Genomic DNA, 1,153,433 nt, shown 5'->3' with positions numbered 1-1,153,433 from the left:
GGATGGAGTCCCTCGGGCCTAAATCAGCCTAGGGAGAGGGGCCGCGCTGCCCCCTCCCCTTTTGAATATATATAAACTAAGGCTGGGCCCCAGGGGATGGGGTCCCTGAGACTGAAATCGGCATGAGCAGATGAGGGCAGAAAAATAGGCAGAAAATGGAAAATGGAGGACAGAAGGGGCAAAACAGAGAGTGGACAAAAGATCAGAAACAGCAAAACTGAGGGTACAAAAACAAGCAGAAAAGGGCAAAACAGAGGGCAGAAAAGTTAGCATAAAAGTGAAAACAGAGGACAGAAGAACAAGCAGGTAAGGAAAAACAGAGCAGAATAAGGCAAAACAGAGGGCAGAAAAATAAGCAGGAAAGGCAAAACATCGCAGAAGAGGACAAAACAGAGGGCATTCAGGCACTCACGCACCCACTCACAAACCCACTCAGAGAATCACACACCCATTCACAGACCCACAGAGACACTCATACACCCACTCACAGACCCACTCAGAGGCTCATGCACCCACTCACAGACCCACTGAGACACTCACGCACCTAGTCACAGGCCCACTCAGACAGTGATGCACCCACTCACAGACCCACTCAGAGAATCATGCATCCACTCACCGATCCACTGAGACACTCATACACCCACTCACAGAGTCACTCAGACACTCACGCACACATTCACAGACCCTCTCCGAGACTCATGCACCCACTCTCCGACCCACTCAGAGACTCACGCACCCATTCACTGACCCACTGAGACACTCATACACCCACTCACAAACCCACTCAGAAACTCACACACTCACTCACAGACCCACTTAGACACTCATGCACCCACTCATAGACCCACTCAGAGACTTAAGCACTCACTCACAGACCCACTCAGACTTACGCACCCACTTACAGGCTCACTCAGAGACTCACGCACCACTGACAGACCCACTCAGAACCTCATGCACCCACTCAGAAACTCATGCACCCACTGACAGACCCTCTCAGACACTCATGCACCCAATCACAGACCCACTCAATCACATACCTACTTATAGACCCACTCAGACAACTGTGCATCCACTCACAGACCTACTCAAAGACTCATGCGCCCACTCACTGACACACTCAGAGACCAATGTACCAACACACAGACCCACTGAGGTACTCATGCACACACTCACAGTCCCACTCAGAGACTTAAGCATACAGGGTTTTGTTGTTATAGGCCCAAGGCCATGCATGGCGCACAAGCCAGGATCTGCAGCCAACCCCTGCAGCACATGGCCGAAGGCTGTGCATGGCACGGGGTTGGGTAGTTATAGCGAAAGGTTGTGCTTGGCGGAGGTTGGATTAACATATAGTAATTGAAATTACTTTCTTTAAAAAAATAACACAGAAATTCACCAAAGGTTACAGGGATGTTATAATTAGGAAGTAGAATTAAAAAACCCAATGAAATCCACTTAAAAAAACCAAAAGGTCACAGGGATGTTATAGTTAGGATCTGAATTTACTCTCACAAAACCATAGAAATTCAGCAGTTATAGTTATGGTTAGCTCAAGTAACTATAACCTGTGCCCTAAGGTAGCTATAACCCACGCACTCACCATGGACTGCTAGTTACCCCACATATTATATCACTCATGACATCTTTCATAACATCATTGATAATATCAATGTAATACTTGCAGTAAAAATTATTTAGGAGAAAACTAAGCATGGTGGAGGTGCAAGTTATAGTTACTTTAAGGCATGAGTGAAATATATATATGTATATAGTTATATTTAAGACCTGGTTTCTATAGCAAAGGTGTTTTTTGACTTGTCTTTATCTTTGGCACCGGCTGGTGAATATTCACAAAATGTTCCCAAAAATGTTGATGCTCACTTCAGCTGCAGTCATTTGAGATGTCATCAATGATGTCATCACTGATGTCACTGACCATGTAATGAGTGATGTCATATGTGAGGTTATAAACAGTGTATTACGGGGGGCCCAAGTTAGCTCAGGTAACTATAGCAGATGAATTTCTATGGTTTTGTACATATGAAATGTGAGCCTAACTATAACGTTCCTGCAACCTTTGTTTTTTTCAGTGAATATATATATCTATCTATATCTATATCACTTAAAAAAATAAAGGTTACAAGGGCGTTATAGTTAGACTCCCATTTTAAATGTACCAAACCATAGAAATTCATCTGTTGTAGTTAGAATTTTCTCAAGTAATGATAACTTGTGCCCTATGGTATCTATAGCTCGTGCCCCCACCATGCACAGATTTTTCATAAAAAACGTAACTTTATCTGCAAATATTACATTGATATTACCAGTGATGTTATCAAAGATGTCTTGAGTGCTGTAATTTGTAGGGTAATTAGCAGTACATGGCAAGGGTGCTCATCCAATTTTAATAGCCCTGCGGAGGTGTGCTCCCCTATGTGTTTTAAAATGTGTGCCCTGGGGAGGTGGCAACCTCCTGCACAGTTTGTGTTTAGTGCCCCGGAGAGGTGGTGGTCCCCAGAACAACAGGGGCGGGATAGAGTGCACGCCTACAGCTTTAAATTAGATTTTTGCCTCGGGAAGATGGCAGTCCCTGGGATAGTGGGGATAGGGGTGGGGCTTGCGCCCCCAGCATTATATTTGTTTCAAGCCCTGGGTAGGTGGTGGTCCCTGTGGCAGCAGGGGGGCCGTGCGGCCCACCTCCATTCAATTTGATTTAAGCCCCTGGAAGGTGGTGGTACCCAGGCATACATATTTTTTTCTTCGCATCCCTATATGTACAAATTTGAATTTTCTTTAATTTCTCTAAAACTACGGAATGTATTTACACCAAATCACAAAAAGTTCACTTTCTGGATCAGGCTTTCTGACAAATTTAGTGTAATTCCGTCCAGCGTTTTTTGCCCTATTGCTGTTCAAAATCCCTATGGAAAAATTGATGGGGGGGGAAAGTGTTTTGTGACCCACCCTTTTGCTCGGCCCCTGCCTGACGGATCATCCCAAAACTTTCCAGACAGCAGCTTACATGAGCATCAAATTTGTTTGTAAAATTTTGTGAGGGGCATCGACTGGTTCTAAAGATATAGGATTTATGAATAAATTGTGCCGCCTTTGCATCATTTTTTGACACAAAAGCGGCGCAAATTGACAAAATACAATTACAATTTTTAAGTTTGCACTGCTTTTACGTCAAATAATGACGTTAATGCAGCGCAAACTTTTCATAAATCAGGCCCTCGGTCCTAACTGTAACAACCTAGCGGCAAACACCAGTAGGTAATAAATATATATAAAGAGAGACTGATTGCCATTGCTTGCTACGAGATACATTTCTTTAGTTCACAGACACGTGGTACATTTTTTTGTCTTTACTGCTTCCTAGTGGAATTTATTTTGATCGCTTCAAGAATACATTTTAAAACCTACAGACCTAAGAAGACTTATACTGTTAACAAAATCTTATTTACCAGAACTAGTCCTCATTAGCGCTAAAGTATTTTAGAGCTTCTTTAATCTCTAGACGTGCACTGTAGCAGATATATTGTCTGTGACTATGACGTGCTGACAAGACATTATTCATCTCTCATCCGAACATTCCCAAAACAAAATACACCCTGCGGTGACTTCTCTACTATCATTGTTGTTTCTCTTTGAGTGGATTTCTAGTGCACATTGATTATTGGAAAGGGAAGGCCACCTCTCCCAAGAATCCAGTCTCGGAACTAGCGCTCTACTTAAAGAAACTTCTTTCTAGCCTACTTGGACCCACTGAGGTTAGTAAAATTGCAATGGGGAGACTGTGACATTCCTCTGGAGCTAGTAAGAGTAGGCACATATCAAGTGTGTATGGAGCAGGCTTTCATCTTCCGAAAGCCAGTAAATCTGAACCTTTGACAGGAAATTATGATACAGGGCGGTTCTTTGACCTCTGCAAGACAAGACCAGACTCCACTACATGGAATCATGCGCCCTGCAAGAATTCATCCTTCTGAATGCTTGTAAATCTGTATTATTGATGTGCGCCATCATACAGTGAGCAGAATTTATAATAATTCCAGTTGTAGTCTTGAATTCCCAGGCGCAAAAAGCGTCTTGGGCAGGAGCGACTCCTCCACTATGGGGGGTGGTGGGTTACCCTCCACCAGCTGTAGCAGCAGCTGCAAACCTTTTAAATAAATCGATAATAAACAATGTTTATTATTGTTTTATTTTTAAAGGGGTGGGGCCATGGGGGTAACGAGCACCGAGGGGAATGCACAGAGCATTCCCCTCAGTGAGCATGTATGCTTGGTTAGCAGTCTCGGAGCGCCCAGCCAGTCATAACACTACTCGGAGCAGCATCATGATTGGCTACAAGGCAGACTGAGAGAATGTACCGGCACTGGGGCGAAGAGCGCCGGCACAGATGTGCACTTAAGGTACTTTTTTATTTCTTTTATTTGTTTATTTTTCTTTTATTCTCCCTGCCCATCACTTTACCCAGTCACCAGCCATGATTGGCAAGGCCAAGGTGTGGAAGGTACACACCTTGCTGCATGTCTTTTTCAAAAAGGCAGACAATGCTGTAAACACCTACCACACATCTCATTCCCTTGACTGGCCCCTGTTCCACAGTGTTGGTGCAAAAGTGTGTGCAAATCTCTGAGCGGACAGAAATATCCTTTAACTTGACTACTTGTTAGAAATTTGGTTATTGGTTTGGGGGGCATGAGCAACAGCCACAATCCTTGTCAGAGTAAACCACAAAAATCAGTAAATTAACTTGTGCTTAACCTGGTAGATAAGCACATACGCAGTCTGCTTTAACTTAAAGGCAATATGTCTCGAAAACAACAAAAATCAGTGGAACCAGAGATATGCAATTTCAAATATGTATGGTAAGTATAGAGCCTAAAAGCACAAAGCATTAATTGTGTCTATCTGGTCGTGCAACACTGAGAGAAAGTCAGAAGTTCAGGCCAACCACAATGCAGCGTGGGCCAGATGCAGGGTCCAGGATAGCCTAGCTGTAAATGCTACCTTTCTAAAGTACAGTATGAAGGGTCCAGTTCACGGGTGGAGGAGGAAGCAAGAAGCTGGGAGAGCATCACAGATGGTCATCAGTGTAGCACTAACAGCAGGCTGGGCATTGTGGACAGTTGCCACTGTGGCGCAAAATTCCTGTCAGGTGTGGCGGACCGTCATTGCTTGATGTTCATTTTGGCATTCGCCGTGGGCTTTTGATGCTGCAGTGAGAAGTGATTTTAAATTGCTGGTTGTTGATTGCGGGTCACTATAGCATGAAGAATTTCATCAACTAGAGCTTTGTGTTGAAGGTCGTTGTGGGCAGCAACATCTCGGCGCGCACAGGCCAGTTCATGGTCACAAAGAACCCAAAACATCAGGATTTCTCCTTGTAGGAAGCTGGTTCTCTATACAGTGTGTAAAAGAATCCACACAACCCCATTTTGGTATCCAGAGGTAAAACAAAAGCAGACCACCTAATGCTCTGTTTTTGTGGTAGTGTGGGTGAGCAGTTAGGCTAATCCAGGAGATGCGCAAAGCATTTGTTGAACTCACAGTATCAATAAAATAAATGTGGATACACACTCGGAAGAATAAATCAAGACCAATTTACAAAAATACTTCAGATTTTTATAGAATATTTAAGATCAAGATCATCAATATACGGTAAGTACTTTTTCAGTTATGATTTTTTATGAATATGAAAAACCTTAAAAATGCATATAAAATTAGTCAATGCTCTCACAAATGTCACCTTTTATTTTTAGGTTGCGGTCATTGAAGTGTGCGATGGGCCAACCAGAGAACGTCAGGTGGTTCCAGGTTCAAGCCAGAGCAGTGGCTGATGGTCTTGGAGATAGGGCCCAAAGGAGAAGGGGACCACTTGGTAACACACTGCAAAGTTGGACTTAAAGGTAAGTCAGCTGGGTCCCCTTGGAGGGTTGTTATTGCAAGGGGTTAGGGACCCCTAGAGCACAGCTGGTTGGTCAATGCAAAGGCCAGGGAGGCCGAGTGCAGAGCAGATAGGTCAGGTAGGAATCATGCATCTTGGAGTGCTTGGAGTCAGGAGCAGGTCACTTGGATTGCAGGTCAGCAGGGCCACTCTGGGGGTGGTTCTTGGGTGTACTGAAGTCCCATGATTGGCGCTTGTATCTGGGCTTTTGGGAATCTGGAGTAGACTTTGCTTCTGGGTGTCTGACATTGGGGGTCTGATACCACGGGTAGTAGTGCGCCACAGCCCTGGAGAGTCGCAGTGCCACGAAACGTGGCACAATGGCCGGCCTTGTCCTTAAGGGCTATTGTACAGAATTGGCTGGGGTGCTGGCTTGGGGTCTCTGTTCAGCAGCTGGTCACTTTACCTTCAGGTTTCCTGGTGACACCTCAGCAATGATGGTTGAGTCCTTGGAGCAGCAGGCAAGGTTTGGTGCCTTTTTATTTCTGCAGCAGGGCTTCAGTTCTCGTGCCTGGGGCCTTCTTTGTCCTGGTCTTTTTTATGTCCATTAAATCTAATCTCTCGGTCTAGTAATGCCCTCTAAATACTGCATGCAGGGTGTAGTAGGGGGAGTACCTGGTAGTGGCCAATGGGCCACTACCTTGGGGTGGCTACACCTACTAAGTGACCACTTCCTGGGGAAGGTGTCACATCCCTAACCCTGATTGGCTATTTTCCTACCATCTAAGATGGAGGAAAATGAGATGGAGTGGCCACCACACCTGCCATACCTGAGGGGTGATGCAGACTGGGGATGGCCACTCCTCCTGTGCTTGCTAGGTTTCCTGCTGGTTTTCCTGCCTAAAGTGGGAACAAAACCATTGGGCAGCCATCTACTGCTATCAGCCAAGGTGGCGGTCAGATTTCAAAGGCAGTAAAGCCTTTGAAGTTGACTTGTGGTGCAGGGTGCCTGCCTGGGGGAGGAGGTGTAACACCCCCCCCCCCCCAGGAATGGCTTTGTGTTCTGGTTCCTGAGAGCAAAATACTCTCACCCCAGGAGTCCAGATTCATGTCTGGTGGTGGCAGGCTGGTTAGGACCAGTCAGCAGCCATGCCAGGGCTGTTAGGTTTTGCAGGGGGAACCTCTAAGGCACCCTCTGGGTACATTTTATCATAAATCCAACACTGGAATGAGTGTGGGTTTATTATTCTGAGTCGTTGGATACCAAACAACCCAAGATTCAGAGAGGCCATCATGTAGCTGGGAACTCATAATGACCAGCGCATGCAGTTGCTATGGCTTCCTTGTACACTTACTATGTCGAAGAATTTGCAAGGACACAGTAGGGGCATATTTGCTCCTCCACACATATGCCATTACATCCTTTATAGTGCACCCTAACATAGGGCTATAAGGCTTGCCAGAGGGGTGGCTTACCTATATTGCATGCAGTGTTAGTGGACATTGCACTCAAGGTGAGTGCCATGTTGAGTTTGCAACTTTGGATACACCTTGTCATGCACTTGCCATGGCTGTCTGCATGAGGCAGGCTGGTGTGAGGCCTTACAGAGTACCTCAATTGGTGCTGCAGCTCTGGGGAGCCCTCTTCAGTACCCATGCCCTGGACACCAAGGGTACATTTACTAGGAACTTGCAAAGGTGGCTGGAGTGCCAATCATAATGCAGTTCTGGAGAAAGAGGTTTGGCCTTGAGAACCTGTTGAGCAGGGGCCCAGGGCACTTAGAATTTGAAACCACGTCATTTTCCAGGACAAAAGTGGGGGCTACCATGTCGAAAGAGGCCCTCTCTCAATCTCCTTCTTCAGAGAAGTGCACTCTGATGCCAACTAAGAGCCCAAGACCTGGGAAGACTCCTCTTGGGGATCAGGTACTCACTCTTGCAGAGACCGGAAGGTCTTAGCCAGGTTCAGCTGGAGATCCAGGCAGGTCCAGTAGCAGCAGGTCAGCTAGGCAGTCACAGGAAGGGCGCTGGAGTTTGTTATATCCCTGTAGCTCTGAACAGGAGGTCAGTCAGCTGCCCTTGGAGTTACATAAGGAAGCCTGGGATGAAGTAAGCATGGCCAATCTTCCTTCTGAGACAGCAGGGCAGGTCTCAGGCAGCAAGACAATGCTCTGGCAGCAGGGTAGTCCTTCTTCTGTAGTATCCACAGGTCCAAGAGTACACTCAAAAGTTGGTCTGAGGGTTCAATATTATATCTGGTGCTAGCTTTGAAGTGGGAGAAACGGCCACACTTCCCCTCACACCCAGCTCTCAAATTTCTTTCCTCCCTTCACTGGTCCCAGGATGTCTGAAGCCACAAAAGACTAGTGTGAAGTTCTTTGTGTGTTCTGAGGCAGCTCGTTTGAAGTGCAAGTGTGGTAGGTGGCAACCCTGTCACTCCCATCAGGTCCAGATTGCCCATCCTACCAACACTCAGTCTTCCTTTGTGTTACTGCCTGAGAGAAATACACAAAGTCCAATTGCCAAGTACACAAAATCATGTGACTCATGATACAGGCCCCAAATGGTTAGTAAAGGAAAATGCAAACTTCCTAAAAGTGGCATTCTCAAAACTGTGACTTAAAATCTGACTTTACCATTAAAGGGGGTTTTATATTATAATTCCTTAGACATCAAACATGGCATTTCTGCCCGCTCCCAAACAAAAGTTATCACTTGATAAATGTAATAAGGTAATCCAAAGTTATCCTATTTGGGAGATATGCCTTGCAGTAGGGAAAAACACATTTAAGAGTTAATCACTACCAGGTCATTTAAAATCAAAATTACATATCCAATGTTTCAAATACAATTCACTATGACCTAATGGCTGTTTAGGGCCTACTTTAGGAGTGACTTACATGTATTAAAAAGGAAGGTTTAAGCCTGGCAAAAAGGTTTATTTTGCCAGGATGAAATGGCAGTTTAAAACTGCACACAGGCTGCAAAGACAGACCTGAGACATGTTTGAAAAGACTACTTAGGTGGGTGGCACAATACGATCTGCAGACACACTAGTAGCATTTAATTGACAGGTCCTTGGTACATGTAGTACTACTTTACTAAGGACTTAAGTAAATTAAATTACATGAGGAAAGAACTGAATAACTTCCAGAACCATAAAACATGACTGTGAGATATTGTGGTTGTGATTCAACCAGTGTGTCACCAAGCAGGAGTTCCTGTTCTTGTTCCTAATCATACTCTTGTGTTTTGTGATTAGTATTTTTATCTTTCTCCCCATCATCTCCATGTACATGGGACTTCTTGGGCACTTGATGGCATATATTACACACTGGGGGGCATATTTATACTTTGTTTACGCCATTTTAGCACCATATTTTTTTACGCCAAAAAAATCGCAAACTTAACTCCATATTTATATTTTGATGCTAGACTCGTCTAGCATCCAAATATTGGAGTTATCGTCATTTTTTGGGATGCGTGAACCAACCTTGGGTCAATGAGAAGCAAGGTAGACCTTCCCGTCCAAAAAATTATGCTAAGCCCTTAGAGCCAAATTGTTATCCTCCATGCAAAAATGATGAACTGCTGGGAGGCGGACCCAAATAATGACGCTAAGCTTGCTTAATGTCATTATTTAATGCCTGGGTCTGCCAGGGGTTAAGGTATCTTGGGACCGATCACTATGGCCAAACACCGAGGAGAATGCAGATGCACTGTCCAATTTCACAATACAGTATCATTTTTCTTTTAACAATCACATTCTTTAGAAGTGGGTGGGTTAATTTCACTCTGCCATTTCAAACCTAGATGACAGAATATTTTATATCTAATACCTTACATCTCTGGGGCAGAAGTACTGTTTGCAATGCATTTAATTGAACTGTGTCATACACATTCATTCATTCATTTCCTTCCAGAACTGATTGGAGATGATGATGTGCTGCTCATCACCCTGATGAACACTGTTGTTGTGTTTGTCACACCTTTCCTTAAATCCCCTTTCCCATCCATTCATCAAACCACTAACGCTCTTCCCCCAGGCTGTCTGATTTATTGTGGTGTGACTTAAGTTAATCACACCAATCAAATCCCACACTTGGTGGGGTGGATGTGGTTAAATGCTACACCAACTCACAGTGGGATCTTCTATAACCTGAGCAACAGCCTATATCAGTCCTACTTACCCAAGCACACATAAGTAAGAATGAAAGTCATTCCTCAAAATCAACACATCATCATTCAGGCATTTGTTATGCATCAATAAACCGCTTAACCGTGTCGACTACAGAGTACAGACTTTGAGTATATTTTTCATGACATGAGAAATTCATAAGTTTGGTTTTCAAATTCCATGTCACCATTGCTCAGAATAATTTACTATTGCTAGTTTTTGATATGAGCTATTCTTTGAGGTGTCATGGTGTAGTAGTCTGTCCTCAGTCTTTCTAAAGCTATAATATAGATGTATACGTATAACCTACTAACACGTTTTTCTTTCAATTTAGTTGCTTGTGATCCCTTTGAATAATCCTACAGTTGGAGATCAGATCACCTAGGTAGGAGTAGGACCTCAATGTTATGCCTTCCCTGTTAGCTCGCTACCATAAAGAAGGCACCTTGGGAAACCTTTCAGTAAAATGTTGGAGCTTGGAACATTGATGGAGGGAGCAGCCATCAGCCATCACTTCATCTTTTCAGGTAAAAGAATTGTAGGATGAAGTGAACTACTTTACAAAGTGAGTAACTAACTTATACTGCAGTTGAGATTAGTGCTTGCTTGTTATCTGTGCTTCTGTAGGCAATATAGGGGATGGCAGCATACCCTTCTAACTGGTATACACTTAGAGAAATATACATTAAAAAGACAGACTGCACAAAAAGGCATCAGTGCAAAGTTAAAAGCAAAACACAAAAAAAAATTCAGACATAAAACAGATTGCAAAAACTTAACATATAAAAATATAAATAAACTGTAAAATCAACCATCTCCACCCACAACAGGCCCAACCCTCACCCACATCATACCCATCCCCAACCAAAGTCCAAAATAAAAGTCCAATGTCAAAACGCCATTCCCAAACTCCCACCCTCTCCACCCACAACTCTCTCCTTTAAAAAAGTAGAAAAAGTGCTAAAAGAGGGCATTTTCAAGGAGGGTCTCCACATGTCCGTTGCAGCCTTCGAGGCATGCTAACTTGTGGCTCACTTGTGCCAGCTCAGACAGTTGTTCTGAAAGGGGGGTGGTACAGGGACGGGCACCTCCAGGCTAGCGATGGAGCTGGAGTGGCCTGGAGGCGGAGGAGCACTTGGTTGACTGGTGGAACTGGGCCCAGATATAGAAGCAGGAGCATGTGCTGGGCCCTCCTCATCCATTAGCCGCTGGCATTGTTGCCAGGTGCCTCCAGCCTCTGCCACTGGAGCTGAGCTGCAATCTACTGCCGGGCTGTTGATTGAAGTGGACCAGCAGGAGCTGTATCAAGAAAGAGAAAAAAAGAAGAAAAAAAATAATTGTAAAGAACATTCTGAGAAAACACTTTTTTTTTAAATTACATAGTGGCACAGTATAAGTACATTGCTGTTGTTCCCCTAGGTCTATTGGAATTTTTATGTGATGATTACAAAAGTCAGTCGTAGGGAGGGACATGATTGATTGTGCCTTAGAAAATCACTGACTGGCTGAAAGAAGGCAATAAAAAGTTGTTGTTTTTCTGGTAAAGGATTTCATAAAAAACTAAACCATACAGACACTTGTGTGGAAAAAATAAAAAATAAACATGTTTAATAATTAAGCATCACCCACTATGGAGTACCAGTATTCTGTTCTTGCTGTGCTAAAAGATGACTGGAAGCGTGCTAGCTAGCGCATTGGGTACACTACAAATTTGCTACTCTCTGTAGTCTACAGCTGGAGCAGCTGCAATGGACAATTACCTTTCTACAGATTACAGAAACAGGAGGAAGCCAGGCACAGAAACAAGAAACATAGAAAAAGCATAATGCAGGGTGAAATAACATAAATACAAATTGAATAGAATGAAGAGCATTCGAAAAAAGAGTCACAGCATAAGAGAAGGGAGGAAACATTTATGTAATTGGGGAGAGTTAAAAGTTAGAAAAATAAATATTAAAAAGAACTTACTGAGGCCAGCAGACCCGTCATCTGTGGCCACGGCGTTGGTGAAGGAACTTTTACGCACTGCAGTGCTGGTGGTGGTAAGTTTTTCGGCCCGACCCTCCAATGTCTTCTTCCTGCCCTTGGGTGCTTATGTAAGAAATAAAGAAGATAACAAAAACTAGATTAGTGGTACAATTAATCTCTAATAATTTGACAGGCAAACAAAGTAATTTATTGACATTGTACTTTACTACTTTTCCAAATCAGATTGCGTAATACCTATATGATCAAGATGACCTATTTCCGACACCTTACCTAAGTCCTGTTTCAAATTCTGTAAACTGCATTTGGAAATATTAATGCATTGCAACAAATGATCTTTGCTTCGCAGATCACATTCCAGAACCCCCTTTCATAGGCCAATTCAGTCAGTTTCCTTTTTTTCAATGCATAGCTGCATTCATACATCACTGGAAGAATGCTTGGGACTGTGCATGCTACATAAAAAGAAAGAAACAGAACACTAACTCACTGACATATATCGCTTACTTCTACTACTACTACTACTACCACTACAGTACCACTATCTTAGTGATAGGAGGACAGAGTCAGCATAACCTGCATATTCAGCATAATGAGCCCTAGCAAGTGCCTACAGCAACAAGCTGAACTAGGTAGCGCCGAACACCTGGCCTACTCAAATCGCTTCAGATACTATTCATAATGTTACATTACATGTACTTAATTTACTTCTGAGTGTGAGCAGCATGCTATTTGAAACAAAATTGCATTATAGGACAGGGCAAAACAAAATATGTAAAAAATGTATTATTAGTACTCACAAGCCCCGCAACTTCCATGCCCAGCAGGTCCCTCCCCTGGTCAATGTCATCAGCCAATAGTGCATCAGCTGCTGCTGGGTGCACCAAACCCAGTGCATCGGTGGACGAAACAGTGCACCCTTCCACAGAGCAGCCAATACTCCCACAGGCTGTACCCACTGCTGGGCCTGCCACCTGCTGCCAGGATGAGGGGAGGTGGCACTGAGCAAAAAAAACTAGCACAGCCACCACTTCCTCACTAAAGATGGCACGAGGCTGCATCGCTTGGTGGCGCTAGTCCCAGCAGGGTGTGCGGTTTGCCACACCGCCATGACCCCCACGTTCTGCCATGTCACTAAGGGTGATATAAAACAAAAACAGGAGGAAAAGTAAAAATAGAGGGGGAAAAATTAACTTAAATAAAGAAGTTAGGGGAAAACTAATTAAAGGACAAAGAAGTCAGAAGAAGAAGAAAATACAAAAAAGAGACAAAAACGCAAAATACACACACACAAATACACACACTAATTTAATAAATGTAAAACGGGGTAGGTTAAGTGGGCTAAAGTAAGGATTGCAAGGATAGAATGTATTTAAAAGTAGGCCCTGCACATATTAGAAAAATCAAGATGGACACACACGCGGGTGACCATGTGGTGCTGTTCGCGCTTGTAACATGGAGTGTGTAGATTCCACCAATCATTGCAAATGGGTGGCAAGCACAACTCCATCTGCTTGCACGGAGTTAGGCAGAGTTCATGGAGTGTTTTCCTTACTCCAAAGAGCTCTGGGTAGGGAACTCCGCGTACTCAGACCAGGCCTAATCAATACCAGTCAGCAAAAAGTAAAGATGACCACGTAAAAAAAGGCAGGTTCTCATAGCTTATAGCATTTTTCTAGCTATCAGTAATATATAATCTGCTGTTCTTCATGGTGATTTGGTTATGATGATAGTAACTCTCCAGCTTCGTTTCTCTTGATATTCCATGGAGAGCTTTGAATGGAGGCACATTGAGGCCGAGCATATGTCATGAGGAGGGGCATCTAGCCCACTGTGTAGCTACAGTACTGCAAACTGCTGCATACCTGGCAGGCCATTATGAACTAAAGATTGGCCCTATTGTGAAGGCTTAACCAGTTGAGACAAGCCACTGGAGAGCATAGGAGGCATCCCTCCGCAGGTCTGGTGGCCCTGGTGCAAGATGCAAAGCATTGGGGCATCTTGGCTGCTTCCAGAGACCACTGTGGTTGGAACACAGGTGTGAGGCAGTGAGTCTGCCAAATATATGTCACAAGGAAGGGCACTCAGACCATTGGATAACCTGCATAATCTTCAACCACTGGCTGCGGCCCAGGTCCCAAGTGACAAAGTTGCGGCCTGATTCTGGCCCTCTTGACCAATTACTTCAGTCCCCAGCCTGACCTTGGGGGTGCAACTCATCATCCCCCCTACACCACTCAAAAGGCCTACACCTGAATGCCATGGTCCGCTCATGCACCTGAGCACTCAGGGTGTGGTGGGACTGGCACCTTCTTGAACCGGCAGTGGATTGGAAACATTTGGCTCTGGTGGGGCAGATCTCCCTGATGCATACCACTCTGCACTTGCTACATTCTTCCTAACATGGAAGCTATACTACCCTGTCCCATTATCCAGAGACTCTTCAAGCCCAGCACCTCTTACCTGTACTGCAACACTGAGCCTAGGATTTTTTAGACTGGAGCATGTTGATTACTTGACAGCAGGGGTGAGATAAGGGGATGGGGAAGCATGATCAAAACCAGTCTAAGATCAACGTAGAGAAAAAGAAGACCTCCGGTCAGGTGGACATGGAGGAAAGGGCACTTCTCCAAATGGCAATCTCCCTGGGGCTGATTTAGACACTGACATGAAACCTGTAATTGCAGTGGTGCAGCAGACCCTGCACACAATAGACTCCAAAGCAGACAACCTGACAGTCCGGCTGACTTGAAGAAAGGACAAACTGGAAAAGCGTGGCAATCACCTGGACCAGCTGGAACAGTGAGCCTACGAAGAGGAAGATGCTGGCACAGATTGTAATGAGCAACGGCTGCAAATTGAAAAGGTTCTGGAGTCATCAAGGCAAATAACTGAAGATCTAGAGACATGCTCCAGAAGGAACAGCTTAAGGAACTTGGACCTCCCTGAGTTTTTCACCATGAGGAAAATTGAAATTTATGTTGAAGATATGCTCAAGGCATTATTTGGTGGGCAACTAACAGGTCACTTCTCGGTGCAGTGTGCCTACCACTCGCTAGGCCCTCACCATCACTGGGGACGTCAGCATGCCCGATCACAACCCACCACTTGATCTACTGGGATATGGACACAGCCCTATGCTTCTTGAGGACATCCACAGAGCTACACTACCGAGGTGTTAGAAATGGGGTTTCTGGTTGACAGAGGTATGCACCCTGTACAAGCAGGTAACACAATCCTAATCAGGGTCATTCAGATACATACCATAAAGACCATGTGGCAAACCCCTTATAACCACTGAACTCCACACCAAAGACCAAAGGCCGTGCATGACGGGAACTTCCGCAGGGCCTGGCTTGTGGCCATGAACTGCAACTTATCCCTCATAACCTCCCAATGCCATGAAACACAGAGCGTTTGGCCGTGCACAGTGGGGTTGGCTTTCTATGCACAACAAGACCCAACTTGACACTTGTTTATGAAGCTTTATGAAGATTCGTCAAACAGTGCCATAGATATAGGTAAGTCAAAAAAACACTTTCACAATGGAAACTAGTCCAAACTATAACTTCCTACTAACGACTGCCAGAACGTAATATATATATAATTGTCTATTAAATTATAAAAACTAATACAACAGAAAGCTAGCTTTTGGTCCAAAAGTGTGCTTTTAGTGATTTGCTGTAAATCTGTTCAGCAGTTTTAGAGATATTAAAGGAAAAAGAAATATAGCTATCAAGGGACACAAATATTCAGATTTTCCAACATTCCCCGTTCTGATATCTGATTGGCTGCCAACACTTCAACAAGGAAGTGTTGGCAGCCATTTTGGGACTCAGATTCAGCCAAGTCCCAAAAGAAACATACAAAAAAAGGGGGGCAGGGTAACAGTACCCTGACCCCTCATCCTTAGTGCAGGCATCCCGACAAGGGGAAAAAAGCATTGTTTACATTTTTTTGCCATGGAATCGCGTGCATTCCAGAATGTGCTGCAAATGTTTTTAAAAAAAATAATCTTGGACTCCTGCACTTGGTTTCAACAAAGTCCCTGGGTGGACCAGGTCCCATGGGCATGAATGTATTTGTAAAAATAAAGGCGTGCCTCCCTCCTGAGGCTCTTATTGGCCCCGGGGACGACCACCTCCTTGTGGCTTGATTCTTATTAAGAAGGGGGCAGCGCGGACCGCCCTCATGTGGCTCTTTGAGCCTCAGGGACCACCACCTCCCTGGGGCTAAATAAATAGTTAAGTGGGGGAGCCAGGAACTCACACACCCATTAACAGACCCGGAAATGCTGACGGACACACATAGACTCTCTCACATCCACACATAGACCTACACAGGCACTTACACACCCACACAAACACTCTCATACCAACTCACAGACCCACATAGACCCTCCCACTCATATACCCCCCACAGAATCTCACACACCCACTCACAGACCCCCACAGAACACTCACACAGAAACTCTCAAGCCCACTCACAGAAAAACATATACAATCTCACACCCACTTACAGACCCACACAAACACTCACACCCACTCACAGACCCACACAGACACTCAGACACCCCCTCACAGACCCCACACACACACTCACACCTACTCAGAGACCCCCACAGACACTCTCACAACCACTCGCAGACTCACACAGACAATCTCACAACCACTCACAGATCCACACAGACATACTCTCATAACTCCCAGATCCACACAGAAACTCTCACACCCACTCACAGACCCCCACAGAACACTCACACACCCACTCAAAGACCTCCAAAGATACTTTCACACCCACTCACAGACCCACACAGACACTCAAACATCCAGCACAGACCCACATAGACAGTCTCACACCAACTCACAAACACAGACTCCCTCAAACCCACTGACAGACTCACACAGGCACTCACACACCAACTCACAGACCCACAGAGACACTCTCACACAATCTCACAGCCCCACAGACACACTCTTACACCCACTGGGAGACCCAAACAGACACTCCCACACCCACTCACAGACGCACACAGACACACGCAACCACTCACACACCCACGCAGACACTCACACACCCACTCACAGACCACCAAAGACACTATCATACCCACTCACAAACACACACAGACACTCCTTCGCACACTCACAGACCCACAGAGACACTCTCATACCCTCTCACAGACACACACAGACACTCACACGCCCACTCACAGACCCACACAACCACTCTCACACCTGCTCACAGACAAACAAGCTCTCAATCCCACTCACACGCCCACACAGACTTTCACTCCCACTCACAGACCTGTGCAGAGACTCTCACACCCACTAACAGACTGACAGACACTCACACCTCTATTCACAGACCGACACAGACATTCTCACACCCAATTACAGACCCACACAGACACTCACACACCCACTCACAGACCCATACACACTCATACACACTCACAGACCCACAGAGAATCTCACAATCCTACTCACAGACCCACACAGACACTCATGCACCCACCCACAGAGTCACACAAACACACCCACTCACAGGCCGACACAGACATTCTCACACCCACTCACAGACCCACACATAGACTCACTCACAGACCCACAAAGACACCCTCACACCCACGTTGAGAACCACCCAGACATTCTGACACCCACTAACAGACCCCTACTCACTCACAGACCCACAGAGACAATCACACTTCCACTCACAGACACTCTCACGCCCATTCACAGACACACACAGACACTCAGACACCCAGTCACAGACCCACATACACTCACACCCACTCACAGACCTGCAAGACACTCATGCACTCACTCACATACCCACACAGACACTCATACACCCATTCACCGACCTGTACAGACTCTCACTCACACACTCACAGACCTACACAGACACTCACACACACACTCACAGACCCGCACAGACACTGATGTACCCACTCACAGACCCTCACAGACACTCACACACTCTCTCACAGACCCAGAGTGATATTCTCACACCCACTCATAGACCCACACAGACACTCTCCAAACACTCACAGACCTACACTGACACCCACTCACAGACACCCTCACACCCTCTTACAAACCTACACAGACACTCTCACACTCACTCACAGACCTACAGAGACACTCACACCCACTCAGAGACCCACAGAGACACTCTCACACACACTCACAGACCCACAGAGATGCTCTAATAACCCCTCACAGACCCACACAGACAATTTGACACCCACTCACAGACCCACACAGACACTCTCACACCTACTCATAGACCCACACAGACACTCACACACCCACTCTCAGGCCCATCCAGACACCCTCACACCCACTCACAGACCTAAATATACACCCTCACACTCACTCACAGCCCCACACAGACTTTAATTCCCACTCACTGACCCTCATAGACACTCACACATCCACTCACAGACCCACACAGATACTCTCATACCCACCCACACAGACACTCACACATCTACTCACAGACCTACACAGACACTCACACACCCACTCAGAGACCCACACAGACACTCACACACTTCCTCAAAGACCCAGGGAGCCATTCTCACACTCACACATAGACCCACACAGACACTGTCCCACCCACGTTGAGAACCACCCAGACACTCTCACACCCACTCATAGACCCCCACTCACAGACCCACAGAGACAATCCCACTCACAGACCCACACAGATACTCTCACACCCATTCACAGACACACACAGACACTCAGATACCCAGTCACAGACCCGCACACACTCACACCTACTCACAGACCTGCAAGACACTAACTCACATACCCACACAGACACTCATGCACCCACTCACTGACCAATACAGACCCTCACTCACACACTCACAGACCTACACTGAAACTGATGCACCCACTCACAGACCATCACAGACACTCACACACTCTCTCACAGACCCAGGGTGACATTCTCACACCCACTTATAGACCCACACAGACACTCTCCAACCACTCACAGACCTACACAGACAATCACCCACTCACTCGTAGACACCCTCACACACTCTTACAGACCTACACAGACACACTCACACTCACTCACAGACTCACAGAGACACCTGCACCCACTCAGAGACCCACAGAGACACTCTCGTACATACTTACAGACCCACAGAGATGCTCTCATAACCACTCATAAACCCCCACACAGACAATCTGACACCCACTCACAGACCCACACAGACACTTGCACACCTACTCATATACCCACACAGACACACACACCCACTCACAAACCCATCCAGACACCCTCACTCCCACTCTCAGACCTACATATACACCCTCACACTCACTCACAGACACACAGACTTTAATCCCCACTTACAGACCTTCACAGATACTCACACATCCACTTATAGACCCACACAGACACTCTCATACCCACCCACACAGACACTCACACATCCACTCACAGACCTACACACACTCACTCACAGATCCACGCAGACACTCTTGCACACACTCACAGACCCACACAAGCACTGACACACCCGCTCATTGACTCACAAAGAGACTATCACAGCCACTCAGAGACACACAGACACCATGATAAACACTCACAGACCAATACAGACACTCACACATAGACTTATAGACCTACACAGACACTAACACACCAACTCACACAGCCACAGAGACAATCACACACTACCTCACGGACCCAGAGAGGCATTCTCACACTCACTCATAGACCCACACAGACACTGTCCCACCCATGTTGAGAACCACCCAGACACTCCCACACCGACTCACAGACCCACACCCACTCACAGCCCCACACAGAAACTCTCACACCCATTCACAGACACACACAGACACTCAGACACCCAGTCACAGACCCACACCCACTCACACCCACTCACAGACCTGCAAGACACTCACGCACTCACTTACATACCCACACAGACACTCATACACCCACTCACTGATCAATACAGATTCTCACTCACACACTCACACACCCACACAGACACTCACACACTCCCTCACAGACCCAGAGAGCCATGCTCACACTCACTCAAGGACCGGCACAGACATTGTCCCACCAATGTTGAGAACCACCCAGACACTCTCATACCCACTCACAGACCTACAGAGACAATCACACTTCCACTCACAGATCCACACAGACACTCTCACACCCATTCACAGACACACACAGACACTCAGACACCCAGTCACAGACCCACACACACTCACACCCATGCACAGACCTGCAAGACACTCACGCACTCACTCACATACCCACAAGGACACTCATGCACCCACTCACTGACCAATACAGACCATCACTCACACACTCACAGACCTACACAGACACTCACACACATACTCACAGACCCACACAGACACTCTCACACCCATTCACAGACACACACAGACACTCAGACACCCAGTCACAGACCCACACACACTCACACCCATGCACAGACCTGCAAGACACTCACGCACTCACTCACATACCCACAAGGACACTCATGCACCCACTCACTGATCAATACAGACCCTCACTCACAGACCTACACCGACACTCACACACATACTCACAGACCCACACAGACACTGATGCACCCACTCATAGACTCTCACAGACACATACACACTCTCACAGACCCAGAGTGACATTCTCACACCCACGCATAGACCCACACATTCTCCAACTTCTCACAGACCTACACAGACACTCACCCACCCACTCACAGACACCCTCACACCCTCTTAGAGACCTACACAGACACTCTCACACTCACTCACAGACCCACAGAGACACTCACACCCACTCAGAGAACCACAGAGACACTCTCACACACACTCACACACCCACAGAGATGCTCTCATAACCATTCACAGACCCACACAGACAATCTGACACCCACTCACAGACCCACACAGACACTCTCACACCTACTCATAGACCCACACAGACACTCACACACCCACTCACAAACCCATCCACACACCCTCACACCCACTCACAGACCTACATATACACTCTCACTCACAGACCCACACAGACTTTAATCCTCACTCACAGACCCTCACAGACATTCACACATCCATTCACAGACCCATGCAGACACTCTCATACCGACCCACACAGACACTCACACATCCACTCACAGACCTACACAGACACACCCACTCACAGATCCACACAGATACTCACACACACACTCACAGACCCACGTAGGCACTCACACACCCACTCATTGAGTCACAAAGAGACTATCACACCCACTCAGAGACACACAAACACCATGACAAACACTCACAGACCAGTACAGACACTCACACACACACTCATAGACCTATACAGACTCTCACACACCCACTCACACACCCACACAGACACTCACACACCCACTCACAAACCCACACAGACACTCACATACTACCTCACAGACCCAGAGAGGCATTCTCACACTCACTCACAGACCCAAACAGACACCCTTGCACCCACTCACAGACCCTCACAGGCATTCATGCACCAACTCACAGACTAATACAGACACTCACAGACCTACACAGATACTCACACACCCACTCACAGACCCTCACACACTCACTCACAGACCAGCAGGGACAATCTCACACCCTCTCACAGATCCACACAGACACTTAAACACCGACTTATAGACCCTCACAGACACTGTCCCACCCACTCCCAGACCAACATAGGCACTCACACACCCACTCACAGACACCCTCACACCTACTTACAGACCTACACAGTAACTCTCATTCACAGACCCACAGAGACACTCACACCCACTCAGAAACTCACAGACACACTGTCAAACACACTCACAGACCAACAGAGATGCTCTCACACCCACTCACAGACCCACAGAGACAATCTCACACCCACTCACATACCCACACAGACACTCTCAAACCCACTCATAGACCCAGACAGACACTCACACACCCAGTCACAGACCCACCCAGACACCCTCACACCCACTCACAGACCTACATATACACCCTCACACCCACTCACAAACCCACAAGGATTTTAACCCCTACTCACAGACCCGAACAGACAGTCACATATCCAATCACAGACCACACTGACACTCTCATACCTACCCACACAGACACTCACATATCCACTTACAGACATACACAGACACAGACCCACTCACAGACCCACACAGACACTCTCACATCCACTCGCAGACCCCACCACAGACACTCACATACCCACTCAGAAACTCACAAAGAGACTCTCACACCCACTCACAGACACACAGACACCCTCACACACACTCACAGACCAACAGAGACATTCTCACACCCACTCACAGACCCACCCCAACAATCTCACACCCTCTCACTGACCCACACAGACACTTAGGCCCATATTTATACGTTTTAATGCAAACCAGCACTGGCGTGCACCAAAACATTTACCACCGGCTAACGTCATTCCTACGCGCCAGGCGGGCGCCTTATTTAAGGATTGACGTTAGCCGGCACTGCAGGCTGGTCAAAGTAAAAAAGAAATATTCAAAGCAGGCAGTGCCGGCATAGGGAAAAATGGGGGTTGTTCGTCAAAAAATGGTGCAAGTCAGGTTAGAGTCAAAAATCATAGCTCAACCCGGACCTTCGCAATTTTTTGAGGCACAACCCCCATTGAAATGACTCCTGTCTTAGCAAAGACAGGAGTCATGCCCTCTTGACCAATGGCCATGCCCAGGGGACACACTTCCTCACAGACCCAGAGAGACATTCTCACACCCACTCATAGTCCTACACAGTCACTGTCCCACCCACTCTCAGACCTACACAAACACTCACACACCCACTCACAGACCCACAAAGACACTTACACATCCACTCATAGACCCCCACAGACACTCTCATACCCACTCTGAGACCCACACAGGCACTCACACACCCACTTACCGACCAACACAGACACTCTCACACCCACTCACAGACCCACAGAGACACCCACAGAGACACTGTCATACACACTCACAGAGCCACAGAGACACTCACTGACTCACACAGACACTCACACACCCACTCACAGACCCACCCAGACACCCTCACACCCACTCAGAGATCTACATATACACCCTCACACTCACTCACAGAACCACACAGACTTGAATCCTCACTCTCAGACCCACATGACTTTAATCCCCACTCACGGACTCACACAGACATGCACAGATCTACTCACAGACCCACACAGGCAGACTCATACCCCCACACAGACACTCACACATCCACTCACAGACCTACACAGACACACACCCACTCACAGACCCACACAGCCACTCTCACACTCACTCACAGGCCCATACAGACACTCACACATCCACTCACAGACCCACACAGGCACTCATACCCCCCTTAGAACCACAACAAGACTCTCACACCCATTCATAGACCACACAGGCACTCATAAATCCACTCACAGACCCACATAGACACTCTCACACCCACTCAGAGTCCCACAAAGACACTCACACACCCACTCAAAAAAACATTTGGACATTCACACACCCAGTCACAGTGCCATGCTGACACTTAAACACTAACTGACACACCTACTGAGACACTCACACACTTAAACAGAAACCCACTCTGACACACACACACACACATACACTCTCAAATTCACACAGACACTCACACACTTTCTCACATACCTACGGAGACAGTTACATACCCAGTTAAAAAACACACTCAGACACTCAGAGACCCATAGTACCATTGACACAGATATTCATACGCTTACAAATGTAGTTACACACCTACTGACACATCCTTAAGTGTTGCTTGTGTGTATTAAATTTCTGCTATTGGTTTGTGAATTCATGATGGATCTGCAAAAAAAGGAATTTAGACATAAAGAAACTCATCTTTAGTAAAAGGATTGGCTCTCAGAAGAGCTGTTGAGTTTATGACGTTTCAAGTTCTGGAGAAACACCCTGTCTCCTTCCTCTGTCAAATTAACTCCATCATTTCTATTCATACCGTCCATATCAAAGCGTAACTTACTGTAAATTATTGTGGTATATAGATCCCATGTTATGGTGTCTGAGGAATGCAGAAACAGTTTTATTGACATGTTTCCTGGATTTGTCCATTTGTGGACAGACTTCATTTGACCTCTTCCACTTCTGCATTTGGCAAATGTTGGAGAGTACCATGGTATTGTGTAAGAAAAGTGGCATTTGTTTACTAAAGGTATCCTTCATTCGGATTTCCAGCCCTACCCAATAGTTGTGCCTAGGTCATTACCATCACAGTCTACAATCATGAGGTCTGGATGTTGGCAGACCATAATGCTTTAAACCAAAGGCAGTAATTGGTGCCACTTTAACTCCCTCTGGCCAACCCAATTAATGTCCACATTAGGAAACCCCAGGTCCCTGTCAATGCTACTCTTTCTAGCACTCTCTCTGGCCCAAAACACAAACCTATGACCCACAATCAACTTTCTGAACACTTTGGACCTAGAGTAGCAGGCCGGAGAAGGCTGCAGTGGAATGAGACAGATTTAAAATAAAAGGCAGTTAAAATGAGGGATAGTACCCGACATTTTAAATATTTTTGATTGTGTGGTGTACAGATGCTGATGGCTAAAACTAGGTAGAGATAGTGAGATAAAAGTAAGTAAATGTGTGATTGGCTTTGGATAAATATAAAAAAATAATTGTGTTTGGGATGTGCTTATAATTCTAATTTAATTCCATTTTATTGTGTTATGGACCTCAACTGAGATCCACATGAAATAATACATCAATTCATCCATACCTCCAACAATTAAAATTAAATACACAGTATCAGTGCTAAATACAGCACTCTATTGAAAGCGCAAAATAACTGGGTGGTGCAAACTCATAAATTATACTCAATGAACAGCTACATACAAAATTTGAACACGCTATAGGAAAAATACACTTACTAGTAAATTGCACATAATTGAAAAGTGCAAGTGGGCAAGTAAAATGGCAACCATACAGATAAAGACTACCATAAGGCAAGCTGTTCTGCCCCTCAAGTGCAATAGTGCCATAAAACTTGTTGAGTAATGTCATTAACACATTACATAAGAATAGTCACGAGAATTACTTTTGCATACCAGTCATTGGTATCACCTGTGAGGCAAATAAGATACCAAAAAAATCACTAAATAACTACTCAAATATACAGCATTGAAAAGTGCAAATGACCAAGTAAAGTGCCATCTGTGTGAACAGCTGCAAACATAAAATAAGCAGATCTGTCCACACTAAATAAAGTGCAATTATGCCATTGTATATGTTGAGCAGCCTACCATAACACATACATAAAACAGATTATAAGGTTCCATTTGCATACCAATATTTAATACCATCTACAGTTAATATAAAATGCCAGAAAGGCATCACTAAATAAATACTCATATACATACAAAATTAGGACAAATTAAAAAATAAAGTAAAATCTTTTAAATCTTTGCACATACCATTTCAGTTAGTGGAGCAAACGTGCCTCAACTGCTGAAGTTATATTGCAATCCAAAAAGATCGATCTTAAAAAGTGCTGTCCGTGCAAAACAAAGGACTGGACATACAAAAAGCACATGATTTAAATCTTGTACATGGGACAGGCAAAGATCACATAACCTCTCTTCCTTTGGTATACCTTTTCACATACCTGTAATAACCTGATAATTCTCCATACTCCATATGACAAATTCCATAAAAGGTATGGGTAGGGTCTTTACAGATACTACTTTCTATTACCTGCTCATACCTCACATACTTCAAACAGTACGAACTATCTCTCTTCATGCTTAAAGTGTGCAAATATTTTTTCATCCAATTTTTTAAGAGACGTTTTGGAAGAGAGGAATCTGCACAGTAAGGAATATCACACATTTCCAATGCTTTTGGGAAATTACAATGAAATGCAAGTTTTCGCTCCAAACAATAAAAAAATTCACATTTTAGTACAGATCTGACAGAACCGGCTTCACTACCCAATATATTGTTCCCATTCCTCAGGACAGCTGCCATAGCGAGCACAGTTGTAGAAGGAAGCCCAAATTCAAGCCAAAGGGACAGTAAATAAGTCATAAAATTCATATTACAAATTTAGGGGCATATTTATACTCTGTTTGCGCCGAATGTGCGTCAAAATGTTTGACGCACATTCGGCGCAAACCGTGCACCATTTTTAAACTTTGACGCCCAAGCCTGCGGACGTCAAAATTCCTCTGTGTGTGTCATTTTGTGGATGTGGGAAACTGTCTTGCGTTAATAACATGCAAGGTAGGCGTTCCCACCCGAAAAATGACTTTAAGGCCTGTGTGCCTTATTTATACTCCTGCGTCATTTTGGCGCACAGGAGGGGGCGGGCCTTAAAAAAACGGCGCACAGCCTGATTTGCGCCGTTTTTTAACGCCTGGTTGAGGGCAGGCGTTAAGGGACCTGTGGGCTCACTTCCATGGTCTCAGACCATGGAAACAGTCCAGAGGTGCCCTTCCCTGCCCCCAGCGACACCCCTGTCACCCTCACCCACCCCTGGAGGACACCCATGGATGGGGGGACCCATCCCAGGTAAGTACAGGTAAGTTGAGGTAAGTATTATTATATTTTTTTTTTTAAGTGGCATGGGGGGCCTAATTTGGGCCCCCCTACATGCCTCTGTGCCCAATGACCATGCCCAGGGTACAGAAGTCCCCTGGGCTTGGCCATTGGGCAAGGGGGCATGACTCCTGTCTTTGCTAAGACAGGAGTCATTTCAATGGGGGTTGTGTGTCAAAAAATGGCGCAAGTCCGGTTTGAGGCATGATTTTTGCCTCAAACCTGACTTGCACCATTTTTTGACGCACAACCCCCATTTTCCCCTACACCGGAGCTGCCTGGTTTGAGTCTTTTTTTTTTACTCTGACCATCCGCAGCACCAGCTAACATCATTCCTTAAATAAGGCGCCCGCATGGTGCGTAGGAATGGCGTTAGCAGGCGGTAACATTTTTGGTGCAAAGCAGCGCCGGCGCTGGTTTGCGTCAAAAAGTATAAATACGGGCCTTAGTGTCATATACGCCCTTCAGCTTTCTCAATGAATGACCAATGCCGCTCAATTATCACCTCACATGAATAGCTCAATGAAATAGGAATTTGTACCTTATGAACTGAAAGTACATGAGCAAAATGCCTTTGCCTGCAGCTCTTTTACAACCTGTGTAAAGCCGAGGCCTGAGATAGCACCTTAGTTTTACAATGATGTATGTGCTCATGATTTAGGTAGTTACTTGAAAAGATTCTACCAAGGTAGGAGTAAAACTGCACCACTTCCAACCTGACTTTCCCTAGAAACCAAGGAAATTTCTGCATAATCCCACAACCCGACATTCTAAATGGCATAACCTTACTATTTGATATATTTATTTTTTAAAAGTGTATTTCTCCAATACAGAAAGTCGCCTTTGAAGGCCTATTGTAGTTAAATCCCTCATCATCAAGTCATCTGGAGTTATTCCCTGACCAGAAAGTGTGCCCATTAGACTTATTATAAACTACATTATCTTTCGCTGAATTCCAGGATTCAAGAACCTTCATCTCTAAGTCTAAAAGGACTGATAATATACTGTGGTCACTGAGATCAGTCCTTACAATCTCCAATTGACAACAAACTCCAAACATTTGATGGGATACCACCATATAATTAATTAACAAATGACCACGAGAAGAATGATAGGTATAAGAAGCAGGAATGTCTTCAGGGAATCTAGCATTTAAAAAGATAAATCCATACGATCTCAAACCTTCCAAGAAACCAAGGCCTTGCTTATCTAATCTAGTTTTTACAGGTAAAACTGGCTCTGGAATACACCACATTTCATCCAGTTCAACATTTCCAAGTGTCCAACAAGCAGAGTTTGAAATCCTTGCATTAAAGTCCCCTACAAAAAAGACCAGAGGACAATCCTCCATGTCACCAATGCTAAGTATGAATTATAGCATAGAGTCAACAAGAGTATCGTATGTATTACCAGGGAGGCTATATACATTTGCATGCAAAAAAGATGATAGTCCACCCTGCGCTTCACACAAAGCTAGCTTCAGACAGATTTTTGAAAGGTGAACAATACCTTTGGGTTCCAATTAATGTCACTACTGAGTAGAATAGCTATGTAGGCTAGCATGGCCTTTTATGACAGGTTTTGCAAGACAGGAGGAAAAAAAAAAATCATCACATGTAAAATGAGAACAGACCAAGGTTTTTGAATTGCAAATGATAAAAGGCTACACATGGCCTGCCATGTTCCAAGATATCAATTTACCCAAGCGATTACCTTGGCTACTCAGGAAGCTTTGAGGTAACCCCATTCAAGGTACCAGCTAACCAACTCCAACTAGATAAGTCTTCTTTCGTTACTAAATACCAGGCACCTAAATCCTCCTTTTACACAACACTTACCACACTCCTCCCCTCCTCATCCCTCTGTCCACTAAGATAGACATGTCTTCAAATTAAGGGAGCCCCTCCTCTGTGTCGTATTTACTGAGACACCATGAAGGTCCAAGCTCCAGCTATCACAGTTAAATGCATTAGTTGTTATAACAAGAATGAAGTTAATTCCCCTTCTCTGAAAATGATCCACATTCTCTAAAATGAAAATTACAATAATCTTAGAACTCAAAGTTACCCTTGCACTAGGGCAAGAGGCAGATGTAATAATGTAGACATTTTCAATGTCTTTATGTGTTAACAGTCTAAGGCCCTCCATTTCCAATAATAGATTTAAAATAAATTGTCTATTAAAGGGACCAAATTCACGATCAAACAAAGAAAGAAAATCCAACACTGTTTGAAAATGCCCTATTTCAAGACCGCCTGAATGAATACCAGACCTTGTCCCAGACCCATGAATGGGGGCCACTAATGATGATGGAAAAATGGTTGAGCCTCCCCATTAAGAGTCCCAACTGACTTAAGTGCATGCTGAGATGACCTTTCCCTGAAGGCGAAGCCAGTGCAGTTGACTCAGAATTTCACCCCTCTGCTCAGGTGCCCCTGGACCATGTACCTGCCCCTCAAAGACCACAATTCACCATTCCAGTCCCCCTCACCATTATGAAAAACCTCAGTCTCACCATCCTGTGATCTAAGTATAATCAATCCACTATTGAGGGAAAGCCCTTTTCCATGAGCACAAATATTCAAGACCAGCACCTCTAGCACATTGGGAGATGCTACTGCATCAGTAGCCAGCCTAAATGTAAAGATGTATTATTCAGTAGTTCAGGGTTTAGCGACTGATCAGAGGGAACCTTATTCAATATCTTGGTATTTGTTAACTGATCAGGGGATACCAACTCTTCTGGAACAGCAGCAAACCTCAGTGTTTTTGGTCTGTGTTTCAAAAGCCGGCATTTCTTCTTCTTTCTCCCCTTAGAGGATCTTTCCTGCAGTCCTTACCAGTCTTTCCCACCCCCAGGTGATCCCCAGTAGATGGTACTTTGGAAGGAACAACAGACGGTCGAGCATGAGAGGAATGTACACCCCTGGGGCAAAATATACTTTTTTTTAAATTGGAAAAACAGGAAGAAGTTTTTTAATTTTTGGGACCTACTGTTCATCCTGGTTGTGTCCCTGAAATAAATATTCTAAGGAAAACACATTGTCCTCCTCTTTTGTTACCTCAATTTATCTATCTGTTTCCCCAAAAAGAGGAAGGAGAACCCTCTGCAAACTAGGCCTGGTTACCTGGATGCCAAAGTTTTTTTGCCCACCATTAACCACTGAATTAACGTGAATGGTCTGTGATTTCACCTCTCTTGACTTTGAGCCCTGGACTGGGCATAAATCAGGGGAGGTAGGGTGCTTAATTCCAAAAAGAATTGGAGAAAATATCTCCAGTACATGATCTGAGTTAAAGACTAATCTTTCCAAAAGTGCTAGTGTGGAGGCTAACACTTTTTCTAAGCTAACATAATTTCGTATGGAGTATTTTCCCTACCTATACCTTCAGGCTTAAATGGCTGTACAAACCCTTGGGTCCCAGAGAATAAAAGCGAATCAGCATTCATTGAATTCACTAAGATAGATGATGAGGCCCTCTGAGAAGGCATACTACTATACAGACCAGGCAAAGATGGACAAATTGGCATGCATGTCAAAATCTGACTCCCACCAAAGACAGCTGAGGATATCCCTCAAGCCTTCCTCTGCAAATTCTTATATTTAAAACAATCTATGTCTTGCAAAGTAAATTCCTCTGGTACTCATAGGGCACCTCTAAACCTATTGTGCAGAGAACCTTTAGAGTTTTCCATATTTGGGGCAAGTGTTAATGCTGGTGAATCATCTTGCCCATGATGGGATGCCAAATAGTCTACCTGAACCGAACTGAGAACTGGCTCCTGAGTACCATACAAACTGCTTCCAAAGTGCAGGTCAGTAAGGCTCTTAGAGGTGGAGCCTGAATTTTCATCAACTACAGGGCCTGTCCCGATTTCCCCCACAGGGACCACTTTACCTGTTATTGGAACCTGTAGTGCCTATTTCACCTACTTCAAATACAAATGGAGAATCACAGGACAAAGTTAGCTTAGCTGAAGGGGAAGTTGTAAATGTCGCCCAAAATAAGCTTCCTGTCAGGAAGAGGCCTTATTTACCAATGAAGAGTCTTAAATTGCATCAACTGATTTGATCATACGAGTAGGCAGCTTTTACTTTCCTTCCTTATTACCAGACATTGCAAAGAAACTCAAGGTTGATGGATAGAACTTCAAAAGGAACAATGGTGACTTCCTTCAACAGATGCACTTTTTTGACTTCAAGGTGGGGAAGAAGCGGTGAAAGATCTAGAAGTAGCAATCAGTCCACCAGCGCTTATCTCCTAAGTGTCATTCTAGCAGACAATCAGAGCTTTCTTAAAGGGTGCTTTGACTATAAATTCAGCTCTCGGAGTCAAGCAGATTTATTATTTGAAACTTATTATGCATGTAGATGTAGATTTAAAAAACCCAGGTAGCAGCAAGGATCCATCCAGCTTCAGTCTACTGTCTTCAAATAGTCTCCAAGCTCTATTGCATCCTCACAAGCAACACCTGGGATGCCAGCAAACCCCCCCAAGTGAATGCCACCACAACCACTCCACTATCTCCTCCCCTGGATGTACCATGCCATACCTTTACCTGTGAGTGCACACTCTACCTGACCCCCTTACAGCAGTACCTCAACCCAGCTCACCCTGTCTCCGTCAACGTGAGGAAAAAAGGCACCACTAGCAAGGGACCAGAGCTGAAGAGCATACAAAACACTAGCAACCCAGGTGCCCTGCACACAACGGGGAGAACAGGGGGCTGGAAAGTGAGACAGAGACTAGAAAGAGGGGGGAAAACACAAAAGGAGATTGTGGCACATGCACCCTGACCACCTTCCTTGGACCTTCCTGCCCTCTGTGCCTGTAGATCAACACAGCTCCCACTGTTACCTTCACTGTCACTTCAGCGTCTGAGAGCTCCTGGCTTTTCCTAGTCTTTAGATGACCTCAGGCTGATTTCCAGTGTGTACAATGTGCCGATTGGTAAAATAAAATAGCCCTTGTACAAGGGGCAAGAGTCAAATGTCAAGGAGCAAAAGAAGTAAAAAAGAGAGGGATGGTAGGTAAGAGAACGGTGAAGGGTCACAGTGTGCAAGTCGCACCTGCACCTAAGCAGACTACCTCTGCCCACCTCAACCATCAATCCTGCGTTGCGACACCTAATGTGCCACAACCTCACCTTCTTCACTCTAATTTAACCCCTTATGCAGATTCTTACACAGGATCTTACAGGTTCTCACAGTCACTTAACATCTCCACCCTCAGAAAGCCTCCAGGACACCTCCAAGTACTCCATATGCTCCAAAAATGCCTCCAATGCGAGTCCTCATAAATGCGATCAAAAGTAGACAAAAATTCCACCAACTGTCATGGTGCTGTCACATCACAGTGACCACCACAGTAAATGGGGGTGCTACAAGATACCACAACTGCCAGCTAAATCCAAACGTGGGGCAGCTAAATTGAACTACAATGGAGTGAGGTGGAGTTGGAGTGAGCCATGATGGATGGGAGAGAGTGGGATCACCACAGACTCCCTCAACTCTTCCAACAGGGGCCCTCCCACAAACGGTGCACACATGTCCACATCCATGTGCAAGAGGGCAAAAGCAAGGGTGGAGGCAAAGGCCACAGGCTATTAGGCTCCACTAGACATACTGGGCTGCTGGTCCACAGGGCCCCACACCCCTCCACTTACCACTCTACACCACCCGCTGCATCAGGAGTTCAGTGTCCGAGCCACAGGGTGCCTGATGCACAGCATTTCCACTCAGCTCCCCTGTTGCTCGTTGCTGCACTCCCCACACCACTCCTTCTCCTCACATGACTACGTGCATCTCATGCATCTCATACATTTTGTGATACCACAGCGTGAACCTTAACACTTATAATTCCAAACACTCAACCATACCTGCTACAGTTGGTTTAGATATTAGCGTGCTGCTCTCAGAAAGAGTTGTGAACTTGTGACCTAGTGTTAGTAGAGAATGTTTCAAAATTGGTCACTTAAGTAATAGAGCTGTAGGTGCATGGGGTAAGGGAACAAAGAAGACTAGACTTTCAACGTGAAAGAAGAGTGGTATTGGAAGAAATGCTGAATAAAGAGTTTTTGGGTTCAAATTTAGGCCCTCATTCCAACCGCGGCGGGTGGCGGTCGCCGCCCGCCTGGCTGGAACCGTCATATGGCCGCTCCGCGGTCGAAAGACCGCTGGGGCCATTCTGACTTTCCCGCTGGGCCGGCGGGCGCTAGCCAAAATAGCGCCCGCCGGCCCAGCGGGAAAGAGGCCTGCAACACTGAAGCCGGCTCCGAATGGAGCCGGCGGTGTTGCAGGTGTGCGAAGGGTGCAGTTGCACCTGTCGCGCTTTTCACTGTCTGATAGGCAGACAGTGAAAAGCATACTGGGGCCCTGTTAGGGGGCCCCTGCACTACCCATGCCAGTGGCATGGGCAGTGCAGGGGCCCCCAGGGGCCACAGGACAGCCGTTCCCGCCAGCCTGTTCCTGGCGGTAAAAACCGCCAGAAACAGGCTGGCGGGAAGGGGGTCAGAATCCCCATGGCGGCGCTGCTTGCAGCGCCACCATGGAGGATTCGCCCAGCCGGGGGAAATCCGGCGGGAAACCGCCGGACCCGGTTTTCCGACCGCGGCTTTACAGCCGTGGTCGGAATGGGCAATGAAGCACCGCCAGCCTGTTGGCGGCGCTTCAGTCGTCCTTGGCCCTGGCGGTCTTGGACCACCAGGGTCAGAATGACCCCCTTAGTCATTTATACCAAGTAGAGTATAAATGACATTGTTTATCAGCAGATTATGAAAAGGATTTATGTGGATTTGCTGATCCACTGTGATTTTACACAGGGGGCCACGCTGAGCACTGTGCCGGATCCACGGATTCACCCAAAGCCCCTACCAAATTGGGCTTCTTGAGAGGAGTCTGAGAAAGAGTTTAAAAAGATTGACCATTCCGAAGTGGTATAACAACTTTCAAATATAAAAGGAAAGTTGTCATTTGTTTTCTACATGTGTAATCCTAAAAGCAAATTTGAAAAGGTTGCTAATAAAGGTTCCCTTGTATTAGTGTGATATACCATTTTTATGCTTGTTATTTCACAATTTCAATGAGAAGAAAATCTTACTGATACTGGCAAAAAAAAATACAGACCAACAAACATGTTTAACAGGTATATGAGTTACGCTGTACTTTATAAGAAATGTGTTTGAAAGCATGTGTATGTGTAGTAGGTGGATGAAAGTATCTAGGATGTACACAAAAGTAAACAGTAATATGAAAGGGAGGGTAGATGATGATGGTAAGAAAATGTACAGTGACCAGCAAAGAAGGAAGAAAGTATCAAAAGTTATTTAATCACCATGCAAATAATTATGTAAGTAGATGTAGATGATTACTTACACTAAAAAAGAGATTAGTACATATTTTGTACCGAGTGAGAAATGCAAGTAGGTATTTATACACCAAAGGGCCAGATGTAGCAAACATTTTGCATGGTGCAAACTGCGAAAATCGCAGTTTGCGCCATGCAAAATGCCGTTTGCGATGCTCAATCACAATTTGCAAGTCGGTACTGACTCGCAAATTGTGAATGTGACTCGCAAATAGGAAGGGGTGTTCCCTTCCTATTTGCGACTCGCATCGCTATGCTAAATTGCTTTGTGACCGCGAATGCGGTCGCAAAGCAATTTGCAGTTACCACCAGTGTCACACTGGTGGTAACCATTTCGCAAAAGGGAAGGAGTCCCCATGGGACCCCTTCCCCTTTGTGAATGTTGCCAAAAAGGGTTTTTCAGAGCAGGCAGTGGTCCAATGGACCACTGCCTATTCTGAAAAACCGAAACCAAATGGTTTCGTTATTTTTTTTATTTTGCAACTTGTTTTCCTTTAAGGAAAACGGGCTTCAAAATAAATTTAAAAACTGCTTTCTTTAAAAAGCAGTCACAGACATGGAGGTCTGCTGACTTCAGCAGGCCACCATCCCTGTGAATGCAGGGACTCGCTATGGGGTCGCAAAATGTGACCCATCTCATTAATATTAATGAGGTGGGTCTTTGCGACCCCATAGCGACTCGCAGTCGGTGTCTGAGACACCGTACTGCATCCGATTTTACGAATCGGAAATTGTGAGTCGCACCGACTCGCAATTTATGATTCGCAAAATTGGTCTTTGCTACATCTGGCCCCTAGTTTCAGTTTTACAGAATGGAGTTTGATCAGCATACAACTACAGCCAGAGAGTACCAGACATACTCTTTGACACCACCGTACAGATATTGTGTTATTCACGTATACAGATATGCAGCCATTTCTGAATCCTGAAAGAAGTCTGTTATAGACAGATGTAGAGAACCATAAATTCAGGTATAAAACTACTCACTGACTAATTTACCTATTGATATATCTATTTTTAAAACCATAGGGCCCCTTACACTTGCAGTCAAATGATGCCAGAGACGTTTACACATTCAATCTGATATCTAGAGAGCAGTTATGTACCCACACATAATAGAGACACTTTCATGCACAAATACAATCCCCAACTCTCAGTAACACAGTCAGTAAGCAGTCCATAGAGGCATATTGTTAAGAAGGGCCTCTTTTGACATGGTTAGCCCCCAACTTTCACCTGGAAAATGATGTGGTTTCAAAGAGTAAGTGTCCCAAGGCCAGATTTCTTTCGCCAACACTGTACTATGTTTGGCACTTCAGCCATCTTTGTACATCCTTAGTAAATGGTATCCCTGGTACTTAGGGCATGCATACTGAAGAGGGCCCCTCAAAGCTGCAGCACCAATTGTGCCACTCTGAGAGGCCCCACATCAGTCTTATGCAGACCGCCATTGCAAGTACATGACAAGTGCATGACAAGGTGTATCCACAGTTGCAAACTCGACATGGCACTCACCTAGAGTCCAATGTCAACTTAGACTGCATGCAATATAGGTAAGCCACCCCTCTGGCAAGCCTTACATCCCTAAGGCAGGTGCACTATCAAGCATGTAATGGCATATGTGTGCATGAGCAAATATGTCCCTACTGTGTCCTTGCAAATTCTTAGAGATAGGAAAGCCATAGCAAATGCATGTGCTGGACACTGGTCATTACAAGTTCTCCAGCTACATGATGGTCCCTCTGAACCCTGGGTTGTTTGGTATCAAACAACTCAGAATAATAAACCCACACTGATGCCAGTGTTGGTTTTATTATGAAATGTACCCAGAGGGCACCTTTGAGGTGCCTCCTGCAGAACCTAATAGCCCTGGCATGGTTGCTGACTGGTCCTAATCAGCCTCCCACCCCAGACATGATTCTGGACTCCTGGCGTGAGAGCCTGTGCTCTCAGGAACCAGAACACAAAGCCTTTCCTGGGCAGAGGTGTCCCCCCTCCTCCCCAGGCAGGTACACTGCACTAGCAGTCAGCTTCAAAGGCTTTGCTGCCTTTGAAATCTGACCTCTGTCCCTGCTGCAAGCAACAGATGGCCTCCCAATAGTTTAGGTGGAAAAACCATAAGAAAACCTGGCAAGGATAGGAGGAGTGGTCATCCGCAGCCTGCACCACCTTTCAGGTATGGCGGGCGAGGTGACCACTCCATTTCATTAACCTCCATCTTGGATGGTTGTAAAATAGCCATTCAGGGTTAGGGATGTGGCCTAAATACAGTATTCAGTGGGCATCCCTAGACCAAGACCTCAGATTCAACAGACACAAAGAAGACCCAAGGCACAAGAACGGAAGCCCTGCTCCAGAAATAATAAGGGGCCCTGCCTGTTGATCCAAAGACTCGACCATCGCCACTGAGGCGTTGCCTGGAAACCTGAAGGACCATCTGCTGACCAATGACCCGGATCCAGCAGCGCAACCAAATTCAACACAAGGACAACACTTGCTACAGTGCCAAGTTTGGTGGCACTGCAACTCTCCAGGGCTGGAGAGTACTATTTCTGGGTTACCGGATGCCCAATGTCGGACACCCTGAAGCAAAGCCCACTCCGGTCTCTCAAAAGCCCAGAAGCAAGCACCAGTCAAGGGACTTCTGTACACCCAAGAAAAACCTCCCCAGAGTGGCCCTGCTGACCTGCAATCCACCCTCAAAGTTGCCTGCTCCTGACTCAAAGGACTCTGAGATGCACGGCTCCTGGCTGACCTATCAGTGCTGCACCTGGCCTCTTTAGCCCCTGCTTCGACCAACCAGCTGTGCTCTAGGGTTCCCTAGTCACTTGCAACCTCCACCCTCCAAGGGGACACAGCAGACTTACCTTTAAGTCCCTTTGGGTACAAGCTCCAAGACATTCAGCCTCTGCTTGAACCGGGAACTGCCCAATGTTCTCCGGCTGGCCCATGGGACATTCTGTGGACCTCAACCAAAAAAATGGAAGGTGACATTTGTGTGAGCAATGCCTGATTTTCTATGCATATGTAAAGGTTTTCCTATTGATTCCTATGGTGTGTAATTACGCACAAAAATAGAACATTTTGTAAACTGAAAAATCATAAGAAAATAAGTACTTACTGTATATTGATGATCTTGGTCTCAAAAATGTTATAACAATCTGAAATAGTTTTGTAAACTGGTCTCGAGTTATTTTTCTGAGTGTATGTCCACATTTATTGATCCTGTGAGAACAACAAATGTTTAGCACATCTCCTGGATTAGCCTGGCTGTTCGCCCACACTACCACAAAAACAGAGCATTAGGTGGTCTACTTTTTACCTCTGGGTGCTAAAGTGGGGTTGCGTGGACTCTCTGCACAGTGCACGTCATTTTCGTACACTATATGGCGAGCCAGCATCTTACACATATATAAACCAAATTAGAGACCAATGGAGTACTAAGAAAGAGAGCCATAAAGTGACATGGGGCCAGATGTAGGAAGCCGTTTGCATGGTACAAACTGCGAAAACCGCAGTTTGTGCCATGCAAACAGCCTTATGCGATGCTCATTCACAATTTGCGAGTCGGTACCGACTCGCAAATTGTGAATGCGACTCGCAAATAGGAAGGGGTGTTCCCTTCCTATTTGCGACTCGCATCGCAATGCAGAATTGCTTTGTGACCGCGAATGCGGTCGCATCGCAATGCAGAATTGCTTTGTGACCGTGAATGCGGTCGCAAAGCAATTCGCAGTTACCACCAGTGTCACACTGGTGGTAACTCATTCGCAAAAGGGAAGGGGCCCATGGGACCCCTTCCCCTTTGTGAATGTTGCCCAAAAGGTTTTTTCAGAGCAGGCTGTGGTCCAATGGACCACTGCCAACTCTGAAAAAACGAAACCAAAAGGTTTTGTTATTTTTTTTATTTTGCAACTCGTTTTCCTTTAAGGAAAACGGGCTGCAAAATAAAAAATAAACTGCTTTATTTAAAAAGCAGTCACAGACATGGAGGTCTGCTGACTTCAGCAGGCCACCATCCCTGTGAGTGCAGGGACTCGCTATGGGGTTGCAAAATGCAACCCACCTCATTAATATTTATGAGGTGGGTCTTTGCGACCCCATAGTGAGTCGCAGACGGTGTCTGAGACACCGTTCTGCATCCAATATTGAGACTCGGAAATTGCGAGTCGCACCAACTCGCAATTTCCGAGTCGCAATATCGGAAATTCGTACATCTGGCCCATAGTTACTTACTAATTCTGAGAGAGCGGCATAGAAGATCACATACATATGTACTAAGGTACTCATACACATTGTCACCCATACAGTAAGTCATAAATGTACCTATAAAATAAAATTACAGACTTACAGTGTATGTTCCACACTGCATAACTGGTGCTCTTTTACACCCAGTTATAGACTCAGAAAAACACTTATGAACTCAAAAGCAGTATAACTAAACAGTAACTGACACACTGAGAAAGACAATAAGAAAACTATTCACACACCCATTTAATCACTTATACATCCACTGACATACTCATTGACACTAATGCAGCCACCAACCCACACATGCACACACCAATGCAGGCACAGAGATACCCAAGCACATACCAATGTAGATACTGACACACCCAGACACACACTGATACAGTCACTGACACACCCAGTCAAACACCAGTGCAGCCAGTGAGACACCCAGTCATACACTGATGGAGGCACTGGCACACCCAGACACACACTGACGCATTCACTGTTTCTCCAAAGCACACCCCGATGTATACACTGACACACCCAGGCACACAATCATGTACACACCAACACACCCAAGTACACACTGTTGCATTCACTTGCACACCCTGGCACACACTCATGTGCACACAGAGACACCCAGCACAATCATCCACACACTGAGACACCCAGGCACACACTGATGCATATAATAATACACCCAGGAACATACTGATGCACATACTGACACACACAGGCACACACCGATACATGCACTGACACACCCAGACACAGACTGAAACAGACCATGACACACCCAGTCACATGCTGAAGCATACACTGATGCAGTCAGGAAGATACTGTGAGATAACTGGGCTGATTGCAGAACCCCCCTCACTTTTTGCCTCCATTGTGTTTTTTTACTCTGATTGTGCCCTTGGCACTGCTCACCAGTCCCAAGGACAGTGCTCTGATTAGAATGGTATATGCAAATCAGGCATAAATATAATTGGCTCCAATAACCTACCTATAAGTCCCTAGTATATGGTAGGGCCTGTAGGTTGAGGGACCCCAGTGTAGTTAGGGCACCCATGGGTGTACTGCTGTGGTTTCTGGTGTCATTGTAAATGCAGGCCTCCTTCCTGGCTGATTTTAAAATACAATTAACCCCAAATTCAACATTGGAATTAAACACACGTCCAAAGTCTCAAACTACCTTATTTTTATATATGTCACCCCTAAGGTTTGCCCTAGGCGCCCCAAGGGTTGGGTGCAGTGTAAATAGAAGGAGGGACTTTATAAAAGATGTTTTGTAAGCCCTGGAGGGGGAAGAAGAGCCAAATCTGTTTTCCCCCATTCTAGTACATTAGCGCCATAGGCTAACATTGGGAGGCTTTATTTGAAAATAATAAAGTTTCATTTCACCCAGAAAAGAGTTAAATATTTCATGTTTGATATCAAATTAAAAGTTAGAATAAATGCAACAACTTGCCAATGTTGGATTTAATATGACTAATACTGAGAAAGAGTTTTAGAACTATTTCTGAGAGTTACCAAAATCAGCCCTGTAGTGCCCTTTCCTGATTGGTCAGTCTCTGCAAGCCTGAGCCATCTGCATGTAAGTGTCTTGTTGACTCTAGGCCAGTCTCTGCAAGCCTGAGCCATCTACATGCAAGTGCCTTGTTGACTCTTTTCACTACTGCTTTTTACTTCTGCTTATTTTTCTCAAATTTTTGTTTCATTTTTTCTTTCTTGTCTCTTTCTCCCTTCTTTCACTCTCCCAGTGATTTTCAGCACTGCTGCTGCTCATGCGGCTCGCCCCCCTCCCTCCCTGCGAATTGTTTTCCCACCCTCCCGCCTCCTAGCTGACTGGACCCCCTCTCTTAATGGTGCAGTGGGGGCGGGCAGCGGGCACACCAAAGGCAAGCCCGTCTGCGCCTGTCTGAGCCTGGACCACGCCCAGCGCCATGATCCTTGGCCCTCTGACCTTCCATCACTACAATGCAAAGACCCTCCACATTCCGCTGCCTGCCATCTCGCATCAGCCAGAGACACCCACGGACAGTTCTTCTGCCTCCACTGCCACCTCACCCTCACCCTACACCAAACACTGGACCCTCCCACCATGGAACCATTGAACACCAACCCAGAGCACCCAGCTGCATCCTCCTCAGCATTCGTTCCCTCCACAAACACGCTGTAGAACTTTGAGAGCTACTGGACTCCACCCGCCTGGACATCGCCTTTCTCACTAAAACTTGGACAAACCCAACATCTGCACTGGGCATCACCATCCCCAGCGAGTACAAACTGCTCTGCAAAAAACGTCTTTCTTGCCCAGACGGCGGCCTCCATCATACACAAATCCTCCCTTTGCATGACAACCAATGCAGAAGAACACTTCACCTCATGGAGCACCTCCACTTCCAGATACACACCACACCCAAGTCAACCTTCCATAACACCCTCATCTAGAGGCCAGCCGGCCCCCATCCAGCTTTTAGCAACTCCATCGTTGACATCACTTCTCCGCAAACTCTTGTCTCCTCGACCTAGTTCCTCTTTGGTGACCTCAACTACCACATTCACAGCAACGACGATACCGACACCACTTCCCTGCTTGAGAACCTCACCACAATAGGACTAGAGCAACTGGTCACCTCGCCAATACACATCTCAGGATACATGCTCGACACCATTTTTCCCACCAGCAACAACATCACCATTGACAACACCTCCACACTTCACTGGACAGACCATCACTGCATCCAATTCACCATCACCTCACCGACCATCCACCTCCACACACTGAAAATGGAACAAGATCACTGAGGAACAGCTCTCTAACACCCTCACCAAGCCTCACCCACCCCTCACCGCAGACACTAACATCTCGGCACAGAACTTCCACCAATGGATCTCCAAATACACCAACACCCTAGCACCTCTCCGTAAGATCTCAGCCACACACCACTGCAAGAAGGTCAGCTGGTTCTCCCCTGCACTCCAGGACTCCAGGCACACTGGCATATGGCCAGAGAAAAGATGGCAGAACAGCAAGTCCCCGAAACACTTTGAAGCATTTAAAGTGGCCACCAAATCCCACCACCACCTCATCAGAGTCACGAGGAAAGCCACTTTGCAGGACCTCATCAATGCCACCCCTTACAACACCAAAGAGCGCTTCACCATGGTCAAAAATGTTGCCAACCCCTAACCAGAAAGAACAAGCATCTCTCCATCTCAAGACCTTTGTGACATGCTAGCCAACTTCTTCCACCGGAAATAAAAGATATATACGACAGCTTCGGATCCCATGACCCTCACAAGCCCTCCAACACCCACCCCCGAACCCCCATACCATCAATCCACTGCAGAATCTACACGCTGACCACCCTCACCACTGACAATACCCGCACCATCATGAGTAACATCCACTCTGGAGCCCCTATGGATGCCTGTCCTCACCACATATTCAACAATGCCAACACATCCATTGCACCCAAATTCCAACACACCCTCAACTGTTCCATAGAGACTGGAAGCATGCTGAGATCTGCCCACTTTTGAAGAAACCCACGGCCGACCCCCTGGGCCTCAAGAATTACCGCCCAATCTCTCTACTGCCTTTCCCAGCCAAGGTCATCGAAAAGGCCAACGCTCAGCTCCCTAAGCACATCGAGGACAACAACATCCCGGACACCTCCCAATCAGGCTTCAGGGGCAATCACAGCACAGAGACTGCCCTCCTCACCGCCGCAGATGACATCCGCTTGCTCCTTGACAGCGGCTATACAGCAGCCCTTATCATACTGGACCTATTGGCTGCCTTCGACACAGTCTCACAACTCATCCTCTGCTTCAGGCTTCACACAGCAGGCATCCACGGAAAGACCCTACAATGGATATGTTCCTTCCTGTCTGGCTGAACACAGAGAGTGAGATTCCCACCTTACCTGTCAGAACCTACAGAGATCAGCTGCGGAGATCCACAGGGCTCCTCCCAGAGCCCCACACTCTTCAACGTCCATATGGCCCCTCTCACCTCCATTGTCAGGGACCACGGACTGGACATCGTCTCCTATGCCAACGATACCCAGCTAATCATCTCAGTGACCGAAAACCTCATTACTGACAAGAGGAGTTTCCACAATGGGATGAAAGCCATCACTGACTGGATGAAGGATAGATGTCTCAAGCTCAAAACCGACAAGAACGAGATCCTCAATCTGGGACCATTCACATCATCCTGGGGAAACTCCTCGTGGCCATCGACCCTCAGCAACCCCTCTCCCCCAACAAATGACACACACAACCTCAGTGTCTTCCTAGACTCATCGCTCACCATGACCCGCTAAGTCAACTCAGTCACATTCTCCAGAAGTTGGATCCCAAAGGACTGCCGCATAATCATAGCCCATGCCCTGGTTACCAGCAGACTCAATATAGCAACACCCTGTACGCTGGTACCACCCAGAAGAACACCAAGAAATTACAGCACATCCAAAAAGCCTCAACCAGAATCATCCTGGACATTCCCCGACACAAACATATCTCCAGTCACTGAAGAGACCTGCACTGGCTCCCCATCAAGAAGAAAATTAACTTCAAGCTCCTCATCCACACGTACAACTCCCTCCATGACCTAGGACCCGCCTACCTCAACCAACTTATTACCTTCTACTCTTCCACTAGACCTCTCCGCTCTGCCCAACAAGCACTAGCCACCGTACCCCACATACAGAAGACCTCAGCTAGTGGGAGATCCTTCGCCTACCTCCCAACAAAGATCTGGAACACCCTGCCTCAACAACTCAGACAGTCACCATCGCCACCCCAAATCCTGGCAGGACCTTAAAACCTGGCTCTTCGACTGAAGCGCAGAGGACAAATCCCCTTAGCATTGTGAGACCTTTATGGGGGGGGGGGGTAGTTGTGCTTTATAAACCCTGATTTTATTTGATTTTATTTGATAAGTGGCCTGGGCTGAAACAAAGAAAGCATCTGGTAGGAGAAAAACTGCTGCAGCAGGTGGCAGAGCAGGAAGGTGGGTAGAGTGGCCAGACTAGGACAGAAAGCAGACCTCCCCCATTTCCTAATCCCCCAGTCAGATGGGAGCCCCAGAAATTAGATTAGGAGAGAGGCTAGAAGGGGTGTATTGGGGGATCTTAGCCACGTCAGTGGGTGGGCTCAACCAGATGTAATTTCAGAGGAGAAATTTTCTCCATGTTGGATTTTTGAAGAATGTTGCTTTCTGGGACTGCTGTTTGCCACACTTTGCAGGAAGTGTTCACCCCAGAGGGTAGCCCCCTGCACCCAATTGGTCACGGGTGCCCCCTCCTTCCCAACCCAGGAGCAAGGATGAATATGGCCTAGCAATTCAGATCCCTGCTGGAAGAAAATACTGGAGATAAAGGACTGCCCTGCTGAACGTCTGGTCTGCACCTCAAGGCCTGCACCCACAAGGACTGTGCAAGCTGCACTCTCTGGGCTTCCCCACAAGGGCTTTGCCTTGCTTCTACAACTCCAGTAGAGGACTATCTGCAAACTACAGGTACAAAGGAGCTAACCAGAATCCCCTGTAACAAGACCTGAAGGAAGAGCACAGCTGGCCGGCGTCCAGTGGCCATTTGAGGATTCTGACCAGGTGCATTCTGGGAACTGTAGTCCTAACTTCCAAGGAGCAACTTAGAGCCGGCCCTGGCACCACAGAAGCATCACTTTTTGTGATGCTCCTGTGGTGCTAAGCACAGCGCCGTATTTACAAGATGGGGTTAAGCCACTTTTTGTGGCTTAACGCCACCCTGTCAATACGGCCCCTTCCCACACAGCACTGTGCATGGAAGGGGCTTGCAATGGGTGTTGCTGTGGGTGTGCCACAGCAACACCCATTGTATTTTGACGCTGCCTCAGATTCATGAAATCACGTAAATCTGAGGCAGTGCCAAAATCTAACGCCACCCCTAAGTGTGGCGTTAGCAGGGCGCAACGAGGAGGAATACTTCTATTCCTCCTCGTTTTTTGCTTCTTCTATGCGTGCTGCATTCTGCCACACACATAGAAAAAGGAAAATGCCATAAATGATTGTTTATATGCAGGAAGAGACACCTTCCTGCACATAAACAATCACACCCCTCAACACAGACAACCTTACAATGGTACAAGGATGCCTGCGTTGTCGCTGGCAGCTAAATTTAGCACCAGCACAGGGGGAAACACAGGGATGTGCCATATTAAGTTAAATATGTCCCATCCCTGCGTTTCTGAAGTGACACAGCACGGCGCTGTCAATTTTGGCACAGCAACGCGTTGCGTCACTTTTCAATAAATCTGCCCCTTAGAGCTTCTGGAACCTTGAATCAAGTTTTTGGACACTACAGCGACCCAACAAGGACTTCTGGTTGAAGAGCCAGAAGATTGGAGTAACTTTGTGAAAAAGCTCTATAAGGTGACCAAGCCATCAAAGAGAGTCAAGCTGCATTGTCCAAGTTGCGACCCGACCTGAATTTTAGGTTCACCCTGCTGAAGCTCTGGAGCTTTTCCCCATCTATGAAACTTCCAGGAGTTGAAGGGGACCTCACACTGAGCCAAGTCGACAACGTCACATCACAAGCCTTCCTGAAGAGGAGCCTCAATCAGCGACGAGAAAAAAAGCTCCAAAACAGAGACTAAGGCCCTCATTACAACCCTGGCGGTCAGTGATAGAGTGGTGGTAATACCGCCAACAGGCCGGCGGTAATAACTTTGAAAGTATGACCACGGCGGAAACCGCTCAGACAGACAGCCACTTTAACACACCGACCGCCAGGGCGAAATCAACAGGCACCACGGCAGTAACCGCCTACAGCCAGGCGAAGACTATGTTCCACCTAATGTATTATTAGACAACAATCCACCACCTTTTCCGGAGTAGTACCAACTACATCAAAAGCCTGGCAGAAACACTGCACATATTCACCACGCACCCCTAAGGAATAATGCAGGGACAACTACAATAGAGTAAAAAGAGTGTAATAAGATAAATATAGTAGTAATACATGAATCCAAATAAAAAAGTATATACATATTCCCAAATCAAGGGACACTGCCCAGTCCTCAATGTCCGTAGGCCACAGGGCCACATCACAAAGTCCAAAGCCCCACCTCACTCCTGCAACAACACGGAGAGAACACTGCTGGGCCATCAGGCCAAAACTAGCCAGGCACCTCAGGGGGATGGGGAATGGGGGGGGCACCTCAGCCGGAAGATGGTACAACGCCACTGGTCCTGGATGGGGCAACATGCCCTGTGCTCGGTCCTGGGGAGTGCAAGGCCACAGTCTCTCAAGTGGGTGACTTGCCCACTGTCTTGTCTTGGGGAGTGCAAAGCCACAGTCTCTCAAGTGTGTGACATGCCCACTGGTTCTAGTGGGGGCATTGTGCTCACTGAGCTTCATCATGGGGAGGATGGGGTGAGTGGATGTCTTCTCCGCTGGTTCTGGAGGGGGCATTGTGCCCAGTGAGCTTCATCCTGGGGAGGATGGGGTGAGTGGCTGGCTTCTCTGCTGGTTCTGGAGGGGGCATCGTGCCCAGTGAGCTTCATCCTGGAGAGGATGGGGTGAGTGGATGTCTTCTCCGCTGGTTCTGGAGAGGGCATTGTGCCCAGTGAGCTTCATCCTTGAGAGGATGGGGTGAGTCAATGGCTTTTCCGCTGGTTCTGGAGGGGGCATCGTGCCCAGTGAGCTTCATCCTGGAGAGGATGGGTTGAGTGGATGGCTTCTCCACTGGTCCTGGAGGGTGCATTGTGCCCTGTGATGCAGATCTTGGGGAGTACAAGGTCACAGTCTCTCAGTTGGGTGTCAGACCCACAGGATTTGCAGGGGCCAGGCCGCATAACAGCCCATGGATGCAGGATTACACACTGTCTGCCGGGGGTGGTGGCTGCTCAGTGGTGGTGGTTCTGCTGGTGGAGCTGGCAGTGGTGGGTGGAGGATCCAGCCGATCCCCTGCAGCCTCGGATGGATGCCCACTGGGGCTGCTGGTGGTGGTGGTGGTGGCGATGCTGGTGGCAGTGCTGGCAGTGGTGGGGGAGGGTCCAGCCCATCTCCTGCAGCCACAGATGACTGCCCGCTGGGGCTGCTGCTGCTGGTGGTGGTGCTGGCAGTGATGGGGGGAGGCTCCAGCCCATCCCCTTCAGCCTCGGACGGCTGCCCACTGGGGCTGCTGCTGCTGGTGGTGGTGATGGTGGCGGTGTTGGCAGTGGTGTGGTGAGGCTCCAGCCTATCCCCTGCAGCCTCGGACGGCTGCACCACCATGGTTGATGGTGGGGTCTCCGACTGAGTCCAAGCACAAGGCCCCTTGTCTCTACTGCCTGCTCTTGCAGGCCCCTTGCCCTTCCTTCCAGCAGCTGGGGCTGGCTCCTTGCCCTTCCTTCCTGCAGCTGGGGCTGGCTCCTTGCCCTTCCTTCCTGCAGCTGGGGCTGCCTCCTTGCTCTTTGTTCCTGCAGCTGAGGCTGCCTCCTTGCACTGCCTTCCTGCAGCTGGGGCTGGCTCCCTGCGCTTCCTTGAAGCACTTGGGGCAGGCACCCTTTCCATCTGACTACCTGGTGGCTGGGATCCTTTCCCACCTGGAGTTGCAGGGGACACTACTGTGCCCGTGGACTGGGTGGCTGAGGTGCTTGCCTGGGTTTTGAAAACCTTGGCCTGACGTGAAGGATGGGGGGGATGGCTAGGGAAGAGGTCAATGTTGGTGAGGAAAAGCTTCTTATGGACATTGGAGCGGGAAGAGGGAGATGGTGTGGGAGTGGAGGAAGAGGGAGAGGTGGTAGGAGGTGTCAGTCTGCTGTGTTTGGGTGCAGGTGCATGGACTGGATGCTGTTGTGAGGTGGATGGCTGTTGGATGTTTGAGTGCTTGCATTTGTGTACTTTGGGAGAAGGGGGCACAGACACAGTGGAGACGACACAGGGGACGTGTGCATGGATGTAGGGGTGGTGACTGACAGTGAGGGGTGTGTACTGATAGGTGTGCTGGTGATGGTGGTAAAGGATGAGGATGTAGTGCATGCAGGTGTGAGTGGAGACGCAACTGGGAGGGAGGTGGACGACGATGAGGAGGGGGCCACAGTGGAGGCAGTGGATGTTGGTATGCCTGCTTCTGGATGGTGTTTGTGTGAGTGTCTGTGGGTTGAAGTGTGGTGCTTGTGTTTGCCATGTCCGCTGTTGTGTATTGTCCTGGGTGCATGCTTGTCTGCCTGTGTGCTTGGGATAGGTTGGGGTTGAGGGGAATGGGACTGAGAAGAGGAAGTTGGGGGGGTGGAAACAGAGACAATGGCTGCCATCAGAGAGGAGGCCAGGGTCTGGATTGATCTCTGTTGGGCCGCCAAGCCAGTGTGAATGCCCTCCAGAAATGCATTGGACTGTTGCATTTGGGATGCCAGCCCCTGGGTGGCATTCACAATGGTTGACTGCCCAACAGAGACGGACCACCGGAGGTCAAAAGCCTCCTCACTCAGGGAAGCAGGGCTAACTGGGGCAGGGCCTGAGGTGCCTGGGGCGAAGGAGATGCCCACCCTCCTGGGTGAGTGGGCACAGGAAACTCACTGGGGGGCTGCTGGGAGGGTGGTGGTGGTACGGGGGTGGCGGCTGTACCTGTAGCTTGGGGGGGCACAGAGGTGTCCTCCACCAGCAGGGAACTTCCATCGGAGGAGATATCCGTGTCCGAACTGTCCCCTCCAGTCCCGCCATGGTGCTCCCCTGGCCCTCCATCCCACTGGAGCCCTCACCGTCGGTGGATTCGGCCTCCTGGTTCCTGTGGGATACAGCTCCCTCCGTCGCCAGTGCCTCTGCTCCTCCGCCAGATGATGCTAATGCACATAAGGACAGGGTGACAAAACAAAAAGGGGGGAGAGACAAAAGATACACTTGGTCAATGGCGGCAACAACAACACTGTTGGCGTACACAACACAGTCACACACAGGGAACAGACCTACACATTAGGCAATGCACTACCAGTCACAATGCTAGTCACCAGCCCATGGATAGGTACACCAGATGCAAATTGCAGCATACCTGAGACCCACAGACCCCTGCCCAGTAGTAGATGCCGTCTAGCTTGGTTGGAGGACTTTCACATCAGAATCCTGCCCAACATGGGACCTACTCTGCAATGCCAGGCCTGGCCTAGGGGGCACCCACCAAGCGTCAGTTGTAAATTAGGGCTCTGTTCTCACCCCCTTGTGGCTGCTGTGATGCCCCCAAGTGCCCATCTAGCTCCGGATACTCCACCGCCAGTATGTGGGCCATCGGGGGTCAGGGTTCGATGGGCACCCCTTCCTCGTTGGGAGGCCATCCCCAAATGGGCCTCCGCAGTCTTCCGTGCCCAGCATCTCAGATCCTCCCACCTATTCCGACAGTGGGTACTCCACCTGCCGTAGACCCCCAGGGTCCGCACGTCCCTGGCGATGGCATGCCATATACCCTTCTTTTGATGGGCGCTGACCTGCAGGGAAATAGACACAGGGAGAGGTATTAGTCTGACCGTCCTGCCTGTTACACTTATGGCCCACCATGCCCCTTCCTATCCCCATTAGCACAGACATGGCCCGCCATACATGGTGCATGGTGCCCAGGGCCCATCCACCAGCTCCCCCTACATGAGGCCTTCACACACAGCACTCCATGCATTCACGCCCCATGCATCGTACTCACGGTGTACTCACCTGTTGATCTGGAGGCCCATACAGCAGTCGGAACTGGGGTAGGACCCCATCCACCAGTCGCTCCAAATCCACCGAGGTGAATGCAGGGGCCCTTTCCCCAGTAACGAGCCGTGGTCGGTTCCAGACAGGGGACACAGCAGCACTTGCAGTGTAGGTCCTCTCCTGTTGAAAGTCAGGTAGCAAGTGAGTGAACAGATAGAAAATGGCGGTCATGTCCATGGCGGTGCGCACCGTCACCACCAGCGTAAATCACCATTGGCCACTGTACCACATAGGGCCAAATGATAACCAATAAGGAGTTGCATGGCGGTTCTCGGCCGCCTCCTGCAACGGCGCACAACCTCAGTGGAATTACCTCATTTCCATCTGTCCCTCCATACAGAACAGGCAGATGCCATTTCAAAGGGGGGTGCAGGCCATGGATCCTAACTGCATCACAATACACAAATGCACTATTTGCACATCTCTAACAAAATAGTTTTACAATCACAATATGCATTGAACTGTAGTGGTTGGAATGTAGAGATAATGACCAGCTACTCACTCTTTTGCCCCATAGATTGCAACCGCTGTGGATATATAGGAGTTTGAGACATCACCCCATGTACAGATCCCTGGTGGACTTGGCAACAATGGAGGAAAGGCACATTATCCTCATCTATAAACTTGACAGGGCCACAATCACAAAGCTGTGTGCCCAATTGGAGCCTGACCTAATATCTACTATCCGTCACCCCACCGGGATCCCCTCTCTTGTGCAAGTTCTACCAGTGCTCCATTTCCTGGAAACTGGTTCTTTCCAAGTGACAGTGGGCTTGGCAGCAGGGATCTCACAGCCAATGACATCCCTGCTGCTCAAAAGTGCTGACAAGAGTGTTGTCTGCCCTGATTAAACCCATGTGCAGCCACATCGTTTTCACCCAGCTGGAGGATTTGGCCACAGTGAAGGCTGAATTCTATGCAATGGAACATATCCCCAACATCCTTGGGGAAATTGATGGAACACATATTACATATTCCCCCCCCCCCACCCCTGCGAAATGAACAGGTTTTCAGAAATCAAAAGAGTATTCACTCCATGAACGTCCAGATGGTGTGCCTGGCGAACCAGTACATCTCCTATGTCAATACAATTGCCCATATTTAGCGCCGCATTTGCATAATTTTTTTGACACAAAATCGGCGCAAACTTACAAAATACAATTGTATTTTGTAAGTTTGTGCTGCTTTTGCGTACAAAATGACGCAAATGCAACGCTAAAAAAATATAAATATGGGCCAAAGTATCCTGGGTCTGTGCATGATGCCTTTATCCTGAGGAATAGCAGCGTCCCAAATGTGATGGCCCAACTCCAGAGGCACAAGGTGTGGCTAATAGGGAAGCCCTGGTTCCCACTCAGTGGATGTTGGTGTATGGGTATGGTGTGGGCCTTAATGGTGAGTGTGTGGCTAACTGTTCTCCCTCGATATTTGCAGGTGACTATGGTTACCCCACCCTTCATGGCTACTGACCCCCGTGAGGAATGCCAGGACAAGGGCAGAGGAACTTTGCAATGAGGCATATGGGTGAACAAGAAGGATTATAGAAAGGACCTTCAGCCTCCTGAAGGCCAGGTTTCGTTGCCTCCATCTAACAGGTGGATCCCTGTGCTACTCACCCAAGAAGATCTGCCAGATCATCATGGCATGCTGTATGTTGCACAACCTTGCCTTGCAACGCCATGTGCCTTTTCTGCAGGAGGAGGAGCCTGAAGGTGGCCGTATGGCAGCAGAGGACCCTGTGGACAGTGAAGATGAGGAGGCAGAGGATGAGGATGAGAACAACAGAAGTGCAATTATTCATCAATACTTCTAATGCGACACAGGTAAGACAGTGCTAATGCACATATAATTGACAGTTTGATATGTGACATTGTCACTGGCAGGCTGTGTATTCTTACTACTATGCCCACTCACTGTACCCTTTGGCATCACTTTTTGCAGATGTTGGTGCCCCACTATTGCTCCTAGTGTGTTCAGTGTAGCCAACTACAGGTCTTTCCTATGTAAACATTATTGTACAGTTGAATTGCAATGTTTGAACCTGGTTAAATGAATACATTTTGAAAACAATTGACATATACCATAATTTCATTTGCTCAAAGTGTGTTAATTGCAGTGCTCTGAAGAGGAGGGGGTAGTGCAATGGGCTGGGGTGATGATGGAGGAAAGTCCAGGTTAGAGTCCAGTCTATTTGTATCACAGGTGCATTGTCCAAGGGGGCATAGGAAGGGGAGCAATGCCAGTTCAAGGTGGATATGGTGACAGAGCGGCACACAAGGGTGACAATCAAGGGAGTCTTATTTCCTGGCGGGGGTCTTGGCAATAGTCTCTGGCTTCTGCCTGGACTGCAGGGAACATTTGCGGGTGGTTCTTCTTCTGCAGGGGGAGGGGTGCTGGTGGCCTTTTGGTCCTGTGGCGGGGCCTCCTGTCAACTAGCGACAGCGGAGGTGGAGGGCTGTTCAGTGGTTTGGCTAGTGTCAGGGGCCCGCTGTTGTGCCACTGCCTCCCTCATACTGTTTGCCATGTCTGCCAGCACCCCTGTAATGAAGACCAGGGTAGTGTTGATTGCCTTGAAGTCCTCCCTGATCCCTAGGTACTGTACCCTCCTGCAGGCGAATGTTTTCCTGCAACTTGTCTAGGATCTGGCCCAGCGTATCCTGGGAATGTTGGTATGCTCCCAGGATCACTGTGAGTGCCTCCTGGAGAATCGGTTCACTGGGCCTATCCTCCCCTTGTCGCACAGCAGTCCTCCCAACTTCCCTGTTGTCCTGTGCCTCTGTCCCCTGAACTGTGTGCCCACTGACCCCAGGTCCTGATTGTCCGGTGTTTCTGGGGTGGCCTGGGGTCTCTGTAATGGTGGACACACTGTTGATTGATGTGTCCGGGGGACAGAGGTATGGGCCCGCTTTGTGGGTGCTGTGGTGGTGCTTCCTGAGGGGGGAGGCTCTGTGGTGGTGTGAGAGTGTGCCTGGGTAATCGACTGTCCGGAGGTCCCTGATGGGCCCGGTTGGTCATCCAGATCCAGGCGACCAGAGCTGCTGTCCTCACTGTGGGCCTCTTCTGTGGGGGGACTGGATGTTGCTGGCACCTCTTCGCTGGTGACATGGGCGGGGTTACCTCTGGGGATGTAAATGCAGTTTTATTGTTTCTGTGTGTGACATATTGTGCATGTGTGTGTTGCCCTCTATGATTGTTATTGCCCTGGCAGCTTTTCCTTGTGTGAGTTGGTATTTGGTGGACTAGGTGATTCTCTCTAGTGTGCATCCTGTGGTGATAGGTGTCCATGCAGGTCTGTGAGGGATGTCCATGCATTGGTGTTGCATGCAGGGCTTGGCATTGGGATGAGTGGGTTGTGATGGTGGGGTGTGTGGGAGGTGTTGGAGTGATGGGAGTGAGGGTGAGGGTGTGGTATGTGATGGCATGCAGGTAGGGGGGTAATAGTATTCGGGAATTGACTTACAAGTGTCCAGTTCTCCTGCTATTCCTGACAGGCCCTCAGTATGCAGTATTGCCAAGACTTGCTCCTCCCATGTTGTTAGTTGTGGGGGAGGAGGTGGGGGTCCACCGCCAGTCCTCTTTACAGCGAGTTGGTGTCTTGCTTCCACGGAACACACCTTCCCTCATAGGTCGTTCCACCTCTTCCTGATATCATCCCTTGTTCTGGGGTGCTGTCCCACAGCATTGACCCTGTCCACGATTCTCCGCCATAGCTCTATCTTCCTTGCAATGGATATCTGCTGCACCTGTGATTCGAATAGCTGAGACTCTACCCGGATGATTTCCTCCTCCATGACCCTTAGCTCCTCCTCAGAGAACCTGGGGTGTCTTTGTGGTGCCATGAGTGTGGTGTGAGTGGTGTGTCTGAGGGTGTATAGGGGGATGTGTTGGGGTGTGTGATGTAAGGTGCGTGGGTGGTGTATAGGTGATGGTGGTATGTGGCTCTGGTTGCGTGAGTGCTCTTGCTGTCTCTCTCTGCTGGCAATTATTTCTAGTCGTAAAGGGTTGTGGGTACTGTGGGTGGGTGTTTTATAGTGGTGTGGGTGTGGTGTTTGTATGTGTGTCAGGTGTGTGTAGTTTGCTTTGACCAATGTAGTGTTGTTTTGTTAGGTTGTGTGTATTATGAGCGTGGCGGTATGTACCGGCAATGGTTTACCACCATTGAATGTCCGCCACAGTGATTCGTGGCTCAAAATGTTGTTGGTGTTGTCTGTTGGTGTAACGGTGTGGGTTTTGATACCACCAGTTTATCACTGACCTTTGGGCTGGCGTTTTGTGTGTGTGGCTGTATAGTGACGGATTAGTATGTGTGTGTCATAATATGGTTGGAGGATATCCACTGCCGCGGCGTTATGTTGGCGGCAGTCGGCATGGCGGTAAGTGGGATTTACCGTCAATGTCATAATGAGGACCTAAGTCAGAAAGTAAAATTTTGACCTAGGCCTACTACTCAGTGTATCTGTCTTGGGCTCCATCACGGTTGGCCTCAAACTTTCACTCTGCCCCAGTCAAGCGTCACCAGATGTCCCCAGTTTGGTGCTTTTTGTTTTTGGGCACTAGAAATCACATTTTTTATTTAATCTTTAAAAATGTATATCTACAGTTCCTTACATTGGATGTTTGTTGTTTTGGTGTCATTCTAAAGACAAAAATATTTTCTATTTTTATAAATTGGTGGTGGATTTTAAATGTGTGTTGTATTTTACTTTTTCTGTTTTGTTGATATTAAATGCTTTATACACCTGTCTCCTAAATTAAGCATAACTTTGCATGCACTAAATTACCAAGGGTTGAGCAAGGATTAATTTATTGAGAGCTTGACTGGACCTAGTGTGCGATTGTGGCCTGTTACTAAGTGTATGTACCTACCTGCCCTTACTGATAATCAACTTTCTAACAGATACCAATGTAGACACTCATACATCCAACCAAACAGCAATACAGCTACTAACTCACTCGTACACACACTGTTGTAGACACTGACACACAACCAAACACTAACACAGCTACTAACTGACCCAGGGTACACACCCATACAGACACTGACACACCCAGGCACATACCGATGCAGACATGCCCAACTAATCACTAATGCACCTACTAACACACCCAGGCCCACACTGATGCATACACTGACACACAAACGCACATTCCAATAGAGACACTGACACATCCAACCAAACAGTAATGCTGCTGCTAACGCACGCAGATACACACTGATGCAGACACTGACACAGCCAACAAAACACAGCTACTAGCTGACCCAGGGACACACCATTCCATATTCAGTCAGACTCTCAGAGAATTACTGATACACTCAATCAATATATACTCAAGTACTGGAACACCTAATCACCTTTCCACCCACTAATGTATGTATTTATAATTCTATACTGAGAGACTTATACAATGTTTTAGACACTGAAATGACTATTTATGTAGTTATTTAATTGCTTATAGTATCTAATGTAATACTGTGTTCTGTAGAGGTAAATGTTGTCTTTATTTGCTTCACATATATCTACTTGTGTTTAAAGTAGAAGAACCACAATGCTGGACAAGAGACAAAGAAGAAAGAGACAGAAGCAACAGTATGATATGCTTGAAACTGAGAGTGAAAAGGACCATAAGGTAGAGAATTTGCAGATGAAAAATGAGTAGCTGGTAATAGTACTAAGGAGTTTCTTGAAAAAAATGTTGAAAAATTCGTAATGATGAAAAAGTAAAAAGCAAAATTTGAAATCAACTCAGAAACAACAGGGAGTAAGTGACTTTGAAAGTAAAAGATATTACAAGAAAACAGGTAGTTTGACATGGAGACTGAAACAATTTAAAGATAAATGACTTAAAATGTTTTGAAATAGAGTAATGCATAATTTATTAAGAAACATGGAACAGTATAAGAGGAGAAGTACAGCACTGAAGCAAAAGCAACATATTAAGACTGTAGTTGACAAAGTATTTGCTGTGGAGAGGAAACTATTTATCTTGATATTGAACTGAATGAGGACTCCAAATAAAACAGTATTGTCTATAAAGGAAAAACCCAAAAGAGAAGGCTTAGTAGTAAAACTACATTTTGTAAGATTGTTAAAGGATATGGAAGCACACGTCTAGTACAGGGCCTTTCTTTAACAGAGAAAGCTACTTGCAAGAGAACACATCGGTGCATCCATTTGATACAAATAGTTGGTGTTATGAGGTAAACAAAACCATTCCCATTACAAAAGAGGAGATAGTTCCTAAGAATGTAGAGGAAGTCATAACTAAATGGGGACCAAGGAAGAAGTAGACAGGCTCCTGTATACAACTGGAACTGTTGCAGCAATTGTAGTGTTCATGAATTTCCATGCAAAAGTGTGCAATGGAAAATTTTAATTTTGCAAGGATTAGATCCATGCAAAGTGAGGAAATATACCAATTTACAAGGACATACACTGCTGTATCTGTCCAAGAAAGTGTGCACAAGCACCTTTAATCACTTCAGAATGTTTGCTGTTCATCATTCTAAAATGTGAAATCTAGTTAGGAGACCTTACTTTGTGAAAGCTCCTGGCTTATGTTTAGGAGAAATCAATCTAGCTCTATTGGATGTTAAAGTACAAGAGGTAGAAAAAAATGTGAAGATGTTCAGTTTCATTTATTTGGTCCTGAAGAGGAGTCTAGTAAAAATCAGGTGTTGGTATGTGCAGGTGCAGAGGAATAGGACACAGATATTAGTATTGGTAACTTTACACAAGAGATTACAAAATCTAACAGTTTAATCAGACAAAACAAACTGTGTTTGTATTTGTTGTTGATGCACTCACTTTAAAAGTCAAACTTATAATGTTGTTTTGTTCTCAAAAACTGAACAAGGGAACAGAAATAAGTAGCAAGAATTTGTTGTATATATATTTATAGAGGAACGCTTCAATTTGTCAACATGGCAAATTATATGTAAGTATTGCTTTGATAGTTAGAGGATAACAAAATGCCAGCCAGAGCAACACATAACAAGTTAGAGTTGGTTTCAATTCCAGAAAAACATAGAGATTTAAATAGTTATGAATCAATACTGATACACTCTAAACACCTTTTTCAAGCAACTGTATGTATGGATCTAAAGACTGGTAAACTACCACCAACAGAGCTACAGAAAGGCCTTAAAGGTACAGTTGTTTATTTTAAAATGAATATTGAAACTGGGTGTAGAGAAAGATATAGAAGAACCACTTATGATTCGAGTAAATGGAGTGCCTATCAAAAACAAAACAAAATATTTGCAAGAGCTAGTGGATGTTAATAAAGCAAAAACGCTAAATTACACCTAAAACAAAATAATGGTACCATCAAGTGAACAGATTGATAAAGTGGCTAGAACTAATTCAGAAAAAAGCTAAAAGAACCCTACGGTGTCCATCCGCTTCATTCAAAAGAAGTTTTTAGTGATGCTATTGATCTCTTTCAAATGAAACAAGCAAAAGGAGCTCCAATGAGTGTGTTGGAGACAGGTTTAGAGACCTACTGTTTTCCACAACTATTTTCAACTGGAGTAGGTGGCCAGAATGATAACCGCCCCAGGCACAAACCAGCAGCTGAATACAGCTCAACCATATTGTATTCAGAGGACCCTAGATTTTGTTAATGTATTCCATATATATTCAGTCTATTATTTGAGAGTGATTTGTCTGGACTATCATATGCTGTAAACCGCATACTAAAGATATGAGTTAATCTACAAAATCTCTCTGCAAAAGAATCTGTTGACCAAGTTTATGGAAAGGATAAAAAGCTGGAATACAATTTGATTAATTTGAAGGCATGCCAGTATGGGACCAATGAGTACTGGTATCATCATCATGGTGAACTGAAATATATGTTGCGAAATTTAGGAGCACCTACTTGGTTTGTTTTAGTCAGTTGTGCGGGTATTCTTGGGTTGATTTATTTGAGTTTTTGAGAGAAGCTACAACACGCATTAAGGACATCAATTTGAAGACCATAGGAGAACTTGTATGTAGGTATTTCAATCTCAGGTTTCAAGCCATGCTGTCCTTCATTTGCAACAAAACAAATCTACCTCTTGGAGAAGTTACTGATTTATTTTGGTGTAAAGGGTTCCAAGTGAGAGGTGCTCTTTATATTCACATGCTGTTATGGATAAAAGATGGACAGAATTTGGAATAGACAAGGATGGCTCTGCACTCTCTTTCATAGAACAGTATGTGACATGTGCAATCCTGAAACACAATGATGAAAAAGGCGTGGAACAGTAAGGTATGCACTTTCAAACACATAGATGTTGAAAGTACTGTCAGTGGAAATACAGGACTAAAGGAAAATTGTACACAAAGTGCTGTTTTGGATTTCCAAGACCTGTAATTTACAAAGAACATATAACATAAATAAATCAGAGAAGACAGAGATGAAGGAGATTTCTGCTGAAAAGTATCTAACCAAGAATTTGTACAACGTCAGATTGATAAGCCTTTTACATAGTGAAATTGGTTCCCATGAGGACTATGACCACTTGGGCTCCCCTCGTTTGTACTCTACGTCAAGAGAAATTGTTTGGGCAAGTCTAGGCCTGGCGAGTATGCAAAATAAAATGTTGAAATCTTTTCCAGAAATTCAGTATCTAGCAGAGTTTGAACTGGAAAGTACGGACATTGTCAAAACAAATATGTTGGACACTTCGGGGCAGATTATGAGTTTGGTGGATGGAAACATCTGTCCGTCAAACTCCCGATGGGGAGGTCGCCATGGTGCATGGACCTCCCCATCGACCGCACTACAACTTTCCCACTGGACTGACTGGCAGAAACCAAGGTTTCCACAGGTCAGCCCAGTCGAAAAAGTGCAACAGCATTGCTGTGGGCTCATAAAAGAGCCAGCGGCAATGCTGCCGCACCCAGGGGGACCAGCACCCTTGATATGCGCACTGTCTGCACAACAGACAGTGGGGACCCCTGCACTGCCATGCAATAGGCATGCAATAGGTATGGGCAGTGCAGGACCCCCCTGCACTTGTTCTCTACCAACCTTTTCATGGGGGTGGAACTGCCAAGAAAAGCCTGCCGGAGAACGAGGTTGTAATCAGCAGGGCGGCACTGACTTTAGTGTTGCCCTGGCTGATTACAACCAGCCCTGCCATCAGCCTGTCGGGATCTAGGATCCTGGCTGATTACAACCTTGTAATGGGGAGGTTGGACTACCACAAATGCCAACCATGAATGTGGGGGTCCTAGGACTGCCAGACTCGTAGTAAGGACTTTAGTATCCAAGAAGGAGACCACATCTTGAAAACTTATGTATTTATGAAATACTTCAATACTACAGATATAGAATCAATGTAACAGAAAAAATAGATGAAGGGAAATATGCAATAATTGGTAGCGACAGATATCTGGTACGACACACAAAAGGTTGTTTAATTAACCATAGAAAACTTAGTTGCCAAACTCCTGATAAAAGAGAGTTTTTCTATTTGGCACTTCAATGACGGTTCAAGCCTTGGCATTCTGAATCGAAATTACTTGGAGAGTTTGACTGTCACAAATATTCTTTAATTGCTGCAAAGGCACCATTCGGTGTTCAATATTTCCAAACTATTTGAATATGTTACATGATGAGATTGAACAGGAAGAAACAATTGCTGCTGAGATGGCTAAGGAGAGTTCACAAAGCAGCCACAGTTCAGGACTTCTAAGTCAAGATCCTCAGTTATTGAAAATGAAGCTGCTATTCCCATGAATGAGGTGGAGACTGCAGTTCAACAGCAAAACTGGAAAGTGTTAATTTGGAACAGTTAGTTGGACAACTAAATAACGAGCCAAAATAAATATCTATAAAGGTAAAAGACAGAGCTGAACATGGATTACTTCATGAGAAAAAACAGTGTACATGCACATTGTTTAAGCCAATACTCTTGTACGTCAGCAGTCAAGCTGGCACCGGAAAAAACTTTTCAATAGAAGTTCAGGACGATACAGTCTAATTTGTTGTATGTAGTAACAGCACCCACTGGATTAGCTGAACACAATAATAAAATAATTATTTTACATTGACTTCTCATGCTGCCCGTGGAACATGACAACCAACAACTGGAGTACCAAAAGTAATTCAATAAAGATTATAATAAACTCTCAAGAACACTGAAAAAATGTAAACTTTTAATTGTTGATGAGGTGAGCATGGTCTCAACTTTAATTCTGGCCAAGGTACACTTGAAAATTCAACAAATATAAAAGGACAGGCTATGGTGTGCTATTTGCAGGAAAGCACTTGATTGTGTTTGGTAATCTACTACAACTTACTCCGGTCAAATGGCATGCTGTGTTCAAGATATTTCCCGATGATGAAACTCTTTGGCAAGACTTGGAAATGTAAACATTTGGATAAACTTCCAATACAATACAAGAAACTACTTACGAACATGCATCAAGCATCTGACGTTGAATATATACATATTCTCAATGACATAAGAGAAGGTGTTCTCATAAAAGAGGGGAAATATTGCTTAGAAAGTTGACTTGACAAGAAACAGTTTCCTACAAACAAGACAGCAGCAGAGGCAATGTTCAGTTTTATTCAAAAAGGAAAATCCATTGTCTGCCTAATGCCCACACTTCAGGAGTGCTCCTGTATAAGGAAGAATTACTAAAATTGGAGAATAAGGATATTTTTCAACTTATAGGAATGTACAAAATGGAACATCATAGTATGACAGTACTCCTTAATGAAAAACTACAAACGAAATTGGATTTATTGGAGAAATATGTTCCTAGAACTGCAGGATTAGTGAAATATTTAAGTGTTTGCAGGAACTGTAGAGTAATTGTGTGCCAAACTTTAAATGTTGAGCAAGGATAAGCTAATGGTGCTATGGGTAAAGTGAATGATTTCATTTCCTTTCTTAATAGGAATGACGTGGAATACCTTGTGATTAAATTTGATCAGCTTGACAGCATAAAAACGTTTGGTAGGTCCATTGCACGTTTTTTGCTTGTAAAAGACTTTTGTGTAGGGAGAAAGCAGTTCTCAGTTTCTCTAGCATATGCTGTGATTATTTATAAATGTCAAAGTTTAAGTGTACATGAAGCATTTATTAATATCAGTACTACTGTGTTTAAGTAAGGTATGTCATATGTAGCCTTATCGTGAGTTAGAACTTTGTCTGGTTTGTATCTTGAGTTTGATGATAGTGTAGTAAATGCTGATCCAAGTTGTGTGAAAGAGTACAACAGATAATACCTAACATCTGCCCAAAGTGAAAACTTTCAAAGGATTGTAGTGATGTTTTTGAAAACTAGGGATAGAAAGACAACAAGGAACTTGTGAAGAAACAAATTAGAATGTCAGAGATATTGCTGGTTACCAGTTGTCAAATCCCTCTGGTCTCAAATGCTATGCCAATGTGGTTCTCAACACACTTTTTACATTACCTCATATTGTTCATGCAATTGAACAGAGAAAACAGAATACATTGTGCTCCGCACTGTTTGCTTTGTTAAGAGAAACAGCCATTACAACACGGTTATGCGTGGTAAAGGTTTTAAAGGTAGGTATTATATTTTTTGTTTTGTAAAGGCATGAATGGTAAAGGTATATGTTTGGTAACGGTTTAACAGACAGGTACATGTAAGTATATGTAAATGTTTTAGCAAAAGGCCACTAACCCCCACTAGGTTCAGTTAGGTCTTAATAAATTAACCCAAGCTCAACCCTTGGTAGCTTGGCAACAAGGCTTAACTTAGAAGACAAAGGCGGTCATTCTGACCGCGGCGGTCGGCGGTCATTCTGACCGCGGCGGTCGGCGGTTGCCGCCCGCCAAGCGGTTCCCTCCGAAAGACCAGAAACAGGCTGGTGGGAAGGGGGTCGGAAACCCCATGGCGGTGCTGCAAGCAGCGCCGCCATGGCGGATTCCCTGGGCCAGCGGAAAACTGGCGGGAAACCGCCGGCTCCCCTTTTCTGACCGCGGCTTTACCGCCGCGGTCAGAATCGCCCAGGAAGCACCGCCAGCCTGTTGGCGGTGCTTCCGCTACCCTCCGCCCTGGCGGTCATGGACCGCCAGGGTCGGAATGACCCCCAAAGTGTAAAGCATTCAAGTATCATAAAACAGTAATTTAAAAAAAAAAAAAAGGTAACAGTTTAAAAATCCAATCCCAATCTATAAACACAGGAAATATTTTTAGTTTTAAAATGACACCAAAATGAATAAAATCGGATAAGGGTTATCGGAGATATGAAATTTAAAAGAATTATTGTTTTTTAGCACATAGAAACAAATAGTGCCAATCTGGTCATCTGGTCGCACCTCGACCGGGGCACACTCAAAATTTAGGGCCGACCGTGATGGAGCCCTGCTCAGCTACAGCAAGCGGGAGGCCTCCGTCAGAGGTTTACCTTTGGACTTAGTCATTTTCTTGAAGATTTTCTTGAGCGAGAAGAAGTCGCCGGTGCGATCCGACCTCCCTTGAGCCCTTTCTCAGATAGGTGTTGCAGGAGACCTTGGTGAAGATTTCTACGTTCGGACGTAGACGATTTTTCGAGATGAAAATCCTTCAACCAGGTTGAACCTAAATCTTGATCTGATGTCCCTGGAGCCCTCTTTGGATACACTGCGTGGGAGGTCCTGGTCAACTTTCTAAGTTCAGACTTAGGGGGTCATTACGACTACGGCGTTCTTTTTGCAAGACCGCCGAGGGACCGCCGTGCGGAAGACCGCCTATGCAGGCGGTTTGCCGCTCGACATATTATGACTGTTGGCTGCTCTCCGTCGTTATTCCGATGGAGAGCCGCCAACAGCCATACTTGCAGGCGGCGGGGAAGTGGAGGTTGCTCCACCTCCACCGCAACGCCAACAGAACACCGCCCTGCGAATCACGTCCTGTGATTCGCCGTGGCGGTGTTCTGTTGGCGGTGTGGTGTCGGCGGAGCTGCCCCCATGGCTCTCGTCCCCTCCCGGAGGATCGACGGACCAGGTAAGTCGATCGTCCATTAGGGGAGGGGGTTGGGGGGGTGTTGTGTGTTGTGTGCGTGCATGGGGGTGTGCGTGTGTGTATGTAGAGGGGGTGTGTGAGTGCGTGTATGCTTGCGGGGGTGTTGTGTGTATGGGAATGAGTGCGTGTATGGCTGTGGGTATGTCTGTATGGATGTGTGCGTGTATGTTTGTATGTGGGTGTGCGTGTCTGACTGTGTGTGTGGATGTAGGCATGTATGTCGGGGTGTGTGCGTGTGTGTGTTGGTGGTGCCTGCATGCGTGTCGGGTGTGTGTGAGTAATGTTATGTTGGGGGTCGGGGTGGGGAGGGGGGGCCTGCCATTTTGGGGGATGGCAGGGGTGGTGGGGGGTGTAGGGGAGGGAGTCGGGGTGGGGTGTGGGGGAGACCCCTATCAGTGCCAGGGAAGGAATTCCCTGGCACTGATAGTGCTTACCGCCAGGGATTTCATGGCGGTTGAAACCGCTGGAAATCCACGGCGGTAAGCCGGGTCCAAATACCGCCGGTGGTATACTGACGGCCGCTGGGCTGGAGATCCAGGTCTCCAGCCCGGCGGTCGTCTCCACCCTTGCGGGCGGGACGGAGAGCCGGCGGTTGACCATGGCGGTAACCGCCATGGTCATAATACACAAAGGTAAGACCGCCAGCCTGTTGGCGGTCTTACCGCCGGTTCTCCGCCATCCGCCAGGGTTGTAATTACCCCCATGTCACTTTTTCGAAGATTTTGTTCAGTGGGATGAACCTGCAAGTCAGGCCGGGTCGCGTTTGAGGCAAGCCGGCTAGAATCACCACGGCTGGTCAGTTCCTCTATGGAGCTTATTCCAAAAAGTTTTCCAATCTTCTCCAAATGTCTGGATCTTTTTCCAGAAGGTCTTTTAAGGTATTTTAGGAGTCCACAGCTCATCCCAAGGTTCCAGAAGCTCTGAGTTGTTTCTTGAGGGTGCAGACTACAACTTCCAAAATGCACCTGGCTCAAACTCCAAATTGGCCACTGGACAGTGGACAGCTGGCCAGTTTCTTCAGGATCTGAGACAGAGACTCTGGTTAGCAATTGTTCACCTGTAGCAAACAGGGAGTCCCGCCTTGAACGAGTTGAAGCCTGGCAAAGACCTTCTTGTGGTGAAGCCCAAGTGTGCAGCTGGTGCAGTCTTTCAGAGTGCAGTGTCCAGGTGCAGTGCAGTCCTTCTTCTTCTGATGTTCTTCCTTGTAGGGACCAGAGGTGTGGGTGCAGCTCTGCCATATCCATCCTTGCAATTGGGTGAAAAACAGGGGGGTCTGGGATTTCCAATCAGAGGCAGGGTCCTTCCCCCTGTGATGACCACTTCCTGGGAAGTGTGGCAAAAATTAATCCCAGGGAGCAACATTCTTCAAACATCCATCCTGGCTGAAAATTATTTTTGGAGTTAAGTTCTGGCTGAACCCACCCACTGGTGCGGCTAAAAATCATAAACACACCCCTCTCCTGCCCTCTCCTGATCTAATCAAGAGGGTACCTAGTAGTCTAGGGTTGCAGGATGTGAGGGAGGTGCTAGGTTGCTCCAAATGTCCTCCCCTGCCTTTGAAGACCAGTTTGGCAGCCCTCCACCCTTCCTGCTTCCCCAACTGCTGAGGCAGATCTTCTCCCCTAGGCATATCCTTTGTGTTCAGCGTAGGCCACTTCACACCTCATCAAGGCAGCCTGGCCAGGCTGCCAGAGGCTGACCAATCAGAGAAGGGCACCACAGAGCTGAAGTTGGCAATTTTTCAGGTAGAATTTAAAGCACTTTACCTAAACTAGCTATACTAAATCCAACAATTGTATGTTTTGGGATTTATTATAACAATTACTTTGATACCAAACTCGAGGTATCTGACACTTCAGGGGACTTTAATTAAAATAAAGTCCCCCCATTTTAGCCTATGGAGGCCAATTTACTACAGAGAGGGAAAATGAATTTTGCTATTTTACGTGACCAGGGCTTATAAAACAATTTTTATAAGGTCCATGCTTATAGTTACATTGCACCCGACCCTAGGGGCACATAGGGCACACCTATGGGGTGACTTATATGTAAAAATAAGGTAGTTAAAGACTTCAGAAGACTTTTAATTCCAAAGTCGAATTTGCATGTAACGTTAGTTTAAAAGCAGCCAGCAAGGCAGGCCTGCCTTTAAAATGACACTGGGCAACTCAGCAGTACACCTATGGGTGCACTACCTATGCTGGGTACCCTAAACCTACATGCCCTACCATATACTAGGGACTTAGAGGTAGGTTGATACTACCAACTATATTTAGCCTCGTTTGTATATCCACTTTAACCAGAATACTGCTCCTGGGAGTGGGAAGCAGTACCCAGGACACAGGCAAGAGTAAGTAACCACCAGTATTTCTACAAAACGTTTGGGGGGGACCAGGGCAAAAAGGAGGACTTGCCTACACACATATATACAAATATATGTTCACTAAAAAAAACAAAGGTTACACGGATGTTATATTTAGCCCCTGAATTTACTTGTGATGTCATTTGAGATATCATCAGTGATGTCATCAGTGATGTCACTGACTATGTCATGGGTGATTTATTATTAGATGTAATAAGCAGTACATTAAAGGGGCGCAAGTTATAGTTAGCTCAGGTAACTACAACTGATGAATTTCTCCGATTTTGTGGAAGTAAATTCGACTCCTAACTATAAGGTCCCTGTAACCTTTGTTTTTTTCTGTGAATTTCTATGTTTTAAAAAAATTCTATTTCCTAACTATAACGTTTCTGTAACCTTTGGTTTATTTCTGTGAACTTCTATGTTTTTTTAACGAATAGTAATTTTCATTACTATGGGGGTCATTACGACCCTGGCGGCCAGCGGTAAACTGGCGGTAACACTGCCAACAGGCTGGCGGTGTTCCGCCAGCTATTATGACCGTGGCGCAATAGCCACGGCCATACCGCCGGCCCCTCCACTATACCGCCAGGCTTCCGCCTGGCGGTCATAATCCCCAGGGCAGCGGTGCAAGCACCGCTGCCCTGGGGATTATGAGTCCCCGACCGCCAGCCTGTCCGTGGCGGTAAACACCGCCATGGAAAGGCTGGCGGTATGGGGACTTGGGGGGCCCCTGCACTGCCCATGCTCTTGGCATGGGCAGTGCAGGGGCCCCCAGGCATAGCCCCGTCGCGCATTTCACTGCCCGAATTTCGTTTGAGGGTCTCAATGGGTCTGTGAGTGAGTGCATGAGGGACTGTGTGAGTCTGTGAGTAGGTGTGCCAGTGTCTAAGTGGGTTTGTGATTGGATGTGTCACTGTTAGACCTGGCCCTTTTGGCTGGTTCATCCCCTGACTTTTTGCCTCCTTTCTCCTATTTTTTCTGACCTCTTGCTGTTGGCTCTAGAACTCTGAGCACTTTACCACTGCTGATCAATGCTAAAGTGGAGGTGCTCTCCATTCTAAAGTTGGTATACTTGGCTTATACCTAATTGGAATATTCAATTTACCTGTAAGTCCCTTGTACAGTGGTATCTTTATACCCAGGGTCTGTAAATTCAATGCTACTAGTGGGCCTGCAGTGCTTCTTGTGCCACCCAGGGAAGTAGCCTCTCAAAAATGCCTCAAGCCTGCTAGCTCGGGGCCTGTATTCACGGTTCACTGCCACAGGGACCTGGCATCTAAATGTACTTGCCAGGCCCAGAACTCCCCTTTTACTACATGTAAGTCACCCCTAAGGTAGGCCCTAGCTAACCCTATTGGCAGGGTGGTATGTATGTAGGAGACACAGCATGTGCCTAGTAGCGTGGCCTATCCTGGTAGTGACAAACAGCCTATTTGGTTTCTCACTACTGTGAGTGCTGCCTTCTCATAGGATTGCATTGGAAATGCCCTGCCTTATGTCTAGGGGGTATTGTCTTATTTATGAAGGGTAGCATAGGCATGTTTGGTATGGTTGGTATAGTAGTGAGAAATGCTGCTTACTGGTGTAAGTGGATTTTCCATAACTATTACAGAAATGCCACTTCTAGAAAGTGAGCAGTTTTCTGTGCTTATGACTCTGGTGTTTTGCAGACTGACTCCAATCCACATCTGGGCAGAGTGATAGTTGGGCTTTGTACATACTTTTCAGGCAGCCTGTACACAGGGAGGGTTTAGGATCACAGAGGTGCATCTGCATTTTGAATAGTCTTCCTGGGCTGAGAGAAGGGGGGGACGGGAGACTTGCATCTGTAAAGGTTGTGCCCTGGCCTCACACAAAAGGGTCTTTTACCCCCCACTGATGTTTGGAGCCTGTGCTGGAGGAGAGAGGGGGCACTCCCAGAACAAGTTGTAACTGGTTGGAACCCCCTCTCCCTTTCTTTGTGAAACCATTGCAAAACTAGTACCCCCAATTTGAAGACACTCTGAAATTAACTTACCTGTAACTGGACACAGAATGCTGCTGGAGGGACTCACCAGGAACCTCCTTGGGCTGCTGCTGCTGTGCTGACCTGTGACCTGCTTCATCACCTGGAGGAACTGCCAACTGCCTGCAAACCCTTTGTACTGGCCTGCTGCTGGGCTCTGCTGTCCTGTGCTCCATCTGCTGTGTCTCCCAGGGGTGGGGTGCTGTGGCCCCTGACCCCTTAAGTGCATGAGGAGCGCTTCTCTTTTCCTGATATAGCGCCTTGAGAGTGCTGTTCATCTGCACAGCTTACTGCCTTGTGAGCGCCCTACTTTATTGGTTAAAAACCTGGGTAGCGCTGTGCCCTTAAATCGTTTTGCGCTTGAAAGCGCTTTGCTGATCTCCAAAATCACTGCCACAGACCGGGCTGGCTGTTTCCTGCAAGCACGAGTCAAACACGTTGTTCGGTGTCCCCGGGGCACAAGGATTGGACATCTGGAGCGAGTGCGCTTCTGGCGGTGCAACCGGGGTGAAGCGCACTCTGAGGAGCGACCCCAGGGCACCAGAGGACCCTCACTTCAGCCCGATCACCGCTACAGCCCGGGAGGGCTGGTCGATTCTCGTGCACTATGTCGGGTGCAGGAGCCCTTAGAAGAGCAGGGTGGAGGCTTCATCGGAGGCCCCCCCCCTCCACCGGGCCCCATTTCTGCTGTTCATGCTGCAGGCAGGGAGGAAGTCACATCTGAGGCTTCCAGCACTACTTGGCCTCAAATTTGGTTACTCTGCTCCCCCTGGGAAGGCCGATCATGGCCCCGGGGGCCATCAGAGATTGTAGGTGCCCGTTTAGGCATGGGCCCCAGGAGGGTCCCCTATATAAAAACAGAGAGGGTGCATGCCGTTCCCCTACCCCCAAAATCACCAAACGGCTCCCGTTGTGCGCATGGAGTGCTGGGGGCCCCCTTTTTGTGTCTCGTGGCACTGGAGGTGCCCTCATTAACAAAAACAGGTACCCTTTTCTGGAAACACGCTTCCTGATGTTCCTCTTATGGGTTTGCTGGGATTGTTATGCTAACCTGTTTTTTGTATGTTGTGACATATATGTGCTGATGTTACTTTTATGTGCATGACATGCTAATATGTTTTTATGACTTGACATATGTTTTCTAATGTTCCTGGTATGGGCATTTATGATATTTTTATGACAAGTGTATTTCTTTAGTAATGTGATTCCTGAATACTGTTTATGTTTCAGAATAATAGATAACCTGTTTGTTATGTCTGACAACTGCTTGGATAGCAGGGTATTACTGGCATGTTATGTTTGGTCTAATAATGATCTGTGTACAATACAGATTATTTTCATATATAACTTGGTCGTGTGTTTCCTTTGTGGTTGGCATAGTGCATCACGTGTGTTGTGCAAACGCTTTACACATTGCCTCTGGGATAGGCCTGACTGCTCCTGCCGAGCTACCAAAGGGGTGAGAAGGGGTTATCTTGGATGTGTAACTCCCTTGCCGTGACTAGAGTGGGCGGGTTCTGCCTGGCCTTGGTGCATACTCTAGCCAACCAGAAACCCCATTTCTAACAGTCACTGTCTGACAGGGTCAGTGAGTGGGTGCATCAGTGTCTGAGCGGGTCTGTGAGTAGGAGTGCCTGAGTGGGTCTGTGACTGGGTGTGTAAGAGTCAAAGTGGGTGTGTGAGTGAGTGTCTGAGCGTCTGAATGGGTTGGTAAGTGGGTGCATCAGTGTCTGAGTGGGTCTGTGAGCGGGTTCATGAGGCTCTGAGTGGTCTGTGAGTGGGTGTATGAGTGTCTCAGTGGGTCTGTGTGTGGGTGCATGAGTGTATCACTGGGTCTGTGAGTGGGTACATCAGTGTGTGAGTGGGTCTGTGAGTAGGCGCTTCAGTGTGTGAGTGAGTCTGTGAGTGGGTGCACAAGGGTCTCAATAGATCTGTGAGTGGGTGCACGAAGGATGTTGTTTTGCCTAAATAAACTGATCCTTGGATGAAGACATCGTGTGAAAGAGGCATTTTTTCTGCTGGAGAAAACACAAGAAGTTTTATATATATATAGATATATATGTAGATATTACTAGATAGATAGATATAGATAGATAATATATATATAGATAGATAAATATATATACATACATCGGAAATGCTCCTTCTTGAGTCGTAACACATGGGGGTGGATCGCCCAAGCCAGTGGTGCATGCTGGCTGAAATCTTCAAATCCACATAAAGATAACTAAGCTTCTCAGTCAAGATTGCAGCGCAAGAACAGATTTACTGCATTCAAAACATGACGCATTTCTTCACACAGGCTTGATCACATCATTTTCACCATATTGCAATCCCTCTTTAACCTTATAAAACATGAAACATAAACAAAAGAATCTCCCCAGTAACTTCCTAATGGTGGCCATCTATAAATGTACAATTTAATTGTTTTCCTGTGCCCACAAAGAGAAATCATTATATTAGTATGCAAAAAATTCATAAATTCCCCACTCCATATAAATACTGTTAATGCACACAGTCTACTAGAGTAGTGTATATCACTTGTACAAAGCCACAGCAAATCTACTCCTAGATATAATTTAATGGGATGCAGCCTAACGAAAAGTTGAATGTGTGAACCCATCTTGGACTAAAGTGTAGCGCATCACAGGCAAGTGATGTAAGCTACATATAGAATTGTCTGAGGCAGAAATTCCTCTGACAGCTATATATAAAAAACACAAACAAATTAGGCATTGTGTCATAAGCCTGTATGTTCCCAGGCCTGCCCCACCAGATGTGAAACATGAGATTACCTGCATAATGCAATAAGACTCCGGAGGACGGGGGAGTGGAACGAAATCACAAGGAACAGAAAAGTAAACAAACTTATCTGACATCTCAAAATAGACTGCTAATAGAAGTGAAGTATGGGAGAAATAGGGTCCATCTTGCATTTCAATTCCATGCATTCTCACTTGCCCTTCCACCTACCTGAAATATACAACATTGAAATGAAGAACATATATCAGTGAATCCCTAATACCAATGTAATTAAAAAGCATTTTTCTGTACTGCTATACACATAAAAACAAATACTATTCTTCTGTCTCACATCACCTAAAGAATGTTCTTGAACATTTGAAAACAAGCTCCCTACTATCGCTCATACAGATGTATTCCCAGTTCCTCGGCAGAAGTGAGGCCATAGGGGTCTGAGTTTCAAATTTCAAGATATACCTGGATTCCTGTTGTCTTAATCGTAAAGTTCTATTGCCTCTGCTTGGACTCTGTGCTATGTGCTGAATAGCATAGAAAGACAAAAGGGCACAACTTCCACCATGTTCTCATTGAAATGTCTAGTTACTGGATAATGTGAATTTACATTGGTGATGGACCTCATGTGTTCCATTATCCTTTTTTTTTGGCCATCAATATTGTGCTTCCTTTGTATCTCAGTTGACACGGGCACTCAAGTACATATATGACATATGCACTACTACAGGTGAGGAATTGTTTAATGACCCATTCCCCTATCCCATTGAGTTTTTTTATTTTTTATACCATCTTATTGTTCCAACATGCACTGCAATGCATGGAAAGAAACCCTGTAGGGTATGACCTTTCATGCATTTGGTTACAGTAATATCACTGTGCATGACCATATACTTAAAAGTACACTGTCTTCTGTATTTTATTTTGGGACAGTCATCTACTTTCTTGCCAATGTGGGTATCATTTTTCACTATATTCCTGTGTTTACAAAAAATCCCCTGAATCTCATTAGCCTAGTTACTGAACATTGTTATGGCATGTGTGCTATCTTGTTTTCATCTATGGTGGTGTTGTTTCTTTATCCACTGTCTCATTTCTTTTCCTTTCCTTCTTGCGGGCTTCATCTAAAACTCGAATGGGGTATCCCCTTTCTTTGAATCTATTGATCATGATCCCCATGATCTCAGGTGGGAGTCTTCACAGCCAAAGGGAATACTCTACTTCAGATTTGTAGGCTAACACCTGAGAGCATGCTTCCAAGCAGGCCAGAACAACAGGGAATCCAACATGAGAGGACGGGGCCAGACATCAAACAGCAGGTCCCAGGAAGAGGCAGAGGAGAGGTTTTGAGGTTTTAAGGTATACACACACACACACACATATATACATTATTAAATATATACATACAAACATATATATATATATATGTGTGTGTGTGTTATACTTGCCACTTTACTTTTTACTACACATATACCTTTACCAACCATGCCTTTACAATGAAATTTTCATGGCAAAGGCATATGTGGTAAAGGCATATACATGGTAACAACTTTAGTTGTAAATGCATGCATAGTAATGACGCATGTGTTGTAGTGACTGCGTTGTAAAGGCATGTTTGGAAGTTGAATGTGTGATTCTGTCCTACAAACCTTTGTTACAATGTCTCTGCAGTGATAGAAGTAAAACATATGGGGCCTGATTCACAAAGGTAAACTTACACTTTCGTGTAAGTTTACATTTGTTTAGAATTCACAAAACTGCATTTTTATCATAAGTTTAAGAGTGTGGGGACTCTGCAGTCAGGGCAGAAAACTCCACACATAAAAAGATAGGCATGTGGCTTTGTGAATTCCAAGCAAATATAAACTTACACAAAAAAGTAAGTTTACCTTTGTGAACCAGGACCATTGTGCCTCACTCATTAGAGGCGTTGTAGATGTATGCACTCGATCTGTACAGTTTACCCAAAACACTCATGAAGATGCACATAAATTTCTAATTGTGGTGTTTGGAATTTTAGAAGAAGAGGAAATATTTATTGGCAACTTATTTAAACTTAGATACTCATGGAACCATGAGTGTAAAAATTGTTCTTTGACATCAAGTACAGAAATAGATTCAGAGCGATTTATTTACTTATTGCTGCCGGATTGCAAACCATCAATTTTGAGAGATTGTTTAAAGACACTACACAGAACAATACCAGCAGAAATAGTTGCTCATATCTTATGTCAACTTATGTATGTGAAGAAGTGGGAAGTATCTTATTCTAACGGTCCAGTGATGAACAGATGGGACTAAATTGGAAACAGAGATTACAATTTTGAAAGTAGGACAAATATCTATTACAGGAAAAACATACACCACTATGGCTATTATTTTTCATGAAGGTCTGTAAAATCTGGACTCTATACTACCTATTTAAAGAGTAAAACTGGATGGACAGAAGTAATGACGGCAACCTCACATTCAAGAACAGACTGCCTTCTAAGTTACCAAATTCTTATCTTTTGTTCCTTGAACCTAGGTTCTAAGGGGGATTACAAGTGAAAAAGTGAAATAGTATAATTAGGGCAGTTGTAGGATGACTATTTATGATATCATACGGCCTACCAGGGGTAATGCCTTAATGAGGTTTTTGAGACGCTGATGTTCAGTTAATGCTTCAACAATGTAGAGCAGATCGGCAGTAAGTTGGAAACAGATATTACAAACTATAAAGCAGGCCACAAAACTATTTCTGGAATAACTAATACTGCTGATGCTGTAATTTTTCATGAAGGAGTTAGTGTTCCATCTGGACATCAAAATCTGCTTTTAAAGACTTATGGCCTGTTTTAGAACTCAGCAGGAGGGTTACTCCGTCACAGCAGCGACCAATAGCCCATCCACTGAAATCTAAATTGTTATAGTCTATGGTATTTAGATTTTGGTGGATAGGTTATCTGTCACCGTTGTGATGAAGTAACCTGTCCGCCGAATTATAAATCAGGCCCTAATGGGGCTGATTACGATCTTGGTGGATAGGGTTACTCCGTCACAAATGTGATGGATATCCTGTCTGCCATATTATGATTCCATTGTATTCTTTGAAATTTGTAATACGGCGGATGGAATTTCTGTTACTTTTGTGATAGAGTATTCCATCCCGAAGATCATAATCAGGCTCTATTACTGGATGGATACAATGTAATGAGAGCAACATCAGAATCAAACAAACGTTTCATTACAGTCTATCAAGTTCCAAGGAGGATTACAATTGAAAAATTGAAATAGTGCAGTTGTAGATCATGCATTATCAATTTTTATGACACCATACGGCCTACCGAGGATGATGGCTTTATAAGGCTTTCCATATGCTAGTGTCCTTTATCTATATTAGTGGTATTGTTGTACTCTTACTAAAAAACTTCTTAGTAAATGTATAGGTAGAAGTATTGCTTAAATAATTGTAGTGAGTGTGATGCATGGTGCCACTTATTTACAGTGACATACTGTGCAATTCTGTTTTTTTTTCTAACAATCTATATAATTGTTTTTCCCCACTGTTCAAGGATAATTCTTTATATGGTACATCTTTTTATGGTGTTTAAGTATTGAACCTGAGCATAGTGAAAAAGGAAAATGAAATGCTTAAATTATATTAACTTTTATAGCTCAATGGAACCATCTATTGGAGAAATGTAGGTTAGTAATTAGTTCCTTCAGGGCTGTGGAACAAATTTGCCTAATGTACACAATAAGGCAGACAATGATACACCACTGACACACTCAAGCGCACCATGATGCATTCACTGACCCTCCCATGGACACACTGATGCACACACTGACACACCCAGGCAAACACTAATGCATCCAATAACAGACAAAGGAGCACACTGCTCCATACAGTTACACACCCAGGCACACACCGATTCAGACACTGAAACACACATACAGCCACTTACATACCCACTCATACATCCACTCATATACCCACTCACTCTTCCTTATAGCTACTCAGATAGCCACTCACTCTCACATACAGCTACTCACACAGCCACTCATTCACCAAATAGCCACTCCCACACCCACAGACCCCTACAACCAATCACACACCCAATAGAACCACTGACACACCCATTTACTGACCCATACAAACACACTCACTTACACATCTACACAATCACTCACACACCCAGTCACATGCCCATACAAGCACTCACACACCTACTCATACAGCCATTCAGATACACAAGCAGGTACACATACAGAGTCACACCAATACAACCCCTCATACATCTGCTTATAGACCCATACAGCCATTCACACATCCACTCACAGACCCTTACTCACAACCACTCATAGACCCGTACAGTCACACACCCACTCACACCCATACATCCACTCACACACCCACAAAACCACTCACACACCCACTCACAGACTCATACAGCTACTCACACACCCATTCACATACCAATACATCCACTCATCCAGCTACTCAAACACTGATACAGCGACTCACACACACACACATAGACTGATACAACCGCTCACACCCATACAGCCATTCAGACAGCTACTTACACACCCAGAATACCACTCACACACCCATTCACAGACCCATACAGCCACTTACATACGCAGAGATGAAAGCAACACATCCACTCATACATCCACTGATAGATCCATACAACCACTCACACACCCACTTACACATCCATACAGCTACTAACACACCCACTCACAAGCTCATACAATCACACAGTCACTCATTAGTACTGCAGAAAGAATACTAACTTAACTTATGTAGTAGTACGTATTTATATTTAAATTGAACAAACTTTTATGAAACACTCACTCATGTGATGATGTCATCAGTGATGAAATTTAAGATGTCATCAGCAAAGTCATCAGTGATGTCACTGACTATGTCATGAGTGTTGCAATATATGAAGTTATAATGCAATACATTCTGGGGGCTTAAGTTATAGTTACCTCAGGTAACTATAACTGCTGAATTTCTGTGGTTTTGTACATGTGAAATCTCAGCCTAATTATAATGTCCCTGTAACCTATGGTTTATGTCTTATTTCGTCGTTGAGTTGATCGCTCATCAGCTGGTGAGGTGGGCAAGGTAGATTAATCTCCCATACCAATCCTTTCCCAAAACAAACAAACCGGTCCACACCGAGAATGTATTTATTATCACTCAGAAGCCTTTGCACCTTTGACCATGCATGGCAATGGGTTGCCGGGCCCTGTGCACAACCCTCTCCCCAAGGCAGTCAACCCCAGATTGCATACGACTGTGTGTGGCGAGGTGTTGCCAACAAAGCCTGGCCTGCAAGAGCCAACCACAAATGGGGCCCCCTCCCCAAGCCTTAATAGGCCTCAGGGACTGCATTCCCTGGAGCTGAATGCCATAAATAAGAGTAGGGATAAGCCCAAGGGACCCCATCCTCCAGGTCGTAATTTATAAATAAAAAAGAGTAGTTGAAGTATCTGTGTCTCTGCTTGCAGGAGCTCGGGAAGGGCCACAGAAGTCTGCTCCAACCGGTGGAAGCATTTTTCAAACTCCCTTTGGGCGAGAGTAGATTTGCCTTCCCTGCTTATGCTCCTGCAGGTGTGTTTTCTTCCACCCCAGCAGGAGATTTAAAAATTCTCACACCACGTGGGGGAAACATATGTTTCCTGCCCTCGCTGATGCAGGCAGGGAAACTACTGTGTCCCAGGGGTGGTCTCCCAGGGACTCTGCCTGTGAGGCAGCTGGGAGATGGAGTCCCTGGGGCCATGGATGGCTCTGGGAGGGGGACTCCCTCCCTTTTAACTTAAGTTCGGCTGCAGGGGATGGGGACTCTGGGGCCTTTTAAGGCTCAGGAAGGAGAGCCATACACACATCTTCCCTTTATAAACATGTCAGCCCTTGGGGTGTAATTACCAGAGCCTTTTTAGGGTTGAGAGGGGGCCAGCATGGTCCCCCTCCCCTTCATTAAAATATGGGTCCTGGGTGATGGGGTCCCTGGGGTTTCTTAGAGGCTCCCAAAAGGGGTCCTGCACCCCCTCTCTCTAAATACATATGCACTGCCCTCCTCGGGCCATGGTCCACCCTGGGCTTTGTTTTTTTTGCTGCACGGGAGCCCATGATTTTTTTTAATGTTACCCTGTTTCATGGACCCCCCTCAAATTCACAGCAATTCATTTTTAAAAATAATGTTTTTGGCCCATAGGCCTATGGGGTCAGGTTACCCATACAAAGTTCCCTTATGTCTTCTTGCATTTTTTTTAGGACTTGGGACTAAGGGCCATATGTACGAACACATTTTCCCATAGACACAGAATGGGTAAAACCCTTTGATACATCTGGCCCTAAGTCCCAAGTCCTAAGATGCCTGCAACCTCATTGTTGTTGATGTTTTGACAGCCAATTATATTTCTCCAAGAGATTGGTCAGCCCTAAAGAGTCTCCTCGGTGTGATAAACACAAATGTTTTGTTGCATTAATTGCTCAAAAAGAACTAAATAGATTTACATCAAACCACATAAAGCACTCTTTCTGGACCAAGATCTAGCTTTCTTCCAAATTTGGTGTAAATCAACCCAGTGGTTTGGGCTGTAGCAGTGACTAAAGCTCCTATGGAACAATGAAAATGGAAAATGTGTTTTGGAACCCCCCCCCTTTATCTCGGCCCTTGCTTGATGGATTCCATCAAAACTTTCCATGTACAAATTAGTCAAAAGTAGCACTTTTTAGAAAAAGGTTTCATGGAGATTCGTCAAACGCAACCAAAGTTATTAGCAAAACAATGAAGGAATTTCCTATGGAAACACAATCCTAACTGTTTTACATGTATGTATTACCTACTGGTGGTCGCCAGTAGGTAGTTATAGTTAGGACCATATGTCCATAGGGAAAAGCATTTTTTGACTTGCCTACATCATTGACGCCATTGGCCGAATCTTCACAAAATTTCCCAAAAAGTGTGCCATGATTCTTATTGCACTTTGAAAGTTTTTGGGTGATCTGTCAAGCGGGGACCAAGAAAAAGGGTGTGGGGTCAAAAAAAGTATATTTCCCATGTTAATTCCCAAAGGAGTGAACATGATTACAACCCAAACCGCTGGACAGAATTACACCAAATTTGGCAGAAAGCTACATTTTGTTCTGCAGATTGTGCTTTTCGTTATTTCATGTAAATCTGTTTAGTAGTTCTTTGGAATATTAAAGGAAAACCACGTCTGTATATCTGGGTGAAGCCTAAGCACAGATCTCATGGTGAGATCTGAGTGGCTGTCAGCACTTCAACCAGAAAGTGATGGCCGCCATCTTGGGACCAATATACATGATAGCATCCACTTGAAATGTATTGTAGTGAATGGCAGGTTTTGAGGGTCACAAAAAGGAGAATGTATAAAGTGGGATACCAAATTTTAATTACAATATAGATCATGTGTTTATGGTACCATTAAGGCAATTTTACCCTGCTGGGATTTTATGAATCAAGTTTAAGAGAAAAAAAATTCTCCTGATTTTCCCGTAGGGGTTCTCCAGGAGCTAGAATGAGAGTATATTTTCTGTAAATTCACACTTTATTTCTCAGCCATATGACAGTGAAGTCAGACATTCTCAGTCAAACGTGTACTTCCAACAGGAACAGCCAGTTGCTTCCCCTGTGTTCTAATGCAGCCTCCCAGTGTGTTCTAAAGAACAGCTAGATTGCTAACAGTTTTCCTTATGACAAAAGTGTGGCAGACCTGAAGCCATCTTGATTTAATCAAACTTGTAAAACCTGTAAAACATAAAACATTTACTTTAGAAAGAACAAAACAAAGGGGTTCATTTTGTCACAGAAATAATGGCAAGTGCTGTAGAAAGAAAAATTAGCACATCCGTTAAGTGAGTTCTCAAATATCTTTCTCTTCTATTTCATAAAAAAATTCTGACATGCAGCCTGAAGGCTGCACTTTCAATACCAGGAGTAGATTGCCCGTTAACTCCCTGGTGATCAACAGCTTACAGTGTTCTAATGAGCAACTGGAGTGCTAACATTCTGAATGTATGCCAAAAGTGTGGCACATGTAAATGACATCTTGATGGAATCAAAGTGGAAAACTGAAAGCATTTTCCACTGAGGATACTGCAAATAAGAAAAGTAGAGATGCAGGCCCTGTATTCAACTCTCCCATCGTGCATTGTGATGGGCATCTTACTTAATGTTAAAAAAAATCTAGAAATTCACTGAAAAAGTTAAGATAACAGGAACATTATGGTTAGGGAATAGAATTGAAAAAACTTTAGAAAATCACTAAACACCAAAGGCTACAGGGATGTTATAGTTAGGTTCAGATTTTACACGCACAAAACCATAGAAATTCAGCTGTTATTGTTAGAGTTATTTCAAGTAACTATAACTCGTACCCTGGCGTATCTATAACTCATGCCCTAGTCCTGGACTGCTAATTACCAGAGATATTACATTACTCAGGACATTTTCTTTGACATCATTGATAATATCACTGTAACATTTGCAGCAAAAATTATCAATGATAAAACTGTGCATGGCGAGGGTGCAAGCAAACAGCTATATCCGGGGGTGGGCACCCCAAGAGATAGCAGGAGCTTGGGGCCCCCCTCCAATGTTGTATTTTGCCCTGGTGATGTGGCGGTCTCTGGGGCCAGGATTCCCCTTCGCAACGGGCCCGTCGTTCCTTTATTTTAGCCCAGGGAAGGTGGTGGTCCCCGAGGCTGCAGGGGAGCCATGCAACACCTTGCAGTCCCCAGGGCTGTGGGGGTGGGGTGCGTGGTTCCCCCACATGCAATTACAAGTTTTACCCAGGGAGGTGGCAGTCCCTGCGGCTGCAGGGGATCCACACGGCCCCTGAATGTAATTCAGTGTTTGCCCCTGGGAGGTGGCATTCCTCAGGGTCTGCGGGGGGCTACAGGACCCACTATTATAATGAAACCATCTTGCCCTGGGGAGGAGGTGGTCCCCGAGGCTGCAGGGGGGCCACACAGCACCCCAACATGTAATTCAATATTTTTACCAGGGAGGTGGTGGTTCCCAGGGCTGCGGGGGGAAGGGGGCACATTGTCCCCTGCATGTAATTAAATGCTTAACCTGGGGAGGTGGCAGTCCCTGAGGCTGCAGGGGGGGATGCACGCACCGCAAATTAATTGTAAAAATGTTTTCTTAAAACTTAAAAGTGCTTTTTTGCCCTGCGGGGTCCCTCTGGTACCCCAGCAAAAGAGCTAAGGGGTCAGAGTGTCCCTACCATGGCCCCTTTTCCAATTTTTTAATCTTTGTTTCTGGGACCCAGCTGAAGCCAAGTCCCAAGTTGGCAACTAATCAGATCTCAGCACAAGATTGATAGGGTTCGCAGAACCTTTACATCCCAAATTTACAACAAATAACAAAAAGGGATCTTTCTGGACAAAGAGCTAGCTTTCTTGCAAATTTGGTGTAATTCAGTCCAGTGGTTCAGCCTCCATCCCTTTTCAAAATCCTGATGGAAATTAGCTTGGAAAAAACACGTTTTGGGACTCCTCTTTTTTCTTGGCCCCTGCTTGACAGATTACCCTGAAACTTTCCATGTAGCAGTTGATATGTACTTCGTATTTTGTTGGAACATTTTGTGAAGATTAATCAATTGGCACAAAAATTATAGGTGAGTGAAAAAATGCATTTACTATGAAAACTAGATCCTAACTATAACTACCAAGTGGAGACCGCCACTAGGAAATATATATGTATACATACATTTCACTTTAAAAAACAACACTTACAGGGGCCTTAGAGTTAGGTTTTTAATTTACCTGCACAAAACCAGAGAAATTCAGCAGTTACAGTTAGAGTTATTTCCAGCAACCGAAGGTAAATATAACTTGTGTCCCTGCCATGCACAGTTTTTCCTTCAATATTATGACTTCTAATGTTTTATTGATATTTTTATTGACATTCTAAAAGTTCTCATGAGTGCTGTAATATGTAGGGTAATTAGCAGTGCATGGAGAGGGCACAAGTTATAGTTACCTTAGGGCACAAGGTATAGTTACTTAAAGTAACTCTAACTATCACTGCTGAATTTCTCTGGTTTCGTGTGGGTAAATTCAGGACCTAACTATAATGTCCCTGTAACCTCCGTTTTTTTAAGTGAGGTTCTAAGGTTTTTTTAATTCTATTTCCTAACTATAACATCCCTGTAACCTTTGGTTCTTTCAGTGAATTTCTATTTTTTTTTAACGTAAAGTAATTTTCATTACTATACGTTAATCCAACCACCGCTGTGCATGGCATATGACCGTGCATGTCGGGGTCTTGGCTGCAGGCCCTGCCCTGTGGCCAGCCCTGTCGCCAACCCCCTAGCCACCCAACCCCAGTTAGGAAATAGAATTTAGAAAACCTTAGAAATTCACAAAAAAACGAAGACCTGCATTGTTTGCAGTGTTTGCTCTGACTTGGCGGGGGCTGTCAAATCTTTATTTTTCATGTGCCCCCGGGACCTGGCACACCTGTTTTTTTTTTTTAAAACAAGCACTGGAGACCATGGGGCATATTTATACTCTGTCTGCGCCGAAAGTTTTGACGCACAATCGGCGCAAACCTTGCCCCATATTTAAACTTTGAGGCCAGAGCCCGCGGACGACAAAATCCCGCTGTGTGCGTCATTTTCTGGATGCGGGAAACCGCCTTGCGTTAATCATATACAAGGTAGGCGTTCCCATCCCAAAAAAGATGTAAACGCCCGTGCGTTGTATTTATGCTTCCGGGCAAAAATCCTGGACGGCCGGGAGGTGGAGTCGGAAAATGGTGCATAGCCCGATTTGCATCAAAAATTAACGTCTGGGTTAGGGCAGGCGTTAAAATGGGGCAAACACACCTGTATTTAATCAGAACACACAGAAGCAACAACAGAGCAGCAAAAGGGAGACATGGAGGTGCTTCTCATCCAGCGTGCACGTAGACGCAGAGCCCAGCAACAACAACAGCAGCTACCACAACACCAGCAGCGACCCCAAAGGCAGCGCAGAAGGCAGGAGAGGATATTCCGCACCAGAACAACCCTTCATGGCCTCAGGGAACATGATATAATCCAGAGGTACAGGCTGAACTGGCAGGCCATTCAGCAACTGCTGCGCAACATAGAGCCACAGTTGGCACCCACGTTGCTGACACCCTCACCATACCAACATAAACCAAGCTACTAGCTGTACTTCACATGTTGGCAAGTGGCTCCTTTCAAAGCACTGGCACCCTGGTTGCCGGAATATCACAGCCATCATTCTCTGCCTTCTTGCCCAGAGTACTGGATGCCATTATTGGACTCACACCCGCCACATCTGCTTCCCAAAACACACAGCAGAAGCAGCAGGAGACAAAACAGGGGTTTTACCACATTAATGGATTCCCACACGTCCTTGGTGTCATTGACTGCACACATGTACGCTTTGTGCCACCTGCTGCAACTGAACACCTCTACCGCAACAGGAAGCACACACACTCCATTAATGTGCAGGCCATTGTCGATCACCAAGGATTGAACACCAACATTATGGCAAAGTATCCTGAGAGTGTCCATGACTCATTCATCTTTCGTCACTCTACCATCAATCAACACTTCCAGGATGGATGATATTGCAATGGACTACTTGTTGGTAAGTACAGAAACCTACTTACATACACACTGCACAGCAACCCTCTAGGACACACTACACATACACCACAACAGCAACATGTGGATAGGAACACACTGATGTCGTGACACCGCTAGCCATGTTTGATAGGTCTGCAGTGAACCTGTCACACATCTGAAATTAGTGTAAAGTCTAATGTCAATACGTCAATGATCACAACGTAGGGAGAGGTTTGGCTAATTGTCACCTTGCAAAATGTAAGCGTCTCACTGATGTTAAAATTAATCCATTGCATATGTCTAAAGGTATGGGATGTCCAGGGTACATAGATGCTAACGTGTTGCCACCACTGTCAATTTGAATCTGTGTATGGAACTATCATCTCACACCCAGTGAAGACACAGGGAGACCTGTATCACAAGTCACAATGCTAGGGAGTGCACACTGTACTGCAAATCCCAAAACATACTGCTGACAACCGGTCAGCAGGCAAACACTCGTTCAGCCAAGGAAACAACCCAATTCAGATGGTACATCCTAGAAGGCTATGAAGCAACACAATGACACAAAAGAGTCACAGAAAACACAAGACAACTACTGCCATGCAAGGTGATATTATTGGGGCAAGCTACATCAACATGAGCCCAATCATTTTCTTTTTCAGCTGATCAGGGGTATGGGATCCAGCCATTGATTATGACACCATTTGGCAACCCAAGCACTGCAGCAGAGCGTGCCTACAATGACCCACATAGGAGAACACACAGCATGGTCGAGAGGACCTTCGGCATCCTCAAGTCGAGATTCAGGTGCCTCAACATCACTGGTGGCAGCCTCCTATATTCACCAGATTTGGTCTGGAAGATCATTTTAACATGTGCCATCCTGCACAGCATTTGCATATGAAGGAACATTCCCCTATTAGAACCAGAGCCACAAATGCCTGAAGAGGAGGAAGAGGAGGGTGTTGGACTGCAACATGAGGGGGAACAACAAAAAACAGCTGCTGGATTGCGTAGGTGCCAACATATTGTGAACAATTTCTTTTAAAACAACTCACCATCACCACTGTAGCAACATATGTAAATAAACACCGATAATAATCACCATATCATGGTCTGGGTAATCATTTTTGCTCACCTTTATCTCTAACTATCAGAATAACAGTGTAGCCTCATGGAGCATTGCTGATATACTGATCAGGACACAGAACATTCCAAGCAATTGTGATGCGTATTACACAACAGTCACATACACACACACTGTAAATGACATACATCCTGTACATTTCACCTTTGAAGGGCAATAGCAGAGGACCACACCTATTTCACACATACATGTTGGCAACATGGTTCATCGCAGCATATGGCACACAACTAAGACACCATCAGTCTCTATGGGAAAAAATGCCTCATACATGAGGCAGTGGATGTGCTATTGCATTGGTAACAGGAATGTATGACCAGACCCTTGACAGCAGTAAGTCGTACAGCACCTATCTTTGCAAGGACTGTCTGTGACTAGAGTTCCATATAAGCAGAACATAGACAGCACTAGTGCCACACCTATGACAATCATTGCGCACATGACATTGCATGTACATGTCAGCCCATTTCCTAACTCCTGACACACCCATGCTCCTGGTCCCACCCCACATGTCTGAAGAGGTCCTGGAATGGTAATATGTGTACCCAGATATTCCCTCCTCTCCACACACAGACTAACAATAGTAATCCAGTGTGCTTCACCCTTCCCTATGGTATGCCATTGTCATAGTACATCTGACTGCATGGACGTCAGGTCAAGTAATACACTGGCTTGTAGTTTCTAAGCCCTGTTATCATCTGTAGATAGCTTCCCATGTGAAAAGTACTGATGGCCATTTGAACTCAAATCTCACCTACAGGACTTGTGATAAACTGATGCAGCACACACCTCTGAGCACCTCCATGCAGACCACCCATTTGTACATGCACTGCCCTTGCAGATGCTTGGAACAGCATAGAAGTTGCCATTTTGTCAAATACACTGTTATGCCTTGCTAGAAAATAAGCCATGTAGCACAGTCCTTGGGTTTATGTGTCACCTTCCAAAACATAGGACAAACACCGTTTCCCATGTCAACTGTCTTGATCTTCCTCCGACCAATGTAAGTCAGACCACTGAGTATGTACCTTGTGAAATTTCTGGATCCTGATTGACCCTGCATCCTGTCAGCCTGACTGGCACCTGTCTGTGCGTTACCCTAAAGGTTCCTTGTGGCTACATATGTACCACCCTTTCCCAAACCTCACATTAATCTGGGGGTATTCTGTCAGGTGCTTCCTCAATGCATACTCAAATACATTGTATAGAATCATCTGCTTTTTAATTGTACCATAATTGTAAAATTGTCTTGGAATACCAAAATCATGGCCTATCCCTTGTCTGGGTCTCATGTATGCATGAACGACAAAGTGGGGCAGTGTACCACGGCCGTATGCAGGGATTGGGTATGGTGCTTCCAGCAGAACCAGCAACCTCTGATAATGTTCATGAAATTTCCACACATGTTAGGACCCTGACAGTTCACACGCTGAATCAGATTGCTCACAACATATTGATGGCCTGTGCGTGCTGAATAGCTGCAAGATTAATCAACACAGAGGCGATGATGTTCCCAGATGCAATGGGAACTTTACAGGCCAACCTGTGTACAAATGTTGTAATGACACCTGCTGGAACATGACTCCTGAGATATGATCTCACTCAGCACACCAAGGTTGCCCTGTTGACAGTTTCATAAAACGTCTGCAGTGACAGGGTGGGACCATCCCCATGTAGGTTCTCATGTCCTCATTGGCTTTACTTCCATTGATCTCCGAAGGATACTCAGTAGATTCAGGAATAGCCTCCACTGACTCATGATGAGACCTGGACGTAACTGTGACAACATAGACCCCTAAAAATATACAGGATCAACATTGTACCACACACATGAACCAGACACCTCTGTGCAATTGATCACTGGAAATATGTGGCCACGCGCTGCCTCGTCTGCTGGTCCACCACTGCTACAGGAGAGTTGTGGCTCAGACATATGACCAAAACTGTGGGGGGAAATTACAGTTGTGGGTCACCTTTGGCTTTCCGTGTCAATAACATGGTACCCACTTAGTCTGTACATGTGCCAGACTCATGGTGGGTTCACCAACGTGTGCCTAGGAAGCAGTTTCCAAATTTCCAGGACATGTGATGGGCAACTTTGGACCATTGACATGAACAAGCGACTGCCATCTATCCGGTGCATGCTTTGTCATTTGTGGTGTCTACGTTACCCAAAATCTAGGAAGTGCACACAACAGATGTTGCTACATGTATGACTAACACATGATCACTCTCATTTCCACACTGACTTGCATCTATGGTTAGGACACATTGACTTCACATTCATACAAGCATATTTTCAATAATGCGTCTTGTGATGCACACACACTGGGTCAACAACTACATTACTAGCCAATGCACACAGATTGTCCCATAGGCATTGAGGTATTGTACTTATGTGCATCACTTTGCTATCCTCTCCTGACGCCAAACATGCCTAATTTGTGCAATACATATATTGAGGCCACACATATGGCCATCTAGGGCGTCAGCCAAGAGTTAAAATCATGTTAAGGAAGTAGCAGATCATGGTCCGCAGCAGTATGATGTCTCACATGTGCCCATACACCGTCAAGACTAAAGTGGGTGCAATCAGCCTATCTCAGTTGTGTCACAAATGTAACATTACATTAAAATGGTAAAATGACCCAAACCCAGTTAATGCCCTGAAATTTTGACGGACACGCGTCAAAAAATGACGCTTATGCCTGAAAATCGCCGCATCATGCCCTGAAAATTGGTTAAGTGTTAGACTATTTCAAAATATATGCATGCGGCCTCATTTTTACTCCTGTGCGTCGAAAGAAATGACGCCCAGACTGTATGAGTCAAAATATTTGTACGCATAACTATAAAAACTGCGGCCATTTTATGCAGGAAGTGATGTAATAGGATATCCTGTTTACAGATTATGTACAGTGGGTGTACTTTCACTTTCACATTGCAGTCTGTGATTCTTCTAGACTGTGTGGCTGTGTTCAGAGTTTTGTCCAGTCAAATTGTGCTTTTGTCTCCTGTGTGGTCCATTACTTGTCAGTTTGTGAATAAAATATTGTTGTTGTATCCTGTCTGAGTGTTTATTGTGTACTACTGTCTAGTATGGTGTTGTCTTTGTTGTTTTTGGGAGTCTGTTGTGGGTAGTGATAGTTTGGGGATAGTTGGGCTCTTTTAGTTGTTTTCTAATTCTACTTTCCCCCTATTCTCCTTTGTTCTCCTTTATCCCCTATTATCCTTTTTTGTGCTAAGATGTTGGGTAGGCCACGTCTTGGCAAGATGGCTGAGGAGGAGCTTGGGGGGGTTCATTTGGCTGGTGTGCCATTTCCTCCCCCTAATGATTGAGGCAGGTGGGCGGGTGATATAGGGGTATCACACCGAGGCACGGAGGCTCCGGTGGGGAAAAGTTCTGCATCACTTGCAACGCGTATATCGCAGCCAGAGGAATGACCACCAGCTGAAGCACCGCTGGGCTGACCTCATCTCCAGGGAGCAAGATCTGCTGGACCACCTGGGAATTGTGATTGGTGGCCCTGTTGGTGGGTACAAATCATGTAAATGTGCACGATTAAATGCTCTGTAGTGACATCAGATGATTTGTACAATATCTGCAGGCAATGTTGTTGAGTGTGTAGAATGCTTTGGAAACATAAAGGGTCATTGATGGACTATGTTAAGGACCACAATTGCTAGCTGTCAGGAAGCAAGTGATCTGCAAACTTACTGAATACTTTTGCTTAATGTAAGTTGGTGCCGCCTTCGTGTCAAACAGCAACACAAATCAGGAGCCAATTATGTATATATAGGTCACATTTGCCTGTGAGGTATAGATTTTCTAAATCATTACCAACATTTGTTGACGCACCAGCTAGAGTGACTTTCGAAACACTACATGATGCTGAAAATGAGTGCAGGCTTCACGTCAATAGATGATAGCAATGTGGCCCAAACATATGTCTCATGTGTGTCTGGTGAGTGTGTAAGGCAAGCGATCACGGAAGTTCTATATATGTTACGGATTATTGTGGTCCTTCGTCATTTAGGATACATGTCAGATATGGATTTGGAGACATAGGGAAAAAGAGCAAGGTGCCCTCAGCTAACATCTTAGACTGGTATTTGATGTTTGTTGTTCCACCTTTCATTTAGGGATGGCTGGCCAAAGGTATGCACATATCTCTATGGTTGGTGCAACTCATCATATCTGGGCCACATCAAAGAAACTGTAACAACATGAGGGCTTGCAACTGTCCCTGCCCCTGTGTACATTGTACCTGTGTGTCAGAAATTTGTAATGGCCACAATGGCTGGTTGAATGGTAATGCACTCCTCAAGGAAAGTGGCTTTGGATGTCTCTCTTGGATACACATGATGAGATGAATACATTCCATTATAATGTCTGCTCACTAATGAAGGAGCATGTTTGCCACCACATGATAGTTAGGGCCACTGCATGTGTGCAGATATGTGTGTAAATTTCACAGGAGACCCATGGTATGTACATGTTAGCCGTGTTATATCGGATGCAGTATCATCATGTCTGAGTGGCTTTACTTACTTATGTAATCTTACACATAGTATTTGTCTTTGGAATTGTTGGACAGTGCACAGAATTTGAGCACGTTTCTCCCTTCCATGCCTTACAGGTGGACCCACATCCTCCACTGTGGGCGAGGTGGCTTCATTCGAGGACCCCGACAACTCCAGTAAGTGTTGATATGTCTGTTATGTGTTGTGTTTGCTGGTGATGTGTGATGGACTCCTGTGTGTTGAACAAATAGCAAGGTGTGATGCGCTGGCCCATCATTTGTCTTGTTCCATTAGTGGGATTTCATTTTCTCACCATTTTAGAGTTGGCAATGCTTATCCTATTGTCTTATTTAGGGATTCTAGGTCAGTCGTGTAGGCCCCGCAATGTGAATGGGGCTGAGTCATGTGGATAACACTTGTATCAGCAAGAGTTGCACTGGACCTAATCTGTGATTCAGTCAGCCTGTCAGACCCACATTCTCCCAGAATGGGGCTGCAAAATCCTTACCAACAGACTTCTGCTTCCCTATTCACTAATGTACTGATTAAACTGTAGGTTGAACTTCCTAGCAGCATGTAGCTCCACATGTAGTGCTACGAGTATGTGGCACTTGAGTGCAATGGCCTAGGTGTGCATGCAAATCTTGGCCAGGGGTGTTCTTGCATCTCTGTGTTAGTTGTATGTCCTGGCTTACTGGAAGTATATGATGTGGACAAAGGTCTGCATTACCAGACATGTGTGACAATGGGATTGGTCAAGGGTTTGCTGTCTCCTAATTGTAGATACACCTTACCTGTGGTGTGTGTGTTGAGCCAAACACATGTCCTGCTTTCATAAGCTTCCTGGGTGTCCATGTTGTTTGAAATTGTTAGTTGTTTCTCCACCCCCCCCACCCTCAAACACAGGCATGGGTTTGTGAATAGTGTACCTATGACTGATGATACAAGTTTGGTACACAGGCATGCAAATCAGTTAATCTTTTGTCTGAACCTAGTATACACACTCATGTTCAACACATGAGTACTATACTAGCAAGTTCATTTACAACTTGCAGATCATGTGGCCCTATATTTCCATCCTGTACAATGACATTTGTAGCCCTGGCATTGGCGGAGGATGTGCTGCATGATTGTTAGCTGACAACTGGCAGAACTCTGATGCCAAAATCATGCCAGTTGTTACCCATCTTGTAGGGTTTGGATGTGCTATGTGTGATACGACCTTTGTAGGCTGGCCTGCCATGTACTTCCTCAGGGACATTCAATGATCTGTATGATGATATGAGCTGTTACAAGTACAGTAGATGTATTGTCTGATTGACTTCTTGTGCCATTTCACACAATGCAGTTCCTAATGTAACTTTTTTCATTTGTCTTCACAGCTGCTAATATGACACCCATCCAGGTGCGGGAATTCCAAAGGCGGGCAATGCGGTACCAGCATATACTGCAGGTAGAGTCGGGGTACAGAAGAATGGCCCGCAGATACCGAAATGAACGGGCCTTCGGAGCCTGGAGGGCATTCCCACAGGGTGGCCCTTCTTTGCCCACCAGCACCACCACCACCACTACCACCCAGGTGGCACCACCAACAGCTGTGCCTGTTGTGGCAACAACGTCTGCAGGTGCTCCAGGCCCTAGCACAGGACCACCTGCCGGGCAGCCCACATACATTGTCCCTACATGGCCCCACACTTCCGCAGCTGGCACACAGACCACCCCAGCTGCAGCTATTGACCCTGCTGCTTTTGTGGACATGCAGCGTAAAATGGACCGTGTCCTCAGAAAAATGAGTTGCCTGCGTCAGGATGTTCGTCATATAAACAGGTGGGTGCGGTACATTAAGCGGACCCTCCGGAGGGCCAACCTCTAGACATTTTGATGGACATGATTCCCTCCCCTCCCTCCTCTTTCCTTAGTTTAGTTAGTGTTAGTGTGTGGGGGGTTCTGATTATTTCTACTGTTTCTTTTTGAGTGTGTTTAGCAATGTTGGGATTCTTGTGTGTTTTGAAAAACAAATTACAAAAAAAAATTAAAATGATAAAATACAAAATTAAAAACATATATATATATTTGTTTAGTATAGGATAGTATGTGTTTAGGTTAGTATCTGTTGTCCTCCGTGTGTCCCATCTCATAAGGGATTGGTGGGTTGATGTTTAGAACGTTTCGTTACATGTGATAAGTAAGTTTAGCTTAGGTTAGTTAGGAACAGTTGTGGGTAATGAGTAGTTAGGGTAGATTAGGGTAGGTAAGGCTTTTCCCCGAGTTTTCTCTTCTGTTTTTACAGTTTAATAAATATGTAGTAAACCCTTTACAGTATATGTGAAATGCTTGTAGATCAGGGCCTTGGCATGAGTGTACATGATTTCTTTTGTATTACATTTGTGTCCTATGCTACAAACAAATCCCAAATTAGCTGTAACATTGGCAGCTACCACAAAGCTACCTTGCAAAGATTTGACCATTCATTGCAACCACCAATCACAGTTGCTATGTATCCCAAGGTGTTTTTTTCAATAAGTATGTTTTCAATGTCACATACTGTGTTTCCAGATTTGGTATTGGGGACACTGTGTTATGTCTGACTGCAGTGTGATGTTCAAGGAAACCCTTATAAGCTGAGTGGTAGTAAGCACTCTTGTAGTATCGTGATCATGACTCACATAGATCATTTGTGACACTGTTCAGCATGATTACTTATTTGGATGTAAACTCAGACACCTTCATTTATGCAGTTTGTTGACTGTTTGCTTAGATTTGTGGGCAATGTTATATGTGTTAGTATTGCATGGAGGCAACATTTTGCTGCCACTATTTAATGGCTTAGATATCCCTTGAGGAAACATTATTCTGTCCAACACAGCATTATGGTGTATGGTTTATCTTTTCATCAGATATTACCCTCAGGAAGGGCAGAGTGTGGTGCCATCCAGGCCACTGTGTATAGTTAGCAGACTACATTGTTTCAGGACAGTTGTATTGACAAGCTATGTAATTTGACAGGAGGCAAAATTCAGTGATCTACTGCACAGTTGATGTGTCACATTACACAGAGACAAAGGGCCTCATTCTGACCCTGGCGGTACAAGACCGCCAGGGCCGGGGGCAACGGAAGCACCGCCAACAGGCTGGCGGTGCCTCATTACCCATTCTGACCGCGGCTTTAATCCGGCGGTTTCCCGCCGGATTTCCCTTGCTTGGGCAGAACCTCTATGGCGGCGCTGCAAGCAGCGCCGCCATGGAGATTCCGACCCTCTTCCCGCCATCCTGTTCCTGGCGGTAACAGGATGGCGGGAATGGGTGTCGTGGGGCCCCTGGGGGGCCCTGCACTGCCCATGCCACTGGCATGGGCAGTGCAGGGGCCCCCTAACAGGGCCCCAGAGAGATTTTCACTGTCTGCATTGCAGACAGTGAAAATGGCGACGGATGCAACTGCACCCGTCGCATCCCTGCAACACCGCCGGCTCCATTCGGAGCCGGCTTCAATGTTGCAGGGCCTTTCCCGCTGGGCCGGCGAGCACCCGCCAAAGGAGCGCCCGCCGGCCCAGCGGCAAAGCCAGAATGGCCTCTGCGGTCTTTTGACCACGGAGCGGCCAAGTGGCGGTTCCCGTTTGGCTGGCGGCAACCGCCGCCAGCCAAACTCAGAATGACCCCCAAAGTGGTTGAGGAAGTGCTATTTATTGAAAAGTGCTGTGGTGCTATATGTACATTGTCCATGATTGTGAGTCCATTATAGTGACATCTTCCATTGTGATCCTACACAAGTGCTACAGGAAAATGCATTTGACATGCTGGGGTGATGTGTCAGACAGTGCAGAGGGACAGGATTTGCCAATGAGTAAGTGAGAGCCAATCACTGGGCAGGCTGACAATATATACAGTGGTTTGCAGAACAGTCAGTGAGTACAGTTGTTGCAAGACAGTCATGTTACAAAGCACAGGACCTTGGTAATAGGTGGCCATGTGGCAGGGACTAGTGCTTCCGGGTACTTTTACTTGTGAAGGTGATCTGTTCCATGTCTTCTTCGTCTGATGTGTGTGTTGTCTCCTCTGTCCTTGGTGGTGGTGGTTGTGAAGGGGCAACACACACCTCAGTGTTTGAAGACATGGAGTCAGACATCCCGGTAGCTGCTACCTGTGAGGGTCTTAAGGGCAGTACTGCTGCAAGGAGGATCTGCTGGTTCTTAAGAATAGCAGCCACATCACGATGGTAGGCAGCCAGGTCGGCCCTGAGGGGGTCATGATTGCATTGGTGCAGGCAGTGGAAGGTTTGGGGTGCAAGGTGTTGTGGCAACTCCCTTACTGCAGTGGTGAATGCCTTTACAGTTTCTAGTAGTCCTTGCAGGATGGATGTTAGCGCTTGCATGGCTGCTGCCTGATCTGCAGATGACATCATGCACAAACGCACCCCCTCTAGGCTGGCTGCCATAGTTTGCATCCCCACCCGCACCTCATTGGCCAGCTCCCGCTGTACTCCGACTACAGATCTCTAAAAGATGGTGGCTGTGTCATCTGAGTCCTCAGCTGTATTGGAGCTGGCAGGTCTTACAATTGGGGTTGTGGGTGGGTCCTCTGTGATGGCTGCTTGTTCTGTGCTCCTCCTTGTGACTGAAGGTGGGGTCTGGAGGGTTCCAAGGACATCTTGGAGGGTCTGGTGGCTGATGTTTGTCAGCTCATCATCCATGTAATCAGGGTAGCCCTGGACAGGCATATCTGCAGGAGATATATCGTCCTCTGCAATGAAATAGGGTACAATTAGTGTATCTGTGTTGTGGCATTTGTGATATGACATGCCTGCCTTGTGATGATTTTCACATTGTGATCTTGGTTCCTGTTCATTGATCCAGTCTTTCAGATGGGCATTCTCCCAGGCCTATGCCCCACCTGCATGTCACATGTATTGTGGTAAGTTTTTTGACTTGTCGGCATCATCTCCTCTAAGTGTTGGTTTAGGCCAAATAGTGAATTGCCACCTTCTTGTCTTACTCAACCCTCCGTCTACATCCATTCTCATGGTGAGACCTTTCACTGGCTGTGGGTGCTCTGATGGCACTAGCAGCACACTTAACAATCTGGACCTGCCCCAGTCTCTGATCTTTCACATCCACTTATATGTAGTTGAAATGTAGCGTATCCTATGCATAGCATTGTTATGGCATGATATGGATGTTAGCATTGGTAATGTGTACAGCTGATGTTGGGGAATGTGTGGACATTGGATTGCCCTGATAGTCATAGCCGTGTCCTATTTCCTCCTCTGACTGTGCAGGTGTATTTCAGTGACCAGTTACATGTGTCCTCCCCCTCAATGCTGTTGTCTGAGCAGTATGACATTTTGGATGTTGCATTGTGACCCAGGCACAGGATGGACCCTGGCATATGCTGCATGGGTGTGACCTTAGTGCTGTGTAGCTCCTAATGTTGATGACATTGGCTGATGTTTGCGGCAACTATGGGCATTCACAATTGACAGGACTAGAACATTTGTCTTTATTCAGGGGATTGTTAAAGTTGTCATCCTCAACCCACTAATTTAGGTGTGTATGATCCATGGGGACGTTACTGCCATTGGCTACTTGAGCTGCACACACAGCGGATGTGGTAGTGGCAACTGTTGTCACTGTTCCATTCCAGTTGTCGGTATGGCTAGAGGTTGTTAATTGGGCCCTAGTTAATGTAGGGGGTATAGTGGCTGACATGTGACAGGATGTCAGTTTGACGATTGTGCCCTTCTCTCCTGGTGTGGCTTTACCTTTGCTACATAGTTGGCATGGCAGCATACCCACATGGAACTGTTGTTGGTGTTGTGTTATGGTGTGCCCCAGCTTCTCTCTGTACAGGCTATGCCCCCATGCCGTACCCCTTTACATATGCCACTCCATGTATATGATGACTTCCATGCATTTTGTAGTCGGTATCCCCCCCGGTTGTAGTTGACATTAGTGCATTTTAATTCCCCATGCGACTTACCCTGCATGTGTGTTGTCTCCTGGTAGTCTGCGTTGTCCTGTCCTTGAAACCCTGTGACGATCTCCTCAGGGATGACGGCTGCAACCATCTCCTCCATGTGGTCCAGGGGCTCCTGGTGTGCTCCACTCCCACCTCGAGTCTGCAGCGCTGCCTTCCTGTTCCTGGCCATCTTTTCCTTGGTCCTGCGCTTGCAGTAATGCCAGCGTTTCTTGCACTCGATGACTGTTCTGCGTACTTCTGCCACACTGTTAATCTTGTCAACAATTTGTTGCCATATTGCCTCTCTCCTACTGATTGGCAACTTTGAGGTGACAAACAGTTGGTGTTGGTGTTGGTGTCCTGTCACCTCTTTCACCAGGATTTCTTGCTCCTCTGCACTTCTTCTCCCTGTCCTGGTTCTTGTGTGGGTCCTCCTGGCTGGTTCCTGGTCTGTTGTCATCTTCCTGGGGTCTGCACAGGCATCTGGAATCCATTTTGGCTCTCCTTTGCTGAAATGGCTGCGTTTGCGGGGAATTTTGACGCGCTGCATATCCGGTTTGCGGTGTCGTAAATCGACCCACAGTCATTTCCGCCGCCTTAACGTTGTTTTCCTTTACGACGTGACACTGCGGTGTGCGTAAAAAAAATGACTTACACCTGTGGTTTGCGCCGCCGTGCGTCAAAGTATAAATTTGACACCCGCACGGCGCACCGAAATGGCGTTAGCCGGCAGTAGTATTTTTTGCGCAAAACTGCGCCGGCGCAGTTTTTACTCAAAAAGTATAAATATAGGCCCATGCTTGTTATTTTTAAAAAAAATTGCCACAGATTTGCATCCTCGTCCCAGATTTGCAGCAAAAAAAATTTTTTAAGTGCTTTTTTGCCCTGGGGGTCCCTTGGGGACCCCAACACCAGATCTAAGGGGTCAAGATGTCCCTACCAGGCCGCTTTTCTTTTTTTTATCTTATTTTCTTGTACTCAGCTGAAGCCGAGTCCCAAGATGGCTGGCTACCGTCCCAAGATGGCTAGCAACTCTTTCTGGTTGAAGTGTTGGCAGCTAATCAGATCTCAGATCGTGATCAGGAGGATATGGAAAGCCTTCATGCCTCTAGATAGCCATTTTTCTTTTCTTTTAATATCTCAAACACTACTGAACGTATTTACACCAAATAACAAAAAGCATAATCTGCATACCAAAAGCTACCTTTCTCGAAATTTTGGGTAATTCCGCCCATTGGTTTGGGCTGAAGACATGTTCAAAGCTCCTATAGGAATCAACACAGGAAATTAACTTTTTTGACCGCCTTTTTCCCTGCCCCCACTTGATGGATCACATCGACACAATCCATGAACAACAAGATTTTCGGCAATGCTTTTTTGGAAAATTTCATGAAGATTTGTCAAACAGCACCAAAGATATAGGCAAGCCCAAAAATGCTTTTTATTAGGAAACATAGTCCTAACCATAGCTACCAACTGGTGACCACCAGTAGGTAATATAGATAGATAGATAGATAGATAGATAGATAGATAGATAGATAGATAGATAGATAGATAGATAGATAGATAGATAGATAGATAGATGCTCACATCTCCTCCCCGAGCCTTTATACCCAGTTGACCTCATCCCCCCAGGTTCACACTTCGTTTAAAGGGGAGGCGCATATGGTCCCCCTTCCCAAGCCTATTGTGGCCCAGGCACTTCTTCCTGTGTTCAAAATATATATATTAAAGGGATGGGGTCATGAAGCCCCATCCCGCAGGGCTGCATGTCAATAATAAGGGGAGAGTGGCCATATGGCCTTATAGGCCTTAATTGGCCCCAGGGACCCCTGCCCCCGGGGCACAAAAGTTAAAGTGGAAGGGGGAGACCGGCCCCCTTCCCTGGACCTATTGTGTCTCCAGAAACCCCATCACTGGGAAAGGTGTATTCGTAGGTTGTTGCACCAGTGTCATGCTTTCCACCCAGGCCCCCCACTAAGCAGCAAGTTGGGGCTGCTGGTGAGCCCCAAGGCCACCGCAGCCCCAACTGGCTCCCTGCATCCTGCAGGAGTCAGCATTGCTCTCGCCCAGTAGTAGCAGATATTTCTGCATGCTCCCACCAGACGGGGGCAATCTGTGTGTGCCAGCAGGGAAACAGAAGTATGCTCCCACTGTCAGGGGTCCCCTCATTGATATCTCCCTGCTTCCTTTTATCCCAATGGCAGGGCTTCTGGTTTACTGTTTTCTTTAAGTATCTGAGCCCCCAACACCCTGTACCTATGAGTAAGTTCGTTTTCTCAAATACTACTTGATATCTTACCCCCCTAGCACTCTTGTCCTATGAGTAGGTTCCCCCGCTCAAAAACTACTTGATATCTTTCTCCCCTGGTGCTGTACTAAAGCTTAGCATTGGCGCTAGCGTGTTTTAGTTACTTGTGACACTGTTAAGTTAATTGTAACATTATTACATTTTCTGCTCCCTCTACTGCATTGTTATCCTCATTGAGGGATGGGCTCAATGAAGCATTGTGTTCCATTGTTATGCCATGATATTGCCCTTTTGCAGAGTACTTGTGAGAATTTGGCAAATCTTGGTGGCCATCTTGGGTGCGGCCTATTTACACCACATCCAAGCACCAAATCATGCCTTGCCTCAAGTCAACCATTGAGGAAGGATCTACACAAAGGAATTTGCACTTATCTGAATCCTGGTATTCTGGAGCTAGCCGCTGAATCCACGGAACCTGCAGAAAGACATGTCAAGATTTCAACAAAAACTGGCACCAGGAGTAAAAAGAGGACCCCAAGACTCATTCATCAGAACACTCCTTAACCTGTGGAAGATTCAGATGGAGAACTGCCCTGCAGCTAGAAGGACTACCTACCTGTCTGAACTAAGATTATTCGACTTGCTTGCCTTTATCCCAGGCTGCAGAGAGTGACTATAAGGGTCAGTTGGCTGACCTTCTGTGTGAGCTTCAGGGGCACAACCAACTTCAGGATGCCTTCCTGCAACTGCCCAGTTGACGAGCACCAATTGGACCTCCGAGGACCTGCTTGAGCCCTGCTGCTTGCCTCTGCTGGTGTGAGTTCTGATCCCCAAGAGGTGTCCCTCATGTCCTGCACCCTTGGCCAGAAGCTTAGAGCTCCTCACAACCATGACGTGACCTCTTTTCACCAAGAATGAATCACCTGCGACAAGTGCCAAGGTAAAGCTCCAGCTTGACCTGCTCTTCGCACTGACAGCCAATGTTTGCAATGACTGCCAATGCAAAAACTGCACTACATGTCAACAGCGACCACCCGTGACGACCGTCAACAGGAGGCTCCATCAATGACCCACAGTTCACACAACAACTTTGAAAGCCCGCAGCAGCCAAGCTTCTCCTTGCACCAACAATGACTCCTTGCCACCTCGCATACGAATACAGCAGCTCTTTGTGCAGACCTAAGAAGATAATCTTCAGTGGGAAGAACCTGGTACCTGTATCCAACCCACATTCCATTGCGGTCGACCTCAACTTGTGACTCGCCCCCAGTCCAGCATGACCTGATAACCGCAAGTGCTGTTATTTGCTTTTAGGCGCTATTTTCACCTAAAATTTTAAAAATTCATATGTCTGGTTCTACTGATTGGATTTGTGTCATTTTGGAGTCAGTTATTAACATTAACTCTATTTTTCTAAATAGTTTTGGGATTTTTATTGTGTTGTGTTTTTTACTTTATTTATTTTTGATTGATGCATAAAAACTTCACACATTGCCTCTAAGTTAAGCCTGACTGTTTCTGCCAAACTACCAGGGGTTTCAGCACAGGTTGATTTAGTGACACCTGTGGCTCACCCTGACAAGGATTATCTTTATTATTTGATTGGGGCTTCCACCCCTCTCAAATAATAACCTGATTTCTTATATTATAACATTCCTAAAAGAGGAATGCAGTGATGGAAGAATCTATCTTAAAGGTCTATCAAAAGAAGCAAGGGCTTGTGCACATGTTCCTTAATGTTGAAAGATCTCTATGCGGTTGAGTGTTGAGGGCTAGCAGGAAACAAACATCTAAGTGTGTAGTGAAACTGTGCCAAAAATTGAAATCTTAATTGTAATAACTCTCAAGTACAGAAAGTTAGTATCCATCGATACAGCTATTGCTTTTACACAATCTTTAAAGAAAGTTGCGTGTTCAGTTAACTGTTCAACTAACTGGATGACATTGGTGTATGAGTTCAAAATACATAATGAGGAAACAATAACACCGAAAATACCTACTGAGGGCCCCAGCGATGCTACACACATGTTGAATAGAAAGGAATTTGTTGCTCACCCCAGCAGAATGCCATAGGTGATAAATGTGTTACTTGACAGGTTGGGAGGAGACTATCTGTGAATGTACTGTCAGAAAAGAGTTGGTCCACTCTAGAAAATGGTCTTGCACATCCACCCATGACAGATGGTTCAGGAAAGTGGTGACCAAGACCAGAATCAAGGGCAGAGATGCCAAGGATGGCTCCAGAGTGCAAGGGTGTCAGAGCCACCCTTGTTATACAGAAACCTGATGTGATCAGGGACTGGCCCCAGCACAACCTCAATCGCATGGACAGGTCAAAGCCTCCCTGTGTCTGATCTAGAAGCTTTTGTTCATCAACAAAGTAAAGTATTCACACTTTCAGTAACCTTGACCAGAATGTGGACAAGGTAGATGACTCTAACATTTACCATCAATGAGAGATCAACCTTAGGTATTTTCATTGAGGGGATCTTGAGTGCCTGTTTCTATGAGGACAGGTGCTACACCTTTTAGAAGAAAAAGGCTGCAGTGCTTTGTACGTTGGTGGAGGAGGCACAATCTGACCCACGTGTTTGATTATCTTCATAGGACATGGATGAAGTGGGGATTATGAATGAAATGGTAACATCTTAGAGTATTGTGTCAGTAATGGCACAAATTCAGTAAGCTATTTCGCTGCAGGTTAGGTTTCCCTAAATGAATGGGAATAATAGTGACTGAAAAGTGGTCAATACATTCATATCTTTTTCTAGATATGAAAATTCAGATTTGAAGCAAACATCTAAGGATGCAGCAATCGCTGTGGAATCGATGCAAAGGGGCCCATGATCCAGAAGATCTCTTCCATTTGACGAGGTACTGAAAACGTTTGTGACTGGAAATATTAATGTTCTTAGATCTCAACCAGATTCCTATAAGATTTTATCGGAATCCTGCAGTTGGCTTTATTGCTACAATTGTAGGTATGGCACCAACAACATTCAAGGTGATTGCACGCCTTTTTACATTGACTCAACTATGGTTACACAAGGGCCAGTCGATTTAGGTCTAAGCAAATGCAGTTGTTTAACCAGAATTATCTTATCCAAGCCTCTGATTAGCAAGGGATGGAAAACTGGCAGTGGTCTGATCTGAATCTGTGCTAGCAGAAAGAAAACCTCACTGGCCATGACATTCAAAAACTATGCGGACAAGAACATTTGAGAATGATATAACTAGAAGTGCATTACTCATTACGTTTTTACACGCAGGTTGTTATACTGGATCGCAACTTACATGTTTATTAGATGTTACTTGTCAGGGGATAAAACATATTGCCACATATTAACAGCAATTCTAATTACATGTTACATTTTATTTTCTGAAAGACGCATTTAGATGTACTATTTACTGAAAGATTCTCTAGCACATTCAATTTGATAGTTTATTACCTGAAACACACATTTTAATTGGATGTTATCTTGCTCAGGGTACCTTGGTTTATAAGTACTTTGACAATCCTCATATTGAAAGAACCCTGGAATATCTGAGCAGCACTCAGATACACATTGTTCTTACTCTTTCAAAAGATGCAAGCACGTTGCACATAATAGCAGGAGTTCTGATGCCATTATTTTTACTGTCACATGTATCCCGGTGGCCTATCTACTTGCAGAGAAACAGGGGCGGGTATTATTTATACTTTTTTTAGCGCCGCATTTGCGCCGCTTTTTGACGCAAAACGGCGCAAACCTACAAAATACAATGGCATTTTGCAAGTTTGCGCCGTTTTTGCGTCAAAAAACGACGCAAATGCAGCGCAAAAAAAGTATAAATACGGGCCTATATTTTATGGGAGTTTTCAAAACTGACATTTTTTCCTGGTATATGATTTATGGAAGGGCGGCCCACGCTGTGTCATACGCTGCTTCATTTATGGAGCACAAGTAGCCCACGCGGTGTTCAATGTTATTGAATGTTCAATTGTTCTGTAGTTCACATGAACGATCCCCTGCAGAACATAAATAATGCCCCTGGGCACTCTGACTGACCCTAGAACTCTACAATGATTGGAAGGTTCTCTTTAAAAAAACTAAAATCGATACCATTTTGGTAATGCATTTAGAAATTGAGCTAATCGATGGACCATTTTGTCCGATTTTGCAAAGTGAATAAATAGAGTGTGAGGTATTGCCCAGGGCAGCCTCTCTCACATTATTTATAAAATATGACAGTCCTTCTCACATATATTTGATGACAATAAATCTCTCTATGTGTGATGTCTGTGAGATGAAAAAAAAAAATCTGTCATACTGAATGTTCTTTCTTTGTTTAAACTACTACGTCATTCTTCTTAACGGGGACACCTCTGTCTCTTAGTGAAGAAGACACCTCACAAGAGCTACCAAGTGGTACACAGATTGCAAGTTGCTCTTTGCACAGATCTTGCCCAGAAGAGAGTCAGATATCAGAGTATATTCCAACAGACTGGATCTATTTAGTGGAAGGTCCATAAGTGCTGTCCCTATGTCCAAGGAGCTTTCTAGCGTTTGGTGGGTAGCTTGTTTTCTTGTGTACATAGTCCTCAAATGGACACAAATTAAGCATGTTCTGCTGTTAAAAATGTTTCTACTGAACACTCAATTGTTTTACTGCTAGCACATATTAACATCGTAGTACACGAGTAGACCTTTGAAATGCGGCCGACATGCTTCACTTTCTGTGACCTTATGGTGGATTCATCAAGACCACAGTATAATTGTAGTCATAATGTGCGTTTGCAAGGGCATTGGAGCTACCCAAGAAGCAAATCCAGGTTGACATGAGTGTTTATTCCCCTGTGAGGCACATGACTGAAAAAGCACTGCATGTTCTAGGGTTGTGATGATGTTCAGTGTGTGTTGCATAGGGAGTTATGCGAGAGGAATCTCATTGGAAGCTAAAATGAGAATACTTTTCCTGTATATGTTCAAATATATTTTTTCCATCTATGTAAACAAAAGCTGGGGCCAGATTTATCAAACTTTCAAGCAACGCAGCAAGACACCTTGCTGCGCAGCGTGAAAGGGAGATGGCAGGAATTCACTATATATACCATTGTATGATGTATTCCTGTCCTTTCCTTGCTTTGGTAAACAATGTGCTGTCTTGCACCAACACAGACACCCTTGCACAATAATGTAAGGGTGTCTGCGATGCAGGTAGAATTATTTTTGTGCAGCGACAGACAACTTCCTGCACAAATCCAATCCTCTGAGGGGCATTTCTCTTTCTATCTGTGCTGCAGAATGAAGAGGTACAAACAAGGAGAATTAAAGATATATATCCTTATTACAATCCCCATTGGAAGAAGTAGCACTTTGACGCATTCCCAGGTCTTCCACTAATGGTAAATCTGGGAATGCAACAAAACCCATGAGTGGGTGTGTGGGAACAACATGCTCCACCCACGGAAAACCGCGATGGGCAGAATAATGTAAGACAGCAACTTGCACTTCCTTGCATTATTCCAGATTTATCAAGCACTGTAATGCCAGGCAAGGTGGCCTTGCATTGCTTGGTAAATCTGACTTTAGTGTTGTGTTGCCATTGAATTACCTTGGGTGATGCAAGGGCAATACAAGGGAAATGATAAATCTGGCCCCTGGTGTGCTGAGCAAAACATGTACTATGCAAAGCAGTAGCATTCTGTCAGTTTCTAAAATTCTATATTTATGCCCCAGGTGAGGCACTTTAGAACACTATCAGGCACCTATGGTGTCTGCTGAAACGGGATGCCAATGAGTGAAGGCTCACAATTCCCCTGGGCCCTTCCGTCCCTCCTTTGGTGAGAACCTGTGGAGGACACAGTGAAATCTAGGGGGAAATCAATAGGAGAAAGGAGGTTTCTCTCAGTCATCTGTTCTCCTGCTAAGATGGAATTCTTCTGTAGCACTCTCTTCTTGCTTATCTTTATATCCTCTCCTTGCTGAACAATAGACAGAAAGGAAATCTGAATGCCTGCATGGAAATTCAAATGCTAGCAAAAATATCAGCAGCAACTTAAGTTGACACATAACATAAGGGTATTATAATAATTTATCACAGGCCAACTCATACGCTAATTTTAAAAAAATTGTGCCGCCACCATGCACAGGTATGTGATCAGTAATTTTACTGGAGATGTTACAGTGACTTTATCAATGATGTTATCAAAGATGTCATGAGTGCTGTAATTTGTGGGGTAATTAGCAGTGCATGGCGAGGGACTGTTAAAGTTACTTTAGGGCACAAGTTATAGTTGCTTTAGATAACTCAATAACAGGTGAATTTATATGGTTTTGTACAAGTAAATTCAGAACCTAACTATAACCCTCCTGTAACCTTTGTTTTTTCCAGTGAATTCCTACATTTTTAAAATTCTATTTCCTAACTATAATGTCCGTGTAACCTTTGTTTTTTTCAGTGAATTTCTATTTTTTTAACATATAGTAATTTAATTTCTATGTGTTACTTCAACCACCGCTGCACATGGCCTTCAGCTGTGTGTGGTGGTGGTTGGCCACAGGGCCTAACCTCTGGCCAGGCTGTGAGCCCAACCCCCTATAAGCAGCCAAACTTGCACTGTGCATGGCCTTCGCCCGTGCAAAGCAGGTGTTGCCCGCAAAGCCCACACCCCTAACCACCCAACCCTACTCTGCACACGGCCCTTTGGCTGTGCGCAGCAGGAGTTGGCTGCATCCTATCTCTCTGGGTGTGAAAATAGGTGCATGAGGGTGTATCTAGGGGTGAGAGTGGGTGTCAGAGTCTCTGTCTTAGTGGGTGATTCAGTGTCCACGCAGGTCTGTGAGATGGTGAATGAGGGTGTCAATGGGTCTGTCAGTGGGTGCATGAGGGTCTCAGTGGGGCTGTTAGTCGGTGCAAGAGCGTCTGTGAGTTGGTGTGTGAGTGTCTGAGTGGGTCTGTGAATGGCTTTGTAAGGGTCTGAGTGGGTGTGTGAGTGGGAGAAAGAGATTGAAAGAGAGAGCGAGAGAGATAGGGAGTGAGAGGGAGAGAGATAGAGATAGAGAGTTTTTTAGTGTTTGATGTATGATATACTTAGAATTATATATTTTGGACATATTGAAAAATAAAACATATGTGTAATTTAAAAAGAGTAAGATCACCTTTCAGTATGAGCTTAAACATTTGAATAATAAAAAAATAGAGGAGGGAAACAACCAGGGGGTGGGCAACCCAGGACATAGAAGAAACCGGCCCTGGGTGGTGGTGGTCCCCGGGACCATCAGTGGCTCCATGAGGCCCATCTCCATCGATGAGAAGCCCCAGGGAGGTGGTGGTCCCTCGGTCTTAGGGTTCCGAAACAGACCCCTTTACATTATTGAGTATTAGCTATAGGGAGGTGGTGATCCCCAAGGCTACGGGGGAACACAAGCAGATCGCCCTCACCCAATTTCTTAAATGCCCCAGGGTGCGGTGGTCCTCATGGGCTGCAGAGGGGCCCCAGCGGCCCCCCTGCACCCAATTTCCTAAGTGCCCCAGGAGTGGTGGTCCCAGGGTGTGGGGGAGGCCTAATGGCCTCACCCAAGTTAAAAAAACATTTTTACCCCAGGGGTGGTGGTCCCTATGCTCAGGGGAGCCACGCACCCCGCACATATTTCATTATTTGCCCCGAGTAGGTGGTGGACCCCAGGGCTGTGGTGGAGCTAGGAGGCCCCCCTATTAAAAAGAAAAGAGTTCCCCCGGGACCTGGCTCCCCCATAAGCTTATTTAAAAACAAGCATGGGAGCGCACGCTTGTTTTTCTTTTTAAGTTTTACCACAGATTTGCGAGCCCATTGTGAATTTGCAGTAACATTTTTTTTTAATGCTTTTTAACCGTGGTGGAATCCCTTTAGGACCCCAGCACCACTGCTAAGGGGTCAGGGTGTTCATACCCTGGCCTTTTTGTATTTTTATTATTTTATCTGGGTCTCGGCTTCAGGTGAGTCCCAAGATGAGTGTCAACACTTTCTTCTCAAAGTGTTGGCAGCCAATCAGATCTCAGCATGATATCAGGAGGAGTTGCGAATGCTTCGCATCCCTAGATATACAAATTTGATTTCCTTAAATTTCTCAAAAACTACTGAATGGATTTACACTAAATAACAAAAAGGGCTCATTCTGGACCAAGAGCTTCCTTTCTCCCAAATTTGGATTAATTCTGGGCAGTGTTTTTGTGCTATCACTGTTCAATTTGTCCCATGGGAATTACCATAGAAAATGCTCTAAATTTCACCCCCCTTCATCTCTGGCCCTGCTTGATAGATCACCCAAAACTTTACAGCCACCAGTTCATCTGACTGTTGAATTTTTTGGCGACATTTTGTGGAGATTTGCCGAGCGGCGCCAAACATACAGGCAAGCAAAAAACAGCCTTTTATATAGAAACTAGGTTCTAAATATACCTGTATATATATATATATATATATATATATATATATATATATATATGTATATATATATATATGGAAGATTTTAATTACAATGCAATAATTACGTTTGTTATTGAGAACTTGAAGGTGCTTTGCTCACATGACAAGGAAGGCAAGAAAATAAAGACATTTCATAGGAAAAGCTGCATAACCCTGTGGTTTTCTAAATATTTTTTCATGCAAATTAACCTTTTCTCTATTTACTAAAAAAACACCTTTCTTTACATGAAGTATTTAATGTAGTCTTTTTGTTTTTAGTGAGCTGAAATGTGTTGCTGGGGCTGGATATGAGCAATAGAATATTTGAATAAAACTATGTTGAATCGTTCCAGAGTGTGCATTTTAATTGAAGGAGAGCAGTTTGGAATTTGTAATGTCGATGGCCGCGCTAGTCATTATGCGCTACTACGATTATTAGCAGTTCGGCAAAACAGCAGAGGAAAAAGGAGGATATATATATATATCCAAGAAAGAAGTGACTCAAACATATGATCTCACTAAAGAACAAAAATATATTTCTACTACAACGTTTCAGCTTCCGCCTTCCTCAGGTAGGACAAGATGGTTTGCTCAGTGGCTGCACACCTGACACTAGTGGGTTTTCAAAAAGCATCATGAGTGAAGATTCCAATTGGAATGTGGAATCAATGCAGTCCTGAGAACTCTTCAGATATGCAGAAATCAAGTGGTGTTGTCAGTGATGTTCAGTCCATCTGGATGCAGTGATTGTAAACGGTACATCCAGAAATTTTCTTTGATGTCCAGTAGTTCTTCCTTTAAAACATGTTCCACAGGGAAAATCTTCAAATCTGATAGTAAATGGTCCACAAGGTTAAAATGGTTGGCTACAGGCTGGTCAAGTTTCTTGTTAATTATTGCTGATTTGTGGTTCCTGAATCGTGTACGGAGGTCATTCACAGTTTGACCTACATATTGTTTTTTACAGCTTTGACGTTGGCACTGAATCACATAAATAATGCATGTTGAGCGACATGTAAGATGCTGTCTTATTCCATAGGTCCTTAATGTAACAGAGCTAGTTACTGATGATGTTTGTAAAAGGTATTCACATGTGAAGCACCTTTTGGAATCACAGCAATTAACTCCTGCATTTGTTACAGCTTGCTTAAGTTCAGCTCTCACAATAAGTGATCGTAAATTGGGAGCTCTGCGGTAAGCAATGACTGGCGGTTTTGGAAAAAGCTTTTGCAATTTTTCACAAGTAGATAGTAAGGGAAAATTTGTTTGTATTATATTTCTGTAGTTGGGAGCTGATGGATGATAGTCAACCACAAATGGGATTCTGCCACTTTTGTTTCTTCTGTTGTTATTCCAAATAAGTGCTTCCCTGGGTAACTGCAAAGACTTGTCAATTTGTTGCAGAATGATATGCAGAGGATAGCCTTGCTTTTTAAATAATCTAACAAGCTCCTGTAGATGGCCTTTACAAGTCTCTTCATTGCTGCAGATGCGTCTTATTCTGAGTGCTTGGCTGTAGATGATGCTGGGTTTAGTGTGGCGTGGGTGACATGAAGTCTAGTTTAGATAAAAATAAGCATCTGTAGGCTTGTGGTACAGATCAGTTATAATTTTTTGCTCATGAATGGTGAGTAACACATCCAGAAAAGGGAGATGACTCTTCTGTTTAGTATTGCTGCCAGTGAATTTGATGGTAGGATGGATACTGTTGATAAAAGCTGTAAATTGCTCAAGTGTTCTGCTTCCTGCATTCCATATTATAAATATGTCATCAATGTATCGTAGCCATACCAGTGGTTTGATTTTAGAACTCGCAAGTATATAGTCCTCCAGTTTTCCCATAAAGATATTGGCATAGGAAGGAGTCATCCAAGTGCCCATTGATGTCCCTTGTATCTGCAAATAGTGTTTACCATTGAAGGTAAAATTGTTGGATTTAAGGATAACTCTTGCAAAGTTGGTAAGCACATTTGTTGATGGTTTTTTCACAGTTCTTTTATTAAGAGCTTCAGATAATGCCATAAGCCCATCATCATGTGGTATATTGGTGCATAATGATGTAACACCAAATGTAGCCAAAAGAGTGTCATCATCAAATGTGTAGGTTTGGTTGAATTTTTCAATAATCTGAAGAAAGTGACTGGTGTCCTTAACAAATAATGGAAGTTGTTGGACAATGGGCTGGAGGTGCAGGTCAACAAATAAAGATAGTCTCTCAGTGGCCGTATCATTGCCAGAGATGATGGGGTGGCCAGGATTGTTCATTTTGTGAATTTTAGGAAGCATATAAAATCTTCCAGGTCTTGGTTTGGGGTGGACAAATATATCTGCTGTTTCATCAATGAGGTTTAAGCTCCTGTACTTTGCAACCATGTTCTTGATTTCTTTGTTCAAGTCTTCTGTGGGATCAGTTTCTAAAGGTTTGTAAGTGTTGGAATCCATCAGTCATCTCATTCCCTCCTCAATATAATCACATACTTTCATGGCAACCACTGCACCACCTTTGTCTGCTGGTTTTATAATGACATCTGTTCTCTGTTGAAGGTGGTAGAGGGCTTGTCTTTCCTCTCAGGTAATGTTATCAAAAATCCTTTTAGGTGTTGATTCTTTGATGAGTTTGTTAATGGATAAAATGTATGTATCAAGAACGGGATTTCTACCACATTGAGGGGTCCATGACTTGGGATGGCGGAACTTCTTAAATGGATCTGGAAGGTAGCTTGGCAGATCAAAATTAGAATTATTGTTAAAGTATTCTGCAAGTCTGCATCTTCTCTCGAAGGATTTTAGGTCTCTCTTCATGTTGGCTGTATTATGTTGGTAGTTATAGTTAGGACCATGTTTCCATAGAAAAATCATTTTTTGACTTGCCTACATCTTTGCTAAATAGATAAGAGGACAGAGGAAGGACCCGGGTTTGGTGGAGATTTACGTCCTTGTAGTCTTGTTTGCCTCTACATAGCAGGATTTATGTTATCACAGAATTCTGGTGAAAGACGCACGAGAAAAATCACATTGCTAAATGCACAAAGACACCTGGAGACATTTCCTCATAATCCATTATGCAGCTGTAGTGTAGAATACACACTGGACTCTTACCCAACGAGGTAGCACTTACTAACTAACCATCAGAAATTACTTTATTTGGATAGACATTTTGTGTAAAATGTGTTGAATAAATGGGCAGATGCAGTTCCTTTGTGACTGAGTCACTCACGCAGATACTGACACACCTACACAGACACTCACATACCCACTCAGGCTCATGCACCCACTGACAGACCCACTCAAAGACTCATGCACTCACTCACAGACCCACTCAGAAACTCATGCACCCACCCACACACGCACTCAGAGACTCATGAACTCACTCTCAGACCCACTCAGAAACTCTTGCACTCACTCACAGATGCACTCAGAGACTCATATAACCACTCACAGACTTACTCTGACATTCACACACCCACTCAGACTCACACACCCAGTCACAGACCCACACAGACAATCTCACACCCAGAGACTTCCTCTCACACCTACTCTCACAACCAGTCACCCTCACACCCACTCTCACACTCACATAGAGCCTCTCACACCCAGGCAGACACTGTTACACCCACTCTCACACCCAGGGACACCCTTTCACACCTATTCTGAAACACAGAGAGACATGCCCTGAGGCTAACCCCCTCCATATGGGCTTTTGGGTGACAAGTGAATTTATGGGGTTTAGGGTAGGTATGGGATTTTGGGTGGCAAGAGTAATTTTAGGGTTTTATACTGGATATGGGTTTTTGGATGGCAAGGGTAATTTTAGGATTTAGGGTGGGCATGGGTTTTTGGGTGGCAAGGGTAATTTTAGGGTTGAGGGTGTGTATGGGTTTTGAGTGTCAAGTTTCATTTTTACGATTTAGATGGGTGTGGGTTTTTGGGTGGCAAGGGAGTTTTTAGGGTTTAGGGCAGGTATGGGTTTTTGGGTGTCAAGGGATTTTTTTTTAGAGTTTAGGCTGGTTGTAGGTTTTTAGGAGGCAATGGTAATTTTAGGGTTCAGGGTGCGTATGAGTTTTTGGGTGGCAATGGTAATTTTATGGCTTAGGATGGGTATGGGTGTTGAGTGGCAAGGGTAATTTTAGGGTTTAGGTGGGTGTGGGTTTGTTGAGTGTCAATTTTAAAATACAGGTTTAGGGTGGGTATGGAATTTTGGATTAGTGTTCTTTAATTTATGCCCTCTGGTAACTATTAGATATGCCCTTGCCATGCCATGCTAATTACCCTTGATATTACAGCACTTTGACATCTTTAATAACACCCTTGATAATGTTACTATAACAGTTGCAGTAAAATTATTGATGAGATAACTGTACACGGCTGGGGCACGAGTAATAGCTGCCTTAGGGCATGAGTTAAAGTTACTTGAAATAATTATAACAGCTGCATTTCTGTGGTTTTCTATGTTTAAAATGTGAGCCTAACTATAACGTTCCTGTAACCTTTGTTTTTTTTAAGTGAATTTCTAAGTTTTTTAAAATTCTATTTCCTAACTATAACGTCTCTGAAAGCTTTGTTTTTTTCAGTGAATTTCATACTATATATAGATATATATATATTACCTAGTGGAATTAGTTTCTATGCAAAAAGCTTTTATTTATTGGCCTATTACTTTGGCATCGCTTGAGGAATCTTCACAAAACTTTCAAAAAACATTTGCCCGTCACGTCGGCTGCTGTCTTGATTGAAAGTTTTGGGGTGATCCCTTCGGGGGGGGAGAAAAAGGTGAGAGGCCCAAAATACTTTTTCCCCATTCATTTTTCCATAGGGATTTTGAACAGCGATAGCACCAAACTTACTGGACAGAATTACACCAAATTTGGAAGAAAGGTAGATCCTGGTCAAGAAAATGATGTTTTTGGTTTTGATGTATTTGTCACAAGATGCTGGGTCAGGTGGCTTAGTGGACTAATGGATCCTTTCCACAAATCAGTATTTGAACTCATGGTCATGAGTTTAAATCCAGGTGTGTCCACTTAGCCTTTCATCCTTCTAAGGTTGCTAACATGAGTAGCATGGAGTTGGGTAACACCAAACATTATTTTAGCACCTGAAGACCATAGAGTGAATGTGGGCTTTATAAATACACCTGCCATTTTATTTGCACTTGGCTGCTAATTCCAGGAAGAGTTTAGGATATGGTGTCTTCTATTATGGTTTTGCAAGGACAGAAGAAGCAACAACTCCCTCACTGAATGCTCAAAAAGTATCCTGATGGTGTCTTACAGGGTTGTCTATTCCTAAGACTGCCAATGCTGAACTGGACAGTGAGTGCCAATGCTGAACTGGAAGTGTGCTGACACTCACCCTGTAGCACAGGAAAATTGTTGGGGGCAGCATGCTGTATTTTAATAGTTAACATGGGCACAAGAAAGGGAGCCTGGTTGTGGCCTCTTGTGTTCCTGTTAGCTTCAGAAGTCTAGAAGCAGCATCAACATTATCTAACCAGGTATGGATACAGATAACATTCTGTTACCACCTACAAACTCAGTGCCTAATTTGGAGTTCAGTGGGTGGATTACTCCATCATAAACGTGACAGATACCCCGGCCACTGTATTGTAAATGTTCGGGTGCCACCTTTCAATTCTCACAACTTGTGGACTGGCTACCACTTCCTTAGACCTAATCCGTATGGATCGGACTGGATATACACCAGACAGGTTGCCCCAAATATAGAGCATAAATGTACTCATGCATCGATGAAAGTGACAGACAAACTGGATATATGAGCAGTGACCCTTGCCTAGAAAACCATTCCCAAACATCTGAAAGTAGTTACAACAATAACGCCCATTACATCCTTGAAAACGTAAGTTGCGTGCATAAACCACCAAGAGTAAAAACTCAACAGTGTGGTAGCTATACTTACCAGGAAAGTTTACACACCTGCACAAACTGCACTATCCAGAATCAGGGATTGTGATATGTGCGTTTACGCATTAGTGTTGTCATACAAGCTTACAACCCAGGACAAAATGAGGTTGTCTTCACAACCAGCAAAATACGAATTGCAATTTTGGGGGCAGAAATGTGCAAATCAGTGCAGTAATGGTCTTAACGAGTCTTATTGCCTATAATTTACTGTAAAATGAAAAATAATTTTTCACAAGAGAGTTTTAGCTGGTTTACTGCGACCGACTAAATATGGCTATGAATTACAGGTTAGTAAGTGACTAACACTCTTTTCCTCGCCTAATTCCCCTAATGTTGATGTAAATCATATTTTTTCAGTATTTACATTATTTAATTAATTATGTTCACCACACACAAGAAAGTACACTTGCAAACCTTTGCTTGATGGGCACCGTTGAGTAAACACAGAAGCAAACGTGTTACTGTAGCCTGAGAAGCTCAGCTGAGTAAACTTCTGTGCATGGCCTCAGTGAGAGAATTAGAAAAATGACACCAAAGCAAACAATGTTGTTCAAGTTTATAAAACGTAGTGACAAAAGTGATATCATATGAGAATTTATTTAGTGCTTTGCCTGGTAGCACACTACTGCGTGTGAGGCTGGTGTTAGTGAATAGTCAAGTATATGGATTGTATGTAGTCATGCTGAAGATAAAAAAAAGATTACAGGAAGGAGAGATTTCTTCCTTTTATTCCAAAGCGATTTTGCCTGACAGTGCAAATTAAAGCAATGGTACACACATATTTCAAAAACTTCGGTTTGAGGCCACTTTGGCTTTCTGTGTTTGAATACCATTTGAATAATTATAGATTATTTTTTGCTGGTACTGGGAATTTTACAAGCACAAGAAAAGATATGTTACTTGCCTTTCCACCGGTGAATAAAATGTATACATGCACTACGCGTTGCTTGGAGAAAGCTAGATTGTTGGTGCCTTCAGCTACATGGAAGTAGATCATGAAACCAGATACTTTATAACTATTTGTAAATTAGTAGGCCAAATATATCTTTGTTGGCATGTTATAATAAACTCGAACGTGTATACATTTCAAAAGTTCCTGTTTAGTTTAGACATGCCACAATAAATATCGGCTTATGTTCTAGGGGAAAAAACGAATTAGTAAACGAGTTTACACAGAAACCTGCCAAGCACAACACTCTTTAGAATTTGCGGGATTCAGAATGGTCTGTTTCCTGAAGTTACTGGGCCGGTGTGGTCAACCACAGTAACACCAGGGCACCCTGACCCATAACTTAGCTCTTTGTCACATCTGTTTACCTGGCTGGGGCTGCTTTAGAAAGCCGTATCTCTGCAGTAGCAGGACGCGCCAGGGAAAGAATGCCAAAGTAGCATATGTATAGGCAGAGTCAAACACTCCATCCACCAACACTCCACGCAGTTGCCTCAGAAATTCAGGAAAGAACACTTTTAGAAGCAGTTGCCACATCTTGAGCCCGCACATGAGCTATATGTGGTAGTTAAGCAGAAAAGCCAAACACGGGCATGGCGTTAGCACAGTGTGAACTTCTTGCAATGCACTATGTTGAGAATGAGATTGCACAGAAATATCACACTTTTGTTGCTTTAGGCTGACTGAATTTGTGCTAATAAAAGAGGAATTGCCCGACATTGAGATGACAAGTTGTGACTCAGGTGCTCATTTCGAATTTGGCGTTCTTGACCAGACTCGGGGTGGCCATCGGAACGCCGTGGTAGTGGCGGTCTAATCGGCCACATTCTGACTGCGGCTGAAACGTCATAGTAATACTGCCAACACCGTCAGGTTGTAATCTGCCACGGCAACGCTGCAAGCAGCGCTGGCCGCCGGATTACAAGTTCCATTCTAGGAGCCTGTCCATGGCGTTTTAAAACCGCCATAGAAAAGCTGGCGGAATGGGGGTGCTAGGGGCCCCTGCACTCCCCATGCACTTGGCCCCTGCACTGCCCATGCAGTGCAGGGGCCCACACGCACAGCCCCGTTGCACATTTCACTGCCCGAATTACAGGCAGTGAAATGCATGACGGGGGCTGCTGCACCAGCTGCACCGCCACATTGGCGCCGGCTCGATTCTGAGCCGGCGTCAATGTTCAGGCCATCTTCACTGCAGGGCCGGCGGGTGGAAACACTGTTTCCGCTGGCCGGCCCTGCGGTGAAGTCGCAATAGGGCTGGCGGTGTCCTGACGTCACCAGCGGTCAGGTGGCGGGTTGAGTTTGGCACGCACCTTTTACAAACTTTCACTATTTTGGCACAAGACACTGACGGTGCGATTTCACAAATGGCGGGTGGTAAAATGAGTCAAAACTTTCAACAACTTTCTTTAATTTTGTTGGTGCTTCGGGTTCAACTTTTATTATTAACCAAAACCAACGTCCACTCCCAGCAGATATGGGTTGAGATGTTAACCAGAACGCACTTCTGTCCCAGGTGTTGGGTGCAATTTTTTACCAAAAATGACTTATAATCAAGTAAGTGCTAGGCCTGATTTTGGTGCTGGAAAAGGAAAGCGAGAGACAGAGAGAGAGAGGCAGACACAGAGAAAGACTGCAAGAGATAACCAAAGAGAACAGAGAAACTAGACACATCAATAGCTAGATGACAGTAAGTAACATAACGAGCGAGAGTGTTGGAAAATGGGTTATTGGTAGGGCAGGTAGGTACCTACACCTAGCAACAAGCCACTAACCTCCACATAGGTACAGTTAGGTCTCAGTAAATTAATCCCAGCTCAACCCTTGGTAGCTTGGCAACGAGCGTCAAGGCTTAACTTAGGAGACAAAGGGGGTCATTCTGACCCCGGCGGTCTAAGACCACCGGGGCCAGGGTCGGCGGGAGCACCGCCGACAGGCCGGCGGTGCCCCGCAGGGCATTCTGACCGCGGCGCTTCGGCCGCGGTCAGAAGAGGCAAACCGGCGGTCTCCCGCCAGTTTACCGCTGCCCTTAGAATCCCCCATGGCGGCGCAGCTTGCTGCGCCGCCATGGGGGATTCTGACACCCCCTAACGCCATCCTGTTCCTGGCGGTTCGCCCGCCAGGAACAGGATGGCGGTAGGGGGTGCCGCGGGGCCCCTGGGGGACCCTGCCGTGCCCATGCCAATGGCATGGGCACAGCAGGGGCCCCCGTAAGAGGGCCCCGCAAAGTATTTCAGTGTCTGCTAAGCAGACACTGAAATACGCGACGGGTGCAAACTGCACCCGTCGCACCCCTGCAACTACGCCGGCTCAATTCTGAGCCGGCGTCCTCGTTGCAGGGGCATTTCCTCTGGGCCGGCGGGCGCTCTTTTGGAGAGCGCCCGCCGGCCCAGAGGAAATGTCTAAATGGCCGCCGCAGTCATTTGACCGCGGTGCGGTCATTCAGCGGCGGTAGCTTGGCGGGCGGCTCCCGCCGCCCGCCAACATTAGAATCAGGCCCAAAGAGTAAAGCATTCAAATATCACAAAACAGTCATTAAATAAAACACAGGAAACAGTTTAAAAATCCAAAACCAATTTATAAAAATATCGTATATTTTTATCTTTAAAATGACACAAAAACGATTAAAATCGGTTCAGGGGAACCGGAGATATGAATTTTTAAAGTATTATTATTTTCTAGCGCTTAGAAACAAAAAGCGCCAATCGGGTCATCTGGTTGCACCAGGACCGGGGCAAAGTCAAAATTTCAGGCCGACAGCGATGGAGCCCTGCTCGGCTACAAGTCGCGGGAGGCCTCGGTTAAAAAGTTACCTTCTGACTTAGTCTCTTTTTTGAAGTTTTTCTTCCCCGGGACGAACCTGCCAGTTGAATCCGACCTCCTGGAGCCCTTGTCCGGATACGCGAAGTCGGTTTCCTCGGTGGTGATTTTTACCTTCGGACTTAGTCGTTTTTTCGAGATGAAAATCCTTCGACCGGGGTAAACCTGGATCTTGATCCGACGTCCGTGGAGCCCTTCTCGGATTCGGTGGCTGGGATGTCCCGGTCAACTTTTTACCTTCGGACTTAGTCTCTTTTTTGGATGTTTTTCTTTACCGGGACGAACCAAGAAGTCAGGCCGGGTCGCGGTTGAGGCAAGCCGGCTAGAATTTCCGCGTCGGGTCGGTCACTTTATGGAGCTTTTTTTCAAAAATTCTCCAATCTTTTCCAAACTTCTGGGGCTTCACCCAGATGTTCTTTTAAGGTTCTTTTGGGGTCCACAGCTCACCCCAAGGGTCCAGAAGTTCTGTGATGGTCCTTGGGAAGTGCGGACTTCAACTCCCAGAATGCACCTGGCGCAAACTCCTTTTTGGCCACTGGACAGTGGTCAGCTGGTCACTTTTTCAGGAGTTGGTGCAGGGGACTCTGGATAGCAATTTTTCACCTGTAGCAAACAGGGAGTCCCTCCTTGAACCAGTTGAAGCCAGGCAAAGTCCTTCTTGTGGTGAAGCCCAAGTGTGCAGCTGGTGCAGTCTTTCTGAGTGCAGGGTCCAGGCCAGGGGTCCAGCAGGGCAGTCCTTCTTCTCCTTGTAGTTCCTTCTTCTTGAAATTTGGTGGGGATCTGGTGTGTGGGGGCAGGTCTGCCAGTTTTATCCTTGCTCCTGGGTGAAAAGCAGGGGGGCCCTGGTTCTCCAATCAGGGACAGGGTCGTCCCCCTGTGATGACCACTTCCTGGGAAGTGTGGCAAAAATCCATCCCAGAAGGCAACAGTCTCTAAAAATCCAAAATGGATGAATCTGATTTTTGGAGGATAGATCTGGCTGAGCCCACCCACTGGTGTGGCTAAAAATCATAAACACACCCCTCTCCTGCCCTCTCCTAATCTAATTAAGGGGCACCTAATTGTCTGGGGTTGCAGGATGTGGGGGTGTTGCTGGGTGCTCCAAATGTCCTTCTCTGCCTTTGAAGACCAGTTTGGCCGCCCTCCCCCTTCCTGCCTCACCATCTGCTGAGGGGAGATTTCTCTCCCCCAAGCACATTCCTTTGTGTGAAGTCAGGCCACTTCACACCTCATCAAGGTAGCCTGGCAGAAGCTGCTGCAGGCTGGCCAATCAGAGCACAGCAGCAAAAACAATGCAGAGCTGAAATTGGCAACTTTTTAGGTAAAGTCTAAACTTTTTACCTGAACTAGTTATATTAAATCCAACAACTGGAAGTTGTGGGATTTATTACAACAATCAATTTGATACCAAATTCTTGGTATGTAACATTTAAGGAGACTTTAAAATTTAAACTAAAGTCTGCCCATTCTAGCCTATGAAGGCCATTTACTTCAATGAGGGAAAAACGAATTTGGCTGTTTTTACCTCACCAGGGCTTATAAATCTATTTTTATAAAGTCCCTGCTTATAGTTACATGGCACCCAGCCCTAGGGGCACATAGGGCACACCTTAGGGGTGACTTATGTGTAAAAATAAGGTAGTTTAAGACTTTGGAAGTACCTTTAATTCCAAAGTCGAATTTGCATATAACTTTAATTTAAAAGCAGCCAGCAAGGCAGGCTTGCTTTTAAAATGACACTGGGCACCTCAGCAGTGCACCTAGGTGTGCACCATCTATGCTGTGGTCCCTAAACCTACATGCCCTACCATATACTAGGGACTTATAGGTAGGTTAACTTAGCCAATTATAATTAGCCTAATTTGCATATCCATTTTACACAGAGCACTGGCCCTGGGACTGGTAAGCAGTACCCAGGGCACAGCCAAGAGTCAGTAACCACCAGTACCTATCCAAAAAGAGTGGGGGTGATCAGGCAAAAAAAAAGGACTTTCCTACACTGCCCCCCCCCCAGATGAAAGGTGATGGGTACTAACCTACACCCTGGTAGTCCTCATCAGCTAAGTGGAAAAACCTGGAAAGGCCATCTGCATTGGCATGAGCAGTCCCAGGTCTGTGCTCCACTGTGAAGTCCATCCCCTGTAGGGAAATGGACCACCTTAACAGTTTTGGGTTCTCCCCCCTCATCTGCATCAACCATCTGAGAGGTCTGTGGTCAGTTTGTACACGGAAGTGAGTGCCAAACAAGTAAGGCCTCAACTTCTTCAGGGACCAAACCACAGCAAAGGCCTCCCTCTCAATGGCACTCCATTTTTTCTCTCTGGGGAGTAGTCGCCTGCTGATGAAGGCAACTGGGTGATCATGGCCCTCTTCATTAACTTGTGCTAACACTGCCCCAATCCCTTCCTCTGAAGCATCTGTTTGTACTACAAACTCCTTGCTATAGTCAGGGGCCAGTAACACTGGTGCTGAACACATAGCCTGCTTTAGGGTGTCAAAAGCTTTCTGACACTCTGGGGTCCAAATGACCTTCTTGGGCTGTTTCTTGGAGGTAAGCTCAGTCAAAGGGGCCACTATGGTCACAAAATTCTTAACAAACCTCCTGTAGTACCCAGTCAGGCCAAGAAAGGCCCTGACCTGAGTCTGTGTTTTTGGAGCCTCCCAATCCAGGATAGTCTGGATCTTGGGCTGGAGAGGTTGTACATGGCCTCCACCAACAAGGTGGCCCAGGTACACAACAGAGCTTTGCCCTATCTGGCACTTGCTTGCCTTGATAGTCAGGCCTGCTTGAAGCAGGGCCTGAAGCACTTCCTTCAGGTGGACCAGGTGGTCCTTCCAGGTGGAACTAAATACAGCTATATCATCCAGATAAGCTGCACTGAAAGATTCCAACCCAGATAGGACTCTGTTCACCAACCGTTGGAAGGTGGCAGGAGCATTTTTCATGCCAAAGGGCATCACCTTGAACTGAAAGTGGCCCTCTGGTGTGGAAAATGCTGACCTCTCCTTAGCTCTTGGACTTAAGGCAATCTGCCAATATCCTGAGGTCAGATCAAATGTGCTCAGGAATTTGGCAGCCCCCAGCCTGTCAATGAGCTCATCAGCTCTAGGTATGGGGTGAGCATCAGTCCTAGTGACTGCGTTTAGACCTCTGTAGTCCACACAGAATCTCAATTCTTTCTTCCCACCTTGGGGATTAGCTTTGGGCACCAGTACCACTGGACTGGACCAAGGACTATCAGAGGGCTCAATTACCTTGAGGTCCAACATCTTAGCCACTTCAGCTTTGATGTTGGCCTTGACCTGGTCAGACAGCCTGTACAGCTTGTTCTTGACAGGCAAGCTGTCGCCAGTGTCAACATCATGGACACACCAATTGGTGAGTCCTGGGGTCAGGGAGAACAGACTAGCAAACTGTCCCAAAACTTGCTTACAGTCTTGTTGTTGCTGATCTGTCAATTTGGGAGAGAGTACCACTCCCTCCACTGACCCATCTTTTGCCTTTGAGGACAGGAGGTCTGGCAGAGGTTCACCCTCCTCCTCCTTCCCTTCATCAGTGACCATCAGCATGGTCATGTCTGCCCTGTCCTGGTGGGGTTTCATCCTGTTTACATGTAGGATCCTGTGAGGATTCCTGGGGGTGCCAAGGTCCACCAAGTAGGTGATCTCACCTTTTTTCTCTAGGATTGGATAGGGCCCAGTCCATTTGGCCTGTAGTGCCCTAGGAGCCATGGGCTCCAAAACCCACACCAGCTGTCCTGGGTGATACTCAGGCATGGTAGCCTTTTGATCATGCCAGAGCTTCATGAGCTCCTGACTGGCCTCCAGGTTTCTGCTTGCCTTCTTCATATACTCAGCCATGCGAGACCGCAGGCCTAGTACATAATCCAGCACATTCTCCTTGGATTCCTTGAGAGGCTTTTCCCAAGACTCTCTCACCAAGCACAATGGGCCTCTTACAGGGTGCCCAAACAGTAACTCAAAGGGGCTGAATCCAACCCCCTTTTGTGGCACCTCCCTGTAGGCAAACAGCAGGCATGGGAGGAGGACATCCCATCTCCTCCTGAGTTTGTCAGACAAACCCATGATCATGCCCTTCAGGGTCTTATTGAATCTTTCCACCAGACCATTGGTCTGTGGATGGTAGGGTGTGCTGAACTTATAAGTAACACCACACTCCTCCCACATGGCTTTCAGATAGGCTGACATAAAGTTTGTGCCCCTATCTGAGACCACCTCCTTTGGGAATCCCACTCTGGTGAACACACCAAGTAGGGCCCTAGCCACTGTGGGAGCAGTGACTGTCCGGAGGGGTATTGCCTCAGGGTACCTGGTGGCATGGTCCACTACCACCACAATGTACCTGTTACCTGAAGCAGTTGGTGGGTCTAGGGGACCAACAATGTCAATCCCCACCCTCTCAAAGGGAGTCCCAACCACTGGCAGTGGAATCAAGGGAGCCTTTGGCTTGCCCCCTGTCTTGCCACTGGCTTGACAGGTGACACAGGAGCTGCAAAACTCCCTGACTTTTTCTGACATTTCGGGCCAATAAAAATGGTTGACCAGCCTGCTCCAGGTCTTGGTCTGTCCCAAATGACCAGCTAAGGGGATATCATGGCTTAAGGTAAGGAGGAATTCTCTATACTTTTGGGGGACCACTACTCTCCTAGTAGCCCCTTCTTTAAGGGCCCTTGCCTCAGTGTAGAGAACTCCATCCTCCCAGTAAACCTTGTGGGTACCACTGGTATCCCCTTGTTCTTGCCTGGCAGCAGTCTGCCTCAGGCCCTCAAGAGTGGGACACTCTCTTTGTCCCTGGCACAAATCTTCTCTGGTGGGCCCACCTGCCCCTTGCAGTTCTGCCAAGTCAGGCAGAGTTTGCAGGGAAGGTGTCCCTCCCTCAGAGTTCAGATCCTCCCCCTCAGGGTTGGATTCTTCCTGACCCTCTGTACTTGTTGGGGCTGGCAAGCCAGACCCAGTGCCTTTTCTCTTTTTCTTGGAGGCTTGGCCCATTGTTCCAGGGTCCAAGTGTCCAGCATTCCCCTGTTGTGCCGCCTGTGACCTGGTCACAGCACACACCCATTCAGGGAGGTCCTGCATCTGTGCATGGACCCTTCTTTCCACTTCTGACCACTCAGATGCTTCAAGATCATTCCCCAGTAGACACTCTACTGGGAGGGCAGGAGCTACAGCTACTTTTTTAGGGCCAGTCACACCTCCCCATTCCAGACTCACCATAGCCATGGGATGGAGTTTGGTTCTGGTATCTTCATAAGTCACCTGGTGGAAGACACCAGGTAAGACCTGCTCTGGAGAAACCAGCTTTTCTGCGACCATTGTCACACTGGCTCCTGTATCTCTCAGAGCTTCCACTTCAGTCCCATTGACTTTAGGCCTCTGCCTATACCTCTCCATGATGGGAGGTAAGGTGGCCATAGTTGCAATGTCCACCCCACCCACGGATACTAAGGTGACCTCAGTGTACCCTGATTCCACCCCTGGGCCAACTTCCACCCCCAACCCTACACTAGCAACACCCTGGGATTGCCCACCAGTGGGGGGCTTCTTGGAGCAGATAGCATCTCCTCTTTTATGTCCTGGCTGATGACAGTCAAAACACTTGCCGGCCTTAGCAAGCTCCTGAAACTTTCCTGCTTTAGCAGGATCATAATTCTTTCCCTGATACCCTTTCCCTTTAAAAGTGAATAGGCTCGGGGCTCCCCCTTCCTGAGAAGTTTTTGGGGACTCTTGTGAGGACTCTTTGGGTTTTTTGTCATCTTTCCCCTGGTTCTTCCCCTGAGAAGAACCATGTCCTCCCTTTTTCTGATCACCCCCTGGGGGTTTCTGGTTAACCCTAGTTCTTAACCAGTCATCTGCTGCCTCCCCCAGCTCTCTGGGGTTGGTCAACCTAGAGTCTACTAGATACTGGCGGAGCCTCTCTTGGACACAATTAGTTAGAAGGTGCTCCCTCATAATCAAATTGTACAGCCCCTCAAAGGTACTTACCCTGTTGCCCTGTATCCAGCCCTCCAGTGCTTTTACTGAAATGTCCTCAAAGTCCACCCAGGACTGGGTGCTTGTCTTTTGGGTGTCCCTAAACTTAAGCCTATACTGCTCTGGGGTTAGACCAAACTTTTTAGTCAAGCAACTCTTCATACTGGGGTATGAGTCTGCATCCTCCCCACTCATGGTTAGGAGCCTATCCCTCCCAGAGTTGGGAACTAACTCCCAAAGGAGTGAACCCCAGTACTGAGGCTTGACTTTCCTCATCTGGAGGGCCCTCTCAACGGCCCCCAGCCACTTATCTATGTCATCCCCCTCTACATAGGCAGGAACCACCCCTTTGGGTAATCTGGGGGCAAAACCCCCACCCAGGGACACCTCAGTTTCTTTCTCGCTGCCTCCATCTTTTTTTTCTTTGCTTGCCCACTTTTTCTTTTCTAGGGCAAGCTTATCTGCTTCCAAAGCTATGTAGGCTAGCTGGGCTTCCAGCTCTCTTTCTCTGATGGATGGGTTCTCTCCTCCTGAAAGGACCCCCTTCCTACCACTAGCTTTGGGTCTGCCCCTAGTGACTGTATCCACTGAGGACCGTTCCTCCTCTTCCTCACTTGGGGTCTGATGCCTTCCCTCCCCTGAAAGGATAGAGCTAGCATCTTCCCCTTTTTCTTCCTCCTCTGGAGCTTCCTCTGTCTCTACCTCTTGGGCCTCAGCCCATGCTGTCAGGGATTTAATCAGGATTTCCTTCCTGAGATTAGTGGTTGCAGGCAACCCTCTTTCAATACACAACCCCCTAAGCTGGACTACTGTCAGTGTGGGTAGGCTAGCCAGATCAAGCTCCATGGTTCCCTAGTTTTGTGTCAACAAAAACTTTTTGCAAAAATTGGAAACAAGAATTTAGAAAAATTACAAAAATTCAATAATTGAAATTAATCCAAATTAAAAATTAAAAACAATTTTTGCACTAGGACAATTTAAAGGATTTTTAATTTGTTTTACCTAAAACTGTAACGTGATATTGAACACAAGTACAGGATCCCGTCGCTGCTTCCAATTATGTTGGAAAATGGGTTATTGGTAGGGCAGGTAGGTACCTACACCTAGCAACAAGCCACTAACCTCCACATAGGTACAGTTAGGTCTCAGTAAATTAATCCCAGCTCAACCCTTGGTAGCTTGGCAACGAGCGTCAAGGCTTAACTTAGGAGACAAAGTGTAAAGCATTCAAATATCACAAAACAGTAATTAAATAAAACACAGGAAACAGTTTAAAAATCCAAAACCAATTTATAAAAATAGCTTATATTTTTATCTTTAAAATGACACAAAAACGATTAAAATCGGTTCAGGGGAACCGGAGATATGAATTTTTAAAGTAATATTATTTTCTAGCGCTTAGAAACAAAAAGCGCCAATCGGGTCATCTGGTTGCACCAGGACCGGGGCAAAGTCAAACATTCAGGCCGACCGCGATGGAGCCCTGCTCGGCTACAAGTCGCGGGAGGCCTTGGTTAAAAAGTTACCTTCTGACTTAGTCTCTTTTTTGATGTTTTTCTTCCCCGGGACGAACCTGCCAGTTGAATCCGACCTCCTGGAGCCCTTGTCCGGATACGCGAAGTCGGTTTCCTCGGTGGTGATTTTTACCTTCGGACTTAGTCGTTTTTTCGAGATGAAAATCCTTCGACCGGGGTAAACCTGGATCTTGATCCGACGTCCGTGGAGCCCTTCTCGGATTCGATGGCTGGGAGGTCCCGGTCAACTTTTTACCTTCGGACTTAGTCTCTTTTTTGGATGTTTTTCTTTACCGGGACGAACCACGAAGTCAGGCCGGGTCGCGGTTGAGGCAAGCCGGCTAGAATTTCCGCGTCGGGTCGGTCACTTTATGGAGCTTTTTTTCAAAAATTCTCCAATCTTTTCCAAACTTCTGGGGCTTCACCCAGATGTTCTTTTAAGGTTCTTTTGGGGTCCACAGCTCACCCAAGGGTCCAGAAGTTCTGTGATGGTCCTTGGGAAGTGCGGACTTCAACTCCCAGAATGCACCTGGCGCAAACTCCTTTTTGGCCACTGGACAGTGGTCAGCTGGTCACTTTTTCAGGAGTTGGTGCAGGGGACTCTGGATAGCAATTTTTCACCTGTAGCAAACAGGGAGTCCCTCCTTGAACCAGTTGAAGCCAGGCAAAGTCCTTCTTGTGGTGAAGCCCAAGTGTGCAGCTGGTGCAGTCTTTCTGAGTGCAGGGTCCAGGTGCAGGCCAGGGGTCCAGCAGGGCAGTCCTTCTTCTCCTTGTAGTTCCTTCTTCTTGAAATTTGGTGGGGATCTGGTGTGTGGGGGCAGGTCTGCCAGTTTTATCCTTGCTCCTGGGTGAAAAGCAGGGGGGCCCTGGTTCTCCAATCAGGGACAGGGTCGTCCCCCTGTGATGACCACTTCCTGGGAAGTGTGGCAAAAATCCATCCCAGAAGGCAACAGTCTCTAAAAATCCAAAATGGATGAATCTGATTTTTGGAGGATAGATCTGGCTGAGCCCACCCACTGGTGTGGCTAAAAATCATAAACACACCCCTCTCCTGCCCTCTCCTAATCTAATTAAGGGGGCACCTAATTGTCTGGGGTTGCAGGATGTGGGGGTGTTGCTGGGTGCTCCAAATGTCCTTCTCTGCCTTTGAAGACCAGTTTGGCCGCCCTCCCCCTTCCTGCCTCACCATCTGCTGAGGGGAGATTTCTCTCCCCCAAGCACATTCCTTTGTGTGAAGTCAGGCCACTTCACACCTCATCAAGGTAGCCTGGCAGAAGCTGCTGCAGGCTGGCCAATCAGAGCACAGCAGCAAAAACAATGCAGAGCTGAAATTGGCAACTTTTTAGGTAAAGTCTAAACTTTTTACCTGAACTAGTTATATTAAATCCAACAACTGGAAGTTGTGGGATTTATTACAACAATCAATTTGATACCAAATTCTTGGTATGTAACATTTAAGGAGACTTTAAAATTTAAAATAAAGTCTCCCCATTCTAGCCTATGAAGGCCATTTACTTCAATGAGGGAAAAACGAATTTGGCTGTTTTTACCTCACCAGGGCTTATAAATCTATTTTTATAAAGTCCCTGCTTATAGTTACATGTCACCCAGCCCTAGGGGCACATAGGGCACACCTTAGGGGTGACTTATATGTAAAAATAAGGTAGTTTAAGACTTTGGAAGTACCTTTAATTCCAAAGTCGAATTTGCATATAACTTTAATTTAAAAGCAGCCAGCAAGGCAGGCTTGCTTTTAAAATGACACTGGGCACCTCAGCAGTGCACCTAGGTGTGCACCATCTATGCTGTGGTCCCTAAACCTACATGCCCTACCATATACTAGGGACTTATAGGTAGGTTAACTTAGCCAATTATAATTAGCCTAATTTGCATATCCATTTTACACAGAGCACTGGCCCTGGGACTGGTAAGCAGTACCCAGGGCACAGCCAAGAGTCAGTAACCACCAGTACCTATCCAAAAAGAGTGGGGGTGATCAGGCAAAAAAAAAGGACTTTCCTACAGAGAGAGAGATATATAGTCATAGACCTAGATAAATAGACAGAGATGGACAGAGACAGATGGAGAGACAGAGATGGCTATAGAAATACGCGGACAGAGAATATAGAGAGCTATGTATAGAGAATAATGGATACAGATACAGAGTGGCATAGATAGTGAGAGGGATTCATAAATAGGTATCTATATGGAGATAGATAGATAGATAGATAGATAGATAGATAGATAGATAGATAGATAGATAGATAGATAGATAGATAGATATGGTGTTTTCTTAATGTTCTTTCTGATGGATACAAGACCTACCACAGAGTCCTTAGAATAATTGATCTATGACCCTAGGTTCAAGTCTAGACACATAGCGAAATTCTGGTCTGGGTCTTTCACTGTCTGGAATATGGGTGACTATTTCTGGAAGCTGCAATGTTACCCCATATTGGAATATATATATATATATATATATATATATATATATATATATATATATATATATATATATATATATATATATATATATATACTAGAAAAGTGCTCTTGAGAAGCTGCCACATCCTTAGGTTGAAAAAGCCAGCAAATGGCATAAAAACTTCCTTACTGTGCAAAGAATTCAAAAGATTGAAAAAAGTCAGAAATCCAGAGTCGAAGAGTAGAAATCTTCAAGAGTGCATAGTGGAGGGGGAGAGGAAATAAATGAAGCAACACAACTTTGTTGCAACACACCCTCCAACAAGGAAGAAGCCTTTATATAGTAAATAAACTGGAAAAGGATACCACATCAATACGTTATATTAAGCACATGACAGGAAATATAATGGATTGAGAAAGTCAGGAAGAAACCAAAGAAGAAGCAGCTATTATAGCAAAAAGAAAAGAGAATGAAAACCTGAAGTGGACTAGCTGCAGTGCAGCTAAAAAAAACAGCTGCAAACTCTCAGACAGGTGATTGCCATTTTGAAGTTAGAGGAGCAAGATGCTGCAGCCAGGAGCTAAAAAAAAAAGCAAACCCAGGCGATAGTGACTCACAGCCCTCAACTATGGGCTTCTTGAGGTATCCTCTGAGCTCCTGGAAAATCACACTCATACAAAGTACCCCAATTCTTCGGCACCCAGGCAGCCGAGACAAAGCAGATGCAGCACTCCTTCAAAACTAGACTGGGACAAAGTCAAAAGGTAAGGCCGACTGCAATCAATCGTCATTGGATAGATACAGTGACTAGGTTTGCTCCAGTAAAATAATTACCTTCTTTTCTTAGAAACAGGTCTCAGCATTGACAGATTGACGGCAGGTGTAACAGTGGAGCAGGCTGGCTCTGAAGCAAACCTTGTTGCCAATGGGCTGCAGGAGGATTGGGTCCCAGTGTGGTCATCGATAAAGGTGGGACGATTCAGAAAGGGAGAAGTTCACATTTTGCGCTCAACACAGCCTTGATGTCGATCAAGCATCAGTCGGTTTTGGGCCCAATTATGTCTTTAGCAGTGTGACGCTGACGCTGCTCTGGAGCTCAGGATTCCCCTCAGCTGAGTCATGCACAGACAAAGTTGGAGGAAGATTCAATGTCACGGAATGCACACTCAACAGTGATTTCAGTCCCACATTGGTTCTGTGGGTAGAAAGTTTCCAGAAAGTGTCTCACAACTTTTTTAGGGTTAGGCTAGAGTAGTACATTCTGACACTTATCTAAGTCCCCCAGAATTTAAGGGACACCACTTAGAAGACAGGACTCACTTCAGTAGATGTCATCAGTAAGGTTAAGGACTGATCCAGTTGGGACTGAGCAACTCTCCAGTAAAGTGTGCTTCTTGCAGTTCATGCCCCTCTAGCTTAACAGGAGGTCAGCAACTGACATTTGGAGTCCACTTGTTTGTACTAGGTACAAGTGGGAGTAGATTCAGCTCTACGTGTTCTCCACACTAGTTAAAACAGCAGGTGCAGTCCTTCTGTCTTCCAGGGTCCAGTAGTGTTCTGAAGAAGATACCACATTTATGCCTGGCACTAGCTTGTGGGTGGGGTTGACTCCTAGACCCTCCCAAAGCAATATGGGGAACATTCCCAGGGGCAACCCTACTCACCTTTGCAGCAGTTTCTGGTTGTCTGATAGCAAATAATTCCACTCTGCACTTCTGTACCTAAAACCAACATGGCATAACCTTCCCTCTTCTGTGCAAAGATTCCTCTGCCCACCTAGAGGTCTGGCTATAGAAATGGGCAAACCATCTCTCGGGTCGCTCTTAACCAGTTCTGGAGCAGCTTTTCCTTCGACTGGGTCTGGCACCATCCTGACTAGGAAAACAAAAAGGAGGCAGGCCAGAAGTGAGCTACATCAGCCAGTAAGAAGGTAGCCATCCTTTGGAGCTACGGAGGGGGCTGGGCATATCCCCCAAGCCATTCCTATGCCCAAAGCCCCTTGTCCTCTCTCCGCAAGAAATCCACATCTCACTCTAGGGGAGCCATAGGATGTCCGGTGACAACTGGGCACTGGCAGGACATCTTTTTAGTTTAGACAGACAACTCGCTAAAAGTTCCAGTTCCTTAATAGTAATATAAAAGCTGACTTTTCCATTAAATTGGATTTTAATTTACTACTAAAATGAGTCCTTGAACCATTTTTCTAGGGACTCCCAAACTGAATTTATCACTTAAGTGTAACCAGTGTTAGTATATGAGACAGCAAACCTTACCACAGTGAAAAGACCATTTTGAGATGTTCACTGCCTAGACATGTAAAACAATAAATCTACATGTCATAATGTTAAATATTATGCACCTTGTCCTAAGGGCATTTAAGGCCTACCTTAGGGGTGGCTTATAAGTATTAAAAGAAAGGTTTTAGTGTGTCAATTTTGACAGGTTGAAAAGTTGGTTTTAGAAGTGCTCAGCCAGGCTGCAGTTGTAGGACAGGAGCTATGTTTTTCCGTGTCACTTTTAGTGGAGATACAAGAAGTGCTGCAGCCCGTTAGTGACATTTAAGTTACATGCCCTGGGTGCTTAGGGTAACAAATACCAGGGACCTACAGGTAGATTAAAGGCCCCAATCAGGAATTTTGCCAGCTTTTTAGGAGTCAGAACACCTGTACTGGGGCCTCGTTAGCAGAGTTCGAGTGCACAGAGTAGAAAAACCAGCAGCTGAATTAAGAAAAAAATGGTGGTGATCTGGCAAAAAGAGGTATTTTCTCACAATAGCCACTCACACTGGGTTGTTCTTGTGAGTTCACTGTAAATTACGCCATTCCAGATGAATTTGTACAGCGAATGGCATATAATTATATAGAATGGCGAGATGAAGTATATTCAGGAATTTCCTGTGAGAAACTCTCACTCGTGCCCTTTAGCCGTCTTGCACAGAGCAGTATCTGACTGCTGCAACAGGAACTTTCACCAATCACCAGGGCATCACACCACTCCAGATCTTTTTCCCCCTTCTTTCGATATCTGTGTAGCTCCAATTTTTATTAAGTAGGTTAGCTATACCTTCAGCAAATGATATTCAAAATGTTATTTGGCAACTAAACAGTGAGTCTGTTGTACACAAATGTCCCAGAACACCACGTTATCAATGTTGTCTATTGTAGCTTCCAGATTAAAATAGTTTGTGTAAAACAAATGTTGAATTGCAAAAAGCTAACAACACATATACACACACGTGTAGTAAGAGGATTGCTTGTTTTATTTTGCACACACAATTTATGTTTTAAATTGTGTTTTCAATATTTGGTATACACTGCTTTCGCATTACTGTGCCACTAGAAGGACTTCATTCCATCAGGAAACAGTCTTGAAAAACCTTACATTACATTGATTAGTTACGTTTCATAACCGTGTCTCACAAGGGAGCATTTTGGCACTGACGATGCCTGACCTTAAAAGATGGAGTTTCCATGTTTAGCACTAGTCTGAAAACTCCGAGCTCTTTTAAAAAACAGACCTACACTTACTATGGTGACTGCTTTGAGACTAGTGTGTGTAAGATGAATGTCCACCGATTTAAAATAAAAAATGTCATGGCAAAGAAAATCACGCTCTTAGTGCCTTGTTTGAGGTGTATCATGTTTTTGTTGGCTCATGTGCATGATAAAGGCCCATCCCTGCAGTCGTCAGGTAGGGCTAATAGTATCTGCCTTGAGAGGAAAGTTATAGCAGGACTTTAGCAGGGCAGGCAAGAGATGGAATTACATCTTTATGCATAACAAAAGGTCAATTAGCATGGCAATTGACCCAGGCGGCAGAAGACCTCCCTCCCCCACCCAAGTCTCTTAAACCTTACCACAGTGGGAGACTCTGTCTTGCTTCTAAAAAAACACACCTTCCTACAGGGAAGCAGGATCCCCCTGATCTGAGACCCTGATAGCAGCAAGCATAGGGCTGAGGGGTGAAACAAAGACGGTCTCTCACCAAAGGCTCCACCTCCTAACAGATTTACATCAGCAATAATTAAGAAACATGTTTGTTTTTACGTAACTAAATGTAAAGTGGCCTTTCATTTATTTGTATTCATATAACTGCAGTTCTATCCTAAATGTTTGGAGAGGTAACGGGTTCAATGTCACAAGGTCAGGGGTTGGATTGTGTTGCCTTTCCTTAATCTGTCGTAATAGAAATGAAAAGATATGGAGTAGGAAAAGTGACGGGACTTGGAAATGAAACATATTAGGGGAGACCACGAAGAGATATGCAGAATCATGATTCTGGGTCTGTTTGCATGCAGACTTTCCTTCTGCTTTTAGTCGGAAGGAAAAATGCACGGTAACCAATATGGCTTTACTAGAAGTAATTCCACACCAGATAAAACTCGGAATCGAACAGGATGGTATCCTCCCCGCGATAACACTACAGTATGCCTTACTTATCATTAACCCAATGGAGGAGTTTTAAAAGAGAGAGAGAGACAGATGGAGCGAGAGAGGGAATGTCTATAAAGATATCAAATATCACTATAAATGAATGAATATTATATTTACAAACAACAAGCTGACAGTGCGGCAGATCACAGGAAGGGTAACAGAGCTCAAGCTGTAATTGAAGATCCACGTTTTTAGCTTTTGCAGAATAAGGATTCAAAAGTGATATGATGCAATGCTCTACAGAGTGCATTCCAGTGTTTGGTATATTGGTAGGCAATTGAGCTCCCCCATATCTGACCCACTTTACGAACAAGAAATTGGCATCCAATGATTTAGGAGAATGGCTGGGGTGTAATGGTAGAACAGCTTTTGGAGATAAGTAGATCCTTTGTTGCCAACTGCTCTAAATGTAATGGGCAGGGCATGGAATTTGTTTTTTTATTGATTGGGAGCATATGAAGTTCTTTCAGACATGTGGTGATGTCTCAGGATGTTAAGAATCATTGGGCCACCACATTCTGATTGACTTGTTGGCCATGAATTAGATATTAGGGCAGTCCGAAGCAAAGAGATTATCTGTAGTCTAAGCAGACCCTGATAAGGGGATGAGCAACAATGCTATCAGGAAAGATATCTAAAATTTCTTTAAGACATATTAGAAGTATTAAGCAGGTTGTGGAAAGTGCGTTGATTTGTGGTTCAATGGAAAGAGCATTGACAGTTTTTATTCTGAGATTTCTGTCTGTTGCAGGTGGTATATCAGGTAAGCCAAGATCAAAGGGTGATGAGTCTGGAGTCCAACTTGTGTTGGCACTGGATGTAGGAGGCTGGCTCTCTATATAGTGTACGAAAATGAAGTGCACCGTGCAGAGAGTCCAGGCAACCCCACTTTGGTATCCAGAAGTCAAAATAGACCACCTACTGCTCTATTTTTGTGGTAGTGTGGTCATGCAGTTAGGCTAATCCAGGAGATGTGCTAAGCATTTGTTATACCTTAAGCATCAACAAAACGCATCAATAAATCACATACTCTTGCTGGGGACTTGAAGACAAGTTTAATCACACACCATCTCCGCGGGGACTTGGACATCACCATAATCACACACTATCTATATGGGGACTTGAACATTACTCTTATCACACACTATTTCTGTGGGGACATGGACATTACTATACTCACACACCATCTGTACAGCAGCGTGAGAATGACTCACTTGATAAACTATTTCAACAGAGTCTAAACTATGACTATCATTTACACATTTTCTCTACAGGAACTTGAGCAAAACCTTAATAACACATCTCTGTTGTGACATGGGCATTTCTGTAATAATGCACTATCCTTATGTGTACCTGAGCATCACTTTACTCACCCACTAACTCTGTGAAGATTTGAGAGTGTCTAATCTAACAGACTATCTCAAGAGATCTCTCTATTGGATTGTCATTACACACTATCTCTCCATGGACTTTAACAAAAGTTAATCACACACTATCTCTGTGGTGACCTGGGCTTCACTATAATCACACACCATCTGTGTGGTTACATAGGCATCACTATAATCACACACTATCTCTGTGGTTACCTGGGTATCAGTTTAGTTACACACTATCTCTATGAGGACCTGTACCTGACTATAATGACACTCTTTCTAGCCTAACACACTATTTCAAAAGGGACTTCAATATGGCTATAATGGGAACTTAAAGACAAGTTTAATCACACATCACTGCGGGGACTTGGACATCACTATAATCATACACTATCTCTGTGGGGACTTGACCATGACTATCATCACACGCTATCTCTGAGGGGACTTGATTATGACTATAATCACACACTATCTCTGTGGGGGCTTAGTACATGACTATCATCACACATTATCTCTGTGGGGACCTGGACATCATTATAATCACACACTGTCTTATCACACACCATTCCAATGTAATCATTAATATTACTGCTATCACGAACCATTCCTAATGAGAAGATGTGCTCAAGAGACAAAGGTTAATTGCCACAAAACCTCATTTGAAGGCACTTTTAAGTTCTGGGCCTGCGACTTCATTTGTAAATGCTTCAGGCCCCTTATTTCCTGTCATTTGTGGGCACTCAGGAATAGATAAATGCACCTTTTAATCTGCTTGCTATAGGACACGTTTGAAAAGCAATACTATTAAAATCCATCTGGTGACAGAAAAGACAGATGGAGTTTCTCTTGTTTGAAAAGACCATTCCGATTTTTGACAGCACCTTAAGGTAATAACAAAGCAATAAGCATACATTTTAGAAAACTCTCACTATTTTTAACACAGTGTCTCAAAAACGATTTTCTCATTACTATCATCACATATCATCTCAATTTAGACACTAACATAGCAGACCAACTCCAGAGAGTAAATGTAGTCTAGTGGCTACCTCAAGAAAAAAATAACCTAACTAATCGAAGTCTGCCATTGGAATTGACAGCATTGTATGAACCCTGGCACATCCATTATTTCTCAAACTGACAGTTTACTTATCACCTAACAATCTGAGCACGTATTAGTGTGATGAACACTGGTGTCAGCTACCTATGTGTGAACATGATGTAGCACTCGTTTCTTGTGAGAAATGCATTTTTAGCAAAATCTTCTATGTTTGTACACTGGACTTGTACAGAAATACATATGTGAATAGGCTACTTTCTACTTTTGTAAAGCATTCAAAAATGCAAATGTAGCCATGTACCTACAAGTACATTGAATCACATGTGATAACTATGGAGCAATTTCCTCCAAGCATGGTAACATGTTCAAGTCCCCATAAGTATGGCTCTGTGCACGCGATTGAATAAAAATATATTTGCAAATGTGAAGCAGGATCCTGTAATATGATTTTTTTCTTAACGTTTTTCTTCTATTAATGTGTTTCAAAAACACTAGGAAAGGTTAATCCCCACAAGGCAGGTTACCACACATAGGCCCTCATTACAACAATGGCGGTATATACCACCTACTGCTGTGCCGATGGCCGCCAAAAGACCGCCGCCACGGCTACCAGCCATCTGCCAAAATATGACCGTAGCTGGAATTCCACCAGAAGGATGGGAGAAATCCTGCTGGGGCCACGGCAGCAGATGGCAGTAAGGTGGCGCTGCTGCCAGCAGCAGAGCCACGCCAGTAGACCGCTGCAGACCGTATCATGACACATGATACGGCCTGGTGGTGTTCTGCTGGTGGATGCTGCTTCTGGCAGCAGTGCCCCGTCCCGTCTCCTGCCGGAGGACCCCTGCAATCAGGTAAGTTGTGTGCTCTGACAGGGGAGGGGGTGTTGTGTGTGTGTGGGGGGTGTGTGTGTATGTCTGTGTGTATGTGGGTGTGAGATGGGTGTTGTCCGTGTGTGCGTGTATGGATGTGTGACTGCGTGAATGTTGTGTTGTGTGCACACGTGTGTGCATGTATGTATGTCAGTGTGTGTGGATGTGTGTGTGAATGGATGTATGCATGCATATTTGAATGTGGGTATGAGTGTGTAATGCATGTGTTCGATGCTGCATGAAGGTGCATGTATGTCGTGGGGGGTCTGGAGTAGGAGGGGGATGGGGGTATGGGGGAAAAGAGGGGAGGGAGGGGGGGTGGGGAAGATCCCAAACAGTGACAGGGAAGGACTGACACTGATAGTGCCTACCGCCATGGTTTTCGTGGTGGTAAGATTGCCACGAAAACCATGGCGGTAGGCGGGGTCATAATCCCTAGTGACAGCCGCTTGGCTGGAGACTGCAGTCTCCAGCCCGGCGGTCATTACCGCCGTGGCTTGGGCCAAACCGCCAATGTCATAATATGGGGAAAAGAACCGCCAGCCTGTTGGCAGTACTTTTCTGCTTTTTACCACCATCCGCCAGGGTTGTAATGAGAGCCATAGTTCCCACAAGGAGGGTAATACGTTTATGTGTGTGTGTATATGTATGTGTATGTGTATGTGTATATGTATATATATATATATATATATATATATATATATATACATACACATACATACATATGTGTATAAACATATATATAATAATAATGTGTGTATATATATATATATATATATATATATATATATATATATATATGTGTGTGTGTGTAGTTTATTGTAATGTATCAAGTGTTAAATTGCCATTTCTGTTTTCCAAGTTGTTGGAAAGTGGATTATTGGTTAGAGCAGGTACGATTTACACTTAGCAATAGGCTACGAACCCCCACTAGGTCCAGTCAGGTCTCAATACTTTAATCCCAGCTCAACCCTTCGTAGCTTGGCAATGAGCAGGTAGGCATAGTTTAGGAGACAGGAGTGTAAAGCATTAAAAAATCAAAAACAATAAATAAGTACAACACAATCAAAATCAGACTCCAGTTTATAAAAATAGGTTATATGTTTATCTTTAAAATGACACTAAAACAACAAAAATCCAATAAAGGGAACCAGAGCTATGAATGTTTAAAGATTAAGGGCCAAATGTATGAATTTCTACAATAGCGATGACCTAATTGTGATTTTTAGCGAATCGCAATTAAGTAATCGCTATTGTATTGTATGCAACTCCAGGAGTTTCATACTGCGGTTCGCAAGGGCTCGCAAATCGGCCTACCTCATCAATATTCATGAGGTAGGTTGCAATTTGCGAGCCATTGCGAATGGCTACAATCACAGGGATGGTGTGCTGGGCTCAGCAGACCACCATGTCCGTGATTGCTTTACGATAAAGCAATCTTTTTTTTTAAATGTAGCCCATTTTCCTTTAAGGAAAACGGGATGCGTTTAAAAATGAAAAATGAAAAGTTTTCTTTTAATTTTTTAAGAGTAGGCAGTGGTCTCTGGGACCAGTGCCTGCTCTTCAAAAACATTTTTGCATGCATTCACAAAGGGAAAGGGGTCCCTTGGGGATCCCTTCCCCTTTGCGAATGGGTTACCACCTACTTGAAGTAGGTGGTAACTGCAATTGTTTTGCAACCGCATTCACGGTCACAAAACAATCATACATACCTCTGCGATTCTGTATTAGGAAGGGACGCCCTTAACACACCCCTTCCTAATACCGAATCGGTATGTAGTCGCAAATCCAATTTGCGATTCGGTAACAAGTTATCGAAACGCAAATTAGACTTGTTACATACCAAAATGCATTTTTGCAATCACGAATGGCCCGTTGGGCCGTTTGCGATCGCAAAAATGTTTGATACATCTGGCCCATAATGTTTTTTAGTGCATAGAAACTAAAAGCGTCAATCTGGACATCTGGTCGCACTCGACTGGGGCTAAAGTCAAAATTTGAGGTCTACCGCAATGGATCCCTGTTTGGCTACAGTGAGCGGGAGGCTTGGGTCAAAGTTTAACCTTCTGACTTAGGCCCTGATTTAAACTTTATTGCGCCGGATTAGCGTCATTTATTGACACAAAAGTGGCACAAATTTACAAAATACAATTGTATTTTGTATGTTTGCTGCGCTTTTGCATCAAAAAATGACAGCAATGCGGCGCAAAAAAAGTATAAATCGGGGCCTTAGTCTTTTTTTCAGGATGAGTTTCTCACTGCAATGAAGTCGCAAGTTGGATCCGACCTCTCTGGAGCCTTCTTCGGACATGCGTTGCAGGAGACCTCAGTGAAGAATTCTATCTTTGGACTTAGATGATTTTTTGTGATGGAAATCTTCATCTAGGCCGAAGTTGAAGTTGTAGCCAACCTCCCAAACATATCTTTTAGATTTCTTTGTACCATTTTTTCGGCCACCCTAACGGTGTAATGCCCCCTGGCGAAGGCGTAATATGGCCCAAGGGTTTACAAAGTAGCGCAAATCAAAACAATTGTGCTAATGTGTTATTAAATGACACTAGGCCGTCTTAAATCTGGGCCATAGTCTTCCTGCTGTGTTCATTTAGGAAATGTGCTTGGCATAAAATCTGAGTAATGTTGTGGTCTCATTTATTGGTACCCCGTTTCTGTTTTGTATGTGCTGAGTACAAAATGGTGAATGTTCAAACAGTCTTTCGCAGCAACCAAGCATGGTGCTAATCTGGATGGCATTGATGAGCCTAAACTTGAGGCTGATCTTTGTGTCATCTTCATAGCTGAAGCAAGTTAGGCAGAGGGGTTGAATGAATTTAGGCAGAGGGCTGAGGTAGATAATGGAAAGAAATGGAGACGTGGTTGAACCTTGAGGTGTGCCAATATTCAAACAGTTTTGAGGAGTATGGCATATTATTTGGAATATTTATACTACTGACCATATCTGGTCAGTAGTATAAACGGTTCAAACTTCAGCTGGGAAGTCCAATTGTTTAGTTTAGCTGTTCCATTTGAATCTACCTTTGTTCTTAGCTCATCCACAGTAGGATAAATTCTGTCCCTCTGCAGTTGTGAAAGGTAGCCTATTCAATGAATTACAGTATCAGAATAGGGCACATTTTCTATTAGTTTGTTGAGGAAGAATTATCTGGAATTGGTCTGAGCTTGGCGGGTTTATCTGCATGCAGACAGCATTTCCTTAGAAGATGATTAACAAATGAGCATTTTAGTTTATTTGCCATGACACTAGTAATATGGGAGGCATTGCTAATCAATCCTACAGCTTCAATGGTCAGTATAATTAATAGCGCATCCTTGGCTATTGCTAGAGGGCATGTTTCACATGGCAAGCCCAACTTTTTGAGGTGCCCTACTGTTTTGTTTTTAAAAATGGTTCATCTGGGAAGGTGGAGAAGCCCTCCATGGTGGTTTATAAGTTTATTGAAGTAGCTTATTTGTTGGCATGTTTGAAATTAGGAGAGTGAGTAGTTATTTGCTTTTTCCCATGAACAAAGTTTTTAGGGGTAAATGATTTGAGGAGAAGGCTAGCTTCTTCAATTCTGAGAAAATTCTGAAAACCTCTTTCGTGCAGCATCATGTAAAGGAGGCAAGTACAATTTCTTGTTATCTTTTCTGACATTTTCCGTGTAGAAGTGTGTTAGACTTTTGATCCTTTGTGTGGTCTCCCTTAACATTTTGCCTCTGTTCCCCATGTTGTTGATGTGTGATGGACTCTGATTTTTCTGTTTTTGTTACTCTGGGCACTTTACCACTGCTAACCAGTGCTAAAGTGCAAGTGCTCCTTTACAAAATGTGTATGTAATTGGCTTATCCATGATTGGCATATTTGGTTTACTAGTAGAGTGCACTTGCGGTGCCAGGGCCTGTAAACCAAATGCTGCTAGTGGGCCTGCAGCACTGGTTGTGACACCCACATAAGTTGCTCTGTAATCATGTATCAGACCTGCCACTGCAGTGTCTGTCTGTTCAGTTTTTACTGTAATTTCGGCTTGCCAGGCCTAAACCTTCCCTTTTCTTACAAGTAAGACACCCCTAAGGTAGGCCCTAGGTAGCCCCAAGGGCAGGATGCAGTGTGTTGTTAAGGTAGGACATATAGTACTGTGTTTTATATGTCCTAACAGTGAAATATTGCCAAATTCGTTTTTCACTGTTGCAAGGCCTGTCCCTCTCATAGGTTAACATGGGGGCTACCTTTAAATCTGATTAAAGGGGGGCGTGGCCGAGATGGCGGCGCGCTAGGATGTTCTGCCCGCGCTCCGCCGCCCTGGCCCCGAAAACTGACGACTGGCCTGAAAGGTGGGCGTCCTGAGCCCCCCCACCCGAGACGACAGGCGCTGCTCCTGGCTGGGGCAGGCCGACGGAGGCTGAGCGGCACGTGACGCTTCTCCTGGGGAAAGAGGAGCGGCCGACCCCGAAACGTGTTCGGGGCCGCAGCGCGGCTTGGGCGGTGCCCTGGGCCGCGAGGTGGTGCCTTTCTCCGGCGGCTGCCTGGGCCCCCTTTTGGAGGTGCCGGAGCCTCGGAGGGATCTCGCTGGGCCCCGCGAGCTGCGGGGGCATGGAGGGAGCCTAGACCCCAGGAGTAGTTGCCGCCCTTGGAGCGGAAGGCGCCCCCTTTGAAGGACCTGGTCGGGGGCTGGAGGGGGGTCCCCCCTCCCCATTGGATCTCGCCAGGACCGTGGAGGGACCTGGAGGCGCGGGGAAATAGAGGAGAGGCCTTTGTTCGGTCCCGAAGTTATTATACTCATCAGAATGGACCTCAAGTAAGTGCAGGCCCTTGTGCGAGGTGGCAGAGGCTACAAAAGGCGAAGATCCATAGGAGGAGGCTACACGGCGCGAAGGCCAGGCGCAATCATTGACAAGGAGACACCTGGGGTTTTATTTCTGGACGGAGATTTTGGAGAGACTTGGGGGGGTGACCCGGTGAGCTGAGTCCGTGCCCGCGAGCTATAGCGGCGTCCAAATCCAAGCGGGAACGCTCAGTGAGAGAAATGTTGACAGGGGCCCATATGGCATCGGGAGGCATGGCTGAAGATCCACTGGCGACGAGACCACTGGAGGGTCGGACGGAGATGGAGTTGGACGAGGGCTCTCCAGTTACGAAGGGCTTCCTGACCTCCCTGTTTGATTCACTCCACAGTGACATCCAGGAACTTCGGAGGGATATATCCCAGGAGGTGAAGGACCTGCAAGGAGAGGTCTCCTCCCTGGGAGATCAGTTAGCGCAGCTGGAAGATGGCGAAATTCCCTGTGGTGAAGAGGTGGCGGGCCTCCAGCAGGAGGTCGTTCGTCTCCAAGAGCAGCAGGATCTCCTCCAGATAGCGGTCGAGGATTTGGAAAATCGTTCAAGGAGACAAAATATCTGCATCAGAGGGGCCCCGGTGGGCCGGAAAAGGAGGACATTGGCGAGTACGTGGTGGGCCTGTTTCGCTCTCTGCTGGGCCCGGAGGACACTCAAGAGATAGTTCTGGACAGAGTTCACCGGGTGGGCCGCGCTGCTGGCCCTGGAGACCGCTCCCCGGATATCCTGGCCTGTCTCCACAATTTTGTGCTTAAAGAACTGATCCTACAGCGGGCTCGCAATCTTTAGCAGGTACTTTTTAGAGGACATGAGCTCCAATTATTCCACGACCTCTCTGTGCGGACCCTGCAGAGGCGGAGAGAATTTAGACCTATTACGGAGCACTTGCGGGCGCATGATGTGTCTTACTCCTGGGGTCACCCGTTCCGCTTGGTCTTCCGTTGGCAGGAACAGCTCCAGCAGGTGAGATCCATTTCGGATCTTGGGATTGGAGGAGAACTGCCGGGATGCGAGCGATGGGGCGGCCTTGCCTGGGGGGGGGCCCCCTCGTTGGCGACGGAAGGAGAAAAGAAGGAAATTGCAGCGGCCTACGGCCTTAGGAGCTGAGGTCGGAGCGGGAATCCGTTCTGAACAGCGTGGCCGCCGGAACTTCAGCCTAGAGGAGGGGGGGTGGTACGGACCCGAACTGCGGATGACCTTGATGTTGACGGCTTGTCGGCCGCTGAGGAGGGTCGGGGCGGCGGGGGCGTTGGACCTGGTTTACCAAACATGGATGGTTCTACAGCCCTGTGGACACATTTCCTCGTGAAGTTGGATATGCGAGGACTTTTCGGTTCTGAGCACCTGTTGTGCGCATTGTTTGAATGTTGCTGTGTTTCCCTGCGATGCTGGCTTTTGTGTGGAGATAGCCTCAGGCCTTGGTGTCTCAGATGGTTCATCTTATGGCCCGGGTGGTCTTCTTCCTGTGGGGCCCCTTCCCTTTTGAATGCTTCTCTCATTATAGGGTATGATTATTAAATGTACTAGCTTGAATGTCCGAGGGCTTAATAACCCTATGAAGAGGCTAGCCATCCTGTCTGCCTTAGAGAGGTCGGGGAGTCATATATGTCTGCTGCAGGAGACACATCTCGTCCTAAAAGATATTTACCGCATGCGTTCTAAGTGGTTCCCTAGGCAGTTCTGGTCCTCTGCATCAACGAAGCATGCAGGGGTTGCAATACTATTGGCGCGCTCATTCCCTGGGGAAGTGGTGACAAAACTGCATTAGGTGCAAGGTAGGCTTTTAGCCATGAGATTGAGACTGGGGGGTTGTTCCTTCACTATTGCTTCTATATATGTGCCTAATTCTCAGTAGGAAGTCTTCCTAAAACAAGCTTTGTCCCCGCTGTTGCAATCTCCGGACTGTGCTATTCTGGTGGGGGGCGATTTTAACCTGGTGATGGATGGGGATTTGGATCGCTCAGCTCACCGATATGGGCAGGCGGGGTCAATAATAGCGGCGGGTCGTCAATGGCTGAGTGAGTGTGGCCTGGAGGATGTGTGGAGGAGGGTGCACCCCACGTTAAGGGACTATTCCTTTTACTCGGCAGCGACCAAGACATATGCTAGGCTTGATATTTTTTTGGCCTCGCAGGAGTTTCTTCCCCGGATTAGGGAGTCAGTGATCGAGCCTCGAGCCTTATCTGATCACGCTCCGGTTACTGTTGAGGTTCTCATGCGTGTGGAGCGCGTGGGCGTATCTGAGTGGCGATTCAGGGACTCAATGCTTCAGAATGGGGCAACAGTAGAGGCGATTCGTAGTGCAATAATAGATTACCTTAGCCATAACGATGATGGGACCACTTGTTTGGTGACGCTGTGGGAGGCACTGAAGGCGGTATTGAGGGGGCAGGTGATGTCGCTGTCCGCTAGGGATAATAAAGCAAGGAGAGTGCTTAGAGAGGATTTAGAACAGAGAGTGAGAGTATTGGAGCGTTCACATAAGCATACCGGTGCTCCGAGAGTTTGGCGAGAGCTTGAGAAATTGAGGAAGCAGTTGAGGCGGCTGGATTGGGCCAGGGCAGAGTATGCGGTAGTGCGCCTTAAGCATAAGTATTATGTAGGCAGCAACAGATGTGGTAGGCTACTGGCACATCGGTTGAGAGCGCAGCACGCAGCGTCAATGATAAAAATGGTTTGCTCCCCCTCGGGAGCGGAAGCGCGCACGAGCGACCAAATTGCGGAGGCCTTTTCGGAATTCTATCGGGGACTATAAGAGGCTTGAGGACCCCGTTAATGCATCTCCGGAGGCCTTCCTAGAGGGTATAGTAATTACTTTTTTGACCGAGAGAGAGGCAACCTCATTAGATCAACCCATAAGGGCGGAAGAGGTCATATCAGCAATTTCACGTTTGCAGGTCGGGAAGTCACCTGGCCCTGATGGTTTTTCCGCACTTTTTTATAAGACCTTTTGTGTGGAACTTGTACCGATATTAATGCGACTCTTCAATTCCTTTCAGCAGACGGGGGCTCTCACAGCCAGCATGCTGGATGAGACGATTGTGGTTATCCCGAAACCGGGGAAGGATCCCGAGGAGTGCGCCTCCTACAGGCCTATTTCCCTCTTGAATATCAATGCCAAACTGTTCACTGGCATACTCGCACACCGTCTTAATTATTACATGCCGGGCCTTGTGGATCCCGACCAAGCAGGATTTATACCACATAGACAGTGTAGTGATAACACTAAGAGACTGCTCCATCTATTGGATAAAACTGATCGCTCACGCAGGGAGGCGCTCTTTCTCTATATCGATGCCGAAAAGGCGTTCAATAGGGTTCATTGGCCATATCTGTTTAGGGTTCTTGAACGATTTGGACTGGGCTCGGGTTTCATGGCATGGATCCGTTGCATCTATCAGGCGCCTCGGGCGGCGGTCCGGGTCAACGGGACGCTTTCACTGCCGTTCCCAATTCAAAGAGGGACCCGGCAGGGGTGCCCGCTTTCGCCTCTCTTGTTTGCGCTTTATATGGAACCCACGGCGCAGCGGGTTCGCGATAACCCTCAGATCAAGGGAGTGAAGTTCGGGGGAGACAAGCACATCATTTCATTGTACGCAGATGATGTGATTCTTACCCTCTCGGAGCCGGCGACTTCATTGCCTGCACTAATGGAGTTATTGGATGACTTTGGACGGGTCTCGGGATTCCGGATGAACATGTTAAAGTCCCAGGCCATGAGTAGGTTTATTAGTGTTGAACATGAAAGAGACCTGAAGGCCCGATTTCACTTTATATGGTCTTCCTCAAAACTCCCGTACTTGGGGATTGACTTAGGGTTCACTGTTGCCCGTACGGCGACGTTGAATTACACGAAACTGACCCGGGAGGTGCAGCGTGACCTAGAGACCTGGGGGAGACTTAAACTGTCTTGGCTAGGCAAGGTGGCAGCGGTGAAGATGACTATCCTACCACGCGTTCTCTACATTTTCCAGGCACTTCCGCTGGCGCCCCCGCCACGGACAATAGCAGCCCTCCAAACAGCAATTAAAAAATTTATTTGGGAAGGTAGGGCGCCGCGGTTACCGCGTCGGGTGCTGTATCGCCCTAAGCAGGAGGGAGGACTGGCGGTTCCTTGCCTTCTACGATACTTTCAGGCTGCACAATTGCGTTTTTTTATGAGAATGGAGTCTCCCGTTTTCCGAGAAACATTGGTGTTTCATGGACCAAGCGGTCGCGGGCTCCCATATATGGAAAGAGCCCTGGCTCCGTCGCCGCCACAGAGCCCGGGGGTTGTATGCGTCCCCGGTCACGGAGGTGTCGATGAGGGTATGGGATGCGGTAGCTAGCAGACTGGGCTTGACGACATTCCCATCCCCAATGACTCCCTTAGGTGCGAACCCTGATTTTGGCCCGGCCTGCAACGGGAGGCACTACACCGTTGGTATGAAGGGGGCTGTAAAAGGGTAGGTTACCTTTTCGATGAGCAGGGGTGATCTCCTTTGACCAGATGAGGGAGGCATATGGCTTAACGGAGGCAGACAGGATGATGTATTACCAAATACGGCACTGGGCCATGTTGCCAGCCAATAGAGCACTAATAGATAGGTCGCTAACATGGTTTGAAAAATGGATCTTAGTAAAAAAGGACGATAAGCGGGTGATTTCGTAGCTCTATGGCCTCCTAAGGGGGGAAGCCCGTTCGGCTAAGACTGAGTGTCAGCTGAGGTGGCAGAGGGAGCTGGAGAGAGAGCTTTCTGAGGAGGAATGGGAAAGTATTTTCTACAGGACTCACCACACGGCCTACAGTGCGGCAGGTACAGAGACAGCCTATAAGGTGGCCTCCAATTGGTACTACACCCCAGCAAGGATTCATGCCTGGGATCCCACTAAGTCTAGCCTTTGTTGGAGGGGCTGCGGGGGTGGAGGGTCGCTTGTGCACTTACTATGGCATTGCCCCAAGCTTCACCGGTACTGGGAGAATATTTTAGATGCTATCAATTTAGCTTTAGACACACAGATCCCCAGATTTCCTGTGTATACTTTGCTGGGCCTGCCTAACCCACTTACCTTCCCCCTGAGATCACTGAAGGGGCGGCAAATGGCCTTGGCCTTGAACGTGGCATTGCAGCTGTTGTTGGCCGTGTGGGGGACTCACAAGATCCCGACAGTAACCTCATGGCTCCGCAAGTTGTGGTTCATCCTCGCTATGGAAAAGCTCACCTTAGCTTCACAGCAACGTAGTGGCGAATTTAAGGAACTCTGGCAACCATTCTTACAACTTCTATCTACGGAGTTCACAGAATTGACATGTCCGGCCTATCTGAGGGTGCTGGAGTTGACTTGAGTGAAAGGGAGTGAGTGAGAAACACAAAGGAACAAGATCACTTTGGATCAAGGCTTAGGTCTGAGTGATGGCTATGTGATGTGCCAGTAGCAGGGAAACAATGTTAAAGTTTTGTTCCTGTTGATTTTCACTATACATGGTGCATGCCTTATTCTACGGCAACTGTACCAGGTTGATATAATGCATATGTGATGTTTATAATTGAAAATAATAATCAACAGATTTGATCCATAAATCTGATTAAAGCGTCGATTCCCTTTCGGAGCGGATGGACATGTGGAGTTTGGGGTCTCTGAGCTCACAATTTAAAAATACATCTTTTAGTTAAGTTGATTTTAAGATTGTGTGTTTGAAAATGCCACTTTTAGAAAGTGAGCCTTTTCTTGCTTATACCATTTCTGTGACTCTGTGGATTCCCTGTCTGGGTCAGTTTGACAGTTGGGCTGGTTGCACCTCACACTAGACAGCGACACATAGGGAGCTGGGGTGTAGTCTGCATTTTCTGATGAGCCATCTGTGCTAGGAGGGGGGGGAGGAGTGGTCACTTACACCTGAAAGGGCTGTGCCTGTCCCCACACAAAGCAGTCTCCAACCCCCTGGTGAGTGCCTGGGGCCTGGCCTGAGTAAGGCAGGATTTCACATTCAAGAGAGACTTTGCTTTGAAGTAGGCCTACTTCAAAGGAAAAAATGGTTATAAGAAGGGCACCCAAAACCACAGACTTTAGAACACTTCTGGAAACAAGCAGAACCTCTGCCTGGAGAAGAGCTGAAGAGCTGAGGAAAAAGCTGCCATGCCTGTGACTGTGCTTTGTGGAGCTATCCTGCAGTCGCTGCTTCTGCCAGAGTAAGAGGGCAAAGACTGGACTTTGTGTGCCTTCCTCTTGAGAAGAACTCTCCAAGGGCTTGATTTAGTGCTTGCCTCCTGTTGTTTGAAGTCTCAGGGACAGCAAAGACTTCTCTCTGCCAGCACCTGGAGTGTCTGGAGAGACTCCTACTCTGGCCTGTTGTTCACATCCAGTTCCTGGGACCCTGAAAGGAGAAACTGGCAGCCTAAGAGGAGGAAATCCACGCACAGAGTGCTGTGCGGGGAAAAGATCGATGCAACTCAGATCTGCGGCTGAAGAAACGACGCGCTGCTGGCTCCACGGCTGAAAATCGATGCTCGCCGGAAACGAAGAATCGACGAACGGAGCAGGAGAAATGACGCGCAGCATCGCTGATGGAGGATGGGAGATCGCAACCCGCGCTGTGTGGTTTTTGGACCATTGCGCAGCTGGATTTCCGATGCTAACACCACTGGGCAAGGTCTGCCCGGACCCGAGAGTGCAGACCGGATCGACACATCGCTCTCCTGTGGAGAAAAGAAACGACACACCCGACCCGACGAAAGTAGAAACAACGCAAGGTCTCACTCATGAGTGAAATCGATGCATCTCAAGCCCACTTACCTGTGATGGGTTATTTTTGACGCACCTAAGGTACATTTTCACACTAAGAGTGTTATTGTGTGTTTTAAACTACATAAAGACTCTTTTTGTCTCTTGTACTGACACAGCCCACTGGCCTGGAGTCTGCTGCTTTCAGCCACACCTGCACACTTCCCTTCACCAACTGCACTCCTTCACAAACTTCCTACAGAGGGCCAACCACACCCCCTTTCTGGCATCAGCCTAGCAATCACTTCCTCTGCACTTACACACAGCCTCAGACCACCCTTTCTTTAAGGCCCAGCAGTTGCAGCAGCAACCCAGCTTACCACCAGTAGTCTAGTATTTTCACAAAGTGCTTAGCCTTGCTTGCAACTGAGCGCCAAGGCACTCTCCCAGGCCACACACATCTCTATTTGGCAAGGGCTCCTGGACTACCACTTAGCTGCTGATGGTCCGTCGGTCTCCAGCTCTCCCTGCCAGCGTCATAACTGTATCCCATAACACCACTACAATTCCCAGGGACTCTGGGAAGACAGGTTCTTTTCAAGTGGAGCTCTGACTGCATTTCCTTTTTTCCAAGCACAGACCCCTCTCATGTGCAAATACTTTCAATGCCCAGTACAGGACCCCATGCACACATAGAAGAGAAAGCAAAACAAGGGTCTTACCTTACCTGCTGGGTCTAGGGTTCCCATTGCCAGCTGCCTGGCTCTCTGCCCTCCGCTCCTGGACTGCTGAGGTCTGTGAAAGGAGGGAGGCCGGGATCTGGAGCTGGCACAGGTGCAGCCCCTCAGCAGCAGCTTGCAGCAGCTCTACACCACCGACAGGCCAAAAGCAAAGCCTTAGCTAAGGGTCTCCTTGCCTATCGTACGGCAAATGTCTTCATTTTGCACTTGTACTGTTTGGCCCATAAATGGGCTGCAGTGCACAGACACGCCAGTGAGCTCTGCTCTACTGCCAGGGCTAGCGGAGTTTTAGGCCAAACTCCACACTCCAAGCAGAGCACAAAGTGCCAAAAGCTTGGTTAACTCCGCCAGTTGAGCAGAGGTCACTGCCCACCCTTACCTACAAGGCTGCACTCAGAGGCAAATAAAAGACACCAAGAAAAAAGAATAGTGGACAGCATCGAAGGAAGCTCTACCAGCTGCAAGAAGATCTTTTGGCTCCTCAAAGATTTCACCTCAGCCACTGTCAACAACATCACTGCTTCCCAACAATTGCACAGCAACCTGTCCAACTTCTTCCACAGCAATATTGCAAACATCTACAGCAACTTTGCAGACCAACCCAACTCCAGAGAACTCATTGCTATCCTGCCCCATTTCAACCTAGACAGTCACCTCACTGAATGGACAACACCCACCAGAAACAACATAGTGGCAATCATGCAGACCATCCACTCAGGGGCCTCAGTGGATCCATGTCTCCACCACATCTACAACCTGTGAATATTGCAAATTAGCACCACTCTTATCCATATCATCAGCTCCTTCTCGTCCACCACTTTGCCAGATTAATAGAAACGTACAGAAATCAAGAAGCCCATAGCCGACCGGAATCAACTGAGCAACGTCTGACTCATCTCAATGCTCTCCTATCCATCCAAAGTGATTGAGCAGTCCATCAACAAGCAACTCACAACTCACCCTGAGCTTCACCATCTTCTAGACAACAATCAATCAGGATTCATAAAAGAACCACAGCACAGAAACAGCACTCATCACAACCACCAATGACATTACAACTACGCTGGACTAAGGAGAAACTTCAGCCTTCATCATGCTCTACCTTTCTGCATCCTTCAACACTGCCTCCCACAACACCCTCATTAGAATACTCCACAAGATTAGCATATAAGGTTCACTCTCAAATGGATCTGTTCCTTCCTCAGGGGAACAACCCAAAGGGTTAGGCTGTCACCCTTTACATCAGAAACAAAGAAACTGATATGCAGAGTTCCACAGGGATCATTCCTAAGCTCCACCCTTTTCACAATATACATGACATTGATCACCAGCATCATCGGATTATATGACGTGACCCTCATCTCCTATGGCGATGACACACACCTCATCCTCTCCTTGAAGGGCAAGACAACCACCACCAGAACCAACTTCATCCATTTCATGACCCTGTTTGCAGACTGGATGCAAACCAACTCCTGAAGCTCTGCTCCAACAGGACAAATGTACTAGCCTTCAGCAACAAGACCTTCCCATGAGACTCCACCTGATGGCTGTCGGAGTTGGGCTCAACACCCACAGACCACAAAAGAGATCTAGGGAACATGACGGCTCAAGTCAATGTGAATAGCACCACCTGCTTCCACTTCCTATGTTTGCTACTAAAGATCATTAAAATAGTCGTCTCAGAACACCAGGCAGACCATAACACAAGAACTCATCACCATCAGGCTGGGCTATGGCAACACTCTCTACATCAGAATCTCTAAACAACTGCACAGACTACAGACTATCCAGAATGTCACTGCAAGACTCATACCTGACCACATCCATATCACACCGCACCTCAAGAAGCTTCACTGGCTCCTCATTCATGAGTGCAGCTAAATCAAACTTCTCAAGCATACATACAATGCCCCACACAACACAGGATCAGAATATCTGAACAGCCACATACACTTTCACCAGCCCACCATAAACCTACATTCTGCTTCACTCTCACTCACCCGCACTCCCACATTAAACAAAAGCAAAACAGGAGTTAGCTCATATTCCTATATTGCACCTTAGACATGGACCAACCTCCCTCAACACATCAGAGCCACCTACTCGCTTCACGAGTTCTGCAAGAAGCTGAAGACCTGGCTCTTCATATAAGCACCTTGGGGACCAAACACATAGTTGCCAAGTGCCTTGATACCCTCTGTGGTGATTAGTGAGCTAATCAGATCGACATAATAGAACAATAGAACACTCCTTGAAGAGGATGCAAGGAAAGGGACAAACTGGAACAAGGTTAATGTAAAGTCTATGCAGGAAAGCAGGAGTGATCTAGTCAAAATGAGCAGTCTTAGTGGGTTGCCTCTCATACTGAGCAAATTGGTAAGACACACCCTTTCTGTGCATGTGATTTTTTTAATTTGCTTGTCCTTGGTTGGTAATTGGTGTCAGGGGTGCTGCATGGGTGTGTGTCTGAGAGGGTGGGGTCCTAACAGAAGGAGCTGCACTGTAAAAGCAGAGCTTGCCTGCCAGCCATGCCAGCTCCCTGCATGTTGTTGGCGTAGCCGAGAGTACCTTTGTGTGTGGATTGCCACCCCCTTAAAGGTCACTGTCTCGATTATAAATTTCTTTACTGCTACAGACTCCTGATGCTTTCTCTGCCCCTGTAATTAGGCCTTAAGAATGAGTGCAATGGATGGCGGACAGTGGTAGAATGAGCACAACAGTACTCAGTACTACCACCAGGAGTGTGTGATGAAATTTCAAATGAAATGCTGAAAATCCTGACAACAGTTCTCTCTTACATCACTAAAACATTGATGTTTGGGTGTTGCAGACTGAGGGCCTCATTACGAATCTGGTGGTCCTGGAACAGCCAGACTCGTGGTGGAGGCTGGACTGCCACCAAAGCAGTGGTCTGGCCTCCACATTACAACCGTGATGGAGCAGCCACAGTCTGACCGTCGGCACCACCCGGTTGCCGCCAGTCGACAGCTGCAAGCAGCACTGACCTGGAGATTACAAGTCCCCTCTCTGCCAGCTTTTGCATGGTGGTCGCACCACCATGCAAAGGCTGGTGGAGATGGGGTGCCTGGCCCCATGAGGGCCCCTGCACAGCCCATGCACTCGGCTGGGGCAGTGCAGGAGCCCCCAGGGACAGCCCTGTCAAGCTTTTCACTGCCCAAATTATGGGCAGTGAAAAGCGCAACGGGTGCTGTTGCACCTGACGCACCACAACATTGCTGCTGGCTCAATTTCAAGTCGGCGTCAATGTTGTGGAGAGTGTTCCGCTGGGCTAGTGGAAAACTTATAATAGGCCAGAAGGGCAGAAAATAGGAGTGGTGGTGAAGCCCTGAGTGTGGTGATAGTAACACAGAAACCTGATGCAAATCAAAGTACTTTGGAAGGGCAGGAAATAAATTATCAGGATGGAAATCCTTAAAAATTGGTTAATGGATGATGTTTCAGTAGAAGATATTTGCATGCTAATGCTGAGAAATGTTATTATTGCCAGGTGTTCAGCAACTACCTATGCATACTTGTGATTCCTCACACCCTTTCATTTGTTTTTTTCTTATAATGATTGTATATCCTGATGTTATTTTTTCATTCAAGATAGTACATTTGAAATGATCTAGACAGCTTTCAGTAGTGAATAGCCAATTTAGCAGCATGTCACTGACTTGGTTGTTTATGTAATGCATGCTTTTGACTTAATTTTGCTCAGATGAGCATGCACTTTTTCTCTTTTGTGCATTAGCAATGCCTTTTCAATTGGTTGCCTGTAATGTAGAGGCAATTAGTGCATTTCCAGTCATGATATCTTTCTGAACACTGAGGGGCTTATTTACAAGCCACTGTAGCACAGTGCGGCGCAGCAAGTGTCTTGCTGCACCACCCTGTACCACAGGGTAAGGGCAGAAATGCATATATCTACAAGATACAACATTTTTCTGTCCCCTCTGTCTGAGCTGGCACTAGAAATGCACCATAGGGCAAGGGTGCCTGCGTTGCAGGGAATGATTGTTTATGTGCAAGAAGTTGTCCCTTCCTGCACATAAACAATCAATAATGGTGATTTGTTACTTCAATGTGTTGTGCGGAATGCAGCACGCATAGAAGTAGCAAATCATCATTAATTAATTATTGTTTATGTGCAGGAATCCGTCCCTTCCTGCAATAAACAATCATTAATGATGTTTTGCTTATTCAACTTGTGCTGTAGAATACAGCACACATAGAAAAAACAAAAACATGGAGAAATAAAAGTATTTCCCCTTGGTGCACCACTCTACCGCCATCTCTGGGTTGGCGTTAGCTTTTGGCGCTGTATCAGATTTACGATTTCTCATAAATCTAGGGCAGTGTCAAAAGCAATGGGTGTTGCATGAAAACACCCACAGCAACTTCCATTGCATGCCCCTCTGCCACTGAAAACTGCGTCGCAGGTCATTTTCACAAGGCGGCGTTAAGCCATGCAAAGTGGCTTAGTGATGCCTTGTAAATGTGGAAATGGCCGCAAAGCCACTGCAGCATCGCTGAAAGTGACGCTCCGGCCCTGCTAGGGGGACTAAATAAGCCCCTAAATTTTTCACATTCTTTTCATTCAAGCTATTAGAAAACAGGATGGCAGCTGGATTTCTTCCATTACTGTTAAGGAAGTTAGGACAGTCAGAGGGGAGACATGATTTTCTATGTAGATGCCATTGATGAATGTCATGTTTTCTAGTAGTGAGTTGTTGTGTCACTATACCAAGACTGGATGTCATCTTGTATGTTTCTGTTGCCGGTCCTGATTTATTCATTTCAGGAATATGATAGTGTTTTTCTATATCACAACAGGATGGAGGCTAGCACCATGGTGATAGAGGAAAGGGAGGAAGGTGGCAGACCAATTCTTGGCTATGTCAAAACAGAAAATTATTGTGATTGTTTCACTTGAGTGAATACTTGGTACATTTGTATCTTAGAAAGATTGTCAACTGGCATGCTTTTCATAATGTTAGAGAAGGCTCAGGCTGACTGGCAGTCAATATCATAACAGCTTTGTTGTTGTGCTGAAATGTGATATCACCTGACATGCATATGATGAAGTCAGTGAGGGCCTGAGCATATCTGGTTACTGATAATTGGTTGCATGGTGGTTATATTGCATATTTATCTTGAGGTTCTGACATTACACAATGGGATGTTACCTGGCATCCATGCTTATGTGTATTGCCGATTTAAAGCTTGGTGGTGAAGAAGCATAGGAGGTTCAGGTTCTGTATGGCTTGGGGAGGTAAAGGTGAGTTTGAAATTTGCTGATGTCTCTTAAAGGAGATGCGAAGAGAAAGTGAGCCATAATGGTTTGAGGTACTAGCTAAAGTAATTCACATCATTAAGGCAGACGGTAGATATTAGTGAGAGAATATATGGCCTATTGTGTCAGATGAGCAACTACAGTACTGTGGTCTTTAGGTAAAGGATGGATTGATAGAGGAGAGTAATGTGTGAGAGGGAAGGGATTACTTACAAAGGTGAGGGGTAAGAGCAAGATTGGGAATAAAGAGGGAATAGAGTGAATGGAACAGTTTGGAGAGGATAAGAACAAACTCACTGAGTGTCGGGTAAACACTGGAGTGTTGAGGAAAGTCAAGAAATGGTAAAAGTGACTTGACAGGGATAGTTGTAAAGGGTTTAGTGATGTAATGGAGGACGTGTGTCTAAATGATGACGTCTGGTTGATAGTAAACCCAGGTCCAGGTGTGCTACAAAAGCACAGCATTTTTGCAACATCCTGGCAGAGGAAAGTGAGGCATGGAGGAAGTGATGGTTCTGTGAAGACCGCTAAGCCACAAAAGGGTCAATGCTTGTGAGTTGTAGGCTGTGAACCTAGTTGACAGGGTGTTATGTGGGGGTTTCTGGACCAGTTCCAAGAGTAGTAGTAGTCTCACAATGCAGTTTGGCCAGGTGCACTGAAGGCAGCAAATTTGTCTTTGTGTTTTTCTTCTACAATCATGAAATGACTGTTAGAAATGGGGTCTTTGGTTGGCAGTCAGTTACCCCCTGTCCAAGCAAGGACCATCACTCTAGTCAGGGTAAGTCACACACAATCCAAATGATCCTGTGCCCACCCTCTGGTAGCTTGGCATTGAGTAGTCAGGGTTAACTTAGAAGGCAATGTGTAAAGTATTTGTGTAATAAATCATACAATGACACCATGTAGCACCACAAAAATACACCACACAGTGTTTAGAAAAAATATATAATATTTATCTGGATAAATGCAGGCCAAACGATTAAAATGTAATAAGTATATGTTGAGATATCACTGAAAAGTGATATAAAGTGACTTAAGTCTTTTAAAAGCAAACAAAGGCCCTCATTACAACCCTTGTGGTAAACCCGCTTTCTGCTGTGCTGAAGACCGCGAACATACCGTAGCGGCAGCGGAATTCCACTACAGGTATTAAGACCCACATCTCGGAATCTGCCACAATACAGACACCCACACAAGGCCGCCGCACCAAAGGTCAGTGATAAACTGGCGATACCAAAACCTACACCATCACGCCAATAAGAATACGCCCACACTATCACGACCCACGAATCAACGCGGCCGTCTTTCGTAATCCATTGGCGGTACACACCGCCACGCTCAAAATACACACACATTTACAAAACACAACCACATTGGAAATTTCAAAATACACACACCTGATACACATACACACACCACACCCCCAACACTATAAAACGCACACCCACATTACCCACAAACCCTTACAACGAACAAATTTGGAAGAAGCCCAGAGAGAGAGATTATCAAACACAACACCAGCATCCACAGACACACAACACCATCACTTATACAACATCCACACACCACAAACAACACATACGAACACATCCCCCCACACATCACAACAGACAGCACCTCACATATCACCCACACCACATCATGGCACCTCAAAGACACCCCAGGATTTCTGAGGAGGAGCTCAGGGTCATGGTGGAGGAAATCATCCGGGTAGAGCCACAGCTTTTCGGATCACAGGTGCAGCACACCTCCATTGCAAGGAAGATGCAGCAATGGCGGAGAATCGTCGACAGGGTCAACACAGTGGGACAGCATCCAAGAACACAGGATGACATCACGAAGAGGTGGAGCGACCTACGGGGGAATGTGCATTCCTTGGTATCAAGACACCAGATTGCTGTACAGAGGACTGGCGGTGGACCCCACCTCCTCCCCCACAACTAACAACCAAGGAGGAGCAAGTCTTGGCAATACTGCATCCTGAGGGCCTCGCAGGAGTAGCAGGAGGACTGGACTCTGGTAAGTCATATCTTTACTACGATATCCCCTGCCCCACCTGCATGCCATCACATACCCCCAACCTTACCCTCACTCCCATCACTCCATCATCTCACATATGTCCCACTATCACAAACCACACATCCCAATACCAAGGCCCTGCGTGCAACATCTATGCTTGGACCATCGTCACCAAAGCATGTCCAGTACAGATACCCACACAAGGGCAAACACAATAATGCAAGCTCAGGAGTAGAGGGTAACTCACCCAATGCACAAGATGGCACACACAGATACTAAAACTGCGCATTTACACCCCAACAGGACCCACACCCAACGTCACCAGACAAGAGGTGCCAGACTTATCCAGTCCTCCCACAGAAGAGGCCCACAGTGATGACAGCAGCTCTGCACGCCTGGATCAAGATGACCAGCCCGGCCCATCAGGGACCTCTGGACAGTCGGTTCGCCTGCCACATTCACAAGCCACCACAGACCCTCCCCCCTCAGGAAACACCACCACAGCACCCACCCAGCGGGCCCATGCCACTGTCCCCAGGACACGTCAATCAGCAGTGTGTCCACCACTACAGGGACCCCAGGCAAACACACCAACCCAAGACAATCAGGGACCTGGGGTCAGTGGCAGTGGGCACACGGTTCAGGGGACAGAGGCATAGGACAACAGGGAAGCAGGGAGGACTGCTGTGCGACAGGGGGAGGACAGGCCCAGGGAACCAACCCTTCACGAGGCACTCTCCAACATCATGGGAGCATACCACCATTCCCAGGAGACCATGGGCACGGTACTGGACAAGTTTCAGGAGACCCAGCGGCTGCAGTAGGAACACTACCTTGGCATCAGGGAGGACTTGAAGTCCATTAACACCACCCTGGTCACCATTGCAGGGGTGCTGGCAGACCTTGTCAGCACCATGAGGGACACAGTGGGACACAAACGGGCCCCTGACACTAGCCTGGACGATGAACAGCCCTCCACCTCCGCCGGTGCTAGTGGATAGGAGGCACCGCCACAGGACCAACAGGCCACTAGCACCCCACCCCCTGCAGAAGGAGAACCACCCCACAAACGGTCCCTGAGATCCAGGAACAAGACAGAGAACATTGCCAAGACCCCACCAGGAAATAAGACCCTCCTGAATGTCACCCTTCTGTCCCACTTTGTCACCCTGTCCACCTTAAACTGACATTGCTCCCCTTCCTATGCCCATTGAACAATGCACCTGTGAGACCAAGAGACTGTACTCTGCCATGGACATTCCTCCACCATCACCCCAGCCCATTGCACACCCCCCTCCACTTATTAGCACAGAAATAAACACCATTGAATCATAAAACAATCTGGAGTCAGTCTGTACTTTCACAAATGTGTAATTGCAACATCTCTGAAATATAGCAATGTCAATGTACTTGTTCACATACCAATGCTACACAGCTATAGGCCAGCAGTAAACATAGCAGAGGGCACAAATTGGGACCCAGATCTGTGAAATGGAAAGCCAAAGTGAACTGTCAGGGTCCATACACAGAGGTAAAAAGGCAGATGTATTCTAGGTCCTACAATAGTATGAGATGTGGGAAGCAGTTCCATCCTCTCACCTGTGTCTCACTAAAAGTATTGCATGATGAATTTGTTTCGGTTGTCTACATCTTCTTCTTCTGCCTCCTCTTCCTCACTGTCCACAGGCTCCACAGCTGCCACAAGACCACCATCAGGCCCATCCTCCTGCAGAAAAGGCACCTGGCGTCGCAAAGCCAGGTGGTGCAGCATACAGCAGGCCACGATGATCTGGCACACCTTCTTCGGTGAGTAGTATAGGGAGCCACCTGTCAGATGGAGGCACTGGAATCTGGCCTTCAGGAGTCCGAAGGTGCACTCTATTATCCTCCTAGTTCACCCATGTGCCTCATTGTAGCGTTCCTCTGCCCTTGTCCTGGGATTCCTCACTGGGGTCAGTAGCCATGACAGGTTGGGGTAACCAGAGTCACCTGCAAATATCGAGGGACAACTGTTAGACATACTCCAAACATTAGGGAATCTCCCATACCCAGACACCAAATGAAACTGTGTGGGGACTTTAGGCTCACCTATTAGCCACACACTGTGCCTCTGGAGTTGCCCTATCACATAAGGGATGCTGCTATTCATCAAAATGTAAGTGTCATGGACTGAGCCAGGATACTTGGCATTCACATGGGAGATGTACTGGTCTGCCAAACACACCATCTGCACATTCATAGAATGGTAGCTTTTGCGGTTTCTGTGCACCTGTTCCTTCCTGCGGGGGGGACAAATGCCACATGTGTACCATCAATGGCACCAATGATGTTGGGGATATGTCCCAGGGCATAAAAGTCACCGTTCACTGTGGGCAAATCCTCCACCTGAGGAAAAACGATGTAGCTGCGTATGTGTTTCAGCAGGGCAGATAACACTCTGGACAACACGTTAGAGAACCTTGGCTGGGACATCCCTGATACCATGGCTACTGTTGTTTGAAAAGACCCACTGGCCAGGAAATGGAGTACTGACAGGACCTGCACGAGAGAGGATATTCCTGTGTGATCGCAGATAGCTGACATCAAGTCAGGCTCCAACTGGGCACACAGTTCCTGGACTGTTGCACAATCAAGTCTGTAAGTGATAATTATGTGTCTCTCTTCCATTGTCGAGAGGTCCACCAGGGGTCTGTACACTGGAGGATGCCGCCATATCATCACCTGCCCCAGCGGACGTGCCCTATGGAGGAGAACGATGAGCAGAGGGTCATACAACACATAGGTTTCACAAGGCTGTTTAGCACAAATGTTAATATTTCTATATGTGCCTTTGTCTGTCCGTATTCCTGGCCTAAATAGGTGTGATGCAGGTATTTGGCCTGCCATGTGGCCCCCTGAAATGGTGGCTGCCTGACCTGTAAGGTGGGACAAGGGAAAATGAGGTAACTGCGCTGGCGTTGTACACCATTGTGGTAGGCGGTCGAAAACCGCAGTGCAATTCAGCATTAGTTATCATTTGGCCCTAAGGATTCCAGGAGCCAATGACAATGTACGCCGGCGGTGACGGTATGCACCGCCGCGGACGTGACCGCCATTTTCTATAATTTCCTTCACTTGATACCTGACCTTCAACAGGAGAGGACCTACACTGCAAGTGCTGCTGTGACCTGTGTCTGGAAGCGACAATGGCTACAGTGTCTGGGGAAGGGGCTCCTGCCTTCACTGCAGAGGAGTTGGAGAAACTGGTGGATGGGGTCCTCCCCCAGTACACGCAACTGTACAGTCCTCCAGACAAACAGGTGAGTAAACTGTGTGCATGGTGGATGGCACATGATTGTATGGACTGTCGTGGATGGAAGAAACGGGGACAGGCCAGCATGTGAGGATGGTGTGTGTATGTATTTCTGGCCAATGTGTGAGAAGAACTGTACGGGTGAGTAACATCCATTTTAACTATAATTTTCCTCTAGGTCAGCGCCCACCAGAAGAAGGGGATTTGGCGTGCCATTGCCAAGGATGTGCGGACCCTGGGGGTCTACCATAGATGGAGCACCCACAGCCGGAAAAGATGGGAGGACCTGCGCCGCTGGACCAAGAAGACAGTGGAGGCCCAGCTGGGGATGGCCTCCCAACGCGGAAGGGGTGCCCGTTCCATCATGACCTCCCTGATGTACTGGATCCTGGCGATAGCATATTTGGAGTTGGATGGGAGCTTGAGGGCATCACAGCAGCCACAAGGGGGTGAGTACACTCTCATTCTGCTGACTCTGCACGAATTACGAGGTGTCTGGGTGGGGGAGGTGGGCTGTGGGTTCCCCTAGGCCTGGGCAGACTTGCAAAGGTAGATCCATTGATTTGCAGCCTCATTCCCTGTCCAACCCCAAAGGTGGTATTTGCCCTCTACACCTAGTCAGGATCCTATGTCTTCCAGCTGTGCATAATATGTTTCTCGACAGAGTCCCCTATGGGCATGTGCTTTTTCCCTGCCCTGTCAGTGCATGGCTTAGTGCATAGGGCTGCTCCCTGTGTGTTGTGTGCGCCAACGGTAGTGGTGTTTCAGGCATTGACCATGTATCTCTTCTGTCTTCTCCCCCCTTTTTGTTTTGTCACCCTGTCCTTGTGTGCATTAGCATCATCTGGCGGAGGAGCAGTGGCACTGGAGCAGGAGGGAGCTGCATCCCACATGGCCGTGGAGGGTGAAGTAACGGAGTCCGAAGGCACCAGTGGGACGGAGGACGAGGGGAGCTCCACGACGGGGACAGGAGCAGACACCAGCGACAGCGACTCCTCCTCTGAAGGGAGCTCCCTTGCGTTGGCGGGCACCTCTGTGCCCACCGCATCAACAGGTAAAGCCACCACCCCCCCTACCAGCACTACCCTCCCAGCAGCCCCTCATCGAGTTTCCCGTGCCCGCTGACCCAAGAGGGTGGGCATCTCCATTGCCCCAGGCACCTAAGGCCCTGCCCCAGTCAGCCCTGCTGGCCTCAGTGAGGAGGCTATTTACCTCCTGAGATCCCTCACTGTAGGGCAATCAACCATTTTGAATGCCATCCAGGGTGTTGAGAGGCATTTGCAGCAAACAAATGCATACCTGGAGGGCATTCATTCTGGCGTGGCGGCCCAACAGAGAGCATTTCAGGCTCTGACCTCAGCACTGATGGCAGCCATTGTCCCTGTGTCCAGCCTCCCCCCTCCAACTTCCTATACCCAGACCCAATCCCCTGTACCTCAGCTTATCCCAAGCACACCATCAGACCAGCATGCACACTCATCAACACACAAGAGTGGACATGGCAAACATAAGCACCACACATCCCACAGGCACTCAAACAAGCACCATCCCCATGCAGACACACCAACATCCACTGCCTCCACTGTGTCACCCTCCTTCACGTTCTCCTCCTCCCTCCCTTTCTCGTCTCTACTCACACCTGCATGCACTACATCTTCATCCACTACCTCCATCACCAGCACGCCCATCACCACACACCGCTCACGGACACTCATCACCCCCACTACCATTCTCATATCCCCTGTGTCCTCTCCCAGTGTGTCTGTGAGCCCTCCTCCCAAAGTACACAAACGCAGGCACACACCCACCCAACAGCCATCCACCTCACAACAGCCTCCGGCCCATGCACCTTCACCCAAATTCAGCAGATGTACACCTCCTACAACCACTACCTCTTCCTCCACTCCCAAACCCCCTCCATCTTCCCGTCCCAGTGTGTCTAAGAAACTCTTCTCGCAAACTTTGACCTCTTCCCTACACCTCCCCCTAGGGCCAGGCTGTCCAGATCCCAGCCCAGCACCTCATCCACCAAATCCTCTAGCACACTGGTCTCAGCAAGTCCGGTCACATCGCTGGCGCCACCCATTAGGGCTGCCAGTGTGCCAACTAGGGAGGCCAAGAAGCAGGCCATTCCGCCACCTCCTAAAGTGAAGAAGGTGCCCACATGCCAGAGGGAGGAGCCGCACCTACCAGCAAGCAAGGGCTCCTCCAAGCCAAAAGGGGACAGTGGCAAGGCACCAGCAGCGACATCAAAGGTGGGGAAGGGACACAAGCCAAAGAGCAGGTCAGGACAGGGAACGGAGGCTCCGGCTGAGGGACCAGGGTCACCCCTTCTGTCAACCACAACATCAACCAGTACGGCGATGGACACCGCCATCTGCACCGCCACCTGCACCGCCACCTGCACCGCCACCAGCATGTCTGCTGCCTCACCGACAGTCCCCAGCATCATCCCCAGTGGGCAGCCATCCGAGGCTGCAGGAGACGTCCTGCTGTGTCCCTCAACAGGTGGAGACACATGCACCACCACCAGCACCTCTGCCACAGACACTGCCACAACCACCGCCACCAGCCCCGCAACATGCTCAGACTGTGCCACCACAGCTGACATGGCAATCATCCCAAGTGGCCAGCCGTCCGAGGCTGCAGGAGATGTCCTGGGCCCTGCCCAGCGTACATGAGGCATGACTCCCTGCACTGTTTGTACCAGCAGGTGGCAGGCGAAGTCACAGCAGGGTGGAGTGTGTCTCTGCCTCCATGGAGTATCATGCTACCTGTGGCCAGGCAATCTCGTGGCACACACACCCAGGTGAGGGAATGGGACCTGTCACACTGCATGTGAAGCACTCTGGGCACAAAGCCCCCTCCAGAACCAGTGGAGATTCACATCCACTACCTCAGTCCTTGGCAGGATGAAGCACTCTGGGCACAAGGGCCCCTCCAGAACCAGTGGAAATTCACATCCACTACCTCAGTCCTTGGCAGGATGAAGCATTCTGGGCACCAGGCCCCCTCCAGAACCAGGGGACATTCACATCCACTACCTCAGTCCTTGGCAGGATGAAGCACTCTGAGCACAAAGCCCCCTCCAGAACCAGTGGAGATTCACATCCACTACCTCTGTCCTTGGCAGGATGAAGCACTCTGGTCACAAAGCCCCCTTCAGACCCAGTGGAGACTGTTATCCACTTGTGAGACTGTGGCTTAGCACTCCCCAGGATAAAGCAGTGGCAACCCACCCACTGGAGAGACTTGAGAGACTGTGGCTTTGCACTCCCCAGGATAAAGCATTGGGCAAACCACTCACTGGAAAGACTTGAGAGACTGTGGCTTTGCACTCCCCAGGATAAAGCAGTGGGCAACCCACCCACTGGAAAGACTTGAGAGACTGTGGCTTTGCACACCCCAGGATAAAGCAGTTGGCAACCACTCCAGAGGATAAAGCAGTGGGCAAACCACCCACTGGAGAGACTTGAGAGACTGTGGCTTTGCACTCCCCAGGACCAATCAGTGGGCATGGAGCCCCCCGTGGAGCAGTGGTGGCGTCCGTTCATCCGGCTGAGGTGCCCCCCTCCCCCTCCTCCTGAGGTGCCTGTTTATTTTCCATGTGATGCCCCTGCAGTGTTCTCTCCGTTTTGAGTCAGGTATCTTGTGTGGGCTTCGCCCATGCATTTTGGGACACTGATCCACCGACAATCATTTCGTTAATATGCAGACTTGTGTAGTTCGTGTACATATTTGTATATACTGATTTTTGAATTTGGCCTATCCGATATTTAATTGGTTACACTTGTTACAATTATTTCCTTTTGTGCTTGCGTTCTTCCAGGGGGTGACAGGGTGTATATGTAATGTTGCTGCATGTATTTGTATGTATGGTGTTGTAGGTGAGGGTGGGGGGTGGGGGTGTTGTGTGTGTGTGTCACTCTCTTTTCTCTCCCCCCCCTGTGTACAAGGTGCAGTACTCACTGTGGTCGTCGCTGGCGTCTTTGCTGCTCCTGATACAAGAGGAGGTAGACCAGCATGGGCAGGACCTGTAGTTCGGGCTCCATGGCATCCTGGTTGTTCATAAAGTGTTGAAAGGTGAGTGGTTTCCGTTCCAAGTCCTGTTTCTGCCGTGCTTTTGATGGCGTTGGTACCGCCCCGGAGAAGGTGGCGGATAGGAGTCTTGTAATACAGTGGGCGGAACCTTGTGTTCCGCCTGTCTGTTGGCGGTTACCGCTGCAGTGTTTGTTTCTACCGCCGTGGCGGTCGGAGTGTTAAAGTGGCTGTCTGTGTTGGCGGTTTCCACCATGGTCGTGATTCCATTTTTTTCCGCCGGCCTGTTGACGGTATTACCGCTGCTTTAACACCGACCGCCAGGGTTGTAATGAAGGCCAAAGTCTCTTTCAAGGACAAAGTACCTGGTTTGCGTGAAAAATCTCTGCAAAGAACCGCAGAGGAGAAGTGTGGAAACAAAGAGGTGTGCGTCGATTTCTCAGGCCGCACACAGCGATGCATCATTTAGTTTTCACGCAGGGACGGCTGTGAGTCCATTTCTGGCACTCGGTCGTGGATCATCTTTGGGTTGCGGGGTTGTCAGACGCCCCAGAGATGATGCGTGGGTTTCCTGTGCTGGCAAGATGAAGTCACAGGAGCTGCATCGATCCACTGCGCGTTGCGTCAAATTTTCTACCACATGGCAGGCACTGCGTCAATTCCTCTCTGGAAGTCGGACTGCGTTGTTCCGGCTTGACTGTGCGTCGATTCGGTGAGTTCTTTGGGAAGCCAGGCAGTTCTTCTTGGCAGGGTGCAGGTTCTGGTTCAAGTTTCTTCTCCAGGAAGTGTCTGAGTTGGTAGGGGCAGAGGCCCTGTTTATATACCCAAATGTGCCTTTGAAGTGGGGGAGACTTCAATGAGTGGTTTAGAAGTGCACAAGGTCCCCTTTCAGTTCAATCCTATCTGCCAGGGTCTCAGTAGGGGGTGTGTCAGTCCTTTGTGTGAGGGCAGGCTACTGTCCTTTGACATGCAAGTGTCAGGCCCTCCACCCTCCCAGCCCAGGAAGACCCATTCAAAATGCAGATGTATGCAAGTGAGGCTCAGTATCCTGTGTTTGGGGTGTACCTGAGTGAATGCACAAGGAGCTGTCAACTAAACCCAGCCAGATGTGGACTGTAAAGCACAGAAATACTTAAGTGCAGAGAAATGCTCACTTTCTAAAAGTGTCATTTCTAAAATAGTAATATTAAAACTAACTTCACCAGTCAGCAGTATTTTATATCATAATTCTGGCCATACTGAATATGACTTTCCTACTCCTTTCAGATCAGCAGCTACCACTCAAACAATGGGGCAGAACCAATGTTAGCCTATGAAGGGAGCAGGCCTCACAGCAGTGTAAAAATGAATGTAGGAGTTTTACACAACCAGGACATGTAAACTACACAGGTACATGCCCTGCCTTTTGCCTACACAGCACCCTGCCCTATGGGTTACCTAGGGCATACCTTAGGGGCGTCTTATATGTAGAAAAAGGGGAATTATAGGCTTGGCAAGTACTTTTAAATGCCAAGTCGAATTGGTAGTGAAAGTGCACACACAGGCCTCGCAATGGCAGTCCTGAGACAAGGTTAAGGGGCTAGTTAAGTGGGTGGCACAATCAGTGCTGCAGGCCCACTAGTAGCATTCAATCTACAGGCCCTGGGAAGATATAGTTCACTCTACTAAGGACTCATACCTAAATGTAATAGTCTGATTGGGTATGATCCAATGTTACCATGTTTAAAGGGAGAGAGCATATGCACTTTAGCACTGGTTAGCAGTGGTTAAGTGCACATAGTCTTAAAACCAGCAAAAGCAGTATCTAAAAAGTGGAGGGAGGCAGACAAAAAGTTAGGGGTGATCACCCTAAGGCTGTCAGGTCTAAAAATGACATAATATTTCAAAGGGGTGTGTTCTGATGGAATAAGGAAAAAAGAGAATAATTAGAGGCCAATTGAGCCTATTGTTAGCATACACCAATGAAGAGTAATCTATGTCACAGTGGAGTTTCAAATGGGTGTAATCAGAAACAGTAACAGCGAGAAAAAGCTTTACTCAGAGAATTAGTAGATTGTACCCAGACTTTGGGGCATATTTATACTCTGTTTGCGCCAAATGTTCGTCAAAAAATTTTAAGCACATTCGGCGCAAACCATGCACCAGATTTAAACTTTGACGCCCGAGCCCGCAGACGTCAAAATTCCTCCGTGTACGTCATTTTTTGGATAAGGGAAAGTGCCGTTAATGACATGCAAGGTAGGCGTTCTTGCCAAAAAAATGACTTTAAGGCCTGTGCGCCTTATTTATACTCCTGCGTCATTTTGACACACAGGAGGGGGCGGGCCTTAAAAAACGGCGCACAGCCTGATGTGCGCCGTTTTTTAACGCCTGGGTGAGGGCAGGTGTTAAGGGACCTGTGGGGCTGTGTCCAGAGGTGCCCTTCCCTGCCCTCAGAGACATCTCCTGCCACCCTCGCCCACCCCTCGAGGACACCCATGGATGGGGCAACCCATCCCAGGTAAGTACAGGTAAGTTACTGTAAGTATTTTTTTTTTATTTTTTAAAGTGGCATAGGGGGACCTAATTTGGGCCCCCCTAGATGCAACTGTGCCCAATGACCATGCCCAGGGAACAGAAGTCCCCATGGGCATGGCCATTGGGCAAGGGGGCATGACTCCTGTATTTGCTAAGACAGGAGTAATTTCAATGGGGGTTGTGCGTCAAAAGGTATAAATATGGGCCTTAGTGTCATATACGCCCTTCAGCTTTCTCAATGAAGGACCAATGCCGCTCAATTATCACCTCACATGAATAGCTCAATACAATAGGAATTTGTACCTTAAGAACTGTAAGTACATGAGCAAAATGCCTTTGCCTGCAGCTCTTTTACAACCTGTGTAAAGCGGAGGCCTGAGATAGCACCTTAGTTTTACGGCTAATGTCATTCCTTAAATAAGGCGCCCGCATGGTGCGTAGGAACGTCGTTAGCCGGCGGTAGAATTTTTGATGCAAACCAGCGCCGGCGCTGGTTTGCATCAAAAAGTATAAATATGGGCCTTTGTGTGAAAGTTGAGTAACTTGAGAGTTGAGAAAGGTAAGTAATAGATGACACAGTAAAGGAGTAATGGGTCTATAAGTATACCCAGAATAGGCGAAGAACTGTACCAGGAAATAGATACCACTGTAAAGTGACTCCAAAAATGCTTTTGGAGAAAAACCTATCAGAAGAGTAGACCTATAGAGTAGGGGTAAGAAAGTGGATCACTATTTGAGGTAGACAGTCACCTGCAGAAAGAAACAATAACAGTAATATGTCAAGGTGAACTCTGATGTAACCTCTTTGTAGCTATGCCAGAGAAAAGACAGGCTTGATTTACAGTAATATGTAAAGTATTAATACAGACCCAAAGCAGCAATAAAGTCTAAGCATCAAAGAATAAAACACACAAAACAAAATAGAGTAAAATTACATAAACAATATTACACCAAAATCATATAATTTCAATAAGAAGAACAAGAGATTTGAAGTTTTTATAGTTGTAAGTGAAAATAGTGCCAAAAAAACCTAAGTGCCGATGATATTTCACTGAAGTGGTAGACTGGGACCTATGTGCAATAGAAACCAACCATGATGGAGCACAAGTTGTATACACCAAGTGGGTTCATCTTGGTTAAAGATTGACTGAGTGTTTTTTATAGAGCTCAAAATACTCCAGCAGGGCAAGCCTGAAACTGGAACCAACAAAGTTGCATTGAAATGAGACACCTTTTGCCACACAATCCTGCTGATAGCTCCATTTGTCATGTAAGTCAAAAGCTTTATAAGCCGCAACTTTTCAGGGTTTCTGGATTAGCATCCTTGGATTGCTTCTAAGTCTTCCAAGACCTCAGGCTCTGCACTTAGGGGCCAGGAATTATTCTAAGAGATGTGACCAGCAAGTTCCAGTCCAGGTGCAGATGGTACTCATCAATTTGTCACTTTAGGAAAAACGCCTCTTTTAGCTTGTTGCTTCCCTGTATGTAACCACACGGGAGGTACGTTAAGTGGCCCTTGGAGTACTCTTCTTTGTCCTGGGAACAAGAGTGAAACAGATCGAGTTCATTAGGACTCCTCTCAGGTCACAGACAGCAGGTCCAATCCTCTTCTAATCTTTTTAAGGGCCAGAGGTGGAAGCTGCCAGAGTGTTCTGAGGAGGGTGTCTTTGGGTGCTATATTTATGGTTGGTACTAGCTATTAGTTGGGGGGAGTGAATTCTATCTCATTCCTAACTACTGGGGTAAAGGTTCCCAGTGTAAAAGTGTTATGATGAAGGAGCTTTCCACATGGCAATTATTATCGATTGGTTTATTAACGCGTCAACTCTCCATGTCAAGGTATACCCGTCGAGCAGCTAGCAGCAACTGCCACTTCAGCTGTAGCGCAAGGGTATCAGACATATCGAAGCATAGAGACTACAGGTTACAACATACCTCCTTTTCTTCACAATGGAAAACCAAAAGAACGTACTAAACTTTAAGATACTAAAGATCTGTTTTTCAAAGGTAACATGGAAATACAGATAAAGAAAACAAAAGTTAAGTACAAAATAATGTTCAAAGCCATGGGTTCTCTACAGAAACAAATAATTTTTTTCCTAAAGATAAATAACGCAGATAAATAACAAAACAAAGAAGAGAGCATCCAACAAAATGGTATCACTTCATGGCATAGTCATTTAAGTAACTCAGTAGCTTCCTCACCCTCAACGGTCTTTGCCCCTTGTAGGTTGTTATGTCATCTCTTGTAATACCACTTCCTATACTGTCTCCCTCCAATCATCTATTTCTATCTCATTCCTAACTACTGGGGTAAAGGTTCCCAGTGTAAAAGTGTTATGATGAAGGAGCTTTCCACATGGCAATTATTATCGATTGGTTTATTAACGCGTCAACTCTCCATGTCAAGGTATACCCGTCGAGCAGCTAGCAGCAACTGCCACTTCAGCTGTAGCGCAAGGGTATCAGACATATCGAAGCATAGAGACTACAGGTTACAACATACCTCCTTTTCTTCACAATTGAAAACCAAAAGAACGTACTAAACTTTAAGATACTAAAGATCTGTTTTTCAAAGGTAACATGGAAATACAGATAAAGAAAACAAAAGTTAAGTACAAAATAATGTTCAAAGCCATGGGTTCTCTACAGAAACAAATAATTTTTTTCCTAAAGATAAATAACGCAGATAAATAACAAATCAAAGAAGAGAGCATCCAACAAAATGGTATCACTTCATGGCATAGTCATTTAAGTAACTCAGTAGCTTCCTCACCCTCAACGGTCTTTGCCCCTTGTAGGTTGTTATGTCATCTCTTGTAATACCACTTCCTATACTGTCTCCCTCCAATCAATTATTTCTCTATTCATTACTAACAACAGGTCTGTCCAACAATTCTTGATCATGAATTAACATATAACCACTACATGTATCTTTATAAGCATCTCTATAATCTCTCCACCCTTGTTCAGTGTTGACCGAACCAAATTTTGCCACCATTGCGCAAATTCCACCCCTGACCATTGGTTAAGACTACATGCCAATTATGTACCTCTTTAACATGGAACCGTTCACAAAATTGCTCAAACGACTCCTAAAGCACACAGACTTTATTTTAACCCAATCCCCAGGATTGAATTTCCCTTTCTTCTTGTTTACAGTTGTAGATTCAATATCATGGTCTCTACAGTCAATCAAATCTCTTACCAACGACATTGTCAACTTGGAAATTGGTTTCCTTCCTCTCTATAACATAAAATGGCACTTTCTTTGTGGTGGTATTTTCTGTGGTGTGATAATCACATCTTCAACATGCATATTATTAGCCATGTCCAATTGTAAAGCCCCCCTTTACCATACGATTGGCCCTCTCTACAATGCCATTGGCTTGTGGATTTTAAAGTGCCATACAAAAGTGTTGAATGCCACATTCATTGAAAAAGCTTCTAATTTCCTGAAAAGTTAATTGAGTGCCATTGTCAGTTACTAGCAGAGCAGGATAACCGTCTTCTCTAAAAACATTACGTATGACCCGTATGGTCATTTTTGTAGTAATTTCTGGAATTAATTGCACAGTCAACCACCTAGAATGAACATCAACTAACACCAAACCAAACCTTTTGTCATACTTGATCCCTGCCATGGGACCAATGACTTTGAGGCAAACCGTATGCCATTCTTGACCAGGATCACAAATCTTGCTTGCAACATTCTGTGATCCCACCCTCAATCTCTTCTCACACTCTTTGCATACTACACACCGTTCAGTCCACAGTGCATCCTCTCCATCCATACTTGGCTACCTAAACTCCATCCACATTCTTTTCTTAGTTAGAGTCTGACCAAGGTGCCCTTCATGAGCAAACAATCTCTTTTGTAGAGCAATGGGTGGAACTATCTTTTCACCACACATTATGTTCTGCCCAGCTGCTATGGACTTTTCGTCTATCACTTTGTTGAATGACCAGAGGGCACCCGACAAAGTACTTTCTCTCCTTGGTCCCTTTTCTATCAAGACTTGTACTTTCTTTAAAACATCATCCACTTCCATGGCATGAGACCATTCTGATTTATTAATAGCTCATTGACTCCAAAAAATCACATCCTGAACACTGGCAACCGCTCCTTCTCTTTCACCGTTGTTTACACCTTTCTGGTCTACCTTTTTCCAATCTAAAGGCAGTCATGACAAACAATTTGCTTGTGTGTTTTTCCACCCTGGAATGTATCTCAATTATGAAATTGTACTCTTGCAATTTTGAAGCTAACCTCATAAGCCTTGCTGAAACTTTCCCTGCACCCCAGGAGACAAAGGCCCTCATTACAACCCTGGCGGTAAATGCTGTCTACCGCTGTGCTGACGGCCGCCAACATACTGTGAGCGCGGCGGTAATCCGCCACAGTTATTATGACCCACACATAGAATTCCATCACTATACAGACACCCACACAAGTCCGCCACACCAAAGGTCAGTGATAAACTGGCGATAGCAAAACCCACACCGTTACGCCAACAGGAATACACCCACAGTATCACGACCCACGAATCACTGCGTCAGTCTTCCAAACGCAGTAAACCATTGGCGATCCACACCGCCACGCTCAAAATACACACACTCAAACAAAACAACACCACATTGGACAATTCAAAATACACACATCTGACACACATACACACAGCACACCCACACACCCAAACCGCTATAAAACACACACCCACAATTCCCAAAACCCCTCACGTTAAAAAAAAGAGACCAAGCACAGAGAGACAAGCAAGGAGCACCCACTCAATCAGAGGCACAGACCACCATCACCCATACACCATTCCCCCACATCACAGCATACACCACAACACATCACCACACAAATCCTCACACATATCACTCACACCACATCCATTGCACCACAAGTTTTCTGAGGATGAGCGAAGGGTAATGGTGGAAGAAATCATCCGGGAAGAGCCACAGCTTTTCGGATCACAGGTGCAGCAGACGTCCATTGCAAGGAAGATGGAGCTATGGCAGAGGATAGTGGACAGGGTCAACGCCGTGGGACAGCACCCAAGAACCAGGGATGACATCTGGAAGAGGTGGAATGACCTACGGGGGAAGGTGCATTCCGTGGTATCAAGACACCAGATTGCTGTTGTGAGAAAACAGGGCTGATTGCAGAGGCCCCATAACTTTTTGCCCCCATTTTCCTCTTTTTGCTGGTATTTTCCTGACTTTGATGGTGCCCTGGGTACTGCTAACCAGTCCCAGGGCCTGTGCTCTGTGTAAAATCAATATGCAAATTAGGCTAATTATAATTGGCTAAGTTAACCTACCTATAAGTCCCTAGTATATGGTAGGGCATGTAGGTTTAGGGACCACAGCATAGGTGGTGCACACCTAGGTGCACTGCTGAGGTGCCCAGTGTCATTTTAAAGGCAGGCCTGCTTTGCTGGCTGCTTTTAAATTAACGTTATATGCAAATTCGACTTTGGAATTAAAGGTACTTCCAAAGTCTTAAACTACCTTATTTTTACATATAAGTCACCCCTAAGGTGTGCCCTATGTGCCCCTAGGGCTGGGTGCCATGTACCTATAAGCAGGGACTTTATAAAAATAGATTTATAAGCCCTGGTGAGGTAAAAACAGCCAAATTCGTTTTTCCCTCATTGAGGTAAATGGCCTTCATAGGCTAGAATGGGCAGACTTTATTTTAAATTTTAAAGTCTCCTTAAATGTTACATACCAAGAATTTGGTATCAAATTGATTGTTGTAATAAATCCCACAACTTCCAGTTGTTGGATTTAATATAACTTGTCCAGGTAAAAAGTTTAGACTTTACCTAAAAAGTTGCCAATTTCAGCTCTGCATTGTTTTTGCTGCTGTGCTCTGATTGGCCAGCCTGCAGCAGCTTCTGCCAGGCTGCCTTGATTAGGTGTGAAGTGGCCTGGCTTCACACAAAGGAATGTGCTTGGGGGAGAGAATCTCCCCTCAGCAAATGGTGAGGCAGGAAGGGGGAGGGCTGCCAAACTGGTCTTCAAAGGCAGAGAAGGACATTTGCAGCACCCAGCAACACCCCCACATCCTGCAACCCCAGACAGCTAGGTGCCCCCTTGATTAGATTAGGAGAGGGCAGGAGAGGGGTGTGTTTATGATTTTTAGCCACACCAGTGGGTGGGCTCAGCCAGATGTAACCTCCAAAAATCAGATTCATCCATGTTGGATTTTTAGAGACTGTTGCCTTCTGGGATGGATTTTTGCCACACTTCCCAGGAAGTGGTCATCACAGGGGGACGACCCTGTCCCTGATTGGAGAACTAGGACCCCCCTGCTTTTCACCCAGGAGCAAGGATAAAACTGGCAGACCTGCACCCACACCTCAGATCCCCTCCAGAATTCAACAAGAAAGGAACTAAAGAAGAAGAAGGACTGCCCTGCTGGACCCCTGGCCTGCACCTGGACCCTGCACTCAGAAGGACTGCACCAGCTGCACACTTGGGCTTCACCACAAGAAGGACTTTGCCTGGCTTCAACTGGTTCAAGGAGGGACTCCCTGTTTGCTACAGGTGAAAAATTGCTAACCAGAGTCCCCTGCACCAACTCCTGAAGAAAGCGACCAGCTGACCACTGTCCAGTGGCCAAAAAGGAGTTTGCGCCAGGTGCATTCTGGGAGTTGAAGTCCGCACCCCCCAAGGACCATCACAGAACTTCTGGACCCTTGGGGTGAGCTGTGGACCCCAAAAGAACCTTCAAAGAACATCTGGGTGAAGCCCCAGAAGTTTGGAAAAGATTTGAGAATTTTTGGAAAAAAGCTCCAGAGAGGGACCGACCCGCCGCGGAAATTCTAGCCGGCTTGCCTCAACCGCGAACCGGCCTGACTTCGTGGTTCGTCCCGGTAAAGAAAAACATCCAAAAAAGAGACTAAGTCCGAACGTAAAAAGTTGACCGGGACCTCCCAGCCATCGTATCCGAGAAGGGCTCCATGGACGTCGGATCAAGATCCAGGTTTACCCCGGTCGAAGGATTTTCATCTCGAAAAAACGACTAAGTCCGAAGGTAAAAGTCTCCACCGAGGAAACCCACATCGCGTATCCGGACAAGGGCTCCAGGAGGTCGGATTCAACTGGCAGGTTCGTCCCGGTGAAGAAAAACTTCAAAATAAAGACTAAGTCAGAAGGTAACTTTTTAACCGAGGCCTCCCGCGACCTGTAGCCGAGCAGGGCTCCATCGCGGTCGGCCTGAAAGTTTGACTTTGCCCCGGTCGAGGTGCAACCAGATGACCCGATTGGCGCTTTTTGTTTCTAAGCGCTAGAAAAGTAATAATTCTTTAAAAATTCATATCTCCGGTTCCCCTGAACCGAATTTAATCGTTTTTGTGTCATTTTAAAGATAAAAATATAAACTATTTTTATAAATTGGTTTTGGATTTTTAAACAGTTTCCTGTGTTTTATTTAATTACTGTTTTGTGATATTTGAATGCTTTACACTTTGTCTCCTAAGTTAAGCCTTGACGCTCGTTGCCAAGCTACCAAGGGTTGAGCTGGGATTAATTTACTGAGACCTAACTATACCTATGTGGAGGTTAGTGGTTTGTTGCTAGGTGTAGGTACCTACCTGCCCTACCAATAACCCATTTTCCAACAGCTGTACAGAGGACTGGCAGTGGACCCCCACCTCCTCCCCCACAACTAACAACATGGGAGGAGCAAGTCTTGGCGATCATACATCCTGAGGGCCTAGCAGGAGTAGCAGGAGGACTGAACTCTGGTAAGTCAAATCTATACTACTATATCCCCCACCTTACCTGCATGCCATCACAAACCCCTACCCTCACCCCCATCACTCCATCAACTCACATATACCCCACTATAACAACCCTCCATCCCAATACCAAGCCCTGCATGCAACACCTATGCATGGACACCCATCACAGACCTGCATGGACACCCATCACCACAGCATGCCCAGTGGAGAGACTCACCAGCCCACAAAATCACCACCCACACAAGGCAAAGCTGACAGGGAAATCACAATCAGAGATGGAAACACACCCATTCACACCATGACCCACGCAGATACATTAACAATGCATTTGCATCCCAACCGGACCCCTACTTAATGTCACTGGAGAGAAGGTGCAAGCTACATCCAGTCCCCCCCGAAGAGGCCCACAGTGATGACAGCAGCTCTGCACGGATGGATCATGATGACCAACCTGGCCCATCAGGGGCCTCTGGACAGTCGGTTCCCCTGCCACAGTCCCAAACCACCACAGAGCATCCCCCCTCAGGAAACACCAGCACAGCACCCACCCAGCAGGCCCATGCCACTGTCCTCAGAACACGTCAATCAGCAGTGTGTCCACTGCTACAGGTACCCCAGGCAACCCCACAAACCCAGGATGATCAGGGACCTGGGGCCAGTGGCAGTGGGCACATGGTTCAGGGGACAGAGGCACAGGACAACAGGGAAGCTGGGAGGACTGCTGTGCGACAGGGGGAGGACAGGCCCAGGGAACCCACTCTCCACGAGGCACTCTCCAATATCCTGGGAGCATACCACCATTCCCAGGAGACCGTGGGCCAGATACTGGCCAAGTTGCAGGAGACCCAGCGGACAGTACTTGGGGATCAGGGATGACCTAATAAAAATCTACACCGTCCTGGTCACCATTGCAGGGGTGCTGGCTGACATGGGCAACACCATGAGGGAGGCAGTGGCACAACAAAGGGTGCCTGACACTAGCCAAACCAGGAACAGCCTTCCACCTCCGCCGGCTCTAGTAGACAGGAGGCCCCACCACAGGACCAACATGGCACAAGCACCCCACCCCCTGCAGAAGGAGAACCACCCCGCAAACGGTCCCTGCGATGCAGGCAGAAGGCAGAGAAAATTGCCAAGACCCCGCCAGGAAATAGGACTCTCCTGATTGTCACCCTTCTGTCACACTCTGTTACCCTGTCCACCTGTAACTGCCATTGCTCCCCTTCCCATGCCCCCTTGGACAATGCACCTGTGATACCAAGAGACTGGACTCTACCATGGACTTACCTCCACCATCACCCCAGCCCCTTGCACATTCCCCTATACTTATTAGCACCTAAATAAACACCTTTGAAACAAATAACAATCTGGAGTCAGTCTAGTGATTCACAAATGTATTAGTACAACATTATCAAAGCATTGCAACATATATGTACAGTGAAATATACTACAGGATGACATTTGGTGGGTAGCAGTACATTTATCAGGAGCCAGAATGGGGCTCAGTAATCTGAAAATAGAGATTCCAAAGGGAACAGTCAGTGGCCATAGACATAGGGAAACAGGCTGCAATGTACAATGTACAACAGAAAACTGAAATGTAAAGTGAACTTACAGTGTCTTACCTGTGTGTCACTGGAAGTACTGCTGTATTATGTTTGTTATGTTGTCCACATCTTCTTCCGTTGGCTCCTCTTCGTCACTGTCCACAGGCTCCACCGCTGCCACAAGACCATCTCCAGGCACATCCTCCTGCAGAAAAGGCACCTGGCGTCTCAAGGCCAGGTTGTGCAACATACAGCATGCCACGATGATCTGGCACACCTTCTTGGGTGAGTAGTGCAGGGATCCACCTGTCAGATGGAGGCACCGGAACCTGGCCTTCAGGAGGCCGAAGGTACTTTCTATAATCCTCCTTGTTCGCCCATGTGTCTCATTGTAACGTTCCTCTGCCCTTGTCCTGGCATTCCTCACTGGGTCAGTAGCCATGAGAGGTTGGGGTAACCAGAGTCACCTGCAGATTTCGAGGGACAACTGTTAGACGCACACTAACCCTTAGGGGCAATCCTATACCCAGACATCAACGTATACTCGGATGGGGACCTATGGCTCACCAATTAGCCACACCCGGTGCCTCTGGAGTTGGCCCATCACATATAGGATGCTGCTATTCCTCAATATATAGGTATCATGCACAGAGCCAGGATATTTGGCATTCACATGGGAGATGTACTGGTCCTCCAAACACGCCATCTGCACATTCATCAAGTGATAGCTTTTTCTATTCCTGTAAACCTGTTCATTTCTCTGGGGGGGACAAATGCTACATGTGTACCATCAATGTCACCAATGATGTTGGGGATATGTTCCAGCGCATAAAAGTCAGCTTTCACTGTGGCCAGATCCTCCACCTGGGGGAATACAATGTAGCTGCGCATGTGTTTCAGCAGGGCTGACAACACTCTGGTCAACACGTTGGAGAACAATGGCTGAGACATCCCTGATGCCATGGCCACTATTGTTTTGAAGGAACCACTTGCCAGGAAATGGAGCACTACAGGACCTGCACTAGAGGAGGGATTCCTGTGGGTTGGCGGATAGCTGACATCAGGTCTGGCTCCAATTGGGCACACAGTTCTAGGATTGTGGCACGATCAAGTCTGTATGTGATGATAATGTGACTGTACTCCATTGTCGCAAGGTCCACCAGGGGTATGTACACCGGAGGATGCCGCCATCTCATATGCACGCCTCAGCAGTTGAAGCCTATGGAAGAAAATGTTAAGCAGAGGGTCATAATTCCACATGTTTTGCACTAATGTTGATTTTTTTACTTTACAGAAGCAGTATGTGAACTGGAGAGTCAGTTGATGTGCCAATGTATGTGGTGACGCAGTTAGGTGCCATGGCCTGTGCCCCCCTGAAATGGCGGCTGTCTGACCTGTGAGGAGGAACAGGTGGAAATGAGGTAATTGCCCTGGCGTTGTACGCCGTCGCGGTAGGCGGTTAATGAACGCCACGCAACTTCGCATTGGTTATTATTGGGCCCTATGGGTTCCAGGAGAAAATGGCGATGTACGCAGGTGGTGATGGTACGCACCGCCGCCGACGTGACCGCCATTTTCTAACTATTCACTTACTCGCTACCTGACCTTCAACAGGAGAGGACCTACACTGAAAGTGCTGCTGTGACCTGTGTCTGGAAGGGACAATGGCACATGTGTCTGGGGAAAGGGCCCCTGCCTTCTCTGCGGAGGAGTTGGAGAAACTGGTGAATTGGCTCTTACCCCAGTACACATTACTCTACGGTCCTCCAGACAAACAGGTGAGTACACTGTGAGCATGATGCGTGGGCCATGAATGTATGGAGTGCTATGGATGTAAGCCACATGTTTGGGGGTGCTGATGCATCCTGGCCAGAGTGCAGCATGTAAGGTGGTCGGTGTATGTGCGTCAGGGCATCGGAGGGAACTGGTGGGCAATGAGTATTACGGTCCGGAAGGGTGAGTGATTTCCATATCTGCTGTCTTTTCCCTCCAGGTCAGCGCCCACCAGAAAAATGGTATTTGGCATGCCATCGCCAAGGAGGTGCGGACTCTGGGGGTCTTTCACAGGAGGAGTACCCACTGCTGCAAGAGATGGGAGGACCTGTGCCGCTGGTCAAAGAAGACAGCTAAAGCCCAGCTGGGGCTGGCTTCCCAACGTGGAAGGGGTGACTGTCGCACCATGACCCCCCTAATGTTCCGCATCCTGCCGGTGGCCTATCCGAAGTTAGATGGGCGCTTGAGGGCATCGCAACAGCCACAAGTGGGTGAGTACAGATTCAGAGTCATGACTTTGCACGCGTTAAGGTGTTAGCTGGGTGGGGGATGTGGGCTGTGGGTGCCCCTAGGCCAGGGCGAACATGGTAGTGTAGGTCTCTTGTTGGGCAGTCTCTGGAGCACTCCTACCCCAATAGTGTAAGTGGTCATCTACTACTGGGCAGGGTCCTGTGGGTGTCTGGTGTGCAGATGCTGGTGTTAGACATTGTACCCCATGGGCTGGTGACTAGCTGTGTAACTGGTAGTGCATGGCCTAGTGTATAGGGCTGATTCCTGTGTGTAGTGTACGCCAATGGTGGTGTTGTTGCTGGCATTGACCAAGGGTATCCTCTGTCTCTTCCCTCCCCTTTTTGTTTTGTCACCCTGTCCTTGTGTGCATTAACATCGTCTGGTGGAGGAGCAGAGGCACCGGCGAAGGAGGAAGCTGCATCCCACATGGGCCTGGAGGCCGAATCCATCGAGGGTGAAGGCACCAGTGGGACGGAGGGCGAGGGGAGCACCACGACGGGGACAGGAGGGGAGACAACAGACAGCGACTCCTTTCCCGATTAAAGCTCCCTGGCGGTGGCGGACTCCTCTGTGCCTCAAGCATCCGTACACACATTCATACTGACACGCAGACACATTTCCATTCATACACACATTCTCACACATGCACACACTCAGGCAAACAACACTACACACACATTCGCATTCAGGCACACATTCATGCACACACGCCCACACAGACACACAACACCCCCACCCCCTCCCCTGTTGGAAACCTGACTTACCTGCATCCAGGGGTTCTTCCAGCAGGGGACAGAATGGGGCGCTGCTATCGCAAGCAGCGCCCGCCAGCAGAACACCGCCAGGCTGTATTATTTGACATTATACAGCTGGTGGCGGTCTGCTGGCGTGGCGCTGCTTGTGGTAGCACCTCCACCTTAACACCGTCCGCCAGTATGGCCACAGCTGGATTTCTGCCCTTCTTGTGGTGGAAATCCGGCTGTGGTCATATTTTGGCTGACAGATGTTAGCCGCGGCAACGGTCTTTTGGCGGCAGTCGCCACGGCGGTATGCAGCACTTACCGCCAATGTTATAATGTGCCCCAATGTGTCCTAGAGTGTTTTTCTACCGCCTGTCCTCTTTTCCCAACACATAGTTCCTGAAGGGGAGCCTGCTAAGAGAATTGTCATGGCCAGTATCTTCCACTGACTTTTAGCCTCGGAAGGCCTTGGAAAACCAAGTAGGCATACACTAACCAACTGTTTATACCCTTTCCTCAAAATGCCCTGCCAATTTTGAATAGGCACGCAGTGAATATCCTTTCTCTTGCTCACCAATCACTAACAACTATTACATTAGCCATGACACCAGGTACTCTCCAGTAGCTGTATAGGACATCCTCAATGTTTCAATGCGTAGTATTTTGTAAACACGCTGGAAAAGTCCATTCAGAGAACCAGTTCACACAAGCCAAAAAAGGCCAGTTTCAAGCACAGCCTAATTATCTTAAGTCTTTCCTATACGTGCACTTGAGCACTACATTTATGCCTGGTGATTATTACACAAGCAGTATGCCTTTCAATCACACCCTTCATCCTCACTCTATCTACCCAGCATCAACTATGCATAGCAATGTTCAACTATGTGGAGGTAAAGAGTGTGATCTTTAATCATTTTATATTCCCTTTTTTTTCCAGCATCAGACGTTAACGGAGCTGAAATAACATTGTCATCAATGATTCTATTGGAGATTTTGCATATTGTATCATTCTGATGTCATCAGTGTTGTGATATGAGATGTCACGAGTGAAGTCAATAATTCATTTGAGACGTAATCAATGATGTTATCTGTGATTTGTTTCCCAATACCCCACAGAGGATCGTCACTTTAAAGTTGTCCAGGGGCTTGTTGTTTCAGTGACCTGGAGAGCTATGCTGTTGGATATTTAGGCCCATATTTATACCTTTTTAGTTCTGCATTTGCGTAATTTTTGACGCAAAAGCGGTGCAAACTTACAAAATACAATTGTATTTTGTAAGTTTGCACCGCTTTTGCGTCAAAAAGTGGCGCAAATGCAGCTCTAAAAAAGTATAAATATGGGCCTTAGTCTCTTGGTACAGTTGTCCAAGCCTGAGGGGTCAAACGCGAGAGACCAGATGAATGGTGATCCACTGGTCCTCCAGATTGGAGTTTTGGAGCAACCTTGTCCCATAATAAAAGTATTTGTTACAGAACCACTAAATCTTCTGGATAGAAATGAAGGTCCTTATTGCTGCCCTACATGCTAGCCAGCATAGCGGATCTTATACTTCACAGCCTTAGGCTGGTCTTCATCCAAACGTTTTGCTTTCTTCCCAAACATATTTCAGAATTTTGTTTTTGTTGGCTTTAGGACTATATGAACTTTACCAGATAACCAGTGGTAAAGTGCTTGTGTTCGCTCCTTAAAACATGTTAAAATGTACTTATACCCAATTGACATACTTAATCTACTTTTAAGTCTCTAGTAAAGTGGTATTACATGTACCTAGGGCCTGTAAATTAAATGTGGCTAGTGGACCTGCAGCACTTATTTGGCAACCCACTCAAGTAGCCCTTTTAAAACATGTCTCAGGACTGCAATTGCAGACTGTGAGTAGTTTCCACTTGCCATTTAGACCTGGCAAAATAAACCTTTTGTCAGGCCTAAACTTTCCTGTTAGAAATTCAGTCTCTAGTTGGCAGTGGTTTGCAGCTTGTCCAAATAGGGACCCTCACTCTAGGCAGGATAAGGGAGCCACACAGCTAAGATAACCCCTGCTCACCCCCTGGTAGTTTGGCTCATGCGGTCAGACTTATCGCAGAGGCAATGTGTAAAGTACTTGCACACACACACACACAGTAACACAGTGGAAACACTACAAAAGTACTTCACACCCGTTTACAAAAATAGCCAATATTTATCTTAGTAAAACAAGACCAAAATGACAAAATGCCTATATACACAAGTAAAGATGTCACGATTTAAAGGTTTAAATGAGTCCTAGTCCATAGGAATCAATGGTTGTATCTTTTTAGCACAACGTACCTGGGATGCGTCAAAAACAAAGATGATGCGAGCTGTAGGGAAGGTGAGGCGCCGAAAAGCAAAGCAATGTATGGGTTCCTTACTGTGCAGGGGAGGTGATGTATTGATTCTTAGCTTGCAGGAAAGGCAATGTGTTGATTACTGGACATGTGGCCTTGGTTCCATACTGCAGTACGGGGTCGATGAGAAATTGACGCCCAGGGACGATGCATGTAAAATCCAGGTATCCTGTGATGATGGAATCATGGTGAAACAGGCGATGCATCGATTCTGCAGGTGCTGCATCAATTTTTCAACCGCGAGACAGGCATTGTGTTGATTTGTCAGCTGCCATGCATCGATGCATGTATTTTTTCCTTCAGGTCACCAGCTTACACTTCCAAGGGCTTAGGGACTGGAGTTGGCACCACTTGGCAACCCAGGACTCTCATTAGGAGAGCCTAGACACTGGCAGATGAAGTCTTTGATGCCCCTGAAACTTCTCTACAGAAGGCAAGCTCAGTGCATGCCCTTTGAGAACCTTGGAAAGCAGGCAGTAGAAAGCAAAACCCAGTCCTCTCACTCCCAAGACAAAAACAGCAAGCAGCAGGCCAGCACAACAAAGCAATAGGCAGAGTGCAGCCTTTAGTATCCAGCTCTTCTTCCCGGAATACTGTCCTCAGTCCAGAAGTGTACTAACTTTGTGATGACAGTGGTCCAGTACTTATACCCATTTCTGTCTTTGATGTAGGCAACCTCCAAACAGAAGTCTTTGTAATAAACAACAAGAGGCACTCATCATATCCACACAATTAAACAAATAACACAAAGATATTTGCCAAAGTCGCTGTAAATGTCCAAAATCGTAAAACAACCTCTCATATATCTCTGGAATGGTAAAATGTGCACACACAAAATTGAAATGCAAGGTAAACTTCAAGTGTGGTTCCAAATTTCTTGTACTTTAATGATGTTGTCCAAATTCAGTACAGTTAATACTGGCGACAGTTGTCATACGTAAAATTCCAGTCTGTTCAGTGGTCAAATATCAATGTCCCAAACCATACAGTCCGTTATTCAACGGCACTTGCCATACGCGATGTTCCAATTTAACCCCACAGCCAACACGTGTTTCGTCCTGGGATTACCCCGTTGACTTCGTCAGGGCTGCATGCTAGGTCTACCGTGTTTCACAGAAAATGGAGTACTGTGAGTCTCAACCATCTGCTAATAAGTCCCAATGTATTCTACTTCAAGAACGCCCTTATTTACAAGGTTAATAACCATCTGATGATGAAACGAAGTATAGTACACATTTGAAAATCCGGCGTTCTGAATGCGAGTACGCGTCAGAATATCTTCCTGCCTCGATCGTATCGTATTCAAACAGAAGTCTTTGTAATCCACAAGACCCTGCCTTTCCCTGTCCTGGTGCCAGACACACTCCACAGGGTTGGAGACTGCATTGTGTGAGGACAGGCACAGAATGGTTAAGCAAGAAAATGCCCACTTTCTAAAATGAGCATATTGGAGCATACAATTCAAAAACAACTTCACCAAAAGATTATTTTTAAATTGTGAGTTCAGAGACCCCAAACTCCAAATTTCTATCTGCTCCCAATGGGGAATTACACTTAAAAGATATTTTAAGGCAATCCCCTATGGGAGAGATAGGCCTTGCAATAGTGAAAATGATTTCAGCAGTATTTCACTATCAGGACAATTAAAAGACACCAGTACATGTCCTACCTTTTAAATACACTGCACCCCGCCCATGGGGCTGCCTTGGGCCTACTTTAGGGGTGAGTTACATGTAGTAAAAGGGAAGATTTGGGCATGGCAAGTGGGTACACGTGCCAGGTCAAAATGGCAGTTTAAAACTGCACACACTGACACTGCAGTGGCAGATCTGAGACACGTTTACAGGGCCAATCACGTGGGCGGCATAATAAGCTCTGCAGGCCCACTAGTAGTATTTGATTTACAGACAATGGCACACATGGTGCACTATACTAGGGACTTACTAGTAAATCAATGTTGGAAAATGGTTTATTGGTAGGGCAGGTAGGTACCTACACCTAGCAACAAGCCACTAACCTCCACATAGGTACAGTTAGGTCTCAGTAAATTAATCCCAGCTCAACCCTTGGTAGCTTGGCAACGAGCGTCAAGGCTTAACTTAGGAGACAAAGTGTAAAGCATTCAAATATCACAAAACAGTAATTAAATAAAACACAGGAAACAGTTTAAAAATCCAAAACCAATTTATAAAAATAGTTTATATTTTTATCTTTAAAATGACCCAAAAACGATTAAAAGCGGTTCAGGGGAACCGGAGATATGAATTTTTAAAGAATTATTACTTTTCTAGCGCTTAGAAACAAAAAGCGCCAATCGGGTCATCTGGTTGCACCTCGACCGGGGCAAAGTCAAACTTTCAGGCTGACCGCGATGGAGCCCTGCTCGGCTACAGGTCGCGGGAGGCCTCGGTTAAAAAGTTACCTTCTGACTTAGTCTTTATTTTGAAGTTTTTCTTCACGGGGACGAATCTGCCAGTTGAATCCGACCTCCTGGAGCCCTTGTCCGGATACGCGATGTGGGTTTCCTCGGTGGAGACTTTTACCTTCGGACTTAGTCGTTTTTTCGAGATGAAAATCCTTCGACCGGGGTAAACCTGGATCTTGATCCGACGTCCATGGAGCCCTTCTCGGATACGATGGCTGGGAGGTCCCGGTCAACTTTTTACGTTCGGACTTAGAGGGTCATTCTGACCCTGGCGGCCGGTGGCCGCCAGGGCCACCGACCACGGGAGCACCGCCAACAGGCTGGCGGTGCTCCAACGAGCATTCTGACCGCGGCAGTTCAGCCGCGGTCAGAAGCGGAAAGTCAGCGGTCTCCCGCTGACTTTCCGCTGCTCGTGTGAATCCTCCATGGCTGCGGAGCGCGCTCCGCAGCCATGAGGATTCTGACCCCCCTACCGCCATCCTGTTCATGGCGGGAAAGCCGCCATGAACAGGATGGCGGTAGGGGGGGGTCGCGTAAGAGGGCCCCGCAAAGTATTTCAGTGTCTGCCTTGCAGACACTGAAATACGCGACGGGTGCCACTGCACCCGTCGCACCTTCCCACTCCGCCGGCTCGATTACGAGCCGGCATCCTCGAGGGAAGGTCGTTTTCCCCTGGGCTGGCGGGCGGTTTCTCAGCAACCGCCCGCCAGCCCAGGGGAAAACTTGTAATACCCGCCGCGGTCTTTTGACCGCGGCGCGGTATTTTGGAGGGCGGCATCCTGGCGGGCGGCCTCTGCCGCCCGCCAGGGTGATAATGAGGCCCTTAGTCTCTTTTTTGGATGTTTTTCTTTACCGGGACGAACCACGAAGTCAGGCCGGGTCGCGGTTGAGGCAAGCCGGCTAGAATTTCCGCGGCGGGTCGGTCCCTCTCTGGAGCTTTTTTCCAAAAATTCTCAAATCTTTTCCAAACTTCTGGGGCTTCACCCAGATGTTCTTTTAAGGTTCTTTTGGGGTCCACAGCTCACCACAAGGGTCCAGAAGTTCTGTGATGGTCCTTGGGGGATGCGGACTTCAACTCCCAGAATGCACCTGGCGCAAACTCCTTTTTGGCCAGTGGACAGTGGTCAGCTGGTCGCTTTCTTCAGGAGTTGGTGCAGGGGACTCTGGTTAGCAATTTTTCACCTGTAGCAAACAGGGAGTCCCTCCTTGAACCAGTTGAAGCCAGGCAAAGTCCTTCTTGTGGTGAAGCCCAAGTGTGCAGCTGGTGCAGTCCTTCTGAGTGCAGGGTCCAGGTGCACGCCAGGGGTCCAGCAGGGCAGTCCTTCTTCTTCCTTAGTTCCTTTCTTGTTAAATTCTGGAGGGGATCTGAGGTGTGGGTGCAGGTCTGCCAGTTTTATCCTTGCTCCTGGGTGAAAAGCAGGGGGGCCCTGGTTCTCCAATCAGGGACAGGGTCGTCCCCCTGTGATGACCACTTCCTGGGAAGTGTGGCAAAAATCCATCCCAGAAGGCAACAGTCTCCAAAAATCCAACATGGATGAATCTGATTTTTGGAGGTTACATCTGGCTGAGCCCACCCACTGGTGTGGCTAAAAATCATAAACACACCCCTCTCCTGCCCTCTCCTAATCTAATCAAGGGGGCACCTAGCTGTCTGGGGTTGCAGGATGTGGGGGTGTTGCTGGGTGCTGCAAATGTCGTTCTCTGCCTTTGAAGACCAGTTTGGCAGCCCTCCCCCTTCCTGCCTCACCATCTGCTGAGGGGAGATTCTCTCCCCCAAGCACATTCCTTTGTGTGAAGTCTGGCCACTTCACACCTCATCAAGGCAGCCTGGCAGAAGCTGCTGCAGGCTGGCCAATCAGAGCACAGCAGCAAAAACAATGCAGAGCTGAAATTGGCAACTTTTTAGGTAAAGTCTAAACTTTTTACCTGGACAAGTTATATTAAATCCAACAACTGGAAGTTGTGGGATTTATTACAACAATCAATTTGATACCAAATTCTTGGTATGTAACATTTAAGGAGACTTTAACATTTAAAATAAAGTCTGCCCATTCTAGCCTATGAAGGCCATTTACTTCAATGAGGGAAAAACGAATTTGGCTGTTTTTACCTCACCAGGGCTTATAAATCTATTTTTATAAAGTCCCTGCTTATAGTTACATGGCACCCAGCCCTAGGGGCACATAGGGCACACCTTAGGGGTGACTTATATGTAAAAATAAGGTAGTTTAAGACTTTGGAAGTACCTTTAATTCCAAAGTCGAATTTGCATATAACTTTAATTTAAAAGCAGCCAGCAAGGCAGGCTTGCTTTTAAAATGACACTGGGCACCTCAGCAATGCACCTAGGTGTGCACCACCTATGCTGTGGTCCCTAAACCTACATGCCCTACCATATACTAGGGACTTATAGGTAGGTTAACTTAGCCAATTATAATTAGCCTAATTTGCATATCCATTTTACACAGAGCACAGGCCCTGGGACTGGTTAGCAGTACCCAGGGCACCATCAAAGTCAGGAAAACACCAGCAAAAAGAGGAAAATGGGGGCAAAAAGTTATGGGGCCTCTGCAACCAGCCCTGTTTTCTCACACAACCCCCCCCAGCCCACACGACCAGGAGACTCAGCCCAACCCTGGGAGAGTCTTCCTGGCTTGTTAGGCGAGGAAGACAGTGAAGAAAACTGGCTGTCCCTTGGCAGGGCCTACTCTGCCTTATATCCTCCTGTCAGGGTCACTCCCTATGGGTAGTGAAGCCATCCCAACAGTAAAAGGACCCAACTCAAACTGAAACTTTCCTCTAGGGGGGTCTTCCTCCTTTCTCTCTGCCAACTTGGGTAGTGAGGTGCCCACCTCCCCTACTCCAAACTTTGCTAGGGCAACACCTAGCTTACCTAAAGAGGTCACCCAACACTTGAGCAACCCCACCATGACCAATAGGGTCAGGGGGCCTACTTTGCTATTGGCCCTGGGGTCTGCCTCCCAGGCCAAGTACAGTGCTGCCAGGAAGGCTAGCACCCAGCAGAGGCTACTGACAGCTGTCAGTACCCAGAACCACACCCTAAGCTCTCCACTGACAGGTGGCTGAGCTGCTTTAGGGGCAACTTTGGGGTCCTGGCACCCCTCTTGCTGTCTAGAGTGGGGGGCTACCACCTCCTGTGGCAGACACCCTCCTTCCACTCTCCCTTCTGTCAGTGCAGGGGCAACACCTTGCATCTGGACAGCTGCCTGACTACTCAGGACTTCCTTAGGGTCAGGGGAGGCCTCACCAGTGCCAACTCTGGGCTCCCCCCTTACTGGGGCAGAAGGCCCTTGGCTCCCTGGAACTCTCTTTAAGAGTGGCCTACCCTTCCTTTTCTTCTTTCCTTTTCTTGGGGACCCCTGTCTCCTAACTGTAGGGACTGACTCCCCAGGACTTTGGGTTGGGGGGGCGCCCTGGGCGACCACCCCATCTGTGACCAGACTCACCTCTGGGAGGTCATTGCCCAGGATACAATCTAGGGGAAGGTCAGCACTGACTATCACCCTAATCCAGTCAAGGATACCCTCCCTCTCTAGGGGCACTATGGCTACAAGTTTGGAGGTGACCTCCCCTGTGGCTATCCTGACTTTCTTTGTCTTTCCTGGGACATACATGTCTGGGGTCACTAACCGGTCACTCACTATAGTATGACTGGCACAGGTGTCTCTCAGGCCAGTGGTAGGGATCCCATTCACTTGAATGTGGTGGAAGTGCCTACTCCCACCCTCAGGGATCACCAGCTTACCATCTGGTCCTGTCTCCCAGCTCAATGCTAGGAGGACTTCATCATCTGAGGAATCCTCCTCTATGGCTACACTGGACAGCCCAGTGCTAACCACCTTCTTTGGACAGGCTGCATCTCCTCTGAAGTGACCTGTCTGCTGACAGTCAAAGCAAGCCCTACTGTCCAAGAGTTTTTTTAACCCTGGGTCTAATTGTCTCTGCTGGTCAGAGTGGGATTTACTCTCCTCCTTCTTAGGGTTCTGGGGTACAGAGGGAGTCTCTGTGGTGGGCTTACCACCTCCCTCCTTAGGTTTTTGGGGACCTGTCCCCCCTTCTTGGAGTCTCCCCCCTGGGACTTGACAACCACCCTGGTTCTCAACCACTCATCAGCTGCCTCCCCTAGCTCTCTAGGGTTGGTCTGCTTAGAGTCCACTAGATGCTGGCGTAACCTTTCTTGGGTACAATTGGTCAAGATGTGCTCTCTCATGATCAGATTGTATAACCCCTCATAAGTATCTACTTTGTTACCAATAATCCAGCCCTCTAGTGCCTTTAGTGAAATGTCCACAAAGTCAACCCAAGACTGGGTACTGACCTTCTGGGTGTCCCTGAACTTCATTCTATATTGGTCTGGGGTCAGACCAAACTTTTTGGCTAAGCACCTCTTCATACTAGGGTATGAATCTGCCTCCTCCCCCCTTAAGGTCAGAAGCCTATCCCTCCCTGAGTTGGGGACCAACTCCCACAAAAGGGAACCCCAGTATTGAGGCCTAACCCTTCTCATTTGGAGTGCCCTCTCAAAGGCCCCCAGCCACTTATCTATGTCATCCCCCTCTACATAGGCAGGAACCACCCCTTTGGGTAATCTGGGGCAAACTCCCCCACCCATGGACACCTCAGCTTCTTTATCGCTGCCTCCATCTCTTTTCTCTTTGTATGCCCACTTTTTCTTTTCTAGGGTCAGCTTGTCTGCTTCCAAAGCTATGTATGCTAGCTGGGCCTCCAGCTCTCTTTCTCTGATGGATGGGTTCTCTCCTCCTGAAAGGACACCCTTCCCACCACTAGCTTTGGGTCTGCCCCTAGTGACTGTATCTACTGAGGACCGTTCTTCCTCATCCTCACTTGGTCTCAGATGCCTTCCCTCCCCTGAGTGGTTAGAGCTTGCATCCTCCCTTCTTTCTCCCTCCTCTGGAGCTTCTTCTGACTCTACCTCTTGGGCCTCAGCCCATGCTGTCAGGGATGTGATCAGGATTTGCTTCCTGAGATCAGTGGTTGCAGGCAACCCTCTTTCAATACACAACCCCCTAAGCTGGACTACTGTCAGTGTGGGTAGGCTAGCCAGATCAAGCTCCATGGTTCCCTAGTTTTGTGTTAACAAAAACTTTTTGCAAAAATTGGAAACAAGAATTTAGAAAAATTACAAAAATTCAATAATTGAAATTAATCCAAATTAAAAATTAAAAACAATTTTTGCACTAGGACAATTTAAAGGATTTTTTAATTTGTTTTACCTAAAACTGTAACGTTATATTGAACACAAGTACAGGATCCCGTCGCTGCTTCCAATTATGTTGGAAAATGGGTTATTGGTAGGGCAGGTAGGTACCTACACCTAGCAACAAGCCACTAACCTCCATATAGGTACAGTTAGGTCTCAGTAAATTAATCCCAGCTCAACCCTTGGTAGCTTGGCAACGAGCGTCAAGGCTTAACTTAGGAGACAAAGTGTAAAGCATTCAAATATCACAAAACAGTAATTAAATAAAACACAGGAAACAGTTTAAAAATCCAAAACCAATTTATAAAAATTGTTTATATTTTTATCTTTAAAATGACACAAAAACAATTAAAAGCGGTTCAGGGGAACCGGAGATATGAATTTTTAAAGAATTATTACTTTTCTAGCGCTTAGAAACAAAAAGCGCCAATCGGGTCATCTGGTTGCACCTCGACCGGGGCAAAGTCAAACTTTCAGGCCGACCGCGATGGAGCCCTGCTCGGCTACAGGTCACGGGAGGCCTCGGTTAAAAAGTTACCTTCTGACTTAGTCTTTATTTTGAAGTTTTTCTTCACCGGGACGAACCTGCCAGTTGAATCCGACCTCCTGGAGCCCTTGTCCGGATACGCGATGTGGGTTTCCTCGGTGGAGACTTTTACCTTCGGACTTAGTCGTTTTTTCGAGATGAAAATCCTTCGACCGGGGTAAACCTGGATCTTGATCCGACGTCCATGGAGCCCTTCTCGGATACGATGGCTGGGAGGTCCCGGTCAACTTTTTACGTTCGGACTTAGTCTCTTTTTTGGATGTTTTTCTTTACCGGGACGAACCACGAAGTCAGGCCGGGTCGCGGTTGAGGCAAGCCGGCTAGAATTTCCGCAGCGGGTCGGTCCCTCTCTGGAGCTTTTTTCCAAAATTTCTCAAATCTTTTCCAAACTTCTGGGGCTTCACCCAGATGTTCTTTTAAGGTTCTTTTGGGGTCCACAGCTCACCCCAAGGGTCCAGAAGTTCTGTGATGGTCCTTGGGGGATGCGGACTTCAACTCCCAGAATGCACCTGGCGCAAACTCCTTTTTGGCCACTGGACAGTGGTCAGCTGGTCGCTTTCTTCAGGAGTTGGTGCAGGGGACTCTGGTTAGCAATTTTTCACCTGTAGCAAACAGGGAGTCCCTCCTTGAACCAGTTGAAGCCAGGCAAAGTCCTTCTTGTGGTGAAGCCCAAGTGTGCAGCTGGTGCAGTCCTTCTGAGTGCAGGGTCCAGGTGCAGGCCAGGGGTCCAGCAGGGCAGTCCTTCTTCTTCCTTAGTTCCTTTCTTGTTGAATTCTGGAGGGGATCTGAGGTGTGGGTGCAGGTCTGCCAGTTTTATCCTTGCTCCTGGGTGAAAAGCAGGGGGGCCCTGGTTCTCCAATCAGGGACAGGGTCGTCCCCCTGTGATGACCACTTCCTGGGAAGTGTGGCAAAAATCCATCCCAGAAGGCAACAGTCTCCAAAAATCCAACATGGATGAATCTGATTTTTGGAGGTTACATCTGGCTGAGCCCACCCACTGGTGTGGCTAAAAATCATAAACACACCCCTCTCCTGCCCTCTCCTAATCTAATCAAGGGGGCACCTAGCTGTCTGGGGTTGCAGGATGTGGGGGTGTTGCTGGGTGCTGCAAATGTCGTTCTCTGCCTTTGAAGACCAGTTTGGCAGCCCTCCCCCTTCCTGCCTCACCATCTGCTGAGGGGAGATTCTCTCCCCCAAGCACATTCCTTTGTGTGAAGTCTGGCCACTTCACACCTCATCAAGGCAGCCTGGCAGAAGCTGCTGCAGGCTGGCCAATCAGAGCACAGCAGCAAAAACAATGCGGAGCTGAAATTGGCAACTTTTTAGGTAAAGTCTAAACTTTTTACCTGGACAAGTTATATTAAATCCAACAAGTGGAAGTTGTGGGATTTATTACAACAATCAATTTGATACCAAATTCTTGGTATGTAACATTTAAGGAGACTTTAAAATTTTAAATAAAGTTTGCCCATTCTAGCCTATGAAGGCCATTTACTTCAATGAGGGAAAAACGAATTTGGCTGTTTTTACCTCACCAGGGCTTATAAATCTATTTTTATAAAGTCCCTGCTTATAGTTACATGGCACCCAGCCCTAGGGGCACATAGGGCACACCTTAGGGGTGACTTATATGTAAAAATAAGGTAGTTTAAGACTTTGGAAGTACCTTTAATTCCAAAGTCGAATTTGCATATAACTTTAATTTAAAAGCAGCCAGCAAGGCAGGCTTGCTTTTAAAATGACACTGGGCACCTCAGCAATGCACCTAGGTGTGCACCACCTATGCTGTGGTCCCTAAACCTACATGCCCTACCATATACTAGGGACTTATAGGTAGGTTAACTTAGCCAATTATAATTAGCCTAATTTGCATATCCATTTTACACAGAGCACAGGCCCTGGGACTGGTTAGCAGTACCCAGGGCACCATCAAAGTCAGGAAAACACCAGCAAAAAGAGGAAAATGGGGGCAAAAAGTTATGGGGCCTCTGCAATCAGCCCTGTTTTCTCACAATCAAATATGCTAATCATGGAGAAACCAATCACCAGTATAATTTGGACAGAGAGCACTTTAGCACTGGTTAGCAGTGGTAAAGTGTCCAGAGTCGTAAAGCCACCACAAACAGGTCAGAAAAAATAAGAGGAAGGAGGCAAAAAGTTTGGGGACAACCCAGCAAATAGGGGCAGGTCCAACACTTATACCTATGAGTCACCCCCAGGGTAATCCTTAAACAAAACATAGGGCAGGATGCACTATATTGAATATGTTGGACATGTACTTTTAGGTTTTACATGTCCTGTTAGTAAAAATAATCCTACATTCTTTTTTCAATACTACAAGGCCTACCCTTGCCCAGGATATTGTTGACTTAACTTGTTACTTTTAATAAGTGATAATGATTGTTTGGGAACAGGTATATATGTCATGTTTACACTCAACTGAATTGTTATGTAAAACTCTCTTCAATAGTAAACTCTGATTTTAAGTTACAATATAAAAATGCGATTTTTAGAAAATTGGCATTTTCTTGTCCTAACCATTTGGTGCCTCCAGGCCTATGTCCTGGGTCACATGACTAGGTGTAGTTGGCAGTTCACCTTTGTGTATTCCTCCCAGACAGTGACAACAAGGGGGACTAAGGGCCTTATTTATACTTTTTGGTGCAAAACTGCATGTGAAGATGGCTTGGTAATCTATGTAATGTATAAGGGTCAATACTAGAATGTGATGAGGTAGATGGTATTCTGGAATAGAATGTGTGGGGGCCCAGAAGAGGAAGACAGAGGAAGAAGGACAGACCTGTGCTGGAGGTGCTGTACATTAATTATGAAATAAAAAGATGGAACTAAACTACACTGGAAGACTCATCTTTACATTGGCGATGAGGAGGCCGTGCAGGAAACGGATTGAGTAGAACATCTCCACTCCTGGAAGCGAATACAGCTCAATAAGTCAACAATTTAAGAGTAAAGAAAAGAAACGAAAGAAGAGAAGAAAACTTTCAAAAGAACCTTTAAACCTTGATTTCTTTTGGAACTGGTGAGCAAAATTATTATTACAACTGTATTATAATTTCAAATTGGATAGTTTGTTCTTTGGAACCTTAAATACGTATATGAGGGTAGTATATGTAACAAACTCCATGTGGAAAACTGTCGTATCATTACAAGCAAAGCGGTTCGATTAGGAAAAAAAAAAAAAAGGAAAAGGGAAAAGGAAAATAATTATAATTATCATTTCGCAACCAACGCAAGGCCGCGCGTCCGTAACAGACTGTGTGTATTTTTAAGCTAGCGGGCGAGACGCATGCGGCACGAGATGCCTGCGAGGTGAGCGCGTGGTGCATTCAGCGCTCTGAAGAGACCCTACCGCGAGCACCGAGCAACTTCCATTACGGCGGCACGAGCAACTTCCATTACGGCAGATTCCTCCCCAGATTCCTGCCGCTAGCAACGCTAACGCGGCTTCTTGCCGCAAGTGAAAAAAAATATATAATAAATAATATCCGGATTATTTAAATAATTAATTAAAGGAAAGGACCTTACCTGTGCACTTCACGTAATTGAAAGAGAGGCCTTGGCTTGTTGCTGGGGGATCAATCATTTCAGGTTTTACTTATGGGGAGTGCCTTTTAAACTAAAAACAGACCATAAGCCCTTGATTTATATTTTCAAGGGGGGGCGTGGTTTAGAAGGGAATGTAACACCGCGAATTTCAAGATGGTTATTATCTGTAATGGAGTATAATTTTGATGTGGAGTTCGTAAAAGGTAATAGAAATATGGTGGCTGATTGTCAAGAATGCCTGTGGTCGTGGATGAAATTGTGGGTGAAGGAGTTGAGAATTTTGTGGGAACTATTTTGGGTGAACTGCCCTTGAGCGAGAGCGAAAGGGCTGATGCTAAAGCGAACGATTCCGTTATGAATAAGGTGGAAAGTAAAATAATTAATGGGTGGGCATATGAGGACAAACGAAGTAGTGATGTGTCTTGTTACTTTAGGATTAAGGATCAACTGAGTATACTGGAGGGTAGGCTGTATAGGAAGAATCAAATTGTTCCCCCTGAGGGTGTTAGGAAGCACATTATTGACATAACGCACCAGGGACATTTAGGACGAGGAGTAATGAAAAGGGAAATAAGACAATTGTTCTGGTGGCCAGGAATAGATAAACAGGTGGAAGAGACAGTGAAGAATTGTGTACCTTGTGGTAATAGTGACAAAACTAAGGTCCTAAGGCAAACTCCTTTAGCTCCCATAAGATTTCCAAAAAGACCTTGGGAAAAACTAGCTGTGGATTTCATTGGTCCCGTCTCCAAGTTGGGTGCTAGGAGCAAGTTCATTATTGTGCTAGTAGACTATCACTCGAAGTGGTTTGTGGTCAAAATTGTTGATCGGGTGGATACTGCAAGAGTCATAGAATTCTTTGAAGAAGTTTTCTTAGAAGAGGGGATTCCAAAAACTATTGTGTCTGACAATGGTGTACAATGTGTGTCACGTGAAATGGTGGAATATTTACGGAAGATGGGTATTAGTCATGAAAGAGTTGCCCTCTTTCGGCCACAGGCCAACGGCTTGGTTGAGAGGGTGAATCGCGTGATAATGGATAATATTCCGTTGTCTTTAGCAAATCATCTCTCTTGGAAAAGGGAATTATGTAAAATGATGTGGACGTATCGCACAACTCCACATTCAGTCACTGGGGTGGCACCGTTTGTATCTCTTAAGGGGAGAATGCCTGGTGTGAAAGTGGTTAAAAACTGAAAGGAATGTGAGAGTGGACAGGGAGGAAATGAAAGAGAAAGTAGAGGAGATGCAGAAGAAAAATATCCAACAGTATAACAAAAGAATGAGTGTGAAGTATTGTCACATAGATAAAGGGGATTGGGTACTGACAAGGAGAGGTGGAGTAGTTGTGAAGGGAGACAGCGAGTATTCTGCTCCTCAATTGGTGAAGGAAGTCAAACAAAACGTAGTCATTTTAGAGGATGGTTCTTCCTGGAGTATGGGAAGTGTGTGCAAAGTTCATCGTTAAAACACAAAGGGGGTGATTCTCACCCTGGCAGGCGGCGGAGGCCGCCCGCCAGAGTTCCCCCCTCCAAAATACCGCTCCGCGGTCGAAAGACCGCTGAGGGTATTTTGGGTTTTGCACTGGGCTGGCGGGCGACCGCCAAAAGGCCGCCCGCCAGCCCAGTGCAAAACACCTTCCCACGAGGACCCCGGCTCAGAATTGAGCCGGCGGAGTGGGAAGGAGCGACGGGTGCTGTTGCACCCGTCGCGTATTTCAGTGTCTGCAAAGCAGACACTGAAATACAAAGTGGGGCCCTCTTACGGGGGCCCCTGCAGTGCCCATGCCATTGGCATGGGCACTGCAGGGGCCCCCAGTAGCCCCACGACACCCCATACTGTCATCCTGTTCCTGGATGGCGGTATGGGGTGTCAGAATCCCCATGGCGGCGCAGCGAGCGGCGCCGCCATGGAGGATTCTTATGGGCAGCGGTCAGAATGCCCTGCGGGGCACCGCCAGCCTGTTGGCGGTGCTCCCGCCAACCCTGGCCTCAGAATGACCCCCAAAGTTTCTTAATTATTTTGTAGAACTTGTATTGTGAACTGATGTTAATAGCTTTGTCTTATCTTTTATATCTAATCTTGCTTACTCTTGTTCCTTGTTTTTGTTATTTGTTGTATATCATATAGGGGGGAGAAGTGTGAAGATGGCTTGGTAATCTATGTAATGTATAAGGGTCAATACTAGAATGTGATGAGGTAGATGGTATTCTGGAATAGATATGTGTGGGGGCCCAGAGGAGGAAGACAGAGGAAGAAGGACGGAGCTGTGCTGGAGGTGTAGTACATTAATTATGAAATAAAATGATGGAACTAAACTACACTGGAAGACTCATCTATACACTGCACTAATGCAGTTTTGCACCAAAATGTTAAGGCCATATAGTCAATTTTTGCACAGGAATGCCTACCTTGCATCTCATTAAGGCAAGGTAGATTTCCACTTCCAAAAAATGACTTTAACTCCATAAATTTGGCGCTAGACGGGTCTAGCACTAAAGTATAAATAGAGAGATAGTTTTGCACTGAATTAGAGTAAAAACAAATTACGCTAATTCAGTGCAAACAGAGTATAAATATGCCCCTTAGCGTAAAAAAAATGACGCTAATGTGGTAGAGTCATTTATTTTGACTCTAACCTGCCAAACGTCATTATTTTTTACGATAGCCTACACTTTGCACCGGCTTGCACCGTTCCATAAATATGGTGCCCGGCTGGTGCACAGAAATGGTGCAATCCGGTGCTAAACTTTTGGTGCAAAACTGAGTTAGTGCAGTTTTGCAGCAAAAAATATAAATAAGGGCCAATATTTTGAAAGCTTGCGCCACTTTTGCATCAAAAAAAGACGTTAATGAGGTGCAAAAAAAATATAAATCAGGGCCTTGGTGCTAGATGGGTCTAGCACCAAAGTATAAATATGGAGTTAGTTTTGCACCAAATTAGAGTAAAAAAAATTATGCTAATTCGGTGCAGAGTATAAATATGCCACAGAGTATAAATATGCCCCTAAATATGGCGTTAAGGTCATAGAGTAGTTTTTTCCACAGGAACGCCTACCTTGTATCTCATTAAGGCAAGGTAGGTCTCCACTTCCAAAAAATGACTTTAACTCCATAAATGTGGCGCTGGATGGGTCTAGCACCAAAGTATACATATGGAGTTAGTTTTGCACCGAATTAGAGTAAAAAAAATGACGCTAATTCAGTGCAAACAGAGTATAAATATGCCCCCAAGTGTTGACAGGATTGGCTATCCTCCATGTTTGGATGGTGTAAACTGTGCATAGCCCCACTTACATTTCAAAGGAGCTGCCTCAGCACACTCACAAAGTACTTCACACTAGCCTTTTCTCATCCCATCACAGACCTCCTTGGACCAAAGCAGGAAGGAAGGAAATGCCAGAACCCTTTGTGTGGGGAATCAGTAGAAGTTTCTTCCACTTCAAAGCTGGCACCAAGTATAAAAATAGGGCCATCAGACCCACTGTTCAGTACACTCCTTGTCCTGTGGATACTACAGAAGAAGAATTGCCCTGCTGCCAGACTACTGCCCTGCTGTTTGAGGCCTGCCTTGGTCTCTATGTTGGATGACTGAACCTGCTCCCTTCATCCCAGGCAGAGTGACTCCAAGGATCAGCTGGTTGCATTCCTGTTCTGAGCCTTAGGGACACAACAAGCTCCGGAGGCCTCCCTGAAAGTTCCTAGCTGACCTGCTGCCCTGGACCTATTTGGACCTGCAACTTGACCTGCTTGAGCCCTGCTGGCCTCTGCTGGAGGGAATTCCTGAACCTCAAAAGATGCCCCCCAGGTCCTGAACCCTTGGCTGGCATCAGTGGAGCTCCTCCTGTTAAGGAAAAGAGAAATCCTGACATTTTGGGCTCTTAGGGTCTATGAATGGCCCGTCTGCATTGAGATCTTACTGCCCGTAATGACAACCAATGCAAAGTGCTGGTGGACCTAACTCTTTGTGCTGTGGCGGCCCCCAGTGACAACCTACAACATGAGATTTGCACTTTCTACTACAGCATCAACAGCCCACAGTGACCGCCAATACGAAGCTCCAGCAACTACTGTTCCCAGCACCCAAAAGAATCTTTGCACTATGGCAATGACCATCCACAACTCCCAGCCTGCTTTCCGTCCTACAGTGACAACCCTCTGCAACACTCTCCCTGCTCCTTGGGGCCCCCTGCACTGCAAACTGGACTCCTTGTGTTGGACTTGGAAAAATAACTTTCTCAGCTACACTACGAAGGCCCATATTTATACTTTTTTAGCACCGCATTTGCACCGCTTTTTAAAGCAAAAGTGGCGCAAACTTACAAAATGCAATTGTATTTTGCAATTTTGAGCCGCTTTTGCGTCAAAAAATTACGCAAGTGTGGCACTAAAAAAGTATAAATATGGGCCCTAGTCCCTATGTCCGGTTGGCAAACGATAATTGTCAGCCTGAAATTGTGACTTCCCCTGGTCTAGCACAACCAGGTAACCACAAGTGGCGCTATGTGCTTTTGGATGCTATACTTACCTAAAACTTAGAAATTGCATATCTCCTGTTCTACTGATTAGATGTTTGTTGCAGTGGTCTCATTTTATTTTATTCTTTTTTCTAAATTTGTGTGGGATTTTTCTTGTGTGCTGCATAAATACTTTACACATTGCCTCCATGTTAAGCATGCCGCTTTTGTGCCACGCTGCCTGAGGGTTAAGCATAGGTTAATTTAGTGACGTTTGTGGTTCAGCCTGACAGAGATTGTGGTTGTTGCTTGAGACGGGTCCACACGCCCCTCAACCAAAAACAAATTTCTCACAATGGGCAATAGTTATAGTTCCATTTCAATATAGGCACTGAAAAGGTAACACCCTTTAATACATTTGGCCCTTAATAAGCAGAGCGGGGCAGAGTTATGAGTTAGGTTTTTGTCAACTTACCCTAACTGAGGAACATCAATGTGCTTTACGTTTAACATTGCAATCACATTTTAAGTCACTTAACTGTGGATTTTTAAGGGAATTTCCGAGGTTTTTAAAAGCAAATGTTATTGTGTATTGATAACCATAACTACTGTTAACAAAGGTTTGAGTGACTTTTGACTATTGTTATGGTATACTTTAGAAGTTCTGTGGCAGGGCCTCACCACAGGTCTACTGTGTGCACAGATTACACTTCACTGTGCACATCCATCGGCTGCATGCAGCTTCCCTCCTCTTGCTTTTCACTCGACCTCAAAAATGTACATTCACACTCCACGGATCACACCCTTAAAGTGTGCATAGTTGCCAGACCGCCTTAGCAGACACGTATAAACCCAAACCAGGCTGTTCATGGCCTTTGATTGTGCACAGCTGGTTTAGGAGGTAATAATCCCTTGGTTGTGCACAGCGGCCCAAGTTTCTCCCCAGAATTTACAGTGAACTTTTGTTGGCCTTGTACTGTGGAAAATGGACAGCCCACGTGCCTCCAATACCTGCGACACATAGACTTTTGCTGTGCACAGATGATCGGCGAGGTAATAACTTACCCTTCAAATGTGATCATTTTCACTTTTTCTTTTTCAATAACTGCCAATATTGCAGTGGCTACTGTGCACCGTGAGGATAGGGTGCAAGTTGTGGCATTTGTCCATAATCTGCACCAGGGTCAGACTGGCCTCCAGGGCAATCAGGCAGTACCCGGTGGCTGGTCAGATCAGTGTTTTGGCCTAATTTGTAACAGTCCGTGGGCCTGCTTTATAGTCTGGTGAGCTGTTTTTTTTTACTATTGATGTTTCTAATATCACCACAGACATTGTCTGCAGCAAGCTCAAATTCATGCACTCACATACTTTGCAAAACACATACAGTATGTCTTTACTAGTTAGAAACTGGCCTAGTTTGCAAATTTGTGCCGCTTTTTCCGTTCGCTGATGGTGGCCATCTTTATTTTGGTGCCCGGTCCTATTTTCACCCAGCCCCCATTCCTCCCAGCTTGGTGCGGCAGCTATGGCTGTGTCCAGTTGCTTTGGGAGGTAAAAATACTGGGGCAGCTGTGCACAGCCTTTCACCATGCACAGTTGCCATAGATCCCTAAAACCCTAAAAGCATGCGTTCGCAATTCCCACCGTGCATAGTATTCAGCCCTGCATATTTTAGATTGCTTGCAGAAATGGTAAACATTGATGCCCAAATCCTGTACCTTACAAACCAGCTGCACTCGACATTGAGCCATGCACAGGTTGATTGGGATGTAAACTTTATGTGCACCTGTTCACAGCCTTCAATATGCACATCTTCCCTTGTTTTTTCCACTAATCCCAACATCTAAACGACGAGTCCTCAGAATCATTATACACACACTTCACTAAGCCCCAGTACCTCACAAACCAAGGGGCATATTTACAAGCCCCTAATGCCGCCTTAGCATCATTATTTTACGCTAAGGTGGCGCTAACCAGTCCCCCACCCTGTGCTATTTACCAAGTGGCACAATGCAAGCATTGCGCCACTTTGTAACCCCTTGTGCCACATTATACTTGCAGCAGGTATAATGTGTGCAAGGGGGGAGCGTTCTCCCATAAGGAGGCTAAAAAAAAAATCACACAATGAAATTTACAAGATTTCACAGCGCCTTTCTAGCTTCCGTTTTTAATGCCTGCTCAGGGCAGGTGTTAAAGTAACACTAGTGCATTAACCTATGGGCCTCATTATACTTTTTTGGTGCTAGTCCAGCAAAGCTCTACAATAGCATAAAAAATGTTGACACTATTGTCCTAACATGCGCCATTGTGTGATGTAATGCAAATACAGCGCTACCATGGTGTCGTTGGGGGGACAGGGTGACGCCAATGTGCCCGGTTCCTTGTAAATATGCCCCCAAATGCGCACAGCCTTTTGTGGTATAACGCAAGCGCTTGATGGGTCCTGCGGTACAAAACCATATTACAGTCCTTAATGCGTGCACACATAAACAATTGTGTTCCATATAGATAAAGACTGCTTATTTCAGAAATCCCACCCCATAAACCCCAGCAATGAATGACACTACATCAATGTCGATTTTACCAGTAGATTAAACTAAAAGTCTTTACACACCCTCCTATGAAGTTTTACCCCATAAGTTAAAACATTATAGATAGTCGAACGAAACACCTAGCCCGAATGTTCAACCTTGAAAAGGCACCTTATGATCATTTAAATCCTCACCCATACCTGCCAGTCCTGCAACATACAAGTCACCCTCGAACGACCCGGTGTGTCGTCGTACCTCAAGCCTTCATTTGGAAGATGCCTTATGGCATGGCAACTCACAATCAGAAAAACTCTACAACGGGTCCTCCTCACTCCCTAGTAACAGTGGACACTACTTCACTAGTGTTTAAAGTGCACTAAAGTTTAAAATACTGACTAACCAAAACGTTTGATTACTGTTGCGGTTTTTACTAAAGCATACAAATCGGATGCAACTGAGAAAGAATGAAATGGCAATAAAGTCATGGAGTACATCAGACAATAACAAGAACGCCTAAGTTTGTAATTACATAAAGATGGGACTCCGGTGTTTTCGGTCCCTTGTTAACACAGGAAACCATTTGAAAAGTGTCTAACCATCTAGACGCCAATTATTAAAATGTCTTTCGTTGCTAGAGATGTCACGCCTTCTGATGCCTGGAGGGAACTAACCAAGTTGCAAGAGTTTGCTAAAGTTAAAAATAAATACTTTGAAATATTATTTCCCTAAAACCTACAGCATAATGTTGTGCATCAGGCCTTGCTTCATAGTATGCACCAAGGCGCTCATGTCACGAATCCTGGAAGCCTGGACTTGTAGAGTTTATAAAAGCTGGTCCGAGAAGCATTGCCCTCAATACAGTGGGTGAGTTCCATTCCAGCATTCCAGTTCTCACATCTCCCTGGGAGATGGAATTTGAATTGTAACCAAAGGCATTTTTCTCTGATTCTTGGATAAGCGGGCAAGCCGCAGATTATGAGCAAGCGACCGCCTGTGTTTTTCCCATCCCTGTATGACAGAAGTGTCTCCACGTCTCCGGTAGATGATTTCAATATCTGGAAGAACCTCTTCCTGCCTCTGAATGGCCACCAACAGTCCTACGGTCTACTTTTAGAGAGCGCTCCGTGGCCACCAGGCTTGGCTGAAATTCACTACGAGCCCTTGCAGTTCTTCTCTACATCACTTGGTAGAGACTACACGCCTAAGGCCAGTCAGCTGGATGAAATCTGTGAGCTGGAGATCATGTTAAAGGAGCTTGAGCTTCTCACTATCACCGGGGATGGCTTTGATTCAAAGAAATGTGAGTCATTTTTTTATTAATCCTCTTCTTAAATTTAAATCATCTGGCAGACCATTTTACTTCTGTACATGACTATTTTTTAATGGTAGATTTTATAAGTCTTATCGAACTACAGAAAAAGATATTTACATCGCCAAGCTTGATAACACACCTAGAGACAGGTTTTGATGGGGTCGCCTTGAAACTTATTAATATATTTTTATTGCTGTGGTGCTCTGACGCTTTCTTAAACATGTGATAACGCATCCCTTTATGATAATTTATTTCACATCAGGACTCGTTTTAGGCCAATGAATCTTTTGACCCAGCTGAGAGAAACCTTAGGACGAGATAGCTAATTAATATGTCAATCAATATGTCAATAATGTCATCAATATTTATTACCACAATGCATTTTACTTTAGTCAAAGACATTAATCAATTCAGGACACCACCATGACCTTACAGTCATAAATAACCACACCAGTTTAGTAGAATTTTATGAGGTTTATTCCCTATTGATTACAATTCTAAAAGCAGGTGTGTCAATCTCAAAAGCAAAACACTCAGTAACATTGTCATAATTTGGCAACTCGAATAAGACTTAATCAAAGCAAGGAACACAATTATTAGAACATAACACAGCGTCAACATAGATCAACTTTAGCGGAGTATCATGAACGCGTCAGTTCAACAAAGCATAGATCCGGTCATTTTTCTATTTGCGTCAGTTTAGTGAACCCCTTTCCTAACCACTGATTAGCATTGGCATGTTGGGCTTCATGCAAAACAATTTAGAACACCAATTTGGAAAACATCTAGCTATGGTCTCTGTCAAAAGTAAGCAGTTGGTACCTAGAAAGGAAAAGCAAACAGACAATCACAATTTCATTGTCATAGTTACCCTCCAAGGATTTGGTCAGCACTCAGGTTCAGCCTTCGTCTTCAGGACATCAGTTGAATCGCCATCAGTCAGGAACTCAGCACGCGGGCAAAGGGGCACTTCCCTCATAAGGAGGTAAAGTGTAAATGGGTAGACTAAGGACAAGGATGGTTCTAAGTAAAATTAGCAAAGTCACCAGGCAAAGTGACAAAGTCTCTGGATCGTATCAAATCGCTTCAGCATCTCCCTAGCTAACTAACTCATTTCTGTGTGTCAAGAGGTTTTATCCCTTTTTCTTTGTACATTCCCCTAAAATCTGATTGAATAAGGGGTTGCACCCCACTATCTTTAGCCAATTAAAAATGGATTATGTCATTAATTCTTTCACCCCACATTCGTTCTCAGACAGTTTATTGGTCCATATGATTGACGTCTTCAGAGGTAGCATGTCCGGTATGATTTCATCCTTCTGCAATTCTTTGCACATCTTCGGTCAGTAGCTCCATTGTCTGTACCGGTTTGGGCGACCTTGTACATTATACTAATCTACACTGTTGCATTTTTCTAATACATTTCTACAAGCAATATGAATTTCATGAGAACGGATCTACTATAGTTACATTCAGCTTCGAGTTTGAAGAAAAACAAGAGTTCATGTCCTTTTGTGAGTCAGCACACTTCACGTTAGAAAAATACATTTAATATGAGAGCCAGGCAGCTGGGCCTCGACTCATGCTAACTAAGGCCTACGAGGTTTATTAGCAAAACTTTTAATAACATAATCATTAATAATTAGTACAAAACCATTCGTTAACAGAACATTAGTCATTTTTATTAGTCCCGTATATATTGGCAGCCACTCCCCGTGGTCACATTTCAAGTGCACGTTTTGGCAAAACAGGTTAATACAGTTTCTATGCGGCATTATCACACATTAGTTCATAAACATTTCATGGTAATATAGATTATATAAGCTACGCTCTCTCACATGCATTTATCCTGTTTCTGGCAGAGACATGTCACCACCAATGCTAGTCTCATAGAGGAACGGGATGAGACATGTAAGCACCACCTCATGGTGTTTTAAGGAACCATTGTGAGATTTCTCTGTTCAGATGCTGGTGATGGAAACTGTATTTTAATCCACACGACAAATAATGAAAATAACATGCAAACCTTTTTCATTAAATAGCAATGACTGTCAGGCTAGGTAACATAATAACTGGTATCAGTACACCATTTTGACATACATTTATGTATTTATAGATGGAAAATACAATACATCTTCATGCACTGTGTACCAATATATACCCGAACGGTGGCTTCCCATTAAAATTTGATATTGATGGTGCAATAGCCATGGGCATATGTAAGTCCCAAAACAATTGGCGTACCATCCTTTGGCATACCAGGACCCCTTTCATTTTATGAACCTCTTCACATACCTTTGAAAATACTCCCATTCTTGACGTCATAAACTTTCAGGTCATCCCATACAACACATACTCCCCTTCCTACTCCAAACATTCGAACATATTGGCTACAGAGACCAGCAGAGATAAGGAACCATTTAAATACTAAGGACTGTATAACAGTAGAAGTGGTGAGTGATTGAACAGCTGACAAAAGACCTGCAGCGCACAGGTACAAGGCATGATTTCCCAGGCAGGGAATGCATTATCAGCACCACACAAATGGAGAGGGAGGGCAGGGATGCAGAAATCTTTAGGGATGGCACAGGCCCTTCTTTAAGAGGGTTGGGGGCATGGTCTTTGCTAATCTAGCAGGCCAGCAGGCCACCTGCCAAAGTTAAATCAGGTCCAAAGTTGTAGATAGTTGGCGGACACCCATGCCTTGATGTCTATTAAGAGAGCCTGGAATGTTGCAGTGTAAGAAAATAGGCATGGTACTTGCATTCCTTATCTGCATCAATAGCTTGTATCTAGATAAGCAAATCACCATTGGCGACTCCTGATCTTACATAAATGTATTTACCACTGAAGCATGTAGAAGTGATTAAGAGTCATTTAGTATTTGACAGAGTGAGAGAACTGCCAAACGTCAGTGCTTCTCCCGTCCTCTCAAACCCAAGCTTCTCCTCTTCGAGTCACCTCCAGTGCAAACTTTAAACCTGGCAGCCAATCTGTCACTAGTTCACAATGCCATAGTAATGGTCAACCCACCCCATTTAAAGCAGGGCAATTGTCACAAAATTTCCCTATCCAGGATCACCATGCAAGGCATAGCAGTCCAGTTCATGGAAATCAATTAATGGTCCTGATACTCATGGGGAAGACACACGCCATCGGGCGCGAAGATTGGTTGGTAAGATTGGGTGGGGGGGGTGTAGAATGAAACATTGTACAATAAAGGTTTACTTCTGTGTATGTGAGAACAAGCGTTACTCTGTTGTTTCCTCACATCTCAACAGCTTTTCGGCCGCATTCTAGGATCCCCCCGTATCGTTGCTACGACACAAGTAGCCTCAATACCACATTTTCGTTATTCAATAACTAATACACATATATATAACATGAACACCTATACATACATTCAAGTATATTTAATTCAATATAAAATCCTTATATCTCATAGGGACTGAACACCTATACATACATTCAAGTACATTTAATTCAATATAAACTCCTTATATCTCATAGGGACTCTTACATTTCTACCGATACATGTATTGACACATTTCCTTGCCAAACCAGATGACCCATTGTTGTTCAAACTTTCTTTACATGTGAATCATCTCTGGTTACATTTGACTCACCTCTGGTATCAGGACTCACCTCTATTGCATCATTCCATAGCCAATCATTCGTGCAATCTCTAGCCAAGTCCTTCCTCATTACATCTCCCCAATCCATAACCTTGTTGCATCTGGACAACCTACTAAAATGCCACACATTATTATCACTTAGCTGTGCAGAGCTCGCATAAACCTCCCTAACTTGCAATGGCTTGGAAAATGTACTGCACCCCTTCTTGGTTTTGTATCCCACTTTAACTCTTACCCAATCCCCAGGATCCAACTCAACTTTCTTCACTACATGTTTCTTGTCATGATACTCCTTGTACAACATTTGCATATTTTGTAAATTCCTTCTCACTACTGATGGAGACCATTTACCACATAATTTCATATCCATCCAAGCCTTATTATCCTTTGTGAACGGTTCTCTTCCCCTTAAGATTTTAAAAGGGCTGTACCCTGTTAATGTTGGGGTAATTCTATATGCCCAAAGAGTCTTGGCTAATTCTTTCTCCCAGTCCAGTCCTGTATTTATGGCCACCTGAACACTTCTCATTACAACTCTATTAAACCTTTCCACTGTACCATTCCCTACAGGGTGATAAACCGGAGCACATCTACTCTTAATTCCATTGCTTTCCAAGAATTTGTTATACTTTCCAGCTGTAAATTATGGCCCATTGTCACTAGTCAATACCTTGGGGATTCCTTCCCTTAATAATGTCCTTTCTAAAAATGAAACTACTGTGTTGGGATCCATTACTTAATTTATCTCAATCTCATGCCATTTTGAATAATTATCCACCAAGACAATAATATACTTAGCAACTCCCTAGCCATCCAAAATGGGCCCAAAAATATCCCCACTCAACTCTTCCCAAGGATTTCTCAGATATATGTGTTCTCCCATTGGTGGTCTAAATGTAGTCTGCGTCTTATCCGCAGTTGCACACACTGTACAAGTTCTGACAAATTTCTCAGTCTCAACATCTGTGCCTGGCCACCAGTAAACTGATGTTACTCTTTTTTAAAAATTTAACAATACCAAGGTGACCCTCATAATTAATCTCCAATATCTTGACTCTTAAACCCTTGGGTGGACCCAATCTGTCACCTCTTAAGATGTGACCTTTTTCACTAAGAGATAGTTCATCCTTAATTTCCCACATACATTTGCACTCCCCCTGCAACTTGCTTTTCTCCTTCCATCCTCCTACAATAATTTCTTTCACTTGAGATAATGTCTCAACTTTGTCATATTCATTTTTCCATTCATCCTCCAAAATTACAGAGCTGTCCTCATTTATCATAGCTACACTATATTCACTCCATCTATTCTCAATGTGCGTTGTGTGTTCATCTAGAGGCAAAGGTGACCTACTCAAATAATCTGCAATCTTGTTTTTTATACCAGGTACTCCACATCATAAACATAGTCTAAAAGCCTTAGTGTCATTCCTGCAATACGTGGTGTTGCTTTAACCACGTTACTTAATGTCAAAACGTTCACCAAAGGTTTATGATCCGTTCGTAATCTAAATCGAGTGCCCCAAATGTATTGCCTACATTTTTCCATGCCCCAAACTGCAACCAACATTTCTTTTTCAATCACTGACATTTTCTCTTCACTTGAGGTTAATGAACGAGAAGCATAAGCAATAGTGTACTCTTCTCCTAACTCATTAGTTTGGCTCAAAACAGCACCTAAATCTTTGCCACTAGCATCAGTGGTCACAATGCTGTGTGCATTAATATCAAAACCATGTATTGGTGAGGGGAGCATGGCGGCCGCCTAACGCCGCGGTCGCTCTCTCTCTCTCGGCCGGCGCTCGCACTCGTTACAGCATGACGCTTTGAACGCTGTCAGCCGGATGAGCCTCATGCTACGCCCCCGCCCTCTGGGTGATTCAGGGCAAAACGAGGGGCAGTTTCTTGCTACGGAGACGCCAAGGATCGGTGCTCCATTCATAGGGTTTTTCCTGGAGGCAGCAACATCTTGGAGCCAAAGGAGACGTTTACTATTTAACAGCTGCTTCCGGGGGCCATGCTTGGGAGCAGCTTTTTGCACTCGCAGGAGGGACCTGGAGGGAGACACCAAAACCTTTCAGGGTCGCAGCAAGTATTCTTCTATTGTTTGGGGGGGCTCTGCTTATATGACGCCGGCTAAATTGAGAATACGGGCATCTTCTAGGGGCCCCCGTTGTTGCAAAGCCAGAAAGTTCTGCTTAGCCTTGGGAGAGGTGAGGAGGCCCTCCAGAAAAGTACTCTTAGTTGTCTGCAAAGCTCTAGCAAGGGAAAAGAGGGGGAGTCTGGAAGCAAGAGGGCGCAAGCGAAAGGGTTTGGGAAATCCAAAAAGGGGAGTTTGTCTGTACCCTCTTTGTCTGGTTTGGAGCCCAGGAAAAGGCATAATAACAGATCTGGTAAAACCAGCAAGGCACTGGGCGCTCAAGGCTTACTTTCTGAGGAAGAAAATTTGGTTTCCCCCTTGCTCCTTTTTTGAGGAATATCTCACACCGTCGAGCGATGCAGCCCCCACAGTCTTTAGAAGGCTCCCTCCTCTCTCGGTCCCCTTCATCTTCCTTCCTGGAGCATGGAAGACAGGCAGACGAGAATGAGTATGCCCAAACCCAATCAGTGGCGTGTGGTGGGGCACAGGGCCCCTTGGTTATGAAGGCTCTAGAGTCGGGTTCACCTGCACATGACTCTGCGGTACAGAACCTCCTGATCTCCTTATTTGAGGAGATCAGGGGTAAATTTGAGGTATCTGAGTTTAACCAAGGGAAAATTAGAGAGTCCTGCGCTGCTCTGGAGACTAAACTTAATGCTTTGACGGAGAGGATAAGTCATTTGGAAATGGTGGTGTCAGAGCAGGAAGCCCATGTACTGTCCAACACTCATGGTATTTCACGGTTATCACGCAATGGCAAGATGGTCCAGGAAAAGCTAGAGTCCCTGGAAAACAACATACGAAGGAACAATATTAGAATCCTGAATGTACCTGAGGGGCTGGAAGGAGAGGATATCAAGGGGTTTGTATTAACTTTGCTTGATATTTTTTTTCCCCCAATGGATCAGACAAAGCTGAGAGAAGACATACAAAGGGTCCACCGGGATCCTTTCAGGAGGAAGCCTGATAGGAAGACCCCTGGGAAGATTTTGGTTAATTTTGGCACTTACTCTGTAAAAGAAAGAATTTTGTCTGAAGCTCTTAAGGCTGGTAGTTTCTCAATGGGTTATTGGACATTTCGGATTCGTTCGGACTTATCTAAAACAACTTTAGATAGGCAATGGGAATTGGGGAAGTGTATGCAAGTTCTTAGGTCTTTCGGCGCAACAGTTGAGGTTCCAGCTTTTTTGAAGATTATGTGGAATAATACGATGCATAATATCAGGGAACCCGCAGAAGTTCAGGCATTAATTGAGAAAATGAAAAATTAAGGCTGATAGTTTCCGGGTAAAAATCCGGCTGGTTAGATCTCATATGGCCGGTCATAGTCGCCCTTGAAGTCGAGGGAGGGTTCCCATGGGAGGAGGAGGTATTGGGTGTGTTTGGGGTATAAATCAGGAGATTTTTTGTTTTGTTTTTTCTTCACATGGGGTGGGTGGTGGGTGTAGGTAGGGTTAGCAGGGCGGGGGGGGGAACATGCAGTGACTGAAAATGTCCTCAGTAGTGTGCTATGGGTCTGTACGAGGGGCCTTGACCTTTTTTTTTGTTGGTAATAACTCTTTTATGATTATCAATGGTTAACCAGACAGGGGTTATTTTGAAGTTTTTATCATGGAATGTAAATGGTTTACGGGTTCCGGGGAGGAGGAGGAGAATTTTTGAGTTTTTAAAAAGGGCAGATAAGCAGGTAATTATCTTACAAGAAACCTATTTGTTAGAAACCGAATGGAAGGTATATCTTAAAAACTTGAATTGGGTGGGTTATCTTGCGTACACTAATCAATCGTGTGCGATTAAGGGGGTGGCAAATCTGATAAAAAAGTCAGTGGGAGTGAAGGTGGACAATATTAAGAAAGATCCTAGGATGAGATGGCTGATTTTGGAAGCCGTCTTACACGGTATCGGGTTTACCATCGTTGGATATTACGGTCCCAAAATTGATGATCCTTCACCCTTCCAAGACCTTTTTTCACATCTGTTAGTTGTCAAATATCTGATCATAATCGGTGGAGATTTCAACATTTTATTGAATCCTTCTTTAGATAAGTCTACTCCAAGACCAACGGTCAACCTACCTAGAACCCGGTCTAGGATAAAACAAGGAATGTTAGATCTTGGTTTAATGGATATTTGGCATCAGAAGGGTGGGAGAGGGCTTAGGTATACATTTAATAATGAGAAATATGGTCATCGTTCAAGGATAGATTTCTTTTTAATCCAACAACCGTTAAGAGATATGGTAATATCGGTTAGTCATGCCCCGGCACATCTCTCAGATCATTCAGCAGTATTAATGCAAGTTTCTCTTAATAATCAAGCTCCTATTCCCAGGTGGACAGTAAATCGCTCTTTGTTTTTGGATGAGTTATTGGTGGATGGGTTGAGGAAAGATACTAATGAATTCTATAAGTTGAATTACAGATCCGCCACATTGCAGACACTGTGGGACGCATATAAAGCGTTTATTAGAGGTAGGCTTGTAGGGCTGGCCACTTGCAGATATAGAGCCGAGAGAGACCAGTTGAAACAACTTGAGCTTAAGGTGGCCTTCTTGCAGGGAGCCTCCTCAAGGGCAGAGGAAAAACAGAGGGGGTTTCTTTAATGCTCAGTTAGAATTAGCTAGGTCGAAGCTGGGTTTATTCTTAGAGGGAAAAGCGAGAAGGGCATGGGGATGTAGTAGGGGAATGTAGTAGGTTTGCCCATTATGAATATGGGGAAGGCTATGGAAAGCTTTTGGCATGGAAAACTAGATCAGACCGTTCTAGGAATGTAATATCATTTGTTAAGTCAGAGATTACGGGAGTCGACTGTATAATTAACCCCGAAATAGAGGAGGCCTTTGTGTTTTTTTTAAAGAATCTGTATACGGAAAATCAGCACTCTGATGCAACGTTTGAAACATCTGTAAAGGGGTACTTGGAAGTGCTTCATCTCCCCCAGTTAACAGTAGCAAAACAGAACCAGCTTGTGAGAGAAATAGATCACGGGGAGGTGAGGATGGGGATTTTAAATTTATAGAAGGGGAAAGCTCCGGGTCCAGATGGTCTGCCAAACAAATTATATGGTAATCTTTGTGAGGAGTTGGTTTCTATTTTGACAGAGTTGTTTAACTTCCTTTTACAGGAGAGGGTGGATATGCATAGGTCTTGGAGTGAGGCAGTTATAAGCCTTCTATTGTAACCAGGGAAGGACCCGGCCCTTTGTAGCTCATATAGACCAATTTCCCTGTTGAATTCAGATTATAAGCTTTACACACATATATTGGCTAACAGGCGTCAGAGTGTTATTTGTGAATTGATCCATGAAGACCAGAAAGGGTTTGTCAGAGGTAGATACTTGCATGAATTGACTCACGACTTACTGGGGACAGTGGATCTGGCTATCACCGAAAAAGTCCCCTTATCAGTTCTCACGTTTGATGCCGCCAAAGCTTTTGACCGGGTAAATTGGCGCTTCTTACAAAGTGTAATGGAGGCCTTTGAGGTGGGCCCGAAATTCATGAAGGCAATTCAGGTTATTTACAAAGATCCATCAGCTCGTATCTTGATTAACAGAAAGTTATCTTCCAGATTTAGTATTCAGAAAGGGACGCGGCAGGGGTGTCCATTGTCTCCTCTTCTTTTCAATTTATATATTGAGCCCCTGGCGGTCAAAATCAGGGCGGATAGAGCGATCTCTACTTTTCAATGTATGTGTTGGGAGAAGAAGGTTGCTCTGTATGCTGACGACCTTATGATATATACGGGCGATTTGACGCGGGTTTTTGCCCGAATTTTAACATCTTTGAAGGAATATGGAGATATTTCGGGTTATGCTGTTAATCCAGAGAAAACTGAGATCATGTGTTGGAATACTAGCTTTGATAGTCTGCTGATCAAGCAACAGATTAGATATCTGGGTATTCAAGTTATTTCCAATCTTAATGAATTGGCCCGGGTTAATTTTGACAAAATCTGCAAAGAAACTCGCAACTTACTGAAGACCTGGGCCGGGCACCCTCTGTCCTTCATAGGCAGAGTAAATATTCTTTAAATGATGATTCTCCCTAAATTTACATTCCTCTTTAATACGATCCCCTTGGAGTTTAAGAAGAGATGGTTTCAGAAGATGCAAGCTGACTTGACTTCGTTTGTTTGGTCCTCAAAAGGTGTTAGGATTGCTTGGCAGAAACTATGCAGGCCCAAGGGGAAGGGTGGGATTGCAGCTCCTGATTTCTATAAATATTATTTAGCTTTTCATTTGAAAAATGTTAGGATCCTATTACGGGACAGGTCTGAATATACGTCATTCTGGTGTGCAGCGACTCAGGAGCTTTCGGCTGTCCGGCAGCCATTTTTTGTATACGTTTGGTCACCCAAACTTTTTCAAAAAGATTCGATTGAAGCTTCTTAAAGATGCTGCTAGAGTATGGTGGTTGGTTCGCCAAGCTTTTCATATTAATTACTATAGTCCTAGGGCTCCGGTTTGGTATTCCCCTGGCACTCCTGAGTTTCTTCTAGATAGACTGGTTCTGGCATTAAAAGGAGTGACAAAGTGGGGACAACTTTTGAAGGATGCGAAGCCGGTCCCCTGGTTAGAATTGGAGGAATTAACAGATTATAAGCTTTCAAGGTTTAAGTATGTACAACTAGCGAGCTGGGCAGCATCTCTTCAGGAGAAAGGGGGAGTGTATAATCCTTGGGAGGGAAAACTATCCTCGACCTTGGTACATAAGGAAGTTTCTGTTTGGTATCAGGCATTGCTTGATGCACCAGACTCAGTGGCTTTGTTTCTCGAGAAGAAATGGGGAGAAGTTTTTCCAAATTTGGATTTTGTGCATATTTGGGAAAGGTCAAGCTCCATGCTATGGTCGGTAACTAGGTCAGTTGCTCTGAAAAAAATCAACTGTTTACCATGCATAGGGTTTATTGGTCTCCCCAGAGGCTGTCTGCGGTGGGGAACTTAGAAAAGAAGTGCCCGCGGTGTGGAGAGCCAAACGCAGATGACGTCCACATTTTTTGGAGCTGTCCATACTTACCTCTTTTTTGGTAAGGGATTAACGGTTTTCTTGAGCAATTCATAAGTATTGATATAGAAGTTACCCCCCTATGGTATTCTTTGGTGTTCTTTCCAATTCAACATGGGAACTGAAGTTATCTAGGCTGTGTAAGGGTATACTGTTTTTGTTGATATTATTGGCCAGGAGACAAATATGTTTAAAGTGGGTTAGTCCTTTACCTCCGAGTGTTTTGGACTGGGTGTCTTCAGTGGATCACTTTTCCTGTTTGGAACGTAGCGGTTCAATGGGTATTAACGATGAATGTTGGGCCATTTGGGAAAATGCTCGACAAAATAGAATCACTTTTGATGTGTAGTCTTATAAATATTTTTGTCTTTTCTGTATCATGTAGTCCAATGATTATTTCCGCCTCCTTTTCCCCCCTCCCTCTCCTCTCTTTTGCTCTCTTTCCCTCGTTCATCGATCTGTGGTTGGAGAGGAGCATTGGGAGGGTTCGGGAGAGGTGAAGTGTGGCATCTAATTGGTTCTAAACCTATTTAAGGAGGTTACCATGCTAGATGTTGGTTGATGACCCTCGTACAGTATGGTGGGATTTACTTATGAGGACAAAAAAAAAAAACATGTATTGGTGCAGCAGTAGATATGTCTGATTTAATGTTCTCAAAATCCTTCTGAAGATCCTGGTTCCAAACAAAGTTTTCTCTTATTTTTAGCAATTGTCTTAAACCATATATTTTTATCGCAAAGCTTTCCACATATTTAGAATAAAATTCTGCTGGCCCCAAAAATGATCTAACTTCATCTCTAGATGTTGGAGCAGAAGCCTCTCTCACAGCATCAATTATGTGTTTCTTTGGAGAAATACCATTCATCCCCACTTCATGTCCTAAATACGTTACTGATTTTAGTACAAATTTACATTTCTTTATTTCTGCTGTTAACCCATTTAAGTTCAGTATTCTTAATACCTCTTCCAATCTATTGTCATGTTCCAGTTTGTCTCTTCCCATAATTAGAATGTCATCTTGGAAATATGTTACACCATCCATACTTTTGAACAATTAATGCATCAACCATTGAAATACTGCTGCAGCAGATGCAAGACCAAAGGGCATGCAAACACACCGGTAACAACCAAAGGGTGTGATAAATAAAGTCAAACTTCTGCTATCAGGATGTAATTCTACCTGGTGGTAAGCTGATGTTAAATCTATGGTAGAGAACCATTTTTCCCCAGTCGTGTGTGCCAAAAGTTCATTTATTTTTGTAAGAGGTTGTTTGCCCACCACAATGCTCTTATTAAAGTCTCTAAGGTCAATGCATAACCTCAATTGCCCATTAGGTTTTTTGGCCACTACTAAAGGTGCCAACCATTCTACACTCTCAACAGGTTCAATTATTCCTTTCTTCTCTAGTTTATTCAATTCTTCTATCACATTCTTTTGTAGTCCCAAAGGTATATTCCTTGCTTTGTGACTTATTGGTACTGCTTCTTCCTTTAACACAATCTTGTGTATATAGCCTTGTAATTGTCCTACTTTTCCTGTAAACACTTCAGGAAACCTCCTTACCACCTCTGCATGAATGGAGATCATAGATTCATCCAACAACAGAACTTGTTCATTGCTGTTAGGATCCAAGGTTATACCTAAATTCCCCTGGTCCATCCACCCTAACACCGAGGGTCCTTTCTCTGCTACATATAACTTTCCTTGAGATTTCCTTCCTTAAAACTCAAATGTGACCCATTTAAAACCTACCATAGGAATGTTTTCACCAGTAAAGGTAACGGGGTGCACATCTGTATCATTTAACTCAATCCCTAAAACCTTTGCAAATTTATCATTCTAAGCAGATCGTTGTATTATCGTATAAGGAGAACCTGAATCGGCTATTATTTCAATGTCCACTCCAGCAATAGTCATATTGCACATTGGTCTTTTTTTAGATTTGTCAACAACATCTAAAATTGCATTATCCTCAATACTCAAAATGTTATCCGATTCATTCCCTTCTCCCAATGTGTTTTTTTCTTCCTCTAAAATGCAATGCACACTTTCTCTTCTTTTCCTCCTTCTGCAAACGTTGGCAAAATGGCCAATTATCCCACAATACGAGCATTTACTTCTCCAAGCAGGTCAGTTCTTATCTCCTGCGTAATGTCCTTTATTTCCACATCTGAAACATTCCTAGTCTTACCCAAGTAGTCTCTCATCATCCTTAGTTTTTCCCTTGAATATCCTTTCAACCGATTTATCGTTTTGCTTATTCTTAAAAGCACTACTGCTCTTAGTCACTTTACAGACAGGATCCACTTCAGTCTCAGTCTTCTTTGCCGCCTTTGCACATCTTCTAGACATCTCTGCCTTCTTTACTATGGCAATTATGTCATTAAATGGTGCCTCTCCACATACCCACAATTTTTCTTGTATGTTGTCATTGTTCGAATGCATGACAATCTGACCTCTGATTAGGTCTTCTTGTAGTGTCCCAAATTTACAGTTTATAGCTAATTTCTTCAAAGCAGATACATAGGGGGTCATTACGACCCTGGTGGACGGCAGAGAAGCGGCGGTAAGACCGCCAACAGTCTGGCGGTCAAATGTTTGCAATTATGACCATGGTGGTTACCGCCATGGTCATCCGCCGCTTCTCCGGCGGGCGGAGACGACCGCTGGGCTGGAGATCTGGGTCTCCAGCCTGGCGGTTGTCACTATACCGCCGGCGGTATTTGGACCCGGCTGACCACCATGGATTTCATGCGGTTTGGAACCGCCATGAAATCCATGGCGGTAAGCACTATCAGTGCCAGGGAATTCCTTCCCTGGCACTGATAGGGGTCTCCCCCACCCCCCACCCACACCCCGACTCCCTCCCCTACACCCCCCACCACCCCGACCCCCAACATCACATCACTCATTCACACACGACACGCACGCAAGCACCACCAACACACATACACGCACACACCGACATACATGCCAACATCCACACACACAGTCAGACACGCACACCCACATTCAAACATACACGCACACAACCATACAGACATACCTACACACATACACGCACTCATTCCCAAACACACAACACCCCGCAGGCATACACGGACTCACACACGCCCTCTACATACACACACGCACACCCCCATGCATGCACACAACACACAACACACCCCACCCCCTCCCCTAACGGACGATCGACTTAGCTGGTCCATCGATCCTCTGGGAGGGGACGGGATCCATGGGGGCTGCTCCGCCGACACCACACCGGCAACAGAACACCGCCACGCCGAATCACAGGACGTGATTCTGTGGGCGGTGTTCTGTTGACGTGGAGGTGGAGCAACCTCCACTTCCCCGCCGACCGCCAGTATGGCTGTTGGCAGCTCTCCGTCTGAAAAAGGACAGAGAGCTGCCAACAGTCATAATACGCTGAGCGGAAAACCGCCACCACTGGCGGTCTTCAGCACGGCGGTCCCTCGGCGGTCTTGACAAAAGACCGCCGAGGTCAAAATGACCCCCATAGTCCTCTATAGATTCCATCTTATTCTGCTTCCTCTGAAAGAAATTATATCCATCAATAGCTACACACAAAGTAGGTTGATAGTAAGTATCTAAATCTTCCAAAGCATCTTTGAAAACCTCCCTAGATCCTTCCTCCCTAAGTTTTTTCTCCATTTCAGTATATAACCGTAAGCCTTCAGGCCCTAAACTGTGTAATAAGATCTTCTTTTTCCTTTGTGATGTAAATTCTTCACCATGTTCATCTTTAATTGCAGATAATTAGTTCTTAAAATACTCTTTCCAGTCTGCCCATTTCATTTGCGGCTCACCAGGACGTGGTAAAAAAGGTACTGGTGGTGTTAATCCTAAATTCTGCATTTTTTTCTTATTTATTCCTCAGTATTATTTTCAATTTGTCTTCATACACTTCCACATCCGTGATAGACAATTAAAAGTTAAAGTCAGTTTATTTATTCAAAATAACTTCACACTTCACACTCTTTACTACTTCCTTAATAAACAATGCTTCCTTAATAAACGATTCTCACACTTCTCAAATGTTATTTTACTTCCAACAGTATTTGTACTGTTCCCTTAACTGCCAAGGGTTAATACGTGTGCAGTTGAGATCGGCACGTATCCAGTTTGCCTGGTAACGCGTCTCCTCAACTCTCCTTCCACTGCACATTGAACGCGTATCCTAGCAATGGCTCAAGTCTGTTATATTTGTTTTTCCAAACAGGTGGTTCCCCACACTTACGATCCTTTGTCAGCTTGCTGTCTTAGTAATTAACTTCCTGCGATGACTCCTCCTCCTTGTCTGTCCTCATATACACAAGGATTTTCCTTCCTTCTATCAGCGCTGTGCCTCAACAAGCAGTGCTGTCTTAACAGCACTTCCGCTCACCGCCTGCTCTCCGCGGTAAGTGCCTCATAGTATCTTATCCTCCAGTTGCCAAATTGTAGAATGAAAAGATGTACAATAAAGGTTTACTGCTGTTTATTTGAGAGCAAGCGTTACTCCGTCGTTTCCTCACATCTCAACAACTGTTCTGCCACATTCTAGAATCCCCCCGTATCGTTACTACGACACAAGTAGCCTCTATACCACAGAGGGCGTGTTAGTGTCAGATTTTCCAACAATCACGTTGGCATATAATGCTAGAGTACATTACACGACAATCAGGGCACATGAGGGGAGCTTAAGGGGCAGTGGAAAGGGAGAGGACCTCGGATTAGTATGGGGACTCAGTGAGAGAAAACACAATATTTTGTAAAATAACCAATATTGTTGAAGACTTTCAAAACAGAGAGCGAGAGAGTGTGTGCATGTTTTTTACTGTGTATATGTAAAAATGCTCAGTGAATTGTGATGGAGACCTCACCATTCCCGACTGAAAGTAGCTGTACCCAACTATTTACCAGAAAATACAATTATTAGGGGTGTGTGGCACCCGAAACAGCCCCCCTCCCCAAAGCTATGTTCCTAGGTGTCATTATTCTTTTGTTTTCCAGACTCCTGGTTTTGGGCTTTTTTCTAAAAAAAAAAACATTTTGCAGAGCAGATGCAACAAACATGGTGCCTGCTTTGCAAAGTTCACACCCTTCAAAACAACTTCTGTAAGTGCAGTTACAAAGAATGTTTTAGGGATCCTACCTGGCAGGCGGGCTCTCTATGGCAGGCAGTCCTCCACCAAGAAAGTGGAGGCCATAACATCTGCTGACATGGCAGGTTGGCCAGCCAACAGTGTCTAACCCCACCTTCAAGCATATATTCTGGCACAGGCATGGCTTAAGCCGGCAACAATTTATTGAAGGAAAGCCTATACCATTAAAGGAGTGACTGAGATAACAAACTAACACCATTACGTGGCTCTCACGTCCCAACTTTCCACCCACGTGCACCAGATGTAAATTGCATAAAGATTACGTCCCTCATTTACAGTACACATTCATTACACACACCCTTACTCAGTCACACATAGATTGAAGTATATATGAAACTACAATGAAAGTAGCATGTATTCTATCACAAAGTAATTAAATGTACAAATACAGGCCTTCACAGCTGTTCTACTTGCCTTATAAAGCTCTATAATAGTCTTAGTTGGTACAATCCTCTCCCTTATGCAATAGCCTCAGCTTCTCCATTGACTTCTCTGGTGCCTCCAATTGTTTGTTTTAGTTTATTTATTATGTTAATCGGAACAGGCAGCAACATACTACACAAATTTTAAAAAATGCAAACGAAACAAAACCTTCAACACCAATATTTTAGCTTGTTGCATACGTTAGGATGCTATCTTTGTATGATAGCACATTACGTATCTCACCTTTCAAGACCTGTTGGTATCACCAGGCTGGCTGTATGACCCCTCATGGAAGTTGTGCTTCCCCTAGATTAGCCAGGCACGCTCTGATTGGTGCCCGTATGTCCATTGGTATTGCACCAGCTGTTATCAGTTCAGAAAGTGTCCCTCCAGTCAGTTTATAGCACATCACTCTATGGCCCATATTTATACTTTTTTAGTGCCGCATTTGCGTAATTTTTTTACGCAAAAGCATCGCAAACTTACAAAATACAGTTGCATTTTGTAAGTTTGCACCGATTTTGCATCAAAAAACTATGCAAATGCGGCGCTAAAAAAGTATAAATAGGGGCCTATATTTCCACGTATTCACTGTTGGGTTGGGACTTTGCACCCAATGTACTGCGACAATTTAAACTTCCAGCTGTTATCCCATTTATTACCACATATCAAGCAATAAATCCGACTCTGCCAAATCCTTTAACACATAGCCCTTTCCACTTGCTCTCTAGTCCTTAACAGTAAAGCATAAAGTATTCCTGCAAACTGGTACCTGTCCTCAGCTACATTCTTGTCCATTCTCTACTTAACTATATTACAACAAGCGCCTCCCAATATAACCATTTCAAACCAACTGACCAGCCTTTTGTCGCACTGAGTATCATGAACAAAAGTGGCCTAATCTACTATCTACTTATTTTGTTTTCAGTCTCATACTGTCCATATCTTCATCTTTATCTTACCCAGATACTTCCTATCTCCAACACTCACATTATCATACATTACCCCTTGTTCCTCGTTCTGTTTCTTTTTTAGCAATGCAAAACCGGGGAGGTGGCCTCTCCAACAAGATGGATTGGACGTGTTTACGAGGTGCTCCCATACATGTTTATTTATCCAATAGTATCCTGTAGACCTGAACCGTGCTCGTCACCCCCTAAGAGTTGGCTCTCAGTGCCCAATGCTGAGGCACATGTGGAGAGGACTCTGAAAGGTGAAGAAGGAAAGTTTGAGCTGGCGTTGGCTCGGAGTGGCCAGTGCCGCCCTGCAAGGTCTGGTGGGTTGAATTGTTATGGAAGCGAGCCCTGAGTGCTGATGCCACCAAGTAGTAAAGCATGGGCGATGAAGAGCTTCCAGGCATCCCCACTAATGAAGCAAATGCCATAAGAGATGGTGAGCCTTGCAACACTCGAAGCGCAGGCCAGAAGCTGAGGAGCAGAGGACTGGAGGAAGAACTTCCCATGGGCCCCAGGTGATGCGACGCAGGAGCGCAACCAGAGAGATTTGGTCATTGACACATCAGAGGCAAGGGATTACCAGTTTACCATGGGTGTGCTAAGCCCTGGGGATCCTTTTTATTCCCGCAACAGGTGCCCTCACTATAGCCTTGTTGCTCGCTCAATAGGGTGGTAATGTTTGTTAATGCCTCTTGGGGGCCAATGAACATGTATTTTAAGCCTTCATTCGCATCAGGGATACCTTGACCGCACTCATAGGCCCTGTGCTGAGTGCACAAAACTTTGATAACAAATGTCATAGTCATAATGACACTTCCTCCTGCACAAGGACACAGAACAAATGTGCGCAGTGTACAGTGAGTGGGCAGGAGATAGACATGTCAAATAGGTTGATGAACCTTGAAGAAATAACTTCAGACAAAACTGGAACACATGGGACTGTGGCACATCAGCCCCTGTGACGGGCCACATCTTGAGGGGCAAGTGGATTCAGTTTGTTTCTGGAGAGCTGTGGGTTCTCTTTGATGATATTAGGATCACTACTACTCAAAGCCTGGGTGCAAAACATGGTATACTTTCACACTGACCCGACTGGATAGAGGCCTCCTGGGAAGCATTAGAAAATAAAATTGGTTCAGTGGCTCTAGATTTAGGCCTTCTCAGGGTGGCCCAGTGTAAGGTGTCTGAAAGGGTAACAAAGGTGAAGTCTGTGCTTGTGAGAACTCACCCAACAGTACTTGAGATGCAGAGGCAGTTCACAGAACTGCAGACTAAGGTATAGGTGATGCAGGGAAGGGCAGAAGACTCCGAAGGCCATTCCAAGAGAAATAATGTTAGGGTAGTGGGGATGCTAGCGAATGTAGAAAGCCTCAGCACTGAGTTAAATGTGGAAAAATGACTTCAGCAAGTGTGGCCTTTCACAGTTCTTCTCAATCAATTGTAAACACAGGTGCCTACAACTCCCTCAGATCAGGAGCTATACCTTGACTGATGGTGGCACATCTGCTGAATTACAGTGAGCAAGATAATTTGCTTCAGTTTGCTCTATGTAGACAAGGTGGAAGGCAATAAAGTGTTTTGTGGTTTCTATTCTGGTAATAAAACTATGTATTTAGGATGGCAGCGCCACTGAGCATGGGAGACTGAGGTCCTTATTAGGAGTTTGGCAGTCCAGGGTCACAGTGATAGTCAGACTGCTTCAACTCAGCTTTCTGCCAGCCTTTCCATGGTGGGGACCTCACCATGGAAAGGCTTGTGGAAAGCCAGTGCCAGGGGCAACATGGGGGCCCCTGCCCAGCATCACCAGAATGCCGGTGTGTGCTTTGCATACATTGCGCATTATGAGGGTGCTGGAGTCCTTAAGGGAGCCAAGACCAATATCATAGCAGTAACCGTGTATTACAATGTTCCCGCCAGTCAGCCAAGCGGGAACATTGTAATACATTCAGGGGGGAGAACGTCATCGCCATGGTGGTGGCATCTTCCCCGCAAGTTTGGCGGCCCCGGTGTGGGACGGCCAGACTCATAATGAGGCCCTAAGTGCTACCCACATCACTTGGAAGCTGTCAGCCTAACTCCTGGCTAGTTCACAGTGCCTCACCAAAACCTCTGAACCTATTGGGGTGAAAGGTGATTTGTGGCAACCTAAACCTGACATTCTGACTCCTCAGGGAAGTCGTGGAAACAGATCATACCCTTTTCTCTTGGTTACTCATCTACCCAGGCATGCCAAGGCAAGACACAAGCTGCAAACTGGATTTCAATGCATTTATTGAAGCAATTGTATCCTAGTGTAGAAAGCACTAGTTTAGCAGATGAAACAGAGCATATTAATCAATATAACAGCCAAAGTGTAGAAGATGATCACCCCACCATTTTGTGGGATTCTAGAGAGACTAGAGATTCCTACCAAAACCCTACGTCTAGATCTGAGAGCAGTGTGGTTGTAATCCTTCTGTATGACCCGATCTAAGGGAGTAGCCCCAGCCCCATACCTGAATAGAACAGCAGATGTCTGCCTGTTGTCTGGATGGCAATCCTCTTTGGAAGTTGAAGAGTCAGCGCCAGGATCAGAAAAGCTATCTGTCTTGTGGTATGCATCCTAGGACGGAATGCCATCTACTCTCCTCTAGCTTATGTGTTGTTTATATAATAACCCATATCATGTTCAGAGAACAGTTCTGATGTAATGTTGTGTCTCGAGGATGGAGACTGGCTCCTGGGCTGGCAATACAAGTTAACATATCATGCACCATACATTGCAGCCTTGGGCAAAGTATAGACTACATGTTGTACAACAGCTGATAAAAATGTGCAGCATGAACTATGTCTTCCTAGAAGACAGCTGATAAAATATATAAAGCAATTGCTAAAAACAGGCTTGATAAAATATAAATAAAATGTATGTAAAAGGCACAAACAGTGAAACTAAGGCTAAGATAGGATTGTCCAACCTAGGTGCTAAAGGGTCTTCACAACTAAGTGTCTCTCTTTCCAAACTGTACCCTAGCAGTGCAACAACATAGAATTGCTTTCACAACAGTCAAACATAATCTCAGGACACTGGGCATGAAATATATGTTACTTTATCCGTCAAAACTGTGAAAGGTGGTGCAGGACAGGATACATTTCTTTTAACCAGGAGAGGCACTAACGTGGTCTGAACAAAAGGCAGCAGAGATGCAGGTGATTCTCAGAGAACCCAAAGACCACAAAAGACAAGAAAAGAAAGTGAAACCATAAGACTAGAGAGACCCCTCATAGATTGACTAGAAGTCAGGACAAAGTTCATACAGATTAAAGCACTGAAAGAATTGTCACAGTGGAGGGAGCTACAATGGCCTCCCCGAGATAGGGGCTCCACATTAGATTGTATTGTATTGCATCATTTATATAGCATTTGCTTGCCCGATGTTGGAGACAGAAGCACCTGACTACATGGAATGCATGCTTCACCATGTAGGATGTGTGCATGGAAGGATGTTGTCTTTGTTTTGATCCTGTGTGGGAAGTGTGTCCATCTTGTGCGGCGTGAGGACCACCGAGGTGTAGTTATCATGTTTTCGGGTGCAATGCTTAGCAGTCTGATGGATGAAGAAGTATGAAAAAGGTGTGCAGTTTATGTTTTTTAGTAAGCTGGCAGCTTTGAGTAGTACTGTAGGCCCCTTTTTGGTATTTCTTATGTTCATAGTTCACTTAGCTGGTTATTTCAATGAGTTTTCCATTCTGAGATATTTTGTTTATGGTTCATGGTCCTGAGCAGGCATAGGTTAGAGGGAGGAGTGGTGGGATGGACTTTTTTAATACCATCCCAAATCTTATTGTCACTGTGAGATGCCAAGAAGTGACCATAGTATGTAGCTTGTCGATTCCATGCCTGTTCAGATGATAATGGGTGGTTTGTTGCTTTGGACTAGTACACTACTGGATGAAGGATATGGCCCTTAGAAGTTTAGTCTTATGTGAGTTCCACAGTGTCAAGCAGTAAAGGGAATTATTAGGCAGCCTGTACGAACTGTAATCAACTGACTGCCAAGCGTCATGATTAGTTTTAGTGTGGGTTATGTTTTGTATTACGATTGCATTATATAGCACTAACTACCACTGATGAGGCATTGCTGTGCTTTACTCTAGAGTTAGTGTTTCTGTAGTTATTGTTAGGTATTGGGATTAGTCTTGTGCTCTACTTGAGCCATTCCAGGCCTTTACTCCCATTTCTTTGTGGTAGATTATATTAGTAGAAAATTAAGGGCCACAAAGCAACTCAGCATGGCGATGCGGTCGCAAATAGGAAGGGAACTCCCCTTCCTATTTGCGAGTCGCAGCCTCAAATTGCGAGTCGGTACCGACTCGCAATTTGCGGTTGTGCATCGCGTTTGGCCTTTTGCACGTCGCAAACTGCGTTTTCGCAGTTTGCGGCGTGCAAAAGGCTACCTACATCTGGCCCTTAGTGTGATATTTAGTGGGGGGAATGAGAATTTCATGTATTGGTCAGCGATATTAATAGATGAGCTACAGGAGATTAGGTGTAGTTTGGGGGCAGGGAGAGGTTGTGATCATTGAAATAAGGCATTGGCAAATTGCAAATGCACAATAATAGTGATCAAGGCAAACATGCTTGTGTTTTAGAGTAAGCTCTGCTCTGAGAGAGAAGACATGCAGAGGATGGAAATAAAGGAGAGGGTCATTTGGAGAAAAAAAGAAAGTGGACTATCTGAAGTCTGAAACCAAGGCTGTTTTTTCATGAAAGGTTTATAGGAATGCTGTTGAGGCTTTCTGAGATAACACACATAACTGTAAAAGGAGACAACATAACTTGTATGTGATGTGTTACAATACCACTATATGCCAGGATAACCCCACCGTTCACACACATCACTATCACCCACCGGTCAAATACAGTTGGCAGTTTATGGTACTCCTATCTGAATTTTATCTCATTTTTTAGCTATCTTTTTCAATTGTTTCTAGCTTGACTCATGTATGTAGATACAATTGGAATATTGTTTCTAGCATTACATTCCAAAAACATCTTATGTTTAACATTCTCATTTGTCAATTGTTTTAATAACACATACAAATTAAGATTAGGCTGTTCATTGAACTTTAAGACTTTTTCAAAAAGAGTGGCTATACAAATAAATAAGATGACTAAATTGATTTGGTTAAGGAATAGGGATTGCTGGTACCACTACCAGTATTTCCACCAGTAACTTAGACCCCGTGTCCTCAATTGATGTGTGTTCCATCTGAGAATATAGGAGGGGAGGCACTGGTGGAAGATGCCACTTGGCACCTAATGATGGAGATGCCACCCTTGATCCTCCATCGGACATCTGCGCCATTCCTCTATAATGGCACTTAGAGACCCTGCTAGATGGATGGCCACCAGAAAGATGTTCTACTGATCCAAGCACTTCTACAGGTGTAAGGTGTCCTGTCACAGGAACAGGACCCCATTTTTCCATGCTTGTGGCAGTACTAAATTGTGTTAGTGTTGTCAATTAGGCCCTACACCAGCCTTCCCTTAATGGATGACATCAAGGCTTTGAAGGGCAGATGGATCACTCAAAGCTTCAAAAGATTGATGTGAAGCTGGCTCACTACTGGAGAACAGAGGCCTCTGCTCTCCATCTCTCTCAGGTGTCCCCTTCTTCCACTGCTGCAATGACACATCTGTCACAACCATCAAGACTGGGTGGGGCAGGGAGAGTAGCCTGCCGGTGGTCAGCTTGCATTTGGCTGCTAGCACAAAAAATTCTGAGTCGTCTCCTGCATGATCTGTATGTAATCAGAGAGGGATCCTTGATGCTGGGCCCACTGAACCCTAAGGTTCCACATGCAAGATTTGCATATTTCAACTGGCGTTCAGGATGAAGGGCATGCATGAAGCTAGGATTCTAAGAAGCCTCAGAGTTGTTCTCACTTATGCTCAGGGTTGAGCCTAAACCATTACAATCATATCCTGAATAACACATACTTGTTCTTGCTGTATCCATAGTAAAGTGTTCAACACAACAGATGATGCAACTGGAGCTGTGGATTTAAATCAGAATCAGGGAATCCAAGCTTTGGAGGTTTTGAGGGTTACACTGATGAAGGCAGATGAGTACCTGTGGCTGTGTGAGAGAAAGTAGAAGGGAGTGGAGTGGAATCATCATAGTAGTCGTAACTGTCTCTGCTTTTGTGTGATTGTTTACAGTATTAACAAAGCTGAGCGAGCCCAAGGACTAGAAATGTAGGGGCTCATTCTGCAGTGTGATATGATTGTGGGGGTGGGTGGAGGAAATGTGTCAGTTCCTTACAGGTAGGTGCTAGTACAGACTACAGCCAAGCATCAGATATTGGGCGAGGGGCACATCTTTATTTGCTGAGGAGCTAGCTTCCGTTACCCATATACTCATGGACCTGTGTGAGATCACTGGTCATCTCAGAAATCCTAGGTTTAGTTTATTGGACAAAGTTAATTTCCTACATTTTCTAGATAGGTTGATAAATACAGATATGGCAAACAATATTGTCATTGTCTGAAGGAGACACATGGGAAGTGTAATACTGAATTTTTTAGAACATAATCAACAGGCCTACATGGTTAAAATGCTAGGGAACGGGGTGGTTGGAATCACAGACCGTCAGTCACCAGAAGTCATGTCTATGGCTGTTTTGGGACTTGAGCATAAATACAGAATCAAGGGCCAGATGTATCAAGATTTTTTGCATTCACAAACGGTGCGAATGCCTGTGCTTATTACATGGCCAGTCAAAAGTGAGATTGTGCACTAGTGTATTTTCTAAAGTCTGGCCAATTCTGGTACCCTACAGGGTATTCCCCTTTTACCCTTACTATTTGCTTGGCTGTAGAGCCTTTGGCTGTAACACACTTATGAGATGATTGAGGCATAAAGGTGAGCCCAGTGACAGATGGCATCTCACCGTCTGATGATGATATTTTGGTATACCTACAAGATGTACCCCAAGTGGTCCCACTGGTTCAAGAAAGCTGGACCTCATTTGTGAAATATCAATCTTGAGGGTTAACTACTCAAAGTCCTGTATGTATACCTTGATTAAGTCATCCATGTCCCTGTCAGGACTTTGAGGCCTTCACTAAAGCAACTTTGGGAACTTGTGACATTTGGTGGTCCAAGTGTATCACTTTGAAGTTCACATGATAGACGAGAATATAGGAAAAGCACAGTGGTGTTGTGGGAGTCAGTAGCCTTCTGGAGGAAACTGCCATTGTCAGCCAAAGGAAGAACAGCACTGTCAAAAATGGTAGTTATCCCACATTTACTATACTTGCTCACAGCCCTTTTGTTGTACGTACCTAGGAACTATTTTACTGTGCTAAATGGAATACTGGTGGATCTGGTGAGGACTGGGGACAGGCACAGACACCCCATCAGTAAACTGCAGTGGCCGGCAATGGAAGGGGTGCTGCGAGCTCATGAATATGAATTATATTATACATTGTGGCACAGCTTCAGTGTTACATGGGCGGAGGACTTGGGATATCAGGAGTTCCAATCTGTGGGAGACAGCTACACATGGAATAATGTACTGATGAGATTATATGAACTAGGCAGCAAAGATAATATGCTTCCCTGACTATTAGAGGCACTAGATACTGATCCGGGGTTACAACTTGAGCCACCCATGTTGCCACTGTCTGCTTTTAGGAAATTAGCAGATTGAATAAATACCCAAGTGTGGCATAGAGTAAAACTGGCCCATCTATCTGGGACATCTGATCTAAGAAGTGAGAGTATAAATGTTAGAAATGGGGTCTTTGGTTGGTAGTCAGGTTACCCCCTGTTCAAGCAAGGACCCTCACTCTAGTCAGGGCAAAGGAGAAACACACCTGGTTAGCCCCCAATCACCCCCTTGGTAGCTTGGCATGAGCAGGTAGACCTAACTCAAAAGCAATGTGTAAAGTATTTGTAGCAACACACACAGTAATACAGTGAAACACTACAAAATGGGCACCACACCAGTTTAGAACAATAGGCAATATTTATCTAAATCAAACAAGACCTAAACAACAAAAATTCAATATTCACAAGTCAAGATATGCATTTTCAAAAGAATGAGAGTCTTGCTCAATAGAAAACAATGGAAACAATGATTTTGCACAAAGTACCTTGTTAGTGTTAAAAATAAAGCTGTACGGGCAAGCGTCGGTCAGAAAAGTAAGCAATGCATCAAGTCCTTCCTCACAAGGGAGGCTGTGTGTCGTTTCTTCTCCGGTCGGGTCGGTGATACGTTGTTTTTCTCCCTCACAAGAGAGCGATGCGTTGATTTCTAGATAGGCCACCTCGGATTCACATCAGGTTAACATTGACGCCCAGGGGCGATGGTTGAAAAATCTAGTCGCATTGTGTTAGAAAAACCGTGCTACGTAGGGTTTGCGTCGTTATCAGCAGCCACAAGTGGGTTTTGCGTGTCGTTTCTCCAGCTGTGATGCATCGATCTCCCAGCCGCGATACAGGTGGCATGTCAATTTCAGCCCCAAATCTGGCAGAGCGTCATTTATCAGCTGTGTTGCAGATGATGCTTCGAAAATTTGCCCGCACGGTGTTCTGTGCGTGGATTTTCAGCTCTTGTTCTGCCAACTTCACCTTTCAAGGGCCCAGGGACTGAATAGGACACCACTTGGCAGGGCAGGAGTCTCAGCAGAGATAGTCCAACAAAGTACAGTCACAGGCAGGGGCAGCACTCCTCCTCAGCCCTTCTGCTCTTCTCCTTGGCAGAGGTTCCTTTTGGTTCCAGAAGTGATCTTGAAAAAAAAGTCATTTTCAGGGGTTTTTGGTCCAATACTAATACACCTTTCTGCCTTTGAAGTAGGCATACTTTAAAGTAAAGTCTCTGTTGTTCACAACATCCTGCCCAGGCCAGACCCCAGACACACACCGGGGGGTTGGAGACTGCATTGTTAGAGGGCAGGCACAGCCCATTCAGGTGTAAGTGACCACTCCTCCCTCCACTCTAGCACTGATGGCTCATCAGGATATGCAAGCTACACCCCAGCTCCCTTTGTCTCATTGTCTAGAGGGGATTCACAAATGCCCAACTGTCAAACTGATTCAGACAGGGAATCCACAAATAGGCAGAGTCACAGAATGGTTTAATCAAGAAAATGCCTACTTTCTAAAATATGTATTTTTAAATTGTGAGTTCAGAGACCCCAAACCCCATATTTCTATCTGCTCCCAAAGGGAATCTGCACATTAATAATTTAAAGGCAGCTCCCATGTTAACCTTTGAGAGAGATAGGCCTTGCAACAGTGAAGGCTGACTTTTGCAGTATTTCACTGTTAGGCCATGTAACACACAGCAGTACATGTCCCACCTTAAACATGCACTGCACCCTGCCTATGGGGCTACCTAGGGCCTACCTTAGGGTGTCTTACATGTACGAAAAGGGAAGGTTTAGGCCTGGCAAGTGGGTACACTTGCCAAGTCGAATTGCAGTTTAAAACTGCACACACAGACACTGCAGTGGCAGGTCTGAGCGATGTTTACAGGGCTACTAATGTGGGTGGCACAACCAGTGCTGCAGGCCCACTACTAGCATTTGATTTACAGGCACAGGGCACCTCTAGTGGACTTTACTAGGGACTTACTAGTAAATCAAATATGCCAATCATGGGTAAGCCAATTACACATACGTTTTACATAGGAGCACTTGCACTTTCTCACTGGTTAACAGTGGTAAAGTACCCAGATTATCAAAACTAGCAAAAACAGAGTCCAGCACACATCAACAACCTAGGAAACAGAGGCAAAAAGTTCGGGGAGACCACGCCAAGGATGCCAAGTCTAACATGTGTCCCCCCAGCTGAAAGTGGAGAGAAACTACCCAACCTCATGGGAGTTCTCACCACTAAGGCAGAAGAATCTGGACAGACCATCGGCATGTTCTGTACCGGGGCAGTGTTCCATCATAAAGTCCATCCCCTGTAGGAAATTGGACCACCTCAACAGTATTGAATTCTAACCCCTCATATGCATTAACCATCTGAGGGGCCTCTGGTCGTTCTGAACCCGGAAGTGAGTCCCAAACAAGTAGGGTATTAGCTTCTTAATTGCTCAGACCACAGCAAAAGCTTCACGCTCTATTGCACTCCACCTACGTTCCCTAGGAAGTAACCTCTTGCTAATGAAGGCTACAGGTTGATCTAGGCCCTCTTCATTTAGCTGTGATAACACTACTCCTATACCATGCTCTGAAGCCTCAGTTTGCACAACAAACTGCTTGGAGAAATCAGGTGCCTTCAGCACAGGTCCTGTGCACATGGCTGCCTTCAGGGCATCAAAGATGTCTGGTAATTCTCTGTACAGATCACCTCCTTGGTTGCTTCCTGGAAGTGAACTCATTCAAGGGAGCAATAATGGTGTCATATCCCTTGACAAAACTCCTATAATAGCAGTAAGGCCTAAATAGGCCCTCACCTCTGTCTGGGTCTCGGGTGGCTCCCAAGCCAGAATAGTGTCCATTTTGACTGTAGGGGTGCCACTTGGCCACTCCTCACCTGGTACACCACAGAGCCCTGCCCTATTTGGCACTTACTAGCCTTAAAATGAGACCTGCCTTTTGCAGGGCCTCTTATACTTTGCAGAGATGCTGCAAGTATCCTCCCAAGTAGAAATGAACACAGCAATGCCATCCAGGCAGGCTCTGAAATCATCTGGGTATCAGGTGGCATGGTCCACCAAGACCAGGATAAACCTGTTGCCCATGGCTGTCTTGGGACCAAGAGGCCCCACAATGTCAACATCAACCCTCTCGAAGGGAGGTACTGACCACAGTAAAAGGTTAGAGGGGAGCCTTGCATTTCCCCTCACTCTTGCCACTTGCCTGACAAGTTTGGCAAGACCTACAATGTGCATCTGAGTGCCTGCGCATTAGGGGCCAGTAAAAGTGGATGACAAAGGTATAGTCTTACCCCAAATGTCCAGCTAAAGACACATCATAATCCAGACCCAGTAGGAAGGCTCTGAAGCACTGGAGTACCACCAGTACACAGGCTGACCCATGCTCAGAAACCTTAGGCTCACTATTCTGGAGGCCGTCCTCCCAATAGATCAGGTGTAATCCTGGCTCCTTCCCAGCTGCCTGGTCAGCAGCCTGCTGCCGCAAACCCTCCAGAGTAGGGCATACTTTCTGTGCCTTACAGAATGCCTCCCTGGTGGGCCCCCCTTCCTGCTGCCATAGTGACAGCTCAGGGACCTCCCCCAGCTCAGCCACCTGTTTCCCTGTAGGCTCTGGGGCATCACCCTCAGGTTCAGCCTCCTCCCAGATCTTCGGGACTTCTGGGACTGGTCTCCCTTGCCCTTCCTCCTTCTGGCGGGCCCCTGGACCACTATTTCAGGCTCAAAAGGCTTCTGACCACCCTGGGGGGCTGCCATTGACTGGGTAGATACACACACACACCTAGGCAGACCCAACATCTCTAAGTGTGACTGGTGTTCCACCTCCTTCCAAGGGGAATCCTCCAGGTCATTGCCAAGCAAACAATCTAATGGCATGGTTGAAATCATAGCTTTAAGGATCCTGAGACCCCCACCCCCATTCAAAGGGAACCCGCGCCACTCTGCACAGGCACTTTGAGTTGTCCACTGCAACTATTTGGTGAAGTACACAGGGATCAATCTGCTCTTCAGACACCAGGTGACTCCTTCCTGTAGTCACACTTACTCCTGTGTCTCTCAGAGCCTCCACCCATGTCCATTGATGGTCACCCACTGCCTGTACTTCTTAGTGTTTTCAGGTACCAGGGTTCTCTGGACCATCTCACTGTCCCCTAGTGGCTCCCACCCACCTGGAACCAACTCCTCCCCAAGAGCTACACTGGCCAAGCCCTGTGACTGAGCACCAGTGGGTACCTGTGTCCCCTTGGGACATTTGGGATCCCCTCTCACATGACCCACCTGGTCACATGCATAACACTTGAGGGGACCTCCCTCCACAGGTTTCCCTTTGGAGAACATGGCATCTTCTAACTGGGGGCTGGGAATTGTTACCCTGCAAACTAAGTTGGAGCCTTTTAGAGAACTCCCCCTGTTTACCCCTACCCCTTTTCTTCTGAGAGGGACCCTGCCCAACCTTGGTGTGGTCTCCTCATACCTCTTGTGGGCCCTGGTGGTCTCCCAATGGTTTGCCTCCTGTGCAAGCTTCCTGGGATCAGTCAGCTTGCTGTCAATCAGGTGCTGGCGTAGCTCTGTGGAACAAAGACATAGAAAACAAAGAAAACAATGATTTTGCACAAAATACCGGGTTAGCGTGCCAGTCGGGGAAGCGTGCATCGGAAAAGTCTGCGATGCATCGATTCCTTCCTCACAAGGGAGGCCGAACGTCGGTTCTTCTCCGGTCGGGTCAGCGATGCACCATTTTTCTCCCTCGCAAGAGATCAATGCGTTGATTTGTGGATGGGCCACCTCAGATCCACGCAGAGTCAGGTTTACTTTGAGACCCTGGGGCGATGCGTGGGGTTTGCATCATTATCAGCAGCTGCAAGCACGTGTTGCGCATCATTTCTCCAGCCACAATATGTCGATCTCCCATCCGCAGTGCAGGTGGTGCTTCAATTTCAGCTGCAAAGCCGGAGGGGCGTCGTGTATCAGCCGCTTTGCAGATGGTGCGTCGAAAATGTCCCCACATGGCATTCTGTGCGTGGATTTTCTGCTATTTTTCTGCCAACTTCAACTTTCAAGGGCCCAGGGACAGGATAGGACACAACTTGGCAGGGCAGGAGTCTCAGCAGAGAGCCCTGGTTTTAGCAGAGGAAGTCTTTGATGGCCCTGACACTTCAAAACAGGAGGCAAGCTCAGTTCAAGCCCTTGGAGACTCTTCACAAGCAGGAATATAACACAAAGTCCAGTCTTTGTCCCCTTTCACAGGCAGAAGCAGCAACAGCAGGATAGCCCAACAAAGCCCAGCCACAGGCAGGGGAAGAACTCCTCCTCAGCTCTTCAGCTCTTCTCCTAGGCAGAGGTTCCTCTTGGTTCCAGAAGTGATCTTGAAGAAAAAACAAATTTTCTGAGATTTTTTTTTTGTCCAATACTTATACCCCTTTCTGCCTTTGAAGTAGGTATACTTCAAAGGAAAGCACCAGACACGCACCAGGGGGTTGGAGCCTGCATTGTGAGAGGGCAGACACAGCCCATTCAGGTGTAAGTGACCACTGCCCTCTCCACTCTAGCACAGATGGCTCATCAGGATATGCAGGCTACACACCAGCTCCCTTTGTCTCACTGTCTAGAGGGGATTCACGAATAGCCCAACTGTCAAACTGACCCAGACAGGGAATCCACAAACAGGCATTATCAAAGAATGATTTAAGCAAGAGAATGCCTTCTTTCTTAAAGTGGCATTTCAAATTAACAATCTAAAAAACAACTTCACTAAAAGATGTATTTATAAATTGTGAGTTCAGAGACCCCAAACTCCATATTTCTATCAGCTCTCAAAGGGAATCTTAACTTTAATAATATTTAAAGGCAGCCCCCATGTTAACCTATGAGAGACAGGTCTTGCAACAGTGAAGACTGAATTTAGCAGTATTTCACTGTTAGGACATGTACCAAACAGCAGTATATGTCCCACCATTAACATACACTGCATCCTGTCCATGGGGCTACCTAGGGCCTACCTTAGGGGTGCCTTACATGTATGAAAAGGGAAGGTTTAGGTAGGTTGAATTAGCAGTTTAAAACTGCACACACAGACACTGGAGTGGCAGGTCTGAGCCAATGTTTACAGGGCTACTAATGTGGGTGGCACAACCAGTGCTGCAGGCCCACTAATAGCATTTGATTTACGAGCTCTGGGCACCTCTAGTGCACTTTACTAGGGACTTACTAGTGAATCAAATATGCCAATCATGAATAACCCAATTACACACACATTTTACATTGGAGCACTTGCACTTTAGCACTGGTTAGCAGTGGTAAAGTGCCCAGTGTATTAAAAACAGCAAAGACAGAGTCCAGCACACATCAATAACCTGGGAAGCAGAGGCAAAAAGTTAAGGGAGACCATGCAAGGATGCCAAGTCTAACAATTAACATTCCAGGAAATTGGGGAAAAATTCATACTACCAGCTGGTCAATTTCTGGAATATAATGCATTTAAAAGTCGGATATAGGGTGTATTGGGGAAGCAAACAGTGACATTACACACGTGATATATTGCAGTGCGGCCTATTTGCTGGTAATTGTAGAAGATTAGTAACTATTCTATATACATTTTCACATACCAGACCATGAAGCCTCTGGCCTCCTCAGAGAAGTAAGGAAAGAGGGTTTAAAGAACGTTATGGATAATGAACGGCAGAGCATTATAGGTTAGCCCCGACTAGTATCAAGGAATGCACAATTTAATTTAATACAGTATCAAATTCTGCACTGCTCATACCCAACTCCTACATAAGAATTTTCGGCTAGCAGCAGATAGATACCCTCGATGTACTGCATATAATACAGGGTTCATGCATATATTTTGGGTGTGTCCAGCAGTGGGTTCCTATTGCAATCAATCAATCAATCAATCAATCATAGTATTTATAAAGCGCGCTATGTACCCGTCAGGGTTTCGAGGCGCTGAGGGGGGGGGGAGCGCTGCTGATTTAGCGGTCGAAGAGCCAGGTCTTGAGGAGCCTTCTGAATGCGAGGAGGTCCTGGGTCTGGCGAAGAGATGTGGGGAGAGAGTTCCAGGTCTTGGCGGCGAGGAAGGAGAAGGATCTGCCGCCGGATGTCTTGCGCTGGATTCGGGGTACGATGGCGAGGGCGAGGTTGGCGGATCGGAGTTGACGTGTTGGAGTGGAGAAGTTAAGTCTGGTGTTGAGGTAGGAGGGTCCGGTGTTGTGAAGTGCCTTGTGAGCGTGGGTCAGGAGTTTAAAGGTGATCCTCTTGTCTACCGGGAGCCAGTGGAGTTCCTTTAGGTGAGGGGAGATGTGACTTCGGCGGGGTATGTCGAGGATCAGTCGGGCGGAGGCATTTTGGATACGTTGGAGTCGTTTGATGTCTTTGGTTGGGATGCCTGTGTAGAGTGCGTTGCCGTAGTCAAGTCTGCTGCTGACGAGGGCCTGGGTCACCGTCTTTCTGGTTTCTGTTGGAATCCACTTGAAGATTCTGCGGAGCATTCGAAGGGTGTTGAAACAGGAGGAGGAGACGGCGCTGACCTGTTTGGACATGGTGAGGGCGGAGTCCAGGATGAAGCCGAGGTTTCTTGTGTGGCTGGCAGTGTTGGGCGGGGGTCCGAGGACGGAGGGCCACCATGAGTCGTTCCAGGCCGAGGGAGTGCGCCCGAGGATGAGGACTTCCGTCTTGTCGGAGTTGAGTTTCAGGCGACTGTTGTTCATCCAATCGGCGATGGATTTTAGTCCCTCGTGGAGGTTTGTTTTGGCGGTGAGCGGGTCTTTGGTCAGGGAGAGGACGAGCTGGGTGTCGTCGGCGTAGGAGATGATGCTGAGATGATGTTGGCGGGCCAGTTGAGCGAGGGGGGCCATGTAGACGTTGAACAACGTAGGGCTGAGGGAGGATCCTTGGGGGACGCCGCAGATGAGGTTGGTGGCTTTGGAGCGGAAAGGGGAGAGACGGACTCTCTGCGTTCTGTCGGAGAGGAAGGATGAGATCCAGTGGAGGGCTTTATCTTGGATGCCGGCTTCCTGGAGGCGGGTCAGTAGGGTGCGGTGGCAGACGGTGTCAAAGGCGGCTGATAGGTCGAGGAGGATGAGGGCTGAGGTTTCGCCGTTGTCCCTTTGATGTCTGATGTCATCTGTGGCGGCGAGGAGAGCAGTCTCAGTGCTGTGGTTTCGTCTGAATCCGGATTGTGAGGGGTCCAGGATGGAATTGTCTTCGAGGAATTGGGTGAGCTGAGTGTTGACGATCTTCTCGATGACTTTCGCTGGAAAAGCGAGGAGAGAGATCGGACGGAAGTTTTTGAGATCGTTGGGGTCGGCCTTGGGTTTTTTGAGGAGGGGTTGCACAGACATATTGAGCCAAACTAATGAAACAACAGGACTAGCCCTATTAAACAACCCAAAAGGATGTTTGTTGGGTATTTTGTGACGGAATAAGACATTTAGGGGCAACGAGGTTTGCAGCCTTGTGCTTGCAAAAAAAATGGTAATTTCATGGAAACATACTAATCTGTTTTCCTCCAGCTAGGGCGAATTGAGCTCCAAAAATGGGCAGAAGCAGAGGCTACTGGACAAATAGATTTACAAAGCAGTGGTCACTCTGCAAAGGTAAGAGTGGGATTGCTGATAAAAATGGCCACTGTGAGGAGAGTAAGCCTCTGGAGAACACTACACCTGCAATGGAGAAGATTAGAGCACCAAGAACCGGAGAATATATGTCGCTGTAAACAACATGGGGTGACTACTCCACCTGTCTAAAGCAAGATGATATATAAATTCCTTTCCCTATGTAAGGGTGTAAACACATGGGAGCTAATTTATGAAAAGTGGTGCATCATGTCATAATGTGCCACTTTTCTTGCACCCCATTGCACCTCAATAAAGCCACCATGTGTGCCCCGTATTTATGATACGGCACATCATGGTGCACATTAGGGAACTAGTGCTTTGATGCTAGTTTGGGGCTTTGCAGGATTAGCACCAAAAATATTGGCGCTAATCCTGCAAAGTGACAGGAAGGCCATTCAAAACAATGAGAGCCTCATTTTAACACCTGCCTTAGGCAATCGTCAGAAATGATGCTAGAAATGGTGCAGTGGAATCTCATAGACTCCACTGCACCATTTTCCCATGCTTCCTAACGCCAGAATGCCCTGCTTGCATACATTATGTCTGGCGCAGGCATAAAGTGGCACAAGGGTTTACAAAGTGATGCAATGCGTGCACTGCACCTCTTTGTAAATATTGTGTGGCGTTTTTGCCTACCTAATGCCAAATTAGAATTAAAAAATGACGCTAATGTGGCACAAGGTGGCACTAGAACCTTCTTAAATCTGGCCCATGATGTATAAAGTTGCCTGTTTTGTCAGAAAAAAGCAGCCAATCTAGCAATATTGATCGTAAACATGATGTACAACTATTGCTACATGTGTACTTTAGGTCAAATTGATAAAAACAAATCAAGGAACACTGCAGAACCGAAGTATCGCCAGGTTGGTCTCATCTCAATTATTTGAATTGAGAGTTTACCATAAACAGATTCAGTGTAGTCCTGTATGTATGCAACATTATCTTCAATGCTTTCCTGTAGTATATCCTTTCTATCGCTCCCCATAACTCTCTTGACCATTTGACTCAGGATACTACACAGCACTCATTTTATATTTGATCCCACAATCTTTCAGATGCTCATTCTTTTTCTAACTGGTAAATTGAGGTTGACTATCTGAACCAAAATGTGAGACAATCCTTCCTTAGAACCATATCCTCTAACAACTCCCTGTTTCACTTTTCATCTTGTTCACCACTCGCACTGATACTTCGAAAGATAGGCAATTAACAATATAGCAAAAATTTCCCTCCTAGGTGTAACAATGAAGGGGGCTAAAACCCCAATCCAAACTTATTTCAGTGGTGCTATAGGACATTATACCAGCTGAAACTGAAGGTTTGTCCCAGCACACACAACACTGATGGAGCTTGAGGCCCTATCTTTTCATCTGAGGTCCGATGAACCTTTTCTTCTCTGTTCCGAGGGGTGAAAAGATAATTTTACAATTCATTAAAATCAATTTTAGTGCACCTCAATAGTCACACATTAAACCTCAGAGTCCAAATTAAAGTTTCAAAGGGCTTTATTACAGACTTGAAGCCAAAGATACACAGGTTAGTCTCAAAACCATAGTATAGATACACAAAATCACCAGTGGAGAATTGTTAGGCAGTCAGTTTGCACTATGTCCAAGCAGTGACCCTTACTCTAGTCAGGGTAGAGGAGTAACATTCCTAAGACAATCCAACACACACAGTAACACAGAGAAAACACTACAAAGTAAACACAACACCAGTTTAGAAAAATGACCAATATTTATCTGAATCAAAGAAGACCAAAATGTCAAAAATCCAACATCACAAGCAAAGTTATGAATTTTTAAATTAAAGAGCCTTAAACTATAGAAATCAATGGATGTGTTGTTTTTACACAAAGTACCTCATTTGCATCAAAAATAAAGCCACACGGGCAAGCGTACGTCAGAAAAGTCAGCAATGCATTGATTCTTTACTCGCAAGTGAGGCCATGAGTCATCACTTCTCAGGTCGGGTAGGCAATGCATCATTTTGATTTCCCACAGAAGAACAATGCATTGATTTCTGGATGGGCAACCTTGGGTTTGCAGAGGTTCACAATGATTTTGACGCCCAGGGACAATGCGTGCACAATTCGGGGACACAGTGGTAAAGAGCTGCGCTGCATGGCTGATGTGGTCATTTTGGCAGCCGCACACGATTTCCCAGCTGCTATGCAGGTGATGCATCGATTTCTCAATCGCGAAGTAGGCGCTGGGTCGATTTTTCACCCTTACGGCTCCTGTGATTGAATTGCATTCTTGGTTCCACCAGCTTCTCCTTTCAAAGGCCCAGGGACTGCATTGGGTACCACTTGGCAGGATAGGAGTCTCAGCAAGAGAGTCCAGGTGCTGGCAGAGGAAGTCTTTGATGGCCCTGGGACTTCAGAACAGGGGGCAAGGTCAGTCCAAACTCTTGGAAACACTTCACAAGCAGGAAAACACAGCAAAGTCCAGTCTTCGTCCTCTTAAAGGCAGAAGCAGCAACTTCAGGCCAACCCAGCAAAGCACACTCGCAGGGAAAGGGGCAGTACCCGCCTCCAGATATTCAGTTCCTCTCCTTGGCAGAGGTTCCCCTTGATCCAGAAGTAATCTAAAAGTCTGGGGTTTTGGGTCCCCTACTTACACCCCTTTCTGCCTTTGAAGTAGGCAAACTTCAAAGGAAAGTCTCTGTTGTTCACAAGATCCTGCCTTGCCCAGGCCTGGCCCCAAACATACACCAGGGGGTTGGAGACTGCATTGTGTGAGGACAGGCACAGCCCTTTCAGATGTAAGTGTCAGTTCCTCCCTCCCCACTCTAGCCTAGGAGACTCATCAGGATATGCAGGCTACACCTCAGCTCCCTTTGAGTCACTGTCTAGAGGGAATTCACAAACAGCCCAACTGTTAGTCTGACCCAGGTGTGAATTCCACAGGCAGGCAGAGGCACAGAATGGTTAATCAAGAAAATGCCTACTTTCTAAAAGTGGCATTTTCAAACTGACAATCTAAAAACAAACTTTACCAAAATATGTATTGTGAGATCAGAGTCATCAGAGACACCAAACTCCAGATGTCTATCTGTTCACAATGGGAAACTGCACTTAAAAGATATTAAAAGGCTGCCCCCATGTCAACCTATGAGAGAGATAGGCCTTGCAACAGTGAAAAAAATAATTTTGAAGTATTTCACTGTCAGGGCATGTAAAACACATCTGTACATGCTCTACCTTTAACATACACTGCACACTGCTCATGAGGCTACCTAGTGCCACCTCAGGGATGCATTACATGTACAAAAAGTGAAGGTTTGGGCCTGGCAAGTGAGTACACTTGCCAGGTCTAATTGGCAGTTTAAAACTGCACACACAGACACTGCAGTAGCAGGTCTGAGCAATGTTCACAGAGTTACTTATGTGGGTGGCACAATCAGTGCTGCAGGCGCATTAATAGCATTTGATTTACAGGCCCTGGGGCATATGATTTACTGACCTTGGACACCTCTAGTGCACTTTGCTAGGGACTTACTAGTAAATCAAATATGCCAATCATGGAAAAGCCAATTGCACATACCTTTTACACAGAGAGCACTTGCACTTAAGCACTGGTTGGCAGTGGTAAAGCACCCAGAGTTCCAAAACCAGAAAAAACAGAGTCCAGCACATAGTCAAAAACACAGGAAGCAGAGGCAAATAGACAGGGGAAACCACGCCAAGGATGCCAGGTCTAAGAAGAATTAAGGTACTGCACAATATTAAATCAAAGCAATATATTAAAGACCAAGGGCCAGATGTAACAAAAAAGGCATTTGCGATTCGGAAATATCGATTTTTAAGAAATCGCTATTTCTGATTCGCAAAATGCAATGTATGATATTTGCGATTCGGTAATAGCGATTTCTTAAAAATCGCAAATGCTAGTACCGAATCACAAATTGCGATACAGACCCCATTCGCATCTATGGACCTGTAGGCCCATATTTGCTAATTTTTTGCATTTCCCAAATTGCGAATTCCTAACTTAAATTCGCAATTTAGGAAATGCAAAACCCCAGGGTGCTGGGGGCCTAAGGCCCCCTCTGCTGCACCCCAAAAAAATATTCCAGGGCATGTAAGGCGCACACATGCCAAAGGGGCATGTGTGTGTTACATGTCAATTTTAAAAATGCTTTCTTAATGCATTTTTAAAATTTGCACATGGTTACCACCAAGTTCAACTTGGTGCTAATAGCGATTCCTTAATGCCCAATTCGCATTAAGGAATTGCTTGTTACATGTGGTTGATAAATCGCATATAAGGATTCCTTATTTGCGATGTCTTATTTAGAGAATTGCAATTTGCGATTCTCTAAATAGGCTCGCAAATTTAAGGAATCGTTATTTTTGTGATTCCTTAAATTTGCATTGCGAATGCCTTTCATAAATACTGAAAGGCATTTTTGCATTCGCAAACGTGCTTTCGCACCATTTCGAATGCAACAAGGCTTGATACATCTGGCCCCAAGAATTTAATGGCAAAAATGCAGAAAATCAAGAAAAGTAGGTGCTGTCTGGATTCTAAAATTCAGTTCTCTTAACTAACCATTGAATCTAGCTCCTAAACTATTCTAATACTAATGGAATATCTGAAAAAGGTTAGCAACAGAACTTTAGTAGAAGATTATGTCTAAGTGAGGTGTGGTAGAATAAAGCCACAAGAGAATATGAGGTCTGTACCTTAAAAGGTCAGCTTTGAGCAAGGTGCAGAGGGAGTCTGACTCTCGCCAGCTAAACCACACTTAAATCTTAGTTTTGCCAGGTATGATAACATCATGACAATAACACTTATTTGAAAAACAAAACTGTAAGTCAATTATAATTAACAATTCAGTCTTTCGAAGCCTTCGACACCCGACCTTGATACACCCTCGCATTCAAGAATCTCAAAAGCTATAACTGCCTGTGCCAGGATACTCCTTTCATCCGGTAGTGTTTCTCTTGGAAGCTCTTATCTTTCGTGCACAATAAGCCCATTGTTAACGTCAGCTAGTGCAGCTTTGTAAAAACAAACTTTCATGTTGAAGATTAGAAGATAAAAAAGAATGCAGCCTTCACTCTGACCAACTGGAATGAACACGAATATACTTTTAGTTCAAATATGTTTTAAATGTCCATTTTGTTGAATGTAAAATGATTATAAGGAACTACATTTCTAAAATACCATAACATAAACATTCATGCAAACGAGTATTAATTGTGGCTTACATAAGTGTTAACTTTCATTGTACACTTTTACTAATATATTGCAGTGCGCCACAGTTAACAATTCGTTTTACACGTTACAGAAAGAAAAATAACCCCTCCTTTCTTCTCACGTTCTAGGAAGCATAATGGCACAGCCAGGTTATGTTCCTTCAATACTCATTAACTCTTCTCTTAGTGGTAGCATGTATTCCTGATCACCAGAAATATTGCTGTGCCCTCCTTTTTGTCTTGAACATCCCCAAAGGTTGTTTATTTCAATGACCTTAGACCTCAGTCTAAAAGGGGGAACTATTTTACTCCCATTATCAAAGTACCACTTTCTACACCTAATTCTTCAAGAACTTTGGGAGTTATGGTTTACCACTCCATTTACTCTCATAATCTTTACTATTACTTATCATTACAATGTGCACCACTTCACATTCACTCTCCTACTCCTGTTCTAACACGGACTAAGAGCATGCAGGACATGTTATTGGTATGCACATTGCACTTGCCTGGCATATATTCCATCCTGTGCTGGATCACTTGCAATTTGGGTTTCAGCCTGGCTACTCATGTACCCTTTGACGAGTTAGGATGTTAATCAATGGCACACACAAGCAGCTCTCACATTATAAGTGAGTAGTTACTTTCAGTTTCCCTTAGCCCCCTCAATCAATACAAATACTACTACTTCTTATGCCTGTACTTTTGAAAGAACAGACACCAAAATTGCTTACGTTCACTGCCACCATGCCTTTTTCCCCAAACTCAAAGAATTTCAGTCATGGAGCAAGTGCATGCAATTTCTGAGTATTTAAAAAAACATTATTGTTCTCTATTCTAATTTAGCATTTTTCTTCAATAACGTTTTTATGGTTGATTCTTATTAGCATAATCGTTTACACATTTAGTGTAAAATTCAACCACTTCTAAAAAAAAAAAACTAAGCGTTTTTTCATCAGGGTTGCAGGTGATTCTAACAATAATTTTCACATGATTCTCCATAGTGTTTATGCCTTCTTTGGATAAATTGTGCTTTATGTATTCTGAATAAGTGATTTTGCTTGTGCTCATTTTCAATGTCAAACCTTTATCTTATACCAACCAAAACACTCTCTTCAAACTCCTATGATATTCTTGTTGAATTTCCCCAAACACAGAAATGTCATTTTGGAATGCCAAGGCCAAGACACTTCTTCAACCACTACCTTTGAAAATAGAAGAAACTTGCTAACCTGAAGGGTATCCTTCTACACTAAGACCTGCCCTCTGGTGTCTAATTATTGTCAAATGTATTGAGAATTCACCTAGTTCTATCTGGTTGTGGATATTTACAAAATGAAGCTATGAAATGTGGTTGCACCTTCCAAAAACAAAATCTTATGAATGTTTTGTAGTGTGTGGCTGTATATCCATGTATGAATTCCTAAAGCTCTGCAAATCAATGCACAGACTCTGTTCTCCTGAGGACTTTAACAAATCACTACAGGAGTCAAGCATGAAAATATTTTGATTTGCTCTTTTAAGCTCTTATTACAATGTCAAGTAATTTCCCTTCAACTTGCTTCTGTATTTCAAAGGAATACACCTCTCTTTGAACTAGATGTCCAATGCATTTTTGTGGTGTTCAAATGTGTCGATTCGTATTTTGCAGGCACAAAAATGTTTTTTACAGTGCAGTAAAGCCATTTCTGGAGTCAGTAACTTTTCTCCAACTCCTAAAATGAGTTTAGAAATGGATAAGGAATCTCTATTTGGAGGGGTGTTTTGTTACAAATAGGATTCCTATACATATACATTAATGGTTTAGAATCAATGCAAAGAATCATTGAAAAGTTACCCACCCCTGTGAGGAATTGTGTTACTGATTGACTGGGGTGTGAGACCTGGTCAAGCAGCAACCACAATCCTTGTCAGAATAGGGCACATGCAAACACCCAATTACCCTGTGCTCAATCCCCTGGTAGTTTGGCACAGAGCTGTACTTAGAGTCCTCGGTTCAAGATGAAGTTGCAAGTCTCCCCAGACAAGAGGAAAGCTGGCAGTAGGTCAGCACAGCTGGGAAGCAGTTCCTTTAGAGCAGTAGTCACCAGAGTGGCAATCCTTGTAGTAACACAGCAGGCCTTCTTTATGGCAGAGTATCCACAAGTCCAGAAGTGTATTGAAGAGTTGGTGCATGAGACCCAGTGCTTATGACCAGTTGTGCCTTTGAAGTGGGGGAGAAGCTTCTACAGGTTTCCCTTTGAAGTCCCCAGGCATCCTGCCTTCCTTGTCCCGACTCCAGACTAACTATACGGGTACACAGCCCTTTGTTTGGAGACAGGACACATCCTATTCAAGTGTAAGAGAGTCTGTGTCCAGCTTCTCCCTCCCATCCTGCCAGTGATGGCTCATCCAGGTACACATAAGCTCCCTTTTGTGTGTGGCTGTCTAGAAGGAATACACAACGCTCAACTGTCAGCTACACTCAGTCATGTGAACCAGGTAGAGGATACAGGCACTAAATAGATAAGGCAGGAAAAAGCCAACTTTCTAAAAGTGTCATTTTCATAATTACAATTTAAAATCTGAATTCACCTGAAGTAAGGCTTTTAAATTGTGATTCCAGAGCCACCAAACATGAACTAAATACCTATTCCAATTTGGAAATTATAATAAGGTAACTCAAATGTTATCCTATGAGAGAAGTAGGTCTGGCAGTAGAGAAAAACAAATTTAAGCATTTTCAATACTAGGACATATAAAACTTAAAAGTATATGCCCAACTTTATAAATCCGCTGCACCCTGCCCTCTGAGCTGAACAGGGCTTACCCAAATGGTGCCTCATATGTACAAAAAAGGAAGGTTTGGGCCTGGCAAAGAGCTTTACTTTGCCAAGTCAATATGGTAGTTTAAAACTACACACAACAGGCTGCAATGGCAGGCCTGACATGTTCAGCAGGCTACCTATGTAGGTCGTACAATCAGTGCTGCAGGCCCACTAGTAGCTTTTAATTTACAGACCCTGGGTACATGGTATACCACTCTACAATGGACTTACAAGAAAATTAAATATGCCTATCGGGTATAAGCCATGTTTAGAGGAGAAAGCACACGCATTTTAGCACTGGTTAGCAGTGGTAAAGTGCATAAAGCCCTAAAGCCAGCAAAAATGAGGTCAGTAGAAATGGAGGGGGAAGGTAAAACATTTGGGGGAAGACCACACTAAGGCTAAAAGGTCTGACAACCCCTACATTCGGGTGGTAACCCACTGGCAAAAGGGAAGCAGTCCCCTCAGGACACCTTTCTCTATGTGATTGTTTAAGAAAGTTTGTTGGGAAGTAGGAAGTGATCCACTGGGCCACTGCCTACTCTCAGACTAACTTTATTTGAAGAAAAGTAAGCTTTTCTTTTTTAAATGCTGCCCCTTTTTCTTTCATGAAAAGGGGCTGCATTTAAAAACAAAAGTTGACTTTATTGGAAGGAAATCACAGTCATGGTGGTCCACTGTCCTCAGCAAGCCACAATCCCTCTGATGGCCACCAATTATAGTGACTCACCATTAGAAACCTACTCCATTGTCATGACCCACTCCGGTTTCTGCATTTTCTAAACTGACTCATTTGTACATAGGTCCAATGTATTTACTCGTTGTAAAAATATTGGTTGCAAAGTGTGAACTGCAACTTGCGAACAGGTAATAGTACATCTGGTCCTCTGTGCCTCATCAAGATGGCATCTTCCCTTTATATAAAGTGGTATTTATAAAAAAGTACAAAGGAACCTAGTTACAAACTGCATTTTGTTACGTGAAGTAGTACTACATAGTATTGGTCACGTATTCCAAATGTTTGTTTTACTAAATTACACACAGAGTACTTTGCCTCCACCACTCGTATTGTTTCTATGCAGAGGTCTTTGCTACTTGAGAGGAAATCTTCACACACACAGAGGTCTACATTTTAGTAGTAAATGTGGGAGGAACAGGGACTGTCTTGAAGATTGGGAATACTTTACTACAAAGTGGAAGGAATTTTGATGAAGATCATGGTAAAACAAACTCCCACTCACAAAAGAGTAAGCCCATTTCTATCATTTGGAAATTATACATTATAATTCCCATTTACCCGCAGTATGATCACCAATGACATTCTATGCACACAAATATAAAATTATCTGTTTTAGTTATACACCATGGTAAACCCCTGCATTTGGTTTGCCATGACCTAGCATTCCAAACTACACTCACTGGGAGTGAGTCTGAATGTAACAGTATAATCACCTTCACCTTCTACCATGCTGACTTTCCTGCCACTATCATTCCTGTATATACTACTGAAACTCGCTTTTGCTGCTCACTTACATATTTTCTCAAAACTCGAGCATGATCTGGAGTTCTTGAAATGGCTGGGGCTTTCAAGTCTATAGCAATTGTTTTACCACCACTTACCCACTAAGCTCAACATCTCTACTTTTTTTAATTTACCACATGCAGTTTTATTTTGAGTTGCCAACAAATCTCTTGAACATAACTTTCTGACTGTTCAATGTGCCTGGCTATGATGATACTGGCATTTAATGGTACATGTGTGCCATCCCACAATCTCTTGTGCACTTTTTTCTCTTTGTTCATGTTAATATTTGATCTCTTAAAATGTGTTCCTTACAAATGTTTTTGAAATCACATATAGAGGCTAGCGACCTAAGTGTTGCAACATACTCATCAACAGCTGGCCTTCCTTGTTTACCCTGAATAGAATTTGTACCTTTTGATTACGGTATTTACTTTTTCCCATAACTTTACTCTATTTTGTGTCGCTTCTCAATCAAGGCAAGAGTAAGAACATCCTTTGAGCTGAACAGTTTGCACCCTCAGAGCTTATACATATGTTATGAAGAGCATCAACCCCATTCTCTCTCCATTGATGGTTCTTCTAGGGCTTGAAGAAATGGTGAAAGTGGTTGTACACTTGCTACTGTGTAGTTACGTGTGTATCCATTAGTTTAAATAGAGAAGATCCTGTAAATTTGACAGAATATTATTTTAACATAAAGTGTAGTCACTATGTTCTTACAAGATCAAGTCAATGGACCCAATTCACAAAGGTAAGCTTAGACTTTTGGTGTAATTTTATACCAAAAGTCAAAGTTTACGACTGTTTGGCATTCAAAAAGGTAAGTTACAAGTAGTATCTATACGTCCGCATTCGGAGTGAATCATCTGCGCTCAGGATGATCATCTGCACTCGGGTTGGATCATCCGCACTTGAGGTGGATAATCCACACTCAGGGCAGATTATCTGCACTAAGGACAGATCATCCACACTCGGACCGGAGGAGGTAAACCTTCACACTGACACACCTGTGTAAGTGACTACCATCCCCCCACTCAGCTTGAGCTGAAACTCCTCAGCCCACACCCAATCCAAGCCTTGCAGTACACACAGAAGCAGAGGTGCAACAAACAAACCTATCTGGTAGAGACTTCTAGCTGCAGATTCCTTACCATTGAATTCCCCGGGGTCAACTTTGAATCCAGAATTTCTTGCTGAGCAGTACCCTGTGCAGGCCTTCGAGTGGTGTCATTGGGATCCGCATGCATCATTTGACTCCACGTGGCATTGTCTGCATCGTTGGAGCCATCTGGGATGTCACGGTCCTCTATAAAGGCATCACCTCGGCTTGCGTACGTCAGTTCTTTTCCTTCCGTGCCGGTTAAGCAAAGGTCCGGGATCCAGCTACCCTCTGCATTTTTTTCAGGTCTTTTTCAACCATTTTGTTGAAGTTTTTTTTAAGTCTGTGTGAGATGTCATCAAAGAAGACGAGGTTCAAGCCGTGTAGTGCATGCCATCACGACATGTCGGTGACGGACCCCCAACAGGTATGTCTCTGGTGCCTCTACAGAGCCCACGACTCTAAGTCATTTCATGACTGCTGTGCCATGGCCCGAATGCTTTGAGAGAGCAGTCTCTGAAGCTCATGGCAGCCCGGCAGTCGACGTCGGTTGGTGCGACACCTAGGAGGTCAAGGTCCCACTTGAGGAGGAGGTCGCAGTACCGCTCCAGGAGCCTTGAATTCTCTTCTTCGCACTCGAGGTCCTCGGGGCACTCGGGGAAGAGGCACAAAAAGAAGAAGAAGTCCAAGAGGACTTTGACTTCGTCATGCCTGTCGGTCAACGAGGCAACTCAGAACCAATGCCAGGGCCGCCTTTGCGTCTCCCCCCTATCCAGGAGCCAGAGCGACCCCTGCTCAGTTTAATGTATTTTACAATGCCATGTGCCTCGTATTTGAGTGGGCTGCCCCTGGTGGTGAGCCTTTGGGTCCATGGAGTCTTGAGGGGACCCATCGAATTCCACCTCGGTGGCTTTGGCCCAGCATCGTTGGGGAACCCAGGATCTGATATAAGATCTGGATCAATGTCTGTTCCACACAGTTTACCTCCTCTGGCGTCGGTCCCGAAGTGGACGCTCCCCCCACCGCCAGCACCCACTAGATGATCCGGAGCTGGAACGATGTCGTACAACGCCGATTCTGACTTTGACCGCATTGACAGGGCCCAGATCAGCGGCTGGGGTTTATTTCGAACAACCAGGGACAGATGAGGAATGGAAGGGGTCTGACGACCATTTAGAATATGTATTGGAGGAGGACTGGTATGAGGATCCAGGGGAAGCCAGTGGACTGGATACTTCTCCAGATACTGCCATGCTCTAACCTCCTATGGAGGAGGGAGCTTTATATGCCATGGTGGTGCGTAGAGCAGCCGAGGTATTGGACCTAGAGTTGCCTACGTGCCAGTCAGGACTAACATCCTGACAGGTGCTTCCACCGGGGGTTTCCACATACCCTTTAACGAAGCCCTCACTGATGTCCTGCTGGGGACGTGGTCCAAACCTAGCACAGGGGCTCCTGTAAATAGGACAATCAGCCGCCACCATCAACCTGCTCCTACTGAACCTAGCTTCCTCACCCAACACCGCACCCCAGAGAGCTTGGTGGTCCAGGCCTCCACTTCCCATGGTGCCTTCCCTTCTGCTCCCCCGGATAGGGAATCCAAGAGGCTGGATCAGCTTGGTAACAAGATGTTTTCTTCCTCAAGCCTGACATTGAGGTTTGTAAACACCTCATGCCAATTTGGCTGTTATTCCTATACTTTATGGGATACAGTGGCACAGGTGCTGCACCAGGTCCCGGACGGCGGGCGGGACACTCTCACTCAAGCTGTCAAAGATGAGGGAGATGCATCCAAGTTTATGATTCAGTGCGGTTTGGACACAACCAACTCACTGGGCAGGGCAATTTCTTCGACAGTGGCCTTTGATGCCATGCCTGGCTTCGTACTTCTGGCTTTTTGGAGAATGTCCATACAAACCTTATGGACATGCCCTTCGATGGCTCACGCACTTGAGTGGTTCAAGAACTCTCGGGCTACGGCCAGGTTCTTGGGCCCTCGGTGCCAGCTTATCAGCAGTCTGCCTTTCGCCCCTTTTGAGGCTTCGGAACGCGTGGGGTACCACACCACCCTCAAATCAGCCACCGTCCTCCATCATCTCAGCATCCACTGTGAGGACGAGGTCATGGTACCTTTAGACCCAGAGGGTCTAACCAGCTGTCGGCCACCATCCAGCCCCCTCCTCCACAGTGCCCAAGTCCTCCTAGTGTGGTTCTGTGAGACCACATGGGTCTAGTTAGAGGGAGGATTCAATTTCATCTCCCTCACTGGCGGTCCATAACATCAGACAAATGGGTCTTGCAGATCATACAGAAGGGCTAATCCCTCCACTTCCAGTCTTTCCCTCCCTCTATTCCTCCATTAAAAGAATGGCTGATGGAGGATCACTTGATTTTGGTCTGAGAGGAAGTTATGCCTCTCTTGGCCGAGGGAGCCATTGAAAGGGTCCCAATGTCAGAAGTAGGCAGTGGTTGTTATTCCCACTACTTTCTGATTCCCAAAAAGAACAAGGATCATCACCCCATTCAGGATTCGTCTCTTCCTCAAAAAGAAAAAAATCAAGATGCTCACCCTTGCTCAGGTCTTGTTTGCCCTAGACCAAGGAGGCTGGATGGTATCATTGGACTTGCAGAATGCGTATTTTCACATCCCCATCCTGCACGGCCACAGGTGTTTCAAGGTAGGGCACAAGCACTTTCAGTTTACCGTGCTCCCTTTCGGTCTCACCAATGCCCCTCGGGTGTTCACCAAGGTGATGTCGATGGTAGCAGCTCATCTGCGCAGGTTGGGGGTTTCAGTATTCCCCTACCTCGACGACTGGCTGTTGAAGGCTCTGACGCCCCAGGCTCTTGTCACCCAACTTCAGACTATGGCGGACCTCCTGTATTCATTGGGGTTCACTATAAACATGCTGAAGTCACACCTGACTCTCTTACAGAAGCTCCCTTTCATCGGAGCCGTTCTGGATACAGTGCTGTTTCGGGCTTATCCTCCCGAGCAGCGAGCCCAGGATACTAAGGTTATGTCAACACCAGAGCAATACGCGCTCTATTGGTGACAAAAATGCAAAAAACCCAGCACTCTAAAAACAAAGTAATTTATGCATTGTGCTGATATGTTGTGGTTTAACCTTTTGCATTGCAGAGTTCAATCCTGAAAACGTATTTTTAATATGCTTACAAATACTGTTCCTTTGCAATGTATTGCTGCAGGTTTTCAGAGTGTTTTAGGGTGTGGCCCCTTTCCACGGCCTTCCAGAGACTTTCCCTGCAACATGCCTGGGCGTGGTTCTGGGCTGGGCCAAGACTCTATAAAAGAGAGCCAGCCCAACTCCAAGTGCTCACTATTCAGAGGTCCTGGTGCAGAGCAGCAGCTTCTTCCTGAGCTCCTGTCCCGGCGGCCTATTTGGATCTTCCAGTCTTCTGCCCTAATCCTTCATTGGTGATCATTGTTCCAGGCGGTAAGATGGTGGTTGGACTGTCCCGACACTGTTATTTAGAATTTTCATATTCTTAGTTTAAATTCTTAAATGAGTAACAGATTACTTGCGCGCTACCATTTCTTGACATTTATATGGTAGTTTACAAATAGGCAAGACGCGTGATTTATTTCATAAAGGTTTGACTTTGTTATTCATTGCGCGCTACCATGTCTTGACATTTACATGGTGGCTTAAGAATCGGCAAGACGTACAATTCGTTTTATGGTGTTTAAACATTGTTGTCCATTGCGCGCTACCATTTCTTGACATTTTGCATGGTGGCTTAAGAATCGGCAAAAGAAGCGCGATTCGTTTCATTGTACTTTGATCTTGTTATTTATTGTGAGCTGTTATTCCTTGACATTTACATCGTATTTTACGAATCGGCAAGACGCGCGATTCGATTAATGATGATTTGACTTTGATATTCATTGCGTGCTACCATTTCTTGGTATTTTACATGGTAAAACTTGATTTGGCAAGACGCACGATTCTCTCCTCGAGTTTAATTCATGTTGTTTATTGTATGCTACTATTCTAAGATATTTATTATGTAATATTCGAGTTGACAAGTTATGTGATTTGTTTCCTGAATCCATATTGTGTTATTCATGGTGCACAATTCTTTTATGGTGTTTACTATATATATATATACATATCTGCAATATGCGCAATTTGTGTTGAAACATTTTAAGAGTACACAGAAGGCAAGAGTTTCTAGATGCAATATTGTATGGTCCTAGTATACATTCTCAAAACAGGATTTATATGACTGGTTTAAAATTTAGTCAGAATGTTTTTTTCTGATTCTCATGTAAAGGAAAGTACTTGAATAAGAAAGTTTTCATTTAATTCATCTTGATTCCCCTACAGGTATCCGGCCATCTTGAAACTCAGTCATTTTAAACTTAACTCTTAGATTGTTCATGTTTTCAGAGTGACTAGGCTTAGAATCATAGTCTAGTATTGATTTCAGGAGATATAATTTTCATATTGTGTGTTCTAACCTTTTTCTTTCTACAGGTCTCCTTCCTAGCTGTTCCCTTCCTAGTCCCCTCTTCCCCGCTTGGACTCTCTCAGTCTCTGCGATTTATCTATCAGAGTCTTGGAGCTGTTTAGTGGTGGACATGTTGGGAACGTGCACAGACCCCGAGGATCTGGTGACTCTGACAGAATAGTGAGCCCACAAATTATTATCCTCCTGGCTTGTGTATGTTCTCAGCATGGCCACGCTAGACGAGATAGTCAAGGTTACCACCCAGCTCCAAGCAGAGGTGGTATCATCCAAAGAATTGACAACTAGCTTAGCAGAGAGAGTGAGTCAGTTGCAAGAAAAGGTAGAGAAGAAGGAACAAAGTCCCACAGGTGTGTCTTGGCCAGGTACTTCTTCTCAGGCTTCTGAAAGTAATCCGATTTCCCTAAATGTTCCTTCTGCCATTCCTTTAGCTCCCCCAGAACGTTTCTAGGGTGACCCTTTGAAAGCGCAATCTTTCCTGGTTCAAGTGGAACTACACTTCACCTGCAGACCAAATACTTTTCCCGATGCCCAGTCCAAAGTAGATTTCTTGTTATCATATCTGTCTGGGGATGCAGCTACTTGGGCAATTCCTCTTGTGGTAAAAATAGTCCCTTGTTGGATAACTGGAGAAATTTTGTTTGTGAATTTGAGAGAGTTTTTGATCGTAGAACTGTAACACAGTCAGCAGATCGTGAATTATTAGATTTACGCCAAGGAAATCAAGACCTAGTGTCATATTTAGCCAACTTTAACTGGCTGGTTGCCGAGACATCCTGGCCTGAAGAAAAACAAGCGGTCTTGTTTTACAAGGGACTCAAAGAGGAATTAAAAGATATCTTAGCACAAATCGATCCACAACCTACAGACTGTCAAGAATTAATAAATCTTGTCTTGAGATTTGATCATCGTTTAGCAGAACGTAAAGGAACACGCAAAAAGATTGAAAAATATTCATGGCGTGTTCATGATAACAGAGACTCAAGAACTCCGAAAGAAAGAACGCCGGAACCGATGGAAATTGGAACCATCAGAAGACATTTGACCCAAGATGAAAAGGACCTCTGCAGAAAAAATGGACAATGTCTTTATTGTGGGCGAAAAGGTCATTTTGCCAAAGATTGTCCAATCAAACCAAAGAACAAGCAAGGTCCAGTTCAGAACGTCGCAGCCAATGCACCAGTCGAGTTGGAAAACTAAAACCCCCAAGATGCAGAGAAGGGTTGCTCTTGGGTGTCACCGTAGACCCTTCACAATCTAGATATCTTAAACTGGAAATAAGAGTTCAGGTCAAGAAAAAGATCTATTTAAAAAAAGCTGTAGTCGATTCTGGGGCTACTGGGAATTTTGTTGATGTCCAATTGGTTCATGCATGGGGGATCCCATGTATTGAAAAGAAGACCCCAGAAATCATCCAGGCAGTCGATGGAAAACTCTTGACTGGAGGTCCGGTAACTCTTCAGACTATCCCCTTGTCAATGATTTGTGAAGATAAGATTCAAAGAAAGAAACATAAAGAGAAAATCATCTTTGACGTGATCCATGCTCCCCACTATGGGATTATCCTTGGTTTGCCATGGTTAACTCATCACAATCCGGAGATCAATTGGGCAGAACGAAAAATCGTGTTCTCATCTGCGCTATGTAACGAACAATGTCTCCAAAAGATTCAAGTACCAAAAGTTTGCAACTCTTACATAGCTACTGCCCCGGAGAAAGAAATTCAGCTGCCCAAACAGTATTCATCTTACAAAGATGTATTTGATGAGAAACGAGCAGAGACTCTACCTCCTCATAGATCTTATGACTGTCAAATTGATCTAGCCCCAGGTGCGATACTTCCCAACTGTTGTGTATATGCCCTGTCAGAACATGAAAATCAACATTTACGAAAATACCTAGATCAATTTTTGGAGAATGGCTTCATTCGCCCCTCTAAGTCTCCTGCAGCTTCGCCTTTGTTTTTTGTTCCAAAAGCTAATGGAGAACTTCTAACTTGCATCGACTATAGGGGTTTGAACAAAGTCACCATCAAGAATAAATATCCTTTGCCCCTAATTCCGGTCTTATTGGAACAAGTAAAGAAAGCAAAAATCTACACGAAGCTTGACCTTCGAGGTGCTTATCATTTGGTCAGAATGAGAGAGGGTGACGAATGGAAAACAGCGTTCAAGACAAGATATGGCCTTTTTGAATACACCGTCATGCCTATTGGTCTGTGTAATGCTCCAGCAGCATTTCAATTTATCTTGAATGACGTTCTTAGAGAGTACCTCGACATATTTGCCATAGTCTACATCGATGACATTTTGATCTACTCAGACAATGAAAACGAACATGTCCAACATGTCAAGAAAATTCTTGAAGCCCTTCGAAAACACCATTTATATTGCAAACTAACCAAGTGTGAGTTTCATGTTACCACAGTTGAGTTTTTAGGGGTTATTCTTACCCCTCAAGGTATGGTGATGGCAGAAAAGAAAGTAAAAGACGTACCTGATAGGCCCACCCCAAAGACTGTTCGTGATGTACAATGTTTCCTGGGGTTTGCAAATTTTTACCGGAGGTTCATAAATCATTTCTCCCAGACAGTGGCTCCAATCACTAAGCTACTAAGAAAGAAAGAAAAGTTTCTGTGGTCCCCAGAAGCTGATCAAGCCTTCTCGACTTTGAAGGAAGCTTTCTCCACTGCCCCAGTCTTAACTCATCCTGATGCGAATCAACCTTTCATAGTGGAAGCTGATGCTTCAGATGTAGCAATAGGAGCCGTCTTATTACAACGAAATAAAGATACTGGTCAACTTCATCCTGTAGCTTATATGTCTCGGAAGTTGAACGAAGCCGAACAGAACTATGTCATTGCTGAAAAAGAGCTTCTGGCGATTCGTGACCCCTTTAAAGAATGGAGACATCATTTGTTGGGTGCCAAATACACTGTTACAGTATATACTGATCATCGTAATCTTCAATTCATGAGTTCCGCCAGACTTTTGACCCCTCGGCAATTACGCTGGATGCTTTTTTTTGCCGAATTTGATTTTGTAGTAACCTTCCGGCCTGGTAAAGATAATCGCAAGGCTGACGCCTTGTCCCGTCAAGAGTCTACCACGTTGCCTGCATTTCAAGCCTCCAGAGCTATCATTGCTCCTGACAAGGTTCTATGTATCATAAAAACTGAAGATTTCTTTGAAGAAATTCGCAACTCTTTCACTGTTGAAAAATGGCAAACATGGGCCCAAGCAGATCCCAAAAGGTCAATTAAGAAAGGTTTAACCTTTCATGAGGCTCGTTTGTTCGTACCCACTACCAAACTTCGCAAGATAGTGTTTCATTGGTTGCATGTTATACCTACGGCAGGTCACCCAGGTACTCCTAAAACTCTTGAACTGATCCAACCCTATTTTTGGTGGCCTACCCTAACAAAAGATGTAAAAGCAATGGTAAACAACTGTGAAGTTTGTGCTCGCATTAAAACAAGTCATTCAAAACCAAAAGGGTTGTTACATCCACTTCCAACCCCAAGTCGTCCATGGGAGCACATTTCTTTAGACTTTATTACCGGTCTGCCAGTGGTTCAATAGCATTCAGTAATTCTGGTGGTAGTAGATAGTCTCACGAAATATGGATATTTCATCGCCTGTAAAAAATTGCCCACTTCTAGTGAATTGCCAACTCTTTTACTGAACAGAGTGGTTCATTATCATGGACTGCCAAAGGTTATCCTCTCCGATCGGGGGTCACAATTTTCCTCCAATTTCTGGAAGACATGGTGTAAAACACTCTAAGTGACATCTACGCTATCTACTAGTCACCATCCTCAAACAGATGGTCAAACGGAGAGACTAAATCAGACTTTGAAACAATACCTACGTGCCTACGCTGAAAAGGCACTTAATTCTTGGACATCTATGCTCTGGTTAGCTGAGTTAGCTTACAACAACTCATTCCACACTTCTATTGGCGTTACACCCTTTTTTGGTTTATTTGGCTATCATCCTGACACCTTGCCCATCACAATTCCTCAAGAAAGTTCTCTTACTCCAGCTGTGTCAGAAACCATTCAGCATTTACATCAAACCCAGAAACTGATTCAACAATATTTAGAAAAAGCCAAACAAAAATATAAAAGGCATTATGACAAGAAACATTGTGAGGGACCGCAATATCAACCATGTGACAAAGTGTGGCTTTCCACAAAACATATAGACTTTAAGAAGAAGCACATGTTTAACCCTAAATTCTTAGGTCCTTATATTGTCCTTCAGCAAATCAATCCGGTGACCTATAAACTACAATTGCCCAGATCCTTACGGATTCATCCAGTGTTCCACACTTCTCTCTTGAAAAAGGCAGTCCAAAAAGTCCACCCTCATCCAGCGCCTGTTCTAGTACAAGGGGAAGAAGAATACGAAGTCAAGAAAGTGTTGGATTCTAAACTGAGAGGGCGTAATCTATGGTACTTAATCTCATGGAAAGGTTATGGTCCTGAAAGTAACTCATGGGTTTCCGCATCTGATGTTCATGCTCCAGGATTTGTGAGACGCTTTCATCGTCTTAATCTTAGCAAACCAGGCCCTAGAGCGCGTCTGGGAGAGGGGAGTACTGTCAACACCAGAGCAATACGCGCTCTATTGGCGACAAAAATGCAAAAACCCAGAACTCTCAAAACAAAGTAATTTATGCATTGTGCTGATATGTTGTGGTTTAACCTTTTGCATTGCAGAGTTCAATCCTGAAAACTTATTTTTAATATGCTTACAAATACTGTTCCTTTGCAATGTATTGCTGCAGGTTTTCAGAGTGTGTTAGGGTGTGGCCCCTTTCCAGGGCCTTCCAGAGACTTTCCCTGCATTATGCCTGGGCGTGGTTCTGGGCTGGGCCAAGACTCTATAAAAGAGAGCCAGCCCAACTCCCAGTGCTCACTATTCAGAGGTCCTGGTGCAGAGCAGCAGCTTCTTCCTGAGCTCCGGTCACGGCGGCCTATTTGGATTTTCCAGTCTTCTGCCCTAATCCTTCATTGGTGATCATTGTTCCAGGCGGTAAGATGGTGGTTGGACTGTCCCGACACCGTTATTTAGAATTTTCATATTCTTGGTTTAAATTCTTAAATGAGTAACAGATTACTTGCGCGCTACCATTTCTTGACATTTACATGGTGGCTTAAGAATCGGCAAGACGCGCAATTCGTTTTATGGTGTTTAAACATTGTTGTCCATTGCGCGCTACCATTTCTTGACATTTTACATGGTGGCTTAAGAATCGGCAAAAGAAGCGTGATTCGTTTCATTGTACTTTGATCTTGTTATTTATTGTGAGCTGTTATTCCTTGACATTTACATCGTATTTTACGAATCGGCAAAACGCGCGATTCGATTAATGATGATTTGACTTTGATATTCATTGCGTGCTACCATTTCTTGGTATTTTACATGTTAACACTCGAATTGGCAAGACGCACGATTCTCTCCTCGAGTTTAATTCATGTTGTTTATTGTATGCTACTATTCTAAGATATTTATCATGTAATATTCGAGTTGACAAGTTATGTGATTTGTTTCCTGAATCCATATTGTGTTATTCATGGTGCACAATCCTTTTATGGTGTTTACTATATATATATATATATATATATATCTGCAATATGCGCAATTTGTGTTGAAACATTTTAAGAGTACACAGAAGGCCAGAGTTTCTAGATGCAATATTGTATGGTCCTAGTATACATTCTCAAAACAGGATTTATATGACTGGTTTAAAATTTAGTCAGAATGTTTTTTCTGATTCTTATATAAAGGAAAGTACTTGAATAAGAAAGTTTTCATTTAATTCATCTTGATTCCCCTACATGTATCCGGCCATCTTGAAACTTAGTCATTTTAAACTTAACTCTTAGATTGTTCATGTTTTCAGAGTGACTAGGCTTAGAATCATAGTCTAGTATTGATTTCAGGAGATATAATTTTCAAATTGTGTGTTCTAACCTTTTTCTTTCTACAGGTCTCCTTCCCAGCTGTTCCCTTCCTAATCCCCTCTTCCCCTCTTGGACTCTCTCAGTCTCTGTGATTTATCTATCAGAGTCTTGGAGCTGTTCAGTGGTGGACGTGTTGGGAACGTGCACAGACCCCGTGGATCTGGTGACTCTGACAGGTTATGATACCGATATTTCGGCCTCTAGCCTGGATTTTGGTAAGATTGACTTTAAGGCTGGTGGGACTCATGGCCTCCTGCATCCTGTTAGTCAAGCATGCCAGATGGTAGATGAGGGCTCTGCAGTGGGACATGAAGTTCCAGTGAGCACACCATCATGGGAATCTTACCAACACGGTTCAGGTCTTGGTGGGAGCTGCAAAAGACCTCCAGTGGTGGTTCGTGATATGCGATTGGGTCAGAGGCAGACACCTCTCCCTTCCTCAGCCAGATCCCACAGTAGTGATAAATGTAGCACTTCTGGAATGGGGTGGCCATCTGGGAGAGGTGGAGATCAGAGGTCTCTGGTCTCCAGCTGAATCTGGACTCTATATCAACTTACTGGAACTCTGGGTGATCCGACTGGCATTCCAAGCATTTTTTCCTGTTGTCAAAGGGAAGATAGTGCAGATGTTCAGGGACAACAGCACCACAATGTGGTACTGCAGCAAGCAGGGTGGTGTGGGGTCATGGACCTTTGTCAAGAGGCTTTGCATCTCTGGGCATGGCTGGAACAGCAGGGCATAACCCTGGTTGTTCAACACCTGGTGGGTTCTCTGAGCGCCAGGGCTGATGAACCCTGAGAGGTGGAGAGAGGTGGAGATCAGAGATCTCTGGTCTCCGGCTGAATCCAGACTCCATGTCAACTTACTGGATCTTCGGGCAATCTGACTGGCATTCCAAGCATTTCTTCCTGTTGTCAAAAGGAAGATAGTGCAGATGTTCACGGATAACAGCACCGCAATATGGCACTGCAACAAGCAGGGCGGTGTGGGGTCGTGGACCTCTGCGTCTCTGGACATGGCTGGAACAGCAGGGCATAACCCTGGTGGTTCAACGCCTATCAGGTTTTCTGAGCACCAGGACGGATGAACTCAGTCATCAGTGCCTAGCGGATCATGAATCGTATCCCCACCCGGAGGTGGTGCAAAGACTCTTTCAACAGTGGGAAGAGCCTTGGTTAGATCTGTTCGCCTCCGCAGAGAATGCGCAATGTCAGCAGTATTGCGCATTCAAATTTCCAAGGCGGCAGTTGCTCCCCAGCACTTTTCGTTGCAAATGGAGTTCAGGCCTCCTATATGCCATGTCTGCCAATACCAATTCTGCCCAGAGTTCTCCAGAAGATCGAGAACAACCGGGCCCAAGTAATCCCGGTGGCTCCGGTTTGGGCATGGAGAGTCTGGTATCCTGAGCGTCTGAAAATGAGCATCGATCCTCCAATCAGGCTGCCCCTTTGGGAGGATCTCCTGTTGCATCAGCAGGGGAGAGTTCTCCACCCGAACCTGTCAACTGTGTGCCTTCATGCGTGGAGCAGTGGCAGTTGATTGCTTTTGACCTTCCTCCTGAAGTCTGTAAAGTTATTTTGGAAGACAGGCGTCCCTCCACTAAAACTGTATACACCTGTCATTAGAAACGCTTTGTATATTATTGTACAGAAAGGTCTATTGATTATCTTTCTGCTTCTGTCTCTGATATCCTTCTCTTTATGCTACCGTTGCCCAGCAGGGTTCTGCCTTGGGTACTCAAGGGCTATCTTTGTGCCTTATCGGCATTCCTATGGCTGCCTGATCAGCCTTCACTTTTCAAATCTCCCATTGTACATAGATTCCTCAAAGGGCTTGTACATATGTTTTTCCCTATGCCCTTTGTTATGCCCCAGTGTTACTTAAATCTGGTCCTCACATTTCTTATGTGTGCTCCCTTCGAGCTCTTACACAACTGTCCCCTCCAGCTGCTCACCATCAAGACAGTCTTCTTAGTGGCAAAAACATCTGCCAGGAGGGTGAGTGAGATGCAGGCTCTTTTGTCCAAGCCACCGTATCCCACCATGTTTTCAGACAAGGTTCGTGCCTCTTTCCTCCCTAAGGTGGTGACCCCATTTCATCTGGGTTAGAACATCATCCTGCCAACTTTCTTAGCTCCACCGCATCCCTCTAAAGAAGAGGAGTGACTCCACCGGCTGGACCCAAAAAGAGCGCTGTTGTTCTACCTTGACCAAACAAAAGAGTTCCAGGGGGATGAGCAACTCTTTGTGGGGTACGTCGGAGCAAATAAGGGTTGGGCAGTGCATAAACGAACCATTTCATGCTGGATTGTTCTTTGCATCAAGATTTGCTACAAATTGGCCAGGAAGCAGCCTCTTGAGGGCTCATTCTACCAGGGGAAAAGCTGCTACCACTGCGCTAGCTGGAGGCGTACCAGTCCTGGATATCTGTCAGGCAGCAACTTGGGCATCCTTGCACATGTTTGCAAAACATTACTGCATGGACAATCAGGTACGGAGAGACGGACACTTTGCCCGTTTGGTCCCACAGGACTTTTTAGTGTAAGTGGAGAAATCCACGGCCCACCACCAGGAGGTTATGTCTTGGGTTCCTATTCAAAGGTAAGGAATCTGCAGCTAGAACTCTCTATCAGATGAACAAGTTATTTACCTTTGGTACCGCATTATCTGGTAGAGACTCGATCTAGCTGCATATTCCTTACACCCACCCATGCCTGCCAGCTCTGCGGATATGTCTAGTAGGTTTAAGGTGTATCCCTTTTAGGGCCCTAGTTTTTCACAGATGAACTGTTGGTTCTATGCATGACTGTGCTTCTGGTGTGGAAGTTTGTGGGTAAAGGAACTGATGTACGTGCACCGGGGTGGTGCCTTTATAGGCAACTGTGACATCACAGACGGCTCCAATGACACTGACAATGCCACAGGAGCCGAACAACGCAGACGGATCCGAACTACGCCACCCGATGGCGCATGCAGGGTACTGCCAAGCAAAAAATTCCAGATTCAAAGCTGACGCCAGGGAATTCAAATGTAAGGTATCTGCAGCTAGATGGAGTCTCTACCAGATAATGCGTTACCAAAGGTAAGTAACTTGTTCTTTCAGACCTTTCAACATGTCACTGAATGTGTTTGTTGGTTTGTCCATTGCCCCATATATGAATGCCCCATACACTGGCCATAAAGCAAAGGGTGGCTAAGGATATCTTCCTCATGCACCGCTTCCCATGTGTGCTTGGTGGAACTGATTGTACTCATGTGGCTCTTCAGCCACCTCACCACAATGCACACATCTTCTGCAACAAACACCGCTGGCACTCCATCAATGTCCAGGGTGTCTGTTATGCCAGTGGTAGCTTCATTGATGTGCATGCAGTATTCCAGGCAGTTCCCATATTAGTTATGTATTCTGCAGAGCACCTCTTGCCCAATGGATGACAGTCGGAGAATTTGGCAACATGTGGCTACTGGGTCAGTACCAAGCACTACGCAAGTATGACATGTATTATTATTTATATTAGATAACACTAATTTTAATGCCACATATATGTCCACAACAGACACAGCATGTACCATTTCATACATCATGTTCTGTAGTGATGCAAGAGGGATATTTACAAATATCACTCCATTTCCCTCCTCAGTTGATGCTGCATGTACACTCTCCCCTCATCTCCTCACATCATATAGATGTGCAACCACTGTACTTCAGCAGAGGTACAATAGGGCACACAGACGTACACTTGGCATCATTGAGCGCACTTTTAGTTTCCTGAAGTTAAGATTCAGACGTCTCGAACATACGTGGGGCGCGCTGCTGAATGTGTTTGTTGGTTTGGCCCTTGCCATGCAACAGCAGGATTTGAGGAGAAGGAAGAGGAGGAGAAGGAAAATAGAGAGGATCTTCAGACAAAGGATCAACCACTTTGGGTTGTCCAGCCAAGATGTAATTGCCAGATATTGTTTTCCCCCGATATCATCTTGAAGATGGTTTGTGAGTGGGCGCAGGATCTTGACTCTGTGACCTGCCGCTCCCATGCCATCCTAGCCTATGTGAAGATCCTAGCAGCTCTATATTTTTGTGCTAGTGGGTCATTCTAGAGGGTCTCTGGTGACCTTGTGGGCATCTCCCAGGCAGCCCAGTCCTGATGACTGCATCAGGTACTGAGCTGCATCAATGCCCCATATATGAATGCCCCATACACTGGCCAGAAAGCAAAGGGTGGCTAAGGATTTCTACCTCATGCCCCACTTCCCACATGTGCTGGGTGCAACTGATTGTACTCATGTGACTCTTCAGCCACCTCACCACAATGCACACATCTTCTGCAACAAACACTGTTGGCACTCCATCAATGTCCAGGGTGTCTGTTATGCCAGTAGTAGCTTCATTGATGTGCATGCAGTGTTCCCAGGCAGTACCCATATTAGCTATGTATTCTGCAGAGCACCTCTTGCCCAACGGATGGAAGTCGGAGAATTTGGCAACATGTGGCTACTTGGTCAGTACCAAGCACCACGCAAGTATGACATGTATTATTATTTATATTTGATAACACTAATTTTCATGCCACATATATGTCCACAACAGACACAGCATGTACCATTTCATACATCATGTTCTGTAGTGATGCAAGAGGGATATTTACAAATATCACTCCATTTCCCTCCTCAGTTGATGCTGCATGTACACTCTCCCCTCATCTCCTCACATCATATAGATGTGCAACCACTGTACTTCAGCAGAGGTACAATAGGGCACACAGACGTACACTTGGCATCATTAAGCGCACTTTTAGTTTCCTGAAGTTAAGATTCAGATGTCTCGACCATACGTGGCGAGAATGCAGAATGTGTTTGTTGGTTTGGCCCTTGCCATGCAACAGCAGGATTGAGGAGAAGGAAGAGGAGGAGAAGGAAAATAGAGAGGATCTTCAGACAAAGGATCAACCACTTTGGGTTGTCCAGCCAAGATGTAATTGCCAGATACTGTTTTCCCCTGATATCATCTTGAAGATGGTTTGTGAGTGGGCGCAGGATCTTGACTCTGTGACCTGCCGCTCCCATGGCATCCTAGCCTATGTGAAGATCCTAGCAGCTCTCCATTTTTGTGCTAGTGGGTCATTCTAGAGGGACTCTGGTGACCTTGTGGGCATCTCCCAGGCAGCCCAGTCCTGATGCCTGCATCAGGTACTGAGCTGCATCAATGCCCCATATATGAATGCCCCATACACTGGCCAGAAAGCAAAGGGTGGCTAAGGATTTCTACCTCATGCCCCACTTCCCACGTGTGCTGGGTGCAACTGATTGTACTCATGTGGCTCTTCAGCCACCTCACCACAATGCACACATCTTCTGCAACAAACACCGTTGGCACTCCATCAATGTCCAGAGTGTCTGTTATGCCAGTAGTAGCTTCATTAATGTGCATGCAGTGTTCCCAGGCAGTACCTATATTAGCTATGTATTCTGCAGAGCACCTCTTGCCCAACGGATGGAAGTCAGAGAATTTGGCAACATGTGGCTACTGGGTCAGTACCAAGCAGCACACAAGTATGACATGTAATATTGTTTATATTAGATAACACTAATTTTCATGCCACATATATGTCCACAACAGACACAGCATGTACCATTTCATACATCATGTTCTGGAGTGATGCAAGAGGGATATCTACAAATATCACTCCATTTCCCTCCTCAGCTGATGCTGCATATGCACTCTCCCCTCATCTCCTCACATCATATAGATGTGCAACCATTGTACATCAGCAGAGGTACAACAGGGCACACATACGTGCACGAGGCATCATTGAGCGCACTTTTAGTTTTCAGAAGTTAAGATTCAGATGTCTCGACCGTACAAGAGTCAAAAGACTGGGCATGCAATACGTTATGTGCACGTCAGGGATTAGCATGGACAATGTCTCTGGGGACTTCATTGCCCCTGGGGAGTAAATGTTTGCATGTGTCAGACCTCACTGGACAGAGTAACAGAAGAGGTCTGCTTCACATAGAGCCTCTCCCCTCAGTAGGAAGGTGGCACATCAGAGGGTGTGTTGTTGTACAATTGCAGAAATTTCTGTTCAGTGTAGTGATCCTGCCCCAAGTGCGGTGACTCACTCTCAACGGTGTAACCTCAGCCACAAGGGCAGAGGCCTTTTGTGTCCCAGGCCCCTTGTATGTGTGTGTGTGTGGCAAATCATGTGCAGCATGGCCATATGTCTGACATCTGTACACCATGGAACAAGTTGACCAGTGAAGAGACATGGATAGTCCATGCTCATAGCGGACGTGTGTGGCAGCTGCTCATGGGATGAGCCACTCCAGGCCTGTGGTTAATGAAAGTAGAGAGTGGGACTTTTGTTCCTGTTTCGCAATGAAATGACAGAGGCCTAGAACACATCATGATCATCTGGCCTTGATCAGCATATCAAGATTGGACCTGGGAAATTTGATAGGGCTCCATGATGACAAATGGTCTTCCTCATGAATCATACTAACACCTACTGGTCACATTCATAATGTGTAGCCATTTAGTATTGTGTGTAATGGAGAATGCATCACACATGCAGGTCTTTTGTACCTCTATCTGGGCAGTTAATGATATAATAAAACACACACCCTTCTCCAAAGGTACAACTAGGCTTATTGCAGTTACAAAGACACACTTCTCTGCAGCATGCAGTGAATTAAGTCCATTGGCTGTATTCTACAGAGAGCCCCAGGTATGCACCGTGAATGTACACCTGCTGTGTGCACCCTCAAGGCACTTCAGTAGTACAAAAATGGCAGTAGACACTCATGCTGTTCTGCCTGCAATATGGATATTGCTGGTATACATATAGGTGGTCATTACAACCCTGGCGGTCAGTGTTAAAGCGGTGGTAAAACCGCAAACAGGCCGGTGGGAAAAATATGGAACCACGACCGTGGCGGAAACCACCAACAAAGACAGCCACTTTAACACTCTGACCGCCATGGCGGTACAAACAAACAGCTTGGCGGTCACCGCCAACAGACAGGCGGAGGACAATGTACCGCCCACAGTATCACAACCTTCAAATCCGCCACCTTTTCCGGGGCGGATTCACCGCAGACAAAAACACTGTGGAAAGCGGACTTCGAAGGGAAAACTCTCACCTCTACACACCCCATGAGGAATCCGGACGCCATGGAACCCGAGCTCCAGATCCTGCCAGCCCTTATCTTCTTGTTCCTCTACCTGGAGCACGAACGCCGGCGGCGAAGACAACGGTGAGTACTGCACCTACGACACAGGGGAGCGGGGAGGGAAAAAACAGGGACACACACACGCAATACGCAACACCCCCACCACCATCATCACCCACGACAACACACACACTAATACAGCATGATACATTACAGTTACAACCTGCAACCCCCCCGGAAGAATGCAAAGACCAAAGAAAATGAGTGTAACCATTGTAATATATTAAAATCCAGTACGCAAAAATATATATGTACACTATAAACAAAATGTACACCAAGAATAGTAGTCCAGGTAGTGCTCCATTGAAGTCCGTAGAACAGTGGGCCCACACGGTATGGTATGATATATTAGTTATGTATTCTGCAGAGCACCTCTTGCCCAATGGATGACAGTCGGAGAATTTGGCAACATGTGGCTACTGGGTCAGTACCAAGCACTACGCAAGTATGACATGTATTATTATTTATATTAGATAACACTAATTTTAATGCCACATATATGTCCACAACAGACACAGCATGTACCATTTCATACATCATGTTCTGTAGTGATGCAAGAGGGATATTTACAAATATCACTCCATTTCCCTCCTCAATTGATGCTGCATGTACACTCTCCCCTCATCTCCTCACATCATATAGATGTGCAACCACTGTACTTCAGCAGAGGTACAATAGGGCACACTGACGTACACTTGGCATCATTGAGCGCACTTTTAGTTTCCTGAAGTTAAGATTCAGACGTCTCGAACATACGTGGGGCGCGCTGCTGAATGTGTTTGTTGGTTTGGCCCTTGCCATGCAACAGCAGGATTTGAGGAGAAGGAAGAGGAGGAGAAGGAAAATAGAGAGGATCTTCAGACAAAGGATCAACCACTTTGGGTTGTCCAGCCAAGATGTAATTGCCAGATATTGTTTTCCCCCGATATCATCTTGAAGATGGTTTGTGAGTGGGCGCAGGATCTTGACTCTGTGACCTGCCGCTCCCATGCCATCCTAGCCTATGTGAAGATCCTAGCAGCTCTACATTTTTGTGCTAGTGGTCATTCTAGAGGGTCTCTGGTGACCTTGTGGGCATCTCCCAGGCAGCCCAGTCCTGATGACTGCATCAGGTACTGAGCTGCATCAATGCCCCATATATGAATGCCCCATACACTGGCCAGAAAGCAAAGGGTGGCTAAGGATTTCTACCTCATGCCCCACTTCCCACATGTGCTGGGTGCAACTGATTGTACTCATGTGACTCTTCAGCCACCTCACCACAATGCACACATCTTCTGCAACAAACACTGTTGGCACTCCATCAATGTCCAGGGTGTCTGTTATGCCAGTAGTAGCTTCATTGATGTGCATGCAGTGTTCCCAGGCAGTACCCATATTAGCTATGTATTCTGCAGAGCACCTCTTGCCCAATGGATGACAGTCGGAGAATTTGGCAACATGTGGCTACTTGGTCAGTACCAAGCACCACGCAAGTATGACATGTATTATTATTTATATTAGATAACACTAATTTTCATGCCACATATATGTCCACAACAGACACAGCATGTACCATTTCATACATCATGTTCTGTAGTGATGCAAGATAGATATTTACAAATATCACTCCATTTCCCTCCTCAGTTGATGCTGCATGTACACTCTCCCCTCATCTCCTCACATCATATAGATGTGCAACCACTGTACTTCAGCAGAGGTACAATAGGGCACACTGACGTACACTTGGCATCATTGAGCGCACTTTTAGTTTCCTGAAGTTAAGATTCAGACGTCTCGAACATACGTGGGGCGCGCTGCTGAATGTGTTTGTTGGTTTGGCCCTTGCCATGCAACAGCAGGATTGAGGAGAAGGAAGAGGAGGAGAAGGAAAATAGAGAGGATCTTCAGACAAAGGATCAACCACTTTGGGTTGTCCAGCCAAGATGTAATTGCCAGATATTGTTTTCCCCCGATATCATCTTGAAGATGGTTTGTGAGTGGGCGCAGGATCTTGACTCTGTGACCTGCCGCTCCCATGCCATCCTAGCCTATGTGAAGATCCTAGCAGCTCTACATTTTTGTGCTAGTGGGTCATTCTAGAGGGTCTCTGGTGACCTTGTGGGCATCTCCCAGGCAGCCCAGTCCTGATGACTGCATCAGGTACTGAGCTGCATCAATGCCCCATATATGAATGCCCCATACACTAGCCAGAAAGCAAAGGGTGGCTAAGGATTTCTACCTCATGCCCCACTTCCCACATGTGCTGGGTGCAACTGATTGTACTCATGTGACTCTTCAGCCACCTCACCGCAATGCACACATCTTCTGCAACAAACACTGTTGGCACTCCATCAATGTCCAGGGTGTCTGTTATGCCAGTAGTAGCTTCATTGATGTGCATGCAGTGTTCCCAGGCAGTACCCATATTAGCTATGTATTCTGCAGAGCACCTCTTGCCCAACGGATGGAAGTCGGAGAATTTGGCAACATGTGGCTACTTGGTCAGTACCAAGCACCACGCAAGTATGACATGTATTATTATTTATATTTGATAACACTAATTTTCATGCCACATATATGTCCACAACAGACACAGCATGTACCATTTCATACATCATGTTCTGGAGTGATGCAAGATAGATATTTACAAATATCACTCCATTTCCCTCCTCAGTTGATGCTGCATGTACACTCTCCCCTCATCTCCTCACATCATATAGATGTGCAACCACTGTACTTCAGCAGAGGTACAATAGGGCACACAGACGTACACTTGGCATCATTGAGCGCACTTTTAGTTTCCTGAAGTTAAGATTCAGATGTCTCGACCATACGTGGCGTGCGCTGCTGAATGTGTTTGTTGGTTTGGCCCTTGCCATGCAACAGCAGGATTGAGGAGAAGGAAGAGGAGGAGAAGGAAAATAGAGAGGATCTTCAGACAAAGGATCAACCACTTTGGGTTGTCCAGCCAAGATGTAATTGCCAGATACTGTTTTCCCCTGATATCATCTTGAAGATGGTTTGTGAGTGGGCGCAGGATCTTGACTCTGTGACCTGCCGCTCCCATGCCATCCTAGCCTATGTGAAGATCCTAGCACCTCTCCATTTTTGTGCTAGTGGGTCATTCTAGAGGGACTCTGGTGACCTTGTGGGCATCTCCCAGGCAGCCCAGTCCTGATGCCTGCATCAGGTACTGAGCTGCATCAATGCCCCATATTGAATGCCCCATACACTGGCCAGAAAGCAAAGGGTGGCTAAGGATTTCTACCTCATGCCCCACTTCCCACGTGTGCTGGGTGCAACTGATTGCACTCATGTGGCTCTTCAGCCACCTCACCACAATGCACACATCTTCTGCAACAAACACCGTTGGCACTCCATCAATGTCCAGAGTGTCTGTTATGCCAGTAGTAGCTTCATTAATGTGCATGCAGTGTTCCCAGGCAGTACCTATATTAGCTATGTATTCTGCAGAGCACCTCTTGCCCAACGGATGGAAGTCAGAGAATTTGGCAACATGTGGCTACTGGGTCAGTACCAAGCAGCACACAAGTATGACATGTATTATTGTTTATATTAGATAACACTCATTTTCATGCCACATATATGTCCACAACAGACACAGCATGTACCATTTCATACATCATGTTCTGGAGTGATGCAAGAGGGATATCTACAAATATCACTCCATTTCCCTCCTCAGCTGATGCTGCATATGCACTCTCCCCTCATCTCCTCACATCATATAGATGTGCAACCATTGTACCTCAGCAGAGGTACAACAGGGCACACATACGTGCACGAGGCATCATTGAGCGCACTTTTAGTTTTCAGAAGTTAAGATTCAGATGTCTCGACCGTACAAGAGTCAAAAGACTGGGCATGCAATACGTTATGTGCACGTCAGGGATTAGCATGGACAATGTCTCTGGGGACTTCATTGCCCCTGGGGAGTAAATGTTTGCATGTGTCAGACCTCACTGGACAGAGTAACAGAAGAGGTCTGCTTCACATAGAGCCTCTCCCCTCAGTAGGAAGGTGGCACATCAGAGGGTGTGTTGTTGTACAATTGCAGAAATTTCTGTTCAGTGTAGTGATCCTGCCCCAAGTGCGGTGACTCACTCTCAACGGTGTAACCTCAGCCACAAGGGCAGAGGCCTTTTGTGTCCCAGGCCCCTTGTATGTGTGTGTGTGTGGCAAATCATGTGCAGCATGGCCATATGTCCGACATTTGTACACCATGGAACAAGTTGACCAGTGAAGAGACATGGATAGTCCATGCTCATAGCGGACGTGTGTGGCAGCTGCTCATGGGATGAGCCACTCCAGGCCTGTGGTTAATGAAAGTAGAGAGTGGGACTTTTGTTCCTGTTTCGCAATGAAATGACAGAGGCCTAGAACACATCATGATCATCTGGCCTTGATCAGCATATCAAGATTGGACCTGGGAAATTTGATAGGGCTCCATGATGACAAATGGTCTTCCTCATGAATCATACTAACACCTACTGGTCACATTCATAATGTGTAGCCATTTAGTATTGTGTGTAATGGAGAATGCATCACACATGCAGGTCTTTTGTACCTCTATCTGGGCAGTTAATGATATAATAACACACACACCTTTCTCCAAAGGTACAACTAGGCTTATTGCAGTTACAAAGACACACTTCTCTGCAGCATGCAGTGAATTAAGTCCATTGGCTGTATTCTACAGAGAGCCCCAGGTATGCACCGTGAATGTACACCTGCTGTGTGCACCCTCAAGGCACTTCAGTAGTACAAAAATGGCAGTAGACACTCATGCTGTTCTGCCTGCAATATGGATATTGCTGGTATACATATAGGTGGTCATTACAACCCTGGCGGTCAGTGTTAAAGCGGTGGTAAAACCGCAAACAGGCCGGTGGGAAAAATATGGAACCACGACCGTGGCGGAAACCACCAACAAAGACAGCCACTTTAACACTCTGACCGCCATGGCGGTACAAACAAACAGCTTGGCGGTCACCGCCAACAGACAGGCGGAGGACAATGTACCGCCCACAGTATCACAACCTTCAAATCCGCCACCTTTTCCGGGGCGGATTCACCGCAGACAAAAAAACTGTGGAAAGCGGACTTCGAAGGGAAAACTCTCACCTCTACACACCCCATGAGGAATCCGGACGCCATGGAACCCGAGCTCCAGATCCTGCCAGCCCTTATCTTCTTGTTCCTCTACCTGGAGCACGAACGCCGGCGGCGAAGACAACGGTGGGTACTGCACCTACGACACAGGGGAGCGGGGAGGGAAAAAACAGGGACACACACACGTAATACGCAACACCCCCACCACCATCATCACCCACGACAACACACACACTAATACAGCATGATACATTACAGTTACAACCTGCAACCCCCCCGGAAGAATGCAAAGACCAAAGAAAATGAGTGTAACCATTGTAATATATTAAAATCCAGTACGCAAAAATATATATGTACACTATAAACAAAATGTACACCAAGAATAGTAGTCCAGGTAGTGCTCCATTGAAGTCCGTAGAACAGTGGGCCCACACGGTATGGGTGAGGCCCACACTCAATCCCCGAACATGACAGAGAGAACACTGCAGGGCATCAGATAGCAATAAAACAGGTACCTCAGGGGAAAGGGAAAGGGGGGGGCACCTCAGCCGGTTGAGTGCACAACGCCAAATCCACGAGGGGGTCACATGCCCACTGTTGCATCCTGGGGAGTGCAAAGCCACAGTCTGTCAAGTCTCTACAGTGGGTGGGTTGCCCACTGTTCAATCATGGGGAGTGCAAAGCCACAGTCTCTCAAGTCTCTACAGTGGGTGGTTTGCCCACTGTTCCATTCTGGGGAGTGCAAAGCCACAGTCTCTCAAGTCTCTACAGTGGGTGGTTTGCCCACTGTTCAATCCTGGGGAGTGCAAAGTCACAGTCTCTCAAGTCTCTACAGTGGGTGGTTTGCCCACTGTTCAATCCTGGGGAGTGCAAAGCCACAGTCTCTCAAGCCTCTACAGTGGATGGTTTGCCCACTGTTCAATCCTGGGGAGTGCAAAGCCACAGTCTCTCAAGCCTCTACAGTGGGTGGTTTGCCCACTGTTCCATCCTGTGGAGTGCAAAGCCACAGTCTCTCAAGTCTCTACAGTGGGTGGTTTGCCCACTGTTCAATCCTGGGGAGTGCAAAGCCACAGTCTCTCAAGCCTCTACAGTGGGTGGTTTGCCCACTGTTCAATCCTGGAGAGTGCAAAGCCACAGTCTCTCAAGTGGATGCCTTTCTCCACTGGTTCTGGAGGGGGCTTGATCTTGCCAAGGACAGAGGTAGTGGATGTGATACTCCACTGGTTCTGGAGGGGGCTTGGTGCCCAGAGTGCTTCATCCTGCCAGGGACAGAGGTAATGGATGTGATACTCCACTGGTTCTGGAGGGGACTTGGTGCCCAGAGTGCTTCATCCTGCTTGTGACGGACTCAGTAGAGTCAGTGCCCATGGTGCTCATGGGCTAGCGGTGCTTGTTACGGCGGTGCCCTGTTCAGCGGTGCTTGTGGCGGCGGTGCCCTGTTCAGCTGTGCTTATGGCGGTGGTGCCCTGTTCAGCGGTGCTTGTGGCGGCGGTGCCCTATTCAGTGTTGCTTGTGGCGGCGGTGACCTGTTCAGCGGTGCTTGTGGCGGCGGTGCCCTGTTCAGCGATGCTTGTGGCGGCGGTGACCTGTTCAGCGGTGCTTGTGGCGGCGGTGCCCTGTTCAGCGGTGCTTGTTGCGGCGGTGCCCTGGTCAGCGGTGCTTGTGGCGGCGGTGCCCTGTTCAGCGGTGCTTGTGGTGGCGGTGCCCTGTTCAGCGGCGGGGTCCTTTGCAGTGACTCAGGTGCTGGCGGTCCTGTCTGGCCCAGCGGGGCTGGCGGTCCTTCATGGCCCAGCGGGGCTGGTGCAGGCGGTCCTGTCTGGACCAGCGGGCCTGGTGCTGCCGGTCCTGTCTGGCCCAGCGGGCCTCGTGCTGGCGGTCCTGTCTGGCCCAGCGGGGCTGGTGCTGGCGTTGGCCTCCTGGGCAGCGGGGATGATGGCGGTTGCCTCCTGGGCAGCTGGGCTGGTGCTGGCGGTGGCCTCCTGGGCAGCAGGGCTGGTGGCGGTGGCCTCCTGGGCAGCAGGGCTGGTGGCGGTGGCCTCCTGGGCAGCAGGGCTGGTGGCGGTGGCCGCCTGGGCAGCGGGGATGGTGGCGGTGGCCCCCTGGGCAGCGGGGATGATGGCGGTCTTCTCCGCCGTGCTGCTCTTCCCAGACTTGCTGACTTTCTTGTGGCCCTTCCCCACCTTGGAAGGTGTCGCAGCTGACTCCACACTCCCATCTGTACCCCTGGGAGCGGCTTTGGTGGCTGGAGTCTTCCTCCTCTCCCGCCGGGCACTGGCCAACTTTTGATGCTTCACAGGTGGGGGACTGTCCATGCTGTGGCTCTGTGCCATACTGGCTGCCCTGGTGGCCAGTGCACTCAAGCTTCCGGTGACTACAGGCACCACTGGTCCCAGGAGATATTGTGGCTGAGGTGCTAGGTTGTGACCTGGAGAGTCGGGCCCTAGGAGATGGACGGGGTGGGGGAGGTGAGGGAAAGAGGTCAAGGTTGGACAGGAAATGTTTCTTGGGAACACTGGGACGGGTAGCTGGAGGGGGTTTGGGAGTGGAGGAAGAGGTTGTGGTTGTAGGAGGTGTTCATTTGGTGACTTTGGGTGAAGGTGCATGCGCTGGAGGCTGTCGTGAGGTGGATGGCTGTTGGGTGGGTGTGTGCCTGCGTTTGTGTATCTTGGGAGGTGGCGTCACAGACACACTGGGAGTAGACACAGGGGATGTGTGAATGGCAGTGGGGGTGGTGACTGCACATGATTGGGGTGTGGTGGTGGTGGGTGTGCTGGTGATGGAAGTAGTGGCTGTAGATGTAGTGCATGCAGGTGTGAGTGTAGACGAGACTGGGAGGGAGACGAGGAGGAGGGGGACACAGTGGAGGCAGTGGATGTTGGTGTGTCTGCATGTGTGAGATGCTTGCGTGAGTGCCTGTGGGATGTGTGGTGCTTATGTTTGCCAGAGCTTCCCTTGTGTGTTGATGTGTGTACATGCTGGTCTGAAGGTGTGCTTGGGATAGTCTGTGGTACAGGGGATTGGGTCTGGGTGGAGGAAGTTGGAGGGGGGAGGCTAGAGACAGGGACAATGGCTGCCATCAGTGCTGAGGCCAGAGTCTGAAAAGCTCGCTGAAGGGCCGCCTGACCAGAATGAATGCCCTCCAGGAATGCATTTGTTTGTTGCAACTGCCTTTCTACACCCTGGATGGCATTCAAAATGGTAGACTGCCCAACAGTGAGGGGCCTGAGGAGGTCAATGGCCTCCTCACTGAGGGCAGCAGTTCTGACTGGGGCAGGGCCTGAGGTGCCTGGGGCGAAGGTGATGCCCACCCTCCTGGGTGAGCGGGCACGGGGCAAAGGCTGAGGGGCTGCTGGGAGGGCGGTGCTGGAAGGGGGGGTGGTGGCTGTACCTGTCGATGCGGGGGCTCAGATGTTGCCACCACCACAAGGGAGCTCCCATCAGAGGACGAGTCCGTGCCACTGGTGTCAGCTCCTGTCCCCGCCGTGGAGCTCCCCTCGCCCTCCGTCCCACTGGTGAACTCCGAGTTCGTAGTGTCACCCTTCAGGGCCATGTGGGATGCAGCTCCCTTCTGCTCCGGTGCCACTGCTCCTCCGCCTGATGATGCTACACTAGAACAGGGAGACCACAAAAAGGGGGGGACGACAGAAGAAAGACTTGTTGAGTGCATGCATTACTGCTACCGTTGGCGGACACAACAGACACAGAAGTCCCCTGCACTATGCTGCGCACTTGGTCTCCACTGTTCAATCTCTGGGACATGGCCTACAAGGCTATGGCCGATATCTGCACACATGGATGACACAGGAGCCTGACTAGGTGTACTTGGCACTGTACACAGGTGGGGTGGGGTGCCACAGGGTCTGCCAGAACAAGGGGACCTAACTAGCACACTCGCGCTGGCCTAGGGAAACCCACAGCCCACCTCCCCCACCCAGACACCTCCACTACGCACAAATTCAGCAGAATGAGAGTGTACTCACCCCCTTGTGGCTGCTGTGATGCCCTCAAGCGCCCATCCAACTCCGAGTACACCACCGCCAGGATCCTGAACATCAGGGGGGTCATGGTGCGATGGGCACCCCTCCCACGTTGGGAGGCCATCCCCAGCTGGGCATCCGCCCTCTTCTTGCTCCAGCGGCGAATGTCCTCCCATCTCTTACGGCAGTGGGTGCTCTGTCTGTGGTAGACCCCCAGAGTCCGGACGTCCTTGGCAATGGCACGCCAAATATATTTTTTCTGCTGGGCGCTGACCTACATGAATTGTACAGGGGGAAAAGAAAAGTTATTATCAAATGGACCGTCACAGTAATTGGCCTCCATCCATACCCTTGCCATGATGCACATGCACTCACCGTCGTTTCATGCACGCCTCAATCATCCCCCCCATCTTTCATCGACCCCACTCCACACAGGCATAGCCCATATAGCATGCTCCCAGTGTATTTACCTGTTTGTCTGGAGGACCGTAGAGTAGCGTGTACTGGGGGAGGATCCCATCCACGAGTTTCTCCAACTCCTCCGATGAGAGGGCAGGGGCCCTTTCCCCAGACCACGAGCCATTGTCTCTTCCAGACCGAGGTCACAGCAGCACTTGCAGTGTAGGTCCTCTCCTGTCGAAGATCAAGTATTGAGTGATTGCACAGAAAGAAAATGGCGGTCACGTCCGCAGTGGTGCGTACCGTCACCACCGGTGTACATCGTCATTGGCTCTTGTGACCCATAGGGTCCAATGTTCACCAATGCAGAATTGCGCTGCGGTGTTCGACCGCCTACCGCGACGGTGTACAACGCCAGCACAGTTACCTCACATCCCATTGTCCCACTTTACAGGTCAGGCAGCCGCCATTTCAGGGGCCCACATGGCTTAATGTCTAACTGCGTCATACATACCTAGGCCTTGCCTCAACACTCATACAGGCCAAATTTCAGATTATGATTCGTGGTCTGTGTAAGTTGTGGGTACGTACCTCTGAGTTGGTTGACTCTGTGCTCGCTGTTGTCCTTCATAGGCACCCGTCCGCTGGGACATGTGAGGAGATGGCGGCATCCTACGGTGTACAGACCGCTGGTAGACCACTCAACAATGGAAGAAAGACATGTGTTTATCACCTACAGGCTTGATTGTGCCACAATCCTGGAACTGTGTGCCCAGCTGGAGCCAGACCTGATGTCACCTATCCACCATCCCGCAGGAATCCCCCATCAAGTGCAGGTGATGTCAGTACTCCATTTCCTTGCAAGTGGGTCATTTCAAACAACAGTGGCCATAGCATCAGGGATGTCCCAGCCTATGTTTTCCAACATGTTGTCCAGAGTGTTGTCTGCCCTGCTGAAACACATGCGGAGCTACATCATTTTCCCTCAGGTGGAGGAATTGCCTACCGTGAAAGGTGACTTCTATGCCCTGGGACATATCCCCAACATCATAGGTGCCATTGATGGGACACATGTGCCTTTGGTACCCCCCGCAGGAGTGAACAGGTGTACAGAAACCGGAAGAGTTATCATTCTATGAATGTGCAGATGGTGTGTTTGGCAGGCCAGTACATCTCCCATGTTAGTGCCAAATTCCCTGGCTCAGTGCATGACGCTTACATTCTACGGAATTGCAGCATGCCTTATGTGATTGGTCAACTCCAGAGGCACCGTGTGTGGCTATTAGGTGAGCACCTGGAAGCAAGTCAGTGGGAATGGTTGTCCGGGTCTGGGGATATCCCTACAGGTTAGTGTGTGTCTAACAGTTGTCCCTCACCATTTGCAGGTGACTCTGGTTACCCCAACCTGTCATGGCTACTGACCCCAGTGAGGAATCCCAGGACAAGGGCAGAGGAACGCTACAATGAGGCCCATGGGCGAACTCGGCAGATAATAGAGCGGACCTTCGGCCTCCTGAAGGCCAGATTCAGGTGCCTCCATATGACAGATGGATCCCTATTCTACTCACCAAAGAAGGTGTGCCAGATCATCGTGGCCTGCTGTATGCTTCACAACTTAGCTTTGCGACGACAGGTGCATTTTCTGCAGGAGGATGGTCCAGATGGCGGTGTTGTTGCAGCTGTGGAGCCTGTGGACAGTGAAGACGAGGAAGCAGAAGAACAGGACATCGACAACAGGAACTCGGTGATCCTGCAATATTTCCAGTGAGACACAGGTAAGAATACAAACCTGCCTACTACATGTACTTTAACACGACTACCTCTCTACTGTCTGTTGTTTTCACCCAGTGTATGGTCACTGAGTTGTCACTTTCCCTTACGATTTCACAGATGTGGGTCCCACAGTGTGACATCTGCTTTGTTTCCTCATGGACTAGAGCTGTGTGACATAGGTATGTTGACATTACATTTGAAAGAGCATTTTGTCACTGTAATTTCTAATACACCATTTCGAAATCACAGTCTGACTCCAGATTGTTTTCTGCTTCAAAAGTGTTTATTTCAGTGCTCAATATTGGAGGGGGTTGTAAAATGGTGAGGGGTGATGGTGGAGGAATGTCCATGGCAGAGTCCAGTCTATTAGTCTCACAGGTGCATTGCCCAAATGGGCATAGGAAGTGGAGCTGGGGCAGTTTGAGGATGGACAGGGTGACAAAGTGGGACATAAAGATGACATTCAGGGTGGTCTCTTTTCTTGGCGGGGGTCTTGGCATCGTTCTCTGTCTTTGTCCTGGATCTCAGGGACTGTTTGCAGGGTGGTTCTCCCTCTACAGGGGGTGGGGGTGCTGGTGTGGTGGTCCTGTGGTGGTGCCTCCTGTCCCCTTGCGCCGGCAGAGGTGGTGGGCAGTACATCGTACAGGCTAGTGTCAGGGGCCCCTTGTTGTGCCACAGTGTCCCTCCTGGTGTTGAGTACTTACTTCAGCACCCCTACGATGGTGCCCAGGGTAGAACTGATGGATCTGAGTTCCTCCCTGAAGCCCAAATACTGTTCCTCCTGCAGGCGCTGGGTCTCCTGAAACTTGGCCAGTACCATTGCCATCGTCTCCTGGGAGTGGTGGTAGGCTCCCATGATGTTGGAGAGGGCCTCGTGGAGAGTGGGTTCCCTTGGCCTGTCCTCCCCCTGTCGCACAGCAGCCCTCCCAGTTCCCCTGTGTTCCTGGGCCTCTGTCCCCTGGACCGTGAGCCCACTACCACTGCCCCCAGGTCCCTGTTGTTGTTGGGGTGGTGGGTTATCCTGGGTTCCCTGTAGTGGTGGACACACTGCTGATTGGCGTGTCCTGGGGACAGAGGTATGGGCCCACTGGGTGGGTACTGTGCTGGTGTTTCCAGAGGGGGAAGCTCTGTAGTGGCCTGTGACTGTGTCAGGGGAACCGACTGTCCCGAGGTCCCCGATGGGCCGGGCTGGTCATCTAGATCCAGTTCGACAGAGCTGCTGTCATCACTGTGGGCCACTTCTGTTGGTGGTGTGGACATGTGTGGACCCTCCTGTCCGGTGATGTTGTGTAGGGGTCCTGCAGGGGTATGAAAGGATGTTTATTACATCTGTGTGTGCCATGGTGTACAATAGGTGGGTGACCGTGTACCACAGTGCTTGCATTCCTGTGTGGGACCTTGTGTGATGGTGGTTTAGGGGGGTATATGGGTATGTGCAGTGGCCATGCTTTGGTGATGGGTGTCCATGCTTTGTTGATGCATGCAGGGCTTGGTGTTAGGATGTGTGGTTTGTGGTGTTGGGACATTTGTGAGGAGTTGGAGTGATGGGGATGAGGGTGAGGGTGGGGGTATGTGATGGCATGCAGGTAGGGTGGGAGATGTAATAGTTAGGATTTGACTTACCAGAGTCCATTCCTCCATCTACTCCTGCGAGGCCCTCAGGATGCAGAATCGCCAAGACCTGCTCCTCCCATGTTGTTAGTTGTGGGGGAGGAGCTGGGGGTCCACCGCCAGTCTACTGAACCGCAAGGTGGTGTCTTGAGACCACAGAACGCACCTTCCCCCGTAGGTCGTTCCACCTCTTCCTGATGTAATCCCTATTTCTTGGGTGCTGTCCCACTGCGTTAACCCTGTCCACCATTCTGCGCCATAGCTGCGTCTTCCTAGCTATGGAGGTGTGCTGCACCTGTGATCCGAATAGCTGTGGCTTTACCCGGACGATTTCCTCCACCATGACCCTGAGCTTCTCCTCAAAGAACCTGGGGTGTCTTTGCCGTACCATGGGGTGGTGTGTGTAGTGATAAGTGGGGTGGTATTTAGTGGTGTGTTGTGTGAGGTGCGTGGAAGTTATGTGGGTGAAGGTATTGTGTGCCTGTGGATGCTTTGTAGTTGTTTGTAGTGTCTCTCTCTGGCCTTCTCTCTGTAATTGTGGTCATAGGGGTTTGTGGGTGATGTGGATGTGTGTTTTATATTGTAATGGGTGTGTGGGAGTGGTGTGTGTATGTGTATCAGGTGTGTGTATTTTGAATTGTCCAATGTGGCTGTGTTTTGTAAAAGTGTGTGTATTTTTAGCACGGCGGTGTGTACCGCCAATGGAATACCGCGGTTGAAAGACCGCTGCGTGGATTCGTGTGTCGTGATAGTGTAGGCGCATTTCTGTTGGCGTGACGGTGGAGGTTTTGTTTTCGCCAGTTTATCACTGACCTTTGGTGTGGCGGACTTGTGTGGGTGTCTGAATTTTGGCGGATTCCGAGCTGTGGGTCATAATAGCTGTGGCGGATATCCGCGGCGGTGTGTTGGCGGTCTTCTGCACGGCGGTAAGAGGCATTTACCGCCAATGTTGTAATGACCACCACAATGCCTGCACTAGCACCAGTGGGTGTCCACTCATTAGTATGGGGGCATAGCCCCATGTAAACGTTGGAATCCTTTTGCCACTGCAGACACGCCACAGATTAGATGTGGGTGCAGAGGCAAAGAAGATGTCAGGAGGTGCCACATAAAGTATAGAGTACTGTCAGTGCATACCCTAATGGGAGCCTCCTGTAGGGGGGACAGGATGTCCTACAGATCCCACAAACATACCTTTGCAGGTGGGTGTAGTCACTTACTGCACTTACCTGCAAGGGTATCATTAATCCCCTTCAAATGTGCATGCGGGTTGAGGTTTGCACAGTGCTACATGGAGCGGCTGCTTTAATACAGCTTCTTTTTCCACTTGATTGCGTCACCCCCAGAGCAGCACAAGTGTGTGTCTGCCATGGGGGCACTGCATTCAATCTACTAGGGCACACTAGGGAACACTTTCCTGCTCTGCATCTTCTTTACATTCCATCGTGGTGCAAACAAAGAAGTGTTTCTCATGTGTAATGTGATCCCAGTTACCAATGTGGACAGCAGCATACATCTGTTTTTTCTGGGCTCTCATCATGCTGGGACTACCTATTAATCACCCCCTTAGTGAGTGTGTCCATATCAGTATCGCTGACTGTGAGGGTGCCCTGTCCACTGATCATTCAGATATGTTGGATGAGGTGGGTTCAATAGTACAGTAGGATCAGATAATCCTGTTTGGAGGTGGAGCTGACTTTAAATGACCATAAAATGGATGTCAGCCCCTCCAAATGTTGAAGGGGGTTTGGAGTGCTGCTCTTTGCTGTTGTTCTACGAAATTCCATACCACATAGATGAGCCGGAGTCACAAGTGGCCCCTGCACTTGGAAGTCTCATTGTGGACATTCCGCCCCAAGTGCAATGACTGAGGTGCCTCTGCCACTAAGGCCATATTTATACTTTTTGACGCAAAACTGCGCCAATGCAGTTTTGCGTCAAAAAGTTTAACGCCGGGTAACGCCATTTCTTTGCACCACCGGGGCGTCAAATGTATACTTTGACACTCTGTGGTGCAAACCACGGGTTAGAGTAATTTTTTTTTTACTCAAACCATTACGCCACGTCGCAAAGAAAAACGATGTTAACGCGGCGAAAATGACTTTTATCCGGTTTACGACATCGCAAACCGGATATGTGCCTTTTTTCGCCACAATAGCATCAAAAAGTGGTGCAAACACAGCAAAATGTGCAAAGGAGCCCCAAAATGGATCCCAGAAGCCATGAGAGACCCCAGGAAGCCTACAACTGACCAGGAACCAGCCAGGAGGACCCAGACAAGACCCAGGAGAGGGAGAAGAAGAAAAGGAAGTTCCGGTTCAGTGCAGAGGAGCAGGAAATACTGGTGAAAGAGGTGACGGAACACCAACATCAACTTTTTGTCACCTTAAAATTGCCAATTGGGAGGAGAGAGGCAATTTGGCAAAAAAGTTTCGACAAGATAAACAGTGTGGCAGAAGTACGGAGAACAGTCACTAAGTGCCAGAAACGCTGGCATGACTGCAAGCGCAGGACCAAGGAAAAGATGGCATGGAACAGGAAGGCAGCACTGCAGACTGGAGGTGGGAGTCCAGCACCGCAGGAGGCCCTGGACCACATGGAGGAGATGGTGGTAGCCGTCATCTCTGAGGAGATCGTCACAGGGATTCAAGGACAGGACAGCGCAGACTACCAGGAAGCAACACAGATGCAGGGTAATTGTATGGGGGACAAAAATGCCTAAATGCCTAAATGTTAATTGTAAGCGGGGGGACATACCTACTACACAATGCATGTCAGCCATGATAATCAGGTAGTGAAAAGGGCAAAATGGCACAGGTGCATGGGCTGTGCAGGGGAAACCTGGGGCACAGCCCAACACTACACCAACAACCTTTGCATGGGGGTACTCTGCCATGCCAAGGCTGTTGCAAAGGCATAGCCAGTCCAGGAGGGTAGGGTAAAACTGGCCTGCTGTCACACAACAGCTGGTATTGTCGCTACATGAGCTAGGGCTCAATTTCCAGTCACAGGCCATATCCGCAAGTGGGATTTACCATTGACAACAGTTGCCACTACCAACTGTGCTGTGTGTGCAGGTTAAGTAGCCAATGGCAGTTACGTACCCAAAATAGAGGGTTCAGGATGACGACGTGATCAATCCCCTGTAATTCCTAACGAAGTGCAAATCGTGCCAAATGCTCATGTCTATAGGCGCAATAAACATCAGGTATTGTTATTAACATTATGAAGTACGCAGCAGTAATGTCATACCCATGCTGCACATTTCAGGGTCTACTCCGTGCCAGTGTTACAATAGCTGCAATGCCACCTTGCAACACTGTCATACTGCTAAGACAACAGCATTGAGGGTGAGGGCATATGTGTCTAGCTAGTTAAACACACCCGCACAGTCATAAGAGGAAATGGAACACTGCCAGGACCATCAGTGCAATCCAATGTAGCACACATTCCCCAACAGCAGCATTACACACTACCAATGCTGACACCTGTATTGTGCCGTGCCAATGCGATACATAGTATATGCTAGGTCTCAGCAACATATTGGTGGGTGTGAAATATCAGAGACTGGGTCAGTTTCAGATTGTCAAGTGTGGTGCAAGTGCCATCAGAACACCCATAGCCAGTGCGAGGCCTCACCATGAAAATGGAAGTAGATGGAGGGTTGAGTAGGACAAGAAGGTGGAAACATACAATTTGGACATAACCTACACCTAGAGGATGTGACGCAGACAATTCTCCAAAGTGCCCACACTACAGGGCATATTTATACTCTGTCTGCACTGAATGTGCGTCAAAATTATTGATGCACATTCAGCGCAAAACTTGTCCCATATTTACACAATGACCCCGACCCCGCGAACATCAACATCTGGATGCGGGAAACCGCCTTGCGTTAATGACATGCAAGGTAGGAGTTCCCATCCCAAAAATGACTATAAGGCATGTGCACCTTATTTATACTCCCACGTCATTTTGACGCACAGGAGGGGGAGGGCCTTAAAAAAACAGCACTCAGCCTGATGTGCACCATTTTTTAACGCCTGAGTGAGGGCAGGCGTTAAGGGACATGTGGGCCCGCTTCCATGGTCTCTGACCATGGAAGCATTCCAGAGGTGCCCTTCTCCGCCCCCAGGGACACACCCTCGCCCACCCCTAGAGGACACCCATGGATGGGGGGCCCATCCCAGATAAGTACAGGTAAGTTGGGGTAAGTATAATTTTTTTATTTGTTTAAAGTGGCATAGGGGGGCCTAACTTAGGCCCCCCTACATGCCACTGTGACCAATGGCCATGCCCCGGGGACAGAAGTCCCCTGGGCATTGGGGAATGGGTCATGACTCCTGTCTTTGCTAAGACAGGAGTCATTTCAATGGGGTTGAGAGTCAAAAAATCGCCTGGCGCGTAGGAATGGCGTTAGCCAGGTGGTAAATGTTTTGACGCAAGCCAGCGCTGGCGCTGGTTTGCATCAAAAAGTATAAATATGGGCCTACATGTGACATACAGGTGGGGCATAGGCCTGTGAGAATGCTAATCTTAATGACAGGAACAATGAACAGGAACCAAGATTACAATGTTCACTACTAGGAAGTCAGTAATGTCACATTACAAATGCCACAACATAAACACACTAATTGTACAATATCTCATAGCAGAGGATGATGGCTCTGCTGGGGATATGCCTGTTCTGGACTTCCCTGAAGACATGGATGACGAGCTGACAAACATTAGCCAGCAGACCCTCCAAGATGTCCTTGGAACCCTACAGACGCCACCTTCAGTTGCAAGGGGTAGCACAGAAGTAGCAGCAATCACAGAGGAGCCACCCACCACCCCAATAGTACGACGTGCCAGCTCCAACCCAGCTGAGGACTCTGAAGACACTGGTACCACCTTTGAGAGGACTATAGTTGGAGTACAGCGGGAGCTGGCCAAGGAGGTGCGGGTGGGGATGCAAAACAAGGCAGGCAGCCTTAAGGGGATGCGTATGTGCAGAACAGGCAGCAGCCATGCAAGCGCTAACATCCATCCTGCAAGGACTATAACAAAGTGTAAGGGAATTCACCACAGCAGTAAGGGAGTTGCCACAACACCTGGCATCTCAAACCTTTCACTTCGTGCACAAATGCAATCATGACAACCTCAGGGCCGACCTGGCTGCCTACCACAGTGATGTAGCTGCTATACTCAAGAACCAGCAGCTCCTCCTTGCTGCAGTTATTCCCTTAGTAGCCCCACAGTTGGCAGCTACCGGGAATTCTGACTCCACGTCTTCAAACACTGAAGTGTGTGTTGCCCCTTCAAATCCACCATCACCAAGGGCAGAGGAGACAACACACACATCAGAAGATGAAGACGTGGAATGAATCACCTTCACCCGTAGGAGTGCCCGGTAGCACCAGTCCATGCCACATAGGCACTGATATCCTAGGTCCTGTGCTTATTAACATGCCAATCTTGCTACAGTTGGTCACATGCACTGTTCTCCAGCACACTGTTTGCTTTGACACTATACATTGTAATTGTCTCGCACTACCTCATTGGCAATTCATGTTCCTCTGCACTGTATGACACTTCACCCCAGCATGTCCAATGCCATGTCCCATTGCACTTGTGTTGCATCACAATAGAAGGCGTCACACTAATGGACTCACAGTCCTGGACTATGTAATTATTGCACTGCAGCACTTTAAATGAAATAGCACTTATACAACAACTTTGTCTCTGTGTAATGTGACACATAAACTGTGTAGGAGATTAGTGATGTATGTCACATGTCAATGGCCACAGAATGTCAATGCAACTGCGTTGAAAGATTGTGGGCTGATAACAATGCACTGGGGTCTGGATTAAATCATCATCTGCGCTTCCTGAGGCTTATTTCTAAAGTAAATTGAAAACAAACAGTATATAGCTGTGTTGGACTGAAAAAGTTCGCTTCAAGGTATGTATAAGCTGAAAATCAATGTGGCCAACATTCCCTTCAAGACAATCTTTATGTATGTGACATCTGACTATAAACTTTCATCACACACACACAACATACAGAAGGAATGGATGTGTACGAGTGTATGTACAAATATGTAACCTTGGAATACAATGTAAGAAATTAGGTGTGATTTATGTATACAATACCACATAAGATTATAACATCACTCAGCTCATCAGGATTCACATGAACATCAGGCTGAAGGCAGACGTACCACAGTGCCCAAGATTCCAAATCAGGACTCAAACAATGACAGATTTAAAAACACATCCAAACTTCACAACACATTGGGAACCATAGTAACCTTGAGTGGTGGGTCAATGGATAGCAGATGCATAGAGAAAAAGCTTTTGTGTAGCTGCCAATGTGACTGCACATTAGGGATTGTGAATAACCATGTCAATAATGGGATTTGGATGCAGGATGGAACACAAATGCAAATACAAAATTGACACTGTTTACCCATTCCAAGGCCCTGATCCCCAAGCATATGCCACATACTATAAAGGAGTACCTAAAACTTTATTTAACAGTAATAAAGGATACTAAAACTAGGGGAAACACCTTAACTAACCTAACCTATCCTAACTACACATTACCCACAACTGGCCCTAACTACTCTAATCTAAAGTTACCTATCACATTTAACTAAACACTCTAAATATCAGCCTCCAACCCCCCTTATATGATGGGCCAATGTAGGATAACATATCCTAACCTAAACACATACTATCTTATCCTGAACAAAGATATCTTTTTTGTGAACTTTTGTTTTTTATATTTTTCTATTTTTATTTTTTAGTTTTTTATACATATAAACCCCAACATCATAAACAAAAAACACATGTAATAATTTAACTCCCTCCACTCCAACCCACTTATACTAACAAAACTAACAGCCAACTCTAACCTAACACTAAGCCCCCTAAACCCACTAAAGATAAGAACCAGGAAAGAGGAGGGAGGGGAGGGAATCATGGCTGAGGATCCAAAAGTCACAAATTGGCCCTCCTCAGGATCTTCTTTATACCCCACAGTCTCCTGCTATTGCGTAACACCTCCTGCTGTAGCCTGTCCATCCTGAGCAACATCCGTTGCATGTCATGTCTCATGGACTGAAATTCTGCATTGTCTATCACAGCAGCTGGGATTGTCTGTGTTCCACTAGTTGATGGCACTGCTGGTGCCAGGCTGCGCTTGGAGGGGGAGGTGCAGGAGCTGCTGTCTGTGGGCCTGGAGCAGATGAGGTTGACGGACCTGCAACAGTGGCTGTCATCCTTTGGGCGACTGTGGTCTGAGCTGCAGTGCTGGTGGTGGGGGCTGTTGTGGGCAAGGCTGGCCTCCCTTGGGCAAATGCCCTCCAGACCCCTGTGGCTCTCTCATGGTGATAACGCCATGCCATATTGCGGAACCCAGGCTCCACATCTAGTATGTGGCAGTAATGCAGTGCCCGCCTCTGGAATTCCCTGATTTCATGGGCATTCATGTTGGCAGCTGTAAACATAGAGAAAGCCAAACATTAGTGACATCATTGTGTGATACATCTACAGATGATATTCTAACACTTCCTCAAAAATAGCACATACAGTCCAAATCACAGTACTGATCATAGAATGTCCTTGAGGAATGTCATGCCAACGCAGCCTACACATCTACTATCTAACAGCACAGCAATGCACAACAAGGTGTGTACCTACTTAAATGATCTGTGCATCTTTGTACTGCTATTAGTCACATAACAAATGCTGCAAGTACTCCACAAGTGACAGGCCAACTAATGACTATCTTCTGGATGACAATCAAGGCCCACACCTAGGTACACATATTTCATTACCCTAACCCTGTGCCTCAGGGGGTGATGGACATGCAACACATACTTTCAAACATCAAGGAGAGCCAGGAAGCTTTGGCCAGCTGTCCATGGGTGTAGTCAGTCCACCACAGGTATGGAGGCCTGCAAAGTAGGATTGACACAAACATTGGACAATCACATCCACATTTATGTTCCTAATTGCGGACAATTGTCAACATCATTTGATCTCATTGATACCTTTCCAAAAACAAGCACATAGATGCAAGCACCCATCTGGGCTTGAGCTGCATGCATACCTATGACATTCTACTCAAGTACCACATAAACGGAGCATAACATGTCGAGCTAGATGCTGCTAGGAAGTCAAACATACAGTCCTACATGTCCATTAGTTAACAGGGATGCTAAAGTCTGAGGGTAATACTTCGGCATCACTGGTCTGTGTGAATCAGGGTATGACTTGCTGACTAAATCATGAAAATAGCCACCTCCAAATTAATCATTGGCATACATGTAGCAACAAATATCACCCTGTTCACCTGCCAATGCCTATAGCGCAGCACTCGACTCTCAATATTTGACTCTCCGCCACAGATTGCCCAACTCAAACATGGAACAAAATGTCAAACTCCAGTCAAGTCACATATCAGATCATGTGCCAGCACATCATACCTTGCAATGAGTCCAACACACAAGAGTCAATCACACAACAGCTGCAAACACAACACAGGACAAACATATCAACACTTACTGGATATGTCTGGGTCTGCAAATCAAGCCACTTCACCAATTGTGTAGGGGGCTGGTCCACCTATAAAACATGGAAGGGTGGAAAGTGCTCAATGTCTGCTCCATGTAATGAACTTGGATCAACACATTATTGTGTGTGACACTTTATATGATAGAGCAGCACATCAGGCATGTAGACACCCCAACAGACATACTACTGCAAACATGCATTGACCCTGTCACTCCAGTGAGTGATAGACACACATATACACATATGCACTGGTCCTAACAATCATGTGGTGTCAAACATGATTACTCAATTTTGTGCAGAATTATTTCTAGAGGGTACTCCATTTCATCATTTGTTGTTATGAGAGACATGCAAAGCCACATTCCTGGTGCACTGCTGTAGGAAAGTCCTCCTTTTTGCCCTGGTCACCCCCACACTTATTGGACAGGTACTGGTGGTTACTGACTCTTGGCTGTGCCCTGGGTACTGCTTACCAGTCCCAGGGCCAGTGCTTTGTGTAAAATGGATATGCAAATTAGGCTAATTATAATTGGCTAAGTTAAGCTACCTATAAGTCCCTAGTATATGGTAGGGCATGTAGGTTTAGGGACCACAGCATAGGTAGTGCACCCCAAGGTGCACTGCTGAGGTGCCCAGTGTCATTTTAAAGGTAGGCCTGCCTTGCTGGCTGCTTTTAAATTAAAGTTATATGCAAATTCGACTTCGGAATTAAAAGTAGTTCCAAAGTCTTAAACTACCTTATTTTTACATATAAGTCACCCCTAAGGAGTGCCCTATGTGCCCCTAGGGCTGGGTGCCATGTAACTATAAGCAGGGACTTTATAAAAATAGTTTTATAAGCCCTGGTGAGGTAAAAACAGGCAAATTCGTTTTTCCCTCATTGTAGTAAATGGCCTTCATAGGCTAGAATGGGGAGACTTTATTTTAATTTTTAAAGTCTCCTTAAATGATGCATACCAAGAATTTGGTATCAAATTAATTGTTGTAATAAATCCCCCAACTTCCAGTTGTGGGATTTAATATAACTTGTTCAGGTAAAGAGTTTTAAACTTTACCTGAAAAAGTTGCCAATTTAAGCCCTGCATTGTTTTTGCTGCTGTGCTCTCATTGGCCAGCCTCTAGCAGCTTGGCCAAGCTACCTTGATGAGGTGTGAAGGGGCCTGGCTTCACACAAAGGAGTGTGCCTGTGGGAAGGAATCTCCCCTCAGCAGATGGTGAGGCAGGAAAGGGAGGGCTGCCAAACTGGTCTTCAAAGGCAGAGAGGGACATTTGGAGAAACCAGCAACACCCCCACATCCTGCAACCCCAGACAACTAGGTGCCCCCTTGATTAGATTAGGAGAGGGCAGGAGAGGGGTGTGTTTATGATTTTTAGCCACACCAGTGGGTGGGCTCAGCCAGATGTAACCTCCAAAAATCAGATTCAGCCATGATGGATTTTTGGAGAATGTTGCCTCATGGGATTGATTTTTGCCACACTTCGCAGGAAGTGGTCATCACAGGGGAAAGGACCCTGCACCTGATTGGAGAACCAGACCCCCCTGCTTTTCACCCAGGAGCAAGGATAAAGCGGGCAAACCTGCACCCACACCTCAGATCCCCATCAGATTCTAACAAGGAAGAACCAAAGGAGAAGAAGGACTGCCATGCTGGACCCTTGGCCTGCGCCTGGAACCTGCACTCAGAAGGACTGCACCAGCTGCACACTTGGGCTTCACCACAAGAAGGACTTTGCCTGGCTTCAACTGGTTCAAGGAGGGACTCCCTGTTTGCTACAGGTGAAAAATTGCTATCCAGAGTCCCCTGCACCAACTCCTGAAGAAAGCGACCAGCTGACCACTGTCCAGTGGCCAAAAAGGAGTTTGAACCAGGTGCATTCTGGGAGTTGTAGTCCGCATCCCCCAATGATCATCTCAGAACTTCTGGACCCTTGGGGTGAGCTGTGGACCCCAAAAGAACCTTAAAAGGACATCTGGGAGAAGCCCCAGAAGTTTGGAGAAGTTTGGACAACTTTTGTAAAAAAGCTCTATAGAGGGACCGACCCGCCGCGGCAACTCTAGCCGGCTTGCCTCAACCGCGACTCTGCCTGATTTGCTGGTTCGTCCCGGTAAAGAAAATCTCCGAAAAAGAGACTAAGGTGGTCATTATGACCCTGGCGGTCAAAGACCGCCAGGGCCAAAACGACGGGAGCACCGCCAACAGGCTGGCGGTGCCTCCCGGTGTATTTTGACCGCGACGGTAGCGCCGCGGCGGTAGCGCTGCGGTCGGTTCTGCCGGGGCCAGCGGTTTCCCGCCGTTTTAGCCCCAGCGGTGATAATCCGCCAGGGCAGCGCTGCAAGCAGCGCAGCCCTGGGGATTATGACTTCCCTACCTCCAGGCTGTTTCTGGCGGTTTGAACCGCCAGGAAGAGGCTGGTGGTAAGGGGAGTCCTGGGGCCCCTTACCGCCCAGTTCAGAGGTGCTTGAGACGGCGGTGCCCTGTTCAGCGGTGTTTGAGACGGCGGTGCCCAGCGGAGCAGTGCTTGAGACGGCGGTGCCCTGTTCAGCGGTGCTTGAGACAGCGGTGCCCAGCGGAGCAGTGCTTGAGATGAAGGGCCCAGTTCAGCGGTGCTTGAGACGGCGGTGCCCTGTTCAGCGGTGCTTGAGACGGCGGTGCCCAGCGGAGCAGTGCTTAAGATGAAGGGCCCAGTTCAGCGGTGCTTGAGATGAAGGGCCCAGTTCAGCAGTGCTTGAGACGGCGGTGCCCTGTTCAGCGGTGCTTGAGACGGTGGTGCCCAGCGGAGCAGTGCTTGAGATGAGTGTCCTGGTCAGCGGATCCGGCCCAGGCATGGATGTCACTCGCCACCTGACATGTGGCTGGCAGGGCCTTCCTGCCCATCTGTCTGGTGGCTTGCGGGGCCCTCCTGGGCTGCAGTTCTCGGCCTGTGGGTGTCCTCCTGCCCACCTGGGACGTGGCTTGCGGGGCCCTCCTGGGCTGCAGTACCGGGCCTGTGGGTGTCCTCCTGCACACCTGGGATGGGGCTGGTGGGGCCCTCCTGGCCAGCTGGCCTGCTGCCGGACTTGTCGGGCGGGCTGACCTTCCCACCCTTCCCTGTACGCTTGTGGCCCTTTCCCACCTTTGGCGGTGTGCCAGGTGGCACCCGACTTCCTGCCGGAGCCAATGTAGGGATTTTTGTCCCTGGGGTCTTTGGTCGCTCGCGCCAGGCACTGGCAATCTTAGGATGCTTTTCCGGGGGTGGGCTGGCCGTGCCTTGGCTCCTAGCTGAACTGGATGCCCTTGAGGGTGGGGGACTCCACAGTCCATGGACAACAGTCTTTACAGGTCCCGGTTTTGTGGTGGCTGAGGTACTGATTGGAGTCTTATGAGATGGACGGGGTGGGGGAGTTGTAGGAAAGAGGTCAAGTTTGGAAAAGAAAAGCAATTTGGAAAGAGAGGGACGGGTAGGTGTAGTGGGTATGGGAGTGGAGGAAGAGGATGTGGTTGTAGGAGTGTGAAGTCTGGTGTCTTTGGGTGCAGGTGCTTGGGCTGGAGGCTGTCATGAGGTGGATGGCTGTTGGGTCGGTGGCTGCCTGCGTTTGTGTAGTTTGGAAGAGGGGGTGACAGACACAATTGGAGAGGACACAGGGGATGTGTAAATGGTAGTGGGGGTGGTGACTGCACGTGTGCGGAGTGTTCTGGTGGGTGTGCTGGTGATGGACGTAGTGGCTGAAGATGTTGTGCATGCAAGTGTGAGTGGAGACGTCACAGGGAGGGAGGAGGGAGACGAGGAGGAGGGGGACACAGTGGAGGCAGTGGCTGTTGGTATGTCTGCATGTGGATGTTGCTTGTGTGAATGCTTGTGTGATGTGTGGTGCTTATGTCTGGATGAGTTTCCCTTGGGTGTTGAGGTGTGTGCAGGCTGGTCTGTAGGTGTGTCTGGGATAGGCAGAGGTACAGGGGATTGGGTCTGGGTGGAGGAAGTTGGAGGGGGGAGGCTAGAGACAAGGACAATTGCTGCCGTCAGTGCTGAGGCCAGAGCGTTGAAACATCGCTGATGGGCAGCCTGACCTGAATGAATGCCCTCCATGTATGGATTACTCTGGTGCACCTCTCTTTGTACACCCTGGATGGCATTCAAAAGGGTAGACCAACAATGATGTTCCTTAGGAGGTCAATGACCTCCTCACTGAGAGCAGCAGGGGTGACAGGGGCAGGGCCTGAGGTGCCTGGGGCGAAGGAGATGCCCACCTTCCTGGGTGAGCGGGCACGGGCAAACGCTGAGGGGCTGCTGGGAGGGCGGTGCTGGTGCGCTGGGTGGCCGCTGTACCTGTTGTTGCGGGGGGCACGGATGTTGCCGCCACCACAAGGGAGCTCCCTTCAGAGGACAAGTCGCTGTCACTGACATCAGCACGAGTCCCCGCTGTGGAGCTCCCCTCGCCCTCCGTCACACTGGTGAATTCCGAGTCAGTTACATGGCCCGCCATGGCCATGTGAGATGCAGCTCCCTCGTGCTCCGATGCCACTTCTCCTCCGCCTGATGATGCTAATGCACAAATGAACAGGAAGACAACAAAAAATGGTGGGAGGAGAAATAAAGACATGTTGAGTGCATGGATTACCGCTACCGTTGGCGGACAAGACAGACACAGAAGCCCCCTGCACTACGCCGCGCACTTGGGGTCCACTACGCAATCCGTGGGACATGGCCTACAAACCTATGGACGACAACTGCACACATAGATGACACAGGGCCATGGATACCTGTACTTGCCACCCTACAGAGGTGGGGGGCGGGGGCACAGGGCCATGCCTTATGGAGGGGCCTAGCCTACAGAAATCGCCCTGGCCTAGGGATACCCACAGCCCTCCTCCCCCACCCAGACACCTCCACTGCGCACAAAGTCAGCAGAATGTATTTGTACTTACCCCCTTGTGTCTGCTGTGATGTCCTCACGCGCCCATCCAAATCGGGGTAGGCCACCGCCAGGATCCGGGACATCAGGGGGGTCAAACGACGACTGGCACCCCTCCCACGTTGGGAGGCCATCCCCAACTGAGCCTCCGCCGTCTTCCTGCTCCAGCGTCGGATGTCCTCCCACCTCTTCCGGCAGTGGGTGCCCCGTCTGTTGTGGACCCCCAGGGTCCGGACGTCCTTGGCGATGGCACGCAAAATCGCAACTTTCTGGTGGGCGCTGACCTATGTGACATGTACAGGGAGAGAAAAAGTGTCATCACCTTCTGCATGCTCGATGTGAGTGGCCCCCCATCCCCACCCTTGCCATGTGGCACATGCTCTCATCTGTCGCTTGATACATGCCTCAATCGCTCCCCTCCCCACCATCTTTCATCCACCCCACTCAACCCAGGCATTGTCCACTAAGCATGGTCCCAGTGTACTTACCTGTTGGTCTGGAGGACCGTAGAGTAGCGCATTCTGGGGGAGGACCCCATCCACAAGTTTCTCCAACTCCTCCGCAGTGAGGGCAGGTGCCCTTTCCTCAGTCGCATGAGCCATTGTCTCTTCCAGACCGAGGTCACAGCAGCACTTGCAGTGTAGGTCCTCTCCTGTCGAAGATCAGGTATCGAGTGATTAAGCTGATAGAAAATGGCGGTCACGCCCGCGGCGGTGCGTACCGCGGCGGTGCGTACCGCGACCGCCGGTGCACATCGTCATTGGCTCCTTAAACCCATAGGGTTCAATGTTAACCAATGCGGCTTTGCGCCGCGGTCTTCGACTGCCTACCGCCGCGGTGTGCCACACCAGCGCATTGACCTCACATCCCACTGTCGCACTTCACAGGTCAGGCAGCCGCCATTTCAAGGGCCCACATGGCCTAATTACCAACTGCGTCACACATACCTAGGCCATGCACCAACACTCATACAAGCCATTCAATGCATTGGGAATCGTGTTATGTGCAAGCTGTGGTTACGTACCTGTGAGTTGCTTGACTCTGTGCTCGCTGTTGTCCTTCATAGGCACCGTCCACTGGGACATGCGAGGAGATGGAGGTATCTTCCCGTGTACAGACCGCTGGTGGACCTGTCGACAATGGAGGAACGACATGTCATACTGACATACAGGCTTGATCGAGCCACTATACAGGAACTGTGTGCCCAGCTGGAGCCAGACCTGATGTCACCCATCCGCCAACCCACAGGGATCCACCCTCTAGTGCAGGTGCTGTCAGTACTCCATTTCTTAGCAAGTGGGTAATTTCAAACAACAGTGGCCATATCATCAGGGATGTCCCAGCCTATGTTTTCCAAGGTGTTGTCCAGAGTGTTGTCTGCCCTACTGAAACACATGCGGAGGTACATCGTTTTCCCTGACGTGGGGGATTTGCCTACAGTGAAGGGTGATTTCTATGACCTTGGACATATCCCCAACATCATAGGTGCCATTGATGGGACACATGTTGCTTTGGTCCCCCCCAGCAGGAGTGAACAGGTGTACAGGAACCGGAAGAGTTATCATTCCATGAATGTACAGATGGTGTGTTTGGCTGACCAGTACATCTCCCATGTTAATGCCAAGTTCCCTGGGTCAGTGCATGACGCCTACATCCTGCGGAATAGCAGCATCCCGTATGTGATGGGTCAACTCCAGAGGCACCGGGTGTGGCTATTAGGGGACTCTGGTTACCCCAACCTGTCATGGCTACTGACCCCAGTGAGGAATCCCAGGACAAGGGCAGAGGAACGGCACAATGAGGCCCATGGGCGGACTAGGAGGGTGATCGAGCGAACCTTTGGCCTCCTGAAGGCCAGGTTCAGGTGCCTCCATATGACTGGTGGATCCCTAATGTACTCACCAAAGAAGGTGTGCCAGATCATCGTGGCCTGCTGTATGCTTCACAACCTGGCTTTGTGCCGCCAGGTGCCTTTTCTGCAGGAGGATGGTTTAGATGGTGCTGTTGTAGCAGCTGTGGAGCCTGTGGAGAGTGAAGAGGAGGAAGCCGAAGAGGACGACATAGAGAACAGGAACACAGTAATACAGCAGTATTTTCAGTGACACACAGGTAAGAATACACACCGGCATATTACATTTAATTAAAGACTCCTACCTCTCTACTGTCTGACTTTTTCCCCCAGTGTATGGTAGCTGTGTTGTGACTTTCCCTTCCGTTTTCAGAGATGTGGGCCCCACTGCGTGACATCTGCTTTGTTTCCCCATGGACTACAGCTGTGTGACAGTGGTTTGTTAGCATCACAATGTGAATGAACATTTTGGCACGGTTATGTCTAATACATTTGTTCTAAATCACAGCCAGACTCCAGATTGTTTTGTGCAATAAGTGTTTTATTCAAGTGCTCTAAATTGGATGGGTGGTTGCAAATCGGTGAGGGGTGATGGTGGAGGATTGTCCATGGCAGAGTCCAGACTATCAGTTTCACAGGTGCATTGTCCAAATGCCTGTGGGAAGTGGAGCAGGGGCAGTTTAAGGTTGGACAGGGTGACAATGTGGGACAGTGGGATGACAATCAGGGCGGTATCCTTTGCTGGCGGGGGTCTTGACATCTTACTCTGTCTTCTTCCTGGATCTCAGGGCCCGCTTGCGGGGTGGTTCTCCTTCTGCAGGGGGTGGGGTTCTGGTGGCCTGTTGGTCTCGTGTCGGGGCCTCCTGTCCACTAGCGCCGGCGGAGGTGGTAGGCAGTTCTTGGTGCATGCTAGTGTCAGGGGCCCTTTGAGGTGCCACAGTGTCCCGCAATGTCGTGACTACCTCATTCAGGGCCACTACGATGGTACCCATGGCGGAACTTATGTTTCTTAGTTCCTCCCTGAACCCCATATACTGTTGCTCCTGCAGAAGCTGGATCTCCTGAAACCTGGCCAGGACCGTCGCCATCGTCTCCTGGGAGCGGTGGTATGCTCCCATGATGGAGGAGAGGGCCTCGTGGAGAGTGGGTTCCCTGGGCCTGTCCCCCCCCTGTCGCACAGCAGCCCTCCCAGTTTCCCTGTTTCCCTGGGCCTCTGTCCCCTGGACCGTGTGCCCACTACCACTGCCCCCAGGTCCCTGTTGTTGTTGGGGTGTTGGGTTAGCCTGTGTTCCCTGTAGTGTTGGACACACCGCTGATTGACGTGTCCTGGGGATAGAGGTATGGGCCCGCTGGGTGGGTGCTGTGCTGGTGTTCCCAGAGGGGGGAAGGTCTACTGTGCCCTGTGGCTGTGTGAGGGGAACCGACTGTCCCGAGGTCCTCGATGGACCGGGCTGGTCATCTAGATCCAGGGAGACAGAGCTGCTGTACTCACTGTGGGCCTCTTCTGGGGGTGGAGTGGACATTTGTGGACCCTCCTGCGCAGTGACGTAGCGTTCGGGTCCTGCAGGGATATAAAAGTATGGTAATTGCTTCTGTGTGTGTCATAGCGTGCAATGGGTGGGTGCCCGTGTACCCAAGTGCTGGCATTCCTTTGTGGGGGCTGTTGTGACGGTGGTTGGGGGGGGGTTGTATGTGTATGTGCAGCGGGCATGCTTAGGTGATGGGTGTCCATGCTTTGTGGACGTATGCAGGGCTAGGTGTTGGGATGGGTGGGTTGTGATGGTGAGACAGTTGCAAGGAGTAGGATGTGATGGGGGTGAGGGTGAGGGTGGGGGTATGAGTTGGCATGCAGGTGGGGTGGGGGGAAGAACTAGTTAAGATTTGACTTACCAGAGTACATTCCTCCGCCTACTCCAGCGAGGCCCTCAGGATGCAGGATGTTCAAGACTTGCTCCTCCCATGTTGTAAATTCTGAGGGAGGAGGTGGGGGTCCGCCGCCAGTCCGCTGCACCGCGATGTTGTGCCTGGATACCATGGAACGCACCTTCCCCCGTAGGTCGTTCCACCTCTTCCTGATGTCATCCCGATTTCCTGGGTGCTGTCCCACAACGTTGACCCTGTCCACTATTCTGCTCCATAGCTCCATCTTCCTGGCAATGGTGGTGTGCTGCACCTGTGCCCCGAACAGCTGTGGCTCTACTCGTACAATTTCCTCCACCATGACCCTGAGTTCATCATCAGAGAACCTGGGGTGTCTTTGCGGTGCCATGGGGTGGTGTGGGTGATGTGTAGCGTGGATTGTGTGGTGCTAAGTGTGGTGATGTGTATTGTTGTGTTGTGTGAAGTGCGTGCAAATATTGATGGGTGACAGTGAATTGGGCGTCTGGGTGCTCGGATGTCTTTTCTCGGTGCGTGTTCACGAATCTCTAGGAGTGGAGGTTTGTGGGTAATGTGGGTGTGTATTTTATATTGTAATGGGTGTCTGGGAGTGGTGTGTGTCTGTGTCTCAGGTGTGTGTATTTTGAATTGTCCAATGTGGTTGTATTTTGTAAGTGTGTGTGTATTTTGAACGCGGCGGTGTGTACCGCCAATGGAATACCGCGGTTGAAAGACCGCCACGTGGATTCGTGTGTCGTGATAGTGTGGGCGTATTTCTGTTGGCGTGACGGTGGAGGTTTGGTCATCGCCAGTTTCTCGCTGCCCTTTGGTGTGGCGGACTTTTGTGGATGTCTGTATTTTGGCGGTTTGACTGTTGTGGGTCAGAATGACCGTGGCGGTTTACCGCGGCCGCGGTGGTGTTATGGCGGTCTTCTGAACGGCGGTAAGCACCTTTTACCGCCGAGGTTGGAATGACCACCTAAGCAGGGCTCCATCGCGGTCGGCCTTAAACTTTGACTTTGCCCCGGTCGAGGTGCAACCAGATGACCCGATTGGCGCTTTTTGTTTCTAGGCGCTAAAAAAAAGAAATTCTTTAAAAATTCATATCTCCGGTTCCACCTATCTGATTCTATTAGTTTTGGTGTCATTTTAAAGATAAAAATATAATCTATTTTTATAAATTGGTTTTGGATTTTTAAACTGTTTCCTGTGTTTTATTTAATTACTGTTTTGTGATATTTGAATGCTTTACACTCTGTCTCCGAAGTTAAGCCTTGACGCTCGTTGCCAAGCTACCAAGGGTTGAGCTGGGGTTAATTTACTGAGACCTAAGTGGACCTTAGTGGAGGTTAGTGGCCTATTGCTAAGTGTAGGTACCTACCTGCCCTTACCAATAACCCATTTTCCAACAACTGCAATACCAGTCACTCAGGTATTGTGGCTTATGCATCAAGGGACAATGAGTTACTGTGTGATGCTCATGTAGGTTGAGTTTAGTTCAGGAATTGTTGTGCTCTCTATGGTCCATTATATGTGTGCCTGTGTTGTATGTAGGTTACATATGCCACATTAGCAGTGTACCCAGAGCCGTATATGCCCCTTATGACACCATGATGGCAGGGATCCTGTGTGTTACTTGAGGACAATGTTACGCTAAACATGGATTGGCCATTTATCTAAATCAAAACAACTAACAAATAATGCTGACAGTGTCTATTTTGATCATCCGTGACAGAATGCATGGGCACAGGTGTAGTCATTGCACCTGAAATGTGTTACTCAGGGCCCTGTGTACTTATACCAGGTATTGTAGATCACAGTTAGCCACATTCATTATCTTACATGTGCCAAGTTGGGTGATCTGTGGTTATACAGCCGAACTGACACTGTCCCCTAATTGAAACATGGTTTAGCAAATGTCCTACTTCGGCAATCTTGATGACGTAGGTCTGTATTTGTATGCACCTTGGGAATGGCGGCACTCATCTGATCTTAGCATACACCCATGTCTGTGATAGCCTTCATACTGGGAAGTTAACAATTGTACATATGCTGCACTAGATCAGCAGGAGTGTACCAAACGTAAACTACCAAACTATTTTGTCAGTCTAAATGTATGATGGAAGCAGTCAGGGGTCCCTTGCACAACATCATGCAAATATATAATTTGTAACCATTCATTCACAAAGTTCAGGGATCCCATGATGACCCATTAACTTTAGAAAATTGTTTGGCTATAAAGTGACGCAGATAGCAATTGTGCCCAAGGCAAAAAAACACACACAGAAACAATGAACTTAGTGCCAGATGTTCTTTTTTGTTATGTGTAGCATTTGCTTCATTTTTTTACCCTACAGCAATGGAAAGTAGCACAAAATATGTAGATATTTACAAGTGTGCATTACTTTGGCATCCATAATTAATTTAAATGCTGCACAAACCAAGTCAAAATATCAGCCTAAGATATTACCAGAGGTTAGGAAGATCTTTGTACCAATGGCTATGAATGCTGTTCAGACATGTATTAAAAAATTTGGGGACTACATTGGTTCCTTGCAATAGCATGTGAAATACATCTCAGTCCTGGTACACTCACAGGCCCTGAATAATACTTTTGTTTGTGCCGCATTACCATCATCTATTGACGTCAAAGCAGCACTAAGATAAAGTTGTCTTTTGTAAGTTTGTGCAGCTTTTGCGCCAACCAATGACGGTAATGCGTAGTAAAAATTGTATAAATCAGGGCCACTGTTTGTTCAACTTGCATTCCACATGTCCACAAACATTACATGCAGCATGTCACAAAATCTGCTACTGTCACTACAGAGCATTTTACTGTACACATTAGTCTAATTTGTACTCACCAACAGGGCCACCAATCACCACACCCCGGTGGTCCAGCAGGTCTTGCTCTCTGGCCACCAGGTCAGCCCAGCGATGTTTAAGTTGGTGGTCATTGCGCTGGCTGTTGAACACTCTCTTTAGGTGGAACAGCACCTTTGACCACCTGAGCCTCCTAACCTCGGTGTGAAACCCCAGTATCACCCTGCCACCAGCCTCTAACTTCAGGGGGAGGAATTGTCACACCAGCCAAATAAAAGCCCCCAGCTCCTCCTCACCCATTCTCTCTAGATGTGGCCTTCCCAAAATCTCAAAAATAATAGGGATAGGAAAGGGAAAAGAGGGAAATACAGGGAAAGGAGGTATGGAATTGAAACTTAAAGAACCCACAAACAGCCCAACAATACCCCAACTAACAATACCCACTACACACTCCCAACAGTACAAAGACACATTTAAACACAAAAAATGACAAAAACACACTTACACTGATTTACACAGACACTTTAAAAAACAACAGATGACAATGGAAATGGCACACAGGAGAAAAGCACAATATTGACAGACACAACTCTCTACACAGCCACATAGACTAGAAGAATCACAGACTGTAAAGTGAAAGTGAAAGTACACCCACTGTACCATTTCTGTAAACAGGATATACTATTACATCACTTCCTATCTCAAATGCAGTGCGTTTTTATTATGATGCATGGAATTTTATGATGGTTACAGGCTTTGCTCCAATTGTTTTTATCGCATATGCTTACAACTTCCCCCACATTCAAGGATCAATATTTTTTTCATGGCTAACCGATTTCATGGGGTGCAGTAATGGAATTAACGTTAGGGACCAATCGATGTATAAAAGGTGTGAGCGTCATGTTTTAACACATATGCGTCATATTTTGACGCATATGTGTCTTTTTTTGCGAGGGAAACCAAATGCACATGTCTCCACAACATTGGCTCATTTGTCACATATAACGTCTAGCTAGCTGTACCAATTATTCACACATGCCAACTGGTTTACAACATTAACAGGCAGTCTCGGCAATTCAAATGTGGCACCTGCCATGTAGATTGGCTGATGTTGTCAGGGATCCTCCAATACATAGACCCTCAGCTTAGCAAATCACCAAGGCCAAATTTGTATACGTACCACTATTCAAGATTTCATGTGGAATCAGACCATGCCACACATCAGTTGACATGCAATAGTCAGTGCAAGACTATCCAGTCTGCACAGGATGATCATAGATACATGCTTAGGTGTTGACACATCCATCCAGACTGTGTCCCATCTTCACTTATAGACTGACTTTGGAAGATGACAAGGTACCAAGACAGGAGACACTGGGCCCAATTTACAAAGGTAAACTCAAACATTTGATCTAAGTTTACAACAAACGTCTATGTGTGAGCAATGTCAAGACATTACAGTGATAGTAAACATATATTTGGCATCCAAGTCACCTATAATGAGTTAGTGAGATCAAAGGAGAACAAAGTCAGCACTTGCTTCATGTACTTATGCGCTGTGCCCTGATTTGTGCACTAGCTACATAATGTTCTCACTTCTATTTCATTGGACCTGGCTGGCCAGGAAGACCAGGGAGAGGACCACAGACAGGGAAGGGTATCCTTGGGACGTCCACCAGGTGGAGGCTGCAGACACTGTATTTCTGTGGGGAGGCAATGATCTGGATACCTCTGGCTGAGGGGGGAGGATTTATACCCTTCCCCTGAAACAGAACAGCTCAACATGCTTGATGTGTCTCCAGGGCAAGCTGAGTCTACACCTAGGCCTGCCCAGTACCCCTCCCAACCTTATGAGACCCCCAGTCCATTAGGGGCCACAGCTGCACCCTCTGCCACTAGTCCCCTTCAAATGCCTGCCCCGTGCCCCGAGGAGTATCCTTGTCCCCGACACCTCAAATCCCTCGTCCCTGTTATGTCACCCCTGTGGCTGCATCCCAGGAAGGGATGGTGTCAGATGAGGGGGAGTATGGCACTCCTTCTCGGCTCCTACAGCAGATCCTTGATGAACTGCGTAGGACCCCACAAGAAAATCCCTCAATGCCACCCTCACTTCCTTGGGTGCAGCCATGATGTCTGCCCTGTCCCAGCGTCCCTCCCAAACCACCCTCCATGTGTCTCCCTGTTCATCAACCCACTCTGTTTCCCCCGCATCCCTTGTGTGCCCCATACCAATGGGGTTTTAGGTCCTCCAGCGGCCAGCCAGGAAGAGGACACAGAGGCAGAGGAACTTGTTGTGATTGAAAAGGAGGATGAGCAGGATGACATGTGACTGGACAACAATGATTGGACATTTGTTTTTACCCTTGTACATAGATTGATTCCCCTGACTTTCCTAACGTGTTTGAATTATTATGTCCAACTCCCTCCAAGTCTCCTGCCCAATCTGGATGAAGAGCATTATTTGATTTTGTTTCTCCCTTCCCAGTGGATGGTGTTATTTTATTTTCATTCTATTCATATTCATATAAAAAAGCACAGTGTCATGTAGTTCATTGTAGTTACTGGAATCAAAGCATGAAAGTATACATCTGGAGTGGTTTAGCTATGCTTGCAACGTGATAACTTTGTACACAGATGGTTCAGCTAATGGACATGTTTTTGCCACGTTTGTCAAAACATATGGTTACATACCTCATTAAGCAATTGACCATCATCAACTATTACTCAATTCAATTTAAATGTTGAATATGTCTTTTCTTTGCATTGTTCTATGCAAACATATTTACAGTGCTCAAGGGGGATCTCGTTTGCGCCTTCTCAATTTTGGTGGTGAGGAACATTGTGAGGTTGGCCATTCCCTGGGGTTTGGAGGTGCAGGTGGGTGTGGTTACTGTGCAGGGGGTGCATCCTGGACAGGAGTGGTGTTTCCTGTACGGGAGGATGCATCCTGGACAGGGTGTGGTGGTTCCTGTGCCGGGGGGTGCATCCTGGACAGGGGGTGATGGTTCATGTGCAGGGGGGGCTGCATCCTGGGCAGGGGGGGTGGTGGGTCCTGGAACGGGGGTGCATCCTGGACAGGGGGTGATGTGTCCTGGACAGAGGGAAGGTTGTCCTTTACAGGGGGCAGTGGTTCCTGTGCAGGGAGGCTGCATGCCGGACAGGGGGTGGTGGGTCCTAGACAGGGGTGGTGCACATACCGGGGGAAAATGTGACTATGCAGTCAAATCAAATCAAATCATAAACATTTATGAAGCGCGCTACTCACCCGTGCGGGTCTCAAGGCGCTAGGGGGTAGGGGTTACTGCTGCTCGAAAAGCCAGGTCTTGAGTAGTCTCTGGAATGCGGAGTGGTCCTGGGTGGTCCTGAGGATGGTGGGGAGGGTGTTCCAAGTCTTGGCCGCCAGGTAGGAGAAGGACCTCCCACCCGCCGTGGAGCGGCGGATTCGAGGGACGGCGGCGAGAGCGAGGCTGGTGGAGCAGAGAAGACGGGTGGGAGCGTAGAAGCTGAGGCGGCGGTTGAGGTATTCTGGTCCCTTGTTGTGTAGGGCTTTGTGTGCGTGGGTGAGGAGTCGTAAGGTGATCCTTTTGCTGACGGGAAGCCAGTGCAGGTGTCTCAGGTGTGCGGAGATGTGGCTGTTGCAGGGTATGATGAGGATGAGGCGGGCGGACTGTTTTGAATTCGTTGCAGACGTTTCTGGAGTTTAGCGGTGGTTCCTGCGTATAGGGTGTTGCCGTAGTCCAGGCGGCTCGTGATGAGGGCGTGGGTCACGGTCTTTCTGGTGTCGGCAGGGATCCAACGGAAGATCTTCCGGAGCATGCGGAGGGTGAGGAAGCAGGAGGATGATACGGCGTTGAATTGTTTGGTCATGGTGAGAAGTGGGTCCAGGATGAAACCGAGGTTGCGTGCGTGGTCTGAGGGGGTCGGTGCGCTGCCAAGGGCCGTGGGCCACCAGGAGTCGTCCCAGGAGGTCGGGGTGTTTCCGAGGATGAGGACTTCCGTTTTGTCTGAGTTCAGTTTCAGACGGCTTAGTTTCATCCAGTCTGCGACATCTTTCATTCCGTCTTGCAGGTTGGTCTTGGCGCTGGGGGGTCCTTGGTGAGGGAAAGTATCAGCTGGGTGTCGTCGGCGTAGGAGGTGATGATGATGCTGTGTTTGCGTACGATGTCGGCGAGGGGGCTCATGTAGACATTGAAGAGAGTCGGGCTGAGCGAGGAGCCTTGTGGGACGCCGCAGATGATCTCGGTGGGGTTTGAGCGGAAAGGTGGGAGGTAGACTCTTTGGGAGCGGTTGGAAAGGAAGGAGGTGATCCAGTCTAGGGCCTGTCCTTGGATCCCGGTGGAGCGGAGGCGTGTTATTAGGTTGCGGTGGCAGACGGTGTTGAAGGCAGCCGAGAGGTCGAGGAGGATGAGGGCGACTGTTTCTCCGTTGTCCATCAAGGTTCTGATGTCGTCTGTGACTGAGATGAGGGCGGTTTCTGTGCTGTGGTTGGCTCGGAATCCGGACTGAGAGGGGTCGAGAAGGTTGTTGTCTTCAAGGAAGTTGGTAAGCTGCTTGTTGACGGTCTTCTCTATGACTTTGGCAGGAAAGGGGAGGAGCGAGATGGGGCGGAAGTTCTTCAGGTCGTTTGGGTCAGCCGTAGGTTTCTTTAGTAGGGCGTTGACTTCAGCGTGTTTCCAGCTCTCGGGGAAGGTAGCAGATGAAAAGGAGCTGTTGATGATGGTCTGGAGGTGCAGGGCGATGATGTCGTCGGCTTTGTTGAAGATAAAATGTGGGCAGGGGTCCGAGGGGGCACTGGAGTGGATGGAGTTCATGGTGGCTTTGCTCTCTTCTGTGTTGATGTGGGTCCAGGCGTTGAGGGTGATGGCTGGGGTTGTGGGTTCTGTGGTGGTCTGCTGGGTCTGGTGTCCGAAGCTGTCGTGTAGGTCGGTGATCTTACGATGGAAGAAGGTGGCGAGGGAGTTGCAAAGGTCTTGTGAGGGTGTGATGGCGTTGGCGTTGTGGTTGGAGAGTTCTTTTACGATGTTGAAGAGTTCTCTGCTGTTGTGGCTGTTTTTGTCCAGTCTGTCTGTGAAGAAATTCCTTTTGGCGGCGCGGATCAGGTGGTGGTGTTCGCGGGTAGCGTTCTTGAGGGCAGTCATGTTATCTGCGGTGTGGTCCTTACGCCAGGCTTTCTCGAGAGTGCGGCAGGTTTTCTTTGATTCCTTAAGGGTGTCAGTGAACCAGAGAGGTTTTTTGGTGTTGGTCTGTCTTGGGAGGCGTCTGAGGGGAGCGAGGTTGTCTCGCAGTTGGTGATCCAGTTCGTGAGGCTGAGGGCTGCGTCGTTGGGGTCGGAGGAGAAGGTGGGTTGGTTGTCGATGAGAGTGGAGAGAAGCTGTTCTTCAGGATTTTGTTCCACTTTCGACGTGGGATGGGTTGTGTGCGGAGGTGGCGAATCTCGCGTCGGAAGGTGAAGTGGACACATCTGTGGTCGGTCCAGTGTAGAGCGGAGGAGTGGCTGAAGGATACGTGGTTGCTGGCGGAGAAGATGGGGTCGAGCGTGTGTCCGGCGATGTGGGTGGGGTTGTTCACCAGTTGCTTGAGACCGAGGTTGGCGAGGTTGTCGAGCAGGGCGGTGGTGTTGGGGTCGTTGTTCTGTTCCAGATGGAAGTTGAGGTCGCCGAGGAGGATGTAGTCCGGCGAGGCAAGGGCGTGCGGGGAGATGAAGTCAGTGATTGAGTCGCTGAAGAGGGCGCACGGTCCGGGGGGACGGTAGATGAGAGATCCTCTGAGGGTGGTCCTGGGGTCTGTGCGGATCTGGAAGTGCAGGTGTTCGGCGGCGAGGGGGGTGTCTTCGGTGGAGGTGGTGACGTTGATGGAGTCCTTGAAGATGATGGCGATTCCTCGTCCTACTTGGTTGGTGCGGTCTTTCCTGGAAATCTTGTAGCCTTCGGGGATGGCTATGGCGATGTCGGGGGCCGAGGAGGCGTTCATCCAGGTCTCAGTGATGAAGGCGACGTCTGGTGCGGTGGAGTCCAGGAGGTCCCAGAGTTCAACGGCGTGCTTGTGGACGGAGCGTGCGTTGATCAGGATGCATTTGAGGTGGTTGATGGGCTGGAGAACGTGGTGCTTTCGGGGGATACACGGGGAGTGTTTCCATCGTGGACTGATGGGGGCCCTGTACAGGTGTCCTAGGGCTGTGGGTGAGGTAGTGCAGACAGATGTGTCTGCTCCCCTCCATGCATTGACTATGAAGGCTGATTTGGTATCATTTTGAATATGCCCTCCATCATCTTCATAGCCTATACACTGTGTCTTGCACTCTATTCCCTCTATTTGGCTGTGATGTCATTCATCTTCTTCCCCAAGTCTTTCCAGGATTTGTCCATCCTCCTATACCAGTGTACCAAATGTGGGAGTTGGCACATGTCCTCTTATGAGGCAGACATGTCAGGCAGTGTAGCCTCTATGTCACAAATGTCCTGCCTCATATCTGACTGCTGTTGGAAGAAATTCTACTCCCACCCTCCACCATGAATATGTGCCAGCCCTCTCTACCTGGGACAGCCTCTTGTGCGACCAGCAGGTCCACCAGCAGGGAGGTTGGCAAGTGGGAGGTTGTATGGAGGAGAATTGTGACTAGGGGCTACTTGCTCCTCACCAGGGCTGGCATGTACCTGAGATGTTGGAGTGAAGTCCTGGGAGACACTGTCAGAGTAGGAGTCTGTAGGAAAACCAACACGTCTGATCTGGATGTGAGCGATGTGAGGAGGTGATGGTTGTTTTGTGGTGTGTGAAGAATGGGCAATCCTTGGGGGTGTATGAGGATGCTGACCAGAGTAGGCTTTGATAGTATGCTGTAAGGTCTAACAATAGTGCTCAGAGCATCGTCCCTTACATCTTTTGGAATCAGGCTGTGACCTTCATCCTTCTCTACTTCCTCCTTCTCCTCCTCCTGTGCAGTTCTGGCACCTGACAAGGCAGCTTGGAAGAGGAGTGGGTTCTCCCCTCAGATTTGCAAGTGCCCGTCATTGCTAGATGGTCCTTCCTCCAGACTTAATTTATCGTCCTCCCCACCTGTCAGACAGAGGTTTCAACAGGCTAAGTATTTGTCTTACAAGATCATGTGGTGCAACACAGAGATTGAGTCAAAATATCTTCACATCAACGGATGTTCCACATGTGACCTGGTTTGTGTACACCTGCACATGATAGCTCACACTGTGGCATTGAGGTGTTCAATGCAGATGTGAAATGAAAAAGCAAACTCACCAGTTCCAACCACAGCTCTGTGTGGCATTGAGGTCCCCCTTGATGTCAGCTGCTGGACCAGGCTCATTGAGTGTGTTGCAGTAGATATGGTCCTTGATCCAGCAGCTTGTGAAAGAAGTGACACCATAGTTAATGTCCTGCATGATTTATACGTGAAAATGCACACTTGACGTACACATCACTGATGATTTTGGGTACATTTTATACACCAACTTCAGATGTAATGCTGAAGCGGCAATATCTGCTCATCCAGTTCCACAAGGACTTGGCTATTGTACATGGGTGGGGTATCAATAGTCTACAACACTATATGGCACACTTGCTGGATGGATGGATGGCTGTGGTTTTCACTGCTGCAGCCAGGATGTCTCCTAAACCCATGGATGGTGCCATCCGTATCCCTGAAGTTGTCCTGACAGCAGCTGTAATGTAACATACATATCTATAACTAAGTGTTAAGGATGACGGTGGTGATTCTACATGCACATGTTAGAGGTATGGACCAGTGATCTACAAATTACAGGCAGGTGTCCTATCAACCTGGTATCACACTTACAGGCAAACATTTATTTGAATGTTACTGAGGGCTACCAGACAGAAACAACTAGAGTGTCTGGCACTGCCTACCTGTGGACACACCTTTCTTTTTAGGGGCATCATGCATCCTACATATGATGTGGTATCTGCTAATCTGTAAAGGAGTCTTCCGCACCATGCAGTGCTGGTTGATCTTCGCACATCAAATTATGTCAGTGCATTGCAGAATACATGTTTGATATACACAATTATGAACCAAGGCATAGGTAACATTCAATCTACTCCCCCTCCCACACAGGACAACATTGCCCATTGTGGACTGTGTGGTCAGCCATTTCTGCTGTGCCCTCTTCTTCTGGCCTGTGCCCCCAGTGTACGTGAACAACATCATGGTCTTTTACCTGACACTGGATACTGTTATCTACATCACACATCCTGAAGTCCTGTATTCCAAGGTTTACTCATTTGTGATTATGGGGAATGTATGGCAAAGTAAACTAAACATTGGTCTGGGATCACACAATTTGGTCAAGTGGATAAGCTGGGCTGATCCCCACCTTCACTAGTTTCATGTTGTGTAGTTCACCCACTAGATGTATAGGCTTCGGCTCCTCCACACCCACCTTACCAGCCACAACCCCACTGCCACACCCCAAACGCAAGCCTGCTGCTATCAGCACACCCTGCATCCACATCAGTACTTTAGCTGTTGTTTCCTGTTATTTTGTTAGCAATTATCCATGTCATGGACTTACAAAGATGTTGTGACTACTCCTCTCTATGAGAGACTTTGGAATGTATTTATGACCCCTTCAAGGAACCGGAGCATCACTCTTTGTACTACTCCAGCTGCACACACTAGTACATCATGTTTATGAGGCCATGGCAAGCCACTTTGCATGATTTGGAATGGCCTTCTAGCCATGGGGTGCGTCAAGGCTGTACAAATCACTGTGTTGCCTTACTCTGCACCTGAGTGGCATTCCATGATGGGGGTGAGGGATATTCCCACACAACACCTGTGGATTGGGGTACTTCACCAAAGTGACAGATCCATGTACACCTGGAAAGCACTAACACCTTACACCTCCTGAGATGAGTAATAATGTTGTGTAACATGTGGACTTGCTGCACTGACCTACGCAAAATCCACCTACATGAGGGCCAATATGAACCCTTAGGTAAGTACTGTACACATACATTTTGAGTCGAACGTACATTGGCCAACATGTTATGATTTGGAATACTCTTATGAGCCATGTGTGAGCATATGGAGATGAGTGACAACATTGATATTAGACACACAACACATGCTTCTGACATTTAATCCACAGTTTAGCAGCATGAGCATTTGGTATACTCATCTTTTGTGTATCCTTACCAGTGTCTGACATCTGCCCACTGTGTGAAGCCTGGCCATATGTCACACCAATACATGTTGCAGGGGTCACTGCAGGCTGGGACTTTCTAGACAACATCATAGGGCCTACAATGATATGTGTGTTTTCAGTTTACATTCTAGTTGACACATGTGATACACAACATTACCTAGTTCATTTCACAAATTTGGCACAGTTTGTAGATTCCATGTGATGTATGTATGAGTTGAATAGTCACAAAGTAGGAGTTATTGATCTTTCCTGGACATATTTACAAACCAGTTAGTGACAATGGTATGGGTTGTTGTGCTCCATGGTGTTGCCTCCCTCAGGTACAGAGACCTCTGCTCCAGTGTGTGACTGTACTCTGGTTGTATGTGGAAACAAAAGGGAACAGTCATCAGACACAACCAAGATATTCGAATATGTGCAACCTGTCACATTTGTAAACAATGGCAACTACTTGCCAACAACAGTGGTAAGTGAATTAGGGACATTATCTATTGCCATTTACCAGTGATATGTAGATGAGACAGAAGTGATGGACTACTGTTTGGGACTAGGGAATTGGAAGTTGCAATTGCCATCACAAAGGGTTCTTGTAGTGCAATTTACCAGCTGAAACATGTTACGGTCTGACTCACCATGTAGATCGCACATACTTGGGACAACATTCATGGTCACATTGGTGGAGTTTCACTGACATTGCTTAAATGGTGTCTGTGAGAAAACAGGGCTGATTGCTTGGGCTCCCTAACTTTTTGCCCCCATTTTTCACTTTTGCTGGTGTTTCCTGACTCTGATGGTGCCCTGGGTACTGCCAACCAGTCCCAGGGCCCGTGCTCTGTGTAAAATCAGTGTGCAAATTAGGCTAATTATAATTGGCTAAATCAATCTAACTATAAGTCCCTAGTATATGGGGAGACTTCATTTGAATTTTAAAAATCCCCTTAAGTAATAGATACTACAAGTTTGGTATCAAATTAATTGCTATGATAAATCCCACAACTTCTAGTTGTTGGATTTAGTATAACTTCTTCAGGTAAAGAGTTTTAAACTTTACCTGAAAAGTTGCCAACTTCAGCCCTGCAGTGTTTTTGCTGCTTTGCTCTGATTGGCCAGCCTCTGGCAGCCTGGCCAGGCTGCCTTGATGAGGTGTGAAGTGGCCTGGCTCAACACAAAGAGATGTTCCTGGGGAAGGAGATCTTCCCTCAGCAGATGGGGAAGCAAGAAGGAGGAGGGCTGCCAAACTGGTCTTCAAAAGCAGGGAAGGACATTTGGAGCAACCCAGTAACACCCTCACATCCTTCAAACCCAGACAATTAGGTGCCCCCTTGATTAGATTAGGAGAGGGCAGGAGAGGGGTGTGTTTAGGATTTTTAGCCACACCAGTGGGTGGGCTCAGCCGGATGTAACCTCCAAAAATCACTTTCAGCCATGATGGATTTTTGAGGAATGTTGCTCCCTGTGATTGCTTTTTGCCACACTTCCCAGGAAGTGGTCATCACAGGGGGAAGGACCCTGCCTCTGATTAGAGAACCAGGACCCCCTTGCTTTTCACCCAGGAGCAAGGATAAAACTGGCAGACATGTGCCCACACCTCAGTTCCCTACCAGATCCCTACCAGGAAGAACTACAGAAGAAGAAGGACTGCCCTGCTGGACCCCTGACCTGCACCTGGACACTGCACTCTAAAGGACTGCACCAGCTGCACACTTGGGCTTCACCACAAGAAGGACTTTACCTGTCTTCAACTAGTTCAAGGAGGGACTCCCTGTTTGTTACAGGTGGAAAATTGCTAACCAGAGTCCCCTGCATCAACTCCTGAAGAAATTAACCAGCTGACTACTGTCCAGTGGCCAAAAAGGAGTTTGCGCCTAGTGCATTCTGGGAGTTGTAGTCCGCACCCTCAAGGCGCATCTCAGACCTTCTGGAACCTTGGGGTGGACTGTGGACCTCAAAAGAACCTTAAAAGAACATCTGGAAGAAGATCCAGAAGTTTGGAGAAGTTTGGAGAAAGCTCCATAGAGGGACCGACCCGCCGCAGCAACTCTATCTGGCTTGCCTCAAACGCAACCCGGCCTTACTTGCAGGTTCGTCCCGGTGAAGAAAATCTCCAAAAAAGAGACTAAGGGCCAGATGTAGGTAGATTCTGAATTGCGAACCGCAAATTGCAAGTCAGAGCGACTCGCAATTTGCGAGTCACAATTCAGAATGTAGGATGGTGTCCCTGACACCATCTGCAACTCACAAGGGGGTCGCAAAGGCCCAGCTCAATAATATTAATGAGGTGGGTCGTAATATGCAACACCCTTGCGAGTGGCGGCATTCACAGGGATGGTGGCCTGCTGTGGACAGCAGACCACCATGTCTGTGACTGCTTTTTTAATAAAGCAGTTTTTTTTTTGTTTTAATGCAGCCCATTTTCCTTAAAGGAAAACGAGATGCATTACAAAAATGAAAAATGCTAAATGTTTTTGTTTCATTTTTTCAGAGCAGGCAGTGGTCTATAGGACCACTGCCTGCTCTGGAAAAATGTTTTTAATGCCGTTCACAAAAGGGGAGGGGTCCGATGGGGACCCCTTCCCTTTTGTGAATGGGTTAGCACCCATTTGAAATGGGTGCTAACTGCGATTGTTTTGCGACCACGTTCACGGTGACAAAACAATACAACATTGCGCTGCGACTTGCAGTTACGAAGGGAACACCCCTTCCTAATTGCGACTCGCAGTCCCGTTTTGTGATTCGGTAACCAGGTTACCGAATCGCTAAATAGAGATTGGGCACCGCGATGTGCTTTTTGCACGTCGCAAACAGAAAAAATTACTGTTTGCGACGTGCAAAAGGTTTTGTACATCTGGCCCTTAGTCTGAATGTAGGAAGTTGACCGGGACCTCCCAGACAGCGTATCTGAAGAGGGCTCCAATGACGTTGAATCAAGATTCAGGTTTGCCCCGGTCGAAGGATTTTCACCTTGAAAAAACGACTAAGTCCGAAGGTAAAAATCTCCACTGAGGGATCCTGCAACACGTATCTGGGGAAGAGTTCCAGGAGGTCGGATTGGACTGGCAGGTTCGTCCCGCTGAAGAAAATCTCCAGAAAAATGACTAAGTCCTAAGGTAAACTTTTGACCGAGGCCCCCTTCGGGCTGTAGCCGAGCCGGGCTCCATCGCGTTCGGCCTTAAACTTTGACTTTGCCCTGGTCGAGGTGCGACCAGATGACCAGATTGGCGCTTTTTGTTTCTATGCGCTAGAAAGCAATAATTCTTCAAAAAAATAATATCTCCAGTTCCCTTTATCTGATTGTATTAGTTTTTGTGTCATTTTAAAGCTAAACATATTTACTGTTTTTATACATTGATTTTGGATTTTTAACCGGTTTTCTGTGTTTTATTTAATTACTGTTTTGTGATATTTGAATGCTTTACGCTTTGTCTCCTAAGATAAGCCTTGTTGCTCGTTGCCAAGCTACCAAGGGTTGGGCTAGGTTTAATTTACTGAGACCTAACTGGACCTAAGTGGAGGTTGGTGGGCTATTGCTAAGTGTAGGTACTTACCTGCCCTTACCAATAACCCATTTTCCAACAGTGTCATTGTTAGTATCATCACATATTACCTGCCAGCACATTGAGGTCATCACACACAGGCAGCCCATGGAGCAGGTAGGGTCCCTCAAGTGGGGTGAGTTGGAGGCGGGCTTCAGTTGATACATCTGGAAGAGCTCTGGCCACCTCTATCCTGGTGAACTTCTCTTTCACCATTCTCTTCTCATCCTGCCACTTCTTTTTGATGTCAGTCACTGTCCGTATGTCCTCCCTCAATGCAGTGACTGCCGTGGCCAACTGCTGACATAGGACTGCCTTCTGTGGTGAACTGCTGCTGTAGGGTGGGAGACCATGCAGTCTCTTGTAGTTGCTGATGATGTACTGGGGGTTCATGGTGGTCTCCTCCTCTGTGTAGTTCTTATTCCTTCTTGTAGGTAGCATGGCTTTTGTAGATGCAGAGTAGGGAAGTGCAGTGTTGTTGTGGAGAAACCTGAATCTTGCTTGTGGACTGCCTTTATCTGGTTTTTCGTGCAGAGATGCAGGTGGCTCTAATTATGTGTAGGTGCATGTAATTACAATGATTCCAGCCCAAGTGCAGATGATCCGCCCTGAGGCAGACATATAGATACTACTGGTAACTTACCTTTGTGAATACCAAAAAGTCGTAAACTTTGACTGTGGATCAGGCCTAATAATTATAGCAAAAAATCATCATTTAACTTAAGTTACCATCATTGTTTTGATATGATTAATATACCAGCATAAGTAGTGTACTCACAGTAAACATATGTTTTCATGCAAATTTAGAAGACAAGCAATTGGTCATATTAACTTCAGCGCTATGGTTTCTGTTCAGTTCAACAACTATGCACTTTGTTGCACCAGCTCAGGGCACAGTGGCCCAGTCTCAAAGTTATTCAATTCTGTTTCCACACCAGCCAGTACCTTTCATTGCTCCACTAGTAGTGGTTGCTATTATTGTGATACTCATGAGTGAAAGTGCAACCAAAATCGATGCCATGCCGTATTCACACAAGTTGAACAGCACTGCTATTCACAACCTGCAATTCTAAAGTTAGTGCAGACCTAAGGGTAAAAAACACAGCAGTACTTCTAGCAAGCCTTTGAGTAAGTCAAGCATCATTGTGGCCAGTCACAGGTACTGCAATTCACTCCCGTAGAATATGCTGGAGAAAGAGACTCAAAATACTCAGGCACTGACACACAGACTCACAGACCCACTCAGATGTCACTCATCCACTTACAGAACCACTCAGACCCTCATGTACCCCCTCTCACACCCAGAGAAACAGACCATTTGGCTGTGCATGGTGCGGAGTTGGGTGGTTATGGGGGTTGGCTGCAGGGTCTGGCTGCAGGCCAGGCCCTGCAGCCAATCCCACCACGCAAGGCCAAAGGCCGTGTGTGGCATGGGGTTGGGTGGTTATTAGGGGTTGTCCGCTGGGCCTGGCCGCAGGCGCGGCAGTGGTTGGATTAATGTATAGTATGGCGCAGGCATAATGTAATGCAAAGGGTTACATAATGGCGCAATGCATGCATTACACCACCCTGTAAATAAGGCGTGGGGATTTCGGCCTCATTGGGCTACATTGACGACAAAAATAATGACATTAATATGGTACAAGGTGGTGCTAGGGTATTATAAATATGCCCCTTAGATTATTATTTGTTTCTTATTGCCCAATTAGCATGTCCTCCATATAGTAGTTTGTGTAGCTCACTGCTAAGTCACTTTTCCGTTTTGTTGCACAGGAGTACATAAGGAAGATGGTGTTTGTTTGGCTTGTTGGGCAGAGTTTTATTTTGTGAGCCAGACAGCATGCAAAAAAAGCATGTAGATTAAGATGTATTCTATTCTTTTTATATTTGTTTATAGGTTTCCATTAGCATGTGACGATAAATAGGTCTTTCAGTTGTTCATGTTGTAAATCTGAAACTTTACATATGCAGTCTAGGTTATTTTTTGGGCTTCCATGCTACTTTTAGCAGTATTATGCTACAACATCAAGAAATCACTAGGTTGTTGGCCTTCTACCTTCATACCTGCTTCATAACATGGCTTCCAATTGCAAAAAGAATCATCTACACAGTCTAATGTACATTGCTGTTAAATTTCATAACAATCCGCTCAGCCATTTTGCTGCTACTCTAAGTACAAATGCCTATGTAAATTGCATTGGTTTTCAAGCATGTTTTGGGACTCCCCTTTTTTCTGTGCACTCCCCTTGACCAAACACTACAAAACATTTAATACTCAGACAATGTAACAGGGGCAACAGGTCTGCAAAGTTTCGCAGAGATTCGGCAAACTGGTGCAAAAGTAAGGGGCAAAAATCCAAGAAATCCCTATTTCTGGTAACCCTATATACAGAGTGGCTACCATCACCCTGCTATATTTATGTATCTATGTCTATCTCTATATATCTATCTATCCATATCTATCTATCCATCTTTCCATCCATCTATCTATCCATCGTCTATCTATTTGCCTAGAAATCCGTCTATCGATCCATCTTTTCACCTATCTATCTATCTATCTATCTATCTATCTATCTATCTATCTATCTATCTATCTATCTATCTATCAATCGTCTATCTACCCACTTATCTATCCATATCTATTGATCTATCCATCCATCTATCCATCCATATCTATCTAGCCATTCATCTATCTATATATGTCCATTCATCTATCCATCAATCTATGCACATCTCACTATCCATCTTCTGGTTTCCATAGACAGAAAGTTTTTTGCTTTGCCTATAACTTCGGCCCCGCTTGATGAATATTCATGAACTTTTCAAAACGTATACTTTTGTCGGTTCATGTTCTTTTTTAAAGTTTTGGGGCGATTCGTCAAGCGGTGGTTTCCCGTCCCTTTTATTAAGCCCCTGGATGGGCCAAGACCAGGAGGCATTTATATTTTCTATGTGGGGGAAGCCCCGGGGACCACCACTTGCATGGGGCTTTAAACAATTGAAACAGAGGGGCTGCCTACCTACCCTGCAGCCCCGAGGACCACCACCTACCTGGGACTTAAAAACAAATTAATGGTGGGGGGGCCACCCAGCCCCCTTTGCAGCCACAGTTACCGCCACCTCCTTGGGGCTTTGAACAAATGCAGTTCAGGGGGGCGGGCAGTCCCCCTGCAACCCCAGTGACCGCCAACTCCCCAGGGCTTCCAGAAAATGCAATGCAGGGGCCATGTGCCCCCCCCACAGCCCTCGGGACCACCACTTTCCCGGGCCATTTGAATCCTTGGAGGTGGGCCTGTGCAGCCCCCCAGGGCCGGCTCCTGCTATGTTTTAGGCTGACCGCTCCCACCAAGTTACAGCAAACACTCTGCTTGCAGGGAGGGAGAGCTGTGAAACAGTTCTCCATCACTGCTAGAAGAGGTTTCCTCTTTCTCCCTGCCTGCAAAGATGCAGGTAGGGAGACAGAGGAAACTGCTCCCACAGAGAGGGAGCTGCTTTAGAGCTCACTCTCTGTGACAGTAATGCTGGCTTCCACAGGAGGTGGGGAGCCAGCTGGTAACATTTGGCCTTCAGGCTCCCCCGATGGGACCCAACATTGTGACTGGGTGCCCTGTGGGGCACCCAGGTCACATGGCCGGCCCCTGGGCATGAGGTCCCCAGTCCCGAGACAGGCCCTGGGGAAGAGGGGCCACATGGCACCCCTCCCCAAAATTAACTTAAATGATTAGGCTGGTCCCCAGGTCAGTGATGTCACTGATCATGTCATGAGTGATGTAATATGTGAGATCATAAGCAGTGCAATGGGGGGGGCGCAAGTTATATTTAGCTGAGGTAACTATAACTGCTGAATTTCACTGGTTTTGTACATGTGAAATGTGAGTCCAAATATAACATCCCTGTAACCTTCTGTTTTTTTCAGTGAATGTCTATGATTTTTTTAAATCCATTTCCTAACTATAACGTCCCTGTAACCTTTGTTTTTGTCAGTGAAAAAAAAAACATATATATATATATATATGAATATATATATATATATATATATATGTAGATATATAGATATGTATATATATATGTATAGATATATAATAATAGAGGAATATAGGTAGCTATAGTTAGGACCTAGTTTCCATAGAAAAAGTGTTTTTTGACTTGCCTATATCTTTGGCACCATTTGACGAAACTTCATGAAATTTTCTACAAAAGGTGCTCTCTAGAATCTTGTGCTTTGAAAATTTCCGGGTCCGCCAAGTGGGGACTGAGAAAAAAGGAGATCAAAAAAATGTATTTCCCATGTTAGCTCCCATTGACTTTTTAGACATGCCTGTAGCCCGAACCATTGGATAGAATGACACCACATTTGGCAGAAAGGTAGCTTTTGGTTCGCATATGAGTCTTTTTTTATTTGGTGTAAATCCGTTCAGTAGTTTAGGAGGAATTAAAGGAAATCCAAATTTGTATATTTAGGATTGCATCAAATTCGCAAATAGTGCCGATCTCCTGCAGGAATCTGATTGCCTGCTAACACCTCAACCAGGAATTGTTGGCAGCCATTTTGAGACTTCAGCCATGGTGCAGGGGTCCCTCAGCGCCCCCCCCCCCGGGCTAAAAAGCATTACAGTGATTATTTGCAAATTTCACTGTGATTTTTAAAAGAAAAAGCAAGCGCAGACTCCTCTGCTCGCTTTTATGTTTGTCCCAGGCCCAGGGGCATATTACTTTAAGGAGTGGGGTGAACAGAGCCCTCCTCCTATGGCTTATTGAAGCCCCGGGAACTGCCACCTCCCTGGGAATATCTTTATAAAGTATGCAGAGATGCACTGCCCGCACCCTGGGGACCACCATCTCCCTAGAGCAAACTTGTAAATAAATGTAAGGGAGGTCCTGTGGACCCCTCTGGGCCCCAGGAAGCAACACCTTCCCAGGGTCATGAACATAATGTATGTGGGGGGCATGCACCCCCCCATGCCCTGAGGACCTATGCCTCCTTGAGGCAAGCACTAGATAATCAATGGGGGGCCCCGCAGACCTCCCCAAGTCCCAGGGATCACCACCTCCACAGGGCAACAATTATTTTGTGAGGGGGGCCACGCAGTCCCCCTTTGGGCCCCGGGTACCACCACCTTCCCAGGGCCAATTTTCCTGAGTTAGATGGGAGGGCCACTCAAGCCCCCTTGAGCCCCGGGGACAAACACCTCCCTGTGGCCAAATTGAAGTGAATGGGGGGCTGCAAGGCCCCCCTCTTGGAGGAATAGTTGGTCCTGGGGACCAATACCCCACCAATCCCCACACCCAGGCCATCTCCTGCTACCTCCCAAGGTGTGTACCCTTGGGAGGTATCTGTTTGCTTTTACTTGGCAGGATCTGACAGCTAGCACCCAGCAAAAGCAAACATAACTCCACTTTCAGCAAGCGGGAGCTGTCAAACAGCTCCCTCTTTCCTAGCACGCAAACATGTGAGATGAAAACATTGCTCCTGCAAAAAGGGAGCTGCTATTTAAATGAGCTCCCTGCTTACAGGAGCAATGCCAGCTCCTGCAGGATGTGGGAGCCAGCTATGACAGCGGGGTCATTCAGGACCACCCAACGGTCCTGTGCTGTGAGCATACATCTTGCTTGTGTGATACTTACAAGTCATTCTATGGAGAGTCGATTCCAATAACAATGGCAATGGTCTCTCCATCGAATGACATCAAAGCAATACACAAGCAAGTTGTTTGGTACGAATGTTATAGTAACATTTTGATGCACAGCAGAACAAATTCACATCTAGCCTATGTATAAAGCTCTTGGACTGTCACTAAATAGGTTTACGGTTCAAAACCTCGTATCTCATGGTAGTGTGTATGTTTATTAACTTGTGTTTAGAATGTTAAACATTCCAAGTGATGGGACACTTACCTCTTTTTCACCATCACTATATTTTGGTTGAATGTCATTAAGATGTCTGGACACTGGACACTAAGGAATCATCTGTGGCCTAGTGGTTAAGGTCTCAGATTCTCCCACAGAAGGGTGAGGGTTCTGGTCTAGGTGAGTCAGTTGTCTTTTCTCAGCTTCAAATTCTTTCAACTTCAAAAATGTAAGGTACATACACAAAGGTGATCTCACTCTCTTTACTTGTCAAATACATTTTTGGGGGTTGCATGGTTATAGATGGTTGGCCCCAGGGCCTGGTCACAGGCCAGGACTTGCAGCCAACCCCCGATGCGCATGGCAAAAGGCTGTCATGTCATGGTTTTGGGTGGTTATAGGGGGTTGGCCACAGGCCCTAAGGTAACTAGAATTCTGATGGATGCAACTACCTGTGGATTTCTCACCTTATGAATTCTCACAAAGCGCCAGCATTCAACAGAAATTTTTCTTCCCAGCTCTCCACGTCGACGAGGACTTCACAATTGCCCGACTCCCACAAGACTCCGTCTGACGTCATCGTGGCAATAAGAGGTCCTCGCCGGCGTGCTGATGTCACTTCCCTTTTTTCCGTGCCTTCGAAGCATAATGTTTTTTTCCCAGCTCTTGGGAGTTACTGTTGTCTAAGGTGTTTAATTGTAGATTACAATGTCTCCTCCTCAGGAATCCCAATTCAAACCTTGTCAGGAGAGAGGGGGGTGCATGTCGGTGACGGACCCGCTCAATGACTGCCTGTGGTGCTTGAGTTCTGAGCACGATGTGGAGGAGTGTGGTTCATGCCAAAGAATTAACCCGAAGGCGCTCAAGGAGCGGAAGGCCAAACTCTTTTGGCCAAGGCAAAGAAGAAGGAGAAGCATAGTAGTCATCGGAGGTCTTCTTCCAGAAAATACTTGAGTCGCCAAAGAAAAGGCATCGGCATGATTCCCGGTGTCATTCGGATAGAGGTCGGTCCCGATCGAGGTCTCCATCCAGTCGGCGTCATGCGACGTGGGAGGTTAGTCCGACGGCGACTCCATCACCTCAGAGTGCTTAAGCTTCTCCGGCGCCTTCAGTCTTCGAGGTGGTTGGGCCTCAGGAGAGTCCTCGCTTCTCGCCTGGAGCGCAATCGGACGTTCCGGACCAGACGCCGGCTCCACAGGAGGAACAGGGGTATCCTGCCTTCCGGGCTCAGTGTGCGGATCCAGAGGCATTTTTAAATGCCATGTTCAACATCTTTAACTCTATGGCGCCTGGTGGTGCACCGGCTGGTCCCACCGGTCCTCTGGCCTTTTCAATAGGCTCTCCGGCTCCACATAGACCGGCGCCATTTATGCCCTTTTGCCCAGCGGAGGGTGTTGGTCCAGCGCCGGCGCCGATACCGTTGGTGTTGCCCGGAAGACCTTTAACACCAGTGACTTCACCTGCTAGACCAATGGTGCAGATGACATCGCCCCATATTCATTCGACGCCGATGAAGCAGGACCGCGTGTCCTCGGCGCCGATGGATTCAGTTCCGGCGTCGGATGGATCCGTGGAGCAGGGTGTGTCTCCTGGTCTGCGTCAGCCGAGATCTTTGACGTTGGTGAATTCCATGTCGACGCCGAGAATTGAGGCCAGATTAAGGTAAAGGAGAAAGGCTCTGAGGCTGTTAGAGGAACAAGAGTATCAGAGGCAACTCCTGGAGGAAGGAGAAATTGCTGAGCCCCTGGGGGGACTATCAAGGTCTGGACTCGGCAAGTGGACTAAACACTTCCCCTGAGTGGGATCTAGCCTCTCCTGGAGAGTTTACAGAGGAGGTAGCCTCTTTTCATACTGTGGTAAGGAAGGCAGCAGATTTTCTGGACCTCCCACTACCATCTGCAGAGGTCAAGACTAACATCCTAACTGAGGTCCTCCATCCTGCTTCAGTTGCCACGGAGCCACTACTGCCTTTTAACAATGCTCTTACAGAGCCTATTCTGGAAGTCTGGAGGAAGCCCCTGACTTCGTCTGCTGTTAGAAGATCGGTTGCAAGGAGGTATAGAGTGGCTCGGGGGACCCAGGTTTCCTGTCAAAACATCCGACTCCGGAGAGCTTGGTGGTCCAGGCTTCATGCTCGTCTCATTCGGCTCCTGGTTCCTTCCCTGGTACGCCTTCAGACAGGGAATCCAAGAGGATGGGGCAGTCTGCCAAAAATACCTTTTCTTCCTGTAGCATGGCCCTCAAACCAGCCAGTGCAACTTGTGTTTTGAGCAGAAACATTCATGCTCTGATGGACGCGGTCAAGGCTGTGCTACCGGATCTGCCTTTGGAGATGCAGGGACTCCTGTCAGATTCTCAGGCTGCTGCTACGCAAGTTATACAGTAAGGTCTGGACACTACAGACTCTGTGGCCAGAGCGATGGGCACTTCCATTGTCACCAGAAGACATGCGTGGTTGAGGTCTTCTGGGTTCTCGACGGATGTCCATATGACCCTCTTTGACCTGCCCTTTGATGAGGACAAATTGTTTGAGGCTAAAGCTGACTCTGCATTAGAGTGCTTTAAGGAGAGTAGGGCTACTTCCAAGTCCTTGGGCCTACAGGCTTCCACTGCCACCCCTTTCAGATCCTTTAGGAGGTTTAGGGGGTTCGGACGAGGAGCTTCCTTTTGTGGGAGACCCCAACCAGCAGGCCAACAACCCTCAAGTCCGCCCTATAGATCTCATAGAGGGCGGGTAGAGTTAGAACAAGAGGGGCCACCCAGCAGCACCCTGCCTCTTCCTCTTCCTCCGGGGGGATGCAGCAAGGAAAGCAGCCTTAGTTCTCCGCCCATTACGTCTCATGTTTCTCCTGTAGGGGGAAGGTTATTTCATTTTCTCCGCAGGTGGGAGTTAATCAAATTGGACTCCTGGGTCCGCAATATTGTGGGGAAAGGTTATGCCCTTCATTTTTGGGAGTTTCCCCCTCCCATCCCTCCCCATCCATCCTTTTGCACAGAAGACCATCTCCTGTTGTTACAGCAGGAAGTTCCAGTCCTTTTGTCAAAAGGTGCAGTGGACTTGGTTCCAGAGCAGGAAAGGAGTCAGGGTTGTTATTCAAGATATTTCCTGATCCCCAAAAAGGATGGTCATTTGAGGCCTACCCTGGACCTGAGGGTTTTGAATTAGTTCCTCAAACAGGAAAAATTCAATATGCTGACTCTAGCACAGGTGCTCCTAGCATTGAACAAAGAGGATTGGATGGTGTCTGTCGACTTGCAGGATGCTTACTTTCATATCTATTAGAAATGGGGTCTTTGGTTGGCAGTCAGGTTACCCCCTGTCCAAGCAAGGACCCTCACTCTAGTCATGGTAAGTCACACACAATCCAAATGATCCTGTGCCCTCCCTCTGGTAGCTTGGCACTGAGCAGTCAGGCTTAACTTATAAGGCAATGTGTAAAGTATTTGTGAAATAAATCATACAATAACACTATATAACCCCACAAACATACACCACACAGTGTTTAGAAAAATATACAATATTTATCTGGACATTTGCAGGTCAAAACAATCAAAGATGCAATAAGTAAATGTAGAGATATCACTGAAAAGTGAAATAAAGTGTCTTAGGTCTTTTTAAAGCAAACAAAGGCCCTCATTTGGACCTCAGCGGTCTTTTCCAAAGACCGCCGAGGTACCACCGGGCTGAAGACCGCCAGTGCAGGCGGTTCTGCGCCCAGCATATTGTGGCTGCTGGCAGCCCTCTGCCCTTTTTCGGACGGAGAGCCGCCAGCAGCCATACTGGCGGTCGCTGGTGAAGTGGAGGCTGCTCCACCTCCATCTCATCAGAACACCGCCCACCGAATCACAACCCAGGATTCGGCGTGGCGGTTTTCTGGTGGCGGGGAGCTGGCGGCGGACCAGCCCCCATGGATCCCGTTCCCTCCCGGAGGATCACCGGACAAGGTAAGGTGATCGTCCGTTAGGGGAGGAGGGTGGGGGTGTTGTGTGTTGTGTGTGTGCATGGGGGTGTGCGTGTGAGTGTGTAGAGCGGTGTGTGAGTGCGTGTATGCATGCGGGTGGTGTGTTGTGTGTATGGGAAATATGTGCGTATATCTCTGTGTGCATGTGTGCGTGGGATCTGCATGAGCTATCTGAGGGGCCGGTGGTCTGTCTGAACCCGGAAGTGAGTCCCAAACAGGTAGGGTCTTAACTTCTTGAGTTCCCAGATCACAGCAAATGCTTCTCTCTCAATAGCACTCCACCTCTGTTACCGTGGTAATAGCCTTCTGCTAATAAAGGCTACTGGTTGGTCTGAGCCCTCCTCATTTAGCTGTGCTAGAACAGCCCCTATGCCATGCTCTGATGCATCTGTCTGCACAATAAATTCCTGGGAGTAGTCAGGGGCCTTGAGCACGGGGGCCGTGCACATGGCTTCCTTCAGAGAATCAAAGGCTTTCTGACAAGCCTCTGTCCAATTCACCAACCTAGGTTGTTTCTTGGAAGTGAGTTCTGTCAAGGGTGACACAATGGTACCATAGCCCTTGACGAATCTGCTGTAGTATCCAGTGAGGCCTAAAAAGGCTCACACTTCAGTCTGTGCTCTAGGTGGTTGCCAGGCATTGATAGTATCAATCTTGGCCTAGAGTGGGTGCACCTTGCCACCAACTACCAGGTGTCCCAAGTACACCACGAAACCCTGCCCAATCTGGCACTTACTAGCCTTGATGGTCAGGCCTCCCTGTTGCAGAGTCTGAAGCAGCTCCTTAAGGTGGAGCAGGTGTTCCTCCCACCTGGAACTGTAGACAGCTATGTCATCCAGGTAGGCTGCGCAGTAGGCATCCTTGCCTGCTAGGTCCCCATTAACTAACCGTTGGAAGGTAGCTGGGGCATTTTTCAACCCAAATGGCATTACCCGGAACTGGTAATGGCCATCAGGTGTAGAAAATGCTGATCGCTCTTTGGCCCCCCCAGTCAGGGCGATCTGCCAGTACCCTGAAGTAAGATCAAATGTACTCAGGAACTTTGCAGCGCCTAGTCTGTCAATGAGCTCATCAGCACGGGGGATGGGGTGAACATCAGTCTGTGTGACTGATTTGAGATCCCGGTAGTCCACACAGAACCTGAGTTCTGGCGTCGCACCGGGTGCAGCAGCCTTAGGAACCAGCACCACAGGGCTGGCCCAGGGACTACTGGATTTCTCAATAACCCCTAAAGTCAACATCATGGAGACCTCCTCCTTGATGCTGGCCTTCACCTTATAAGATAACCTGTCAATTTTGTTCTTCACAGGGGGACTGTCACCCGTGTCAATGTCATCAACACATAGGTGGGTCAGTCCAGGAGTAAGGGAGAACAGGAAGGAGAACTGCTCTAACAGCTCATAGCAGTCTCCTCTCTGGTTTAGAGTAAGGGAGTCAGAGAGAATGACACCCTCCACTGACCCATCACCTTCTTTGGCAGAGAGGAGATCGGGGAGGTTCACTCTCCTCTTCCATGCCCTCATCTGTGACCAGGAGCATACTGATCTCAGACCTCTCAAAGTGAGGTTTGAGCCTGTTGTGATGGAGGACCCTTAGAGGGTGCCTAGGGGTCTTGAGATCCACTAGGTAACTGGCCTCCCCTTTACGCTCCTTGATCTCAAAGGGGCCAGTCCAGCGGTCCTGGAGATCCCTGGGTTCTACTGGCTGTAGGAGGCTGGCCTGGCTTGTAGTGGGTACCGGATGGTACTTACACCTTGTGCCAGGTCCAGTTATTACTAGATTAGTAGTGTTCTGGCAGCTTAGTCTGAAAGAGGTAGCTATAGCAGAGCAGCTTAGGCTGAACTAGGAGACATGTAAAGCTCCTACTATACTACTTATATCATATAGCACTATATCATAAGAATCACAATATTCAGAGTTACTAAAAATAAAGTTACTTTATTTTAGTGACAATGTGTCAGAAATATCTCAGAGGATATACTCCCTTGGGAGGTAAGTAAAATACACAAAATATACACACAAACCAAAATCAGGTAAGTAAACAGTTAGAAAAGTAGTGCAAACACTGTAGAATACAATAGGATGCAATAGGCCTAGGGGCAACACAAACCATATACTAAGAAAGTGGAATGTGAACCACTTAGGGACCCCAGGCCTAGTGTAGTGTGCAGAGGGTCACTGGGAGTGTAAGAAAACACTAAGGGCGTCCAAGATACCCCACCCCAAGACCCTGAAAAGTAGGAGTAAAGTTACCCTACTTCCCCAGAAACACACTAAAGTCGTGATAGGAGATTCTGCAAAGACCACAACTGACTGCAAAGCACTGAAGATGGATAACTGGACCTGAGGACCTGCAAAGGAAGGCGACCAAGTCCAAGAGTCACGAAAGTGTCCAGGGGGGGCATGAGCCCACTAAACCCCGGATGAAGGTGCAAAATGGCTGCCTCTGGGTAGAAGAAGCTGAAGATTCTGCAACAACAGAAGATGTCAGGAACTTCTCCTTTGCACAGAAAGTGTCCCACGGCATGCTGAAGAATGCAGAGTTGTTTTCACACAGAAAGACCGCAAATAAGCCTTGCTAGCTGCAAAGGTTGTGGTTAAAGAAAATGGGTGCTGCCCGGGCCCAGGAAGGACCAGGAGGTTACCCCTTGGAGGAGGAGACAGAGGGGGCGCTCAGCAACACAGAGAGCCCATGCAGAAGCAGGCAGCACCCGCAAAAGTACTTGAAAAGGGGTTCAAGAGAACTGAGCACAGCAGTCATCTCAACACTACAAAGGAAGGTCCCACGAAGCCGGTGGTCAACTAAGTGAGTTGAGCAATGCAGGACGGAGTGCTGGGGATCTGGGCTGTGCTGTGCAGGAAGGATTCCTTGCAAAAGTGCACAGGAGCCCTAGCAGCTGCAGTTCACGCAGTGCACAGGATTACTGTCTGGCGTGGGGATGCAAGGACTTACATCCACCAAATTTGGACAGATGGACCACTGGACTGTCGAGGTCACTTGGATCCAGCTCCTGTGTTCCAGGGACCACGATTGTCAAGATGAGAGGGGACCCAGAGGACCGGTGAAGCAGAGGTTTGGTGCCTGCGTTAGCAGGGGGACGATTCCCTCGACCTACGGGAGATTTCTTCTTGGCTTCCAGTGCAAGATGAAGGCAGACAGCCCTCAGAGCATGCACCACCAGGAAACAGTCGAGAAACCCGGCAGGATTAGGCGCTACAATGTTGCTGGTAGTCTTCTTGCTACTTTGTTGCGGTTTTACAGGTGTCCTGGAGCAGTCAGCGGTCGATCCTTAGCAGAAGTCGAAGAGGGAGATGCAGAGGAACTCTGGTGAGCTCTTGCATTCGTTATCTCACGAGAAGCCCACTGGAGAGACCCTAAATAGCCCTCAGAGGAGGATTGGCCACCTAGTCAGGTAAGCACCTATCAGGAGGGGTCTCTGACATCACCTGCTGCCACTGGCCACTCAGAGGCCTCCATTGTGCCCTCACACCTCTGCATTCAAGATGGCAGAGGTCTGGGACACACTGGAGGAGCTCTGGGCACCACCCCTGGGGTAGTGATCGACAGGGGAGTAGTCACTCCACTTTCCTCGTCCAGTTTCGCTCTAGAGCAGGGGCTGGGGGATCGCTGAACCGGTGTAGACTGGCTTATGCAAGGAGGGCACCATCTGTGCCCTTCAAAGCATTTCCAGAGGCTAGGGGAGGCTACTCCTCCCCAGCCCTTAACACCTATTTCCAAAGAGAGAGGGTGTAACACCCTTTCTCAGAGGAAATTCTTTGTTCTGCCTTCCTGGGACTGGGCTGCCCAGACCCCAGGAGGGCAGAAGCCTGTCTGTGGGTTGGCAGCAGCGGTAGCTGCAGTGAAAACCCCAGAGAGCTAGTTTGGCAGTACCCGGGGTCCATGCTGGAGCCCCGGGATGCATGGGATTGGCACCCCAATACCAGATTTGGCATGGGGGAACAATTCCATGATCTTAGACATGTTACATGGCCATATTCGGAGTTACCATTGTGAAGCTACATATAGGTATTGACCTATATGTAGTCCACATGTGTAATGGTGTCCCAGCACTCACAAAGTCTGGGGAAATTGCCCTGAACTATGTGGGGGCTCCTTGGCTAGTGTCAGGGTGCCCTCACACTTAGAAACTTTGCACCTAACCTTCACTAAGTGAGGGTTAGACAAATAGGTGACTTATAAGTTACTTAAGTGCAGTGTAAAATGGCTGTAAAATAACGTGGACGTTATTTCACTCAGGCTGCATTGGCAGTCCTGTGTAAAAATTGTTTGAGCTCCCTATGGGTGGCAAAAGAAAGGCTGCAGCCCATAGGGATCTCCTGGAACCCCAATACCCTGGATACCTAGGTACCATATACTACAGAATTATAAGGGTGTTCCAGTGTGCCAATCAGAATTGGTAAAAATTGTCACTAGCCTGCAGTGACAATTGTAAAAGCAGAGAGAGCATAAGCACTGAGGTGCTGGTGAGCAGAGCCTCAGTGACACAGTTAGGCACCACACAGGGAACACATTCAGGCCATAAACTATGAGCACTGGGGTCCTGGCTAGCAGGATCCCAGTGAGACAGTCAAAAACAAACTGACACACAAGTAAAAATGGGGGTAACATGCCAGGCAAGATGGTAATTTCCTACACAACCCCCCCAAACGAGGGACAATAAGGCTAACCTTGCCCAGATGAGTCTTCATTGTCTAAGTGGAAATATCTGGAGAGTCCATCTGCATTAGAGTGGGTACTCCCAGGTATATGTTCCACTGTATAGTCCATTCCTTGTAGTGAGATGGACCACCTCAACAATTTAGGGTTTTCACCTTTCATTTGTTTAAGCCACAATAGAGGTTTGTGATCTGTCTGAACAATAAAGTGAGTACCAAACAGGTATGGTCTCAACTTTTTCAGTGCCCAGGCCGCAGCAAAGGCCTCCCTCTCTATGGCAGACCAATGCTATTCTCTAGGGGTCAACCTCCTACTGATAAAAGCAACAGGTTGATCCTGGCCCTCAGTGTTAAGCTGTGATAGCACTGCCCCCACCCCTAATTCAGAAGCATCAGTCTGGACTAAGAACTTCTTGGAGTAGCAAGGGCTTTTTAGGACAGGTGCAGAGCACATGGCCTGTTTGAGCTCATCAAAAGCCTTTTGACAGCTAGCTGTCCACAATATCTTTTTAGGCATCTTCTTACTAGTGAGGTCATTGAGAAGAGCTGCAATGGAGCCATAGTTCTTAATGAACCTCCTATAGTACCCAGTGAGGCCTACGAAGGCTCTCACCTGGGTTTGAGTTGTAGGGGGAGCCCATTCCATAATGGTCTGGATCTTCCCCTGCAATGGTGCAATCTGTTCCCCACCTACCAGGTGGGCTAGATAAACCACTTTCCCCTGTCCTATCTGGCACTTTGAAGCCTTCATAGTGAGGCCTGCCTTTTGTAGGGCCTCCAAAACTTTGCATAGGTGGACCAGGTGCTCATCCCAGGTGGAGTTAAAGACAGCTATATCATCTAGATATGCTGCACTAAAAGCTTCCAAACCTTGCAAGACTGTGTTGACCAACCTCTGAAAAGTGACAGGTGCATTCTTCAAACCAAAGGGCATCACAGTGAACTGATAGTGCCCTCCAATGGTGGAAAATGCAGTTTTAGGTTTAGCATCTTCTGATAATTTAATCTGCCAATACCCTGCAGTTAAATCAGAAGTGCTTAGATACTTGGCAGAAGCCAGTGTATCTATGAGCTCATCTGCCCTGGGTATAGGGTGAGCATCAGTTTTGGTTACTTGATTGAGACCTCTGTAGTCAACACAAAACCTTATTTCTCTTTTACCATCTTTAATGTGAGGTTTTAGGACAAGCACCACTGGGCCAGCCCATGGGCTTTCTGAAGGCTCAATCACTCCTACGTCCAGCATTTTCTCTACCTCTTGTTTTATGCAGTCCCTGACATGGTCAGGCTGCCTATAAATCTTACTTTTGACAGGTACACTGTCTCCAGTATTGATTGTGTGCTCACACCAGGTAGTGGTACCTGGTATCAGTGAGAAGAGTTCAGAAAATTGGCTTAGGAGATTTCTACAGTTGTCCTTCTGCTCAGCAGTAAGGCAATCTGCAAGCACCACTCCCTCCACTAAGCCATCAGCTTCAGTGGTGGAGAAGAGTTCACGTAGAGGATCACTCTCTTCTTCCTGTCCCTCATCAGTTGCCATGAGCAGGGTTAAGTCAGCCCTGTCATAGTAGGGTTTTAGGTGATTGACATGGAGCAGCCTAAGGGGACTCCTGGCAGTGCCCAGGTCTACCAAGTAGGTAACCTTACCCTTCTTTTCAATAATGAGATGGGGTCCACTCCATTTGTCCTGGAGTGCTCTTGGGGCCACAGGCTCCAATACCCACACCTTCTGTCCTGGGTGGTACTGGATCAGGACAGCCTTCTGGTCATGACATTGCTTTTGGAGCTCTTGGCTGGCCTGAAGGTTTTTACTGGACTTTTTCATGTACTCAGCCATTCTGGATCTTAGGCCAAGTACATAGTCCACAATGTCTTGCTTTGGAGCTTTTAAAGGTTGTTCCCAACCCTTCTTCACAAGTGCAAGCGGACCTCCACAGGGTGCCCAAAGAGGAGTTCAAAGGGGCTAAAGCCCACTCTTTTTTGGGGTACTTCCCTGTAAGCAAAAAGGAGGCATGGCAACAGGACATCCCATCTCCTTCTGAGTTTTTCAGGGAGTCCCATAATCATACCTTTGAGAGTTTTATTAAACCTCTTAACCAGACCATTTGTTTGTGAATGATAAGGAGTAGTGAACTTATGAGTTACACCACACTCCTTCCACATAGCTTTGAGGTATGCAGACATGAAGTAACTACCTCTGTCTGACACCACTTCCTTAGGGAAGCCTACTCTGGAAAAGATTCCCAGGAGGGCCTTTGCCACTGCAGGAGCTGTAGTGGTCCTTAAGGTGATTGCTTCAGGATACCTAGTGGCATGGTCCACTGCCACAAGGCTGAATCTATTGCCTGAAGCTGTTGGAGGGTCAAGAGGGCCAACTGTGTCAACCCCTGCCCTTTCAAAGGGCACCCCAACCACAGGCAGTGGAATTAAGGGGGGCTTATGTGTGCCGCCAGTCTTGCCACTGGCTTGGCAGGTCACACAAGAGCGACAAAACTCTTTAGTGCCCTCTGACATGTGAGGCCAGTGAAACAATGAAACAAGTCTGTCCCAAGTTGTACTCTGGCCCAAATGCCCAGCCAAAGGAAAGTCATGTGCCAAGGTCAGAAGAAACTTCCTATACTGCAAAGGGAGAACCAATCTCCAGGCAGCTCCAGGTTTAGGGTCCCTTGACTCAGTATACAGGAGGATGTCTTCCCAATAGACCTTATAGCTATCAGTGACATCCCCATTCTGCTGTTTGACAGCTTGCTGTCTCAAACCCTCTAGTGTGGGACAGGTCTGCTGTGCCACACCCAGCTCTTCCCTAGCAGGCCCCCCTGCACCCAAAAGCTCAGCAGTGTCTGCTGCCAGCTCTTCTGGTGTAGGTTCTACACAGGGAGAGGATTTCTCTTCCTCAAATGGGAATCTTCTGGAGAGGGAGGGATAGTGGGCAAGGATTTACCCTTTCTACCCCTAGCTTTTGGGAGTACTTGGTGCATTGTTCCAGGATCCAAGTTTCCCTGTCCTCTTTGCTTTTTGGCCTGAGCCCTTGTCAAAGCAAAGATATGCCCAGGAATGCCCAGTATTGCTGCATGAGCCTCCAACTCCACTTCAGCCCAAGCTGATGTCTCCAAATGATTGCCTAGTAAGCAATCTACAGGTAAATCAGCGGCTACCACAACTTTCTTTGGACCAGTAAACCCCCCCAGTTGAGATTCACAACAGCCATGGGGTGGCTAAGAGTGTTGTTATGAGCATCAGTCACTTGGTACTGCTGACCAAGTAGGTGTTGATCAGGGTGAATCAGTTTCTCAATCTCCATAGTGACACTGGCTCCTGTATCCCTGTAGGCCTCAACCTCAACACCATTTATAAGGGGAAGTTGCTTGTACTTACCCATATTAAGGGGACAAGCAACCAAGGTGGCAAAATCAATACCACCATCAGAGACTAAAGTAGCCTCTGTGGTCTCCCTAACAAGACCAATCCCAACTACATTACCAATGGTGAGCCCAGCTACACCCTTTGATTGGCTATTTGTAGTAGACTTCCCACCACCACTGCTATTACTAGGGGCACTAGAGGATGCAGTTGGGGTTGTGGTAGTGGGAGCCTTGGTGTTTTTCTTTTGGCAAGTGGAATCACTTGCCCAATGGCCTTCACTCTTACATAAATAACACCATGGCTTCTTTTGATAGTGGGAAGCGGATTTGGACCCACCACCCCCAGAGGATTTTTGTGGGCCTGATGAAGACTCAGAATATTTTTTATCTTTGTCCCCACCCTTGTCAGAAGACTTACCATACTTCTTCTTGCCATCCTTGTCACCCCCTGTATGAACTTTTCTGTTCACTCTTGTTCTTACCCATTTGTCTGCCTTCTTTCCCAATTCTTGGGGAGAGGTCAGACCTGAGTTTACCAAGTACTGGTGCAACAAATCAGACACACAATTGTTCAAAATATGCACTCTCAGGATTAGATTATACAGGCTTTCATAGTCAGTCCCTTTACTGCCATGAAACCAACCCTCCAAGGCCTTCACTGAACAGTCTACAAAGTCTGTCCAGTCTTGAGAGGACTCTTTTCTGGTATCTCTGAACTTTATCCTGTATTGTTCAGTGGTAAAGCCAAATCCATCTAAGAGTGCATCCTTCAAAACTTTGTAATTATTAGCATCACTTTCTCTGACAGTAAGCAGCCTATCCCTACCCTTACCAGTGAAAGCTAGCCACAAGATAGCATCCCACTGCCTTTGAGGGACCAACTGTACCATACAAGCCCTCTCAAGTGCAGCAAACCACTTGGTAATGTCTTCCCCCTCCTTGTAAGGGGGACTATCTTATGCAGGTTTCTGGAACCTTGTTTTCTTACAGGATTACTATCAAAAACACTGCTGCTGCCACCATGGGGAACTAACCCCAACCTCCGCCTTTCCGTCTCTACATCTAGAGATTCCCTGTCTAAGGCCAACTGTTGCTGTCTTAGCTTCAGTCTGGCATCTTCCAAACTCAGGGCCATATTTATACTTTTTGACGCACAACTGCGCCAACGCAGTTGTGCGTCAAAAATGTTAACGCCGGCTAACGCCATTCCAAAGCGCCATGCGGGCGCCTTATTTATGGAATGAAGTTAGCCGGCGGAGCTGACTGTTGTGCGTCAAAAAAAATTACCCACACCAGGCAGCGCCGGCGTAGGGGAAAATGGAGCTTGGGCGTCAAAAAATGGGGCAAGTCGGTCTGAGGCAAAAAATCTGCCTCAACCCGATTAGCGCCATTTTTTTTTACTCCCACCCTCCATTGACATGACTCCTGTCTTAGCAAAGACAGGAGTCATGCCCCCTTGCCCAATGGCTATGCCCAGGGGACTTATGTCCCCTGGGCATGGTCATTGGGCATAGTGGCATGTAGGGGGGCACAAATCAGGCCCCCCTATGCCACAAAAAAAATTAAATAAATTACTTACCTGAACTTACCTTAAGTTCCCTGGGATGGGTCCCTCCATCCTTAGGTGTCCTCCTGGGGTGGGCAAGGGTGGCAGGGGGTGTCCCTGGGGGCATGGGAGGGCACCTCAGGGCTCCTTCCGAGCCCACAGGTCCCTTAACGCCTGCCGTGACCAGGCGCTAAAGAATTATGCAAAAGCGGCTGGACGTCATTTTTTTTGACCCGCCCACTCCCGTGCGCCATTTTTGCACGGGAGTTTAAATAAGGCGCACATGCCTTGGAGTCATTTTTTAGACGGGAACACCCACCTTGCATATCATTAACGCAAGGTAGGTGTCCACGCTAAAAAATGATGCAAACTCCAAGATCTTTGGCGCTAGACGGGTCTAACGCCAAAGTATAAATATGGAGTTAGCTTTGCGTCGGATTTGCGTAAAAAACATAACGACGCAATTCCGGCGCAAACAGAGTATAAATATGCCCCTCAGCTTTCTGAGTTCCCTTTCCAAAGTGTTCTCCTCAGGGTGGGAGGCTTGGTAATTCTGAGACACAGAGGAGATGTGGGAATTGGCAGAAGTGGACATGTCTCTAACTGGCTGGACTCTAGTAACCTGGCCTTTTGAAGTGAAAGGTGCCCTACTAGTGTGTGACCCCCTCCCACTACTAGTGTCACTAAGAGGCCTGTTAGCTGGCAGGTCTTTGGATGAACCCTCCCCAGCATCCTCAGGGTACTCATCTGAGTGTTGCTGGGTACCCCCCTCCTCTACCTCCTGATCCTGGGATTGGCCAGACTGGTTCTGGTCACTTTCTAGGAGAAGGCTAACGAGAAGATCTTTGGTAGGGTGCTAATCAATGCTTAAACCTCTTTCTATGCAGAGACCCCTCAAACCTTTATAGTTTAAACTTCCATAGGTTGCCTGGACAACTGTGGGAGTAAGTTCTACTGCATACATGATTGTTAGAAAGGGGTTAGGATAGAGAGAAAAAAGTTTAGAAACCTTTAGAGAAAAAGAGAAAAACTTTTTCAAACTTTTGAAAACTTTTCAGAAACTTTTTCGAAAGTTTGTAGAAACAAAGTTAAACTGTTTAGGTTAACTGTGTATATTTTTAAGTATTTTGTATATGTTTTTCTTATGAAAAGCACCAATGACAAAGGGGTAAAGCAGTAACAAGTACTTATCCCACCACTACACCACCAATGTAGGAGGCTGGCCTGGCTTATAGTGGGTACCGGATGGTACTTACACCTTGTGCCAGGTCCATTTTTCCGTTTTTAGTAGATTAGTAGTGTTCTAGCAGCTTAGGCTGATAGATGTAGCTATAGCAGAGCAGCTTAGGCTTAACTAGGAGACATGCAAAGCTCCTACTATACCACTTATGTCATATAGCACTATATCATAAGAATCACAATACTCAGAGTTACTAAAATAAAGGTACTTTATTTTAGTGACAATGTGTCAGAAATATCTCAGAGGATATAGGCCCTCATTCTGACCCTGGCGGTCAAAGACCGCCAGGGCGGAGGACCGCGGGAGCACCGCCGACAGGCCGGCGGTGCTCCAATGGGGATTCCGACCGCGGCGGTAAAGCCGCGGTCGGACCGGCACCACTGGCGGGCTCCCGCCAGTGTACCGCCGCCCCATTGAATCCTCCACGGCGGCGCAGCTTGCTGCACCGCCGCGGGGATTCCGACCCCCCCTACCGCCATCCAGATCCCAGCGGTCCGACCGCCGGGATCCGGATGGCGGTAGGGGGGGTCGCGGGGCCCCTGGGGGCCCCTGCAGTGCCCATGCCACTGGCATGGGCATTGCAGGGGCCCCCGTAAGAGGGCCCCTACATGTATTTCACTGTCTGCTGCGCAGACAGTGAAATACGCGACGGGTGCAACTGCACCCGTCGCACAGCTTCCACTCCGCCGGCTCGATTCCGAGCCGGCTTCATCGTGGAAGCCTCTTTCCCGCTGGGCTGGCGGGCGGTCTGAAGGCGACCGCCCGCCAGCCCAGCGGGAAAGTCAGAATTACCGCCGCGGTCTTTCGACCGCGGAACGGTAACCTGACGGCGGGACTTTGGCGGGCGGCCTCCGCCGCCCGCCAAGGTCAGAATGAGGGCCATACTCCCTTAGGAGATAAGTACAATACACAAAATAAACACACAAACCAAAATCAGGTAAGTAAACAGTTAGAAAAGTAGTGCAAACACTGTAGAATACAATAGGATGCAATAGGCCTAGGGGCAACACAAACCATATACTAAGAAAGTGGAATGCGAACCACTTAGGGACCCCAGGCCTAGTGTAGTGTGTAGAGGGTCACTAGGAGTGTAAGAAAACACTAAGGGTGTCCAAGATACCCCACACCAAGACCCAGAAAAGTAAGAGTAAAGTTACCCTACTTCCCCAGAAACACACTAAAGTCGTGATAGGAGATTCTGCAAAGACCACAACTGACTGCAAAGCACTGAAGTTGGATTCCTGGACCTGAGGATGTGCAAAGGAAGGGGATCAAGTCCAAGAGTCACGAAAGTGTCCAGGGGGGCAGGAGACCACTAAATCCCGGATGAAGATGCAAAATGGCTGCCTCCGGGTGGAAGAAGATGCCAGGAACTTCTCCTTTGCACAGAATATGTCCCACGGCATGCTGAAGGATGCAGAGTTGTTTTCACGCAGAAAGACCGCAAATAAGCCTTGCTAGCTGCAAAGGTCGTGGTTAAAGAAAATGGGTGCTGCCTGGGCCCAGGAAGGACCAGGAGGTCACCCCTTGGAGGAGGAGACAGAGGGGGCGCTCAGCAACACAGAGAGCCCATGCAGAAGCAGGCAGCACCCACAGAAGTACTTGAACAGGGGTTCAAGAGAACTGAGCACAGCGGTCATCTCAACACTACACAGGAAGGTCCCACGAAGCCGGTGGTCAACTAAGTGAGTTGAGCAATGCAGGACGGAGTGCTGGGGACCTGGGCTGTGCTGTGCACGAAGGATTCCTAGCAAAAATTCACAGAAGCCCTAGCAGCTGCAGTTCACGCAGTACACAGGATTACTGTCTGGCGTGGGGAGGCAAGGACTTACCTCCACCAAATTTAGACAGATGGACCACTGGACTGTCAGGGTCGCTTGGATCCAGCTCCTGTGTTCCAGGGACCACGCTCATCAAGATGAGAGGGGACCCAGAGGACTGGTGAAGCAGAAGTTTGGTGCCTGCGTTAGCGGGGGCAAGATTCCGTCAACCCACGGGAGATTTCTTCTTGGCTTCCAGTGCAGGATGAAGGCAGACAGCCCTGAGGGCATGCACCACCAGGAACAGTCGAGAAAGCCGTCAGGATTAGGCGCTACAATGTTGCTGGTAGTCTTCTTGCTACTTTGTTGCAGTTTTGCAGGGGTCCTGGAGCAGTCAGCGGTCGATCCTTGGCAGAAGTCGAAGAGGGAGATGCAGAGGAACTCTAGTGAGCTCTTGCATTCGTTATCTCACGAGAAGCCCACCGGAGAGACCCTAAATAGCCCTCAGAGGAGGATTGGCCCCCTGGTCAGGTAAGCACCTCTCAGATGGGGTCTCTGACGTCACCTGCCGGCACTGGCCACTCAAAGGCCTCCATTGTGCACTCACACCTCTGCATTCAAGATGGCAGAGGTCTGGGACACAGTGGAGAAGCTCTGGGCACCACCCCTGGGGTGGTGATCGACAGGGGAGTAGTCACTCCCCTTTCCTCGTCCAGTTTCGGGCTAGAGCAGGGGCTGGGGGATCGCTGAACTGGTGTAGACTGGCTTATGGAAGGAGGGCACCATCTGTGCACTTCAAAACATTTCCAGAGGCTGGGGGAGGCTACTCCTCCCCAACCCTTAACACCTATTTCCAAAGGGAGAGGGTGTAACACCCTCTCTCAGATGAAATTCTTTGTTCTACTTTCCTGGGACTGGGCTGCCCAGACCCAAGGAGGGCAGAAGCCTGTCTGTTGGTTGGCAGCAGCGTTAGCTGCAGTGAAAACCCCAGAGAGCTAATTTGGCAGTACCCGAGGTCCATGCTGGAGCCCCGGGGATGCATGTGATTGGCACCCCAATACCAGATTTGGCATGGGGGGACAATTACATGATCTTAGACATGTTACATGGCCATATTCGGAGTTACCATTGTGAAGCTACATATAGGTATTGACCTATATGTAGTGCACGCGTGTAATGGTGTCCCCGCACTCACAAAGTCTGGGGAAATTGTCCTGAACTATGTGGTGGCACCTTGGCTAGTGCCAGGGTGCCCTCACACTTAGTAACTTTGCACCTAACCTTCACTAGGTGAGGGTTAGACATATAGGTGACTTATAAGTTACTTAAGTGCAGTGTAAAATGGCTGTGAAATAACGTGGACGTTATTTCACTCAGGCTGCATTGACAGTCCTGTGTAAAAATTGTCTGAGCTCCCTATGGGTGGCAAACGAAAGGCTGCAGCCCATAGGGATCTCCTGGAACCCCAATACCCTGGGTACCTAGGTACCATATACTAGGAAATCATAAGGGTGTTCCAGTGTGCCAATCAGAATTGATAAAAATGGTCACTAGCCTGCAGTGACAATTTTAAAAGCAGAGAGAGCATAAGCACAGAGTTTCTGGTTAGCAGAGCCTCAGTGACACAGTTAGGCACCACACGGGGAACACATTCAGGTCACAAACTATGAGCACTGGGGTCCTGGCTAGCAGCATCCCAGTGAGACAGGCAAAAACAATCTGACACACAAGTAAAAATGGGGTTAACATGCCAGGCAAGATGGTACTTTCCTACATTTGCTCCATCACCCAAACCTTGTCTCCAGGTGAGAATTCAACCAGAGTGGTCTTCCGGTCATACCACTCCTTCATCACCTCTTGACTGACCTCGAGGTTACTCTTGGCCTGCTTCCAGAAGCGTTGGGTTTGGTTGCGGAGGGCCAGCATGTAGCTGACCACATCCTGGGAGGTGTCTTAGGAGCTTTCTCTCAGCCTTCTTTAACAATGCTTAGAGGTCCTTTGACAGGGTGACCATAGAGAAGCTCAAAGGGCTGAACCCCACTCCTTTCTGGGGCACCTCTCTGTAAGCAAACAACAGGCACGGTAAGAGGACGTCCCACTTACGCCTCATGGCTTCAGTCAGGCCATTAATCATGCACTTCGGGGTCTTGTTGAATCTCACAAGAAGCCCATTGAGAGATTGGATTGAGGATTATAAGGGCTGGTAAACCGGTAGGTTACCCTACACTCATCCCACAAGGACTTCATGTACGCAGACATGAAGTTTGTGCCCCTGTCAGACACAACCTCCTTAGGGAATCCCACACGGGTAAATATTCCCTACAGGGCTCTGGTCACCACCGGTGCAGTCACTGTTCTCAGAGGGATTGCCTCTGAATAGCGGGTGGCATGGTCCACCAAAACCAGGATAAACTCGTTGCCCAAGGCAGTTTTGGGGTCCAAGGGCCCAACAATGTCGAAGCCCACCCTTTCAAAGGGGGTGCCAACGACAGGGAGTGGGAGCAAAGGGAGCCTTAGACTTTTTCCCTGTCTTCCCACTAGCCTGGCAGGTGGGGCAAGCTATGCAGAAATTATCTGAGGCTAACCTCATTCTGGGCCAATAGAAGTGGGTGACAAGCCTGTTAAAGGTCTTGTCTTGGCCCAGATGTCCTCCCAGGGGAATGTTGTGAGCCAGACCCAGTTGGAAGGCCCGGTAACACTGTGGGACCACCAGCACACGTGCTTCCCCAGGACCTAGAACCTTAGGCTCACTGTAAAGGAGATCATTCTCCCAGTAAATATGGTGAGTGCCAGAGGCCAGAGGCGTCACCTGCTGCTTGGGCTGTGGTCTGTCACCTCAGACACTCAAGGGTGGGGCATTCCTTCTGCGCCTGGCAGAATTCTGCTCTGGTTGGCCCACCCTCTACTTGCCAGCCAGCAAGTTCAGGTAGGTTACCCAGGTCAGCTATGTCCTCCCAGTTGGCTCAGGAGCCTCCTCCTCAGGGTCCCCGTCCACCATTGTGGGAACATCTGAGGCAGGTTTCCTGCGCCTCTTGCCCTTCCTCATTGCAGATGTCTGGGCCATTGTTCCAGGCTCCAGAAGCTCTTGACTCCACTCCCGGGCAGCCATGGACCGTGTGGTCATGCAGACCCACTCAGGCAAACCTAACATCTCCAGGTGGGATCTGAGCTCTACCTCTTTCCAGGCAGTATGCTCAAGATCATTGCCTAACAGACAATCTACAGGCATGGCAGGACTCACAGCTACTTTCAGGGTACCAGAGACCCCCCCACTCAAAGGGAACCAGAGCCACCGGTAGGTGACTCTCGCGATTGTCAGCGACTATGACCTGGTGGAATGTATGTGGGACTATCTGTTCTGATGACACCAGCTGACTCTTGACAGTAGTCATACTGGCTCCTGTGTCACGCAGAGCCTCCACACTTTGCCCATCAATGGTGACCCACTGCCTATACTTTGAAGTATTTTGTGGCATGTAGGCTTTAGGCACCATCTCTCTTTCTCCCAGGGACACTAGGGAAACCTCTACCTGCTCCCCAAAGCCAACTGGGACTGTCTTCCCCCGAGCACTACACTAGCCAACCCAGGGGTCTGTCCAGTGGTGGACTGTGCCCTCTTGAGGCACTGGGAGTCACCCTTAGAGTGTCCATGGAGAAGTGTGGCTCAATGGTTAGAGTGGCAGACCCTAAAGCAGAGATCTGGCTCAAGACCAGGGTTCAAGTCCCGCTTCAGCAGGTCTTGGGCTCAATTCCCCTTGACCAGATAATTCTCGCCTCGGTGCCTAATCTAATTCATGGGTCCCACTCTGCAACTCTCGGCAATAGCTTGCTTAATCTCCACAACGGCCCCAACAGCGCTTGGATGCCTGGCTTCACCCTGGGGGTGCTCAGGAGTGGGCGTCTCACAGGGAAAAGCCAGGAGGGGTTCCATAGCGGTATGAGTACAGCGCCTTGAGACCCTAACAGGTGAGTAGTGTGCTATACAAGTGCTAATTTAAAAATTTTACATGCTGGTAGCACTCTAAGCATTTGGGGATAAATTTCCCTATTGTTTCATCAAAATACCCTGGCTTCTTTGCAAACCTAGAAGAGGAATGGTATCCACCCCCCCTCGGAATTCTTTTGGGGGCCTTTTGAGAACTCATTTTCTTTGAGTTTTTCTCCCCACTCTTTCTCCTGTTGAGAACCCTGACCACCTTTGTGGGAGTCCCCCCAGATGCCTTTTTGGACACTCTGGTGCTAACCCAAAGATCCGCCTCCTCAGCAAGCTTCTCGGGGTCAGTCAGCTTACTATCTCCCAAGTGCTGGCGCAACTCTGTAAAAGAAATATTGAGTATATGCTCTCTCAGAATCAAGTCATATAACCCTTTATAATCATCTACTTTGCTGCCCCGCACCCATCCATTCAGTGCCTTACTGGAAAAGTCAAAGACATCTACCCATGTTTGTGTGGACTGCTTGGTGCTTTCCCTGAACCTCTGACGGTATTTCTCAGGGGTCAGCCCAAACTTGGCAAGTAAAATGGCTTTCTGAAGTGGGTATGTGTTTTGATCCCTTGGGCTCAGTGTGAGAATTGTGTCCCTCCCCAATGCTGGCACATAACTCCACATTGCCCTTCAGGAACCTCATGAGCCCTTAGTGCAACTTCATAAGCAGCTAGCCATTTATCTATATCATCTCCCACCACAAAACTGGGCACCACATTTTGGGGTATATGAACCTTCTTTTCTCCAGCAGGTCCTGCCTGTATGCAGCCACCATTACTGCTGGACTCAGACTGTCTCGCCTTGATCTCTAGCTCCTTGCGACTCAGTTCATGAGCCAACAATAGTTTTTTCTCATCCAAAGCTCTCTCAGCTGCAGCTTCAGCACTTTCAGCTTCAATCTGTTTGGCTGCTCTTTCAGCCTCAGCTTGCTTGGCTTCTCTCTCTGTCCTCCTTTCCTCTTGTTGAGCCTCAATTTTTAGCCTTGCCATTTGCAAATGAAACTCTCTCTCCTTTCCTCTGCGGTCAGGCTTTGATCAGAGACACTGCTCCCTGGATTGGCAGGGGGCACATTTGCAGTGGTAAAATCTACTGATGACAAAAAATCTTTTGGGGAGCCATCTTCTGGCTCCTCCTCCTCAGCATCCTCCTCTGAATGGGCTTCTGCCCAGGCCCTCAGCGCCTTTTGAAATTCGTCCTTTCTGGAGGCACCTTGGGTGGGTACTCCCATATCCCTGCAGAAACCTTTCAGCTGTTTGACAGTGTATGTCTCCAACAAGGCCAGGTCAAAATCTCCTGCTTGAGACCCAGCCTGAGACATGTTGAGTGAGGATTTTGGTCAAAAAAGTGACAGGAAAAACAAAATTGCAGAAAAAAGATAAAAATCAAGTTGACCTTCAACTGTGGGTTGGTAGTGAAATACGTAGCTACTGTATGTCACTGCACAAATACAAGTCCTATGCTCACTGCTGATCACCAATGTTAGAAATGAGGTCTTTGGTTGGCAGTCAAATTACCCCCGTCCAAGCAAGGACCCTCACTCTAGTCAGGGTAAGTCACACACAATCCAAATTATCCTGTGCCCTCCCTCTGGTAGCTTGGCACTGAGCAGTCAGGCTTAACTTAGAAGGCAATGTGTAAAGTATTTGTGCAATAAATCATATAATAACATAATATAGCACCACAAAAATACACCATACAATGTTCAGAAAAATATATAATATTTATCTGGATATATGCAGGTCAAAACACTCAAATATGCAATAAGTAAATGTAGAGATATAACTGAAAAGTGATATAAAGGGGGTCATTCCGACCCTGGCGGTCATGCAGCGGAAGCACCGCCAACAGGCTGGCGGTGCTTCCTGGGCTATTCTGACCGCGGCGGAAAAGCCGCGGTCAGAAAAGGGGAACCGGCGGTTTCCCGCCATTTTTCCCCTGGCCCAGGGAATCCTCCATGGCAGCGCTGCTTGCAGCACCGCCACGGGGATTCCGACCCCCTTCCCGCCAGCCTGTTTCTGGCGGTTGTCACCGCCAGAACCAGGATGGCGGGGATGGGTGTCGTGGGGCCCCCTCACTGCCCATGCCACTGGCATGGGCAGTGCAGGGGCCCCCTCACAGGGCCCCATACAGATTTTCACTGTCTGCTTAGCAGACAGTGAAAATCGCGACGGGTGCCACTGCACCCGTCGCACCCCTGCAACTCCGCCGGCTCCATTCGGAGCCGGCTTCCTCGTTGCAGGGGCTTTCCCACTGGGCCGGCGGGCGGCCTTTTGGCGGTCGCCCGCCGGCCCAGCGGGAAAGTTGGAATGGCCGCCGCGGTCTTTTGACCGCGGGGCGGTCATTCGGCGGTAACCGCATGGCGGGCGGCGACCGCCGCCCGCCGCGGTCAGAATGACCGCCAAAGTGTCTTAAGTCTTTTTAAAGCAAACAAAGTCTCTTTTAGCACAAAGTAACTGGTTCACATGAAAAATCTCAGAGGAGGAGAAGCGTGGAAACAAAGGAGGTGTGCGTCGATTTCTCTTGCCGCACACGGTGATGCGTTGTTTAGTTTCCACGCAGGGACGGCTCTGCATCGATTTCCGACGCTCAGTCCCGGGGTCTGTGTGTGGAATCCTGGGCTCGTGGAGCAAAGTCACAAGCGCTGCATCATTCCGGTTTCGGCGTGCAGTGAATTTCTCTCCGCGGGGCAGAATGTGCGTCGGTTTTAGCAAGCTGTGAGTCGAATTTTCGCCGCACAAGGAATCCAGTTGCAAGAGAGAAGTCTTTTTGGTCTCAGACTTCAGGGAACAGGAGGCAAGCTCTATCCAAGCCCTTTGAGAGCACTTCTTTGCCACAGCCAGGCAGCAGCGAGGCAGCAGGGCAACAGCAAGGCAGCAGTCCTTCACAGAAAGCAGTCAGGTGAGTCCTTTGGGCAGCCAGGCAGTTCTTCTTGGAAGGATGCTGGTTCTGGTTATAAGTTTCTTCTCCTGGAAGTATCTGAATTGGAAGGGGCAGAGGCCCTGTTTATATACCCAAATGTGCCTTTTAAGTGGGGGAGACTTCAAAGAGTGGCTTAGAACCGCACCAGGTCCCCTTTCAGTTCAATCCTGTCTGCCAGGGTCCCAGTAGGGGGTGTGGCAGTCCTTTGTGTGAGAGCAGGCCCTCCACCCTCCAAGCCCAGGAAGACCCATTCAAAATGCAGAAGTATGCAAGTGAGGTTGAGAATCCTGTTTTTGGGGTGTCTGAGTGAATGCACAAGGAGCTGTCAACTAAACCCAGCCAGACGTGGATTGTAAGGCACAGAAAGATTTGAGTGCAGAGAAATGCTCACTTTCTAAAAGTGACATTTCTAAAATAGTAATATTAAATCTAACTTCACTAGTCAGCAGGATTTTATATCACCATTCTGGCCATACTAAATATGACCTTCCTACTCTTTTCAGATTAGCAGCTACCACTCAAACAATATATGAGGACAGCCCCAATGTTAGCCAATTAAGGGAGCAGGCCTCACAGCAGTGTAAAAATGAATTTGGGAGTTTTACACTACCAGGACATGTAAGCTACATAGGTACATGCCCTGCCTTTTGCCTACACAGCACCCTTCTCTTTGGGTTAGCTAGGGCATACCTTAGGGGTGTCTTATATGTAGAAAAAAGGGAGTTTTAGGCTTGGCAAGTACTTTTAAATGCCAAGTCGAATTGGCAGTGAAATTGCACACACAGGCCTTGCAGTGGCAGGCCTGAGACAAGGTTAAGGGGCTACTTAAGTGGGTGGCACAACCAGTGCTGCAGGCCTACTAGCAGCATTTAATCTACAGGCCCTGGGCACATATAGTGCACAGTACTAGGGACTTATAAGTAAATTAAATAGTCCAATTGGGTATGATCCAATGTTACCATGTTTAAGGGGAGAGACCATATGCACTTTGTGAGAAAACAGGGCTGATTGCAGAGGCCCCCTAACTTTTTGCCCCATTTTTTCACTTTTTGCTGGTGTTTTCCTGACTCTGATGGTGCCCTGGGTACAGCTAACCAGTCCCAGGGCCTGTGCTATGTGTAAAATCAATATGCAAATTAGGCTAATTATAATTGGCTAAGTTAAACTACCTATAAGTCCCTAGTATATGGTAGGGCATGTAGGTTTAGGGACCACAGTATAGGTAGTGCACCCATAGGTGCACTGCTGAGGTGCCCAGTGTCATTTTAAAGGCAGGCCTGCTTTGCCCGCTGCTTTTAAATTAAAGTTATATGCAAATTCGACTTTGGAATTAAAAGTAGTTCCAAAGTGTTAAACTACCTCATTTTTACATATAAGTCACCCCTAAGATGTGCCCTATGTGTTCCTAGGGCTGGGCGCCATGTAACTATAAGCAGGGACTTTATAAAAATAGCTTTATAAGCCCTGGTGAGGTAAAAATAGCCAAATTTGTTTTTCCCTCATTGTAGTAAATGGCCTTCATAGGCTAGAATGGGGAGACTTTATTTTAATTTTTAAAGTCTCCTTAAATGATGGATACCAAGAGTTTGGTATCAAATTAATTGTTGTAATAAATCCCACAACTTCCAGTTGTGGGATTTAATATAACTTGTTCAGGTAAAGAGTTTTAAACTTTACCTGAAAAGTTGCCAATTTCAGCCCTGCATTGTTTTTGCTGCTGTGCTCTGATTGGCCAGCCTCTAGCAGCTTGGCCAGGCTGCCTTGATGAGGTGTGAAGTGGCCTGGCTTCACACAAAGGAATGTGCCTGTGGGAGGGAAGGACATTTGGAGCAACCAGCAACACCCCCACATCCTGCAACCCCAGACAACTAGGTGCCCCCTTGATTAGATTAGGAGAGGGGTGTGTTTATGACTTTTAGCCACATCAGTGGGTGGGCTCAGCCAGATGTAACCTCCAAAAATCAGATTCAGCCATGATGGATTTTTGGAGAATGTTGCCTCCTGGGATTGATTTTTGCCTCACTTCCCAGGAAGTGGTCATCACAGGGGGAAGAACCCTGCACCTGATTGGAGAACCAGGACCCCCCTGCTTTTCACCCAGGAGCAAGGATAAAACTGGCAAACCTGCACCCACACCTCAGATCCCCATCAGATTCCAACAAGGAAGAACCAAAGGAGAAGAAGGACTGCCCTGCTGGACCCCTGGCCTGCACCTGGAACCTGCACTCAGAAGGACTGCACCAGCTGCAAACTTGGGCTTCACCACAAGAAGGACTTTCCCTGGCTTCAACTGGTTCAAGGAGGGACTCCCTGTTTGCTACAGGTGAAAAATTGCTATCCAGAGTCCCCTGCACCAACTCCTGAAGAAATCAACCAGCTGGCCACTGCCCAGTGGCCAAAAAGGAGTTTGCACCAGGTGCATTCTGGGAGTTGTAGTCCACACCCCCCAAGGACCATCTCAGAACTTCTGGACCCTTGGGGTGAGCTGTGGACCTCAAAAGAACCTTAAAAGGACATCTGGGAGAAGCCCCAGAAGTTTGGAGAACTTTTGTAAAAAAGCTCCATAGAGGGACCTACCTGCCGCGGAAACTCTAGCCGGCTTGCCTCAACCGCGACTCGGCCTGATTTGCTGGTTCGTTCCGGTAAAGAAAATCTCCGAAAAAGAGACTAAGTCCGAAGGTAAAAAGTTGACCAGGACCTTCCAGCCAGCGTATCCGAGGAGGGCTCCAGGGACATCGGATCAAGATCCAGGTTTACCCCAGTCGAAGGATTTTCACCTCGAAAAAGAGACTAAGTCCGAAGGTAAAAATCTCCACTGAGGATTCCCGCATCGCGTATCCGGAGAAGGGCTCCAGGAGGTCGGATTGGACTGGCAGGTTCGTCCCGCTGAAGAAAATCTTCGAAAAAGAGACTAAGGCCCATATTTATACTTTTTTAGCACCGCATTTGCGCCGCTTTTAGACGACAAAGCGGCACAAACTTATAAAATACAATTGTATTTTGTACGTTTGCGCCGATTTTGCGTCAAATAATGACGCAAATGCGGAGCTAAAAAAGTATAAATATGGGCCTAAGTGTGAAGGTAAACTTTTAACCGAGGCCTGCCGCGGCCTGTAGCCAAGCAGGGCTCCATCGTGGTCGGCCTTAAATTTTGACTTTGCCCCGGTCGAGGTGCAACCAGATGACCCGATTGGCGCTTTTTGTTTCTAGGCGCTAAAAAAAAATCATTCTTTAAAAATTCATACCCCGGATTCCCCTTATCCGATTTTATTCGTTTTGGTGTCATTTTAAAGATAGAAATATAATCTATTTTTATAAATTGGTTTTGGATTTTTAAACTGTTTCCTGTGTTTTATTTAAATACTGTTTTGTGATATTTGAATGCTTTACACTCTGTCTCCTAGGTTAAGCCTTGACGCTTGTTGCCAAGCTACCAAGGGTTGAGCTGGGTTTAATTTACTGAGACCTAACTGGACCTTAGTGGAGGTTAGTGGCCTATTGCTAAGTGTAGGTACCTACCTGCCCTTACCAATAACTCATTTCCCAAAACACTTTAGCACTGGTTAGCAGTGGTAAAGTGCGCAGAGTCTAAAAACCAGCAAAAACAGTGTCCAAAAAGTGACCACCCTAAGACTGTCAGGTCTAACAATATCCCTATTCTGAAGTCGCACAGGAAGTATCTCCGGTTTGTGGTGGGGTCACAACACTACCAGTTTGCGGTCCTTCCGTTTGGTCTTACTTCTGCACCTCGAGTCTTCACGAAGGTGATGGCGGTGGTTGCAGCAAGTCTCAGGAGGAAGGGAATAGCGGTATTCCCTTACCTGGATGATTGGTTGATCAAAGCCAAGTCTCCAGAGCACGTGCTGCACCACCTGCGGATGACAACCCAGTTGTTGTTCGATCTGGGATTTTCGGTAAACGTGCCCAAATCTCACCTGAAGCCCTCTCAACGCCTCCTGTTTATAGGGGCAGTACTGGATAAAACATTGAATCGGGCCTTTATTCTGCCTCAGCGGATTCAGGACTTTCAGGCCTTGATTCCAATGTTTCAAAGTGGAGCAGTCGTTCCAGTCCTCAAAGTCCTTCATCTGCTCGCTCTGTTCACTTCATGAATTCTGTTGGTCACTCATGCACGCTGGCACATGAGGGCTCATCAGTGGTGCCTCTGCAGGCAGTGGTTTGAGCACAAAGGGGATCTCGAGGAGTTGATAACGATCTCCAGAGACACTGCAGCAGATCTACAATGGTGGGCTGTGGACGGCAACCTTTCCCAAGGAAGGCCGTTTTCACTGCCGCCTCCAGTGGCCACAGTTATAACGGATGCCTCCACTCTAGGGTTGGGAGCTCATCTGGGGGACCTGGAGGTCAAGGGTCAATGGTCTCCAGTGGAACAGATGTTTCACATCAATCTGTTAGAATTGCGGGTGATACACCTGGCTCTCAAGGCCTTACTCTCCTCCCTTTGCGGTCAGTCGGTCCAAGTCCTGACGGACAACACTACCGCAATGTGGTACATCAACAAGCAGGGAGGAGTAAGGTCGTACCTTCTCTGCAGAGAGGCTCTGCGGCTCTGGTCCTGGGCACAGGATCATCAGATTTGCTTAGTAGCAAATCATTTGGCTGGGGTTCTCAACGTTCGTGCGGACAGTCTCAGTCGGCACTTGTCGGCCGATAACTAGTGGCGTCTTAATCCAGACCTGATCCTTTACATCTTCCGGATGTGGGGGTTTCCTCAGGTAGAGCTGTTAGCCACTCGGGAGAACGCGCACTGCCAGTCGTTCTGCAGCCTCCAGTATTCAGTGCAGGGAGCATTGGGGGACACGTTTCAGATGTCCTGGAGCGGCCAGTTGCTTTATGCGTTTCCCCCCATACCCTTGATTCTTCGGGTGCTGAGGAAGATTCGCCAAGACCAGGCCCAAGTCATCTTAATAGCTCCAGATTGGCCGAGAAGGGTGTGGTACACAGACCTTCTCCAACTCTCACTGTGCCCTCCTCTCCGTCTCCCTTACAGGACAGACCTCCTCTCGCAGTTGCAGGGGCAGGTTCTAAACCCCCACTTCCAGAGCATGCACCTTCATGCCTGGAGATTGAACGGGGCAATCTGAGTTCCTTTTCTCTCCCGCCAGAAGTGGTGGACGTTATTTTATCGGCCAGGCGAGACTCCACCAAGACTATCTTTGCTGGCAAATGGGCAAAATTTGTTAATTGGTGTGGAGAGAAGCAAATTGATCCCTTACGAGCCCATTTGTTGGACGTTTTATTGTATGCGTTGTCCTTAGCACAGAAGGGTTGTGCAGTTGCGACTGTCAAGGTCTATTTATCAACACTGTCAGCCTTTCTGTGCCTTCCTGATCAACCTTCCTTGTTTAAGTCCCCTTTAGTTGTAAGGTTCTTGAAAGGACTAACGAAAAGGTTTCCTCCCACTCCGTTTGTTATACCTCAGTTGGATTTGAATTTGGTTCTCACTTTTCTGATGGGTTCACCGTTTGAACCTTTGCATTCTTGCCCGTTAAGGCTTTTGGTTTTGAAGACAGTTTTCCTCACAGCCATCACGTCTGCTAGGCATGTGAGTGAGCTTCAGGCTCTTAGTGTTAAACCCCCTTTCACATCTTTTAATGCAGACAAGGTGGTGCTGAGAACCAGGGAGGCTTTCCTACCAAAGGTAGTTACACCCTTTCATATGGGGCAATCCATCACACTCTCGTCCTTTTACTGTCCTCCCCATCCATCGAAAGAGGAGGAGAGACTGCATCGGCTTGACCCAAGGAGGGCTTTAAGCTTTTATATTGAAAGGACCAGAGAGTTTCGAGTGGACGATCAACTCTTCATTGGCTATGTGGGAAAGAGGAAAGGCAAGGCTGTCCAAAAGAGAATACTGTCCAGATGGGTCATTCTTTGTATTAAAATCTGTTATTCTTTGGCAAAGAAGGCTCCTCCTGTTGGAATTAGGGCCCATTCTACCAGGGCTAAGTCTGCCACTTCAGCCTTGGCTAGAGCTGTTCCAGTGGTTGACATTTGTAAGGCTGCAATTTGGGCTTCCCGCCACACTTTCGCTAAGCATTATCACTTGGATTCGGAGGTTAGGAGGGATGGCCATTTTGCACGGTTGGTGCTGCAAGATTTCATGGTGTGACCACTCAGGCACCCACCTCCGAATGCAGTACTTCTTTTGGATTCTATTCATAAGGTGAGGAATCCAAAGATAGTTGTATCCATCAGAAGAACAAGTTACTTACCTTTGGTAATGCTTTTTCTGGTGGATGCACTAGCTACCTGTGGATTCCTCACGGTCCCACCCGCCTCCCCGTTGCCTGTCTGATCATACCAAGTTTTCTTTGGGTGAATATGTATATATATATTATGTATTATATTTGATTGATGTATTTATGTTGAGTATGTGATGTCGGTGATCACCTGTTTGCCTCAAAGGCATGTAAAAAATTGTGAAAACTGACGTCAGCACGCAGACAAGGACCTCTTATTGCCACAATGACGTCAGATGGAGTCGGGTGGCAGTCGGGCAATTGTGACGTCCTCATTGACGTGGAAAGCTGGGAAGAAAACTTTCCATTGAATTCTGACGCATTGGGAGAATTCACAAGGTGAGGAATCCACAGGTAGCTAGTGTATCCACCAGAAAAAGTGTCACCGGAGGTAAGTAACTTGTTCTTTGCACCCATGCAATGCACTACTAATTACTTCAGGTATTACAGCACTCATGACATCTATGCTAACATCATTGATAATGTCACTGTAACATTTGCAGTAAAATTATTGATGAGATAACTATGCATGGTGGGGACACGAGTTATAGTTACCTTAGGGCACAAGTTATAGTTTCTTGAAATAAGTCTAACTGTATCTGGTGAATTTCTATGGTTTTGTACGTTTAAATTGTGAGCTCATATCCTCTTCTCCAGAGAACAACGAATTGCATTGTATAAGATAGAACATCAATAGGAGTTGGGCCACATTGATAAATGAAAGTGTAACGTGTTCAGGTTTAGCCATTTCTTCACTATAGCTTGTGAATTTCCTAATTCCATTTCTGAAATTTTTAAAATAGTCTGCTTTATTTTTTTCAGATATGTTTTTAAAGTCTCTGAAAGATGAAAAGATGCAAGAAATAAAATCAACTGAACAAATGAGGAAGCACAGTGTTTACCACGAGGAATCATTCTGATCGATATTTGCCATAATATTCAATGTTTATTTACATCTCTTCTTAAGTGTAATTTGTTGTTTTATTAATATTTTGCTGAAAATTAAAATAGATGGAAGTAGTGCTTTCATGTTGTTGTTGTTTCTTTCTTTCTGTTGTATTCAAACATGATTGTGACCGATGCATAGAAATGGAAAGACTATTGTGTGTGTTTGTGTATGTGTTTGTGTGACAGAGAGATAGAGAAAGAGAAAGAGAAAGAGATTGGGAAGTAGATAGAGATAATCCCACCGTACTTTAAACAAAGAATAAATGAAAACTTGGATCTAGGTAGTATCCATACCAACACACTCAAATATAAAAAGTAAAAGTTTATTAATTTAATCATTTTACAAAATGCATATTGTCAAGCCACACATCGTGGTGAACGGATATTGCTTGGATGCAGAAACCTTTGAGATCTTTATGGGGCTGGAATGTTAAATTGAAAATCCGTGTAAAAAGACATGTGGCTCCCAAAGATTCATGTTTTCCTAGTTTCATTCAGTACAAATTCTACATCGTCCTGTGGAACAGCCATTCCTAGACAATTGTCAACTAATATTTTATACACCCATAGCACCACCGTTTTCCCTACATATTTTCACCAGAGACTGACCACGTTGCCAAAACTTAGGGCCAGATGTATCATGCATTTTTGCATTAGAAAACGGTGCAAATGACAAAATTCGCACGTTTGCGAATGCAAAAATGCCTTTCAAGATGTATGAAAGGCATTTGCTGTGCAATTTTAAGGAATAGCAAAAATAGCGATTAGGCCCCCAGCACCCTGGGGTTTGCATTACCTAATTTGCAAATTCCTCACTGGAATTTGCAAATTGGGAAATGCAAAACCATTCGCACCTATGGGCCTACAGGCCCGTACGGATGAATGGAGTCCCATTCCCTAATTGCGATTCAGTAATAGCGAATGCAAATTTTTAAAAAACGCTATTACCGACTCGCAAATTTCAAAAATCCTATTTTGCATTTCTTAACCTGTTGTGTGCCCAGGACGAGGTGATCTCGTCCAAGGTGACGGTTCCCCGGTGCCTTGGACAAGATCACATCATCCTGCTATGGTCCCCCCGGGTGGAGCGCTAGCGCTGCCCCCGATGGCCAGGCCCACCCCTCCCCTAGGCAGGGATGGAAGGGGAATCGCTTCCCCTTCCACCCCACCTCCACATGACCCCCCTGTGGCGTCTGATCAGAGGCCTTCCCATTTCTGCTGCCCTATCGCGATGCGATCGGGCAGCAGAAATGCCACTAGACACCAGGGACATTTTTTGTGTGTGTTTATTTCATAAGGAGAGCGGCCCCTTGGGCAAGGGCCGCTCTCTAGGGGGGGAATTTGTTTTTTGGCTGTTTCTGCCCCCCATGGGGGGGCAGAAACCCACTAGACACCAGGGATTGATTTTGTTTTTTGTTTTTGTGTTTTTTTATTTGTGTGGAGCGACCCCTTAGGCAAGGGTCGCTCCCCTGGGGGCAAAATGTTTTTTAGGCCATTTCTGCCTGGCTGATCGGCCTATTTTTTTAGGCCAATCTGCCCCCAATGGGGGCAGAAACCACTAGACACCAGGTTTTTTTTTTATACGTAAACATAAGGGGAGCGGCCCCTTGGCAAGGGCCGCTCCCCAGGGGGGCAAATAATTTTACGGCTGTTTCTTCCCCCCCTGGGCAAGGGTCGCTCCCCATGGGGGTACATTACTGTTGGCCTTATCTACCCCCTTGGGGGCCGATCAGCTTATTTTTGGAAGGCCCATCTGCCCCCAAAGGGGAGCAGAAAGCCCACCAGAGACCAGGGAAGATTTTATTTCAAAATAAGAGGGTGGGGGTATGGCCATACCCCCACCGCAAATAAATGGGGCCAAAGTTGTTCTGCCCACCAGTGGGCAGATGGGGCAATTACCCCCGACCCACACCCCAGGGGGCAGGAATTCTACTAAATGCCAGGGAATAAAAAAAATAGTGTTGTGGTGGCTACCAACCAGTATGGGCATGGTTATGCCCCCACCTCAACTGAAAGGGATAACAGTCTTTCAGCTCTCCCCCATACACTAAAACATCTTATCTCACGGCAAGCAAGTGGACATTTGATTATTTGGGGTTTTGGTTTTACATTTGGGCCATGAGAGCTTGGCTAACTCTCATAATCGTCTCACTTGGAATAGTGAGGGCTGCACTTTTTGGAAATTGGGACGCTGCCATGTAGAAAAATACACAAGACCTAAACAAATCTGAAAACTAAGCATCTGGGTGAGTCCAGGGTGGTGTGCTTCACATGCACCCCACATCATTTTCTTACCAACAATGCCCTGAAAACCTCCAACTTTGCTGGAAATCACACATTTTCCCCACATTTTTGTGATGGAATCTACTGGATTCTGGGTAAGAAAACACTGGGGTATCCACGCAAGTCACACATCCCTGGACTCCCTCGGGTGTCTAGTTTTCCGAAAAGTCTGGGTTTGGTAGGTTTCCCTGTATGGCTGCTGAGCCCAGGACCAAAAACGCAGGTGCCCCCCGCAAAAACAGGTAGTTTTGTATTTAATATTTTTTATGTGTCCAGATAGTGTTTTGGGGCACTTCCTTTGGCGTGCACTGGGCCTACCCACACAAGTGAGGTACCATTCTTGTCGGAAGACTTGGGGGAACACTGGGTGGAAGGAAATGTGTGGCTCCTCTCAGATTCCAGAACTCTCTGTCACCGAAATGTGAGGAAAAAGTGTTATTTTAGCCACATTTTGAGGTTTGCAAAGGATTCTGGGTAACAGAACCTGGTGAGAGCACCACAAGACACCTCGTCTTCGATTCCCCTAGGTCTCTAGTTTTCAAAAATGCACAGGTTTGGTAGGTTTTCCTTGGTGCCGGCTGAGCTATAGGCCAAAATCCACAGGTAGGCACTTTGCAAAAAACACATCTGTGTTCTGTAGAAAAATGTGATGTGTCCACGTTGTGTTTTGGAGCATTTCCTGTCACGGACACTATGCCTACCCACACAAGTGAGGTACCATTGTTATTGGGAGACTTGGGGGAATGCTGGGTTGAAGGAAATATGTGGCTCCTCTCAGATTCCAGAACTCTCTGTCACCAAAATGTGAGGAAAATGTGTTTTTTTAGCCAAATTTTGAGGTTTGCAAAGGATTCTGGGTAACCATTTTTATCGAGAGACTTGGGGGAACATAAAATAGCAAAACAAGTGTTATTGCCCCTTGTCTTTCTCTGCATTTTTTCCTTCCAAATATAAGACAGTGTGTAAAAAAGACGTCTACCTGAGAAATGCCCTGTAATTCACATGCTAGTATGGGCACCCCAGAATTCAGAGATGTGCAAATAACCACTGCTCCTCAACACCTTATCTTGTGCCCATTTTGGAAATACAAAGGTTTTCTTGATACCTATTTTTGACTCTTTATATTTCAGCAAATGAATTGCTGTATACCCGGTATAGAATGAAAACCCACTGCAAGGTGCAGCTCATTTATTGGCTCTGGGTACCTAGGGTTTTTGATGAACCTACAAGCCCTATATATCCCCGCAACCAGAAGAGTCCAGCGGACGTAACAGTATATTGCTTTCAAACATCTGACATTGCAGGAAAAAGTTACAGAGTAAAACGTAGAGAAAAATGGCTGTTTTTTTCACCTCAATTTCAATATTTTTTTATTTCAGTTGTTATTTTCTGCAAGAAACCCTTGTAGGATCAACACAAATTACACATTGCTGAATTCAGAATTCTGTCTATTTTTCAGAAATGTTTAGGTTTCTGGGATCCAGCATTGGTTTCACACCCATTTCTGTCACTGACTGGAAGGAGGCTGAAAGCACAAAAAATCGTAAAAATGGGGTATGTCCCAGTAAAATGCCAAAATTGTGTTGAAAAATTGATTCAAGTCTGCCTGTTCCTGAAAGCTGGGAAGCCGGTGATTTTTGCACCACAAACCCTTTGTTGATGCCATTTTCAGGGAAAAAACCACAAGCCTTCTTCTGCAGCCTTTTTTCCCATTTTTAAGAAATGTTCACTCTATTTTGGCAAATTTCTAGGCCTCCTTCAGAGGAACCCACAAAGTCTGAGTACTTCTTGAATCCCTAGGATGTTGGAAAAAAAGGACGCAAATTTGGCATGGGTAGCTTATGTGGACAAAAAGTTATGAGGGCCTAAGCAAGAACTATTCCAAAAAGGCGAAAAAAGGCCTGGCACAGGAGGGGGAAAAGGCCTGGCAGCGAAGGGGTTACATAGCGATTTCTTAAAGTTCGCTATTTAAGAAATGCAAACCGGGAGCTTGATACATCTGGCCATAAGATACACAAAGATTGCATGCCATGATTGGCCTTGCAGTCTGCCACCATGAGGGTATCTGAGCAGGTCCTAGATACTGGAAGGCAACCTGCCATTTCAAGAATAGCACGGAAGGCACAATGGGATTGTGGGATTAGGAGCAGGCATCAAAAGCATAAATGAGCAGAACAATGAAGATCTGTAACCACAACTGGTGACACCAGTGAAGGAGAAGGTGGACTAAACCATGTTCACGTTCAGGCATTTACAGGACACCCCAATAGTTAATGATAAGCATGACCTGCAAAGGCTTGTATTTTTTTTATTTGTTATGTTATATGTTTGTTTATATGTTCCTTAAGCCTATAGGATTTCCTTGAGAGTAGGGGCATCTCTCCCTACTGTAAAGATAACCATGTGGTCAGTTCACTCCGTTCTTTGTTTTCAGTGTACATGTTTATCAATGCATACAAAACTAATATTTATGTTGCCAACCCCACAGCACATAGCTAATTATGTTCTCCAACTAATACATAGCGATGACTGAGCTAGATATTAAGATATAAGCAGAGGTGTAGTTGGGTTCATAGCCAACACGTCTCTGATATCATTATTGTACTTTGTGAGCGTCTTCCATCTGGGAACGCTCTAGGCACTATCAAAAACTGGTTGTGAACGTGTGTATAGTATGAGAGGTGATATATGTAAAAAACTCCCCCATGAATTGGTACTTCAGATTGTATCTTAATGAATCAATGTTTACTAACACGCCAAATACGTTTCTCAATCGATTATCATTATTTTACCTTTTTTGTGTCAGCAATCAATTATCAAGAAACACAAGAAATGTTCCAATCTTTCTAAATAAATCAAATTTTTTACATATTTCCATGAGAATAATATTTTCAAAATATGCAACCACATATGTCATTTTTAGGTAAAAGAAAACTGTTAAACACATGCAATCACATATGTGGCTATTTAGGGAAATGCAATATAAGTTGGAAGAAAGTGGTCCTGAAGGGAGGGTAGAATTAGAGCACAGCTGATCTGACCCTGCATTTGGAAAAGTATCCATCCTGGAATTGATCAAAATGCTCTGGAAGAGCAGTTCAGCCTACTGACTGATCCCAAAGGACATAAAAATGTTCCCTGTGAGTGCAAAATGTCACAAGATGGATGATGTGCCAGAGTGTGCCCATTCCTGGCTTGTTTCCCCCACTTTCATTACACCCTTTCCATAATTGTTAGTGCCGGTCCCCGAGTTTTATTGCAAAATGGGAGGCTCCTAGTATGCTTTTCTAATCTTGCATTTATTATGCAGCAGCAGTCAAGAGCCATGAGCAAACTACAGTTCCCACCAGGCTTAGAAGCAGCAAGCCAATGGAAGACAAATAGTAGTACCATGAACAGCCAATCAGGGACCATCATCCCCTATAATGCCTATCTTGACCGTGAACAGTCCTCTTTCCTTGCTGCTTACAGTCAAGATAAGTATTTTCATTTTATTCATATCCTTGCATTGTTTATTACCAAGGTTTGTTATTAAGTGAGTATTGTGTTTTTCAAGTCACTTCATGCTCTTTGCAGCGTATTTTGTGCTCAGCTGTTCAACTGCTGTCACAAGCACTCTTGAGCCTTTCATTCTACTCCATGTGTCCCTGGTCACTGTCACCATTCCTGCTTGGCACAGCACAAAGGATGCTCCACTTCTCTTTCCTTCACAAGCCTATTTGTTCACGGGCATCCTCACCGCATTTAGACTCCTTTGGGACTGGTGTTGAAGCTCCGGTTGGCTGAGTATTGTGCTTTTCAAGTCAATGCATGCTCTTTGCAGCGTATTTTTTGCTCAGTCGTTCAAGTGCCGTCACAAGCACTCGTGCGCCTTTCAATCTGATAGAGATTTCTAGCTACAGATTCCTTACCTTAGAATTCCCTGGCCTCAGCTTCAAATTGGGAATTTTTCTGCTGAGCAGAACCCTGCGCGTGCTGTCAGGTGGTGTCGGTCGGATCCGCGTGCATCGTCCGGCCCTGCGTGGCGTCGCCAGTGTCATTGGAGCCGTCTATGATGTCACGGTCTTCTATAAAGGCACCACCCCGGTGCGCTTGCGTGAGATCTTTTCCTTTTACACCAGTTAAGCACAGGTACGGATAGAGCTACCCTTTTTTCTACATTTCGTTGAAGATTTTTTCGATTGTCTATGCAAATGACTTTGAGGGGACTGGATTCAAGCCATGTGGTGCTTGTCATCGCGCCATGTAGGTCACTGATCCACACCAAGTTTGTCTCTGGTGCCTTGAAAAGGATCACAACGTGAAGTCGTGGTCCGACTGTTGGGTCATGGCTCCGAAGGCCTTGAGCGAGAGATCTCTCAAACTTCTAGCGGCCCGCACCCGTCTTCGGTCAGCGCAACACCGAGAAGGTCATGGTCCCACTCCAGGAGAATGTTACGGTCCCACTCCAGGAGCCCCAAGTCATCTTCCTTGCATTCAAGGTCCTCGGGGCATTAAGGTAAGAGGCACAAAAAAGAAGAAGTCCAAGCGGACTTTGACTTCGCCACGCCCATCAGCCGATGGGGCGTCTAGGGAAGGTCGACATTCTGAGCATGGTTCCTCAGAGCTGTTCCAAGGGCCGACGCTGCGTCTCCCCCCTTTCAGGGAGCCGGAGCAACCCCCGCTCAACTAAAGGAATTTTATGAGGCTATGCACCTTGTTTTTGAGTGGGCTGGCCCCTCGGGTGGGTCAGCAGAGTCCCCATCCGATGCGACGGCAGCGGCCTCGGCACCGTGGGGGACCCCAGGATCCCGATCGTGGATCTAAACTGGTGCCGGGTTCTCACAGTCGACCTCCTCCTGCGCCGGGCCCGACTTCGACGATCCTTCCACCACTGGCGTCCTCTGGTGGTGGTTGCCCCATCCTCATTCCGGATGATCCGGAGCCGGAACGACGTTGTACGATGCCGATTCCTACTTCAACAGCCACAATTAGGCCCAAATCAGTACCTGAGGCTTATTTAGAACAGCCAGACACAGGTGAGGAGTGGGAGGGGTTTGAGTTAGAATATGGATTGGAGCATGAAGAGGATTGGTATAAGGATCTCGGGGAAGCCAGTGGGCTGGATACTTCTCCAGATACTGGCATGCTCTCTCCTCCCGCTGTGGCTATGGGGGCATCTCATGCCATGGTGGTGCATAGTGCAGCTGAGGTCTTGGAGCTAGACTTGCCTACGGTGCCAGTCAGGACTAATCTCCTGACGGAGGTGCTTCAACCAGGGTTTGCTGCATCAGAGCCAATGTTACCCTTCAATGAAGCCCTCACAGATGTCCTTCTGGGAACTTGGTCCAAACCCAGCACAGGGGCTCCAGGTGAATCTGGCAATCGGCTGCCACCATAGACCAGCTCAAACTGACCCTAGTTTCCTCACCCAACATCCCACTCGGAGAGCTTGGTGGTCCAAGCCTCCACTTCCCGTGCTGCCTTTCCTCCTGCTCCCCGTATAGGGAATCCAAGAGGCTGGACCAACTTGGAAAGATGTTTTCTTCCTCTAGTCTGGCATTGAGGTCAGCAAACACCTCTTGCTTATTGGGCTGTTTTTCCTATATTTTATGGGTTACGGTGTTACGAGTGCTGCCCCAAGTCCCGGAGGGCATATGGGACACTCTCACCCAAGCTGTCAAGGATGGGAGAGATGCAGCCAAGTTTACCATCAGGTGTGGCTTGGACATGACTGACTCGCTGGGCAGGGCGATTTCTTCGACAGTGGCCCTCCGACGCCACGCCTGGTTATGTACCACTGCTTTTTTGGGGGATGTCCAATCGAATTTGATGGACATGCCTTTCGATGGTCCACGCCTTTTCAGTGAGAAGGCAGACTCTGCGCTTCAGAGGTTCAAGGATTTTTGAGCTACAGCCAGATCCTTGGGCCTCTCAGCGCCTGTTCACCAGCAGTCTGCCTATCAGCCCTTTCCAGACTTCGCGGTGCGGTACCATGCCAACCACAGGTTAGCCACAGTCCTCTGGCTTCACAGCATACCGTGCGACAACGAGGTTGTGGTACCTTCAGACCCAGAGGGTCCAGCCAGAGGTCAGCCACTACCCAGCCCCCCTCTTCCACAATGCCCAAGCCCTCCTAGTATGGTTCTGCAAGACCATGTCCACCCAGTTGGAGGTAGAATTAAATTTCATCTACCTCACTGGCGGTCCATAACATCGGACAAATGGGTCTTGCAGATCATACGGAAGGGATATTCCCTTCCCTTCCAGTCTTTTCCTCCCTCTATTCCTACGGTAAAAGAACGGCTGATGGAGGATCATTTGATCTTACTCCACAAGGAAGTTATGGATCTCTTGACCAAGAGAGCCATAGAAAGGGTCCCAATGTCAGAAGTAGGCATTTGTTGTTATTCCCGCTGCTTTCTGATACCAAAAATAAAAAACAAGGGTCTTCGCCCTATCTTGGATTTAAGGGATGTCGATCTCTCCCTCAAAAAGGAGAAATTCAAGATGCTCAGTCTTGCTCAGGACTTCTCTGCCCTAGACCAAGGAGATTGGATGGTATCGCTGGACTTGCAGGATGCGTATTTTCACATCCCAATCCTCCCCACCCACAGGTGTTATTTGCAGTTCAAGGTGGGTCACGAGAACTTTCAGTTTACCGTGCTCCCCTTCGGTCTCGCCAGTGCCCCTCGGGTGTTCACCAAGTTGATGGCGGTGGTAGCAGCTCATCTGCACAGGCTAGGGATTTCAGTCTTCCCCTACCTCAACGACTGGCTGTTGAAGGCTCCGACATCCCAGGCTCTTGTCACCCACCTTCAGACTACGGTGGACCTCCTGCATTTGTTGGGGATTCATTATAAACGTGCCAAAGTCACACCTGACTCCCTCTCAGAAGCTCCCTTTCATCGGAGCTGTTCTGGACACAGTGCAGTTTTGGGACTATCCTCCCAAGAAGCGACTCTAGGATATTCAGGTTATGATACTGATGTTTTGGCCTCTATCCTGAATTTCCGTGAGACAGACTCTGAGGCTGTTGGGACTCATGGCTTCCTGCATCCTATTAGTCAAACATGCCAGATGGCATATGAGGGCTCTGCAGTGGGACCTGAAATTCCAATGGCACAGCATCAAGGAAATCTTACTGACATGGTTGAGATCTTGGAGGGAACTGCAAAGGATCTGCAGTGGTGGTTGATGAACTCCGTTTGGGTCAAAGGCAGACTCCTCTCCCTCCCCCAACCAGATCTCACAGTAGTGACAGATGCATCACTTCTGGGATGGAGAGGCCACCTGGGAGAGGTGGAGATCAGGGGCCTCTGGTCTCCGGCAGAATCCGGGCTCCATATCAACTTATTGGAGCTTCGGGTGATCTGGCTAGCATTGAAAGCATTTCAAATAAAGAGAAGGGATCGGAGGATTTTATGGTCCAGTGTACACCCTCCAGTCAAACTGATAATATAATATAATACACTGTTCCAAAACTGGCGAAAGGGAAAGGGAAGAAGTCCTGATAATCAGGAGCACAAGTCCTCACACACCACATTTGGTGTCATGCTTCATCATCGGACAGCTCCTCGTCAGGCCGGCACTGCAATGCCTGACGGGCACCCCCCGAAGGGGGGCTCTTTGCCGGAGATCTTTTAGTTAATGATGAATAACTAAATGGATAATTACCGTCTTCCTTTATCCTGATTTTTGTACGAGTGTCTGAGCATTACCTCTTGTTTCACTCCCTTGCTACTTTTTTAATCTTGACCAATTCCCAACAGCGAACAATAAATTATTTAGTGAGGGTTTTGAGCCAATTTTATTCTTCTCTTGTCTTTTTTCTTTCCTCTTTCTCGGACCCACACTCGGTTCCGCGGCTTCATCATTAACTAAAAGATCTCCGGCAAAGAGCCCCCCTTCGGGGGGTGCCCGTCAGGCATTGCAGTGCCGGCCTGACGAGGAGCTGTCCGATGATGAAGCATGACACCAAATGTGGTGTGTGAGGACTTGTGCTCCTGATTATCAGGACTTCTTCCCTTTCCCTTTCGCCAGTTTTGGAACAGTGTATTATATTATATTATTAGCATTGAAAGCATTTCTTCCTGTTGCGAAAGGGAAGATAGTGCAGGTGTTCACGGACAACACTACCGCAATGTGGTACAGCAACAAGCAGGGCGGTGTGGGGTCGTGCACCCTTTGTCAAGAGGCTCTGCGTCTCTGGACATGACTAGCGGATCACAAATGGTATCTCCATCCAGAGGTGGCTCAAGGACTCTTTCAGCAGTGGGAAGAGCCTTGGTTAGCTCTGCTTGCCTCCGCAGAGAACGTGCAATGTTGGCAGGTTACTCGCAGGTGTTTCTAAAGCGGCAATCGCTCGGCGACACTTTTCATTGCGAGTGGATTCAGGCCTCCTGTACGGTTTTCCGCCCATGCCACTTCTGCCCAGAGTTCTCAAGAAAATCAGGAATGACCGGGCCCAAGTAATCCTAGTGGCTCCAGATTGGGCATGGAGATTCTGGTGTCCAGAGCTTCTAAAAATTAGCATCAATCCTCCAATCAGGTTCCCTCTTTGGGAGGATCTTCTGTAGCAGCAGCAGGGGACGGTTCTCCACCCGAACCTGTCAACTCTGCGACGTCATGCTTGTAGATTGAGTGGCCGCAGTTGATGGTTTATGACCTCCCTCCCGAAGTCTGTAATGTCATTCTGGCAGCCAGGCGACCCTCTACCAAGACGGTTTACGACTGCTGTTGGAAGCGTTTTGTATTATATTGTACAGAGAGGTCTATTGTTCCTCTTTCTTCTTCTCTTTCTAATATCCTTCTTTAAGTTCTGACACTCGCCTCACAGGGTTCCAGCTTAAGGACTCTTTAGGGCGATCCTTCTGCCTTATTGACTTTCTTTGGTTGCCCGATCAGCAATCTTTGTTTAAATCTCCTATTGTACAAAGATTCCTAAAAGGGCTTGTACTTATGTTTCCACCTACACCCTTTGTAATGCCTCAGTGGGACCTTAATCTGGTGCTCACATTTTTCATGTGTGCTCCTTTTGAGCCTTTACATAATTGTCCTCTCCGCCTGCTATCCTTCATGACAGCCTTCTTAGTGGCAATCACATCTGCCAAGAGGGTAAATGAGATGCAGACTTTATCTTCAAAACCATCGTATCTCATGGTATATCCTGATAAGGTAGTTCTCTGAACTCGTGCCTCTTTCCTTCCCAAGGTGGTGACCCCTTTCCATCTGGGTCAGAACATCACCCTCGCCACCTTCTTTGCTCCACCGCATCCCTCTAAGAAAGAGGAGCGTCTCCACCGTTTGGACCCAAAAAGAGCATTGTTGTTCTACCTTGACCAAACAAAAGAGTTCCGGGTGGATGACCAAATATTTGTGGGATACGTTGGTGCAAAGAAGGGTCGGTGTTGGACCTGGCTTTTTGACAGGGTCATCCCCAAACTTTTTTGCCTCCTTCCTCCTATTTTTTCTGACCTGTTGTTGTTGGCTTTTGAACTCTGGGCACTTTACCACTGCTAACCAGTGCTAAAGTGCATATGCTCTCTGTGTAAATTGTACTGTTGATTGGTTTAGCCATGATTGGCTATTTAATTTACTTGTAAGACCCTAGTAGAGTGCACTATATGTGCCTAGGGCCTGTAGATTAAATGCTACTAGTGGGCCTGCAGCACTAGTGGTGCCACCCACTTCAGTAGCCCCTTAACCTTGTCTCAGGCCTGTCATAGCAAGGCCTGTGTGTGCAGTTTTACTGCCACTTCGACTTGACATTTAAAAGTACTTGCCAAGCCTAAAACTCCCCTTTTTCTACATATAAGTCACCCCTAATGTGTGCCAAAGGTAACCCCTAGAGCAGGGTGCTGTGTGGGTAAAAGGCAGGACATGTACCTGTGTAGTTTATATGTCCTGGTAGTGTAAAACTCCTAAATTCGTTTTTGCACTACTGTGAGGCCTGCTCCCTTCATAGGCTAACATTGGGGCTGCCCTCATACATTGTTGAAGTGGCATCTGCGGATCTGAAAGGAGCAGGAAGGTCATATTTAGTATGGCCAGAATGGTAACACAAAATCCTGCTGACAGATGAAGTTGGATTTAATATCACTATTCTAGAAATGCCACTTTTAGAAAGTGAGCATTTCTTTGCACTTAAATCTTTCTGTGCCTTACAATCCACGTCTGGCTAGGTTTAGTTGACAGCTCCTTGTGCATTCACTCAGACACACCCCAAACACAGGGTACTCAGCCTCACTTGCATACATCTGCATTTTGAATGAGTCTTCCTGGGCTGGGAGGGTGGAGGGCCTGCCCTCACACAAAGGACTGCCACACCCCCTACTGGGACCCTGGCAGACAGGATTGAACTGAAAGGGGACTTGGTGCATTTCTTAGCCACTCTTTGAAGTCACCCCCACTTCAAAGGCACAATTTAGTAGAAAACAGGGCCTCTGCCCTACCTCATCAGACACTTGCTGGAGAAGAAACCTGAACCAGAAACTACACCCTGCCAAGAAGAACTGCCTGGCTGCTCAAAGGACTCACCTGTCTGCTTTCTACAAAGGACTGCTGCCTTTCTGTTGGCCTGCTGCCTTGCTGAACTCTTGTCTGGCTGTAAAAGTGCTCTCTAAGGGCTTGAATAGAGCTTGCCTCCTGTTCCCTGAAGTCTCAGGACCAAAAAGACTTCTCTTTTTCATTTGGACTCTTTGTGCTCCAAAATTTCGATGCACAGCCTGCTCCGCGACGAGAAAATCAACGCACGCCGACGCTGCTCAACGCGATGCCTACGGGGCGACCGGAACTTCGAAGCACGGCCTCGCATGGACAACGCCGCCCGACTTCCAGAGGGGAAATCGACGCGACGCCTGCCGTGAGAAAGAAAATTCCACGCACAGCCTCCCGGAACGACGTGCAGCCGGAAAACAAGCCGAAGAATCCACGCACAGACCCTGGGCCATCTGGTAATCCCGCGATCCATAGAAGGAGACGGTCCGCGTGCCGGAAAACGACACACGTCTTCCCCGAGTGAAAAATAACGACGCAAGTCCGTGTGTGAAGGGGCGCAACCGACGCACACACCATTTTTCCTCCCGTAGAACGACGCACGTCTCCCCGCGTGAAAAATAATGCTAGTCCGTGTGTTAAGGGGCGTAACCGACGCACACACCATTTTTCCACGCATCTCCTCTGCTGCGGCCCTCTGCGGAGATTTTCCACTCCAAACCAGGTACTTTGTGCTTGAAAGAGACTTTGGGGGTCATTACAACCCTGGCGGACGGTGTTAAAGCGGCGGTAAGACCGCAAACAGGCCGGCGGAAAAAAATGGGAATTATGACCGTGGAGGAAACTGCCAACAAAGACAGCCACTTTAACACTCCGACCGCCACGGTGGTACAGACAAGCACTGCGGCGATCACCGCCAACAGACAGGCGGGGGACAAAGTACCGCCCACAGTATCACAACCTACCAATCCGCCACCTTTTCCGGGGCGGATTCACCGTGGATAAAAACACAGCGGAAACAGCCATTTCAATGGGAAATCGCTCACCTCAAACACTCCACGAGGAAGGAGGGCACCATGGAGCCGGAACTCCAAATACTCCCTGCGATAGTCTTCCTGCTCCTGTACGATCATCAGCCACGCCGGCGCCGAAGACAACAGTGAGTACTGCACCTACGACATAGGGGAGGGGGGAGGCAAAAGTCACGGACACACACACGCAACACCCCCACCCCCACCCCGACCCTCACCCACTACAACACACACACCAATGCATATCCAAACATCACAGTAACAACCCCCAACCCCCCCAAAGAATGCAAAGACAAAAGGAAATGAGTGCAACCATTGTAATGTGTAAAAAGACAGTAAGCTAATATATACAGATATATATACACATTCAACAAAATATACATCACGATTAGTAGTGCAGGTATGCACCATTCAATGTCCGTGGACCACTGGCCCCAAAATGCATGGGCGAGGCCCACACACGATACCTGAGCAAAACGGAGAGAACACTGCAGGGGCATCAGATCGAAATACAACAGGCACCTCAGGGGGAAAGGAAGGCGGGCACCTCAGCCGGATGACAGCACCACGCCAGATCCACGAGGGGGCTCCATGCCCATTGATGTATCCTGGGGAGTGCAAAGCCACAGTCTCTCAAGTCTCTACAGTGGGTGGCTTGCCCACTGTTCAATCCTGGGGAGTGCAAAGCCACAGTCTCTCAAGTCTCTACAGTGGGTGGGTTGCCCACTGCTTTATCCTGGGGAGTGCAAAGCCAGTCTCTCAAGTCTCTATAGTGGGTGGTTTTCCCACTGCTTTATCCTGGGGAGTGCAAAGCCACAATCTCACACGTCTCTATAGTGGGTGGTCTTCCCACTGCTTTATCCTGGGGAGTGCAAAGCCACAGTCTCACAAGTCTCTATAGTGGGTGGTTTTCCCACTGCTGTATCCTGGGGAGTGCAAAGCCACACTCTCACAAGTCTCTATAGTGGGTGGTTTTCCCACTGCTGTATCCTGGGGAGTGCAAAGCCACAGTCTCACAAGTCTCTATAGTGGGTGGTTTTCCCTCTGCTGTATCCTGGGGAGTGCAAAGCCACAGTCTCACAAGTCTCTATAGTGGGTGGTTTTCCCACTGCTTTATCCTGGGGAGTGCAAAGCCACAGTCTCACAAGTCTCTATAGTGGGTGGTTTTCCCACTGCTTTATCCTGGGGAGTGCAAAGCCACAGTCTCTCAAGTGGATGACAGTCTCCACTGGTTCTGGAGGGGGACAGGTGCCCAGAGTGCTTCATCCTGCTAAGGACAGAGGTAGTGGATGGATCTTTCCACTGGTTCTGGAGGGGGACAGGTGCCCAGAGTGCTTCATCCTGTTAAGGACTGAGGTAGTGGATGCTGTTCTCCACTGGTTCTGGCGGGGGACAGGTGCCCAGAGTGCTTCAACCTGTTAAGGACAGAGGTAGTGGATGGATCTCTCCACTGGTTCTGGAGGGGGACAGGTGCCCAGAGTGCTTCAACCTGTTAAGGACAGAGGTAGTGGATGGATCTCTGCACTGGTTCTGGAGGGGGACAGGTGCCCAGAGTGCTTCATCCTGTTAAGGACTGAGGTAGTGGATGCTGTTCTCCACTGGTTCTGGCGGGGGACAGGTGCCCAGATGCTTCATCCTGTTAAGGACTGAGGTAGTGGATGCTGTTCTCTACTGGTTCTGGAGGGGGACTGGTGCCCAGAGTGCATCACTCTCCCCGTGACGGTCCCAGTTCCGTCACTGCCCCTGCCGCACATGGGCTACCGGTGCTTGAGTTGGCGGTGCTTGCCCTGTTCAGCGGTGCTTGTCATGGCGGTCTTTGCCCTGTTCAGCGATGCTTGACTTTGCAGTTTCTGACCTGTTCAGCGGTGCTTGCCATGGCGGTCTTTGCCCTGTTCAGCGGAGCTTGACTTTGCTGTCTCTGACCTGTTCAGCGGTGCTTGCCATGGCGGTCTTTGCCCTGTTCAGTGGTGCTTGCCATGGCGGTCTTTGCCCTGTTCAGCGGTGCTTGCCATGGCGGTCTTTGCCCTGTTCAGCGGAGCTTGACTTTGCTGTCTCTGACCTGTTCAGCGGTGCTTGCCATGGCGGTCTTTGCCCTGTTCAGCGGAGCTTCACTTTGCTGTCTCTGACCTGTTCAGTGGTGCTTGCCATGGCGGTCTTTGCCCTGTTCAGTGGTGCTTGCACTGTTCAGCGGTGCTTCCCATGGCGGTCTTTGCCCTGTTCAGCAGAGCTTGACTTTGCTGTCTCTGACCTGTTCAGCGGTGCTTGCCATGGCGGTCTTTGCCCTGTTCAGCGGTGCTTGACTTTGCTGTCTCTGACCTGTGCAGCGGTATTTGCCATGGCGGTCCCTCATTGCCCAGCGGGGCTGTGGCTGCCGGGGCCCTCCTGGGCACTGACTCTGGCGGTGGTCTCCTGACCAGTGACAATGGGATTGCCCTCCTGGGCACTGACTCTGGCGGTGGTTTCCAGACCAGTGATGATGGGACTGCCCTCCTGGGCACTGACTCTGGCGGTGGTCTCCTGACCAGTGACAATGGGACTGCCCTCCTGGGCACTGACTCTGGCGGTGGTCTCCTGACCAGTAACGATGGGACTGCCCTCCGGACTGCCCTCCTGGGCACTGACTCTGGCAGTGGTCTCCTGACCAGTGACGATGGGACTGCCCTCCTGGGCACTGACTCTGGCGGTGGTCTCCTGACCAGTGAAGATGGGACTGCCCTCCTGGGCACTGACTCTGGCGGTGGTCTCCTGACCAGTGACGATCGGGCTGGCGGAGGCCTCCTGGGCAGCGGGGATGATGGCGGCCTTCTCCGCCGTGCTGCTCTTCCCAGACTTTGGTGCTTTCTTCTGCCCCTTCCCCACCTTGGGAGGAGTCACAGCTGAGTCAACACTCCCCCTGGGACCCTTGTGAGCGGCTTTGCCAGCTGGAGTCTTCCCCCTATCCCGTCAGGCACTGTCCAACTTCTGGTGCTTTACAGGGGGGGACTGGCTGTACTTTGGGTCCGTGTCACACTGGCTGCCCTGGTGCCCGGTGCACTCCACATACCTCTAACAGGCACTACTGGTCTTGGAGATTTTTTGGCTGAGGTGCTAGTACAGGACCTATGAATTGGAGGGGGGGTGGTGGTGGGAAAGAGGTCAACGTTGCTCAGGAAAAGTTTCTGACGAACACTGGGACGGGTAGCTGGAGGGGGTCTGGGAGTGGAGGAAGAGGAGGTGGTTGTAGGAGGTGTAACTTTTGATGATTTGGGTGCAGGTGCATGTTCTAGAGACTGTCGTGAGGTGGATGGATGTTGGGCGTGTGTGTGCCCGCGTTTGTGTACTTTGGGAGGGGGCGTCACAGACACACTGGGAGAAGACACAGGGGACGTGTAAATGGTAGTGGGGTGGTGAGTGCAGGTGAGCGGGGTGTGCTTGTGGGTGTGCTGGTGCGAGTCCTAGTGGCTGTAGTGGTGGTGCATGCAGGTGAGAGTGTAGACGACACTGGGAGGGAGGAGGAAAACGACGAGGAGGGGGACACAGTGGAGGCAGTGGATGTTGCTGTGTCTGTATGTGGGTGATGCTTGTGTGAGTGCCTGTGGGATGTGTGGTGCCTATGTTTGCCTGAGCTTCCCTTGTGTGTTGACGTGTGTGCAGGCTGGTCTGATGGTGTGCTTGGGATAGGCAAAGGTACAGGGGATTGGGTCTGGGTGGAGGAAGTTGGAGGGGGGAGGCTAGAGACAGGGACAATGGCTGCCATCAGTGCTGAGGCCAGAGATTGCAGGGTTCGATGATGGGCAGCCTGACCAGAATGACTGCCCTCCAGGAATGCATTAGTGTGGTGCAACTCCCTTTCTACACCCTGGATGGCATTCACAATGGTAGACGGCCCAACAGTGAGTGACCTGAGGAGGTCAATGGCCTCCTCACTGAGGGCAGCAGAGGTGACAGGGGCAGGGGCTGAGGTGCCTGGGGCGAAGGTGATGCCCACCCTCCTGGTTGAGGGGGCACGGGTGGAAGGCTGAGGGGCTGCTGGGAGGGTGGTGCTGGTAGGGGGGTGGCGGCTGTACCTGTAGAAGTGGGGGGCACAGATGTTGCCGCCACCACAAGGGAGCTCCCATCGGAGGACGAGTCCGTGTCGCTGGTTGCTGATCCGGTGACCGCCGTGAAGTTCCCCTCACCCTCCGTCCCACTGGTGCATTCTGAGTCCGTGGTGTGGCCCTCCATGGCCATGTGGGATGCAGCCCCCTTGTGCTCCGGTGCCACTGTACCTCCGCCTGATGATGCTGATGCACAAAAGAACAGGGAGAGCACAAAAAGGGGGGGGGCGACAGAAGAAAGACATATTGAGTGCATGGCTTACTGCTACCGTTGGCGGACAATACAGACACAGCAGCCCCCTGCACTACGCCGCGTTGTTGGGCTCTAGAGATGCAGTTCTTGGGATATGGCCTCCATGGCTATGGTGGACATCTGCACACATAGATGACACAGGGGCATATACACCTGTACTTGGCACTCTACAGAGGTGGGGTGGAGTGCCACATGGCCTGCATTACGGAAGGGCCTATCCTACGGAACTCGCCCTGGCCTAGGGAAACCCACAGCCCTCCTCCCCCACCCAGACCCCTCCATTGAGCGCAAAGTCAGCTGAATGAGAGTGTACTCACCCCATTGTGTCTGCTGTGATGCCTTCAAGCGCCCATCCAACTCAGGGTAGGCCACCGCTAGGATCCGGAACATCAGGGGGGTCATGGTGCGACGGGCACCCCTCCCACGTTGGGAGGCCATCCCCAGCTGAGCCTCCGCCGTCTTCTTGCTCCAGCGGCGAATGTCCTCCCATCTTTTACGGCAGTGGGTGCTCCGTCTCGGGTGGACCCCAAGGGTCCAGACGTCCTTGGCGATGGCACGCCAAATATCCTTCTTCTGGTGGGCGCTGACCTACATGACATGTACAGGGGAAGAAGAGTAGTCATTACCAACTGCACCGTCGAAGTGAGTGACCCACATCCCTGCCCTTGCCATGTGGCACATGCATTCACAGTCCTTCATGCTCGCAGAACTCTGCCCCTTTCCTTCTTACAACCAGCTCTCTCCACCCAGGCATAGCCCATACAACTTGCACCCTATGTACTCACCTGTTGGTCTGGAGGACCGTAGAGTAGTGTGTACTGGGGGAGGACCCCGTCCACGAGCTTCTCCAACTCCTGTGCAGTGAAGGCAGGGGCCCTTTCCCCAGACGCACGTGCCATTGTCTCTTCCAGACCGAGGTCACAGCAGCACTTGCAGTATAGGTCCTCTCCTGTCGAAGATCAGGTATCGAGTGATTCAACAGATAGAAAATGGCGGTGACGTCCGCGGCGGTGACGTCCGCGGTGGTGCGTATCATCACCACCGGCGCACTTCGTGATTGGCTCCTGGGACCAATAGGGTCCAATGTTAACCAATGCAGCATTGCGCAGCGGTCTTCGACCGCCTACCGCGACGGTGTACAACACCAGCGCAGTTACCACACATCCAATTGTCCCAGTTTAGAGGTCAGGCAGCCGCCATTTCAGGGGCCCACATGGCTTCATTTTCAACTGCGTCACACATACCTAGGCCTGGACTCAACACTCTTACAGACAACTTTTTGGATTATGTTTCGTATTCTGTGTAGCTGTGGGTACATACCTCTGAGTTGCTTGACTGTGTGGTCGCTTTTGTTCTTCCTAGGCACCGTCAGCTGGGACATGTGTGGAGATGGCGGAATCCTCCAGTGTACCGACCGCTGGTGGACCTGTTGACAATGGAGGAACGACATTTAATCATCACCTACAGGTTTGACCGTGCCACAATCCAGGAACTGTGTACCCAGTTGGAGCCAGACCTGATGTCAGCAATCCACCATCCCAACGGAATCCCCCCTCAAGTGCAGGTGCTATCAGTGCTCCATTTCCTTGCAAGTGGGTCATTTCAAACAACAGTGGACATGGCATCAGGGATGTCCCAGCCTATGTTTTCCAACGTGTTGTCCAGAGTGTTGTCTGCCCCTTGCTTTGCGACGCCAGGTGCCTTTTCTGCAGGAGGATGGTCCAGATGACGGTGTTGTGGCAGCTGTGGAGCCAGGGACAGTGATGAGGAGGAAGCAGAGGAAGAAGACATTAACAGGGACTCAGTCATACAGCAATATTTCCAGTGACACACAGGTGAGAACACTTTCTTGACTACTACAAGTACTTTCACCCTTCTACCTCTAGCCTGTCTGTCAATTTCAAACAGTATTTGGTAACTGAGTTGTACATTTCCATTACGGTTTCACAGGTGTGGTTACCAACGTGTGTCATCTGCTTGCATCCTTCATGGACTTGTGATGTGTGACATAGGTATGGTGACATTACTATTGTGAACGGATTTTGTCACTGTCATTGCTAATACACATTTTCTAAATCACAGACTGACTCCAGATTGTTTTGTGGTTCAAGGGTGTTTATTGAAGTGCTAATTATTGGAGGGGGTGGTAAACTGGTGAGGGGTGATGGTGGAGGAATGTCCATGGCAGAGTCCAGTCTATTAGACTCACAGGTGCACTGCCCATATGGGCATAGGAAGTGGAGCTGGGGCAGTTTCAATATGGACAGGGTTACAAAGTGGGACAGTGGGATGACAATCAGGGTGGTCTTATTTCTTGGCGGGGGTCTTGCCATCGTGCTCTGTCCTGTTCCTGGATCTCAGGGACCGCTTGTGGGGTGGTTCTCCGTCTGCAGGGGGTGGGGTGCTGGTGTGGTGGTCCTGTGGCGGGGCGTCCTGTCCACTAGCGCCGGCAGAGGTGGTGGGCAGTTCATCGTCTATGCTAGTGTCAGGGGCCCCTTGGAGTGCCACGGTGTCCCTCAAGGTGTTCTCCATGTCCTTCAGCACCCCTACGATGGTGCCCAGGGCGGAGCTGATGATTCTGAGTTCCTCCCTGAAGCCCAAATACTGTTCCTCCTGCAGGCGCTGGGTCTCCTGAAACTTGGCCAGGACCGTAGCCATCGTCTCCTGGGAGTGGTGGTATGCTCCCATGATGGAGGAGAGGGCCTCGTGGAGAGTGGGTTCCCTTGGCCTGTCCACCCCCTGTCGCACGGCAGCCCTCCCAGTTCCCCTGTGTTCCTGTGCCTCCGTCCCCTGGACCGTGTGCCCACTACCACTGTCCCCAGGTCCCTGTTGTTGTTGGGGTGGTGGGTTATCCTGGGTTCCCTGTAGTGGTGGACACACAGCTGATTGACATGTCCTGGGTACGGAGGTATGGGCTCGCTGGGTGGGTGCTGTGCTGGTGTTTCCAGAGGGTGGAAGGTCTGTGTTGGGCTGTGCCTGTGCGAGGGTAACCGACTGTCCCGAGGCCCACGATGGTCCGGGCTGGTCATCTGGATCCAGTTGGCCAGAGCTGCTGTCTTCACTGTGGGCCTCTTCTGTGGGTGGGGTAGAGATGTCTGGATCCTCCTGTCTGGTGACGTTAGGTAGTGGTCCTGCAGGGGTATAAAAGTATGATTATTGCATGTGTGTGTGTCATGGTGTGCAATGGGTGGGTGAGCGTGTACTCCAGTGCTAGCATTCCTGTGTGGGGGCTTGTGTGATGATGGTTCGGGGGGTGTTATGGGTATGTGCCGTGGGCATGCTTTAGTGAGGGGTGTCCATGCTTTGTTGTGTCATGCAGGGCTTGGTGTTGGGATGGGTGGTTTGTGTTATTAGTACATTAGTGAGGAGTTGGAGTGATAGGGGAGGGGTTGAGGGTGGGGGTGTGTTATAGCATGCAAGTAGGGTGGGGGATATGATAGTTAAGATTTGACTTACCAGTGTCCATTCCTCCACCGACTCCTCCGAGGCCCTCAGGATGCATAATGGTCAAGACCTGCTCCTCCCATGTTGTTAGTTGTGGGGGAGGAGGTGGGGGTCCGCCGCCAGTCCGCTGTACTGCAGTGTTATGCCTGGAGACCACGGAACGCACCTTCCCCCGTAGGTCGTTCCACCTCTTCCTGATGTCCTCCCGATTTCTTGGATGCTGTCCCACTGCATTGACCCTGTCGACTATTCTTCGCCATAGCTCCATCTTCCTAGCTATGGAGGTGTGCTGCACCTGTGATCCAAATAGCTGTGGCTCTACCCATACGATTTCCTCCACCATGACCCTGAGCTCCTCCTCAGAGAACCTGGGGTGTCTTTGGCGTGCCATGGGGTGGTGTAGGTGATGTGTGGGGTGGTGTATGTGGTGATGAGTGTTGTGATGTGTAGTGGCGTGTGGTGTTTTGTGCATGGATGTTGTGTGGGTGATGGTGTTGTGTGCCTCTGTGTGGTGGGGTTGTCTATTATGTGCTCTCTCTCTGGCCTTCTTTCAGATTTTTTGGTCGTAGGGGTTTGTGGGTGATGTGTGTTTTATATTGTGTTGGGTGTGTGGGAGTGGTGTTTGTATGTGTATCAGGTGTGTGTAATTCGAATTGTCCAATGTGGGGGTGTTTTGGAGATGTGTGTGTATTTTGAGCGCGGCGGTGTGTACCGCCAATGGAATACCGCGGTTGAAAGACCGCCGCGTGGATTCGTGGGTCGTGATAGCATGGGCGTGTTTCTGTTGGCATGACGGTGGAGGTTTTGTTTTCGCCAGTTTATCACTGACCGTTGGTGTGGCGGACTTGTGTGGGTGTCTGAATTTCGGCGGATTCCGAGATGTGGGTCATAATAGCTGTGGCGGATTTCCGCGGCCGCGGCGGTGTATTGGCGGTCTTCTGCACGGCGGTAAGCGGCTTTTACCGCCAATGTTGTAATGACCCCCTTTGTTTACTTTCTAAAGACTTAAGACACTTTGGGGGTCATTACGACCCTGGCAGCCAGCGGTATGTTGGCAGTAACACCACCAACAGGCTGGTGGTGTTCCGCCAGCAATTATGACGTGGCGGAATTGCCACGGCCATACCGCCGGCCCCTCCATTATACCGCCAGGATTCCACCTGGCGGTCATAATCCCTAGGGCAGCGGTGCAAGCACCGCTGCCCTGGGGATTATGAGTCCCCGACCGCCGGCCTGTCTGTGGCGGTACACACCGCCATTGAAAGGCCGGCGGTAAGGGGACTTGGGGTGCACTTGGCAAGGGCAGTGCAGGGGCCCCCAGGCATAGCCCCGTCGTGCATTTCACTGCCCGAATTATGGGCAGTGAAATGCGCGATGGGTGCTACTGCACCCGCTGCACATCAGCATTACGAGCCGGCTGCAATGTTGATGTGACATTTCCGCTGGGCCAGCGGACGGTAACATTGTTACCGTCCGCTGGCCCAGTGGAAATGTCATAATAGGGAGACATGAATACCGCCGGCAATGGCGGTATTCTGTCTCCCGAGGCCTCGGCGGTCTTTTGAAAAGACCGCTGAGGTCGTAATGACCCCCTTTATATCACTTTTCAGTGATATCTTTACAAATTCATATTGCATCTTTGATCGTTTTGACCTGCAAATACCCAGATAAATATTATATATTTTTCTAAACACTGTGTGGTGTATTGTTGTGGTGCTATATTGTGTTAATGTATGATTTATTGCACAAATGCTTTACACATTGCCTTCTAAGTTAAGCCTGACTGCTCGTGCCAAGCTACCAGAGGGTGGGCACAGGATAATTTGGATTGTGTGTGACTTACCCTGACTAGAGTGAGGGTTCTTGCTTGGACAGAAGGATAACCTGACTGCCAACCAAAAACCCCATTTATAACAGTCGGGCAGTTCAGAAACTAACCAGTTCACACTGGGTTGTTCTCTATATTAAAATTTGCTACACTCTGGCTAAGAAGCAGCCTTCTGAGGGCTTAAGAGCTCACTCTACAAGAGAAAAAGCTGCTACCACAGCGTTAGCTTGAGGTGTATCGGTCGTAGACATCTGTCAGGTGGCAACGTGGGCCTCCTTGCACACATTTGCAAAACACTACTGCCTGGATAGCTGTAGGAGGCTGGACTGGCTTGTAGTGAGTGCCAAGGGGTACTTACACCTTGCACCAGGCCCAGGTATCCCTTATTAGTGTATAGGGTGTCTAGCAGCTTAGGCTGATAGATAATGGTAGCTTAGCAGAGCATCTTAGGCTGAACTAGGAGACGAGTGAAGCTCCCACAGTACCACTAGTGCCATATGCACAATATCATAAGAAAACACAATACACAGATATACTAAAAATAAAGGTACTTTATTTTTATGACAATATGCCAAAAGTATCTCAGTGAGTACCCTCAGTATGAGGATAGCAAATATACACAAGATATATGTACACAATACCAAAAATATGCAGTATAAGAAAACAGTGCAAACAATGTATAGTTACAATAGGATGCAATGGGGACACATAGGGATAGGGGCAACACAAACCATATACTCCAAAAGTGGAATGCGAACCACGAATGGACCCCAAACCTATGTGACCTCGTAGAGGGTCGCTGGGACTGTAAGAAAACAGTTAGGGTTAGAAAAATAGCCCACCCCAAGACCCTGAAAAGTGGGTGCAAAGTGCACTAAAGTTCCCCAAAGAGCACAGAAGTTGTGATAGGGGAATTCTGCAGGAAAGACACAAATCAGTAATGCAACAACGATGGATTTCCAAACGAGGGTACCTGTGGAACAAGGGGACCAAGTCCAAAAGTCACAAGCAAGTCGGAGATGGGCTGATGCCCAGGATATGCCAGCTGTGGGTGCAAAGAAGCTGCTACTGGACAGTAGAAGCTGAAGATTCTGTGGGAACGACAAGGGCTAGAGACCTTTCCTTTGGAGGATGGATGCCCCACGCCGTGGAGAGTCGTGCAGAAGTATTTTCCTGAAGAAAGACCGCAAACAAGCCTTGCTAGCTGCAAGTCGTGCAGTCAGGGTTTTTGGATGCTGCTGTGGCCCAGGAGGGACCAGGATGTTGCCAATTGCGTCAGGGGACAGAGGGGGCACCCAGCAAGACAAGGAGTCCTCTCAGAAGCAAGCAGCACCCACAGAAGTGCCAGAACAGGCACTATGAAGAGGAGTGAAACGGTGCTCACCCGAAGTCGCACAAAGGAGTCCCACGTCGCGGGAGGACAACTTAGAAGGTCGTGCAATGCAGGTTAGAGTGCCGTGGACCCAGGCTTGGCTGTGCACAAAGGATTTCCGCCGGAAGTGCACAGAGGCCGGAGTATCTGCAAAAGTTGCAGTTCCCAGCAATGCAGTCTGGCGTGGGGAGGCAAGGACTTACCTCCACCAAACTTGGACTGAAGAGTCACTGGACTGTGCAAGTCACTTGGACAGAGTTTCTGGATTCAAGGGACCTCGCTCGTCGTGCTGAGAGGAGACCCAGTGTACCACTGATGCAGTTCTTTGGTGCCTGCGGTTGCAGGGGGACGATACCGTTGACCCACGGGAGATTTCTTCAGAGCTTCTAGTGCAGAGAGGAGGCAGACTACCCCCACAGCATGCACCACCAGGAAAGCAGTCGAGAAGGCAGCAGGATCAGCGTTACAGAGTTGCAGTAGTCATCTTCGTTACTTTGTTGCAGTTTTGCAGGCTTCCAGCGCGGTCAGCAGTCGATTCCTTGGCAGAAGGTGAAGAGAGAGATGCAGAGGAACTCGGATGAGCTCTTGCATTCGTTATCTAAGGAAATCCCCAAAGCAGAGACCCTAAATAGCCAGAAAAGAGGGTTTGGCTACTTAGGAGAGAAGATAGGCTAGCAACACCTGAAGGAGCCTATCAGAAGGAGTCTCTGACGTCACCTGCTGGCACTGGCCACTCAGAGCAGTCCAGTGTGCCAGCAGCACCTCTGTTTCCAAGATGGCAGAGGTCTGGAGCACACTGGAGGAGCTCTGGGCCCCTCCCAGAGGAGGTGCAGGTCAGGTGAGTGGTCACTCCCCTTTCCTTTGTCCAGTTTCGCGCCAGAGCAGGGCTGAGGGGTCCCTGAACCGGTGTAGACTGGCTTATGCAGAAATGGGCACCATCTGTGCCCATGAAAGCATTTCCAGAGGCTGGGGGAGGCTACTCCTCCCCAGCCCTAGCACCATTTTCCAAAGGGAGAGGGTGTAACACCCTCTCTCTGAGGAAGTCCTTTGTTCTGCCTTCCTGGGCCAAGCCTGGCTGGACCCCAGGAGGGCAGAAACCTGTCTGAGGGGTTGGCAGCAGCAGCAGCTGCAGTGAAACCCCAGGAAAGGCAGTTTGGCAGTGCCAGGGTCTGTGCTACAGACCCGTGGGATCATGGGATTGTACCAACAATGCCAGGATGGCATAGAGGGGGCAATTCCATGATCTTAGACATGTTACATGGCCATATTCGGAGTTACCATTGTGAAGCTACACATAGGTAGTGACCTATATGTAGTGCACGCGTGTAATGGTGTCCCCGCACTCACAAAGTCCGGGGAATTGGCCCTGAACAATGTGGGGGCACCTTGGCTAGTGCCAGGGTGCCCACACACTAAGTAACTTAGCACCCAACCTTTACCAGGTAAAGGTTAGACATATAGGTGACTTATAAGTTACTTAAGTGCAGTGTAAAATGGCTGTGAAATAACGTGGACGTTATTTCACTCAGGCTGCAGTGGCAGGCCTGTGTAAGAATTGTCAGAGCCCCCTTTGGGTGGCAAAAGAAATGCTGCAGCCCATAGGGATCTCCTGGAACCCCAATACCCTGGGTACCTCAGTACCATATACTAGGGAATTATAAGGGTGTTCCAGTATGCCAATGTAAATTGGTAAAATTGGTCACTAGCCTGTTAGTGACAATTTGTACAGAGAGAGCATAACCACTGAGGTTCTGGTTAGCAGAGCCTCAGTGAGACAGTTAGGCATCACACAGGGAACACATACCTATAGGTCACAAACTTATGAGCACTGGGGTCCTGTCTAGCAGGGTCCCAGTTACACATAACAAACATACTGAAAACATAGGGTTTTCACTATGAGCACTGGGCCCTGGCTAGCAGGATCCCAGTGAGACAGTGAAAACACCCTGACATACACTCACAAACAGGCCAAAAGTGGGGGTAACAAGGCCAGAAAGAGGCTACTTTCTCACAATAGCCAAGTGAGGAGAGATGTGCATTTTGCTTGCTCGATCCTACAGCACTTTCTTGTATTAAGTATATGTCCGCAGCCCACCACCAGGAGGTTATGGCTTGGGTATCTATTCCAAGGTAAGGAATGTGCAGCTAGAAGTCTGTATCAGATGAACAAGTTACTTACCTTCGGTAATGAATTATCTATCTAGCTGCATTTTCCTTACACCCACCCATGCCTCCCCGCTCTGCGAATATATTATGTATTTTCAGATTTTTACCCTTTTTCAGGGTATATCATTTCACACAGACAAACAGAGAAAGTTGGTTCTTCCATGACTCTGCGCTTCTCGTGTGGGAAGTTGTGGAAAAGAACTGACGTACGCGAGCCGGGGTGGTGCCTAAATAGAAGACCGTGACATCACAGACGGCTCTAACGATGCTGGTGATGCCATGCGGAGCTGGACGATCTATGGGGATCTGGATGACTCCACCCGACGGCCTGGGCAGGGTACTGCTCAGCATAAAAAATCCGGATTGAAAGCTGATGCCAGGGAATTCTAATGTAAGGAATCTTCAGCTAGATAGAGTCTCTACCAGGTAATTAGACGCCAAAGGTAAGTAACTTGTTCTTCTACTCTATGTGTCCCTGGTCGCTGTCACCCTTCGTGTATGGCACATGAACAAAGGATGCTCCGCTTCTCTTTACTTCACAAGCTTGTTTATTCACGGGCCTCCTCACCACATTCAGACTACTTTGGGACTGGTGTTGGAGCTCCGGTCGACTGTCCTGAGTCCTGAAGTCCGAGTTAGCACATGCCTGGAGGTGGGGCCTTTCCTCCCGCTCCTTTGTGGTTCCTTAGTCTTCTTTACACAGAATGTCTCCTCCCAGTAGGAGGAGGTTGTTCATTCTTTATCCAGTGACTTTTTCCCTTAACCCTTTATTTCCAAAAATACTTTTTTCTGAAGAAATATTAGCATTTAAAGGTCTTTTCTACTTATTCTTAGCGTGTTACTCAGAAACTATGGAGCTGGATAGTTTTCCAAATTTCAATGACGATGATGGTGAAGATTTTAAAGAGAATTTTAATGGGTTTATACAATTCCCTATTGAGCAAGCTGTTGCTGCTTCCATGGATAAAGTTACAAAGAATATTAAAGATTCTGTCAACAATCTGATGTCTAAAGCCCTTTTGGCCCAATCTGCAGGGGAAAGCAGAAAGCACAAAGCCATGGCGAACCCTCCATCTGCAAAATCTGTTAAAACAGCTTCCAAATCTAATGTGCTTATGAGTAGTGAGGTTTCCTCACTCATGACCAAGAACTTTGTTCCTCCTAGGCCTCCTTGTAAGGAGGGGAATAATGATGTATTTTCCAAAAGCAAAGTTAAATGAAAAAATAATAAAAACCAAACTTAAAAAATTGTAATTTCTCAAATCCTTGACACAGATGATGACAGGTGATCAAGATACAGATGATGATAAGGATATGACAGGATATTTGGACTCCTAATCGAGCCCTCTTAAAAAGAGAAGAGAAGAAAAGTATTCTCCTCTCCTTTGACACCTATAATACTAAAACAGTTTTGGACACAGAGCGTCTCCCCAAGTTTCACTCTAAACATATCCACCAACTGAACTCTGTAGAATGGTAGCCTTCTCATCATGTGGGTGACTATATTGCTTCCAGACTTTGTTTGCTTCTAGATAAGCACACAAAGGGCAAATTAAAATTGGAATGTCCAAGAACTTCTTTATCCTTTCAAATAGCCTCTACACCCACTATTGACCCTAACATACTTACCCTTCCTCTAAATTTCGTAAAGATCCTTGTAAAGTGGTGGACCAGCTCTGGTCTACACACCTGGATAAGATGTTGGATGTCATAGGTTCTTGCCCATACGGCCTTGACTTCGCTGAATCTGCCAGGCTGGGCAATGCCTCCATTGATGCAGAAGAACTGTCCATGTGGACCATGAGTGCCTTCGGTTTATTAGGAAACACTAAGGCCCTCATTCTGAACACGGCGGGAAAGACCGCACATCTGGCGGTGGGGACAACTACCGCCAACAGGCCGGTGGTCTGGACCGCCAAATAATGAAGCACATGAAAAACAGGCAGGCTGAAAACCACTCACTGCCAGCAGAGGAGTGCTGCCCACATGCTCACGGAAAGGCCCTACCCGCTCAACAAATAATGAGGCACCAGACTGCCATCAGTTCCGGGGCGGGAACCACCGCCACTCAAAGCCTGGTGGAAACAAACCAAATAAAAGGAAACACTCACCGGAGGCACACACAGCATGCCGAAGCAGACACGGAGAGAAAATTGGAAATCATGCCAGTGCTGCTCCTTGCCATATACCTCCATGACCGTAACCTCTGGCGAAGACGACGATGGTAAGTACCACAACCTACCAAACAAGGGAAGAAAGGGCACAGTTACATACCCACCCCGCAACGCACCCCCATCCCTTCACAACATCACACGCCATACACACCTGAGCAAGAGGTACTTACCCGACGCAAGTCCAAGACAACCTGCCCAAAGTACACACATGTGCACAACCCCCCCCCACAATGTAACAATGAACCACGTCTCCAGATGTGCCAACAGCAACACTGGGCACACAAACTTTAATAGAAAATGAAAAATGCAATGTCCAAATAAGGCCATTGGCCAGTCCAACATGAAAAGGCTGAAGGGCTGAAATAGCCCGGACTTGACTCCCACATGTGCACATGGTACTCCCCCATAAAGGGACTTCAATGGGGCAGCCAGGCACCTCAGGGAACAGGGGCAGGGGGTGGCGGGGGTTAGGACTTACTTCGGGGGGTGCTTGGGCTTACGTTTGGGAGGTGGAGGGGGTTTTGGTTTAGCCTTGGAAGGTGGGGGAGCGGGCTTGGACCGGGGAGTGGCAGATGGACCAGGGCCAGCACGGGGCTTCTTGTTCACTGGGGAAGGGGCACAGGAATGGGAAGGGCTGACAGGGGCAGACTTGGAGGAGGAAGGAGTGGACAGGGCAAGGAGGTGGGCATGTTTAGGGACGAGATGGGGTGGGCCAGTAGGTTCAAACAGGTCAACACAGGACAGGAAAAGTTTGTAGGGGTAGTCGGGTGGACATGGAGGAAGGTGTGGGAGTGGAGGTAGATAGAGTGGTTGTAGCAGGTGTAGGTGTGCTTGACGTGGATGCAGATGCCTGTACAGTATGCTGAGGTGTGGTGGATGTGTGTTGGGTTGGTGTCTGGGAATGTTTGAGTGTCTTGGGATGAGGGGGTTTGGACACAGCGGGACAAGACAGGCCGCCAGTGTAAATGGATGTTGTCTGGGTGTCTGCAAGTTTGGTGAGTGTGCTGCAAGTGTCACTCAAAGTCGTTGTGGTGAGTGCAGGTGTGGTGTCTGGGGTGCATGACTGGATGTCTGATGTTGTGGTGACTGCAAGAAGGGGGTCAGCAACAGTGACTGAAGATGCAGTGCATGTGAGCGTGCATGTAGAAGTGACAGACAGGGAGGAGGGGGAGGCTGACACAGTGGGGGAAGTGGATGTTGTTGTGTGTGCCTTTGTATGTTGGCTGTCTGTATGCCTGTGGTGGGAAGTGTGGTGCTTGACTGAACGTGTGCTTGGGATGGGTGAAGGAAGTGCGGTGCTGGAAGGGGTAGAGGTGGTTAGAGGGGGGACGGAAAGACCAGGGACACTGGCTGCCGTCAAAGAGGGGGCCAGAGCCTGAAAAGATATGTGTAGGTCAGACTTGCCACTGTGAATGCCTTCCAGGTATGCATTGCACTGCTGCATCTGGGATGCTAGTCCCTGGATGGCATTCACAATGGTTGTCTACCCTACAGTGATGGTCCTCAGGAGGTCAATAGCCTCCTTAGCGAGGGCAGCAGGGCTGACTGGGGCAGGGGATGAGGTGCCTGGGGCAAAGGAGACGCCCATCCTTCTGGGTGAGCAGGCATGGGCAACTGGGTGGGGCGCAACTCAGAGGGTGGTGATGGTATGGGGTGGTGGAAGATATCAAAGATTGGGTGGGCCCACTAGGGTCTATCACCACCAGGGAGCTCCCATCGGAGGAGGTATCAGAGTCACTACCTCCAGTGGTAGTAGCCTCCCCTGTGGTACTCCCCTCACCCTCCAACCCACTGGTACCCCTGGCGTCCACCGTCTCTGCCTCCTTGGAACCGTGGGCCTATGACTCCCCACTCGCTGGTGCCACTGCTCCCTTGCCAGATGATGCTGATATACACAGACAACACAAGAGTACAGGGGTGGGGAGACAAAACAGGCGAAAATATGTTAACACCTGAGTGCATGTATATATTTGGTTAACTCATACTCCCACCCATCTAATACACCAACACGCAGCACCTACAACTATAGTCATGCCTATGCCCCTGACTAGTGGCCACAAACCTAGCATACAACCATCTCCCACATTACAGAGGGCCTGAGGAGATGCAGACCTGCCCCTAATCCTCTAATTGCCCATTGGGGCCTTATTGCTGTGAGACAACAGTCCCTGCCACTAGACAGCATACATACTACAGCACCCTCAGACATCCATCAAGGAGGCACAACATGGTTTTGGTACTCACCCCCTTGTGTCTGCTGTATCCTTCAAGCACCCATCCAAGTCTGGATATGCCACCGCCAGCATGTGGCGCATTAGGGGGGTCAGGGCCCGACGGGTACCCCTTATTTATTGGGAGTACTTCCCTATCTGGGCCTCCCATGTCTTCCTGGCCCAGCACTGCAGATCCTCCCACCGCTTCCTGCAGTGGGTGCTCCGCCGGTTGTGGACCCCCAGGGTTCACACCTCCCTGGCGATAGCCTGCCAGAGTCCCCTCTTCTGATGGGTGCTGACCTGTAGGGGGCACACAGAAAAGTAACACAGAGGTCAGACAATGCCCATTTGATACCGCTGGCTCTACGTCCCCTGTAGGACGGACACCCAACTACATCATTCCACAACCTCACTTACACTGATTGCAAACATTCAATGCCTGTGCAGTTACAAATCATGCACACATGCATACAGTCATCCACCACCATCATACACATCCATGCACGTCATCCGCCTACTCACCTGCACCTCTGGTCGCCCATATAACTTAGCATACAGGGGTAGGACCCAGTCCACCAACTTCTCCAGCTCCTCCGTGGTGAAGGCCGGGGCCCTTTCCCCTGTGACTCTTGCCATTGAAGTAACCAGAGTCAGGACACAACAGCACACTCAGTGGAGTACTTTCATGCACGGAATCCGGGAGTCAAGTGAACCTGGGATGGGGAAATGACGTACGTTCTACGGCGGTGTGCACCATCACCGTTGACGGCGATCAAGATAGGCTCATATTCCCCATTGAAAACCATGTTAACCAATGATTGGGTGCACAGCAGTGAACACTGCCTCACACCATTACAACAACAGCCAGCGGTATGAGGTCACTTGCACTGCTACATATCTGGATGGCAGGGGGATACCATTTTGCAAGTACTATGCAGATATTTCCTAGTCATGGGCCCCATGTAGGCCCTATGGACCCCAGCCCTAATTTGCATGCTCAAATGACTATTTACTGCCCACAACAGTCCAGACGTATCAGTTCAAACATGTCACTCCATTTGTACCTCCTACAATGCTTAAGTGTAACCTTCATGTTGTACAGCAGTGTTTATACTTAACAGGTTGTGCAAGTGAATGTGTGTCCCTCACATGTGTTCTCCACTCCTCTAGGTACAGACCCATGTGGCAAGGGAGGGCCCCATCGGTGTACAGACCTCTTGTTGATTTGGAGACCATGGTGGAACATCACATCATTATCAACTACAGACTCACTCGTTTTACTATCCATGAACTTTGTGCATTATTGGATCCTGTACTGAGACCCGCAAATCGGAATCAGCATGCCATCCCTACTGAAGTACAAGTGCTCTCTGTACTCCCTTTCCTGGCCACGGGTTCATTTCAGGTGACAGTTGGCATGGGTTCAGGGTTCTCACAGCCAATGTTTAGCCTTATCCTGTCCAAATTCCTGGATGCATTTGTACTACACCTGCAAACTTATGTGAAGTTTCCCCTAAGGGCTGAACTTCCTGCCATCAAGTCAGACTTTTATGCCTTTGCCAACATTCCCCATGTGATAGGTGCCATTGATGGCACCCACATAGCTCTCATCCCCCCAAGAGTAAGTGAACAGGCGTACAAAAACAGGAAGAACTTCCACTAAGGGAGCATACAATTGGTGTGTACTGCAGACCAGTACATTTCACATGTGAATGCCATGTTCCCTGGATCACTCAATGATTGATTTGTCCTGAGGAACAGCAGTGTGCCACACATTATGGAACAACTACAAGGGGACAGGAGATGGCTGATAGGTGAGGGTCTTTGACACTTTTTCTGTACATACCTAACAGCCAGGCTGCCTGCAACTGATGGTAGTTTGTTACAGTCCTGTGTCACCCAATTTTGCAAATGATTCTGGCTACCCCAACATGCATTGGCTCCTGACACCAGTGAGGAATCCTAGGACAGATGCAGAGAGGAATTACAATGAGGCCCATGGACGTACTAGGATGATAGAGCACACTATAGGTCTCCTGAGGGCTAGATTCTGTTGCCTCCATCTCTCTGGTAGATCCCTGTGGTATGGCCCTGAGAAGGTGTGTAGAATAGTGGTGGCCTGCTGCATGCTGCACAACGTGGCTGTGAGGAAAAACGTCCCCCTACTGGAGGAGGAGGGTGCTGTATATCCAGACCAGCTTCCTCTGAGAGGGGATGAGAGTGATGGTGATGATGAAGAGGGGGAAGATGTTCACTCCAGGAACCAAATAATCCAACTATACTTCCAGTGACTACTGTATGAGGTACTGTTCACTGATGATGTTGTCTGCACTGCATAATGTCAGTCTGACTTATTCACTATGGGGACGTGGGGTCTGTAGTCATTGACACTGTTACATGAATTTAAGGTGCCATGGGCCAGATGTAGGAAAAATAAAAATTGCGAGTCGCATTTTGCGAGTCAATGCGACTCGCAAAATGCGACTCGCAATTTGGTATGCCAGGAAAATAACCGGTCCGATTTAGCGACTCGCAGCCGGACTCGCAACGCTGTGTGCAAGTCCGCAGATTGCGAGGTCGCTGTTTGCGAGTGTGCAAAAAACGAACTCGCAATTAGCGAGTGGGTGTCGCAAATTGCGAGTACCCTCAAAATTGCTTGCAGGTGCAGCAGAACACTCCAGAAAGCACACCAGAACACTCTAGAAACACTTCCTGGCACATGATGATGACATCACAGCCAGGAAGTTAACAAATACACCTGGGAGGAGGCAGGGCCACACCCTTTTATAACTGCCAGTCTTCACACTGAACAAGCAGCAGCAGCCATGGAGGGAACCCCCCGAAAAAGGAAAATGAAATTCTCTGAGAGGGAGCTTGAGGTGCTGACCGAAGAATGTTGTCAGCACCATGATGAGCTCTTTGGGAGAGCAGCCCACACTGTTCCTGAGGCCACCAAAAAGAAAATCTGGCAGGAAATGCAAGAGAAAATTAATTCCCTGGGTGTGAGCCACAGGACAATTGAGGACATAAGGAAGAGGTGGTATGACCTCCGCTCCCGGACCAAGGAGAGGGTGGCAGAAAGGCTCCGGGAGATGAGAGGCACTGGAGGGGGACCATCATCTGTGCCACCACCCACACCCCTTGAAGACATGATTGAGGAAACCTTTGAGCCGGAGGCAGTGTGTGGATTTGGGGACCTGGACACCTCAGAGCCCAGCACATCAACCGGTGAGTACCATGTGACATGCCTGTACCCCTATCAATGTCATACCCCACCCACCATGTACACAGGTGCATGCACAACCAAAATAGCTCCATTTCAGGGTAGAAAAAGCCAGAATGATGCATTATGGGAAATGTAGTCCAATAGGCAGTTCATAGGCAAATGTTTATTAGGAATTGTGCAATAGATACTAGACACTGACAGTGTGTTCCCCATGTCCCACAGGTCTCCAGCAAGACACCCCCTACACCCCAAGCACCCAGGCCCAGGAGGACACCCCAGGACCCGCCAGCACCCCCACATGCACAGTCAGCAGCATTCCTGCAGTGGTAACGCCTGCTGCAACAACAACGCCAGGAGCTGCCCCAGCAACAGCCAGGGAGGATACAGGTGGGAGCACAGGGCAGCCACCACAGCGCAGGCGTCGCAGGGCAAGAGCGTCTGGATCCCGGATACTTCCTCCAACCAGCAGTGAGGCACATCTGCTGCGGGGTCAGCGCCTGCAGAACACAATATTGGGCAGGATTAGTGGGGTGCTGCACCGCTTTGTAAGACACAACCATGCAAGCATGCAGCACCTCAACAGACGCATGGACCTGATGTGCCAGAACACTGGGGACATTGCCTCTGCCATCAGGGAACTGGCGGCCGGACTGCTGGGCCAGGCAGAGGCTGGGCGGCGCAGAGATCGCCAGATTATGCTAAGACTGGACAGGATGGCCACATCGATCGGCAGGCTAGCCATCAACACAACAGGCCTGTCGAGGAGGACAGTTGGCCTGCAAATAGAGATGGGCCATTTTGCTGGGGATGTTGCCAGGGGCCTGGGACGTCTCACACATATAATAGAACTAATGGAGACACGGGAGATGTCGAGGGCCACCGGGGAAACACCCCAAGATAGTGAGGAGGGCTCCACAGTGAGCAGTGTATCTGCTACTGACAGTAGGGTGCTAAGGAGTGGGAGGCAGAGCACCATGGACGCAGCAGGGACCAGCCAGGCTGGCAGGAGGGGCAGGAGAAGCTAGAGAACAGCCCGGAGAAATAAATGTGGCACATGGCGTTAATGTGCCACATGACTGGTTGGCATTTCCCTGCCCATGGACAAATTCATCTTGTATATAGTTCATTCATTACATTATTAAAACAGTTATTTTTCTTCCACTTAATTAAAAGAAGTGTTTGGTTAATGGGTGAGTATGGTGGGAGTTTACACGTACCGTCCAAAATATTGCGTTGCAATGTGTTCCCGTCTCAGTCTGCCTTGATTAGCTAGACTCCTATCCCCATGATGGCGATGTGGTTGTTCTTGCTCTTCCTCATCAGGATCTGGCTCTGCAGGGGTGAGAGGTAGCCCACGTCGGGTGGCTATGTTGTGGAGGATGGCGCATGCGACCACAATTTTGAATGCGGTCATGGGGGTGTATTGGAGGGCGCCTCCACTGCGGTGGAGGCATCTGAATCTTGCCTTCAGGAGTCCGAAGGTCCGCTCTATCAGGTTCCTGGTCCTCTTATGCGCACTGTTGTATTGCCTCTCAGATTCATTACTTGGTGTTAAAAACGGAGTCATGATCCAAGGCCTGAGAGCATATGCACTGTCACCTGTTGGGCACAAAAGTACACTGTTAGTAAGTCCAGATAGTCGTGCACAGTGACCTGTGTGTATGTCTGCAAGTGTCTGTGGCTCTACCTAGGAGGTATCCGTCTCCAAATTCCCCACGTTCCAGGCGTTGATGTATCCCACTATGCCTTAAAATGTATGAGTCATGGGTACTGCCTGGAAACTTAGCAACGATGTCCGTGATGACGTAATGGGCATCACAAACAACCTGTATGTTGAGTGAGTGGGTACACTTTCTGTTGCGGAAAATATGTTCCAGATTAGCAGGGGGGCATATTTGAATGTGTGTCCCATCTACACATCCATTGACATGGGGGAAGTGGGCAATGCGGTAAAAGTCCAGCTTGGTGCTGTTAATTTCTGCTTCATTCCTTGGTAAGTATATGAAGTGAGACCTGTGCGTGACTAAGGCATCTAGGAAGGCCCTGAGGAACCTTGACACTGCACTTTGGGATACCCCACCTGCCACGGCAATGACCCCCTGATAGCTCCCTGAGGCCAAGAGGTGCAGTGCGCATAGTACTTGCACATGCGTAGGGATGGCGCAGCCACGCAGAGTCTTGTGTTCTAGCTGTGGTTTTAGTAAATCTATTAATTCTAGAATGGCTGCGCTGCTAAGGCGGTATTTATCATAGATCTCCTCTTCAGTTTGCTGGAAAAGGGTCTGCCTGGTTCTATATATCTTCTCCTGTCTGTGGCCCCTCCTCCTCCTCTGCTGGGCTGCGTAGACTCTCCTCCTCACTGCTATCAGGTATATGTCCGCCATCTTGAGTAACCCAGATGCCTTCTGGGTCTCCTTTTATACTTTGGTAATGGTTACCACCTGCTCTGAGTTAGTGGTAAATGCGACATGCAAACTGGGCTTTTTGCGACTAGTCGCAATTTGCGACTTTCAATTGCATATTGGTTGTGAGTCGCAAAATGCGAGTCGTAATTTGCGGGTCGCAAAATGGGGTCGCAACGGATGCGACTCGCAAACAGGTCCCATCGCTTTTTGCGAGTCGGAAATGGGCTTTTTGCATCCCATTTCCGAATTTGCACTGTCGCAAATTGCGAATCGCCCCGTTTGCGAGTCGCAAACGTTTGCTACATCTGGCCCCATGTGCCTTGATGACCAACATGGTGTACATTTCTGTTTACTCCACACAATGTTGTGTGTGGGGTGCCATTCCTGCAATAAAGGCCTGATTATTGAATTTACTTGGCAAATGCATTCACACTTACAATTGATTCAACATAATGAAAGGGGACATAGAAATTGGTGGATATGTGTTTTATTTGTGTCAGGATTGCATTGGTGCGCATTACAGTGATAGGGAGTGGGCTGATGGTGGATCTCCATACTGGTTGCATGTGCTGGGCGATTGGTGGCAGTGGGTATAGGTCCATCTGTACCTTGCAAGTTGTTGAGTTGCTATTGGCCGGTGAGGATGGTAGCATAGTGGCACACTTGGGAGACAGTTCATGTCAAAGTCACTTCTTTGAGGGTGCCTTGGTCTTGGCAGGTGTTCCAGTGCCATATCTGGGTCTGAGGGACCGTTTGAGTGTCTGGTGCTGGGCTGTAAGGGTAGGGGTGCTGGTCTCCTGTGTGTCCTTAGACAGTGACACCGGCGCAGTTGCTGCTGCTGAGGTTGATGGCTGGTCTGTGTCATGGTCAGGGGTAATGTCATCCTGGTTTCTGGGGGTCTCAGGCTGGGTTTGGTGGTGGTGCTACAGCACCCCTTCAATAGTGGCCATGGTGGCATTGAGTTGTTTCCACTGCTCCATGGTCTCTTGATGTTGGGCTATCTGCAGCCTTTGACTCTGCTCCAGCGTGGCCAGGATCTGGCCCATCCTGTCTTGGGTATGGTGGTGTGCTCTCAGGACCTCAGGTGTCACCACCTGGGCTGCAGCATCTATCCTTTGGCCTCCCCCCTGGGCCACTGATTCCCTCGCACTGGGCCTAGACCCCTGTGCCTGTGTCCCCTGCACAGGTCTGGTGGTACCACTTGTACTGGGGCCATCGTCATCCTGCCTGTTGGTAGGTGGAGACAGTGGCCTCTGTAGTGTTGTTCCACCAGCCTGTGGCCTGGATACACTGGTGTGGGGTCGTTTGGCATGTGTAGATGTTGGTGGCTGAGTGGTAGGGGTGTCAGTAGTGTCCTGGGTGGGGCTGCTGGACGGTGACAGTCCAGGACTGTGTGAGGGGCCAGGGTATTCCTCAGTGTCCACAGTTCTCTCTCCAGTGTCCTGAGTGGTGCCTCTGACTCCATGTGGGGTGCTGGCACTCCTTGGCCTTTCCGTCAGGGTGGCATGGGTGGTGGTGCCTGTGGGGGGGAATGGACATGTATGTTACATTTACTATTTCGGATGAGGATGCACAGCTCTGCCCTCTATTGTGCATTTTATTCCCCTGTTGGGCCATGCAGGGACCTTTTGTGGGATTACCAGTGCAGTTTGCATGGGATGTGGTGGTGCATTGTGGGTGGTTTAGTGCCATTGTGATACCTTGCAGGAGTGGGTGGCAGTGCACAGGGGAGGGATGTGGGCCTGTTGGTGGGTTTGTGGGCATGCAAGGTGCCTGGATATGGTGACTAAGGCGAGGGTGGGGTGTGAACCTGGTGGTAGTTAGAGGGGTGAGCTGGTGCATGCAGTACAGGTGTGGTGGATATGGGGTAATTGTAGATGACTTACCCAAGTCCATTCCTCCAGTGAGTCCAATGAGGCCCTCAGGGTGCAGGATGGTCAGTACCTTTTCCTACCAGTCGGTGTATTCAGGCGTGTAGGTGGGGGGTCCACCCCCAGTCTTCTGAACTGCAATGTTGTGCCTGGGTGCCATGGACCTCACCTTCCCGCGCAGGTCATTCCATCTCTTGTGGATGTCGTCCCTCATGCGTGGATGGTTTCTTACTGCGTTTACCTTGTTCACTATAGTCGGTCATAACTCCATCTTCCTGGCGATGGGTGTGTGCTGGACCTGTGCCCCGAAGATTTGTGGCTCGACCTTGAGTATCTCATCCACCATTGTTCTTAGCTCCCTTTTCTCGGAAGCGTGGGTGCTTAAGGGGTGACATGGTGTGTGTTGTGGGTGGTGTGTTGTGTGGATATTGGTGAGGTTGATGTTGTGTGTTTGGGTGTATGTCTTGTGTGATGTTGCGTTCAGTGCCTTCGTGTAGTGTTGTCAGTCTGGCTTCTCCTATTGGCGATGCAAAGGATTGTGGGGTGTGTCTGTGCGTGTTTTATTGTGTTGTGGATGTCTGTCAGGTGTGTGGGTTTCAAACTTGCCAATGTGTGCTTTTTTTGCTGTTGGGTCCCAATGCTGGCCGTGGCGGTCTGTCCCGCCAATGGTTGTTCGGCATCCATTAACCGCCTCTGTGATTTGTGCATCATTATTTGGATGGTGGGGATTTGTGTGCTTGGCGGTGGTGGGGTGGGATGTGCAGCCTTTCCGCCGACAAGGCCCTGGCAGTGGCTGGTGGTATCAGAACTTTTGGAGGATTCTGTTTTTGGCATCTTTATATGGCGGGTTTCTGTTCACTGCCACAGGCGGTCTTCACTGGTCGTGTTTACCACCATGTTCGTAATGACCCCCTAAATCTGTGATTGCACATGAGCAGAGAAAGGGTCTCCTTTTTAAATTAGATCCCAAACTATCAAACCATGGATCCTGGCATTAAAGTGGAAGATCTGTTATTTGGAGATTCATTTAACAAGGAACTGAGTAAATATGTCACTACTTTTGCCACCCTGGATAAGGCCCAGCAATCACTCAAAAAAGTGTTCACGCAGCATGATTTTGCCAGGACCGGTAGAGGCAGAAGCAGCTTTACTGACCAAAACTTCAAAAGCCAAGGATTTAGAAGCTCCTATAACACAAACTACCAAGAGTTCAAACCAATTCTACCTACAAAGAGGAAGAGGTTTCCATGTTCGAGGCCAAAAAGCTACAGGAACAGAATCCAAGCAGGTAAGTCTTCCTTCTGGCCAGAATGTTCCAGGAGACCTAAATACCTTTGAGGTTTATTCTATAGAACCTTATGCAGTTCTTTTTCTAACTGTATTTCCACCCCCTCAAAACTTATCAGCCGAAATGTCCACCCTAATATCACAGGAAATCAAATCCCTTTTACACAAACAAGCAATCCAACTATCGTTCAGGTTTCTTAGGTTCACTTTTCTTAGTGAAAAATAAAAATAAAAAGATGAGACTCATTCTAAATCTCAGAAAATTCAAACAATGTATTATTTATTGTCATTTCAAGATGGAGACTATCATCCACCTCAGAGACGCTTTACTTCAAAACAATGGTGGGTTTGGATCTACAGGTTGCTTATCTCACCATTCTCGTTCATCACAGAAAATTTCTTTAATTACGATGGCAGGGAAAATGTTATAATTTTTCTTCTATTCCTTTCGACCTTTCTTCGCGCCATGGTGTTTCTCAAAAATGATGAAGCCAGTTGTGGCCCATCTCAGGTCTCCAGGTATCAGAGTAATAATTTATCTAAATGATATTCTCTTAATGTGCCAAAAAATTCAAACCTTTCAGTCTCAAGTTTGCTTTACTTGTTCTCTCCTTTTAGATCTTGGATTTCTCATCATCAATGAGAAATCAATCCTAGTCCCTTCTACTCAGATGGAATTCTTGGGGTTTCTAGTAAATTGTACCAATGCTACCCTTCATTTACTCTAGGCCAAAGGGAAAGCCATCAAACCAGAGATTGTCCTACAATCTACAAACTACAGAATTTCTCCATATCTCTCAGATTTCATGCAAGGATTGTTGGTCTTCTTTCCTCATCTATTCAGGCCTTCTTTCGGGACCTCTTCATTATTGAGCTCTCCAAAGACTAAAGATTCACCATTTGAACAAGGGGCTTGCGTACTCTGACATCATCAGTGTAGATCAAGGCCCATGTTTTTACTTTTTAATGCAAATCAGCGCTAGGGCAGATTTGCATCAAAAAGTTTACCGCCGGCTAACGCCATTCCAACATGCCATTTTTTGATGCACAACCCCCATGGAAATGACTCCTGTCTTAGCAAAGACAGAAGTAATCCCCCCATGCCCAGGGGACTTCTGTCCCCTGGGCATGGCCATTGGGCACAGTGGCATGTAGGGGGGCCCAAGTTAGGCCCCCCCATGCCACTTAAAAAGAAATATATATATATACTTACCTGCACTTACCTGCACTCACCATGGATGTGTTCCGCCATCCATGGGTGCCCTCCAGGGGTGGGCGAGGGTGGCAGGGGGTGTCCCTGGGTGAAGGGAAGGGCACCTGTGGACTGCTTCCATGGTCTCCCACCATGGAAATGAGCCCACAGGTGCCTTAACACCTACCCTGACCCAAACATTAAAAAACGGCACAAATCCAGCTGGGCGCCATGTTTTAAGACCCGCCTCCTCCTGTGCATCATTTTGACGCCGGAGGATAAATAAGGCACGCATGCCTTAGAGTAATTTTTTGCACGGGAACGCCTACCCTGCATGTCATTAGCGCAAGGTAGGTTTTCACGTACAAAAAATGACTCAAACTCCATAACTTTGGCACTGGACGGGTCTAGCGCCAAAGTATAAATATGGAGTTACGTTTGCACCGAATTTGCGTTGAAATAATTCTGGCGCAAACAGAGTATAAATATGGGCCCAATAGTCTCAGCAGAACTCCAGTGGTGGACAGATCATTTAGATGCCTGGAATAGTAGAACCATCTTCGCATCAGCCCCTGATCTTATATTAGAAACAGATGCAAGTTAAGGCAACCGGTGTGGTCAGATCTCAACTGGTGGTACATGGTCTCGCAAGGAGTTGTAATTGTGCTTAAATTGTTTAGCGGAGCTTGCAGGTTCCTTTGCAATCAGAAGTCTAGTGGAAAACAAGGTTCATTGCTCCATTTTTCTTCGGGTGGACAATATTTCAGCCGTCAGACACATCAGTCACCTCAGCGACACCGGATCCAAACCCCTAGCAGAACTGCAAAAAGCTTTTGGGAATTATGCCTTCTTTACAACTTATCTGTTCACACAGAATATCTGCCAACTGGCACTTCCTATATCTTCATGATTCCAGCCACTTGAGACTTCATCCTTCTGTTTTCACACACATTTTTTGCAAATGGGGACATTTTCAAATAGATCTATTTGTGTCCCACTTCAATTCCCAACTTTCTAACTTTTTCAGTTGGGGTGCGGATCCATTAGCATTATCTTCATATGCCTTTCTTCAAGGTTGGTTCCAAGCAATCAACTATGCAGTTCCTCCTTTCCATTTGATCAACAGAGAGTTAGTCCAAGTCAGATGACAGAGAGTGACCTTGGTCAAAGTGGTTGCATTCTGGCAACCCCCAGTATGGTTTCACCTTCTTATAGAACTAGCAATTGACTATCCCATTCATCTACCTTCTACAACACTCTTAGGGCCAGAATTGTGCTGGCCTTGCGCCATTCCAGTGCCACATTAGTGTCATTTTTTTACGTTAATGTGGCATTGGAAGGGGAAAACCCCACGCCATATTTACAAAGTGTCTCAATGCTTGCATTGCAGACTTTGTAACCCATTGTGCCACATTATGCCTGCATCAGGCATAATATGTCACAGTGTCTTTTCCTCAGGATCTGCACGCTGCCGAACAAGAAGGCCTACCTCCCGGCGTCCCCAACTCAGAAAGCTTTAATAGCACAGAGTTATGATGAAGCCAGGCAGGGGGAAGAGAATTAGGGTAGGGAACAGCTGGGAGAGAGATCTGAAAGGAAAAAGTTAGAACAAATATGCATATACTCATTCATGACAATCTAACTCACCATTAGAGCCTTTGCGTACATGCATCTCCATAATATCAGATTGAAACTCTTTATGAATTGGGCAATAGCCCCTTCTTTAAACCAAGAAACCAGAATGAACTGAGACCTCAGAGTCCTGAGAAGACTAGAGTTTTAGACTATAAACACTCTCTTAAATATCAATAATGGAACCACTTATGCATAAAACTCTAAACATTAGATCTCAGTTTAGAAACTCGTAAACACTTAAATGAGTATTTCACATAATATAAATCACCTTAATATGTATCTCACATATCATGCATCCTAAAACAATGAAACTGTGATTTATTTATCTTTAAATCTTTTCCATTAATGTCCTCCTGTAAATTAAAAGCGCTTTAAGTACTGAACCAAGGGCGATTTACTTTCTGTGAACTGAAGCGCTTTCGAACATTGAGGCCAATGCGCTTTTTCTCCTCTGAAACTGAAGCGCTATGCCAATGCGCGTTATTCCTCTTAATTGGAGCGTTGTGCCCATGCGCTTTATTACTGTGAACTGAAGCGCTATATCAAAAGTGTGTTACTGCCATGAACTGAAACGCTTGTCCAAACCGCGTTGCTGCCGTGAACTGAAGTGCTTTTTCAAAGCGCATTGCTACTGTGAACTGAAGCGATTTTCCAAAGCGCGTTGCTGACGTGAACTGAAGTGCGTTGCTGCCGTGAACTGACGCGATTTTCCAAAGCGCGTTGCTGCCGTTAACTGAAGTGCTTTTCCTAAGCGCGTTGCTGCCGTGAACTGAAGCGCTGAACTCAAGTGGCCTAAAACGCCATGCTCGTTAGGTGAGGGGAGTGCTGAAAGTTAGGAAGAAACAACTCCCTTCTGACTTTGGCTGTACACGACCTAACCGCCCACAAGTAGTACGACCTACTCGTGTCTGAATTCCCAATGGAAAACTTGGTACCTTCGAGCTACTGCCAAGCTGCTTTGAAGAAATTCTGCTTTGCTCCAGAGGAAGGTCCCTCGAGTTCTGACTGCATCAAAGTCTTTAAAATAGTGAGCCACGAGCTTGGGTGTGGCTGAGCTTTATAGGGCAGCCACACCCCAAGATGGCAGCTGCCTCTAAAAACATGGGAAATCACTGATAAGTGCATCTTGACCACCAATGGCCTGACTTTGCAGCTATGTGAGCTTTACCACAGGGCAAACGACGCTGCAGGCCATTCTTAGAACAAGTGGGGATGACCGGTGGTGTGCATAAAGCACCGCAAATCCACGCAGCGAACCTTCGGGTGGGACCTGGACCGCGCACAGCCTTGTTCCTGACATAATATATGCAAAGGGGGCATTCCGGTGCAAGGGGGCCATAAAAATGGCACAGTGGAATCTAGGGCCCATATTAATACTCCCTTTGTGCCAGATTAGCGTCATTTTTCTTTTACGCTAATCCAGCACAAATTTAACACCATAATTATATTTTGACACTAGACCTGTCTAATGTCAAAATATCCTAGTGTGCGCCATTTTCTGGATGCGTAAAGCCACCTTGCGTCAATGAGATGCAAGGTAGGCATTCCCGTCCAAAAAATGACTTAAACACCCGTGCACCATATTTATCCAACCACGCAAAAATGTTGCATGTCTGGTAGGCGGAGCCGAAAAATCCCGATTTGCGCTCAATTTGAACACTTGGGTCAGGGCAGGTGTTAAAATGGGGCAAACACACCACTACTTAAGGAAAACTCACACAAGCAAAATCATTGCTCAAAAAGGAAGACATGGAGGTGATACCCATGCAACATGCACAAAGACGCAGAGCACAGGAGCAACAGCAGCAGCTACCACCACACCAACATGGACCCCAAATGCATCGCAGAAGGCAGGAGAGGATATTCTGGACCAGGACAACCCTTCAGGGCCTCAGGGAACATGACATCATCCAGAGGTACAGACTAAATTGGCAAGCCATAAAGCAGCTGCTGCGCCACATTGAGCCACAGTTAGCACCCAGCTTGCAGACACCCCACATCATTCCACTGGAGACCAAGCTGCTAGCTGTCCTGCACATGTTGGCAAGTGGCTCTTTTCAAACCACAGGTGCCCTGGTTGCCGGGATCTCACAGCCCTCATTCTCTGCCTTCCTTCCCAAGGTACTTGATGCCATCATCTCCCTCACACCCCGCCACATCAGCTTCCCCAACACACAGCAGAAGCAGCAGGAGACAAAACAGGGGTTTTATCAAATTCATGGCTTCCCGCACGTGCTTGGTGCTATTGACTGCACACATGTCCGGACTGTGCCACTTACAGCAACTGAGCACTTATACCGCAACAGGAAGCACACACACTCCATCAATGTGCAGGCCATTGTGGATCACCGTGGATTATTCGCCAACATCATGGCAAAGTATCCTGGGAGTGTACATGATTCATTCATCTTCCGCCACAGCACCATCAATCGGCATTTCCAGGATGGATGATATGGCAATGGCCTACTTGTTGGTAAGTACAGAAACCTAGTAATTTACACACAGCAACCCTGTAGGACACCCAACACATACACCACTACATTGACACGTGGCCAGGAAGACACTGAGGTGTGACACTGGTTGTCATGTTGGATATCCTGACCCAATGGGATACACACCTACGGACAAATGACAGATGCAAATAACAAGAGATGCCACTCCAGAACCACATGGGACCTATTTAAAACCACACAGTGACAATGACATGGCCTTAACTGGCAGTGCAACTTGGAAGATGAACCTTTCTAAATCACATCAATAACACTCATTCCCACACCCTCCCAAGCAATGCATCCTGTGTAAGGGGTGTGTAATGTGTGTTGCTGCAGGTCAAACACCATGAGACACAGAGCATGATGACGCTGACTCTAATGAAGGTGACATTGAATCATTGAGGCAGTACCAACATCTCACATCACTCCTGGGGTGACATTGCCAGCTAGCAATAAGGAAGTGGACTGTGCTATGAAAACATGTGGATGTGACACTAATGCAAAGTGCTCACTGGTGCACATACGGATTGAGACAATTCCCCATATTCATAACAGATGTATGGGCAGATGGACCTTCCTATACTAAAACCTTCACCCCCACAACCAAGGTAGCCAGCTTACCTGGAGCAAGTTCAGTACTGTAGGTACACGTTTGCACATGAGCCAACTCGGTGAGGGCCCAAAAATAGTTTTGCATAGAACTTGTCACACATGGGATAATTGTGCGTTGCCAATTGTGAACACTTCAGTGCTGCCAAGTTATAGAGATATGTTGTGCATTGTCACCTAGCCAAATCAAAGAGTCTTACTGTTGCATTTCACCTGCAATTATATATGTCAAATTGGATGGGATGTTCAGGCCATATAGTGCAACCATGTTACCACCACAGTGGAATCGATTGTGTGTGTGGAAGTATCATGTCACCTCCAATGAAGGCACACGGACACTTCTTTCACATTACATAACGCATGGGAGATACACACTGAACAGCAAGTTTCTAAATATACCAATGATATCATGTCAACCAGCTAAACACCTGTATTGATAGTCAAACAACCCAATGCAGAAAGAACATCACAGAAGCCTAGGATCCCACACAATACCACAAACACAGATGAGTCACAGATGACACAAGATAACAACTGCGATGCAAAGTGACAATCACAGTGCAACCAACAACAAAATACTTACCCTCATTTTCTCTTTCAGCTGATCCAGCCATGGATCATGACCCCCAATTGCCAACCCAAGCACAGCAGCAGAGCGTGCCTATAAAGCAGCACATCATAGGACACGCACCATAGTTGAGCGGACTTTTGGCATCCTGAAGTCCAGATTCAGGTGCCAGGACATCACCAGAGGCAGCCTCCTATATTCACCTGAAATGGTCTGCAAGATAATTTTGACCTGTGCCATCCTGCACAACATCTGTGTGAAGAGGAACATTTCCCTAAATGAACAGGATCAACAAATGCCTGAAGAGGAGGAAGAGGAGGATGCTGTCCCTGAAAATGAGGGGGAACATCCAAACACAGAGGCAGGTTTGCGTCGGAGACAACACATCGTACAAAACTTCTTCTAACTATAGTCATCATCACCACTTTGTTATCATATGTCATTAAACACCTCACTCCATCACTCAATCATGCTCTGGGTAATTATTTATGCATCACATGATCCCTAGGAATCATAATCTGAGTTTAGTCTCATGGAGCATTGCAGTAATACAAATTTGCATACTGAAAAAGCCACATCACGTGTGATGGCTATGAATGTACTGCAAACATCACACACAGTGTTAATGACATATATCCTGTCTATTTCACATTTGAAGGGCAATATCAGAGTAACACAGCTATGAGACATATCCATGTTGCCAACATGGTCCATTGCAGCATATGACACACAATTAAGACACCATCAATCATAAGGTAAAAAAGTGCTTCATACATGAGGCAGTGGATGTGCAATTGCATTGGTAACAGGAATGTATGACCAGACCCTTGACAGCAGTAAGTATGACATCAGCTATCTCTGCAAGGAGCATGTGTGACAAGAAGTGCATCAAACCTGAAAATGGATAGCACAAGCACCCGAGGTATGACAAGCATTGCTCACAAGACATGCCCTCCCCAGTCCATCCCAGGTAATAAGTCTTGCCACTGCCATGTTTTAAGTCACTCCCCACCACTAGGGGGCACTGTAAATGGACTATCTGTAGCCTGAGAATCTTCATCTACACACACCCAGACTCCCATTCTGACTCCTGTGTGCTTCCCTCTTCTGTATGGCATGCCATAGTCATAGTTCATCAGTCTGCATGGACTTCAGGTCTGATAATGCACTGCCTGGTAGTTGGTAAGACCTGTAATCAGCTGTCCATTGCTTCCCATGTGAAAGGTCCAGTTGGCCCTTTGAACTTGATTCTCAACTCCAGGACTTGTGAGAGACTGAAGGTGCACACACCTGTGAGCACTTCCATGCAGACCAGCCATTTGAACCTGCCCTGCCCTTGCTGCTGCCTGGAACTGCTTAGAAGCTGCCATTTTCTGAATCTCCTTGTTGTGCATTGGTGCACAAATCACTTGTGTACCAGAGTCCTTAGGGGATTGTGTAACAGTGCAGACCACATCAGAAACTGTATTTTTGTTCCCACAGTGTTGTTCCTGCTTGTCCCAGTCAGAGTCTGCTCACTGTGTATTTGCCTTGCTTATGTTTGTTTCTGACAGAGCCTGCATTCTGTTAGCCAGGTAGCTTCCAGTCTTTGCATTAACCATAGAGGTTCCCTGTGGCTACATTTTTCTCATAGTTTCTTTCCATGCCCTCTCTTTCCTCTTGGGGTATTGTGTCTGGTAGGTCGACGATGAATCCTCAAATGTACAGTATAGTTTAATCAGTTTACTTATCGTATTCTGTTCTGGGACATGTATTCAAATGGCCTAATCCAGCGCCCATCCCTTGTCTGATTTTGCATGTATTCATTATTGCCAAACAGTGACAGTGTGCTATGGCTGTATGCATGGATTAGGTAAGGTGCCTCCAGCACAACAAACAAGGGTTGCTAATGTGTATGTAAGGACAAAACATGTTTGTGCCCTGACGGTTCAGACACAGATTCACTTCTGCTGCCACCTTTTGATGGGGCTTGCGTGGTGACTAGCTGTGAGATTAATCAGCACAGAGGCACTCATGTTCCCTGTTGCAGTGGGAATTTTAGAGCCCACCCTGTGTACAAATGTTGTGATGAAAACTGCCTGTTTCCTATCACTGATTGTTGGACCTGGCTTTTTGACAGGGACATTCCCAAACTTTTTGCCTCCTTCCTCCTACTTTTTCTGACCTGTTGTTGTTGGCTTTTGACCTCTGGGCACTTTACCACTGCTAACCAGTGCTAAAGTGCATATGCTCTCTGTGTAAATTGTACTACTGATTGGTTTATCCATGATTGACTATTTAATTTACTTGTAAGTCCCTGGTAGAGTGTACTACATGTGCCTAGGGCAGGTAGATTAAATGCTTCTAGTGGGCCTGCAGCACTGGTTGTGCCACCCACCTCAGTAGCCCCTTAACCTTGTCTCAGGCCTGCCATTGCAAGGCCTGTGTGTGCAGTTTCACTGCCACTTCGACTTGGCATTTAAAGGTACTTGCCAAGCCTAGAACTCCCCTTTTTCTATACATAAGTCACCCCTAATTTGTGCCCTAGGTAACCCCTAGAGCAGGGTGCTGTGTAGGTAAAAGGCAGGACATGTACCTGTGTAGTTATATGTCCTGGTAGTGTAAAACTTCTAAATTCGTTTTTACACTACTGTGAGGTCTGCTCCTTTCATAGGCTAACATTGGGGCTGCCCTCATACACTGTTGAAGTGGCAGCTGCTGATCTGAAACGAGCAGGAAGGTCATATTTAGTATGGCCAGAATGGTAATACAAAATCCTGCTGACTGGTGAAGTCGGATTTAATATTACTATTCTAGAAATGCCACTTTTGGAAAGTGAGCATTTCTTTGCACTAAAATCTTGTTGTGCCCTTCAATCCACGTCTGGCTAGGTTTAGTTGACAGCTCCTTGTGCATTCACTCAGACACACCCCAAACACAGGGTACTCAGCCTCACTTGCATACATCTGCATTTTGAATGGGTCTTCCTGGGCTGGGAGGGTGGAGGGCCTGCCCTCACACAAAGGACTGCCACACCCCCTACTGGGACTCTGGCAGACAGGATTGAACTGAAAGGGGGCTTGGTGCATTTCTTAGACACTCTTTGAAGTCACCCCCACTTCAAAGGCACAACTTAGTATAAAACAGGGCCTCTGCCCTACCTCATCAGACACTTGCTGGAGAAGAAACCTGAACCAGAAACTACATCCTGCCAAGAAGAACTGCCTGGCTGCTCAAAGGACTCACCTGTCTGCTTTTCTACAAAGGACTGCTGCCTTGCTGTTGGCCTGCTGCCTTGCTGAACTCTTGTCTGGCTGTAAAAGTGCTCTCCAAGGGCTTGGATAGAGCTTGCCTCCTGTTCCCTGAAGTCTCATCCTCTTGGACGCTCCGTGCGCCGAACTTTTCGACGCACAGCTTGTTCCGCAGCAAGAAAAACGCCGCACACCGACGCTGATCGACGCAACGTCTTCGGGACGACCGAAACTTTGACGCACGGCCTCGCAAGGACAACGCCGCCCGACTTCCCGGGAGAAATCGACGCGACGCCTGCTGTGAGATCAAAACTTTGACGCACGGCCTCGCAAGGACAATGCCGCCCAACTCCGCAGGAGAAATCGGCGCGACGCCTGCCATGAGATCGAAACTTTGACGCACAGCCTCGCAAGGACAACGCCGCCCGACTCCGCAGGAGAAATCGACGCAACGCCTGCCGTGAGATCGAAACTTCGACGCGCAGCCCCGCAGAACGACGCGCAGCCGGAAAACAAGCAGGAAAATCCACGCACAGACCCGGGACATCTGGTACTCCCCGCAAACCACAGTAAGAGACTGTCCGCGCGCCGGAAAACGACGCCCGACTCCCCGCGTGGAAAATAACGACGCAAGTCCGTGTGTGCTGAGGAGAAATCGACGCACGCACCAGTTTTCCACGCACCTCTTCTCCTGTGGCCCTCTGAGGAGATTTTCCACCAGAAACCAGGTACTTTGTGTTTGAAAGAGACTTTGTTTACTTTCTAAAGACTTAAGACACCTTCTATCACTTTTCAGTGATATTTTTACAAATTTGTATTGCAACCTTGATTGTTTTGACCTGAAGATACCCAGATTAATATTATATATTTTTCTAAACACTGTGTGATGTATTTTTGTGGTGTTATGCTATGGTGTTGTATGATTTATTGCACAAATGCTTTACACATTGCCTTCTAAGTTAAGCCTGACTGCTCGTGCCAAGCTACCGGAGGGTGAGCACAGGCTGATTTTGGATTGTGTGTGACTTACCCTGACTAGAGTGAGGGTTCTTGCTTGGACAGAGGGCAACCTGACTGCCAACCAAAAACCCCATTTCTAACACTGATCCATAACGTATTGGAGCACACCAAGGTTGCTCTGTCGTCAGCATTATAAAAGTTCTGCAGTGCCATAGCTGGACTATCCCAATGTGTGTCGTTAGTTGATCTTTAGCTTTTGGTCAATTCTGCTTTGAATGATACTCTGTTAATTCAAGGGTTGGGTCCACAGACTCATGACTAGTCCGGCACATAACTGTGACAACATGGAGGCCAATACTGACACAGGGCACACATGGCCACACACTAGAACTGGACACCTTTGTGCAGTGAACCACTGGAAATATGTGAACACATGCAGCATGGTCTGCTGGTCCTCCACAGCCACAGGAGAAACATAGGTCATTTACATGACTCAAACTGTGGTGTACATAACAATTTTAGGATTGGATTTGAGACTCTGTGTCACAAACACTGTACCTATCTAGCATGTTCAAAGGATGGACTAATGGGTAGTATACACACAAGTGACCATGAAGTGGTATCCAACATTTCCTTAAATGTGAGGGGTAACATATCTGACATAGCCATTATCAACAGTCCTCGATCTATCCTGTGTATAGGTCATCATGGGAAATGTTTTGTCCCCAAAGTCAAAGAAGTACACACAGCATAAGATGCAACAGATAGAACAAACACAGATCATGACAGCTGTGCCTCAATGAATGGCATCTGATGGTTATACACATTTATAACACATTCATACATGCACACTATGCCAAAATCTTCTCTTGACTTTCCCACAGAGGAACAACAATAAATTGAACAACAGCCAATTCACAGACATAAACACACAGGCCATGAGTCTATTTGTTTAGTTGCATAGCCTTGCTGTCCTCTATTGATGCAACACCTACTCAAACTAGAAAATACCAATTTCATTTCCATTGTTTATGTTGCTGTTGTTTCAGTTAAGAGAGCTAATCCTGCACAACACCATGAGTATTGTGTGCCGCAGTAGTATGGTCTGCCACATGTGCCCAAACACTAGAACACACACTCCGGGTCCTACCATCCTATCTTTGTATAGTTATAGGCTGCATGCATGTAAAAAATTGAAAAATCACACAAACACAGTGTAAGATAGAATTTTTGATGCAAACACGTTAAAAAAGACGCATATGCGTCATAATATAACACATATGCGTTAAAAAATGACGCTCACACACATTATCCATCAATTGGTCCCTAGCGTTACTTCCAACACCGCATCCCAGGAAATCGGTTATCCATTTAAAATGCATTGATCCTTGAATGCGGGGGAATTTTCATGCATATGCGTCAAAAAATATTGACGCAATCCCCGTAAGCGTCATAAAATTACACGCAATACAAAAAAAAGGCCCGCAATTGAGACAGGAAGTGATGTAAAAGGATATCCTGTTTACAGAAATGGTACAGTGGGTATACTTTCACTTTCACTTTGCAGTCTGTGATTATTCTAGACTGTGTGGCTGTGTCTTGAGTTGTCTCTGTGAATATTGTGAATTTGTCTACTCTGTGCTATTGCTATTGTATTTTGGTGTTTTGTAAGTGTCTGTTGTAATCTGTGTAAGTGTTTTTTTGTCATTTATTGTGATTAGATTTGTCTTTGTACTGTTGGGAGTGTGTTTGTGGGTATTGTTAGTTGGGGTATTCTTTGGCTGTCTGTGGGTTAGTTAAGTTTCCTTTACCTACCTCCTTTCCCTCTTTTTCCCTCTTTACCCTTTCCTCCCCTATTTGTCTTGATATGTTGGGAAGGCCACTTCTGGGGCGAATGGGTGAGGAGGAGCAAGGGGCATTTGTGTGGCTGGTGTGACACTTCCTCCCCCTGATGTTGAAGGCTGGGGGCGGGTGATACACAAGTATCACATGGAGGCAAGGAGGCTCAGGTGGGCAAAGGTGCTGTTCCACCTAAGAAGAATCTTCAACAGCCAGCGCAATGACCACCAGTTGAAGCATCGCTGGGCTGACCTGGTGCCCCAAGAGCAAGACCTGCTGGACCACCTGGGTGTGGTGATTTGTGGCCCTGTTGGTGAGTACAAATTTGACTAACGTGTACAGTATAATGCTCTGGAGTTACAGTAGCAGATTTTGTGACATGCTGCATGTAATGTTTGTGGACATGTGGAATGCAAGTTGAACAAACTGTGGCCCTGATTTATATAAATTTTGCAACGCATTACCTTCATTTGTTGACGCAAAAGCTGCGCAAACTTACAAAAGACAAATTTATATTGTAAATTAGTGCCGCTTTGGCATCAATAGATGATGGTAATGCAGCACAAACAAAATTATGAATCAGGGCCTGTGAGTGTACCAGGAATGGGATGTATTTCACATGCTAATACAAGGAACCAATGTAGTCACCAGTGTTTTTAAACCATGTCTGAACAGTATTCATGACCATACGTACAAAGGTCTTCCTAACCTCTGCTAATATCTTAGGCCGATATTTATATTTTGTTTGTGCTGCATTTGCATTATTTCTGTATACAAAATTATAGTACACTTGCGACAATCACATTTATTTTGCTAATTTCCATAGGTGTAGCGTAAACAAATGACGCAAATACAACACAAAAAAATACACATCTGGCCCTAAGTTCATTGTTTCTGTGTGTTTAAGCCTGGACAGAAAATCTTTCACATGGCCAACCCCAATTCTGCCAGGATGCTACCAGATTTCAGTAGCACAAAACAGGTTCATCTTGTGGCTTTTCAGAGTAGGCGTTGAAATCCTATCATTGAGTAGCAGCGCCCAACAACATTTTTGGCTTGGGCGCAATTGCTGATGCTGAGCCAGTGCGGTTACCATTTGTGTCACTTTATAGCCAAACAATTTTGTAAAATGAATGGCTCATCATGGGATGCCTGCTCTTTGTGAATGCATGGTCACAAACTATTTATTAGCATGATGTTGTGCAAGGGACCACTGACTGCTTCCAATTTACCATTTAAGTGATGAAATATGTTATTATTTTACTTTTGGTACACCCCTGCTGACATAGTGCAGCATATGTACAATTATGAACTTCTCAGTATGAAGGCTATCACAGACATGGTGGCATGCTAAGATCAGCAGGCCAGCATTCCTGTGAGTGCCGCCATTCCCAAGGTGCATTCAAATAGAGACCTACCTCATCATGATTGCAGAAGTAGGACATTTGCTAACTCATGTTTTAATTAGCTGACAGTGTCAGTTCGGTTGTACTACCACTGATCACCCAACTTGGCAAATTTAAGGTAATGAATCTGGCAAAGTGTGATTTACAATACCTGATATAGGTACACAGGGCCCAGAGTAACACATTTTGGCCCATATTTATACCTTTTTAGACCCGCATTTGCACCGCTTTTTTGAGGTTAAAAGCGGCGCAAACTTACAAAATACAATTGTATTTTCTAAGTTTGCGCCACCTTTGTGTCAAAAAATGATGCAAATGTGGCACTAAAAAAGTATAAATATGGACCTTCATGTGCAATAACTATACCTGTGCCCATGCATTCTGTCACAGATGATCAAATTAGACACTGTCAGCATACATCTTTTTATTGTTGAGAATCAGATAAGTGGCCAATCCATGTTTAGCGTAACATAGTCATCAAGTAACACACAGGATCCCTGTCATCATGTTGTCATAGAAGGCAGATATGGCTCTGGGTACACTGCCAATGTGGCATATGTAACCTACATACAACACTGGCACACATATAATGGACCATTGAAAGCACAATAATTCCTGAACGCAAATCAACCCACATGAGCATCACACAGTTACTCATTGTCCCTTGATGCACAAGCCACAATACCTGAGTCACTGGTATTGCAGTGCACCAGGAATGTGGCATTGCATGTGTCTCACAATTACAAATGATGAAATGGAGTACCCTCCGGGATTAATTAAGCACAAAATTGAGTATTCATGTTTGGCACCACATGATTGTTAGGGCCAATGCATGTGTGCATATGTGTGTCTATCACTCACTGGAGTGACAGTGTCAATGCATGTTTGCATTAGTATGTCTGTTGGGGTGTCTACATGCCTGATGCGCAGGTCTATCATATAAAATGTCACACACAGTGATTTGTTGTTCCAAGTTTTGTACAGTGAGCAGACATTGAGCACATATCACCCTTCCATGTTTTACAGGTGGACCAGCCCCCTACACAATTGGTGAAGTGGCTCGATTTGCAGACCCAGACGTATCCAGTAAGTGTTAATATGTTTGTCCTGTGTTTGCAGCTGTTGTGTGATTGACTCCTGTGTGTTGGACTCATTGCAAGGTATGATGTCCTGGCACGTGATCTGATATGTGACTTGACTGGAGGTTGACATTTTGTTCCATGGTAGAGTTAGTCATTCGGTGGCAGAGAGTCATATATTGGGAGTCAAGTGCTGCGCAATAGGCATGGGCAGGTGAACAAGGTGATTTGTTGCTACATGTATGCCAATCATTAATTTGGAGGTGGCCAGGGTCATAATTTGGTCAGCAAGTCATACCCTAATTCACACAGACCAGTGATGCATAATTTTTACACACAGACTTGCACATCCCTGTTAAGTAATGAACATGTAGGACTGTATGGGTGACTTTCCCGCAGCATCTAGCTCCACATGTTGAACTCCATTTACGTGGCACTTGAGTGAAATGTCATAGGCGTGCATTCGGGTCAAGGCCAGATGGGTGCTTCCATCACTGTGCTTGATTTTGGAAAGGTGTCAGTGAGATCCAATGATGTTGACAATTGTCCGCAATTGGAAAAATAAATGTAGATGTGATTGCCCAATGGTTGACTCAGTCCTAGTTGGCAGACCTCCTTACCTGTGGTGGACTGACTAAACCCATGTACAGCTGTCCAAAGCTTCGTGGTTGTCCTTGATGTTTGAAAGTATGTGTTGCATGTCCATCCCCCCCGAGGCACAGGGTTAGGGCTAGAAAATATGTGTACCTAGGTGTGATGATCACAGTGTAGATGACAGACATGGAATTCAAGCATTCATGTGTTCCAAACTACACTGCCCCCTCATGATTACCAACTGCATACTGTCCTGGTAGTTCCATATACAAATCACAGGTCTTGTGTGCCTTGATTTTGATCCTGAAGATAGTTATTGGTCGGCCTGGCACATGTTGAGTACTTGCAGCATTTGTTATGTGATTAATAGCAGTACAAATATGCACAGATCATTTAATTAAGTACACACCTTATTGTGCATTGCTGTGGGTTACATAGTTGATGGGTAGGCTGCATTGGCATGTCATTCCTCAGGGCTATTCTATCATCCATCTGTACTGTGATTTGTACTGTACTGTATGTGCTATTTTTGATGAAGTGTTAGAATATAATCTGTAGAGGTATCACACAATGATGTCACTGATGTGTGGCTGTCTCTATTTTTACAGCTGCCAACATGAATGCCCAGGAGATGCAGGAATTTCAGAGGTGGGCGGTGCGGTATCGCCACATACTCAATGTGGAGTCTGGGTTCCGCAATATGGCACAGAGATATCACCATGAGAGAGCCACAGGGGTATGGAGGGCATTTGCCCAAGGGGGGCCAGTATTGTCCACAACTGCCACCACCACCGGAGCTCAGACCACAGTGGCCCCAGGGATGACAGCCACTCCAGCAGGTCCCTCGACCTCATCAGCCCAGTGCCCACAAGCAGCACCTCCTGTATCTCCCCCTCCAACCACGGCACCAGCACCAGCTTCTACAAGTGGTACCCAGACAACCCCAGGTGCTGTAGTGGACATTACTGAATTCCAGACACTAAAACGTAACATGCAACGTATGTTGCGCCGGATCGATAGGCTGCAGCAGGAGGTGGCCTGCAATAGCAGGAGACTGCGGTGTATTAAGAAGATCCTGCGGAGGGCCAATTTGTAACTTTTGAATCCTCACCCATGATTCCCTCCCCTCCCTCCTCTATCCTCTTTCTTTTCTTTAGTGGGTTTAAGGGGCTTAAGGGGTCATTCTAACTCTGGCGGGCGGCAGAGGCCGCCCGCCAGAGTTCCCCCGACAGAACACCGCTCCGCGTTCTAAAGACCGCTGCGGTGATTCTGTGTTTCCCGCTGGGCTGGCTGGCGGGCGACCGCCAGAAGGCCGCCCGCCAGCCCAGCGGGAAACCCCTTCCCACGAGGAAGCCGGCTCCGAATGGAGCCGGCGGAGTGGGAAGGTGCGACGGGTGCAGTTGCACCCGTCGTGAATTTCAGTGTCTGCTAGGCAGACACTGAAATTCTTTGTGGGGCCCTCTTACGGGGGCCCCTGCAGTGCCCATGCCATTGGCATGGGCACTGCAGGGGCCCCCAGGGGCCCCACAACACCCCATACCGCCATCCTGTTCCTGGCGGGCGAACCGCCAGGAACAGGATGGCGGTATGGGGTGTCAGAATCCCCATGGCGGCGCAGCAAGCTGCGCCGCCATGGAGGATTCCATAGGGCAGCGGAAAACCGGCGGGAGACCGCCGGTTTTCCTGTTCTGAACGCGGCCAAACCGCCGCGGTCAGAATGCCCTGCGGGGCACCGCCAGCCTGTTGGCGGTGCTCCCGCCGACCCTGGTGTTAGGTTAGAGTAGGCTGTTAGTTTAGTTAGTATAAGTGGGTTCGGGGTGTTATATTATTACATGTTTTTTTGTGGGTGGGTGGGTGAGGAATGATATTTGGGTTTATGTGTATAAAAAAATACAAAAAAAATGTCTAAAATAAAAATACAAACAAATGTATATTTGTTTAGGATAAGTTAGTATGTGTTGAGGTTAGTATACGTTGTCCTACACGTGTTCTGTCATAAAAGGGGGTGGGGGGTTGATGTTTAGAGTGTTTAGTTAAATGTGGTAAGTAAGTTTAGCTTAGGGTAGTTAGGGCCAGTTGTGGGTAATGTATAGTTAGGATAGGTTAGATTAGTTAAGGTGTTTCCCCTAGTTTAAGTTTCCTTTACTACTGGTGCAATAAAGTTTTAGGTACTCCTTTACAGTATGTGTCATATGCTTGGGGATCAGGGCCTTTGCATGGGTGTACAGTGCCAATTTAGTATTTGCATTTGTGTTCCATCCTGCATCCAAATCCCATTCTTGACATGGTTATTCCCACTTCCAAATGGGCAGTCACATTGGCAGCTACAACAAAGCTACTTCTCTATGCATCTGCCATCCATTGCACCCACCACTCAAGGTAACTATGGTTCCAAATATGTTGTAAAGATTGGTGTGTTTTTAAATCTGTCGTTTGAGTCTGGTGTTTGAATCTTGGGCACTGTGGGACGTCTGTCTGCAACCTTATGTTCATGTAAATCCTGATAAGCTGAGTGATGCTATAATCTTATTTAGTTCGGTATACAAAACTCGCACTTATCATTTATTACATTGTGCTCTCAGGTTACATCATTGTCCATACACTCTTACACATCCATTCCTGCTGTATGGTGTGTGTTTGTGATTAAAGTTTATAGTCAGATGTCACATACATAATGATTGTCTTGAAGGGAATGTCGGCCACATTGAGTTTCATCTTGTACATACTTTGGAGCTGACATACACAGCATTATACTGTTTGTGATCTTTTAACTTCAGAAATAAGCCTAAGGAAGCACAGATGATGATAAAATCCAGACATAGCTATCAGCCCACATTCTTTCTACACAGTTGTATTGACATTCTGTGGCCATTGACATGTTACATACATCACAAATCTCCTACACAGTTGATGTGTCACATTACACAGAGACAAAGTGGTTGTGTGAGTGCTATTTATTTTGAAGTGCTGTAGTGCAATTTTACATAGTCCAGGGTTGTAAGTCCATTAGTGTGATGCCTTCTATTGTGATGCAACACAAGTGCAATGATGACGGACATGTCATTGGACATGCTGTGGTGGAGTGTCATTCAGTGCAGAGGAACATGAATTGCCAATGAGGTAGTGTGAGACAATTGCAGTGCATAGTGGTAAGGTAAATAAATGTGCTGGTGAACAGTGCATGTTACCAACTGCAGCAAAACTGGCATGTTAACAAGCACAGGACATAGGAAATCAGTGTCCATGTGGCATGGACTTGTGCTACCGGGTACTCCTACGGGTGAATGTGATCTGTTCCATGTCTTCATCTTCTGATGTGTGTGTCGTCTCCTCTGACCTTGGTGGTGGTGGGTTTGAATGGGGAACACACACTTCAGTGTTTGAAGACGTGGAGTCAGAATTCCCAGTAGCTGCCAACTGTGAGGCTACTAAGGGAATAACGGCAGCAAGGAGAAGCTGCTGGTTCTTGAGTATAGCAGCTACATCACTGTGATAGGCAGCCAGGTCAGCCCTGAGGGGGTCATGATTGCATTTGTGCATGTAGTGAAAGGTTTGGGATGCCAGGTGTTGTGGCAACTCCCTAACTGCTGTGGTGAAATCCCTCAAACATTGTTGTAGTCCATGCAGTAGGGATTGTAGTGCTTGCATGGCTGCTGACTGTTCTGCAGATGACATCATGCACATGCGCATCCCCTTAAGGATGGCTGTCATATTTTGCATCCCCACCTGCACCTCCTTGGCCAGCTCCTGCTGTACTCCCACTACTGTCCTCTCAAAGGTGGTACCAGTGTCATCAGAGTCCTCAGCTGGGTTGGAGCTGGCAGGTCATACTATTGGGGTGGTGGGTGGGTCCTCTGTGATGGCTGCTGCATCTGTGCTCCTCCTTGTGACTGAAGGTGGGGTCTGGAGGGTTTCAAGGACATCTTGGAGGGTTTGCTGGCTAATGGTTGTCAGCTTGTCATCCATGTCATCAGAGAAGTCCAGGATAGGCCTATCCACAAGAGAGCCATCGTCCTCTGCAATGAGATATTGTAAAATTAGTGTGTCTGTGTTGTGGCAGTTGTAATGTGACGTCACTGACTTCCTATTAGTGAGACATTGTAATCTTGGTACCTGTTCATTGTTCCTGTCATTAATATTAGCATTCTCACAGGCCTATGCCCCACCTGCATGTCACATGTAGAGTGTGCAGTTTGGGGAATTGTCTGCGTCACATCCTCTAGGTGTATGTTCTGTCCAAATTGTGTGTTGCCACCTTCTTGTCCTACTCAACCCTCCCTCTACTTCCATTAGCACGGAGAGGCCTTGGAATGGCTGTGGGTGTTCTGATGCCACTTGCACCACACTTAACAGTATGGGACTGACCCAGTCTCTGATATTTCACATACACCTATAAGTTGCTGAGACCAAGCACATACTATGTATAGCATTGGCATGGCACGATACAGGTGTCAGCATTGGTAGTGTGTCATGTTGATGTTTGCAAATGTGTGCTACATTGGATTGCACTGATGGGCCTGGCAGTGTTCCATTTCCTCTTATGACTGTGCGGGTGTGTTTAACTAGCTAGACACATATGTCTTTGTCTCAATGCTGTTGTCTTAGCAGTATGACAGTTGGGACGTTGCAAGGTGGCATTGCAGATATTGTAACACAGGCACAGGGTGCACCCTGGAATGGGCAGCATGGGTATGACATTACTGCTGTGTACTTCATAATGTAAGTAACAATACCTGATGTTTATTGCGCCTATAGACATGAGCATTTGACAGGATTTACACTTTGTCAGGAATTAAAGGGGATTGATAAAGATGTCATCCTGAACCCTCTATTTTGGGTGTGTTTGATTCATGGGCACCTAACTGCCATTTGCTACTTGACCAGCACACACAGCACAGGTGGTAGTGGAAAGTGTTGTCACTGGTACATGCCGCTTGCGGATATGGCCTGAGACAGGAAATTGAGCCCTAGTTCATGTTGTGATAATACCAGCTGTCCGATGACAGCAGGCAAGTTTTACGTTCTACCCTACCCTCCTGGATTGGCTTGGCCTTTCCAACAGCCTTCGCATGGCAGAGTACCCCCATGCAAAGGTTGTTGGTATAGTGTTGTGCTGTGCCCCTGGTTTCCCCTGCACAGCCCATGCACCCGTGCCGTGCCCTGCCCCTTTCCTCTTTCCCCTGCCTGATTTCCATGGCTGACATGCATTGTGTAGTAGGAATGTACCTCCCCCTGCTTGCAGTTAACATTTGGGCATTTTGGTCCCCCATGCAATTTACCATGCATCTGTGTTGTTTCCTGGTAGTCTGCGCTGTCCTGTCCTTGAATTCCTGTGACAATCTCTTCTGGGATGATGGCTACCACCATCTCTTCCATCTGGTCCAGGGCCTCCTGCGGTGCTGGACTCCCACCTCCAGCCTGCAGTGCTGCCTTCCTGTTCCTTGCCATTTTTTCCTTGGTCCTGCGCTTGCAGTCATGCCAGCGTTTCTTGCACTCAGTGACTGTTATCCAAACCTATGCCACACTGTTTATCTTGTCCACAATTTGTTGCCAAATTGTCTCTCTCCTCCCAATTGGCAATTTTGAGGTGACAAAAAGTTGATGCTGGTGTTCCGTCACCTCTTTCACCAGTATTTGCTGCTCCTCTGCACCAAAACAACACTTCCTTTTCTTCTTCTCCCTCTCCTGGGTTTGTCTGGGTCCTCCTGGCTGATTCCTGGTCGACTGGGGCCTCCCTGGGGTCTCTACTGGCTTCTGGAATCCATTTTGGGGCTCCTTTGTACTGTTTGCTGCGTTTGTGCCGCTTTTTGACGCTATTGCGGGGAAAAATGGTGCGTATCTGGTTTGCAATGTCGTAAACCAGATTAGAGTCATTTCCTCCATGTGAACGTGGTTTTGCTTTACGATGTGGCGCAATGGTTAGAGTAAAAAGAATGACTCTAACCCGTGGTTTGCGCCACGGAGCGTCAAAGTATAAATTTGACGCCCGGGTGGTGCAAAGAAATGGCGTTAGCCAGCGTTAAACATTTTGACGCAAAACTGCGTTGGCGCAGTTTTGCATCAAAAAGTAGAATTATGGCCCTAAGAGATTCCTTTACACCATTTTTATCAGCATTTTGTAATGCCTTCTAAGTGCAGGTGTTAAAAAGAGACTCTCATTGAGTACAATGCGCCTCTGGGTGCTTTGCATGTTTAGCGTCATCATTTTTTATGCTAATCCTACAAAGTGCTGTAAAATAAAATGAAGATGCTAGTCACCCTAACTGCTGCCATGGTGCGCCGTATTTTAAATACAGCGCTACCATAGCGGCATTAGGGGGACACTAAGGGGGGGCTAGAAAAGTGGTGCTGCACTAAGTGCAGCATCACTCTTCATAAATCTGCCCCTAACTCCAGACATCGCTACCGCCATCCCCGAAGGCTACAAGATCTCCAGAAAAGACCGCACCAACCAAGTAGGAGGAGGTGTCGCCATCATCTTCAAAGACTCCATCAGCGTCACCACCTCCACCGAAGACCCCCCCCTCGCCGCTGAACACCTGCATTTTCAGATTCGCACCGACCCAAGGACCACCCTCAGAGGATCCCTCGTCTACCGTCCTCCCGGACCTCGCGCCTCTTTCAGCGACGCCATCGCCGACTTCATCTCCCCGCACGCCCTCGCCTCACCGGACTACATCCTCCTAGGCGACCTCAACTTCCATCTGGAACAAAACAACGACCCCAACACCACCACCCTGCTCGACAACCTCGCCAACCTCGGCCTCAAACAACTGGTGAACACCGCCACCCACATCGCCGGACACACGCTCGACCCTATCTTCTCCGCCAGCAAACACGTCTTCTTCAGCCACACCTCTGCCCTACACTGGACCGACCACAGCTGCGTCCACTTCACATTCCGACGCAAGACCTCCCACCTCCGCACTCAACCCATCCCTCGTCGACAGTGGAACAAGATCCCTGAAGAGCAACTCTTCTCCGCTCTCGCCGCCAACCAACCCACCCTCACCACCGACCCCAACGACGCAGCTCTCAACCTCACAAACTGGATCTCCAACTGCGCTGACAACCTTGCTCCCCTCAAACGCACGCATCGACAGACCAACACCAAAAAACCTCTCTGGTTCTCTGACACCCTCAAAGAATCAAAGAAAACTTGTCGTGCCCTTGAGAAGGCCTGGCGCAAGGACCACACCGCTGACAACATGACCGCCCTCAAGAACGCTACACGCGAACACCACCACCTGATCCGCACTGCCAAAAGGAACTTTTTCACCGACAGACTAGACAAAAACAGCCACAACAGCAGAGAACTCTTCAGCATCGTCAAAGAGTTCTCCAACCCCAGCGCCAGCGCCAACGCCGTCACGCCCTCACAGGATTTGTGCGAATCCCTCGCCACTTTCTTCCATCGCAAGATCAGTGACCTCCACGACAGCTTCGGACACCAGACCCAACCATACACCACTGAACCCGCTTCCCCGGACATCACCCTCAACAACTGGACCCACATCAACACGGAAGAAACCAAATCCATCATGAACTCTATCCACTCCGGCGCCCCTTCGGACCCCTGCCCGCACTTCATCTTTAACAAAGCCGACGACATCATCGCCCCGCACCTCCAGACCGTCATCAACTCTTCTTTTTCTTCTGCTACCTTCCCCGAATGCTGGAAGCACGCTGAAGTCAACGCCCTACTAAAGAAACCTACGGCTGACCCAAGCGACCTGAAAAACTTCCGCCCCATCTCTCTTCTACCTTTCCCAGCCAAGGTAATAGAAAAGACCGTCAACAAACAGCTGACCACCTTCCTGGAAGACAACAACCTGCTCGACCCTTCACAAACCGGATTCCGAACCAACCACAGCACGGAAACCGCCCTCATCTCAGTCACAGACGACATCAGAACCCTGATGGACAACGGTGAAACAGTCGCCCTCATTCTCCTCGACCTCTCGGCTGCCTTTGACACCGTCTGTCACCGCACCCTAATCACCCGCCTACGCTCCACCGGGATCCAAGGCCAGGCCCTGGACTGGATCGCCTCCTTCCTCGCTAACCGCTCCCAAAGAGTTTACCTCCCTCCGTTTCGCTCAGAACCCACCAAGATCATCTGCGGCGTACCTCAAGGCTCATCGCTCAGCCCGACACTCTTCAATGTCTACATGAGCCCCCTCGCCGACATCGTACGCAAGCACGACATCATCATCACCTCCTACGCCGACGACACCCAACTTGTACTCTCCCTCACCAAGGACCCCGCCAGCGCCAAGACCAACCTACAAGAGGGTATGAAGGACGTCGCAGATTGGATGAGGCTCAGCCGCCTAAAGCTGAACTCTGAAAAAACGGAAGTCCTCATCCTCGGCAACACCCCGTCCGCCTGGGACGACTCCTGGTGGCCCACGGCCCTCGGCTCCGCACCGACCCCCGCAGACCACGCCCGCAACCTCGGCTTCATCTTGGACCCTCTTCTCACCATGACCAAGCAAGTCAACGCCGTGTCCTCCGCCTGCTTCCTCACTCTCCGCATGCTCCGCAAGATCTTCCGCTGGATCCCCGCCGACACCAGAAAAACCGTGACCCACGCCCTTGTCACGAGTCGCCTGGACTACGGCAACACCCTCTACGCCGGGACCACCGCCAAACTCCAAAACCGCCTGCAACGCATCCAAAACGCCTCGGCCCGCCTCATCCTCGACGTACCCCGCAACAGCCACATCTCCGCACACCTGAGACACCTGCATTGGCTCCCAGTCAGCAAAAGGATCACCTTCCGTCTTCTCACCCACGCACACAAAGCCCTCCACAACAAGGGACCGGAATACCTCAACAGACGCCTCAGCTTCTACGTCCCCACCCGCCCCCTCCGCTCCGCTGGCCTCGCACTTGCTGCCGTCCCTCGCACCCGCCGCTCCACGGCGGGTGGGAGATCTTTCTCCTTCCTGGCGGCCAAGACCTGGAACTCCCTCCCCACCAGCCTCAGGACCACCCAGGACCACTCCGCTTTCCGGAGACTCCTAAAGACTTGGCTGTTCGAGCAGCGATAACCCCTCCTTTCCCCCCTAGCGCCTTGAGACCCGCACGGGTGAGTAGCGCGCTTTATAAATGTTAATGATTTGATTTGATTTGAACTCTCTCCGCTTGGAAAAGTAGCAGGTGTTCCCAACCTTGTCCTATCATTTCGGCAGAAGCTTCAGACTACATCAATAAATCCAGGGTTCTAGGCACTACCAAGGCTTACAAATCAGCCTGTTCTTTCTGGACAAGGTGGTGTGTGGGAAAATCTTATCAATCCCCTTTCAGTAGATACAACTTACATGGTAAGGCCCATATTTCCTGAATATGGACACACAGGACCTCTTATACCCAGAGTGGTATCCCACTATGGGTATACCACCCAGTCTACTCATAGTGAGGACATCTTCATCTTTAACAATGCCATCAAAAGACTCGGAAAGTGTATGAAGTAAAAAATAGTGCAACTTTGGATATTACTTTGTCAGCCAAAGATACACATTTGCCAAAAATGCACACATCACAGATGCCTTTGCCCTTTTTGGGTGCATCAGTAGGCTACAAACAGGGGTGTAGCTTGGTCAATAAGACTTGGAGGGGGGGGCGGTTCAAATTTTCCAACAACATTTCCAGATCATGCGAAAATACATCACACAACAAGTAGGGCACTTGAGATAGCCTTAGGGGGCAATGGAAAGGGAGAGGAAGACGGATTGATGAGGGCACTAAGTGAGAGAAAACACAATGGCCCTCATAATAACACTGGTGGTAAAAAACGCCTACCGCCACTGCAATGGCCGTCAAAAGACCATCGCCGTGGCTACCAGCCGACCACCAAACTATGACCGTAGCCGGAATTCCGCCAGAAGGATGGCGGAATTCTGGCTCCGGCCATGCCGGCAGATGGGGGCAAGGTTGCGGTGACACATGATACGGCCAGGCGGTGTTCTGCAGGCAGACACTGCTGCTGGCAGCAGCGCCCCGTCCTGTCACCTGCTGGAGGCCCCCTCAAAAAAGGTACGTCTGGTGCTCTTACAGGAGAGAGGAGTGGGGGGTGATGTGTGTGTGTGGGGGTGTGTGTGTATGTCTGTGCATGCGTGAATGTGGATTTGTGTTACATTTTGTGTGTGTGCATGTATGGATGTGTGAGTGCATGTATGTTGTGTTGTGTGTATGCGTGTGCCTGTATGTATGTAAGTGTGTGTGGATGTGTGTGTGAATGGATGTCTACACGCGTGCTTGGATGTGTGAATGAGTGTGTGAATGGGTGAGTGTGTGAATGAAGGTGCATGAATGAAGGGGGTCTGGAGAGAGGGAGTTGGGGGGGTCAAGTGAGGGTTGGGGAGGGGGCGGGGAAGACCCCTATCAGTGACAGGGAAGGGATTCCCTGTCACTGATAGTGCCTACCGCCATGCTTTTCGTGGCTGTAAGGGAGCCACGAAAACCATTGTGGTAGAAGGGGTCATAGTCCCGCAGGTGGGCTAGTGACGGCCGCCGGGCTGGAGATTGAAGTCTCCAGCCCAGCGGTCGTTACCGCCGTGCCGGACGGTGTGGTACATTGGGGGTCATTATGATCCCTGCGGATGGCTGTAAAATGGAGAAAAGTACTGCCAACAGGTTGGCGGTACTTTTCCCCACATTATGACATTGGCGCTTTGCCTCAAGCCAAACCACCAACCGTCCGCCATGGCTGTAACAGCCACCTGGCTGGAGACTGCAGTCTGCAGCCCTGCGGCCGTCACTGGCCCACCTGCGGGATTATGACCCCGCCTACCGCCATGGTTTTCATGGCTCCCTTACCACCACAAAAACCATGGCGGTAGGCACAATCAGTGACAGGGAATCCCTTACCTGTCACTGATAGGGGTCTTCTCCACCCCCCTCCACCAACCCTGCTTTGTCCCCACCCCCCTCCCTCTCCAGATCCCCCTTCATTCATGCCCTTTCATTCACACACACACACACATGCATTCACACACTCATTCACACATCTAAGCACGCATGCAGACATCCATTCACACACACTTACATAGATACAGGCACACACATACACACAACACAACATACATGCACTCACACATCCATACATGCACACACACAAAACACAACACAAACCCGCCTTCACGCATGCACGGAACTATACACACACACCCCCGCACACAAACAATACCCCCCTCCCTGTTGGAGCACCTGACTTACCTTTCGTAAGCAGGTCCTCCCGAAGGAGACAAGGCACTGCTGCCAGCAGCCGCATCTGCCAGCAGAACACTGCCAGGTCATTTCATGTGTCATGATACGGTCGGCGGTGGTCTACTGGCGTGGCGCTGCTGCTGGCAGCAGCGCCACCTTACCGCCATCCGCTGGCATGGCCGCAGCTAAAAATTCCGCCATCCTTCTGGTGGAATTCCGGCTAAGGTCATAATTTGGCAGTTGGCCAGTAGCAGTGGCAACGGTCTTCTGGCGGCCGTTGCCATGGTGGTAGACGGATTTTACCACCAGTGTTATAATGAGGGCCATTGGCGGTTTAGCTTCAGCCAAACCGTCAATGTCATAATATAGGGAAAAGTACCGCCAATCTGTTGGCAGTACTTTTCTCCATTTTACCGCCGTCCGCCAGGGTCATAATGACCCCCAATATTTTGTAAAATAACTAACATCTTTGAAGACTTTCAAAACAGAGAGAGGGAGAGTGTGTATGTATGTTTTGTCTGTGTGCATGCAAAGCTTCCTGACGAATTCTGACAGAGACTCCATCATACCTAACTGAAAGCAGCTGTACCCAACTATTTACCAAAACATATTCATTGGGGTGTGTAACACCCAAATCGACCCCCGAAGCTATGTCGCTGGCTATAGATAATACCAGTGCTAGACCACAGTTCCCCCTAGCATTCGCTGAGTAGTAAAATAGAATAATTAGGGGGTGTAGAGCAGTGGTGGCTGCCAATGAAAGGGGGTGGTGGGGCGTGGGTTTTAAAAAATAAAATAAAATAAATAAAAAAAACACTTACCTGCTCCTTGAAGACGTGTTTGTCTCTCCTCCATCCTCGTCCTCTTCCCAGCAGCACACAGGTTCCCAACCAATCATGACGCGGCTGTCACCACCACCACCATGACAGCAGCGTCATGATTGGTGTGAGCTGCCTGGTTCGATGCTCCCCCAGGGAGTGAAGGCCTGTGCACTCTCTTCTCCCAGCTGTGCAATACAGCCGTGTGGAGAAATGCAAAGTGCGCATGTCTGTTTGGTCGGCCCAATACGGCCGGCCAAAGAGACATGCACACTTATGGTGCACATACCTCTCCTCTCCCCTCCAGCTCAGCCCCGCCCCACCCTAACCTGCCTCACAGGAAAAATTAAATGATAGTAACATAGCGTTATTATCATTTTTTTTCCTTGTATTGAATGCAGTGTGGCAACGCTCCTCCGAGTAGGAGCCGCCCCTGACGTATAGCCCCTGAGGAAGTTGGACCCCGGTGATAATGCAGCCATATTACTTAGCGAGAGACAGATCAAAGAGTAAGTAAAGTGGTACCCCACAGGACCACTAGATGGCAATGGGAAGCAAGCAATAGTTTCACAGATGTACTATGTGTTAGTTACGTTTTCCGTGTATTAATGAGTAATAGTTGAGTTTTACTTTCAAACATAAAATAGTCTCCCTTTTTTATTTCAAAGCTGCGTGGCATTATGACATTCCATTATCCATGCATGATTCTGCCACAAGAACCATTTTATCTATTGAGCAGTCTGAACTGAAAATACAAGCAAATCGCAGGTAGTCGTAATCAATCAAAAGTATTCATCATAGATCGTGCGGATAAGCACGTTTTTTTATTGTACCACTTTTTCTGTTTTAAGAGGATCATGTTTTCGATCTTCTTCTAGAGACAGATAGTAAAAGCATGTGGGGCCTTATAGGATCGATCGAAGGATTTTCATTTTTAAATAGTTTTTCTGCTCCGCCCGTTCAAAGATATAGCTTCAGGTTTTCTTGAGACAGGTCATTTATGTGGCCCACTATCATAGCATCCACGCTCAGTTTGCTCATGCGTGGCATTTCCATATTTGCAGTAACACTATGTAGTAATATTTAATTGCTGTATATGGGACAGGAAACTCTTTCCTGCTGTTCGAACTCTTTCAAAAGTCAGATATGGTTAATGAACACAGGGCTAAGTCTGAGCACCAGTGTTTGCCAACCAGGACTACGGCAGCTCGGACAAATGACGGGTAGCTGGGAGCCTTGTTCAGCAGCCTGGCCCTCAGCACCACAGAGGACGATGAGGAGCACAGGGGGTAGCCGAGAGCATCCTTGTTCAGCAGTCTGGCCCTCAGCACCACAGAGGACGGTGAAGAGCACAGGGGGTAGCCGAGAGCATCCTTGTTCAGCAGTCTGGCCCTCAGCACCACAGAGGACGGTGAAGAGCACAGGGGGTAGCCGAGAGCATCCTTGTTCAGCAGCCTGGCCCTTAGCACCACAGAGGACGGTGAGGAGTATAGGGCTTAGCCGACAGCAGCAGTGTCCGGCAGTCTGGCCCTCGGCACCACGGGCAGTGGATTGTAAAAAGCACAGGTGGGGCCGAGAGCAGCAGTGTTCAGCACCATGGACAGTGAGACGATAACCTGGCAATGGCACTCCGTCATTGGGATTTTTTTTGTCATTTGCATATTATCCCTATTTGAAATAAAATCCACCAGTATACTTTCCTATGGACTTAACGCTTCCTCTAGAAATCAGTGGTTTCTTCTTTGGCACCCACAACTGTTTTTTTTTTTTTTTTTTTGCAATTGTAGAGAATGACTGCTGTCCCCATGAGGGCGTGCTTGTGCTGAGTTCCAACAAGGATGTCACAGATATTAGCAGTTTTGGAAGAGGCAAGTTTTTATAAATGAATTAAAAGCAGAGAGGTCCTTATTTGGTGCAGGTTTTTTGGAAGTTGATTCCAGCCTTTGGCAGCTGAGAAAGAGAAGGATCTCCATCAGAAGAATTGGCAGTATATGCGGAAGACTGAGGCTTGCAGGGGATCAGCAGAGTCTAGCTGGCAGATTGGCTGATAGAAGTTCAGTTTGCAACTGAGGTGGGCAGGCCCAATTTTGTGGAGTTCCTTATAGGCAAAATATAGAATATTGAAATGAATGCGTATGTTCATAGGAATACAATTCAGGTTCTTTAAGTGATGGGAAATGACAGGGAAGGCAAATTAAGGATATTTGAGGCGGGATTTTGAGTGACCTGAAGACAGTGCAGTAGTGAATCGGAGATGCCAGAGTAGATGGCGTTTCCATAATCTCACCAGGAAATGATAACTGCTCTTATAATGGTTTTTCAGGACGACTGAGGAAAAGGCAAACATTTTGTGCAGTATTCTTAAAATCACAAAGCAACTTGAAGTGACCTGGTTTGCCTCTTTTGTCGTACTCAGGTTATGCTCAAGCAAGCCACATCAGTCCCTTACTGATTTAGTGGAAGAAAGTTTTGGCCTAAAGGTGTCGGGCAATCACCGCAAGGACCAAAGGCTGTCTACTTTGCCGACTAAGAAGATTTCTATATTGTCTACAGCGAGCTGTGGACAATTTGCTTATATACAAGCTGCACTGGATGTCATGCTAAAGCAAAATCTAGTCTGTGTGTGGGGAATATTATTACAGATGAGTTTCACCTGCGTATAATACTATGTCACAACCAAAAGATCTGACCAGATTAGCTAATGAAAAATGTAAACAATGACTGCTGACCCTTGTGGGTCCCCCCATGCGATAGTGGTAGAATAGCTGAAAGGGTGAGGCCTGATTGGCAGCTCTGCGCTTTACAAATCTGATTGATTGACTGATGAGAGTACTTTGGTTCTATAAAAAAAAAAAACAGGGAAGCAACTTAAAGGTTTGAAGGCAGAAACCCAAGTTGAGAAGCTGTTTGAGTAGTAGAGACTGAGACACGGTGTCAAACACCACACACAAGTCATGTAGTATCAGAAAGGCAGATTGCCACCAAGATTCAAAATTCGACGAAGATTGTCATTAGCAGCGATCAGACTTGGGCATCTGCTGTGTGCAGCTCGGAAACCAGACTGGGAGGAGTGTAAGAGAGTAATGATTTAGATATAAGTGAGCGGCTTATCACCTTATAATTGAGCTTAGTAGGTAGAAGGAGGAATGAAATAAGCCTACAGGGTTCGCCAAAGTCGTGTGCATGTTTATACTTTTTTGGAAGGGTTTCACTAATGATAGACCAGCTGCAGAGATCAGTTAAGTCTGGAACCACATAGTTCTCGCCACCGGCAAGAATATTAAGCGTGCTGGTGATCCAGATTTGATAGGGAGAAGGATTATCAAGATGTCGTCTGAAGTTGTGGTTTTGACATTATCTAGATAGACCCCATTGTTCACAGCTGAATAATAGTTTAATAAGGCATGAGATGCTGTATCTTGTTGGGGGGGCGAACTTGGCTTGTAGGAGGATGGCCCTCTATGTAGTGTGCAAAAACAGGCACACTGTGTAGAGGGTCTGGGCAATCGCATGCTGGTTTACAGAGGTAAACACTAGACCACCTAATGCTCTAATTTTCATGGTACCTTGTTCAAGCAGTTAGGCTAATCTAGGAGAAGTGCAAAGCATTTGTTGCACTCACAGTATCAATAAAGCAAGGCACACACTCAAAAGAATAACTCAAGACCAATTTACAAAAATAGGTCAACATTTTTATGAAATTTTTAAGACAAGATCAAAATCAGGTAAGTACTTTTTAAGTTATGAATTTTATGAGTTTAGAAAATGTCTCAGTTCTGTGTGTAATTACACACCATGGGAATCAATAGAGAAATACTTTAAAAATGCATATAAAATCAGGCAATGCATTTACCAATGTCTCCTTTTCAAGATAGGTCTAGGTCATCAGTGGGCCCTGTGGATCAGCTTGAGAAGTTCGGACGGCTCCTGGTTTTGGAGGGAGTAGCTGCAGAAAGTCATTGGAGCTGGTGCAAGGCCACTGTGGGTGACCACTTGGAAAAGCACTGCACAGGTGGACTTCAAGGTGAGTCCGGTGGGTCCTCTTGGAGTGTCAAGGTCACAAGGGGTGGGGGACCCTTAGAACACAGCTGGATCTTCGGCTCAGGGCACAGGGCGTCTGTGTGCAGAGCAAATCAGTGAGCCAGGAGCAATGCACAAAAGTGCCCTTGGAAATAGATGGTAGGTCGCTTTGAGGGTCGCTTGCAGGTCAGCAGGGGCACTCTGGTAAGGGGTCCTGGTATTTTCTGAAGTCCCTCAGCTGGGGCTTCCTCCTGGTCCTTTTTCAGTCCAAAGTGGACACTCCTTCTGGGTTTCTGACATTAGGTGATCAGTACCTGGGGCTATTGCATGGTTCAGCCACTAGAGGCAGCAGTGCCAACAAACATAGCACACTTGCAGGTTTTGTTTTTGCGGTCCATCAAGTGAAATTTGGTCCGGCTGTGGTGTCTGGTTCCTGGGTCAGCAGCCAGTCAGTGAACTGGACTTCACTGTTTTTTTAGGGGCATATTTCTACTCTGTCTGCGCCGAATATGCATCAAAAACAGTGCACCATATTTATACTATGATGCCGACCCCGTGAATGTCAAAATTCCTCCGTGTGCGTCATTTTCTGGATGCGGTAAACCGCATTGCGTTAATGACATGCAAGGTAGGCGTTCCCGTCCAAAAAATGACTTTAAGGCCTTATTTATGCTCCCACGTCATCTTGATGCTCAGGAGGGGGCGGGCCTTAAAAAACGGCGCATAGCCTGATGTGCGCAGTTTTTTAATGCCTGGGTGAGGGCAGGCGTTAAGGGGCCTGTGGGCTCACTTCCATGGTCTCTGACCATGGAAGCAGTCCAGAGGTGCCCTTCCCTGCCCCTAGGGACAACCCCTGCCACCCTCTCCCACCCCTGGAGGACACATATGGATGGGGGGGACCCATCCCAGGTAAGTAGAGGTAAGTAAAAATCTTTTTTTTTTTAAAGTGGCATAGGGGGGCCTAACCTGGGCCCCCCTACATGCCACTGTGCCCAATGGCCATGTCCAGGGGACCGAAGTCCCCTGGGCATGGCCATTGGGGAAGGGGACATGACTCCTGTCTTTGCAAAGACAGGAGTCATTTAAATGGGGGTTGTGCATTAAAAAATGGCCCAAGTCCAGTTAGAGCCAAGATTTTTTACTCTAACCTGGCTTGCACCATTTTTTGACGCACAACCCCCATTTTTCCCTATGCAGGCGCTGCCTGGTTAGAGTCATTTTTTTTTACTCTGACCAGCCTGCAGCGCCGGCTAACGTCAATCCTTAAATAAGGTGCCCGCCTGGAGCGTAGGAATGGCGTTAGCCGGTGCTGGTTTGTGTCAAAAAGTATAAATTTGGCCCTTGGTCTTTGCTGCAGAAGAGTGATGCCTTCACTTTGGAGGGAGATCTTCGGCAATTTTCTGAAGTGTGGAGGTTCTATGGGGGTTTTTATAGTCTGTACGATGTCTGAACAATCCCTCAGCAGAGATTGTTGAGTCCTGGGTACAGCAGGCAGGGTTTGACACCTTTTTCTGGTGCAACAGGATTTCAGTTCTCGAGCCGTGGGTCTTCTTTGTTGTGAGACTTCTTGGGTCCTTGGAATCTGAATCTCTCTCTGGGGGTGCCCACTAAATATTGTATTTAGGGGAGTTACTAGTAGTGACCAATGGGTCAGCTTCTTTAGGGTGGCTAAACCCACTCAGTGACCACTTCCTGTAGACAAAGGTCACTTCCCTGTCCCTAATAGCCTATTTTCCTACCAGGCAAGATGGAGGAAAATTAAATGGAAGGGTAACCTCGCATGCAACACCTTAGTAGTGGTGCACGCTGGGGCTGACCACTCCTCCTGTCCTTTGTGTGTTTTCCCATGGTTGCTCCCACCAAAAGTGGGGTTTGCAATGGGTTGGCAATCTGCTGCAAGCAGCAGCCTTGGAGGTCAAGTTTCAAAGGAGGTTGGCCCTTTAAAGCTCTCTAGCAGGGCATTCCTGAGGAGGTAGGTGTGACATCTCCACCCAGGAAGGGCTTTGTTCTGGGACCCAGGGAGCAGTAGCTCTTACCCCAGGGTTCCAGAATTTTGTCTAGTGGTGGCAGGCTGGTCGTGAACAGTAGCAACCATGCCAGGGTAGTTAGCTTTTGCAGGAGGCACCTCTATGGTGACCCCGAGTACATTCTAAAATAAATCCAATGCTGGTACCAGTTTGGATTTATCATTTTGAGTTGTTTGATACCAAACAACCCAGGATTCAGAGTAGTCATTCTGTAGCTGTCAAACCCGTACTGACCAGTGTCTAGCACATGCATTTAAAATGGCTGCTTTGTTCATGTACTATGTCCCAGGTACAACAAGGACACAGCAGGGGCATTTTGCAAATGCATCTTTGCCCGCACATACAGTATAGTATACCCTACCTTAGAGCTGGAAGGCCTGTCAGAGGGGTTGCTTACCTATATTGCATTAGTGTATAGTGGACAGGGCACACAGGCTGTATGCCATGTCAAGTTTGCATTTTAGGATTGCACCAGGACACTCAGCCTGAGATGGCAGTGCTGGGTGCGTCAGGATGCTTTGCCCTAGGGGTTGGCACAATCTGTGTTGCTGCCCTCAGGGGCCTACCCTTAGTACCCCATGCCCTGGGTACAGAAGTACCATTTGCTAGGGATTTATGGTGGCAGTTAAAGGTGTTGCCAACTGTGCCAATGTATCACTACAGTTTTGGGAAAAAGATCTGGCCCATTGAACCTGGTTAGCAGGGGTCCTGAGCACTAACACTTTGAGGCCACATCAAATACCAGTCAAAAAGTTTGGGCTAACCATGACAAAAGAGGCTTTTTTTCACACTTGTGTTTTAAGATTTTGTGAACAAATTGTGAGGCAACTGCTGCACACCACTTTTGTGTCAGACATGTGGCAGCAATAGGGAGGATAAACTGTTTGACCGTCGCAAAGATAACGCAGGAAGATTTGGGGTTATGGGTGACAATTGTAGTGAAGTGGGTGAATTATACTTCTGTATTGAGGTGATCATAGCCTTTAATATCTTCCTTGTATATGAGTTTTGTGCTTTAGCAACACTTTTTGGAAGCACAGAGTTCTTCTGTTCACCATGTGGCTGATGGTGTCATACAATGTGAAGCTCCGGTTTTTAGAGGTGCAGTATTGTCCAGTGCTCCCATAATCAGGGTATGATAGTTTGATAGTTGTCATAAGATTAGTGACCACTATGCCATCATTAAGTGGTGTGTCCAATAAAATCCTAAGGAATTTTTCAGATGAGATATATTTCCATGTGTGAGTGGGCCACTATCCAGAGAAAGTGCAAATGCAGCCTTCCCTCGCTCATTTACTCACTCCTTCCCCTTTGTTTTTTCTTCTTCTTTTTCCTTGCCTTTCATTCCCTCCCCCTTGTTCACCTGTATATTTGCTTATCTAGCTCTCCTTTTCTCCCCTTTTGCTGTCTTTCCTCTTCTCTTTCAAATATTCTCTCTCTCCCTCTCACCCCCTTAGTTGCCCTACCCTTTGAAACCTTTTTCTTCCCCCTTTGTCTCTTTCTTCTCTCTCATCCAAGGGACTTAGCAAGGCTGTGTTAGGTACTGGTGCAATCAAGCGAAGTGCTCCCAGTATCCACTAGATGGGGTATTAAAATACAGACATAATATGAGTTGACTGAAACCTTATAGCCCTTATCCCACACTGCCACTGCACTTGATGAAATATCAGTAGCAAAGCCCAAGCTCTTCCTACTATCCTCTTACTCATCAAACCCCCCCTTTTCTCACCCTCTTCTCTGGTGTTGTTTACCCATGCTCTTTTTCCTCTCTCCCATCCCTCCCCTTCTCCTTTGATCTCTCTCCATACCACTCCCTTACCTCTCTCCTCCCCCTCTATTTCTCTCTTACCTTTGTTCTTCATGTCTCTTCTCCTGTCACCTCTTCTTTTCTCCTCTCCAAAGTTTAGGGAATTCTGACTTTCAATTAAGTACCTCAAGCACCACTCGTGCATTTTTTATGGTCAGCAGAAAATTTTGTGAGCATCACTAGAGGGGCTTTGGCTCAACCTAGATGTTGGGAGCCAGGAGAACAAGTCTTCTTTAGACAAACGTTGTGTGTTTCCAAAAGAAAAGTGCTAGCCCTCCAGCAATTGTGACCGTTATGATGGAAATTATGAGTTTGGCGGCCCTGCTCCACCACGCCGGCGGTGGCAGTAACACCACCTACAGCGTGGCGGAGCAGGACCGATAAATTATGATCACTGCGGTGAATGGGCTGCAAAGCAGCTAGTTCACCGCCTGTACCGCCAGGGCGGTGGGAACACCAGCCCGAAGGTGTACCACCTTCAGGCCGGTGGTCCACCTTACACTGCCAACGGTATTATGAGTCTCCTTTCTGCCAGGGATTTCCTGGCTACAATTTCGGCAGGAAATCCCTGGCGAAAAGGATACTGGTGACAGGAATTAACATTCCTGTTGTCAGTATGCGACTCCCCTACCCCCCGAAACAGCCACGGCCTCCCTTTCCCCCCCAAACCCCATACATACCACCAACCCTCCACCCCCTCATTCACGCATGAATACACACACACATACACACACACTCACACATCCACGCACACACATTCACACACATACACGCGTCCACGACACCCCCTCCACACCCCTGCATACACGGACACATGCACCCCCACCCCCATCCATACACGCACACACCTTTCACTCATACACGCACCCACCATATTCACGACACCCCCACCCCCTGCTGACACGCATTCACACAGATACATGAACACACACACACAAACACCCTTCCCTCAATTCACACATACTCACAGCCCCATTCACGCACACAACACTCAACACCATCCCCAATTCCTCCCCCCTCCCCTGTCAGACGATCACCTTACCTGCTCACGGTGGTCATCCGGGAGGGAACTGGTTCCATGGGGCCTGCTCCGCCAGCACCGCCCCATCACCACAACACTGCCATGCTGATTACAAAGTTGTAATACGGTGGGCGGTGTTGTGATGACGTGGCGGTGCCAGCTGAGAAACCTCCACTACACCGCTGACCGCCAGTATCGTTGCTAGCGGCTCTCTGCCCAATTTATGGAGGAGAGCTGCCAGGAGTCATAATATGGTGGTCTCAAGACCGCCATCACTGGCAGTCTCCTGGCCAGCATGACTTCGGCAGTCAACTATTTTGACTGCCGAAGTCATAATGAGGGCCATAGTTTCTTTATCCAGCTGCTGAAGCTTGAACCTTAAGGCACACACACATGACAATTGAATGCCATTAAAGCATCTTAGATAACTGGGTACAATTATATTGTTTTTCTCTAGCAGCAGCACAGATTGGAAGAGGGCAGATCTTGACCTATATGGATTGTTAGGTCTGGTGTAACAGTGCAACTATCATCTGACTTGTAAGCCAACGCCAAAATTGTTCTAAAGATGTTTGCTTTCACACAAATACATATCTATTCCCATGCTAATTTCTTGCAATGCTTCACATTACCACACAATATTCCTTTAAAACCATGGATATTTGTATTGCCAATGCTTGTTAGATTGTGAATATTGGGCAACAGTAGAGCCTGCAACAGGACACGGCAATAAAAGGGTGATATCAACAGAGAATGGCCCTAAAAACTGCAGCAAACGTTGTCCTGAAAACACACCCTTTTTTCTCTAATGCGTCCCAAGCTACTTACAAGTGCATCGTATCCAGAAATCATTTAAATATATTTGTTTCAACATGCTAAGCATGTTTTCTTCTAAATATTTAACATTAATATAAGGGCGGATGCGCTTTCTATATGACTTAGCGTGTTTAGCTGAAATATTCACGAAAGAGAGGAGCCTTATACCCTGCCTCTACTCCTTACGTCAGACTGCAAGTAACTACTGTAACTAAATTTATAATTAGAAACCGGTCTTCTCAGAGGAAGTACTGTCCTGTAAATGACCACTAGATGGCGATATGTATATAAAAATATCAACATTTAGGGAGCTACCTAAGCACAACCATGGCAGCCAACGTTTTACAACACATTCATTAAATTGCGTTTGATATCTTCGTGGCTCTACACCCGATTGAGAGCTCAAGCTCTTGACTTTCGTCTCCTTATGGTACTTTCCTCGTAATTTATTCCTTCTATATTTTAGGTATAGCTTGACAGCCTGACCAATGATCATGCTGTAGGCCTGTCGTCTCTATTATGAAATCGTTCAATAAAGGCAATGTACCTACTTATTGTGGAAAGCATATGTTAATATAGTTCCCTTTAATGGTGGATTGTTTTGGCTCTGAATGAAAGCCTGCAGGGGATTTTCTTACATGGAATCTCATCTCACAGATTACTGTAGTAGGCAAGGGTTTTGGTACTGCTTATCCACTATATCAAATCATGGAAATAGAAGAATATCTCTGAAAGACTCCTTGTTAGGACTTCTTAAAAGAGGTATTCCTTACACCTTTGTAATTTTATAACTGTGTCTCTGATGGGTGTTTGTGGGAAATCTTACACTAAAAACAGAAGCCTAAATTGGTTATGATGACAAATTATAGGCCTGATTGGTGCACTGGAAAAGTTATGTTCTGTGCAATAGGTCTGTATTTGCTTATTATGAAACATTAAGACAAATAACCAGGTCTAACTGATCGTGAAAAGCATTTGCTATAGTCCATAGGCCTTTAACAGTGAGTTATCCATTGTGTTACAGGCTATTGATATATGTTTTGTTACATAGAATCTCACAGATTACTGTAGAAGGCAATGACTTTGGCCTTGGTTACGCCCTCTTACATTCCTTCGATGTAGATCTGCAGTGGCTGAATCCTTATTAGGACCTCAGAGATAGTATTTTGCTTTGCTCACTGCAATTTTGTATGTCTTTATAATTTTGTGACTGTATTTCTGATGGTTGCCAAATAGGAAAGCTTAGGCATAGCTTGTAATTTGTACAATGATAATTTTTCAGGTAAGGATAATCCTAATTTTCTTTGCTTTTTAACCTCATGGTAGACCTTCATAATAAGTAAAATAGCATGGGAATGAGATTTAGGGCCGCATTTATAAGCCCCTAGCGCCACAGAAGCGTCACTTTTTGTGACGCTCCTGTGGCTCTAAGCACTGCCCCTTATTCACAAGGTGGCGCTAAGCCACTACTTGTGGCTTACAGCCACCTTGTAAATATGGCCCCTTCCCACGCAACACTGGGCGTGGAAGGGGCGTGCAATGGGTGTTGTTGTGGGCGTGCCACAGCAACACCCATTGCATTTTGACGCTGCCTCAGATTTATGAAATTTCGTAAACCTGAGGCAGCGCCAAAATCTAATACCACCCCTGGGGTGGCGTTAGCAGGGCACAACAATGAGGAATACTTTTATTCCTCCTCGTTTTTTTTTATTTTTAATGCATGCTGCATTCCGCAGCTCGCACAGAAAGAGCAAAATGCCAGAAATGATTGTTTATCTGCAGGAAGGTGTCCCTTCCTGGACATGAACCATCATTTGAAAATGACGCTCTGGTACTTCTGTGTATGCAGCACACACAGAAGTGCCAAAGCGCCATTAGTGATTATTTATGTGCAAGAAGGGTCACCTTCCTGCACATAAACAATCACAGCCCTCAAAGCAGATATCCTTGCACGATGGTGCAAGGATACCTGCGTTGGCGTCTGGCAGCTAAATTTAGCGCCAGCACAGGGGTAAACACAGGGGTGTGCCGTATTCCCTTAAACACAGCACATCCTTACACACAGCTGCAACTCTTTTATTGATTATATTTTTATTGCAAAGCATCCACTAAAACAGATCATGAAGGGGATAATTTGCCACATCATTTTTTGTGATCATAATACGCTTATTATTACTTTAGAATCACCATCAGGAAAAGTAATGGGGCTTAGTACTAATACTACAACTAAAAAGAATGGTCGCAGGTTGTTACAGAGGGCAGCTAACATGGGAACAGTGGCGTAACAAAAGCCCCCAATCCCCAGCAGTGTGGGGGGGAGGGGCGAGCTCCAGAGGGTGCAGAGCATGGGGGGGCTCCCTCCATGTATATTTCGGGGGGCATCAAGTTTTGTTATGCCATTGCATGGGAGCGATACAAAGTAAGGTATATTCAGACCACCTAGGTTTGGCTCAGTGCTGCCTTTCAACTCAGTCCAGTTTCTATAATGTTACTGAGGCCTTTACCCAATTGCGGACCACTATAGTGGCCCTTTAACGTAAGTCACGCAGAACTATTACCAGTAATTAACCATCTTGGTTTGAAAGTGCTTGTAGACTTGTGACTAACCAACTTTGGACAGCCCTCCGTGTAACACCTGAGAAGAGATGACATTGCTGTTTGTAAAAGATAATACAAAAGATAATACAAGCAGGCCTGGACAAAAGGGAAGTTAGATCTCCAGATAGACATGTGGGAAAAACTAGTGGGTGCCAGTAAGTTAAAAGATACTACGGTGTTTAGGGACACAGTCAATTCCAACAAACTATTAAGCAGTTGAGCAACCCTTTGAGTATAAACATAGGCCTGACCAATAAGTAGCCCCCTTTAGTTTATTTTACTGTGCCCCTGCAACTATTAGTGATGTACCTAACCAGGTCTCATCCCATTTTCCACTTGATTTAAAATTCTTACTAGAAGAGGTGTTTGAAGCAATCAGCAACAGTCCCTCTAATAAAGCTCCAAGTCCAGATGGGGTTGCAATGGATCTGTACAAATTAAATCATGTGTTGTCGGCACCATTCCTTACCAACTGTATTAACGTTGTCTGCAAATCAGACCTTCATCAGAACTGGCATCCTGCTATCAAAGTGCCATTCTTTAAAAAAGGAAGTCATTTTAGCCCTAGCGGTTACAAACAATGGCTCTTTTGGACTAAATGGTGCAAATAATAGGCAGGGTAATTCTTGATAGGCTAACGCTCTGGACTACAGAAACATGTTCTCTACCAAGTACAGTAATGGATCAGGACTGGATTGGGGACGATGGAACAGTGTCTTATTTGACACCTTTTGGTGTATGTGTATGTATATATATATATATATATATATATATATATACAAAATAATTATTTTTGCCACTATAATAAAGGGCAAAAAAGAAAGAAAGTTGCACCCAATATGTTCTCTCCTCAACCATAAAGCTTCATTTAAGCAAAATGTCAAAGCATTTAAAAAAACAAAACAGTGGCAACGCGTTTCAACACCAAAGTGTCTTCATCATGGCCAAATTGAAAAAAGACACCTTTTGGTGTGTGTGTATGTATGTATATATATATATATATATATTTATATATATATATATATAGCCTCCTCTCCTGAGAATTTTTGCCCTTATCGATAATCTATTCACACTGGCAATCGAGGCGACCTCACAAGCCGGTACGAATTGTTTGCTTTTCTAAAAGAGGATTTTTATTTCATGATATTAAAGTGCAAACAGACTTACTGGCCTAAGTGTTTCAGCAAAAGCTTTTGACTGGGCCATCCATCTAGCCTTTATGGACCTCTCTTGCACCTTTGATAGTGTCATCAGATTGAAGCTTTGGGCAATATTGAAACCTATGAGGCTAGAAAGGGACTGGTGGACTTCCTGCGAATACTTCACTTTAGATTGTCAGCCTCTGTCAGATATGGTGAAACTGAGCAGTACTTTCAATCATTTGGCCTGGGCTCGGGGTCCCTCCGGGCTGAGTTCTAGCCGTAATGCTTTTTCTCTTATAAATTAATGGGTTAGATGCTGCATTGGTCATCACGGTTGTGACATGCTAGTAATTAAGAAGAAGCCCATCCCCGTATTACTCTATACCAACGATGCCATACTCCTGTCACAAACATAAAATGGCCTAAAACATTTGTAGGACTCCCTAGTAAACTTTATGAGCCAGCTGAAAAAGGAGACAAATTTATCAAAAACTTATAATATTGCTCGTTATCTTAAAATACATAAATCGCATTGCCAGACCACCAATGTTAAATCAATAGCAAGGACTCAAAACCTTCCTTATCTTGGGGTTACCTTTTACTCGTCAAGCACTTGGGTCCCATGTAGTTCCACAGGGGGACAATGTTTTCACAATCTGTTGGGTTTTTATTTTATCCAGCATCCACTATATGCAGGAAGCCAATTGCCCCACTTTTGGAAGTTGACAAAACAAAGGGGCATATTTATACTCCGTTTGCGCTGAATTTGCGTCGTTTTTTTCAACGCAAATTCGCCGCAAAACTAACTCCGTATTTATACTTTGGCGTTAGACGCGTCTAGCGCCAAAGTTCATGGAGTTAGCGTCATTTTTTGGCGTGAACACCTTCCTTGCGTTAATGAGATGCAAGTTAGGCGTTCCCGTCTTAAAAAATGACTCCCAGGCATGTGCGTGGTATTTATACTCCCAGGCAAAAATGACGCCCGGGAGTGGGCGGGTCAAAAAACCCCGCATTTGCGCCTCTTTTTAACGCCTGGGTCAGGGCAGGCGTTAAGGGACCTGTGGGCTCAGAATGAGCCCAGAGGTGCCCTCCCCTGCCCCCAGGGACACCCCCTGCCACCCTTGCCCACCCCAGGAGGACACCCAAGGATGGAGGGACCCATCCCAGGGAAGAAAAGGTAAGTTGTGGTAAGTATTTTTTTTAATTTTTTTTTGTGGCATAGGGGGGCCTGATTTGTGCCCCCCTACATGCCACTATGCCCAATGACCATGCCCAGGGGACAGAAGTCCCCTGGGCATGGCCATTGGGCAAGGGGGCATGACTCCTGTCTTTGCTAAGACAGGAGTCATGTTAATGGGGGATGGGCGTCGTAAAAAAATGGCGCAATTCGGGTTGAGGTGATTTTTTTGACTCAACCTGACTTGCCCCATTTTGAGACGCCCATACGCCATTTTCCCCTACGCCGGCGTTGCCTGGTGTACGTGTTTTTTTTTCACGCACACCAGGCAGCGCCGGTCGGCTAACGCCGGCTAACGCCATTCTATAAATACGGCGCCTGCATGGCGCTTCAGAATGGCGTTAGCCGGCGCAAATTTTTTTGACGCTAAACTGCTATATATACGGGCCAAAATGTCTCCTGACCTTATCTGTGGTTCTAGAGATTGGGAGTATAAAAATGCCAGGTTCATACAGGCCGAGGAAAACAGGTCTTCACCATGTGGAGGACCAGATCAATTTAGCTCCTCTCTTGTTATGGTGTTCAATTTAGTGTAACGCTCACACTTCATTCAACATAGACGCAATTGAAAACTATCTATCATGTGATTTAGGATACCAGGTCCCGTTGCTTTGTTACATTAATTCAATCTGTAAGAGCCTTGGAAGGATTCCCATTTTCCTCAGTCTATTTGACTGGAATAAAAAGGATAGATGCTGGCTTAAAAAGCTTCATGGATGATAGACAATGCACAAGGGATAGTGTTGAGCTATTAAAACCTTACAAATGAAAATATATTTTGATTCAAGTCATCTCTGGTATTGAGCTGAATCTGGAATGGGTGGCAAATACGTGGGACTGGATGCTGATGCTTTTGACAAGATTTAGATTGGGGTCCATTAGATTTCAACTTGGCTTCCCCTTGGACCAGTATGATTTAGTTGCCATTTTAAGTTGCCCCTGTGACAAATGTTCCCCACAGAGCCAGTGGGTGGCGAGATTATTCTTTTTTACACCTGTGCTTTCGTATTAGTGACATTTAAATGTGGCACTGTTTTGTTTTTGTATGTACGATTGAACAAGGGGAGTAACAATATATTCAACAGAAATTGCTACACAGCAGAGTTGATGATATGATGTTACCATGATTACATTTATGATCAACGGGTCCAAGGAAATTAATATATATATAAATATATATATATATATATATATATAGACACACATTTATATACCATTTTGATCCTTCTTAGATTGCAACACAAATGATAATTCTCTTCTTACAGAAAATGAGAGTCATTAGATTCTATAGATCATAATTCACAATTCTTCCAATTCAAGGTCTTATTTCCAATTAATGCAGCTTACTCTTCAAAAAAAGTTTGTTTATAAAATCCATTATCCACAATCAGACAGCCAATACGTGTTTCACGGTTACATCACCATTTCTTCATGGCTGTACAGACAACAATTTAGAGTTTATGTTAAACATCTTATTCCATGATCAATTATACATTATAATAATTATATATCACTTCTACAGCAAGAACACAATGCAGGTTTGTGCTAGTACATGTATTCCATTGATATTACAACTAAGGATTCCAAGGCAATCCCCAGGTTAAAAAAAAAAAAAAAGTTTTTTTTGAAAAATGTTCAAAAAAACATTTTTGACAAAGATTCTATAGACTACGAAGTAGCATTTTTTCAGTATAACATGATAAGAAAAAACACATTTTGAAAAAAAATAATTAGAAAAGGATGGTGAAATTATACATTGTAGCAAAGGCATTCTAAATTATCAACGGCATCTGAAATTATAATGGCATTCAGAGGTATATTTGTATACCATTAAATTGTTGCACAATTAATTAAATCTATTGTATTCGGCAGTTCAGTGATTCACTTTACCCACCACATGATTCTGAAAAATAAGAATAAGAAGAGTAATGAAAAAAAGAATAGCAGAAGAATAAAAATAGTTCCCTCTCGAATAATAATGATAATAATTTGCTCTTATGAATTATGGGTCCCTGATGGGAAAAGTAATTATTAACTATCTGTGCTTAAAATAAATGAGTCACTGCAGAGGATCACAATACTATTGGCAACTAATCAACAACCTACAGAACGGAAATGAAAAAATGTACATACACTAATTATTGTCTATTGTGTCAACATTGTTAAGTCCTTTAAATCCAAAGAAGCACATTACACCTTTTCTTTCCTATTACTTCAAGCTTCACCTAACACTTAACACATCATACTGCAACCATAAAGTGGCATAATACTTAATCCGTATCAAACCTCCAAGGAGCAGATAGGGCTATACATTAAGCCCTGGTTCCCATAACTCTTCACATCTGGAATATTTTGAAATGTACAGTTTAAATCCTAGTTATCTCAGTACGTAATCTCTTAACAAATATTGTGATCTCTGTCACTCACCACCTAGGTGCTTTAATATCATCATGAAGACAATAGTGTTGCCCCTTGTTCAACTTGGTGTCACAAAACATTCTCCCATTCTTGGGTACAATTAGACAATTGTGACATCCCTTCTAAGTTTTGACTAATTACAGTCTATTCCAAAAGAAACCCTCACATTCCATGCCTCACTCATCCCTAATATGTGTCGCTTCAATCCCAAACATACAACACACAATCTCCAAAATAAAAAATAAAAACTTTAAAGTTTAAAGAGAAAGGGGTGCTTAATTCAGTCCCCTGCCTGCCAATCTACAAAAATTAGGAAAACACAAGAATATATCCACTTCATTTAGACAATTCATATTTCTACTGGAACGGAACAGGCACCGCAAATTTCCTGCCAAGGGACAAATGATGTAAACCTGACCAAGAGAAACTCACCTCTTGTATAAAGTTCACAGCAAACCGCGACTGACATCATTTGTGGGTGCTCTCCATAACTGACTTTTTAAAAAGGGCCAGTTAGCAGTTGCAACTTTACAACAAGATCACTTGGTTTCTTTCCCAACCAGGTGGAGGATTTCTTCTATGTATACCTAATAGGATCATTCAAATTCAATATGTTTTTTCATCTATCAGCCTTTTTATAAGTTACTAAAGGACTTTTGGCAACAAAACTGACCAAATCATTTTCCATTGTGAATATGGCCAAGTGTTTTCTTAAACTATTGTATCTTCTTTGGTTCTCCACACAAAACTTCATTAAAAATCTGATCTTGCTATCTTTAAATATTTTCACTCATATTTAGCTTTGCTTTATCTTGTAGTAATGCTGGATGATGAACAGTCCGAACCTTGGCTATCATCATATTCAAGATCTTTTTCAGATATCCACGTTGAAACGTGAAACAGCCTCTGATTCTTGTCTATTATATTTATCACCTTCCCTGAAATTACGTTTATGTCTTACTAGCTCTCCATAAGGAATATTTGTCTTGGAAATAAGACCATGGATTGGAAACATTGTGAATTATGAATTATAGATTCTAATGACTCTTTCTGTAACAAGAGAATTATCATTGGTGTTGGAATCTGATTATCAAATCATATATATATATATATATAAATTAGACAAATAAATACACTTTCAAATATCACTTTGATCCTTCTCAGATTCTGACACCAATGATATAAGAAATTGTCCTTTGAACTGTTGATCAATGAATGTAATCATGGCATTGTCAACTGTGTATCAATTTCTGTTAAATATATTGTTGCTCCCCACACCAAATCATTGTACATTACTATCTTATAAGCCAGAGGGGAAACTGGTGTAGGTGGTGGATTGTGCAGGGCCTTGTGTTCTGATATCCCCAAAATAGGAAAATTGGCTTTATTCATGTTTTAATAGAGCTTTTATATTAAGGCCTTTTTTGCATTGTATGTGCTTTCATGATTATTGTTTAATGATTGAATAAAGCTAAAATACAATGCATCTGTATATGTGATGGTTTCCTTGTGGGAAAGCCTCAGCTCAATACAGTACACTTGATTAAGGTGATAAAACAGTGAAAACAGCTACATGCTAGATTGGTAAACTAGTAAAAGTTATTTGAAATGGCCTAGGCCTGATATGTTTATCAAAAAATGTTACGACAAAGGCAGTAGGCCTAATTTATTTACTATGTTACACATAAATTAAAGCCATTAGGCAGATTATTTCTACACTGTGTTAAAGCCTTCAGTTAGATATTGTGTTACATGAAATCTCACAGATTACCTTTGGTTCGAAGATTTTTGGTGCTACTTCTGCCCTTCAATAAATGCTAGAGGGTAGAAAATTTTTACTAAATAATTCTTGCTAGAACCTCTTCGGAAGGCCCAACAGGCTTAGTTGTCTGCCAGGATCTAGCAATACAAAAATCACTAAATAATACATAGAACATATTATAATATATGTCCATGTAGATACAACGGAGGGTTTTAGGGTCAGCCCTCTTCTCCCATTGATCGGTCTGCGTGTCATTTACACTCTGTCTCCATCAATGACAGTGTACTGAATAGGTAAATGGTTGAGTAGCATCAGGCACTGCCTCCTTTGCCCTCTGAATGACAGCATTTTCTGATCACATGTGCACATCCTCCTGAACATTAGTGTGTTTCAGTGTGAGGGCTGATTGGACAGTCCCTTAGATTTCATTTTTCTCCTTTTATGGTTACCCATTTCATTTATTTGCTTTTCCTCACTCCCCTTAAGTGGTTACTACAGCTCATTGGCAGTGCTTACAGACTGCTTGCTTGCCACTCATTTCCTCTACAATATGCCCATTCTACATGGCTGCCTTCTCTAAACCAGGTGTATATTATGAAATGCTGTGTCCATGGCGTATTATTGTTTTACAATTCTAAGATGGCCAACACTTTGGTTCTAAATGTGGTGACCATTCCGGAACTTTAAAATAATAGACTTTCTACAATACCACTGCAAGACAGACTGCTGTGTTTGTTTTCAGTATTCCAAGCATGTGACCACCATGTGTAGTTGGCAACATGTTTTTCTTTCTTATACACTTGGTATTAATTTACCTGAAATAATATTGTCTTACATTTACCCTTTTTAGCCCATTGTGTTAGTTAATATTTTTATTTATTTTATATTTGTTTAGTTTATAGCATTACATGAATTTTAATATATTGACACAACTGCTGAGCTTCAGGCCTGGGGCTCTGACATTGCATATTAATGCAGTTTTGAAATGAACATTCCTATAAATGGTGTCAAAATGCAACACAGTGAATGGAGGAGAACTAATTGACTTGGTTAACCCCTTAAAACACTGCATTTAAGACAAGGATTCCCCTTGAGAGGGTGCCCTCTTCTCTAGGCTGCCTCCATGAATCAGCATGTCAAGATGCTCATGAAATTGAAATCGATTGTTATTGTGGACATGGGATCTAAGGTGGGTAGCCACAGTGGCCCCAGAAAAAAGGAGGCAAAACCACAAAAGTGAGTGTGAAAAGAGCACTAGGAAGGTATCAGCAGGGCCACAGCTGCAAAGGCCTAACCCAGCTGAAAAAAGAATGCAAGCAGTTTCTTTTCTGGAATAGGTCAAAGAGGAAATTCTATTGATGAGAGCTGGGTGTGTTCCCAATGATGACCAAATATCTGTGAGGTTTCTCATTCTTTGCCTCCATAATATCCAGCATTATAAGGGTGGGATAGGCAAGGCAATAAAAGGAAATGCACTCTTCATAGACTTGTCTACTAAATTGCAACAATGTATGTAAACCCCACTTAAGTGAATTTTGAACTAAAAGAAAAAGGGCCCAAGACTAAGCAAATCAGGGGGTTGTGCCACTCCCTTGGGTATTAAGTAGTAGCTGCACCCATAAGGGGCTAGTTGCAAGAGGATTGGAGAATGTCAGCACTGTTTCCTTTGAACTGATTCCCCGAAGATTGCATCACTACAGCGAAAAAAGGTCATAGCAAGGGTGACTTGCCATCTTGGGCATCTTTAATTTCCCCAGGTAAAAAAAAATATTTGTACAACTAGTGCAGCACTTCTTCAAAATAATGCACACACATACACTCAGTATCGCACCAGCTGGTGAGTACTTTACCGAGTCATGCTTGTTCCCTTGTGCAGTCTGATGCCTGCACAACATCTGTCAGCAAACACCGTTTGCTGGGCTAAGGCTCTCATAGCCCTGTGGTCTGTGAGGTCATGAGCTCGGCAAAGCCATTACCTCATGGACTAATCTCCAGCATCTCATGGCACAGAGACAACTTCCGGCCCACGTACTGTAGCACCAGGGCTTCTCATCAATCAGGGACTGGAGATGATTGTCACCCAACCAACCCTTTTCCCACTCATCAACATGTGGGGTAGCTTTAGGGTGCATCTCTGGCTCCCTCTCTCCCAATGATGAGTTTGGAAATGGTGGGGTAGAGGCTGCAGGGGGAACCAAGGAAATCAAGTTTACACAGTAGATCATCATGAGTTTTTAAGACACACTATGCAAACTCGAGGTATCTGCTTCCCATGCTGCATTTAGTGAGAGATGCCATTGCAGCACCAGCAGACTTGAGAGATACAGAGGGAGGTAAGTGGCCACTGCAGCATGGAGCCCAGAAAAGGAGCCTAACTTCCCACGCATACAGTTCTAAGCACCCCTGTGTAACTCTTATTGGGTCCATGAGTACTGCAAGTATTTTTAAAAAACATCTCAGGGAGCGAGTGACTCACTCAAACAGGATTTTGTTATGATAATGGCTGCATCTGTAATATCCATTAAAGTTGCCAGCAAATACTATGATCAGTGATTAATTTGAGCCAGAGATTTGTGGTGCTCGGCACTCACACTTAATAATCAACACCGGTACTAATGACAGTCTGCCACATGGTGGCACTCTTTATCTAATTTATAGAACAACACAACAGTTTTGCATTAATTCAATATACTTTCAAAATTAATAATACCTGCCTGGAATGGCCTTAAATGTGAGAGTTTGGGGAGTATGATAGTTAGTCGTTCCGTGTAACTGTCATTGGCAGCACATGTAGGTGCAAAGGCTACTCTGCCGTCACTTCCAGAGAAGAACCCTGGCACTTATTTATTTACAAATTAAGCACTGAGTATGATTAAATGTGTGACTGAGAACAGAACATATTTTAAAATGTTGATTGAAAAGTCATCAGGGAGTAAAATGTCACATACTTTCAGATGGGAGACACTTTTCATCTGGACTAGGAAAATAGTTGTGTGGAAGTGTGGTATATTCTGCCAGATCTTTGCCCTACCTTGTTTAAAAAAATCTGCCTGCACAATTATTTTCCCGGCCCTAACTTGAGGTCGCTCTGATTGAAATGGAAAGTGAGGTTGTCCCATGTATTTAGAAGTCAAAAGAGAGGCACTCACGATGGATGCTGCTATTATTTTTGAGAAATGTAAATGTGTGCATTTGGTTAACCAACATATTTGAAGGCTACTTGGGAGCAAGTAAATGCTTTCATTGATCATTTGAGTTTTCATGGTGAGAAAAATAAAGGTTTCACTTTTTGAGGGGAAATAAAAGCACGTTACCAGCTGAGTTGTGAAATCGACCCTTCTAATGGAACTTGTAAAAAGGTTGGCACTAGGTACAATCTAATTATTATTACAAATATATTGAAATCACATATTTTATCTTAAACACCAAATTGTTTTACAGCAGGCTATCATATGCTATGTGTAAAACATTTTGAAATAATGAGTTGCATCTTCACAGGGCTTTCGGTCGCAGGCTGGGACCTCATGGCACGATAAGCACATGTCACCATTTCTTGTGCGGCAACCAGTTCTATGATTATCTTGTTACACACAGTCATCTCCAATTATTGCATTAACCAGTTGAGCTGCCATAGGGTTAAAGTGTGTTTTTTTCCAATTACTTTAACTTTAATTGATTTTTCATTCAAGGGGTGTGTGAGTTATAGTTTATATATATTTAACTGGTGGTGAAAGTCCAACAAAATTGTGCAAATATTTTTTGTTCCTGTTGGCCATGTCTCTGACCCCTCCCCCACTGCACTCTAGATCACAGTTCCTCATTTCTTTTTAGGTCTGGTCTGAAGGTAACATTAGCTGTCTTGTCAGCCTTATGTTTTCCAAAACAATTCATACAAAAATTCATGCATATACAAGGGATTTCAATCCACACTCTCTTACCCTGGGTCTCTTCAAATGTCACTGAAATTATTCTACCTCCCACCACAGCACAAAGGCCCTGATTTATACTTTTTGGTGTAAAATTGCACTAACGCAGTTTTGCACCAAAAAGGTTTAGCACTGGCCTGCACCATTTCTGAGCACCAGCCAGGCCCCATATTTATGAAATGGTGCAAGCCGATGCAAAGGATAGGCTAGCGTAAAAATAAATGACGTTAACCGGGTGGGGCTGGCGGTTTGGAAAAAGGGGGTTTTGCACCAAAAAATTATGTTAGGCAGGTTAGAGTAAAAAAAATTACTCTAATCAGCCTATCGTCATTTTCTGACTCAAAACAATCCATACCACATGGCTCCTGTCTTAGAAAAGACAGGAGTCATGCCCACCACCCCAATGGGCAGCACAGGGGACCAGGGTCCCTTAAGCATAGCCATTGCACCCAGTGCCATGTAGGGTGGCCCATTTCAGGGCCCCCAATGGCACTTAAAAAAAAAATACTTACCTGTACTTACCTATACTTACCTGGGATGGGGTCCCCCATCCTCTGCTGTCCCTCTGGTGTGGGTGGGCGTGTCCCTGGGGCCTAGGGAGGGCACCTGTGGGCTTATTCCATGGTGGTCCACTATGGAAATAGGCCCACAGGTCCCCTAACACCTGCCCTGATCCAAGCATTAAATAATGGTGCAAAGCAAGCTTAGCACCATTATTTGACCCCTCCTCCCCCTTGCGTGATTTTAGCACGGGGGATAAATATAGCGCTAAGGCCATAGAGTCATTTTTTGCATTGGGAACGCCTACTTTGCTTCTCATTGACGCAAATTAGGTTTCCACGTCCAAAAACTCCATAACTTTGGTGCTAGACGGGTCTAGCACCAAAGTATAAATATGGAGTTCGTTTTACACCAAATTTGTGTTAAGAAAATGATGCAAATTCAGCACAAAACAAGTATAAATATACCCCAAAGTATCACAAAGTATAGATCAACGGACCAGCCCACTCAAGCCTTTGGGTGCTTTTACTTTGAGTGACTGCATTGAGCCCTTGCACATGAACAGATATGAATAAAAATAGTTCCCCAAGAACAGAACCTTTAAGACACTTGTGTATCATCAACTGTTGGAAAATGGGTTATTGTTAAGGGCAGGTAAGTACCTACACTTAGCAATAGGCCACTAACCTCCAGTTAGGTCCAGTCAGGTCTCAGTAAATTAAACCTAGCTCAACCCTTGTTAGCTTGGCAACGAGCGACAAGGCTTAACTTAGGAGACTAAGCGTAAAGCATTCAAATATCACAAAACAGTAATTAAACAAACACAGGAAACAGTTTAAAAATCCAAAATCAATTTATAAAAATAGGAAATATTTTTAGCTTTAAAATTACACAAAAACAAATAAAATCGGATAAGGGGAACCAGAGATATGAATTGTTCAAGAATTATTCTTTTCTAGCACAAAGAAACACAAAGCGCCAATCGGGTCAGCTGGTCGCACCTCGACCGGGGCAAAGTCAAAGTTTAAGGCTGACCGCAATGGAGCCCGGCTTGGCTACAGCCCGCGGGAGGCCTTGTTCAAAAGTTTACCTTAGGACTTAGTCGTTTTTCAGAAGATTTTCTTCAGCAGGACGAACCTGCCAGTCCAATCTGATCTCCTAGAACTCTTCCTCGAATACGCGTCGCGGGAGCCCTCGGTGGAGATTTTTACCTTCGGACTTAGTCGCTTTTTCAAGGTGAAAACCCTTTGACTGGGGCAAACTTGGATCTTGATCCGACGTCGTTGGAGCCCTCCTCGGATACACTGGCTGGGAGGTCCCGGTCAACATCCTACGTTTGGACTTAGTCTCTTTTTTGGAGATTTTCTTCACCGGGATGAACCTGCAAGTCAGGCCGGGTCGTGGTTGAGGCAAGCTGGCTAGAGCTGGCGCGGCGGGTTGGTCCCTCTATGGAGCTTTTTCCAAAAAGTTCTCCAAAGTTCTCCAAACTTCAGGATTTTCTTCCAGATGTTCTTTTAAGGTTCTTTTGAGGTCCACATTTCACCCCAAGGTTCCAGAAGCTCCGAGATGCTCCTTGGGGATGTGGACTACAACTCCCAGAATGCACCTGGTGCAAACTCCTTTTTGGCCACTGGACAGTGGTCAGCTGGTTGGTTTCTTTAGGAGTTGGTGCAGGGGACTCTGGTTAGCAAGTTTTCACCTGTAGCAACCAGGGAGTCCCTCCTTGAACAAGTGGAAGCCAGGCAAAGTCCTTCTTGTGGTGAAGCCCAAATGTGCAGCTGGTGCAGGCCTTCAGGGTGCAGGGTCCAGGTGCAGGTCAGGGGTCCAGCAGGGCAGTCCTTCTTCTCCTGTAGTTCTTCCTTGTTGGAATCTGATGGGGATCTGAGGTGTGGGTGCAGGTCTGCCAGTTTTATCCTTACTCCTGGGTGAAAAACAAGGGGGCCCTGGTTCTCCAATCAGGGGCAGGGTCCTTCCCCCTGTGATGACCACTTCCTGGGAAGTGTGGCAAAAATCAATCCCAGGGAGCAACATTTCTCAAAAATCCATCATGGCTGAAACTGATTTTTGGAGGTTACATCTGGCTGAGCCCACCCACTGGTGTGGCTAAAAATCCTAAACACACCCCTCTCCTGCCCTCTCCTAATCTAATCAAGGGGGCACCTAATTGTCTGGATTTTCAGGATGTGAGGGTGTTGCTGGGTTGCTCCAAATGTCCTTCTCTGCCTTTGAAGACCAGTTTGGCAGCCCTTTCCCTTCCTGCTTCACCATCTGCTGTGGGGAGATCTCCTCCCCCGGGCACATCTCTTTGTGCTGAGCCAGGCCACTTCACACTTCACACCTCATCAAGGCAGCCTGGCCACGCTGCCAGAGGCTGGCCAATCAGAGCACAGCAGCAAAAACACTCTCAGGGCTGAAGCTGGCAACATTTCAGGTAAAGTTTAAAACTCTTTACCTGAACAAGTTATATCAAATCCAACAACTGGAAGTTGTGGGATTTATTATAACAATTAATTTGATACCAAACTTCTGGTATCTGTTACTTAAGGGGATTTTAAAAATCAAAATAGAGGGCCATATTTATACTTTTTGACGCAAAATTGCGCCGACGCAGTTTTGCGCTAAAAATATTACCGCCGGCTAACGCCATTTCTTTGCACCGTGCGGGCGTCAGATTTATTCTTCGATTTTGTTTATGCACACCGCAGCGCCACGTCATAAAGGAAAACGTCGTTAACACGGCGGAAATGACAGTGAGCCGATTTACGACACTGCAAACCGGATATGTGGCATTTTTTGACGCAATAGCGTCCATATTCCCCGCAAACACAGCCATTTCAGCAGAGGAGAACCAAAATGGATTCCAGATGCCTGTACAGACCCCAGGAAGATGACAACAGACCAGAAACCAGCCAGGAGGACCCACACAAGACCCAGGACAGGGAGAAGAAGAAAAGAAAGTGTCGCTTCAGTGCAGAGGAGCAGGAAATTCTGGTTAAAGAGGTGACGGAACACCAGCACCAACTGTTTGTCACCTCAAAGTTGCCAATCAGTAGGAGAGAAGCAATATGGCAACAAATTGTTGACAAGATTAACAGTGTGGCAGAAGTACGCAGAACAGTCATCGAGTGCAAGAAACGCTGGCATGACGGCAAGCGCAGGACCAAGGAAAAGATGGCCAGGAACAGGAAGGCAGCACTGCAGACTGGAAGTGGGAGTCCAGCACACCAGGAGCCCCTGGTCCACATAGAGGAGATGGTCGCAGCCGTCATCCCTGAGGAGATCCTCACAGGGATTCAAGGACAGGACAGCGCAGACTACCAGGAGACAACGCACATGCAGGGTAAGTCACATGGGGAATTAAAATGCACTAATGTTAACTGCAACCGGGGGGGGGGATACCGACTACAAAATGCATGGAAGTCATCATATACATGGAGTGGCATGGGTAAAGGGGTACAGCACGGGAGCATGGCCTGTACAGAGAAAAGCTGGGGCACACCATAACACAACACCAACAACAGTTCCATGGGGGTATGCTGCCATGCCAATGATGTAGCAAAGGTAAAGCCACCCCAGGAGGGAAGAGCACAACGTCAAACTGACATCCTGTCACATGTCTGCCACTATACCCCCTACATTAACGAGGGGCCAATTAACAACCTCTAGCCATACCGACAACTGGAATGCAACAGTGACAACAGTTGCCACTACCACCTCCGCTGTGTGTGCAGCTCAAGCAGCCAATGGCAGTAAAGTCCCCATGGATCATACACACCTAAATTTGAGGGTTGAGGATGACAACATTAACAATCCCCTGAAACAAGACAAATGTTCCAGTCCTGTCAAATGTGAATGCCCATAGTTGCCGCAAACATCAGCCAATGACATCAACATTAGGAGCTACACAGCACTAAGGTCACACCCATGCTGCATATGTCAGGGTCCATCCTTTGCCTGGGTCACAATGCAACATCCCAAATGTCATACTGCTCAGACAACAGCATTGAGGGGGAGGACACATGTAACTGGTCACTGAAATACACCTGCACAGTCAGAGGAGGAAATAGGACACTGCTACGACTATCAGGGCAATCCAATGTACCACACATTCCCCTACATCAGCTGCACACATTACCAATGCTGACATCCATATTGTGCCATCACAATGCTATGCATAGTATACGCTACATTTCAACAACATATAAGTGGATGTGAAAGATCAGAGACTGGGGCAGGTCCAGATTGTTAAGTGTGCTGCTAGTGCCATTAGAGCACCCACAGCCAGTGAAAGGTCTCACCTTGAGAATGGATGTAGACGGAGGGTTGAGTAGGACAAGAAGGTGGCACTTCACAAACTGGCCTGAACCAACACCTAGAGGAGATGATGCTGACAAGTCCACAAACTGACCACAATACATGTGACGTGCAGGTAGGGCATAGGCCTGGAGAATGCCCATCTGAAAGACTGGAGCAATGAACAGGAAACAAGATCACAATGTGAAAATCATCACAAGGCAGGCGTGTCACATCACCAATGCCACAACACTGACACACTAATTGTACCCTATTTCATTGCAGAGGACGATGGATCTCCTGCGGATATGCCTGTCCAGGACTACCCTCATGACATGGATGACGAGCTGACAAACATCAGCCACCAGACCCTCCAAGATGTCCTTGGAACCCTCCAGACCCCACCTTCAGTCACAAGGAGGAGCACAGAACAAGCAGCCATCACATAGGACCCACCCACCACCCCAATTGTAAGACCTGCCAGCTCCAATACAGCTGACGACTCAGATGACACAGGCACCAGCTTTGAGAGAACTGTAGTCGCAGTACAGCGGGAGCTGGCCAAGAAGGTGCGGGTGGGGATGAAAGATATGGCAGCCAGCCTTGAGGGGATGCATTCGTGCATGATGTCATCTGCAGATCATGCAGCAGCCATGCAAGCGCTAACATCCATCCTGCAAGGACTACAACATTCACCACTGCAGTAAGGGAGTTGCCACAACACCTCGCACCCCAAACCTTACACTACATGCACGAATGCAATCATGACCCCCACCAGGGTCGACCTGGCTGCCTACCATCGTCATGTGGCTGCTATTCTTAAGAACCAGCAGATCCTCCTTGCAGCAGTACTGCCCTTAAGACCCTCACAGGTCGCAGCTACCGGGATGTCTGACCACGTCTTCAAACATTGAGGTGTGTGTTCCCACTTCACAACCACCACCACCTAGGACAGAGGAGGCAACACACACATCAGAAGAGGAAGACATGGAACAGATCACCTTCACATGTAAAAGTACCAGGAAGCACTAGTCCCTGCCACATGGCCACCTATTACCAAGGTCCTGCTCTTTGTAACATGCCAGTCTTGCAACAACTGTACTCAACGACTATTCTGCAAACCACTGTATATCTTATCAGCCTGCCTTGTGATTGTCTCTCACTTACTCGTTGGCAAATCCTGTCCCTCTGCACTGTCTGACACTTCACCCCAGCATGTCAAATGCATTTTCATTAGCACTTCTGTAGGATCACAATGGAAGATGTCACTATAATGGACTCACAATCATGAACAATGTACATATAGCACTACAGCACTTTTCAATAATTAGCACTTACACAACCACTTTGTCTCTGTGTAATGTGACTCATCAACTGTGCAGTACACCACTGAATTTTGCCTCCAGACAAATTACATAGCTTGTCAATACAACTGTCCTGAAATAATGTAGTCTGCTAACTATGCACAGTGGCCTGGATTCTACCATACTCTGCCCTTCCTGAGGGTAATATCTGATGAAAAGCGAAACTATACACCATAATGCTGTGTTGGACAGAATAATGCTTAATCGAGAGATATCTAAGCCATTAATAGTGCCTGCAAAGTGGTGCCTCCATGCAAAACTAACATATATAACATTGCCCACAAATCTAAGCGAACAGTCACCAAACTGCATGAATGGAGGTGTCTTAGTTTATATCCAAATAAGTAATCATGCTGAACAGTGTAACAAATGATCTATGTGAGTAATGAACACGATACTACAAGAGTGCTTACTACCACTCACCTTATAAGGGTTTCCTTGAACATCAGACTGCAGTCTGACATAACACAGTGTCCCCAATAACAAATCTGGAAGCACTGTATGTGATTTTGAAAACATACTTATTGAAAAAACACGTTGGGATCCATAGTAACTGTGATTGATTGTTGCAATGAATGGTCTAATCTTTGCAAGGTTGCTTTGGGGGAGCTGCCAATGTTATAGCTAATTTGGGATTTGTTTGTAGCATAGGACACAAATTGTAATACCAAAGAAATCATGCACACTCATGCCAAGGCCCTGATCTACAAGCATGTCACACATACTGTAAAGGGTTTACTACATATTTATTAAACTGTAAAAACAGAAGAGAAAATTCGGGGAAAAGCCTTACCTACCCTAATCTACCCTAACTACTCATTACCAACAACTGTCCCTAACTAACCTAAGCTAAACTTACTTATCACATGTAACAAAACGTTCTAAACATCAACCCGCCACCCCCCTTATGAGACGGGACACATGGAGGACTAATACTAACCTAAACACATACTATCCTATACTAAACAAATATATATTTTTTTGTAATTTATTTTTTATATATAAATATTTTTTTTTTATTAAACATACAAGAACCCCAACATTGCCCACACACTTAAAAAGAAACAGTAGAAATAATCAGGACCCCCCACCCACTAACACTAACTAAACTAACAGCCTATACTAACCGAACACTAAGCCCCTAAACCCACAAAGTATAAGAATAAGGAAAGAGGAGGGAGGGGAGGAAATCATGTCCATCAAAATGTCTATAGGTTGGCCCTCCTGAGGGTCCGCTTAATGGACCGTAACCGCCGGTTTATATGTCGCACATCCTGCTGCAGGCGACTCATTTTGGCCACATATTTCCAGTGGTCAAATGCACAGAGGTGTCTGGTTCATGTGTGTGTTCCAATGTTGATCCTGTATATTTTTAGGGGTCTATGTTGTCACAGTTACGTCCAGGTCTCATCATGAGTCAGTGGCGGCTATTCCTGTATCTACTGAGTATCCTTCAGAGATCAATGGAAGTAAAGTCGATGAGGACATGAGAACCTACATGGGGATGGTCCCACCCTGTCACTGCAGACGTGTTATGAGACTGTCAACAGGGCAACCTTGGTGTGCTGAGTGAGATCATATCTCAGGAGTCATGTTCCGGCAGGTGTCATTACAACATTTGTACACAGGTTGGCCTGTAAAGTTCCCACTGCATCTGGGAACATCATAGCCTCTGTGTTGAATAATCTTGCAGCTAATCAGCATGCACAGGCCATCAATATGTTGTGAGCGATCTGATTCAGTGTGTGAACTGTCAGGGTCCTATGTGTGGACTTTTCATGCACATTATCTGACGTTGCTGGTTCTGCTGGAGGCACCATATCCAATCCCTGCATACGGACCTGGTATACTGTCACACTTTGTCGTTCATGCATACATGAGACCAAGACAAGGGATAGGCCATGATTTTGGTATTTGGAGACAAATTTACAATTATGGTACAATAAAAAAGCAGATGATGCTTTACAATGTATTTGAGTATGCATTGAGGAAGCACCTGACAAAATACCCCCTGAGGAATGTGAGGTTTGGGAAAGCAAGTGTGGTACATATGTAGACACAAGGAACCTTTAGGGTAACGCACAGACAGGTGCCAGTCAGGCTGACAGGATGCAGGGTCAATCAGGATCCAGCAATTTCACAAGGTACATACTCAGTGGTCTGACTTACACTGGTCGGAGGAAGAACAAGACAGTTGACATGGAAGACTGTGTTTGTCCTGTGTTTTTGAAGGTGACACATAAACCCAAGGGCTGTGTTACACGGCTTATTTTTCTAGCAATGCATAACAGTGTAATAGACTAAATGGCAGCTTCTAGCTGTTCAAAGCATCTGCAAGGGCAGTGCATGTTCAAATGGGTGGTCTGCATTGAGGTGCTCACAGGTGTGTGCTGCATCAGTTTCTCACAAGTCCTATAGGTGAAATTCTAGTTCAAATGGCCAACAGTACATTTCACATGGGAAGCAATTTACAGTTGATAACAGGGCTTAGAGACTACACGCCAGTGTATTTATTAACCTGACGTCCATGCAGTCAGATGTACTATGACTATGGCATACCATACGAAAGGGTGAAGCACACTGGATTACTATTATTAGTCTGTGTGTGTAGAGGAGGGAATATCTGGGTACACATATTACCATTCCAGGGACCTCTTCAGACAGGTGGGGTGAGACCAGGAGCATGGGTGTGTCAGGAGTTAGGACATGGGCTGACATGTACATGGAATGTCATGTGCGCAATGCTTGTCATAGGTGTGGCACTTGTGCTGTCTATGTTCTGCTTATATGGAACTCTAGTCACAGATAGTCCTTGCAAAGATAGGTGCTGTCTGACTTACTGCTGTCAAGGGTCTGGCCATACATTCCTGTTACCAATGCAATAGCACATCCACTGCCTCATGTATGAGGCATATTTTTCCCTTATTGACTGATGGTGTCTTACTTGTGTGCCACATGCTGCGATGAACCATGTTGCCAACATGTATGTGTGAAATAGGTGTGGTCCTCTGCTATTATCCTTCAAAGGTGAAATGTACAGGATATATGTCATTTACAGTGTGTGAATGTGACTGTTGAATAATACGCATCACAATTGCTTTGGAAATTTCTGTGCCCTGGTCGGTATATCAGCAACGCTCCATGAGGCTACACTCTTATTGTGATAGTTAGAGAGAAAGGTGAGTAAAAATTATTACCCAGACCATGATATGGTGATTATTACAAGTGTTTATTTACATATGTTGATATAGTGGTGATAGTGAGTTGTTTTAAAAGAAATTGTTCACAATATGTTGGCGCCTACGCAATCCAGCAGCTGTCTTTTGCTGTTCCCCCTCATGTTGCAGGCCAGCATGCTCCTATTCCTCCTCTTCAGGCATTTGTGGCTCTGGTTCTAATAGGGGAATGTTCCTTCGTATACAAATGTTGTGCAGGGTGGCACCTGTTAAAATGATCTTACAGACCATTTCTGGTGAATATAGTAGGCTGCCACCAGTGATGTCGACGCACCTGAATCTCGACTTGAGGATGCCGAAGGTCCTCTCGACTATGGTGCGTGTCCTCCTATGTGCCTCATTGTACGCACGCTCTGCTGCAGTGCTTGGGTTGCCAAATGGTGTCATAATCCATGGCTGGATCCCATACCCCTGATCAGCTGAAAGAGAAAATTATTGGGATCATGTTGACGTATCTTGCCCCATTCATATCACCTTGCATGGCAGTAGTTGTCTATGTTGTCTGTGGCTCTTTTGTGTTATTGTGTTGATTCCTAGGCTTCTAGGATGTACCATCTGCATTGGGTTGTTTCCTTGGCTGAATGAGTGTTTGCCTGCTGACCGTTTGTCAGCAGTATGTTTTGGGATTTGCAGTACAGTGTGCACTCTCTCGCATTGTGACTTGTGACACAGGTGTCCCTGTGTCTTCACTGGGGGTGAGATGATAGTTCCAGACACAGATTCAATTTGACAGTGGTGGTAACACGTTAGCATCTACGAACCCTGGACAGCCCATACCTTTAGACATATGCAATGGATTAATTTAAACATCAGTGAGATGCTTACATTTTGCAAGGTGACAATTAGCCAGACCTCTCCATACGTTGTGATTATTGACATATTGACATTAGACTGTACACTAATTTCAGATGTGTGACACGTTCACTGCAGACCTCTCAAACATGGTTAGTGGTGTCACAACCTCAGTGTGTTCCTGTCCACATGTTGCTGTCGTGGTGTATGTTTTTTGTGTCCTAGAGGGTTGCTGTGCAGTGTGTATATAAGTAGGTTTCTGTACTTACCAACAAGTAGTCCATTGCCATATCGTCCATCCAAGTGTTTATTGATGGTACAGTGACGGAAGATGAATGAGTCATGGACACTCCCAGGATACTTCGCCACAATATTGGTAATCAATCCTTGGTGATCCACAATGGCCTGCACATTGATGGAATGTGTGTGCTTCCTGTTGCGGTATAGGTGTTCAGTTGCAGCAGGTAGCACAAGGCGTACATGTGTGCAGTCAATAGCACCAAGGACGTGTGGGAATACATTAATGAGGTAAAACCCCTGTTTTGTCTCCTGCTGCTTCTGCTGTGTGTTTTGGAAGCAGATGTGGCGGGGTGTGAGTCCAATGATGACATCCAGTACTTTGGGCAAGAAGGCAGAGAATGATGGCTGTGATATCCCGGCTACCAGGGCGCCAGTAGTTTGAAAGGAGCCACTTGCCAGCATGTGAAGTACAGCTAGCAGCTTGATTTCTGTTGGGATGGTGCAGGGTGTCAGCAAGCTGGGTGCCAACTGTGGCTCAATGTTGCGCAGCAGCTGCTGTATGGCTTGCCAGTTTAGTCTGTACCTCTGGATGATGTCATGTTCCCTGAGGCCATGAAGGGTTGTCCTGGTGCGGAATGTCCTCTCCTGCCTTCTGCGTTGCCTTTGGGGTCCCTGCTGGTGTTGTGGTAGCTGCTGTTGTTGTTGCTGGGCTCTGCGCCTGCATGCACGCTGGATGAGAAGCACCTCCATGTCTCCCTTTTGCTGCTCTGCTGTTACTTCTGTGTGTTCTGATTATATATATGATTAACGAAAGGCTGTTTCCCGCATCCAGAAAATGATGCACATGGCGGGATTTTGACGTCCGCGGGCGTCAATGTTTAAATATGGGGCAAGGTTTGCGCCGAATGTGCTTCAAAAGTTTTGACGGTGCAGACGGAGTATAAATATGCCCCAAAGTCTCCCCATTCTAGCCTATGGAGGCCATTCACTACAATGAGGGAAAAACGAATTTGGCTGTTTTACCTCACCAGGGCTTATAAAACTATTTTTATAAGGTCCCTGCATATAGTTCCATGGCACCCAGCCCTAGGGGCACATAGGGCACACCTTAGGGGTGACTTATATGTAAAAATAAGGTAGTTTAAGACTTTGGAATGACTTTTAATTCCAAAGTCGAATTTGTATGTAACTTTAATTTAAAATGACACTGGGCACCTCAGGAGTGCACCTATGGGGGCACTACCTATGCTGGGGTCCCTAAACCTCCATGCCCTACCATATACCAGGGACTTATAGGTAGGTTAATTTTGCCAATTATAATTAGCCTAATTTGCATATCCACTTTACACAGAGCACTGGCCCTGGGACTGGTAATCAGTACCCAGTGCACAGCCAAGAGTCAGTAACCACCAGTACCTGTCCGAAAAGTTTGGGGGTGACCAGGACAAAAAGGAGGACTTTCCTACACTGACCCGCCTCAGATGAAAAGTGGTGGGTACTAACCTACACCCTGGTAGTCCTCATCAGCTAAGTGGAAAAACCTGGAAAGGCCATCTGCATTCCCAGGTCTGTGCTCCATTGTGAAGTCTATTCCCTGTAGGGAAATGGACCACCTTAACAGTTTTGGGTTCTCCCCCCTCATGTGCATCAACCATCTGAGAGGTCTGTGGTCAGTTTGCACATGGAAGTGAGTGCCAAACAGGTATGGCCTCAACTTCTTCAGGGACCAGACCACAGCAAAGGCCTCCCTCTCAATGGCACTCCATCTTTTGTCTCTGGGGAGTAGTCGCCTGCTGATGAAGGCAACTGTTGATCTTGGCCCTCTTCATTACCTTGTGCTAACACTGCCCCAGTCCCTTCCTCTGAAGCATCTGTTTGCACTAGAAACTCCTTGCTATAGTCAGGGGCCAGTAACACTAGTGCTGAACACATAGCCTGCATTAGGGTGTCAAAAGCTTTCTGACACTCTGGGGTCCAAATGACCTTCTTGGGATGTTTCTTGGAGGTATGGTCAGTCAGAGGGACCACTATGGTCCCATAGTTCTGAATAAACCTCCTGTTGTACCCAGTCAGGCCAAGAAAGGCCCTGACCTGAGTCTGGGTTTTAGGAGCCTCCCAATCCAGGATAGCCTGGATCTTGGGCTGGAGAGGTTGCACATGGCCTCCACCAAAAAGGTGGCCCAGGTACACAACGGAGCTCTGCTCTATCTGGCACTTGCTGGACTTGATAGTCAGGCCTGCCTGAAGCAGGCTAAAAAACAAAGAGGAGGGACCAGGGAGATTAGTTGTCCAGTGTACAGTCTCCCATATGTAATAATAAGAAAAAAAGGGGTACACTGTTCCAAACAAAGTGAAAATAGGACCTATTTCTACAGGAGCGAGAACCCTCAAGCATCACATTGGATGACTGGTTTCATCATTGGGAAGGCTCCTTGTGCTGCAATGCCTAACGGGCTCCCTTGAGGGGGCTCTTAACCGTATTTGCTCTACTGATGGTTAGAGGGAACTAATCAGTCTGATAAGGTACCTGACTGTAAAGTACCTGAGCAAAAATGGAGAGAAAACAAAGCTAAATAAAATTGGTTATCCATCAACAATAAATAATCATAATTTTAATCAGTAATGATGTGATGGAGACCAAAGTTAAAAACAAAATAGGAGTAAAAAGTGAGTGGTGATGCTCATATACTCCCAAAAATTATATACTAGAGGATTAACCCAATTGTGGCTCCTCTGAGTGAAGGGTCTACATGTTTCGCGACTGGTGGTCCATCCTGAAGCAGGGCCTGAAGCACTTCCTTCACGTGGACCAGGTGGTCCTCCCAGGTGGAACTAATTACAGCTATATCATCCAGATGAGCCACACTGAAAGATTCCAACCCAGACAGGACTCTATTCACCAACCGTTGGAAGGTGGCAAGAGCATTTTTCAGGCCAAAGGGCATCACCTTGAACTGAAAGTGGCTCTCTGGTGTGGAAAATGCTGACCTCTCCTTAGCTCCTGGACTTAAGGCAATCTGCCAGTATCCTGAGGTCAGATTAAATGAGCTCAGGAATTTGGCAGCCCCAACCTATCAATATGCTCATCAGCTCTAGGTATGGGGTGAGCATCAGTCCTAGTGACTGCATTTAGACCTCTGTAGTCCACACAGAATCTCAATTAATTCGTCCCACCTTGGGAATTAGGGTTGGGTACCAGGACCACTGGACTGGACTAAGGACTGTCAGAGGGTTCAATTACCTTGAGCTCCAACATCCTAGCCACTTCAGCTTTGATGTTGGCCTTTACCTGGTCAGACAGCCTTTACAGCTTGTTTTTGACAGGTAAGCTGTCACCAGTGTCAACATCATGGACACACCAATTGATGAGTCCAGGGGTCAGGGACAACGGACTAGCAAACTGCTCCAAAACTTTACTGCAGTCTTTTTGTTGCTGGTCTGTCAACTTGGGAGAGAGTGCCTGTAAGGAAATGCCTCCGTGGCATGGTTACCCCCTGACTTTTTGCCTTTGCTGATGCTATGTTTTGAATTGAAAGTGTGCTGAGGCCTGCTAACCAGGCCCCAGCACCAGTGTTCTTTTCCTAACCTGAATTTTTGTTTCACAATTGGCACACCCTGGCATCCAGGTAAGTCCCTTGTAACTGGTACCCCTGGTACCAAGGGCCCTGATGCCAGGGAAGGTCTATAAGGGCTGCAGCATATCTTGTGCCACCCTGGGGACCCCTCACTCAGCACAGACACACTGCTTGCCAGCTTGTGTGTGCTGGTGAGGACAAAACGAGTAAGTCGACATGGCACTCCCCTCTGGGTGCCATGCCAACCTCACCCATGCAGTATAGATAAGTCACCCCTCTAGAAGACCTTACAGCCCTAAGGCAGGGTGCACTATACCATAGGTAAGGGCACCAGTGCATGAGCACTGTGCCCCTACAGTGTCTAAGCAAAACCTTAGACATTGTAAGTGCAGGGTAGCCATAAGAGTATATGGTCTGGGAGTCTGTCAAACACGAACTCCACAGCACCATAATGGCTACACTGAAAACTGGGAAGTTTGGTATCAAACTTCTCAGCACAATAAATGCACACTGATGCCAGTGTACATTTTATTGTAACATACACCCCAGAGGGCACCTTAGAGGTGCCCCCTGAAACCTTAACCAACTACCTGTGTAGGCTGACTGGTTTTAGCAGCCTGCCACACTCGAGACATGTTGCTGGCCACATGGGGAGAGTGCCTTTGTCACTCTGTGGCTAGTAACAGAGCCTGCACTGGGTGGAGATGCTTATCACCTCCCCCTTGCAGGAGCTGTAACACCTGGCGGTGAGCCTCAAAGGCTCACCCCCTTTGTTCCAGCACCACAGGGCATTCCAGCTAGTGGAGTTGCCCGCCCCCTCCGGCCACGGCCCCACTTTTGGCAGCAAGGCCGGAGGAGATAATGAGAAAAACAAGGAGGAGTCACTGGCCAGTCAGGACAGCCCCTAAGGTGTCCTGAGCTGAGGTGACTCTAACTTTTAGAAATCCTCCATCTTGCAGATGGAGGATTCCCCCAATAGGGATAGGACTGTGACCCCCTCCCCTTGGGAGGAGGCACAAAGAGGGTGTACCCACCCTCAGGGCTAGTAGCCATTGGCTACTAACCCCCCAGACCTAAACACGCCCTTAAATTTAGTATTTAAGGGCTCCCCAGAACCTAGGAACTCAGATTCCTGCAACCTAAGAAGAAGTGGACTGCTGAGCTGAAAAACCCTGCAGAGAAGACGGAGACACCAACTGCTTTGGCCCCAGCTCTACCGGCCTGTCTCCCCCCTTCGGAAGAAAACTGCTCCAGCGACGCTTTCCCCAGGACCAGCGACCTCTGAATCTTCAGAGGACTGCCCTGCTCTCGAAGGACCAAGAAACTCCCGAGAACAGTGGCCCTGTTCACCCTAGACTGCAACTTTGTTTCCAAAGAAGCAACTTAAAGACAACTGCATTTCCCGCCAGAAGCGTGAGACTTGCAACTCTGCACCCGACGCCCCGGCTCGACTTGTGGAGAAACAACACTTCAGGGAGGACTCCCCGGCGACTTCAAGACTGTGAGTAACCAAAGTTGTCCCCCCTGAGCCCCCACAGCGGCGCCTGCAGAGGGAATCCCGAGGCTCCCCCTGACTGCGACTGCCTGACTCCCAGATCCCGACGCCTGGAAAAGACCCTGCACCCGCAGCCCCCAGGACCTGAAGGATCGGAACTCCAGTGCAGGAGTGACCCCCAGGAGGCCCTCTCCCTTGCCCAGGTGGTGGCTACCCCGAGGAGCACCCCCCTTGCCTGCCTGCATCGCTGAAGAGACCTCTTGGTCTCCCATTGATTCCAATTGAAAACCCGACGTGTGTTTTCACACTGCACCCGGCCGCCCCCGTGCTGCTGAGGGTGTACTTTCTGTGCTAACTTGTGTCCCCCCCGGTGCCCTACAAAACCCCCCTGGTCTGCCCTCCGAAGACGCGGGTACTTACCTGCTGGCAGACTGGAACCGGGGCACCCCCTTCTCCATTGAAGCCTATGTGTTTTGGGCACCACTTTGAACTCTGCACCTGACCAGCCCTGAGCTGCTGGTGTGGTAACTTTGGGGTTGCTCTGAACCCCCAACGGTGGGCTACCTTGGACCCAAACTTGAACCCCGTAGGTGGTTTACTTACCTGCAAGAACTAACAATTACTTACCTCCCCTAGGAACTGTGAAAATTGCACTGTCTAGTTTTAAAATAGCTATATGTGTTTTATTTGAAAAGTATATATGCTATTGTGATTATTCAAAGTTCATAAAGTACTTACCTGCAATACCTTTCATGCTAAATATTACATGTAGAATTTGAACTTGTGGTTCTTAAAATAAACTAAGAAAATATATTTTTCTATACAAAAACCTATTGGCCTGGAATTGTCTCTGAGTGTGTGTTCCTCATTTATTGCCTGTGTGTATGTACAACAAATGCTTAACACTACTCCTTTGATAAGCCTACTGCTCGACCACACTACCACAAAACAGAGCATTAGTATTATCTCTTTTTGCCACTATCTTACCTCTAAGGGGAACCCTTGGACTCTGTGCATACTATTCCTTACTTTGAAATAGTGCATACAGAGCCAACTTCCTACAGTACCACTCCCTCCACTGACCCATCTTGTGCATTTGAGGACAGGAGGTCTGGCAGAGGTTCACCCTCCTCCTCCTTCCCTTCGCTGAGTGACCATCAGCATGGTCATGTCTGCCCTGTCCTGGTGGGGTTTAAATCTGTTGACATGCAGGATCCTATGAGGATTCCTGGGGGTGCCAAGATCCACCAAGTAGGTGACCTCACCCTTTTTCTCCACAATTGGATAGGGCCCAGTCCATTTGGCCTGAAGTGCCCTAGGAGCCATAGGCTCCAAAACCCACACCAGCTGTCCTGGGTGATACTCAGGCAAGGTAGCCTTCTGGTCATGCCAGAGCTTCATTAGCTCTTGGCTGGCCTCCAGGTTTCTGCTTGCCTTCTTCATGTACTCAGCCATGCGTGACCGCAGGCCCAGCACATAATCCAGCACATTCTCCTTGGACTCTTTGAGAGGCTTCTCCCAAGAGTCTCTCACCAAGCACAGTGGGCCTCTTACAGGGTGCCCAAACAGTAATTCAAAGGGGCGGATTCCAACCCCCTTCTGTGGCACTTTTCTGTAGGCAAACCGCAGCCATGGAAGGAGAACAGCCCATCTCCTCCTGAGTTTGTCAGACAAACCCATGATCATGCCCTTCAGGGTCCTATTAGATCTTTCCACCAGACCATTGGTCTGTGGATGATAGGGGGTGGTGAACTTATAAGTAACACCACATTCATCCCACATGGCTTTCAGATAGGCAGACATAACATTTGTGCCCCTATCTGAGACCACCTCCTTTGGGAATCCCACTCTGGTGAACACACTAAGTGGGGCCCTAGCCACTGTGGGAGCAGAGCTGTCCAGAGGGGTATTGCCTCAGGGTACCTGGTGGCATGGTCCACAACCACCAAAATGTGCCTGTTGCCTGAGGCCGTTGGTGGGTGTAGAGGACCAACAATGTCAATCCCCACCCTCTCAAAGGGAGTACCAACCACTGGCAGTGGTATCAAGGGAGCCTTTGGCTTGCCCCCTGCTTTGCCACTGGCTTGGCAGGTAACACAGGAGCTGTAAAACTCCCTGACTTTCTCTGACATTTGGGGCCAACAACAATGGTTGACCAGCCTGTTCCAGGTCTTGATCTGTCCCAAATGTCCATCTAAGGGAATATCATGGCTTAAAGTGAGGAGGAATTCTCTATACTTTTGGGGGACCACCACTCTCCTAGGTGCCCCTGGTTTGGGGTCCCTTTCTTCGGTGTAGAGAACTCCATTCTCCCAGTAAACCTTGTGGGTTCCACTGGTATCCCCTTGTCCTTGCCTGGCAGCAGTCTGCCTTAGGCCCTCAAGAGTGGGACACTCTCTTTGTCCCTGGCACAACTCTTCTCTGGTGGGCCCACCTGCCCTGTGCAGTTCTGCCAAGTCAGGCAGAGCTTGCAGGGGAAGTGGCCCTCCCTCAGAGGTCAGGTCCTACCCCTCAGGTTTGGATTCTACCTGACCCTCTGTACTTGTGGGGGCTGGCAAGCCAGACCCAGTGCCCTTTGTCTTCTTCTTGGAGGCTTGGCCCATTGTTCCAGGGTCCAAGTGTCCAGCACTTCCCTGTTGTGCTGCCTGTGACCTGGTCACAGCACACACCCATTCAGGAAGGTCCAGCATCTGTGCATGGACCCTTCTCTCCACCTCTGACAATTCAGATGCTTCAAGATCATTTCCCAGCAGACACTCTACTGGGAGGGCAGGAGCTACAGCTACCTTCTTAGGGCCAGTCACACCTCCCCATTCCAGGCTCACCATAGCCATGGGCTAAAGTTTGGTTCTGCTATCTGCATAAGTCACTTGGTGGAAGACACCAGGTAAGACCTGTTCTGGAGAAACCAGCTTCTCTGTGATCATTGTCACACTGGCTCCTGTATCTCTCAGAGCTTCCACCTCAGTCCCATAGACTTTAGGCCTCTGCCTATACCTCTCCATGCTGGGAGGTAAGGTGGCCATAGTTGCAATGGCCACCCTACCCACGGATTCTAAGGTGACCTCTGTGTACCCTGATCCCAGCCCTGTGCCAACTTCCACCCCCATCCCTACACTAGCAATCCCCTGGCATTGCCCACCAGTGGGGGGCTTCTTGGAGCAGATAGCATCTCCTCTTTTGTGTCCAGGTTGATGAGACTCAAAGCACTTGCCGGCCTTAGCAAGCTCCTGAAACTTTCCTGCCTTAACAGGATCATAATGCTTCCCCTGATACCCTTTCCCCTTAGAAGTGGAATGGCTTGGGGCTCCCCCACCCTGAGAAGTTTTTGGGGACTCTTGTGAGGACTCCTTGGGCTTTTTATCATCTTTCCCTTGGTTCTTCCCCTGAGAAGTACCATGTCCTCCCTTTTTCTGATCACCCCCTAGGGGCTTCTGGTTAACCCTAGTTCTTAACCAGTCATCTGCTGCCTCCCCCAGCTCTCTGGGGTTGGTCAATTTAGAATCAACTAGATACTGCCAGAGCTTCTCTTGGACACAATTGATTAGAAGGTGCTCCCTCATAATCAAATTGTACAGCCCCTCAAAGGTACTTACCTTGTTGCCCTGTATTCAGCCCTCTAGTGCTTTAACTGAGATGTCTACAAAGTCTACCCAGGACTGGGTACTTGTCTTTTGGGTGTCCCTAAACTTGAACCTATACTGCTCTGGGGTCAGACCAAACTTTTTAGTTAAGCATCTCTTCATACTGGGGTATGAATCTGCCTTCTCCCCTCTCCAGGTTAGGAGCCTAACCCTCCCAGAGTTGGGGACCAACTCCCAAAGAAGTGAACCCCAGTACTGAGGCTTACCTCTCTCATCTGGAGGGCCCTCTCAAAGGCCCCCAGCCACTTATCTATGTCATCCCCCTCTACATAGGCAGGAACCACCCCCTTGGGTAACCTGGGGCAAAAAAAACCACCCATGGACACCTCAGCTTCTCTGTTGCTGCAACCATCTCTTTTCTCTTCCATTGCCCACTTTTTCTCTTCTAGGGCTAGCTTCTGTGCCTCCAAAGCTATAAATGCTAGCTGGGCCTCCAGCTCTCTTTCCCTGAGGGACAGGTTCTCTCCTCCTGAAGGGACCCCCTTCCCCAACTAGCTTTGGGTATGCCCCTAGTGACTGTGTGCAGTGAGGACCGGTCTTCCTCCTCCTCACTTAGGCTCAGATGCCCACCCTCCCTTGAGTGGTTGGAGCTAGCATCCTCCCCTGCTTCTTCCTCCTCTGGAGCTTCCTCTGAGCCTACTTCTTGGGCCTCAGCCCATGCTGTCAAGGATTTAATCGGGACATGCTTCCTGAGGTCAGTGGTTGCAGGCAACCCCCTTGCAGTACACAACCCCCTAAGCTGGACTACTTTCAGTGTGGGTAGGCTAGCCAGATCAAGCTCCATGGTTCCCTACTTTTGTGTCAACAAAAACGTTTTGCAAAAGTTGGAAATAAGAATTTAGAAAAATCACAAAAATTCACTAATTGAAATTAATCCAAATTAAAAATTAAAAACAATTTTTGCACTAGGACAATTTAAGGGATTTTTAATTTGCTTTACTTAAAACTGTAATGTGATACTGAACACAAGTACAGGATCCCACCACTGCGTACCAAAAATGTGGAAAATGGGTTACTGGTAAGGGCAGGTAAGTACCTACACTTAGCAATAGGCCACTAACCTCCACTTAAGTCTAGTCAGGTCTCAGTAAATTAAACCTAGCTCAACCCTTGGTAGCTTGGCAACGAGCAACAAGGCTTAACTTAGGAGACTAAGCGCAAAGCATTCAAATATCACAAAACAGTAATTAAATAAAACACAGGAAACAGTTTAAAAATCTAAAATCAATTTATAAAAATAAGAAATATCTTTAGCTTTAAAATGACACAAAAATGAATAAAATCGGATAAGGGGAACTGGAGATATGAATTTTTAAAGAATTATTGTTTTCTAGGGCTTAGAAACACAAAGCGCCAATCTGGTCATCTGGTCGCACCTCGACCGGGGCAAAGTCAAAGTTTAAGGCCGACCGCGATAGAGCCCGGCTCGGCTACAACCCGCAGGAGGCCTCGGTCAAAAGTTTACCTTAGGACTTAATTGTTTTTCTCTGACATTTTCTTCAGCAGGACGAACCTGCCAGTCCAATCCAACCTCCTGGAACTCTTCCTCGGATACGCATTGCGGGAGCCCTCGGTGGATATTTTTACTTTCGAACTTAGTTGTTTTTCTGAGATACAAATCCTTCTACCAGGGCAAACCTGGATCTTGATCCGATGTCCTTGGAGTCCTCCTCGGATACGCTGGCTGGGAGGTCCCGGTCAACTTCCTACTTTCGGACTTAGGGGGTCATTCCGACCCCGGCGGGCAGCGGGCGCCGCCCACCGGGCGGAAACCGCCCAAACACCGCCCCGCGGTCAAATAACCGCAGGGACCATTCTAACTTTCCCGCTGGGCCGGCGGGAAAGCCCCAGCAAAGATGAAGCCGGCTCCGAATGGAGCCGGCGGATTTGCTGTGGTGCGACGGGTGCAGTTGCACCCGTCGCGATTTTCAGTGTCTGCCAAGCAGACACTGAAAATCTTAATGGGGCCCTGTTAGGGGGCCCCTGCACTGCCCATGCCAGGGGCTCCACGACACCCGTTCCCGCCAGCCTCTTCCTGGCGGTGTAAACCGCCAGGAACAGGCTGGCGGGAAGGGGGTCGGAATCCCCATGGCGGCGCTGCATGCAGCGCCGCCATGGAGGATTCCCCCAGCCGGGGGAAATCAGGCGGGAAACCGCCGGACGCGGCTGGGCGACCGCGGCTTCACAGCCGCGGTCGGAATACCTGATGTAGCACCGCCAGCCTGTTGGCGGTGCTACCTCCGGCCTCCACCCTGGCGGTCATACGTAATGAGGCCCTTAGTCTCTTTTTTGGAGATTTTCTTCACCAGGATGCACCTGCAAGTCAGGCCGGGTTGCGGTTGAGGCAAGCCGGCTAGAGTTGCCGTGGCGGGTCGGTCCCTCTATGGAGCTGTTTCCAAAATGTTCTCCAAAGTTCCCCAAACTTCAGGATCTTCTTCCAGATGTTCTTTTAAGGTTATTTTGAGGTCCACAGTTCATCCCAAGGTTCCAGAAGCTCTGAGATGCTCCTTGGGGGGTGTGGACTACAACTCCCAGAATGCACCTATCGCAAACTCCTTTTTGGCCAATGGACAGTGGTCGGCTGGTTGGTTTCTTCAGGAGCTGGTGCAGGGGACTCTGGTTAGCAAGTTTTCACCTGTAGCAAACAGGAAGTCCCTCCTTTAACCAGTTGAAGCCAGGCAAAGTCCTTCTTGTGGTGAAGCCCAAGTGTGCGGCTGGTGCAGTCCTTCAGGGTGCAGGGTCCAGGTGCAGGTCAGGGGTCCAGCAGGGCAGTCCTTTTTCTCCTGTAGTTCTTCCTTGTTGGAATCTGATGGGGATCTGAGGTGTGGGTGCAGGTCTGCCAGTTTTATCATTGCTCCTGGGTGAAAAACAGGGGGGTCCTGGTTCTCCAATCAGGGACAGGGTTCTTCCCCCTGTGATGACCACTTCCTGTGAAGTGTGGCAAAAATCAATCCCAGGGAGCAACATTCCTCAAAAATCCATCATGGCTGAAACTGATTTTTAGAGGTTACATCCGGCTGAGCCCAGCCACTAGCGTGGCTAAAAATCCTAAACACACCCCTCTCCTGCCCTCTCCTAATCTAATCAAGGGGGCACCTAATTGCCTGAGTTTGCAGGATGTGAGGGTGTTGCTGGGTTGCTCCAAATGTCCTTCTCTGTCTTTGAAGACCAGTTTGGCAGCCCTCCTCCTTCCTGCTTCACCATCTGCTGTGGGGAGATCTCCTCCCCCAGGCACATCTCTTTGTGCTAAGCCAGGCCACTTCACACCTCATCAAGGCAGCCTGGCCAGTCTGCCAGTGGCTGGCCAATCAGAGCACAGCAGCAAAAACACTGCAGGGCTGAAGTTGGCAACTTTTCAGGTAAAGTTTAAAACTCTTTACCTGAACAAGTTATATTAAATACAACAACTGGAAGTTGTGGGATTTATTATAACAATTAATTTGATACCAAACCTCTGGTATCTGTTACTTAAGGGTATTTTTAAAATTAAAATATAGTCTCCCCATTCTAGCCTATGGAGGCCATTCACTACAATGAGGGAAAAACAAATGTGGCTGTTTTACCTCACCAGGGCTTATACAACTATTTTTATAAGGTCCCCGCTTATAGTTACATGGCACCCAGCCCTAGGGGCACATAGGGCACACCTTAGGGGTGATTTATATGTAAAAATAAGGTAGTTTAAGACTTTGGAACAACTCTTAATTCCAAAGTTGTATTTGAATGTAACTTTAATTTAAAAGCAGCCAGCAAGGCAGGCCTGCCTTGAAAATGTCACTGGGCAGCTCAGCAGTGCACCTATGGGGGCACTACCTGTGCTGAGGTCCCTAAACCTCCACGCCCTACCATATACCAGGGACTTATAGGTAGGTTAATTTTGCCAATTATAATTCGCATAATTTGCATATCCACTTTACACAGAGCACTGGCCCTGGGACTGGTAAGCAGTACCCAGTGCACAGCCAAGAGTCAGTAACCACCAGTACCGCTCCAAAATGTTTGGGGGTGACCAGGGCAAAAAGGAAGACTTTCCTACTTCAACTATTTCCATAACACCCAAGATATTTTGCAATGTTGACTCACCACTATACACTAGCTTTGATATTTGTATTTATCCCTTAAACATAAGTCATTAGAGTAGCTATTGCGTGTAAATAATTTTCTAGCTTCAAGCAACACCCCCTCAGGTTTGTAACTGACATTTCAAGTACTTGTATTTCACTTGAGAGGGATCTCTAGTAATGACTTGTGGAACTGAAGTCCCTCAGAATGCATAGCATGGAGTTGAATGCAGGGCGGGGTAGTAACCATCATTTATCGGGGGTCGCCATATCAACATATATAAAGCAGACTGATTGTCTTTGTCAAAAAGTCCCCATTAACTATAATCAAATTTCTGTTTCATCAATTCACTCATTGCAATGTTTAAAAAGTGTTTGTCCTAAAGACTGTATTAAAGTTTTAGTTTTATTGAAAAACATGTTTTTTTGTCTTTTTATAACATGTTTCAGGCTTCAGAGAGGAGCCACAAGGCCCCCAGCCAGCACCCTTTTTGGGTGCAAACAGGAGCTGGCAATTTTTAAAAAATGGCTGTCCAGGTGCCCACCCGGGGCATGCACAACAGGCAGAATCATTGGGCCAAGGAGGGAGGCCCATTGCCCCCATTGCCCCATCCAGCTACTCAGTCATCACCCACTGTTGCTAGCAGGAGATGACTCCATTACTTTGCTCCCACTAAGGCTAAAGCAGCTTCTTTCTCTGCTCCCACCCTGGCAGGAGCAAAGTTGTGTTCCCTGCCCAAGAAGGTATGGGCAGGAAATAAAGATTATATTCCCTGCACACATTCTCCCAGGCAGGGAAAGCCAGTGTCCCGGGGAATTGGATCACCAGCATACTGTACCAGTATTGGTCCTCGGTGATAGGGTGGCCAGGGCCAAACAATGGCTAGATAAGGGGACCAATGCCCTACCAAAGTAAAAAAATGTGGCCTCAGGGGATGGGGTCTCAGGGGCTTAAAAAAGGTAAGGGCTTCATGTGCCTCATCCCCTATAAAAATGAAGGCTCTATCCCCGGGACCTGGGCCTCCCCATGTGGGAGGGAGGGGGTAAGATTCCGAAAAGGCAGGAGCCTTGTTTTTTTCATTTGCACCACAGATCCTTGGTGAATCTGCAGCACCAATTAAAAAAATAATAATTTTTGGTCCTGAGGGACGATTCCTCCAAGACCACATACCAGGTGCAGTGGGGCAGGATTCTCCTACCCTGCCTCATATATATTTTTGACAACTTTTTGTAGGACAAGGGACTGAATCCCCAAGTCCCAAAATGACTGCCACCACATCTTTGTTGATGTGGTGCAGCAGCCAATCAGATCAAATCTTTAGATCTACTGGCTCTGCGGACTCTCTGTGGCATGATATATACCTACATTTTGAACCTTAATTTCTCAAAAACTACTGAACAGATTTACACCAAATCACAAAAAGAATGTGAGGCAGCTTAAATTTTGCATCCACCCTCACACGTCACAAATCCGCATTATAAATATGCGCTTAGCACTACATACTTTGGGGCTCATTCTGACCCTGGCGGCCGGTGGCCGCCAGGGCCACCGACCACGGGAGCACCACCAACAGGCTGGCGGTGCTCCCACGAGCATTCTGACCGCGGCGGTTCAGCCGCGGTCAGAAGCGGCAAGTCGGCGGGCTCCCGCCGATTTACCGCTGCTCGGGGGAATCCTTCATGGCGGCGGAGCGCGCTCCGCCGCCATGAGGATTCTGACCCCCCCTACCGCCATCCTGTTCATGGCGGGAAAGCCGCCATGAACAGGATGGCGGTAGGGGGGGTCGCGGGGCCCCTGGGGGCCCCTGCCGTGCCCATGCCAATGGCATGGGCACGGCAGGGGCCCCCGTAAGATGGCCCCGCAAAGTATTTCAGTGTCTGCCTTGCAGACACTGAAATACGCGACGGGTGCCACTGCACCCGTCGCACCTTCCCACTCGATTACGAGCCGGCATCTTCGTGGGAAAGGGAGTTTTTCCCTGGGCTGGCGGGCGGTCTTTTGGAGACCGCCCGCCAGCCCAGGGAAAAACTCATAATACCCTCCGCGGTCTTCTGACCGCGGAGCGGTATAATGGGGGCGGAATTCTGGCGGGCGGCCTCCGCCGCCCGCCAGAATCAGAATCACCCCCTTTGTGTGTTTTACCGTTATTAATGTAAAGTGTTGCACTTGAACCCAGTACTAAAATGTATTCACTATAGAACTAGAAATTCATATGCTCTGTGTGCCTTAGCTTTATTAAATGAAATGCAAACTTTAAGGATCAGATGAGATCATCCTCACATGACTGAAATGTTTTTAGTTTAGAAATGAGAAAGATTTATGTAAACATGTGCACTATTGTTTCACATTTGAATTTATAATGTAGTTCTTAGTCACATTTATACTTGTGTACTAAAAGTTACATTGCTTTTACCTCAAGCTAAAACACAAAGTTAATTTGATTTTGTGTACTGATAGTCTCATAGATTTGTAATTACGTTCACAAATAACATGTATTAAATGTGCACTTTTGCATTATATATTCAATTTGACATGACTAGGCCTGTATTTCTTTCAGCGTGAAATAGTGTTTTTCCATTTCTGCTTGCATGTCTTTTCCTGTGCAGGTACGTTCACATGACCTGTTAGCTTGAGAATATTTGCAACAATGTTGTTTTAGTGATAAAGAGTCTGAGAAAAGGACTTTGATGGAGAAACATGGAGAGACAGAGCATTAACTGACAGTCCCTATTCAGTCATGTATAGAAGAGTTAAAGGTATCCAAGGCTGATAGCATTCTCAGGGCTACTCTAAGAGATATTGTAAATGTAGCAGCTCATAACATGAGAATGGAAAAGACAATGGAACCCCTAATGGTGTGAACAAGGGGTGTTGCTTAGAGGATTTATGTGTTATTAATTAAGGTTCTCACAGCTTGTTTGAGTCACTTTTTCTTTGGACTTTGAGAGGTACAGACCTCTATGTTTTCCCCTTTTAGTCATTTAGATTAACACATATTTCTCTCTAGAAGACTCTTTACTGAGCTGCTGGAATGCTGACACCTTCCCTTGTGTATGCATGCAGGTATATTTTTCTCCTTTTTCAACATTTCCTCTTTTTTAAAAAACTTTTTTTTAGAGAACATTACTTTTCTTCAAATTCAGACCCTAAGCTAGATGAGCTCAGACATTACTCATGTTTAGGAGAGATCAGAGACTTTTCTCTGAGCATCAGATATTATTGCTAATTTTCTGTTTTGCTGTAACTGAACTTCTGATTTGCCGTATGCTGATTCACCTAAACTCACGAGGTCTGGTTATCCTGTTGTTATCCTGTAGCTTTACAGCATGCTTTTGTGATTGATTTATATTAACCTAGTTGGTAACTTAAAATAAAACTTCTTAACTGTATTCCTGGTTCCTCATCCTTATTGTGTAGCCATTGGACAAACAATTGAAATTATTTGTCCAATGCTAACTCCCTTCACCTCTCGAGCTGACAAAGAAAGGTCTTTCAGGTAACCGATTTTAGGAGACTGGCCTAGCGCGCCATCAACTGGTGGCATTGTGGATGGTTTTATCACTGAAGTGAGTGAGTTTGGGTATCCCATTTAGAAAATTGCTCAAAACCTTGCCCCAACGTCCAAATCCCATGATTCATTCAGAGGATTGATGGAGTTCTAGCAGTTCGGGAGTGAGTTGTATCAGCGAAGGTAATGGGGTTACATGTTGCCATTTCTTATGGTTAGCTTACAGTGTTTTGCAGTGATTGTCTGGTGTTCTATGGAGATACTTTGAGTTGCTGTGTGAATGTGGTGCTTAATGCGAAGAAGTTGAAGTGATTATCGGGTCAGTCGTGGCCTAATATCTTGGGATGGTATTAAAAAATGTAGAATACACTATATTGTAGTTGTCTTGTGTGAGGTGGTGCTAGGCATGGGACGTCATTGACTGTATTATTAAGATAGGGACTTATTTTTGCATGATTGTGAGGTGTGGTTGGTATAGTGAACCTCAGTGTGTGGGGAGGAACTTTATCAATCTGAATGAAACCCTGCTGGTTGAGATTTAATTCAAGTGCGTGTCAGGGTAGGTCAGAAAGCATTTGAATACTTTCATTTCTTTAGAGGAGCAGACAAAGTTAGTAATTGAAGTTGCTTGTGTTTGTTTTTGCATTTACATTGTAGAGAGAGAGAGTGTGTTTGAGAAAAGTTGTAAAGGAGGGTGGTTCACTGCAAAGAGTGAGGATGATGTCACAGAGGGCCATGCTGGTATTGGTCAGTTGATGTAGAGCTGTGCTGGTATTAGATGAATACATCATAGAGAACCGCACCTGTATTGATTGTGGATGCCGAACAGAGAATTATGGATGAAGAAAATTTCCCTGGTTTGAATGAAAAAGTTATTTGTGAAATCTGCATATTTTGATTGAAAAATGCAATTTATTAAAGCACTCCAAAGTCTGAAAATAGGAGATGTGACTATACTTGTTAGAAAGGGAGAAGAGGTACCTCCAGAAGGTATGCCAGTTAATTATATGGCAATAAATAAGGGTTTTCATATGTGTATTTGGCATGAACAATGGCATAAGATCACTGAGAAAGATGGTGCACTGACATTTCCATGCTGTGGCACACATAATTTGAGTATCATTCACCATTTAAGGAGGCTGTTGTATTACATGAAACTGCCTCCTAGAACTGCACAATATGAAGCACTTAACGCTTGGGGATACATAGCACATCAGAAACAAAAAGAGAGATATGTAGGAAGGGTCAAGAAGGCTTTACACATTTGTGCCGGATGTTAGGTGGGCAGAACAAAAGGCATGCTGAACTGATGTGTTGAGGAAACTAGATTGTACTCTGCATTGATGAGTGAGGAAGAAGATAAAGGTAAATGAAAGGGAAAGAAAGAGAAGAGATAGCAGTCACCAAGAACGGTGGGGAGAGCAGTGATAGTGATCCCGATGAGATTTCATAAATGAGTTATTGTTAAATGGTCCACCCCTATATACAGCAACCTAAGCATGAGTGAGTGATTCAAATATCAGTTGGAATTCATATGTGCCCACAACACCAGTAGATGTAAATTCTAATTTGATGAAAGAGGGTTCAGGAATGACAGTCCCTCAAAACGTATCTGCCTGAAATACCCTAGATGCATTGACTGTTCTGGTCACAATTGGTCATGTAGTTCCTTTGTATAAACCAGGAGTAGATGTAAGTACAACACCTACCTTGGCTGTTCCCACTGAAAAGGGTACCACAGGTAGCAATCCTGTGGGCTCTACAATGAGAAGAATCTCTTAGGCCCCAACACAAGGGAACACTCCACATACTGCAAGTGCAAATCCAACATTAAGTCAGACAGGATTTTCTTGCATTAAGGATTTCCCCAAGGATAGCCCAAAACGAATGTAGTTCCAAATGATATTTGCAGTACTCCTAGGACAAGAGTACTCTTAGGTTCACCAAATTCACCACATTCTGATACATCCATTTGGAATTCACCAGATAATGCAAATCCTAGTACCTCTAAGGGAGAAATAATAATTAACACCCCAGCAGAGCAACCAGGTCTTAGTGATTGGCTCAAAGGTGTAGACATTCCAATCGCAGATGAAGGTTCAGGAACAAGAGGAAAGACTATTCAAACTCCAGAAAGAGAAAAGACAATATATGTGGCTAAATTAGAATGAAATTAAATGATACTTGGAAATCTTGACAAGTCTCAGTTAGATACCTACAAAAAAAATGAATTCTTGTTCATATGTAAAGACATCATCAGATGTGCTGAACAGGCTCATGAATGGTTGGCTGAATTAGCTGAGAAATGCCACATTGATTTGAATAAATCCAATGCCTTGCAAATAAGTTACCATTTAAGTTTTAATGACTGTGATCCCTCCAACATGAGACTGTCAGGAATGAAATTGTAGATCAGGGAATTAATTGCCTATAGCTGAAATTGGAGCAAGCTGTATAGATGGGAAGACAGTTGGGTAAAGAAAAAGAACCAAAGATGGTAAGACTAGAGCTGTCTACAGCTGGATCAGAGGAAGAGGATATACAAATGCACCCAATGTGAGATGTTCCTGGTGGAGGCTATGTTCGTGTGCCCTGGAGTAGGAGTGATCTTGCATCATTCACAAACGATTTTACAAAATTGAGGGAAAAAAAACAGTGGAATGTTACAGGCAGGTTGACAGGTTTGTAAAAATATCAAAGGTCCTGTGGATAGATTTGAATATCTTGTTTGAGATTGTGGTCCCGAGTAATTTGAGGGTTGAATGCAAAATAGCTGTGTATTAGCCTGAGAAAGAACCTATGAGAGATCCAATAACAAAGGGTCAGTTTCCAGTGGTGATGAGGAAGTATCATCAGGTGATTACATTTTTGAAGTCAAAGGTTGATTGGGTCAAGACTGACAGAACCACTCAAGAGTCCAAAGAGCCAATACACTCCTATTATGAGAGACTGCTACAGGCATTTAAGCAGCATAGTGGGATAGAGATCATTGAGACCAAAGATATGGGACGTTTTGTTTTTCAGGTTTGGCATGGATTGAGACTTGAGATTAGCACAATGATTCCACAACATTTGATTTGTTGGCAATGTAAGTCAAACAGTGAACTTTTGAGGTCTGGCAAAATTTTTAATGACATATTGGAGATGAAGCAAAATAAATTGAAAGAAAAACTGATGGTGGCACAAATGAAGGCTGCACAACAAAGTCAGAATCAACAGTTTGTAAGGAATGTTGGTCCTATGTGGGGCGTGTCAGCAGGGATTCCCGATGATGCAAGGTTGTAATGGATTTCATCAACAGGGTAGAGGTCATGGTGTCCCAATTCATCCAGGTACAGGGATTGATGTGGCTACTTTGAAGAAAAACAGTCCTTGTCATGTTTGCAGCAGGATGGGGCATTGGAAGAGGGAATGCCGTTTCAATGCTGGTAACATGACGAATGAGAACCAGGTTCAGAGTGGTGGATTTGCAAAACCTCAGGTTACTAATTCAGTTCAGAACCAGCGTGACAGAGACAGAGAAAGCTAAATTATAATGTGTCTCAAGTTCCAGATATGCAGATTCCAAAAGCCCCAATGCCAAAACAGAATGAAAATGCTCCCAGATCTAACCTGAAACAGGTCAGCAATGCAAAGAATAACCCTTTTGTGAATCAGGGTATGTCTCAACAATGCCCTATGATACAAGCAGATGGGGATTACAGTTCAGACCTGTCACAATGGCTGTGTATGAGAGGAGATGATTGTGTACTTGGTGCAACCTTAGAGGCAGACCTGTGTTGTCTATTTGTGGATGGTGATGTGAACGGGCACTCCATATCATTCTTAATTGATACCGGTGCTACTTGCCCTACTGTTAGTACAGCAGACGTTCCTAGCCCACCTCTCTAGGGGAAAAAGTGTCCAAGTTGTGAGAGTTGACAATAAACAATAGACTAACCCTGTTACTGAAGCTGTACCTGTTAAAATAGGGTCCTTTGAAGAGAATCAACAATGGTGTGTGATTCAAGTCCTGTTAGAATGCGTAGACGTGATCTATTGTGTGAGCTGAATTGCTCCATTTATTGTACCCCAAAAGGCATTGCATTCCAAACTCATGATGAAGATGTTGCCTTTAAACTTGTAATTCAGAATTCAGATGTTATAATGTACTCCATGTTGACAAGCAATGATTTGCCCCAAGTGCTGAGAGTCACAGTACTACTTGAAGTCTGGGACTTTTCAGGGAAGTCATAGGTGACATTAAAGGTATTGAAGCTACTCTCATAACACTGAAACCTAATGCTGAGTACCCGAGTCTCTCAGAATATTCAACAAGGCACCCTGAACAGATTACAGGAATTCCATGTAACTCACCCATTTTGGGCATGCAGACACCTAATGGCAAGTATCACATAGTGCAGGATTTAAGAAAGATCAATGCAATTGTTGTCCCTTGTTGTACTGTGGTGCCGAATCCAGCTATGATTTTATTTCTGATTCCATGTGAGGCAGGGTGGGTCACTGTTATCGGCCTTCGCCAAGCCTTTTTCTCCATACCGTTGGATAAGGATAATCAGCTTCTAGTTGCATTTCTATTCGACAGCTGTGTTTTTGCATGGTGCAGAGTCCCACAAGGATACACAGAGAGTCCTTCTATGTTCAACTAGATCCTTGAAAAGAATCTGAAGTCCTTGGTGATGCTTTATCACTCAGTTTTGGTACAGTATATTGACAACCTGTTGGTGGTGTCAAATACTCAGGAAGCTTGAATGTAAGATACCATTACCCTGCTTAGCTGAGAATGAACATAAAGTATCCCCGACTAAATTGCAGTACTGTAAGAGAGAAATTCTATACCTTGGCTATCACATTTAGAAAGGAGCAAGGAAGTGTCACAAGAGAGAATCTTGGCAATTCTGCAAATAAATCCACCATCTCACAAAAAAGACAGGATATTCTTGGGAATGGTGGGTGTAGGAAGTTGGCTCTGCATATATTATATCAAAATGATATATAATGTGCACAGAGTTCCTGGGTTCCCCAGAGGCTTAACAAAGGCTAAAGTAGCTAATACTAATGCTCTCTTTTGTGGTAGTGTGATCGAACAGTTAGGCTTATCAGGGGGTAGAGCAAAGCATCTGTTGTACACACACAGACAATTAGGGAAGCACACACTTAATGACTAACTCTGGAGCAATGGTTTTTTTATAGCAAAAATATATTTTGTTAATTGTATTTCTAGCACCACAAGATTCAAGTTGCAGGTAAGTACATAAATAAATAAGTATTTCACATATGTATCAATACCACTTTGATCAGAATTATTACCTTGTACAGTTTCTGAATAAATGGCAATAACCTGTTTTAAAAGTTGACAGTGCAATTTTCAGAACAGTTCCTGGGGGGAAGAAAAGTTAGTCTGTTTTACAGGTAAGTATAACACTTACAGTTTCAGTCTGCCGGAGTTAGGAAGTCCACAGGTTGGGGTTCAAGTTAACCCCAAACACCCACCACCAGCAACACAGGGTCGGCCGGGTGCAGAGGTCAAACATGAGGCAAATTTAACATTGGCTTCTATGAAGACTAGGGGCACTCGGATTCAGATCTGGGGGGTTTACAGAAGCACTGGGGGCCACAGGTTAGCACCAAATACACACCCTCACCGGCGCAGAGCCAGAGGCAGGCGGATGCAGGGTGCAAACACAGTGTAGGGCTCCCAATGCTTTTCTACGAGGGGACCCTGGGTCACATAGATGCTGCAGGCTGCGTCCAAGGGGGTCGGTTCCGGAAAACCACAGGCTTAACAAGTAGGAGGGCAGTCTGCTGAACGTTGCTGCACTGGGGGTCGGGCTCCCCAAGGCTAGGGGGGCTGCTGGTGCAGTGTATCTTTTGGCAACAGATATCTTTGTCTAGTGCTGTCATGGTCAGGTTGTCTCTGGATTCACACTGGAGGCATCATCGTGAGAAACAAGAGAGGTCAACCCAGGGTGGGCACTTGCTCAAATCACCTGGGGATCCTCTCTAGTTGGTTGAGCCACCTGGACACGAGCCGTTGGCCTTAGGTGCAGAGTGGTCAGGACTCACGGATCCAGGGAGGCTCTGGAGTCCTTAGATGTAGTTTCTTCTTGGACAGGGCCGCTGTTCACTTGAGTTCTTGGCCCTCTGTGATGCAGGCAGTCCTCTGGAGGCGTGGCAGAGGTTGCTGGATCCGCAGGAAGCGTCACTTTCTTTTGCAGGGCTCTTTAAAGCAAGAGATAAGCCGGTAGGGCTAGGACCAAGTCAGTTTACATCTTCCTTCTTTTCTGCTGGGGTTTCAGCTTAGCAGTCCTTTTTCTTTCTTGTGAGGTCACCAGGAATCTGATGAAATGGGTTCAGGGGAGCCGTTAAATCCTGGATTTAGGGGCGTTACAGGGGTCAGAGGACAGTAGCCAATAGCTACTTCTATGAGGGTAGCTACATCCTTCTTGTGTCCAACCCCTTTGGGGAGGGGGCACAAACCTAACCCTATTGGTCCCTGTCCTCCAAACTAAGATGGAGGATTCTGCAGGGAGGGGGTCACCTAAGCTCTGGACACCTTGCAGTGGTCCCAGGTAGGGTGGTCACTCCTCCCTGCTTTCCCTAATTTTCCCACCGGACTTGCAGCCAAAAGTGGGGCTTTGTCAGGGCGGCGGGCAACTCCAATATCTGGAGTGCCCTGGGGCACTGTAACAAAAGGCTTGAGCCTTTGAGGCTCACTGCCAGGTGTTACAGTTCCTGCAGGGGGGATGTGTGAAGCACCTCCACCCAGTGCAGGCTTTATTTCTGGCCACTGTGAGCACAAAGGCTTTCAACACATGTGGCCAGAAACTCGTCTCTTAGTGGCAGGCTGGCACAGACCAGTCAGTCCTGCAATATAGTATTTGGTAAAATACAGGAGGCATCTCCAAGATGCCCTATGGGTGCATTTTTCAATAAATCCAACACTGGCATCATTGTGGGTGTATTGTGCTTTCAAGTATTCAGTGAAGCCATTATGGAGCTATATAGTTCATAATGACAAACTCCCAAACCATATACTCAATATGGCTATACTGCACTTACAATGTCTAAGAATGGACTTAGACACTGTAGGGGCACATTGCTCATGCAGCTACACCCTTACCTGTGGTATAGTACACCCTGCTTTAGGGCTGTAAGGCCAGATAGAGGGATGACTTATCTATGCCACAGGCAGTGGTTGGTGGGCATGGCACCCTGAGTGGGGTACCATGTCAACTTTGTCTTTTTCTCCCCATCAGCACACACAAGCTGCAAAGGCAGTGTTCATGTGTTTGGTGAGGGGTTCCTTAGGATGGTATAATACATACTGCAGCCCTAGGGACCCTCCCTGGCAACAGGACCCATGGTACCACTGGTGCCTATTGCAAGGGACTTAGCTGTGTGCCAGGGGTGTGCCAATTGTGGAAGTAAAGTTACAGATTTAGGAAAAGAACACTAATGCTGTGGCCCGGTTAGTAGGATCCAGCACACACTCTGTCAAATTACCATCAGATATTAGACAAAAAGTGTGGGTGGGGTAACCATGCCAAAAGAGCATTTTCCTACACTCAGCTTCATCTTCGACATCATCATTTCCTGGAATAGGCAAAAAGTTAGAGGGATTTAAGGTTGTACATCTTTTGAGCGTGATGTTGTTAGCTGCGAGAATAACTTGCTCATCTTTAGTCAAACAACTGTTGGTGAGATGTTGAGCACTGGTGCGGGTCAACAATATTTCCACAGAGTTTGACCAAAACATTAAAAGTATGACCCCTAACAATACTTTTGCACTGTTCAATCCTGATACTTCTTGTGGCCAGGGCTTTAAGCAACTACTGGGTCAAGGGTAGCTGAGAAATAATCAGTGGGTTTGTGAGCATTCTCATGCATCTGAGTAAGCACTGAGAGAGCACAGACCTCCCTCTCACTGCAAAACAAAATTAAGCATGGCTGGGGCATGACAGAGACTTTCAGCTCTGAGTAGGCAAGCATGCAGGTATCATCCCATGGTACCGGGGTTGCCACATCCTTGTTTGTCAGCCTCTGTAAAGGCCTGGCCATTAGGGAAAAGTTGGGAATCCATTGTCAACAGTAGCCCACTGCAGGAAAGTGCCCTTGTTGTTATGGTTGTTGGAAGGACTGAAGAACCGCCCCCATCAGTGAAGATTCCAGATGACAACTGACTTGGCCCAGCACTACCGCTGTGTCTGCAGCTTCCGGACTCCTGCTACAAGAATGTGATGCATCCCTTCGGGGGGTGCCCGTCAGGCATTGCAGTGCCGGCCTGACGAGGAGCTGTCCGATGATGAAGCATGACACCAAATGTGGTGTGTGAGGACTTGTGCTCCTGATTATCAGGACTTCTTCCCTTTCCCTTTCGCCAGTTTTGGAACAGTGTATTATATTATATTATCAGTTTGACTGGAGGGTGTACACTGGACCATAAAATCCTCCGATCCCTTCTCATTATTTGAAAAAATGCATCCCACAAGACCAGCAGCCTCTACAAACCCCCAGAGGACCGCCTGTCCACTAGAGGACGAAGAACTCCAGAGGACAGTGACCCTGTCTACAAGAAACATCCTAGAAGAACTCCACGGCCCAAGTCCAGGTGGCCCACCAGTCCACTGAAGGTTCCCAGGTGATTCTGACCTTGAGTCCACTCTGGGTTGACCCCTCCTGGCCAACTCTACAACGCCTGCAGCCTGAATCCAGAGGACCCCCCTGACCGTGTCTAGATCTGATGAAGATTCCTAACTCTTAATGGTACCCCTGCATCCGAAGCCTCCTGGCCTTGGGGAATCTGGCTGTCCAGCGGGCTCCTCTCCTACCTAATCAGCCTTTGGTTTTCCGCAACCGACTCCCTGGACCCAGCCTGCAACATCTTTGTGACCCCTGGTGTTCCCCCATTGAAAAGCATTGGGCGCTTGATGCTCTGTTTGCACCCTGCACCTGGCTGCCCCTGTGCCTCTGAGAGTGTGTGTTTGGTGCTGAACTATGGGTCCCCGGTGCTAATTTAAACCCCCCAGATATGTTCCCTGAAGTTGAGGGTACTTACCTGCAACCTGTTTCTTTCCGAGTAGCTCCAGTTTCCTTAGGAGTCCATTAAAATCCCAACATTAAAATTACCTCTGCATCCGGCTGGCTCTGTGTTGCTGGTGGTGTGCTTTTGGGGTCAATTTGAATCTTGACCTGTAGACATCCTAACCCCTGAAGACTGGGATCGTAAGTTGAGTACTTACCTGTAAACTCTGCTAACACTTTCCTTCCCTAAGACTTCATTGTTTCCTATGAGAAATTGCACTGTGTCTACTTTTGAAATTGAAAAGTGTTACTTACTTGTAAACTGTTTTCTCTGCAAAACCTAAACAAAGTGCATTTGATATATAAGATACCAACTTACAACTGTAGCTACCTTCAACAAAGATCCTTTTGGTTCTAGAAATAAAGTAACAAATCATATTTTTGGCAATTGAGTGTGTACCTCATTTCTTGACTGTGTGGTGTGCACAACAAATGCTTTGCACTATCCTGTGATAACTGCTCAACCACACTACCATGAAAGAGAGCATTAGTATTATCTACTTTTGCCTCTTTTAAGCCTCTGGGGATCTACTGGACTCGGTACACAGTAAGGGGCATATTTATACTCTGTTTGCGCTGGATTTGTGTCATTTATTTTTATGCAAATCCGGTGCAAACTTAACTCCATATTTATATTTTGACGCTAGACCCGTCTAGCATCACAATATTGAAGTTAACGTAATTTTTTTACCGTGAAAACCTACCTTGCATCAATGAGATGCAAGGTAGGCGTTCCGGACAAAAAATGACTCTAAGGCCTTAGCGCCTTATTTAGCCTCCTGTGCAAAAATCACGCACAGGAGGAGGAGGGCCTTAAATAATGGCACTAAGCTTGCTTAGCGCCATTATTTAATGCCTGGGTCAGGGCAGGCGTTAGGGGACCTGTGGGCTCATTTCCATGGTCAGAGACCATGGAAGCAGCCCACAGGTGCCCTTCCCTGCCTCCCGGGACACCTCCAGCCACCCCCACCCACACCTGGAGGACACCTAAGGATGGGTTGACCCATCCCAGGTAAGTCTGAGTAAGTTTTTTTTTTAAAGTGCCATGGGGGGCCTAATTCAGGCCCCCCTACATAGCACTGTGCCCAGTGCCCATGCCCAGGGGACATAGGCCCCCTGGGCATGGCCATTGGGCAGGGGGGCACTAAGACAGGAATCATGTCTATGGGGGTTGTGCGTCAAAAGATTACACTAGTCAGGTTAGAGTCATTTTTCTGACTCCAACTTGACTAGCGCCATTCTTTGAAGCAAAACTATAAATCATGGCCTATATCTCATTTTGGTATAGTATATACAGAGTCAGATTCCTACATTGAGCATGACTGTTGTGACTTTACTAAATTGTGCACTATTATATAGGATGTCTCTAGTTGGCAGTGGTTTGCGCCCTGTCCAACTAGGGACCCTGACTCTAGTCAGGATAAGGGAGTCACACAGCTAAAATAACCCCTGCTCACCCCCTTGGTAGCTGGGCTCAGGCAGTCAGGCTTATCTCAAAGGCAATATTTGTACACACACACACAGTAACACAGTGGAAACATCACCAAAGTACTCCACACCAGTTTAGGAAAATAGCCAATATTTATCTGAGTAAAGCAAGACCAAAACAGCAAAAATCCAACAAACACTGGTAAAGATAAGAATTTTCAAAGATTAAATCTTAGTATAGCACGGAGAAACACAATAGCTCCAACTGGGGCTATCGCGGCATCTTGACGGGGTCACTTACAATAGTCCGACACCACTCGTGAGGGACTGCGGGCCAGACATGGAGTCGCACGGACCCTGGGTACAGTACCTTGAAAAATGATGAGGAAACAAGGATATTGAAGGGAGTCAGGGAGGTGAGGCGCTGTGGAGCAGGTGGGGCGTCAGATCCTAACTGCCACCGGGGAGGTTCCTACTGGAGGTTAGAACACTAACATCAGATTCTGATCAAGAAAACACAGATTGAAAACTAACTATGAGCAGAAGATCTAGGAAGGGGCAGCTATTACAAAAAATATTACTTTTCTCTAATGTCTTTTCAACCACAAGATATATCAGAATATTATTGCTTTCTTTAGATACGTTTGATTAATCAGTGCTGATCAAGATCCCAAATTAAACAGAAAAACTTGTGTTACCTTCTTTGGGATTACTCGTCTTTTTGCCAGTGCAAGAAAGCGTGATGCAAGAGATGAATTGAAATCTGTCCACCTTTTAAAGGTACTGTAGTACCTGAAGAGAAGATTGGAAATACTAAGTTGGTACTCAGGAAACGCATTGCTGCAAGGAGAAGCCTGTCGCTATGAAGGTGTGGATGACGCTGCGAAAAGAGGACTGTCACTGCTGAGGGATGGCTGCCGAAGCCTGGAGAAGGTAAGCGTTGCTTCCAAGTTAAACAAGACTAAGCAGGATTTAATCTGAAAAGCCAGCTTTTATAGCCAGCCCAAGCCAGGTGCAAGGAAACACATGGGGAAAAAAGAGGATCTCATTAGTCATTATTGGAATTGCACAATTGCACATGTTTCTTAACTGTCCTTTTTCTATTAGGAAGAGCAATTAAAGAACTGGCAGGTGTCAATAGTTGACATGTGTTTCCTGGATTACCTGGGTGAGGCCCAGGTGGTTGTAGACAGTTGACAAGTGCTTCCTGGATTACCTGGGTGAGGCCCAGGTGTTCAGAAGTAATCTTGACAACAAACATTGGTCTAGATCTGCTTTAAACATTGCTTTTTGTTAATAACGAAGTTGCCAAGATACACAAGATTTCAAAGGCATAACATGATTCAAAATGATACTGTGATGAAAAGAAAATAACAACATCTCCGATATCACTCATAAGCGGGGAATAAGGTAGGACAAAGCTACATAACTAGCCCTTCTCACAGATGGAACCAAATCAGGCATGGAGTCCAGGCAGGTCCCCGTTGAAAGCGGCCTGGCTCTTTGCCTCCCTCTGCCACCTGTTCTCGGGTAGAGGACAGTGAAAGGAGGGAGGCCTGGATCCTGTGCTGGTGCAGCCCCTCAGCAGCGTGCCACGCCTGGCCACCACCGACATCTTCTTCATGCAGAGTGCACATTGCAGCCCAGTTATGGGTCACACAGTGCAAGCGGAGACTGACTGTACTTGTGCTGTGTGGCCCATAACTGGGCTGGTGTGCATCCGGCGAGCTCTGCTCCACTGCTGGGGCTAGCGGAGTTTGGGCCAAACTCCACCCTCCAAGCGGAGCGTGGAGTGCCAAAAACTCAGTGAACTCCACTGGTGGAGCAGATCTCACTGCCCACCCTTAGTATTGTCTCAGGTGTGGTAGAAGCATCCTGGCTTCAAGGAGTGTTTTCTGTACAAGTGGTTAAGTTGATTGCCCTTACTAGACCATGCTGTTTCAGACCAGCTGAAAGTGACTATTTTCACTGACAGTCAGAGTCAAAGTCAAAAGAAGCTTTATACAATTTCATTACAAGAAATCATAAAAGCATAAGATAAAAGACATAAAAACCATCCACAAGATAAAAAAGCAAAAACCAAATATAAAAAAAAATGTTACAGACTTCACAAAAGCAAATGTTACAATTAAAAGTATGCTACTAGTTTTCAAGAGCAAAGTTGGAAGATTTTAACATCCTTCTGTGGTTAATCAGAGCCCAAAACAAAAACTGACATTACAGAACATATAAGAACAGTCAGTAAAGATTGTAAAATCAGATACGCAGACCAGCATTGTACAAAAATGTATGACTTCAACATATAAAACTTACAAAAAATACTATGGCCCATATTTAAGAAAAGTGGCACTTCACATTGTGAAGCATCACATTTCTTGCTTTCCCTCTGGACCCCCCAAAACGCCACCATATGTGTGCTGTATTTTTAGATATGGCGCACTATGACAGTATTAGGAACAATAGCATGAAAACATTTTGATGCTATTGTGGCGCTTTGCTCCACTAGCATAAAAAAGTCTGACTCTAGTGGAGCAAAGTGCACAAAGGCCCATTGATTCCAATGGGTGCGTCCTTTCAACACCTTCTTTAAGCAGGTGTTAAAAGGGCGCCAAAAATGGTGCAATGAAATCTTGTAAATTTCATTGCACCATTTTTGTGGGCCTCCTTGAGCCAGAATGCCCCCTTTACTTACATTATGCATGGCGCATACATAATGTGGCGCAAAGGGTTGCAAAGTGGCTCAATGCATGCATTGCTCCACTTTGTAGATGTGGCACAGCATTTTTGGGAATCTAATGCCACATTAGCATCAGAAAAATGACGCTAATGTGACGTTAGATGGCTCAAGGCCATCCTTAAATTTGGGCCTGTATGTAATGTACTTTGAAATGACACATTGTCATAAGGGCACTTAACTAGCGACAACAACCAATCGTTCATAATAGGCAGACTGGTAAGGCGATGAAATGTATCCATTCTAAAATGTGTTAGTACAAACCTATGTTTATCATTATGTACGATCTCTAAATAAAGTTGAATGCTAAACTTGACCAGCAACATTTGATTTTTCAGTGCTGGGCTTCAATAATCCTACGGACAACCTAGAAGCTTTGAACAGAGAGATACATACTGCCTTTAACTCCCTATGACTGATATGTACCAGAGTATCAGGCTGTTCAAAGATATCTGGATGCCCCAGATCCCCACAAATGTTTAAAATATATTTCAACCAAGGGATTTTAAAAGCAAACAGGATTTGAGACAATCTATGATGATTTCACGATTGAGCTTTGGAAACTCAGAAGTTCAGATCTTATGCCAAAGTAGAATCGGCTGCACCCTTACTGCATCTGTTAAAAAGGATATCCCCAATTCAGCAGGGCAAATGACAGTAGGGCTGCTACTTGGAAGTGAATAAAGGTACCTTAGAAAATAATTTTCCACCTGTTGTAAATATTGTTAGTTAATGTAACTCCACATGCCTGCCCCATACAAAAGCTATGGGCAAGCATTTAGCTTTATTTATGGATAACATCTCTTGAGGGGGTTTCCTGCCCAGCTTCCTAGAGAGGTTACATAGGGTAGACATGTGAAGCTTTCTATTATTATCACTTGGGTCCATGTACCCTCTTTGTCAAATAAAATACCCAAATAGGAGAAGGTTGCAGTAAAGGTAAGTGTCACCTACCTTTAGTTACAACACTTTGCTGACATTTTCCCACACTTCATGATAAAAGTTTGTTTTGATTAACTAATAAATCCAAATCCATGGAAGTGACACAAATTGGTCAATAAACCCTGTAAGCCCAGAGGATTATGAGCCATAAGTACAGCATTGTCAGCATAGAGTAGGGCCGGTATCAGGCGATGACCAATTTGGGGAATTTCTCTGCATTTATTTACTAACACCCTGCCCAGGTTGTTAATGTATAATGTAAATAGAAAGGGTGCGAGCAAGTAACCCTGAATGACCCCCTCCCTCTCAATGCTGAAGGTTTCAGTACATTCTCCCTTAGCACCTTACAGTATTCTGGCCCTATTCCCTGAATAAAGCTCGCTATGAAATTGAATAATAGGCGGGCCCACTCCAAGGTCATTCATAATGGTCCACAGTTTCTAGTGTCTGACACAATCAAAGGCTGAAGATAGGTCAACAAAAACCAAAAACATGTTCTAGCCTGTGTATGCTTACCTATTAAAAGATTAAGATGTTATCCCTGTTCAACAGTCCTAAACCCAGACCGCAATCCATATTGTAGTTCTGAAAGGACTCCGTTGCATTCTGCCCATTCTTGGAGCCTATTCAATATGATACGGCCAGCTACCTTCCCCAACAAGTCAAACAGAGAAATAGGGTGATAATAGGAAGGGAAATGGTGGTCGTCCTTTTAAAAAATTGGGACAATAAGAGACTCAAACCAAGTTTGCAAAAATCCTGCTCTACAACATGTGTCTAAAACCAGGGTCAATAATGGGCCCCATAGCAGGAGATTCGATTTAAAGAGATCCTCTGGAAAACCCTGCCCTGGTGCCTTCTCTTTCTTACTCATGTTTAGGGCACTGTTCACCTCCTCTAATGTAAATGATAGGCTGATGTTACTGTGGGGGTCATTCCAACCCTGGGGGTCAGTGTTAAAGCGGCGGCCAACAGGCTGGTGGTAAAAAAAATGCAATTCCGACCCTGGCGGAAACCGCCAACAGAGACCGCCACTTTAACACACCGCCTACCACGGCGGTACAAACAAACAGTGCGGCGGTCACCGCCAACAGACAGGCGGGAGACAATGTACCGCCCACCCTATCGCAACCCACCAATCCGCCACCTTTTCCGGGGCGGTAGCCCCGCCGATAAGAACACGGCGGAAACAGACATTTCAAACGGAAAACGCTCACCTCCATGCACCCCACGAGGAATCTGGACAGCATGGAACCCGAACTCCACATCCTACCAGCCATTGTCTTCCTGCTCCTCTACCAGGAGCACGAACGCCGACGCAGAAGACAACGGTGAGTACTGCACCTACGACACAGGGGAGGGGGGAGGAGAAAATATTACGGGGACACACATACGTGACACACCCACCCCCACCCTCACCCACTACAACACACACATCAATGCATAGCAACACATCACAGTTACCCCCCCAAACCCCCTGAAGAATGCAAAGGCAAAAGGAAATGATTATAAATTTAGAATTAGATTGTAAGACTGAGTATAAAATATATCACACATCTATAACTTTATATACATAAATTGTCCAGTCCGATTTGTCTATCAGCCATTGTTCGTGGGCCACTGGGCCAAAACACATGGGCAAAGCCCACACAGGATACCTGCCTCCAACGGAGAGAACACTGCAGGGGCATCAGATAGGAAAACTACAGGCACCTCAGGGGGAAGGGAAGGGGGGGCACCTCAGCCAGATGAGTCCACGACGCCAGATCCACGAGGGGCCTCCATGGCCACTGTGCCATCCTGGGGAGTGCAAAGCCACAGTCTCTCAAGTCTCTACAGTGGGTGGCTTGCCCACTGTGCCATCCTGGGGAGTGCAAAGCCACAGTCTCTCAACTCTCTACAGTGGGTGGGGTGCCCACTGTGCCATCCTGGGGAGTGCAAAGCCACAGTCTCTCAAGTCTCTACAGTGGGTGGGTTGCCCACTGTGCCATCCTGGGGAGTGCAAAGCCACAGTCTCTCAAGTCTCTACAGTGGGTGGGTTGCCCACTGTGCCATCCTGGGGAGTGCAAAGCCACAGTCTCTCAAGTCTCTACAGTGGGTGGGTTGCCCACTGTGCCATCCTGGGAGTACAAAGCCACAGTCTCTCAAGTGGATAACAGTCTCCACTGGTACTGGAGGGGGACTAGTGCCCAGAGTGCTTTGTGCAACCCTGCCCGACACAGATGCAGGCCTGCCCCTTCCACCAATGGGCCAGCGGTTCTTGAGATGAAGGGCCCTGTTCAGCGGTGCTTGAGATGAAGGGCCCAGCGGAGCGGTGCTTGAGATGAAGGGCCCAGCGGAGCAGTGCTTGAGATGAAGGGCCCAGTTCAGCGGCTCTTGAGACGGCGGTGCCCAGCGGAGCGGTGCTTGAGATGAAGGGCCCAGCGGAGCAGTGCTTGAGATGAAGGGCCCAGATCAGCGGTTATTGAGACGGCAGTGCCCAGCGGAGTAGTGCTTGAGATGAAGGGCCCAGTTCAGCGGTTCTTGAGACGGCGGTGCCCAGCGGAGCAGTGCTTGAGATGAAGGGCACAGTTCAGCGCTTATTGAGACGGTGGTGCCCAGCGGAGCAGTGCTTGAGATGAAGGGCCCAGCGGAGCAGAGCTTGAGACGGCGGTGCCCTGTTCAGTGGTGCTTGAGACGGCAGTGCCCAGTTCAGCGGTGCTTGAGACGGCAGTGCCTTGTTCAGCGGTGCTTGAGACTGCGGTGCCCTGTTCAGTGGTGCTTGAGATGAAGGGCCCAGTTCAGCGGTGCTTGAGACGGCGGTGCCCTGTTCAGCGGTGCTTGAGACAGCGGTGCCCTGTTCAGCGGTGCTTGAGACGGCGGTGCCCTGTTCAGCGGTGCTTGAGACGGCGGTGCCCTGTTCAGCGGTGCTTGAGATGAAGGGCCCAGTTCAGCGGTGCTTGAGACGGCGGTGCCCTGTTCAGCGGTGCTTGAGACGGCGGTGCCCTGTTCAGCGGTGCTTGAGACGGCAGTGCCCTGTTCAGCGGTGCTTGAGATGAAGAGCCCAGTTCAGCGGTGCTTGAGACGGTGGTGCCCTGTTCAGCGGTGCTTGAGATGAAGGGCCCAGTTCAGCTGTGCTTGAGACGGCGGTGCCCTGTTCAGCGGTTCTTGAGACGGCGGTGCCCAGCGGAGCGGTGCTTGAGATGAGTGTCCTGGTCAGCGGATCCGGCCCAGGCATGGATGTCACTCGCCACTTGACATGTGGCTGGCGGGGCCTTCCTGCCCATCTGTCTGGTGGCTTGCGGAGCCCTCCTGGGCTGCAGTACCCAGCCTGTGGGTGTCCTCCTGCCCACCTGGGATGTGGCTTGCGGGCCCTCCTGGGCTGCAGTACCGGGCCTGTGGGTGTCCTCCTGCACACCTGGGATGGGGCTGGTGGGGCCCTCCTGGCCAGCTGGACTGCTGCCGGACTTGTCGGGCGTGCTGCCCTTCCCACCCTTCCTTGTACGCTTGTGGCCCTTTCCCACCTTTGGCGGTGTGCCAGATGGCACCCGACTTCCTGCCGGAGCCAATGTAGGGATTTTGGTCCCTGGGGTCTTTGGTCTCTCGCGCCGGGCACTGGCAATCTTCGGATGCTTTTCCGGGGGTGGGCTGGCCGTGCCTTGGCTCCTAGCTGAACTGGATGCCCTTGAGGGTGGGGGACTCCACAGTCCATGGCAAACAGTCTTTACAGGTCCCGGTTTTGTGGTGGCTGAGGTGCTGATTGGAGTCTTATGAGATGGATGGGGTGAGGGAGTTGTAGGAAAGAGGTCAAGTTTGGAAAAGAAAAGCAATTTGGAAAGAGAGGGACGGGTAGGTGTAGTGGGTATGGGAGTGGAGGAAGAGGATGTGGTTGTAGGAGTATGAAGTCTGGTGTCTTTGGGTGCAGGTGCTTGGGGTGGAGGCTGTCGTGAGGTGGATGGCTGTTGGGTGGGTGGCTGCCTGCGTTTGTGTAGTTTGGAAGAGGGGGTGACAGACACACTGGGAGAGGACACAGGGGACGTATAAATGGTAGTGGGGGTGGTGACTGCACGTGTGCGGAGTGTTCTGGTGGGTGTGCTGGTGATGGACGTAGTGGCTGAAGATGTTGTGCATGCAAGTGTGAGTGGAGACGTCACAGGGAGGGAGGAGGGAGACGAGGAGGAGGGGGACACAGTGGAGGCAGTGGCTGTTGGTATGTCTGCATGTGGATGTTGCTTGTGTGAATGCCTATGTGATGTGTGGTGCTTATGTCTGGATGAGCTTCCCTTGGGTGATGAGGTGTGTGCAGGCTGGTCTGATAGTGTGTCTGGGATAGGCAGAGGTACAGGGGATTGGGTCTGGGTGGAGGAAGTTGGAGGGGGGAGGCTAGAAACAGGGACAATTGCTGCCGTCAGTGCTGAGGCCAGAGCGTTGAACGATCGCTGATGGGCAGCCTGACCCGAATGAATGCCCTCCAGGTATGCATTACTCTGGTGCACCTCCCTTTGTACACCCTGGATGGCATTCAAAAGGGTAGACTGCCCAACAATGATGGTCCTCAGGAGGTCAATGACCTCCTCACTGAGGGCAGCAGGGGCATGAGGTGCCTGGGGCGAAGGAGATGCCCACCTTCCTGGGTGAGCGGGCATGGGGCAAACGCTGAGGAGCTGCTGGGAGGGCGGTGCTGGTGCACTGGGTGGTTGGCTGTACCTGTGGTTGCGGGGGGCACAGATGTTGCCGCCACCACAAGGGAGCTCCCTTCAGAGGACGAGTCGCTGTGACTGACATCAGCACGATTCCCCGCTGTGGAGCTCCCCTCGCCCTCCGTCCCACTGGTGTATTCGGACTCCGTTGCATGGCCCTCCAGGGCCATGTGGGATGCAGCTCCCCCGTGCTCCGATGCCACTTCTCCTCCGCCTGATGATGCTAATGCACACATGAACAGGAAGACCACAAAAAAGGGGGGGGGGGCTAGAAATAAAGACATGCTGAGTGCATGGATTACTGCTACCGTTGGCGGACAAGACAGACACAGAAGCCCCCTGCACTACGCCGCGCACTTGGGGTCCACTACGCAATCCGTGGGACATGGCCTACAAGCCTATGGACGACAACTGCACACATAAATAACACAGGGCCATGGATACCTGTACTTGGCACCCTACAGAGGTGGGGGTGGGGGCACAGGGCCAGGCCTAGCCTACAGAAATCGCCCTGGCCTAGGGATACCCACAGCCCTCCTCCCCCACCCAGGCACCTCCACTGCGCGCAAAGTCAGCAGAATGTATTTGTACTCACCCCCTTGTGTCTGCTGTGATGTCCTCACGCGCCCATCCAAATCGGGGTAGGCCACCGCCAGGATCCGGGACATCAGGGGGGTCAAATGACGACTGGCACCCCTCCTACATTGGGAGGCCATCCCCAGCTGAGCCTCCGCCGTCTTCCTGCTCCAGCGTCGGATGTCCTCCCACCTCTTCCGGCAGTGGGTGCCCCGTCTGTTGTGGACCCCCAGGATCCGGACGTACTTGGCGATGGCACGCCAAATCGCGACTTTCTGGTGGGCGCTGACCTATGTGACATGTACAGGGAGAGAAAAATTGTCATCACCTTCTGCATGCTCGATGTGAGTGGCCCCCCATCCCCACCCTTGCCATGTGGCACATGCTCTCATCTGTCGTTTGATGCATGCCTCAATCGCTCCCCTCCCCACCATCTTTCATCCACCCCACTCAACCCAGGCATTGCCCACTAAGCATGGTCCCGGTGTACTTACCTGTTGGTCTGGAGGACCGTAAAGTAGCGCATACTGGGGGAGGACCCCATCCACAAGTTTCTTCAACTCCTCCGCAGTGAAGGCAGGGGCCCTTTCCCCAGTCGCATGAGCCATTGTCTCTTCCAGACCGAGGTCACAGCAGCACTTGCAGTGTAGGTCCTCTCCTGTCGAAGATCAGATATCGAGTGATTAAGCAGATAGAAAATGGTGGTCACGCCCGCGGCGGTGCGTACCGCGGCGGTGCGTACCGCGACCGCAGGCGCACATCGTCATTGGCTCCTGAAACCCATAGGGTTCAATGTTAACCAATGCGGCTTTGCGCCACGGTCTTCGACCGCCTACCGCCGCGGTGTGCCACGCCAGCGCATTGACCTCACATCCCACTGTCGCACTTCACAGGTCAGGCAGCCGCCATTTCAAGGGCCCACATGGCCTAATTACCAACTGCGTCACACATACCTAGGCCTTGCACCAACACTCATACAAGCCATTCAATGCATTGGGAATCGTGTTATGTGCAAGCTGTGGTTACGTACCTGTGGGTTGATTGACTCTGTGCTCGCTGTTGTCCTTCATAGGCACCGTCCGCTGGGACATGCGAGGAGATGGAGGAATCTTCCCGTGTACAGACCGCTGGTGGACCTGTCGACAATGGAGGAACGACATGTCATACTGACATACAGGCTTGACCGAGCCACTATACAGGAACTGTGTGCCCAGCTGGAGCCAGACCTGATGTCACCCATCCGCCAACCCACAGGGATCCCCCCTCTAGTGCAGGTGCTGTCAGTACTCCATTTCTTAGCAAGTGGGTCATTTCAAACAACAGTGGCCATATCATCAGGGATGTCCCAGCCTATGTTTTCCAAGGTGTTGTCCAGAGTGTTGTCTGCCCTGCTCAAACACATGCGGAGCTACATCGTTTTCCCTGAGGTGGGGAATTTGCCTACAGTGAAGGGTGATTTCTATGCCCTTGGACATATCCCCAACATCATAGGTGCCATTGTTGGGACACATGTTGCTTTGGTCCCCCCCAGCAGGAGTGAACAGGTGTACAGGAACCAGAAGAGTTTTCATTCCATGAATGTACAGATGGTGTGTTTGGCTGACCAGTACATCTCCCATGTTAATGCCAAGTTCCCTGGCTCAGTGCATGACGCGTACATCCTGCGGAATAGCAGCATCCCGTATGTGATGGGTCAACTCCAGAGGCACCGGGTGTGGCTATTAGGGGACTCTGGTTACCCCAACCTGTCATGGCTACTGACCCCAGTGAGGAACCCCAGGACAAGGGCAGAGGAAGGGTACAATGAGGCCCATGGGCGGACTAGGAGGGTGATCGAGCGAACCTTTGGCCTCCTGAAGGCCAGGTTCAGTTGCCTCCATATGACAGGTGGATCCCTAACGTACTCACCAAAGAAGGTGTGCCAGATCATCGTGGCCTGCTGTATGCTTCACAACCTAGCTTTGCACCGCCAGGTGCCTTTTCTGCAGGAGGATGGTCCAGATGGTGGTGTTGTAGCAGCTGTGAAGCCTGTGGAGAGTGAAGAAGAGGAGGAAGCCGAAGAGGACGACATAGAGAACAGGAACACAGTAATACAGCAGTATTTTCAGTGACACACAGGTAAGAGTACACACCAGCATATTACATTTACTTAAAGACTCCTACCTCTCTACTGCCTGACTTTTTCCCCCAGTGTATGGTAACTGTGTTGTGACTTTCCCTTCCGTTTTCAGAGATGTGGGCCCCACTACGTGACATCTGCTTTGTTTCCCCATGACAGCGGTTTGTTGGCATCACAATGTGAATGTACATTTTGGCACGGTCATGTCTAATACATTTGTTCTAAATCACAGCCAGACTCCAGATTGTTTTGTGCAATAAGTGTTTTTATTCAAGTGCTCTAAATTGGATGGGTGGTTGCAAATCGGTGAGGGGTGATGGTGGAGGATTGTCCATGGCAGAGTCCAGACTATCAGTTTCACAGGTGCATTGTCCAAATGCCTGTGGGAAGTGGAGCAGGGGCAGTTTAAGGTTGGACAGGGTGACAATGTGGGGCAGTGGGATGACAATCAGGGCGGTATCCTTTGCTGGCGGGGGTCTTGACATCTTACTCTGTCTTCTTCCTGGATCTCAGGGCCTGCTTGCGGGGTGGTTCTCCTTCTGCAGGGGGTGGGGTTCTGGTGGCCTGTTGGTCTTGTGTCGGGGCCTCCTGTCCACTAGCGCCGTCGGAGGTGGTAGGCAGTTCTTGGTGCATGCTAGTGTCAGGGGCCCTTTGAGGTGCCACAGTGTCCCGCAATGTGGTGACTACCTCATTCAGGGCCACTACGATGGTACCCATGGCGGAACTGATGTTTCTTAGTTCCTCCCTGAACCCCATATACTGTTGCTCCTACAGAAGCTGGATCTCCTGAAACCTGGCCAGGACCGTCGCCATCGTCTCCTGGGAGTGGTGGTATGCTCCCATGATGGAGGAGAGGGCCTCGTGGAGAGTGGGTTCCCTGGGCCTGTCCCCCCCTATCGCACAGCAGCCCTCCCAGTTCCCCTGTTTCCATGGGCCTCTGTCCCCTGGACCGTGTGCCCACTACCACTGCCCCCAGGTCCCTGTTGTTGTTGGGGTGTTGGGTTAGCCTGGGTTCCCTGTAGTGGTGGACACACCACTGATTGACGTGTCCTGGGGACAGAGGTAGGGCCCGCTGGGTGGGTGCTGTGCTGGTGTTTCCAGAGGGGGGAAGGTCTGCTGTGGCCTGTGGCTGTGTGAGGGGAACCGACTGTCCCGAGGTCCCCGATGGACCGGGCTGGTCATCTAGATCCAGGGAGACAGAGCTGCTTTCCTCACTGTGGGCCTCTTCTGGGGGTGGAGTGGACATTTGTGGACCCTCCTGCGCGGTGACCTGGCGTTCGGGTCCTGCAGGGGAATAAAAGTATGGTTACTGCTTCTGTGTGTGCCATAGCGTGCAATGGGTGGGTGCCTGTGTACCCCAGTGCTGGCATTCCTTTGTGGGGGCTGTTGTGACGGTGGTTGGGGGGGGTTTGTATGTGTATGTGCAGTGGGCATGCTTAGGTGATGGGTGTCCATGCTTTGTGGACGCATGCAGGGCTAGGTGTTGGGATGGGTGGGTTGTGATGGTGAGACATTTGCAAGGAGTAGGTGTGATGGGGGTGGGGGTGAGGTTGGGTGTATGATTTGGCATGCAGGTGGGGTGGGGGGGAAGAAGTAGTGAAGATGAGACTTACCAGAGTCCATACCTCCAGCTACTCCAGCGAGGCCCTCAGGATGCAGGATGTTCAAGACCTGCTCCTCCCATGTTGTAAATTCTGGGGGAGGAGGTGGGGGTCCGCCGCCAGTCCGCTGCACCGCGATGTTGTGCCTGGATACCATGGAACGCACCTTCCCCCGTAGTTCGTTCCACCTCTTCCTGATGTCGTCCCAATTTCTTGGGTGCTGTCCCACAGCGTTGACCCTGTCCACTATTCTGCTCCATAGCTCCATCTTCCTGGCAATGGTGGTGTGCTGCACCTGTGTCCCGAACAGCTGTGGCTCTACTCGTACTATTTCCTCCACCATGACCCTGAGTTCATCATCAGAGAACCTGGGGTGTCTTTGCGGTGCCATGGGGTGGTGTAGGTGATGTGTAGGGTGGATTGTGTGGTGCTAAGTGTGGTGATGTGTATTGTTGTGTTGTGTGAAGTGCGTGCAAATATTGCTGGGTGACAGTGAATTGGGCGTCTGGGTGCTCAGATGTCTTTTCTCGGTGCGTGTTCACGAATCTCTAGGAGTGGAGGTTTGTGGGTGATGTGGGTGTGTGTTTTATTTTGTATTGGGTGTGTGGGAGTGGTGTGTGTATGTGTATCAGGTGTGTGTATTTTGAATTGTCCAATGTGGCTTTGTTTTGTAAGTGTGTGTGTATTTTGAGCGCGGCGGTGTGTACCGCCAATGGATTACCGCGGTTGAAAGACCGCTGCGTGGATTCGTGTGTCGTGATAGTGTGGACGTATTTCTGTTGGCGTGACGGTGGAGGTTTGGTCATCGCCAGTTTCTCGCTGCCCTTTGGTGTGGCGGACTTTTGTGGATGTCTGTATTTTGGCAGTTTGACTGTTGTGGGTCAGAATGACCGTGGCGGTTTGCCGCGGCGGTGTTATGGCGGTCTTCTGAACGGCGGTAAGCGCCTTTTACCGCCGAGGTTGGAATGACCACCTGTGTGTAAGCATATGACACTTGTGTGCATTCAGTGTAACCCTTGGTTCTTCCCTACTTTCCATAGTCTTAGAATAAATGGCTGAAAAGTGGGCTATCCATTCTGCCTCAGGAATAGCAATTTCCAGATGCAGCCCACCTTCTGCTTTTAAGTAGGGGGAGTTTATTATACGCCAGAACCTCGAGGTATCATTGCTGAGACTTGTCTCATGGAATGACTCCCAGGCTCCTTTCTTTAAACTTTTCTTACATTGCTGAATGGCTAGCTTATCAACTCTTCTGACATTTTGGACTTCCTGTAAGGAAATGCCTCCTTGGCATGGTTACTCCCTGACTTTTTGCCTTTGCTGATGCTATGTTTTGATTTGAAAGTGTGCTGAGGCCTGCTAACCAGGCCCCAGCACCAGTGTTCTTTCCCTAACCTGTACTTTTGTTTTCACAATTGGCACACCCTGGCATCCAGGTAAGTCCCTTGTAACTGGTACCCCTGGTACCAAGGGCCCTGATGCCAGGGAAGGTCTCTAAGGGCTGCAGCATATCTTATGCCACCCTGGGGACCCCTCACTCAGCACAGACACACTGCTTGCCAGCTTGTGTGTGCTGGTGAGGACAAAACGAGTAAGTCGACATGGCACTCTCCTCAGGATGCCATGCCAACCTCACACTGCCTATGCAGTATAGATAAGTCACCCCTCTAGCAGGCCTTACAGCCCTAAGGCAGGGTGCACTATACCATAGGTGAGGGCACCAGGACATGAGCACTGTGCCCCTACAGTGTCTAAGCAAAACCTTAGACATTGTAAGTGCAGGGTAGCCATAAGAGTATATGGTCTGGGAGTCTGTCAACCACGAACTCCACAGCACCATAATGGCTACACTGAAAACTGGGAAGTTTGGTATCAGCACAATAAATGCACACTGATGCCAGTGTACATTTTATTGTAAACTACACCCCAGAGGGCACCTTAGAGGTGCCCCCTGAAACCTTAACCAACTACCTGTGTAGGCTGACTGGTTTTAGCAGCCTGCCACACTCGAGACATGTTGCTGGCCACATGGGGAGAGTGCCTTTGTCACTCTGTGGCTTGTAACAAAGCCTGCACTGGGTGGAGATGCTATCACCTCCCCCAGGCAGGAGCTGTAACACCTGGTGGTGATAATCAAAGGCACACCCCCTTTGTTCCAGCACCACAGGGCATTCCAGCTAGTGGAGTTGCCCACCCCCTCTGGCCACGGCCCCACTTTTGGCGGCAAGACCGGAGGAAATAATGAGAATAACAAGAAGGAGTCACTGGCCAGTCACGACAGCCCCTAAGGTGTCCTGAGCTGAGGTGACTCTAACTTTTAGAAATCCTCCATCTTGCAGATGGAGGATTCCCCCAATAGGGATAGGAATGTGACCCCCTCCCCTTGGGAGGAGGCACAAAGAGGGTGTACCCACCCTCAGGACTAGTAGCCATTGGCTACTAACCCCCCAGACCTAAACACACCCTTAAATTTAGTATTTAAGGGCTCCCCTGAACCTAGGAACTCAGATTCCTGCAACCTAAGAAGAAGAGGACTGCTGAGCTGAAAAACCCTGCAGAGAAGACGGAGACACCAACTGCTTTGGCCTCAGCTCTACCGGCCTGTCTCCCCCCCTTCTGAAGAAACTGCTCCAGCGACGCTTTTCCCAGGACCAGCGACCTCTGAATCCTCAGAGGACTGCCCTGCTCTAGAAGGACCAAGAAACTCCAGAGAACAGCGGCCCTGTTCACCAAAGACTGCAACTTTGTTTCCAAAGAAGCAACTTCAAGACAACTGCGTTTCCCGCCAGAAGCGTGAGACTTGCAACTCTGCACCCGACGCCCCCGGCTCGACTTGTGGAGAACAAACACTTCAGGGAGGACTCCCCGGCGACTACGAGACCGTGAGTAGCCAGAGTTGCCCCCCCTGAGCCCCCACAGCGACGCCTGCAGAGGGAATCCCAAGGCTCCGCCTGACCGCGACTGCCTGACTCCCAGATCCCGACGCCTGGAAAAGACTCTGCACCCGCAGCCCCCAGGACCTGAAAGATCGGAACTCCAGTGCAGGAGTGACCCCCAGGAGGCCCTCTCCCTTGCCCAGGTGGTGGCTACCCCGAGGAGCCCCCCCCCCTTGCCTGCCTGCATCGCTGAAGAGACCCCTTGGTCTCCCATTGATTCCAATTGAAAACCCAACGTGTGTTTGTACACTGCACCCGGCCGCCCCCGTGCTGCTGAGGGTGTACTTTCTGTGCTAACTTGTGTCCCCCCCGGTGCCCTACAAAACCCCCCTGGTCTGCCCTCCGAAGACGCGGGTACTTACCTGCTGGCAGACTGGAACCGGGGCACCCCCTTCTCCATTGAAGCCTATGTGTTTTGGGCACCACTTTGAACTCTGCACCTGACCAGCCCTGAGCTGCTGGTGTGGTAACTTTGGGGTTGCTCTGAACCCCCAACGGTGGACTACCTTGGACCCAAACTTGAACCCCGTAGGTGGTTTACTTACCTGCAAGAACTAACAATTACTTACCTCCCCTAGGAACTGTGAAAATTGCACTGTCTAGTTTTAAAATAGCTATATGTGTTTTATTTGAAAAGTATATATGCTATTGTGATTATTCAAAGTTCCTAAAGTACTTACCTGCAATACCTTTTATGCAAAGTATTACATGTAGAATTTGAACATGTGGTTCTCAAAATAAACTAAGAAAATATATTTTTCTATACAAAAACCTCTTGGCCTGGAATTGTCTCTGAGTGTGTGTTCCTCATTTATTGCCTGTGTGTATGTACAACAAATGCTTAACACTACTCCTTTGATAAGCCTACTGCTCGACCACACTACCACAAAATAGAGCATTAGTATTATCTCTTTTTGCCACTATCTTACCTCTAAGGGGAACCCTTTGACTCTGTGCATACTATTCCTTACTTTGAAATAGTGCATACAGAGCCAACTTCCTACACTTCCTGTTTACATCTAGGAGATTTGTGCAACAGTTCCTTCAATCTTGTGTGCTTTTGAGCATAGAGAATCAAACCACCCTTTTCTCTTTGTCATTGTATTCCCTTTTGTTGGCTGGAAGCACAGCCTCAATCCCACTCGTAATTGCAAAAAGACTGCAATAACTACTTTAGCATTAGCTGTATCATTTATACAAGTCACAAAAGCTTCTCTAGTTGATATCAAGTATTCTAGGAAACTAGTGGTCTGAACTTTGAGTCCATCTCAGGGAATATCTATTTAGTGAGAAACTTTCTATATTATCAACAAATGCAGGACATATGCAGCTTAGAGTGCTTGCTGTAATGGCTAGTGATAAGTTAAACACTCTGTGGGAAATGATCACTAATCAATATTGTATGGGTGGCAAAAAATGGAGGCTTTGATAGAGACCCCTTTTGAGAGCAGCACAAAATCAATCGCAACAGTCTCTCCTCTACCATTATAAGTACATTTGAAAGGTACTTGTGCAATAGTTAATTCATTGCAAAAGGTCAAAATTTATTTATACAACTCATTCAATTTGTCACCATAATGTCGTGTACAAAATGAGTTTGGTTACAATTATCATAATTTGTTAATCCACATAATTTATTCGATTTAAATTGACATAAATACATGTGTCACCACCACACAGAAAACCTATTTCCTGGAGTTACCACTGCATATGGCCTCAATGTCACCATCAAGCTGCCGAAGAGCAGTCATTATGTCAGACATCGACGCATTATTGTAAAAGTTAACCAGAATAGCAACATAACAGAATAGATGGTGACACAACAATAATGATAATCTGATACTACAGATTGGACGTAACTAATTTAATTTTGGGGAAGGCCAATTGCTTCGAAATAGAAGTACATTAGCCTCCCTTGGATCTGCCAAAGCTGGATAGGGCCACTGGAGTTGGTAAGTTATATAACTATGCATGTGTATAGGCTCCACAGCCCAGGCCTACTGGAGGCATACTATTTGCAACGTGGTTATAAAATCTGACCATTCAGTAGAATTAATCTAATTACAAAACCCCGTCAAGTTCCAAAATACAGGTTTCATTAAAGTAGGTTCTGGAGTTTCTGATAGTCAGTATGGTTTTGGTGTTGCTCATGACTTTGGACAGTTGTGGACACAGAAAGGACTTATAACCTCTTCAGGCTCTCCCATAAGGAATAAGGAGAGTGTGGATAACTTTCTGAAGGCATAACAGTTAGCTGCTTGTGTTGCGGTTGTAAAGTGTTCAGCACACTGCACAGGAGATGACTATGTAACTGTGGGAAACAGGTATGCTAATAAAGTTGCCAGATATTGGGGGTCATTTTGACCTCGGCGGTCTTTTTTCAAGACCGCCGAGGGACCGCCGTGCGGAAGACCGCCAGTGGTGGCGGTTTGCCGCTCGGCCTATTATGACCATTGGCGGGCGGCGGGTAAGTGGAGGTTGCTCCACCGCCACGCCAACAGAACACTGCCTAGCGAATCACGTCCTGTGATTCGACGTGGCGGTGTCTTGTTGGCGGTGTGGTGTCGGCGGAGCAGCCCCCATGGCACCCGTCCCCTCCCGGAGGATCGTCGGACCAGGTAAGTCGATCGTCCGTGAGGGGAGGGGGTGGGGGGGTGTTGTGTGTTGTGTGCGTGCATGGGTGTGTGTGTGTGTGTATGTAGAGGGGGTGTGTGAGTGCGTGTATGCTTGCAGGGGTGTTGTGTGTATGGGAATGAGTGCGTGTATGTCTGTAGATATGTCTGTATGGATGTGTGCGTGTATGTCAGAATGTGGGTGTGGATGTTGGCATGTATGTCGGTGTGTGTGCATGTATGTGTGTTGGTGGTGCCTGTGTGCGTTTCGTGTGTGTATGAGTGTTGTTATGTTGGGGGTTGTGGTGGGGAGGTGGGTCCTGCCACCTTTGCGGGATGACAGGGGGGGTGGGGGGTAGGGGAGGGAGTCGGGGTGGGGGTGGGAGGTGGAGGAGACCCCTATCAGTGCCGAGGAAGGAATTCCCTGGCACTGATAGTGCTTACCGCCATGGATTTCATGGCGGTTTCAAACCGCATGAATCCATGGCGGTCAGCCGGGTCCAAATACCGCCGGCGGTATAGTGACGCCCGCCGGGCTGGAGACCCTGGTCTCCAGCCCGGCGGGCGGAACGGAGAACCGGCGGATGACCATGGCGGTAACTGCCATGGTCATAATCCACTAGGGAAAGACCGCCAGCCTGTTGGCGGTCTTACCGCCGCTTCTCCGCCTTCCGCCAGGGTCAAAATGACCCCCATTGTGCCTTAAATGCTTGTACTTTCAATGGTGAATATCAAAATGAAGGAACAGATGAGACCAATCGCAACCTTCTGCTAACCGCAGCAGATACCTGTGAGGAAGTTAGGAAGTAGCAGGAAGTGGTGTCAGAAGCAGAACAGCAACATTGGGTTAGAGCAGGTTGCATTAAAAGAGACGAGGATGACATTTGGGTTGCAGCAGACGGATGACCTGTGTTACCAGATAGTTTGCTATCTCCGATGGCAAGACACTGACATAGACCTGCTCATCTAGGAAGAGATGCTATGGTGCATTTGTTTTGGCAGACATGGTTTAATCCTATGTTCTGACTGATGGCAGAAGCATTATGTCACAGGTGCGTTGCATGTCCTCAGGTGAATGTAGGTAAAAGAAGTGCAGTAACATTGAGTCATATAGGGAGATCTGGAGGACCCTTTAACAGGATGCAGTTGGACTTCATCAAAATGCCTGTGTGCAACGGGCTGTAATGTGTCTTAGTGATTGTATGTATCTTCTCGCATTGGGTTTGAACCTACACAACCAGGAAAAATGACAGTCTCACAGTAGCACAACTGTTTTTGAGGGAACTTTTCCCCAGGTTTGGGTTCCCACCTTCTCTATAGTCAGACTGAGGGACTCACTTTAACAATGGGGTCCTGGGACTATTGTGTGAAAGCATTGCAAGTGGAGCAGGGGCTATATTGCAATTATCGACCTGATGCTTCAGGATTCGTGGAGCAAGTCAATGGGACATTGAAAGCGAGACTGGCTAAAGTGTGTGCTTACACTTCTTTGAAATGGCCTGATGCATTGCCCCTGGTGTTGATGAGTCTTCTCAGTATTCCGAAAGAAAGACTAGACTATCTCCCCATGAGATCATCATGGGCAGAGCCATGAGATTGCCAGCAGTGCCTGAAAATGTATTTGTGAATATTACAGATGACATGGTACTTGATTACTGCAAAGGACTGGCTGATATGGTGAGTTCTGTGTCTCAGGTTGGAGAGGCTACAACTCTGCCTCAACAAGAGCAGTGTCATGACTTTAGTCCGGTGACTGGGATATGGTGAAGAAGCACATACGCAATACGTGCTTGGAGCCTCACTGCTGAGGACCTTACTAGGTTATCTTGGTCACCACACCAACTGCGAAGTGTAGAAGTCCCCCAACTGGGTGCATGCAACTCATACTTACAGAGTACCTTGTCACCTTGATGATATTACAATAGCTCCCTCTGAAGTGTTGGTGGGCACAGTGAGCCAAAGAGAGTAGGTTAGTCAAGCTATTGGTATTTGGGACTGACAAGAGTCTGGAACAGCACATGTTCAACCAGAGGGGGGTCTGAGTGACTCAATAGTTGAAGTCAGAACACAAAGGGCTCGTCCAGAAGTGCTGATATGGGCCTAATGCTACAGTAAATGGAGTATTGCCTAGAGACCAGTGGCCAAAAGGACAGAGTTTGCCTGAAGTGCGGGTACCACACACTTCTCCAGAAGAGACTAATGAATCTGGCCTAGTTGGCAGTGCTGATGAAGGACCAGTAGTGCGGAAATCAAAGTGACCAAGAGTACAATCTCAGAGATACTCCTCAACTGAATGGACATATTTTTCTGCTAATGACTGTGAGAGAGAATTATGGTAATTTTGTTATAACAGTTTGAATCCTTCTGAGCCTCCTTGAACCAAACTTTGTGGCTGAACTGAGTATTCAAATTATATTGCCACTAAACAGACTGAGACATCTGATCCTGGATGTGATTATTAGTGAATTTGAATTGTGCATTTATTAGAGACATTTAATATTGACTTTGGGCCTGATATAGAACTTGCGGATGGGTTATTCCATTACAACGGTGACAGATATCCCGTCCACTGAAATCTAAATCCCATCAGAAATAATGGGATTTAGATTTAGGCGGACAGGATATTCTTCACTGTTGTGACAGATTAACTGTCTTCCAAGTTCTAAATCAGGCCCTTTGTAGGGAAGAAGGAAGAGTGCCCAGGTCCGAGTCTGTAGTAGAAGAGTAGAGGTGTCATTTAGAAGATCACAGAGTAGAGCTAAGAAAGACTCACGAAGACCTTGTAAACAACATCATTTTATTGCAAGGGCATTGTTTTTGCCACTACTGCACAAGTAGGAGTCAACAGAGAAAACGTATGCTGCTGTTGCATTTTTCTAAACGGTCTGAATTCAGACAAATCATGGAGCCTAGTAACAGTGGTAGACGAAGATACATATTTGCAGGAGTGTTAGTTGTAACAATTTTAGCATTAATTGCTTTTCTTGTAGGATTGAGCTTACCTACACATTTTAGTACGTAGGAAATAAACCCTACAGATGTTACTAAAGCACCACTTTCTACGGACAATAGTTTGCCTTTATTTGATAAGAAAGACTTACATGTAGATACATCAAGGGATTTTATTTAGTGAAAGTTTGTTCGAAGTTGCTTTATGAGTATGTTGACACTATGGTTGCTAGGGATTGCTATGTATGTATGCAGTTACCTGCATCTAATGCGGTATAACGTATCACCATATTCCTTTGACTTATGGTGTATCATGTAGCTTGTTGCTGAGTCTACTTTATGGAAAGGAACATCTCCAATATTATTATTTGGACTGTGACTTAGGGGCTGATTTAGAGTTTGGTGAAGAATTTACTCCATCACAAATGTGACGGATATCCCGTCCGCGGCATTACAATTTCCATAGGCTATAATGGACTTGTAATAGGGCGGATGGGATATCCATCATATTTGTGAAGGAGTAACCCCCTCTGCCAAACTCTAAAACAGGCCCTTAGTTTTCTCAGAGATTCCTTGGCTGAAACATTTGAATTGCCAGCCAGATACTATAATGCTAGAAATAGTTAGACACTTCTTTAAGCCTACTATGGCATTAGATACTGCTTATGCTCATAGCAACAATTTGACCTGTATATTGACAGATGTGGAGAAAAATAGATAGATTCAGGAGCAGACAGAAGAAAAACATAATGGCCAGAGCTGCAAATCACACACATACACCAAATTGGGCTAATGAGGAGATTGAGCATAAGGTAGAAGGAGTGATAGCAGATTTAACATTGGATTGGCAACATCATTGGAAATTGTGTATATTCACTAGAAAATCCAGACATGACACACATTTTGTGGGCGAAGTGAGTGTGATCACACTTTTGAAATTCGAGGAACTTGGGGATTATATTTAGAAATTGAGGATCCCGTTATTTTATACTGTATGTGGGAAAAATGTTTGTTACAGGTTGTCCAGGAGATGGTATGGAACATGCTAACTGGGAATAGCTTTTTTCTGAAAATCTATAGTGTGAGACATCTTGATGACCCAACAGTGATAGAACATGCAAGAACGAAAAGAGATGCTAGTGGTAGTGAAATAGTTGGAGACATTTTTGGTGTGGTTATTCCATCTGTAGGAGTGATACTGAAGTCTCACAAGATTAGAAAGGTGTCCACTGTAGTTGATAAGCTGTCTACAAATACAGCCAGAACATTGTTAGCTATAGATATTGAGATGGTAGCAATTATATCCATGCTTTTGCAAAACAGGCTTGCATTAGTCATTCTTTTTGCAAAGGAGGACGGAGTCTGCAGGATGTTAAATGTTCAGCAGTGCTGTTCTTACATTTATGATAAAAGTAAGGACTTGAAGAAATGTATTAAAAGCATTACTGATGTGAAAGGGTTGGAAGCAACAGGTGCATTGAAGCAATAGGGAATATATTTTCTGCTTTTGGCTGATGGATTGGAAATTTAGGGCGTGGAATTTTTGGAAGCCTCTTGAGACTCCTATTTATAGTTGCTCTTTGTTTAATATTCTTGTTCATACTTTACAAGGGATTCAAACACACACAAGTGAAGAAGGGAATAAAGAGGAAACGAAAAGTCATAAAATTATATGCCAGACAGAGCAGGTATTATGATGACTTGAAGCATCTGGAGGAGTCTAGACAAGCATTTCTGAATCAGCCTATGAGGTTTTGAATGGTCCATCTGAGAAAGAGGTCTAGATCTTGATGTTATGGCTTGATTCACCATCTGATGGGGTATTGGTGCAGCATAGGTTTTAGCTCTACCCTCACACATCACAAATACACAATATATGTGCACTTAGCACTACATGCTTTGTGTGTTCTACCGTTATTAATGTGTTGCACTTGAGCCCAGTACTAAAGTCCATACACTGTAGAACTAGACATTCATATACTCTGTGTGCCTAAACCTTATTAAATGAAATGTAAACTTTAAGGAATGGATAAGATTATCCTCACATTATTGACATGCATTTACTTTAGAAACAAGAAAGATTTATGTAAGTGTGTGCATTAATGTTTCACATTTGAATTTCGAATATATTTTTTAGTGACATTTATACTTGTGTACTCAAAATTGCATTGCATTTGCCTAAAACTGTAACATGAATTCAATTTGAATGTATGTACGGACTTTCTCATATATTTATAACACAAAAGGCACATATTAAATGTGCACCTTTGGATTATACATTTAACTTGACATGAATCGGCCTGTATTTCAGCTTGAAACAGTATTTTACCATTCCTGCTTGAATGTTGTTTCCTTTGCAGTTATGTTCACATGAGTTTGAGATTAGATGCAACACTGTATTAGTCATAAAGAGTCTGCAAAAGGACCTTGATGGGGGAACATGGAGAGACAGAGCATTAACTGACAGTCCCTACTCAGTAATGTACCAGAGAGTTGCAGGTATCCAAAGCCGATATTGTTCTCATGACTACTCTGGTGAAAATTGTAAAAAATGTTGCAGCTCACAATGTGAGAATGTAAAGGAGAATGGAACCCCTGATTGTGTGAAAGAGGGGAGTTGTTTAGAGGATTCATGTGATATTAACTAGGGTTCTCACAGGTTGTTTGAGTTCCTTTTTCTTTGGACTTTGAGAGGTGCAGACCTCTATGTTTTCCCCTTTTTGTCCTTTAGGCTAACACATATTTCTCTCTGGAAAGGCTCTTGGCCGAACTTCTGAAATGCTGACACCTTCCTATTTTTATGCATGCACATATAATTTTCTCCTTTTTCAACATTTCCACAATTTTTTTAAACTCCTTTTTAGAGATAATTGCTTTTGATCAAAATCAGACCCTAGGCTAGATGACCTTGGATATTACTCATTTTTAAGAGAGATCAGAGACTTTTCTCTGAGCATCAGATTTTGTTGCTAATTTTCTGTATTGCTGAAACTGAACTACAGGTTTGCCTTGTGCTGATTTGCATAAACGTCTTCATGAGTTTTGGTAGTCCTGTTGTTATCCTGTATCTTTATAGCATGTCTTTGAGATTGATTTATATTAACCTGAATGTTAACTTGTAGTAATACTCTATAAATGTATTCCTGATTCGTAGTCCTTATTGTGTACCCAGATAGGCTAACCTGTTCATTGGAATTGTTTGACCAATGCTAACTCCCTTCACCTCTTGAGTCTATGAGTAAAGGTCCACCAGGTAACAGATTAACTTGGCACCAGCTTGTGCGTGCAGTGGCTCCTGGCTTCTCCTTAGCCAATGGGGTAAAAGTTGCTAGGGGGTAACCTACACAACATTGCAGCATTCCCTGTGTGCCCTACTGCAGACAGTCCCACAGTGCCCCTCTCTGCTTAAATCCAAAATGTTGAAACCCTTCTCCCCTTGTGCAGAGCCTGGGTACCTACCCAGAGGTGTGGCCAGAGCAGTGAACAGTCCCTCCTCTGTGGTCACTCTAGACGAGTTCTGGGGACAGCTCCCTACCTGAATGGGAGACCAACGTAGGAGCTTGCCCAGGTGTTGTCTGACACCTACCTGTGCCAGGGGAGGTCCCTTTAGAGTAAATTAAGTTCCTGGGAACAAAGTAAATGGGATCATCCTTCTAACACCTCCCTGCACCCAAGCCCTGTTTCTGTTCTGGGAGCACTTTTCATACCAGGGCTTGAGTCCCAGAGGGCTTTAGCTAGAGGCTATTGCAAATTAGCCACCAAAGACATGATGTAGGGAAAAGATAACTTTCTAAAAGTAGCTTTTCCTTAATGTTTATTAAAATCCAACCTCACCATTGAATTGGAGTTTATTTGAATAAATGATTCAAAGTGTCCTGGAATGCTGTTTCTATCTGTTTCCTAGCCAAAGTTAGCTTCTCTAAATTTAATATTGCATCCCAGTGTTTCTCTATGGTTTATTTTGCCAGGTTGAATTGTAGTGCTTAAAATGCCATAGTCAGGCTACAATGGAGGGTCTAAAGCCATATTCTACATGTTCACTTTTGTATGATGCAATAGGTGCTCCAGTCCACTAGTAGCATTTAACTTACAGGCCCTGGGTATGTTTTATACCATATACTAGGGATTTATAGGCAAGTTCAATATACCAATTAGGAATATGAAACTTTTAGCCTCTTCAAAAGAGGAGCACAGGCAATTTACCACTGGAGGAGGGTTAAAATGCACAGAGGTTCAATACCAGCAAAAATTTGGGGTCCAGTAAAAATTGAATAATACGGGGTGACCACTCATAAAAGACCAATTTCCTGCACTTTACCCTATGTATTTTGTACAAACGTTGCCTTTCAATTTCACAAAATCAGCTATGAATATTACCCAGTAAAATCAAATCACCTTCATGTGGTGAAATAAATCCCCTAGAGCTCCTGGAGCAACATTATAAACAATTGTGAAAAGTGGAATTGGTTTCCATAATCCAGGGGTGCATATCAGAGCAGCACAAATCATAGTGGATATGGAGTGCTCAAAACATCTTTATGTGAAATGTCATTACTGACCAAACTTTCTGGAACATACCACTGCCTTATTTGCTGTATCTGCCATACACTCATAGTGTGTTTAATGACTCCTCTCTTTCCACAATAGCAATACTAATTGAAAAGTGGGAAATAGTAGCTATAGAAAACAAAGTTTCCACATCTTTGATACCAATGGCACATGTAATATATTATTCCAATTTTCAACCGAGTCAGAGGTATGGCAGGTTTTGCGACAGAAGACTGCCATTGCCAGGGCTCCAAAGGAAACTCTTTCAAAATGATGTCTTTAAAATTGTCATGGCCTACATTGAGGATTTTGCCCTATTACCCTTGAACATTTTTAGATTGATCCATTGTTTCATTGTGCTCAGTCGTACTAATTTAGAGAAGTATGAGCAGAGAAAAGATGCCTTGGAAACTATTTTTAAAATAAATATGGTGGGGTACATTTATCAAAAAGTCACACAGAGCAGCAAGTCACCTTGCTTCACTGGGCTGCATGACAATGAAAGGGCAGGAATGCATCCTATTTAACATTATACAGCACATTCTTGCCTGTTCCCAGCTCTGGTGCACAATGTGCTGCCAGCACCAATGCAGGCAATGGTGCAATGGTGCCTGCACTGTAAACCAATTCCCGAGGCATTTTCCTCTTTCTCTGTGTGTTGCAGAATGCAGCACACACACATAGTAAGAAGGACAAAAATTGGAAAATAAGGACAAATAAGCATATTCCTCCTTATTACACCTTACCTGGGCAGAAGTAGTAGTTTTGACATATTCCCAGGTCTACCACTTATGGTAAATCTGTGAATGTGACAAAATCCATGGATGTTACATGGGAACACCCACACACTACCCTGGGGCAGAGTAACGGAACACAGCAATTTATGCTGCCTTTCATTACTCTGGATTTATCAAACCACTCAGGGATGTACAAGGTCGCCTTGCGTGGCTTGATAAATTGCACCGTAAGCGTTGCTTTGCTTTTGCATCCTGTTGAGTGATGTAAAAGTTTAATAACTCTCCACCCATGTATGGAAGGGTATCGCTAATCTTCATAAAGTGCTTATGCACATCCCACAACTGTTTAAACAGAAATATATGAAGAGATATGAAGCAGAATTGAGTGCAACAATACCAAAAAGCAAGCGGAATATAAACTGGATGAGGGCGACAAAGGTTTACATATACATCCTACAGAAGTAAAGTCTTACAACATATGAATGAGATGGTATTTCACACTGGTATGGCAACAGGTAATGTTTGAGACTCTTGACCATTGCTGGAGAAAGTGCTCTGAGAGAAGCGCTATGTCACATTTGTAGTGGACGTGCTCAAAGATTCAAAGGTACTGGGACACAATATTACAGATCATAAAAGACAAAGCAGGAATTATTGTGGAGCTGGACCCACAGGTTGTCCTATTTAGAAACACTGGTTAACATTTCTTATCCCTTGGGATCTATGTTGGGCAAGCTCATCACACATATCTTCTAGCAGCTAGACTATCCCTTGCACAGTTTGGGAAGCAAGTTAATCTGCCATTGGTGTATCTTTGGTGAGTTATGATAAGGCCAATCTACACCTGGGCTTTCCAATCAGTAGATTGTGAGCTACTGGTAGCTCTCCAGCTATCATTGAGTACCTCTCCTATGTGCAGCCCAGCCTACTAACTTAGAATCTTTTGCTTGGTTGAATTAATTAAGTTAATACCAAAATGAAAAAGTGTTTTTTCGAGATGAAAATGTGTGAATTTTCTAAACTCACAAGATGATGTTTGGGAAAAAATGGTTGAATTAGCAAAATTCTTCTTAAAGTGGACTGGGATGCAACCCGAGTAATTACCAGTGGCTGAGATCAATTTAAGTATTCCATCAGTGTAACCCTAACTCTCTTTGGTGAGACCCCAGGCCCTTTGTCATGCAGAGATATTACCCTAACAAGTAACTGGCCCTAATTAAGGTCATCCTGCATTTCACTAGCACCACCTCACAATGCAACTGACTGTACCCAGGCTCTGCCAGTAATGCAGGGCATTGACCTGGCATGTACGTAATATGAACTACTAGACCTCTACTTGTACACACTTTGGCCTCACATGCAGCTTACCCCTCAACAGCCCCATCAACCTTCAATTACAAATGGCAGAACTTATTATTGACTATACCAAGATCTCTACACCTCTGTGAGGCATCAACCTAACTTGCATGCCCTAACCATCTTTTTGTGACAGCTGTGGGGTTTATGTTTGACTGCATCTCATGTCTTCTGCATCTTAGGCACAATTACAACTGATGTTCTTAACTGTGACCATCCCTGTTGCGTTACTGACTCTGACCCTGTCTTACTGGTTTCCCAGAAATAATGACTCAACTTGTGACTAAAAGGACATTTACCTACATGCCACTGCTATTTAACTGCATGCCACACATAGATGCTCCTGACATTGTGGGGCTCATAGGTGAACCTAGAATTGAACTGACTCTTTTCCTGCTCTACCAGGCTTCGAGAGAAACTGATCTGACTCAACTGAATCCACCTCAACCCTACATACTTTCCTTGAGCCAGAGGTACTGGTGAAACATCTGACTGGATGGACATTTGCCCTGGGACTCCCTCGGAGACATCAGATTGTAACTGTGTTGCTTGTACCGAATGGATAGTCTCAAGAGAATCTGAAAAGATATGTGAGTAACTCTGCCCTGTTCATACCAGCATCTCAGATGTAAAACTACTACTTCTAAACTTAATGCCGCCATCTTTATGCCTGGAAAGTCACAAATATAAAGAGCCTTGCAGACAGCAGATTTTGCCAAAAACTTAAATGTTTATGTTTCATTGTGTTGTGCATAGCTTTTCATGAAAGAATGAAAGGATAGGACGCTTGCTTTTCACACGTAAGAACGAGTACATTGATTTAGAGGTTGGGTCTATTTTTATGATATAACATGTATAAAAGGTAACTTTCCTAATACACATTGCAATGTTGAACCATGCTTGGCTTTCTTTAATTCTTAAAAAAATGTATAATGGGTGGGAAGACAGGCATTTGAATTGTTGAACGATGGTTTCAAATATTCAACACTGCCTGGAGAAGTGAAATCTTTTCATGAAAATCTAACCCAGTAACCAAAAAAAAAAAAAAGAGTGCTCTACTGAAAACAAAACAAAAGACTGCTCTACTGAACTTGCAGGAGCAGTGTAACCTGCTTCTTTCATGCTTCAATTTAAATCTACACTTGGGACTAAGCAACTTATCCTGTCAGCCTGCCCTGTTTCTGCCACCAGAAGCCTAAAAATGCAATACAATTTAATTAACAAATATTGGAAACAGTAAAATTTTACATTTCTGTGTGGGTGATAATTTTTTGAGGTCAATGAATGGCTTTCTTTGTGCTGAGAGTTTGGCAGTGCTGGATGGCCTTGAAACTCTATCAGGACATCACTAACAAAACCTACACTTGTGCAGACTGTAAATGCAAAGGTATTGCACTGTACTGTAGTCTAATAGTCTCAATGAGGTGCAAAGCACATTAGTGGATTGTTAGAATGCTTAACCATTTATGAGTGTTTGATCTGTAGAGTATTAAATTGCAGTACCAATGTGTACTATGTGGAAGTGTTTTGGGTTCGTGTGTGTTGACCTCTTATCCTGACAGTGGTTACTGTCTTTGCTGCGGGGCGAAAATGTGGAAAATGTTGGATATGTTTTAGTGTCATGTATGATGAGTTGTGGAATGCAGTCAATCGTGGCCTAAAATCCTGAGATACCATACAAGCGTAGAAGACACTTGGTTGTTGTTGTTTGTTTCTGCTCTGTAAGAAGTGCTGGTTGTGAGATGTCATTAACAGTATCATTAGCTTGCTGTTTGTGAGTGTGAGAGGTTGGTATTAGTGAATCTGAGGGAGGAACTGTATCAACCTGAGTGAGATCCACTGGTTGAGTCTCATTTCCAGTTTAATTGTGAAAGCATAGTCAGAAAGTGTAGCTCGGTATTGCTTTGGAACAATTGATTACTCAATCCTTTACTGGTGCAGACAAAGTTGTTGTTGAATATATTATTTTGTATTAGGTTTGAATGAGTGACTGGCTGTGAGAGAAATTGTAAAGGAGGGTGAACTGCTGCAAAGAGTGAGATTGACAGCACATTGTGCTGCATTGGTATATGTCGGTTGGTGTGAAGATGCGCTGTTATTGGTGAAATACATCACAAGGAGTCACACTGACATTGGTTGTGAATGCTAAATAGAGAATTATGAGTACAGAATTACATCCTGATTGCGAATGAAAAGTACATTGTGATGTACAAATGCTTCCTATGATAGAAGTTCCTGGAAGAGGATCTGTCCATGTCCCTTAGAGTAGAGGTGACATTTTGTTATTCACCAAAAACTTACCAAAATTGAAAGAGAAACCTGCAGAATAGTATAGACAGGTTGAACGATTTGTAAAACTTAAAAAAGTTTTGTGGGAAGATCTGAACTCATTGTCTGACATTGTTGTTCAGAGCGATTTGTGGACTGAATGCAAAGTAGCTGTAGATTGACCGGATAAAGAACCTCCAAGATACCTGCTGACTAGTGCACCATCTGAAATTGTGATGAAAAAGTACCAGAAGGTGATTGTGTTTTTGAAGGAGAAAAAGTCCCCTAAGGATATTGATTGGTTGAGGCTTTACAGAACAACTCAGGAGTCTAAGGAGTCAAAACACTGTCTTCACTAAAGAACTTGCTGGTGTGAGTTCCCATTTACAGGAATGAGTTGGCTTGAGTGTGATTGAGGAATTTTCCTTTTTTTTTCCAGAGTCTTTTGTGAGGTTTTGTCTTTGAACCTAGCACCCAGTCTCCTCCCCCGGCATGGGAGATTAGGCATGAAAAGTAAAAGTGATGTGTGATGAGCAGACGATAAAACAATAATATGTATAGCCTTATACTGAACACGCTGGCTAAGGCTTAGCCAGACTGCATTTAATCATTTAAACCATGAAAACAATCGCTAAGTAATACTAATCTAATTGTTCCATTTATTTTTTTCTCATGCAGATTTTTTAATGCGTTACAAATCAGAATTTTTCTTTTTCTTTTAACAGGAATTAGCAAATTAGTTTTTTTAACCATACTGCAGAAACATGAAGTGTTAAGCTTTTGGGACTATCAACGCAAAATCATTGCCTTAGTTTAACTGGTACCACAGCCTTGTTTACTTGTTCATGCTACCTGTGCCTAAGGGAAATGTCCATCTATGATGTGTAAAGCGTCTCCTTCACATCTTGGCTTTCAACACAAGAAAAGGTTGATTAGCTTGCTTAGCTGAAATTTTTCCATTCTTGTTACAAATGAAGGTAATCTTCTTCTTTTCTCATGATCTCACCATCTGGCACCTGCGTACATCATTTGTTTTATGAAAGCATGTGATTTCCATTAAAAGCCTGTTTGTAAATGTCCTAACTTTTCTTAGTGGCCCTCACTTACGTTATGGTTGCAGGCGGACTTCCTTCTTGACCAATTATGTGATTCACAGATAGAATTTTCATATTCTTATTATTTTTTTATTCTTATTGTTATAATCAGAATCATCTTAATATGGGAGAATGTTGAAAGCTTTTAAACATTTCAGTGGCATAGAAACTGCAGAGACTATAGATATAAAAGGCTTGGGACTTTTTGTGTTCAGGTTGTACAGGGATTGAAGCCAAAAGTGAATACCATGATTCAACAGCATTTGATTTGTTGGTAATGCAAACTGATTGATGAGATCCTGCGATATGCAAAGTATTGTAGCAATGAATTGGATTTGAAGCAGAAAATGTTGAATAGTAAGCTAATGATAGTGCATTTAAAGGCTCCTCAGATAAATCAGATTCCACAGTTTGCAGGGAATTTTGGTGGAATGCAAGGAGTGTATCAGCAGTGAGTTCGATGCTAGGAGGCAATGGGTTCCAACAACAGGATACAGGACGAGGTGCTCCTGTTGACCCCAGTACAGGTGTAGATGTGGTGACTTTGAAAAGGACAAATCATGTCAAGTGTGCAGCAAATTAGGCCATTGGAAGAGGGAGTGTTACCTTAATGTGAATAATAATCAGATGCAGAATGTGGATTTGTGCAAAAGCAAAGAAATAATCAGGTTCAGACGCAACTGATGCAGAGATCCTGAATGCAAAAATCTAATGTATCCCAGAGACATCTAATGCCGGTTCCACAAGCCCCAATTCCCCAACATCAGTCAAATGTTTGCCGACAAAATTCAAATCAAGTCACAAATGTAAGTTCCAACCCCATGGCAACTCAGTTCCTCTTGATTCCTTTGGATGATTAATACTTCTCAGATAGTTCCCTATGACAGTGCTGGGAGGAGGAGGAATGTGTGATTGATGCATACTTAGTTGAAGACCAGAGTGGTCCATACATTGATGGAAATGTGAATGGATACCACGTGTCATTCTTGATTGACACCGGTGATAACGGCTCTACTTTGAGAACAGCAGAGGTTCCCAACCTGTCCCTCATGGGAAAACAGATCCAAGTTGTAGGAGTTGCAAACCAACAATTGACATGCCCATAACAAAAGCTGTACCTGTATAAATAGGGTCTTTTGAAGAGGAGCACCAATTTGTGGTGTGTGATTTGAGTCCCATGAGCCTTCTTGGACATTACATGCTATGCAAGCTAAATTGTTCTATCTATTGTACTCCATGAGACATTGAGATACAAACCCATGATGAGGGTGTGGCATCCCAAACCCCAAGTGTCACACTTTTCCCTATGCTGACAGAGAGGCATACCTGTGGAAAAAGTAATTTCCAATTCAACACACAATGATTGTATATGATTGTAACAGCCTCTGTAATGGCCCGACCTTTATTGGAGGCAATAGGAATGAGAGAATGAAGTTGCATGACCATTATGTAATTGTACTCGCCCTTCTCTCAATTTGGTTTTACTTTTTTCTATCTAGAATTAACTTCCTTTTCTCGTGGGCAATGATATAGAAATACAATTTCCTCACTTTTTAGAAAATTTGAGATATACCATGTCACCGGAAGTGTGGGACTTTTCAGGAATAGAGATAGGACTCATCAAAGGTGTTGAGCCTGTCAAGATAATTGTGAAGCCAAATGCTGAGCACCCACCTGAGAACCCCACAATACAACATGACACCCGAAACCATTGCAGGGATTACTCCAGTGATTGAGTCCATGATGGGCAGGAAATTCTGAAGGAAATAATGGGGAGTCCATGTAACTTTGCCATAAGGGGACTGTGGAAGCCCAATGGAAAATACTGCATAGTCCAGGATCTTAGAAAGGTAAACAAAATTGTAGTTCCTTGTTGTCCTGTGGTACCGAATCCACCAGTGATATTGTTTCAGGCTCGATGTGAAGCCAAGTGTTTCATATGATTGACCTGTGGCGAGCATTTTTCTCCATACTGTTACACAAGGAAAGTCCATTTATTTTTGTGTTTCTGTTTGGCAGTCTTATTTTTGGCATGATGCTAAGTTCCACAACGGTATAGAGAGAGCCCTTCCAGCTTTAACCATATCTTGAAAAAGAATCTGAAGTACTTTGAAATTTGCAGAAGAGACACAACTGCCCTGTTGAACCTCTAACCTGAGAATGGGCATGAAGTTTGCCCAACTAAATGACAGTACTGTACAAAAGAGGTCCTGCACCTTCGACCACTCATTGAGAAAGGTGCTAGGAAGGTGTTGAGAATGAATCACCCAACAACTCAGAAAGAAGTAAGGATGTTTTTCAGAAAAGTTGGCTGCTGTCATCAGTGGATTCCAAACTTTCTCTTTTGTCCAGGCCTTTACAGAGGCTGACACACAAGGAAGTGTCTGGTACTGTACTAGTGGATAACTGCTTACATGCCTTCACAGACCTGAGAGAAATTTCTGTTGTGCCCCTGCTCTGGGCATGCCTGATTACAACAAATGTTTTACTTTGTACTGCTGTGAGACGGTGGGATGCTCTCTCTCAGTGCTGACTCAGTTACACAGAAACAACAATAGACCTTTGGAATATTTTTCAGCCACACTTGATCCAGTAGCTGCAATATTCTCCGGCTGTCTCAAAGTGGTGACATTGGTTGGTGCTAGTATGGAACAGCGCGAAAGCATTGTTATGGGTCATTCTTTGAATGTTTTTGTCCCTCATTTGGTGGAAATTTTGTTAACAAGTACCAAGACCCAGCATTACACAAATAGCAGGTTAACTCGCTATGTGCAGATGATCTTGGCTGCTCCTAATATCACATTAAAACATTGTTTGACATTGAATCCTGCTACTTTGACTTTGTTATCCTTGCCCATTATTAAGAAAAATGTTGATGTCGATGAAATTGAACATGACTGTATAGATGTCACTGAGCTATGCACCAAGCAAAGACCTGACATTCAAGATACCAAACTTCCTGAGTCTGATCATATAATGTTTGTTGATGGCTCCTGTTTAAGGGACCATAAAAGAAATCTGAGAGCTACCTGGTCTGTACTGTCTTAGGTGTGATCGAAGCCTCCTGACTTCAAGGAGTCTTTTCTGCCAAAAGTTCCTCAATTGATTGCCCTTATAAGAGCATGCTGTGTTTCTGAACAGCTGAAGGTGACCATTTTCACCAATAGTCAGTATAGCTTTGGTGTTGTTCATGATTTTGGACAGTTATGGTCCCAGGGAGGTTTTATGACTTCTTCTGGATCCCCAATACATATCCCCAATACATAATTGAGAAATAATTGAAACCTGTTGAAAGCATTACAATTGCCTGCCCAGATTGCAGCTGTTAAGTGCCCTTCACACTGCAAAGGTAATTATTTTGTCACCCTTGGCACTTATTATTTCGATGATGTAGCTTGATATTGTGCATTGAATTGTAGTGCATTTAACAGAGAGTATGTCAATGAGGGTACTGATGAGACAAATTACAATTGCTTGTTAACTGCTTCAGATACATGGGAAGAAGTCAAAAGACTGCAGGAAGAAGGGTCAGATGAAGAACAACAGAGTTGAATTAGAGCAAGTTGTGTCCTGAGAAGAGGACAATGTTTGGGTTTCAAGCAATGGAAGAGTTGTGATGCCTAACAGTTTGCCAAACCCTGGTGATGTCTCTTTTCAGGACCATCAGCCCCAACAGTGTGGTACAATATCTGTCAGCATCTATTTCCTCTGTAATGTGGAGCTGGGTGAGCTTCGGTTCTCAGGGCAACGTCCAGCCCATCACCCACTGCAGACATAACAACATCCCCATCCCAGAAAGGGGTCAGCCTCTCACAGATCCAGACAGTATGTAGAAAGTCACCTCATGCAGAGGAATAATGCTGACAAGTCTTTGCAGCCACAGCACCCATTTTCTACAATATCTCTTGAGTGTAGTAGACCCTGTGGAGTTAGTTCCACTGTATGAGGTGAAACTGTGCATCAATCGTTGTCTCCCAGGGAGAGATAGAAGCCTCCCTCCAGTCGTCATTAGTAAGCTTCCCCAAGTCTCCCACCAATGCTACTCTCAATCGGGCAAATGAACCCGTGTTGCTCACCATTAAGTGATATACCTATGAGGTTTTGTGGTTAGTCAGTTAACCCATGAGTAAGTTACCCTCCTATGGGCTATGTTCCCGTAAGTCCATGAGCTCTTTAATATACTGGTGAGAGCATGTTGTAGCTGCAGGTATCAGAAACATTTACAGTGGTTTATGTTATATTCCAATTGCAGCTCTAATAGGTTTGCAAAACCCAACAGGACATTTCCGGTACCAGCCAGGTCCCATACCACAGGTTTCTTTCTTTAAACATCCCACCCACCCAAGGGCTCTGTGAGTCTCCCTCTAAATACACTTTTATAGCTGTTAAAATGGTGCCTAGGGGGAAGGGGGGCATTCAATATAATAGATGCATTAGGGGGCATCTCTTGCATTGCCCATCACTCAGTGGCCAAGGTAGTGTTGGCTGTGTAATTGTACCGCCATTCATTTTTTACAATGGGATAAGATGACCTGTAGTTTGAGACTGTGTTTGGGGTGACAATGCCATGGTTGTAAGAGGACTGTGGGATGTTCCAAGAGTTCAATCGCAATCTCAAGAAGTAGGGATGATAGGGGGTGTCACAGCTTCATACCCAGTGTATTGCAAATTGCATGGACAGCAATCCACTCACACTTTCTTGTGGGTGGAGAGTGGTGTAGAGTAGCCATGTCCAAGTGAGAAATCTTGGTCCAAAATTTAGGAGCATATTTACAAGAAAGTGGTGCATCGGTCCCAATGAGCCACGTTTCTTGTGTTGCCCCTGACTCACTTAACAACACCATAGTTGTGCCATATTTACAATACGGTGCACCATGGTGGTCGTGAGGACAATAGCATCAACCTTTTTGATGCTATTGTGGCGCTTTGCTGCATTAACATCAAAAATGTTGATGGCAGTGCAGCAAAGCACAGGGAGGCCCATTGATTGATTGCTCTGAGCAGGCATTAAAAATGACAGAAAAAATGGCACAGTTAAATGTTGTAAATTTCAATGCACCATTTTATCAGGCCTCCCTGCATCAGAATGCCCCCTTGCATACATTATGCCTGATACAGGCATAATGTGGCGCAAGGGGTTGTTAAGTAATGCAATGCAAGCATTTCACCACTTTGTAAATACGGCATGGGGAAAAGCCATCTTAGCGTAAAAAAAAATGACGCTATGGCAGTGCAAGATGGCGCTAGGTGCTTGTAAACATGCCCCTCAGCTTACTCAAAAGGCAAAATAGATAGTCCTAACGTGCATCGTCAAATGCCCTGTGGAAGTCCAAGACGAAATGAGCACGGGCTCCTTGCAATCAGTGAGTTGTGCTTTTACTGGATGTTATGCTGCGTGTCCCTCTGAGGCATAAAGCCGGATTGATTTGAAAGGACTAAGGCGGTGAACATGGGGCAGAGTCTATTGGCTAGGACCTTGGCCCATATTTTAACCTCAGTGTTCATGAGGAAAATGGGGTGATACGAGGAGCAATTATCAGGTGGGTGTCCCAACTTAGGTATGACAAAAATTTCAGCCAGTCTGAGATCTGGGGAGAGCGTGCCCTCCTCACACAGTTCCCATTTTCAGCAAATCAATATGCGTAAAAATCTGATGCAAGGCAGGTTGCTCCAGCAAGATAGCCAGTTGTTCTCAGCAGAGACTGGGGAGCACGTGGTAAGCACAAGTTCGGCTCATGTCTAGCAACCTCATCAAACACTTTGGGGGTCATTCCAAGCCTGGCGGGCGGCGGGAGCCGCCCACCAAGCGGGAACCGCCAGAAGACCGTACGCGGTCAAAAGACCGCGACGGTCATTCTGGGTTTCCTGCTGGGCTGGCGGGCGACCGCCAAAAGGCCGCCCGCCAGCCCAGTGGGAAACACCCTTCCACGAGGAAGCCGGCTCCGAATGGAGCCGGCGGAGTGGAAGGGGTGCGACGGGTGCAGTAGCACCCGTCGCGAATTTCAGTGTCTGCTAAGCAGACACTGAAATTCAAAGTGAGGCTCTCTTACGGGGGCCCCTGCAGTGCCCATGCCATTGGCATGGGCACTGCAGGGGCCCCCAGGGGCCCCACGACACCCCATACCGCCATCCTGTTCCTGGCGGCCGAAACCGCCAGGAACAGGATGGCGGTATGGGGGTCAGAATCCCCATGGCGGCGGGAGGATTCCCCTGGGCAGCGGAAAGTCGGCGGTACACTTTCCGTTTCTGGCCGCGGCTGTACCGCAGCGGTCAGAATGCGCAAAGGAGCACCGTCAGCCTGTTGGCGGTGCTCCCGCGGACGGAATCTTCCCCTTTGTCTCCCAATACAACTCTGGTGGTAAGTGTTAAAGCGGCGGTAATACCGCCAACAGGCCGGAGGTAACAAAAATGGAATCATGACCATGGCGGAAACTGCCAACAGGCACTTTAACACTCCGACCGCAACGGCTGTAGCAACAAACTCCGCGGTGGTAACCGCCAACAGCCAGGCGGTAGATAATGTACTGCCCACCCCATTACAGCCCGCCCATCCGCAAGCTTTTCCGGGGCGGTACCAACACCATTAAAAGCACAGCGGAAAGAGTACTTTGAACGGAAACCACTCACCTCTTTACACTCAAGGAAGAACCAGGACGCCATGGAGCCCGAGCTGCAGCTCATCCCCATGCTGTGTTTCTGCTTATATACCAGGAGTACCAATGGCGGCGGCGACAACCACGGTGAGTACTGCACCTAGCACATGGGGGGGGGGGAGAGAGTGACACACACATGCAACACCCTCACCCCAACACCATACACACAAACACATGCAACAACATTACATATACACCCCATAACCCTCTGGAATAACGTAAGGACAAAAATTATTGAGTCAAATGAGTGTTATATTAGAAATAGTTAGAAATACGTTAAGAATTCAAAAACAGTATTTACAAAATATACAATATGTACAAAAGGCGGGACAATGTCCACTCTAAATGTCCGTGGCCCACTGGGCCAAAACACATACACCAAGCCCACACTTGACTCCTGCCTCAATACGGAGAGAACACTGCAAGGGCATCAGGTCGAAAACACGCAGGCACCTCAGGGGGACGAGGAAGGGGGGCACCTCAGCCGGAAGATGGTACCACGCCACTGTTCCTGGAGGGGGCTCCATGCCCACAGCGATGTCCTGGGAACGACAAAGTCACAGTCTCTCAAGTGGGTGGTTTGCCCACTGCTTGGTCCTGGGGAGTGCAAGGCCACAGTCTCTCAAGTGGGTGGTTTGCCCACTGCTTGGTCCTGGGGAGTGCAAAGCCACAGTCTCTCAAGTGGGTGGTGTGCCCACTGCTTGGTCCTGGGGAGTGCAAAGCCACAGTCTCTCAAGTAGGTGGTTTGCCTACTGCTTGGTCCTGGGGAGTACAAAGCCACAGTCTCTCAAGTGGGTGGAAGGCCACAGTCTCTCAAGTGGGTGGTTTGCCCACTGCTTGGTCCTGGGGAGTGCAAGGCCACAGTCTCTCAAGTGGATGGTTTGCCCACTGCTTGCTCCTGGGGAGTGCAAGGCCACAGTCTCTCTAGTACGTACCGGTTTTCCACTGGTTCTGGAGGGGGTTTGGTGCCCAGTGTGCTTCATCCTGCCAAGGATAAGGTGAGTGGATGCCTTCTTCCACTGGTTCTGGAGGGGGCTTGGAGCCCAGTGTACTTCATCCTGCCAAGGATAGGGTGAGTGGATGCCTTCTTCTACTGGTTCTGGAGGGGGCTTGGTGCCCAGTGTGTTTCATCCTGCCAAGGATAGGGTGAGTGGATGCCTTCTTCCACTGGTTCTAGATGGGGTTTGGTGCCTAGAGCGCTTCATCCTGCCAAGGATAGGGTGAGTGGATGCCTTCTTCCACTGGTTCTGGAGGGGGCTTGGTGCCCAGTGATGCAGCACATGGGGTGTTCAAGGTCACAGTCACTCACCTGGGTGTCAGATCCACGTGATCTCCTGTGGACAGGATGCATGGCACACCATAGATGCATGACTACAGTCCATCCGCCGACAGGGACAGCTGTACAGTTGTTGCAGGGCCGGTGCAAGTGGCGGAGCTGCCAGTGGTGGGGGGAGGCTCCATCCCTTCCCCTGCAGCCTCAGACGGCTGCCCACTGGGGCTGCTGCTGCTCGTGGCGATGCTGCTGTCCACGGTGCAGGTGGCGGTGGTGTCTGCGGTGCAGGTGGCGGTGCTGGCCGCGGGGCAGCTGGCAGTGGTGGCCATGGTGCAGGTGGCGGTGTAGGTGGCGGTGCTAGCAGCGGTACAGGTGGCAGTGCAGGTGGCAGTGCTGCCATTGGAGGGCGAGGCTCCAGCCCTTCCCCTGTAGCCTCGGGTGGCTGAAGTGCCCTGGCTGGTGTTCTGTGCCCCTTCCTGCCCTTGGCAGATGGTGGTGCCTCCTTGCTTCTGCCAGCTGGAGTCTTTGCCTTGGCCTTGCTGGCTGGTTGTGCCTCCTTCTCCTTGCTGGATGCTTTCCCCTTTTTGCCCTTTCCTGGTGGCAGAACCTTTTTGTCCTTGGTAGGTATTGGTGGCACACTGGCTGGGCTGACGGGTGCCTCCTTAGAGCCTCTCAGAGATCCAGAAATCACAGCAGACGTGGACTTGGTGGCTGAGGTGCTGGGCTGAGTTCTGGCCACCCTAGCCCGAGGTGAAGGATGTGGGGAAAAGCTTCTTATGGACACTGGGCCGGGAAGAGGGTGAAGGTTTGGGAGTGGAGGAAGAAAGAGTGGTCGTCGGAGGTGTCAGTCTGCTGTGTTTGGGTGCAGGTGCATGAGCTGGATGCTGTTGTGAGGTGGATGGCTGTTGGGTGGGTGTGTGTTTACGTTTGTGTACTTTGGGAGGAGGGGTCACAGACACAGTGGCAGAGGTCACAGGGGACGTGTGCATGGATGTGGGGGTGGTGACTGCCCGTGAGGGGCGTGTAGTGGTAGGCGTGCTGGTGATGGAGGTAGTGGATGAGGATGTAGTGCATGCAGGTGTGAGTGGAGACGCTACTGGGAGGGAGGTGGACGAGGAGGAGGAGGGGGACACAGTGGAGGCAATGGATGTTGCAGTGTCTGCTTCTGGATTGTGTGAGTGCCTGTGGGATGATGTGTGGTGCTTGTGTTTGCCTGAGCCACTTCTGTGTGTTGATTTGGGTGAATGCTAGTCTGAAGGTGTGCTTGGGATAGGTTAGGGTTGAGGGGCTTGGGACTGGGTAGAGGAAGTTGGAGGGGGGAGGCTGGACACAGGTACAATGGCTGCCATCAGTGCGGAGGCCAGAGCCTGAAATGCTCTCTACTGGGCCACCACGCCACGCCGGGTGAATGCCCTCCAGGTATGCATCTGTTTGTTGCAAATGCCTCTCGACACCCTGGATGGCATTCAGAATGGTTGACTGCCCAACAGTGAGGGATCTCAGGAGGACAATAGCCTCCTCACTCAGGGCAGCAGGGCTAACTGGGGCAGGGCCTGAGGTGCCTGGGGCGAAGGAGATGCCCACCCTCCTGGGTGGGCGGGCAGGGGAAACATGCTGAGGGGTTGCTGGGAGGGCAGTTGTGGTGGGGGGGTGGCGGCTGTACCTGTTGATGGGGTGGGCACAGAGGTGTCCGCCACAACCAGGGAGCTTCAATCGGCTGTCTGTAGTGTCCCCTCCTGTCTCCGTCGTGGTGCTCCCCTCGCCCTCCGTCCCACCGCTGCCCTCACCGTTGGTGGATTCAGCCTCTAGGCCCATGTGGGATGCAGCTCCCTCAATCGCCGGTGCCTCTGCTCCTCCGCCAGATGATGCTAATGCACACAAGGACAGGGTGACAAAACAAAAAGGGGGGGGGGAGACAGAGGATACACTTGGTCAATCCCAGCAACACCACTACCGTTGACGTACACAACACACAGGGAGCTGCCCTATGCACTAGGCCATGCACTAATAGTTAAACAGCTAGTCACCAGCCCATGAGGTACAATGCCAAACGCCATGAGCTGCACACCTGAAACCCACAGGACCCTGCCCAGTAGTAGATGCCCACTAACACTATTAGGGTTTGAGTGCTTCAGAGCCTGCCCAACAAGGGACCAACTCTGCCAGTTTGCCCTGGCCTAGGGGCACCCACAGCCCACATCCCCCACCCAGGTAAAAACCTTAACGCGCGCAAAGTTATGATTCTGAATCTGTACTCACCCCCTTGTGGCTGCTGTGATGCCTTCAAGCGCCCATCTAACTCTGGATAGGCCACCGCCAGGATGAGGAACATCAGGGGAGACATTGACCACCAGATATGCAGCACTCTACCCATGACCCCACAACCCCCCCACACAAGGCATACACACACAGCACTCCATACATTCATGGCCCACGTATCATGCTCACAGTGTACTCACCTGTTTGTCTGGAGGACCATGGAGTGAAGTATACTGGGGTAGGACCCCATCCACCAGTCTTTCCAACTCCTCCGAAGTGAAGGCAGGGACCCTTTCCCCAGACACTCAATCCATTGTCGCTTCCAGACACAGGTCACAGCAGCGCTTGCAGTATAGGTCCTCTTCTGTTGAAGGTCAGGTAGCAAGTGATTGAACAGTTAGAAAATGGCGGTCACGTCCGAGGGGGTGCGTACCCTCACCGCTGGCGTTTATCGCCATTGGATCCTGGAACCCATAGTGCCCATATGTTAACTAATGCAAAGTTGCAGCGACCGCCGACCACAACAGCGCACAACGCCAACGGAATTACCTAATTTCCACTTGTCTCTCCTCAGAAGTCAGGCAGCCGCCATTTCAGGGGGGGCACAGGTCATGGCACCTAACTGCATCACAGCAGACATTGGCACATTAACTGATTTTTAAAATCACATACTGTTTCTGTAAAGGAAGAAATGCATTTTTATTGCAACATATGTGTGAATATGACCCTCTGCTCACTGTTTTCCATCCTAGAATTCAACCGCTGAGGATGAATAGGAGATGGAGACATCCCCCGTGTACAGACCCCTTGTGGACCTGGCGACTATGGAGGACAGGCACATAATCCTTACCTACAGACTTGATCGGGCCACAAATCCAAGAACTGTGTGCCCAATTGGAGCCAGACCTGATTTCAGATAACCACCACCCCACAGGTATCCCCCCTCTAGTGCAGGTCCTGTCAGCGCTCCATTTCCTGGCAAGTGGTTCCTTCCAAACAACAGTGGCCATGGCATCAGGGATGTCTCAGCCAATGTTCTTCAACTTGTTTACCAGAGTGTTGTCTGTCCTGCTGAAACACATGCACACCTTCATCATATTCCCCCAGGTGGAGGATTTGGCCACAGTGAAAGCTGACTTTTATGCCCTGGGACATATCCCCAACATCATTGGTGCCATTGATGGTACCCATGTAGCATTTGTCCCCCCACCCCCGGAGAAATGAACAATTGTTCGGGAATAGAAAAAGCTATCACTCTCTAAATGTGCAGATGGTTTGTTTGGTGGACCAGTACATCTCCCATGTGAATGGCAAGTATCCTGGGTCTGTGCATGACACCTTTATCTTGAGGAATAGCAGCATCCCATATGTGATGGCTCAACTCCAAAGGCACTGGGTGTGGCTCATAGGTGAGCCCAAGGTCCCCATCGAGTATATGTTGTTGTATGGGTATGGGGTTGTCCCTAAGGGTAAGTGTGTGGCTAACAGGTATACCTTGATATTTTGCAGGTGACTCTGGTTACCCCAACCTCTCATGGCTACTGACCCCAGTGAGGAATGCCAGGACAAGGGCAGAGGAACGTTACAATGAGGCACACGGGCGAACAAGGAGGATAATTGAGAGAACATTCGGCCTCCTGAAGGCCAGGTTCAGGTGCCTCCATCTGACTGGTGGATCCTTGCACTACTCACCCAAGAAGGCGTGCCAGTTCATCGTTACATGTTGCATGTTGCACAACCTGGCCTTGAGACGCCAGGTGCCTTTTCTGCAGGAGGATAAGCCTGGAGATGGTCTTGTGGCAGCGGTGGAGCCTGTGGACAGTGAGGAAGAGGAGGCAGAGGATGAAGATGTGGACAACAGAAGTTCTCTCATACAGCAGTACTTCCAGTGACACACAGGTGAGACACTGTAACTTCACTTTACATTGCAGTTTTCTGTTGGACATTGGACATGGCAGCATGATTTCCCTATGTCTATGGCCACTTACTGTACCCTTTGGCATCTCTATTTTCAGATCTCTGTGCCCCACTCTGGCTCCTGGTGTGTTTACTGCTGCCCACTATAGGTCATACCAATGTATATATAACTGTACATATGAATTGCAATATGTACAGATTGTTGTACTAATACAAGGCCTCTTCTGTGGGGGACTGGGTGTTGGTGGCACCTCCTCTATGGTGACGTTGAGTGGGGGTCCTGTGGGAATGTAAATGCAGTGTTATTGTATCTGCGTGTGCCATCTTGTGCATGGGTGTGTTTCCCTGTATGGTTGTGATTGGCCTGTCAGCTTTGCCTTGTGTGCATGGTGATTTTGTGGGCTAGGTGATTCTCTCTAATGGGCATGCTTTAGCGATGGGTGTCCATGCAGGTCTGTGATGGGTGTCCATGCATTAGTGTTGCATGCAGGGCTTGGTATTGGGATGGGTGGGTTGTGATAGTGGGGTATATGTGAGGTGGTTGAGTGATGGGGGTGAGGGTAGGGGTAGGAGTTTGTGATGGCATGCAGGTAGGGTGGGGTATAAAGTAGTAAAGATTTGACTTACCAGAGTCCAGTCCTCCTGCTACTCCTGCAAGGCCCTCAGGATGCATGATCGCCAAGACTTGCTCCTCCCATGTTGTAGTTGTGGGGGAGGAGGTCGGGGTCCACCGCCAGACCTCTGTAAGGCTACCTGGTGTCTTGCAACCGCAGAACGCACCTTCCCACGTAGGTCGTTCACCTCTTCCTGATGTCATCCCTTGTTCTGGGGTGCTGTCCTATGGCGTTGACCCTGTCCACAACTCTCCGCCATAGCTCCATCTTCCTTGCAATGGACGTCTGCTGCACCTGTGATCTGAATAGCTGTGGCTCTACCTGGATGATTTCCTCCACCATGACCCTTAGCTCCTTCTCTGAAAACCTGGGGTGTCTTTGGGGTGCCATGGATGTGGTGTGAGTGGTATGTGTGAGGATGTGTGGGGTGATGTGTCGTGGTGTGTGCTGTGAGGTACATGGATGGTGTATGGGTGATGGTGTTCTGTGGCTCAGATTAAGTGGATGCTCCTGGCTTTTCTCTCTCTCTCTCTCTCTTTTAGCAATCCTTTTTTTCATTGAAAGGGGTGTAGGTAATGTGGGTGGGTGTTTTATAGTGGTGTGGGTGTGTGTGTAGTTTGAATTGTCCAATGTGGTGTAGCCAATGGTTTAGCGCAGTTGAAAGACTGCCACGGTGATTCGTGGGTCCTGATACTGTGGGCGTATTTCTGTTGGCGTAATGGTGTGGGTTTTGGTACCGCCAGTTTATCACTGACCTTTGGGCCGGCGGGCTTGTGTGGGTGTCCGTAGAGTGGCGGATTTCTCTGTGTGGGTCATAATAACCGTATCGGTATACCATCGGGGTCACGGTATGTTGGCGGCCGTCAGCACGGCGGTAGGTGGCATTTACCGCCAATGTTGTAATGATGGCCTTTATGTAGATTTAGTTATATCGGGTGTATTCAAAAATCTAATTAATGCGTTGTTTTTGAAAATATGTTTTAAAATATAGAAAAGAATATCATTGTTTAACCTATAGACGATATAGCAAATCAAAACAACTAATACCATTCAAATCTTTGCTGGCAAAGAATATTTTGTTGCTTTGCAACATGCCAGCAGGGTTTCATGGGACAAGAGTGAGGTAACAGAAAGAAGGGGATAGGTATAGCAATTTGGAAAGTAGGAGATAGGAAAGCGGCGCAGTGAAATGGTCAGCCTCTCATTTGCTTTATGACGTCATTTAACAACGTGACATTTTATACCACAACTGCTACAAATTGATCCCATATAAACATATGTTTATATGGAATGTTGGCCTACCTTAGAAAGACAAATATTTATAAGAAGCACAGTTGCTCATTACCCACAGCTTCTTCTGATAATCATTTTATTTCAACTTTTTTCTATTTTCAATTAGTGCTTCAGACCTACCACCATCTGGTGTTTGTGTTGTGAGTGACTGTCATCAAATATTTGTATACATTAAAAACACATAGAATGCTCATACATCAGGGTCCAAATGAGAGGAACCCCCAATATACAGCTAATAAACCCCTATCCCTTTACTCTTTGAATTTCACAAGGATAGCATTGCCCAGGTATGTGTTGTTTCTAGAACAGATGAAATAGTTTTATATTGTTAGAAATGGGGTCTTTGGTTGGCAGTCAGGTTACCCCCTGTCCAAGCAAGGACCCTCACTCTAGTCAGGGTAAGTCACACATAATCCAAATTATCCTGTGCCCCCCCCCCCCTCTGGTAGCTTGGCTCTGAGCAGTAAGGCTTACCTTAGAAGGCAATGTGTAAAGTATTTGTGCAATACGTCATGGAGTAACACAGTAGAACACCACAAAAATACACCACACAGTGTTTAGAAAAATATATAATATTTATCTGCTAAGATGTAGGTCAAAACAATCAAGATGCAATAACAATATGTGGAAATATCACTGTAAATGTGATAGAAAAGTGTCTTTAGTCTTTAAAAAAAACAAGTGTTTCTTGCAAGCACAAAGTACCTGGTTTGCATTCAAATTCTCCACAAGGGACCACAGAGGAGGATATGCGTGGAATATGGGGAGGTGTGCGTCGATATCTCCGTCCGTACACAGACGATGCATCGTTTAGTTTCCACGCAGAGAAGGCTTTGCATTGATTCCAGCACGCTGACTTGGATCCTCTTCAGGTTGCTGGGTTTTCAAACGCCCCGGGGAAGATGCGTCGAAATCCTGGGAGTGCAGGACAAAGTCAGAGGGGCTGGGTCGATCCGGTGGGCGATGTGTGGAAATTTCTACCGCACGGCAGGCGCTGCGTCGATTCCTCTCAGGAAGTCGAGCTGTGTCGGTCTGGCTCAGCTTTGCATCGATCCAGTGGGCTGTGCATCAAATTTCCAGTCGCAATGCTGGCACTGCGTCGATCTTCTCCTATCGAAGTCAGGTTGCGTCATTCCAGTTCAGTGTGCGGTGATTTTTTTTAATGTTAAACTTTCTTTATTGACGTTTTGTGATACAATACAATATGCAGTTCAAAAGTACAAATGGGATGGCATATCTCACAGTGTGTTTCGTCCTCCCCCTATCAGCCCCTGAGCACAACTTACAATAACAACTCGTAGAGAGGCAGACATTATATATCACATGATCCCACCATGTAATAGCATGAGAGTTCAAATACCAAATAACCAATGTAAACATGAAAAACAAAACAAAACAACAAAACCATGTGTCCTATCTCACTCAGCGTGGTCAACATGCCGCGGGACGTATCATCCAGGGAATCGCTTCACTGTCCCTAGGTGCACCTTGCTCTACTGTGCTTGTCTCTCTTCCCAAGGATACCGTCCCCTACACATGAAAGAGATGCAGAGCCCTGAGACATGGGCTACAGGCTGTAAGAGGTAGGCCTCTGGAGAGAAACCGCACCAGGGGGTTCCATATATAGTCAAAGCCTCTCCTTGAATCGGCCATTTTATCTATTCCATGGCGAGGCTGTGCCATATTCTAGTGCACCACAATGCTATAGGAGGGGGCTCTGTTTTTTTCTGTATGTCGCTAAAGCCGTCTTCGCAGCCCCCAATGCTAACCACATAATGGAGCGGTCCCCTACAGTTTGATGTTGCAGTTCTGGGGCACGTATGCCTAGCAAGATGTGTGCTGGAGATGTCAGGATGGGGCAACCCAGGATCTCTTTTAAGTGTGACAGGATTTCCTCCTAATAGGATCGAATAGCAGGGCAACCCCACCAAATATGTAGGAAATCACCCAGCAAACCACAACCTCGCCAGCACCTATCGGACACCTGGGGATATATTTTCTTAAGTTTTTCTGGGTAGAGGTACCAACTGTAGAGTAGTTTATAGTATGCTTCTCTAGCCCACATTGAATGATTATATTTAGTTATATTGTGAAATAGTTGGTTCCAGTGACCCTTCTCTATTGTGGAGAAGTGTGGCTCAATGGTTAGAGTGGCAGACCCTGATGCAGAAATCTTGCCCGGGACCAGGGTTCAATTCCTGCCTCGGTGGGTCTGGGCTCAATTTCCTCGGACCTGAGAATTCTCACATTGGTGCCTAATCTAATTCATGGGTCCCACTCTGGGCAATAGCTTGCTTAATCTCCACAACGGCCCCAACAGTGCTGGGATGCCTGGCTTCACCTTGGAGGTTGCCCAGGAGTGGGCACCTCACAGGGAAAAGCCAGGAGGGGTTCCACAGTGGTATGCGTACAGTGCCTTGAGACCCTAACGGGTGAGTAGTGTGCTATAGAAGTACGAAGTTTACAGTTTCTATTGTGAAGCCCAACACCTGCTCCCAAAACGTAATATGCCAAGGGATGAACGTGCATTGTGCCGAGGTCAGTAGTTTATACAATGTGGAGATGCTACCTTTCGCTACCCCTCCTTGTTGGCCAAACTTCTCAATGGGAAGAAGATCCTTGGTGGCCGCGAGTCGCACATGAGGCTGAGTGATTCAATGTTTCAATTGAGTATAATGGAAGTGTTTGGATTGGGGCAGCTGAAAGTCTCTGCAACAGTTTTCAAACGTGTGTATATTTTTCCCATGATATAGATCTGCGATCCGTAGACACCCTCCCTCCATCTATCAAATGGTCCTGGTGTCATTCCCGGGGGGAAGGTCATGTTATAATGAATGGGGGTATGCAGTGAAGGAAAAGTTGTCACCTAGTAGGCCCTTGTCACTGTGTCCCACACTTTAAGGGTGGTAGTGGTAAGAGTACTGAGGTAGGTGTTCTTTGGTCACTCCCATCTGGGTTTTCACAGTATGTCCCATATTGTCCGTCCCGTCACTGCCCTGTCCATGTGCGACCACAATTTGTCCAATTCACAGAGTGACCACTGATGATGCAGAGTTGGGCCACTCTATAGTACAGTAGGAGATCCAGTAGTGCCAAACCTCACCTGTCTCTGGAGCATGTAAGCAATTTATTAGAAGGTCTGGCCCTATTACCTTGCCATGTAACCGGGTGATCATTGTACCGGCCTCTATAAAAAATTTCTTTAGGGATGTCAATGGGCAGGCTTTGGAACATATATAAAAAAACGTGGGAGTACCGTCATCTTAATGGTATTGATGCATCCCAGCCAGGTAAGCCAAAGAGACGACCATCTCTTAAAGTCTGTTCGCAGGGTCTTGAGGAGGGGTGGGAAGTTGGCTTTAAACAGGTCAGCAACCCTAGGGATGAGTTTGACACCGAAGTACATAATTCCCTTTTTGGCCCAAACAAATGGAAATTTGGACGTGATCCCCCCATCTCAGATGTGGGCATTGTCAAACTGAGGATGTATGATTTCCCTTTATTCACCTTAAAGCCCACTACCTGCTTATAAAGAGTGAGCCCTCCTGGATTGTCGGTAGGGTCGTGCGAGGCTCAGTAACAAAGAGTAATATGTTGTCCGCGAACAATGAAATTTTATGCTGGTCGGGACCAAACTGGATTCCCTGAAAACCTGGATGTGCCCTTATCCTCGCCGCCAAAGGTTCCACACTAAGGGGCATATTTATACTCTGTTTGCACCGAATTAGCATCATTTTGTTTTACTCTAATTCAATGCAAAAATAACTCCATATTTATACTTTGGTGCTAGACCCATCTAGCGCCAAATTTATTGAGTTAAAGTCATTTTTTGGAAGTGGAAACCTACCTTGCCTTAATCAGATGCAAGGTAGGCATTCCCATGCATAAAATGACTCTATGGCCTTAACGCCATATTTATACTCCCTAGCAAAAATGGTGCACAGGAGGGAGGAGGGGTAAAAAAATGGTGCAAAGCTTGCTTTGCCCCATTTTTTCATGCCTGGGTCAGGGCAGGCGTCAGGGGACCTGCGGTCCTATTTCCATGGTGGAACATCATGGAATAAGCACACAGGTGCCCTCCCCAGGCCCCAGGGCCACCCCCGCCCACACCAGAGGGACAGCGGAGGATGGGGGACCCCATCCCAGGTAAGTACAGGTAAGTATTTTATTTTATTTTTTAAAGTGCCATTGGGGGTCCTGAAGTCGGCCCCCCTACATGGCACTGGGTGCATTGGCCATCCCCAGGGGACCTTGGTCCCCTGTGCTGGCCATTGGGGTGGTGGGCATGACTCCTGTCTTCTCTAAGACAGGAGTCATGTGGAATGGATGTTTTTGCATCAGCAAATGACTCTAGGCAAGTTAGAGTCATTTTTTTTACTCTAACCTGCCTAACGTAATTTTTTAGTGCAAAAACCCCTTCTTCCATACTGCCAGCCCAACCCGACTAAAGTCATTTTTTTTGCCACTAGCCTACCCTTTGCACCGGCTTGCACCATTCCATAAATATGGTGCCCAGCTGGTGCACAGAAATGGTGCAAGCCGGTGCTAAACTTTTTGGTGCAAAACTGAGTTCGTGCAGTTTTGCACTAAAAAGTATAAATCAGGGCCTAAGTGCAAAGAGCATTGGGGAGAGAGGGCAACCCTGCCTCGTTCCCCGTGTCAGGTCCAAAAATTCGGAAGCCATCACGTTTACCAGTATTTGTGATCGGGGACAGGAGTAATTGCTCATCACCGTTGCTATAAACTGATCCCCGAACCCAAACCGCCACAGAGTAGCCACCAAGAAGGACCACTCCACCCTATCAAAAGCCTTCTCGGCATCCAGCACCAGTAGCAATGCCGGTACCTGTTTCTTTGTCACTTTTTCCATCAGAAGAATGACTCGTCTCTGGTTATCGTGCATTTGGTGGCCCTTGATGAAACCCGATTGCTCAGGATGAATCAAGTCCGGCAGCCCCTCCTCAAGTCTCCTGGTAAGGATTTTAGAGTATAATTTTGCGTCAAGATTTAGTAGGGCAATAGGTCTATAGGAGGCACAGAACTGAGGCTTCTTCCCCACCTTGGGAATGAGTGTGATTAGGGCTTCTCCCATGGTAGGGGACAATGTATGCTCCGTTCTCACATAATTGAACAAGTCAGTGAGGAGCTGTGTTAGCTCTGCACTAAAGATTTTGTAGAAATGGGCATTAAACCCTTCTGGACCCGGCGCTTTGTGTAGAGGAAGAGAGTCGATGGTGGCCTGGACTTCAGCCATTGTGAAAGGAGCTGCCAGGAAGTCATTGGTATCCCGGGATACCTGCGGAAGGTTTGTTTGTTGTAGGAAAGTGTCTTGAGTGAGGGTGTCCGGCCTGTCCGACTTATACAGTTGGGTGTAAAACTCTCTAAAGGCTCGAGCTTTCCCCTCGTTTGAATAATGTTCCCCTGACTCATCATGTATTTGAGCTATATAGTCCTTAGCTTGTTTGGTGTGTAGTTGGCTTGCCAGTAGTGTGTCTACTTTAGTCTCCTTTTCATAATGAGTTTTCTTAATTCTTAGCAATGCAATTTTTAATCTATTCGTGTATATGGATTGCAATTTTCCTTTAATGGAGGTCACCTTTTTCTGTGACTGCCAAGTGGGGGAGTGTTTATGGGCCTGTTGTATTACCCTCAGTTTGGTTTCTAAAATCTGTCTTTCTTTGGCTTTTAAATGGTGTAGCGAAGTTGCTAATGAAATGCATTTACCCCTAATGACTGCCTTGAATGCATCCCAATTAGTGGGGGGGGGAGTGTCCGCCAAAATATTATTCTGGAAAAAATCTCTAATAGCCCTACGCAAATCATCTCGGATCGTTGGGTCGTGGGTTAAAATGTTTGGGAAATACCATCTTCTGAATTTCGAGCGTGAGGTGGGCCAATCCAGACCCATAAGCACCAGGGCATGATCAGATATGATAATTGGGTGGATATTTGCCAATCTAAGAGCCTGCCTAAGGGGTTGACTCATAAATATATAGTCTATCCTTGAGTAGGATCTGTGAGAGTGGGAAAAAAGGTATAGTCCCTCACCGTGGGGTTGAGTGTACGCCATGTGTCAAAAAGACTTAACCTGTTGAGGGCTGTTTTAACACATTTTTCAAAGGAACTTGTTTGCACTCCCTGGGGGTGAGTTGTATCTTGGATGGTGTCCCATATCAGGTTGAAATCACCCAATAATAGAATATCCCCCTCGGCGAAGCCGTCCAGCCCATCCAAAAAACACAAAAGAAACTGCATTTGTCTACTGTTGGGGGCATATTGAGTGGCCACCGTACAAGCCCTCCCTCCAAGATTCCCCTTGACCATTAAGAATCTGCTCTCTTTATCTTGTTTCGTACCCAAAATCTGGAAATGGATGGATCTGTGGAGCATCAGGGCAACACCACAATGCTTTGTTGTTGCTGAAGCGGTGTATACCTGCGGGTAATGTTTGTGGTGCAGTCGATGTCCCTTCCCCCTCTTGAGATGTGTTTCTTGCAGGGCAACAATATCATAATGATTATCATCAAAGAACTTTCCCAACTGCGACCGCTTACTAGGTCAGTCCAACCCCCTGACATTCCATGATAGGAGTTCTAACATCCTGCTGACCTGACCGGTACCATCTCACCTGAACCAGCTCCCCCCCAGTTGTCTTGCGGGCTCCCCCCACCCCTGCCCCCCCACCAGCCCCCAGAGACAGCGTGCCCTTCCCAGACAGCCTGCCCACGCCAAGTAAGGACAACAAACAACAATAGAAAAAATAAAAGAACATCAGGACAAAGATAAACATGTAAACATAATGTTGCTGGTTCTCAAACCTCCCTGCGGTCTTCATGGAGGGAATTGAGTATCCATCCACTCTCGTCCCCCACAGAGACCTCTTATAGGAGCCATAACAGCGTCAAATGTGAGGTCCTCCACTATTTCTTGTCTGTGGTGTGAAAAGGAGAACGCTTTTACTATTCATATTGCGTTCCTGCATGTCTCCAATCCTTATTTTCTTGGGCCTCTTTCATTGGGGGTCCCTCCCCCGTCTCATTAGGAGATCATGTGTGACCCCTGCTTGAGTTTCTCGCTTAGCCCATAGCTTGTCCTGATCACAGTCTCGGGCCAGGTGGAATGCTTTGTTTCTTGGGAGTCTTTTTCCCCCTCCTCGTTTGCTTCCACTGATCCGTATAGGTAGAAGGGTCCCCCTGTCGCTGTGATCCTCCTGCTGCCTTGCTCAATTCATCTGCACCACTCTCCTGTAGACCCAGCGAGACTGCTGCCTCCTCGAGGTCTGTGAAGTGATATGACTTGTTGTTAAGTTCAAAGGCTAAGCCAAAGGGGAATGTCCATCTATACCTAACATTTTTCTTTCGCATAACATCTGTAATTGGTCGAAATTGCAGCCGGCGGGTCAGCGTTGCTGGAGCAATGTCCTGGAATAATGCACATTTTGACCCCTGGAAGGACACGGAGTCCTGCTGTCTCGCCTGCTGGAGGATGCGTTCCTTTCACAAGGATGTCTCTAGGGCTCCTCCCCTCGCTAGTGGAATGGATCCATACCCTATGCGCCCGCTCCAATTGTACTTCTGGATGATCACTGCCCAGGATGGTGGAAAAGAGACCCATCACGAAGGCCTCCAGATCCGCACCTTTGCTGCCTTCCTCAAGCCTGCTCACTCTAATGTTGTCTCTGCGGGAGCAGTTTTCCAAGTCCTTGCATTTAAGAATTGATAGTTGGAGTTGTGACTTAAGGTGCTAAATTTCTCTCTCCATAGGATCTACTTGCTGTTTTATCTCCTGGACCTTTGCTTCTAGATCCAGTGTGCGGGTCCCCACTGAGTCTAAATCAGCATGAAGAGAGAACAGCGAGTGTTAATATCAGTTTTTAAAGCATCCAATGTAACCTTAATATTGGCCGTGAGTTCTTCCCGCAGCTCCGCCTTGAAAGTAGGGAGGGATGTCAGGAGGTCGTCTTTCGTTATCACCAAATCACCTGTCTGTGGCGAGGAAGACACGCCTGTTTTGGCGGGTGCAAAGTAGTTAGAGACCCTATTAGCTTGTGGTTTCCATCGAGGCGTAGACGCCCCCAAGGGTCTTACCACCCTCCTGATCCCCGCTCCACCACCAATCGCGTCACCCGCCACTGGATCTGCTGCTCCGTCCACTCGAACTCATCTCGCCGATCAGGGCCTGCTTGTCGAGTCTCTGTTTCAGAGGAGGCAGGTGTGCTATGCCGCGTCCCGGCCACGGCCGCCTGCAGAGCCCTTCACGGAGCTCCTCTGTGCCCTGTCAATGGTCACCATCTTGGAGACAGGCAAAGTCGCCGGCAGGCCCCACCCTTTTGTATCCAGGGACTCACTGTTGGCCCCTATTTCCCACCAATGGGGAAGTAGGATGGCCCCCACCAGCGTTCTCTAGTCAAGCCCCCAACTGCTGCTCATCACCGTGAAGAAGCAGGTTTCCACCTGGTCCAAGGCGCGGTCGCTCCGTCTCCCCTCCATGCTCTCGCTCCTTATTCAAAGGGAAATTCTCGGCCCCCCCACCAGTCATCAAAGGGGGCCACCGCTCCCCCGGCCCAGCACCTTCATTAGTCTTCCACGGCCTGCCGCCGGGCTGCAACCAACGGGCCTTCCCGGCCTCAACGCTGGCCTGTCCCTCCCCTGCGAAGCCTTCGGCAGCCCGTGCTCCTGCCAGGTGCCCCAACCATGGTGCACCTCGACCTCCGGCACTCCCTACACCTTCACCTGGGCATCGCAAGTGTTGAACCCCCATCTAGGCACTGCCTTCTACGTGTCCGTGAGGGGTTTGAGCGGAGCCTCTGGGAATCACGTCCTGACGCCCATGTTGGTAGGCCACCCCCCCGTACAGTGATTTTTTTCACCACAATGCAGGCTGTGCGTCGTTTCTTGCAGGCTGTGCATCGATTTTCGCTGCACAAGGAGTTCTTTGCAGAGATTAAGTCTTTTTGGTCCTGAGACTTCAAGGAACAGGAGGCAAGCTCTATCCAAGCCATTAAAGAGAGCACTTCTCAGCACAGCCAGAGAGCAGAAAGGCAGCAGGGCAACAGCAAGGCAGCAGTCCTTCTCAGAAAAGCAGTCCAGGTAAGTCCTTTGGGGAGCCAGACAGTTCTTCTAGATAGGTTGTAGGTTCTGGTTCAGGGTTTCTTCTCCAGGAAGTGTCTGTGAAGTAGAGGTGTCTACCTCAGAAGTGTCCGAGTTGGTAGGGTCTGAGACCCTGCTTGAATACCCAAATGTGCCTTTGAAGTGGGGGAGACTTCAAAGAGTAGCTTAGAAGTGCACAAGGTGCCCTTTCAGTTCCATCCTGTCTGCCAGGGACCCAGTAGGGGGTGTGGCAGTCCTTTGTCTGACATGTAAGTGTTAGGACCTCCACCCGTCCACCTCCCAGCCAAGTAAGACCCATTCAATACGCAGATGTATGCAAGTGTGACTGAGCATCCTGTGTTTGGGGTTGTCTGAGTGAATGCACAAGGGAGCTGTCAACTAAACCTAGCCAGACATGGATTGAAAGGCACAGAGGGATTTAAGTGTAGAGAAATTCTCACTTTCTAAAATTAGCATTTCTAAAATAGTAATTATAAAATCCAACTTCACCATTAAGCAGGATTTTGTATCACCATTCTGGCCATACTAAATATGACCTGGCTACTCCTTTCAGATCAGGATCTACAACTCAAACAGCATATGAGGGTAGCCCTAATGATATCAGCAGACCGCACAGCAGTGTAAAACAAATTTAGGAGTTTTACACTACCAGGACACATAGAACACACATGTTCATGTCCTGCCTTTTATCTACATAGCACCCTGCCCTATGGGCTACCTAGGGCCTACCTTAGGGGTGACTTATATGTAGAAAAGGGGGAGTTTAAGGCTTGGCAAGTACTTTTAAATGCCAAATCAAAGTGGCAGTGAAACTGCACACACAGGCACTGCAGAGGCAGGCCTGAGACATGGTTAGGGGGCTACATATGTGGGTGGCACAACCAGTGCTGCAGCCCACTAGTAGCATTTAATTTACAGGCCCTGGGCACATGTAGTGCACTTGACTAGGGACTTTCAAGTAAATTAAACAAGCCAATTGGGCATGAGCCAATGTCACCATCTTTTAAGGAGAGAGCATATGCACTTTAGCACTGATTAGCAGTGGTAAAGTGCGCAGAGTCCTAAAGCCAGCAAAAATGAGGTCAGAAAAAGAGGAGGAGGAAGGCAAAAAGTTTGGGGATGACCCTGCAGAAAGGCCATTTCCAACATATATCCACGGAGATTCCAAACGTCTTTGTTTGACCATTTTCTCAGTGCATTATCCAACATATTTTCCCCTATGGGTAGGGCTCATGGCATAGTGAGGTCTTCTTCAGGAATACACACCAATGTTCCTTCTTTCCTGATATTTGGGGTTGTTCAAGATAAACTGAAGTTGAAAAAGAGGAAGTTGTTCCTATTGGTCAGAACACAGTCTACTCTACATTGTGAACTTCTCAAAACCTTTCTCCTTGCATTGTTTATTCTTATGCAGTTCTCTGCTCCAAAAGCTGCATTTCTTTACAGTTTCAGGAAGTTCGTTTGCAGGTTTCAGGCAGTCATTTTGTATTCTCTATATCAACAGCCCAACATTAGCAGGAATAGAAGTTGTGAGTCCCTGGAGGAAAATCTGACTCACTGTGGCCAGATATCGAAAAATACCTGCTCAGAACAGCCACTCAGTTCTGGCTGTCGCTCCGGGTGCACTGGAAGGCAATTTTCTGTTCACAGCGCCCCGTCGATCCACTACCACTTGCAGATGTCAAGTAGGCTCCAGCAACAAACTCAACCTAAATGGCCCCTACATGTACCATACCATATGCATGCATCCCATCTGAACTGTCAACAGTTGCCCACAGGAAATTCAGGATCTCGGACAGCTACAGTTGCATTGCTGAAGTTGTGCAATCACAGTAACCATTGAATGAGTAGGAGACCACATCACCTTCAATGCTTTGCCTCATGGAGGATACCTCAGTTACATGTCGTCATACATAAGTAGCCCAATGCCAACTGCATTTCCACAGATTCCACACAAGGTGATTCAGACATTTATGTGTCACATGCACAACAACACAACAATAAGAAATTATGCTTCCAGAACATGCAATGTTGCTGACAACAGTAGAGTAGCCTGAAGAAGGTGCCAAGGAAATACTCATGTCACACTGGAAACAAATCCATGATGCACACTTCACCAAGTAAAATGAGACTAAATGGAGTCATGGAGGTAGTACCAATGTTGCTCTGATATGGCACACATTTGGCGTGGGAATGTACACTAAAGATATCATGTGCAAATTGTCTTGGAGATATGTCCCTAAAATCCACAACACAATGAATCAACAAGCCCCAGGGAAATCGCCACTAATGGCCAGCACCACTTGCAATTACATACTCAGATTGCATCAGTAAAAGCCATTGATCCTTTGTATGTTGGAGAGACACAGAGATTTGCAAGTTCCTGCAGAAGGCCCTCAATATTTTGCCGAATCGGATGCCACAACTCTGTCTCCATTTTGTTCCTACAAACCCAGATGTCCATGGATAAATGGTTGCACCCAACCACATGTGATTTCAACATAACTGCAAGTCATGCCATGATGCATGCCAACAGTCAGGTAAAAAATACCTTACCGAACATTTGCAGTGCACTTTGCTACATGATGCCACATCAATGGCCTGGAAATGCACATTTTGGCTAACAAATCTAGTCATATATGTCTTGTCCATCATTGCTACTGCAGTTGTACATGCTAAATGACATACAATGATGGCTGAGGGTATGTGTGAGCCAAGAATCAATGGTGACACACTACTGTCAGTGGCACCACATGAAATGTATCCCCATTGCAAATGGCCTATTCTACACACAGATTGGCATTGTCAGAGTCACCAGATCCTCGGAGTCTGCGCACGTTCCCAACACGTCCACCACTGAACAGCTCCAAGACTCTGATAGATAAATCACAGAGGCTAAGAGAGTTCAAGAGGGGAAGAGGGGATTAGGAAGGGAAACAGCTGGGAAAGAGACCTGTAGTAAGAAAAAGGTTAGAACACACAATATGAAAATTATATCTCCTGAAATCAATACTAGACTATGATTCTAAGCATAGTCATTCTGAAAACATGAACAATCTAAGAATTAAGTTTAAAATTACTAAGTTTCAAGATGGCCGAATACCTGTAAGGGAATCAAGATGGATTAAATGAAAACTTTCTTATTCAAGTACTTTCCTTTCCATGAGAATCAGAAAAACATTCTGACTAAATTTTAAACCAGTCATATAAATCCTTTTTTGAGAATGCATACTAGGACCATACAATATTGCATCTAGAAACTCTGATCTTTTGTGTACTCTTAAAATGTTTCAACACAAATTGCGCATATTGTTGACTTATATATATATATATATATATATATATATATATATATATATATATAGTAAACACCATAAAAGTATTGTGCACCATGAATAACACAATATGGATTCAGGAAAAACAAATCACATAACTTATCAACTCGAATATTACATGATAAATATCTTAGAATAGTGGCATACAATAAACAACATGAATTAAACTAGAGGAGAGAATCGTGTGTCTTGCCGATTCGAGTGTCACCATGTAAAAAGCCAAGAAATGGTAGTACGCAATGAATATCAAAGTCAAATCATCATTAAACGAATCGGGCGTCTTGCCGATTCGTAAACCACGATGGAAATGCCAAGAAATAACAGCTCACAATGAATAACAAGATCAAAGTACAATGAAACGAATCGCGCATCTTTTGCCGATTCTTAAGCCACCATGTAAATGTCAAGAAATGGTAGCGCGCAATGAACAACAAAGTTAAAACACCATAAAACGAATCGCGCGTCTTGCCGATTCTTAAGCCACCATGTAAATGTCAAGAAATGGTAGCGCGCAATGAATAACAAAGTTAAAACATCATAAAACGAATCGCGCGTCTTGCCGATTCTTAAGCCACCATGCAACTGTCAAGAAATGGTAACGTGCAATGAATAACAAGATTAAATTATCATGAAACGAATCGCGCGTCTTGCCGATTCGCAAGTCACCCTGCAAATGTCACAAACACTCAAGCGCATATTTCACACGCGCAAAATACTCTGTCAAATCATAAAAGAATTAGGCCCAAGAACATGAGAGTTCTCGATAACGGTGTCGGGAGGCCAGCCCAACCACCGTCTTACCACCCAGAACAAGGATCTCCAAATGAAGAATGAAAATCAGATGTCTGGAAGATCAAATAGGCTACCGGGACAGGAGCTCAGGAAGTAGCTGCTGCTCTGCACCGGGACCTCTGAATAGTGAGCACTTGGAGCTGGGCTGGCTCCTTTTTATAAAGTCTTGACCCAGCCCACATCCACACCCAGGCATGTTGCAGGGAAAGTCTCTAGAAGGCCCTGGAAAGGGACCACACCCTAACACACTCTGAAAGCCTGCAGCAATACATTGCAAATGAACAGCATTTGTAAGCACATTAAAGATAAGTCTTCAGGATTGAACTCTGCAATGCAAAAGGTTAAACAACAACATATCAGCACAATGCATAAATTACGTTGTTTTGAGAGTGCTGGGTTTTTGCATTCTAGTCGCCAATAGAGCGCGCACTGCCCTGGTGTTGACAGTACTCCCCTCTCCCAGACGCCCTCTAGGGCCTGGTTTGCCTGGATTAAGACGATGAAAGCGCCTCACAAGTACTGGAGCATGAATATCAGATGAGGAAACCCATGAGTTACTTTCAGGACCATAACCTTTCCTTGAGATTAAGTACCATAGATTACGCCCTCGTAGTTTAGAATCCAACACTTTCTTAACTTCATATTCTTCTTCTCCCTGTACTAGAACAGGAGCTGGATGAGGGTGGACCTTTTGGACTGCCCTTTTCAATAGGGAAGTGTGGAACACTGGATGAATCCGTAAGGATCTGGGCAATTGTAATTTATAGGTTACCGGATTGATTTGCTGAAGGACTGTGTAAGGACCTATAAATTTGGGATTAAACATGTGCTTCTTCTTGAAGTCTATATGTTTTGTGGAAAGCCACACCTTGTCACCTGGTTGATATTGCGGTCCCTCACAATGTTTCTTGTCATAATGCCTTTTGTATTTTTGTTTGGCTATTTCTAAATGCTGTTGAATCAGTTTCTGGGTTTGATGCAAATGCTGAATGGTTTCTGACACAGCTGAAGTAAGAGAACTTTCTTGAGGAATTGTGATGGGCAGGGTGTCAGGATGATAGCCAAATAAACCAAAAAAGGGTGTAACGCCAATAGAAGTGTGGAATGAGTTATTGTAAGCTAACTCAGCTAACCAGAGCATAGATGTCCAAGAATGAAGTGCCTTTTCAGCGTAGGCACGTAGGTATTGTTTCAAAGTCTGATTTAGTCTCTCCATTTGACCATCTGTTTGAGGATGGTGACTAGTAAATAGCGTAGATGTCACTTGGAGTGTTTTACACCATGTCGTCCAGAAATTGGAGGCAAATTGCGACCCCCGATCGGAGAGGATAACTTTTGGCAGTCCATGATAACGAACCATTCTGTTCAGTAAAATAGTTGCCAATTCACTAGAAGTGGGCAATTTTTTACAGGCAAGGAAATGTCCATATTTCGTGAGACTATCTACTACCACCAGAATTACTGAATGCTGTTGAACCACTGGCAGACCGGTAATAAAGTCTAAAGAAATGTGCTCCCATGGACGACTTGGGGTTGGAAGTGGATGTAACAACCCTTTTGGTTTTGAATGACTTGTTTTAATGCGAGCACAAACTTCACAGTTGTTTACCATTGCTTTTACATCTTTTGTTAAGGTAGGCCACCAAAAATAGCGTTGGATCAGTTCAAGAGTTTTAGGAGTACCTGGGTAACCTGCCGTCGGTATAACCTGCAACCAATGAAACACTATCTTGCGAAGTTTGGTAGTGGGTACGAACAAACGAGCGTCATGAAAGGGTAGTCCTTGCTTGATTGACCTTTTGGGATCTGCTTGGGCCCATGACTGCCATTTTTCAACAGTGAAAGAGTTGCGAATTTCTTCAAAGAAATCTTCAGTTTTTATGATACATAGAACCTTGTCAGGAGCAATGATAGCTCTGGAGGCTTGAAATGCAGGCAACGTGGTAGACCCTTGACGGGACAAGGCATCAGCTTTGCGATTATCTTTACCAGGCCGGAAGGTTACTACAAAATCAAATTTGGCAAAAAACAGCATCCAGCGTAATTGCCGAGGGGTCAAAAGTCTGGCGGAACTCATGAATTGAAGATTACGATGATCAGTATATACTGTGACAGTGTATTTGGCCCCCAACAAATGATGTCTCCATTCTTCAAAGGCGTCACGAATCGCCAGAAGCTCTTTTTCAGCAATGACATAGTTCTGTTCGGCTTCATTCAACTTCCGAGACACATAAGCTAAAGGATGAAGTTGACCAGTGTCTTTATTTCGTTGTCATAAGACGGCTCCTATTGCTACATCTGAAGCATCAACTTCCACTATGAAAGATCGATTCGCATCGGGATGAGTCAAGACTGGGGCAGTGGAGAAAGCTTCCTTCAAAGTCGAGAAGGCTTGATCAGCTTCTGGGGACCATACAAACTTTCTTTCTTAGTAGCTTAGTGATTGGAGCCACTGTCTGGGAGAAATGATTTATGAATCTCCGGTAAAAATTTGCAAACCGCAGGAAACATTGTACATCACGAACCGTCTTTGGGGTGGGCCAATCAGATACGGCTTTTACTTTCTTTTCTGCCATCACCATACCTTGAGGGGTAAGAATAACCCCTAAAAACTCAACTGTGGTAACATGAAACTCACACTTGGCTAGTTTGCAATATAAAGGGTGCTTTCGAAGGGCTGCAAGAATTTTCTTGACATGTTGGACATGTTCGTTTTCATTGTCAGAGTAGATCAAAATGTCATTGATGTAGACTGTGGCAAATATGTCGAGGTACTCTCTAAGACTGTCATTCAAGAAAAATTGAAATGCTGCTGGAGCATTACACAGACCAAAAGGCATGACGGTGTATTCAAAAAGGCAATATCTTGTCTTGAACGCTGTTTTCCATTCATCACCCTCTCTCATTCTGACCAAATGATAAGCACCTCGAAGGTCAAGCTTCGTGTAGATTTTTGCTCTCTTTACTTGTTCCAATAATACCGGAATTAGGGGTAAAGGATATTTATTCTTGATGGTGAGTTTGTTCAAACCTCTCTAGTCGATGCAAGTTCGAAGTTCTCCATTAGCTTTTGAAACAAAAAACAAAGGCGAAGCTGCAGGAGACTTCGAGGGGCGAATGAAGCCATTCTCCAAAAATTGATCTAGGTATTTTATTTTCGTAAATGTTGATTTTCATGTTCTGACAGGGCATATACACGACAGTTGGGAAGTATCGCACCTGGGGCTAGTTCAATTTGACAGCCATAAGATCTATGAGGAGGTAGAGTCTCTGCTCCTTTCTCATCAAATACATCTTTTTAAGATGAATACTGTTTGGGCAGCTGAATTTCTTTCTCCGCTGCAGTAGCTATGTAAGAGTTACAAACTTTTGGTACTTGAATCTTTTGGAGACATTGTTCGTTACATAGCGCAAATGAGAACACGATTTTTCGTTCTGCCCAATTGATCTCTGGATTGTGATGAGTTAACCATGGCAAGCCGAGGATAATCCCATATTGGGGAGCATGGATCACGTCAAGAATGATTTTCTCTTTCTGTTTCTTTCTTTGATTCTTATCTTCACAAATCATCGACAAGGGGATAGTCTGAAGAGTTACTGGACCTCCAGTCAAGAGTTTTCCATCGACTGCCTGGATGATTTCTGGGGTCTTCTTTTGAATACATGGGATCCCCCATGCACAAACCAATTGGACATCAACAAAGTTCCCAGTAGCCCCAGAATCGACTAGAGCTTTTTTTAAATAGATCTTTTTCTTGACCTGAACTCTTATTTCCAGTTTAAGATGTCTAGATTGTGAAGGGTCCACGGTGACACCCAAGAGCAACCCTTCTCTGCATCTTGGGTGTTTTAGTTTTCCAACTCGACTGGTGCATTGGCTGCTACCTTCTGAACTGGACCTTGCTTGTTCTTTGGTTTGATTGGACAATCTTTGGCAAAATGACCCTTCTGCCCACGATAAAGACATTGTCCATTTTTTCTGCGTAGGTCCTTTTCATCTTTGGTCAAAGGACTTCTGATGGTTCCAATTTCCATTGGTTCCGGCGTTCTCTCTTTCGGAGTTCTTGAGTCTCTGTTATCATGAAAACGCCATGAATATTTTTCAGTCTTGTTGCGCGTTCCTTTACGTTCTGCTAAACGATGATCAAGCCTCAAGACAAGGTTTATTAATTCTTGACAGTTTGTAGGTTGTGGGTTGATTTGCGCTAAGATATCTTTTAGTTCCTCTTTGAGCCCCTTGTAAAACAAGACCGCTTGTTTTTCTTCAGGCCAGGATGTCTCGGCAACCAGCCGGTTAAAGTTGGCTAAATATGACAGTAGGGGGGTCATTTTGACCTCGGCGGTCTTTTTTCAAGACCGCCGAGGGACCGCCGTGTGGAAGACCGCCAGTGGTGGTGGTTTGCCGCTCGGCCTATTATGACCGTTGGCAGCTCTCCGTCCTTTTACGGACGGAGAGCCGCCAACAGCCATACTGGCGGGCGGCGGGGAAGTGGAGGTTTCTCCACCGCCACACCAACAGAACACCACCCAGCGAATCACGTCCTGTGATTCAGCGTGGCGGGGTCCTGTTGGAGGTGTGGTGTCGGCGGAGCAGCCCCCATGGCACCCGTCCCCTCCCAGAGGATCGTCAGACCAGGCAAGTCGATCGTCCGTGAGGGGAGGGGGGCGGGGGGGTGTTGTGTGTTGTGTGCGTGCATGGGGGTGTGTGTGTGTGTGTGTGTATGTAGAGGGGGTGTGTGAGTGCGAGTATGCTTGCAGGGGTGTTGTGTGTATGGGAATGAGTGCGTGTATGTCTGTAGGTATGTCTGTATGGATGTGTGCGTGTATGTCAGAATGTGGGTGTGGATGTTGGCATGTATGTCGGTGTGTGTGCGTGTATGTGTGTTGGTGGTGCCTTCGTGCGAGTCGTGTGTGTATGAGTGTTGTTACGTTGTGGGTCGGGGTGGGGAGGGGGGTCCTGCCACCTTTGGTGGGTGGCAGGGGAGTGGCGGGGTAGGGGAGGGAGTCGGGGTGGGGGAGACCCCTATCAGTGCCAGGGAAGGAGTTCCCTGGCACTGATAGTGCTTACCGCCATGGATTTCATGGAAAGGGAGTGGAAAGGGCAAAGGGGCACGGCACGTGGGCATGGGCTGTGCAGGGCAAACCTGGGGCACAGCACAACACTACACCAACAACATTTGCATTGGGGTATGCTGCCATGCCAAGGATGTTGGAAAAGCAAAGCCAGTCCGGGAGGGTAGGGTACAACGTAACACTGGCATGCTGTCACTGGACAGCTGGTATTCTCTCTACAAGAACTAGGGCTCAACTAACAGTCTCAGGCCTTAACATTGACAACAGTTGCCACTACCACCTCTGCTGTGTGTGCATGTCAAGTAGCTAATGGCAGTTACGTGCCCGTGGATCAAACACACCCAAATTAGAGGGATCAGGATGACAATGTTATCAATCCCCTGTAATTCCTAACAAAGTGCAAATCCTGTCAAACGCTAATGTCCATAGTCGCTACAAACATCAGCCATTGTCATAAACATTATGAGGTACACAGCAGTAATGTCATACCCATGCTGCACATGTCTGGGTCCACCCTGTGCCTGGGTCACAATAGCTGCAATGCCACCATGCAACATCCCAAATGTCATACTGCTAAGACAACAGCATTGAGGGGGAGGACATACATTTCTGGCTAGTGAAACACACCCGCACAGTCAGAAGAGGAAATGGAAAACTGCTAGGGTCATCAGAGCAATCCAATCTACCACACATTCCCCAATATCGACATTACACACTACCAATACTGACAACTGTATTGTGCCATGCCAATGCTATACATAGTATATGCTAGGTCTCAGCAATATATAGCTGGATGTGAAATATCTGAGACTGGGGCAGTTCCAGATTGTTAAGTGTGGTGCAAGTGCCATCAGAACACCCACAGCCAGTGCAAGGCCACAACATGAGAATGGAAGTAGACGGAGGGTTGAGTTGTACAATAAGGTGGCAACATACCATTTGGGCAGAACCTACACCTATAGGATGTGACACACAGAAGTCCAAAAACTGCACACACTACATGTGACATGCAGGTGGGGCATAGGCCTGGGAGAATGCTGATCTTAATGACAGGAACAATGAATAGGAACCAAGATCACAATGTGCAACTAATAGAAAGTCAGGCATGTCACATTACAAATGCCACAACACAGACACATTAATTGTACAATATCTCATTGCAGAGGACGATGGCTCTCCTGGGGATATGCCTGTCCTGGACTTCCCTGATGACGAGCTGACAAACATCAGCCAGCAGACCCTCCAGGATGTCCTTGGAACCCCCCAGACCCCACCTTCAGTCACAAGGAGGAGCACAGAAGTAGCAGCCATCACAGAGGACACACCCACCACCCCAATTGTACGACCGCCCAGCTCCAACCCAGGTGAGGACTCTGACGACACTGGCACCAGCTTTGAGAGCACTGTAGTTGGAGCAGTGGGAGCTGGCCAAGGAGTTGCGGGTGGGGATACAAAATATGGCAGCCTCCCTAGAGGGGCTGCGTTTGTGCATGATGTCATCTGCAGAACAGGCGGCAGCCATGCAAGGGCGAACATCTATCTTGCAAGAACTTCAACAAAGTGTGAAGGAAATCAGCACAGCAGTAAGGGAGTTGACACAACACCTCATACACCAAACCTTTCAACGTGTGCACAAATGCAATATTGACCCCCTCAGGGCCGACCTGGCTGCCTACCACAGTGATGTAGCTGCCATACTTAAGAACCAGCAGCTCCTCCTTGCTGCAGTACTGCCCTTAATAGCCCCACAGTTGGCAGCGACCGGGATTTCTGATTCCATGTCTTCAAACACTGAAGTGTGTGTTGCCCCTTCAGACCCACCACCACCAAGGGCAGAGGAGACAACACACACATCAGAAGATGAAGACGTGGAACAGATCACCTTCACCCGTAGGACTACCCGGGCACTTATAACTAAGGTCCTGTGCTTTGTAACATGCCAGTCTTGCAACAGCTGCCCACAAGCACTGTTCTCCAGCCCACTGTTTACCTTGACACTATGCTCTGTGATTGTCTCTCACTACCTCAGTGGCAATTCATGTTCCTCTGCACTGTATGACACTTCACCCCAGCATGTTCAATGACATGTCCTTTTGCACTTGTGTAGTATCACAATAGAAGGCGTCACACTAATGGACTCACAATCCTGGACTATGTAAATATTGCACTACAACACTTTAAAGTAAATAGCACTTACACAACCACTTTGTCCCTGTTTAATGTGACACATCAACCGTGAGCGAGATTAATGATGTTTGCCTCATGTCAATGCCCATAGAATGTCAATACAACTGCCTTGAAAGATTGTGGGCTGATAACTATGCACTGGGATCTGGATTGTACCATCATCTGCCCTTCCTGGGGGTTAATTCTGAAGTAAATAGAAAAATTACAGTATAATTCTGTGTTGGGCATAAAAAGTCTGCTTCAAGGGATGTCTAAGCAGAAAATCAATGTCTTCAAATTTTTCTTCCGGACAGTCTTTAGGTATGTGGCATATGACTCAAAAATGTTATCACACACCCACACCATACAGCAGAAATGGATTGTATGAGTGTATGGACAAATAAGTAACCTGGCAGTACAATGTAAGAAATGATAGGTGTGAGTTATGTATACTATCCTACATGAGATTATACCATCACTCACCTTATCAGGGTTCACATGAACATCAGGCTGCAGGCAGAAATACCACAGTATCCTTAATACAAAATCTGGTCTCAAAGTATGACAGATTGAAAACATAGGGCCAGATGTAGGAAACACTTTGCGAGTCGCAAACGGCAAAATCTGCCGTTTGCGACTCGCAAATGCGTGTTTCCTATGCAGAAATGCATTTTGCGAGTCGTTACCGACTCGCAAAATGCATTTCCGAATCGCAAATAGGAAGGTGTGTTCCCTTCCTATTTGCGAGTCGCAGTGGTATGCAACTCCATTTGCGACCGCGTACGCGGTCGCAAATGGAGTCGCAGTTACCATCCACTTCAAGTGGATGGTAACCCACTCGCAAATTGGAAGGGGTCCCCATGGGACCCCTTCCAGTTTGAGACTGGACCCCAAAACATTTTTTCAGGGCAGGGAGTGGTCCAAGGGACCACTCCCTGCCCTGAAAAAACCGAAACAAAAGGTTTCGGATTTTTTTGAAATGCAGCTCGTTTTCCCTTAGGGAAAACGGGCTACATTTAAAAAAAAAAAACTGCTTTATTTAAAAGCAGGTCGCTAACATGGAGGTCTGCTGACGTCAGCAGGCCTCCATGTTAGCGAGTGCCTATACTCGCAATGGGGCCGCAATTTGCGACCCACCTCATGAATATTCATGAGGTGGGTCATTGCGACCCCATTGCGAGTTGCAGTCGGTGTCTGAGACACCGTACTGCATAGCAATTTGCGACTTGCAAATTGCGAGTCGCAGGGACTCGCAATTTGCAAGTCGCAAATTGCTTTTTTGCTACATCTGGCCCATACATCCAAACTTAACTACATATTGGGAACCATAGTAACCTTGAGTGGTGGGTGCAATGGATGGCAGATGTATGGCGAAGTAGCTTTGGTGTAGCTGCCAATGTGAGAGCTCAATCGGGATTTGGATGCAGGATGGAACACAAATGCAAATACTAAATTGACACTGTTCACCCATGCTAAGGCCCTGATCCCCAAGCATATGACACATTCTGTAAAGGAGTACTTAAGTATTTATTTAACTGTAAAAAAGGATGCTAAAACTAGGGGAAACACCTTAACTAACCTAACCTATCCTAACTACACATTACCCACAACTGGCCCTAACTACCCTAAGCTAAACTTACTTATCACATTTAACTAAACACTCTAAACATCAACCCCCCATATATGACGGGACACATGGAGGACAACATATACTAACCTAAACACATACTATCTTATCCTAAACAATTATATATATTTTTTATTATTTTATATACATTTAAAAAAAAAAAAAAATAATTTAATACACAAAAACCACAACATCATCCCCCATCCACCCACAAAAAAAAAAACACATGTAAAAATATCATACCACCCACCCCCAACCGACTTACACTAACTAAACTAACAGCCTATTCTAATCTAACACTAAGCCCCCTAAACCCACTAAATATGAGAACCAGGAAAGAGGAGGGCGTGGAGGGAATCATGGGTGAGGGTCACAATGTCACAAGTTTGCCCTCCGCAGGGTCTTCTTTATCACACGCACTCTCCAGTTGATCTGGGACACCTCCTGCTGCAGCCTGTCCAGTCTGTGCAACATCCGTTGCATGTCACATTGCATGTTATGAAATTCTACATTGTCAATGACTGCAGCAGAGGTGGTCTGTGTGCCAGTTGTGGAGGGTTGTGCAGTTGCCGGTGCCATGCTTGGAGGGGGAGGTGCAGGGGCTACTGTCAGTGGTTCAGGAGCAGATGATGTTGACGGACCTGCAGTCGTGGCTGTCATCCTTCGTGCCACTTGGGTCGGAGTGGTGGTGCTGATGGTGTTGGCTGTTGTGGATACAGATAGGCCCCCTTGGGCAAATGCCCTCCACACCCCTGTGGCTCTCTCATGGGGATAATGTCGTGCCATGTGGTGGAACCCAGACTCAACATCCAGAATGTGGCGGTAACGCATTGCCCTCCTCTGGAATTCTCAGATCTGATTGGCATCCATATTGGCTGCTGTTAAAAAAGAGAAAGCCAAACATTAGTTACATCATTGTGTGATACAGCTACTGATGATAATCAAAAAATTCATCTAATTTAGCTTAAACAGGCCAAATCACTGTACAGATCACAGATTCTCCCTGAGGAAGTACATGCCAACGCAGCCTACACATGTCCTATCTAACAGCACAGCAATGCTCAAAAAGATGTGTACCTACTGAAATGCTCAAAGTATCATTGTTCTGCCATTAGATACATAACAAATGCTGCAAGTCCTCCACATGTGACAGGCCAACTAATGACTATCTTCTGGTTGACAATCAAGGGCCACAAGATCTGTGATTTGCAAATGGAATTGCCAGGATGGTATGCAGTTGCTAATCATGAGTGGGTATCGAAGGTTGGAACAAATGAATATCAGAATTACATGTCTGTGTACTACACTTGGATCCTCACACCTAGGTACACATATTTCATAACCATAAGCCTGTGCCTCAGGGGGGGATGGACAAGCAACACATACTTTCAAACATCAAGGTCAGCCAGGAAGCTTTGGACAGCTGTCCATGGGTTTAATCAGTCCACCACAGGTAAGGAGGGTGTCCAACTATGAAATGCACAAACATTGTACAATCACATCCACATTTTTGTTCCTAATTGCGGACAATTGTCAACATCATTTGATACCACCAATACCGGTCCTACAACAAGCACACAGATGCAAGCACCAATCTGGGCATGAGCTGCATGCACACCTATGACATTGTACTCAAGTGCCACATAAACGTAGCACATGTGGATCTAGATGCTGCTAGGAAGTCAAAAATACAGTCTAACATGTTCTTTAGTGAACAGGGAGGCTCAAGTCTGTGGGTAATACTTCGGCATTCAGGGTATGACTTGCTGACTAAATTATGAAAATAGCTCTCTCCAAATTTTTCATTACAGGAAATGTAACAACTAATGTCACCCTATTCACATGGCCATGCCTACAGGGATGCACTACAATCCCAAAATATGACTCTACGCCACTGATTGTCCAACTCAAATATGGAAAAACAAGTCAAACTCCAGTCCAGTCACATATCAGATCATGTGCCAGCATATCATACCTTGCTATGTATCCAACACACAGGAGTCAATCACACAACAGCTGCAAACACAACACAGAACTGAAATATCAACACTTACTGGATATGTCTGGGTCCCCAAATCGAGCCACTTCCCTAATTGTGTAGGGGACAGGTCCACCTGTAAAGCATGGAAGGGTGAAATGTTCTCAATGTCTGTGCACTGTACAACACTTTGAAGAAAACATTACTGTGTGTGACATTATATCTGAAAGGCTAGCCCCTCAGGCATGATGACACTCCAACAGAAATACCACTGCAAACATGTATAGACCCTGTCACTCCAGTGAGTGATACACACACATATGCACACATGCAGTGGCCCTAACTATCATGTGGTGACAAACATGATTCCTCAATTGGTTGCAGATTCATTTATAGAGTGTACTCCATTTCTTCTTTTGTTGTTATGTTATGAGAGACATGCAAAGCCACATTCCTGGTGCACTGCAATACCAGTCACTCAGGTATTGTGGCTTGTGCATCAAGGGACAATCAGTTACTGTGTGAAGCTCATGTGGGTTGAGTTTAGCTCATGAATTATTATGCTTTCTACGGCACATTACATGTGGGCCTGTGTTGTGTGTAGGTTACATATGCTACATTGACAGTGTACCCTGAGCCAGATATGCCCCCTATGAGACCATAATGGCAGGGATCCTGTGTGTTACTTGATGACAATCTGACGCTAAACATGGATTGGCCATTTATTGAAAATATTACAACAAAGAAATATATGCTGACAGTGCATAATTTGGTCATCTGTGACAGAATACATGGGCACAGGTGTAGTCATTGCACTGAAATGTGTCACTCATTGTCCTGTGTTCCCATATTGGGTATTGGAATTCACAGTTAGCCACATTCATCATCTTACATCAGCCAAGTTGGGTGAACTGCGGGTATACAGCAAACTGACACTGTCCCATTATTGAAACATGGTTTAGCAAATGTCCTCCTGTGGCAATCTTGATGATGTACGTTTCAATTTGTATGTACCTAGGGAATGGAAGCAGTCACAGGAATGCTGGTCTTCTGATCTTAGCATACACCCATGTCTGTGCTAGCCTTCAGACTGGGAAGTTAGCTATTGTACATATGCTGCACTAGATCAGCAGGGGTGTATCAAACGTAAACTTGCAAAGTATTTGGGGACTTTATATGTATGATGGAATTGGTCAGGGGTCCCTTGCACAACATAATGCAAGTAATGATTTGTGACCATGCAATCACCAACATCAGGTATCCCATGATGACCCAATAACTTATGAGAATTGCATGGCTATAAAGTAACACAGATGGCAAATGCATCAGCTCTGTTTCAGCTATTGTGCCCAAGGCAATTTAAAACACACAGGAACAATGAACACAGGGCCAGATATATTTTTCAATCCTCAATTTGTAGCATTAGCTTCATGTTTTACGCTACAGCTATGGAAAGTAGTACCAAACATTTAGATATGAACCAATGTGCATTACTTTGGCATCCATTTCTAATTTAATTGCGTCACAAACCATGTCAAAGTATCAGCCTAAGATATTACCTGTGGTTAGGAAGAACTTTGTATGTATGGCCAGGAATACAGTTCAGACATGTCTTCCAAATAATTGGGGACAACATTAGTTCCTTGCTTTAGTTTTGTGAAATACTTCTCTTTCCTGGTACACTCACAGACCATGAATGAAACATATGTTTGAACCACATTACCATCATCTATTGACGTCAAAGCAGCACTAATTTACAAAATCTATTTGTGTTTTGTAAGTTTGGGCTGCTGTTGCGTCAGCAAATGACAGTAATGTGTAGCAAATATTATATAACTCAAGGCCACTGTATGTTTAACTTGCATTCCACATGTCCAAAAACATTGCATGCAGCATATCAACAAATCTGCTAATGTCACTACAGAGCATTTAAATGTGCACGTTACTCTGAATTGTACTCACCAACAGGGCCACCAATCACCACACCCAGGTGGTCCAGCAGGTCTTGCTCACCGGCAACAAGGTCAGCCCAGGTGCTTGAGTTGGTGGTCGTTGCGCGGTGTGTTGAATATTCTCCTCAGATGGTATAGCACCTTGGACCACCTCAGCCTCCTCGCCTCCGTGTGATACCCCTGTATCACCCTGCCACCAGCCTCAAACATCAAGGGGAAGAAGTGGCACACCAGCCAAATGAATGTCCCCAGCTCCTCCTCACCCATTCTCCCCAAACGTGGCCTACCCAACATGACCGATATAATATTATTAGGAAAGGGTACAGAGGAAAATACAGGGAAAGGAGTGAGGAAAATGAAAGTAAAGTAACCCACAAACAGCCCAACTATCCCCAAACTAACAATACCCACTACAAACTCCCAACAGTCTAAGACAAAGTACAGACAAAACTCTCATCACAGCTACACAGTCTAGAAAAATCACAGACTGCAAAGTGAAAGTACACCCACGGTATCATTTCTGTAAACAGGATATCCTATTACATCACTTCCTGTCTCAAAAGCAGTGCTTTTTTATTATGATGCGTGAAAATTTTATGACGCTTACGGGCTGTGCGTCAAAACTTTTTGACGCAAATGCTTCAAAATTCGCCTGCATTCAGACTTCCATATATTTTTCATTGGTAACCAATTTCATGGGGTATAGTGTAGGAATTACCGCTCGGGCCCAATGGATATAAAATGGCTGTGAGCGTCATTTTTCTACGCATATGCGGCAAATTTTGGCACATATGCATTTTTTTGTGACACGTTTGCGTCGAAATATCTGTTTTTAACTGTGTTTGTGTAATTTCTATCATTTTTTACTTTTTAACATAAATGAAAGCTGTAACTGTACAGAGATAGGCTGTCTGCGCCTGCACTGTGTGTTCCAGTGTTTGGCCACATGTGGCAGACCACACTACTGTGGACCATAATACTCATGTTGTTGTACCGGATGAGCAGTCTTAACTGACGTAACAGCTACCCAAAAATTCTGGATGAAAATTGGTATTACCGAGTTTGAGCAGGTGGTGCGTCAATAGAGGATATCAATGCTACGCAACTTAATACATCCACTCATGGCCTGTGTGTTTATGTGTGTGAATTGGCTATTTCAATTGTTAGTGGGCCTCTGTGTGAACGTCATGACGTGCTTTCATTAATGTGCTTGTATGCATGTGTTGTAAATTTAGATAACCCTCAGATGCTATTCAGTGTGGAAATGAGTCAGGATATGTGTTTGTCATACACATAGCATCTAATGCTGTGTGAACTTCCCTGACTTTTGGGACAAAACGTCTCCCATGACAAACTATGCACAGGATAGATAGAGGACGGTTGATAATGGCAATGTTACAAGAGTAAGCCATCACATGTACTGGAATGTTGGATACCACTTCCTGGTCACTTGTTTGTATACTACCCATGCGTCAGGCATTTGAAAATGCTTTGTAGGTACAGTGTTTGTTCCACAGAGTCCCAAAACCAATCCAAAAATGTAATGTCACTCAACATTTTGAGTCATATAAATGACTTATGTTTCCCTTGTGGCTGTGGAGGACCAGCAGACCAAGCAGCATGTGTTCACATATTTCCAGTGGTTAAAAGCACAAAAGTGTCCAGTTCAAGTGTGTGGCCATGTGTACCCTGTGTCAGTATTGGCCTCCATGTTGTCACGGTTACGTGCAGGTCTAGTCATGAGTCTGTGGTGCCATTCCCTGCATTAACCGAGTATCCTTAAAAGCAGAATTGACTGAAAGTCAAAGAGGAATTGACAACACACATGGGGATAGTCCAGCTATGGCACTGCAGAAGTTTTATGAGGCTGAAAACAGAGCAAACTTGGTGTGCTCACAAATTTAATGGATCAGTAATTAGAAACCGGCAGGTTTCATCACAACATTTGTACACAGGGTGGCCTCTGAAATTCCCATTGCAACAGGGAACATCCATGCCTCTGTGCTGATTAATCTCACAGCTAGTCACCACGCAAGCACCATCATTGGTTTGCAGCCAATGTGAATCTGTGTGTGGGCCATCAGGGCACAAACATGTTTTGTCTTTTCATGCACATTAGCAAACATTGTTTGTTGTACTGGAGGAACCATACACAATCCATGGATACAGCCATGGTACACTGTCACTGTTTGTCACTCATGCATACATGAAACCCAGACAAGGGATAGGGCCGGGATTAGGCTATTAGAATACATGCCCCAGACCATGATATGATAAGTAAACTGATTACACTATACAATCTATTTGAGGATTAATGTAAGACCTACCAGACACAATACCCCATGAGGAAAGAGAGGGCATGGAAAGCAACTATGAGACAAATGTAGCCACACAGAACCTCTATGGTAACACAAAGACAGGAACCAATCAGGCTAACAGGATGCAGACTCTGTCAGGAACTAACATGAACAAGGCAAATGCACAGTGAGCAGACTCTGACTGGGAAAAGCTGGAACAATACTGTGGAAACTAAAAACTGTATTTGTGCTGTGGGCTGCACCGTTACACAATAAACCAAGGCCTGTGTTAGACAAGTGATTATACAGCAATGCACAACAAGGATATACATAAAATGGCAGCTTCTAAGCCGTTCCAGGCAGCAGCAATGGCAGTGCAGGTTCAAATGGATGGTCTGCATGGAAGTGCTCACAGGTGTGTACAGCTTCAGTCTCTCACAAACACTGTAGGTGAGAATCCAGTTCAAAGGGCCAACAGTACCTTTCACATGGGAAGCAATGGACAGGTGATTACAGGACCTAAAGACTACCAGGCAGTGCATTATTGGACCTTAAAAGTCCGTGCAGACAGATGAACTAGGACTATGGCATTGCATACTAAAGAGGAAAGCACACTAGGGTCAAAATGTGAGTCTGTGTAGATGAAGGATTATCAGGGTACAAAAATTCAATTTACAGGACCCCCTAGAGATGGGTGGGGAGAGACTGAAAACAGGCCCGTCGCAGGACTTATAACCTGGGATGGCATGTGCAGGGTATGTCTTGTGAGCAATTGTAGGAAAGTACCATCTTGCCTGGCATGTTACCCCCATTTTCACTGTATATATGTTTGTTTTTGCACTTGTGTCACTGGGATCCTGCTAGGCAGGACCCCAGTGCTCATAGTGTATGCCCTGTATGTGTTCCCTGTGTGGTGCCTAACTGTATCACTGAGGCTCTGCTAACCAGAACCTCAGTGTTTATGCAGGCTAGTGACTAATTTTACCAATTCTCATTGGCACACTGGTACACCCATATAATTCCCTTGTATATGGTACTTAGGTACCCAGGGTATTGGGGTTCCAGGAGATCCCTATGGGCTGCAGCATTTCTTTTGCCACCCATAGGGAGCTCAGACAATCCTTACACAGGACTGCCACTGCAGCCTGAGTGAAATAACATCCACATTATTTCACAGCCATTTTTCACTGCACATAAGTAACTTATAAGTCACCTCTATGTCTAACCCTCACTTGGTGAAGGTTAGGTGCCAAGTTACTTAGTGTGTGGGCACCCTGGCACTAGCCAAGGTGGCCCCACATTGTTCAGGGCAAATTCCCCGAACTTTGTGAGTGCGGGGACACCATTACACGCGTGCACTGCACATAGGTCACTACCTATGTGTAGCTTCACAATGGTAACTCCGAACATGGCCATGTAACATGTATAAGATCATGGAATTGTCACCCCAATACCATTCTGGTATTGGGGTGGCAATGCCATGATCTCCCGGGTCTCTAGCACAGAACCAGGGTACTGCCAAACTGCCTTTCCGGGGTTTTCACTGCAGCTGCTGCTGCTGCCAACCCCCCAGACAGGATTCTGCCCTCCTGGGGTCTGGGCAGCCCCGGCCAAGGGAAGCAGAACAAATGATTTCCTCTGAGAGAGGGTGTTACACCATCTCCCTTTGAAAATAAGTGTGAAGGGCTGGGGACGAGTAGCCTCCCCAGCCTCTGGAAATGCTTTGATGGGCACAGTTGGTGCCCATCTCTGCATAAACCAGTCTACACTGGTTCAGGTATCCCCCAGCCCTGCTCTGGCGCGAAACTGGACAAAGGAAAGGGGAGTGACCACTCCCCTGACCAGTACCTCCCAAAGGAGGTGCCCAGAGCTCCTCCAGTGTGTCCCAGACCTCTGCCATCTTGGATTCAGAGGTGTTGGGGGCACACTGGACTGCTCTGAGTGGCCAGTGCCAGCAGGTGTCGTCAGAGACCCCTCCTGATAGGTTCTTACCTCTCTTGGTAGCCAAACCTCCTTTCTTGGTAGCCAAACCTCCTTTTCTGGCTATTTAGGGTCTCTCCTCTGGGCTATTCCTCAGATAACGAATGCAAGAGCTCAACAGAGTTCCTCTGCACTTCCCTCTTCGACTTCTGCCAAGAATCGACCGCTGACTGCTCCAGGACGCCTCCAAAACCGCAACAAAGTAGCAGGACGACTACCAGCAACATTGTAGCGCCTCATCCTGCCGGCTTTCTCAACTGTTTCCAGGTGGTGCATGCTCTGAGAGCTGTCTGCCTTCACCCTGCACTGGAAGCCAAGAAGAAATCTCCCGTGGGTCGACGGAATCTTCCCCCTGCTAACGCAGGCACCAAACTTCTGCATCACCGGTCCTCTGGGTCTCTCTCATCCTGACGAGCGTGGTCCCTGGAACACAGAAGCTGCATCCAAGTGTCTCCCACAGTTCAGTGGCCCTTCTGTCCAAATTTGGTGGAGGTAAGTCCTTGCCTCCCCATGCCAGACAGCAAACCTGTGTACTGTGTGATTTGCAGCTGCTCCGGCTTCTGTGCACTTCTCCAAGGATTCCTTTGTGCACAGCCTAGCCTGGGTCCCCAGCACTCTGTCCTGTGGTGCTCAACCCACTGAGTTGGACTCCGACGTCGTGGGACCCTCCTTTTGTGACTCTGAGTTCACAGAACTTCCAAGTGCCTGCTCCGGTATTTCTGCGGGTGCTGTCTGCTTCTGCGGGGGCTCTTTGAGTTGCTGAGCACCCTCTCTGTCTCCTCCTCCAAGGGGCGACATCCTGGTCCTTCCTGGTCCCCAGCAGCACCCAAAAACCTCTAATGCAATCCTTGCAGCTAGCAAGGCTTGTTTGTAGTATTTCTGCATGGAAATACTTCTGCAACATCCAGCACGCAATGGGACATCTTCCATCCAAAGGAGAAGTTCCTAGCCCTTTTCGTTGTTGCAGAATCTTTGGCTTCTTCCACCCAGAGGCAGCCCTTTTGCACCTTCATCCGGGGTTTCCTGGGCTCCTGCCCCCCCCCCCCGGACACTATCGCGACTCTTGGACTTGGTCCCCTTCCTTTTTAGGTCCTCAGGTCCAGGAATCCGTCTTCAGTGTTTTGCAAGTGCTTGTGGTTCTTGCAGAATCCCCCTATCACGACTATTGTGTCTTTCTGGGGTAGTAGGGTAACTTTACTCCTATTTTCTAGGGTCTTGGGGTAGGGTATTTTGGACACCCTTACTGTTTTCTCACAGTCCCAGTGACCCTCTACAATCTCTCATAGGTCTGGGGTTCATTCGTGATTCGCATTCCACTTTTGTAGTATATGGTTTGTGTTGCCCCTAGACCTATGTTTACCTATTGCATCATATTGTGATTCTACATTGTTTGCACTACTTTTCTTACTGTTACTTACCTGTTTTGGGTTTGTGTACTTATAACTTGTGTATATTACTTACCTCCTAAGTGAGGGTATTCTCTGAGATACTTTTGGCATATTGTCACTAAAATAAAGTACCTTTATTTTTAGTAACTCTGAGTACTGTGTTTTCTTATGATATTGTGCTATATGATATAAGTGGTATAGTAGGAGCTTTGCATGTCTCCTAGTTCAGTCTAAGCTTCTTTGCCATAGCTACCTTCTATCAGCCTAAGCTGCTAGAAACACCTCTATTCTACTAATAAGGGATAACTGGACCTGGCACAGGGTGTAAGTACCACAAGGTACCCACTATAAGCCAGGCCAGCCTCCTACAGCAATGCTTGTCATACATGGGGCACTCGTGCTATCCATTTTCATCTTAGATGGACTTCTTGTCACACATGCTCCTTGCAGAGATAGATGATGTCACACTTACTGCTGTCAAGGGTCTGGTCATTCCTGTTCCCAATGCAATAGCACATCCACTGCCTCATGTATGAAGCAGTTTTTTAACTTATGATTGATGGTGTCTTAGTTGTGTGCCATATGCTGCAATGAACCATTTGGCCAAAATGGATGTCTGCTGTAGCTGTGCTACACTGATATTGCCTTTCAAATGTGAAATGGACAGGATGTAGGTCATTTCCACTGTGTGTGAATTTGGGTGTACATTCATACCCATCAAATGTGATGTGGCTTTTTCATTATCCTAAACTGTATATCTGCAATGCTCCATGAGGCTAAACTCGGATTATGATTCCTAGGGACCATGTGATACATAAATAATTACCCAGACCATGATTTAGTGATGAATTGAGGTGTTTAATGACATATGGTCAGACAGTGGTGATGGTGAGTAGAGTTAAAAGAAGTTTTGTACAATGTATTGTCTCTGACGCAATCCTGCTGCAGTGTTTGGATGGTTCCCCTCATGTTGATGGACAACATCCTCCTCTTCCTCCACTTCAGGCATTTGTGGCTGTGGTTCATAGAGGGGAATGTTCCTCCTTACACATATGTTGTTCAGGATGGCACAGGTCAAATGATCTTGTAGACCATTTCAGGTGAATATAAGAGGCTGCCTCCGGTGATGTCGAGGCACCTGAATCATGACTTCAGGATGCCAAAAGTCCTCTCTACTATGGTGCGTGTCTTCCAATGTGCCTGAATTATAGGCACGCTCTGCTGCTGTGCTTGGTTTGGCAAATGGGATCATGATCCATGGCTGGATCCCATACCCCTGATCAGCTGAAAAATATTTTGATGTAGCTTGCACCATGATTATCACTTTGCATTGTAGTTGTTATCTTGTGTTGTCTGTGACTCATCTGTGTTTGTGTTATTGTGTGGAATCCTAGGCTTCTAGGATGTACTATCAGCATTGGGTTGTTTAATTATCTGAACTGGTGTTTGGCTGATTGACCGGATATCAGCAGTATTTTTGTACACTTGCAGTACATTGTGTACTCCCATGCTATTTGTCATGTGAAAGAAGTGTCCATGTGTCTTCACTGGGGGTGACATGATACTTCCACACACAGAATAGATTCACCTGTCGTGGTAACACGGTTCCACTATATGGCCTGAACAGCCCATCCAATTCAACATATGTAATAGCATGTGAAAAACAACAGAGAGCCACTTTGATTTGGCTAGGTGACAATGTACAACACATCTCCATAAGTTGGCAGCACTGAAGTGTTGACAATTGACAATGCACAAATATCCCATGTGTGACAAGTGCTAGGCAAACCTATTTTTGCGCCCTCACCGAGTTGGTTCATGCGTAAACGTGTATGTACACTACTGAACCTGCTCCAGGTAAGCTGGCTAACTTGGTTGTGGGGGTGAAGGTTTTAGTGTAAGAAGGTCCATGTGCCTGTACATCTGTTATGTATATGTGTAATTGTCTCAATCCATATGTGTAGCAGTGTGCATTTTGCATTAGTGTCACATCAATATGTGTTCTTAGCACAGTCCACTTGCTTATTGGTAGCGGGTAATGTCACCCCAGGAGTGATGTGAGATGTTGGTGCTGCCTCAATGCTTCCATGTCCCCTTCATTTGAGTCATCATCATCATGCTATGTGTCTCATGGTGTTTGACCTGCAGTGAAGCACATTACCTACCCCTTACACAGTACGTATTGGTTGGAAGGGTGTGTGATTGAGTGTTATTGATGTGATATTGTAAGATTCATCTTCCAAGTTGTACTGCCAGTTAAGGCCATGTCATTGTCACTGTGTGGTTTTAAATTGGTCCCTTGTGGCTCTGGCGTGGCATCTGCATCTGTCATTTGTCCATAGGTTTGTATCCAATTGGGTCAGGATATCAAACATGACTAGCAGTGTCACAACCTCAGTGTCTTCCTGGCCACGTGTCAATGTAGTGATGTATGTGTTGTGTGTCTTACAGGGTTGCTGTGCAGTGTGTATATAACTGCGTTTCTGTACTTACCAACAAGTAGGCCATTGCCATATCGTCCATCCTGGAAGTGTTGATTGATGGTGCAGTGGCGGAAGATGAAAGAATCATGTACGCTCCCAGGATACTTTGCCACGATGTTGGTGATCAATCCCCAGTGATCCACAATGGCCTGCACATTTATGGAGTGTGTGTTCTTCCTGTTGTGGTATAGATGCTTGGTTGCAGCAGGTGGCACAATCCATGCATGTGTGTCAATGGCACCAAGCACGTGTGGGAAGCCGTTGATTTGGTAGAAGCCCTGTTTGGTCTCCTTCTGCTTCTGCTGTGTGTTGGGGAAGCTGGTGTGGCGGGTGTGAGGGAGATGATGACATCCAGTACCTTGGGTAGAAGGCAGAGAATAAGGGCTGTGAGATCCCGGCAACCAGGGCACCAGTGGTTTGAAAAGAGCCACTTCCCAACATGTGGAGGTGAGCTAGCAGCTTGGTCTCTGGTGAAATGGTGTGGGGTGTTTGCAAGCTGGGTGCCAACTGTGGCTTAATGTTGCGCAGCAGCTGCTGTATGGCTTGTCAGTTTAGTCTGTACCTCTGGATGATGTCATGTTACCTGAGGCCCTGAAGGGTTGTCCTGGTCCGGAATATCCTCTCCTGCCTTCGGCATTGCCTTTGGGGTCCCTGTTGGTGTGGTGGAAGCTGCTGCTGTTGGTCCTGTGCTCTGCGTTTTCGTGCATGCTGGATGAATAGCACCTCCATGTCTTCCTTTTGGAGCTCTGATGTTGCTTCTGTGTGTTTTCCTTAAGTACTGGTGTGTTTGCACCATTTTAACGCCTGCCCTGACCCAGGCATACATTTTTTATGCAAATCGGGCTGTGTGCCATTTTCCGACTCCGCCTCCCAGCCATGCTGCATTTTTACGCAGCTGGATAAATATGGCGCATGGGTGTTTAAGTCATTTTTTGGACGGGAACGCCTACCTTGCATGTCATTAACACAAGGTGGTTTCACGCATCCAAAACGCACACAGCGGAATTTTGACGTTCGCGAGATCGGGCGTCAAAGTATAAATATGGTGGTAGGTTTGCGCCGAAGTTGCCCCAAAGATTTTGACGCAAATTTGGCACAAACAGAGTATAAATATGCCCCTATGTGCATGTAATATGCTCAGTGGTTGGCCATGGTGCTTTTGGCACTGGAGGTCAGACTGCATATTTCCATGCCACCGCACCGCTGGTGATCTGCCATTTTTGTCTGGCATCGGCGGTCCTGCCTTTATAACCAATGGCAAAAGCTAGTTCCTCCCAGCAAGAGGAACTCCAGTGGATGCCAGAAACTGAAGCAGACTCCCCTACTGGTGGAACCAGTCAACTGCAACCTGCAGAAGAACTGTCATGCTGTATCACAAAAAGTGGAATTTGTCAGGCCCTTCTTAAGTGAGCCCAAAGAATGTCAGTGACCTGCACCCCCGGGAGCTGTAGTGAGGCTCACACCAGGTCTCAAGTCACTACATTACTCTTGTTGACCTCCAGCCAGTGAAGCACCCATGGGCTACTTTTGCCGCTGCCAAGGCTTCTCTGTCACCAGCCCCCTAACTGACCCAGTCCCAAACATCATTAACTCCAGAGTAACTCACAGCAATAGTGACCAATGTCGCCAATGACCCCACTTCTGAGATCCTGTATCCAGAAGAAGATAACTTTGACCAAGTGGCAACCCATCTTTGGAGCGACCCTCTGTGAATGACAGCTGCAAAACTACCCCTGCACCCGGCTCCTCCGGATGTGGAAGCAAAGTTCCAGCTGTGGAATCCAGGCCTTGGGATGCCAAAGGCCTCTACTCTCTGAGGGTAGAGTGTAGATCCACCTCCAAGTGTGTTTTTGCCAAGTGCTGCAATTTTGAAAGCGGCTGTGTATCCCATCAACACCAAGGAAGGCCAAAGCACCTCTGCATCTGGACTCCCTGGGCAAGGTAACAAGATACTGTCTGTTGAGACTTGGCCTAGGGACCTGCAAGACCTTAGCTTCAGGTGGGCTCCACGGAACTCACACCCCCCCCCAATTGACCGATTGCATACTGGGCTTTCCCCCATTGACTTCATAATATCTGTTTGACAAATAAAAATGCTTCTATTTTTAAATGTTTTAAAGATCCACATCTCTGGTTGTATGTAAGATACAAAGTTTGTTTTGGTGTCCAAATTAAGATAAGTCTTTATTTTTCTAAATAGGTTCTGGAATTCTTTTGAGTCCTGTCAATTACTTATGTTGTGAAATGCTTTACATATGTTCCTCTAGGAAGCCTGACTGCTCTTTGCCACTCTACCAGGAATGAGCTAAGGTTTATTGGTGTGAACTCGAGGTCCACTTCTGGGCAATGTGTTAGTATTACATGGCAAGACTCCCCAGTCATACCACATAATACTGCCACCTTGCTACCCTGCTTATTGCAATATACATGTATATGGGTTTACTACCAATTACCTAATGCAAGCATTATCTTCCCTTGCGCCCTATTCTCACCTGTGTATCATGTTTGAAATTTGTACTTGCTGTTGAGCTGAAAGCTAAATGAAAAGTTAGCACTGCAATCAAATCATACGACAACAGGACACCTGTGTGTGAAAAAGATATTGCACTTACTATCAGCTATGCTTTCTTGACAACTCATTTTAATAGCATCACTTCTCAATGGGGAAAATTGAATATGTTGCCTATTCCTGGTGGCATTATTGGATAATACAAATGTTGTACCCTGGCATGTTAAGTCAGCGCCTGCATCATGGTCTTTCTAAGAAAGATTTTAAAGCCGTCAGTATATTCATAATATAAGCTAAAACTTGTAAATGCTCACTTTATCAACTCAAGAAACAACACAACTTTCATTGTTGGCTTTATTTCGTTTTCAGGCCTTTGTGTGTGTTATTCACTTATTTTCTTTATTCATTATAGTTTTGTGGTTTGCTGGGTTCATTGTGAAACATTAGTATAATTATCCATGTAAGAAAACTGTAAATACAAAAGCAACAATGAAATACTGTATCTAAATAGTCCTAAAATCAAAAGTAGAAGACCGGTGCAGACAGATTTTGGACCTCCCAGGATGTATTTCCTCACATGCAAGATCAATGGCCCAACTGTCACAATGAGTCTTATGTGACCTCCTTCATACATTCAACCGATTCCTCTGCATGAAACTGGCTGATTATACTCATCTGGTGATCACACGTAATTGTGAGGTAACACCGAGGTGCGATATGTTTGAATAGCAACAGTAAAGGCACAACAGCATGCTAATTTCTGCATAATGTATATACAAATTAGCATAACACGAGACATCACCATAGGGGAAGAACTTTGCAGAGTTTAGAATAGAAAAAGAAATAAAATATCATAATGAATATCCATGACTATACCTATCTTAAGTTGTCGGTTTGTTTTGACCAATCAACTATTTAAATGTGCTTACTTCAGATTGCTTTAAATCAATGAATTTTCATCACCGCTGCCTGTATTAATATGGAATAGATGTTGCTCTCTCTAGGCTAAAGTATAAATTGATCCCGTGCACTGGATAGACATCTGCAAAAAGCATGAATTCTTATGTTAGCCGAATGTCATTGTAAACACAGAGGTCTGGACAACCCTTCATAATGAGCTTATCAAGCAGTGTACATTTTCTTCTCATTGATCTACTCATGTTTCTTCTTTTCGGGTTATTTTGCACTGTTAAGAAAGAATAACCACCAATTCATTCAAGTACCTACGGCATGCTTCTGTAGGTGACTGGAGTCGTTAATAACACTAGCCCCTCCTTTAAATACAATAAAATGTCAATAATGGAGCAAGGAATCTGAGAATGGATACAAGACTATCACTTGAGCTTTAAGTGCTCTCACTTTTGAAATCCTGGTTAATTTCAGTCATTTCTATTATGTTTCATTTCTACTTAATCAACACAGTCCTGCATGTCTGAAAGAGAGCTGATCCTTTTTAACCATACTTGCATTGCAGCTAATACTGCAATCCAGAGAGTGGAATACCCTAAACCCACCAGACAGCAGTCTTGTGTGAATACAGCATTTGGACCAAACACCATGAGCCAACACAGGTGTCTGTGGAGGCTGCGAGCCAAATAAATGTAGAAAGATGCTGATGCGACTCCCCGGAGTTCCATGTAAGGAGGTGTATGGCAACGCTCAATTAAGGTTTCTCGTCTGAAAAGGGGCCTGCCTAGAATGGTCTGGCAACCCTCATCTCTTGTTCGTAAAACTTTGGGGTGTAGCTGGGTAAATTAAAACTAGAACAGGAAGGCCAAAACAAGGATTGGTCAACTACAGAAAGTGTGAAGTAAAATGATACCCTCACCAGAAAAAAATCTGAAAGGAATGTGTGAAAGTATTGACTGGCATTGGGCCAATGAAGAGCCACAAAATGGTAATTTGAGGAAAAATGTGCACTTACTTAGCAAGTCTAAAGTAATGAAAGAGACAATCATGAGGAATTTTCCAAAGCCTTCCTCGCCAAGCTGCTAGGTCTTACACAAGACACAGTGCAACATATTCAGTGGGTCCGCAGCCCAGGGGGTTGTAGGGGTCCAATAAGACCCTTCCACAATATGTATTTGAGGGGTGCTTCAAGTGACTACAAAGAAAGGAAAAGTGAAATGAATGAGGATGTGCTGTATCTTTCGCAGAATCTGGTCAGGTCCGATACGGAAAGGTTAAATGTGTTTTAATGAAATGTGAAAGATTAAATATATGTGTATTGTGCACATATGTGTAATAGGGTGCTGCATGTCTTTGCAATTGCAAGATAATGAATGTGAGCATTCGTAGGTGGAGTTAAAAGACAAACAACAGGCACATCCATTCCCTCAGAGCCCTGAGTGGATTTCATTCTCTGACATATACAATAACATTGCTAGTAGGATGTGGGTGTTCTACAATGGCTAAGTAAATGTGCCAGGTCATGGGAATGGCCTAATTATGGATTGAGTTTTTTTTTTCATCATGGTGTTTCTTTTTTAAATAAAGTGAACTATTCATATGGTGATTGACCAAGTATGGTGGTAAGAGTTTGTCTAAAGGGCTCACTGTCTTGGTGAGTCATTTTTACAAAGTGTGCATGTGGAATCCAGTTTATGTTAAGCATCGTTTTTGTTATGGATGCACAGTTGAACCATTTCATTGGGTAGGAATTGTATTATCAAGAAGGACCAGTTGAGCGTTTTGGGGAACTTCATATGTACTTAAGATCTTTATGACTGACTATTTAGAGCCTACGATCTTGCACTTTTTCAAAAGCATTGCTTTCAATTAAATCGAGGGTTGGAGTGAGCTTGGAGAGTTTTGCCAGAAGAGCTATTATGAAATACGAAGGTTTACTGGCTGCATCACGTTAATGCTTGTTTATGAGTTTCTAGTGTCGTTGCTTGTATGAAATTTATATCATAATACCAATCTAGAGGTGACAGTGGTACCTGCATAATGTTAAGTATCAGTAGTTATGTCTAAACTAAAAATAAATAAAAGACAAGGCATTATTAACATTTACTGTAGCAGACTGGCCATTTGGTTTATAGATATGTACAGAATATATTTACAAAAACATTACAAAAATGCATTATGTACACATATCAATATAGCATCCCTAAGTATGTCACAGCATCCATTTTGCATTATTAACGGCCTTTGAGACCACTAGTATATTGTCTTTTTTTCTGATTTAACCGTTTAAAATAGGTTTTAAATATTGTTTTAAAAGCCTTTGGTGAACCAACTCCCTTTTGCCACAACACTGTAACCCAAACTGTTCCTAAAAGTTGTTCTCATGTCTCTCGCATTTTAACAATTGTCCCTAAGCTTACCATTCTACAGTAAACCATAATTTATTTCTCATTACAGACAAAAAACTCACTGAAATGAATTACATGTGACACATGCTAACCACCAAAGCGGACACCATAAACCGAATGAAGACCAGAACCACATCAAAACATTCAACATGCCCTTAACAAAGTTCACCAAAATCGAATGCAGTCCTGCAGGCAGGCACCAAATAAATGTTTCTTTTGCTTCAGAACAGTTTGTCCAGAGTAGCACATGATAAAAACCAATGCCAGTCAAAACAATAGACTTTACAGAAATTATTAAATGCATTATGATATGGATCTGTATCCTTAAATCGTTAGTGATGCCTTTTAAAATTCCTATTTTTTTATTTCATAAATCATTTTCATCAACTTACTCAAGCAGTCTCAATCTCTTATCAATTATCTACAAATCAGAATTTCACCCAACAAATCTGCAACTTTTAGAATCCAAGTTCTCTAGCTGTTCCCAAAGCAGTTTTTAAAATCTCTCGGTCTCAGGTTGCTTCATTTTATTTTCATTTACATTAAATGTAAAATGTTTATGTTAATCAGAGGTTGCTACCTCACTTAATTTACAAGCCCCTCTCACATAAAGTAGGCCCGCAGGTCTCTGATTTACACACTTCATGTGTGTCTTGCACTAAACGCCAACAATAAAATGTAAAGGAAATCCCTTTTCAGTAATGTGTTTCATTTCAAGGTTTCCAGAAGTCTCCGACAACCTTTCTTCTGTTTTTTTTCCCTTTATTTTCCCTCCCACGTCTCAGTACTGACAACACAATTTAATCATGAACACAACATTTTTGAACAGCAAAAGTTAAATATCTTGTTTAGAGTCATTTCCCCATGCTTTCATTCGGCTTAGGTAATTCACTGATTACATAAATAAATCTATTTTGAAAATAATGTTTATGCTAACTCCCGGATGTTCTTGGCCTTTCATATCTAAGAAAACATCAGGACTGGCATTTTATCGTTTTATGAAAATGATATGTACTGTGGTGAAAATTCTGTCAACTCTCATGCCAATACTCTGTTTTATGTGTTGATCAAGAATAGGAAATAATGTACGGTGCATTAAAAGCACAGGGAATGAATGGGAAATACACCTAGAATGTATGGTACCTATGGGAATTTCTTGAATATCCATGACAGACAACACATCTTTTCTTGTAAATGCCATTCGCAATGTACATAAACTTTTTTCAGATTGTTAGGTAGAAGCAGCTCCTGTGCTGATTTTATGATTTGATTTTGTATTTTGCATTAAAAACAAAGACGCAAATGCAATTATAATAATTAAACCAATGCACATATGCTTTGGAAAAAAAATGTACAATATTTGTAATTGAACTGGTTCAAAATTCCACATTTGAGTTATATTGAATAGTTTCCACGCAGGAATGTCTAAAGATTACACGAAAGTCATTAAAACTGGCTACTGAAGAGTATTTTTTCACATAAATGGGCCTGTGAACAAAGGGTTCTCTAATACTCGGCATACGTTTGCGAAAATGATCATTCCCTGCACCATTCACAGGTGCAGCGAGTAGAGACGGAAACCACTGGCAGATGGGTGCAAGGGTGTAACACCGCACCATCTAGGAGACTGCCAAAGAAACAGTGATTGTTCACGGGGGCGGGGGCAGAGACCGATGAGCATGGGAGGTGGAGGAATATGGGCCAGAAAATAGAAAACACCTTCACAGTCATACACCACAGAGTGATTCAAGCACCAAGGCCGGTTCATCTTCTTGGGTATTTCTTATGCCACATCATGGTTGTTTTGTTCTTCCATTTGTTTCCATCTAGCAGTCCTTGAATACTGAAGAATTGACATAAGCAGATGATTTCCCTTGCAGTGGCTTTTGAACTTTGATCCATCTCGGAGATATGCATCTCGAAGGCTATTGGAGTGGGAAAGATGGGTTTTATGAGCAGCATTCCCTGTGCAAATCCTGATGTGCAGCTCATTTCCATTGCTTAGTGCCTATAAAGTGATCTGTTTGTTATTGAATTTTCGACCGTGCTCAGATACTCATGGGCAGAATACACAGGCTATTTAATATGTGTCATTTTCACACATTTTAATAGACTCTACATAAGAAGGATTATTTCATAGCATAGAGAATGGAAAATATAGAATATATGCCCTTTGAAGTTGTGAAACGTATAAATCTCTGCTATTGATGATAGACTGGCTACACATATACAGGAATGTGAAAAAATCAATGGTGTACATCCTGATTAGCCCTTTACTCAGCCTGGCAATATATTTACCATTCAACAGAGACATTTGTTACTTCTCTTGTAGATGGAAGAAAACCAGTGTAACTACCATGGATCACACACATCACATAAGGTGCTGGAGGAACGTGGCCTACCCACCTGGAGAAACATAATCCTGTCTCGTTTGGCCACTAAATTCAATATATCAAATTGACACTGCTTTTTGAGTAATAAATTAATAACACTGATTGAATTCTTCTTTTTTAGTAGAAGCGAAATTGGTACAATAGCTCTGAAACATACAATTACATGCTGTACCTTAGATTTTCTTGTTAAAAAAGACTCAGTTGCCTAGCAACACCTCCCTATGTAGCTAGCCGGCACAATCAATAATGCTTTTTACATTTTTCACTGTGGTATTTTTCTCTGTCACAGAAAAATATATTATAGACTTCTGAGATGAAATAAAATGTCTTCCTTGTACCCAAGGTTTGGAAGTGGAAATACTTGGTGTGGCACAATACCAATAGTACATTAAGAAATGGCATCTCTAGTCCCTCTGAACGTTCGATTTCCGGAAATGTTTCTGCCACTCCACAGGATATGCAAAAATATGCCATTTTAGTGGGACCCATAAAAACATTGTGCCCACACTGGCTTCAGACCTGAAATTCAAACCTATCTGTTTGTTTTTTGGCCAGTTTAGCAACTTCTTCTCGTATCGCCTTAACTAAGGCTGCGGTGGAAAGGTTGGTCAGGGAGGTGTCTGGAGTGTCAGTATCAGCAAGACTTTGTTGAGAAGCTGCAGCTGACAACACCGCAGCTTGTTCCAAACCAGGATGCATATTTGTTGGCTGGTTGTACTGGCGTGGAAGTCTTGAAGGAGAGCTTTGAGGATAGTGCGGTCGTGGGTATGCCTCAATGTATCCAGGCAGAGGAACCTAAAAAGTAACATAAAAATGTAAAATTAAATGAATTTATGCTAACAGAAAACATATATGTATCTACATTTATTCGGAAATATTGATCCCCAAATACTTGTCCTAGCTTTCTTATTGTTCCATCCTCTTATGGCATTTACTAACCAGATTCATGTTTGTAACGACTAACCAAAAGTATTGGGTCTGTATTCATGCAAAGTTGCATCTCCGTGGCTTCTTCTAAAGTGTACCAGAGAAATGCAGACCTAGGCACCTTTGTGTTCCAGAGTAAAGCCGATCGCACACTCACAGAGCGAAGACTGCTGCGGAGCTGGCAGTCTCCCCCTCGGGCCCACTACAAGGTTTCCACTGGGCTGACGGGTTGAAACCTCTGAAATCAGAGGTTTCTGCCTGTCAGCCCAGCGGAAACCGCGTGGTGGCATTGGCCTCGGCTCCTCATGGAGCTGAGGCCTATGCTTTCGCACTGAGGGGACCTCCGGCACTGTGCATTGCCTGTGCATTCCGAGGGTGCTGGGCAAGGGGGTCCTCTGCACTGCCCACAACATGGTCTTGGGCAATGCAGGGGCCCCCTTGTGGCCCGCTGCACTGTGTTTCCACCAGCCTTTCCATGGTGGGATCACTGCCATTTAAAGGCTGGTGGAAACGGTACTCGTGCTCAGCGCGCGGAACTAAACTCAGCACCACCGTGGCTGACCATGACTCCAACTATTGTCATGCCTCCAAGAACCATATTCCTGGTGGGAACAGCGGTCCCCTGGCAGTCTGACCGCCAGGTTCATAATGGGGTGATCGGACCACCTGGTGTGGTGGAGTCTCTGCAGTCATAAAATCACTATTGATAAAATTAAACTCATAGAACCAGATTTATGAAAAGTGGTTCTGCACCTAGTGCAGCGCCACTTTTCTTGCACCCCTTAGTGCCCCCTAACTCCACCATGTGTGCACCGTATTTAAAATACGGTGCACCGTGGCGGTAGTCAGGGGTACTAGCATCATAATTTTTGACGCTAGTCTAGCACTTTGCAGGATTGCAGGATAAAAAATGAATGCCATTCCTGCAAAGCACCCAGAGGCCCACTGAAAACAATGGGAGCCTCCCTTTAATGCCTGCTTTTACCAGACGTTAAGGACACTGATAAAAATGACGTAAAGAAATCTCTTAGATTTATTTGCACCATTTTTTCAGCTCCCGTAGCACCAGAACGACCCCCTTGCATGCATTATACCTGGCCCAGGCAATGATGTGGCACAAGGGGTTACAAAGTGGCGCAATGCAAGAATTGCGTCACTTTGTAAATATGCCACGCGTTTATGGCCCTCCAACGCCAGATTAGCATAAAAAATGACACTAATGTGGCCTTGGAATGGTGCTAGGCCCTCTTAAATCTTGGCCATAGTTTGTGAATACCAAAAGACAGTATAATTACACAATGGTGTATGTTTACTTTTGTGATTTGGGCCATAGGTTCGAAAGGAGATGTGCTTAAGCTGTGCAATTTTTTGAAAGGAGCACCTCATAATGCAACCAGGGTAGAAGTATCCCTAGGTAGTGTTGAGGGAGACTGCTTATTAAAAATTATGCAAAATTTCCTGAAAACAGTGAAAGAAAGCATGGCAACTTTAACCAATAACTGGAGTGATCCCCGAAGTAAGGGCTATGATGAATATGTTGGCAGTCTTATGGATACATTTCATATCACAAAGGGGAAATGCTTCATAATGTGAACACCAGCAAAAGGAAGGAAATAACCATGACACAGTGACCAAAAGAAAAGACGATCTAATTTGAGTGGATGCTGTTAAAAACAACAGAGAGATATCAATAACTCAGGGTCATCAATTCCAGGCTTTTTTACATTATCTTCTATGCGCTCCTCTCGCCTCTCCTTGCACCTTGTTCTCCCACATTTCTTCAGAATCTAAACCTATTTCCTTTCTCTATTCACCTTTATATTTATGTTCACCTTTGTTTTGTTAATACCTACGCTCACATTACCCTGACTTCTCCTGTTATCCCCTGTGTGGAAGAATAGGCCAGCTAAACTTGCCTTTGCTAAGTAGATTTTATAGATAATCTTAATTCATCTCATATTCGTCCTTCTCTCAGCTCTTCTTTTCTTATGTCTGCCTCATATAAGAACCCCAATCTTGGTTTGTTTACAACAGAATCTTCCACAATATTCTTTCTTTTTCCGTCCCTTTCTCGGTGTTGGAAGGTTGCTTGTCTTTGGCAAAATGAAACTCTCCTAGACCACCATTTATTATTCTTTTAGATGTTCTTCTAGCTCATTGGGATCCTCAACTTCTGTTGTTGCAATCTCAGAATACAATATCAAGCATGCAATTTTCTGACATTTAATGGATACACGTTTGCATGAAGGTCTAGATCTCCTTACATGTTTCTGTTATGTCAAAACATCTCATGCTGTAATGCTTTCCTATTTTTCTTTTCTGTGACAACAGTCATCTATTTCTGCAGATTTCCTAGGTCATTTCTATTAGATTGAATATTTTTATTTTCTGTCTAGTATCCCCATGTAAATCTTCTCACATTATCAAGATTTTGATGTTTGCTTTCTGTGTTCTACTGGTCACTGTAAGAATGGCGACCTCTTGAACTGTAACAACATGTCCACGTTTGGCTGTCTTTCCAGGCTTTGTGATTACTGTTCACCCACCCCTTCTCCTGCTTTTTATTTTGGGATATGGTTGTCCTTTTTTATGGTCAAGTTGGGCTGAAGCATTTCCAGTGCTGTAATTGCTGATTAGTTTGATATGTATTATTTCCTCTTCTCTCCAACCATATTTCGTGCTCGTGTTGTTTAGGAACATTACTATATTTACAGAGAGCTTTACTGGTGACTATAATTTTGAAGCTGCACTGACGTCCTCTGGAACATATGGTGATTTTATACATGATTTAGTATGTTGAGAATGTACATTTATGATCTTCTGATCCAAGAAAACACCTGGCGTTTTTGCTTGCAAAGACCCTATTCTAGGAATTGTTGTGATTTTGCATACTGATATTATTAGAAATGGGGTCTTTGGTTGGCAGTAAGGTTACCCCCTGTCCAAGCAAGGACCCTCGCTCTAGTCAGGGTAAGTCACACACAATCCAAATTATCCTGTGCCCACCCTCTGGTAGCTTGGCACTGAGCAGTCAGGCTTAACTTAGAAGGCAATGTGTAAAGTATTTGTGCAACAAATCATACAATAACACCATATAGTACCACAAAAATACACCACACAGTGTTAAGAAATATATATAATATGTATCTGATAAAATGCAGGTCAAAACGATTAAAAATGCAATAAGTAAATGTTGAGATATCACTGAAAAGTGATATAAAGTGTCTTAAGTCTTTTAAAAGCAAACAAAGTCTCTTTCAAGCACAAAGTACCTGGTTCGTGAGAAAAAATCTCAGCAAGGAACCACAGAGGAGGAGAAGCGTGGAAACAAAGGGGTGTGCGTTGATTTCTCAGGCCGCACATGGCGATGCGTCGTTTAGTTTTCATGCAGGGACGGCTGTGCATCTCTGCATGAAAACTAAACGACGCTCAGTCTAGTATCCTCTTCGGGTTGCGGGGTTTTCAGACACCCCGGGGATAGTGCGTGGATTTCCTGCGTTGGCAGGACTAAGTCACAGGAGCTGCGTCGATCCAGTGGGTGTTCCGTTGAATTTTCTACCGCACGGCTGACTCTGCGTCGATTCCTCTCTGGAAGTCGTGCTGCGTCATTCCGGGTCAGCTGTGCATCAATCCAGTGGGCTGCGCGTCAAATTTCCGGTCGCTACGCTGGCGCTGCGTCAATCTTCTTGTTGCGAAGTCTGGCTGCGTCATTCCGGTTCGGCGTGCAGTGAAATTTTCACTGCGGTGCAGGCTGTGCGTAATTTCTGGCAGTCTGTGCGTCAAATTTCGCCGCACAAGGAGTCCTTCTTGAAGATATGAAGTCTTTTTGATCCTGAGACTTCAGGGAACAGGAGGCAAGCTTTATCCAGTCCCTTGGCGTGCACTTCTTCACCACAGCCAGAGAGCAGCAAGGCAGCAGGGCAACAGCAAGGCAGCAGTCCTTCACAGAAAGCAGACAGGTGAGTCCTTTGGGCAGCCAGGCAGTTCTTTCTTGGCAGGATGCAGGTTCTGGTTCAAGTTACTTCTCCAGGAAGTGTCTGAGTTGGTAGGGGCAGAGGCCATTTTTATATACCCAAAGGTGCCTTTGAAGTGGGGGAGACTTCAAAGAGTTGCTTAGAAGTTCACCAGGTCCCATTTCAGTTCAATCCTGTCTGCCAGGGTCCCAGTAGGGGGTGTGGCAGTCCTTTGTGTGAAGGCAGGCCCTCCACCCTCCCAGCCCAGGAAGACTCACTCAAAATGCAGATGTATGCAAGTGAGGCTGAGTATTCTGTGATTGGGGTGTGTCTGAGTGAATGCACAAGGAGCTGTCAACAAAACCCAGCCAGACGTGGATTGGAAGGCACAGAAAGATTTAAGTGCAGAGAAATGCTCACTTTCTAAAAGTGGCATTTCTAAAATAGTAATAATAAAGCCAGCTTCACCGGCCAGCAGGATTTTATATCACCATTCTGGCCATACTAAATATGACCTTCCTACACCTTTCAGATCAGCAGCTACCACTCACACAATGTATGAGGGCAGCCCCAATGCTAGCCTATGAAGGGAGCAGGCTGCACAGCAGTGTAAAAACAAATTTAGGAGTTTTACACTACCAGCACATGTAAACTACATAAGTGTGAGAGAGCGTAGCATTTATACTCATAATTAACATGAAATGTTTATGAACTAATGCATAATAATTCCGCATAGAAAATGTATTAATGTTCTTTTGCTAAACACGCGCTTGAAATGTGCCCATGGGGAGTGGCCACCAATGTATACATGGACTAATGAAACTGACTAATAATAATGAAAATAGGATGTTTAATACATGATTTTGCACTAATATTAAGAGTTATATGTTAAGATTTTGCTAATAAATCATTAGGCTTTAGTTAGCATGAGTCGAGGCCTAGCTGCCCGGTTTTCATATTAAATGTGTTTTTCTAACGTGCAGTGTGCTGACTTGCTGAAGGACATGTACTCGTATTTTTCGAAAGCTAGAGGATGAATGTAACCATAGTAGATCCGTTCTCATGAAATTCAACTTGCTAGAAGAAACATTTTTGCTAAATGCAACACTGTAGACTAGTAACAGGTACAAGGTCGCCTGAACCTGTACAGACAATGGACCTACTGACTGAAGATGCGAGAGGACCACGAGAGTATGAAATCATACCGGACATTCTGCCTGCTGGAGACGTCAATCATAAGAACCAATAAACTACGTGAGAACTGTTATGGGGTGACAATTTTGATGAAATCATTGAAAACCTATTGGACGGAGATAGGGGGGTGCCAACCCTGACCAATCAAGAATTAGGGGACTGTACAACAGAAAAGGGATAAAAACCTTTGACACGAGGAACAATTAGGAGAGATGCCATTGCGAATTGCTATGGCCCAGGCACTTTGTCACTCTGCATAGAGACTTTGTTGTTTGGTTCTTCAAACCATCCTTTCCTTTCCTTGCCCGTTATATACTTTTCCTCCTTATGAGGGAAGTGTCTCTTTTTACCCGTCTTGCTGAATTTCCTATCTGATGGCGAATCAACTGATGTCCTGAGGACGAAGCTTGAATCTGTATGCTGACCCATTACGGAGGGTAACTATATGATGATGAAATTGTAATTGACTGATTGCCTTTCCTTTTTAGGTACCAACTGCTTCTTTTGACAGGGACCATAGTGAGATGTTTTCCAAATTCGTGTTACCAAATTGTTTTGCATGAAGCCCAACATGCTAATTCGAGGTTAGTTATGAGGTTCACTAAAACGGATGCAAATAGACAAATGACTGGTTCAATGCTCTGTTGAATAATGCTCTAATGATACTCTACTAAGGATAACCTATGTTGACGTTGTGCTATGTTCTAATGTTTGTAATCTTTGCTTTGATGAAATCTTATTCGAGTTGCCGTATTATGACTATGCTAATGTGTTTCATGGTTTTGAGACTAATAAACTTGCTAGTAGAATTGTAATGAATAGGGAATAAACATCACACAATCTTACGAAACTGGTGTGGTTCTTCATGACTGCAAGGTCATGGTGGTTCCTGAGTCTTATTGATGACGTTATTGACATATTTATTGGCATGTTAATTAGTTATCTAGTCCTAAGGTGTCTTCAATCAGGGTCAAAAGATTCATTGGCCTAAAATGAGTCCCAGAGTGAATAAAATAATCAGAAAGGGATGCGTTAGCAGTTCTGGTAGCAGAGCGACGGTTACAGCCCTTTGGGGCCCTATGACGAGGGACCATTGTTTAAAAGTTTTTCCGAAATAATGCAAATTGGAGGTATGATGTGTTTCTAAACTCCCCATGACTTTCCCGGAATCTCTGAGCTTGCCTAAGTGAGTTGGGTATGTTCTCTGCGTTTTAGTATGCGTGGTGTAGGATTTGCGCTTGCTCAGCTTATGCATATTGCAGGTGATTTGTGAAATTTGTGTGGTTTTAGGCCAGGTAATGTTGTTTTAGTAGGATTGGGCGTACTCCGCAGTATGAGAGTAGGGAAGTCGGCGAACTTCATGTGAGTATGGCGCTTTGTGCTAAAAAATTATCCACGTGGTTGTTGGTGATGTACGGACCCGGCGTTTTCTAAGACTGGAGTATATTGAGAAGTGTATGAGACACTTGGTTTATGTTGTCATTTGTGCAGTTTAATAGGTCAATTGGGTGTGGTTGACAAGTCGAGTTTGAGTCAAATTGTGTGATTGAAACCTTCGATGGAGATTTGGCAAGTTCTAAAGTGCACTAGAACAAACCATTGACAAGTCAAGAGTAGGATTTGCGGGTCGAATTCTGCTTGCGAGTGCGGGAGCTGAGAAGGAGAGAGTAGCGGCCGAGGCTTCAAGTGAAATCTCTGTAAAGTTCTGAAGCGATTGTGTTACCCTTCCTGTAGTAAACCGGCAAATTTGTTTTTTTTTGTTGTTAAAGGTGCTCACAATATATTGCATTAGTTTTGTGTGAGGAGGACAAGCCGCAAGACTTTGTCAGCCGTAGAGTGTGTGTGAGTGTGACGTCATTTGACCCCGCACTGGGATAGGTCAGTTGCTGAGAGGGGTCGCGCGCGGTTTGGCAGCCGTCCGTGAGAGGCAATTGGTTGAGAAGGTAGGCGAAAAGTGTTCTGGGGATTAAAATCACTTCCCGATTAGATTCTAAACAAAATAAAAGATGCAAAAATGAAGTTTTTCAAGGCTCTAAAGTGTGCTTTGAGGAGAGATACATACATTACAGTGAGTGTGGGGGAGCCTACACCACCTGAGGGTACTCCAGCTTATATTGTAATGGAGGAGAAGGGAGTCACCCCATGTCTTTGGTTAAAGCAGTGGTGCAAATTGACAGAGAAGGAGGGATGTTTGGCGTTTCCTGAACACGGAACGTTTAATATAAGAATTTTGGAAAATTTGCGGTTGATATTAAGTGTGCAAAAAACGCCCCCAAGACCAGCTCAGTATGAGGTATTATCGGTCTGGGGTTTAATGGCCATACAAAAGAGGCAGCAGAAATTTATGAGGAAAATGAAAAGAGCAGAAAAGACTTTAGCGGAAGCTAAATGGGACAACGAGACCAAAATGTGGAGAAGGGGAATAGTTGACGGGATTAAGATGTTTCCGGCAATAACCCAAGAATATGAGACACAGTGAAAGAAAGCCACAGGTAAGACAGACAAGGGCTCTAGTAAGCCAAAGGAGACTCAGAGGTCTTGGGCAGATGAAGATGATTCAGATGATGAAGAGTTTCTTAATCAGTTGTTACATGATCGCCCACCACCATAGGCCATAAATGATAATGTACAGAGCACTAGTGTGGTTTCTGAAGTAAAATAAGGGAATCACAAGTACAGTGCAGACAAGTGATATAGGTTTGATACAGAATGTGTCAGTGCACCCACTGCGCCAGTCACACAGACACAGTTGCAGCCACCACAGATTCAGAGGCTTTACCCTGTTGTTCCCGTATTAGAGACAACTACGAGTCTGATGGTGCCGCCTGATCCAGTATATACGAGATCAAAGTTAGTGCAGATTGAGCCAACTCCGCAATTGCTGCCCCAGCTGCAGCAACAGATGGTTCAGAGTTACACTTCTGTTGCAGGACCGCAGTCAGAGCTACAGCACCCATGATGAATCAAGCTATGGGAGCTAATGCTCCACAGGGTTTGCGACTTTAACAGTCACCAGCTGCTATATCATTGCCAATTACAGTTGGTCCACCAGTACCGCTGTATGCGCAAAGTAAGCCTGGCGTGTGTGATCAAGGAGTAATGACCCAAGAGGCAATAAGAGGAGGGTCTACCGGAAACTTGCAGGGAATGACACAGGGAGGACAGACAACTGAAAGGTCTAGATCCTTGTTGGACTTTAGTCCAATTGGGGTTCCTCTGGAGACGATGAGGCAAGCAGGGTTGGGAACACTAACCCCACAGGTAATGAGTACAAATATAACACAGACACCAATGATGCAGTCCGGAAATGTTATGTTGCAAGGCTTAACAGCGCAACAATTGAATGAGTGGTTGGATAAGCTGAACATTCTGCAGATTACTACAGTGACCGCAGAGAGGTCAGAGAGGGAAGAATACCTGAATTTTGTGAGACTGGGTGTAGAAGCCACGGAACTAGTGGAAGGAACAATGGGGGTGAACAGATTAGAATCGTACACGGAAGCAGAATTGAGGTATCTGTGCCCCAAAATAGCCAAAGAAGTGAGCAAGGTGTATCAGAGGTTGGCAAACCTAGCAGACAAATACGGCATAGACATAGAGAGTACTAAGCATTTGAAAATGAGCTATAGGCTAGACTTCGAGCCTAAAGATTTTGATCATATGAGATCTACCGGAATGAAGGCACACCTCAAAGAGATACTGCAGATTGCTCAAATCTGGGGAGCATTAGAGAAATGGGAAGGCAGATGGGCAAAGAAGAAAGATAAAGAGAAAGGTGATGGCCCGGAACCAAAGCAGGCGAAAGCTGCACCTGACACGGGGACAATAAAGATGCTACCAATGAGAGAGACAGCTGGAGGGGTTCTAGTCCATGTACAGTGGTCTAGGGGTGACATCCTGTCATTCACAAATGATTATCCCAGGTTGAGGGAGAAGCCAATAGAATGGTACCAGCAGACGGACAGGTTTGTGAAGCTTGCGAAATGTCTCTGGGAAGACTTGAATACCCTGTTTGAGATAATAGTTCCAGCTGACTTATGGCTTGAGTGCAAGAGAGGTGTGGATTGGCTAACAGAGGAACCAGCAAGGGACAAGGTTACTGGAGCACCGTCTTCTGAAGTGATGAGGTATTATCACAAAGTGATTGAGTTTTTGAAGCAGAAAGTGTCACCGAAAGTGACTGATTGGCAGAAAATTGATCAAACGTCACAAGAGAGCAAAGAGTCGATACATGCTTACTATGAGAGGTTGTTGAAGGTATTCAAACATTACAGTGGCACGGATGTCATAGAACCAAAAGACATAAATCACCTGGTGTTCAGGTTTGTCGAAGGGCTGAGACCAGAGATTAGCCAGATGATTAAGAATCATTTGATCTGTTGGCAAGCGAAGCCGATTGATGAGGTGTTGCAGTATGCGAAATACTGTAGTGATGAGATTGAATTGAAGCAGAGAAAGTTGAAGGAGAAGGTGATGGTGATGCAAATTAAGGCAGCGCAAGCAGGGATGCAGGGAAATGGGATACAGCAGATGGTACAGCAGCAACCGCAGGGAACTGGAGTGTTTCAGGCACAACCGAGAGGTCGAGGTTGAGGAGGTTTTGTGAACCGTGGTCCAGATATGAATACTGTTGTGGTTCAAAATGATGTGCAGGGGATGAAAAAGATGTCACCATGTCACGCGTGCGGGGGTGTGGGGCACTGGAAGCGGTAGTGCCCAATGATGGTGTAGGATGGTGTTGTTCAACAAAGCAATGATATTGGTACATTTCAAAATGTGAGGGGTCCAAAAGTGAGGGGCCAAAATCCGAATTTCCAGAATAACATGGTGCAGATGCAGGGTCTCCAACCCATGCAACAAATGCAAATGCCACGTGTTCAACCAGCACAAATGCAGCAGGTACAACAGCAGATTCCCATGGTACCTAGACAGCAAATGCAAATACCATTGGCTTCAATGGGACAGCAACAGGTGATGCTTCCTCAACAGGTCACAGGTCAAACAATGAGTCAAAATAACACAGTACAGCAGTTCCCATTGCGTGGTGAGGATGGAATAAACAATGAATAGTCAGATGATTGTTCAGATAGTAAGGAGTGCAGGCTTGCAGCGTCCCTAGAAGTAGATCAGAGGGGACCTTATGTAGAAGGAAAGGTGATGGGTCATAAGGTTTCATTCCTAGTTGATACAGGAGCTACACGCTCTACAGTCAGAAGTGCATAGGTTCCGAAATTGCCACTTTCAGGGCATACCATAAGGGTGGTAGGAGTAGCAAATCAGTTCCTGACAAATCCGATTACAGATCCAGTCCAAGTCGAGATTGGTACTTTCCAGGGATTATATAGATTTGTGGTCTGTGACTCGAGTCCTGTATCCCTACTGGGAAGAGATTTAGGGCCAGATGTATCAAGCAGTTTTGCCTATTCTGTGTCTATGGGAAAATGTGTTCATACATATGGCCCTTACTGTGTAAAACAAGGTGTTCAATTACCTGTTCCAATGAAGGGACTGAGGTGTATACGAACAGTGATGATGAAGGGGATGATGGTCAGTTCTCAGAGCTAGAGACGGAGACCGCAAATGAAGAATACCCTTTGATAACCCTATTCCAGATGTTCACAGTGATTGACTTACCAGTCGAATTACAGGGAACAGTGACAGAAAAGGTGTGGCACTTGACAGGAAAAGAAGTGGGACTAATAAAAGGAGTAGAACCGGTTTAAGTAGAGGTAAAACCAAATGCAGTATTTCCCCAGGTACCGCAGTACCACATGGCACAAGATGTCCTTATGCAGTTGACGCAGATAATCGCAGACTTTATGAAGCAAGGTGTTGTAAAGGAAGTGATGAGCAGCCCGTGTAATTCACCAATAATAGGTCTGAAAAAGCCTTGTGGGAAAGTTCGAATTGTTCAAGACTTGAGAAAAATAAATGAGATTGTGGTAAAATGTTGCCCCATAGTGCCAAATCCAGCCGTGATCATGTTTCAGGTTCCGTGTGATGCAGAGTGGTTCACAGTTGTGTACCTGTCTCAAGCATTCTTTTCGGTGCCTCTTCATGAGGATAGCCAATTTCTTTTTAGTTTCAAATTCCTGGATAAAGTTTACAGTTGGTGTCGAATTCCTCAAGAGTTTTCTGAATCACCTTCCATCTTCAATCAGATACTGAAGAAGGATTTGGAATCATTAGAACTACCTTTCAGTTTGACCCTAGTACAGTATATTGATGATTTGTTGATTGCGTCCAGAACAAAAGATGACTGCAGGTATGACACAATTGCCTTACTGAACCATTTGGGGAAGAATGGACATAAAGGGGGTCATTCTGACCCTGGCGGCCGGTGACCGCCAGGGTCACCGACCACAGGAGCACCGCCAACAGGCTGGCGGTGCTCCCGAGGGCATTCTGACCGCGGCGGTTCAGCCGCGGTCAGAAAGGGTAAACCGGCGGTCTCCCGCCGGTTTACCACTGCCCAACAGAATCCTCCATGGCTGCGGAGCGCGCTCCGCAGCCATGGGGATTCTGACACCCCCTACCGCCATCCTGTTCCTGGTGGGTCTCCCGCCAGGAACAGGATGGCGGTAGGGGGTGCCGCGGGGCCCCTGGGGGCCCCTGCAGTGCCCATGCCCATGGCATGGGCACTGCAGGGGCCCCCGTAAGAGGGCCCCGCAAAGTATTTCAGTGTCTGCAAAGCAGACACTGAAATACGCGACGGGTGCAACTGCACCCGTCGCACCCCTGCAACTACGCCGGCTCAATTCTGAGCCGGCGTCCTCGTTGCAGGGGCATTTCCTCTGGGCCGGCGGGCGCTCTTTTGGAGAGCGCCCGCCGGCCCAGAGGAAATGTCTGAATGGCCGGCGCGGTCTTCTGACCGCGGTGCGGTCATTTGGCGGCGGTACCTTGGCGGACGGCCTCCGCCGACCGCCAAGGTCATAATCAGGGCCAAAGTGTCCCCAAAGAAGCTGCAATACTGTCAGAAAGAGGTGAAGTACTTAGGCCACCTGATTGAGAAAGGGTCAAGAAAAATATCCAAAGAAAGGATGACAGCCATATTGCAGATGAATCCCCCAACAACAGAGATGTCAGGATGTTTTTGGGAATGGTGGGCTACTGTTGTCACTGGATTCCCAACTTCTCGATTATCTCTAAACCTTTGGTGAGATTGACTATTAAGGAAATTCAGGATGGCCTGGGTGCCATAACCATGTCTGAGAAAGAGATGGAGGCATTCATGGAACTGAGGAAAAGCATGTGCAGGGCACCAGCTTTAGGTATGCCTGATTACACAAAGCCTTTTGTACTGTTTTGTCATGAACGTGAAGCTTGTTCTTCGTCTGTCCTGACACAGGTCCATGGAGGTGCAAACCGCCTAGTAGCATATTTTTCAGCTACTTTGGACCCAGTCGCAGCAGCCTTACCGGGTTGTTTGCGTGCAGTTGCAGCAGTTGGTCAAAGCCTTACTCAGTCTGAAGGTATAGTGATGGGACATCCTTTAACAGTAATGGTCCCACATTCAGTCGAAATCCTGTTGACCCGAACAAAGACGCAGCATATGACAAATGCTTGATTAACAAAGTACGAAACAATTATACTGGGATTACTCAATGTGTCACTAAAAAGATGTACTGTATTGAACCCGGCAACTTTACTTCCTATTGATAATGCAGACATTGATGATGCTGAGGAGGTAGAACATGATTGTCTTGAGGTAACAGATCTGTGCACCAAACCGAGACCTGACATTAAAGATACCCAATTGGAAGAAAATTATTACATTATCTTTGTTGATGGTTCATTCCTGAGAGACGCAGTAGGAGTACTGAGGGCTGGATATGCCATGTGTACAATCACTGGTATCTTAGAAGCTTCCTGGCTCGAAAGAGTATACTTTGCTCAAGTGGCTAAATTAATTGCTCTTACTAGGGCATGCCACACAGCTGAAAACCTGAAAGTTACTATCTATACTCACAGCAGATACGGATTCGGAATTGTACATGATTTTGGCCAGTAGTGGTCACAGAGGGGTTTCCTGGCCTCTTATGGTTCACCAGTGAAAAATGGCGAGAAAATTAAGGACTTGTTGCATGCGATTCAGTTACCTCTTGAAATTGCCGTGGTGAAATGCAATGCTCACGTTAAGTCACAAGACTTTGTGTCAATGGGAAATGGATATGCAGATCAAGTCGCAAGGTTCTGTGCATGGAACTGTATATTGATTCTAGACCAATGGGAATTGTTACCTGAAACTGAAAATGAAACATGCTCAGGGTATGCATTAAGTGTGGTTGACACACTAGGTGAGCTAAAATCATTGCAGGTACGTGCCAGTAAAGAGGAGAAACATTCCCGGCAGAGAATGCAATGCGTACAGAGATCTGATGACTTATGGGTTTCAGAGGAGGGGAAAATGATTTTGCCAAACAGTCTTTTGTCACAATTTGCGAGGTTTTACCATGGTCAAGCACATGTTGGGAGAGACGCAATGATCAGATTATTCAAAATCGATTGGTTCAATCCAAAATTCAGACAAGCTGCAGAAGTCATCTGTCACAGGTGCATCATCTGTCAGCAGATGAATGCGGGGAAAGGGACCGTGGTGAATTTGAGCTACGTTGGGAGAGCAGGAGGTCCATTTAGCAGAATGCAGATGGATTTTATCAAGATGCCTGTGTGTGGAGGTCTGAGATACGTGTTGGTGATTGTGTGCATTTTTTGTCACTGGATTGAAGCTTACCCTACACGTAGGAATGTCAGTCTCACAGTAGCGAAGCTGCTGCTTAGGGAGTTAATACCACGTTTTGGGTTCCCAATGTCTTTAGAATCTGATAAGGGAAGACACTTCGACAATGAGGTGATTAAGCTCTTGTGTGCTGCATTGAACATTGAACAGAAGTTGCATTGTAGCTATCGCCCTGAAGCATCAGGACTAGTGGAGCAGGTGAATGGTACCTTGAAGTTGAGAATGGCAAAAATGTGCGCAGCTACCAATTTGAAATGGCCAGATGCATTACCCTTAGTGCTGATGTCAATGAGAAACACACCCGACAAGAAAACAGGATTGTCTCCTCATGAGATTCTTATTGGCCGAGCTATGAGATTGCCCGCAGTGCCTGCAAATGTTCTTCTGAATATCACGGATGATATGGTGTTGGACTACTGCAAGGGTCTGGCTGACGTGGTCTGCTCTTTCTCTCACCAGGTGGAGGCTACCACATTACCACTGATAAGTGATCCAGGTCACACCCTGAAAGCGGGTGACTGGGTGGTTGTCAAGAAACACGTGAGTTAGTTGTGTTTGGAGCCACGTTGGAAGGGGCCATATCAAGTAATACTGACAACTACTACTGCTGTGAAATGTGCAGGTCTTTCAAATTGGATACATGCCAGTCACACAAAGAAGGTGACGTGTCCAACTGATGAGGAACTTGAAGTGTTCAAAACAACAGCTGCAGAGAAGGAAGTCTCAGGGCCGGAGAGTAATCAAAGGGGAACTGAGACTGAAAAAGAGCTCGCTGAGGACGGCTTAATCACTCAAACAGTAAACGATATCCAGAGGGGTGACAGTGAGCCTATCTCAGCTGAGGTAACAGGGGAACTGGCACAAAGAGAGTTTCTCCCAGAAGCAGACGGATATGGGTTTGAAGTTGAGCCCATAACTGACCGTGAAGGCGAAGGAGGTGAGGCGGAAGGAGGTCAGAGTGTTCAGACTCCTCCTGAGCCACTTGCAGGTCCATCAAGAGAAAACACCATAGCACAAGAGGAGGGCACTGTTCAACACACTGAAAGATCGAGCAGAAAGAAAACACTTAAAGGAGATAACTGGCCGGAGCCACAAGCTGCAAAGGAGAGAGTGATTCCTAACAAAACAATAGAAGAATAAGTTGACACAACCAGGAAAGAAGATCTCAGTGAAGGAGATTTACAGGGTGATCACAAACTGAAAAGAAAGAGAGTTGCAAACTGAAGTTACGCAGGTCCTGAATGGGCGTATGCAACATCAGCTGAATGGCAACAAGAATTCTTGGCATTCTGTTTTGATCGAGAAATTCCAGGTCAATACTACGGCACCTGAATTCAACCATAGAAAGAGACTGTGTTAAAATTTGAAAAATTGAATAAAGAAAGAAATCTGAGAAAAGAGACTGATAAGTTACCGGATGTGACACTGATAACCTGATTTGACTCTGAAAAACCGATTATGACAAGCTGCTAACCTGATTGAGAAAGGGTCCTGGGAGTGAGTGAAACGCTGTAAATACTTGCTAAAAGAAAGACACTTTGTAAAAAGAGAAAAAAAAAAAGAGCTTTTAGTCTACCTCAAAGTTGATTGTTTGTTTTATCCTATTCTGCTCTCTGATTCTTTATAGATCACGAGTAACACTAGAGATAATGATAGGGGTGAGATGTGGGGTTGGTTGAGTGCTATTTTAGGTATTGTATGTGCAATAATAATTATAGGTGTGATTGTGGGAATGCCATTGGTAGATAAGAGTGCAATTAACAATGCTTCAACTCCTGAAACTGCTACACTAACACCATGGGATAGGTTTGAGCAGGATACAAAGTACTTGCATGAGGGAACTAATTCAAAAAGGGAACTATCTACTAATGTCTTCTATCACTTGCTGAATGAGTATGTTGACACAATGGATGCGAAAAATTGCTATGTGTGCACAAAGATTCCTTTGTCAGAACAAGAAGGTGTTACTTACCATAGTCTGCCACTAACATATGGGATAAGCTGTAGTTTGCTATTAATGAGATTCTATGATCAATACTTCTACTCTAATTTAGATGTAGTGTTTTCTTTTGTGCCTGTGATTGAGTTTCTAAATAAATTAGCTAAAGAACATAACATAAAAATAGTTAGGGGTTTCTTTGAGCCGACACTGACATTTGGGACAGCTGATGCGCACCGCAATAATCTAACCTGCTTACTAATGCCTGTAGAAAAGAGCTTCTTAGATCACACTGATGATAGAAGAAAAGCATTAAAGGAAAGGCTAGAGAAGGGATTAGAAAAACGAACGTTTGCAAATGATTATGCTTATTGTGCAATAAAGACACAGGGCAAATTACACGTAGGAAGGCTTTGTATATATAGGCCAAATCTGAACATGACACTTTATTTGTGGGAACGAGTGAGTGCAGGCATGTGTTTTTGTTTCAGAGTAAATAGACGTTCATGTTAAATGGACAGGATCCAACGATCCCTGGGATCTATTATATATGTGGACTTAATGCTTATTACCGTCTTCCAAAGGGATGGTATTGGACATGTTATTTGGGAATAGTTTTCCCAAAGATCTACCAAATTGATGACTTAAAGCAACTTCCTAAAATGTCTGAATTACATCATATTAGACAAAAGAGAGAGACAGCGGCTGCTGTCGTAGGTGATATATTTGGAGCCATAATTCCTTCAGTGGGGGTTATCTTAAACTCCATAAAGATTCAAAAGTTGTCTACTATTGTGGATAACATGCTGCCAAACTTCACAGGGGCTATACTCCTGATGGATACTGAACTTGCTGCGGAGAGGGCTATGACTCTTCAAAACCGTCTTGCTTTAGACATTCTTTTAGCGAAGAGTGGCGGAGTCTGTAAAATGCTTAATGAGCGCCATTGTTGTGCATTCATTCCTGGTAATAGTAATAAGATTAGAGGTATGCTTACTAACCTAACAAGAGACAGTACAGATTTGAAGGAGCTGAAGGAACCTGGAGTTTGGGAAAAGGTTGGAAAAGGAATTACTAAAGTACGGAATTGGTTTAGTAGTATTTGGAATGGGGTACTTGCAAAAATATTAGGGGGTATATTGATTGTTCTAACTTGTTTATTTGGATTATGGCTATCACGCAAAATTAGTAAAAGAATTAAAAGAAATTTGGCAAAACACAATAAAAGAAAAGAAGAAAAGAAAAAGGAGAAAATGTTCAAAGAAATTTGGGAAAGATCACACAGGGGGAAGAAATTGAAATGCGTGGCAAAAGAAAGTGAAAGGTTGTGAAAGGAAAGGTTTTGTGTGATGACAAGTGTCATCAGGGGAGGGACTGAGAGAGCGTAGCATTTATACTCATAATTAACATGAAATGTTTATGAACTAATGCATAATAATGCCTCATAGAAAATGTATTAATGTACTTTTGCTAAACACGCGCTTGAAATGTGCCCACGGGGAGTGGCCACCAATGCATACAATGGCTAATGAAACTGACTAATAATAATGAAAATGAGATGTTTAATGTATGATTTTATACTAGCATTAAGAGTTATATGTTAAGATTTTGCTAATAAATCATTAGGCTTTAGTTAGCATGAGTCGAGGCCTAGCTGCCCGGTTTTCATATTAAATGTGTTTTTCTAACGTGCAGTGTGCTGACTTGCTGAAGGACATGTACTCATATTTTTCCAAAGCTAGAGGATGAATGTAACCATAGTAGATCCATTCTCATGAAATTCAACTTTCTAGAAGAAACATTTTTGCTAAATGCAATACTGTAGACTAGTAACAGGTACAAGGTCGCCTGAACCGGTACAGACAATGGACCTACTGACTGAAGATGCGAGAGGACCACAAGAGTATGAAATCATACCAGACATTCTGCCCGCTGGAGACGTCAATCATAAGAACCAATAAACTACGTGAGAACTGTTATGGGGTGACAATTTTGATGAAATCATTGAAAACCTATTGGATGGAGATAGGGGGGTGCCAACCCTGACCAATCAAGAATTAGGGGACTGTACAACAGAAAAGGGATAAAAACCTTTGACACGAGGAACAATTAGGAGAGATGCCATTGCGAATTGCTATGGCCCAGGCACTTTGTCACTCTGCATAGAGACTTTGTTGTTTGGTTCTTCAAACCATCCTTGCCTTACCTTGCCCGTTATATACTTTTCCTCCTTATGAGGGAAGTGTCCCTTTTTACCCGTCTTGCTGAATTCCCTATCTGATGGCGAATCAACTGATGTCCTGAGGACGAAGACTGAATCTGTATGCTGACCCATTACAGAGGGTAACTATATGATGATGAAATTGTAATTGACTGATTGCCTTTCCTTTCTAGGTACCAAGTGCTTCTTTTGACAGGGACCATAGTTAGATGTTTTTCCAAATTCATGTTATCAAATTGTTTTGCATGAAGCCCAAATGCTAATGCTAATTCGAGGTTAGTTAAGAGGTTCACTAAAACGGATGCAAATAGACAAATGACTGGTTCAATGCTTTGTTGAATAATGCTCTAATGATACTCTGCTAAGGATAACCTATGTTGAGGTCGTGCTATGTTCTAATGTTGGTAATCTTTGCTTTGATTAAATCTTATTCGAGTTGCCGTATTATGACTATGCTAATGTGCTTCATGGTTTTGAGACTAATAAACTTGCTAGTAGAATTGTAATGAATAGGGAATAAACATCACAAAATCTTACTAAACTGGTTTGGTTCTTCATGACTGCAAGGTCATGGTGGTTCCTGAGTCTTACTGATGACGTTATTGACATATTTATTGACATGTTAATTAGTTATCTCGTCCTAAGGTGTCTTCAATCAGGGTCAAAAGATTAATTCGCCTAAGACGAGTCCCAGAGTGAATAAAATAATCAGAAAGGGACGCGTTAGCAAGTGCATGACCTGCCTTTTGCCTACACAGCACCCTGCCCTATGGGTTACCTAGGCCATGCCTTAGGGGTGTCTTATATTTAGAAAAAGGGGAATTTTAGGCTTGGCAAGTACAGTACTTTTAAATGCCAAGTCGAATTGGCAGTGAAACTCCACACACAGGCCTTGCAATGGCAGGCCTGAGACAAGGTTAAGGGGCTACTTAAGTGCGTGGCACAATCAGTGCTGCAGGCCCACTAGTATCATTTAATCTACAGGCACCAGACACATATAGTGCATTCTACTAGGGGCTTATAAATAAATTAAGTAGTCCAATTGAGTATGATCCAATGTTACCATGTTTAAAGGGAGATCGCAAATGCACTTTAGCACTGGTTAGCAGTGGTAAAGTGCACAGGCTTAAAACCAGCAAAAACTGTATCTAAAAAGTGGAGGGAGACAGGCAAAAAGTTAGGGGTGACCACCTTAAGGCTATCAGGTCAAACAGATATTGTTCTGAGTTTGATTTGCTGTCTTGTGCATTTCAGTATTCATAATCGTCACCTCAAAACGTACTCAGATCAGACTTTGACAGCTCGGTGGTGTGTTTGTTTAGTGGGTTATAGTCCATGCATGTCTCAAGTGCTGCATGTTTCTTTCTGCAAAATACTTAGGCCCGAATTACAAGTTGCATGGTACTGTGACGATTTTATGACACAGTATAATCGCATGCAATGTTACCATTTCCATGCACTAAATTCATCTTAGTACACAGCAATTAAAAGAATAACCACATGGAATGGGAAGTACTGCTTGGGAATGATTTACTGCATATATTTACCAGCAGCACTGAGTTCACTTGACTTGGACAGATCGATATTTTCATATATCTATCTGCTTTAGTCAACTTCATTGACTGTCCTTAAGAAAGTGGATTAGAAAGTAAGCACGTCTTCAAGCAGAGACTAACCTAACAATGGCTGCTGGCAGTATATTAGACAATGGGGAGTGATTGAAAGATGGCTTATCAGACAGTTTACCGCTTTGGTTGCTAATCTTTTGTAATTTTCCAATATAGTTTAAATTCTTTGCCATTTTTTTCTGTCCATCCCATTTTCTAATTTGCATTTTATTTTTATTTGGAACGATTGCCTTCTTCCGCACGGGTACCCAGGCTCCACCAACACCATCTCGCAACACGGTTGTTTACAATTACTCTCTTTCAGCACAATAGTTTGTCCCTGAGCCAGGAGTCTCATGGGCACATGTTCTTCTTCTACAAGAAAATGTTCTAGCAACCCCACTAATTATAAATATGTCTCCCCTGTCGCTGAACACTCACCAGCTCGGAATGTGGTTTTCACAATTTTGTCTTTACTTTTAGTAAGTTATATCTGTTCCTCCATCTAATGAAGCTAGGAAGAGGAGGTTTCGAGTGCTTTTATTCAGGGGTTCATTCTTGATGGTAAATCACCTAAGGGTACTGACAGAAACTCTTAGGGTGTAAATATTAAATCTCTCCTGAAGTAGCCTATTCCAATTCTCATAGGCAATGGGAAACTGTGATATCTATCATTCTGCTGCTAGCCATGCCTCACCAATTTGTGCTTGCAGTCGAAAAGCTTGAACACATTGCAAAACATTTTCAATTAATATCATGGTGCTATGATTAATGTGTTGCTTTCGGAGCCAGAAATTGAAAGAAAATCATTACCAGGATACTAAGTTTTTCAGCAGCTATTACAAGCCATACTAGTGACCGTGATCAGAAAAAAGATAAACACAGAGAGCTACCTTTGTATAGACCCTTGGTTTGTAGTCTAGGCAGAGAAAACGTTTTTCGTCCAGTAATGAATTTGATCAAGGCAATATGTGGTCTTCCAGGGGTTTGGGTTTACTAGAGTTTCTAGGAATCAAAGCTGGATGAATTGGCTGTTGTCTGCACACACCTGGGGGCCTATTCACAAACTGCATTTTGTAGTATGTACAGTAATACTAAATCACTAATACTCACTTAATACAAACTACAATCTACAAACCTGACAGCATAAATCTCCACCTTCACCTCTCCCATCTTTTCTATGGAGAGATCCCAAACATGTAAGTTTACTACTCAGTTGTACGTGTGGAAAGGACAAGGCGAATGGTGGGAATGTGTGGGCTACAAAATGGGAGGGCTTTAGGGACAGTAAGGAGAAGTGTAGGGGGGCAGGCTGCTTCAAACACCCACCCACAAAAGAGTCTGCACATTGCAATTAACAAACTACACTTCTAACTTTTCCAAAGCCGTAAGGCGATACAGCATTACTAAATGTAATCCACCCTGGCCTTGAAGTAAGTTAAGCACTGCACGTGGGCCACTCAAAAATCTTTCAATACATTTTCATGGAAAATAATGGATACAGGGACTTAAAATAATATCCTATAGATAATAATGTATAATAAATTAAATTAAACAATCTTTTAAAATGTATACATTTTATTCATTGCTACATATTTATATATACGTATTTAAAATTATTTTATTATTTTAAAGTGTAATACCTAATGTGCAAAATTAAATAAATTCAAACTTTTGCAAAACAATCAAAAATCTTTTAAATTAATGCAATGTATAACTTTTAACAAAATGCAATGCAGACTAAATAAAAACAAACAAGAAGTAATGTGGGTGGGTCTTTTTAAAATGTATCCTCAAGAAATATTATTTATAAAATAAATTAATACATTTAAATTTTTATTTTTTTAATGAAGTTTAATGAAAAATTAATTTAATGAGTTTGTGGGCTGTAGCATTGTCTAGGCTCTAATTTAATAATCATTTTTTTAAATTATTTTGCATTTATATTTTAAATTATTTGTAATAATGTTTTTAAAATAATACAATTTAATAATTTCCCTATGCTTTCCCAAAAGGAGATCTCCACATAAATGTGAAAAGTTATTTGTAGTAATTTTACACTTGTAAAATTACTCTTTGATGTCTTAACCCCCTGGTTTCAAGGAGTGGAAGCTTGTAAGTCTGTATTTAGATATGAAACTACGCTTAGAAATGGCTAATAGCACAAAAGTATAGCTTAGCACAAAAGTATAGCTTTACACCTAACTGCAGGAGTACAGTTTCACATGAGTATATCTAACCATTTAAATGTACCTTTGCGAATAGGACCCGTAAAACAGAAGGCTGTATCAGTGAATGACTTGCATTGAGTCAAACACGTCTACATTTTACGCAGATCTGACCAGATGATAGCATTAGAGTGAAGAGACTTTACTTGTATTGCCTCAATGACTATGAAAAGTCACATTGCTGCATCCAACTTCAAAACAACCTTCAAATGGCTCAGTAGACCTATGGACATCAGTGGCACTTCTATCATAAGTATTACGTTCAGTATATGAGCTGAACTTACCTTAACAAAGCTGGCATAAATGATATGCTGCATTTTAGAGCCAAGAGCATACATTTAATTAAAATACACAGGTGTAAACATTTTTATATGGTTGGTAACTTGCCAATTCCTTGATAAATGTGAAATGAGTAACAGAAAACTTTCCTGTTGGAAATAATTGGTACTTTTTCATTTATTTTGAAATACTTACTGAATCAGCCCATTGTCCTGGCAATTCACTCTCTCCAGTGTATGACACCCAGGCTTGATTTCTGTAGGATGAAGGGGGTCTTGGGACGAAGTAGCCTGTAAATCCACTTCGGTTTGCGGGAATGGCGAACACTGCTGGCACTGTATCACCTGCTGTGCAACATGAGAACAAGAACACTCAGTGGAATTCTATCTGGTTAAAACAGCAACCTGAAACTGAAGTATAGTACACTCACATAAAAAATATGCGCGTGTATAAACTGCTCTTTGTCCTATTCTCTTAAAAAGGGATAGTGTTTGAATCAACAGTTTTATGTGTGCAAGAGAGGGTACATTCTCAAATGCATTTTATATAAACTAATGAATAAATAAATGCTCAACAAACAGGTAGTAGCAAAGTCTCTCAATAAATAATGAATAATCATTAATGTTTACCATATTTAAATGCACACTTAGATACATACACTCCTTAAAATCGTAAGGATTTTTAGAATTTAGTAATTCGAGTACAGTCCATCAGGTTTGTGAAGACATGATGTCCACCAATCTGAAGGACTACTATTTGCCATATTTAAAGCTAACTGCCAACATAGGAGTGATTGCCTTACTTTGATGTTAACTGCTGTTCTGTCAAGGTATTAAGGGGCATATTTATACTCCGTTTGCGCCGGAATTGCGTCGTTTTTTTTGACGCAATTCCGACCCAAAACAAACTCCATATTTAGACTTTGGCGTTAGACGCGTCTAGCGCCAAAGTCCATGGAGTTTGCGTCATTTTTTAGCGTGGACACCTACTTTGCGTTAATGATATGCAAGGTAGGCGTTCACGTCTAAAAAATTGACTCCGAGGCATGTGCGCCGTATTTACATTCCCGGGCAAAATTCACGCCCGGGAGTGGGCGGGTAAAAAAAAATGACGTACGGCCGCTTTTGCGCCGTTTTTTTGCGCCTGGAAAAGGCAGGCGTTAAGGGACCTGTGGGCTCTGAAGGAGCCCAGAGGTGCCCTCCCATGCCCCCAGGGACACCCCCTGTCACCCTTGCCCACCCCAGGAGGACACCCAAGGCTGGAGGGACCCATCCCAGGGACATTAAGGTAAGTTCAGGTAAGTCATTTTTTTTTTTTTTTTGTGGCATAGGGGGGCCTGATTTGTGCCCCCCTACATGCCACTATGCCCAATGACCATGCCCAGGGGACAGAAGTCCCCTGGGCATGGCCATTGGGCAAGGGGGCATGACTCCTGTCTTTGCTAAGACAGGAGTCATTTCTATGGGGGTTGGGAGTCGGAAAAAATGGCGCAAATCGGGTTGAGGCGAAAAATTTGCCTCAACCTGACTTGCCCCATTTTTTGACGCCCAAGCCCCATATCCCCCTACGCCGGCGCTGCCTGGTGTACGTCGTTTTTTTCCACGCACACCAGGCTAACGCTGGCTAACGTCATTGATTAAATACGGCGCCCGCATGGCGCTTCAGAATGGCGTTAGCCGGCGCTAATGTTTTTGACGCAAAACTGCGTTAGCGCAGTTTTGCGTCAATAAGTATAAATATGGCCCAAAATGCCTAATTGATGGCCACCGTCAGTTTTGATGGTCCTCCACAAACCTTTACAGAAACAACTTTGCAAATCATATTTCCCTGTGTGTGGGGGTATTACTATTTTTTCAGTCCTGCACGGAAAAAAGGACATCGCACAGTCCACTCTAAATAAGGCAGATGGTGTAATGCTCTTCCTTCAATGTCTCCTACTCCATCACGATGTCGGATGGAGCATTCCACCAATGAAGGCAATGGGCGCATCACTGATGGTCTGTCTGATTTTAAATGAGGCAGATGGATCGTCGGTTTAGTGGACAGGGTACACCATTGCATTTCTGAAAGAGTACTCTGTCTGTCAAACTCTAAATCTGGCCCTTTGTCATAAAAATCATCACATTTCATATTTCTTCAGCTTGTCCAATATTAAAAAATATTTTTTCTCAGTTTATTGGTAGATGAGACAACACCTAAAGGCCAGATGTAGGCATTAGCATTCTGTATTTGAAACTGTTTGTTTACGTGACACAATGTGGTATCTGTTGTCACTTTACTGAACTTTAACCTTTTAAGTGTGAGTGGCATCTAATGGCTGACACCTACACTACCTCCCCACTACCTCCCCGACACCAGGGAGGTAAATAAAGGCCCCTATAGGGCACTGCACCAGAGGGTGTCCTTTATGTTCTTTTAACATTAAGCTGCTGTAATGACACAGGGCTCGTTGATGTCATTGCCGGAAAACTGAAAGTAAAACAAGCTGAATCAGTGCTCATGGGGATATCTCAGCCCTCATTAGAAAGGGGAGAACATCCCCTTTCCACTTGTACCTCTGCCCAGTGGCAACTGCAAAAGAGGGATGGGGGCAGTGGCATCTTGGGCGAGGGCATGTGTTCCCCCTTGATTTTATATGTCTTTCTGACTCCCCAGGGGCAAATGGGGGCAATAACCCCGAATCTGTCCCCCGAGGGCAGTGGGGCAGAAAGCCCACTAAACACCATGGAGTATTACTTTTATAGGTTTTTAGGGGTGAGGGCTACCAAGTGTGGGCATGACCATGTCCCCACCACAAATAAAAGGAGAAACAGTCTTTGGGGGCAAATTGGGGTAACCACCCAGATCTGTCCCTGTCCGGAGGACAGGAAGCCCACTAGAAGCCAGTTTTTTTTTTTAATATAGTGGTGGGGACTGCCCAGCATGGCTATGGCTATGCCCCCACCCCAAGTCAATGAGGAAAGGCTTTCTGTTCCCAGGAGGCAGATGGGGTGATTACCCCTCATCTCCCTCCCCCCAGGGCAAAAAGCCCAGTAAACGTCAATGTTTTAATAAATATATATATATATCAATAGAAGTGAGGGCTGCCCACGAAGGGCATGGCCATGCCCTCATTCCAAATAAATGGGGCAACAGCCTTTCCACCCCCCAGGGGAAAGATTGGGGTAATTATCCCAAAGCTGTCTCCTGGGGGCAGAAAGCCCACTAGAACCCAGGGAATGTTTAAAAAAAGAAATACAAGGTGGGGGCTGCTAAGCATAGGAATGGTTATGCCCCACCCCAAGTGAATGGGCAAAGTCTTTCTGCCCCCCCTGGGAGCCAGATGGGGTACTTACCCCAATCTGGCCACGGGGGGCAAAAAGCTTGCTAGACAGCAAGGAATTTAAAATACATATGTATATATATATCTAACTCCACCAGGTCCAAAGAAAAGGCGCGCTCAAACTGTTGGTGCCGGCATCAAGGAGTTATCACAAACTAACTTCCCACTCTTCGTCCTGATGATGACACTGTGCAAATAACTTCAGAGGGTCAAAACGTTTACACAAGAATAGTGTACTCTGTTGATGTGATTTAAAAACCTGTAACTCTATGTCAGAGTGTACATCAAAAATCTGTGTATCCTCTACAGTCACTATGTATATACTGTATAACACTAGCGCACTTTTTAATCACTTACCTCACCTTCACTGTGCCACTGAGTCGTTTGGAAACACCACTTCAATTTCAAATGTGCAAAGTTATTGAACTTAATGAGTTCTTCTTTTTATGATTCTAAATGTTGAACAATTGAATAAAAATTTACTTTTTCTAGTAAAACCAGCCCACCGATGATAATTCATTAGTTATCGAGGAAGTTGAGGTTCAAATTTCCCTCTTCAGGGACCATTATTTCCTTTATCACTGTATTACTTGGGTCCCAGGTTACTGGATTGCCCCTTGTTTTATGAATATCCCTGCAGACTAAACCATACCATATGGGTCAGAAGAGTTTGGCTAACTCCCACTATCATCCCACTTGCAATGGTGAACTGCAGCACTTTTGGGTTTGGTTAGGCTGTCACCTGAAAAAATCTACCGGACCCAGACAGTTCTGAAAACTATACATCTGGGGGTGTCCAGGGTGTCGTGCTTTGCATGCATACCATACCATTTTCCTACCCACAATGCCCTGCAAACCTCACATTTTGACTAAAAACACACATTGTCCTCACATTACTGTGAGGAAAACTTCTGGAATCTGTGGGGAGTCACAGATTGCCTACCACACAGCATTGCCCCCAGTGCCCAGATAAAAAAGGTACCTTACTTGTGTGGGTAGGCCAAAAGACCTTGACACAAAAAGTCCTAAAGTGCTATGTGGAGAGATCAGCAATAAGAGTAGCTACAGGATTTGGGACCATGCTCGGCCGCCACTCATCAAAACCTATGAATCAGAGGCCTTTTTGAAAAGTAGACAACTGGTGGATTCCAGGGTGGTGTGCCTTGTGTGAATCCCATGAGGTGTTCCTACCAACAATGCCATGCAAACCTCAAACTATGCCTGAAATCGCACATTTTCCTTAGATTTCTGTGATGGACACTTCGTGAATCAGCAGGAATCCACAAAATTCCTACCACTCAGCATTGTCCCACTTTTGCCGAAAGAAACGCTGTGCCACTTTCGTGGCTGGGCTTAATGCCAGTGACAGGAACTGATCAAACCAAGGTCAATAGGTGTCCCTATGCAAGGGCTACCATTGATCTTGGTTTCTCTAGGTGCCAGCTGAGCGAGGGCCCAAAATCCACAGCTACCCTCGTTGCAAAAAAGTGGTCAGTTTTGAGTGGAACAATGCAATGTATCCATGTTGCATTTTGTTCTATTTCCTGTTGCGGGCACTAGGATACCCATACAAGTGAAGTGCTATTTTTATCAGAAGACTTAGGGGAATGCTGAGTGGAAGGAAGTTTGTGGCTCCCTGCAGATTACAGAACATTCCATCACAAAAATGTAAGAAAAATATGTTTTTCAATCAAAGTTTGAGTTTTGCAAGCGATTTTGGATAAAACAACCTCATGAGAGCCATGCTTGTCACCCCATCCTGGATTCCCCTAAGTGTCTAGTTTCTAAAAATGTACAGGTTGCTAGGTTTCCCTAGGCGCTAGCTGAGCCAGGCACATAATCTACAGCTACATACTTTGTGGAAAACAGGTCAGTTTTCAGTGGAAAAGTGTGATGTATCCATTTTTAGTTTTGGGCAGTTTCCTGTTGCAGGCACCAGGCCTACCCACACAAGTGAGGTACCATTTTTACCAAAAGACCTACAGAAATGCTGGGTGGAAGGAAGTTTGTGGCTCCCTGCAGATTCTAGAACTTTCCATCACAGGAAAATGTTATTTTTTAGTCAAAGTTCGAGGTTTGCAAGGGATTCTGGCAATAACAACCTGATGAGAGCCATGCAAGTCACCCCATCCTGGATTCTCCTAAGTGTCTAGTTTGTACAAATGTACAGGTTTGCTAGGTTTCCCTATGTGCCGGCTGAGCTAGGGCCCAAAATCCACAGCTACGTACTTTGCAAAAAAACAGGTCCTGTTTTCAGTGGACAAATGTTATATATACATGTCGCATTCTGGGCCAGTTCCTGTTGCACACAAGCGAGGTACCAGTTTTATCAGACGTCATATGGGAGCACTGAATAGTAGGATATTTGTTATTACCAACTGAATTTTGCTGCTTTTGTGTCTTCCAAATGAAAGACAGTGTGTACGAAAGCAAGCTTTTTGTTATAAAATACCCTCTAAATCATACTCTACTATTGGTATCCACAAATCAAAAGATGCACAAATAACCACTGCTCCTAAATTCCATATCTTGTGCCTATTTCAGAAATATATAGATTACCCTGATACCTATTTTTTACCATATGAATTGGTCTATACTCAGTACACAATGAAAAAACAATGTACGGTGCATCTCAGTTGTTGGCTCTGGGTACCTTGGGTTCTAGGAGAAACTACAAACCCTATATATCACCACTACCAAATGGGTCTAGTGAATATAATGGTACATTGCTTTTGTAGATCGGCTATTGTGACAAAAAGTGATATATGAAAACATTGCCACAAATGGCTGTTTTGTTCTACTCAATTTCAATATTTCTTTATTTCAACACTTTGGGCCTCATTAGGAGTTTGGTGGTCCCACCACAGGACCGTCAAACTCGTGGGGAGGATGTCGCCACCATGGCAGTGATGTCCCTGCCCTATTACAAGGTTTCTGCGGGACTGACTGGCGGAAACACTGAAATAGAGCGTTCCCGCCAGTCAGACCGGCAGGAACAGTGCTACGAGATAGCACTCAGCTCCCTTAAAGGAGCCAAGTGCTATATCTTAGCACAAATGGGGCCAACCAGCACCCTCGGAATGCTCACTGTCTGCAAAGCAGATGGTGAACATTCTGACTGTGCTGGCCAGAGGGAACCCTGCACTACTGTTAGGACTCGCACTCACACACACATGCTTCTTGCTGCTACCTCACAAAATAAATCAGCATGTATGAAAAAAGATGAAACATGTCATGAATGTGTTTACAGCACAGCACTTCCCTCTAACTTGTGAGGAAAATGATCTTCCGTCTGAAGACTGATTATTTCATTGCATGTTTGTTTATATTGACAAAAGCAAGTGTTGTCCCATTTGTGAACTGTGTGCCAGGCGGTTTATGGAGACATCGAATTCCTTCATATAAATCATCAGAAGTGTTTCATGACTCATCACCAGCATGTGTCTATAAACTCATCACCAGCACAGCATCCACACCCCTCATGATTGATGACTCATCACCAACACACCAGTCTATAAATAGAGCTGCAAAGGTGTTTCCTGTGCTTGGCTTTGAGTCTTCCTTCGTCCGCAGGTGTTCCCGGTTCAGCTGGAGTTCTGTAATTTTTTCAGGAGTCATCTTTTCAGTGTGAGGCTTCATCGGAGCTTCCCTCTCTGGAGCGGATTACTTTTGCAGCGGCTGGAGAATTTACGAGCAGTATTCCATCTTCCTCAAATAATGAAAACTTTCCAGGAGAAGTCAGTTCATGAGTAATTCCCCTCCTGTCTCTCTGTTTTCAGCCTTCCTGAGGTTAGTGACCTTTTGGTGCATTATGAAAGACATTCGTCGATGCTGAGAAACGCGTGATACAAGACAATTTTCCAAAGACAGAGTGAGAAGTATTTTTAAAAGCAGCATTGAAGTTAAGTGTTGTGAACTCCTGAAAGCATTGCTCGATATCTATGCAAACTTAAACGTTTATTCTGATTGCTTTGGAGTGAGTCTATTGTGTGAAAACAAATAATAAAAGACAAATTCATAAGCTTGATTTTATAACAATTTTGTTGTGAGTTACAAAAGTGTGCTTAATAGTTGAGCAATGGAGCGCTAAAAATTATTGTGACTTTGCTGAAAGACCCAGTGATTACCCAATCGAATTATAATATTTATTGTTATTTTGCTGAAGCACTGTGATATTTGTAGTTCTTTTGTTTTTTATTTGTTATTGGTCTTAGAATTCCTGCACCAAGCCCTCAGGCAACTTTCTTAGAACAACAGTGGCACTCCTTTGTGAACCAGTGTTTTGTTTCTCTTCCCTTCCCAAATCTCTGTTCCCTATCCCTTTCCCCCAGAGGCAATTTGCTCATTCCCTGTGCATGTCAGATACAAGAGAATAGTGTTTAGGGGTGAGGGTTTTATTCTCTTCGCTCCAGGGGAACCTGGAATTCAGGTGAGTGGACATGGTCTTGTCAACTGCCTATGTCATCTCATTCTCCACAGTGAAATATTATAATGCATTAATTGTAGATTTTCTTTTCTAATACTACTTTTCTTACAGTGTCTGCTGCAGCATGAAAATGCAGACCCAATGTTCATAGACAGGCAGCCATAAATTCTGTGTTGAGTTTGATCTTTAGGACATTCACATAAGATCTGCATTTAAATCAATTAGAACTGGAATCTTTGAAATACTCAGTGTTCACCTTGCTATCTAGGATAGGCTCTGGCATTCTGGGACGACTGTTAGGCGCCCCTTGCTGTGCCTTGTAGAGGAGGAGCCGACAATAAAAAGGAACTTCTTGAAAGGACAGGATAGTACAGCAACTCCTAACATCATATTTCCAATTCAAATACAGAAAGTTTATTTTGCCATAAGCCCCTTTTAGGTTAATGTTATTTATGTATTTATAACATATATTCATATAGCAGTGACCTAGCCACATGGGCAATGGAGCACTTCATAAGTAACTAAATAATACAATAAAGATATGGAGAAATAGAGTACCATTACATACAATAACAGTCAGAGAGGGGTACAGAGTGATATTGAGAGTCCCACTGGAGACTTCAGTCTTTCAGAAAGGTTCTGAATAGATGTAACTTCAGATTTTCCTGAAATGTGGTAGGCTGTTGTTCAGTCTGATATCCTCAGGTAGAACATGAGACTGATTTGAGAATCCTTGGTTTAGTATTTTGGTATTTTTTACTTTGGGGATTTCAAATATGATCTGTAATTTGCTTCTGGTGCTTCTATTACATCCAATGTTATTAAGTATGACATTAGCTGTATGGTTTTGTACGTAATGCAGGCCATTTTAAAATTGATGCAGGCAATTTGAGGGAGCCTTCAGAGCTCTATGTGATGGAAATAACATGGTCTGATTTCTTGCCTCCTTTCCCAAGGTGAACAGTGACGTATAAGATGGCTCTTAGATGGTTTAGCACTCTTTCGTTTAGGCCTGCAAGTATAACACTACAGGTACAATCCCTCAACGCACAATCCCTTATCATAGAGGTATGATAAGGGATTGAGGAATGTTACTGGAACATTCAAGATGGTGGGCATACATTGAGATGGCTTCCATCCCGGAGGCCCTGAATCCTGCAATCATCCAGCAATGACTTGCCATCCACCGTCATCCAGAACCCTCTGACTGCGTGATAAGGATGGATGCAGTCAAGCCTTTTGGGCGCTGACAGCCCTGTTTTTCCGACGTGGGGCCAATGCTGCATGGTGGTTGGCCTGGCAGGAACCAACTGGTTACTAACATGGGTGCGTGGGACTGCTTGGTGGTGGAGCTGCGTGCTGTTCCTGTGCTGCCAGTAGCCAGCAGAACATAGTACGGATTGTGGCTTTAAGCTAGTCAGAGAATGTTGGCCTGCCCTGGGATTTCCCAGTCATCTGCTGTGAGGGCACTTGGCCCACACCTGATCTGCAGCCTTGGTCTGCTTCTCTTCAGGGTGCTCATTCTGTTGCTGCTGTGCTCTACCCTCCCTTTGGGCTGCTGCTGAAGATTCAGAGCATGCTGAGCCCTGGGGCCCTCAACTACGGCAGCCCCACAAGAGTAGAGGGCGCTTGTGGAGAGGACTTTGTGACGCACCCTCTGGACACCACACTGCACAGGCCCAGAGGGGGTTCCTGAATGATGCCTTACCACGGAATGGAAACAGGCACCCATGTTTGCAGTTCCCGGCTTCTCCCAACTTTGGACTACATAGTCTCACCTGTAGGGGGCTCCACTATTGGCCTGAAGTTGATTTGGCCCTGCCAGTTCTGCTGGAGGTAGGACAGTTACTGTGGCATTTGCAGGGAGCACCACCCATCAGCCGTGTCACACTGCTACTCAGCTTATCAGCGATTCAATTTTCTCACAGTGAACTCTGACCTCATGGGACAACACGGAAAGCCATCCCCTGTAACCCTCGACTTTTCAGCCATGCTGTTCGTCCTGCTATCAATACTAGACCCCCTCATACTCAGGGTATCCTAGAACAAACAAGGCCATAAGATGTTTCTCTGGATCTATGTTCTGCAGGAACCAACTGTACCTCTCACTTTAGCCTCACACTCAAGATACAGGAGGTGGGGCCCTATTTACTGGCATAATCTGAATTAACAGCTGTCCTCCATCAGCATGGAAGGCCTAAGAGCACAAAACCCTCACCTCAATCTCCAGTGGCTAGGGAGGGGAAGAAGTGTCATAATCCCCTGCTCACCCTGCTATGGAACAGATCCTTCGAAAAGCTAGATGCGATCCTCCAGGCAACAGAAACATATAGAGTGCCTTTAAAGTCTAAGCGATTGCATTGACATTGGATTCTTGTGTGAGGATCACAGAATACTTGCCAGCAGAATGTCACACTCTGTGCAAACCTCTTCAGGATCTTCAACCGCAAATCATACAATTACATCAGCAAGTAATTGACCTCAGTGGTAGTATTGGATTCCTAGAAGAAAGAGCTGAAGATGAGCAACATAAGGGTGTGGGGCTGCTGGAAAGGGGCAGATGGTCAAAATATGATGGATTTTCTTGAACACTGGCTTAAGAGTTTTGTGCTTGAACAAATCCTGTCCACTTTTTTCACACTTGAAAGAGTGCATAATGTCCCATCCAGAAGGCTGCCACCAGGATCATCTCCAATTTGAGAGCTGCAACACTATCCTATATGTGGTCGGATAGGCAGCCCCTTGAATTGGAGAATCAGAAATTATCTGTATTTCCAGACTACACCCTGGCAGTGCAGTATCAGCAAACCTCTTTCAAAAGAATCAACCGCTGGTTCCAGAAGATGAGGCTTCATTACTCCTTGCTATTCCCCATATATTCCAACATTACATGTGACTAGAAATCTTCTTTTCACATACCCTGCCCAAGCTTGTGACTGGCCAGAACAGCTAATGCAATTAGAAAGACTGATGAGGTGCCCTCGCTGCCCTCGCTCCCCGAGCAAATCTGAGGTTCGTACAAGCCATATGTTGACATCATCCCAAACACAGGCTCAAGATAAGCACCAAGTGGGTTTGGCTGCTGCAATGACCTTTAGAGAAACCGAGCATGCATCGGATGCGGAGCAAATAGATTCCACAAATGATTACGATGTCCCCTCTCCTTAGGATTTCTACAGGGATCCAAGGTGTTTCGACTTGTGACTCCACAAACTGCTGATGAGCTCCTTTGATTAACTCTCAGTTCCCCTTTGATATTTAGTTCACTGCCTGTCACATGTTAATGGTTACTGTTTAGGCCTGGTTATCCTCCAATCTCACCACTAATATTTTCGCAGCCAGTAATCCTAAACAGACATTTTACCGTGCGGTAAATGATGGCACTGTGCCTTACACAAACAGTTGCACTATAGAGGGAATAGAAGCAATGAGGCTGCCCTGCTCCTCCACAGTGGGCCTCCAAGCTAGCTCAGAGGGACAGGACTGATACTGAGTAAAACAAGAATGGTCACTTGGCTTTATTCTAATGATCTGGGATTTGGAGCTTGGACATAGGGCCCTTGTATGGCCCAACCTGGGTTAAGCCATGGCACACCTATGAGCCTGTCTGCAAACCAGGCATGGTTTGGGCAGGAACCCAGTTGCTTCATGTCCTCAGTATTGAATGATGATGAGTTTATTCATAGATACCTACCTGAAAGAATGGGAGCAACACTACACTTACAGTTTATGAATTGACAGTATATGGTTGCAGAGTGGGATACTGCTTTGAAGGGTGGTATAACACCCCATGGACATGACAGACTCACCAGCATCCACTTGCTATGACCCACAATAACAACAACACCTTTCTCACTTGATGCGTGCATGGAACATACACTGCATGCCACAGATATACAACACGTTCTTAAATCAAAAGACAGGGTGCACATCACCTTCCTTCAGGAGACTCATTTGGTTCCATCGAAAGCTCTAAAGGGAAAGCGTGGTCAAATCTCCTCCACAAATTATTCTATATATGTCAGTGGAGCACTGATATGGGTGTGAGCAGGAGTTCCTTTCCAACCAGGTGCTACAAGAATACATAGAGATCAGAGATATGCTCTGCTGAAGGGTCAGCTAGGTGGTGGAAAGGTTCTACTGGGGAATATCTATGCCCCCAATACTGACCAAGTGGGTTTCATAATGGGCCTTTCTGAGCATTTAGTGCAGTGTGATGGTAGACCTTGGGTCCTGGGTAGAGATTTTACAAGTGTTTCAGAAATAAACCGGGATACGTCAAATCCTCCCTTCCACAGGTCCCTACTAGACACAATGCCTGCACTCTAGCCAAGTGGATGGTTTATTGATCACTGCTTGATATCTGGAGGCATCAACACCCTGATACAAAAATGTACTCTCTTTATTCGGCCCCTCACAACCTCTATTTTCGATTAGACAGGATGATGTCCTCGGATTCACTTTCCCTGTTAGTTACATGTACTGAATAACTAAGCAGACTCGTATCAGACCATAATCCTCTAATAGGTGAGTACAAAAGAGGTAAGCCTAAATCACCAATTCTGACTTGGCATCTTCAACCCAATTCGTTAGAGGATGCAGTTTTCCAGGCAACGCTTATTGAACATATCCCTGATTATTTTGAGCAGAATTATGGTACAGTCTCCTCTCTTGTGGAATGGAAAGCAATTAATGTGTTAACCAGTGGGAACTGCAAACAGAACATGACTGGTGCATGCAAACCAATAGAGGCTGAACTACATGAGGTTGAAGAAGGGTTGTTCCAACTTGAAAGAGAACATGTAAAAGATCCCATCGAAGGGGTGGCTCTCAGTGATGAAGCATGTGGCGCTGATTGTGACACATGCAGCGGGAGATAGATCAGGCAAAATGCTAGCATGGTTAACCATTCAGGAGAACATGGAGATGCCAATAATTTTGATCAAACCACAACAGGGTCCCATATGTAACTCACAACAACAAGTACTAGATACCTTCTACCTTTATTATCCTCACTCTACGAGGTAAGGTATCAAGTTGCTGATAATGAGGTTGAGCCCTTTCTCTCAGAAATCTCACTGTCCCAAATTACCAGGGAACTGTGGGAAGACAAGTTGCCCCCACAATTATGCATGAAACCAGTGGGGTGATTCAGAGTCTAGCAGCCAGTAAGACTCCTGGTTCAGTTAGTATCTTGCTAGAATGTTATCAGATACTCACAGACCAACTGGTAATATACTTTGTGGACCTTTATGATGCATCCGCTGAGAACACTGTCCTGCCATCCTTCCACAGGGAGGCTTTACAGGTCTCTCTCCCTATGCCAAATCCAACAATCCTATCTACCTACATGCCCCTGGCAATACTTAATACAGATTACAAAATCTTGAGTAGAGTTTTCAGAACAGGCATTTGCAAGTGCTCCTCGACTGGTCCACCAGGACCAAAAAAGCTTTGTACCAGTGATAAATACCTCATTTAACATTTGTAGGCTTTACCAGTTGCCCCTCCAGTGTATAGCCACACTCAGTCTGTCATGTGCTGAACCTGAAGAAGACGTTCAACAGGTAAAGCTGGAAGAACTTTTTGGAATGTTTAGTAAAGTGGGTTTTGGCAGGAGACTGCTCAGACTTATCCGGCTGTCATATGCTGCCCCAAGTCCTGAGTTAAAGTAAGCCAACTTATGTTAGGTTTGTTTAAAATTTGCAACGGGGCAAGACAAGGATGCCTGCTCTCCTCTAATTTTTACACTTGCTCTGGAGCCATTAACTGCTTTGATGCATTAAAGATGGGATGTGTTGGGGAATTCCACTGTAGGATGGGTCACATGCTGTCTCGTTCTACACAGATGACATGTGGCTTACCTAAAAGACGCTGTTTCTGGCCACAACAACATAGGCTCTACTCTGCCTAGATGTGATAAGAAGACAGGTTGGCAGGTCAACTGGTCAAAATCATGCATTTTTGCCTCTTAGGCCTGGAACCCATGCCATCAGCATAACCTTAAGAGGTGGTCCAGTTCCCTGGGAGGAAGCATCCTTCTAGCACCTCAAGGTCAGTATTTACCACTCAGAGCAAGACATAGATGAGGGCAACCTTGTCAGGGAAATGATGATGTTGCAGTCTAACATTGGTTTCCACCAGCTGGTGGTTACAGGACGGATCGCCTTATCTAAAATGATTATGCACCACCATCTATTGTATTACTTCTCCAATGTACATATCTACTCCCACCCAGAAAGTTTTCTGGGGACTTGGATGGCAAGCTAGATGATCTAATACGTGGCAATGGCCAGTGTCGGGTTGCACTAACCAAGCTACAATGTCCGCCGAAAGTGAAGGCCTTGGAGCTCCTGTTTTGAGCAGTATTTCTTAATGGCCAGGATTCAATGGGTATCTTACTAGTTAGCAGGCAAACTGCTCAACAATACCTGTTCTATACAAGGACCTCTGTCATCTACTGCCTATCATCTGTGGTTTGTCCTACCAAGGACTAAAATGGTCAGCGACATGCCATGCCTAGTAAAGGTATGCGAAAATTGCCTCCACCAAAGTTTACACTTATATCCCAGCTATTCAGCAACTAGGATTTCCTTAGGATGATGGTTTTATCACCACACACGAGTTGCCTCACTGGAGTGAAGTGGGTTTACATACTCTAGATCACCTCTTCCATGAAGGACCTGTAAGGAAATGCCTCCTTGGAATGGTTGCCCCCTGACTTTTTGCCTTTGCTGATGCTATGTTTACAATTGAAAGTGTGCTGAGGCCTGCTAACCAGGCCCCAGCACCAGTGTTCTTTCCCTAACCTGTACTTTTGTATCCACAATTGGCAGACCCTGGCATCCAGATAAGTCCCTTGTAACTGGTACTTCTTGTACCAAGGGCCCTGATGCCAAGGAAGGTCTCTAAGGGCTGCAGCATGTCTTATGCCACCCTGGAGACCTCTCACTCAGCCCAGACACACTGCTTGCCAGCTTGTGTATGCTAGTGAGGACAAAACGAGTAAGTCGACATGGCACTCCCCTCAGGGTGCCATGCCAGCCTCTCACTGCCTATGCAGTATAGGTAAGACACCCCTCTAGCAGGCCTTACAGCCCTAAGGCAGGGTGCACTATACCATAGGTGAGGGTACCAGTGCATGAGCATGGTACCCCTACAGTGTCTAAACAAAACCTTAGACATTGTAAGTGCAGGGTAGCCATAAGAGTATATGGTCTGGGAGTCTGTCAAACACGAACTCCACAGCACCATAATGGCTACACTGAAAACTGGGAAGTTTGGTATCAAACTTCTCAGCACAATAAATGCACACTGATGCCAGTGTACATTTTATTGCAAAATACACCCCAGAGGGCACCTTAGAGGTGCCCCCTGAAACTTAACCGACTGTCTGTGTAGGCTGACTAGTTCCAGCAGCCTGCCACACTAGAGACATGTTGCTGGCCCCATGGGGAGAGTGCCTTAGTCACTCTGAGGCCAGTAACAAAGCCTGCACTGGGTGGAGATGCTAACACCTCCCCCAGGCAGGAGCTGTAACACCTGGCGGTGAGCCTCAAAGGCTCACCCCTTTGTCACAGCCCAGCAGGGCACTCCAGCTTAGTGGAGTTGCCCGCCCCCTCCGGCCACGGCCCCCACTTTTGGCGGCAAGGCTGGAGGGAACAAAGAAAGCAACAAGGAGGAGTCACTGGCCAGTCAGGACAGCCCCTAAGGTGTCCTGAGCTGAGGTGACTCTAACTTTTAGAAATCCTCCATCTTGCAGATGGAGGATTCCCCCAATAGGGTTAGGATTGTGACCCCCTCCCCTTGGGAGGAGGCACAAAGAGGGTGTACCCACCCTCAGGGCTAGTAGCCATTGGCTACTAACCCCCCAGACCTAAACACGCCCTTAAATTTAGTATTTAAGGGCTACCCTGAACCCTAGAAAATTAGATTCCTGCAACAACAAGAAGAAGGACTGCCTAGCTGAAACCCCTGCAGAGGAAGACCAGAAGACAACAACTGCCTTGGCTCCAGAAACTCACCGGCCTGTCTCCTGCCTTCCAAGGAACTCTGCTCCAGCGACGCCTTCCAAAGGGACCAGCGACCTCTGAATCCTCTGAGGACTGCCCTGCTTCGACGACAAGAAACTCCCGAGGACAGCGGACCTGCTCCAAAAAGACTGCAACTTTATCCAAAGGAGCAGCTTTAAAGAACCCTGCAATCTCCCCGCAAGAAGCGTGAGACTTGCAACACTGCACCCGGCGACCCCGACTCGGCTGGTGGAGAACCAACACCTCAGGGAGGACCCCCGGACTACTCTACGACTGTGAGTACCAAAACCTGTCCCCCCTGAGCCCCCACAGCGCCGCCTGCAGAGGGAATCCCGAGGCTACCCCTGACCGCGACTCTCTGAAACCTATGTCCCGACGCCTGGAAAAGACCCTGCACCCGCAGCCCCCAGGACCTGAAGGACCGGACTTTCACTGCAGAAGTGACCCCCAGGAGTCCCTCTCCCTTGCCCAAGTGGAGGTTTCCCCGAGGAAGCCCCCCCCTTGCCTGCCTGCAGCGCTGAAGAGATCCCTTGATCTCTCATTGACTTCCATTGCGAACCCGACGCTTGTTCTAACACTGCACCCGGCCGCCCCCGCGCCGCTGAGGGTGAAATTTCTGTGTGGGCTTGTGTCCCCCCGGTGCCCTACAAAACCCCCCTGGTCTGCCCTCCGAAGACGCGGGTACTTACCTGCTGGCAGACTGGAACCGGGGCACCCCCTTCTCTCCATCGCAGCCTATGCGTTTTGGGCACCACTTTGAACTCTGCACCTGACCGGCCCTGAGCTGCTGGTGTGGTAACTTTGGGGTTGCTCTGAACCCCCAACGGTGGGCTACCTTGGACCAAGAACTGAACCCTGTAAGTGTCTTACTTACCTGGTAAAACTAACAAAAACTTACCTCCCCCAGGAACTGTGAAAATTGCACTGTGTCCACTTTTAAAGTAGCTATTTGTGAATAACTTGAAAAGTATACATGCAATTGAAATGATTCAAAGTTCCTAATGTACTTACCTGCAATACCTTTCAAACAAGATATTACATGTTAAATTTGAACCTGTGGTTCTTAAAATAAACTAAGAAAAGATATTTTTCTATAACAAAACCTATTGGCTGGATTTGTCTCTGAGTGTGTGTACCTCATTTATTGTCTATGTGTATGTACAACAAATGCTTAACACTACTCCTTGGATAAGCCTACTGCTCGACCACACTACCACAAAATAGAGCATTAGTATTATCTCTTTTTACCACTATTTTACCTCTAAGGGGAACCCTTGGACTCTGTGCATGCTATTCCTTACTTTGAAATAGCACATACTGAGCCAACTTCCTACATTGGTGGATCAGCGGTGGGGTACAAGACTTTGCATTTGCTGGACTACTCAGCCAATACCTGATCACACGACAAATTCCAAAATTGTCATTAGAAATTGATTTTTGCAATTTGAAATGTTTTCTAAATTCTTAAAAGACCTGCTAGGGCCTTGTGTTAGATCCTGTTTAGCATTTCTTTTAGAGTTTAAAAGTTTGTAAAAGTTTGAATTAGAACCTAGAACTAGTTGTAGATTCTTAAAAAGTATTCCAACTTTTAGAAGCAAAATGTCTAGCACAGATGTGACTGTGGTGGAACTCGACACCACACCTTACCTCCATCTTAAGATGAGGGAGCTAAGGTCACTCTGTAAAATAAAGAAAATAACAATGGGCCCCAAACCTACCAAAATACAGCTCCAGGAGCTTTTGGCAGAGTTTGAAAAGGCCAACCCCTCTGAGGGTGGCAACTCAGAGGAAGAGGATAGTGACTTGGAGGAAAATTCCCCCCTACCAGTCCTATCTAGGGAGAACAGGGTCTCTCAAACCCTGACTCCAAAAATAATAGTCAGAGATGCTGGTTCCCTCACAGGAGAGACCAACACCTCTGAAATCACTGAGGATAACTCCAGTGAAGAGGACATCCAGTTAGCCAGGATGGCCAAAAGATTGGCTTTGGAAAGACAGATCCTAGCCATAGAAAGGGAAAGACAAGAGATGGGCCTAGGACCCATCAATGGTGGCAGCAACATAAATAGGGTCAGAGATTCTCCTGACATGTTGAAAATCCCTAAAGGGATTGTAACTAAATATGAAGATGGTGATGACATCACCAAGTGGTTCACAGCTTTTGAGAGGGCTTGTGTAACCAGAAAAGTGAACAGATCTCACTGGGGTGCTCTCCTTTGGGAAATGTTCACAGGAAAGTGTAGGGATAGACTCCTCACACTCTCTGGACAAGATGCAGAATCTTATGACCTCATGAAGGGTACCCTGATTGAGGGCTTTGGATTCTCCACTGAGGAGTATAGGATTAGATTCAGGGGGGCTCAAAAATCCTCGAGCCAGACCTGGGTTGACTTTGTAGACTACTCAGTAAAAACACTAGATGGTTGGATTCAAGGCAGTGGTGTAAGTAATTATGATGGGCTGTACAATTTATTTGTGAAAGAACACCTGTTAAGTAATTGTTTCAATGATAAACTGCATCAGCATCTGGTAGACCTAGGACCAATTTCTCCCCAAGAATTGGGAAAGAAGGCGGACCATTGGGTCAAGACTAGGGTGTCCAAAACTTCCACAGGGGGTGACCAAAAGAAAGGGGTCACAAAACCTCCCCAGGGGAAGGGTGGTGAGACAGCCAAAAATAAAAATAGTCAAGAGTCTTCTAAAGGCCCCCAAAAACCTGCACAGGAGGGTGGGCCCAGAGCCTCTTCACAAAACAATCCTGGGTACAAGGGTAAAAACTTTGATCCCAAAAAGGCCTGGTGTCGAAACTGTAGTCAGTCTGGACACCAAACTGGAGACAAGGCCTGTCCCAAGAAAAGTTCCACTCCAAACTCCAATCCAGGTAACACTGGAATGGCTAGTCTCCAAGTGGGATCAACAGTGTGCCCAGAGCAAATCAGGGTCCACACTGAAGCTACTCTAGTCTCTGAGGGTGGGGTGGATTTAGCCACACTAGCTGCCTGGCCTCCTAACATGCAAAAATACAGGCAGCAGCTCTTTATTAATGGGACAAGTGTAGAGGGCCTGAGGGATACAGGTGCCAGTGTCACCATGGTGACAGAGAAACTGGTTTCCCCTGGCCAATACCTGACTGGAAAAACTTATACAGTCACCAATGCTGACAATCAAACTAAAGCACATCCCATGGCAATGGTAACTTTAGAATGGGGAGGGGTCAATGGCCTGAAACAGGTGGTGGTCTCCTCAAACATCCCAGTAGACTGTCTGCTTGGAAATGACCTGGAGTCCTCAGCATGGGCTGAGGTAGAGCTAAAAACCCATGCAGCCATGCTGGGTATCCCTGAACTGGTGTGTGTAAAAACAAGAGCACAATGCAAGGCACAGGGTGAAAAAGTAGAGCTGGAGTCTGGAAAAATGGCCCAGCCTACCAAGAGAAAAGGAAAGTCAGTTGGGAAACCAACTGCAACACAGTCAGAAAAAGAGAACCTCTCTTCTCAGGAAGAAGTTCTGCCCTCTGAGGGAACTGAGCCTTTGGAGCTTGAACCTTATCAGGTTGAGCTCTTAGGCCCAGGGGGACCCTCAAGGGAGGAGCTGTGTAAGGGACAAGAAACCTGTCCCTCTCTTGAAGGCCTTAGGCAGCAAGCTGCTGAAGAGTCCAAGGGCAAGAAAAATGGAACACATAGGGTCTATTGGGAAGATGGACTCCTGTACACTGAGGCCAGAGACCCCAAACCTGGTGCCACTAGGAGAGTGGTAGTGCCTCAGTCGTTCAGAGAGTTTATTCTGACCTTAGCCCATGATATTCCCCTTGCTGGGCATTTGGGACAAACCAAGACGTGGGAGAGGTTAGTCAACCACTTCTACTGGCCCAATATGTCCCAGAAGGTTAAGGAGTTTTGCCTCTCCTGCCCCACCTGTCAATCCAGTGGTAAGACAGGTGGGCACCCAAAGGCCCCCCTCATTCCACTTCCAGTGGTGGGGGTCCCCTTTGAAAGAGTGGGTGTGGACATAGTTGGTCCACTGGAACCTCCCACAGCCTCAGGAAATATGTACATCCTAGTAGTAGTGGATCATGCTACTAGGTATCCTGAAGCTATTCCCCTTAGGTCGACTACTGCCCCTGCAGTAGCCAAGGCCCTCATTGGTATCTTTACCAGAGTGGGTTTCCCTAAGGAGGTGGTGTCTGACAGAGGTACCAACTTCATGTCAGCATACCTAAAACACATATGGAATGAGTGTGGAGTGACTTACAAATTCACTACACCATACCATCCACAAACTAATGGCTTAGTTGAGAGATTCAACAAGACATTAAAAGGCATGATCATGGGGCTCCCAGAAAAACTCAAAAGGAGATGGGATGTCCTCTTGCCATGTCTGCTTTTTGCTTACAGAGAGGTGCCACAGAAGGGAGTAGGATTCTCACCCTTTGAACTTCTGTTTGGTCACCCTGTAAGGGGACCACTTGCTCTTGTTAAAGAAGGCTGGGAGAGACCTCTTCATGAGCCTAAACAAGACATAGTGGACTATGTACTTGGCCTTCGCTCTAGAATGGCAGAGTACATGGAAAAGGCAACCAAAAACCTTGAGGCCAGCCAACAGCTCCAGAAGTTTTGGTATGACCAAAAGGCTGCACTGGTTGAGTTCCAACCAGGGCAGAAAGTCTGGGTTCTGGAGCCTGTGGCTCCCAGGGCACTCCAGGACAAATGGAGTGGCCCTTACCCAGTGCTAGAAAGGAAGAGTCAGGTCACCTACCTGGTGGACCTGGGCACAAGCAGGAGCCCCAAGAGGGTGATCCATGTGAACCGCCTTAAGCTCTTCCATGACAGGGCTGATGTAAATCTGTTGATGGTAACAGATGAGGATCAGGAGGCAGAGAGTGAACCTCTCCCTGATCTTCTGTCATCAGACCCAAAAGATGGCTCAGTAGATGGAGTGATCTACTCAGACACCCTCTCTGGCCAACAGCAAGCTGATTGTAGGAGAGTCCTACAACAGTTTCCTGAACTCTTCTCCTTAACCCCTGGTCAGACACACCTGTGTACCCATGATGTGGACACAGGAGACAGCATGCCTGTCAAAAACAAAATCTTTAGACAGTCTGACCCTGTTAAGGAAAGCATCAAGGTGGAAGTCCACAAGATGCTGGAATTGGGAGTAATTGAGCGCTCTGACAGCCCCTGGGCTAGCCCAGTGGTCTTAGTCCCCAAACCTCACACCAAAGATGGAAAGAAAGAGATGAGGTTTTGTGTGGACTACAGAGGGCTCAATTCTGTCACCAAGACAGATGCTCATCCAATTCCTAGAGCTGATGAACTCATAGATAAATTAGGTGCTGCCAAATTCTTAAGTACCTTTGACTTGACAGCAGGGTACTGGCAAATAAAAATGGCACCTGGAGCAAAAGAGAAAACAGCATTCTCCACACCTGATGGGCATTATCAGTTTACTGTTATGCCCTTTGGTTTAAAGAATGCCCCTGCCACCTTCCAAAGGTTGGTGAATCAAGTCCTTGCTGGCTTGGAGTCCTTTAGCACAGCTTATCTTGATGATATTGCTGTCTTTAGCTCCACCTGGCAGGATCACCTGGTCCACCTGAAGAAGGTTTTGAAGGCTCTGCAATCTGCAGGCCTCTCTATCAAAGCATCCAAATGCCAGATAGGGCAGGGAACTGTGGTTTACTTGGGCCACCTTGTAGGTGGAGGCCAAGTTCAGCCACTCCAACCCAAGATCCAGACTATTCTGGACTGGGTAGCTCCAAAAACCCAGACTCAAGTCAGGGCATTCCTTGGCTTGACTGGGTATTACAGGAGGTTTGTGAAGGGATATGGATCCATTGTGACAGCCCTCACTGAACTCACCTCCAAGAAAATGCCCAAGAAAGTGATCTGGACTGTGGAATGCCAACAGGCCTTTGACACCCTGAAACAAGCAATGTGCTCAGCACCAGTTCTAAAAGCTCCAGATTATTCTAAGCAGTTCATTGTGCAGACAGATGCCTCTGAACATGGGATAGGGGCAGTTTTGTCCCAAACAAATGATGATGGCCTTGACCAGCCTGTTGCTTTCATTAGCAGGAGGTTACTCCCCAGGGAGCAGCGTTGGAGTGCCATTGAGAGGGAGGCCTTTGCTGTGGTTTGGTCCCTGAAGAAGCTGAGACCATACCTCTTTGGGACTCACTTCCTAGTTCAAACTGACCACAGACCTCTCAAATGGCTGATGCAAATGAAAGGTGAAAATCCTAAACTGTTGAGGTGGTCCATCTCCCTACAGGGAATGGACTTTATAGTGGAACACAGACCTGGGACTGCCCATGCCAATGCAGATGGCCTTTCCAGGTTCTTCCACTTAGAAAATGAAGACTCTCTTGGGAAAGGTTAGTCTCATCCTCTTTCGTTTGGGGGGGGGTTGTGTAAGGAAATGCCTCCTTGGCATGGTTGCCCCCTGACTTTTTGCCTTTGCTGATGCTATGTTTACAATTGAAAGTGTGCTGAGGCCTGCTAACCAGGCCCCAGCACCAGTGTTCTTTCCCTAACCTGTACTTTTGTATCCACAATTGGCAGACCCTGGCATCCAGATAAGTCCCTTGTAACTGGTACTTCTTGTACCAAGGGCCCTGATGCCAAGGAAGGTCTCTAAGGGCTGCAGCATGTCTTATGGCACCCTGGAGACCTCTCACTCAGCCCAGACACACTGCTTGCCAGCTTGTGTATGCTAGTGAGGACAAAACGAGTAAGTCGACATGGCACTCCCCTCAGGGTGCCATGCCAGCCTCTCACTGCCTATGCAGTATAGGTAAGACACCCCTCTAGCAGGCCTTACAGCCCTAAGGCAGGGTGCACTATACCATAGGTGAGGGTACCAGTGCATGAGCATGGTACCCCTACAGTGTCTAAACAAAACCTTAGACATTGTAAGTGCAGGGTAGCCATAAGAGTATATGGTCTGGGAGTCTGTCAAACACGAACTCCACAGCACCATAATGGCTACACTGAAAACTGGGAAGTTTGGTATCAAACTTCTCAGCACAATAAATGCACACTGATGCCAGTGTACATTTTATTGCAAAATACACCCCAGAGGGCACCTTAGAGGTGCCCCCTGAAACTTAACCGACTGTCTGTGTAGGCTGACTAGTTCCAGCAGCCTGCCACACTAGAGACATGTTGCTGGCCCCATGGGGAGAGTGCCTTTGTCACTCTGAGGCCAGTAACAAAGCCTGCACTGGGTGGAGATGCTAACACCTCCCCCAGGCAGGAGCTGTAACACCTGGCGGTGAGCCTCAAAGGCTCACCCCTTTGTCACAGCCCAGCAGGGCACTCCAGCTTAGTGGAGTTGCCCGCCCCCTCCGGCCACGGCCCCCACTTTTGGCGGCAAGGCTGGAGGGAACAAAGAAAGCAACAAGGAGGAGTCACTGGCCAGTCAGGACAGCCCCTAAGGTGTCCTGAGCTGAGGTGACTCTAACTTTTAGAAATCCTCCATCTTGCAGATGGAGGATTCCCCCAATAGGGTTAGGATTGTGACCCCCTCCCCTTGGGAGGAGGCACAAAGAGGGTGTACTCACCCTCAGGGCTAGTAGCCATTGGCTACTAACCCCCCAGACCTAAACATGCCCTTAAATTTAGTATTTAAGGGCTACCCTGAACCCAAGAAAATTAGATTCCTGCAACAACAAGAAGAAGGACTGCCTAGCTGAAACCCCTGCAGAGGAAGACCAGAAGACAACAACTGCCTTGGCTCCAGAAACTCACCGGCCTGTCTCCTGCCTTCCAAGGAACTCTGCTCCAGCGACGCCTTCCAAAGGGACCAGCGACCTCTGAATCCTCTGAGGACTGCCCTGCTTCGACGACAAGAAACTCCCGAGGACAGCGGACCTGCTCCAAAAAGACTGCAACTTTATCCAAAGGAGCAGCTTTAAAGAACCCTGCAATCTCCCCGCAAGAAGCGTGAGACTTGCAACACTGCACCCGGCGACCCCGACTCGGCTGGTGGAGAACAAACACCTCAGGGAGGACCCCCGGACTACTCTACGACTGTGAGTACCAAAACCTGTCCCCCCTGAGCCCCCACAGCGCCGCCTGCAGAGGGAATCCCGAGGCTACCCCTGACCGCGACTCTCTGAAACCTAAGTCCCGACGCCTGGAAAAGACCCTGCACCCGCAGCCCCCAGGACCTGAAGGACCGGACTTTCACTGCAGAAGTGACCCCCAGGAGTCCCTCTCCCTTGCCCAAGTGGAGGTTTCCCCGAGGAAGCCCCCCCCTTGCCTGCCTGCAGCGCTGAAGAGATCCCTTGATCTCTCATTGACTTCCATTGCGAACCCGACGCTTGTTCTAACACTGCACCCGGCCGCCCCCGCGCCGCTGAGGGTGAAATTTCTGTGTGGGCTTGTGTCCCCCCCGGTGCCCTACAAAACCCCCCCGGTCTGCCCTCCGAAGACGCGGGTACTTACCTGCTGGCAGACTGGAACCGGGGCACCCCCTTCTCTCCATTGCAGCCTATGCGTTTTGGGCACCACTTTGAACTCTGCACCTGACCGGCCCTGAGCTGCTGGTGTGGTAACTTTGGGGTTGCTCTGAACCCCCAACGGTGGGCTACCTTGGACCAAGAACTGAACCCTGTAAGTGTCTTACTTACCTGGTAAAACTAACAAAAACTTACCTCCCCCAGGAACTGTGAAAATTGCACTGTGTCCACTTTTAAAGTAGCTATTTGTGAATAACTTGAAAGGTATACATGCAATTGAAATGATTCAAAGTTCCTAATGTACTTACCTGCAATACCTTTCAAACAAGATATTACATGTTAAATTTGAACCTGTGGTTCTTAAAATAAACTAAGAAAAGATATTTTTCTATAACAAAACCTATTGGCTGGATTTGTCTCTGAGTGTGTGTACCTCATTTATTGTCTATGTGTATGTACAACAAATGCTTAACACTACTCCTTGGATAAGCCTACTGCTCGACCACACTACCACAAAATAGAGCATTAGTATTATCTCTTTTTACCACTATTTTACCTCTAAGGGGAACCCTTGGACTCTGTGCATGCTATTCCTTACTTTGAAATAGCACATACAGAGCCAACTTCGTACAGGACCCCTTCTGGCTATTGAGAACTAGTAGTTCAACATAATATACACAAGGGCAGTTCCCAACTTACAAATGCATTTTAATGGCATGTCACACAATGGTCTATGGTATTAGAAGAGCCAGATAATCATGCTCTAACACAGGCCCTCCACCCTATGGGCTCCCACCAACACCTTATCACTTGGCTTTACCAGGCAGTGAGAGAACACATGCAGGTATCTCTACACAAACTTCAGGAGACTGGGGAGGCTGATATTGAAACAGCATTACATACCTATGAATGGGATAAAGTCATTGCACACCCACATGCACTGACTCACAATGCTCATTTCAAAAGCATCCCATTCTTAATTTTACATCAGCCTACCTCACCCCTGACAAGCTCAACCATTTATTTCCAGATGGCCACCTACTAGGCCCTTGATGCAACTCCTCCCAAGAAGTCCTCCAGCACATGAAGTGGAGCTGTTCTACCCTGTTACAGTATTGGCACTGTGGCCTCTTTTACTGATTTGGTATTATTAATATCTAATGGCACCCTTACTGTAAAATGGAGAGCAATTGCGCCCCCTCATGGGTTTCATGGCAACAGTCACTAATTCCCAGGGCTGAAGCTGAGAGCAAGGCGCTGAAAGGTGAAAAGGCAAAAGTCCTCCACAAACATCATATCTCCATGGAGTGGGACACTGTTAAGAGTGTAAAACCTGTCTGTGCCGTTACACCTCTTAAAACCTGAAATGAAAGGGTGGCTGTTTGTCTGCTGGACATGAGAAATGTTTTCATTTAAACAAGGTGCACAGTGAAATATGTGAGCAAAGTGAAATTTTTTGTGAATGCTATATTTTATCATTGTTTTCAAAGAATGTATATGTTACAGTGCTTTAGAAATACTGTTCTTTATATTCTTTATATATTTGGCATAAGAGACGTATTGAATTTATTTACCATGAAAGTGTATTTATGCTTATTTAGTTTGGCCACAATGAAGGCCCATATATATATTTTTCTGTGTTCTACCTTCAAAGTGAAGTTTGCTTTTTGAGTGTTTTTCTAAAGCTGCAGGATCCGAGAACAAGTTAATAGCGAGCTCATTGTTGGAGATGATAACAAAAGCCCAGTGGGATGCTCATCGAGGGCGTGAAGAGTGTCCTGGGCTGGCAGCTGTAACTCTTGTGAAATTCCATAGCGCAAGGGTGTACCACAGTCGACGCAGAAATCTACGGAAGCTAAAGTGGCAATTTGGGACTATGGGGGTCATTACGACCTCGGCGGTCTTTTCAAAAGACCGCCGAGGCCGCGGGAGACAGAATACCGCCATTGCCGGCGGTATTTCTGTCTCACTATTATGACATTTCCGCTGGCCCAGCGGAAATGTCACATCAACATTGCAGCCGGCTCGTAATAGAGCCGGCGGCAATGCTGATGTGCAGCGGGTGCAGTAGCACCCGTCGCGCATTTCACTGCCCGAAATTCGGGCAGTGAAATAAGCGACGGGCTATGCCTGGGGGCCCCTGCACTGCCCATGCCAAGTGCATGGGCAGTGCAGGGGCCCCCAGGGGCACCCCAAGTCCCCTTACCGCCGGCCTTTCCATGGCGGTGTGTACCGCCATGGACAGGCCGGCGGTCGGGGACTCATAATCCCCAGGGCAGCGGTGCTTGCACCGCTGCCCTGGGGATTATGACCACAAGGCGGAATCCTGGCGGTAAAGTGGAGGGGCCGGCGGTATGGCCATGGCTTTTCCGCCACGGTCATAATAGCTGGCGGAACACCGCCAGCCTGTTGGCGGTGTTACCGCCAACATACCCCCGGCCGCCAGGGTCGTAATGACCCCCTATGTTTTTTAACTGGGAAAGGTATTTGCATATGAGATCATCCTTGGCAGAATCAAGATTTAAGAGTGATTTAGTTAGCAGTGAGATTCAGATTCCCTCTGCCCTTCGCTGAGAGCGGACTTTACTTAGATACCTCTCTTGAACTCTAATTTTTATGTGGCTTCATGCCACCATACCTCTCTTGATGAAAACTTCTCCACAAGTTCTTTCATGCTAACTACTTTCCTGAACCCATAGAATATTAGCTAGGATTTTAGATCAAATGGTTAGGCAGGAAAACCTGGATTTGAGCTCAATTGCTTTTCTAAATTTTCTGCATTATCGCTATTGAATTAGTGGTCTTTTACATGATAGTTAAGTTTCATATTGTGTGATGTTTTGATTCACCATTGATTATTCTGTACATTTATGCTATGATTTTAAAACTCATATATGTAAGTTTGACTTTGAGTCTAAATAAAGCCCTTTGAACTATAAGTTGGTATCTACAAATGAATGTGTGACCATAGAGTTACACTGTAATTAATTTGAATAATTTTATGCACCCCTCGGAACAGAGAAGAAAACTTTATCAGACCCCGGAAAATTAGAAATAGGGCCCAGTGCTGGAATCTCATGTTTCCACTCCAGGGGGCTGTCACGGAATACTTGCAGCTGTCCCCGAACACTCAAAAGCATGCATAATTTTGAATCCCAGATATTAACTCTCGACTCTTATTGCACTGTCTGCTCTATGCTCAGTCTGTATCCTCCCTTAACAACACATCATACAATTAGGCTGACTACTCATCTCACCTCCACCACCACACTGCTGCATAGCTTGAAACACTGCACTTTTGTTCATAAAGTCACAAGAGCTGTCCTCCAAAGGGAGTTTTGTTGTTGACAGTTTGAAATGAAGTAACCTGGCTGAGGCAAAGTGTGGTGTTTCATACAGTACAATGCTGTACTTCAAGCAATGTACTGCCCCAGCAAAGTATCTATGCTAAATTGTTAGCATAGTCTTGAAAAAGCAGTTTTGGTAAAATTACTATCTTAGTGAACAACACAGAGATACGGGTGTAGTTATACTGAGGTAAAAAATGGGACTATGGCGGTCATTCTCACCGCGGCGGTCGGCGGTCGCCGCCCGCCAAGCGGTTCCCGCCGAAAGACCGCACCGCGGTCAAAAGACCGCGGCGGTCATTCCGGCTTTCCCGCTGGGCCGGCGGGCGACCGCCAGAAGACCGCCGGCCGGGCCAGCGGGACAGCCCCTTCAACAATGAAGCCGGCTCAGAAAGGAGCCTGCGGAGTTGAAGGGGTGCGACGGGTGCAGTGGCACCCGTCGCGATTTTCACTGTCTGCTAAGCAGACAGTGAAAATCTTTGTGGTGCCCTGTTAGGGGGCCCCTGCACTGCCCATGCCAGTGGCATGGGCAGTGCAGGGGCCCCCAGGGCCCCACGGCACCCGTTCCCGCCATCCTGGTTCCGGCGGTGGACACCGCCAGAAACAGGCTGGCGGTAAGGGGGTCGGAATCCCCATGGCGGTGCTGCAAGCAGCGCCGCCATGGCGGGTTCCTTGGCCCAGCGGGAAACCGGCGGGAAACCGCCGGCTCCCCTTTTCCGACCGCGGCTTTACCGCCGCGGTCAGAATCGCCCAGGAAGCACCGCCAGCCTGTTGGCGGTGCTTCCGCTGCACTCCGCCATGGCGGTCATGGACCCCCAAGGTCAGAATGACCCCCTATGTGTTTTAAATAAAAGTAATTGCAAAATAAAATGACCAGGTCTTGCAAACTAGTTCAAAGGTCTTCAGAAGGGATGGAAGATTTATGGTTCCTGAGAAGAAAGAGTTAGAATGAAGCTATTGTGGCTAATCTGGAAATGTGTGTTATTAGAAAGAAGTTTTAGTCTATTGTGAATGCAAGATATTTAGCTATGGGGCCAAATGTGGGATACTGAGGTTGGACAGAGTTGCCAGCCTTATGAACTGGTGGGCTGAGCGTAAAGGAAGACAAATTTGGTTTTTGAGGGGGTATGTGTCAGAGTAAATCCATTTGGAGACATTTTCAATGGATATTTTTTGGCTAGAAGTGTCTATTTTGATGTAAAGGGCGATGTCATCAACCTTACGATTTAATGTTATTGCTTTTCTGTGAAGCACAGAACAAAAAGGCTTTCTATAAAGGTAGGATAAAAGAGGGACGAAGACAGAACCTTGAGGTCTGGTGCAATTGAGACAACAGGGGAGTCATCTAAAATAGATAATTATCACTAATTCAGACCTTGAGGTGGTGAAGGATTGAAACCTTTTAAAAATTAGGCCATAAATTCAAAATTTGTTTGATAGGACAGTAAGTAGCATTTTTTAGTCTGTGGTGTGAAAAGCTGCTGTACATCTAGTAGCCGCAGAAGTCAGACATCTCCTCCATCCAGAATGAGGATGAGTTCTCCTTGTAGTTGAAGGTGGGGGTACACACCCTCAGTTTAGGCGAAGGCACCACTGGTGGCAGTAATTTAATATGGTGGGAGCTTAAGGGGCCAGGAAACTATGTCCAGGATGAATAAGATCAACTGATGAAAGTGTGTTGGTCTGTACAAGATTTTATTTGTTTAATTATTTTGACTTTTGTCACAATAACAATGTGCGCTACTTTTTGGTTACCATAGAGTGCTCATCATTCTAGCTTGTTGAGCTGTTTGGTGTTTCTCCCAGTTCATTGCATAGTGATTCCTTTGGGCAAGTTCTAACTTAGTTGGAGTTATTTCCGGTTGCTTGTGGTCTCCTATACTAGGATTCTGTAGAGGGCTAGCCAGTGGGATTTTACAGCTGTGTGATAGCATTCTAATCTGTGAAGAATGTGGCTGCATGGTATTTTAGCTACTTGTACTGGAGTGCATATGGATTACTTTCTTTGACGTGGCTCTAAAAGTTAAAGAGGCACGTGCAGATATTATCTGACAGGTAAAATCTCCCAATTGCTGCTCTGCACCCAACCATGTAATCATTTTCTGTGCACAGACAGAGCACTCCTGTGTTATATCTTCTTCTACTTTGGATATGACCACCTTCTGAGTCCCTGCCCCACACGTATATCTGGGAAATGAACTTGGAATGAATCCCCGTCCCTGTCCTGCCAATCAAGCTTTCCCTCTATTACATACCAAAACCCAACATTCCCTAGCAACCATGGAAACTTGGCTGCGGCTGGTGGACTTTGAAACTGTGTTACATTTTAACTGTTTCTAAAAATCCTTACCTTAGTGTCTTTCTTGAAATGCTAGGGGAAAAGGGGCATAAACTCAAGGTTGATTTCTTTCTGATTGGTGAAATGGTGTTAACTTGGAAAGAGGCTTGGTCTTTGGTTGGCACTAGCCTCCTACCAGGGATCCCAATATGAGAGTAATATGGTGTATCTGAGCCTAGAATATTGTATAAGTCTGGGTTTTGAGAGGTGATTTTGAATCCAACAACAAAGATAGACATTGCCCCAGGGACAGAACCCTGTCCTTCCATATGTTCTGTGAACAAACTCCTTACACCAAACTCCATTTCCAAGTGCTTACCTGTGTAACCAGTGTGTGCTTTAGTTCTCTTGTTGCCCTTCCAACTAAAAGACGACCACAACTAGCTGTTTGGAGACAAAGTTTCTTAAAGTGTGGGACCTTAGGGTCTCAACATTAGCACTACTCCAGTACCTGTATCACAATTTAAACAGTCAAAGGCAAGGTAAGTAATCTCTCAGCCATCCCAGAATTGTGTCTTAGTGGACACTCACTGCAAGACATGTTGGAGTGGTGTGTTTTGGGGTTTCTGGATTTCTTGACATTTTTTTGATGCAGGCAATACCAGACATCTAAAACTAAGGACCATATGTATAAAAGGATTTTTGTTGTCAGAAACTGAAAATTTGAAATTTGCAGAATCAGGCATTTGCCGACCACAAAAATGCTTTTTTCAAATGTACAAAAAACAAATTGTGATTCAGTATAATGTTACCGAATTGCAGTGCTATATATGAACGTTTTGCGAACGAATTATGGTCGCAAAACATTTATTTTTTACAGACACCTCAAGGGTGGTGTTAACCATTCACAAATGTCATTTTTGTGACTGTTGAAATAAATATATTTTTAAAGAACACTGCCTACTCTTACAAAATGAACGTTAAACGTTTCATTTGATTTTTTGAAATGCGTCCCATTTTCCTTTAAGGAAAAACAGGCTGCATTTTTAAAAAAAGATTGCCTAATTTAAAAAAACAGTCTCAGACATCTGATCTTTCGACCCCACCAGGCCACCATCCCTGTGATGAATACAATCCTAATGGGCCAGACACTGCAATGTACCACATTAATAATCAGGAGGTAGGTCTATTTGCGACCTCATTAGGACTCGCTATCTGAAGTTTGTACGTTTTCTTACATTAGGAATTGCGATTTCCTAACTATGATTCAGTAAATATGGCAACCAGGCAAACTCAATTCCTTTTTCCTGTATATATGTCCCTATGTGAGGTGTCCAGCCTTGTATTCTGAGAAGTCAGACAGAAATCAGTCCAGATTAAAAAATGTAAAATTCAGATGGCTACATTGCAGCTCCCTGTCTGACACCTATGTCTTAATATGTGAGACTTTGCAAACAGCTCATAGAAATACAAATGTGCCATACTTTAAGCCACCAACCGCTCAATTTAACCAAACTAACTGGACTGTTCAACTACTGGAAATCATTGCCAATAGGCAGGGCCACTGTAATTATCCATTGTGCCGCCGCAGTGATTTTCCCATAATTGTCGAGCTGCCGCATTTTCCACATAATCCATCACCTGTCACATAATCTACAGATTTTAACAAAAAAAGTAGTTTCTAGCTTAAATGTTTCAAAAGTTACTAAGGACCTTTGCAAAGCTGGACTGGTCGCCTTTCTGTTGCTTATTGCTATTTTTGGATTTTAAATTGGTACTAATGTAATGGCTGCACCTCAGGTTCTGACCCACTGCTGCCTACTGGACAGTGACTGTTCTTCTTTACCCCATCAGGAAAGTCAAGAGCCCAAAGGGATGATCTTGGTTATTCATTTGAGGTGCAACAGTATTGGTGACTCAGGGCCAATAATACTAGTGGTGCAGGGGCATCAGTAGTGGTGGCCCACGGTCACCATTGTTCAATCGCAGTATCCACTAAAGATAATCTTCATTCACCACTCCATAACTATAAGAGCAGGCCTCTACGGACTGTGCCACTCTAGCAAAGGAGAATGCACGGAATTTACTACTGATGCTCACCAAGGCAAAGTTAGGAAAGAAAACATTTTAAATGCCTCATCATATTGTATTGGCTTCCGGTGGTGAAGAGGTCTTTATTTATTTATATATATATGTGCCCTTCGAAAAAACGGCCCTCTGTTTATTCAGCAGTGTCTAAGCTATACACCCCATAGATTTATTGGCTCGACCACAACTCTTCTTATACAGGTCTGCATCATCAGAAAAACACATACAGGTGGTCGTTCTATTGCTACTCATCCACTAAATGTTAGATTTGTTTCACCTTTGTCACTTGGGCTATACCCTATCTCTGCTATCCAAAGAAGCTTGAAACGAGGCTGCTCAATTAATCTCCTACTCACCATGTATAGGGTAGCAGTTTACACTTTATTAACTATTCTTCATTCATTGATTCAGTCAACTGAAAAAGAGAAATGGTTCTAGTAGAGTTAAAAATGACTAGTCAATTGCAGGATTAAGATTGAAACCCAGCTTTCCACCAATGAACACAGCAGAAGAATGCAGCAGCCGGTGGTGTAGATCTTGTTATCAATCATGCCTCAAAATTATTGGGCTTTGTAACCATGAATGGCCTGTACTGAAAGGTGGTACTAGGACCTAGCAACTAATCAAAATCAAAGGCAAAGCTGTGTCGTTAGCACAGTTTAAAAAATGAAATTACAATATCATCTAACATGTACTAACTGATGAAGGCTAAAAAGGGGAGAGGCAATTGCCGGCATAGTTAGAATAGGTAAACAATGGTGTGAGGAATACTTTAGCTAAATTTGACAGCTTTCTTCCTTAAGAGATGCTAACATTAGACTAACGGGGTCAAATGATTCCTTTTGTCAAGATCTAAGACTACTATCAATATAAAGAACAGCAAGTGAAAGGAAACAGCAAGAAGAAAAGTCATAGAGCATTGACAAAAGTGATTGTCAAACAAAACAGTGACAAGGGACAAGAAATGAGTGACAGTAGGGAAATGGAGAAATAAACACAAAATGGCAAAAAGGTCCAAGAGAATGGGGACAACGGATAGAAACCACTATTTGCGGTCTACCTTAGGTATTGAAAAACTTCTGGAAAAGACACCTCACCCACTAATATTGGCATGCTTCATCATCGGTGCCTATCCACACCCTGGTAGGATGATACCACTAGGGTGGAACTCAACCAAAACTGGGAGTTCTTATATAAAGTACCTTACTGGATAGAAGCAAAGATTGAGAAAAGGCAATGAAAGATTGTTAGAAATATCCCCTGGTATACCCAAAGGAGGTTCCTTTTATTCTAAAACTCCAAAGTGCATTTTTTCAGGGAGTTAGCATCCCCAAAAATGTTTTAATATACCAACATGTTTCAGCTCTCGTCAAGAGCCCATCTGGAGCCTTCGTCAGGGCTGTCAAACTACTGCAGTCAAACGTTCGTCAACGTACTGGTCGCTGCCTCTCACACCTAAAGAGCCTTCTGCAGACCACCGAGGATGGCACCCCCTGGCAGACACACAAGTCCCAGACCACCCAAACATAGGATACTTCCAGATGAGAAGTTACTTCAAGAGCTGGTGAGAGCACTAGGCCTCAAAACTATGCAAGGAGCACATCTGTAGATAGGCAGGGATAGTTTGACAGCCCTGACAAAGGCCCCAGACACGGATGGGCTCTAGGCAAGGGCTAAAACATGTGGGTGTTTTAAAATGTTTTTTGGGACACTAACTCCCTCAATGAAACACACTTTGGGTTTTTATTCATGTCATTAGTAGCAATCTGTTACACATGTACGTATTATGAACACTAACAATGCATATTGGAATGCCTTGGATTTTTAATCTTTACAGCGTTCTATGCATCAAACAACTCCAGCAGATACTCATGCAGGAAGACTGCCTATGGCCCTTGTAAGGAAATGCCTCCTTGGCATGGTTACCCCCTGACTTTTTGCCTTTTCTGATGCTAAGTTTTGATTTGAAAGTGTGCTGAGGCCTGCTAACCAGGCCCCAGCACCAGTGTTCTTTCCCTAACCTGTACTTTTGTTTCCACAATTGGCACACCCTGGCATCCAGGTAAGTCCCTTGTAACTGGTACCCCTGGTACCAAGGGCCCTGATGCCAGGGAAGGTCTCTAAGGGCTGCAGCATATCTTATGCCACCCTGGGGACCCCTCACTCAGCACAAACACACTGCTTGCCAGCTTGTGTGTGCTGGTGAGGACAAAACGAGTAAGTCGACATGGCACTCCCCTCAGGGTGCCATGCCAACGTCACACTGCCTATGCAGTACAGATAAGTCACCCCTCTAGCAGGCCTTACAGCCCTAAGGCAGGGTGCACTATACCATAGGTGAGGGCACCAGAGCATGAGCACTGTGCCCCTACAGTGTCTAAGCAAAACCTTAGACATTGTAAGTGCAGGGTAGCCATAAGAGTATATGGTCTGGGAGTCTGTCAAACACGAACTCCACAGCACCATAATGGCTACACTGAAAACTGGGAAGTTTGGTATCAAACTTCTCAGCACAATAAAGGCACACTGATGCCAGTGTACATTTTATTGTGACATACACCCCAGAGGGCACCTTAGAGGTGCCCCCTGAAACCTTAACCAACTACCCGTGTAGGCTGACTGGTCTTAGCAGCCTACCACACTCGAAACATGTTGCTGGCCACCTGGGGAGAGTGCCTTTGTCACTCTGTGGCTAGTAACAAAGCCTGTACTGGGTGGAGATGCTTATCACCTCCCCCTTGCAGGACTGTAACACCTGGCGGTGAGCCTCAAAGGCTCACCCCCTTTGTTACAGCGCCCCAGGGCATTCCAGCTAGTGGAGTTGCCCGCCCCCTCCGGCTACGGCTCCACTTTTGGCAGCAAGGCTGGAGGAGAAAATGAGAAAAACAAGGAGGAGCCACTGGCCAGTCAGGACAGCCCCTAAGGCAACCTGAGCTGAAGTGACTCTGACTTTTAGGAATCCTCCATCTTGCAGATGGAGGATCCCCCCAATAGGGATAGGAATGTGACCCCCTCCCCTTGGGAGGAGGCACAAAGAGGGTGTAGCCACCCTCAGGGCTAGTAGCCATTGGCTACTAACCCCCCAGACCTAATCACGCCCCTAAATTCTGTATTTAGGGGCTCCCCTGAACCTAGGAACTCAGATTCCTGCAACCTAAGAAGAAGAGGACTGCTAAGCTGAAAAACCCTGCAGAGAAGACGGAAACACCAACTGCTTTGGCCCCAGCTCTACCGGCCTGTCTCCCCACTTCTAAAGAAACTGCTCCAGCGACGCTCTCCCCAGGGACCAGTGACCTCTGAATCCTCAGAGGACTGCCCTGCTCTAGAAGGACCAAGAAACTCCAGAGGACAGCGGCTCTGTTCACCCAAGACTGTAACTTTGTTTCAAAGGAGCAACTTTAAAACAACTGTGTTTCCCGCCGGAAGCGTGAAACTTGCTACTCTGCACCCGACGCCCCCAGCTCGACTTGTGGAGAAACAACACTTCAGGGAGGACTCCCCGGCGACTACGAGACTGTGAGTAGCCAGAGTTGCCCCCCCTGAGCCCCCACAGCGACGCCTGCAGAGGGAATCCCGAGGCTCCCCCTGACCGCGACTGCCTGCTTCCCAGATCCCGACGCCTGGTAAAGACTCTGCACCCGCAGCCCCCAGGACCTAAAAGATCGGAACTCCAGTGCAGGAGTGACCCCCAGGAGGCCCTCTCCCTTGCCCAGGTGGTGGCTACCCCGAGGAGCCCCCCCCCCTTGCCTGCCTGCATCGCTGAAGAGACCCCTTGGTCTCCCATTGATTTACATTGGAAACCCGACGTGTGTTTGCACACTGCACCCGGCCGCCCCGTGCTGCTGAGGGTGTACTTTCTGTGCTAACTTGTGTCCCCCCCGGTGCCCTACAAAACCCCCCTGGTCTGCCCTCCGAAGACGCGGGTACTTACCTGCTGGCAGACTGGAACCGGGGCACCCCCTTCTCCATTGAAGCCTATGAGTTTTGGGCACCTCTTTGACCTCTGCACCTGACCGGCCCTGAGCTGCTGGTGTGGTAACTTTGGGGTTGCTCTGAACCCCCAACGGTGGGCTACCTTGGACCCAAACTTGAACTCCATAGGTGGTTTACTTACCTTCAAAAACTAACTCTTACTCCCCCCAGGAACTGTTGAAAATTGCACTGTGTCTAGTTTTAAAATAGCTATATGTGATTTATTTGAAAACTGTGTATGCTATTTTGATTATTCAAAGTTCCTAAAGTACCTACCTGCAATACCTTTCATTTGAAGTATTACATGTAAAATTTGAACCTGTGGTTCTTTAAATAAACTGAGAAAATATATTTTTCTATAACAAAAACCTATTGGCCTGGAATTGTCTCTGAGTATGTGTTCCTCATTTATTGCCTGTGTGTGTACAACAAATGCTTAACACTACTCCTTTGATAAGCCTACTGCTCGACCACACTACCACAAAATAGAGCATTAGTATTATCTCTTTTTGCCACTATCTTACCTCTAAGGGGAACCCTTGGACTCTGTGCATACTATTCCTTACTTTGAAATAGTGCATACAGAGCCAACTTCCTACACCCCTGCACTAATGCTAAGAGTAAACTAAGACAAAGTGGGCCCATTCCAAAAAGAAATGGTGCTGCAGATCTAAGGAATGGATAGACTGGAGAATGCCTTGCTGCACTGGCCCCTCACCAGGAAACATCACTTGCAACGCGGCAAATGCAACGAGATGCATTTACCACAATGCCTTCACCATGCTTACCGGAATAAATACTCCCTTTTTCTCTGCCTTAACCACGCATGTGCTGAACAACGCACATGCGTGGTTAAGGCAGAGAAAAAGGGAGTCAGCATCAGGAGAGGATGCGGTCAGGTAAGTGGAGCTAGAGGGTAGTTTTTAGGGTAGTTTTTTTTTTAGTTCGGGGTAATTTTTTTTAGGGGTGGGTGTGGGGGGTCGGGGTAATTTTGTTTTTAGGGCGGGTGGGTTTTTAGAGGCAGTGTGGGGCGGGTCGGGTAATTTTGTATTTAGGGCGGGTGGGGGGTCGGGTTTTTAGAGGCGGGGTGCGGGTCTGGGTAATTTTGTTTTTTGGGGGCCGGGTGGAGGGTCAGGGTAGGACACTGTCAGGTAAGTGGGGCTGGGAGAGGATTGGGGGTAGTTTTTAGGGGTGGGGTTGTTGAGTTATTTTTTTTTAAGGGGTGGGTGGGGGGTCGGGTAGTTTGTTTTTAGTGTGAGGTGGAGAGGTCGGGTACAATGGTTTTTAGGGCAGGTGGGGGGTTGGGGTAATTTTGTTTTTCGGGCGGGGGGTCAGGGTAATTTTGTATTTAGGGCTGTTGGGGGCAGGTTTTTAGGGGCAGGGGTCAGGGTAATTTTGTGTTTAGGGTGGGTGGGGGTGTCGAGTTTTTAGGGGCGGGCCGGGGGGGTCAGGTAATTTTGTTTTTAGTGGCGGGGTAGTTTTATTTTGGGGGGTAGGGGTTGGGGTCGGTTGTTTTTAGGGCAGGTGAGAGGGTTGGGGTAGGTTTTAGGGCTCAGGGTGGGTGGGAGGACGGGGGTAGTTTTTAGGGCGGGTGGTGGAGTCGGGTAGTTTTATTTTGGGGGCAGGTGTGGGGTAAGGGTAGTTTTATTTTGTGGGTGGGGGGGTTGGGGTAGTTGTGTTTATAGGGCGAGTGGGGGTGGCATTTTGCATGCATACCGTTCCACACATGCCTTTACTAGCCATCCCAAACAACAAAAAATCGTTATAAAGGCACGCTTGGTAAAGGCATTCGTGAAAACAACGCGGTCGTTGTTCCGACCACATTGTTCAGGCATGCGTGGCTGGTGCATGCATTGTTCCATCACACATCCCCTCTCACCGAAAAAGCAGGTGGTCTGCAGCAAGCTTCCCTTACAGCAGATATAGACATGCCGATTTTGTCAGAAATCTCATTTTTTACATGCTTTGTGCGTAGATAACATTGTGCTGACATGAGTCAATAAATACAGTTATATTCTGTTTTTCTTGCAAACCCAACATCAGCTTCGGACACACTGCTCAGATATCTGACAATATTGCGACTGCTGAGAGCAGTTAATGCATTCAGAAATAAAAAGAAATGGTCCTGTCAAGCCGCAATCGTAAGAGCACCAGAGAAGCAAATGGCTGTAAACGTTATGTAAATTCGAGGGGTCCTTGTTTCACATATGCCAAGTGCCAGTTAGACCTCCGGGTCATCCTATGAATGGACGAGAATCTAAGGCGCTATCTGCCAAGTGCGTTCCTCGATGTCAAGGCAGACTCCAGAAAGACCGAGACGAAGGATTATCCTTCCCCAGAGACTTGCCACTCATTGCATTATTAATACTCATTCTGTTTATAGATACATGTCATTAGTAATTAAGTCACACCACACTGGGATTTAACGATGTGCTTGTTCGCATTAGTTGCAAATGGCCGTCGAACCCACATGCCCGGCGAACGCAGTTCCTTGAAAGCTGGCAACTTCAAATCCCAGAGGTGGGATTTCATCTCCTGCTAAACAGCAAATAAAAGCAGGCAACAGGAAAAAGATTCGAAAAGTCAAAGGTTGTGTTTTCTTGAACACGGGGCGTAAATATTAACCCTTTGAAGATAGGAATCAATTTCTGTCAGTGCTCATTCTCCCAGATCAGGCGGAAAATTTGAGATCCTGCTCGGAAAACACAAACTACAAGACATGAGAAACGACACATAGTGGGAGCTACATAATGTTCAAATGCACAACATATGACACAACCTCCGGGGGGAAATGGATGCTTCAACGTTAAGGAGTTTTTCAGGCCCCACTCACTTGCAAATGATTAATTCTCAAAATTATTTGCTCATCTAAGTGAAAAGTAAGTGTGTTGCAACCATTTGCGAGAGTGAAGTTCCATTACTGATTCACTGAATGAGGAGTGTTATTGTGTTGTCCTTCGTAGTCGGATTTAGTCACATGGAAATTCCGCAACCGTGGTGGACTGTCCGTCTGAACAAGACTGATATTACAGGTAGGTTTGTGGATGCACCAGATGCACTCTACCTGTGAAAGTTTATGGACCTACACAGACTCACAGGTGTGTGGGTAGTTTTCCTCCTGAAAACAGATGAAAATGTATGCCTGCAAAGGGCAGGAGTAAATCTATCTTTGGGGTCTGAACAGGCAAGGAACAACCCCAAATTGTTGAGACCGTAAGAGAAGTTAGAAAGTGAATGTTCTTTTATGTTGCGTTTCTGCACGCTGTACTGACGAGAAATACTGCAGTCCTGCTTCCAGACTAGACACAGAGTCGAAGAGGAAAGCCCAATCGACCTGAAAAGTAGATTTATTCTTATCACCTTTAAATAAGAAGTAAATAGGCATTTTTGTGACATAACTCATCTCTGGGAGCAGAGAAAAACATAAGCCGGCCTGGCTCGTGCTAACTCTGGAACCACATTTCAGATTGGGAGAGTGATCAACAAAACGTTACTAGAGTTTAGGGCTCAAGACTGTGCTCATCATTACCTGGAAGCTAACAGAGGCCCAAGTTGTTCCGCCGGATCTACCGCACATCTTTTTGGAGGTGAGGCTTCTTTGACAGCAAACCGACATTTGTGGCACACTTCTCCACGCAAGCGAGGCAAGGGGGCCGTGGCGAGCACCAAAACATGACAGGCAAGATGATGGTTCGCAGATGCTCTTGGTTGCCAACTTGTGCAGTGTGTTCCTCAAAAACTTCACAGGATATTCCAGTGAGGAGTAGTTGTTTTCGCTTTATGTGTGGATTCCACCGTGTGTTGCACTGTGCGCACACAGTAACCACGTGCGTATATTCAGAAAGACATCATCGCTAGGTTAGAATCCTGCTCCATTAAACATCCTTTATGTCTACTGGTTTTCTTATTCAGGGACTGCCAGTAAGAGGGCTGTATCACAGGTGCATTGAAATCCGCCTTAAGTAAGCTCGGGTGAAAAGGAACCTTGAAAAGCGGATTTACAAAGAACAAAATGCAAAGCTCGGCCCGCGACTTGTAACCGAATCTTTTGTGGCTTTTGAACACACACGGTGCTGTCTGCAGAGAAGCCCAGCTTGTTGGCACTCGTCTCCAGGTGGAATGTTTCTCTGTGTAACACGAAGCGGGCTTTATAGAATGCTGCTTCCGTCCTGCGCCCCATGGACGCTGCAGCAGCTTGTCAAAGAGATCCCCTAGCTCCTATCTCAGATTCAATCTCATTTTGATTGATTCTATTGGTAGACTACAGAAAATAAGGCAACAAAAATCAATATCTGATAATATTGCCGTCAACTAAATTCGATCATTTTACATAGCTATTATTGGAACAAAAATATTAGGTAAGGGGACATGATTAATGATTGCTTTTCTGTCGAAAATTCCTACCTCGGCCATGAGCAACACTGCAAAAATGTGTATTTCATAACAAAAATTCTGTTTCTCGTAATTTCATACGGGTGTGTGCCACCTCGCACCTGGTTTCGCATTTTAAATCTTTACTCTATTATTAGGCGTACTGTTGATGCGCTGGCCCTTTTCATTTTCAGTTACCTGAATAATTTGAAGCCGTCTGGTCCACAGTGGGCATGGTGGCAGGGTTCCTTAACACCGGCGCGTAGGCAACCGTGTCATGCTTCGGCTCGGACTCCGGTAGTCTAGTCTTGCTGCTGCCCATATCTGATGTAGACCTGTGCACAACAACAAACAGTAAATCACGGACAATAAGAAATCGCTCTCTAACTCAGGGGATCAGTCGTCATGGCTCTCCGTCACTAGGTGGCAGTCGTTCCTAACTGAACGTCTCAAGGCTAATTCTTGCTGTGGCTTCAATAGAGGACTTCAATAGAGGACCGTCTAGCGGGACACAGGATTACAATACACCGTTTTATTACTGCAGCAATCCAGATCTACAGCGCACCCTCCCCCAGGATTCTCCTGGACACACCGATATGTTGCAGCCCACCCTTCCTTGCACGCTGCTCTCATTGTAGGCATCCACAGAGCGACGTCTCACACAGTGCGCATCATACATCGCAGGGCTGACCAAGGTGTTGGTGTCACAAATTCCGCTGTGCAAAGAAGGCCAGGATGAAACGGGGGGCTTAATAATATGTAATCATGCCACAGACCACCCGCATTTCTGCCCGGACAGTCTGGTAAAAGCACAGGTTGTGTGGGTGGCTGGAAGTGAACATGATAAAACTATCTAATATTTCGATCTCAGATTGTGGCACTTGGCAAGAAGATGGCACTCACAGTGGTCCACTGGCGTGCCTTGCGTATTGATGCGCGTGATAGCCGGTTAGCGGCATTTTAACACCAGCGCCCGCTGCTGCAGGAAGGAAGTGCACGCGCCAGAATTGCTTGTCAGGCTCTTTGCAGATGTATAGATTTACAGTTTATCGCTGGAAGGAGAGCGAGAATCAATTACCTCCTGAGAGAAGGGACAGCCACGGGACCAGTTCTTGGAGGAACGGGGGGAGGCGGAGACCCCATCACCATCTCAGGAAGCTGAGTAAATCTGTACGCCTGTGAAGGAAGCAAACACCATGTGATGCATGTATTCTCAAAGATGCAATTGCTTAGTAAGAGCCCTCCGCCAAAACCTTCGAACTTGGAATTCGCTTCCTCCAAAACTTCGACCCATCACCTTTTTCTAGATCTTCAAAATGGACCTTAAAACTCTTCCCTTTCAAGAGCATGTTTCTCACTAACACTCATCCCTAATATCCCCATCAGGCACACACCTCCACATTTAAAGGCCTGAATTTTACATGACACTCTTGAGAGCTACAACAACCTTGTAATATGTAGTATGCTAATGTAACCTTAATAGCTGTAACTTTTCTAAATATGTAACCTGTAATTTGTAACTCTAACCCTGAGTAACTGCAGCAGCTATAAGTATTGTCATCTACTACCTGGTAACTCTGAATTTCTCAAGTAATGTTCCTGAGCTCTATTGTAAAGCACTCTGACACTTCTGAGTAATGTCCGTGCTACATAAAAATGCATCAATAAATAAACCTGCTAGCAGGGCTTCTAGATCTGAGGGTTGAAGAGACAAGCCTGGGTAAATGAAGGCGTGACTGTGTGGAGAAAGATCTCTGAAGTTTAGTTTAGTTTCGAGGACTTGTAGAGCGCATGGCTACCCGAAGGCCTCACAGCACTGAGGAAGATCACTAGGTATGAGGGACAGACCTAAACAGGGAACAATACAGTTTTCAATTTTCTACGAAAAGAAGATTCTGACATGTCATGACGAAGTTCCATGGGGAGGGAGATCCAGATCTTAGCTGTTCTACAGGTGAAGGATCTACCTCCCCCATCTAACTTTCTTAGCACGAAAGGAGTTAATTAAAAAAGCTGAAGAAGATCTGAGTATCTCTGGGGGGTATAGGGAGTGATCATTTGTCTGAGGAAGACTGGACCCTTGTTTCGAAGGGCTCGTTGAATAACACACATAGCTTTGAAAATAATGCGTTGCTCAATCTGAAGCCAATGGAGGGAAGCCAAGGCTGGAGTGGCAGATGAATGTCTGGGGGGTGTCTGTGAGTAGGCAAGCAGCAGCGTTCTGCACCACGTGAAGCCTCTTTAGAACATGCGAGAGAGAGCTCAGGAGCAGTACGTTCCCATAATCAAGACGTGAAACTATCAGAGCCTGAGTAAGAAGTCTTTTGGCTGAAAATGGAAGTAATTTAAAGATTTTCCTAAGGGTTCTTGGAAAACTGAAACAGGTAGATGCCAGTTTCTTAGAATGACATTCCATTGTAAGGTGCAGTTCTAGCCAAAAGCCCAAGCTTTTTATGGAATGTTTAGGCGGAGGTAGATCCTTAGGCAAGTTCACTGCTAAGGATGTGGACCTAAGTAAGGAAGTATTCCTGATGATCAAAACTTCTGTTTTTCCATCGTTCAGCTTAAGCGCGCACTCTATCATTAATCTGGCGATATATGAGAGACAGGAACATAAGGTAGCCTGTTCTTGGGTATTTTTAGCCTAGAAGGAGTAGACCAACTGAGTATCATCCGCATAAGATACTAGAGGTAGTCCATATAGCTCAATAATTCTTGCCAGGGGGGACATATAAATGTTAAAAAAGAGTAGGGCTCAGAGAGGAGCTCTGCAGCACCCTACAACTGAGTGGCAGAGGTTTAGTAAAAAAGATTGATCTAGGACTTGAAAGGTCCTGTTCTTCAGGAAGTCAGAGAGCCACTCAAATGGGGTCCCGGAAAAGCCCATCCGAGAGATTCTCTGAAGGAGAATATTATGATATACAGTATCGAATGCAGCACTCAGATCCAAAAGGATAATTGCTGCATAGCCACCTGAATCAAGGCATTGACGGGTGTCCTCGGTAACCGCCAACAGGGCAGATTCCATGCTATGCAAAGGTCTGAAACCCATCTGAGTGTGATTTAGAAGATTGTAATCCTCCAGAAAGCCTGAAATTTATTTGTTAACATGTTTTTCGATAATTTTAGATTTTATCGGCAGAAGGGCAATAGGTCTATAATTGCTCAATGACCTAGGATCAAGCCTAGGCATTTTTAATAAAGGTTTGATGACAGCATGTTTCCAGTTTTGTGGAAGCTGACCAGAGGTGAGAGAATTATTGATAATACTAGTTAGAACAGGCACAATAACATCCGCGCCTAGAATTAATATAGACAATGGGGCCGAATCAAGGGGAGAACCTGATTTTATGGTGCATAGGAGATCGAGAACTAGGTTCTCGGTCAGAGGCTGAAATGCTGTGAAGGTGACATTTGAAGGGTCTTGAAATGCCTCAGTGGCTTCTTGTGCGGAGAGGTGGGAGAAGCCTTGTTGAATATCAAGAACTTTTCCATGAAAGAAAGCTGCCAAATTGTTACTGTGCTGGAAAGATGCTTGTATTGGGCTGCAAGGCGAAGGGTCTTGAGTTAATTCTTTAAAAATTGTAAAGATTTCTTTAGGAGAATTGGAGGGTTGTTCTATTCTGGCAGCATAGAACAGTCCTTGCGCGGTTTTAATTTCCGCATGATAGTCTCTAATTGCTGCCCTATATTTATGTTTAGAGTCATCGTCATAGGTGTAGGAAGTTGGCTCTGTATGTGCTATTTCAAAGTAAGGAATAGCATGCACAGAGTCCAAGGGTTCCCCTTAGAGGTAAAATAGTGGTAAAAAATAGATAATACTAATGCTCTATTTTGTGGTAGTGTGGTCGAGCAGTAGGCTTATCCAAGGAGTAGTGTTAAGCATTTGTTGTACATACACATAGACAATAAATGAGGTACACACACTCAGAGACAAGTCCAGCCAATAGGTTTTGTTATAGAAAAATATCTTTTCTTAGTTTATTTTAAGAACCACAGGTTCAAATTTAACATGTAATATCTTGTTTGAAAGGTATTGCAGGTAAGTACATTAGGAACTTTGAATCATTTCAATTGCATGTATACTTTTCAAGTTATTCACAAATAGCTACTTTAAAAGTGGACACAGTGCAATTTTCACAGTTCCTGGGGGAGGTAAGTTTTTGTTAGTTTTACCAGGTAAGTAAGATACTTACAGGGTTCAGTTCTTAGTCCAAGGTAGCCCACCGTTGGGGGTTCAGAGCAACCCCAAAGTTACCACACCAGCAGCTCAGGGCCGGTCAGGTGCAGAGTTCAAAGTGGTGCCCAAACCGCATAGGCTAGAATGGAGAGAAGGGGGTGCCCCGGTTCCGGTCTGCTTGCAGGTAAGTACCCGCGTCTTCGGAGGGCAGACCAGGGGGGTTTTGTAGGGCACCGGGGGGGACACAAGCCCACACAGAAATTTCACCCTCAGCAGCGCGGGGGCGGCCGGGTGCAGTGTAGAAACAAGCGTCGGGTTTTCAATGTTAGTCTGAGAGATCAAGGGATCTCTTCAGCGCTGCAGGCAGGCAAGGGGGGGCTTCCTCGGGGAAACCTCCACTTGGGCAAGGGAGAGGGACTCCTGGGGGTCACTTCTCCAGTGAAAGTCCGGTCCTTCAGGTCCTGGGGGCTGCGGGTGCAGGGTCTTTTCCAGGCGTCGGGACTTGGGTTTCAGAGAGTCGCGGTCAGGGGAAGCCTCGGGATTCCCTCTGCAGGCGGCGCTGTGGGGGCTCAGGGGGGACAGGTTTTGGTACTCACAGTCGTAGAGTAGTCCGGGGGTCCACCCTGAGGTGTTGGTTCTCCACCAGCCGAGTCAGGGTCGCCGGGTGCAGTGTTGCAAGTCTCACGCTTCTTGCGGGGAGTTGCAGGGTTCTTTAAAGCTGCTTCATGAGACAAAGTTGCAGTCTTTTTGGAGCCGGTCCGCTGTCCTCGGGAGTTTCTTGTCTTTTTCGAAGCAGGGCAGTCCTCAGAGGATTCAGAGGTCGCTGGTCCCTTTGGAAGGCGTCGCTGGAGCAGAGTTCTTTGGAAGGCAGGAGACAGGCCGGTGAGTTTCTGGAGCCAAGGCAGTTGTTGTCTTCTGGTCTTCCTCTGCAGGGGTTTTCAGCTAGGCAGTCCTTCTTCTTGTTGTTGCAGGAATCTAGTTTCTAGGTTCAGGGAGAGCCCTTAAATACTAAATTTAAGGGCGTGTTTAGGTCTGGGGGGTTAGTAGCCAATGGCTACTAGCCCTGAGGGTGGGTACACCCTCTTTGTGCCTCCTCCCAAGGGGAGGGGGTCACATCCCTAATCCTATTGGGGGAATCCTCCATCTGCAAGATGGAGGATTTCTAAAAGTTAGAGTAACCTCAGCTCAGGACACCTTAGGGGCTGTCCTGACTGGCCAGTGACTCCTCCTTGTTTTTCTCATTATCTCTCCTGGACTTGCCGCCAAAAGTGGGGGCTGGGTCCAGGAGGCGGGCATCTCCACTAGCTGGAGTGCCCTGGGGCATTGTAACACGAAGCTTGAGCCTTTGAAGCTCACTGCTAGGTGTTACAGTTCCTGCAGGGGGGAGGTGTGAAGCACCTCCACCCAGGGCAGGCTTTGTTTCTGTCCTCAGAGAGCACAAGGGCTCTCACCGCATGAGGTCAGACACTCGTCTCTCAGCAGCAGGCTGGCACAGACCAGTCAGTCCTGCACTGAACAATTGGGTGAAATACAGGGGGTATCTCTAAGATGCCCTCTGTGTGCATTTTTTAATAAATCCAACACTGGCATCAGTGTGGGTTTATTATTCTGAGAAGTTTGATACTAAACTTCCCAGTATTCAGTGTAGCCATTATGGAGCTGTGGAGTTCGTTTTTGACAGACTCCCAGCCCATATACTCTTATGGCTACCCTGCACTTACAATGTCTAAGGTTTTGCTTAGACACTGTAGGGGCATAGTGCTCATGCACATATGCCCTCACCTGTGGTATAGTGCACCCTGCCTTAGGGCTGTAAGGCCTACTAGAGGGGTGACTTACCTATGCCACAGGCAGTGGGAGGTTGGCATGGCACCCTGAGGGGAGTGCCATGTCGACTTAGTCATTTTCTCCCCATCAGCACACACAAGCTGGCAAGCAGTGTGTCTGTGCTGAGTGAGGGGTCCCTAGGGTGGCATAAGACATGCTGCAGCCCTTAGAGACCTTCCCTGGTATCAGGGCCCTTGGTACCAGGGGTACCAGTTACAAGGGACTTACCTAGGTGCCAGGGTTGTGCCAATTGTGGAAACAATGGTACATTTTAGGTGAAAGAACACTGGTGCTGGGGCCTGGTTAGCAGGGTCCCAGCACACTTCTCAGTCAAGTCAGCATCAGTATCAGGCAAAAAGTGGGGGGTAACTGCAACAGGGAGCCATTTCTTTACAATAGGTTTTTCTCCATTTCCTGAAGGGCATTAAAAAGTTACAAGATATCTGAGAGGTCCAGTGGCCAAGGGCATAATGAAACCAGGGACTATCGCCCTCAACACTCCCATCTCACAAAGATATACTTTTAGGGTGAATATAAAAGGAAACTCAGGGCCTCTGTCCAGGCCAACATCCCAGGGACCACCTCCCACTACTGAAAAGGAGATGACTTGCATTAATCCCTGTCAGTGGAAGGGTTCGTGTAAGACTTAACAACAAGGAAATAGAAAATACTTTTTTTCTGATAAGTGTCAGCAATCGTGGGGTGGGGGTGAAGAGGTGAGATTATTTTGGCATGGCTATACTGTTGCTTGCAAAACTTGGGAGTTAACTAAGATGGTTATTGGTATTTGTGTTTTAAACTTGGAAATTTCTTTGGATTTAGCATTTTTTGTAACTTGTTGAGCCTGTCATCAATCATTGTTTATTAATGCGTTGCATAGTCAGGTTTTAAAATATACAGTAATAATTCATCAGGGTGAAAAGTCATGTGATGTCACTTCCTGTGATATCATCTGGCTCAAGATGCATCCGATGGCATGAACGTCACACCTTTGATGGTGTTGCATTTATGCAGCTGATATACTGCGTCCATTTACAGCTATCAGCTTCCAAGAGATTATCTGCTCACTGTTGAAGCCATTAAGTTATTGCTTGTCTGTATCTCTGTTTATGACCTCCAGCATGGCCTTGTCATATACACTTGCAAAAATTCCCCACAAAGTTTGTATGAGAGTGACGTCAAGGTATGGGATATGTTTAGGACCCACATAAACTTCAAGTGAATTGTGTTACTAGAAATTTTAAATCTGATATATTTTATATTCTTAATTCATAGGTGTGATTTACAGTTTGTTCCATAACCTTGACCTTTAAAATTATGCTGCCGACACCCAACAGTATCTGCATTAACAGTGGAATATGTCTTCATATGAAGTACGTACACTCATTCAGTAGGCCCTAATTCCAAGCCTATGGGCCATAGGTGTCCAACATTAAAGTTGACAGAGTCGCATCATCACAATTCATGAACATATCATATTATCATATTATTAATTCTTTTACCTCAGTTAGGGTCAGATGTCCGAAATATTTATCGATGGGCCGTTTGCGACTAGAAGAATGCTTTTTTTCCATGTAGCAAAGCAAAATGCGACTCAGTGACTTGTTTACCAAATCTCATTTGGCTTTTGTGATTCAGTATTAGGAAAGGGCGTGTCTAGGGCATCCCTTCCTAATACCGAATCGCACTAGTATGTAGGAATGTTTGCTGACCGTGAATGCGGTTGCAACACATTCACAGTTACCACCAACTTCAAGCTGGTGGTAACCCATTCACAAACTAGAAGAGGTCCCCAAGTACCCCCTTTGTGAATAAAAGCGTAAATACCTTTTCAGAGCAGGTATTGGTCCCACAGACCACTGCCTACTCTGAAAAAATGTAAAAAAATGTTTTTTATGTTTTTGTTTGAAATGCATCCTATTTTCCTTTAAGGAAGGAAAATGGGTGGCATTTAAAAGAAAAACGGCTTTATTTAAAAGTAATCACAGACATGGTGGTTTGCTGTCCTCACCAGGCCACCATCCCTGTGAGTGCGGCCATTCCCAATGGGGTCGCACATTTTGACCTACCTCATGAATATTGATGAAGTAGGTCTTTGCGACCCCATTGGGAATCGCTAAATGTGTCTGAGAAACATTTGTACATTTCATTTTGCGAGTCTCTAATTGTGACTCGCAAAAAGTCGCAATTAGAGACTCGCAGAATGAAATAGACATACATCTGGCCCCATATCTCCAAGCTTGAGAAGCTATCACTCAACAGAATAAAAACTGAAGTACTATCAATATGTAACATCTACAAGTTATTCATCTCAGCCGTAGTGTGTAACAAGCAACATATCGTTAACTTACTGGTTTTGGTAAACTATACTGATATGTCTCAGGTCCGTAGGTAGGTACCCACTGTACTGCTCCTCTAGGTCGAGTCATGGTTCCCGGAGCGCTGGTCACTACCTCAGAATATGGCAACTGCTGTGCTGAAGTATAAGGCTCCTGTTGTCTTTTAGGTGCTGCATGACCAGCTGAAGCCAGACTAAACGCTTCCTCCAAAAGCATGTGCATTTGTTGTCTGACTTCATCAATTGACGGCTGGGAGCTCAGCGTTGATGTTTCTGAATGTCCTTTCATCTGGCGAGATTTTGCATAGCGTCTAGATTCCTTGACTCGGTCAACATTTGTTTCTTCTATGACTTCGGGTTCCGTCTAGGGAAAGCAATATCAATGCAATGGATAATTAATCAATCAGGTTACCTATAAAATGTATGTGAGAGCACACACTTTGATACCTAATCTAGGTGTTAGACTGCTTTAACAACACGGTGGATGGAAAATTAGCAAACTTATCTACAGCAGGTTGGAGTAGAAGGTCATCATTCCCCCATAGTAAATACCAGAGGAGACTGGAAAGAAGCCCTGCAACACCATCCTCTCAATGGCTAAGGGAAGAACATTTTGAGACAGTAGGGAATTATTAATAGAATTATTAAAAACCTTGTATGTGGAGTCCCTTTATACTAACATCTCACAAGAAGCCACACTAAGAGAAGTGGAGAAGATACTTGGGAATACAGACTGGCAATATGATACTCCAATATCATTTGTGATGGGCTTGACAGATAGCCTTTTCAAAAAACCTATTACAGTTCCAAGAGTCTTTTTATCATCAAGTAGACGGGACCTCGATGGGAACCAACTTTGCCACAACTGTAGCTTGCCTCTTTGTCCATGATTTCAGAATGAGACATGTCCATGAGATAGCCTTCCCATTTCACAACACAACTGGGTATATGAAAACTAGTAAAGGGTGATATTTTCATCATTTGGAAATGTGACAGCTAGGAAGCAAAGCAATTTGTGGACTGGCTAAAATAAAAAGACACACACTTAACATTTAAACGAGATATAGACATACACGTAATTCACCAAAATTGCAGGGGTAGCAGACATAACATCACCTGACCTTTGGCACTGCAGATGATGTCACAGGAAGTGTCATCACCAGACCTTTGAATTGTGACATCACAGGAAGTAACATTGTGTGACGTTCGCTACACACACCTCATGACATCACAGAAAGTGACATCACATATCCTTGGTCTGATGACATCAGAAGAAGTGACGCATTTTACAATTGGCTATTTACATCAACATGGTTGGAAAATATCTAGCAGAAACAGATGAGATACTCCATAAACCAACATATGTTATTCAAATATATTGAAAAAGCTCCCGCATACATTGTCAGTACCAGACAGGCTCTTCAGATGCAGGTCTGACATAATGCAGCATAAATTCAGAATCTTTTTAAGTATTGTACAAGGTAGTACACTAAATTGTACCAGTGCATTGAGTGGCTGTACTAGAATTGATGTTTGTGAACATGAACTTTGAAAGATTCATGCGTCTTTCTTCACTGCTGTGATGAAAATGCCATTAGTGAACCAAGAATCAAGTCAGTTGTCAGATGAACCCAGTATGTGTCCTAGGGTGTTATTGCAAATGCAGATGAGTTTCTGTACTATATATATTTGAACCTTTGTATTTCAAAGTGTTTTGAAATGTGATGATAAAGGAAAAGGAGGCATGGCGAAATCAGGTAATTGCCTAGAATCACAAAACTTGGCCAAGGTGAGAACTGAAATCTGTTCTTCTAGGTTCAAATTGTGCAGTTCAGTGCATTTAGTAAAAGCTGCTAAGCGATGGCAGCGCAAACTGCCAGGGCTGGGTGCAGAGGTCACAAATCACTGCAATTCCAGCGCTTTATCTCAAGGGTGTAGAGAGCAGTAGTACAGGAGGGGCACTGGCACTGGGACCAAGGGGCATGAGGAGGCCACTTTACCACAATGTTGGTTGCATATCCTAAATCTCCTTAAAACCATTTAGACCTGAAATCAGATCAACACAATATTAGTGTATATGTAGCCACCATGTATTTATTTAAAAGTGCACTTATTACAATGACTCACGTCAGAAGATGGAAAAGGGCCAACTTGGTCTCCAGCTATCAACTACTTTTGTCAGAACAACTTTCTCCCTCTGTGGCCTGCACTTGACACCTCTCCTTTACCACAGATGGCACTCAGTCTGGTTCTGTGGCTATTACACCTTTTCAATTTTTTTGATGTTTATACTCACCTCCGTGCAGCCTGAGCTGTAGAGAGACTTGTGTTTAAAGAACATACATCTAAGGCTACATTTTATGCCCCCAATTACAATCAAACCGAAAGTGTCTCATAATAATGAAACGTCCAATCTGTACACCGACCGATGGCTGGTGCTCCCTGGAGGAGAGGTGAGGCTGGGGCATTCATGGACGCCTGGTAGTGTGCAGGGACACTTGAGTGGAGTAGGGGTCTGGCATGCAGGGACAAGATCGGAATAATTTAAAAACATCTTTAAAGCCTCCCTGTCTGCTCGGGGCACTGAAGGCAAACATGCTCAGTGTATATACACGTGATCAGAGCCACTGCTTCTGATGCTAGAACAGAAAGCCATTCAGCGAAGCATATCACGCAGGATTTCAACATTTATGTTGCACTGGGCCTTCGTGTAGGGATTCTTTATTTCAACACATAGGGGGTCATTCTGTCCCTGACGGGCGGCGGAGGCCGCCCGCCAGAGTTCCCCCCTCCGAAATACCGCTCCGCGGTCGAAAGACCGCGGAGGGTATTCTAAGTTTTTCCCTGGGCTGGCGGGCGGTCGCCAAAAGAACGCCCGCCAGCCCAGGGAAAAACTCCCTTCCCACGAGGATGCCGGCTCGTAATCGAGCCGGCGGAGTGGGAAGGTGCGACGGGTGCTGTTGCACCCGGCGCGTATTTCACTGTCTGCCAAGCAGACAGTGAAATACTCGTAGGGGCCCTCTTACGGGGGCCCCTGCAGTGCCCATGCCAGTGGCATGGGCACTGCAGGGGCCCCCAGGGGCCCCGCGACCCCCCCTACCGCCATCCGGTTCCCGGCGGGCAGACCGCCGGGAACTGGATGGCGGTAGGGGGGGTCGGAATCCCCTCGGCGGCGCAGCTAGCTGCGCCGCCTTGGAGGATTCAAAAGGGCGGCGGTACACTGGCGGGAGACCGCCAGTGTTGCCGGTCTGACCGCGGCTTTACCGCCGCGGTCAGAATGCCCTGCGGGGCACCGCCGGCCTGTCGGCGGTGCTCCCGCCGACCCTGGCCCCGGCGGTCTAAGACCGCCGGGGTCAGAATGACCCCCTTAGTGTAGCAACTGAGCTCATGTGTGGAGGCCTATCGTTTCAACACTGTGCTCTGGTGTGGGGACTCATCATTTCAACATTGATTCCTAAGACGTGTAAACGTATGAAGCAGTATTTATATAAATAATGGCGCAGTACGGTTACAGTGTTTTCTTTATTCTTCTTTAATTATCTTTAATACCCACCTGGCCCGGCCCTACCAGTAACCAATTATCCCAGACCCACAGCCTTCCTTCGCATTACCTAAGAGATGCAGTGTGGGCTGCTGGGGCTGGGTGTAAACACGGCAGAAAGGATGCACGTCACCTTGAATCCAGCACCCCACAGGCTGGCACTGATAAAGTCTCCTATTATATTTTTGCCGCATGGTGGGCCTACGCAAACCAGCATAGCAGTCTCTAGCTGGCAGCATGTAAATGTGCACCGAGGTGCAGTTTCCTGCAGAAGCAAACTTTTCCTGCACAGCCCTCAAAGCTCATACATGTGCACCAGAGGCTCCAGCTAGATCACATGTATTGCATAGTGCAGCCCTCCCACTGCCCGGTAGAATGCCGTTTTGAGGAGAAATCAATTTGTTAAAAACTTACCTGAATCTGCTGTGTTGTATCCTATCAAATGGGACTGGGAGCCATGACCAGGCCAGGGGTCCTAAACAAAATGGCTGAGGTCGCCTGGCAGTTGCAATTGCGACCCCTGGCAACCGCCAATTGACGTCCATGCATATAGATAACCATAAATTCCTTTTCTATACCGTCTAATCAAGGCAAGTGATATTAGGCTTATTGGTTCAATCAACCACAAACCTACTGAAAAGAAAACATTGTTTCTGCTTGACAGTCATCACTCACGATTCTTAAAAAAAAAACTGACCTTTGGCTAATTCTTATGGATCAGCAGAAACTGCCCAAATATAGAGACTTTTGAAAAGCAATCAAAGAACCTTTCAAATAAATCATATGCCAGGAATTATCCAAATAATAATACAGACGTGCAGAAAAAGGGCAAAGAATAACAAATGGAATGCTCTACGTCAGACACAAAAGATGCATCTGTTACACTGGCCTTCATGACCATCTACTACCCTGTTCCAATGGGTTAAAAGAGATCATACATATACATTGGAAAATCCTGAATGTGGTGGGATTTGCACTTGAAAACTCAAACCCATTGTTGTCATGTGGAAGGGTGAATGGATATGTGATCGTCTCGTCCATATTAGACCAAAGCAAACCAAAAAAACAAGCAACCAACTGATCTTGTGGTCATTAACTACAGTACTGGAACCCCACCCATGTAGGGAGTGTGATGTCTGTAGATTTACCACATATAGTACTGAATTGGATTTGGGACTCAAAAACCCAAAGAAACAGAACTCACACACCAATTGTCTGTGTTGTTTATATGACCACTGTTTCATGTTCACTTACACATATTAGGATGACAGTTAAAGTTAAGACGTGTATTATTGAACACCAAAGCAATATTTCCCGAGGTAAACTTACCATAAAACTGATCAGACTCTATAACAAAAGCCTGCACAATGAGTGTGCTCTCCAGCTGACAACAATAGTGTCCAAAGTGAAGACCCGAGAACTGTTCTGCGTTATGAACAATGATGTGACTTCAAAATAATGATTGTGGTGAAATTAGAAAATGCGTAATCTGGGGCTCGTGGATTTTACATACTCCAGGATCTGGAACAACATCAGGACCAGCCCAACTCGCTCTAATTTAAGAAAGAGTTGAAGACTCACCTCTTTTACAAACACTACATTTCAGTGCATTAACCAGTGCTTAATTTGTGCTTCTTGTTTCTGGAGAGGTGCACCAGCACTTATTTTTGAGGGCCGGCACTTTTTTTTCTGCCTCTAGCATTTACTGTGAGCAAAAGACACGTATGGGAAAGATGCAAGAAGAGAAAAACGAAAAAGCAAAGGGAGAAAGCAGAATGCTGCAAGAGTGAGCTGAAGGGGCAGGAAGTGGCTTTAAATGGTTTGAATAGGCCCGATATGGCTTCAGGATTATGCTGCCTCAGTATTCCGTGTTCGCACATTGAACTGCAGCAACCGCGTGTTTAAGAGGAGGACTTGGGGCACCAACACTTTTTTATTTACAAATGAAGCACTGGCATTAACTGTCCACAACACAGAATTCTCTCATATTGTTCGTTGTTAGGTCCTTATACACATCACCATTAAGAAAGCATACTTTTTTTGCCCTCTTAAAGAGCCCACCTTGTGTAATCTACAGGTAACCATGGTGAGGAGAGACCCGATGAGGAAGCTTGTCCTTGGGTGAAGGAAGGTCTTAGTGCTTATTAAGGAAAGCCCTTAATTCAGTATCTTCTTCGCATTCAACTTTACACTTTGCAATTGACTACCATGGGGACAGTATATCCAGATGGTACCTTCATTGAATCAGAAAAGGTCCTTCAGGGCCCTACGAATTTCCTGTTGAACAGTCTAACTTTTCATTAGCTGTGGGCTTCACTGTGCGCACACCATTGCTCCTTCTCTCAAGCTCCCGAAACACTACAAGCGTGAGTTGGCATTCACTGAGCCCGCCTCACTGCATCTCATCACAAAATTATATGCTACGATGCAGGACACAGCGCCTGTGTAGACACCTCGTTCTCAGACGCACTGGTCGGATGACCTAGGCTCCCCAATTACATATGCCCAATGGAAGTACTGCTGCACTCAATCAAGGGCCCTTTACCCTAACTATAGCCTGCTTCACTTTAATTTTTTACACAGACTATACTACTCCTCCGAGCCGTTACACAATCTGGGCCTGCACAAGGAAGCCCATTGCATGCAGTGTGTGGCAGCACACACAGATTTTCTTCACCTTGCCTGGTGCTGCCCCATCATACAGGCATATTTGGGGGGAGGTTTTTGCTATTATTGCAGCTATAACGGCTTATGATACTGAATGTACCCCTTTGATTGCTTTACTGGGTTATGTCAAAAGTGTGCCGGCTGATGGACACAAATTGGTGGCAATGCTTCTTCTGGCTAAACGGCGCGTGGCCATGTGCTGGGGAAGACGCCAACTACCACTCAAAGCAGACTGGGGTCACGCCACAGCATACTGTCAAGAACAACTACAAGCATACTGGGACTTTATGCCTGCGCCCTCTTGCCCACAGGATATCTGGTCACCACTTTCCACCTATCTGCATTTCGCAGCTGAGAATTCAATTTCACCCTCATCCCCTCCCCGCAATAGTTGGGCTACCCAAGTGATTTTTGGCACTGGACATGTAATGCTGGAATTTATCTACTGAAGGAGCTTGAGCTCTGTAAACCTGTATAGTGGATACTGTACTACAACAACAGAGTGTTCCCATGTCCCACCCTCTCCCCCCCTTTTTTATCCCTCCCTTGTCGAGTCCCATGCTTATTCCATCCCCTGTCTATTCCCCTCCTTCTCTCCTCCTCTTTGTCCCACATCACCCTCATTGTAGTTGCCTGGTTTATATTGTTATACAATGATACGGTTACTCTATTTCTACTGCTGTATGGGCCAGATGTACGAAAATGCAATTTTGCCTTTCTTAAATAGCGACTTCATAGAAATCACTTTTTTAAGAAATGCAAAATGCAATGTACAAAAATATTGATTTCTTAATAGCAATTCATGCTATGTAGGACTCACTATTAGGAAATCACTATTAAGAAGTCCCATTAAATTTGAGTCAATGAGCTATTTTTGCATTTCCCAAATAGCGATTTCTTATTAGGCTATCGCTATTTAGCAAATGCAGAACCAAGGATGGCAATGGGCAAAAGGCCCCCCTCAGTGCACCCCAAAAATAGGGGTGCATCTGTAGAGTACACATATGCCTAAGGGGCATGTGTGTGCTCTATTGCAATAAAAAAAAAGCAGTTTGGGGTGCTTTTTAGGTCGAGCATGCAAGCGCTTTGACCTGTTGTGGGCTTTCTTAACCACACCCAGCACTTTCACTCATTCCTGGGCTTGCCTTTCAAAAATCCTTTGCTATCATTGGTAAGTGCTTCATGTTTGTCCCTCCGTGGGGTGGTTTTGTTGCCGCCTTGCAGACTGCCCCCGTTTCATGGATAATTGCACAATTGCTGACACCTCTGACTGCGAGCAAACTTCTTGTTCTTTTTGTGTCTCTCCTCGTGCTCATGCTCATGGTGGCCATGGCATTTTGAATAGGCTGGCTTATGTCAACTGTTTTACTTTTCATTTTCAATTTAAGTGGCAAGAAAAGTCCACTTAGAAATTTACAACGCTAATAGCTCTAACTCAAGCAAATGTGAGACCCATTGCATTGAAAATGCTTGTTTTAAATTGCACCTGAGAGCCATTAACCTCAATTCAATGGTAATTACATATCCTAAATGCCCAAGTTGCATTTAGGAAATGCATGGTACTCCAGAATAGGAATCAAAAATAGGAAATCTCTATTTGCGATTTCCTATTCTGGGAATCTCAAATTGCGATTACTACTGGGTAGAAATCGTAATTTGTGATTTCTTAAAGGGGATTGTACATAAGAAAAGCCGATTTTGCATTTCTTACCGGCTCGAAATCAAGAATCAGACCATCAAGAAATGCAAACTGGCTTTGTACATCTGGCTCCATATGTCTAAAGGTGATTGCTTCCCCGCCTCTTCTTACTTCTTTTGTCTGTTGGTTTTGATGCAGAGCTGAGTACGTAAAAAAATATTTTTAAAATGAGTATCTTCCCCCAGAAATGATTTTCTAACAAAAGGGTTGCCAGTACCCTTTTTTGTGCCGGGAACTGTTTTGTTACGCAAAAACAAAACTGTAATGAAACAATCTTCCAAGAAACTTCTTTTCCTACTAATCCTGTGGTGCTGTGTGAAAAATATATTGTCTTTGCCTATTAAGCTTTACATTTTAAAACAATGGTTTCTGCATAGTAATTATAGGGTATGCATTAACATATGAGCAGAGACTCGATTTCTATTACACTGCCCCTTTCATTCAAGTACACTTTTTGCTAAATATTTTTGTTTGTTGTGACTATATGACAATAGAAGAATTTCAACCATGTTGTATCCTTCAATTTGGCAAACAAAATGTTCAAATCATATTCAGAATTACATTTGACTCATAAATGGTACCTGTTTGTAGTTAAGGAGCTTTAGAAACAAAGGTCACAGCCTTGAATAATAGAGATGTGAAGCTGGAATTTTGTTAATTATTGAGTTGAGAAGACCCAGACACTCTAACCAACTTCCGACCAGTATCCTGCATACTTATTGTGTCCGCTGCCATTGAGATGCTTGTCATTAAACAGCTCTCTTCTTAGGAGTAGTCCCAGAGCCTGTCCAATCGGGCTTTTACCCATGGCACCGGAAGAAATTACTTTAATTAATAATAAGAAAAGTACTACTTGTTCCCAAGATTCAAGAACATATTTGCACCCTCCAACTATTTGATCTATCTGTGACCTATGACACCATGGTTGAGTCAGATTAGATACAGAGCGCAGAACTGGATCATCAAGTCAGGCTCCACTCCACTCCACTCCACTCCACCCTAAAACAACCTCCATCCCACAGGGTTCAGCAATTCCTATGCCATTTTGTTAAACATTTCCACGCTACCTATTTCTATGTTCATTGAATGTAGTAACAAGGAATTTCAAATATATAGTGGTGAAAGAAAGTTGCAACTGGAGAAATGCTCCTGTGCCCTAAGTCTAATTTGTCCTACATGGTGATGATCCAGGGTTTAAAACACTAAAATAAGCTTAATGTCACAATATAATGTAGTGATCAACAATGACTTCAACCATCTACACTTCTTTCAGGGAATTCTACAAATCCAGACTGGAGTTTTCCACTGTCATCATCAGTGAGTAACTGGAGAAAACCATTGGTAAATTACAAAGTCCTAGTAATTTTGTTATGTGCACCATCCCTATTCTGTGTCGTTTCAATCAAATCACCCCACTGCTGGAGGCTCTGCTTTGCCAACTAATAAAAGGACAAACCAGTCGATCTGCTATGCACTGTGCAGAAGACATTGGCCACAGCTGACGTAGACAAAACACTCCTTGAAGTGTAAGGTTGGCATGTCTACGTCTGCTTGTCTTACAACCAAACGACATAAGTAGTTTTTGTGGTGGTCACCCCATACTTTAGCCAAAAAACACACATTCCCTCTACTTAAGAGCTAAGGCTTCCTATGACTTGGCGAAGGATCTATGACCAGGCTGCCTGCAGCCTTTGCACACTCTGAGTCGAAAGTAATACATGCTCCCACTCCTAGAACATATGTGATTAGGATCATGAGAACAAGGAAAATTGCTGTCTTTTCATCGACCTGTGTGAAATGGCTTTAATGCAGAATGAGCACTACACAAATGCCACAAAATAATAAAACATTATGTTATTACATATAGTCAGAGGTGGCTTCCCCATAAGGGCGGAGGAGCGTTGTCGCCCCGCCAGCAGCGGCAGCTGCAAAACCTTTCAAAGAAAAGGATAATAAACTGTGTTTATTATCCTTTTCTTTGAAAGGTGCGGGTCCATGGGGGTGACGTGCACTGAGGTGGAGTGCACAGTACTCGCCCTCACTGCGCATGTATGTTTGGCCGGCCGACTCAGCCCGGCTAAACCCACATGCGCACAGGGCTCTCTCCAGCCCGCAACACAATTGCTAGGCTGGAGAGAGCCTTCACAGGCTCCTAGTCTGCATGGGAGAACCCAGCCAGGGCGTTCCCAGCCAATCCTGATGCTGCTTTGGGCAGCATCAGGATTGACAGCAGGGCAGGCTGGGAGCCTGTGCCTGCAGCATCCGGACGAAGGAGAGGGGCGGCACAGGAGCAGAGGTACGTTTTTTCTTTATTTTCTTTTGTTATTAATTCCCCCGTGCCTCCCCCGCGCGCTGCCCTGCCCCGCCCCCAGAAATCCTCGCGATCCACAACTGCATATAGTTCTACAGTGCAGTGTCTCAACTATGTTGGAAAGACTTCACGCAGAATGCCCATTTCGCTTGCCTTCAAACGTAAAACACTCCGTCCTCAAAGTAGTGCTGTCATTGTTGAATTGGCAATTAGAAAATAATTGGAACTGCCTTATTTGTTATTGGCATTTGCCGAATACGATCCAGCCCTCAACATATAAATCATAAATCGCTTTTTAGTGTATGAAAAGGTCTGTTTGAATAAATATACACACTGAGCCAATGCAGATTCACATGTCATTTTGGCTGTTAGGATATGCAGGTAGGACAACAAAGCACCTCTCTTTAAATATGCAGATTTCCACACTATCAGAACAATCAGGATAAAGTAGGATGACTGGGTCATATCCTCAACAGACCGATGGGGCCACCACTAATGATGAGAATCTAGGACCAGATGTACAAAGGCCTTTTTATTTCTTAACGGGCCAAATCACAATTCGGCCCATTAAGAAATGCAAAACAGCTTTTTCCTATGTACAAGGGCCTTTAGGGAATAGCAAAATAGAATTTTCGTCCTTGTAGAAATCACATTCTGCGATTCCCTAAATAGGAAATCGCAAATAGGGATTTCCTATTTGCCATTTCTTGGCACATGTACAAAGCATTTTCTAAATGCAAAATGAGCATTTAGGAAATGCAATTACCATCGGCTTCAAGTCAATGGTAACCATATACAATAAAAAAAAGCACCAGAAAATCCTTTTTTTAAAGTGCAATAAAGCGAACACATGGCCCTAGGGCTTGTGTGCGCTTTACATGTGTACCACTTTTTTCAGGGTGCAGCATGGGGGGGGGCTTAGGCTGAGTGTCACCCTTGCTTTAGCATTTAAGCTAGGAAATGCTAAACCATTCGTACCTAGTAATGAATAGTTTGGTATTACCTAAATAGTGATTTCCTAATAGCGATACCTACACTGTAGGAATCGCTATTAGGGAATATTCTATTACTTACCGGTAATCTTCATTACTCCTGGTCCTGTTGTCCTTGTTCCATTCATTACTAAGTGGAGGAGATAACTATCTCTGTGACAGAAAAAAAGAACATGAGGAATACTGGGATATCCCCTCCCCCTCCCTCTGGTAATACATAAGCTGTACTTACCCAGCATTCCGCCTACACTGCCAAGCTCCTAACAGAAGCCTGGAGGCACAGGAGGGTGGGAGAGGCATGATGAATGCGACAAGGATAACAGGACCAAGAGTAATGAAGATTACAGGTAAGTAATAGAACATTACCCCCAGGTCCCTCTAGTCCACGTCCCATTCATCACTGAGTGGAGAATACCCAAGCAGTCAAAAAGCCGGCCTTCTGAGAACCGGAAACACTCAACACAAAACCACACGAAGGGATACAAAACAATCTACACAGTACCCCAAACAAGGAGACAAGAAGAAAAAACATGAACAGACCATACACCGAAGACCTAGGCCAAATCAGAAGCAGAGTGCAAACCACATAGGAACCGTCAGTGCCAGACTACAGGAGCAGAGGAAGCCCCGCCAGCAGCATGGCAAAGCACAAGAAGTGGAAAAAACAATCCCAGAAGAAGGCACAACAAAAGCCAGTGCAACAGACAGCTTGAGAGACAGACCCAAAAGGAACACCAATCAACGAAACTCTCCCTGGGCATGGTCCAACCACAACTGCATAAGACCTAGGCACAGCCTTAAAGGAAGAGGCAGACCCAAGACATCCGTACCCTGAGAACACAAAGCAGGAAAAACACTGCACCAGCAATGGAACCAAAAGGGCACCACAGGAACAAGAAAGAGCTGAAACACAAAAGCCACCCCATAGGCTGAAAAAGACAAGAAAGGCACCCCAGCCCTACAGGCATTCAGTACCATGAAACACCCAACTGAAGTGAGGGCCAACCAAGAGACCACCGAAAAGGAGAAAAGTGGAACAGCAGCCACCTCCAGAGACACATAGGAGCCGAAACCAAACGCTTGCACACCAAAACACCGCACAGACACCACCAGAAACTGGGGAAGCCCCATCACAGTAGCCCATGTGGTACAAAGACCAGACAGAGGGCTGCCACAGAACCAGAGCAGAAAGGAAGGGGAAGCAACCAAGGGAGCACCAGAGGCAACCCCTTGGGAATGCGGAACCACAACCACTGGAGCGAACCAGGAACAAGCAAGCACCAACCGAAGCTCCTTCCGGAAGCAAGGCAGAAACAGGGCCACAACACCACCGTAGGCAAGAAGCACAACAGACACCAGGGCCAGGACACAGACAGGGCCCCCACTCCCCATGAATCCCCCTGGACAACAGGCACAAGAGGGGAAGCAGACCCTGGAGACAGGAAGCAAGTAGAGCTAAGAAAGGAAAACCACAGCATCCACACAATAACCAGAGCATGGCTGCCTAGACTGAAAAAAAAAATACCTGGAAGAAGGAAACCCCTGACAGAGGGCAACCTCCCGTCAACTCCTCAGAACTGAATCGCCAAAAGAGAGAAACACAACAACCTCCCCCCCTCTGACAACCAACAGTGGGAAACAACAGGCGAGAGGGACCAGGAAGTGAACCATCCCCAAATAACCAAAAAAGCACCTACACCTGGTAGACAGAGCGTACCACCAAGGCTGCACCACCGGAGGCAACCCACCATAGCGGGGCAAAACGTGCCTGAAAGCACGAGCAGCGACACCAACTGCATCCCAGAGAAGGCCCAGCCGACAGGACCAGTGGGCCTGATAGGAAAAAGCCCTGAAGACGGCCTCCCAAGACCGGGAACAGGCAATCATAGCTAAAAACAAGGTCATGGCCGGAAACAAGGAAACCCTTGCAACAGAAAAGCCCAGACAGGCACAACAAGACCCACAAAGTCACCAAGGCAAAAGGCCCTAGGTGAAGACAACAGAAGAACCCACAAGGGGTGAGGATGAAACTTGCCAACAGCCAAAAAAAGCATTGGTGGGAAAAGGACCCTGGCCAACAATCCCCCAAGCCAGAGCCTGAAAATGAAGCACCAACTCTGTGTGGGAAACCATGCGACAGCCGGCCCCCAACTAAAGACAGAACCACAAACAGGGAGCAACAGGCATAAGGCCTAGGAGCCAAACACAAACCAAAGGGGCCGCCGAAGGACCACCCAAGACAGGCCAGTAAGGAGCCAAGCGACCAAAGAAGGATACAAAAGAAACTCTGGAAAAGAAAGAGCACCACCAGAGGATTTACCACCCCTATGAAAATATGTGGCGTAGACCAGAGATCGATACCGGGATACTCAATGATATGTATCCTGCCAATTAGCCACACCTGTAAGAGCCCTACAGCACCCAGGGAAGGAACATGTGTAAGAGGCTCACCCTGAAAGGGACACAGCTGACAAACAAGCTCAGAGCAGCCAAACTGCACACCAGGTAAAACAACACAGAACAGTCAACATGCCTGGAGAATTACATACAAAAGCGGGCAACACCCAACCGGCTGGAATCCACTGAAGAGAAGAACACCAAGCGGAGCCACCATCACATGACCCCTGAAGGACGAGCAAGGAGCATGAAGCACCCCAGACGCAGCAGAAGGCAACATGACTCCTACATGCAAAAGAGACCGTAGCCAGGCCAAGGAACAACCCAGGACAACACCGCCCCGCATGCGCCTCAACATAGGGGCAGGACCCCACACCGGGGCAGGCACCCAAGTGACAGCACACCACCCCTGAGAACAAGACACAGATCCAGAGCACACAGCAAGCGTCACCTGAGAAGCATACAGAGAGGCGAGACACCAAATAAAACAGGCCACACCCACTAGAGGACCCAGAATTATGCCCCACCAGACTGGCCACAACATGGCAGGCCAGAAAATGAAACTCTAAGTGGAAGCACACTAGTCCCACAGAGCACAACCCACCAGGAGAAGGGATGGGCATAAGAAGGAGACGGGGTACCATCCTAAAGACAGACAAATGCCCAAAGACACACCTCCCCCCCTCCCGGCTTGAGAGGCAGAGATCATGACCACTAGGTAACACCCTGAAAAGAACTTGCACCACATCGTGCGAGTAACAGAGATTAAGGGCATTACGCCACAGTCAATCTCCGAAGCCCCCAGGAAAGAAAGAAAGCAAAAATAGGAGCAGACACGGGCTGAACAGAACTCCCACTCTGCACCTTGAGAGACTGAGAACCAGAACAGATCAAGAAGTCACACTGCAGACCACAACATGAAGAAAACAACACAGGTTGCTGGAGAAACAGGAAGTGTCATAGGTGTCCATAAGGGAAAGGCAGCGGCCTGCGAAGCAAGGGAGGGGATTGGCTACATACAAATGTGGAACAGAACCCACATGCCTCCGTGTGAGGGCCTGAGACCATGACCACCCGTAGGTCACCACCAAAAATGCAAGAAAATCCAAACCCTGACCCACCATCATCCGTCAACAGGGAGCAGAAAGGAATAAGGAGGGGAGAGACTAAAGAAACGAATGGAGAGAAGCCACACCAGTCATGTGGGATGTGAATAAAATAAGAAGAGAAATTAACTGTGGGGCACCAGGACAGCCACACCTTCCATAAACAAAGTTACCTTGACCAGAAACCTCGCCCCTAAGTAGAAGGAATGGTGATTACGACCACCAAAAGGAGGGGGTCGACCACAGTTTCTGTGGATGGAATGACAGGCACGAGCACCTGCAAAGCAGACCAGAGTGACCACTCCCCCAGTAGCAAAAAGCTCCTGGACTGCTATTCACATGGTGGATGGCGAAACCCTGTGTGTCACAGTGTGACCCCGCAAAAAATGAAAGGAGGGGCACCACAACAGCCACACCCCACAGAGAAGCTGTGCCTTCTAACCCGAAGGCCTGTGACCTGAATCGCCTGCCACGGAGAAGGCAGCCCAAAGGATTCCCCATTAGACAAGGGAAAAAACAGAAACACCCCAGGAGCAGAACCCTCAACCATTCGCATGAGAGAATGGTACCATTCGATATGCAAAGGAGGTAAACAGCTTCAGACACACCTGGAAGAGACCCTGATGTTGCAGGGCAAGGGTCTGTGATCATGACCAATACGCCACTGTGGACTTTGTCGTAGAAACAAGCCAAGCCCCTCACTCGATGGCACCGGACACCAGGTCGTGACTGCCACCCAAATTGCAGCATGGTTCCCGGGAAGGAAAACAGAGAAACCGCCAAGTGGTATTTACCCCAGTAACAGCCAGCCGCCAACCCGGAAAGCGTACATCCCGTACATGCTTGGCAACAACAGCGTCTCAACGAGGAAGTCAGGCACGCTCCTTGCTTCCTGCTTCCTCCGCACGGCTCCCAGTTGCCCAGCTGGCCAGGAGACGTGGAAACCAGACCACCACCGGTGACAGCTGCGGACGCTGCTGAAACAGAACCTTCAGCTCTAATGGGAGGACCTATGACCATGACACCGCCGGCAACTTCCTCCCTGTAAAGGAGCCACATGACACAGCGTGATGACCTGTCACCGCACCAGGGAGCCACAGGGAACCATCATACCTGCAAACAAAGGCCTGCCCAGCGGCCACTGGGAGGCAAACAGCGGCGCTACCCCAGTAAGCCCAGCAGACTGGAGGTAAGTGCACCTGGAACAACAGTCGTCCAAGCCCAGCAGGGACGACATCCTTGCGCCTCGTCCTGTCAAAGACAGGAAAAAGAACAGGCCGAATGCTCAGAGATGAATGGGACAAGGACTAGAGGGACCTGGGGGTAAAGTTATATTATTTACTGGTAATCTTCATTACTCCTGGTCCTGTTGTCCTCGTACCATTCATCACGCCTCTCCCACCCTCCCGTGCCTCCGGCCTTCTTTTAGGAGCTTGGTAGTGCAGGCGGAATGCTGGGTAAGTACGGCTTATGTACTACCAGAGGGAGGGGGCGGGGAGGGGATATCCCAGAATTCCACATGTTCTTTTTTTCTGTCGTGGAGATAGTTATCTCCTCCACTTAGTGATGAATGGGACGACAACTAGAGGTATGTGGGGTAATCTCTATTTTTGTACATACTATTTTGCATTTCCTGAATAGCGATCCTAAGAAGTTGCTATTTAGGAAATACAAAATAAGTATTTCATACATCTGGCCCCTAGTCCTGAATCTTGGATTTCTAGTCACCCTACTTTTGCACATTTCCAGTATTTCGTCTACTTGCCCCCTCCTGAAACTGTGAAGCAACAACGGTTGTTCCAAATATGTACAAAGCAGCCTGATTGTTTTACTGCGCAAGTCTAACGCTCCCAGCTCTGCAGTGCTCCTGCTTAAGATTAATAGTTCTGCCTGTGACCTATTTCTTCTGGCCATAAACGTGCCAAAGCCTGGAATCCCCGAGGAGATCTGTGCACAGCAAATACCATAATAAATCAGTAGTGAATGCATAATGGGCCAACGCCATTCGGAGGCTTAGAACACCAAGGGGCCTTTTCCAGGCAGCCTCAAGTGGCGACATCCTAGTGGTTTGTGCTGCAAAATCATCAAATATCATTAGGACAACACATAATGTTGAAAAGGACGCTTTTACTGCAGGAAGCGTCCAGAATCAAAGTACAGACAGGAAATCCCGTTTCAATATTAAGATTTGCAGATCCTTTTGCTGCACTAAGAAAGACTGACTTATGGCATGGCATTAATGTTCCCATGCTGGGCAAATAGCCCTTGAATGGCTGAATAGTGAAATAAAATCCAGTTTTCTTTTCCCGGCCCTTTCATAAATAATCACAAATTAGTTTTATTGCAGAACTTCCCGTTGTTTTGTGATGTTTGGCATGTGAGACCTATCGCGTATCATTGCTTAATCGATGCCCCCTGTAGGGACGACAGCTACTCATCTCATTCAAACGTCAGTTTCTATGACTGACGGGCACAGCCATTAGTGCTCATGTTTAGCCTTATTTCTCTTATTACCCGAACTTCTGCTATAACGTCACTTCTGATTATTATGTGCCATTGACGGTAAAAATGTATCACAAATGCACGGGGACGGTGCTATTGTTCTTTACAATGGTTTTAGCACAAAAAGCATCCTTACGTCCATATTGAACACGGGGAAGCATTGCACACTAAAATGCTGCAGCAAATGCCAGTTTCGCATTTCACTAATTCCACGTAAGTTTTTCAAAAATGTTGTATAATTATGCGAATGTTAATGGTATCAAAATCACATGCATCTATTTAATAATATAATTACACATTGCTGTATTTCATCTTGCCAGCATTTTTTCTGTGGGCATCAGCCCTCTTTAGAAATTGGATGAAAGGAAGAAAAAATAGAAGGTAAGTAAGAAAGTAAATTGGCGTGGTGAGACATGCGTTGGGGGTTTTAGAGGCTGATAAACATAGCTCAGACCAAATGCATGCGCAACTTCATGAGCGCCAATTGGGTTGCCAGGGGTAGAAGTTGTGAAACCGTGGCTCGTCTTTTGGTATATCTGGCCCTTGCTATCCATTGCCTCATGGGTCATGAGATCAGCTGCAGAAACACAGAACAAACAGGGCCCTGGGAGTTCTGCTCGCTTCCTGTACCAAGCTATAGTTTTCTCTTCCAACCTTCCCACTTCAGCAGCAAATAAGAGGATGTGAAAGGGCTAAGGAAGGAGTGGGAGGTTCACCCTGGGACGTCATCGATAGGCAAAGGATTGTGAAGTCACTTTCACTAACTCAGGCATTTTGGTGAATCGACGACCATGTTCAGCTTTTAGTCTCCTGTCAACGTTTATCACGGTTTTTATGACAGTATATAACATCTCTATAGGCATCTATAGGTATGGCATCACTGACCTTCGTCAACATGAAATTATACAACAAATTAAAGGCAAAGTAGTCCAAGCACACCACTTTGATGCTGATTGTCCAAAAAGTATGCAGTTTGCACTGACAAATGTGAAAGGAAAATGGCACTATATTGCCTTGCGGTATGTTTCATTTCTCCCCTGGACAGCAACTGTGGTATGAGCATGTGGAATATTGGCCATGCCACAAGTGGAATACTGACATTTGACAGGAGAAGAATACGAAGTGGAGCAGAAATGATGCTGTTCTTGGTGGGTCACAATAGACTCTACCCTTGATAAAGTCCCAGGGCCAGATTTATGCTGGCTTTGCGAAGTTCCAACGCCACATTAGCATCATTTTTTTTAATGGCAATGTGGCGTTGGAAGGGGAAAAACGCCACGCCATATTTACAAAGGGGCGCAATGCTTGCATTGCGCCACTTTGTAACCCCTTGAGCCACATTATGCCTGTGCCAGGCATAATGTATGCAAGGGGGAGTATGTGGCTGGGATTTGAGGAACTGCTGTGCTACATGCTAATTGCACCTTCAACTTAAAAAAGCCATGGCAGTTAACTAAAATTTTATGTCAATGATGTTAAAGACCCCTTGCTAATCTCCTCTTTCCATGTTTTAAAATCTATCCAATTATTTTTTTTCCTAATCTCGACAAATTAGTAGTGCATTCAAACATGAATAAACTTACATCATATCCACTGTTACGGATTCCTCTTCTCGGCCTCTCGCGGGTAACAAGAAGATCCATCTCAGTTTCACCTGGACTTGGACTGTTAAGAGATTGTCTACTTCTGTATACTACGCTCTTTGTGGGAGGTTGCCTGAAAATAAATCACCAGAAAAATATAGTTTGAAAAGAACTTGTAATACAAAACACTGGGTATGTCATGGACTCATTGATAGTATTTTCCTACACTAAAAGGTAAATCCTTAAAAATATTTGTAGAGATGTAAAAAATATTACAATGCAACTTTGTTTAATCCAGTCAGCATATAACTCGGTTACTACATATGGGTGATTAACCAACAACGTACAAAGGAAAGTATGATATGTGATACATGTATATTCCACGACACCAAGGGTACTGAGAGAGCATGAATTTTAACTGGGCGTGATCAAGGTATGAACTTCCACAAAGTTAGAAAGCCAGTACCTTCTTAGATAATTACAGTTTCAGTGAGAAAACTACTCACAGTTAGGGCACAAAACAACAAGCTATTCTTCAGAGAAGATGCAAGCAAAGTATTTAAGCAGCACCACAACAACATTAAATAAAGGAACCAATCAGAAAAAATCCTAAACTCATTTAGTAAAGAAGAACAAATTAATAAGTAAGACAAAACAAAGGCAAATTAAAAAAGATACAAGAATCATGAGATATGAATTCTTAAAGGAAATGTCAAAAACATGGTAACAAGGATATAAAAGACTTTCTTACCCTATCAATTGATGATCCCTAATCAGGGCAAAACCACTTTTGAGCTGCTTGTGTTCTGGTTCAGGGAGGACCTGGCCTGTCGGTTTGCACTGAACTGTTCCTATTGGAGCAGGGTGAAGACTGATGTGCTTATAGCTGGCTCCAAACTGAGGTGGCATAGTGGACATAAAATGAAGGTCTGGGATGCAGCCCAAGCGACTACCACTGGCTGAAATGAATTCAAGCATTCCATCCATCACCTTGTTATTGTTGGAATTGATGCCCTAAGTGTGATGGTTATGCTCTGAAGTGGGTCCCATGAACACTGTCAATCAATCAATCAATCAGGATTTATAAAGTGCAGCTAATCACCTGATAGTGTATCCAGGCTCTTGCAGGCCCCGGAGGCTTATTTGAACAGCCAGGTCTTGAGGGCTATTTGGAATTCCAGAAGTGAGGTGATGGTCCAGAGGTGTGTGGGGAAGCTGTTCCAGGTTTTTGCTGCAATGTGAGAGAAGTAGCATCCTCCACTTCTGCTTTGGTAGTTGCAGGGAATATGGGTAAGTGAAAGGGATGCACAGCGTAGTCTTCTTGACAGTTGGTGGAAGTTCAGGTGGTGGTTACTGTACCCAGGTCCTTGGTTGTGTTGAGCTCTGTGTGCGTGGGACAGTAGCTTGAATTGCCATCTGTTCTGTATGGGGAGCCAGTGGAGTTGCCTGAGGTGGGATGTGATGTGGGTTTGTCAAGGAAGGCCAAGGATGAATCTGGCTGCAGTATTCTGTACCGTCTGAAGTATCTAGGAGGGGTTCAGCGATTCCTACGTAAAGGGCATTGCCAGTCAGCTGGTGATAAGGGCCTATGTCACAGTGCATCTCGTGTGGAGAGGTATCCCCTTGAAGATCTTACATAGCATGTGCAAATTGAAGAAGCAGGCTGAGGAGACAGCGTTGATCTGTGATTTCATGATGAACTTGTTCTCAATAACGATTCTGAGGTTTCTGGCATGGTTGGAGGGAGTGGGTGCGGTCTTAGGTCTGATGGCCACCAGGAGTCATTCCATGTGTTGCTGCTATTGTCAAAGGTCAGTACTTCTGTCTTGTCTGTGTTCAGCTGTAGGCAGTTGTTCTTCATAAAATCAGCGACGCTTGTCATGCATCTGTGGAAGTTGGTTCTGGTGACAGAGGGGTCATCGGTGAGTGAGAGGATGAATTGCATGTCATCTGCGTAGAAAATTATGTTGGGACTGTGGGATCTGACGATGTTGGCCAGCGAGGTCATATAGGCGTTGAAAAGCGTAGGGCTGAAGAGTGAGCCCTGGGGACACCGCAGGTGACCTCCCTGGGTTCAGAGGTGAAAGGTGGGAGGTGGATCCTCTGGGTTCTTCCAGTGAGGAAGGAGGTGACCCATCTGGTCGTGTCCCCTTGGTTGCCTATGTGGTAAAGCCTTTCGATCAGCATGTGGTGGAATACGCTGTCAAATGCTGCCGAGAGGTCGAGGAGGATCAAAGATGCTGTTTCTCCTAAGTCAAGGGGGGGTTCAAATGTTATTTTTGGCTGCGATCAGGGCAGTTTCGGGCAGTTTCTGTGCTACTGGAACCAAGCTATATGCAACAGATTAGCCATAATCAGGGTGATAACGGTCTTGGGTTTCTTGTGCTCTGGTTCAGAAAGGACCTGGCCTTGCAGGTAGGGCTAGCCTGTTCTTAATGAGGCAGGGTCAAAACTGATTTGCTTATGGCTAGGTCCAAACTCAGGTGGCATAGTGGGTGTAAAACAATGGACTGGGATGTGGCCAGAGCAATCGCCAGTTGGTGAGATTAATTCAAGCATTCCACCCATCACCTTGTTGTTGTTGCAGTTGATGGCTTAAATGCAGCAAGTATCACCAGGCATGGGACCTATGCTCACTGTGCCACTGGAACCAAGCTAAACCGGAATGATGAGCCCTAATCAGGGCAAAATGTGTCTTGGGTTGCTTGCGTTAGGGTTCAGGGAGGACCTGGCTTGGCAGTTTGGGTTGAACTGTTCCTATTGTAGCGGGTTCAAGAATGATTTGCTCAGGGCTGGTTCCAAACATAGATGGCATGGTGGGTGAAACACGATTACTGGGATGTGGCCACAAGTGATTGCCAGCGGCTGAGATTAATTCAAGCATTATATCCATCACCTTGTTGTTGTAACTGTTAAACTATGTGCCATCAAACAGCCATTATTTCATTAAAAATGATTAAAAAAATGTAACAGGAAACTATGTTACCTCATGCAAGCCGAGATGGTGTGGGGCACAGCGAGTTACCCTATAGGCTGGTTCATTCACATACTCACCAACTCCCCAGGTTGCTAAACATCTTCCTCCTGGTCTGATCACTCTTACAGTTCCTGAATGCCAAAGCATCCCTTCCTGGATTTCAATGCATAGCACTGGGACCAATGGTTTTAACCACTTTTTTCAACCAGGGCTCAAGTAGAGGTTCACGTTCCACTGGCCTGCAGGTTCTTCTGCAAAGGTGTCTATCTTGTCCTTTAGGGCTCCATGATAACAGGAGAGCACTCAGTCTGGCCCTTGAGAACCATTTCCACATCTTGGGCACAAGAGGAAGCAGAACAATCCTTGGTACTCTCTATAGGCAGATGCAAGAAGAAGTGCCTTCTCTTCTGTTCTTCTCTAAGTCTAGTTGTTTTCAAAACCTGTGGAGGGCTTTACTATTGTAGTCTTTTGCTAGTGATCGGTGATAAAACTTCAACTTATCACAAGAATGTTCCCACACTTCAGTTCATCCCTCCTATGCAGAACTTCCTCTAACTTTATCACAAACAATCTGGAGTAAATGGGGCAAATCTAGCTATGATAAAAGCTAACTTCAAAGGCTGGCTTACAACACAGCCCTGTTTTCTACAAACCTAGTTCCTGTCTCTTGACTTGCATTTCCGGATAACTATGACAAGTTGTTCCTGTAAATATCTTACCCCTCCCTTCCTGCTAGAGTTAGGCATGCAGGCCATCTGCTCCCACCGAGCAGTCCGTTCTTTCCAAGGGTCATTTTACATCGGTTTATTGAGGAAAATGGGAAAACACCATGATGTGATTAGATACCCAACTTAGGCAAAGAAAAAATCCAAATAATTATATTGAATGAGTGAACAATTTCTATTAGCTACTTCTGTGATAGGAACCAAGCTGCAGACAGGGTACAAGCAGGGATGTGCAACATTCATACAGTGTGCTTTTGTGCAATTATGCAAAATTTCAGAAACCTTACATCAAATTATGCATAATTATGGAAAACCGTAGTGGTTCACATTCTGGTCCTCTGCAATGCTTTCATGCGGTTGTGATAAATCTTGACCCACAACTGGCATATTTTTATGGAACGTTGCATAACAGCATAAATTCAGCAATTTTACATAACAAGCGTAATGCAAAGTTACACAAGATTATGCCCATTTACTAGAATTTTCATCCAGGCCTAGGCACAAGTGTGTTATTATTAAGGCCTATTTGTTTCAAAAATGTCAAAAAGATACAGGGGATAAAATGCAATGCAGTCTACAGGGAGGTCTAAACATATGGCTGAGTGCTGTTTTTGTGTTTCTTTTTTTCCTCTACAGGGTGGGAGAGCAACATGGAGAACGCATTGGGTGGTTTGGAAGTGAAGCAGCACACACACAAAGAGCAAGAAAACAATGTTTTCCATGGAATGCTGAAAGCAAATGAAACGAGCATTGACAAAGCCAAAAGGTCTGGCTTTGGCAAGCATTCTTTTTTTAATGTAAGCATATGTAGCAGAATCAAAATATTAAAAGTAAAAATAGGTATAAATGTCATTGTGTAAACATGGAAGACATCTGCTTGCAGAGGAAAATAAGTAAGAAATTAACCATTGCTATTAGCAGGCATCTTCCAATGGCATTGTGTGTACTTGGCACTTGTATGTTCATTCAGTGACACAAGATAAATTCTCCCCACAAAAACACAATTTCAATGAGAACTGTTGTGTATGTTACATTTGCCTTTGCCCTTTATTCATAGCCTTTTTGGATTCCAGATGATATCAGTAAAACCACATTGCTCAGTATCAAAAGACTATTCCAATTGGGAAGGGAAGCTATTTAGAGAATCCCATTATGCAATATGAAAATGTTGACTATTTACCGAAACGTGCTGTGAATAAGATAATTATTGACACGAGTATAAAAGGCCATAAAGGTTATGATTGTGATAAAAAAACTTCAAATGAGAGCAGCTGGAATACATTAGAAAATACACTCCTAGCACACGAAGTCTAGGGACAACTTATTTCAAAATGTCATTATTGCAAAATATAATCACGTGGTCAGTGAAAAAGACATCCATCTAAATGCCAACTCAGACCGTTTGCTATCCTGAATTTTTCGCAAGTAATATGCACATCAGTCCTTGTTCATCAAAGACATGGCTATCCAACCAGGGACGTGCTTTACCTTACAAAGCCATTAGGAGCAGACCAGAAGGAGGAGGAAAGGACACCCCACATCTACAAGTCTAGAATCTGTGTGACGCACACCTTGCTGCATGAATGGAAGAGATGGGCTGAAGCAGGACTATCAAGAGCAGCTCCTCTGAAGCCCTGCAGCTTACAATACTAGCTGATGCAACTGGGCATGCGCAGCACAACTCAAAGCAGAAAAGGACTACTGAAAGCCGTCACTGGCTGAAATCCCCTATAAGTAAGCAGATTTTGATATATGGCCTGATTTAGAGTTTGGTGGAGGGTTACTCCGTCCCAAAGGTGACGGATATTCCATCTGGCAAAATCTAAATCCCATATGATATATTGGGATTTGGATTTTGGCGGACGGACATCCGTCACTGTTGTGATGTAATAACTCATCCATCAATATCTAAATCAGGCCCATTATTTTAGTAAACACCAAAGGGTCTGACTAAAGTGAGACCTAAAAAGTAGTTCCCTAATCTAAGCTTTGGAAGAATACAAGCTATCCAATCAAAAGTATGTAAAGAAGCTATACTTCAGGGAATAGAGAAAACATAAGGAGATGAAGAAAAGCCATTGAATAAGGAGCAAGCAAAGGAGGTTGGCAAGAAAGCCGTAACAAGGTAAGCTGGCCTGGCCCAAAACCGACTGTTAGTGTTGGTATTGTACACAACAGGTGTTCAACAACAAACTGCTAAAAGCTTTCTGTATGCAAGGCCTGAAAACGGAGAGTCACCAGCTCAAAGGTTTCCAGTGACTTTCATCTTCACGCTTGGGTATCAGAGAAAAACAGCACATGGTTTGAATCCTAATTAAATAATCACACTTTTAAAGTCATTACGCCATCATGGAAGTTCCCATTGCCCTGGTATTCTTTGGTGTAGACTTTCACATACATGTGAGTGGTTTGCAAATATAGGCTCTGAGGAGACATAGTACAAGGTGCCATCAATGCGAATGGACTAATGTAATGGTTTCTTAGACTGTATTGCTCTGCTTGGACGTAGAATGGTGAATTTGTTTTTAGCTGAACTGTATATTGGATCTCTTGGCTGTCGAATACCCTATATAACTGTAAGTCCTTTGCAAATGTATATTCAAGGGAATGATGACATTGGTCTTCAAACTTTACAGTATAAACCCGTTCACGTGCTGACTAACGAGTGTGCATCTTTAATGCAGAAATCACTGTATGGAAAAAATGAAAATGTCTGAAAAAAGAAAGTTTCTTGGTACTGCTCCTGAGAGACAGCTGTGTCTGTCTAAGAAATTGGCTGTGTCCTCTAAATTAACGATTTACTTTTGTCCATTATTGTCAAATAGTCATCCACTGGAAATGCTGGAAGATCACTTAAAAACATGGCTGTCAAAACAGCATACAACTGTCATGTGTATGACCAGTTATGCCACTTCAGCTTAAAGGTAGACTAATATGTTAGAATAGGTATAAAACCCTAACTTCTGGAGTGCGGCATTATATAGAAAGTGACCCAAAGAACTCACTTGTTTTCCTGACAATCCTTTCAGTGTATGGTGCATGGCCTTTTTCCCTCTCAAATATTCTCTAGATTGTGTGGTGAATAGGTCATCGCGTGGCCTCTTTAGAAATTAAAACCACAAATCAGCGCTGTACAAGGAATCTGTCAACAAGAGGGGTGCAAAGAGGTCATTAACTGGCCTCCTACATGGCAAACCTTCAATATTGTGGAATGTCTTTTAAGTGGCATGAGTGACTGACTGAATCAACGAGCGAGCGAATCAATGAATGAGTGAAATCATTTAGATCGTGCATTTTACAACCTCTAGGTATGCATAAGCATACTAACAGAACCTGCACAGCGCACATTCCACTTTTCCACATCCATCCATATAACTTGACACAAATGTTTTAAATTTAAAATTCTATTAATCTTACTGCTCTGGGCATTGCTGCTATTAAATAAAAATTGTTTTTAATATTTTGTCTTTTTTCTAGGACATATTTACTCTCTATTGAATTTTTTTCTATGAATGAACTGCCTGGGTTCAACTATATTTGAATGGTTTTAATTAACTATCAAATAAAAGATTTAAGCATATAAGGACAGATATGTTTCCACTGTCCTGTCATGCTCAGCAAGAGCAGCAGAAAACAGTGTTTGCTTTTATTTTTTTGATAAATGCTGCCATCTTAATTTTTAATTCCGAATTAACCTTCTTTTCTTTATCGTTTTCAGATCCCCGTTTAGCGAATTTAAAACAGTGTCGGGGGAGCCTTCTCAAAGTGTTAAGGGAAAACTTTGGTGAATGTTTACCCCATAGATAGGAACTGAACCTCTCAGAGATGGGTAGCATCCGATTAAAAGTCATTTTTTGCCATGTGTTCATAAATGATCGGCTTTATTCCACTGCATGCTCAGACAGTAGAGCGCAGCATGAAAAGCAGGTCATGGTTACTCGATTATATACTAAGAAACTGCGTCCTTTTGCTAGCGAAGTGGGCCGTTTGAAAGAACTAAATGAATAATCCTTTATTACAGAAGTATTCAGCTTCACCCAGTCTACTCTGCCAGAATTGTAAGGCATACAAAGCAACAAGGCAACTCAAGCCGCGTTGAGGCGGTCAGCGAATGGGAAATGATGATAACTGAGGTTATCTGAACTGTTGGCTGTCCCGGGAACAGAGGGGATGCCGTCCTGTTGATCCAGCATGCGGCACAAAGCAGAACCCCAATTCATTACATTTCAACACAGTGCGTTTCGTTTCGTAACACTAAGCTTCTTGGGGCATTCCTGGCGCCCTGAGATGAAGACCACATTGAAATATTCTATTTCACAAAAAATGTCAGCATGGTTATTGCTGGGATTGTTACTCTTTCAGAGCGTTGATTTTGTACTTTTGTACGTGAGTGGAGCCCCCGTCTGTTTTGGGTGGAGGGATCCAGCTTGTCCTTACATCAAAGCCTTCAATGAATGAAGTGAAAGATTCGAGCTAACCAAAGGACCCAAGGTTTGCCAAGGTGTACACTTACCTGTTCAATGCCCTAAAATATTATTATTGAAAGTCGGGGCTGTACTAGGTGGATAAAGCGCATGACACCAAAGGGCAACTGGACATGGAAACATGAACCAGTGGGTAGTAATGTACCTCTGCTTTGTTTTGTGTCAAAATGTACTAAACTGATTACATTTTAAAAGGCATTATTATGGGATTGCCTTTGAATTAATTAAGTACATATGTGGAGGACTAAAACCTCAATCTGGAGCGGGATGATTGGCTAATATGCGTATTCCAACTAAGTACATCAGAGTGACATTTCTAAAAGAATATATAAATACAATTTAAAAATAAATAAAAAGGTCGGCATATCCATGGCTCTCCACATTCCATCACACTTATGTAGATGAGGGTGTTACTATTACTCAATTTCCCAGACAGAATAATATATTCTACTTAAATGTGGGGATGTATAATTGCCTGCCCGCAAATGAAAAATAAATGGCACTGGGTGCACTCAGCATCCATATAGTGCTGCATCTGCAGCCAACAAGCCTGTTTCACTAAAGAAATGAAAATGTTATATTTTCATAAGAAAGTTATATCCTCCAATGTAAATGGATTGTTCGTTTATGAAGAACTTTGGTGTGCGCTCAATGGATTATATCAAGAGAAATGGCTTAGTCTACAGAATTGGGCTGAATCCATAGTCAGCAGGAGGCAAGCAGTTCTTCTGAGACTTCAACATCTCGTCGCCTAGGTTATCACCGTCTCCCCTAGAATACTGCTGTTTGCAGTTTGGTTTGCAGTTTGGTTAGCTGAAAAAAGAAGACTGAAGAAGATAAAGAAGAAAGTGTCTGACACAATCCTCATTATTCAAGCCTGCAGTTGAGCAGAGGCAACATGTGAAAAGAGAAAAGGGCAATTATGCTTTAGGTATAATATGAATGACAATGGAATGGTAACCCATCAGTGCCACTGACTGGGTAACTTTCTGTGCCCTTAGGAAGTGCAAAGGGTGAACTCCTGCAGATTCCCAGGTTCGTCTAGATTTACATAGGGCTGATTGGGGGTTCAGTAGTTCTGTTCTTTAAGCCCACCCTTGCACAGCAGCAGAACACAAGGGTTCTTCGGGAGAATGGCATGAGAAGCTTCAGCCTCAATAATCTGCATGTAATAATTTGAAGAAAAAGCAATAGCCCGGTAAAGCCTTATTCAGAGAATGAATGTGTGATGCAAACATTCACCGGCACATGCACAACAGAGCTTGTGCGCATGCAGATGGTCCACGTGTAATACTGAGGCATGGGAGACCCAGGTCCAACCCGCATTCACGACTGATACCTCTTCAGTGTGCTATTATTGTTTGTTTTTGAATTTGTGTTATTGTCATGGGTTTTTGATGTATGAAATGTTTGTGTAGTGTCAATTCTCTACACGATGTAATTGCTCATTTCTGTTTTTTTCTTTATGTGTGCAACAAATATTTTTCAAATAATATTAAAATTGTTTTTCTCGATAAATGTTAGGAATTGATGTAAATGAGAGGTAGTTGGTTTTGCCTTCTCATTGTGAATGATAATTCTTTTCAAGTACTTACAGTGTTGGCTTTTGTTTCTTTTGAGTAGAAAGGAAGCAGCATAAGGTTGCTGCCTAAGCTTGCCCTTTTATGTTCCATGCATGTGTTGTGGAAGCCTGATCCTGAGAAACGATTCTAGAAATTCTCCCTTGTATAACTACACAAGTCTTGATTTCATTTGTTGCACATGCAGTGGAGCCCCAGCTCTTAAAATACTACACTGATAGAAGGATTCTATCTTGTACATTGTACAGAGACAGCTCACATGCTTGCCGTGGCTCGTACCAAGCAGACGGCCCACAAGTGAACAATAGGGAAAGCACCACACAAAAAAGCTGGCTACCAGGGCTGACAGCCCAAGTGGCAGCGGAGATGAAAATATACAACCTTGCTCTGCTTGGCATCAGCAAGACCAGCTGAACACAGTCCAGACAGAAAAGACTGCCTCCAGGGGGAATGCTGCTGCATTCTGGACACAAGGAAGCAAATGTCCAACATACTCAGGGAGTAGCACTGATGGTAATGCCAGCAGCCAACAGAGCTCTGATTGGATGGGAAGCCCACAGTCCTAGAATCATCACAGCGACCTTTCACACAAAGGAAAAAAGGATCAACATGAATGTTATCCAGTGCTATGCATCTACAATTGACAGCAAAGAAGAGGAAATAGAACAATTTTACAACAGTCACCAGTCCATCCTTGAGAGATGCCTTGAGATAGACATAACCATGCTGGGGGGACCTCAATGACAATATTGAAAGTGCAACACTCTATATGAAGAAGTCATGGGCAACCATGGCCTTGGTGACATGAAAAAGAATGGTGAAAGGCTTGCAGATCTCTGTCCCCTGAACCGTCTGGTGATAGGAGGTTTGTTTTCCCACACAAAAGAATACACAAGATAATGTGGGTCTCACCAAGCCATTTAGCAGAGAATCAGCTGGGTCATCTATGCATTGCCAAGAAGTGCCAAAGATCCCTGCGGGATGTGAGAATGGCAGGAGGAGCAGATTTGTATCCTCCCATCACCTTGTTGTGGCCAGACTAAAGCTGAAGCTGAAGAAAGCATGGATGGAACTGATAAACCAGCACCAGTGATATTATACCATCGTCCTCAAAGATGCGCAAAAATTGAGTGAATACTCAGTCACCCTCAGTAACAAGTTTCAAATCCTGCAGGAACTGGAGGACGACAGAGACCCAGCAGAAAGTCAGTGGGAGAAAATCAAAGAAACAGTGAGATCAACCTGCCAGGATGTACAGGGTTCCAAGAAACACCAGGATAAAGAATAGATCTCCATCAAGACTCTCTGCAAAACCCAAGAAAGAAAGGAAAACAAAGTTGCAGTCAACATCAGCCGAACAAGAGCAGAAAAAGCAAAAGCTCAAGGTGAATACACCAAAACCAATAAGGAAGCAAAGAGAGACTTATTTAGAACAGACAAGCGACGATTCATTGATGATCTTGCCGCAGAAGCCCAGGAAGCAGCAAGCCATGGAAACTTCAAAGGCTCTACAGAATAACAAGGAAACTCTCCGGCAGATATAGCAAGTCAGAAAGACCTGTTAAAGACAACACTGGGAAGACAATCATGGGTAACGAGGACCAACATCCAAGATGAGTGGAGCACTTTGATGAACTGCTGAATCAGCCTGTGCCACAGTCTCCACCAGACATACAGCAAGCTGGCAAGGAATTGCCAATCAACTGCAGCAGATCAACCAAGGAAGAAATATGGTAAGCCATCAAACATCTGAGAAATGGGAAGGCAGCAGGACCCAACAACATTCCTGCAGAGGCACTGAAGGCAGCCATTGAAAAATCAGTGGACATGCTCTATCCCATGTTTAGAAGGATACTGGAAGAGAAAAAGGTGCTGTTAGACTGGAAGGAGGGGTATCTCACCAAGATCTCCAAGAAAGGTGACCTGAGAGTGTTCAAACTACAGAGGGATAACGTTCTTATCAACCCCAGGCAACAGAGTCACCCTGAACAGAATGAACGAACAAGTTGATGCTCAATTGTGAGATCAGCAAGCTGGATTATGCAAAGATAGATCCTGTACAAACCAGACTGCAACACTGTGCATCACCATTGAGCAGTCAATGGAATGGAACTCCTCCCTGTATGTCAACTTTGTCAACTATGAGAAGGCATTTAACAGTGTGGACAGGGAGACCTTTTGGAAACTCCTCCACTACTATGGTGTGCCAGATAAACTCACAAGAATCATCAGGAATCCTTACGAAGTAATGACCTGCAAGATAGCCCCTGGAGGGAAACTAATGGAAGCCTTCTAAGTGAGAACTGTAGTTCACCTAGGTTGTTTGCTCTTTCCTTTTCTCTTCCTGATGGCAATAGACTAATTCATGAAAACATCCACAGCAAAGAGAAGAAATGGGATCCAGTGGAGACCTTGGATGCAGCTTGGCGACCTGGACTTTGCAGATGACCTGGCCCTATTCTCCCATATCCATCTGCAGATGCATGAGAAGACCAACAAGGTGGCAACTTGGCCTCAACATTCACAGGGGAAAATCAAGATTCTAAAAGCTAACATGGCCAGCACATCTGCAGTCACTATTCCAGGAGATCCACTGGAAGAGGTTGAGGCCTTCACCTACCTGGGCAGTGTCACAGACAAGCAGGGTAGCACAGAAGTTGGCGTCAAGGAAAGAATCTGCAAAGCAAAGGCTTCCTTCATTCAACTAAAGAAGATCTAGAGTTCCAAGGATTTAATGCTGCAAACCAAAATCAGGCTATTTAACACACAGTAAAATTGGTCCTTCTGTATGGAGCATAAATTTGGAGGACAACAGTGACCACCACCAATGAAGTCCAGATATTTATCAACACCGGCCTGAGGAAAATCCTCCAAATCCGCTGACGAACAACATCAGCAAAAACAACCTATGGCAGCAGACTGTCCAACTCCCTACTCAAGTAAAAATCATGCTGGGGTGCATAAGTCACACACTCTGCAAGCCTGCATCAAATATCATCAAGCAAGCCCTGACCTGGAACACTCAAGGGAAAAGGAAAAAGAGGAAGGCCAAGAAACATCAGGCACTAGGACTGCAAGGCTGACTGCAAGGAGACAGGTTACACCTGGAGTCAGACTGAAAGAAAAGCCAGGGACAGAGGTGGCTGGAGAGTCCTGGGAAATGGCCTATACCCTAGGAGGGGTAGTAGGTGTAAACAAGTAAATAGGTAAATCTGCCTTAGGAAACAACATGCAGAAAGGCCTAAGAACTGCTTTCAATAACAGCAATAGCCATGCATAAATATCAGCCAGGTATGTTCACGATGGCCAGTTGTTCTAAACTGTGATATTTTATTAAGAATCAACTCACAAGCAGAAAATATGTGTATGCAGCCTGCTTTTTAGTTCCTGATTACTCAGGTACAAAGATTAAAAAGTGTTACAACCTAAAGACAGTATCACATTTACTCAGCACTTAAGTGGTAAAGGAATAAGTGCCTGGGTCCAAAGCGCTGCTCAGAATCTCACTGCCGACTCTATTGAAGGTCGGAGTGTCAAATCCCAAAGCTGCGTAGTCTTCATGTCTCTTTAATCCACCACCAGATCCTCCCTGCCCCTTTATCTTACTCTTTGTTGCAGGTTCTATTTCGTCTCTGCTTTTTCCCTTTTCACAGTTTTTCATCTTTCTCCTCCTTATTCTTTGCGGCTGTTGTGTTTTTCTCTCTCTTGTTCTGGATCAACGTTTGTTAAGGAAAAATAAGAGCGAGCCCCCCTAAATGAGTGGCAGTCGATCCCATATGCAACCGCTAGCTCAAATTAAGCACTGCATTTACCGCTGCAAGTACACGTTGTGTCTTTCTGCAAACAGCTTTTGAGATATTTTCATGTTAACTGCGTTAACCAACATTTGTCATATCTGTTCGAAACTTACATATAATTGCAATGACCAGCTTTGACACCTTACCTGGGACACAAAGGAAAGATTGGAGAACAAGGGGCAGATTTATGACTTTTTGGCGCAGGGCAGCGCAGCAAGTCACCTTGCTGCACTGCCCGGCGTCAAAGGGAAGGGATAGGAATGTACTGTATCTATGCAATATGGTACACTCCTGTCATTTCCCACTGTGCTGGTGCTGTTATAGCTTCCTAGCACCAACGCAGGTACCCTTGTACCATGGTGTAAGGGTGTCTGCATTGTTAGCGAGATTGAGTTTGTGCAGGAAGGGGCACCATCCTGAACAAAAACAATCCTGGGAGGCTTTTTCCTTTTTCTATGTGTGCTGCATAATGCACAATGCAGCACACATAGAAAGAGGAAACAACAAGGAAACATAAAGATATTTCTCCTTGTTGCACCTCCCTTGGGATGGCGTAGGGTTTTGGAGCATCCCCAGGTCTATATGGTCTTGTAAATCTGGGGATGTGTCAAAATCCATTGTTGTTGCATGGGAACACTCGATGCAATACCCATAGAACGCCTCTCTAATGCAGAGAATTGCAAGGTCAGCAATTTGCGCTACCTTGCCCATATCTATGAGGCCATTTAAAGCCACGCAAAGTGGCTTTGCGTGGCCTCACAGAAGGTTTGTGCCGTACTTGCATCACTAAAAGTGGCGCAACAGACAAACAGCGGCGCTAGCCTCTCATAAATATCCCTCTTATCATATACAATGTTTTTCAAGAGCTCTTTGGACAATCGAAACTTGGGCCTGGTTCACACAGCCATTGGCATATGAGCGCATGATTTTTATTAGCAAGGTGGGGAGGGAAGAGGGCATCCCCAAAACCTTTGGTTGTAGGACATGTGGTCTCTCCATGTGGAATTCATGTTGTCTGTCACAAAAAAAGTGAAAAATAGTCATTCGACAAATGCAATGGCATTTCTTCATGTATGATCGCAGACTTACACAAGGAGAACTGTCTCTGCAGAGGTTCACTGATAGCTTTCTGCTCCAGGTCTCCAGGAGTAGTTCTATAAAGCATACTGAATATCTGCGAGTCGTAAATCCGCCGCTAAGTGCGGAATAAATATGTGGGTACAGAATTACAACTATTTTTAAGAAACAAAGCCTGGGTGTCTAGGGCGCAACTTGTTGAGCTGATGATCTGCGCTCTTGGAAATGGTGCAAGTAAGTGGTAAGGTACTTGGGTGCAATAGTGACTTCCACAAATCAGTGCCCTCTCGCAGAACCCAAAAGCAACTAGCAATTCAATTGAAGAAACATAACAGTAATTTAAAAAATAACTGTTTTCACTAATTACACAAACAGGGATTAAACCGTGTGGGAATGTATTCTAGACCATTAAATATATATAGAAGGAAATGAGTCTTCCCTGATGGCACTGGGCATGCTCTCTTCAATGGAGAAGGCGTTCATTTTCTAACTCACAGGAGTGATGGGAATTAGCAGGTCGCGGAACTCAAGCAGGGCCTTCTACATGTCTGTAAAATAAATTGTAACTGACTGTGACTAAACACCGCCTATGCTCAAAAACAAATACACTTTTCCTCTCAAAGGGATAACACGTTTCTGCCGGCTTTGAAGTCAATACCAATTTTTCAGAGCAATACGCACATGTAATGTATGCAAATTAGCAGCCAAGCACTTTTTGCAGTACACAAAGAAATTGCCAATTAGCTCATTTGGGCAAAACTCGCTAATGGCTCTAACAGAGAAGAAGGCTTTGACTGCACAGCTTGATGCTGAAGCCGGCCCACGCCTGCCGGGGAAGTGGCAAAGGTACATTTCACATAGTTTGCAGAGCCCGTCCTGTGTCCATTAAAGGAACATGTTTTTGTTTACATATTGTAACTGTTCTTATAACAAGGCTGTAATGTTAAATCTGAGATCACGCCAAGCATAGTGTCGCTGTAGGATGGAGACGGGGATGTAGTCATAGGCTTCTATGGAGCTGCGTTCGAGGCATGGGTTCCTTTCCGGGGCAGGGACGTGACTGGGACTCAAGTGTATTCTAATGAGAAAGTCCGTTTCCAGAAGCCCGGAGGAGATGAAGAGGCAAAGTTAGCTGTTGGGAGCAATAACATAAGTAGACCGAAAAAAGCCTCTTCTTCGGGACCGGATGCTGATCTCAAGGGACCATGAGCACCGCATGTCTCTGCGCCTATATCCCTTTTCGTTTTATTGGTTACCTTGAGCACCACCATGAGGGTTGGGAAAAGAATCAGAGGCAGAAACCAGGAGCCATTTGTGAGCACGGTGTACCCAGCTTCCATTTTAAAAGGAGCAGCAGTTGTATCTGATATTTTCCTTCAATTCACAAGCTTTTTCTGTGACTAGTTGTGTCATACTCCTGCCTTAGGTATTACTAAAATAGATTTGTAATTCAGGCACTTGATTAGCTCTTCTCAATCAGAAATGACAAGAAATTACACCAAAAGTGGCAAAAAGGGGTTTGTATTGCTTTGTGACAGTGCTTAATTTGTGCTTGTTGTTTCCGGTGCTGAGCACCAGCACTTATTTTTGAGGGCCGGGGCTTATTCTTCTGCCTCAAGCATTTGCTGCGAGCAAAAGACACATATGGGAAAGACGGAAGAAGAAAAAACTAAAAAGCGCCATAAAGGGGGAAAGTAGGAAGTTGCAGGATGAGCTGAAGGGGTGGGGGTGGTCGTAAATGGATTGAAGAGGCCCGAGATGGCTTCAGGATTGCTGCCTCAGTATTCAGTGCTGGCAGATTTAATTACAGCAGCCTTGTGTTTAAAAGAAGGGCTTTGAGCACCGGCACCTCTTTATTTACAAATTAAGCACTTTGTGAAGAAACATTGGCAAAGCCGTAAAGTCTTATTTAGCCCTATTAGCATACCTGAGTGGGGCATATGTGTGGGGGCCAGCAGGAGAAGATAGATGGCTATATTTGTAAAGCTGAATGCACTTCAATGAAGGCGTTGGACTCGAGCTAGAAGTATAAAACCAAACAACCGATAGCATTAAATGAGAGATAAACAATTCAGTGGGCTGAGCCAAGACATGATTGACAAAGTGTCAAGCCATTGGCTAAAAGAGACTTGTAGAAGAAAGCCAGTGGTTGAAAGAGGTAGACACCGAGCCCACTCTATGTATATTTTAAGCAATAGGACTGCTTGACTGCGAATCTGTCAAAGCCTAGACTTTAAAAAGCTAGAACGTGTGATGAAGGGTAGATCATGACAGTAGAAGGAGACACAACATTCTATATTGACACTATATTACTACGGAGGCTGAGAGAATGCCATCAGGGGTGTGTAATCTTTAGTTCTAAATCATGATTTGAGAGGTGTGCTGGGAACCTATTTCCAGAACAGGTGTTACATTAAGTCCACAATTGGCAGTTGCCTAATGTCGCCATCAGAAAAGGTCAGCATACTGCAACAAATTGAATTAAAATGGCCTTGGTGCTAAGAGAATCATCCAAATTGCAAAGTACTATTTTTCAGGAGTTCTGGCAATCCTTGAACTCAACTAACAAATATAGCATCAAATATCTTCAAAGTGCTTTGGTTAGGGGCAGAATGACACAACGCAACCCTAATAGTAACAAGGTTAATGTGGGAGAACAACAATTTATAGGAAAAGGTGAAATTGGACTCTGCCTTGCACGCAAAACTACCAGTAGCATGTCTGTGTCCCTTAAAGGTCTATCTGTATATAGCAGCCTTCTCAGTAAATAAGTCCCGAACCACTTAGAGCAGATCTGTTGCATGATCAGACCTCTCATGCACACAGAGATAAAAAGCTAGCATTGGCAAAGCCAATAGGTCTGACCTTACCAATGTGGTACAATTTTTTAAACTTTCATTACAAGCATATGCCATTGAATAATAAAAAGGGAAAAAGAAACAATTACATCTTCTAAATGGGGCATCAATGTTCTTGCAATAACATTGTAATATCTTTTAATAACTATCGTTTATCATTTTTGTAGAACAGTATTGATGTTTCCCAACTGACAGGTATATTTTAAACAGGTACATTAACCCTTTTAAGTTTTATTACATATCATTAGATAATACCATCCATATAGGCACAAAGAAAAGAATAACACATCAATGTAAAAAAGATTTATTTTATACATACAAATATGACTAAAAGAAATAAAAAACTTACAAAATGGAAAGAATGAAATAATAGGCTAAGTAAACTACTGGCCAACAAGCAGTGGCAATGAACTGCATTCCTTTTTAGGTCAATGTGCTCATGTAATCAATAACAAATATTGCCAGTGCAAGAGATCCAGTGGCTGAAGCGGGATTATCTATTGCCCCTTGCTGTGGTTGGTGGAAGAAAAGGTGGATGGCAGTTGAACAGATCAATGGATGAACTGGGCTGACCCAAACGCCCTCCAGCTCTCTCGACATATATATTTATTATCTGCTCAAAGTACTAAAGCAGGACCCGACAATCCAGGAATTACTGATTTATTTACAGACAAGATACAGCATTTTAGCTAACCTCTCAGCTTTGGTCACCATTTTGCTGATGCTGTATACTGGCTGTAAATAAATGGATTATGAGCAACTCGGGACCTAAGGTAACTCTCGCCCCGCCATGACCAGTGTTTTGCCAAATAACTTTCCTGCCAATGTTACAGTGATATTATCAATGATGTCATAGAAGATGTCTTGAGTGATGTAATATCTGGGGAAATCAGCAGTGCATGGCCAGGGTGCGAGTTATATTTACTTTAGGGAACGAGTTATAGTTACTTGAAACAACTAGATCTATAACAGCTGAATTTGCATGGGTTTGTGCATGTAAAATCTGAACCGAACTGTAACATCCCTGTAACCTTTGTTTTTTTCAGTGAATTTCTAGATTTTTTAACGTGAAGTAAGATGCCCATCGCAATGCACAGACAGGGGTGAGATGGATGCAGGGCCTGGCATTGTGCTCCCCACCAAGATTGCAGCTCCTGCCTCCATCCTCCTTTATTGTCCAAGTCCATGACCCTCATCCCTCATTACAATCCTGTGTGGCCCTTGTTCTGCCACTGCCCTTCTCACCTGCCCTGAACAGTTAGCTTGCTGCCCCATTCCCCTCCTCCCTACCTCTGCTATTCGAGTCCTTGCACTAGCCCCCTCCCTCCTGCCCTGCATAGTCTGATGGGCTGCCACTGCCCTCCATTTAGCATGATGACCCAGCCTACTCCTCCTGCTCTCTGTTGACCAATTCTATGCCCTATCACTGCCCTCCTACTTAGCCTCTGTGCTTAGCTTGCTGTCACTACCCTCCTTCCTCCTGCCTCCGATGTCTGTGTGCATGCCCCTGTCCCATCCTTTTTGCCAACCATGTTCCAAGGACCTACCGCTGCCCCTCCTATCTACTCTGAGTGCTATATTGAGATACCACTGCCCCTCCCACCTGCCTTGCATTATCAGATGGCTGGCACATGACCCTGTCACCTCCACCCTGCCTGTCCGAGTTCCATGCCCCATCCCCTCCCTCCTGTCCTCCATGCTCCATTTTGCTGCCACTCTCTTCTGCCCTCCATGCTCTGTTGTGCTGCAACTGTTCCTCCCTCCTACCCTTTGTAGTCTGTTGTGAAGCCCCTTCCTCTTCCCTCTCTTGCCTGTGTCCAGACCCTACGTCTGTCTTCTGTCCTTCATGGTCCTTTGTGTATGCCCTAGCCCGCTCCCTCTTGCCCACCATGGCCGTTGTACTGCCAGTAACCCTCTTGCTTGCCATGCATGGTTTTCTGTGCTGCCACTGGCCCTCCAACCTGCCCTGTGTGGTCAGCTTGCTGCCCCTGACCCCCTCCCACCTCTCCCACCTTCCTTACGTTGTCTCTGTGTATGCCACTATAGTCTCACTGTTGGCCTACGTGGTGTGTTATGCTTCCAGTGCCCATCCCGTCTGCCCACCATGTTAGCTTGCTGCTCCTGCCCTGCCCCCTTGCCCACTGCCCTCCGTTTTCCATGTTCAGTCCCCTATCCCCTCCCTCATGCCTTGTCTGGTCTGTTGTCATGCCCCTGCATCCTCTCTCCTTCCCTTCATGATCCATTATGCTGCAACTGTCCCTCCTGTCTGTCCAGTACCTTTCTCCTCTGCTCTGTTGTCCAGTGTGACTGGTGTTGCAGGGTGCTCCTTACTGGAGCTGCTCTCTACTTAAACTTGGGAACTACCGAGAGTTCTCTTCTTTTTGCATAATTTATGTGTCACTCTAAGCCTGAAAGTCTTATACTAGGTGCTCCCTTGTGTCTGGACAAAGCTGAACCCTTCTGAAGAGCTATAATTATGCAAAAACATGTGTCAGGGTTTGCTTTTATTCACTCCATGTTGGCTTGGATGGTAGGAGGGGATGTCCCCTTCCTATTTGCGACTCGCATCGCTATGCTAAATTGCTTTGTGACTGCGAATTCGCAGTTACCATCAGTGTGACATGGGACCCCTTCCCCTTTGTGAATGTTGCCAAAAAGGGTTTTTCAGAGCAGGCAGTGGTCCAATGGACCACTGCCTGCTCTGAAAAACCTAAACCAAATGGTTTCGTTATTTTTTTTATTTTGCAACTCGTTTTCCTTTAAGGAAAATGGGCTCCAAAATAAATTTGAAAAACTTCTTTATTTAAAAAGCAGTCACAGACATGGTGGTCTGCTGACTTCAGCAGGCCACCATCCCTGTGAGTGCAGGGGCTCACTATGGGGTCGCAAAATCGCAGTCAGTGTCTGACACACCGTATTGCATCCGATTCACAAAATCGGAAAATGCTACATCTGGCCCTCTGTCCCTATCTAGCTCAGTGTGGATAGTACTGTGCTAATCATATGCTTAAAAACTTTGCTAGATAAATAGACATTTGAAGGAGCAAATCAAGAGTGTCTCTGGTGTTGCAGGGAGCTCCTTACTGGAGTTGCTCTCCACCTAAACTTGGGAACTACCCAGAGTTCTCTCTTCTTTTTTGCATAATTTATGTGTCACTCTAAACCTGAATAGGTTTTGTTTTGAGATATATATACATGCAGGGGTAGTTATAGTTAGGGTTGTGTTTCCTTAGGAAATGCCTTTTTTGTGTTTCTTATAACTTTGGCGCCATTTGACAAACTTTCACAAAACTTTACACATTTTGTCCAGTTTGGACATGGAAAATTTCAGGGTGCTCTGCCAAGTGGGGCCTAGAAAAAGGGGGGAGCATAGGGGGTTTCCCATAACACATTTCTCTCATTCATTTTTCCGTAGGAACTTTAGACACCCAACATGATCCTTCGGTATCTACACTTGCATATTACAAACTCATGGCATGTTCAATGACTGCATTTATAACTTTCCTAATGACATCGGAACTGACATCATTAATAACAACACTGTTCATGGCGGGGTACTAATTATAGTTACTTTGGACACAAGTTAGACATTTGCACCCAGTGCTAATCTCTTTACCTTCGTAGGTTCTGCATTCAAGGTACTTCCTGTAAAGATTCAAAAAGTTTGTTGGATGGCTACAGCCATTTTTTTGTTGGCCATTCACCAAGCCTTTAACAAAGATTTCAAAGACAAGTTCCAAAAGTTGCCACCAGGTTGTACCTGACAGCCAAAAAAAGTACATCACACCGTCCGCCCTAAGTAGGGTAGGCAGTTTAATGTCCTTCCTTTGTTGAACTCCAGACAGTCAGACTGCCAGAGAACCTCTTTAGGGTTGACATGTAATGTCCTTTTTTGTCTGCAATCACCAACTAAAACCTGGTGTTGAGGGACAGCAAAAAAAAATAATGAGCCAAAGGGGGCACACCCGACCAAAAGCGGACAGACTGCTTAACTCTAAATGAGGTGTGAGGCTGAGGGTTTGGCAAACTGAGTACTCCATTATAAACCACAGTACAGTGGTGTCCGGTAATTTTAGGATGGGGGGAGGGCGGGTAAGCACACTCATACTCACACTCACACTTATTCATTCACACACGCACGTACATCCATTCACAACACTCATCAACATTCAAACAAACATACATGCACCAAACATTTGTTTAAAACACGCACACACTTACCTTCAGCTCGGAGGTCCCAGGAGGGTTCGGACTGCTGCCTTCCCTCATTGGCTGACCTTGGGTCAGCCAATGAGGGAAGGCAGCAGTCCCAACTTCGTCCAGAGTAGGATAGGGTCTGTGAGACTTCTGACCCCTCCCCACTCTGTGACGAGGTGTCACTGATTGTCATTCGCCCTGGGCGCTTCAGGGCTTAAACCTGAAGCGTCCAGGTCAAAGTCAATCAGTGACGCTTCTCCTCATCACTGAGGTGAAGGGCCTTGAGACACCTTTGCTGGGCTGAGGAGGTCACGCCCATAGGAGCTATGACCTCTTCAGCCCGTCAAAGTTCAGCTCAGGCAGCCAGCAGTTTGCGCAAATTGCGCATGTCTTGCTTCTGGCTGCCTGTTCTGAATATGAAGAGTGTCTGTCAGGCTGACCTTTTCTCAGCCTGACAGACACTCTTCATGAGGGGCAAAAGGTGGGGGGGTGGTGGCTCCTCCACCCTAAAGGATGGGCCACGGCTGCAAGAGTACTCTGTCTGCCAAACTCTAAATCTGTCCCTAAGTATTGATGAGAAGTGAAATGCTTCCCTGCTTGTAAAACAATAGGACTATTTCTGAGAGCACAAAGGATCAGTAAAGATAATCAGTGCGCACATCTTTGGTGATGTGACGATTGGGAGTGGACAGGAAAAGATGGCCAGAGGGGCAATGCTGTGACCGGAATTTTGGCATGGTAAATAAGGTCTGGTGAAGAAGAAGTCTTTCATCAGAGGAGCCATATCAGACATTCAACTCTGATACTAGTGGAGGAATAAAACATCTTCCCACATTAGTCAAGGGGGGGTTCTTGATTTCCTAAGAATTGATTTACAGGCAGGCATGGAAGGAACAGCTGCAAAAGCGGGATGGGTGATGGCGGGAACTCTGCAGAAATTGTGTCAGGAGGCATCACTTCTCACTGGGTGGTGCTCTAGATACAAATTGCACCACGTCCTGAGTTCATTAGAACACTTCTGGATCTTGTGAAGAATCAGACGAAGGAAGAATCCTACTTGACCTGCCTTTCAAGAAGACTTAGATGTATCCTGCTCCCACCTGAAACTGGTGACTAGATGTGTTTTTCAATAGTCAATAGGCTGGTTTCTTCTACTGCTTCTTGGACACGAAAGGCCAAAGAAGGGCTCCATCATGTCTAGAAGAACCAGCTGCCCAGTAGGGAGTGGACAGCACTGGACCTTGTGGCCTTGTGAGCTGGAAAATAGGAGCATTTCTGGAAGAATGAGAGATATGGTAACATTTTCCACTGTCTTCAAAAGGTGCGCCTCACAAAGGTCCCAAAGAAAGACATGACTTGTCAGCTACAAATTGCCAGATTGCCCATGTGAGAGTTTAATCAGCAAACTTCAAGGCTAGATTTTTATTGCAGAAAAAAAGAAGAATTGGATCATGTGGAACTCTTGTTGGCTACAGCCTCCTTCCTTGTCCCACAAGAGTTTTCTAAGAAACACAAAAAGGCCAATAGGCTGGACTGATATGGCAAAGACAACCAAACAGCAAAGCCACTTCGGTGACAATGAGCATCAGCTTTGCCCCACATAGATGTTTTTGTGCCAGAACTGAAGGCTTTAGCAGGAGCCTACAATTAATGCATCTAATGATTAGTGACTCTCTCTTTTGTGTCATTTTGCTTAGTGAATCTAAATGTTTCTAAGTTAATTTGTACTTTTTTGTGGTATTTTCTTGATTTTAATGTTGTTTGGTAGTGCTTGAATATATCACACATTTCTGTGAGGAAACGTCTGCTGTTTGCAGCATAACCTTCTTGGAATAAGCACAATTTTCTCCATGGACTGTGTTGTAATTGAACCGGATTATGCCTTGTTAAGACTGTGGGGTACGTCCATCCCAAATGAACAACTGACTTTCTCACAATTGCTTATTTTTGTAGTGGCTGGAAGATTGAGGTCTTCCTATTACAGTTCTCCAAGTGTTACAATCTATGTTGAAACAAATGAAATTTATTATTTAAGAGTGAAGTACTCAGAGTTGTGATTGAAGTTTAGTTTGAGCTGGGAAGATCACTGATGTCTTTGTATACGATTACGAGTGAACTCTGGATTAGATAGGGTGACTTTCATTCTATACAATACCGTTTCTTGGAATAGTAACTTCATAAAGCACTTCTGTCATTTCTATGCGCTGTAAATAACAGATTTTACTATTACCCAATTTACGATAATCAATTTACCATTACTATAAGGATGGAAGGCTGAGTCTGCCCTGCCAGAATTTAAACTCATGACATCCAGAGCATTCCATTAATTAGCATTAGGGATTCAACTTTCTGAGTTACCCTGTTGACTCTCATGAAGCGTTACAAAAGAATGGCCAAAAGATAAATGATTTGGTCATATAATAGGCAGATAAGTGACAAAGTCATTATAAATAAGGAATCTCACCTGGTAGAACAACAGGTATTGAGCAGACAATGGGGTGGAATCGTGTTGTTCTAATTGTTTACATCACTTACATCCTTGAAAAAGGGTACCTTGCTTCAGATTACTATAGAAACTCAACTTCATATGTGCAAGATTATTGTGATGGTGCCAGTAAAACATAGGGGTGCCAGGCACTCAGCATGGCAATTTGGGCATCCGCTTCTGCTTCCATGCGCCATATGCAGACAATACTCATTTCTTTCAGCGAGTCATGTTTAGTGGTTGGGAAATTTCCATTATTGTTTTGACATACTATGAACAGATCCAGAAGAAGCAAATGACCATTAGGTAAGGAATCTCGAGCTATGATGGTGTAGTTGGGACTGAGGGAACGTTTGAAGGGGTTAACCCTCCATCCCACCGCACAATTCCTGCACTCAGATAGGCTTTCCCATAGTGTGATTTTAGCACGCTTTGCACAAGCATAATGTTTAGAAAGATTTCTCTCAGACAATTCTCCAAACAAACCTACGCGCCTGCACGGTTACTTCAGGGATGGTCCCCTCACTCATGTGGCATTCTGGGGTGCAGCTCCCAAGGCAGTCACTTGCACATGTAAATTCAGGCCAAGACTCCAAATTCCGCCAAACCCCTTATTTTAAACATACATATTCCTACTGTGGAACGTGCACTCTTATCATCCAATCCTTGATAAACACTTTATGTTCATATTTCCATATACTAAGAGTCGACCTTTTATCAACGACAGCACATTACAATGATCCTTTAGAAGGTTTACACATCATATTTATGCTTTCAAAATAATGCAGCCAAACTAAACTTGATGGCCACCAACTGAAAAAGTAGAAGTGAAGTTGTATTTGGTCAAGAAAAACAAAAATGAACTCTTTAACTGTCTGAAATGACCAGAACAAAGGTGCTCTGGTATTACCCCGATTCCTGCATATCTAATGTCAGGAATCAAGGTTGAAAGCTCCGGTGATTTCAGAAATTACTGGGCAGTAAGTACAATAATTGGAGTCTACAATTCTGGTATATGGGACCCCTGTACTGCTGACCTCAACCTGGGAACCAAGTGTTCTTTTTAGCACTTGAGTCTAAGGGCGGAAAGACAGAACAGTACAAGGCTTACTCAGAGAGGTGATACAGACTAGTCTTAAAACTGAACAATGCACCAAAAACGCAGAATAATTCAATGTCCAGCGAGTGATTTTTCTTTTAAAAAGGAGGCATACTTTATTACACACAAAACTAAACACACTGCACAAAATTACAAAGGGGCCACCCTCTCAAGGACACAAAAATTACAGGGGACACAAACAATGAAAGGGTGACAAAGGTAAAAAAACCAACATTAAATGTAATCTAGACCCGTCCCCCCAATGCTGGAGGAACCTTTAACAGTTGGCACACCAGCAGCCTACCTGCTTTGTCACTCTGTGTCTCCATATATTGGTGAGAAAAACAGACAATTCAATACAAGCCAACATTGCAAGACGTTACCACAATTATGCACTTACTAGGACTTTTACCATTACTAAAGCATACCTACAGGCTTTGGCATAAACAACTGTAAAGAATGCCAAACTAGTAAGCATTTATTTGAAAGTCCTATGTCTACCACTAACGAAACTGCCTAACAACCACAGATGACTAGGTAACACAATGAGTCCAGGCACTTCAGTACCTTAGAACAAATGCAAAGCCCTATGAGTGCTTACCATTCTGAAAAAAAACTTTTAATGGGGTCATGGATTCATGGACCTGGGAGACGTAGACACCCAACTGAAAAGAAAAGTGAGCGGGTTTTGATGGGATCTCACCATGGCTCCTAATAGTCCCCAGAAAGACATAATAGATGCCTTGTGGTGCCCCAACAATTTTGGGTTCCACACAATAGGGCAACATACTAATCCCTCCAGGGACTGGGCATAGTTATATAAACATTAACATTGACTCCTGAAAGAGTCATTTCACGGTTACTATGTTTGTGAATTAGTAAATATAATATCTGATCCTGTAAACACATTTGATTTGTTTAAGATAGTTATAAATGACAAAGTAAATGTAATAGGTTTATCTATGTATTTCTTAGTATGACAATATTCTGTATTTATTCAAAAACAATACATCTCATTTTAGGGGCAATACAACAGCACCAGCCCGCTGTTCACTGAATCACAAAAGTATGTGATTATTAACAGCGTGGGCGACCATTCAATACATTTTTTTTAAAAATTGCAGCTGTCTCAAAGTCCTTTCCTTGTGGATGGGTTTTGTAAATCCATACAATAGTGCTTGTAGTGGTCCATTCTGGAGCAACATGGCAGAAATATCCCTTTGGTATGGCTGCAGAATGAATCTGTTCCTTTCCTCTTTCATGTTCTTCGTTTTTTGTAGTTTTTAAAGCTGCTGTCCTTTCACTTATGGGCACTCACCCGTAGCTCTTTGTGCGTGGCACTGGTGCCCCAAAGTCCGTTTGGTCAGGCTGGTTCTCCACCTGCCTGGGATTCTTCTTTTCAGCTGGGCAGTTGGGCCAGCTTACCTAAACTGCTTTCCCCAAGTTTGGGAAAGTGTTGCTCTCCTGTTCTTCTCCTCCCTAGTCACAAATGTAGGTAGCAGGGACTGAGAGTGGTGGATTTTGTGAGGCCTGGGGAGTCCCAATATATTCAAAGACCATGGATTCAGGCACCGGGTCTATCATGATAAGAAGATATCTATGGCAGCTACCACCTCTAGGGGGGGGATCTCTTTTTCTTAATTAATGCACAAAAACGCTCTTGCTCTGGTAGTACCTCTTAAGTGGACTGAAGCTGGGTTTTTGCCACACCTCTGATTGCAACAAGCATCTTTTGATCAGCGTGACCTCTCACAGACTTGCGGTACCTGCCAGATTGCAAAAAATTGTGACTCTCCAGCAGCAACGATTAATCCTGCTCTCTTTAGCTATCTTGACCCACCTCCAGTGGGGTTTGTTTTTGCCTTCCCCTGTGGTGTTCTCCATCTACCTTGAATGGCATATATTTTGCCTCGTGGTCCCTAAGATTTTACATGATGCCTTCGATGCGGTGGACGGTACATGCCTACAGTTGGTGCTGTTGAGGGTGGGCTCTGGACTTCGCTTCCGTGGTTTTGTCAGCGTGCTTTTTGCCAACTCTACTGCCCGAGTCAAGGTCAATGGAGTCCTATCAGATGCTTTTCCTATCAGGCGAGGAACTCAACAGGGCTGTCCCTTGTCTCCCCTCCTTTTTGACCTGGTGATTGAACCACTTGTTCACCTCCTTTGATGTGATGCCCTGGTATGAGGTTGGCGGTGGGATGATGCCCACGAGGACCGAATCACACCCTACGCAGATGACGACCTGCTCTTTCTGACAGACCCGGAGATGTCAGCCCCCCGGTGTCTCCAGATCCTCCAGCTTTTTGTTGAAGCTTTGGGCTTCTGAGTCAACCTAGCCAAATCGGTGTTGGTGCCTCTGGTTGAGTCCCAGAATTGTGTGGAGTGGCATACGAACATCCCTGTGCGCCATCTCAGTTTTCTCTACCTAGATATATGGGTGATGCTCCATCCTGAGCTCACCTGGTCCCTCAATCTCAATCCTTGATGAGGAAGGCCAAGGATGACCTCCTCAGATGGCAACCCCTCCCACTGGATGTAATGGGTAGGATAGTCCTCTACAGAAATATGATATTGCCTAGGTTCTATATGCCTTCCAGATCCTTCCAGACATCCTGCCACGCTATTGGTTCCGGGTCCTAGATAGACTCGCTTCAGCATTCTTCTCGCACAACTCAAAACCTCTTCTGGCTTTCATCCATTGTCAGCATGCTCCTTATGATGGAGGCTGGTGGAGTTAACAGAGTTTTTGGCACCCCAGGCTCCGCTTAGAGCACGAAGTTTGGCCAAAAACTCTGATAGCCCCAGCAGCAGAGCAGAGCTCACCGGCGTGTCTGCACACTAGCCTGCAGCCCAGTTATGGGCCACACAGCGCAAGTGCAGACACTCTGTGCTTGTACTGTGTGGCCCATAACTGGGCTGTACTTTATTCTGCAAGTCGGTGTGGAGCTGCTGCAAGCTGCTGCTGAGGGGCTGCACCGGATCCAGCTCTGGATCCAGGCCTCCCTCCTTTCACTGTCCTCATCAGCCTGGGAGCAGGGAGCAGAGGAAGGCAGATAGCCAAGGGACTGGCAACGCAGACCCTCCTGGACACTGGACCTACGTCAGACCCTCATTTCGCTTTCTCTTCTATGTCCACACAGGGGCTGGAACTGGGCATGGTATTTGCATGTCAGGGGGGGTCTGGAAAAAAGAAAATGTGTCTTGAAAAGAGCCTGTCTCCCCAGAGTTCCTTGGAAAGGAAGTGGTGTTATGGGGTGCAGTGTTAAGGGCAGCAGGTAGAGCTGGAAGACTGGGTGAGCATCATCTGCCGAGTGGTAGTCTGGCAGCCTTCACCAGATAGAGATGTGTGTGGCCTGAGAGAGTGCCTTACAGCCCAGTGGCAAGCCAGGCTAGGCACTTTAAGAAAATACCTGGCTGCTGATGGTGAGCTGGTTTACTGCTGTTAGTGCTCGGCCCTAATGAAAGAGCAGTCTGAGGCTGTGTGTAAGTGCAGAGGAAGCAACTGCAGGGCTGGTGCAAGACAGGGGGGGGTGCTTGGCCCTCTGTAGCAAGTTTGTGAAGAAGGGCAGTTGGTGAAGGGAAGTGAATAGGTGTGGAGAGCAGCAGGCTCCAGGTCGGTGGGCGGTGTCAGTAGAAGAGGCCTGAAATGGCAGCTTTCGCTGCCTATGGCATACCACCCTAGCCTGAATGCGCCCAATCTGGGAAGTGTAAGGTCGGGGTGCTTCAAGTGAAACCCCTGTGGTGATTGATGCCAGAGTTCTGCCTGCTCTCTTTTTATCTCTGTCACAACACCATGCCAAGGCTTCTCACATAGAAACTGTTAATCACCTTATAGAGATTTCTCCCCTACCCCATTCCTCTCTCAGGAGAAGTCTAATCCCCCAAAACGGGCCTACTTTTCAGGTGAAGAGTTTGAAGTGCCAACTGGCCAGGACAATAATTAACTTGGCCCTGGAGGGTAGTTCTAAACCTCACAGTCATGAAGTCCGTCTCATGGAAATTCTTCCAATTTTTAAATTCAGAAATGAATCCTTATAGGGCAAAACAGATACTGAATATATCTTTGCAACTTAGAAAAAAAAAGGAAAATGTACTCTAATATTCACTGTATTTTGTGACAATTATAGTTTGTGCTAAGGCATCTTTTACCAAAAGTGTATAAACAGTTACATATTACAGTCAAAAAGAAAGGGGTCATTTATTTTTGGGGATTCTCGTTTAAATTATAATGTAGCCAGGCAATCACTGATTATTTTATTTGCAATGAAGAAAGCTTGGCGTGTCAAGTCATCTTTTTGAACATGGCTTTGCTCTTCAGGTGCATGGGTACTGCTCAGAGAATGAGAGGTACATTACACACAGGATTTATGCATCGGAGGATGAAACTATGAAACTCAAAAAGAGGCTGGTTCTGGAGCCATGAATTCTAAATGAAAAGAGCAAATCCTTGTTTGACACACTGGATCTGATTGTCAAGTATGGCTTTTTGCAGCATTTGTTATGAACAATAGGATGACTGTGACTAAGTGAGCAGAGCTCAGGAATGGCTGGTAAACAAGGAAATTGGGAACATAATCATTGGGTTTATTTGTAACAACATTGGCAGCCTTCTGCTGGATCAGGTTTGGTTGAATTACGTTTTTATAGTTGTCAAAAATGTCTTCATTTGCAGGCAGATTACAATTAATCCCTAATGTGTAGGTGATCTAATTAAAGAGGCAGATTCCGAATACTTCAGATGCTAAAACGGATGTAGTCCACTGTCGCTTAGAACTGGTGGTCATTAGATAGGAAGTGGGTCAATTGTGTGTGATAAAAAGCCTGGAAGGGATGGTCGTGCAGTCAAATTCTATAAAATCCCTAAAGAGCCTCAGATTGTAATTGTACACCACAAAGCACTCATAGTTGGAAGATTGACTGATAGGCACTTGGAGTATACAAGTGTGCTGCTGCCTAAAGGCTCAGTTTTCTGCAGGTTGAAGAGTAAGAAAGACATTGACCGTTTTGGGTATATTATGGGGCAATCTCTATAATCTCTATAATCTTTTGTAGTGTAATCTCTATAATCTTTTGTAGTGGAAAATTGAGTGGATCATTTTATCAGGTATGCCATCTCTGGTGGCATACCGGACAAAATTATCTTCTGTGTGAAGCAATTTAAGGTCCCCCAAAATGAACCTCAAAATAATGAATCAAGACATGACACATATGAAACTTTCATTTTCCTTCAGATCTGCCACAGCAGTGACATATACTGATTGTTGGAGTTTTGTGTTTGCTTTATCATACTATGTCATGTATGTTTAGCAGAGTTCTTTCCAACTGGAAAGTGTTTTGGGACCTACCCTCCTGTTTTAGCTGATGGTAGTTTCCTAGCCTGTGGCCTTCCTAAAATAGCTCCCCCTGGCTCTCAAGGCAGATTACTCTCCATGCTTGCATGACCTAGGCACCCAGGCCTCATTGCCATTTGCAGGGCTATTTATATTCTTGCTTCATTCAGTATGCTCTACTCAGAAAAACTCCCACACTGCGCTTGTGATTTTACGCACAGTTTTGTTAAATGCTTTATTAATTAAATAAGTTGATTCACTTGCAGTTTTTTCACAATGTGCAGATAATCTGGTGGTTGCAGTGAGGCATGCAAGAACACAAAGCATCAAGGGACAGGAATGTTACTACTCTTTCCTGTAACTTGCCTAATTGCTTTCATACTTTTCAACTATATGTTCGTTGTTGATTGTTGAAGATTTACAGCACATTGTCAGTAATTCCAGAATGTGAACAGCATTCTGCCACCTCCGCTGGACTCTTCAAAACACTATATTAAAACCTATTACGTAAATACAAGAGCCAGATACAGCTCCCTTTTTCAGATCCAGCTTGATCACTCTCCAACTTTCACTACTACTGCAATCAAACAAACCACCCCATTCAAGCCTATTACTTTCACAACTAGAAAACAAGGCCCTGATTTATACTTTTGCGCCGCATCACCGTCATTTTTTGATGCAAAAGCGGCGCAAACTTACAAAATACAATTGTGTTTTGTAAGTTTGCGGCGCTTTTGCGTCAAAAAATGAAGGTGATGTGGAGCAAAAAAAGTATAAATCAGGGCTTAAGTGCGGTTTGCACTGCTACTAAACGTTCTGAACTGCGCTTTCAGGTGCATCATTAACACACTGACCACATGTAGGGTCTTTTCTTCATCCCTCTAAACATGGGCTACTTCAGAACTCCCCACTGACCAGGATACAACCTCTCCTGCTCTGTGATTACCTAAGACTAATATCCACCCATTAGTCTCTCGTATTCGGCACAGTGCTAACCTGTCTACTCAGAAATCCCAAAGGACAAGCCTGCTGGCTACAGGTAGTGCTTCTTGCCTTAACACGCTAGCACAGCACAAGGCGTAATCATATGGTTTGCGCCATAAATAGATTTTAAGAATAAGGATTATGTAAACAGCAAACTCTGCCTAATAAAAAAGCCATTGGCTTTCCGTTCATAACTGCATTTCGTGGATTCATTTTGAGCATTCTGGGGAATAAGCATTGTGCGGTAATATTGTTAAAATATGTCCTTCAGCTTTAAGTTTTCTTGAAAACTTTGCAAAGTTAAAAAGCTTTGTAAATAGAATTTAATGAAGCAGTTAGTGGCAGAATTCTCACACAAAATCATGTCTGTCTAGTTTGCAAACCTGCACAAGTCAGCAGCAAAGATTAACCATTTAACAAACCTTTGAAGTGGACATTTAAATGTGACCTATCCCTAGTTATGTGTGGATCCATAGGCAGTGTAATTCAAAGGAAATGCACATTAGTAGTGCAAATTAACATGATTTAGGTAAAATGTCACCAAATCCTATTCCTTATTTTCTAATGAACTGGATTTCTTCATCGGTTTAATGCAACAGTCCAATGGAAATAAATAATCCGTACTTTCACCTTCTGCCTTCAGCTTGGGTGTGCATCGTGGTGTCTTAATCAGGTGGCATTCAAATCAAGCCTGAATACTACGCTCATTACACTTTTTGCGAAGTCTACCAAATATTGGAGGCTAACCAGTCACTCCTGATGGGTGACCATTCGGTCAGTTCCACAGTTACTTCAGTCAACATTGCTGTCAGAGGTTCGAGTGATTGATCGTATTGGCGCTTTGCAGGAAGTAGGCATTGCTAATCACAAAGATGTGTCAGCTCCCCTGACTGCAATACAAATGTCTTCCTTGGCTTCCCATGCCTATAGCAGATTGTGTTCCTTATTAAGAGAAACGGTTCAAGTTCAAACAGTCCAAATCAATCATGCAATGTCCTTCCATTCAAGACACTCTTGACAAAACCAGGCGCTGCTAATAGCTCTGCGGGCTCAGGTGAATTCATAAACCCAAGTGCATGTTCTTCTGAATTCAAATATAAAGCTACAGACTTCTTCATCGATATTTGTGTATTGCAGCAGGATGAGAGCCAAGTAGAAACCAAAGTGCCTCAAAAGCATTTGTCATAGTCAATTATTATAATTAAGTGCACATCCTCCTCTGCAGAAGAGCGTGCGGGTCAGAAATGCACTTGCATTTCCTGTATCTGTGGATGGGATCCCAAGCGACAAGCAACCCACAGACGTATTGTGCCAGTCACAACCAGTGCCAGACAGGTAGATCGACATTTGCACACTCATGTAGGTTACCACTCAGGGATGGACTTGGACAGAAAATAGGCCCGGGAACCAAGATAAAGTGACCCACATTGCCGAATCAGTTAGCTAAACAAGCATTTGCAATGCAGTAGGTCTGGCGTTTGCTAGAGTTATAGCTATTAGCACTGTAAATTCCTAACTGGACTTTTCTTGCCACATAAATTGAAAATGAAAAGTAAAACAGTTGACATAAGGGAGCCAATTCAAAGTGCCACAGCTGGCATGAGCATGAGCATTAAGGAGAAACACAAAAGGAAAAAGAAGTTCGCTCGCAGTCAAACGTATCGGCAAAAGTGCAATTGTCTATGTAACAGGGTTGCTGGCCAACACGGTAACAAAATTGCCTCAAGGATGGATAAACATTTACCAATGATAACAACAGGGAAGCCCATGAATGAGTGATAGTAATGGGCGTGCGGTGGGCACGGTAAAAGCCCAAAGATAGATTACAACAGGGCAGAGCGCTTGCACGCTCAACCTAAAAGGTGGTCTCCATGTTCAAATTGGGGCAGTTGTGAACTAGTAGAGACTCACTGCATAGATATTTCGCAGGATATGTGAGAATGTGTGCATTTTTACTTGCTGCAGGCAATGTTAGTGGTAATATCAGGTAAATTAACAGTAAAACCCTGCCAAACAGAACATAAAACAGGCCCACAAACAGCCAAAACACGGTACCACACACTGACCCATCAGCCCAGTCCTTCTGGCACTGCCAGATTTCCCTGTAAACCAGTCCGACACAGCACACACTGACAGAGAGACGGGGAAATGAATAACACAAACACAGGCAGAATGGCTTACAAGCATAGACAGATGGAAGAGACTGGCAGATCTTTCATGCTGTACCTCGTAAAGAAATAAATAAATGTATGCTAGATTGTAGGGGCGGCACAGTCACTGCACGTGACCCACAAAACCCTAGAACACACCTAGCAAGATGATTAGGCTCTAGATAGAAACAGAATTGCATTATGAAAAAAGAAATATAAAAATGTACGTAACACAACAAACAACACGAACCTTTCCCTTCAAAGATGGATGATAAAAGTGAATCTCGATAAATGTTTCCTCAGTACGATGTGAACATTTAAGGCTCTGCAGATTCAGACACAGAGGGGGTTATTCTAACTTTGGAGGAGTGTTAATCCGTCCCAAAAGTGACGGTAAAGTGACGGATATACCACCAGCCGTATTACGAGTTCCATAGGATATAATGGACTCGTAATACGGCTGGTGGTAAAACCGTCACTTTTCCGTCACTTTTTGGGACGGATTAACACCTCCTCCAAAGTTAGAATAACCCCCAGAGTGTGATCTGACTCACTCAATGAAGCATAAGTGTTCAAAATACATTAATTAAAATGCTTTAGCTTCAAAGCTGCATTTATTGGCAAACATAAAGATGCCCTGGGAACTGATGGAAGCAGATGAAAACTATGTATCAAAATCAGACGTGTTTAGAAGGCGGTTATATAAATGTAAAGAATTGCATAAAGTTATACTTTATTCGAGTAATTATAATAAAAGAAAAATCGAAGTAACTGACATGTTGTTGTGCATTCTGTGAATGTCATTTGATTTACAAGACCAGCTTCACCTGAACAAGTTGAAACGTGTTTGGAAATTCTATTTGGGCACATTTGCTGATTTGTATATTGCATAGCGCTGTGGTTGTTGAATAAAGCCCATAATGACGTTTCTGAACAATGACCAATATACCATAAAAAGACACGAATCCCCGACATAACCCTATCAACACAGAACGTTTACTGGATGTGGTGTAATTAGCTCTCACACATCATGTGCTGGAAGTGGCAGTGCTACCAAAGTATTTGACTGAAAAATAGATGGTTGATCCTTTGAAGAAACTAATCAACTATACCATGGTTGAAATTTCTATTCTGTTTACACTTCTGAGTAGAACTTACAATCAAACATGCTAGGTGATTCTTTCATTTAGCACTCCTCCTTATTCTAGACTTAGATCCTAATTGGGGTTGTTGACCTTTAAACTAAAAATCATACGACCTGGAACGCCTCAAGAAAGGCTTCTTAGAGGGGAGTATTCCATAATATCACTGATGCATGAGGATTAAATGAGCTCTCAAACAATTGCCTCTCCATTGCACACGTTTTGCAACTGTAGTAAGGGATGTACAAAATGTAAATGAGACCCACATTTGGAAAGAACGAACAGCAAACAATGCTACGAAAGAAACATTTTTGCAGAATTATGTTTTTTTCCAGTTTGTGACAAAAGCTGATTTTATTAACGATGACACACACATAAAAAGCTCTGTACTTGAATTCAAAAGCAAAAGGATGAGTTCAACGCTCTAGAAGCAGAAGGAAGCTAGCCTTGATGCCGCTCGAAATAAGAGAACGATTTTATGCCACAAAACAGCAAACAGAAAAAACCGACACACAAAGAAGAAACAAACAGAAGACATCTGTTCTACAAAGCATGGACATATGCTGAGGTGCATCGAGTCTTAAAACCAATGTGGGCGAAGTTAGGGTTGTACCTGTTTTTAGGCTCTGCAGTTGGAGATGAAACATCCGTATCCGGATCCAAAACACTGTCAATTTCCTTCTGTTTCTTCTCATACATCTTTCGTTTTCTTTCTGTCAAGGACTTGCTGCCGTCAATGGGAGGGAAGTCGTAGTACCCCTTCTTCTTGGCTTTCAGCCGGAGCTTGTTGCGATAGTGTTCAATGTCGGACTTCTGTTTCAAGGCTTTGTTGACCTATCCGGATAGAAATAGGTTCAGCTGAGCAGATTTTGTATCAAAAGGCACGCAAGGAACGAACTAATAGAACAATTCCCTGGCTGGGTCGCCAAGCGTGCTGCGTCCATGAGAGCCTATTTTCAGATTTTGTTAGCTGGTTTCAGTGCAATTAAAGGAAGCTCCCTGCGCGCTCGCCATCAGATGGCTGAATATGATGTTCTTTCTAAGAGGCATGTGCAGAAACGCACGCCCACTAAACAGGGACGGGCTCATCTGTCCCGGTAAACCAGGCCAACATTTATCATAACTGCAGAGGAAACGTGAAACAGGAGAGCCCGACACACTGAAACATGTTTTACTCTGTCACTGAAGTGTTTGTGAGACAGGGTACACATTTGTTCTGGGATTTTGCTCCAGTACCCTATGGGTAACAGTGAAGTTGCCACCACTTTACATTAAACATGAACGTATTGTAGCTGATCAGCCTCGCTCTAGTATTAAGATAGGGGTTTATATATGATTAATTTCCGATGAACTTAGTAAAATAAGGTATGCAACAATGCTTAGTACTGACTACAATTACAGGTCAATCAGTGGATCTTTAAGCCATGTAATTTTTTCTCAATACAAAAAATGAGTCCCTTCATTTCCCGTTCTATGAACCACTCTGCTACATTATGACTGTAACTTATGAACTGCACAGTAACAAAAGTATCTCTGTGACAAAAGCAGTAACCCACTGAGCTATGCACATAAAATACTGTTCTATGATCTGCACAGTACACGTACTTTGCAGCAGGCATGTTAACCCTTTGTCTGGGTCAGCTTTAGTGCTGGTGGCACCCTGTGTGACCTTTTTTGGTGCCCCCACCCTATGACCACCTCCTCGGATTCCCTCTACTACCACCCATCAAATGTGCCCCTCATCTCTCCATAGCCTCTCTTTCACAAGCCGGCTCTACTAATACACTCAACTATCCACATAAAATATAGATCTGTTCTTTGCAGCAGGCATATTAACCCTCTATGCTACTTTATGGAGAGTCAAATCTGCCACTAGACAAAGTTTACATCTTTCTCTCTAGCAAGAACATTAATCACATTAATCACAAGAGGTATCTTGAGATTTTAATTGCATCCTGAAGGCCGTGCAAGAAACGTTTTAGGAGGTGCTTTTAAATTGCAAGTTTCTAAGTTATTGCTAAACACAGCCCCCCCCCTGAGGTCAGTGCCCCCCAATCCAGGTCAGCACCCGTTGCGGCTGCTTTGCTCCGGTTCTGCCCTTTGTGCTACCAGTCACGGTTTCGCTGAGATTCCTGTGGGTGGGGCAGCATGCTGGGTGGGGGGATATTAATACATTTACATTTCATAAAATACATTTTTTTTAAAACTTACCTCCTCCATTGCCACGCCGCTCCTCTCTCCCACATCGTCGCTGCACACAGGCACAGGCTCCCAGCCTGCCCTGCGGCCAATCCTGATGCTGCTCAAAGCAGCGTTTGGATTGGCTTGGATCGCCCAGCCAGGGCACTTCCTGGCAGATTGGGAGCCTGTGCAGGCTCTCTGGAGAGAGCCCTGTGCGCATGTGTGTTTGGCCAGCACGAGACGGCCAGCCAAACACACATGCGCTCTGAGGGGAGTGCACTGCTCGCCACCCCCAATGCCCCACCCCTTTTATTATCCCTTTCTTGTGAAAGGATTTGCTACCTTAGATGAGTCAAAATTTCCACTAGACAAAACTTTGATCCTGCCTTCGAAGTTGAGAATGACATTGTTTCCCAAAGCTTGTTCCAGAATCTTTAGTGAGTTCTAAGCTCCTCCCAGGCAGGCAAGGGCGTTTTGCATGTATATATGTAACAGGTTTACATTGTACATACGTCAGTATATTGCAACAGTGTAATCACACTTTCATTCTTGTTTGCCTCCTCGGCAAAAATACTTTTTCAATGTAGAACTATATTTGTTTCACTCTCAGATTTTTTGGGTCCGGTCCCAATCTAGATCCAGATTTACTCCTGCCCTTAACAAGAGTATTACTCCATTTGTATCCAGGAAATGAATGTGACTTGCTAGTTTGTGGATGTTCACCTACTTTCTGTTGCAAAATGAGTAAAATACTTTGCCGGTGTAAATTCATATTTTGTGACTAGAAATGTGAAGTCACATTCATAAATGAAGCCATTTGCACACCTAACTTACATGCAGGGGCGGCTCCTCCATTAGGGTAGAGGAGCGTCGATTCCCTTCCCCCACCACCAGCAACGGCTGCAAACCTTTAACAACCAAAGTTAAAGGGGCGGGCCATAGGGTATGAAGATGATGAGGGGAGTGCACTTTGCACTCCCCTCAGTGCGCATGTGTGTTTGGCCAGCTGTCTCGGGCCAGCCAAACACACATGTGCACAGGGCTCTCTCCAGCCCAGCAACACAGTTGCCAGGCTGGAGAGAGCCTGCACAGGCTCCCAGTCTGCCTGGGAGCGCCCTGGCTGGGTGCTCCCAGCCAATCCTAGTGCTGCTCTGAGCAGTGTCATGCTTGTCGCAGGGCTGGCTGGGAGCCTGTGACTGCCTGGAGCGACAAGGGAGAGAGGAGCGGAGCAGGTAAGTTATATTTTTTATATATATTTTTAAAATGTTATTATTATCCCCCTTACTCCCTCCGCCACGCGCCACGCCGCCCCTCCCGTTTTATTCCCCACGAGCCGCGACTGGTTACATGTAGGTGTGTAAATGTTTTTTTGAATCATGGTCCACATATTTGCTCTGTTCCGTACTGAAACACGTGTTTAAAGTTCAAACCTATAATGTCCACAGTTCACACATGTGCAGATATGTCATGCTGCATCTTTTGTAATTTTAACAGGGTGCTGCGTGCCTTCAATAGAATGCTTCACCTCACTAAGGTAGATAACAACCAGTGTATGGGAGTCTGTGAGATTGTGACACTTTCATGTTCTGCACTTCATGAATTTGAAAAAATACAGAGAAATTCCTGGTAAAGTAAATTTGGTGGACAAAAACATAGCTAAAGCTCACACTAGCAGAACAATATTCTACCCAAAAAAATGTTCACTGGAAAATTATTTTACAAAAAGTTGTTTTTGCATACATTTCTTCCCAGAGGTGAAGTTTTGTAAAGTTCTCAACGCTGACATTTTTTCAAGTTGTTCAATATGCTTTTCTTGCTAAATCTTACGGGTGAAAATGACATTATGCACATCCCTAGATGAAACCTAGATGTCACACTTTGAAGTAAAATAAAATTCATTTGAACATGCCCTCGAGAGGTTATTTACTCACATGTAAATTACATCATGCTTTTGTCATTTTCCATGTGAATACATCTTGTTGCAAGTGGAAATGTATCTGTTTGTGAATCACAAAGTGTTGTCCGCACTCCTCAATGAAGTAATGAGAGCATGTAACTGTCATGCAGTTGCATAACTATATAGTGAATCAGGCACTGATCACTCACACCGACTGGGTCATTCTGCACCTTAAAAGGTTAATGGTATGGTTCTCATCACCCAATTAACCCGCCTCCCTTCAAGATGAGCGTGAAGTGTACTCTACCACCTCAAAGGCACCAAAGTAAAGCAAGCAAAGTAGTGATGATCACTTCTTCAGCTACAACAGAGTTCCTGAACTAGCTCTTGCACAAGATCACAATTTTCAACACCGTGATTTCACCATAAGATATAGCAAAGCTGTCCCTCACATGGTCAGTCACTGAAATGTGCCGCGGCTGCATTTCTTGAGGTTCAGTTTACACCATCTGAGGAGTTCAGTTCACAGCAAGAATATGTGAGAAGTCTAGGGTAGTGCTTTAAAGCAAGAACTACCCCAGCCTGATTTCTGAAGGAATATCTCCTGTGATAGGATAAGGTGGGCTGTGCCCCCTGCTTCTTTACCTTGCGTACTCTAAGTCTTAACTGACTCAACTTTCATTCAAATCAGCCTCAACATTCTACTGGAGTCACATGATCTTTTCAGACCGAACACTAAAGGCCTGAATTAGAGGTTGGCAGATGGTTAACTCCATCATGAGAGGGATGGATATCCAGTCTGACTTATTTCAAGTGTTTTATGTCCAACGACACTTGTAATATGGCCGACGGAATATCATCACAGTTGTGACAAAGAAACACACTGACCAAACACTAAATCAGGCACTTAGACCTGTAGCCATGGCCCGCCAACATGGGTGAAAGGGCCACGCTGCCTCACCTTTTCCCAGAGAGGAAGAGGTCCCATCAGGCTGAGCAAAGGTCAGCCTGACATTCTTCTTGTTCAGGTCAGGCAGGCAGGAGCAAGACATGCGCTACAAAACTGCAGGCGCCTGGCTGCCTAAGCTGGACTTTGCCAGGCTCAGGACTTCACAGGCCTGTAGGCGTGTCCTCCTTAGCCTGCCAAAATTGCCTTGAGGCCCTCCCCCTTGTGACAAGGGGGAGAGTAACCAATGCCTCGTTTGTGGGCACTTCAGTTGTAAGCCCCAAAGTCCGCAGGGACGAGTATCAATCAGTGATACCTCATCACAGAGTGGGGTGTGTTTAGCAACTTTCAATTAACTCATCCCACTCTGTAACAAGTGAGGGAGTGCTGCCCTCCTTCATTCATTGAATGAGGGAAGGCAGCAGTCCCATCCCTCCTATAATCTCCAAAGCTTTCCTCTTGCAGAGCTGCAGGATCAGTAAGTTTTATGTTATTGAATATTTAGTGCATTTGTTTGTGTATGTATAAAAGTATGAATTTGTTGTGAGTGAGTGCTATGAATGTGTGTGTGTTTGTGAATGCATGGATGTGTGCATGTGGCCCATACCTAAATATAATCTGTCAATGACCATAACTCATTGTGCTATATTACTCATCAGGGCATTTCTAGATCATACAACAGCAATAAATGGAAAACAGTCTGAGATGCACATCTCCTTTAAATGAATCAGAACATGTCACCTTCACACCACACAAAGCCTACAAATGATGTTTTAGACTTCTGAGCTATCGACTGCTGTAACTGTCAGTTTTTTGCATAAGGTGAAGAAGCTGGCATTAGTGCAGTGATGCAATTGTATAAATAGAAATTACATGCAAATTGACAGTGCACAGTACTCAAAGCATCCCAAACCTTTGCTACACTTGGGATTATACATCATTGGGATTAGACATCCTCTGATAGGAAGAAAGTATTCCAGAGGTCTTGGTGGCGGTGCATGGTCTGAGTCAGCTAAATAACGTTTCCAATGCACCTTGCTCGCCAGGAGACATCTCTTGCATTTGCAGTGTGTCCCAAGCAACTGATCTTGAAACTGTTAGAGGCCAGAGTGAACAACAGACCTAGAATGTGTACCACGGAAATATTGCTCACTCCACAGAATTTGTGGTTGCACTGCATTAATGGTGCAAATGCTAACATCTCTAATGTTATGTAATGGACTAACAGCTGGTGAAAATTAATCATTATTTAGACAGCAAACATTAGAAACAATCTTTCTAAATGGAAAAAGGAAGCTTACCTCTCCATTTATAACTGCAGATTCTTGGCTCCTGTCTGATGCTGGTTGGGAAGGAGGCACCCCCACTGATTTGATAGAAATCAACTGCACAGATCCAGAGGAGGTGTCAAATGGATCAGGAGGCATTTGTGAGCTGTTTTCATAGAGCACACACCCATCGTCCTCATCACTCAAAGGAGCTACAACATATTAATCAGCATGCATAGTTATTACGATGAAAATCCTTACACGGTGTCATGGGTTTTGGAAAAGAATGTTATGGCACCTATATACTTCCAGTCGTACATATAGTAACATGCAATGCCCTGCAGTTTGTACAGGTGCAGCACATTCTTGCCCAACTCGTTTCAAGAAAATCCTTGAATATGAGTGTTATCAATGGTGGTAAGTCTAGCAGTTGCGCCATCATCAAAAGTTACTCTCAGTGTGCAGATTATGCAACACCGTAGTTCACCTCACAATGATGGGACTACGGACCACACTTACAGCAGAAGACATGTTTGCTTATCTTATAAACACGGACTTCACAAATACCCAGGAAAAGTGTAGCACAACAGCCTCCATTTTAAAAAGTGGAATACAAAAGCTGACGTGACTAAGCACTTATATGTTGACAAATGATAAGTGAATCTAATCACAGAAAGCACACTGCTACTAATATGTTTAAATAACGGTCAACTAAATGTTCATGAATTGTATTCGTAAATAACAAAACACTCCAATAAAACAAAACAATTTAGGAAGTATATCTGTAAGATCTAAAGTTAAGGAAATGAGACAGCCACAATATTATACTGCTGCAATTCACGCATGAATCCAGACACACCAAGTGCTAGGCCATATCTGTCTGTGCTTAGTTAACATGATCTCAATCTGACAGGCAAAAGGAACCACAAAGGAACATAATTTTAGCAGCAGCAAGATGAGATGAGCAGGCTGCACAATGAAATAAGGCACAAAATTAGATTTGTGTTGTAAAAGAATATTAAAAAATACGGTATATAACAACAATTGCTTAGAGCAGTGACAAAAAAAATAAAAGCTGTGCATGTAACACACTCTGAAACATTTATATGGATTGACTTGATTAACGTCCTCTATATATCAAGACTATGGATGTGAAATTACCAACGTTGAAAAGGGCGAGTCAGCAGATGTACAGCACAGCTGTACCTAATTATTCACAGCGTTTCACCTGCAAAGTGGACATCTGAGATAGTGGTCCATTTCATCTGACAAGGAGGCAAACAAAGGTCTGAAAGAGTGGTTTGTTTAGCCTGCAATGTTTTGGGCCTTATTTAGAGTTTGGAAGACGGATACTCTGCCAAAACGTTATGGATATACTGTCCACTTGCTTTAAGTGCCGTAGGCTTCAATGCACGTGTAATACAGCATAGGCGATATCCGCCACATTTGTGATGGAACATCGCGTCCGCCAATCTCAAAATAATGCTTTTTGTCAATTGGTATTTCGCATGTAATAGTCACCTCCAGTTGAAACCTAAAATGGGGGTAGTTTCTTTCTCTTTGACTTGCTGAAGTATTGCACAGTTTTGGAAGAGAGCAGTCTAAGAACAGCAGCCAGTAGACAATCCAAAGAATAATTGTAGGCTAAATTTGGAAAAAGGACAGTCAAGAGGATGAAAAAAAATACTGATATGCTGTTTAGAAAATCCTAATAAATATTATTCGTATGAAACGTTATGCCTGGACGAAAAGAAACAAGTTTGAAAAACAAATACTTTTCCCCACAGATATGGATATAAATGATTATTTGTGAACTAAAATAATCACCTCTTCCATTCATGTTTATCTGAGAGGGAATTTCTAATCTCTTGGGTTAAATGCAGCGCTCTTGTGAAAGGTGAAGGTGTTACAATTCTAATTCTTCAGGCATTACACTCAGAGATGGCATGTGCGGGCTCAGGATGTGGTACTCTGTCCCTTGCTTAAAAACCAACCTTTTAATGTATTAACGACTTACTTGGTGCAGTAGAAACATCTAGATGTGCTCCAAACTACACATTTAGCATGTTCAAATTGGTGCATGGAGTCGGGGAGCGAGGTGTTGCTGGATCCGATGCGGCATCAATTATGGTGCTATGGGGCACAGGAGCCACGAAGAGGCGTCGGGTCCTTACTGCAGAGCGGTGGAGGTGAGACAGCATCGGTTGCGAGGTGTCAGTCCCTTGGTTCCGGCAGTTACTAAGTCTGTTGAAGTCACAATGCTGCAAGGGGACCTCACAGGGTTGCATTGAGGTCACAGGGCTACAGGCGCTGCGATGGCATCAGGTGTCACGGATGTCGGACTTACGACCCTCCAATCTCAGCGAGGTTGTGCGGGATCAGTGGTTGCGGTATAGCGAGGGCTGCAGAGTCGTTGGGGTAGTCGCACTTCTGCGAGGTCCACGACTTCGGGACAAGCATCGGCATGGTTTCCGTGCAGCAGCATCCTTTGCAAAGTCGCACGGCATCCTCCGGTGTCATTAGACAGGTTTTCTCCAGGAATTCACTTCCAGGGGCCCAGGAACTGGACTAGCACCCTTTGGCAAGCTGGAGTCCACAGCATGTAGGCTCAAAACTGGATGGTGAAGCCTCTGCTGTCCCTGAGGCTTCCAAACAGGAGGCAAGCTCTACTCTAAGCCCTTGGAGCTACCTCTCAAGCGGTAATGCACAACAAAGTCCAGTCTCTACCCCCTTGCACAGGCAGAAGCAGCAACTGCAGGATAGCCCAACAAAGCACAGTCACAGGCCAGGTGGCACTTCTCCTCGGCCCTTCAGCTCTTCACCAGGCAGAGGTTCCCCTTGAATCCTTGAAGTTATCTAATTTTCAGGGGTTTTGGGTCCAATACTTACACCCCTTTCTCCCTTTGAATTTGGCAAACTTCAAGGGGGAGTCTCTCTTGTTTGCAAGATCCTGCCTTGACCAGGCCAGGCCCCAGACACACACCAGGGGGTTGGAGACTGCATTGTGAGAGAGCAGACACAGCCCATTCGGGTGTAAGTAAGCACTCCTCCCTCCACACTAGCACAGATGGCCCATCAGGATATGTTGGCTACACCCCAGCTCTCTTTGGCTCACTGTCTAGGGGTGATTCACAACAGCCCAACTGTCAATCAGACCCAGACAGGGAAACCACAAACAGGCACAGTCACAGAATGGTTTAAGCAAAAAAATGCCTACTTTCTAAAAGTTGCATTTGCAAACTAACAATCTAAAAACCAACTTCACTAAAAGATGTATTTTTAAATTGTGAGCTCAGAGACCCCAAACTCCAGATTTCTATCTGCTCTCAAAGGGAATCTGAACTTTAATAATATTTAAAGGCAGCCCCCATGTTAACCTATGAGAGAGATAGGCCTTGCACAGTGAAAACTGAGTTTGGTAGTATTTCAGTGTAAGGACATGTAAAACACATCAGTACATGTCCTACCTTTAACATACTCTGCACCCTGCCCATGGGGCTACCAAGGGCCTACCTTATGGGTGCATTACATGTATAAAAAGGTACGGTCTAGGGCTGGTAAGTAGGTACACTTGCCAGGTCGAATTGGCAGGTTCAACTGCACACACAGACACTGCAGTGACAGGTCTGAGCCATGTTTACAGGGCTACTAATGTGGGTGGCACAACCAGTGCTGCAGGCCCACTAGTAGCATTTGATCTTTTTTTTTTTTTTTTAATAAAAATGTTTTATTGTTTTTGTTGAAGAAGGAAGAGGATGAAAAGGAGGCAGAAAAACATTGCACTGGTAAGGTCTGTTTCTGCCAGCTTAGCGTCATACTTACAATGACAATATTTTTTAACCATATGACAGATCCACAACATTGCTTTACAGTACGAAGACACACATGCATGTTCTGTTCACGGGAGAAGACCCAGACATTTCCCCCACACCTTCTTGTGTTTATGGAGTCAGCCTCTCACCTCATAAACAGACCTTTCTTGGTTTGCACACCAGTCCACTCCGCTCCTCCATTTCTGGAGGGACGGCCCATTGTGAGAGTTCCAGGCAGCTGCAATGTCTCTCTTGGCCACCAGCATGGCCTTACCAACAACTGCGTGGTCAGCTCTTGTGCCTTTCAACTCCTCCATCATGCCCAGAAGAACTAATTTTGGGAACAGCTGTGGCTCCCTTCCCAGCACAGCGTTCAATTCGCAATTTATCTTACCCCAGTATACCTGTATTAGCGGACATGTCCAGACCATCTGAAATAAGTCTGCCGAGTCCCTTGCACACCGTGGACATTGAGCAGAGGGGCAAAGCCCCACCCAATATAGTCTGTCAGGAGATAGGTAAGCCCGTACAAAAAGTATAGCTGCACCACACGGACACCACCAATGTTCTGGGCACCATTAGCACTTCCACCTAGTTAGTCTCCTCAATGGATCCCAGCCAGCCCTCCCATTTGTTCCTGATTTGGTTTAGGTTGCCTGGAGCATTGTTAATTAACATTTTGTAGATTTGGGATGCTCCTTTCTTCCCTAGGTCACCCATTAGTAGCTTAGCCTCTAGTGGACTGTATTCCGGTACCGAGTCTGAGCAGGACAAGTGCTTTCCTGGGGCATGCAGGAGTTGGAGATAGTTGAATTGTGTGCGGGACAGTTGAAAGTCAGATTGCAAATCGTGAAAGGATCACATTGCGATCCCCCTCCATACGTCCCCTGGGTGTGAAATGCCCACGAGGTCCCATTTCATAAACCCTACCAGCGCAGCCGACTCGCTCAGCCACCTGCCGTGCCACAGCAGAGTCTTTTGGGTGATGACATTGTTCCATCGGGTATGTCGTAGTGCCGCTCATCGAGCAAGGAAGACTGCTCTAGTCTCTGGATCCATGTCTCTGGGAAGTTATGAGCAATAAAGAAGATCTAGAATACGTGGAAATCCCAGTGAGTTTAACTCTAACTGATAGGCCGGGTCTGCCCAACCCCCATTAACCAGTTGTGCACCACCAGGAGTTGTGTCGCCAAGTAGTACAGGTATGGGTTAGCCATACCCATCCCCCATCATAAAACCCCCTCTGGCAGTGTTGTAGTGCTTTCCGCTGCCTCGCACCATACCATTGGAACGAGGTGGTGACTCTCCCCAGTGCCTGGAACCAGGGACGTTGGATCAAAAACTGAAAAGTTGGGAGCACACACAAAAGGCATGGTAGGACCATCATTTTATATAAGGCCACACAGCCCAGGACATTTAACGGCAGTGCTTGCCATCTTTGTAGATCTGCCTTGGTTTGGGATAATAATGGCATCAGGTTTAGGGTCCATGTGAGTTCCAGAAGGAGGGCCACCCATATGCCAAGGTATTTAAAGCTCAGCCGGCGTATGGGCACCACTCCCTGACAATCATAGCAATCTCGCGACAGCGTTAGGAGCACCTACACTGACTTGGTGGGGTTCATTTTGAGCCCCGATGCCTTTTCATAACAGTGCAGAAGGTGGAAGCTCCTTGGACCAGTTTCACTGGGTTCCCTCATATAAAGCAGAACACCGTTGGCATACAGGGCCACTCGATCTTCAGAGGATGTTCCCCAGTTACAACCGCAAAACAATGGGTCTATTCTAATCAGCTGTGCAAAAAGGATCAATGACCATGGCAAAAAGTAGAGTGGGGAGCCTTGGCGTGTTCCCTGGTGGATAGGAAAGATATAGGATAAAGTACCGTTGACCTGCACTTGGGCGGTTGGGTTGGCATGTAAGGACTGGACCAGTTGGTGGAATCTTGGCCCCAAACCTGCACACTGTAGCACTAGGAAGATAAACCCCAGTCAACAGTGTCGAAGGCCTTTTCAAAATCAATAAATAGAAGGGCTAGGTTCTGGGGCAATTGGTGGTGCCGAGCTAGGGCCATGTGTAAACAACCTATACAAAGCTGCGTGCTCCGGTTGGCCTTGAATCCACACTGATCCTGGTGAATCAGCAGCAGTATCACCCTTTTAAGACGGGAGGTGAGAACTGTGGCATACATTTTCACTTCACTATTAATAAAAGATATTGGCCTATAATTGGCATACTGCTGTGACGGTGGCTGAGTTTTGGGAAGCACTACAATAGTGGCAACGTCTAATCCCTCCGGAAAGGAGCTCCGTCGGTCCACTTCCTCATATAAATCTACGAGGTACGGCACAAGGTCATACCAGAACACTTTGTAATACTCTGACGGAAACCCATCGGGCCCAGGAGTCCTACCAATCCCCAGCGCGGAGTTGGCTTCTCCGATTTCTTCACCTGTTAGAGGTTTGTCAAATATTTTTGCCTCTGCAGGGGGTAATTCGGGGAGGGGAATGTCTGTTAAAAATTGGCGAGCATTATCTGAGTCAATCACCGCCGAGGCCTGATATAGTACCTTGTAATATGATGCAAACGCTTCTGCCACTTCTTGGAGCTTGGAGACAGTTTCTCCATGCGTATTAAAGATTTCGGAGATAATTCTAGAGGATTGATGACGGGAAACCAACCAGTACAGCAGATTCCCATTTTTGTCCCCCCCAGCCATACACCCTGGGATTGGCCGCTCGCCAAAGGTGTTTAGCCGCCTCCAGGGAGCGGTCATGGATCTCCTCTTGGATCAGTAGGAGCTGTCTGGCCACCACTTCGCTTGGCTACATACTCTGTTCTGGCTATGGCCTGGGCCTCCAGCTGAGTAAAGTGAAGGGTGTGGGAATGCTCTCAGGAGCGGATAAGGCTCCTGCCCATCCCCTGTATCACCGCCTTACCTGCGGCCCAGAGGACTCCTGGCGACGTAACCGAATCCCCATTGAGGGCGAAATATTCCTGAAGTGCCTGCTTCAACTGTTGAACATAAGGTTTGTGCTGCAGGTACCAAGCATTCATTCACCACATAGGGCGGACCAATGCCTGAGCGGGCCCCATAACAAACCAGAGTGGCGCATGGTCGGATATCCCGCGAGGTAGAATTTCAATGTACGTGAGGTGGCGGCAATCTCTGGTCGGTAAGAACACAAGGTCAATTCTAGACTGCGTATGATGGGCCGCCGAAGTGTGCATAAAGTGTCGGTGCCGTGGGTGCCACACCCCCACGCATCACATAGCCCTGTGGACACCAGTGACCCCGACAGCCCGGCGGCCGTGGCCTGCCTGTGGGCCGATGGTGACCCAGTCACGTCCAGCCTGGGATCAAGAACTGCACTGAAGTCTTCCCCTAACATGGTGACTCCCGGGGGTAGATCCAGGAGCAAGTTGGTAAGATCGTTTAGAGTCCCAGGTACTGCCGCCGGCAGAGCGTATACGCTAATGGCATTGATTGTGAGGCACTCAACTTTCCCACTCAGGGCCACATATCACCCCTGTGGATCCCTCCACACTTGGGTAACCGCCATAGGAAATGAGCGGTGGAGCAGTATCACTATGCCCCTAAAGCTGCACACAAACCTGACATGGTATACCCTGTCAAAGCCCTTACAGGCCAAAAATGGACAGCGGTCCCCTAGGAGATGAGTCTCTTGCAGCATAAGCATGTCAGGCCGGTGGCGGTGGACTAAATAAGTGAATAAATGCATCTTGCGCAGGGCCTGGACGCTGCTGCCTCGGGTGAGGTAGTGTTTGGAAGCGATCCCTCTTTGAGGTGGAGGCTACATAGCGAGGCTTGATCTGCACATTGAGGCTCTGTGAGGCCTGGGGTCCAGTAACAGAGATCCCAGCTGATCACACTGGGGAAAACGCAGGCCGGGTGTCGATCCAACAGTATCCGCTGCTGAGATAACTGTAGACTGCGAGAGCAGTAATGGCACACCTCTGGGGGGGTCCAGGACCAGGGACACCCGAGCACCCTGGGATCCACTGCACAGCCCAATCTCCTCCTGTCTCTCTGCGCTTCGTACGCTGCCTCCACGCCGGCTTGGCTGCAGGCGAGGATGCCGTGCACCCCGCTGCTTTCTCGGCCCATAGGAACACTTCAAAGGGGGCTGGGGGGGGGTGTCCCAGCAGCCGCTCTCTTTTCTTCAGGGCCTGACGCATGCACCCGGCTGGCACACTCCGGTGGCCCGCGGCACAGCCAGGCTCTTCGCTCTGTTTCCACCTGTGGCCGCTCCTCGCTGCTACTGCCTCCCCACCTTCTGCTCACCGCTGGCCGCCATCCAGGTTGCTTCCTCCACCGGGCGGCCTCCGATCTCTTGTGGCAACGGGTGGGGAGTCGCGCACCTCTCATGCACGCTGGGGCCGCAGATGCCCCAGCCCAGCCGCCGGCCGTGTGCCCCATTGGCGGCACTCGGCCGCCATTTTAGGTGCAGTCTGCTCCACGTCGTTTTGCTGCATGCCTGGTCCCCAGGGCTCCGTTTTCCCACATGGCCACTCCGGAGGCAGCAGACAGTCTCCCGGCACCTGCCCCTCACATGAGAAGGGCTGAGATGGGCACTGCTTCAGGCAGATGACGGAGTGGTTCGGAACACTACGAAAGCGTGACCGCCATCTTGACATCCTAGTAGCATTAGATTTACAGGCCGTAGGAACCTCTAGTGCCCTTTACTAGGGACTTACTAGTAAATCAATTATGCCAATCATGGATAAGCCAATTACACATACATTTTACACAGAAGCACCTTCAGTTTAGCACTGGTTAGTATTGGTAAAGTGCCCAGAGTATCAAAAACAGCAAAAACAGAGTCCAGCACACATCAGGGAGACCACGCCAAGTATGTCACGTCTAACATGCATCAACCTGCATCTGGTTATATGCGTTGATGTGTGCTTCGGTGCATGTGCATCTCCACTGTTCTCAGTCTCTTTCCCTCTGTTCGCCAGCCTTAGCTTCGCCTCCACATAATGGCTAGTAGATACGTTTCATTCAAAGACATGGGGATATATGCATGTTTGCACACACTAACATTTTGAAAATGAAATGATATGTAATTCATTATTGATGTGGAATGAGTGGTTGCTTTTAATTTACGCATGCTCGTGCACTTCAAAGACTTGATCTGAAAATACACCCAGTAAAATTATAGCAATAAAATATTCATACGAAATAGAGTGTTAATGTACTGCTCCGGCAACTGAGGCCGGGCAGAGTTGTGAAAGGGAGAGCGAGGACCGAGGGACTACAACGAACCAGTCTCGTTTTCAATCAGCAGAGCTAGAAATTCTTTCGAGTTCAGATAGTAATCATGTAAAAAAAAGTAAGGAAATCGATGTCAGGGATTTATTTCCTGTTTATATTTCACAATTTCCTTAATTTTGTATTGCGTAAGAGTGCTAGCCATTTCCAAGATGAGTTCTTCTACTTTATTCGTGTAGCATGTTAGTCTTTATAGTGCCTACTTTGAAATGAGTCACCTCGAGGTGTTAATAACGGCCACGACTCGGATTGCTGACGTTGAGACTGAAGGCAGTGCGAGCTTCTCACTGTGCCTTTCAGTGAGTCAAAAAGGAGTTCCGAATACATGGTCTCCCGGTCGCGGCCTCTCTGCAGAGTGCACAGAGACAACAATTGACAAAGTCAGTCGTTCTGGCTGGTTTTAGGTGTTTATCACTTGTTTAACAGTTGTTGTGTTACATCTGACAGCTCAGACAGCCACCAGTACACGGGTCGGTAGTTTATGTTTTAAGTCAAAGCTATACTTACAAAGGCTGCCCCGCTTTAGAGACCCGCCACTTTTTATATCGCACTGAAGCATGGCTTTTACTGAATCTCTGCACCTTAACCCCCAAACCTGTAGATATCTCTGACTGCATGCCTCCGATGTGGATTACTCACTCAGGGTGGAATGTTACATGAAACCTGCATTGAGTTACATATTACAAACACCGTCACTTCCTGCCTTGCAAGCTAAGCATCAGGAGTCACACTTTTTTTCTGTGAACAGTTGTGTCTTACTTCCAATTCATCCTCTCACTTAGGCGATGGCGGTAATGGCCTGGAGCGGTAACCTTCTTTCGGTGATCCACTGCTGTAGGAGTAACTTGCATCACATCAGCTGTATATTTTCTGGTAGCCTTTAGCTGCCATCAAAAACTGTCCACGGTTACAGACTTGTTTCACAGTAATTTCTAATAAATGTGTAAACGCACAGGAGCAGTAAAAATACTGCCAAGTTAATTACCGGTCATTTCCACTAAAGTGCCAGGCTCTAGGAGAGAATGCCTTAGCTGAGATGTACTTCTGAATTTGCAGCAGTAAGCATTCACTCGTCCGTAAGAACAAAGCCATTTTTATCGAGATTTGCCAGAACCAAATGATGGTGCCATAAAGAGCAGAGATCATGGGTAACAAAGGCAGTGCCATGGGTAAAATTAGGGAATCCGGGGGTAGCAACCTGCTTCTGTGAAAACACAGTCTAGCAAATCGCGCCCCCAAAAGTAATGGAAACACTTCCACCTTTATTGCAGTACTGGGAAAGGTGTGTGGTAAATATGGGGGGTAATAGTAAAACGTTTTAGTAATTAGCGTCAGTGATACATGTTCTGTAGGACACGCTAACCATGCATTGAAGGGTGTTACAGGCGAGCTGGGGTTTTGGGATGTGTTCAGCATCATTCACTGGATAGCCCCTTGAATCATAGGTTATCATTGGCAGATTGCCTACATTCAGGGCCACTGGAATTATACGATTCTGCAACTGCGTCGTCTTCCACATAATTATAGATTTGTGACCCTTGTCACATCATCCATAACCTTCTGCATAGTTTGTTAACAAAAAGTATGTTTCTACCACAAATGGGTCAATAATTACTAAATAATGCTGCCACGCATGTTGCTGCGCAATGGAGGGCTTTTTGTTGCGAACAAGCAGATCACCTTCCAGTTGCTGATCACTGTACTACGGTCTTAAACTGAAAGTAACGAGGTGAAACCTTTTGCCCATACATTTTTAATATGTGCAGAAATGACAGAATAGTGAAGCAGTGCTGCTTCGTAATGTGCTGCATTACACAGCATAATTGACCTTTTCTTGCCGCATAATTTGGTCAACCCAGGCGCATAATTTGCTCCTCCCTGCTGCATCTTTCCAGTGATCCTGCACACAGCTGAGATATAAAGCTTCGCTCACTCATCACTGTGCAACCAATCAGATCAGTGGCTCCTGTGGATAATACACTGCCTTCTGTAATGCGAATTTAGTGCAATGAGTTGGGCAGGCTCATCTCACTCCTTCTTAGCAGAGAGAGGAATTTCATTTTCTAAGAATACAGATTACAACACTTCACTATAATAAAGCGGCAGAGCTTTTCTCTTACTAGAAATTAAATCCATTGAGACATTCAAAAGCATGAAACAGAATTTGATTCCAGTGCTAATATCGCCAAAATATTGCAGGCGGCCCAGATTGTGGAGATTTGGTTATCTTTGCAGCCTCTTTCGCTGCACATTTATATGTGAACAGAATGAAAACTCACATTATAGCATTTGCTTCAAGAATTGTTCTGTACATTCTATAGAACCAAAAAAAACTAAAATTAAAAGTGACATCGAATGATGTGACACCCTCCACAAATCATGGCTAAGGAAGTGTCAGGCGGATATGTAATGTCCACCACAACTACTTCGTTCACAGCAGTACTAGCATATGGCTAGAAAGGTTTATGTAAGGTGGACGGTAATGTACAGTTCTCAGAAACGTTTGGAAAATAATTTGCTCAACTACAAACATGTACTGTGATGGCAAATTGGTAGAAGGGATACCCAAGATGTTTCCCTATTATTTACTGGGTACCCCAGATATGATTGAAAAACAATCCTGTATAGACTTGTGTTGAACATAATGGGCCATCAATCCATATAATTTAGCCAACATGTTGTGGCCCTGATTATCCCCCTCCGGGTCACTAGCCTTCATCAGGGCTGCTCTAGTCCCTTCCTAGTCATAAGTACAATTCATGCATGAGATGTACCATCATACCTGGCCAAGCGTGTCAAAGATTACCTCAGGTTTTTGGATCATCTACATTTCCCTGTTTCTGGATATATGTTCCATAGAGAGCAGGCTTTTTCTGGACAGACCTGAGCTCCTTTTATTCGTGGGTGGTCGGGAATAGACTACTTCACCTAGGTCTTACAGAATCTTTTTAGATGCAGAATTCCATGGCAAGGCAGCAGTCGATCACTGCACAATATTTTCATTAGGCAAAGAAGAATCCATTCAGCAAACCCTAATACACCTCTCTCTCTTCTTCTGTTCCTCTCACTTGAGAATGGTGTTGGCAACTTTCATAATGTGAGCCTAGCAATGATCAGAACCTAGTACTGATCAGAGAATCTTCCCAAGTGAAGTAGTTTAGAATTCATACACATTCCCTTTCCATCTTTTAAAGAAATGTCACACAATTTAGGCACTTTATGGCAAAAAGTGTCTCAGAGTTCTGTGCATTACTGGAATCCCAAGTACAGATCTGATCAATGCTGAAATTCCACTCCCTTCCCATTCAAACCCCACCCAAAGCCAACCCACTACAGCCCCAGAGGATCCAAGGTAAAATCAACCTCCTTCTGGGTACATCTGCATCTCGTGGAAGACTTCTATTTGAACAAGAGATCACCTTCCTTCAAGTCAAGCAAGTATGTGCCCCCATTGCCAGGCAGATGTGAAAAGAAGGGTGCTGTTAATGGAACGTTTTGAGGAATTACAGGAAGTCACCTCCTTTTCTGGAGATTAAATGTTTCTGGCACTATGTACATGTGAGCCCTGCGGAGTCATGCAGATAAGGCCATTACGTCCACCAATGCAGAACTGTTACTTAACACACGGGAAAATCACAAGCTTATAAATGTGTTGGAATGCTACCCAGAGCTATTGCCTTAGGTCACACTATATGTGAGCATTCCTCCTACCATCTTATGTGTGTTCGATCTAGCACCTTAAGTGGTCATGCGTGTGCACAGTCGTGGGTCCCTTGTTTGTTGTGTCTCAGTGCCTAACTATGCTTCAGTAATGAGGCTTTACAAGAGTGAAATTGGTCTAGGGTCCCATCTGAAGGTGTACTGGTAGCTGTGATGGACTGTTCCCATGAGCAGCAGGCTTAGCACTGATTTGCATAAGAAGGGTCTCTCCCTAGAGTAGTACAGTAAGTGAAATACGATGGGTTGTAATGCTACCCAGAGTGATTGTCATTGGTTTAGAATATTTGCAAGCAACACTCACATCACCTTTTGTTTTATTGACTTAACACCCAAATTAGCTAAGGATATGCCCAGATGTGGGTCCCCAAGAGAGATCTCACTGATAAGGCATAACAAGGCTGAAACCAGTCTGAGGCTGCTTGGTTTCTTTTCTGGGTGCGGCCTCTCCTGGTAGTTCGGTGCGGACTTACCCTTAGTACTTATTTGCATTGCATGCCTTTATCTATTCTTGCACAGTGAGTGAATGCTACCCAGAGAGACTGCCAGCGAGTTAGACAATTTGCAAGCATTTCTCCCATCACCCTTTGTGTATTTAATATTGTAGTGATGCCAACTGAAAAAAAATGGTTACCTATTGATTGTTACCAAAGGAAGTCTTGAAATTAATGACAAAAATTATAATAATTTGAACACAACCCACCTCAGTTGTCCTAATAACTGGACAACTGGCAAATGATCACTGAGCCCTTTGTCCCTTTGATTAATATTATTTGAGAAACACAACTGAATAGTTAGTGAATTCTAACTGAACACCCTACAAAACACAATTCAGTGTGCCTAGCCTTGTATTAAGCCTAGCACTCATTCCTTTCCAAACATGTAATTAACAGAATTTACATTTTTATGGTTTAATTCTTTTTAGCAGCTGCTCCTTTCTCCTGAGCTTTTGGCTTCAAGTGTGGGTGTGCAATGTGTCAGATGCACAACTGAGTGGGGGCATGGCTGGCCAGTGATGCGAATACGTGCCTCTCACTGTGGAGATATCCCCTGGTACTGAGGCGGGATATCCAATCACAGAGAAGCTGCTTCTAGCATATGGATCCATGTTAAACAAATCACACTCATAATACTTCATTGAAGAGTAAGCGTGCCTATGACACGTCAAGCATGCATGCTTTATAAATACTGTGATAGAATGATGTCACAGTCTGCACATTAATGCAACCCCTCCTTTTCACGGCGCATATTCTGCACTTCCAGATTACCCATCTCAATGCATTCCTTTCAAATCCTCCAGACACACTGTTTAACTGATACCAAGCTCCACGAATCAAGGTAGCACCGGAAGTAGAGCATACGTTCATATGGTTACAATGTTACTTCCAGGCAAAATTGCATGCATGTTAAACATTATTTGCATAACTATATGACCAGACCAGAATAATCATTTGACACTAATTACACATCTAATGCTAAAAGTGAACAATCTAATAAAAATACATTAGCATAATTGTTCCAGACCCCCCACCAAGAGTTGTGAAAAAAACATGCACCTGCAACAAATAATCAGATGTGTATGTTATCAAAGAATGAAGTAAGTTAGTCGTTCTTTTGAACACATGCAAAACAGTGATCGAAGAGGCCATAACCTGCAAAGAAAATACATCTCCATTTTCTTGCTCAGTAGTATTTATGCTCCTAAACTGAATATAAAAAACATTTAACTGGAAATGTTAGTTTGGAAATGTAGCCAATGTACTGTCTTCAAGCTATGTATACTCGAGTGCTGTTTGGTGCAGTTGCCTCTGGTAGCTCAGTTCTATCCGTCCTAGCATTCTCCAGCCCACCACCGCTTAAACTACCCAACTCACCACTGGCTCCCCCTGGCAGGCTTACTTTGCATATCCCCCGCAGCCAGAGCTCAATTTGTAAAAGAATGAGTGCTGAAGCTAGGGACAGTTAAGAAGCTACGGCCAGTGCAATTAAATGTCAGCGCACCTAACACCTCTTTTATTGACCGCTAGACACTACCAGCCCCTTTACCTCACTCATGCAGGTTCCTGATTTCTCTTAAGTTCTCCCATGGTAACCATGTTTCCGTCTTTCTCTTCCTCCTCCTTTCTCCTTTGTGTGTTTTTCCCTCTCTTGCTCTCAAGAAATGTCTGATTTGGACAAATAGGTGCCACTCCCCAAAAATAAATTGACCACCAGCTCAAAGCAAGTGCTGCCTGCAGCCCGTGAGGTCTCACTGTGACCACACACACTCACATGGTTGTCAAGTGCCTTGTAAATCTTGGCACTGCCATCCTCGATTCAGACTGATGAGGCACCACTGGAGATCTGGCCTGGTTTTCTAGTCATATTTTTAGATTACAAAGTTCTCCATTAAAGTGTGGCATGCTGTAAACTACACTAAAGTATACAAAAAATTGATGGGAGGGAATGCTCGAATCAATCTCAGTCCCTGGTAACCACCTGCGCCGCATCCCAGTCCATTGTTATTTTGCACACCAAGCCACCTTACATAGGACCCAGCCATATGCAATTAAGTCTTGTCCCTGCGCCAAAGGGAACAGTCCACCTCAAACTGCGAGGCCAGGACCTCCCTGAACTGGAACACAAGCGACCCAGGACAGGCTTCGCCCTAGTTGGGCTCATCAGCCAGGCTAAACTATATACTGCACCTATCTCTGGTATACATATGTTTGTGAATCTGGATGGCACTTCATAGATGTCTGAGTTTAGCTGATTGGACTAAGTGATGCAAGCTTATTTGAAAGCCTGTGCTGAAACTGGTTTACATTGTGAAAGGGTTGTTTGAGGATATTGATGGCTATGCACATCTCATGACCTACAGTAGGACAAATTAAAGCTTTATGGATTTAAAAGGAATACACTCTGAATCTTTTAGACATTCAAGCATACGTTTCTAATGGTACAGAAAGCAGAGTCAGTCTTCTTAAAATGTCAGCAGATTTAATTTTTTCAAACAATACACACAGATCAGAAGAGACCATGAAGAAAACCCTTTCATGCCCAGCTGCAGCCCATCGTGATGAGCGGAGGGGCTACGCCTCGTTCACCTTTTGCCCAACAAGAACAGCGCCTGTCAGGCTGAGTGAGGTTAGCCTGACAGAACCTCTGCTTGTGCAGGTCAGTCAGCCAGGAGCTAGACATGTGCTAAATGCGCAGGCTCCTGGGTGCCTGAGTTGAGGTTTGCTGGGCTGAAGATGTCATTGCTCGTGTTGGCATGACCTCTTCAGCCACGCAAAGCACCTTGAGGCACTCCATCTTGTGATGAGGGGGAGCGTCACTGATTGCCTTCGACCTGAACACTTTAGTTTTAAGCCCTGAAGTGCCTTGGGCCAGTGTCAATCTCTGACATCTCATCTCAGAGTGGGTTGGGATCAGCAACTCTCACTGACCCCATACCAATCTATGACGAGGTAGAGACTGCTGCCTCCCCTCACTGGGTGACCTAAGGTCAGCCGATGAAGAAAAGCAGCAGTTTCAACTCACCTGGGATCTCTGAGGCAGAGCTGCGCAGGTGCGATTGTTTTTAATGTTTACTGCGTGCGTGCGCGTGTGTGTGCACGCCAAACATTAGTGAGTGAGTATTGTGCATGGATGTGTGTGTGCACATGTGTGAATGCATAGGGGTGAGTGAGTACGTATGCGTGCGTGTTCCTCTGACCCCCTGCTAAAATTACCAGTCGCCACTGTGTATGAGGTTTCTGTGTGATTGAGAGATGGCTGCGAAATAGCTGTCACTTTACCTAAATGCCACCAAAATGAAGAGAAGTCACGTGCTCAAGGGCCTGGGGGATAAGATTTTAAACTATACGCACTGTAGGTATTGGAGTTTTAAAGCGTTCATTGGTGCCTAAGCACTTGCTATTACGGTTGGCAGGACGCACGGCCGAACACGCGCTTGCCACAGCACCAGGCCATAAACCCACAACAAACTACAGGTGAGTTCAGTCATAAATGCAGCAACACGGTGGCTCAAGAGCACATTCCACGCTTTAATCAGCATATCACTTAGAGCTGTGGTTGCCCTTCGCTGACTGTTCAACCACCTGGTTTATGACAGTGCAGCAGCTGTTCTCCGGCATGATCGGGGTTGTAGGAGGGCGCGTAGTGAGCACCGGGCCGCCCACAGCAGAGCTAAGGCCAGGCTAAGCGTGAGCATCCGCAGCAGATGGGAGACATCTCGAGGAGAGAGGCCGCAGAGGACGCACGAGACAGGAGGACCCAAGCACAAGACGCACGAGACAGGGGGAACCAAGCACAATCCAGGAAACTCCTCTAGCACTGGGTGAAAAGAACACTGTGAGCCTGATGCACAAGCGTAAACTTACACTTTGGTGTATGTTTACGCTGTTTTGCACTTCACAAAGGAATTTTACTAGTAGTATCTTTACGAACGTAGAGTCTCTGCACATAAAAAGGTAGGTAATCGTAAATATACTACTCGTAAAATTACTTTGTGAATTGCAAAAAATTGTAAACTTACACTAAGGTGTAAGTTTTCCTTTGTGAATCAGGCCTTGTCTGATTTTCAAGACATGGGGCCCGGTTTATGCATTCTCAAAAAGCATTGAGGGAGGACTCTATGCACTGTCCGTGCATGTTGTTCATGGAGTGTACTGCCCTGAATCCAACAGTCTATGCTGGAGATCCTGGGGGCGAGGGATGTTACCCGATAAAATGGCCACAGCATTTTTGAACTACAACTTGCAGTGCTTCGACCGAGCAGCTTGTTCCCACCAAGCATAATGTGCAGTTCAAAGGTAACAACCATGTCTATGCTGTTTGCAGATGTGTACAAGCTGATTACAACGAAGCCCCCTACAGTTTCCCTCCTCCATCTTCTCTTCTAATCTTAACAAGCAAGAAAGGTGCCCTCTACCTTTTAACGACTAAGTAAAGCAGAACCCAAGCATCACTAAGCATTTATAATTCGATGTTCTATCTCTCCGCCTACTGTGCCTTCCTTAACTAGCTGCTTCAAACCTACACAAGCTGCATTCATTTGCTGCTGCGTTAGTCAACTACTTGATGAATAGCTGTGTCATATTGATGCCTTCTCTTTCAGAGTGAGCCCTGGGGAATACTGAGATCTACTGCTGAAGTTAGGGGATCGTGGATGAGTGGATAAATACAAGATCAGCATTATGAATTTGGATACTTAAACCAACAGGTTACAATTAGTGGAATTATTCCTAGATTTGAATAAATGCTAAATAAGCTGCAGGGGTGACTTGACATCAGATTTTTAGTACTATAGCAAGCCACAACACTGTTCCTGAAGCATAGAGACCCTTGGTGCTACACATATTTGTGGATTTCACTCGTCTAGGATTTGTAAAATAAACTGTTGGCAGGTTTGTATGCATAGATTTAGATCCTTTTTAAAGAATGAATGGGCATGCTTGTTTCTGGGTATATGAAGTCTTTATACACTAGGACCCATGAAGATGGTTATGGGGCTGGTCTGTGTGCAAGCTCCAGTTGATATGGGGCAAATATGTGTTTGGGTGTGTGTGCGTGTGTGCGTGTGTTTAAAAAGTGGGTATGTGTTTTCTATACTTACTGGCCGGATAATGGAGATGCATTTGAAATAATCAGACCAATACATGCAAGGATAAACTCCAGTGGCAATTCTAAGGTCAAGGTCTTACCAATTTTCTTTGAGGTTTTAAAACCTGAATATATTGAAGAAAAAAGAACACACTAAAATACATTAAAAATAAAACACACTGTAATGAAACAAATCATCGAATCATTGCTGTGAGAAACAATAGTACTTTAATATTGGCATTAAAGCAAATTGTTAGACATATCAACATTCTTAATTTTTAACCCTTTAAATATCAGGTAATCCATAATGCTAACATTAAAGAAATTGCATCTTTGATAGATCAATGAAATTCAAGAACGCAACAGTCGATGGTGAAAAAGGTATTTTGATGATAGAGCCATTGGTTTTATTAGTTGAAAACATTGCTTGAGACATAAAGCAGTCTCCGAAAAGAAAGGGCCCTTAGCCTATAGTTAATAACTGATCGAAGATATCTGCATGAGATGCTGTTTGACAACCTACCAATCAAAAAGGCTTGAGCCAACCCCAGATGGGTCTTGTACAAGAATCCTATAACTTTAAGTATACTATCTACTGTTATGTGTTCATATTAAGGGGAACATAGAAATCCATGAAAATATTAAGTAACTCAACTGAATGAAAGGGAAGTTGAGAAGCATGCGAGGATCTCACCGTTTCTCCTTCTGGTCTCCTCTTTGGTTACTTTCTGCTGCGCCATCACTTTCTGCGGCGTGCTTTTGCCTGAACTGGGCTGTCCTGATTCATTAGACATGAAGGAACCATTCTCGCTCGGTGATTGGCTGCATGTAACCATAGCAACAAGGAAGAGTAGGATTGTAAAATGTACATATCAGCACCATAAGTCTATGTCAAGGGTACGTTGTATGTCATGGTCGTTTGCCTATTAATTTAATAAATAAGGGACAATCAAATTAAACAAAACAAGTCGTTGCGAAAATCTCCGTTAAGCCTATCTGTGTACAAACAGCATAAAAACTCGCATGAAAACAACCTCAGTTAGACGGTAGCATCTTTGCAAATCATAATAGGCCTTCTTCGTGCAAGAGCGTCTGGCATACAACTACACACTGTAGAGATTTACATTCCCCTCATTCACAAATCAGCAAGCATGCACGTGCATTGCTCAAGAGTTCCACTCTTTTTACACAGTTCTTTGATGTATGGAATTCAGCAAAGTTCCTGCACCGTTATCTAAAGCTCTATATGTGCGGGTCTCTTACACGAATTGCATAAATTCAACATCCGTAGGATTAAGAAAATTATAAAAATGTACTAATATCTTTGTGTATCCTTTTTTCATGTAACATGGTTTTGTTTTTCAATGAAATTACTCTTTTTTCTACATGTGCCATATGATAACCAGCCAAGATTTATGCATTTTCCCTCGCTTTTTGCTCCATTTACACGTGGCTCATTCAGGTGTAAGCGCTAGGAGTGAATGAATACCCACAACCTTACAACTGTGAAGGTGTTTACTTGCTTTGCACTGAATTTCATTGACCCTTTCTCTGACACTTCCCTGGTGTTATGATTCTTTGCTTGCAAATGTTTCATTATTGCATTGGTAAAGCATTTATTAATCAAGCCCAGTATAAACATTCATAACTAGAGTGTGTATTTTAACTCAATTAAATAGCACGCGCCAGCATTTGTCAGCATTAGTCGATATCGTGCTATAAGCGATTCTAAAATAAGTTACGAAATCATATAAAATGTATTTTTTAATCTTTGATTGTGCAGTATGCCGGTGGTTATTTGTGCGCACAGGCCACTCTGACACTTACGTTTGGGGACTGGGATTATTTCGGTCTCTTGCCTCGGGTGACAGTGTTCAGGCTTCAGTAGGTCGCAGAACTGCCACTTGCCTGGTCTACCAGGAGAGGGGGCATTTCCCGGTAGGCTGTGGCATTGGAGGATACTTTCCACGATGGCAGAACTCCAAACATCCCTGTATCTTCGTGTGAAAAGTTGCATATGTGCTGAAGCTGTCATTTAGCACGAGCCTTCAATTCATTGGTCAATTACCAAGCAGTTCATTGGCTGTAGCAGAATGCAGCGTTATGACTGGCCATTGTGTACCAAGGTGTGCCTCTGCAAGAGAGGGATTTTGCCACCAAATGCGCGGATCCCCATTGCCCGGTCCCATTAACAGCAACCGTAGCACACAGAGACAGAGCAGGGATGGTTGGTTGACTAATTAGAGCAGAAGGTAACAGGAGATGTCTACTCACAGCAGGCAGTGGAACAAGTTGGAAAATGGCAGATGAATATTCCAGGTTTCGGGTTAGAAAGAGGATGGGGCATGAGGCTTGAATGTGTGCAGGCTTCTGCGTGTCTGCTTGTGTCCACACTCTGTTTACATATGTGCACACTTGTATATGCATGTTGTGAGACTGTGTGTGTTTATGGTCACTGCACCCCTTCACAAGTTGATGTTCCCCACGTTGTAGGTGGCGGCACTTAAAATAGTGACACTTTCCACCTGCGTAGAGATGTCTTAATTTTTACCGAAAACCTAGATGAGGTGTACTGAGTGGAGGGGTGGGACACTGACACTAAGGTGTGGTGGAGACAGACGGATGCCTGGCAGATCACTGATTTCAGGTTGCATACAGGGAAGTGGCAGAGCCAAGAAGGCCGCGTGGGGCCCTCAAGGGAAGAGTCCAGATATTACTGTGGGTCAAGTTGCGCCTCTCAAAGCAAGTGGTTGGGAAATTACTGATGGTCAGAGTGAGGTACTAAGGCAGCATGTCAACACCAGTGCACCCGGTGGAGGGGCTGTGCCCAACGTCCAGTCACAAACATCACTTTTGAGCCACCGATGAATGATGGGTAGCGTCCACGGAATTACGTCTGCCTACCTCCTTATTTACGTTAGCACGGAAGGTTAATGTAGGATGTGCACATTAATGGGGTTTATTTGTTTTGAATCAATATCACACTGGAAACTGCATAACATGGGGGTGGTTTTTATGGTCACGGGCAAACGTGAGGTCACCGCAGAATTTCCTCCTAAATAACTAGTCTCTCTTTATCTCATCAAAGATTGTTTCACTATCAAAAGTTGAGTTTATTTTAATGATGTGGGCATTGACTAAGACTGTTTTTGTTCCCCCTTCCCAAACTATTCGGCAGACGTTTACTACTTAAATCAACAATTACAAATGCAACGCAAGTGCAACAAAAAGAGAGACTCCCCAGAAAGGCCAAAGATTGTATGAGCACGGATCCCTGGTTTCCCTCTCACGAATGAGTGCCTGCAGCTGCAGCTGCATATTGATGGGCAGAGTGTGGAGCTGACGTTGCTGCGCAGGATTTCCATCTCCAGTGCTGACGGTGCTGCACCTTAGGCGGGCCCTACATGCACACACTACATTCAGGCAAGACCTTAGGTGCAATCCAGTTCACAGTACGCATGACACAGGAGACCTCCCCCAAAGGGCATAGCGCCGGGGGGGGGGGGGGGGGGGAGAGGGAGGGGGGTGCTACACCCCATATTAAATGCATTCACTATTAAATAGGTGGGTTCAGGTGCTTTCAGTGGAGTATGTTGAGGTGTCGGATTTCACCTAGGATTTTTGCAAGCACACAAACAAAAACATGCACACCCTCTCTCCTCTCTGTTTCGAAGTCACTAAAACTGTTCGATATTTCAAAACATATTGTTTTTTTTGGTAACCTTAACAATCCACACTGTTCGCCCTTTCCATTGGTCCTTAAGTTCCCCCATGCCCTGCATTTGAAGATAGTGTATTTTACCATGATACACCAGCGTGTTTGCTGTTAACTATTGAGCTCACCCCCTCCCAGTCTTCCCGACCAAGCTGCTTCTGCCTCCTGCACCACTCATAGATGGGGCCTCCGCCTGAATTAGTTTAGGCTTGCCTTGTGCGCTGCTACGAGTGCTCAAATCAAAAGATAGGTGGGTGTATTTTATGGCAGCCACGGTTGCAGTAGGTGATTTGGAGGCAGTGGCTTTACATCCCGCTTTCAATACCCACTAACTCTGCAATAAGTCAATAGAGGAATTTGTGGAAACAGACGAGGCCTAGTGGTTAAGTTTTCTACTGCTAAGCTAACTAATTCCAGTGCCACACTTGCCACAACTGTGTGATCCTTGGCAAATCAGCAGGGCCTATCTTCAAAACCCACGCATGACAGTAAAAACCCTCTACTTGTTTTTGCTTTGATTAGCTATATATGTAGCACACTCCCACACAGGTTTGTTTCTCATAGTTTATCAATAGGCATTATTACAGCATAATTCAATGACACTATCTGTATCTCCTTCAGAAGCATTAAAGACTAAGTTGGTTCCTTTGGGGTTTAAATATGGCTTTATGGCACAATGTGGACATTCTAGTGCTAACTGCACAAGGTGCTCCAACCTGGCACTTTTTAGAAATTATCTGCAATATGGTAGCCCTAGTAAGGATGGCCTTTTCAGAGATTTAGGGCATCAGGGGGGTCCTGGCATAATGCATTGCTTGGTATTTCATGACCATTTCTGGGAATTATTAAAAAACAGGTATTTATTGGTCAGCCATGGATTCCAGGGGTCATCAAGGCATAAAGTGAGATTCCCTATCATTTAGTGGCGACCACTAGCATGTAATGAACATCCTTAGCCCATTACTTTGAAACATGGGGATGCAAAGCACCTTCTGATCATGTGGTATAGTTGCAAATATAGTTGCAAATGCAAATAGTTGATGAAATTGCCACACTGGTGTTTGGTGCCCTCATTCTTTGATAGGTTAAATGAACAAAAAAAGTATTCAAAATTGTAAAATTGTTCTTAAAGCATATTGGTTTTATGTACATACGAAATGATGTCTGTAGTTTCAGAAAATTCCAAACTGATATTTGACCACATAATTATTTCATAAACATTCCCATATAATGCTATTTTTTTTAGTTTAATGACACTTAATGCTGAATTGATTTACTTAGGGGCATATTTATACTCTGTTTGCGCCGGATTTGCGTAATTTTTTTTACGCAACCCTGGCGCTAATTTAACTCCATATTTATATTTTGACGCTAGACATAAAATATTGGAATTAAAGTCATTTTTTGCCTGTGGAAAACTACCTTGCATAAATGAGACGCAAGTTAGGCGTTCCCGGGCAAAAAATGACTCAAAGGCCCTAGCGCCTTATTTATCCTCCCATGCAAAAATCACTCCCGGAGGAGGAGGGCCTTAAATAATGGTGCTAAGCCTGCTTAGCACCATTATTTAACACCTGGGACAGAGCAGGTGTTAGGGGACCTGTGGGCCTTTTTCCATGGTCAGAGACCATGGAAACAGTCCACAGGTGCCCTTGCCTGCCCCCGGGGACACCCCCACCCACCCGCACCCACACCTGGAGGACCTCTAAGGATGGGGGGGACCCATCCCAGGAAAGTCCAGGTAAATATTTTTCTTTTTTTTGCAAAGTTACATTGGGGGGGGCTAACTTGGGCCCCTCTACATAGCACTATGGCCATTGGGCTTGGGGGCAGGACTTCTATCTCTACTTATACAGTAGTCATGTCCATGGGGGCTGTGCATGGAAAAAATTACGCTAATCAGGTTAGAGTAATTTTTTTTTACTGTAACCTGACTAGGGCCATTCTTTCACGCACAACCTCCAGTTTCCCCTACACCTCCCCCACCCTGTTAGCGTCAATAATTTTGACGTTAACTGGGTCTTACTGCCGGCTGGCGTCATAGCTTAAATATGATGCCCGGCTGGTGTCCAGGAATAGCGCTAGCCGGCGGTATACTTTTTGACGCAAACCTGCGGTAACGCAGGTTTGCGTCAAAAAGTATAAATCAGGGCCTGAGTGTCATAGGACAGTGGGTGCTGTGGCGCGTGGAGTACATTTTATCATCTTCACTCCTACTGTCTGATGCCACAACCTGTAAGACTGGTGTAAATTTAAAGATATATTCACTGTCTCCACCACTGAGTTCCCTGTAACCTAAATGGTATCTCTTATCTCTAGAGACCATGAGATTTGTCTAACCCGACAGATAGGTCTGCTGTCAAATAACTCAGACTGAGATCCGTGAAATGTTTTTTTTGCAACTCTGTCTCCTTCAAATAGATTCACAGTCACAATAAAAGGCAGAAAATATATTTGAAATATACAGACTGGGAATATGAAAGTGGGTAGAAAGAAAAGGTGTAGAAGGCACTTTTTGTTTAAATTGCATATCCAGAATAATTCATATGACTGTGTTACCTGTAGCTGTTTAGATAATTTGGGGGGAAAGTGGACAGCCGAGTAGACTATTTGAATTATTTTTTTTACAAAAACACCATAACCACCTTCTCCAACCCTGCTAAGAAAGATGGGCTCACTCGCTTTGCTCACTCATTCACTCCAATGCAGGCAGCAGAAGACTCCAGTGTGGAAAATGGGCAGGGCTGGTGCCACAAGTATGCAACGACCTTCTAAGAAAAACAGATTCGAAAACTGGATACCTGCAATAGTTTTTGGACAAATTAGCCACTGAGTATTCCAGTTCATTACATTGATTTAATACGGAGATGCTATTGTTATGTGGTATTGTGTTCCTTTTGGCTACAGCTGGGTCCAAACTTGGAAAACAATTGGAGTCAGATGCGAAAATAAACTTACAACTGAACCTCGAGAACATGTGTTAGATTCATGCAGTGCAATTATCTGAGTCTTTTAGTTGTTTTTATCAAGGATAAACATTTCATATTGCATTTCTGTCAATGCCTCCACCTACTGATTATGTTATTGGTTTCCCACATGTGCGTTGTGCCTGATTGGGCTAAAATAAAAAGTGATATCAGGTAATGACACATATTTTTCTACCTTTCGCAAAAATATTGTAAATGCTTTAATCCGAAGGACTTTCCAAAAAGGATGTTAGCCAAAAAATGGACAAATTGAAAGGACATTTGGAAAAATACGGTGATTGTTAAAATAACTTCAAACAAGCCAATTGAAAAAATGCACCTCTATTGGCTAATTAATTCATCATTAGGACAGGACAATTCCTCTTAAAGGCAAAATAATTTTTTTCTATGATACCAGAATGCTTTGTATCTACTGTAACCCACCCATTATAAATTGAATACTTTCTTGTATTTTTCGAAATAGCATTAAAAAACCATTGATAACTGAACTTTGGCATAGGCCTTTTACCCACTAGTGATTTACTGCTTCCTATGACCCCACTCAGGATGTCTTTATATGTTTATTTGAGGTTTGGTCATTATTACATGAACTTGGAGATCTGTGATTCATTGTTGAATGGTTCTTCACTTCCCTGAATAGATTAGCTCTGGAGCAGTTCCCCACCCCGCCTACCCCACCACTCATTCACATTGCAGAAAGCATCCCAACCTCCTCTTCCCCAGCTATTCAATTTTCTTTCTTATTATGCAGCAGATAGACGCTGAACCGCTTCAGACAACAGTCAGAAATTATTTTTTCCTTCAGGAAGGTGAATCCTGCTTGCCCACTCCACAACACTAAGGTAGCACCCATCGTCAATGATCATTATCAATTGCTTGTGCTGTCTTGTGTCATTTATTTCAAGTGGACAACTATCTGCACTGTAAATAGTTTACTTCTCTTTCTCAATGTCTGGCTGCGTTTGCTTACGAGCTTGAAAAGAAAGGAGTCCCGGTGGAATCGACCCATATGTGATAAGTCTCTCAGGGGAAACTTTGTTCCACGCTGCAGCTATTTCATCGGGTAAAAAAAAAAAGAAAATTGAACTGGGCGAAACTTGCTGCTCGATGAAGAAATGCTTAACCATCAGAATGCTATTTCTGTGATAAGGTTAACTCCTATAACTTTGGCGCTTACATTACATTATATCTGCTATAGAATTACCATCGGATATTACCTTTTCAGTTAACTCTTGATAAGATGCATATAGCAATGAATGCAGCAATAGAGTCCAATACAAGCGTCAGATGTCTGACCAAGTGTGAGGACTGCGAGACCAAGGCAGCCTAATGTTGATCCCACTCCGCCTCAGACTTGGCTGTGGCTGCACTGGTACCACAAATTGCCGAACAACTTTGACCTAATGTTTTACGTCGAGGATAACTAGGGTTGCACTTCGAAATGCTTCCAACTCTCCGAAGTAATGCTTTTGTCAGCATGATCACCTTGGCGCCCTGTGCCTGAATGCGCTGTTATAGTATCAGGGTGGTTGAAAATTAATAACTAACACGAGAAACTATTTAAATAAGTGAATGATTAGTACCTTTTTTGTAATTCGATTCTCATATACAAGAACTATGTTTGTAGTAAAAAAATGTTTTTGTCCGATTTGAGTTGAAAACAAGCTGTAACTTAGCCTCAACTGTGTGATCACTAATAGCAAGTAAATGCACAATTATATAAATGACATACATCTTTCATGCTGAACTCTTCTAACAGATTCAGGGTACATATGTAAGTCAAAGTTTGCACAGTGGTCGTACCTCTTCCGTGTTCCGGTGGATCTGGCAGTTTTCTCCGTGCTCCCTTCAAGGGGGTAGTTTCTTTCCTGGGACACAGTAAGCGGAGGCACCACTGTCTCCTGAGTGACCGGAAGCGCCTCGTCTTCCGCTCCCTGCTGCCCCAGGTGCTGCTTGGCATAGTCGAAGCCTTGCACGGGCTGTTGGGCAAAACGGGTTTGTGGTGTTAAAACAAACTGTGATGAAAAATATCCACCATAACAGGCCACATGTCATTGGTTCTAATGAGTTTCGTGAATGAAGTAGGTGTTTCATAAATATTGTCAAACTCAACCTTTAATACTTGATTACGGGGAGAAATTCATTCGAATCTAAATGTAAGACTCTGACTCCTCTTGAGGCGGGGCCAATAAGTCAATCATCTGTCATTCTCCTTTCTTAACTATCGTCTACTTCACCACCCTGGCATACCCTTCCCCTGTAGTGAAGTGTGCCAATGGGCCCAAACAAGTGAGTGCGGCTGCTGAACTTAACAGGCAGAAACAGGGAGGGCGTTCGGACTCTCTGCACATATGTATGCGAGCGAAGATTGCTCCTTCATATCATCCACTCCTGATCGCTAATGTGGGGTCAGGGCATGCATGTGCGCATGCGTTATGTCGCCAGGCACGACATTTCTACAAAAATGTTAACTGAAAATAACAACCATAATCATGGTGCATAATGTTCATTGATAGCACACTTCTGGAGAGTACAAACCTTAGAGATACTATCATGTCAGTCACTCAAGCCCATTGGGCCCCATGATGGTGGGTCGCAGTAGATGCAGGTGACCTTGAGTTGCTGCTTGCATGGTGGGAGACTCAAGGTGTTGCTCGAGCTGGTTCCTGACATGGTGGGATCGCTGCTAGTGTCCACATCTTATGGGGAGCTTGATTAGCTGTCGACTGATTGGCAGGGGTGCCTCAAGAAACAATCTGCAGGAATAATACATCAGGGTTTGTCGCCAACAGTCAACTGGTGTTTTTGGAGCTGGAAGGCCCACTTTTCGGATCAAGGTGGTGGATGCTGCATAGTGCCAGCAAAGAGAGGTATCAGAGGTTTATGGTCCATTATGACATGAAAGGGACAACCATAGAGATAAAGGTGAAAATGGTGGTAGCCCCACTTAATCTCAAGAGCTTCCTTCTCGAAGTGGGCATAACGTTTTTCCATGTCTGTCAGGGCTTTGCTGGCAAACTTGATGGGTGCCCAGTGTTAATCACACACACATTGCATCAGAATGGCTCTGAGGCCAATTGGGCTAACTTCGACCACTAACTACGAATCCTGCATTGAGTCGAGGTATGCCATCACTGTATCTTCGAGGAGAGCTTTTTGAAGGCCAGGAAGGCCTTGCCTTCGGTTTTTCGACATGCCCGTGGACTGAATGTTTTGGCTAGGCATCTTAGAGGGCCTGCTAGCATCACCAAGTTGGGGATGAACCTCCAATAGTATGTCGCGAGGCCGAGGAAGCTCCTAACTTCAGCTGCAGAAGAGGGTAGAGGGGCTTCCTTGCTATCGATGCACTTTGCTCGATCAACTTTGATGACCTTTTTGGAAAATATGAATATAAAGAACTTCATCTCCTGGCTGAAGAACTGGCACTTTATTGGGTGAGGCCAGCAGCATCAGTTCTTTTGGGAGCATCCTGCAGGCAGCGGCAAAGGCTGTCGGGTGTAGGTTCATGGATGAGGATGTCATTGCTGACATTGATGTTTCCTTCAAGCCCCACAAGGAATTCCTGAATTGCATTTTGGAACACTTCCACTGCTGATGAAATTCCAAAGTTCTGTCTGATAGCAGCAGAGGCTGACATGAGTGGAAAATGCTGCGGTGTACCTGCCGCCCTTGTGAAGTTCAAGTTGATGGTAAGGTAACCTAAGTACAGGTCGTACTTTGAGAACTATTTCGAGCCATTGATGGCAGAAATCAGGTAATCAACTGTGGGGGAGATAAGTTGTTCCCTCTTTATGGCCTTATAGGGGAGGCACATGTCATCACAGATACTGATGCATCCTGATTGTTTAGATTGGTTCACTACTACCATGGGAGATACCTATGGACTGGGACCGAACAGCATCTTCCAGTTTTTGTAGCTCGGCTTCCATGGCTGAGTGGATATGAAATTGACATCCAGTTGGATCTGAGCACAACTGGGCACACCGCTGGATTGATGTAGAGAGAGATTGGGAGGCCCGTTAGGCGACCCAGGCTGGTAAAAAAGGCATGGAAAATCGAGGAACAGGCGGTCAGTATCACTGGAGAGGCCCTCAATGGTGTTGGCGAAGTGAACAAGTTGCAGGTGCTCTGGCGTGTCACAGTTGAGGAGTGTCTCTGAGTCAATTGAAGTGGTGAAGAATTTTGTCAGGGATTAGTGAGTGCCATGGGACACTGAACAGGTGAAGGTTCCTCGATGATTGGGTATCAAGCTCCCATAGGCACTTATACAGGCTGCTGTAGGCAGCAGCATAGGTTGTCCAGGGCGTGGAACTGTACCAGGCTGACAAAACTGACTGTCACTCCTCTGTTGTTGAGAGACGTGATCAATGTGCAGGCAATCTGTATTTTGCTTGTGAGGCGAGTACATCTCAATGGTTCTCCTGGTTCCAAGGTATATGAAATCAAGAAGATTTTGTCATAGTCTTCTTCTGTAGTAGCATGCCCATGGCTGGTGGTGGCCGTTGTACCTTCCAAATCGGGTGACTAGTCTTATGTGATTGGTCTCACTCCTTGGTGTATGGGCACACCATGGTCTCTAAATGTTGGTGGTAGACGTCCTCCTCAGCAGACTTTCACAAAGTGGTTGGGGCAAGTACGTGGAGCAAGTCTTGCTTCAGGCTGCACACTCGGGAAGTGGATGAGGAGCTAGCCCACAATAGCCACAGAAGTCTTTGTAGAGTTTCCTATGGCGTCAGGTATGTGACCATTTGAGGATGTGGACCTTTGTCACAACAGCAGCAGTTTCAGTCTTGAGTGGTCATGAAACGAGTTCCGGAGTCTCAGAGAGTCTCTGGAATGCCGTGCCACTCAGTTGTTTGATAGAGTAAACGAGCATCAGAATCTCATCCAGTGGCATGTTGGGCCAGCAGAGGATGAGGTGTTGGAGGGTGTTGGACCAGCAGCCCTGGATGCTCTGGGTGTGCACCTTCTTCTGACGATTGTCTTCCGTTCAGGTGCTGGCAAGTTCCTTTAAGCAGGCATAGAACAGATCAATGGATTATCCTTCATGCCATCATGCTGACAGGCTTGTCGCAGTTTGCGCCTTTTTGAAGTCTGGTTTCATCTGGGGATCAAAGTACGCATAGCCTGCAATGGCACCCTCTTAGTCGTCATTAGCGCCAGTCATGGGTAGGTTGCGTAAGAGTTTGAAGACCTCCTCCCCAGCAGAGTGGAGTAATAGGGAGCACCTTGTTTCGCCATCTGCCCCTTTGGTGGCTTTGAAATAGTTGTTCAGGCATCTGACCAACGTGCGCCAGTGAATGTTGGCTGTTGCAGGGTCGCCTAACTCATTAAACAGAGGCAGTGGATTGGATGCACCACCAATGGCATGGGCCGGCACAACTCTCTGTGGAGGAGGCACAGTTGCGCATGGAGGTTGCAGGTCCTGTTGGAGATGTGGGGCTTGCAGAGTCTCCTGCCGCTCTATACTCTTTGTAGCAGTTGACTGCTCTCCGCAATGGGTGGTGGCACGGTGAGGCCGGAGATTCCAGGCTGGAGAGCGGGGCACAGTCATAAAAGTGAAATGAGATGGGGTAGAGAAATGGGGGCTGGGGCCAGTAAACAGGTGCAATGGGGCCAGCTCCACCTCATTGGCACGCCTGCTGAAATAAGCTGAAACAGGGAATGCATTCTGCGGGGTTTGACCTCTAACATGGGGTCAAGGTGTATGTGCATGTGTACGTTACGCCACCACACATGACCTTGAGCCGTCCTACAACCCCAACGTCCTCTCACCCCGCCGCCTGAGGGGCGCTTGAAGCCAAAAACATCTGAGCATGTCAGCTTCAGATGAATACATGAGGTCTGACTGCTCTATGGGTCAGTGACAAAGTCTTACTCATTCAATATTTCCACTGCATAGCTGATAATATCTTGTCCCGTTTAAGAATCAAACTTGACTAGTCCCCGCATTTTTTATAGGTCCATTTTATTCGAAGCTTGCCAACAGAAGTAGCTACGTGGAATAAACGTGCGCTTGGAAACTCTGCGCATTCACTCTCACCTCCCCAAGAAGTTATCTTACAAATACATAGTTAAAGGCCCAGTGATTCTCTCTCGCTTTGTGTGAATTGAGCAAATGCTATTTCATGAGTGTTTCATAGGGAAACGCGGCCCTTTAATTGCGAGGACTGCTTAATCTTCTAGCAATATCACGATTACAAGAAAATGAGTTATGAGCATTTTGCGTGCACTGCTACAAACAATTCAGTTTATATGATTTGGTCAGTTTTCACGGAAGGGCACTAGTTATCGAGGCCTTTGCGGAGCTCAGGGTCTGGCTCAGTCATTGTGCCAGAATCCGGTTTATAGGTAGTGAGGAAATTATTGACTTTCAGGCTAAAAACTGGAGAAATGTATCTATGGAAAAACGCAGCACACAGAGTTTTACAGCACAGCAGGGGGAAAGCATGCGGTGTGCCTTAGCATACCCCATATTGACCCGTAGAACTCAGGACGATGCAGTAATGCACAGCGGGGGAAACACAACTCTTGCTGTAATTTTATACACAGGGTTAGTCTAGTGAGCAAAATACCACTGACGTCAGAATGGGGCCTTGAGCAGAACTAGTATTATGGATGCAAATCGATCCATCACTATCTGCACACAGGCACACCGACAGAACAAGGCCCTGCAAAACAGCCATGTCCCCCGAGACATGAAGATGAAGACAGTAGATTTATGCTGTAAACACCCCATCCACAGCTTCTTGCACAGACTCCCAGCACACCGACTGACAATCACGAGATTCCCCAGGAGGAACATAACCCGGTCACGTGATCAGAACGCTGGACACGAGATTCCATTCACTTAAAGGTACAGAGGGACACTGGTAATGCTCTAGGCTGTGCACCACACACTTACCTTTGGCCGCGGTGGCATGTTTGCCAATGAGTCAGCTTTGAAGTCACTTTTGCTCTTCCTGCACAGCACAGCCGCGATAATGATAATAATAACTGTCACGACAGCTATGGGTGCCAACACTGCTGCAATGATCCACATGTTGCTTGGTGGTTCATTTTCAACAGCTACAAAAAGTACAAAAATTAATCTTTAATGGTGGTTTACCGTCAGTCCCATGCCTGCAGAAAGGGCAGAACCCACACTGCGTACGATTTTGACCCTATACATAAGGTGAAACATATATTTTTTTAGCGAATGGAGCAATCAGGATTTGCTTCACACTAACATTTTACAACATGAGTAAACTCGCATGCATTGCATTTGCTTTATTCACAAAACAATGTTCTCCATTTTTTAACTGTGAAGCCGGAACTTAGTTTGAGGCAAAATTAGTTTGATCTATTATTTATCAAGTCAGCAGAACAAATAGTGCAAAATAAGTTTGCATTTTTTAGCAACGCCCATTCAAGAGGCAAGATACATATTTTATTAAAAAAACTCATTACACAAAATGGAGTATAAGCAATAGATGCATTATATCCGAGGCAGGCCAAGTGAAACATTACATACACAAACTGGCGAAGTCAGGGAACTTCACTCTTCACAAAGTTTCTTAACTTTGCGTAAGGTTTAGCTTTACCTGACCCATCCAACATGGTCAGGAGCTGCACAGAGCTTTGTTTCCACGTTATTACTCACGACTGCTCTAACACTGGGTGGCAGCAGGGAGAGGGCCGGGGCTAGGTATGGGCAGTGTGGGTAGCTGCCCAGGGTCCCATGTGTGCTCACAACAAAGGGGCCCGCAGCGCCTTTTAAAAATCTTCAGCGGTACAAGGTCCAGAGAGCAGCAGTGGCGCAGTGCTGCATGGCCCAAATGAGAGGCTCCCTCCCAAGCCTTGCAGCCAGGGGCTGAAAGGGCGCCAGGAATCGAATTGCTGCATCTGCATGATAACAGAGATTAGATGGGTTTTTGAAGTGCCCTTAGGTGTGAAGTGAGCCCTGCTCCTGCGTGAATGAAAAGCAGGGTGTCCTGCGGGCCTCACAACAAAAGAAGGGATCATGTCCCATCACCTAGAATGGAGGTAAGGGACTCAGGCATCATCTAAATCCAAAAAATCAATTTTTTTTAACACACAGAAGCATTTTACCTTTGTGAATAGGTTTATCACTACATTGAGGTGTATTCAGTAAAAGTGAGAGTTTTTAAACATGAACTGAGAAACACTTCTGCCCTTGCCCTTATGTTAATGGTATTAGTGAACTAAGGTGGTCATTACAACCTCGGCGGTCTTTTTGCAAGACCGCTGAGGGACCACCGTGCTGAAGACCGCCAGTGCAGGCGGTTTTCCACTCAGTGAATTATGACTGCTGGCAGCTATACTGGCGGTCGGCGGGGAAGTGGAGGTTGCTCCACCTCCACCGCCCTTCATCAGAACACCGCCCACCGAATCACGTTCCGTGATTCGGCGTGGCGGTGTTCTGTTGACGGGGTGCTGGCGGCGGAGCAGCCCCCATGGATCCCGTCCCCTCCCGGAGGATCAACGGACCAGATAAGTTGATCGTCCGTTAGGGGAGAGGGTGGGGAGGTGTTGTGTGCGTGCATGGAGGTGTGCGTGTGAGAATGTAGAGGGGGGTGTGAGTGCGTGTATGCATGCAGGGGTGTGTTGTGTTTGGAAATGTGAGCGTGTCTGTCTGTATGTATATCTGAATGGATGTGTGCGTGTATGTCTGTGTGTGTGGCTGTTGCCATGTTTGTTGATATGTGTGCGGGTATGTGTGTTGGTGGTGTCTGCAAGCATGTACGGTGTGTGTCTGGGTTGCGATGTTGGGGGCAGGGGTGGGGAGGGGGTCTTGCCACCTTTGGGGGATAGCAGGGGGGGTGGAGGGGGTGGCGGGAGGGCTCGGGGATGAGGGAGACCCCTATCAGTGCTAGGGAAGGAATTCCCTGCCACCGATAGTGCTTACCGCCATGGATTTCATGGCGGTTCCCAACCCCATGAAATCCATGGCGGTCAGTCGGGTCGTGATACCACCGGCGGTCTTCTGACGGCCGCCGGGCTGGAGACCCAAGTCCCCAGCCCAGCGGTCGTCTCCGCCCTGGCGGTCGGAACGGAGAAGTGGTGGACCGCCATGGTCATAATTCAATTTTTTTTACCGACAGCCTATTGGCGGTAAGACCGCCACTTCTCCGCCAACTGCCAGGGTCGTAATGAGGGCCTAAGTGTAGGGCCACTGGAATTATGCTGCAAGAAAGAACCAAAGTAGGTGGCTGGATTTACTAACTTATTCGGCAAGAAAAGACAAATTATGCAGCTTATTGTGGCACATTTTATGATAGTATTTCTTCATTATTTTGTCATTCATCCAAATACAATAATAAGCAACTTAAAGGTGACCAGTTAACCCTTGAGAAAGACCTTCCACTGTGCAGCACCAAGTGTTACTGCGCTTTTAGTAACATTTGATCCATGTGAGCTAGAAACAAAAATAAAGTATTTTTTATGTTAAAAGCTACAGATTTTGGAGCAGATGGTTTATGCAACAAATGTAACAAATCCATAATTATGCAGAAAATGCAGTGACCATAAATTCAAATAGTTCCAGTGACCCTGACTTAGAGGCACGTCAGAATTCATGTGAACCCTATATGTAGACTATATTTTTATTAAACATGTAACAAAATTACAGTCTATTACACAAACACAAGAAGTTTTGTACGGCGCTCACCCTGACTGCACATATTTGAATGTGTTCTGATTTGTGATAATAACAAAATGGAAGTTGGTGAACTAAAGCATTTGACTAGGATCACAGAATATGGTCAAGCAGGGACGTCAGGATTGATCCTAGATTTTAAAGTTTATCACAGTGCTTCATCTTTAATTATTGTAGGATTATGCTGGAGTCTGGGTGACAGACAGGTCCACATTGTATTTTTGGCCATTTTACATAGAAGTAATTTCGCCCATGGACATAGGAGCACTTCACAACAGACAGAGACTACAGTAGTATTTTTCCAGCCTGGATTAACTGGATGCTGAATCGAGGCAGGGATTGAAGCTTGGTTACCCTTGATGCACGATGGGCAGCTGTAGGCACTAGGCCACATTGTTGCCTTTGAAAGTTCGGCTCATTTTTCGTTCAGGTGCCGAGAGCATCTTGAGCTGAGGAAAGCCATGCCTCTGGCTCAAGTTTTGAGTGGCTTTCCCCCTATAATAGCATGCACAAGAAAGTAATGATCAGCAGGGCAGAATACATGCAAAAAAGTAAAAAAACATTCAGAGAGTGTGATGGTGGAAGGGGAGAGATGGATGTAACGGAGGAAAACAGTTTAAATAATGCAAGAGGTTGGGGGAAGAGTGGTAAATAGTAGTAAATGGAGAGAAGATGTGGCTGTAAGAGGGGCAGAAACAGCAAAAAGGTAGAGGCAGGAGACGGTAAGAGGTTGGGTATAAAGATAGACGCAAGTGGCAGAATTAAAGAGAGAAGGTAAGGTGCTTGGGGAGAGATAAGTAAACAGGTTATAATACAGGGATGATGTGGATATCAGAGGGGGCCAAAGCATCAAGAGTAGGTAATGGGTTGGGCAAGAGATGAGGTGAAAAGTAGAGCATGGAGGGGTGAGGTGGATGTAAGTGGGCAAAATCAGCAAAAAAGTAAGAGACTAGAGAAGAGGTAAAAATGTTGTTAAGCCAGTATGTGCTGCTAAGTCCATTGAGCCTTTTGCTTGGAACTCAAATCCAGTAAGCCATATTTCTTTTCTAGGTTAGCACCTTATCTAGCCACCATGCAATGTCTTTTAAAATGGACTGATTTAGAGCAGGTGGGAATGAAACAACAAAAAATAGATTTATAAGCCCTGGTGAGGTAAAAACAGCCAAATTCGTTTTTCCCTCATTGAAGTAAATGGCCTTCATAGGCTAGAATGGGCAGACTTTATTTTAAATTTTAAAGTCTCCTTAAATGTTACATACCAAGAATTTGGTATCAAATTGATTGTTATAGTAAATCCCACAACTTCCAGTTGTTGGATTTAATATAACTAGTGCAGGTAAAAAGTTTAGACTTTACCTAAAAAGTTGCCAATTTCAGCTCTGCATTGTTTTTGCTGCTGTGCTCTGATTGGCCAGCCTGCAGCAGCTTCTGCCAGGCTACTTTAATGAGGTGTGAAGTGGCCTGGCTTCACACAAAGGAATGTGCTTGGGGGAGAGAATCTCCCCTCAGCAGATGGTGAGGCAGGAAGGGGGAGGGCTGCCAAACTGGTCTTCAAAGGCAGAGAAGGACATCTGGAGCACCCAGCAACACCCCCACATCCTGCAACCCCAGACAGCTAGGTGCCCCCTTGATTAGATTAGGAGAGGGCAGGAGAGGGGTGTGTTTATGATTTTTAGCCACACCAGTGGGTGGGCTCAGCCAGATCTCTCCTCCAAAAATCAGATTCATCCATTTTGGATTTTTAGAGACTGTTGCCTTCTGGGATGGATTTTTGCCACACTTCCCAGGAAGTGGTCATCACACGGGGACGACTCTGTCCCTGATTGGAGAACCAGGGCCCCCCTGCTTTTCACCCAGGAGCAAGGATAAAACTGGCAGACCTGCACCCACGCCTCAGATCCCCACCAAATTTCAAGAAGAAGGAACTACAAGGAGAAGAAGGACTGCCCTGCTGGACCCCTGGCCTGCACCTGGACCCTGCACTCAGAAAGACTGCACCAGCTGCACACTTGGGCTTCACCACAAGAAGGACTTTGCCTGGCTTCCACTGGTTCAAGGAGGGACTCCCTGTTTGCTACAGGTGAAAAATTGCTAAACCAGAGTCCCCTGCACCAACTCCTGAAAAAGTGACCAGCTGACCACTGTCCAGTGGCCAAAAAGGAGTTTACGCCAGGTGTATTCTGGGAGTTGAAGTCCGCACTTCCCAAGGACCATCACAGAACTTCTGGACCCTTGGGGTGAGCTGTGGACCCCAAAAGAACCTTAAAAGAACATCTGGGTGAAGCCCCAGAAGTTTGGAAAAGATTGGAGAATTTTTGAAAAAAAGCTCCATAAAGTGACCGACCCGACGCGGAAATTCTAGCCGGCTTGCCTCAACCGCGACCCGGCCTGACTTCGTGGTTCGTCCCGGTAAAGAAAAACATCCGAAAAAGAGACTAAGTCCGAACGTAAAAAGTTGACCAGGACCTTCCAGCCATCGTGTCCGAGAAGGGCTCCACGGACGTCGGATCAAGATCCAGGTTTACCCCGGTCGAAGGATTTTCATCTCGAAAAAACGACTAAGTCCGAAGGTAAAAATCACCACCGAAGAAACCGACTTCGCGTATCCGGACAAGGGCTCCAGGAGGTCGGATCCAACTGGCAGGTTCGTCCCGGGGAAGAAAAACATCAAAAAAGAGACTAAGTCAGAAGGTAACTTTTTAACCGAGGCCTCCCGCGACTTGTAGCCGAGCAGGGCTCCATCGCGGTCGGCCTGAAAGTTTGACTTTGCCCCGGTCCTGGTGCAACCAGATGACCCGATTGGCGCTTTTTGTTTCTAAGCGCTAGAAAATAATAATACTTTAAAAATTCATATCTCCGGTTCCCCTGAACCGATTTTAATCGTTTTTGTGTCATTTTAAAGATAAAAATATAAGCTATTTTTATAAATTGGTTTTGGATTTTTAAACTGTTTCCTGTGTTTTATTTAATTACTGTTTTGTGATATTTGAATGCTTTACACTTTGTCTCCTAAGTTAAGCCTTGACGCTCGATGCCAAGCTACCAAGGGTAGAGCTGGGATTAATTTACTGAGACCTAACTGTACTTACGTGGAGGTTTGTGGCTTGTTGCTAGGTGTAGGTACCTACCTGCCCTACCAGTAACCCATTTTCCAACATAATTGGTGGCAGCGGTGGGATCCTGTACTTGTGTTCAATATCACGTTACAGTTTTAGATAAAACAAATTAAAAATCCTTTAAATTGTCCTAGTGCAAAAAAAAATTTTTTAATTTTTAATTTTAATTTTTTTTTTTTGTAATTAATTTGGATTAATTTCAATTATTGAATTTTTGTAATTTTTCTAAATTCTTGTTTCCAATTTTTGCAAAAAGTTTTTGTTGACACAAAACTAGGGAACCATGGAGCTTGATCTGGCTAGCCTACCCACACTGACAGTAGTCCAGCTTAGGGGGTTGTGTATTGAGAGGGGGTTGCCTGCAACCCCTGATCTCAGGAAGCAAATCCTGATTAAATCCCTGACAGCATGGGCCGAGGCCCAAGAGGTAGAGACAGAGGAAGCTCCAGAGGAGGAAGAAAAAGAGGAAGATGCTAACTCTAACCACTCAGGGGAGGGAAGGCATCAGACCCCAAGTGAGGAAGAGGAGGAACGGTCCTCAGTGGATACAGTCACTAGGGGCAGACCCAAAGCTAGTGGTAGGAAGGGGGTCCTTTCAGGAGGAGAGAACCCATCCATCAGGGAAAGAGAGCTGGAAGCCCAGCTAGCCTACATAGCTTTGGAAGCAGATAAGCTTGCCCTAGAAAAGAAAAAGTGGGCAAGCAAAGAGAAAAGAGATGGTGGCAGCGATAAAGAGGCTGAGGTGTCCCAGGGTGGGGGTTTTGCCCCCAGATTACCCAAAGGGGTGGTTCCTGCCTATGTAGAGGGGGATGACATAGATAAGTGGCTGGGGGCCTTTGAGAGGGCCCTCCAGATGAGGAAAGTCAAGCCTCAGTACTGGGGTTCACTCCTTTGGGAGTTAGTTCCCAACTCTGGGAGGGATAGGCTCCTAACCATGAGTGGGGAGGAAGCAGACTCATACCCCAGTATGAAGAGTTGCTTGACTAAAAAGTTTGGTCTAACCCCAGAGCAGTATAGGCTTAAGTTTAGGGACACCCAAAAGACAAGCACCCAGTCCTGGGTGGACTTTGTGGACATTTCAGTAAAAGCACTGGAGGGCTGGATACAGGGCAACAGGGTAAGTACCTTTGAGGGGCTGTACAATTTGATTATGAGGGAGCACCTTCTAACTAATTGTGTCCAAGAGAGGCTCCGCCAGTATCTAGTAGACTCTAGGTTGACCAACCCCAGAGAGCTGGGGGAGGCAGCAGATGACTGGTTAAGAACTAGGGTTAACCAGAGACCCCCAGGGGGTGATCAGAAAAAGGGAGGACATGGTTCTTCTCAGGGGAAGAACCAGGGGAAAGATGACAAAAAACCCAAAGAGTCCTCACAAGAGTCCCCAAAAACTTCTCAGGGAGGGGGAACCCCGAGCCAATTCACTTTCAAAGGGAAAGGGTATCAGGGAAAGAATTTTGATCCTGCTAAAGCAGGAAAGTTTCAGGAGCTTGCTAAGGCCGGCAAGTGTTTTGACTGTCATCAGCCAGGACATAAAAGAGGAGATGCTATCTGCACCAAGAAGCCCCACACTGGTGGGCAATCCCAGGGGATTGCTAGTGTAGGGTTGGGGTGGAAGTTGGCCCAGGGGTGGAATCAGGGTACACTGAAGTCACCTTAGTATCCGTGGGTGGGGTGGACATTGCAACTATGGCCACCTTACCTCCCATCATGCAGAGGTATAGGCAGAGGCCTAAAGTCAATGGGACTGAAGTGGAAGCTCTGAGAGATACAGGAGCCAGTGTGACAATGGTTGCAGAAAAGCTGGTTTCTCCAGAGCAGGTCTTACCTGGTGTCTTCCACCAGGTGACTTATGCAGATACCAGAACCAAACTCCATCCCATGGCTATGGTGAGTCTGGAATGGGGAGGTGTGACTGGCCCTAAAAAAGTAGCTGTAGCTCCTGCCCTCCCAGTAGAGTGTCTGCTGGGAAATGATCTTGAAGCATCTGAATGGTCAGAAGTGGAGAGAAGGGTCCATGCACAGATGCTGGACCTCCTTGAATGGGTGTGTGCTGTGACCAGGTCACAGACAGCACAACAGGGAAATGCTGGACACTTGGACCCTGGAACAATGGGCCAAGCCTCCAAGAAGAAGAGAAAGGGCACTGGGTCTGGATTGCCAGCCCCAACAAGTACAGAGGGTCAGGAAGAATCCAACCCTGAGGGGGAGGATCTGAACTCTGAGGGAGGGACACCTTCCCTGCAAACTCTGCCTGACTTGGCAGAACTGCAAGGGGCAGGTGGGCCCACCAGAGAAGATTTGTGCCAGGGACAAAGGGAGTGTCCCACTCTTGAGGGCCTGAGGCAGACTGCTGCCAGGCAAGAACAAGGGGATACCAGTGGTACCCACAAGGTTTACTGGGAGGATGGAGTTCTCTACACTGAGGCTAGGACCCTTAAAGAAGGGGCTACTAGGAGAGTAGTGGTCCCCCAAAAGTATAGAGAATTCCTCCTTACCTTAAGCCATGATATCCCCTTGGCTGGTCATTTAGGACAGACCAAGACCTGGAACAGGCTGGTCAACCATTTTTATTGGCCCGAAATGTCGGAAAAAGTCAGGGAGTTTTGCAGCTCCTGTGTCACCTGTCAAGCCAGTGGCAAGACAGGGGGCAAGCCAAAGGCTCCCTTGATTCCACTGCCAGTGGTTGGGACTCCCTTTGAGAGGGTGGGGATTGACATTGTTGGTCCCGTAGACCCACCAACTGCTTCAGGTAACAGGTACATTGTGGTGGTAGTGGACCATGCCACCAGGTACCCTGAGGCAATACCCCTCCGGACAGTCACTGCTCCCACAGTGGCTAGGGCCCTACTTGGTGTGTTCACCAGAGTGGGATTCCCAAAGGAGGTGGTCTCAGATAGGGGCACAAACTTTATTTCAGCCTATCTGAAAGCCATGTGGGAGGAGTGTGGTGTTACTTATAAGTTCAGCACACCCTACCATCCACAGACCAATGGTCTGGTGGAAAGATTCAATAAGACCCTGAAGGGCATGATCATGGGTTTGTCTGACAAACTCAGGAGGAGATGGGATGTCCTCCTCCCATGCCTGCTGTTTGCCTACAGGGAGGTGCCACAGAAGGGGGTTGGATTCAGCCCCTTTGAGTTACTGTTTGGGCACCCTGTAAGAGGCCCATTGTGCTTGGTGAGAGAGTCTTGGGAAAAGCCTCTCAAGGAATCCAAGGAGAATGTGCTGGATTATGTACTAGGCCTGCGGTCTCGCATGGCTGAGTATATGAAGAAGGCAAGCAGTAACCTGGAGGCCAGTCAGGAGCTCATGAAGCTCTGGCATGATCAAAGGGCTACCATGCCTGAGTATCACCCAGGACAACTGGTGTGGGTTTTGGAGCCCATGGCTCCTAGGGCACTACAGGCCAAATGGACTGGGCCCTATCCAATCCTAGAGAAAAAAGGTGAGGTCACCTACTTGGTGGACCTTGGCACCCCCAGGAATCCTCACAGGATTCTACATGTAAACAGGATGAAACCCCACCAGGACAGGGCAGACATGACCATGCTGATGGTCACTGATGAAGGGAAGGAGGAGGAGGGTGAACCTCTGCCAGACCTCCTGTCCTCAAAGGAAAAAGATGGGTCAGTGGAGGGAGTGGTACTCTCTCCCAAATTGACAGATCAGCAACAACAAGACTGTAAGCAAGTCTTGGGACAGTTTGCTAGTCTGTTCTCCCTGACCCCTGGACTCACCAATTGGTGTGTCCATGATGTTGACACTGGTGACAGCTTGCCTGTCAAGAACAAGCTGTACAGGCTGTCTGACCAGGTCAAGGCCAACATCAAAGCTGAAGTGGCTAAGATGATGGACCTGAAGGTAATTGAGCCCTCTGATAGTCCTTGGTCCAGTCCAGTGGTACTGGTACCCAAAGCTAATCCCCAAGGTGGGAAGAAAGAATTAAGATTCTGTGTGGACTACAGAGGTCTAAATGCAGTCACTAGGACTGATGCTCACCCCATACCTAGAGCTGATGAGCTCATTGACAGGTTGGGGGCTGCCAAATTCCTGAGCACATTTGATCTGACCTCAGGATATTGGCAGATTGCCTTAAGTCCAAGAGCTAAGGAGAGGTCAGCATTTTCCACACCAGAGGGCCACTTTCAGTTCAAGGTGATGCCCTTCGGGATGAAAAATGCTCCTGCCACCTTCCAACGGTTGGTGAATAGAGTCCTGTCTGGGTTGGAAACTTTTAGTGCAGCTTATCTGGATGATATAGCTGTATTTAGTTCCACCTGGAGGGACCACCTGGTCCACCTGAAGGAAGTGCTTCAGGCCCTGCTTCAAGCAGGCCTGACTATCAAGGCAAGCAAGTGCCAGATAGGGCAAAGTTCTGTTGTGTACCTGGGCCACCTTGTTGGTGGAGGCCATGTACAACCTCTCCAGCCCAAGATCCAGACTATCCTGGATTGGGAGGCTCCAAAAACCCAGACTCAGGTCAGGGCCTTTCTTGGCCTGACTGGGTATTACAGGAGGTTTGTTCAGAATTTTGGGACCATAGTGGCCCCTCTGACTGAGCTTACCTCCAAGAAACAACCCAAGAAGGTCATTTGGACCCCAGAGTGTCAGAAAGCTTTTGACACCCTAAAACAGGCTATGTGTTCAGCACCAGTGTTACTGGCCCCTGACTATAGCAAGGAATTTGTAGTGCAAACAGATGCTTCAGAGGAAGGGATTGGGGCAGTGTTAGCACAAGTTAATGAAGAGGGCCATGATCACCCAGTTGCCTTCATCAGCAGGCGACTACTCCCCAGAGAGAAAAAATGGAGTGCCATTGAGAGGGAGGCCTTTGCTGTGGTTTGGTCCCTGAAGAAGTTGAGGCCTTACTTGTTCGGCACTCACTTCCGTGTACAAACTGACCACAGACCTCTCAGATGGTTGATGCAGATGAGGGGGGAGAACCCAAAACTGTTAAGGTGGTCCATTTCCCTACAGGGGATGGACTTCACAGTGGAGCACAGACCTGGGACTGCTCATGCCAATGCAGATGGCCTTTCCAGGTTTTTCCACTTAGCTGATGAGGACTACCAGGGTGTAGGTTAGTACCCATCACCTTTCATCTGGGGGGGGGCAGTGTAGGAAAGTCCTTTTTTTTTGCCTGATCACCCCCACTCTTTCTGGATAGGTACTGGTGGTTACTGACTCTTGGCTGTGCCCTGGGTACTGCTTACCAGTCCCAGGGCCAGTGCTCTGTGTAAAATGGATATGCAAATTAGGCTAATTACAATTGGCTAAGTTAACCTACCTATAAGTCCCTAGTATATGGTAGGGCATGTAGGTTTAGGGACCACAGCATAGGTGGTGCACACCTAGGTGCATTGCTGAGGTGCCCAGTGTCATTTTAAAAGCAAGCCTGCCTTGCTGGCTGCTTTTAAATTAAAGTTATATGCAAATTCGACTTTGGAATTAAAGGTACTTCCAAAGTCTTAAACTACCTTATTTTTTACATATAAGTCACCCCTAAGGTGTGCCCTATGTGCCCCTAGGGCTGGGTGCCATGTAACTATAAGCAGGGACTTTATAAAAATAGATTTATAAGCCCTGGTGAGGTAAAAACAGCCAAATTCGTTTTTCCCTCATTGAAGTAAATGGCCTTCATAGGCTAGAATGGGCAGACTTTATTTTAAATTTTAAAGTCTCCTTAAATGTTACATACCAAGAATTTGGTATCAAATTGATTGTTATAGTAAATCCCACAACTTCCAGTTGTTGGATTTAATATAACTAGTGCAGGTAAAAAGTTTAGACTTTACCTAAAAAGTTGCCAATTTCAGCTCTGCATTGTTTTTGCTGCTGTGCTCTGATTGGCCAGCCTGCAGCAGCTTCTGCCAGGCTACTTTAATGAGGTGTGAAGTGGCCTGGCTTCACACAAAGGAATGTGCTTGGGGGAGAGAATCTCCCCTCAGCAGATGGTGAGGCAGGAAGGGGGAGGGCTGCCAAACTGGTCTTCAAAGGCAGAGAAGGACATCTGGAGCACCCAGCAACACCCCCACATCCTGCAACCCCAGACAGCTAGGTGCCCCCTTGATTAGATTAGGAGAGGGCAGGAGAGGGGTGTGTTTATGATTTTTAGCCACACCAGTGGGTGGGCTCAGCCAGATCTCTCCTCCAAAAATCAGATTCATCCATTTTGGATTTTTAGAGACTGTTGCCTTCTGGGATGGATTTTTGCCACACTTCCCAGGAAGTGGTCATCACAGGGGGACGACTCTGTCCCTGATTGGAGAACCAGGGCCCCCCTGCTTTTCACCCAGGAGCAAGGATAAAACTGGCAGACCTGCACCCACGCCTCAGATCCCCACCAAATTTCAAGAAGAAGGAACTACAAGGAGAAGAAGGACTGCCCTGCTGGACCCCTGGCCTGCACCTGGACCCTGCACTCAGAAAGACTGCACCAGCTGCACACTTGGGCTTCACCACAAGAAGGACTTTGCCTGGCTTCCACTGGTTCAAGGAGGGACTCCCTGTTTGCTACAGGTGAAAAATTGCTAAACCAGAGTCCCCTGCACCAACTCCTGAAAAAGTGACCAGCTGACCACTGTCCAGTGGCCAAAAAGGAGTTTGCGCCAGGTGTATTCTGGGAGTTGAAGTCCGCACTTCCCAAGGACCATCACAGAACTTCTGGACCCTTGGGGTGAGCTGTGGACCCCAAAAGAACCTTAAAAGAACATCTGTGTGAAGCCCCAGAAGTTTGGAAAAGATTGGAGAATTTTTGAAAAAAAGCTCCATAAAGTGACCGACCCGACGCGGAAATTCTAGCCGGCTTGCCTCAACCGCGACCCGGCCTGACTTCGTGGTTCGTCCCGGTAAAGAAAAACATCCGAAAAAGAGACTAAGTCCGAACGTAAAAAGTTGACCGGGACCTTCCAGCCATCGTATCCGAGAAGGGCTCCACGGACGTCGGATCAAGATCCAGGTTTACCCCGGTCGAAGGATTTTCATCTCGAAAAAACGACTAAGTCCGAAGGTAAAAATCACCACCGAGGAAACCGACTTCGCGTATCCGGACAAGGGCTCCAGGAGGTCGGATCCAACTGGCAGGTTCGTCCCGGGGAAGAAAAACATCAAAAAAGAGACTAAGTCAGAAGGTAACTTTTTAACCGAGGCCTCCCGCGACTTGTAGCCGAGCAGGGCTCCATCGCGGTCGGCCTGAAAGTTTGACTTTGCCCCGGTCCTGGTGCAACCAGATGACCCGATTGGCGCTTTTTGTTTCCAAGCGCTAGAAAATAATAATACTTTAAAAATTCATATCTCCGGTTCCCCTGAACCGATTTTAATCGTTTTTGTGTCATTTTAAAGATAAAAATATAAGCTATTTTTATAAATTGGTTTTGGATTTTTAAACTGTTTCCTGTGTTTTATTTAATTACTGTTTTGTGATATTTGAATGCTTTACACTTTGTCTCCTAAGTTAAGCCTTGACGCTCGATGCCAAGCTACCAAGGGTAGAGCTGGGATTAATTTACTGAGACCTAACTGTACTTACGTGGAGGTTTGTGGCTTGTTGCTAGGTGTAGGTACCTACCTGCCCTACCAGTAACCCATTTTCCAACAACCACTGACTTCAAGTCGGTGGTAATTGCATCTCCAAAATGCCGAAATCGCATTTTGGAAATGCATGGTACATCAGTATGGGAAATGCAAATAGGAATTCCCTATTTGCAATTCTTATTCTGGCAATCGCAAATTGCGATTTCTACCAGGTAGAAATCACAATTTGCGAAGGGCTTTGTATATTAGAAAAGCCCAGTTTGCAATTCTTAATGGCCCGAAATACCAATTCGGACCATTAAAAAATGCAAACAGGCTTCGTACATCGGACCCAAAGTCCTGTGCAAAATGACAATCAGCCGGTCTGGGCAGGCACAATATGATGTGCACCTCTTCTTACAACAAATAATCCCAAAACTCAGAGATTGACAGTGAGGCCTGGGGAAATGACTGCTTCTCAGGAACATCGTTAGAATTGGGCTCCTGTGGGAGGGGGCAGTGTGCAAGATATGGCACCTGCGGGGGAGGAGAGCAGCTGAGAAGCGATGAGGCCTTCCATAGAGTACCTCATTGCACAAGGAGTGATCTGCCAAAGACTGAGTCAACTCAAGAAGGTAGCCAGTAGGATCAGGGAGAGAGATCTTGCACTGAAGGTCGGAAGATCAAAAGTGTTTGGTTAGGTACCTGGGAAGTGACTGGATAGACCTGTGGATAATGGAAATTGTCTTGCATACAATTATCTCTTTAACCAAGATCGCAAGGATTTACCGGAGGGCAGGTACAATTTTGTTATTACTTCTAAAGCTAAATATGAGTAGAGTGGCATGGCTCTGGTTTTAAACTGTAAGCCTCTGTTATTCATTTAGCATCATTTTGCAAGCCACTCACCACCTCCCACAACCTACCTATTATAACTATTCCTACCTATTTCACATTGCAACATTTCATTTCCATATAGCTGTAAATTGCAGAAAGCCTTTTTAGTTTAGTTTATTTAATGTATATCTTTAGTGACTGTCTCCAAGTATAGCTTTGGCAGTCTTTTTTCTCCAGCCAAAAAGTTTTTAAGCCTTCTATATGCATGTATTTAAGTTAGTTCAGTTCTTCGCTTCTTTTAAAAATGGAGTTTGAAAGTAATTGCTACGTTTAGGTGCACTATGAGCAGGTGTGGGTCAGCCTTTGGCACTTCTGCCTGCCAATATGTTAGCCACCCGATCTCAGTATACCATTTGTACCGTCTCCTCTTCTTATATTTTGGAACCTGTGCTCTCTGTTGTTTGCTGAAGCTCTTGCAGGTCACTTACCCCATTTAATATGTATTTATTTGTGATCATCCCCATTGCTGCTGAAAACCAAATGACTTATTTTGAACTGCACTAGCAAAAAGGGAGGGCTGGAGAGTCACTTGAAGTCCTGCTGTATAGTTCTGGGACAATCTGACGGAGAATCGTAATTGTGCTCTAATCTGGAAACAATTAGTGAACATTATAGCATTCATCAGTTTTGGAGAGACCTATGCCTAGTTTTTGAGCCAGTTTTATTACCTTTATGTATTTCCATGTAATACAGCTTTAAAAATATATATTTATTTTATTAGGATTATCATTTACATTTTGTAGCCATTTTTGTGATATCCACAACTTTTAAGTAGTTTCTTGCAAAGCTGCTTCAACAACTTCAGAAAATTAATGTTCAATTGATGTACCTTCCTGTGATGGCACTTCCTGTGATGTCACATTTTACAGGGGCCTCACATGTTCCTATTCTGTTTAGGACACCACAAACCTTGGGACAGGCCTGAGCGTTGAAATGTGAGAGATACCTAGGGGCAGACGCTTCATCTCATTTCCCTGCTGCCAAAAGTCTCTCCTCAGTACTTAACAGCAAACAGAAAATGAGAGGTACAGGAAACAAAAATGTTAACACTGCAACCAACACATGATCTCTATCCCACTTTATTTCCCCACTTTACAAAAAAAAAATCACCAGTTTACAAAATATTATTAAGTTGCAAGGTGTACGATTTTGCAAATTTCCACACCGCTTTATCAATTACAATGGTTTCAAAATCTGTTTCTTCCATTAGTCCACGGTGCAAACAACTTTCATGATGAAAATGAAGCAAAATATATGGGCCGTCTTCTTTATTGACAAGCAGCAAAAATGGTAAAAAATGATTCACTCTGATTTCTTGCGCCAGCACTAAATTTACATCATTTTCCCACCGGTGGTTAGCAGCTTGTTTTGGTCAGGAATAGCCAAGTTGAAATCGTCGCTCCTTGCTATTATTATCACTTGTTTTGTTTTTTGGCATTTGCCCTTAATGGGGAGACTACTTTAAAGTTTTTAGTTCAGCACACACTGCATCTTTGCTAAACTCCTACAAAGGCAGATGGTTGAAACTGAAAAAGAGTGTCTTATTGCACTTTCACCCGAATCACAGGAACAGACATAAAATATGGAATGTTTTGCTAATGCTGCGTGCGTATTTTACAGTTGTTTGGGTATTCACAGACATGGTCACCAAACCCATGCATAAATGATATATAATAAGTAGTTTGCATATGTGGCTGCATTGCATTCACACACAGCACCGTTTTTCATAACCATCGATGTGCGCATTGGATTCACTTGCATTTTTGTAAGCTACTTACACATTCTCATTATCTGTTTATTTTCTTTCTTCCTCTCTGCAAGCCCTGCACAGATTGGAGATCTTTTAAGACGACAGCAGCACGACTTACACATACTTCTTGTGCATGGAAGCCAAGTGCACAGATAAATATAATAAACGAGAATCTGAAGTTTGGAGAATGGCAGCAAAGTCACTACTAACCTGATTTTCGATCCCCCACTTGGACACATGCGTGTAGAATTTGAGTGCCTGGCACACACACAATCTACTTACATTACGCATATGCCAATAACAACTATATAAAGTAGATTTGTGAATAGCAAGAACTTTAGGAGGCATATACAGAGTATGGTGACTGACCTGCAGGCCAGCCAGATCAGCAAAGTCTTACCCTCCACCCCCCTGGCGGAAGACTGCCTGTCAGCGGCGGCTCCTCCGTTAGGGCGGAAGAGCGTTGCCCCCCGGCAAGCAAGCTGCAAACCTTTTAAAACGAAAGAATAATAAACTATGTTTGTTAACCTTTCATTGTGAAGGGGCGGGGCCTTGTGGGGGTGACCTGGACCATGGGAGTGCACTCAGTGCACATGTGTGTTTGGCCGGCCGTCTCGGGCCGGGCAAACACATATTTGCAGTATGCTCTCTCCAACCGGGCACTGTGTTGCCAGGCTGGAGAGAGCAAACACAGGCTCCCAGTCTGCCTGGGAGAGGCCAGGATGGGCGCTTCCAGAAATCCTAACGCTGTTCTGAGCAGTGTCAGGATTGGGAACAGGGCAGGCTGGGAGCCTGTGCCCGGAGCGACGACGGAAAGAGGAGCTGAGCATCGCGATGGCAGAACAGGTACGTTTTTATTTCTATTTTTTTATTTTTATTAAATGTTCCCCCCTACCACACCTTGCGCCACACCCCGTGTGAGCGCAGTGAGCCACGAATGCTGCCTATCATGTTTATTGATCCCTGCATGTCTGGTATGATCTCAGTAATGAAAGTGCATCCACTGGGGAGGCAGATGCACTTTCATTGCTGCTGAATGTCAGGTCACTCGCCATGCTGAAGCTGCCTGTTCAGCATTCAGTTTTGCTTTACAGCAACAGAACCCCTTCAAAATATGGGGGTTTGTTGCTGCTAAACAAATGGCAAATGTCACTTTATGCACATGGAGCTTTCTCACGGCACATGAGAGGCAGTTGAACATTTTATTTTATTTTATTCCGGGGGGCACTATGCACTGCATGACTGTCCCGTGAAGGAAAAAAGAGAGAGTCATGCAGCCATAAATAGGGAGAGATGACTTCTGCTCTGCCGTGGTGGTTCTGTGGTGGCTGAACTGCTGAGTAAAGCACCTGACTCTACTGTCCGAAACCCAGAGAGACCCTCATCACTAAATGAGGGTATAATTTATTAAATGTATACAATTGCACTGACAATTTATATAAGTGCTCCAGCTCTGCCAAACTCTAAATGACCAGGTAGGCCTGTATAGTTTTCAGCTATTCCATACTTATGCTACTAATAATAACTTATTCTATGCCCCACTCCTCTAAAAGCACCGTTTATAACATATGGTAGTGTTAGCTAATTTTATTTACTGTGATATCAGCATTTGGATCAGTCTGGCCAGATCCAGAGGGTCAGTCTTTCCAGATCCAGATTCAGAAAGGTACAAGGCAGGGGTGTCCTTGGTCCCCTCTACTCTTTGCCCTGTATATCAATCCCTTGCTTAGGAAACTCGAGCCTAATAGAATAATAGCACCATGCATTTTCAGTGCTGGGATACTAAAGGTCTTGCTCATGCAGATGACATGGCGATCATCACGTCTGATCCAGATCTATCACTAAGGGAGATTAAACTATAGGGGAATTCTCTGGATATTTGTTGAATCAGGGTAAAACTCAAGAAATGATTAATAGACAGGCACAATTTACTAATAAGAGAGCTGGGGAGAAAGCTGGGTATCTGGGTGTTATTATGCTGCAGATTTAGACCAAATAGTGGAGGTCAACTTAGCCCTGGTCATTAGGAAGGTTAAAAGTGATTTCAGGAGAATGGACAATCTGCATGTGTCCATAGTTGGCCGCAGCAACATTATAAAAATGCTGTTTTTACAGAAAGTGTTTTTTCAGTCTATCTCTCTTGAATTTGAAAGCCGCTGGCTTACGTTATTGGACGAACTAGTCTGCAGATTTATTTGGGCATATGCCAAAACTAGAAGGCTCTTAAGTATCTGAGGCTTCCCAGGGATAGAGGGGGCTGGGCTGTCCCGAATTTTAACCTTTACTACTGGTCGGCAGCATTGCAATATATTTGTTCTTCGGCTGGGGAGTGCAATGAAGATCGATGGACGGGTAGCAAAGTGCCCCCTATTTATGAGCTGCTGATTGGGGAAGAACCTCAGGGCTGTTTTCTGAAGCAGATCGAGCCCAGTTATCATAGGAAGGTCCAGTTTAAGACTCTTCTGGCCACTTAAAAGATTTGGACAGCTCTGGAAATTAGGGCTGGGGAGGCTGAGTTACTACACCCCATTATAGAGAAATCCTATAGTCCCTGACATTTTTTGTGATTCTTGTGAACAGGCCTAGGAAGGCTTGGGGCTTAAGAGGTTAGAAGACTTTCATGCTGGGGATGGAAATGTCTCCTTGGAGGAGCTGTGGATTAATTTTGAGTTCAAACAGTAGGAGTTTTTTTAATTATCTACAATTTTCTCTTTAGGAAGGGAGGGTGCGTAAGGAGCTTTTCAAAAGTGAAGCTGATGAATCTTTTAGAAAATGGGGCTGAATGTTCAATTAGTCAAATGTATGGCATTTTGAACTCTCTCTTGTGATGATCTTGAGAGGCAATTGGATAAGTGGCAGAAGAAGAGAGGCTCGAGTCTCTTTAATTAGCCCAATCCGTGCAAATTCTCAGCCAGTCTGCAAGCTCAACATTGATTTATATACTCTGGCAAAAATTACCAAGTGGGGGGTTAGGGAGCTCTGTAGGAACTTGCTGCCGGCGCTGTCAACATCCAGAGGTGGATTTGAGTCCTATATTTTATTTACCTGTACCACACTGGAGTTGCTTAAAAGGAAGATCTCAAAGATCTTTGAAATTCTCTTAAAGCTTGACATTACTTTAACCCCTCAACTAATACTCTTGGGAGTACACAACAAGGTTGTTACAAGGTCCTGCCAGTTGTTTATCTTTGTCCCCTGGCGGTGATTCGGTCATGCATTGCATCGACCTGGCTCGATCCTTGTCCCCCGACTTCAGCAGTGGTTAACATGATTGTTAGCGCTGTCTTGCTTGGAAAGGCTTTTATACACATGCAAAGGATAGAAAGCTAGGTAAAAGGGGGAGCAGATTTGGGTACCTTTTTAGGTTTGGCTGAGTCCCAGCACCGTGATTAGCAGGGAGAAAGGCAACTGTTAGGAGCTCTGGTGACGTTATCCCTCTTTTGGGTCTTGATGTTTGTCCTCTCTATTATTTATTACCGGGGACAACATATTGGCCAGGAGGTGGGGGCAGGAGTGGGGTATCAGGACAAGCATTCTTAGCATTTTCTTTATCCTGTCTTGCATATTACCCTCATGGGGTGGACCAGAGTTTCAGACAGCAGCTCACCCGCGATGCACGTTGTTTATCTGATGCATCACATGTCAACCTATAAATGCTGTGATGATGATAGAGTTTATCTTTGGACTTGATAATATTTTCTGACAGGAAGACACCTGTTATGTTATGTTATCATTACTTATATAGCGCATAAAACTGCCCAGAGGCCTCGCAGCCTTTATTGATTGCACTTTTTTTGGCTAACAGGACTCTTTGCAATAGAGCATTTTATTGGTGTTTTTAGGACGGGAAAGGCATGGTATGCACTATATTGCTTGTATAAGGGTGCTGTTTCTATTCTTGTTGATGGCCTCATAGCGGTCTGATGGTTGGTCCGCTAAACTCGTAAGCAGCTCTTTAATCTCCTCTTGTGTTTTATAATTAATACAAATATTTAAAGAAAAAAAAAGATAATCAGGATTTGCCGTAGAATGGTGGGTGCTGGTGAGTCAATCAGAATGCTCCTTTTGCTGCCTAAATTCAACATTGCAGGCCTAGAAAGTGAGTATTCTGTGGATGGCCAGGACCCAACATCATTAACGTGGGCAGATAGGGAGCAATGTAGGAACATAAGCAGCCTCTCACCTAAGTGCTTGGGTGATAAAAACGGCTCTATCCTTCCATGGCTGTTCCTCTTCTAATCGAGCTGCTAGTACACAGATGGCTGTCTCGACTGCTCCTTTTGCATTTGGTGAAAGGAACCAGAAAGCAATAGAAAAGCGTAAACAATAAAAAACAAGCATTTGCAATGCAACGGGTCTCGCGTTTGCTCATGTTAGAGCTGATCGCGTTGTAAACTCCTAACCCGACTTTTCACCTATCGGGCAAAAGTGCATTTATGTACATAACCCGAAAAAGGTAAATTAACTATGTAAAGCGCTCGACTTCTGGCAAGCGAGATCGCGCTCGTAAATTAGAGAAAAAGAAGTCCACGAGCCCGATGGAAAACAGCGAGCCTCACATGTTTTCTGTACTTGGTCGCTGCGCTCGAGGAGGGCTAGCCACCAGAAAAGGCATGACGTATGCGTGCCTTGGACTAATGAAAGCAAGCAGATTTTATTAGGCAGGCCCACGAACCAATAAAAAACACTGATGTGACGTTGACAGGGCTCCGAGCCCTTTTCTAAACACTAAAGCGTCTCGCTGCGATACGCATGCGTGAGCGCATGCAACGCAGTCTCGACCCTAAAAACATTTTGGGGCTGACTGGGCTCCCCTTCACTAAAAGCAAGGGGATGGCCCCAGGCAGCCATCTGTGTTCAAGCAGCTCGATTAGAAGAGGCACAGGGAGCGCCATGGGAAGATGCAATCTATTCAGGTGAGAAACCGCTCTTGCCATTGCCTCGCTCCCTATTTTGGGAGGTGCTAATCGCCTTATTGACCTTGCCTGTACGGCAATAATGACTCTTTATTATCCCTCTCGTGATGCGCCGTCTCCAGTAACTTAGACCCATAGCTACAGAGAGAGTAATTAACAGCCGTTATTGCTTGCAGGTACAGGCAATAGCAATTAGAGTGCTTTGATCATTAAATGTTTCATGAAAATTCAGTTGCGTTGTTACAATAAAACTGGCAATATGGACGATTTGGTCTTAATACGAGGAAAGAATACCTGGAAAACAAGGTTAACCGTGTACCAGATATGGCTAACATGGACTAGTCACAAAAGTCAGAATAAACAGTAAAAAAATAGCAACTCACTTAGTAACCACCATCACGGTGCATGTACATTGGGTTTACCACCTTGATAGTTTCATCAGAGTGGCTTTATATAGTACACCTAGTAAGTGATTATCACCATACGTTGGTGGTACCTAGGATGCTTCTGTGAATTACAAAGACGAATCTATGACAAAATATAATGGTAAACAATATCATTGACAAAAATATTGTGTCAAAAACATTCTTTACCAGAATGTCATGTTCCTATAGTCATAATGGTGAGTATCAAAATATTGGAAAAAAATACAGTTAACCAAATATCATCTAAAAACATAAAAAACAATTTTAATATAAATGGAGCTTAAAGTAGTAAATGTTAAATATTTAAATATGTAAATGTAATATATTGTAAATTAAATACATTCCAACAATATGTAATACTATATATAAATATATACTTATATAAACACACACAAATGTATATTTGTGTTTATATATATATATATATATATATACATATATATATATATATATATATATATATATATGTGTAAATATAGATATATAGTAACATAATTAATACAAAAATGTCAATTTGTATATTTTGTATTATTCTAAATGCCTTACTTGAAATTTTATAAATTAATATATAAACATATATATCCAAAATAGCTACACGAAAAAACAACCATTAAAAATATAAATAATTCAATGACAACATGTACTATAATCATTAAAATACACTTAAAAATAAAAACATATATTAAATATTTTCACATCATACCAAATTTATTGTTTTAAGTTAATGAAAACCATTACAATATTACCATGTACCCAAAAAGTAGAAACACATAGGGGGTTATTACAACTTTGGAGGAGGTGTTAATCCGTCCCAAATGTGACGGAAATACCACCAGCCGTATTACGAGTTCCATAGGATATAATGGACTCCTAATACGGCTGGTGGTATATCCGTCACTTTACTGTCACTTTTGGGACGGATTAACACCTCCTCCAAAGTTGTAATAACCCCCATAATATCTTGATAAGAAAGCAGCACCTAGTTACTAATGCACACCTCGTAAAATTATATATAAAGCTTTGTTTAACTCTTCCAACACAGCTGACAGTTAGTCAGCAAATCATTGATAACAGTCATATGAAATTGAGAGGTTGCTCTATCATATAGTGATGCATTTCATCAACTTTCTTTCAGGCTAAGAGTAAGGTAAGATGAATACCAAAAAATTGTATTGTCTAGACCTCCAAGAAGAGTGATCATTTATAAGGTGCCATGGAACTGATGAATTTATAAATCACCTAGACTTAAAAGTAGGATTGGTCCAAAAACCCCTGATAAAAAAATTGTTTCCAGTGATAGGCTGTTTAATTTAAATAATTTTTCATATAAAACCAGGAATTTCATCAATTTATAGTTAATTTGAGGGTCAGAAGGATTAAGGGCTTTTATTATTGCCATTCTACAAGTTTTGATACCCATGTTGTTAAATATGTTTTTTAGCAGTAAAATATGTCAGTTCTTTAAAAGTGGTCATATGCAAACCACATCGATGATGTCTTCCTTTAAGACACCGACCAACCTGCATGAATTTGGGGTGGTATGTTTCCATGATGGTTGATCGTCCAAGAATGACAGAGCACCAAATCGGATAGCCATCAGCTTTCTCTTTAAACCGACCGGGTATGTCATTTTTAGATATGCTGCCGGTTTGAAGTTGCTGTATGACTGAATTACCGGCTAGGCACGCATACGTCTGGTCAGTGTGTGTTTGTTGCCTATAAGTTAATGTACTTTTGCAACTTTAGTTATTGCATGGCAAAAAGCAGGGTGAGGTAAATTCAAGTTCCAAAGGTCCATTGTGTTAGTTTCTGCCACTGATGACTAGGGGTATTTCCTATAAATACAGCAAAGGTCCTTTACTAATGACTGCCGTAAGGCATTAAAGAGTGGTCTACTTTGGTTTGACCTTATTTGTATCATGTTTCAATGGTGGTGTAACTTCTTCCAATGGTTTGTTGCATAAGTAAGAATTCCAAGCAGACTTGTACTGGTGGTGCAATCTGCGGCAGACAAAAAACTAGTTGTACATGTTTGATTGCAATTTGTCCAGCGTCAACGTGTCTTTACCGTGCATGACGGCACTTGCATATGAGACCATTGGTAGTAATTTGGGGCCTCACTACGAAACTGGCAGGCCAAGGACCGCCAGCCTCGTGGTGAAGAATGGACCGCTGAAACTGTGGTGCTCTAACCACCACATTACAACCCTGGCAGGCAAATCTGCCAGGGGACCACCTTGTCCACCAGAAACATGTTTACGGATGGTTCAACAGCCGTCTGAGTATTCTGAGAATTCTGTAAGTTATCGCTGCAGACCCACTCTTGTTGGTCTAAGTAAGGCTATATCATCTGCGTAAGGGAGTTTATCTGATCAAGCCTGCCTTGGTGAATAGTCAGTCATAAAAAGTTCCACAAGTGTGGGGCTAAAATGCACCATTGTTTGAGGCCCACGTCTGTTGAAATGCTCCTCAATAATCTCAACCCGTCTCACAGTTTAACTTGAAGTGCGTGTGTATAATTGCTCGATGGCGTACAGTTTTCTGGGTGGAGCCAAAAGTGCATAGGTTTTCTTCACAGAAGGTCTCTGTCCACATAGTCGAATGCTGCTTTAAAAACTATAAAACATAGATGGAATTTTTTTTTAGCCACTTACACTTGCCTGCAATTGCGGTCATGGCTAGGATATTTATAGTATTTCTGAGTCCCCTTCGGAATCCTGTATCATTGATGGGAACAAATGTGTTAAAGTTTGACCATGCTACTAGGTCCTCAAAGATTAGCGCGGCATAATATTCGGCTTCTTAATCCATAAGTGCATTTAGCCTGTAGTCGACCACATCCCTCCCAGTGGAATTTAGAATGGGGCCATGTATAAGCAGCCTTGTAGAGAAGGACAACCAAGCTTCCGTTGTGGTGCTATTTGATGTGGTGCTGGACTCCAATATATCCTTTGCATTACTGGCCAGGCCTGGTAGGGAATGGTGTGTCCATATTAAATGCTTCACATTGGTGGCATTTAAGTTTCTTATTTCCAGTGATGCGGTCACATGTCTTGGAGGATTCAAATTCACCTCCAGAAGCTGGTACAAGTGATCGCTTTGCGTTGTGTATTTGACTACGTATTTCCTTAGGTGTTTTAATTGTGGTAGAGAGACGATTGTATAGTCTATTATTCATCTTGAATTCACACAGTAATGCATAAACCTAGGGGAATTGTCATCCTGGGTGCTACCATTGATTACTCTCAAGCCCAGATGTTCCAGGGGAGTTACAAGTATTTCCTCGTTGTGGTCAGGACGTTTTCCTGGGCGGCCAGCCTGTGACAGAACTGCCCAAATTGCATTGTTACCTGCCAAGTGCTCATCTTCATCTTGGCTGTATAGTAGATTAGCTTTAAAGTCACCTCTCACAAGAGTTTCCCAAGTTATGTTCGTAAACCTTATTTCCTTTACCTCAGAGGTTAGTTTTTTGAAAAGTGCAGAGTTTGTTTTGTACATTATGGTGCAGATACACATTAAATAATATGACAGTTCTTGTGAACTGTTTGTGTTGAGTGCTGAACTTGTCTACTTGTAAATTGGGGCTGAGGTAGTTAGTTGCTCTGAGGTAAATTTTGGTCTCCCAGATCTATGTGATTTTCTGGCAGTGATGTGGTGGGGGATGTAACCAGCTAACTGAACTAATCAGCCAGGTCTCTTGAAGTGCAATGATCTTGTATTTTCCCCATGCGGGGGAACTCCATCATGGAGTTCATTCTTCGCTCCTGCAGTGTTCCAAGAGAGGATGCATAATCTGTTTTCACGGGGTTTGCTTGTCTTTCCTGGGGTTTACTTGTCACTTGCGTGGAAAGTCATTCCTGGGGTTTACTTGTTGCTTGCAATGAAAGTCACTCATTTCTTAGAGCATTTATCGCTGTTGCAAGCAAGTGCCATTGATCATGGTTCCTATCCATTAGCTGTTTGGTTTTTGATTGAATGCTTTTTTCAGTTGCACAATGTGCACTTTGTAGGACTGAATACACAGAGGGGAGTCTTGATTCAGTACTTGGTCTTCGGACCAATTTTAGTACAGGTGAGGGGTAGTGTGACTTTGTAAATTTTGAGAGTGCTATACCCCATGCTTCAAACTATTGAGCTGCACTATTAATTAAGAGCACTATATCTTCTGTTCTTCGTGTGGTGAGGGTTTGTTCCACCTGTCTTTGATCCTCGTTGGCTAAGAATTGGACCGATAACAGGTCTGATGATTTAATATGGTTCAATGTAGGTGTAACAGCAAGCAGCTTCATGACATTGCCACTATTCAGAATGTCTTGCTGGCCTTGTGAAACGTATTGAGGTGTTAGAACAACTTTCTTGCGCTCACTCTCCACTTCCGGGGCGGGCATAATTGAGGCTGAGGAATATTGTGACATACTCAGGTCATTGTTTTGTAGGTGCTCACCATTCTTTACTCCCTCTGTTCTTTGAGTGTCAATTTTTACTACGATCTTGTCACTTGGAGCAAAATTCTCTGGATTTTGCTCCCTTTGGGAGGCATCAAGAGGATTATCCTACGCTGTTTTGCTGGATAGTGTGACAGTACAGCCTGTGAAAATTTGGCCTTTTGGGCATTTATTCCTATTTACGCTACCTTTGTTTATTGATAGAAGTGCATTTTCAATTGCCAAAATCGACTCATGCCACAATTTCATTTTTGTAACTGGGGGCACGATCCTATCTTGTTTAGGGGTTGCGAGCGTTTCCAGAGGTGCTTACTAATTTTCCCATCCTACTTTTCTGAGCTGGGTTGCTTAAAAGTGGTTTTGCAACCTTTTTGTACTAAGTCTGTCCTTCCGGCAGTTGCTTGCAATGTGTTTAGTGATTCTGAGTTGTCTGCTTTACCTCCTGCAGGCACTCTTCTATGTCAGATTGCTTTAAAGTAATTTCACTGGCCCTCAGCACTGTCTCTGTCCTTCTGATTGTTACTTGTGATGAGTCTAATGAGTCCAAGGTGGGGGGGCATGGCCTACGGGGCAAGATGGCAGGCGCAATTTTGTAGCCTCTGTGCCACATGCCCCAGTATCCTTTACCCCTCCTGCCCCCATGGGCCCATCCACCGGTAATCATTATCCAGGTGTGCAGTCGGCACAAAACTGATCTGGGCGAGACATTTTTTTCTCTACATCTGACTGGCGCAGCACCATCTCGGAGAGGCATAGCGCGGATGCGTGGGCCCCCCCGCCCTGTCCACACCTGGAGATTGGCGCTGACAAGGTGATCAGAGGGGGATACCTTTTGGCCTCTGTGGTGAATGGTGTCCCTACCAGGGGCATGGACGCCATGTATCAGTGTGCCGCCCCGGGCAAGGCTTCTGGTGAGAGTGGGCCTAGCTGCCGCTGGGTGGAGCTCCCCTACTGCTCCTGTGGGCCCATACGGGATCAGGACTAAAGACTGGTCGGCACTCGCTAACCAACCCCTCCCGCACTCTGCTCTCCTCCTGCCCCTTCAGCCCCCTGCCCCATGAGGACTAATCTGCTCGGCAGCTCTGGCTGGAGAGGGCTGGAGGGTGTGATTGAAGGAGGACAGGCACCAGCATCACGCAGCATGGGCCACTGACCCTTCCCCAGTGGGCCATGCCTGAATATCCACCAAATGATCTACAGCTACTACCACAAAGATTGTGCTCTGAGAGTGGAAGTTATACCTTCCTGTCTAGCTTGAGGGAAGGCCATATTGTCTTAATTACTGCAAATTGCTTAGTGAAGAGACAGTAGGTCTGAAGACGCCCTACCCTCTCACTGGGCTGCTACCAGAATTGTTCTTCACATGCGAACCTGCACAAGCGTAACTTTTTGGTTTTGCTGAGCCCGCTGGGCCACAGGCAGTGGTCTGGACAGGTTGCTGTGGGTGCAGGGGTCCTCTCTTACATCTATTACATCTACTGACACCAGTGAGGCATGCAGCGGGTTCATTTAGTGATTGCTAGCTCTCCCCACTACCTGGGACTGCAGTCTCTTCTTGATTAGTCCTCTGACCCACAGGGAGTCCAATAGGGGTGTCCCCAAGAGACATTGGGCAGTTGGAGTTGGAGCTGCCCCTGCTGACAAAACTGAGAGGCATGACCTGACACATCACCTGCTGCAGCTCTTCCCCCCCCTGCTGTGCTGTGGGCAACCACCCCCTTCAGATTCACAGAGCTGCTCGTGCTGTGCTCCACCAGGGATGCAAGCAGGCTCTGCTCCTCGTGAGTGATACATCCTGCACCACCTGTAGACACGACAGACACTCCGTGGAACCTCTCACTCACCATTGAGGGGCTGCAAGTGCTGCACTCACCCTAGGGCCAGGGAGTGCAAGTGGGCCCTGCTCACAGTGGTGCCCCCACTTCCCTGTGGTGTAGTTACACCTGGTTGCTACTGCCAGCTGACACCCACTTTGGGAAAGACAAACTACAGAGGAAGGGTAAAGCAAATCAAGATGGACCTGGTTACAGCTCCGGGATCAGGTACAGGCTTACACCCTCCGCCACAGGAGAGCCAGGAACGTGTGATGGAGCCACAGGGTCCGACCAGTGCCTAACTATTAGCCGCAATAGAGGCCTCAAGTATGGTAGTCGAGGCAAAAATAGAGGCTGTTTCCCAGGATTTGGGCCTATTGCATGTGGATTTTCGCGGAGTGGTGGAGCGTGCCTTATCCACTAAGCAGAGGCTCTCTAGACTACAGGGGGAGGTTGACTCCCTGGGAGCTCAGCAGCTTCTTTAACAACCAGAACAATCCCACTAGAGGCCAGATTTGAGGATGTAGAGGGTCACTCACGGCATTGTAACCTCCACTTCTGGATTCCCAGAGGGTGTAGAAGGTCAGGGCCCGGAACGTTTTCTTGAGCATTGGAAAACAATGATGATCCCCTCGGGCCAATTGTCCACCTGCTTTGTGGTTAAGAGAGCTCACCATGCTTTGGCACCTAGGCCCCCTGTGGATGCCCCCCATGCACAATCATATCGAAGTGCTTAGTTATAGAGATAGGCATGCTATCTTAAGAGCGGTTTACCAGGACAGAGACCCAAAACTTGAGAACCATGAGATCCGTATCTTTCTTGACTACACCATACAGGTGCAAACATTATGCCAGATATTCAGGGGAGTTAAACAAAAGCTGAGAGCTACTGGACCCGCTATATGCTCCTTTATCCAGCAAAGCTAAAGGTATTGCATAATTACCATTCACATTTCTTCACTAGCCCTGAGGCGGTGTGGGACTGGCTGGAGGTCCATGGAGATGGTAGGATTTCAGTGCCACCTTCCTGTGGATCTGACAACAACATGGAGGGCCCCCAGCACTTACAGCATTAAGGGAAATGGAGATGGCGATGCGGCAAGTCTTCCAGATATGCTTCTCGAGTGGTGGTCAGACGCAATGGCACATTGAATTTGGAACAGCAGAGGTCAGAACAAGAGGCGGCAAAGGCATTGGTGGAGGCGGTAACAGCTTCTGGCTCAGATTCCAGTGCCACATATGTGGTGGACAAGACACTGGACATGGGAGGGGTCTGATCTGGGTGGGTGACCCGGCCATAACAGTTGCCATCCAACATGACTATGCCATGAGGAGATCCCCCCTTCCCTCAAAAGGAGGGTACACTCAATGACCAGAACAAGATGTGGGGTAGTGGAAGTCCTGGGGACAGGTCCTTAATGCCACCAATGAGCTCCCTAGGCTGATAGTTGGTGGCAGCCTTCGAGGGGATCATATTGAGTCAAATGGGGTGGGCTGGACCTATGCTTCCCCCATTCATTTTCTTTTGACTATATTTTGTATTGTTTTTCTTGTAGCATATAAAGGAGTTTATGTGTGAGGGTACAGATGTGCTGTTATGCATGAGAGTGTTTGTTGTGGTGAGGGAGTGTGCATAGGGCTACCCTGCATCCACCATCAATGGGCAATTGGGATTGACGGGCTCCGGCTCCCCTTTCATCATTGTGGTTGCGAGATGGCTCAGGGCTGTGAGTTGTTCGGGAGAGTTATATTGGAGTGAGTCTTTGTCTGGGTGGTGTAGCGGGATTGGGGTGCTTGGGAAGATACATGTTGTTCTGGAGAGTTTTCCCAGTGGGTGGAGCAGGTTGCTTTCCATTTGAATTGTTGTTCTTTTGCAGCAGCAGAGAGGCAGTGGGAGGTGTGGGGAGCAAGGAGCGTTGGGTGGGACACTAGAATTCATAAGATACCATGACTACATGACACAGTGGTGACTTGGAATGTGCAGGCCTCAACTCATAAGTTAAAAGATGTAGAGTTAACACACATCTCAGAAGGCAGGGTATACAGATCGTTCTGCTGCACGAAACCCACCTCTTGTACAACGAAGCCCAGAAGGTGCAGAGGAGGTAGAAGGGGCAGTTTTACTCTGCTACATATTCTAATTATGCCCATGCTGTTTCCATCTGGGTCGCACCATAGGTTCCCTTTCAGATGCAAAGTTTTAAGGCAGATGTCGAGGGTAGATACCTTTTGTTGTGTGAACTACCGGATGACCGCATAGAGTATCCATTGAATGTGTACACACCCAACACAGATGAAGGGGCATTCTATCATGACCTTGAACAGAAACTCCTTCCCTACCTTGAAACCCCCCTACTCTGGAGATTTTAATTGTGTACTGGATGGTGGTTAGGACCCTCAACCTCCTAAGCTGAGCACAAAACCCAATATGGTAGCAGCATTATGTGGGTTACAACACACCCAGGCATCAAGGAATACACATGCTATGTCCCAACACAAGGCACATATAGTAATCTAGACAGATTTCTAACCACAGTCTATTTAGTCTCTGAAGTGGTGCAGTCATGGATACTTGGTCAATTCCTTTCATACAACGCACTGCTACTGATGGAGTGAGGGTGGGTGGCAGCAGACCCTTGGTGCCCTGCTGGCACCTTGACCAGGAGGCACATACTGATTCTCTGTTTCGTGAGGAGCTCAGATAGGTGACTGCTGGCTATGTTTACTCCAATTGGTCAACATCGACCCATAGGGGTATAGAGTGGGATGTGGTGAAGGCAGTGACAAGAGGGGAGTGTTTGTCATGTATCAGCAGTTCCAGGCGTCAACTAGAGGTGCAGTTGCTTGAAGAGGAAAGACGCTTGATGACCCTCCAGGGAGACGCTGCCGCACTGGGAGCCCAGCATGGGCCAGTACTGTTAGCCCGGCGAGCGGTGGAAGAAACCTGGGATAGGTTGGACCACCTGGTTCGGAGTGACTATTGCCAGTTACTATACTATAAATGTGATAAATCTAGACACCTACTGGTGTGGTTGCTTAAGAGGGAGCGTCCACCCACAGTGATTCTCTGTTTGTGATGCCACCATGGAACTCTTGCAGGATCACAGGCTGCAATTAATTTCCTTCTGCGCAACCACCTTGCATCAGGTTATGGTGTACAGGGGGTTAGCAGAGCAGTGAGGGCACACGACTTCCTACATTCATTGCCTCTCCCTTGCCTCATGATCGAACAAGCTAAGAGTCTTGAAAGTGAACTCTTGTTGGAGAAGCTGGGTGTGGCAATAAGGGGAATGGCATGTTGTAAGGGGCCTGGCCCAGATGGGCTGCCAGTGGAATACTATCAGACATATTGGGAGTTGCTTCTCCCCCATCTGCGAGAGCATGGGATACTGCTGCAAACTATGCTCGAAACGCAGATTGCTATGCTCCCTAAGCCGGATCGAGACCCTTAGGATCCCAGCTCCTATCGTCCTCTGTTCATGCTGGAAGTTGACACCAAAATTCCTGTAAAAGTTCTCACTACAAGACTACACAACATGGTCACTCATTTAATCTATGATGACCAGTGTGGCTTAATACTGCGGCATGGGACTCACATGAACCTGAAGCTCTTGTCACATGTATTACACTCTGTCACTGACAGTGGGATAGTGGCTACATTAATTGCCTTAGATATTGAAAAGGCGTTTGACACATAGACTGGGAATACCTCTGGGAGGTTTTACAGAGAATGGGGCTGGGGCTGGTATTTCTGTCTTGGGTGAAATTGCTTTATACTGGTCCAGTTGCAATGGTCCAGGCAGACCCTGTGTTGTTGGAATGTTTTACCATAGTAAGGGGCACTAGACAGGGATGCCCTCTGCCACTGTTTCTTTTCACTTTAGCAATGGAGCCACTGCAATACATCTTTGCCTCAACATGGCCAACTGGGAAGGGTCAAAGTAGGGGGGCATCACGCACGTTGTCTCACTCTACGCAGACAAAGCGCTGGTGTATGTCACACACCCTGAGCAGTCAGTTGTAATACTGGCATGCAACATGTCTGAATTCTGAGCCGTATTAGCCCTTCATATTAACACTACAGTACGGTATTGTTCCCATTGGTGAGGATACAACCACTTGAGCTTCCAGTGACTGAGAGACACTGGGATAGAGATCACTTTCAGTATCTGGGAATCCAGATAGCTACTGTTCTGGTAGCCTGCTACAACCTCAATATAGTGAGGAACTGGAAGACTCCATCTGATTCTGGATACGCATACCGCTCTCGGTGAATGGCAGGGTGGAGCTAAGCAAAATGTTTTTCCTACCCCGCTGCCTCTATGCTCTGCAAAATGTCATGTAAAAAATTCCACCAACTACCTTCACCATCCTCAACAAACTCCTAGTGTCTGTGGTGTGGGAGTGTACACACTGCAGAGTTAACCTGGATCTACTGAAGTTGAAAACTGACTTGGGGGGTCTGGGACTGCTGGACTTTAGACTGTTCCACTTTGAGAGCCTCTAGCAATGTGCTGCCCAGGGATGATCAGAAAGCCCAAACATAAAGAAGAATCTGCTGGATGTGTCGGGGCTGAGCAGACCTCCCACACTACCTTATAATGGGGCAAGTATCCCCATGACCACCCCTTCATTACCCAACAGGTGGCAGTGGAACAGGTGGCAAAACAGGTGTTGCATTGGGCTCCCTATGTTAAACTTTTGCCCCTTCATTGGCTGAAGCCCATTCGAGACATCTAATCGCTGATGGACCTGATGCAATGGTTTGCAAGCAGCTACATTGCTGTTGATGGTTTATACCTCAACAGTGCATTTCTTATTATGGCGGAGGCTCAAGATGTGTTTAACTTACAACAGGGTGAGTTTTTACAATACACCAAAGCATCCTTCATGATCCGAGAGATCTGGCCGATGTCCCCCGCTGAGCCACCGGAGTCTCAGACGCTGCAGGTGATACAGGAACCCGGCTCATCATGAGGCCTGGTCTCACACTTTTACAGAGCCCTTAAGGAGGATCGCCATACTGACATGTCAGTGGTCCAGAACAGGTGGGTGGTGGCACTGACAGTGCCTCTCATGGAGTGTGCATGGAAGAAAGCGTTTACCCAGGTTAGGGATGTAGCAAGCAATGCGCGGTTTAAATGTACGAAGTTTTATTACCTCCACCAAGCCTACCTGAACCCACTACGTTTACTCAGGATTAGTAGAACCCGATCTAAGGACTGCCCGTATTGTGGGATGTTCCCAGTGAACTTTCTGCATATGAGCTAAAATAGTGGCAAGTTGTGAAGGTACTGGGAGAAAGTCCTGAACATGCTACAGGGAGTCACACAGGTGTCGGTTGAAGCCTCCGTGGAGCACTGTTTGCTTGGTGTGCTCCCAAAGCCTAAACATGGGGCCCAAATACACCACAGATTCACTCTATTGGGGTAGTGTTGGCTAAGAGAAGAGTGGCCATACACTGAATGCAACCAGGGCCCCCAGCTGGTAGTAGATGGCTAGCAGGAGTGGGTGTGGCAGCAGAGAGACGTTTAAGAGCTGTGTGCACAGATGAGAATGCTGAGCGGGACCTGGAAATGTGGGAGGATATGCTGAATACCCTGCTGGAAGTCGGTCTGGTCATCCTCCCCCCCGTTCCAGGATATGGGAGACATCCTGCACAGCCAGTTGGAATACTGAATCATATACCGAAACTAGATGAATCCCTATGTGAAGTGGGTTTTGATGGGTAGGAGATAGTGTCTATATGAGGGGGTGCTATGGTTATGTCTGCCTGTTGCGGCCCTCCACCCTTCTCCCCTCTCCTTTGCCTCCTTCCCACCCCGAAGGACTGTTCAATTTGTATCTGTCACCGTTTCTCCCCCATTGTTTTGTGGAGAAACACATGGGAGAACCTCAGACATTGTGCAGCTCTGCTTGTTTTCTGCCTGTTGATTTCTTTCTGCTGTATTGCTTAAGTTCTGCATCTGATTCCTGACCATTCTGTAAAGTCCTGAAGGATGCACTCAGCAAGTGGTTGCCCTGTGTGGCTCCATGGTGACCAAGCTATACATAAGTGTTCTACATTTGGACCAAATGCGAATAAAAATAGTTTATCCCAGGCTCTGGGGTACCTCAAAATCAGTACCCCTTGATAAGATTGTTGAAGTATTTGCTGTAACTAAGAGCCCCATTATGAGTGTAGTGGTCTACAGACCGCCACACTTGCGGTGGCGGTCAGGACCAGCGGTCCGACTGCCACATTACAACCCTGGAGGTCAGACCACCAGGGAACCACCGCTCCGCCAGGATCCATGATCCCGGCAGCCTGTCTGTGGCTGAGATCCGAATCCGCCAGGTCAACACTGCAAGCAGTGCTGCCTTGTGGATTATGACCTTGTTCTCTGCCAGCCTTTTTATGGCAGTTAGACCGCCCATGAACTTGGCATGTGGGCATTGCAGGCCCCCCTCCTGCCCAGCACCATCGCAATGTTCACTGTCTGCTTTGTAGACAGTGAAAAGTGCGAGGGTGCTGGTGCACCCTGCTGGCTACAGCATTGCAGTCGGCTCGATTATGAGCCGGAGACAATGCTGTAGCCTGTTTCCTGCTAGGCCGGCAGGCGGAAACTCAGGTTTCCGCCCACTGACCTAGCGGGAAACTCATAATAACTCTAGCGGTGAGGTCTCCACGTAGGCAGCGGACACCCTCTCGAGAGTTTGGCAGACAGGCTTTCCAGTCCGCCAAACTCATAATGAGGCCCTAAGTCCTGATGCCTCTGCTTGACTTCAAAGATAGGATATAATTTGTTGTTTCATGCATTATCCTTCACTATCCGGCGAGGGTTTTTTCTTGCCTTCTTGGTACATTTATTCTGTCTTTTTGTTTGCACTAGAGTCATGGGTTCACTCTGATCAGTGGCCCTTAGCATGGATGTCTCAGGGGGTTAATCTGCCTGTTCAATTGGCCTCAGGTCTGCCAAGTGTTAAGGTGACGAACCGTCTGCTTTGCTTTGCTCCAGAACCTGTTGTATTTCTGATGATTGAGCTTGAGGGGAGTTACTCCAGTCTAAGGTGGGCCTATTAGATATTATGTCAGCTTCACAATTTTTCAGCTCAATTTTGATGCTCATTAGAATAGCTGGAATAGTGCTTAGCTTATCAATGACTGGACCACACTCACAGACTTCTTGCTGAACTGAGGTTTTTTTCCTTGTACACTGATTAGCAGATATGTCAGTTTTTTCCAGTTTGGTGTTAATGCCAGAAATGTGAGCAGCTATAATATTCATGAGGTAGATCTGAAGATCCAATTAGTCCGATTGCATGTTGAGCGCCGAGAGTTAGGTATACAAAAACTATAAAAATCGAACAAAACATACTATAAAATCAATTTAACCACTATTAGGGAAACTATTGCAGTATAAAATATATTATTTCTGCTCCAGTTTATGCAACAGTTGGGAAAGTGTTGGACTTCGGAAGGCGTAAACTTACAATTCCTATTCCAGTCAGTGCAACAATAAAGAAAGTGTTGGTCTGCGGAGGAGTTAAATATTAAATTACAGTACACACAAATAAATATATTTATTTATTAAAATGTTAGCATATAAATTAAAAAAGAAACAATATATAAAATTACATACATTAATATCAACTTCACTAACTAAATAAAACCTCAATAAATATATTGTTGCTTATCTGTTTAATTTAAAATAATAAATAAAAATAATTGATTTTAAATAACAAATGTCATCTTGGAGACAAATTCTCAAGAACACCATTAAATGAAATAATTATTAAATGATACACTACATATAAAAATATTACACATAATTAACTTCCAAATAATAAATTGCACAAATATATAAATTATTATAAAAATAGTTAGTATGTTTTGTCTTCTTACCAACCTACTCACCAAAACAAATAACACTATAAAAAAATACATGTTTACTAAACATATAAAAAAGTATACATATTAAAATAAATGAAACATTGCCATAGTTATACAATAATTAATAAATAGGTAACATACATAAGAAGTATTCAAATAAAACATATTCTTACAAAGAATAACATTAAAATAAAAACATTTAGGCCCTGATTAGGAGTTCAGCAGACAGGAAGACCAGTCCGCCGACCTTCTCACAGGGGAGGTTGCTGCCACACTGGCTACCTCCCCGCTAGACCAAATACGCGTTTCCCACTATGCTGACACAAGGAAACCTCAGTTTCCGCCAGTCAGCCTAGCAGGAAATTGGAGGCAGCATGGTCTCCAGCTCAAAACTGAGCCAGCAGCAATGCTGTCGCCTGCAGGGTGCACCAGCATCCAGAACATTGCGAATTGTGCTGGGCAGGGGGGCCCCTGCACTACCTATGCCAAATGCATGGGCAATGCAGGGGCCTCCCGTGGCCCCTGCACCTTTTCTCTGCCAGTTTTTTCATGGTGATAAAACCACCATGAAAAGGCTGGTGAAGAACATAGTAATAATCAGCAGGGCGCCGCTGCATGTAGCGCCGCCCTGGCTGATTGTGACCTCCACCTGCCATCAACCTATCGAGATTACTGATCCCAGCGGAGATGGCGGAACCCTGGTGGTCTGACTGCTAGGGTCTTAATGTGGCAATCGGACTACCACAGCTGCAGCGCCCCTGACCGCCACTGCTAGGCTGGCGGTCTCACACTGCCAGCTTCCTAATGAGGCCCTTAATCTTATTCATCTACTCACCATAATCTCCTATAAATCCAGCAATCCATAACTAAAATATAATTTAAATAAACCTGTAGTAAATTATTTGCCTAAATAAAATTCAATTAAATAAGCAATTACTCATTTTCAACTTATTAATAATAATGTAAAAAATTTCAAAAACCTAACAACTCACTCCTAATGTATAAGCTAAATTAATAGGTAATAAACTATTACACAATTAACAATAAATCATATAATTAAATAATTAGAAATCAACAACTAATTACCACAGAATTGTTTTAGAACTTAATTAACTTCTTACCCTATACCGACCCAATAATGTGCTACTGAAATATAACTTTTGATAAGTAATAATAAAACAAAATTAAAAATTTAAATGAAAATGTCAAACTTTATATATGCTATAACACTAAAATGTGAATCATTAATAATCAAATAAAAATGAATTACCAATTAAAAATAAATCTACACTAAATTAAACATATTGATAATTTAAATAACTTCCCACTCTATCCCACTACGAGCAACTCGCTACAAGACTTTAAATCATTGCTACCATTAAAATAAAAAATCACTTAAAATGACAAACCACATTTTTTAAATGTAATACTAATTATACCAACAATATTAACAACTAAAATTATTATAATGACTAAAATACATAAAACTATATTGCTAAAAACAATATTAAAAACAACAATATTCTTAAAATGATATTACTCACCAGAAAATCTATATTCTTCACAATGATATTCTATACCACCATATTTTTGCGCCACAACATGTTCTTGAGTTCCTCTATTTGGAACTCAATATTTTGTCCTAACACTGCAAAGACAGCAGCAAATATTGCGCATGTGGTATTGAAACAATGTTGTTGTTTGAAAAAACAAACAAAAGAAATGAAAAAACAGCAATGGTAATGAAATTATACTGTTCAAAGTTGCAATACAACCAGGGAATTGTGACTGCAGACTCTAAACAGGCTTAGTAAAACAGCCTCACAGCATGACTAGAAAACCCCTAGGTCAGCACAACAACAATTAATATGAAAGCAAGTACATTGAACAGAGAGCCCATAGTATCACCACTGCTGGAAGCTGTAGATAACTGGGTCATTCACAATGAGGCCCAAAATTAGAGTGTGGTAAATGTCTTAGGGCCTAATTATGAGTTTGGTGGTCTGACTGCCCGAACTCCAATGGTGTGTGGGGAGGCAGTCTTCAAGCCAGTGTCCTCACCATCACCATATTACGATGTTTCTGCCAGGCTGACTGAAAGAAACAGTGCGGTAGCATTGGCCTCACCTCCCTCGGGGAGCTGAGACCAATACACTCACACAGACAGTGCCCCAAGCACCCTTGGAATGCTCACTGTCTAGCATTGCAGACGGTGCAAATTCCGAGGGAGCTGACGGGGGGTCCCTGCACTTCCCACGACATGGTTGTGGGCAGTCATGGTTGTGAGCAGTGCAGGGGTCCCCCTGTGGCCCCAACTTTGCCTTTTTGCCAGCCTTTTCTTGGCAGGGACCCCGGCATGGAATGGCCGGCAGAAAGGAAAGTTGCGGTGAGCAAAGCAGTGCTGAGCTCTGCACCGCCATTGCTGACCATGACTTTCACTGCCAACAGAATACACTGCACACTGCACTGTCCGTGCTAGTATAAGGCATAAATAGGGCTGATCGATTAGTTACAGAACAGCTAAAGTAGGATGCTGTATTAGATAAGTTCATATTTGGTAAATCACTTGCAGATAAGCAGCTAACTGTTCTTTATCTCAATGCGTACTAGATTAACAAAATAATACAAATTGTATATTTACACAATGTGTTTCCAAAAGCTATGTATAGTTAAGTTTAAGCTTCGGATAGTGAAAGTGCTTCATGAATAAGATTAAATACAATAAAGTATTGCAACCTAAAGCCAGTACCTTATGTTAGTACACACATAGGATACAGAAATTACAGCGGAAACAGGCAATCAAACTATATCAGAAACCTCTGAAACCACACACTAGAAGCTCATTAGCCTTCACAGGTCAAAATGCAGAACACATGCACAGAATATACATTTAGCTTCCATGAAATGGACAAAACTCTTTCTGAGGATCCAAAAATTGTTTGAGTAAAGCAGGGCACACTGCGAAGAACCAGCAACCAGCAGGCAGGATCAGTCCCGAACTAATCCCTGGCAAAACCCATTAATCCTTTAATGTGAATGCTCTCTCATTTTAGGGTGTGACATTCAAGCTCCCATGCATTGAAATATATACCAAGACAGGGTCAGCAGCCATGACAGTTGACAACCTATGCTGTCTGCATGGTGTAACCAACTTTCAAACAGTGCTTAGACTGTTTGCTCCGGGCACAGACTCCGCCAGTGCACCCTATCACAAAGAATGCACTGTCTCTATTGCAAATGTGAACTCAGGTCTGCCCTGAGGCAGCACGTTACTGAAAGGCAGACCGGCTGTTTGTAGCAGCTGGTCTGTCCATCAGTGTGCAGATGGCAACCAATTCTAAATTTAAAATTCATGCATGGGTCCCTGTGTAAGCCTGTGGACTGAGTGACTGCACCTGCATGGAGGAGGGTGCCTTTGGGGGAGGCTCACAGGATCCCTTTTTTCCCCCTCACAGGGACACCTTTGGTTGCCACCCTGATTATGCACCACACAGGGGTGTCTCCTGTCCCTTCTGTAATATCAAACTGTCATTTGGGTGCAAAAAGTGGCACCTTTGCCCACTGAGCCCCGGGGCACATTTAATAATCCAGACCCAGGTGAGAGAATTACTCAGCTAGTCATTAAGAAGGCTAGGATAAAAGGCGCAGAAGTGTGCCTGTCTGATGGTATGCGATGCAGCAGGAACTAGTGGTGAAAGGCGGCAAAGGTTTCGCCACCTGTGAAAGGAGCCTCTGAAATTAGTCTAGAAGGCAAGCATAACTATGGGAGGGTGACTCTTGCCAATGTTTCCTGTGCCACAGAGACGCTGCACATGCAACTAAAACCTTTCCACCTGCAACTCTGTTTACATAACATTAAAAAACTCCTTTTGTGTCGAATATACATTTAGCAGCAACCATTATTGATATATGTGGCTAAATTTAACCTACTCAAGTTGATGTGTGCTTCTCCTAATTTCTCAAGGATATATCTCAAATGGTGATCTTGAATCAATTTAAATCCAAACCATTTACCTTGCCATGTGGAGTTCCTCAGGGCTCATCTCTGAACCCTACACTATTTAACCTATATGTCTTCCCACCTGCCAAGTTAATCCGCTCTTTTGGATTGCACGTTGTGTCCTGCGCTGCTGACATACAAATAATTTTGTTTATCACGGAAGACACAGACGCCTTTGCAGCTAGTTTTAACAACTGCATGAAGGCAGTGGCCACCTGGATGGACAAGAACTGTTTGAAGCTCAATGGTAAAATCTAGGCGGAATCCTGGATAGTGATCTATCCAGAACAGTAGCAACCTGTTTCTGGACTATCAGAACTCTACGGAAAGTCTTTCCATTCACCCCGTGCCAGCGCGCAAACAAGTAGCCCTAGCGCTAATTTCACCCAGGCTTCATTATTGCAATGCACTTTATCTTGATACTGACAAGATGACATAAGCTGCAAATGGTGCAAAATACAGCGACAAGACTGACCCGGGACATCCCTAATCTGGAGGATTGTTTGAACTTTACTGGCTACCAGTGAAAAAGCACTTTATGTTTAGAGCACTGAGTATTGTTCATATAGCCCTGTATAATGCAAGTCCCGGAAGAATCAAAACCATGTTTCAAGATACATCCCAATCAAAAATCTTCTCTCAGTAGACCATAACTTGGTGGTGGTCCCCAAATTATGTCAAACAAGAGGGGGAGGCACAGCCCGGTGGCGGCAGCTAAGCTTTGGAACTCTCTTCCTCATCATCTTACCTGTCTGAACATGCATACAAGCCAGGTCATTGTCAAGTTGCATATCAGGACTAACTACTAGAGCCTTGATGGCTTGGGGCATTTGTGCCCTCCTATAAATTCTCCTCATTTAAGTTCTGCTTGCCTGTGATATTCAGCTGAAGGCCCTATCAGATGGAGGGCAGGGCAAGGCACTGCGTATCATAAAAACATCCCTACATGGAATCCAAATTGGTGTCTTTTCAAATGTACCTGGAAGTGTGCTTCAGGTCTCACTTAAAACATCGCCAGAAAGTGCAATGCCCATTACCGGTCATCTTGGCAGCATTTTATCTTGGCTGTAAGAAGATATGTAGCTGATAGAGACTATGGGCCAGATGTATCAAGTTTCCAAATAGCGATTACCAAATTGCGATGTTTCGCGAATCGCAATTAAGTAATCGCTACTGGAATGTTTGAAACTCCAGGAGTTTCATATAGTGATTCGCAAGGGCTCACAAATGGACCTACCAAATTAATATATATGAGGTAGGTCGTAATTGGATACAGTCACAGGGATGGTGGCCTGCTGGGTTCAGCAGACCACCATGTCTGTGATTGCTTTAAAATAAAGCAATCTTTTTTTTTTAATGCAGCCCATTTTCCTTAAAGGTAAACGAGATGCGTTTAAAAAAGAAAAATGTAAAGTTTTCTTTTCAATTTTTAAGATTAGGCAGTGGTCCGTGGGACCACTGGCTGGCTCTTAAGAAATATTTTCGCATGCCTTCACAAAGAGGAAGGGGTCCCTTGGGGATCCCTTCCTCTTTGCGAACGGGTTACCACTAATTTGAAATTGGTGTAACTGCAATTGTTTTGCGACTGTATTCACGGTCACAAAACAAACATACATACCTCTGCGATTCGGTATTAGGAAGGGACGCCATTGACATGCCCCTTCCTAATACCAAATCGGTATGTAGTCGCAAATCCTATTTGCGATTCGGTAACAAGTTACCGTATTTCAAACTGGATTTGATACATACCAAAATGCATTTTTGCGATCGCAAATGTGATTGCAAAAATGTTTGATACATCTGGCCCTATGGTCTATGATAAGAAGGTAGTGGATGTCACAACTGCAAAGTAGCTGTCATACCTATCACCTGCAATCAGGTTTGCTTTCCTCTAACTACATTATACTGAGACATGTAGACCCAAAACCCACAATGGAAACCAAGCCAACACTCCCATAAAGTGAGGGATGCCATAAGGTCAACTGGCGTCAACACCAGTTTTTGGTATCAAATAGTGGTGACAGTCCAGAAAAAAATTCTTTTTCTTAGTGTATAAGAAGCGCGCTAGAAAGAAAGAGCTATTTTAACTGAATTGTAGCACCAAACATCCTAAAAAGGGCATCTTAAAACCAACCCATAGCAAAATGATTTTCGATGTGGAGGCATTTAATTTGAGGAAGTTAGGAAACATACACCAAAGTATTGCAGTCAGAACAAAGCACAGATTGGCCTGCTTTCCTTTTGTACCAATCGTGTCTCTTTACGCCCACCTAAGGGTTCATATAGAACGAGTAGTAGCGTATTCAGGCAAAACAAAAGCTTGGTGGTGCTTGCATCACCTGATGAGACAAAGTATCTGTAAAAGGCCTGAAATTGACTTTTTCTTACTGAATGTGGAGAACTCCAGCAACAAAATGTTATCTTAACTAACCTGGAAGGCTTAACATCATAAAAAAGTACAGTCCAATGCAAAATATAGAGTTAGAAAAAGCACCTATTGGTGATTGAAGCTGTTTTCAGGGCAAGAGAAAGAGTTCCAAGCCTACTAAAATCATCAAATATCTAACTGTCAGTCGGGGGAAGGACAGGTTGCAATAGATGTGCGTCAGGGTTTGGCATCCCACAAAGGGGGACCTTCTTGAATCAAAAGGATTTTAGGTAGGGAGTGGCTTAGCTTTAGGAAGTTAGTAGACATGTACCAACTCACTGCAGATATAGTAAAGAAGAGAAATTTACGTGATTTTTTTTGTGGCACACACATGATTTTATGGCCATTTTAGGTCATTTCAGGAACAGGAAGTGGTTGATTCAATCTAGATGTCATTGAGTATGACGTTTTCAGTTGGATGGTGGAAATATTCCAGCCTGGTGTATTTGGGCAAGATGTGCCTGGTGTCACATGATGATTGCTAAACATGCTCAACGGTCTGAAGATTCATATGTTGTGATCGGGTTCCTTCTGAAGGTTAGAGCCACACATTTTGGGATCAGAAGATGCCACTGAGACTACTCAGGTATTGAAACTATGTTTATAAAAGTTAGTTTTCAGATATTTCCTCAATGTGGGTGGATGCATGCAGGTGGCCCCTCAAGAAAGGTCTAAAATGTGCCTTAGCAGGGAACCCTGCATCATAACAGATCTGTTGAAATTGATTTAAAAATCCTATTTATTTCAAAGCTTGTTTGCATGTAAATAAACTTTGCATTAAGAGCTCGTGCTCTGCATCTACTTCTATAGTGAATGAATGGCCATGTGTCTTCGGTGCACGTACCTTCCGTGTAGTGTAGAGAGACACCCGTCATTAGTGCACACAAAGGAAAAAATTAAAGGGGAGAATAGAGACAGGAATTTGATACCTTTGTTCAATTAGCAATTTTCTGATTCTAATGTTTTCATAGACATTTTTACCCCAAGAGGTTATTGTGTTTTCCTAGTCGTGTATATCACCTTGCCTTTGGTAATCTTACGTAGAACCCTATGCACATCATCTATCAATCAACCTTCAGCAACCGATAGTGTCTTTCCGATTTACATGTGCCCATATACGAGTGCCTTCCTTGCTATGACCTAAAAACACAGACATTTATACCAGACCTGGCAGCCAATCGCATATAAATAATATCAGCCTTTGTTCCAAAGCGAAGTTTAGGAAGTTCCTCCACTAAGAGACTGATGATGAAATAATGACACGCCTGGTGACTCCACATTCCATCATCTGGAAGTGTGAAACTCAAGACGGGTAAACTTGCACCACATCCTTACACTGGATACCGTTCATCTTTGGGTCTTTCCAATACAGTGAACACCCACAAACTATTTGGCGATAGTTTAAAGTGCTAAAGCGTGATAACTGTGCTATTTTACTTATGTCGCACTCTAGATCCCATACAGATGCAATGGTTTGGAAACTTACACTCAGCTTGCACCTGCACAACATATCCCAATGTAAGAGCCATTGTCTGGGAATCGATAGTGCTGAGCTGTTTCGAGGCGGTGCTTCCAAGCAAGGGCTCGCCGTTCTTCAAAGCATAATACTTCAGTTCTGCCAGATTCTTAGGACCCTGCAGGCGTTGAATGCTTACCATCTGGTGAAAGAAGGATTAGAACAGGTGTTAATCGTACTGCTTATAGCATGCATCAACCACTTGGGGTACAGAGTTGTGTGTTGCAACTTTTCTCTGAGCTGTATGATTGTCATTTACTGCTAATATATCATTTTTAAGTGTGTCTTGATTGCACAGTTATGTATCAGGGCTCATATAGTCACATTAAATGGGCTTTAAAAAGCAGCAAAGAAAGAGTGGCTTTGGCTCCCCTACTATGTCGATCTCCTTCTTCGCTGACATTTAATCGGGCAGCACTTATGCCAGGCTGCTGATGAAGTAGCTCACTTCAAGTGCATAGGCACCAGCATAGACAGTTATAGATCCAGTGTCTGCTATAGAGGTGAACTGTTTTAACTTATATTTCCATCCACAAGATTGTGCTGTGTAAAGCCATGTAGACCACCAACAGCATTGCCAATGTGGCACAGCTTAACGTGGCCATCAGGGGTGGATTCTCCGCAATGGCAGAGGAGCGTCGCCCCACTGGCTAAGAGCCTGCAGCATAAAATAAAAAGATATTTGAATATTGTTTATTTTTCTGCTGCTGGCTCAGCCAGCAGGTGCAGCGAGAGGCAGGGCTAGGCAAGAGGAAATGGGAGGGGGAAATAAGGAACTGAGTGCACTAAGTGCACATATGTGTGTTTGGATGGCCTAAGACGGCCATCCAAAAACACATGCACACTTGGGTTTCTCCAGCTGTGCTGTGTACACAGCCAGACTGGAGAAACTGCACAGACCCAAGGGTTGTGTCTGAGCAGCAGTCACTGCCGCTCAGACCAATCCTGATGCTCTTTTCATGCTAGCTTTAGCATGAAAGCAGCACCAGGATTTCTGTAGAGCCTCTTCTGGTGTCCCAGAGAACGCTGGGACACCAGAACATGAAAGGAGGACAATCGAGGTGGCAGAAGAGGACGGCGGTGGTGACGAATGGTAAATTTTCTTTTTTTAATTTAATTTATTCTCTCCCCCCTCCTGCCCCTCCCCTTGTCCTCTTGATATCTGCGGCAGCCACGGCTGGTGGTCATTGTCTTCTAAGTCGGTGGTATATGAACTTCCATTCTCCATGTTACACTTTGTCCTTTCTCCCATGTTTCATCCATTACTAATGTGTTCAAAGAATGGTATGAGGGACAGGAGAAGGGGGGTATCACAATGATTTCTAAGACCCTCCATAGCAGTATAACTAAACAATATGTCGGTTACAATTTCTCTACCATGCTCTCCGAACCAGCAAAGCTTGTCTAACTCGGATTACCACCACTTGTTACATCCAAAATGTGGAGCCGGCCAAAGTGAAATAGCAATCCTCCCGGTCTATACCAGGTGGAATGGAATTGACTAAATGCTTTTGGGTCTGATCCTTTGCAAACCACTTTAGCAAAAACTGCAGAAGCGTCTAGTCCCCAGAGTCCTCTAGCTTTCGAAAATAAACAATCCCTGCACTTGTGTTTTTGCTACTCACAGAAATGTATTGCGAGTATTCAACTCATCTTTTAGCTGGTGTGTAAGATCCACATTATTAGCATAATGGCCTTCACTAAACATGGATTCTTAGCCCCCTCTCCATGAATCAAACCCAGTAACCAATTGTGCCCTGCACGAAAGGTATAAAACGAAAGCATTGACTACAGTGACCTTGCCTTAGATGAACGTAGAGCCGGCTGAATATGCTATCACAGTGCGCTCTATGGCTGTGGCATTATACTATCAGAAGGCAATAAAGTGATGGAGTTTGAGGAATGGATGGTCATTTTGAACGCACAGCTAAGTAAAAGATGAGCTACGTGGGATAACCATTACTGGATGAAAATCAGTGGGAAACTCAACAATTTCAGAGTCCTGGATTAACTTAGGAACTGGTAAATATGCAGTAACGTAGCAAGGATGCCAGGGGCTCTGATGTAAGCCAGAAAACTGCTCTATTGGCTACTGTTGGGGTAGTAAAATACAGCAGTTATCAGGGTTCAGTGGGCCACTCAGGGTTGCACTGCACCTGCTACACCAATGATAGCTATACCCCTGTGATCACAACAATCTTCATTTTATTACGCATTGCGCAATTGATTGTGACAATGTTGGGAAAGTTTCACATATTTTGGCATCTTATCAAGAATAACTTACAATCAGGAAGTTATATTACTCCATGAATCTTGGTGGCCTATGTATTGCATCACAAAGGCAAAGCTTTTAAGTTCCACAGTCTAACTGACTTTTAGGCAGAGACCATAGGCCTTCAAAAACCAGCTAATGGCTCGAGTCCCCCGGGGAAATAGCAACCGGGATATATAAATGGCCAGTCAGCAGTCCCGGCCTGCAAATCCCCATCCATCAAAGCATCTAATCTCTCAGATGAAGCTGCAGGCGTAGAAGAGAAGAGGTACCTATGCTACCTTTCCTTGTTCTAAAATATAGCCTCCAACTTTTTTGTGCAAGGGATATTTTCACAACTTATTGCAGCAGCAGCCACCACATAACTCAAGGTGAGGGGTGGGGTGAGGGGCGATTGGTATGGAGACAGGGTAAAAATAAAAAATAAAAAAGCACCTACCTTGCCTCTGTCTCTGGCCCCTCCTGCCACCTCACGCTCCTCTTCTTCTGGTGTTCCAGCATTCACCGCTGGAACATCAGCACAGGCTTCTCGGCAATCCTGTTGCTGTTTTCATGCAAAACCTTGCATGAAAGCAGTGCCAGGATTGGTCTGAGCTGCACTGACTGCTGCTCAGACACAGCCCTGGGGGCTTTGCAGTTTCTCCAGCTCAGCTGTTAAACACAGCTGGGCTGGAGAAACCTAAGAGCACATGTGTGTTTGGCCAGCCTCCGACGGCCGGCCAATCACACATGCGCATTTAGGTGCAGTCTCCCCTCCTCCCACCTCCAGAGGCTCAGCCTCACCCCTCCCTGCACTGCTGGCTGTGCCAGAAGCAGAAAAATAAAATGATTGTAAACTATTGTTTTATTTTTCTGCTTCTGGCACAGCCAGTGGGGCAAGGCTCCTTTGCATTAACGAAGGAGCAACCCCTGACTGATTGTGGTGAAATGTATTGTTTTAAACAAAGGAAAAATAATTTCAAGCAGGATTCAATGTGGGGGAAAGGTGGGCAAGATAAAGTGGTATTTGTATGGAAAGACGTTGGTAAATACTCATGCGTCAGCTGATGAAGAGTCAAGGTAAGGGAGTGAATCAGTACTACAACAGGTCCAAGCAATGAGTGAATCACATGACGGAAAGTAGGGAGCCCTAGAGCGTTTGTGTCACATTCCACGCTCCTTGCTAAAGGTCTCAGGAGGTAGCAAGTTATAAAACACTCCTTAGGAGGTTCTGCAGCCCGTGCTGTCACTCACAGAACCTCCTACGCCTGACATGTCATCTTTAATGAAACGTCTCAGGGTAATCAGTTTCCCCATTATTTGCAGGGGGAACGCTTTCCTCCAAATAAGGAATTCCCCTCTGTACATGTGCTGGAAAATGGAGTTTGCCTATTTGTTCTGTATTACAGAAGGGTCCTCGTGGACTGTGGCATACAATAAATGTGTAGGATGGTCCCTGGTACCGCAAAAGCAAAGTGTTCTGTTACCCAAAGAACTAAAAGGGCCACCATCCGCAGATTTGCATTTTGTGCAGTTTTTAATAGCGCAAACTGAGCCCAAGAGCATTAGCACACTTCACAGAAGAACCAGACCACATTACATAATTTTCTCTTTTCAGTCACAGAGACATTAAGAGATTTGCCCAGAGCTGAGCTACAGATGTCGATCCAAGGCCAGGGCTCGAGCATGGATCCCAGCAGTGGCTGCTGCAAATTTTATGGGGAGAGAGCAGGGTGACAGAGATGCAGAGGGGGGAAAAAAAAACCTTACCTTATCGCCGTCTCCGTCTCCTGCCGCCTCACACTCCACTTCCCTCCATGTGGTGTTCCAGCATTCACTGGGACACCAGCACAGGCTCCCCAGCAATCCTGGCGCTGCTTACATGCTAAACATAGCATGTAAACAGGGTCAGGATTGGTCTGAGTGGCAGTCGCTGCCGCTCAGACACAAGCCTAGAGTCTGTGCAGTTTCTCCAGCACAGCCGGGTTGGAGAAACCTACGTGCGCATGAGTCATGAGAAGGAATTGCTGCCTTGGAAGAGCAAATCATGATACAGCAGAAATAAAATACAGTATTATTTCGGGGATATTAGGTTCATAATCCAACCTAAATACAGAGAAACAATGTATTATTTGAAATTAAATCAGAGCGTGACATGTCAGAGAAAATTATATAACAATAGGTTGGCAACAAGCTTCAGCAACTTAACACTCAGGCTTCCAGGGTGAATTATTATATCATGATTAGCAATGCCAAACTAGCTTTTTGTAAAAGGATCATGAATTTTCCAAACAATTGACATTTATAATCTAAAATCTGAAATATGGCACTAATATTTTGATTAACAACCTGCACAGTGTAGGCTCCAACTTCAGTGGCACGCTTGAATCTTCTCGCTTGCTGCTGAGACATTTCAAAGAGCTGGCCAAGCCTCTGTTCCATCAGTCGGGCAAAGGATGTGCTTTTTAATAACGTATCGTTCACCCCTTGTATAACTGTGGATTATAAAATACGTATTACATGGCATCTTCAATCCATGAATCACTGAGACAACAGTACATAGCAATGTCTCTGATGAAAAAGTAGAAATAAAATGCAATGTCAACTTACAATGGTTTCTGCACTGACGTTAAGATTTTACGCACTCCCATTTTGGGCAGATATGTGAATCGAGGAACATGGAAGAAGTAGTAATTCGCCCAAGTCACACAATGTCTTCAAGTGGGGAACAAGGGTTAGATCTCAGTTCCCATAGACACAATGGTCCTCATTATGACTCCTGCAGCAAACCGCAATGGGATATTGCACCCGAAATTATCAATACCAAAGGGATCTTGCAATGCAGTATTCAAACCTGGGAATGGAGAATGGATTAAAGCTGGAAATCAGCATTGTGCACCTATTCTCCTTTGTTTTTCTTTCTTCCCCAGTCTTTTCCCTAGGCACACAATGCATGTTGTACCTAGTGAAATGTGCACGGGTAGAGGAACTCTGAAGTGTGCGTTCCTGCACAACCTAGCTGAATTTGGATTACCTTAATTTTTTTGTCTAATTCCTAAATCAGAAAAGTAAAAAAAATTGCTGCATTTCGAATAAAATACTGACTCGCTTCAAAATTCACAAAGGATTCCCAGAATACTTCATGGATCTACGACAGTCATCGTTTTCCAGGACTTGTGAAACGCTCTGATTAGCCCCAGGCAATTGCATCCTGCATTTATACAAATAGGAAGCATACATTTAGGCGTGGGTAGATACTTCACAATGCTGCAATTGCAGTTCCAAACGTTATCATTAGTTCCCTTGATTCGGAAAATATTTTTTTTCTGTAGAGAAAACCCTCGCTGCGCTCAATTTTTTGTGTGTTAAGATCCCATTCCCCTTTGGATGCATATTTCAACCTGTTTTTCAGTGGAGTAAAATGTTCTTTACAAAGATTTGTTGGTGTTTACTTTCTCAGCAAAGCATTCCTGTCCGAAATAATGATCACTGGTGTACCGATTGAGATCGAGATTTTATTCTCATGTTTTTTTTTTAAAATAGGCACATGCATCTGATCTTTGTCCAGCACAAATTGAGGGGGTGGGATTAACCTTCAGTAATCTGACATCAGATATGTACGTAGGTTGCTACTGCACAATGACAATGGCAGCACCATATGGCTACATACAGATATTCTGCTTTATTTACAACCTTACACTGCTGAACTAATCTACTAAAACAAAGTAATGATCTTCTTAAAATATTCTCTGCCACCAGCTTTTAACGTCACCCTCAAACCAAATGTAAATGTTTTTTAGAAAACTCTACACACAGTGATAATAATAATAATAATAATAATAATAATCATAATAATAATAATGATCAGCATCATCATAATAATAAATGTATAAAATCTCAAGGCTATCCCAAAGGGTTTCCCAGAGCTAGCGATACAGAAGCGACAACAAGGAATCTAATGTAAAAGCCTAAAATAACCAAGTTTTCAAAAAATTTCGTCATTTCATCAAAGAATTACAAATCCGCACATTTAAAGGGAGAGAGTTCCCAAACGTAGGTCCACGAACCACAGAGACCTTCAACCAAGTCTTGCTAATTTAATGCGTGGTATGGTAGCCAATAGCTCATTCCCAGAATAAAGAGTATGTCTGGGAATATAAGGATAAACCAGCACTCTAAGATGGTGGGGGCACCGCCATATAGAGCCCTGTGCATAGACCACAGAGGGCCTGATTAAAAGTTTGGCAGACAGAAAAGCCTGTCCACCAAACTCCTGACAGAGTGGCTACCGCCTTCATGGCGACCACCCAGCTAGACCTATTAGGACTTTCCCGCTAGGTTGGCAGGCAGAAACCTTGGTTTTCGCCTGCCGGCCTAGCAGGAAACAGGTTACAGCATTGTCTCTGGCTCATAATCGAGCTGTCAGAAATACTGTAGCCCGCAGGCCTTGCAAGGCAGACAGTGACTATTGCAATGGTGCTCCGCAGGGAGGCACCTGCACTGCCCATGCCAAGTGCATGGGCAGTGCAGGGTCCATCTGTGGCCCCCTGCACCTGTTCTCTGCCAGTCTTTTCATGGCGGTGAAAGCACCATGAAAAGACTGGCGGAGAACAAGGTCGTGATCCGCAAAGTAGCCCTGCATGCAGTGCTGCCCTGGTGGATTACAATCTCTGCCACCGCAAGGCCGTCAGGATCATGTATCCTAGTGGTGCTGGTGGAACCTTGGTGGTCTGACCGGCAGGGTCTTAATGTGGCGGTCGGACCGCCACAGCAGCGTTAGGTCCTGACCGCCACCACGAGGCTGACGATCTGAAGACCGCCAGCCTTGTAATCAGGCCCGGAATTTTGAAATGAATACGCTTCTCTAGCAACAGCCAGTGGAAGGAGCGTAGATGGGTAGCAACTGAAGAGTGCCTAGATACGCCACTGAGTAGACACTCTGCTGAGTTTTGTGAAAAATGAAGTCTCCTAAGCAATTTCAATACCCACATAGAGCACATTACCGTAGACTAGCCTGGAATAATCATCGCTTGAACAATGGTTCTTTGTGCAGGTAGAAGCCAGAAAAATATCCTGAGAAATTTGAGCAATAAAAAACAGAAGGCCGTGATCTTTGAAACTGGAAGACAATGGGAAGCTTCAAGTCAAGACAAACACCTAGGTTCTTAACAACCTTAGATGGAGTGGGCAATGGCAGAAAATCATTAGGCCACTACTGAGGGCCCAAAGCTGTGGTTGATTGACGACCACAAGCAGTGCCACCATTTCCTAACATAACCTGGAGCTTTGTTCAATTTAGCCTTCAAATGTTTAATCGAACTGGAGATTTCTGTCTAGAGATAAATGAATGATATCAAACTGCCCAATAAGCATGATTTTTCTGCCTATTTCTGTTTCCCTCTCAGACAGAAAATGAGGTAATTCGCTTAATTCTCTCAGAAAATTAGACGACTGAAGAAAGCAGCAGCCCTGCACAGCAGTCACTGCTGGGATGACTAGGAACTACATCCACAAGTGGTGCCACTTTCAATTCTGTCACCCCAGAGACTTTCCAACAACACCTTATACAACAGCACTAATATTTTCAACTCAAGAAAGGCTCTGTAAGTTATGGCTTACAGATGGTAGATCAACATGCAATACCAATTGAGGAGCACATTAAATGTTACATATAACTCTTAGTTGGAAAATATACTTAAATACTATTATTAAAACAAGTTTTTAGCGACTAAAAGATCATTTTAGATTAATCTTTCTAAATCATGAAGATCAGCATCTTCCTGGACAACTGTCATGGAGGTGCAGGCTCCATCTGAAATCCAAGATGAATTTGTTGAGATGGGACTTTAACATGGCCTACTACTGTTTGCTTCAAGCATTGACCACACATTGCACAAGATGAAAGAGAGTGTCCTGTACATGAACAGAGCTAGAACAGCTGGGGGCAAAATCTGACTCTTTAACATAACATGTGTATTTGTAAAGCGCATGTTCACCCGCAGGCATCTTGGCGCTGAATAACAGATGTTTATTGTTACCCAACTCAATGGTACTCATTTTATCGACCTCAGAATTTTGGATGAAAGGCTGAGTGAACCTGCCAGGATTTGAACCTGTGACCATGAGGTCGAACACAGGCCCCTATAGTGGACGCATTAGTCCACTAAGCCACCAGACCCGGTTACCCTTCCCAATCACCAGAACATCATCATCTACATCGCCTTAAGTTGGAAACCAATGCTGATCTTTCATTCACCCACCCCGTCAACATACCATATAGCAAACAACTCTCTACAGCCTACTACACTCTTGCTAACCTTCTCCTATCAGTCTCTGTTTACAACAATGGTAAGATCATGATTCAAGCCTCCACCTCTAACCTATTTAAATTCAACTAACGCTTCACATCGCTCACTTGCTTGGTCAACAATACAAGGGCCTCTATTTCCATACATACAGAAGCTTCCCTTCTCTATCCTTCTTCTATATCTTACCACCATCCACTAACTACAACCAACATTCATCCCCCTATTACAGTTTGAAGCATCCACCACGTGTAGGAACTCTTAACTCAAACGTCTCCTCATCACACCCTTCTTCATCAAAGCCTCCTCCCCTTGGAACATTGACTATGCTGGCTCCCACATATCACCACACCCTGAATTCCCTCTACTGTGTCTCTCAGTCCCCAGTCCTTCCCTTACAGACTCATCTCCTACTAGCAGAGAATTCCCCTGCATACCTTTTAACCAAGCAAAGCTGGGAATCACAAACCTTAAGCACTTTATACTACTCTCCTTCCCTACCCTCCCACTAGAAAACACATAAAGAGTGCTCCCTCTGCTCAGATTACCAACTGGCTTAATCCCACAAAAAATAGGTTTTACATCTACTTCCCAACATCACCTTTCACAAATCATCCAAAAATTGCAAACCCCCAAGCAACTAAGGCATGTTTACTCTGACAGTTTCAGAACTGAAACACTCAACTTCTCAAATTTAAAGATTTCAAATGTTTGAAAGGAATAATAGAGCCCACCCTACCATACAGAACTACAGAAACAGTTTCTGACTACACGGAATGACGCCATCTTGCAACATTGAAAAAGTTGACTCCATACTGGCAAAATATCAACTCTCCTTTGAGAAAAACCATGACAACAAGCCTAATAAAACACAGACCTTGATGAACGAAACTGGCAGGGTCAGTGTCACTCTTGATAGCAAGCCTATTCTGGTTCTGATGGGCCCCCCAAAACACCAACCCTCTCCAGTCAGCAGAAATCTGGTGGATGTCACACTAATCCCCTAACCTTATAAACGCACCTCCCAATGCATCCTTCAATGCATACTATGTAACTGCAAGCCCACCATCAAACACACAACATAGATCACTAAATTACTCATAGAACATGATCTAAATCATATGATTCTGACTGAAACTTGCCTCAATGCATACTCAAAACCAGTAATGGGTCACACGTGAGCGGACTATGATATTGTATGCATGGACAGAGAAGGTAAAATTGTTGGTGGTGTTGCCATGGTGGTGCCATCATCGATAAGAAATCCACCACTTTTAAACAGACAGGGACAAACTCCTTTCCTACCAAGCAGTGCCTCCTAGACTTAACATCACCTACAACCCATCAAGAGACAACAAAACATTTGTGAAGCAGTGCATTTAGTTCATCACTTCACAACTCATAATCATCACTTCACAACTCATAATGTCCAATCACCATCATATATTTCTCTATGATTTGAATCTCAACTTGGGTGATCATACAAATATTTTGTAATTAGCCCTTTCCTCATTCCTGCTAGGTAACGACGTTACCCAACATTCTCAAAAACTGGCACATATTAAAGGAGTCAATATAAATGTAATTATCACAGAACAGGATCTCATTGTCAGTGATAGCCTTGTTGTGGTTGACTGATTAGATCACCTCTAGATCCCATTCAAGCTCTCCCTTTCCAAATCTAGTACTTATGACCAACCCAACCAAACCTCAATGAAGAAACAACAGTCCTCAGACTGTAGGAATACTGATGGCGACAAAATCCCTCAAAGGACAATCCAGAAAACCTGCATGGTGCAAGAAAATCCTACGAAAAAAAGTCTTCAAAGGAAAAGCTCATTCCTTAAACTCCCAGATCGACTCTGCCAAAAAGATACAGAGAAAGCTTTTTGAAATAGTTAAATCTACATCCAACCCCACTCAAGCACTTCTGAACCCAGAGAGGAATTGTGAGGAAGCTGAATACTTCTTTGACAATGGAATATGAAACATTGACACATCCCCCCAAGACCGACCATAAATACAGACACCATCCTGAATAGGAAATCCCTTCAAATTTAGTTTAACTTAAGAGATGTAGCCAAAGCGAAAACTTAGAAATTTCATATCTAAGATTAAATCATCTACCGACTTCCTAGACATGTTAGCTGCCAATCTGGTGAACGAAATGCACAACAAACTACTGCCTCATTGGAGTAACATTATAAACCTCTCCCCACAGCAAGGAAACTTCCTAAACTGCCTAAAAATAGGACATGTTGCTCCGTTGTTAGAAATAAACAACTGATTACTAAAATGGCCTTAACAACTATTATCTGGTAAGAGGACTTCCAGTCTTGGCCAAAATACTTGAAAGCTTGCTTATTTTACTAGATCTTTATGCAGCATTCTAGACCATTAACCACAAGATACTTATTTGCACACCAAAGGACTGCATGATCTCGAAGGGCTGGTTCTAGAACGGTCCAAGTCATACTTTGAGAATTACTCACAGATGATCAAAATTGAATGTGCATTCTCAAGCCCAGTAAATATCTCCCAAGTAGTCCCATGAGGATCAGTTCTAGCTCCTGTGCTGTTCAACATACACTTGGAAGTGCACAGAGATCTACTTAAGAACTCTGACATATACTAAAATAATTTTACAGACGACACCCAACTGCACTTTAAAGTCTCCTCTTTGGCTGATATTTCCAGACTGACCACTACTCTTGATAAAATACAATTCTGACTAAGCTATTATCTCAAGGTCAATCCCCAGAAAAACAAATGATGTCTCCACTGTCCTAATGTTTCTCCCACACCATTTGTAGAGTAGATAATCATAACTAACTTCATAGTTACCCTACCACCATCTCAGAGAATGCCAGGTTCCTAGTCTTCACTCTAGACAGAAAGCTAAATTTCCTTAACCACATTAGTATGACCACAAGATTGGAAATGTGCCATCCTTAAACTCAAATGGAGCAAAAAAGCCATTCATACCTGCCCAAGACCTGAATGGGGTGATACAGGCTACAGTGATATTAATACTAGATAGTAGAAATGTCATTCTAGTTGCCATCCCCAGAACACACACTGCCTGTAAAGAAAGCCTTACTAAATGCCACTGCACGCTTGGCCACAGGGGCTCACCAATTTGGTCACATTTTAGCAGTCTTGACTTCCTAAACTGGCTGCCTATTGAAGGGAGATCTATCTTTAAAGTTGCATGCCTAGTGTACAAACTTGTTCAGTATGACCACTAGCACTACTTTGCTAAGAAACCGTAGCATTGCAGAAAATCAAAATACAAGAGGAGCACTAACTAACCACTGCCTTCAACAAAAAAATAACTCTGAACAAGTACTTTTCTGGATACAATCCTAAAATGTGGAACTCAATTCCCTCAGAAATTCAAACACTGACCTGCCTTCCAGTGTTTCAAAGAGAACTCAAAGCCTCCGTACTCATAAAGTTCCTCCCCCACCACACCCCTCCACAAAGTTGCACAGTAAGGATGCGGACGGATTCAAGCATTATAGTCACCACTTTTACTGACCTATAGGCACAGGCTTGAATTGACAGCTACTAAGCCTGCACAATACACACCAGCTAAAAATAATGGAAATGGCTGATGCCTTGCACTCTCAAAACCCCTTTGATGGAGACAGGAAGGACTGATGTATGCTCGGCTTAGCTGCATGACACTCATTTTGCATGATATTGAGATTTGTACCTAGTTTTTGGCCACTTGTTCACCTGAGAATATGTACAATTATGTTGTACTTTATTGCCCTTGTTACATGTTTATTCTGTTGATGTTCAACGTCAACACTTTTTCTTTTGGTATTCTGTTCCTTTGTTATGTTAGAGGTACTCTGTTGCTCCCAGGCCTACTATGCACTATATAAAAACATTAACTAAATAAATAAACAATTGTCGACAGGTCAAAATGTAGTTTTCCATCTTTCAGAAAATCCTCTTTCTTCTCCACATGAAGCGCCGGTCATCGCACGCCTCAAATGGACTGCCACAGTCATTCAGTAATGTGCTCTTAGGAGGCACTTGCATTCTGTATTCAACGTAGATAGAGCAATGCTTAGTTGAGCGAATCCACTACAGGCCGTAACAACAGTATGAATGGTTGGACGGAACTGTGGCTACATCATGACCCAAATAAAAAAACTTCAAGTCCAACTGTGCATTTCTCACACTGAAGAGGCTTGTGTAGTACATCTGCTCTCCAGCCTACCTGAAACGCTGGCTAAATAATTCCACGGTTCTCTGGGATCCATTTCAAGCCAGGTGATTGTCATCCTTTGAACAAATTATTGCAAGAAATGTAGCTTGTTGCCTTCTGTGACTCCACATTATCAGACCTTCCAACTAAAATAAAAATATTTACCAGGTGAGTAGGATGATGGCCCCTTGACGGGACAGAGCCTTGGGCCAAGAAGTACCTAAGAAGCACCTTTGCCCTTACTTCCTCACAAAAAGAAAAAAAGGTTGCTGACTCTGGTGCCAATGTCCTGGAGTATTTTCACACCCCTAAATGGATGTCAGCAGTTCAAAGCCTCCGAAAATGAGCTGGAAATCCACTGTTTTCAGCTTGTTTTCCCTACTGCTGTGTGATATTGGCTCCTCACCAGGTGACTGTGTGAACGGAGCAGATATCATGTGTCACATGAGGGCAGCATGTGAGTTGACAGGTCTGCACCGTGAAGCTGATCATGAGTAGAACGGAAGTAATGGGGTCTGTATTACCGTTACCGTATGTGAACCTAGCCGTCACGAGTTTTCAAATCTTGAATGGAAAATAACACATAGCAATTGTGTTTGTGACAAATCCCATGTGTTATTCATCATTTTAGGGCTGTTTTTAACTCATACATTTCACCTACTTCCAGACGAACTCCTGCTTTCCAGCTGAATGTCCAGCATGTGAAATGTCAGGGCGAAACACTTCCGACGTGCGGCATTCCTCGTGGGACTCCTCATTCAGGGAGAAACTGTGGTAATACGTCAAAGCGGGATTACCACCGACTTGTGATCAGCCCAGAAATGACAGATAATATAATCGAACATGACTTATTAAATATGCTGAAAAGGATATACAATTGATTGATTCTGATCAGACATGTTAGGATTGACCTCAAACAAATTTTGTGGAGTCTTGAAATAATATAGCTGTTCCTCTATCATCTGTAACATTTAGCTAACCAGTGCTGTTTCTGATGTTAGCTATGCATCAAGCTATGGGTTCATGAGATGTTTCAATGCACCATTCCCGTAGAGAATTATATAGAATCAAAAGGATTGACATAAAATTGCCAGTGTAAAGCCTTACCTGTGTACACCCAGTAGGGTCTGGTGGAATCTTCAGTTGAGAGGACAGGGTACTTCAAGGCTATGACAGAAAGGTGAGTGATATTATGTTACATAAAGTCTTAAAGACTCATGAGAGTACATGATCAATAATGAGATTCATCAGTACACGTGCATGGATTACAATTAGTGTAGCTCAATCTTAAGATCCTGTAGTAAGAGGTGTTAACGTTGCACACAGCATTGCATTGAGAACAGAGTTTTGTATAATCATAACATTTAGAACCAACCTACAAACAGTTTTGAAAAAAAGGTTTGGAGATGCCGCTCTTTATAACCACCTTTCATGAACATCAATGTGTTCCTTGCCTAGTTTTTTTTTACGTGGGTTCAGCGCATGACTAAGTTATTGCTGTGGATGAGGAGGTCATTTTCAGACCCATGACATTATGACACATGTAATTCCTGCTACTATAATTGTAGTGCACAATAGAAAACGTTTCTTCAGTTGAACCTTTCATGTCGTACCCAAAATTCAAGTTTTAACCAAAATATCCCAGATTGGACAACACAGTACAGTAACCAGCTAAGTGTATTATAAACATAAGAAATACCAATACCTCTTTGTCCACTACACTGTTAAGCGCTACATCGTACAATATTTCAATAACAGCACCTTGGGGGGTAATCAAGCACAACATGGAAACTCTTCCCACATAGACTCAAAAAACAAAGATGACTCCCTTCCAAGTACGCACCCTACACTGTGTAGCGTGGTGTGCATGTAGGCAGGTACTTTGGTGCCACCACTTAGGGCGAGTAAGCGCTTTATACATGTTACAATACAATACCTTGACCCGGTAAAACACATTACAAAGATGTCTGTCCAGTGCATAGCATGATCAGTAAAAGAAACAGGAGGACAAGGAACAATGTATTCCACTGTCAATCAATGCTTATGCATTTGTGCCAAAGGAGAATATATTATTCAGGGTGTCTTATCAGTTATATGTAGTTTTCATTGAACAATGCTACATAGCCAATGAGTTCCTGTAATCCCATTGTTATTGCGTTATCAGTTCCAGACACAGCACATTGGAAACATGGGCACTGGGAAACTGACAAGGGAAGGAGCAGACATGGTAAGAAGCAGCTACAGCGAAGCGGAAATTCAGGGAAACACAACTACTGGGATACACAGACATTGAGAAGCACAAATACTGTAGCAAACAGAGACTGGGAAAAGGGACACTGAACACAGGCACAAATACCGGCAGACATGGACAAGATGAGACACTGACATGGGGAGACAGTGACATGGTGATGCAGTTAAAATGGGAGACAAGAACATTAGGAGAGAGACACACAGAAAAGGACTGATAACATGGTGCCCCCGTGTGTCACACATCTTCAGCTACCTTCACCCGGCCCCCTGGTGGGGACCCGCAATCACACAGTAGTCAGGAAAGACAGCTGGAAAGCTCTTCACTGTTCAGCTTTCCAGCTCTGTTTTGGAGGCTGTATGCAGCTGATTCCCATTAAGGGGATCGAAAACATCCAAGGACATCGACAACGGCTTCAATGGAAGTCAATGGGGAAAATACATTCCCTCGATTTTTCTCCAAAATATCCCCCTTTCTTGATTCCAAAATGTTGGCATGTATGTGTCATTATCTGAAATATTCTGGAGATTGACATAAGCAAAACTATTTTAAACCACAATAGAACTATCTCAAGTCACGTTGAAGATGGTGAACTCCCCTGGAATAACAGTTTGGAAGACCAGCGCTTCCTTTAAGATATTTAGATGCATGAGTCTCTCCACAACAGAGGAACATTACAACTGGAATTACTCACAAAAGTCCTGCTGGACTTCCAAAAGTTTTATTTTATCCGATGCTGTTACAGTTTCTGCCAGACATTCAGATAAGTGTACTACGTGTCATATACCTCTGGGCAACTGGATTTGTGTACTGTGTTCATACCTAGAGATGGAGAGCTACTGGGGTTCAATTATCCTTTATCCAGATTAAAAGTACCCATGCATAAATCTGATGGCATTTCTCCACCGTGTGTACCCTATATACAATGTGCATTCAGAAATGTTACCGCAGTCACCGGTGCCAATTTTCAAATGTTTTCCAGGAGGTGCCAGGGTTCCAGGAGTAACCTTGGAACTATTTTCTGAATTCAGAAATCTGCACCCATGCTAGGGTGTAGAACTATAATTTCAGGTTTAACCTATAACTTGCTAGAGGCTTATAACCAATATTTTGGCACCTCATAAACTGTTTGCTCCAAACCACAATTATTTTTCTAATTGCTCAGTATTTCATTTCCTATTTGTGAAAACAATACACGTTACATTTGCTGCATATTCTATCCAGTTTGTAAAAATTGACAGCCTTATAGGCATCGTGACCAGTGACATTTAGTTTTTTGGGTGGGAGGGGCATGGGAGGAGCTGTGGAGAGCAGAGTGCCTCTTAGGTAGCTTGAGGCACGAGACACCACCCCTTCCTCATATGGTGAAATTATTTTGTAGGTTGGCAGTTCTGAAGAGTGGGAAACAGCTGTATGAAGTACAAATAGACCCATTTGTAAACGCATACAAATGGCCTAGAGAGACAATAGGAAGCTTAGCCACTGGGACAAGGGAGACAGTTAATGAAAACTCATTTTTTTTTTCACTGAAAAAAACAAAGGTTACAGGGACGTTATAGTTAGGTTCTGAATTTACTCATACAAAACCATAGAAATGCAGCAGTTATAGTTAGGGTTCTTTCAAGTAACTAAAACTAGTGCCCTAAGGTAACTATAACTCGCTCCTTGCACTAAAATCTCCATCAGCCAGTACTGTAGTATTAAGTATCAACATCCTCAAATAGATATTATACACATTTGTGTTACAGCACATTATCATAGTCAAATATCGACCTGCATACATTTTGCACAAAGACTCCCTTAGCATCTGTGATGCTGGGGCCCTTCGCTCCAGGAGCCCCCCTCAGCACAGTACACTGGCCTAACACCTCCTGAGTGAGTCCGGAGAGGGTGTCCCTCCATATACTATGCAGAGGGACCCCCTCAAGTTTCGCTATGCCACTGGGCACTGGGCAACCACTATATCATCAAGATATATATGCAGTCTGAAATAGTAAATTAGTAGACTTGACATCCTCAGCATGGTATTCCCTCATACTATTTGAATTCACTCCTCCTGTTTTGTTAATTTAGTTTTTATTAGTTTTAGGATTCTGGGCACCTTAAGACTGCTAACCAGTGCGAAGGTGCTTGTGCTTTCTCCTTCAAGCATGGAAGCAAGTCATAATTTTTGATTGGAGCAGATAGAGCTATAATGTTTACACTCAAATGAATTGTAAATTAAAATCCTCTTTGATGATAGAGTCAGATTTTAAGTAACAGTTAGAAAAATGCCATTTTTAGAAAGTTGTACTTTCTTGTCCCAACCATTTGTGACTTCTGCTAGGGTCCTAGGTCACATGAATGTGAATGGCCCTGCTGTCAGGGTTTGTGTATTGTATTGCCTCCAGACAATATACCCAAACCGGGGTTAGATGTGTGCTGGATGGGTCATCCAGGCAAGATGTTTAGGAGGGGCTGTACACAGGCCACCTTACACTTCAAAGGGCTTTTCCTCCTGCACATACAAAGGAATCTGACATCAGGCTTGCCCTGCCTTTTTTCAACCGCAGACAGTTTGGAGCCTTTACAGGGGAATGGAAGAACTTCCCAGAACGAAATGTGGGGGAGGACAAGGAATGCCCCCACACAAAAGCAACAAGTATAACTATTGGGCCTCCGGAGCCACTCATCAGAACCTTCCAGGACTTGTGGAAGTTAAAGAAGGACTGATCTGCTGCCAGAGGGCTGCTCTGATTCTTGGAGGACTGCTTTGCAATCTGGGAAGGAAGAATGGACCTGTTTGCCTTAATTCCAGCCTAACCAGTGGTCTTGCGGCTGACCTCCTGCGTGAGCTACAGGGACACAAGTTTCGGAGAACTCCCTGCAACCTCCCAGCTGACTTGCTGCAACTGGATCTTCCTGGACATGCCTGAGCCTTGCTGTCCTCTGCTGGAGTGAGTCCAAGATCCTCTAAAGGTGCTTCCCCAGATCCTGGACCCTTGGCCAGCTCAGGATGTACTACTCAGGAAGCAAAGGTGCAAATCTTGACGTTTCAGCTCTCTGGAAGAAAAGGTGAACATCTTGAAGTTTCGGCTCCTCACAACTGTGAATGGGTCTGTTAATGCTCTAACTCTGCCGACTGCAATTATCACCTGCGCGAAACGTCAGAGACCTGCTTGTCGCATCAACAGCAACAGCCAGCAACGATGGGCAACTCGAGAACTGCACTTTGCGCTACAGCAATGACCAGCCGCGAAGCTCAGCTTCCTCCCCGCAACCACCTCCAGCATGAATGGAATTCTTCATGCACTACATTACAGTCGACCTGAAGTTGGGACTTTGCCCTGGTCAGGGGCGACCAGATGACCACGAGCAGTGCTTTGCCCCTTTATGTCCTATTTTCACAAAAAACTTCAAAACTGAATATCTCTAGTAGTGCTGATTGGACTTTTGTCATCCTGGTATAATTGTATATACTAAAATCTATTTGGTGTCAGTACGTTTGTTTGGGACTTTTCTTGTGATGTGTTTGCACTTTATTACTGCTCATGTGCTGCATAAATACTTTACACATTGCCTCTAAGTTAAGGGTGACTGCTTTTGAGCTACCATAGGGTTTAGTGACTTTTTTGCGGTTCACCCTGACAATGATTAAGTTCTTGCCTGAAATGAGCTTCAACACAAGGACGTCATTTAGGATTCACCAGGGTCACAGTTGCAACCCCTGGCTTGCCCGTTGAGACCCCTGGCACTGCCTTTGCGACCCCTGGCGTCAGAGGTAACAAACTCAGTCCCAGGAACACAGTGTCAGCTCTTCCTTAAGGACTTCAGTTGGGGCTCCACTCCTGTTTGTTTTCTGTTCATTTTTATTACCCTAATAGTGAAATCACTATTAGAGTAATAAAAATGGGATACAATTAACTGGGAATATGCCCTTCCATGGCAGCTGAGGTAAGTAAAAATGCTTTTAAATGTATGTTGTTTGCGTGCTTGTGGGTGAGAGTATGTTTATGTGAGAGAGTATGTGTATGTGTGAATGTGTGTGTATGTGTAAATGTGTGTGAGTGAAAGTGGAGGTCAAAGGGCATGTGATATCACTTCCACTACCCCTGGCATTTTGGTGAATTGACATCCATGCTTCACACCCCCACCCTCCTTAACCAATAACCCATTTTCTTTCATAAATCATACTTCTCTATATATGCTTACCTTGACAATATAGTGGTAGTCACTACTGTGAGTTCAATACTTTTACAGGCAGACAACCACACTATTATGATATTCAACTATATTTTGTATATACAAACTCCTCCTTCATGTCAAAGAAGTATCTTAACTAGACCATATTTTTCTAAAAAAGTCTCCCATTCTCAGGCACAACCAACCACTCGGATGACCACCAGGGTGCTTTGGGCAACACTGTCTTGGATAGGCATAACTCTTCCCCTGTAAACACACACTGCACAGATACTTGAACTGAGCCGTCTCCAGTGAATCAACATTAAAGTTAACCAGTTTTAGATAACTAGGTATTATATTTGAACCATTGCAGACACTGCTTGTTTTAGTTTCTACTAAGTGATATAAAAAATAAACAGTGCTATAAAATGATTCCACGCCTTTTTTCATCAATATAAGAGATGCAATAACTCCATGAAAGGGATCCGTGCTCTACAAACAATGCACATTTTTGTTATGCTACCAGAAAATGTCAGGCTGGTTTACAAATAGGACTGTTTCAGTGCTTCATCCTTCAGAGGTGGCTAGAGTAAAATGCTATTGAGCATATCCTGGACTATCAATTTCCATGTATGCTGTATAAATGTGTATAACGTGTGACAACATAGTAATCACACCACTCTTTAAATGGTAAGAAGCAATTCATTATTGCACCACTCTACAAGACCCTCTTTGTGTAAAATTCAGCATGAACAGTAGTGATTTGCAATTTTGCCTTCATGAATTAGAAAGATTGGGCACATCATGACATCTGCGGGAGTACTGAAATTCCATAGCAGCTTCTGATTTGTAAGTAGCGTGAGGGGATGGGAACAAATCATTGGGTACTGCAACAATGTGGAAAGATGAAGAAACTAAGAATGGGAACAGGAGGTCCTTGAGAATGGAAAGAACTGAACACCGAAGGTTAAGAAATCTCCATCAAGGACTGACTTTACTTAGGAAGAACCATGGCTTATAATTTAAATTAAAATGTATATTTCATAATATGAAAGACCCTCTTTCTGCTTCTTGGTATCACCAATACCAAGCTCCACGTTTAATAACAGTCTTAATATTCATTAGTTATGACATAAACTCTGCACTCTCTGCACTGTAATATTATAATATGGCAGTTGTTATCGCATTAATGCCCCGAAAAAAATACGCACCTTCCGCAATGGTCTTCGGGGGGTACCCAAGGTACAGCCAGATCTCCTCCGCAGACAGCAAGTTGAGCAGCCTGCTGGAAACCGTGCCATTCATAAGTCCAGTGCTGTTGCTCGCTGCGTAAGTCAAAGTCAGTATGTTGGCTTGGAGTGATGTACCCACAATCTAAATAGAAAAGTAGAAAAAAAGGAAATTGGCTTCACCTAGAAGATCATGAGTGTCGCATGTCAACACTTAGCAATTATATTAGTAGCAGGGAAAATGTATGTAACAATATATAAGGCTTTTGAAACCAAAGTATTTCTAAACTTGCCAATGGATTAGTGAACCCTCCTTATGGCTGAGGAACATCCACATTTTGTTCCATGATTGTTGGAAACTCCAAACGTATATCAAATTTGTTAACATTTTCTACTGGTACACACCTTTACACGCCTTTACTGGCGGAGATGTCCGGAGGTTTACATTAAATGAAGTGTCTCAGTAAGTGCCTTTCTCCAGAGTGACACCAAAATGACATTTTAGCTGAAGGTCTTTCATAAACAAAAACCCATTGAAAAACTGACTGATTTGCTAAATATGAGTCCTAGCCTGAAAACCAGTATTACATACGACCAAATGTGTTGATATTCTGCATACCTTACTAATTTTTTCAGACTTGCATTGACGGATGCACATCAGACATCCTGGAACGGGAAGCATTAAGACATTTCTAATGCCTCCTCCACTCTTTACTGTTTCTGCCTGAAGCCATGGAAGCAGCACAGAGGCGTTACTTGATTCATCACTCCTCTACCCTCACGTGGTACTGTCTAACTCTGTAGCATAAGCCACAACTTCCTTTTCATTGCATGCAGAAGCCGAAGAGGGCCTGATGTTCTTCTCCTCTTCAACAGCAGGAGGTGGGATGTTTTTAGGTCGCGTGCGCAAGCGTACATCACCATCACTCGTTCTTGGGATTGCCTTTCAAAAATTTGTAGTTATCTTTGGTAAATGCTTTATGTTTGTTCCTCCTTGGAGCAGTTTTTGTTACTGCCTTCACCATCCACCCTGTTACATGGATAATTGCATGTTTGTCGATACGTTTGACTGCGAGCAAACTTCTTTTTCCTTTTATGTTTCTCCTTCACGCTCATGCTCATGGCAGCCGAGGCACTTTGAATTGGCTTGCTTATGTCAACTGTTTTACTTTTTATTTTCAATTTATGTGGCAAGAAAAGTCCAGTTAGGATTTTACAATGCTAATAGCTTTAACTTGAGCAAACTTGAGACCCATTGCATTGGAAATGCTTGTTTGGTATGATTGTCTCTTAGAATATGAGAACTGGCAGATGTCGACTGATGTGACCGTAGCATTGATTGGACATCGGGAGTCATAGCTCTTCTGTGCCAACAGGACTGTTAATTACTAAGTTAGATGAAGGAGAAAGGGGTAAAATGCAATAAATCTCTTGAACTCAAAATACTACGTGAAACAGAAGTCTCTTGAACTCAACATATTACATTCAACGTAATTAACTGTAAATAGTTATATAACGGTCATCCTTAGTTTCCAGCTAAGGATGTGTATTGTATTTTCAAGCATACAACTGACCTAATTGCACATTTTTGCGAATCACAAAATCAAGGTGTAAGGAATCTAATTACAGACAACTTTACCCCAGATTCTTTGCATTCTGATCATCTTATGTGTTTTTTCCACAGCTGCCAAAATGCAAGCTGGACCTCACTCCCTTTGGCCCCTACAAATTTATAGTTTCACGGTCTCAAAAGCTGTGAGATTAATAGGTTGCACCCTGTATTTCTACTTATCATGGGTTTCACTCATCAGTAATGTCACCAAAACGTCCAAACTTTTTCTTCATTCATTTAAAAAAGAAAAATATGTTTTCTTTAGAAATTATACAAAAAAAAAAGTTCACGGCTTGGTAATCACTAGGGGTGGGTGGAGAATTCCGCTCTGCCAGCAGAGTTTGTGGAGTTTTTCCCACTCCACACGGAGAGTAGAGTTCTGAAAAACTCCACGAAGTGACACGGAGTGGAGTTTTTTCTTTCGCTCGCATTCGCTAAAGTTAAGTTGGTGTGCACGAATGAGATATCTGAACATGAGTGGTCGCAGTAGGCAGCGACTGCTTGTGATAAGAAAGCTGCTGCTCACATTGAGGAAGCTGCTGCTCGAGTAGAAAATCTACTCGAGCGGCAGAAAGAAGTTAGCACCCTCTGCGCGACGCGTGATGCAGTTCACGCTGATTTTACAACTCAGGAGAAACTCCTACCCTGAAAATCAGTGCGATCAGTGTGACTCACTGTTGGACTTTTTCCCTTATGCAGGGTCATACCCAATTGTTTTGCCTCCTGCCTCCTGTTTTTTCTGACCTGTTGCTGTTGGCTTTTGAACTCTGAGCAATTTACCACTGCTGGCAAGTGCTAAAGTGCATATGCTCTCTGTGTAAATTGTATGGTTGATTGGATTATCCATGATTGGCATATTTGATTTACTAGTAAGTCCCTAGTAGAGTGCACTAGAGGTGCCCAGGGCCTGTAAATCAAATGCTACTAGTGGGCTGCAACACTGGTTGTGCCACCCACATTAGTAGCTCTGTAATCATGTCTCAGACCTGCCACTGCAGTGTCTGTGTGTGCAGTTACAAACTGTAAATTCGACTTTGCAAGTGTACCCATCTGCCAGACCTAAACCTTCCCTTTTCTTACATGTAAGACACCCCTAAGGTAGGCCCTAGGTAGCCCCAAGGACAGGGTGCAGTGTATGGTTAAGGTAGGACATATAGTAATGTGTTTTATATGTCCTCACAGTGAAATACTGCTAAATTCGTTTTTCACTGTTGCAAGGCCTGTCCCTCTCATAGGTTAACATGGGGGGCTACCTTTAAATATGATTCAAGTGTAGATTCCCTTTGGGAGCAGATAGATATGTGGAGTTTGGGGTCTCCGAGCTCACAATTTAAAAATACATCTTTTAGTAAAGTTGATTTTAAGATTGTGTGTTTGAAAATGCCACTTTTAGAAAGTGAGCATTTTCTTGCTTAAACCATTTCTGTGACTCTGCCTGTTTGTGGATTCCCTGTCTGGGTCAGTTTGACAGTTGGGCTGGTTGCACTTCTCATTAGACAGTGACACAAAGGGAGCTGGGGTGTAGTCTGCATTTCCTGATGAGCCATCTGTGCTAGGAGGGAGGGGAGGAGTGGTCACTTACACCTGAAAGGGTGATGCCTGCCCTCACACAATGCAGTCCCCAACCCCCTGGTGTGTTTCTGGGGCCTGGCCTGGGCAAGGCAGGATTTCACAAACAAGAAAGACTTTTCTTTGAAGTAAGACTACTTCAAAGGGCAAAATGCATATAAGAAGGGCACCCAAAACCACAGACTTTAGAACACTTCTGGAAACCAAGAGGAACCCTGCCTGGAGAAGAGCTGAAGAGCTGAGGAAGAGTTGCCCTGCCTGTGACTGTGCTTTTTGGAGCCCTCCTGTAGTTGCTGCTTCTGCCTGTGCTAGAGGACAAAGACTGGACTTTGTGTTGCCTTCCTTCTTGTGAAGAACTCTCCAAGTGCTTGATTTAGAGCTTGCCTCCTGTAGTTTGAAGTCTCAGGGACAGCAAAGACTTCTCTCTGCCAGCACCTGGAGTCTCTGGAGAGACTCCTACTCTGCCAAGAGGTGCCCATCCAGTTCCTGGGACCCTGAAAGGAGAAGCTGGCAGCCCAAGAGTGAGAAATCCATGCACTGACCGCCATGCAAAGAAAAGATCGACCAGCTCCGATCTGTGGCTGAAAAAACTACGCGCCGCTGGCTTCGCAGCTGAAACCGACGCACCACCTGCAGCGCGGCTGGAAGATGGACGCATGCGGCTGGAGAAACAATGCGCTACACCGCTAACGGAGGCTGGTAACATCGCAACCCGCACAGCGCGGTTTTGCTAATACCGTGTGGCAGGATTTTCGATGCAAACCTTGCTGGGCACGGAAAAATGACACAATACCTGCCCGGACCTGCGTGCTTGCCGGATCGCAGGATCGCTCTCCTGCGGAGATAAAAAATGACACACGCTGACCTGACCGGAAAAGGAGAAACGGCGAATGGTCTATCTTGTGGGTGAGAAATCGATGCACCACTTACCTTTTTCGACGCACACTCGCCTGTGTATGTTATTTTGATGTTACCCAGGTACTTTTCAATGCTAACAGTGCTTTATCTGTTTACAAAAGGATTTAAGACTCTCTTGATTTTAAAATGAATTACTTGACTTGTGTATGTTGGATTTTTGTTGTTTTGGTCTTGTTTTGTTTAGATAAATGTTTCCTATTTTTCTAAACCTGTGTTGTGTCATTTTGTAGTGTTTTCATTAAGTTAGTGTGTGTATTGGTACAAATACTTTACACCTAGAACTCTGAAGTTAAGCCTTCCTCCTTGTGCCTAGCTACCAAGGGGATGAGTGGGGGTTAAGGAGGGTGATTCTCCTTTATCCTGACTAATGTGAGAGTCCTTGCTTGGACAGGGGGTAACCTGACTGCCAAACAAAGACCCCATTTCTAACAGTGGGTAATCACTGTTATGTGGTAAACACCATGCAGTAAAATAGGAGTAAAGTACTGTAATAAAAAAAGAAAGCTACCAGTTTACTGTTCAGAATGGGAATGGGAATTAACTTGAATTGTGATTGTATTACTGATTTTTTTTTCCATTTTGCAGGTACAGCATAAAATACTGTCCCAAAATATTGTAAGTACAGGTAGACCAAGGCACACAGAGAAGTAAAAGTTCAACAATGTTCATGGGATGAAAGTAGAGCCCAAGTACAACGAATCCAAAGGCGAAGAGTAAAGCGATGATTCCGGATAGGTGTTAAAGGTAGAGTCTTTATTCACAGGTTTAGGTTTGTGTCGTCTTACAGGAAACAGCCAACACGTGTTTCGTCACACAAGTGACTTTATCAAGGCTGTGAAGAAGTAATAAAAATATACCAATATATACAGTTGGTCTGAATATATGAAATTTACAAAATTTTACAATGTATGTTAAACCCGTAATCATCAATGAAAAAGATGCATGCGCGATTAGATGCAAGTGAGAAAACAGTCATGCGGCACGGCAAAAAATGGATGCTGTTATGTTGATCCAAACACAAGTGCGAGTTAAAGCAAAGACTGTGTGCAGTGAGTTCGGTGCGACGCGTCTATTTTGTATGCCTACGAATATGGTGAATATATCGTGAAGTGAACCCAAACATCAGTAAGATAGAAAGCAAACAGGTAAGGTTACCATAGTGACAACAGTGATTATGTTGGTAGAGTAAAGTATAGTACCACATGAGAGGGTTTGGCCCGAGACAGCGCTCAGAGAGAGTGGCAAGGTAGCCGGAAAGGGAAAGAGTTCAGAAAAGGGGAAAGAAGAGGGGGAGGAAAACGTGATGTGGGGTAATATAGAAATTGCTACAAAGGTAAGTCATGGAAAACCATACCTGGGCCCGTCCGGCCAGAGGCACAAGAAGACAGTAAATTCAGTAAATGTAGAAATGAAGATTTCCAGTGGTCGAGTATACGGTGATATCACAGCCCTGATAAGCCCAAAATGTAACCTAATTTGGTAAACAGAATTGTTGTCAAAGAGGTTGTAGGGGTTGGAATCTCCAAAAATGGCTTGCGGCGTAGAATAGTTTGAAAAATTAGATCGAAAAAGCTCGATTGCTGGTAAGGCGCAATGTTGCGCTAATATATAAGCGCGAGGTAATATTATCCATGCCCTGAAAAAATAATAAGACTGAGCCAATGTAAGGCATTAGGTGTCAGCGTGTCCGTAGACTTAAAGTGAAAGCCGGGCAGATTCATCAACATTAAACACTGGAGTAAGCCTCCGTTGCATAAGAGTAGGTAACAACACCTTGGAAAGTAAAAGCAAAAAGCTTGCTTGTATGTCAATTGAATATGCCAATGACCGAGTTGTAGCGTGTACGAAAGTCGGTTTGCATAATACTATTTATCTAAGTATGGTGAGTGGAAAATAGTGAAAAAGAACCCCCCAGTAGTATGAGCCACGTTGGGAGGGTCCTGATTACCTGAATGTTGGTCCGGGAGTTTCTAATTTGGCGAGTAGCTCAACGACGCGCGTTCGTTTTGAACTCAATCAGAACGGGTAGAAATAGAAGAGGGACTGGGCTAAACAGTTGTAGGGAGGTGGGTGGCTAAAACCACGGGAAGAAGGAAGGGAACGTAGGCGGCCATATTGGGAAGGATACGAATGCATTAGAAATATAGTAGAAAAGACTGAGAGATGACTATAAAAAATGAAATTACAGGAAAGAATATGAAAGAACAACTCAATGTAAGTGGACCAACAGAAGTCAATGTAAGTGGACAAACAGAAGCAGTGAAGAAGGGAAAGAGGATAGTATGTAATGTAGTTTTAAAGAAGTGAGGATAGTTAAAGAGTGTGGTGTGTGTAAAACACCGAGAGTATCACCCGACAATGTGGAAACGTATATGTATTAAGGGATTAATACAGTTAAGGAAATTAAAGAACATATATACAGCCCGTGAGTACTGCTGAGCTGTGTAGGAAACATATTGTGTACAGGTGTCATGTCATCTAGGGTGGTTATTCAATATTAGACATAGAGTAATGTAGTAAAAGCAACAGCGAAACACATTGGAAGAGTTTGTAAGTTCCGTGGTTATAGACAAGTTAGGAAAAGCAATTCAAACTGATGGTAGACACAACAATGTTGAGATATTCCAGGCCAGGTTTCTCTGAGTCAATCAAAGCATAGGGTGCAGTGTGTACATAAATGTGGTCACTTTCTGTGTAGAGCCGATGCCAGGATATGGCAATGCGCAACAAGTATTGTGAAAGTTACAGTCATGTATATTACATAGTACAAACAAAAAAGTAATAAACACAGAAACATAGCATTGATGGTAAACACATTTTACGTGAGGAAAAAATGCAGTTCGTGGTCAGTGTTGAGTCCAAATTCAACTGCACGGAGTTTGAGAATCCATTTGGCCTCGCACTTGCGGAGGTCCCTGGTTCTGTCACCCAGTCTAGGTGATCCTGTGACCTGAGCAATTCCGTGAAATTTGATGTTGAGGATGTCCCTCTCACCATGTGAGGTGTTGAAATGAACAGCCAGCGGGTATGCATTGTTGTTGTTTCTGATAGCCCTAATATGTTCCTGAACCTGTTCTTTGAGTGGCCGTATAGTACTGCCGATATAGATGCGGCCACATGCACAGATGATACAGTATACTGTGTATCTAGTATTACAATTGATAAAGCTCCTGACATTGTAGACCGTCTTAATATTGTAGGAGAAAGAAGTAGTTCTGTTGAGAGCCATTTGGCAGGAAATACAGCCCCCACATTTGAAGAATCCATTGGGTTTCGTAGGAAACCAAGTTGGGGGGTGTGTCTCTGTATGGGGCATGAGAAAGCTAGGGCATAAGATGTTCCTAAGGGTGCGTCCCCTGCTATGCGTCATGGTAGGTGAGCTGTTGATGTAGTTTCTAAGACCTGAGTCAAGGAGTAGTAGGTGCCAGTGTCGTTTGAGGATGTGAAGTACAGTTTTGCTGGCAGGGCTATACTGAGTGATGAAGGAAACGGGACGTTTGTTAGATGTTTTGGACGTTCTTTTTGAGCCCCTTATGAGAAGCGAGTGTTGATTAATATTGGAAACCCGTTTGGTAGCCGTTGAGATGAGCTTCTCAGAGTACCCCCGTGCTTGGAAACGGTGTGTTAGCTTCTTGAGTTCATCTTTGAAGATGTCAGTATTGGTACAGTTACGACGAACTCTAATCATTTCCCCATATGGAATTGCTTTAATTTGTGTCAAGGGATGGGCACTCTGCGCATGTAGGATAGAGTTGCAGGCTGTTGGTTTTCTGTACAGCCTGGAGGTAATTCTGTTGTCGGTAGTATATAGAAGAAGATCCAGAAATTCAATTTGGGTGCGATCTGTCTTATGTGTGAAGGTTAGATTGAAGTCATTGTTGTTGAGATGAACTATGAATGTGTCTAGATCAGAAATACTGCCTGTCCAAATAGTGAGAATATCGTCAATGTACCTTCCCCAAAACAGAATGTGTTGATTGATGTGTGCCGGGCATTTGGACCAAAGGTGAATTTTTTCAAACTGTCCCATGTACAGGTTGGCATATGATGGAGAGAATTTAGCACCCATCGCTACCCCCTGGCTTTGTCGGTACCAATTACCATTATGTAAGAACACATTGTTTTCAAGTACCAACCGTGTTAGATCAAGAAGCATAAGCGTGTGTTCATACAAGGTGGCATCGCGTGAAAAGAGAGTCAATGAGAGCATCTCCAAACCCTTTTCTAGGGGGATTGAGGTGTACAGTGAACTAACATCTAGACTGACGAAAATACAATCATCATTCCATTCTATGTCCTCAAGTTGACATAGGAGATCCCTGGTATCTTGAATGTAAGAGGGAAGATTCCGAACATGGGTTGTAAGAAGGAGTCAATATACTCAGAAATGTGTTCTGTGGGAGAACCAATTCCTGAGATGATGGGTGCTAAATTCTCTCCATCATATGCCAACCTGTACATGGGACAGTTTGAAAAAATTCACCTTTGGTCCAAATGCCCGGCACACATCAATCAACACATTCTGTTTTGGGGAAGGTACATTGACGATATTCTCACTATTTGGACAGGCAGTATTTCTGATCTAGACACATTCATAGTTCATCTCAACAACAATGACTTCAATCTAACCTTCACACATAAGACAGATCGCACCCAAATTGAATTTCTGGATCTTCTTCTATATACTACCGACAACAGAATTACCTCCAGGCTGTACAGAAAACCAACAGCCTGCAACTCTATCCTACATGCGCAGAGTGCCCATCCCTTGACACAAATTAAAGCAATTCCAAATGGGGAAATGATTAGAGTTCGTCGTAACTGTACCAATACTGACATCTTCAAAGATGAACTCAAGAAGCTAACACACCGTTTCCAAGCACGGGGGTACTCTGAGAAGCTCATCTCAACGGCTACCAAACGGGTTTCCAATATTAATCAACACTCGCTTCTCATAAGGGGCTCAAAAAGAACGTCCAAAACATCTAACAAACGTCCCGTTTCCTTCATCACTCAGTATAGCCCTGCCAGCAAAACTGTACTTCACATCCTCAAACGACACTGGCACCTACTACTCCTTGACTCAGGTCTTAGAAACTACATCAACAGCTCACCTACCATGACGCATAGCAGGGGACGCACCCTTAGGAACATCTTATGCCCTAGCTTTCTCATGCCCCATACACAGACACACCCCCCAACTTGGTTTCCTACGAAACCCAATGGATTCTTCAAATGTGGGGGCTGTATTTCCTGCCAAATGGCTCTCAACAGAACTACTTCTTTCTCCTACAATACTAAGACGGTCTACAATGTCAGGAGCTTTATCAATTGTAATACTAGATACACAGTATACTGTATCATCTGTGCATGTGGCCGCATCTATATCGGCAGTACTATACGGCCACTCAAAGAACGGGTTCAGGAACATATTAGGGCTATCAGAAACAACAACAATGCATACCCGCTGGCTGTTCATTTCAACACCTCACATGGTGAGAGGGACATCCTCAACATCAAATTTCACGGAATTGCTCAGGTCACAGGATCACCTAGACTGGGTGACAGAACCAGGGACCTCCGCAAGTGCGAGGCCAAATGGATTCTCAAACTCCGTGCAGTCGAATTTGGACTCAACACTGACCACGAACTGCATTTTTTCCTCACGTAAAATGTGTTTACCATCAATGCTATGTTTCTGTGTTTATTACTTTTTTGTTTGTACTATGTAATATACATGACTGTAACTTTCACAATACTTGTTGCGCATTGCCATATACTGGCATCGGCTCTACACAGAAAGTGACCACATTTATGTACACACTGCACCCTATGCTTTGATTGACTCAGAGAAACCTGGCCTGGAATATCTCAACATTGTTGTGTCTACCATCAGTATGAATTGCTTTTCCTAACTTGTCTATAACCACGGAACTTACAAACTCTTCCAATGTGTTTCGCTGTTGCTTTTACTACATTACTCTATGTCTAATATTGAATAACCACCCTAGATGACATGACACCTGTACACAATATGTTTCCTACACAGCTCAGCAGTACTCACGGGCTGTATATATGTTCTTTAATTTCCTTAACTGTATTAATCCCTTAATACATATACGTTTCCACATTGTCGGGTGATTCTCTCGGTGTTTTACACACACCACACTCTTTAACTATCCTCACTTCTTTAAAACTACATTACATACTATCCTCTTTCCCTTCTTCACTGCTTCTGTTTGTCCGCTTACATTGACTTCTGTTGGTCCACTTACATTGACTTGTTCTTTCATATTCTTTCCTGTAATTTCATTTTTTATAGTCATCTCTCAGTCTTTTCTACTATATTTCTAATGCATTCGTATCCTTCCCAATATGGCCGCCTACGTTCCCTTCCTTCTTCCCGTGGTTTTAGCCACCCACCTCCCTACAACTGTTTAGCCTAGTCCCTCTTCTATTTCTACCCGTTCTGATTGAGTTCAAAACGAACGCGCGTCGTTGAGCTATTGACTCGCTTCGCAAAATTAGAAACTCCCGGACCAACATTCAGGTAATCGGGACCCTCCCAACGTGGCTCATACTACTGGGGGGTTCTTTTTCACTATTTTCCACTCACCATACTTAGATAAATAGTATTATGCAAACCGACTTTCGTACACGCTACAACTCAGTCATTGGCATATTCAATTGACATACAAGCAAGCTTTTTGCTTTTACTTTCCAAGGTGTTGTTACCTACTCTTATGCAACGGAGGCTTACTCCAGTGTTTAATGTTGATGAATCTGCCCGGCTTTCACTTTAAGTCTACGGACACGCTGACACCTAATGCCTTACATTGGCTCAGTCTTATTATTTTTTCAGGGCATGGATAATATTACCTCGCGCTTATATATTAGCGCAACATTGCGCCTTACCAGCAATCGAGCTTTTTCGATCTAATTTTTCAAACTATTCTACGCCGCAAGCCATTTTTGGAGATTCCAACCCCTACAACCTCTTTGACAACAATTCTGATTACCCAATTAGGTTACATTTTGGGCTTATCAGGGCTCTGATATCACCGTATACTCGACCACTGGAAATCTTCATTTCTACATTTACTGAATTTACTGTCTTCTTGTGCCTCTGGCCGGACGGGCCCAGGTATGGTTTTCCATGACTTACCTTTGTAGCAATTTCTATATTACCCCACATCACGTTTTCCTCCCCCTCTTCTTTCCCCTTTTCTGAACTCATTCCCTTTCCGGCTACCTTGCCACTCTCTCTGAGCGCTGTCTCGGGCCAAACCCTCTCATATGGTACTATACTTTACTCTACCAACATAATCACTGTTGTCACTGTGGTAACCTTACCTGTTTGCTTTCTATCTTACTGATGTTTGGGTTCACTTCACGATATATTCACCATATTCGTAGGCATACAAAATAGACGCGTCGCGCCGAACTCACTGCACACAGTCTTTGCTTTAACTCGCACTTGTGTTTGGATCAATATAACAGCATCCATTTTTTGCCGTGCCGCATGACTGTTTTCTCACTTGCATCTAATCGCGCATGCATCTTTTTCATTGATGATTACGGGTTTAACATACATTGTAAAATTTTGTAAATTTCATATATTCAGACCAACTGTATATATTGGTATATTTTTATTACTTCTTCACAGCCTTGATAAAGTCACTTGTGTGACGAAACACGTGTTGGCTGTTTCCTGTAAGACGACACAAACCTAAACCTGTGAATAAAGACTCTACCTTTAACACCTACCCGGAATCATCGTTTTACTCTTCGCCTTTGGATTCGTTGTACTTGGGCTCTACTTTCATCCCATGAACATTGTTGAACTTTTACTTCTCTGTGTGCCTTGGTCTACCTGTACTTACTGTTTTTGTGTATCTTGATACACAAATCTTTGTGCCTACCAGGGTAGTGGGGCACCTGACCAAGAGGCACCTCTTTTTCTCATTTAACTTATTGTGTTACCTTAACAAGAATTGTAACGGAACGGAAGTGCGGCATTCTTACCACTCACTACCCGTGCCCAAAATATTGTAGTTTACCTGCAATACATGATCTTTGAAAATGCTGTACTACCGGTAACTCCCATAACCAACTTCATCAGCATGAATTAGTGTCTATGCATGGTCAATAAAAAGTCAAACAATTGTGCACGAGAATTTACCTTGCAAACCCAGTTTCCTGTAAACAAAATATGTTTTGCCTACCATGTTTTCAGTGCATGCTTCTAAATTGGAATACCACTGCATGGTACTTCCAGGGCAGCATTGTCGGCATTCTTACATATTGCAGGCCAGAATTTCCATGAGTTACTGTGGAAAGTACAAAGGCATTACTGGAAAAGGCATTTAGATGAAATAAGGGTTCTCATGAAACTAATTCTGCCTGCTAAGGTTGGCTTCGAGGCAGCAGTATGCATCAAAGAAAACGGTATGAGTCAGCTGCTGAGGAGCAATGAATGCTGATGATTCTGAAAGTGCATTTGCTCTTAACTTTGCAATTATCACCTATCGGGGAGGAAATTAAATATGTAATCTGATTAATTAATTTTGAGCCTGCGTTTCTAAATTGATTTTGATGCAGTTCCGCATTAATATTAGAATCGCGGTATTACTTTTAGCTAGCTCTGCGAGTTATCTTTCTGCTGAGATTTGTGTGCTTAGGCTAAAAGTGGCCTATTTAAATGATTTAAATAATGGCAGGGCAGGTTGTGCCTTCATCCCAGGTTGAGAGAGCTGACTAAAAACACATGAGCTGGTCAGGTGGGACTGTCCTGGCACGAAGGGACTCTGCGGTTACAAGGCTACAGAGAGCACCTCGGAGTATGATAAACCTGGACGTTGAACAGTGTGTGTTAGGGTTGCACTCTTGACCAAAGAAAAAACGTATATGTTACCGAATTTACTTTAGAAGATGTGTTTCCGCACACTGGGTGCAGACACAGGGCCTGTGTTTGACCTTTGGTGTAGAGGCATAAGAGAGCTTAAAATGTGTGAATCCCTGTTCTATAATAGAGCGTTAGCTATAATGCAAGAGCTATAATGCAAGATACTCATGCTTTTAAGCATCATCCGAGATATCGGAACAGTTGACAACATTTGCACCAAGTTTTATGTTGTTTATAAAAGGGGTTATAAGGAAAATGGCAAAAAAAAAACTTTTTTTAAAACGCCGTGGTAAATATATTTGCGTATTACAACACCTGTAAACTGAAATTATGAAGCATAAAAAAATAAGATGTTTGTTTCATTAATTTGAAATATGATCAAGGTAGACTATGGGTGTCATTTTGACCTTGGCGGACGGCGGAGGCCGTCCGCCAAGGTACCGCCGCTGAATGACCGCACCGCGGTCAAAAGACCGCGGCAGCCATTCAGACATTTCCTCTGGGCCGGCGGGCGCTCTCCAAAAGAGCGCCCGCCGGCCCAGAGGAAATGCCCCTGCAACGAGGACGCCGGCTCAGAATTGAGCCGGCGTAGTTGCAGGGGTGCGACGGGTGCAGTTGCACCCGTCGCGTATTTCAGTGTCTGCTTAGCAGACACTGAAATACTTTGCGGGGCCCTCTTACGGGGGCCCCTGCAGTGCCCATGCCATGGGCATGGGCATGGGCACTGCAGGGGCCCCCAGGGGCCCGCGGCACCCCCTACCGCCATCCTGTTCCTGGCGGGAGACCCGCCAGGAACAGGATGGCGGTAGGGGGTGTCAGAATCCCCATGGCTGCGGAGCGTGCTCCGCAGCCATGGAGGATTCACAAGGGCAGTGGTAAACCGGCGGGAGACCGCCGGTTTACCCTTTCTGGCCGCGGCTGAACCGCCGCGGTCAGAATGCCCTCGGGAGCACCGCCAGCCTGTTGGCGGTGCTCCCGTGGTCGGTGACCCTGGCGGTCACCGGCCGCCAGGGTCAGAATGACCCCCTATATGTTCATAGCTTCAGCATTTGAATTACCACGCCTATTGTTGACCCCGTGGCTGGTTTGAAAAACCCCAGTAAATGGCTGTACATGCTGTCTGTAAATTAACAGATGAGCGTATCATGCATACATTCTGTAGCTGCGATCAGAGAGCAAACCACGTGGTGTCAATAATCAAAGGCACGTTGGTCCCATGTTGATTCTGTTCCAGGCCCATTTCATTACTAAAAGGTGAATAATCTGAATAGAATCTCGACGCTCTACAAGCCATTGTGGTGTTCGCTCTTGCCAGGCACCCAATACATATTTGGTACTAAACAGGTGACGCACTTTTTTTAGGTTTAGCCTAGATAGCTTCACTGTTCCAATAGTCTCATGTCTTCCAAAAACATCATAATACAAATAAAAACATATGAATATATACAAACAACTGGGCTTTCAGTGAGCCCTCTTCATCCATCGGTCTGTACAAGTATCATTGATATTTGGTTCCACCCACTACCGCACACAGCATGGGCGAACGGGTCAGGGCACGTCATCTACTGGCTATCTTGCTATGTAATAGAATGCATTTGTCTGATCATATGTGCACTGTTGCCTGGTAAAGAGTGCACTTTAGTGAGAGCACTGGTGTGCAATGGCTGTTGGCCCATTCCTTCATTTTTATATTTTTACAATCTTTGCCAGATTATTTTTGCATATTGCAAATGTTTGCAAAAAATAAATAAATACATAAAAAACAAGCACATGCTTACCAAGGTCAGACCTATTTGCTTTGCAAACACTCGTTCTCTTTGAGATGCCACATTGATTGTCATTGTGCATCAAAAAGATGTTGTGGGTTTGGGGTCAATGTAGAGTGATGACAAGGCAGTCATTTCTCCCTCCACTGAGAGCCTGATTTAATGCTCCCCTCACAATTTATGGATAGTGCAGTGACTGCCACCAGAGTCTGGCACATGCCTAACAACTCCTAACTTAGAATACCAGAAGTAGGTGCTATATGTTATGCTATACACAAGTAATGTTTAACTCTGTACTATTCTACCAAACAATTAGCTTCCAAGTGCCATCTTTTCTAGCACTTCGCACGAAAGAAACCCATACCAAATTGAACATCAGACAATGGCCAGCAGGCTCACTAAGTCTGCACTTTCCCTTGCCTGTTTGGCCTCATATGTATTGACCATAGTCCTCGGGAAGTATCCGCTGTAGCTTGCATGGTCTTTTTAGTTTTTTAGTTTTTTTGTTTTTTGTTTTGTTATTTGCAATTTTATATAGCACAGCCTACACTCAAAGATATTGGAGTGCTTTACATGAGCACCAGTTACATTACACAAGATCGCATTCATTATTTTTTTTTGAGTCACAGGGAAATTAAGTGGTTTCCCCAGAATCACAGCATGTTGAACCAACTCCAAGACTCAAACATAGTTTCCCAGTGTTCGAACTGTCAGCCTCTGGGTGGTCTTCCCCCAAACTTTTTACCTGCTTGCCTTCATCTTGTCTTAATTTCTGCTCTGTTGGCCTTAGGACTCTGGGCACTTAACCACTGCTAACCAGTGCTAAAGTGCTTGGGCTCACTCCTCTAAACATGATTTGAATGGCATATACCTGATTAGCATATTTAATTTACATGTAAGTCCCTTGTAGAGTGGTGTACCATATAACCAGGACCTGTAAATTAATTGCTACCAGTGGGCTTGCAGCACTTATTGTGCCACCTACTTAAGTAGCACTTTAAAAACATATCCCAGGCCTACTATTGCAGCCTGAAGGCAGTGTCCCACTGCCATGTTGCCTTGGTTTTTAAAACCCTTTGCCAAGCCTCAAACTCCCCTTTTATTACATATGTCACCCCTGACTAGGCCCTAGGAAGCCACAGGGCAGGGTGCTGTGTAATTAAAAGGTAGGGCATGTACTTTTTAGTTTTACATGTCTGAGTACTGAAAAACTCCCAAATAAATTTTTTTCACTACTTTGAGGCCTACCTCTCCCATAGGATGATATTGGAGATTCCTTATTATATTTAATAAGTTGTAATTCCTAAACCAGAGGTGGTAGATAAGTCATGTTTAGTATTTATGAACTTGTAATGATAAACTCTCTTCATTGGAAAAGTCCGATATATCATTACAGCAGCAGCAAGACTTGTTCCCAGGCTAACCTGCATCTCCCCCCAGACTCCACTTGCTGCCCATGCACAAGAGTTGCAAATTCAAGGTTTTCACCCTCGCGTACAAAGCCCTCAACAACATCAGACCCAATCTCCTCAATCACAGACTCTCCTTCTCCCAGCCAGCTAAAGAACTCCACTCAGCCTCCCTCGCACAAGTCCTGCATGCTCACCGAAGCCGCTGGGGAGGTCGCTCCTTCTCCTACCTCGCCTCTAAGGTCTGGAACAACCTCCCCTCCACCTGCATACCACACATAGCCTCCTTGATTTCAGGAAGGATCTCAAGACATGGCTCTTCGATGAGAGGCTACCAGCTTGCAGAGACTACTTTCACTACTTGGATACCCCCTGGGGTGAAAAGCTGCACTTTACAAGTACTGACTGATTGATTGATTGATTGCTTGATTGATTAAAAGTTTGAAAATGCCCCTTTTAGAAAGTTAGTAATTTCCTGCCCTTAGTCCTCTGTGCCTGTAGCCTGCCTTAGGTTACATGACTGAGTGTAACTGTAAGTTGAGGTTTTGTAAACTCACCCTAGACAGTCACACAATAGTGGGATAAGTAAAGCCTGATAGGCCATTAACTGACTTAGAAGGAGGGCGGAGCTAAGCACAGCCCCTAATTCCCCTTGAATAGGCTGAGCTCTGCTGCCACACAAGAGGGTTAACAACCCTGTATTGTCAGTGCAGTTAGCTAAAAGTCAGGGCAGGGGAGGCAAGAAACTCCTGGAACTTCAGAGAACCTTTCTAGAAACTTCTCCCAACGTCTAGGAGCAGGGCACCAGGATATAAAAATAGGGCTATCATACCTACTCCACAGTTTACTTCTGGACCTGCAGAAGAGCTCTCAGAAGACTGCCTGCTGCTGTGACCTGCTGTTCACTCTACCAGGCTGCTGCTGTACCTAGAAGGATGGTTTGATGCCTAGAGCCTGAATTGAACCTTCAGAGGCCAGCCCTGCTGTGGAGCCCTGCATCTGCACCTGCACCCAGGACTTAAGAAGTGACTCCAAGGGCTAGTCTAGCTGGCCTCCTGTTCAGAGTCACACAGACATAACAGGCTCCCACCATCTTGAACCTGCACCTGGACCCAGCCTGAGTGAGTCATGAACCCCCAAGAGGTCTCCATCCACTCCTGGACCCCTGGTTGTGGTGCTAAAGATGCCCAGGTGGCTATTTTCTAAAACTGAAGACTTGCTATTTTGAACCTTAAATTTCAAAAAATCATAACTTTGGTTCTACTAATTGGATTTTGATGGTTTTGGGGTCAAATAATTTAAAACGTACTCTGTTTTTCTAAATTACTTTGGGATTTTTATTGTGTTATGTTTTCACTGTATTGCTGTGTGTGTACTGCATAAACACTTAACACATTGCTTTTAAGCTTTTAGTGCCAAAGCTACCCAGGGTTAAGCACAGGTTAAATTCGTGGCTTTTTGGGGTTCACCCTGCAGGAGATTGTGGCTGCTACTTTACAAGGGCTCACAACCCAGTCAACCAACAACCCAATTTCTCATACCCAGTTCCAAAGGGTAACAAAACATTCTCCCTAATTACAGGGTCTTCCAGCATGTTCAAAGAGGAGTGTAGTGTTCTACGGATTAATACTAGCTCCTCGGCATAACGTAAAGCCCTTATGAGGTTTGAATGTAACAATATTCCAAAATTATTGACTGATTCTACCTTAGGGCTCATATCACAGAAAAATACATTAAAACGTGGTGGACCTAATACACATCCTTGGCAGCCTCCAGCTGGGGTGCGGCAAGTTCTCTTTTCCATGTTGCTAGGAGCCATCATTTCTCAGATGGTGGGTATGTAAACAACCCAGTACGTAACCAGGGTCTAGGTAGGCCCAACAATAATAGCTACATCCACACAATGGGTCTCTTAATAGTGTCAAACACTTGTTTAGTCCACAGATTCACAGTGGAAGGTTTTTGTTGTGAATGAAAGCAAGGACCACTGCAACAAGTAGCCCACAGTGGAATCCAGTCTGCCCAGTTGAGAGAATACATTTGGATTCTTCACAGATCGAGACCATCTCCCATATAATTTTGGCACTTATTTTAGCTGGAGTACCTGCTAGAAATTGGGGCACATATTTATGGGCTTTGTAGCGCAGGGCAGGGTAGGGCAGGGCAGCGCAGAAAGTCACTTTGCTGCGCTGCCCTGCATCACAGGGAAAGGACAGGAATGTGTGGTATTTAAAAGAAGAATGCACATTCCTGTCTTTTCCCCTGCACTGATGCCCTTTAGGCAGCCTACGGCCAACAGAGGCACTTTTGCACCTTGGTGCAAGGGTGCCTGCATTGCATGCAGGATTATTTTAGTGCAGGAACTCTGCAGCACACATAGAAAGATGAAAAACTAGGAAAAATAAACATACTTTTCCTTGTTACGCCTCTCCTGGGAAGGCTATCTTTATGGCGCATTCCCAGGTTTACAAGTTCTTGCAATTCCAGGAATGCATTAATATCTATGGATGTTGCATGGGAACACCCACGCAACACCCATGGAAATTCCACCCTCGCGTAGAGCAAGATACTGCAGCGATTTGCACAGCGTTACATTAGTCGAGCTTTATGAAGCCATGTAGGGCCATGTGAGGTGGCCTTGCCTGGCTTCATAAATCTCACTTAAGCTTTGCGTCACTCTTGCACCATGTTGCGTGGGGCAAAAGCAATACAAATCAGGTCATAAATATGTCCTTGGGTTTCTGGTTGACAGAGCTATGCACCTTGATCAAGCAGGAACCACAGTCCTCGTCAGGGTATGTCACAAACACACCCTAAATTAACCTGTGCTCACCCTCTGGTAGCTTGGCACAGAGTAGTCAGGCTTATCTTGTGTGAAGTATTTGTGCAACACTTCAAACATTAAAATAGCAAAAGCACCACACACAAATAATCCACACCAGGTTAGACAACAAAAGTCCAATAAGTAGAACCGGAGATATGAAGATTAAAATGCAATACAGTGCTTAAAAGCATAAAGCGCCAACTAGGGATGTCTGGTTGCACTAGACCAGGTTAAATCCAAATGTTCAGGCCTACTGTGATGGAGCGTGGGTCAGAATCGGTCCCGGGTAAGTCCAGCTAAGGTTTGACCTTTTCATGAATTTGGACCAAGAGTCCCATTCGCAGGGAAGAAGGTAGCTGGAGGAAGGCAGCTTTTCTGTTGGTGGTCCCCGGGCGCGAGAAGTCAGCCGTGCATCGCAGATGGACAGGCTGGAGCCTTACAGTCATGAGAAGAGATACTAGTTGTGCAAAGAGAGAAACTTGTGATGGCTTGGGCTGATTCTTCAGGTGAGTGGCGCAGTTCTGGTGCAAACTGGTTCATTTGCGGTCCGAAGAGCCAAAACTCGATTTCAGGAGCCAAAAGACCCCTTCCAAGGGCCCAGGCCCTGGGAGGCACCTCTTGCGGGGTCAGAAGCTGATTGAAGATGGGTCAAGAGGCTGTGGGGAGTCTGTTATGTCCCTGAGGCTCAAGTTAGGAAGCCAGCAGACTAGCCCTTGCAGTCACTCTAGGGTCCTGGGTTCCAGATGGAGGTTGCAGTTCTAGGTCTCCTTCCCCAAGCAAGAATGCAGCAGGTCAGCATAGCAGGTCAGCAATTCATTGTAGAGCAGCGGTCCAGCAGAGTAGCAGTCCATGTAGCAGCACAGCAGTCCTTCTTCCTGTCAGAGTATCCACAGGTCCAGACGTGTACTGTCTTGGTGGTGTCAGAGCTCCAGTACTTATACCCAGTTTGGCCTCTGAAGTGGGGGAAGACTTCAAAGATAGGCCTTTGAAGTGTACAGAAGTTCTGCCCTCCCTGTCCTGGCTCCAGACTCACTATTGGGGGTTATGCACCGGGTTGTGTGGCGACAGGGCAAAACCTATTCAGGTAACTGTGGGGCTGTGTCCAGCTCCTCCCTCCCATCCTGCCCAGGATGGCCCATCAGGATGTGGACGGCCCATCAGGTTACACCTAAGCTCCCATTGTATTTGGCTGTCTAGGAGGAAAACACAAAGCACTCAGGCATAATGAGAGACAGGCAGCAGGCACCAAATGGCTAAAGTAGGAAAATGGCAACTTTATAAAAAGTAGTATTTCTAGAATTTTACTTTAAAATCAGACTTCACCAATTGATGATTTTAAATTGTGATTCCAGAGACACCAAACTCCAAAAATCATCTCTTCCAGATTGTGAATTACACTTATGAAATGTAATAAGGTAATCCCAATGTTATCATATTGGAGAGATAGGCTTTGCTGTAGTGCAAAATGACTTTCACTACCAGGACATGTAAAACGTAAAAGTACATGTTCTGCTTTTTAAATACTTTGCACCCTGCCCTCGGGGTTGTCCAGGGTGTAACTTAGGGATGACATATGTAAAAATAAGAGAAGATTTGGACCTGGCAAAGGGGTTATTTTGCAAGGTCGACATTGCAGTGTAGAACTGCACATACCGGCCCTGTAATGGCATGCCTGAGTCATGGTTAGAGGGCTACTTAAGTGGATTGCACAATCAGTGCTGCAGGCCCACTACTAGCATCTATTTTACCGGCCCTGGGTACATATATTACACTGTGCCAGGAACCTATAAGTACATTGGATATGCCAATTGGGGATAAGCCAGGATTACCATGTTTACTGGAGAAGGCACACACACTTTAGCTCTGGTTAGCAGAGGTAAAGTGTACAGAGTCCTAAGGCCAGCAAAAACGAGGTTAAAAAGACAGAGGAAGTAGGCAAAAAGTTGGGAGGAAAACCAACCTAAGGCTGGCAAGTATAACCGTACATTACATTGACATAATACAATAATCAGATGGATTTATATAGCAACATTTCTTGAAAATCTGGACAAATACTGCTCGCACCACAAAGGGTTCATTTCATTAAACTAGCAGTTATATAATAAACATTTTGCCAATTGGTAGCTAGTTACTGGACTGTCTCTGTCTTAATCCATTTTAGGGTAATCCCGCTCAAAGCAGGGCATTCCCCATTGCTGGAGCAATGTTAAATGCTGAGGAGATTCCAGTGGTGGAATTTCGTCCATCATAGGAGTGGTATGGTGAAACAAATCCAACAAGTGGATTTACTATTTTAAAGTCCACATTGATGTACCTAAAAGATGTACATACAGTCAAGGTACACAAACGTGGAGTTAAATGTAGCCAACCTATAACTATATATACTTACCTTCCTGATATTTTTGTTGTTGATATTTTGGCCACAATATTTTTGTAGTACATTATTAATTCCACAATGTTCCAGTAGTGTATAGTCGTCTGTCATTAGCTTACTCAGTAGACCCCTTGAAACACAACCAGAAAGAGACCCGTATCAAATTCTTAAATATGTAGATATCTGTTGTACATTGTTCGGTTTTCCTGGTAGAGTCAAATTTTATACTGCTTTGTTCAATCGAAGCCTGATATATAGGGGACAAACAACTTGGAATCAAAAAGCATCTTTGTCGAACCCTGTATTTGTAGTGAACGGTATAGTAGTACTTTTCCCTTTTCTGCATCGTACTACTGCAGTGGTGATTTAATGGGCAGAAATGATCAATGAAGAGGTCCCATCCATCCATCCCTTTCACTGCCGACTAGTGTTAGACCTAAAATACCACCAGACAAATTGCTTTGTCAACCCTAGGTGCATTTATCCTCTTTTGTGTTGAGATTTGAGCAGTAATCAATTACTGAATACCCCGGACGGAAAATGGCCTCATAAAAATAAATAATACTCACACAGCAGCCCACGTTTCAGCTGCCAGTTTATATATATTTTCCAGGGCATATCTAGCAATGCAGGTATGGTAAATCCCTGAAACAATCCAGTAGTACAGAAATATCCAACCTGGGTCATTTGTTACAATATGCTCATTTCATTAGTACCCGGCTTGCATTTACTCGCGGGTAGTATTTAAACCATGATTTAGAAATCTCAAAAACCGGTGCAAACACTTCAGGAATGCCACGTGTATCTGAGAACTCATGGGGTGCCCTTGTTTACGACTGCCGGCTTTTTCGAACCTCCTTTCGAACCTCCTGGCTCGCAAGTCTCTGCTGTTTATAGATAGTTGCACTCCATTTTTGGGACACATGTCAAATACAGACCATTGTTTTCCTCTGGGGTATGTTTTCTCTTCAAGTCAAGTTGTATCGCTCTAACCTACAAGATGCTATGAATCAGTGGCCAGAAGATCTTCGATCTACTTTGATGTTTTTTAGAGAAAACTTGTTTATCTACTTGTTTTTGACTTTTAACATTACAGCGATTTATGTACCTCGCAAGTTTGGAAAAGCGAGATGCTAGCCTTGGTGCAGAAAACATACAAACACGAAAACGAGTGACAACAAAAGTGCAAATACTCTAAATAATATATGGACACATTATACATTATCCTTTTGAAATTTCTCTTCAAACTCGTAAACTTGTAAAGGCGCATTCAGTTCTACTGGCAACTTCTCTAGCAAAAGAATGACAGAGTCAATCAAGAGGGATGAAGAAGCATTCGCAAAGTCAATAGGTCTTGCTTTCTTGACCATGAAATGTTTAAAAAAGCTAACGGATTGGAATTTTATGAGAGGGCGCGTTGTGTAACAAGTGGGCAACCCTGTGTGCATTTCTTCCAAATGTCCTAGACAGGAGATACTATAATACAACAACATCTTTGTCTACAACTATATGGAAGCCGGGAGCGGGGCCCTTAATCCAAAAGACAGCATTGGCAAAGTTAAGCTGTACCCTCGAAGAAGAGTGTTATAGAAGAAGTCAGAAGATGAAATACAAGACATATACTAAATTGCAAACTTAAAGACATAAATTGCAAAATATTGCATGGTAGATAATTTTGAAGATGGACCTTTATTTGCAATACATCTGTAGGAAAGGGTAAGTGATTCCATGTTTTTAATTTGTGAACAAAAAAGCTGTAAATCCAGCAGCGTAATCAATGCTGCAAAGTAAAATAAATGAACTTGCAAGGGTGATTACTGAATACCTTTAACCTGCCATAATGAAAACGTGATGTGTTTTGTAAACATAAAAGCCATAAACCAGCAGTTAAAATGCTGTCAGTTAAGTAAATATGTCAAAGATAACATTGACTGTAATTTGCAAGTTACACATTATGTTAATTCTGTAGCCTAACAAAAGAACTACTCAAATGGGAAATTGTAACAATCCCATGTAAAGCCAATGGGTCTCACTTTTAGGAACTATTGTCTTGGCCAATGGTTGTTAGCCATGTCACAAGCATTCTGGATGCTCTACAGCATGGCTAAAGCAAAAAAAAAAAAAGGTTTACGTTGCCACCCGTGTCATTTTGTAGGAGCGCGTCATGCATGAGTGCCTACAAAATGATGCAGCTTCTTTTTTAATTACAGAGTCGGCTCAGTAGCTAAAAACAAAATAAAACATGCAAAAGGCTTTTTACATTTTTTTAAAGCGGGTGAAGGGAGTGGAAGCAATGGGTTTGGAGCAATGCAGGCTAAGCAACAGAAGGGTTCATGGAAGTAACATGTGAAGAGCGAGGGGACACAGAGATAATAAGGGGAGGTCAGGATATCTGACAGCAATACGGGTAAGGCAAGAAGACACTCAAGCAACACAGAGGGGCGGGGGCCGATGCAACACAAGAGGCACACGGGCAAGCACAATAAGGAGGAAGTGGAGAGAAGCACATGGTGCAGGCAGCAGCACAAGGTAGAGAGAAGTAACCAAGGGTGGCGGTTCAAAAACACATACACTCGTTGTGAATGCTTATGAGAGAGATCAAGTTTTATTAATAAACAAGTGGCATACAAGTAGCATATGGCAGCTCATAAAATTTGTAGTTTCAAAAGCCTAACAGAAAAAAATTATGTAGAAATGAAAATGTGCACGTTTAAGTTGTGGAGGGCATTTGTGCCTACCATTCGTATTTTGATATCACACATAACACGAAGCAGCTGTGTATTCATAAATGTGTGAAATATAAATTAATATTAATAAGAAAGTATTCTCTGCAAGTAAAAACAGTAGAAATAAAGGGCCTCATTACGAGGCTGGCGGTCAGGACCGCCGCTGCTGTGGCGGTTCAACCGTGACATTAAGACCCTGGCAGTCACACCACCAGGGTTCTGCCACCCCCACCCGGATCATGATCCCGATGGCCTGGCGGTGGTGGAGATCCTAATCCACCAGGGCAGCGCTGCATGCAGCACTGCCCTGTGGATTATGACCTTGTTCTCCGCCAGCCTTTTCATGGATGTTTCACTGCCGTGAAAAGGCTGGCGGAGAACAGGAGCATGGGGCCTCAAGGGGTGACCTTGCTCTGCCCATTCACTTGGAATGGACAGTGCAAGGGCTCTCCTACTCAGCCCTGTCACAATGTTCACTATCTGCTTTGCAGACAGTAAACATTGCGAGGGTGTTGGTGCACCCTGTGGCCTACACCATTGTTGCCAGCTCGATTATGAGCTGGAGACAAGGCTATAGCCTGTTTCCGGCTACGCCAGCGGGCGGAAACCTCGGTTTCCCCCTGACAAACTAGTGGGAAACTCCTAATAAATGCTGCGGGGTGGTCGCCACGAAGGCAGCAGCCACTCTGTCGGAAGTTTGTCAGACGAGATTTCCCATCTGTCAAACTCGTAATGAGGCCCAAAATGTATTATGAGTATTAACTGTATATGAATTAAATACACTTACAATGAATTAAATGGATTTCATAATGAATTTGTTTAAAGTTGTTTTGACATAACATGAATAATGTTTTAGAGAAATAACTTGCTTTGCATATGATATGAATTTAAGGTGCACAATAGTTTTTATTAATATATTAAATGTACTAATGTTTATTAAGGCTTCCTAACTTGACTAAGCCTTAAGATTCATTTTGCAAGCAGTGAATGAAAAATATTTGTTTATTCTGACCTGAATTCTTTCCCTAGGTTGCTAACGTAATGTTAAATGTCCTATTGTTTTGTAGTCAAGTCACATGTTTCAGATGCAATAATGTAACACTCTTTTTTATAGCTGTTGAATGGAGCAGGAAATCACAGTAATCATGTGGAAGAATATTAGGTTATTTTATTGTGGATCGTTTGAAAAGAACTGTAAGTTGCAAATCACTTGAAAATGTAATATTTTGGCAGAACTTGATTAAGTCCCACAGATGACAACGCATTTTGGCTGAGAAGAGTCCTAAAAGTTGCAAGCTTGGTGGTGCCATCTACAATGATTGGATGTTGAAACTGACACCCAGTATGTGCCCACCTGGAGAACCAATGAATGGGGTGTGCCTACTTTTAATTAGTGAGGAACTTTGAAACTTAAGTTAGTTCCTCTGGAGACCTTCTTAGAATTTGTTCTCCTCCTGCCTTTGAAGCTGTCCAGATCCCTTTTTAAGTCTGCTCTGACATTTCTATTCTCTGAGCTCCCTGATGAGTTTCCTCACCAGTCTTAACTGCCCTTTTCTGTTATGTGGTTCAGTACTAATAAGGCCAATTAATTTTGAACTATGTGCAGCTCGTGTTCTGCACCATCCTGATGCTGCTATCAACTGACACCAGAAGACGGTGACGGTCCTGCTTGAAGAATCATCCTGTATGCATGAGAAGAGGTATAACAAAATGTGGTTTCTTGTTTACTTTTAGCTTAGTCACTTACACCAGTATATTTTTATAGTGAGTTATCTTAATTAGATGTTTTCCAAATTATTGTGTCTTCTTTTATTTTTGCTTTTGCCCCTATCTGTTAGCCTGTTCCCAAACATGCTAGTCTCAAATTTGGTTAGTATTAGGAATGACCCAGCTCAGAAATTGATTGTTAAAACTGTATTTTGATGATTTACTGATGCCACTATCATCTGTTTTGAAATCTAGTAATAATGTTCATATTGTGTTGTTGCTAATCTATATCATTCTTTTGGAGTGTCTAATAGTATTGGTGTTTAGTAGGTTGAATCTTTTCAGACGTGTCGGTCAGCCTATGGTTTTCATGTATGTTTATACTTTAGTCTTGCACACCATATATGTGACATTGATTTTGGGATTGTAATAAATCTTTCAAACTTTTATTTGGTTTGTAGTTTGGTTTAGTGTTTAAAATGTTATGGTATGATGTCATTGATTTGTGATTGAATGATTCTGACTACTACACTCTCGCCAAATCCAAAGATTCAGTCGACCTCCTTAGGTGAGAATTGTGATGGTGTCTCACCTGCGCGCGGGTGGTTGTTGAACCTGGAATAGGAGAACAAAAACTCCTTTATGGGGCCCTGGTGGTGCTCCAGCAGTTTTAAGAAAGGGAAAAAATAGATCCCCGACATTGAGCACAGCCACCAGTCAAACACACACATGGTAAAGAGACAATGGTTCACAGGAGGTACAAACAGGGACACAAATAAGAAGCAGGAAAATAAGAGTGACTAGGAAGCCAATCAATGGTAATCAATGAGCATTCTCCAAGCCCCTCTGTGTTCATGATGAGCCACATTATGCACTTTTGCTGTCTGGAAGACTCGACCAAATGACATTATGTTTGTGGACAGCCCAGCCAAGTAAGCATAAAACCATGAAAACCCACACAAGTCAATGGTCGAAGTGGGCTGACCCAAAGTCAGCTCTCTCAGTACTATATTTTACATGTACTTTTTAAAGTGTCAGTAACATTGGGTCTCTCAGATACCCAAAGCTGTCTGTTTTGTTTAAAAACAAGAACATATTGCAGTGAGCCAACAAGACATTGGTGGAGGCCTATTCAACAGCAATCTAACATATTTGATATCAAACCAGTATAACCCTAGCCTGATTAAGCCCTGTCAGGATTTCCCCCTAACATTTGTGATCAAAGTTGCTAAAGAATGGTCATAGTTGTATCAAATTGGAAATGGAAAAAAGACATTCAAAACAAAAAAGGGTAAATTTGTGTGTCCTTTGTTAATAAAAATACATAACTAAATATCACAATTGTTTGAGGAAATCCTGCCAATGGCAGATTTACTACATCCAGTGGGATTTAACATTTCCATAAATCAGGTCCTGTGTATGTCATTGCAGCCATAGATTTTGATAACACCTGTAACATATGTGCAGCACATCTGCATTCCTAGATGTAAGATCCAGCCAGCCAAGGACAAAAACTGTAGGAAGTGAATGACCTTGGGACATTAGCTCTGGCTCTTTACCTTTTGCCTGAGCATGGAAATGAAACATTTACCGCTCTAAAATAAGAGTGTTTTTTTTCTTTTATTTAACTGTTGCACTGCCATGCTGAATAATGATTGACACTTTGGTATCATCTGTTGTCATTAAATTCGGAATCAGTGTATGATTCAATTGGTGTATGATTAAACTCTCACAAATAGTGCTTATGCATTTATTCTTTAAGGATTCGGACCTATCTCCTTTTAGCAGCTCCTACTTGTGTAGAACTATGCGGCTTCCATTCTGCTACTTATTGGCTTATAAATAGTAATTTGTAGTTATAGTTGTTTGCGAAGTACTAATAAGAGGAATAATAAGAGGGCAGGAGAACGCAGGAGTTGGGCGAGGTCGGGCCAAGCAAGAATTTGGGGATGGTGCAAGCAACACAGCTGGAGAACAGGGTTTACGGTTCAAGTAACGACATGGGCGAAGGGGGAACGGGACAAGCAGCGACGGCGCAATAACGACAATAGGGCAAGAAAAGATGGGAAAAGCAACAACAATGGGGCAATAAATGACAGTGGAACAACAAGGGTCCAAGCAACAATAACAGGGCAACAACAACAGAGCAACAACAACATGGAGCTGGAGGGGAACGGGAGGAGATGGCCTGCAAGAAAATGCACTAGTACGGAGAACTACAGCTACTATAAAAAAAAAGTACCTCCAGTAGCGTGAGACACTTGGGTGGTCATTCCGAGTTTGGCGGTCATCACAGAAGATCTCCATGCAAGCGGCCACAGAGACACCGCCAGTGATGGCGGAGTGAAGACCGCTGTGTTACGAGTCACCCACACAACACCGCTCAAAATACACCCAAAAAACAACACCATCTGCCGAAATGACGGCGTGAAGGAGGCGGCTGCACCACCAGCACCACCACGCCAAGAATATCCCACTAACGAGACACAAATCAGCACCATGGACTAAATACGGCAGAAATCTATTGGCGATCAGAACCACCATGGGGAAAAGAGTCACCACCACCAGAACACTGCACCACATTGGAAAATACCAATACCCAACGCATGAGACACATACTCACACCTGTCCACAGCTATACACAACACCCCCCACACATACCCAGTACCCTTTGAAACCAGAAACTCTGACAGAGTGAGGCAAGAGCACATTGAAAGGAGGCACTGCACCTAGATACCACAGGCACCATCACACTGAACATGCATCACACAACACACCACTGCACACAAACACAGCAGAGCACACACACATACCACTACACAAACTTACATCAAAAACAGCACATCCAGAATCCCTGCACAACAAACACCACCACCCTCAACACAACCACAATGGCACCACCAAAAAACCCACGATTCACAGAAGAGGAGTGCAGGTTAATGGTTGAGGAAATCCTCAGAGTGGAGCTGTGACTGTTTGGAGCACAGGTCCAGCATACATCCATAACGCGGAAGAACAACCTATAGCAGAGGATAGTCAACAGGGTGAATGCAGTGGGGTAACATCCACGCACAAGGGAGGACATTAGGAAGAGGTGGAACGACCTTAGAGGGAAGGTATGGGCCATGGCTGCCAGGCACCTAATTGCCATAATGAAGACAGGTAGTGGGCAGCCACCGGACCACCGAGAAATGTCACTGTGGGAGGAGAAGGTCCTGGCCATACTACATCCATAAGGGCTGATGGGAATACCTACTGGACTAGACACTGGTAAGTTTACTGTACTCCCCGGTCAACATGTCCCTGTGCACAGCATGTACTCCCATCACTCTCTCACCCCCTCACACCACCCTAACATGCACAAACCCACCATGGACCCATGGACCCAATGCACACCCTTGCATGCCACAGCACCCTATTGACACCATTCCCTCACAAGCCCACCTAGTGCATGGATGTTCCACACTGCAACACTCCCTACCCTTGCATGACTGCTACATCCACAACACATCACTGCAAATGTCACCTTAAACCATGTCACTCCCCATCACCAATAAGTATTAGCAATGCACATCAGTACATGGCAATGACAGTAGCAAGGCAAACATGAACTATCCTCCAAAATAGGGCCATTGTAACATTCCACTGATTGGAACACAAGCAGTGGACTGCTAACTGTCAATGCCATTACTGCCCTGCAAATCCAGTCAATGATGGCACACAACCATGTGTGTCGCTGCAACAATACCATCATCTGTAACAATACCACTCATTACACAAGTCTCCCAAGTACTGCCACACAGCAGAGGAGCCCAGTGATAGAAAGCCCAGGCCTCGAATTAGGTTGAATAGGGGAGGACTCCCGTGGAAGTCTGGATATGGACGATGGACCTAGCCCATCACGCATAAGTGGTCAGTCCACCAGCATCACCCTGCCCACAACTGAAACCACCTCCCCTATGGCATCCAATGTACAGCAGAGCCCACCTTCCCATACCTGTGTCCCAAGGTCAAATCAAACAACAGTGTGCACCACAGGACAGGGGCAGGAGTCAATGGTGCAAACCCAAGACAATGATGGTCCTGGTGTCAGTGGGAGGGGGCAAACTGCACCAGGGGCACAGGCAAAAGGGGTAAGGGCCAGTGAAAGGTCAATCGCGGGCCAACGAATGAGGCTGGTACAGGACACGACTGGCCAAGAGGCTGTCTCCAGAGTCCTGGGAGCCTAACAGCAAACCCAGGACAAGATGGGACAGTTACACACCACCTTGCAGGACACGCAAAGGCTACAGGGGGAATACCACCAGGAGGCCATGCAGCAGTGGCAGGCACTCAATGCCACCATAGTCTTCATATTAGGGGAGTTCAAGGAATTGAACAACATCGTGTGGACATCCTCAACCCAACAGCAGGCCACATCCAGTAGTCAGGCAACACCACTGGCAACAACATCAGCACCTGCTACTGGAATTGAGGCACAGTAGGAGGACCCACAGGCCACCAGAACCCTACCCCTGGAGCTGAGGGCCCCCGCAAAAGAGGCCCACATGCAGATATCCTGCAGGACCTCAGGCCAAGACCAATCCCCCACCAGGAAGTGATCCTTCTTCTGAACTGTCACCCTTGCGTGCCACTGTTACACCCTGTTGGCTGTCCAATACCAAGTACACTGCATACCGGGCAAATGGATACAGGATCTATGAGACAAACAGCTGTACCACCCACTGTGATCAGCACCCACACCTATACCCCACTCCTCTGGACTGTGATGTCATACACTCAATAAACACAAATTCACACAAGTCATGGTGCACATCTCTTCATTGCATGTAGTGGCAATCCTGTTTCCAAGCAGCAAACATATGCACATGTCAGCACCACAACAATGTTGAAGTGACAGATGTAGTGGGACACTCAGGCAGGTGTGTAAGTAAATCCAAATTGTAATGATTTCCAGTGTCATTGATGGCAACAGAAAATACAGAAATCTGCTTGCAGACAGAGATGTGACCTGAAGAGGGAAAATGAAATGGAATCAGGCACAGACGTTTAAGGAATGTAAACAATACATACATCCACACCATTTGAACACATACACAGGATGACAGGCCCAGCAGCTATGATACCACATATGTGAGGGTCTGCATAGGCAGTCACACATGTGCGGTACAGGGAAGCGGTAACACAGATAACATCTTCTATTGTACACCTCCCTGAGTGGTCAGGAACAGGTACTTGCCACACAACAGATGACAATGCAGCATGACATGCCTACACAGCAGGACAAGACTGATAATTCCCCCTAACATATCCCCAAACAGGCAGGCTGAGGACCATAAAACTTTGGTACAATAATAAGGCTGAACCGCAATGGCACCAGCATTCCACACATGTACTTAGCAGCAGTGCATTACCAGTACCCCTCATGGTAAGTCTACTAACCCTCAAGGTCATAAACCAAGATGGAAGGCTGTAGTCCCCACACACACATCAATGGACCTCTGTAGCACATGTACTCCACACATTCCTGTCAGTTAGTTGGTGTTCCCAGTCCCTCTGTGCTCAGATTTGTATCACTCTGTAATGGATGACATGTGGATGGGTATGGTCCTGGGCTGGTTTGTTGGATAATTCATTCATGCAGTTGATAGCCATGTAGTGGTCTTCATTCAGGTGTTTAGGCTGCAGGGATGAGGTGAGTTTGGGTATCGCTTGCATGACCCAATAGTAAATGATTGCTAAATGGTCTCTTATTTCCCGGCAGATGCGGTAATCTGTATTGTTTATATGTGTAGTGGATGTGTGGGTTAACATAATTTCCTCCCTTTCTGTTCCTCACACCCACCTTCTCTTTCTCCACCTCTGTCTATGTGTGCATTAGCATCATCTGGTGAAGGAGGAAGAGCACCGGCGAGTAGGGATGCAGCAGCCCACAGGACCCAGGAGGTGGACACCAATGAAGCCAAGGGGACCAGTGGGACGGAGGGCGAGGGGAGCACTACACGGGAGACTAGAGCTACCAATACATCTGATTCAGATTCCTCCTCCAATGGTGGCTCCCTTGTGGTGGCGGAGCCATCTGGGACCACCCCAGCACCATCCTTGTCTGCCACCCCCCTTACCAGCACCTCCCTCCCTGTTGCACCCCACCAAGTTGCCCGTGCCCGCTCACCCAGGAGGGTGAGCGTCTCCTTCGCCACAGGCTCCTCTGCACCTGCCCCAGTCAGCCCTGCTGCCCTCAGTGAGGAAGCTATTGACTTCCTGAGGTCCATCTGTGTGGGGCAGACAACGATCGCAAATGCCATCCAGGGACTGGCATCCCAGATGCAGCAGTCCTAAGCATTCCTCGAAGGCATTCACTGTGCCTTGTCTGACCTGCAGAGATCGTTTCAAGCTCTGGCCTCCTCATTGATGGCAGCCAGTGTCCCTTCATCTTCCGTCCCCCCTTCAGCTACCTGTTCCCAATCCACAACCCCTCTCCCTACACCTGTCCAAAGTACACCTACATACCAGAATACACCCACTACAACAGACAAGGTGCGCAAAGACAGTCATAGGCATCACAAACGTTCCCACAGGTATGCACACACACAACACACATCTGCAGACATAACAACAGACACCTCCCCTACCACATCCTCCCTTGCAGTCACATCTCCACTCACACCTTCCAGCACTGCATCATCACACACTGGTCCTACTACCATTCCTGTCATACCCTCAATCGCCACAATAGCAGACTCAGAGACATACACCCCACACACCACATCCGCACTCACCACAACTACCGTCTCAGCCACCTGCAGCACAGCCATCTTACTTGCTCACACCAGCGCAACATTCACTCACACATCTCCCAATCCTTCTCCCTGCATGTCTACCCCCCTCCTCCCAATGTATGCACATGCACCCTCTCACCCACCCAACATTCAGCCACCACACACCTACAGATATTGCACACACCAGCATCCATGTACAGCAAACCAACACGTCAGACCAGCACTCCCTCTACCTCCACTCCCAACCCTCAATCATGTGACCGCACCTGTGTACCTAAGAAAGCTTTCCATGCCACTCTTGACTTCTTCCCTACTCCTCTCCCACCCCATTTTCCCTGTAAACACGATCTCCCCCTGCCCCCTCCCAGGCCCTTCCACCTCCCATTCTTCAGATGCCCACTCTAGGGTTTCCCCTACTCCTCCACCCAGCGAGAAATCCACCCCTCCCTGTGCCAAAGTCACCCCTCCTAAGCCCAAACTGAAATGTGCCCCTTCCACATGCAAGCCTCCCCCACCACCCCTTCCTCCCAGAGGTGCCTGCCTGCCCCATTGATGCCCCTATGACATGGAGGCCTATTTGCTGTCAGGAGTCAAGTTGGGGCCATGATATCTGGACAATGTGTCCTGCATTACCGGACATTGAACTTGCCATTTGGGACATTTTGTATATAGTTTTTTACACATTTTGTTTATAAATACACCTGCCCACATTGCTGTGCTTGGCAAGTTGAGATGCTTGTCCTGGTTTCCTTCTACATGGTGGTGTGACAACTGTGTGCAAAGGCATGTGCTGGGTAAATGGTTTGGGTCATGGGGATGTTGTGATGTGTGTGATTGCTTGCTTGTGTGATTGTATGGGGTGCTGTGTGCACCCCTGTGTATAGTGCTGCATGTGTGGATTTCCCTGATTGTTGGTTGTACGTGTTGTGTCACCTGCATCATTGCTTGGATGTGTGTTCACAACTATTGATTGTGTGTCATTGCTACATAGAGTTCATGGTGTGTGTATGTGTGGTGTCACACGACATGCCTGCCTGTGCCTGCGTTGAGGTGTTTTTGGTCCAGTTGTCAATGTGTGGTTATGGGGTGTGTTTGTGTGCATTGTGCTGTATGTTTGGCACGTATCAGCTTGGCTTTGTGTGTGTGTATTGAGTACTTGCTATTGACATACATTGTGTGTGCCTGTATGTGGCCTTAGCTGTCTGTGCGAGGAATGTGTGTTTTGTGTGGGATTGTATCACTGCCATTTCCTTCCCTCTGTGCTTGGCGTACTTACAGTTGTCGTCTTTGGTGTTGTCGGTAGCCCTGAAGGTGTATGGTGAGACACAATGCTGTGCTGTGTCTCTGTGCCTGGAGGTGGGTGTCTCCTTTTGTACTTTCTGTTTCCGCCAGATTTTTTGTGGCGGCCAGCCTGCAGCGGATATCCTGGCGGTGTAGTGACTCGGGATATTGCAGGCGGGACATTGGCTTCCATCTGCATGAAGTTGGCTTCCGCCGCCAGCTGCTGCGTTATCTGTGTTGCATTGGGTTCACTGCCTTACTCGTTATATGGCGGGCTGCACTGCTACCCTGGCGGCGGTCAAAAGATCGCCGCCGGTGTGGCGGTTCAGTTACCGCTAAACTCGGAATGACCACCTGAGTGTGGAAGGGAAGGAGTAGTAGCTTTATGCTCCAAGGGAGAAACAAAAACACAAAGAGGAAATAACGCCGGCATGCGCTAATCAAGGGAAGGCTTGGAAATGAGAGTGAGGATGAAACCAACTAATGGTAAGGAATCATTGACACAATACTGTGGTAAACAATATTGTTGACAAAATTATTGTGTCAAAAATGTTGTTTACAATATCGTGTTCCTATACTTAGAATGGTAAGAACAAAAACATTTCAAAAACTATATTGTTGACACTAATATTGCCCAAATATAGAGAGAAATATCGATTTTTTAAATATAGCGTTTAAAGTAGTAAATGTTAAATATTATAATATTTAAATGTAATATGACGTTATTGTTTTTTCAAGTATGTTTAAACTTTTGAAGTTATTATTGCGAAATATATATTTGTATTAATAAATTTACAATATTAATACAAATTAATTTAATGTAAAATAAATGTATTTATTAATTAACTTACACTATATTCATCTATCTACATGTATATATATATATACATCTATATTTAACATAAAATATAAACAATAAAACGATAAAAGATCTAAATTGAATTAGAAAAATACATTAAATAATGTAGATAATAAATAAAATGTTACAAATTTAAAAATACTATAAACATTCAAATAAATTTAAAAATGAAAACAAACAATGTAAAATGTAGAAAAATAAAACAATGAATGCTATAAAATCTATTAACCAATATCATGAAAACTACTAAAGTCTAAGAATATTAAATATACTATTACCAAACTAATATATGCAGCAGTAGAGAAAGTGTTGGACTTCATAGGGGTTACATTTACTATTCTCAGTCTAAGTAAAGGAGGAAAAGTGCTGAACTTTGGAGGGGATACATTTACTATTACCACTCCAACAAGCACAACAGTAGGGAAAGTGTTGAACTGTGAAGAGGTTAGTTTTATTATCCCTAGTGCAGTCAAAGCAAGATTAGGAAAATACTTCACTTCAAACACATTACATGTATGAGTAACTCCATGAATATAGAAATAATATTAGACTAATAATAAATAAAATATTATTTAGCATAAAATATATTTTGATATGTATAAACAACACTAAAAACAAGTATTCAGTTTACATAATTACCATTCAATAAAATCCCCTCAATTTATAACTGTTATTTAATTATTAAACAATTAACTTGATACCCTATACCCCTACAAACCAGCAGCCTGCACTGCAAATATAACAAACAAAATAGCTGTTCAATAACTTACATATTTAAAATAAATTAATCAATCAACAATTATTAATTATTTGTTAATGTATTACTTAACTTTCTTCCCTACAACCTACAATCCCACAACTAAAACATAAGTAAAATAAATCAATATTCCATTTTCACATAACTAAAACTATATCGAATAATTAACATTTAATAATAATTTGTTAATTATTATGTAATTAACTTCCCACCCTTCCTACCTTACAGCCCTCAAACCTAGCAGCCTGCAACTAAACATAAATAAAATATATAATTATTTTATGGATTACAAAATTAAAAATCAATCAAATAATTAATTAACAACTAGTAATCCATTGTAAATAAATGATTAATTAACTAAATGTTAAAAACAATAATATTTATATAAACAATAGTATAACATAAAATTAATATATCAACTAAAACACATTACATTAATTAAAAAATGATATTTTAACCACTATAATATTGAAAACCATATTTAAAACATCAATATTATTTACAACAATATTATTTGTCTCAAAAAATGATATTTTTGTCAATGATATTTATGCATCACAATATTTGTTTGTTATGATATTTAATTTCCAAAATTTCTGTCTCTTGATATTCTTTAAATTATATTTTGGCCAAACATCAATGATAAACAATGGATGTGCTTCATTCCTCTCCCCCCCCATCCCCCACTTCCCCAATTGGCTAACAGAATGTCTTGTACACAACAGCACATTCACTGTCTCCTGCAAGACCTAAAAACATAGACAGGTGACTTTGCACCAAAAATGTATGCCTTCTCAAGGCAGCTGTAATATTTGAGAAAAGTTGTTTGCATGTGGGTTGATATGTAAATGACATGTATATGACATGTAAAAAGTTGGAAAAGGTTTGAACTATGTCAAAGCATAGTATTTTGTACTGGAAGGCTATTTTCTAGCACAAAACCTATGCAAGACATCAGGCTGACTCCCATACACTATGGTGAAAGGGTGTTACCTGGGGCAAGGCAGCCTAAAGTGTGACAGCGCAGGGGGAGAGAGATAAATAAATAAATCCAGGATTTGTAAAGTGCAGCAAATCACCCATAAGGGTCCTAAGGCGCTGAACTGTAGGCATAGTGAGATTATGCGACTTGCCCAGAATCACAGAATGTTGAGCCAACACCGAGATTTACAACTTAATCCCCCAGCTTTGAAGTCGGCAGCTTTGGCCATTACACCACATCCTCTCATCAGGGGTGGCTGGTAATATATGAAAGTGGTTGGGCGAGCGAAGTGTCCCACCACATCCCAAAACACATACATAAAAAAGCACGCAAAATAAAAACACCTGCATGCATTAAAATAACATTAAAAATAAAATAAATGTACTTTCCTGGGCTGCGTCCTCTGTGACCTTTTCAGTCTGTGGCTCTGACATGCACGAGTGGAAGAGGTAGCTTCCCTAAGCAATCCAGATGCTGCTCTCATGCTGTCAACCATCCTGGAAGCAGCGCTAGGATTGGATGGAGCAGGCTGGCTAGACGCTCTTTCAGGCCTTGGTCTCCACCCAGCTGTCTTGATCTCCACCCAGTTGTCTATGACAGCTGGGTGGTGAAATTCAAAGTGCGCATGTCAGTTTGGCCGGCGCATGACAGCTGGCCAAACTGGCATGCGCACTTTGCAGTGTCTGGCCAACCACTTCTCTAGTCCTCCATTCAACAGAGGACGCGCCCCTCATTTCTCCCGGCTCCAGGGGAGGCTGACGGCTGCAGCACGCCTTGTGAAAAATAAAACAACAATGAAATCATATCATTGCCTTGTTATTGTTCACATTGATTTAGCGCAGTGCGCAGCACTCGGGGGATGGCGCTTGTCTGCTCTCATGAAGAAACCTCCGCTGCCTTTCTTCCTGCCACATCCTAGCAGCTATAATGCTGTCCTGCTTTGACCGTTGCAATGCAGAAAGCAACTTTGGCTGCTGCTGCACTACAAGGAAAAATAGTAAGTTTGCCCACAGGTTTACAGCACAGTATGTTTTAAATATGAGTCTGTGGAACAGGAATGTCTGAACTGGAGAAGAAAACCACAATGTGTTTGGATTAAGGGACAAGAGACCAGGGGGGTGATTCTAACCCTGGCGGGCGGCGGAGGCCGCCCGCCAGAGTTCCCCCCTCCAGAATACCGCACAGCGGTCAGAAGACCGCTGCGGTTATTCTGGGTTTCCCACTGGGCTGGCGGGCGACCGCCAAAAGGCCGCCCGCCAGCCCAGTGGGAAACACCCTTCCCACGAGGAAGCCGGCTCCGAATGGAGCCGGCGGAGTGGGAAGGTGCGACGGGTGCAGTTGAACCCGTCACGAATTTCAGTGTCTGCAAGTTCCCCCCTCCAGAATACCGCACCGCGGTCAGAAGACCGCTGCGGTTATTCTGGGTTTCCCACTGGGCTGGCGGGCGACCGCCAAAAGGCCGCCCGCCAGCCCAGTGGGAAACACCCTTCCCTCCTTCTCCGAATGGAGCCGGCGGAGTGGGAAGGTGCGACGGGTGCAGTTGCACCCGTCGCGAATTTCAGTGTCTGCAAGCAGACACTGAAATTCTTTGTGGGGCCCTCTTACGGGGCCCCACGACACCCCATACCGCCATCCTGTTCCTGGCGGGCGAACCGCCAGGAACAGGATGGCGGTATGAGGTGTCTGAATCCCCATGGATTCATGTGGGCAGCGGAAAACCGGCGGGAGACCGCCGGTTTTCCTCTTCTGCCCGCGGCCAAACCGCTGCGGTCAGAATGCCCTGCGGGGCACCGCCAGCTTGTTGGCGGTGCTCCCGCCGACCCTGGCCCCGGCGGTCAGAATGACCCCCCAGGTGTTTTGAGAAGTAAAGTAGGGGAGTGGACTAGCTTAGTAGACAGAACTATAGTACGTTGAAGAATACGGAGCAAACCCGGGTATATTCACACGTTTAAAAACTTTGTAGCACTGGCCTCCAGTAAGATGCTGTCAGAAGACTATTATTTAATATTCATTCTTTCGGTACCTATTGCATCAATGCCAGGCCCATTAGTCACTTTCTGCAGAAAAGCCTGATTTGAAGACCTTACTCCAGGGCAAATGTTGTCAGTAAACTGTTCGCACTGCCAATAATCCCTCGCCCCGAATATCTAGAACCTATCTGAGGAAAACCCTTATAACTTAATAATGTGAAGTCCAACCAGTGCACACCTCGAAGGGCATGGATAATGAGGAGGAACTGAGCATTTTAAGGATTTCCTAGTTTAGAATTCATGGTTGGTAACCCTTCTTTGGGTGGTGTCCATCAGACAAACACCCTCATGGACCAACACTGCTAATCACTGTGTTGGACCCATGATGCACTGCCACTAGAGGTGGGTGGGCCAGAAAATTAAAAGGATGAGCAACCATACCTGAGCAAAAGGTCTATCTCGAATCGAAGAGCCTACCCACGAGCCAGGTCCTGAAAATGTTTGCCGCGTTCGCAACAAAAATCATGTAAAATTAGGTAGTCTCTTCAAAATGCACAAAATTATTTCTTTAACATGCAGGAGCTTTGACTTTAATACGCCATAATATCACTGCACTGAGAATTGTATTAAATGTGATAGTTTATAAACATAAATTTGGTCATTCGTGCCCCCGTCAGTTGTCGTGTTCACCCTGCATGTGACCCAGAGTCTTAAGGACAGACTAACATTACAGTATTTAAAATGAGAGACAATACGTTTTTGTGCAGGTGGTAATCCGAATTTACGTATCTGAAGGTAGTTTCATATGCGATAACAAAGAAAAAGGAAGATCAATGAAATAAAATATCTGCCTCGGATCACACAATTTGGATGAGTGGGGAAGCCGGGATAAATCCCTCGTTTTCTGATTTCACTTTGTACCAATCAGCCACCAAATTGGTATTTATTTGTCTTTCCTTTTGCCTCAAATGTTAATGCCCTGTTTTAACTCTGTACATGAGGATAGAGAAGGGTGACAGCTAAAAGTCTCTTGAAAGGTCGCCTCGTTTGGGGCTCGAGCTTCCAGGAGGTCTTCGCGCTGAGCCAGAGCAGGGCACGTGGCTCAAACCTGGCGCGAGCTTCCAGTGGCTCACCCGGCTCTCACTACAGTGTAATGCTGCTAAGCAGTGCATCGTTTAATTTCAATTCGTTATCAAATGGCACGTCACAACTTCAAACTTAAATTGTGAAAATATGTTTTAGCATTTATTTTCACATTTTACTACCCTTATCTATGGAACAATGGTCTGCGGGCTACAGTCAAGAAAGGTACATATGCCACACACATTGCGGTATACGTGCCTTCTTGTCAAACATAAATTACAATGTACTTATTGAAGAATAGGTGACGTGACCAGGATCAAACAGCACGCCAAGCACCTGAGCCTGAAACGCTCAGATTCCTGGAGTCAAACTCACTTCTTTAGCTACACTGAAGTTGCTGTGACAATGCTGTGCAGTGCAATCTTAACAGGAATTTACTTAGCGCGCGCGTGGTGTTTTTCCTCATTAGTAATCTGCCCAGTGGTATAACCCAGTCAGAAGCTTGACAAGCACTGTAAGGGCAAACAACGGGGCGTGCTGGACAGCTGAGTGGATCGTTAGGAATGCACAGAATGCAGAGTAACAAGTTGAGACTTGTCACTGGCCGAGGTACTGCTGGTAAATGTGCAATGCTACTCACATCCCCCCTGCAGAGAGTCGTTCCTCACTGCAGATATTTCTGGTGCGTCATGAGTAGCAGGGCATTTCAGCAGGGAACCGACCTTAGCCAAGTAAGGCCCTGATTTATACTTTAGTTTAGCACCGGCTTGCACCATTTCTGTGCACCAGCCGGGCACCATATTTATGGAATGGTGCAAGCCGGTGCAAAGAGTAGGCTAGTGCCTAAAAAAATGACGCTAGTCAGGTGGGGCTGGCAGTATGGAAGAAGGGGGTTTTGCACCAAAAAATGGCATTAGGCAGGTTAGAGTAAATAAAAACAAAAATGGCTCTAACCTGCCTAGAGTCATTTTTTGACGCGAAACCATCCATACCACATGACTCCTGTCTTAGAAAAGACAGGAGCCATGCCCACCACCCCAATGGCCAGCACAGAGGACCAGGGTCCCCTGGGCATGGCCATTGCACCTGTGCCATGTATGGGGGGCCCATTTCAGGGCCCCTATGGCACTTTAAAAAATAAAATAGAATACTTACCTGTACTTACCTGGGATGGGGTCCCCCATCCTCCGCTGTCCCTCTGGTGTGGGTGGGGTTGTCCCTGGGGCCTGGGGAGGCACCTGTGGGCTTATTCCATGGTGTTCCACCATGGAAATAGGTCCACAGGTCACCTAACGCCTGCCCTGACCCAGGTGTTAAAAAATGGGGCAAAGCAAGCTTTGCACCATTTTTTGACCCCTCCTCCCTCCCGTGCACAATTTTTGCACAGGAGTATAAATATGGCGTTAAGGCCATAGGGTCATTTTTGCACGGGAACGCCTCCATTGCATCTCATTAAGGCAAGGTAGGTTTCCACATCCAAAAAATGACATTAACTTCATAAATTTTGCGCTAGACGGGTCTAGCACCAAAGTATAAATATGGAGTTAGTTTTGCACCGAATTAGAGTAAAAAAAAAAAATTACGCTAATTCGGTGCAAACAGAGTATAAATATGCCCCTAAGTGTTACTCTGTGTCGGGTGACTCAGCAGACGGCTTCTTTCACAGCAGATTTCGGAGGTTAGCATTCCTCCTCGGCAAAAGGCTCGAATCCCAGTGGACCCTTTCAGCCTTAATCCTTCCGAGGTCGACATGATCAATAACAACAAGCACACATTACTTCACACTCCGCAAACATGCCCTGAATGGCATGGCTTTAAAGGACTTTCGTTTCATAATAAATAGTTTACGTTAATCACAAAAATAAATTATTATTGAGGAAGGGCTTCTGAACTTCGGCCCATTTAGTTGTCTTATGTACCACTTCATAGAAAGAAGTACACTAGGAGGGGGTGGAAGGGACCAAGAAGTCTGTCTCTAGGCATTGGTCGCACACACCATCGCCAGGCACCACCTGCTGGGCGCTGCATGCTGGTTTTGTGCGTTTGCTGCCCTTGGCAATCAGGCCTTTTGCATCTTACATTACTCTTCAGTTCTTACTTAATATGAAAAACTGCCTATTGGCACATGAAGGGACTGAGTCGCTCTGGCCCTATATTGAGTAAAGGTCCTGGGTTACATGTGCTATCTCTCCAAAGGCCCGATTCACAAAGGTATTTTCAACCATAAACTCAAGCTTACAGCTGAAAATGACTCAATTTTCACCTGCCAAGAATTCACAAAAGGATTCCTGTCTTGTGTAAATGTTTGGACTATGCTACATTTCGTTGTAAATCTCGTGTAAGGGGAAACATTGTAGTCAGCCTTGTAAGTTTGTGAACACCTACGAACTTATAAGTCTGTGTATATCCTTACAAAGAAATCCAACGGCAATAATCACAGAGTTACTCTAAGACAGAGCTGGAGTAACTCCCCTTTCAAGAAGGGAGGAATAATGGATCCTTCCTAGGTTTGGTAGAGAGGAGGGATTTCTTTATAGGGAAAAATGAGTTTTGCACACTTGATTGCACTTCACACTATGCCTTTCAAACAAGGGCATAGGCAGCCGTTAAAAGTCACGTGACAGATGCAGAAGTTTGCCAGAAAACCAGCTGCTGATGTGTCTTTCTATGCAAACTATTACACCTGCTTAAGGGCACTCGTGATTAGAGCCGTAAGGGTAAATTCGGGTAACTGAATGCAAGGTCAAGTGATAATTATTGCTTTGGCTATTTGCGGATGGGGTAATTACTACTTCCTAGTTTTGGCCTGATAAATGTTGGTGGGTCATGCCTGCCAAATTTACTTGGGGGAAATGCCCAGATAAGAGCCCAAACATGTGTAATTCTGTGTGGTAAGTACTACATCTACACGTAATGCCTCATTTCCATGGCCAAAACTAGGGATAGGAGGTACTTACCTGACCTGGTAAATACCGCACAATGCGATATCGGTATTTATCAAGAACAGTGAATACCACTTCCTTTTCCAATATAGGCCCTAGTTTTGAGTGGTTCAGATAGGGGGGGTGAGGATTTACCACACCAGGTTAATACAGATACCCTGATGTGCAGTACTTATTGGGTCAGGTATTACCCTTAATTTTGAGTTTTGACCCTGGAAATCAGGCATACAATGGGTATCTGTCACACACATTGTCGACGCTTTGCCTTTTTTCTACGTTTCTCCCCTGATATATTTAGGGAGGTTTAAGCAGCTGAAATTTGTCAGTGGAAAATTGCAGGGAGTGAGGTAATTTAAACACCCCACCTCGAGGTAAACAGTAATAAAACACGCACTGATTACAGCACTATTCATTATACCGTTCCTTGCACAAGTTGCTCAGTGTTTAAAGTTAGTCCTTAATTCATGACTAGAGGGTCTCTGGATGAGGATTTTAACAGTGTTTTCCTTCATCTGGAAGCAGAGACTGGGGATGCAGGAGACCCTCTAGCAGAGAACGGGCTTGTCTGTAACTTTAGAAGCATCAATACGATTTAAAACAGGGCAAGTGTCGCTCGATCTGCAGGGGTGTAGCTTGGACAGTATGATTGGGGAGGCTGGAGCTTCAGGTTTCCTAACAATCACGCTGGAATATCTTGTTAAAGTACATTATAGGAGAAGCAGGGCATGAAGGGGCACTGAAAGAAAGAGGAGGGCGGACAGTTAGCGGTACTAAAAACACAACATTTTTCAAAATAATGTACGTTTTCTGAGGCCTTCACAACATGGGCGAGAGAGTGTGTGAGTTTTTATCAGTGCGGACATGAATAAATCCGAGGTGAAACCCGACTGGCACAACACATTACCGACTGGAAGCACTTGTACCCAACTATTTACTACACAAGACATTTTGTGGGGGTTGTAACCCCTCAAACACCCCCCAGACCCCCATCCCTGTCGATCTGACCTCTTGTCCTTCCCCTGTGAAAGAGAAAATCACATATGGGTACACGCTCTTGTGCACTAAAGCACAGAGGCACACATCTCTTAATGTTTACTCAATGCCAGGGAAGGCAGAGGGAGGAGGGAGGAGTGAGAACGAGACAGAGGGAGAGACAGGTGAGGTGATGACGAGGTGGATGGAGCGGTCGGAGGGTGTGCTGAGGGGGAGAGGGTGGAGCGTGAGAGAGACAAGGGTTGGATGACAAAGAGGTGGAGAGAGTATTACTTTTTATCGCAGACTGGATGTATTGAAGGAACATTCTCACACCCCATCCTTCGAGCAGCAGCGGACGCAGAGCGCTCTAACCCTCCAACGCTAAATACTTTTCTTAGTTGCATTATCATTCAGCCCAGCGTCATTCTCACCCCCGCCCCATGGACATTCACTTCAGCATCATTCTCACCCCCCCCTACAATCACCTCAGCATCATTCTCACCCCGACATTCACCGCTGCATCTCTCTTACCTCCCTCTCATTCATCCACGTTCATTCTCGGTCCCTTAGCACTTAACCCGAACATCATGTTTATGCATCATCGATTTCCAAAGCTGCATTCTCATTTACTCTGACCACATACTCCATACTACATACTGCCTACACAGAGAAATCATTCGCATCTACCCTGCATCAGTCTCATCCACCCTGCATCAGTCTCATCCACCCCGCATCGCTCTCTTTCACCCTGCATCGCTCTCTTTCACCCTGCATCAGTCTCATCCACCCTGAATCAGTCTCATCCACCCTGCCTCGCTCTCATTCACCCTGCATCAGTCTAATCCACCCTGCATCGCTCTCATTTACCTTGGCTCACTCTCATTCACCCTGCATCGCTCTCATTCACTCTCATTACCTCCCGTCCCTCCCTCGCCTTCCTTTAAACCAATGAGGCTCCCTGCATCCCCATAGACCCTCCCTTCCCCTTAAATACCCCCCACCCCCACCACCTCCTGTTCTTTTTTGTCTAGCCCAGCTAGACTTACCTTCTTCTTCCTCCACGGCAGGGCCTGGGGGTCATCGGCTTCGCTCTCCTCGAGGCGCGGAGCTCCTCGTGGAGGGTTCCTGGCAGTCGCGTCTTCGTGAGGCAGGCGTTGCTGCCTTGGAGACGCGTCCTGGGAGTTGGCTGACGAGGTCGGTCGGCTCTTTGTGGCTGGGGCTGAACTTCCGGATCTTCGGCTCGCAGGGACGAGCTGATGTGCCGGTTGTGGTTTTTTGGTGTTTCTTGCGGTAGGACGGGCGTTCTGCCCACATTTTAGTGGTTTGGGGGCTAATTGTTACTGTCTTTTTATTTGTTACTATTTTTTTTAAGGGGGGCCTTTCTCCCTATTTAAAGACTGGGACCTCTGGCTTGCATTGATTGTTTACATTATGCCAAAGGTTCCTGCAAAGAGAAGGAGGATTGTTTCATCTTCCTCTTCGTCAGGAGAGGATGTCCACTCCTGGGGGTCATCAAGGGCCGGTGGGGGCTTCTACACCTCTCATGTCCAGAGAAGAGGTTCAGGACATGATTGAGGTGGCTGTCTCTCATGCTCTCCACGCAGGGGTGGCCAGGCCTGGTCGTTCTTCGGCTGCCCGTCCTCCTGGGGCTGCGGAGAGGTCCTCTTCTTGTGATGATGATGACGCACCGTCTACTTCTTCTGGTGGGAAATATGTCTCCAGGGAAGAGATGTGGGAGGTGATGTCTCATGTTTGGGACAATTTAGGTTTTCCTGTTTTTCAACCTACAGGGACGGATTTGCACTTGTTTCTTCAGTATCAAACACCTTCAAGGTTTGCCATGCCTTTTCAGGGCCCTGTGAAGGATATGGTACTCCGGGAGTGGAAGGATGTGGACAAGTCTCAGGTTCCAATGTTCCTTCAGAAACTGTACTTGCTGGAAGGGGAAGCTGTGTTGCCACCCTCAGTTAAACTAGATTCCATTCTGGTGACCCTGATTGGCAAGACAGCGGTCAATCCAGAGGATTGTGTGCCTGCTGTTGCCACTGACCGTAAGGTGGATTCTGGTCTTAAAAGGGCATTTGCAGCGGAGAATTTGGCCCACAGAGCGGGTATTTTTTCTGCTTATTCGGCACAATCTTTGGTGCAGGATTTTGACAAGCTGGCGGTGGCTTTCAGGAAGGTTCGGAATGCTCTGAACTTCTGGCTGTTATGAAGCAGACATGTCTTCTGATGTAGGCCGTACTTCAGCTCTGGCATCGGGAGCTTTGATTGGGGCTCGTAGGTCCCTCTGGTTGAGGATGTGGAAGGCAGATCCTGGGGAGAAATCTGCTCTCCTGAGACTGCCTTTTGAGGGGCGTAATTTATTTGGTGATCAGTTGTCTTCCATGCTTTCAAAGGCCTTTAAGGAGAGGAAACACGCCTTGCCTTACAAAGGTGGTTCTTCTTCTGGCAAGTGTTGGCGGAAGCATTCGCGCTCTTCTCCCAAAATGGATTCCAAGTCTTTTTCTTTCCGGAAATGTCGTTTTCAGCCCTGTTTTTCTCCTAAGAAGTCTGCCCCTTCGAGCTGGGGTGGATTCAAGAAGGGGTCCTGACAATCATTGTGGGTCCTGGCATAGGGCCGGTTGGTGGACGGCTGAGGCACTTTCTTTCCGTGTGGCAGGAGAGTGTCAGAGATCGTTGGGTGCTGGACATTGTGGACAATGGCTACGCCATAGATTTCGAAGTGGTGCCTCCAGATTCTGGGGTGCGTCCCACTCCTCTTCCTGGGGACGGGGCTCAGAGACAGTCGTTGTTGGATGGGGTCCGGGACTTGCTTCTCATGGGGGCCATCTCCCAGGTTCCTGTGGGGGAGAGAGGTCTGGGCACTTATTCCGTCTTGTTTCTGGTTCCGAAGGTGTCAGGGGGTTTTCATCCTGTCCTCAATCTGAAAGGGGTGAATTCCTGGATCAGGACTGTGCATTTCCGTATGCTGTCCATTCAGACTATATTTCCTCAGGTCAGTCCGGGGGATTTCCTGGCATCTCTGGATCTGCAGGATGCTTACCTGCATGTTCCAGTGGCTCAGTCTTCTCAGCGATTCCTACGCTTTGTGGTAGGCCTGGACCATTTTCAGTTTTGTGTTCTACCATTCGGCCTCAAGTCCTCTCCCCGCATTTTCACCAAGGTGCTGGCCCCTCTGGTGGCTCTTCTACATTCCGAAGGGGTGTTTATTCATCCTTATCTGGACGATATTCTAATCCAAGCGTCCTCTCAAGGGCTGTTGCGGAAGCATGTGGCCCGGGTTCTGTTGGTCCTGCAAAACCAAGTTTTTTTGGTCAACTGGGGGAAGTCAGATTTGGTTCCTTCCCAGGACCTAGTTTTTCTCAGGGCTCGGTTTCTGACTCTTCAAGGCTTGGTGACTGTGTCGGAGAAACGGTTAATGGGCCTCCAGTTTCTGGTGAGGTCGATCTCCCAGAGCCCTTCAGTGGTTGCGTCTGCAGGATCATTTGGCTTCAGTGATTTTTCTAGTACCCTGGGCACGGTTCCATCTTCTTTGCCTGGTAAAGTGGTTCCTGGTTCATTGGTCTCCGGGGTCAAGTTCTCTTCGGGCGCAGATTCCGGTGTCAGGGTTGGTTCGCAGGGAGTTGGGTTGGTGGCTTGGTGCCAGCTCATCTTCGTGTAGGGGTGTCTTTACCTCCTCCTCTCCCGGTGGTAGTGACGACCGATGGCAGCCTCTCAGGTTGGGGGGCTTGGATGGGGTTGGCTCAGGTCCAGGGGTTTGGGTCGCCTCTGGAAGACGTTCCTTGAATTGGCGGGAATTGAAGGCGGTGCTTCTAGCTCTGATTCATTTTCAGGACTCCCTGAAAGGTGTAGCGGTTCTTATTCGGACAGACAACTTGGTGACCAAAGCTTACGTGAACCGGCAGGGGGGGACCAGGTCATGGGCGCTGTTCCGCCTTGCCAGGAAGATTTTTGTTTGGGCACAGAAATGGGTTCTTTCCCTGCGTGCCACCTACATTCGGGGGGTGGTCAATGTTTGGGCGGATCTTCTGAGCAGAGTAATTCCTTCATCTCAGCTTTTCTCCCTCCGGTGGTCTCTGTTTCATCATCTGGTTCACCTATGAGGTCTCCCGGTGGTGGGTGTGTTTGCGTCTCCAGAGAATGCAAAACTCAGTCGCTGCTGCTCCCGGTTTCGTTGTCCTCAGGCTTGGGTGGTGGACGTGATGTTGTGTCTTTGGCCTCAGGGTCTTTTGTATGCTTCCCAGCCCTTTCAGTTGCTCCGTGCGTTTCTGGTGAGGGTACGTCTTTTGAAAGCCAGGGTTCTCATGATTGCGCCCCATTGGCCGAGGGCAAATTGGTTTCTGTTGCTTCAGTTGATGGCTTTGGATCGCGTGTGGACTCCTCCTCTCTTTCCGTCGCCTCTGGAGTTTCCTTGCCTCTCGATGGGGTCATTGAGGCGGTTGCACTTGACGTCCTGGAAGTTGAACGACGGGGTTTGACGGGTTTGGGGGTTCCGGTGGCTTTGAGTTCTACTTTACTGGCTTCCCGACGGCGTTCCACTTTGCTGTCTTATGGTCGGCAGTGGAAAGTTTTTTCTTCTTGGTGTTTCAGACATGGGTTAGATCCTACGTCTGCTTCTCTTTTTGATGTGATGCAGTTTTTACAGGATGGAGCCCAGTTGGGTTTGTCTGTGGCTTCTCTAAGGGTGCAGTGGGCGGCAATTCAGGCTTTTAGGGGTCCATGGCGTAATCTGTCTGATGAGGGTCATTTGATGCCTCGATTTTTCCAGGGTCTTCTTAACTTGTTTCCTTGTCCGGTGCGGTCCTTTCCTTCCTGGGATCTTTCGGTGGTATTGGATGCTTTGACTGTTTCTCCCTTTGAACCTCTTGGGGCCTGTGACTTGCGTCATCTTTCATTGAATTTTTTTTTTCTGGTGGCCATTACTTCGGCCCACCGTTTAGGGGAATTGGGGGCCTTGGCCTGCTCGTTTCCTTTTTGTAAGGTTTTTCCAGATCGAGTGGTGCTTGTTCCGGTTCCTTCATTTGTTCCCAAAGTGAATTTGTCTTTCCATGCTCGACAGGAGGATATCCTTCCTTCGTTTTGTCCAGATCCTTCCTCGGATGAGGAGGTTCGGTTGCATTCTTTAGAAGTGCGTCGGGCCTTGTTGGAGTATCTACGGGCGGTTTCTCCTTTCCGTAAGGGTGATTCTCTATTTGTGAATTTCGGTCCGGCTCGGAAAGGTGAAAAGCCATCCACGGCTTCCTTGAGTCGGTGGGTTCGCTCGCTGACACTGATGGCTTATTCTTTGAAGGGGGTGGTTCCACCCCAAGGGATTCACAGCCGTTCTACCAGGGGTATGGCTTCTACGGTGGTGGAAATTGGCAGGGCCGCGACTTGGGCCTCACCTTCGACCTTTGTTCGTCATTACAGACTGGCCGATTTGGGCAATTTGGAGTCGGTATTGGGTCACTGTGTCTTGTCCTCTATGATGTAATGGGGGGTGGTGATTCGGTGGTCTTTATTGGTTGTGATTAAACTTGTTGCAACTCAGTGTCCGTCTCCTGTTTTCTCTTGCTATGTCTCATTGGTTTAAAGGAAGGCGAGGGAGGGACGGGAGGTAATGCGTCCATTACTTATGTTAATGGCATTACTCCTAGTCCTACTCCCTCGCCTTCCTTTCCGTTCTCTGCCGCCCTCCGGTACGGACCGCCTGAGTTGCTACTTGGGCTTGTTTTTGTACAGGAGGTGGTGGGGGGGTTTTAAGGCGGAAGGGAGGGTCTATGGTGAGGCAGGGAGCCTCATTGGTTTAAAGGAAGGCGAGGGAGTAGGACTAGGAGTAATGTAATTAACATAAGTAATGGACGCATTCACTCTGCATCACTATCATCCACCCTGCAGCGCTCTCATTCATCCTGTATCATTTTCATCTACCCTGCATCATTTTCATTCACCCTGCATCACTCTCATTCACTCTGCATTACTCTCAAACACCCTGCATCCCTCTCATACACCCTGCATCGCTCTCATTCACCCTGCCTCACTCTCATCCACCCTGCAGCGCTCTCATTCATCCTGTATCATTTTCATCTACCCTGCATCATTTTCATTCATCCTGCATCACTCTCATCCTCCCTGCATCACTCTCATTCACCCTGCATCATTCTCATTTACCCTGCATTATTTTCATTCACCCTGCATCACTCTCATCCACCCTGCATCATTTTCATTCACCCTGCATCGCTCTCATCCGCCCTGCATCACTCTCATCCACCCTGCATCGCTCTCATTCACCCTGCATCGCTCTCATCCGCCCTGCATCACTCTCATTCACCCTGCATCGCTCTCATCCGCCCTGCATCGCTCTCATCCACCCTGCATTGCTCTCATCCACCCTGCATCACTCTCATCCACCCTGCATCGCTCTCATTCACCCTGCATCGCTCTCATCCACCCTGTATCATTTTCATCTACCCTACATCACTTTCATTCACCCTGCATCACTTTCATCCTCCCTGCATCACTTTCATCCACCCTGCATCATTCTCATCCACCCTGCATTATTTTCATTCACCCTGCATCACTCTCATCCACCCTGCATCATTTTCATTCACCCTGCATCGCTCTCATCCGCCCTGCATCACTCTCATCCACCCTGCATCGCTCTCATTCACCCTGCATCGCTCTCATCCGCCCTGCATCACTCTCATTCACCCTGCATCGCTCTCATCCGCCCTGCATCGCTCTCATCCACCCTGCATTGCTCTCATCCACCCTGCATCACTCTCATCCACCCTGCATCGCTCTCATTCACCCTGCATCGCTCTCATCCACCCTGTATCATTCTCATTCACCCTGCATCGCTCTCATTCACCCTGCCACATACCACAACATCCAACTTATAAAATATCACCGCATTATTGTCTTTCACCTGTCATGCACTCCAGCGTCATTCATTGAGCATTGGCCAAAAACCGCTGGCAAACAAAAGCTGCCCTCTGGGTTTACTACGGAGTCTGGGTCACCTAGGCAAAGAGCCTTTAAAGGAAGAGAAATGAATATTCCATCGCAATTGGAAATCGCATGTTCCGAGTCTATGGCACTTGAATACATTTCGTGCAGGTTTATGAACAATGACTCCTGTTATCTCGGGTAAGAGTGCAAGGTATAATGGGTGGGATTAGAGGAAGTGTCCCTGGCAGTGCTTAATTTGTACGTAAAAAAGGTGCCGGTGCCTAAATCCCTCCTCTTAAACACGCGGCTGCTGCATTTAAATGTGTGAACACGGAATACTGAGGCAGCGAAATCCTGAAGCCATCTCGGGCCTCTTCAATTTATATAAAGCCACTCCCTGTCCCGTTCAGCTCACTCCTGCAGCTTTCTAATTTCTTCCTTTGTGACACTTTTTCCTTTTCCCTTCCTCCGTCTTTCCCATATGTTTCATTTGCTCGCAGATAATGCTTGAGGCAGAAGAATAAGCGCCGGCCCTCAAAAATAAGTGCCGGTGCTCAGCACCGGAAACAACAAACACAAATTAAGCACTGATCCGAGGGGTACAACGGGGGTGCCAGTCACTCCCCGTACCCTTTTAGTGCTTCAGAACACAACAGAAGCAGCTGCAGGAATGTGCAAGGCCCTTTCTTTAACCAGGATCCCGCGGGCACTCATTTTGCGATGAGGATGAACGTAGCGCTGATCGAGGTCGCATTCTGAATCAATGTAATAAGCTCCCTGTTATCAATCTATTTACCCACCGCCTTACATCTTTCTGCCCAGCACAACCGGACACGCCGCTACCAGAGCTGCTTGAATTCCGTCCCGAAACCATAGAGGGTGCAGGATGGCCATCCTCATGGTAGTAAACCTCGATATAAGTGATCGAAACTAACGCAGCACAACTCCCACCTGCTCTCTGTATTTATTTATCCTTTTTACAATTTACTGTTTTATTCACAAAGCAGTAAAAACACATTGGTATTTTGATATCTGAACTCCATAAACATTTAAAGGTATGAGATACCCTGTCAGGGATGGTCCTTCTGCAGACCTCTGACCCCTTGGAGTTACTAATATCAGAGGTAAAGCGGGGGTTCCCTAGCGATCCCAGTACCTCTGCTCCCCTGCCCTTACCGAAAACACAATTCTCAGTAACCTGCGGGGGTAAAGTTAACAGGGGTTGTAAGGGAGACTCTGGGAGACCCATTAAAAATACAAAGTGCTAAAGAATTGTCCAATTACACTAATACTTCTTCCTTTCTCTCCCTGTGAAAAGAAAGCAGGTGCCCAAAATTGGAGCAGATTTTGTAATTCTGTCGGATCTGATAACTCCTTAAACCAGCCCCGTTGGAATTGCCAGGGAACTCTGAATGAAGTCCAAGGTGTTGTTGGCATTGCCAGCAGGTCTGCAGCTGAAACACGTCATGTGTTGTTTTTTTTTTTTTACAATTGTACCGCCGCAGGTTAGCAACAGAACTTCTTTAAAGTTTTTAATTCTTCACTCTCAGTTGCAGCCCCCAATAAGTCTTCGCTATTAAATTATCCTGAGAAATTAGTTTAACCTTATTTTATCATTTGCAGCATGTCTGAAGGGACGTATTGCCATTCCGTGGAAGCCTCAATCAGTGGAATATCTTGATTGTATTCTACAGAACACACATAGGCCAATGTTACAAAACCCATAGGGCACGCCTGAACTGAGGAGACACCATTCGTAACTGGTCAAGTGGAGTTTCCAATAGAGGAAGGGCATGAAATCTGAGTTTTTGTGTGTTAATGTGGATTTTAGAATTCTTAAAGTATGACCACTGCCGTGTTCATCCTAAAGAGATATCATAGCTATCTAGAAATTCCTAACTGCAGATATCCCTGTGCGGAGGGTTGTACCCGCCTTCTCCATGCGCAGTCCATTGTGAGAAAAGTGGGAGGGACACAGAGGCACTTGTCGGTAGCTGTACAGCTGCTGCTCTGCACCTATTCCTAGTTTTGGGGGATTTGCATGGTTGAGTATGTCGAAGAAGCTTGGGCTAGGAATAGGCTAAGTCCTACCAATTCATGGGACGAGACAGACAAAGACATTTGGCTCCAACTGATGGCACCAATGAGGCTAGGGCTGAAGGTACATGAAAAGAATGAGCTACTTTTAACCCATGTGCCCTTTCCAAGCAGACCCAACCTGGGCAGCCAGGCACTGCTCAGTGGCAAGCACAGTTTTTTAAACCTTCAGTACATTTTTGGAGTTGGTGTTGAAGGAGGTTAGGACAGGAGAGTAGTGCTTAATTTGAGCCAGTGGTTGCCAGTGGGGGCCACCAGCACTCATTTTTGAGGACCAGTACTTATTTTTCCTCCTCAGACATTTCCACAGTGCAAGAGAGGGAAGCACACGCAAACGGGAAAGAGGGAGGAAGAGAAAGACAGAAAAACCTTCACAAAAGGAGAAAGCAGGAACCTGCTAAAGTGAGATAAATTGGCATAGACTGACTGGTAGTCGATTAAAGAGGCCTGAGGTGGTTCCCAGGTTATGCAAACCTAGTGTTCGCCACAATGATGTTTGATAGCACCAGCAGCGGGCTTCTGAGAAGCTCTTTGGACGCCAGCACTCATTCATTTACAAATAAAACACTGGAGCAGAGCACATACAGCTCTGCCCAATGACGTTTTGTTGGCTGGAGGTCAGGGATGGCATGAGCATGTGGTTGATTGATGAAGGGTTTCGAGGAGGGAGTGGAGGTGTATAGTGGGTCACTAGCACCATCCATAACTACAACATTCTTAAACACTGAATTGGACTCCGTCGTGATAGTGTCATGTTTGCCAGCTGACAAGGGGCGACACTGAATCGCCATTGAGAAATAGAACAAAGTTGGACCTGAGAACATTGCAGTAAGTTTTGGTTCACCTGAAATTTGCATGTAAACTGGTGACTCTGAGCACAGTGTTCTGGCAGAAGTCACACCACAGGATCAGAATTACACAGGGGTTGTAATTGGGCATGTGGAATTGGGTTGAGCTTTTTTGGATGTTACAACTGAGGGATAATGTGGTTGCGAGTGGATAAAGTTACCTGGACGGTGGAAAGATGTTCTAACATGTTGGGTGGGAGTGATTTCAGCCTTTACTGAAAGGAACAGTGGTTTGTGGATAAGTGACCTGAGGGCTGGACGAAGTGCAAACATAGTATTGTCTTTTGCCTTTTTCATGTTCATCCCTGTAGTACTGGCTGTTAGATTGCAGGATGAGAGGTTGAAGTTTAAGTATGTCACCTTTGCTGTCAACAGCACAGTAGTGCTGGTGATGACTAACAGTCACATGAGGGCCAGTAGGTGAAGGGACTGCTGAGAGACTCGAGTGAGGTACTTGAGGTATAATATATTCTTTTGATCAACGCACATCCCACATCTGGACAATAACATTCTTGATGCATTGTCGCAATTTCAGTGGTCGAGGTTCCATGGGGTGATACTAGGAGTGGACAGTATGGGGAAACAGTTCCAAAAGGCACGTTGAATCTAGGTCTAGGTCCGGGGGCCAAGAATGGTGAGGACATTGAGGTAAGTAGAAGGTTCACTTGCCCCATCTATGCTGTTCACTCATAGGCACGCATGGGGAGAGTTTGTGAGAAAAGGAGCGAGGTGTAGGGACAGAGAAACTGAAAGTATGGGAGGTGGATGAGGTGTGCATTGTTATTATACTGATTGAGATGCAATTGTTCCCAGTGATGATAGGATGGAAGCTGGCAGGCATATGAGATTGTATTCTGTTGAAGGTGTTTTTAGGGATACTAGGCTGGGTGGGGGGCGAGAATTTGTGAAGCATACCATGAAGGGATGGGTTAGAGAAGAGTAGTTCACCTGCAGTTCTGCCAAGGAGATCTTTTTTTACAGAGTCATGTTTGCTGTTGTGTTGTTTGGAGTACTAAGAGTCCAAAGTAGGAAGGTCAAGACGTTGTGAAGTGCGGAGTGTGGGTGACCTGGTGGCAGATGAGAATGACCTGAGGATTAGGACTCACAAGAGCAGAATAGATCAGAAAGGGAAAGGCATGCTGATGCTGCTAGAGGGATTTGAGGAATGGGGAGATATGTCCAGTATCCAATTGTATTGAATATGAGAGGCTGAGGGAGAAAGGCCATGGGAGTGAATTCAGGTGTGAGGATGGAAATGGGATGATGGGTAGACACATCCTGTGAGTGTTGAGGAAATGCCTATTTTCTGTAGGTTGGCAGCTGGCTGAAGAGTTTAGGGAGATTAACCTCAAGTAAGATATGGGATTATGCCAGAGCTAAAATGGATAGCTTAAAGGTATTGTTTTTTCATAGATTGAAGAATGAAGGGGCTGGAGAAGGAAGTGATATGGATTTTCAGCCACTCTAAAGTGAAGTGGGTCCTGGGGTGAGAGAATTAGGGTGATTAATTGAGAGAGGGGAGAACCCCACTCAAATAATAAACACAATCCTTGTCTGGGTGAACCACAAACGTCGCCTGTGCTTCACCCTCTGGTAGCCTGGCACAAAAGAAGAGAGGCTTAACTTTCAGGCAATGTGCAAAGCACTTATACAGCACTCAAACAGTACTAAAGTGAAAATACAACATGAGGAAAATCTCAACCCAATTAAAAAAAATAGAGTACATTTTAATAAATGACATAATAACAACAAAAATCCAATAAGTTGAACCAGACTTATGAATTATTATAGTTTCAGGTAAAAATAGCACCATGAAGCACATAGCGCTAATCGAAATTATCTGGTCATAAAGAATAGGTTTAAAGTCAAAAGTTTAGTCTGACCTCGATGAAGCATGGGTTGGATACAGGGAACAGATACATCCCGGTGGAGAATTTATCTTCTACTCAATGTGAGGATCCTCAGTTGGAGATTCACATTCAGGTGTCCATGACAAGTTTGTTTTGAAGAGCTGGTCGCCGGTTGGAATTTGTCCGTGAGAAGCTCATCATTGCCACAAATAGCAGGTCATTGATCAGAGCTTCTCGTTGGCGGGAGATGGGGGCAGTCATGGCTGACGTGAATAGCAGGAGGACACATAAAGCCCAGAACCTCTGGCTTTTCACCCAGAGCCCAGTTCTTGCAGTTTTGAGGTAGGAGGAGTACACTCTGACTCCAGCCAAGTGTTCAGGGGTTGGGGAGGCATTTGTTGGGGACGAGGACTTACTCCAGCAGAGACCAGAAGCAAGGTCCAAGCAGGTCCATTTGGTGCTGGTCAGCTAGCCAGTTGCAGGGAGGACCTCTGGAAGCTTATGCATCCCTGTAGCTCAAACAGGAGGTCAGCCAACTGACCCTCAGAGTCACGTCTGGCATCTTGGGTTCAAGGAAACAGGTCCACTCTTCATTCTTCAGGCAGCAGGGCAGCCCTTCTTTTGAACCTTCACAAGTCCAGGAGTGTTGTTATTCTAGTTTCTGATTGTGCCACTTTTAGGGGATAATTACTGGCTACTGCCAAACTAGTTCTGGCTAATTCTTCCCCTATCCCTGGGTTTGGCTCCAACTTGGCTAGAGAGATAAAGGAGCATGCCTGGTGTCAGGTTCCTCTGTGGGTGCTCTAGGCAGGGTCCTTATAAGGTAAGCAAGGCAGGGCACAACTCCTCCCCAACCATCCTGTTGGGAAGACCTACTCCCTCTACACCCAGGCTCCTTTTGTCCCTTGTCTGGAAGAAATACACATCGCAGAAGAGCCATTAACAGTCATGTGACTCTGGACACTGGTAATACAGCACATTTGGTTTAGACAGGAAAGTGCCAACTTTCTAAAAGTGGCATTTTCAGAATAGTAATTTAAAATTCGACTTTACCATTCAAGAGGATTTTAAATTACAATTCAAATGGGTGGAAAAAGTGTTCTCTATCTGATCCCAAACTTAAGTTATTGCTTATTAAGTTTAATAAGGTAACCGAGTGTTAGTCTATGGGAGAGTTAGCCTTGCTACAGTGAAAAACGATGTTAGGAGTTTTTCACTGTCAGGACATGTAAACCTGAAGTACAAATGTCCTACTTTTGTAAAAACCAAGCATCCTGTCCTACAAGCTTTTAGGGCCTACCTTAAGGGCAACTTAGAAGTATTGAACAGGAAGTTTTAGGCCTGGCAAAACTTGTATTTTACCAGGTTGAAATGGCAGTTTTAAAACTGTACTCACAGGCTGCACCAGCAGGCCTGTAGACGTGTTTTACAAAGCTACTTTAGTGGGTGGCACAATGAGTGCTGCAGCCCAATAGTAGCTTTCAATTTATAGGCCCTGTGCCCCGGTAGTACCATATACTATGGACTTATGAGTAAATTAAATAATTCAACCAGGTGTATACCTATTTGACCAAGTTTAGAAAGGAGAGCACAAGCACTTTACCACTGTTTAGCGGGAGTAAAAGTGTGCAGAGTCCTAAAGCAGATAAAAACGGGTTAAGCAAAGGAAGGCAAAGATCTGAGGTGACCCTGTAGAAAGGGCTCGGTCTTAAAAGGGTCATGTGCTGAGACAGTCCTTCGAGAAAGCAGCTGGGATTAGATGATGAGACGATGTTGGTTGTGCGTCATGGCGTTGGGGGCGTTGGCGCAAACTGCAATCCACATTATGGCTGATGCAGGAGAAGAGGCCTCAGCTATATATAATGTTGAATCACTCAGGAAACAATAACTTAGTGCAGGTGGCTTGGCTAAAGCTGTTGAGGATGGTTAACATTTTTTGGAGACAAGTGCTGCCCGTAAAAGTGCAGAAAGTGGTCAACAGAGTCTGTGATATAGGTAAACTGAGCCATGTGGACATAACTTACAAATGTTTGACGGTGTTCAGGCAGGATGGGGTAATTGTATTGCTGCAAGAGAATAGGCTATAGTTGATTAAGACAACTGATCTGCTTTTAGAATAGTGAGACAAGAACTATTAGATCCGTGGGGAAGAAAGAACACCTCACGGGAAGGTTTTCCCACTGGAAGAAAGAGAGAGCTCAGTTTATGGCAAGGGGAAAACTGAGAGGGCGTGGGAAGAGAGAGGTAAGGTAAACAACCTTTAAACAAGAAAAAAAACAGAGACATCCTTGGCCTGGTGCATGCAGGAAAGAAGTGGTTGAAAATGTGGGATTGAAGAATAAGATTAGGATTCGTTACTTAAAAAATGTGATAAGATTTAGCATCAAGAAGAGGGGAAGGTTCACAGCTGTTAGGGGATGCAGATGGATTAGTGTTAAGCTGTTAGTACAATGATAGGAACAAGTAGTGTCTGCAGGTAAGCCGAAGCATGATACATTGTGAGCTGTGCTTAATTCCAAGTAAAAGCAGCATTTTTTACTAAGTCAATGAGCCTGAAGTCGATCATCCCCTAAGGCAAACGATAATGACAAGATGCTGCCTCAACTCACCTGGACGGTCTTGACATTGGAGGTGGCTGCCGTGTTCTTTGTTAGTGCGGCCTGGAAAGCATTCAGCAAATTTTGCTCCATAGTCTGAACGAAACTGCAGGAGTGCACGTCTTCAAGCGAGCCCACAGCTAGCAGCACTAGGACAGGAGAGATGCGCACAGGAGTTACATTTTAATTGGAAAGCAGAAAAAAACGTGTTTTGCTTTTACAAAGCAAAGGACATATTCTAACAATGTGTGTGTTTACATTTATTACTAGTTAAAAGTATAAACTATTACTGCAGGTTCCCCTTCCGCAGATGAAGACGAGTCGTCAGGTTGATGCAGTTTTACTTGTTAGGCCCCCTTCACAAGTATACCCGGGATGGATACCCCTCTGGGCCACAACGAGTGTTGTGTCCGCACCCAAAATTATCAGATGTACCATACCACTCCCCAGCCCATCATGTGCACCAGTCTTCCACCGACATTTACCACCTGCTCAGTGCAGGTTGCAGACGGGAGTGTTAAACTCCTCCTAATCAGGCAAGATCTGTACAAAAGATCAGTTAATTCTGGGTCCTGGAGGTTGAACCCGTACTAGAGACTTAAACTCCTGATCTCCATTAGCTCCTAGAGAGATACTGTCTAGAGAAGTTAATTCCATCACCGCCCTAGTACTCCCCGCACTGAGATAACAGGGAATTCATGGAGGGGCGTGGCCAAGATGGCGGCCGGAGCGGAGGCTTAATTGAGGAGCTCCGCTGTCGCCCACCAATGCACTAAAATCCTGAGCCCTGCTGTCCCCCAAAGTGCATGGGTGAACAGCAGAAACATTGCCTGACACCAGCGGATGCTCTGGGAGAGTTGCGCCCGGGACGGCGCGGCACGCGGGGAGGAGCCGAAGACGAAGAGACGGAGCCGCCGCCATTGCCCGGGATCGCGGCCTCCACCTGGACGTGCCGCGCGTCGGACCGGGAGAAGAGCGGGAGGGCGCCCAGCCCCTTGGGCCCTTGGCTGGTGCCCCCGGCCCGGCGTTGGGACTGCGGAGCGGGGGATGCCCCTCAGCCTGGCGGGGGCGCCCCATCCTGGCTGAGCCCGACCGTGCGGCCCAGTTGGATTCCCGATTCCCGATCACAGTGGGTGCCCGCGCGGGACGCTCGGGACCTGCCCGCTACCCTCGCGGGGATCCCACCACATTGATACTGAAGAGCCCCGGACCCGACGCCCATTGAAGCTCCGCTAACGTGGAGGCGGGGGCGACGTTGCGGCCCTACAGTGGAACCAGTGCTCCTATCTGTCCGCGCCAGGCAAGCCTGCAGCGATCTTCCCCAGCCCTTCGGTACTACTACTGGCCCTCTCATTGCTTGCAGCTGGGGAATCCCCGGGAGCTCTGAATCACAGGCTGCCCCCTTTGGCGAGGGGCACTACGCAACGTACCCGGCCCAACTGGGTCCTGCTTGCCAGCCGGGGCGGCGGCTGCTACGCAGCGAGGGGCATCTATGAACCAGACCGGGCCCAAACCCACAGGGGTGGAGTAAGAACTTGGAGAAACTAAAAGGGAGACCAACATCAGAACGGGATATGGAACCCCCTCCAGATCTTTAAGCCAAGTGAATCAGAGGACGTACTGGGGGGAGACCGAATGCGAGGGCGGACACTCCCAGCAAACAGCCGGCTACTAACTCTGGCAGAACGAACAGGGCAGGATAGCAAGTAAACCATGGTCAAACCAAAACACCCCAAAACGGGGTCTTTGGGAGATGGAGACCCTCCCCAGCCGACTGGCCACGCGGACATGCAATCGTCCACATTTCTACAGCTGAATGAAACATTACGCACGCACTCCCTCCAATTTGATAAAATTATGCAAGCAATAATGGATACCAAGTCCTCACTGGAAGGGAAAATTGACGCCGCAGTACTGGAAGTCTCATTGCTGCGCGCTGACCACCGCAAATTAACTGGAAGGGTCCACGATACTGAAACGACACTGAAAATTATCCAGCCAGAAGTAGTAGATATGAGAATTAAAATGCAACAAATGGAACTGGACATAGCTCAACTACAACGTAGAGCCGAAGAAGCCGAAGGACGGTCCAGACGTAATAACATTAGATTCCTTGGAATCCCCGAGAGAATCGAATCCCCTAAGGTGTTCTTAGAGACCTGGCTGAAAAACACACTCAAAGAACAGTTCCCTACTACAATACCAGTGATCGAAAGAGCACACAGAATTCCGAGCAGACCGCCTCGCCCGGGAACACCGCCCGACCACTAATAGCACGCTTCCTAAATTATAGGGACAGAGACTTGGTCCTCCAGTACTTTAGAACGTCTGACCAGATCATGCTGGAGAACAGTAGAGTAACTGCCTACCCTGACTACACAATGGAGGTACAGCGCAGGAGAGTTGCGTATAGCAAGATCAAGCAGTTGCTGCGAGAAAAGGGCATCACTTATTCCCTTATGTTTCCAGCACGACTACGCATCGTCATGGACGAGAAAATCCTAATGTTCCCCACTCCTGAAGATGCATGGACATGGATCCACGCTAAAGGATTGGTCGACCCGGCCAAGGAAGACACATTATCCGAAGAATGGTCTACCGCTAGCTCCAGAAAGAAGAAAAAAAAACTAAAACAAAAGCGCAAATGGCGTTGGACCAAGCACAAATATTAAAAGACACTAACTCATTTGCTCGTGCGTTGCTGGATACCAGGAGCGAAACGGACACCAATGACAACGCCTCCCACGGGGGAGACACAAGTCCATCCCCCTCCCCGTTGCTGGTGGGCCCAGACCTCACGCCGCGATCGTCGGACGAGCTCTAAAAGTGAAGGATTGGCGTCCATGGCCCCTCCCCGGCAGCTGTGGCGACTGAGGTGTAGCATGCCCCCAACACCGGGGCTCTCCCCCTGTGATCTTCAGTAAATAACAGCCATTAATATGAGAAGCAATGACTAAATCTTTGAAAACTGTACAAAGGCGCATGGGACTGCAGAGGCGAGATGTATCCTGAAGGTGGGCCACCCAAGGGCCCGACCTCGATTAATCCAAGATCCCCTACACCTGAACGATATCCGAATGGAACTGACTTCCCTGGAAGCCACTTTAGGCACCGGTTGTGCCACTTTGTTTAACGGACGGACACAGTCCGCAATATCCTTTTGGTTGTTATATTTTTCTTTCTCCTTCCTATTCTTAGCCCACTATGGGCTTACTCTTCCCTCCTCGGTGCGCGGGGGCTGGGCGGGTGGGGGGGGCTTGGGGTGGGTTGTCGGGGGCGCGGCAGGTGGGTGCGGGGGGTGGGGCGGACAGGGCGGTTAATGATCAGCTAGCTCTCTACGGCTCTACACAACATAATGAATAAGGAACCCATATATAATTTAATAACTTGGAATGTGAAGGGCATGGCCGGAACTAACAAACGTCATAGAATACATGCGTACTTAAAACGCCACCACATACACATAGCAATATTACAGGAAACAGAGGCCGCTCGGTTGGAAAAGTGCTGGGCGGGCTCAATATATAGCACTGGCGACTCATCCTTCGCCAGAGGGGTGCTGATCTGGATAGCACCAGGTGTCCCTTACACAGTTCAACACAGCATAAAAGACAAGGAGGGCAGGTTTATACAACTAAAGGGGCTGTTGGACGGGGAGGAACTCATGATAAATGGACTGTATGTCCCGAACATCAAACAAGGCGAATTTTTACAAACTAAGGTCTCGCAATTAACCAACGACCTAACTGCATCATGCATATGGGGAGGAGACATGAACTGTGTTCCACACATAGATAAGGATAGATCACACCCTCCGCTCGTGGCCGCCCCGACAATGAAAAATTCCCTAATGCTGGGCGCGTGGATGGAGGAACGGCACCTGATCGACATATGGAGGCACATGCATCCACACGAAAGAGCGTATTCCTATTATTCCCCAGTACACTTACTACATACCCAAATAGACCTCGTCCTCACCTCACAGAACCTAACACATAAAATAATGAGAGCAGAGTATTCCGCTAGGGTAATTTCAGACCACTGTCCACTCATAGCACAAATAAGATGGGGCAGGCCCCGCTCATGTATTCCAACCTGGCGACTGCAAACGCAATTATTACAAGACCCCCCTTTTAGGAAGGATATAGCTACGCACATCTCAGCATATTTCACGTTGAATGCTGGGACGTTTATTTCCAGGGCCATTGAATGGGATGCACATAAGACAGTTATAAGGGGATTATGTATATCAACCACAGTAGGAGTGCGGCAAACATTGATGCGCGAACTTCGAGTATTAGAACAAGAAATTCAGTCCGCTGAATGCGAATTCGCTAAAGGCTCAATAACATCAGTGAAACTCACTAACATGCGCTCTAAATGGACCGAGACAGATAGCCGCCTCAGACACTTCGACTACCGACACTACATGGCCCGCACGCACGCAGAAGGCGACAGATCCGGCAAATTATTAGCATGGCTTACAAACAACGAATGCCGGAACACTCCCATAGGCACTATCCACCTGGCAACAGGTCGGATAGTTAATACACAGGCAGAGATAAATAACGCTTTCAGAGAGTACTATAGCTCGCTGTACCAGGCACGGCCTCCGCCCACTAACACCCAATTAAATAACTTCTTCAGCGGCATTACCCTGAGTCGCCTGACTGCCGCTCAAGCGACAGAGCTAGATAGTCCGATAGAGATAGCTGAAATCCAATGAGCATTGCAGCAGTTAACACACGTCAAAGCACCAGGCAGCGATGGTATACCTATCGAATACTACAGCACGTTTCCAGCCCAGATTTTAGCCCCATATCTGGTAATGCTAAAGGAAGCCCTAGAACTGGGCCAACTCCCTGATACATGCCGTGAGGCGTTGATAGCAGTATTGCCAAAGGCAGGTCGCGACCCACTGGATGTTCGCTCATATAGGCCATTATCATTGCTAAATACAGATTGCAAACTACTTGGCAAAATACTAGCCAACCGCCTGCTCCCATATCAGAGTTGGTACATCAAGACCAGGCAGGCTTCATACCCAATCACAGCACATTCAGCAACATCAGGAACTTATTACGCCTGATGAGAAATTCTCCGGTAGACGGTGAGCAGCAGGTGGCAGTTTCATTGGACATAGAAAAAGCGTTCGATACGCTGGGATGGCCTTTCCTAACAGAAACACTCAATCGTATGGGTTTCGGGCAAACATACATTGGCTGGGTGAGAACATTATACACTGGCCCAACGGCTAGGGTTAAGACGGGGGACACGATCTCCGAAAAATTCAACATTGGTAGAGGCACCAGACAGGGATGCCCGCTATCCCCACTTTTATTTGCATTAGCTATTGAGCCTCTGGCCGCCCGTCTTCGCACAATGGCCCCCACATGGGGTGTCTTGGATGGCCAGACACATCAGATAGTCTCCTTATATGCAGATGATGCGCTGATCTTTCTTTGAGATCATGCGGGAGCCCTCCCAGGCCTGTTGGAACTTTTAAAAAAATTCAGCCCGGTGGCCGGGTTAACAGTGAACTGGGCAAAATCCTGCATATTTCCTATGCGACCGGTCCCCGAGGCACTTAGAACGCTAACGTGTCCGGGTGGCTTGAAATGGTGCTATACCACATTTAAATATCTAGGTGTAAATATATACCATGATAGTCAGGATATCAGAGATGGTAACCTTGGCCAAGTGGTCAGATCAACGAGGGGCTCCCTACCCTTCTGGTGCTCACTCCCATTGTCCCCTGTGGGCAAAGTAGCTATTGCAAAGATCATAGTGCTGCCACGCCTCCTCTAATATTTCATGGCATTGCCATTGGTACTGCCGGGCTCCTTTTTCAAACTATTGAATAGCTTACTAACGGACCTAATATGGGGCAATGGCCGCAGACGCGTCGCATTAACAAAAGTGCTCCAACCGCTTAAACTGGGGGGGCTGGGTGCCCCCAAATTTGAAGCTTACTACGCAGCTGCTCAGATACAGTGGATATCCACTTGGGTTGGAAACCCCTCTGGTGCCGAAACTCAGAGGGTATTGTTGGATCTCGGCGGCACAGAGGTACTGTAATACCTCATGAATCGGACCAACCCAGGACACACAAGTAATGTGCTGCTGTCCACCGCACACTGGGCTTGGGGCCGGTACGCTCTGCAACGCGGAAAAGATCTGCAGTACTCCCCAAGGATCCCACTGTTGGCTCAACCGACACTAGCAAAAATAGCAGCCAAAGTGGGCCTGCACACCTGGGGCAGCAGGGGCATACACACACTTGGTGACATTTACCAAGATGGGCAACTTCAAATTTACGAGGCATTAGCCGATAAACATGCGCTGGGTTGGGGAGGATTCATAGCCTATGGTGCAGTCCGACAGGTAATGCAAGAGCAGTGGAGAAGCGGCAATTCGGAACCAGATGTTTCCCCTTTGCTTCACGAGCTGGTGGGGAGCATCAATACCCCATCAAGCATATCGAATATATACAACATCCTTGCTGCCCAGACTGAACACAAACAGGAACATGCAAAAAATAAATGGGATCGTGTGTTACCGGAACCCTTAACACTAAACTCGTGGGAACAAGCGATGAAAATGACTCACGAGGTCTCACGTAATCCCCGCTTCCGATACACACAGTTTAATTATGTGCATCAGACTTATTTATCACCACATCGCATAACGCGCATGTTTCCCCGTTCACCGCAGACATGCCCCAGATGCGACACGGAAGAGGCCACTTTCTATCACATGACATGGGAATGCCTCCCGATCCGGAACACATGGACAGATATAATAACATTGCTTGCTGAATGGACAAACACCACATTATCCCCCACTCCCGAAGTGTGCTTACTGGGTATAACACCCCACCCTAAAAACGCAAACATACATATCAATGCATAGCCCTGGCATTGGTGCTGTACAGATGCCTTATTGCCATGAAGTGGAAAGCCCCGGGCGCTCCCAGTGTTGCCCAGTGGTGAGAGGAGGTGATACGGTGGGCCAAAGCAGAAACACAGACACTACAGAATTTACTGGATAAAGGTATCCTAGTTAAAGGCCTAGATGTATGGAATCTATTTGTGATAGCTGCAGAAAAAAAAGATGATGAACGCCCTCCCTAAATTAACGAGAAAGAGATAATTGCTGTCACTTCAGCGGCTAAATCAAAATACTATTATAGAGGTTGATTGATACGCATGAGGGAAGAGATGAATCAATATAAAACTACAATAACCCTCACATGAATCCCTAGATGCATCGCTGGAGGGCTGAAATACGCAGACATGTGATAGGGCTGGTGGATGCGGAGCCCTGTTGTTTCCTCCTATTTATGACCCGCTGTCCCCGCGCCGCTGCCCACGACTCGCGGCGGGCTGGACCCCTGTTATTTTGGGACAGCACGGTTGTGTGCTGTGGCGACGACGTGACCGGGATGAGCGCGTGGACGCGCTGCATGACTTGAGGTGAGCGCCGTTCTCTCCCTCAGCGACTGTTTTTTTCTTGTGCCCGCCCCCCCCCTCCTCCCCCCTCTGCCCCTCCCTCTCCCCCCTCTGCCCGTGCCCGCCGGGACCGCCTTAACTCCTATCTTAATCTTTCTCACTATACCCTTTGTTTCTTTAATAACTTTGCACATGCCGAATACACCTCCGATGTCAAAATAAATCCGTAAGGCCCAAGCTGGGTAACTGTGGACTCACACGGGACTTGCAGAATGTGCAAACAAAATAATCGCTATGAACAATGCATGTTGAAACATAATGTAACTTCTTGTATTTCACTTAAATGTTGCCAATTGGCTGGTAAAACAATAAAAACATATTTAAAAAAACAGGGAATTCATAAAGGGGCCGCAGTAGGAATGAAGGCTGAATATATATCCGCACGTTCAGTGAATGAAGCGTACCATTCCTGTGTATTCTTCCCACCTCGCTGCTTGCCCTGTATAACCCTCTTTGTCAAACACATACAATGATACTCACTCAGAGCATGGCGTGAGATGTCGAGTAGTCATTCGCGATTGAAGCTGACAACAGTCTCAAACTCCTGTGTCCAACTCTTCTTCAAACCATGAACCGAAGGGTCCACTAAAACATGATGGACCATGAGGTGGTAACAGCATGGACCATGCAAGGTATCAAGTGGACAATTTGTGAATGCTGCTGTTGCTAAGCACCCACATTAATTATATCCGGTGAACAATCTGTGAAACTCCAAAGATGGCTCTGAAGCCGAAGTAATGAGTGTAACCCCCACAGAAAGCTGGTCTCCTGCCCAGACCCTGTACCAGCAATTAAAAAAGCATGAAGTAGCATGCGCTCGCCATAGCGCTCGTAGCACTTTTTCTTCTTAGAACTTTCAGTTTAAAAAAACTGTATATCAGCTGCACAGATGTGCAACATAGCTAAAAACATTGACAAAGCCGATAGCTATCAAAGGCAAGACCTATGGGTTTTGTCAATTGTTGCTCACTAAGGTCCCTCACTAAAAGAGTTTAAATATCTGCCTGTTTTCGGGAGCCTGTTTGTAGCTCTCCTTACTCTTGTGCTATCATTAAGATAATCCCTTCTTTCCGAAAACCTGCATCTACTCCTGCCATCAGATCTCAGTTAGCACAGCGCATAAGCTTCTTGCTAACCTCGCCTACACATGGCATTACTAATTGACTAGGATATTTTTGGTCTTGCCTATGTATTTCTTGGTATACAACATTTCTTCCTCCAGCAGCAGGTGCATCCACTTCAAGCTAGTGCTGAGGAGGAACAACATGGGGATCATGCCTTATTGAAGAAATACTGGTCCACATGAGTCTGCAAAGGCAAATACATTGATTTGTCTTCAAATCCACTTTCACAGCACCACCTTCGATATCAAGCTTCAGCAATGCTTTAATTTATAATAGAAAAACTACAGCACCAGTAATTCAGCAAATTCAACTATGGACAGGGTCTCTTGTGGTACAACTAAACACAGTGATGAACTCCTAAAACACAACAAACTACCTTGATCACAGGTGAGACACTGCAAGTGATCACAAAGCCATTGTATTTTAGGGACATGGAATTCGTGATTATCAGGTCACATGATCAGCAATTCAAAAAGTACTTGCTTTGTGATCACTTGCATTGTCTCACCTGTGATCAAGGCAGTTGGAGCCGAAATGCGTCAGGAAAAGGAGAGCTGTTGTTCACTCTTGAATAAAGCACTTGGATGGTATCCCAAACTGGTGCTTCAGCTACTTTGTTGTGTTTTTATGTGAAGATGGGATGCTTTGCTCTCATGCTGAGGCTGCCCTGGAAGGGTCTTGGGCCCCTTTACAGAGCGTGTTGTGAAGAAATTTTATTGAAGGGGCCTGACCCACTTACCTCAGTGATAACTACATTTATCCAAGACAGAATGTTACACCGAGGTGAGCAAGGGATGAGAGGGAGGTATTATACTTCCCTTCTAGCTGCTTGGGACCTACTTGTGGCGAGAGCAATATGGACAACAACTTTGAAATCAAGGACACTGTTCTAATATACATTGCAACGTTGGTGCTTATAACGCTGTTTCAAGCAGTACAATGATTGACCACCAGAGTTTAATAAGATTGAATGGTGCATCTTGGGACATGGAGTTCGTGATTATCAGGTCGCATGATCAGCAATTCAAAAAGCACTGGCTTTGTGATCACTTGCATTTTCTCACCTGTGATCAGGACAGTTGGAACCGAAACGCGTCAGGAAAAGGAGAGCTGTTGTTCACTCTTGAATGAATCGCTTCGATGGTATCCCAAACTGGTGCTTCAGCTACTTTGTTGTGTTTATGTATATATGTATATGTATATATATATATATATATATATATATGTGTGTGTGTGTGTATATATGTATATATTCACTGCATATATTCATTGTTGATACAGTAAAACATGTGTAAATGCTAAAATACTCACAGCATATATATATATATATATATATATATATATATTCGCTGCATATATTCATTGTTGATGTATTACACTTTTTATGCCTGTCATTGTTTAACTGTTGTGAGTATTTTGATCATTTACATTCAAGTTAAATGCTCATGTTCATATTTTTGTGTGCTTTTTTGATATCTGGGAAGTGCCTTAATAAATTATTTACTCAAACTAGGAGTGCTGAATTCCTTGGCATCCTTTTCCTCTTAGTTTGAAGCAGAGAAGAGCAGAACACCCAATCAGACCCTCATGCACCCACTCACAGTCGTCACACAGACACAGACACAACCACTCACAGACCCACTCAAACACTGATGCAACCACTCACAGACTCACACAGTCCCTCATGCAACCACTCACAGACCCATTGAGGCTCTCATGCACCCACTCACAAATCCACTCAGACTCTCATGCAATCAGTCACAGACCCACACAGTGACACATCCACTCACAGACCCACTCAGACCCTCATGCACCCACTCACAGGCTGATCCAGACCCTCACGCACCCACTCACAAATCCACTCAGACCCTCATGCATCCACTCACAGACCCACTCAGACCCTCATGCACCCACTCACAGGCTGATCCAGACCCTCACGCACCCACTCACAAATCCACTCAGACCCTCATGCATCCACTCACAGACCCACTCAGACACTGTCTCACCCACTCACTGACCCACTCAGACCTCACACACCCATTTACAGACCCACACGGACACTAACACATCCATTCACAGAACACTCATACACTGATGCACCAAATCACAGACCCATTCAAACCCTCACACACAACTCACAAATCTACTCAGACCCTCATGTACCTACTCACAGACCCATTGAAACCCTCATGCACCCACTTACAGACCACTCAGACACTGATGCACCCACTCACAGAACCAATGAAACACGGATGCACCCGCACACAGACCCACTGAAATACTCATGCACCCAACCACAGACCCACTCAGACACTGATGCACCCACTAAGACACTGATGCACGCACACTCACACCCAGACATAGACTTTCACAGCCACTCTTTCCCCAGATACACCCTCTTACACCTATTCTCATACCCAAAGAGATAGGCGGCGGCCAATTCCCTTTGGCCGCGTGTGGTGGTGGTTGGATTAACGTATAGTAATGAAAATTACTAAATGTTTAAAAAAACATTGAAATTCACTGAAAAAACAAAGGTTAGAGGAACGTTATAGTTAGGAAATAGAATTTTTTTTAAACGTAGAAATCCACTGAAAAAAACAAACATTACAGAGACGTTATAGTTAGGAAATAGAATTTAAAAAACTTAGACATTCACTGAAACAAAATCAAAGGTTACAGGGACATTATAGCTAGGTCCTGAATTTACATCCATAAAGCCAGAGAAATTCAGCAGTTATAATTTCCTGAGATAACTATAAGTTGCACCCCTGTAATGCACTGCTTATGACATCACATATTACATTACTCATGGCATAGTCAGTGACACCACTGACGACATCTGAAATGACATCACTGATGACATCACTGATGACATCATCCGCAGAACAACTCATACACCCAATCATACTCTTACACAAACTCACATAGTTCACCACACAAACAAATACTAAAACACTCATTGACAGAGAAATACAACTACTGTCACACACCTACTCACTCACTCACACAACACTAACATACCAACTCACTCATGCATACATAACTTACTATGTTACCACACTCATACAACCATTCACACACCCACTCAGCCCAATACACCACTGATACACCCACTCACCCATACATGACTCACAAATTTACTATAAAACACATATAGCCACAGACACATCCACTCACTCACATATACAACAAACACACACACATAAATGCACCCATACAGACAGTTATACAGCCACTTACCCACCAATACAAAGACTTAATACCCAATCAATCATCCATACAACAACTACTACTACCAGTCACCAATACATGCACTCACTCACCCACCTACTCACCCACACAGACACTCATACATCCACTCAGTCTCACAATGACTCACTGAAATAGCACTCACTTATGGGAACCACAACTCAAAGGTAACATCAGTCACTGACTGAATAATAAAGACGCTATTACGGCTACGTAGTCCCCAATTAAACTCTCACACGCATATAATTACCCATACACCTACTTACAGATCCTCTTTCTTATATGTACACCTTCTCACACATACACTTACTATACCACACAAGAAGTAAAAGAACCACTTACCTTTGGATACAGCCACTAATAAAGGCATTCACCCTCCATGTTCTCAATAACAGAGAGAGTTAGACACTAACACAGTTGCTGAAACATAAAGGCAGTACTCTATACGAACACTTACACACCCATTCTCTCAGCTTTACAGCTACTCAGATACCCACTCACTGTATTAATTCAGATAATATCACACAGCCACTTCCTCGTATATATACCTAGTAACACATCCACTTACGGTTTCATTCAGAAACTAACTCAACCACTAACTCACCAATACAAGCATTCACACCCTCAGTTATACATACATATACCCACTTACAGATACTGGACGACATCAACAGTGATGTCATCAGTGATGCCATTTGAGATGTCATCAGTGATGTCATCAGTTATGTGATTATGTCATGAGTGATGTAATATGTGATGTCATAAGCTGTGCATTACAGGGGCACAAGTTATAGTTAGCTCAGGGAACTATAACTGCTGAATTGCTCTGATTTTGTGGAAGTAAAATCAGGACCTAACTATAACGTCCCTGTAACCTTTGTTTTTTTCAGTGAATATATATATATACAGTCATGGCACTTAGATGAGGAGTTAAGTATTGTAAACGTAGACCTTATTTAATGGTGTTACCATTTTCAAAACGTGTGGCAGAGCAGTAGATAAATGCAGCATGGGCTTAATGTCTGTAGGAGAAAGTTCACTTGGTAGACTATGCCAGGTTTCCAAGGCCAGACAGTTGTCAGACATATAACAGATACAGCAGAGGGGAAAGTTATCAAGATGGTTTAAAGCAAGGGATGTTCAGCTGTAGTCAACGTGGAATGAACTTACATAAAATAAATCTGGACCGGGAAGTATGTTTCACTTAATTAATCAACTATGATATTAAAATTACCCAATAGGAAAATTAATTAATACCTTTTCCTCTCTGAGGGCAAATACGAAAAGAAAAATGTGTGGTAATTTTCCTTTGTAATGTAAAATATTGAAGCTGTCAGTTGAGTATTTGAACCTCAAGAACAGGGGTTGATAGTTTCACATGGTAGACAGGCATTTTCCAGAATTCCAAACTTTAACATTTATAATTAGGAGTGTGAGACCGGGCATCTTTTGGTGAGGTTTCCCCCGACTTTTTGTTTTCTGACCTCCTGTTTTTTCTTTGTACTGAACTTAGTTTTTGCTGGCTTTAGGACTGCGCATTTTACCACTGCTATTCAATGCTAAATTGCATGTGTTTGGTGTCTAAAAAATGGTGACATTGGCTTCTCCACGATTGGCATATTTGGTTTACTAGTAAGTCCATAGTAAAGTGCACTGTGTGTGCCCAGGGCCTACAAGTCAAATGCTACTAGTGGGACTGCAGCACTGGTTGCGCCACCCATTACGCTAGCCTTTCAAACATGTCTCTGGCCTGCCATTGGAGAGCATGTGTGGTCAGTTTAAAATGTGTGTTCGACCTGGCAAATGTACCCACTTGCCAGGCCCAAATCTTCCTTTTTATTACATATGACACCCCTAAGGTAGGGCCTGATTAGTCCCATGGGCAGGGTGGAGTATATTTAAAAAGTTGGACATGTACTTTGAAGTTTAACATGTCCAGGTAGTGCAAAACGCCTAAATTCATGTTTCACTATTGGAAGGACTATCTCTCCTCTAGGCTAGTATGGCGATTGCCTTAAAACATCTGTAAGTGTAATTTCCAATTTAGGAAAACATAGAAAAATTGAGTTTTATGTCTCTGGACTCACAATTTAAACATACGTGTTTTAGTAAATGTGGATTTTAAAGTGCAGGTCTGAAAATGCCACTTTTATAAAGTTGACATGTTCTTACTTTAACCATTCTGTGCCTTTGCCTGCCTCCAGTCCACCTCTGGTCAGTGTGAGGTTAGGTGACAGCTACCTCTGTGCATTCCAGCCAGATAGCTGTAAAACACAGGACACTCCACTGCCTCTGCATTTCATCAGCATACCGGTGGGTCTTGCTGGGCAAGAAGGGTGGAGGGCTCTCACACTTTGAAGGGTAATTGCTTGACCCCGCATAAAGGGCTGATAACCCCAAAACACACATACAGACCTCCTTGGAAACAGAACTGGGCTGAAAGGGACCTGGGGCACTTCAAAACCTCTCTTTGAAGTCTTCCCCACTTCAAAGGCACATTTGGGTATAAGTGTGGGGCCTTTGACACCATGCAGAAGGAACACATCTGGACTGAGGACATTCTACCAAGAAGAAGGATCGCACTATCGTCAGGAGGGACTACCACTTTGCTGTTTGCTCTGCTGTGTTGGCCTGCCGCCTACTACTTCTTGCCTGGGAGTGAGAGGACTTGATCTAACTCTCTACATCCTGCAATCTAAAGTGTCTCCAAGGACCAGAGTGAGCTTGCCTCCTGTTTGACATCAAAGACTTCACCTGCATCTTGCTTCAAGCATCTGGACTCCTCGGCTGAGAGTCCTGCTCTGCGGGGTGAACACGACGACTGCTTTGTCCTCCAGATATCCAATAGTCAGAACAAGAAAGAGCCAGATATGGTTCATGAAACTAGAGAGGGGCATCTTGCCTGCTACTGGATGTCAGAATCAATTTGAGATGCACTCAAAAGGGAGAAAAACAAATAGCAAGGCTATGTAACAAGTGTACAATGAGGATTCATATTGGACGAGGACAAAGTGCTAAATTTAAGGATTACTCCAGGTGCTCAAGAGCTGCTCATAAATTGAATTTTTCACTCCTGTAAATGGAGGTTTCATTCCGTACGCCCAAGAAAACAGGAGAAGTTTTATTAGAAAGATTTCTTTAGAGCAGTGATACTCAAAATATGGCCTGGGTAGTGCATGAAACCCCCTTACCTTTACATGTATCCCCCCGGTCAACACCAGCACCAGGCTGCTGTTTACTTGACTCAGCACTAACACTCACAATGATGTTAAATAAATGGGCAAGCGTTTATTTATAGGATAACTACACTAAAAGAAAATAGGAGAAGAAGGTGTCCTGCACCTGGTGCTTAATTTGTGCTTGTTGTTTCCGGTGCGGGCACTGGCACTTATTTTTGAGGACTGGCACTTATTGTTCTGCCTCAAGCATTTACTGCGAGCAAAATACACATATGGGAAAGACGTAAGAAGAGAAAAACGTATAAGCATCATAATGGGAGAAAGCTGCAAGACTGAGATGAAGGTGCAGGAAGTGGTATTAAATGGATTAATGGGGCCGGAGATACCTTCAGGACTATGCTGCCTCAGTATTCCGTGTTTGCACATTTAATTGCAGCAGCCGCGTGTTTAAGAGAAGAACTTTGGGCAGCAGTACATTTTTATTTACAAATTAAGCACTGTCTGCATCACATATGATTAGGACACCTTCATTTTTTAAGACATCTTTCAGCAAAAGTGTAAACAAATGATAAAGTCTCTTCAAAATTCAAAAAGTGTATTTCATTAACATGCAGAACCTTTTCACCTTAGTACATCAGATTATATCAGTGCATTGAGAATTATTTTTAAAGAGATAGTTTTAAAGCATGATTTTAGAAGCATTCATGCTTCCCCCCTCCACTGGCAACAATGCCAATAGTGAAGTAAGAGGAAAGTCATTTATTGGGCACATCATTGGGATGGCCTGGGTTGCTCTTTTACATAAATAACATTATGGTTTATTAAAACAAAAACAGGAGGTTTTGTACAGCACGCTTCCTGGAGTCATATATTTTGAGGTCCTCTTGTATGTGGCAATGAAGAAACAGGCAACAAAGTGAAATAAATCAACTGCCTAGGATCACACAATTTGGGTAAGTGGGGAAGTTGGGATTGACCCATGTTGCCCGGTTTTACAATAAGCAATTTAGTCACTAGATGTGCATGCTTCAAGTCCCTTACAGCAACCTTATTGCATCTTGACTGCCACCCTGCCTGTATCAATGAAGCTCTTGGTCACATCACAGACCAAACTGTTTGGCACCCGGGAAAATGTTTGTGCGCACTCATGTTTTGGAGGAAGTAAGGTGGGAGAGGGGTGGACATCAGTTCTGTGAGTTCTTGAATGATTAAATAACAACAAATTTACATGCATACTTGTTGCGAGCAGGGCCTGCTTTTGGGCGGTGCGAGCAGCTCAGCCGCACCGGGCTTTGACCTCAGGGGGGCGCTGTGTTTAGAAATAACTTCAGAAACTTGCGATTTAAAAGCACCTGCTGAAAAGTTCCTTGTGCGTTCAGCCTTCGGGAAACAATTAAAATGTCAAGATACCTCTTGAGATTAATGTTCCTGCTAGGGAGAGAGATAGAGGTTTTGCCTAGTGGCAGCTTTGACTCAGCATACAGTAGAATATAGGGTTAATATGCCTGCTGCAAAAAAACAGAACTATGGGCCATATTTAAGAAAAGTGGCGGTGCACACAGTGCAGCACCATTTTTCTTGCACCCCTTAGCGCCCCCCTAACACCACCATGTGTGCGTCATATTTAAAATACAGCGCACCATGACGGTAGTTAGGGGACTAGCATCAGATTTTTTTACACTAGTCCGGTGCTTTGCAGGATTAACATCAAAAATGTTGACGCTAATCCTGCAAAGCACCCAGAGGCCCATTGTAACCAATAGAAGCCTCCTTTTAATGCCTGCTCTGAGCAGGCGTTAAAAGTGCCAGAAAAAAATGATGCAAAGAAATCTAACAGATTTCTTTGCGTCATGTTTTTTGGCCCCCCTAATGGGGGTGGGTGGTGCCCTCTTTGCATCCATTATGCCTGGTGCAGGCATAATGTAGCGCAAAGGGTTACAAAGTGGCGCAATGCATGCATTGTGCCACTTTGTAAATATGGTGCAGCGTTATTGGCCTTCGAACGCCACAATAGCGTAAAAAATATTACACTAATGTGGCGTTAGAATGGCACTAGGGGCTCTTAAATATGCCCCTATGGGGCATATTTGAAAAATGTGGCGCTGCACACAGTGCTGCACCACTTTTCTTGCGCCCCTTAGCACCCCACTAACGCCACCATGTGTGCGTCATATTTAAAATACAGTGCACCATGGCGGTAGTCAGGGCACTAGCTTCAGAATTTTTTATGCTAGTCTGGTGCTTTGCAGGACTAGCATCAAAAATGTTGACGCTAATCCTGCAAAGCACAGAGACCCACTGTAACCAATGGAAGCCTCCTTTTAATGCCTGCTCTGAGCAGGCGTTAAAAGTGCTGGAAAAAAATTATGCAAAGAAATCTGTCAGATTTCTTTGCACCATTTTTTTGGCATCCCTAATGGGGGGATTCCCCCTTCGCATACATTATGCCTGGCGCAGACATAATGTAGCACAAAGGGTTACAAAGAGGCGTAATGCATGCATTGTGCCACTTTGTAAATATGGCGCAACATTTTTGGCCTTCTAACGCCACAGTACCATTAAAATAAATGACACTAAAGTGGCATTAGAATGGCACTAGGGGCTCTTAAATATGCCCCTATGGGGCATATTTGAAAAAGGTGGTGCTGCACACAGCACTGCACCACTTTTCTTGTGCCCCTTAGCACCCCACTAACGCCACCATGTGTGCGCTGTATTCAAAATACGGCACACCATGGCGGTACTTAGGGGACTAGCGTCAGAATTTTTTACACTAGTCAGGCGCTTTGCAGGATTAGGGTAAAAAATGTAGATGCTGATACTGTACAGCACCCAGAGGCTCATTGTAACCAACGGAAGCCTCCTTTTAACACCTGCTCTGAGATGAAAAAAATGACACAAAGAAATCTGTCAGATTTCTTTGCGCTATTTATTGGGCTCCCGTAACGGGGGGAATGCCACCTTTGCATTCATTATGCCTGGTGCAGGCACAATGTAGCTCAAAGGGTTACAAAGTGAGCAATGCATGCATTGTGCCACTTTGTAAATATGGCATGGTGTTTTTGGCCTTCTAAGGCTACATTAGCATAAAAAAAGACGCTAATGTGGCGTTAGAATGGCGCTAGGGGCTTTTAAATATACCCCTATATTTTGTGTGGATCGCTGAGTGGATTAGTAAAGCCAGTCTTTACAAGTGCTTTAAAACACATGAATGTATGTGAAAGGGGAGCGATGGAGAGATGAGGGGCGCATTTGCCAGGTGGTAGTGAGTAAAACCGAGGAGGAGGTCATGGGGTGGGGGGACGCCAAAATAAACTGTTGCACAGGGAGCCACCAGTCCTAAAACAGGCCCTGGGTGCAAGGACGAACACATTTTTTAAAGTGTCATATTTGAGGAATTGGGGACGTAAGGAATCAGGATGAGAAAGCAAGTACGCCTTTACGGAGCTTGTGGTACAATTAAAAAACTTTGGAAAAAATGTATGCTTCTCTAATGCATAAAGATATAAGGCAGGTTGCAGGCAACCGATGGATAAATGACAATAAAGAACAGAGATGCAATGTTGGTACTATAGATATAGATAGAACCGCCTCTGATTTGGTCATCAACTTGAGCAGCAACGGAACAGCACAGACAGACCTTTTGAAGAAAAGCTTTAGGAATATGCCTCGGAAAAATCTTACACTGGCGGTGGGCAATTACACCTTCAGAAGTCAACCTTCAAAATATTAACACTATAACAAAGTAAGTTAAATGGGAACTAAAAAGTACACACAAGAACTGTCCTTGAAAGAAAGATCTGAGACTGTGCTGCAAGCAAGCCTTGGAACAGCACTGCAGGCGATGCAAGATCACTGATGTCTAGGAGATGTACGCAGCTGTCAACATTTGACCTCTAAAATTTCAAGATCGATTAATTTTATAATTACTGGTTTGGTTTGGTTCGGTCCAGCTGCACAGTTCCAAAAGTCTGAAACATGAGTTTGACTGACAGAAGCACTGATTCTGCATTGTGGGTAATTGAAATTAATCGCTGAACTAAGATTCCCATAAAAGTAGGGAAAGCTGCACGCCTCATGCTGCTCCAACACTGAACATTTCTCCTGCTGAAAGCAGACAAAACGCCTGGCAGAGAAAAGGGTCTAAAATGAGGAATAACGTGGAGATAGGTACAGAAGGACCGGTTCCTATGGTTCTTCTATGTGTCTCATTGACAAAGTTGGAACACCACAGAAATTCTGCACCTCGGAATTACTAATCCCCGCAATACTGGTAATTCCAGGTGCAGTTTTACTGCGCAAGTGTTCCTAGCCACGCTCGAATGAGGGCCGGAGTTGTGATAAATGAACCGAGTCACAAAGTCTATAAACATTTTATTATTTTGAAATACTGACAATAAAAATTGTCACCAAGTTCATTCTATTTTGTAAACTTAAACGATAACGGGGGGACAATTAACTAATTATTGCTCAAAAACTAAAGGCCATGGCAACGAATGTAACCGAGCTATAATTACAAAAGACCGATACAGGGAAGTGTAAACTGACGTCATCAGACTGAATGACAATCTGGAAATAATGAAGGGCTCCATTCTGCTCTGATACAAGTGTACCTGTCACTCAAGACTGGGTTTCCGGGGAGACGGTCTTTTGAAGTCTGAAGGAGCCATAGCGATCGAAAGCGACAACTGACTGCAACCTTTGTTGTGAGAACTTGTTTAGCATTCTGCGTTCAATGAGTATTTTGTTGCCTCGGTACTTCAAGAAAATCAAACACACCGTGCTCCCAAGTAACGCCCTTAGAATGCAAGGAAAACCTGTCACGTGCGTTCCCGAGGGCTTCCTGTTTTAGAGCCGAGCCGCGAGCTGTAAAAACAACCATATTACGATGTTGCTTCAGAGCACAGTTTCTCTCCAAAATGAGGTATTAAGGTTAAAACAAGGGTATCTTTCTGTGAAAATCTGCTTTTGCTGGGCCAATTGCCTGTGGGCCTGTGCAAGGGACTACATACAGCAAGAGAAGGGGAGTTTCCTGAAGAAATGGACTTCTACTTCAAATAAGGTAGCTTAAATGGCTTAACACCCACTCTAGCTTTTCATCCTTCGAGGATGATGCAGTTAGCACCTTTGTAGCTTTCTCTATGCCAATCCATAAGTTTGGCCAGAAGAAAACCGCTGTACTATTACGGAAGTGCGGCTGTTATGCATCGTGTTAGTGTGACGTTCAACCCAGCATCCCTCTAGTTCTCTCCAGCTGTGCCACCTCCGTAAAATCGTTCTGCCCATATCGCCCCAAGTGCAGAGTATATTTTAGGGAATGCTAAGCACTTGTTTGACTTTCCACATCTATCCTCTCCTACATACATAGTTTCAACATATGAGAGAGGCTATCCCCCGACAGTCTTTCTACTCAGGGTGCACCACCATCTGCCAAGTGCTACCACTCTGGACAACATTAGAGATGTGCACACTGAATGCACATAGAGTAGTAATGACCATGGATGTCCTGCCCCACAAGCTGATGATCCACTGGCGGTCCTCTCTGGCATTTCCGTGGCCAAACGTATGATGCTCCTACTTCATGGAAGCGTCATCAACCACTGATCCTCAGCAGCTCCAGTGTCCCCCAGCAGAGAGGCCCTGCTCCTCTCCTTTTAGCCCCCCAAGAACCGTCCTGTTGTAGTGGTGTACGTGATCTTCTGCAGCCTAGTGGCAGACGCAAGGGCTTCTTGTCTGCTGTCTTTCTCCACTTCCACCTAGGCGCGGTACACCACCCCCCTAAATGTTTATGATGATGGTAGTGAGAAGCAGTGTTTATGTTGACGCGTTAGATAAAGAGGCTGCTATTCAGAAAGGGGCTCAGCTCCATGAATCTCTTGGCTGATGGTAGCATATCACAGACACAGGGTTGAAAGAACTTTAGAGGTGAAACAACAATCACGGCCGCTGTGAGACAGCTCAGGCCTGGAGTCTGCTCTGGACCAGACCATCACAAGGAAGATGACGGGCAAATATGACATTATGCCGAGACCCTGTGCTTTCCAGTCTCCCGTGCTGCTTCTGCAAAAGTTATTTGAAGAGTTTTAACGAAAGAAAGCTTGTAATCTTCATTAACAAAGAGGCAGGTTTGTAGTCATACCAGTAGATGACGTCACATAACATGTCATCGCATTCCCAAGAGCACATTTTTAAGGCCTAGACACAGGTGCTTCAGGCAGCTATCCAAAAAGAGACACATTACTCCAGGCCTCGCAAAAAAACGTTTCTTATGCCAGGGAAGGACAATTTCACCTGTGCATTTCTGATGCTTCAATCTGACAGACCTACATGATCCAATGAAGAGCAGCAGGAGTTTTTAGGGAGAAGAAAAATGACTATTGCACTAGAATACAGAGGTTACTAATTTGAATGGAACTTCAAAAATATAATATTCCAATTCACGCGTGCCCGTGCTTCGAGTGTGGATACAAATTCAAATGGCACATAGAACTATTCCAAAGGTTCGATAGACGCATGTATGAATTTTAAATTTGCAGCTACTGCAAGTGGCATGGAATTACCTAGGCAAGACAATAAATACTATGCTCGGCTAAAATAAAGTTCCCTGAAAGGAGATGGCATGTTAAAAATGGCAGAATACAAAATATATGCTGTCACCACACGGTCATCTCAAGGATTTTCGGGGCCTTTGGCCAAATATATATTGGGGGGCCCTGTTCAGAACAGCTTAGAGTTTAAGATCCAGGTTCAGCTTTTTTCCATGCCTCTTTGGCCAGGTCACTGACATTGCGCAGGCAGAAAAGTCCGAATTGTAAGTGTATTTCCATCTAATATTCAGTGTTAGTGAGGTGTGGTTGTTCAATACTGTACGATAGCAGCAGCTCATTAAAATTATTGCAAATAATCTCTGTAACCCACTTCCATTTCTCATATGTGGGATCTTCTTTTTGATCATACAAAAAAGTTCCTTTTAGAATGGTGCATGATGTTGAAAAACATAAACACTTCTCTTGAAAATATCTGTAACAGACTCCCACACTCTACCCGTTTTAAAAATTAAATAAAGGAATCTATGTTTAAAAATCATTCAAGTCACCAGTCAGGACTGTGTAGAAAGCAGAGCCATATCTATCAGGGGAGAGCCATAAAAGCTGGGGCCATTGGCCAGAGCCCACTTTGCCCGTGCCTTAAAACGTCTCTGAGTCACCAAAATAAAGCTGTCTCAAATCCATGTCATCAACACTCAGGTATCGCCCGGATTGGGAATCAGGAGATACTGAAAAATAACTCTGGGCCTGTGTCAATAAATAATAATAAAGTGTGTTGTTTTGCAGAATAACACAAAATGTCTCCAGCACTCCATTCGGTGATTTATATGACCCAATGCCATTACTTCTGAAACAGGGAGAGCATAGATGTTCTGGAGAGCTATTGATGGAGAAAAGATTTCACGATTGAAATTGAAAGTGAAATATGATTTAAAAAGAGCACCTTACAACCCAGACAGGGCTCCAAGGAGGTAAAAATGGAAGATGGCCTAAAATATGGGTGATTAGAATAATTAGCTTATTGAGAAGTGCCATGTTTAATGGTTCTTGGAGAACCAAGCTCTGTTGGATTGAGAGCGGAGGAGTACAGGGAGTGAGTTCCAGAGTTTGGCTCTCACAACGGTTGCAAGGCGAGAAGAGTGGTATCTAGGGGGAAGGATCAGGAAAGCATGAGGATCCAGTTTAGCGCCTGGAAGATGCTCATAAGGTTGAGGAATCTTCAGGGAGATGTAGCGCCCTTCAGAACAGGACATTCATAGCCATGAACTATACAAATGGTACAAAACAGTGAACGTGATACAGGTCAACGGGATTCAGATTAACAATTCAGATGCCCGAAAATGTTATAGTGTAAAACCCCTCAAGTACGGACAGCTCTTCATTTTCCCATACTGGAAATAGCTAACACTCAAGTTTCTATCAAGACTTAATATATACTCAAGGACCAAACTCAAATACCACAAGAATAAGATTTCCAATAGAAATGGAAAAAGGGGGCAGATTGGTACTGTAATAAACATACACACACTGTACTTCAGAAGAACATTAATTTCGGTGATCCCAAACACAAGCCTATAAAAAAGCTCCAGACGAGAAATACATATGTAGAATGAACATAATGCAGAATTCACAATAACACACCTCTGAAGGACGACCACATAAATGTATTGAGCACATCTGCTGGCACAAACAGTGCAGATATTTCACTGTGTACAAAGGTAGTGTGTGAAGATAAGACATAGCAGTGTCATTCTATACTCACACTGAGCATATGGAATGAATAGCATGGCCTTACCCATTTCACGTCAATCCCTTTCGGCTGCACTAGAAAAATGTCAGCTCCGGGTACACATATTTAAGACCTATTTTAGTGTCTAAACTCCCTTCTTGAGTTGGATTTAACAGCGGCACTAGTTTTTCCAGCTGAAATGTTCTTCACCCTCAGCACCAGTGTAATGTCCCAAGTGTCAATGAAGTCAAGACCCAGCCGGAGAAACAAGAAGATTATAGAGCTCCTGGGGCAACTGGATACGACCAGGAGCCCATCTCGACTGTGCTCTTATCTGAGCATACACCCTCCATGCACTATATTCTATATTCTTCTGAGAAACCTTTGCATCGGACCCCCCAAGCACCCCCAGGCTTACTACTAAACATGCGCACCACAGCAAGATTCCTACCCGCTGTTAGTGATATTATATAATCTAATGGTTTAATTTATCCACCACGATGTGGAATTCCCGTTGTTAGTATTCCATTTTAGGGAGATTTAGCCCAGTGTTTATTATTTTAGGGAACTTAAAAGTGATAATGCTTGAGAGTGGGGGTAAGATTGGCCTTTGCACTGATATAAGTGTTAAAGAACTGAGGAGGCTCTCCTTAGTCCAGGGAGACTTGTGCTTCCTGCAGCGGAGGCATTTGGTGTACTTCGAAGCTTCTTCACTAGAATACCCGAAGGTACACCCAACCTGCAAAAGTCACTTCCAAAACCATGAAACCAGGGCCGCATCGCCCTTTGGTGATATAAATTTGCTGTCAGTAAATTCTGGTGGTGATTTCATTCGTAAAGCATGCTTGTTGGAGTCTTCAGCCAAAATGACATAAGCAGACTTGCTGGTGCCTTTTTGCCTGCCCTAGTGGGACTCAGTGGTCCAGGGTCCATCTCTCCTGACTAATTGCCCACAGCTGATGCTATGGAGAGGTGCTCCCCATCGCGTTTCATAGCACTGCCTCTCCCCCCCCGCAGCGCAGGACACACCTGGTTACAGCCTGTGCAAAGACTGGGCCAAGAGTGGGCCCGTCAACGCCTGTCAGCACCAGGAAGAAGGAGGGCAGGTCCACCCCCCTAACTTTTGCCTGACAACCCTTGCTATGGGTAAGAAAAAGTCAACGAGTATACAGGATATGGACCAGGAGACACATTACAATCTGCACAAACGTGCCTCCATTATGTATTACCTTACATCAGCAGTGGGGGTCTTAATTGAGGAAATTCACAATGCTGAAAATAGTCTGGGAATTGGGGTGAGAGATCATGCATCAAACTACAACTGCTCTGGCACCTATGTGTGTGCAAGTCTTGGTAAGGATCTCTCTGCTCCCCCCATAAGGCTCAGAGGGCCCGTGACCGGACTAATTCTCAGGAGGGGCTCGTGGCCTTTAGTGAAGATCTCCCAAGTGGCAGCTATTTAAAATCAGGGGAAGAAAACCCAGATGTTAAAGGGTTCACAGGAGTCCATCTCAGTGCTGCAGACACTAAAAAATGCATTACCCCTTGTGTGGACAAACCCCACTTCCAGTACCTCTTTGATTGACATTATGGACCTCGATGTGTGGTTAAAATCTCTCCTGGATGGGACACTTAAGATGTTTTTTGAGGATATTGTTAACATCTTTCACAGGCCTTGGAATGGTATACTGTCAAAAGTGATGGCCCTGGAATCAGTGGTGTAGGGCTTGAAGACATTGATTGCAGAGTGGGGGAATCCTTGTCAAGGTTAAGCGGTGTCCAAGTGTCTTCCAGGGCGAACAGTGCCCGGGGGTGGTGGCTGCTTCTGGCAGTATAGACAGTCTCCCTCCATGTATTGCTCCTATCTCAACTGATGTAAGCCATGAGGCATGTAGGGTCAAAAGGGGTGGTACCAGTAATCTCCCAGGAGCACCTTTGAGTTTTGATTTTCATGTGGATAGTGGGGGCAGTGTATTGGGCAATGCACCCTGCAGTAACCAAAATACAGGTGTGATAACTCCCCAGACTAAGAATGACATCTCAGCGCACAGAAGTTAATCTCAAGTTAAACGGAAACTCCTTCAGGGATGCTCTACTAGGTCAAAACTCCAGCCAGAGTCTACGCCATTTGTTGTGATTTTAGGAGGCATTAACCCACAGAAGAATGGGCTAATATGGAAGGCAATGTTCTGGTGTGACAACTATATGGGGGATAACCAACTAGCCTCTTCATGTTTAATCATGGCCAGAAGGGTGGGCTGGGTAGGTGTCAGGGCTAAAGACTTAGAGGGGGATTGTATTGTATTGAACTTTAGGCATGCATCATTTGCTAGAAGATTACTACATAATCGAGATAGCGGCCTTAAACCTACTTCTGGTATTAAAGTGCTCCCCCTAGCTTTCTATTATCTGCCCTTGAGGACACCACCATTAGTACGGGTGTTCAGTATTGGAGAAGTTGTAGGGGTGGCAAAGGGGCCAGTTTTAAGCCATTCACCACAGCCTATAGGTTTTAACCTTTAAGTGGCCTGGATTGCGCTGGCTGACTTTGTGGTTCTCATAAGAGGTCGCATTGGAATGGTGAGCAGCTCATGGGTGAACAGCTGTGTACTGAACAGGTGGTAGATTGTCACCCTGAGGTATTGCCTAGCTCACCCTGCAGTCTGGGGCCGAGGCAGGATATGGTTGGGAGGGGGAATGTGCAGGGGGGATCCGTGAGGGGGCATGTCCATAACTCTGAATCTTTGCTCAACATTGTTAGCTGGAACATTGCGGGTATCAGTAGTAAGAGAAAGGATATGGGGTGGTGCAACTTTTTAGCAGGTCAATACATTATTGGTCTACAGGAAACTTGGGATGTGAACAATTATTTTTCTGGATGGCTTTTCCTCTTGCTTTTGTGCTGCCATTCCTTTGAACCATGTTGGAGCAAGAGGGGGATTATTACCCTAGTTTGTCTGAATGTCCTGTGTACTTCATGTCAATTGGCAACTAGTTTGGATAATGGGCTGGCGGTTGAGCTAGTTTTTAAGTATGTCCCTTGCCTTCTTGTGGTAACATTTTATAACTTCTTTGTGCTGGCCAATGCGAATGAGCATTTGTTGTGTTGGAAAAGTTTTCTTGAATTATACAAGGACAGACGGAATTTTCCCTATTCTGTTCTTGTTTTAGGTGATTTTAATGTGCACTTGTGTGCCTCTGGCTGTGTTGTAGCTGACGATGTATTTTCTGGGCACTTAGAGGCCACTCATTTTGAGCATACGCCACAGGATGAGCTCCTAGACAAACAAATCCAAAACAAATACAGTAAGCAGAAATCCAATAGATCAGCGTTTTTCAGTTATGTGGGACAATTTCTATTAAGTTTCCTAACTCATTTGTGATGTTTTTGAATGAGTGTAAAAATCACTCTTTAACCCACTTCCTCCTATCCGCTTTAACTGCTGATACCTTAATGTTATAAAGCGCTATTTTTCCTTTGTTCCTTTGCTCCAGTGTGCCTGCTAACACCATCCATTGTGAAATTTGACACATAAGAAATGTCAGTATATTAATGTAATATTACAAGAGTATGCATCAGTTCTCTAAGGGATGTTGAGAATGGCTTACCTGTTTCCAACTGGAACCATACTCCAGGGGGTGGAATTCTTGGTGAGGCCAACACAGGAACGTAGAGAAGACTTGGGACATGATGCTTAATATCTCCGGTGAAGCTGCTATTGCCATATTTAGTAACGGAATCTGTCACCGCTGAAGGTATATAGAACTTGATCACATTCTTAAGGATTATTTTGACAAAGTAACCGATTGTAATAGTGCTCAAATCCGCTCCACTGCTATCCTAAAAGTACAAAGATTGTATAATTATTTCCTTGTTACACAACTTAAAATGTCTAAATGTACACATATAAGCTTTCAATATGAACTCGTATAAAGCGCGGATCTTTGAGAACCAAAGCAAATGATGTCCTAATCGATGATCAATATTTTTATGAGCAATCAACAGAAACATTAATTCCTTTGGATGTAATCATAAAACGCTTCATATGCAGTGTTTGGGGATTATTCAACGTGCACATTGGTTATGATCAAATGACTAGTGAATGAGTGACAAGTTTTAAATCAATCTTATTGGCTGTGGTAATGCATGCTGTGCAGGACACATCAATTCATATGTCAAGATTGTCCCACAGCTTAAACAATTAGGAAAACACATTCCAAAGGTAACGTTAATGTCAAAGTTTGACCCCCCCAAACCAATAATTTATACTGAGGTCTTCATCAGGACAATGGTGGATGCCACGACAATCCTACACCACTTGGACCCTATTTCGCAGTGCAAATATATGCCACTAATGCAGAGAGATGGTAGAAGCAGCCAGGTTTCACTTCACCCTAGACTCAGCTGCAAAAAAGGAGTCATAAGATCCACTGATGGCTCGTGCGCTCAGTCCCAAACAAAGAAGGGACTGAGACATAAAAAGAGTCCTCACTCATACGAGGTATCACCAAATTCAATAATGACATACTTGATTAAAAGAAATTAACTTCGGGTGAGTGCACTTTGGACTCTTGCTGGTGTCTGCCATTGTAAGGAGTTTGCATTGTTGATGTGAGCATAACCATGTTGTATCACAAATTTAATGGGCTACCGAGACTCAACAATCCAATATGTGCTGGATGCCAATATATGTCACTCTTAGTAGCAATTACTGTGCGGAAGACACTGATGAACTGACAGAAAACTTAAGGTGCAGAACAAATAAGATTTACTAATTTTGAGAGGGCAGAATTTCAAATGCCAGGCGTCGTAACTGATCATATCACATAACAGAGCACAGCACAGAAACTAATACAATTCACTCTCATCCATTCAAGGTGATAAATAATGGAAAGCTGAAACAACAACAAAACAAACAATATTAAAAGTGCTGCTACTGCCTATTCTGCATAAGTTCTGTTTCTTCCTTTAGAAACTGCGGTATCTCTTCAGGACTCTCCATGATAATTTAGTTTGCAAGCATTATTAACTCAAATTCGAATGTCGTTTGTAGAAACAATATTGGTGGGGCCAGCTCCAGAGTAATTTCCTTAGGCCCTAGAGGTAGGTAGTTTGATTGATTTTCTACAGCAATATAGATAAACAATGGTTCACTAGGGATTCTTACTCGATGAAATAATCACACTTTTACAGACTACTATCATCAATCAGTGGCATGAATTCGTGACTATAATCTCAACCCATATGCCAACATTGCATACATTCAATAGCATCAGGTCGTTGCAGGGCCTGTGTGTTGCAAGAAAGATAGTTGTGTATTTAGCTAATGGTAAAAACATTTTTTTTATTGACACCTATGCCTACATTTGATGAGCCTTATTCTATGGGGTGTAACTTAAACATCAACAGCAGGGGTGCTTTTTGAGGATGTAGCAGTGATCCAAAGAAGGTTGGTAAACACAATAACGCTAGAAATTCAGTTCTATTAGGGGTTTAGTCAACGTTTACCCCCTATTCTTTGAGTTACCAAGTCAGCATTAGTTCAAAATGGCATTTTTGGAGTAAAGCAAATTTAAGAGATATTATAAAAAGACCTACGGCCCCCGAAAGTTTTACTTAAAAAGACACTGGTTTGTACTGTCGATAGGACTTCAAGCTATGAACAAAAAGTGCCAAAAAAGTCGTCGACTGCTAAAAAGCTATCAGGTAACCTCGTAGGCATAAAAACAGTCTTCAAATCTCTTGGGTTGCCATCGGCAAAGGATACATTGCTTTCTAGGGGGAGGCAAAGAAATCTCAGTACGTCAAGGGCAAAACACACTCCCACGCACTTCTAGGGTTAAGAAGAAGATGTACAACATAGCAAAAACATTAGTTCAGAAATAAAGGTGTGAAACTGTCCAACAGACATGGAGTTTTTCTCTCATGTTTAGTGATGCAGACACCATCAGCTTGAGTTTTCTCAGAACACACATTAATTTGTCTGTGAAAACTTCTTTGAAGTCTGCTTACATAGCCTTTCCCACTACAGGCTCTCAATGTACAATCTCCAGTTTGGGCTGAGTACATTAGATGTCAGACAAGGGGTGCAGCAAGGGAAAATGGTGGGGCAAAACCATATAATGAGCACACTTTGACAAAAGGAGGACAAGAACGGAAATTAGGACAAGAGGAAAACTGCTGCATGACATCTACCACGTGCCCACACGAATCAAAGGTGTAAACCGTCCCACCTCCAGGGTTTTATTGTACCAATCATTGGACTAAGTAGACCACAAAACTTCACTGGGAACCCAACTCTCCCAGGCGTCTTGCCCTTATTCATGCTCTATAACTAATTTCTCTTCTTATTCAGTTATAGGCGTGTTTGGAAGTTGACACTGATTATTTTATTAGGTGTTTTATCTATGACCTCTAAGACCCTGAAACAAAGGGTTACACCCCGTGAAGAGACATCACACCATTGAGGAGGCATAGGCTATGCCGAGGGTCAAAGAGCCAAATCCCCGCTGTAAATCACCATGCAGAGACTACTACAGGTCACACTCACAGGATTTATCTGCGTTATACTGGGTAAGGTCTGTCCGCAAGTACCTCCATGAATGATCCTCCATGGACGAACTCGTGACTTCTGCAGATAAAAGTACTAAGGGACTAAGCAAGTGGCATGCACTATATAAGAAACAAGGATCATGTGACGTAACATAGTCGATGGAGTAAGTAATGTGATTCACTAAAATGTTTGACAGAGTAAACCCATATGGAGAGCTCAGTCACAATGGGTTCCAGATTTACTAAGGTTTCCAGCAACACAGTGCAGCATCAAAATTTGCAAGAATGTGGTGTGTAAAATTGAAAACACAACCCAGCACCATAAACACAAATATTGGCATTGTGCTGGTGACATTCCCTGCACTGGCACACAAACAGGCGGCATTACTTGATGCTGAGGCAATTTTGCAGTGTCTAGCATTGGATGTTTACTGGAAAAATACTCTTCCTTCACATATCCTTTGTGTAGACAAAAAAGAATGTTCTAATACATTGACTGTGTGTTGCTGACAGCAGGATACATGCAATTCACCCACTTCTATGCTGTTTCTTCTTCAAATAGGCATTCGTTTTTGACACAAATCCCAGTCTGGCTATCTTAGTAGAGTGAGCTTTCCGTACAAACTGGTGTTTGCACTAATCTCCCCTTAGTAATTTACACTTGGTGCAAAGCATTTTTTCCCTTTGTGAAAAGTCTACCTTCCCACTGCAAAACAGTATTTGCTATTAGTAGCAAGTCGTAGCTGCTCCTATTAGCCGCTTTGCATCACTTTGTGTCTGCTTTTATTCTTGAAATCAGTTTGATATTTGAAAATCACCAAGGATGGGGCAATGGCACATCTAATCTATGTAGAAGGAGGGCTATCTCCTAATCAAATGAAATGTCGTTTTTTTATGAAGGTTCCAATTAGTGACGGTTCTCATACTCTGTATAGGAAAACAGTAAAAACTATGGTTGGAGCCAGGAGAGCAAGGAACAAGAAACAGGGGAAGGCACATGTGTGACTTGGGAAAGTAATGGAGCTTAGGGAATGAGAACCAAGTTGGCAGGAATGTGGGAGTAGACGGAGTTCAAAGTAAAAACTATGTAGCTAGTTATGGCAATATAGTTTTAAACAATAATGCTACAAATGTGTGCATTGAGTTGTGGCGGTTTACTGTGCGTCACAATGCTTTGTGGTGATGCGAAGAGTGAGGGTGGAGAGCTGGAGGCTAAACAGCTGTGGGTGGCAAAGTTGTGAGTCTAGTGGACATAAGGAGTACAGGGCAAGCGTGAGGGGAAATTTATTGCTGAAATCGGGAGCACTTGACATATTTATGAATTTGTGCTGCTTTTTTTCATCTAGTAGGTGACAGGTGACAGATCTTCTGGATTATTAACAACTGAGAGCTGTAGACATAAGTGATGGCGGTACAGAGCCTCAGATTCTAATGAACTGCACCTCTGGGGTAGGGGAGAAAGGTCAGATGGATTGCTGTGAAGGTTAATGATGAAGAAAAGTAAATGGTCATTACTAGATTGAGGAAAAGACTGTGTGAGGACAACCAGAAAAAAAGGGAGCAAAAGAATTAAGTGAGATTAAGAGGATGGAGCCAGAAGCAAAGTTTTTGGTATAATTTGGAGAAGTAGGGAAATTATGCTCCCAAGGGAATTAGTGCTAAAGGCAACTAAGGAGGGATGTAGTTTTCAGGCACATGTATGAATGGCTGACTGCTACAAGAATGTGGAACAGCATCCCTTGTGAGATTAACAGACTACCATCCCACAAATTCGCAGAGTGGTAGGTGACAACAGAAGTATAGTGTGGGCTGGGATGTTAAAAAAAAAGCTCATGGATTGAGTGGGATTAAAATGGAGAATAAATTATGAGAATGGACGGAATATTTAAAGCTTGAGGCATGACAGAGAAGGTGTTGGTATAGTGGGTTTGTGGAATTCATAAGAGAGTAGCTCATATCAGCTGTTTGCACTGTGCCTGATGAAATAGTCTTCAAAAGTGTTTGTGCGCTCAGTTATCAGCTAGAGTTGGCTGTGGTGACAATAGAGGTTTGGACGTTGGATTACTATGCATCTGTAAAGCAGAAGGGGAGAGGTCTCATTGAAATAAGAGGTTAATTAGATGAGTTGGGTAAGTGGGCCAGGATCTGTGGGTCAAAGGTTGTGATGATATGTGGGGTGCACTGAAAAGATGGGTATCACAAGAAATATGTCACCTTGACAATATAGGTTATTTTGTCTGAAGAGGTAGGGGAACGAGTGACATAGCCACATCAGCTAAAAAGTGTGTGGGTGGAGACTAGGATGATGGAGGGCAAAGTTGGAGAAAAGCACAGTAAGCCCTTTTTTCAGATTGTGAATGTTGTTTCCTCCCTTTAAAAAAAACAATTGGGGATTTTGTAACTACCTACCAGATTTACAAATCGTTCGTTTGATGACGGCTTCTACTTTGTTGATGAGGTGCAGAATTCTAAATATGCAAAAGGAGTATGCCTCTTGCAGGCAGCAGGATGCGCATATGTGCGACTTAAACAGAAACAGTGTTAATTGACATGAACAAAATATAAATAAAATAAGCCCTGAAGAAGTCCTGATTTTGAGGACAAAACGCGTTGGCTGATGTTTATTTCATTGGGCATAAGAATAACAGAATAAAGAGAAGACAACAATGTGACGACATTGATTAACTGGACTTTATTCGAGACATACAAAAAGTGGTGCACCATTGAAGTATCTATTATCCATGGTCCCCTTTGGGACAGCACCCTGGCAGTAGGTGCCGTGATGAGTGCACACATATGAGTATGATAATATGCATAAATGTTTCCCTCATTTTCTAGGTGATATGGGATAGGTGCATTCTCTAATTGAACCCACTGCCAATTTTCTATTTATTGCAGATTGCAAAATTTGTTTAGAAGGGCAAAAAGAATTGCTATTTGTAGGAGGCAAGTTTAAAGTGTGTCTTCCAAACATGAATTTGCTATGGTATGTATCAATGTTTTGTGACTAAAACCTGGTTGCAAAACATTCCAGTTTTACCAGTTTCAAACATGGGGTTTTTACCGCTTACTCTTTATGAATGTAAAACAAATGTTTGTTAGGGAGTAGGCAGTACTCAAGGGTACAATAGTCTACTCTCAAAGAAACTTTAATGACTTTCAAACTTGTTATTTAAATTGAGCCCAGTTTCCTTTCAGTAAAATTGACTGCATTTAAAATAAATGTATTTAAAAAGCAAATACAGACATGGTGGTGTGCTGGCCCCACAAGGCCATCATTTCTCTGACGACCACCAACTAAAGCAAGTCGTAATTTGTGACATATCTCATGAATACTGATAAATATGATTCAAAATTTTGCAAAATGACCTCTTTATACATAGGTCATTCTGCAAAATTCCACATTGGTTGCAAAAACACTTGTTGAAATATGCAACCAATATTTTTGTGATCAGTGTTTCGTACAACACACGCTCAATCACTTAATGAATTAGTGAATTAGGGCCAGATGTAGCAAGCCGTTTGCATGGCGCAAACTGCGAAAAACGCAGTTTGCGCCATGCAAATGGCCTCACGCGATGCTCATTCCCAAATTGCGAGTCGGTACCGACTCGCAATTTGGGAATGCAACTCGCAAATAGGAAGGGGTGTTCCCTTCCTATTTGCGACTCACATCGCAATTCAGAGTTGCTTTGTGACCGCGAATGCGGTCGCAAAACAACTCGCAGTTACCACCAGTGTCACACTGGTGGTAACACATTCGCAAAAGGGAAGGGGTCCCCATGGTACCCCTTCCCCTTTGTGAATGTCGACATAAATATTTTTTCAGAGTAGGCAGTGGTCCTGTGGACCACTGCCTACTCTGAAAAAAACGAAACCAAATGGTTTCGTTTTTTTTTTTTCATTTTGCAACTCGTTTTCCTTTAAGGAAAACGGGCTGCAAAATGAAAAAAAAAACTGCTTTATTTAAAAAGCAGTCACAGACATGGAGGTCTGCTGACTACAGCAGGCCACCATCCCTGTGAGTGCAGGGACTCGCTATGGGGTCGCAAAATGCGACCCACCTCATGAATATTGATGAGGTGGGTCTTTGTGACCCCATAGCGAGTCGCAGAAGGTGTCTGAGACACCATTCTGCATCCGATTTTGCGACTTGCAAATTGTGAGTCGCTCAGACTCGCAATTTGCAAGTCGCAAAATCGGATTTTCCTACATCTGGCCCTAAGTGCGTAAAAAGAGAATGAGTTAGTAAAGGAATGTGTTCATGAGTATTGAATTCGGGAATAAGGTTATTCATAGTATTAGTCAATAAGTCTTTAATGAGAGAGCCACTTCATTATTTACATGTTGCACCCATTGCAGAAAGGTTAACTTGATTCAGCAGTCAAGGGTGCGAACAGCAGTCAGACCATTTCACAAGGAGGAGTTATGGAAGGAAAATCAACACTCTGATTGGGCACGATGTCCGACTGGAGAGCTTGTGAAAATTTATTGATTCTCAGACTAAAGAACGTTTGCCAGATGTGTATAAGGGAATTGTGTCAAATATATTTATTGTAATCAAGAATTCCTCAAGTATACCTAGCAAAAATCTTGACCATCAGATTTGTGCCACCCCAACTGTTTTTCTTTATGTTGGAGACCTCCACAGAAGGTATTTGCTTAATAACATCCAACATAATCAAGCTCACTAACAGCACAAGCTTAGTTGTCTTAGTAAAGGTTAATTCGAAGAAATACAGAGCAGTTCTTCCCAAACTGTGGGTCAGGTCACAAGCTTCTTTTGTGGGCTGTGAAAGACCAAGCAATAAGTAAACATTAGCCCTCTTCCTCACTCTTATACTGCAGTGGTATACAAAGATTTTTGATTCCGTTCTAATTTCCCATGCTAATTTCCTGGATACTTGTAAATGTTGCACAATTCAGCTCTGCTTAAAGGCACACTTTCCACAGGGAGACTGATTAATTTCTACCTGAAGTCATGCAATGAGTGTTTCTCTTTGACATTTTCCTCTCACCTCTTTCTTTTCACCGCTTCTCTCTAGTGTTTTTTCTATACACTTTAAATAAGGCAGAGGAAATATCTGCCACTTCATTGTAAATGTCCTAAGTTTGAATCAGACCTCATTTGAGTTGGCTTTCAACATAAAATCCCCCAAAGGAAAATCAGCCAACAGAATTCCTTCGTGAAATTGGAGGATTTCACTTTACAAACACCATTCTAAACCATCCAGGGGCAAATTTTGAATGGTGTGTGGGAGGTCGTGCAGCCCCCCTGCCCCAGGGACTGCCACCTCCCTGGGGCAATGATTACATTGTATGCAGGGGAGCTGCAAGCCCCCCACACAGCCCTATGGACCACCACCACCACAGGGCAATGATTAAATTGTATGTGGGGGAGCTGCAAGGCCTTCCCACAGCCCTGGGGACTGCCACCCCCCCGGAGCAAAGATTGAATTGTACGTGGAGGACTGCACCCCCGCAGCCCTGGGACTGCCACCTCTCCAGGGCAATAGTTGAACTGTATGTGGAGAGGCCACACACCCCTCTCCACCCCTGCAGCCCCGGAGACTGCCACCATCCCAGGGCAATGATTGAATTGTAAGCGGGATGTGTGGCCTCCCCGCACATCCGGGGACCAACACTTCCCCAGGGCAATGATTACATTTTATACGGGGAAGCTGTGAGGTCCTCCACAGACCTAGGGACTGCCACCTCCCTGGGGCAAAGAATGAATTGTACATGGGGGCTGCATGGCCCTGCAAAAGTACCTGGGACTGCCACCTCCCCAGGGCAATAATTGAATTATATGCAGGGGCAACACTCCCCCCACAGCCCCAGGGACCGCCACCTCCCCAGGGCCCTGGAAACTGCAACCTCTCTGGGGCAATGATTAAATTGTATGCGGGGGGACCACCTCTCCCCGGGCTCAAATAAAAGATTGAAGGGGGTCCATTGCGTACCCCCAGCTCCAGGGACCACCACCGTCCTGGGGCTAATACACCATTAGTGGGGGGCCACACGGCCCCCTTGTGGAGCCATAGATGGCCCTGGGGACCATCACCCACCCAGGGCTGGTTTCTGCTATGTCACAAGGTGCCCACCCCAAGGACATAGCTGTTTGTTTTTGCATGGTGGAAGCTGACAGCTTCCACCAAGAAGAAGGAAACATAACTTTGCTTTCTGCAAGCGATAGCTGTCAAGCAGTTACTGCTTGCAGAAAGTGGAGTTTTCATTTGCTTCCCTGCATGCAAATATGCGTGCAGGGAACGGATGAAAACACTGCTCCTGCAAGCAGAGAGCTGCTATTTAAAGCAATTCTCTGCCTGCAAGGGCAAAGCCAGCTCCTCCAGGAGTCAGCTAGGACAGCAGGGGCCTCCCTCGATCCTGTCTATAATGGGATGGAAGAGAGAGAGCGAGAGAGAAAGAGAGAGAGAGAGAGAGAGAGAGAGAGAGATTGTTATTGCTATGGTTTCTTCATACAATTACTTCAAAGTGTCACACCAACAGAGTCACCTGTGTCCTGGTGGTAAAGCGTTTGGACTGTCACTCTGTAGGTTGAAGGTCCAAATCCTGGTATCTCACTGTATGATGTCTGCTTACTTTGTAGTTTTTTCAATATTCAGCATTCCTAGTGATGGAACATTTATGTCTTTTTCCCATAAAAATCTGTGGTTTGAATGTCATAGTTATGTCTTGGCACAGCATGGTAGACTGTCATCTGTGGTTTAGTGGTTTTGCTGTCAGACCTTCACACTGAAGGTTGATGGTTCAAGTCAAGGTGTGTAACTTGTCATTTCCCTGTTATCATTTCTTTTCAATTTCAAATATTCAAGGAATATACCGAAAAGTGATTTCACTCTTTTTGCTTGATAATTACACTTTTTCTCTTCAATTTGCTATAAAATATATCATTCTAACTACATCATTTACAAAAATTTAGAAAAACTCTCTGGGTGGTTACAGGGAGTTGGCCGCAAAGCCAGGCTTCAGTTATTTCAAATAACTATAACTCACACCCTAAGGTAAATATAACTTGCGCCCTCAACATGCACTGCTAATTACCCTACAAATTACAGCACTCATGACATCTTTGATACCATCAGTGATAATTTCACTGTAAAATTTCCTGTAAAATTATTGATCAGATAACTGTGCATGGTGGTGGCACGAGTTATAGTTACCTTAGGGCGCGAGTTACAGTCACTTGAAATAACTCGCAATGCAACTGCTGAATTTCTCTAGTTTTGTGCGAGTAAATTCAGGGATTAACTATAATGCCCCTTTTACCTTTGGTTTTTAAGTGAATTTCTAAAATTTTTTAATTCTATTTCCTTGACTATAATGTCACTGTAACCTTTGTTTTTTTCAGTTGCCAGTAGGTAGGACCTAGTTTCCTGAGAAAAAAGTGTTTTTTGTCTTGCCTATATCATTTGATGTATCTTCAATTATTTTTTTTTAAGTGTCCTCTAGGGTCTTGTATTGCATGGGAAGTTTCGAGATGATCTGTCAAGTGTGGGTACCGAGGAAGAGAGGGGGGTCTAAAAAGCATGTTTCCTATGTTAATTCTCATAGACACTTTTGATGCGCCTGCATCCCGAACCACTAGACGGAATTACTCCAAATTTTGCAAAAAGGTAACTTTTGGTCCACTGATCATGCTACTTTTTTATTTGGTGTAAATACATTCAGTAGTTTTCAAGCTATTAAAAGGAAAATAAATGTGTATATCTGGGGCCACGGATCCAGGGAGATCTCCTGCTGAGATCTGATTAACTGCCAACACTTCAAACAAGAAGTGTTGGCAGCCATTTTGGGACTCGGCTTAAGGGGGAGGGTGTGTATACCCTAACCCCTTAGCCATGGTCCAGGGGTCCCACGCCCGAGCTAAAAATATATTTTTTTTTTAGTTCACAAAGAAATCCGGGGCTGGATACACAGATTTCTCAGAGAAATAAAAAAAAAGCAGTCTCACGCATTTCTGACTGATTTTGTCCTGGGTGGGTAAGGTCCCTGGGGCATCATGGGTTTATAAAATAAAGGGGAGGGGCACACCGGCCCTCCCTTCTGGGGCTTATTAAAGCCCCGGGGACAACTCCCTCCCCAGGGCTCCATTGGTAGATTATGCTGGGGACTTGCGGACCCCCTTGGACCCCAGGGACCATTAACTCCCAGGACAAGAAAGAAAAAGTGAATAGGGAGGGCCCGCAAACCCCCAGGGATCACCATCTCTCCGGGACTACAATAGAGAAATATGCGGGGGCCACAGGGACTGCCCCCTGGGCCCTGGGGACCACCATTTGCCCGGGACCAAATGTAAAAATATTGTTGGGGGGCCCACAAACCCCCACAAGTCCCAGGGACTGCCACCTCCCCAAGGCTACAATACTAAGTAACAAGGGGGTCCGCGTGGACCTCCCACCCCGGGGGCCACTACCTCCCCAAGGCCAAAGAAAAATTATGCAGCCCCCCTCCTGGATTGATATACATATATATATATATATATATGGCCCTGGGTGCCGCCATCCTCCTGGGCCGGCTCCTGCTACCTCCTGAGATGCCCACCCAAAGCAAAAGCAAACATAACTCCGCTCCCAGTAAGCAGAAGTGTTAAAACTGCTCCCACTCCCTGGAAGCAGAGTTTTCATCTCTCTCCCTGCATGCAAGGAGCTGCATTTTGAGCAGCTCCCTGTATGCGGAGCAATGCCAGCACCCGCAGGAGGTATGCAGCTGGCTGGGACTGCAGAGGCCTTGAGGCTCCTTCTGCAGTCCCCATTAAAGAGTGGTGGGTGCCTGGGTGGGGCCACGGTACCAACAAGGACATGGCAGGGCCCCAGGGGATGGTGTCCCTGGTGCCTAAATCAGTCTAATGAGGGGGGCCACGTGGACTTTTTTTTATTTTGTAGCTCAGGGGAGGTGGTGGTCTCTCGGGTGGTCCGTGCACCCCCATATATTTTTTTATGTTGTCCCGGGGAGGTGGTGGCCCCCGGGACCCAGGAGGTAACAGGAGCTGGCTTGGAGGATGGCAGTCCCAAGGCCATCTATGAATTCACAAGGGCAGCCAAGCGGAGCCCCTCCATCATTTCACTTTAGCCCTGGTGAGGTGGTGCGCCGGGGTTCTGCAAAAGGCCCTTAGTCTACTTAATTCTATAGCCCCCGGGTGGTGGTCCCCAGGGCATGGGAGAGTTCCACAGGACCCCTCCCTTTTATATTTACTTAATAGTTTGCCCTGGGGAGGTGGCGGGGGGGTCTACGGGGCTTTAGTAAGCCCTAGAAGGGGGCCCCACTCAACCCCTTCTTTAAAAATTATGCCCCCTCGACCTTTCCTACCTGGGGGCAATAATAAAAGCAAGCATGGCCCCTGCATGCATATTTAATTTAGGCCAGGGAGGTGGCGGTCCTGGGGACTCTGGGAAGCCATATGGCCTCCCCCATATCAAAGTATTCTTTTTCCCCAGGGAGGTGGTGGTCCCCAGGGCACGGAAGGGGCTACATGCCCCCCTGCATTTTGCATTCTGATTGCCCTGGGGAGGTGGTGGTCCCCAGGGCTAATAGAAGCCCTGGCAGGGGGGCACTGTGCACCATTCTTCTTTATTAAAGCCCCCAGTGTCCGGAGGACCTTGCCCACCCAGGGGCTAATTAAAGGAAAAGGGTAGGATCTGCATATTTTTCTGATGTTTAAAAAAAATGCTTTTAAGCCTGGCAGGGTCCCTCTGAGACCCCAGCACCAGAGCTAAGGGGTCAGGATAGCAATGCCCTGGCCCTTTTTCTTTTTTTGAACTTTTTTTTCATGGCACTTGGCTGAAGCAGAGTCTCAAGATGGCTGTCAACACTTCCTGGTTGAAGTATTGGCAGCCAATCAGATAACCGCACAGGAACAGTTGGATCTGTGAAGGTCCCACGTCCCTATAAATCTAAACTTTTTAAACTCTAATTTCTCTAAAACTACTGAAGGGATGTAAACCAAATCACGCTTTCTGGACAAAGAGCTAGCTTTCCGACGAATTTGGTGTCATTCCATTCAGCGGTTCAGGCTGTAGTCATGTCTAAAATTTGAAAAATCCCATTGACGTAAAATGGGGAATTTGGGTTTTGGGACTCCCCCTTTTCTCAGCCCCCACTTGACAGATCACCCTGAAACTTTTCAAAACAGCAGCTGAAGTGACCAAAGTATTAGTTTTGAAAACTTCATGAAGATTCGGCAAGCGGCACCAAAGTTATTGGCAAAGCAAAAAACGCCCTATGGAGAAAAAATGGTCCAAAGTATAACTACCTACTGGTGACGGCCAGTAGGTAATAGATAGATAGATAGATAGATAGATAGATAGATAGATAGATAGATAGATAGATAGATAGATAGATAGATAGATAGATAGATAGATCCAGTTGAGGATGCAAAAACACCAGCAGTCCAGGACTTTATCAGACTTCAAATGTTTATTGGCAATGCGTTTCGATGAACCAGATCTTTTTCACAGCCATTAACACAGACAAAATGCACTACTACCTTTAAAAAACTGGCAGCACCTATAGAAAGTGAAATCATACTATGCACAAATCGTGTTTCAACAAAGATGTAAAGAAAGAATAATTAAACCTTGAGACAAATATATTCTGGGAACTCCACGTCTGCGAGAGGGTTAAAGTAATGAAACTGACATATTTATACTTATGTTGACATTTCAAGGTAATATTCAAAAGTCATGTAAGGAAGTTAAAAGTGAGCAAACATCGTACTCATGTGTTCAATTAATTCAAACAACCCCACAAAGTCCACAAAATAAATGCTAATTGATAGACGAAATGGCCAATTCAGTCCGTCTTGCCCGAAACAGACCAAAAAGAATAATCGGCCTGGTGGCCAATTTAAAACCAAAAATATGTATATAGGCCGAGTGGCTAATGTAACCCACTATATTCAAACCAAAAACAGAGGAATAACAAGAATAACAGCCATAGTGTTCAATGTCTCCACAGCGCAAATGACCCTTCTAAAACAAAAATGAAAAATAACCTTGAAAAGGAAAATAATTTAAAAACCAAATATCCTTCTACCAGTTAAAGTGCACATATGAAAACATTGTGTTCTACACCTCAGCTCACACAGAATTCACATTAGGCATCAAGTTAACGAGCTAACTGGGGCAAAGCAACGCAATTACATTCCGGAAACCACTCTGATTGCAATAATTACTTTTCAGTGTAGTAGGTACAATGGGAGCACATACCAAGGGTGACAAAATCTGTAAAATCAAAAATAGAATAAACAAAAACACGAGGAGTAAGGATATAGATTCCACTGTTATATTCATCATCCAATACGCACAGCAAGCTCCTAATCCTGGTTCAACCCCCCTGGAGACTTGCTCCCCAGTTGGATGATGTATTTAGATTCCAAGAGTCGCAGTCTCTTCTCCCTGTCACTTTCACTTTCTACGGTTGCTGCCGGTTTTCTAAAGGCAAAAGAGCACTGTCTGCGTTAATGGCCATGAACAAGTTCTGGTTGATTGAAAAGAGTCGCCAAAAAACATTTGAAGCCTGATAAAGTCCTGGAGTGCGGGTATTTTTGTGTCCTCAACTGGGACTGACACAATTTTATTTGGCGTATGTGAGCGGGACTTGCACCTGCTGCCCGCACCAAAGCCTATAGGTGGAAGACGACCGAGCGTGCAATATATAGTTATTATAAGTTTCGTGGTAAAGGCATTTTCATTGTATAAAATGTAATTGTAAAAGTCTTTTGTTGTAAAGACATTGTCATTATAAAGAATCGGTTGTAAAGCCATTCATTGTAATGGCAATTAATACTCTGACATACATCCGATATTAAAGAGGGAGCTGTCTGAGCCTTCATTAGCAAACTTTTCCCCCCCCCAACCAGGGGAATCCATACCACCAATTAAATAAATTCATTTTAGAACTTTTGAGACCATATTACAGGCATGTGCTGTGTTGTGCTGTGCCTGAAACTTGTTGCATTCTGACCCTGATAATCTGCAGGTATGGAAGATTCACGGGAATATAGAGGCCCCACAAACTGAACCACTGAGCCTGCGGCTGGAGCCCTAGGACCCTTCTATGTAATAGGTGAAATGGAAAAAGTGTTCCTGAAGAAGAGGTGATCAGCAACTCCTTCTGAGGGCGGGCACCTCGACAATAGCCCCCATCCATGTGAAAAGGGAGTGACGCCACGAAAGAAGCACTGATCTGCCCAGCTTCATCGGAAGGATAGGAACTCTCTAAATTGTCATTATAAATGTCTAAAAGTATGCTAAGTGTACAGATGCTCAATTTTATATAATTATATATTTTATTATTTGGGCTTGCGGCCCCTGGCTTGCTCTTTGCAAACCTTGGCATTGCCTTTGCGACCCGTGGCCTCAGAGGTGGCAAAATCAGTGCCTGGAACTCAGGGGCTGTTCGTCTTAATGGATGTCGGATCGAGTTCTACTTTCCTGGTTTTATGTCAATTATTTTTACTACACAAATAGTGAATAATATCCACTAGCTCTGTTACTAAAATGGAGTACAATTACCTGGAATATATCCTTCTCAGAAAACAAAATGTGAAAGGCAGTGTGTGAATGTGTACGTGTAAGCATGTATGTGTGAGTGAAAGTCGTAGTGAAATGTGTGATGTGATTAAAAAGAGCTGAAACGTGATTATTTTAGTAATTATACAGAGATAACAATAGATGGCAGGTCAGCAGGGGCTGCCACAAGCCCCAGCAGCTACTGTGCCGCAGGGAAGAAGGGGAGGGGGAGGAGGGGGCACCCAGGCCAAGGGCAATGAATATCTGTGAGGCATGGAAGACTCAGGGGCCTTTCGTTAAATTTTGTGGGGGGGAGGCATCATTTTACCTTATGCCACTTCCTGTCAGCAGGTATTATTTAAGCACCATAGGCATGTCAAAACAGTGTGTAGACCAATGAATTCTGATAGTCCCGTGAAGAGAAAGAAATTATTCAGGTCAGTGTAGTAAAAAAAAAAACACAAAACGTTAAGATTAAATGAAAAATATCAGAAACGACTGTAACTTAAATGATAGATATTCTGTGAGGAGCAATCATGTTGTATATTTACTTTTCAGGTCACTAGGGACCACTTTTAATTCTCATTAAGCTAACTGTGAGTTGGTACAGTGTATTTTCTTTGAGGGTAAGGCAACATGGTCAAACAATAAAAAACGTGTAACTGAATTAACAACTGACTGCAGCTTAAAGTAATAGAGACAGATGAATAAAAGCTAAATGAATTGCTGTCTACTCCACTAATGTCAGAGACACTCCATTTGTTTATTTATTTATTTACTCCACTCTTGCTGTTCTGAGCTCTGCCAAGAGTACATTCAGTTCCTCGAGACGCTATGATCGGCGGCCGATAAGCACTGCTGCCTCCATCTGCCCTGCCTACTGTAACGTAGCAAACCGCACAAAACATTTCAATTGCAATCCCTTTTTGTGTCAGGAAGTATGAAGCAACAAACAGGCAGGAAAAGCGCTCCAGCGCAAATTCCAATTTGCACCCGAGGTCATTCAACACTTTGACATTGATTTACAGTTTTTCCCAAGAAGAGGGAACCATGCACACAAAGGGTACTCGTACACGAAGGATTGCCAGATCGCCAGTGGTTAGTCAAATTTCAAGCATCCCTCCCATCAACGTTTGTGTATTTGAGCTACCCCTACATTTTGCCAGTTTTACACATATTATTTCTAGATTTTGTAATCTTATGCTCCTACGTACCACCAAGCTAGTAGACTGTGGTGATAAGTGAGAGTGCACAGTTTATATTTAGATCTAAATTTAAAGCAAATATTGTCTTTGTCCAATTTAGCTCCATCACTGCGTTTTAAAAACGGATCCCTTGGGGTTTATCATCAGGAGTTAGCTTGTCCTCATCAGCGATGTAGCGCAGACAAATACAGATCACTACAGGTGGTATTTACAAGGCATAATATCTGCCAATGGCATGCCATCTTGGAGTTTGAAAAGATCTGGCACATTTGACACACCGCAATCAATTTTGTGAAAACGACAGCAAAAGTCTAAAACAGGGAAATGTTTGCTTTGTGCAAGGAGGTGAACTTCAAACACACGAGATTAGGATCGTATTTTTCCATTTTTAAGCCACAACAGCAACCAAGTGAATGCTTTTCAAAATGTATATTTTTTGGTCTATCCATCAGCCATAATATATTACGAAGGTATTATAAGTATGAGCCTTACTTAGAGGAGGCCAGTAATGATGTTTCCATCCAAAAATGATGGTTTCTTCTTTAGTGCAAGCAGCTTAGTGTCCAATTTTTAACGTTACCTACCGCTCACTTTCTGCCCATTTCAATAGTTTTCACATTTGTTTTTTAAAAATTACTTACTAAACGTAATCATTTAAAGTTTTTGTCGAGGTGGATAAAAGTTATATCGGTGAACCATGTGTTGTATTTCACACAAAAAGGTGGACACCAAACTGGGCATAAAGATAGAGATTCACCCAACTCAGGACATTTGCTTGGTTTGGGTTCACCGGTTCAGTAGTTTCTTCAGAAATTAAGAGTTAAATAGCGACAATATATTTAAGCCAACAGCATCAGGTTGATGAAATGGCTGAAAAACTGACGATTTGCATAGGAAATCAAATCTGATTGTCAGAGATACGTTATCCACGTCAAACATTTCATGGCATAAAACAAGTAATCCGGGTTCATGAAACCCAAATTTCTACCTACCCTTTTCATATAAGGTTACACAAACGAATTGACTTGCGAGTTAGTGTGCCTGTGTGCCTTCAACAAGATATGACATGGAATGCACTGGGCACAAATGCTGGGCTCCCTGGCCCAGCCCCAGAGCAGAGACACACAAACTCCAGCAGACAGATACCACTCCACTGGTTGTAAAATGGGGAACACAGAGAGGCTTCAGGAAATATGGGTTATGCCATATTCTATTTTCTTGCCCTGCCCAGGACCATCCAAATTACTGACCCATCTCCCTGACCTATTTTTAAGATTTTGGTACAGAATTGGAGTTTGGCAGTTGAACCGCCCAAACTCCAATACGGAGGTGATGAGATGGCTGTCAAGTCAACGGCCTCACCACCATTGTATTATGCTGTTTCTACCAGACTGACCAGTGGAAATGTTGTATTATGACATTCCCGACATTCAGCCCGGTGAAAACAGTGTGGAGGCATTGGTATCAGCTCCCTCAGGGAGCAGAGGCCAATGTTGTCACACACAGCACCCTCGGAATGCACACTGTCCCTCATAGCAGGCAGTGAGCATTCTGAGAGTGCTGACAGGGGTCGTGGGCAGTGCAGAGGTCCCCCGGTAGCCCCCAACTCTGCCTTTTGCCAGCCTTTTTATGGCAGGGATCCCGTCATGAAAAGGTTGGTGGAAAGGAAAGTTTTGATCAGTATGGTGGTGCCGAATTCAGCGCCGCCATGGCTGACCACGACTTTCACCTCCATCAACCATCGGGATCCCTGATCCCGGCGGAGGTAGCGGTCTCTTGGCGGTCCGATCACCAGGATCGTAATCTGGCAGTCGAACCAACCCCCGCCACAAGTTTGGTGGTCCTCGACCGTCAAACTCATAATGAGGCCCATTGTATGTGTGATTGGTGGTGGAACAGGGCAGCAGACAACTGGGGGCCTTCATATATACAGTTTAGGCCTCTTCCATCCATCTCAACACCACGTGAAATAAAATTGAGTATGTTACAGTATTTTTTCAATGTCCTTTGCCCAGAGTGTGCTAAGCTAGATGAAAGGCTGTCCGTGTGGTCAGTGAGGCCAGGAGAAAAGGTCAAAGACATTTCCCAGTGAGCTACAAGGCTACAGGCCAAGCCCAACTCTAACATGTTTCTATGCATTTCCTGTAGGTTCTTGGGGGAGAAGTGGTGAGCGCAAAACAGGGCAGAAGGACATGTTCAGGAACTTATTTGCAGTGGAAATACTGTGGGCCATATTTATACTCCGTTTGCGCCGGAATTGCGTCATTTTTTTTGACGCAATTCCGACGCAAAACTAACTCCATATTTATACTTTGGCATTAGACGCGTCTAGCGCCAAAGTCCATGGAGTTAGCGTCATTTTTTTAGTGTGGACACCTACTTTGCGTTAATGATATGCAAGGTAGGCGTTCCCGTCTAAAAAATTTACTCCGAGGCATGTGCGCCGTATTTACACTCCCGGGCAAAATTCACGCCCGGGAGTGGGCGGGTCAAACAAAATGACGTACGGCCGCTTTTGCCCCGTTTTTTAGCGCCTGGAAAAGGCAGGCGTAAAGGGACCTGTGGCCCAGAGGTGCCCTCCCATGCCCCCAGGGACACCCCCTGTCACCCTTGCCCACCCCAGGAGGACACCCAAGGCTGGAGGGACCCATCCCAGGGACATTAAGGTAAGTTCAGGTAAATCATTTTTTTTTTTTTTTGGTGGCATAGGGGGGCCTGATTTGTGCCCCCCTACATGCCACTATGCCCAATGACCATGCCCAGGGGACAGAAGTCCCCTGGGCATGGCCATTGGGCAAGGGGGCATGACTCCTATCTTTGCTAAGACAGGAGTCATTTCTATGGGGGTTGGGAGTAAAAAAAAATGGCGCAAATCGGGTTGAGGCGAAAAATTTGCCTCAGCCTGACTTGCCCCATTTTTTGGCGCCCAAGCTCCATATCCCCCTACGCCGGCGCTGCCTGGTGTACGTCGTTTTTTTCCACGCACACCAGGCAGCGCCGGCGGCTAACGCCGGCTAACGTCATTGATTAAATACGGCGCCCGCATGGCGCTTCAGAATGGCGTTAGCCGGCGCTAATTTTTTTGACGCAAAACTGCGTTAGCGCAGTTTTGCGTCAAAAAGTATAAATATGGCCCTGTGTCTGGTGAAAGGCCTGGTTTGCGCCCAGAGTTTGCTGGGCACAGCTAAAGTCCACGTCTTGCCTGCCTGTTTGAATGCTATGCACTGCATCGAAAATACTAACGAATAACAAGGCTTTAATGGTGGTGGGATATGTGGTATCATCAGTCATGTCATTGAGTATGCTATTTGTGATGTCATCTGTGGCATTATTCGTGAGATTATGATAGTTGCCTTGGTGGAGTGACCGTTGTGTAGCTCACTATAACTTTCGAATTTCAGTAGCTTTTATATTTTGAACGATAGCCATAACAAACCTTTACATGGAGATCTGTATACGAGATTGTATTTATGTAATCATATTATTTTGAATCATAAGTAAACAACCATAAAGTTCCTTTACTAATTTCCATTATTTTACTTGAGTGTCTGTGTTTCAATAGACGAAAATAAAAAAAAACAATTCAAAATAACAATTCAACAAAGCACAACAAAAATGAAAGATAGTACTTACAAGTGAAGTTGTGTTAATTTGAACCTGTACGGTGTTTTTCAATGCGTTTCCCAAAGCTTCTGAAAGACCATTTGAAATATTGTTCATCATATTCACATTGACCGTCATCAGCTTTGGAGCCACAACTAAAACTACAGAACAAGACAAAAACTTTACAAGGGAATCTAAGTGCGATTCATTGGTTAACTGCCATCACAGTAAAATTTGTTAGTAGTTTTTGGGCCACTGACAATACGTGAATGAGTGATGGTATCCAAATTTAAACAACAGAGTCACAAGACATTGATTAGTTAAACACGAATTATATACTGTATTATCCGGCGCTTTGATTAAGTCATGCTTATAAAAACTCAGTGTGAAACATGTTTAACCTCATTTATTCATTTTCCTAATTTAAAAAAATAAAATAAAGTACGTTGAACAACATATTTTTCTGAAATGTGTACTCTGCAACCACTCTAACCGTACCAAACGTCACAACTCGAATTCATTGTTTCATAAAAAGAGACAAGAACATTTCTATCACAAACAAATGACCATCCAACCATATTGGTACGTTGGCTAAAAGAAAAGCCGCAACAGACTGAGTTTGCAGCTCCGATGAAGGAAGTAATAACCCCACAAAGAGCTGGAAATAAACGTGAATATCTTTTAGTTTTAACCCTAAATCGAATAAGCCAAATGACAGATTAATTGTGAAAATGTATCTTTTCAGCAAAAAAAAAGCAAAAATTCAGCAGCTGCAAAACTGAATTTTAATTGATGAACAAAACTTTTTAGCAGATTTTAGTGGATTATTAGTATAGTTCTGTGTATTCTGCAGTGAGAACATTGAGAAATCTGCAAGAGGGCTTTGAAACCCCCAACTGAAATGCCAGGCTATTTAGTGACAGTGAATCCAGGGCATATTCAATTAATATCCTTTTGTTAATGAGAAAAACATCTAAACAGCCCAGATCCAAACCTCATGCTGGCCCATCCTGCAGGCCCATCCCCCATAATAAACAACTAGCAAATTCCATCACAAAATAGCCATCACCCCACTCCTATTAGGTAAGCAATCAAATTCATAATCATAATAATGCATAAACAAAAAACTTCAATATACTGAGATATACATTGATAAATCATCATAAAAGCCTGTTCCTTCTAATCTTGCACTTAATACATGGACCTAACCCATACCCAAGCTCTCCAAAAACCCTTTTGCTTTAATTTCTGAGGTGAAAAAATAAGGCCTATCCTGAATGACAGTCTTTAATTTGGCTGGGTTCATTGAAAGCCTGAGCCCATTGTTCTGATAGGGTTGTATCAACTGCCTCAAGCTCCGCCACCGCTTCACAGCGACATGACAAAAATCAGGCAGAACAAAAAAATGAGCAACCTTCAACAGTATGGTGCTGATCTGAACAAGCGAGTTCAAAAGTTCCTGTCTCAGAAGGAAGTAAAAAAATATAGACCATAATTGTCCTTGGTTTTTCACCCTTCTGCATCTGCACATGCTAAAAGTGTTGTTTGAATGGAAACCTATAGGCCTGTTGAATGTCAACGTCCCAATTCTCCTGGTCAGTTTCAGGAATGCTGCTCTGAATAACTACACTATATATTTTTGGGTATCTGCACCTTCTAGGATTTCTGCCACACCCAGCACTCTAAGATTGTAATGTCTTGACTTGTTTTCGAGCTCTTCAAGCTTCCAGTGGGTATCAGGCACATGTGACTGAATGGCTTCACATGCTTTAATTTGTGCTCCCTGCTCACTCTCCAGCATAACTACCCTATTTTCCAACTCAGTCATCCTTGCATAAAATTTTGAAAATGATTTGGCCATTCTTCAAATAGCAAGCTGTAGCTTCTGATTGGTGTTCTGAGCCCTGGGCCTATCAGCCCGAGTTTCTTCACGATGTGCCATTATAACTTGATATATTGCGTCCAATGTAACAACATCGGGATGGATGAAGCTGGCTTCTTTTCCACCTGCAGCACTCCCACCCAGCAAGGGCGATGTAGTATAGTACAACTTCAGGTCACACCCTGAGCTAGCCTCCTGTTGTGGCTTCTTTTTCCTAACAATCAAGCAGGGATCATTGGGGCCTCCTCAGGTGATGCAATACTACAGGTCCCATCTAAGCTACTTAAACTGCTGGATATGATGCCTTGCAATGTTCTTCCTTGGTGGTCCCCAGGGCCTCCTAGTTCCTCCTCCTCGGATCGATACAATTGGTCCGATAAGGAGAAAAAATGCTCCCTTGCTTCAAAATAAGCTTGTATTTCAGTCAAACAGTGGCCTGTCTGATTTCGCAACTGGGGCACAGCCTCTCTGGGTTTTTTGGGGTTGCCCTCTGTGGCAGATGTATCATTAGGAGAGCTCTCTACCCTGGCTATCCCACTTGCCCTGTCCACTCCTCCCTCCATTTGCACGGGCTTTGTCACCCCTTCTCTGGCCACCCCTAACCTGAGTTTCAAAATCCTGCAAGGCAATGGGTCAGTGAGCTGGCTACCCAGTCCAGACCGACTGGGTGAGCCCAACCTGCTATTTCCTGCCGCCGCTTGCCCAGCAAGCTGACCCCCATATTTTGTACCCTCTCTGATCCCAAACCAGTACTCATGGTTGTGCTATCCCCCCCTATGTCCTTCTCAAGGGCAATATCAGTCAAACAAGGTCCTGCAGCCACCAGGACGGTGTCTCCAGATCATGTCACCATTAGGGAATCAGCATCATCCACCTCAGCTCCCCTTGCAGCCCGATCTTGAGCAATTTAAAAAAAAATATTGTCCACCATTGCTTCCAATCCTGCACCTGCTTACATTGGGCCAGTCACTGCTGCTTCAGGGCTGCCCTCATGCGGGGCCTTCTTCACGGCGGGGGCAGCATTACTTCCCCATATGCTGGATTTACTGGCTGACACTCCTCCAGCAGCACCTCCTCCACAGGGCATGGGAGCTTGCGTCGGCTTAGGTGCCATCCGGGCTGTAGCAGAGGGCTGGGCTTCCCCATGTCTCCTGAGTCTGACTGTATCAAGAGCAGCTCACCGCACCAGCACCCTAACAGCATTGCACAATGCCGTCAGGATCCCATCAAAAGCAATGGCCCCAAGCTGCAAGCAGCCCAGTGCTTCAGACAACGTCCACATCTGCCCGCCAGCCGATGGCCCGCAGTCAGGTGAAAATCTATGCAGGGTCAGGTGGGGAGGAGGAGACCATTCTCACACGGCCACCATATGGCCTTCTTTCTGTTGAGGTGGATCAGATTTGGGAGGACAGAAATAACAATCCATGATCTTGGTTGGTCCAATTGCCTCTAGTGGCTGGTTGGTGGGGGTCTGGTGGTTGGGAGGGGGATTCTTGGGAGGAGGAGGTCTGGGGGAAGAGTGAGAGGTGAGGGCACAGAAGGGTTTTTCAGCAGACAAAGGAAGTATGATAAATCATCATCATTTAAACATATGCAGGAGGGGTCTTTCTTGATGCATTTCTTCTCTGCGAAGTTTGGTTGGTATATAGCCTGGTGGATTGTGAGTGGCTCCCTGAGGTTAGATCAAATAAGGGGGATGAATGACTGATCTAAAATTGCTCATTTGCATGATTAATATTTGTGGCCTTAATAACAGGGGTAAAAGACATAGGCCCAGATTTAAGAGGGTCTAGTGCCTCCTTGCGCCACATTAGCATAATTTTTATGACGCTTACATGGCCCAGCAAGGCCAAATTCACTGCACCATATTTACAAAGTGACACAATGAATGCATTCCGCAACTTTGTAATCTCTTGCACCACATTATGCCTGCGCCAGGCATAATGTATGCAAGGGGGGGCATCCCCCCATTAGGAGGACCACAAAAATGGTGTAGTGAAATCTAAAAATATCAGTGCACCATTCTTAGTGGCTATTTTTAATGCCTGCACAAAGCAGGCGTTAAAAGGGGCATACCATTATTTTCAGTGGGCCCCTGTGTACTCTACAGGATTAGCGCCAAAATGTTGGTGCTAATCCTGCACAGTACATCAATAGCATCTAAGGGCCCATATTTAAGAAAAGTGGCTCTGCATCCAATGCAGCACCACTTTTCTTGCACCCCTTAGCACCCTCCCACTGCCACAATCTGTGAGCCGTATTTAATATATGGTGCACCAAGGAGCAGGGTAGGGGCAATAGCGTAAAAATTGACGCACTGCAGTGGCTAAAGACATCATATCCAGGATATATTTTTTTCTTATCCACACAATAAGTCAGTATGTCTAGATTCTTTTTTTGTGTCCACTTCTCTTAGTGGTCGGGGAGCAAACAAGAGGTTACCCAGAGCTCAATCAGATCATAATCTATGATGTTTGAAATTCCATATACAGGCTTGGTAAACCACAGGGGGAATTGGCCATTTAATAAGAAGCTTCTGTTTGACGAAACGCATTTAGACCATATACGTGAGTGGATTTATGAGTTTTTGTGTTTTAACAGAGTGGCAGTTTCTGATAATATCTTGTGGGATACGTTGAAAGCAGGCATTGGGTCAAGACCCTTAGTTATAGATTACTTCAGTAGAAGTGAGCTGATACAAAGAGCTGTTGCTGCTAGACGAGTGTCAGACTAAAGTAATGGTTGGAAATCTAGATGGCACAGAGGTTAACCAAAAGATTGCTGTACTCAGGGCTAGGATTACTCAATATTTTAGTAAGGAGGTTGAAGTGAAGTAGAACAAGCAGAGGATTCTGACCTAGAAAGAAGGAAAACAGACCTTCGATCATGGAAGCAGTATATAGTACTTAGTCAAGACCGAAAGACTGACGAAAGCCGTAGATTGTGTAGGCTATAGGATAGGGGCTGAAACATGTTGACGGTATAAGGGAGGATCACAGGACAATAATATCCTAGAAATCCCCTCTAAGGTGATTTTAACCCATACCCACGCTGACCACAATTAAAGGGACACCTTGGCCAGCGTGAATTATTTTTATCTTTGTTGTTTTCCCTGGTAAACATAATATCAAAAGTGCTCCCTGAAATACCGTTGAGCCCACCCTGGCTTTTAGAGGCTGAGGTTGACCAGATAATGATGCATGCCACTTCTAGAGTGGGTGACAGTCACATATAAAAGAAAATTAGCTCTTTTCTGTTCCAGACAAAATGACAGGATTTTGTGTAGAAGAGACTTTCAGGTTTAGGCTGGGGATACCTTCTTTGTGGCATGTATTTGGGATAGGGAGAGTGTATATTCCATATCCTTGATTAAAATATCTTCCTTTCCCTTCAAAGTGGCAGGGCTGTACCCAGCCTCCGTGCACTTATTTTGTTGGGGCAAATCCACTTGACCATTTATTTGGGTTTCTACAGGATCCAGCTGCAGCACGTCTTTTTGGACTATGGATAAGTGGTTAAACTCCATTGAAAAGCCACCCATCAGCACAGACAGTCTCTTTACCACAGTAGATCAGATTCCTATTCCCATTGGGAATGTGTAGACATGGATAGCCATATACGTACATTTCTTAATAGAAGACATTAGAGGGCATATTTATACTCTGTTTGCGCAGAATGTGCGTCAAGAATTTTGACGCACATTCAGCGCAAACCTTGCCCTATATTTATACTATGGTGCCCGACCCCGTGGACGTAAAAAATCCTCAGTGTGCGTCATTTTTAGGCGTTCCCGTCCCAAAAATGACTTTAAGGCCTGTGCACCTTATTTATACTCCTGTGTCATTTTGACGCACAGGAAGGGGCGGGCCTTAAAAAACGGGGCACAGCATGATGTGCGCCGTTTTTCAACGTCTGGGTGAGGGCAGGCGTTAAGGGACCTGTGGGCTCACTTCCATGGCCTCTGACCATAGAAGCAGTCCAAAGGTGCCCTTTTCTGCCCCCAGGGACACACCCTGCCACCCTCGCCCACCCCTGGAGGACACCCATGATGGGGGGACCCATCCAAGGTAGGTATGGGTAAGTTGGGGTATCATTTTTTTTTTAAGGTGGCATGGGGGACCTAATTTGGGTCCCCCTACATGCCACTGTGCCCAATGACCATGCCCAGGGGACAGAAGTCCCCTGGGAATGGCCACTGGGCAAGGGGGCATGACTCCTGCCTTTGCTAAGACAGGAGTCATTTCAATGGGGGTTGTGCATCAAAAAATAGCGCAAGTCCGGTTTGAGCCATGATTTTTTACTCAAACCTGACTTGCACCATTTTTTGACGCACAACCCCCATTTTTCCCTACGCCGGCGCTGCCTGGTTGGAGTCATTTTGTTTTACTCTGACCAGCACACAGCGCCGGCTAACGTCAATCCTTAAATAAGGCGCCGGCCTGGCGCGTAGGAATGGCGTTAGCCAGTGGTAAACATTTTTACGCAAACCAGCGCCGGCGCTGGTTTGCATCAAAAAGTATAAATATGGGCCTACATGTTATAAACCTAGCGTTGAGCATGTAAAGCCAGAATCCTAGAATTACCCGTGAGCGGTGACTGTGGTGACTCAACATAGCGTATGTCAGGGACACTTAAAGAGCTGTCATAGAAAAAGAAGAATGCTTATAGAAACATATATGATTCCTAATTGAAGGAGAAGAAATTGATTTTTTTGATGTCTTTTCAACAGTTTTAATCTATTCAACTCTTGTATCATGTCTGAGCCTTGGAGGGCATGTATTTTGAGGCACTCACTTTGAAAGTGATTGCTGGCACCTAATAATTTGAAGAAAGGGCATTTGTGAAGTAAATGGAGATGCCTTTATACAAATGTCTGCAGTAGTTCTCTTCCTTGCTAAGCTATGCAAAGTAAGAAATGTTTTTGGATGCAGGTTCTTTCTCATTATGGCGTTCATTTGACACAAGTATCTGCATGTGGCCTGATCACTAGAGGCACCTTTACGTATCCCGGTCAGCTGACGTGGGATAGTTACAGCCTCGATGATCAGCGTGGTTGGGAAGCAGGTCAGAACTAAGATGTTTGAAACTGTGACAAGAAGTAAATGTATTTGGTTAGTGAAACCCCACCTGTGCAAAACTGTGATTTTTTTTGTAGTTTTAGGTATTGCAAACACGACCCGAAGGTCTTGGAGGGCTTTACACGAGCACCAGTTACATCACACAATGACATTTTCACTTTTTGGTGGGCACGCAAGATTAAGCGATTTGCCCAGAATCACAGGATGTTGAACACACGCCGAGATTCCAACCTGGTTCCACCTCCAGAGATGGCAGCTCTAGCAGTTAGGCCACATCTTCCAACATCTTCTCCCCTAAAGCAGCTACGAACCAGAACTTTACTGAATGATAAAACCTGCCTGATGAGACAATAGAGGCTGTTGAAGTCAAGTCACTGGCTGAAAAACAAGGAGGTTTAGTACAAAATGGTGAACTATCCCATCTGGTGCAGTGAACAAATCACTTCATATATCATAATGCAATACTGCTCTTCCCAAGAGTCTCAAAGCTCCTTTGCTTCACCCTGTAAGTCCTCTGCTGCCATCCTAGCTCTCAAAGAACCTCAGATAGGCGCTCAGTCACCTCTCTCCAGAGGCGATCCACGCTGGGTACACAAGAGCTCTTCTTGCTTGCCCTCTTCTCAGCATTGTGACATAGCTCCAAAAATGTGCAAAAAAATGCCGTCTCTGATTTGGATATTTGGTTTCTCAGGCCTTAATCGGAGTCTGAACTCCTGAAAGCAAAATCTGGCAATCTCTTGCTCTTTGTCAGCATCTGCTGTGCGATGCAGAGGGCAGCAGGAAGAACTTCCAAATGCTGAAACAATTAGGGCATATTTATACTTGCTTTGCGATGAATTTGCATCATTTTTTATCATGCAAATTTGGTGCAAAACTAACTCTATATTTATACTTTGGCGCTAGTCCTGTCTAGCACCAAATTTATGGAGTTAAAGTCTTTTTTTGGACATGGAAACCTACTTTGCGTCAATGAAATGCAAATTAGGTGTTCCCGTGCAAAAAATGACTCTATGGCCTTAGCGCCATATTTATCCCCCAGTGCTAAAATCACATACGGGAGGGAGAAGGGGTAAAAAAATGGTGGCAAGCTTGCTTGGCACCATTTTTTAAAGCCTGGATCAGGGCTGTGGGGACCTGTGGGCCTATTTCCATGGTGGAACACAATGGAATAAGCCCACAGGTGCCCTCCCCAGGGACACCCCCACCCACACCAGAGGGACAGCAGAGGATGGGGGACCCCATCCCAGGTAAGTATAGGTAAGTACAGGTAAGTATTTTATTTTATTTTTTAAAGTGCCAATGGGGGCCCTGAAATGGCCCCCCCTACATGGCACCAGGTGCTATGGCCATGCCCAGGGGACCCTGGTCCCCGGTGCTGGCCATTGGGGTGGTGGGCATGATTCCTCATGTGGTATGGATGGTTTTGCGTCAGAAAGGCAGGTTTTTTTTTTACCCTAACCTGCCTAACGTACTTTTTTGGTGCAAAACCCCCTTCTTCCATATTGCCAGCCCCAACCGACTAACGTTAGCACCGGCTTGCAACATTTCATAAATATGGTGCCCGGCTGGTGCTCAGAAATGGTGCAAGCCGGTGCTACACTTTTTGGTGCAAAACTGCGTTAGTGCAGTTTTGCACCAAAAAGTATAAATTAGGGCCTTAGTCCCCCTACCAGTGGCGAAATGAAATTTGAGTGGGGGGGGCCTGCATAGTACATCGAGGGCGCCCCGTCCAGACTCACTCCGGAGCTCTCAGGGCATGATACTGTACTAAGGGGGCACCCTGGAGCTCGCACCACCACTCCCCCATCGTGGGGGCTTCGGGGACCTTTGTTACGCCACTGCTCCCTCCTGTTGAAACAGTAATGACAAGGTGAGATTTCTAGAGCTGTTAGCCTTCTACCGGAAGCCGGCGGTTCACTATTGTGCAACCATGTGCTACCGCAGTGATATAAAATCACGTAAACATATGTTAGTTATTTGTTAACCGGGTCATTTTGGAATATTGGCACATTTAAAAAGCGTGATTGAAGAATACTTTTTGCTTGTACAGCAGGTATAGACAACGTATTTGCTACAATGGTGCACGTTTCCCAAAGACTGTTCTCAAAACCAGGAGCAGAATACCAATACCATTAAAAGACTTATCACATTAAACTTATCTCGATGTTCCTTGTTATCCGATTCGCATTTTTGCGACTGTGCGAATGTTATCTTTAGTAAGCTTAATATTTGGTAGATGCCAATAACGCAGATTAAATGATAGCATTAAAATGGCTTACTTCATTAACTTTTCCATTATAAACCGAGATGAGCTATTTAACAATATTTTTACATATTCATTTATTGCATTTACCATCAATGCGATTAGAATACTTGCATTGGCTCGTTAAAAAATCGAAGAACACATATATTGTTTGATACATTTTAAAATCTCTCTTTGGAGTCCTAAAAATTATCTTAACGTAGCTTCTGTGTTACAGGGCCATTTGTAGACGATTCGATAATAAACCAGTGTTTATCCGATCTTCTTTTACGGCCTCTGGAATCTGGTGAGAACTGGTGCAATGCAGAGCGCGCAGCAGTGCTTATGCCCATACGTCCTTGCTGGAGTGGCCGTGGCCTGATGTAGAGCACTTGAGGTACCTCCTTTCATAATACTTACAGGCACCTACAAAGGCATCTGTAGCTGAGCCAGTATGGTTTCACTTACTTTTCGATGTTTTGCGGTCTTTCGGTGTTCGTTGTTTAGCCCTCTGTGGCAATACAGTGCCAAGGAGGAGAACGTGCTTAGAGGCGCAACACAAAATGTGCAGACTGTGATGAGGGGCCTCGAGTGTCCATTATCTCACAGATATCAATTGCCCTTATGGGATATCTATCGCACAGGTATTAATTGTCCTTGTGGGACATCTGTCTCACAGATATCCCATATGTCACAGATATTAGGAATACCAGGATACCAATCAGGCGAGCCATTTTGTTATGACGTGACACTGGAGCAGGCAGCAAGGCCGAAGGAGTGAACACACCCCAGGCGTCAGCACGCTCTCTGGCAGCTTTGATGCAGTGCCAATAGGCAGACTTGTTTACCAGCCAGAACTCGGGAATCCCTTAGTAATGACGCAAAACGACATCAGCTAAAGCAACTGACATTCCCGTTCCCAAACTGCTGCCCCTATCGTGGGTTAATCCAAAATTTGACTCAAACTCCGAAAAACAATTGCTGTGGGTATCTGACACATTGCAACACTCTATGTATCCTAACTATGGGCTAATCCATGTCAGTGGCAATTTCAGCAAGCAACGACTAAACGGGGCTGACCCAAAGCTCCTATATGTATTAGTTTATCCACTATTTACAAAACATCTGGCAGGCGAGCTAAAGCCACTAGACCTACAATCTCACTGAATTTTCATGTAACTCCGTGGAATTATTTGGAGTGAAACTCCACGAATTCTGCCTAGCCCTGGTCTAAGCCTACTGTCTCAACTGCCTACAAGTCTGTAAGAGGAGACAACACACAGAGGTTACATGGAAGGATACACTAAATGCAAAAATGAAAAAGTTACCTCAAGGTAGTAACTTGAAAATAGCTGGTAACGTACTAAGCTCTGCATGTATCTGAAAAGATCTGAAAACTTTAAAAATATTAATTTGAACTAAAAGAAATTAAGCACCTACTCACACTCAACTTTCAATAAATATAATGGCTAAAATATATATTTCTTCTGGAAATACATGCAGTGACTCTCCAGCCTGAGACAAATATTTCAGGAACTGATACAAAAATTACTAGACATCACCACATGCACTATGCTCCAGAGGATAAAACAGAAAACTGAGAACTAGTAATCTCTTTTCCAACTGTTAGTGATACAACTCCCAGTACTCAACATGGATAGTTGGGGGAAACATCATGACCCTGATTACGAGTAGCAGAATTGTACCTAGGGTGGTAACTCCAGGTGGTAATCCACCCATCGTCTTCATAAGTGGTCTGGTGTCTCTGGGTCCAAAAAAGATGAGGTTTACAAATTCCAGACCTGGTAATCTGGATTCAGCAAACCCAGATTAAAATATTCCTGGCCCAGAGACCTGAGGACAATACTACGCTCCTCCCAAGCAGGTCCCGAATCCCCTACTGGGCCTTGGACTCCATCCACCCTGGACACCTTCTGCCCTTCTCCCCAGGAGAAGAAAAGTCCCAGGCCTATAGCAGAGCAATGGCAATAGCAGAGCCTCCTTCTCACCCCCTCCCAGTAGACAGGCAGCCCCAAGCAAACAGCACAGCCTGGGGCTGAGTGCATCACTTCCCTGGCCACCAGCCCATAGCACTTTACGGGGAGACAGGACAATACTCCCTCAGACTACTCTGCACTGCCCTGATGCACCATCCTCCAGACCATCCCAGCCTTTTCCATCACCAACCCTCACCAGCTGGCAGTCTCTGGTTGTTCTGAGCAGGCAGCAAATGCCAAAGGATTTGTCACCAGAATTGGGAAATATTATACATAAAAGACCTGGTATTCTCAGGACTGCGTGATTACTTCCCATTCTGGTGACAAAACAAATAGGGCCTGATTTAAATGTTGGCCGTGACGGTCCCGCCATTGACTTTTCAAATGTAAACAAGCCCGTCACTGAAACGGTCCGCCTCCCGTATTGAGACATTGGCGATCCCATAGATGAAAGAGTGAATTCGAACCACCATCTCCACAAAGAAACACCGGCGACGTTGATGGCAGGAAAGGGAAAAGGGGATGCCGGCGGCACCACAGCCAGTCTTCCGGCCATGCAGATTTAGATGTGCCTTACCGCCCAGGAAAAAGTAGAGGTCCGACCTCCACTCCGTAGTTGTCAGATTGGGAGGAGGCAAGTGGGTGAAAACTCACCTCTTTACCACTTCCCCTCAGTCTTCAACTGGACATGACTGGACAACATCTGCAATTGCTGCTGCCACCGACCCACGGAAAAAACAACCCTCAACCCCTGGTGACGGACTACAAGGTATTGACACTGCACTGCCAGGGTGTGTTGAGTAGGCACTGCACAGGAGGTGGAGACCACTGGAGACATATACATGTCACAGTAATTTCTTTAATCACTGTTACATATGTCGGGGACATGAGTGTGTCAGACACGGGTGGGGGCACATTGGTACACAACATATATCGCACCCATACACAACTGTCATTATGGTGCCAGTATTCATTGGCAAACAAATGCTGGCACCCCAAAGATGGTACATTCACACCTGTCAACTGTGTCCATGTGTGCTCATAGCCTGTCATGTAACTGTCATGTTGTGCTGTGAGTTGTGGGTGTGAGTCACTAAGTGTATGTGTGTATGCAATGCAATTGGCTGGATGAGTTGCAGGTGTGTGTGAGTGTGTTTGAGTAGCTGAGTGTGTAGTTGTGTTTTTGTTGTGGGTGTGTGGGTGCAGTGTCAATAGTGTGTGTATGTTATGCCATGGATGTGTGTCAATGTGTGTTTTCGTGTCAAACTGGCAATGGTTAATTGGGTGTATGTGTTGTGTAGTGTGGGGGTATACCTATGGCTAAGGGACAGTGTGTGTGTGTCACTTACCTCCCTTCCATAGCCAATGCCATTGTATGAAGTCCACTGAGTCCCACCATCATCTCCTGCCGTCAACAAACTGCAGCCAGTGCACCGCCTGCAGGACTGTTACATCTAAATACGGCAGACGAAACACTGCCGGCTTGCTGGTCTTCTCAGACCCGCCACCGCCCATCAGGCCCATCATTTTTTTGGTGTGGTTTCAGAACTGATTTTGGTATTTTCTAATGATTTAATAATGCATCTACTAACTAGCACGTTGTGTGTGGTATGCCCATTTTATACTATTGTGCTTGGACTCTCAAACCTTTGACGTACCTGGCCTTATTCCATTCTAGAAAAATAAAGGCAACAATGACTCTACTTAGCAGCACATCCCTCCAAATTTATCGGATCATTTTGTGAACACATGTTGCTCTAACACTATAACATATCTGTTGCCAAGATATGTAAACTGGAAACCGGAAGCCCATACCAATTAATATCAGAACAATATAATAGTGGAGCACTCCAAGCACACATTTCTATGGGTCTTATTGTTAATTTGGTATCTTGTATAACCGATGTTCGTACTCATTTTCTTTGCAACTTCATACAACCTCCTATTCCTCTATTATTGGTTGAAATCATGCAAATGAAAACTCAATGATCAAGTTATTAGGAATTATGAAGTACCAAAAGTTTATTCTTAAAAAGTAGTGGTACTGAATACGGTGGTACTGAATACAGTTGTAAACAGTTTTTTATTCAAACTTGATGTAGTAAAAGGAAAAGTGATTTACAGCTGGATGTCTGAAACTAATGTTTTTGTGTTTATCTATGTCTTTTTTTTAATTCACGCATTTAATGGAAGTACCTTTATGGTTATACAAGATACCAAGTTAACAAAAGATCCATAGAAATTTGTGCTTGGTGGGCTCCACTGTTATATTGTTCTCATTCCATTCCAGGACCTGCTCAGAGTCTGAGACATCTTTTCAAGATTCTTTGTTGTTTTTCTGAAAAGAAACCCATTCACCTGTTAGTACATTTATCTAGACTTTTGGTTTCTGTCACATGTTGCTGCTTCAATTGCCTCTGTCAAGAAAATATATAAAAGATGGAGAAATTTGTGGAGTGCCGAATGTTAGAGGCTCGATTGCTTGGTGAGGTGAAGCACTGTCACCCAGAACAGCAATAATCCTTTGTTTTTATTTACTAAACATGCTTTAGACTTCAAGTGTGCTTGAAACAATATTTTTCTTTCACAGGCAATACTGGCCAGAATCACAGTTTCCTAACTTCTTGTATTCCCTCATGAAAAACCTCAATACTCATAATAAGATCTTCTGTGAAACCCAATAAGAATCGTCAAATTACAAAAAAATTGGGATCCACTTTACCACATAATTTTATGGATCAATTCTGTTTATTAAGCTTTGCAAAATAGACGCAAAACAAGTATACAAATCAATCACCTACAACCTGGTTGCAGGCATGCTTTGCCATAGCAGATACACAAAGGAAATTAAGCCAATACATGAAACAACTCTTCCCCTACTCTGTTGCCAGCCTGATATGTTTCTTTTTTATACTCTGCACAAAGCTTTAGCTTTTTGATACCAAACAAACGGCAGATCTTGTGAAGCCAGGCATTATAATCGTGTCCTCTGTCAGAGACCTATAAGACCTATAGCCTGCTGCCCCGACCACAATGCAAAAGCCATTTACCAGCCTTTCAGAGTCTTTATTGTGTATGTAATCTGAATGGGTAATCCTAGGATTACATAGGCTGGGAGCACAGGATCTGTATGTCAAATAATGCACCTGTAACATCCACGACCTTCTCCCAGTACTGGGCCAGGTTTTGGCAGTTCCATAAGAGATGCAGCAACAATCCAGCATCCCCACAAACTCACCAGCATTCCTTACTCCGTTCCAGACAACATGTCTGTACCTGGGCTGGAGACAGACACCAGGACGTCACTACCCTGAGAGTAGTTTATTTACTGGGAGCGCTGTATGCTGTGTGTTGTGCACAATAGAAAATGTATTACCATTCCGTGTGTGCGAATGTCTGCAGCAATTCTAATTACTAAAGCTTCTGGCTTGTAACTTCCTTTTGGGGGGCGGGTGCTATTCTAAGAGAGTGTATAGCCTGGTTATTCAGCAGCTGTCCTTGTCCTTCCGGAGATCCATTTTTCAAACGGTGTTAGCAACCTGTGTGCATGTGATCTAATGGAGGAGGGAGTAACCCAGTGTCCGATTTGGAGGTAGTGTATGCTGTCTGATTCTGAGAGTCAATGTCCATTTTACACTCTGTCAAAGGGAATGATCCCTTCTGCATCAGACATGCTACAGATTCTTTTACAGCCTGCATGTTGCCAGTTTATAAAGTAATATGATTGAAGGCTTTGGGGTAACCCGGGAACCTTTCAGATGTGCATGGCTGCTATTGCTTGCTCCATGAAACACCAATGCTTCTCAGACTCCATGCGGGCCCACTCCACCACGCAGTGGGGTGCTCGGCAATAATGAGTGACAATGGAACTCCTAGTCCTGCTTCAGCTGCAGATCTACACATGAGTGTATGGTAGTACGTGGCCCACTTCCTCTCCTCGTGAATCTATTAATATCTGTCTGCAGTGTCTTTAAGTTGTTATGTGGAGGTGTCAGTGGAAGGGACTGGAACAGAAATGGTATTTTGGGCAAGGTGGTCATTTAACCCAACCAAGAGAGTCGATATTGATGTCATAAGGATAAATCTGTTTTCACTTGTCTGAGCAGCAGGCGATATAACAGACTGTTCCTAAAGCCACTGGGGGAATTTGCAGTCTTAAGTATGGGATGGACGTCTCAGCCTAGGTAGTTGTGCCTTGGGTGCATAATTGGGACTGATGAGCCAAGGGAACAGTAATGTTTAGGACCTGTGATGTGTGTACGTTGACTTTAAATCCTGATGAATGACCATAGCACATGAGCTCATTTATCAGGGCAGGCAGTGAGGTGAGAGGATCTGTTAGTGCCAAAATAATTTAATTAGCACATAGGGTGATGATTTATGTTTCCTCACAGAATTGCACCACTCCGATAAGTGGTCCCCAGATGCCCTAGGCCAGCAGCTCCATATAGAGAGCAAACTGGAGCAGTGATGGTGAGCATTTCAGCCTCATCCCTCTCCATATGGTAACGGTGCCAAATGAGATCTCGCACCCCAGCTCTGGGGAAGCTGTATCCCCACAGAATCCATTGGAAAAACTTGTTATCAAAGCCAAAGTGCGTCAGGGTACTAATTAAGTAACGTAATTGAATCCTATTAAATGCCTTTTCCGCATCCATAGCAAGCAGCATTACTTTTCTCTGAGACCTCTTCACTTTATCAATGACATATAGTATTTGTTTAGTATTATTTGCACAGTTTCTGTTCGGCATAAAACCTGCCTGGTCTGAGTCTACCAATGAGGGCATCTAAGTGTTCCGTCGTGCAGCAAGCATGCTAGTAAAAAGAATGTAGCAAAGATATTAATCAGTGAGATAGGTTTGTAAGAACTACAGAGTTGTTTATTGTCTCTGACCAGGGAAGTACCATTTTGGTCCCCTCTAGAATGGATTGTCTTGTCCCGCTCATTTAGCACATGTGTGGAGCCAGGCTGCCTAACCTGAACATGAAGAGTGTCTGTTTGCCTGACCTTCACTAAGCATGACAGACACTATCATGTTTCCAGAAAGCTGGGGGACCAGGGCCCCTCCATCCTTAAGGATGGACTGCGTCATGCTTGCTCCAAACCCTGGGGCCCCAGTTCATTTATGGATGGCTTCCACTTCCTTCACAAGTCCCTCCAACCCGTTTCTCCAGTGTAATCTGGTTTCCACTAGCAAACAGAGCTAAGTGGTAAGTGCGAGAGCGATCAGTTCCCCCCTGATCACTTTGTTAAAATGCCTCCCAGAGTGAGTCTATCACCACTTCCCCTGTGTCACTGTCCCTCAAAAAGTGACAGACAGCTGCATTGATCTCTGCAATATTATTTTGCTGTTGAAAAAAGCTGTCCCTTAACCTCCAGAATGCGAAGCCCCCCTCACCTTATCTATCTGGAGAACAGTAGGCGCTGGTGCATATTTTGACGACGACATGGGTTCTATGCAAACTCTCGAACCTCTGTTTTTAATGTTGGTGTACCCAGAAAATAATCTATACACGTGTAGGTTTTGTGGACAGCTGAGAAGATGGAATAATCTCTAAAATCGGGATGTGGATGTCTCCACAGGTCTTCCAGACCATTCTCTCTCAACCAGACTCAGCCCTTACAGGAAAGGGCTCTGCCTGGCCAAAACGCTGGCCTGACCTGTTGAGGTTGTTATTCATTACAAAATTGAGATCACCCCTAACCAGCACTGCTGAGTCGGGTGTTTGTCTCACTTAGAAACCCTTCTTGATTGTCTTGGGGGTTTAAACAGTTGCTATTGTGAAGTATAGCTTTACTGTACGGTTTTCTAGCAACCGCCCTCTGATTTCAGCAATCTTGTTTGTCACTTTGACTCAGAAATTTCAAGAATTGAGAACAGCAACCACTTCTCTCTTTGCAGCCCCAGGGTATAAGTGTTGCTGCTTAAACCACCGTGATTTCAATCAATACAATATTTTGTCAGAAGATGTGTGTCTAATGGAGTAGGCAGATGTCTCCCCCACTCTTTTCCAGGAGGGACAATATAACAGCCCTCTTGGCTGGGTTATTCAAGCCTCTCAAATTGAAGCTAATTATTTTAATATTAATGGTGTTGTAGTGTATGCTGCCATATCAACCTCAGATGTCCTGTGAGTGGAGTCAGGGGCAGGGTAGACAGTAATCGAGCATTATCAGTATTCTAAAAGCATGCAGAAAACCACAAAGGAAGCAGATGAGGCACAATTAATTGTGTTCTTGTGAGTCTGTACCCAAAACATATTCCCAAACAAAACAAGAACATTATACAAGTCAAAAAGTTTATTTGCCTTGGATAACAGTAATTTGTGTCCTGCAGGCTGTAGCCCGCATCTGGGGCTCAATCTTCACACATCAGAAGAGGTGATCCCGTTCCATCCCTCCATCTCATGCGCATCTCTTACTGGGGCAGGGAGCCTAGGCCTGTATAATGACCTATCATCAGGTATCTCACCAAAGGTTGCTGAGGTGAACCTGCATCTTGGCGTCCTGCCTCCTCCAACAGTCAATCCAGAACCAAATGCCACTCTTGCACAATAATGCTGCAGTCTGGTCGCAGTCATCTCATCGTCTTGATGACCATTGACATTGCAGTCTTGCCGGGGTCCTGTCTTGTCTCTTAGGTGCTTTTTGTGAATAATCTTCCTGGAGGACCATAACCCAGCAAGCTTTGGCTAGCCACCTTACTTGGTGCAGTTTGCCTTTCCAGCAAAAGATGATTCTGAACAGGTGACCCTCAACTGTATGCGACATCCTTACTCATGTGGTCAGTGACTGGTTAAAGCCTCTATGCTGTTGAAGAGTGAACAGGGAAATGTCCTGAAAAAGAGCTAATTTGTGATTTGGAAAAAGAGGGGATATTCCCTCCAAGCTTTTTCGATTATCATCTCTTTGAGCTGGAAATCGTGTACAGAGGCTAAGATGTCCAGTGGTTTTGTGTTGTTTTCCCCAGTACAGTCCACTCTGTGGCTGCAGTCCTGTTGTATATTTTCCCCCTCCTTCTTGGCCAGAATCGGGCAGAACAGAGGCCTTAAAGAAATCTGTAATGTCCAACCTCTCTGCAGTGGTCGGGACATGCCATTTTCTAATGCTATTTCTTCGTGAGCAGTTTTCTAAATCCTCAGCTTGCACTTAAAGGTTGAAGAACTTGTTGCTCTTGCAGGCATAATACCACTTGTTGCAATTGTTTCAGTTCTTCTCCACACACATTGTCACACACAGCGTAGACATCATGTTACCTATTGCTTCTAGGCCTTGCTTCACTTCATGTAGCTCTTGTGAGAAGTCCTGCTTTATTATCTATAGATCCTCTCTAAGAGACTCAAAGAGGGACTTCATAGATGTTCTAGTGAATGGAGCAGATTTGCCCGCATGGTCCTCTTCAGGTAGGCCCCTCTGTGCTGCAAGGCCCTGTTTGGTGGAAGTATTAGCAGAACGTGTGAACATTTCTCTTGTATTATGCTCTTTTTTGCTCTTGCACGTGGCTATGGTTGTGGCTACCACGGTTCAGGGTGATAATGGCGTAGGCTCAGGGGTGTGCTCGGCATCTACATGCAAACTGTGTAGCCACACACCTGTTCTACCGCTCAAAGGTGGTAGCAACTGGAATAGTGGACTGAATTGTCACGCCTCTTGTCTCCCAAATGCACTACAGCCTGCAGATCTAGCAGAAAGGTGTTAAATTAGTTTTTCTCCCTTTGTGGACTGTGATTGCTGCTGCAGCAGCAGGTGTGCACACCATGTGAGGGGACAGCATTCTGTCATAGATGTTCTGGAGGTTTCCAGTGGGTAATTCCACCAGGCAGGTTTGAGCGTTCATGGCCGGAGTATTCCATTTGTGCCCCAATTCCTGTGGCATGGTTCATATGCAAACTCTACGACAGATGGCAGAGTGCCACACGTGCTCAATCAGCTGTACCACCACGATGTCTGAGATGGGGACACGTCTGTCACACTGAGCAGAGCCACACTCTGTTCTGTGTGCTTGGCCCTGTGAGTGTCCCATTTTTGCTGTGCACTTCTCAAGGGGGCTCAACAATGAGCAGTGGCGGCCCGTCCTTTAGGGCGGAAGGGCCACGCCCCCCCCCCCATGAAGAGTGTCTGTCAGGCTGAACAAAGGTCAGCCTGACAGACACTCTTCATGCTCAGGTCAGGCAGCCAGGAGCAGACATGCGGAATTTGCACAGACTCCTGGCTGCCTGAGCTGAACTTTGCTGGGCTGAGGAGATCACAGCTCCTATGGGCGTGACCTCCTCGGCCCAGCAAAGGTGCCTCGATGCCATCCCCGGGTGACAAGGAAAGCGTCAACAATTGACACTCTCCCTGGGCGCTTCAGTTTAAGCCCTGAAGCGCCCAGGGCGAGTGTCAATCAGTGACACTTCGTCACAGAGTGGGGTGGGGTCAGCAGTCTCGCCTCTGTGACGAGGATGGAACTGCTGCCTTCCCTCATTGGCTGACCTCAGGTTAGCCAATGAGGGAAGGCAGCAGTCCCAACCCTCCTGGGACCTGGAGGCTAAAGGTAAGTGTGTGTGTATGTATGTGTGTTATGTTTTACATTGAATGTTTGGTGCGCGCGTGCATGTTTGAGTGTTGTTAATGGATGTGCATGCGTGTGAAAGAATGAATGTGTGTGATCTTGTAAAATGAATGTTTGGTGCGTGCGTGCATGTTTGAATGGAATGAGTGTTGCTAATGGATGAGCGTGCGTGCGTTCGTGTCTGTGTGTGAAAGAATGAGTCTGTGTGTGTGTGTGCCCCGCCCGCCCCCCTCCCAAAGCTGCCGGCCGCCACTGGCAACGAGTGGCGATTTTTCTACGGGCGTCCTCAGAGCTCAAGGGCCGATGCAGCTGGTTTAGGTGGCTAACTTAGAGCTGATTCACTTTTACAGTTAAGACCTCCTTCATACTATTAGTCTTGTTGCGGGGCTACTTGTCGGCAGGTCGCTTGGCTACTGATACGGCCTCTGCATCTTAGAGCTAATTCTGAGCCACTTGTGAGGGGGAGGATGGTTTCACGGTGGTCTCCACCCACCAAACGTTCAATTGCCGGAGTTGGCATTTCGTTTTCAGCATGAAGCCACGCTAATCACTGGTGTGCGGCCGCTCCACCGGCTCCGGGTGCAACACTGGTGCGAACACCCAGCTAATGGGTGATTTCAACAGCAGGTGGGTGGAGGAGAGCAAGGCATGTCTCTCGTGGCCAATTTTAAAGTCATGTATTTTCCAGACAATCCAGCGATGGTCACACACCTCACAGAATGAAAGCACACCTTTTACACCTATGGAATGTTTCAGTAATGTTTGGTCTCAGCAGGAATCAAAATCCTGTTGAGTTGTGGTTCTCATTACCACCATGTCAATTACATCAATCCTGTGTTCGTTTGCTGATTACACCCATACCAGAGGTAACAATGCTCAATGCTACCCACTCTCGCTATATCACTCCTCTTTCACCTTTTCATTCTACCTATTTATTTTAATTTATCCTTTTAGGGAACTCAGCGGCACTGACCTGATATATTTCCTTAATGACGATAGTTCTACAGTTACATATGCACCTTAATCCATGCCAGTAAAAATGAATGTGACTTAGTAAGACATGTTTAGAATAGCTGGTCAAATAAATATATATTTGGTCATTGATTAGTACAATGCAAAAGTCAAATTTTATCTTACTAACATAGTATAGCCAATTTGACATGGAAAACGCTGTGTTTACTGCCTCACGGATTGCATGTTGTAATTACTTTACAAAGGGAAACAACTATGCTAACAGAAAAGAGGCCTCTTCCTAATGATTTCAAATCAATGCACAAAATGAATCGCTGATCTCTTGAATTCGATTAAATAGCTTTTAGTTAAATAAATGCACCTAAAAAGGCATGTTATAAACCATGTATGCAGGCAAGGGGCGTCGTGTCGTTTTATGTGCCGTAACTCACAATTCTTCACTTCTTGTGAATAACGGCCCCTCCCCACATTCAATAATGGTAATAAATAGCACATTGCCCCCTGCGCACCCGCATCTCTATTATATGAGACCGGGAATTGGTTTATAAGATCCATACATGATGTTGGCCTTTGTCAGTGTACAGTTATAATCCAACTTTAATATATGATGTTAGTATGTTATATTATTATATGTTGAGTTGACGTTTTTTTCTCCTTATGCAACACAAGGTACCTTTATGTGCGTCTCAAAGTTCGAGTTTTTCTTCACTGAGTCAATTACATAAAGAAAGAAACGATGCTGGGAAAGTATGCTGTCACTGGAAACCAGTAAATGTGGCCATTGTCTTAGGCGCCATGTATTTATGCATAGGGACCAGAGATACACACAATCAAAGATTATTGAGATAATCATTTGTTATTTTGCTCCTCTATTGCATGCTAAAAACAATTTTTGAGAACAATATTCATGGCTGCAGGCATAACCCATGCCTTGCTCTATAACAATCTTTTGCAAAATGTTAAAAGGCATAGATTTCACTTTACAAGATGAGAGAAAACAAATGTAATCCACTGAAAGAACAGAAAATATATCATTGGGAATGAAATAATTTAAGTTGCAAATTTGAACTAATATTGTGAAGTCTCTGTATAGTTCTTTACATCTGGAAGTAACTTAGCTTAGGTTTTCAAAAAATATTTAAGTAGATAGTGACATTACAATCAAAAGTCAGCTCAGTTCTAGCATTTGTTACACCTTTAAGCATTAAAACCTTGCATGTAATCAAATGCAGTATTGTATATTTAGTGTAAACAAGAAAAAAACTTTGGCATACCTGTATTAACCATGATGTTTTCTGACAGCACACATTTCTGCGACGATGGGGTTGTTCTTAAAAGTGTGGACATTGTAGTGGTGTTTGTGGCAACAGCTGTGGTGTTGGTCACAGTTGCAGCTGGAAGTGTTGTTGCCTTGGCTGATGCTGTAATAGATGTCAAAGCAGCTGAAATGGTTCGTTGGTGAGCAGTCGATGTTTTTGTAACTTCTGAGAGTGTAGGGTTTTCAGGCACGACTGGCAAAAGTGTTGTTAACGTGGATGAATGTGTCGTAGAATGAACGCTTGTCGGTGTAGTGATTTTGTTTGTCATTGTGAATAGGTGCGATGTAGATGATGAAGTTGATGTAGACATATTTACTGGGGCTGACGTCACATGAACGTCTGATGTTACTGGTGTTCGAATGGTTGATATAGCTTTACTATCACTTGTCAGATAGGAAGTACTTTGAACATGTGATAATGGTGTCAGTGTACTGTGTGTCAGTGCCGTCACTGCCTGTGTTGTTTTGCCTCTAGCAAAGGTAGTGTTCAAATTTGGCACAGATGAATCTGGAACAGAGATATGCGTAGCTGCAGAAACGTCCGATGATACCTCTGTTGATGTATCATGGGGAACTGGTGAAGGTGGCACTGTAATGACAGAAGAGGTAAGGTTTGTTGACAACACAGACGAAGTATGTTGCGTTGAAGATGGAAGAGAGTGAGTAAGGGTGGGTGGGTAAGTAGCGGAATATGTTTGCATTGGAAAAACAGTGCTTACTAAACTTGGCCCTGTGGTTGCAGCTATAAAACTACTTGTATTATTAGAATTCACTATCCCGGTAGTGTCTAACGTAATCAAATCTGTATGGCGTGTAGATGAGTATGATTCTGTTCCTGGAAGAAACCTATTAGTAGATCCTGTTTTTACATTTATGGATGGAGTGAGGTCTTCCGAAGTGGGGGCAGTTCCCCATGTTGATCTTTTGAACATATTGGAAGTCAAATGGGAATACACAGTTTGATGAGTATCACTCATTTCGTTATTACTGATAAAAGAAGCAGTTGTTTGAGAGTGTAATGGTTGCCCAGATGTTGTCATGCCATGTATTTCTGTATTGGAAGAAATAATTTCATCAGTAGGGAACTGGGAAGTTTGAAGGTTTGGTGAAGAATATATTGTTGGTGTAAGTGACACAGTGTTTGTAGATTCAGTTACAGTAATCACAGTAATCTCATTTGTTATTCCTTCTTGGCTAATGTGTGATGTTGAACTTGGCAATGATGGATTTGAATTTGGTAGTGATGAGCTTCCTGACAGGCCAGTTGTGACAGATGTTTGTTCAGTAGGTCTGATGGTCAAGCTAGTTCCTGAGCTTTTCAGATTTTCTTGAGAATTCAACGAAAGTTCATAATCTGTAGTGAAAACAAAGCTGGTAGTTGCATATTCACTCACATTTACATAAGTGTTGGAAGGCGCTGATGATTTAGTTTCTGTTATTTCTGTGTTGCTGCTAATTGTTTGGGTAGTTGCTTGCCCTGCTGGCACACTAGTATAGTCTACAGAAGAATATCTGAAAGCCCCTTCTGTAATTGGCAATGTCGGTTCTGTTGAATTCGTAGTTGTATGCACTCTGGTCACAGTTACTGCTTCAGAAAATGCTGTTGGAACTTCTGTAGTTTGTGTTGAGCTTTCACCCAAACCTTCTGTACTTTTTGCTGAGCTTTCACCCGAACGTCCTTCAGTACTTGTGGCAATTGAAGGAGTGGTATATGCACTGTTTGTTGAGTGGGAGTTTGAAATGCTGTCACTAGAAAAACTAGATATGCTTTCAAAGGGTGCTGTTGAGATGAAGTTTGTCGAGAGGCTTTCACTTTCAGAGGATGTTGATACCATTGTATTTGTACTAAGCTGTTTGTCATTAATTGTGGATTGTGTTGTCAATACTGAATCTGTAAAGAAATTAAAAGTATGATCAGTTTTTGGCAAAGCTGTATCCACTCTGGTTTTGGTTGTTTCTTTAGAAAGTATCCATGGAACGTCGGTGGTTTGTGTTGTGCTTACACCTGAACTTTCTGCAGTTTGTGTTGAGATATCACCTAAACCTTCTGTAGTCTGCATTGAGCTTACACCTGAACTTTCTTCATAAACCGTTGATTGCATTGTCAATATTGAATCTGTAAAGAGATTATAAGTATGATCAGTTTTTGGCAAAGCTGTATCCAGTCTGGTTTTGGTTGTTTCTTTAGAAAGTATCCATGGAACGTCAGTGGTTTGTGTTGTGCTTACACCTGAACTTTCTGCAGTTGGAAATGAGATATCACCTAAACCTTCTGTAGTCTGCATTGAGCTTACACCCAAACTTTCTTCATTAACCTTCGATTGCATTGTCAATACTGAATCTGTAAAGAAATTATAAGTATGATCAGTTTTTGGCAAAGCTGAATTCACTCTGGTTTTGGTTGTTTCCTTAGAAAGTATCCATGGAACGTCAGTGGTTTGTGTTGTGCTTACACCTGAACTTTCAGCAGCTTGTGTTGAGATATCACCTAAACCTTCTGTAGTCTGCATTAAGCTTACACCCGAACGTTCTTCATTAACCGTCGATTGCATTGTCAATATTGAATCTGTAGAATATTTAGAGTTATGATCAGTTTTTGGCAAAGTTGTATCTGCTCTGGCCATGGTTGTTTCAGCAGAAAATACTTGTGGAACCTCTGTAGTTTGTGCTGAGCTTTCACCTGACCCTTCTGTAGTTTGTGTTGAGCTTTCACCTGGTCCTTCTGGCATGTGTGTTCTGCTTTCACCTGAACCTTCTATAGATTGTGTTGTGGTTTCACCTGAACCATCTGTAGTGTATATTGAGTTTATCACTGAACTTTTTTCATTAATTGTAGTAAACGAAGGAAGGATGTATACACTATTTGTTGAGCTGGAATCAGGAAGAGTTGATGTACTTTCAAATGTTGATGAGAACATAACCTTTGTAGGATTTGAATTATCAATATGAGGAATTGCTGTACTTTCAGTGCTTGCTAATGACATTATGTGTGCAGCTAGGGTTTCGCTTTCAGAAGAAGATAGAACCGTTACATTTGCCTCATGAAGAAGTTTAGTACCATTTGTTGTGATATCCTGGTTGGTGATTGGGTGTGGAGTATATGTGGAGGCTGAGTTTAATAAACTGCTGGAAGAGAGATATGATGTGCTACCAGAAGTTGATGGTGAACTAGAGAGGCTTTCACTTTCATAATTTACTGTACTCATCGTAGTAGAATGTGATGCACTTTCTGGAGTTGATGAAGTGAAGTACTGGCTCATGTCTGGGTTTACATTATCGGTTGAGTAGGAATTCAACATATTAACAGAAATACCTAGTGAAGCCAGGCTAGACTCGGAATGTGTTAAAGAAGGTACCTCAGGGGTAAGTGTGTCTGACTGAGTCAGTGTAATATCATTCAATGAAACTGTTACAGATGATGAAAATGTTCTTGTTGAAAAAAATGGTGACGACGGTAATGGTTGCAGTGATGGGGATGAGGATGATGAGGGTGATGCTGATGAGAAAACAGGCGAAGCACTGCCAGAAGCAGACAATGCTCCCTCTGAAATGGGGAATGTGTCAAACAGTGATGACCAGGATGGCATAGCTGCACTTGAATAGGTCACTGCTGGCGATGTGGTAATGGGATGCTGGATGGTCATGCTTGCTGAAGTCAAACCTGAGACATCCGTTGGTTCTTTTGCAGCTTGAGATGTTGATAGAATGGGGAATCCAGAAGGGATATCCACTTGAGTGACATTAGTTTTAGCATCCCGAGTAGAGGCTGGTGAATCAGTGTACGAGTCAATGCTGCTGGAATTTATGTCGACTGCTGTTTGTCTGGAGGTTTCCAAGTCGGTGTTCCAAGATAACTGCACTGCAGTAGTCAGTGGACCAGAGGAGGTGGAAGAAAGCTGTGGTACTACAGATACCCATAGTGATGTTGAAGAGTCCAATGTGGATTGAGTATTATCTTCTGTTGTTGATTCTAAAATAAAAAGGTTATCGTTACTATTGCTTCACCATCCTAATTATTTTATGATAATGGTGCAGTAAATACAACATAACACATATGCAACACATAACAAGAAAAATGCGTAGATTTATTTTTTAAATAATTATTTACTTTTTTGATAATCATTGCAGTAAATCAGGATACATCTGAAGAATGGTCAAGGCTGGAATAGCCTAACGTAACGTTCACTTGTAGTTATTACTGAGAACAGTGTCCTCAAAGAATACAAAAATAGAATGCAAATAATGCAAACATAAAGGTATTATATTGTCCATAAATCTAATAATCAAACATGTACTTTTGAATATTTACTGACGAAAAAAATATATCCTGCTAATCCAAGTGGGAGTATACATTATGGGCCCAATGCAATTCACTTCAAGTTTCCTATTGTTAATGCTGATAAATGACCCAGTATGCATTTTGTCTTTGTCCATCAGATAAGCGAGAGCTCTACTGTTCCTTGTCCAACAACAAATGTGTGCATTGAACTATAATCTACCATGGGTACCCTTCTTTGAATTTGTATACACTAAACACTTTTATGACTGCCTCCAGCTAACTAGACATATTCTTTAGAGCCTAACTCAGAGATGTGATGGTCATGTGTTAATAAAGTTGGAATCTTTGATTTTTGTACTAGAGATTTTTGATTGATTGTTTTGACTGCCCGTTGAAGTGGAGGCTTGGGTCCTGAAATGGACACATTTTCAGAATTTATTACATAGGAAGTTAATACTTTTATGTCAAGACTAAAGACTAGACTTAAAAATTGCTCTTCCTTTAGTTACACTACTAAAACTAATCAGCAGCTGCTTTAAAGATCATGCAGTCTTATAAAACTCAAATAAAGTCCACCAAATAACAACCTGTAATATTCTAGAACTGTCCTCTTTGTAAGCCTCTTCTCAGACAAAGAAGTTGACTTTCTTTCTTCTCTGATTTGTTTTATATGAATTAGTTTTTGGTTGATATGCATATTCTTTTATATATTTTAGCAATATATGTGTAGTCTGACCTGAAGCATTGCTTGCCCAAGTGCACATTTAACATTGCCACTCAAGTGCGAGGCCCGTAGTCCTGCTGGGCAAGCACTGGCCCATTGATTACTGGCAATGGAAGTTGTAAGCTCTTTGGCAACACAAAGCATGAAAGAGAGCGTGTGCCTTGGGCTACTCATGTCAGTTGTGGCTGTTAGCTTCTGATGGAAAATACATGCTTTGCCCAGCACATAGGAATCTGAGTAATGGATCGCATAGGAAAGTGGTCCTGATATATTCATCAGAAATGAGAGGCACTGAAACCTCTCAGGAGAAGGCTCTGATGTGTTGAGGGAGGTTGTCCCATGTCTTAGGTGTAATGTAGGAGAATAAGCGACCTCCAGTTTTGCTTTTGTGATTGTGAGAAGTGTGTGAAAGTGAAGCAGAGCATAGTTGTCTGATGGGTTAGTGAAAGTGTATGTGGCTGTTCAGGTATTCCAACCCTGAGATGTGTAGGGCTTTGTATGTGTGCGTGAGAAGTTTAAATTGCCTGCACTTGTGAATGGGGAGCCAGTGAAGCTTTCAGCGTTGTTCTGGAATGTCTAGATTGTCTGGATGTCTGGAGTCAGTGTAGGAGTTGGTTGGAGATTCTGCATATAGAGTGGTGCAGCAGTCAAGCTAGCTGGTGGTAAGTACTTTTGTGACAGTCCATCTGTTATTCTGAGGCAAACATTTGAAGATCTTTCGTAGCATGAATAGGATTTGGAAGCAGGAGGTGCACACTGCGTTGATTTGAGCCATCAGGTTGAGATAGTCATTGAGGATAATCACTAGATTTCTTGCATGGTCTGTGGGTGTTGGTCCAAGCTCCGATGACCACCATGTGGAGTTCTATGGGGAGGTGTTGTCGCTGAAGAACAGTACTTCCATCTTTGGACTTGAGCTTCAGGCAGTTGGTTTGCATCCAGTCTGCTACCATTGTCATGTGGTTGGTGAAGCTGGCTCTAGTGGTTGTTGTTTTGTCTGTCAGGGACAAAATGAGTTGGGTGTCATTGCATTAGGAGATGACAATGATGGATTGTAATTGGATGATGTTGCGAATGGTGTCACGTATATATTGAAAAGGGCGGCCGAGTGGCGGCCCCTGTGGGGCACCAAATATTTGTTTCTTGGTCTCTGATGTGAAGGGTGGCAGCATGACCTTTTGGTTTCTTCCTGTGAGGAAGGACAGATCCATTTGCCAGCGAATCTTTGTGTGCCAGTCTCATGGAGTCTTCTGATAATGGTTTTGTAGGAGACAGTGTCAAAGGCCGCAGAGAGGTCGAGCAGGATGAAGGGCGCGGTTTATTCTTGTTCAAATATGATTCAGATGTTGTTGGTGGCGTGATGAGTGTTGTTTTGGTGCTGTGGTTGTTTCTGAATTCTGATTGAGTGTTGTCTAAAAGATGGTGAAGTTGGAGGAGGGTTGTGAGTTGCTTGTTGATGGCCTTCTCAATTACTTTGGCTGGATAGGGAAGCAGGAGATGGGTCGGAAGTTGCTTAGTTGATTCGGGTCAGCTGTGGGCTTCATGAGGAGGGCATTGATTTCTGAAAGTTTCTATTCATCTGGGAAAGTAGCAGATGTAATGGGGGTGTTAATGATGAGAGTCAGGGTGGTGGTGATTGGTGATGTTCACTGGTTGTAGATGTGGTGGGGGAATAAGTCCATTGGGATCCCTGAATGGATGGTCTTCATGACTGCTACTATGTAATTTCTAGTGAGGGTTGTCCATTCAGTCAGGTGGCCATCTTGGTTGGTGGTGGGGAGGTCAGGGATGAGTTCCCTGGGGTTGGGTTGATGTGCAAAGATGCCATAGATGCTTGTGATTTGCTGTGTATGAAGTTGGATAAGTAGTCGCAGAGTTGTTGAAGGCAGATATGTTGTCGACAGTGGCTGAGGGTGAAGTGAAATCCTCAAAGATCAAGAAAATCTCCTTGCAGCTATTGGAACTTCCTTCTATTAGGTCAACTAGTACTTTTTTCTTGGCGTCTCCTATTTGCTGGTGATAACGTCTGAGTGCAGGCTTATAGGTGGTTCTGTCAGTGGTGTTGTGGCGTTCCATTTCCTTTCTAACTGTTTACAGTTTACAGTGACCCTGCCAGTCTGCAATGTTCATTTTGTCATTGTTACAGAGCATATTGAGAAGGTTGAGTATGGGTTTGACAGCTCCATTGAGGAGGGCTTGAATGATTGAATTAAATCATAGTAGCATTTAGTTTTAACTGTGTCCTGAAGGATCTGTAGATATATTTAGTTGACAAGAAATCAAGCACTATAGGTGCTGATTGGTGGCCTATGAGTCACATACCTGAGTTTTTTAACTACTGGATATGAAGGCCATTAGAGTGTGAAATGAGAAGTGCATGTACTGTTGGCAGAATTTTTACATACAAGTTTAGAGGTCAAAGTTTGGGTAACTCCAGATTTGGACCCTTGTGTACTTGGGCAAAGCGCATAATTCTATGTGCAGAATGTTTGATGGCTCAGGAGTTTTTTCACAGCCTAGGAGAATGGATCTTTCTTTAAGTCATGGTTGCTCCAAAACTTAATTCTTTCCTCCTGGAAGACAATAAGTTAAGATTTTCAGTAAGTAAAAGGTTCCTTCCCATAGTGTGGAATGTTTCAAACAGAGAGAAGCGGAAAAGCACATGCTCAATTTCAAAACGGTTTCCAAATTGCCTTTTCCCACCAAGAGAGATGAGTATAAGGGGATACAATTTGTAGAAAACTGCCAAAAAATAACCAAAGACTCTTTGGTGTTACAAAGTTTCTAACCAGAGTTCATATAATTAAATTTTAAAGTGAAGAATGGTGTAGTTTTCTTGGTGTCTTCGGAGAGAGAGCAGTTGCTTCAATAGGGCACAATCGGAAGGTACAATGTCAGGAGACAAGGTTTGTAAGCACAAGTTTTCTGGTGGAGAAGAAGGACAAATACTGGAGGTCCATGATAAATCTGAAAGACCCAAAGATATTTTAAGTTTATATCCATTTCAAGATGGAGGGACTCCATCTCATCTTTGGAGAGATATTCTTCAGGAAGGGGGTTGTCTGACTAAACTAAATACATATTTCTCAATTCCGATAGCGAAGGATTTTCAAAGGTATCAACAGTTCACATTAGAAGGAATGACAATTAAATTCAGGAGTCTCCCTTTTGGTTTGTCGTCAGCCTCATGCTGTTTATACCAAGGCAGTGCGCCCTGTGGTGGATTACCTCAAAGGGAGGTATATAAGATAAGACCGATGATATATTTAAATTACATTAAATTGATGTAACAGGCTGTGTTGGATTTGAAGGTTCAGCTGGATAAATTGAGGATGTTGTAACAGAGCTTGGTATTTGTGATAAAGCTTACAAAGTCAGTTTAGTAACTAATTCAGTACTTGGAGTTTTTGGGCTTCCCCAATGAACACCAGGAAATCAGCGTTGCTGCTTCCTCAGAAGGGGATGAGGAAGGTAAAGGTGGAGAATGGTCTGATTTTGGAAGCAGATTCTTTCAGTTTACGAACGTTATCTCAGGTAATGTCTTTTGCTAGCTTCAGCCCTTGTAATATTACTGGGTCAAGTTAATTATCGAATCCCTTTAATTAATTATTTCTTTGGAATCCCAGGAGCAATTTACTCCTAAATGCATTAAAATATTCTGATTCTTTGCCTATTTAGCACCAGGAACATAATAGACATAAGTATTACTCAATCTGTGCAGTCCTTAAATTCATTAGAATCAGTTTATTTTGCATTCAGACTAGCTAGTCTTGACAACCACCTGTGAAAGAATATTTCCATGGTGTACCCCCTGCTTGCTCGGAATGTCACAGCATGCAAAGGTTCAATATCCCTGCTTCAGAGTCCTCCCATAAGCCAAGAGAAGAATAGTTTTCTGGTCTTTAGCACTCTCACCAGCTCGTGGTCATTGATGTCAGACCAGTAGTTTCACCTCTGTTCTGAACCTTTTGCTAAGTCATTCTCCTAGAAGTATCATTAAAAGCATTTCAGATATTTGGTTTCAGAATGTTTGAACATTTTGACAATACCTGTTTTTACCTGAGCATGTTTGACTATGTCCAACTCTTTCATTGTAGCAGTGACTACATAGCTGTTTTAGATGAGGCAAACTAGTACATTTTCTGACATGTCGATCATTGAAGGCCTTGTTCGTAGCTATTTATTTGAACACATCAATACATTCCGAGTCAGCAGGATCGTTCTGTTATTTGCAAGTCACATATTTTCACTGCCCCGCGGGCATACTTTTGAGCAGCATTCGCACGGGTTTTGATAGCTTGAAAGTATTGTCTTTTTTAAATATCCATGCCAGGTGCTGTTTTCGGGTGCACAAGATATTGTGCAATACCATGTATGATGCCCAGAAAATTGTTGTAGAAGAACAATAGCCGGGCTGTGAGGCAAATAATAAAGTCATTTCACTGACGCATGCTTTCTTTAACTAGCAAAACCCATTAGACTAGCTTGTGCATGATTACTACTTTGTAAAAGTAGCTTCAAACCCCCTTTGGCATCACACTTCTATCCATAAAGTGGAGGGCAGGACAACATTTCAGTGGGTGCAGATTCCTGACCCAGGATCACTTGCTGCTATCCACCTGCCAGCTACATCAAGAATCGGACGCCCTACTAAAGAAACCGACGGCTGACCCGAGCGACCTGAAAAACGTCCGCCCCATCTCCCTTCTGCCTTTCCCAGCCAAAGTAATAGAGAAGACCGTCAACAAACAGCTGACCACCTTCCTGGAAGACAACAACCTGCTCGACCCCTCACAGACCGGATTCCGAACCAACCACAGCACTGAAACCGCCCTCATTTCAGTCACAGACGACATCAGAACCCTGATGGACAAAGGTGAAACAGTCGCCCTCATTCTTCTTGACCTCTCGGCTGCCTTTGACACCGTCTGTCACCGCACCCTAATCACCCGCCTCTGCTCCACCGGGATCCAAGACCAGGCCCTGGACTGGATCGCCTCCTTCCTCGCAAACCGCTCCCAAAGAGTCTACCTCCCTCCGTTTCGCTCAGAACCCACTGAGATCATCTGCGGCGTACCTCAAGGCTCATCACTCAGCCCGACACTCTTCAATGTCTACATGAGCCCCCTCACCAACATCGTACGCAAGCACGACATCATCATCACCTCCTACGCCGACGACACCCAACTTATACTCTCCCTCACCAAGGACTCCGCCAGCGCCAAGACCAACCTACAAGAGGGTATGAAGGACGTCGCAGATTGGATGAGGCTCAGCCGCCTAAAGGTGAACTCTGAAAAAACGGAAGTCCTCATCCTCGGCAACACCCCGTCCGCCTGGGACGACTCCTGGTGGCCCACGGCCCTCGGCACCGCACCGACCCCCGCAGACCACGCCCGCAACCTCGGCTTCATCTTGGACCCTCTTCTCACCATGACCAAGCAAGTCAACGCCGTGTCCTCCGCCTGCTTCCTCACCCTCCGCATGCTCTGCAAGATCTTCCGCTGGATCCCCGCCGACACCAGAAAAACCGTGACCCACGCCCTCGTCACGAGCCGCCTGGACTACGGCAACACCCTCTACGCCGGGACCACAGCCAAACTCCAAAATCGCCTGCAACGCATTCAAAACGCCTCGGCCCGCCTCATCCTCGACATACCCCGCAGCAGCCACATCTCCGCACACCTGAGACACCTGCATTGGCTCCCAGTCAGCAAAAGGATCACCTTCCGACTTCTCACCCACGCACACAAAGCCCTCCACGACAAGGGACCGGAATACCTCAACAGACGCCTCAACTTCTACGTCCCCACCCGCCCCCTCCGCTCCTCTGGCCTCGCACTCGCCGCCGTCCCTCGCATCCGACGCTCCACAGCGGGTGGGAGATCTTTCTCCTTCCTGGCGGCCAAGACCTGGAACTCCCTCCCCACCAGCCTCAGGACCACCCAGGACCACTCCGCTTTCCGGAGACTCCTAAAGACCTGGCTGTTCGAGCAGCGATAATCACCCCCTTTGTCCCTAGCGCCTTGAGACCCGCACGGGTGAGTAGCGCGCTTTATAAATGCTAATGATTTGATTTGATTTGATTTGATTTGACTTTAGAGAGCATCCTTTCCCAACTGCATGCAGCTTCCGACACCAGAGCTTGACCATCGCAAAGGAGAAGCGTGACACCTCATATCCATGTAACTAGAATAGCACTCCAAACTCAAAGATGTACCATCAGCCCATTGTAAGATCCTCTCCATTGTTTACAAATGAAGACCTAAATAATTTTCAATTATTGGATCCTATTTGCTATCTTACCTCGAAGTGTTGCCATTTTAAGACTGTAATTTGCTAATAATTGGCAATATATCCAATATGGATTCACTAATAGGGCCTGGAAACCTACATGCCATGTTTTAGAATAGTAAATATATCCGAGTATGGAGAGATGTGATTGCAATGCACTTACTAAGCATTTGTCCCTGTTCAAAATCCATTTTGCCTGGAACTCCTTTGTGCAATAAAGACGTTAAACGTGTAAGTTAAAATATTGGCTTATCCAGATCTGAAAGTAATAGCCGGACAGATGTATGTGCTATGACCAAGATTATCAGTTTGTTGGCATCATTAATAAAGGAGAGAAGGTGTAAGCTAATGCAAGAGAGTGACCTTTAAATCCAGAAGCTATACATGCCAAAAATCTGCAAAAGACATAAAGAGTAAATGAAAGTCATTAAGAAATTACCACATTTTACGCTGGAGAATATGTGTCCATAAATCCTTAATGCAGATATTATTAGTTAATGTAATATGGTGTTTCGTAAGACTGTGAAGGCGTTGAATGCACTGCACTGAAAGCAGTATCCTTGAAGGCCTTGCAGCATATGCAATCTCACAATAGCACAACTGATCAATTTCACCAAGTGTGTTTCCTTCAGCATCTATGTTTTACACCGGTTCTGCAATTCTTTGTATTCACTGTTGGTTGATGTTTAGTGAAAATGAATAGTTCATGCTCAGGTTTGGGTTTGTTGTGAAAATCACTGGTCAAGCCCTTGTCAAGTCCTTGTCAGTACTTTCCACTGAAGTGTGTACATCGCACGTTACAATCTTGTCTTTTGTAGGGGCGAATCGACCGATTTTAAAGTTTCACAATTAGCTCTATTTTAGATAGTTGAGAACTCCCGTCCCATCTTTTCCCTCTTGCACAAGCTGCCTCTGCTACCAAACTCCACCTTTTTCAAAAAATGTTATAATGTCTTTCTGCCATTAACAAGACCCTATTCCATTAGTTTGTCTTTAAGGTTGAGCCTGCGAGTGCATGGACTTGCGCATGCGCCTCGTATGAGAGGCACTGTTGTGTTCATTAAAGGGCTTGGAGCCCGTCTGTCGCTCACCATTTGTTGGTTTCCATGGCACTCGTCTTTACAGCCTCGTAATTCGTCAAAGCATGTCTGGCATCATTTCCATTCCTCTGGGTGGAGCAGGGATCAAGCATTAATTGATTTCACCTTAATTAGTGTCCGTCTGCTGCTCCTGATATGATCGAGGTACTATTTCATTCTAACTTCCAGTGACCTGCAAACAGAAGGCTTGTGACTGGCAAAAATTTAAAGCTTACTTTATTTTATTTTGTTACGTCGTCTTTTCTCAGTTTCCATTCATGTTTTTTTTATTTTTGTTTGTGGGAGCTGTTGTCAAAAGATGACAATTAACTTGTTCTAAATATGCGAGATCAATGGCATTGCAAAGGCTTGTTTTACTTGTCGTAAGCCTCTTTCCCCAAATCCTTCTCCAGTTCATAAGCAGAAACACTAGTTTACATTTCTCTCCTGAAAGCCTGCCGTTTTGCGTGCCAACAGAAGACAGTTTGTCATGTTTTCACACTTAACTTAGAAAGAACTGTGTACAGGAACCCAGCCCAATGTTGTTCAATATTTTTCAAAAGTATAGCCTATCAAGGCAGGCAAATCTCTGCCTACAAAAATATAACCATTGTACCCTTACAAACATTATGACTAACCCCTAAACAAAACACATGCATTGAGACAACAATTAACACTACCCTCTGTTCCAAAAGTGAGAAGGCCTTCCTTTTAAAAAAAATATTATTTCACATTTAGTACAGAGTTGAGATCCACATAGAGCCCTGACCAATGCTCAAGACCAGTATATGGCTAGATCGAGGCACGGAAATATCTTGGCGAATTAGGGAAATGCTGGGGCCAGTGTACCCAACAGTATTCAATGACTATGTGCTATGGTACTTTTAATCATGCCCAGGGTACCACCAAATAAAAAACACCCTTGTGGTATGCCTTTTAAATTGTAACTGGATCTCCGTTTATCCAGATGATTACTATATATTTAGGAAATCCCTCAAACATTGTGAGGTTGAGTCTGCCCTGTTAGTACAATCTTACCAGGGTGGGTTGAGATGGTCTATAATGAAGTATGCCACATTATGTGGGTGAATCCACTTCATCCAAGGCATAGTTTCCCAGGAAATTTGGGAAATCCCAGAAACTTGTGGGGATTCCCAAACTCTGAGCCATCCCTTACCCATCATGGAAAACTTAGAAGATTTTCTTCAGCACAAGGCTGACGTAAATTCCTTTCCAGTTTGGGGAAATTAACTGATAACCTCTAGGTTTGCTGCAGGTTTAAGATAAGGGTTTAAAGAAAACTGATACACGCTTATTTCACTTGAATAGAGTTCTCCCAAGACTGTATCTGGAAACCAGTATTGAAGGCAGCTTTCCAGACCTACTCATGGGAATGTTTGTCAATGTAGAAAAGTAGGAAAACTAAGTTCAGGGGGCAGCTGTGCACATAATTTCCTACTTTTATGTGAATCAGGCACATAATTGAGGCACTACACTGAAGTTTAAAAAAAAATATTTTTAGACAAAATTGGCCCAATGGCACATAAAATGGAGGCACAGCAATATGATATGATTTATTTAGGGTCATTGTTCTGGGGCGTGAGGGTTCCAAGACACAGCAAGTACCAGTATCTCAGAATGCAAAAAGAAGCTACCTTAGGCAAATGTAGACCACATTATGAACAGCAGTCGTAGCTAACATTATTCAACTGTACAGGAAGTCAATGAAGTTTTTTGCGTTCTTGTAAAATAGAACTACATTTCTAAATACAAACAAAAGGTGCACTGCAGCATTTTGTACCAGCTGATGCTGAGCTAGGTTTTTGATTTGGTGCCACCAATTGAAGACCATTGCAATAATCAATCCATGATTGTATTATGGTATTTAGTATTTGAGTTTCAAACCTTTATTCCAAAAAAGGAAACAGTTGCCTAAGTGTTTTAAACAGAAAAATACAGTTTGAAAGTGCTGCCAATCTTTGTCTCCAGACCCAGATCCGAGTCTGCATAAAGGACAAGATTTTCAACTGATTTAGCAGGACTGGGAGGAGGTTCCATTCACATCGGCCAGTGGAGATCACTTATTTTGGCCTTGGAAGAAGTGAGTATGATCCGTTTTGCTGGAGTTTAATACCAGATCATTTTTAGTAATCCACTAGCGAGTAGTTGTCAGACTTTCAGAAAGAGCGGCGATGTGTCTAAATGGGTGTTTTGCTTCAGAGACACCCCAAATATGAAAAGCTTAGAACCTATCTGATGCATCAAGTGCACCAAAGCATGAGTTCAAAGGAAGTGGAGACAGAGCCGGAACAGAAGGCTTTGGGAGTACAGAGAAAAGGAAGATTGGACACTATTTGTTTTCTATCTGTTAAAAAGACTTTAGCTATGCTAAGGCTACCTCCTTTGTGCCTATCTCAGACACTCTCAGTGTGATTGATAGTATCAAATGCTAAGAGAGAGGTCTAGGAGCTCAAGTGCTCCCAGACCTCTGGCATCCATTGTTCTTTTAATGTCTTCTTGCACTGATACCACTTCTACTTCAATGCTGTATCCTTGACGAAACACCGTTTGTTGGCAGTCCAGAGAAAAATGCAACACTAAGTAGTTCTGAAGTTGAAGGAAGACCAATCCTTACAAAATCTTGGACAAAAATGTAAAGAGAAACATAGATCGGAAATTGCTTGACTCTCTACCGTGCAGGGAAGAAGTTTATTTTTAGCAGAGGGTGATCTACTGCTTCTTTCCTGAAGTATGGAAACTGACCCCTAATAAGTGACTAAGATATAATAGCGCCTAATATGGGGCTATTGCAATGATTAATATCGGTATTAATCATTGCAAATATTCACAAAAGTCTAAAGGAGATCCTGAAGTGCGACTTTGTTGAATCATCGAAATGAGTTCTGATTTTGCAACAAGAAATATATTTTTGTGAACTGGGCTTGAGGTTATCTAGGGCTACTTATTAATTGAGAATTTGCCTGTACACAGACATCTAAATGGTGAGGTACAGTAATAACTTCACCCTTGAAAGCAGCTCTAATGTTCTCACTTTAAAGAAAAAGGAGAGTGGTTCACAAAATTCAACAGCGGGGTGAATATCCAACTTACAGTCCATTGGTTCTTGATTCTCTTTCACATTTTTTTAAATATCTCTATTGACATTTGTGTAATAACTATTTACTCATTGTGTGCAAACATGTCCGAGGTGCATCTAAATAAGATCACTCATTGAGCAAGAGTTTTAACGCTAACAGCAGCATAATGAGAAAAATAGAGAAGAGAAAAAGGAGGGAATGAGTCAAGTGGTCTGTATTTTGTACTTATGTCTTTTGCAGTTGATGTAGGATAACATAAGGGAAGTTTCCACGGATATATCTTTAAGACACGTAACAAATCTAAACAACAGTTATGAACAGTCATAGGTGAAACTTCAATGGGTGCTGGGAAGAGGGATCAAATGTATTCTATGTATTCAATATGGGAACGTTCAAAGTGATGACAATTACATCGGATATTAGCCTGGGGGAGTGGAGGAAGGGAGAGATTGGACCTGTTAAATCCCTTTTAGCCAGACAGGGGGTCAGCAAATATCAACATAAGCTGGTATGTTGAAGGTAGGATCAGGGACATCTAACCCAGCTACATAATAAGGATGGGGGGCAGGGGTAGGTTTAAGGCCTCCTGCTAGCATGGCTCAATGGGCCTCTGCCAATAGCTACAATAGGGTATTTACAGGGTTATTTAAGGGGCTATGGTATTATCTCTAGGTTCCACAGCAAGGTTCTCCCAAATCTCTTCCCAATCTCTGGCTATCAAAATTCTCCAAACTGAAGTTCTTTTACAGTTTAGGACAGCTATTTCGATAGATTAGGAGAGTTAAAAGTTCGGTTTGTACAGTAGAGTGTTTTGCCCAGCAACATTCTTTCCATGTTCCTTAGCAAGAATCAGGAAACTATTTTTTTCCTGTTTATCATAAAATCTGTGAAATAATCTTTCTGCCTTATGGAGTGTAAGCTGATTTCTTTAAGATAGCCTAAAACTAATTAATTTATTTTTCTACAACAATTTTACTTTATCCTATTTAAGGTAATAGGCCACATAATTGTGTGAATAATGACATAATTGATCTTAATGAAGAGAATATATAAACCACATTTAATTAATAGCTTAAACTGTTGATTTAATCTAGAATTACTTTCTGTACCTATTTTTCCTGCACAAAAAGGTTTCCATGGGCGATTGAAGACAGGATCTCCCAAAGAGTTTTGGTTTGAAGCAATAGACGCTGATAATTGGAAAGGAACTTAAATCAGTCCTATTTTGAATCATTGCGTCTGTAATAGTTAGTTCATCCCAGTTTGAAAATATTGAATCCATAGGTGGCTAGCAATGTGAGTAGAAGCCCAAAAAAGTAACTTTTAGACTGAAAGTTTATACAGAGTCTTTAAATTTCTTTGCGGGACACGTTGAAGTTTCTAGATAGTGGTTAAAATCTTCTAAGACCAATAGCAGTTTCCTAGAAAGACTAAGGGCCTAATTTAGAACTCGGCGGGTGGGTTACTCCGTCACAACAGTGACGGATATCCGTGTGCTGAAGTCTAAATCCCATTCTATTGTATGGGATTTAGATTTCGGGAGATGATATATATGTCATCGTTGTGACAGAGTAACCCGTCCGCCAAGTTCTAAATCAGGCCCTAAGTGTTCCTAAGTTGTTGGAGAATTGGTTTAATATGTATTAAGATAGTTGAGGTGGGTGGTAAAAACAAAAATGGCCAGAGTGTCCTAAGAGGGGCATGTGGTCTATGGGAGAAAGTGACCTCATGTACCTCTCACACCTTGTCTGGATCTAGGCGCTTTAAAATCAAGATGTCAAACATTGGTTCCAGTGGGCCAGACCCATGCCAGATTTTACGAATAGCCACATAACATCAATTTACATGCAATTATCTCAAATGTAACTCAGCAACTGACAGTCTTGCATGAATGCAGCACTCTTGAACCTGGATTGGACACCCCTGATTTTTAATACCATGCAGCATGGTAGTAATCTAATGTAAATTAATATAACATCATGTTTTTTCATGTGCTTTGTGATGTCAGGAATAATGTACTTAGAATGAGGACCTGCTCGGATATGTCTTTTTGCTTGTTTGTATTGTGTTTAATTATATGAATTTGATAAAAATACAATACAAATATATTCAAAACATTTAAAAAAAACACAATGGACATGCGTTACTTCTCAATATCTGAATATCATATTTTTGTGTTTTTGGAGAGATGCCACAACGGTACATTTTTGGCTCATTTTGCAAATCATATTCAACAGAGTCTTTTGAATGGTTCTTCTATTACACATTCTATAGTTATTGCTTCCCTTTGTTAATAAAAATGAGGCAATGCCTGGAAAATATATTGAATGTATTATACATTCCATAACAAATGCTATAGGGATACTTTTTTCATAGGATTTTTGATATTTGCCCTGTCTGGATCTGTGTTCTCTTCTCAGATCCTTTGGAGGTGGAATATGATGTAACAATCTCTCTATAATACATGTGATTCTGCAATCTCTGTATAAAAGCTATCACTAACTTCTTCATAATAGACGAGTTGTGACACACCCAGTCACCTATCATAGCATGATGACATAGCCGCTCAACTGTAAAAACTTATTATAGGCGAATTCAGATATCAAAATGCCTATTGAGCCAGCAGCCGAGGGGAAAGGCACATCAGGTCACGCAGCATAATTAAAGCAGAACGAAAATGAAACTTGGCTTTTCTTTCTTATGCTTCTCTGCCGGTACAGTGACAAGCAGGGAAGAGATACTTACAGCATCAGTTTTATTTTTTGCACTCTTTATGTAATTATAGAAAAGTTAAATAGGTTCAGCACGTTTTGACACATTTCGAGCTACTGCACTGTTTTTGAAACTTGACTTGTATTAAACTGATTCTAATATCTTTTTTGCAACAAATATCTAACAGCTTTTTTGATGTGTTTATTATTGCACAAGAAACTCGATTTTTATTATTCTTGTTTGCAGATGTGATTTCTCTTTCATATGAAAGAGCTACAAACCAAAGATTTAAATTGTTTGTGAGAAAGGTGGAGGCGTGACGATGTAGTATAAGGAACAAAGTACCCCTGCACTACATAATAAGCATATTGGAAACCACCTCAGAGTTCCATAACCTTATAAAGGAACTCAGCCTTCGATCTTCTTCCTCTCTATGGTCATGGAACTTCTCTGTGACTTTCAATATTCTTAAAATGTAAAATGTTCTACTATATGATGGTGCATAACTACCAGTCAAATGTGGAAGAGACAGACATACTCAGGATACAGGGGCCTGACAATGAGCGAAAAAATAGTTTCTTATTTAACCCAGCATTCTGAAAAGTTAAACATGTTAGAAACAAACAAAATTGCTGAAATAACAAAAATAATGTATTAATCCGAGCATCAAGGCGGAAATGTAGTCAGTGTATTTGCCAATTTATGAAATGTGAATGTAGATAGGTTTTATTATGTGTCTGTCTTTACTTGAAAGTACCCTTTTAAAATGTGCCTTTGTTTTTTGCTGTATTCTTGACCGTTACTAAAGTAAGCAATGGGCCCTATGGGCATAATGCAGTTTCTAGAAGGTCTTAATAAGTTACTAAAATAATCAAAGTCCCTCCTGGATCTAATGCAGTTTCTAAGACTTCTCTCTAGAGGGGAAAAGGCAAATATTTATATTTGGAGGAAGAAATTATCTTCGTCTTTTGCTAAAATTAACACCACTTTGCATTTCAGTGACTCGTCACTTTCTTCTCCTGACACCATCCACAATTACAAGAAAATGGGATTCCCCTCCAAAATAATATGTCAAGTTTAAAGGCAATCTCATCAAACTGTAAGCCTGAAAGAAAGAAATCGACTGTAAATGTGATTTGCCACAACATGTTCTGCAATACAGAGCACGGTTTGTTGTACTCTTAAAAACTGCTACAGCTAAAGGTATAAGGCATAAACAAATCTCGTAGCAACTTTAACAATTTGATTAGAATTTTCATGAATTCAAGGGCTTAGCAACAATCATCAAAATTGCAACTGTTTAGGACAAAAAGAGAAAAAGGTGAGTAATCAATTAATCTCTTAGAACTTCAAAACCACATTTAGCTATGTTGAATTCAAACTGTTCTTCATTCTCTGATAAAATAAAATAGGAAGTCCAAGTCGTACTCTAAGCAAGGCATATCTAAAGGAGGATCAGGGACAAATAAAAATTATCTAGTGAAACCCAACATACCGTTTGTTTTTGCTAGCTATTTCCTTCCTGGTACATACGTCATGTCATCTAAGGCAGACTTCAGAAATGCATTTTCTTTTAGTTGAAACGTACTTATTTAACAGGCAAATTAAGACGAATCAACAATCATACTTTAAAGTAAGATTCAGCAACTCAGAGTTATACATCTTCGTCCACGTATATACCACCTAATTCCTGAAAACAAACACCTCCAACTGACATGTCTCTTCTTATGCTGTTCTATTCTATTCTATGGAGCATTTGTACAAGCTATGAAACAAAAATAGTGAGTGTATGGTTTAGCAGTATCGTTTAACAACTGGGAGCCAACTAGGCCTACAGTGCATTGGGGAGCCCCAAAGTTCGTGTTAACAGTCTTCCACACGTTTTTCAAAACTTGGGGCAGAGCCCAAAATGGTTGCTGGTAGGCCATACAATATTGCAGAAATTGTATTTTCCTTATAGGTCAGTGCCACTGGTAATGCAAATAGCCCACCATACATAGTATTAAATCACATTATACCACCCATTGGCATTAAGGCACTGCTAGCCATCGTCTCCATATGATTTTTCAAGGACAAGAAGCCTTTAAAGGTTACACCCTGGGCAGCTGCCACCCTTTCACTACTCAAGAGCAAGACTGTCACTAATAATGACATCTATACGTAAGGCAACTGCTAAAATAAGCAATGGTATGGGTTTCTTGAGGGATTCTCATTAAAATGAGGAAAAACGGTGTCCAGCCTTTATCTCAGATACAACACATTCTCAGAGATAGGAAACAGTGCAATCCTGAGAGGTAGAGGAGTGTCTCACTCTTACTAGGCCAGGTGAAGTGTCTGTGCAAGAACGAGAGCATTTAATTTTAATAAAATTAAGACATTTTCTTCCTCTCGTGCTAACCTTAATTCCACTTTGCATTTCTCTTTAGTGCATTTTACATAACTGTAAATCAGCTGCAAAACAGAAACATGAGATTTCTAATAGCATTTGTCAAACGCGATCCTGATCCTTTAGTCATGACATATCTGTAGCTTAATAAACATAATAAAACATCATAGATCTTCTTCATCTGAATTACCCAATTATCCATTGTGATTATGAGGTCAGGACTACTATGATGATATTTTTTAGTAGCCTTATAGTACAGTTTCTTAGACTCTGTATTATAACCCTTTCTCCACTGTCATTCAAGAGCTCTGCTTTGTACTTAGATGCTCTGAGCTCTTATGAATAGCATGGCCCTGATGGTTTGGTTCTCTGTGATACTATGGTCTCGACCAGGTCAAGTATGTCCAAGGAATTGGACAACAAGGTTTTAAACGCAGTTACGTCATGAGATAGAGATGGAGAAGAATTGAAAGTAGTGGCCCCTAGAGTGGACATCAACTTCTCCTTAGTTACCTTATGCCAGTTAACCTATCTTAGAATTTCTAAGTAGGGTGGTTTGGTGTTAAGCGGGTTCCTCCAGCTCCCACTGATCGCAGATGGTCACTGTTGCACTGCTGCATAGCGCTACACAGCACCTGCAGACTAGTGATGTGACCAGACTGCCCAGCATGTTGCCCCTCATTCTGCTGACGTCTGCCAGCCCCTTCAGGCCCACCCCAGCCTCCCTGCTCGTCTCTTGAACTGGGCTAGCAGCCCTGCTGCATAGCACTGCATAGTGCCTGCAGACCAGTGCCTGACCAGACTGCCCTGTCTGTTGCCTCTCATCCTTGCTGCCGCCTGCTAGCCACTTTCTGCCTCCCCGGCCTCCCTGCTCTTTCTTGCTTTTTTTCTCCTGTGTGCCCCCACTCAGGCCCCCTGCTTCCTGCAGTTTTCCTGCCTTGCCTCCCTCCCGCTCCCCCAGGACCTACGCTGCGTGATCCCGTTGAGCAGGTCCCTCCAGCTCCCTCTGGTCACAGTTGGTCACGGCTGCACTGCTGCATAGCACTACATAGACCCTGCAGACCAGTGCTGCCCCTCATTCTGCTGCCACCTGCCAGCCCCTTCAGGCCCCCAGGCCTCCTTGCTCATCTGTTGCACTGGGCTAGCAGGACTGCTGCATAGCGCTACATATCGCCTGCAAACCAGCGCCTGCCCAGTCTGCCCTGTCTGCTGCCTCTCATCCCTCCTGCCACCTGCTAGCCCATTTCTGTGCCTCCCAGCATCCCTGCTCTTTCCTGCTTTTTCCCCCTGTGTGTCCCCACTCAGACCCCCTAATTCCTGCAGTTTTCCTACCTTTCCTCTCTCCTGCCCCCATGCCCCACACCCCTAGAACCTACTTAATGGTGGTCACTGTGTGACCCCATTGAGCAGGCCCCTCCAGCTCCCCCTCATCATAGTTGGTCACTATTGCACGGCTACATAGCGCTACATAGCACCTGCAGACCATGGCGTGACCAAACTGCTGACCCTCATTCTGTTGCCATCTGCCACCCCCTTCAGCCCCCATCCGGCCACCTTGCTTGTCTGTTGCACTGGGCTAGCAGCACTGCTGCATGGCGTTACATAGTGCTGGCAGATCAGTGCTTGCCCAAACTGCCCTGTCTGCTGTCTTTCATCCCTGCTGCTGCCTGCTACCCTCTCCCTGCCCCCCAGCCTTCCTGCACATTTCCACCCTTTTCCCCCTTGTGTGCCCCTGCTCAGGCCCCCTGCTTCCCACCATTTTCCTGCCTTGCCCCCCTCCCGACCGCGTCTGCCTGCCCCCTCCAGGACCTACCACTGTGCAACTGTGACACTGGCACGCCAAAGGTGCACCAAAGGCAAGCCCATCTGCGCCCATCCATGCCTGGACTGCACCCAGCGCCAGGCCCCCTAGTTGAGCAACCTGGTACCGGTACTCACCTGATGAAATCAAGAACCTCATGCCAAAGACCTGGGACTCAAACTGCAGGACTGCCACGCCACGATACACAGAAGGCCCCTTCTCCTGCCACAACTGCCATTTCTCCTGCAACGTTGGAACCACCGCAACCCCCACCCAGCAGACATCAAGCCACAAAAACAAACTCCACTGTGCTCTACTCAACGTCCGATCCCTCTTCAAGCACGCCTTACAAATCTGGGACACCATCACTACCTTCGCACCCAACATTATGTTCATCACGTAAACCTGGCTCACCTCTGCCTCTGCACCAAACATCGCCACCGCCACACCCTCCTGATACAAGTTGATTCACTGCAACCGCCCCAACAGACACAGTGTGGGCATCGCCATCATCCACAAGGACTCCCTCCACTGCACTGCCACAGTTGACAACACTACACCGATCATGGACCACCTCAATTTCCAGATCAAACACAACACTAAAACCAGCATCAGAGGAACTCTCACCTACAGACCACCTTACCCCAGTCACAGCTTCTGCAACTCCATCCCGCACTTCATCGTTCCCCTGGCAATCAACTCCAGCCACTTCCTCCTAATGGGGGACCTGAACTTCCACCTTGAAGACCCGAACAAAGCCAACTCCGTCTCACTCCTTGACAATATGAGCATCATCAGCCTCTCTCAGTTGGTCACTGCGCCCACCCACAGCGCCAGACAACACTAGACCCCATTTTCTCCTCCGGCAACATAGCCAAATTCTCCCACTCCTCCAAGGTAACATGAACCGACCATAACTTCATCCACTTCGTCATTGAGGGACAAATCGAAGCCGCAATGAGACCCTCTCCCCCTATCCCCCACCGCAACTAGAGCTATTTCACAGAAACTCACTGGATCGCCGCCCTAAAAAAAAAGCAAACCCGTCCCGTCGGACACCCTCGAACACCGCGTGCAACGCTTCTCCAGCTGGATCTCCTCAGCTACCGACACCATCGCCCCACTAAAGAGTACCACCAGGAGCAAGCCCACCAAGCAAACCAAATGGTTCACATCAGAACTTCAGACCTTCAAACAACACTGAAGAAGAGTCGAGAGACACTGGCGATCCAACGAGACCACCGCCAATCTCAACACCTTCAAGACTGCCCTCAAAAGATACCACCACCGACTCAGAGAGACCAAGAAAGAAGCACTCACCACATGCCTTAAGGAAAGCACCAACCAAGCCAGAGAACTCTTCAGCATCATCAGAGAATTCTCCTGCCTCGCCGCTACAGAGAACATGATTCACCCCTCACAAGCCCTCTGCGACACATTATCGGACTACTTTCACAAGATCACCAGCATCTACAGCAACTTGACCCCCAACCCACTGTCCACCCCTGGACCCATCATACCACTCCCCTCTCACAGGATCACCGAGTGGAAGCAGCTTTCCACCGAGGACACCCTCTCCATCATAGCCTCCATCCACTCCGGATCCCCCGCACATCCCTGCCTGCACCGTATCTACAACCTAGGAGGAGAAACTATCGGAGCCACCCTCACAGAATTCCTCAACACCTCCATCTCTACTGCCATCATCCCCAACTCCTGGAAGCAAGCAAAGGTCTCCTGAAGAAACCCTCAGCCAACCCCCAACGAGCTCAAGAACTACTGCCCCATCTCACTCATCCTATTTCCCGCCAAGGTCTTGGGAAAGACCATCAACTGCCAGCTCAAGGACTACCTCGAACACAACAATCTGCTCAACCTTTCCCAATCCAGATTTCGGCCCAACAACAGTACTGAAACCGAGTTGATCTCAGCTACAGACAACATCCAGCACCTTCTCGACCAAGGAGCCACATCGGCCCTCATCCTCCTTGACTTATCCACGGCCGTCGACACCGTCTCACACCACACCCCCACCTCCAGAATCCACAACATCGGCATCCAAAACAATGCACTGAGCTGGATTGCCTCCTTCCTCTCCGGCTGAACCCAGAGGATCTTTCTCCCTCCCTATGTCTCCGCTCCCAAATACATCATCTGCGGCATCCACATGGCTCCTCCCTCAGCCCTACCCTCTTCAATATCTACATGACTCTACTGGCAGACATCACATGCACCCACAGACTCAGCATTATCTCCTACGCCGACGACACCCAGCTCGTCCTCTCCCTCTCAGACAGCACCATTATCCAACTTCCAGAACACTATAACCGACATTGCCTCCTGGATGAGAACCAACTGCCTAAAGCTAAACTCGAACAAAACGGAGATCCTCAACTTTAGGAATAAGCCCTCCCCCTGAAATGACACGTGGTGGTCCACCGACCTCGGTCCCCCACCCACGCCTACCAACCACGCATGCAACCTCGGAATTGCACTGGGCACCCAACTGACAATGAAGCAACAGATCAACACCGTCTCCTTTGCCTGCTTCTACATCTTCAGTATGCTTCGCAGGATTTTCAAGTGGATCCCCATCTCCACCAGGAAGATGGTCAACCAGGCCCTCGTCTCTAGCTGACTCGACTACGGAAACATGCTCTACGCCGTAACCACCAAACAGATCATGAGCCGCCTCCAGACCATCCAGAACACAGCAGCAAAACTTGTCCTTGACCTACCCAGAAGAACCAGCATCACCCCACACCTCAGGGCCCTCCATTGGCTCCCAATCCAGCTGAGATTTCTCTTAAACCTCCTCACACACACGCATACAAGGTCCACAACAATGCTGGACCCGCCTACATCAACCACCACCTCTCTTTCCACCAACCAACAAGAGCCCTCTGCTCAGCCTCCTTCGCTTAGGCCCATGTTCCCCGCATCTGCTGTGAATGCTACAGAGGGCGCTTCTTCTCCCACCTCAACACCAGGGCCTGGACCGACCACCCCCTATACCTGCGCACCTCCCCTTCCCTGAAGAACTTCAGAAAGCAGCTAAAAATGTGGCTGTTTGACTGCCAGCAAAAGCCTGACGAGGCCAGCAGCAACCCCCAGCACCTGGAGAACCCTTGCGGTGAAAAGCTTGCGCTGTACAAGCCCCCTTGATGATTGATTGAGTACGTTTGACATTGAATGGCACCAGAAAATGATCAGACTAAGTAACTGAGCAGGAGGTGCTAAAGATGAAAATTGAGTCTAAAAGGTGGCCTTCCCAAGAGTTGACTGAGAAAAAACTAGTTTCAGGCCCAGGACCTCCAATGCTTGAATACATTCTTTTTTATATAAATGGTAATTCGTAACTCCCAATAGCATAAGACTGGAGAGAAGACAAGTATTCCTTATCTTAAAATAATCCCCAGGCGTCTCTCTGGATCCATAGATTTTTGTGAGTAGTACACTTGCACGCAGGTAGGTGGCATAGTTTGGCTCCATGTTGCAACAGCGGCAATGCTGGAAGTGACGTGTGTGGTGCCTATGAAGGTGCCACCTCAGTGTGCTGACATCAGTTTCTTTTGGTGACTTTCCACAACAGAAGCATGGAGTCATGATGAAAACTGATCACTGGTGCATTGGCTAGGGCCCTTAAAAGGGGAAAGCAACCCTTATCACTAAAATCCATCCGACGAGTGGGGAAGATGGGTGGGGCGGCAGGAATCTGTGGATAGATAGACTCTCTACCAGATAAGGTGTCACTGAAGATAAGTAACTGATAGAGACTTCTAGCTGCAGACTCCTTACCTTAGAATAGTTACCCAAGCAATGCTTCCCCGGAGGTGAGACTGCAGTATGGATTAGACTAGAAAGTCCTGTAGGATCAAACAGGCAAAATGATCATCACATAAGAACTGAATGTTCAGGCAGTACTGCTTTGTAAACGTGTTCAATGAAGCCCACATTGCTGCCTGATAGATATCCAGGGCAGGACTCCACGAGCTAACACAGTGGTCGCAGCCTTAGCTCTATTAGAATGAGCTTGCAAACCTTCAGAAGGTTGCTTTTTGGCCAATGCTTACAGGTGTTGATTGAGAACACTATCCATCATCAGATGGTCTATTTCTGCAACACCTTCTCTTTCTTGGCTCCAACGTACCACACAAAGAGTTGTTTGTTGTTAGACCGGGCATCCTTTGCGTGGTTTCCCTTAACTTTTTGTCTTCAGAACTTCTGTTTTGCTGACCTCATTTTTGCTGGCTTTAGGAATCTGGGCACTTTACCACAGCTAACCAGTGCTAAAGTGCATGTGCCTTCTTCCTAAAACATTGTAATATTGCCCTATCCACAATTGGAATATTTCGTTTACCTACAAGTCCCTAGTGAAGTGTAGTACCTGTGCCCATGGCCTGTAACTTAAATGCTACTAGTGGGCCTTCAGAACTGATTGAGCCACCCATTCCATTAGCACTTCAACCATGTCTCAGGCTTACCAGCGCAGAGCCTGTGTGTACAGTTTTAAACGGATGTGTTGACCTGGCAAGTTAATTCTCTTCTCAGGCCCAAACATTCCTTTTTAATACCTATAAGTCACCCCTAAGGGAGGCACCGGACAGCCCAAGGGCAGGGTGCAGTGTATTTAGAAACTAGGACACATACATTTAAGTTTTACATGTCCTACTAGTGAAAAACCCTTAAACTAATTTTCACTACTACAAGACCCATCCCTCCACTGGGACAACATTGGCATTACCTTATTACATTTCAGAAATCTAATTTCCATTTGGGAAGGGATAGGACTCCAGAGTTTGGTGTCTCTGGAATCACAATTTAAAAATCACAACATATGGTGAAGTTGGATTTTTAATTGTAGTTCTGAAAATGCTACTTTTAGAAAGTAAGTATTTTGTTACTTTAACCATCTGATGCCTTCTGCCTGCCTCTGAATACACATTTTGGGTGGGTGACAGCTGGGGTTTGTGCATTCCCTCCATACACATATAGGGAGCTTAGGTGTGACTGATGGGCAATCTAAAGCCTGATGGGCCATCCTGGGCAGGATGGGAGGGAGGAGCATACAGTTATACCTGAATGGGCTATGTCCTGTCTTCACACAAAGGGCTGCATATCCCCCTGTAGTGAGTCTGGAGCCAGGGCAGGAAGACCAGAGACTCTGTGTACTTCAAAGGGCTCTTTTTCAAGTCACCATCACTTCAAAGGGACAACTAGGTATAAGTACTGGACCTCAAGCACCACCAACTCAGTAAACCTCTGGACCTGTGGATACTCTGCTAGGAAGAAGGACTGCTGTACTGCTTCAAGGGCAGTCACTCTGCTGGACTCTGCTGGACTTCTGCTCTGCTGACCTACTGCTGCCCTCCTTGAGAAGGACTATCCCTGCATCTCTTCAACCCAGAACCAAAGTAACTCCAATGGCATGCTGGCTTGCCTACTGTTTTCGGAAATCTCAGGGACATAAAAGACTTCCAACTCACCTGCTACAGCACCTGGAATTTGCCAACTGTGAGTTTTTCCCTCCCAAGTGGTGCCGAGCCAGTCCTGGGCCTTTGCAAGTGGGTATAAAGGGCTGCTCCCATCAGAACTGAAGCACCGCCGCCACTGCACAGATCAGAACTGGCAAATCACCTTTGTTGTGTGGGTTGGAAATGGCGCATCAGCACCAGTGCGTGGATCGGAGCCAATGCATCGCCTCCCCAGTGAAAATCTACCTCAGCACATTCCCTTTGGGAGCACCACAACTCGGACCTGACGTATCGCCGTTCTGCATCGAGAAAAGTGGTGCATTTTCACCACTTTTTGGTAAGGACTGACGCATTGCCTTCACTATAGGGATCACACCAGCGCATACCCGCATCTTCATTACTGATGCACCAGGATTTATATACTTTTGTTCAGTGGGCCTCACTGGGTCCCTGCAGCTAAATTGTGACCAGCCTGAACTTTTGAGTTTGTCCTAGCGCGATCAGATAGCCCGGTTGGCACTTCTTGTTTCTAAGTGCTATTTCACAGTTTATTATTTAAACAATCATGTCTCAAGTTCTATGTATTGGATTTTTGCTTGTTTTATTTATTACATTAAGTGCTATTTTTCTAACTAGGTGTGGTATTATTTTGTGTGGTTTATTTCACTGTTTTGCTGCAAATACTTTACATATTGCCTCTGATGTTAAGCCTGACTGCTCTGTGCTAAGCTACCAGAGTGTGAGCACAGGTTACATTAGAGTGTGTTTGTGACTTACCCTGACTAGAATTTTGGTTCCTGCTTGGACAGGCTGCATACCTCTGTGTAAAGAAATGGCTCCCTGTTGCAGTTACCCCCCACTTTTTGCCTGATACTGATGCTGACTTGACTGAGAAGTGTGCTGGAACCCTGCTAACCAGGCCCCAGCACCAGTGTTCTTTCACCTAAAATGTACCATTGTCTCCACAATTGGCACACCCCTGGCATCCAGGTAAGTCCCTTGTAACTGGTACCCCGGGTACCAAGGGCCCTGATGCCAGGGAAGGTCTCTAAGGGCTGCAGCATGTCTTATGCCACCCTAGGGACCCCTCACTCAGAACAGACACACTGCTTGTGTGTGCTGGTGGGGAGAAAATGACTAAGTCGACATGGCACTCCCCTCAGGGTGCCATGCCAACCTCACACTGCCTGTGGCATAGGTAAGTCACCCCTCTAGCAGGCCTTACAGCCCTAAGGCAGGGTGCACTATACCACAGGTGAGGGCATATGTGCATGAGCACTATGCCCCTACAGTGTCTAAGCAAAACCTTAGACATTGTAAGTGCAGGGTAGCCATAAGAGTATATGGTCTGGGAGTCTGTCAAAAACGAACTCCACAGCTCCATAATGGCTACACTGAATACTGGGAAGTTTAGTATCAAACTTCTCAGAATAATAAACCCACACTGATGCCAGTGTTGGATTTATTAAAAAAATGCACACAGAGTGCATCTTAGAGATGCCCCCTGTATTTTACCCAATTGTTCAGTGCAGGACTGACTGGTCTGTGCCAGCCTGCTGCTGAGAGACGAGTTTCTGACCCCATGCGGTGAGAGCCTTTGTGCTCTCTGAGGACAGAAACAAAGCCTGCTCTGGGTGGAGGTGCTTCACACCTCCCCCCTGCAGGAACTGTAACACCTAGCAGTGAGCTTCAAAGGCTCAAGCTTCGTGTTACAATGCCCCAGGGCACTCCAGCTAGTGGAGATGCCCGCCCCCTGGACACAGCCCCCACTTTTGGCGGCAAGTCCAGGAGAGATAATGAGAAAAACAAGGAGGAGTCACTGGCCAGTCAGGACAGCCCCTAAGGTGTCCTGAGCTGAGGTGACTCTGACTTTTAGAAATCCTCCATCTTGCAGATGGAGGATTCCCCCAATAGGGATAGAAATGTGACCCCCTCCCCTTGGGAGGAGGCACAAAGAGGGTGTACCCACCCTCAGGGCTAGTAGCCATTGGCTACTAACCCCCCAGACCTAAACACGCCCTTAAATTTAGTATTTAAGGGCTCCCCTGAACCTAGGAACTCAGATTCCTGCAACTTACCGAAGAAGAAGACTGCTGAGCTGAAAACCCCTGCAGAAGAAGGAAAAAGACACCAACTGCTTTGGCCCCAGTCCTACCGGCCTGTCTCCTGCCTTCTAAAGAAACCTGCTCCAGCGACGCTTTCTCAAGGACCAGCGACCTCTGAATCCTCAGAGGACTGCCCTGCTTCAAGAGGAACAAGAAACTCCCGAGGACAGCGGACCTGCTCCAACAAGACTGCAACTTTGTTACAGAGGAGCAGATTTAAAGACCCCTGCAATCCCCGCAAGAAGCGTGAGACTTGCAACACTGCACCCGGCGACCCCGACTCGACTGGTGGAGAAACAACACCTCAGGGAGGACCCTCCGGCGACTCCGAGACTGTGAGTAACCAAAGTTGTCCCCCCTGAGCCCCCACAGCGACGCCTGCAGAGGGAATCCCGAGGCTCCCCCTGACCGCGACTGCCTGACTCTAAAATCCCGACGGCTGGAAAAGACCCTGCACCCGCAGCCCCCAGCACCTGAAGGAACGGAACTTCAGTGCAGGAGTGACCCCCAGGAGGCCCTCTCCCTTGCCCAGGTGGTGGCTACCCCGAGGAGCCCCCCCCTTGCCTGCCTGCACCGCTGAAGAGGGTGTACTTTCTGTGTGGACTTGTGTCCCCCCGGTGTCCTACAAAACCCCCCTGGTCTGCCCTCCGAAGACGCGGGTACTTACCTGCTGGCAGACCGGAACCGGGGCACCCCCTTCTCTCCATTAAAGCCTATGCGTTTTGGGCACCGCTTTGAACTCTGCACCTGACCGGCCCTGAGCTGCTGGTGTGGTAACTTTGGGGTTGCTCTGAACCCCCAACGGTGGGATACCTTGGACCCCAATCTTAACCCCGTAGGTGGTTTACTTACCTGCAAAACCTAACAATACTTTACCTCCCCCAGGAACTGTGAAAATTGCACTGTGTCCACTTTTAAAACAGCTATTTGTGTTTTATGTGAAAAGTATATATGCTACTGTAATTATTCAAAGTTCCTAAAGTACTTACCTGCAATACCTTTCAAATGAGATATTACATGTAGAATTTGAACCTGTGGTTCTTAAAATAAACTAAGAAAATATATTTTTCTATAACAAAACCTATTGGCCTGGAATTGTCTCTGAGTGTGTGTTCCTCATTTATTGCCTGTGTGTATGTACAACAAATGCTTAACACTACTCCTTTGATAAGCCTACTGCTCGACCACACTACCACAAATTAGAGCATTAGTATTATCTCTTTTTGCCACTATCTTACCTCTAAGGGGAACCCTGGGACTCTGTGCATACTATTCCTTACTTTGAAATAGTGCATACAGAGCCAACTTCCTACACTCTGCCAACCAGAAACCCAATTTCTAACAATGGACCACCCGGAACTCTTCTATGCAGTCAAGATAGAACAACAACTTTCTTTTTTTGTACAGCTGATGGAGTCTATCCGCATCTTCAGAGGGTATAAGAGGGAGCATAGAAGGTAGGCAGAATGATGGACTGGCCTACAAGAAAGGGAGTTACCATCTTCCGTACGAACGATGCTCTAATACGAAGATACTGGATAGGTAGATGGTAAGGATGTCTCGATATTGTTTGGAGGTCACTGACAGTCCAGAAAGGTGTTATTGCCACTCAGAGGGACGTTTTTATTGTAAGAAGCCAGAGTGCTCAATTAAGTGGAGGATCAAAAAGAGACCACAATAGAAATGTGACAACTAAATGAAGGTCCCACTGTGGCATAATGAACGGTGCAGGTGGGAACATGTGTTGAAGACCTTTCAAAAAGCTATATACAATAGGATACTTGAACAGGTATGGCTGATTTGGCAACCGCAGAATTGCCAAGATGACAGAAAGATCTAAAGTAAGAATTAGCAATAGAACCTGGGAAAGGGATGCAGAAAGAGGGTCAACGTGTCTGTCTGTACACTATGCCATGAACTTGCTTCAAAGACAGGTGTGGGTATAATGTTTTGGTGGAGGGATGCCTGGCTACCAAGATAACATTGCAGACCTCTGATGCAAGTTCAAAAGATGTCAGCTGTCACCGCTCAATTTCCACGCAAGAAGATGGAGTGTTTTCAGGTTTGGGTGCAGAACCCTGCCCTGATGCTGCAACAGAAGATCCTCCTGAAGGGGCAGCCTGTTGGAGGACCTATGCTCATTCTCAACAGCGGGGGATACTTTTTAAATTGCTACATTTTTTTAAATAAGACTAATAAAAAGATTTGTTTTACTTCGATGCTGGCCAAACGCTGATATTTGAGAGAAAGAAATTGGTAGGGCTAACATGTAGGAGTGTGCTACAACTTTGGTGGGACAATTTTTATGTGTATTTCTCACACCTCTAGGTCCATGTTTAGTGGCCGAGGGGGATAGGGAATTCCTGATTTTTAAACCTTTCCGCCCGACATTTTTGCTAATTTTTTTAAGTGCCACCACAGCGCCATCTTAAATGGGTTGGCGGTGCAGTCTTTTTCCTTGACTCAGGCATCCGGGCTATTTTTAGCCCAGATGCAAGCTAAGCGCAGCGCACGATAACGAGGAGGTAAGAGTTGCCACTGCGACGCGTTCTGTAGATAAATTGATAGTGGGGGATACTTTTTAAATTGCTAAATTTGAAAAAATAAGACTAATAAAAAGATTTGTTTTACTTCGATGCTGGCCAAACGCTGATATTCGATTAAAAGAAATTGGTAGGGCCACCATGTAGGAGTGTGCTACAACTTTGGTGGGACAATTTTTATGTGTATTTCTCACACCTCTAGGTCCATGTTTAGTGGCCGAGGGGGATAGGGAATTCCTGATTTTTAAACCTTTCCGCCTGACATTTTTGCTAATTTTTTTAAGTGCCACCACAGCTGCCATCTTAAGTGGGTTGGCGGTGCAGTCTTTTTCCTTGACTCAGGCATCCGGGCTATTTTTAGCCCAGACGCAAGCTAAGCGCAGCGCACGATAACGAGGAGGTAAGAGTTGCCACTGCGACGCGTTCTGTAGATAAATTGAAAGTGGGGGATACTTTTTAAATTGCTAAATTTGAAAAAATAAGACTGATAAAAAGATTTGTTTTACTTCGATGCTGGCCAAACGCTGATATTCGATTAAAAGAAATTGGTAGGGCTACAATGTAGGAGTGTGCTACAACTTTGGTGGGACAATTTTTATGTGTATTTCTCACACATCTAGGTCCATGTTTAGTGGCCGAGGGGGATAGCGAATTCCTGATTTTTAAACCTTTCCGCCCGCCATTTTTACTCTTTTTTTTTAAGTGCCACCACAGCCTCCATCTTAGGTGGGTTGGCGTTGCAGTCTTTTTCCTTGACTCAGGCATCCGGGCTATTTTTAGCCCAGATGCAAGCTACGCGCAGCGCGCGATAACGAGGAGGTAAGAGTTGCCTCTGCGACGCGTTCTGTAGATAAATTGAAAGTGGGGGATACTTTTTAAATTGCTACATTTTTAACAATAAGACTAATAAAAAGATTTGTTTTACTTCGATGCTGGCCAAACGCTGATATTCAAGGGAAAGAAATTGGTAGGGCTACCATGTAGGAGTGTGCTACAGCTTTGGTGGGACAATTTTTATGTGTATTTCTCACACCCCTAGGTCCATGTTTAGTGGCCGAGGGGGATAGGGAATTCCTGATTTTGAAACCTTTATGCCTGTCATTTTCATTCTTTTTTAAGTGCCACCACAGCCGCCATCTTAGGTGGGTTGGCTGTGCAGTCTTTTTCCTTGACTCAGGCATCCGGGCTACTTTTAGCCCAGATGCAAGCTACGGGCAGCGGATGTGGAAAGCGGGCGTGCTGCTGCTGCGCCAAAGGAGCGCCTAAGGCAACCCTGTCTGCACCCATCCACGCCAGATCGGGCCCAGGGACCAGCCCCTATGCCCGTGTTCCCAGCAGAGAGGTAAAAATTAAGTATACCCCGGACGCCCTTCATGCTCTGAGGTCCGATATACAGAGTATCTGCAAACACAGCATAAACCCAGTGAATCTTGAACTCCAATGATCTGTGTTCCTGTGGTCCCCACAACTTGCTTGGGACAACCTGGAGTTAACAGTCCAGGAAGATAATAAAAATCTGATTCTTTTAGTTAACTGTAGATCCTTAGTAGCACATAAATTGGACATATATTTACTAATAGAACAGACAAAACCTTTGATGCTTTGTTTAACCGAGACCTGGCTACATGAGGGCTTGGCTCCTGAGGTCTTCTTAGCAATACCTGATGGATATCGAATAAACAGGCTCGATAGAGCCTCTGCTAGAGGAGGAGGCATTGCACTAATCTATATGAACAACCTTACAGTCAACTCACATCCTCTACAGATTACAGGATGTGAAAGTACACTATACTTTTTCCATCAGGATGAATCCCCAATTTACTTTGACAGCTGCTTTGGTCTATCACCCTCTGGGCCCTTCTGGATTTTTTCTGCAGTCCCTGACAGAAAATATTGCTGAGCTAGTTTGCTCTGAACCTAATTTCACCTTATTAGGTGATTTTAATATCCACGCAGAGGAGTGGACATGCAGCGACTAAATCTTTGCTCTCGGACATGGAGGCCCTTAACCTTGCACAGTTGATCAAGGGTCCGACGCATAACAGGGGTCATACGATCTAGTTTTCTCGAATGTTAAAGAACTGAAACCTATGCCATCACACTATTTAGCATGGTGGGATCATTCTCTGATAACATTTAAATTAGACATACCCAGGCACAGGAAACTGAACCATAACGCCACTCCACCTACCAGACGCTGGCATAATCTAAAAGGTGATGACTGGACTAACATCTTAGAAAAGTTTAAACCACCCAGTCAGAACAATGTCACAGACCTATCAAAGTCCTTTAACAAATGGATTACCAGCAGTTTAGATGTTCTTTTACCGCTCTCTTCCAAAGGGAAGGTGCGCCATAAACAGATCTCCCCCTGGTTTACTTCTCATCTCTTACATTTCAAACGAGAATGAAGAAAGTGGGAAAGGAAATGGGTAAAGTCATATGACGATGCAATAAAACAAGAATACAGGAAAGCGATTTGATTCATTCATACCGAGATAAAAATAGACCAAACAAGATATTACTCCTCATGATTGAGTGGGCGGCAAATTCTCCTAACGAGATTTTTCGGGATCTTAACGAGATTACCCAGTCTCAAGAGGAATCAATGCCTTTGGATGCATCGTAGGAACATGTTAATAACCTTGCTTCAGATTTCCAACAAAAAGTATTGGATATCTATTCGACCTTCCCCCCTGCTACTGACTATACTCAGGAGACACTAGAACAGAAGTATATAGCCCCTGCAATTTTATCAGACTTCTCTGCAATATCGGAAGAAGATGTAAGTAGATATCTTTCAACCATTAAATCAGGATCTCCTCTATTTCCAGCCCCTCCTCAAGTACTGTCGCTGGGTGCGCCAATGACAGTTCCTATCATCACAGATCTTATTAATCTTTCACTGTCCTCTGGAGTAGTGCCAGATCAGTGGAAACATGCAATTGTTAAACCACTCTTAAAGAAACCCAACCTTGATCTGGTACTGCTTAGCAACTTTAGGCCCATCTCACTATTGCCTGTTCTGTCCAAGATTGTCAAAAAACATGTCAACACCCAACTGTCCAGTTTCACGGAGGACAATAATATTCTACACTCCACTCATATGGGCTTTAGACCATTACACGGTACTGAGACTGCATTAATTGCGGTCACGGAAGAGGCTATAAGGGGCCTAGACCAGGGTTTGGAGAGAGCTATTATCCTCCTAGATCTGAGTGCCGCCTTTGATACAGTGGATCTTGACATTTTAATTGATAGGCTACAGAAAATTGGAATTACTGGGATGTCCCTAGACTGGATCACTTCTTTTATCAAGAATAGAACATTTCAAGTTCTAGACAGATCTTATTTTTCGGCATCCATCAACAATAGCTATGGAGTCCCACAGGGTTCCTCCCTTAGTCCCACTCTTTTTAACATTTACATGCAACCCCTGGCAGAAATAGTTGAACCTTTTGGGCTAGCCTTTGTGTCATATGCAGATGACACACAGCTAATCGTTTCTCTATCTAATGACTCCTGTAGTACAGGTACATCACTCGTCCCCTGTCTCCAAGCTGTGGTGGCATGGATGTCCAGAAGTAAGCTAAAATTTAACGATGATAAGACAGAGGTGATGATGCTCGGACAACACACAAAGCCAATTCCCAATCCATTAATTAGGAAGGGCCTGGGATCCTTAGCCCCCCAAAGGATTGATCAAAAGTCTGGGTGTATGGCTTGATCCCCAACTATTGATAGCTCATCAAGCCAACAAAATAGCTGTGACTTCTTTTGGCATCCTCAAGCTTTTAAGGAGGGTCTTTACAATCCTACCATTTATACCGTAAAGAATTATTATACAGGCATTGACTAGTTCACGATTGGACTATGGAAATGCACTGTTCCTTGGTGCACCAGGATATGTAATTAAAAGACTGCAGACAGTTCAGAATGCTTCTGCGCGTCTGCTGCTGAATACCCCCAAACACCAATCTACATGAGCATGAACCTCCTCACTTCATTGGCTTCCCATGGCGAAGAAGATACAATTGAAGACATTGTGCCATATTCATAGAGCACTACATAATAAAGGTCCAGTAATGCTGAGGACTCTAGCTTCCTTCGATTCACCTAACAGACCTCTTAGATCCTTATCCGCCTACCTGGCAGTGACACCAAAAGTAAGGCAAACTAGATGGGGTGGAAGATCTTTGGCCTACCAGGGGGAAAAGCTGTGGAACTCTTTGCCCCATGGCCTACGAAAGATCAGCCACAAACTGAATTTTCGCAAGGCTTTGAAGACTTGGCTATTTAAAACTTAACTCCCTCTTCCATTATTTTTGCTATTATTTTAGCCATAAGCGCTGGGAGGCCTACGGGTAGCCATGCGCTATACAAATCCATATAACATAATATAACATAACATTCATGAGTGAAGCTTGAAAAAGCCAGTGGTTCTTAACCAGAAATTGATCTGCCCAGCGAGTCAGTCGTGTCCAGCCCATCAGCAATTGTTTGAGAGAATGTGGCTCAGGCAACCTCCAAGACCATGGACAGACTTGTGCAACTGAGTCCCAGATGGTGCAGGCATATTGGCACAAGAGGCATGTGGTTTTCACAGACCGCAGTGCCAAGCTGGCAGAAGAGAACATCTTCTTCCCAAAGGTATCCAGCCTTTTGGCTTCCCTCTCTGGTGGAGTGGTAGGGAATGTGCCAGATTTAACTTTGAAGGTGGAGGCCTGGACCACCAAGCTCTCTGGGATGGAGGTAGGGTGAGGAAACTGGTGTCCCCTGGGCTGGGGTGATGGTGATGAGCAATCATCCTATGGACAGGAGCTCCTGTGCAGGGCTTGGACCAGGGCCCAAGTTGGACATTGGTAAGGGCTTTATTGAATGGAAGGGGGGGCAAGTCCTAGCTGAAGCACCTTTATCAAGATGTCTGTCTTGACTGCCACTGAGGGTACGGTAAGGTCCAGGGCCTCATCCTCCCTCCGCACCACCATTGCAAATGAGGCATCCTCCCCCATAGCCATAATAGGGGGAGAGACCAGGCCAGTTTTTGGGAAGGTATCCAGGCTACTGGCATTCGCCAGATCCTCATACCTCTGGATCTTCTAACTGGTATTCATAAGGGTCCGCAGACCCTCCCCATCATCACCCAATCCAGACCTGTCATATGAATTCTGCCCCTAGTTGGCGTCGGCGTCGGACAAAATCCTGCATCTCTGTATCAGAGTCAGGAATGATGATGGGGATGGCTCTACTGATGGGCATCAGTAAAGTATACAAAAGTGATGTATGTAGTGCTTAAATTAATCTCAGCCATTGGTAATTACTTGGGCCATATCCCAGTCCATCGTTATTTTGCATCAATGGCGGCAGGGGCATGGGCACTGGAGTGGACACCAGGAAAGGTTGAGATCCCTCACCCCATTCCACATTGGATCAGTCAATGGATACTTGGGACCCACCTGGCTCTGAGGTCAAACACCCAGGCGGAAGACCAGTGAAGGCCCCTCTGGACTTGTGGGGCCTGAGGGCCCTCCAGAGGGGTTGGGCAGCCAAACCATGAGGTGCATGGCCTCATAAAATTCCTTAAGTTGAGCAGGGGTCGCTACGGCTTCTGGAAATTCAGGAAGGCATGAAGATGGCCCAGGACGCAGGCTCCACCGCAGAGCTGGTCCTCGAGTGCCGATGGCCCCGTGACTGATCCGAAGACTTGCACGGTCTTTTTGTCTTGGGGGATTTTTATGACTTCCCTGATGGTTTCGGGTGGGATAACGATTGTTGGGTCCGACTTCGCAAGCGATCTTGGACATTCCTCACTACCAAGACCTGGAGAGTCAAAAAGTCAATTGACATCGGGTGGCGAGGAGCTTGAGGGACTGCTCCCTCAGTGGATTTGGGTGCATTGGTGTGGCAGTCCTTGCATGTCTTGGCATTGTGGTCTCACTCAAGACACCAGAGACATATCAAATGCGGTCCATCACCGACATCTGTTGATGACAGGCACCACATGGCCTAAAGCCTGCCGTTCTGGTGGACATCCTTCACACTAGGAGACAAAGTGCTTGATTTAGAGTTTGGTCGAGGGGGTTACTCCATCACAAACATGACAGATATCCCGTCAGCCACATTACAATCCCCTTATAGCCTCTGGGGATCGTACAGCAGACAGGATATCCCATCCGCCGTCTTCTAAATCAGGCCAAAAGTCTCAGAAATCTACAATAAACGGATGAGAAAAAGGTCAGTCAAAAAGTGACTTGGGGTAGCTCTTCTCTAGATCTGCGCTTATTGGCGCTGAAAAAAAAAGAACTGACATCAGCATGCTGGGGTGGCACCTATAAAGGCACCACGCACGTCACTTCCGGCACGGATGACTTTGATGATACCATGCAGAACCGAACGACGGCACCTACCGGCGCACAGGGGTACTGCTCATGACAAAATTTCTAAATCCATTCTTATGCTTGAGGATGATTCTAAGGTAAGGAATCCATGGCTAGAAGTCTCTTTCAACTATGCCTTACAAATATGCCCCCAGAAAACTGGCAAACTTTCAAAAAGTATAAAGTGCTGGATGGATGCTCCGCAGCTAGCTTTATGTGGCCTCTCATTTACTTTGCACATGCTTGGACAGTCAAAAACCAAACCGTTGAGTTGTGTAGCTGTGTACATTAGGATTCAAAAGGTAGCATTTATAGCACTTATAGAAATGTTACATGTTCAACGTCACCAGTACTGTGCGAATCATTGCTTCAACAAGGCATTTTATGTGATTTCTGTCATTTTTGACCCAACCTCCTTTCCCATCCGCTTGTGATTTTATTCAGCACAGCAGAATATGGAGGACATTTGTTCTAGAATAGACAGCAGTGTTACATCTCACTGGGTCTCACTGGGATGCGTTGTCCAATAAATTAAATTATCCTCAGTAATTCTCTCCATATGTTCTCTGCTTAAACACGGCAGGCCTTCCCTCACTTTCAAGAGTTGAATTTATTCAAATATTTCACGATACAACAACTTTGGTTTAGTAGTTCATTTATGTTAATAACTTGTGTCAACCATCCATTCTTTCATTTGGTTTATTTTCTCATGAAGATGGAGATTCACAACTCCATCGCTTCAATGTCGTCAAAATGGAATTGTGATACAAACATAAGCACCCGGTCCTTTAATTGTAAGAAAAATTAATTCAGGGGCCTACAGTTTTTCTAAGGATCCTTCTGTCTGCTCTGATGAATTCCAGGGTTGTGGAACATAAATACTTCTACAATTACTTCATGCTTCTTCCTTGTACCACCCTACACTTCCTATCTCCATATCTCACTTACAGGTTCTTCTCCTCCCTGCTTTCTACTGAGAACAAATTGCAGCGACTTCACTCACTGATTCTGCACTGCTTCCCCTGGACAAACATTATGGTGACCAATATTGGCTCCCTGTAGCCAGCCAGCCGTCTGTAATCATTAATGCATTGCTTAAAGATGTGCTTGAAGTTGTGTGTGATCAGGTCTAGGGCATTCGGTACTTCTTATGCTCTTAAGGACAGGAAATGCCCAGGTAACCAGATGAAGTAACTGTGCCCTCCTCGGAAGATCTGAGCTGGAGTAATCGGAGGGGCAAGGAGCGGACTGATCCTGAAGTGAAACACAAATTTCTACCTGTTATAGAGGATGATTTGAGAAAGTGACCTTGCCCCAAAGCTACTCAAGTAGAGGCCAGATGACCATCCACGGCAACAGCAGCATGTGGGATTAGAAGACCTGCATGGATGACTACACATTGTGGTAAGACTGCACTGTCCCTGTACCGCATGGATTTTTGAGAATCAATACAAATCATATTTAGTCTGATAGGACACAGGGGATCCCCTTCCAGGCTCGGTTTAGAGTAATGTCCTGTTGGCTTTGATTGTCCACTATGCTTGTATAGCCATACAAATTATTTCTGTAGTCCTTACTATTATGTAGATATCCAACTATAGGAGTCTGGATGCACCATATCAATACATAATGGCTTTCCATTTGCCAGTGACTAATCTATAACTGGTGAGTATATTGGGTACCCCACCAAGCAAGAAACCTAACTCTAACTCACTGTTTAATGGATAAAGGCCCATGAAAGTTGAAATGCTGACCCTTACACTGGTGGCAAGCCCTAATACAGTACCACATGTAAACATTATAAGTGTTCTATTTACTTTAGCAATCAGTTGTCTGGCACCATCCATCCATCATTTTCCTGTGGGAGGGAAACTTAGCTACTCCTGACTTTTGAAAGATTTGGCAAAGGTTTCAATCACTTGGACTCCCCCATACATGTAAGGCTGCCCAGATATTAGGACAAAACAAAGGCATATCTTGACATACTTGATATTTAATAGCTATTATCTTTGGCAAACTTTGGCCCATTGATCAGAGGTTATAAAGGCTACCAGAATAAAATACTAGAGGCCGGAGGGTTTCCAAACACATCTGAAAACTGACGATCCAACCCCATAGTATGGCATTTTTTAATGTTATTATGAACTTTATCAGCTAACGGCATAGCACTATAAACACATTTTCAGTCATACCTTGGACGCCTAAGAGGGTTATGAACTTCTTTGTTGGTCATAATTGTGACTGCCTTATAAGTCCAATATGTAAATAAAGACACATTCTTTCTTTAAAGTAGTAGCTTTCACAGAACACTGAAATATTTTTGTGTGAGATTACTGTGTCATACCTGCTTCAATTCAGTACCTGCTCACCCCTTCTGGAGAACATTTTTACCCTTTGTCCTGCTACATTTAGAAAATCCTGTGCACAATGGGAGTAACTCGATGATGCAACTGCATTGCAATACAATCTGAGACCCAAGGACAGGCTAAATGATAGTTCCCACAACAGATACTGAACTGTAACCATCCACAGTCCAACCCCATAGAGAAAGGCCTCAGTGTTTGCATACAATTAGTCACCGTTGACCGTGATCATGGGCACCGTTGGTACCTGTTGTTTGGCAGACTTACGTGATACCATATAGAAGCAGAGGTCCATGTCCTCTATAGCTTAATAACTTCTGGTGAGTGGTGTTACCCACTAGCTGATATCCTCTTCCAAATCAGTCTCTTCCTCCTAGCTGCATATTCCCAATAACCCTGGATTGTGGGTGATCTCTGCTAACTACTGTGTGTGACATAGAAATTCACGAGTTGGAAACCAGGTTAGACTTAATCAGCTTTCCATCTTTCAGAAGCTAACAAATTGTGTACCATTATTTTGGGTAATGGTTGTTATTCTCAAGGAAACAGTTAACACTATAGTATTAGGCACACTGTAAACCAAATGCAAGATTAATCACTATATTATTATTATTAATATTATTATTAATATTATTATTAATGTCATTGTTAAAATTACTATTATTGTTGTTATGAATAGCAGTTATAACAATAGTAAAACACGCTGCAGTGAACTAGTAGTAGTTCTAGCAACAGAGGTAGTATTATTATTATTATTATTGTATTATTAGTAGTAGTATTATCATTATTATTATTATGATTATTATTTGTATTATTATTAAGCATGCCTTCGTGGTTTCCTCCATTCACAATAAAGTGTGCTCAAATTTTAAATTTACATATGCACTTACTTTGATTCTGCAATCTGAGTTTCTATTAACTGAATATGGCATAATTGTATTAGGAATTCCATTTTAAAGGCCTTTTACCCACATGGCATCCACATTATCTGGGTTTTTTTTCTAATCCTTCATGCAGACTCAAATTACATGCAAGAATAGCCCCTGGCCGCCACAAAAGCACATGCTAAAGGATTTGCCACGTAATATGTATTGTATGGCACAAATTCTGCTAACTGCTACCAAAAAAGTTTGTAAATGAAACAGGTGAAAGTGTGGCATTGGAAATTCAGTGCAGCGCCAGCTATTGCAGAGGTTTCTTCTTTTCACCTCCTGATAGTCGAATTCAGACTTTTGCAGGTGAGATTTTCTGCCCAGACAACAATATTGCTTTTAATGTAGGCCCTGAATGATTGTGAATGCTATTTGCTTTGTTTTCAGCAGGAACAAAATATACATACTTGTGCTGCCTAAATCAGTTTAAGCAGAATGGTTTTTTTTCCATGCAAAGTTCAAATACACAATAGAAACATTAGATTTTTAATGGCATTTGTACTCAAAGCAGTTACGTTTCTTTACCATCTTATTCCAGACCGATAAGGAGGTTTATTTAAAAATGTTGTCAGAAGAGCATTCAATGTCCTTTTTAAGTACTGATGTATGGAACTATCAATATGTTCTCAAAAAGAAAGGTAGGAAGCAGGAAGTGCGATGATGACTGTAGTGCTCTATAGTTTGGAGCACACCGTCTTTCCAAGGGAGGAACAAGAGGTGTTCAGAGTCTTGGATGGCTGTAGGGTAGGTTAAAACAAGATGGTCTGTCTATTACAGGCTGATGCTACACGTCATTGAGGCTGTGTTGGGAGAAGATGACATGTAGCCTTCATATTGCATGAGTCACAGGCTCATCATCTCTATGTAGATTAAGGTAAGGCAGAATGGGCCTTGGGAAAGGTACTGTCATCACTGTCTTGTGATTTATGGGACAGAAAGGGGAGAAGGACTATCAGCGATTTGGAACTGGGAAGACAGCGTTCTCCCCAATTATGAAATATAAGGTTATCTGTCTCAGACTGAAGACTCAACTCCGCATACATAAGGATTCACATGGAGGACTTGGAGCAATGAAGATTAATGGTAAGTATTGTAGCATTCACACTTCCTCTGACAGGCTTCGTACTTCACTCTTACTTCTTCAAACATATACACAGCAGAATGTCTTCTTAGCACAATGTGTTTGTGTTAAACTAATGTTTACATATTTGAACATTAAATATAAATCACTGTATGAGTTTATTGTGCTTGTAATAGATTGGTTATGTCCAAACACCTTCAGCTTTAAGACGTTTTACTTCACATCGCATTAACTGTTCACAAATATGAACAGTAAAAAAATAATTACGGGAGAATAATAAAACTACAAAAACTGAGGGGTAAGGCTAGTACACGTAGACGCAGGCAGCCTACGACCATGTAGGGCTTGATTGACCTTACAGAATAATAGGTCCAACAACACAATGTTATTATGATTTGGGAGTGGTGGGGTCACCTTTAAATTTATATCATTTAGTCTCCAATTGGAAAAATCAAGAATACACTACCCAGAGGGATATAATTTCACTGTTGCGAATATGAGCCTTTCTTCTTTGTAGCAGCTGATGTAGGGATTATTTACAAATACTCTTTTCTTTGCAACCCATTCAGTAAATAAGGATGAAAAGAATACCGTTTTTTTGTTGAGCTTCATAAACTCACACAAGGTCCTATCGCAATTGAGTGGACATTGAAATGCCATATGCAGCACAGTCCTAGATTAGTTTGAGCACCTGACTACTGCCCTTGGAATAACATGTGAAAACAGCCTTTACCAACTTTCTTTTCTACACTGTTTATCACACTCAGTTTTCTCCAGCTAGGACCTGAAATTACCCCATGAAATTCACTAAATGCACACAATTTACAATTATACCATAATTGACACAAAGAAAAAACTGTGTACAAACGTTTACGCCTGAGTCTGGACTTTAGGCCTAAGTCACAAGTAGATCTATAGTGAGAAAACACTGAGGGGGTGAGGCGAAAGTCAGGGAGGGGAAGCCTCATATTGAGGAGCAGTGCCTCTTAAGTCATCTTTCTGGAAGCTTAGGAAGCAGGCCAGAGGTAAGATGTCCCAAAGTTCAGCTGCTCCAACCAGCAAGGCCCAGTCCACTTTTTGACGCAAGATGGGCCTGTACTGGTTAACAGTGACATATTTGCCAGGTTTGAGGTATTTAAGCTCATTCTCAATAGAAGGATGCAATGTAACAGGTTTGGGAGAATCAGTACTTGGATACATTTTATAGACATTGCAAAAGGGGACACACGTCTTTCTTTCGGGATTGTCAAGTGTCAACAATGCAAAACAAAACTGCATTGTTTATAACACTGACATTTTAACAAAAGACTTGATGAGAATAAAACAGCTGTGCATTGTATTGACTCTAGCTAAGTTCGGAATGCACCCGGGAAAATAGTGATTATATTTTAAAATAAAAAATAACATGTATGTGCTAGTTCCTGGAAACAACTACTCGTTCTTATCAGTCACAAATTCGTGTTTTACTTGGTAAAAGACTGGTCGAATTCTTTTGGATAGTTTTCATTGCACAATCACAATTTACACTCAAAAAGGTTTGTGTCGACTGCTCTCTGTTTCTCAACTTACCACACTCCTCTTCTTCTCCGTATAATGAATATTATGTCTACCCCAGTCCAGGAGTACGTTTACATAAATGTCACTCTCACCATTTAAATGCATCAAGCAAAGCATGACCTTGGCCCCTTGCACAAAGGTGCTATATTTATCTGATGTAATACATACTCTGTGGCTTTCAGAGGGAAAACACAGAACACCCATAGTAGCGCTAATAAAGACTAATGCCGAGGACGTTGTTTGATGAGAGATAGCTAACATATCAGATTTCAGATCAAATTATTTTTTGAATGGCAAACATGTCAAAGCAAGTTAATGAACGAGAAGGGAGCAGGAAGAGGTGGCAGCACTGACCACAGCTATCACTTCTCTGTTAAGCTGCCTTGAACAAAAAGAGCACAGACAGAGCGATGCTTGTCGAGCAGATTGTTTGACGGCAAGATGCTGACATGTCAGGGAAAGGATTAGCTGTCTGGTGCTAGAGGCATTTTTCGGAAAGCCGCAGGTAACTGTCCTATTCACCTGACCTAGAGCTAATCATATATCATAGCCAATCTTTTAGGTATGACACAAAGGGAGGCACGCGTTTAATCTCACTTCTTTTGGGAACCGTGGCTCAATTATTTATTCTTAATTACACTTCCAGTAATGACTGCTTCAAACCCCAAATCAGGGGGACTCCATGCAGGACCTAGCCACATAAAATACAAAGAAAGAGTGTTCGCTGTTACAAGGTTGCTTCAATCCGTGCATTATTTTATGTAGTTATGCTTGTGGGTTTAGCACATTATGAGAAGTGAAACAGTGTCCTGGGTGCACTTCAGCTGAACCCGTGTCGCTGACTGGGAGGGAATACAATACAGCTGTCTGATGCCAAAGGCCTGTCTACAAAGTCAGCTGAGTAAAGCAACATTTCCCAGGCGAGTTCAAGGAATGACGCCTGACCACTGACCCCGCTCCCCAGATCCCCAGCCTGGCCAATGTTTGTCTGTGGCAAAAATGACTGCAAGATGTAAAGATGTAACGCAAATAGTTCAAATAATGCCCGGTACATACACTAAAAATATATCTATAAATAGAGAAGCCGTTCTTGGGTAAAACCTGTCGCTTACAAGGCCTTACTGCCGCACATGCTAGACACAACTAGTAGTCAGTGGTAATGGCTGCCACCACAATGCTTTCACAACACCGTGCACCAAGCAGCAATCACGTTAAGGGCCAATTCAGAAGATTAAACTCCAAAACTGCAAGGCTTGGACTTAGTATTTGCAGGCAATTAACCATGGGCGGCTCCTCCATTAGGCCCGAGAAGCGTTGCACCCGCCAGTAGCGGCAGCTGCAAAACCTGTACAAGAAAACAATAATAAACTGTGTTTTCTTGTAAAGGGGAGGGGCCACGGGGTGACGACCAGTGAGGGCCGGCCAAACACACATGCGCAGGAGGCTCTCTGCAGTCCAGCAACACAGTTGCAACACAGTTGCCGGGTTGGAGACAGTAGGCCCAGGCTCCTAGTCTGCCTGGGAGTGCCCTGGCTGGGCTCTCTCAGCCAATCCTAATGCTGCTCTGAGCATAGTCAGGATTGGCCGCAGGGTAGCCTGGGAGCCTGTGCCTGCAGGAGAGGAGCGGATGGAACAGTGCAGCGGCGATCGAAGTTAGTTTTCTTTTTTAATTATGAATGTAATGTTTATTCCTCCCCTCTCCCCCGCGCCCGCACCTTCCGCGCGCCGCTAGCTGCGACTGCAATTAACTACTAATCTTTAACTTGAGAGCCTTGTAGCGTCACTTCATTTATTAAAAGGATAACACGTAAACTCATTTCATCCCAGTTTTTCAATTTAAAGTGACCTCTACCATCTTAGATGAGAGAAGCCATGAAGCTCAGTGCTCTCTTTTTCGTGACACAAGCCCTCATTTTCAGGGCAGTGGATGGCCCAGTGGCCCACCAGCTCAGTAGAGAATTTGGCTTCCACTCTCTTTGCGAAAGTCTTCCCATAAGATCTCTTGGCCTTCAGAACAACCACCTCTGCTGGGTGGGTATAATGGAGGACCCAGGCAGGAAAACCTAAACACAGTTGCCCTGCCCTAAATAGGTTTTGGCAAATACTTCTACCTGGGCAACACTTTTTCTCCCGGGCCCATATCATTTAAAGAATTTTGGGGCCCTGACAAAACATATCTTGTGGCCCTTGTTACAAAATAAAAAACTTTTAATTTATTACCAATTTTCAGCACTTTAATCCCACAAATTGCGGCAGACTAAAGAGTGTAGCTCTACTGCATGAAGGAATCACTCATGCAAATGAGTCCTACTGAGGAAAGCCATATCATGTTATGTTATGTTATATGCACTTGTTGAATACAAACCAATCATTTCTATAGTTCTAAAGCAATTTCAGAATTCAGACAGCCTTTATGGTTCTGAAATTCTTTTTGATCATTGTCAAAGTGGTCTGTTTCATAATGTATTTGGCTATGTTTCCTATTTTTTGTACATAAGTCTTGTCTAAACCATATTTACATATAGCATTGAATATCAATTGTCCCACAACCATCTGTATGAATCTCAGTTAGAAAAAGAAACAATGCAGATGCATAATTAGTAAAAACGATTGCAGATGATGGTCACTATGACCTGGTGGTCCAGCGTAAGATGGTAAATATGAATGGCATTACGTAGAGTTGCAATACTTCGTTAGGCACACAATCTTAATGTCTTTTCCCGACTTCCTCATTTATCCAATGTCAGGCAATCTATCCATTATTAGCTCATAATCAAATGTAAATTTGTTGTTAGCATTTATACAAACCTGTTTTTTAAGTAAATTGCATCTAGTCAATTGATTGCCGTCCTCAAAAGCATTTCTGCGTAGTCCAAATGTAATTTGGGATAAGCAGCCCTTTGTCAAGAAGGGGGCTCAAGTTTTTAATCATATCTATATATATTCAACAGTCTTGCTACTAACCAAGAATGCTAAACAAATGATTCACATATAATGTAATCATTAAGGGCAAAAAGTTAACTTCTGATCCCGGTGACCCATTTACGTTCATTTATATATACTGTAACAAGTCTATAATAAATAAACATATTTATAGTGTGAGGGACAATCCATGGTACCATCAAAATATGAGTGAAGCCCAGAAGACCAGGCTTAGGATCAAACTCATACAGTGGAGGTTATGGATGATGGTCTTCTATTAACTTGAACACTAAGGGCCTTAATCACAAAGGTAAACTTACACTTGAGTAAATCGATACTTAGAAGTTTACTCAGACTTTTGAGTAACGTTACTACTTGTGTCTATTAACTATCAAAAGTGTAAAGTTACTAAAAACTGTAGACTTATATGACCTGAATTTAATGGGTAGAGCCTAATTTACGAGTGCAAAGTTACTCCTAGAAACTTTTCACACTGAGGCGGCAATCACCACTACTGGAGAGATCACTATATGGTAACGTATAGGGAAGAGTTCAGAAGTTTATTAAATTTAAAAAACAAATTTGTAAAAAAATATTTAAATGTTAGTAAAGTAAATTAAAATATTTATATTAACAAGAACAAAAAGGCTACATCATTAGCAACTTACTTGAATATTTATCTAGATTTAATATATTACATTAAATTAAAATTAAGATTCTTAAAATGTAATTAATCACAATTGACATAAAATATCAAAAGTACATTTATTACACAGTAAAATATATGTAAAGATATGTACAGAATGAATTTAAATTATTTTTTTAAATAAAGTTATGTGAATGTGTACTGAGTTGTAATCAGCCAGGTGGCGCTGAGTTTAGCGATGCCCTGGCTGAGTACTACTTAGACCACCATCACCCTGTCAGGAACCACATTCTTGGTGGGGATGGTGGTCCCCTGGTGTGTCCACCCCCCAGGGTTGTAACGTGGGGGAAAGACCACCACACTTGCGGCAGTCCAACCACCATTGCGAGGCTGGTGGTGCTTGGACCACCAGCCTTGTAATGAGTCCCATACACCTTAATGTAAAAAGCAAAAAAATATGAACGTTACAGTTGGAATCCTATGGCTGGATATATAAAAAAGTAAAAAGCACATTAATCTCAATATTGTCATTGAGGCCTCTTAGGGTGTTGACTGTTTAGATGTTTGACCAAAACTTTAACTTTTGTAACAAACGTTTGTCACTCTTTCAATCCTCCCTTTTCTAGCTCTGTTCGAATACCCAAATTTCAATTGAAACTCATCGTGACATGTTTTTATTTTTCAGTTGGATGTTATTTTTATGGTCATTAGGGCAAACTTTAATTTTCCTCTTGTTAACACAAATGTATGAGTTCCCAGATGGGCACTTCAACAAGTAAATACATTATTTGCGTCACAAGTTTATCTGTTACTCAGTTAATAATTTTGTTTGAGGAGGGATGGAATATTCTTTGCATTGTATAACAGCATTAAAATGACCATGATTGTAACAAGGTATTGTTCCAGCTACCTAACAGTTTGCGATATTGTTGGTCTTATTCTTCTTTCTACATGCATTTTCTTTGCTGTTACTACTGCTCTTATATTAAAAGAGAGGTTTAACAAAGAATATGATTTGAAATCCACTTCTTGTTGTAGGCAAGACTAATAGTTGTTAGTGGCACACTTGATGGCTATGCTCTAAGTCAAGACATTAGCAGTTCTGAGCCTCATTTAGATTTTTGTGGATGAGAACACCCCATCACAAATGTGACGGATATCCCATCCACCGTATTATGATCCCACTATAACCTATGGAGATCGTAATATGGCAGACGGGATATCCGTTACGTTTGTGACAGAATATCTCATCCGCCTCGTTCTAAATCAGGCCCTCTGTCTGTTGTCTGCAGCTTAATTTCAAGAGATCTTTATTTTTGAGTTCACCTTTATTTTTTGCCAATTGTAATGTCTGTTGCGTATAACCTCTTTCTTGGAGACTGGCACACAGTTTGTCCTCTTGTTCCAGATATTTATCAGGATTAGACATAATTCTTTTAAATCACATCAATTGTGAAAGTAGCAAGTTTTGTTTGCGAGTCTGATGATAACGTAATATGTTCTTCCTGTCTGTGTCCTTTGTGAAAAACAATGTTTCCAAGCAAATCTTTTGTAAGATTATCATTACATCCAAAAATGGTAACTGGTTGTTATTAATTACATAAAATTCAATTATGCAATATTTATTCTATAGCTGACTAGTCAAATGTTACATTTGTTTGGTGTTCCAAGGCACAATAAAAATACTATCAATGAATCATGTATGATGACTCTTCTGCTCCATGCTTGCTCAGTATAAATATGATATATTTCAAATTTCCCCATGAATAAATTAGCATATAATGGGACTGCCTCTGAACTCATTCTGATTGCACTGAGCTGTAGGTAATAGGGTTGTGGCTATAACTATAGAACAATGTGAAATGTACCTGTTGCAGTATAGAAATTGTTTAACTACTTAAGTGTCATTTTTTTAGAGAAATCATTCAGATGCACACTGCTATCGTCATGGGAAATGGAAGTGTAAAAAGCATGATCATTCAGTGTACAAATCACTATCAGCTCTTCTTTGAGTAGGACAAGGTATTTAAGAAGATCAGTAGTATCATTTGCATGCAACTTTAGATAATTAATTAATGACTGATGAAAACAGTTATGTAAGTCCCTACATTCTCATGAATGAGCTGATGAATATTGGTCTTAACATAGGATTATTCACATTTGTGTGAATCTTGGGGAGCATGTACATTTTGGGCATCTCAAATATTTATGAAATAAATACTTATTCGTGCCTTCATTGATCCAGTTCCTGTTGCTTGCATTTTGAAAGATGGTGGGAATTATTCAAGAAAGTTCAGTGGATAGATCTGTTTCCAGTCTGCCATAGATGATTGAATCGCGTATATGTTCAAGAAGCTTCCTCTCATAGTAGTTCAGGCCCATGGCAACAAAGGCACCTCCTTTATCAGCTACCACGTCACTAAAAAAACCTTGGCTACGTGATGAAGAGTTGCTTTTTCTTGATGATTAAGCTATTCCTAATGTTAGTCACCTGCAGTGCCCAACAAAAGTTGTCTCATCAAACAACATAAACAGAGTTTTTCCAAGTGGTTTAGAATTTGCAACTTATATGGTGTACAGTGTGACCTGAATGGACTTGTGGTTCCAAAAGAACAATAGAAACAGAGATAAAACTGATGTAAAGTTTCACTAGTAGAAAAAAAGCTGAATTAAATATTTCTTTATTAGCAGGTTTGGCACTGCAAACACCGTTGCATTTACTTCAGAATGCTAATTAGTAAATAGGTAGATTTACAAACATATGCAATATGCAAAACACATTTGACAAACTTATAAAAAAGTATAAAAATAAAGGAGTAGCCCAGGAGCCCAGACCCACCAGCTCTGGGACTGAAGTACACACCTTCTCACGGAGCTGTGCACATATGTGCAGAAAAACTACCATCACTGACTGGGCTCAATGACCAGTGGATGGATTTAGCTATCACCCCCATACTGTACTATAGTGCGCTGAAATAAAATATGAATAACTGTTAAAGGGAGCTGACAAAATGCCCCTTTAGTTTGAAATTACAATGGAGTGGAAAGTGAAACAGAAATTCAGTGTTTACAAAATTACAATTGAGGTCACAATAGAAATAGAATAAAAATGGGCAAAGTTACAGTGGAGTGGAAACAGAAATACAATGAATGCAAAATCACTATGGAGTGGAAACAGAAACAGGAATACAACATAAGCAAGATTACAATGGAGTGGAAATACTATGAAATGCAGGAAAACACACATCACAATCATCTGAACAGTGAGTCCGATCTAGTGGGCTGGGGGACTGTGGCAGAGCCACACTACTGGTGAGCTATTGCAGCAGCAGCAGGGGAGCAGCATGTTATAGCCTTAGAACCCGCCGTAGCGGGCTCTACCGGCTATTAAAGGCCCGCTCCCCGCGTTAAATGCCCGAGCCGGAGGCGAGGGCATTTAACAAGGGAAAGGGCCTTTAATAGCCGGTAGAGCCCGCTACGGTGGGTTCTAAGGCTATTAGAACATTCTGCCACTCAGGGCAGAATGTTCTATTTAAAAAAACAAATTGCTCACGGAGCCCGAGGGGATTAAAATCCCCTCGGACTCCGTGAGGCTTTGTTCACAGCTGCTGCTGTGCACAAAGCGAACATTGGAATGTTGACGCTGCGGGCTTTTACCGGCCAGTAAAAGCCCGCAGCACTCCATTGTTTTCAATGGAGCTTCCAGCATTCCAATGTTCTAATTGACCTTAGAGGTCGTGGACTCATTCTAGCTATTCCAATGTAACACTTTCGTTGTCTACACTGACTAGTGTTTTTTAATGTGGCCACTGTCCTGTTTGCAGAATAGCAAAAGACAAAACGTGTCCCTTTAGCTACAAAAATTGTCCTATATTTCAAATCTGGAACAATATCAACTGAAGTACCAGATTTGTAGTTTGTGAGCTTCAATGCATATGTAAGAAGATATATGTGGGTAGCACAATTTGACTGCTACCTGAAAGAATTTCGGAATACTTTAGAGCAGTAAAGCAAGGTAATCTAAAATACCCCTTTACACACACTTGAATGTAAGTTGCAGGGTTACCTTGCCACCCATCAATGTGAATGCTGTTTTCCTCTGCTGGTTCTTGCACTCTTTTTTCTTTCCCCTTATTTTCTATTAAATAGGGTGTGATGTTATTTGTGTGTAATAGCAGGGGCTCAAGTTTTTAGCTAATTGTATGTCATGTAGCTCATATTTCGATATGATAGTCTCAATCAAATTGGATATGTGGGCATTTTTAATTTTGTCATTATATTCTCCTTAGTTAGGTATTTGACCCTACCTGGTTGTATGTTCTTGATTGTAAAGGATTTTGCATGATTCAAACTGATGGTTTCTCCCCCCAACCATAATGAATACTGCTTGATAAACATGAGGCAGTGGTTTAGACTTTACCGTGCATTTGATGCATATGATATGTGCTTGTGAGGTTTACAATGCTAGGAGGTTAGGAATTTGAGTTTGTTTTGTATCAGTATTTCCTTTAAATATGGGGTGGCTTCAGATTGCCCTTTCATCTGGTCGGCTCAAAATATGAAAACAAGTCTTTTCTCTAATGAGTTTGAGGAATAGTCCATCGTCTTATGGATATAAATAACATTTCAAGATGGCACGGTCGTGAAACGCTGACATGGATACTGTGGAACATCACAGGAGTACTTTTCGACCAGGTATTATTCTTTAGTCCAGTGTGACCTGATTAATACGCGCTTTTCCTTTTGGGTATTTAATAGTTGTGGCCTCACGAGCTCCAAGTTGACTAAATTCAGCTATATTTATGGGTTGATTGAAAGTAATTGTTCGTGAGTTCTACTTGGTACAACGTAGCGTTCGGATTTTAAACTGAACTGGTCCTATTTGGGCTATGATAAGTTAATGCTTGAGTAATAATTTATGCATTGCGAGTCGGAGACGATATTAGAACCATCAATCCTTATATTTTTCAACTAATATAAATTTATTAGCATTTTGCACTGTGGGTGAGTGGATTATCCACGATGAACTCATAGTTACTGTTCTCTTTCAGAATGTCACTGTGATATACTATTGAACTCTAACTGTTGATTTGTGTTGGTGAGCCCATAATATACCAGCTATCCTTTGAACTTGGGTGACGGTTTTCAATGTGCATTATATGTCTTCTACACCGAACAGTCTATTAATTGTTATTCTAGTCTTGATGAAGTCTTTTGATGTATTAACCTTCAAAGATTAAACACGTGTTGGCTACTGTGTGGAGAAAATGACAGAAGTTTATCGAGTACTGTAAACAAATAAAATACATAAGAGGACCGAACACCAAGAATTTTGTTATTGATTTCTTTGGAGTGCTTGAGATTTTTCTTTCAGTTATGATCTGAGTTAGGTGGGTTATTATTTGATACTTCAAGTGTATTTTCTTTGTAGTGAAAGATCACCCTAAAGAAAAACACTAGTGAAGAATTTTTACAGTGCGCTGCCTCATTGTCCATTACAATTTATCCCCCCTCAGTTACTTTAGTGATAGCATTGTGAATTGTTCAGAAAATGACCTTAATTAGCGACTCGTTTTCAGTTCTCTTCATAAGTAATTTTAACAAAACATGATAATACATCCAATGACTCAAATCAGCTTGATATGTCAGCTACTCAATGAGTGACTTTCAAGTACAGTGCCTTGTGGCAGCAGAAGGCAACATTCTTATGCTACAACAGTCCTACCTGCAAGACTCTGGCCAGCCTGGAGAATAACTATTATTTGTGCCGAAAACCTACATAATTGACAATTGCACAACTAAGGAATATTATCCTGTGTGCATCACCACAATGTCCCAAGTTTCAAAGTTTGTGAAAGCCTATCCCCTCTCATAGCACAGGGAGTGAGTCTGCCTTAGAAATCCATGTAAATCAATATCAGTGTGCGATGCACACGGACACACCTCCACGTTAACGCCAGTGGGTTCAGGCAAATGTTCACAGTGCTATCACTGACTGATAACTTGGTCAGGACAATAAATATCCTTCATACAAATATTTACCTTCATGGTCATGGTGCTTGATACATCTTAAATCATGATAGACCACATTATCTGACATGCGCAACTATCCTGGGTGCAATAAACTGCACCTGACTGAATTGAGTGTTTCTATGTCAGTCACATTGCTCAAGAGTGACCTCATTAACTGCATTCAGAAATATCACAACACCAGGCAACTAGAATTTTAAATGACAATTCCGAAAACGATGCTTCTGACACTTCACTTTCAAATGCCTTCAACAAAAATATGTTTAGCTGTTCTGTTAAGAAATTCATTGTTAAAAGTACTGTATTACATATTTCATGCTATTATATTATTCGACGTGCATTGCATTTTTGTTCACTTCTATTAACTTGCAGAGATGTGTAAAGGTGAAAATTCCACTAAATGTATACATCCTGGTCAATTAGAGCAATCGGTTAATGTGATAACTGCAAAATCATAGTTATAGGATCAGTCATAGAAGTGCTGACAGCCTACAATCTCCACAAGGTTAATAACATGAATACCATTTATTTGATGAATCGCCTCTTTTTACCATACTTGGTTAACTGAGGGTGTAACTACTTAATACAAAAAAATGCAATATGCTTCTCCTCGTGGTTGTCGTACTGTTGGCCCCTTTCTCTAGGACATACTGTCAACTCTAATTCATAGTATTGATCTTAAGAATAGTTTACGTCATGTGGTGGTCAGAATTTTGTTTCATGCATGAATGTATTCTGTAGCCTGTTCAATTATGGGATTGCACTTCACTCTAAGTTGGGATGTGGTGAATAAATAATAGCAAGCAAAGAAAATATACATTTAGGGCCATATTTATGGCCAAGTCATGCAATGCAGCAACTCACCCTGCTGCGCTGCACTGCATGACAGCGAAAGGACAGGAATGCACCGTCTCTAAGTCAATACGGCACATTCCTGCCTTTTCCCGTGTGCTGGTGCCCTTTCGGCTGCCTAGCACCAACACAAACACCATTGTACCATGGAGCAAAAACAATCCCCTGAGGCACATTCTTCTATTTATTTGTTCTGCAAAATGCAGCACACGTAGAAAAAGGAAGTAACTAGGAGAAATAAAGATAATTCTCTGTGTCACGCCTCCCCTGGGAAGGCATAGTATTTTGGCGCATTCCAAGGTTTACCAGGTCTGGTAAATCTGGGAATGCATCAAAATCCATGGAAGTTGTGTTGGAACACCCATGCAGTGCCCATGGAATGCCTTCCCAGAACAGAGTAACACAATGCAGCCATTTGTGCTGCGTTGTGTTACTCCATATTTGCTTCATAAATCAGCCTTAAGAGTTGAGTCACGCATGCACCACATTGAGTGGTGTAAACGTGATACAACTTCGACCATAAATATACCCCTTAATATCGGAAAGACCAAACAACTCCTTTTTGTTTTTTTCAAAGAACATCCATAACAGCCCTTCATCATTTTGGCTAGTTAAGAACATTTTTGGTGCTGGGTTCAACTGACATTTACACAGAAGAATGCACCAAAATACTCAAGTGAAGTATTACTGTGTTAAATCACTGCCCTCTAACTTCAGGCATCCACAGGGAGCTCTTGCCACCTCTAAGTAACTGGGACAAAGCCATTTCATTGTCATTAGTGACAAGCAGTAACCCATTGGTGCACCATTGCACATTATCACAAGCAACTGTAGATTGGCTACTGAAGAACCTCTGGCCAGCTCTTCCCTCTACTGGCCGCTCTTGCTGTCTTCCTTGCAGCCTGCTCACTCCTGTAACTGTCCCTCACACTCTCACGCCCCTAGTTTCTTGCCCCTCCAGCCTTCATCCTATCATGTCTTTGCGCACTGTATTCACCACCTTCTCCCACACCACTGTAAAGTGCTCTGAAGCAAAGTTAATCTTTATCAATCTAGGGTTGTTCACTGAGTCTGTGTAGAAAGAGGCTTGATTTACTAACGTACATTGTCAGCGTTTCTCCTGGACATCAGGCATGAATCGGGTGCCCAAAGATTGTAGATACAGGGGAGCCTGTAGGCGCCAGGCAACCCCATAATAATGCTTCCCCCTAAAATGCATCTGGCTGGGGGTCGACCTCAAAGGTCAAGAGATCATTTTCAGAATAAAGTTGAGCTCATATTAACACTTCCTTCTACTATGAAGATGTTCTGCTTGCATGTTGAAATTCCAGACCTGCGCTGCATTGTGAAGCACATTTCAAAACCCTTTCTTCATTTTTGACTGGTAAGTGAAACTACTCCTGAGTGGTCATTACAGAGGAAAATCATAAAGCTGGATGAATTACTTTCATGTATGTGTAAGAAATTGGAGTATTAGTTGAGGTGGGTGAGAACCCATCTCAAACAACGTTAATAATCAGGATGAACCACAAAAGTCACTAAATAAACCTTGGCACGCAAGCTTTTAGGCTTAGCCTACAGGCAATGTGTAAAGTATTTATGCAATACTCAGTTATTTAGTGAAAATAAAATGCAAGAAAAGTCCCAATCTAATTGAGAAACATTTTAATGAATAAAATGGCACCAAGATGATAAAAATCCAACCAACAGAACTAGAGCTATGAATTTTCAAATTTGAAGATTGAAAATAGTGTCAAAAGGCATAAAGTGCCAAGTGTGAGTATCTGGGCCAAAGTTCAGGCTGTCTGTGATGGAGAGTGGGCCGAATTCAGGACAAGGTTTGCCTCGTTGGAAGTTTTACCCCCTGACTTGGATGTGAGGACGGTGCAGTGTGGCCCTGCAAGGCTCTGCATCACTCTGCAGTGGATCCGATCAGGCTTTCAGTCAAGAGGTGTGCGGCTCTGTAGGGATCTGTGTTGCTCAGCATTGGATCCGGTGATACCTTTGGTGAGGAGCTGCATGACTCTGCGGGATTCTGCATCGCTCGGATTCAGATACGGGGAAATCTTCACTTAGGCAGGGTGAAATGCACCCTGACTCCAGCAAAGGGTCCAGGATCTTGAGGACTACACTTGAGGGTCAGGACTCACTCCCACAGTGGCAGCAGAGGGGATCAGGTCAGGTCTATTATGGTCTGGTCAGCTGGAAAGCAGGAAAGGCCTCAGGAACTTGTTATATGCCTGTATTTCACACAGTTCCCTGACATAATATCTAAACCAAAAATATTGTGAAACAAGATTATTGGGTCAAAAATATTGATCACAAAAATATCGTTATCCTATACATATAAAGGTAAGTACAAAAATATTGGAATAATTATATCTTTTTACACTAATATCAAAATATATACACAAAATATTGTTTAATATAGATATATATATATATATTTCCAGGTTTTCTCACCCAATCAGACAAGAAATCAAGACACCAGACGAACAGTTCCAGAATATATTATAGAAAAATGAAAAATCAAAATGGTGTTCCTCCCAACGCGTTTCAGCCATAGCCTTGTTCACGGGTGGGGGTGTATAACAAACAACAGGTATAAATACAAATACATAAACATAAAAAAGGACTTATTCCACAGTGAATGTATATATCACTCTAGAAAACGTAAGTGCCATCTTGTAAGGGTATATAAAGCAAAATGCCTCCCAAGGGATACCTTGTGTTTATACAAACTTTCTTACATCTAAATACCAATTCACATATCATATTGTATCGACACAGTTATAAATACATAGCATAAATTTCAGATTATATATTCAATATGTTGCTTGTTAAATAAATAGCCTTCCATTACATATTTCATGTATCCACTTAGACTTGATACCTTTATCAAGATTAAACACTCTACAACCAGAAAACCCCAAAATAAATCATAATTGAAGTTTCAATAAAGAATTATAAAGAATCTACACCATCTCAACATAGAAGCTTGAAGAATCCAATAAAATAATGTAATCAGTTTAGCTGCCAAGATGAGTGTTCATTTCCTCACTTAAATTTAACCCGTTCGGAGACAGAGTCATGAATTTGATAATATATTTTGATTCAAGAACACGTAACAATTTCTGTCTGTCTCCACCTCGTGAGTTGAGTTTAATTTGATCACAGACCACATATGTGAGTTGTTTTTCATCACCTTGATGTACTTCATGAAAATGGCGTGCCACAGGGTAGTTGCGATCAAAATTGCGAATAGCTCTTACATGTTCCAACATTCTCTTTTTCGCCTTGTGGATTGTACTGGTGGCATATTGATTCTGACAGCCACCCCATGTTACATTTTTGCAGTCTTTACTATATCTACACTCTTTACATTGGTGGCAGCAGTAAAACCCTGAGATATCAGATCTCTCACTTTCAGATTCGGTGCTACTCAGCACCATGTTGGGGCTGAGACTATCTCTAAGCGACCTACCTTTACGGAAAGTTAGTGCTGGATTCTTGCACACAAACTCATGTAGATCTGGATCTGTCTGGAGGATATGCCAACTCCTAGTGAGTGCTTTCCTCAAATTGAATGTTTGGTTGGAATAGGTCATAATAAACCTAATCTTCTCATCCGTAGTGGTGCGATGATGTGTACGGTATAGTAATTCTGACCTTGTCATTTCCTCAACTTTCTCTACAGCCTGCCGTATAGTATTGGCACTGTATCCCCTTTCACTGAATCTTGTGCACATAGTCTTACATTCTTGCTGATATTTTTCATCAGTACTACATATTCGTCTCGCTCTTAAGAGTTCACCGTATGGTATACTTCTAATCAAATTGGGGGGATGAGCACTCTTAGCATTCAGCAGGCTGTTCCCTGCTGTTATTTTCCTATAAAGCCTGGTATGTACCAGGTTATTTTCAACATTTAATTCGACATCTAAAAACTGAATGGATGTACTACTATGCTGCTCACTAAGTTTAAGATTGCATTGGTTGTTATTCAAAGTTGTCACAAAATTAAGTGCTGAATCTACATCACCTTTCCAGATGATGAAAATATCATCTATGTACCGGCACCATAATACCACATTGTCCTCATAGTTGACTATATTAGAGGATAATTGTTCCTCCCAACAGCCCATAAATAGGTTTGCGTAGCTGGGGGCGAAGCATGTACCCATCGCGGTACCCCGAGTCTGCTTGTATATTTGGCCATCAAATAGGAAAAAGTTGTTAGTAAGACAGTACCATATCATATCGCAGATCATTTCAGTATGCATAAGGTATGATAGAGATCTTGCTCTTAAGTAATGTCTGACTGCTTTGAGACCCAATTCATGTTGGATACAGGTGTAAAGGCTGGTGACATCTAAGGTCAGAAATAAAAAATCATCTTCCCAGCCCAAACCATCCATCATTCTTACAAATTGTGTTGTATCCTTGACATAAGAGGGTAAGCATTCCACAAAGGGTCTGAGGAAAAAATCTATATATCGCGAGGTGTTTTCAAGTAACAAATCCATTGCTGACACAATCGGTCTACCAAGGGGATTTTGTCTGTCCTTATGCAATTTGGGCAGGAGGTATAGTACTGGGGTTCTTGGGTGGTCACACTTCAGGAAAAGATATTCGTCCCATTCCAAAAAAACCCTGTCTCTCCAGTCGACCAGCTTTCCAAGGTATTGGAGACTAGACATTTTTAACTCAGCCTGATTAGCATAGACATAACATTTACGGTAGATCAACTGATGTACTCCTTCCCCTAAGTATTGCGTCTTGTTTAGGACAACTACATTGCCCCCTTTATCGGATTCACGAATTACAATATCAGGAACCTTGTTCAGACTATCCAGGGCCATTTTTTGTTTCTTAGTAAGATTATCATATTTGGCATTTCTAGAGCCATATCTCATTTTTTAAAATTGATTAATCATATCTTTTTCAAATACCTGAATGGCTTCACTCTGAACAGCTGGCAAGAAAATTGATTTTGGTCTGAAGGGACTAGGGCAGGGCAACTTAATTTCTATACCCAAATTTAGTAAATTCACAAATGGATCATCATGCGCAGTCATATCATCATCCAGCAATGATAATGTATGTAATAAATCAACATCTGAAATACATAATTTACTGATGTTATTGGTTTTTTCCACACACTTATCTACCTTTACTTTGTTTTTATACCATTTTTTTAACTTTAATTTTCGTGTAAAGTGAAAAAGATCAATCCGAGCCTGTACATAATCAAAATTATTAGTTTCATTTTTCTATAATATATTCTGGAACTGTTCGTCTGGTGTCTTGATTTCTTGTCTGATTGGGTGAGAAAACCTGGAAATATTTTATCGGATACCCGATCCCATATCAAGACCGCCATAATAGAGCCTCGACAAGTCGGGTGCCTTTCTTTTCTGGTCATATATATATATATATATATCTTCCAAGCAGATGAGATTTGACTCATCATCTGGCTGCACCAAAGAATAATTCCGCTACTGCTGCCACAAAAAGACGACCTTCCAATCTATAAACGCTTATCTTTTTATTTCAAATAAAGTGCAAGTGCAATACAGCTTCCAAACAAACTGTATATATATATATATATATATAGTTAAAATTGTCAATCTTAAATATTTTAACATATAAAATTAATATACAATTAATTACATGTTTAAATAATCATTTAAATATATATGAATATATATGTATTTAAACAAACACACACACTTATATATGTGTGTGTGTATATTTATATACATATATATATATAAAACTATTATAAATTTTAATTTATACCATCATTTTCTAATTTATTTTTAAATATACTAATATGACAAGTATATCTATATATATATATATATATATATATATGTGTGTATATATATATATATTTATATTGACATACATCTAAAACAAAATAAAAAATGTAGCAAATAAACTGCAAAAAATGTAAAATATTTCCAATTTAATTATACATAAAATGTTAACAATAGATTAAAATGTGTTTTACTTTAAAATATGTTAAAAAACACATAAATGTATATATAGGAAAAATATAACAATACACAAAACATTACAATAATAAATATTTAAATAACACTAACAAAACTATTAAACCGTAGAAGTAATAAATATACTATCCCCACTCCAGTATCTGCAACAGTAGGGAAAGGGTTGGACACAGAATGTGTAAAATATACTATTCCAACTTCAGTCAGAGAAACAGTAGGGAAAGCGTTGGACTCAGGAGAAGTAAAATTTACTGTTCCAACTGCACTCTGTGCAACAGTAATTAAAGCGATGGACACCGAAGGGGTAAAATTTACTATTGCCACTCCAGTGTATGCAGCAGTAGGGAAAGCGTTGGACGCAGAAGGGGTAAAACATACTATTCCCACTTTAGTCTGAAGAACAGTAGGGAAAGCATTGGACTCAGGAGGGGTAATATTTACTGTTCCCACTCCACTATTTAAAACAGTTATTAAAGCGTTGAACACCATAGGGGTACATTTTTTATTCCCACTCCAGTGTATGCAACAGTAGGGAAAGCGTTGGACGCGAAAGGGGTAAAATTCATTATTCCCACTCCAGTGTGTGCAACAGTAGAGAAAACGTTGGACTCAGGAGGGATAAAATTTATTATACCCACTCCAGTATCTGCAACTGTAAGGAAAGCGTTGGACACAGTAGGGGTAAAATATACTATTCCCACTTCAGTCAGCGGAACAGTAGGGAAAGCGTTAGACTCAGGAACGGTAAAATGTACTATTCCCACTGTACTCTGTGCAACAGTAATGAAAGCATTGGACACTGGAGAGGTAAAATGTACTATTCCCACACCAGCTGGTGCAACAGAAGGGAAAGAATTAGACTCAGGAGGGGTAAAATTTACTATTCCCACTCCAGTCAGTGCAACAGTAGGGAAAGTGTTTGACACCAGAGGGGTAAAATTTACTATTCCCACTCCGGTCTGTGCAATAGTAGGGAAAGTGTTGGACTTAGGAGGAGTAAAATTTACTAATCTCATTCCAGTATGTGCAACAGTAAGGAAAACACTGGGCATCGGGGGTTTAAAATGTATTACCCCCACAGCAGTCTGTGCAGCAGTAGGGAAAGTGTTGAACCCCCAAGGGGTAAAAATTACTATTCTCACTCCAGTGTGTGCAACAGGAGGGAAAGCATTGGACTCAGGAGGGGTAACATTTATTTTTCCCATTCCATTCAGTGCAACAGTAGAGAGGAAGAGAGTAATTCACTTCAAACAAATAACATATTTTAACAACTCTCTTCAATACCCCAAAATATAAAATTCTAAATATAAAAATAATGGGCCTCATTACAACCCTGGCAGTCAAAGACCGCCTGGGCTGTTTTGGCGATTGTACTGCCAACAGGCTGGCGGTACAATCTGGCATATAACAACCGGGACAGGCGGTTTCCCGCCATGGTTGTCCCGGCGGTTTTAATCCGCAGAGCTGCCCAGGGGATTACGACTCCCCTTCCCGCCAGCCTGTCCATGGCGATTGAGATCGCCATGGAAATGCTGGCGGGAAGGGGAGTCGTGGAGCCCCTGGGGGCCCCTGCACTGCCCATGCACTTGGCATGGGCAGTGCAGGGGCCCCCGGGCACAGCCCCACCCTGCTTTTCACTGTCTGCACATTAGGAGCCGGCTCCAATGTTGCGGCCGACATCCCCGCTAGGCCAGTGGGCGGAAACTCTGTCCCAGCGGGGATGTCGTAATGCGGTCGGCAGGATTGCGGTCGCATAAGCGGCCACTCGGCGGTTCAACCTTTGCAGGAGGTGAGGGCCTACATGTCTAAATTTTAACAAAATCAAACAAATTACATAAGTGTCACAATTTTAAATAATAATTATCAATTACAACAAATATTATAAATATGATGTAATGGACATAAAAAGTATAACACAATTATATAAGAATCCATTGGAATTTTTGTTAGCTTTAGACTTCCCGAATGTGTGTTATAGAGTGGCAAATTATAATTCTAAAAGCAATTAATGTTAGGAAAAGCATTATTGCACTTTAAAATTTGTTTACAGTTTCTATTGTATTTTTGTTAATGGTGACAGAATGCAGCTCTATAATTTATTTATTTTATGATCTTAAATATTTATGAGTCTTACTGATTTATTATCCTATTGTTTTATTGTATTTTATTGTTTATGTGCTTTTATGGCTTACTCTTATGAAAAAAAGATTATGAACTGGACTGTATAACACAATTAACATATTAAGTAATAAACCACAAACCAAACAACACACACCTAAAATATAACTTAACAAATATGATAATTTCACTATAAATACATATATTTAATTAATTAATTAATTAATTATCAATAAATTATTTCTTAATTAACTTCCTACTATTTTTCCCTACAACCCCAACAACCAAGACCTGAAATATAACTCAAAAGATATCTGAATTGCACAATTTACATAATTATTATCAATTAAATAATATTAATTGAATAATAATTTTTAATGAATTATAATTAACTTACCACTCTTTACCCCTACAACCCCACCACAACCCACACCTATAACAAAATATAAAAAATAAATTATTTAAACAATTTACATAATTATCTATTAAATATTTAATAATAATTAAATTTCATTTTTCAATTGATTATAATTAATTTACTTGCCAGCCTGTACCCCTACAAACCCCACAACTCGCTACAACACTAAAAATTACAATTAATAATCAAATTACCTTTAAAAACAACTGAAAACTTACAAACTATATTAAAACACATTACCATAATTATATAATTTATAACATATACAATTAAAATAGAAACTAAAATACATAAAGATAATTAAAATATGATATTCTTCACAACAATATTTTTGAGAACAATATGAACAACATATATATTTTTAACATCTATATTACTTACCTAAAAAATTAATATTTTTGTCAACGATAATACTGCAACACAATATTTTGTATCACAATATTAAAACCTCAATATTTTTTAGCCTCTTTAGTTTTAACTCGATATTTTGTCTGAATACCATTTCACATGGAAGGTCAGCTTGCGGACTCTTGGGGTCACTTCTGGGGTTCTGAGCTCAGGACAAGCAGGCCCTGTATTCCTTCAGGCATTAGGCTGCAGGGCAGTCCTTCTTCTGAGTCTTCACAAGTCTAGAGGTGTTCTTATTTCAGATTCTGATGATGCCACTTTTACGGCCAATGCCAGCTTATGCATCGGGGACACCCCTTTGTATAACTCTAAAACTGCTTCTGGTCAGTTCCTACCTTCCTTCTGGGTTTGGCTTTAGCCTGACTCGCAAAAAAAGACATGGGCAGGCCTGGTGTCAGGATCTTTTGTGTGGGCCAGTGCAGGCCCCTTTAAAGTATAATAAGAGCAGGGGGCACAGATCCTCCCCGCTATCTATCAGGAAGACCTGCACCTCTACACACCCAGGCTCTTTGTCCACTGTTTGGATGAATACACATCACACCACTATGGGACAGCCATTAGCAGTCAGGTGTCCCTGGGACGCTGACACTGGGCACTGAAAGTGGGTAGATAGAAAATAGGGGTACATGCCTTGATACTGAAATTCTGATGGGGGGTTAAACAGAGGGGTACTGGCAGTATGCACTAACACAGACACAAATACTAAGGCTGAGACACTAACACAAGGTCGCTAGCACTGGGACACTGATGCAGGGTGCTGGAGCACATGGATAGTAACACTAGGAAGTGAAAAAATAACAAGCACTAACATGAAGACACCGGCTCGCTGGCACTGGGGCATTACAATTGACACAGGGAAATTGCCAGAGGAATTATTATCGGTATCATACACTCTGTAATCAAATTTATTTTGGTTCAGTTCTCTTCTTGCATACAACTCTGTACCCTTCCTCCAGTCCTCAGAATACTCTAACCATTGTAGCACCACCCTCTGCAGTAGAGTATGGCCCAAATAATCATCTTTTGACAAACACCAGATATGCCAGTCTCTAAACATGGTCTGACATGGACACCACAAAATGAGAAAATCCAATGGAGATTATTCATACCCCCTGATGAAGGAATCCCAAAATGTATTTGGGGCTTCATTAAAAGTTGTGGCTACATTTGACATGCTGAATATATTTTTTTCATTTTAAGAAGAAATGTGGATGAATATCACTGAAGAGAAATCATTGATAGATGTTGATTAAATTGGCCAGCATAAGAAGATATAGCTGTACGCTCTGTGGCACACAACTGAATGGGGTGTGCTGCAGATCAAAATACCAGACACATGTGTACTGATTGTGGGGACACTGGGCACTAGGGCGCTGGCACAAGAGCACCGATAAAGATAAATTACATAGGATTGCACGTTCAACAATATAGGCAGTGGAACACTAGCATGTACATTCTACTGCTGCCACTGGCATACAGACCCACATACTGAGAGAGACTAACACCAGGACAGCTGAAGTTACCTGAGGCACTGACATTGGAAGGCTGATGCTGGGACAATAACACGGGCATTGACATTAGCATATATTGGCACTGGAACACTGACATGGGGACACAAACTGGCAAAGGGACAGATGGACATGGAGACACTGGCACAGTTACATAGACATCGACATTTGGAAAATGATGTGGGAACACTGATATATGAACACTGAGAATTCCCGAGACAATAAGGCAGCCTATCAGTTTCAAAACACAATCACTGCTCAGCCCTAAACCAAATTTGACCTGAATCCTGCTTCTGTCAACAGTTTGCAAAAATTGAGCTTTTCGGTTTCCAGCACTGTGAGAAGGCCACATGCTTGCTTTCTTCTATCACAAAAAAGGTGTCTTTAATCAGACGGGGCATTTTGCATTTGAAGGACATGAAGACCTCTTCTTTACCTCGGTGGTTGAGCCTTCTTCGTTGTTTGCACTGGAATGCCTGCCGCCTGCCTTGTCAATTTGAAAACGAATGCCATTAAACACGTTCAATTACTATGAATGGATGTTATTAAAATACACCTAGAAACGCCACACATTTACCCAAAGATGTATTGATTGAGAATGCACAACCCCATGTCGTATTGTGTTTATACTCTATTCAGTTTTATCATTTTGACCAGAAATCATTTTCTGCTACTTGTCACAAATAGCTGTCAAAGCAGAATCACTATATTGTTTGCTGTCGTTATGCTGTGGAGGAAATGCTCCAAAAACATCCACTCCTGGCTACTTAGACCTAAATGGACAAAGCGATGTAAAATAAGCACAGATTTTCAAAATCCTAATAGGGCATTGTTAGAAATTGGGTCTCTAGTTGGCAGAGGTGTGCACCCTGTCCAAGTAGGGACCACAGTTCTAGTCAGGGTAAATCACATACACTCTCCAAATTAATCTGTGCTCGCCCTCTGGTAGCTTGGCACAGAGCAGTCAAGCTTGACGTAAAAGGCAATGTGTAAGGTATTTGTGCATTACTTAATTACAGCAACATAGTTAAACACCCCCCAAAAAGACTCAACACCAGTTTAGAAAAATAGATCATCTTTATCTTATTTAAATTGAGTAAAATGACAAATATCCAATAGGTACTTCTTAATCAGCCAATTAAAAATGATCAGTATTCAGTCACTCCTCCAGAAGGTATGGATGAGGTCAGTTCAAATGATGTCTAGTGCTAGCAGTGCTAGTGTGTGTTCAACAAGCGTAACGGAAAGGATTAGATGCTTCTTCACTAAGAAACACATTATCAGCAAAATAGTGTGCCCAGTGCTAGTAGAGGTAGCCTGTGTTCAACAAGCAGAACTGAAAAGTGTAAATACTTTTTTACAGAGTGAGCACATTTCCCAATCAATAAAAATGAGCCGAATGTTAGCAGCTCTAGCACGTTTCGTGGCAAGGCAACACCATGCTAGAATTATCAAGAGTGCAGCGCACATGGGACTGGGAGGTCCAGGGAGGTCCAGGGAACTGGCCTGCTCACTGGCTTAGCCTTCGCTGTCCCCCATACTTGGTTCTCTTAGTGGAGCCGACATGGTCTGTGTCTGCAACACAGAGGTCTCCTGAGCAGGGGGTGAACCTGTGACATCTGTACACAGTCAGCGGCTGCAGCAGCACCCCTGAGACTCTGGGTGCCGCAGAGCATCCGTTTGGCCAGCTATGATGTGGGGGGGACATTTCTGGAACGTCGACATTGGCACCCAGGATCAGGATCACATGACACGTGCTGGTCACTACATCCCAGGAGGCACAGGATTACCCAGGCAATGCAGCGGTCACACCCTCCGGTTTCTCTCAGTGCTGCAGTGTCTATAGACCCACAGAGACATACCTGGTTGAATGTTCGTGGGTCACACAGTGGATTGTCGACCCTTCTAGGCTCCTTTTGCAGACAGAAGGGGATGGAATTTATTTCTGGTCCTTAGACTATAACAGGGGGCAAGCCAATAAGCACTTGTAGTTCTTGGGTGAGGCACAGGTTGTAGAGGGCAGGATCAGCTCTCCCTCACTGCAGAGGTAGCAGGCAGCAGGCCAACACAGCAGTGCAAAGTGGCTGTACCTCCTGCAGCACAGCAATCAGCAGGCCAACACAGCAAAGCAATTGGCAAAGTGGCAGTCCCTCCGGGTAGCGCAGCTCTTAGTTGCAGAGTCTCCTCAAGTCCCCAAAGTGAACTGATTTGGTGGGGTTTAGGGTCCCTTACTAATTCCAAACTGTGCCTTTGAAGTGGGAGAGACTTCAAAGAGACTTTTGAGGATCACAAGGCCCCTTCCCTTCCTTTCCTGGCTCAAAACTCCCCACAGGGAGTTATGCAGCCCTATGGGTGAGGCACATCCCTATACAGGTGCAAGTGAGGCAGTGCTAAGTTCTGCCCTCCCCCATCAAGCCAGTTAATGGCCCATCAGCCTGGTGATGGGTCATGAGGATGCAAATGTCACACCTCAGCTCTCTTTATATGTAACTGTCTAGAAGGAATGAACAAAGCCCAGCTGTCATCCACCCCAAACGTGTTTTCAGAGACAGGCAGAGGCACAGAATGGTCAAAGTAAGAAAATGCCAACTTTCTAAAAGTAGCATCTTTTGACTTACAATTTAAAATCCAACTCCACCATAAGTTGTGATTTTAAATTGTGAATCCAGAGACACCAAACTCCAAAGTTTAATCTTTCCCCAATTGGAAGTTACACTTCAAGGTTGTTTCAAGGTAATCCCAATGTTAACCTATGGGAGAGATACGCCTTGCAGTAGTGCAAAACTGATTTAATAGTTTTTCATTAACTGGACATGTTAAACTTGAAAGTACATGTCCAACTTTTTAAATACACTGCCCCCTGCCGCTGGGGCTAACTAGGGCCGATCTTAGGGCTGGCATATGTAATACAAAGGGAAGCTTTGGGCCTCACAAGTGGGTACACTTGCCAGGTCGAAAAGGCAGTTTAAACCTGCACACACAGGCTCTGCAGTGGCAGACCTGAGACATCTTTGAAATGCTACTATAGTGGGTGTCACAATCAACGTTGCAGACCCACTAATAGCATTTAATTTACATGCCCTGGCCACATAAGGTGCACTTTACTAGGGGCTTACAAGTAAGTTAATTATACCTATTGTGGACACACCAATGTTACCATTTTTTAAGCGGAGAGGACATGCACTTTCGCACTGGTTAGCAGTTGTAAAGTGCTCAGAGTCTGAATGCCAACAAAAACAAGGTCAGAAAATGAGGAGGAGGAAGGCAAAATGTTGTGGCTGACCCTACAGAAAGGGCCATTTCCAACAGGCACGCATAATGCAAACCACTGATCCGATCGCTCTTCGAAGGCGTGTTTAGTATTTGAGGATATACGGGCGGCCATGGACCTTTAATTTTCCTGTCTATGTGGAATAAATGAACCTAACACAATGAACTAGTAGTTATTGATGAACATTTCTTTTCAACCACATAAAAGCTCGGCGATCACATCATTCCAAACAGATAATTGCATTAAGCTTTTCAGAATGTGTGCCAAACATCATAACTCATAAAACGACCTACCTATGTTATTGGTTCTTCTAAATTTAATAAAAGCACTAAGGGCCAGATGTAGCAAAAGAAAATTTTGCGAGTTGCAAATTGCGAGTCAGACCGACTCGCAATTTGCAACTCGCAAGATTGTATGCAGAAAGGTGTCTCAGACACCTTCTGCGACTCGCTATGGGGTCGCAAAGACCCACCTCATGAATATTAATGAGGTGGGTCGCATTTTGCGACCCCATAGCGAGTCCATGCATTCACAGGGATGGTGGCCTGCTGAAGACAGCAGACCTCCATGTCTGTGACTGCTTTTTTAATAAAGCAGTTTTTTTTTTTTGAATTGCAGCCTGTTTTCCTTAAAGGAAAACGAGTTGCAATACAAAAAAATAATGAAACCATTTGGTTTCATTTTTTCAGAGTAGGCAGTGGTCCATTGGACCACTGCCTGCTCTGAAAAATTATTTTTAGCGACATTCACAAAGGGGAAGGGGTCCCATAGGGACCCCTTCCCGTTTGCGAATGAGTTACCACCCACTTCAAGTGGGTGTTAACTGCGAATTGCTTTGCGACCGCTTTTGCGGTCACAAAGCAATACTGCATCGCGGTGCGAGTCGCAAATAGGAAGAGAACACCCCTTCCTATTTGCGAGTCGGATTCACATTTTGCAAGTCGGTACCGACTCGCAAAATGTGAATCAGCATCGCGATGGCTGTTTTGCATGGCGCAAACTGAGTTTTTCGCAGTTTGCGACATGCAAACCGGTTCCTACATCTGGCCCTCAGTTCTGTATAACGTTAGTGGCCAACCCCACAATGGCATGTACAACAGATACTCTTGGCAGCGCAAAATCAAAAAAGAACTAAGCATTAAAGATTCTCCTTGAAAATGAATTTTAAAACATTATTATTAGAATAGAGTGGGCTAATAATCTTACTTTATGGCGAATTTTCAGTGTTTAAATGATCCTTATCGGTCGCCTTGCTCACATAAATAACTTTTTCTCAATCAACAGGCAATGTTGACCTTTTTTTAAAAATGAAATGACATCAGCTGATACTCTTTTCGGAGATGTTGTAATGGGGCAGTCACTCCACAGTGGTTTCTCATGCGTTGCGAATTATGCAGAGAGAATCACAAAATGCTATAAAAAGCAGCCAGGATCGAAATGTCACCGACTGTCAAAATGCCTCAGTGGCTCGGCTTCGCCTAGAGCAAAGTTCTGATTTAAATGAACTTGGCACTTCTTTTCAGTCTTACAATTTGTGAGTGTCTCAAACATTCAACAAATCCTTGCATTGGTGGACAACTGAGATACACAGGACAAGAGGTCACATCTTTCATTTTATAGGAAGACTAAAATCTTCCCACATGATGCAATTCAAGAAAGGCACTGCGCACTGACTTGTAGCTGTTCATCTCATGTGGTGGGGGTAGGTTTGGCAGAGACAGAGTTCTGTTGAAGGTTCAGCATTTGTTTCAAACCCTTCAAATAACAATGTTTTTTGTACCTGAAAGAGACCAGTATATGTTCTACACTGCTTTGATAGGTTGATCATGCATTGCTCACTTCATCATCACCTGCATCTAGAAATGCCATGGATGGGCAACGCCACTCCGATTCTCCCTGCTTGCTCCTGTTCCTCCACCGCAGGAGATGAATCTTGTTATTAATCAATTGGGGCCTGATTCTGAAATGCTTCTAAATTTCCATCTTTTTGTAAATCCTAGAGGCTTCTAGGAGTAATCCCGGGAAGCTATGCAAGTTCCAGTTTCACTGGAGCAGCATCAGAATGTTTTTCCAAAAGCATTTTACATACATCCCTGTATTTGTTGTGCATTTATTGCTGAGACTATACCTATATTTTTCTTTATACACAGGGAATATATTTTCCCTGTGCAGGCATCCCTCCTCCATACTCACAAAATGTGTTGTGGGTGTAAGAAATCAGAGTAATATTTGGGGTGGGTGACTACCCACCTCAAGGAACAGTCACAAGTCTTGTCAGGGTGAACCCTCAAAATCACTAAATTACCCTGAGCTCAAACCATAGTAGCTATTGTACAGAGTACATGTGCTTAATAGGAGGCAAAGTGTAAAGTATTTATGCAGTACCAAAACAGTAATAAAGTCTAAATGCAAAGCAATAAAACTGTCAAACCAAATTAGAAAATTTGAGTACAATTTACACAAAAATTCAAAAAATCTAATTAAAAAACAAAGAGATTCATTTTTAAAGTCTTAAGTGAAAATAGCTCCAAAAAGCACCAAGTGCCAATGATAGCCAATAATTTCAGTAGATCAGGGCAAAGGCACAATTTGAGTCCGACTGTGATGGAGTTTGGGTTGAATACACCATGCAGGTTATTCCTCGCCAACGATTTCACCTTCTGATTCAGTCCTTTAAGCTCCTATTTACCACTGAAGTGCTTCTAAAGTCCCCTGAGATCACAAGGGAGGCACTTAACGACTCACATAGAGTTGGGCAGAGGCCAGAAGCAGGGTCCTAGCCAGGTCCAGTTCCCACTAGTCAGCTGGGTATTTCTAGGGAAAGGCCTCTTGTAACTTGTTGTATCCTTGTAGCTTTAACATGAAGTGAGCCTCATGTCCTTTGGTGTCCTCTTGTTTGCCCCGAGTAGAAGAGGAAGCAGACCCAGTCCTTCAGGGCTCCTCTCAAGTCACAGACATCAGGTCCAGTCCTCTTCTGATTTGATGAAATGGGTCAAATACACCTTCTTCGGGGTCCCTAAACACAGAAGAGTCATTCCCATGATGGATAAACCCCTCCTTTCTGGAATATCTGTCCCCCATCCCATACTTCTCTGAAAACTGAAAGTCATGAGTGTGCAGAGGACTCACACTTCTGTGGTAAGGGGGAAACTCATGTGCTGCCACTGTTTTTAGGTGCATAATTTCCTATGCAAGAGAGTATCATACAAAAGATGTCTGGGACATTTCAACTGGTGGCTAGAAAGTCTCAGATAAAAGTGGCATATGTCTAGTCCTGGGTGAATGTAAATTCTGTGACCCTGCACTTGAAATGTCTAAGAGAAATCATGCATGGGAATCTGAAGAAGGTTGTGATTCTAAGGCAAAGACCAATGTCAACAAACAAATATAAGGAGCAATAGGTCTGTTACCTTACATTTTCCTCCCTGGCAATAGAGTCTAATTCCTCCTATCCTTTCCCACCAACAGAAATTCCAGATCATCTGATGATGCAGGATCAATACTTTCAGTATAGTACCACTAACCCTTGCATCGCATCTAAGCATTCACTGACGATCAAGGGACACTTCCAACTAGACCATCATTATGTGGCTATGGGAGTGGCCAACATCTGATTTTCCCTACGGTCTCAATGCCTATAGAAACCTTTAGCTCTGTCTGGGACAGAGCACCATCCGGATTTTAGATCTCCATGGAAATGGGGATCCTCCTGAGAAAGTTTTGTTTTATGTGTTGGTACCATGCAAAATGTGACCTTCTTGCAGTTCGTAAAGAGGAAATCCCAGTATCCCAGGAAACCTAGGAAGACAGCAGATCTACTTTTACTTTGGCATTTTTTCTTTACTACTTTTAAGTAAATAGACAACTCTAGAAAATCAAGGCCTGCTCCTTTATTTTCCTCCTTCAAATATTCTCTCGCAGTGAGCCCTAAAATACAGAAAAATGCACGTCGTCAACAACCCTTTTTAGCAACAAACTCAGAGGCTCTCTGCAGCACTGTAGTGAATGAGTGACATTTAAGGGCAACTGTCCAAAAACTGTTAACATGTCTGCTCCTGCCAAATGCCACAGTTGTTGAGTTCTAGGATTGTGCCTTTGTTCTCCCAACTTACATTTCCATTCTCTTTATCTCACTCTTACATGTATTTTTTGTCCCTGCTTTCTACCTTTACCACTATTCCTATCTTTTTCTTCCTCTTTTCTCCCCTTTCTTCCTTACTTTCTACTGCTGTGGTTCAAATATGATGATGAAACATAGGTTCTGGCGCACAAAAACGAGATTAGGGGTGGTGCCCATCCAGGGCTGGCTTTAGGGTGGTGCGATAGGTGTGGCCATACCGGGTGCTGACCTGGATGGAGGGGCGCTGACCTCAGGGGGGTGCTCTGTTTAGCAATAACTTACGAAAGTTACGATTTAAAAGCATCTGCTGAAAAGGTCCTTGTGCGTCCAGCCTTCAGGAAGTAATTAAAATGTCAAGATACCTATTATGTATAATGTTATTGCTAGACACAGAGATCGACGTTTTGTCCAGTGGCCGTTTTGATGCCATAAAGTAGCGTAGAAGGTTAATACGCCTGCTGCAAACAACAGAACTGTATTTTGTGCGGATAGCTGGGTGGATTAGTAAATCCAGCCTTTACAAGTGCTTTAAAACAAATGAAATGTATGTGAGAGGGGCTATGGAGTGATGAAGGGCACTTTTTCTGTGTGGTAGTGAGGGACTTCGAGGAGGTGGCCATGGGGTGGGGGGGCACCCAAAAAGATTGCTGCACCGGGCAGCACCAGTGCTAAAGCTGGTGCTGTGCCCATCACCTGCACCCAACTGCACTGTCTCTCTCATTACTTAGGGGGTCAGATGGGTGGGCAAAGCATCCAACATCCCAGTCAAAGCTAGTCAACCACATTTAATGGTGCCCACAGGGTTGGCAGACATTTTTCTGTGGCTCCTCCATCCATGGCCGGCAGAAGTCACTTAGGGACTGTTTCTTCTGCAACTTCTGATGAGAAGCTACAAAGTGGGAGTTCATCTTTGGTAATGGCAAAACTAATGTCACCATGGGAAAGGGATTTTTGTACTGTTTCGGTATTTATTCTGGCCAAGGCTCCATGGTTGACATGGCAGACCAGAAACACTGGACACAGGCAATAATGAAGTTGGAAGGCCTGCCCAAAATAAGTTAGTCCCTATCACACCATTATCAGCAGGCATGGGTCCAGTCGAAAGGTTTTCCCTGTGGCAGAACCAGAAACGCCTCTGTTGTTGGGAAAACCATATTACCCTGCACTTTAAATGAGGAAGGGGAACCGGGAGGATGGAAATAAGGACATTTTCCAGCTTTTGATGGATGTCTGTTTAATACTTCTTTGTCTTTGAGGCCCTTAATTCCCTAACAACTACAGTGCTTGTTCAATTGAATCTAAAAGTTGTCTGCAAGGATAACTAACTTAACAGTCCACTATCAGTATCCACTGAGCTATGAAGATGAGACCTCACTTCTGCAGAAGAGTGGCACGCCACTCCTATAAGATATCCCTTAGATTCTATGTTGGAAAATAGTAATTATTGAAGCGCATTACTGAGCCAGAAAAGTGAAATAATTGTGTATATGAGTGGGACATATAGCAAATACAAAATGTTTCTTTGAAGGATGCCAGACCTCTTACAAAAACATTGAAAGCATTCATATATCCTACAGCACCTCCATTTGCATCGTCTCAGAGAGGATAAATGAAAGAGTCTTGTTTGTCAACAGCTGCCCCGTTATAAGCAGAAACTCGAGTTCACAGAGCAGCAATGCTCAAGCTATTTGGCTGTTGTAATAGACTTGAAGGGTTTCTCTGGTGCCAGGAGCCTTCAAGGTAGAAATTCTCTCTGTTTGAGATCTCTGTCCCTACAGTGTTTCGTTCTCCACCCACATATGGGAATGAAGCCAGAACTGTTCTAAACGCTCTGACAGATATTGTAATTACAGTGCGTGATGGCCGCCCCACTCCTTGTCATCGCCCACACTGTTTCCAGCCATGGGCATTTAAACAACAAATCTTTGCTATCAAAAGTGTCAATTAGAGCACCTCAAAGGAAGAAACCCCAGACTACAGCACACACAATGCATTCGATTGTCACCTTAAAGTCCATTGCTTTAAACAGTGAGGTCACATAGTGAGGAGCCCTCTCAAAGGCGATGTCTGACTGAACCAGCAGGGCCAAGCTTCTCATTGATTTTCCCCATTAAAGGAGCTGAGACAATAACACTAAATTTCTTAACATCTAAAGGTGTGTTTTAGGAATTGTGGAACCTGTCCAGTCTTTGAATTAAAGGGAAATTACCTGATTGAGAGAAACATTGACAATGGCATCAATTACATTTAGAGCACAATGTGAAAGCTTCTAATGACAAAAGCAGGAATAGCACATTTGTCATAAAAGGAGGTTTGAGACATTAAACAACAAAATAGGAGCATCATGTAGCTCCTTAAAGGATATTCACTTTAGGATAGCTCAGTCAAATACTGTCTAATGTAGCAATGTTATATGCCTAACTTCCATCACCTTCTTAATAGTGATCGTGTTCTCAACAAAGAGGTTAAACAATTTGGAACTTTATCAAGTGAATGAGTAACAGAAGGTAGATTAATGCACTTCCTTGTGGTCTGAAAGACATTACTGGCCTGGTCTTGGGCCGCTGAATGTCAGAATAGTGTCTACAAAAATACCACACTTCCCAAATAGATTTACTATTCTTAACTCTAAATATGCATACTTTGTTGTATATATATATTTTTTTTCACTAAAAAAACAAAGGTTACAGGGATGTGGTAGTTAAGAAATAGATTTTTTTTTTAACTTAGAAATTCACTGACAAAAACAAAGGTTATGGGGACGTTATAGTTAGGTTCTGAATTTACTCTTACAAAACCATAGAAATTCACCTGTTATAGTTATATGCTAGAGTTATCTAAAGCAGTGCTTTCAATGGGTGGTACTTTTTTATTTTGCGGGGGAGAGTGCCTGAAACTGAATACTTTTAATTGGAGAGTACCTGCACTTCTCAGAAACAAGCAGGTACTCTGCTACAGACTACCTGCCCTGCTATTTTTCCATTTCAAGGACTTATTTAAAGTAACTATAACTCATGCCCTAAGGTAACCATAACTCTCATCCCACCATGCATGAGTATGTGATCAATAATTTTACTGCAGATGTTACAGTGACTTTATCAATGATGTTATCAAAGAAGTCATGAGTGCTGTAATTTGTGGGGTAATTACCAGAGCATGGTGAGTTATTAACCCCTTGAAATATTTAGGATAGGACAACCATCCTTAGAAGCCCCTAATGTTTTTTATTAGAAGCAGTAAAATGGAGGAAAAGGGCACCGGCGCTTATTTTTTAGGGCCAGCACTTATTTTTCTGCCTCAAGCATTTGCTGCGAGCAAGACACATATAGGAAAGACAGAGGAATATAAAAACGAAAAAGGGTCACAAAGTGAGAAAGCAGAAAGCTGCAACACTGGGCTGAAGGGGCAGGGAGTGGCTGTAAATAGATTGAAGAGGCCCGAGACGGCTCCAGGATTTCACTGCCTCAGTATTCTGTGTTCGCACATTTAATTGCAGCAGCGCGTGTTTTAGAGGAGGGCTTTGGGCACCGGCCGGTTTTTATTTACAAATTAAGCACTGGTTGAAGTAAAGAGAAGTTTCGATTTCCTGAGTGATAGATTCAAAGATAACTATTTCAAAGAGATTAAACTGATTTTACACTGTACAGCTACCAGTTGATCTTGCTGGGCTTTCTACTATCCGAGACAATTTAGCATCACGGTGTATCACCTAGTGTACCGAAATGTAGGGCGCTGCGATGGTGAAAAGCATGCACACAGAATTGCCTGAGCTATGTCTGCAATGAAATAATCTAATGAAAAATGTCACTGTCCCCCAGTGGCTGATTTTTAATGATGGTTTCATGAGGCTTTTCGTCTAAAGTTTATTTGTGGAATAAATAAATACAAAATTAGAAGCTTGCTTTTCTTCCACCAAACAATTCTAATGTGAGGTGGACTCTGTAGAGTCAATGTTTTCTGTGGTCTGTTGTTGTGCGCTCCTGAACTCTAGCCACTTGAGGGCCAGAAAGCACAGAGAAATGTGCTTTATTGTTCATCATGGGCTGGGAATGCATATTGAATGCATTATTGGCTGACTCCGAAATGACCCGTAATGAACTCATTAGGAACCATTCATCTTTGCCCCAATAATGGCGGTCATGATGAACCGTTGGAGGCGTGTTTTTTTTTTGTTTTTTTATTATTTTTATTATAGCGATAGCTTCTGGTTGGAGATCTTTCATGAGGGGCCTCGAGCGGTATGCGCAGTAGGCAGAGAAGGCCCTCCATCACAAGGCAACAGTCATTTTTTAGCTCGTTTGCTTCGTCTTGGATGATGAACTCAAGATGAATACAAAAACGGGGGCACATTTTCTAACACTCCGCAGACCAGACGTGGTGTTTAATGCAAATGAGAGTTTTTTAGCAAAAGGAAAAAAAAACTTTTCGCCCACACGTTATCCTCCCCCGCACTTTCAAGTCAGGTCCTGCACTCGTTAGCATGCTGGATCCACACGCTCCAGAGGAGGCAGACATAATGTACGACACTGCTGCGAGGCATAGACAACCAATGATTCATCTGATGGAAGTAGTACCAGGGGCAGAACACCGAGTGCAAACAGCTTCCATGGACTCACTGAATAGCAACAACTTCCGGGACCCGCGGACTAGACCAATCAATAGCACAAGGTGAAAGATACTGGCGCCTGTTATCATTCTGTGTTCGTAGAGCCTGTGCCACATTAAGGCAATACTAGGCAGCCACTTAAGGGTCGACGATCAAGGCGGCATTTTACTGCACATAACAGCATTCTCTTCAGGGACCCTATGACAAGGTGACTTCTCACTGCTTCCACAAGCCCTACACCCTCCGTTCCCTCCCCTGTACAGCACTCTTATAAGGCAGCTAGGTTCGCGCTTTAGAAATACCAAAAGGAACACACGTAGATACACACACACATACAAACATACATACAGCCCTGTTGTCATTGGCACATGGCCAGATATCACTTCACCCACTGCAAATTCCTTTCACCTGCCCAGATCATCAAATCTTCTGTTATTTCACATACTTGGAACTCATCTGGTGTATGATGCTGATGACGGGTCTTATGTGACTCAACGATAAGTAGAGATGGATAGTCTTGACTGTGTTGGCTTTACAAGGTTCTCTAAACACTGGCTAAGCAGAGAAGTGTTTTCATTACTTTCCCATCGTAAATGGATAGTCATTTAAAAACATTGGCTTGAAAAAACATTAGGAATTTTTAGGGCGACCTAGAAAAGTTCAGCTTTGTATGTGTCCTTTTATATTCCCATTGGCCACCACGTACAGTTCCTCTGTGAATATCTATTTTCCAGAGGTAGGCAAAGTTTGAACTTTGCCTGCAAAAATGGTCAGGTAGTGGAATTTTATCTTTCTTCAAGGCAGACAATGTTTCCTGACTTTGCCTGACTTTGACAAAGCAAACTCTTATCCACGCTGTCCTGTCCAGTGTGTAGATATCCAGTCGTCGGAGGTCCATTCCATGTGGTGGGACATTCTGAGATTATAAGCCAAAATGGCGACGTGTGGCAGGGGGTGTACCCTGGAGGGTGAGAGGGTGCTGGGGAACAAACTCAGGAAAGTGCCCCATGTATGGGGTGAACTGTCAGTGGAGTGGGAGAAATAATGAAAATGCAAATTCAGGCGGCATAATCAGAGGGTAGCTTCAATGGGGCAGGGTGTCTGGGGTGTTACACCCCTCCCCCTAAAAAATTTATTCTGTAGTAAATAGTTGGGTACGAGTGCTTTCAGTTGGATACAGTGAGGTGTGTGTTGGATTTCACCGTAGATTTTTACATGCCTACACTTACACACACACACACTCTCGCGTCTCTGCCTTAAATCGTGGTACTTTGAAAACGATTGTGTTTTAAGTACCCCTAACAATCTGCCCTTATGTGTTTTTCTACTGCCTCTAAAGCCCCCCTCGTGTCCTGTTTCTCATGTGATGCACTTTAAAGATTTTATGCCAGAGGGATTGTTGGGAAATCTGAAGCTTACATCCCCTAATTTTTACTGCCCAAGCTATGCCCCTGGGCATAACTGAGTAAAGGATGTGCCCGATCGGCTCTCATCGGGGACAGGTGCCCATCCTCTTTTTTGCGGCTCCTCGTGGCATCTGAAACGTTTCCACCTGCTACAAAAGGTCCTCTGAAGCAAATGCGTTTTCAAACAACTTTGCAAACCAATCCTTTCCTAAATTCGTCAGTAAAGAAAATCGTGCACCTGATGTTTCCCACTGATGCGTGTAAGGGGTACTAACACTCGGAAAATCATGCACAGCCTGATTATGCAAATTAAGGTTCTGGGAACTGGTGCCATAAATTGCACGTTGTACAACTGAAGTTACATCTACCGTCGGAAACAGAGCTCCGGAGCAGATTTATTGTATCTGAGGGGACTCGAAAGGAAAACACATACTATATCAACAGGTTTAGATCATAGAGGAAAAGGATAAAGAGATCCCTGTTGTCAATATTTTTTGGAAAATAAATGTAATGGTGAATTCATCTGATTCATAGACATGAAGCTTTAGCTGTTTCCTCTTATTTCTTTGGAACAAATGTGGTTGGTGTCCGACAGAGGGTCCAGCCTTTCTGTCACCCTGCACCACCATGGGAAGGCTGGAGAGATTCTCGAAATTAAGATTGTTAAACTTGATGGAACTCGTGTCTTTGCCAACCCTATGTATATGGGGTTCTTAATGCTCCAGCTCTGCAATGCTGCATCAGTACCATCTGCCTTCTGCTCTAGGGCAGGGAGAGGGGACCACAACAAGGGGCCTGCTGTGTATTGGCCCTGTTTATTAACGCATTACAGTTCTCTTTTCAGCCTTTATTTTGCTTCTGCTGACAGCTGATTTTTCAGAAAATTAAGAAGAATGATTCCAGGTACACAGCAGCGACCCGGCAATGTCCCAAGAGGGATTTTCAGACGCAAACGGGCAGTCAAGGAATGGAGCCCCGCAAAAGAGCAAAACCCTACCAGTATAGCCAAACCCTTCTTGCAATGATGCAAAATGAAATTAGAGGCCTGCACACAACAACATATTTTCTTATGTAATCCTGAAATGGCTCTTCATCACCAGTACCAGCTTCTGACAAATATTTAGCTTTCTTGCTTTTAATGATTCCTCAAGAACTCAAAGCTAAAAGGATGTTTTATATTTCACGTTTGCGGGGAGAATAAAAACAAGCATTGGCAAAGCCCATAGGTCTAAAATTAGCTGCCGACCTTTTAGCTTTGTCAATACTTGCTTTGTTTTGCCATGGTTTTTGCAAAACTTTATTTTTCGGGAAACATGCCTTTCACTTGTTAACCCCAAATAAAATGTGGAAACATTGTCTTACGGCAAAGCAAAAATATTTTTGATCTCACAAAACACACATTGGCCTATAATAACATGCACTGAAGAGAACTACTTTGTGCGTGGATGAGCTCCTTGTGAAAGGAAGAATGTGTCACTCGCAGTAAAGTTAGCCAATGGCTGAAGTGCACTGAGCTAAACCTCCATGCTGGATGCTTTAGTGGATGAAAGAAAAATGTGATTGGCACAATAATAGACCAATGGGTAAAGAGGACTAACTGAAGTGGCTACAAGTATATTATACATATAACTTTAGTAAAATCAAATTGTTTTGGCACATGCCAGACCTAAAAATAGTCGCTCGAAATTATGTGCCTAATACTAATTCATTTTGATTATGTACATGTGTGGAGAAGATCACCAGGTGGAGGGATTATCAATATGACTCTTTATTATGTTGTTTTTGTTGACCTGGTAGACATTAACTTGGGCTCTAGCTACATGCAACATCTCGCTCATTGCTTCCAGAAACATGCACTCAAAGGTCTGTCCAATCTTATACTCACGGCTGTCTTCTACTGTTGTGTGTGCTCTTGAAATCCCCAGTAGTATGACTCACAAAGCACTTGTCTTTTTACAGACAATTCAGACAACTTTTTGTCTTAATATAAGTTTTAATGGATTCCTTTCTTGATTGATCAATTTTATTGATCTTTTGAGGAACTTTTTTTTACTAGAGATTTGATAATGTGATTTTTCTATGTTTGTACAATTAAGGTTTTATAAACCAATAAATACACATACAAAAATAGAGGGGATTTAGGAGGGATTATGGTCCAGTGTATATCCTCCCAGTGGAAATGTCAAGAAATATGTAATACACTGTTCCAACCAAGAAAGAAAGAAAACAAATGGCGGGGGTCCTAAATTTTAGGAGCAAGAAACCTCACACATCCATAGGATGTCATGCGTCATCATCGGTACTGCTCCTCGTCAGACCGGCGCTGCAATGTCTGACGGGCACCACCCCTAATGGGGGGCTCTTTGCCGGAGATCTTTTGCAATGATGGTGCCGTGACCTTAGAAGTAAATGTGTGAAAAAGGAGATCGAAAAAAATCGTGGTTAAAATTGGCTCACAAAACTGCCACTGGGTCGATAGTTTTATTGGACCAGATGGACGGTCAGGGCCAAGATTAAAAGATATATATAGTCAAAAACGAGTGAACCAGAGGTAATGCTCAATCACTCTGTATGAGATAGTGAAGGGGGGAATTGGGGATTTTCCAAAACCTACCCTATCATGGGTCAACATGTTTCGCATCCTGGTGGTCCATACGGATCCAGTGATGCTTCATCAGGACCTAGATGACTACGTGAATCTCCAATTTATATGGGCCACATATGTTTCCTAATACAAGTGTACCGTCAACGGAAGCCAGAGATTATCTGGAAAAATAACCGTCACTTACATAAACATGGAACCACTTAGTCCTATTTGTCGCCCTGTAAATCAAAATACACAGGTTAATCAAAGGTCAGGGCGAGTCAAAACCAAATTAATAGAGGTCAATAGACCTCTCATGCATATAAAGGGAAATGAGGGCAAAAAGTGCTATGCGGTGAGAGTGTAAAAAAACCGTGAAAGAAGCACACGCATGCATATGTACAAAATGCAGGCTTACCGTCCTACATTAGAGAACGAGCATCCTAGGAACACAAAGACCTATAATCCAGCGTAATTAACGTCTATGGGAAGAAAACGTGAGAAAAATTAAACAGCGGGGGTGGAATACCAAATAGGTATCCAAATTAGTAAAGAGTACGGTAGCGTGGAAATATAGTTTTTCTTAGAAATCCCTACAAGGAGGTACATTGTGTGGTTGATACCAACCAGTGTATAAATAGAGATAACAATGCGGAGTGGGGAAGTTAACTCTATCAAAATTCCCTAATTTGGCTGGCAATCAGTCAATAGAACAAGCTCAGACCGTTACATGTACCCAATCTAACTCCAAGTTAGGTAACAGACCAGGGGGAAGTATAAGGGATAATATACTGCCGGAGTCGGTGAAAAGCTCGCCGTCCCGGAAGCACCGCATGCGTGTTTCCGGTGACGTGAGAGTCAGGCAACCAGGCAGACAAAAAAAGTGAAGAGAGACTCAGACTCGAGTCCAACGAAGCCTCCAATAGAGGAGAGCAATAAAGTAACAAAAAAGGAAACTGATCGTTGTAGTTAAAACGAAGAAGTCAGCCTCGGGGGTAAGGAACAGAGGACATAGTGAATGTCACATTGTTCCATAATTAGAGGAAATCGGAAGTCAACAGAGAACAACCAGATTCAGCCGGAGGGGCCATGGATAAGTAGCTAGGTCATAAAGGGTGGTGTCATGGCTTAAAGGAAAAGTTTAAATGGCATGTTCAGAAGACAGTGATAGAACCCAGAAAAGGTCACTGGGCAAAACTTAGAGTTTTACTTCATTAGACTCATCCATGGGATATCATCATTCAGTCCAATAACGTGAGTGCGTAATTTAAACACCCAGCGTTGTTCTAACTCAAAAAGGGAGTTTAATGAATTCCGTGGGTCAGTTTGAAGAACAACCCACCACAGGTCGTCAGGGCTATGTCTCCTCTCGAGGCAGTGTAGGGCCAATTTAGTCGTGGTACGACCACATCTAATATTGCTGCGGTGTTCATTGATTCTCAGTTTTACTGTTCTTGTGGTCATTCCTATATATTGTAAATTGCACGGGCAGGTGATCATATACACACAGTTTTTTGTGTTGCAGTTGGTGTGTTTGACTAAATGCCATGTACCTATGGTGTCAAATTCAATGGATTTTAACTGTTTGGTGAGGGCACAAACGTTGCAGGTACCACAGGGAAAGTGACCGGTCACAGGTGGAGTGCCCCATAATGTTTTTGATAGAGGGGTTGGAGGGGCAGAGCGAGGTCTGGTATGGACTAATAGATCCTTAAAATTGGTAGTGCGTTTAAAAGCAAACAAAGGTTTTGGAATCTGCTCGCCACCGCTACACAGGATCGACCATCTCTTGTTCACAATCTTTTTAATGGAATTGGAAAGAGGAGTAAACGTCGATACACAGGTAAGTTTAAAGTCTGGATTACGGGGAGTGCTGGATAATAAAATGTCTCTATTTTGAGATTTTGCCCGTTTGTAGGCTGTCCTGACCGCTGTATCTGGATAGTGGACCGACTCCGGCAGCGTTCCTTGCAATATGCAGGGACCTCGGACCTGGGTAGGTTCTCCGCCCACCAGCACCTTATCTACCAAGTAAGTGTTTGACTGCCCGCACATTAGATAGTTTAGGCTCCCGATTTCGGGACCCACCGCGGAATACAGGACTGTCTCTGCTATATCACTAGACGTGACTTGCCGATAATCTCGGGCACCCGTTTTTTGTACCCTCCCCGTAATGAAGGATCGACTTCACTCAAGATATACCTTCCCTTATCCCCCGCTACCAGTGTATACTTTTGGGTACAACCTTACCATGAACGCACATACCTGCCAATATAGTGAATCTTCGTATACCACCGGGACCTACACCATCCCTTATAGGGGCCCGATGCTCATGGAATGCACATGTGTTTTTTCTATTTCCGGCCCTGTTGTTTTCACTACTTAGTGACCCCCCGGCTGTATATTATCCCTTATACTTCCCCCTGGTCTGTTACCTAACTTGGAGTTAGATTGGGTAGATGTAACGGTCTGAGCTTGTTCTATTGACTGATTGCCAGTCAAATTAGGGAATTTTGATAGAGTTAACTTCCCCACTCCGCATTGTTATCTCTATTTATACACTGGTTGGTATCAACCACACAATGTACCTCCTTGTAGGGATTTCTAAGAAAAACTATATTTCCACGCTACCGTACTCTTTACTAATTTGGATACCTATTTGGTATTCCACCCCCGCTGTTTAATTTTTCTCACGTTTTCTTCCCATAGACGTTAATTACGCTGGATTATAGGTCTTTGTGTTCCTAGGATGCTCGTTCTCTAATGTAGGACGGTAAGCCTGCATTTTGTACATATGCATGCGTGTGCTTCTTTCACGGTTTTTTTACACTCTCACCGCATAGCACTTTTTGCCCTCATTTCCCTTTATATGCATGAGAGGTCTATTGACCTCTATTAATTTGGTTTTGACTCGCCCTGACCTTTGATTAACCTGTGTATTTTGATTTACAGGGCGACAAATAGGACTAAGTGGTTCCATGTTTATGTAAGTGACGGTTATTTTTCCAGATAATCTCTGGCATCCGTTGACGGTACACTTGTATTAGGAAACATATGTGGCCCATATAAATTGGAGATTCACGTAGTCATCTAGGTCCTGATGAAGCATCACTGGATCCGTATGGACCACCAGGATGCGAAACATGTTGACCCATGATAGGGTAGGTTTTGGAAAATCCCCAATTCCCCCCTTCACTATCTCATACAGAGTGATTGAGCATTACCTCTGGTTCACTCGTTTTTGACTATATATATCTTTTAATCTTGGCCCTGACCGTCCATCTGGTCCAATAAAACTATCGACCCAGTGGCAGTTTTGTGAGCCAATTTTAACCACGATTTTTTTCGATCTCCTTTTTCACACATTTACTTCTAAGGTCACGGCACCATCATTGCAAAAGATCTCCGGCAAAGAGCCCCCCCATTAGGGGTGGTGCCCGTCAGACATTGCAGCGCCGGTCTGACGAGGAGCAGTACCGATGATGAAGCATGACATCCTATGGATGTGTGAGGTTTCTTGCTCCTAAAATTTAGGACCCCTGCCATTTGTTTTCTTTCTTTCTTGGTTGGAACAGTGTATTACATATTTCTTGCCAATAAATACACATGCAGTGGCAAGGCTAATAGTTCTTAGAGGTGGGTGAACCAACAAATTAATAGGGAGAGCCGAGTCAGAGCCGAGCCGAAGGTCTGTCTCGGATCTCAGAGCCTTGCACAAGACGAGCCCTGAAAATACATGTTTTGTAAATCATACAGAAAACCACAAAAAAATTGCTACATTCTCTTCAAAATTGGAAACAACGATTTCTTTATTATACAGAAGCTTTAACATTAATAGGGATATCATAACACTGCCCTGAGAAGAACTTATTAAAAGAACAACTAGTAGTCTGAACTCACATATTCGAAAGTGCTTTCATATGGGATAATGAAGAAAAAAGATTTCTGGTGAAATAAAATATTTGCCTCAGATGACACAATTTTAGCAAGGAAGCTATCATTTATCCAGGTTATCTGGTTTAGCTATGTACAGATCAGCCAGTACATGAGTAACTATTGGTCTTTCCTTATGCAAAAGATTTGTTTTTACCTCTTAATGCATTCTTCTCTGTTTTTTAAATACAGCAAGAGCTTGACCCAAAGATATTGCAGTGCTTTACATGAGCACCAATTACATTACACAAGGCTCCATGCATTGATAGGCATGGGGAGATGAAGTGATTTTCCCAGAATCAAAGGATGTTGAGCTGTTGCCAAGACTCAAATCTGGTTCCTTAGTTCCACAGTCGACAGCTGTGGGTCTAATACCATATACCAGGCAGGGAGGCAGAAGTCACATGAAAGCTCAGCTCGTTATGGGCTCAAGGTTCCAACAGGACCTCAAGCTAAGCCAGAGACAGGATTCAGGCTCAAGTCTGGCTCGAGCTTTCAGTGGCTCCCTCACACCTAAAAGGTCTGGGTTTAATGTGCTAATACATATAACATTAGCACATTAGAACAAGACATTTGAGAGACAGCTAGCAGGAGCGACCAGAGAGAAATATAGCTGGAAAATAGTCCTCCCGGTGGTACAATTCAAGCACTCAAGGAAGAGGAGGAATACACCCAAACAGCCAATAGCATCAGGTGAGAGATTAATACTGCACTGGGCTGAGCAAGGATGAGATTGACAATGTCTCAAGGCAATGGCTGAACTGAACTGGTTCAGGGAGACCCGGATTATCTATAATATTTGTGATATGTAAATAGTCACTTTCAAAAGAAGGTTTTTCAATTGCATCTGAACATGACATTGAACATTGTTATGTTACGTTACGTTATGTTACGCTATGCTATGTTATGTTGCTATGTGTTGTTGTGTTGTTGAGGTAGGTAGGGTCAAGGTTGTGCAGGGCTTAGTATGTGAGCGTGAGGAGTTGAAAAACTATGTATTTGTAGGCAGGGAGCCAGGGGAGGGTTTTTGAGTGTGGGATGATGACAGTGAAGGGAGGTAGTCTGAGTGTGAGCCTACCCATGGAGTTTGTATGATCTGAATTATTTTGATCAGTTAGGCACTGATTCCAACATAGAGTGCGCTGCTGTAGTCTAGTTTGCTGGTGATGAGGTCCCGTGTGATGGTTTTGCATGTGTTGACTGCAAACCACCTAAAGATTTGATTTTTTTGAGTATTTTAGGGTGAGGAAGCATGAGGCAGACACTGTGTTCACATGGCCTGTCATATCAAGCTGATTGTCCACCACTATGCTGAGTTTCTTAACTTGAGATGCTGGGCTGGGTGAGGGTTGGAGTTCTGCAGGCCACTAAAAGGAGCTCTATAATAAAGTGTCTCTGCCAAAGAGTACCACTTTTGTTTTGTCTGTGTTGAATTCCAGACAGATAGTTTTTATGCATTTGGCACCTTTGGGCATGCAGAAGGTGAAGTTGGTCTGGGTGTTTGGTGTTTTGACAAAGAAGTAGAGGATGAATTGAGTGTCGCCTGCATAAGAGATGATTTTGGCATCATGAGTGCTGATGATGTTGGCGAGTGGAGCTGAGTAATGATCCTTATGAAACTATACAGATGAGGTTGGTGGTGTCCTATGGGATTGGAGTCAGGCTGACTGATTTTATGCAGTCTGTTAGGAAAGCGAAGATCCAGTGAAGCGCGGGTCCTTGTATGCCAGGTTCATGGAGGCATTGGATGGGGTGGGAGACAATGTCAAAGGCAGTGGAGAAGTCCAGTAAAAGGAAGGCAGCAGTATCTCCTCTGACCAGTATCAGCAGTATGTCCTCTGTGATGCAGGTGAGGGCAGTCTCCATGCTGTGGTTTGGCCTGAATCTACATTGAGAGATGTCAGGGAGGTGGTGGTCATTGAGACTGAGGTCAGGGCGTAAAAGAGGCCCCCGCAACTCCTGTGGTGCAGGGGCCCTGAGGCTTAACCATACTTGAATACTTGAGGAGACCCCTTAGCCCCTACTTACGTGAGTGTGAGGGCTTTCAACATATCTTGTAGGGTGGCCACTGGCTGAGGTGGGCGACTTGTTGATGATTTTCTCCATAACTTTCAGAGGTTGGGGTAACAGGGAGATTGGCCAGTAGCTGGCTGGTGTCTTTGGGTCTGATAAGGGTTTCTTTAGGATGGGTAGTATCATGGCATGCTTGCAGGCATCCAAAAAGGTGGCTGTGTTGACTGAGTAATTTGGTATTGAGATAAGGGCTGTGATGGTGGCTTGCAGTCTTTAGACAAATTTGTGGTGAAGGCAAGGATACGAAGATGCTCCAAAGCGTATGGACATCACAATTGTGGTTTCTTGTGTGGTGATGGTGGGCCAGACTTGTGATAGCTTTTTATGTGTGAAGACATCACAGTTGTTAAGGTACTTCTAGTAAAATACCTTTGTGAATAGTAAAGGATTGTAAACCTACACAAAAGTGTATGTTTACCTTTGTAAATCAGGTCCTATGTGTCTTGCTTATAGGGCCCCTCATCGGCAGGACTCTCGCTACTTCTCCAGTAAACTTAGGATTTCGGGAGGGCCTGCTACATCAAGCAGCCAGTCAGTTCTCCAGCTGAAGGGACGATTTTGCTTCCAGATGACCATGGTAAAGTCCTTCTGCTGACCCGGTAGACCGTCCCGCCATTTCTTCTCTTTATGAAGAACATAACAACTACTGATTTTTCACCAGTGCATGATTTAGGAAGGAGGGTTGTTTTCCTCTTGTTACCTGTTATGTTAACATCTTATGACCAATACATTTTTTGTTACCCGTTTCATGTGTTTTCTTTAAAGTGCTCTAATGCTCTTGGCTCAGTAGGTGCTCACTTAACATTCGTAATAAAAAAATGCAGCGTGAAAAGAGTGAACGAGGGGAAGATAGGATGAGAGACAATACGACACAATGGCAGAGCAATTCAAAGAGACAGAAACCAATATACTCCTTTATGTGTTTTTTTCGTTCATTCAGCACCTATTAGGAGCACTGAATAGCTTTAGGGTAATAACTATAATGATCGTAATTTTCACATTTTAATGCAGGTCTTTCACGCGAAGGATTATCTTTTTCAGGGCTCCATACAATGGAACTTTGCAGACCGCGCGCGCTATAACACGCTGAAAATATAATTCTCCGGACCGTATAGAAATGTAGATACATCTAGACCCTGTAACTGACGTGCATCCCGGACAATATATTCAACATTCACACTGAAAGCTGAATAAACAACCCAATATGAGGACTGAACGGTTCCAAGTAAATTAAAGAGATAAGCACAGCTGTTTAAGTGAGTCAGAATTTTATAGAATCAAGCATTACATGTTAAACTTCTCGAAAAAACATTGATAGCAGTGACATCTGGGGTGGATCTGTACAGCATTCTACAGGAAGTACAGTACCGTAAGAAGTATTGTCACAAACAGAGACGAGGATTTATTTCTAATCTAATAAACGTCCAGAGAGATGAACAGAGCGTGTACGTTGCTCCTGGCGTTGGGTCCTCCATCTTTTGAAACCTGCCCATTGCACAGTTACCCGCGCGTTTTACAAATCATAGAAACCTGCTTAGTTTTACCATAAGACGGATCCCTGAAGAGATGGGCGAGCCACCAAATTAACAGAGAGAGCCGAGCCAGAGTGGAGGCAAGGTCAGGCTCGGATCATAGAGCACGTGCACGAGCCAAGCACTGAACATATTTGCTATGTAAATCATACAACCAACATCACGTAAAATATAATAGTCTTTTCAAAATTCAAAAACGTGTATTTCTTCAACATGTGGAAACCCTGACATTGTCTCATTATAGCACTGCGCTGAGAAGTACTTTTTAAAAGTGATAGTTTTGTACCACTGTTATTCCGAACTCACATATTTGAAAGTGCTTTCAAGCGTCATAACATCGAAAAAAGAGTCTGGGTGAAATGAGATATCTGCCTAATATTACACAATTTATGTGGGAAAGCAGTGATTTTTCTATGTTTTCTGGTTTCATTTTGCACAAATCAGTCAATAAATGGGTATATATATTTGTCTTTCAAGGGCGTGGCCAAGATGACGACCGGAGCGGACGCTCGATAGTGCGCTCCGCTCTTGGCCCTTAAATAATCCTTTATAATATGTCGCAGGCATCCTCCTGGTGCCTTTACAGGGGTTTGCGGTGGATCCTGAAAGATCGTGCAGTGGATTGACGCACACGCGCATTGTACTGTGCCGGATGTGCTTTTTCTGACGGAAACGTGGCTCCAGGACTCTGACTTCTCGATAACTAACTTAGCTTTTCCCCCAGAATATGCTATTTTTACTTTAAATCGTACGACTAGAGGTGGAGGTATTACGATGGTCACCAAACGGTGTTATCCCTGTCAGTGGAAAGCCGCTGAACTTTTGGGGTGTGAGGGTGCCCTATTTAAAATAGCGTTTAGTCATCAGTTTACCTTCTCTGGGTTATTAATTTACCGGCCTCCGGGCTGTGATTCTGTTTTTAGGGCTACTCTTCCTGAGTATATTAGCATAGAGGCACTAGGATGCGCAAATTTTAATGTTGTGGGAGATCTTAATCTCCATTTGGACTGTCCTTCCTTACCTACTATTAGGAGCTTTTTGGCGGATCTTGAGGCTTTACAGCTCTCGCAGATGATTACCTTCCCCACACATAAAGGTGGTCATATTCTTGACCCGTTCTTCACAAATTTAGAAGGTCTCAGAGTTCTTGGTTCCTCTCAGTTGGTCTGGACAGACCACATGCTGGTGAAAATGGCATGCTCTCTGTCTGACTCTCCTTTTGTATCTCAGGATAGATTTGTTCTTAAACGACACTGGAACAAATTAAGTCTGGAGGATTTTTATCATCAGCTCGAGAAGGCTCCTTTAGGTCCGCTCACTGAGGTCGATTGTGGATACGACTCCTTCTGTGAGTGGATTTCTGGTGCCCTCGATTCTCTGATTCCTATGTGTTGGTCTAAGTGTCACCGGAAGGAGCCGAGCCCTTGGTATGATACTTCCTTGGCATCTCTTAAGAGGGTCTGTAGACAGGCCGAAAGATTATGGAGGAAGTCATATGACTCTGATCTGAAAATATGTTATCTTGCTAAAATCAAGATTTATCACAGGGCAGTGTGTCAAACTCGTGCCTCCTTTTATGCTCAACAGTTTCAGAATTCTACCAATCCATCGAAACTTATTTTTAAAGTATTAAAGGACCTGATGGCGAAGAGAGTAATTGCAGGGGAAATATGCTCGGATTCACATTGTGAAGGTTTGGCCTCTTTCTTTCACGAAAAAGTGCAAGCCATCTATCGCACTTTCCCAACGGGTTCCCTGATGCTAGAGCAGGTTGGTCGCACCTTAGGTGAGGGGGAATGTCTTTCCATCTTACCCCCCTTATCTCTGGAGATGTTTGACTATCTCAGCGCCAAAATTAAGTCTGGCTCTCCGGCTGACCCGTTGAAACCCGCCCAACTTAAGACTCTGGCACCGGTTTGCCGCTCCCCGGTACTGTCCTTGATCAACCTGTCTCTTTCTTCTGGAGTGGTTCCCGTTAGATGGAAGCAGGCAGTAGTTACGCCAATTCTGAAGAAGGCGACCCTTGACCCCCTTAAACCTGAAAGCTACCGCCCTATCTCCCTTCTTCCTTGGGCCACGAAAATAGCAGAGGCCCATGTGAATGCCACTCTTACAGACCACCTTGGTAGGTTTAACATTCTTGATCCTACCCAGAACGGGTTCCGCGCGGGTCATAGTACGGAGACGGCCCTCCTCTCGATGGTCGAGCATCTGCGCTCCGTGATGGATTCCGGTCGGACGGCGGCACTGTTGTTATTAGATCTTAGTGCCGCCTTCGACACGGTCTCGCACGGAATTCTGATTCGGCGTCTTGAGGAGGTGGGCGTTTCTGGCTCCGCCTTGCACTGGTTTCGTTCCTTCCTTATGGATAGGTCATTCCAGGTGGCGATCCCGCCCGGTAAGTCGTCACTCTACCCGTTAGACCAGGGAGTCCCACAGGGGTCTTCACTGAGTCCCACCCTTTTCAATCTGTATGTGAGACCGTTGGCTGCGGTCGTCAAGCGGTGGGGCCTAACCATGGTATCCTACGCAGATGATACGCAGCTGGCGGTCACACTGAGTGGGGACTCAGACCTGGAGGCTCCCAGGTTTTGTGATGGTCTGCGGGAAGTGGCTAACTGGATGAAATCCAACTGTCTCCAGTTAAACACCAAAAAGACGGAGATTATGGTGGTTGGTAAACAGGTGGTTTTGTGGGATGATAAATGGTGGCCTTCGGAGTTGGGTGTGACTCCCCTCCCAGCGGCAGAGATAAAAAACTTGGGGGTATGGTTTGATTCTTCTCTGAGTTTCATCTGTCATACCAAGAAGGTGGCGGCTTCTTGCTATGGCATCATCAGAGGACTTCAACCTATCCTCAAATTCTTTGATGCACCTACAAGACAGCTGGTGGTTCAAGCATCAGTGCTGTCTAGGTTGGACTATGCCAACTCCCTACTGGCGGGGATAAACCAGTCAGAATTTCGGCGGCTCCAGCGGGTTCAAAACGCTGCGGCCCGACTGGTGACTGGTCTCCCCAGGCGATGTTCGGTGTCCAATACTCTGCACTCTCTCCACTGGCTCCCTGTGCAGCAGAGGATTAGATTTAAGGTTCTCTGTTTTGCATTTAAAATCTTAAAGGGTACTTCCCCGCAAATCATGGAGAAATTGCTGATTCCTTATGTTCCCTCTCGCACTCTTAGATCGTTAGGCCAGAACTTAGCAGTGGTTCTGCGCTTTAAGCTGAGCAGAATTGGGGGCCGCTCTTTTCGAGTCCTGGCAGCGAGTTGGTGGAATTCTCTTCCTCCACAAATCCGGGCCATTGATGAGCTCCTTCAGTTTAGGCGGGCTATTAAGACCTTTTTATTTGTCTAAGCTTATCTGTTGTGTTTTGTCTTCTTTTGCCCGCTTTTAGTGCTGTGTTGTGTTTACCTTCTCAAAGCGCCGGGACGCCCCTTTGCTGGGGCAGCTGTGCGCGGTACAAATAAAAATAACATAACATAATAACATACTATGGCTGGGGCGGTGTGTGAGAGGCTGTGAGGCCTAGCGGAGCGGCGCATCCTTCGGAGGAGGAGCGCAGCAGCTAGCGACCTGGGCCCTGGAGGAGGTGAGCTCCTGAGCTTGGGCACGCTCTGCATCGAGATCGGCTGTGGGACCACGGAGGCCCCGAGGGATATAAGGTGGTGCTGCTGAGTGAGCCGCCCGTGCCGTGCTGCCCGGCAGACAGCAGCAGTAAGACGGTGACCTCCCGGAACAGGGCACGGTGCACGATGGCGCCGGTTACCAGGTCCGGGATACTGGGGATATTACGCATTTGCATGAGGTGAGCGGATGAAGTAGTGCTGCGAGGTGCCTTTACAGGCGTCACATTAACCAATCGCACAAGGACATACAAACTAACCGGCAATAGTGCATTGCGCGGGTGACCCACCGGACCTGGGACCAATCGACGCTGACGCGGTGCTGGGGAGCAGCGCTGGGGTGAGAACAGGCCAGCGCTGAGGTACGCCCTGAGGAGGTGGCACTACGAACTGAAAACATTACTATGTAAAGTGGTTCTCGCCGCAACTTGAAGTGGTCGACCTGCACAAATTACTGCCGGTCAGCCTATAGGGCACCAGCCCTAAACTTTAAAACACTACCCCACTAGCACCTAGCTGGTGCTAGTGCTCACAACATTGGACAGAGCAGCACGAGTGTAAACAGGCGCGAGTGGACGGCGCGAGAAGGGGAAACAAACAGTCGAGGTCCCACACACCAGGGCGTAGAAGAGACCAGCAACACGATCACTCACCGCCATGGTCAAAACAAAGCAGGCGCGACCATCAGCGACTGGTCCAGAGGATATGCTAAGTGCTAAACCCGCAATTGCTGATCAACGGCGTCACTCCAGCAACTGAACCAAACGCTGCGATCTCACTCCTCTCAATTTGACAAACTCTTACAAGCTATATTAGATACTAAAACAACCCTGGAAGGCAAGATTGACTCGCTGGCGCTTGAGGTGAATCTCCTGAGAGCCGATCAACGCAAACTGGCAGACAGAGTATCAACCAATGAAACCTCAATTGCAACGGTCCGCCCAGACGTTATTGCACTGCAAAGTCAACTGCATTGCCTGGAAACAAAAGTAACAACACTAAAACGTAGAACAGAGGTTGCAGAGGGCAAGTCACGGAGGAACAACATTCACTTTGTACGGTTTCTGGAGCAAGCAGAACTACCCAATGCGGAAGAATTTCTGGAGCAGTGGCTGAAGGACAAGGTGATGACAGGCCAAACATCACCCTACTTGGTGGTCGAACGTGCCCATCAGATCCCAGGCAGACTGCCATGACCGGGGTCTCCAGCTCGCCCCCTGATTGCACAGTTCCTTAACTTTCGTGACCGGGACCAGGTCCTCCAGAAGTTCAAATCGCAAGGCCCTTGGCGATTTGATAACACTGCCACCACTGCATACCCTGACTACACCATGGAGGTACAGCGGAGGCGGGCATCCTTTGTGAAGCTTAAACAACTTTTGCGGGAATGCAATATCAACTACTTACTATTATTCCCAGCACGTCTCCATGTAGTGGACAGGGAGAAGACACACATCTTTCCTTCAACGGAAGACGCATGGACTTGGGTGCATGCTAAAGGATTGGTCTCCCCATTAACAGATGCAACCAAAACTAATGAATTGGTCACGCCTCAACCTCATCGCAGGAAAAAACCTGGGAATACAGCACGACTGTCCAGAGAGCAGGCAGCTGCGAGCTAAGCGCAGGCCCTGAAGGAAGCTAACCAGTTCTCCTCCAATCATTATACTCCTCTTCGGGAGGATGCATACACTGGCTCGGGCTCATCGCAGGGCCGCTCCAGTGCGTATGCGTCCCCGTTGGCTTTTGGCCCTGAACTTACCCCACATGAGCGGATGACCTGTAGTGCTGATTGACATGTGTGGCCTTACGGGCCCAGCTGGGCTTGCCAAATCTGGATCACCGACTTACAGGTTCCCTGGCCAAGTCATTTCAAGTACAGCAAGGAGGCTGTATGAGGGACTGATGAGGAGGACACGCTCTTCCGCCAACAGTGACTAGGCATCAGCTTGCCCGTTGTTTCTCAGGAGCTCTGCCGCTGAACCACAGGTGCCATGATTAACTATGTAGACAAGATGGAACAGGCGAATGGACTAGTGGAAGGGGCCGCAGGCTCACGCTATAACTGCCCCTTTCACATACGCCCCCCACTACACCTTATGGGTTCCCGTAGAGACAATATTGAGACTATTGCCCTATGTTACACCTGTTGTGCACACACTCTATATGCTTGCTGTTACCTGGCAAGTTTTTATTTAATTTGTTGTTCTTATGTTCGCACATGCTGCATGACATCGTCACACTTACAGCAAGGAGGGGGGATTCACCGCAAGATGCGCGCAACATCGCTTGTATATCTAACCACTATATTCACATCACATGAGTACTGACGCCTACAACATACTAACATGGAATGTGAGGGGCATGGCTACTCTCACTAAATGCCTTAGGGTTTATAACTACTTGAAGCGTTACAAAATACATATAACAATATTACAAGAGACACACCTCACGGCGTAGAACCTGCATGCTATGGACAATAAATGGCATGGGCAATTACATGGTACAATCACGTCATCATACGCTGTAGGAGTACTGATATGGGTGGCACCGACGGTCCCATATGTAGTGGAGTACCGCAAGGTGGACACCAATGGTCGGTATGTATTGTTGGGGGGGTACATTAGATGCTAAACCACTTAGCATAGCAGGGTTATACGCTCCCAACATAAAGCAAAGTGAATTCCTCCTGTGGATCCACCCTACGCTATTTAAAGACACAACGTCCACCATCATATGGGGTGGAGACTTAAACTGCATGTCAGACATTGATATGGACAGGTCTCATCCACCATTAATGGGAGCTCCTAGCAGGCAAACAACAAAGGCGCTTCGGCAGTGGATATCCGAGAGGGGGTTAGGAGATGTGTGGCGTCTTACTCATCCCCTGGACAGGGAATACTCCTTCTATTCTCCAGTACAGCCTATCTGGCTAAGTCCATTTCAGAACATTGTCCCCTAGTGGCCACCAAACAATGGGGTGGACTATGCATCCGCATACTCACATGGCGGATGCAGTCAGAACTGCTGCTGGATCTTCCCTTCCGCTCCAAAATGGCTGAGCATATATCCACATATTTTGATTTAAACGGGGAACAACAGCCAAGCAAGCAATAGAGTGGGATGCACACAAAGTTGTAGTAAGAGGCTGTTGCTTGTCAGTGGTGGGAGGACTGCATTGCAGGCTATCGAAGGAACTGACACAAGCAGAATCAGACTTGCATGGCATGGAGTGTGCGGTGGCACAGGGGAACGCAGCCCCTGATGCCCTCCTTGAACCACACAAACGCAGGAATGAAGCAGATATGCGCCTGCGGATTGTGACTATCGCCACTACACAGCTACACTGCACTCAGAGGGCGACCGATCGGGTAGACTACTAGCATGGTTAGTTAGGGGTGAGACACCACACACTCCTATTGGGCTATTCAACTCAACAACGGGACAATAGTTAATGCACAGGCAGACATAAATTATGCTTTTAAACAATACTATAGCACACTATATGAGGCGAGACCGGACCCCCCGGATGCAAGGATAAGGGACTTCTTTTGTTCACTCCCCCTCGTTCAGCTATCTCCACTACAACAACAGGAACTGGAGAGACCCATTGATGCAGAAGAAATAAAATCAGCCCTGCAACAATTAGCTCATAATAAAGCACCAGGTGGAGATGGCTTCCCGGTGGAATATTATCAGACTTTTGCAACACAGTTGATCAAACCGTATCAAGAGATGACCCAGGAAGCCCAAATAAAGAGGTGACTATCAGACTCCCAACGTGAAGCGTTAATAGTGGTTCCGCACAAGCCAGGCCGGGACCCACTAGATGTACGATCTTACAGGCCCTTATCACTACTGAACCTAGACTGAAAGATATTAGGCAAGATACTAGCAAACCGGCTACTGCCGTTCATGTCCCACCTGATACATGAAGACCAATCGGGATTCATCCCTGGTCGGAGCACCTTCTTGAATATCCGCAAGTTACTGCGGCTCATTTCGGCCACCTCGGAATCAGACTATGACAGGGCTGCAGTATCCTTAGACATTGAAAAAGCATTTGATACTCTTGGTTGGTCATTCCTAAGAGCAGCCTTGAAGTCCATGGGATTCGGCCCAGTGTACATGAACTGGATTGATACCCTGTAGTCCAATCCCATGGCCGGGGTCAAAACGGGCAGGATCATTTCAGATAGCTTTCCCACAGGCAGAGGTACTAGGCAGGGGTGCCCCTTATCGCCGCTCCTGTTCGCCATAGCTATGGAACCTCTTGCAGCACAGCTCAGACTGCGGGCACGACAGTGGGGTATCCCCGATGGAGCCGGACATCAGATAGTATCCCTTTATGCAGATGATGCGCTAATATACCTACGTAAGTGTACAGCTTCGCTTCCAGGCTTACCACAGCTACTGGAACGTTTCGGAGACATATCGGGATTACGTGTAAACTGGTCAAAATCCTGTGTCTTCCAGATGACACTGATTCCAGAACACCTACAAACTAATTCCAGTGCATATGGAATACCTTGGTGCTACTCTACATTCAAATACCTTGGTATACATGTACACCATAACTCAGCCTATTGACGGATCTAATATGGAAAGGAGGTCGCAGCCGCGTAGCTCTCACTACCACTTACATGTTGCCCTCACAGGGTGGATTAGGTGCACCAAATTATGAGATATATTATGCGGCTGCGCAACTTAAATGGCCGTTACTATGGATGCAAAACCTCCCCTATATAGAACTCGTGTCGGTACATGAGACATTGGGTTGGGGCACACTAATGTACTGGGTTGGCTACAGGACAACACAAATTCTCCACGGCACACAAATATTTTGTTGACAGTGACTAGACGGTGGTGGCATCGCTATGTCCTTAAAGGGGGAACTATCCCTCCCAACACTCCCAGGATCCCATTACTGGCCATCCAGGGAATAAGGCAACTGAGCATACACCATGACCTAGAATCATGGACCACATTAGGCATACTAACAGTAGGTGACATCTTCAAGGATGGTAAACAAATGCCTTACTCTGAAATTGCACTCGCCTATGATGTAGGATCAGGGCGATTCTTAACTTATAATGCATTACAACAACTCACACGCAAAATATGGCATAATGGTGTCAACGAGCCAACAGTTCACCCACTATTACACACATTGCTAGCGAGCTCAGGACTACAATATACCGTCTCCCAGTTATATAGGGATTTGCTAGAGAACACTGCAGACGCACATGTTACCACGTGGACTCGATGGGACCATGTTTTTGTGAAGCCGTTGTCACAGCCGGAATGAAGCATGGCGCTTAGCATGGTCAAGATGGTGTCACGTAATCCACGCTTCCGCTAATTTTTACCACATGATATGGGAATGCCCACCGGTTTTCCGCTCCTGGCACACCATCACCTCTCTGACGGCTGAGCTGGTGGAATGTACACTGTCACCCACACCAGAATCTTGGCTTTTTGGGGTTCGCAAGAGGTCGGCTAAGGGAAATCAATTACACAAGTGTATTGACGTGGCGTTTGTATTATTTAAGCGCCGGTTAGCGATGCAGTGGAAGGCACCGATCACACCAGATACACAGCGCGGGTTGAATGACCTGTTAAAATGGGCTAAAGCAGAAGCACAGGGTCTCCTGAGATGCAGGATAAGGGAGTACAGATAAAAGGGGTTGAAATGTGGGACGCATACATAGCCTCAATAGAAGCTAAAGATGACATCAATCCCCCATGAGTGCGTGAACGAGATCACTAGGACATGACGCCCGTGCAACGAGGGCACAGTACATGAATCACAGTTGATGTGCGCATAGCACGGCAGTGAGAGCCGCCCCCATCCCGTACTACCATAACCTACAATGTGAGGTAATAACATCACTAATCACTAGAAAAACCACAGTATAATGACCACAACCAACTAGGATCAGACTCCACGGAACTGAAAGATATAAGCGTGCAACATGGGCACACCCTCAACAATACACCAACTCATTGATATCCTCACAATACGTAACCCAAGGACGACTGTGCACTAGATACAGGCAAAAACGGCTGGTTATGTTAAAGTACACATAAATGTGTGTCTATATCTTATCCTTCCCTCCCCCTATGTACACTAAGTTGCACCATAAATACCTTGTATTATGTATAATGACTTACCAAATGTATATGCTAGTGGACTGCCTGGAAGATCGTGCAATGTGCTGTGATATGCTCTTTCTTTTCATATCTTTTGTTATATAATAAACAGATTTAAAACGCCCCTCGAAGGTTTTGGAAAATCTATCAGTTATATTACACAAGATCACAAGCATTGTTTATAGGCATGGGGAGATTAAGTGATCTGACCAGAGTCACAGAATATTGAGTGGACCCCAAGACTCAAACTTGGTTCCACAGTCAGCAGCTGTGACTGTAATGCCACATCCTGGGTACAGTGACTGAGGCAGGCAGAATCCACATGAAAGCTAAGCTTGTTATGGGCTCAAGGTTTCAACAGGAGTCAGAGCCAGGCTTCAGGTTCAATCCTGGCTCGAGCTTTCAGTGGCTTGCCCTCCTCTATATCAGTGTGTGCCAACTCGTGTGATGCCCCAAACTGTTACCACTTCAATTATGTATTGAGAAAATATGTGCTACTTTTACAGAGCAAATGCCCTATCAAATTGCCTCTCAGCACATAAGTGATAGGTGTTATTATTAGGGACTCATTGGTACTCATGTTATCATCTATGAAAAGGAGAAAAGCTACAGCAGCCATGGCGGTAACCAGCCTGTGACCCGGAGGTCTGTACACAGTACAGTCATACTACTGAGCTTTTTTATCAGCTATAGGTACGTATTTCAAACCTACCTAAAATTAATTATATTTAATTCTTAACTCTTCCAAGAAGCTGCCACTCATTTCCTAGAATGGGCAGATGGAAATACTGGCACCTACAGATATTCTGAGCCAGTGTCAAGCATAATTCTTAGCCTAACGCCTATTTTTCTGGAAAGAAAGAGCTCTAATATCTCAACTTCATGGTATGATGATTCTTTAAATGTTCTCAAGCAGGAGGGCAGTAAAAAAGCAGAAAGTCAATAGTGGAAAAATCAGTCAGAGCATACTTTGGATCGTTTGAGATTGAAATGTGCACCATAGAAGAAGTCCAATGAAGAAGCTAAAAATGTTTTTTTTTTACCAGCAAAAAATGGCACAGCCAGAAAAAAAGTTGAATGTCCTATTTGATGAATGAAGAAATGACCAATAACAATCTCTGCTTCTTTGATAGTTAGGACTTAATAATGCTTTACTGAGTACTGAGTTCTCCGTATTTTTCAGATCCAAAAAGATGGTATTTGTGTACCTTGATCTCTTGAGTCCACGTATGATTTACTGTATAAAGCTGCTTCTACTCACATTCACTCCTTCCATAGATCAAAAGCTCTTGGTGAAGATCAGGCCTCTCAAATTCAAACCATACACCCATATTAGTTTGCCTTCTAAAAAGGTAAATATATACGTTATTGCTCTTTATCCTTTTATGTTCATCAAGTAAACATCTTATTTAAGTTGAGAATGGTTCCTCATACTATAAAAGTTGATTAAGGGGGTCATTCTGACCCTGGAGGTCCATGACTGCCATGGCGGAGGGCGGCGGAAGCACCGCCAACAGGCTGGCGGTGCTTCCTGGGCTATTCTGACCGCGGAGGTAAAGCCGCGGTCAGAAAAGGGGAACCGGCGGTTTCCCGCCGGTTTTCCCCTGGCCCAGGGAATCCTCCATGGCGGCGCTGCTTGCAGTACCGCCATGGGGATTCCGACCCCCTTCCCGCCAGCCTGTTTCTGGCGGTGTCCACCGCCAGAACCAGAATGGCGGGAACGGGTGCAGTGGGGCCCCTGGGGGCCCCTGCACTGCCCATGCCTAACAGGGCCCCACAAAGATTTTCACTGTCTGCTTTGCAGACAGTGAAAATCGCGCGGGTGCCACTGCATCCGTCGCACCCCTGCAACTCCGCCGGCTCCATTCGGAGCCGGCTTCCTCGTTGCAGGGGCTTTCCCGCTGGGCCGGCGGGCGGCCTTTTGGCGGTCGCCCGCCGGCCCAGCGGGAAAGTTGGAATGACCGCCGCGGTCTTTTGACCACGGTGCGGTCATTCGGCGGTAACCGCATGGCGGGCGGTGACCGCCGCCCGCCGCGGTCAAAATGACCGCCTAAGCCACATAATGTAAAACAAAATGACCCAGATATGTTGTCAGATTGTCAACATATCAACTTGTTTACCTTTTCGGCAGAGAGATGGAATGTTGTGCCATAGACAATCTCCTGCATGTGCTGACTGGGATTCTGTTGTTGGGGAACTACTAATATGGATTCCCATCCTATCAAATTATTGACCTTTTTTGTGGGAGTTGGAATGATGTGCCATGGGCAATCTCTTCTGGATGCTGACAGATTCTGTTGTTCAGTAACTACCAATGTGTATTCTCCCCTACCCGCAGTGCATAGGATCTCCTGCTTTGTATTTTGTGGGAGTCTGCCTTGCGGTTTTGCAGGATCTCTTACAGCCCTTTAATAAAACTGATAGTACTATTTTTACTGCAATCTTGAGAAAAAGGTAAGATTTAGGGTGAAAGTTTATGGCCTGGTTATCCAACTTCAGCAGACAAAAATTGCCTTCCTCATTTCTGACCTCGCATCCCCAGGGCTCCATTCTGTCATCAGAGCTGTTCAGTTTATATATGGAGAGGTCTGATTGGCCCTCCAGGTGCACCAGTACACAAACAATACTTGTATCTGAAGATCTCCAATACAGAGAACATCTGGCGTCCCAAGAAGGCCGTGGATCACATTGGAAAGGCCACTTTCTTAAGTTAAACCCATCCAAGATAGACCTCTTGTTTCTCTGATAGATAGACTTCATCATTTTGATTTTACATTACAATCCGAAACTCTCTCTAGACATAGTTTAGGCCTAACTCTCCTCCTCTACCAAAGCTTATGGTTTCATCCTGGATCCATGCCCGAAGTTTTCAAAACATGTCAACTCCTTTGCCACACTAGTCCTCCGCCAACTGCATTTCTTGAAGAAATCATTACTCTCAGAAGACAACTTTAGGACAGTGGTTCATGGTTCATTACTATACAAGGTAGATGCAGGGAATGCAGTGCTTTCTAGCCAAACTGTGCCTTCTCCTGCACGTTCTGTGCTGTGATACGGATTGCATGAAGAGGTGTCATATTACACTGATTTAAAGGGAGATGCATTCGCTCTTTATAAGTGTTCGATTATCTGGCTAAAATAGTGAAAATCTATGGTGATGCGCGATTATCTAAAATCAGTGCCTAACTGCAGTTGAAGAGTCCCAAATCCAAAAATCAAAACAAAGGAAGAGTTAATTCGCTAGTATTACTCCAATAATCTGGAAAAGTCTTCCCCGCTAAATGAAATCTGTGCCATCGTCTCTGAGCTTCGGGAACAGATTAAAAACACAACCTGCAAGCAACGTATTCTGTACTGCTTTCAGCAAGTTAATCTGCTGTAATTTACTTCGATTAGTACAATTTTTGTGGGATCCTATTGTAAGGCTTTCCCTTGTCCTAGAGCAGCTTTGTCATAAATCACAACTTTATAACACATTAAAATCCCCTTTTTGCCTTTCGAAATCATCGTGGGTAATGTGAAGCATTCATATCTTGGGCATTGAGCTACGCTAGGGACTGCAGGGTGTGACAATAGTTTACTCACAGTTTGCCTTAGATCATCACTTTTCGGTTCGGTTTATTCGGAGTAATATTGCATCTGACACAACGATGTAAAAATATTTCAAAATGCAATAACAAAACACCTTCATTCATTTTCTACAATTATTCTATGCATAGTTTGAGACTGTAGGTACAATAATAATGTAGTAAAACTATTAGACCCATCTGTGAAATTCACAAACGATAATTAACAGCTATATACTCGGACCATGCATACATCATGGTCTCACAGTCCTCAATTCCCACATAAAGTGGTTGGTCTAATAGACACGCCTTATCCTTTCATCATTAAGTCAGTAAGACCCGAGGTAAGCCGAATGTACCCCTAGTCAATGGTTACTGACATAGTGGGGGTTCATTTTGTTATTTTGTTTAGGGGATTTTTAAAGTGCTTCTGTCCATCCTACCCCGTGCAGGTACGGGTACATATAAGACAGAATTGAGAACTGCAATATAATACATCTACAAGAACTCAGTGTTAGGGAATTAGATGATCTTCCTGCAGGGGCGGAAGTTAGCAGTAGTTTCCCTCTGTTTATTATGTCCCCAAAATGTGTGCTGACACAGTCAGAAAGAGCCAGATCTGGAGTCTGGGTGAAGAAGACAAAAGCATCTGATTTGGCAGCGGTTAAGGATCCAATGGAAAGGGGATGTTGAGTGGCAGATTCGATTATCCACTGCCAGAGCAAAGAGGTGGGTAATGTAGATATGTCAGTTAAAAGATGTTTCAGAAATGTGCAATGGGTGTAAGGTCACACTACGAATTCGGAAAGTGGCATTTGCCCATTTCCTAGAGCTCAGTCCCAGATGTATGTGCCTATTCGTAATTAGTCGAAAGCTACTGAGGGCAAACCAGTACTCCAAGTATGGGGTATAAAACCAAATTCCCACCACAGGAATGCAGATGTGGGTGAAATTGTTGAACTACACTTGTTTCCATCATTAGGAATCTTAGATATACTTACTAAGTTAGCATTAGTGGGAACATTTAGCAATGTGAGGACATATAAGGTTATTGTATGAGTTACATTCTTAAAATTGGCTGCAATGGAGGGCTCGAGGAATGACAAATAACAATTCTGTTAGCTTATGGCACAAACATACTTTTAGTATCCACTGCGGTACAGAATCAGGCAAGACCTTGCAGGGATTTTGTGCTCCCCGTCGACATATGTCATGATCTTCTAATCACAAGTTCAGATCCCAGCTACACCACCTTTCCATCCTGCAGAGGCGGTGTCTTGGGGCCCTTACATTGGGAATAGTGACCCCTGCTATTTACAGCACTTAGAAGTGAGCAAAATACTGTATTAAGCTCTATATAAAAGAATCAAATTATTATTCGTTTGTGAACTCTAACTGCAGTTGCACCTAAGAAGCTAAAACTTCTAATGGGTGATGATGTAAGACAACAGAGCCGCCTGTGACTAAGAATTCTGCTTATCATTCAAACAGATTTGCCACCTACTGAACTGAATTTTCATGAAAAAAGTAAGATTCATCTCGGTGTCTCTATGCAGGAAATGCAGTCACAGCACCAGGATTGCTTGTGATGCTTCTAGTTAAAGTATGAGATAAGATGGAGAGGTGGTTAACTTTATTGAAGTTTTTAGACATGCCTTCCTTTTGTACTTGAATGTGATCAGAATGTTTTGCCACTGACAGACTAATGCCTGCACCACTGGGCCTCACTTCAGACAGTCATTAACCATGCCAAGCTTTGGACTCTGTCACTCGGAATACCAGCCAAGGTGGAGACTGGAGCCTTCATCGGGTCGTGCAAATCACAGTTGAAATACAGGCGATAGTGTCAGTGCACAGTCGCTGCTGGGGACTCTGATGCACTAACTCCATGCTATGGGAATCAGCGACATTAGGAGAATCTGGTGCCTTTAAGGGACTGATGATAATGTGCATCCATGGCAAAGAACACAAATGCCAAGAAAACAACATCCGGAAAATAAACAATGTTGTGGTTGTGTGTTTAGCTGCACATGATGTGTAATATTAAGTATATTTGTTGTTGCACCAGTGAAAGGAGGAAGTATATTCAATAATTTCACAACATTAGGAGAAAGGGTGAAGGAAATCATAGGTCAGGTACTTTCCCATCAGCTTTGTAATCATCGTCTTCTATACTCCAAGTTGTATCGGTCTGAAGGCTAAACCAAGGCAAACACCACTACGCTGTAAACATTGAAGGGGATTCGCAGTATTTGATATATAAGACCAGCATGAACAAAGTAACTGTCTACCTTAAAAAACAAATACTGCACACGTGAATTAAGCTGTCAGATGGGAACTGAAACTTGTTTGCGAATAGAATTAATGGGGAGCGAGTGTACCCAAACCAGGGACTAAACATAAAACAAAAAAGGTCAACCAGGAGGCAAGGTTATTGGCAAGCACTACTCATGGTGAGCAGGGAGTGGATGGGTCATGTAGAGGGAGAATTTGCACATAAAATTATGATGTTGCTGTAAAGTACCTAAGCTGCCTATGGACATAGCGGTTGAGGCTTGTGCCAGCCTTGAACTAAGCCAGCCAGAGAGCATCCTGAACAATGCCAGAGTGATCGCAAGGATATCTGAGCACCTACCTTCCACTCTTCTGCTCCAATTCTGCGCAGAGGGACCACATTGATGATCTTCAAAGGAAACCTGTGTTGAGAGCAAATTGAAAGAGACCCTCTGTGCTTACTCGAACCTCCCTGTCTGCTCCCCGGAGTTAGTAAATGCATGCTATCACCCTAAAATGGGCTTATATAACTGAAACCACTATGTAATGTGTTAAACGTAAAGGTAGATGTGTCATTAAACATGCACACAATATCATCAATATCACTGATTACAAACTGAACATCCTCCTCTTCACAGAAACATTGCTCATATACCCTAAGCATCCACCTTCAAGAATTTAGTACCCCATAAGAACACTGTTCTCTACTCTTATCTACTTCAATAAGCTAACTGGAAGAAAACTGGAAGACACTATTCACCAAAACCACCTACGATGTACATAAAACCCCTTTTGAACCACCTACTCTGCATACAAGGTCACAGTCAACTCCATTCAAGTCTCTCCTGAGATCACATACAAAATTTCACTTACCACCACCTCCCACGCCCAGCCAAATAATCCTGCTAAGGCTCCTCCATACTCCTTCACACATCTGCAGCAAGTGAACATTCTCTTCACTAGTGACTTGAATGTCTGTCCTAAAGATCAGTTGATTCTCGCTCTAGAGTACTCCTAGACCTTTATGAACGCCTCAGTATTGAAATATCCTCCAACACTTACCATGTATCAGAAGCTTCTGCAATCCCAGAACCCACCCTACACCAGACCAATATTACAAAAACAAATAATTATCTACACATATGATGCATTCGTCATAGAAACAGGCAAAAATATATGTTAAGCCATAACTCCATCCAGCCCTAAACCCATCACCACCCTTACTCTTGAGAAGACAGATCTTCCCCACATTATTTTTCCTTCAAGGAAGTCACTCGAGACACCATACAAAATTTCACTAAAAGCTTAAGATTGAGCAATACGTTAGGAAAGGCCTGTTAAGCCAACATACCTAACTTACACGCTGAAACCTTAGCCTCACCCATCAGTTCCTTTACTAACAAGTCACTTCAATTTGGTGATGTCCTTGCCAAGCATAAAAACTCTATGCTAACCCTCTTCCTCAAAAGTGCTTCTTTGAACCCAACCAATGAGAGCCTAACTGGATCTCAAAACTTCTGGAGAATCCTGTCACCACCCAACTACAAATTCACCAACAACTAGGCAAGTCCTTCCAAATAGGATGCAGAACAGGAACTCAGGCTTGGTGACTGCAATTCCCCCCTCACAACCAGCAACTTGTAGCAATCAAAAAGGGTTCCCACATTCTCCCTTCTCTTCAGTGTATATGTATACTACTTATAGACATGACTAGAGCGTGTAATTACCTATTCCACAGTTATGAGGATGACATACAACTCTACCTCTGAGTCATAAAAGATACAGACCGATTCACTAATGTCTCAAATTAACTGAATCCTGAAGGAGCAAAAATAGTCTAACGCTCAACAGCTGCAAGACAGAAATCCTGAAGCATGAGACCACATTTATTTAAAAAGTACCACAGGTGTATCCCCTAACTTTCTTTGGAAAAATAGATCCCTCCTCCATATTCCCCAGAACATACCCCAGCAGTGGTTGAAGCACTTGCAAATTCTTTCCTCGAATACAGCAATGCACTGTAAAGCAGTCTCAGCAAATCAAAAGTGCTGTGGTCCAAACTGCGTACAGCCTGTTAAAAAACAGCATATCACCCAATATCATAGAAACATACACCATCTTCCCATCAAATCCAATTTATCCTTCCAAGTGCTTTCCTAGATGGCCACCTTACCTCATTACATGCAAAAAAATCAACTGATTCCAACCTGACACCTCATCTCTGAAGGACATCACTTTGAAGTCCCCTTTCTACACAGTCATTTTTTTATGCCAATCTCCCTTTTCAGGTGCCTAACAGCAATATGTTATGCAATGTGCACTTTACAGAAATATAAACAAATAAAAAAGGAGCGAGGGGTTTCAGCAGGAAGAGGTTGGGTTTTGGTAAACAGAGCTCACATGGTTCCCACTCCTTCCTGTTTACTTGTAACACAACTGCTATTTAGTTGATTGTAACACAGTGGTTTTGAAGCATCTAGTTTGATTGTATCAGAAACATAGTGGTATAAATTCCACAAATCAATGATTGCTGCATACTCGTGAGTATATCGTACCCGTGTTGCTTAAATAGTGGAATTGTAATACATTGATATTGCATACAATTCTGAAGGTACACATTGTGACACTTTTAAGTAGGGATCTTGAAGTCTCAATATGATTAGGAAGGTTGGATGAAAAACAGGACTATTTCAAAGCCCCCCTTATGAGGTGGGGCCAGCTGACAGCCATGTAAGAATATTAATCAATATTCCAATTTTGTTTTTGCATAATGCTTCACATCACAGTTTAGCCATTTCTACGCATCCTAAATAATTGATGTCACCACAGTGCTTAATTTGTGCGTGCGCGTGTTGTTTTTGAGGGCCGGCACTTATTCTTCTGCCTCAAGCATCTACTGCGAGCAAAAGACACATATGGGAAAGACGGAGGAAGAGAAAAACGAAAAAGCCTCAAAATGGGAGAAAGCAGAAAGCTGCAGGAGTGAGCTGAAAGGGCAGAGAGTGGCTATAAATGGTTTGAAGAGGCCCAAGGTGGTATAAGGATTACGCTGCCTCAGTATTCCGTGCTGGCACATTTAATTGCAGCAGCCGCGTGTTTAAGAGGAGGGCTTTGGGCACCGGCACCTTATTTACAAATTAATCACTGCCATTTCCCAAAATAATGCTACCAAACGTCATGGATTCGGAAGTGTTAAAGGAAAAGCTGGGTTATAGGGATTCAGACTTCGGACCTGCAGACAATGCTACTTTCTAGCAACAAGCTCCTTACTACGAGTCTTCTTGAGGACATTAAATATCTGTCTTCCTTGCTGTTTGAGCAGATAATGGCGCCCATTTAGGCTTGTGAGACAATCCTGCTGACAGAAGACCGACAACGATACTTGGAAATACCCACCATGTCGGCTGCCATCGTTTTGCAGAAAGTGCTTGAATCAGTGAAGCTGAAACAGTTTCAGCAAAACTGAAATATCAACCATCCACCATGTCATAGCAGTCTGCCTGCATTACTTTTAATGGACAAACCCGTAAAACAGGGCCCTTATTTTTGCAACATTAACAATTAACAGCGCACATAAAGTTGTCTCTCTTTGTACAGAGGCCATTGTTTCCTATTCTCGTGCATGACCGCTCTGCCTGTCAAAGTGATCGCAGACAGGAAAAAAGTGTCAAAAAACTGACCAAAATAGGGCAGACCTTTCAATTCTCAAAAGCAGCATTTCTAATACTTTTGACTCATGTGGACTCCAACGGAAGCCTTAGTGTACACTGGCGATCACCGCTGAGTCATTATTAGTAAACCGGGGCCCATGGCCTTAGCAATTTCCATGATACACAAACATACAAAAACAAGTGTACAGGGTATACAATGCTCAAATATGGAAATATTTTGTGTTATTCACAATCGAATATGGAAAACGCTTTCACACGTTCAATGTTGCTTCTTTGTGTCGACTTTATTCATTTTAATTCATTAATTGTAATATTATTTAATTTTGTGAAACATTTGCAGACCCCCGGTGTAGCCCTCGCGGATGGCCAGGGGTCCTCTGACCACAAATTAAGAACCCCTCCTCTGAAGCCATCACCCCTCCGGCAGAGACAGCTGATACTTCGCCACCGGAAACGGAGCAGTTCACCCAGCTCGACATGAGGCAGGGAAATTGTGACTTTCGGGGGGTCAAAGGAATCCTTACTTATGGATGCTGCCCTGTCCCATCAAAATCTAAATGAATCCCTGCATATGTTAACAAAATAATTATTCAAGAAAGCCAGACGGTCTGCTGCTGTAGTTCTGCAGGTGCAAAAACAACAGAAGATGGACGGAATGCAGAACAAATCAAACATTCACCCCCAGTCACAGATCTGGGTTTAATCCATCAGTTTTTTTGCTTGCCATGCCATTCCAGCTCAGACCCAGCCATTTGCAAATCAGTCTTGACCCTGTTCCCCATTGGAACAGTCCAGCCCGAACTGCCAGGCCAGGTTCTGCAGGTCGCAGGTATAGCCCAAAAACAGTTCCTGGTGGATTAACAGACCGCTGCGGTGCTGCTTAGGTAAGTCTCTAAGCGCTGAGACATAAGATATTAAAGCACCCAAAGGGTGGTCCCAGATCACAAGAACCTCCATTATCTGTTGTATGGAGTAGAGAAGGCCCCTTGGGAATAAGATCTTGTCCGAAAGAGGACAGTAAGATCTTGTCCGAAAGAGGACAGCAAGAAACCGGTGAGAACAACTGAAAGCAAAGGAGATGGAAAGGAGATGGAAAGATGCTGAGTCCATTTACCTCAGGACTAGCAAGTGCCCTGATTGCAGACTGATCCCATACACCTGCCAATTAATAACACGTCATACAGGGCGGGCTTTAGGGTGGTGAGACCAGTGCAGCGGCACCTGGCGCCGACTTTGGTGGGGGGCGCTGTGTTTAAAAATATGGGTTTAAAAGCAAATGAAGTCCCTTGCGTGTCCAGCAGTTTCAGGTAACAATAAAAATGTTAAGATAACCCCAGTGGTTAACCGGCTGCTGGTAAGAGGTCGGAATTCTATCTAGTAGCAGTTATGATTGATCATAAAGTAGTGCAGATGGATAATGTGCCTGCTGCAAAGGTGTTCCATGCCTATCACAAAACTGAGCGTGAGTGAACTATGAGTAGCGCTTTATAAAAAAATAAATGTACGTCAGAGAGGAAGTATGGAGAGAGGCGGAGTACTGCTGGAGAGTGGTAGTGAGGGAATTTGTGGAGAAGGAGATCGAGTGCGGCGCCACCAGCGTTGACGTCATAGCGGTAGTCTGGTGATCTTTAAAAAGAGTTGCTGGTCGCTATGAAGACGGAACAAACAGCATTAATAGTAACCTTCCGCGGGCAGGCACAAGGTGGAACAAGCGGTACAGGAAGAACTGCTCTCGCTTCTCCGAAGAGTTATTCATGTAATAACTTTTTGTTACATAATGCATTCCACATAGATTGCTTTTAATTCTTTATGGCTTGTACTTTTTAAAATAGTACATTTTTAAATGACGCTTCATTCCGCACTTCTACTGTATATAAGCGCCGTAACAGGCGTTTCTATTACCCAATTTAATCATACGCATTTTATTGACCATAATGGATAGAAGGCTTGTGAAGATCAGAACATTTGACTTGCAGCTTGCTGCTCGCCTGCGGCACTGAGTCACCCTGGCAGTGGCGATTTACCCGGAGAGCCGGGCCCCTTCAAAACACGCGCTCTCTCCCCTCTGAACGTCCCACGCGCGAGACTGTTTATCAGTGATTCTTCCTGTTGTTAGAGAGGGGTAGGGAGGGGTAGGGACTGAGGTGAGGCCGAAGGAAATGTATAAATATATATCCCACGGCCGCCTTCTGACGTGACCCGGGATAGAGATTAAACAAAACAAACAAGCATTGGTAGCGCTAGCTTCTTGTGTTTGCTTCAGAGTCGTTGGCTTCCTGCGCTCACCCTCTTCTTGCTGATTACGAGTGTCTGTAATCATGTTGCCCACACACTGCACTGACTCGTAGTTTGTTTTCCAAACTAAAAGTGGTCCGATAAAGCCACTGCACCATGGTCGGTTTGCTCAGCGGAGGACATGCTGGCATATAATTACTAGCACCAACCTGTTTTTAACGACGTGTTGCTTTTGATAAACCATTTGTTAACACAGTCTTGCAGTTATAAAGCGCTATGCACGATGTGTATTATTAATCCTATTATTGGCCTCAGAAGTCTAATTTTGTCGCCAGCAGGTTCCACACATAACGCCGCACGAGGTGCATTATCCCATTGAGCTCTTACGAGTCGTCACTTAATGGTTGAAGTACTTGCAGTGAATAAGGAGCAATTTTTTCAACGGTTAGTCCTTCACTCCGCTACTAGACTCGCATAGATTTACATCTACGTGAAGGTGAACATCTCCATCTAAATGTAATTCAGCAACGCTGGGCAAAGATTTAGTCCTAGTGAGGCGGGTATGTGACCCAGCCCCTTACATGAGGAGGTTGGACACGTATAACTCAAAATATAACAGTAAAGTTCATACTAGTAACTTTACAGGTGAATTTTAGGAGTAAATCTGCCCAAACTAGCTCAACATAGCCTATTCTATTGTACGCATGGTTACCAGATGGGCCTCCCAGGTCTAACACATCATACCAGTCTCAGAACCCTCAGCCCTTAGGTGAACAGTGCAGTCTTCAACTGTTCCTGAAAGCTTGATTCATCCTTGTTCATTCTTTAAGCTACAGGTGGCACATTTCATAATTTAGGAGCCAAACAGGCTAAAGACCATCCTCTGCTACAGGCTTTCTTGAACTTAGGGACTTTTATTAGCACTAAAGCAGCAGATCACAACGCTCTCTTTGGAATATGAGGACAGACCAGCAGCTGTAGAAGTTCGGGCCCTTATTATGCAAAGCCCAATGGGCTTTACAAAGACCCCTGAACTGTACCCTCCTGGATAGAGGCAATCAATAGAAAGAAGACGGTGCAGCTGCTTTTTGTATCACGTGTAGTCTTTTGATAACAAATTAAAGACCTCCAAGGTAAAGCAAGTTACCATAGTCCAATCGTGATAACAATAATCCTTGCAATACGTCTCTTCACGTTGAGTTGGGTAACATATCCAGCAATTTCCCAATTGTCATTAATAGACCAAAGCAGCTTGAGGCTAACTTCCTGGCCTGAACCTCACGGGAAAGCTTTCTATAAATTCAGATCCCCAAACTTTCTATCGCTGATTTGGGAATCAGAAGATCGCCTAGAGAGTCAGGCCAGCATAGCGGTCCCGCTAGTAGGGTTGTTACCAACTATTAGCACTTCAGTTTTATCGCCATTTAATTTTAGGCAGCTGACTGCCATACATTCTTCTACTTCCTGTGAGCAAACATTTAGCTGACTGGAGACTGCCGCTGCATCTGGGGTAAGCGATCTGACAATCTGCATGTCATCTCAATATGACACCATAGAAAACACGTGCATATAAAGTCTCTGCCAGCGGGTGAGCATACAGACTGGATAGCATTGGCCTTATATTACGCAGAACTGCAAATTGAAAGGAATGAGGAAATAGGTAGGCATCATCTGATTCAAATTACACACACCTGATAAACATTACGACTGGGACAACATAACTAGAGCCCACAACCTGGTCTTTCCCTCCTTTCCCTTTTGCTTGAGCATGACATCAGATAAAGTCTAAGGGGAGGAGCGTGGGTGCGTGTTTTGGACATGCAATGTTTTACAATGCCTCTTTGACGGCTGTTTAACGGAACCACGCATGCATTTATCATGTTACAAGGATTAGCTTTAGGGAAGCGCTGGACTTTGGAGTAGTATAATTTACTAATCTAACTACAGTCTATGCAACAGTAGGGAAAGTGTTGGACTTAAAATCCAACACAAGTTCAACAATGCGTTCCCTAAAGCAAGTCGCTGTAAAGACCTGCATGGTAAAGGAATGTGTATTAAAGAGGCATTCATTGTTGAGACTGCGTTCTAAAGGCACTGCGTGGTTCCCGCTGTGTGCTAAAGGCTGTTTCCCCTCTCTGACTGTTTCTAAAATTGTGTTAGACATGAGATGAGTCATGTGTTGATTTTATAATTAATTTATTATCAACTTACATGTTTGTAATTTTCTATGTATGTGCATCTGTTACTCTCACCTTTTTATAATGTGATTCTATATGTCGGCAAGGTTTACAGTGATATGGCTGTTTTGTTTGCAGCAATTCTATTGCTTATTGTATTTATTTTTTTACATTTTTATAATGTGATTTAGATAGGTTTCTGCAATGTTTACAATTTAACAGCTGTTTATTTTTACATTAACTTTATTAGTTGTGTTTTATTTTTTATTTTTTAACATGTGTACAATATGATATGCATGCAATGCCTAATGTTATATAATCAGTCGTTTTTCTTTAATTTATTTAGGTAATGTGCTTTGCTTTGTGCTGGTGGTGTTATTCCCTGCCACCATTAATGTCTATGTCATTCCCTTGCAGTACTTGTGAGTGACCACGTGAGGTAATCACCTAACTCCATCACTTGGCTGGAGTAGGTTTGATGTAAAACAACGTAAGCCTCAAACTAAGACTGAAATACTCCCAGATAAAATATCTTATTTTGGAAGTTGCACAATTCATCTGTGTCACTGTTTATTAATCACTAACAACGTCGTGTGTCAAAAAAGGATCAATGATCCAAATCATGTCAAGAGGAGACTCCTCACAAGAGCAGCAAAAGGAACTCCAGCTACTCAGGGTTACTGGGACCTGGCCCCCTCATCACTGGTGCTCGCTCACAAAGGGCAGCCTATTTCTAGCAGAAATCCTGCTCGAGTCAAGTGACCTCTTGCAGAACGAGACATCTCTGTGAAAGGTTTGTGTATAGCCAGTCCAGTCTCTGTTCTGAAAGTGTGTCGAAAAGGGCCAAGAGTTGGGAAAAAGTGAGACCTGGAGGACTTGAAAAAATGGGTAGAATACATAAAAATGTATCAGGATGATGTGTATAAAAGGTTTATCATGTTCGGTCATTCCCTTCACGTTTAAAATCAGTGGCTATGACTAAGCAGTGTAACAAAAATGGTTGACATTTTTAATTGTGAATATGCCAATAACTTTACAGCAGATAACAACAGGGAGAAGTATTTTGCTGTGCATCATATGAATACAACTGTGAGTGATTAAATTAAGATGATGCATAAAAGGGAAAATAATCACTGTGTTGACTTCAACAAGATACTGTAAATATGGGGCGAATATAGCAGTTATATACGAAAGACCTCCACTGTCAACCAATAACCTCCACTTTCACCTAAAATGAGTAGACCGAGAGGTGAACTGACAGGCAACCAGGCAGACACCTAGAGAAGTGTACACATGTACACTAGGGGACTGACTGACAAAGAAAAGTCATACATTGACAGCCATATATGTACTCCTATGCACTAGTGCAAATGATCAACTTTTGTGACTTTGCAATTATTCCCAGTAGTGCTTCTGGAAAAGGGATGCCATTTGCTGGTGTCCTGGCATGCTACTGACCATGTCATGTGACTTTTCTATAAATTGCTGTTTCACCAATGTGGAACAATATGAATTACTTCGCATTGTAAAAAGGCAGCCCCGCTATGCAATCACACATTTTTTTCAATTGGTTGTTTTTCTAGAGGAAACATATTTCCCCATGGAGAAACATCTTTCACTACACCCCCACAAACTTTGAGGTGGCCTGTTCCCCATTCCACCCTAGAAGAGAATTTAATCTAGCACTTTACTGGAACAAGTTTCCATTTCAAGGGTGGGGAAGTGACAGAGAGGAGTTTGGTAATATCTACACACTACAGTAGATCATAAGGTAACCTTTATCATACATATGGCCGAAGCTCTGCTTAGATGCCTGCAGCAGGTGTTAATGAATGTCGCTGCACTGATTGTCAAGGATGCATCGTCTTGAATCCACCTCATGTCTCGTTAATCCGCTTCCAATCACTCTCCGTCCCTTTATCTCACTCTTGCAGGTTCCTACTTTCTCCCTTTGTGACGGTCTTTCTGTCTTTTTCTTTCTCCTTCTTTCCCATCTATGTTTTTCTCCCTCTTACTCTCAGTAAATGTCTGATGTGGGAAAATAAGTGCCAGCCCTCAAAAAAGAGTGTTTGTGGTCTCCACTGGCAACCACAATCTAAAAATAAGTACTGTTTATATAAAATGAAAGTATATTATTGTGACATTGCAACTAGCTCCTTAAGAAGGTTAGATCATAGATTAACCAGGTGCTTACCATGATGCCCCTAATTCAAGAATTATTGAAAAAACATGTCTTAAGTTGCATGAGACCTGGAAGATAGTGAAAATGCTGCTTGCCTTCCCTTGTAGTGTTCCATAGGCACAACTTAAAAACATGCACAATGACACGTTGATAAGCTGACCAGTTGAATAGCGCAATACAATACTATGGTTGCTGAATATCAAACTCCAAAATCACCTCAGTTGGTTTGATACAGACCTTCTCGGCTATGCATATCAATCTGTGCCTGAGTTTCCAACTTCCAACAGCCAGTACTGAATAAATTGGAACTACTGAGCGAATAATATTGCAAGGCTGATTCAAATGCTGGCTAGTTTGATTTTTAATGGAACTGTTGAAAATGGCCCTTTTTGTAGGGTTATCCCCTACTTTTTGCCTCTGACATCCTATTTTTGACCGTGTGCTGCATTTTGTTTTGATGGTTTTAGGACTCTGGGCACTTTACCACTGCTGACCAGTGCTAACGTGCAAGTGCTCTCTGTCTAAATGGTATTGGTGATTGGTTTATCCATGACTGGCATATTTGATTTACCAGTACGTCCCTAGTATAGTGCACAAGGTGTGCCAAGGGCCTATAAATCAAATGCTACTAATGGACCACCGGCACTGATTGTGCCACCCACATGAGTAACCCTGTGAACATGTCTCAGACCTGCCATTGTAGTGTCTGGGTGTGCAGTTTTAAGCTGCCATTTCGACCTGGCAAGGGCACCCACTTGCCAGGCACAAACCTTCCCTTTCACTACATGTAAGTTATACCTATGGTAGGCCCAAGGCAGCCCCATAGGCATGGTTCAGTTTATTTAAAGGGTAGGACATGTGCTGGTGTGTTTTACATGTACTGATAGTGAAATACTGCTAAATTCGGTCTTAGATATTGCAAGGACTATCTCCCCCATAGAGTAACATGAGCAGATAGAGATCTGGTGTTTGGGGTCTCTGAACTCGCAATTTCAAATACATCTTTTGGTGAAGCTGTTTTTTTAATTGTAAGTTTGAAAATGCTACTTTTAGAAAGTGGGCATTTTCTTGCTTAACCCTTCTGTGCCTCTACCTCGCTGCTGAATACACATCTGGGTCAGAGTGACAGTTGAGCTGTTTGTGAATACGCTCTAGACAGTCACGCAAAGGGAGCTGAGGTGTGACCTGAGCTAGAGTGGTGGGAGTAGCTGACAGTTGCACCTGAATAAGGCTGTGCCTGTTCTCACACAAAGCAGTCTCCAACCCCCTCAAGTGTGTCTGGGGCCCGGTCAGGAAAGGCAGGGTCTTGTGCACTACAAGGACTTTCCTTAGAAGATTGTCTACTTCAAAAGCAGAAATGAGCATAACTACTGGACCTCTTAGTCCACAGCTTTAGAACACTTCTGGATTGAGGACATTCTGCCAGGAAAAAAACCTAGATGCCGTAGGAGGGACTGCCACTCTACCTGTTGCTTTGTTGTGCTAGTCTGCTGCTTGCTGCTTCTGCCCTGGAGGTGAAAGTACTGGACTTTGCTTTCTACATCCTGGTTTCCAAGTTTCTCCAAGGGCTTGAACTGAGCTTGCCTCCTGTTAAGGAGTCTTAGGGACATCAAAGACTTCATCTGTCAGTGCCTAGGTTCTTCTGCTGAGAGTCCTTACTTGCCAAGTGGTGCCCACTCCAGTCCCATGGCCCTTGGAAGTATATGCTGGTGACCTGCTGGTGACGCACCACAGCAGAACAATCGATGCAGTGCCTGTCCCGCTGCAAGAGAATCAATTTATCGCCTGTCTCGCAGCTGCAGAATCAACACAGCACCTGTTTCACCATGACCCCATGTTTTTTTTTTCCTTTTGGCCTTTTCTTTTTGCCTTCTGGAGTTTTTGTGCAACTTCTAAATTTCATCCACAATCATGTCTCAGTCTGGTGAACCAGCAGCAGTTATTTCAGATTTGGTGTTTGAGCAGGAGAGGCTGTAGACCTATATGGTGCCTCAGCTCAAAAAGTTCTGCAAGGAGTTCAGGTGTCCTTTTAAAGGCGTCACTAGAAAGGAGGAGCTGGTAAAGGTGCTGAGGGCCTGGTTGGCAGCAAGGGAGGCTGGTGAGTGCGCAGAGGTGGACAGTGTGGATCTGGAGGAGCAGAGTCTACATGGTGACTTTGTGGCACAACAGGATCTGCCTGCGTGGAAGGCACCCTCCAGGGCAGACAGCAGTGTTTCGTCCAAGGGTCTGACCCCAGAGGAGCTGGAGGACAGGTGGGAAGCTAAGAAGTACACTTTGGAGCTTGAAAGACTCAGGCTGGAAATGGAGGCAAAGAAGTTGGCCATAGAAGAAAGAAATATGATCTTGGCTCACAAGCAAAGCTTAAAGGAGATGGTCTTGAAAGGCAAGGCCAGCACAGATGGTGGCACCATTTCACCAGTGCAGTCTGAGAGAAGAGTGCACCTACCCAATAATCTAGTGAAAGATTATAGTAAGAAGGATGACTTACACAGGTGATTTCAGGGCTATGAGGCAGCTCTCCACATGCACAGTATTCCTGAGTGAGATTGGGGGGCAGGTCTATGGAACTACTTCACAGTGGGGAGGAGGGGCACATTGTTGGCACTAGAGGCAGCAAGCAAGCTCACCTGCACTACCATGAAGGAAGCCCTTATCGCTAGTTATGGCCTGACACCAGATATGTACAGAAGGAAGTTTAGCGATAGTATGAAACTTTATTTCCCAGACCTTGCTTGAGAGTGTGGATCCCTTTTGCAGAGCCGCAGATTGTTGGGTAAAGGGCAGTGAGGTAACACATTATCGGGGACTGTACAATTTGTTTGAATGGGAGAACTTGTCTAGTCTGTGTTTTCCAGAGCTGCACCAGCACTTGGTTGACAGCAGGCTTACTAAACCCAGGAAGCTTGTTCAGAAGGCAGACAGCTGGATGAGTACCAGGGTAAACAAGAAGTTGTATGTGGGAGACTCAGCCAAGGGTGGGCAGGAAGCCCTGTAGAAAAAGGAGCGGGAGGTCAAGGGAGACATAGACAGGTCCCAGAATAAAGGGGAAGAAAAAGGCTCCAATGTTCCCTTCGACAGGAAGGAGGGAGGTTCTGGTGGGTGGTGGCCCAGGGCGCCCCATTATCAACTTTTTTGCTTTGAGTGTTCCTAGGTAGGACAGAAGAAAGGGGGCTTTGTCTCTCCTAAGAAAACCCCCACTGGTGGTCCCTCTACAGGGGTGGCCAATGTGGCCTTAGGGGGAGATAATCCCTAGGGGCAGGGCATAGACTACGCCATAATCTCTCTTAGTTGGGAGGTGAACTCAGAGGGTGAGTTGGTTATCCAAGAGGGTTGGAGTCATCACTTCCACCAGGTAAAAGTGGAGAGGTTCCCAGTCACTGCTGTGAGGGACACGGAGCTAGCCGGACCATGGTTGTGGATGGATGAATTCCCCAGAGTAGTATACCAGCCAGGTGTGTAGAGTGACTCCAGCCCATGGGCAGGACTATGTCCACCCTATGGCTCTAGTGTCCCTAGTGTAGGGTGGTGAGGGGACCCAGAGAAGGGTCCTAGTTAGTCCCCAGATTCCCGTAGACTGCACTCTGGGGAATAAGTTGCCCGCGGTGTCAGGGGAACTGGGAAGGGTGGCCACCAAAGGTGCTATAACAGTTCAGTTTTCTGGGAGTACCACTCCAAAGCAAAAGGTATAGGACCCCAGCAAGAGGGACAGCGGGAGGGAGAGCTCACCCCTGTCCTCTGCTCAGCCTGAGTGTACAGACCCTAAGTTGAGTGACCAGTCTCAGGCTACCACCCCTGATCTGGTAGGACGTGAAGTGGAAAAAAGGTACAAGGCACCTGGGGCTACTGCCCCTCACTTTTCGAAACCACAGAGGCTAGAGACCCCAGAATGGCCTTGTGTATGTTGGATTTTTGTCGTTTTGGTTTTGTTTGACTCAGATAAATATTGACTATTTTTCTACACTGGTGTGGAGTACATTTGTGGTGTTTTCACTATGTTACTGTGTGTGTGCATACAAATACTTTACACATTGCCTCTGGGATAAATCTGACTGCTCCTGCCAAGCTACCAAGGGGGAAAGCAGGGGTTATCTTAGCTGTGTGGCTCCCTTACCCTGACTAGAGTGAGGGTCCCTACTTGGCAGGGTGCAATCCACTGCTAACTAGAGACCCCATTTCTAACAGGAACTAGTATAGCATTAACTCCTGCTGTTGACAGCAAATCCAGTTGTTAAAGGCCCTCTCTCCAGGTGATATGCTCCAGCTGCAAGCAGAACTTATAACGAGGGCCACTAATGCCACTCTTCCATCCCACTGTCTTTAGTGGATGGTACAACAGTCTAAAGTTTTTATTCTCCTTCTCCAACGGGATAATGATGACATTCCCAACCTACCTAGAGGTGCACACTAAGTAGTGAAGTAACGTTACTCTAAAACACAAATCCTTCAAACCTTCCAAAATACCCATAACAAAAAAAGTAATAAAAAGTGGCCCTGTATTACATGTGACATCTTCAGTCAGTTTTTACTTTATAGGCAACTACACTTTCAATGCTCGAATTGATGTGATAATACACAGTGTAGCCTAAAATGGCAGGCCTGGCTAAAAGTTTTACAGCAGATCTAGGACTAGATGGCAACTAAGCAGCTGCAGTTTTAAAATGTACAACTGCTGAGCAGGTTCTCCTTCTCATCTTAAAAGTAAAATAGTTAAGTAATACTTTTATGTTTCCTTATATCAAGGTACCCAACCAGCCTTTCCATTTTTTGGTATCGCCTCCAGGCATCAGGGCATCATTAGCTGTATTTTGTCGAAGGCATACTGTGTAATATCAACACTACCAGTAGGCTTTGGATCAACCCACTGCTCACCAGTTGTTGGCTTGTTTAGCAATGTCATTCACTTGCTTCATATTCACTGACTGCTTCCTCTTCTTTTGCGAGTTCTCCCCGAGAGCACAGCCTCTTTAGTATCCTTTTCATTGAATGACATGTTTCGTTTCACTACTTACGCTCAAGGATATGCTTTTTTCTTTCAGCACTCAATGGCAATGTGTGTTTTTTCTCGCTCAGTGCCAGTAAGCTGCTTTTCCCTTCACACCCCAGCCTCCTGCGCTCTCCTTTTTCTTCTTCCAACCCCCAGCTCGCTCGTTACATCTGCCACTCATCTCTGTCCAACTCAGCTTTTTTATTTCCCCCAGAATCCTCCATTGTTCTCCTTCACCTCCCTGCTTCCCATCTTCAGCACTGACTCTCCCCCCCCGCCCCTTCTGTGCTCCCCTGACTGACCTGTTCCATTTTTTTTTATTGAAATCATAATTTTTTTTACTTTTCGGGAGGCAGCTAGTGCAATTGGCAAATGGGCTGCTCCTTTCTACATTCATTTTTATGCACCCTTTATGTATTTTTTTTAATTTACACTCCAAGATGGGCATCCATCATGTAGGAATGCTAACTTTTTTTTAAATGGCTGCTGTTTCATGATATGTGCTTGTACAGATGCCATCACTCTGGGGCTATAAACCAAAATGGGCACTGCATCATGACATATGTGCATACTTTTGTACTTTCACTGGGGCTACCACAGCATGATGCATGCATGCATAGACTTAATCACACTGGGCCATTGCTAGTCAGTGGCAGTGATAACTTTTTTTCTTTTTGACGATACTGAGCAGCAATGGTAAAAATACATTAGTAAAGCCAAAAGGCAACACCAATTGGCTTTTCCAGTGCTTGTTTTTTTAACATCAGGGTACAAGCATTTGCTTCGAGTTGAGTATTTTCAGTGGCACTTCAACACAACTAAAACTCAGCTAATCCTAACATGTTTCTCATGTGCCATGACTCTTTGACTTACCCTAACAATCTGTGAGACCAAGTCATACGTTTACTTGAAGACTCCATGTGCTGCAACCGGTCTAGGAGTGAACTGAGCCAAATCCTGCCTATTCTCACTACACCCCGAATGCCCCCTGCAGCAATTACTGCTACATTCACACATTCTGCGATGGGAACCACACACTAGTTATCTAGGTATAAATAATTATTATGAGACGCAAGACCTCTCAGATGTCAATCTCACCAAAGCCATTGCTTTTTTTGATCCCCAAATAATGTTCTGCAGTACATTACCACTAAAAGTGCATGGTAGAGTGTCCTTGGCTAAAATGGCGATGCTTCCCCACGTATTCTATTTTTTTCACAACCTTCAGGTATACATACCCAGATTCACGTTCCGCACATTACACGCTACCCTAGGGAGCTTCATCTGCAACAAGGGCAGACGCCAAGTAGAGCTGTGCAATTTGCAATTACCAGTGGCCATAGGGAGCAGTAGTTTAAGTGTAATATAGGGTAAAGACAAGAGATAACATACTGGTCTATCTAGCCGATACGGTGCAGACAAATGGTATTGCGCTAAGTCATAGGAGCAGTCAGATATTCTTCAAGGGTGTCATCCACTAAAACATCTAAATATTAACTCAGTCTCCTCTATTGGTTCAAAATACACCTTGCAACTAAGAAACACCTATGTTGTCATATTAAATTATTTGTGATGTGTAATTATTAATACATTTAAATTTGTACTGAAGGTTTTGCTTTTTTTTGTTTGGTGGCATATTATTGTAATAAAAAAGTAACCAATGAACAAGGTTGCCAATACAGCCCTACTGCTTTGCTAATGGTTCTTTATAAATGGTAGAGAGCTGGGTCACACATTAGTGTCACGTTGCAGTTTAGATATGAATCATCTTAAAATTCAAAAGAACGTTAACAGCAAGACAAATTACACAAATTAGACCACTGTGGCCAAACTTAATTTAGAAAGATGTTGCCATAAAACTGGTAGGTACATCAGCAGGACCTAGACATTCTCACTCATCTGTTTTCATCCAAAGGAGTATACCTATATTTTGTGGACTAGTCATGTTTGAGGTGTATATCTGTTGTGATCTGATGACAAGATGTAACACATCTCGCAGCCATTTTAGTCGAACCTTTAAGGTGTGTTAGGATGCTACAGTTTTTCTTCACTTTTTCTTTAAAATTCTCCACTTCTTAGATTGTTTCAGAAATTAAATTATGTTTTCTGATACTGGCATAGCTTATAGAGCAGAAAAATCCTCTCAGCAGATATGTCTTTCCTGAAAGGTGGGGTCCAGAGCCTAGTCTGTGTGGATGTCCCGTGTTTGTGTTCCTCTGGTTCTATCTGCAGTTTGTGACCACAAAGTCTGTACGTAAGGAGGGTGCGCTAGCCATCTGCAGGAAGGCTGAGAATGTCAGTTGATCATTTAAAAAAAAAGAAAGAAAAAGGACAATAACTGTTTATCACAGCACCAGCAAAATAGGATTATCCCTTTCTCTGCTGATAGCCCTCCCTTGAAAGGTGCGGGTCCTGAACAGATGCCCACCTTGCCTACGCCTTAAAACTTCCCAGAAGCACAGGGCGGATCATTGAGTTATCGGTGACATGGAGGCAACTGGTTTCCTTACCTCGTCAGGGAGGTCCAAGGGGAGGTTTTTTAACCACATAGATGTCTTATAGCTTAAGCTAGCTTTTCAAAATACCGTGGTACAGGATACCATAATAATTGTGAATGTCCACATTCCTATAAAGTGTAATCACACCAACACAAATTCAGCACGTTCAGCTCATTTCTAGAAGGTGCATGTGGTAGTTTAGTAAAAATGCAATCTGCAGAGCGCAAATGACACACATACAGGAGTGTGGAGTAGGACAATAAACACAAGAAGTGATGACAAATCGAACCGAAGAGCGCGGCTCACAATAAAGATTACAAACAGACTGTTGAATATATCGGTTTTTTTTTAATTTAAGAATCATCCTTGCATCCCATGATGGCCCAGATTACACTTCCAGTTGAATGGACAGATGCTATGGCAACGGGCTCAGTGTCAGGTACCAAACGCCTCAGGCCGGAGCCTTAGTCAGCACTCACTGTCTCAGAGCGCTGAGCACAGCACGTGACCACAGGCACAGGGCGAACTAAGAAGTGTTGACCATAATTAGCTCAAGTAGCAACCGTTAGCACCACCTAGTTACCTGCTCACTTTGTTAGAACACAAAGGCATTATTCACTAGGGTCCGACTGGCCTATAGGGCAATCAGGCAGCGCCAAGTGGACCGGTCTGACAGATCAGTGTGAGCAGTTTTATAAATCAATTTGTGAGACTATTTTATGGCCAGGTGGGCCGGTGTTCACTGTTGATTTGATTATACCTCAAATACTGCCTACCGTAAACACAAATGCACACAGTCGCCTATATCTTGAAAAACACTCGTCTGAGTTCAAAACTGGCCTGATTTGGAAATGTGGGACACTTTTTAAGCTATCTGGTTCGCTAATTGTGGGGGGTTGTGAACACATGTTTTAGTGCCCGGGTTGATTTTTTTTTTGTTCCAACCCGACCCTTTTATTTACTAATAACTGCTTGTAACCTTGTTCGTCCTCCCTTGCACGTCCGTCCTTAAAATGCAGGGTGACTCTCTGCATTACACCTATGCTTCCTTAGCGGCGCCGAGACCAGCACTGTTATAAAGCACTCAACAAATTGAGTTTTGTCACGTTTTACCTAGTAGAAAATCTGTACAACAAAAACCTACTGAATATTTTTTTCATTGAATAGGAATATATGACCTTGGACTTTGACGCTCCCTGGACATTGCGTCCACATTTTCAGTTTAACTCTTCCTGTATTATACATACCCAAAGGCACTGCTCACCTTAAGAAAAAGTGGACATAAGTTATCAATAGAACATTTCAGTGTTTGCCACGAACAGCTGTTAATTTTCTCATTTCAGTTGTGTTGGTGTTGTACACGCTGGCAGCCATAGGACTATGGAGTCATGTTCACATTTGCAAGTGGTATCAGCAAGCAAAAGAATCTTCAAATCCAAATTACTTTTTGTGTTAGAAGGTGAAACTGAAGGGTACAAGTGACGTTTTCCTTGCACATAAGTGTTACACACAAGTGCAAAGCATTTTGAGGATTAAAGGTGGGCGAGTCACTGAAGGTTCAATCTAGATGCTCAGCTCTGGCTCAGCTCGAGAGTCTCTTAGGACCTCGAGCCAGAGACGAGACGAAGCGCTCTGTGTTCTTTTCTGGCCACCCTCTTTTCACAAACACCATTTTTCAGAAACTGCGCTACCTTAAACTTGATTCATCATGTAACTTGTATTTCTTGTACTGTCTCCTGCATGATGTACAGTCATGTCCTCTGCCCTGCGTGACCAAACATCATATATGTGATCCTATTTTTTGAAATTTTTAGTCATGGCACACAATAATTCAGAGTGTGAGCATTGACTTAGACCCTGTCTGTTGACAATAATAGGTCCTGGACCCAGTCCTGGCCTGCGAGGGGCACACCAAGTGCATCCTCATAGAGACAGAGAACGACCATCCCTGTCTCATGTGGAGCATAGTAGTGGCAGCATACCATGGTTGGTTAATTGTAGTAACAGGTTTTTACCTGTATGACATGAATGTACATTTAGAGGCCCATTCATTTTAAGTTATGCTGCTCATCATGAGCCCGGAATCTTGAAAGTGACACCCTATGTGCTAGACGTGATACTGTGCCCTACCCAGCTTATACAGGCCAGCAGGTTCCATGTTGGGAGCCCACCCCCTAGACCAGAGTACAAGCTGGAGGAGAGGTTGCATTCTCCAGAAAGCATCCATGTATAGCTGGCATCTCCTAGATGGGAGGGGGAAGCACCAGAGGCTATGGTGAGGAAAGAAGAGACAGGCTATCCTTAGAAGTGGCAGGGCACTTCCTGTTACAGGGGGCTGTAAATGACTCTGACAGCAGCTGCCATTAGGTAGATGCAGAGGGTACATGGTGAGATGTGTAGTCATGAAAGGAACTCTGTGAAAAGGCAAAGATTATTGTCTCTCTTCTAGATCTCTGTCAGGGGACTTATAAATAGTTGAGTGCAACCTGCTCTCACCTCTTTGTATGTCTGTGGTAGGCACTCCACCTGGAGCCTGTCCTGCTGGGCAGATCATCGATGCAAAAAGAGGCCCGGCCTGGAAGGTGTCCTGACCACAACAGGTGAAAGGGGATCTAACCGAAGCCAGTTCCTAGGAAGCAGACATAGAATACACATCTTTCGTCAGACCAGTATTAAGATGATGATTTAAGACCTATTGCTATCCATCATTGTGGTTTCTTCTCCCAAGGATTGGGTACTCCACAGGGTACTAAGAGACTTTTACTCAGCCAAGAACTGGTATTGCACTGATAACCAAATTCCCAGAGCCAAGGAAACATTGCCTGGAGTCAGATCTGAAGGTAGAATTACTAGACTGTCCTGCATGTAAAGATATCTTACCTGTGAGCAAGGGTAGGAAGCACAAACCCTGTAGTAGGATTGGATCATGGAAGGGACTGGTGTAATTGGTCCTTGTAATTAGTCCTTCTGAGAGAAGCGAGCTGTAATGTCAAATTGGGCAGTGTTAACTTCACCATTTATCCCATCATATCTGCCAGGCACCTAGAGCTGTGCTCATGTGGTAGGCCTGACTGAAGCCAAAATAAGTGCCTGATGGTGGCCCATGTGCCCCACAAGTGGTCTGGGTGACTGTGGCTCTGACAAGGGTCGCTGGGTCAGAGCAAGTATGGAAGATTAGGTGACCTGACAGGTGCCCTGGGGAGATTGCTTGAAATACTGTGTGTTGAAGATGGCATCTGGAGCCTTCTGTGTCAAGGAATCATCATCTGTGAGTGTGTGGCCATCGCTCTCAAGAAGAAGCACCAAGTACTCACTGGAGTGTTGGAGTGAGCCACGTCATGATTCAAGTCCCCACCAGAGTTAGTCATGATCTGCAGCTTGCCACCAGTCAGAAGTCGCAACCCTTCAAGCAACATTCTATGCAGCCCCTGAAAACATTCCCATCGGCTACTTGGAGGCTCCTGCTGATGGTGAGATCCAGCTGCTGCAAGAGGACCAAACAAAGCCACACATTTCTACTACAAACTTGGCGAAAGACTGAACGTTTTTTGAAGAGTGAGTGCTTAGACTAGATCAAAAGAGGCTGGGTTGTACAAGCTGCACCCACTGATCTACCTTGAATAGTGAACAGGAGCTCAGATCCCTTTTTCTTTATTGTCACATTTGAATGCAACTTGAAAGACATCAGTTCAGGATGTGCGCTAACAAAAATGTTTTTGTTATAATAATATTTGAAGTTGGTCCAACTGCCCTACAAACAGGGGAAACATGAGGAGTAACTTGCCACATGCGTCACTAATGGCTACATAATAGGATAGTGAGGGAAGGGCATGAATGTTTCTAAGTTCATGTTTAGAAACTATTGCCTCTATTAAATATCCCAGGGTGCAGCAATACTATATAATGTCTTATGTTAAAGAAATAAAAATTTTTTAATGTTAAGGTCTTTATCTTATGTGACATTTGATGTGCAAGTTACGTGCTAGATATGTTGCTGGATCACTTCAAGTCTCTTAGCAGCAAGCCATAGTTTGGCTCAGCTCTGCCTCAGCTTTCCCTGTTAATCAGCAGACTCAATCAACTGATGATGAAACACTGAGTTGTAAAATTGACACCATGTGCTACAAACTCATTTTGGGCAATGTGATGTGCAAATAAATCCTGGAACCCAGTTTTGCACAGAAACCAGTGGTCTGTACTACTGAGTGTTGGCATGCCAAATACCATGACTGTGTAGCTTTGATTCCACCTCATGCCTCTTTAATCCACCACCAGAAACTCCTATCCCATTTATTTTACTCTTGCAGTTCCTTCTTTCTTCCTTGGTCACATTTTTCTGTCTTTCGCTTGCTACTCCTTTCCCCCTTGTGTTTTTTCACTCTCTTGTTCTGAGTCAAAGTCTGATGTGTAAAAATAAGTGCTGATCCACAAAATTGAGTGCCACTTGGCTCCACCTACATCCACCAGCTTAAATTAAACACTGTCGATGTAATTTACAAAGGCTAGAACGATTCTTTTTAGCAGAGTGGTGATCGAAAAAAAACGATGTGGCTGGTTGCGTCCTGACTCCAATTGTGAAAACTGAAAATATGTGCCCGTACTACAAAATCTGAACCTCTTCACCGCATGCACATATGACATGCCTTTGTTCCACTGCATAGGGAAAAGGTGCAGATAATTTATAACTTAAGTCAGATTTCTCAAATAAACTTCAGAAGAGAATAAGGGTATCTCCTGAAACATTTCAGAGGGAAAAAAAAGGCGTGTCCACCAATGTTGACAGAACAGAAATACACATCTCCAACCATCATTGATTCACTTTGCATTCCTTAATATGGAGCTGTTATGAAATATTTTCAAGATGCTTCATAAAATAAAATTAAAAAAGCAACGGCAAATCCTATCTGTGATGGTTTCATTTAATTATTTTTCTATTTTGCAAACATACACAAGTCATTAAAATGTAAAAGTAATAAAAAAAATAACATGCCGCAGTCTAAAGATTGCCCGAATATGTTTGCAAAAAGAGTAACACAATGACCTTTGACCAAAATAATTTAAAAAAAGGTTAAATGAAAGCAAAAGTTAAAGCAGTTAATTGCGCACCAGCGTAGGCACTAAAGTGCACTACTTTTTCGGCAGATGCGCACAAGCAAAAGACCATTACTCACAGTGAAGAGAAGCCATAGCTGAAGTTAGATGGCCAATTGCACCATGCTGCTGAATAGAAGCAGAACATGAACTAAACTTATACAGCCCACTGGAGGAAGAAGACTAACCAAAAGCCCCTGTATATGTGCACATACTTATATATTTACTTACAAAAGCCATAAAAACGGTTACAATTTAAACCAAAAACCCTGAAATTCATCAGTTATGAACAAAAGGCCCATCACATGTAATTTTATGTCACTACACGGATTTAATCACTTGTTCTCTGAATAAGAGTAATGCATGTATTTATACTCACTGCACAAGAAAAATAAATAGCTTAGCATAAACCATACAAGCAAATAATAAATAGGATGCTATACAACGTACACCTGCATATGTGTTTAAGTGTATTTGTTTAAACAAAAGATAGTTGAATAAAACCAGGGTGCAAGGGGTTAAATCTGTGCAGTAAGGTGACGTTGTTTCCATGAATAAAATATGTGTGATACGCAATCTGTGGGGCAGTGAAAAGGATTTTCTCATGTGAATTCCAGGCTCCTGTGATAATAAACTGAAATTTGACCTTTTCACTGCAGTAATAAATGTGTGGATGCGCATTTATTAGCACAGTTTCTCTAAATAAAATGAGTTATTGGACCACATTCATTTTAACTGCCATGGCATAAGTACATTTATTTTAGGCCCCTTCCATGCTTGTTTGCCGTGCCGTTAATGAATATGTCACACAGAGTGCACAGCCGCCGCTTCAGACGTCGCTGCTGGTTTCAGCTTCTTCAGGAGGGAACGGATGGTGACCATCAAAGGCTCCAGACATAATGTAGAGAGTAGGTGGGCTACAGTGGAAATGCAAATGCACTATGGGAGTTGAAGTCATTTTTATACTGTTCAAAGGTGGCAATGCCAATACACAGGTCAATATTTTGCTTACAGTGTGTATTTATTATGACAGTTTGAGATAGTCCGAGGCCACACATAAAACCGAGCTCAGCCAATCAACCAAGCCAAACCCAAGGGGTGTGTCGGGGGTACTAGTAGTGCATTTAGTAAGCAACTATTTTGAGAATAGCCCAGGAACACTGGTCCCTATAAGGCAGGGACTCGAGCATGGAGGTGTTTCTGTCTTTTTTTCTTGTAACAATATTAAAAGAATGATGATGGATCACTAGCCTAACATAGTTTAGGGAAAAGCAAAAGTAGGCACAAGATCAAACGAAGATTAGAAAATTGTGATAAATGGAAAAACAAAATTATTTCTTTACCGATTGCAGAAGCTACAAGCATACACTGAGAAACATTTCAAATTAGACTCTGTAAGAAAACCCCAGTCACTCAACAGCCTCCAGGCCATTGAGACCTGCAGTTCCACTTCAGATTTCCGCAAGTAGAAAGGCCTTGTGCTTCCCAGTGAAGTTACACACGTCTTTGATAGTGCTTGCAGTCTGAAGCGTAGACTAAGGTGTAATGATTTCCAGTTTCAAACTCATTAACATTCAGTTATTGATTAGATGAAGGCTATGTCTATTCAAACAACAGAAGAGCACTTGGCTCACCCACCAGAGCTTACAGTGTCAAGGTAATACCTTACTGCTTAGCAGAGCTGTCGCTTTAGCCCCAACAGGTACAGAGTACAGGGTGTCGTGCTTTGCTCCAATGTTTGTCTTTCTTTTAATCAACATTTCACACAGACACAGAGGCTCCGAGGTTAACTATAAAATAGTAAATTCCTAGGTTGGGACAAATGACCAAATGCAAAACCAAACTTCTGGACATTAAGTAAGAGCAGCCGAGGGTGGCAGTACTTCTGATGGCTTGCCCATTATTATCCCTCGCACTACCCCTACTGCGGCTGGACACAGCTTTCTAGAATTCCCACTACTTGCTTTTACTCTAGCAGCTCACTAGGAAACAGGAGGTTGTTTAGAGGTTAGGAGCGACTAGCAATCAACCTTGTGATGCCTCTACCGGTCACAGGGTTTGTGGTGTTAATTCTGCAGTCTCTGGAATTTTGGTGACTCAGTGTCCATGTCCATTACACTGAGGGTCCCTGCTATGGTATAGTAGATGGTCCAGGGAAACTGAACAATTAAGAATAAAAATAATAGAGCTACTCTTCGATTATACTAAAAGGATATATATAGAAAGCCACAATTGAAAACCTAATCAATATGTATTTGAGATATGTCAAAAGATTATTGTTTCACAAATCCAAGCATGATATATTCATGTATAACACTTCACTTCCTTCATGAGGAATCTAACGGCACACCATGTGTACCTATTTGTTCTATTCATTGAAGCTTACTTAGTTAAGTCAGTCATATATTTCTTTGATGTGTTCATTATATTCATAACAAATTATAGCAACAAATATATCAAAAACAATAATATACAAATGTTCTTAAAAACAATACAATACAACCCGGATATTCTACCCCACACAAAACAACAGACTCGGTGTGCATGACCAAACTTCCATTTCCTCAGGCATTCTCCATCTTCAATTTCAGAATCCAGTACAAACAGCTCACCGCCTTCACCGATCACATTCTAATCTCATGTATGATAAGTAAAAATTCAAATCCCATTTATGTGAAGACTTAACATTCACTTAAGGGACATTTCAGAGGGCCTTTTCCCTAGACATAGTATAATTTTGCTAGGTTCTGCCAAGGGCTGCTAGTTGTGTGGATAATCACTTCAACCCCAACCTTCTTGAACATATGAGGATTACTTGGACACAAGTAAAAGAAAAAAAAGAAAATAGATAAGCTAAATCAAACAGAAATTGTTGCTTTAAAATTTTTGGGGGACTATAATATAATCACAAAAAACTAGCATTGGCAAGCCAATAGGTCTGGCTTGCATTTTGTGTACTGAGTAATATAGTTGGAAAAGTCTTCTGGGGCGAAAAAATAAGACAAAAAATGATTGCTTTCTGTGCACAATGCACCTCTGAGATAATAAATGTACTGTGTCAGCATCCAGTGTAAAATAGTCCCTCTTTCATTGCAATACAAACACTCTGCTGAAGCATTTCAGGTATGCTTCAAGTGGGGCCCACAGGTCTTTTCAGTCTAGCAAAGCGATTGGAGAAAATCCAACCATCACACACCGAATCAATATTAAATTTACAGTATCACCAATTTGGCCACACAAGGAACGCCCACATCCAAATAAAGTTAAAGGGTTTTATTACAAGCTCAAAGGCAGGTTAGTGTAAACACCTCTCAAAACAAGACTATAAGGATACAATATTACCATCGGATGTCCCAAGCATTGGACCAATTGAAGCTTGATTAGCATAATACATACTATTCACTCAATTAAGGCTATACAGAACAATAAGAGTAAGAGCTGATGCACAGTAAACAAGCATTGTCCAACTATTCTAAACATGGAAGCAATCCAAAATCACCCACGTTAGTTGATTAAGCAAAGGAAATCAATATGGTGGCAAGTCGCTAACTGACATATGCGGGGCTACAACTCATGTGGACAAATATAAAAAGGAAATAAAGGACAAAAAGGATTTGGAAAAACGACATCTGGGGCAAAATGAAACTATCTAAAGTTGGCAAAAGAAAGTAGAAAGAGAAGGTGTCAGCATTTCAGACTCTCGGTCAAGAGTCTTCTCAGTGGGTCAGGAAAAATTCTTAGTCTTCTCCCAGCAAGTGTTAGGAGGGTGAGGGGAAAGGGCAAAAGAGGTCTGTACCTCTCAAAGTCCATATGATGTCTCATCCAATTCCAACTGGAAATCGGTTAATTAAAGTCCAAAGTGAAAGGTGATTTGTCCATTAATCACACCACATGTATTGGAAGGTTTGATTGTCATATCATAGTACATCATGCAACATGCATCTGCAACTTCAGAAAAGAAAGTTCCAATACCATCATGGGAAAGCATTCATCTTTGATCTCTTGTACGACTTTGCAACAATTTGTAAAGCCCATGTTCTCAGTCTCTCAGTGTACCGTTTTCAAAGTAACTTTCTCAGGCTCTCTATGAATAAAACAATAGCATATCTATTTCCAAACTAGCATTTTATTGGAACGGTATCTGGAAAGGAATAACATGTTGGTAAAAAAAAAAAACTTTTTTCATGTTCAGCAAAACTGAAGCTCAGCAAATCAATAGTGCTAAATAAAGTAGAATTGAATTAAAATGTCACACGCTATTATCATTAAACAAAAACATATAAACGTTAAAACTGCAAATTCATCATTAATAAATCTTATAAATAAATCATGTTACAATAGTATTGCAAAGTGAAATAATTTGTTAATACATTGCAAGAGGCTTAATGGGGAACTGCAGTTTTCGACATTAGTATATGACATTTTGATGTATATTCATAAAGGAATTCATTAGCGTTTCAATTAAAATTATTTGTTAACATCTTTAGGAAACATATGAAAGAAAAAATGGTAATATTTAAATTAAAATATCGCTATTGCATCACATCAGATCACTAGTCTATAGTTAATGCACCTTAAAATGAGCTCCCATTGCACTACTTAACATTTAACGAGTTAGCATTTCACACAATATAATGTAAATTCTGTCACATATAGATCATCTTTGTGAAACAAAAGGTAACAGCCAAATCTCAGCTGCACCTACTCCATAGGAGATAGAATGATGCATCAAACATCCAAAAGAATGAGGCAAGAGAGAAGTAGTCTTCTGGGCAAAGCCAAAACCCACTTCATGCATGTTTTAAAGAATTGATAACAATAAGGCGTTAAACAGCTGCGCTCTTAAGTCCTACCTAACGCACGTGTTTGCCTCTATTGTATCTGAAAAAAGCTCAAACTGTTTTATGAAGTACTGATTCTGAACGTTTTAAGTAAGCACCACAAACTTAATAAAAATGTGAATTCTGATTACCAGCTTGATAAGATGTTCTTCTATCTAACTCATGCTCTTCAATCACAGACTCTCTATTGGATTTGTTATGCTTTTAACGTGCAGTAATGAATGCAGGAGGGTTTCCTTCACAGAAAGGACTCCCCAAGAAGACCCTGTGAGCCGCAAACCTGATGAGGTCAGTGAAACTATATGAAGACAAAGAAGGACATTACAGAAACCTGAAATAAAGCTCCGACAGATGCAGATCTTTCCAAAATGTATACATCTCAATGTTAATTATTTCTCTGATTTGCCCCGCCTTCTCCTTCTGTCTTGTGTCCAATACCCCATCACACAGTAGTAAACTACTTGCTTCTATGATGCAGAATGAGTTACTTTCTCATACTGAAGTTCACAGTGCAGGTAACAGTGGGCATTCACTCATTTTACACACTTGTAAGGATGGTTGCTCACTCAAAGTGTAATAATATTGTTTGTGCATGCAGGCTGAGTGGATCATCACTAGAACTTTGAAGAAGAGCTGCACAAAGCAGAAGACTGTGTAAAATGTCAGTAATCCTTGCCGAAGGGCCATACCCAACCACTGTCTATCTTATTTGAATCGATCAGATACCAGAGCCTCGAGGGAAATATCTCTTACATGTTACACACTCAAAAGACCATAGAGGAGACGGAAATTGTATATAATCACCAGTGCTTGATTTGTAAAAGAATAGGTGCAGGGACCCAATGTTTTCCTTAGAAGCTATGGCAGGAGCTATTGAAGGCCGGGATGCAAATTCCAAGGCTGCATAATCTCAATTCCACTTGATGAGGAAAAATAGCTGCAGGTCTACAATAATGAGCACCATAGGTCCTCACATACAACTAGTGGCTCAAATTAAGTGCTGATTCTCACATTTAGGCCCTCCTTATGACCATGGCGGACAGCGGTATTTCGGAGAAAAGTACTGCCAACAGGCTGGCGGTACCTTTCCCCAAAATATGACATTGGTGGTTTGGCTCCAGCCTAAATGCCAATGTACCACTCCGTCCACCAGGGCAGTAACAGCCACTGGGCTGGAGACTTCAGTCTCCAGCCAGGTGGACATTACTGTCCCACCTGCAGGATTATGACCCCACCTACCGCCATGGTTTTCATGGCTTCCATACCGCCACGAAAACCATGGCGGTAGGCACTATCAGTGACAGGGAAATCCTTCCCTGTCAATGATAGAGGTCTTCCCCGCCCCCCTCCCCTCCCCAGATACAAACATACACACACACACATACAACACCCCCACCCCCGCCGTCGGAGCACCCAACTTACATGATTTCAGGGGGTCCTCCGGCAGGAGACGGGACGGGGCGCTGCTGCCAGCAGTAGCGTCCGCCAACAGAACACCGCCAGGCCGTATCATGGGTCATGATACAGTCTGCAGCGGTCTAATGCCGTGGTGCTGCTGCTGGCAGCAGCACCACCTTACCGCCATCCACCGCCATGACCGTCGCCGGAATTACGCCAAGCTTCTGGCAGAATTCCGGCTACAGTCATAATATGGCAGTCAGCTGGTAGCCACGGCGACAGTGTTTTGGCGGCCGTCGCTATGGCGCTAGGCAGTTTTTACCGCCACTGACATAATGAGGGCCTTAGTCTTTCATAAGACAAAGCCTCATACTCATGAAGAACTCCCAACACCAGCTATTTTTCTGCTCCTAATATGTTTTTTACATGGATGACAATCAATGTATCACAAACATATCATCAGTTACTGCAAAAGGCAGCTAGAACACTTTCACACCTCAAACACATCAACCTCAATAGCTTTATACATTCATTCCCATCTATCGACATTATGCATCGCTTGAGCACCAATAGAATGTCTTCAAGTCACAAAGAGAGGAGTGACCAGATCCTGGGTATCTTGTCCCTCTAAAACATTAAAACTCTGTGTCACCCATACCATGGGCTAGAAACTGGTTGGCCAAATACCTCCAAAAACTGACACACCATGGAGCTGCTCTGTAAACATAGTAGGTAATTGGTACGGCCTCCTTGGAGAAAACTAGTGCTTTTAACATCTTTTATCTCCTCACCTGATATCTGGAAAGAACACTTTAGAATGTTGTTTCTGCTCACTACCCCCTCCGCCACATTTAATCTCCTGTGCCAGCCTAACACCTATTAGCCCCACTACCCACAGCAAACCAGACCCAATCTATTTAACCAAACTAACTAACTGTGACTTGCAACAATGCTGCTTGAGTGTTTATGTGCCTCAATAATGTTGCTATTTGTTTTTCATTAAATGTGGTAATTTCATCACGACGACTTCGTCAAAGATTTTTTTTCCAATGTTTATCAAAGTGATGATTATCTCAAGTAATTATAGCACATGTGCCCTAAGGTAACTATAACTTGCCCCCCCACCACGCACAGTTTTCTCATCAATAATTTCATTGCATATGTTGCAGTGAACTTATTAATGATGTCATTGAAGATATCAAGAGTGATGTAGTATGTGGGATGATTGGCAGTGCATGGCGAGGGTGTGAGTTACAGTTACCTTAGGTGCGTGTTATAGTTAGTTGAGATAACTATAACTGGTGAATTTCAGTGAGTGTTTTTTTAGTTAGAAACGTTACGTTGCCACTGAAATTTTCACATAACTATAAAGTTAATTTAACCTTTGGTTTTTTTCAGTGAAAATATATATATGTGTGTGTGTATATATGTATATGTGTGTGGGTGTGTGTATATATATATATATATATATATATATATGTATGTATATATACTCACTTAAAAAAACAGTCCCCAGGGCCAATATTTACTCCCCGTTTAAACAGCCCCAGAGAGGTAGTGGTCCCTGGGGTCTAAGATCTGCAACGGACCCCCTTCATTTTTTTAGTTGAGCCCCGGTGATGTGGAGGTCCCCAGGACTGCGGGGAAGGGCACACAGACCCCCCTCATTAACTGATTGTTTAGCCCCTGGAAGGTGGTGGTCGCTAGGGTGGTAGGGGGCCACGCGGCCCTAACATATAACTGCAAATAAGCCCTGGGGAGATGGCGGTCCCCAGGGCATAAATAAGCCCAAGAGGGGGGCCCCAATCCCCCCTCCTTTAATTTGTATATGCTCCTAGGACCTAGCCTACTCAAGGGCTTTAGTAAAAACAAGCGTGGGAGACTGTGTTGTTTTTAAAAAAAAATATTTTTGACACAGTTTCGCAACCCATTGCAAATTTACCCTGTGAAGGTCCCTCTGAGACCCCAGCACCAGGGCTAAAGGGTCAGCGTGTCCATAATATGGCCCCTATTCCTATTTCTTATCTTTTTGTCTGGGACTCGGCCAAAGCAGAGTCTCAAGATGGCTGCCAACACTTCCAGGTTAAAGTGTTGGCAGCCGATCAGATCTCAGCACAAGATCGGGAGGGTTCGCTAAGCCTTCGCATCCCTGTATATACACATTTGAATTTTCTTTTTATCTCAAAAACTACTGAATGGATTTACACCAAATAATGAAAAGGGATCTTCTGGACCAAGAGCTACCTTTCTGCCAAATTTGGTTTAATTCGGTCCAGTGGTTTGAGCTATAGTCGTGGTCAAAATCCCTATAGAAAAAGGCACCGTGAAAATATATTTTGGTACACACCCCACCCCCTCCCTTTTTTCTCAGCCCCTGCTTGACAGATCAAGCCGAAACTTTCCAGACAGCAGCTGAAGTGAGCATCATATTTTCTGAGAAAATGTTATGAAGATTCATCAACCAGCGCCAACGATATAGGCAAGTCAAAAAATGCCTTTTCTGTGGAAACTAGGTTCTAACTTTAACAACCTAGTGGCAACCACTACAAGGAGTATATATATATATATATATATATATATATATATATATATATATATATATAACACCAAGGTACATATATATAGAGGTAGGTATAGTAAACCCTACCTCCCTCTGTGCACCTACCTTTTGATATTTTTACCCTCAATATAGTTGAAACGATATTCTGTCCCGTTGACATTCAAAATTCGATAATTCCAGCCACAGTTCAAAAATGGAAATGATTTAGGAAAGTATCTGGGTCTGGAGGTGGGTGAGCCAACAAATTAACAGGGAGAGTTGAGCCATGGGTTGGCTCTGGCTCTAGGAGCCTGTGCATGAGCTGAGCCTTGGAAATATTTGGAATGTCAATCGTGCAGCAAATATCATGATAGACTATAAGATGCCATGCAAGTGTATTTCTTTAGGAAACAAAAATGTTTCACCTTAGTACATCAGATCATTTGAAAAGTATTTATTGAATGTGAGAATGTTTAAACATGAAGAGAAAAACAATACTGACCCGCCTTAAATGTTGCCTAGATTTTCATTACAGAACAATATTATAGGTAGGGCCTCCACTTTTCCGTTTTTACTGATTCTTTCGGATAAAACCGTTCAGAAAACCATTTATTTTCCTGTCTGTATTTATTTTAAATACAGAAAAATAAAGAAAATAGACCTTCTTTAGATGATTTTCTCTACTATTAGTCATGCCAGGTGAATAGGGGTACAGATTTAGAGGTGGGAAGGTGAAAAAGACAATAGATTTCCTAATTGTGCTTTATTAAATGCAGATCTACAATTATTTATGCTATTCTATAATGCAAGTGTTTTCAGATTATGCTATTGCACTGTATACCACTGAAACCTTTTGGCGATTCAAGTGGGAGTATACATTTATACATTTATCAGGGAAATGTGGAAAAACCCACTGCAGCTTTATTTATACAGTAAATACAAACTAAATTTGATAAATACGGAACAAATGAGAAACAAATAAATATGGATAAACACAGACAAAAATGTCGAAAAAATAAATACCATAAAACGTGGAGCTCTAATTATAGGCTATTTAATTAAACACAAAAGAGGTTTTTGCAAGGCGCACATACTGAATGCATGTATTTGAAGATGCTTTCATGTGTAATAATGAATAAAAGGATGCTCAGTAAAATACATTATTTCCATAGAATCACCCAATATGCTCAAGCAGGGAAGCTGGGATTGAGCCTAGATATTCCGATGTCACGATGCACTAGTCACGAACTAGGTGGCATCTTTTTCTGACTTCAGAGGTCAATGGTTTGCCCTGAATTCTTGAGATTAGAGCATGGGTGACAGGCAAAATCAACATTTCATTTTGGGCAGATGTGCACAGACAAATCTTGCTCAAGGACATAAGAGTGCTTTTCAACAAACACAGTTACATTTTAATTTTTTTTCAGCAGAGGGACGTTTGCCGAAATGTTCAGGATGCTGAGCTGAGGCCTGGTTCAGAACTTGATCTTCTTTGTAACAAGGTTGGCAGCTGCAGCTATTATGCCACATCACTCTCATAAAAGCTCAGCTCGTTTTAGGCTCAAGGATCTGAGAGGCCCTCGAGCAGAGCCAAGCATTTTGCTCAAGCTTTCAGTGACTTGCCCAACTCTTCTTGGGTCATGCTTGCATTCTGTACCTTTTGGCTTGGAAAAAAGACCACCCCTGCAAGACACTTGGCTACCACTGAGTATGCTGTCACTCTACCACACTACAAACCTCTTGCAGTACTACACTGCACGACTGTTGCTGTACCATGCTGCAAGTCTTTCATTATATTCTATAATGCCGAGTAATATTGTCATTGCATCATACTGCAATATGCACACACTCAATGCCACCATGCAGGATTGTTATTATACTTCTCTGTTCGACTGTGCTTATACCACACTGTGGGGGCTCACAATATCTCACAGTATCATTATGCCAGAATAAAGGACATCCACAATGCCACACAACAGGAATCTCACTATACTACTCTGTAGGACTGTCGCTATACCTCTCTGTAGTGGAACAAGCATTCCACAATGCAGGGCTCTCATTATGCCACACTGCAGTACTACATCTGCAGGACTCTGTCTATACCACACTGTAGACGGGTGGAATGTGCCTTGAGTGGCCAGGATAAATGTCACTTAGTAGCACTGCAGATGGTAAGCATCACCTTTGCAGAGGTGCCTGTGATAGGTCAGTGCTTTTTTACAATGTGACTGGAAGAAAGTGGCTATGCCATAAAAGGGGTCCTGCACTATGCTACTTTTGAAAGACGTATATTTTGAGACTCTAATAAAAAGGAAATTGAACACAGACAGCAAAGCAGTCCTAAACCAGCAAGGAAGTGACTCTCACACCTTAAAAGCAGCCAGTGAATGATCAGTCCTCCCTTGGCATTGTAAGACTCTCACCTTATCACTCTGCAGGACTGTAATTATAATACAATGTAAGACTCTCCTAATATTGCTGTTCTATCTTTAACCAGAATGTAGGTCTCCCATGATACCACACTGCAGGGCTTCAGCTTTATCCTCCCTGTAGGACAGTGAATATACCCTAAAGCGGCACTCTCAGTATCTCAACATGTGGGACTTCTTAGATATTTCTCTCTACTCCTATGAGGTATGCCACAACGCTTGGCTTGCACTGCCCTATCCTGACGGACTCTCCCTTTACTACTAGCAGGGCTATGATCATGTCACACAGCAGAGCTCATTCTACACTGCAATGCACACACATTAATTATACCACCTTGAAGGACACACAGCTGCTATGCTTTTTTGATACAGTGATGATGCCACACAGTAGGACTCTCCTTGTGTCTCTCTGCAGTAGCATAGCCAGTGCCTCATCGTCCCCAGTATAAGGAATGAACTGTGAAATACAGCAAAAAGCAGGGTTCAGCAGTCTGGCAGACCTCATGTTTTACACTCTTTAAAAATGTATAACAGGAAGCAGAAAGAGAGAGCTGGCTTGGAGATAGACCCCTTCGGCCATTGGATGCAATGTCCATCAGGACTATGGCATTTTTGGGATGGTTAAGTTGTCCCTTCAGTGTTCTTGTGATGCACCATTATTCAGTCCTTTTGTTAAACTCCATATCAGACAAGGAGCTCGACACCCTATCTGTGTTTTTGATGTATTGGCTTTGCTGACACGACATTTTTAATTGCACATTTATTATGTTTTTGTTTAGGAAGTGCCTGCTGTTTGGATGCCTTAGCCTCTCATTAAGCACATTGCTTCTCACTAATCATCCTCGCTCATTTGTTTCACATGCCCAAAGTGTTGGATTTATGTTGTCTACTTTCCGGTTCCGGGTCAGCGGAGGCAGCACCAGTGGGAAGCAGGCTCTGACGGCGTGACAGGCTCTGCCGTGGAGGAGAAGGCAGGGTTCCTTCCCCGCGCTGCTGCCGGCCGAGGGAGGGCTCCTCGGGGGGACGAGCGCCTGTTAGTGCCTGCTAGTGCCCGCACGCCCTGCCGCCCAGGTACGAGACCGGGGGACTGCTACGGGCAACGACTGCTGGAGGGTACTCTGTGCCTTAACGAACCACTCCCCACCCTCCCGAGGCCTCACCTGCTCCTTCCTGAGGAGCAGCCGGGGAGAAGGCTAGTCTCGGCGGAGCAAGGGCAAGGGCCAGGTGTGACCGCGCTGCCGAGGAGCTGAGGACACACCGCCGCCATGGCGCACTCCCCTGTGGTAGTGCAGGTGAGCCCCTAGCCCGGAAGAGGTTCCGTGCCCGCCACAGAGCCCAACGTAACCCCAGTGCAGGGAGAGGTGCCCTCTACGAGGGGGAATAGACTGCCACGCGCCGCCCTGCCAGCCTTGGAAACTCCGCGCTTGTGACAGCCTGTGACAGACAGATAGCCGCCATTTGCTGCTACCAAGAGAAGACCAAAACGTCGCCGGAGCAACCAGTTTCGCCTTCCAGCGCCCGGCGCAAGGGGACGGAAGGATAAGCTGGCGGCCTGCGAGAGGCCTCGTAAAGGACCGTGCCTGTGCCGGGCCCATAGGCCGCACAAACTCACAGTAGGCCGCACCGATCCTTGCACCCCTTTTTAGCCCAAGCAGCTGCCCAAGGTGACGTTTCGGGAAGAAGCCGCCGACATTGCCGACATTGCCCGCTGGAGCGTGAGAGCGGGAAAAGGAAGACGGGGAACCGTAAATTAGGATACACACGGAGACCCGCAGAGGGAAAAGGACTGACCCAATTCCCCGGATAACCGGAAAGGACTGAGTTGTCTGTGCCCGCATCCCTTTTGGACTTTTGGACTTTTCGGGCTTCGGACTTTCGGACTGACGGCACTCAGTCCGCTCAATACGGACGCCTGGCTCCCCAGAAGGACTGAGGGTTTGAGCCCGGCATCTCGTAAGGGACTCGGTACCACCGGCACGCTCCGGAGGCCTGTAAGGGATCATCGTAAGGGATCATCGTAGCCCGCAAGGACTGATATCCCGAGCGACACTCAGGTTCTGTTTCCAGTAAGGACTGGGGTGCTTTGTGTTTCATTGGGGGAGCGGGGGAGCGGGGAGCGGGGCCCTCAAGAGGCTAACCGGCCTTTTATTTATATTTTCAAGCAGCCCTTATCATCTTATTATCTGTGCGTAATTGGGAAAAGCCTTATTCGATTTTAAAAGTGATAATTTGTGACTGCTAAGCATGTCAAAGCAAAAAGTCCCCTCTATACCCCAGACATTGGATAATTATTTAGTGAAGATTGTTAGTAAAATTAATTGCGAGAGGAGACAATCCCTAGGGCTTAGCAGCCCCCCCCCCCCCATTATCTAGTGTGCAACTTTCACCGGCTCCATTGGCCCTGGATGACAGTAGTAGTGTCTGCATTAATTCCGGTGTTCCTGATAGGGAAATGATTATGCAGAATACTTCTACTTTAGTCGATCTAGAGGATTCTACTGATCCCATAGTGCAACACCCACCCACCCCATTACCCAGAGTGGTTAGAGCATGTAGAAAGACCCAGACTAAACGTGGGGGTGCTCGGCCCGCAAAAAAAAGATTAGTTAGCCCCCTCATGAATCCAGATAAGGATGAGGATAATACGGCAAATATCGACGACGTTAAACTAGATGCAGAAAAAACAAATAACTTAGTAAGTATTATTGACTCAAAGATTAAGGGTATTGTCAAACCTCTTATGGTAAAAATTGATCAGCTAACCGCGGAGGTTAATAGATTAGGCGATCTCCTCAAAAAAACACTGGTGGAAGCAGATAGTGTGTCAGCCCCAATAACAATAAACAATCATGATACTCAGGTTGCTCCCCCCGGTGTTGTTACAGGTTTTGATACTAGTAGGAATGTTGTACAGAACTACTCGACAGCACAGCCCTTAGCCTGTAATGATAGCCAGGTTGTTTTAATACCTGATAGAAAAGAGGATTGGACTGAGGTAAGGCGAAGGCGCGCCATTAATCTCCCTCCTGATTGCGCACCATATGTGGTAGTTTTAGCTAATGTTCCCCCTGTTGTAAAGGGGAACCATCAGGAAACCCACGAGTCTTTAAAAAATAAAACCGTTTCCTGGATGCACAGGCATTGTGGATTTCCAACTGAACTCTCAGATCAAGTCTTGACTACCAGAAGGGTAGATTGGATAGGGAGCTCTAAGAAAAGTTTTGGTGGTGACTGTGTCATTATAAACTTTAAACACCCCCAACATGCTGCCACTGTATTATTAAAAGCTGCCTCATTACCAATTACTGATAATAATGTGTGTGTCCGCTCGCTTGCCTTCTTTTACAGCCATCATAATAATGCCCCTTATGGGAGTAGAGGTAGCAGATTATGCCCTGTTACACACAGGCTATACCCTGATATTTCAATGCAAAACCGGTTTCAACCCCTAAGTTCTCTGGATACAAATGATTGACTTAATAAGGGAGGGCAGTTCTTACCCCAGGTGACTATTATTCCCTGTGTGGATATCGGTATAGATAATACCATGGCCCAAGAGATGCCCAACAATACAGAAATTTAATTGGCGGTGGATATAAGGGCACCGCCCGATTGTGGGGACATAAGCTATTCAAACCAGATTGCGAATTGGGGACGAAACAACCGTATGGTGCCTGATAGTAATTGTGTTAGGGGTAAGGATACTGTTACTATTGTTTGTTGGAATGTGGCAGGGCTGAAATCAAAGGAGAGGGACCCGGGATGGTTAACGTTTGTTAATGCCCATGACATTTTATGTCTTCAAGAAACATGGTGTAAAGATGATGTTAACTATGAGGGATTCGTTTCTTACAATTTACCGGCGTTGGGAGGTGGTATAGGCAGAGCGAAAGGCGGTCTCCTTATACTTGTAACGATCTGTCGTCCTATTGTGGTTAAAAAGTATATACCTGTAGGGGACCTTGTGCAGATCCTCTGGCTTGTGGATGACAAAGACCATAATGTTTTATTGATTAATTATTATAATAACATTTTTGATGTTACCCGGGTCAAAGTAGTAACAGACTTAGCCGGCGCTGTCGAAAATCTATGTCTGGAACAGAATGTTGTATTTGACTTCATCTGGGTAGGGGATTTCAATACTACTCTGTGCGATTTGTCTACACAAAGGGTTTGTGGGGTTACTAACAGTGCCGGCTGGGATGTCCCGCATTTTGGACATAACAGTTATGGGGAAGCACTGCATAAGTTCATGGGCTGCTATGACCTGGAAATAGTGGAGTGCTGTAAAGATGTTAATGGTTTACCCATTCCCACTTTTAAAAATTGGCACACTAGCTCGGTCATTGACCATGTGATCACATCTTCTAATATTAGTTCTTACTGTGAACCACCAAGAATTGAAGTAACTACCCTGAGTGACCACAACCGTATTATTTTGGACACTACCCTTTGGACCGGTAGTTCGGTGGATGTGGGAATTATTATTTCTAATGTAGAACCACATAGGACTAACGGTGTTAGGCTAAAATGGATTGGTAAAAGAGCCGATGATTTAACTAGCTCCATAATTAATGAGAGCCTGCTGGACATTGCCTCTATTTTAAAAAATAGATCTGACTCTGAGAGGGTTTTATATTGTTTTAACCAAATTAATAAAGCTATTGATGCCAAGTTTACCAGTTGCAGTAGTAGGCAAAGTAGGAACGGACCGAGATGGTTCAATCACCTTTGTACTTCCGCACTAACTAGCCTCAAACAGGCTTTAGCAGCGAGGCCCAGGGACAAAAAACTGGTAAATAAATTAAGAATGAAATATAAATGTGCGCTCAAACAGAGGAAGGGTGAACTGCAGCAACAGGCTTGGGATTCCCTCAACCAAGCTGCTGAATTATCAAATTGTACATTATTCTGGGCCACGGTCAACTCGCCTTTTTTAAGGGATGAAAAAACACCACAGTTGACTTCTAATGTTTCTAGTGATGGTTGGATTGCACATTTCTCCAGCATTTTTGACTCTGATAAAGTCAATGATCCAAGTCCCAATAAGTGGCCTACTCTGCCTTTGGATATATCCGTTAGTGAGGTTAAACATGGTATACGGGCTAGCAAAGGGGGGAAAGCTCAGGGCCCGGACGGGGTACCTATAGACGTTTATAAAGCTGCGCCAGATGTCTGGGGCCCCCTTTTAACCATTGTTTTTAACGTTGCCGTGTGTGCCGAGGCCCCTGTAACTTGGGGTGAATCAATCATTGTGCCAATTCATAAAAAGGGAAGTAGATCTGACGCTAAGAATTACCGCCCGATCTCTCTCCTTGACTCTTCAGTCAAGGTTATGAGTAGAGTGATGTTAGTAAGATTAGAGGAATGGGTTGAGCAGGATAGCATACTGGCTGATAGCCAGTATGGTTTTAGGAAGGGACGAGGTACGCTCGACCAGTGCATCAATCTTGATCTACTGATCGGGAAGTATACTGAAGCGAAACCCGGTTCCCTGTATCTTTGTTTTGCTGACCTGAGCAGCGCATTCGATATGGTAGATCATTCCATTTTATGGCCAACTCTGTTAAATTTAGGAGCCCCAGAAGGCATAATCTTTTTCCTCGCTAGGTTATACGAGAAATTGAAAACCAACGTACGTTTTGGAACCAGAGGAGAATGTACTCCAAAAATCTGTGTTACACGAGGAATTAGACAGGGTTGTGTTCTGGCTCCTCTTTTATTTATTTTATTTATTAATGGAATTGATGATATTTTAAAAAAGGTTAATGCTGATGCTCCCCAGATCAACGGTGTTCCGGTGCCGGTGTTACTATATGCCGACGACGCTGTTTTACTCTCTCGAACACCTGTCGGATTACAACGACTAATGGATAGTTTTTCCTCCTTTATTAAAGATAGAAAACTAGTAATCAATAAGGGAAAAACGCATACCATGACCTGCGGAGCTAAAGCCAAAACGTTAAATGCCCTTTTTATAGACGGCGAAAAGGTGCAACAGGTGAATAAATTTTGTTACCTAGGTATTACCTTCTCTAACGACAGGAAATGGAACAATGAATTTAATAACATCCGGAATAAAATGGCAAAAAATGCTTATGGTATTTATAGATTTGCTGCAAAACTTGGGGATCGTCGAACCAGGGATATGCACAAGATTTACCAAGCTAGATGTGTGACTATTGCTCTGTATGGGGCAGGAGTATGGGGTTATAGCTGTACCTACAACTTACAGTTGGAGGAAAATATGTTTTTAAAAAAGCTCCTGTTTTTGCCCATCTCTGCCTGAACTGAATTAAGCCATCGCGAATTAGCCATTAATTATTTAACTGATCTGATATCACTTAGACCACTGATGATCTGGCGGTCTTTTTGGCTTGGCGATGAGAAGCTACTTAACAGAACTATTGTTGAGGATTGCTTACGTTTGGATAAATATCGAGATATTCCCTGGGTTAAATATGTTGTTGTCTGTTTTTCAGACATTTTTAATCTGAATATTTTGAATAATCCTAGTGCAGCAACCACGATCTCCAAACTAGAAATGAAAAGGATATTTCTAATTTACGCAGAAAGGAAACGAGCAATCATAGCCGGATCATTGTCCTCCGTCATTTTTTATAATAGATATAATCTAATGGAGGGTTTTCCATCTTACCTAACTATGGTGACTAGGAATTCACATAAATTTGTGCTAACCAGACTAAGATTTGGGATGGCACATTGTCTAGTAGCCCATCCAAATATTAAGAAACACCCGATTGGGCCATGTAGGTGCGATAATGTATCTACACAGAGCACTGTGCACCTTCTGCTGTTCTGTAAACTGTATACATGTTTTCGTATAGTATTTTTGAAACCTCTGTTTGTTAGATACGGAACACGTACAGTTAAACATGCTATGGCTTTAATTTTTAATCTGCAATCGGCAGATATTTGTTTTTATACTGCCACCTTTTTAAATCAGTGCATCAATTCCAGGAAAAGCATGAGCTTTTAATGTATTTTATTATGCATTCTATATATTTATGAATTACTCAATGAGCCATTAACTATAATTAACAACTGTAAGTTTTAATTGCAATGTCTTTGTAAATATGTACTGTTGCTTTCATGGTCATTTATATGTGCCGAATAAAGCTTTATGAATTGAATTGATGTTGTCTACTTTCATAAAGCTGCAAAAAATACTGACCCTTGTCAAAGTACCGACTATCCAATAGTTTCCTGTGTATATATTTTATTTTTACCACTCACAATGAAAACTTCACCTACTGACAACTTCGTTTTATAATACTCTTCTTAGAGGGTACAGTTTGTCAGAAAATGCAGTCTATTCAGGAAAGAAGCCATGCTCCCAAATGCCATATTGTTGCATCCAAAGATGTTGCTTGATTATGATATTTTCTTTCTTGCACAGCTGGCACACACACACACACAAATGGGCATATTTAAGAGCCCCTAGCACGACTGGAGCATTACTTTATGTGATGCCCCAGTGGCGCTAACCTCTGCTCCATATTTACAAGGAGGTGTAATGCCACTTTTTGTAAATATGGGCCCCTCTAATGCAGTTTTCTGTGTCACAGGGGCGTGCCATGGGTGTTGCTGTGGGTGTTCCACAGCAACACCCATTGCATTTTGACACTGCCTTAGATTTATGAGATTTCATAAACCTGAGGCACAGCCTATATCTTATTCCACCCAAGGGGTGGAGTTACCAAATCGCAAACGAGGAGGAATACTTTTATTCCTCCTCGTTTTTTGCTTTTTCTATGCGTGCTGCATTTTGCAGCATGCATAGAAAGAGCAAAATGCCAGACATTATTGTTTATGTGCGGGAAGGTGTCCCTTCCTGCACATAAACAATCATTTCAAAATTAGGCTTTGGCACTTCTGTGTATGCTGCATTCTGCAGCACACAAAGACGTGCCAAATCGCCACTAGTGATTGTTTATGTTCAGGAAGGGACACCTTCCCACACATAAACAATCAAAACCCTCTTCGCAGACATCCTTGCACGGTGGTGCAAGGATGCCTGCATTGGCACAGGCAGCCTCAATTAGCGCCAGCGCAGGGGACAACACAAGGGTGCGCTGTAGTCAACTGAATATGGCGCATCCCTGTGTTGTAAAAATGACTGAGCGCAGTGCTGCCAATTTTGGCACAGCTTTGCGCTCCGTCATTTTCTTTTAAATATGGGCCTAAGTAACTCAACTATTACCAAACTCTTCCCCTAACAAAATGTCAGGCTTATTGGCTCTGCCAATGTTTTTCTTTGCTGGCTGTAGAGATTTCTCTACCATTGCTCCCCAAATGATTGTACCTGCCCACGCGTCTTTATGTTTTTGATACAAGACAAAAGGCTTTTCTTGCCTGCCATTACTTTTAGAAATGTCTACAGCACACCAGATCCATAACAAATGTTTAAAATACACTTACACCCACTTACTAAAGCTTTTTGAAGAGGGTAACGAAGTATTTCAATCTGCAGAAACCCATTCATGGTGGCTTAAGTATGATCGAAATGTGTCACCAAATCTAACATTATGCTCAAATATGAATTAATTTACAAATTATAATGTATGCAAACACTGATTCTTCAAATCATCTTCTGTTTTTCCTATATTCTCAATTTCTTTCTACTCAACCACCGTAAGGTTGTTCCGGGAATTGCAAGGAAGAGAGGTCTTCCTCCCTGTGCCTTGTTGCGCAAATACTGAAACATTTGAAGAAACAGAGTTTCAGTTTCAGCAACAAGTCTAACCACAGAAACCACCAAACAGCTATTTCGTTTTTCACTTCCCTAGGGAATGTGATACAACTCGTGTACTGCTGAGTGCTTTTAATGCCTACTTAGAGGTTGTGGGAACGTTACCACGGTTCATTTCTAATCACATCTGCAGTAATCTGCTGAAATCAATATTGGTTCATAAAATCAACTCTCTAGAATACATTGCTTCTACTGCTAATCACTGTACAATCAAGACGTCCCAGAAAGAGTCCTGCAGGTTTTATTTTTTAACAAGTACTATAAAGTAGTAAATATCTCAGTTATTTCCGAGTACCCGACAGAAGACTGAATGTGTACAAAAGTGTGCAGGGACTTAAAGTCCAGACAAACGAGTGATTAACCATTCCTGATATTCTTCGATCACGAGCCCTGCTTTCTCTCAACTCCACTGAAAAGCAAGCTTGAATAGTCTGGTTTTCAAAGGTTTCCTGAGACACAAGTAGTTATTTGAGTTTGGATCTCAAACTCAGGCTGATCACATTCCAGGGAGAACTTCTTCCGTGATTCATGTTCTTGCGTGATCACCGGTCGATCTGAAGGATGAACATTGGGCTCTGGATGGAGTGTAATGAGGTACCAGTTTCTGCTGGAACACAGGAGGTTATCCAATTTTGCTCTATGGACATTGACAGAAGACCTTACTTTCATTATAACAAAGAGCTTATGATGTGGTTTAAGGTTAATGTGATCCATCTTTCGAAGGGCAAGATAAATATGGCTGCCCAGTTCTCAAGTCTTTGGAACTTGGCAAATTTCTTGTTTTTTGAGGTTGCAGAACATATCAGATGGCAATAGTCAGAGGTGTCAGGATGAAAGCTCTCATCAGATGGACTCCAAGGTCCTCCCTGAAAGAGTGAGTGGATACGGAGTATTTTCTCGGCTCTCAATGCTAGCCATCTAGGCTTCATTGATCACAGGTTTTAAATATGTAGGCACGCATTTAAGAAAATTAAACTAACATATTATTCGCAGGGACCAGCACATACGAACTCCATTTCAGTTTAGGACTTAGATTAAGTCATGATTTTCTGCTTAGATCTGCTTACTCCAGCTCCATACAAGGCAGCTGTAATTTGTTTTATATAGAGCTTACAACCATCTATGAGGCACTGAAGCAGTTTGCAGCAAGTAGCGCGCAACTCCTGAACCAGTGGCACAATTAATGATCCATTTTTTGCACAACAGGTGCCTCACCAAATTGTGAAGCTCTTCTCTGGCCCTGTGGGCCCTGTGTGCCAAGGAAAACATCCAGTTATAAAATAAATTTGAGTTATTTGAGCTGAGACACAATCTGCAGACTATTTAAAATGATTATCAGATAATAAAATGAAGTGATTCGGCTTATAGCGCACTAATCAAATAGCATACTGATTTTGGTTCCATAGTCCGATGTATCATTGCCCATTAACTTTTTTGATGCATTATCCTGGCACAGAGATTGACTGATCCATTCATCTTCTTACGGCACAATAATCCTGATGCAACATTTCGCAAGACAGATACGCTGAACTTTAAGACATCATGGCACATGCCCGAGCTCATGTTTATCAGGACACATATTATAGGGCATTTTTTACACTTGACATTACATACCGAGCATGATTTTATCAGGGGCATATTTAATGTGAGCCTAACTTGGCACACGTACCATAACACTGTATCTACAGTCTAGGCATCAGCCACCCTGCAGGCACCTTTGTGTTTAGGCACTCGAGTGAGGTAAATGATGGCGTAATTTATGGAACTAGCATATTGTTAGTGGGTGAGGGTAGGGAGTTAAATTACTTACAGGATGGGTAATTACCTTCAACAGCATGTAATATTTGAAAATTTAAGAAATTATATATTTTGTCTTTCAAAGTAATGGGCAATTTCATAGACTCAAAATATATCTGAACCACATGTTTCTCTATTTCTGCATCACCGTTTTGACTTTTCAAACTGCAAATTTCGAGCTTTCATTTCCTCTACCCCTCCATAAGTGCTCACAGGCAGCTTGAGTCACGAATCTCACGAAATAAAAGTTAGGCCTCTTTCTTTCTACGCCATTTTCGTTGCCTTTTACTTAACATTCAATGGGTACATTTTCTTGCTCAAGGAATGTCTAATAAATAATAACTTGTTTCGAAATGGCGCTTCAGACTGCACTTCTGTCGTTTCTATGTGTTGTAAGTATCCACTATTACTATTAAACAATGCCATCGCATTCCGTTTGTCCACCTTCAGTGTCTGAAAGGCTGAGTCAGCATTACCGAAATTCAAACTCTTGATCTGCATATCATGGCATGTGATGTCACTTGTTTGATTCGTTGCGCCATCCTGCTACCTCTGTGTAGTACTACACTATACAAACTCTCAAATCTGGAAAATTTGCATCACACACCTATGAAAATTGTTAAATGATCCCAATTATCACAAAATTGTTGGCCAAAAACGCTCTAAAAATATGGTGATGCTTATTGTTATGTGTGCAAAGTATGCACATGCCTTGAAAAAATTATGTAATAGGCAGGGTACCTACAAGGAAATTGAACATCATTTTCGCCATTTGTCACCTAAAATATGCACATTTGAGTTCAGCAGACCAACTCTTGTAATTGGTGGCAGTAAAAGATGCAGGGACTATATGGAACAGAAAGAAGCAGATTGACTTCATTACTATACCAAAAGCTAATATTGTTATATATTATTACTGTTGATACTTAATTGTCAAGGTTATAATTATGATCATCGGTACTGATAATTAAATTTACCATGTATTATTCCTTGACATGATCTAATCATCACTCTGTTCTAAATTGTTAATCTGGCCATATCGGAATCAAGCACATTGTCCAACTGTGCCTTCATCGTTCGGTAGATGGAAGGCAGAGGGACTCTGGTGTTGGCATGGTCACTGTCACGAAGGTACATGCATAAACCAGTGATTATGCAAACTTCATGCAATCCTGTTTATGTCCAGGTTTCATGGGCGTCGTTTTCTACAACGTAATGTTATTGGCTCCCGGACAGGCTGGTGGCACTCACTCGTGGAGAGGCCCTAGTTTGCTGTACTTTTGTATTAGTCGAATCCTATATCATCTATTAAGGATGAACTCTGAAAAGAACACTAGTTCAACAGTATCTCGCGCACGCGAGCTATTTCCCAAAAAGGTGCATCTTTTCCTTCGTGCTTGAAATTGGGCCTCAGCATGAGGAGCAGAGACTTATAAGTCCCTTGTTAACCAGCAAGCGCACCCAGAGCTTGGTTTGCTTCTTGAAAAGCCACAGCTTGTTGTGCTTTCATGGGTCCCTGCTTAGCAAGATGGGGCCACTCGCTTGTTCAGAGTGCAACCTGCTTTGAACTCTAGTGCCACGTACAGGTTTTGTTTAGCGTATCTCCTCTTTGTCAATTAGTTGAATTAATCAGAAACGGGAAGTAATGCTTGCATTTTATAAACAGTAAAAATAAGGTCACCTAAGGTTCAACAACATTTTGTAGAAAATAAGGATAATATTGCAGCACGTTTACAAGCCACAAAATATTTCACGATCAATTCGGCAATAAAAAAAATCAGTGCTATAAAAGACAGTGCTAGCACAAATCCTGCGACGGTTACCGTAGTAACTAACATAAGTGGCCGGCTCGCAACCAGTATATGCGAGCGCGTGCTGTAGCTCTGAAGCATTGTGGACTTACAACGGGAAAGTATGTGAAAACAAACATGGCTGCTGCTAGCTCGAGCTCTCCTGTTTACTTTGTTCTCAGTTGGGGTGGCGCTGTAAGAGTCATCTGCACGTTAGTGTGGGGCGTCGTGTGGATAGTTCTAAAGTACACTGATTGGCTAGATGCAAGAGGGGCGCAAAGGGCTTCTTCGGGATAGGAGGTCCGAAATGTGCTGCTGTTTTTGCTAGTGCCACAGTTGGCCAACAAAGTGGAGCGAGTGACCACAACAGAACTATGTATTACAGGATAACTCCATGTTAAGGCGACCTCGCTGTCACAGAGCCCTAGCGTCGAAGGCAGAGACCATACCTGGCACACGGCAGTTTCTTCATAGCAAACGATCTGTGTAACGTCAAATGTGACTAAATGGCGGAGGCGCGTAAAGCATGCAGGAACACCATTATCCACTCTTAAATCAGCAATGTATTAACAGTACACTCTCATGGAAGCAGCCATGCCGCTAATACTGCAGCGGGCACTGCATGCGCCCCACAGGCGCTGGGATGATTGGCAGATGATTGGAAACAGTAAGCAAATGCGGTGGAATAACTTACAGATACCTTAGCTTGAATGCAGGTCCCGCAGACCCATGTCTGCCAATTGCCCCGATGCCATTTTAGACACCTGCAACAACATGCAGCAAGCTGATACTTTAGACCCCATACAATATTAAAAGCAAAGCTGGTAGCCCCAAAGAGCAAGTGCTGTGGGCTAAAAACACAAGAAATAGCTGCAGGTGTCACAAGTAACACTTGGTTGTTATGGAGGAAGGGGAGCAAGTGCCTGGAAAGAAGCACTATGTAAATGTAAATGCAACGCAGTGCATACAATCTATGTCTGTGTATTGTTGGCAGGTGTCAAGGAAAGGCTAGCCGAGATCTGTGAATGGCTAGAAGAGACCTGGGTAGAGGGTACATGTTCATGGCAAGGCATGTCAATGGTCTGAAAACAAAGGAGATATTCTGGGAATATACGAAATGTGACCAGGAGTGAGTAATGCATGCCAGAGAGGAGGTTGTTATGGAGTGTTTTGCAGGTGCCTGGGAATGTGGTTCTTACAACAGTGGTGCCATATTAGTCTTGGTGTCAGCAACTGTGTCCAACTTTCATTGAGGCCTATACATTCCTGTAAGCGACCAAGTGAAGACAAAGCTTATCATAGCCTTAGGAGATATGAAATAAAAGCAGATGCAGTAATCTCAACGTCTCCGTCAGAGGGTGATGCCCAGGCCCTAGCGGAGAGCTACGTCATCTGGGATTCCATGTCAATGCTATATTAACTAGGGTTCGTAACAGAAGTGTTGATTTCACACCATTGGTTCATAAGGATTATATTACTCTCACTCATAAGGACAGGGTCATTTCACATGTGGCCACATTCACCTCCACAATGTATGGGGTCATTTTAAGCCAGTTGACCTCGAGTCACCCGAAAGCCTGGAGGCATACTGAGGTTATAGGCGAACAACAGCATGGTTATCAGCCCCAGTTAGATGCTTCTTCTTAAAATGTGTTCCTCGAGCTAAAGGGATTCACAGCACAGCTTTGTCAAATAATAGTAGATGGTGATGTTTAACGCCTTTACTGCAAAGTGCAATGCAGTCAGTGCTGCTGACGGGAAATTGGTGTTGATTGGGTCCTCCAAATAGACAGTGCTAAACTAGAAGTGTGCGTGTGTATTCAAAGACAACGGTGTGAATGGGTTCTGAAATCACCGCTGGTGGCATGTTTGCTAAAAGTGGCCAAGTGCAGTATCTGTAGGATAAGACAATGTTGATTTGTGATCGCCATTGGGATTTTTCCTTAGTCTTGGAGGGATACACACAACCCGGTTTTAAAGACACAATCCTACCATTAACATCAGCTTTAGTGACTATACAATAAAAAGGAATAACAGCTGTTGGGGGAAGAGTAACTCACATTCAATGGTTCCATAATTCCTTGGTCTAGCAAAAACACAGTCAGGTTAGTCGACGAAGCGAGCAGACGTGAGCATCGTCAAAAGTAGCATCCGGAACGGGAATGGACCACATTTGGAGGATCGATAGCGCTCCGTGGTGCTGAAACAATTTATTTTAGTGGGGGTACTGAACATCTGCTAAGGTGTCAGCTGTGTACTTTACATGCCGCTATAATGCTTTTTCAGATAGCAGTAGTTGACTTTAGCAGTCACGTTATCTTTTATTTATATTGTGTTAGAAAACCTCAGCAATACTGTGACATTCTCTTTTCACCTATACCTCAGCAAGATTGTCACTAGATAAAACTACAAAATAACCTACATTTGCAGTCTGAGAAAGGGAGAGTTAACACAAATCTCCCTATACAAATAATTAAGGGCACTTCGTCAAACGAAGTTGCACATAAAATGGAGCTGTGTAATCTAACACATATGCTCCAAGCCGCATACATAATAGCTTGTCTTTTGTTACTTCTCCATCTAAACTTTATCAAGTTTAAGTATCTCTACATCCAGCACCTCTGATGGTGCTGTTTCCTGATAACCACTGATTTAATCTAAACACAGGTTGGGGAGAACTATCCCAGGCTGTCGTGCTCGCGCCCGCCCAGAGCCACAGAATGCCGACGTCGCAGGAAGCAGGAGCGCGGACAGGAGAGCGGAGGCGCTCGGTGCCTGCCGGGACCGGCTCTGATCGTGTGGGGAAATGGTGCCGCTCCACAAGCAAGGTGGGGGGCATAGGTGGCAAGGTACCCGCAGGAAGCGATTGAAGCTACTGAGCGAATGAGTTACTGAATCGGCAGAGGACTGCTGTCGCTGAGCTGACGGAGCCATAGTCATATCCCAGTAGGTGGGACTGTGCCACAACTGTTGGTACTCCGTGGGAGCCTGTGTCTTGGGAGAGTGCTGGGCGTACAGAGCGTCTTGGCTGGTCGTAACCACGTCGGCGAGCTGAGGCAGAGCGCGACTTACGGCGGTGCTTTCGGGACCCACTTGAATCTCTGGGTAAATGGCCCCATAGGATTGACTCTGTCAACTCATAACCGGATACAAGCTTACAAAACCCCCGCATAGCAAGGGATCCTCAAGTCAAGTCTTAAGGTGGGGGAATGCTTAAGGGGTCTGCACAGTGCTGACAAGCCATAAGTGCCAAGCAGCTCGAACAGGAATAAAACACTGCAAGGGTAAAGTGGTGGTTCTGTGGTTGGGAAAACTCTGGTCCTGAGCATAAACAAACACTGTCATTTAACTACATCCTCTCAAATATGGCGCCAGGTAAGCCTGCTAAAGTCACTGAAGGAAAGAAAGTGAAGAAAACAAGGGCTCAGCCTACTTTTAGGGGCAAACACTAAAAGAGATAGCCTTGATCCGCTAATTGTAGTAGATGGTCATCCACGAATGGGGACAGTCCAAGAAGTGGATGGAACTACAACCTCAAGGGCATCACCCCTGATTAATTCAATTGGAGAATAAGTGGGCAAGCATTTTGGGGGAGATTTGAATAAAAAAGGGAAGGGAAAACTCCCTAATACCTCACTCGCTCTCCAAGTTTATCCCCCTCCCCATCCGTATAGGAACATGGTAAACCCCATTTGAGTGAGAGGTAGCTAATTTAGAAGCCAGGCTATCATATTTCCCTTGTCTGTTATTAGAGGGACATGGGAGTAAAGGATCCCAAGCAGGCAACTTGGAGACATCACATTGGAGTCAAGGAATTTAAGACTTGGATGTAGAAGCTATTAAAGGATCTTTATCAAAAGCATTTAACTCTATGGTCTCCAGTATAGCTAATGACCCCGAAGGGTCCTTATTAAGTCAAATAAATATGGTACATCAGGAAGACCCTCGGACCTCAATGTCCACTTTGGATATGTCATCTTGTTCCTCGTCATTTATGTTAGATGTCATGGTTTTAATGCATAAAACATTGCACGGCATTTTCAAGGCTGTGCTTTTGAAAACAGATACTTTATAGACTCACCAGCTGTACTTGAAGACTATTTCCTCTTGACTAAAACAGATAAATGGATGTATGTCCAAGGGCCAATCATCCTGATGAACCTGCTGAGGGCACCTTGGTCAATTATTTGGTGGGGCGCTGGGCCTCTGAAGCATTACCTCAGGTGTACATCTCTAAGCATACGATATTACGGGGCTATCTCTCAACCTTAGGGCATTTAAGATACAACTTATGACTAGAAAAGGGAGCCAGGGCCTGATACCCAGGGGCAGGAAAACAATCTCAGTGCACCAGACAACGCCCCCACTCCCTAGTGAAAAATATGGAGACAATGGAAGGGAGGATGTAGTTGGCTAAGAGGGTAAACCCTGTACATTTGTGTTAGTCTTGGGGTACCCTGGTATTAATGTCAATAAACAAATGGAAAATGACCCCCTCCCCCCAAAGCAACAAATGGGGCCTTCTGGTAGGGTCCAGACGGGGCGAAAAATGCAAAATGGGTATCAGCAGAGCCAAAATGTGGAATTAACAAGAAGAGAAACAGGAAGGAGGAGCCAAGAGAGGGAAGGAAAGAACTAAGGGGTCACTCCAGAGGTCTATTCCTGAAAAGGGAAAAACTCCCGTTATAGCTGTAACTTCATAGACCAGGGCAAGGAGGCAAACTCACACAGGTATACTTAGAACCAACAGAAGAGGGAATGCCAGGGAAGTGGCTTAAGAAGCTAAATCCTCTGAACAGGTCTTTGCTTCTTGAGTCCAAGCATCCATTTGATTTCTTCAGCTGATTTGAACCAAGTAGGCTTCTGGGTAAATAAAGAAGACAAGGGGGTAACAAAAATCCTGTTATGCTCAGGATTGATTAGAAATACCCTGCTCAAGGAAAACGGAGAGCTAAAATTTCAGGGGTTGAAGATAGCTAAAGAAGTAGACCTAGAAAAGAGTGTACTCCCAAGTCAGGGCTTCCTGTAGTGCCAAAGTTGTCTTCAGAGCAATCAGGTTAGCTAGGGGACACGCGTGGATACAGGTACATAACAGAAAGCACGGAAAGTAAACTGCATGTTACGTTGCCCCTAGGGAAAGAAACAGCCACATTTCTCTCAATCAGAACAGATATGACTGCCTGGATAGGGGATGTGGGCAACTGGGCTGATCTAAGTAGTATGGATTAGGAAAGGGAATCACTGCACACCATTACCTTGCTCTTCTCATGGATTAAATAATTTAATGAACTTGCAGATTTTTTGAGTAATAACAGAAAAGTATTCAATCTTGTGTTTCCAGGAGACTTGGCTGCGCAGTGAACTCCCGCAAATAGATGGGTTTTTAGAAATCCATCAGAAGGCGCTGGAAAATGATAGAGGTTGTCCCTGTGGTGGGGTTGCTAACGTTGGTATCCACAAAAGTCGCAGTCAGGGTATGGGGAGAGGAGACATAATGTAAATGGATCCTCGCCTATGGCATAATGTTGCTAAAAGTGAACAGTGGGACTAAAGGTATTATTATCTTCAATATTTACTTACTAGAAAAAGTTCCCTTTTTTTTACAAAAAAGTTGGAATTGTTTAAAGAAGACGTAGTTAGTATGGCAATCAGAATTGACCGATAGATTACGTGTTTGTGCTAGCCTGGGCTTTTAATTTATTTAAGAGCTTTGAGGTGTTACAACAAGAGGGGAGTGATCACTACCCATTAAGAACATCCCTTAGCTTAGGTATCCTCCCACAACAGGCCCAGGTGTTCCCTATAAAGATGGGATATCCGAAGCGCCTAAAAACAAGAATCTCGGCGAAGCATTTAAGCCAAATGAAGGCTTTTTAGTATGAATGTAGGGAATTTACACCAGAAGAGCCACATGTCAATGTTTTTTCCTGGTATGAGAAAACACCTGAAGAAGTACTTGCATGTTTAAACGTCAAATTGACTGTCTCTAAAAATACCCAAAATAAAGCTAAAATACCACAACAAGTTAGGGACAGCTGGTTTGATGAAGAATGCAGACACTTAAAGCGGAAAACAGGGAGGTTGGAAAGATATTTAAGGCTCTCTAAAAATAAAATGGGTAAGCTATGTTTATAAAGTTTAAGGAAAGTATATAGCAATCTAAGAGCTGGTAAGAAGTGGGCATATAAAGCAAAATGCTGGGAAACAATTGAGGCAAACAGTATAAGGACACTTTGGAGGTTAGTGCATACTGGGATAGGGAACGTTCAGGGACAACTGACAGGCTCCGTGGGAGAGGATGCCTGGGTACAGTTCCTGAAGGAGACCTATAACAAAGGTGCTGCAAATACCAGGGGCCCAAATGAAATTTCTACAAATGAAGAAACAAAGGAGAGGTTTTGCATGTCATCAATCAGGAAAACAATTGAAATAAAGTTACAAGGGCAGCGGGACCGACAATGTACTTGCTGTAATCATAAAAACGAATATTGCCTGGTGGTCTAGTTTGTTACATTTTATCTTTCAGGAAACACTCTGGGGTGGAAGATTCCCGGATAGTTGGAAGGGGGCAGTAATCAAACCTATATATAAAAAAGGTGAATATTCAATGCACCTAGTGCTGGCAGCCTATCAGGGCAGGATAAGGCCGCAGTTTCGGTAAGGTGCAGTGATGGTTGGTTTCGGAGGTAAAACAAATTGTGATCTTGAAGAAGGGAAGTGCCTGAAAAAGCTGTTATCTCTCCCCTCATCCACAATGGTGCAAGCCATTACAATAGAAGCTGTTCTAACAGGATGGTGTCATTTGGTATGTACAGGGATATTAACATTTTGGAAACGTATAGATTGTGAGGAGACCTAAAAAATATCACTGTTCTGTAAAGTGAGATACTACAAAGTGAGTTAGCATGGGCATGATTAGTCAGAGAAAGGATCTATAACTGCTGCAGGAAGTTGAAAATAAGCACTGGAGATGGGATCGCTCGGATAGGGATAAGTAGGGCTGAGTTCAAAAGAGTAACAAATCAAACCTCTAGAGAGGAGGATTTGGCTTACCTAGCGAATAAGAAATCTGTCTACCACCTGATGAACTTATGGATGCATGATGAGACTTTCCCCTATCTGGAGAAGCTCCCAAATACACAGATGTTGTGCAGCCTTCTGAAATTTAGATGTGGGATAAACCAATTTCTAATCTCGGAGGAGCAGAGATCATTAATAAGCGAAGATAGACCCTGTAAATGTGGCCTTAATATGAAGGGAGGGTTAATACATATTTTGGGGGATTGCCTGTGCCTTCTAGACCAACAGAAATTGTTTTTAAAAACCTGTCATAAAAACATATGATATTTAAAAACCGGGATGAGGAGATCAAATTACTTTGTGAGATGAATTTCCTAGAGGTAACATGCACTATGGGGTGATATTTAGTGTCTGTGGGGACCTTTTTATGATCAATTTGAAATCTTTTATGAAGTATTAGGAGGCGCAATCCTTTCGGTGGATACTAGATTTTAAATTACACCTTTACAGAGTTAATCTTATATTTTAATGTAGTTTTGGGAGTAACCTTTTATTGTATGTAGTCATTGGGGCAGCATAACTACAACTGGTGGATGAACTGAGATTTTAACTAAGTCTTACAGTGAGTATTGTTCAATTTTAGACTTTGATTTTAGTGCAACACGAGTTGTGGAGCTGTGTTTTATGAATTTTTGTTTAAAGACCATGGTCTATATAAACATATGTTTTGACAGTTTCTATGGAACTTCGTGATTTCTCAACAAAAGAAAGTTAAACTAAATGAGAATTGTGTGAATTTAATTCACATAATTGATAGTTCATTTGTTATTGTTAGTGAAGTAGTACACAGACTAAGGAATATAGTGCAGTTTTAGAGCATTTCAGAACCATTTTTGTTTTTATTTTGAACGTGTATAAGTTGCCAATGTAGCTTCTGGTAACAACAAGCATTTACAATGCAATGGGTCTCGCGTTTGCTCTAGTTACAGCTATTAGCATTGTAAATTCCTAACTGGACTTTTCTTCCCACAGAAAATGAAAAGTAAAACAGTTGACATAAGCAAGTCAATTCAAAGGACCACGGCCACCATGAGCGCGAAGGAGAGACACAAAAGGAAAAAGAAGTTCACTCACAATCAAACATATCAGCAAACGTGCAATTATCCATGTAACAGGGTCGATGGCCAAGGCGGTAACAAAATTGCCCCAAGGCGGGACAAACATAAAGCATTTACCAATGTCATCAAAGGATTTTTGAAAGGCAAGCCCAAGAAGGAGTTAAGGTGATGGGTGTGAGGTCGGCGTGATTAAAAGCCCACATAGATACAACACATCAGAAAAGCAGCGCTTACACGATGCTATGCTCAACCTAAAAGGGCTGTACACACAGAAGGAATCTTGATAGGGGTGTGAGTTTCATTAAAATTGACATGTGTTAAATCTGGGCTGATAGTTTCCCAATACATGGTTTTTGCACAAAGGGTGCAATGCCCTGTAGTCATGAAGCAGTTTTAAAACAGATGGTCAGTGGAAATAGCCAGAAATACCACAGAAAGTAGAGCACCGAGTTCCCTCAAAGTAAATATGACTTTTCTACAATGGGTCACCATGACGTACCCTCAAGAATCACCATAACACATTTAAAAACACCCTTAAGCATCAGCCTGCCCAACAGCTATAATGAACTGTTATTGAATAAAAGCTTCGCCCATCTTTGAGTCAGACACAGCTCATGTGTAAACCTCCCAAACAACAAAAGTGATCAGTAACAACTGAATATAGATGGTAAAAGGAGGGAAAGAAAGACCATGCTTTTTCTACAGACAAAACAATAGTGCCATTAGGACTAACCCTTAACACAACCTCAGCTTCTAGAAACAGGGAAAAGAACCATCACTGCTCCAGTAAAGTGTGGTCTTCCCGGCTTAGCACTAAGAGCCAAAGCACAAGCCCAACCAGCAACAGATTCTCCATATAAAAGATACAGCAAATGTGATAAAACTAAATCAAAAATAGGCTACTTTATGAGACCTTGACTTAAACTTTAATACTTTATATTATAGAACTGTATTAACAACTCTTTCAAAAAGTTCATCCCTCTGCCAATCCCTTAACCACACTACCATAAGTGAATCAGGAGGTGCCAGTTTCCCGCATGCACTACACATATGGCCGATACTGCTGATGTGTATGGAGCAACATTATTTCCATAAACCACACACAAGTTTGTCAGACAGCGCTCATGTCTTAATTAAGTCCTTCACGGCGGGCTCTGATTTAACACACTGTCAAAATGAGGCGCCGTGCAGTAAACTGATCAGCATTAGTTCAGACAATATGGCCAAGTGCAGACGCTGGGATTGGAACCCAGGTATCCTTTGTGCAAAACCGCCCCTGGAGCAATATCCCCTTCTCTTGCCCTTATACTACCAAACAACAATGCAGTGTGTTCAGCTGATTCTCGGTCTAAAGTAGTGATGCACGCTCAATGCATATAAGTACCATCTGGTAATTCAATCGGAAGCAATATGCGTATAAACTCTGCAGATGCCATTCTTGAAAAAGCAGAAGGGTAACTGTAAAGGAAGGCTGGAGACTAGTTGAATGTTAATATCAGTGCTTTCCTCTGACTTAACAAACAGCAACTAGACACTAATGACGGCCATTACATGATTAACAAAACAAAGGGGACTTTGGCTTCCCACAGGAACGGCTCTCCGATCACAAGGAAACTGCGAGACACGTGAGTTGTAGCTCAGCTTCAGACACACACAGCAAAGGAGAACTTTTTAGGTTTTGTCCACTCAGCTGCCCTGCACCTAGAATTTTACTTCCCTTAAATGTGCACTGGAAAGACCAAAACAGTGTCTGACAAAGTAATTATAGCGTTCCCATAGCTCTTATCATTGTCCGAGAGCTCTGAAATAATTTGGAAGAACACTGAATGAAGAATGAACGAATGAGAACAATATATAAAGCGCTGCAGCTGCTCCAACGGTAGAGTCCAGGCGCTAGCAGTGGAAATAAAAACAGAATGACTAGTAATTGCTTTCTAACAAAAAAGGCGAGGAAAAAGGTTCATATTTCTTTATAAATATGAGTCTTTAAAGGGGCTTTGAAAATAGACTCCGAAGAAATGTTCCGTCGACGGTAAGGAAGACAGTACACAGTTTGGGAGCCAAAAAGGGAAAGGCCGTGCCTCCAGCTCTCGGTTTCTGTATTCTTGGGAAATATCTGATTTTGGTGGGTAGAACCTACATTTCTAAAGGGATGGTACTTTTGAATCTTGTTTTGACTGTCACTTAGGCCCGTCATTTGCAGTGCCCTAAAGGTGACTAGGAGTGCTTTGAATTGTATCCTTTGGCTGATAGGAAGCCAGTGGAGTCTTTTTAACCCCTTTCGGGTTGAGTGGCCTTGTGAAATGTTCAGCACAAGGCGAGGCGCACTGAACCCGCTGTAGTCAATTTACCAGCTCTTGAGGGGCTTGTGTGTAAGAAACAATTCACACCTCCTATTGCCAATTGCCACTGGTGAATTCCTGGTGTTAACTATGGATTTTCTCGCCCAGAAGAGTGCCTAGTAAACCAACGTCTTCTTAGCATGCACATTACCAAGCAGTGAAACAGCATCTCCAGAGGGCAGGTGATGTTTTCCACCACTCTCCTAAGTCAATACAATATGAGCAAGATAGCATTTCGTTCCTGGGTTCCTGCGTGCAACAAGGGATGTGAAATAGTTTCAAATGATGAATTTTAGCAGATGTTAAGTGCAACCTCACATGAATTTTCTTCTGAATTTCTCTGTTATGAGGATAACATGACATATCATTGACTATCTACTGGCATTATCCAAGTGGTGGCAAGCGCATCAGTGCACAGTTCATTTCGTATCACATAGAGCCTCCGGAATGCCGTCATCTTGGAGAATGAATTTTCCCCATCTCTTAATTTCTTGCTATCTGTCTCTAGAGTCCTGCAGATGGTATGTGTGTCATTCTTACAGAGGAGCAAGATCTTTATCGCTTAAAAGGGCTCCTGAATCTGGTAGTCCCACTTCGATGAAAATTTGTTATATTCAAAATAGCTTGTGGTCTGTATTACCAATCCAGTATCCATCTTCAAAAATAGGTCTCCGCTGGTTATACCCAAATAAGGACAGCTCTTTTATCCAGTTCTAAAGTACAAAAGTCTGGAGCACTGATTTGATAGCTGATAGCCCTGTTACTCTGGTAAATCATACTCAATGTACTGCAACACGAGAGCGAGAAGCTAGGTCAACTCATGGGGTTTGATGAACCCAGTGCTATAGCCTATGAGGGGTAGGTAGACACAGACCATTTGTAGATTGCTGCACAGTAAGGCGTATAGAAAGATCCACTGTAGGTCGAAGTAGATCAAGCCATGATGATTCTAGTAGTGACCTTCTCTTTAACGCAGGAATTTGCAGTAGTGTTGTCAGTATGGGCCAAGAATACAATAACACCCCTTATCACTTTCCTTGCCTCAGCCTGGCTCTAAGACAGGGAATGTGACTACTGCACTCCCTCTGGCCTGTCTTTTCCCTGTGAAGTTCATAAATGGTGCTAGGGAATGAGAGCCGACCATCTCTGCACTCACAGAGACCCTCTGTCTAAATGTTTGTGTGTGGTGTTTAAGTCCCAGAGCGCTCTCTTATAGCATTGCTCCTTTGGTGAATGTTTCCCTATTCAATGGCTGTGCATCTAAGTGAGAACTTGCATCTTTGGCCCCCACTCTAAACCTGCTTTTATGTTCCTCTAGATGTATGTACCCCATCTCCAGCTCTCACAACATTTACTGCTTTAAGTTTATTTACTGTATCCTGCTCCATTCACTTTTTCTGTAGAATTATGGCTGTGACGCAGAAAATTGGAAATAAATAAAGATTGACAGGTCCATGGAATTAAGAACTCAGAAAAGTCACAAAATTGAACAACCTTCTTACATGGGAGCTTTAGCTCTCTTTTTCTGGTGTCTCTCTTTTGTTTTAGGAGTAGGACTTAAAAAGAGGAAAACATTTCTACTACACCGGAAAGTTAACAAGGTCACTCTTGTAAACCCAAATCACCCTTCAAATGTCTCTGTCATAGACCCTCAGTTTTAACATTTTCAAAGTGTTTTTTTTAATTCGTGCAAAGTGAATTAAAACCATTTCATGTACATAGCAACACTAAAAACGAAATGGACTTTCATATTTAGTGAAACAAGTTAATGGTAACAACATGATCAATTCTTAAAAGGAATGACAAAAATAAGCTGTGGTCAATACAACACTAGATAGAAGTGACAAGGATAGTCAGCTCTTAAGGTGTATTATCTTCTCAGTCATTGTCAAAGATTTGACGAAGTGGGCGCTAAGGCTGGTGCTGTTCCTATTAAAGAATTCAAGAACTGCTAGACTACGGGTTTACATTCCTTAAAGCGTGCAAAATATAAACGCGTTGTCATAAATATCTAATTTCTGCTGATCACTGTTTGTCTAGAAAAACAAAGCAGAAGAAGGAAAAGCAATGTTCGGTTTCATTTTTTTTAAACTGCAGCTTTAAATATGCTCGGTATCCTGTCTTTCACCTTTGCTACTGACAGGAGGCATTATGACTTCATAACTCAGTAATAACTTACTACTCTCGAATATTAGTGGCAGGCATTAATGCAGAGCTTACAAGTGAATCGTGTATTTGTTACATTAAATTAAATGTGTGGTTAGTGTATTTCCCCGGTATTAGTGTTTACATATTTTAATTTAAATATACTGCAGAAAGAGAAGCCAAACAAAATAACAGCACACATATTTCATACATGTGACCTTTCAAATTACTGTTTCTGTTCAAAGCACTTCAGTGGAAGGTTTGGGGCTTATAAGCATTTTAAAGTCAAGCGAACCTTCATACAGCTTGGATTGGTTGAGTGCTAAGTCTGAGTGAGATAGTATGGAGTGAATGTGAGTGCACAAAGATGAGAAATGATGCACACTACGTAAAGACACAGGGAAAAAGCATAAACTGGATAGGAGGGCACTGATTCTCTGAAAGAGTACAGAGTTGCCCAGAAGGCACAGACGAGGTGACATGGTAGCACAATAGGGAGAATGTACTCCCTAGGATAGATGACTGAGTATGAGTAAGGAGGCTCTGTGAAGGCAAAAGGGGACCTAGTAGGCACTGTTGGAGATGGCATAGCTTAGACAGGAGCGCACTGCTTAAGGGTGCCATGTGTGTGGGGGGGGGCTCTGGCAAGGCACAGTGTGAAAACAAACATGCTGGGTGAAATAGTACGTAGAAAGTGAGGGATCTCATAGTGGGTGAAAGGGCGGAAGAGGTTAGATTGATAAGTGGGAATTGGGATGGAGTGGGAGAGGAAAGAGAGCAGTGAGAATGTAGGAAGTGGGTGAGGCTGACACAAAGTTCCACCCACTCTTGTGCACGCCGCTCCATATTTGCCACTCTATTTTTCTGACTCGTGTCATCCACATTTGGTTCATTCCTCTATTTAACTGTATGTTTCCTTTCCACACTTTTTTGTCTCCACTCTATGTAGCTAAACATATTGTTAGCTTACAGTTGACTTCGAGCCTCCCATTGCTTACCACTGGTTGACTTTCCTGTCACTCTCATTTGCTGCCTTCGTATTAGTCAGGTTCAGAGGACTTTCCTTCCTCTTCTGATGATTGTTCCTCCACTGGAGCATGACACCATTACTTATGTTCTTCCACTACTCCCTTTTTACGTCCTACTGTTTTTCTTTTAGTTAAGCAATATACGAGATTGCTTGTGTTTTCTAGCTATCTCCCTAATGTACTTTGTTTTTTTCTTTCTCATCTGTGTGTTTCTCCTCTTGCCCTCCCTCCCTGTGTTGCTGTTTTCTGCTTCCTCCAGACCCACCGACCTTCCAGTGCGATTCTTGCTTCTCTCTCACTTTCCATTGTTCATTTGCTTCCACATTCCACCATGCCCACCCTCCTTTGTCTGTGTGCTTCCCATCCCCACCTTCTTTTGTCCATTGATTCTCAGTTGTTGTCTCTCACTTGTCCTTCTCTCTCAAACCCACACCCTTCTATTCTGCTCTCACTCGCTCCAAGTTGTCTCATCCCCAACCCTCTCCTCAACCCCATTCTACTCCCCCATTTTTTTTTTATAAAGGTGCATTAGCACTATTCAAATAAAGCACATTGCACATAGCCTTTTATTTACTAATTCATCTCAAAAGGGTAAATAAAAAGAAAAAAATGCTTGCCTCGTTTTATAGGTGCATGCCTACAAACTGACACAACAGCTGCATTAGAGTTCTTTTTGTTTACATTATTTTCAGCCATGTTGTACAGAATGTCTAAAAATAATTGCCAAAGCCAATAGGTCTCATAAGATGAGACCTAGTGCTTTGTCAATGCTTGTTTTGATTTGGCCCTTTACTAATATTTTGTACTTCATATTTCTGTTTTACTTTTTTTCTCATTATTTGTTTTATTTCGGCCTTTGCCTTTATTCAAAATGTTTGTCCTAAAACCTTTTTCCCTCAGGTCCTTATTTTCTGTGTTAGCCTTTCATGCATTTGCTCTGCTTTTGCCCCATTTCATGAATAGATTATTTATGTTGCCTTTTCCTTTTACTGGTTCTTGTTTGGCATTCTGTTTTGCTCATTTGATTTCTAAGGTTTGCCCCACTTGTTTCTCACCCTTGATGTTTTTGTATTTGTTTTGAGTTTTTTTTAAGGTTTGGATTTTGAGAATTTAGCTGTAAAGCAGACCTTTTGCTTATAATCTACATAGTGTGAGTTTTGGGTCCGTCCCCTTCAACCATTGGCTTTTTTCAACCATCCTCTTTCAGGATCTTTTCAATTGCGTCTTTGATTAGCACAGTGAAGTATTTATATGTCATCTATTGCTGTTTGCAGATTATATGTATCCTTCCACCTCCACTCCAGTGCTTATACTGAACTGAATGCAAAGTAGGTAGCTTTCAATAGAGTTGGTCTTCGGTTTCTTTATAGTATCAATGTGCTTATGCCCCGTGCGTTAGGACATTAAACCCAAACCTATGGACTTTGCCAATGATTTTTAAGTTAAAGCTTACTAGACAGTGCTGCTGTCTGGTTGTAAAGGAATATTGGGGACTTGCTGACAGCTTTCCTAAGAAGGCATTCCACTCACTGCTTACCATTGGTTTGTGTTTTGTAACTCACATTTGCTTGCTTTCTATTTGCTGGCTTTATTTGTTTTAGGCTGTCTAGCACGTCTTCATCCCTCCCTTGGAGCATAGCCTTTTTACCACCTGGCTCCTTATTTTCTTCTTCCATTGGGTGCTTGCTTTCTGAAAACTCTTTTTTTCATTTTCATGAGGTAGTCCACATAGGTACCGGTTTTCAGTTGTCACCCTTGTATACTAGTTCATGAAGCAGTAAATGTGCTGTATTTCTTTGAAAAGCTTTCTTGCCTTCTTCTTTCTGCTTGACTAATTGTACTTATCTCTGCCACTGCCAGTCCATCAATCTCACATGCCTATGAGGAACAATTTTCTGTTTACAAGCTTGTTTATTTTGCTCATTGCTCTTTACTAATAGCATTACTTTAATAATCATCTTCCATACTTTCACACCCATGCCATAGGTCCTGGAAGTAGGGGAGTGTGTGTTGCTGAAGCATCCCTAAAATACCTATGCTAGAGTTCAGACATGAATAAGCATTAAACAGACCTCTAAATTGTGTTGCTGTGAATTCAAAGACATAGGTCAGTTATTAGGCTCTTTCTTCCAGGGAGCTTGGTGTTTACTTTTCTTTCTCTGGCTGCAAAGTGAGAGGAATTATGACAATCTTGCTGGGCCTTGGGGTGTGAAAGGAAAGGCTGTATAATGTTATTTTGTGTAGCACACAGCACAATGTACATGCCTGTAAATGAACTGTGCAAATATTTCAGAAAATATCAGAATTTGGAAAGCACAAATGGAGCTCATTTTTGTAATTCTGAAGTGTGGTGGAAACAAATATTTTAATACAATCAAAACAAATCAATACACTAGGTGATGCTGATTTCCACACATAGTTTGTGTGCTATATAATTTTACCAGTAACACTGTGGGCCTGATTACGACCTTGGCGTATAGGATACTCCGCCACAATTGTGACTGATATCCCACGCGCAGTTTACAAGTTCCAAAGGATATAATGGAACTTGTAGAATGGCAGGCGGGATATCCGTCACATTTGTGGCAGAGAATCCCATCCGTTAAGGTCATTATCAGACCCTGTATGTCTGTGCAAATGCAATGGTCATTTAAATTGAATCAGTTCACTACAGCACCATGCCTTAGTAATATATTTGTGGCAGTGTGTCTGAAAATGTAGCACCAGCTTGGTACTGCACCCTTCCCACTCTCCTGCTGAATACTTTGGCTACACTTGTTTTTTGCATGACATGTGGATATTTCAAAATCACTGACTTCAATGATGTAACATGAATGGCAACATCCGCACTCTGAAAATTATTCCAGCACCACTGGAGCATGCCAATTGGTAAGTGTTAACCCATGCATAAGCCCTTGTTGGCACACATCTTTACAACTATCCTGTTTCTATGCAGGTATTGAAGGAAGCAGCCTACTGTAATTTAAAGAGCATTTGCTAAAATATCTGGTGCACACTTCTCAGCTTTTACTTCAGTACTGAGTGTTTAAACATGAGTGTGGAAAAAGACTAGTCTTCATCAATGAGGCATATATAGTGTGTTATTTTCAATTCCCATCTCAACTAAATTATAGCAGATTTTAATATGATCTGCTGCTGAAAACAGTGCAGGAACGCATTCAGAGGAATTTTCACAAGCATCTAAGACTAAACAATATTATATAATTGAAAGCAATAAAGGAAATATGTGCACGGACATTATAAATGACAATTAGAAGAACCGTCCAATATGACCCTCTTATCAGCAACACTTATCATGGAAGTCTGGACAAAGCAAGGGTCTATGTAAAAGAGAGTTTATAGCTCTTGTTACCTTAACAGAGCCTGTTTCTAAGCATTCATAATGTATACAGATGAGAGACCAAAGCAATAAGTAAATTGTGATGCCTAAGATTGTGTTCCATTCTAATTCAATAACCAAGTTACTTCCTTTGCACACTTGACTCGCTGAAGGTAGAGCTAGCATGCAGAAAAGGCCTACCCCAGGGTGTGGTAGAGGAGCAGTGACTCAGATACAGCATAGCACAGTACTGTCAGATCTGTGTCTTTAATAGAGACTAAGGGCATATTTTAGATGGCAGTATGGAATGGAACTCTCAAAATAACGCCACAACTCATCCAGCACCATGTACATCCTTCACCCCACCGATATCCACCTGTCCCTGACCACCACCCTGCTGGCATCAATGAAGCCTTCCGCTGCACTACAGACCATCATTTTTGACCCCTGGAAAAATGTTTGCAAGTGCCCATGGCGTATAACATCACTAAAAATCATTGGCAGAGGCAAAACTAGCCCTATTGGCTTCGCCAATGCTTGTTTTTTGTTTATCGTTCCCTCACAAATGATGAGGCACAGATAAATGAGAGGTCCAAAAATTGGAAGCAGGCAGATTGTGTGTCACATCCTGAGAAGTCTCTGTTGGACGTCGTGAAAAATAAAGGAACTGTGAGAGCAATGTTGCAAAGTGTGCACAGAAACAGGGACACGATGGATTTGTGGTGGAGGGCAAAATGTGTAGAAAGGTCGGTGGCAGAGGGAACACAAAAGTTGAAAATTCTAAACAAGAAACGGGTAAACGAAGGACGCGATCGCTGCAAAAGAAACGCAAGCCTTCCCCCTTGAAACGCATGAAAGTGGGCAGTGTAATGGGGGCGACCGGAAGTCTAACAGCGATGCCAGTGTGCACATGCTGGAATTCTAACGCTACTTTCGTAGTATAATACGGGCCAATAAAATTAGCACCACTATGCCCAACCGAAAACAAAACGCGCCAAGCCCCTCCGCAGAGCTCTGCCGGCACGTCACGCCTGACCTGTGTACATGGGTTGGTTACCTGGTGACTAGAACGTAATTACAGCACGGGGCAGTGGCTACATTCGTGCTGTGGGTGGAGGTGCTTAGAAAAGCCTAAAGATGGGCATTCCCTGCCTGCTATCGCCATGGTTACCAGTTTATGTTGTGTTGCATAGAGTGACCGCCTGGGCGCAGATTCGGCGCCAGATTGGCTCTGATAGAATCCAGGACCATCGGGGTTTCTGGGAGACAATCAAACTTGTCACACGGCGGAGAAACGTAAACGCACTAGAGGTTGCAACCAATGCAGTGATGCAGCACCACGCTTTGCAAAACGTGACAGCATTGTTCCTGGCATGGAAGCAGTGACGTGTGCAGCAGTGCGGTGCCAAAAGAACACAAACTATGTAAAGTCTCATAGCAACACTAGAAAAGGGTAATAATGGGGCTGGCCTACTGGCGTGAGTTCTTAAAATGTAACCGATTCTATCAGGTGTCAGGAGAGCTGCTACCCTGGCAACAGATGTGGGGCAGTTATGAAGTCCGTCCGTACATCTTCCAGTGACATCTAAACCCAAGGGTGGCCTCAGTGTATGAGCACCATTTCTTCTAGGCTTCTAGGCACAAACTAGACTTCCTGCCCATACTCTTTTAACACTGTGGAAAACACCATGGCCTGGCACCCAACTGCGCACTCAGACCAAAATGAAGTCAGGGGCAGAATCCTCCCGATCTCCCGCACAATCACCCCCAACCCCCTATACAGAACAGATTACTGTAAACGTGGTTCACTTCGCTCTAAGGAATGAGATATGGGCAATTAATAATACAGACGGGCAATACAAAAGCGGATGATGGAACCCTCGCCACGGGATTCCCCAGTTTTTCAACAGAAGGATGGATAATCTGGGGAGCATTGTCCGAGTAGCCATTCTGCCTTTAGAGCGAGAAAGGACAGGGACGAAGCTATCCCTTGTGCAGCGGTACAGAGCTCTGAGAGGCCCGCTCTCGCAAACCCAATTACGGCCAGGTGTCTACTACCCAACCAGGAAGCAAGGGGCCCACTTTCAGTGCTTGCATCAATGCCCGTGTGGACACACTTGGCACGCCACTGGGCACGGTGTGTTCTCAGGTAAACGCCTCTGTGCTAAGCGCTGTGAAGAAGATGAAGATAGTTGTGCTTTAAAACAGTGCAATGTTAAAAAAACAGGCTGTTAGCTAACATAAAACGCAATGCATGCTGTGCGCTGACTGAATGTGCTGAAATTGCAGACCAGCATCAATAGCTCCCAGGGCTGACAGCCCCGGGAGCAAAGAAAACCGAAACACGCTGACAACCGTCCGTTTCATGGATTTTAGAGCACTGGATTTTTGATCGACTACACGCACTATCTGCTTTTATGCGACCCCTCAAATGCGCTGAAATGCAGCCAAAATCGGGCTTCGTTAAAGCAGATGACTGGATTTCTGAGAGGCAACCCCTTCACACCTGCTAGCGGCCCAGGCAGGTCAGGAATAAAGGTGTATTGATCCGCGAGGCTGTCACAAGCACAGCATTGTGATCTTGTGTTACACTCTACCCGCAACGCACCCCTCTTGAAGGGCGCACTCACGACTGAAGTCGGGACCACACTACAATGCGGCCAAAGGAATCGGGCGAGCATTATCACTTTCAGAATAAGGTGCGGGGAGGGGTAGCGTTTAAGATGCATCGAGGGAGCATGATGCCAGCTTCGACCGGAGATGTCACCGCACCGTTTTCAACACACGACGACATTGAGAGAATGGAGTACTGGGTATTACAATGAAACACACGCACATTTTCCTTTTGTGAAGCTCGTTGGGCGTATTTTGTGGAATGCCCATTCCTGTTTCTGGAGACAACTGTGCCCTCTGCATGCATCTGCCCAGGTTGCCACAGGCTGAGTCCCCGCTGCTGCGCGCGGCGCTATGCATGGCTGGTGCACCCCTGGCACAGCCGCAGTGTATCTATGTCAGACTGCTCAGAAAGCATGAACCGCCAGCGCTGGTGTCTTACCGGCCTCCAGCCCTCGGAGAAGCAGCAGTAGCAGTCCAATGCCCAGCAGAAGGTGCGAGGCTCCCCCGGTGACGGCTGTCCTCTGCCCGCACACACCGCTCCATGCTGCAGGTAGTGCCCGCAGGTGCGCAGCGCCCAGCCCAGCCTCACGCCGAGCCATCTCGGGACTCGGACATGTACACCCTGCGCGTCCTGGCTGGAAGCCACCCGCCGGACTGAGCCTCAAAGGGTACTCCCGGGGGACCCCGCAGACAAACCGCTCCAGCCCAGAGGTGCCCAGGGGCCCGAGCGCTCCTCGCGCTGGCAAGAGGAGGTGTGGTCACTTGGCGTCCTCTGTTGCTCGGGGATGCTCCTGTTGTTGCAGCGGGGAAACGTCCCTTCATTGAGAAAGAAATCACGTAGCAACCGGGGAAAAGCCAGTGCTCTGGGAGCAGCGCAATCACCGAGGTCCTCTACTGGGTGCGCAAGGAACTGCACCCCGGGCCGCTGCACGCCGAGCCCACCTGCAGCAAACCTCAGCAGATAGGCTCCTCTCAGCGCAGCACCACCCCGGCTCCGACGCTGCTGGAGTGCACAGAACAACGTCTCTCCACAGTGGGCCGTGTGACGGCGCTGGAAAGACCTGAAGTCAACTGCGTCTCAAGTGTCGGCGCCTGAATTGATGTGCAAGGATCGCACTCCTTAGGATCAGAAACCGCGCGCTCAAAGTGGTTTTTCCCCCTTCTTTGTTTTCAACGAAATGAAAATGTCACACACGATAAAATCACGTAGAAATCAATCACCGCTTTAGAGCCGTGTGTGGTGCTAAAAGTCGCAAAAAGTTCCTTCTCCCAATACATAGTAATCAAAAACTGTTTAAACGTTCACCCAGTTGTATACCACACTATTAGTATTTTGTATATAGATGTGTGATTTTGGCAAAGCAGACGTTTTTATTAATATAACTTTCACATAGAGGTATTTATCGTTTATTAGCGCAACTCATACATGGAATCTGTTTAAATACAACTGGTATATTAAAGGCAAAGCGGTTTTTTAGAAAAAAATAAGTCACTTAGCATCTTGCCATTTTTCACATATAAACAAATATGAACAGCAGAAGAGCGACTGGGGTAGAAAGTAATATTTTGTGCCAACATCGCTGCTGGATGTGCACATGCTAAGACCCTCGTTGTTTAGGTTTAGCATAGCTTGAGAACTCTACCCTGGGTTAGAAAGCTTATCTTCTCCTGTCTGCCTATCAAGGACGACATTGTGAAAAATAACGCATTTTCTTTTTGTAGGACATCTCCAAAATTCCATATCTACCTCCATTACCCAGGACAGTGTGGATTGCAGACTAGATATTTATTTTCGCCGGAGTCCCGAGTCAGGGGCTATTACACGTGTTAGGTAAATATTCAATATGTTTTGCCTAAAAAATGGCTAAAATGAAAAATAACACATGCAACTCATTTTTAGAAGGAACACTTGAAGAGCAACTGGTTTGTGGAATCCTTCAACCAGTGACACATGTCAACCAGCCCAGCATACAGACAAACATGACAAAAGTAATACTATTCATTTTCAAGTGGGGAGCAACAAAGTAATTTATCACCGGCTGGCCTCTCTTCCTACTAATTGTTGTTGTTTTTCCCCATTGAAAACAGAGTTGGAGGTTTTGCCATGAAATATCCCCATGGCTGACATTCCTCTTTAGCCTTTCAAGCACATGAACTTTGGGGTGGAGGTTAGACTCATTAATTCCCCTTGGTTTTGGGTTATCAGACAGAAGATGTCAATTGGCATGGGGTCTTGCAGAAGCAAGTTAAAACAAAAACAGCTCATGTTGGGAAGAACGTTCTCTAGATGGCTGGGAAAGCTGTACCGCCCTGTCCTGTTTTTGTATATTCTGCCTTATGATTTTCCTAAAGTGAACTCAGCAAACTGCATTTGCGCCACATTTTATTGTTATTGTTTGGCATCAAAGCTAGGCATCAGGTATATCCAACATGGGCCTCTAAAATCAACACAACAACAGTAGTGACAGCAGTTACAACTTTCGGCTTTATGCCTTTTCTCAGGTAGCTTTCGTGGTGAGATTGCCTTTCTGCTCTCCTCTGGAAACAAGTATAAAACACCACCACCCCACATCCTGCCTACCCACCAATGACTGGGTTCCTCTTCCTTTCCAGACTCCTGGGTAGTTAGTTTATGAAATTCGCCTCTCAACAAGCAAGCAATATAGTGCTTAGAAATTACTCAGAATTCACTCAAAAATTACTGAAAGGCTATATGCAGAACTATACAAATCTCCTAATTAAATAACATCTATTGTGTGTGAGAGGTTTACTAAAAGGAAGGTATCCAAATGGGGCATCATGTAACGTGAATGGTTCCACTAAAGAAGGTGGCATGCCTGCAGGACATCCTTTGCCCAAGACAGCATTTGTCTTCCTGGGCTCTCTTTGAAACTAATATTCCCCCATGGGTGGGTGAGGTTACCCTCCCTTTCCGTTATCCAGAGCATATTATCCTCCCTCAGTTAAACAAGGCTCACCTATGCAGGTTGTTGCTAAGCAACTGCAGGCTTGTGTCTGGGGATAATATACATATCTCCATCTGCAATAGTTCAAATGGGCTTGACCTGCACCTGGCTCTATCATGACCCACAAAACCCAGAGATAAAAAATACAGATGCACTGCTCCTCAAAGGGAGCAGCGCTTCAATTAGAATCAGAGTAAACATTTTGTTGTCTGTAGCTTCCCACCTTTACCCTTCAAAGTTAGAGAAATACCCGCCCCCTCAAGCACATTATTTGTACATCATCTGGGCATCAAGGAGGCCCTTCACATTAGTATTACATAGATACATTGCCAGAGTCTCAATATCTGCGTGGCCTATCCTGGATTTCTGGAGCGTCTTGTTGCTTTGACCTGAAGAAGACGAGAATCTGGCTCACACATGAGGAGAGGAGCAGCCCCCTAACTGCTGGAAGATAATCACAAGGCACAGCCAATTGAATATGTGCATAAAAAATGCAACAAGGAACCCACACTACACCTAAACTGTGAAATTTATTTTATTTTAACTTGTAATTGTGTGAAATGACTAGGGGTGTGTGAAATGAACGTAATTTAAGGTACTCTAATTGCATACAATTCCTGAAAAATATATATACAAATATGTAAAATTACACATAAATACACAAACTGCTTCTCCCACACAAAAATAATGCAAAGAAATAATTCCCTTTCAAGAAAACAGCTTGAAAAGGTGCGACGCAGACATACGGCCATTTGATTAGGATGTGGCACTTCTGACTCTAGCCTGCATCTCTCTGGTTGTTCCCATATGTCCCCTTCGCGATCACATTCAGTCTCATCCACTCCTGTCCATCTATCCTATTTATCTTTCTTTATCCCTACCCCTTTGCTTTTGGTTTTAATTTTTTCCCTCGTTTACTTTGTTTTTTTTGTCACCCCACCTTCACTCCGTCAGAACACCGTTTAGAGGGTCAACGGGCAAGTAGGAGCTACAGGGCCCAACTGTAGTGGTTGAGGCCTTTTACTCCCAATGTCGCGGGGCCCGCCTTACTATGGAGCCCACTCAACTGGGCCAAGCACCCCTTCTGCACCTGACTCTCGGTTGGGTAGCATAGGATGAGCAGCCAAGGCTCCTTGGTGGGGCGGAGCACAGATACAGATCAGTGAGCATGACTCATAAACTCAATGTGCAAGCAGCACAAAAAAAAATCAATGTCCAGTCAGATACTTCTTTTTATATAAAAAATAAGTATTTCAATTCTAACTCTACGCATGCAAAGGTAAGCAACATGCAAAAGCATTGGGGCTGTAGCAGTTCTCAAGCCACTCTCTGTCCTCCTACCTCTGGTGCAACAGGTTTGATGTTATTCCCTATTCACAGATGACCGCATTCTAGGAATAAAAACTATTAGGCCGTGCACAATAGTTCTCCCCTCAGACCTTCCTGAAGCCATTAGATGGCAAAGTAAAGAAAGTGGTATTATTAACAACACACCAGAGCTACATGAGATGGAAGGCGAATTAGTATAGTTTTAATGTAAACACGATTAGGATGGGTCTGAGTACAATCAAATAGGCAAATAGGGGTGCTTCCTATTTCAATTTCCTGTCCTGATGATGACCCGCATGAATTAATTTCTTTGATTGGGGTCGAAACATCGACATTGTATTAGAAATTTTGGATTGACTTTTGAAAAATGCAGCAGGCTCACAGTACCTTTGGTTATAGGTGCTTATTTGAGACCTCATGCTATTAACCACAGTTTTGTTTTAATGTTCATGTAAATAGCACATAATTCACTCACACTGCACTTTACTTTAAATTGTTGAATTTAATTTTCTATTAAATGTGATATATTACTCACAAACCTCATCGATCCAGAAAGTTCTTTATGGTACAACCACTGTCATGGAGGTTAATTCATATCCTTCCCCGAGAGTTCAAAACATTTTTTGTTATATTTTTCATTTACCCAGGTCCCAGGGTACTGGGTTGCCCCATTTTTTCAAAACACTTTCTAAAAATAGCATTTCAAAAATAGTAATATAAAATCCAACATCACTAATAATCAGGATTTTCTATTACCATTCTGGCCATACTAAATATGATCTGGTCACCTCTTTCAGATCAGAATCTACCACTCAAAAAGTATATGAGGGCATTCCTAAAGCTAGTCTATGAAAGGAGCAGGCCTCACCATAGTGAAAAACAAATTTAGGAGTTTTTCACTACCAGGACATATAAAAACAAATATGTACATGTCATGCTTTTTACCTACACAGCACCCTGCCCTATGTGTTACCTAGCATCTACCTTAGGGGTGACATATGTAGAAAAAGGGGAGTTTAAGGCTTGGCAGGTACTTTTAAATGCCAAGTCAAACCAGCAGTGATACTGCACACACAGAGCTTGCAATGGCAGGCCTGAGACATGGTCAAGGGGCTACTGATAATGGTGGCACAATCAGTGCTGCAGGCCCACTAATAGCATTTAATTTACAGGCCCTGGGCACATGTAGTGCACTTTACTAGGGACTTATAAGTAAATCAAATATGCCAATTGGAGATGAACCAAAGTTACCATGCTTAAGGGAGAGGGCATATGCACTTTAGCACTGGTTAGCAGTGGTAAAGTGTGCGTAGTCCTAAAACCAGCAAAAACAGTGTCAGAAAAGTGGAGGGAGGCAGGCAAAAAGTTGGGGATGACCACGGTAAGGCTGTTAGGCCTAACATCAACTATATAACTTTTGTTTTCTACAGTGCTAAACCTTATGTAATGGCTTACTTATTTTGAATATGGAATTTCTCCAGATTTCCCCTGCAAAACTGAAATTGCACTCAGGCATAATTATGCAAATGTGTCTTATTTACTCAACCAATGCTCCTCCACACCGTCTTTCACCTGGACAGCCGTAAATCAACATTGGGTGTCAGAAAAAGCAGGCAGCACTACCAAGTAGTTTCTTGCAGACAATTTATTTAGCTTGATACGAAAGATGCAAAACATGGTGACGAGTTTGGCCGGAGCCTTCAACCTTTTACCTTTTGCCAGGCACAAACCTTCTTTTTTAATTCATAGAGGTCACCCCTAGGGTAGTCTCGCTAGGGTAATCCCTAAACAGCCCAAAGGGTGGGATGCAATTTATTTTAAAATGTAGAACATGTACTTACAGTTTTTACATGTCCTAGTAGTGAAACATTCTTAAACTCATTTTTCACTATTGCAGGCCTTCCTCTCCCAAAAGATAACTTTGGGGTTACTTTTTAACATTTATTAAGTATAACTTCCAAATGGGAACAGGTAAACAGTTCATGTTTGCTGTCTTTGGAACTGTAACAATAAAGTCCTTTTTATGGTAAAGTCAGATTTCAGATGACAATTCTGAAAATACCACTTTTAGAAAGTTTGCATTTTCCTGCCTTAGTCATTCAGTGCTTGCAGCCTGTCTGTGGGTCATATGACAAGGTGTAGTTGGCAGATGTTCTTTGTGTAGTCCTCCCAGACAGCTACACACAACAGAGAGCTTAGGTGTGCCCGGATGGGCCCTCACTGGAAGGATGGGGGTGGGAGGGCGGAGCTGGATACAGCTCTAATTACACCTGAAGAGTCTGTGTCCTGTCGGTAAGGGGGCAGAGCTTGACTGCCTAAGATGGCGGCCGCTTAGAGCTGGAGCTCTGAGCCGGCCTGCCTAAAATCCTGACAATACCAGGCTGTTGGGGGTCCCCCCTGTGATTTGTTGAGTGGGTGGGGGCCCGCTAGCCAGAGGAAACCCAGGAGATGGAGTCCCTGGATGAGCCGGGTGCTGCCGTGAGCCACGTGAGCTGGGCGGGCACCCCGGCCAGCCTACGGCGCGGGCCGCAGGTTCGGGGAGTGGCTGCCGGCGCGGAGAAATGGGCGGTGCGTATGCGCGCCACTGAGCCTGGCGAATACTTGGGAGCTGAAGCTGGGCAGCAGGGAGAAGTGCGCTGCCCCCGACTATGATCAAAGAGGCGCTGGCGGTAGGGCCCGGCCAGCCCTCGGAGGACCTCCGGGGGCACCGGGTGGCGTTGCTGACACCGCTAGCCATGCAGGCACATCGGAGGACTGACGAGGTCCCAGTGAGATACGTGCTTTGATGCCCTGTGCGTGGCTGAAGAGGCACTAGGGGTGCGGCCCACCTCGGATCCCTATATAAAAGCACTGGCGGTGCTGCAATGGAAGGCGGCCCCTCACGGGAGTGGAAGTGAGGAGCATGGGGTGCCTGGAATGAGGTGAGGAGACAGTGAGGTGGTTGAGGGAGACCCCTGGACTCCACGGCCCCCTATGCAGGGAGGCATTGGTGGTGGAGGCCCCCCCGAGGAGCGTGAACAGCAGGAGTGTCCCTTGCCCCACCCTCTCCTATGGATGTTGGAGGGTCCGACCAGAGGGTGACTGACGCAGGTCCCAGGGTTGCGGCTGCCCCCATAATTTCCCCCACATGACAAGTGGCCCGTTCAGCTGGAGATGGGAGATGCTGGCGCGGAAATGGCTGGGATGGTGCAGGCCTGACCCCCATGTGAAGAATTGGCCTGGGGAACTACTTCGCTGTGTGTGTGGGTCTGCGAATGGAGGATGGCTAGTGCTTTGCGCTGCGAGGCTCATCCACATTTCTGGACACTAGACGGAAGTGAATCCCGGCTGCCCCCAGAGCCTAACTGAATATGGGAAAACTCAGGCACAAAACACAGGGAATGCCCCAGGCGGAGCAGGAGCATGTCTGCCAGTTGGCTAGTGGTGAACATGAGGAGAGTGCAGCGCCCACCACGATGCAGGATACCCTGAATAAGATCCTTGGGGCAATTGAAGATACTAAGCTAACTCTGATTCAGGAAATTGGAAAGGTCTCTTCTGAACTAAGTCACTTACAAACGGATCACCACAAGCTAGTAGACAGGGCGGTAGCTACTGAAACATCCCTGGAGGAGCAGCAGCCCGCACACCGGGCCCTCTGGGCTCAGGTCACCTCCTCTCTGAACGGGTTCAGGTATTGGAAGATGCGGAGGGCCTCAGTCGGCGCAATAATATACAAATTGTTGGAATGCCAGAAGGCTTTGAGGGCACTGATGCAGTGGCCTACCTAGAGACCTGGCTGACCACCATTATGAATGAACGCCCCCTCACGCCCTTTTTTGCCCTGGAGAGAGTGCACCGAGTCCCGACTCATAGTCCAGAGTCGGGAAGACCACCCGACCGATAGTGGCAAAGCTTCTACATTACTGAGACCGCGACCTGCTGTTACAGATGGCCCACAAGACGGGCCCCTTCCAGGTGGAAGCTGGCCGTGCCACTTTTTTCCCAGACTTTACATAGGCGGTCCAAGCTCGACGTGCCACCTTCCTGGAGGTGCAACGAGCCCTGCGGGAGGAGGGACTCCATTACTCTTTGCTGTTCCCATCTAAATTGAAGATTGTACTAGATGGCACCACACACTTCTTCCTGGAACCTGATGAAGTGTGGACATGGCTGGCGTCCTACCAAGCGGGCACTGCAGGTCACAAACAAGTGGAGCGCAAACAATCTCGATGTCGTGGCAAGAGAAGACACACCAAAGACTCTCTAGGTAACCGCCAGGTGACAAAACCCACAATCCAACAGGCGCACCAGGGAAAGAGAGCTGCGCTACAGGCGGCGGCCTCCCTGGCGGAGGCGAGAGGCTCTGAGGATGGTCAGAGATCGGAACCTGAGTCCTTGAACGGAGAGGACTCCACAGATGTAGAATCAGTGCCTAGTGTGGCGGAGGGCCTCCCCCACATGACGCCTCAGACGTCAGATGACATTGTTTGGGTCCGAGGGGCCTGTATACTCTCAGCCCTGTTGCTCTTATACGGCTCAGAGGCGGGCCGGCGGGGCAGTGGTGGACCATTTTTGTGCTCTGAGTCCACCCCCAGATCACCCACCGGAAGATCCAGTCGGATGATTACTTCACTTGTTCATATACTGGTTATTATGATTTGGGTGGGCAGCAGTTGCTTGTCTGCTCTTGGGATGGGGAGTTGGGGATTGTTAGTATTGCCTGTTTTAGCCTGTGGTCCTTTAGACATAAGTGATGTGCTACTGCAATGGTCATTAGGGAGCTGCGTGAGAAGGAGGTACATGCTCCCTGACGGACCTCTTGGAGGATATGGCTGCGACACGTCCTTTCTCTAAAATACTGTCTTGGAATGTCAGGGTTATGGGTTCGATTGCGAAATGACACAAGATACTTTCCTATATGAAGCGCATGGGGGTACAGATTGCCATGTTGCAGGAATCTCACCTCACCCAGGTGGAAGCGGATCGCCTCCACGGTGTTGGCGGGGACAGTTGTTTGCAACCACATACTCGGCCTATGCAAGAGGGGCGGCGGTGTGTGTGAGAGCAGGGTTCCCCTTTGAGCCCATTAAAATTGACACAGATAAGGAGGGTCGATATGTATTGGTGGAGGGGCGACTGTATGGCAGGCCGTGGGTCCTAGGCAGTATACATGCTGCGAATCAGGGCCAACTTCAGTTCCTACGCACATTATCTGTACGTTTTGCTAATGTTCCGTTCCTACTTGGGGGGGACTTCAATGGGGTACTGGACCCTGACCTGGACCGTTTTACCTCCCCGCTGCGGGGGCGGCCGCTGTCAGAGTGGCGTGGGGCATGTCGACCTGGATCTCACATTGGAACCTGGTAGATATCTGGCGCGTTCAGAACCCTCTTGGTAGAGACTACTCATACTATTCCCACCTCTGCCATGTGCACACTAGAATAGATAAAATGCTCTGCTCAACCTCTCTTAGCGAATCAGCTACGCACTCTGAATACTTGGGCTGGACTGTATGTGATCATAGTCCGCTGTTGATCCATCTAACCACAATGGAGACTCGCCAACCTGTCCCGACGTAGCGCTTGCACCCAGCAGCGTTGGAAGATGATGTATTTCGCACAGCACTACTAAATAGGTTTCCAGAATATTTGACACTGAACCTGGGCTCGGTGTCCAGCAGGGGCATTGAATGGGAGGCCTTAAAAGTAGTGGTGCAGGGCCATTGCCTTGGACAGACGGTGGGCATCCGACAGGACCTTGAACAGGACATTTTGCACTTAGAGGACGACTTACATAGAAGTGACAGTGACCTAGATGGTTCACCAGAAGCACAGGCAAAACTGCTGGAGCTCAGGGAGAAATACTCATCGACGCTAGAACGCCTTAGCTGCCATGACTACAAGACCTATCTGGCCAAAGTCCATGATGAGGAAGGGAAAACTGGGAGGCTACTGGCATGGCTGATTCGCCCGGAGGCTGGGGGAACACCAATCACCTGCCTATTGACTAGGGAGGGAAACATTATTTACACACCTACTCAGATCAATGCTGAGTTCACGGCTTACTATAAATCCTTGCATAACTCCATTCACGTGGACTCAGCTACCGTAAGGGAGAGCTTTCTGTCTGCACTGCCTCGGACTGTTCTGACTGACGAGGATAGGGAGGGGCTGGGTGTACAGGTCTCCGTAGGGGAGATTAAGCTAGCGGCAGGTAAGACCCCAGGTGGTGATGGCTTGCCCTCAGAGTTCTATAAACTGGGCTGCAATGTCCTGGCCCCTAGATTGTCAGAGATGTGTGCTGAAGCCTATAAGACAAAACTGTTGCCGGCCACGACCAGGGAAGCCATAGTGATCCCATTACCAAAGACTACGCAGGTCGACAGAAGGGTTATTGACTTCAGGCCTCTGTCCATGCTCAACACTGACTTCAAGATCCTTAGTAAAGCCCTTGCTCAAGACTGCTGCCCCACATGAATGCCCTCATACATGGGGACCAGAGTGGGTTCATTCCAACTCGCAGCACCTCCAATAACCTCCATAGGTTATACTCCCTGCTCTATGATGATGTCCATCCCCCTAATCAGGCAGAAAGGATTGTGTCAGTGGATTTTGAAAAAGCCTTCGACACGGTGAGCTGGGAATTTTTGGATGCCACTATGTAACGGCTGGGCTTGGGCAGGGCCTGGGGTGACTGGGTTAAGTTGCTCTACACACAACCTACGGCTCGAGTCAAGACGGGATGAATGATCTCCTGGAGCTATGGCATACATAGAGGAACCCGGCAGGGATGCCCTCTATTCCCCTTGCTATTCGCCACTGCCATAGAACCCTTGGCGGTGAGATTCCGAGATAAGGCCCAAGAATGGGGCATATGTCAACATGGATGTTTCCATATAGTCTCCCTGTATGCAGATGATCTACTTATCTACCTCCACAATGGACTAGAAACTTTACCCCAGGTGTTCCAGTTGTTTGATGAGTTCGGGGGCTGTTCTGGTCTCCGACTAAATAAACAAAAGACTTACGTCTTCCCGGCGGTCCGTGGAATGAGCCGACAGTTTTCTTGCCCGGAGGAAGTATCTTGTGTGCCACATACCTTCCGTTATCTGGGCATTCGGATCTACCATGAGACGGAGGACCTCAGGGAGGGTAACTTGGGCCCAGCGATTAGGGTGTTGCGGACCAGTGTCACTTTTTGGCGATCCCGGCGCTTGCCGACTATAGCCCGCGTTTCTCTCATTAAGATGGTTATGCTGCCCAGACTGCTATATTATTTTGCTAATTTGCCTATCACCCTTCTGCCCTCTTGGTTTCGACCACTGGATATGCTGCTTAGAGAACTGCTTTGGGATGGTGGACGACAACAAGTGGCACTGACCACTCTGAGACTGCACCGGGACGCTGGGGGGCTCGGAGTCCCCAACTTTGAGTTTTATTTCCTGGCAGCCCAGTTACAATGGCTTGCGCGGTAGCTCAACGGAGTGGGGCTAATGGAACTGGCAGCAGACGGGGAAGATCCCAGCAACACTGGACTGGTGGTTGGGCTGCTTTTGCCTACCGCATGCGGCATTAAGAGGGGAGTGTTGCTGACAATGGTTCTTGCCAACTGGCGAAGAGTCCTTAGAAGAACACACACAGAAGTGCCTTACGCGCCAGCTATGCCTCTAGTTGGAATGCCACATAGCGACCCCCTCTCTGGTTTTACAAAACGACAACTACACTGCTGGATGGCCACGGATCTGCATACGCTAGGCGCACTGTACAGTCAGGGATCGCTGATCCCGTTTGAAGATCTTATGGAACAGACTGGTCTGCCTCACGGGCAGTTCCTGACATATGAGGTGATAATAGAATCTATCCGGGCCCTCTGGAAAGGTATACAGGGTGAACCTCCCACACACAAGGTCTTACAGACTTATGCTGTCCATTGGTGGGGGCTCACATTTGGTCTCCTGGCTTTACAGGTCACTACTGGCCATGGTACATAACCCGCTGGATGGCTCTACTGGCTGGGTGGGAGAAGGACCTAGATAGACTCCTCACTGACAGAGAATGGAACAGGATTCTTGAGTACGCCCCTTCAACATAACTACACACATAGGACTTACTTAACCCCACGGTGGCTGACGCTCATATATGGGGGGCTGGGTTGGGTTGCCCACGGTGCCGATTGTTGGATGTAGGATTCGGGCACATGCCATGGGGATGTCCACAGCTGCAAGAATTTTGGAGGGGGGTCATCCATAAAATCAACCATACACTACATAGACGACTAGAGACTACAATGGAAACATGCCTCCTGGTGTTATTCACTTGGCCACGCCCCCAAAAAGTGGGCAACAGATTTGTTGCTATGGCTCGGGTGCTGGCTATGCATCGAGTATCAATGGCATGGAAACAAGCTGAGGGTCCCAGTCTACAGACTTAGACACAAGATGTCACAAGAAGGGGTAGAGTGGAGGAGAGAGCCTTGAAGAGGGAAAAAGGCAAAGGGATGAGGCGTAGGCCACTGGCCCCACTGTGGTCAGAGGTGATGGATAGCTGGGAAAACAGTGCTGCGGGACTAGACACTGATCATGAGAGTTATACCAGAAGCACTACAATGAATTTATAGGAGAGGGATATAGGGAATGTAGCCTTGTATTATCTCCAGGTACCCCAGGGGAAAGACACATGGATGGGCGGCTCCCTCCCCTGCACTCTCAGTGCATGTACAGACTCCGGGACAGTAAAACCAGAAAGAGAGCACTCTGCTCACACTCCAGCATACAGTCAGCCCCAGTGCATCATGGTAAATGCAGTACAGTTTTGTTTTTAATCCATAAAGTAAACTCATGTTTTTCATCTTAGTAGGTGCAGCAAGTGCTGTAAATTACTGGACACGTGTTTCTGGGTAATCCCTTCATCAGCAGAGAGCAGCTTTGTCTGTGGAGTTGCTGGAAGTGCTGTCAAAAGTCCTCTCAGGTTTGTGTACCACTCACTGGCAAGCAGGTGCTTCAACCAGAGCTTGTCAGCTCGTTGGCTCAAGGAAGCCTTCTTAAACAGAAAAACCAGAAAGGGAGCACCCTGCTCACACTCCAGCATACAACCAGCCTCAGTGCACCATGGTAAATGCAGGACAATTTTGTTTTTAATCCATAAAGTAAACTAAAGTTTTTCACCTCCGGGACAGTACACAAAAGATGATTTTGATATCTATTGTCATCACACAGCTTGCTTGTACACGTATGAGGACCAAGGGCAGATTGTTTGTTTTGTTTCTCTTAGCTTTGTTATATTATTGGCTTCATTTCTGATTGACTCTCTTGATAAGCATTGCAGATATCGAATTGGATTGGTAATCCCTAGAGAGCATGAATACGTACTGCTGAAGGCACTAGACAGTGGCCTTAAGGGATGTGAACAGTGCCTCCCCTACTGCCCTAGATTACTGTTAAGAACCACTGAACAGCTGAGTACTACTGGCATACTAACAAAGGGGTGAGAACTTTAGTGACAAAACGGAACTACTATGATATGCTGTAAATCCACTGTGCCTGTAAAGCCTAAGTGTGTCACTTGTATGACTGTCAAGAGTATGTCATACAACGTATTAGGCATTATGTTATACCTGCTTAAACTTCAACTGAAATGCCAATAAAAAAAAAAGTAAAAAAAAAAAAAAAGAAGAGTCTGTGTCCTGTCTTCACACAAAGGGCTGCATAGCCACTGTAATTAGCCTGGAGCCAGGGCAGGGGAAGAAGGAGGCCTGTGCACTTCAAAGGGAATCCTCTATAAGCCTTTCCCACTTCAAAGAAGGCAACAGGTATAAATATTGGACCTCAGACATTAACTCTTCAGCACACTTCTGGATCTTTGGAAGACTCTGCCAGGAAAAAGTATTGCTGTCCTGCTGAAAGAACTGCCACTCTGCTGGGCTGTTGACCTGAAGGACTGCTGCATTACAGTGTTGACCTGATACCCTGCTGCCCTCTTGGATGGGTGAGAAGGACTAAATGGATGAGAAGGACTAGACTAGGACCACCAGAGTGAGTTCAAGGGCTAGTCTCTTGTAACCAGCACCTGGACTCTGCAAATTTGAGTCCTACCACACCAAGTGGTGCCATCCTAGTCCTGGACCCTTGGAAGTGGGCCTAAGGTGTTTGCTCCAGCAGAACTGATGCATCCTCTGCTCAGGGAGCAGAACTGACGCATCACCAGTACAGCGTGGAGCAGAACTGCAGTGTCACTGCTACTGCGTGGGTCAGAACCAACGCAACAGACTTGCATCACCACACCCAGCATCTTGACACTGACTCATCACCTTTGGAACCTCCACTGCACAATTCTTTCCCCTGTGCAAGCTCATGTTCCATCAATGGCAGCCTCAATGACGACGCTGAACCTTCCCATCGCAGCTTCACCGCTTATCGGAACTAATGCATCACCTTGACTGTGCCCTGAGTCCTTGACAACGACCTTTGGATCGCAAGCCCCAACAGGAACCTCGACATGGATGAATCAGGGTCTCACATCGCAGTTTTGCTGCATCTTTGAACCATTGCATCGCCTCAGCTGTTGCGACTTTCTTTGTTTCAGATCCATGCAACGCTCCGCAACCAGGATTTAAGGTACTTTGGTTCAGCAGGCCTAACTGGGCCCATGTAGCTGGCCTGCACACCATCGCAGTTAGTCTGAACTTATGACTTTGTCCTGGTCTGGTGCAACTAGATATACCTGATTGGCACTTCTTGTTTCTAAGCGCTGTTATGTAGTTTATTCTTTATAGATTCATAATAAGTTCTACAGATTAGATTTTTGTCGTTTTGGTCTTGTGCCCTCCCTTCATTCACTGCTTATGACCTCACATATTACATCACTCATGACATGTTACAGATGGCATCACTAATGGCATCTCAGATAACATTCTTGATGACAACATTGATGACATCTTAAAACACATGATTGATGATATCACTGATGACATCATCCAGACATGGCCTTTCAGCACACATCAGAAGCTTCTCAGTATTTAACTTGGAGCACTACTTGCATCCCACACTTCACTGGTTTGTTAACAGTGCACCATTCAACTTTGAACACGCACAACCACACATTCCTCAAGTGCTAACTCTGTTTTCACTGAATGCACCTACACATGAACACACAGCAGACCTATGCTGTATATAGCTAAAGGGATTTTACTAACAGTTGTTTTTTAAATGATAAATTTATGCTGTAACGTAAATAGCAGCATCATAGATTGTGTCATTTGAGATGTCATCAGGAGTATTATCAATGATGTCATATGAGATATCACCAGTGATGTCTTATTTCCATACCAAATCATAACATCACTTTAACCTTTGTTATTTGTCAGTGAATTTCTGTGTTTTTTCATCACACAGGCTTCTTCTGTGTGTAGTGGAGGATTGGCTGCAGGATTGGCTTCTGGTCAGGCCCTGTGTTCAACCCTCACAGATGCCCAACTCTCCACTATGCATGGCCTTCAGCCATGTGCAGCATTAGTTTGCCCCAGTGCCCAATCCACTGCAGGCAGTCAACCCCAACTATGCATGGTCTGCAAAATGGTGTTTGGCTTTTTTGTTTTAACTCACTCGGGTCCTCGCTGGCCCCAGTTCTCCACAGAGTCTGGCCTGCTGCCAAGCTTTTTTCCAAACTCCCTACAGACACTCATCTTCGGGGTGCCCAACCTCTAGTGATGTGCTGCACACATGCACCTGTGGGCTTTCTTCAGCCATATGCAATGGGGGTTGGCTGCAGGGCCTGTGCCCAGCGCCAAGCGAGGGGCCAACTGCCCACGGCACACGTTTTTTGGCTTTGCATGGGTTTAGCCACAGGGCCTGACCCTTCAGAAGTGTCCAACTCCAACAGGTGCCCAACCACTCAGCTGTACAAAGTATTAAGTCATCTGCAGTTGTGGGTTGGCCCTGCAACCACCTCCGTGCAGGTGGCCAACGCCTCGTAGGCACCGAACCTTCCACTATGCATGACCTTCATCTGTGTGCAGCATTGATTTGGCCCCGCACCCAGTGCACTGCAGGCTTTCAAGCACAGCTGCACATGACATATGGTATGCAAAATAGAGGGTGACCTCAGGGCCTAGTATATGACCAGACCTTTCTCAGTTTTTTTTTTTTTGCTTTAGTTCTACTGGGATATCACATGGCATGGCACGCTTGTACCACAGTATACACAACCCAAAATATTTGATAACCAATGGTCCAGATATCTCTACCTTTTATTAGGGCTAACGTCCGTCATGCACATCTGAGAACCTTTTTAGCTGCTAATTTCTCACAAATGGCTAGGCATAATCATACCAAATCACAAAAAGAATACTTTCTGAGTAAAGTTTTAGCTTTTTGATAAATTTGGTGCAACTCTGTTCAGCTGCTTTTTCTGCATTTGACAGCAAAATCTCCTATGGGAATTAAAATGTGATTTTGCCCTCTTGAACCCCCTTTACCTTACCCCCACCTGACAGACCAGCACAAAACATTCCGTATATGAGCCAAAGTTAATGAACTCTTTTTTTATGTTTCCTGCAGATTTGTCAAATGGTACCAAAGTTATTAATGAAAGAAAATGCTTTTCCAATGGAAACTCTTGACAAACTAGAACTACACAGTTCTGACCTCTACAGTGTAATCATACATTATTGCTTCTCTAGACTTAATAAGTAGGGTGCACTTCTGGTCCAGAGAGACTGGTAAGTGAATGTTAGGGAGGGTGTTAGGACTGGAGGACTAGGAGTGAATGTTAAGTGAGTCCTACCACCGGTATTGGGATTCTGTTCCACAGCGAGCCAGGTATGCCTTGGCTTACGTTGACGAGCAAGAGGTGAGGAGAAAAGTCATACCGCAAAGGTGGTGGGTCTCTTTTGACTTTTCTTTTGCTGCACAGTTTCCATCTCTGTGAGATGCAGCGCAAGATTGGTGAATTACACATAGCATCATGATGATAACAAAAATGTAAGTAGCTACTTAAAAAGCAATATCATTTGTAGTCAATAATTTGTAGGACAGAGGACTATTTTTTATGACGGAGTTTAAAGGGAGAATATAATTTGTTACTCAAGTAGATTTGTTATGCCTGTAACTTATTGTGTGCTTTAATATTATTGTAGATGATAATGTCTTCCTACTTTCAGGACACAAAAACAGAAGTGCATATGGGCCAGGAAGTACTCCAGGGCAGAAGGTGGCAATGCATAAGTCCCCACACTCCCTGTGGTGCTGGTATGCCATGTTTATTTTTTACTCTTCATATATTTAACAATGAAGCCAACTTAATATGCAGCATGGCCTCTGTATTTACCCCTTTTTGTATTTTTCTTAAATTTTTCTAACATCCTCTTTATCTAATTTATAGTCCTTTAATCTCACACACATCTTAGTGTTACCTTTTATGCTCCTCTCTGTTTCTGCAGCCTACTTCCTCCTGTTTTTTAGATGTTTCCCTTCTGCTGTTGCAGCAAACTCTCCCTTATCCTATTTCACCTTTCTTCTCTCCATTCGTTCCTCTTCCTTTAATCATTGATTTTCTGATCCTTCTTAGCCATTTCCTGCATCATCAGCTAGATAGAGCCGCTACCAGATAATGCGTTACCAAAGTTAAGCAACTTGTTCATCTGATAGAGACTTCTAGCTGCAGATGCCCTACCTTTGAATAGATACCCAAGCCATAACCTCCTGGAGTTGGGCTGCGGATACCTCCACTACACTAAAAAGTCCTGTAGGACTGAACGGGCAAAGTGTCTGTCTTGCCTTACTGATTGTCCAGGCAGTAATGTTTTGCAAATGTGTGCAAAGATGCCCCCGTTGCCGCCTGACAAATCTCCAGGACTGGAACACCCGAGCTAGCACAGTGGTAGCAGCTTTCTCCCTGGTAGAATGAGCCCTCAAGCCCTCAGGAGACTGCTTCCCGGCCAATACGTAGCAGATTGTGATGCAGAGTACGACCCAACATGAAATGGTTCCCTTCTGCATTGCCCGACCCTTCTTTGCTCAAAAATACCCCACAAAGAGTTGGTCATCCACCTGGAACTCTTTTGTGCGGTCAAGGTAGAACGACAACGCTCTTTTTGGGTCTAGATACTGGAGTCGCTCCTCTTCTTTAGAGGGATGCGGTGGAGCAAAGAAGGCGGGCAGGGTGATGAAATGGGATCACCACCTTGGGGAGGAAAGAGGCACAAGCTTTGAGTACCACCTTGTCTCAATTGATATTGAGATACAGAGCTTGCATCTCGCTCACCCTCCTGGAAGATGTCATTGCCACTAAGAAGGCTGTCTTGATGGTGAGCAGCCAGAGGAGACAGTTGTGTAAAGGCTCGAAGGGAGCACACATCAGAAATGTGAGGGCCAGATTTAAGTCCCATTGGGGCATAACAAAGGGCATAGAGAGAAACATATGTAGAAGCCCTTTGAGGAATCTATGTACAATGGGGGCTTTGAAAAGTGAAGGCCGATCAGGCCACCGAAGGAATGCCAATAAGGCAGATAGAAACCCTTGAGAGTATCCAAGGCAGAACCCTGCTGGTCAAGGGAAAGTATAAAGAGAAGGATATCAGAAAGAGAAGCAGAAAGATGATCAATAGACCTTTCTGTACAATAATATGCAAGCGTTTCCAATGGAGGGCATATACCGTTTTAGTGAGGGACACCTGGCTGCTAAAATACCTTTACAGACTTTGGGGGGAAGGTCAAAAATCATCAACTGCCGCTGCTCAATCTCCATGCATAAAGGCGTGGGGTTGACAGGTTCGGGTGGAGAACCCCCCCTGCTTCTGCGAAAGAAGATCCTCCCAAAGGGTCAGCCTGATCGGAGGATTGATGCTCATTTTGAGAAGCCTGGGATACCAGACTCTCCGTGCCCAATCTGGAGCCACTAGGATTACTTGGGTCCGGTCGTTCTTGATCTTTTTGAGAACTCTGGGCAGAAGTGGTATGGGCGGAAAATGGTACAAGAGGCCTGAACTCCACTCGCGCCGAAAAGCGTTGCAGAGCGATTGCCGCCTTGGAAACTCCAACGCGCAATTCTGCTGACATTGCGCATTCTCTGTGGAGGTAAACAGATCTAACCAAGGCTCTCCCCATTGCTGAAAGAGTCTCTGCGCCACCTCCGGATGGAGATACCATTCGTGATCCACTAGGCATTGACGGCTGAGTTTGTCGGCCTTGGCGTTCAGAGAGCCTGCCACGTGTTGGACCACCAAGGTTATGCCCTGCTGTTCCAGCCATATCCAGAGATTCAGAGACTCTTGACAAAGTACCTCATTGCGGTGGTGTTGTCCATGAACACCTGAACTATCTTCCCATTCACAATGGGAAGAAATACTTTCAAAGCCAGTCGGATTGCCCGGAGCGCCAGCAAGTTGATATGGAGTCTGTATTCTGCCAGAGACCAGAGGCCTCTGATCTCCACTTTTCCAAATGGCCGCCCCATCCCAGAAGTGACGCATCTGTCACTACTGTGAGATCTGGCTGGGGAAGGGAGAGGAGTCTGCCTCTGACCCAATAGCAGTTCACTAACCACCACCGCAGGTCTTTTGCGAGATCTGAACTGCATCAGTAAGAGTTCCCTGATGCTGTCCCCACTGGAACTTCTGATCCCACTGCACATCCCTAATAGCCCATCTGGCATGGTTGACTAACAGGATGCAGTCCTCAGAGTCTGTCTCATCGAAATCCAGGATAGAGGCAGAAACATCTGTATCAAAACCTGAATATCCTGGATTCGCTGCTCGGTAGGATAAACCCGAAACTGCACTGTGTCCAGAACAGCCTGATGAAAGGGCACTTTTGAGAGGGAGTCAGGTGTGACTTCGGCACGTTTATAGTGAAGCCTAGCGATTGCAGAAGGTCCGCCATAGTCTGAAGGTAGGTGACGAGAGCCTGGGGCGTAGGAGCCTTCAACAGCCGTCAAGGTAGGGGAAGACTGAAATTTCTAACCTGTGCAGATGAGCTGCTACCACTGCCATCACCTTGGTGAACACACGAAGGGCACTGGTGAGACCAAAGGGTTGCACAGGAAACTGAAAGTGCCCATGGTCCACCTTGAACCGCAAGTAATACCTGTGGGCAGGCAGGATGGGGATGTAAAAATACGCATCCTGCAAGTCCAATGCTGACATCTAGTCTCCTTGGACTAGGACAGACAAGACCTGAGCAAGAGTGAGCATCTTGAATTTCTCCTTTTTTGAGGAAGTGATTGACGTCTCTTAAAATCAAGAGAGGGCGAAGACCCTTGTTCTTTTTTTGAATCAGAAAGTATCGGGAATAACAACCACTGCCTACTTCTGACATCGGTAGCCTTTCTATGGCTCCCTTGGCCAAGAGAGCCGTATGCTTCCTCGCGGAGCAAGATTAAATGCTCCTCCTTCAGCCGTTCTTTCAATGGAGGGATAGAAGGAGGGAAAGACTGGAAGGGGAGAGAATAGCCGTTCTGTATGATCTGCAGGATCTATTTGTCCAATGTTATGGACTGCCAGTAAGAGAAATTAAATCAAATCCTCCCTCCAACTGGACGAATGTGGTCTTGCAGAACCATACTAGGAGGGCTTGGGCGTTGCGGAAGAGGGGACCTGGATGGTGGCCGACCTCTGGTTAGACCCTCTGGGTCTGAAGGTACCACGACCTCCTCCTTCTACTGGATGCTGTGATGATGGATGACGGTGGTTGACCAGTAGGTGGCATGGTACTCCGCCCCTTCCGAAGCCTCGAAAGGGGTGAAAGGCAGACTGCTGGCAAGCAGGTGCCAAGAGTCCCAAGGATCTGGCCGTAGCTCGAGAGTCCTTGACCCACTCAAGCGCCGAGTCTGCCTTTTCTCCAAAAAGGCATGAGCCATCAAAGGGCATGTCCATCAGGTTTGCCTGGACATCCCCTGAAAAGCCAGTGGTACGAAGCCAGGCGTGGCGACAAAGGGGCTTTGCCCAGCGAGTCGGTTGTGTCCAAACCACACTGAACCGTAAACTTGGCTGCATCTCTCCCATCCTTGACAGCCTGAGTGAGAGTTTCCCGTACGCCCTCCGGGACCTGGGGCAGCACCTGTGCCACCATATCCCATAAAGTATAGGAAAAACGGCCCAATAGGCATGAGGTGTTTACGGACCTCAATGACAGGCTGGAAGAAGAAAACATCTTCCAAAGCTGGTCCAGCCTTTTGGATTCCCTATCCGGGGGAGCAGAAGGGAAGGTACCATAGGAAGTGGAGGCTTGAACCACCAAGCTTTCCAGGGTGGGGTTTTGGGTGAGGAAACTAGGGTCTGTAGGAGCTGGTTGATGGCGGCGGCCAATTGTCCTTTATACAGGAGCCCCTCTGCTGGGTTTGGACCACGTCCCCAGTGGGACATCAGTAAGTTCTTCTTTTGTTATTGCTACATAATCAGTATTATTCATCATATCAATAAACCTGTTCTTTCCAGTCCATTGTTATTTCTACATTGTGTTTTCAGTGAGTCATTTTATGGCTCTTTTTAATCGTATACTAGCATTGATTCATCAATGCCAAAACGTGGGAAGTGCATAATCACATATTGACTGCGACGTTATGCTTAGGGTGCTACACTCCATGTGCGGAGTCTGTCCACAGTTTTTAGTAGCACGCTTCTTTCACTCCTGAGCAGTCTCTTTTAATGGTGTTGGGATTTGCTACACACTCCCACTCTTTCACTTCCCCGGATTACACGCTGCATTATTGGTATGGACCAGCATAGTTTTAAGGAATCAGAGGGATTTTGGCAATACACCTTGTTTGTCTTGCACGTTTTTGTGTTTACATGGTTTCAGGACGTTTGTTTTCAGGTTTGTTTGGGAGGGACTCGTGGTCTAGGGTGACCAGATGTCCCGGACAGTCTCGGTTTTTAGAGGACTGTACCGGTGTCCCGACGCTTCTCCATTTTAAATAAATGTCCCGGTTTTTGGGACAAAGGTCAGATTATTAAATAAAGGTCCCGGTTTTTGGGACAAATGTCAGATCAGTGGGGAGCTGAGAGCGGTGGGTGGGGGAGGGGTGGAGGGTGCAGGGTGGGAGGTCAAGCCATAGTTATTTTATATATGTAGTCTTGTAAGTGTGTGTGTGTGTGTGTGTGTATATATATATATGTATATATACATATATATGTGTACGCGCACACACACACATGTATGGGCATACATTCACAAAGCTGCAAAAAATGGGACAGGTCAGATATAAAAGTGAGAGTGATGTCTTTAGTCCTTTTATGTCTGACCTGTCCAGGTTTTTGCTCCTCAAAATCTGGTCACCCTATCGTGGTCTGAAGTCACTGGGAACTTTCTCCAATACAGTGGATATCCCGCGGGGACCCGAGCGGGTTCTTCGCAGATATGACTTGCTGTTATACTTTTAGTTACTCTAATTTGCACCGTTGTGTTACATTGGCTATGCTGTGCTTTTTTCTGGGCTGCATCCGGGAGTTGATATGTGCAAGACTGGTGGTGCAGACGCCAGCAAGTTTGTTTGTTTCACATATTGCAGCATAATAGTGGGCAGCTCTGCAGGTATTGAAGGTTGATTCTTGCATCCCCTTGGACGTTTTAAACGAAACTTTCTTTTGGTTCATGGATGTATTGGTTTAATTCAGGTTTAGGACGCAAATGTTTCCTGTTGGAGTCTAGAAGTCCTAAGATCATATGGATTTGAATTACCATCACAAACTAGGCACCAGTATGCACATTGTATCATAGCACGCATTATGTAAGGGGCGTATTAGCCCAAGCATAGTCTCAAGAAGTGGTTTCGTTTGGAACTATGGGCGGGCTGAGTTTTTAATCTTCCGTCTGATGTGCACTGTTGTTTTAAGGTGATTTGGGTGCACTCTTGTTTTGAATCTTTACATGGTGTGCACTGGTATGTACACTGGGTTGCATATGTCACAAGCATGAGTCTATCACTGCTTTTTCACTAAGTTCTTAGGGTTTACTGTGCATGTCGCATGGAGTTTTTGGCCACTTTTTAATCATGTGCAGTCGTTAGTTTCGTAGTCATCTCTCCATTGGATGCACTATATTTATGAGTGAGTACCTCTTTGTACCTGATTTCTTGCTATTACATAATTGTTTTACAGTTAACCCTAAAGACGGGTTCACACCCAAAATGCATTGGGTTCTAATTTGAAATTCATCTACTACGAGCGTATTCAGAAGAACATCCTGTATTTGGTCATGCTCAAATGTGATGCAACATTTGTTACAACTGTCATTATATTTTTCCAAAACATTAAAATGTATCAACAATTTAAAAAAAATTGGGAGAATTTGTGAATTTTGATTAAACTGTTGACTATTTGTTTACTTTATTGTAAGCCAGTTGGCAGATGAGTAGTGCGTTCTGGGACTGTTGCACTTTTTGGGAGCACTAGCTCTGTGTGATTGTTTTATACGAATACGGACAGCATTCTCCCCAGGGCTGCACACTGTACAGTTGTCATTTGTTAAAAATTGAAAAATTGAGAAATGTTATGTTAAGTCCTAAATTCTGTGTGCCTGATACATTTATATTTTCATTGTGTATTAATTAATGCTACATACTGCAAATAGTAGCATGCGAATTACGCATAGCAAAATAAGTCCCTGGGTCACATTATTTCATAAGGGGCACTGCAGTTTATATTCTTTTCCTCTTTCCCACCTAGCAGTCCCCACTGGAAGCCCAGTACCAGAGTCCCGAGGTAAGGACTCAGCCTGTTGTTGGTGGGCACTAGCATCACGGCTGCACCTCCAGAAGATGAGGCCATAGCGGTAGCTTTCTGCCGGCTAGTGAAAGTTAAGGAAAAGGAGGAGACAACAGTGGTGGCCACTGCCTCTAGTGACCAGATGGCACAACTTAGGTAGCATCGTCGCCACAGCCATCCCAGGTGGCCGAGCCTGGCATACTTCACAGAAGCCTGTTACCGCAACCCCTCAAACAACAGAGGTCCTCCTCCATCAGATTTTTAATGGCCTGGAAAAGGTAGAGGACACACAGAGGGAAAAGTTTAAAAAGACATGATGATATAGAGGGACAAATTCAGTAGGAAGGAGACAGGCCTGTTGTGGATAGCGCAGAAGGCACCGTTTTCAGAAGAAGATACTTTTTTAAATTCGTTTTTATCTGTTTTATCTGTTCATACTTTATTAGTTTATATCCTTTTTATCCTTTGGTTAAGGAATAGGCCTACTGTGGGAGAGGGTATTTGTAGGAAAAATTTGGTTTACTTCAACTTGTGGGTTTTTAATATTGTAATTGATTTGTATTACTATGCATTTGCATTACTGTTTAATTACTGCAGCATCCCCATTAATTGAAACAGGAAGCTCAACCTATCTAGTACCTACAAGCAGAGCCTGTGCCCTGGAACCTTCCCTTCACAAAGAAGTTGTCAAAGTGTCACCCCTATTGCTCTCTCTCTCCACCTGAGCTCCCTTACCAGTCTAATTTCTCCAGATCACCCTCCCCAATTAGAGTTGGAAAACTGAACATATCCACCCTTTCTCCCCTTAATGACTCACTGTTACTTGAACAGCTTCCATCCCCCCTACGGTGATAGCTGTTCCCTGCCCTACCCCTTGCAGTCACCACTAAGGGGTATTTAATTTACAGTCCATAGAATAGAGGTTCCACATTACCAGCACCAAGCACAGCCACCCTCTCCTTCAAGTTCTTAGAGATTCTTGCCTGTGTAGAAAATGAGTTGTCTTCTACCTCCCTTAATAAGTCTAATACATTTCTGGGGGCCATAACAGACCCACTAGGGATAACCTAATAGGAAAATCAAGTTTCCTCTTATTCTGAATAAAGCAACATGCATAAACTAAACTAAAAGGAAAAGGGGTTAGGAAATAAATGATTGAATGGGCAGGGAGAAGTAGAGAAAATTTCATGGAAGGAAGATGACATTTGAGTTAACCTACACAAACAGTCTTTAGCAGCAATCAGACTCCCAAAGCTAGCTATAGATTTCTAGGCTGGAAACCACAATGGCAATGAAACAACCAGTCTGAAAAGATTTATACTAAAAATTATGAAAAATTACTTTGTATATAATTGGTGTAACTCCATTCCAAGAGCATTGTCCAATTTGGCAGCAGGGGTGAACTGCAGAGCAAGAGCCCCATGGTTCCACTTTCTTGCAGTAGAGAAGGTCTGTAGAATGAGAAAAGAAAATTACAATTTTTGAGAGTCACAGTAAGCATGGTGTACTAGGAGTCAGACTGCAGAGCACAAGTTGGCATACAATTAACTAAGGGTGAATATTATGCCATTGACCCCAGATACCTAGCTACAAATACCCTCAATTATTGATTACCCAAATAACTGTACCCATCACTATGTCCACCACAACCACGAAGGGTTTGCCACTCGTGCAACTAGTCTCCATTCTTATGAAACCTCACCCTTTTCCAGTTCACAGGTGTAGGCATCTTTGAGTCCCTTTGTTTCACATAGAAATAGATAGTGAGTGGTCCCTTTTGCACATGTTTTTAAGACTGGCATAGTTTATTTCTTTCAAACAGAGACAGACTTAATTTTAAACAGCAGACATTTCTGTTGTCTTTTTATTTCTATTTTTTGATCTGATTAGTATAGTTCTTCCTAAATTCAGTGAGGAATTCTGGAGAATGATCCCTTGCCACACATGTGACACTCATCCTTGGTTGTGCCTCGTAAAGCTCTATAATGTGTTGGTATGAAATGTGTATTAGTGTTGATCATTGTCAGTCCCTCCACATTTGGAGAAGAGAGACTTGTCCTTCTGACCATGACTATTGTCCCACCTGCACAAACACCTGATCCAAGGATACACTACCTACAGAAAATGCAAGATACCTTATTGCCAGTCTAGTGAGCTCTGGCTATTGTTCTTTTTTGCCATGCCATTAAGTGAGCTGCTCTTGATCCAACTAGACTTCTCTTTGGTAATCTAAGTAGTTTTGCACCATCTTATCCATTGTCATAAACATGGACATTGTCTGTTTCAGAGTTGCCTGCATCTGTGAGCTTAAATAAATTAATGAAATGTTCATAAACCCCCCATTGCAGGCACTGGAGTTGAAAGTGATGCTGTCAGTTCCTTAAGGTTAGTAGTAGGTGATTTTTCTGTCACTGGTGGATGCTGCTAGTACAGTTGTGATATGCTTCTGGACTTGGAGCGACCACCATGTTCTCCAGCACTTAAGTTCTGCTATTCCCTCAAAGTTGCAATCATTCCTCTTTTAGGTCACTCATTTTTCTGAGCATCCAGTGATAGAAAAAGATTGAATGTTACTAGCCATTTTTTGTACCATCGATCCACTATTGTTGTACAGATGTACCTTTAGAGAACACAGTCTCTTTTTGCAGCATTCTTTTAGTGTTGACATGAAGGATTAAGCTGTTGACCATACCAGATGCTACTTCATTGACATTTGTGTATGTTCCACTTTTTGCAAATGGCCCTGCAGCATGTGGAGCAGTGGAGTGGCTTGGCTCATTGAACAATCCTTCTTGCTTCCTGTATCAAAATCTAAAAAAACAGCTGCATTTGAAACCGGCACCCCACTTGCACCAATTTTTCAATCTCCATTGTCTTGATTTTGGCATTTGTATCTCCTCTTCCTTGTAGCCTGTAGTAACTGATAGACCTGTACTGTTCAAACATGCATTGCAGCATGTAGAAGATGGATTTCCAAAGAGTTGGGACTCCTGTATGAGGGTTTTGTCAGGGACTGAACCATCCTCAGCTGCTCCAGGCATCAAAGGAATGACTGAAATGAATGCAAATCGTGCAACAGTTGACCAGAATGTTGTTGACTACTACTTCTTTTTACGGAAATCCAGCACAATTAGGTTGATGCATGAGCTACACATATAACTCTGAGGTATTATTAGCCAGCCATGGCTTTGACAATATTACTGTCTTTGTCTGTGTAACTAATCTGGTGCTGTGACCTCTGAATTGAAGCCATTCGTAGACTTTGGTATTACATTCTTCTAAGATGTTGGCAGATATATATGATTTCTCCAACGATAACATTTTGTCTAATGCATGTCGCCTAATGCCTTAAAGGCTCCAGCAATGATGAAACCAGCAGCTATCCTTTCCTTCACCGGCTTGAAGGAGACCCAGTGGCATGTGATGCACATTTAGGGCCAGATGTATCAAGCGATTTAGCATTCGCAAACGGTGCGAATCGCAAAATTCGGCCTTTTGCGAATGCAAAAATGCCTTTCAGAATGTATGAAAGGTATTCGCAGTGCAATTTTAAGGAATCGCTAAAATAGCGATTCCTTAAAATTGCGACCCCATTTAGAGATTCGCAAATTGCGATTCTCTAAATAGGAAATCGCAAATAAGGAATCCTTATTTGCGATTTCTTAAGCACATGTATCAAGCATTTCCTAAATGCGAATTGGGCATTTAGGAAATGCAATTACCACCAACAAAAGTTTGGTGGTAACCATGTGCAAATTTTAAAAATGCATTTTAAGTGCATTTTTAAAATTGACATGTAGCGCACACATGCCCCTAAGGCATGTGTGGGCTTCACATGTCTGTAAAAATATTTTTGGGGTGGAGCAGAGGGGGCCTTAGGCCCCCAGCACCCTGGGATTTGCATTTCCTAAATTGCGAATTCCTAACTGGAATTCGCAATTTAGGAAATGCAAAACCATTCCCAGCAGGCCCATAGGTGCAAATGGAGTTGGATTCTCTATTTGCGATTCGGTAATAGCATTTGCGAATTTTAAGAAATCGCTATTACCGAATCGCAAAAATCATACATACCATTTTGCATTTCTTAAATAGCGATTTCTTAAAATTTGCTATTTAAGAAATGCAATTTGTTTTTTTGATTCATCTGGCCCTTAGTCTCTGGCTTGATAACTGGTCACATGTCTGTTGTGAGGTAGACTGACTAAATATCCGTCTCCTTTATTGCTTCAATAACCAGTTCCAATATTTGATGGTGTAGCAATGGCAGAGCAACAGTTGAAAAACAGGTCTTGCTTGGAACCTTCCATTTTGGACAGAGGGTCTAAACAAATTCCAGAAACCCCTCTCCTCCTATCAAAAAAGAGAGGAGGCCAAGCACTAACATTTTGGCCAGCATCCAATTGTATGAATGGACTAGCTCGTGGGTGTGATGGTATGTCAACTCCTTCCTTGCTGAGGAGAGACTTGACAGTGGGTTGTTGTAGCAGTTGTTTTCTTTGTGAGAATACTACCTTAAGAGACCTATGGGTAGCTAGTAGGCTACTTGGACACTTTGACGTGACTATATGCCTCTGGTCTTTGTGCCATGCCAAGGTTGCAGTGGGTGATGACTCCACAATAAGAGGGGTGGGGCTTCTTCCATGATGGTGACATCATCATCTTCCTCATCACCACCTCCTATCGATTTGACTACTTCTCTTTTGGTAGCAGCTGAAACCTTTGAGCTGCTCTTCCCACACAATTGCTTGTTGGTTTTTCAGGTGAGCTAGTGGGCTGCCAGTACCATAATACCCACCTGTCTTCCCACAACTCACTGGTTTGTGGCAAATTGTGCAATAAGCAATGTGGCCCTCATAGTCCTATGTAAAAAGAAGTCCCAAACTGGGAGGGAGAGCTTCCTTATAGAGCCAAAGCCAGAATAACTTGTGGCAGAGCTACGTGGTTGTGTTTGATTTTGCTAACTGGCAGGCTGTAGCTGAGGTAGGTATGATAGTTGCTGCAGGTCTTCGGGTTGTCAAAAACATGGAAGCAGGTTGTTTTAGTGATATGCTGTATGTTTTTATGTGGTATTTCTAGTTCATCTTCTCACATCCAAGGCTTTAGCAACCTTCCTTTTCCCTTGGTCCCATTGGCGGGGGTCAGGGTTTAGTCTATGTCATCATCACCTGATGGGGAGCTTAAGGAAGACAGGTGAATGCTCTTTCTTTTCCTTGGATGAGGCAGTGAAGATGACATGTCCAATCGAAGAGCAGTTAAAATATCCTGCTCTGAAGCAAGCTCAACTTCCTACTATGCCCAGAATATCAGGTGTAGCAGACTCTAGTTGCTATTTAATTTCCTGTGAAGATTCAGTTTGCTGCTGGGAAAATTCAGTTATTGATTCACTATTTTCAGCCATGACTGCAGTCACTGCAGAGCTGAGAAACATCTGTTTCTCTTCTGGTGAAGGTGGTACTATTGTTGATCCAGTGGTGATCAACCTACCAACATCTTCCCACTTTGAAGATGGCGCACCAGGTATGACACATTGCCAGAAAAAGGATGAGCGCTTGATGCCAGTAGTAGCAAGAGGAGTCTCCTCAGTGTCCTCTTTTTTTCAGGAGGCTGCCCCTTTGGGGCCATTTTCTTTACTTCTCATATGGGTGGTCAGCAGCACATGAAAAGGTACTCAGCAGGGAGATCCTTGGACTCTGGTGTTAGCTAATTCATAGATTTCTTTAAGTCTCTGTATCCTCTTGTCACTTTGTACCTGAAAGCACTAAATGATAAAAAGGAAGAGAGTAAGACTTGGCAATAACAAATCACCATCATCAAATCAATATTATATAAATCAAATAAATTAATATAAAAAAAATATCTGGTGTCCCTCCAGGATCCAAAAGTCCCCATGGGAGCCAGGCAAGGCAGGCAAAAACTATTTAATTAATAATAAGTACTTAGGCCCTAATTATGAGTCTGGTGGCCACTAGTTCGGATCGCCGCAGCTTTGACGGTCTGACCGTCAAATTAACAGTTTGCTGTCAGACCGCCAAAACACAGCTGTCTCCACCAGGATCAGTGATCCCAATGGAATGACGGTGGTCGTGGTTGCAATCAGCCACAGCGGCGCTGAAGTCAGCAACGCCTGGCTGATTACAACCTTGTTTTCCACCAGCCTTTTCATCGTGGTCTGACTGCCATGAAAAGGCTGGCAGAGAACAAGTGCATAGGGCCACAGGAGGGCCCCTGCATTGCCCATGCATGGGCAGTGCAGGGGTCTCCCTGCCCAGCACCCTTGAAATGCACACTATCTGCAGACAGTGTGCATTTCAAGGGTGCTAGTGCACCCTGCATGTGGCAGCATTGCCACTGGCTCTATTATGAGCCAGGAACAATGCTGCCACACCTTTCCCACTGGGCTGACTCCACCAGTCAGCCTAGAGGGAAAGTTGTAATGGGACTGGTGGGGAGACGGCCAGCACCGTGATGGTCTCCTCGTCAGGAGTTTGGCGGACAGATGTTTCGTCCCCCAAACTCCTAATGACCCCATAAGTGTACCTCAAGGGACATAGGGACCCTATTTGAGCATAGGGAAAGTAGGCAAATCAATTACATTACTTAATGAATGGCTGGTGTCCCTCCAGAGTCTATGGGACCCCAATGGGAGCCAGGCAAAATCAATTATTTAATTAATAGTTAGTGTTCCCCCCAAGCCCACAGCAACCAAATCACAGCCATAGCAAGGCAAGAAAAAAATTAAACAAATTAATAATACCTGGTGACACCAATGGGAGTCAGGGGAAGACAGGCAAAATCAATTAAGTTATTTAAAATCAGCAAGTGAGCAGCAAACACTGCTACAATCAGCCACAAGTATCTAAATATATATATCAGGAAAAATATATTAAAAAAAATAAAACCTAGAAAAATAATGTGAACTTCTAAAAGGACCGTAACAATCAATGCTTCTTGCAAAAGGCTTTTTTAAGTTTAATAATGCTTTATTGTATAATAAATAACATAGATTAGTACAATAAAAATCTATAAGTGTAAAAATACACTTCTTTAGACAGTAATAGTGTTGAATTTGAACTTAAGATAAATATTAGTATATGTTTTTAACATTTTATGTAGCTAACAGTATTGGGATATTGCACTGTTACAGAATTGGCATTTTAATAAGACATAATGAAGAAAGAAAAGAGGAATACAAAGAGAAGAAATATATATTATATAATACAATGCAAAATTAAAATAAGAACATTATTAAACCAACCATAAATTCTGTAAGGAAATCAAGGAGGTTCAAAAACTGTATTGGTATTAGGTTTTGAAAGCAAAGAAGTGAGAGACAGCCATAACTTATTTCTTTTGATTAACAGATAAGTAGTGTAAGCATTTGCATGATCCATTCTATGATTATGGCAAATTAGGTTCCACCACGCTCCCACTGACATTTTTGCCAGGTCTTTCCAATTTGATGTTATAATTTGCAATGCATTGCCAGTAAGTAAGTCAATGAATCAACCATAAAGACAAGGAACTACCCAAGAAAATATATAGCTTACTATAGGGTATGTTGGCAGACAAAATCTTATTAATTTTTTCCCAAACCTGTAACCAAAATATTTTAACTGAAGGACGTTAAAAAGAAAATATGCATATAATCACTATTTGCTTGGGAGCATGACCAGCCTTTATTGTCTGTGGTTAATTTGAACCTATGAAGATCTATTGGAGTGTAATAAAGTCTGTTATAAAAATAGAATAATGTTTGACTAGTACTTGCTGATAGAGACGTTGTATGAATTTGTGACCATATTTTTTCCATGAGTGCAAAGGAAACTCCTGGTTAAAATCATCAGTTAGGTCTCTCTATATGGGAATTACCAAGAATTTTGTACATGAAGGATGCCTTTACTTGTGAGGAAAAATTGTAAGACTCAGATGACGTTTGAGTATGAGATGAAGGGGTGAAGGTTGAGAGAGAAGTTTATGGAGAATGCTTTTGAGATTTTGATACTGAGCAACATAGTGGGATGATATACCAATTTTTCATTGAATTTCCTGTAATTCAAGAGGACCTCTTTTGGTTACTAAATTATCAAGGGTTACAATAAGTTTATATATCCATTATTTCCAGGAGAGAACTCGATTATTCAATTTGATAGCTTTATTATACCATATAGGAGTTAGTTTGAAGTTCTCCTGAGGGAATTTGGAACAAGTGAGTAGGGGCAAGGCAATAGAGATAGAGTGAGTAAATATTGGTGAAATTAAGGATTTAGGTGGTTTTGAAAAACTAATTTCATCTCTAAATGAAAGGGCGTGAGTTGTGACTGTTCTAATTGGCTCCATAAGGTAGTGTGATCCTGAGGGGTTGATTAAAGGGACATTTAGATTTGTTTTATAGTGAAAGTAGAATGATATTGCTTAACAGTTGGAAACACCACTCCTCCATTTTCTCTAGAGTTCTGTAGTTTGGAGAATGAAATACGTGATTTCCATTTATTCCATAAAAAAATGGTAAATAATGTATTAATAGTTCTGAAAAAAACAAGAGGGGGTGTGACTGGGAGCATGGATAAATAGAAAATTAATATGGGCAACATCATCATTTTAATTGTGGTTAGTCTTCCCCACCAGAAAAATATAGGCGGTACTATCTGTCAGACATTTGGAAAAATTTTGAGTTATTTTCATTGAGATCAAGTTGAATAGTATTCTTAATGGACTTGGCGTATAAAATGCCTTAACACTTGTTATGTCTAGAATTCCAAGTAAAACCAGTATCCCTAAACATATCAGGTAAGCAATAAGCATTTAATGGCAGAACTTCTGATTTATCTACACTACGTTTATAGCCTGAAACATCAGTGTGTTCTTTCAATAAATTAAAGAATTCTGGGATGGTATTTTGGAGATTTGAGATGAAATGCAAAATGTGGTCGGACTATGCTGTAAACTTAATCTCTAAATGTTTATGCTTAAAACCAGAAAAATAAGATGACCTATGTATTTTTTAGAAGCAAGGTTCCAGGGCTAATATAAATAAAAGAAGTGCCAGTAGACGTCCCTGTCTAGTACCTCTATATAAGGAGAAATATAGAGACTGTTTGCAATTGAAAAAAAAAGAGGTAGAGGGTGAGGAATATAACAGGTGAATAAAAATAAGAAAATGCTGAAAAAAATCATGCCATTTCAGTGCACCAACCAATAAATCGCAACTAACTTGATGAAAGGCTTTTTCCACATCCAAAGTTAAAGCAGCTATAGGAACAGTGGACATAGGGACTAAGGGCCAGATGTAGCAACATTTGGAATGGCGACCTGCAAATTGCGAGTCAGAGCGACTCGCAATTTGCGAGTCGCAATTCTGAATGTTGGATGGTGTCCCTGACACCATCTGCGATTGGCAAGGGGGTTGCAAAAGCCCACCCCATGAATAATCATGAGGTGGGTCGCAATTTGCGACCCCCTTGCGGATGGTGGCCTGCTGCGGACAGCAGAACACCATGTCTGTGACTGCTTTTTAATAAAGCAGTTTTTTTTTTTGTAATGCAGTCCATTTTCCTGCCTGCTCTGAAAAAATGTTTACATTGCCATTCACAACGGGGAAGGGGTCCCATTGGGAGCCCTTCCCTTTTTCGAATGGGTTACCACCCATTTTAAAAGGGTGCAAACTGCGATTGGTTTGCGACCGCGTTTGCTGACACAAACCAATCCTGCATTTCACTGCAACTCGCAATTAGGAAGGGAACACCCCTTACTAATTGAGACTTGCAAACCCGTTTTGCGATTCGGTAACCAGGTTACCAAATCGCAAAACGAGGTTTGTGCATTGCGATGTGCTTTTTGCACATCACAAACAGTGAAATTCGCTGTTTGCGACGTGCAAACTGCTTGCTATATCTGGTTCTGGTGAATAATGTTAGGAAAGGTTCTAGAGTTATCTGATATGTATTGTCCCTTAACAAAACCTGATTGCTGCTACTTTATTAAGTCTGGTATGAATTGATTGAGGAGTGGAGCAAGTATTTTTGCAAAGATTTTACAAACTGTGTTTATATGGGAAACAGGTCTATAATTTTCACATTTGGATAAATCCTCATCTTTCTTAGGGATTAAGTATAACATGGCTTGTGAAAAAGTACCCTTAGCTTGATCTTGTATTAAAAAATATTGAATAAGATGGGAGGAGCAGGTGCGAGGATGGGGGGACGGCCCAGAGGTCCCCAGGGAGGGGGTGGACACAGACTCGACTACTTTGGGTGTGGGTGGGAAACAACGGGATGATGCAGTTCCAGGGACGAGCAGAAATTAATTAAGGACTGGGGAAGACTGAAACCATAGCAATTAGGTAGATGGGAACACTCTAACATTGAAGCACACTGAGCCACGACCCTGCCAGGCTTGACGGTGCGCTAGTCATAGGGGTGCCTTGGCCGGTAAGGGTGTTGGAGAGGCAATGGGAGACCCTGCCCCCCATGGTTACGACGACTCACTTCTTTGATCCTCCCACAAGTGTTAACTCGCCCCACTGGGCCATCACCATCACATTTACAGTTAGTTTAGAATTGAAGGCATATTGAATCATATACCGTGACAGTGACTGTCTGGTATCTGACAGGTGAGGGTGTGTGGGGGGTAGCCGAGACGAGGTTTGATGAAAGAAACAAAGGCATTTGAAGAATTGGATGGTGGCGACCGCTCCCCATATGCAATATACTTACCTACCCATAGACAGTATAGTTGAATACGATTCATGTCTTAACATGTGTGCGTCACTGTATTGAAGTTGTATTGAAGAAGCGTATAAGTAAAATGTCAATTAAAAACAGTTTAAAAAAAATTTGTGAATAAGTAATAACAGCTTAGGAACTAAAATAGATGCAAATTTAGAATAATATCTTATCGAGAAACCATCTGGGACAGGGGCTTTATCTACTGGAAGTGTGGTGAATTAATTTTAGTTTCTCCATGGGACACAGGATTCAGCTTAGCCTTTGGCTTGCAGGCCTCTGCCCCTGTCACCTAGTGACCTTTTTCCTACTTAGCTTGCTCTGTTTTATTTAATTTATTTTATTATTTCTTTTAGCTTTAACCATGTGCTACATTTGATAAGAAATGCTTTGATGTTCATTATCAGTGCCATTTTGAGAAGGCATCATTATCGGTGTCAGTATCAGTGATACACGTAAGTATTGTCATCAGGTCCCTTCCCCACTTACGTGTGATAGGAACATCCTGCGCACTTTTTAGGGATTGTTTATACAATTGCCGACAACAAGTCTGCCACATCATCAGTTGTTTAGGAACATATCTGTGTCAGGGATCCTACATGATCTGTGTAAATACACCTCACACGGACAAGGTCATTAGAGGGGTTCCTTCCAGATATCATCTTTGCTGCACGTCACTTTGCTGCATAACTCAGCTTTTGTGTCACCACGGAATCTGTTCTAGGGACCTCATTTCAAGGTAACCAGAGTTCGGGGGTGCTTCTCATGGACATGGTGTTAGCAGATTACGGTTGATCATACTTAGTTCTCACTAGGGTAGAGATTAGGCTTTCTACGCAATTAATTTTATATCTTATGTTTATTGAACGAGGGTGGGTGTTATTATATTCACAACTCTCATTTTCACAGTTCTGCTTCTTTTACTGTTCATTATCCTAATCATTGCAGCAAACACATTTTATCATAGACTGCAGTCTTTTCAATACATATATTGAAAACTCTCCTGCTGTTCTGTGCCCAACTCACCTGAATTCCAGGCATTCCAATGGGGCAATGATAATTCCCCAATCCAGGTGTGGACTAACATGACCGAGATAAAGAGTACATTGCTCTCTCACAAGTTCTCAAGAGGAAGGGGGATTTGCGAACAGAAAAAGAAAAAATACCAGCTTCTGCTTTGTGGACTGCAGAATCGGACTGCTGGACCCTGGACTGTGTTTAGTGTTGGGCGTCAGGACTTCTGATTTCTCAAAATACTGGGTTCTTGGTTTTTAGGATTCTGGGCTGCAAAATAATTACTTCATTAATACATTGAACCTGCATAAACTATTGGGAAATTATATATTGTTGACACATTGTGCATATGTCTCTATAAGGCTGAACAAGTATCTTCCTCATTTTACAATACTTTCAGAGTCTCTGAAGCAATGTCTAAACTAAAAAATAATCAACTTGACTAAAGGGCTTCTTTATGTTGTGGTGTAATCTCTTGCCAATAACAGTTTTGATAAACTTGCTCTATTTCCAATTTGCAAGGGGGTGCTTGTTCCAGGAAATACGTATATTTCCTTAATGTGTGTTTACCGGTATCTTGGATTCCCACCCACACTATAAATCGTGCTAGTTCTTACTGTCATAAATTATTTAAAAGACTTCTGTTTTGTTTCATTTAAGCGATTAATCTTTCTTTACCCTGAAATGAAGTTACTTGCTTGAAAATTTCAGAAGGACCCAAACTGGGTTTTTTCACCTTTCTTATTTTCTCTCTTTTACAGGAAATACAAGATTGTTGGTAGAACACGGAAGAGGAGAGCCGGAACATCGCAGGAAGCCGATCGGAGGGCGAGGATCGACGGAACTCGACTGGAAGCTGTCTGGAGAACGAGGAACACTGGAACTCGACTAGAGGCATGCTGGAGAACAAGGAACTTGACTTGCACTGGAACTCAACTGGAAGCAGGCTGGAGGGCAAGGAACTTGACTTGACTGGAAACAGGTGAGCAGAGTACTAGGTACGATGCCAAGCAGGGCCTCAGACTCACAAGCCTCCTTAAATAATTAAATGGGCATGTGTGCCTTTTGGCAGTTGATTGCTTCTTAAGGAAATTAGCAATTATCCTCCTGATTGTGATACATGGTCAATACAGATCACATTGTGAAGAGCACATGTTTTGGCAATTACAGTTGGAGCAGGTGGAAAGGCAGTTGGTTGCTTGTTAAGGAAAGGAGCAATTATCCTCCTGATTGTGGCACATGCTCAATACAGATCACATTGTGAAGAGCACATGTTTTGGCAGTTACAGCTGGCACAAGTTTCATCAATATAGACGACAGCGTAGACATCTAGGAACTCATGTAATACATCATTGATAAAGTATTGGAATGCTGCTGGGGCATTGCAAACCCCAAAGGGCATCACGGTGTATTCGAACAAACCAAACTTTGTTCCATTCATCTCCCTCCTTGACACGGATTAGGTGATATGCACTGCGCAAGTCTAGCTTGGTGTAAATGGTGGACCACCGGACTTGGTCCAACAGGACCCGTATGAGAGACAAGGGGTAATGATTTTTGATGGTTGATTTATTTACCATTCTGTAATCAATACAAGCCCACAAATCTCCAGATTTTCTTTTCCACGAAGAAAAGAGGCAACAAAATGAGAGAAGGAGAATGTCTTATAGACCCCAAATCCAACAACTCATCCAAATACTTGCGCAGATATTGATTCTCGGGTCCTGTTAATGCAAATATTCTACTGCAAGGAAGGACTGCTTTAGGAACTAGGTCTATCCGACAATCAGAAACCATATGGGGTGACAACTAAGTTCCTTTAACTAGGTCAAAGATGTCTTGGAAATCCCGATATTCTTCTGGTTGGATAGTGGGAGAAAGGTCATTAGTTGCAGCACAATGTAGGGGTGTCACAGGACAGCAGGCTTCTTCATAGCGTGTGATCATGCAGAAGGGGGAATCCAAGGTGACTGTTCGAGAAACCAAATCAATTTTAGGATTATGACATTCCAGCTAGGGAATACCAAAAATGATGCCAACGGTGGGGGTATCAATTAAGTCAAGGGTTGTATCTCCTGTATGACCATTGTCACATACTATCGTTAACGGATTAGTGTGAAACCGAATAAGGCCAGAGAACAAGGCTGAGCCATCAACTGCCCTAATTGGTTCGGGTACTGCCTTGGTAAGACGTGACACTCCCAGCTTGGCTGCTGGGCCTAGATCAAGAAAGTTATCTGTAGCAGCTGAGTCTAGGACACTAACAGACTTTGGGGGTCATTACAACCCTGGCGGACGGTGTTAAAGCGGCGGTAAGACCGCCAACAGGCCGGCGGTGAAAAATTTGCAATTACGACCGTGGCGGAAACCGCCAACATAGACAGCCACTTTAACACTCCGACCGCCACGGCGGTACAAACAAACAGTGCGGCGGTCACCGCCAACAGACAGACGGGAAACAATGTACCGCCCACACTATTATGACAGGCCAATCCGCCACCTTTTCCGGGGTGGATTCACCGCGGATAAAAACACGGCGGTAACAGGAATTTCGAAGGGAAAACGCTCACCTCTACACACCCCACGAGGAACGAGGACACCATGGACCCGGAACTCCAAATTCTACCTGCGATAGTCTTCCTGCTCCTGTACCAGGAGCACGAACGCCGGCGGCGAAGACCACGGTGAGTACTGCACCTACGACACAGGGGAGGGGGGAGGCAAAAAACAGGGACACACACACGCAACACCCCCACCCTCACCCTCACCCTCACCCACTACAACACACACACTAATACATGTTGATACATTACAGTAACACCCCCCAAGCCCCCCAGAAGAATGCAAAGACAAAAGGAAATGATTGTAACCATTGTAATCTATTAAAATCCAGTACTCCAAAACATATATACACAATAAACAAATATATACACCAATAATACAAGTCCAGGTATTGCACCATTTATAGTCCGTGGACCACTGGGCCCAAAATGCATGGGCGAGGCCCACACCCGATCAAAACAGAGAGAACACTGCAGGGGCATCAGATAGAAATACAACAGGCACCTCAGGGGGAAGAGAAGGGGGGCACCTCAGCCGGATGAGTGCACAACGCCAGATCCACGAGGGGGCCCAATGCCCATGTTCAATCCTGGGGAGTGCAAAGCCACAGTCTCTCAAGTCTCACAAGTGAGTGGCTTGCCCACTGCCATATCCTGGGGAGTGAAAAGCCACAGTCTCTCAAGTCTCTACAGTGGGTGGGTTGCCCACTGTTCAATCCTGGGGAGTGCAAAGCCACAGTCTCTCAAGTCTCTACAGTGGGTGGGTTGCTCACTGTTCAATCCTGGGGAGTGCAAAGCCACAGTCTGTCAAGTGGATAACAGTCTCCACTGGTTCTGGAGGGGGACTGGTGCCCAGAGTGCTTCATCCTGTGAAGGACAGAGGTAGTGGATGGATGTCTCCACTGGTTCTGGAGGGGGACTGGTGCCCAGAGTGCATCACTCACCCCGTGACGGACCCAGTTGCGTCAGTGCCCCTGCCGCTCATGGGCTAGCAGTGCTTGAGTTGGTGGTGTCCTGTGCAGCGGTGCTTGAGTTGGCGGTGCCCTGTGCAGGGGTGCTTGAGTTGGCGGTGCCCTGTGCAGCGGTGCTTGAGTTGCCGGTGCCCTGTTCAGCGGTGCTTGAGTTGGCGGTCCTTCATGGCCCAGCAGGGCTTGTGCTGGCGGACCTTCATGGCCCAGCGGGGCTTGTGCTGGTGGTCCTTCATGGCCCAGCGGGGCTTGTGCTGGCGGTCCTTCATGGCCCAGCGGGGCTTGTGCTGGCGGGGCCCTCCTGGGCAGCTGGGCTGGGGCTGGCGGTGGCCTCCTGGGCAGCTGGGCTGGGGCTGGCGGTGGCCTCCTGGGCAGCTGGGCTGGGGCTGGTGGGGCCCTCCTGGGCAGCTGGGCTGGGGCTGGCGGGGCCCTCCTGGGCAGCGGGGCTTGTGCTGGCGGGGCCCTCCTGGGCAGCTGGGCTGGGGCTGGCGGTGGCCTCCTGGGCAGCTGGGCTGGGGCTGGCCTCCTGGGCAGCTGGGCTGGGGCTGGCGGGGCCCTCCTGGGCAGCGAGAATGATGGCGGTCTTCTCCGCCGTGCTGCTCTTCCCAGACTTGCCGGGGTTCTTGTGGCCCTTCCCCACCTTGGGAGGTGTAACAGCTGACTCCACACTCCCACCGGGACCCCTGGGAGCGGCTTTGGTGGCTGGAGTCTTCCACCTCTCCCGCCGGGCACTGGCCAACTTCTGATGCTTCACAGGGGGGGGACTGACTGTGCTGTGGCTCCGTGCCACACTGGCTGTCCTGGTGGCCGGTGCACTCCACATACCTGTGACAACAGGCACCACTGGTCCCGGCGATGTTGTGGCTGAGGTGCTACTTCGGGACCTATGAGATGGACGGGGTGGGGGAGGTGTGGGAAAAAGGTCAAGGCTGGCCAGGAACATTCTTTTGGACACACTGGAACGGGTAGCTGGATGGGGTTTGGGAGTGGAGGAAGAGGTGGTGGTAGTAGGAGGTGTACGTTTGGTGACTTTGGGTGCAGGTGCATGCGCTGGAGGCTGTCGTGAGGTGGATGGCTGTTAGGTGGGTGGGTGCCTGCGTTTGTGTATCTTGGGAGGGGGCGTCACAGACACACTGGGAGAGGACACAGGGGACGTGTGAATGGTAGTGGGGGTAGTGACTGCACGTGAGCGGGGTGTGCTGGTGGGTGTGCTGGTGATGGCTGTCGTGGCTGTAGAGGTAGTGCATGCAGGTGTGTGTGTAGATGCGACTGGGAGGGAGGAGGGAGACGATGAGGAGGGGGACACAGTGGAGGCAGTGGATGTTGGTGTGTCTGCATGTGTGTGATGCTTGCGTGAGTGCCTGTGGGATGTGTGGTGCTTATGTTTGCCTGAGCTTCCCTTGTGTGGTGAGGTGTGTGCAGGTTGGTCTGATGGTGTGCTTGGGATAGGCAGAGGTACAGGGGATTGGGTCTGGGTGGAGGAAGTTGGAGGGGGAGGCTAGAGACGGGGACAATGGCTGCCATCAGTGCTGAGGCCAGAGTTTGAAAAGCTTGGTGAAGGGCCACCTGACAAGAATGAATGCCCTCCAGGAATGCATTAGTTTGTTTCAACTGCCTTTCTACACCCTGGATGGCATTCAAAATGGTAGACTGCCCAACATTGAGGGGCCTGAGGAGGTCAATGGCCTCCTCGCTGATGGCAGCAGGGGTGACTGGGGAAGGGCCTGAGGTACCTGGGGCGAAGGTGATGCCCACCCTCCTGGGTGAGCGGGCATGGGGCGAAGGCTGAGGGGCTGCTGGGAGGGTGGTGCTGGTATGGGGGGTGGCGGCTGTACCTGTAGATGCGGGGGCACAGATGTTGCCGCCACCACAAGGGAGCTCCCATCAGAGGACGAGTTCGTGTCACTGGTCCCAGCTCCTGTCCCCGCCGTGGAGCTCCCCTCGCCCTCCGTCCCACTGGTGAATTCAGACTCCGTAGTCTCGGCCTCCAGGGCCATGTGGGATGCAGCTCCCTCGTGCTCCGGTGCCACTGCTCCTCCGCCTGATGATGCTAATGCACACAAGAACAGGAAGACCACAAAAAGGGGGGGGAGACAGAAGAAAGACATGGTGAGTGCATGGATTACCGCTACCGTTGGCGGACAAGACAGACACAGAAGCCCCCTGCACTATGCCGCGCTCTTGGGCTCTACAGTGCAATTCCTGGGAAATGGCCTACAAGCCTATGGACGACATCTGCACACATAGATGACATAGGGGCATGAATAGCTGTACTTGGCACTCTACAGAGGTGGGGTGGGGGGCCACAGGGCCATGCCTTCCGGAGGGGCCTATCCTACGGAACTCGCCCTGGCCTAGGGAAACCCACAGCCCTCCTCCCCCACCCAGACACCTCCACTAGGCGCAAAGTCAGCAGAATGAGAGTGTACTCACCCCCTTGTGTCTGCTGTGATGCCCTCAAGCGCCCATCCAACTCCGGGTAGGCCACCGCCAGGATCCTGAACATCAGGGGGGTCATGGTTCGACGGGCACCCCTCCCACGTTGGGAGGCCATCCCCAGCTGAGCCTCCGCCGTCTTCTTGCTCCAGCGGCAATGTCCTCCCATCTTTTCCGGCAGTGGGTGCTCCGTCTGTGGTAGACCCCCAGGGTCCGGACGTCCTTGGCGATGGCACGCCAAATATCTTTCTTCTGGTGGGCGCTGACCTACATGAAATGTACAGGGGAAGAAGGGAAGTCATTACCAACTGCACCGTCAAAGTGAGTGGCCCCCATCCCTACCCTAGCCATGTGGCACATGCACCCACCGTCTTTCATGCACGCAGCACTCTGCCCCCTTCCTTCTTACATCCAGCCCTCTCCACACAGGCTTAGCCCATACAACATGCTCCCTGTGTACTTACCTGTTTGTCTGGAGGACCGTAGAGTAGCGTGTACTGGGGAGGACCCCATCAACGAGCTTCTCCAACTCCTCCGATGTGAAGGCAGGGGCCCTTTCCCCAGACGCACAAGCCATTGTCTCTTCCAGACTGAGGTCACAGCAGCACTTGCAGTGTAGGTCCTCTCCTTTCGAAGATCAGGTATCAAGTGATTGAACAGATAGAAAATGGCGGTCACGTCCGCGGCGGTGCGTACCATCACCGCCGGCGTACATCGTCATTGGCTCCTGGGACCATAGGGTCCAATGTCAACCAATGCAGCATTGCGCTGCGGTCTCCGACCGCCTACCGCGACGGTGTACAACGCCAGCGCAGTTACCTCACATCCCATTGTCCCACTTTAGAGGTCAGGCAGCCGCCATTTCAGGGGCCCACATGGCCTCATTTTAAACTGCGTCACACATACCTAGGCCTAGTCTCAACACACATACAGGCCACCTTTTGTGTATGATTGGTGTTCTGTGTAAACTGTGGGTACGTACCTCTGAGTTGTTTGACTCTGTGCTCGCTGTTGTCCTTCATAGGCACCATCCGCTGGGCCATGTGAGGAGATGGCGGCATCCTCCGGTGTACCGACCGTTGGTGGACCTGTCGACAATGGAGGAGCAACATTTGATCATCACCTACAGGTTTGACTGTGCCACAATCCAGGAACTGTGTACCCAGTTGGAGCCAGACCTGATGTCAGCAATCCGCCATCCCATAGGAATCCCCCCTCAAGTGCAGGTGCTGTCAGTGCTCCATTTCCTTGCAAGTAGGTCTTTTCAAACAACAGTGGCCATAGCATCAGGGATGTCCCAGCCTATGTTTTCCAACGTATTGTCCCGAGTGTTGTCTGCCCTTCTGAAACACATGCGGAGCTACATCGTTTTCCCTCAGGTGGAGGATTTGCCTACAGTGAAAGGTGATTTCTATGCCCTGGGACATATCCACAACATCATAGGTGCCATTGATGGGACCCATGTGGCTTTGGTCCCCCCCCACAGGAGTGAACAGGTGTACAGAAACCGGAAGAGTTATCATTCTATGAATGTACAGATGGTATGTTTGGCAGACCAGTACATCTCCCATGTGAATGCCATGTTCCCTGGCTCAGTGCATGACGCCTACATCCTGCGGAATAGCAGCATCCCTTATGTGATGGGGCAACTCCAGAGGCACTGTGTGTGGCTATTAGGTGAGCCCCTGGAAGCAAGACAGTGGGAATGGTTGTCTGGGGTTATCCCTCCAGGTTAGTGTGTGTCTAACAGTTGTCCCTCGCCATTTGCAGGTGACTCTGGGTACCCCAACCTGTCATGGCTACTGTCCCCAGTGAGGAATCCCAGGACCAGGGCAGAGGAACGCTACAATGAGGGCCATGGGCGAACTAGGAGGGTGATCGAGCGGACCTTCAGCCTCCTGAAGGCCAGGTTCAGGTGCCTCCATATGACAGGTGGATCCCTATTCTACTCACCAAAGAAGGTGTGCCAGATCATCGTGGCCTGCTGTATGCTTCACAACTTGGCTTTGCGATGACAGGTGCCTTTTCTGCAGGAGGATGGTCCAGATGGCGGTGTTGTGGCAGCTGTGGAGCCTGTGGACAGTGATGAGGAGAAAGCAGAGGAAGAAGACATGCAGAACAGGGACTCAGTGATCCAGCAATATTTCCATTGAAACACAGGTGAGAATACATTCCTGTATACTACATGTACTTTTACAATACTACCGCTATCCTGTCTGTCGTTTTCACCCAGTGTATGGTCACTGAGTTGTCACTTTCCCTTACAGTTTCACAGATGTGGGTCCCACTGTGTGTCATCTGCTTAAATTTCTCATGGACTAGAGCTGTGTGACATAGGTATGTTGATATTACTATTTCAAGAACATTTTGTCACTGTAATTGTAAATACACTATTTCGAAATCACAGACAGACTCAAGATCATTTTGTGCTTTAGGTGTGTTTATTTAAATGCAAAATATTGGAGGGGGTAGTGAAATGGTGAGGGGTGATGGCGGAGGAATGTCCATGGCAGAGTCCAGTCTATTAGTCTCACAGGTGCATTGCCCATGTGGGCATAGGAAGTGGAGCTGGGGCAGTTTAATTATGGACAGGGTGACAAAGTGGGACAGTGGGATGACAATCAGGGTGGTCTCATTTCTTGGCAGGGGTCTTGGCATCATGCTCTGTCTTGTTCCTGGATCTCAGGGGACCGTTTGCGGGGTGGTTCTCCCTCTGCAGGGGGTGGGGTGCTGGTGTGGTGGTTCTGTGGCCGGGCGTCCTGTCCACTAGCGCCGGCGGAGGTGGTGGGCAGTTCGTCATCCATGCTAGTGTCAGGGGCCCCTTGGAGTGCCACAGTGTCCCTCCTGGTGTTGAATAGTTCCTTCAGCAACCCTACGATGGTGCCCAGGGTGGAGCTGATGGTTCTGAGTTCCTCCCTGAAGCCCATATACTGTTCCTCCTGCATGCGCTGGGTCTCCTGAAACTTGGCCAGTACCGTTGCCATCGTCTCCTGGGAGTGGTGGTATGCTGCCATGATGGAGGAGAGGGCCTCGTGGAGAGTGGGTTCCCTTGGCCTGTCCGCCCCCTGTCGCACAGCAGCCCTCCCAGTTCCCCTGTGTTCCTGTGCCTCCGTCCCCTGGACCGTGTGCCAACTGCCACTGCCCCCAGGTCCCTGTTGTTGTTGGGGTGGTGGGTTATTCTGGGTTCCCTGTAGTGGTGGACACACAGCTGATTGACGTGTCCTGGGGACGGAGGTATGGGCCCACTGGGTGGGTGCTGTGCTGCTGTTTCCAGAGGGGGGAAGGTCTGTGGTGGCCTGTGCCTGTGTGAGGGGAACCGACTGTCCAGAGGTCCCCGATGGTCCGGGCTGGTCATCTAGATCCAGTTGGGCAGAGCTGCTGTCATCACTGTGGGCCTCTTCTGTGGGTGGAGTGGACAAGTCTGGAGCCTCCTGTCTGGTGACGTTGGGTAGGGGTCCTGCAGGGGTGGAAAGGCATGATTATTGCATCTGTGTGTGGCATGGTGTGCTATGGGTGGGTGACCGTGTACCCCAGTGCTGGCATTCCTGTGTGGGACCTTGTGTGATGATGGTTTAGGGGGCTGTATGGGTATGTGCAGTGGGCATGCTTTGGTGATGGGTGTCCATGCTTTGTTGTTGCATGCAGGGCTTGGTGTTGGGATGGGTGGTTTGTGATATTGGTACATTTGTGAGGGGTTGGTGTGATAGGGGTGAGGGCGAGAGTGGGGGTATGTGATAGCATGCAGGTAGGGTGGGGGATGTAATAGTTAAGATTTTACTTACAAGAGTCCATTCCTCCACCTACTCCTGCGAGGCCCTCAGGATGCAGAATCGCCAAGACCTGCTCCTCCCATCTTGTTAGTTGTGGGTGAGGAGGTGGGGGTCCGCCGCCAGTCCGCTGAACCGCCAGGTGGTGTCTTGAGACCACGGAACGCACCTTCCCCCGTAGGTCGTTCCACCTCTTCCTGATATCCTCCCGATTTCTTGGGTGCTGTCCCACTGCGTTGACCCTGTCCACTATTCTTCGCCATAGCTCCATCTTCCTTGCTATTGAGGTGTGCTGCACCTGTGCTCCGAATAGCTGTGGCTCTACCCGGACGATTTACTCCACCATGACCCTGAGGTCCTCCTCTGAGAACCTGGGGTGTCTTTGCCGTGCCATGGGGTGGTGTAGGTGATGTGTGGGGTGGAGTGTGTGGTTATAAGTGTGGTGATATGTAGTGGTGTGTTGTGTGAGGTGCGTGGAAGTTGTGTGGGTGATGGTGTTGTGTGCCTGTGGATGCTATTGGACTTGCTGGTGGTGTCTCTCTCTGTGCTTCTTTCTCAATTGTGGTCGTAGGGGTTTGTGGGTGTGTGTTTTATATTGTATTGGGTGTGTGGGAGTGGTGTGTGTATGTGTATCAGGTGTGTGTATTTCGAATTGTCCAATGTGGGGTTGTTTTGTAAGAGTGTGTGTATTTTGAGCGCGGCGGTGTGTACCGCCAATGGAATACAGCGGTTGAAAGACCGCCGTGTGGATTCGTGTGTTGTGATAGTGTGGGCGTATTTCTGTTGCCGTGACGGTGGAGGTTTTGTTTTCGCCAGTTTCTCACTGACCTTTGGTGTGGCGGACTTGTGTGGGTGTCTGAATTTTGGCAGGTTACGAGATGTGGGTCATAATGGCTGTGGCGGAATTCCGCAGCCGCGGCAGTGTGTTGGTGGTCTTCTACACGGCGGTAAGCGGCTTTTACCGCCAATGTTGTAATGAGGGCGATTGTCTATTCTGAGGGGATAGAATGAGGGTTACTCTAATGGTCAGGTGTCCAGGTACACAGTTTAGAATATTAGTCAAGTATTGGGAGATCTGGTAAATGGACCCTCTTGGAGAGGCGATCTCATTCCTCTCCAAGAACATTTGTTTTCCTGCTGCAGTTTGGGAACACTCAAACTAGCAATAGCTTTTTTCTTTTTAGGTTTAACTGTGCAGCCTTGTCCGCAGTGACCGGATTTACCACAATATAGGCACAGATTTGCTTTATGGCATCATTCCTTCTCTTCAATAAAGGAACTCTAACTCCACCAATTTGCACGGGTTCTGGTTCCTGTGCTTTTTCTTTGCTTTCTTTTATATCTGTTTTTAAAACAACTACCCTGGGCTCACTCCAAGGACATTCAGATTTACTTTCTCCTAACCGATGATCCAGTTTCACTACTAAATTAATAAATTCAGCACAATCTTCTGTAAATTCAACAATATGGGATAAAGGGCCTCATTCAGAGTTTGGCGGAGGCCGCGCGCCAAACTCGTTAGGACGGAAGACCACCACTCCGGTCTTCTGCCTGCTGGCCCTATTATGAAATGGAAACAGAGTTTTCGCCTGCTAGCCCAGCGGGAAACTAACCGCAACATTGACGCCAACTCGTAATCGAGCTGGTGGCAATGTTGCAGTGTGTAGGGTGCGACAGCACCCGTCGCGCTTTTCACTACCTGTAATAGAAGCAATGAAAAGTGCGTTTCCATGAGTGGAAGTGGAGGGTCGAGTACCCAATTTTGGAAGATTAATAATTGAGCCTTGGCCCTGAAGGATCCCTCCATTCCGTGAAGGATGTGGAAAGTGTTAGGGTCTCCCTGAGGTCTTGATCCTCATTTGTAATTTCTGGACTTGTTCCTGTAAATTTTGTACTAGAATTGCAAGTAGGGATTAAATGATCTGAACCAGTTACAGACTCGTGATCCATGATGACTTCGCCCCAAAGGAACTTTAATGTTGTGGTTTGGCTTTCTGTTCTGTGTGAGCCACTCACTTGAATTCCAGGCATTTCAATGGGGCTATGACAATTCCCCAATCCCATTGAGGACTAACGTGACCACGATGAAGAGTACATTTCCCTCTTGCAAGTCGTCAAGGGGAAGAGGGTTTTGGGAAGAGAAAAAGAGAAAATACCAGCTTCTGCTTCTTGGACTGCAGAATCGAACTGCTGGACTCTGGACTGGGTCATATTGGGAGTCAGGACTTCTGATTTCTCAAAATACGGGGTTCCTGGTTTTTAGTATTCTGGGTTGAAAAATAACTACTTCATTAATACATTGAAATTGCACAAACTATTGCGAAATTCTACATTGTTGACACATTGTGCATATGTTTCTATAAGGCTGAACAAGTCTCTTCTTCTTTTTACAATACTTTCAGAGTCTCTAAAGCAATGTCCAAACTCAAAAACAATCAACTTGACTAAAGGGCTTCTTTGTGTTCTGGCTTAATCTCTTGCCAATAATAGTTTTGATAAACTTGCTCAATTTCCAATCTCCTAATTCTCAGGGGAGCGCTTTTTATAGGAAATACGTCTTTCCTTAATGTCTGTTTAGCGAAATCTTGGATTCCCACTCAAACGATAAATCATGTTAGTTCTTAGTGTCATAAATTATTTAAAAGAGAGAGCTCTGTTTTGTTTCATTTAAGCGATTAATCTTTCTTTATCTTGAAGTGAAGTTACTTGCTTGAAAATTTCAGAAGAATCTAAACTGGGTCTTTTCACCTTTCTTATTTTCTCTCTTTCTACAGAAAATACGGGATTGTGAGCAGAAGACAGAAGAGGAGAGCCCGAACACCACATGAAGCCAATAGGAGGGCGAGGATCGCCAGAACTTGACTGGAAGCTGTCCAGAGGACGAGAAATGCTGGAACTTGACTGGGAGCTGGTCGGAGAAAGAGAAACACTGGAACTCGACAGGCTGGAGGATAAGGAACTTGACTTGACTGAAAACAGGGGAGCAGAGCAAAAGGTACAAAGCCCAGCAAGTCCTCAGACTCACAAGCCTCCTTAAATAATCAAATGTGCACATGTGCCTTTTGGCAGTTGATTGCTTGTTAAGGAAATGAGCAATTATCCTCCTGATTGTGGCACATGCTCAATACAGATCACATTGTGAATAGCACATGTTTTGGCAGTTACAGCTGGCACACGTTTAGCAGTTGGGATACAATGTGCATAATCAACAAACATTGGCTATAATAAATGAGACATTTAACAAACATTGGTAATTACAAACTTGATATTCAAAGATGCAATGAATATACCCAAAGAAGTCTGAATGTTGCAAGCAACAGCACCTTACTGTAATCGAGCTCTTGGATGTGCTACTCTACCCACAACACCTATATCTCCTCAATTGCCTTTGTTTCTATGAGACTTGTTGCTAAAAAGAGAAAAGGGTAACTTCCGTTCCATCACGACTTCCCTGACAGGCCTAATCTAGAGTCCATGCTTAAGGCCGCCAAAAATCACCTTTGCTTTCTGAGTTTTGGTGAGGTACTGCTTGTGAGCTGGGAGGGTTGGGCCGACAGTTGCGACTTGTTGTAGAAGTGACTCAGTCACCTACAACAAGAAGGGCTGTCATCCCTAAACCAGCAGTCTTGCTAAGGAACAACTGTGACAGAAGTTTGGTGAAGGCAATTTTGATTTCCTCTTGGGATATCTCAGAATCCAAAGGAGATAAACCAACCTTGTGTTCCTTTGATTTAGTAATAGATTGGAAGAAAGTATCTATGTCATTCATGTTAGGAGTTTTTTCTGGAGTATATAATGTGGTATAATAATTAATAAAACATTCTAAGATTTTTGAATCATTGGTGTGTCTACTTTTGTGTTTATCTGTGATAACAGAAATCTCTGGTGTTTGTTTTTTCCTACTTTTAAATAATTTGCCAATAAACTGCCCACCTTATTCTTACCTCCATAAAATTATAATTTCTCTTAAGCAGAGAACCACAAACTTTTTCCAAAGATTGTTTCTTGTATTGTAAGTTAGCTTCGATTAACCTAGACAGAGAATCAGATTTATTGGAAGAAAAGTATTCATGTTCAAGAGTTTTTATCTTTGTGAGCAGTTGAGAGGATTCCTTGAGAATTGTTTTCTTTCTAGTTGCAACATAGTCCACAACAAGTCCCCTACCTATAGCTTTGAGAGCATTCCAAATACAATTAATCTGATTATCTGAGGGTACATTATTAGTAAAATAATTATTTGGCAAAAAATGTAAATTGTGAAATTAATACCTTATCTTGTGATAGGGCATTGTTAAGTCTCCAACAATTTGAGAAGGGGGAGCTATTCGGGGAATCCAAATCAACAATAACTGGGGTGTGGTCAGATATAAGAAGAGCCTATTTCTGCATGCAAATTAGACTGGATGATATTTTGTGTGAGGCATATATAATCTATTCTAGAATGTGAGTGATGAACTGGAGAATAAAATGTAAATTCTAAGACATCTGAGTTTGCTAGCCTCCATGTATCTATCAATCCTCTGGAGGAAATTGATTTACGGAAAGCTTTCTGCATTGTAGTATGGGTGTATTGGGTCTGAGAACGACGATCAACAAAGGGATCCATTAAGAAAAAAGGGATTATAAAAAAAATGTGAATGAGGAGATAGAAAGGGATCCCCAGTAATGGAGAAAAAGGAAGATGGTGAAAAGCCAAAGATCATTAGCCATAATTGTAAAAAACTGAAAGGATGTACTTTTGATGAGAGAAGGGGTAGAGCAAGGAAATCAGAGGCCAACAGTAAGTCCTGAGGAAAGTGAAATAATATTTAGCATATAGGAGGAATAGAAATAGAACAGAAATATAGAAATATATATACACTAGACTAACAACTGACAATTGGACTTACCAACATGACATTTAACACTGTACTGTTGACATAACATGGATAAGAGAACACAGATACAATTGGAAGGAACATTGTCTTGTGTCAATGGTCCAGTTAGAACTCTGTACCTGTAAGATCAAAAGAAAGATTAAGGGGAACCAAACAGTTCAAATCAAGTTTTACTGAGTTATATAGCTTCTCCTTTGTGAGTAAATATAAATTGTTTCAAATCTGAGGGGTCATTAAATGTAATTGTTTTATCCCTGAAGGTAACTTTGAAGAAACAATGGTGTATAATGCCATATTTTGCATTCAAAGATATCAAGGCTGGTCTGAGATCTAGAAATTCCTTTCTTCTGTTGGCTGTCACCTTGGCTGCATCTTGACTGAAAAAAATCTTTTGCCAGCCCATAACATTTGTTTGTGTTGTTTAGCGGCTATTAGAACTGTCATCAAATCTGAATACTGTAGAAAAAGGACAATGATTCCTCTCGATTTGGAAGAAATAGATGGTTGTAGAGAGCCAACATGGTGAGCCCATTGAATATTTAGAGTGATGGTGTCCTGGAGATAACAATCTTTGGAATGTGAATTCTTATTAGTTTCAGCTCATCCATAATTGTATTGTATTGTATTGTAATAGTATTTATATAGTGCTTACTACCCCTGACGGGGCGTTGAAGCTCTTTTCGGCGAGTAGCGCGCTACTCCGGAATCCAACAAGAATTAGTGGTGGATTTGTATATGGAAATATGAGTACAGTTTTAGTATTATTATGAGTTAATTTGAGCCGCGGATATGAGTTTGTTAGTTGGATTGACTGGAGCAATGGAGGGGTGGAGGAGGAAAGAATCCAGAAGTGTTAATTGGGAGTATATGGTAATAGGATTTAGGCTTGGGAAGAGTAAAGGGGGATGGAGAAGGGAAGAGTCTGTGGAAGGGGTTAGGGAGATTATAGTAGCAGGGTGAGATAAATGAGGGTGAATTTAGTAGGGTTGTTTGGGAGGTCAAGGTAGTAAAGTGAGGTTTGGTGAGTTAGATGTGGAAGCGGAGGGAAGAGCTTAAGCAGAGTTATTTAGGAGATGAAAGTAGTAGAATGGATTTGGGATGAGCCAGAGTGGGAATGGAGGATAGATTGATAGAGACATGACATATGATGATGGGCAGATAAGTGTGATATAAGATGAGAGCAGGGATTCACAGATATCTAGTATACCAAGCCACCCAGGAGCCATTCAATGACCCACGAACATGCCAAGCACAGAACAACATAAACACATACATATATATATATATATATATATATATATATATATATATATATACACACACACACACACATACATACACACACACATATGCACACATATATGTACATACAATACATATTTAGAACCATGGGTAAACATACTTAGTTAAACAGGTTTAAAGAGTGTGTGTGTGTATTTTATTGTTATGACATAGTAGCGATACATTTCATTTCTAAAGAACTATACATAACTAGAAATATACACATAATCAGAAAAAAATATTTATCAACTTAGGCATATGCAGTCCATAGTTGTTTGAATATGGTGGTTATGAAGGAAAGAGCCAACTCTTGAGTAGTTTTCTGAAGACAAGAAAGTTATCTGTGGCTCTTATAGTTGGGGGTAATGAATTCCATAGTTTGGCTGCTTGAACAGAGAAGGAAGTACCACCTATAGTCTTTTTCTTGTATGGTGGTGTTCTAAGGCGAGGTGCCAATCTTGAGCGGAGGTTTCTTTGTTGGATGTATTTGGTTATGTTGTTCCTGATAAAAAGCGGTCCTGTGCCATGTATAGCTTTGTGGGTGATACAAAGCAGCTTTAAAGTGCATCTTCTGTCAACGGGTAACCAGTGTAGTGCTCTCAAGGCAGGGGAGATGTGGGCTTGCCGCTTTACATGTAATAGTAGCCTGGCTGCGGAGTTCTGAATAAGTTGTAGTTTTTTCATAATAGCTAGAGATGATCCCTGGTAGAGGCCATTGGCATAATTCAGTTTGGATAGTACAAGCGAGATAGTAGCTTGCACCTTGTGTGGAACTCCGAGGTGGGGGAAGATGTGTCGTAGAGTCTTCAAGGTGATGAAGCTTGTTTTGCTAATTTGTCCACTTGGGCATTCATAGTTCACTTGGAGTCCATGGTGATTCCAACGTTTTTAACTTCCTTGGATAATTGAGGAGGTGGTCCGAGATCATCAGGCCAGACGCACAGAGGGTCATAACTTTTCCAGTCACCACATGTAGGAAGTTGGCTCTGTATGCACTATTTCAAAGTAAGGAATAGTATGCACAGAGTCCAAGGGTTCCCCTTAGAGGTAAGATACACGTAGTGGCAAAAAAAGATAATACTAATGCTCTATTTTGTGGTAGTGTGGTCGAGCAGTAGGCTTATCAAAGGAGTAGTGTTAAGTATTTGTTGTACATACTCACAGGCAATAAATGAGGAACACACACTCAGAGACAAATCCAGCCAATAGGTTTTGTTATAGAAAAATATATTTTCTTAGTTTATTTTAAGAACCACAGGTTCAAATTCTACATGTAATATCTCGTTTGAAAGGTATTGCCGGTAAGTACTTTAGGAACTTTGAATCATTACATTAGCATGTATACTTTTCACATAAAACACAATAAGCTGTTTTAAAAGTGGACACAGTGCAATTTTCACAGTTCCTGGGGGAGGTAAGTTTTTGTTAGTTTTGTCAGGTAAGTAAACCACTTACAAGTCTCAGGTTTGGGTCCAAGGTAGCCCACCGTTGGGGGTTCAGAGCAACCCCAAAGTTACCACACCAGCAGCTCAGGGCCGGTCAGGTGCAGAGGTCAAAGAGGTGCCCAAAACGCATAGGCTGCAATGGAGAGAAGGGGGTGCCCCGGTTCCGGTCTGCCAACAGGTAAGTACCCGCGTCTTCGGAGGGCAGACCAGGGGGGTTTTGTAGGGCACCGGGGGGGACACAAGTTCACACAAAAAGTACACCCTCAGGGGCACTGGGGCGGCCGGGTGTAGTGTAGAAACAAGCGTCGGGTTTTCAATGTAAATCAATGAGAGATCAAGGGATCTCTTCAGCGTTGCAGGCAGGCAAGGGGGGGCTCCTCGGGGTAGCCACCACCTGGGCAAGGGAGAGGGCCTCCTGGGGGTCACTCCTGCACAGGAGTTCCGTTCCTTTAGGTGCTGGGGGCTGTGGGTGCAGGGTCTTTTCCAGCCATCGGGAAATGGAGTTCAGGCAGTCGCGGTCAGGGGGAGCCTCGGGATTCCCTCTGCAGGCGTCGCTGTGGGGGCTCAGGGGGGACAACTTTGGTTACTCACAGTCTCGGAGTCACCGGAGGGTCCTCCCTGAGGTGTTGGTTCTCCACCAGTCGAGTCGGGGTCGCCGGGTGCAGTGTTGCAAGTCTCACGCTTCTTGCGGGGAGTTGCAGGGGTCTTTAAGTCTGCTTCTTGAAACAAAGTTGCAGTTCTTTTGGAGCAGTGCCGCTGTCCTCGGGAGTTCCTCGGTTTGTTTGAAGCAGGGCAGTCCTCTGAGGATTCAGAGGTCGCTGGTCCTTTGGAAAGCGTCGCTGGAGCAGGGTTCTTTGGAAGGTAGGAGACAGGCCGGTAGGACTGGGGCCAAAGCAGTTGGTGTCTTCTGTTCTTCCTCTGCAGGGGTTTTTCAGCTCAGCAGTCTTCTTCTTCTTGTAGGTTTCAGGAATCTAAATTCTTAGGTTCAGGGAAGCCCTTAAATACTAAATTTTAGGGCGTGTTTCGGTCTGGGGGGTTAGTAGCCAATGGCTACTAGCCCTGAGGGTGGGTACACCCTCTTTGTGCCTCCTCCCAAGGGGAGGGGGTCACATCCCTAATCCTATTGGGGAATCCTCCATCTGCAAGATGGAGGATTTCTAAAAGTTAGAGTCACTTCAGCTCAGGACACCTTAGGGGCTGTCCTGACTGGCCAGTGACTCCTCCTTGTTATTCTCATTATTTTCTCCGGCCTTGCCGCCAAAAGTGGGGGCCGTGGCCGGAGGGGGCGGGCAACTCCACTAGCTGGAGTGTCCTGCGGTGCTGGCACAAAGGGGTGAGCCTTTGAGGCTCACCGCCAGGTGTGACAGCTCCTGCCTGGGGGAGGTGTTAGCATCTCCACCCAGTGCAGGCTTTGTTACTGGCCTCAGAGTGACAAAGGCACTCTCCCCATGGGGCCAGCAACATGTCTCGGTTGTGGCAGGCTGCTGGAACTAGTCAGCCTACACAGATAGTCGGTTAAGGTTTCAGGGGGCACCTCTAAGGTGCCCTCTGGGGTGTATTTCACAATAAAATGTACACTGGCATCAGTGTGCATTTATTGTGCTGAGAAGTTTGATACCAAACTTCCCAGTTTTCAGTGTAGCCATTATGGTGCTGTGGAGTCTGTGTTTGACAGACTCCCAGACCATATACTCTTATGGCTACCCTGCACTTACAATGTCTAAGGTTGGGCTTAGACACTGTAGGGGCACAGTACTCATGTACTGGTGCCCTCACCTATGGTATAGTGCACCCTGCCTTGGGGCTGTAAGGCCTACTAGAGGGGTGACTTATCTATACTGCATAGGCAGTGTGAGGTTGGCATGGCACCCTGAGGGGAGTGCCATGTCGACTTACTCGTTTTGTTCTCACCAGCACACACAAGCTGGTAAGCAGTGTGTCTGTGCTGAGTGAGGGGTCCCCAGGGTGGCATAAGATATGCTGCAGCCCTTAGAGACCTTCCCTGGCATCAGGGCCCTTGGTACCAGGGGTACCAGTTACAAGGGACTTACCTGGATGCCAGGGTGTGCCAATTGTGGAATCAAAAGTACAGGTTAGGGAAAGAACACTGGTGCTGGGGCCTGGTTAGCAGGCCTCAGCACACTTTCAATTCAAAACATAGCATCAGCAAAGGCAAAAAGTCAGGGGGTAACCATGCCAAGGAGGCATTTCCTTACACAACCCCCCCCCCAAACGAAAGAGGATGAGACTAACCTTTCCCAAGAGAGTCTTCATTTTCTAAGTGGAAGAACCTGGAAAGGCCATCTGCATTGGCATGGGCAGTCCCAGGTCTGTGTTCCACTATAAAGTCCATTCCCTGTAGGGAGATGGACCACCTCAACAGTTTTGGATTTTCACCTTTCATTTGCATCAGCCATCTGAGAGGTCTGTGGTCAGTCTGAACTAGGAAGTGAGTACCAAAGAGGTATGGTCTCAGCTTCTTCAGGGACCAAACCACAGCAAAGGCCTCCCTCTCAATGGCACTCCAACGCTGCTCCCTGGGGAGTAACCTCCTGCTAATGAAAGCAACAGGCTGGTCAAGGCCATCATCATTTGTTTGGGACAAAACTGCCCCTATCCCATGTTCAGAGGCATCTGTTTGCACAATGAACTGCTTGGAGTAATCTGGAGCTTTTAGAACTGGTGCTGTTCACATAGCTTGTTTCAGGGTGTCAAAGGCCTGTTGGCATTCTACAGTCCAGTTTACTTTCTGGGGCATTTTCTTGGAGGTGAGTTCTGTGAGGGCTGTCACAATGGATCCATATCCCTTCACAAACCTCCTATAGTACCCAGTCAAGCCAAGGAATGCCCTGACTTGGGTCTGGGTTTTTGGAGCTGCCCAGTCCAGAATAGTCTGGATCTTAGGCTGGAGTGGCTGAACTTGGCCTCCACCTACAAGGTGTCCCAAGTAAACCACAGTTCCCTGCCCTATCTGGCATTTGGATGCCTTGATAGAGAGGCCTGCAGATTGCAGAGCCTTCAAAACCTTCTTCAGGTGGACCAGGTGATCCTGCCAGTTGGAGCTAAAGACAGCAATATTGTCAAGATAAGATGCACTGAAGGACTCCAAGCCAGCAAGGACTTGATTCACCAACCTTTGGAAGGTGGCAGGGGCATTCTTTAAACCAAAGGGCATAACAGTGAACTGATAATGCCCATCAGGTGTGGAGAATGCTGTCTTTTCTTTTGCTCCAGGGGCCATTTTGATTTGCCAGTACCCTGCTGTTAAGTCAAAGGTACTTAAGAATTTGGCAGCACCTAATTTGTCAATCAGCTCGTCAGCTCTAGGAATGGGATGGGCATCTGTCTTGGTGACAGAGTTAAGTCCTCTGTAGTCCACACAAAACCTCATCTCTCTCTTTCCATCTTTGGTGTGAGGTTTGGGGACTAAGACCACTGGGCTAGCCCAGGGGCTGTCAGAGTACTCAATTACTCACAATTCCAGCATCTTGTGGACTTCCACCTTGATGCTCTCCTTAACTTGATCAGACTGTCTGAATATTTTGTTTTTGACAGGCATGCTGTCTCCTGTGTCCACATCATGGGTACACAGGTGTGTCTGACCAGGGGTTAGGGAAAAGAGCTCAGCAAACTGTTGCAGGACCTTCCTACAGTCAGCTTGCTGTTGGCCAGAGAGGGTGTCTGAATAGATCACTCCATCTACTGAGCCATCTTTAGGGTCTGATGACAGAAGATCAGGGAGAGGTTCACTCTCAGCTTCCTGATCCTCATCTGTTACCATTAACAGATTTACATCAGCCCTGTCATGGAAGAGCTTAAGGCGGTTCACATGGATCACCCTCTTGGGGCTCCTGCTTGTGCCCAGGTCTACCAGATAGGTGACCTGACTCTTCCTTTCTAGCACTGGGTAAGGGCAACTCCATTTGTCCTGAAGTGCCCTGGGAGCCACAGGCTCCAAAACCCAGACTTTCTGCCCTGGTTGAAATTCAACCAGTGCAGCCTTTTGGTCATACCAACACTTCTGGAGCTGTTGGCTGGCCTCAAGGTTTTTGTTTGCCTTTTCCATGTACTCTGTCATCCTTGAGCGAAGGCCAAGTACATAGTCCACTATGTCTTGTTTAGGCTCATGAAGAGGTCTCTCCCAGCCTTCTTTCACAAGAGCTAGTGGTCCCCTTACAGGGTGGCCAAACAGAAGTTCAAAGGGTGAGAACCCTACTCCCTTCTGAGGCACCTCTCTGTAAGCGAAAAGCAGACATGGCAGGAGGACATCCCATCTCCTTTTGAGTTTTTCTGGGAGCCCCATGATCATGCCCTTTAATGTCTTGTTGAATCTCTCAACAAGGCCATTAGTTTGTGGATGATATGGTGTAGTGAATTTATAAGTCACTCCACATTCATTCCACATGTGTTTTAGGTATGCTGACATGAAGTTGGTACCTCTGTCAGACACCACCTCCTTAGGGAAGCCCACTCTGGTAAAGATACCAATGAGGGCCTTGGCTACTGCAGGGGCAGTAGTCGACCTAAGGGGAATAGCTTCAGGATACCTAGTAGCATGATCCACTACTACTAGGATGTACATATTTCCTGAGGCTGTGGGAGGTTCCAGTGGACCCACTATGTCCACACCCACTCTTTCAAAGGGGACCCCCACCACTAGAAGTGGAATGAGGGGGGCCTTTGGATGTCCACCTGTCTTACCACTGGCTTGACAGGTGGGACAGGAGGTGCAAAACTCCTTAACCTTCTGGGACATGTTGGGCCAGTAGAAGTGGTTGACTAACCTCTCCCACGTCTTGGTTTGTCCCAAATGCCCAGCAAGGGGAATATCATGGGCTAAGGTCAGAATACACTCTCTGAACCCCTGAGGCACTACCACTCTCCTAGTGGCACCAGGTTTGGGATCTCTTGCCTCAGTGTACAGGAGTCCATCTTCCCAATAGACCCTATGTGTTCCATTTTTCGTGCCTTTGGACTCTTCAGCAGCTTGCTGCCTAAGGACTTCAAGAGAGGGACAGGTTTCTTGTCCCTTACACAATTCTTCCCTTGAGGGTCCCCCTGGGCCCAAGAGCTCAACCTGATAAGGTTCCAGCTCCATAGGCTCAGTTCCCTCAGAGGGCAGAACTTCTTCCTGAGAAGAGAGGCTCTCTTTTTCTTGTTGTGTTGCAGCTGGTTTCCCAGCTGACTTTCCTTTTCTCTTGGTAGGCTGGGCCTTTCTTCCAGACTCCAGCTCTACTTTTTCACCCTGTGCCTTGCACTGTGCCCTTGTCTTGACACACACCAGTTCAGGGATACCCAGCATGGCTGCATGGGTTTTCAGTTCTACCTCAGCCCATGCTGAGGACTCCAGGTCATTTCCAAGCAAACAGTCTACTGGGATATTTGAGGAGACCACCACCTGTTTCAGGCCATTGACCCCTCCCCACTCTAAAGTTACCATAGCCATGGGATGTACTTTAGTCTGATTGTCAGCGTTGGTGACTGGATAAGTTTGTCCAGCCAGGTATTGGCCAGGGGAAACCAGTTTCTCTGTCACCATAGTGACACTGGCACCTGTATCCCTCAGGCCCCCTACACTTGTCCCATTAATTAAGAGCTGCTGCCTGTATTTTTGCATGTTAGGGGGCCAGGCAGCCAGTGTGGCTAAATCCACCCCACCCTCAGAGACTAATGTAGCTTCAGTGTGACACCTGATTTGCTCTGGGCACACTGTTGATCCCACTTGGAGACTGGCCATTCCAGTTTTAGCTGGAGTGGAGTTAGAAGTGGTATCTTTCTTGGGACAGGCCTTGTCTCCAGTTTGGTGTCCAGACTGACTACAGCTACGACACCAGGCCTTTTTGGGATCAAAGTTTTTACCCTTGTACCCAGAATTGTTTTGTGAAGAGGCTCTGGGCCCACCCTCCTGTGCAGGTTTTTGGGGGCCTGTAGAAGACTCTTTACTATTTTTGTTTTTGGCTGTCTCACCACCTTTCCCCTGGGGAGGTTTTGTGACCCCTTTCTTTTGGTCACCCCCTGTGGAAGTTTTGGACACCCTAGTCTTGACCCAATGGTCCGCCTTCTTTCCCAATTCTTGGGGAGAAATTGGTCCTAGGTCTACCAGATGCTGATGCAGTTTATCATTGAAACAATTACTTAATAGGTGTTCTTTCACAAATAAATTGTACAGCCCATCATAATTACTTACACCACTGCCTTGAATCCAACCATCTAGTGTTTTTACTGAGTAGTCTACAAAGTCAACCCAGGTCTGGCTCGAGGATTTTTGAGCCCCCCTGAATCTAATCCTATACTCCTCAGTGGAGAATCCAAAGCCCTCAATCAGGGTACCCTTCATGAGGTCATAAGATTCTGCATCTTTTCCAGAGAGTGTGAGGAGTCTATCCCTACACTTTCCTGTGAACATTTCCCAAAGGAGAGCACCCCAGTGAGATTTGTTCACTTTTCTGGTTACACAAGCCCTCTCAAAAGCTGTGAACCATTTGGTGATGTCATCACCATCTTCATATTTAGTTACAATCCCTTTAGGGATTTTCAACATGTCAGGAGAATCTCTGACCCTATTTATGTTGCTGCCACCATTGATGGGTCCTAGGCCCATCTCTTGTCTTTCCCTTTCTATGGCTAGGATCTGTCTTTCCAAAGCCAATCTTTTGGTCATCCTGGCTAACTGGATGTCCTCTTCATTGGAGTTATCCTCAGTGATTTCAGAGAGGTTGGTCCCTCCTGTGAGGGAACCAGCATCTCTGACTATGATTTGTGGAGTCAGGGCTTGAGAGGCCCTGTCTTCCCTAGATAGGACTGGTAGGGGGGAATCACCCTCCAAGTCACTATCATCATCCTCTGTGTTGCCATCCTCAGAGGGGTTGGCTCTTTCAAACTCTGCCAAAAGCTCCTGGAGCTGTAGTTTGGAAGGTCTGGGGCCCATTACTATTTTCTTTAGTGTACAGAGTGACCTTAGCTCCCTCATCTTAAGATGGAGGTAAGGTGTGGTGTCGAGTTCCACCACATTCATCTCTGTACTAGACATTATGCTTCTAAAAGTTGAAATACTTTTTAAGAATCTAAAACTAGTTCTAGGTTCTAATTCAAACTTTTACAAAACTTTTAAACTCTAAAAGGAAATGCTAACAGGGACTAACACAAGGCCCTAGCAGGACTTTTAAGAATTTAGAAAAAATTCAAATTGCAAAAAATCAAGTTCTAATGACAATTTTTGGAATTTGTCGTGTGATCAGGTATTGGCTGAGTAGTCCAGCAAATGCAAAGTCTTGTACCCCACCGCTGATCCACCAATGTAGGAAGTTGGCTCTGTATGCACTATTTCAAAGTAAGGAATAGTATGCACAGAGTCCAAGGGTTCCCCTTAGAGGTAAGATAGTGGCAAAAAGAGATAATACTAATGCTCTATTTTGTGGTAGTGTGGTCGAGCAGTAGGCTTATCAAAGGAGTAGTGTCAAGCATTTGTTGTACATACTCACAGGCAATAAATGAGGCACACACACTCAGAGACAAATCCAGCCAATAGGTTTTGTTATAGAAAAATATCTTTTCTTAGTTTATTTTAAGAACCACAGGTTCAAATTCTACATGTAATATCTTGTTTGAAAGGTATTGCAGGTAAGTACTTTAGGAACTTTGAATCATTACATTAGCATGTATACTTTTCACATAAAACACAATAAGCTGTTTTAAAAGTGGACACAGTGCAATTTTCACAGTTCCTGGGGGAGGTAAGTTTTTGTTAGTTTTGTCAGGTAAGTAAATCACTTACAAGTCTCAGGTTTGGGTCCAAGGTAGCCCACCGTTGGGGGTTCAGAGCAACCCCAAAGTTACCACACCAGCAGCTCAGGGCCGGTCAGGTGCAGAGGTCAAAGAGGTGCCCAAAACGCATAGGCTGCAATGGAGAGAAGGGGGTGCCCCGGTTCCGGTCTGCCAACAGGTAAGTACCCGCGTCTTCGGAGGGCAGACCAGGGGGGTTTTGTAGGGCACCTGGGGGGACACAAGTTCACACAAAAAGTACACCCTCAGCGGCACTGGGGCGGCCGGGTGTAGTGTAGAAACAAGCGTCGGGTTTTCAATGTAAATCAATGAGAGATCAAGGGATCTCTTCAGCGTTGCAGGCAGGCAAGGGGGGGCTCCTCGGGGTAGCCACCACCTGGGCAAGGGAGAGGGCCTCCTGGGGGTCACTCCTGCACAGGAGTTCCGTTCCTTTAGGTGCTGGGGGCTGCGGGTGCAGGGTCTTTTCCAGCCGTCGGGAAATGGAGTTCAGGCAGTCGCGGTCAGGGGGAGCCTCGGGATTCCCTCTGCAGGCGTCGCTGTGGGGGCTCAGGGGGGACAACTTTGGTTACTCACAGTCTCGGAGTCGCCGGAGGGTCCTCCCTGAGGTGTTGGTTCTCCACCAGTCGAGTCGGGGTCGCCGGGTGCAGTGTTGCAAGTCTCACGCTTCTTGCGGGGAGTTGCAGGGGTCTTTAAGTCTGCTCCTTGAAACAAAGTTGCAGTTCCTTTGGAGCAGTGCCGCTGTCCTCGGGAGTTCCTCGGTTTGTTTGAAGCAGGGCAGTCCTCTGAGGATTCAGAGGTTGCTGGTCCTTTGGAAAGCGTCGCTGGAGCAGGGTTCTTTGGAAGGTAGGAGACAGGCCGGTAGGACTGGGGCCAAAGCAGTTGGTGTCTTCTGTTCTTCCTCTGCAGGGGTTTTTCAGCTCAGCAGTCTTCTTCTTCTTGTAGGTTTCAGGAATCTAAATTCTTAGGTTCAGGGAAGCCCTTAAATACTAAATTTTAGGGTGTGTTTAGGTCTGGGGGGTTAGTAGCCAATGGCTACTAGCCCTGAGGGTGGGTACACCCTCTTTGTGCCTCCTCCCAGTAGGAGTAGCCTCTCCTGGCCTATGGAAATGCTTTGAAGGGCACAGATGGTGCCCTCCTTGCATAAGCCAGTCTGCACCGGTTCAGGGATCCACCCAGCCCTGCTCTGGCGCGAAACCCCGGAAAGTTAGTTTGGCAGTACCCGGGGGTCACATCCCTAATCCTATTGGGGAATCCTCCATCTGCAAGATGGAGGATTTCTAAAAGTTAGAGTCACTTCAGCTCAGGACACCTTAGGGGCTGTCCTGACTGGCCAGTGACTCCTCCTTGTTATTCTCATTATTTTCTCCGGCCTTGCCGCCAAAAGTGGGGGCCGTGGCCGGAGGGGGCGGGCAACTCCACTAGCTGGAGTGTCCTGCGGTGCTGGCACAAAGGGGTGAACCTTTGAGGCTCACCGCCAGGTGTGACAGCTCCTGCCTGGGGGAGGTGTTAGCATCTCCACCCAGTGCAGGCTTTGTTACTGGCCTCAGAGTGACAAAGGCACTCTCCCCATGGGGCCAGCAACATGTCTCGGTTGTGGCAGGCTGCTGGAACTGGTCAGCCTACACAGATAGTCGGTTAAGGTTTCAGGGGGCACCTCTAAGGTGCCCTCTGGGGTGTATTTCACAATAAAATGTACACTGGCATCAGTGTGCATTTATTGTGCTGAGAAGTTTGATACCAAACTTCCCAGTTTTCAGTGTAGCCATTATGGTGCTGTGGAGTCCGTGTTTGACAGACTCCCAGACCATATACTCTTATGGCTACCCTGCACTTACAATGTCTAAGGTTGGGCTTAGACACTGTAGGGGCACAGTACTCATGTACTGGTGCCCTCACCTATGGTATAGTGCACCCTGCCTTAGGGCTGTAAGGCCTACTAGAGGGGTGACTTATCTATACTGCATAGGCAGTGTGAGGTTGGCATGGCACCCTGAGGGGAGTGCCATGTCGACTGACTCGTTTTGTTCTCACCTGCACACACAAGCTGGTAAGCAGTGTGTCTGTGCTGAGTGAGGGGTCCCCAGGGTGGCATAAGATATGCTGCAGCCCTTAGAGACCTTCCCTGGCATCAGGGCCCTTGGTACCAGGGGTACCAGTTACAAGGGACTTACCTGGATGCCAGGGTGTGCCAATTGTGGAATCAAAAGTACAGGTTAGGGAAAGAACACTGGTGCTGGGGCCTGGTTAGCAGGCCTCAGCACACTTTCAATTCAAAACATAGCATCAGCAAAGGCAAAAAGTCAGGGGGTAACCATGCCAAGGAGGCATTTCCTTACACCACATATGAGTATTTCTGTTTTGGAGGTATTTAGTTTGAGATGGCTCCAGGTCATTCACTGATCAACGGCTCTGAGGCAACTGAAGATTTCTGAGTTTTCAATGTTTTTGGGGCATTCTAATTTAAGTAGTATTTGTGTGTCATCTGCATAGTTGTAGCATGTGAGATGAAAATCATTGATCAATTCTGGTAATGATATCATATAGATGTTGAAAAGCAAAGGTGAGATGATTGATCCTTGGGGGACCCCTGCTTTTGTGAGGTAGGGTTGGGACGAGAAGGGGGGCGAGTAGATGATATTAGATCTTTTTTGAAGATAGGAAGTAATCCAGTCGAGAGCAGTCCCTTGTATGCCGGCTTCGTGGAGTCTTTGAGTTAGGGTGTCATGGTCAACCGAGAGGTCCAAGAGAAGTAGTGCAGCAACTCCATTGCGGTCGACTGTGTTTTTAAGATCATCCCAGATTGCTATGACTGCCGATTCAGTGCCTCTTCCTGGGCGGAATCCAGTTTGGAAGTCTGAAAGTATAGAATTGTCTTCATGAATTGTGACATCTGGGCGAATGCTGCTCTATCAGTTTGCCCAGGAACGGTCCATTTGTGATTGGTCTGTAGTTGTTGGGGTCCTGTGGGTCTAGGTTTGTTTTCTTTAATAACAGTCATATGTATGCCTTTTTCAGGTCTACAGGAAAAGTTCCTGTAGTTAAAGAGTTGTTCATGATTCTTCTTACAGGTGTGGCAGCAGAAGTAGATAAAAGAATGTTCTTGACGATGTGTGGTTCACAACAATAACTGTAGCCTATATTCCACTTAACAATGCGCCATCCCTTACTCACTGGTTACAGCTGGGACTTAGTGTCCCAGGGTATTCTGTTCCAAGGCTCCATTTACAGCCCATGGACTCATATGTTCTAACAATAAATGTTTGCATGAAAAGCCGCATTGGCCCTCCTGTCCCTGTGACCATGTTACACCGTCTGTTCCTTTGATTGTAATGTGTAAACAAAACTGCCATTGTAATCTCTCGTTTCATTTCAATTTAAAAGCAAACACTAGTCAAATACAAAGTACTTAGGATGCGCACAGGCTAGAAGTTGCACATAAACAGTTACACCCAGTGAAATGTCATTTCAAAGTGCCTGGAGGTATTTGACTTGGCGAGAGGCTTAGTACCTGGGAAGTACAGCTGCGTGGTTCCGTTTCCTAACCCTGCTCTGTGGAAGGTTTGCCAAGGCACACAAGTGCCTTTAATTGTAACTAACAATCAAAAAACAAAACAGTCACAGGTATTTCATTTGTAAGAAGGTTGCCAGGTTTTCAGCGCTATGGACTGTGTTGCCTTTCTGTTTTCTACTTTTGCCGATACAGCGAGGCAGCCTGCACACAATTGTAAACGTCATTTAGTATACAACGCTTGTGTAAATGCAAAAACTTTGAAAACCCATCCACTGCAAAACATTTTCATTTTGAGAATATTGACCCAAACATGAACTCCAAACGAAACCTAGAAATAAGTGGCCCCTCAAAAACAGCTTCTAAGCTTGTATGCAAGATGAGAACAAGAATTACAACCCTGTTAACAGAACTCACAGCCACTGAATACATGAAGCGCTCATGTGAAATGCTCTTAAGAGAAAGAGAAAAGTTGTCCCTAAACAGATGCTAATATTAGGAGAAGTGGTAAGCTTCAAATAATACGGCACTGCTCTGTGGTAGTGAACAACTTAGAAAAAAAGGTGGGACCAAAGACAGATTAACCACTTGGAAGCAAGGAATTTTAAAGGATACTCAAATAGACTAGTTAAGAGCAATGGGCAGACTTGAAGCCCACGAAGTATACACAACAGGTCTTGATGAGACAGCACAAACAATGCATAGGCTCGACCTAAAAACGGACAGTCACATGTATCGTGAAATGACTACCACCTGAACTGATTCAAATTAAGCACTGAAATACATCTTGCTCTCTAGTCTCCTTCTGTGCTGCGTGCACATGGATTACATCTTTGTAGGCGTTGAGTGCTCCCATTTACAGGCACTACTTTTAGTCATAGGTTTGTTGACAAACGGGCGAGTGCCTAGACACAGGTTAACAAGATACTGGCTACCGAGAGGCACCAAGAGCTCTACAAAAACCACTCCTTACCTGCTGTGCTGTTTGTTGCATCAATAAGAGGAATGGCCACTTTTGGAGCTGCTTTAGGAGGAGCTGCAGCCTTTCCTTCTGGTGCCGTGGTCTCCTCTGGTGCATCATCTCCATCCTCGTCTACATCAGGGAACTCCCACTGGGATTCACTTGTCTGTTCATTTAGATAGAAATAACACCTATGCTCCCTAAATCACAAGAAAATGATCATCCAATCATCATCCAATGTTAGAGGTAATAGAGATGTAGTGGAGGAGGATGGGTCCTTCTTAACTCACTTGTTGGAAATACCCCCATAGTCTTTATGGCAATTAATGGTGGAAGAAGAAGAGGTAGGAGTTTTGGAAGTGTGTGGGAACTCCATTTTGATGCCACTGTTAATATCTAACCCTCTGGGATGATTTATTCTTACATGATGACTTCAAAAAGATAATATATAAATGTCCAATCAGAAACATATAAATGTTGTAATAACTTGAGGACCAATATGAGAATATGCAATAACAAATCATATATATCCTGAAGCAGAATATGATTGAGGACTTCCAATAAGTTTAGTGCCCCATACAATTATTATTGCCAATAACAAAATGTAAATGGTGCCAAAGTTTTAATTTTTCCATTGTAAGGCGATATTTGAAAGAGTAGAGTGAAGCAAAGTCACTGACATGCAGAATGAATTATAAGGTGGCCGCCGTATTTATGTGGAAACGGGGGGAGCGGTAAAAGTAAATAAATTCTGTTGAACTCCAGAGTCAAAAAGAAGAACAAAACCCATTGGTTTGCATTCCTTTACAACATGATTAATGTGAGTTAGCAGTCAAATATACGCTCCTCAGCGGAAAACCAAACCTCAGCATCTCGGGGAGATTTTCAGTTGGCAGCCATCTTATTTGGTCCCGTGCACTGTCTCCAAAGGCTTTGAAAAGTAGAATAAAATGATTAATAATCAGAAACACACACTGGCTCTACAAAACGGTGGTCACCACATGCCCAGCAAATGAGGAGGCATGGAGACCAAAGACAAAATGGCCCCCTATGGCACACATACAGACCGGCTCCACAAAATAGCGGTCACCCACAAGGCCAGCAAAGGAGGAGGCGTGGAGAACAATGAGAACTTATCTGCCCTATCCTGGCTGGGGCCTCTTCATCTCACTCCAACACAAAAATGTGTACCATAGCAGGGAAAAATTGCACAAAATGTGACGGGGACCATCTGTGGCCCTTTACACACTGGCAGTATACCATCAACAACAATGAAAAATGTCAAACACAATAAAACAATATATTAACAGCATCAACATGGAAACAGTGGAAAAAGATTAGATTTAAACTTAAAAAATTCTGCAACCTCCCAAACACAAACAGCAGTAGGCAACAATTATCCCAACTAAAAAGATGCAGAAAAACACAATCATCCATCTCACGCAAACACATTCATACAAAATGGCGGGCAAGCACATGGGGTAAAAAGGTAGATGAGAACAAAATACAATTTCTGTCTACATGGGCCTAGACCCTTAGAGCCGCTCAAACACTAGCACCTAAATAATACAAAATATCTCTAGCACAGCAGCAGTGAGAATGTGAACAATACATTAAAGATATTTTTTTAATTACATCCACGGCCTACAGCAGATCAGGCCCTCAAACAGTAAAACAACCCAGTATAATAACAAATCTAGTCAACATTCCTAAAACACAAGGAAAAGGAGGAAATATATATAAACTCCCCACTTGCGTTGCTCTTGTGCATCCATCACGCTGTTTCCCTTCTCCTGAGATTGGATTTTTACCAGAACGGGCATCTCATTGACGCAATGGCATAACCTCAGTGTTAGACCTGACAGCCTCAGGGTGGTCACCCCTAACTTTTTGCCTGCCTCCCTCCATTTTTTGGACACTGTTTTTGCTGGTTTTTAGACTCTGCACACTTTACCACTGCTAACCAGTGCTAAAGTGCATATGCTCTCTCCCTTTAAACATGGTAACATTGGATCATACCCAATTGGACTATTTAATTTACTTATAAGTCCCTAGTTCTGTGCACTATATGTGCCCAGGGCCGGTAGATTAAATGCTACTAGTGGGCCTGCAGCACTGGTTGTGCCATCCACTTAAGTAGCCCCTTAACCTTGTCTCAGGCCTGCCATTGTAAGGCCTGTGTGTGCAGTTTCACTGCCAATTCGACTTGGCATTTAAAAGTACTTGCCAAGCCTAAAACTCCCCTTTTTCTACATAAGAAGGTATGCCCTAGGTAACCCATATGGCAGGGTGCTGTGTAGGCAAAAGGCAGGACATGTACCTATGTAGTTTACATGTCCTGGTAGTGTAAAACTCCCAAATTCGTTTTTACACTGCTGTGAGGCCTGCTCCCTTCATGGGCTAACATTGGGGCTGTCCTCATATATTGTTTGAGTGGTATCTGCTGATCTGAAAGGAGTAGGAAGGTCATATTTAGTATGGCCAGAATGGTGATATAAAATCCTGCTGACTGGTGAAGTTGGATTTAATATTACTATTTTAGAAATGTCACTTTTAGAAAGTGAGCATTTCTCTGCACTTAAATCTTTCTGTGCCTTACAATCCACGTCTGGCTGGGTTTAATTGACAGCTCCTTGTGCATTCACTCAGACACACCACAAACACAGGATTCTCAACCTCACTTGCATACATCTGCATTTTGAATGGGTCTTCCTGGGCTGGGAGGGTGGAGGGCCTGCTCTCACACAAAGGACTGCCACACCCCCTAGTGGGACCCTGGCAGATAGGATTGAACTGAAAGGGGACCTGGTGCACTTCTAAGCCACTCTTTGAAGTCTCCCCCACGTCAAAGGTGTATTTGGGTATATAAACAGGGCCTCTGCCCCTTCCAACTCAGACACTTCCTGGAGAAGAAACTTGTAACCAGAACATGCATCCTGCCAAGAAGAACTGCCTGGCTGCCCAAAGGACTCACCTGACTGCTTTCTGTGAAGGACTGCTGCCTTGCTGTTGCCCTGCTGCCTTGCTGATCCCTGGCTGTGGTGAAGAAGTGCTCTCCAAGGGCTTGGATAGAGCTTGCCTTCTGTTCCCTGAAGTCTCAGGACCAAAAAGACCTCTCTCTTGCAATTGGACTCCTTGTGCAGCGAAAATTTGACGCACAGCTTGCTAAAAACGATGCACAGCCTGCCCCGCGGTGAGAAATTCACCGCACGCCGAACCAGAACGACGCAGCCCGACTTCGCAAGGAGAAGATCGACGCAGCGCCTGCATTGCGACCGGAACTTTGACGCACAGCCCACTGGATCGACGCACAGCCGACCTGGGACAATGCAGCCCGACTTCCTGAGGGGAAATCGACGCAGCGCCTGCTGTGCAGAAGAAATTTCCACGCAACGCCTACCGGAAGAACACAGCGCTTGTGACTCCGCTCCACAAGCCCAGGATTCCACACACAGACTCCGGGGCATCTGAAAACCCCGCAACCCGAAGAGGATCCACGACCGAGCGCTGGAAATCAACGCACAGCCGTCCCTGCGTGGAATCTAAATGACGCATCACCGTGTGCGGCCCGAGAAATCAACGCTCACCCCCTTTGTTTCCACGCTTCTCCTCCTCTGCGGCCTATTGCGGAAATTTTTCACGTGAACCAGGTGCTTTGTGCTAAAAAGAGACTTTGTTTGCTTTTAAAAGACTTAGGGCACTTTATATGACTTTTCAGTGATATCTCTACATTCACTTATTGCATCTTTGATCGTTCTGACCTGCAAATATCCAGATAAATATTATATATTTTTCTAAACACTGTGTGGTGTATTTTTGTGGTGCTATATTGTGTTCTTGTATGATTTATTGCACAAATACTTCACACATTACCTTCTAAGTTAAGCCTGACTGCTCAGTGCCACGCTACTAGAGGGTGGGCACAGGATAATCTGGATTGTGTGTGATTTACCCTGACTAGAGTGAAGGTCCTTGCTTGGGCAGGGGGTAACCTGACTTCCAACCAAAGACCCCATTTCTAACATTGGTGATCAGCAGTGAGGATAGGACTTGTATATGTGCAGCGACATACAGTAGCTAAGTATTTCACTACCTACCCACAGTTGAAGGTCAACTTGATTTTTATATTTTTTCTGCAATTTTGTTTTTCCTGTCAATTTTTTGACCAAAATCCTTCCTCAACATGTCTCAGGCTGGGTCTCAAGCAGGAGATTTTGACCTAGCCCTGTTGGAGACATACACTGTCAAACAGCTGAAAGTGTTCTGCAGGGATATGGGAGTACCCACCCAAGGTGCCACCAGAAAGGAGGAATTTTAAAAGGTGCTGAGGGCCTGGGCAGAAGCCCATTCAGAGGAGGATGCTGAGGAGGAGGTGCCAGAAGATGGCCCCCGGGAGGATTTTTTGCCGTCAGTGGATGTTACCACTGCAACTGTGCCCCCTGCCAAACCAGGGAGCAGTGTCTCTGATCAAAGCCTGACCACAGAGGAAAGGAGAGAGGAGAGAGAGTTTCAGTTGCAAATGGCAAGGCTAAAAATTGAGGCTCAACAGGAGGAAAGGAGGGCAGAGAGATAAGCCAAGCAAGCGGAGGCTGAAAGAGCAGCTGACCAAATTAAAGCTGAAAGAGCTGAAGCTGCATCTGAGAGAGCCTTGGCTGACAAAAAACTATTGTTGGCTCATGAACTGAGTCTCAAGGAGCTGGAGATCAAGGCGAGAAAGTCTGAGTCCAGCAGTAATGGTGGTAGCATACAGGCAGGACCCGCTGGAGAAAAGAAGGTTTGTATACCTAAAAATGTGGTGCCCAGTTTTGTGGTGGGAGATGACATAGATAAATGGTTAGCTGCTTATGAAGTTGCACTAAGGGCTCATGAGGTTCCTGAAGGGCAATGGGATACAGCTATGTGGAGTTATGTGCCAGCACTGGGGAGGGACACAATTCTCACACTGGACCCAAATGATCAAAACACATACCCACTTCAGAAAGCCATTTTACTTGCCAGGTTTGGGCTGACCCCTGAGAAATACCGTCAGAGGTTCAGGGACAGCACCAAACAGTCCACGCAAAAATGGGTACATTTCTTTGACTTCTCCAGTAAGGCACTGAATGGATGGGTGCAGAGCAGCAAAGTCGATGATTATAAAGGGTTATATGACTTGATTCTGAGAGAGCATATACTCAATATTTCTTTTACAGAGTTGCGCCAGCACTTGGTAGATAGTAAGCTGACTAACCCCAGGAAGCTTGCTGAGGAGGCGGACCTCTGGGTTAGACACCAGAGTGTCCAGAAAGGCATCTGGGGGGACTCCTACAAAGGTGGTCAGGGTTCCCAACAGAAGAAAGAGGGTTGAGAAAAACTTAAAGAAAAGGAGTTCTCAAAAGGCCCCCAAAAGAATTCCCAGGGGGGTGGATACCATTCCTCTTCTAGGTTTACAAAGAAGCCAGGGTATTTTGATAAAACATTAGGGAAATTCATCCCCAAATGCTTAGAGTGCTACCAGCATAGACACTCTAAGGGCGACTCCCAGTGCCTCAAGAGGGCACAGTCCACCACTGGACAGACACCTGGGTTGGCTAGTGTAGCGCTCGGGAGGGAGACAGTCCCAGTTAGCTTTGGGGAGGAGGCAGAGGTTTCCCTAGTGTCCCTGGGAGAAAGAGAGATGGTGCCTAAAGCCAACATGCCAGAAAATACTTCAAAGGATAGGCAGTGGGTCACCATTGATGGGCAAAGGGTGGAGGTTCTGCCTGGCACAGGAGCCAGTATGACTACTGTCAAGAGCCAGCTGGTGTCATCAGAGCAGATAATCCCAAATACATTCCACCAGGTCATACTTGCTGAAAATGGCGAGAGTCACCCACTGGTGGCTCTGGTTCCCTTTGAGTGGGGGGGGGGTCTCTGGTACTCTGAAAGTAGCTGTGAGTCCTGCCATGCCTGTAGATTGTCTGTTAGGCAATGACCTTGAGCATACTGCCTGGAAAGAGGTAGAGCTCAGATCCCACCCAGAGATGTTAGGTTTGCCTGAGTGGATCTGCATGACCACACGGTCAATGGCTGCCTGGGAAGGGAATCAAGGGCGTCTGGAGCCTGGAACAATGGCCCAGACAGCTGCAAAGAGGAAGGGCAAGAGGCGCGGGAATCCCGCCTCAGATGTTCCCACGGTGGTGGACGGGCCCCTGAGGAGGAGGAGGCCCCATAGCCAACTGGGGAGGACATAGCTGACCTGGGTAATCTACCTGAACTTACTAGCTGGGAAGTAGAGGGTGGGCCCACCAGGGCAGAATTCTGCAAAGCGCAGAAGGAATGCCCCATCCTTGAGGGTCTGAGGCAACAGGTCACAGCCCAAGCAGAAGGTGACGCCTCTGGCACTCACCATATTTACTGGGAGAATGATCTCCTTTACAGTGAGCCTAAGGTTCCAGGTCCTGGGGCAGCACGTGTGCTGGTGGTCCCCCAGTGTTACCGGGCCTTCCTACTGGGTCTGGCTCACCACATCCCCCTGGCAGGACACCTGGGCCAAGACAAGACCTCTAACAGGCTTATCACCCACTTCCATTGGTCCAGAATGAGGTTAGCCTCAGATACTTTCTGCAGAGCTTGCCCCACCTGCCACGCTAGTGGGAAGACAGGGAAAAAGCTTAAGGCTCCCCTGCTCCCACTCCCCGTCATTGGCATCCCCTTTGAAAGGGTGGGCATCGACATTGTTGGTCCCTTGGACCCCAAAACTGCCTTGGGCACCAGGTTTATCCTGGTTTGGTGGACCATGCCAACCGCTATCCAGAGGCAATCCCTCTGAGAACAGTGACTGCACCGGTGGTGACCAGAGCCCTGTTGGGAATATTTACCCATGTGGGATTCCCTAAGGAGGTTGTGTCTGACAGGGGCACAAACTTCATGTCTGCGTCCATGAGGTCAATGCGGGATGAGTATGGGGTGACCTACCGGTTTACCTCCCCTTATCATCCTCAATTTAATGGGCTTGTGGAGAGATTCAACAAGACTCTGAAGGGCATGATTAATGCCCTGACTGAAGCCATGAGGCGTAAGTGGGACGTCCTCTTGCCATGTCTGTTGTTTGCTTACAGAGAGGCGCCCCAGAAAGGGGTGGGGTTCAGCCCCTTTGAGCTTCTCTATGGTCGCCCTGTCAGGGGACCTCTAAGCATTGTTAAAGAGGGCTGGGAGAAAGCTCCCAAAAAACCACCCCAGGATGTGGTCAACTACATGCTGGCCTCCGCAACCAAACCCAACGTTTGTGGAAGTAGGCCAAGAGTAACCTCGAGGCCAGTCAAGAGGTGATGAAGGAGTGGTATGACCAGAAAAGACCACTCTGGTTGAGTTCTCACCTGGAGATAAGGTTTGGGTGAAGGAGCCAGTACCGCTGGACTGGTCCCTTTGAGATCAAGGAGCGTAAAGGGGAGGCCACTTACCTAGTGGACCTCAAGACCCCTAGGCACCCCCTAAGGGTCCTCCATCACAACAGGCTCAAACCTCACTTTGAGAGGTCTGAAATCAGTATGCTCCTGGTCACAGATGAGGGAATGGAAGAGGAGAGTGAACCTCTCCTCGACCTCCTCTCTGCCAAAGAAGGTGATGGGTCAGTGGAGGGTGTCATTCTCTCTGACTCCCTAACTCTAAATCAGAGAGAAGACTGCGATGAGCTGTTAGAGCAGTTCTCCTCCCTGTTCTCCCTTACTCCTGGACTGACCCACCTATGTGTTCATGACATTGACACAGGTGACAGTCCCCCTGTGAAGAACAAAATTTACAGGTTATCGGATAAGGTGAAGGCCAGCATCAAGGAGGAGGTCTCTAAGATGTTGACTTTAGGGGTTATTGAGAAATCCAGTAGTCCCTGGGCCAGCCCTGTGGTGCTGGTTCCTAAGGCCACTGCCCCAGTGCGAAGCCAGAACTCAGGTTCTGTGTGGACTACCGGGGTCCCAACCCAGTCACACGGACTGATGCTCACCCCATCCCCCGAGCTGATGAGCTTGTTGACAGACTAGGCGCTGCCAAGTTCCTGAGTATGTTTGATCTTCCTTCAGGGTACTGGCAGATCTCCCTGACTGAGGGGACCAAAGAGAGATCAGCATTTTCTACACCTGATGGCCATTTCCAGTTCAGGGTGATGCCATTTGGGTTAAAAAATGCCCCCGCTACCTTCCAACGGCTGGTTAACGGGGTCCCAGCTGGCAAGGATACCTACTGTGCAGCCTGCCTGGGTGACATAGCTGTCTACAGTTCCAGCTGGGAGGAACACCTGCTCCACCTCAAGGAGGTGCTTCAGGCTCTGCAACAGGCAGGCCTGACCATCAAGGCTAGTAAATGCCACATTGGGCAGGGATCCGTGGTGTACTTGGGACACCTAGTAGGTGGTGGCAAGGTGCAGCCACTCCAGGCCAACATTGGAACTATCAAGGCCTGGCAACCACCTAGAACACAGACTGAAGTGAGAGCCTTTTTAGGCCTCACTGGATACTACCGCAGATTCGTCAAGGGCTATGGTACCATTGTGTCACCCTTGACAGAACTCCCTTCCAAGAAACAACCTAGGTTGGTGAATTGGACAGAGGCTTGTCAGAAAGCCTTTGATTCTCTGAAGGAAGCCATGTGCACGGCCCCCGTGCTCAATGCCCCTGACTACTCCCAGCAATTTATTGTGCAGACAGACACTTCAGAGCATGGCATAGGGGCTGTTCTAGCACAGCTAAAT

The 1,153,433-nt window shown here is 45.5% G+C and overlaps 2 protein-coding genes across 10 annotated transcripts; one reads left to right on the top strand and one right to left on the bottom strand.

The window, feature by feature from the left end:
* Positions 1-194,266: 194,266 nt before the first annotated feature.
* Positions 194,267-194,611, top strand: C3_1H11orf91 (chromosome 3_1 C11orf91 homolog). The gene has a single exon (XM_069221477.1). It carries the CDS (start codon positions 194,267-194,269, stop codon positions 194,609-194,611), a length of 345 nt encoding a protein of 114 aa, XP_069077578.1.
* A 359,184-nt stretch (positions 194,612-553,795) lies between these two features.
* On the bottom strand, positions 553,796-1,080,475 carry KIAA1549L (KIAA1549 like). 9 transcript variants are annotated; one of them, XM_069223532.1, is made up of 22 exons: positions 1,079,876-1,080,259; positions 912,219-912,527; positions 908,514-909,146; positions 886,544-886,674; positions 866,229-866,460; positions 839,289-839,425; positions 781,496-781,658; positions 774,983-775,042; positions 765,698-765,843; positions 761,068-761,239; positions 717,649-717,812; positions 712,548-712,723; positions 704,737-704,864; positions 704,144-704,167; positions 685,666-685,844; positions 679,954-680,174; positions 644,456-644,588; positions 625,671-626,021; positions 618,391-618,488; positions 617,511-617,647; positions 577,207-577,358; positions 553,796-554,718 (listed from the first exon to the last, which is right to left on the bottom strand). In XM_069223532.1, exons 1-22 carry the CDS (start codon positions 1,080,033-1,080,035, stop codon positions 554,437-554,439), a joined length of 4,188 nt encoding a protein of 1,395 aa, XP_069079633.1. In that variant the 5' UTR covers positions 1,080,036-1,080,259; the 3' UTR covers positions 553,796-554,436. The 9 variants fall into 9 exon arrangements, with proteins under 9 accessions (XP_069079633.1, XP_069079634.1, XP_069079635.1 ...); XM_069223533.1 differs by lacking the exon at positions 704,144-704,167 and having other exon boundaries at positions 1,079,876-1,080,475; XM_069223534.1 differs by lacking the exon at positions 704,144-704,167 and having other exon boundaries at positions 577,207-577,355; positions 1,079,876-1,080,475.
* Between the last annotated feature and the right edge of the window lie 72,958 nt (positions 1,080,476-1,153,433).

This window comes from Pleurodeles waltl, chromosome 3_1 (genome assembly GCF_031143425.1).
Source record: "Pleurodeles waltl isolate 20211129_DDA chromosome 3_1, aPleWal1.hap1.20221129, whole genome shotgun sequence".
Classification (NCBI taxonomy): Eukaryota; Metazoa; Chordata; class Amphibia; order Caudata; family Salamandridae; genus Pleurodeles; species Pleurodeles waltl.
This window is presented reverse-complemented; position numbering and strand designations above follow the sequence as displayed.

Coding starts and splice junctions, on each gene's coding strand:
- C3_1H11orf91 (XM_069221477.1), top strand. CDS start 194,267: ATGAGCAAGCGACCGCCTGTGTTTTTCCCATCCCTGTATGACAGAAGT.
- KIAA1549L (XM_069223531.1), bottom strand. CDS start 1,080,035: ATGGCTCGGCGTGAGGCTGGGCTGGGCGCTGCGCACCTGCGGGCACTA. Junction 680,175..685,665: donor CTGCAGTTATAAATGGAGAG/GTAAGCTTCCTT, acceptor CTATCCGGATAG/GTCAACAAAGCCTTGAAACA. Junction 554,719..577,206: donor CAGGACAATGGGCTGATTCA/GTAAGTATTTCA, acceptor GTTACTTTTTAG/GTTCCTCTGCCTGGATACAT.